The following is a 1080419-nucleotide window of genomic DNA, read 5'->3' on the forward strand; positions in this document are numbered from 1 at the left end:
GGAAATAAAGCAAAGCTCTAATATGAAAAAGTGTTTTAGGAGTTAAGGCAGGAGAAGATATCCTTAGCCCTGCCTTCCCCATCACAATGCTGGGATCTTGCCGTGGGAAATACCATCACCACTGGCTGAGAGTCACCTTCTTGACCACCTAGAGGGGGTGTATGGCAAGGTACGCGATCCCTGTGGTTTTGCCTGGCTGGCTCTTCTTCTGGGTCCACTGGGAGAGAGGATGAGGGAAGAGCAGCATGGATCAGAAAAAAAAAAAAAAGGCAATCTGCTGTGGATAAAGAAAAGAGGGACTTCCTGTGGTTAAAAATTCATGTGACATCTTGGGATGAGGAAGGTTGAAGGATGCTGAGAAAAGATTAGGCTGAACTCAAAGGCCAAGAAATGTGATTCCTTCCTTTGTTTAATCTTAAGTAAAGCATTTAGCACTTTATGTCTTAAATATCTGATTCCCCCACCACACTCTGTCATTGTCATCATTTTATTCCTGGGGTCTGCATGGTGCTTGGCACAAACCACAATGCTAACCAGGATTTTCAGAATGAATGGATAAATAATCAGCAAGGGAAAGAGTAGAGAGCAAAAACTGACCCTGAATATTTTCAGCATAGTGAACGTTAATATTTTTATTTCTTTTGTAATGAAGAGTACAAATGGTTGGGAGCAGGACATCACAGGAGGAGGAAAGATAGCGCCATCTCTGCAGAAGAACTCCTGAGCCACACACAGAAGGAAAGTTGATCCCCAGGGCAGCCTTTCCCACCAAAAAAATCAGGCCCAATCCAGGAGAGTTTGCCAGTAGCTCCCCAGGGTTCCAGGGTGTCTGCCAGCCTTCCTAGGAATCGTGGGCAGGCTTCTAGGTGCCAGTGACTCAAACTCCTTTTTCCACTTCCCAGTTCAACCTGGTCACTCTCATCCCCACAAGTTCCCAATCTGAATCCCATTCTCTGACCATTCTCTGCTTCCTTGTTTTTAATCTCATTTGAGAGTGATCCTCACGGGTTCCCCTGGCCCCTGCACTCATTTTCCTTACTGGGTATGCTAACGTTTGTCTTCTAATTCAGGAAATCCTTCCAACCCTGTTTTCAGCTCTGCCTCCAAACCCTTCCATTTCCCCATTTCACCTCCCAGTCTCCTCACTCCTGGAGCAAAGAGCTCTGCACTTGGATTGCTAAGCATGCATGGCTCATGTGGAGCAGGGGAGTGGGAAGATGTCCCTCAGGGCAGAAAGCCTGCTTTTGGTGGGGAACCTACGTATCATTCAAACAGGCTTAGCTGTAGAGAACCTTCACTGCACCTCTCCTCCAGTTCTGCCTCTCCCCTCCACTATGCTGAACTTGCAGTTCATTCTGCAGTAAAAAGCAGTAGCCAGGCTGCAGCTGGTGCTCCAGAAGCCCGGCTGTAAGCATGCGCACTGTATATGTGGTGTGCAAGGAAGCCATCATCAGTCATATAAAGCAGTTGCTATGAAACATGTGAAAAGTGAGAAACATGGTTTAATTGTGGATTTTATTAGAAGTGTGATACTAGTCAGAAAGGCCCAGGAAGTTGGCATTGCAGTTACCAGCTCAGGGAGAAGGAAAGAGAGCAGCAGAAACTTCTATAGGAGATCCAACTGATGTTAACATATGTGGACACCCTCCTGTCCCCGGCCCCTTTCCTTTCACCCAGATTTGGTATGTGGCAAATCTAAACATTTGCAAATTCACAGTCGTATTCAGTCATCCGGCACATTATGAACTTCCACTGGCGATCCCTGTGGGAGGGAGAGTCAGAAAATGAATGTCAGTGAGAAAGGACATGGCAGGAAGAATCGCTGCTGGGGAAACAGCAGCAGAGAACATTTGGAGGATCTGGGAACTGAAGGGACACTTAATCTCACTTTGCTCTTAGAAGACATCTTTATGCAGTTTCCCAAGAACCGACAAATCTGTGAGTTCAGGTCACCCTTGAAGGTGACTAATTAGGTCACTGGCTGTGTGGAGGCCTCTGTTCATCACTGGTGGTCAGCTCACCCCTGCTGCCTCCAGAAAGTACCTCAAGGACCTGTGGGTTAACAGCTTGGAATAAAAGCATTTATTTAACATCATCTCCATTTCATTGTAAAGAATCTTGTTTTAGGCTGGGCTTGGTAGCTAACACCTGCAATCCTAGCATTTTGGGAGGCTGAGGCAGGTGGATTGCTTGAGGCTAGGAGTTTGAGACCAGTCTGGCCAATATGTGGAAACCCTGACTCCACAAAAAAATACAAAAAATTAGCTGGGTGTGGTGGTGCATGCCTGTAGTCCCAGCTACTTGGGAGGCTGAGGTGGGAGGATTGCTGGAGTCCGGGAGGTTGAAGCTGCAGTGAACCGAGATGGTGCCACTGCACTCCAGCCTGGGTGACAGAGTGAAACCCTGTCTCAAAAAAAAGAAAAAAATCTTGTTTTAAAAAGTCCGTCCATTTTCCCACTGACTCTTTCTGAGCACTTAACATATGCTGAGTGCTCACCATGCACTGGGCTCTGTGCTATACATGTGTTTCCCTTCAGAAAACACTGCTACAGAGGAATGAAAAAGTCCCTTAAATTAAAAAAGAAAATGGCTGCCATTCTGGCATCACAAGAATTGTTATGAATTGCCTATGTGTTTAAGTGGTTGGGGATGGGAAGAGTGTACATAGCATTACTAAATTTTGAAAAATGTGGTGTGGATACATTTCAAGGAATGTTCTTTGCTCAGGGTGAATTTATGTTCTTTATTCATCCATTTAAGAGAAATGTTTTGAGTGCCTACATTGCATGACACTCCTGTGGTCTAATACTGTTGAACAGTGATAATGATAATTGTAGCCTCTAATATATCTGGCATTGCACCAGATGCTTTACGTGTTTTCTCTTTTAATCCTCACAACGATTCATTGTTTAGGTGAAAAACCAGGCTCAGAGAAATAATTAACTTGCTTTAAGGTAATACAAGTAATAGGTGACAATTTCAGATTCGCAGTTTATTGTACTCAAATCTTGGTCTTTCTCTTAAACCACACAGTCTGCCTAACTAGGTAATCTTAAGCCCAGAAGAACACGTGGCTGCCATGCCCTTTGCACAGTCCTGATAAAGGGCAAAAACGAAGAGTTTTTCCATATTTAATTATGCAAATCATTCCAAAGCTTGGTGGGGTCCTTTACAAACTCAGAATTATCTATCTCCCTTTTCAATCTGCAAGCCCTCTTTTCAACAATTTATCCTAAACACTATGACTAACAAGGCCTCCATCCAGCTTCTAAACTGAAAAGTGGGGCTGATTGCTCTTAGTCCTAGGAAGCAGGGCTCACTCTGCTCAAACAGCCTAAGGCAGGCTTTCTAATTCTGAGTCTGTTGCTCCGGGTCGTTTGTTTAGAACAATTGGGTATAGAGTCCCTCAACACAAATCTGGGTGATCAACTTGAGGGTCTGGGTGATACCAGGGCCTGGGTGATATTTTGATTCCTGCAATTGTCAAAAGAGGTCATAGATTGTTTTAGAAGGAAATTAGAAAATTGGTGGCCTGTGGGTTTACCAAATGTCTGTAATTACTGCAGCCAGGTCTTATTTATCTGTGTAGCAACAAACACAGATAAACAAGATCTTATGATCAGGCATTCAAACTACTCTTTTAGAAGGCTATTAATTGATGCTGAGCAAAACTTAGACTTGGTCTTATGAAGACCAAATGATTCCACCAGGTTCAGTCTCTGATTTCACACCAGGACAGTGGGGGCAAATTTGCTCCCCAAGGGAATACTTGGCAATGTCTGCAACTTCTTTTGGTTAGGGTGGGGTGCTAATGGCATCTAGTGGGTAGACTAAACATCTAGAATGCAAAGGACAGACCCTGAAACAAAGAAATATCTGGCCCTAGATGTCAATAGCGCATAGATGGAACAACAGCATTCTAAGAGGAAACCACTATGATTTGCATGTGGAGGGAAAGCTCTTGCACAAGGAGTCCTGCCCTGACAATAGTTCTCCAAGCTGGGGACCTCAGCATCTTTCAGCAGAGGAGAAGAAACCCAAGTTGTGGATCATTAAGCTACTTATTTTTGATGACAGTAGCAAAGTTGCATGAGTATATTTATTTTATTTTATTTTGGGGGGAGGATACTCATTTTAAATTAATGCAATGACATAATATTTCAGTTTTTCATGATTCTGGGTAATCCACATAACCGAAAAATTTACTAAAAAGTGAATTTACTGAAAACTGAATTGAGCATTTTAACTACTCAGATATATTTATTTCATACTAATCTTGGATGGCACTCTTCCTTTACTGTATTAATTCCTGCTTTCTTAAACAGGGAACATAGAACTAATTTTCTTGTTGAGCTGAAGTCATCATTTGGAGCATTGAGCACCCCTGTTATTTCGTTTTGCACTTTGGGGAGCATGGCCCTGCTAAATGACAACCCATGTTCTTTGAGTTCTTGAGCCTTTCATTTTCTTTATTTTTCTTAAGCATATTTGTTATCATGTCATCCAGCTATTTATTCTCATTGGTGGAATGAGTTTCATTCTAAGTAGTATATACTCGTTTCCCTTTCTAATTTGCTGCTTCTAGAAAATTGGTAACTAAGCTAGTTTAAAGTGTATCTAAAGTAAAAATAAGTAATGTGTGCAAACTGAGTGGTTTGCCTATGGGTAAACATAAAGGTTTTTGCTGATCAGCCTGCAACATATATTGTGCCTTTCCAGAGCTACTTAATGTCTTTTTTTTTTTTTAAAAAAAAAAAGAAATTCTAGGTCATATTAAATAAGTTCACTTTATTTAAGATGTAATTCTGTTTGAAAACACAGACACACACCAAAGATGTGTCACACTCAAATTCATCATAGCATACTATCTAATGAGTTAATGTAAGTGTTATTTGGTTTGCAAAATATTTATTGGTAACTTTTCAGGAATTCATTTCTGTGTAAAGTGATTATCGGCTGACTAAAAGTAGGCCAAACCAATCATTAACACCTGAATTTACCCACACATTTCTCTATATTAATAGGGAGTACAATTCTTGTTTTCTTCTTACCGTTTTGATGTATTTGAGATAGGATTAAGGAGTTGATTGTGAGAGAAAGGTGATGAAAAAAGTGTTAGTGCTGTTTTTATCTTTAGGCCATTTAAATTCTCTTCTTTCATTAATTTTTGCAGGTTTACTGAGGGATTGTTAACTCCTTTCATTTCTAAATATGGTTGGTAGATGCTATGGTCTGAATGTTGGTGTCCCCTTAAAATTTATATATTGGAACCTAATACTCAATGTGATAGTATTAGGAGGAGGAGCCTTTAGGGGGGTGATTAAGCCATGAGGGCTCTGCTCTCATGAATGGGATTAGTGCCCATATAAAATAAGTTGAAGGGAGCTGGCTTGCCCTTTCCACCATGCGTGAGGACACAGTAATAAAGCAACATCTCTGAAGCAGCGAGCAACCCCTCACCAGACACTGAACCTGCTGGCACCTTGATCTTGGACTTTCCAGCTTCCAGAACTGTGAAAATAAATTTCTATTGTTCGTAAGTTACCCAGTCTAAGGTAATGTGGTATAGCAGCCCAGACTAAGACAGTAGGTTCTGTGTGTTTCTTATCTCCAATCCCTTTTCTTTCTCTTCTCTCTTCTTTCCTAAAACCCAAAGTGGGGATGATATAGAGGCACGGGGTGGAAGGGGGTCCATTTTGACAATGGGCACTCCTCTAAGCATATTTGCCTTCTCCTCTTGGTGTTTCATGAGGAAAAGTGCTCTTTGAAATTGAGTGAGGGGAAAAGCTTAGACCATCAAGGGATACCGAGTTTAGGACTCTCTGCTCTTGAGCAGGCTGGAATCCACCCTCACTTGCAAGGTGAGCAGCTCCATGAGGTGAGCTCATGAGAACAGCTCACTTCCCACTGCCTCCCATTTTCCAGCCAAAACTGCAGTTAATCCTTGACCAGGTAGGAAACTAAGATAAGTAAAACCTCAGGTCAAAGTTCCTGCAGAAATATATGTGCATGTAAGAAATTTTCACTTGTATTCTACGTGTGTGTGTGTGTGTGGGTGTGTGTGTGTGTGTGTGTTTATAAATTCCTGCAGGTAAAATCCTTGCAGGGAGTTAGTCCCAACTCCTTTAACCCTAGCCCATTGGGAAGGGGCTGTCTTTCTCACCTTTCCACTGCAGAGAAAGTGGTTGTTGCTCCTCGGATATAGTAATCATAATTGTAGGAAATCATGTCCATTTCCTCACCATAGTGACCTGGATATTCTGTTGTTAGCCTATGCAGGAAGAACAAAGGTTAGAGGAAAATGAAACACATTATTATTGCTGGGAGCAAACAGAAGACACACTATGAAGAAGAGATGGAGTTTGAGCATCCTGGCAAATCCAGACTGAAGTTAAATGACATCCACCAAACAACTCCAGGCTGTGAAGAAACAGACAGCTCTCCTCCCACTTCTCATCTTCCTTTTCTAGGCCATTAAACTGTGCACTGAAAAAGATGAAGATACCTCCCCAGGCTTTGGAATTATCAAAATAACTTTGGAATTCTTGATATTGATTAATATCAATACTATTCCTATTCTATTCAAGTCAACTAAGACAATGTTTTCAAATTTTAGATTATGATTCATTAGTTGATAACAAAATCAATTTAATTGGCTTTAAAAGAGACATAAAATAGAAAAGAAAATATAAAAGCATGCATCACATGCAGTAAGGACGAGTCTATGTATGTAAACATTTTGTTTCAAATATATATGTGTGTTTGTTTATAAGATGTACATATTGCGATAGTTTAATGTTTCTTATTGTGAGTTATAGTCAACAAAGTGTTCAAAAATTATTTAATTAAAATGTAAGCTCCCCAAAGGTAGAGTTTTTGCCTTGTCCACCATTGTTCATCCAGCACCTAAAACACATACATAATAAATATTAGCTGAATAAATATATGGCCTGGGGAAAGTCAATGAATCTGTTTTCTGATCTGTAGAAGAATAAAGTCTACCTTATAGGTTTGTCATTGGAACTAATAAAAATGAGTGATGAGTGTGCTATACTAGTACATGGTAGGTGTTGAATCACTAAGAACTATTTTGTTTCTTCTTCCTCTTCCTCCTTTCCTTTCCTTCTCTTCCAATATTGAGTAAATCCTGAGCCTTCATATGAGTAGGTCCATGGTAGTCCATCCTGGAATAAAGTCTAGAATCCCCCAGTTCTCATAAGGGCTTTGCCACTGGAACCTTCAGGACCAAAACAGTCCTTTTACCATGAAATAGCTCCTCCAAAGTCTTTATCCACACCCCAGGGACGCTTGGAAAACAACTAGTTTGTGAGTGTCAATAATTTCATCTGATTTGGGTTTACCAGATCACTGTTTATTAATGCTAGAAAGATCTTCTCCTCTGCAGACTGATGGTGATCTTTCTCCAAGATTGTCATTAAATCATGAAAAGATTGATTTATAAACTGTAAGGGCTCCTAGGAGGATCTCAGTGCACAGATGGAGAAAGATCAATGGTTAGCTCATTCTCTTGGTTCATAATCATTCCTTTTACCCATTATTCACTAACCCTTGTTCTCTGATTTGACTTTTCCTAAGACGTAATTATGCTCTATCAGGATGCCAAGTCCAACCCAAAGTGAGGTACCTGTGTTTTTGCTTAACGAGTTCATGAAGGGAAATAAGGTCCTGCAAATCCAGAAACTTATTTTGTGCTTCTAAAGAGATCCAGAAGCAGGACTTTACCTTTCAGGTAAATGTCTTTTTTTTTTTTTTTTTGAGACCAAGTCTCACTCTGTCACCCAGGCTGTTGCACACTGGTGCAATCTCGGCTCACTGCAACTTCCGCCTCCTGGGTTCAAGTGATTCTCCTGCCTCAGTGTCCCAGGTAGCTGGGATTACAGGTGTGTGCCACCACACCCAGCTAATTTTTGTATTTTTAATAGGGACGGGGTTTCACCATGTTGGCCAGGCTGGTCTGGAACTCCTGACCTTAAGTGATCCACCCGCCTCAGCCTCCCAAAGTGCCGGGATTACATGTATGAGCCACTGCGCCCAGCATGGTAAATGTCTTATAAGTAGAACTAATAGGGCCTTACTTGGATCCCACTGATTTATGATCCATGAGAATTCTAACAAGGACTGTATTAAAGTTAACCCAAGGAAAGAGAGGTTTGTTGAGAACATCAATAATGCAAATTAGAATAAGAGGTTGCATGGGGGTGGGAGGGGGTGTGTGTTTTCCTTACTTCAGGGAACAAAAAATATTTTCTAAAACTTTTGAAGCATCTCTGGATACAATGTGTAAAAATTAATTACCAAGTTGTGTGTTTTTTCTTTTTTTTGCTAAGGCAGAATCTACATACAGCAACACTGCATTAAGCTAAATCCAATTGCCAAAAGTATTTGGAAATTATGAAGCTAGATTTTTATTTTTTAAGTTTTTACTGACCACTCTGATCTGTCTTCAGATACTTGGATAAATATCACGGAATAAAGTGGGAAAGAAAAGCTTACCTTTAAAAACATCAAGAAGTTTTAAGCTTCAAAGAAGGAAAATGTTATTTCATGCTTTCTTTAATTAGGATTCTCTGTTGCTTCATTTTTGGTAGTGACCAGACATAAGCCCCCTGTCTAACTGGACAGTTTGTCCGAGAAGCCTCTCCATGAGGTACTGATGTCCAGTGAATTTCTAGAATGTCCTAGAGAAGGTGAGGTGCATGACCATTGGTACTTTTTCTTCTTGGTCCCAGACAGGTTTTGTTTTGTGTGACTTTTGGTTGTTGTTATTTTGTCTTGTTTTTGTTATAACACCATGGGATTGAGTTTAGACTGTCCTAGAGAAACCTGGGTAAAGGAGGAGAGGGAAGGAGGTTGGATATCGATGGAAATCTCTCCTACTTTATGAAATAAAAATACCAAGGGAGAAATGACCCAAATCACTGGTAGAAAGTGAACCTCCCAAACACCATCCATAGGAAGAACTATTGAGTCAATGTGGCCCAGGATGCTGTGTTCTGTATTTTCAAACCAGATATATGTGGCTGCATTTAGCGCTTGATGACACTGCATGTGCACGCGCACACACACACACGCGCACAAAGTGTCCTAATAAGTGAAAGCCCAGTAATAGCTCCTTAGAGAGAAAAAAGAATTTAAACGTTCAGAACTAGACACTGAGACAGGGCATAGGGACTTTTCAGGAAATTAAAAGAGGCTACAAGGAAGCAGAATGATCAGGGTTTCCTAAGCTGTGACACTGGGCTTTGCGAGTGTAGGTCGGGGAAGAGTTCGGTGTGGTTGCAGCTTCCTTGTGAATTCCTTGTGAATTACTAGGTCACTTTAAGCAGTTTTTTGGAAAAACACACTTCATACTGAGCATTGCCATACATTCCTAGACCAATTAAAACAATCAAACAAACCTTCAGCTTGGCAAGATGAAGAAGAGCGCAGGTCAGGAAGATGCCTTTATTGAAATGAGTCTACTTTTCAAACATTTCTATGGGAAGCCTTATTTTCTCCTTTCCCCTAAAGTAAAGTGTTTGAATAGATTTATTCAATTTTAGCTATTACTTAATTTTTAATAAAAACTACTGCTGTGCAGGAGAATGGCGTGAACCCGGGAGGCGGAGCTTGCAGTGAGCTGAGATCGCGCCACTGCACTCCAGCCCGGGCGACAGAGCGAGACTCCGTCTCAAACAACAACAACAACAAAAAAAGCAAAACTACTGGTGTGTGTGTGGGGTGTGTGTGTGTGTGTGCATGCGCACTTTCAGATGAATGACTCTTGTGGTACAGTTTCTCACTTCACAGCACTTTTTCTGCTGTCAAGATGAAAGACAGAGAGTTGTTCCAAAGCTAAGAAAAAACTTGATAACATAAAGCCACTTGCACAACTCTTGTGTCAGCTGAAGCTGATGGTAAAAAAATTAATAATATTTTACTTATGAGCTGAGGGAAATCAGTTCGAACTGAAGACAATTTTAAGATTGATATAGGATTTTTCTCATCTAAGATTCTTGAAGCTCTAAAATTATTAACAGATCCAACTGGACTCAATGAATGTTTGCTATGATACAATATCATAGACTGAGCTGCTGCTGATAGATGTCTCGGCTCCGTTGCCACAAGAACAGACATATTGCAGAGCTGAGTCCAGGTATACGCTCTCACATCCATTTTAGAAAGGGAAATAGAGATACAATCTAGTTATATACAGTGGCCAATTTTATTCATTGTCAGAGGTTGGGTTGAGAACTTATTAGGTTTTTAATAGTTAAAGTAAAGATTTTCAATCTATTCCTTGACATAAAGTGACTCAGCGTAAGGTTTTGTGAAAACCCACCTCTACGAGACCTTATTCGGAGCTAGACACTTTTCTTCTATGAAAGTCAAACTTCATAGCACTGAGATGTGTTTGTTACAGCTGTTTCACTTGGGGAAATTAGGGCAACTGGATTAGTCGGTGTCACCTGGAAGCTCCTCTTTCAGGACTTTCCCTCCAATTGATGTGCACATGAACAGATACAGCTTCATCTCATGGTCAGGAAACATCATATCCCCAACCTTGGCCCACTTTGTGGGGACACCAGAAAAGCACACACCACAGACTCCCTACCATAAAAACTGGAAAAAAACCCCAGCATTTACATATGAACAGATCAGAACGGGTACCTGAGGAAGCCATACTTCAGCTTTTTAAAAAATAAGAATAAAATTAGAATGTCTTCCAAATGATCTTTTATAGCCCAGCTTATGCTCAAACAACATTTTAGAGAAGCTTCTGTTGGTCATTCAATATTGAATTCTGTTTTTCTTCTATTTCTCTACCACTCAATTAGCACATTACTTTAAATATCCCATTCAAATGTCCTGTGACATGTCAGCTGATACAGTTTGGCTGTGTCTCACCCAAATCTCATTTTGAATTCTCAGATGTTGTGAGAGGGATCCAGTGGGAGGTAATTGAACCTTTGGGCAGGTCTTTCCTGTGTTGTTCTCATACTAGTGAATAAGTCACATGAGAGCTGATGGTTTTAAAAATGAGAGTTTCCCTGCACAAGCTCTCTTTCTGCCTGCTGCCATCCACATAAGATGTGGCTTGCTCCTCCTTGCCTTCCACCATGATTGTGAGGCTTCCTCAGCCATGGAACTGTGAGTTCTCCATTAAACCTCTTTCTTTTGTAAATTGCCCAGTCTCGGGTATGTCTTTATCAGCAACATGAAAATGGACTAATACATCAGCACTATATATTTAGCAAGATAATAGAATACTGTATAACATCATGATGGCCAATATAGTGAGCTCTTTGAGGGATCACTGGTGCATGGAATCAAATATGCTTTTATGATCTGGTTCAGAGGTGGGTTTGGAGGAGAAACTCAACATTTGCGGATTTGGTGTGTTGAGGTTGGCTTACGTTTTATATATTCAGCTAAAAAGATGTCCCTTTCTGACAGTCAAATCATTGAGAAGTTTGTTAAATAAAGCCAGTCTGTTCATGATCAATCCTCTTGCATAATGCTTTTCCAAGTAAGCTATAAGGAATGAACATATTTCAGATTAATTTAGTTTGTCTTTATTAGGAGCTACATCAGACCCCCTTTGAATTAGTTTTGTAAAGACAGAAAAAATAAACCCCAAATGGAGTTATGTGTAAAGGAAAACAGCCACAGAGAACAATCCCCAGGCTTCTTCCCACAAGAGCTGGGGATTGGCCAAGCGGGACCTCTGGTAGTCACCCAAGTGCCCTTCTCTGCACAGAAAATCTGAACCCAGGGGCTCTGAGGTGTGTGAAATAAAAACAAATGTCCATGTCTGTCCTTTTATGGCATTTTGGGACTTTACATTTCAAACATTTCAGACATGTATCACAACACGAGGGAATAACAGTTCCAGGGATATCTGTAGCTTAAATGAGTAGAGGAAAGTCCCTGAACACTTTCCAAATTGCTCTCTTGGAACTGAGTTTCTAACTCACTGTCCAAGCCCAGGGCTAGTCAGTAAGCACATTCACTTTGACTCGTGTTGATTTTCATTAGCCACATTATGTGGTGGTCACCCTGGGCCTGCATGTCAGTGGGGGCTACTTGACCTTCAACAGCTCCCCTCCAATTAAAATAGTTTTATTCTCTGTTTTCTACCAGATGCCTACTGTGCTATTATGTAATATTTCACCTGTAGAAGTCTTATTCCTCATCTAGAGACAGCTCAGTACTATGCAAAGAGCATGGGATTTGGAGGCAGATAGACTGGTTGAGTCAAGTTTGGAACTTTGAAGGGAGCCACAACTTCTATAGCTCAGTTCCCTCATCTGTATGATAGTATCATAATTTTTGTGTGTGAGGATTAAATGCAGTAACACAGGAACACGTGGTAAGTGTCAATAAATAAATATTATTATTATCATCATTATCATTAGTAGGGTCTCACCCAAAGCCTATGAATTGTTATTATTTCATATCCATTCACATTCATTGACTGCTTAAGTGAATTAATAAATAGAAGTAAGAATGATTGCCTCTAGAATCTATTATAGTAGAGGGAAGCAGACTAGATAGAATAAAGCATCAGATTTGGTTTGTAACTGAGAGGTTTACTTTGTTCTAAGTAGCTGGCCTTGGGTTAACCAATACTTAGCCAGACACATCTATGATATTTCTGCTTTTGAAGTTTGAACATAAGGAGAGAGGTATCACCTATAATGCAGGCACCAAATACAGTCGATATGGTTTGGCTCTGTGTCCCCAACCAAATGTCACCTTGAATTGTGGTTTCCATAATCCCCACATGTCATGGAAGAGACCCAGTGGGAAGTAATTTAATCAAGAGGACGGTCACTCTCATGCTGTTCTCATGATCGTGAGTGAGTTCTCACGAGATCTGATGGTTTTATAAGGGGCTTTTCCCCCTTTTGCTTGGCATTTTTTCCTGCCATCATGTGAAGGACATGTTTGCTTCTCCTTCTGCCATGGTTGTAAGTTTCCTGAGGCCTCCCCAGCCCTGTGGAACTGTGAGTCAATTAAACTGTTTCCTTTGTTAAGTTACCCAGTCTCGGGTATGTCTTTATTAGCAGTGTGAGAATGGACTAATACAACAGTCATCAGTGGCATCTGCAGGGGATTGATTCCAGGACCCCCATGGATACCAAAATTTTCAGAAACTCAAGTCCTTGATCTAAAATGGTGTAGCATTTGCACATAACCTATGAATATCCTCCTGTTTACTTTAAATCACCTCTAGATTACGTATAATACCTAAGATAATGCAAATGCTATGTGAGTAGTTATTATACTATATGGTTTTGTATTTGTATCATTTTTTATTGTTGTATTGTTATTTTTATTTTTATTGTTTTTTTCTGAATATTTTTGATTCAAAGTTGGTTGAATTCTTGGATAGGGAACCCCAGATATGGAGTGCCAATTGTACATGTCTACATTTTAAATATGGCACAATAATTATGGAAACCATTCCAGCAGATGAAAGGGATGATAGATTTTGCTCAAGTTCAGAGAGGCTGCTGTCTGCACAATGAGTGCTATGTACATCATGCAATGGAAGGCAATGGTTTTAGTAGGGCGCAGAGCATCTAAACCCAATATAAGTTCCTTTAAATTGAGACATCTAGTCCAATTTCCTCAAAACTTAAGTATGTCCATCTCTATAGTAATAGCTTCCAGCTTGCGCAGAGGACCAGTATGGAAGCTGCTCTTCATTTTTATTTTTTTATTTTACTTTAAGTTCTAGGGTACATGTGCACAATGTGCAGTTTGTTACATATGTATACATGCGCCAGGTTGGTGTGCTGCACCTGTTAACTAACATTAGGAGATATACCTAATGGAAGCTGCTCTTCTTACCAGGCCTCTGGGAGCTGAATTGCAGGAGGCTGTCTGGGCACAGGTGGCATATGACAGGCACAGCAATGCAGAGGCCTGTGAGATTGTTCATGTCCCTAAAACAGCATTACAGGAGTGAACATGCAAACACTCCCTATCTTGTATTAACATCTGAACAAAGAGGCTAAGAATTAAAGATTAGCTTTGACTGGGTGCTTTGGGGTGGGAGAGATAAGAATGTTCTAATCAACTGATGTTAACTAGAGCTATACAGGAATTTAAAAAAAGCACTCTCTGGCTTATGACTTGCACACAGAGAGTGGGGAAGTAGGCAGTGGAGAATGCAAAGTCTGAGAGACAGAATATCAGGGTTGAAGAGAAAAGTAAAGGTTACCTAAATGGATGCATTATTTTACAGTCAAAAGATATTATCCAATGAACCTAATGAAAGGCCATGGGTCTGGAGAAGAGCCATTTGGAAAAGAAAATGATTCACAACCATCAGATCCTGGGACACAGAGTCTCCGCCTGGACAGTAGACAGTCTGGTGTGCAGCCTGCAGCTGCTGAGCTGTTTGGAGAAGAGAGATTATGACAAACAATGTCTAAAGGGTTGTGGCAACTTCAGTGACATGTGTTTGTGGTTTGCAGACCACTAGACTAAGAATTAGAATTTTCATATCTAAATAAATATCTATAAAATTCACTATTCATCCAATCCAGTGGAGACCATTTCCTAATGGCATGTCCACATCTCTCAGGAATTTGCTTTCTTGCCAGAGTCCAGTGAGGCTGTAATATCCAAAGAGAAACCGCACAAGCTGAAACGAGAGCAGCACCTTGGTTCCCACCAAACAAATAAATCTCATACTCATTTGGGAGTTGGTTGGATGATTTGTTTTTTCCAGCCCAGAGTGATGATATTTCTGAATCCCTAAGTGCTCACAAACGCAGGCGCTAGATATTCACTTAGCTAGTTCATACGGTGTCAGGCTGCGTGCTGAAGAATGCCTTTCAAAGAGGGAAGGGGAAAAATGTCGTTCCCACCCACATGGGTCCAGTTCCCTGGGAGGTAATTCAAGCTAATTAAAGTCATGTAAGGGAAGGTTTCAGATAAGAGGGTTATCAGCATTTCACTGTGGGAAGGTGCAGGAAAAAGAGTTCTCACTTCACTCTGTAAGGCTGTTAAAAGGATCAAATAAAATAATGTACATGAAAGAAGTCTTTGTCAACTATAAAACATCATCACATCAATGTCAGGTTTCACCATTGTTACTGTTCCTAGGGGCTTGCAACATTCAGTTATTCATCTGACACATTTATTAAGAGTCTATTTTGTGCTGGGTAATATCCTGGAGATGTTGAAAAAATAAGACCTAATTTATGCCCTGGAGGCATTTAGAAAGACATATAATACAACATCATGACTCAGGCAATTTAAAGATGCCACTAAAATGTCTAGACACACCAGCGGGATAGTGAGTCATACACTGTGTACCATGGTGCACACTTGAATCTTGTTCTGCTGCTTCTCCAATGTTTTCTTTGAAAAAATACCATTTTATTTGGTGACCGTGATAGCTCTCAGCTCTAACACCATGCCTTCAGAAATAGAACCAGCAGGTGGAACCACACCTTAGTGGGACTTGTTTCAAAGTTGACTTGTCATGCCTTTTGGATTAATTCTCTGTACTTTCCCCACCTTTTGGCTCCACAGACCAACAGCAACATGTCTGGATGGTAGGATGGGGTAAGGAAGGGTAAAGGGTATGGGGGTTGGGGTGGGTTCAGAGTGGCAAAGTCATTGCAGATCAAGGCTTTGGGTAAACTTTGTGAGCAGAGACATGAATATCTCTGGCAACTCAAAATTGCTCATCTTTATCTATCAATCTTTAACATTGAGACTTTGTTCCTACATATATGTCTATATGATCATTACATTTTTAGCATCTTAGCTGGTGAATTGCATCTAAGGGAGCTTGAGAAGCCTTTCTAAAGTATGTGAGAGGAACGATACCTAGCATTCTTGGGGAAGCAGAAGTATCCTGGAACCAGTCTCCAGGTGACCACTGGAAATCTGGGGCATCATTAAAACAACGGTGGAACTGGAAACACAAAGACCTGTCTTTTTCAGGTCTCAGCATTCAAATAAACAGACAGGATAAGCTTCAAGAAGCAATGCTCAGAGTGTTAACACAGATCCCACAGATCCACGGAATATGGGAATTCCAGGAAAATTTAGATGTTTATCCCTTTCTCTCACACTTACCTTCATCCACCCCCTATTTCTTCTGTTTGACAACTTTGCTTTTTTTTTTCTTCTTCTTCTTTTTTTTTGAGTCAGAGTCTTGCTCTGTCGCCCAGGCTGGAGTGCAGTGGCGTGATCTCGGCTCACTGCGAGCTCCACCTCCTGGGTTCATGCCATTCTCCTGCCTCAGCCTCCTGAGTAGCAGGGACTACAGGTGCCTGCCACCAAGCCTGGCTAATTTTTTTTTTTTTTTGTATTTTTAGTAGAGAACGGGGTTTCATCATGTTAGCCAGCATGGTCTCGATCTCCTGACCTTGTGATCTGCCCACTTCGGCCTCCCAAAGTGCTGGGATTACAAGTGTGAGCCACCATGCCCGGCCTTGACAAATTTTCTAAAACCAGTGAGCCTTAGCTCCTTGCCTGCCTGGTCACCCAAAGCCTTGAGGCCCAAGCCCACTATCTGTTGTTGTTCTGTTTGGGCAGGGGCCAGCCAACCATGATGGCATGGCCACAGACACAGCAGGCTCTCCCACTCATCTCTGCAGAGACCTCGAGCCTTGCTGTGATGAGGAATGTTGCTGCCTCAGCTTACTCCTCTCTGCCTGGGGAAGAATGAGTTAGTACATCTAACAACAGACTGTCCAACTGGTCACATGTCTTGTTCCTCTGCATAACCAACCCCGCTCTCAAGTTCTGCTTCCTGCAATGACCTGACACCTGCTAGGTTGTTCCTGGGCAGAGTTTGCCTTTGAATGTCCTGTTAGTTGGTGAGGAGGCTGGGTCTCTCCTGCATCTGGGAGGGTGAAGGGGACTCTGTTTCAAGACAGGTCAGCTCTGTGTGATCATAGACAGTGGCAAGGCCAGAAATATATTATCTTATTTAATGCTCATAACAAAAAGTAGCCTGAAGTCATTCCTTCATCCAAACAAATGTTATGTGCCTGTCATTATTTATAGGGCTTGGCATATGTCAGCACAAAGATCTCTGCTTGTGTAGAGCTTATATTCTGGGCAGAAGTGGAGGGATGGGGGAGAGAACAAAAAATTTTATGTAAGAGAATTATATTTTCTGGGCCACTTCACATTATATACACCCTCCACAATTATTAATGTGGATATTTGTTCAACAGTTGTTAAGAAGACACTATGTTCCAAGCACTATACTGGGCATTGAAAATACAAAGATCAGTGAGTGGCCCCATATCCTCCAGACACTGGAAGTCCAGGTAGAGAGGAGCAACTGTACACAGGTGGTAAAATGCATAAAGTGCTGTGACAGAGGCATCTACGAAGGGCAGAGAGACAGAGCCACCAACATCCAGGCCTCCAGCTGCCCCTAGGCTGTCCATGTTCCCCTTCCTCCCCACTGCAGCCCGTGCAGGGCTACCTCCTCACCTCCTCACTCTTTCCCCTGCTCCTGAACCCACTCCTCCTGGCCACCCAGCATACCCCAGCCCTGATGTGTTCCTTTGGAGTCTGATTCAGGGAAAGTTATACTAATGTAGTAAATAAATTCACTGACTGAGTATTAGGTTTTGCTTGCTCTTTCAGGTAATTTACATACATTTTAACTGGCTTTTAATGCTTTGCAACAAAGGGAGGCTGGTTTCCTTGTGGGAAGTGCCATTCTGTTAATAGACCAGGAATGAGAGATTTGTGGAGGCCAAGCTCCTACCTACTCTCCCCTTTCATTAGGGCGCACTCGTCTTTGGAACTTCCTTCATCCTCTCAAAACAGTTCTGGCATCTGGATCATCTTTTCCAAAAGTGTCTTTGGAATTAAGACATTTTTAGGGTTCAACACAACCTGAAAGATCTTCTAGTCCTTGGAATTTCAACTTATGATCCAGGGGTTCTTGGCAGTGTGTTCATGAATGGCCTTCAGGGAGTTTAAGGACTCCCGAAATTCTCTGCAAACTATTGTATTAACATGCTAAGTGCATTTTCCCCCCTGAAGACAAGGTCTATAGTTTTCATCAGAGTCTTAAAGATCTTGGAGACTCAAAAAAGGTGGTCATCATTTTAGGTGATGTGCTTGAGCCTGCAGAGTTATGAGAGGGAGGGGAGAAGGGGAAAGGGGAAAGAAGGGAGGGAAGTGAGGAAAGGCCAACACAGAGACTGAAACTCAAGTTTCTTTTTGCCCAAACTGGTGCTCCTTCTACCTCCTCCACTGCAAGAGATCTTTAGGTCTTTGGTTCAGGACCTATCCCAGTGGCATCGTAATCCTTTGCCAGGCCTGTTCACCCACTGTAGAGGAGTAAAAGCTGCTTTATGGAAGCGATTTTGAAGAACTAGAGGAGGTTTCTGCTCCATCATACAGTGACAGGTGACTTTGAGCTCTGAATTTACTATCGGTCCTTACTTTAAAAAGAAAAACGTTAAGCTTTTGGGGCTTTGTATCCCTAGAGATACTGTGTGCCACTGGGCATCTGTGGAGTAAGCTGTCTGATTGCAGAGAATAAGCATGACCTGTGAAGCTGTCCTTGCAAGCATCAAACTGTAGAGAGATCAATCACTTGAGGGAGCCAACCTTCACATGTTGACACTTCTGGATCCCCTTGCCCAAGGCAGAAATGCCTGGCTCATTTTCAGATTAAAAAAACCTGGGCCGGTTGTGTTATCAACACCCAGTGTAAGTCATCAGGGCAAATGACAATATACACATTCTCCTAGTCAATTGGAAGGCTAGGTCAGGAGATATTCGGCATGAGCCCAGGGATAGGGAAAGAAACAAAACATCAGAGGCTGGAATTCCAAATGGATCCAGAAAACAGCACAATCTTTTTTTTTAATTTTTTAATTTTTTAATATTTTATTTTTTCTGTCTATAACTATGTACTAGACTCTGACCCATGAGAGGATTGGTTTCTCCCAGAGAAAGACTACAGGAAACTAGGTTCCCAAATAGGCCCTGCAGCCTTGGATATGATGAGAAGTTACCAGAAGTTGGGGAGAAGGAGAACAGCACTGGGATGGGAGTCATTAGGCCTAAGCTTAAGACTTGGCATTCCCACAGAGTAGGTGGGTGACTTTGGGCCAGTCAGTGCCGGCTCTATGGTTCTGTTTCCTTTTCTGCCAAAAGAAGGATGTGGGGGGTTGGATAACCTGAAAGATCCCTCTTGGCGGGAACATCCTCCTAAGTCATTCATTCATTCTTGTCTATATGCCAGCGCTGCCTTCCAGGCTTGTGTGTGACCCTCAAGCTTACCTGAAGCTAGAGCACTTCCTAGGTGCCTCTCCCACCCCAGGAGTCATGAGGGTTTGGTCGGCTGCCAGACTCACCAGCAGGAATATGGGCACCTCTTGCTGTAGCGACAACAGTAAAACTGCCACTCCCGATCCAGCACTGACTCGAAGTAGCGGCTCTGGAATCCTGCCACCAGCCCATTGTTGGAGCACGTCTGGTACCTGAAGAGAAGACAACCCCAGGAACCTAAGAACAGTGACACATACACAGACCCCTTCCCAAGACCCCACTGCCACAGTTACACACTCTTTCTCTGACCTAGATTCTTAACAATTTATTCCATTTTATGCAAATAATAGTCTTTATTATATTTGTAGAAATAACATAGCCCCTCCATTAAAATTTAAGTGACTCAGAATTTTCTAACTGAACAAAATTTAGGGAACACTGCCCCTGTCATACCTCTTTCAATATATATTGTTAGATGGAAGCCTGCATAAATGGGTGGATCTAGAATTTTACATCTAGAATTTTACAAATTCGAGATTGTATTATTCATGCCATTTAAAATAAAAGGTATTATAATTCATTTTACTGGAATTTAAAATAAAAAGAAGACAAAGAGAAGCACAACGTATTGATGAATTTCAAATAAACATTTCTTCTGCCTAAGAGAAGAGCCCTGGAAATTGAGCACAAGGATGATCATTCGTTCTGCCCCTGCACAGCATGCAAAGCCCAGATGGGCATGGTGAATGTGCCCAGGGCAGCCCAGTAGGAAAGCTGGGACCACAACCCAGATTCTTCCTACTTATCCAGGAATCTTTCTACCACCCACAAGACCATAAGCTCTACACAGCCATGGCATGTTTTTCTCAGAATTCTATTCCTGGTGGCCACCAAGAATCCTGGCTGTGGAGGCAGTCCTTACAGAGTTGCAACAGGCCAACTGAATGCCTCAAACCCCCTCTAAAGATCCCTTTCCTGTCCTAGCTGCTTAGTCCTAATTCTTCAAATATATAACCGCTCCACTCCAGTCCACAGACAAGAAATAATTTTTGCTCTTTCATTCTACCTGTGCTGCTGCTGGTCTTCACAGCACCTTTTGAACTAAACATTGACTTAGAATAGTACAATCATTTCTTCCTTTGTTCCATCTCTAGTATGATTTTCTCCCATTCCTGGGCCCAATTCCTATGGCGTCTTCAGGCTTCCCACTTTTTGCTGTGATGATAACACTATTTTCTACCTGACCACAGTGGATTTCCACTGTTCTTGCTACTTATCCAGGAATCTTTCCACCACCCACAAGACCATAAGCTCTACACAGTCAGGGCATTTCCACTGTTCTTGCTACTTATCCAGGATCTAGAATTTTACATCTAGAATTTTACAAATTCAAGATTGTATTATGCATGTCATTTAAAATAAAAGATATTATAATTCATTTTACTGGAATTTAAAATAAAAAGAAGACAAAGAGAAGCACAATGTATTGACGAATTTCAAATAAACATTTCTTCTGCTTAACAGCAGAGCCCTGGAAATTGAGCACAAGGATGATCATTTGTTCTGCCCCCACACAGCATGCAAAGCCCAGATGGGTATGGTGAGCCATGGCCCTTTGATGAAATCCAGTGGATTTCCACCTTATAGCATGAGCTCTTTCACAAACCCTTCCAAAATAGTTCTTCAGTTACCTCTCCTTCTTTGCATTTCCCACCATCCCAGCCATTGGTCTATCCCCTCTTATGAGTGGGCAGAGCCAGAGCAGGCAGTTGTCTATGTGCATGGCCAGACAGCTGCTGGAATGCAACCTTGTATTTCATGGGAAGATAAGTTTTCAGAAAATATAATGCATAAAGTAAGTACCGTGTGCTGACTGGTGAGAGAGGCCTTGTTGACACACAAATTGTAACATTATCAACAAGTGGATTTCATTTATTCTTTTCCATTGCTGAAAATGAACTTGCAGATCTAACAAAATTAGATATTAAATATATTACTTGTCTGTCATCAGAAATCATCCGTCCTTTTAAATTTATTATTTATTACTTGTTATTCATTTATTCACCTAATGTATATAATTCAAATATGCATTTATTTATTTATTTATTTATTCATTCATTTATTAAACATCTCATACTCTACTACTGTTCTGTATCAATCACTTTGCTATTATGTTGTGAGAAGAATTGAGAGATGGGCTCGGTATTCGGTCAACCATGTAAATTAGCTTGAATTCCCTGTTCCCAGGACTTGTAAGAAGTTCTGGCAGACTAGAAAACTCAGCTATAGGGGCTCAGTAATGCAGGTTAAGGTGTAAATTGAGACCTATGGCTCTTTGATGATCTAGCTTTTTTTTTTTGGTATGTGCAACTGTGTAGTTTATTATACATGTATCTAGGTTTTACAATTTTCTTTTATTTTACTTTAAGTTCCGGGATACAAGTACAGAATGTACAGGTTTATTACATAGGTATATGTGTGCCATTGTGGTTTGCTGCACCTATCAACCTGTCATCTAGGTTTTAAGGCCCGCATGCATTAGCTATTTGTCCTAATGCTCTCCCTCTCCTCACACTCTACCCCCGACTGGTCCCAGTGTGTGTTGTTCCCCTCCCTGTGTCAATGTGTTCTCATTGTTCAACTTCCACTTATGAGTGAGAGCATTCACTGTTTGGTTTTCTGTTCCTGTGTTAGTTTGCTGAGGATGATGGCTTCTAGCTTCATCCATGTCCCTGCAAAGGACATGATCTCATTCATTTTTATGGCTACATAGTATTCCATGGTGTATATGTACCACATTTGCTTTATCCAGTCTATCACGGATGGGCATTTGGGTTGGTTCCATGTCTTTGTTATTGCAAATAGTGCTGCAGTAAACATACCTGTGCATGTGTCTTTACAGTAGAATAATTTATAGTCCTTTGGGTATATACCCATTAATGGGATTGTTGGGTCAAATGGTATTTCTTGTTCTAGATCCTTGAGGAATCACCACATTGCCTTCTACAATGGTTGAACTAATTTACATTCCGACCAACAGTGTAAAAGAATTCCTATTTCTTCACAGCCTCGCCAGCATCTGTTGGTTCTTGGCTTTTTAATAAACACCATTTTGACTGGCATGAGATGGTATCTTATTGTGGTTTTGATTTGCATTTCTCTAATGATCAGTGAGGTTGAGCTTTTTTTCATATGTTTGTTGGCCACATAAATGTCTTCTTTTGAGAAGTGTCTGGTCATATACTTTGTCCACTTTTTGATGGGATTGTTTCTTCTTTTCTTGTAAATTTGTTTAATTTCCTTGTAGATTCTGGATGTTAGACCTTTGTCAGATGGGTAGTTTGCAAAAATATTCTCCCATTCAGTAGGTTGCCTGTTCACTCTGATGATAGTTCCTTTTGGTATGCACATGCTCTTTAGTTCAATTAGATCCCATTTGTCAATTTTAGCTTTTGTTGCAATTGCTTTTGGTGTTTTTTATTATGAAGTCTTTGTCCATGCCTGTGTCCTGAATGGTGTTGTCTAGGTTTTCTTCTGGGGTTTTTATGGTTTTGGGTTTTTACCTTTAAGTCTTTAATTAATCTTGAGTTAATTTTTGTATAAGGTGTAAGGAAGGGGTCCAGTTTCAGTTTTCTGCATATGACTGATGTAGCCTTCTTCATTCTACCATTGCTCGCATCTCATCAGGAGTATACTAATCACTTTGTAAATGCCTGGCATACTTCAGCAAGCTATATGAGTGGAATGGACTAGGCTCATGATATGGTGGAAAGGTAGCTTTAGGGGCTGATCTACCAGGGTGTTCTATTCTATCCTAATTCTTAGTAAAGTAGGTGAGAGGTAATTTCAATATGAAGCTCTAAGAATCATAAGCAAAACTCATATGTGTCCAAAAAGAGAAGGTTGCCATAAGCTAGTGCTCTCTGTGACCTGTTCTCCTACCATCACTAAAATGCTGCCTTCCTCTAAAACAAAGCCCTTTCAGAACTGAGCTGGGCTGTGGTTTCCACGGAGTTGTTGTTCCATTGTTTTGGCTTGTCTTCTGTACTCAGACCCCTATAGGGGACAGAGCTCCCATGGGGGTAAGTTCCCCTAAGTAAAAATAAATGTAGGAAGATAAGCCGAACTGTTTCATGGAGTACCAGTTCTGAAGGCAATCCAAGTTCCACAAATTCCCCGCCAGCTGTTGGCCAGGCTGCTGGCCCCAGTGCCTGTACGGGAAGTGTGTGTCACTTTCTCACACACCACCTCAGATAACTCTGCCCTGTGAAGATTATTTGGACCCTACAGACTCAGAGCCTAAGAACATATAGTGAAAGTTAGATAACCAAACATAACCCTCCTCCTCCGGCTTTGGTTTGATTGCCTTCACATTTTGGTAGAGTCAGCCTGTTCAGGAGTTTGGTATGTGAAAGCATTCCTTCCAGAGCCGGATCTTTGTGGGGGTACCTTTTCACACTGTGGGGAGCAGATAGTAGAGTGGCCAAGAGCATTGGCTATGCTGCTGGATGGCTCCACTGTTCTTAGCTGTATCATCTGGGCGGGTTTCGTGCCCTCTAATAGCCTCAGTTTCCTCATCTGTAAAATGGGCATAATAATAGCACATATGTATTAAAGTTATCGTGAAGACCAAATAAGACAACGCATGTAAAATTCCTGGGATTAATAAATTGCTTATTAGTGTCATTATACTTATGTTTAGTCTACACAGTAATTATGAGTCTACTTTGTAAAAGCTGTCCCTTGGCTCCCCTGTCTCTAATCAGTAAAACACTGGTGGATTCATAGGCCCTCCCTGAGCTGCTGTTTCCCTAAAACAAAGCTCAATGAGGTTGGATGTCTTAGCCACCCACTTTGGAGCACAGGTACTTTAGTATGCCTTACCACTCTCAGGAAGTAGTATTCCATGCAGTGTCTGACATTGTTGTCCAGCAAATGTTTAATAGAAGAATGAGGGACCGAATGAGTGACCCGACTATGTCCCATTATTGGAGGCAGAATTGACTTTTAAGAGCTCATCACTCAATTCCATTAAGGGCCCTGAAACTCCCTCCAAGTAGTTTACATGGATCTTGGGTGAGCAATCCCTTTTCTTGCTTCCGTTCTCTCCCTGCAGCTCCATGATGAGGGGGCAAAATAAATATAGCTTTGGGCATTCCTCTCCTCCATTCCTCTCATTTTCACTTTTAACAAAGCTCCTTATTTAACAAGACTCACCTAAACACTGGCCATAGCTGCAGGATTACAAACACAGAGCTAGGTGAGAAGAGAGGCAACTTCTAAATGGAACAGGACTGGGGGAACTGTCAGGGATTGCATTGCTAAAGTTACTCAAACTCAATTTCAAAAGAGATGGGTAGCGGTCAAATGACTAATGCTCTGACTCACTTCACAGCACCTGGTTGTTGCTCCTGAATGGCCTGGAGAACAGGGCAGTGGCTCAATGCTCTATTCCGCTTGGAGGGAAACTACTTGGAGGGAGTTTCAGGCCCCTTCATGGATGTGAGTGAGGAGTTCCTAACAGTCACCAATACGATGGCTAATATCCTGGTGAATTGTATAACATGACCGCAGCTCTAAGGAAATAAGACTATTTCCTTAGAGCAGGAGGGCACTGGTACCTTACTTACAAGACTCTCCTTCCCATCTGAGAAGACATACTTTTTTTTTTTCTTACCACCTCTTTGAAGGCTGAGGTTCAATTTCAGTTTCAGAAACTGGAGTATTGTTAGCCCTGCTCCATCTGAAACTGGAAGCTTTCTAGAAGGAAAGTCACAAGGTAATTACTCCTCCTCTGAAAACACATTTGTGAACCTATTCTGAGAAAGTGGACTTTCTGAAAATGATTTATCTCAGGGTCATCACCCTGAAAGCTAAAACGGAAGACTTTCTCCTGTATCTGCAATAGTAAAACATAACAGCAGTGGGGTGCAGGGGAAAGAGCCCTTGTTGAGGAATCAGCAGACATGAGTTCTAGTCCTAGCCCTGACCTTTACATGCTTTGTGGAGCCTCACCTAAGGCACTGTGTGGAGTCAGTGATAATGCCTACAAAACTCTCGGCCAAGAGAGTAACTGGAAGAGCCAGGACCCAACTCAGATTCATCTGAGGTCAAAGCTCATGTTCATGAGCTCTCAAGAAATATAATAAATCTCTTCGAGATGGTCCCACAGCTCTGATTGGTATGCTGGACAGGACTTCTTCTTGTTGTCTGCATTCTTTACCAAGTCCAAAGCTATTGGACAGGCAGAATTACAGAGCATTTGCAAGGTGTGTGAGTGTCTGGTTTTGTTGGTGAACCCCTCTATACAATTTTAGAAGTTGGACTTGCTAAGAAGTTTGGACTTTAGGTGGTGTGGTGTGGGGTTGAGTCAAGTGATGAACAAGGTAAAAGGAAGCAGCACCATCTTGGTCAAGAACTCTCAAAATTTCATTAAATAGATAATAGATGGGCTGGTTGTGCTGGTCTTTTTTTTCCCAGCTTCACAGACACACAGGTGTTTCAAGGGCTGTTAGCCAGTTTCCAACCCCACTGCAGAGATGGACTATGAGAAGTTTTGCCCATGATCTAGACAAGTGGCTCACTCCATGTGGCACAGCATCCTTAACACTCCCAAATTTCTTTCCCGCCCCAAAGGTGGATGAGGTCTTAAATAGTACCAAAAGAGTTTCTTTCTTTTAGAGTAAAGCTTTGATTTTTGTTAATTCTATTTTCCCCAGAATAATTCTTTGAGTTGCTATCAGGCATTTATAAAAAGGCCCACAGAATTTTAGAATGTTCATTAAGTCTTTTGACAAATATTCACTAGAACTTACTCTATACCTGATGCTGCACTTGGTCTGGAATCTCTTCAGAAGACTGGTACTGATAAGTAAACACTATGACATTGGACAGGCAGAATTACCAGACACTGTAACTGATAAGCAGACACTATGATAATACAGATACTGGAAATAAGTAGACTGGTACCAAAGACAGAGGAGCAGAGAAATAGGAGAGTGGTTGGGGACAGTGGAGCAGTGAAGTGGCAAGGGACAGAGACAAACACAGTTGGGGGCAAGTTTGCCCAGTAAAAGAAGCCTTCAAAGTTCTGGATTTCTCTGCTAATTCCAAACAGAATTGTTCCATGACCCATCTCTCCCCTTCTGCTGATATTTATACCTACTTCTGTAAAACTAGGATGACAGTTCTTAACCTGACAGTATTACACAAAAACTAAAGAGATGCTATATATCAAGTGTAGCATAGAACCTGGCACAACGTATATAATTGAAAGGCAGGGGAAGTCATAGTTATTACTACCATGATGATAAAAGTACCTGTAATCTGATAGAAAGACAGGCTACATCCTAGTCACGAAACATCACTTTCAGTAAATATTGGAGCCTACATTAGAAATTGTCAGGATTGAACTTCTCCAATTAGACACTGAGAGGAGCCTCAGAAAGCACATATCAGAGCACAAAAGGCAATACCAAGCCTCTCCTCCTTCAAAGATCCTTCCTTTCTTGACAATTCCAAATCATACTAACTTTCCTTCCTTGTGACATGTTGATATCACCATTACACATTTCACCTAACACATACTGTCACTGAGTAGCCTCATGGGGCTACAATGCAAAGTTTTTGAACACTGCACCGTTTACTGCTCATCCTCCTGCCACCATGGTGGGGATATGAACAGTCTCTTTAAATAGTGTTAAGTTGCACACATTCTGCTCTCTTCCTGCCTGCATCTGGGTAAGAATTCTGCTGTCTTCTCCATGTCCAGGTTTTAAGTCTGCTAGTCTGTCTACAAGGTTTTAACAGTGAAGCAGAAATGACCTGCAGAACAGCATCTCTGGATAGAAAGACCTAGCACAGGACAGAGCGAGAATGCCTCCAAAAATACAAATTCCTCAGGTTTTTTTGGAAAAATACAGGCAGGAGAGGCTTCCCCTAAGGCCTCTGAGAAGATCTAGATTATCTTGTGAGATGCATTTATGTCCTGAGAGCAATTCCAGGTCACACAGGAATTGCATGAGCTACATTAGCATCACAGTAAATTTGACGTGAGTTTATGAATATCAATTATAATATTTTTAAACAAGAGATCTAATGCTATCTCCGTGTCTATTAAAATGTAATAAATATTCAAGACACTTATAATGTACACATAATATTTATAGACTGTGATTAAATTATATGTTCCAAAAGCAAAATGATATATTTCAGAGGCTCTGTAATCTAGCAATTTGGTTTTCAACTCCAGCTTTGTAATTTACCAACTGTGTGATACTTGTCTCCATGAGTCTCAGTTTACACAGAGTAGTCATGATAAAGTAATAATAAATAACCTTTATCAAGGACTTGCAATGTGCAGGCATTGTGCTTAGCACTATGCGTGCATTAATTATTTTAATTATCAAAACAATCCTATAAAATGGGTTCAAATAATGAGCTTCTCACCACGATCACCATTTTACGTATAAGGAAACTTAGGTTTAGAGAAGGTAAGTAATTCCCCTAAGGACACAAGTTAATGTACATATATTATCTTATTTAATTCTCACAACAACAGTTCTAGGGAGGTGTGTTTTAGTTGTGAAAGCTGAGTATTTCGGAGTTGAGACGACTTGAGTAAAGGTAGTAGTGGGGTCAGTGGGGCTGCATTTTGAGAATTGTTCTGACTCTAAACTTCATTAACTTTTCAATACTTCAAGATCCCTCAAAGAAACACACACACACACACACACACACACACACACACGATATCTTAACTCTGCAGAAATCTCTTATTGATTGAGAAGATTGTGTCCTGCAGGTTCCCAGACAGAAGCAAATCCCCTCCTGGGAGGAGGGAGCTTTTGCCATCCTTACAAGAGCAGCCAACAACCATTTTTGCAGAGCTCAAGTTCCCCCAGACAATTGATTCCTAGCACTTAGGAGAGTGACCTAGATGGAAAGTTGGCAAGAATCCTAGATCTGTCATAACCCTATTCTCCCACACTCAGCCTTCTTGCCCTCAGAAGTCATCCTTAGGTGGATTTGATATCTTTTTTAGGTCAGCACTCACTATGGCTTTATCCAGGAACAAAAATAACATCAGCATTTCATATCACCCACAGCACTGTGGAATCAGGCTGGCTGGCTCAGGTCCTCCGTCTGCCATCTGCTAGCCATGCAAGGGCAACCTCCTCATGTGTGAAACACCTGGATTCCAATACTGTTGTGAAGATCAAACAATATTAGCTTTTGAATAACTCATGGGCATAGACTGTATGTTATTCATCTCCATCTTCCTGGGGCCTGGGAAAGTTTGTGCTAATAAGCATTTGGTAGTGAATGAATAAACAAATGAACATATAAATGAGGAATACTCTATAAATCATAAATCACCACGTAGATCAGGGTTAGGGCCATAGAACCTATACTTATGTAAAGTTATGGATTTCTCTCCTAATTCCAAACAGAATTGCTCCATGACCCATCTCTCCCCTTCTACTGATATTTATATCTACTTTTGTAAAAAGAGGATGACAGTTCCTAACCTGACAGCAATGTTTTTATTCAGTTTTTAATTGCTTCAGTCTCATGGCCTTTATTCCTATTCTGTGAGGTAAGGAGGTTGCTCTAGATTGTGCCCAAGACCCCCTCCAGTGCTGGAATTCCACGATTCTGTTGTACTATATTTGTGCTGCATCCTTATATTTATTTTTTTAAATTTTATTTTGAAGTAATTTCAGATTTACAGAATGCTTGTAAAGACAGCACACAAAATTCATGTATACTCTTCACCCAGGTTCCTCTAATGTTAATTTTCATAACTCTAGAGTGTCTAGGAATGCTAAGAAATGCTAAGAAATTAACCTTGGTATAACACCAAACTGATTTCATCAGTTCTTCCACAAATGTCAAACCAGGATAGGTTACTGTGCAGCATTTAGCCCTTATGGCTTTTGAAATAAAGAGTTTACTTTCAATTTTTGAAATTGATCGAGACCTTAAGATTATTGAGAGAATGAAAACCTGATAAAAACTTCATTCTGCGGCGGCAAAGTGTGTCAGCCATCCTCTGTGCATGTTTTAGCGATCCTTAAGAAATCTTGAAAGACCATCCTGCATGTTGGTAAATGCAATAAATCAAAATGAGATGTGAACAATACAGTTGGAACCCCTACTATAGACACTGGAATATTGGGAATCAAAGACATAAGCAAAATGGTTCCCCTGTGGGAAAACCTGCAGGCCTCCTTGCGGAGGGCCGTGGGGACACTGGCTGGGGTTTGGACTGCTGATTTGGTCTTTCACTGCATATGTATTGAGGGCCTGTTATGTACCAGCACTTGTCTAGGCACTGGGGATACAGTGGTGAATGAGACAAAGCCCCTGTGTTCATGAAGCTTATATTTTAGTGAGGGAGACAAAACAAGAAACAAATGCCAATCAGGTAGTGACAAGGGCATTGTAGGAAACAAAGCAGGCTGAGGGAGTGGAGACAGCGAGATGTGTGGGGAGAGGAGGTGGTCTTGGAAAGCATCCCCGAGGAAGTGGGCCCTGTGAGTACTCAATACTCAGAACCATGACTCAGGACGACTGCCCTGAACTACACTGAGGCTTGGTCTTGCTTAGATTAGGGAAATAGTCCGACCATGGAAAACGGAGTTCCCACCCAACCTCTCCACCTTCAAATGCACCTCGATGCTGCCATAGCCCTGTTGCATAGATTCTTTCTCCTCTTCTCCAGTCTGTGGCTTGTCATTGAATTCATAAACTCAGCTCTAACACAAACTGCCACTCCAAAACTTCTCCTTGAGATTCTTTGAAGCCCGGGGTAAAAAGTAGATACCAATAAATGGACCACTTTTCCTCTGAACTCAGACTCCGTGGAAAGCTGGCTTGCCCAACATCAGCCACATCAATTTCAGATTCACTAAACTTTTACTACCTGCCCATGATGTGCTAGGCATTTGTTTTAGACTTCAATTTGCTTTAGAGTTTTCTTATACTTTATCCTACAAGTATCACAGTAACACAAGTAGCAGCTTGTGAGGTGGGAGTCACACCTTCCTTTTTCTTCCTTTGCTTTTCTTTCCTTTCCATTCCTTTCCTTTCCTTTCCTTTCCTTTCCTTTCCTTTCTCTTTCCCTTCCTTTCTTCCTTCCTTCTTTCCTTCCTTCCTTCAATCCTTCCTTCCTCCCTCCCTCCCTTCCTTCTCTCTCTCTCTTTCTTTCTTTCTTCTCTTTCTTTTTTGCCAGAATGAGATACCGAATGTCACAGATACAAGCAGGAGCTGTGAATCCAGGTTTCCTGCATCCAAGCCCAGGGCTCCTTCCGCTACACAGTAGCTCAATCTCACTAGAAAATTTCACCTTCATCTTATTCCACACAGGACCCAGTGCCCTACAGCCTGTGCTGACCCAAGTTAGAGCAGATTCCCTGAGAACAACCTAGGCATGCCCTGGGATGGTGAAATACCACTCATGGGGACCCAGGTAAGGCCTCCTGGTAGTTGTTAGTGCCAGAGACCATCATCCAAACTTCAGAAGCCGGCACTTGAAGAGGTGATTTTCAACAGAGAAACTGTGATCAATGGCAGCACCACAGACCACTCAGCTATGATGGCAACACCTTTTAAAGATGGCACTTTGATTAGAAAGATTTTCTTTTTAGCAGATCCTATGTGCTATTGTCAAGCCTATATTCGAGACTCCTCCCCTCTTTTAAAATAAACCTGAAAGCTAATTTGGTTATACAAGGCAGCCCAACTGCACAAAACCATCAACAACTGTTCCCTGAGAACAGACTAAGCCTGTAGCCAACGTCAGATGTAATAGCTCCCCAGCCCATAAGCAATTTCTTTCCTTACAGATTTTTCACTGAGACTGGAGGCTGAACTCAAAGGCATAATCATTTTTAAAAGTGCTTCCAGGGTAATTCGTGTCAGTCCTGGGGCAGCTGGATCTTATTGTAAAGAAGTTGTTTTGCATGTTTGTGAGTTTTCAACCCTGTGATTAGTAGACGGGGAGAAGGAGGCAACAGAGGGTGGAAGGAGGAAAGGAAACCAAAATTACTAGACACTGCACACCCAAAAATGCCGAGTAAGAGGAGGTGGAAGAGGTATCTCGCCTATCAGCTTTTCCCTTGACTCCCATGGGCCAAATAAAATCATGTTATTTCACCTTCTTCCTCTTTTGCTTTTCTTCAAATAGTTTGGGAGTTCATGACAAACCAGTCACAGTTGGCAAGTTTAAAACTAAACATCATTTGGCTTCTCTCTCTAGCAGGGATGAACACAAAGATCAACAGAATGCAAGAAAAAGCCAAGAGTGTTTTCAGGGGTGAGCCACAGCTCTGTGGAGCCTTCAGAGATCATGCAGCCTGACTGCTCACTTTCCAAATGAGGCGGGAGACTGGAGGGCTGAGCGTCTGGGCCAAGGTCACACCACAAGTCATTAGAACCAGGATCCAGACCCAGGCCTCCTGATTCAGAGCCTAGGGCTCTTCCTCTATGGCTTGGGGAACCATGGCTGAGTGCTGCTTGACTGTGGCACAAAAAACGGCTGTTAGAAAGGAGTCGCACCCATGCGATAGTGCTCCTGAGAGGTGAGGACTGGAGGGACAGTTGTAATTAGGTCATTGCCATGCTCCACATTAGGCAGTGGGCCTGGCTGTGAGGAGTCATGGAGACAACAATCAAGGTGAGCCTGGTCTCTGAATCAGCATCTGTCAGAAGGGGTTTTGAATAACTAAATCTGCTCACCAGAGGCCATGGGGGTGGATGAGAATGGCCCACAAAGGCTGTCCAAGCAGCCTCCACAGCCCCGGCACCCTCACCTGCTGCTGCCTGTGTGAGTCCTCTCCCCACCCCTTCTACAGTCCGGCTGAGCCCCTCCACAGTCCTGGTAACCAAGTAGGGATCATCCCTCTGGGGCTGGGCTTCTGCTGTGGTCTTGCAGGTCCCCACCCTCTCCAGGAGGAAGAACTGCCCTGAATCTGGTCCTGTGGCACTGGCTCTGCTGACAGAGTCAGCTGTCGGGTGGGAGCCCACTCTGGGTGGAGGCAGCAGCCTCTCAGGAGCCCGTCACTGTGGCAAAGTACAAACTCTTTGAAGCAAAGACTCTGTGGATCCAAACCCCAGCTTTCTAGCCGAGGAAATACTGGATCTCTAGACTGCAGTTTGTCTACCTATAAATGGGATATACCCTTGTTTTGAGCATTACACGAGATGATCCACATAAAGCACTTAGCATGGAGCCTGCTCAGGGTAAGCACTCAATAAATGGTAGCTGTTGTCATTACTTAAAGGCCCGCTCTCTTTCCTGGCTCCCCCACCCATCGGTGTTTCTTCCTCTTGGATTTCCCATCATCACCTCTCTACTGGTTGTGTCCCCCAGGGTTCTATGCTTTTTCTTTTTTCTATTTTCTTTTTTTTTTTTTTTTGAGGCAGAGTCTTGCTCTGCCACCCAGGAGGGAATACAGTGGTGCGAGCATGGCTCACTGCAGCCTCGACTCCCTGGGCTCAAGTGATCCTCCTACCTTAGCCTCCTGAGTAGCTGGGACCACAGGCTGCATGCAACTACACCGGGCTAATTTTTTTTTTTCTGTAGAGATAGGGTCTGGCTGTGTTCCCTAGGCTGGTCTCGAACTCTTGATCTCAAGTGATCCTCCCTCCCCAGCCTCCCAAAGTGTTTGGGATTACAGGCGTGAGCCACCACACCTGGCCAGATTTTGTGCTTGACCCCTCCAATCCCCACTACACTAAGTACTTGTTGCCACACATCTGGGTTGCTCTACAGATAGCACATGCAGCAGCCCTCCAGGTGGGCTTCCTCCTCCCTGGACTGCCTCCTCCGTTCTCTCCTCCAAGCCTCCTAGAGTGCTGGCTCCATCTAGGCTGTTGTAAATAATCAGCCTAGCAGTCAGTGCCTACTAGGATGAGCTCCTGACCAAGCACCTGGGCTGAGACCCAGCTGAGACAATCACACCCCACAAAAAAGTACAAGCTCGAAAAAATTCCATGCCACTGCTTAAGGCAGAATGCAGTCAGGGGAAGACAGCACCTCTCTCCAAAACCCTTTAGTAAACTATTTTCCAGCAATAAAACCCACTTTAAATTCAGGCAGAGAGAAGGACCTCAGTACTCATAATTGAGAGAGCACATTTAATCAAGGCAGTAGACAGCTATTTAATTCCACTTTCTTTTGCCTAAATGTCCTTGTCCCCTCTTTTCCATTCACTTGCTCTAAATCAATAGTTCTCAAACCCTCCGTGCTGAGAGATCAATTGTTTATTTTTCTTGTTCCCAAACTACTGTGGGCCAGTACTTTTGTAAAATGGTAAAAATAAATTTCTAAAAAAGAAAAATGCCATTCCGATGGCACAGAAAGTTTTAATTTCTATAAAGTTTATTACTTTCAGTTTCTGTACATATCTTTTGGTAGTCTGGTAAGCAAGCTTCTCGCCGACCTACACCAGCCCCTGGCCCAAACTGAGAGTAGGTAGAACAGCTTCTGGAAGGAACAGAGCCACAGAGGAGTCTGTCTCCCACAGACACTCCCCATCCCAGGTTTTTGTCCTGTCATGTAGTCCGCTCAGCAGCAGCCCTGCTCCACCCAGAGCATGCAGTGGTGAGGTTTGGGGTGGGATTTGCCCAGGCTTTGGTTACTGATATTCCTTGAGAGTCTAGCAGCCCCCAGGAGGAGGGATATGCAGAGATGTTCCCAGCCCCAGTGCAGTGCAGGGACTGGCCCTTACCATTCCATGCCAGCCCTGTTGATCTCCTCCCACCAGCACTCCGTGGGTTCCCCGAGGCTCTGTGGCGTGGGCATGCAGGCGTAGTTCCATTGTCTGTCAGAACCTTCCTTCTTGCTGAAGATGCTCCTCACGGCCACTATCACCTGCCCCTGGGGACACTGGTAGCTGAAGCCTTGCCGGTTCAAATTCACCCACCCATCATCGCTGTAGTCATGATACTGCTGGTATGGGTATCCATAATCGCCATACTGGCCCCAGGCCATGGTGACTAGGGGCAGAAGTACCCAGAGAAGACTGAGGTCCATGCTGCCTGGGATTTTGGCAAACAATGTCACTCTAAGATTGCTGGTCTGACCGTTTTATATAGCTGCCGCTGACATGTGGCTTCCAGATGTGGGTGAGAAGGATCCAACTGCAGTGTGTCATTGCTTAAGCAAAACTTTTCCATGCTGAGATGTCAGCCATAAGGACATTCAGCTTGTTTTAAGGTGGAATTCTAGGAATATACCAGCAGCATGTAAGTCTAAGAAGCTCCCTGGAGAAAGAACAACTTTGTATCTAGATTATAAAAGCCAACTGCTGCTCTACCCTGTAGAAATATTCACTTGAAAAACACTGATTAGTAGCATATTTGTCCCTCACCTTTCAGCACCTCACCCCTTTCTGTCCTACCCTACCCGCTACTAGCAAACCCCTGTATTTGTTCTCCAAACTAGCCTTCCGGGCCACACAAATACCCAGACAGTGATTTCAAAATACCGAAATCATAGACTGAAGTAACAGAGCCATCTAGGATTTCTGTAAGGCTGAATGCCTGTTTTTTTTTTTAAGTTGTCAATCCAACACTTTTTAACCCTTGAGTATAAGCGCGGGTATACCAGTTTGCAGGGCTACTCTGAGAACTCATAAGTTGCATAAGGAAGTACTATGGGCCCATGGGGAGATAAGTTGGATATGATTTCTACACTTAAGCATTCTACCATGCTGCTGAAATTGGACCCAGTCAAGTCTAGAAAGTGTGCTCTGCTCTCAAAATGTAATGGGTTTAATCTAAATAAACCCCCTATTTATCCTTCAGTATTTTTGCCCTCACATTGAATTTTCTTTTCATTGAGTTATAATTTACATATAATTAATTCACCTTTTAAAATACATAATGTACAGTAACATAGCCAGCACCCTAATCAAGACTTAGAACAGTTCCATCAATCCAAAACATCCCCTTATATCCCTTTGCAGTCAAATCTTCCCAAACACCCAGCCATTGGTAACCACTGATTTACTTTCTGTCTCTATGGTTTTGCCTTTTCCAGAATGTCAAGTAAATGGAATCATACCACACGTAGCCTTTCATGTCCATCTTTCACTTAGCATAATGCTTTTAAGGTTCATCCATTTTAAAATTCAACATCTCATTGTATGTGTTAGTATTTTGTTTCTTGTTATTGTTGAGTAATATTCCATAGCATGGATGTACCACAGATTGTTTATACATTTACTAGTTGAAAGACATTTGGGTTGTTTCCAGTTTTTGAAAATTCATTACTTTTTATGTAATGAATTTTATATTCATTATATTTTATATAATGAATTACATAAATGTAATTATAAAGTTGATATAAACATCTATGTATAGGTTTTTGTGTGAACAAATTTTTATTTCATTTGGGTCAATACCTAGGAGTGAGATTGCTGGTTCACAAGGTAATGTATGTTTAACTTTAAAAGAAACTACTGAGGCCGGGTGTGGTGGCTCATGCTTGTAATCCCAGCACTTTAGGAGGCCGAGGCGGGCGGATCACGAGGTCAGGAGATCGAGACCATCCTGGCTAACATGGTGAAACCCCGCCTCTACTAAAAATACAAAAAATTAGCCAGGCTTAGTGGCGGGCGCCTGTAGTCCCAGCTACTCGGGAGGCTGAGACAGGAGAATGGCGTGAACCCGAGAAGCGGAGCTTGCAGTGAGCCGAGATTGTGCCACTGCACTCCAGCCTGGGCTACAGAGCGAGACTCCGTCTCAAAAAAACAAAAAAAAGAAAGCAAGAAACTACCTAGCTGATTTCCAAAGTGGTGATACCATTGCCCACCACTACCAGAAAATTGCCATTAAAAAATTTTAGCTATTCAAATAGGTTTGTAGTGATATTTCAGTGTGGTTGTGATTTTCATTTCTCTAATGATCCATGATTTTGAGCATCTTTTCATGTGCTCATTACCCATTCCATGCATCCGTTGATGATTTGGCTTTTCAAATTTTTTGAAACCTTTGGGCATCTCTTAAGCACATAGTATTTCCCATTTCTCATCAGTATTGTTCTTAAAGTTTCTTAGAATTGTGATCATAGACCAATTCTATCTACAGCCTCTGTGAAGTTTGTTAAAATGTAGACAGTGGCTCTTCTCCAGGCCTGCTAAATCATAACCTCACAAGGGGTGCTCAGGTATTTATATTTTAAAAAATTTTCCAGGTGATTCTTATTCACATCAATTGCTAAGAGTCACCTTCCTAAAGGAATGTGGAGCCAGAGAAAAATCACACTATTAATCCCACCATCTGCCTAGCCTGTGGCACATTTACCAGACGGTATTCAGTCTAGATCAAACACCAAGATAGTCTTGAAAGGGAAAGACAGTCATACATGAGAATAAAGCAACAAGTAACTCGTGTGTGTGTGTGTGTGTGTGTGTGTTTGTGTGTGTGTTGGGCATGCAGTTTTCTTTGATGATCATGGTTACTGAAGCGAGGGGGAGAGGATCTGGGCTGAACAGCTATGTGAGGCTTAGTTTTGTTTTTAGCACCATCTTCTCCCACCACTTCCATCCGTAAGTAACTGCCCAGTGCTGGCATCGGAATTCTTCCTAGCTTAGAAGGATCTCTCTGATTCATGATATGCTGAAGCAATCATTCTCCACCTTATCAGCATTTAAGGATTACCTGGAAAGCTTTTGGAAACCTCCAGAGTCTAAGCAATTTCTGGACCAATCAGATCAGAAGCTTCTGAGCAGGGTCCTGACAATGACGTCCTTTGAAACCTTCCCTATAGGCTTCTCACCGGAAGCCAGGGTTGAGAACCTCTATGCTAGAGGGTTTTTTTTTTTTTTTAATTTTTTCAGTTTATCATCCTGATGCTCATGAGTTGTATCTTGCATTCTGGACATGATATGAGCTATTTTAAACCTTAAAGAGCTCTAAGAGACAAAGCAGATTATCATAAACACTCATCTTTATTATACATTTGTTTTCCAACAATTTCCAGGGCCTCTGCCTGATCTCCACTCTCCGCAGATTTCTTTCAACTACAGCTAGAACTACCTCAGCTGGATTCCCTTTAATGTGCAAAAATAAATATCTTCATGCTATGGTCCAGTTTTAATATAGATTTCTGTTACTTAAAGCTGAAAGCAACCTAACTCATCCAGTGTCTCAGGAGATTCCAGAAACTGCTGATGCCTTTGAGAGAGATTCTGGTGGCCGCATAGAGAATGATTTCCATACGCAGACATTGAGAACATAAGATTAATGCATTTACAGTTGACCATGTGTTTTCAACTAGGTTACTATGTTATCTTCCTCATAACTTTATATGTTAGTGAGGCATTATTGGAATTAGTTTCTCACAGATGGGGAAACTGTGGTGAGAGAACATTTTGGGCCAAATTTCTAGAACTGGAAGGATATGACCCCATGTCTTCTGATTCCCATTCTGCAATGCCTTCCATCATTTCATCAAAGTTACAGTTACTAATTATAACATTTATGAATAATTGTCAAATAATGCACTTATAAAGTATGTATATTAACATACACATATAACTAATTTGCGCTACGCATTTCTGCTGTTATTTGAAAAGTCTACTCAATAGACCCTGGGGACTTTAAAGAACTAAATGTTCAATAAGTAGTTTTTGGGGTGTTGCTCTAAAACCAACAGCATCAGCGTCACCTGGGAACTTGTTAGAAATGCAAATCCTCCGGCCCCTCTCAGACCTACTGAATCAGACACTGTAGGAGTAGAGCCCGGCAATGTGTGTTTGAACAAGCCCTTTAGGTAACTTGATACTCACTAAAGTGAGAATTACCGTATAGCAGATAATGCAGAACACTCTACCCAAATTCCAGGTGTCACTTCTCGAGAAGTTATGTAGTGATACTGAAGCCTAGATAACTCAGTTCACTAATTTTGATTCTGGCGCCCACACAATTCACCACTGGGCTATCTTACCTCCTAGTAGATAATGGACTTGAGATATTTTGGAGATTCTGACAAAGAGCATTCAAAAGTCTCCATGATTCTTCTTTTTCTTCTACCTCTTATTCTTCTTTTCTCTCTCCTTATCCTCCTCCTTCTTCGGCTGTATTGAGATATAATTAACATACCATACAATTCACCACTTAAGGTATATAATTCAATATATCCCTTAAATTAGTATGTTCACAGAGTTTATGCAACCACCACCGCAAGCAATTTTAGAATATTTTAACCACCCAAGAAACCCTGAACACATCAGTAGTCGCTCTCCATTTCCCTTCATCCTTTAGCCCTAGGCAACAATCAATCTACTTTGTGTCTCTATGGATTTGTCTGTTCTGGATATTTCGTATGAATAGAATCATTCAATATGTGGTCTTTCATGAATAGGTTCTTTCATTTAGCATAGGTTTTATGTTAGCGGTTCATAAGGTTCATCCATTTTGCAGCATGTATCACTAGTTCATTTCTTTATAATGCCAGATAATACTCTACAGTATACATCTACCATATATTATTTATCCATTTACAAGTTGATGGACATTTGAGTTGTTTCCACTTTTTGGCTATTATGAACAGTGTTGCTACAAACATGTATGTAGAAGTATATGTGTGGACATATGTTTTCATTTCTCTCAGGTATATACTCAGGAGTGGAATTGCTGGGTTATACGGTAATTTTGTGTTTAATCTTTTAATGACCTGCCAAACTGTTTTCCAAAGCAATCGTGCCATTTTACATTCTTACCAGCAGCGTATGAGAGCTCCAATTTCTTCTCCACATCCTCACCAACGCTTATTAAGTCTGGGTTCTTCTGAAAGGTGTAGGAACTCATAGCCACTCTGGTGACACTTTTTGCGACCTGGATCCACTCCTGTCTGGCAGCTTTCTCAAACATATAATCCCTTTTTGAGAGATTCTGAATATAATACTTTGCCCGATTTTAATTGAGAGCACCTAGAATGGCCCTAGAATCAACTCATTCCTAAGTTACTTTTACACTTTCTGGATTGGGGTAGCTGCTATTGTATATTGGGAGGGAATGATGTAGACTTACAGAGGTCACCCTGGAGCAGACCTGATCCACTGGAGAATTCCAGATGTGACGTGCTGGCCCCGAGGAGGGCTGCTCAGACAGGAGAAGGCAAGGCTCATGCTAGTGCCTGGGTGAAGCTGGTAGCCCCAGATGAATGGATGCTTAACCCAAAATATTGACTGTGAGTTATTGGAGGATTCCATTTTGCCTGCTGTCTTTTTTCCCTTTTAACTCCTGTGTATAATCAGGACTTGGCTGCAGCTCTAGGTGGCCAGAGTACTATCACAAACTTCCCAGCAAGTGTATGCTGAGCCATCCGTGGCTTTCCTCCAAAATGAGTCTGTGCCAGTTTCACGGTTTAGCTGAGAGAGGCATTCAATAGCCTCAGTACACCCAGGCTGTCCTCACCTTCAGCAAACTTGCCACCCTTGCATGACCCATTGCTTTTTAAGATCATTTGTGGAACCCACTGTCATATCATTTGGGGTTAGCCCCGAGGGCCACCAATAAGGTTAAAAATGCTCATACTGGAAGCAGCAGGAGAAAGAGTGACAATCCAAGTTGAGGAAATAGAGAAGATTGGGAGGAGTAGAATAAGGTGCACCTACTGTGTGCTAAATACTGTACTATGTGCTTTACATATGATAGACCAATTGACCTTCCAGCAGTTCTAAGAAAATTAGGTTCAGAGATCACTGGTAGCTCACCCCAATTTTCACAGCTAGTACAGAAAGGTGACTTGAATTTGTTAGTAACTATACTACCCCAAGTGCCAAATGGTCACAGCAGGGCCTCAGAGCAGTGGCAGATGGTTGTGAGAAGAGCAGAGACTCCTAAAATCCAAATATCTAAGTTAAAGTTCTGGTTCTGCAAGTAATCAAAATGACCTTTTGATTTGGGTCAGATAGTTTTTTGTTGTGGAGGCTGGCTGCCCTGTGTATTATAGGATGTTGGACAGCATCCCTGGCCTCTATCCACTAGATGCCAGTAGCATCTTCTCTTCCACCACTGTGACAATCAAAAATGTTCCAGACATTGCTAAATGTCTCCTGGAGGGAAAAATCATCTCTGGTTGAGAACCACTGAATCAGACAAAACCCATAACCTTTGTTTTATCATCTGTAAAATGGAGGATAATCACAACACCAGCCACTTACCACGAGATTATTGTGACAGTCATATCAAATAGTGGTCTTGCAAAGACTTTGTCAAGTGTAAAGCTTGAAACAAATGTACGTTGTTAGTCTGACCTCAGGGTAACACTAGAAGCTGGAGTTGAGGGAACAATCATGCATATTAGTGTAATGAACAGCCCCAGGACTCCGCAGGGCAGAAGAGTGTTCTTGTGCAGATGATGACTGGAGGGGTTTGGGAATGAGTAAAGCTGGGGGAATATGGCTCCACCACTCTCTGGAGTTCCATTAATATGTGGATGAATGTCAATCGCAGAGGTTCCTGAGAGTGAGTTTGCAGGGAGAGGTGTCAGGATAACAGGGCTGAGCACTAAAGGCAGAGTGAGGGTAGAGAATTCAGGAGGCTTGGGAACAGTAGGCAGATGGAGGAGCTATCGTGGTGGAGAAGAAGCTTGGGAACTTGCGAGCTTGGGAACCAGGACTGTGTCTTGGGGTGAGAGTAGGGATGGGGATGGGGATGGGGTGCTGCTAAGCCAAGTTAGCTCTGAGACACTCACAGAAGGAAGCTTCAGGGCCCAAGTGCCTAATTAGTGTTCTGGGGTCTGTGAGGATGAATGAAGCACAGAGATGTATGTGTAGGTGCTGGAAATATTGCTTTAGTAAATGTATTATATGCTCATAAGTGGAGGAACAGAGTTCAGGATACTGGTTACAACCTCTGAGCTCATGACTCGCTAGAGACCATGGTTAAAAAAAAGCGCGGGAGGAGGTTCATTGGAGAGATTTGGTTACAAACGGGGGAAAAGAAAGAAAACAATTTAATCAGAAAGTGCTTAAGTGATGTCATTTTAAGCCAAATTTTCTAATTTGAAATTGGGTTTTTAAGTGGGTAAACCTAAAGTTTATAAAATAAATAACAGCCCCTTTCATTTGTGTAGCATTTGGCACGATGTATATAAACCACACAATCCAGCACTCAATAAATATTTATTCTTTTCCATGTGCAGGGATTTAACAGATCTCAGTTCATCTTTGCATTGGTGATGGTAGTAAAGTTGGCTTTCTTATTTCCATTTTATCAGTTTGGAAATAGAGGCTTTGAGAGGTACAGTGATGTCCAAAGTTACAGAAATATTGGGTGACAGGGCTTGGGCATAAGCCAAAGTTCCCTAGTTTGAGCCCTGCCAGTTCTCTTGGAGGACACGGCATTGAGGGATTTGGTGACACATCCTTTAGGGAAGCAAGGTGGCCAATTCTAGAGCACTTTGCCAGTTCACACAGTTTGTCCAAGCCTTTCCCTCCTACAATCCTGAAGGCAGGTGGTGGGGGCAGGGCTTTAGCAGGAGGAGCAGCCTCCCTGAAAATAACATCCTCCCATACAGGACATCTCTGCTGGTGCCGTCCTCCAGTGCGTTTTCTGTGTGCTGCTTCCTCTGATCAAGCTCGGCTTGCTCTTTAACCAAGATTCACGCATTCTTGCTCCCATTCCTGAAGCTACAGATTGGCACCTCTTTTCGGCATTGTTCAATCACGGTACATCAACTTCAGATAATGGACTTGGTCACCTAAGAAGCATACTGTCTCTCCCAGCTCTAAAAACACACACCCACCCCAAAGTATTGATACATGTGAGGTCCACAGACCACCTGCATCACAGCCATGGAGGCATGTTAGAGGAAGATTCCTGAGTTTTTGACAGCCTTGCTTCAGTGGAATCCTGGAGGTGGGGTCCCGGAAGCTGCCATTTTTTTTTAGACGGAGTCTTGCTCTGTCACCAGGCTGGAGTGCAGTGGCGTGATCTCGGCTCACTGCAACCTCCGCCTCCCAGTTCAGGCAATTCTCCTGCCTCAGCCTCCCGAGTAGCTGGGACTACAGGCGCGCCACCATGCCCAGCTAATTCTTGCATTTTTAGTAGAGATGAGGTTTCACCATGTTGGCCAGGATGGTCTTCATCTCTTGACCTCATGATCTGCCTGCCTTGGCCTCCCAAAGTGCTGGGATTACAGGCATGAGCCACTGCGCCCAGGCGGAATCTGCCTTTTTAACGAGCTTTCCCACATGACTTTTATGCATCCCGAAGTGTAAAACCACAGGCTAAGGTGCATAAGGATGTTTATGATTTTGTAAGCTTCCCAAGTATGAGGCAGAACCAGGCAGGGCTCCTCTGCCAACTACCCTGTCGTTGGTTACAGTAGAAATACTCCCCTGGCTCTGTGGCCTGTGGGCTCTGCTAAGGGCTTTGCACCCTAATCCTGCTCTCAGGGAGCCCACCACTTGCCTCCTGTCACACACCACCCACACAGGCAGTGACAGAGCAGAACTGAGAACTGCAGGAAAGGCAGCAGCTCAGCCTTCTTCTCATGCCTGTCAACAGCCTGGAGCTGAGCACGCTGCACACTAATGAGTACTATTTTCTACCCCAGCTTTTTAAAATGCTGCAATATTAACAACTACCAAAATAATTCAACTCTCTACAGCAGTGGGTTGGCTTAGCCGAAAAAGACACCAACGGGGCTATGGCATCTTTGCTGTGTTGCTAAAGCCCTGCAGAGTATATGCACGTGCACATGCACTCAAATAGAAATGCACATACTTTAATTTATCAGGAAAACTAAATGAGACAATACATGTAAATGTACCGTGCTTGGAACAGAGCCTGGTACTGCTGGTACAAAAAACAATCAGATGTCATTTTGCAAGGGGATGTACTGAATATTCCCTATTTACTTTTCAGATCTTTCTCTTTCCTGCACTGTGTTCTAGGAGGCTTTATGTGCTACCTTAAGGTGCTCTCTTGCCCTCTGGTTCCTGCTTGGGCTTGGCCAATGAGAGGCACCAGCAGAATATGGAAGGATCAGGAGAGGGGTCAAAATATGAATTCCCCTGGCTCCCTGCCACCAAGGCCTGGTTGGCAGTGGCCAGGTTTCTCTCCATGCAGCCTTAGCTTTTGCTGGCTGGCCCCCTTTCCAAGGGAAATGCTTCTGCTAGGTTCCAGCAACCTCACTCCCTCACCCTGCAGCTTTAAGACTATAGGGGTGATCTTACCGTGGTTTATAGCTGTAGCTGGCCCTGGGATGTTCACAATTAACCCTGCTCACATCTCTGTACATAGTTATTTCATTAATTCTCTCCAGTCACTACTGTTGAATATGGACCTGTTTCCTGCCAGGACCTGACTGATATAAGGAACAACTGTCTGGATTTGATCCAAGGAAGATCCTGAAACAATATGACTGTCTCCAGCACTGGGCATCTGTCTCCAGTTTCTTGTGGTCCTTAGGTGCTCATGGGGAGAAGAAAGTCCTCCCCAGCTGTGTGATGTTGGGAAGCATCCATGTGCTTCCCTCTTCAATGCAAAGCCAGCACCACTTCCACCATTTTTCTACCCTTAACTCTAATATCATTCCATCCAAACACCTCTGTAACCATTTCCCTTCAGGAAGTCAAAGGTAACCCTTCTCCTGAAAATCAACTGGGAATCCCTCTGATTTGTCCTTATGTGTGTGTCAGGCTTCCCACTAGGCCATGTTGTCCCTGGGCCTGGAGATCCTCCTGAGCAAAGGAAAGTGAGATCTTGCCAACCTGCATGCTTACATCAGTAGGTCTAACTGTGGTACAAACTTTTATATCCACTATATTGAATGTCATCTCCATACTCTTTGAAAGACACATCCTCTCGATTTTACAAGTGAGGGCGATGATGCTTAGAGAGAAAATTGCCCAGGGTTATCCAGCTGGTAGAGAAGATCTGTTTTGAAGCCTGTTATAAAACAAAGCTTGTGCTCTCAAAATGAAGAACCTCTCAGGGTTGTATCAGATCAGAAAATTCCCCACACTCTCACAGGACTGCATAAACCCCCTCAGAGCCCTTATTCCAATCACAATTTTCTATGTATTTGTATAATTATTTGATAACATCTGATTCCCCATACTAGACTATAAGTTCCAAGAGGGCCAGTCCTGTGCCTGATTTTACATACTGTTGTTTCTTCAGGGTATTAGTACTGTGTCTGCTGCATTGCAGACATTCAATAAATATTTTTCATATGTCTGTTCACTGAAATCAGGAGACTGGACCAAATGACCTGTGAGGTCACATGCAGTCTTTTGACCTCATAAGGATCTACCTTAAGGATCAAGAGGTGAATTCTGTTTATCCGATGCCTCCCAAGATATGAAATTTAGATCAGGAAGTAGCTCAGAAAGTACAGTTTTTGGCCAGGCATGGTGGCTTATGTTTGTAGTCCCAGCACTTTGGGAGACTGAGGCAGGAGTATCTCTTGAGGTCAGGAGTTCAAGAGGAGACTGGATAACAGAGCAAGAACCTGTCTCTACAAAATTTTTATTAAAAATTAGCTGGGCGGCCGAGCGTGGTGGCTCACACCTGTAATCCCAGCACTTTGGGAGGCCAAGGCGGGCAGATCATGAGGTCAGGAGATCGAGACCATCCTGGCTAACACAGTGAAACCCCGTCTCTACTAAAAATACAAAAAATTAGCCAGGCATGGTGGCAGATGGCTGTAGTCCCAGCTACTCAGGAGGCTGAGGCAGGAGAATGGCATGAACCTGGGAGGTGGAGCTTGCAGTGAGCCAAGATTGGGCCGCTGTACTCCAGCCTGGGTGACAGAGCAAGACTCGGTCTCCAAAAAAAAAAAAAAAAAATTAGCTGGGCATGGTGCATGGCTTTTGTCCTAGCTACTTGGGAGGCTGATGGAGGAGGATCTCTTGGGCCCAAGAGTGCAAGAGTGCAAGGCTGCAGTGAGCTATGATTGCACCACTGCATTCCAATCTAGGTGACAGAGCAAGACCCAGTCTCTAAAAACAAAAACAACAAAAAAGAAAGTACAGTTTTTCTGACTTTTCATTGATTGACAGATGACCCCAGTATATCTGAGCAGCTGCTGTTTGGTAAGCCAGACAACAAGCCATCTGAAAGCAGGAAAGACGCCTTTGCATTCACCACTGTGTCCCCAGAGCCCAACTCGGCCTGGTGTATTGATTACGGATATTGAATCAGTGTTGTCTTGCACGGATGACTTGAAATAGACCCACATCAATGAAGTAAAGGCACTCTCCGCTCCTCTTTTCTCAATTTGTACCCTTTATCCTAAAAAATGCTTTCAGGAGTCACTGAAGCAAGACTTGAAATAATGTGACCTTCTGGGTAGTAATATTACAGAAAAAATAATAATGAAAAGCACATCACGTGGCAATATCCAAAATGAGATGGCTTTAGAGAAAAAAATATAATTCAAAAAACGAAGAGGAAAAACTGCAAAAATGTCATGTTTTGTATACCAAAATAACCTATAGCTTCAACTAAAAGAAAAGTCTCCAAATGCACAAAATGCAAAGAAATTTGTTTTTTTCAGATATATGAACATAATAGTATCATAAGTAGTGTCGTGTAAAACTTATTCTCCCTTTTTCTCTCTATTTACCTATGTGTGTGTGTGTGTGTGTGTGTATAGATGTGTCCATTCCTACTTAGATGGCTTCTGCATCAAGGTAACTATTTTTTGTAACAGTATGGCTAGATCAGACAGCTCATCTCATTTGACCATCCCAAAGAAAATGCATTATAACCCACAATCCTTAGTAGCTATCAAGTAACTTTATCAATGATCAGTACTTCCTGAGATATTCTGATTTTAAGAATTTTGACCTGATGCCTTACAAAGGCACTAAATGGTCCTTGTTCTCTCTCAGGTAAGGGCGTACTGGCTCAGTCTATCTTACCACAGCCAACAGCACATAATCTAAGACCTGGTGTAGTGGGTTACATAGTGTCCTCCCAAAATGTCTGCCTATCCCAAAACTGAGAATGTGACTTTGTTTGGAGCAAAGATCTTTGCAGATGTAATTAGTTAAAAACTCAAGATGAAGTCATACTGCAGTTAGAGGGAGGCTATGGGCCAATGACTGGCGTCCTTATAAGATGAGAGGACATAGAGGGACACAGAGGAAGGGATGATACCAAGATGGAGGCAGAGATTGGAGAGATGCATCTACAAGCCAAGGGGCTCAAGGGATTGCTGGGAGCCACCAGGAGCTAGGATGAGTCAAGGAAGGATACTTGCTTAGAGCCTTTGGAAGGAATGTGGTCTTGATGACATCTTGAGTTTTGACTTCTGGCCTCCAGAATGGTGAGAGTAAATTTCTCTTATTTTAAACCATCAGATTGGTGGTATTTGTGATGGTATCTCTAGGAAATTAAATCATCTGGGCTCAAGGGGGTTCCATCATTGGGGTGTACAGTCATCCTTCTAGTTACACCTGAGTGAATACCACGCAATCGTGGCAGGCCTTCTCAGCTTCTCTAAACCACCTTCCTTTTCTCTCTGACAGACGCCACTTGCACCAGGTTGTCCCTCCACATTTTAACTTGGATGGAACATCAGTGTCTGCTTCCTGAGCAGCTGCTAAGCTGAGGGACTGCATGACAAACTCTGGCAGTGAGGGGCAGGGAGCTCTTGGGGAGGAGAGGAGGGAATCTCAAGCGAAGGGGAATGAGAGACGGAGGGAAATGTGTGAAGAAACATCTCTCCTTCCTTTCTTCCTTCCACAGTCTGCTCTGAGGCACACTTTCTCCTTGCAAACATTCTAGAGAAGTCCAGGTGCCCAGGGGCCACATCTGCTGAATATCACCTCACACATCCCCTCTTTCCTCACCTCATCTTCACTGGGATTTGCAGATCCCAAATAAAGCTTCCTTCACATTTAGTACTCACCACAGACTCCAACATTTAGTAGACCCCGGCAAGACAAGGTGGCATAACCTCAGCAAATTAATTAGTGTTTCTGTGCCTCTGTTTTTCCCTCTGAAAAATTAGCAGTTTCTGCCTCATACAATTGTGAGAAATTAAATAAATCAACATATGTAAAACACTTGAAAGGTGTCAGGCACCTAATAAATGGTAAATGATATGCACTGTTATCTGGCTTATGGAGGTTTTCATTCTGATACCAAATGTTAATGAGAATTCTTCATCAAACCCTAATCCTCTAGAAACAATCTGATAATCATATAATATCTTCTTTTAATGAGGTCAGCAGAAGAAAAAGAAATGCAAAAGCAACATATTAGGGGAAGGATTATTAGGTGGAAAAGGGCCTGAGAGAGTAAATATTTTTTTTTCCAGGTCTCAGTTTATAAGTTAAAAAAAAATCCTGAGAAAACAGAGGAAAAAAAATTCATTCCTTTTTACAAAGGCAAAGAAGTACCTGGCTTAACTCAGTAAGCAAGTGCAGCAGCAGCAACCACTCTATGACATAAGAGCCACCATCTGCACGGGATGTGCTGACACCATGCTAAGCTCTTTATATTCAGTATCACAATTAATCCCACAACTATCTTTTGAGACAGGATTATACACATTTAGACATGAGAAAACTGTTTGATAAGAAAAGGTTAATTAATTGCCAAGGTCACACTGCCAAATAGTGGAGCACCTGGGATTTGTACCCAAGAATTCTGACTTTAAAATTCACCATCTCATCTTTCCCTATAGTGTGAGGCAGTCTGAGTCTAGCTCTAAAGCTAGACCCTTATTACAATGCTGGATGAGTCCTAAAAGAGTAGAGTATAAAATGCTAATTTTCCCATCGAAGCAATCCTTGTCTCTAACTACTTGGACACCCTACAAGTGATATTGCATAGTTCTGAATGGAGGTGTCCCAGACTCTACAATTTTTGTCTCCTTACTGTCTTGTTAGTAAGAGCTAAACACACACATGTGTAAACACACACACACAACCATTAGCAACTGAAATAGACTCATGAAACATCAAAAGGTGGCTTATAGGCAGCTCGTGATTTCAAATCATGATACTTAAAGTACTCTGCAGCACGCCAGAGACAGCAGCCTGGTGGGTGAGGCTCCTGGAACACGCAGCACTGCCATAGCACCGATCGTCCCAGAGTCAAGAGCCTCCTGAAACACTGCCATCTGAGCAACATGCTAGGTCCCTGACAAAGTCCCTCCCATGTTTAGCTTTCAGCCTCCCCTCTGACATAGGCACTTCCCTCCGCTGGCCTAAGAATGATGATTTAGAAGGTGTGTAGTGCCCTAAATTGGAAAGGGCAGTAATTTTCCTGAACAACAAGAACTGACATTTTCCCATGGCTGATCAGAGAGGAACCAACACTGTAATGCTAGTCAATCCCTTCTTAGAGCTCCCTGGATAAAAGATATTATAGGAGCATTAAGTATCATTGAAGTTGGAAGGAAGAAGAAAAACATAGGAAGTGTTTTCACGGGCTGGAATGGAAGGCTCTGAGTCAGGGATAGCTGACAGTTGCCTTTGCAGGTTTCCTTTCATTGTGGTGTCAAAGACTTACCTTTACGTTAGCTTGCTGGCCACCGGTCAGACTGATGAACAGTATTAAGGACAAGAATATTTCCTCAGAAAGTGTGTTCTTAAAATGTACTCATACTCATGAGAAGTGAGTTATAACCTATGAAAGTACCTTGTGTATGTGGGGAAATGGCTGATCTCTCTTCCATTCTACTTTCTGTTTAGAATGCACTGTGAAATAGACAGTTACCCTGAATGACTTGAAAACTTAAGTGTCACTGATTCCTGGAATGATTGGGTGAATTGTTTATAAATAATCCTTGTGCCACTGTAATTAGAGTTATGTGAATCCTATACCTGGATCTAAAAAAGCACTCTTTTGACAATACACATTCTTCCCATCCAGGAATGTAATACGTCTATGCACTGATTCAAGCAAAAGCATTTATTAAAACTTGCTGGGGACCTTGGATAAGTCATCAAACCTCTCTGAGCTTCAGTCTCCACATTTGTTAAACGAAGGGATTGGGTTAGGTAAGAGGCCTTTTCCAACTCTAACATTCACGGATTCTATATTTAAAATATATTCTTGAAAGGATGAATACTTTTTTTTAGCATTGATAATACTTCTGTCTCTGAAACCTCAACATCACTATTAAATTATTAGTTATGGGACAGAATCGGTTACTGAGAAAGATGAGGAGCTGTCCTCTCACAGTCTGCCCCTGCTTCTTCCCAGGAACGGTATGATTCAGTCACATGAATTACATCTAGGTACCTGAAAACACCATGATCATTCTTACTTCCTGGCCTTTGTCTGGTCTTCACATGGCATGGAACACTCTGTGTCCTCTTCTCCATTCACCAGACTCACCCCAATTCACCCTGCAGACTTCAGCTTCAGTGCACCTCCCCTGGGAAGCCTCGCAAGGCCCTAATTCACCCTGCAGACTTCAGCTTCAGTGCACCTCCCCTGGGAAGCCTCGTGAGGCCCTCCCAGCTGCACAGTGCCCCTCCTGGCATTCCTGTTTCGAGTGTTATACCACTTCCCAAACTTTACTGTGCTTAACTGTTTGCTTTCTAGAAGCTTTTTCTTTTTTTTTTTCTTTAAGTTTTAGGGTACATGTGCACAACGTGCAGGTTAGTTACATATGTATACAGGTGCCATGTCGGTGTGCTGAAACCAGTAACTCGTCATTTAACATTAGGTATATCGCCAAATGCTATACCTCCCCCCTCCCCCCACCCCACAACAGGCCCCAGTGTGTGATGTTCCCCTTTCTGCGTCCATGTGTTCTCATTGTTCAATTCTCACCTATGAGTGAGAACATGCGGTGTTTGGTTTTTTGTTATTGCGATAGTTTGCTGAGAATGATGGTTTCCAGCTTCATCCATGTCCCTACAAAGGACATGAACTCATCATTTTTTATGGCTGCATAGTATTCCATGGTGTATATGTGCCACATTTTCTTAATCCAGTCTATCATTGTTGGACATTTGGGTTGGTTCCGAGTCTTTGCTATTGTGAATAGTGCCCCAATAAACATACGTGTGCATGTGTCTTTATAGCAGCATGATTTATAATCCTTTGGGTATATACCCAGTAATGGGATGGCTGGGCCATCATCGCCACACTGACTTCCACAATGGTTGAACTAGTTTACAGTCCCACCAACAGTGTAAAAGTGTTCCTATTTCTCCACATCCTTTCCAGCACCTGTTGTTTCCTGACTTTTTAATGATCGCCATTCTGACTGGTGTGAAATGGTATCTCATTGTGGTTTTGATTTGCATTTCTCTGATGGCCAGTGATGATAAGCATTTTTTCATGTGCCTTTTGGCTGCATAGATGTCTTCTTTTGAGAAGTGTCTGTTCATATCCTTCACCCACTTTTTGATGGGGTTTTTTGTTTTTTTTCTTGTAAATTTGTTTGAGTTCATTGTAGATTCTGGATATTAGCCCTTTGTCAGATGAGTAGATTGCAAAAATTTTCTCCCGTTTTGTAGGTTGCCTGTTCACGCTGATGGTAGTTTCTTTTGCTGTGCAGAAGTTCTTTAGTTTAATTAGATCCCATTTGTCAATTTTGGCTTTTGTTGCCATTGCTTTTGGTGTTTTAGACATGAAGTCCTTGCCCATGCCTGTGTCCTGAATGGTATTGCCTAGGTTTTCTTCTAGGGTTTTTATGGTTTTATGTCTAACATTTAAGTCTTTAATCCATCTTGAATTAATTTTTGTATAAGGTGTAAGGAAGGGATCCAGTTTCAGCTTTCTACATATGGCTAGCCAGTTTTGCCAGCACCATTTATTAAATAGGGAATCCTTTCCTCATTGCTTGTTTTTCTCAGGTTTGTCAAAGATCAGATAGTTGTAGATATGCAGCATTATTTCTGAGGGCTCTGTTCTGTTCGATTGGTCTAGATCTCTGTTTTGGTACCAGTACCATGCTGTTTTGGTTACTGTAGCCTTGTAGCATAGTTTGAAGTCAGGTAGTGTGATGCCTCCAGTTTTGTTCTTTTGGCTTAGGATTGACTTGGCAATGCGGGCTCTTTTTTGGTTCCATATGAACTTTAAAGTAGTTTTTTCCAATTCTGTGAAGAAAGTCATTGGTAGCTTGATGGGGATGGCATTGAATCTATAAATTTCTTTGGGCAGTATGGCCATTTTCACGATATTGATTCTTCCTACCCATGAGCATGGAATGTTCTTCCATTTGTTTGTATCCTCTTTTATTTCATTGAGCAGTGGTTTGTAGTTCTCCTTGAAGAAGTCCTTCACGTCCCTTGTAAGTTGGATTCCTAGGTATTTTATTCTCTTTGAAGCAATTGTGAATGGGAGTTCACTCATGATTTGGCTCTCTGTTTGTCTGCTATTGGTGTGTAAGAATGCTTGTGATTTTTGCCCACTGATTTTGTGTCCTGAGACTTTGCTGAAGTTGCCTATCAGCTTAAGGAGATTTTGGGCTGAGACGATGGGGTTTTCTGGATATACAATCATGTCATCTGCAAACAGGGACAATTTGACTTCCTCTTTTCCTAATTGAATACCCTTTATTTCCTTCTCCTGCCTGATTGCCTTGGCCAGAACTTCCAACACTATGTTGAATAGGAGTGGTGAGAGAGGGCATCCCTGTCTTGTGCCAGTTTTCAAAGGGAATGCTTCCAGTTTTTGCCCATTCAGTATGATATTGGCTGTGGGTTTGTTACAGATAGCTCTTATTATTTTGAGATACGTCCCATCAATACCTAATTTATTGAGAGTTTTTAGCATGAAGCGTTGTTGAATTTTGTCAAAGACCTTTTCTGCATCTATTGAGATAATCATATGGTTTTTGTCTTTGGTTCTGTTTATATGCTTTATAGCACTAAATGCCCACAAGAGAAAGCAGGAAAGATCTAAAATTGACACCCTAACATCACAATTAAAAGAACTAGAGAAGCAAGAGCAAACAAATTCAAAAGCTAGCAGAAGGCAAGAAATAACTAAGATCAGAGCAGAACTGAAGGAAATAGAGACACAAAAAACCCTTCAAAAATTTAATGAATCCAGGAGCTGGTTTTTTGAAAAGATCAACAAAATTGATAGACTGATAGCAGGACTAACAAAGAAGAAAAGAGAGAAGAATCAAATAGACACAAGAAAAAATGATAAAGGGGATATCACCACCGATCCCACAGAAATACAAACTACCATCAGAGAATACTATAAACACCTCTACGCAAATAAACTAGAAAATCTAGAAGAAATGGATAAATTCCTCGACACATACACCCTCCCAAGACTAAAGCAGGAAGAAGTTGAATCCCTGAATAGACCAATAATAGGCTCTGAAATTGAGGCAATAATCAATAGCCTACCAATCAAAAAAAGTCCAGGACCAGATGGATTCACAGCCGAATTCTACCAGAGGTACAAGGAGGAGCTGATACCATTCCTTCTGAAACTATTCCAGTCAGTAGAAAAAGAGGGAATCCTTCCTAACTCATTTTATGAGGCCAGCATCATCCTGATACCAAAGCCTGGCAGAGACACAACAACAAAAAAAGAGAATTTTAGACCAATATCCCTGATGAACATCGATGCAAAAATCCTCAATAAAATACTGGCAAACTGAATTCAGCAGCACATCAAAAAGCTTATCCACCATGATCAAGTGGGCTTCATCCCTGGGATGCAAGGCTGATTCAACATATGCAAATCCAGAAGCTTTTTCTATTAGGTTGGTGAAAAAGTCATTGCGGTTTTTGCCGTTGAAAGTAATGACAAAAACCACAATTACTTTTGCACCAACTTAATAGATTTTAAGATCCCTGGTGGTGGAAACGTTATATTATTCACCGTTAAATCCCATTTCTAGCAGAGTATCTAGCCCATTATAGATGCTCAATAAATATTCACTGTTGCTATTACAGAATTTTAAACCATGAGCAGTGTTAGGACATCCACATAGTTTAGTGACAGCACTTCACCTCTAAGCAGTACTTTGACATGCATGACTGTCAGTTGGTTCTTCTGAGTGCATCTGAGTGTTATGGAGTGCTTCTCCATCAATTACTAGCGCAATTAAGCGCCCAACAGATATTTGGGCATTTATCCTATGGCCAGCGGAGAAACACTCTATTTCACTTTTCCGGGATGGAGAAGGAAGTACATCTCACAATTTCCCCAGGGCCCTGGAATCTACCACATCCTTGGTAGAGATAATGCAGATCTGTGAAAGTAGCCTCTGATGGGGTTGCTCCAAGGATATTTCATGAAAGAATGGCAAAGGAGTATTTGTTGCCATTTATGGCAAGCCCAATACAAAGCTCCAAAAACTTCATAAGGAATAGAAAACCCCAAATTGAAACTGTAAGGAAGGAGACTCATCTACAAATTTTGACTGGAACTCTAGAAAAATAGCTCTGGAAAATAGTTTTTTGGGTAAATATATGAATATAGTGTGTCTTATATATTGGTAAGCTCCATAAATATTATCCAATGATATATTAATCACTTCTGCCTCTAAATTACTATCTGATTTTTAGCTAAGGTTATTCACTTTCTTTGTATGAGCTCCTTTGTTTGCACAATGTGGAAATGTAGAAAGGACTACTCATCTTGAAGGGTCATGGTGAGAATTAGTCTACTCCCATTTCTTCCTTATTGCCAGTTTACCCTCCAGCTGCTAATATTCCAGCTGACAATAGGAAAGCAATTTGATGGCAGGGATCTAGAAATCTTTTATTGTTATTATTATTATTTGTTTTGTTTTGGCCAGTGTACAGATTTTTATTTTATTTATTTATTTATTATTTTTATAGTTTTTGGAAAAGAGGTGGTGTTTGGTTACATGGATGTTTTTTAAGTGGTGATTTCTGAGATTTTGGTGCACACAACACCCATCACCCAATCAGTGTACACTGTACTCAGTGTGTAGTCTTTTATCCCTCACCTCCCTCCCACCCTTCCCTCGACTCCCCAAAGCTCCAAAGTTTTTGTTTGTTTGTTTTTGTTTTTTGTTTGTTTGTTTGTTTTGTTTTTTGTTTTTGAGATGGAGTCTTTCTCTGTTGCCGAGGTTGGAGTGCAGTGGCATGATCTTGGTTCACTGTAACCTCTGCCTCCCAGGTTCAAGCGATTCTCCTGCCTCAGCCTCCTGAGCAGCTTGGACAACAGGCTCGTGCCACCACACCTGGCTAATTTTTGCATTTTTAGTAGAGACGGGGTTTCACTATGTTGGCCAGGCTGGCCGTTGTATCATTCTTATGCCTTTGCTTCCTCATAGCTTAGCTTTCACTTATAAATGAGAAAATATGATGTTTGGTTTTCCATTCCTGAGTTACTTCACTTAGAATAATGGTCTCCAACTCCATCTAGATTGCGGCAAATGTCATTATTTCATTCCTTTTTATGTCTGAGAGGTATTCCATGGTGTGTGTGTGTGTGTGTGTGTATATATGTGTGTGTGTATATATATGTGTATGTATATATGTGTGTATATATGTGTGTATATATATGTGTGTATATATATGTGTATGTGTGTGTGTGTGTGTATGTATATATATATATATATATATATATATATATATATATATATATATATCACATTTTCTTTATCCACTCATTGACTGATGGGCATTTGGGCTGGTTCCATACTTTTTGCAAATGCAAATTGTGCTGCTGTAACTACATGTGTGCAAGTGTCTTTTTCATGTAATGAATTATTTTCCTCTGGGTGATACCCAGTAGTGGGATTGCTGGATCAAATGGTAGCTCTATTTTTAGTTCTTTAAGGAATCTTCACACTGTTTTCCATAGTGGTTGTACTAGTTTACATGCCCACCAGCAGTGTAAAAGTGTTCCTTTGTCACCATACTCATGCCAACAGCTATTTTTTTTAAATTTTTTTTTATTATGTCCATTCTTGCAGGAGTAAGGTGGTATTGCATTGTGGTTTTCACTTGCATTTCCCTGATCATTAGTGATGTTGAGCATGTTTTTCATGTTTCTTGGCCATTTATATATCCTCTTTTGAGGATTATCTATTCATGTCCTTAGGGGACATGGATTAGTATTTTTTTCTTGCTGATTTGTTTGAGTTCTTTTTAGATTCTGGATATTAGTCCTCTGTCAGATGCATAGATTGCAAAATTTTTCTCCCATTCTGTGGGTTGTCTGTGTACTCTCCTGATTATTTCTTTTGCTGCACAGAAGCTTTTTCTTTAATTTCCTTAATTAGGTCCCATTTATTTATTTTTGTTTTTGTTGCATTTGCTTTTGGGTTCTTAGTCATGAAGTTTTTGCCTAAGTCACTGTCTAGAAGGTTTTTCCACTGTTATCTTCTAGAATTTTTATGGTTTCAGGTCTTAGATGTAAGTCTTTGATCCACCTTGAGTTGATATTTTTATAAGATGAGACATGAGACTCCAGTTTCATTCCTCTACATATGGCTTGCCAATTATCCCAGCACCAGTTGTTGAATAGGGTGTCCTTTCCCCACTTTACGTTTTTGTTTGCTTTGTCAAATACTAGTTGGGTGTAAGTATTTGGCTTTATTGCTGGTTCTCTATTTTGTTCCATTATTCTGTGTGCCTGTTTTTATACCAGTACCATGCTGTTTTGGTGACTATAGTCTTTGCTAGTATAGTTTGAAGTTGGGTAATGTGATGCCTCTAGATTTGCTCTTTTTGGTTAGTGTTGCTTCAGCTATGAAGGTACTTTTTTGGTTCTATATGAATTTTAGGATTGTTTTTTCAAGTTCTGTGAAGAATGATGGTATTTTGGTATTTTGATGGGAAATGCATTGAATTTTTAATTTGCTTTCTGGTCCTGGGCTTAAGAAAGAAAGGAAGTGAAGGTATAGTAATAATTAAAGACAGGAAGTTCTTGATCAGGGTTGTGAAAGCTCCTTTCCCTGTAATGGATTAGAGAGGTCCTAAAGATCCTAGCCAGACTACAGATCAAATCCCTGCTCTTCAATATTCTTTGATGTCTCAAGCAAGTACAGTTAAACTCTGAGTCTCCACAATTGTAAAAATTGAGATAATAATATCCAGTTCTCAAGATTATTATAAGGATTAAATGATAATCATGTCTGTGAAGTACTCAGGCACTGCTTGGCACATAGTAACCTCTTGGTAGTTGAGAATCATTCCAAGGCTATTTTTCTAGCCTGCCACAATCCTGCCACCAGACTCCACATTCCCTCCTCATTCAGTAAACATAGAAGTGCAGCCTGGAATGCTTTCCATCTTCTGTCTGTTTAAAAAATCTACTCAAATGAGTAGGTGTGTGGTGGAGTGGCGAGGGGAGAGACTGCGGAGTCAGCAAGAAATCCTTTGGCAGTTAAAGTTATTTGAACTCAAAGCCTGTGTTCGCCCAACTGTAAAGTAGGGATAATAACATTGTCTGCCTCACAGGATTCTTGTATAACATAAGAAAATGCATGTGAAAGACTGAGCACAATGCTTGGTAGCAAGCAGTCAATAAAGGATGCCTATTAACTCTGCTAGGCAATAAGAGCTCAACTCAGTAGCATCCTCCTGTCTGAAGGTTTTTCTGTAATTGCTCCCTGTGCTGCCATAACACACTGTCTGTAGTGCATTTCTTTTCAACATGAAATTGTCATATTGCCATGTGTAAAAATTAGTAGCATATATAAAACATCTATACAAGCTCATGTGCTCCTTAAGGACAAAGACTGTTTCAGTGATGAGGTCCTCACAATCAGTGGGGGTTACATAGTAAAGGCTCAGAAGACATTGTTGAACTGAACTGAAATGACAAATTAAAACAGAAAGCTTTTCTACTAAGATGATAACTAGGAAGACAGTTATCATGTCCCCTAAACAACAGTAAAACTAGCAAGAAGTAAACCATGTTTAACAGTCACTCTAACATGGATGGTCAGGAAATTGATTGCAAGTGAGAAAAAGAGATGGAAATAATTGAGAAAAATATTTATGTGTCAGAAAGAAAAGTGTGAATCAATTACTAGAGTTATGAATATTAAGCAAGTTGCTTGAGAAGCATTGATGTACGGATGAATTGGGCAATTTTTCCCAAGTTTTCCACAAAAAGGAATCAAGATCACTCAGCTGCTGACAGATGATTTTTACCTTTCAGATTCAACATTATTTACTGTCACCCAGCTAAAGACAAAGGAGTTTACACGTTGTGTATGTAAATATTAACTGGGTGATGACTCACATTTTTATGGGAGCTCTATAATTCATAGTTATACGTGCAGACAAGCATCCCACTGAGAGACTGGGTGTGGGGAGAAGGGCATGGAAATTAAACCACTGCAAGTTTCCACGCACACCACTTCCTCCTTATCTGTGAAATTTTATCTTCTCTGTTATTGTCCAAGACGCTGTTGTGCAAACCCCTCACATCTGAAAGTCCTGGGAAGAGAACTGTGGTATGAGTTTTCAGGAATCGGGGCTAGATATGGGAGTACTTTTCCATGAAACAAAAGCGGATAACACCCCCCGCCCTCAACTCCAGGGCTTAATCAAAGGAGACCAAACCCTTGCTATAGGCATCAAGTTTGTATGCAGGATGAAGTATGGCAGACAACGAGGGAGGGAGTGTTTATTCAAACACATATGCAGCCCCTGTCCTAAATCAGTGCCAAATTGGGTGATGGCAAACCTAAGAAATACAGTGTCTCACTGATACAATCCCAGCTCCTCCTCAATGTTAAAGGGTAATTTATAAGTTAAAGTGAAAAGATTTTTTTTTCCAAGAGTCTTGCTCTCACACAGGCTGGAGTGCAGTGACGCTATCTCGGCTCACTGCAAACTCTGCCTCTCGGGTTCAAGCAATTCTCTGCCTCAATCTCCCGAGTAGCTGGGATTATAGGTGCCCACCACCACACCTGGCTAATTTTTGTGTTTTTAGTAGAGATGGGGTTTCACCATCTTGACCAGGCTGGTCTTGAACCCCTGACTTCATGATCCACCTGCCTTGGTCTCCCAAAGTGCTGGGATTACAGGCGTGAACTACCATGCCGAGCCAAGAATATTTTCAAAAACTAAATTTAGTATCTATTGTTTGCCTGAAAGGTCCAGGGGATATTGGTGTTGGTGGGAATGGTTCTAATTCTTATGTTCCTGGAAGTCCACAGATTTCTGTTCATGCCCAGGATCTGCTGCGCTCATGGAGGATGTCAGGCAAGTTGCTTAGCCATATAAGTTTGGGAGCAGGTGGGCAGTTTCCCAATTGGTACAATGAGATGACTGGTTAGCTCATCTCCAAGACAATTGGGCTTAACATTTTGGAGATCATAGATAACTTGGAGAATCTGATGAAAACTGTGAACCTTCTTTCCAGAAGAAAGTACATACATTTGACTTTCAACATTTCTTTTCAGAAACTTTATGGACACCTTGAATTTATCCACGGACTGCAGGTCCGTGTTCTAAAGGATTGTTGCATAGTGTTTTGGATAGTTTGAATACTAAGAATGAATACCAAGAGGATGTAAAACACAAGGGCACTGCTTTTCCTTCAAATATAACAATTTAAAATTCAATATTCCAGAGATATCAAGTTAAAAATGAAAGATCTGATATCTTCCGACTTTTAATCCATATAGTGCTATAAAGTTTTTTTTTTTTTTTTTTTTGAGACGGAGTCTCGCTCTGTCGCCCAGGCCGGACTGCGGACTGCAGTGGCGCAATCTCGGCTCACTGCAAGCTCCGCTTCCCGGGTTCACGCCATTCTCCTGCCTCAGCCTCCCGAGTAGCTGGGACTACAGGTGCCCGCCACCGCGCCCGGCTAATTTTTTGTATTTTTAGTAGACACGGGGTTTCACCTTGTTAGCCAGGATGGTCTCTATCTCCTGACCTCATGATCCACCCGCCTCGGCCTCCCAAAGTGCTGGGGTTACAGGCGTGAGCCACCGCGCCCGGCCTAGTGCTACAAAGTTTTAATCGAATGACTAAATTATAAGCCTTGGGTTCCTTTTGTATATTTTTAAATAAAACTGAATTTTCCTAATGAATTAAACTTTCTACTTGCACTATGATTTCAAAGATATTTCCCCAGGAAAAAATATTTGGCTCCAACTGTGAATATACACAAAATTATCACATTTTGGTAAGAACTAATATCTACTAATGAAACCTCATTGGCTTAATTTGGCTTAAGAAACACCCCCTCCACCACCTCCATGTGACCACTGTTTCAGAATGTTAGAAAAACAAACTAAAGTATTGATGACTTAACAGAAGCACTGTGTTGATACAGTCATAGATTCCCTTTTAAAAATCTGCTTAATGAACTGGAGCATTTTAAAAATTGCTCCAACAGGTCAAACAGGAGACATGTCAGGTGGGAAGTGAAAGGCGGCAAACATAGGCAATTTCGACATACGCAGATAATGGCAAGATCATGTCACAATCATAACATGGCTAAAATCTCCATTTGGACTGAAAAGTATTGGGTATCTTAGTGCTCTCCAAATTGCCTACTTCTTTTTTAACTTAAAAATTTACTTAGACTGTCTTATTTATTTATGTAGTTCCCAAGTCCAGTTCAGTATCTGGCACGCTGTTCTCACTGCACGATCTTTTACTTCTTCCCATTTTTTTGGAAAATGTCAGAGTAGGAGGAAGCAGAAAGATCTGTATGCCTCTCATCTTCCTGTTGTAGAGACTGAAATCCTATTAGATTCAGTTCCTTGAGCCAAGGTGTTGAGTCCCCAGCTACCTCCCTTTCTGGTGTAAATATTTCTGGAATGTGTAACACTTGAATGAGATGGTAACTCATGAATGTAATATAAAATATGGTCTCCCAGTTCAATTTCACACATATACCTGAATCTGGGACATTGAGGAAACCAAAGACATGATGGGCAAGGAAAGATAGGATTTGATTGCATCGAGAAGAGGGGAGAGCCTAGAAAACAACTAAGGACATGAGCTGAGATGGGATGTGGTGGGAGGTGGCAGGAGGCTGGAGGCACCTGGGGCAGGAGAATGCTAGAAGAGCAAGCAGAAAATACAAAGGCTAAATTGGCCTTCTTCAGTTTTACTCCGAATAATTCCAATCCAGTTGACAAGAAATTATATGTACCACACTACTCTGAATGTGTCAGTTATTTTATTTTGAAAACTTTTGCACATGGTAGGCAGTAAAAATATTTGTGGAATGAATGAAATTATCACCAACACCCCTATGCCATATGATAACTAAGTTAAGAATCCTTCTCATTAAAATGCAGTTCTAAAGCTGAGGCCCCCTTAGAGCAGACTGACTTTTATCAGAAACAGTATGGCCATCTGTCCTGAATAAATGCCTTTAAGGTCATTTTTCAAAATTCTTCATCCCATATTTCTTCTATGTCATGGAATCTGTGCATTTCATTCTACTATATTTCCTTTGCTTTTCCTTGTGGCCAGGTTGATCATACAACTCTTACTACCAAAGGACTGACTGCTTGACAGAACCACTGCGTTGTATTAGTGACATTAATTGAACATTGAACAGGTGTAAGGAATTAGAATAGCACCTCACAGTGCCTTAGCTCATTTGCATCTGGTGTGGATTAACGTTATTCCCATTTTACCGATTGAAATTCTAGGAGTTAAAGGTCATACAATTAGTAAGCAGTGGAGCAGATTTCTATTCCTCATCATGTGAACTGAAGTCAGAGCTCTCAAGCCCTGTGCTATGCAGCTTGTGCTCTGCAGAGAGAGGGCACCTAGTCAAGGTTGCTGACAAGTGAAAAACAGTTCACCATATTAATTGAAAATTAAAGTAGAGCTAAAGGATACCAAAGAATAATAAATGCCGAGGCCCCAGTGCCAGGTATGCTCCATTTGTTCCAGAATATGAAGTTCCCACTCTTCTAAATCTCTGCCCACGAGAGCCTGCTGCTCATCAGGCAAAATACAAGGAGGTGATCTCAGAGGGTGGTGCTGCCTTCACACTCTGCTCAAAGGTGTGGGTGACATACAGCCTGCAAGTGACCTTGAGAAGTAGGCTGTTTCTCTCCCACCCCTTCCCAGGACCTATGGGACTCTACAAAACCCTCCTGCTTGTTACAGCTTTCTGAGAGGCGTAGGGCTCCCCAGGGAAATGGCACTGGGGAGGTAATCTCGCTTCTAGCAGTTCCTGTACTCACTGCCTCATTCTTCTAAGCTATCCTGGTGGAAACTGCCGGTCCCCAGCCAGTGAACCAGAACCATGTCCCTGTTCCTTTCTGTAGAGCAATAAAGGAAAAGTCTGGCTTGTGTCAGCTGTGGCTGCCCTGGGTCACAACTCACCCCCAGGGAAGCAGACTGGTTTTCTGAACATTTTCTGAGTTCCAGCCTCTTTACAGCAAGAAGACCAAAAGTGGGAGCTCATACCTTGCTAAGAGGTAGAGCTACTAATTACCCAGTGCCTGCTCTGCTATTGGCGTTTTAACATACATTCTTATTTAATTGTCACCATATTGCTGTGAAGATGATCAGAATATCCCTGGTTTACATACTGGGAAGCTGTGTCTCAGCGAGGTGAAGTGATGTACCCAAGGCAAACCCTACAGAATGTCAAGACTGAGCTTTATAACCAGTCTGACTAGCTGTGAAGTTAATGCTTTCCCCTATTCTATACTACTTTACAGCCCCTCCCTCATGATCTCCTCTGCGGTATGCTCAAACACGAGATATCAGTGCCCACTTCCCATGAGAGGCTCTTCTTTCCAGCTGAGGGCTGGATCCTTGCAGCATTCATTCTGCTAAGCCAGAGAAGGGCTCCTAAACTCTTCCCTCTCCTGTCCACTTCCTAGTGCAACTTCATTATATTTGGTGAGCTAGGACATCTGGTTTTGTAGCAGCCTTCCCCTGAGGTTAAATTCATCTTTGACCGTGTCCCATGTACTATTCTCTAAAATCCAGAGAATTTACTTGCAAATTGTTTGAAAGTCAATGCTGTTTCTGATGGGGACACAGAATGCACAATAGAAGATAGAGAAACACAGAAATCCACTTTATCTCCCCACTTCACTATGCGAGCTTCCAGGCCATGTATCAGAATGCCTGGGCATGGGGTAATGAAAGGGTAAGGAAAGACCAGATAGGCTCATCCCAAACTCTGTCATTTAATGGCTGTGACCATAGGCAATTAAGGTCATCTGCACCTCAGTTTGTTCATCTTTACCTTCCAGATAGGTATTACCTGTAGGAGCCCACTCAAATTAAGGAGAGTAAATGAAGCCAGAACCCTAATGAGCTATTCATCCTCCAAAAAGAATAAACTATATTAAAAGAAAAAACAAAATAACAAAGAAGACCAAAAACACCTCCACAAAGAAAGTCAACATGGAAAATCATCTGGTAATGTTTACAGGAGGCCTAAGAGTGAGAGGATTCTTGACAACCTGTAGCTGTTTTTATCATTTCCACCCTTGCATTGGAATATGGCTTAGGAAAGTCTCTGCCTGTGCAGTGCCTTAGTTTTCCTCTCTGTAGAATGGAAATAATCTGAGTCTCCTGCCTGTCTTACACATTCTCACAGAAGCTTTACAAAATATACCTGATAGCTGTGAAACATTGAGTTCCCTAGGGATAGTCTACAGGAGCAGATTTCAGCAACCCAATCACCCATAGCCAATATATAATTTTACAACTTTTTTTTTTCACTGTGACTATCCACTAGACTGTAAGCTCCATGAAACAGAAAACTGTGTTAGATTTTGCTCAGTGGTGTATCCCTGGGCTAGGAGAGGCTGCAGTGCATTGCTCGGGTCCTGCCTTCAGGATGGAGGCATGCTTTCCCCCAGCTGCTGGGAGCATCAGCTGCCAATGGTTCACAGCTGATTGCCTTCCTAGGAATTGCCCTTGGTGAAAGAAAGTTCTTTGTGCAATGTTTTTTTCCTTCTTCAGTTGCAACCCAGTGACTGGTCAATACAGTGGTACAAAGGCCTGGGCCCCTTGCCTCAACTCAGGACAACTCTGAAAGGCTATCCCCAGGTCCAGAACTCTCTGAAGGGCCAGATGAGGCCTTCGTCAAAACTGCAGCACAGTTTAACTTCTTCTGCCAAGTCCAATTTCCCCCACTCGCAGATGTTGTACCCACCAGCCCTTCTCAATAAACCTGCAAGCAAGTCTATAATTCGCAATCTGTTTCCCAGGGAACCCAACCAATTGAACTCATTGTAGGGTTCAATAATATTTGTTGAAGGCTGAATGAACATTGGAAGGGATAAAATTGCTAACAAAATAAATTCAATTTGATATAAACATCCTTCAGGAGATGAGAAGGAATATAAACCATGGATTCTTTCCAAGTCTTAGAGACAAAAATTCTATAAGATATAGGAGAGCCTTCAGTAAATGATGCTGCCATAATATATTATTTCTTTGAAAGACTTTTAAATGATTGATACAGGACACAATAAATGAAAAAGTCCAAAGTGACTGTAGTCACATAACCATCAGTCAACAAACTCTTAAAATCCTTTAAAAATAAAGATGGTTTGCCACATGTAAAATTCAATAGACCTAATTATTTTCAAATGAACATTAAGTTCTCATTGATTTTCATCTGGCCAAATTAACCAAAAGGAGAGAGGACAGTCTGTATATCAGTCGGTGTCTATCAGGCCAAGTTGAAATTACATTAGTGTAAGTGGATCAGGAACATGTGAATTAGATTTACCCTTTGGATGCTATGGATGTAATCATTAAGGCCATCACCCTAGCAGATGGAGAACCTGCCCAAATACCACTGAGCTAATTCCTCATTACTCTTCAAGATTCTGTACAACAGCACTTAATAATAGAAGTCAACTCTCAGTTGACATCTTCCCCATCCAATTTATTTATTTTTTCACCTGTACATTTGAGATATGTCATTTATGCCACTGGATCGTTTCTGATTGGGACACAAACAACACAACAGAAGATGGGGAAACAGAGATCCCATTGACCACCACATTCACTCATACTATAACAGCCCAGTTGCCTCCAAACCAGGTCTCTTCTCTGTTACTACCACACTGGGTTGAGTGGGCAGAAGGCCTGTATGGAAAATGACCAATTTTGTTTTTAAAGATTTCAGGACATTTATGCCAAGAGAGTCTACTAATAACTTGTAACAGCTGCCTCTGATTAAGTGCCAGGCAAGGTTTCTTCTTTGTTCTAAGCAATTTATATTCATTATCTTGAGTCTTCACGAGAGCCAGATATGTGGATAAATATTATTATTCGTGTTTTACAAGTGACCAAACAAGTTCAGAAAAGCAAATAGATTGCCCAAGATTGCACAGTAACTAAAATAGCAGACCTGGGATTCAAATCCAGGACAAGACTAATAGACACTACTAGGACACTTTGCTCCTTTATTTTTTATAAGTGATTTCAACTTGCGAAAATGAAGTGAAAGTAGGAATCCAAAACCACTGGCCATCCTGGAGAAATCGATTAATTTCTGGTGGCCTTGGTGACTAACCCTGTTATAGGAGCCCATTCAAATTAGGGAGGGTAAACAAAGTCAGAAAGGATAAAGAGTCATTTATGCTTTGGAAAATCCTTTCATTAAAACAAAAACAATAACCACCACCACAAAGAAGGTCAACAAGGAAAACCATTAACTTAAACTTAACCATAGATAGAGAGAGAAAAAAAATCATATTCCCAGAGAGTTTTTTCACTTAAATTTAGCCTTTTGGGGATTTTCTGATTTTCATAAAACTTCCTTTTGCCTATTTAATTCAAAAAAGTACAAGTTGAAATTTTATTTTTAGGTGGTATTAGATTGGTGGCCTCCTATCATCTGGCTAAAACAAACACAAATTCTTTACAGAAGAATGCGCCATCACCAGGGACCTATTCCACACAGAATTAAATCAAACAAGAGTTCACTGAAAAAGCATAAAAGAAACAGAGCATTGTGGTTGAGAGCAGAAACAAACAGGTTGGAGAATCAGACCCACAGGATTTCAGACATTGGATTTATCAGATGCAGTATACAAAGTGAGTATATTTAATATGTTCAAAGGTATAAAAGGTGCCAAACACGTGAGCAAAGAGAAGAGAATATAAAATGACAGGGCAGATTTAAAGATTAAATAGAACTTCTATTTTAAAAAAAGTGTATTTGTAACTTAAAAACTCATTGAGTAGACTAAGCAGAAGATTAGAACCAGCTGAAAGGATATCTAAAATGGAAGACACATTTCAAGAAATTACCCAGAATGCAACATAGAGAACAATCAGAGGTTTAGAATTCAAATGAAGAAAGGCCACAATATTTTTAAGAATTGAGGGCTGACATGAACCCTCAGTTGCAGAAAGTCCAAATGAAACCCAGGCGGGATTTGGCTTATATTGTTGCTCTGGCTATCTTTAGTGCAACACCAGCTTCAGATTCCTCTGGCATTAACTTTGATGAGGGCTGGCTGCCTGAAAGTCTTCCTCAATGTCTCTATGCCATCCATGCCTCTTGCCTTCCCTGTGCACTTGAACATCTGAGAGGCTCTCTCCTTGCCCCTTCCCTGTTTCTCTCATTAGATTGCGATTGCTTGTTACCTGGTGCCACTAGGCTGGTTTTAGGCATGCCCTGTACATTCTGTTGTTAGGATGAGCCTTTCTCTTGGATCCTGCCCCACTCCCAACAGTGGAAGACATCTAATAATCTGCTCCCCGGCGATTTCTTTCCCCGTCCTCTAGGGTTAGTTTTTGTTTGCTTGTCTGTTTTTGTTTTATTCCCAGGCCACCTGAGTCTTCATTTTTTACCTGGAGGTAACAGGGTTAGCTGCGCTTCCACAAGTGACTTTTTTTTTCCTTAGGGAAGAGGTTCTGGATGATGTTTCACGCCTTACCTGCAGCTGGCCTACTTATCAAGGGATGTTGTTTCTGGTCCCTGGCCCTGCCTCCAGTTCTTCTCCCAAGCACCCAATGGATATGCATAATGAAGAACCTCTGAGTGGGTGAAAATTCTCCCTGTGTGTGTGGTTCCCACAGGTTCACTTGACCTTTAAATAGTTGTTTTAAAAAGAAAAAAGCTGGGCGCCGTGGCTCATGCCTGTGATCCCAGCACTTTGGGAGGCCAAGGTGGGTGGATGACCTGAGGTCAGGAGTTCAAGACCAGCCTGGCCAACATGGTGAAACCCCATCTCTACTAAAAATACAAAAAAGTAGCCAGGCATGGTGGTGGGTGCCTGTAATCCCAGCTACTCACAAGGCTAAGGCAGGAGAACTGCTTGAACTCAGGAGGTGGAGGTTGCAGTGAGCCGAGGTCACACCATTGCACTGCAGCCTGGGCAACAAGAGTGAAACTCCATAACAACAACAACAACAACAACAACATAGCTGCCTTCTTACATACAAGTTAGGTAGCTCCTCTTCCTTCTGTGCTCTGCCACAGGTGACTCAGGGCTCATGTCCCAACTGTCCTGGGAGGCCCCCACTTGAGAAATGAACCAACTTCTCCCTCAAAAAGCCTTCCCAAAACCTCTTACCTTTGTTAAACAAGGCTGTTTTTGATCTCTCTGTGGAGAAAAATTGGGGGACTTAAGAAAGAACTTACTCTAAAGAATAAGTAAAATGTTATTACTTTTTAAAACTCAAGTTCTGGGGATAAAGCAGTGAGATTTAGAAATTTGTATGTGAGTTAAATGAATAAATCAAGAGGAGACTGCTGTTGCTTATCTAAGCATTTGGAAGATAGAATGTGTATTAGTCTGTTCTCATGCTGCTAATAAAGATGTGCCCAAGACTGGGTAACTTATAAAGGAAAGAGGTTTAATTGACTCACAATTCCACATGGCTGGGGAGGCCTCACAACCATGATGGAAGACGAAGGAAGAGTAAATGGAGTCTTACATGGCAGCAGGCAAGAAAGTGTGTGCAGGGAAACTCCCCTTTATAAAACCATCAGATCTCGTGAGACTTACTCACTATCATGAGAACAGCACTGGAAAGGCCCGCCCTCATGATTCAGTTACCTCCCACCAGGTTCCTCTCACAACATGTGAGAATTATGGGAGCTACAATTCAAGATGAGATCTGGGTGGGGGACACAGCCAAACCATATCAGAACCATTAAGAATTTCCATCTCTGGAGCTAAAAACAATAAGAGAAAAATTGGACTGGAATATCAGGTTGTCCTTACCTGACTGCGTAACCTTGGACAAGTTGCTTAACTTCTCGTAGCCTCAGTTTCTTCTGTTGTGAAGAGGCTATTTATAGCAGCTACTTTGCAAAAGTCAAAGATTAAAAGAGTTACAGTGTTAAAGTGCTGAGCACAGTGACCAGCACATAGTAAGCACTCAATCAATGTATAAGTAATCAATGAATGTATGAGTAAGCACTCAATCAATCATAACAGCTATTATGATTATTAACTCTCCCGATATCAATGTCTTCTCGTTGTATGTTGGTACTGGGTATATACCATAGTTGTCTTTCATGGACTGGAAGACTGACAGTTATTGAGCAGGAAGTAGCACATCACTGGTCAGTGTGGGCCTTGGGAACCTAAAACAAATTATACTACCTTAAAACTGCGCTAGATTTGGTGCCCATTCATTTTGTTTGCTGTTTATTCCCCTATGGAATGTGGAACAGACATGTGCATGGATGACGTTGGTTGCAGAAGCTGGAAGGTTAATAATCAATCAGTAATCGAGTATTCTCTAAGTCTGTGCCTATTTCATCACTAAGCATGGCTCCAGGGCTAAATTAGCTAAACTACTTATGGAAAAGAGATTCAGAGGAATGAATAAAAGGCAAGGTGTGTCAGGAAAAGAAAGAAGATGTAGGGAAACAAGAGAAAGTAAAGAAAGATTTCTTGGACACGGTTGATCAATCACTGTGTCCCGGTTTCCTGGAAAGACCCTAGAGAAACTCAAATGATGAATTTGCTAACGTGGATGATCACAGATGTTTAGGATAAACCAGTTTCAAAACCATTTTATGTAAACCAATTTAATATTCTTCTGTGGTAGATTGATAAGCTGCTCTATAGCTAAAATAAGTAATAAATATTGCCTATCTTATCATCAATATGACATATGACTGTATTGCAGCAAACTTGCTAGCAAGCTAGGAAAACACAGTCCCAGAGGCCACTGTACTGTGAGGTGGATGCACCATGAATCACGCTCCGGGAGTAGTCCTGGCCACCCAGCTCACAGGTATCTGCAGTAACAGTTTGAAACATGTTATTAAGAGGGTGTCTCTCTCTGGTTAATCCTGCAGTATAAGAAATGACTAACGCCTTGCAGAGTAAAATTAGAATTCTGAATAATCTTGACAAGTTGGAGAAATAATTAGTCATAAACTGATGAAGTCACAGTCAAGTAAGGTCCCAATAGTTTATTTAGAGAGAACACCTTCACAAATACATCAATGGTGAATGAATGCCTGAAATAATACGTTAAGAAAGAACTGTGTGCCCTTTTATGGGGAGCTATAGAAGGAATTTTCATTATAAGCTGTTTAAATACCACAGTCTTGGGAAGCAGACAGACTCGAGTTGAATCATGGTTCTTCCACATCTGAGATGTGCCTTCTTGAACAGGTTCTTACCTCTGCTTCCCCTGGTTTTCTCATCTGTAAAAGAGGAGGTAATAATCTCTACCTTGCACAACCATTGCGAGGATACACGTGAAGAAAAACATTTGTAGCAGACACTATTTGTTGCCTATCCAACATTCATTTCCTCCTTTCTACTGGTTAAGAAAAACTTAAAATTTTTATAGGTGGCTGGATACCCTCCTGGATGGTGACCCTAGCCCAGCTCAGGAGTAAATCCTAATCAGCCCTAGTGTACTATCATGGGAGTCTTCTCTCCACAGACTTCTTGATATATGAAACAATAGAAGTTCTTATGATTAAAATCAGAATTTTTATTGTAGTTATTGCCCCCAAATTCCTCACTGAAAGAGTTGTGAAGTGCTTGATACCTAACTTCTACTCAAAAAAGAGATTATCCATAACTCTCTATTATCGTTTACTTTTCTGTAGCTTTGGGATCTCCTGATCACCTCTTTTTTATGAAAGTTTCTCCCCTTTTCCATTAGATGCCATTGCCTTCTGCTTTTCTTCTCAAATCTTAGGTTGCTGTTTCTCTGTCTTGGAGGACAGCTTCCCTTTCTCAGCCTGTACCTTGAATATGATTATCTATTAGGGGTCCATCCTTCACTTTCTTCTCTCTTGTTGATCTCAGCTACTCTCTGGGCTTGGTGACTCTTAAATAATTATCTCCAGCTCACACCTCTCTTTTCAGCTTCTAGCCATCATTCCAGTGGACTATTGGACATGCCCACATGGGTGTCCTGTCCAACTCAACTCATATTTGTATCATTTCCTCACTCATTCCCACTGCTCTTCCTGCATTCCATTTATTGGGGAATATTACCACATCTCCCCATTGTGTCAAGCCAGAAACCTCCAGTCACCAATTGTTCCTCCTTCTCCCTTACACCCTGCATGCAATCAACTTATTGCCTTAATATTCTCAATTAATATTCATCTATCCTGACCCCTGCATCTTCAATGACACTGCTTTAGTTTACCATTGCTAATCTTCATCTCTCATCTGGATTATTGCAATAACCTCTTTGCCTGAATCTTGCTTTGTAGTTTTCTATTCCATCTTCCAGACTATATGAGTAGGATGACACTTCTAAAACACAAATTTCATCGTCACTTCCCTACTTTAAACCTCCTTGATTTTTTGTAAATGTAAACTTTTTAGCACAGTCTACAAGGCCTTTTATAATTGAATCCAATAGTTGTCACCCTGACAACACCTTGGAGTCACCTAGAGTTATTAAAAATATGCCAATGCCCAGGCCTAACCTCCAGAGATTTTGATTTCATTAATTTCATTTAAGGTATAGGTATTTTTAAAAGCTCTCCAGGTGTCAGTACGAAACTCCTGAATGACCAGCCAACACTGCAGGGCCCTGAGTCTCAGTCAATATTTGGACAGACACCAATTGCTGAGTTTTCTGTCCATGGACAGGAGTGGTCTCAGGCTTAGGACCTTCTTGCTCTGCAGAGATCAGGCACAGTTATCCTCTATGCACTCCAACTCCTGTTTACAAGAAAGTTTACCTCTATTACATGACTTAGAACAGGAATTCTCAAACTTTTTTATGGTAAAGTCCATGGACTTTCCTCAATATTGTTGTCAAATACATAAATGGCGTAAGGTTGCAAAAGAGACAAATTACATTGAAATGCAGTTATCAAATATTAAAATATTTATGCTATAGGAATATATGTCTTTATTAAAGTATTAGATAAATATATGTAGCAGTATATCTAATAACAATTATAGTTTCCAAATAGAGATGAACATCAATGCTATTTCAAGATATCTGTAACAGCTGCAAAATAATACTTTAAAATATGCATAGTGATTAAGTTGGAGATATTCCTAAATACTACAGTAGTTTGTTGCCAATATTTGTAATTGAAGAACAGCAAATTTCAATTAGATGTTAGTGAAATAAAAAGGTCAGTTTTTTCCAAACCAACTCCATGTACATCACCCCTTCCCTTCCTCAAATTTTATCTATGAATCCTGTGGGGCCTCAGATTAAAAAATGATGGTTTAGAGGAAACTGAAGAAGGCTTTTTAAAGGAAAGCAATAAGTTGTGTAGGAAATATCATTTATGATTGCATTTAATATTTATTTTGTTATTTATTATTAACATGTTTATGATGTTCAGTTATACTTTACTGCAGATATTTTTACTAATAAATAGAATGCAGCATTAATTGTTCCTCATCATAAATATTAGTTACATGAATGAATGGACAATTAAGAAGCAAAATTTATGTTTTTAAATCACAAGTCCACCCCATCTACTCCAAACTGTTACCTTAATGAATCAACACCTTGTGCCTCAGTTTCCCTAGATCATAGATGATTAGGGTATTAGTAACAAAGTTAAAATATAAGGGTCAATAATATGGTATTTGGAGTCTGAAGTAAATTGGCTCTAGTTCCACCAGGCATTAGATAGATGGTCAAGGGGAAATTACTTGACTGTTTTTGGGGGGTTTTTTTGCTTTGTTTTTTGAGACAGGTTCTTACTCTGTCACTCAGGCTGGAGTGCAGTGGCATGATCTTGGCTCACTGCAACCTCCGGCTCCTGGGCTCAGGCAATCCTGCCACTTCAGTCTCCCGAGAAGCTGGGACTACAGGTGTGTGCCACCAAGCCTGGCTAATTTTTGTATATTTTTGTAGAGACAGTTTCACCTTGTTGCCCAGGCTGGTCTTGAACTCTTGGGTTCAAGCAATCTGCCCAACTCAGCCTCCCAATCTGCTAGGATTACAGGCATGAGCCACCGCACCCGGCCTTTATTTTCAATTATGTAAAGTAGAAGTAATGATATCATCTTTTGAGGGCTGTTGAGGGGATCATGTGAGATGATGTATATATATAAAGCACTTTTCACAGCATTTGACACATACTAAACATTTCCTTAATGGTTGCTATTACTGCAACTGTAATTATTGTTACGTGTTATCACAGGGCATTTTGCCTATCAAATGAAAGTTGATATGTTTAACCCATAACAATGCAAAAATTATAAGCTCCTTCTCAGCAGAATCTTTAGATAGACCTTGAAGTGATGAGAAAGAATCAAAATCTGTGCCGTGCTTAGGGACCATCAGCCTTAGCTAGAAAATGACACAGAAAACAGCCCTTGCGTCAACAGAGTAAGGCCTGACCTTCGGGAAGAATGGAAAAACAGGTTCTGTTTGCCATGGAAGATCTCTTATCACCTTTTCAGACTGCCTTCGGTTTTTGTGTCCCCTTTCCTACATTCCAAGGCCTCTGGTATCCAGTCTTCTGTCCCTCACAATCTACTGTGCACCTCAAGCTAGGCAGGAGGGGACGGGAATTTGTATTGAGGGGGTCTCTTATTTGCAGGGCACTATTTTGCTCTATAGGTGATGAGTAATCCAAAGCTTGAAAGCTTTTAAATTTTTCTGTGCTTCATTCTTTCAAGGATCTGGTTTTGAGATCATATCTGCCTAGTTTGAACCAATTAATAATACTGAGGGGATGGATACACAATTTTCCATAATGTGATTATTACACATTGCATGCCTGCATCAAAGTATCTCATGTGCCCCATAAATATATATGCCTACTATGTACCCACAAAAAATTTTTAAAAATTAAAAAAATAATCTTACAGAAGTTTTGAGAATGTCTTAGTTTCCAAGTTGCTGCATAAAATATATGTATTATCTTAGCGAAAGCTTTTAATAGCAACACTAATAAGCTATAAAGCTGTACACATGCATCCATGTAGACCTGGCTTGCATCCTGGCTCTGCTATATCCTAGCTGTGTCATCTTGGTCAAGGAGGGTAACCTCTCTTGCTAAGACCATTCTTTACTTATAAAATGGGAATAATAGCTTCTTAGCAATTTGGTTAAAACTATAAAATTTTGTTTATAAATAATAACTATAAATACTTAACATGAAAATTTTTACTATCAATAAAAATAATGGGACTTTCAGTGTATTGGAAGACATTTGATGTGAGATTGGAAGGAATTTCAGATGCTTTTTATCCCTCTTCGTGAGTAGCTGCTTCTTTGTCAATGAGTGGTGTTTCTTCTGTGCTAAAAAGATGAACACACTTCAGTCGTTTCATAAACACAGGGCTCATGAAATTCTAGCCATCATCTCAGAGTGAATGTACACTAAATGGTAAGGAATGCAATGGGTTGAGAAAATTCTACCCAATTAATCTTCATATCCAATTTGGAGGTAGAGCAAAATCTAAAACACAGATGTATAGTCTCCCCACTATACTCTGGCCCCTCAAGAGTGATGCTTGACCTCTTGCTCTTAAAACACTTCTAAACATCTAGGCATCCTGTCCCAGAACAAAAATCAAAGTAAGGCCGCACACGGCCTTGAGAAAGACCAAGGGCTTTCAGCTTTTCTCCCTCTTCAACTTGTAAAGGCTTGAAGAGGCAGTCAGCATAACCTCTGGGCCCTCCTTAAACTTTGGGGCTCTTCAGCCATGGAATCCACATCACTCTTCTGGATGTATGCCCAGAGCAGAGCTCTGGCTTCGAATTCTCTGGATGACAGCCACGATAAAGACATTTGCTACTGCCAGCACATAGAGGGAAACATGGAAAATACAAGAACACAATCAATGTTTCTAAAATACCTCTGCCAGGGGGAATCTTTGTCACCAGCTTCTCAGGAAAAGTGGAATTATGCCCTCCCCTCCCCACTTGGCTAATTATCACCACTGTTGTAGAACTGAAAAGAGCTTCAAGAGATTGAAGGAGAACAGTCTAAAGAGAATCATAGTTCATGAATTTAAGAACAGGGTCTTGATTTGCACTTTATATCCTGTGAGGCTCATGTGTTCCCATGTGCTTAGGAGAAACTTATGCAGAGACCAAGTGTGCCTTCTTATAGCAACCTGTTCCATATTATGTGTGCCTTTTTGTTTTTTTAACTTTTTGGATTTTAGATTCAGAGATTTCATTTATTCATACTCTTATTTCAATTCCTGGCACACTCTTATGTTTGATCCCATAAAGCCCCTTTCTTAGTTTATTTTAGTTTTCCCCTTCATCTCTCATTCCCTATTCCCATTCCTTACCACTTAGTATACATTCCCTCTAAGATGTTTAATGTATGTCTCTTCATACTCTTGATACATACGTATTTGTGAAAGATATCTAGTAGTGTTTTGTGTATATGCTTTTTTTCTTTCTTTTTTTTTTTTTTTGAGACGGAGTCTTGCTTTATCACCCAGGCTGGAGTGCAGTTGCACGATCTCGGCTCACTGCAAGATCTGCCTCCCGGGTTCAAGAGATTCTCCTGCCTCAGTCTCCAGAGTAGCTGGGACTGCAGGCACTCACCACCACGCCCAGCTAATTTTTGTATTTTTAATAGAGACAGGGTTTCACCATATTGGCCAGGCTGGTCTCAAACTCCTGATATTGTGATCCCCCTGTTTTGGCTTCCCAAAGTGCTGGGATTACAGACGTGAGCCACCGCGCCTGGCCATGTATAAGCTTTTAGTTTACATCATACGCAGCGTCTCATTATATTCTTTTATCTCTTTATTCAATGTTATGTTCTGATGTATATTCACTAGTTTATCGCATCTGACAGCTGAATTCTATTTCATCTGCTGATGGACAACTATTGCTCTAACAAATAATGCTGCTGTGTTCATTTTTCTATGTGGTGTCTTACAGGCCTGTGTGAAAATCTCTCAGACACATTCCCAGGAGAGAGACTGCTATATTGTAGGGTACACAGAAACTAATTACTAAAAGCTGCCGGTTTACTTTTTGGAAAGATTGTGCCAGCTCCCACTCCTACCAGCCATTTATGTAGGTTTCTGTTTCCCCCAACTTGTTGAAAACTTGAAGTCGTGTAACTTTTTAACTTTTGCTAATTGAATGAGTATTAAATGGTATATTATTGTTGCTTTGATTTTTATGTCTCTTCTTATTGGTGAGGTTGAGAATCTCTTGATCTAATTGTAGTCCTTCAGATTTCTTCTTTTTTGCATTTCTTATTCACATCCTTCACCCATTTTCCTATTTTTTTCTCTAATTGTTAGTAGGAATTGCTTTTATAATCTAAGTATTAATCTCATTTATTTTAAACTTTAAAAATATTTTCCCCTAGTATGGTACACATCTGTTAACACTGTCAATTGTGCCTGTGTTGAACAAAAATCTTTAATGTCTTTGTAGTCAGATCAACAATTTTTGCCTTATAGTCTGTGCTTCTGTTCAATCATTGTGGAAGACAGTGTGGTGATTCCTCAAGGATCTAGAACTAAGAATACCATTTGACCTAGCAATCCCCTTACTGAGTATATACCCAAAGGATTATAAATCATTCTACTATAAAGACATATGCACACATATATTTATTGCAGCACTGTTCAAAATAGCAATAGCATTCACTGTTCACAAAACTTGGAACCCAAATGCCCATCAATGATAGACCGGATATAGAAAATGTGGCACATATACACCATGGAATACTATGCAGCCATAAAAAAGGATGAGTTCCTGTCCTTTGCAGGGACATGGATGACACTGGAAACCATTATTCTCAGCAAACTAACACAAGAACAGAAAACCAAACACCACATGCTCTCACTCGTAAGTGGGAGCTGAACAATGAGAACACATGGACGTGGGGATGGGGGCATCACACACCAGGGCCTGTTGGGGGGGCTACTGGGGGAGGGATAGCATTAGGAGAAATACCTAATGTAGATGACAGTTTGATGGGTGCAGCAAACCACTATGGCACGTGTAAACCTATGTAACAAACCTGCACATTCTGCACATGTACCCCAGAACTTAAAGTATTTAAAAAAAAAAAAAAGGGCTGGGTGCAGTGGCTTATGCCTGTAATCCCAGCACTTTGGGAGGCCAAGGCAGGAAGATTACAAAGTCAGGAGATCAAGACCATCCTGGCTAACACAGTGAAACCCGTCTCTACTAAAAATACTAAAATTAGCCAGGCATGGTGGCGGGCGCCTGTAGTCCCAGCTAGTTGGGAGGCTGAGGCAGGAGAATGGCATGAACCCGGGAGGCAGAGCTTGCAGTGAGCCAAGATCATGCCACTGCACTCCAGCCCGGGTGACAGCAAGACTCCGTCTCAAAATAAAAAAAAAGTGAATTGTCACAAAGTCACACAGATAGTAAGAGACTGAGAAAAGACCAGGTATTTTTGGAGCTAAAGCTTTGGCCAGGCCTTCCACACTGGTGGTACTAAAAGTGTAGGCCTCAGACCTGTTCACCATAGGCTAGGTAAAGTCTGTATTATTTATGTATACAGAAGCTTTCAATAAAAAATGAAAAACATGACCTTTTCAATTAAAAAGTGACAGTCTTAATATTTTTACCTATGCTGTTTGCTCTGATTATATTTATTTAATGCTAATGTAATGTAACATCCAACAGAAGTATGTAATAAATATAGAATAAATATATTTATATTAATTATAATAAAAATTTTAAATGATCTCTAGTTATAAGTGTGAAATTGGGGGCTGGTATCTTGCATGTCTGATTTTTATTTATTTTTTGATAATTATTTTTATTGTATTTTATGAAAGTAGTGGTGGGTGACATTTTGAAAATTAAAAAAAAAAGGTTCTTTACCAATGATAATTGAGAAGCACAGATCTAGGCTACATGTCCTTTCTCTATAAAGGTATCTCTTGCTGGCTTAGGCGCCTGAAGATCTGAAGATGCAAACAGATAAAAAAAGTTATGAATCAGTATATTAGCATGCTCAGTTGTCTCAATCATTTTAAGTAGGTGATTTAGTGAGAGGCAGCTGAGCAAGCTCTTTCTCGCCAAAAAAATTAAAAGCCTCAGAATGGTTCGTTACAGTGTCCCCACCCAGCCCTCTCTGCTACTTTATACCTCAATGGCCCATAGGCCTAAAAGGCAAGAATCTACTGCTGGCTCTGGAAATACCAAGCCCAATACCTGAGCTCTGAGCTAAGGAAAAGTTGCTACCAATCTTGAAATTCAACTCTCTCCCGTTGGGAAAAACAAACTATTGAGCTTGAGTATGACAGTATCTGGACATTAATTATGAGATTGTTGGCAATGTTAATGAAACTATCTTATTTAGAAACTTAAGTACATTGTTTGAACATAGATTGAAGTATTTAAGCCATCAGAACAGCTGATTTGTATAGCAATATTGAGATACATCATCAAATCTGAGAGGAAATATGTAATATTTGTAGGGAACTACAGAATATAAAAAAAAGTAAGATCAAAACCCATATCTCAGTAAAAGTTGCATAGGGTAGTCTTCTGACAGATCATGTGATGTTGTGATAGAGCAATCCAATGAATTTACAATTTAAAAAATCATCTGGCTATGTTTTTGAGTATGTAATGTTACCATGTTTCAAACACAATTATTAGTACAGCTTGGAGCTAGTTAGCTTTTACATTTGGATTTTAACCTCCTTGTGTGTCACTCATATCAAGATTTTTTACAGTAGCCCTATTTAGCTCACGGAAAAAAAATGGAAAAATCCAAATATTTAACAGTAGGAGAATATTTAGCAAGCCAGCTTTATAAATGTAATGAAATACTGTAAAATCTTTTATAATAAGTAAGCAGAATATATCAATACATAACAATGTCTCTACAAAAAATATTGAGTATAAATCACAAAATAGAGAAATAGAATACATGTACAAATCACAGCTACATAAAAATATGCTCGTGAGTTCAGAAAAATTATTAGAATGCAGCCAGGTAGAATTTATTGTGTATTTTTTAATCTATAAAGATATGATAAAAGAAATTGAAAAGCACATGTTTATACTGCAATTTTGAGAAAATCATACCAATGCATAGACAATTTATGTAAATTTAGAAACTTTCAGAACTCTCAGATAGTGGCAATAGGTAGCACAGAAAAATAAAAGAAAGTGGGTGTTGCAAAGAGCCATCTGGAGCAGGGCTCAGCAAACCATGGCCTGGGAAAATCCCGCTTGTTGCTTGCTTTCATAAATAAAGGCTTTTTAGAACATAGGCACACCCATTTGTTTATGCACTATCTGTGACTGCTTTCAAGGTACAAGGGCAAAGTTGAGTATTTGCAACAGAGACCATTTGGCCTGCAAAACCTAAAATATTTACTGTGTGGTTCATTACAGAAAAAGTGCCAATTCCCAATCTAAATTATGACTTGAGATGAATTAGAATCCATTCTCATTTGTGGGATTTCCATTTCAGTAACATATTTGGGAAAGACCCAAACTCCTTCAAATTATGTAAGTCTAAGCCTGCAAGTACAACTGATGGATTACAGGCTCAAGAGGTTTTGGGAAACGACCATGTCACTATTTTCAGAGTTAAGAAATGTCAGAGCACAGATTTTTATTTCTAAGCAAAACAGTCATCCATAAGGATACCAGAGCTATGTGACTTGAATGTGGAGTAGAAATGAACACAGACTGGGTCACCTGGGTCCCTCAGGGATTCTTTTGGAGCTCTCTTCTTTGCCAAGATATTATGGAGGAAGCTGTTTGTCCCTTCATAGCACCATACAGTGCTTTTATGGCAGCATCAAATTAAAAAAAGAAAAGATTGATCTATAAATTTCCTGAAGGTGTCAGAACAAGAATGAATCTTGGGGGACACTAATAAGCAATCAGCAGGGAGAACTGCACGTTCCACTTCTGGTGACTCTGGAATGCCCCTGCCCGTACTCGCAGGCTTTCTGTTTCTTCTGCTGCATCACCCAAGTTCTCCACACCTTCTCCCTTCATTTTCCATGGAAAGCTTATTTTCTGTCTGTGGCTGCGGGCAAGTGGATTGTTCCAAAATTGATTTATACTTTGTATCTTAGAATAGACCAGGAGAAACTTCATACTTGACTTTGTCCTACAATCATAAAAAATGTATCAGCCTGCTTCCAGAACAACAATCAACTCTGTTTTGAGGTTGCCTCTGTGGATACAATTTTAATCTTTTCTGGGAGAAATACAATGTATCAGTTCAATACCTGGAGAAGAAAATTAGTAGTTTTTAGTAGTTTCTGGAGTGAGATGAAAGGTACTTTCTGAACTCTTCTTTTTCTCTGATCACCCCTCCACGGGATCGCAGGTAAAATCATATTTGTAACAAGACAGTTTTCTAGCATACTTACTACATACTTAGTATACATTAGAATACAGAATACTTACTAAACAGACATTCATGCACTCACTTACTGAGATTGAATGGCCCCATAACATGTGCCACTGAAGACGAGAGGAAGAGATCTTTGTAGCGTGGCTTTGGAGTGGGCCTGGAGGTCCTGCTAAGTCAGTGAAGATTGTCTTGACGTCCCTTTCTGCCTTTTCTGTGCTGTCCTTTTCTTCTTATCCTCCTTCATCAATTTCTTCCTAAAAGCATCTCAACCCAGTAGCTACAGTGATCATCTAAATTCTGGGACTGAAGAATGTTTTCTGATTATGTATGCTAAAGTATCAGTGACTCGGGTATGATACTTCCTAAGGATATTTATATTGATAAGGGAAGATAAGAATCGAGAGGAGAGAGCAACGCTTTACTGAACTGAGTGTATTTCTAATAGTTGCATTTTTAACACGATGGTGCCTCTTGGGAAAGATACTTTTATTTTATGATTGTGAGGAGAGAGGGCTATTAACTGTCCCTCAGATCACACTACACAAATACTCTTAACTCCTCTTCTTCCCCTCCCTTTCTGTGTCCACCTTCCCTAGCTGCTAAAAGCACTTACTCAAGAGCCCACAGGGAGACTGTGGTGCAAGATCCAGCTCTCCGCACTCCAAGCATGCAGATTTCAAACTCCACAAATGCTGGAACAGCAAATGCAAGCCAAGACAGCTCAGCCAGCTGGTGTGAGGTCAGGGCTCTGCTTTGCTTTGTCCACCCACACCTTCTCTCTGTAGAGAGACAGAAAGAGTCTGGGATAACTATTGGCAGAATGGATCAGAGGTCATCACTGAGCAGATAATGCTCAAGAGGGAAACCAGTGTAAGGGGCTGGGAGCTGAGGGCTGCAGAGTGAAAGCATGCTAGAGAAAGGGTGATGAGAGTCAGAACTGGTCTTGGACCAGATCCTGCAATGAAATTATTTTGGGGCACCCTTCCCATTAAACTTTATTGTACACCCAAGCTGGCAATTCCTCCTTAGTGTCACCACTTACCTGCCCTGCCCTGGCCCACACTTTTCTCATCCTCTGCCTTACAAAAATTCCAGCTCTTGAAAACTTTCCACTCTCTCTTTTTTCTTTCTCTTTCTCAGATCCCACCATTCTATTTTTCTGCGAAAAAATAATCTGTAGAAAAGTTTTCATGAGTAATAACAAATTAATTCATTGACTTTTTAAAAGGAGATAAAGGTAGAATTTCAAAGGAAGATCCATTAGCTCTCCACCAATGTGTGCCTAACATAAGCCCTGACCCTAAGCCAATCTTGCTTTGATTATCCCTGTGTCTTCCTCTTGAGGATCATTTTAGGGATTAAAACTATTTAGTACTAGAGAAGCTATAAATTGCCTTCGTGTACGTTTATATGGCATTTGCAAATGCCTATAGATACTGAATTTTAAATTTATGAATAACATTTGGATAAAATATATTTTTAGTAACTTTAAGCTGATATATATATGTGTATATATATATGGCGCTCTCTCTATATATAAGCTGATGTATATTTAAATATATAAGTATGTGTATTTAAGCTGATATATATGTGTGTATATATAATATATAATATATTAATTAACATTTTGGGAGGTTCTGGATCCTGATCCAGGTTCTCTTAAGTATACAGGTATGCAGATTAGTTTGGAACAGGAGTAGGGAAATACACAAGGAGAAAGAATCAGTGGATTGGCTGCATTTTACCAAAAAAGTCTCCTGGCCCAAGTTTGAGGGAATCAATTGTATCATTTGCTGTTACATAATAGGGATGGATTTCTGGACAAACTCCATAATAACTGTTTCTTTTCTCTTTGTTACCATTATTCTCTTGGCAGCAACTACCATAATTGTGGGGTGTTTTCCCATGAAGAAGTGAACCTAGCAATTGAGAAGACATTGAGTGAAAATCTGTTTTTCTCTTCCAACAGTGGGAAGAGCTTTCATGTGGGTTAACGTTAACCATGAATCTCGTTCCTATACAAAATATTCACACTCGTACCCATTGAGGGGGATGTTGTAAGCTCTTTTTAGATTTGTTTGTTTAGGTCAGGAGTGGACCAAGCAGTTATGTGAAGGAGGAGAAAAAGCTAGACAATAACGTATTGAGCTTGTTTTATAATAATTATTATAAGGGTCATATAAATCTGCATGAATATAAACATATAACCCCCCCAAAAGTAATAGAACCAGTAGGTGGCTGAGTAGGGCCTTATGACAGTATCTTCTGACCCTTTCTACTCTATTCCATTGTAAGGAATGGTTTGTGGGCCATTTTTCCTCAGCCTTTGGGCTGGGACACACCAGGTCTCCTGGTTCATCGCACAGTCAGATAACTAGTTCCTTTTAGTGCAGTGGGAAGCAAGGGGGATGTTAGCAAGTTAGACAGTGCGCTTAACATAATTGGAAAATATCACTAGAATAAAAGCAACCTTTGTTAATTTTTCCACATGACCTACAATTTCTGATTGTTATTCTGCCTCTTCTCCCATTTTGACCTACAGAATTGTCCTCTCACTGTGACATCCAGTCAACACTGGCCTTCATTCTACGCCTGCTGCCCTGATGATTGCACGTTAATGAAGCACAAAGAGGAGTTATTACTGTCCATTTATTTTCCATCCCCACAGATAGTAGTAGGACCAGCCTGTCCTCTTCTTAGTAGGTGGAGAAAAAGGCTTATTAAATGTCAAAAATATTTTGAGTACTTCTTGGACAGCTTCAGGAGTCAAACCACCTGCAAAGAATCATCAGGCCTGCCTCCATTGAAAGCTGTCTATTGGGAAGGGACTCTGTCACCCACTTGTGGAACTCATTGAGTTCTGTCATGTGGCTTCTTCACCAAAAACATGCCTTATGATTCCTCATTAGCACAGCTTCTCTTTCTAAAGCTATTTCCTTTGATGTAGTGCCCCCCCCCCCAACTATCTACATCTCATTTCAATTTTACAGCCTCTATTCTCTGTCCTTGTTTGCATAGCAGCAAAGGAAATCTTAATTGCTTTGTATTTATAGTCAGAGTCTAAACTGTTGGATTAATTCATGTATCAATTCTGAAATTCATTAAATAAATATTGATTAAAAGAACACTTTTAATATACACTGTTATAAGGATATACACTGTTATAAGGATATACACTGTTATAAGGATACAACAGTTGAGTAAGACACTTTGGAAATAGATAATGGTGATGAACACACAATGCTGTGAATGTAATTAATGCCACTGAATTGTGTATTTTAAAGTGGGCACTATGGAGAATAATATGAAGGTTTTTCAAAAAAACTACAACTAGAATGGCCATGTCATTCAACAATCTCACTACTGGGAATTTATCCAAAGAAAAGGAAATTATTATTTCAAAGAAACATCTGCACTCTCATGTTTATTGCAGCACTATTAATAATAGCCAAGATATGGAACCAGCCTAGGTGTCCAACAACAAATGAATGGATAAAGAAAATATGGCATATATACACAGTGGAATACCATTCCGCCACAAAAAGGAATAAAATCCTGTCATTCATGGCAATATGGATATAACTGGATGACATTTTGTTAAGTAAAATAAGGCAGGTATAGAAAGTTAAACTCCTCACGTTCTTTCATATGTGAAAGCTAAAAGAAGTTAATCATGGAAATGAAAAGTAGAATGCAGGATACTAGAGGCCGGGAAGGGTAGGTGGAAGAGGGAGTTAGGGAGAAATGTGTTAAAGGATACAAAGTTACAGCCACATAGGAGGAATAGGTTCTAGTGTCCTATACCAGTATAGGATGACTATAGTTAATAACAATACATTATAAGGTTTCAAATAGCAAGAAGGAAGATATTGAATGCTCCCAACACAGAGAAATGACAAATGTTTGAGATGATGGGCGTGTTAATTACCCTGATCTGATCACTATTATACATTATACATATCAAAACATCACTATGTACCCCATGAATATGTACAATTATTATTTGTCAATTAAAAGAATTAAGAAGTTTATGTTCCATATATTTACTGCAATAAGAAAAATGCTTTACCAAAAAAAGCAATGAATAAGACAGTCCTGGTCTTCACAGTGCCCAAAGTCTAGTAAGAAAGACAGACCTATGAAATAAAGTATTGTTGGTGAGAATATAGAAAGATGTAAAGGACACGGTGAATGCAAAGGAGGATACTGTGAGCTAAATTCACCTTTTTATTTTATTTGTCTTTGTTTTGCTTTTTAGTTAGTGGCATCTGTTAGAGACAGTTTCTTGAAGTGAGGACTCAAAGATGAGCAATTCTCGAGAAACCAGAGGCCCAAGCTCCCTGAAACACTGGATGCTGTGATGCAGGCAATAACATTTGAATGACAGTAGAAACCTTGGGTAGTTTAGTCCTAAATTCAGTACTTCTTTCTACCATCATTAATTTGTCCTACCCAGGACAGAGACTAGGGACTAGTGAGACCCCTATTTCATAAATAAATAAATAAAATTTGTAAAAAAGAGACAGAGGCATCTAGGGTGCAAAATTTAAGGAGGCATTCCCTCTAAGGGACAGGCTGACTTGCATGACCTTGAAAGTGAGCACCTCCTTTAATAATACCCTTATGATCATCATGGTCCATAGTATCCTTCCTGCAGTTGCCTGTTTCCTTGCCTGCCTCCCTATATGAACTATAAATTGTGCCATGCGCATCTTTTTATCTACTGGGGCTAGAACAAAGTATGGCACATAGAAAACACCCAAGGAATATTAGTTTGATTTGGGAAACATTTTTAAAATAAAGAAATGCATGGCCACAATCCACTATATCCCCTAGGAACCAAGCTCTTCAGACTCTCTTCTCCTTGGCTTCCATCTCTGTCCTGTCAAGCTGAAGTTTGTTCAGGGTTCATGTTCTCTGAAGGCTTCCAAGTAGATACTGTGTCAGTGCCTCTGGAACCCTTCTACTCACCTTTTATCAGGTTTTTTTCCTCCCTGTGATTGATTTTGAATAGTTGCTCTATCTTCAAGTCCACTGTCAAATCCACCATAAATTCCATTCAGATAAATTCTCATTTTAAATATTGTATTTTTTTTATCTCTAGAAGCTCCATTGGTTCTATTTGTATCTTCTATTTCTTCACTACGTTTGCATTTTTCTTTACATTCTTGGGCACACGGAATATACTTATAGAAACAATTTCAATGTCCTTGTTCATTAAGTTCATCATCTCTGTTATTTCTGGGTATCTTTCAACTAATCGATGTTTCTCCTAGCCGTGGGTCACATTTTCTTACTTCTTATGGCTGAAAGTGGAAGTCAATCCTCACTGTTTTTTTCATACACATTTTCAACCTTGTTCTATTAAATTAAACATGACTTTCCCTTGATGACAGAGCTTGACAGAACTTCCCTCTCATCTTCACCCGATGGATCATTTTCTCAATATCTTCCTCTCCCAGGACCAGGAGGAGGTGTTAGAAGTGACTTTATCACACTGTTGTTTCTTAGTAATTATTCACCTGAATGTTTTGTTTTGACACACCCAGAATGGACTTCCACTACATAGTCCTTTTCTCTATGATGTATCTCTACACCTCCAGGAGTCTCTATCTTCCTTTTTAGAAGTTCTTAGCGTTGAGTTTACAGTTTCTTTGTCCTATATCCTATTTCCTTTCCTATTTCCTCAAACTATCTTGAGTCTTACTTCAAGCAGAAAGTCAAACCAAGTATAAGTTTCCTCAACTCTGTTCATCTCCAAATTTCATTTCTCTGTACATTTGCTAATATTTTCTTCCCTCCCCTGTCTCCTTGTGGAATGTGACCACTCTTGGGAATAACCTTATTCCCTCCTTCTATGCACTTGAGTATATCCCCATGGATTCTCCTAAGCATTGCTCCTACAAACATGCTCCTTCTTTTTCCTTCTACTTGCCCATGGATAATGAATCCCTCAAACAGATGTATGCTTTGTTCTTGGTATATTAATAATAGCCATCATAAAATGTGTCTTGATTCATGCCTTATACTTTCTTAGGTGCTTTTCCTCTTTTCTCTCTTGTACTGGGTATATCTTTTATTCCAGAAAGCTAATTTTGATAATTCCATTTCCAGCGGTGGTATACCAGCTTATTGGGCCAATCTTCCCATCAAGCACTAGTAGAAAATCTGGACAAAATACATTTTAAAAAGTCTGTTTGAAGGCTTTGGAGAACAATAAAGGACTTGATAGGCCAACATCCTGGAAATAAGGGATCCTTGAGAAGTGAGTCCAATACCAAATGCCTCTTTTCCCTGCTGGCATCTGCTGACTCTAAAGAAATAGCAGAGAGACTAAGGAGCAGCTAGAGTTCAGAGCCCACTTAGAAGGAGGGGCTCTGATAAATGTACTACAGAATTTTAGCTGGACTTCTCGAGACCAGATCAGATCTCACAAAGATTGAAATATACCTTCAAGTCACCTCAACTCAGGATTGAATTAACTGCTTGGCAGTTTAACTGCTTGGCAGAAGTAAGCATGGACCCTCTCTTGGAAGAGATAACATCACCTGAAGTCTAGCCACTTGTCACTATTCTCACTGCCACTCTCTAGTGGGTCCACATCTCCCATCCCCTGGACTAAGGCAAAAGCCTAACAATGATCTCCACATTTACCATCCTGCCATCCTGATGTTCTTTTGTTCACTCAATACAGCATCTAGTGTGTTCTTTCTAAAACACACAAAAAAACCTCTTCTCAAATTCTTTCCTAAAGTTAATTAGCTTTTATGAAGCAATATAGAACCTAATAGAATAGAGCCTCCAATTTTTTTAAATGGTTGACAGTGGTATCCATGATCGGACTCCCGCCCGTCTTTCTGCCCCATCTCTTTTCTTTTCCCTTGGCTCTCTCTTATGCAAACATAGTGAACTTGAAAGAAAAGTCTGTCTCGAACCTCTGGATGTTCCCACTTGCTCTCCTTCTGCAGAGAACATTCTCACTTTCTGAATCCTCTTGTTATTAACCCCTACTAACTCTTCACACCTCCACCTGGCATTGACCTTCTCATTCTTGTACTAGGTTACGGTTTCCTGCTGTGTGTCTCACAGATCTCTGTACCTCTTCACTTGTAACACTCATTTTATTGTTTTTGCTTGTTTATTCATTTTTCTTTTAAAATCCATTGAACATCATGGTTTTCTTTCACTTTTTTATTTTTTAATATCTGTCTTACCTACCAGATACAGCTTCTGTGGTGGCAGAAGGACCAGCTACATAATTTGCAGGACCCAGTAGGAGGTAAAAATGGGGGGCCATATGCTCTAAAATGATTAAGAGTTTCAAGAAAGTGAAAGCAGCATTAAACCAATCATATTCCACCTGTTTCAAGCAGAGGTTCCTGTGTGAATGCACATTTTATACCCATGAAACTGGCCTGTGGTGCAGGCAGAAATGTTAAGGAGGTAGTGGGGTGTGGATATCCAGAAAAGGTTGAAGTTTTTCAGAGTCGCTGAGAGCAATTCCTTCTTTCTCATATTCACTCGATAGATCTTTATTTGGTGTTTTTAAGTGTCAGGCACAGTACTAGCTGCTGGGGTTCGAGATCTATTTGACATTTCTGCCTACACCCTTTAGTGAGAAAACTGAGGCAATAAATTCATAATCCCATATATGTACCCATTACTTTCTTTATTCCTTCCCATCCTATGGAAGGGGTTTCATGCCTAGCATGCCAGACCAATTCCCTGTGGTTTGGGTCCCATGCTTTCCTATGTCCCATGCTTTCCCATTTCCTTCTTCTATGTCCTCAAACTTTTCAATGGGTGTTTTTCTTTTGGCATAAAAACATTTCATATCTTTCCAATCTTAAAAAATGAATAAAAACAAAGAAAACTTTCTTTGACCACCATGTCCTTCTATAGCTACCATCCTATGACTCCACATCACTTCACAGACAAGTGTCCCAAGAGTAATCTACCCTACTTTCACACAGCAATGCCTCTCACTACATACAAGCTTTAACACACTACAGTCAAGTCCTACCCCTCCTCCTTTCATTCCATGATGCATTTTGGCAGAAGTCAGCAAGTTTTGCTAAATTCAGCATATGATTTTGGGTTCTTATCTTATTTCATTTAGGCATAGTCACTTGCTTCCTCCTGCCTGAAGTTCTATCTTTCTTTGACTTCTGAGAACAACATTTCATTGTGTTTTTCCTTCCTTTCTCTCAAATCCAATTTTCTCTGCCTATCTCCTTTCACTTCAACTATTATTTCCACATTAATGAGTCCCCTTCTTTTCCCCTCCCCTCTCTTTCTTTCTCTTCCTTCCTTTTCCTTCTCTTTTCTTAGCTTCCCTTCCAATCCACAGGTGTTAATTCCAGGAGCACTCCCTCATAAACCTCCTGCATACTAATCTATGCCTCAGAGTCTGTTTCCTGGGGAACCCAGTCTGCAATAGTCATCCTAAATATCTCAATGTCCTATGTTCCCCTCATCCAGTTAAATACCAAGCTATAGATATCAAGCCTTATAGTATCTATAAATCTATTTTTTCCTTAATAAATTTGTTTTCTTCTGTTACTCTCTCTGACACTACTAGATTTAGACTCTCATTAATTCTCAATGGCACTATTTCCACCTGTTCTCCTTGCCTCTGATCTGTCTCTTTCCCAATTTATCACTCAAGGCTACTCCCAGCAGGATTTTTCCAGAATATAGATGCAATCTAGCAAATTATTCACTTCATAAGGACTTTCAGTGGCTTTGATGTCTGTCATTCATTTACACATCCAGTCAGTCAACACTTACTGAATATTCACAATGTTCCAGGCACTGTAATAAGTTCTGGGGATACAAAGTTAATGAAACAGAATCTCTGTCCTCATGGAGCTTATAGCAAAGGGGATGTTATCAACCAAGATGTGTAAGGTAAAGAAGCAGGAGCACAGAAGACTAACAATCTGGTGAAGAAAAAAGACATGAATCAAGTAATCAATTATTTAGGTAAATGCCAATAACATCTGTGATAAGTTCCACCAAAAAAGGTCCATTGTGCAATAAGCACTTACAAGAAGGTTTGACACAATCACAGGGGCAAGAGAGGAATTCCAAAAGAAATGGCTTGGGGATAAAATTTAAATGCTTCTTCATATTCTGATCCCAATCTCCCTTTATAGGTTTATCTTCCAAAAATTCACCTCATCTCACCTATGACATCCACATACCCTCCAGGCAAGTTGTATAGAGACTTCTGCATGTTCACGTCATCAGCCTTGTTTATAATGCTCCCTGTGCTGGAATTTCCTCTCTTACCTTGTTAATGAAGCTATCTCCTACTCATTCGATAAAAATCGGTGTAGTGATTACATTCTCTAGGAAACATTTCCTAATACCTCAGTATGATTTTGATGTTTCTCTGTTGTTCCTTAGCAATATACTTTCTTAATATTCATATCTGTAGCAATTTTAACATGACACTTAATGTTATGTATCACAACCTTCAACTTATTTTAAGTTTCTTGAGAAACAGGATCATGTTTGTCTTTACTATCTCCATGCCTAACATGGACATGGGACATGACACAACATAGCATAAAATTTATGACAAATAAATAAAATGAAGGAATGAAAGAATGAATAGAGTTTGCATGCATATAAGACCTCACATGTCTCTTTATAAGCATAATCTGAAACGTAACACTAAATTATTTCTACATCAAGTACAATAAATAAAGACTTTTAAATAAGCAGGTTTCAGGCATCCTTTAAGCTTTTAACTGAGAAGTGACTGTGTAGTATTAGATTCAGTTTAGTCATTTAGATGAGCTACTAAAAAAGATGAGCTAGCGGTTTTCCAGTCTGACTGTCTTGGTCACCTTATCTGATGGTTTATTTGATGATTCTCTTCATTTCCAGGCAGTGTATCAGCCAGCAGTTAATCCAGGGATTTACTGCGATAGAGTCAGAGTTCAAATACTGTATTCATGTTTCCATGTTCTATGGAGCACAGCTTAATGGGATGTCAGCTGTTACAGTCCATCCACAAAATGATGTTTATTCCAAGTGAAAAAGAAAGATAGTCTATGTAACACTTGGTTTTTAGTTAGAAAGGAATTGGAAATAAACAGAATTTTCTAAATCAAATTGTCAAACTAATGTAAATAAAATAACTCACTCTGAATGGAATTCACTCAACAATTTTGAAGGAATTCAAAGGTGACACTGCAAAACTATGGCTATTCTCCAATATTCATTACCAGTGGCTACTACAGCAGAAGATCGTCAACATAGCTCCCATCTTTGGGCTATCTTCCAGCAAGAGCCTGAATAGTTGTCTCACTTTCATATTGAGCAAGGACATGGAATCTCTGACAAACGAGGAAGACTTGGAACACTTAAGCAAGCATAACCTCCTGAGAGAGTAAGTCTGTTTTCTGTCCAGGAAAATCTTGGATAGCTAATTTACTTGAACTTTTTTTGGATGATAAATTCAAAAACAGAAACAGAATAACCAAAAGGGCTATTATTATCAAACTTTATAAACAAAGCACTTTTACAGTTTTAAATTTTAAATTCTAAATCATTGATTTATCATATTAAATTAGTTGTAAGCTATTTAATTTAATCCAATAATTTATTAAATTATTATTTAATCCTAAATTAAATTTAATCCTAAATTAAAACAATTGGTATTGTTGGAGGAGCTTAGGGAAAGTGGACAATTACACAATGTTTAAAGGTTGCACTCCTCTTCTTTGGTCCAATGGTAAGCAAAGATCTCCACCTGGATGTTCCAAAAACATCTTAACTCCACATGTCCTCAGGTAGCTCATTATCTTCCTCTCCAAACCTGTTCTTCCTTCTTGCTATAAAATGTTGGTTAGTAGTGCCTCTATTTTATCCACCAACATAAAAAAAAATCACCCAAAATCTTTATTTTGGAGAGAAATATCTTGCTAAACCATAAGTCTAATCATATCTCTTCCCTAATTAAACTTTTTAGTAGTTGTTCATTGTTGATAGAATAAAGTCCAAATTCTTTAGTGTGGCATAAAAGGGTCTTCAACATTTGAGCTCCCTCTTTCCAGCCACATCTGCTGCCAGGCTTCTCCAGTGTTAAAATGTTGTTTTTAAAATAAACTTGGTATGTTCTTTTTTCCTTCCAAAATTTTATACATGTGGCTTCCTCTGCCCAGCGTGACCTTTATCCCTTTCTCCTACTAACAAATTCTCATCATCTTTCAAAATCCAGTTAAGATATTAACTCTTCCATTAAGCCTTCTCTGCCACAATATTAACTTCAATGATCCTTAAGCAAAACCTTTCTTCTCTAGCTAAATACATAGAACTATAACTCAAATATTGGTCTAAAATTAAAATGCTAATGGGAGACTTAAAAGTGACAGAATTGAGGGGGCCTCATGACCTTTGAATAGGTCACATTATCCAATCAACTTCATTCTAATATACTCACGTACAGACGGGCAGCTTTGCTACAACCCCAAAAAGAGATGACTCAGGAGGCAAAGGTAGGGCACCAAAGTTATGAGCTCTAGATCCAGGCCGACTGGGATTATAAAGACTTAAATACAGAGCAAAATGAATATGCTAACATGTATTTATTTCATATAATAAATGTATCCCAAAATTTAAGATAAATAAAAAATTAGGCTGGGTGCAGTGGCTCATGCCTGTAATCCCAGCACTTTGGGAGGCCGAGGCAGGCGGATCACCAGGTCAGGAGTTCAAGACCAGCCTGGCCAACATGGTGAAACCCCGTCTCTACTAAAAATACAAAACTTAACTGGACATAGTGGCACATGTCTGTAATCCCAGCTACTTGGGATGCTGAGGCAGGAGAATTGCTTGAGCCCATGAGGCAGAGGTTGCAGTAAGCTGAGATCACGCCACTGCTGCACTCCAGCCTGGGCAACAGAGCAAGACTCCATCTTGGGAAAAAAAATCAGCTACATGAAAATTTTAATGTATTTTATGCTGTGTGACTCTCTTCTTTCTAGGTCCTTAGGTGAAGGAAAGTAAGAAAGATGGCAATACAGGAAAGGAACTAATATTTAAAGAATACTAGTATCTCTCTGTGCCATTTATATCTACCTCATTTCATTTAACCTTCAAAAGCATATGATTATGTAGATGCTGTAATGTTATTTCAATTTTACAGAGGAGTAAATTGAGGCACAATAATGATAAGATATTTAGCCTCGGCTGGGCATGGTGGCTCACGTTTGTAATCCTCACACTTTGGAAGGCCAAGGCAGGTGGATTGCTTGGCCCAGGAGTTCAAGAGCAGCCTGGGCAAAAAGGAGAAACCCCATCTCTTTTTTTTTTTTTTTTTTTTTTGAGACGGAGTCTCGCTCTGTCGCCCAGGCTGGAGTGCAGTGGCGGGATCTCGGCTCACTGCAAGCTCCACCTCCCGGGTTCACGCCATTCTCCTGCCTCAGCCTCCCAAGTAGCTGGGACTACAGGCGCCCGCCACTACGCCCGGCTGATTTTTTGTATTTTTAGTAGAGACAGGGTTTCACCGTTTTAGCCGGGATGGTCTCGATCTCCTGACCTCGTGATCCGCCCGCCTCGGCCTCCCAAAGTGCTGGGATTACAGGCGTGAGCCACCGCGCCCGGCCCCCATCTCTTAAAAAAATGCAAAAAATTATCCAGTTGTGGTGGCTCACACCTGTGGTCCCAGCTACTCGGGAGGCTGAGGCGGGAGGATCACTTGAGCCTGAGAATTAGAGACTGCAGTGAGCCAAGATCGCACCACTGCATTCCAGCCTGGGTGACAGAGGAAGAACCTGTCTCAAAATAAAAAAATAATAATAAAAAAATAAAAAAATCACCCTCATTTCCATGGCCAGTAATAAAAAGAGAAACAGAAATTTTAATACAGGAATGATTACTGTATTTCTTTGTGGGAATTGTGGTAAGTTGGTATTTCAGAACAGGCATGTAACCCCTTCTGCCCAATGACACTGGAGGGAAAGTCTACTGCTGGGTAGGGGTGGGGCTTTAGAGAACGGCTTCATGTTACACATCCTTCACCAGAGCATTTTCTTCTGAAAATCCTTTGTAGCAGATTCTATTAGCTTCAGGTAACAGGCAATTATGTGCTTTAAGAGAGAACCCCTCTCCCAGGAAGTGAACGTGATTGGCACACCAACTGGGGTAATTCATCTTTCCAGGGATTAATTTAAGAAAGGGCATGTAAGACTGCTTTAACCAAAGAGACATGAGGGGAAGTCTGCTTGAAAGGAGGTAGTAGTCCAGAAAAAGATTTTGTTTTGCTTTATGAAAAGGAAGCAGGAGGAGAAAGTATTATTTTTTGTCTTTAGATTTACCATGAGCATGTGATGCTTAGGCTACGGCAGCCATCTTGGTACCCTGAGAAGAGTCACCCTAAGAGAAGATGCCAGCATTCTAGGAAAAGCAGGGCGGGGATGGAGAAAAAATCCAGGGCCTGGATGACATTGCTGAGCTGCTGAGTTAACCTAGAACTATCCTAACTCAAGATTTCTCTTTATAAGGTAATATATTTCCTTATATTTAGATCATTTGAAATTTGATTTTTGGTTACCCTGCCTGAAATGTGGTAACTGATAAGGCTTTTCAATTTCAGGTTTGTTGATAGGGGTTTCTTTTTCCTGGTATAATATATGATATGTGTATACGTGTCTGTGCATGTATGTGCTTAAGGGATAAAGGAAAGAGAAAGGTGTCTCTATTCATCCTTAGAAAGTTAGAAGTTTAGTGCAAATTTTTAAAGTATAAAGGAAAACGGCAGATTAATTTTGAAAATAAGAAATTAAGAACAGGGAAAGGACAAGTGTTATGCAGTTGAATGGGCATATGCTCAGGAAGGGTGTGTGTGTGTGTGTGTGTGTGTCTGTGTCTGTGTGTGTCTGTGTGTGCATGTGTGAGTGTGCATATGTGTGTTCCCTATTTCTCCATATGTTTTATTTTCATTAACTGTTCAAAAGACTAAAAAGGCTTACACTGAAGTTATTGTGTAGTTTTCTGTGAGGTTCATGGTTAGGGCAAAATTCAAAGGCAATAGGAACTTTCAAGCACAAAGAGCTTCAAACGGTGTCCTCTTTCATGCTTAAAGCCAACTTACTTCTCCCTCGGAGCAGAAAAAGCAAGTAGAAGATGCCAGAATTGAGGAAACCCCAGAGAAGACATTTGTTGGTTATCTGTCGAGTAGTCCCCTTACCCTCTTTCCAGCTGTCTTTGATTTGTTCTTAAAGATTCCTGTATTTCCAGGAAAACTGAATTTTCTCTCTGCTTCCTATTTAGAGCACATATTGCCAAGGTTAAGCTGATAACCACATTTTATCCTCCAGCTATGATGATTGTTAAGGGGTGCGTTTGTTGCCAAAGCTGGTCCAATCGGACTAACTTTCAGAATGATTGTTGGGAATCCAGTGCAAACACTCTTGCTACATGAGATGCCATGTAGCCCTGAGATTCTGGCAGCCATCTTAGGACCAGCCTCAAGATGAAATGGATATCAAAATTGGGTCCTTGGGTGACATTGTTGAAGTACTAACGGAAACTTTACCTGAAGCTAGTCCCACTTCTGGAATTTTTAATTTCATGACCCAATACATATCATGTATTTTTAAGCTAATTTGAAATTTTGAATTTTTTATTTTGGTCATTTACAACCCAAAGCCTCCTCTGTGATGCAATCTGTTGGAATCATCTAGTGCTTTCCTCTCATTTTACAAATAAGAAAATGAGGCCCTAGAGGGAACTTACTTGCCCAAGGTCAAACAGTACATAGTTAAAGATCTGCTACAGGAAGAAAAGTTTCCTGACTCCAGTCTGTTCTTTTCTCATAAACTTTTCCTCTCACATGTGTATAGAGAGTGGTGATATTTTCTAGCCAGGCAGAAATTAGCGGAATGCCAGGCAACCTTTTACCTACAAACTAGTTTTAAAAAAAAGTATTTACGTGGCTACTGGGATTTCTTGGATGCGTTGCATTAAGTAATTTGGGGGTATATGAAATGAAATCATAGTGGGCCATTCTGCTTTTCTAACATCTCCTTAAGACTATATGTATTTGCACTACAGAATCTCTCTTGCAGGAGTAACACAGGCATGTGGAGAATTTCTCAGAGTATTTCCGCAGCAACCAACTGGCATGAAGAATACTTTGCTGAAACATGGGGTTCAAAAGCAGGTATAGAGCTCCAAATCTGATTCTTCCCCACCAATTGCATGTTTGCCTTACTTGTATACATCTCTTTGTGTGTATATGTATGTATGTACATGTGTAAGTGGTATGTACACAACAATATAGTTTGGGAAGCTTTGTAACTAATCCAACTTTACTTACCTTTTCCTTTTTATCTTTTTCATTGAGAAGGATCTTAGCACCTCTTGCTCACGTACTCTGTATTTCTCTTACTCTTTCCCTCTCTTCCTTCATCCCTCCCTAACTCACCTCCTCTCTACCTCCTATGCATCCACTTCACTATGGAAATGTTTTCAAGTTCCACCCTCTTGACCGTCATTTGAAAGGAGAAAAATCCTCCATTTCAGCTAAGCGTGTGCCATGCATAGTGGTTACTATGGAAATACACAAAGGAAATACCTGAAAAGAGATGTCAAGTTGAAAAACAATATTTTCTTCAACCAAGGTGTACGGAAATGAAATGGGTTACTTTATAAAGCAGTATATTAGCTGTCACTGGAAGTGTGTAGCATAAAGTTTAGACTACGTAATATTTTAGAACCACACCAGCAAAATGCCTACGGATAGGAATCCTACGTGCCTTTTCATCATAAGGCATTCTCCCTAGGCTTTTTTCCCCCATCTTATTCTCAGAAAATTAATAAACTTCCCTATTTCCCCAAAGCACTGAAATATAAACTATTTTTTTATTGATGGATGTATTCAACAATATTTGTTGAGTACCTACTATGTACCAGGCATCGTGCTAGGCCCTGAGGCCACAAATGGAGGATAAATATTAAATTCCTGATAAATGCCTGCCCCCTGGAGAGAGAAGGAAGAAATGGGAATTGTGACGTTAAGAAGGTAATGTTTTGTTTTTTGAAAAAATAGCTCTGAAGCAAATGTGAAAAAGCATTTTAAAATTTTGGTTTTTGATTACATGGGTGCTTTTTATATTATTATTGGTTCTCTTTTGCATTTTTCAATTAAAAATAGATTGTAAATAAAAGGGATTTTGTGACATTCATGTAAGGGGAAAACTGAAACATGTCTGAAGAATTTAGAAATATAGAGGTCTTTGGAGAGCCTACTCAGAGCTGGATCTGGAAAATGACGGGAGTGGGCATGAGACTAAAGTGTGCTGAGGAGTGAGGGGTAGAGGGGAGGAAAGGGGGAAGTGAGTTTGGACGTTAGAAAGAAAGGCTGGAAGAGGGATGTGGAAGAGGTGTATGCTCTTCATTGGGTAAGACTTGGGCATTTTTAACGCTAATAGAAAGGATTCAATTGAGATGTAGGGTCTAAATATGTAAGAGAAGGAAGGCGAAATTGTTCACAAGAAGATAAAGCAGAAGGGTCCAAAGCACAGAGAGAAGGACCAATGGCAGACAGGATGGACAACTTCTTTTCCTACAGTGAAAAGGAGCAACATTAGATTCTGATGTAGGTAAGTTTGTAGTCTTTATGGTTGAAAATTGAGGGTATTATTGATGGTTTCTTAAAGCAAATACATGCACATACACATGCACACATACTCACATTATATATATGTATACATAGAAAACTATGTAGAAGTCGGCCGGGCACAGTGACTTGCGCCTGTAATCCTACCATTTTGGGAGGCCAAGATGGGTGGATTGCCTGAGCTCAGGAGTTCAAGACTAGCCTGGGAAACATGGTGAAACACCGTCTCTACTAAAATACAAAAAAAAAAAAAAAAAAAAAAAAAAAAAAAAAAAATCAGCCGGGTGTAGCGGCAGACGCCTATAATCCCAGCTACGCGGGAGGCTGAGGCACAAGAATTGCTTGAACCTGGGAGGCGGAGGTTGCAGTGAGCTGAGACCGTGCCACTGCACTCCAGCCTGGGAAGCAAAATGGAACTCTGTTTCAAAAAAGGAAAAAGAAAACTATGTGGAAGTCAGAGATCATCATGGTGGCTTAGTTCATTTGCTCCTTATTGCTAAAGTGACATCAAAATGCCACCTAACTACTGAAGTCTGATTTTCCTTGACTTCTATCCATGCCAGGAACGCTAGTTACTGCTGTAGCCTGCTTTTTCTTTTGTCTTTATCATCCAAACATTTTCTTCATCTCTAAACCACTGTCCTGACGCAGGGCATCTTCATTCCTCATCTAGATTATTTCAACAGTTTTCTAACATGTCTTTCTATTTCCAATACAGTTTCCACACTGTAACAAGAATTTTATTGCTAAAACACAATTCTATTAATGAAATTTCCGTAACTAAAACTGTTCCATGGCTTTTTACTTTCTTTGAGATGAAAGGTTGCCTCCTAAAACCAACCTACAAGACACTTTGTAATCTGGACCCAACCTGACTTTCTCATCGTTCCTCATTGCAGATCCTCTCTCTAAATCAGACTGAAATTGTTCATCATTCCTTACATTTCACTATGCACTCTCTTGTTTGTGGGTTTTTGTGTTTGTTGTTCCCTCCATCCAGTTTATATCCTCCTACTTCCTAACCTTCACTTGGATGACTGCTAATGTCTTCCTCAGTTCTCTTCTTAAATGTTATTCTTCCAGAAACTTCTCCTGATGCCCCAGGACTGCAATGGCTGCCTCTCAAACGGGCATCAAAATCATCCTGGCCACACCCTATCATAGCATTCCTCTATCTTTATCACACACACACACACACACACACACACACCTCTCTCCCTGAAGAGAGAGAGAGAGAGATAAAGAGATATGTCAATATATTGTGTTCCCGTCGTTCTCTGCTCATCTCTTCTTAGCCCGTAACACACTAGGTACAAGAATGGTCACTTGCTCTATGTTGTCAATCAGACTGCAACAAAAATTATATTGCTAAAATGCAGTATCCACAATTTACCACTGTGTTCTCAATATCTTGCACATATTTATTATATATAATATATGAACATATATTTAATAGACATTTATGTAAAAATATATTTGATATATAAATTTATATACTTATATGTAAATATATTTACATATCATAAAGATGTGCTATATATATATATACACATATATATACACAGAGAGAGAGAGAGAAAGCCTATGTTATATTTACCACTGTATATTTACCACTATGTGTGTTATACCACTGTATGTTATATGATATACCGCTGTATGTTATATTTACCACTATATTTACCACTGTATCACCAACATCTTGCACAGTATCTGGCTTATAATAAGCATTTTAAAAATTGTCAACTAAATGAATGAATAAATAAATACATTTTTTACAAAAACTAAAACAGTCACTCAGGATGATCAAAGGTCTTTCCATCACCAAATAAATAAGTGGTAAATCTGAAACCTGAGCTCTCTGAAACCTCCTCCTCTCCTGTCTGTCTCCTATCTTCTCTTCTCCTAATACTGTCTTACCCTAGGAGATGTCATCCACATGGCTAGCCATCTATATAGTGATGACTTACAAATGTGTATTTTCAGCCCACAGCTCTCTTTCAGACCTCTGAAGTCACACCCAGTGGTCTAGTCAACATTTCCTCTTGCAGAGATTGTAAAGGTTTCAATCTTAACACCATGTGACTAATTCGGTCTCTATGATCAAAGCCTTATAAGAAAGAATGACTGGTTGACCCGACATGGACCAAGTGACCGTTCTTGTTCCCAGTGTGTTGTGGGCTAAGAAGAGATGGGCACAGAATGATGGGAACGCAGAGCGAAAGGGCCCAACTCTACCAGGAGGGGAAGATAAAAACTCCTGAAGAAATTATACAAAAATAGAATACTTACAACAGAATTCTCAACATCATTTTTCCCTGTTTGAATCCAGCAAGTCAGCCATTGGTCACTTAAGAGCACTAACCCCTCCCTGGTTTGAAGATGTTCTTGACTTTAAATACAAACATCTGATATTCCAGCTTAGACTCCTCCACAAGAACTAGAGTGTCATCCTATTTTGGCTTCCAGCTCAGTCCCTCTGCTACAAGTCTTGACTCCAGAACTCTGTGGGATAATAAAATACAAGATCATAGCTTGAAAATAGAGCGTGCATCTGGTGTGGTTTGTTGTTTTGGCTTAATTAGGACTTGCCGTTTCCTGAATTCCTGTAATCTCATTTGATGAATTGTGTTGGTTACTTGCTCTGCAGGCTTTGAGCATGTGGCACATATCAGAGGAAATGATTTCCCCTTTCTTCTTTGAAAATCATCTTCTGGTGCATTAAAAAAAGAAAGCCAATGTTTTTGGATTTCTTTAGCTGTCCATAGAATTACCAGTGCTGTGATAGACATTTACTTCTCTGGAGGAAGAAGGGCTTGGGTCCAGTGCATTCAGCTACACATTCAATTCAACAGGTTCTAATGTGCACCTACATGTGCAAGGCACAGTGGAAGTTACAGAGATGAGTAAAACATTTCTACTCTCCCAGGATTTCTCAAGCCAATTCAGGAGACAGATCCACTGACAAGTAACTAAAATGCAAGGCAGACTAGATAAAAGCTATAATAGAGATAATCATCCCTTTCATTTACTTATCTCAGTTTACTTTACAAAGAGCTTCCATACACATTACCTCATTTGATCCTCACAATGGCCCTGTGAGATAGGTGTTATTATCTTCATTTTAGAGTTATGGAAAACCAAGATTCAGAGAGGGTAAATATCTTGCCTACATTCTCACAGCTAGTAATTGGCATATAGATCTTTTGAATCCCAGTCCAGTACCATGGAAGGTCATAGGAGGGAGAGAATGACTTCAGCAGAAGCAATAAGAGAAAGTCTCATGGAGGAGGTGGGGTCTGGGTTGGGCTTCTTCCTTCTGGAATCAAAGTGAAAAGGAAAGTAATTCCAAAGACAGAATAAATATATGAGTAAAGAAATCTTATTGATGTGGAGGTGGGAGAAGAATACTAAGTAGTTTGGGTGTCTATGACTTGCCAGTTGATATAATCAAAATCCATGGAACAGATATAAACTGAGCACTATATTATGTACTTGATTTGATTTTAGAAAACTGTTTTAATTCTCAAGGATTACTCAGCCAGGGGAAAAACATACACATAAAACAAATGAGTCTAATACAAGAGCATATCTAAGTAGTAGCCCTATTGCAAAGTACAGATAAATGCCATAGGAGTAGGGTTTTATTTTTATTTATTTATATTTCATTTTACCATTATATTGATTGACTGCAGGGAAGGTAGTTTTATTATAAATGTAGAAATATTAAATTGCTCTAAAGAAATCAGTGTTTTAGGGAGACAGACATAGAGTTGGGGCTGAGAATGAGAAAGTGTTGAAAAGCTCTGAGTGAGTCAGGGCTCCCATGCTCTGTGGCCAATGAGTGTTCTCACGATGGGTGTGGACTAATGATGCTGCCTAGCAATGCTTATTGGGCTTGAAGAGGGATTGGCGGGTTTAAGGAAGATGAGGTGAGCCCTCTGTGTGAGGTGCTGAGCCGCGCTGACTCATCCCACGCCAAAAGAAGCAACCCCATTGGAAGAAGTGAAGAGAGAAAGTGGAGGAAGATTGAGCCTCTGGTGCCCAGGCAGGCAGAAGTGCAGCAGCTGGCTATCCACCGAGTCTAATGTCTTCCTGGCAGGATGCTGGCACACAGAACAACATGATTTCACTTAATTCTAACACCAAGTCTTGAAATACATTAAATGGGTATCATAAATGCATCTACAAGTAGCAAACCCTCTTAAAGGAGTTTAATAACCTACTCAGAGTCACACTTAATACCGTGACTGTTGAATTCTGCCAGAACCAGAATTCAAAACTAGATCTATTTGATCTATTTGTTAATACATATCAACTGTGTGTTAACAGAGTATCTACTTTATATTCACTTTTATCACAATTCATTAGTTTAATAAATAGTGTAGCAGACATGCTATGTGCAAATTCACAAAGTTGGGAGAAATTACAAAAAGTGTTGTAATCAGATTTGGGGAACTCAGTATGTGCATGTATGTGTGTATATTTGTTGAGGGGGTGTGTATAGACAGCAGTACCTAGGGGAGTATGTTTAGATAAAGAAGAGTTTTATTTTGGTTTTAAAATGAAAGATAACAGGCCAGGTGTGGTGGCTCATGCCTGTAGTCCCAGCACTTTGGCAAGGTGAGGTGGGTAGATCACTTGAGCCCAGGAGTTGAAGACCAGCCTTGGTAACATGGTGCAACCTTGTCTTTATAAAAAATACAAAAATTAGCAGGGTGTGGTGGCATACACCTATTGCCCCAGCTACTTGGGGTCAGGTGCTGGGGTGAGAGGATTGCTTGAGCCCAGGAGGTCAAGGCTGCAGTAAGCCATGATCCACGCCACTGCATTCCAGCCTGGGTGACAGACAAAGACTCTGTCAAAAAAAAAAAAAAAAAAAAGAAAGAAAAGAAAAAGGAAAAAGAAAGAAAGATACCAAGAGCACATTTGTGTCCCCACGGGAGTAGGCAAAGGAGAGTAAAAGAATGGTGACAGGAGGAGGGTGAAGACTAAAGGTCAAAGTTTCAAAGAAGGTCAAAGGGATGGGACCCAGAGCACAGGAGGGAAGGACGGACCCTTCCTCCACCACAGGGAAGAGAAGCAGGAGGCAATAGGAGAGATGCAGGTGCCTTTTGTGAAACTTGCAACGTCTGCCTTTACAAAACAAGGTCTGTTTTTATATGGTCTTTTTGGTCCATTTGCCATTACGCACTTTTTTTTTTTTTACAGCTTTATTGAGGCATACTTAACATAAAATATACTGTACATATTTAAAATGCACAATTTGATAAACTTTTACTTACACATACACCCCTGAAACCATTGCAACCATCGAGAGCATGAACATAACCATCAACCACCTGAGTTTTCTCATGTCCCTTTGTAATACCATCTTCCAAGCCTTCCCCAGCCCCACCCCTCCCAGGCTAACACTGATCTACTCTCTGTCACTATAGATCTATTCGCATTTTCTAGACTTTTCTATAAATGGAATCCTACCACATATACTATATTTTGTCTGGCTCCTTGTGCTTAGCATAATTCTTTTGCGATTCCTCCATGTTGTGTGTGCATCAATCGTTCATTCTTTATGTATTGCTAAAAAGTATTCCAATGTATGAATAAGCCACAATTTGTTTATTCACTCACCTGTTGAAAAATGCCTGGATCATTTTCAGTTTGTTAAATAAAACTGCTATGGACATATTCATGTACAAGTTTTTGTCCAGATATATGTTTTCATTTCTCTTGGCTAAGTACCTGAGAGTGAAATGACTGGAACATATGGTAGGTATATGTTTAACTTGGAGTAAAACTGCCAATTTTCTTCCAAAGTGGCTGTACTCTTTCATGCTTCCACCAACCACATTCTAGTTCTTCCACATCCTTGCAAGCACATGATATGAACAGTTATTTAATATTGTAACCATTCTGATAGATGTGCAATCTTATCTCACCATGATTTTAATTTGTAATTCCCAACTAATAAATAATATTGAATATATTTCATGTGCTTATTTACCATCCATGTATCTTTTGTGGTAAAATTTTGCTCAAGTCTTTTTTCCATCCTTTTTTTAAAAATTGAGTTTTAAGAGTTCTTTACATGTTCTGAATACAAGACCATTAACAGATATTTTACTTGCAAATATTTTCTCTCAGACTATGGCTTGTCTTTTCATTCTCTTAATAGTGTTTGTCACATAGTAATAGTTTTTCATTTTTATCAAGTTCAAATCATCAAATTTTTATGATTTGTGCCTTTGGTATAATATCTAAGAAATATTTGCCTTACCCAAGGGCACAATAATTTTTCTCTTTTTCTTCTTATAGGGAATTTACAGTTTTAGTTTTACATGTAGGTATATAATCCACTTTGAGTTAATTTTTGTATATGCCATAAGTTGTGAATCTAAGTTCACTGTTTTGCATAGGAATAACCAGCTATTCCAGCAGAATTTACAGGAAAAACTATTCTTTCTCCATTGAATTACCCTTTCACTTTTGTCAAAAATCAATTGATGACTGGGCACGGTGGCTCACACCTGTAATCCCAGTACTTTGGGAGGTCAAGGCAGGTGGATCACTTGAAGTCAGGAGTCCGAGACCAGCCTGGCCAGCATGTTGAAACCCGTTTCTTCTAAAAAATGCAAAAATTAGCTCGGCGTTGTGCCGGTCATCTGTAATCCCAGCTACTCAGAAGGCTGAGGCAGGAGAATCACTTGAACCCAGGAGGTGCAGGTGGCAGCGAGCCGAGATTTCAGACTGCACTCCAGCTTGGGTGACAGAGTGAGACTCCATCTCAAAAAACAACAACAACAACAAAAAACCCACAATCAATTGACTATATATGTGGCTTTACGTCTGGACGCTGTTTCAATGATCTATTTGCCTACCATTTCAGCAATGCTACTTCATCTTGATTTTCATAGCTTTAAAATAATTTTTAAAGTCAGGTAGTAGGATAAGTCCTCCAATTTTATCTTTTTCATAGTTGTATTGGCTATCCTAGGTCCTTTGAATTTTCATATAAATGTTAGAATCATCTTGACAATTTCTGCAAAAATATCTACTGGGACTTGAACGGGATCCTATGGAATCTATACACCACTTTGGGGAAAATTGACACCTTTTTTAAATTTTAGTTTGAAATAATTATTGGTTTACAGGAAGTTGCAAAGATGGTACAAAGAAATACAGATGCCCTTCAGTCTGTTTACTCAAAGGTATTTATTTGTTCAATGTGTGTGTGCAGTTCTATGCCTTTTTATCAAATGTAGGTTTGTGTAACCACTATCACAGACAAAATACAAGACTGCTCATCACCACAAAGATCTCCCTTGTGCTACTCTTTTATGCTCTTACCCACCTTCCTCTCCATCGTTCCTAGCCTCTGGCAACCACTCATCTGTTTTCCGTCTCTATAATATTTTTGTTTTAAAAATGTTATATGTGGATTATATATAACATTTATGTTATATATGGATTTATGTTATATGTGGATATATATAACATTTATATATAACCTTTGAGACTGGCTTTTTACACTTAGCATAATGCTTTTGAGATCCATCCAAGTTGTTGCATGCATCAATAGTTCATTCTTCTTCATTGCTGAGTAGCATTCCATGGTCTGGATATACCACGGTTTGTTAAACCATCCATCTATTGAGGGTTATTTTGGTTGTTTATGGTTTTTGGTCATTACAAATAAAATTGCTGTGAGCAATTGTGTACATACAGGTTTTTATACATATGTACATACTTGTTTCTCTGAAGTAAATGCCCAGGACTGTAATTTCTTTCCTTTTTTTACCTTTTTGTTGTTGTTGTTGTTGTTGTTGTTGTTGAGACAGAGTCTCGCTCTGTTGTCCAGGCTGGAGTACAGTGGCACAGTCTCATCTGACTGCAACCTCCACCTCCTGGGTTAAAGCAATTCTCCTGCCTCAGCCTCCTGAGTAGCTGGGACTACAGGTGCATGCCACCATGGCTGGCTAATTTTTGTATTTCTAACAGAGATGTGGTTTCACCATGTTGGCCAGGCTAGTCTCAAACTCCTGGCCTCAAATGATCTGCCCACCTCAGCCTCCCAAAGTGCTGGGATTACAGACATAAGCCATCACACTCAGCCACAGGATTGTAATTTCTGAGTTGTATGGTATGTGCAGGTTTAGTTTTGAATGACTTCTACTAAATTCTTTTTCAGAGAGGCTGTGACATTTTTAAATTCTTATCAGCAATGTATGAGAGGTCCAGTTTCTTTACATCTTTATCAGAATGGGGCATTGTCACTTTTTTTTTTATTATGTTAGCTATTCTGATAGGTATGTAGGAGACATACCTATCATTTTAACAATATTGTAACATTTTAACAATATTGACTCTTCCAACCCATCAATACAGTGTATCTTCATTAGGTCTTCTTTAATTTCTCTCAGGAATGTTTTTGTAGTTTTCAGTGTGCAGATATTGAATATCTTTTGTTAATTTAATTCATAGGCGTGCCACATTTTTGTTGCTATTGGAAGTATCATTTTTAATTTCAATTTTCAGTTGCTCATTGCTAGTATATAGAACTACAATTGATTTCTGTATATTACTTTTGTATCCTGCAAACTTTTTAAACTCAGTTATTAGTTCTAGTATATTTTTGTAGATTTCTTTAGATATCTACGTAGACTATCATGTTATCTGCAAATAAAAACAGTTTTACTTCTTTCTCCCCAACCTGAACACCTTTTATTTTATTTATTTCTTTCCTTATCAAACACTGACTAGAACTTCTAGTATAAGATGGAATACAAGTGGTTGATGGCAGTCATCCATGCCTTGTGGCTCATCCTAGAGTTAAAGCATTCAGTGTTTTACTGTTATTGAATTCATTGTAGGGTTATTATAGATGCCAGTTACTAGGTTTAGGAGGTTTTTTCTCCTACTACAGTGCTGAGAATTTTATAAGAAAAGAGTATTAAATTTTGTCGAAAAATTTCTCTCACCACTCATTTTACTGAGGTGGTCTGAAACCAAACTTACAATTATCACCAAGGTATGCCTATATAACAACAATAAGACAGAAAAAATTCTATCAGTACTATAAAGAATTGGGTTTAGTTGCTGCTTGCCTATGGCGACCTACATAAATCATTCTGCAACTAGATATAGTATTTGAATTGCCAATGCTATCATCACCCATTTCTGGTAAGGGTAGAGGCATGATATAGGACAGGAGAAAACCATTCTCTTTAAAAAGTTTAATTTTTAGTTCTACTCCCCAAGTTATTATAGGAGATTGATTGGCTATGCAACCCACCTACAGAGAACAGCAATTTTTACTACAGCCAAGAAGGAAATAAAATTGTTTCTCTAGGCCCTCCATGCTATTGAAAGGGGATACATTGTATTTAGAAGTTTGACCTCTGGTAGATGTACCAGGCACAAAACCATTACAGACTAAAGAAAGATTTGATGGATGCCAAGAACTTAGGAAGGAGAGCTGCCTTGAAGCAATAACACTATGTCATGTTCCTTGCATACTGAAAAAACTTTCATCAAACTATTTTGTGAGACTTTTTGATTTTTCTGCAGTTCACTCTTATAACTCTTTGCAAGGCCAAGGTAAGATATGCCCACACTTGAAGATTCTTCCTAAGAGTTTTCCAAATCAGAATTTTTCCCAATTCCTCTGGCACATTCTACTGATCATCCACTTATCACCTGACTCCTATTGAAGTACAGCGTTCATTAGTCAGAAGAACGCAGGATTGGGGAAGATCTTAGAGTTATTCATTTACTCCTTGGCATTCTTCCTGTTCTGTATGCCAACTGATGTTCTGTGCACTTTGTATGATTAACTCACTTAATCATTAATCATTTAATCATTCCAATAACATTTATTGAGCTCATACCAAGCTTTTACAATATATTAGGACTAATGCTTGCTGTAAAATAGCCCTTCTGTCAAGGAATCCACAGTAAGTTAGGTGAGGTAAACATGTAACACAATGTCTTATAATTACCTCTTTAAAAGCAATGACTAATTATGCAAAGAAAAATACAGAATGAGGGAGGAAGGATACCTAATCTAGGAGACAGGAAAGAGGGAACATGTTAGGAAGAGCTTCCTGAAGGTGCCATCTGAGTGCTGAGTCTCAAGCAAGAGCCTGTAGAATGGAGTGAGGCTGTGATGGGGCATGGTGGGTGGGGAGAGGGGGCAGGACATCTCAAGCAGAAAGGAGAATGGGAACAAATGCACAGAAGCAATAAAGACAAGATCTATGAAAGCCACGACCAGCTTCTTGTTGCTAGAGCATAAGGATTGAGACAGGCAGTGCAAGAGAGAAGGCTGAAGCTATGGACGGGGTTAAGTGAAGGAGCATAGTCTTTGACCTGCGTAGACAATGGAAATCCACTGAAGAATTTTAATTAGGGGATAAGTGGTCAGATTTATATTTTATATGTTTCATATAGCTTAGATAGTCTGGTGGCAATGGAGGGAGGTGCATAACTGGAAATGTACAATCAGGACATTTGTACTATTAGAATTATGAACTTCAGCATAATATATATTCATATTATTAATGTAGTAAACTGTTTTATAGTGTATTAGTCTATTCTCACACTGCTATAAAGAACTGCTTGAGACTGGGTAATTTATACAGAAAAGAGGTTTAATTGGCTCACAGTTCTGCATGGCTAAAGAGACCTCAGGAAACTTAGAATTATGGTGGAAGGTGAAGGGGAAGCAAGCACCTTCTACACAAAGTAGCAGGAGAGGGAGAGAGAGCAGGGAAACTGTCATTTTTAAACCATCAGATCTCCTGAGAACTCCCTCAGTATTACAAGACCAGCATGGGGGAAACCACCTCCACAATCCAATCACCCCCCACCAGGTTCCTCCCTTGACACCTGGGGATTACAATTCAATATGAGATGTGAGTGGGGACACAGAGCCAAACCATATCATATAGCTTTCTGTAGTGTACTTGAATATGCATTAAATAATAAATCAACTATACTGAGAAAATCTTAACTTTAAAAAATTTTTCATTAACTTAAATTTTTTCTTTTTTCTTTTTGTTATTTACTTGAAGGGAGCCATGTTTAGGCCCATTTCTGGTTAACAACTAAAGGGAATTGAAAAAGCAGTTAAACCTTTTCTCTTCTACTCTCGTCACAGCCATCGATTAGCTGTGAGTCATTGGAGCAAGGCTCAGGTTTCTCAAACATAAGATAAAGGGATTAGAATAAATGGTGCTTAAGTTCTGTTTAAGCATCAAAGTTCTATGAAGCAATGTTTATTGTATTTAACATTTTCTTAGTCTTCAAAGGGAATTGAAGGCAGATACGTAAGTGCCTTTATATATTTTATCTCTCAGTGTTTCTGAATAGGATAAGTAGTGTGAATATATGTGATAATTAAACCTCACAGATCTGCAACATGAACAGTGTAGAATTAAATACGCATACAGTGCTCATACTAAATAGGAGATAATGCATTTTTGCATATGCCAGTGTATCCAACTATCCAGAATAAACTTATGTGCCAAAATAGTGAGTAGAGTTTAATTTTTATAACTTAAAACATTTTTTTAAATCCCTCTTTACTTTTTCTTGAACGATCCTCTGATTGTAATTTGGAAAAAGCTGAGAACTGGCTAAAGGCTTTAGTCAAGAAAAAAAGTCATTCCCAGTTGACCTATTTTGGACTTATAACCTCCAGAACTATAAGATAATAAACTTGTATTGTTTTAAGCCCCAAAGTTTGCGATAATTTTTAACAGCAGCAATAAGAAACTAACATACTTCCCATAGCCAATTTGTGCAGTGAAACTTCATCTTCCTCAGCAAACATGCTTCCCTCTCTGTGCTCCTGTTTTTAGGGGCTGGCATCATCACCATATACCTATTTATCCTACTAGGAGTCATCTTTGATCTCTACCTCTTCACCACATTTACTTCATCACCAATTCCTGTTCATTCTTTCTACCTCTAGAGTAACTCCTCCATTCTGTTGTATTTCCCTGTTACTGCTGTTTTCAGGCTACAATTTTGAACTGCTGGAGTTTTGTATTCAACTCTAGTCTATTCTCTGTACTTTCAAATTTTATTTATTTATTGTTGAGACCCACAGGAAGAAATAAATTCCACATCAAGATCTAGGGCACACACACACTTCTGAAGCAAAAGCTTCATGAAACAATATTTCCCATACTCTTTTGCAGTATATGCTGATATTTTCTATCCTATGTATTTAATTTTGTAAAAATCCAGCTATTTGTGATTTATTGCAATGGTTTCGTAACTGACAAATGGATCATGACCTGTAGTTTAAGAAGATATTTTTCTACATGGCCACCAGAATGCTCTTTCCAAAATACAATTATTTTTCCTTAAAATCTTTCAATGCCTTCATTACTCTAAGGATAAAGTTCAAACTCTAACATTGTTTCTAAGATCCTCCATCACCCAGTCTTCTTATCACAGTAGCTTCGTCTTTCTCCACTCTAACTGGTTCATTTTCATTTTACAATCCAACCTTACCTGCTTACTTTCTGGACTCAGATTGAGTCTCTGGGCCTTTGCAAGTCGTGTTACCCTTTTCAGACTGTCTTCTACATATCCTCTTCTTATAGCTAATTCCCACTTAGTCTATTTTCTTAGATTAAACCTCACTTCCCTCTAAATGCTTTCTCTCAATGCCTGGACTGGGTTAGGTGTCCCTTTCGCCCTCCTGCATTCTCCCTTAGCACCCAGGACCCCCTGAATGGCAGTGCTTATCAACCTGTATTTAATAACAATAGTGCTGTTTAAGAATAGAGACTGGGTTTTGTCCCCTATGAAATACCTAGAAGGCCTTCAGTAAATGCTTATTGGATGAATAAGTGAAACCTAAAAATTTTTTAAAAGTCAATTACTTTGAACTAAAATTCTATTAACATTTAAATTGTCAATAGTAATAACTTCTTGAAATATTCTATTGGGATAGAAAACAAGTGGTCATTGCTAAAATGGCAATGTGTTTCAGGCCTATATCTCATTTGTACTATTACAAATATCATGGCAGGTAGTAAGAGGTAGGATGTGCTTTGCTTTGTTAAAACCTGGTAATAGTGCAGGGACTTGCTTAAAGCAACATTTACTATCCTTCACATTCAAGAAGACCCTGGTTTATAACCTGGTTGGTTCTTTCTCTTTAAGAACATTCATAGAAGAGCTTTAGTTGCTTTACCAGTGAGCCAAACCATCTATGACAGTTCACTTTTATGGTCTTTGAAGATGCTATTGGCTGATTTTCTGTTCAGCAGGTCATTTCTACCATTTAACCACCCAAATCATTAAAATGGACGAAATAAATTATTCACTAAGACACTGTCTTATGACCAGGGACAAGATGTCTTGGCAACGACTTGGTGTGTATGTTTGTCTCATAAAGGGGAAATCAATAATCCCATCACCAATATCTAGGTTGTCCATCTGTCTAAAATAAACACACAATCATTTATTTCCTTCTTTGGATGTCAACCAAGCTTTTAGAGCAGTTTTCTTTAAACAGCATGAATGCACATGGGTACATATGGACAGAAACAGACACACACATTCTCCATGAGAAAAGAGAGCAAGTTCTATATAAGGAACCCATGATGGGAAACAGCCAAGTGAAATGCACCTGGATGTCTGTGTAAGCAGTCATAAGATTGCCAGTGGCCAGCAGAAGACGAAAGGGAATGCCTGCCTAGGAGAGAAGAGCACGCCTTGTGCAAACATCAAAGCGCTGCTTCTAAGAGGGGTAATTTTTATATTGCTATTGGCAGACATGGATACTAATGCAAATCATTCAGGGCCCTACAAAAGGCCTGACATATTCTGAACTTGATGGGAGCTGGTTGGGACTGTGGCATTTATCTCCTTCCAATCTTTTAAAGTGACATGACGCCTTCCTGTCTCCAGTCTCAGGCTGACCACTTGGGGTAGTTGCTTTCAGGCCACTGTGACAAGAGCTAACCGCTGTGGTTTTGTGTTTGGTGTGACAGGGCAGCTATCCAGAGCTGAAAACAATGGAGACTGAGACAGAGAGGCTGCATTCGCTGAAAAGTTTTTTACAGCACTCACTTGCAATGTTCAGTGTTCTCTTAAATAGGGTAAATGTGGCCCATGGGGAAAAATGATCTGTTGAGGTGCGGGATGAAATGATTAGGATGCTATTTACGTTAACTTACATTTAATTTCTGTTTTGCATATATTTTATAAAATATACAATATATTAGTACAATTGTTCATTTGGTATAAATAAATACGTTTATTTCCTGGAGGAACAAACTAAAACATTTTTATTAATAGAGATGCATCATCAGGTAAGTTTTCAGGTTACTGGTGTTTTTGCTCAGGTTAATATACGCATTTATTGAAGAGGGTCTTATTTTTGCCTCTAAAAGAGCTCTTCAGATTCCAGAGTTCTGTTTTTTTGTCACTCTTTCTTTTTGTTGTTAATTATCTCTTTGCAAGAATGCCATCTATATCTAAAGGTAGTCTGTAATCTGTTGCTATTGTTCTAGCACTTTCTTCAAAGAAACGTTTACTTTAAAAAATCACAGAGGGAGGTAAAATTTCTCTGAGGTTCTTCATTGATTTGCATGACATTAAGAATTTGTAGGGAAAGTGAATAATTGGATATTGCAAGATGCAGTATTTCCTAGGTTATTTTAAGTGGTGGGCTTTATTTCATCTGTATGTGTTGTAAATACAAAATCAAGAGTGAAATTGGAATGTGTGAGTATGTGGAAAGTATATGGTAAAAAAGTAATTAGAACTAAAAAAGTGAACAGAGCAAATAGTAAAAACAAAACAAAACAAAAACACCCAAAGTGCACAGACACAAAAGTGTAATTAATAGGTGCTATTACTGGCAGAGATAATACTCAGGAAAACAGGTCTTCCATCTATTTTGAAAATTATTAAAATAGAATAATGTTTCAGTGAAATTCAGTTCTATTTATTCACACTATTAGCTGCAAATACCTCTATCCTCACATCTTGGATCCTGCTAACTTCCCCCAAAGGCCTCTCTGAATCCTATAGTTGAAAAGTCTCCTAATCAAGCCTTTATATAAAATTGGAAATAAATGGAAAGTAACATGAAAATAAAACAAATTAAAAAGATGTCATTGCAATAGGGTGACAGTATTACACATATTTTTCTTTTGATTTTTTTCTTTTAATGTGCTATCCTAATAATTTAACCAAATATAAAAAGCAAGTAAGATTGAGACTTTGAGGTATAAACTGTGGTATTCTTTTTTTTTCTTTTTTGAGACAGAGTCTCCCTGTTTCCCAGGCTGCAGTGGTATGATCATGGCTCACTGTAGCCTCAACTTCCCAAACTTAAGTAATCCTCTCACCTCAGCCTGCTGAGTAGCTGAGACCACAGGCATGCACCACCATGCCTGGCTAATTTTTTAATTTTTTGTAGAGATGGGGTCTCTCTATGTTGCCCAGACTGGTCTCAAACTCCTGGTCTCAAGCAATCCTCCTGCCTCAGCCTCCCAAAGTGCTGGGATTACAGGCATGAGCCATAGCACCCAGCCTAAATTTTGGTGTTCTGATGGTCAGTCAATACCTACATATGAATGTAATCCCAGCAGAGGGAAGACATTCGTAACAGTAACTAGGTCTTTGCACATATTCTGTGTAAACTGCTATCTAACGTTATCATAAGGGATATGTATGCCTTTTGAAGAATATCCAAGTCGCTTATTTTTTCCGTTTACTGATATTTCTTTTGAGAAAGAAATCAGAAACTAGTTGATTTTAGAAGTAAGGAGAGTGATCTCCTTTTATCTGGAATAACTGGGCTGGGCATCAGCCTGCTGACAAAGAGTTGACCCACTATATCTGAGACACAGAAATATAACTTGGGGGCTCTGAAGGCTCTCTTGGAGCTGTTGACTCAACATCTTGGATGTCAATAGATATCTCAACCTCAACTGATCCAAAGAGAAACTTCCAACCTTCCCCACTCCCTCACCCCAAACCTATTGTACCCACAGCCTTCCTCATCTCAGTTTTGGCAACTCCGTCCTTCTGTTGAGAGGACCAAAATCAGGGAGTCATCCTTGACTCCTCACAGTTAAACAATTTATCAGGTAGTCCTGTAGACTCAACCATCAAAACACATCCAGACCCTTACCATTTCCTGCCCTCACCAGGGCTACTGCTCACTCAAGCTACCATCATTAATTGCCTGGAATATTGATTGCAATTGCCTCCTAACGGTTCTTGCTGCTTCTGTCTTTGCCTCTGTACGGTCCCTACAAAGAAGTAGCAATAATGCTTTAAAAACGTAAATCAGGTCATGTCACTCCCTTGATCAAAACCTACATTGGCCCCCACTTACACTCAGAGTGAGAGTCCAAGTCCTCGCCATGGCATAAGGCCCTCTCTGAGCTGCCACACCATTGGGTCTATTTTCTCTTGTTACTCTCCCTGTGCTGCCCTGTTCCAACAACTCTGACCTCCTTGCTTTCCTCAAAAATGCCAGGCACACATGCTCTCTTTTTAGGGACTTTGTGCTAGCTTTTCTCTCTGCTGGAATCTTCCTTCCTGAATACCTATTTGGCTTTCTCCCTTATCTCACCTTCTCAATAAAATCTGATTTGGCCACCTCATTACTACTATAACCTCCCAGCTACGCTTCCACTGACCCTCTGTACTTTCAAGTTCCTTTGCCTCATTCCATTATTTATCTTATGTAAAGCAGAATATATTTATTTATTTGTATGTGTATTGGCTAATGTCTGGTTCCCTAGCTATAATGTAAGCCCCATGAGGGCAAAGGTCATTGTCTGTGTTGTTCCCTCATGTATCCTAAGAGCTTAGAGCAGTTCCTGCCACATAACAGGTTATCGTATTTGCTGGATGAATGAATAATGAAACCTATAACCAAAGGCTTCATTTAAACCCCTTATCCTATAAAAGTGGGACTTTAAATAGAAAATATTCAATACATCTATCAGCCTGACTTGTCTTCATGATTCTAATTGTTAGAGATGTTTTCCAACATTCAGTGTTATAGAAAGAGCTACCCCAGTGCACTGACTAAACAATCTTTTTCCCTAAATGTTTTACTTGGGGGATCCATAAATGATTTCTCTTCAGTTACTAGGGATTTGCTCTCCTGACTTACTCTTTTATAACCTCAGAAGCCTCTAGTTAAAATGGAAATGGCATTCGAGAGGTAACATATTTAGGTACAATTCTTCCTTATATTACTTTCCACCACCAGGGAGGTGCAAATTCCTATACAAAAGAGGTAAGGAGAGAGAGTAAGAATAGTATATTTTGATTTAAAAAAAGAGGGATGGGGTAGAAAGATGGATCCAGAACTTAGAGACACTACAGAGAGAACACAAGCCTCCTTGAGAGGTCACAGTCACTCATTCACACATTCACTTATTCATTCAAACACTTTCTGCAGGCTTGCTTATTGCTTACCTCTTGAGAAATATAAGCAATGCACAGATTTTAGGAAGAGCTAAAAGCAAGTAATAACCATACTTTGCAGTGAGTGCTGCAATCCAAAGTGTCATGACTACACAGTTGGAGATGTGTCTGCTCCAGGGGAATGATGGGCAGACTACTGGGGGGAACCACTAAGAAAGAGCTGCAATGAAGTTATTACTCATATTTTTGCATTCAGCTCTCCAGACCCAGTTATAGACCAAGCATCTTCATGCCCTAGTGCTTCTTCATGCTGCATAGGGTCTTCCATCACACGAGGCATAGTCAGAGATTGCTGGATTCAGAAGGAGCTTCTAGAATCCCAAGAATAAGTAGGCTCCATCTGGGTGCCTGCCTTATTCACCTGGGTCCCCCGGAAGTGCTCCTTGGTACCTCTCTTGCAGATGTGTATCAATGCCCAAACACCCAAACAGGGAGGGAGAGCTTGCTTACATCTAATCAAGTCCTCAGAACATAGTTTATACCTAGTTGTCATCTTGTTCTGAGAAGATTCAGAATGAATGAAGATTCTTTGCAACCCTGTATATATATGCAAAGGAAGCATGATTAAATCACCCTCCATCTTCTCTCTGAACTGATATCTGGAGTCTTTTAACCTTCTTTGAGATACTCTGACTTTTGTTTCTTAAATTATTATAACTGCAGGATGAATTAGCTTTTTCAAAACTTAACTTTATAATAATTCGTAGTAGTCAATTTACTGCATTTGTAAAATAATAGCTAGTTCTGCCAAATAGTCATAATTTAGAAAACTCTTCTTTAAATAAACTCATGTAAAATATTATGGCACCGTGTTTTAACATTCTGGTGTATGCCTCTTTTGGGTTTACAGATACAGAAATAGTGCTTATAGGGTTACCCTGCTTTTAAAAGACATTTAATATGAAAAATCATTATGTGCCAAACAAATAACCCAGCTGAAAGAAGAATATTTGCTTTATACCTAACTTTCCTAAAGCTATTCTTTTAAAAACAGAGAACTTTCTTCATGTCATTGATTCAATTTATACCCTATATATTCAGGAACATGGTGACTGAATAGAACTCTGCAGAATCAAGATCATCTCACTGATTTTCCCCTTTGGTTTTGCTGGTTTATCACCGTCTACCTAGAAATCCCTTTTCATATTCTTCATCATATGTCCATATCCTTTTTCCTTCTTAATAACATCAGTGTGTCAACTTAAGGCCCATTTGATTTTTCCTTCAACTTAAGACATATCATTTTTTGTGTGTATTTCTCTGCATATTTGTTTATAGACATAAAACTCACTGTTCATGTTTGTCTTTGTCAAGAGAAGCAAGTTGATTTCTTCTCTTTATCCACCTGAACATTAGACATATAAGAGTTTGAGAGCCCAATTTTAAGTGTTGGCTCTGATGAATTGAGAGCTGTCCTTCCTAGGGTGAAGGTTTCCCAGTTTCAAAACTAGTGCATTATGTGGCTTCACAGCTTTGAAAAGTAAGGCAATTAAAGGAATGGGATCCAGTTAGGACTAATGTGTATTGATCAGCTGCCATAGAGCTAGTTTCAATGTTAGGCATTTTCACATTTTCACTAGAGTTTAATCCTCATAAAAATCCTGGGAGGTGGTATTAGTTCCTTTATACCCATGAAGACATAGATACCCATCCAACCATACATGGCAGAATCAGGACTCAAACATAGACCCTGCAACTCCAAGTCCAAAGTTCCTGGGTATCCTGTCATATTCTCACTTGAAAACCACCAATGCAGGGAGGTTTTCAATGCCTTTCAAAGCCCCTCAGACAGGGCTCCCTGCATGCCTGTTGTCAGAGCAAAATTGATACAGGTCATTGTATGAGTCTGCAGCCTCAGGAGCCACCTGTGTCCAATGGGGACAGCTCTTACCATAAGCCCTGCTTCACTGGATACCACATCTCCTCCTCACAAAGTATAACTCACTCACTTCCATTCACTTGTGTAACGCTCACTCACTTCCATTGCTCAGAAAACATCCACCTGCCTCAGACCTTGAGGTTTCCACAAATTGGCTTAGGGTCATTGGCAATAGTTACTAAAAATGGAAAAGTGTTGGTACAAAAAATTCAATAATACCAATGAACATGAACATAATACAATAGTACATCAAACATATACAAATAAGGAATCAAATAAGTCAATTTACTTATTTATATAATTACTGCTTTATTATATTATTACTTACAAATTATATGAATAGTATCTTGATTATATTAATAAGTTAATTACCTAGCAAAGCTCAGAGATAATGTCGTATAAGATATTTGGATCATGGTGTGTGTTTATTTTTATTAGATTTTTGTTTTATTTTGTTTTGTTTCATTTTTTGGAGAGAGATAAAGGTAGAGCGATACCAAAACGGAGGAAACTTGGGCCTAGCCAATGCGGTTAGAAGCAGATGACGAGTTTGAGAACCTCAGGCCTTGCAAAAGGGCATCTGGAAAAACAAAGAAACAAACAACAACAAAACCTGTTCCCATGAGATTTAACCTAGTTTTGTAAAGACAAATAATGAAAATAAAGAAGTCCTATGTCATATATTATAAGGGCAGAAGTATTACAGAGGAAAAGAAAGTATGGAAGGAGAACAGGAATGCTGTTGGGCATTGCGCTTCAGTCAGCCAGAAAGAAATTTAGAACTTTTCTAAATTGTCTTCTTAAGACAAATTTGATAATTTGTTTTAAAGAACACTTTCCTTTCATTCAGATGCTCAGACTTATCATGCTAGTGTGCTCAGTGGCAGGGTGCCGGGGAGACCTGGGAAGAGAAGAGGAATGAAAGATACATTTCTACAACTTAGCAGTCTATCAATATAGAGTCTCTTATTTGATCCTCTCCCCAAAACATGAGGTATGGAAGGTGCCCAAGTTCACAGAATCTACTGAGGTGAGAGAGAGTCACTATTCATACTCCAGTTCTATGATGTCCTCCCACTTTTTTTACTTTGTCTATACCATGCTGTCTTCCTGTGAGTGTCCCTGTAATTTTATACCTTCCCCCAACAGTAACTGAGCACAAAGAATTGAAAACAAAACGATCTCTCTCTAGATAAGCATAAATGCCAAATTAGCTTGGAAAAGTTGTACTTGTTACTTTTGCTCTCCACTCAGTCAAGGCCCCAGTGGTCATGATTTCTGTATTTATGGGGAAAGAGAGGAGGTAGAAAATAAGCCACCACTGTCATCTTCTAGGTTCTAGTTGTTGTGGTGACACTTGCTGACCTTCACCTGCCTGCCTTCCACTATTCTTTTTTCAGGCAAAAAATATTCCAAATATATATTTCCTTGAGAACTTCTAAACACAGCTGTGAAACACTGTTCATAGTCAGTGTGTGTGTGAATATCATCAGACCATAAATAATTCTCCATCTCCTTGAAGCAAGGTACCCAGCTGCTAAGGGGCTCCTAGAAAGCCTCAGTCATGACCTCTATGAAGATGCCCTACACCCTTGCTTGTTTCTGAGCTTTGTAGACACAAAGACAAAGAAGATATTTTGTCTATTCCCTTTGTTCAGACAGCCAGAAGTGAGTAAGTGATGATTTCATCATTGATGATGAAATAGACAGTCTGAAGTCTGACATCTGGGCTCCCACAGGAATACCTGCAGTGGTATAGCAGGTGATGGGGAGAATGGAAATGCGCTAGGAAGAATCAAAGAAAGTAGTGTGTATGTTTGTGTGTGTGTGTGTGTGTGTGTGTGTGTATGCACGCACGCATGCAATCACAAGTGATGAAAGAAGTGCATTTACTACTTCAGACACTGAGAGGTGTCATCTTTTCGTGCATAACAAAGATCCAAAACATTACTTGCTGAATTTGCCCCAACACACTGTAGTGAACATTTCCACATACTATATAGAGGTTTTTCTATTGATAGAAATAGACCGTAACCTTGAAATCAGTGAAACAAAGAATGCTATGACCTATCCACCTTAGAATGGAAGCTCTAAGGAGGCAAGGGTGCTCATGGTAAGGGCTGGATCAAGAAGCTAAAAGATGGTCTTGAATTTGTGACTTCTCATTCGGCATGGCAACAGAGAGAATAGCGCCCCAGAGCCTGGGTGTAGAATGAGATGCTGGCAGCGCAAACAAGGATCCTTTTCCTTCAGTGATCCTGAGAGAGCTCCGTTGCTCGTAGGGCTCTGTGGGTGGCTCCCTGGAGACTCACATCCTGTCTTTATGTTTCCTATGCAGAGTACCATTGGGCTGCTTTCCTGGAGTATGTCTTCCCTTATACTCACCTGCTTGCCAGCTACCTAGGCCTGCCACAACAAAGTACCACAGGCTCGGGGGCTTAAACAACAGAAATTTATCATTTCAATCCTGGAGGCTGGAAGTCCAAAATCAAGGTGTTGGCAGGCTTCCTTCTGATACCCATGAGGGAAGGATATATTCCAGGTCAATGTCCTTCACTTGCAGATTGCCGTCTTCTCCCTGTCTTGTCACATTGTCTTCCTTCTGTGTGTGTCTGTCTCCATTTCCAAGTTTCTCCCTTTTATAAGGACACGAGTCATATTGGATTAAGGCTTAACATAGTGACCTTATTTCAATATGATTATCTCTGTAAAGACTGTGTCTCCAAATAAGGTCACATGCTGAGGCAACAGAGGTTAGAATTCCAATCATATTTTTTTCGACAAGCACAATTCAACCCATGCTACCTGCTAAGCAACATTTTGAAATATTTTTCTTATGTTTCCCTCCACCATTTTTACTGGGTGGTGAGCTATTATCCCTTCTATCCTTACACAAAATAAAAGAACATGGGGCTTCAAGAAGCCACAGGAAAGCCAGACAGCTTAATTTTTATCTAAAGAGTTGATGACAACTAGAGGATGATAAGGTAGGACTGGGATCAAGAACACTGATATATTTCCTTGTTCTATAATATTGTGAAGGAAGATCAGTAAGCAGATCTTTCCAGAAAAATCTCCAAGATTCAAGATGGCCTTGAATATGCAGGACAGAGGGTGGGCCTCAAACTGATAGGTTTGAGCAGCCATGTGGCAGGATAAGAGAAGGATGTAAATGACAGAAAAACAAAAAAAAAAACAGTATTAAAGAAATGGATAAACAAATGTATAGTGGAATTGGTCTTCTGTCACAGCCTTTAAAATGTAAAATTGCACCTTAGTGGGCTTGCAGAAGAAAGGACATCAATGTGTGAGCTTATAAGAGCCTGGGCCATGGAGTCAAACAGCCCTAGTTTTGATAAATCCACTCGCCCCACCTGTACTCCCAGTTCTGCCACTTACAAGCTATGTGATGTTGGGCAAGTTACTTAACTTCTCAGAGCCTTGCTCTCCTCATGTGTTCAATGCAAATTAAAATACATGCATTTAGTATTTGCAGTAAGGATTATGCATTTTATAATTTAAAACACTATATTATTCCTCATGCTGCTAATAAAGACAGACCTGAGCCTGGATAATTTATAAAAGAAGGTAGTTTAATTGACTCACAGTTCAGCATGGCTGGGAAGGCCTCAGGAAACTTGGCAGACAGGGAAGCAAACACATCCTTCTTACATGGCAGCAGCAAGGACAAGTGCTGAGCAAAAGGGGGAAAAGCCCCTTATAAAAACATCAGATCTCGGCTAGGTGCAGTGGCTCACGCCTGTAATCCTAGCACTTTGGGAGGCTGAGGTGGGTGGATCACCAGGTCAGGAGTTCAAGACCTGCCTGGCCAACATAGTGAAACCCCATCTCTACTAAAAATACAAAAAATTAGCCAGGTATGGTGATAGGTGTCTCTACTCCTCGCTACTTGGGAGGCTGAGGCAGGAAAATCGCTGGAACCCAGGAGTCGGAGGTTGCAGTGAACCAAGATCGAGCCATCGTACTCCAGCCTGGGCAAGACTCTGTCTCAAATTAATTAATTAATTAATTAATTAATAAAATAAAATTCTATAGGCAAGCAAATCATGAATGAACTCCCATTCACAATTGCTACAAAGAGAATAAAATACCTAGGAATACAGCTAACAAGAGAAGTGAGGGTCCTCTTCAAGGAACACTACAAACCACTGCTCCAAGAAATCAGAGATGACACAAACATATGGAAAAACATTCCATGCTCATGGATAAAGAATCAATATTGTGAAAATGGCCATACCGCCCAAAGTAATTTATAGATTCAGTGCTATTCTCATCAAACTACCACTGATATTCTTCACAGAATTAGAAAAGAAACTACTTTAAAATTTAGATGGAACCACAAAAGAGCCCAATAGGCAAGACAATCCTAAGCCAAAAGAACAAAGCTGGAGGCATCATGGTACCTGACTTCAAACTATACTACAAGAGTACAGTAACCAAAAACAGCATGATACGGGTACAAAAACAGACACATAGACCAAGGAAACAGAATAGAGAATTCAGAAATAAGACCACACACCTACAACCATCTGATCTTCGACACATGTGACAAAAACAAGCAATAGGGAAAGGAATCCCTATTTAATAAATGGTGCTGGGAGAACTGGCTACCCATATACAGAAAATTGAAACTGGACCCCATCCTTACACCTTATACAAAAATTAACTCAAGATGGATTAAAGAATTAAACATAAAACCCAAAACTATAAAAATCCTAGAAGAAAATCTAGGCAATACCATTCAGGATATAGGCACAGGCAAAAATTTCTTGACAAAAATGTCAAAAGCAATTGCAACAGAAGCAAAAATTGACAAATGGGATCTAATTAAACTAAAGAGCTTCTGCACTGCAAAAGAAACTATAATCAGAGCGAACAGACAACCTACAGCATGGGAGAAAAGTTTTGCAATCTATCCATCTGACAAAGGTCTAATATCCAGAATCTACAAGGAGCTTAAACAAATTTACAAGAAAAAAATGAAGAACTCCATTAAAAAGTGGTCAAAGGACCTGAACAGACACTCCTCAAAGGAATACATTTATATGGCCAACAAACAAATTTTAAAAAGTTCGACATCACTGATCACTGGAGAAATGCAGATCAAAACCACAATGAGATACCATCTCATGCCAGTCAGAATGGTGATTATTAAAAAGTCAAGAAACAATAGATGCTGGCAAGGATACAGAGGGATAGAAATGCTTTCACACTGTTGGTGGGAATGTAAAATAGTTCAACCATTGTAGAAGATAGTGTGGAGATTCCTCAAAGATCTAGAAGCAGAAATACCATTTGACCCAGCAATCCCATTACTGGGTATATACCCAAAGGAATATAAATCATTCTATCATAAAGACACATGCATGCCTATGTTCATTGCAACACTCTTCACAATAGCAAAGGCATGGAATCAACCTAAATGTCCATCAATGGTAGACTGGATAAAGAAAATGTGGTACATATACACCATGGAATACTATGTAGCCATAAAAAAGAACAAGATCATGTCCTTTGCAGGGACATGGATGGAGATAGAAGCCGTTGTCCTCAGCAAACTAACACAGGAATAAAAAATGAAACACCACATGTTCTCACTTATAAGTGGGAGCTGAACAATGAGAACACATGGACACATGGAGAGGAACAAAACACACTGAGGCCTGTCGAGGAGGGGCGTGCAGGGGGAGAGAGAACATCAGGAAGAATAACTAATGGATGCTGGGTTTAATACCTAGGTGATGGGTTGATCTGTGCAGCAAACCACCATAGCACACATTTACCTATGTAACAAGCCTGCAAATCCTGCACAGGTACCCTGGAACTTAAAAGTTGAAGGAAAAAAATTTCTATAGGCATGCCATACATACATATATGGAGAGAATGTCTCAATGTAATTTTAAGCTATTTAAATCTATTTTAAATTGCTTCTTTTAGATCTGATGTGAAATGAAAATCATATTCACCACACTGACTTAGGATATATTCACTTTGGCTGCCAAGTCATTTTTAGATTTAAAAAATTAAGAAGCTTCAGATGGAAATGTTTAGCAGATTGACAAAAATTATTCTGTAAATTGGTGTCAGTGTGTGCACCAATTAACTAGGAAGTACTTTTACTGTCCTAACCCTAACTGTTTAATCATCAGAGACCTGAACTCCTTTCATTTTTCCTCCTCTTCAGATTTACTTGATACCTTATCTTTCTAACTGAACTTCCGGCCCACTTCCATCAAGGACAAGCACACATCCTCTGAAATCATTCATGGTCCCTTTGAGCAATGAAGGATCACATCAGAAGATCAGAGTATGAACCTAGCCATGAATATAATCTTCTCATATCCTGGTATGTCAATGGCAGCATATGTTTGCAAGGCAATCCATGGTTGTGGAAACACTTTCATGGATACAGTCAATTTAGTGGAGCCAGGATCTGGGTTGAAAGCAGCCCTCTTCAGAAAGTCAGTATCTTCCCCATGGAAGATCCCTGCTCTTAGCCTACACAGAAATGGTCCAGGTATCCTAATGGAATAGATTCAGCTGCTCTGACTCTGAAAATAAGATGAGGCCAGGGACAGTGGCTCACCCTTGTAATTGCAACATTTTGGGAGGCTGAGATGATAGGATCACTTGAAGCCAGGAGTTTAAGACCAGCCTGAGCAACATAGTGAGATCCCACCTCTTCAAAAAAAAAAAAAAATTATCCAGGCATAACTGTGCATGGCTGTGGTCCCAGCTGCTCAGAAGGCTGAGGTGGGAGGGTCACTTGAGCCTAGGAGGTGGAGGCTGCAGTGAGCCATGATTGCACCACTACACTCCAGCCTGAGTGACAGAGCAAGAGCCTGTCTCAAAAAAAAGAAAAGACAAAAAAAAAAAAAAAAAAAAGAAAAGAAAAAAAGAGTATGGGAGTGTCCACACAGATAGTAAGACTGGAGGAATGTGTAATGGCAAGTCTAACCACAGATACCTTATCCATTGGTCTGACAATTTGTTGATATTCTCACCTTAAGGATTTCTTTGGGTTGGGGATTGAAGATCCCAGAAAATATGCAAACAATTTTTGGTGAAGTTAATATTGTAAGACATTATTAAGTATCAGTTCCTTAGAACAAATTAGTTTTTTACGTTTGTTACTCAGTCAACTGTTAAAATTTGCATGAATAAAGAGAAAATCATGAGGGTCAACAGGGAATATAAGATGTGATGGATTGTTCTGCTATTCTTGTAAGAACAATGGCATTCATGCAGGTATTGCAGTGAGCTTGGAGATATGCTTCATTGTCCATTGATTCATTGGGCTGAAACAAGAAGTTCCATGAAGCAACGTTAAAGGGGTAGGTTTAGGATGTCAACTGCCTTTGTCTGTCTTGGGCGAGTTGAAGGCCCATGAACTAGTAATTTGAATGAAAAATGCCATTATAGAAAGGATGTCCAACTCTTGGCTGCCTGAAGGATAGCTCCCACTGTCATACAAGGGTGAGATGTTAGGTACTAGGCCTGGCAGTATGGGGTTTGGGAGTATCTTTCATTAATGAAAAGCCTTCAGTGGCTTCCTTCCAACACTGCGTGACATTTGAGCTCCACAACCAGCCATAAATGCCCTTCCTTAATGGGTACTTGCTGACTTCTATAGCCTCAGTTCTCAGGGATTAAACTTTTTGCTTCAGCAATGCAGATCTATAATTTCTTTACTACCCCTTCTCTTTTCCTCTCTTCTGCTTGTCTAATCTTAGTTCATCCTTTAATACTTAATTTGGACATCACTTCCTTCAATGAAGCCGTTCCTTACTCTCAAGAGCCCCTTCTTCTTCCTTCTATAATTCCTGATGTCTATCTTATATTATTATACCTATGGCATAAGTTAGGTGTCTGCCTCTCCCGTTAGTCTACAAAGTCTCTATGGAAAGGGACTATGATGTATTCAACTTTGTGCCTGAGAGCCTAGGGTAATAAACAGATGATTGGATGGATGGATGGATGGATGGGTGGGTGGATGCATGGAAGGAAGGAAGGAAAGATTGCAGGGCTGAATTCTGGACCTTTTTGGAGACTATTGCATTATCATCCATAACTTGGTTTGACTAAGGCATGAAAATTGGGGACAGGGTGGGCTATGAATAATTTGTATTAACATTTTAAATGTCCCTAAATTACTATAGTTGAACCTTAGTTGGAGTTTCTACAGGCATTTTTTTTTTTTTTTGGCTTAAAAATTTACTGATCCCAGGAGGCGTTTTTGGATTAATTGTCTATTTCCTTTTGTGTTTTTATTCCCACAACAATTATTTAAATAAGCGATACACTTTGCACTTTTTAATATGCTGCTTGCTGATTATCTTCCAGTTATATTTTTGGTCTTACCCAACTATAAATTAAGTCTCTGGAATTTTCCTTCTAATATTTTGGTCTCCTGTCATGGAGCCTGCAATGTAGTAAATACCAACCTGACTGCTAAAGCCAGTCTACCAGGCATCATAGCCTAGTTCTACTTGTTTACATGGCCCTTGGCAAGTCACTTAACCACTAGTTCCTCGTTTTTTTAATATATAAAATGGGAATAACACTGGTTCTTATCTCAGAATGTTTGTATAAGAAATAAATGAGAGCATGAATGTTATAACACATTTAGAACAGTGCCTAGCATATAGTAAACTCTCGATTAAGTCTTTTCAGTATTGCCTTCCCATAATACCCATTGGTAATGCCTTATAAATGTTCAGTATTTTATACTTCACAAAGTGATTTCACATTTAATAACAACAATGGATACTTAGTATGCATCAGTCACTGTGCTGGGCACTGGACACACTGTTGAGTAGGACTACCAATACCTACCCTCACAAAGGCTTACAGAAACCTGCCGTGTTTAGGATTTTATACTTCACAGGTATACAGGTGTAATGAAGCTTCCCCGTTTAAGGACAAAAAATGAGATGCCTCAGCAGATTAATTTACTTGACCATAGTCATGTAAGCTAAGATGCAATAGAATCCAATCTTATACTCTCATTGCAAGTTCAGTTTATTTCTATTACATCATAACTTTAAATAAAATGACTGTATTAAGTGTGGTGGGCTGAACACTAGAACACTTCCTTTTGGAAGCATACTAAAGTTATAGTAAAGGATTTTATAAATGTATAAGGAAAAAGGAAGATAGAGAGAAACAATAGTCTATAAGCAATGACAAAATTTTGGAAAATGAAAAACAAAAGCACCAGTAGTAACTGACCAAATAGAAAGCTGAGCCCTAAGCATGTAGGGGGAAAGCCAAGAAAAAGGGAAGCCAAGTCAAGCCACAGGTCAGATTCTTAGAAAGACTTAGAAATTATAGGTTGTTTTTTTGAGGGGGATGTAAAGGGTGCAGATGGTCTGGAAGGCTGAAAAAAAGATTATAAATTTGCATAAGGAGCTTAGAATTGCAGATTCTCTACTCATCTACTCATCCTCATCTACTCATTCTCCCACTCTGGAAAATGATAGAGATTTCCTCTAAAGAGAGGTTAGAGTAGAGGAACTCAGGATTTGGGGGTACCCCGCTTACCTCAGGGTAAGGGCAAAGCCCTATACTGAATCATAAAGAAATGAAGTAAAAGCCCACAAGTTGAACAGTACAACCTACTGCAAACCCAATACCCAAAGTGCAGACAGTCACACTTACACCCCCATTCAACCTAAGTTGAATTTAATTATGTGGCTCCAATTTAATTATGAGTTGACAGACAAATAGCATTTCAAGAATGAGAAGAAAAATAAGAGATAAAAAGAAAAAATAACTCATGGGAGAAATTTTTGGCAAACGATGTATTTGATAAGGGGTCAATAGCTAAAATATATAAGGAACTTCTATAGCTAAATAGGAAACACAAAACAAAAAACCAAATAACCTGATATAAAAATGGGCAAAGGACTTGAGTAGGATTTGAATTTCTCCACAGAAGATACACAAATGGCCAAGTGTATGAATAGATACTTAACATCAGTAATCATCAGGGAAATACAAATGAAAACGACAATGAGAAACCACCTCACATGTGTTAGGATGGCTATTACGAAAAGGAAAAGAAAGAAAGAAAGAAAGAGAGAGAGACAAAGAGAGAAAGAAAAAAGGAAGGACGGAAGGAGGGAAGGAAGGAGGGAAAGAAGGGAGGGAGGGAGGAGAGAGAGAGAAAGAGAAAGAGAAAGAAAAAAGAAAAGAAAGAAAGAAAGAGAAAGAAAGAAAGAAAAAGAAAAGAAAGAGTTGGCAAGGATGTAGAGAAATTAGAATCTTTATGTACTGCTAGTGTAAATGTAAAATGCTGCTGCCACTATGAAAAGCAGTATGAAAGTTTCTCCAAGCATTCAAAAATTAAAATCAAATATAGGACTAGTATATAATCCAGCATCCCACTTCTGGTTATTTATCCAAAAGAATTGAAATTAGAATCTCAAAGAGATATTTTCACTCCCATGTTCTTTGCAGCATTATTTATAATAGCTGAGCTGTGGAAACAAGCTTAATGTCCATCATTTGATAAAAGGATAAAGAAGACGTAATAAATATTTACACCATATCCATATATCTGTGAATCTTATTGTCAGAAAAAAAGGAAAATTCTGGCCAGGCATAGTGGCTTATGCCTGTAATCCCAGCATTTTGCGGGGCCGAGGTGGGCTGATCACCTGAGGTTGGGAGTTTGAGACCAGCCTGACCAACATGGAGAAATCCTGTCTCTACTAAAAAAATACAAAATTAGCTGGGCATGGTGGTGCATGCCTGTAATCCTAGCTACTTGGGAGGCTGAGGCAGGAGACTTGCTTGAACCTGGGAGGCAGAGGTTGCGGTGAGCTGGGATCACGCCATTGCACTCCAGCCTGGGCAACGAGAGGGAAACTTCTTCTAAAAAAAACAAAAATTCTGTCATAAGTGACCACATGGATGAACCTGAGGACATTATGTTAAATGAAATAAGCCAGTCACAGAGAGACAAATACTGCATGATTCTACTCATATGAGGTATCTAAAATAGTCAAATTCAAAGAAGCAGTGAGTAGAATGGCGGTTGCCAGGGGCTGAGGGGAGTGGGAATGGAGAGTGGATATTCAAGGGGTATAAACTTTCAGTTATACAAGATGAATAAGTTGTAGTGATCTGCTGTATAACAGTGTGCCTATAGATAATAATACTTTATTATCCACTTTTAAAAAGTCATTAAGAGGGCAAATCTCATGTTAATTATTCTCACAACAATAAACAGAAGGAAGGAAGAAAGAAGAGAAAGGAAGAAAAAGAAAGAAAAGGGCAAAGAAGGAAGGGAAACTCATAAGAAATGGGGAAGCCGAGGCGGGCGAATCATGAGGTCAGGAGATAGAGACCATCCTGGCTAACACGGTGAAACACCGTCTCTACTGAAAATACAAAAAATTAGCCAGGTGTAGTGGCGGGTGCCTGTATTCCCAGCTACTAGGGAGGCTGAGGCTGGAGAATGGCGTGAACCCAGGAGGCGGAGCTTGCAGTGAGCCGAGATCGCGCCACTGCACTCCAGCCTGGGCGACAGAGCGAAACTCTGTCTCAAAAAAATAAAATAAAATAAAATAAAAAAAGTAGAGACATTGCTGGCTGGCAGAAAATGAACTTTGAAAACCTAAAATTAATTTATTTAAGTAGCCAAGATTTTATTGTCATAAAACAAAAACAGAGTGCCATAATAAGGAAACATTGAGAGAAAGAGAAATATCTTGGAGAATTAAACACAGCAGAAATTTACAAAAATGTCAATACATAGGTTGGAAGATAAAGTTAAGGAAATATCTCTAAAATAAGATGATTAAAGAATCATCAGAAGATCCAGGAATTGAAGACCAGGAAAGTGTGGGGGTGGGGCATGGTGGAAGTGTGAAGATTATCAAAGAAATGTTATAAGAAAACTTTCAGAACTGAAGACGTAAGCCTGAAACTGAAAGGTCTACTAAGGGCCCTTTATTATAAATGAAAAATGACTCACATCAAAGCATATCATTAGAGAATTTCAGAACACTGTCAAGACATTCTCATTGCTTCTTCAGATAGGAAAACAAACAAAAACCAGGTCACAAACGACTTGAAATCAGAATGGTACTGAATTTATCAACAACAAAGCTAGACTACAGAAGATAATAGAGAAACGCCTTTTAAATACCGAGTAAAATGTAAATTCTAACCCTTACTTCAGGGCCCATATAAACGACCACTCAATTATGGGAATATAAAAAGATTTTCATTTATAGGCAGCCTTAAAATGTTTAACCCCCTTATGCCCTTCTTAGAAAGTTGCTAAAGGATGTTTTCCATGTTTTTAAAAAGGGAAATATGCAAAAAAAAAGGAAGGATAGGGATTTAGAATCCAAGAGGCAAGAGTTAAATAGAAAAAAGGCATTTTTAGAATAATGAAGAAGAGAAGGCCCCCAAATAACCAGTTGTTTCACAGTCTATTGAACAACCAGTGCAGCTAGGAGCAAGAGAATGGAAGCCTTCAGGGGGGATGTCTTTAAGAAAAAATAAAAATAATGCATACAGTTTGTGATAAACCTGACTATAATGAGAGGAATCTTACAGATCTGGTAGAGAATTTGGAAGTGAAAGGACACCAAAAACTAAGCAAATCATCATAAAAGCAATGATTAATCTCATTGAAATAGAAAAGCTTGATGAGAAATATAATGCAATGACACCACTGCCAGCGGCCCAGCTGTGATGTCTATTAATATAAACATAACAACGTGAGTCCTGAATATTGATATAACCAAAATTTATGATGTCAACGTATTTGGAATAAATCTGTAAGTGTGCAAAGGGGACATGGAGCAAGAGGTCTAAATCCCTATTTTATATTGTAGGAAATCAAGTGTCTAAAATTGGAAAATCAAGAAATGGCAGTATAAGTATTCATCTAGCAAGATGAAGATAAATAACAGAAGAAACAGCTAAAAGAATGGAATGTTTACATATAGGAGTAGAAATCAGAACTGGGGAAATGTGGAGCTGCTGTTTTTCATTATAACCCTCGTAGTACTGTTTTAATTTTAAGGCTACGTATATGTATTATTTCAATACAAAATTAAACATTAGTTACACCTTATGAAACAAGTTAAGTATATAAGAACTTAATGTTAGAGAGTTTTAAGATGTTTTGAAGCAAAATTTTTTTTCTTTTATATCAATTTGGACATGATCATGTAGAAATCTAAATCTAATTACATATTTGAGAATAATCCAATTTTCTTCCTTTCATTTTTGAGAGAAATCATAACTCATGATCCTTTATCTCTTGCCTGTTGGGATGTTTCTGATGGTTCTAGTGAATGCTCAGCTTGGGAACTAGAACTTCAAAGCTTTCCTCTTGGCAGGGCGTTAGGAGGCTAATCACTAGAATAAGGGCCAGAATGTTCTGAGCTAACCCCAAGCTCTCCTCCAGCATTTAGCATTCGTTGATGCCATCATCACTCCAAAAATGACTGCAACCATGAGATTCCACTAACTCAGGGAAAAACTGAGGAGCACTTGGAATGTTTTAATTAGGTTTATTGATTAGAGACAATAAAACTTCTACCTCTTCCATTAGCACACTTCCTCAGAGAATACCTGATGAAAGGCTATTATGAAAGAAAAGCAATTTCTTACGTTTCCTATTTCATATATTCCTAGAAATCTTGGGGAGGCAGGGGATATAACATGCCAGAAATGGCAATAATCTATCAAACTGATTTTCAGGAAAATGAGGAGAAAAGTACATTGACTCTCGTACATATTTATGTATAAACTAAGAGGATATTGTCATAATATGGAGAGGTAGAGAGACAGAAAGACATGCAGGGACACTGAAGGAAAAAAAAAGAGGAGAAGTGTATTAGTCTATTATCTCACTGCTGTAAAGAAATGTCTGAGATTGAGTAATTTATAAAGAAAAGAGGTTTAATTGGCTCACGTTCCACAGACTGTACAGGGAGCATGATGCTGGCATCTGCTCAGCTTCTGGGGAGGCCTCAGGAAACTTTATAACCATGGTGGAAGGCAAAAGGGACATTAGGCTGGAGTAGGAGGAAGGTGCCACATGCTTTTAAACAATCAGATCTCATGAGAACTCCATCACAAGAACAGCACCAAAGGGGGAAATCTGCCCCCACAATCCAATCACCTCCCACCAGACCCTACCTCCCACACTGGGAATTATAATTCCATATGAGATTTGGACAAAATCCAAAGGTTCCCCCCTTTTCCAAAGGGCGGAATGGTTATAGAGAGGGAAGAAAGAAATAGCAGGATTAAGGAAGGAAAAGAGAAGGCGAAGAATGGGAGAGATACAGGGTGAAACCATGTAGCATATGTGGCCATGTCCCCAGCCTCTCATGTTACCCGACAACCCAACAGCTTTCTCTGACCTGGCCCATTTGTCTGCAGCCTAGTAGACCAGGGTATTCCAACTCTACCTCACACTCTAATCTCTTCACACATGGCCGGAACATTTCTTTCATATCTTCTACTTGGCCTGGGACCATAGGACCCAGATGCCAAGGGCAATAGGCTCCAGCTTCATCTGCTTTTTGATAAGTTGTTCTAGCCTTCCTTCTGTTGTCACTCTAGGGGAAAAGAGGGAGAATATACAGCAAGCCCTATTCATTCTGGAATTGCTCCACGTGCCTGATGAAAATCCTTGCTCTATCTGCAGTCAGGGATGCCATAATCATAAATACAGCAGAGGTTGTTAAGCTAAAAACTAGTTCACAACAACAAGCAAACTGATCTATACCACAGAACCCTATAAAAGGTCAGGGGGTGAGCCTTTATCCATGCATTGCACTACAACCACACCCACCCACGCTTATACTCACATTCCTCTCACCCTTGTGGGCCTTGTGGGTGAGAGGTGAAAGGGATCTGAGTATAAGTGTGGGTGGGTGTGGTGTAGTGCAGTGCAGTGCATGGATGTGTGTTTGTGTGTGCTTGTATGTGTTTCCCTTACCTCTGAGAGGTATCCTAATGTCTGATGGTCCTTGACTGTGAGTTCATGTATAAGGGAGAGGCTCTAAAAAGCCATTTGGGAGCTCTCTCTGCATGGGCACAGCTTGGCAGCCAGTGGGCCTCACAAGGCGATCAGACTAGGACACAAATGCATTTTTGTGAGATGAGATCAAATGTCCCCCAAAGATAGCTATGTCCTAATCTCCAGAATCTGTGACTGTATCAGGTTACATGGCAATAAGAAATTAAGGTTGTAGATGGAACTAAGGTTGCTAATCAGTTGACCTTAAAATAGGGAGATTTTCCTGGATTATCTGGGCTGCCCAGTATTATCACAAGGATACCTAAAAGTGGAAGAGGCAATTAGAAGAGAGAATCAGACAGATGGCAGTGTGGAAAAGACTTGGTCTGATGTTGTTGACTTTGAAGATGGAAGAAGAGAGCCACAAATCAAGGAATGTGGGAAGCTTCTAGAAGCTGGAAAAGACAAGTAAACATGCTTCTCCAGATCCCCTAGAATGCCAACACCTTGCTTTTAGTCTAATGAGGCCCATTTTGGACGTTTGAACTGCATAAGTGTAAGATAATTTGTGTTGGTCTAAGCTGCCAAGTTTGTGGGAATTTGTTGCAGCAGCAGCAAGAAACTAATACACCCCAATGATGATGTGTATAGGCCTTTTCTTTTGCCCAGAAGTTTCTCCAGAAGAGAGCACATGTAATCCTGGCTTCTCAAAATCTGGGAACCAAGCAGGAGAAAAAGATAAGGGTTTTACCATACCATCCACTGATTTTCTGTAAGCCCATGTTTTGTGTGGCACTGCATCTCTCTCCAGCTCCCAGGATGGTGGCAGTTAATCTTGTTTTCAGTTCCGTCTTACACTCTTTTCTTCAAACATACCTCCTTTCTCCAATTTCTGAGCCTTTATAGGGTTCTGTGGTATAAATCAGTTTGCTTGTTGCTGGCTTTCTTCACCCCCTCACTACATTGTAAAGTTTTATTTGCTTCATTACATCAAATCAGTTCTCTTTCACGAGTCCACCATCTATCAGCTGAAATTTATTGACATTTCTATTTGCTGTCACCGTCCAATTGGGTTTAAAGATTATAACATTGTTACATTTCATATTTATTTTACTGGGACTTCAGAAAGGAGCAGAGACAAACAAGCCATTCAATTCATTATGTTGAACTGGGATTCTTATTATCTCTATTTTGTATTGTATAGATGAGAGAACTGAGACCATGAGTGGCTAAGCAATTTGTGAGATTTTAAATATAATTCTGGCTGACTCCCAAGTCCATGCTCACATGAATTTATAGCCTGAAGCCGTTAGCATATGAAAAGCATTTGGAGCTCAGCCTCCTAAATCGAACATCAGCAGCTCTGCGGTGTCCTGGTGAAAATGGGGCTCCACAAGAACACTTTGACTTGCTCAAAATGAATGTTATTAAATCATCAGGCACAGAAATTCCCTTGTATCTGAGAAGTGACTGCCTTCACTTCTCAGGAGGATATGAACTATACCTCCTAACTCCCCCCATCCCCTGTCACCTAGAAAGCTCCATGTGACTGGTTCTTGTCAGTGGAATATGAGCAGAAGTAAAGCGTGTTATTTCTAGGCCAAAGAGATCAAGAAGCAGATTGGCCTCTCCATTCTCTGCCTTCTCCCATCTGCCTATTGGAGGTTGATAAGCAACTGTCATGAACTAGAGGTGAACTTTTGTTGTTTTAATCCACTGGTCATTTTGAGCTAGTTTGTTACAGCAGCTAGTATTAGCTTAACTCCCTCTGCTGTATTCATGATGCAAATCCAAAGCACTAGATTAGGGCAGCATTTATTCAGAGGCAGGAGGCCCTTTTGTTTCTCACAAAATCACCCTCTGCTAGGTAATTTGTACATCTAGCCAAAGATGGGATATTTTGCCATTTTCCAAATGTGCTGTGTACGTTAACGATGGCCCTATACTCATGGGGACTAAGCACGAGTTATTTCCCATGAAAGAGGAAATTCAGTAAATAGGAGCAAGAAGTCCACATTTAGTCTCTGCCCTTTGGATATATCATCAGTAGGTATGAGAAACTAGACAGTTTAGAATGGTCCAAGCACAGTGCTGAAGAAGTGACTTTGATAATTACAGAAGTCAACGGTGTTTGAAAAATAGTTTGAAATCTTGGCTCTGAGTGTGAGAATGTGGTTTTTCCCTCCTATAGTTTAAAAGCTAACTCTGCTAAAACCCAAGAGGGATACGAAATGAATCTGGTTACAAACCAAAAGCAAAATTGCCCAGCCTGATCTAATTCTTCCAGGAAAAGTGCAATGCAATGGGGAAATAAGGAATGGCTAGGCAGAAAATCCAATTAGCCTTTTGCAAACTGAGTTTGCTTACACTTTTTAAGTTAAAAATATTCTTTAACTTGCCCTTTTCCTTCTTATCCAAAACTACGGCCTGAAGGTTATGTGGCGAAAATACATTTTCAGAAGCCCCTTCATTTCATTGCGAATTTATCTATTGGATACTGAGATCTTAGTCTGACATATCCAGGGTCTGTGTTCACTTGAGTCCAGGAATTCAAGACCAGCCTGGGCAACATAGCAAAACCCAATCTATTCAAAATTACAAAAAAAATTAGCCAGGTGTGATGGTGCGTACCTGTAGTCCCAGGTACCTAGGAGGCTGAGGTGGGAACATCACCTGAACCCAGGAGGTCGAGGCTACAGTGAGCTGTAATCGGGCCACTGCACTCTAGCCTGGGCAACAGAGCAAGACCCTGTCTTAAAACAAACAAACAAACAAACAACAAAAACAACAAAAAACATGCTTATTATGTCTGGAGGCACGAATAGGCAGACAGTTTTTCTGAGCCCTGGGAAGTAAACCCACAGAAAGATGATGGATACAATATGGTTCAGAGGATGGAAGAGTTCCTGCTTAACATGGAATTTTCCTGCTACAGAGGCACAAACAGTTCTTCTTTGATTTAAAGCAGTAATTACTTCCCTGGCTTGCCCACATCAGGCTGTCAGCCTTTGAGTACTATTGCTGCTGTGTCACTGTCAAAATCAAATTACTAAAAAGGTCAGCATCATTAATATGTGGCTTGAAAGGAGTGAAAATGTCAGACAGAAAATCTATGAGCTTCTAGGGCCTTTCGTCAAAAACTTTGCTCTGGTTTATGTTACTGTTACTCTTACTTACCTCAAGGTGTAAACCATCTGCGGAAGCTTACAAGCCATATGATCATCTAACCTCCTTGTTCCTGGATAGAAAATACTCCCTGAGAATTCCCAGCTAGATGGAAACTCCTTGACATCAGAGACTATTCTTCTTTGGATCTCAGACAGCAGTTGCCTAAATACATTCACAAATACTTGAGTATACATTTGTGTATTTAAAACTTACATACAGCTGGGCATATTGTGGGAAATAAGTGTCCACTGAAGAAGTTCTGGGACTTAAAATCTTTAAAGAGCAGGCCAATAATTTCAGTCCCAATCCCTGCTGAACCACTGACACTTTGTATGACCTTAGAGCAGTCACTTAGAAATTACTAGCTTTTAAATTTTCTATAATGAAAATTGCTTTGTCTTTGATGTAACCAGAAAAAACAAACCTGTAATATATAATTGAATCATAATATTCAGAAATTTTTTCATATAATGAGACCCATTAACTATCAGTTTGATACCTGGTCTTAATTAGAAATTAAATTATTTCAGAACAATGATAAGTAATGGCTCTTAAAATTGCTAAGAACCCTAGTTATATGTTAAAAGCACTGAATTTTCATTTCATCTAGTTTGATGCTGCTAGCATGAATCATGACTCGATAATCTGTGTTTGCTTATTTTCTTGCTTACTTGTTTGTTTTTTTTCATCTCTCTAGGCCTCCATTTCCTTATTTTAAAAGTTGATATCCAAGGTCTTTTGTAGCTTTAAAATTCTATGATTCCAAAGCAGATAGTATAAATGTGGCAGTGTGTGGTATATTTCAACCACCAGCTTGTCAGAGTGAACAAAATCCCCACTATTTGAATCATTGCTTTAAGACTATGAGTTTCAGATTGGCTCCATGCTGCCATCTTTAAATATGTAGCACCAGATAAAAGCAAGCCATTACAATGTAAATTTTTTTGTCATTTGTTTATCAAGCAACTTAGCTATGGATTAGCAGACAGGGAACTCTTTAAGATTTGGGAACCAAGAGTGGCCTATACTGGTGTGAGTATAATGTTTCAGAATATGTGTTGCCTGGGGAAGGAACGCTAATGACAAATTCCCCTTGCTTTACTACAATTTTGTCTAGAGTGGTCCTGGTTCTAAACTTACTTTGGAAACATAAAAAAATGCATTAGTCAACATCAAAATTATTTATTTGCACTAGAAAAGAAAACAAGGATTAATATGTTATGATAAAGAAACTTTACTAGTCATTATTACTACTAGTAATTATATTATTACTGTAATTATTAATATATAATTAGATTATTACTAATATAATACAATTACTAGTAGTAATTATCTTAATAATTATATAGTATAATATGTAGTAATTAATAATTAATAATATAATTAATAATACTACTTAGTATTAGAAGCAGAGGAGAGAACAAAGTCATGAAACATTAGTAAAAGGAGTTCAAAGGCAGAGAATTCCACCTTCTCACTTTCATATACATTTACTAAGATGGACTCTTTCCCAGAGATTTTGCATTAGCCTGTTTCTCAAGATCTATATGAAATAACATTTATTCCATAAAATCATTGATCTTCCCCAAAAGATATGCTGTCTTTCCTGCATTCAATTACACAAGCACTTATTGAAAACTTAATCTAAATCAAGCCATTTGTTTGATGTTATAAGAACCTTATTCACTCCCCATCACTCCATTTCCTGAAACCTTCATGGCATTTTGCTTATACTGATACTTAACCTTTTGTTTATGTTTAAGACACGTATCATGCTCTAATCTGATTAGGGTGCACTTGTTTGCCGGCTTTATTGCAAGCCTAATGCTATTCTTGGGACATTATAGGTGTTCAATAAGCATTTGGAAAATGACAATTGAGGCAGTAATCACTTCCATTTGTAGACCATTAAGCACTGAGAATAAGTACTATTACCTCTAAAATTGTAATGTAATTGAATGAGAAAATACAAATTGATCTATAATAACTCAATTACATAGACCTTTGGGGATAATGTTTGTTGCATGTGCCTCTATTACCAATGCAAAGAAATAATTATACCTCTTTAAAACCATACTTAGGTTAAGTCAGGCAAAACAGCAATTCAGTCTCACCAACTGATCCACTAGCATTAGCTACAAAACTGCCCTTTGAATCAAATGTTCTTAAGACAGCTGAGGATCAGGGAGATACCAAAACAACATTGTAAATTTTCAGTCTTGCTCATGCACAAAGAAAACTCTCTATAAATAACTCCCACAGATAAAATTCAAACTCTGCAGGCATTGGGGAAAAGTCAGGGGATTATCTAAATTGACTTCCTGGGTGCAAATCTGGGGGAGATAGGAGATTTGAGATCAGCCCCACTGGTTGGAAATTTCCCTAAGCTATGACATATGAGTCCTGATTTGGTCTTGGGATGCTTCACTGAGGGCGGTTGCAATTTATTGTGCTCTAGACACCAATAGTGGCTAATAGAGGAACAGGGAATCTGAGCACAGGTAGCAGTGTGGGAAGGGTGGGAAGGACCTTTACCAAGATGTAATTAAATGTAATTAAATAGCTGAGTATCCACTCTTAAAGCATTTTACCCTAGTTGCAAGCTAAAAGTTAGCCTGAAACATTTTCAGTGGATGCAGAGTAACAGCCTCTTCTTGCACTGGCATCACCTTGTGAGAACTGGGACCCATGGAACCAGGTGACAGGGGAACACGCAGTGGGTTGTATTACAGGAAAAGAACACTGAGTTTAGGGAATCTAAATCTTTTCTAACTGGTCACTAAGCTTTCCTGGTCTTTGCTCTGGAGTGAGACACTCTCTCCACTTTCCAGGGTGTTTACTATACAAATGGACTAGAAGAGATCATCGGCAACAAAGTCTATGTCTCTGTTCACACAAAAGGCAGAAATGTGAGACTCATGGAGAAATCTCTCCCAACACATGGATCTTATCTTCTAAATGGCAAAGATAAATATATGATTGAATGAATCAATGCATACATGTGTGAAGTTAGATAGTAATTAATGATTAAAAAAACAGTTTGGGCATGAAGATTGATAAGAAAAGCTGTTTTCAATAGGTTTGTCAGGGAAGGCTTTTAGGAGCAGGTAACAGTTGAGCAGAGATCTGAATAAACTGAGGAATACAGACATGTAAATATTTGCCCAAAGAGCATTATAGGCTTAAAGAACAACTCATGTTAAGGCCAAATGCAGGATAAGAATGTCTGATGTACAGTAAGAAACCCAGTGTGGATTGAGCAAAAGGGTGAGTAGGAGGCAATGAGGTTGGAGAGTGGGTTAGGAACCAGATCATGCCCTATGCCCAGATTGGCCCTATTATGCCAAGGGAAGAATCTTCATTAGATTCTAAGTTTGATAGGTTGCATTTTATAAATAAATAAATGAGCCTGGGCAGCTGACCCAGGATCTCAAGCTGGGCTAAAGTCGCTAAACAATGAGAGGCCCCAGGTTCCCCAAGAGAAGCACACAACTGGGACACGGTGAAGTAACACAATTGCTTTGTCATTCACCACTCTTTCTCTAGTTCTAGCTCTCCCATACCCTGTCTATTCCCCAGCTTCCATCTATCCATTTTTTTCTCCTAACTTCTAGTTCATTCTCTTTACACATTTCTTGTCTTGATAGCTCCTTGCTGCAATTCCCATTTCTCAAGTCTCCTGTCTTACTGCCCTTCCACCCCATCGTCAGCACATGAAAGCCTCTTTTCTCTCTCCTTACCTTTGCATCTCCCTGTGATGATGGTCTCCCTCATTCTCAGAAGCCCCATGGTTGGTGCATCTCTTATCAAGGAGCCGTGAGAAAAGAGAATAGGCTTCCCTCCTTCACATGCTCAGGTAGGGGTTAAATGCCTTTTGCTTTTCAGGCTGAGGTCAGAACATGGTGCCCCATGGATATTGGGGGAAGGGAAGAAGCAGCTAAATTCCCAGCCACACCATGGTAGAAAGGACCTATTTTCCCCAGTCCCCATGGCAAGAGCCATGCCAGCACTTACAAACAGTGTCTGGCACATGGTAGGTGCTCTGCAAACGTTTGTGAATATAATGAATGTGCTATTATAATTATCATAGTTGTCTTGGAGTATATGGGGTGAACATTTACACCTTAATTAGGAAGTATCTCAAAGCTGTTTATTTTTTTATGGCCTCAAGGAGAAAAGTCATTTGTTTGATTTTGTTTTTTACAGGCAATGATTACCATAGCAGCATAGAACCCAGTTTCTGTGTTCTTACCACCAAACCGTAGAACTTGTGATAGACAAGATATAAACAGCATCATCTCAGATGACATTTTGAGACAAAAACAACAAAGTAGTGCATTGGGAGATCCAAAACAAATGGCAAGTCAGTTTACATCTCTAAAAGTTGGCTGCAGTAAATTCTCCTTTTTTCTGACTTCCATTACAATTTTAAACACGTCTTCCCTCCCATGCATTTCTTCCCACTATGTCACCACCTGCCATTAACCTGTCACTGGGACTGGCAGGCTGAGGTCAGTTATGCTCCTTTATCAAACAACCCTCGAGGTCCTTCTAGGTGCAAAGAATTGTGCTAGGTTCTGGCACTCAGACCTGCTGCACACCTGCAGAGAGCCAAAGGGTAGTGGAGGAACAAACTTGTACAGATAAGCACGGTCCAGGGTTGCAGGCCTGCGATGGGGACCCTCATGGGGTGCAACGAATGCCCAGAGGATGGGGGATCAGTTGTCCATAAAGGTGAAGAGTAGAGCTGGGAAAAGAGCCAGAAAGGGATTTATGGAGTGTGTGACACTTTAGTGAGCTGCATTCTGAAGGAGAGGTGTTTCCTAGGTGGAAAGGTGCAAAAGCAGAGATAGGCAAGACTTAGCTTCCTCAGGGAATTACAAGCAATTCAGTATGGCGGCAGTGAGGAGATGGGCCCAGAAAGAGATGAGGCTGTAGAATTAATCAGCTGGGAAGCTGGAAAGCACTTCTGCAGATGTTCATGGAAGAATTGTGTAATGCTACTGTCCTGGAAGAGCTTACCAAGTACATTGCTTGTCTTTCTTATTTGGCTACACTGAACTTTAAAAGAAGGAGTTAACATCTCCATTGGAGGAATGTACAGGTACTACATATGTAGATGTGTACATATGTGCACGAAAGCCCACCCATGGCTGCACCCCACCCAAACATTATAGGAAGTCAGTAGTTGTTATTTCTTCAGAAAATAGAGTTCCCCCAAAAAGATTTTACATTTTTTAATAAAGTTTGCTGAAGATTTTTTTCATTACAAAAGTTAACACACTTTTTTAGTTATAGAAAGGTAGAAAAAGAAAGTTAAACCAAAATAGAACAGAGAGAAATAAACATATTTATATTTCCCAAAGAAAGTTATTAATATTTTGATAATTTCCTTCTAGCCTTTTGTCCTATGCACAAGTTTAATTTGTTTATTTGTTAACCAAAGTATTAAGTCTGAATAGACTATAAAGAAGGAAATAGTTCATGGGATTTTACTTCAAATATATATAGATAGTCATAAAGATCATTCAGCAATATTTATTAATTTTCTATTATGTGTCAGACACAGTGCTAAGTGCTGCAATAAAGCAATAAACACAGTAGGCATAGTGACTACCCATGCAAATTCCCGTGGCAATGGGAAGGACAGGAAATAAAAGAGGTGTCATGGGGACAGGAAAGGCTGGCAAAACTTTTGGCTCCCTCAGCAGAAACTCCCCAATACCACTCTGCCCCTTCCCTTCATAGTTATGAAGTCACTGAGTGCTGGCATTGGAAGGGCCTTTGAGCTCTCATAGTCCAAATAATAGTGTTTCTTGGTTGAAACAAATAGGACTCTTTAAGCCTGGCTTTTTCTCCCCTAATTCCTGGAGCATTATTGCCTTCATTAAGCTACCCCTCCTCTGGTAGCCAGTGCTTCTTCCCCCCCTGCTACCTGCCCCCTGCCACTGAGGCAGCCCAAAGAACAGGAAACCGGAGGTGGCCCTGCCAGAGCTGTCAATAGCAGCAGGCATCTTCCTTCCTGCCACAGGGGTGATAAGACACAAGGCCAAGGGGAGGGAGCCCCTCTCGGCTGAACACTCCATGTGTTGTCCTTTGCCTTAGAAAAACCTTCACTCTTCCTACCCCACCAAAGTAGCCAGTCACCACCAGCATGGAAAACAAATAAATAAGCTAAGCAAGGTCACAGTTATTTCTGCTGTTGTGAGATCCAGCGTCACATGTAAAAAGAGTTGGTGGTTTCTAATCCCCCACTGCCCAACACAAATCATATTTCCCTCCTCAGGCAGTACGTCTCAAATTGCAGCTTTATAAAGCCATATCTTTGAGTCAAGGGACTTTAGTTTCTATATATCTCATGCCTAAATGAACTAAATATTCACTACATAAACCACCCTTACACCATGATTAGTAATGGATCACATCATGGTAATGTACTCACACCAGATTCCGCTGCAGCCTGTTAAGCATCATTATGACACACTGGCTGGTCAGTGTTGGATAATTTAGGGATAGGCCCATGTTAAGGACCAGGTAGCCTTGGTTGTGTTATCACAATGGAGCCTCAGAAGCCTGAGACAGCAAGAGGGCCAGGAAGTCTGAAGTGTTTGAGGAGAAATGTTCCAAAAGGAAACTTTCCTTACTTCATCTATTTTGCACCACACACGTCCTGACACATCAAGGGTATTCTCACAGTAACTGGCAATTCTATGAACTTTAGAATCCATTCAGGCAATCACATGTCTCTGTCAGCTGTACTAAATGTCTTTGAAGCTGGGAAATTCCTTTGACTCTGGTTAAATATTACATAAAACATGCCTGCTTTGAATGGGCAAACCATAAACTGTACAATAAAGTGTGGGAGAAAGAAATTTGGGCTTGGAGCCATAAGATATGAGTTTGAGTCCTTTCTAGTGGTCTGACCTTGAGTAATCACTGCTCTCTAGATTTTAATATCATTCATAATTGTGCTCTACTGTAATCTCTTATATAAAATATTTCCTGGCCTCTCTTTTCTACCAGGCCCTAGACAGAATTAATTATATATATAGATATATATGTGTGTGTATATATATGTATGTGTGTATATATATATATAAAACAGATATATATGTTTTATTTACATATTTAAAGCATACATTTATATATTTAAAATACATTAAAATATATATACTTTATAATAAAAATATATACATTTACATATATTTAAAATATATAAATATATATACATTTTATAATATAAAGTTTATTTTATATTATGTGTATAATTAAAATGTATTTTAATATAAATTTTAAAAAATGTATAAGCATGTTGTATATAATTTTTCATCTCCCTCACTAAACTTGATTGCTGCAGGATTCATGTCTTTGATTCCATGGTATTACTCTGACTGAACTACAATACAAAGGGCATAATAAGCACTTCTCAAGCACTCTTAGGAGGCTCAAAGGTGATAGTACTCAAACAAGTATTTCATAAACTATAAGCCTCCATGTGATTGTAAGATGTGGTCATTATTTGCATAGCAATATTATTTCTCAGTGTAGCACATTTCATAAAAATCCAGGAACTAAAGCAAAGAAAACAAGAAGCAGTCAACAGTGATTAACTCTGGGGGTGGGATTGGGAGGTAATAGGGAAGTTGAAGAACAGGGGAGGGGAGGGGAGACGAGGACAGGAGATGTCATATTCTTAATTTGTATTAATTTTCAATATTAGAAATGTGGATAATTTTTATATTGATATGTCTTGGTATTTTTTCAAATTGGAAAAATAAATGCACACAATTCTAGGAAGCTACTGCAGTATTTACCTGGCGTGGGGTCCGTGGACATCTGTCAAATGTTAACCGAAACCAAAGTCTTACTGTACTATTTATTACATTATTACTGACAAGAATAACAATACCTTTCTAGCTTTTATATTGCACTTTAAGCCTTCTGAGATGATGTTTATTATTTGCTTTATTCTTACAACAATCCTGATGTTATTAGGGTAATAATCAGTAACTGTATTTAATGAAAAGAAAAAGTAAAACCAGAGAAACTTCATAAGTTGCCCAAGATTCCAAACACAGTGGACAAGTCAAGACTAGAATTCAAGAGACCTGGTTAGAGCCATCCGCAGTGGGTGAAACTTTTGGAGCCCTAAGGATATGTGCAATAGTCTCCAAAGACATTTTCTGTGCCCTCTGTCCTCGGCAGAGACCTGGGATCCCAGCAAAGCTGTCACCTACAGATAGATGGCTTCTGATATCTTATTTACTGCCACTCATTGTATCAGTCACTGAGTTTCAATGCATTGCTGAAAAAACATTGACAACCTCCTGGCTTGAATCTGGACCCTGCGACTAAATGAGCTGCATGACTTTGAATAGTCACTTAACCTTTCTGAAAAGTCAGTATCCTTCCTTATCAAGTGGGAACGACACCACATGGCAGGCTCAGGGATGTTGTGAGCATCTAAGGAGGTAATGTATGTGAAACTGCACTGTAAACTGTAAGACATTTTGTAAATGTCAGATATCTTATTTGCTTACAAGCTTCTGGAGGCTACTGTGCAAAGGCAGAGATTCCCACAGCCACCAAGGAAAGGAAATCTAGGAGGAAAAAGATAAAATCACTCTTAAAAGGAGGAAAGAACTATTCCTACTATATGAGCCTCCTCAACCTGCAATGATAGAGTCCCAGTGTTCTTTAATGTCTATTTACTTTTTCCTTGCTGTCCTCTTCTCTGCATATTATTCCAGCTGTGACAGTCATTTCATCAGTGAAATTATCAGAGCAAATAAATTTCACTCTCTGGGTCCTTTGACTGAAGCTCCACAATAGGATAAAAAGTATTCTCCCTCCCCCTCCCCCTCCCCCTTCCCCTCCCTCTCCCTCTCCTTTGCACCGTCTCCCTCTGATGCCCAGCCGAGGCTGGATTGTACTGCTGCCATCTCGACTCACTGCAACCTCCCTGCCTGATTCTCCTTTCTCAGCCTGCCGAGTGCCTGGGACTGCAGGCGCGCGCAGCCATGCCTGACTGGTTTTCGTATTTTTTGGTGGAGACGGGGTTTCGCTGTGTTGGCCGGGCTGGTCTCCAGCTCCTGACCGCGAGTGATCTGCCAGCCTCGGCCTCCCGAGGTGCCGGGATTGCAGACAGAGTCTTGCTCACTCAGTGCTCAATGTTGCCTAGGCTGGAGTGCAGTGGCGTGATCTCGGCTCGCTACAACCTCCACCTCCCAGCCGCCTGCCTTGGCCTCCCAAAGTGCCGAGATTGCAGCCTCTGCCCGGCCGCCACCCCGTCTAGGAAGTGAGGAGCGTCTCTGCCTGGCCGCCCATCGTCTGGGATGTGAGGAGCCCCTCCACCCCGCTGCCCAGTCTGGGAAGTGAGGAGCACCTCTTCCCGGCCGTCATCCAGTCTAGGAAGTGAGGAGTGTCTCTGCCCGGCCGCCCATCGTCTAGGATGTGGGGAGCGCCTCTGCCCCGCCGCCCCATCTGAGATGTGAAGAGCGTCTCTGCCCAGCCGCGACCCCGTCTGGGAATTGAGGAGACCCTCCGCCCGGCAGCCGCCCCGTCTGGGAAGTGAGGAGCGCCTCCGCCGGGCAGCCGCCCCGACAGGGAGGTGGGGGGCAGCCCCCGCCTGGCCGCCGCCCCGTCTGGGAGGTGGGGGGCGCCTCTGCCCTGCCGCACTGTCTGGGAAGTGAGGAGCCCCTCTGCCCAGCCGCCACCCCGTCTGGGAGGTGTACCCAACAGCTCATTGAGAACGGGCCATGATGACGATGGCGGTTTTGTCAAATAGAAAAGGGGGAAATGTGGGGAAAAGAGGGAGAGATTGGATTGTTGCTGTGTCTGTGTGGAAAGAGGTAGACGTGGGCGACTCCATTTTGTTCTGTACTAAGAAAAATTCTTCTGCCTTGGGATGCTGTTAATCTATAACCTTACCCCCAACCCCATGCTCTCTGAAACATGTGCTGTGTCCACTAAGGGTTAAATGGATTACAGGCGGTGCAAGATGTGCTTTGTTAAACAGATGCTTGAAGGCAGCATACTGGTTAAGAGTCATCACCACTCCCTAATCTCAAGTACCCAGGGACACAAACACTGCAGAAGGCGGCAGGGCCCTCTGCGTAGGAAAACCAGAGACTTTTGTTCACGTGTTTATCTGCTGACCTTCTCTCCACTATTATCCTATGACCCTGCCAAATCCCCCTCTCCGAGAAACACCCAAGAATGATCAATAAATACTAAAAATAAAAAAAATTTTAAAAAAAGTATTGTAAATGCCTCTATCCTCAGTTACTGAAAGGGAAGCATCAAAATATTCAACTTCCTATTAAGTTTGGTAGCATTTCTTTTTATTAATGAATATAGGGACCTAAAATCCTTCATCACAGTGTTGACTGAAAGTGTGGATTAGCTGGAATGTGGAATCCTGCTATGTATTTGATGGTGCTTCAAAATCTCTCTGATAATGGCTATTAAAAAAGTAAAAAAAAAACATGCTGGCGAGGTTGCAGAGAAAAAGGAACGCTAATACACTTTTGGTGGGAATGTAAATTAGTTCAACCATTGTGGAAAACAGTGTTACGATTCATCAAAGACCTAAAAACAGAACTATCATTTCACCCAGCAATCCCATTACTGGGTACCTATCCAAGGAATATAAATCATTCTGTCATAAAGACACATGTACATGTATGTTCATTGCAGCCCTCTTCACAATAGCATAGACATGGAACCAACCTAAATGCCCATCAGTGGTAGACCGGATAAAGAAAATGTGGTACATATACCCTATGGAATACTATGCAGCCATAAAAAAAGAATGAGATTATGTTCTCTCCATAGCGTGGATGGAGCTGGAGGTCATTATCCTTAGCAAACGAATGCAGGAACAGAAAACTAAACACCACATGTTCTCATAAGTTAAATGATGAGAACACATGGACACATAGAGGGGAATGACACACACTGAGGCCTATTGGAGGATGGGGGGTGGGAGAAGGGAGAGGATCTGGAAAAATAACTAATGGGTACTATGCTTAATACCTGGGTGATGAAATAACCTGTACAACAAATGTGCATGACACAAGTTTCCCTATGTAACAAACCTGCACATGCACTCCTGAGCTTAAAATACAAGTTAAATTTAAAAAAAAAGAAACATCGAAATATCTTTGATAGCCTATGCTGCAATTATACTATAGATCTGTAAGTAAAAGAAGAGGGAGAACATGTTTTATGGAAAGATATAATCCAGTGGTCAATGTAGGGAATATGACCAAAGAAAGAATCTATCACCAAAAAATGACAGACTGCAGAGAGTAACCAAACTAAACCCAGGTCTGAAGCAGGAATGGCTGGAGTAGGTGTGTGTTTAAGCCATTATACTCCTACAGAATGAAACCCACACCCTGAACACTGCTTCCTTCTCTTATAACTTGCAATAGCTTGTCTGTAGATAGAAAGTTTTGTTTCTCCCAATCTGATCCTTATTCTTACCGTTTCATTTCCTTGTCTCTTTGTATTGCCTAAGACCTTCGGTACAATGAAGGTTAGAAATAATAATGGGCATCTCTGCTGCATTTCTGACTTTAAAAGAATAGATTCTAAGGCTGTAAGTATAGTATTCACTGTGCACATTTGTTAGATTCTCTTAATCTAAGAAACTTCTTTTAGTTTGTTATGCATTGTTTTAAACCACAAGGAATGTTGAATTTTTATCAAATGCGTTGTCTGGATCTATTGAGTTGCTTAACTGACTTTCTTCTTGAATCTGTTAATGTGATGGGGTACTTTATAGATTTCCTAATGTGAATATATCCCTGCATTTCTAAAATAAACCCTCCTTCACCATGATAAACTTTTTAAAAATAATAAATGGACAGGTTCAGTTTCCTTATATTTTATGAAATTTGCATTTATGTTTATAAATGAAGAGTTTTTCCTCAGGTCTCTTTCTACTATTCTTGTCTTGTTTGTCTGTCAAAGTTAGAATAGCTTTACGAATTGACTTGGGGAGTTTTTGCTTGCTTCCTTTCCTCTGGAAAAATGCTTATAAGATGAAAGTATGTGTTATATTCTCTATTGATAGGTAAAGTGTTCTAAGCATGTCTACTTAATCAAGCTTATAAACACGAATATTCAAATATTTATATCTTCACCAGTTTTTATTAGCTTCATCTACCAGTTTTTGATGGGAGGTAAAAAAAATCTCCCATTTCGATTTTGTATTTGTCAGTTTCTGTTTGTAGTATGTAATGATTATTATATTTTCCTGATGTACCTTTTTTTGTTGTTGTTGTTTGTTTGTTTTTGATTTTGTTTTTCTCATCTTTTTTGAGACAGAGTTTCACTCTTGTCACCCAGGCTGGAGTGCAGTGGCGTGATCTCAGCTCACTGCAATATCTGCCTCCTGGGTTCAAGCAATTCTCCGGTCTCAGTCTCCTGAGTATCTGGGATTACAGGGGCCCACGACCACACCCAGCTCATTTTTTGTATTTTTAGTAGAGATGGGGTTTTGCTATGTTGGGCAGGCTGGTCTCGAACTCCTGACCTCAGGTGATCCGCCCACCCCGGCCTCCCAAAGTGCTGGGGTTATAGGCATGAGCCACCATGCCCGGCCCTGAACTGTTGTTTTAATCATTAAGAAATAACGCTTTTTACAGCTATTGTGCCTTAAAAACTAGATTTGTCTGATATTAATATTGCAATAACAGCTTTCTTTTTTCCTACTATATCTTTTTAAAACTTTTTTGCTTTAAAATATTCTCTGCTCTTACTTTTTAGGTATTTAAATAACAGATCCATTTTCTTTCTTTCCTTTTCTTCATCCACTCTTTTGAATATATGTGTTTTATTTCTATTCTTTAACATGGACACCTAACAAAGTCCAATTCTAATAAAGATCTCTTATTGACCAATAGAGGAAACTTGGTATGCTTTAAATCCAATCCCCTTCCATTTTCATGTTATTTTACATTAGTTTCACCTTGTTTTCAAGCTTCTCAAAACAGCCTTTTTGTTGTTTATACAATCAGCGTTACTTTTAGTTGTTTTTTCAGTGAATATATGTTATTTATAAACTCAACCTTCCTTTATAGAAAAATCATTTTATTTCACCATACCTTTCAGTGACACTTAAGTGAACATTTTGCAAATATTCCATTTCATTCTGGCTTCTATTGTTGCTAAAGTATGCTATTAGTCTTAGTAGTTATTTTTGTGGGTAATCTGTCTTTTTTTCTTGGAACCTGCACAATTTATTTTTTCTGATCTTTGTTGTCCTGCAATTTCACTATGAAATTAATTCTCATTGGGATTACTTGCATAATTTTAATATGAGGACTTATATCTTTCTGGAGTTCTGAAAAATTCCAAGCCAGTATCTTTTGGAATATTGTGTCTTCTCATTTTTTCTAACAGATGTATATTAGATCTTCTTATTCTAACTTTCATATCTTTTAATCTCTTTATAGAACACCCCATTTCGATCACTCCTGCATTATAGGTGTTTTATTCAGCTCTACCTTCTACTAATTAAGCTGTCTTCAGCTGCATGTACTTTAGTTTAACTCATAATTTGCTATCTTAATTGAACTACATATTTGTTCATTTCTAGAGATGCCATTTTCCTGCTTTTTCTTTTCTTATACTATTTTCTTCTTGTCTTCTAATTTCTATGCCTTTTATAATGTTCTAACATGAATATTTTAAATACATTCATTTTCTCATTTTTTTTTTTTTTACTGAAGTGGTCATTTTCTTTTTCACATTGTTGTTAGTTTTCCTCAGAATTTTCTTGTGTTGCCTCTTGTAACTTTTAAAAGTTCATCTTTACTGCAGATGGGTTTCACTGGGAATTCTGTTGTGCTGATTGACGGAAGTGCACTTACACAGTATTTTCATATTTGCCTCTGCCAGGGCCTCAGGGTTTCACCAAAGCTAGACCAGTTTTATGCTGCTTTCTAAATCTGGGGTTCCTACACCTCATGGGTGGGGTATATTTAGACTCTACACCCATTCCTTATGTAATTTCAAGATTCTGAATTCTTATGGGTGTTACAGATAGCTAGCTCCTTGGGTCATTAATATGTGGAGGTTTTTTTTAATCATTTTTCTACGGATGGAATCTGCTTTCAAGAATTGTAGCAATATGTAAAAGACTCCATTATAGTTGCTTATCTCAAATGGCTTTAGATCTCATAGCCCATCCTCTGTGGGCATGAAAAACCCAATATTCGTACATTAAAAAGTATATCAAGGACCTGTTGTCCCATGAGCCACTGTGGCTTTAGGCTATCACCATTTTTGACTTTGAGAATGTCTTTATTTCTACTACCTAAGGAGTTCCTTTTTTGTTGAGCTTAGTAGCATATGTAACTTTTGTTGGCATAGTTTATCCAAATTTTCTATGTTTGGAGCATGAGGAAGTTCCTTTGATTGGATTTCCATTTTCAGGGTATAATCCATTTTCAAGATGTATCAACTTTGCAATAGGGACTAGAAAATGCTTTGGAAAGCCATTGCATTTATGATACTATTTGCATTTCTGATATCCAGAACCAGATGTTGATTTTAAAGCACATGACTAGACTTGTCAGATTTAGCAAGTAGAAATACAGGACACTCAGTCATATTAGGGTTTCAGATAACCAGTGAATAAGCATGGCCCACGCAGTATTTGGCACATCCTTATACTAAAACATCATTCATTGTTTATCTGAAATTCAAATTTAACTAAGCATCCTGCATTTTATCTGGCAACCCTACATGTATCCACCTCTTCCAATTTGAACAATAATGGCCATTTGTGAAGAATCTCCCACATGTGTTCCATTTTTACAAGTGTCCTATTTTAAACAAGAAAGCTAAGCTCAGCTATATATTTATATAGAATCTCTGTTCAAGGCACAGGCATATTTTTAATCAAATGGCTCGATCTGGCAATTGAAGTCCAAACATTATTTTTGTTTGATCTGCCCTTCTTTTGGATTTAATCAGCCATGTTTAAACAGACATTGGTAGAGTATAAGATTTTCAGACATTTGTTTAAGTCAGCTGATTTTAAAAGCAAGTGATTGAGCTCTCAGCACGTGTTAAGTTGGCAAGTTAGTCTTCCAGAGAAAGACATTTTCTTGTCTGTATTTTTCTGTTTGCTCTGTTGCCTGTAATGGTTACCTTAAATCACAGCTATGTTACTCACTGGGTGGAGAGCCCTGGACAAACATTTTCTCTCTCAACGGTTTGCTTCCCATCAGAAACCTATGGGTAATCATTTCCACCCACTTCAGGAACTGTTGTACTGTGAAGGAGTATAGGGAAGTAGAACAACATTGTGCATACAATAGATTGTTCTACACAACCACAATTGAAACAGCAAAAGTTTCCAAAACACAACAAGCAGAACTGGGACATGTGCCACTAGACAAGGTGAATAGAATCTGTGCCCTCTTGAAGGGTCCTGAAGTGGTCGTCTTTAGTCTGGAAATGGGATTTCTTTGTCAGGCTGTTCATTAACGTCTCCACCAAACAAATGCCTCCCCCATTTATCCCCCATCCCAGGCCTTCTCCCCTAAGGAGAACTCTTCATTTCCTGCCTTCTCTTGTGCCTTTACCTTGTCACTGGCAAGCGCTTCTTCCTTTAAGCCCAAAGACAGAGGGATGCTGTTGTATTCACATAAACAAGGAAAACAGGGGCTTCCCTAGAGACTTTTCCATTTGTAGTGCATGTGTCATCGAGGTCCCTGGGGAATTGTTACCCATTACCAGGAACAAGTTAAATCTCTAGAAAGTGAGAGCAAAGTAAGAGGAAACCATGTACTACTTGCTTTTCTTTCCTCGATTCTCTTACTCTCAGGAACCAGAAAATATCAATACAAAACTTAATTATAAAATTGAATACAGCTCAGTTGAGAAACCGTGGTCCCAAGAGAAAAGCAGCAGAGCTGTAGAAGGGAGAAAAAAGAAAGAAGGAAAAAAGGCTTCTCTATGAAATTCCCTATTTTAGAAACTTGAATTCATTTGCATGAGAATTACCTTGCCTTATGTAGCAGATTTATCTTGAAAAGTTGTGAATAATGAAATGCTTAGAAAACTGACTTGTATTTCACTGACAACCATTGAAATTGAAGCACTGCAGGTTCATCGTTTCTGTCTTCATTTGCAGTAGTTCCTGACACTTTGCATTTGTGCACCATAGTATTTAAAGTGAATCTCAATAAAATCAAGATTCCTTTTATAGTGAGATTACTCATCACTTCTGCCTTCCAACCTCCCAACATTTTCCACCCCCAGAGATAGTTGTGCAAAGTGAGATGAGGGAACCTGGGACAAATTACTTAGGAACTGTGTGCCTCCAAGTCCCCCATGCATAGGAGAATAATAGTGCCTACCTGTAGATTAGGTCCTCCTGCATATCTTCCCACAGCATGCCATAATTCCCTTTTCATCATATCCATCACTTTTGCGATGAGCACATTAGCATCTAAATTCGCTATGATCTATAAACTTGAGAAAAGGGGCTGTGTCTCTCTCTTTCATCACTGTTTCTCTTACAACTACCACAATGACTGCCAAGTAGTACTTAGTAATTAAGTGTACCTATTATTTGTATTATTGTCTAGCCCAGAGATGATAAATATAATTGATTCTCATTATTCATGTTGTTGTGTTCTGCAAAGTTACTGCAGGCAATGAATTAGCAAATACTGACCCATTGATCCTAGAAGAAATACAAGGTTAAGTTCCTGTGAGCATCTGGTCATAACATTTTTGTCAACCAGTGAATACATAAGCTTGTTTTATGTGTGTTTCTCTTTAAAAGACACCTTATTTAATGTGTAGTATTGATTCATTAACACTGAACTTAGGGCCACTCCTTATTTCTCAAATAATGTCCTTCACCCTTCTACTACAGGCCTCAGTATAAATTTGGGCTTTTGCATGAAATGTTTCCTTCTCCCTTACTAATCTTCCCATCATTTATTTATTAAACTCCTCTGTTTCCTTCAAGGCCCATACAACTCTCATATTTTCTTAGATGACTCCCCAGATTCACAGAGACAGAAATAATTCTTTCTCTCATAAAATATGGTTTTTAGCAGTCATCACAGAGTAGTATCAAATTTATTTGGATGTGTAATTCATTCCAGTCAGCTTATAAAATCTTGAAGACAGAAACGAGGTATTTTTCACCTCTGAATATGCAATAGCTTCAGCATGGGTCTTTACATATATGTGATCCACAGTTGCTTTTAAAAAGTGAATTCAATTGATTTTCTCTTAGTCACTTCAGGGCAGAAAGTAGGCAATGTAAAGCAGAGATCTTCAAAATTGCACCCCACTTGACTATTCAACCAGCTTATCGCCTCTCAACAGAGCCAAGAATTCCAGGAAGCCTGGCCCTCTGACTTTGCCCCACCTCTGCCTAGAGGTCTCCCCACTCTCAGGACAGGAATAGAATTGTTGATATGTTCTGTAAACCAAGACCTGCCCTTGTAATATATAAAATCAAATATGAAGCCCTTTCCTTATTGAAAGGAAATTCCTGCCAAACTAGATCTCCCAGCTGCACATAATCCTTTCACTTTCAAGAGAATAAGCTCAGAGAATCAATGTTGGCCATTCGAAGCCTCTTTCCTCAAGCTTTCACTTGATGGGTGACAGCATGGCACCCCTGAGGCTTTTTGGTTAAGGAGCTCAGCCTTCTGACCATAGTGCTCCTGCCCTCCAGGATGCACCTGCCTGCAGGATAGAAGAGAACTTTCCCTGGAAGGCTTGAGCCAGAGTCCCTCTGGGGAGCTAATATGACCATGATGGAACAGCAACAAAATGCCTCTTGATCGAAGCCATATTGCTTTGACCTATTGTAGGTATTTGAAATATTTGTATTCCTGGTCTGTTTTTTCTTCACTTGGCAAGATGATGAGGAAGTGGAGTAAGTGGAGGAAATGGTGAAGGTGAATATGAACCAGATTAGAGGGAGATTATTCAAAGTGGTTGAATATATCACACAGAGATGCCTCTAGGTTAGTAAGAAATTATCTTCAAACACTTCATGTAAACACATGTAAGTGATGAGACTCTCAGATAAAGCAATCAAACCCTCCTATGTAGCTTGTGGAATTAGTCTTACTGCTTTCTACGTAGGTTGCCCAAGCAACAGTGCAGAGAAAGATGTCAGCCTATAATTATGTGGTACTGGGAAGGACAGATATCCTCTCTTCAGAGCAAAAGAAATCTAAATAATTCTTTCAAAATTCCTTAGCCCATTGCCTGACAAGCTCTACTTTTCCTAGACCCACTCATTCATCAGTGCTTGTGAATGGAAAAGTAAATTTTATTTCAAGGGACTGAATTCCAAGGAACTACATTCCCAGAACCATCAGAATTCAGAGCTAAAAGGGACTTGAGTCAAAATGTAGTCTAGTTTAAAAATTAAATCTTTGTAAATGTCGAAGTTGAGTCTCAGAAAAGACAAGTGTGAGTTACCCAAAGGCACAGAGGCAAGGTTATTAGATATCCCAACATCCAAACCTGATGTTCTCCATGACGCCACTGCTGCACCAGGCTTGCGTGCTGGGTGTGCTGTTGGCTCAGCACTAGTCTTTCCATGCTCCCTGCTTCCCACCTTATGCTGCCTCTGTGTTCCAGAGGCTGGAAGCCTGAAATCCATATTTCTCAGAATCCCAGCCCGAGTTATGTTTCAACAATGTGAAGCAACGCAAGAACTGGAGAACAGAGAAAAAATAGAAACTATTAAGTTTTCTGCAGCAGCAATAGGCAGTTGTATGCATTGTGTGGACTTGCATAACTGTAGATGTGACACTGTCCAGAAGCTTCCAGGTATCCTTCTGCCACCAATCATACCCCTTGGTGTTGTAGCAGCTAAGAAGGTTAGTGAAGGCTTCCTAAAGTTCTTTAAACTTTCTGATTTCCAGAATGTCAGTGGTAGTATTCTTTGACCTTTGCTCCCTCAGCTCCAGTCTATAACTCCTTACATTACATCTCTTCCTGCTTAAAATATCCAGAATGGTTTCTCAGTCCTGACACTACCCCAACTGATACCACTTCTTCCCACAGAATTGTTTTATATTATAAATTTTACATGTGGCTTTCAAAGGTAACAAGCAGAGTGCAAAAAATGTCTCAAGTAATGGTGAATAGATGGCGACAGCTTGTTGTAGAGATGGTAACACTAGAGTTGTTAAATATTTGTGTGCCATGGACCCCTTTGGCAGTCTGGAAAACCTACAGACCCTCTTCTCAAAATAACATTTTTAAATGCATAAAATAAAATATAATTTATTACGAAGAATAGCAATTATATTTAAATATAGCTTTCAAAATACTATAAATCAAATTTCCATAGGAATATATATATATATTCTTTATTAACTCAAGAAACAAGATTGGACTGTGCAGCATATCTAATGACTAATATCAATGGAGTGCGAAGCAAGCACAACATTTTGATATACCTCTTCAGCAACTGTAATAAGTTCCAGTGGTGACAAAGTCATCATTAGACTTTTGATTTGTTGCCTACATTCATAAGTGAAAGAAATTATAAATCTGAGTTAGAAGTTAGCAAAAATAATGGTGTAGGTTTTTTTCCATCCAAGTTTGTGAACCCAAGGTTAAGAACTCTTTATCTAGATGTGTGGGAAATCCATTCTTATTCTCTAATGTACTTGAAAGAAATCTGGAGGCTGGGGTAGGCTTCAGAACCTCAGATACCAAAGTAGGGACATGCTTGCAATTCATAGGCTATAATGTGTATATGAAATATTCTTGGGGGAAAAAGACTACTCAGATACAGCAAATGCAATTTCTACAATTTGTCCAAAGTAGGGGCAGGTTGAGTAATATTGAGCAAAAAGCTACTTTTCAATGCCAATGTTGTTTGAGGTAAGTTAGACTTGAAAGAGATGGCACCTCTTTATTGAAAGGCTGGAGAAGCGTGCCTCTTAATGCATCTCCCCCTCCCAAAGAGGGAAGAAATGAACTCCCATCTTCATTGTCTAGAGGACTCATTGTTAAGATCTTTAAAACATGTTGGAGGAAGAAGGGAAACATTATAAAATTATTCCTTATGCTTATTTTTGAAAGGGATTACCATGTTCGATATAAACATTAAACCTGACCTTCTCTCAACCCTAGAAAAGTGTGACTACTGTGGGAACCCCTAAAAGTAATGGAGAAAAACTTCAATTTCTCTCATGTGGTCTGAACAATACACTAGAAATTTGAGTTCCTTTGAACAACAGAAAATTGCTTGAATATTTAAGCATGCATTTGTTCTTGGGAAACAAAATGTTCAGCTCTAGTGGTTTCCACAGCAACTGCCTGGGCTAAAAATACAAAATTTGCCATAAGAAGAAAAAGTATGTACCAAGCAGGAACGGGAAGAGAAAATGGGAAATCTCCCAAAGGAAGATCATTGGCAGGAATCAGCCTGCAAAGACAAGGAAGGAGATGTGTCTCGTGGAAAGCCTTTTCCTGTGGGACAATGTGCGCTGGTAGAAACCTACAACCTCCCCACCCCAGTGCATTTCTTCTCCTCTCTCCCACTTCCCTACACTTCCTCCTTCTCACACTCCTGGAAAAAAATTACATCCACGCTGAGTACATCCCTCTGAGGATCATTCTGGTCAACAGTACAGATACACCTGGGGCGGGGTGGAGTCCCTGCCACAGCATCATCAATCTCTCTCTTATTGCTTCTGCCACTGGTTGGGCCTGGCTGTCAGTTTCTCCTCCTAATAGGTAACTGTGGTTTACCCTCCTGCCCTAGGCAATATGGCTTCTTCACTGTCTCACACACATACCCTGGTTGTTCCTGCCTCTAAGCTTTGGCTCATGTTTTCCCTTGGAAATATGTGCCTTCACCCTTCAGTATATTTAGTTCCTTATCTATGTCTGACTAGCTGTAAAGGATGCCTTCTTCCTGCAGCTTCCTGCAGTCTTGCCCTCACTGGTCTCTTTTCTCTTAAATGAATTTCAAACAGAGCTGGTACTATAGATTTTTGTGTGTGTGAATTTATTTAGTCTAGATTTCAGGCTCCTGGGAGCAAGGATCTTGCAATAAACTACAACTCTATTCCCTATGGTGCCCAGCACAGTGCCCAAAGCACACTTGTTGACAAAATCTGCTCCACCACTGTAAGAGAAGAATGGCAGGGCTGAATTAGGGGGAGCATCAAGATGCACCTACGATCACAATTTCTTGATTAAATTGTGCATGTCTCCCTCTGCACTGTAACTCTGAGTCAATGACAAAAGCCCTTCAAGCCTACACAAATGTTATTGCCACCCTTCTGCTTTTGTGTAAGGTGTGACATAGGAAGAAAACTGATTTAATAATAACATTATATTCCAGTACACTGGAGACTTCTACACTGTAGTAGAAATATTAAAGATTTGGAACCAGAAGAGCAAGTTTTATTTTCCAGTCCCACCCTGTCTTCCCGTGGACAATAAGTAATGGACATGAACAAATGCCTGGATAACTATTTCCTCCCTTGTACAAAAGGGTTATATTGCTATCCTCTTCATATGGTTACTCTGAGGATCAAATTACATGAGAGGTGATATGTTAAAGAGCTTTGAAAAATACAGCCTTTTGTGCAAATTGTCGGTATCACAGTGAGTTAACTCTCTCCAACAAATGAAAACCATAATGTACTCCCCTGAATCTCCTAAACCTATTTTTATTCTTATGTCCCTTAGGTTCAGTCTAAATTTCCAAATTCTCTTAACCCTTGTTAAATTATCAGGGCTAATTTGCATGGTTAATTTTGTCACAGGCATTGTTCTAGGCAGCCATGGGTGATTTCTTTGCAACTCAACTTTTGCCCCTCAAAAAAGAGTGTAATATGTAATACAATCATGTTTTATATTTTCATAGCAACTCCCAGTATATAAAACACATTCACATTCACACCCAGTGAGGTAGAAACTCTCACTTGTACCATCCATTTCCTGCCTTTTTGGTTGAGGGGAGTAATACTCTAAGGAGGCTGGAGCTGGAAGGAATTGAATATACAAGGAGTGCCCTATGAAGACAGGGACTGTCATCCAGCCACCACTCCCACTTTCATCCCTTTCCCCCTCTTTGCAACTGAAGTCAAGGAATGTGTTTCCAGGATGCAGGATGAAGCTGCCTCCAAAAGGCTGCCCAAGAGCAAAGAGCCCCTGCTGTATCACAGATGCACATCATGCATATCATGTACATGTTCTCCAGTGACGAGAATTCCCACTCACTATGGACAAAACCTGAGAGATGGCCCACAATACAAAATACTGCGCTGGGAAGAAGGAAGTGCTGCCTTGAGATTCAGTAGCTTCTTGGGGCTACTTGGCACTCCTGTTGCAAATCAGGCTCCTTGGGAAGACTCTTAACTTTTTCGGGCCACAGTGAACTTACATAGAGAGGCTTTTGTCCATATTATCCTTTCAGCCAAGGAAGACCACTATGCTTAGCACACTTGGCTCTTTCTTGTACCTGTAGAATATGCGTAAGTATGTTTAATCAGCAGTGTCAAATAATTCATGTAAAACTTCCTACACAAGTGGCCTAAAATAGTGTAGGTTCTGTCTCCAAGAGTCTAATTTACACCTAGACCTTGAGGAGAATTTGAATTATATTTCTTAATTTTCTGTTATCTAACCCATTCTAATCTCAGAGTGCCCCCGCGATATTGAATGGCTCAGAAATAAGTCAGCTGAATTCAGGCATAGTAAAAAAATTTTTTTTTATTTGATAAGCATTTATTGAGGGCTTCCATATTCCAGAAACAGCTTTGTATTAGTGATAACACAGTATTCAGTGTGCAAATCTAGGGAATGGTTGGTGAGGGTAGTGAGGGCTGTGAAGAGGGTGCTACCGTCAGAAATCAGCATTTAAGGGGGGTCAATCAGTGCACAATTTTGTGGGTAAACCTTTGTGTTCTGGCTTGGGTTTGAAACTTAGCTTTGCTATTTTCTAGCCATATAATCTTGAGCAAATTGTATAACCTTTCTGAACCTCAATTTCCTCATTTGTAAAATGGGAATAATTATAGTACCTCTCTCATAGGGTTGCTGTAGAAGGTAAAGGATGTAACAAGTGTCAAGCAGTTAGCTTAGTGTCTGGTTCCCAGAAAGAACTTATTAAATGAGGAAAAATAGATATTCATTGGGGCCTACTTATTTTGATTTTATCTAACTTATTTATAAACATTTATTTGCAATGTGACAGGCATTGGATTAAGCACCAGGCATTAATTTATGAATAATTTAATGAGTAGCTAATTATGAATAATTCTGAGTAGCTTGGTATTTAGTGTAGTCAGTGGGGAGATTGTTACCTAAAAAGGCAACTGAAGTATAGAGCAGGAAGAGTTAAAATGGAGGTCTGTGCAGGTGTTATATGTGCAGTCCAGTCTGAGGCCACAGAGAAGTTTCCTGGAGAAGCTGATGTCTAAAATAAATTTTGAAGGAGCTAAGGAGCTATCTGAATGAAGATATGTGTGTGGTTAGGAATAGGGAGGAATATTCCAGACAGAGTACGGCAAAAGCAAAGATGTAGAGGTACGAAAGATGCACTTCATTTTTGGTTACAGGGAAGCCTAGATTCAGGAAATAAGGGTGAAAATGTAGGTGAAGTTAGGTCATGAAGCCTTTATAGACTTGCACAAGGAGCCTGGGATTTATCTTATATACATATGAAAAATTTTAAAGTTAATAACATGTTAGATTTTCAATCTACAGGATGGACTCAAAGGGACAAGGTGACAAGACTGAAAGCACACTTTCAGGAACCACTGCAGGATAAATATACACACACACACAAACACACACACACACACATGCATCGTATTAAAACTAATGAAAACCAGAGATTAGAGAAAATATTAAAAGCCAGAGAATAAAAATATAATCCATTTTAAGAAGCAATAATAAAACTGAGAGCTAACTTCTCAACAAAAGCAATGGATGCCATATTGAAAACATTGAAAGAAAATAACTGCTGATCCATAATTCTATGCCAGTAAATACATCATCCCAAAATGAAAATGAAATGAAGACATTTTGGTTTTTCTCCTCCTCCAACCTCCAGGTTACCCTAAATTATACTAAATGTACACAAGTTAATATTTCAATTAAAACTGAAAATTATCACACTGGATGAATAAAATAAACATGATTCTATGTTCTTTATAAGAGCTACAACTTAAATAAAGACACAAAATGATTGAAAGTAAAAGCATGAAAAATAATATGTTTTGTAAACACTAACCAAAAGAAAGCACCTGAAACTGTAACAATATCAGATAAAGTAGACTTGAAACCTAAAAGAATACTGGAGTTTAAAAAAGAATATTTTGAAGTGCCAAATGGTCAACCCATCAGGAAGATATAATAATTATAAAATTATATGCACCACTAATATAAGTTTAAAATGTATGAAGAAAAAACTGACAAAAGTAAAAGGAGAAATAGACAAAGATACAATCATAGAGGAGTACTTAACAATGTTATCTCAGAAATGAATGGAATAAACAGACAAAAATATCAGTAAGTATAGAGAAGATTTAAAAAACATGATTAAAAACTTGGAGATATAGATATATGGATTCATAGAGATAATAGCTCTATATAGAGGTATCTATAAATATATAGAGATATAGATATATGAACAATATCAGAATACATATTTTTATAAGCATACATAGAACCTTAGCCAAAATTGACCATATGTTGGTTCATAAAATGCATTTTTTAAAAAGTCAAAGGACTGTAATAATTCAGGGTATACTTCTCAGGTCATAGTGAAATTAAGCTAGAAAAAAATAGCAGAAAGATAATTAGAAGTTTCTCAAATGTATATAGGAATTAAGAAATATTATTCAAAATAACCCTTAGTTCAAAAAAGACATCTCTTTTTAAAAATTCTTAAGCATTATAAAATTAATAATTTTGAAGATATAAATTTGTGAGATACAACCAAAGCAATACTAGAGATAAATTTAAAGTTCTAAAATGCGTATAATTGGAAAAAGAAAGGCTAAAAACCAACATCTAAATAGCCTCTCAAAAAGATAGCAAAAGAACAGCAAATTAAATTAAAGGAAGTAGAAGGAAAGAAATTATAAAGTCAGGAAATAATGATATAGTGAAGGGTTCAAAAGAGATCATCAGCCATAGTCAAAAGTTGGTTCTTAGAGAAGTCTAACAATATTGATAAGTTCCTAGTAAGACTGATGAAGAAAAAAAGAGAGAAAAAAATAAATTGCCAATATCAAGAAAGAAAACAGGAGATATCACCGAGGGTCCTACACATAGTACAAGTATGAGGACTTTATTGTCAATTTATGATAATTGTGATTTAAAAATTTAGATGAAATAGACAAATTTTTAGAAAAATATAACTTACAAAAACTGACACAAGAAAAAATAGAAAGCCAGAATAATCTTACAACAATTAAGAAATGAATCTGTAATTTAAAACCTTTTTCACAAAGAAATCTCCAGGCCCATATGACTTCAGTGGGAGTTCTTCTAAAACGTTAAAATAATACAGACTTCTGGTTTCTAGTCTGGCATGTAAGAAGATTTAAAGTTTCCACTTCATCCTAACAAGTAAAATGATGAACAAAGTGAAAAATCAAAAACTTTTCCTAGATTCATCAGAGATATAAAGTCACAGGGCAAACCACTGTCCCTCAGTTTGGAGAGACAGACAGGTGGAAACAAAGAATTATAACTTCCTGGAGCAGAAACCTCCATGGGAACAAGTTCTAGGGCAGAAAAACAAAAACAAAAACAACCAAAACTATAACTGACAAATTGCTGGAGGCTCAGTATGGACAAGAGCTTAAAACTTCAGGGGAACCCAGGCTTTTTTGAGTTTTAACTCCCGGAGCTCTACAGGTCATTACAGTGAATATTGGAGAAAAGTCCCCTTGTGCTTCCAGAAGAAGGAAGAGAAAAGTAACCATTTTGAAATATGCCAGAGCATTCTGTTCTCAATAAGGCCCACCCTCAGGAGAAAATATTTTATCAGAGCCTCTCTTACCATGTGTTTTCAACATTATACTACAAGTCCTAGCTAATGCAAGAAGGCAAGAAGAAAAAATAAAAAGCATACAGACCGGGAAGGAATAAATAAGACTGTCTTTGTTTGCAGATGACATCATTCTCTATCCATCATCCAAAAGAATTGACAAAAAAAGAGAAAACCTCCTGAGGCTAGGTGCAGTGGCTCATGCCTGTAATCCCACCACTTTGGGAGGCCGAGGTGGGCAGATCACTTGAGGTCAGGAGTTCGTGACCAGCCTGGCCAATATGGCAAAATCCCTTCTCTATTAAAAATACAAAAATTAGCTGGATGCGGTGGTGGAAGCCTGTAATCCCAGCTAGTAGGGAGGCTGAGGCAGGAGAATAACTTGAATCCTGGAGGCGGAGGTTGTCGTGAGCCGAGATCACGCCACTGCACTCCAGCCTAGGCGACAGAGCGAGACTCCATCTCAAAACAAAAACAAAGAAACAAAAAAAAAAGCCTCCTGAAAATAATCAGTAATCATAGCAAGGTTGGAGGATACAAGGTTAATATATAAAACTCAATCGCTTTCCTAAATACTAGCAATTAATAAGTGGAATTTAAAATTAAACACATATTATCATTTACTTAGCACCCCTCAAAATTAAATACTTAGTTATAAATCCGATAAAATATGTACAAGATTTCTATGAGGAAAACTACAAAACTCTGATGAAAGGTATCAAATAATTAAATAAATGGTGAAATAGTCCATGTTTATGGATAGGAAGAGTCAATATTTTCAAGATGCCAGTTCTTTCTGACTTGATGTATAGCTTCAGTGCAACCCCAATCAAAATCTCAGCAAGTTATTTGGGTGGCTATTGATAAACTAAAGTTTATGTGAAGTTTAAAGTTTATATGAAGAGGCAAAATTTATGTAAAGAGGCAAAAGACCTGGAAGAGCCAATTCAATGTTGAAAGGAGAAGAGAATGCTAGAGGACTGACACACTACCCTACTTCAAGACTTACTATATACCTGTAGTAATTAAGATAGTGTGTTATTCACATAACAAGAGACAAATCAGTAGACAAGAATAGAAAGCACACAAATAGAGTCTCATATAAGTATAGTCACTGATCTTCGACAAAGGAGCAAAAGCAATGAAATGGAACAAAGACAGTGTTTTCTTTCTTTCTTTCTTTTTCTTTGGAAGTGTTTAAGAGTCTGTATTTATTGATAAATTTCTGACCAGAGAAGTTAGAGACATTTACCCTTCTACAAGTAATTGTTGCAGTATATCCTCAAAAAATATTTGAAATGTTTGCTATTTTGGTAGGTACAAAGCATACCTTATTTTTTAAGATTACACTCAACTACTAATGAAGTTAATTTTTTTACATATTAATCCACTTGCATTTTCTATGTAAACTGTTAATATCTTTTTTTTAAAGACAGTGTTTTCAATAAGTGGTGGTGTAATAACTGGACATCCACATGCAAAGAAAAAATGAACCTAGACACAGACCTTACACCCTTCACAAAAATTTACTCAAAATGGATCACAGACCTAAATGTAAACCACAAAGTTACAAAACTCTTAGAAGATAATAGAGGAGAAAATATAGATAACCTTGAGTATGGCAATGACTTTTTAGATACAACACCAAAGGTATGGTCCATGAAAGAAATAATTGGTATGCTGGACTTTATTAAAAGTAAAAACTTCTGCTCTGCAGAAGACAATGTCAATAGAATAAGAAGAAAAGCCACAGGATGGGAGAAAAATAGCTGCAAAAGACAAATCTGGTAAAGAATTGTTATTCAAAATTTATGAAGAACTCTTAGAACTCAAGAATAAGAAACAAACCACCAGATATTAAAATGGGCCAAAGACCATAACAGACATCTCACCAAAGAAGATAAACAGAAGGCAAGTAAGCATATGAAAAGATGTTCAACATCATATGTCTGTAGGGAATTGTAAATTAAAAAATAAAATACCATTACACACCTATTAGAATGGCCAAAATTCAAAAACACCTTCAATACCAAATACTGGTGAGGATGTAGAACAACAGAAACTCATTTATTGCTGATGGGAATGCAAACTGATACAACCACTTAGGAAGAGGGTTGTCAATTTCTTACAAAATTAGTCCCACTCTTATCCTATGATCCAACACTCACGCTCTGGTATTTACCCACATGAATTGAATACTTATGTTAACACAAAAACCTGCACACAGGGTGTTTTTATTAGCTTTATTCCTAATTGCCAAAACCTGAAAGCAACCAAGATTTTCTTTAGTGGATGAATAGTTAAGTAAACTGTGATACATCCAAACCGTGGAATATTATTCAGTACTCAAGAAATGAACTATGAAGCCACGAAAAAAATGGAAGAAACTTAAATGCAAATTATTAACTGAAAGAAGTCAATCTCAAAGTGCTATGTCCTGTATGATTTCAACCATATAACATTAGCAAAATTATAAAAACAATTAAAAGTTAGTGGTTGCCAGGGGTTAGGAGGAAGAAAGGAATGAATAGACAAAGCACAGAGGTTTTTAGGACAGTGAAACTATTCTGTATGATACTACAATGGCAGATACATGTCATTATACATTTGTCAAAGCCCATGGAATGTACAACATCAAAAGTGAACCATAGACTTTGGGCAATAATGATATGTCAATGTAGGTTCATCAGTTATAGCAAAGATACCACTCTAGATGTGATTTCAATAGTGGGGAAGGTTGTGCATGTGAGGAACATGAGCACTGTCTGTACTTTCCACTCAATTTTGCTGTAAACATGAAAGTACTCTAAGAATAAAATTTATTAATTACAAAAGAAATACTACTAATGTTACATAAACTCTTCAGGAAAATAGGAAAAGAGTGACCACATCCCAATTTTTTATATTCCCAGTATAATATTGATACTATAACCTGGCAAAGATATTGCAAGAAAAGAAACATATCAGTCAATTATAAATTTAGATACAAAAGTTCCAAATAAAATGCTATTAAATATTGTATAAAAATAAGATTTTTATATCCAAGTTATGTTTAATCCTGGGAAACAAAGTTGACTTATATATATAAATCAACCAATTTGTTTCCCAATAATAATAGAAAAAAGGGAGAAAATATTATAATTATCACAATAGATGCAGAAATGTTACTTAACAAAATTCAACACCATTCATGATTTAAAAAAAAACTTCAAAGAGCTTACCATCACCATTTCAACATTGTGTTGAATGCCTTCATTAGTACAATAAGACAAGAAAAAAGACAAAGAAAGAAAGAAAACCCTTGTTTTTCAGAGACGTTATGATCATGTGTATAGAAAATCCAAAAGAATCTCAGATAGACCAGGCACGGTGGCTCACACCTGTAATCCCAGCACTTTGGGAGGCCGAGGCGGGCAGATCATGAGGTCAGGAGATCAAGACCATCCTGGTTAACACGGTGAAACCCCGTCTGTACTAAAAATATAAAAAGTTAGCCAGGTGTGGTGGTGGGTGCCTGTAGTCTCAGCTACTCAGGAGGCTGAGGCAGGAGAATGGCGTGAACCCAGGAGGTGGAGCTTGCAGTGAGCCAAGATCGTGCCACTGCACTCCAGCCTGGGCAACAGAGTGAGACTCCATCTCCAAAAAAAAAAAAAGAATCTCAGATAAAAGATTAGAATTAAATATTAATTTATCAAGTCTATTGGATATAAAATGAATATATAAAAATATGTTTAATTTCTTTATATCAACAACAAAAAATTAGAAAACAAAGATTTACAAAATAACTGTGAAAGCAGCAATTACCTAGGAATAAGTCTATATTGCCAAGATCAATTACAGAAAATTTACATAAAGAAAAAGATAGTCACAGCTACTCGGGAGGCTGAGGCAGGAAAATCGATCACTTGAACCTGGGAGACAGAGGTTGCAGTGAGCCAAGATTGTGCCACTGCACTCCAGCCTGCGCGACAGAGTGAGACTCCCTATAAAAAAAAAAAAAAAAAAACAGATATACCATATTCATAGATTAGAAAATTTAGTATTGTAAAGATGTGTATTTTTTATAAACTGATCTGCATGTTTAGTACAATCTCAATTAAAATAAAAATCTCAAGCAGTTTGTGTGTATGTGTGTGTGTCTGTGTGTGTGTAAATTGACAAGCTAATTTTAAAATCTATATGGAGATTCAAGAATAGCCAAAATAATCTTAAAGATGAACAAAGTTGAACACTTATACCACCAGAAATTGGGATATATTATAAAGATACTTAGAATTTATTTGGTTTATTTTATTATATTAATTTTAAAAATTTGAAGGTAGAGATCAGGAGGAATAAACAATAAGAAAAAGTAACTTGCTTTAGTAATTATTAAGTCAAGGATTACCATTAAAGAAAAACCATGTTCTGGAATACTATGCAGCCATACAAAGGAATGAGGTCATGTCCTTTGCAGGGACATGGATGAAGCTGGAAGCCATCATCCTAGGCAAACTAAGAAAGGAACAGAAAACCAAACACCACATGTTTTCACTCATAAGTGGGAGTTGAACAATGAGAACACATGGACGCAGAGAGGGGGACAACACATGCCAGGGCCTGTTGGGTGAGGTATGAGGGAAGGGAAGTTAGAGGACAGGTCAATAGGTGCAGCAAACCACCATGGCACACGTATACCTATGTAACAAACCTGCACGTTCTGCACATGTATCCTGTTTTTTTTTTTTTATAGGAAATGAAGAAAAAAAATTTTTTAAACAACCATGTTCTAGCCATATGCAGAAAATTGAAACTGGACCCCTCCCTTACACCTTATACAAAAACTAACTCAAGATGGGTTAAAGACTTCAATGTAAAACCCAAAACTATAAAAACCTTAGAAGAAAATCTAGGCAATACCATTCAGGGCATAGGCACAGGCAAAGATTTCATGACAAAAATGTCAAAACCAATTGCAACAAAAGCAAAATTTGACAAATGGGATCTAATTAAACTAAAGAGCTTCTGCACAGCAAAGGAAACTATCATCAGAGCAAACAGACAACCTACAGAATGAGAGAAAATTTTTCCAATCTATCCATCTGACAAAGGTCTAATATTCAGAGTCTACAAGGAGCTTAAACAAACTTACACACAAAAAATATGAACAACCCCATTAAAAAGTAGTCAAAGGACATGAACAGACATTTCTCAAAAGAAGACAATTACGTGGCCTAAAAACATATTTAAAAAACCTCAGCATCAATGACCATTAGAGAAATGTAAATCAAAACCACAATGATATACTATCTCACTCTAGTCAGATGGTGCTTACTAAAAAGTCAAGACACAACAGATGCTGGTGAAGCTGTGGAGAGATAGGAATGCTTTTACACTGTTGGTGGGAATGTAAATTAGTTCAACCATTGTGAAAGACAATGTGATAATTCCTCAAAGATCTAGAAGCAGAAATACTATTTGACCCAGCAATCCCATTACTAGATATATACCCAAAGGAATACAAATCATTCTATTGTAAGGACACATGCACAAGTATGTTCATTGCAGTACTATTCACAATAGCAAAGACATGGAATCAACCCAAATGTCCATAATGATAGACTGGATTAAGGAAACCCTAGAAGAAAATTGAGGCAATACCATTCAGGGCATAAGCATATTACAGGAATATTATGCAGCCATAAAAAGGAATGAGATAATGTACTTGCAGGGACATGAATGGAGCTGGAAGCCATTATCATCAGCAAACTAACACAGGAAAAGAAAACCAAACACCACATGTTCTCACTCATAAGTGGGAACTGAACAATGAGAATGAGAACACATGGACACAGAGAGGGAACGACACACACTGGGGCCTGTTGAGGAAGGGGGTTCAGCGGGAGGGAGAGCATCAGGAAAAACAGCTAATGCATGCTGGGCTTAATACACAAGTGATAGGTTGATAGGTGCAGCAAACCACCATGGCACACATTTACCTATGTAACAAACCTGCAGGTCCTGCACATATACCTCAGAACTTAAAATAAAATAAAATAAAATTTAAAAAGAACCATGTTCAGAAGGGGAGAGGAGTAATTAGATTACTGGAGATTAAAATATTAATTTGTGGTAAAATACACAAAGCAGCTTTTCTGAAAAAAAAAATGGTGAGAAAGGAAAAAGAAAAACAGGATTTTTTTGTAACGGGAAGTAGGATCAGGAGAAGAGTTTGGTTTTCTAGAATGGAGGATACTAAGTCATAATTTTAGGTAGAGTCATTCAGAGTGGAACGTGAAAAGAAAATGAATAATTGATACGACTAGGTCTAACAGAGATAAAAGGGCATGTGATTAAATGCACAAGCCTAAGAAAATGGGGGAGATTCTTTATCCTCTAAGATAGTGGAAAGAAGCAGACAGAGAGAGGTAAGCAGATACAGACACTTTGAAATCAAGAGTAAATTGGCATCCTTATATTGGATGGCCTGAAAAAAATTAGATAAAAGCGTAATAGAGTGCATAATAGTTTCTCAGTAAATATGTATTGAACTAATGAGTGAAACACTTATAAATTACTAATGCATAAATAAATTTAAGTCATCTATAGTTAAAAAGGAGACAGTGGTTGGTTAAGGCAAAATACAGATACAAGGAAAGTATAAATTTTAGGTATGCAACAGGGTGTTGATTGGAAGAATTGCTAAGTTTCTGTTTATTTTGACAATGGTATGGTAGTACTGCCTTGTCATCACTAAAATCCACTATGTTTTCTCCTGAGCATACACTAGATCACATCTCCTTGCCTTCCTAGGCAAAGATGCCTTTGGCTGCTTTCTGGCCAAAGCCATGTGGTGAGAATAATGCATGCCATTTACAGAATGAACCTACAAAAATCTCCCGTGTGATCCTCTACTTCTTGCCTTCCTTCATTTGACAGCCCAAAGCCAAGAACCTAGCAGACAATTCTGCTGTAGGGCCCTAGGAAAGGACTTGGCAAACCTTTTCTTAAGGGCAAGATGGTAAATATTTTAGGCTTTGTAGACTAAGAAGCAAAATCAAGGATATTATGTGTTATTTTATAACCATTTAAAAACACAGCCATTTAAACAGATAAAAACCATTTTTGGCTCATGGGCTGTAAAAAAAAGGAAAAAAAAAAAGCTGGAACAGGCCAATTTGGCCCATGGGCCATCATTTGCTGCTTTCCATTCAAGGCAGTAATGGAGAACCATGCTGGGAGGAGCCTGGGTCTCTGAATGATTGTGTGGAACACAGAGCTTATACCCTACTCACTATTGACTGGACTTTAGATAGGTTAGAAATAAACTTCTGTTATGCTAAGCCCCTGAAATTTAAATGGTGTTCATTATAGCAGTCAGCCAATCCTGAATGACAAAAAAGGTTAGAGACATTTGGAAGATAAAGAGGAAGGTGTGCCTTAAAATACAATTTAATATTTATTGATCATTTGCTATGTGCCAGGCCCTGTACTAAGGGTTTTGCATGCATTATCACATTTAACATTCACAAAAAATAAGAGGTAGGTATTATTATCATATGCATTTTATAGGTGAAGAAAATAGGAGTTAAAGGAATTACTCAAGTTGTAGAGCTAAAAAGTGGTAAACTTGGATTCAAATCTAAGTTGCTTTGGCTCCAAAGCTTGTTCTCCTTAACAGCATACTATGCTGTCTCCTAGAAATAAAATGAATTGTAAGAGAATCTACTGTGTATATCTAAATTCTGTTTACTTAATTATTTACTCAATCATTCATAATTTATAACTTGTCTAGTTCCAAGAATGACTCAAGTTTTTATTTAGAAGAATGTAAACAAACTGATCCAAAATTCCAATTAGGAAACTAATACATGGTTGTAAACCCTAGAGAAAATTCCTCCTGGAAGCTAGTTATTGCTAGAGTAAATAGCAGAGATCTTTGAGCAGTAAAATTCCATGCACTAAAGTCCAACAAGCCTCTCTCAGATTCTTATCTCTCTGATTCTTCCCACAGTTATAACAAATTTGCTTATCTGGTTTAAAGCCCAAAGCAGTATGTTCTCAGGTGCATGAGAGGCTACCAAAAATTATCACACTATTCATGATAGGACCTCATAGGTGACATATCATTTATACCACCACTGCCCCCAGAATACCAATGTGTACTTGCTGGGGTCATTTGATGGCCCATGCCCTTTAGTAGCCCCTAGGGTAATCACTGTATTATCAGGAACTGTACAATAATTGATGTTCATAATGAAGCTTGATCATTCAAATGATGTGAAAACATCTATAAACTACTTGAGTTAAATATATATATCTATGTATAAAATCAAGTATCTTGCCAAATATTATCAATTTAAAACTAGGATTGTGCTTTTTAAAATATAGATACTAATTGTCTGAAAAAACTCATGTATTTGATCCTTTTCATCTTCTCAAATGTGTAATAAACAAGGTAAGATCATGAAGGGTAGAAAATATCTGCTGGCAAACTCTGAACTTAAATATGACTCCTGCTAAAATGAAATGTGTAGTCCTTATTGTCTGAGGAATATTGGAAACACATAAAGTTTGGGGGTGAGAGGAGATGTGTACAAAACCAAATCTATCTTCTTTAATGTAGTATATAAACTTCCCACAGCTAGCAATCCTGATTATTCAATTTTCTGAAATAAATTTGGACTTCAGCTACCCAGATACCTTGGATAAAGGTAGTCTTTGGAAAACTGTGACAACAAAGTATTTTTCAGGCTTCAATATACTGGATAATCGGTATATATGGAACCAAAAAAAGGGATGAAAGAGGAAATTCACATGGCCTCACACAGGTGTACTTTAAATTCCTCTCTTATGTGTTTAAACTACTGGGATGTGGGGATGTATGTACACTGTGTCAACCAACACACTGCCCCTTGGCTTATGGTTACAGTCCTAATGCGGAAGAGAGAATGGCCTAATGGGTTTGCCTTTGACAGAGTTTTTCAAAACTAGAATTATTCAAAACACAATACTAACAACATTTATTATAAAGAATACCTCTGAATAGTAGTATAAAGAGGCAAAGTAGTATGAAGTGAAAGCGATGAAGAGAAAATCCATGGAGGCTTTTTTAACCAAATTTAGGAAAGCCTCTGCTCCTCTTCATGCCTCAGTTTCCTCATCTATTAAAGAAATGGGTTAGATATGATAGCCTCTATTGGCCCTTCCAGGTCTGACATGCCAAAAATTCTCTATTGCTCCTCACATTACCCTAATCTGGGAGCTCAAGGAGTACCTCTGGCTTAATTAACCATGCAGATAATTGTGTGCTCTAGCTGGGCTCAGTGGTGCACCTGACTTGGGAGGCTGAGATGGGAGGATCGCTTGAGGCTGAGAGTTGAATAGTGCAGTGAGCTATGATCACACCTGTGAATAGCCACTGCACTCCAACCTGAGCAACATAGTGAGATCTCATCTCTAAATAATAATAATAATAGTAAATCTTTTTAAAAAATTAATAAAATTGTGAATTCTGACGTAAGTCCAATGCCTTTTGATTTACTTTTGGGGTCCTGGATTTCCACTCAGTTCCTCTCAATCCAATCATAAAATCTTATAGTCCACAGAAACTGTAAATATTATCCAGTCCTCTATTACTGAGATGAGAAGCCTAGGATTTAAAAATTTGCCCAAAGTTATGCATAGTGGCACAGTCAGAACTAGAACCCAGGTTTCTTGACCGCCAATCCTCTATTCTCTATTCTATAATGTTGCTTCTTGCTATATGTGGGAGACAATGTCTAGATTAAAAATTACAGAAAACGTCAAAAGTCCACAAGCCTCTGGAGTCAGAATCAGAAGCAGGAGAGCCAATTTATTTATGATTGAGTAGAGGTTGTTTGAAAAAAATTAATAAAACATTGTTTAAGAGGCTAAGTGCCTCTAGGGATAAGAATCTGGCCTCCTTTGCCAAGACGGAACTCAATGAAAACTAAGACTAACGTGTAAATGTATTTTTGTTGAAGTTTTTCCCTTGAGATTGGGGGAGGGCAAACTGATTTAGATAAAATGAGATCTGACCTCGGCTGATCCAAAACTCTTGCCCAAGACACAAAACAAAGCCCCAATAAAACTCTAGTCTTGGTTCAAACAAAGGTCAGTAAAGGGGAGGGGGGATAAGGATGGAGACTGAGAAATAAAAGCATTTGTTGATTCTCTTCCTGACCAAAAGTCGCACTGCCAAATTGTCATAAGAAAGGCTGTTTATACAGACGCCCCAGCCCAGCTAAAATAAAAGTAGGAGTCAACTCGTCAGATTTTACACTTGGTTCCCAAGTAAGAATAGTTCAGTGTAGCTTCTGAATTTCTGGCTCCTTCGATAAATAGGTTTCTTTGGTATCAGGAAGTTATGCATTAAGAGAAAAAAGTGTGGACATCTTTCCTGGGCAGGCAGCATCTGAATACATTATTTAGTGTTCAAGCATACCAAAGATTAAAAGAAGAGATCCCACAAAGCTGAGAGCAGCCATTGTATAGAGCAGGCCTCTTAGGTCAGCTAAGGAGGAGGCTGGGAAATAGGTCAGCAGCTACAAGACCTTAGTGAAAACACAAGCTTGATCCCAAGAACTAGACACAGACCTTGATGTTCCCTAACAGAAATTCAAGAAACATTAAGGCTAATCCATAATGGAGAATCCATAAAAGAAAATGGAGAACTGTTTTTGGTTTTGTTTTCAAATTTATGCCACAAAATTCTTATGCAATCCATACCTTGAGATGGCAGCAGGAAGAGAGGGTTAGATTGAATGGATCAGTGTTTTGATTGAATGTGACATACGCCATATTTCATAAGCAATTCAGTTTATCTTTTGAAGGGCAAAAATAAGTGATTTAGGCAAAGCATGTTTAGAGGCAGAAGTCATCAAACTTTTACTTAGGTTAATTCACTTAAAATACAATTTGCATGACTTCAAACTGCAAATTGAACTGAAAAAGTGGCACCAGCCAAAGCAAAGATAAGCAGGAAATAGGTCCACAGGTCCACAAGACATTTAGAACTCCCTGCCCACTGTGCTGGCTGGTCTTTGTGGATATGACTTACATCTTGGGAGAGGAAAAGTAGACATTTGAATTTCTGGCTAGGAAAGAAAGAAAATACATACGGAAAGCTCTGGAATAATTGTATTCTCCACTATCCCCCATCCCATTAGCTGCATCAACAATTGAGTTTGTGAAATAATAATGATATCAATAGCTAATGTTTGTTGTGCACTTAATCATTATACTGAACCTCAAAAGTATGTTACGATTATATCAATTTTCTTGAGTACCAAAGAGTTCAAACCATTTTCATATGTCCTCACAGCTAGTTTTGGTAGTAATAAGAAATATTTATTGTCTCCAGCACTAAGACTTTACATGTATTGACTGACTTAACCTCATTAAGGAGATACCACTATAGGATTTATTTTGCAGCTACAAAAACTGGGTCATGGAGGGATAAAGGGATGAATTAAGTGCTTTCCTAAGGTTACATACTGATAAATAGCATATTTGAGATTTAAGGCCAATTGTCTGGCTCCCAACCCTCTAACCAGTTATTGGAAAACCTGAGATACTAACCTTACTCTGTCTGACTCCAAAACCTGCTTTTTCTACACAGCACATTTGTGTCTATGTAAAATATATACTTATTTAAAGTTAGCAACTTCAGTTTAAAATGAGAAATAACTTTGTAACAAAAGTAATTGCCCTCAAAGATAATAGAGTGTAAGTAGTGTTCTGCACATCTGTGTGAAGAGACCACCAAACAGGCTTTGTGTGAGCAATAAAGCTTTTTAATTACTGGGTGCAGGAGGACTGAGTCTGAAAAAGGGGTCAGCAAAGGGAGATAGGGGTAGGGCAGTTTTATAGGATTTGGGTAGGTAGTGGAAAATCACAGTTAAAGGGGCTTTTCTCTTGTGGGCAGAGGCAGGGGTCACAAGGTGCTCGGTGTGGAGCTCCTGAGACTCATTGTCCAGGAGAAGGAATGTCACATGGTCAGTTGATCAGTTAGGGTGGGGCAGGAACAAATCACAATAGTGAAATGTCATCAGTTAAGGCAGGAACTGGCTATTTCACTTCTTTTGTGGTTCTTCAGTTGTTTCAGGCCATCTGGATGTATACTTGCATGTCACAGGAGTTATGATGGCTTAGTTTGGGCTCAGAGGCCTGACAAGTAGTAAGCCCCTTGCCACAAAATGTGTAGCAGAGGTAACATAATCAAGCGGAAAAGACATTGTAGAAGGAAGACAAGCATTATAACAAAAGATCTGGGAATTGAACTAAATGGCTCTAAAGTTATTTGAGACCAATTAGTTCACAGCATAGTAACATAAGTGGCCCTTATTGAGTCAGAAGTTGGCTTTTTTTTTCATATTTTTTCTAGTCAGTCAACTGAGAATCTTTGTAATTTCAAAATAACACTTTGGGACGATGTGAAAATTCTTCCCCAAACACTTACAGTATTTACTTCTATAACATGACTCATAATGGGTCTGGGCTCATGAGAAGGCAAGACCTCTGTGTGAACCTGAAAGTTTCTACCTCCATCCTTATCCCACCGAGTCTTGGTGCCTGAATGTGATCATCACTATTGCTTCTTACCCACAAGAATTTGCCTTGAACCTTCTTCCTAACAGAAACTGAAGCTTGCTAAAATATTGAGAAGTCAATTATTTCAAAGGACATTAAATCCTTAAGTGGTTTAGTCAAACATGGCAACTCCATTCCCCTTGGAAAGTGATTTGTTTAGGCATGGGCATGTGATCTAATTTTGGCTGAAGTGATGTCAAGGAAAGTCTGTCGGTGAGGCTCTAGGAAGGTTTTCTCACTCCTAAAAATGAACACAAGTCTAGCAGTTTTATTTTCTGTTTCTGGATGTTGTCACCTGCTTAAGATACCTGCAATGAGAGAGCCATCTGGTACCATCATGGGAACCAGCCTAAGAGGATAAAGCAAATTACTGTAGATGACAGAACAGAAAGGATGGATACTGGGTTCTTGGTAGCATCACTGAGACACTGAATTACCCAGCTTTAGAATTCCTCTAGCTCTGCATTTCTCCTTAAGGGACAAATAAATAGCCTTGTTTACTTGTTTTTTATACCATTTATCTTTGTTTGTTTGTTTTTAACTTCCAGCTAAAAGTACCCTAACTGATAAATTGAACTACCACATTTATTCATAATGTTTAAAGCATTGCACCTCTAAGAATCCCATCAGAGAATGTGAATTTTCTCTGGAAAGACTATAAAATAAAAACTTAATAACAGTAAAAATGATTACAAATAATAATAAAATCATCATTGTTATTATTTGGCATCATGGAAAACATAGGTTTTAAAATCAAATAAACCCAAGTTTAAAATCTGTCTCTATCTTGCCAGCTTGGTGATCTCGGCAAAATTATTTAACCCTTCTGATATTGATTCCTCATATTTTAAAGGGAAGTGATATAATAATATTTTGCAAGATTGCCGTATAAATTGTGATAGAGTATATAAAGCATCTGGAACATAGCAGGTATTCAGTAATTGGTAGCTCTATCTATTGGTCTTTTTCTCATCTATAAAATTGGTATACTAAAACTTCGCTCCTGAAGTTTATGTGAGTTCTAAAGGAGACAATGAATGTATGTAATCAGCACTTTACACATAACTATAATAGTCTCTTTGGGGATGGAAAATGGAGTGATCAGATTGACAAGGGAATGGAATGAAGGCATTGCTATCTGGTGAGAGGGATGGGAGACATTGGTACAACTTGAATGTTAGAAGAGGAATACCATCACAGGGGCAAAGGGCCCAAAGACAGCCTTTATCTTTCTCAATATTTGTGTAGGGACTTCTTCTCCTTAGAACTAAAAAAACAGGAAGTAAAATTTATAGACCCCTAGAGCCAGCAAAACCAATAGGTCAGGTTTACTATCAAAAGGATATTTCTTTAACAGATCTTTGACTCTTTCTTAGTGGCTCTCTCTCTCTATGTGTGTCTCTGTCTCTTCTCTCTAATTAAATGCCTACCCTGTGCTCTTACACATTTGGTGACTTTCAACAGTTATTCAGAATTTTAAAATCTTCCATGGTTTTTAGACCAGTTCCATTTAAAAAAAAAAATTAAGGTTGATATTTCACTTTGGTCTTAAACCAGAGCCAAGTAGGCTTTTCTCCAAAGAATGCTGGCACCTGTGATTCTACTACATGAATGCCAGGAAGTATGCTGACCAACGAGTTCTCATTTCAGATAAGCAGTTAATTTGTGGTGACCTTGAGCAGCCACTTTACTTACCTGGGTCATAATTTCCTTACCTGGGTATAATTTCCTTGGCTATAAAACAAGAGGGGTTGCATTAAGTCCCCTCTCTGAACTCAGAATCACCACCTGGCCCTTCTTTGTGGCCCTCCAGTCTCATGAGTCTTTTCAGTCTATGTGTATAATAATGTCTCTCTGTATCATTACCTTATTGTATAAACATCTCCCTGTGCATGTTTCTGCCATACCTAGGTGACCCAGCAGAGATTACTAAACTCATTTCCTCTTTGTCTTCGGTGTACAGTTAAACTTCCCTCGTGTGGCCACAAAACCATTCACCCTTCTCCTGTCTTCCTGCATCTGCTGGTGGAACCAAAAGACCCAGTGAAAGACTTTGAAGTCCTGGAACATGGTGGAAACAGCTTCTCTGACACCTTCACGTCCCCATCCATCCCCACACTTCGCCCCTGCCACCTCTCACTGGATTATGATATCAGTGAGAATGCATCTTCATTGTGTTAAAACACTGAAATTTGAAGATTATTTAGTATAGTATTTGGCCTATTCTGACTGTACAACCCAGCTATGTAAAGTCTTAGAGACTAGGCAGTGTATTGCCTTCTTTTAAGAAATGAGGCAGTTTACAGGGCCCACTTTGATTATTTGGGCGGTTCCATAAAATGGTCACAACATGGGATTTAAAGAGATAAAAACAAAAAGGGGGAAAGTAAAGACAGATTTTCCTAAGTAAAAAGGAACTCTCTTTTTAATGCCAATGTTTTCTCTTCAATTAACAGCACAATTAACAGTGCATACCTCCTGGGAACATGTTACCAAAAGTTAGAAGGCCAAATTCCCTCAGCCTCTATCCAGCATCACAAATAACTTCAATGAGAACCATAGGAACATCGAGTGTCCTGTGAATCTGAGAACTGCAATGGGCCCTAGGGGCTCTTCCATCCAGGCTTATCATGATTCAGGAGAAGAAATTGAGGACCGAAGACATCAAATATAATAAGCTAATGGAGGAACTGAGGCTACTTGCCTGGCTCCAGTGCTCTTTCCTTTGCCTCAAAATCTTTACAGGTCAGCCATCTATCATGTGTAGAATAAGCAAACTGAATTAACATTGGAAATATTAAAAGAACAGAGGTTGCGTGGATATTGGTTGGAACAGAGAAGAAGTTTTCACAAGGAATTAAAGTAACACCAGCTGCTCACTGCTCTGACTTAAACCATACAGCAACTCCAGAAACATGGGGGGTGTTGTTGAGTGGCAAGGTAAGCTCAAGAATGCTAAATGTGTCTGAAGGCAAAGGGGATTATTTGTCATTGGCCTTCTGACTCAAAAAAGCCAACATATATATATATATCTCAAAACCTACTGATAAGCAGAAAGAATATAGGGCTGTTATACTTGGTTGGCATCACTTTGTTCAGAAAGCAAGAAGGCAGCTGCATTCCACACTGACCAAAACTATTATATCAGGTTGTGCTTCTCTTAGTCTTAGGTGTCTTCTCGTAGGACTGTTTTAAAATTCAACACGAGGGGAGAGGGAACAAGCTAGACACAGAGAAAATAGTTATATATTTAGAGGACTGTGAGATCTTAATAAAATTTAACCGTATGGGGGCTCTATTGCATTTACCATTCATTCAACAAAAGTTACTGATTGCCCATTATGTACTAGGCCCTGGTCTAGGCACATGGAATACACAGATGAATAAATATGTTCACTGTCCATTACTTTCTCAAAAGTTGAGGGGCCAGAAAACTAAAATGAAATGAGACAGACACTACTGGGGCTCAGGCTGGGTTGAGGGGAGGGCCTTCAACCCTGCCTTGCTATATTAGCAAAGGCTTCTAGGAGAGGAGTTGAGGCCTTTTCACGCTTTTTGAAGGAAAGATCGTGTTAATCAAGTAAATTAGAGAAAAGACATTCCTAGTGGAAGAAACAACCATGTCAAACTTCAAAGAATGATCAGGAAACTATAATAAATGTATTCTTTCTCTAGTGCATATTGTTGATGAGTATTTGGAGCAAGACACAGGTGTGTGCCATTCTGCACTTACTTGGTAATTAAGTGAAAAAAATCTAAAACTGAAAATTTAAGAGTAGATTTTCAAGTATTGTTTCAAAAGTTCAAACAATATTAACAAACTCAGTGTCTCACCCCACCTATTGGCTTTGCTTTTCGTTTTATTGACCCATTTTCCAGTAAGCTGTCTACTTAAAGAGACTGGTAGCTTGAGACTTAAGTAATCAGAACAGATAATAATCCTACAAAAAAAAAAAAGAGTTTTATTCTAATAGTTCCAGCAAGTCTTGAGATTGCATCTCATTGAGCTGGCTTCAGTCACATCACATTCCTGAACTAAGGCCCTGGTAGTACAAAGCTCAATCCTATCATCTTGACTGTCCTCTTCAGAGAAGAGATTTTCTTCTCTTCTCTGCACCTCCGTCTAACCTGTACTAAAGTTATCATTAGTTTTTCCTTAAATTAGAGAATCCAAACACATCAAACTCATGCAAAATAATGATGCCAGTTCCCTTCCTTACATTACACACACAAAAAATTAACTCAAAATGGATTATATACCTAAATGTGAGAGTCAAAACTATAAAACTCTTACAAGGAAACATAGGGGTAAATCTTTGTGCCCTTGAGTTAGGCAAAGCCTTCTTAGAAATGACACTAAAAGCGTAAGCAACAAAAGAAAATAGATAAATTTGACTTCATCAAAGTTTAAAAGTTTTATAATACAAGTAATACTATTAAGACAAATGATCGCACAGAGAATAGGAGAAAATATTTGGAAATCATATAACACATGTGACAAGAGACATGTATCCAGAATATATAGAGAACTCCTACAATTGAATAATAAAGGATAATTAATCCAATATTTAAATGGGCAAAGAATCAGAGTAGACATTTCTCTAAGGAAGGCATATGAATAACCAATAAGCTCAAGAGAAGATGCTTACAATGATCATTCATTAAGGAAATGCTAACTAAAACCACAAGATACCACTTCACAAAGCCACTATAGAGTGGCTAATAACAAGAATCGTAGAGGATGTGGAGAAATTGAAACTCTCATGCATTGCCACTGGGAATGTAAAATGTTGGAGCCACTTTGGAAGACAGATTGGTGGTTCCTCAAAAGTTGAACATGGAGTTACCTTATGACCTGGCAATCCCACTCCTAGGTACATACTCAAAAGAATTGAAAACAGGTACTCAAACAAATACATATGCAATCATAGTCATAGCAGCACTATTCACAATATCCAAAAGGTATAAATAACCCACATTTCAATCCATTGATGACCTGATAAACAAAATGTAGTATATCCCTCCAACGGCCTGTTGTTTGACAATAAAAAGGAATGAAGAATTGATCATAGTACAACATGAATGAACCTTGAAAACATTATACTAAGTGAAAGAAACAAGTCACAAAAGACCACATATTAGATTATTCCATTTATATAAGACATTGAGAATAGGCAAAGCTATAGAGATGGAAAGTGGATTAGTGGTTGCCAAGGGCTTGAGGGATGGGGAGGGATTAGGAGTGACTGCTGGTGGATAGTTCATTGCTTTTTGAAGTGATGAAGATATTCTAAAATTAATTAGATTCTGGGGGTTGTCACACAATCCTGTCAATATATTAATATCATTGAATTATTATATACTTTAAATGGATGAGTGGTATAGCATGTGAATTTTGCCTCAATAAAGCTGTCTAGTGAAACACAGTATAGACAAAGTATTTGAATAGGAATTTTCCCAAAGAAAGTATGCAAAAAAAGCCAACAAGCACATAAAAAGAGGTTAAACATTGGTCACTAAAGAAATGCAAATCAGTCCTGTTGTAGTGGCTCATGACTGTAATCCCACACTTTGGGAGGCAGAGGCGGGTGGATCACTTGAGGCCAGGAGTTCAAGACCAGCCTGGCCAATGTGTTGAAACCCCATCTCTACTAAAAATACAAAATTAGCCAGGTGTGGTGGCGGGTGTCTGTAATCCCAGCTACTCGAGAAGCTGAGGCAGGAGAATCGCTTGAACTCGGGAGGCGGAGGTTGCTGTGAGCCAAGATAGGGTCATTGTACTCCAGCCTAGGCAAAGAGCAAAACTCCATCGAGAAAGAGAAAGAAAGAAAGAGAGAAAGAGAGAAAGAAAGAAGGGAGGGAGGGAAGGAAGGAAGGAAGGAAGGAAGAGAAAGAAATGCAAATCAGAACCACAAGGAGATATCACTTCACACTCACTAGGAGGGCTATGTTTTTTTTGTTTTGTTTTGTTTTGTTTTGTTTTTGAGACAGAGTCTCACTCTGTCACCGAGGCTGGAGTGCAGTGGCACGATCTCGGCTCACTGCAAGCTCCATAGGAGGGCTATGATTTTAAAAATGGAAAGTAACACGTTTGGCAAAAATGTGGAGCAATAGGGAAGTTTGTACATTGCTGGTGGGAATATAAAATGGTGCAGCCATTGTGAAAATAGTTTGGCAACTCCTCAAAAAATTAAATACAGAATTCTCATTTGACCCAATAATTCCATTCCTAGGAACATAAGAGAAATGAAAACATATGTCCACACAGAGACTTGTACATGGACATTTATAGCAGCACTATTCACAATAGCCAAAAGATGGGAAAAACCCCAAATGCCCATCAATGGATGAAAGGATAAACAAATCATATTATATACATACAATGAAATATTATTCAGCCCTGAAAAGGAATAAAGTCCTGATACATGCTACATACCTGATAGGAGTCCTGATACATGAATCTCAAAAACATTATGCTAAGCAAAAGAAGCCAGACAAAAGGCCACATATTGTATGATTCCTTGTATTTGGAATACTCAGAATAGGCAAATCCATAGAGACACAAAGCTGATTAGCGGAGGAGGAATAGAGAATGATTGCTTAATGAATGTAAGGTATTTTGTGGTGTAATGAAAAAGTTTTAAAACTAGAGAAAAACGGCCATTGTACAGCATTGTGAATGCACCAAATGCCCCTGAATTATCTACTTTAAAAGTTAATTGAATGTTATTTGAATTTCAGCTCTGTTTTTACATCAGACTCAAAACATAACAAAAATCTAATCTTCTCATTTAGAGGTCACCCCATAAACATCAGGACAAAATCCCAATAACTTATATTGGCATTCAAGTCCCTTCACAACTTGGCCTAAACTTATATCCTCCCCCTGATCTCCACCACTTCCCACAAGTCCTCTATATTCTAGCCACATGTTTCTCTCATAACTCTTCTTTGAAATGTCTTTCCACAACAGCTTTGCATATGCTGCTCTGCTTCCCCATCTAGACCATGAGCATCTCAAAGGCAGAAACAACATTTAATTCATCTTTGCATCCCAACAGCCTAACCCTGAGTCTGGCATTTAGTGGACACTTAATGAATGTTTGCTGAATCGAATTGAATGTGCATGGAAACTCTGGGAAAAATCCTCCAGAATCCTTCAGATGGTGAATGTGCAGTGAAGAGGTGGAATGAGGCAATTCCCTCAAATTACAAATTCACCTATTTTGTTAAGAAAACATTAAGATGGATATCTTTTATTTTTCTGTGTGAAAATAAAGAAAAAAGAATGCTGAAATGCAGTGAGTACCCTAAAGGTTTATTTTATATTAGATGGAGGGTTGAAAAGAAAAAAATGTAAGTAAAGTAGGTGGCATAATAGGGATTTTTGCAATTTAACCTTAAAAAAGTGAAAATGGCTGCATTGAACACCTGTGGGCCTTCCATCGAACTGCATTCAACAGAGGAAAATAAGAGGAAGGGGAGATGTTAGGCAAGAGGGAGGAATGGAAGTCAGCATCTTCCCAGGTTTCTGCCATGTATCCTGCAGAGCTAAGAATATGGTGGTTGAGACTAGAGTGCGAGATTAAGAAGACCCTCAGCATAAATGGAGTCTCCCCTTGTTCAAACATGTTACTGACCTTCCCTTAAACGAACCAACCAAAGAACACAGCACTGAGATTCACATACACAATAAGTTCAGAACTGATGTTCAGAAGTATAAGTTAAGCATTCCTAATTCGAAAATTTGAAATCCAAAATGCTCCAAAATCTGAAACTTTCTGAGTGCTGACATGACACTCAAAGGAAATGCACATTAGAGCATTTCAGATTTCCAATTTCCTGATTAGTTATACTCAACCAGTAGGTACAATGCAAATTATTCCAAAATCTTGAAAAAAAAAATAAACAAAATCCAAAACACTTCTGGTCCCAAGCATTTTATATAAGGAATATACAACCTATAATAACAATTATAATAAAAGCTAACGTTAACTACCCACTATGTGACAGCATGCCAGCTGAGGGGAACACTGAAATGAATCACGCACAATTATTATTATTTATTATTATTATTATTTGAGATGGAGTCTTGCTCTGTTGCCCAGGCTGGAGTGCAGTGGCGCGATCTCAGCTCACTGCAGCCTCCACCTCCAGGGTTCAAGTGATTCTCCTGCCTCAGCCTCTTGAGTAGCTGGGATTACAGGCGCCCACCACCATGCCTGGCTAATTTTTGTATTTTTAGTACAGATGGGGTTTTGCCATGTTGGCCAGGCTGGTGTCGAACTCCTAACTTCAGGTGATCTGCCCTCCTCGGCCTCCCAAAGTCCTGGGATTACCAGTGTGAGCCATCGCACGCAGCCATAATGCACGATTTTTAACAAAAAGCCCATAGCCAAGTGGGGTAGATAGACAAAGAAAGTTTAATTCAATAGTAAGCGTCACTGTTGACTTACAGACAAAGTGCTGCTGAATTCTCATGCCTTAGTGGCTTCATCTATGAAATGGGGATTAGAATTCTAAGCTATCTTGAGCAGCACCTTGGAGTTAACTAGAGAATTAAAGGAGATGTGGCCTGAGGAGCAGAAGAATTTTCTCTTCTCTAGGAGACTACAGTGGGAGTTACTCTGAGCTATAGAAGGAGAATATCTGTTGGGAAGTTGCTGGAGGACAGAGATGTGATGCTTACTTATCTCTGCATCCCCAATAATACCAACATACGATGGATGTTCAAACTTAAGTTTATTGAGTGTAACTGAAGCAAATAGAATATGCTGTGTCGCAAGAATTTCTGCCAAACAACAGCTCTGCCAGAGGCAGCAGGAATGCAAGCTTTCATTTGCACTCCACCAAAAAAATGCAACTCCTGATGTAAAGGTGGAGAGTTAGTAAAAATAGAAAGTGGTAAGCAGAAATCCTCTTCTCATAATTCATTGTCAGGGACAGAGAAAAAATACTGGCATCTCAAAGAGGGGCCTTTAGGGAGATTGATGCCTAACAGAATAATACCTCAGTGTGCCACACAAAGCCACAGAAAAGTGGTCGGTAACCTTATTCGCTGATTTTTCTGAGACAAATTCATCTGAATGGCATGGTTCTGTAAATGGAACTCCAATCCTACTTGGGGATGCATAATGGTTAATTATATGGCCACAAGTCTTGATATTTTTCAAAACAATACAAGTTCCAAGTAAATCTCAGTCAGAACATGCATTGATGTTGTTCCCTGAAATGTGGTTTTTAAAACAGGCCAGTCTTAATTACGTCTCTGGTGAAAAGGGACATAGGAAGATATTTTGTTCCCAGAATGTTGGGTTCTCAATCAGGTACCACAGATTTAGACTTGCCAGGAAGATATGCAAAAAATTTACTCCAGGCAGATTCCAGCAGTCTACTTCTATAAAGATGTATGTGCCAAAGTCCTTACATGGAGCCCAGGTGAGCCAGGCTGGACCTTACAGAGATAAGAAGATTATTTGACTCTTCCACCTGAAAAAACACTACAGCCAGCTAGAACCACTCTCCAAGTGTGACCCTCCAGAATCTTATCATGACTTGCACAAGTAGAGGCGTGGAAAGGTAAACCCAAAGAACAGCATTTTTGACATGTTTTAAGAGCAATAAAGAAAAATTTACTCCAGGAAAGGCCAATCTGTACAACTATCAAAAGTCCCACTGCCTGTGAATGTGGCTCAATTGTCTCCTTAGCCAACCCACGTCCTTGAACCTATGCAGAAAATGGTGTGGGGTCACAGGCTTTAAGTTCTCCCTCCCATTTAGGCAGATACCTACAGTCATCACAGCTCAGTATTTCTACTAACCCAGCCAAGAACCAGGCAGGCATCATAAAAGATTCAGGGAGGACTTCTTCCTGTTGCCCTTTCTCTTGTTGGTATGGTGAGGGTAAAATTCTATCATTGAGAATTACTTTGAGTGTAACATGGCTATGGCTATGTATTCCTCTTTCAAAAGCAAATACCCATGGTGACAATACATGTTATATAACCCTTTGTGGATTTGCTTCTTAATTGCCTCTCTCACTACAAGAAAAGTTTGGTTCAGCAGGAATTAAGTAGGTACCTGAAGTGAGTGAAGGATAACAGGCCTAAAAGAGAAGAAGCTCTCAAAAGTGGACTGGATTGCCACAAAAGCAAGCTCTTCAGCACAGAGGCAACTATGAGAACTTTGGAACTAGACAGACTTGGATTAAGTTTTTCTTCTCCCTCTAATTAGCTGTGCAAGCTATAAGTCACCTAACCTCTCCTTGCCTCTGTTTCTGCATCTGTAAAATAGTAATAACAATATCTACCCTGAGGAGATCTTTAAGGATCTGAGTCAATGTATATAAAGTGCCTAGATGATATATCAATGTATGAAAATCTGCCTAGCATATAATATTATAGTAGTTGTGCTCATAATCCCTTTCTATCTGCATTAGCAGAGTTGATGTAATAGGTTTCACAATGTCCCCACCCCCGAAGGCTAACAATCATATGAAAAAAAGCTCAACATCACTGATCATTAGAGAAATGCAAATCCAAACCACAATGAGATTCAATCTCACACCAGTCAGAATGGCTACTATAAAAAGTCAAAAAATAATAGGTGCTGGCAAGGTTGCAGAGAAAAAGGAATGCTTATACATTATTGTAAATTAGTTCAACCATTGTGGAAGACAGTGTGGTGATTCCTCAAAGACCAAAAAACAGAAATACCATTTGACTCAGCAATCCAATTACTGGGTATACACCCAAAGGAATGTAAATCATTCTATCATAAAGACACATGCATGTGTATGTTCACTGCAGCACTATTCACAATAGCAAAGACATAGACTCAACCCAAAAGCCCATCAATAGCAGATTGGATAAAGAAAATATGGTACATGCATAACACGGACCGTTTGCAGGGTCATGGATGGAGCTGGAAGCCAGTATACCGAACAAACTAATCCAGGAACAGAAAACCAAAAACCACACATTCTCATTTATAAGTGGGAGCTAAATGATGAGAACACATAGACATATAGAGGGGAACAACATACACTGAGGCCTGTCATAGGCTGGAGGTTGGGAGGTGGGAGAGTTCAGGAAAAATAATGAATGGGTACTAGGCTTAATACCTGGGTAATGAAATAATCTGTACAACAACTCCCCATGACACAAGTTTACCTATGTAACAAACCTGCACATGTACCCCTGAACTTAAAATAAAAGTTAATAATAATAATAATAATGTCCCCACTCCCAAAGATCTCCATGTCCTAATTCCAAGATCCTGTGAACATACCTTACATGGTAATAGAGACTTTGAAGATATGATTAAATTAAGGATTTTTAGATAACGAGGAGGTTATTCTGAATTTTCCAGATAGGCCCAATATAATCACAAGGGTCCTTATAAGAGAGAAGGCTATATGAAGACAGAAGCAGAGAGAGTTCAGAAGATACTGCACAACTAACTTTAAATAGGAAGGAAGAGAACAGGAGCAGATTCTAGAAGCTGGAAAAGGCAAGGAACAGATTCTTTCCTAGAGCCTCCAGAAGGAACCAGCCCTGCCAACACTTTTTTTTTTCTTTGAGACAGAGTATCGCTCTGTTGCCCAGGCTGGAGGGCAGTGGCGCGATCTCAGCTCACTGCAAGCTCCACTGCCTCCCAGGTTCACGCCATTCTCCTGCCTCAGCCTCCCTAGTAGCTGGGACTACAGGCGCCCGCCACCACACCTCGCTAATTTTTTTTCTATTTTTAGTAGAGACAGGGTTTCACCGTGTTAGCCAGGATGGTCTCAATCTCCTGACCTTGTGATCCGCCCGCCTCGGCCTCCCAAAGTGCTGGGATTACAGGCTTGAGCCGCCACACCTGGCCAACACTTTTATTTTGGTCCTGTATGATTCATTACAGACTTCTGACCTGCAGAACTGTGAGAGAATAATCTGTGTTGTTTTAAGACACTACAGATGTAGTACTTTGTTACAGGAGCAACAAATACAGTTGGATTTGGCCAGGCACGGTGGTTCATGCCTGTAATCCCAACACTTTGGGAGGCCAAAGTAGGCAGACCACTTGAGGTCAAGAGTTCGAGACCAGCCTGGCCAACATGGCAAAACCCTGTATGTACTAAAAATACTAAAATTAGCCAGATGCGGTGGCGCGTGCCTGTAGTCCCCGCTACTCAGGAGGCTGAGGCATGAGACTTGCTTGAACCCAGGAGGCAGAAGTTGCAGTGAGCCAAGATCACCCCCACTGCCCTCCAGTCTAGGTGACAGAGTGAGACCCTGTCTCAAAAGAAAAAAAAAATACAGTTGAATTCACTATATCGCTCTAGTCCAGACTTCTGTTCTTAGATCCAGACTCACTTATACAAATACTTTCTTGATATCTCCACCTGATTATATCAAACCATCTTATACTTAATTTGTCCAAAAACAAATTTATGATCTCCATCTGCCATCTCCCTCTCTTCCGACGTAACACGTCTGGTCCTTTTACAGTTACCCTCACTTCAGGAAATGGTGATACCACTGCATAATTCAGGGCCCTGGCCATCCTCCTGGACCCTTCCTTTGTCTTCTCCTCACCCCAATACTAAGCCCATTGCCAAGCCATGTTTATTTTATCTCTTAAGGTTCTTCCAACTCTGATTTTCTCCACCCAGTCTACCAGCACCCTACTTCATGCTGTCTTCTCTCTTAACTAGGCCTCTATCATGGTCTTCTACTTGGTCTTTTACATTTACTTTTGCCAGCTTACAATACATTATCTACCCTCTTGTCAGAGTGATCTTTTCAAAATGCAATTCTGATCACGCCATTCTGCTTAAACCCTTGTGTGTTGTTGCCTTGCTCACAATATTAAGAGCAAAATCCTTACCATGGTCTGAAAGGTTCTGTATTCTCTATTTGTTTAAGTAATTTTCCAAATGTATCTCAAACCACAATGTCCCTTGCTCTCTGTGACCCAGCCATGGCAACTTCCTTTGAATTCTTCATATATACCATGCTTTCTCATGCTACAATTGTCTTTGTGACAATTATTCCTTCCACCTTCATTTTTTTTCCTGTTACTCCTACCAGTCTGTAAATCTTCTCAAGGGCAGAGCCCCTATCTGTTTTATCATTCATCTCCACTGTTTAGGATAGTGCCTGGCCTCTCTATAGGAGTATATATATGTGTGTGTATATATATATATGTGTGTGTATATATATATATATGTGTGTGTGTGTATACATATATGTGTGTGTGTGTGTATATATATATATGTGTATATATATATATATATATATATACACACATACATTTGTTTAATGAATGAATGAATGGGTGTCCACTACTCTTCTCATCAGTGCCTAAGACAGATTTAACTTCTATTTAGCTTTCTTATTCTTTGCAGCAGTACAAAGAGGAGAAACACAGAGTTTCTGAAGAAACTTGTGGTTTGTTTAAGTTATGCAACCAGCTCTGACTCTAAACTCTTGATAGAGGACTTGATAGACTACTATATATTATGACAGCTTTTACTCATTTGAAACAAGTTTATTTCAGGACCCGTGGTAAGCAGAATTCTATGATAACATCATGCCTATTGTCTCTCATCCTTGTATAATTTCCTCCTCTTGTGTGTGGTGAGAACCTGTGAATCAGATGAAATATCACTCTGCTGATCGTATTACATGATAAGGCAAAGGGATCTCACGGATGCAATTAAGGTCACAAATAAGTTGATCTTATCCTGGGAGAGGCTGACTTAGTCAGGTAAGCCCTTAAATGCAGTTTTCTCTGGCTGGCTTTGGAGGAAGCAAGCAAACAGCCATTCTCTGAGCTGCTTACAGAGAAGGGCGGTCTCTAGGAGCTGAGGGTGGTGCTCCCTGCCTGACAGCTGGCAAGGAAATGTGGACCTCATCGTATAATCACAGCACCCTGAACTAACTTGGAAGAGGACCTCGCAGATGGGAGCTCGGCCTCAGCTGACACCTTGATCACCGCCCTGTGAAGGCTAAGCAGAGGACCCAGTTAGGCTGTGCCCAAACTCCTCAGCCACAGAAGCTGTGAAATCGTAAATGTGTGTTGCTTCAGCTGCAAAGTTTGTAGTAATTTGTTACACAGCAATAGAAAACTAAAACTGAGCCAATATTGTGAAACTCTGCATAGCAGCTGATTTTTTTTTTTTTTCTGAGAACGATAAGCATGCTGAGTTAGAACTTTCCATGAGAAGACAGATTTTAATTATCTGGGTATCCAAAGCATCAAAGTACTTTTCTCACTCTGAAAACTCAAAAATAGCTGCACAGATTTTCTTTAGAACTTTCCAAAAATAAGATTTTCTTCAGAGCCGAAATCAAGTGTGGAAAATGTTAATCTAGAAGGAAAAAGAAGCTTAAGTAGTATAAATAGCTTAAAATAGGCTACAGGGACTGACCTATGGGAGGCTCTGAGGAAAATTGCTAATTGTTTAGAATAGCAGAAATGTTCAATTACCAGTTGCATGCAAGGTATCAGTAGAGGCTGTATGCTTGTTGGTTTCCTAGTCACTCCAAGAGTAGAGACAGGGCCAAAGACTGTACCATGATGGAGAGGTCATCCTTACTAAACGCAATTCCAAAATGTACTCACACACCCAGAAAAGATTTTATAAGGGTGCATCGTCCTTTTTTATGGCTTTAAACAGGAGTATGATTACATAAAAATAACAAGAATACACTTTTCTTTTTAAAACTCTTCAGAAAGTAAGTCAGTTAACCTTCTTGGGTCCACATTTCCTCATCTCTGAACAGCACTCCAAGGTTCTTTTAAGCTTTATAATTCCGCTATGAGATTCTTCCATCATTTTATCTACCGGTTTTGTCAGTGTTAGATGAGGTTGACTATGAAAGGCATCCAGTACATAGTAAGCAATCAACAAATGTGAATTCTTCATAGTAAAATATTTCATCCATCTTGGCTGCTGGCACAGCTATTATAAAACCTTTCTTCATAAGACTGATTTGCCAAAGCTCTTCATCACCTTTCCAAAGCATCACTTGATTTCTCTTTAATTATGGAGAATTTAAAGGCAGAATTAATCTTCTAGAAAGGACCAGCTATAGAAAAGCATTCTAAGAAGATTCTTAACCTTAATCCCTACTTGTACATTCCCTTAATTGTTATTTGTAAATTTCAGCACTATATTGGGTTCCTATACCCTGCTAGTTATCTCTATCTAGATGCCACACTACTCCTCAAACTCAGCTTATCCAAATTTAAATGTTATTTTCCCTCCCCAGTCAGCCCATGTCTGCCAGATTTTCCTGACTGAATTTGGGCAAGTAATTTTAGCTCACTGAGCCTCAGCTTCCTCTGCTGTAAAATTAGAATAATAATCCCTGCACTCTAACAAAGACATCACGGGCCCAATGATAATGTGCAAAGCGCATGCAAACCATTTCACATAAAACACACTTTAGGAGGTTGTTGGTTTCTCCCAACTATTTTCTTCTACTGCATTTCACAAACCCACTTAAGTACAACCATTTGGCTTGTTTCAAAAGCACATTATAAGCAGTCTTTTCTTTTCACTTTTGCTTACTCTGATTCCTCTGAGTGGATTTGTTTCTTTCCTTTCTTCTTGTTTCAGTTGGATTTTTTCTTTTAAGATCCAGATACATTTCATCTTCCCCATAAAGTGTTCTTCTACATCCCTGATCCATGATCATAGCCCTTATATGTTGTAAGCTTTTGAATTCCTAGAGCTCTGCACTAGTCATTTGGCACTTAGCTTTGGACAACCTGTAGCACTTATCTTTTTATGTATGTGTTGGATCCACAATGAACATATTAACTCTTTGAGAGCAGGGTCCTCTTTGCTAGCCCAGTGCCATACACAACCTGACATTCTATAAACATTAGTTGCTTTGTTGAAACGACATCATTTCAATTACGAATTCTAATCATTCTTAGGTAAATTGGAGACTCTCAATGTCAATATGTTGACACTTTATAAATTTTAATTAGCATATTGGCAATTATACTCCACAGCTGTTTTCATAGGGCACTTCACAATTATTCATCAGTTTTTGTCAAGATATTCTCAGGAGGTGAGTGATAAAGATCATTCCCTGCCATTCTTTTGTTCTAAATTTAGAAAAGCATAGTACAGTGATTTTATGAAATATATTGAGAAGATTCAGGATAAAAATTGACATAAAAAAGTAAAATTCTTTCTTAGCCCCCTGTGCCAGTGAAAATCCTTCTCTAGCATTTGTTCCTACAGAAAAGCAAATAATGTCTTATTTGATTTTGTTGAACTGCCTGTAGTCCTTGAAGATTGGGTGAGTCTCTAGTCTTCTATTCAAACTGAAATGTTTTACTTTAATAACTCAAGAAAAGATAATTTTAGTGTATCTTGGCTGTCATATGTGATTTTGTTTATTGACTGTATTCTGATTATGATAATGCAAACAAAACCCAAAGTAAGTAGAAGCAATGAAATAATAAAGATTAGAAAACAATAAAATAGAAAAAAATGTTTTTAAAAAATAAAATCAATAAAACTGATAAACTTCCAGCCAAGCTGATCAGGCAAAAGAGAAAAGACAGAACTTGACAATATCAACGATGAAAGAGAAAACATCACTAGAGTTCCTAGGGACATTAAAAGGAAAATAAGGAAATATAAGGAACAGCTTTTTTTGCCAATAAATTCAATAATTTAGGTAAAATGGAAAGTTTTTTATTTTTTTATTTTTTATTTTTATTTTTATTATACGTTAAGTTTTAGGGTACATGTGCACAACGTGCAGGTTTGTTACATATGTATACATGTGCCATGTTGGTGTGCTGCAGCCATTAACTAGTCATTTACATTAGGTATATCTCCTAATGCTATCACTCCCCCCTCCCCCGACCCCACAACAGTCCCCGGTGTGTGATGTTCCCCTTCCTCTGTCCATGTGTTCTCATTGTTCAATTCCCACCTACGAGTGAGAACATGCAGTGTTTGGTATTCTGTGCTTGTGATAGTTTGCTGAGAATGATAGTTTCCAGCTTCATCTACGTCTCTACAAAGGACATGAAATCATCATTTTTTATGGCTGCATAGTATTCCATGGTGTATATGTGCCACATTTTCTTTATTATTATTATTATTATTATACTTTAAGTTTTAGGGTACATGTGCACAATGTGCAGGTTAGTTACATATGTATACATGTGCCATGCTGGTGTGCTGCACCCATTGACTCGTCATTTAGCATTAGGTATATCTCCTAATGCTATCCCTCCCCCATCCCCCCACCCCACAACAGTCCCCAGAGTGTGATGTTCCCCTTCCTGTGTCCATGTGTTCTCATTGTTCAATTCCCATCTATGAGTGAGAACATGCGGTGTTTGGTTTTTTGTCCTTGCCATAGTTTACTGAGAATGATGATTTCCAGTTTCATCCATGTCCCTACAAAGGACATGAACTCATCATTTTTTATGGCTGCATAGTATTCCATGGTGTATATGTGCCACATTTTCTTAATCCAGTCTATCATTGTTGGACATTTGGATTGGTTCCAAGTCTTTGCTATTGTGAATAGTGCTGCAATAAACATACATGTGCATGTGTCTTTATAGCAGCATGATTTATAGTCCTTTGGGTATATACCCAGTAATGGGATGGCTGGGTCAAATGCTATTTCTAGTTCTAGATCCCTGAGGAATCGCCACACTGACTTCCACAATGGTTGAACTAGTTTACAGTCCCACCAACAGTGTCAAAGTGTTCCTATTTCTCCACATCCTCTCCAGCACCTGTTGTTTGCTGACTTTTTAATGATTGCCATTCTAACTGATGTGAGATGGTATCTCATTGTGGTTTTGATTTGCATTTCTCTGATATATGTGCCACATTTTCTTAATCCAGTCTATGATTGTTGGACATTTGGGTTTGTTTCAAGTCTTTGCTATTGTGAATAGTGCCGCAATAAACATATGTATGCATGTGTCTTTATAGCAGCATGTTTTATAATCCTTTGGGCATATACCCAGTAATGGGATGGCTGGGTCAAATAGTATTTCTAGTTCTAGATCCCCGAGGAATCACCACACTGACTTCCACAATGGTTAAACTAGTTTACAGTCCCACCAACAGTGTAAAAGTGTTCCTATTTCTCCACATCCTCTCCAGCACCTGTTGTTTCCTGACTTTTTAATGATCGCCATTCTAACTGGTGTGAGATGGTATCTCATTGTAGTTTTGATTTGCATGTCTCTGATGGCCAGTGCTGATGAGCATTTTTTCATGTGTATGTTGGCTGCATAAATGTCTTCTTTTGAGAAGTGTCTGTTCATATCCTTTGCCCACTTTTTGATGGGATTGTTTGCTTTCTTCTTGTAAATTTGTTTGAGTTCTTTGTAGATTCTGGATATTAGCCCTTTGTCAGATGAGTAGATGGCAAAACTTTTCTCCCATTCTGTAGGTTGCCTGTTCACTCTAATGGTAGTTTCTTTTGCTGTGCAGAAGCTCTTTAGTTTAATTAGATCCTATTTGTCAATTTTGGCTTTTGCTGCCATTGCTATTGATGTTTTAGACATGAAGTCCTTCCCATGCCTATGTCCTGAATGGTAATGCCTAGGTTTTCTTCTAGGGTTTTTATGGTTTTAGGTCTAACATTTAAGTTTTTAATCCATCTTGAATTAATTTTTGTATAAGGTGTAAGGAAGGGATCCAGTTTCAGTTTTCTATATATGGCTAGCCAGTTTTCCCAGCACCATTTATTAAATAGGGAATCCTTTCCCCATTTCTTGTTTTTGTCAGATTTGTCAAAGATCAGATAGTTGTAGATATGCGGCATGATTTCTGAGAGTTCTGTTCTGTTCCATTGGTCTATATCTCTGTTTTGGTACCAGTACCATGCTGCTTTGGTTACTGTAGCTTTGTAGTATAGTTTGAAGTTACGTAGCGTGATGCCTCCAGCTTTGTTCTTTTGGCTTAGGATTGACTGGGCAATGTGGGCTCTTCTTTGGTTCCATATGAACTTTAAAGTAGTTTTTTCAATTCTGTGAAGAAAGTCATTGGTAGCTTGATGGGGATGGCATTGAATCTATAAATTACCTTGGGCAGTATGGCTATTTTCACAATATTGATTCTTCCTACCCATGAGCATGGAATGTTCTTCCATTTGTTTGTATCCTCTTTTATTTCATTGAACAGTGGTTTGTAGTTCTCCTTGAAGAGGTCCTTCACATCCCTTGTAAGTTGGATTCCTAGGTATTTTATTCTCTTTGAAGCAATTGTGAATGGGAGTTCACTCATGATTTGGGTCTCTGTTTGTCTGTTATTGGTGTATAAGAATGCTTGTGATTTTTGTACATTGATTTTGTATCCTGAGACTTTGCTGAAGTTGCCTATCAGCTTAAGGAGATTTTGGGCTGAGACAATGGGGTTTTCTAGATATACAATCATGTCATCTGCAAACAGGGACAATTTGACTTCCTCTTTTCCTAACTGAATGCCCTTTATTTCCTTCTCCTGCCTGATTGCCCTGGCCAGAACTTCCAACACTATGTTGAATAGGAGTGGTGAGAGAGGGCATCCCTGCCTTGTGTGAAATTGAGGCAATAATTAATAGCTTACCAACCAAAAAAAGTCTAGGACCAGATGGATTCACAGCCGAATTCTACCAGAGGTACAAGGAGGAGCTAGTACCATTCCTTCTGAAACTATTCCAATCAATAGAAAAAGAGGGAATCCTCCCTAACTCATTTTATGAGGCCAGCATTATCCTTATACTAAAGCCTGGCAGAGACACAACAAAAAAAGAGAATTTTAGACCAATATCCCTGAAGAACATTGATGCAAAAATCCTCAATAAAATACTGGCAAACTGAATCCAGCAGCACATCAAAAAGCTTATCCACCATGATCAAGTGGGCTTCATTCCTGGGATGCAAGGCTAGTTCAACATACGCAAATCAATAAACGTAATCCAGCATATAAACAGAACCAATGACAAAAACCACATGATTATCTCCATAGATGCAGAAAAGGCCTTTGACAAAATTCAAGAAGGCTTCATGCTAAAAACTTTCAATAAATTAGGTATTGATGGGATGTATCTCAAAATAATTAGAGCTATTTATGACAAACCCACAGCCAATATCATACTGAATGGGCAAAAACTGGAAGCATTCCCTTTGAAAACTGGAAAGTTTTTTTAAAAGAAGCAAACTACCCAAGTCATTCAAAAACTAAAAGATAACCTGAATAGTTTTTTGTCTATATTTGAAGGAAATTGAACTTATAATTAAAAATTCTTCCCCACGCAATACCCCAGGCCCAGATGATTTCACAGTTGAATTCTTTCAAACATTTATTGAAGAAATAATGTCAATTCTTTCTTTTTTGTTTGTCCAAGATGGTGGATTAGAGGCATTGCCAGCATACCTCTCCCACTTGGAAGGACAAAGTCGTGTGTAGAGATTCACACTGTGAACTTTTTTCAGGAAGTGATGCAGAAACTGAACAGGGTAACCAAAGGAATCTGTAGACCCTTTGAAGAAAGCAACAGGCTGCAGCCTACACAGTGAGTCAGGTAAAGGGCTATGAGTCCCTAGGGTGAGAGGAGAGACTGCCCCTGGGACACACAGCCCCTCCAGGGACCCTGGAAGTCTAGGTCCCAGGGGAAGGCCTTAACCCTACCCAGTACAGGAACCAACCTGGGGAGGCACATGGAATATAAAAGTAGGAGCAGCACAGGAAGACCCTTGCATGCACTCCCAGTTTCCAGTGCAGACGGAGGGAAAGCATTTTTCACTGTTCCTCACAGAGGACCCTGCAGAGCACAGCCAAATAGTTCAGGCAGGGGTCTCAGGTTGAAATAAGCCCCCAACTGGGTTTCACGATATAATCTTGGGTAAGGATGAACTCCCTTAGCCAGGGCTGGGGCAGGGGAGTGAAAATTGTGCTCCAGCTGCTAGTCCAGGAACCACAAGTGCAGAAGCTGGGTGCCCAGCTTCGCAGTGGATAGGGAGGGGCATGGACTGAAAGCCACAGTTGCCATCTCCAGAGGGAAAGCATATGCTTTGGAGCAGTTGTGAGTTCTGAATGCAGGCCACCTGGAACTGAGCCCACCGCTGCCAGTGGAACACTGCACGAGTGGTTATGCCTCGCCAAGTGTGTGGGATCTGTGTGGGGCTTACCATCACCTGCTACTCCCCTCTCCCTGTGCTAACTCTTCTGTGCAGCAGAGGCAGCAATACTACCCTCTGGAATATCAACCCAGTGGCCTGAGAACTGCTCCTGTCTTCTGATACCCACAAGGGCTGCTGCTTACCCTGCATGAGACTCACAGTACAAACCTACCTGACTCAGCCCCCACCTGGCTTTGCCCCACAACCTGCCCTGGTAACTTAATACAAAAGATAGAATCTTTTGGGAGCTATATGGCTTCTTTCATTGCCTGAGAAACCAGAGTATCCTCCACTTCCCAGGCAAAATAAGGCAAGCAAAAATCCCACTGCTACCACTGCAGCTGATGCTCTTTTGCAAGCACCACCTCCTAGCTGGAGACCAACCAATGCAGTCCATTACAGCATCTCCTGAGAGAATAACACTGCACCCAGGAAGGAGAAAACAGCTGCATGATCTGAGCTATCACCACTGCCTGCACCACTCTGGCTAACCAGGAGGTCCTGAGTCTGTCTATATGACTACTTCATTACTACTTTAACTGGCATTCGAGAAAGCCAATACACTAAGGCTAACAATAACCAAGGAATCTCACAGAGTATACATCATTCCCCTGCCACTCCCATTAGAGCTGGTGCTGCTACCCACTGCTGGGAGACTTGAGGTCATATCACTTGATCCCTTGCAGACATTTTCCAGCTCCTGCCTGGAGTGTGGCAACCTTACTGGGTGGCTAGACCCAGAGGAGCAACAACACTCACAATAGTCTGTCTCCCAGGTACTCCCACTCTTAGGGGAAGAGGGAGTGTACCACAGCAAGGGAATACCCTGTGAGACAAAGTAATCTGTATGGCAGGCCTTGAGCAGCAGATCTTTCCACTGGTGGGAAGTTTCTTTCAGCAGAGGCAGAGTTGCAGTGCTGGGCTCAGCAGGGAGCATCTTCAGTTCTAACCCAACAGTCAGACAGCCCTGGTGTGTGTAAAGGGTATTGGAGAAGGGGACATCTTTCCCCCCTTGTTCACTATTGCACGCACAGTTGGGGCTTCTTCTATGGGAACTTGGCATGGGTGCAACTATAGACAGCCTTTCTCAAACACGTTGAAGTGACTGTATTCCTGCAGAAGGAACACCCTCCAGGTTCAGGCTTACAAGAGAGACAGAGTCACATTTCCTCTTTACTTGGAATATCAACACTCCTACAGATGAAAAGAGGCACCTGTGTGATCTGAATAGCTACAGCACTGAGACAGGGGTGTGTCTAAGAGTTAGATAACTCTCTTGCTAACCTGTCAGGGGACCTGAGGTGGCTCCAACCCTTCCCCCTGTTAAGACCTCAGTGTGACTCACTGAGAGCTCCTCCAGCCCCCTCTGTCAAGGCTTGGACATCTGTCTACCATTGGGTATTGCATTTGCCCACCTGCTTTAGCCACAACTGGTTGCTAACCAGAGACATCTCCCCTACTGGCCTGAAGCCTAAACCATCAAACCAGTAAATAAAATACTGGGGAAAAATAAATAAATAAATAAAAAGGTGCACACCACATGGTTATATGATAAGCTTCGAGAGACCTCTACCATTCCAACCCCAAAGGAGACAGTGAACTTGCTCACATACTGAGCACATTGCTACTACAACCAGCATATGAGAAAGCCACTATACAAAGACTCTGTATTATCAAGGAACTCTTACAGAGTCTTCACCCCTGAAAGCATCAAGAACCAAATATAATTAACTATAAGCATTAAAGTCACATCCTTAAGGGGAAAAAAGAAATTAACAAACAAATGAAGAAACACAGTTACATAAAACATAAATTCAAGAATAATGAGAAGAAATAGGCTACCCAAATGAGAAGAAACTCTGGTAATATGACAAAACAGGATTCTATAACACCTCTAAAGATAACACTAGCTCTTCAGCAATAGATCCAAACCAAGATGAAATCTTTGAAATACCAGATAAGGAATTCAGACAGTCAATTATTAAGCTACTCAAGGGGATTTCAGGGAAAGGTGAAAACCATCATAAAGAAATTTAGAAAGCATTTCAGGATATGAATGAAAAATTTTCTAGAAAGACAGATATTTTAAAGAAAAACCAATCAGAACTTCTGGAAATGAAAGACATACTTAGGGAATTACACAATGCTGTGGAAAGTTTTAACAATAGACTACAACAAGTAGAAGAAAGAATTTCAGAGCTCAAAGACAAGGCTTTTGAATTAACCTAATCAGACAAAAATAAAGAAAAGATAATCAAAAGAAATGAACGAAGTCTTCAAGAAATATGGGATTATGTAGAATGGTCAAACCTAAGAATAATTGTTGTTCCTAAGGAAGAGGAGAACACAGTAAGTCTGGGAAACATATTTCAGGGAATAATTGAAGAAAAATTCCCTGGTCTGGCTAGAGATCTAAATATCCAAATCCAAGAGGATCAAAGAACTCCTGGGAAATTCATTGCAAAAAGATCTTCACCAAGGCCTGTAGTCATCAGGCTATCTAAAGTCAACATGATAAAAAGAATTCTAAGTGCACTAAAACAAAAGTATCAGGTAACCCACAAAGGAAAACCTTTCAGACTAATAGCGGACTTCTCGGCAGAAACCTTACAGGCCAGAGAAGATTGGGGTTCTAACTTCAACCCCTTTAAACAGAACAACTGTTAGCTAAGAACTTTGTATCCAGCAAATCTGTTTCATAAATGAAGGTGAAATAAATCATTTTCAGACAAACAAATGCTGAGGGAATTTGCCACCACCAGACCAGCCCTACAATAAATGCTAGAAGGAGTTCTAAACCTTGAAATAAAAGCCAAATATGCACCAAAATAGAACCTCTTGAAAGCTTAAAACTCACAAGGGCTATAAACAATAACACAATGAAAAAAATCAAACTTAGGTAACAACATGATAAAGAGAACAGTAACTCACATCTCAATATTTCCATTGAATGTAAATGGCCTAAATGCTACACTTAAAAGATACAGAATGGCAGAAAGGATTTTTAAAAATCACAAACCAAATATTTGCTGTCTTCAACAGGCTCACCTAACATGTAAGAATTCATATAAACTCAAGGTAAAAGGGTGTAAAAAGATATTCCATGCAAATGGAAAGCAAAAGTGAGCAGGAATAGCTATTCTTATATTAGGAAAACAAAAAACAGACTTCAAAGGGTTAATGGTAAACTATATAATGATAAAAGGATCAATCCAACAGAAGATATTACATTCCTAAATTTATATATTCCTAACACTGTAGATCCCAGATTCATAAAACAATTACGACTAGACCTCAGAAATGAGATAGACAGCAACACAATAGTAGTGGGAGACTTCAATACACCACTGACAGTACTAGACAGATCTTTGAAAAAGAAAGTCAAGAAAGAAACTATGGACTTAAAAGGCATGCTAGAACAAATGGACTTAACAGATATTTACAGAACATTCTACCCAAGAACTGCAGAATATACATTCTACTGATAAGCACATGGAACATTCTCCAAGATAAACCATATGACAGGCCACAAAACACGTCTCAATAAATTTTTAAAAATTGAAATCATATCAAGTATCTTCTCAGACCACAGCAGAATAAAACTAGAAATCAAATCTAAAAGGAATCCTCAAAATTATAATGTGGAATAACTGGAACTGTCTCATACATTACAACAGGTACATCTATTATACATCTATTATACTTTGAAAATAATTTTGGCAGTTTCTTATAAAGTTAACCCTTACCAAATAATCTAATAATTCCATTCCTACATATTTACCCAAGAGAAATGAAAATGAGCACACAAAGACTTGTACACTAATGGTCATAGAAGCTTTATTTATCATAGTAAGCAAATTGAAACAACCCAAATGCCCAACAACTAGTGAATGGAAAACCAAATTGTAGTATATCTATACAATGGAATACTATTCAGCAACACAAAGGAACAAACTATTGATACATCCAACAACATGGACGAATCTCAAAACCATTATGCTAGACACTAGCATAGAAACCTACACACTATAAGAATCTGTTTACATGAAATGTTAGAAAAAGCAAAACTATAGCACCAGAAAGCAGATAGTGGTTATTAGGGGTCAGGGAGTCAGAGGAAGGGAATACAAAAAAGCATAGAAATTTTGGGGTTGATCAAAATATTCTTTATTTTAATTGTGGTGGTGGTTACACAGGTATAAACAGTTGTCAAAAGTCATCAAATTAGACATTTAAATTAGTGAATTTTGTTGTATGTAAATTATCTCCCGATAAAGCTTCTAAAAATAACATAATTTGATTACAGATAATTTTGCTGTATTTCTACTTTATAGTTTTTCTATGGTTTTAAAAACTAAAAAATTTTTACAATTTATTTTCTACTTTCTAACTTAATCTCAAATAATAAACATTCCCCATATTACTAAAATCTCTGTAATCATTTAATTCCTGCATAATATTCCAATTATACATATGCCACCCTTAATTAATCATTCCTTACTGGTAGGAATTTAGATTGTTTTCTATTTTCCTCTAAACTAATACTCTGATAATACTTTGTATACATATTCTTGTATATTTTGGGGGCTTTTTTCTTATGTTTTCTTTTGTGTGTGTGTATGTGTGTGTGTGTGTGTGTGTGTGTGTGAGACGGAGTCTTGCACTGTCGCCTAGGCTGGAGTGCAGTGGCATGATCTCGGCTCACTGCAAGCTCTACCTCCCAGGTTCATGCCATTCTCCTGCCTCAGCCTCCCAAGTAGCTGGGACTACAGGTGCCCGCTACCACGCCCAGCTAATTTTTTGTGTTTTTAGTAGAGACGGGGTTTCACCGTGTTAGCCAGGATGGTCTCGATCTCCTGACCTTGTGATCCACCCACCTCGGCCTCCCAAAGTGCTGGGAATACAGGCGTGAACCACCGCACCCGGCCTTTCTTTTATTTTCAAAGATAAAATTATTAGGAAAAAGTATAAGAACATTTTAAGAATATTTAAACATACCGTTAATTTTTTTCCAGGAAGATTGTACTGATTCAGCTCTCACTAGTAGTACATCGAAACAGCAATTTTACTGCACTCCTGCCACAACTGAATATTATCATTGTTTTAAATATTTGTTTAAACTCTCTTCTGAAACTTTACACTTCAGCTCAGCATTGGCTTGTAACTCTTCTCTGTATTTCTGTGCATAGGTAGTCCATATTATTCACCCTCCTTTGTGCAGGGTCCATTTCATCCATCCAAATATCCCAAGGATCTGGGATATTTGCAGATTCCCTGGGTCATGTAAGGGTCTACTCTGACATCATCTCATGTTATTCTACAGCTTGAGTCTGTCTCCATGTGTTACTTCTGTCTGGCCAGTGATCTCTCAGTGTGTTTTTGATTCCTCAGTGTTTATATCATCTCTAGTGATTAAAATTTTAACATAGCACAACACAGCATAGACACGGCACCTCTTTTCCTATGATGCAGCTCAGCAACATAGCATGATTCATCTTCCATGTAGAACAGCTGTGATTTGTGCTTCGTTGATGTCTGCCTCCCTACTTTTCCTCATAGCTCTCCTCTCATCTCCCCCATTTAGCATCTTTCACCGTTACAAGCAATGATCAGATAAACAGAGAGATGAAGGTAGTACAAAAGAAATCTCAGCCCTATCCTCCCTGTGGCTATGTTGGATCAATTTTCAGCCCATCTTCCCTAGTCCCTTCTCTGCTGGACTTAATGTTCCCTTCCTCCTGCCAGCTTAATCCTATCCAGGTCCTGAGTCAGTACTGACTACAGCTGCCTTAGTTCCAGCAGGCTCCAACTGGTTCTGGAGTTGGTCTGGGATATGATCATCTTTTATTTCTGACTCAATGTAAGACTCAGCTTGGGTATGTACTCCTCTGTATTAGAGCTCCCAGGATGGCTTGATGCCATTCTCGTGTGCTGCAGTGGCACCGTCTGCTTGCCTCTGTTATTATATACTTCCCGCTTGATTCCAACTGCCTGGTGACAAGGCAGCCTTCCCCACTGGAGATGAGAGCTCCAGGAGGTCAGGGGCTAGCTCATCATCCATGTATCCCTGGCAATTTACACAGTCCCTGGAGCCTGGCCCAAGCCTCCCTGTTTCTACTCTTGTTTTCCTACAACATACTCCTCACACAGCAGCCATGATGATCATTTAGAAACATAAATCATCCTTTCCCTGTAATTTACCAGTTTTCAGAGCAAGGGGTTGGTGCCCTACTTTTCTGAAATGGTATTTGTTGTGTTTTTGTTTTGGCTGGTGGTTTTGTGGTTCTCTAGCAGTTTTTATTTTTTGTCTGTGTTATTATGAACTAATAGGCTTAAAATATATTCAATATGAGATAGTCAATTTCAGTCACTATTGTTTTTGATGTAAAGATTGTCCCATCTTGCACCGGCAGAAGTTCTTTCAAACTAGTTCCTGGGAGATCTTTTTGACACAGCCCTGTTATCTTTGAGAGATTCTTTATTGCCACCGCAAGGTTTATCATCAGGTTCATCTTACTTATTTCACCCTGGACTTGGACTCAGCCCTTCTCCATGAATCTCTGGTCCCTTTTAGTGTTAATGTTACTTAGAAACCATAATCTGAACACGTATGGATATTTCTTGCCACTGGTTTGTCATTATTTCTAAGAATTTGAGTGGACAAAATTAGGGAATACTCATTTTGGTTGTCCTGTTTTACTACATTTCAAAATAAAAAAAATCCCTAGTTGATGAGGAACATCTTTTTCCTTAGAGAAGAATTATAGTTATTAAATGTAGAAGAATTAGTGAAATTAGAAAATCCCCATTTAACAACACTAATGAAATAATTGATTCAGGCAATAAACATTAACAGATGCTAAAACCATTAAGAGAAGAGATGATAGGGACTTTTACAACGGAAGAATCAGGCTGTCTCATCTGAAGCCATTGATCAATGTAAGCGGTTTCAAAATGAGACAACCAGACATTATGTGCTACATGATGTAATGCAATAAAAAATACACAACATCACTTACAAACTTTTCTTGCCAAAAAATGTTAAACTTGAGTTGAATCCAGACTTACGTCTAACTTTTAGTTTGCAGACCAGTTGGAGAGCAAATAGACAAATCCAGAATTTGAACCAATTTGTAGGACAGCTAACTCAGTTTCTTCCAGAAGTCAAGGACCAGAAAAAAAAGGAGTGTGTGTGGGCGGGGGGAATCTGTTCTAAATTAAAAGAGACTTAAAAGACATCCCAAATGCCATGATTAGATCTCAACTGGATCCTGATTCAAATAAATCAATTGTAAATGGCAATGGAGGTTTTCACTGAGCAAGGTGACCATGGATGATTTCTTTCTTCTTTATATTTCCCTGGACAACTTTCTTTTCTTTCTTTTTTTTTTTTTTTTTTCTGAGACAGAGTCTTGCTCTGTCACCCAGGGTGGAGTGCAGTGGCGCGATCTCGGCTCATTGCAAGCTCTGCCTCTCAGGTTCACGCCATTCTCCTGCCTCAGCCTCCTGAGTAGCTGGGACTACAGGCACCCACCACCACGTCCGGCTAATTTTTTGCATTTTTATTAGAGATGGGGTTTCACCGTGTTAGCCAGGATGGTCTCGATCTCCTGACCTCGTGATCCACCCGCCTCAGCCTCCCAAAGTGCTGGGATTACAGGTGTGAGCCACCGTGCCTGGCCACTTCTCTGGACAACTTTCTATTAGCCCCTTGCTGCAATAGACATAGCTCACATCATAATCATATATTAAATTTGGAAAATAAAAATAGGAATAATCTCTTCCAGGCTTCTCTCACATTCACACCAACAATGGTTATTATTTTATGCTATCAATGTCAAATCACTCTAAATGGCTTATCCCTGCTGTTTTAAGTGGCATTGCTCTCACTGCTAGAGAGGCAGAGCATCCTCTCATATGCTCATTGGCCATTTATACTTCTCCTTTTGTAAATTACTTTTTTTGATGGTCTTGTCTATATTACAAACTTATCTTTCTATCATTGCTGTATAGTTTCATAGAAACTTGGGTAGTGTGGTGTGATCATTAACAGGAAAAGGTGAAGAAACTACTGAGGCTTGGCAGTTCCAGGGATTTCAGTGTCCTGGGTCCCTGAAAACCCAGCCTCTGTAATTCTCAGGGCAAGCATGCTTGCACAACCCCAGGGAGTGTCATTCACCAAAATACAGTGTGCTACTCTGTTCTGAAAGTCTACATGGAGAACCGGTGGGAGAATCTCAGTTTTCCTTGGGTGCAGACCTCTATATGAGATAAAATGTAAAATAAGTCTGGCAAGTGGGAAAACTTTAAAATACGGATTACATTTTAACACAGAAAAAAATAAAGAACATGTAACAAACCATCAGAGAGATTTATTTATGAAAAATTTAGCTCCTCCTATTCAAACAACATTTAGTTTCAGAAAGGTAGTAAGAGCCCAAGGAAACTTTAACCAGATATCACTCAGCTTCAGCAAAGCATGGGAGGACACTTTCCTGCTCGTAGTCTTATTGTTAGGGTGTCTCCTCTATGTTCTTGCATTTTTTCTCTTTATTTTCTGTTCCCATGATCACTTTCTGACTTTGTCTCCAGGATTCTGTTATTAAAACTATCCAGTATAAAAGAGATTCCCTTTTCCTCATCTTTTTCTCTTGAATGTTTCTGAGTTAGTCTGCCAGAAGTCAAGTTCTAAGAAAGCAGGACAATTTCAGGGAATTATCATATATTTATGTGATGCTGTGGCAGGGGGCAGATACACAATATAGAGGGGTCAATGGATTAAGAAAAATAAAAGGTCAGCAGCCATATGCTTGAAAGAAATTAGCTCAGGAAAACTAATTTGCTTGAGTTGGGAGAAGCAAGGGAGATTCAGAGAGAACCACAAAGAGGAAACATTGAGCATCTATTCTGTACCATCCCTTATTGACATTGCATTTCATTCTCATAATTCTAGGAGATAGACATGCTATCTGTATTTCACAAAAGAGAAAACGGAAATTCAGAAAGGCCAAGTGAGTTGCCAAATGTTACACAGCTTGTAGGTGTTGTTAGCACAATTCAACACCAACTCTGTTTAGCCTTGAATGCCATACATACTCTTTCTAAAATCACCCTGCTTCCAAAAACGGATAGAAAAAGAAAATGGACCATGAAGAAATCATGGATTCTAGGATATCAATTTTTGTAAAGTAATAAAAGTGGCATTTGTTCAAAGTTAAACAAGAGTTCTGTAGAATCATATTAGGCTGGTGCACCAACTTTACCTATGACCACTTTTCCTTAAGAACCACAGGTAGCAGGATTGTTCAGACTATGCAACTGGCAAACTGAGAAAAGATTTAAGTCAAACTTACTCAGGTATCCAGAAATGGGATTATTTTAATTCTATGGGAAAGTTCATTTCAAGAATGGTCATGGTCTGAGGAAAAGAGGAAAAATAGAAAGTAGAACATGTATTTATGGTTTATACCTCCTGAGGATATTGTGGTAGAAAACAATTTAAATGCCTGTAAACTTTGGCAGGTGATACTGACTTTATCTGAAATCTCCTCTATCACCTTTTTCATCTCCTTGAAGAACTCCTATGGATCCTTAAAAGCTAAGCTCAGACGTTACCTGCTCAATGCTTCAGAGTTAATCAGCCTGTTCCTTATCATCATTTCTGTATTTCTCTCTTATTTTGAGGCTCCTGTTGGCTCATGTACTACAGCTCTAGCATTCTTCACTGTTGACATAGATGGATTCTACTGACCTCCTACTGCAAGTGATGGTGATGACTAGTGATGTCATCACTATCATGGATAGCTCATAATCTCTTCTCTAGAAGTGTTACATCACCCTGTGTCTCTCATGCCCAGAAGGAAAGCCCATTCAGTCTCCAATCTGTGCAACACCTCTCTCTAACCACAGCCCCTGATCCTTTCAGCTTTCTTACTTTTAATCCCATTCTTTCACGTGAATGAGCTGTCCAAGTCATTTGCTTAGACGCTGTCAATTGCTTAGACCCTGTGTCTTATCTCTCTCACTACTCTTTTGTCAATATTCTTAACTATCATCCAGTTTTTGAGTTCATTGCACCTGCCCAGAAAAGTCATAACCTTGGATCAATCAAGCTACTCACCTTCTCACTGCCATACTTGAATTGCTGAGTGCCAGGAAAAAAAGGTAACATACCCATGCAGATTATTGACAGTATGAAGTCATTCTTTTAAACTTTAGCTTGACCATGTAGCTATGCAGCAGTCCTTCTCTGAGACTCAAGTCAGCCCAATCCTATTACTCTACAGTAGCTCTTACAGATCCTTACCATTTTTTAGAAGCCACCTACCTACCACCCTCTCCATTATTCTTGGATGCCACAGCTCTCACCTACCGCATAGAGGCTTCTTGACTGCACCCTGCCCCTTCCCTCATGCCTTTAGAAACACTGCATAGCAGTGACCCCTGGGTGAAGCCCCTGTCACCTATGTAAGATCAGGAGGCAAAACCTTCAACTGATGACTTGGAGGATAAGAAGGAATGAGAATATGTTAAACTCAAAGTCATTGGACAGGATAGCAGCGAGATTCACTTCAAAGTGAAAATGACAACACATCTCAAGAAACTCAAAGAATCATACTGTCAAAGGCAGGGAGTTCCAATGAATTCACTCAGATTTGTCTTTGAAGATCAGAGAATTGCTGCTACTCATACTATAAAAGAACTGGGAATGGAGTAAGAAGATGTGATTGAAGTTTATCATGAGCAAATGAGGTCATTCAGTAGTTTAGGTATTCTTTTATTTGTTTTTCTTTTCCCTCAATCATTTTTTTATTTTTAAAATAGTTCTTTTGTAATGTGGTGCTCAAAATGGAATTGAAAACTGGCACTCCATCTCTTTAAAACATCTGGTAATTTGAATTCTAGTGCTCATTATTCATTATCATTTGCTTTCATTGTGCTGATTTTTGGTGATCAAGCCTCAGTTCCCTTCGTATTGCCCTCTCCTTTTTAAAAATTACATGTGTGCACAGAGAGACCACCTTTTTTAGGACTATGCATTTTCAGGCTTGTAGCAATAAGTAAGATCGACCAAGGCAAGTGTTTGTAAAGACTTCCCAATTGGCCCTAAAGTTCTAGCATGTGATTGCTTCACTCCTGGACTGTGACTTTCACTGGGAGATGTAAGCTTTTCAGAGAACTGAACTGTGGAAAAATGACCTTTCCTTAACTTGAAGATAGCTTTAAAATTAGAGTCTAGACCAAAAGAAGAGGAATAGCATATTGGAGTCAAGATGACAGATAAGGTGAGAGTAATGACTAACTCCAAAGATGGCTTCACTGAAAAGAATGCATTTTAAGATCTAAAAAATAAAAATCTTGTCAGAAGATTCCATCATCCTGAATCATAAATCAGACAATGTGACTCTCTTCCTGTCCTCAAGATCCTTCAACATAGCCATTGGAGGAGTATGATTATTTTTTAGTTATTGAAGGATTGTAAGGTAAAATAAAAGATGAATGGATGAAAATGGCTAGAATTTTAACATTGAATAATAAAATCCAAACTCGTTTGACAGTATACAAAGACATTTTTGAGCTCTTTGTCAACTTTCCCAATTATATCTCTCCACTTAGTCTTCATATTCTATGCCCCAGCCAGACTGAAATATTTGCAATTCCAAGAAAGTTCCACATGCCATCTTTGCCCCGTGCTGCTGCTCAGGTGAGTCTCTGTGTCTCCTGCTTAGTTTTTAGTTTTATTTATTAATAACCTTCCAAAAAAAAAAAGTCAATTAGTTTTCCCAAAGCTACGTGATCCCTCAAGAACCATGTGCATTTTTATATTACTTATCATATGGCATAATATTCTTCTACTCATTTGTCTGTCTCACCAAGTAAATGTTCCTTGTGAAAATACATCAGGCTTTACATCTTATATCTCTTTCATCTTTGAATCCATCACCAGCACCTAGCATAGTACCTGGTTAAAAGAGACTATCCAAAGAGTTGAAAAAAGAAAGAACAGGTAGATTATTCAAAATATTTGTATTTCTGTTTCAGTTATTTATTGTTGTTATAAGCCATCCTAAAATTTAGTGGCTCAAAAGAGCAATTTATTATTATCTCTTAAAGTTCTGTTAGGTTAACTGGGTTGAGCTGAGTCGTTCTTGCTCAGAGTCTCCCAAGTAGGTGCTAACAGATGGTGGCTGGGGTTGGAACCATTTGAAGGCCCAAATGAGTTTTATGGTCAAGATAGCTATACCATATGGCCAGTTATTGATTGGAAGTTCTGCTGAGACTGTCTCCTGAAGCTTCTATATGTGGTCTTTGGATGTGACTTGAATTTCTCACAGTATGACTGAAGTGTTTCAAGAGCATCCCAAGAGGAATGTTCCATGTGGCCCAGGGGAAAGGTGCAAGGTTTCTTATGACCTAGGCTTGGGAGTGCTGTAATATCATTTCTGCTTGATTGTATTGGTCAAACAAAAACTGAAGATCAGTCCAGATGTCCAGATAACAGGGGAGGGAAATTAGACTTCACCTCTTGATTTGGCAATTGTGCATATGTGCAGGGAAACAAGACACTGATGGTGGCCATCTTTGGAAACAAACTATCATAATTTGGAATGACAATTTTAAACAAGACATTAAAATGTGCTACTATCCAAGACCTTTTCCTCCATTTGGCTATTTCACTCTTGAGAAGTATTTCCACTTATGGGATAAACAGGATTATGTGAAAAGATTATCAATGAAGTACCTATCATTTCATCTATTCTATAAAAAGTTTGAACCTGAAGGTTAAAATAAGATTAGGAAATGACTTACGTGTTTCCATTGTCGTTTCACTCTTAGATGGCCCTTATAAACATTTGAGAACTGATGATAATACAAACCAGCCAATCCTCAATTTTTCTCCTTTTGACTTTACAATTCTATCATTTTGATCTAAAAGATTAAATTCAGAAAACACATTTCTTTTAGAATATTAATTCCTGTATAACTGGAACTTTTTCCTTTCTATAGTTTAAAATTACCTTCACTGCTGCCAAAAGGTGAACAAGTATCTATTGACTATGACAACAAAATAATACAGTGCTCTAGTAGTGACAGAATTATGTATTTAATGTCATTTATTTTTCATTTGGGAGTGAATTATCTAGTAGCCAGTGAACACTTCTCTGGTATAGAACATAGCTATTTAATTTTAAGATGAAAAGTAAAGAATCCATCATCCACTGAATGAGAACATATTAACACTTGGCTGTAGGATGGGACTAGATAGAAATGTGTTGCAATTGTAAAGGGAGAAGAAATAACATTTAAAACAGTCACTCTTTTCTTCTAAAAGAAATGGCCTAATTCAATATCAATTAATCTGTATAGTGCTTACTTTCCTTTATGCCAGAGAAGCGAAAGAAGAGAAAGAAAATTTCAAAGTTTCTGCAATTCTTCAGTGCCACTGAAATGTGAGATGGGAGTTGGTGGCTCATGCTAAGCAGACACCGAAGAGTCCATGGACAGGAGAGCACGAAGAAGAAAGATGAAGGTTCTGCCTATCACACGAGGACAGGGATCCCTCTCTTCAGCAAAGTGTCCCACAACTTGGGTAGCACCTGGTCATCTTTCATGCTTTGTCTCATCCCTTACTTTCCAAAATCCTCTTCAGCTTCTCTCTTCTGTGTTAATAGGGTGGAGACGTGGACAATGTAGAAAAGGATGTGTATCAAGGGAGGGGGCAAATAATGGGCTGTGTGAAACCCCTCCATCATCTCAAGCTTTCAGCAAAGTCTACCACACAAGCAAATGTCTTGTGTGAGTGAAGTTCTCAGGGGTAAAGAGACTGTGTTTCACATCTTGGACAATATGGTGCAGAAACAGCATTTGAGGAACAGCATATGCAGCAAGAAATGTTAAGGGGCATGTAAATATCATACCAATCACCACTTATTCCCTCCCTCCATCCTCCCTCTCAAAAGTACTTTTGGAAAGATTGGGAGGGATTCAAGGCTACTACAGCTTACAGGTTAGGGTTGAAATAAATCTCATTTTAATCTCAATAAGCAGGACAACTCAATCTACATGTAGCCTACAGTTTTTATTTAGATCTAGTTCTCTTAGGCTTTGTATTCCTAGAAGGCAGAGATTTGGGGATAATTTGCCTCTGATTCCCCATGCTTTGCTTACTAAAATGTATATACATGCTAAATGATGTTGTAGTTGCTAGAAGGAAGGAAGGAAGGAAGGAAGAAGGGAAGGAAGAGGAAGGAAGGAAGGAAGGATTTTATAGATTCTTTAAATAACTAGACAGAGAGTTTTTACTCCAAAGAGCAATTTTGAGCTCCAAGATACTAATTTATAAAAGATAAAAATAAGCGTGAAAAAAGTTTTCTATAAGTTACCGATGACAAATTTTAATTTTTAATTATACCAGGGGAAAGAAATGTCAGAGGCTCTTTTTAGTTAGGCAAGTTACCAAAGACATAGGTTATGAATAAATATTAATTGGTCTAGAGCTAAAATAAATTAGGTTAAGATAATTCTAAAAATGTTTATGTTAACAAAGACTCCAAACTAAAGCCCATCATGTTTATGCAACATTTATGCAAATATTTACAGCCTTTTCAATAGATAGTTTACTCCTGTGATATTGGAGTTTGTAAAATAATATTTTGCATGCAAATTATTTTATAGTTGGTTTATATAAACAGATTGGGGTTGGCTTGGTATAGCACTTGGGCTTATCTGTAGAGCAGCTATTAGAGCTATATACGGTTTTTGCTATCATCCAAGAACGTTACCTTCAATTAGTGAACGATATGACCCCAGTGGGATGCCATCTACTCAGGAGCATTGTAAAGCACTTTTAGATTTGACAATGGCCCCATAGAACTCACTCAATAGGATGGGCTGTACTTTAAACTCATAAAGCTCAAGGAAGAGAACACAGCTTCCTTGCGTTGAATCAATGGAGACAGCAGGTGCCAAAAGAAATTCAAGACTCAATGTACACATGAAATTTTTAATAGCATTACTTTCTATAAGGACAATAATGCTAAAGAATGAGTCAAGGCGGCCGGACGCGGTGGCTCACGCCTGTAATCCCAGCACTTTGGGAGGCTGAGGCGGGCGGATCACGAGGTCAGGAGATCGAGACCATCCTGGCTAACACGGTGAAACCCCGTCTCTACTAAAAATGCAAAAAAAATTAGCCAGGCGTGGTAGCAGGCGCCTGTAGTCCCAGCTACTCAGGAGGCTGAGGCAGGAGAATGGCGTGAACCCGGGAGGCGGAGCTTGCAGTGAGCCGAGATAGCGCCACTGCAGTCCAGCCTGGGCGAAAGAGCGAGACTCTGTCTCAAAAAAATAAAAAATAAAAAAAAATGTTTAAAAGAATGAGTCAAGGCAAGGTCATCCTTATGAAGATATCAAAACTACCCGCTCCAGATTAGTCTCTGTAAAATCACTTTTTTAAAAAGTTTATAACCGATATAGTTAATACCCCTCTTTCTTGAGTGCCTCAAAATTCTGCTTTTGATTCAGAAGACTTCTATGTCAGAGTTGCTTGTGTTAAGCTGCCCCATTTATTTTTCCTCAGCTATACTATATATTCCATCTCTTTCTGTGCTCTTAGACCCCAACTATTCTCTATTTCTCTAGATCATACCCAACCTTCAAAGAAGGTCCAGTCTCCCAGTCACCTCCTTATACTTTTCTCCAACACTGCCACCCTTAAGTGATTATTCCCACCTCCCAGTACCCATAACTGTCTGTGTCATTCATTAGTCATTGGGCAGAAGGCACGTTGTAAAGTAAGAATCTCAGCTTAAACCTAGGTGATGATCGCTGCTTTAAGACTCCCTGCCCAACTCCAAGGCTATGTCTACTGAGACCCTGAGAATCTGACTATGGTATGGAAGCAAGAATCTCAAAGTGCTTGCATCTTTTAGACTATTATTAGGCCTATCCTGTTTTCTTCTGGCACAATGCCAGAAAATAAACTTTCCCTTGCAAACTATTCATTCCCCTGCCTAGAGAGAGGCTAAATGAGGGTTTCAGCCATCCATCTTTACTCAACTTTTTTTTTTTGTCAAACTCATTATTATACATAATCAAAACTGAGCTCTTAAAAACCTAGGGTACTTAACATAACTATTATTAATCCTGAATTGTTTTACCCTAACTAGAATCATATAAGAAGTCTCACTGTAGACCATAAGGTCCTAGGGCTGGAAAGGAATTTAGAGTTTTATTACTCCAAATCTTTGTTTTATTAAAAGAGAAAATTGAGACCCAGAAAGAATTAAGAATTTACCCAAAGTTCCAAAGGGGTACAGTAATGGAGCCAGGTCTTAGATTTAGATGTCTTGATTTCAGTTTACTATACTCCTTTTATGCCTTTCTGCCTCTTCTCCTCTAGGGAATTCCCTAGGTAAATATATACCCCTTCTTCTTAAAAGAGGATTATCAGCCAGGCACAGTGGCTCATGCCTGTAGTCCCAGCACTTTGGGAGGCCAAGGCGGGCAGATCACGAGGTCAGGAGATCGAGACCATCCTGGCCAACATGGTGAAACCCTGATTCTACTAAAAATACAAAAATTAGCTGGGCATGGTGGCATGCACCTGTAGTCCCAGCTACTCGGAAGGCTGAGGCAGGAGAATCACTTGAACCCAGGAGGCGGAGGTTGCAGTGAGCTGAGATTACACCACTGCACTCCAGCCTGGTGACAGAGTGAGACTCTGTCTCAAAAAAAAGAGAGAGAGAGAGAGGATAGTCTTGGTCAATACGATTTTTGAACGTGACAAACTATCCCCATTTTCTTTGCTCTACCAGAGTTCTTGACAAAGAGCATAAAGGAATCCTGGAGGTGGTGAGATTAATTGAAGGACAGACTTGAGTCAGATAACACTACCTGCTCCTTCACAGCGTCAAATGGATTAAATGTGATAATGCAAACAGCCTAACACACATAATAGGTTGATATATGATGACTTGCTTTTTCCTGAACTCCAGAAATCAATTTCAATAATCAGGTGGGGAAACCAGCAGGGAATCCAATGTCTGGAACAGAAAAATGATGATGGTGGTCAAAATAAAATTTTCTGTTTTAAAATAAATGCACATGAATAAAAATATGAAAAATTGAAAATTCTAGCTTGGAGACTTATTTATTCTTTTAGGGTACCAGTCTTTTTATTATTACAGTGTAAGTGGAGAATGTTTCACCATGGACACAGTTGTGTATGCTAAATAGAGATTTTACATTGCTTGAGTTTCCATTCGAGTTTGGTTTTCTGAGCATCATGCCTAAGGGAACAGCCTGACAACTACATCATATCATTTGTGAGTTAACTTTTTAAATCTGAGTTTAACAAATGGAAATGAGATTTAGAAGCTAAAAGAATAAAGAGGCATAAAAATAGCAAGAAAGCCTTAACTCTGTGGCTCCAGATTATTCTGATGTATCGACTGACAAATTTTTCACTTTTCTAATTTATCCTCTTCTTTACTGTTTACTGACAAGAAAATTATTTCTATAGGAGATCTTTAAGATTCTTCATTTGTGTAGTAAGTAGATTACAACAACAAAACTGCAAACTCCTTAGAAGTAAAAGAAAATGTAGTTTTTCAAACATAGAGAAGTGAAAATAATGATGACTTTGAGCATCTATTTTGTGCTAGGTACACTCAGCTAGGTAATTCTGGATGTGTCATTGAGCCTTGCCATAATTTTTCAAGGCAAGTACTATTAATCTATTTCACAGAAGAGAGGCATAGAAATTAGTTGGCTTACCCAAAACACATGGATGATAAAGAGTGGAGCAGTCAAACCTGCCACTATAGGGCCCTGCCAATTCCTATGCAGCCTTCCTTAAAAGAAGCAATGGAAATATATTTAGCTTTAGAGGCAGGAGATGTAGGCTAGAACTCAGGTCTTTATTTATAAATGTTTGGAGCTTAGACAAGATAGATGGTTGTCTGGGCTTTAATTTCTTTATCTATAAAATGAGAATGCTAGCGCCTACCTCAAAGTGTGTTGTGAGGAATAAATGAATCCCTACAGTCTGTGAAAGTGATTTTTAAGCTGCTGAAAGCAACCAAAGGGAAGGTGTTTGGTGGTGGCTCTCTCAGTGCCTGCTACAATGATCTGCCACCTCCCACTCACCTTTCAGGATGGCCTTGAGGAGTTTGTGGACAGTGGATGCCAAGGTCAACACAAGCAGCAATGTGAGAAGATGAGTTACGAACCTTTTTAGGAGCTCTGAAAGGCTCAAGCACTCAATAAAATAGTTCTTAGAAATTTAGTTTTTCAAAAGCAACTAAAACAGCCTTGCAGAATTACAGAAGCCAGGAGAATATTTTCAAACCTTAGTTAGAAAATGAAGACCCTTGAGTAACTAGGCAGAAACTTTAATCGAATATACCCCATTAGATTTTCAGGAACGTATAGAAACTATGTAGCATAAAGGTTTATTTTTTCAGATAAGGAACATGAGATCTGGATACCATACTAATCAGTAGCAGAATTGGGACTAGAACCCAGGCCTCCTGGTTCTGAGTCTGTGCTACTATCTACTATATGAATTGCTCCTCTAAATGCATTCAAATGCATAGGAATGGCATTGACAACAAAGTTAATGACAAAGTATTAACTATTAAGGCCCACCAGTATGGACCTGGATGGGTTTGAACTTACCGTCTAACCTTGAGCAAGTTACTTCACATCTGTGCCTCAGTGCCCTCATCTGTAAAAAGTATTATGATAATGCCAATTTCATGGATTATTATGAAGGTAATGCACAGAAAGTTCTTAACACAGTGCCAGTCGTTGCTCATTTCTTAGTTATTGTATAATCATCAATCCTCTGCATGTCATCAAACCAGAATTATGACTACCTGTGCCTCTCCTTTTTAGGATAACAGCAAACGATCTGGGAGCCTACCAGGAGACAGCCTGGATGTAATTTAGGCAGATCCTGTCTGCTTCTTCCCATATTAAGCAGAGTTTGAAGCAATCATAACATGATAGGATGTGCCTTGATATGAGGGGATAAAAGGAGATGTAGCACTCATTCTGAGAATTTGAGCCTGAGTCCCAGTTTTTTCACCTACAAATGAGAATACTAATACTCGTTCTTTTTAACTTTGTGATACTCAAAACTGTCAGCTTCCATAAAAATTATAGACTATTCATTGTTATAGAAATTTAAAGCAAAAAGCAAAAATGCTGGTGGTTTTTCTTCTTGGTTTTATAAGCCACAGCCTCTCAGTGAAGTGGCTTTTTTACTTCCTTCTCACACTCAATATCTGGGGATTTAATGTCAGAAGTGGGTTAACATTTTATTAATTACATTTGATCTCATGGCCATGAACTTGGGTATTTGCTCACCTCTAACAAGGAAAATGTGGTCGTTGCCTTAGAACATGAGATCCTTTCTGAATAAATTGCGAAAGTCTTTTCAACAGCCTACTTGTTCTTTTTACATAGGAGCTTAGCTTTGGAATTACGTGAAAGCCACGCTAACCAGCTACCTGCTTTGTGTACTGTCCTAACAATTTGGCCTTTGATTTTATGCTTCTTTCAAAAGCATACAAGCAATAGGCAAACATTATTCATCAAACTGGTTTGATGACATTCTTTTGAATTTAGCTTTTTTTATTCTCCTATGGCACAGTCACATCTATTCTCAAGGCTATGATGACCCACGTGTGCTGAGGCCTCTGGGCAGAAGTGCCACATTAGAGCTTTCATTGGACAGATCAAGAGCTCCAGAGTTCCTGCTGGCTGCCTAAAGAAAGATATTTAGCATTTTCTCTGCGATTGCCTCCTTCCCTTGCCACAGTTTTCTCAGAGTTGTCTTAGAGGAAGTATTCATCTATATCTCTGTTAAGAGCTTTGATGCATAAGGACCCCGCTTGCAGGGGCTGTGAGGCTGCATCTGGCAGATGTGTTGATGTATAACTAGCAAAATGATTTAAGTTCAATCTGATCAATACTGTGGTTAGTATTAGCCTCACACTCCTCCTGTGCATCCTTCACCAAGCCCACAGTTTCTGCCCAGCCATGGTCCTTGAATCTATACTGCCTGATGTGGACACTTGTGTTAAGAATAGCTACCCTCAAAGGTACTCGCACTGTCACATTTTGAACTTCTCTGCCCTTTCTTCCTTTCCTCCCTCCCCACTCAATCCCCAACTTCACATACCCAGAAATCCTAGAAGCTTCCTCCCAGTAATCTCCTTGGAAGAAGCTGACCAGGCTCAGGGGAAATAAAGTAGTAGAGAAGTCCATATTGGCCTCTTCCTGTGGTTTCAGCTCTAAAAGGGAAACAAAAGCCCTAGTTGGAGACTGACCAGCTGTTTACCCACTTCACACACATGGTAAATGTTCTCTGCTGATAATTCTTGTTTCCATTTGACTAAGTGAGAATCCTTATGTCTAGGGATAAAGTGACTGACTCCAATGGGAGGTCACTTTCAGAAGAAACAGAAATAGATGGATTCCACAGCACTAACCAATGCTAATATTGGGTGTGTTAAAAATAAACATGTGTTTTCCCTCAGTGAAATACAACTTCCCCAACCATTTCTTTTTTCCTTTCTCTTTCTCAATATTTCATTAATGCAAACTTTTCCTAACTCAAAAGGTATTCCTGCATACAGATTGGTTTCCACTAAGAGAAGTATGTTTTGATAAAATTTACGCAAAGTGAGCACCATAAACATAGCAGCATAACATCACCTATGGTCATGCTGAGATTGTAACCAGTGAGGTAAATCTGAGCCAAAGACAGCTTTATATCTTTTAGTGGCTTTATTCCCTTTCAATTCAGTGGCTTGCTGAAATAGCTGTAATAATTAAACAGAGAACTTCTAAGCTATCTAGATTATATAAAGATAGGTGCTAAAAGTCACACTAGAGTGGGAAAAGTTTTGTGTGGCAATATGGCTAGGTTACTAAACTGCCTTATACAGAACCTAATGCAATTAGTACTTCTGACCATAGACTTTCCACTCCTTTTTAAAACAGTAATACTAGCAAAGAAGCAATAGAAAACAAAGAGATCACAATGGTAAACTCAGAGGTTCAGATATTTGCTCTGTCGCTTACAGTTTATATGAACTTGGACAGGTAATTGAACATTTCTGTGTTACTTTATTCATCTATAAACATGAATATTAGTAATACTTTTCTCTCAGGCCTGCTTTGAGGATATGAGAACACACACATGCATACATACATACATATACATCCATACTTACATACATAAACACACAGATATAGTAGTGCTCAAAAAATGTTGGATGTTGTTAACATTTGCTGCTATTAGGTTGGTGCAAACATAATTGTGGTTTTTGCATTGTTGGAATTTGCCATTTGATACTGGAATACATTCTTAAATAAATGTGGTTGTATTATACATCATTTTAATGCACATTTCTCACTTTATTTTATTTTATTTTATTGTTATTAGTTTTTGCTAATGACATACTACTTGCTGTTTATTTTATATTTATTTTAGACTATGGAAATGATGTTAGACCAAAAACAAATTCAAGTGATTTTCTTATTTGAGTTCAAAATTAGTGTAAAGCAGCGGAAACAATTCGCAAAACCAACGACGCATTTGGCCCAGGAATTGCTAACGAATGTACAGTGGAGTGGTATTCGAGAAGTTTTGCAAAGGAGAGGAGAGCCTTGAGGATACGAAGCAGAGTGGCCAGCCATCAAAAGTTGACAATGACCAGCTGAGAGTATTTATCGAAGCTGATCCTCTTAAAACTACAGGAGAAGTTGCTGAAGAACACAACGCCGACCATTCTATAGTCATTTGGCATTTGAAGCAAATCGGAAAGGTGAAAAAGCTTGATAAGTGGGTGACTCATGAGCTGAGTGAAAATTAAAAAATCGTCGTTTTGAAGGGTCGTCTTCTCTTATTCTATGTAACAACAATGAATCATTTCTCAATCAGATTGTGATGTGTGATGAAAAGTGAATTTTATATGACAACTGGTGACAACCAGCTCAGTGGTTGGATCGAGAGGAAGTTCCAAAGCACTTCCCAAAGCCAAACTTGCACCAAAAAAAAGTCACGGTCACTGTTTGGTGGGCTGCTGCCAGTCTGATCCGCTACAGCTTTCTGAATCCCAGCAAAACCATTACATCTGAGAAGTATGCTCAGCAAATCGATAAGATGCATCAAAAACTGCAATGCCTGCAGCCGGCATTGCTCAACAGAAAAGGGCCAATTCTTCTCTCAACAATGTCTGACCACATGTCACACAACCAATGCTTCAAAAGTTGTACAAATTGGGCTATGCAGTTTTGCCTCACCTGCCATATTCATCTGACCTCTCGCCAACCAACTACCACTTCTTCAAGCATCTTGACAACTTTTTGCAGCAAAAACACTTCCACAACCAGCAGGATACAGAAAATGCTTTCCAAGAGTTTGCCGAATCTGGAGGCATGAATTTTTAGGCTACAGGAATAAACAAACTTATTTCTTGTAGGCAAAAATGTGTTGATTGTAATGGTTCCTATTTTGATTAATAAAGATGTGCTTGAGCCTCATTATAATGATTTAAAATTCATGGTCCAAAACAGTAATTACTTTTGCACCAACATTTCTTGTGTTCTTATTATGCACCAGTACAGTGCTAAGCATTTTACATGTGTAAATTCAGTTATTTCTTACAACCACTCAAAGATGTAAATAATATTATAGGCTCTTCCAAATGATGGAGATACTAGGGGCCAAGTTTGCTAGACAACTTGCCTTAGGTCACACAGTTAATAAGCAACATTGGGGCTCAGGCCTTATTAGAGCACCTTACTAGACACTCTGGATTGCCTCCCCACTGTTGAATGCTAGACAAAGGACTCACTGCCCAGGCTGCCATTTGCAAGTAGCCGGCCATTCTGTCTATAGCGTTGAGTCATCAGAGTATACATATGGACATGCAAACACCAAAACATCTGAACTATTTGGTGTGTCTACCTCCCATTTATTCAATAATTCATTCAAAAGCATTTATTGACAGCTTGTTCTATGCCAGGCTCTGTGCAAGTTCTGAAGGGTCCAGAGATGACTGAGACAAGTCCTTGCCCTTGGGAGCATTCCAACTCAAGTCAGGGGAACAGAAGTATTAAAAACAATTATACGTGGCTGCCTGCTACCTAGCGCTGTGCCCTCAAATAAAAAGGAGGCTTCCAAGGTGAACTGAACCAATGCCCAGCCCTATGCCCAAAACCCTCAAGGTAAGAATTTTCTTCTTCAGTTCATCTTCCTCAACTGATAATTAGTCCACACATAGAGAGTCACTTTTACCAGTAAGCTATTCCACTGTGAGGGTTTCAATTTCCTTCGTGTAGCTAGAGCTATTCCCAAAGACAAGTCTTCTCATAAGCAACCAGCTCCCCATAGGAATCCAACATTTTCCATAATCTCTTCCATTTTTTATTATATCTTTGAGGTGTTACTTAGCTGAACAAGAAAAGCAGTTTTGCTTATGACTGGGTCTTCGCTTAGATTGAAATAGGGAATCCTCATTGTTTTATCTTGACACCAAGGGCTTAAGGATCTTAGGCCCTTGCAGACTATAAAAATGTCACTAGGAAATTAAAATCTTAAAGATAAAAATAGTGGCATAGTTTTATTTATTTTTCCATTCTATAAATACTTATTGAACATGTAAAATGAGCCAGGTGCTTGACAGGGAATAAGGAATACAATAATATACAATGGTAAAATGGTCCTTCCCTTTAGACTTACAATCTGGTGAATGAGACATAGAGAGATGGAAAAATTTGAAGTACTATTAATATTAATCAGTATAGAGCAGGATGCAGTCACATGAATGGTAGGGGAGATAGACTGTTTAAGACATGGGGATAACATGTGCAAAGGATCAGACATAAAAATGTGCAAAGAACACTACAAAGACTAAAAGGAAAACAATGTTGTATGGCTAAACATGAAATAAAACCTGAAATATGGCAAGACATAAAACTGGATATTTTTTTCTGGTGGGAGATTTAACATGCTCCAGGCCTCAGTTTTCTCATTTTCAAAACAAGAAAGGTTGGGAGGCCAAGGCAGGTGGATCACTTGGTCAAGAGTTTGAGACTAGCTTGGCCAACATGGTGAAACTCCATCTCTATTAAAAATATAAAAATTATCCAGGCGTGGTGGTGTATGCCTGTAATCCTAGTTACCTGGGATGCTGAGGCAAGAGAATTGCTTGAACCTGGGAGGTAGAGGTTGCAGTGAGCCAAGATTGTGCCACTGCACTCTAGCCTGGGCGGCAGAGCGAGACTCCATCTCAAAAAAAAAAACAAAAAACAACCAAGAAACATGTTAACTGTGTACATAAAATACCTTCCAGCTTAAGTTAAGTGACATTAGCTTCCCTACAACCACGAATGAATACCCTGAGGACCCTCATCCTCACTGCCTATTAGAGGGGCAGCTGTTTTTCATGAATGAATCTGCAGGAATAGTACCATCTGATTCAGTGTTTTCTTTGTGAGACATTCTCTGAGAATAGACTTTTTTCCAACAAGACACATAATTTCCATATCAATAAATGCATTTCAGTTCCTTAAGGAGAAAGGCTTTTTTCCTAAAAAAAGACCAAGATGTCCAAAGGGATGACAAAAGTTGAGTAGTTCTGTCTTATGTGGCCAGCGAGGGCAAAGAGCAAAATAGAAAAAGTGCCATCAGTAAGATTCAGAGCAAGCCCACTTAATACAATGCCATCTGTCCAGTGGTTGATCAATAACACAGACCTAAAAGAGGAGAGCTGGGTCTATACTGGCCTTCAGCATTATCTCCTTGCACTGTTTTCAAGGAATTAAGGAGCTTCTTTGTCCCTTAACTCTTCAACCATCTAAGATATGAATAATCATAATATACTTTACTTTCTGAAGCATTTTGTGGATCAGGAAGTCCTTTTATATGAATTATCCTACTCAAGCCTCATGAGAACCCAGTGAACTAAGATTTCTTATCCCTTTTGTACAATGGGAAATCTTTGGTTCAGAATAAGTAACTCACCATGAGCCTCTCATTGGTCAATGGAGCTTTACAAACCAAAGACTCTTTGGATTTGCTCTGTTGCCAAAGAAAACTCTGAAGACCGGTTGGTGTGAAGGTTCTTGCCAAAAAATTTAAAATAAAAATGAAAATTTAACACATCTGACTTTTCTTTTCTGTTTGTTCCTCATACATTAAATATGATATTTAACCAATTATCTCAACTGCCTCTCAACTGCAGAAAGTTAACCTTTATATGGAATGTATTTTAATATTTTATCAATCCAGACCTAGCACCAAAAGATGATTTTATAAATTATTTCATCTACTACATCCTTATTTTCCTTCCACAAGATGGAAATTAGCATATTAATCACTGCTAACATTTTTTGAGGATTTATTATTTAAAGGCACTATACTAAGTGCTTTTACATGGATTATCTTGTTTTATCCTTAAAACAGCCTCATGAGGCTGAATATTTATTATGCCCATCTTCTTTTTTTTAGACAGAGTCTCACTCTGTCTCCCAGGCTGGAGTGCAGTAGTGTGATCTCGGTTCACCGCAACTTCTGCCTCCTGGGTTCAAGCGATTCTTGTGCCTCAGCCTCCCGAGTAGCTGGTATTACAGGCACCCGCCACCATGCCCGGCTAATTTTTGTATTTTAGTAGAGACGAAGTTTCAAAATGTTGGCCAGGCTGGTCTCAAACTCCTGACCTCAGGTGATCCACCCACCTCGGCCTCCCAAAGTGCTGGGATTACAGGTGTGAGCCACCACGCCTGGCCTGTGCCCGTCTTCTAGATGAAGAATATGAGGTCTTAAATGAGTTAAGAGATGCTCAAGTTTTCATAGCTAACGAAGAGGTGGGGCCAAAATTCAAACCAAGACACTTCATTGCCAAACAGTGTCTGTGCTCTTAAAGTCCGATGCCTCCCTACCCCAAGACTCCCTCCGACAAGCAGCAGGGTTCCATAAAAAATAAAGGCAGTCTGTGCAATCCATGCAATCTCAAGGTTATGTGTGCAATTACTGATGGGGGTATAGGCATAGAACATCACACACTTCCTACCTTTCAGCTAGGATGACAATTTCAGTCTACTTCACAGGGATTTAGAGTACCATTGAAACTGCTTCTGAAGATACGCACTCTTCATATTCAGAGGGAGCCCCAGCCCCACTGTGTTACTTTACCAGTGAGAGAGAGGGAACAGCAAGTACCTTCCAGGAGCCTGGCAACTGGCCAGCCTGTGATCAAGACCCTAGATTGGCAAGATTTAAAAGTGCAATCAGTCAACATGGGGGGAGGGAAAAAGCTAAGTGGTCCATATAGGAATCAAATGCACGAATCTGGCTTCATTAATATGCCTCATTAATTAATCAAACAAACTCATCAAAACTGCATTCAAGTTTATGGGCAAATCGAGTTTATGGGCAAAAAGGCAAAGTCACCTTGCAAGTCTTATAAAAGAGAAGTGCTGTTCATTTGCTCATTTTATTATATTGTTTTTCAAACATCATATCAAATTGCCCCTGGTGTTGAAAGGAGGCCTTGCCTGGAATGCTGGTGGCCCAGGAGGCAACCCTGGAAGGAGCCTGCCCTGACACTCCTGATCCCAGCCCCTCCCTCAGCACCCACTGCTGGGGCAGTTGCCAACAGCACTGTAAATCCTGGGGGCTCTCAAAAGAAGAGAGACAGGAAGATTTTTGACATGATTCTGAAAAAACTATGATCCGGTTTGATAGATTTTAATTTCAGTTTAACATGGACCCCAGTTTTAGATGATCTTATTACATGTGCTCTTTTCAAAACATAAAAGTTAAAAATGAACCTTTAAAAAATCCCACCATCATTTTCACAAATAGCTTGCAGCAATTTGGTTATTGTTTTCCACCTCCAAAGGGCACAAAGCAATTACTCAGAGGGATAATTACAGGGATAGAAGGCATTGAGGAGCTGAGCCTTCCACCTCCAAATTCCGTCTCTGCTGGAAACTAAGCAATTGGCTCATAATTGCCAAACTCAACTAATGGGCATGAGAAGCCCAATGTCATTCATGTTGGGTATAAATGCTGAAGACATTAATAGCATAAAAAGTAAAATCTGATTTTTATTCACGTACTTGTGTTTTAAAGATACCATAAACCATTCACTGACTTATTAGGGAGGAGGGACATAATCCATTAGAAAATAGAGAACAGAGCTTTGATATCATAAAAGCACCATTCTTCCTGTAAGGTTTGAAACTTGAGTCAAAATCCCAGCTGCTGATCTCACTTTGTGCTAGTAGCAACAACCCTCTGAGCCTCGGAGTTCCCATCTGTGAATCCCAGCCATAAGATGATGTTGTTGTGAGGATGACATAAGAAAACATAAGGAGATGTGCCCAGCACGTAGTAGGGCTCCACAATCATCTTTTGAACCTGAATCTGAATAATGTAGGTTGCTCACTTACAGGGATGAAAGGGATGAAATCTAGGCCACTAAATCACAATATGACATGCAGAAAAAATAAACTTGACTAGGTAAACTTTGATGTCCCACTATTGAAAAGATCACAAGGCATTTATTGGTTTTAAAAAGAGAAATAACACATACATTACTCTGTGTGTGTGTGTGTGTGTGTGTGTGTGTATATATATATATGTATATATATATATAAATATAATAAGACCCAGACAAATGTTCTGGAAAGTCCAAGCTCCCCTTATATATACAGTATACAAGGAAAATCTGTAAGAATTCCAGAATGATTTAACGGAATTATCTCAGAAAATCAAAACATCTAATATACCCAGCAATCATTTCAACATGACTTCAGGGTCCAAACACCAAAAAACTGTGTCTCAGCCCAATGCTAAAATCTAGTCCTGCTTTGTTTTATGTGCTTGAAGAAAAGATGTGTAGTATGAATCTCTATACAACAACTGATATTTTGTCTGTTGTTACTGGGGAGTTTCTTCCTTAAAGTGACACTATGGTAAACCTTTTTGTGGAAATGATTATCCCTTATTTTATCTTTCGTGTAAATGTGGGTCTTCCAGAACCTCATCTGCTCCTGACTGCTCACAATTATCCCTCAGGAACTCAGGAACCCTGAGAATGGAGAAGGAATCAACATGAACCATAACTCAGGATAGTATCTTTGGGAAGAGTCTGGCTCTCAGGATCTTACAGACTCAGGTTTGAGTTCTGTCTCTGACATGCACAAGCTGCATAAAATTGGATAAGTGACTTAGGCAACATCTTCTTCAGCTGTAAAATGGGTATAATAATCATCTAGACCTAATAGTTTATAATTTAGATTCGATGAGACTATACCTGGGAAACCCTGAGAATAATAAGTGTCAGTAAGTGTTAGCTGTTGCCATCATCCTCATCTTGGCCAATAGACACTGAGAGATCACCTCACATTAGCACTTAATCCATGTAACCCTTTTGCTCTTCACACGGCCTCCAATATTTATAGTCCATATCAAGCCCATTGAGGAGTGTAGCTTTCAGACCCAGTCCTATAACACTATCTACTTAGAGAAAAGTGAGAAAAAGAAGGGGAAAAGCTACATGACCTTCTCTTCCTTCTCCCGTGACATCTAAAGTGTCCATAAAAGTCACAACAGATAATAAAAAGTACATGTTGATTGACAAGTTCCTTGAATTTCACTGATTTCTACAAACCCAGAAATCAAGAAACCACGTTTCCTGTAGAAAACACTCATTCCACAAAGATGTCACAGGTACCAGAGAAAAGCAGAGAGCAAGGGAATTAATTAATTAGTTTCAGTTAGGCACCAATCAAATAATACCATTATCTTCCTACCTAATAGCCTGGGACTTAATCACGAGCTACTACTGACCATAAATATTCATATTGGCATTTGAATTTCACATAACTGACCTTTTATGTGAAGAAGTCAAGCTTGATCAAGACTGTAGGATACTAATGACATGCAGTGGAAGAGGACACATGAAAAAATATTGACAGAACCTTCCCACAAAATACGAAACCAGCACAGAAAAGATTTAAAGGAGGTAAAATAATACCTGATACTGGACTGAGCTGGCACCATAGAGTCTCTCCTCTCCTCAGCTCCTACCACACTCCACTGAAGGTAGGATTTAAAAAAAGAAAATTCTTGTACCTTCAAATCTTTTAGTCAGTTACCTTTGTTGATGATAGGGCCGATGATGGTTAGCTTGGCCTATGGGCTTCCTGCACTGTCTGCTGCTCTCTTTTGGATTTGGAAATCTAATTTGAGTCTCAGGAAGCCCTTATGAGGACCAGGGCAGAGCCAAAAGTGAGAAAGTAGGGAAGGCTGGAAGGTCAAAGGAGAGATGAGGAGACCTTTGGGGGAGGTGTCCTCCCAGGGTGTCCAGTACCTGGCAGGAAGGTGGCAGAGGAGGCTGGACACTGCTCATTCTTTCATACATAAAAGGGGCTTTTATTAACTATCTCTGTGTAAAAACTATTCCAGACACTGTGGAAGTAAAGATGAACAAGACCTGGCCCCCATCCTTAAGGTTATCATTATGTATAGGGGAAACCAATCACACACACAAACATGCATCACTTTTATACAATGGGGTTTCATGTGACAAGTGCTAAATGTGAGATGTGAACAATGTCTAAGCGATTCCGGAGGAAAGAATGCCTTAAGGGTATTGGGGGTGGTCAGGAAGGTGTCTCCAGGAAGATCATATTGTGGTCTAAAGGAGCATGAGTTTGCAAAAGTACAAGTTGAGGTGAGAGTACAGGAAGAGGATAAGTACTCCAGGTGGAAGCACCAGCATAAGCCCAGGGCTGGAGATAAGAGGCAATCCTGTGAGGATTAGTGCCCCTGAAGAGTGAAGTGGGAAAGACATGTGGAGGGGAAATGCAGGGAGATGTCTGCAGGCCAGATCACAAGTAACTAAGGGTGCCCTTCCTAGTGTCTGTATATAGGACAGAATTTCTCCCCAAGAATGCATTTGGCCAGAATGTCTCTTGTGCTCTAATATCTCTCAGGAACATGAGAATTTGAATGGGGAGGAGAAGGAGGAGGAATGCCCCACAATTAGGGCTTCAATAAAGTGACATGTAGTTACAAACAGGAAGAGAAAATATGGCATTTGCTCTTTCAGTTGATTTTGATCTGAAGTCTTAACACTGTCTTAAGTGAATACTATGCCCTCTAATTTTCTGAAATTGCAAGGTAAATGTTTAAGATGAAAAACAGGGAGTTAGTCCTTTTTTTATTTTTTTCTGAGCTTAACCTTAAGAGTGAAAAAGAGTCTGCCTTCACATCACACCCGCGCAGATCTCTGGATTCATAGGATGAGCAGGGCTGCTGTACTAATCACATTTTCTTATTGCAGGATGCAGAGCTACATAATAACTGGTGAGTAACTTCACATTGAGGAGTTAGGTTTCAGAGCTGGCTCTTAGGGATCTGGGATAAAAGCAACTCATAGTCCTTCACAGGGTCTCCAGTTACTGGGAATGGGCAAACCTTGCTGAAAAAGAGGAAGGAGGTATGTGGGTGTCAACCGGTTTGCAGCTCTGAAGCCACTGGATTTCTCAGCTCCTGCTTTTCTTCTTCCTCCTCCACCTCTTCCTGCCCTTGCTTCTCCTCCATGAACCCAAGCCCCTGCCCCATCACATGGCTAAAGAAGCAGCTACAAAATAGGGACAAATTATCATTAAATTAGCGAGGGAAAAATTGTACATTTGTCTGTTCTAGTGAAATTTTCCCCAAAGGGCTCAAAAAGATCTGGCAAGTGCTCCCTTCCTGCCGCAAATAGGTGGGAGTGTGTGGCAGTTCCACGTCTACCACATACTAAGCACTTACTACAAGGCTCTAGGCATTGTTAATGCTTTAAATAGATGTCTCAGTTTAACCATCTCTTCAACCCTACAGTACTATTGTGACCATTTTATGGATGAGAAAATGGAGGTACAGAAAAGTTAGGGGCTTCCCCAGAGCTCACAGCTAGAAATTGGTGGAGCCAATATTTAAATCTTGGCAGTCTGTCACTAGAACCCTGGACATCTACCACTGTATTATAAAGCCTCCCAGACTCCCAGAAATATGCCCATGAAATCTCCTAGATGCTGAAAATGGACCAAATCTCACCAACGCCTTTTGAAGGCAAATTATTCAAATGGATAAATGTGGATTACTATATCTTTAGGGTTTTTATTAAAACTTGCTTGACTGTGTATAAAATATTCAAGACACATATGAAAGGTAAGAACAAGTGGCCATGTATGTGGTATGTTTATTCTTCCTACACACCAGTGCTCCAGCTCTGAATATCTGAGCTACTGGACCATTGTCCACTTTGACCTTGAACAATAGGGAGATCCTTCTAGCCATGATTGTTCTTGAATCACCAAACTCCTCCTTCTGCCCTTGCATAATGTGCCCTGCCCTGCTGACAATGAATGCCCTGATGTACTAAGTCACAACACTGAATATTCCTCTGTCCTCATTTTTTTCAGCAAACAGGATGAATATCAGCTCCAGCAGAATGCCCACAAGGTTGTATGAAATTTAGCGAGAGAAAATTCTAAAGTAAATGCTGCAGAATTCTATTATACAGCACTGTTTCCAGAGTGCTCAGCATGTCACATTGCCCTGTAGAGCTGGGAATGCAGAAACAAAGGCCTCCAGTGTTATTTCCATTTGTAAGAAGACTGAATTAACGTTGCTAGGGAAACAAAACCTCAGTTTCCTATTCAATTTACTTTCAGCTTATGTGTCACACCTCTTGCAGCCTCGGTGAAACACAATAAAGGAAGAGAACTACAGTTCTTTTATTAAAAGCTCTTAGCGCACATATTTCCCAGGTAAAGATAATCCACAGGAGGATAGATTTGGGCAAATTTCATCATAAAAGTGATTCAACTCCACTAGATTTCGCTATATGGTGGGGGGAAGATTACATAAAAAGATGCCTGTGTGCATTGCTCACTGTACCTAGGAACACCTGACTCAGGAATTGCATTTGTCTCAATTTTCAGTGGTCACAGTTACAGCCTAAAAGTCTTGGAACTTGTGTATAACTTATAATGTATATATAACTTGTGTATAAGTTATAATGTTTATAATGTGTATAAGTTATAATGTGTGTATAACAATCAAAGAGAGAGAAAATTGGAAGAAATGCAGTAATGAATGGGGTCAGAATGGTGGATAGAGGGTAGGAAAGCAGGAAAAGAAGAAAGAAAATGGTAGAATCAGCTCAGTAGTTAGTAATGGACCACAAGACTTTCAAGAGGGAGCTGATCAATTGATTCTGATGTTGTAAAACATATAGGAGAAATGGGTTACGGCTAACGCAAACCAAACCAAATATCAAGGATGATCTGGAGAGAGGATATGGATCACACTTGGATGAGGCTGTGTCTGCACAAGCATGGGCTCCTCCTTCCTTTGCCGAAATATGCCGCCATCTTAAGAGCTAAAACCAACAAGCTTTCTGCTGACTGCTCAGATGTTAGTGTCTGCACACTTCCAGGGATTTGTCAAATCCTAGTCTTAATTCATCGTCAGTCCCCAGGGTTCATGAAGTGGTCCATGTTTTCCAAATCTCAGTTCAAACATCATTTCCCAAGGACATCTACCCCAACACTGCAGACTAGATTCAATCCATGCTACGCATTCTCAAAACGTGGCTATCATTTTCTCCAATTTACTCACAGTTAGAAGTTACGTATTTCTGTGATTTTATTTATCTTTCTCCTTTATTAGACTATAAGCTCCTTGAATATAAGAAGTGTGCTTGTTTCTGCTTAGCATTGTGTCCTCAGTTCCTACCCAGAATCTGGCACATAGTAGAGTCTCAGCTAATATTTGTTCAATGAATGAATGAATGTGTACTAATCAGTTATGACTAAAAGGTAAACAAATCACCCCATGATGACTAATGATACCAAGCCTTCAAAGGCCAGCAGGAAGTCACAGAATCACAAGTCAACTTCTGACTGAGCTCCTTTCCTAGGGAAGCACACACTCCCAGACAGAAGTAGACCATATAAAATTTGGATCCATCGTGAATGTTTAATTGCAGCCTTATTTTCCACATACAATGTCAGTATTTGGCTTGCCTTGTATGACCATGGGAGGCTTTCAGAATTAGTTTCTGAATAACTTCTTAAGGTTGTTTGTTATATTGACTTCAGCCAAAGATCATTGGTATTTCCTGAGACCGGAAAGATTTGGGCCTTGTGCGTAAACAACATCTTGGATCAGGCACGGAAATTTCAACAGTACTTGGCAATTTCCTAGCAGCTTACAACTGCTGATCCCGCCAACACAGGGAGTTTAGATGCAGTTTCCTCGTCCTTCTAGTTTCTATAAATGTCCTTCCTGCAGAAAGCAAGTGGCCAGAGGCACAGAGAATAGTGATGTACTCAAGTTCTCCTTCTGCGGCAGAATTAAGAATTAAATCTAGCTCCAGTGAGGAAGCAGCAGACCATGCATTCAAGACCAGTTACATAAATGGTTTGAGTCACATTATTTTTTTATCAAAAACTGTTTTATTCATTTGTACTATTCCATTTGTAATATCTAGGTAAGTGGGAGATGGGAATGTGTCAAGAAACAAAGGCTCTGGGGGGTACCACAGAATGCCCATGAGTAAATCTGTAAGACTCCACTGAGTAAATCTTTAAGACTCCACTGATAACTGTTCCTTTCATCAATATCAGGAAAAAGGTCACCAAGAAAGACATGGCTCTGAGGGATCCAGAAGCCACTGGATCTTCCCAAAATGAGAATTTCCTCAGAAAGAAGCAGAAAGAGGCCCAGATTTGAGTCAGAGGGATCCAGATATGAATACTGGTTTTGTCACTGAGCTATGTGACCTTGGGCAAGTTACTTCACCTTTCTGAGCCTCAGTTTCCTTATTTTAAAAGCAGAATAATAATATCTGCCTTCCATCACTGTTTCAAAATTAGAACTAGCTTGAAGAGAGACTCCAGACTGCTATCTGGCTTGTAATAAGTTCAACTGTCATTTCACTGGCCATCTCCAAATTGCCCTCACCACTTCTCCATTTTTCTTTGTTATCATTCTGGACCATGCCGGGTATCCTTTATTCATGCTACTGTTTTTCATGTAGTTTGCTGAACTTAGAAGTGTCATTTTCTTGGCTTTAATATCTATGATAGTAATGACTTGAATTACCTATTAATTGTATTTTGTGGTCTCATGACACGAGAGAGAGCAAAAGCGAAAGTGAGAGAGCTAGAGAGAAAGAAAGAGAGCAAGTAAGGGCAAGCAAAGTCCAGAGACAGCTACATAAACCATATTTGATTATGTGCATCTGTCAGAAGTAGGCCAGACCCATGGGATGATCAGGAATAAGTGCAGCTGGAACAGAACCTAGATATCTTTCTTCTGGTCCCTCGTCACATTCACTCCCACTTCTCTTTCACTCCCCGCTCCATCACTCCAGATTTGGTCCCTCTTCTTTATGATCCCAGCCTTCCACCACGACAACTTTAATGAACTTTGGTCCTGGTCCTCATGCCTGTCATCATCTTCTGTCTAGTCGAGAGTGGTTCTCATGTGCTCTCTGGCTCTGTCCAGGCCCAGCATGTCCCTTCTCAATTGAGCCCACTTTGGCTTCCAGTGTCTGTCCTTTCCACCTCTCCTCAATAGGTTTCCTAAATCCACCACTGACTCAATGTAGTTCAGGGCCACTGTTCCTACTGCCTCTAGTTTTGTCTCCTGACTAGCTCATTCTTCCTTTCCATTTCCTCGAGCCAGGAGGGCCAGAAAAGTCTCTTGTTAATGATGTTTGCACACTGCAGGGTTGATCGCCACATGCCACCACAGACCTGACCAAATGTGAACTTGACTTAGATCTTGCATGGGCTATGCAGGTATTAAAATCCGGGCTCCTGCCATCAAGCAGCTTACATATGATTGGCAGATAACACAGACATGTTAACGATATAAAGAAAAAACAGCCACAAAAAGTCTCATTTGAATTTGAATAATGTTCTCAGTAGATCATTATTTATCTGAGAGAGAAGGCACCAAAAGAATCCAACAAAAAAAATGGCCTAACTGGATTATTTTTATGATTACTTAATTTCAAATTTATACTAATATAATGAGTAAAATATGATTTGCTAAAGTACAATGCATAGGGAAAACAGAATCTGCTGAACTAAGAGTGACCTGTCAGTGATTCCATAAAGACCAACTTGCATAACAGAGACTGGATGACACAGAATTTAAGGTACAACTGCAAGGATATTGTAACAATCTTGATGGCGATCAATAAGTTGATGATTCTTTATTGTTTATATATCTCAAAAATAGCAACTACTTTAAAGCACTGAATTTCAAGTATACACACACAGAGCTACACATACACATAACATGCTAAGTCATCTTTTGTCAATCATTGTACTTTTTAGAGTTATATATTTCAAACTTCAAAAATATTAGGTAAAACTCACATTGTTAACATTTGGATAATGGCATTTTCAATGAACAAATAAGGGCTATTGATCAACAAAAAAAGCATATGATTTAAATAACTGAATTGCAAAATTGAGAAAGCACATCAACTTTGCATATTAAGGATATGTAGGAAAACGTATTCATAAAGTATCTGCATCTGTTTCAAAGGGGAATGCTTAATTAGAATGCAATGACCTCAATTGATCACCCAGTTTAAATGGTTCAGGATTGTGTCCTAACTAAAAGCCGCCATGGTAACTAAAAGTGAAGTCAAACAGCTGCTCACTCTGTTGCCTAACTTTGTTCACCTAGTTAAAAGTTTTCATGCTAGATAATATATTTCCCACATTTTGTACTTATTTTTAGTTTCTAGGAAAAAATGTAGAGGCATTCTGGCTTTTTTCCTGGTACAAGTCATAGTCCATTTGTCATTATGGTTACAGATAAGAAACATCCAAAACAACAAACAAACAAACAAACGAAACCAGATAAGAAACATCCCAGATATTTCTATGTAAGTCTAGACATCTAGGTGTGCTGAAAGACACTTCAAATTTGAACATTTCCTCCCACAATGTTTGGTCTATGTGCATTAAAATCCAGTTGAGCAAATCTTTATCTCAAAGCCTGCTATTTGGAGAATCTGACCTGAAACAAACATCTATATATTTTTTCATAATTGGGGGAATCCCAATATGAGTGAGAGATAAAATCTTATTTACAAGAACAGACATTATCACCCTTTACTTCCTGTCAGCTAGAGTGTGAGCTCATGCCTCTGAAATTTGAAGGAATGACCCGGAGGTTCAGGGTCAGAGTTACAAAGTTGAGACCCCAGTAGTGAGATCACAAAGGACGCATGGTGACAATGCCAACCAGCAGTGATCTAAGAGGGTAACTCCTATGGCATATCTTTGACTATGCTTCATTTCCTTTGGCTTCCATCTATGCCTAGTCTATTATCCTTCAAATGGAGGTATGGGATATTATTCCTATAAATTTATATTCCACTTAAGTTAACCAGATTAATTTCTGTTTTATTCACTAATAGAATCTTGACTCCCACAAAAATACTAGTAGAAGTTATTGCAATTTACAGAGCTATAGGATAATGAAAGAGGAATGGACAAAACAATACATGGAATTTGTTATGTAGCTTATTTGCTGACAAAGGCAGTGAAAATATAGCTAGCATTAAGGGATGGGAATACTGATGCTCTTGGCACAGATTGATAGCATGACTAATGAAATTGTGACCTGTGATTTGATGATATTAGGGAATTTGTGTTCAATATGTTAGGTATAGTCATGGTATTGTGTTCATGGAAGAAAATATTATTGCTTTAAATATGCATATTTCCATATTTGCAATGAAAAGCCATTTTGTCTATAAATAAATTTGACAATATATTTGTAAACATTAAACATAAGTGGTGTATGTACATATTTTATTTATGCTATTTTCTCTAGTTTTTATGTGGCTGAAAATGTTTAAAATAGAGATTCTGAAAATTATTACTTGTGATTACCTGAGACGATCACAAACCAGTTGGAAGGAGGGGAAACAAGTATCCATTGCCATAGAACAGTAAAAAGTGTCTAAAGAATTGAAGGATGAAGTCAAATGACAATATTATAACCCTAAATTATTAGTTAAAATTATAAACAATTATAGGGACTAATATAATTTTGTAAAATTGCCTCTAATCTCTTATAGCTACTTAGCTAAAATAAATGAATAATAAGCACTAAGTTCTACCATGCACATTGTTGAATTACATCCATTGAGTTCACAGATTTCCCAGGCCTTTTTCTGAAAATGTGGACACTGACAGAGAACACATGAAATGCCCAAAATTGGAATGGAGCACTAATGGGGGGTTTTGGAGGACTTGGAAAATCAAGAACCTACAGCTTCCATTTAGTTTCCTCTCTCAATGGAAGTAGCTTCTCCCTTGTCTCAAATAATTACCCCTGCCTTTCCCGAGGACCCTGCAACTCTCTAGTCTGTAGAAGTTAATTTATAATTGGAAGCTATTTCTCTTCATGGCTCATTACCCCACCCTTCACTTTCTCCAGAATCCTAACTAGAATCAGATTCCCAGTGTGCCCCAAATCTGAGAAGATAAAATCTATGTTACAATAATTGCAAAAATTGTGTAAGTTATATTAGGAAAGACATGGTTTATATATGTGCTAATTTCTGGATTCTGAGAGTGTTTGACTAAGAAAGGCATTGCAATTTAATTAACTGAATTTATTAATATAGGTGCAGTAAACAGATTTTTAAAGTTAATACACTAGTTCAAGCTGCTGGATCTTATTTTTTCTTTTCTTTTTTATTATTTATTTATTTATTTTTTTTACTTTAAGTTCTGGAATACATGTGCAGAATGTGCAGGTTTGTTACATGGATATACATGTGCCATGGTGGTTTACTGCACCCATCAACCCATCATCTAGGTTTTCAGCCCTGCATACATTAGGTGTTTGTCCTAATGCGGTCCCTACCCTTGCCCTCCACCCCCCAACAGGCCCCAGTGTGTGACGTTCCCCTCCCTGTGTCCATGTGTTATCATTGTTCAACTCCCACTTATGAGTGAGAACATGCAGTGTTTGGTTTTCTGTACTTGTGTTAGTTTACTGAGAATGATGGCTTCCAGCTTCATCCATGTCCCTACAAAGGACATGAACTCATTCTTTTTTTATGGCTGCATAGTATTCCATGGTGTATATCTGCCACATTTTCTTAATCCAGTCTATCATTGATGGGCATTTGGTTTGGTTTCTTTCCTAACTGACTCAATTCTACATTCAACATTGGCCACAGGAAATAAAGTTGATATTTCATAAATTTCTTGGAATGTTATTAAGAAAGTTATCCAGAGAGACTTTGAAAGACTGTTGAAGTGAATTTTATCATCCACTGACCCTCATACCCAACTATGACCAGTCCTCAAAATACTCCCATTACTAAAGCCTTAAAAAATATATTGGTGAAGGGAAACCCAGCGTCTTTATAAAGTGTCCAAGTTGTTCTCTGTAGGTGAGAGATGCTGAGGTTGAAATGAGCTCAGTGATTTCAACACGGATTGAAAGACTCAGGGTGGAACTTCACCACCAGATATAAGGTGTATATTATTACCAAAATAGATTGCTTGGGTCAGTATGGTAATTAGAATGATCTCACTCAACAGCCACAGTTCTCAAACCATATACTAAGATGCCCAGGGCTCTGCAGCAAAGTCACAGAAGTGGCCCAATATCTCGTAAATGTCAAAGGAAAACACAGTGAAATATACTGCATGTACTACTAGCTCAAGATAGTTTACAATTTCCACTTTAGATCATGCCACATTCCTTTCAGTAACATCATATCTTTGAAAAACAGGGTTTTGGTGGCTGCTGTGGTAAAAAGTAGATACTGACATGAAAATTAATGTTGAATAGAAAATAAGGGTGGTAGTTTTTAATGTGATTCCCCGATTTAAAAAGATAAGTAGTGCCTAACAGGTATATATATTCCACAAGTAAGAAATTAAAATTATTTAAAGATAAAACAAAAATGTACTCTTTTCTTCCAATTTGTGTGTCCTATGTTCTTCATGTACACATCCCATTGGTAAGTAGTTGAGGTTATTTAAGAATAAAACAAAAATACTTTTGTTCATTTTATACATATTTCTTTATATAATCCACAAGTTATTAGGACATAAATATGTATGAAGTTGTTTTAGCCCAACTACTTAATAAATGGAACTTTCAGTTACTTAATTTGACCTAGAGGCACCAAAAAAAATTACTGAGACACTATGGACACTAAGACTGAGAAAGTTTGGAAATCTCTATCCACGGATATCTTAATGATGAGTTCATTACTGTTACTAAGAACAAACAACTTTGTTTTCTTTTTCATTTTATTTTATTTTATTTTAAGTTCTGGAATACATGTTCAGGACTTGAAACTCTGTTACGTAGGTAAACGTGTGCCATGGTGGTTTGCTGCACAGATCAACGGAACACCTGCATGCATCAAGCCCTGCATGCATTAGATATTTATTCTGATACTCTCCCTGCCTCTACCCACCCCTCCCCACCCCAACAGACCCCAGTGTGTATTGTTCCCCTTTCTGGATCTGTGTGTTCTCATTGCTCAGCTTCCACTTATAAGTGAAAACATGCAGTGTTTGGTTTTCTGCTCCTGTGTTAGTTTGCTGAGGTTAATGGCTTCCAGGTCTATTCATGTCCCTGCAAAGGACACCATTTCTTTCCTTTTTACAGTTGTATAGTATTCCATGGTATATATGTGCTACTTTTTCTTTATTCAGTCTATCATTGATGGGGATTTGGGTTTATTCCCTGTCTTTGCTATTGTAAATAGTGTTGCAACGAACATACACGTACATGTATCTTTATAATAGAATGATTTATATTCCTTTGGGTATATACCCAGTAATGGGACTCCTGGGTCAAATGGTATTTCTGGTTCTAGGTCTTTGAGGAATCGCCACACTGTCTTCCACAATGGTTGAACTAATTTACATTCCTGCAAACAGTGTAAAAGTGTTTCTATTTCTCCACAGCTTCGCCAGCATCTTTTGTGTCTTGACTTTTTAATAATCGCCATACTGACTGGAGTGAGATGGTATCACAATGTGGTTATGATTTTCATGTCTCTAATGATCAGTGATGTTGAGCTTTTTTCATATGTTTGTTGGCTACATAGTAGACACAATAAAAAAATGATAAAGGGAATATCACCACTGACCCCACAGAAGTACAAACAACCATTAGAGGATACAATAAACACCTCTAAGCAAATAAACTAGAAAATCTAGAGGAAATGAACACATAAATTCTGGACACATATACTCTCCCAAGACTGAACCAGGAAGAAGTTGAATCCCTGGATAGACCAATAACAAATTCTGAAACAAAAAAAAAAGCCCAGGAACCGACAGATTTACAGCTGTATTCTACCAGAGATACAAAGAGGAGCTGACACTGTTTCTTCTGAAACTATTCAAAATAATTGAAAAGGAAAGACTCCTTCCTAACTCATTTTATGAGGCCAGCACCATCTTGATACCAAAACTTGGCAGAAATACAACAACAAAAAACATAAAACTTCAGACCAATATCCCTGATGAACACTGATGCAAAAGTTCTCAATAAAATACTGGTAAACCAAATCCAGCAGCACATCAAAAAGCTTATCCACCACGGTCAAGTTGGCTTCATCCCCTGGATGCAAGGCTGTTTTGACATATGCAAATCAATAAATGTGATTCATCACATAAACAGAACTAAAGACAAAAATCACATGGTCATCTCAATAGATGCAGAAAAAAGGCCTTTGATAAAATTCAACATCCCTTCATGTTAAAAAAAACTTTCAATAAACTAGGTATTGATGGAACATACCTCAAAATAATAACAGCCATTTATGACAAGCCCATAGCCAATATCATACTGAATGGGCAAAAGCTGGAAGCATTCCCCTTGAAAACAGGCACAAGACAAGGATGCCTTTTCTCACCACTCCTATTGAACATAGTTTTGGAAGTTCTGGCCAGGGAAATAAGGCAAGAGAAAGAAATAAAGGATGTCAAATAGGAAGAGAGGAAGTCAAACTGTCTCTGTTTGCAGATGACATGATCCTATACCTAGAAAACCCCATTGACTCAGCCCAAAAATTTCTTAAACTGCTAAGCAACTTAGCAAAGTCTCAGGATACAAAATCAATATGCAGAAATCACAGTCATTTCTATACACCAACAACAGATAATCAGAGCCAAATCATGAATGAACTCCCATTCACAATTGCTACAAAGAGAATATAATACCTAGGAATACAGCTAACAAGGAAAGGGAAGGACCTCTTCAAGGAGAACTACAAACCACTGCTCAAGGAAATCAGAGAGGACACAAACAAATGGAAAAACATTTCATCCTCATGGATAGGAAGAATCAATATTGTGAAAATGGCCCTATTGCCTACAGTCATTTACAGATTCAATGCTATTCCCATTAAACTAGCATTGACATTCTTCACAGAATTAGAAAAAACTACTTTAAAATTCAAGTGGAACCAAAAAAGAGTCCACATAGCCATGACACTCCTAAGCAAAAATAACAAAGCTGGAGGTACCACAATACCCCACTTCAAACTACACTACAAGTCTACAGTAACCAAAACAGCTTGGTAATGGTACAAAAACAGACACACAGACCAATGGAACAGAATAGAGATCTCAGAAATAAGACCACACATCTGCAACAAACATCTGATCTTCGACAAACTTGACAAACGCAATGGGGAAAGGATTTCCTATTTAATAAATGGTGCTGGGAAAACTGGCTAGCCATATGCAGAAAATTGAAACTGGACCTCTTCCTTATATCTTATACAAAAATTAACTCAAGATGTATTAAAGACTTAAATGTAAAAGCCAAAACTATAAAAATCCTAGAAGAAAATCTAGGCAATATCATTTAGGACATAGGCATGGGCAAATATTTCATGATGAAAATGTCAAAAGCAATGACAGAAAAAGCAAAAATTGACCAAAGGAATCTAATTAAACTAAAGAGCTTCTGCACAGCAAAAGAAACTATCATCAAGTGAACAGACAACCTACAGAGTGGGAGAAAAATTTTGCAATCTATCCACCTGACAAAAGTCTAATATCCAGAATCTACAGGGAACTTAAACAAATTTACAAGAAAAAAACAAACAACCCCATTAAAACATGGGCAAAGGACATAAAAAGTCACTTCTCAAAACAACTTGATTTTATTACATTAAAAGAAACTTCTAGGTCTGGTAAATAGGGGCTAGACTTGAGCAACCACAGAGAGAGTCAAAATGCCTCAGTTTCCAACTCTGAATTAGTTTAGAAACTCAGATTCCCTTAAATGAAGAAAATTTTAAAACTCTTGAAACAATATGACACATAATTAATTTGAATAATTTGCCCATGTTTTTGTCAGCTCTCCAGTTTTCTGCCACAATTTCCTCCACAATTACCCTGACAATGTAGCTTTCCATAGGATATTACATAAATTCGTTACGTTTATAGGTGAAAGAACCTGGAAAACATAAAATAGAAATATCACACTCTAAATGTTTTGATAGAAATGTGTGTATCAGAGAGGAGAGAATAAATCTTATAAAAATACAGCACCCTACAAGAGCAGTAAAATTATTTAAGTTATAGTAGATGAGAATAGATAGATATATTTCATCAAAGGGAAAGAAAAAAATGATCCCCCTTTTACCTTCTACCACCGAAATTACTTAAATTATACTTGTCGAGCCCTTGAATTTTGGAGGCACTATATACCACATTTACACTTGTGTCTGTGACCCAGTGTTAAATGAGACCCAGGTCAAGAGACAACTCTTTGGCTGGTCTAGGATATTGTATAAACAGATCTATCACTCTGCCCTTATATGACAAAAAGAACCTTATGGGAATCACAACACCTGCAGTAGATTGGAATATTGTATGTATCCTGAGGGAAATCATAATAGGAGAATCATGCTAAAGATATCTAGAGTTTTGAAGTAAAGCTGATCCCTCTTTACTTTCTAAAACAGGTAATTATTCTGCTTTTAAAAACATTATTTGTTTTGTAACTAGGTCTTGTCCAGGAATCTTTTAGGCATAACTAACTTCAGACTTGGTCAAGACTGAAAATACTCCAAAAGTACCTGACAAAAGCAAACTCAAAAACCAGGATCTACAAAATTCTCACAACTGAAGCCACATTGAATAGGAGTTTACAATCCAAAGTTACAAAATAGTTGGGGAATTTCACCATGAGCCAGAGAAAGCAGACATATAAATATTAGGATTATACCCCCCACCAGTTTATAATTGAACAATAAGACAGAGGCTACAAAACAAAAATGTTTAAAATGACTACAGAAAGAAAAACTGAATATATATATATATACACTATATATATATTTAGTGTGTATATATATATACACTAAATATATATATATGGGGAGCAGGAAGTTTTGGAGGGAAAATACCTGAAATGAAAAATATATCCACTGAAATCACAACAGTAGATGTGTTAAGTTGGAATGTAGATAAAAGCATAAAGAAAATTAATTGGCTGAAAGATATATCTTTAAAAAATTAGTAAGAATGCTGTATTGACAGGTAAACAGATGGAAAATATGAATGAGAAATAAAGAGACATGGAGGATAAAATGAGAAGACTTAACATATCTGGAAAGGTTTTCTGAAGGAGATAAGTTATTGGAAGAGAAAATATCTGAAATTTTTAGCCTTGATAAAAGATAAGAATTGTGAAATTTAGAAACCCAACAGTCCCAAGTAGGATAAAAAAATAAGTTCACACCTAGACAATGTAGTAAAATGGTAGAACAGAAGAGATATAATGAAAATATTAAAGACATCTGGAGAAGCAGCATATTATCTAAGAAGAAATAATGTATAGTCTGGTCTCAATAAATTCAATGGTAACAATAGAAATCAAAAGATAATGAAACAATATATTCAGTGCTGAGATAAAGTAACTCTCAATTTGCTGTTGAGAGAATTCCATGTCCAGTTAAACTACCATTTAAGAATGATAATGAATTAAATGTTTTCAGATCCATATTGTATGAGTTTACCATTAACAGACGCTTACTAGTGAACTTCTAAGTATCTGCCTTAGTAAGAAAGAATCTCAATCTGTAAAGAAGGAAGTGTGAGCAAAGAGACTGAAAAAAAATAAGTAATTCCAAGCAAACTGCCGAATTTTATAATATAATCACAATAGCTATTAACTTTAGAAGTACAAAAACAAGTTCAAACTAAAGTATGTAAGGTTGACATTTAATACAGAATGATGGGTAATTAAAGTTCCAGTGTTTCAGGGCTCTTGTATTTTTCCAATAGAGGGAAGAGAGAGTGATTAATTATATACTTTGTTAAAGAAAGTTTGCATATTAGAATTTTAAGAGAAACACAGAAAAGAAACTGAATGCATAACTGTAAAACTACTAGGGTTGGAAGAGGTTATAAGATTCTTAATGCATGACTGCAGTAGACGAAGTGGCCACAGAAATTGATATATTCATAATGAACTGGATGTTTCTAATCCACCTATCATTAAGTTGGGCATACCCACAAGCATTCCATCATCTAGTGGAAGTAAACATATTCAAGATCTGAATGTTGCAGTTCCCCAGGTTGGACAAGCAAGTAGCTCACACTCCTAGCATGTCTACTCCAGCCACACAGTGACATTCTACCTTCTCCCACACCCATAGCCTTATAAAAAGTTGTCTAGGACCGTATTTTGAGTCTTATTTACAGAAGGCTTATCATGACATAGATAGAAATGGACTTTTACAATGCAACAGTGGTGGCTCTGAAGGATAGTGAAAACTAAAATTCTTCCAATGGGACAAATGTGAAATGCTTTAACTTGTGGTCAGGATGAAAGGAGAAATGCTCTCAGGTAAGCATCTACATCTACTAGCAGGTTCTTTAAAGAAGCAAAACAGAATTGATGACAAAGAGTCTTAGAGAAGAGCTATGTATACGAACTGGCAATGATCCCAGAATACACTCATGTCTCATGTGATATAAGTACTCCGACAAAATACTCCTCCATGGAGGATATTCTTCCAGATCAAGTAAGTAAGAGGATCCATTTGTTGTTGTTGTTGTTGTTGTTGTTTTGTTTCAAATTAGTACTAATCTTTAATCAAAGAGCTACAAATTCCCAGGTAGTCTTGGAAGCAAGACCGCTCAGTATTTTGGTAATGCTTGTATTTGACTTCTCTTCCTCCTTTGCAACCGTGCAAGGTTTCTGTCTGGGTTTCTTCAGAAGACCTCTGCCTCCTTTTCCTGGCATCATGGAGACCCAGGCCCTACCGAAATGCATTTAAGAGGCTTTAAACAATTAAATAATGCCAAGCGGATGGTGGTCAAGGGGTTTCTTCAGAAGACCTCTGCCTCCTTGTCCTGGCATCGTGGAGACCCAGGCCCTACCAAAATGCATTTAAGAGGCTTTAAATAATTAAATAATGCCAAGCAGATGGTGGTTAGCTCAGGGCAGATACGCTACAAAAAGTTAACTGAGGTCCCTCCAAGTTCATGGATGGAGCAAGGCTGACACTTCCCAGTGGGCCTCGGGTTTCTCCATCTGCTGTTCAGAGCCCAAGGGGAAGCTGCTAAGGCTTTCCATGCATCTACAGAAATACACTCTTTTTTACACAGCTGCAAGACTGTGCTTATGGTCTTTAATCTTCCTCTTTGAAAAGCATCCAATTTAGGAATTTTTGCAGTAATCATTTCAGAGTAATGAAAAACAGACAGAACAATAGAAAATTTCAGATGTGATATGCGCACTCTGTGCACTTCTCTCTAATGTACATTTAAAAAGATGTATTAGTCATCCTAAGGAACCTCTTTTGTCTTCTCACACAATCAAATTCTGCCTGTGTGCAGACCATAAACATCATAATACAGTTAATTTACCCAATATACTCATTTCTCCCTCATAACAATGCCCATAAGATAGCATTCAATTTTGTTTTAAAGTTTCCTTACATACAAGATGGGGTTTGGAATGAAATTTTTTCACCTTGCAGTCTTGCAAAGCACCATGGTAGAAGCTAATGTGTGCCATTTTGTCTGTTTCAAGTCTTTTTTTTTTTTTTAACTTTTTAATTTCCATAGGTTTTGCAGGAACAGGTGGTATTTGGTTTCATGAGTAAGTTCTTTACTGGTGATTTGTGGGATTTTGGTGCATTCATCACCGGAGCAGTATACATTGAATGCAATTTGTAGTCTTTTATCCCTCACCGACCTCCCGCCCTTTCCTCTGCATCCCGAAAGTCCATCGTGTCATTCTTATGCCTTTGCTTCTTCATTGCTTAGCTCCCACTTAATAGTGAGAACATAACAAAGTTTGGTTTTCCATTCATGAGTTACTTCACTTAGAATAATGGTCTCCAATTCCATCCAGGTTGCTACGAATGCCATTAATTCATTCATTTTTATGGCTGAGTAGTATTCCATGGTATATACATATATACCACAGTTTCTTTATCCACTCATTGATTGATGTGCATTCGGGTTGGTTCCATATCTTTGCAATTGTGAATTGTGCTGCTATAAGCATATGTGTGCAAGTGTCTTTTTTGTATAATGACTTATTTTCCTCTGGGTAGATACCCAGTAGTGGGATTGCTGTTTCAAATAGTAGTTCTACTTTTAGTTCCTTAAGAAATCTTCACACTGTTTTCTATAGTGATTGTACTAGTTTACACTCCCACCAGCAGGGTAGAAGTGTTCCCTTTTCACCACATCCATGCCAACATCCATATTTTTTGATTATGGCCATTCTTGCAAGAGTAAGGTGGTATTGCATTGTGGTTTTGATTTGCATTTCCCTGATTATTAGTGATGTTGAGCATGTTTTCCTGTTTGTTGGCCATTAGTATATCTTCTTTTGAGAATTGCCTATTCATGTCCTTAGCCCACTTTTTGATGGGATTGTTTGTTTTTTCTTGCTAATTTGTTTGAGTTCCTTGTAGATTCTGGATATTAGTCCTTTGTCAGATGTATACATTGTGAAGATTTTCTCCCACTCTGTGGGTTGTCTGTTTACTCTGCTGACTGTTCCTTTTGCCATGCAGAAGTTATTTAGTTTAATTAAGTCTCACCTATTTATGTTTGTTTTTGTTGCATTTGCTTTTCGGTTCTTGGTCATGAAGTCTTTGCCTAAGCTGATGTCTAGAAGGGTTTTTTCCATTGTTATCTTCTAGAATTTTTATAGTTTCAGGTCTTAGATTTAAGTCCTTGATCCATCTTGAGTTGATTTTTGTATAAGATGAGAGATGAGGATCCAGTTTCATTCTCCTACATGTGGCTTGCCAATTATCCCAGCATCTTTTGTTGAATAAGGTGTCTTTTCCCCACTTTATGTTTTTGTTTGCTTCTTGAAGATTGGTTGGCTGTAAGTATTTGGGTTTATTTCTGGGTTCTCTATTCTATTCCATTGGTCTATGTGCCTATTTAAATACCAGTACCATACTGTTTGGGTGACTATGGCCTTAAAGTATAGTTTGAAATCAGGTAATGTGATGCCTCCAGATTTGTTCTTTTTGCCTAGTCTTGCTTTGGCTATGTGGACTCTTTTTGGGTTCCACAAGAATTTTGTTTTCTCTAGTTCTGTGAAGAATGATGGTGGTATTTTGATAGAAGTTCCATTGAATTTGTAGATTGTTGTTTGGCAGTATGTTCATTTTCACAATATTGAGTCTACCCATCCATGAGCATGGGATTTGTTTCCATTTTTTTTTGTGTCATCTGTGACTTCTTTCAGCAGTGCTTCATAGTTATGCTTGTAGAAGTCTTTCACCTCCTTGGCTAGGTATATTCCTAAGTATCTTTTTTTGCAGCTATTGTAAAAGGATTTGAGTTCTCAATTTGATTCTCAGCTTGGTCGCTGGTGGTGTATAGCAGAGCTACTGATTTATGTATGTTAATTTTTTATCCTGAAACTTTGCTGAATCCATTTATCAGTTCTAGGAGCTTTTGGGAGGAGTCTTTAGGGTTTTCCAGGTATCCAATCATATCATCAGCAAACAGCAACAGTTTGACTTCCTCTTTACTGATTTGGATGCCCTTTATTTCTTTCTCCTGTCTGATTGATCTGGCTAGGACCTTCAGTACTATGTTGAATAGAAGTGGTAAGACTGGGAATCCTGTCTTGTTCTAGTTCCCAGAGGGAATACTTTCAAATTTTCCCATTCATTATTTATGCTGGCTGTGGGCTTGTCATAGATGGCTTTTATTACACTGTGGTATGTCGTCTGTTTGCCGATTTTGCTGAGGGTTCTAATCATGAAGGGATGCTGGATTTTGCCAAGTGCTTTTTCTGTCTATTGAGATGATCATGTGATTTTTGTTTTTATTTTATTTATTTATTTATTTATTTACTTGCATATGTTAAACCATCCCTGCATCCCTGGTATGAAACCCACTTGATCATGATATATTATCTTTTTGATATGATGTTGGATTTGGTTAGCTAGTATTTTGTTAAGGATTTTTGCATCTATATTCATCAGGAATATTGGTCTGTAGTTTTCTTTTTATTTTTTGTTATGTCCTTTCCTGGTTTTGGTAACAGGGTAATATTGGCTTCATAGAATGATTTAGGGAGGATTCTCTCTTTCTCCATCTTGTGGAATACAGTCAATAGGATTGGTACCAATTCTTTGAGTGTCCGATAGAATTCAGCTGTGAATCTGTCTGGTCTTGGACTTTTTTTTTGTTGGTAATTTTTTATTACTATTTCAACCTCACTTGTTGCTATTAGTTTGTTCAGGGTTTTTAATTCTACCTGATTGAAGCTAGGATGGCTGTCTCTTTCCAGGAATTTATCCTTCTTCTTTTGGTTTTCTACTTTATGCACATAAAGGTGTTCATAGTAACCTTGAATGACTTTTTGTATTTCTGTGGTGTTGGTTGTACTATCTCCTGTTTTGTTTCTAATTGAGCTTATTTGGATCTTCTATCTTCTTTTCTTGGTTAATCTTGCTAATGGTGTACCTATTTTATTTATTTTTCCAAAGAACCAGCTTTTTGTTTCATTTATCTTTTGTATTGTTTTTGTTTGTTTGTTTCTGTTTCATTTGGCTGTACTCTGATCTTGGTTATTTCTTTTCTTTTGCTGGGTTTGGGTTTGGTTTGTTCTTGTTTCTATATTTCCTTGAAGTATGACCTTAGATTGCCTATTTGTGCTCTTTCAGACTTTTTGATGAAGGCATTTAAGGCTATCAACTTTCCTCTTAGCACCGCCTTTGCTGTATCCCAGAGGTTTTGATAGATTGTGTCACTGTTATTGTTCAGTTCAAATAGTTTTTTAATTTCCATCTTGATTTCATTGTTGACCCAATGATCATTCAGGAACAGGTTATTTAATTTCCATGTATTTGCATGGTTTTGAAGGTTCCTTTTGGAGTTGATTTCCAATTATATCCCACTGTGGTCTGAGAGAGAACTTGATATAATTTCAATTTTCTTAAATTTATTGAGACTTTGTGCCCTACCATATGGTCTATCTTGGAGAAAGTTCCACTTGCTGATGAATAGAATGTATATTCTGTGGTTGGGTAGAATGTTCTGTAAATATCTGTTAAGTCCATTTGTTCCAGGGTATAGTTTAAATCCATTTTTTCTTTGTTGACTTTCTGTCTTGATGACCTGTCCAGTGCTGTCAGTGGAGTATTGAAATCCCCTATTATTATTGTGTTGCTGTCTATCTCGCTTCTTAGGTCTAGTAGTAATTGTTTTACATATTTGGGAGCTCCAGTATTAGGTGCATATATATTTAGGATTGCAGTATTTTCCTGTTGGACAAGGCCTTTTATCATTATGTAATGTCACTCTTTGTCTTTTTTAACTGCTGTTGCTTTAAAGTTTGTTTTGTCTGATATAACAATAGCTACCCCTGCTTGCTTTTGGGGTCCGTTTTCATGGAATTTCTTTTTCCACCCCTTTACCTTAGGTTTTTGTGAGTCCTTATGTGTTAGGTGAGTCTCTTGGATGACCCATAATTTAAATATCAGTCAGTCTCCTTCTACAACCACCCTAGAGTTTGTTCAGTGGTCTTAAAAAACAAACTAGCCATAGTGATTGACCTAGAAGCAAGGCAAAAATCTCTGCAAAGGGGACTTCTTATGGAATTTGACCCAGCTACTACCACAGCTGAAAATCCAATTTGCCAATTACTATGTTTAACCCCAATACCCAATATGGTCTCATACAACAGGGACCACTCAGCTAGCTGGTAGCAAGCTGATTACATTGAATACCATTCTGCATGGAGAGGGAAAAAATTTATCCTCACTAGAATAGAGTTGTTATCTATTTAGATTTGTTTTCCCTGCCTACCACTCTCTGCCAGCACCAGTGCGGACCTACTGAATGTTAATAGAAAATTGCAATGATCACATAAAGACAGTATCACAAGGGAATAAAGGTTAGGGTCTCCTCACCAGATAAAATCCCCATCCAGCTGTGGGTTTGGCTGGATGCAAAGGAAAATGGAATGGATAGTCAGTAATAGAAATTATGAATAAATTGCCACTTATTTCTGGTTGTCCATGAAAATCACTGACACGTAAATAATGTAGTCTTGTGTTGGTGTAGTCTTGCCAGCCAAAATGATTTCATAGGGCTTTTCCCTCAGAAGCTTACAGTATAAAAATAATATGGTCTCTTCTGGTTCCAGGTGCTTTGGGAGCTGGGTGTTACAGTGCAGACAAGGCCAAGTCCAAGAACCACACCACACACAACCAGTCCCGAAAATGGCACAGAATGGCATCAAGAAACCCCGATTGCAAAGATATGAATCTCTTAAGGGGGTGGACCCCAAGTTCCTGAGGAACATGGGCTTTGCCAAGAAGTGCAACAAGAAGGGCCTAAAGAAGATGCAGGCCAACAATGCCAAGGCCATGAGTGCACGTACTGAGGCTATCAAGGTCCTCATAAAGCCAAAGGAGGTTAAGCCCAGATGCCAAAGGGTGTCAGCCTCAAGCTCAATCAATTTGCCTACATTACCCACCCCAAGCTTGGGAAGTGTGCTTGTGCCCGCATTGCCAAGGGTCTCAGGTTGTGTGGGCCAAAGGCCAAAGCCAAGGATCAAACCAAGGCCCAGGCTGCAGCTCCAGCTTCAGTTTCAGCTCAGGCTCCCAAAGATGCCCAGGCCCCTACAAAGACTTCAGGGTAGAGATCTCTGTCTGCCAACGTGAGGACAGAAGGACTGGTGTGACCCACCCTGGGCTGCCATCAGCATGGGGCTGGTGTCTTCCTGTGCTATTTGTATAAATAAGCCTGAGGCAGGAAAATAATAACAATAATAATAATAATATGGTTTTTCCTCAATTAAAATTTATATTTCAATAGTGATTATACTTTTTCAAATTTTTACATGCTGCCCCCAAAACACATATATACCTCCCTGGTAATAGACTAAGAATGAGTACTTCAGATCAATGCATGGGACTCTACAGTTAGGGTGAAGTTAGTTCTCCTGTGGGCTACACACTCCTAGAAGTAGAGCTCTTAGGAATGTACAGACTGCTCATAAATCAGTTAGTCTATTATTGTAGCACTCAATGGGCATAAGTTTCCTCAGTGCTCTCAAAATCATTAACACATTATTTGAGTCATCAAGAAGGTGTTCTATCCAAAGCCTTAGCATTTCTTTCTATCTTTAAGGCCAGTCACTTATAAAAAGAGATATTCAAGGTGAGACAATGTCACCTTAAGAAAATATACACGCAGATCCCCATAAGGCAAATCATATGATTTTAAGAAACAAAACACTGAAGTGCTGTTTGATATCTAATTTGAAACTTTATTATGTTAGCAATTACATGAGTGGGGATTTTTCCAGTAATTCTTCCATGTGATTATCCTGGCTGTTAGATTCAAAATGACCTTCATACAAAGACAGATAATATCGCAAGCTAATGAGGAGAGGCGTCCTGTGTAGGCAGGGCAGGAATGAGTCACAGGCATCCTTCATAAAAGTAATTATGCACCTGCTGGGGAGTGTTTTCTGACTCCAGTAAATATTGATGTGCCTTTTCCCTGCATTGCAAGATGAAGATTTGTTGAAGGTTGTGATCTACCATAGTTTTCACAAAAGTCTTTTTTGGGGGCTATTTTATTTACTAGAATTATACAAACACAAGTCAGTCAAGCCTGAGCTGCAAGTGGACAATAGAGTTAAATATGTTATCAGATGTAAAAGACAAAAAAAAAAATCAGAAACCAACAAGCTATAGCTTCAGGCACAACAGCCAGGAAGGAAATTTTCCCAATTTACTAACTAAAATCTGGAATGAGGAGAAACTTCTGTTCCCATAACAGGGCACAGACACAGAGTGATAGCAGGCTCTAACCAAGATCCTAAAGTCAATCTAACAATGTAAGGACTTTATTGTTTGCAGAGGCAGGTAGGGAATAGTGTCATTGAAAACACCCAGATTTTGTTCTGCTAAAAATCCAGTTGAGCTGGGAACAGTGGCAGATACTTGTAGTCCCAGCTACTAGGGAGGCTGAGATGAAGGATCACTTGAGCCCAGGACTCTGAGACAGCCTGGACAGAATGAGTCCTCATTGCTAAGGAAAAAAAAAATTTAATAAAATTTTTTTAAAATTAAAAATTTACAAAGAACCCAGTTGACTCTTTTTTTTTTTTTTTTTTTTTTTTTGTGAGGGAGTCTCATTCTCTCCCAGGCTGGAGTGCAGTGGCACCATGTTGGCTCACTGCAACCTCCGCCTCACGGGCTCAAGCAGTTCTCCTGCTTCAGCCTTCCAAGTAGCTGGGATTACAGCCACCCACCACCACGCCCAGCTAATTTTTGTACTTTTAGTAGAGATGGAGTTTTGCCATGTTGGCCAGGCTGGCTTTGAACTCCTGGCCTCAAGAGATTCCCCCCAACCTTGGTCTCCCAAAGTGCTGGGATTACAGACGTGAGACATTGTGCCTGACCCCCATTGACTTTTGACCTGTGTAAGTAGTCTTCATTGTTTCATCTGCTACTATCTCTTGTGTTCACCACACCCAGTATTTCTTTAAGATTAGGTACTTAGTTAACTTTCTTTTTATCACATGAAAGCACTTCCATTATTCAGAATGACTTTTGCATTTCCATTGTCAACTCTTCCACATCAGTTTCTAGGTTTTGCCATCCCTAGGAAACTTCAACACCCCCACTTCGGTCACCCACTCCCACAACCACATCCTGAACATCCTAGACACTTGTTACAACTCCATGCTTGAAATGTTCAGTTCCCACCCACCACTATCCAATCCCAGTATCCTGTCCTTCTTGCTGTCTCATTCAGTTACTCCTTCACCTGCTCCTGATCCACAAGTCCTCCTATTCCTTTTTCACTTCAGAGACCATCCTTGTCTTCATATATTTCCTTGTTCAACTTAGAGTCCATATCTCCACACCTGAATTATTTTCTTGCCAAAACTTTTACTACCTTGCCTCACTGTCTTTTCAATGTTCTCACTTGGTAAATAGCCTAACACAGAATTAACCTGTATCAATTTTTATTTAACTTCTGTGGCCTATCAAATCATCTTCCTCACCTTGGTCCCTCCTTATTCTTAGTGGAGAAAATAGAATGCCTTTTACTTAATGAAGAAAATAGAAGCCATGAAGTGGAAATGCCCTCAATGCTTTGCCATCCCACCTACAACCTTACATGCATTTGTCAATACCCATTCTTGTTACCTCACTGCCTTTCCAATGAAGTTGTGTTTCTCTAGTTGTCTGAGTACTTCTTCATCCGTGCTCTGGATTGGGTAGCTTTCAGCTCCCACTTAAATGTATTTTTTCATAATTAAAAACTTTTTAATTTAGTAATTTTTAACAGTAACTTAGTTAATCATCTATGGAATGTTTTCCATCAGTATATTCACAGTCCACATTGCCCCTTTTTAAAAATTTTCCTTTTCTTTTGGCCAGTTTCTCCAAAGAGCCATTTAATAACAGCAAGTTTTTGAGCATCTACTATGAACTAGGTGTTTTACATAAATTAGCACTTACCACATAAGGTAGCTATTATTATTCCAGTTCTGCAGATTAGGAAACTGGATCTTAGATGCAGTTATGTAAATTACTTAACATTCCACAGTGACTGTGGCAGATTTGGGACTGGAACCTAGGTCTGTCTACACTGAAATTTGTCTGTTTCTTTTTGTAACTTTGCCTTGGTTGCCCTCTCCCTGATCTACAGTGTATGTTTTTCCTATTTCCATCTCTTTACATCTGCAAAAAGGCAAAGTAAAGGAGAGTTGATAGCAGCAAAAAGAATCACTTACCAAGGTAAAGAGCTTGTTCAACTAATGGGAACAGAAGGAATCAGAAGGACCTAGGCTGACCTCAGCCTGACTTCTCCTTAAGGAATCCAGAGTGAATGAATGGTGGCCTGGAAAAAAGACACTGACTCCCACTTCCCACAGTGCTCCATGCTATACTCTTAAAGATAGCGTACCAGCAAATGGGGCTGCAAACTGGCCCAGCCTCCCTCAGATTAGCCTCAGATCTTACAGCGAATGGAACTCAAAGGCCCCAAGAGAGATATTAGGTACTCAGCTGCACACTGAATCTACACCACTCACACTCAGGTGTTCTGGTGAGGATGGGCACCTTGACAGACCTGTGAGTCACTCATTGACTGCTTACTGGGGATCTATTAAGGAGGAAACACTGTACTATGAAGGGAAATCCAATAGAAAGCTTATCATTGACCATTTTATAAAATAGTGGGGCAGATAGATCATGTGCATAATGAATTGTATTAAAGATAGAAAACAAGTTCCTAAGAGAAATACAAGTAAAGTACAACTTGTGGCCAAAGAAGGGAAATATTACTTCCAAACCATGGCAGGAAAAAGAGCTTTCTCAAAAACATAGAATTTAAACTGGAGCAGAGAGAATTTGGAACTGTAGAGACAGTTTTAAAGGACAGGTCATGGGACCGTACCAATAGAAGCTACCAGCTAGGAATGTGATGCAGTGTGTGTGTGTGTGTGTGTGTGTGTGTGTGTGTGTGTGTGTGTATGTGTGTGTGTGTGTGTGATCTGAAGAGAAACCTAAACATGAAGTAGTTATGGTAAAGAGCTAAAAGTCTGAGCTATCTAAAACATTGAAAATGGGATGGCTAGGAGAAGAAGATGTTTTTGGAAAAGCCCTCCAATCTCTTTCTCTCTTTCTAAGACCACTCCTGGCTCCTCATCTTTCCTTATTCAGAGTAGACTGGGTTCAACCCTTGATGGCTTTTGCATGCCAGGCTAAAAACTATGGGCCATAGGCATTAGAATTGGGGAGATTATGAAATATACTGTTTGTGTTTGCTTTTTGACCAGGCATGAGAAACTCAGAGCTATTCTTTAAGAAGGTTAATCTAATAGCAGTATTTGAAGAAATCAGAACACTAGAGAGACAGAAATCAAGCCAAAGTTGTCAAGATTATGAATAGTATTAGGGTTTTTTTGAAATTGTGAAGTTTTTCCACTCACTATAATATCAAAGACCACCTATTAAAACCTATTTATGATACCATTCTCTGTCTCATTTACGCAATTGACATTTCAAAGACACGAATTTTATCATCAGCTTTTGTAAACCTCATGGCCTTATTTCTTTAAAAAAAAGATACAAAAGGACAAATGACACTATGAACTGAAAAAATATTTAAGTAATAAAATATAGACTTCAGCAGTACAGAGAAAGAAATACACTTTGGCAAAGTTTTTAACTACCTAGGCACTTGTTAAAATACAGATTATCAGGCTCATGAGAGCTAGGTCAGCAAGCTTTTCTGTAAAGGGACAGAAAGTAAATAATTTAGGCTTTGTAGGACACTTGGTCTCTGTCAAAAATACTAAACTCTGTTCTTGTAGCAAAGAAGCAGCCACATAAAAGTCATAAAAGAAAAGATATGGTTATGTTATGAGAAAACTTTATTTATATAAATGGTACATGGGCATTCAATAGTAGCAAAACTTAGGGGCTGAAAATTTGATGAGAGATGGGATGTTTACCTAATCTTAAAGTATATTCTCATAAAATATATATTAAATGCTTACTAATTAATAAGTACTTAATATGTATTAATTAACTTCTCCAATAGAGAAACCTAGAAGACACAATGTTAGCCATGTGGTAAAAATGAACATCACCAGAAATCGTATGCTACTTGAAATAATATACTAAAAAGAGCACAGCATCATTTCTGTGATATCCCTGCAAAAGATACAAAACCTGAATCTATTCAGGAGCAAATGTCTGTCAAACACGAATTGAAGGATGTTCTACAGAGTAACTCTTATGGACTCTTCAAACATTTCAACGTCATTAAAAGAGAAAGAAACTGAAGAACTTATCTGATCGAAAGAGACTAAAGTGATATGGCAAGTAAATATAATGCATGATCCTGGACCTTTGAAAGGACATTATTGGGACAATAAGCAAAATCTGATTAGGATCAGTAGATTAGATGGTAACATGGTATCAATGTGAATTTTCTGATTTTTATGGTTGTACTATGGTTATATAGGAGAATGTTCTTGTTTTTAGAAAATGCACACTGAAGCATTAAGGTGTAATGGGGCTTAATATCTCTAACTCTCTTGAATGGTTGAGAAAAAAATAAAATGTATAAATGCAGGGAGTGACAGAACAACACAATATGGTAAAATATTAGTAATTGCGGTATCTGGTTGTAGAGTATAAAAGAATTCTTGAAACTATCAGTTTCAGGTTATTCAAAATAAAAAGTTAAAAAATGTTTGGCTATCAGCTTCAGGTTATTCAAAGTAAAAAGTTAAAAAATGTTTGGCTGTAATACATCAACTAAAGACAGAAAAAAAAATGCCCAAATCCCTGGGAATAGATGAAAGAAAGAAATTTTAAAGCAATGAGAGAGTGATATGACCAATTCATACATTGGGCAGATCATCAATTCATCAGAAATTTCCATCTGACTTTGAACAGAATCTTCCCAACTTCCAACAACATGTGATTCAATTAAGGAAAAAACAAAATTGAACCTTGTCAAACAGAAAATGCTAATGAAACCATGATGTACTTCAAAATGGCTCAAAATAACTTCATCAATGTTAAAGGAGCTAAACAATCAAAATCACAAGCAAGAGTTATAAAAAGTAGCATATGACTGTGACGTCATTTGTATTGGAATGTCCTAGAGTTGCCATTATATTTAAATTTAAACTAAAAAGTATTTACCTAAGAAGGGGGCAAATCTAGGTATTATTGAACTCCAAATTTATGCAATTTGTAGATCCTTCTCTAGAAAAAAGAATACAAAATTATGTACAACAATTAATGTTTATTAAGAAAGGCAAAATAAATTATGGTAAACTACAAATCTTAAGAAGCTGAGAAGTATAAAAAAAAAAGAATGTTTTATAAATTAGATGTTTGGCATGGCTTTTTCATACTTTTCCCTATATTTTGTGGCTACATATCTTTACCTTTCCATATGACAAAATTCTGCATTATCATAATCTATACAGAGAAAGGAATGGGCTGTGCTAGTGAGAAGCCCTAAAATTGAAACTTTATTAACTACAAGTGAACCTGTCACTGCCCCTGGATAAAATGTTTCTCAAAGATGTTACTATGCTTGCAGAGGACATTGAGGGATGACCTCTGAGCTTATGAAAGGCCTAGATAAGTTAGAAATCCAGGAGCTATACTGAACCATCCAAGTATGTTGACCCTTCAAGCATTTTATGAATATATAAAGGTGAATAGCTAAAGAATAAGCTTTTGAAACCTAATGGGACTTGGTTACTATTTATGTACAAGAGCAACACAGATAAAAGTCTATTGCTAACTAAGTTTAGAAGAGTTCCTTCAACAAGAATAAATAAAAATTCTGAGCAATAAGAAGGCCTGGGGTTGGGGGGAGGTACATAAAATATTGGTACGTCTTACAATCAAGGGCTTCTTGGATTCATTTGGCAGTTTATTTTGTTCCCTTGCTGATTATGAGCTATTCTAGCTCACAATTCAAGGAATTTAGGACAACTAAAACAAAGCATTTATAACAAATGAAAATGTACAGTGATTTAAAACCTCTCTAAGTTAGGGGCTGGGTTGGGATCTATTAGGAGATTTAGGATCTGGTCTAAGTAGGGTCCCAGCGGTGGGATGGCATTCAAAAGCAAGCAGGAGCAGAAAGAGCCAGAGAATGACTTGATCTAAAGCCCTATGAAAGGTATAAAGTGAGAAAGCTAATTCCAGAGCAGAAGGAAGAAGGTCAAGAGTGAAGTCACGCAGAACTTGGGGGACTGCCAGGAACAGGACTTAGAGCCCCAGTGTTGCCCTGGTTAAAGTCCCACATAGCTCAGCCTTCCTGTCCTGGTTCCTGAGAGAGCCCAGGAACGCAGCTAGAAATCATCTGCCATATCTGAAGCAGTTGAAAGAATTGCACCTGTTTAATCACAAAAGGCAAAGCTAAAGAAGAGCTTGAAGTATTCTCAGATTAAAGAGCTGCTGCCATGCAGAAAAAGGAGCAAATTTATTCCATATTTCCATGGAAAAACTAAAATCAGCATGTGAAATTTACCAGGAGACAGATTTTGAGTCCTTAAAGCAGGAGCTTGGCTGGAATTATTTGCCTTTGTTCACCTAGAAGAGTGCCTGGAACATCCTAAATTACCAATACTATTTGTTAAATTGATTAATACAAATAAGAAATAATTGTTCAACAATTACAGTAGTTTGATTATGGAGTAGAATCTGATGATTCTTTCTGAGCTTTGGGTATTTTATCAGGGATTTGACCACAACGACAATCTTAGACATAAAATTGAACATGCACCAGGCACTATTCAAAGTGTCTTACACATATTATTACATTTAATTCTCACAGCCACCCTTGAAACCAGTTGTACTATTAATCCCATTTTACAGATGAGGCAACTGAGACACAGAGAGATTATAGTACTTGTTCAAAGTCATGCAACAGAGTCAGGATTTGAACTCAGGGGACCTGGTTCTTGCCTCTCTGTCTCGCTGCATCCCGTTATCCCATCTGACAGAGAAGAGCTGGAATTGAGTCCAATATCACAAGAGAGGTTAATTGAGTGTTCTCTTCCTACATACTATGATTCTCAGACCATGCTGGATATCAATTTTTGCTAATGTCAGATCAACCACCTCATTTTTGGCTAGTTTAATCTATATTAGCAAGATTGAATATTTAGACATATTAAACAAAACACCCATAAGATGCCACAACACAAGATGCATGACACTACACATATAAAACAATAAATCCTTTATGACCATAAAAATATTGAATAAAAACTAAAATATATTTTGATTCTGGGGGGGCTCTCCTCCAGGTCTTCAACTTTATCAAAAGTAGCATTTACTTGCTTTCTTCAGTTTCCAAGAGCTTGGAGAGTTCAGTGGCGCCAGCACAACCCCCATTAAAAATGCTCACTCAGCCTCGCCCAGATGCCTAGCAACTTTCTGTTTATTCCACTACAGTCAATTCAAAGTCACAAGAATGACACAGGTGATAAACTGTAGGAGCACAGGTGATGTATGCAGTGAGGCAGCCTGACTGAGAATGCATGCCCAATGAAGAAAAATCACTCTGAAGGGTTCAGGGTCAATAATTATGCTGATAGGGAAATCAGCAAAGAGGCAGGTGTCCTGGATAACAGGACATATTTCTTAGCCAGGAAATTATATTTTAAATGAAGGTAAGAAAACATGCTGCTTTGAGGTTGCCAGGTAATCCCAAGAAATATAATGTAGGATTTGTTCCCAAGAAAAGGATTAGGGTAATAGCAATTATTGTGCACCTACGGGGTATTGTAGACTGTACCAGACATGTCGTCATTATTATCTAATTTAATTTTCCCAAAGCCCAAGGTCAATCAGATAGTAAATGGCAGAGTTACAATTTGAACTCAGTTCCTTAGGATTCCAAATCCACTCTCCTCCTACTATATTAAGCTCCTCAATATATTGAGCAATATCTTGACAAATTTGCCCTTAAGAAACCATTCTGGTTTTTTTCCCAGGGTCTAATGCTACATAAGATATCTGAAGTGGTTGTCTTATGAGATCGTGCAGCCAAATTATTTTGTGGAAATGTTAAAGAATAAGCATTATGGGTTATAAGCAGCTTCTTGATGGTACCAAAGATGCAAGTGTCCCTGGACTTTTCAAGAAGAAAGTTGTGGCCAACCAGCATACTTAAGCTAGAAATGATGGAGATAGTGCTTAGCTCTCATCAGCTCTGCTAGAGTATCTACCTCGCAGATTGAGATGTGGGCCTTTGTAGACTGAAAACTGCATCTCTCCAGAAATGAATTCCCTATTATGTGATGAAAGAACCCAACCAGGAAACACAACCACAACAGAGAACCTCAGGCAAATATACCCATGAAGACAGAACTGAGGGGATCTAAGACTGCCATAGAAGGCCAACTTTAGCTAATGCAACCTCTGATGGAAAGAGAGTGAAAAGTTTGGATATTAGACCATTAGGGAGAAACAAAAGCATATATTAAGAAAAGAAGATTCCAAAGGTACACACCAGCTGTCTTCAGAGTTCTCTGTAGCTATGGAAATAAAGCAGGGAGCAGAGATTAGATGTGTTAGAGATTCATCTTTCAGGCCACCAAAGAAATAACTTCCTAATAATCAGAGCCAACTGAAAACAGAATGAGTTGTGTGAAGAAGTTGGAAGATCCCTGTTAATGAAGGTGTCATCTCTCCCTTCGTTAAAATGAAAGAGAACAAAAAAGAAATAACTTAGCCAAATTGCCATTGCCATGGGTACTATGACGATGTCACATACTTTTTGTGTTTATGATTCTCTCCAGTGCCTTTCTCTTTAAAAAAAAAAAAAAAAAGACCTACAACAATCGCTCCATGTTTGGAAAATTATCTTTCCTGACTTTTCTGTTAGTAGAATGCAGTAAGGATACTGTTCGCAGTAACTTCCCCAACTAAGATCGGATCATGCTTCTTTCCAGTCACCCTATTTGGCTCCCAGACTCATCACTCTCTGTGGCATGTTACTTTTACCAGCATGTCTGTGGCTCACCCAGAAATGCAACCCAATGGATTTTGTTGTTCTGTAACAGCAGTGGGAGAATCAAGTGTAGACAGCAAAAGTTAGAACACAGATCATGATAAAATATCCCCCTTACCAATTATACATTGTTCTGTTTGGACCAATATTTCCCCTCATCCCTGAATTTACCCATTGTCAGTTTCCAGATAATACTTTTCTTTGCTTTTCAGATTCACTTTAAGTGCATACGTCAATATTCTTGGGCTAGCTCCTCTGGCCTCCATTGCTGACTCTTGTCGCATTACCACTTTTGTATTCAAGGAACCATGGAATTTCAGAGCTGCAAGAGAACCTAGAGATCATTTACACCAAATGCCTAATTTTATGGATGGGAAAACTGAAGCTTCTAGAGCTGATATGACTTGCCCAAGGTCATAGGATTAGCAGCATAACTGGAACCACTGTTTTAATGGTGTCGACCTGACTTCCCTGTCATAGGGATGTTGTCCATTTTCAGGTACTGGGCACTAATGACATCTAAGCTACCCTAACACCTGCCATCTGATCATTTCCTCTATTGAAGTCCCAAGCAACCAGGATCTGGCTGGTTCATCTCTTAACACAGCAGGAAAAAAATATATATATATAGACCTCTCTTCATCAAATACAATTGCTCCTTTTGGTTGTGAGATCATTGTACAGAGGTACCAGTTCAATAAGAAAGCTTGTTTTGCTTTTGCACACTAAGATTAACATGTGTGTATGTGTGTGTGTGTGTTAAAGGAGAGATTTAAACAAAAGAGTAATATGAATGAAAAATCATGTAAAATAAAGCAACATTAATCATAAAAGGAAGACATTTTTCTTCCCAACTGCCACCTAAATCAAATATTTTGAGTTTTTATTTATTAAAAATTTCATATAGATTTGAACAAAAATGACATATTTTCTAAATTCTGAAAAAGAACAAATCTGGGATGTCAAAAATCTCAAGCCAAATCTGTGCCATACATTTTTGTCTTTCATTTTGAGTTCCTAATCAGTACTAAATTGCTACAGATGGCACAGATATTGTCATCCTATAAACATCAGTTCATCTAGAGACCAACCAGCCCACAGCCCATCTGGAGGAAGAAAATAAACCAATATCCACTGAGTACCAACTATATGCTAGCCTCTTCTATATACATTATCTCATGGTAATTCCCACAACAATCCTGCAAGGTAGATATTGTTATTCCATTTGTTTTCCATAGAAAGAGGAAACTGAGCTCATATACTTTGCAAATGGTAGAGCTAGAATTCGAGTGTAGATCTAAGTGATCTCTTTTTTTCTCTACATCATGCCGTGTGTTACCCTCAAAGATCACCAACATACCACAGGAAATTTGCTGAGCAGAAATGTGCCAATCATTAGAAAATGAGACAAAACAAGGAAAGGACACTGTGGAAACTGAGAATAATGTCCTAATGGTTTGTGAGTCTAAGCAGAAGAAGCATCTCCCATGGTATGGAGGAGCTCCATCTTATTACTACATGGACTGCAAAATGTGGCTTTGGTTGTAAGGTGATTGGATATCCTAAGTTCCCTGGCTTAATCATTACACATTGCATAAATATATCAGAATATCACATGTACCCTCAAGTATGTACTAGATAGCTAGGTACATAGATGATACATAGATTTTAGATAATACAAAAAAATTTTCAAAAGCATGTTCTCAAAATACGGTTTTTAGTGACTAACAGTCCACGTGAATAACTGTACCATAATTTTAACCATTCCTCTTTGGCTGGATCTTTGGGTTTTGTTTTAGTTTTTTTGTGTTCGTTTTTGTTTTTTCGTTGTTGTTGTTTTTGAGACAGAGTCTCACTCTGTCGCCCAGGCTGGAGTGCAGTAGTGCCATCTGATTACAGGCGTGAACCATCGGGCCCAGCCTCTTTGTTTCTAAACCAGTTTCTTCCTACTTTAAATAAATGCTGTTATTAACATCCTTGTATGTAAATCTCTGTAGCACTTTGGGCATTTTTTTTGACCCCCATCTCAGGTCTACCCTCTTCTCCTACAGTAAAAAACTGCCTAAGTTTTGTCTGATGGGACAACTTGAACTTACGGGTCACTCAATAGTCCAGGACTGTTAGGAAGAAATATTATGAGGATGGAATAGGAAAAATCTCGGGCAGAGTAGAGATCGGCCTTATAAAAAGTCACTATGGGAATAGCATTTGGAGGTCCAGGCACAGAAAGCAAAAAGGGTACAGTAATGTCATTTGTTAAATTCCAGAAACTAACCACATCGGAGCATTCCAGGTGGTGAGCAAGGCAGAGCCACAGGAAGAGGTCAGGACAGACAGTGGTAATCTTCTAAGTAGAACATGTGTCCATGCATAGAAGCCAGCCTCAAGCTGGGGCTATGGGAGCTGGCTAACACCAAAGAAGGGACTGGCATGAGCTAGGCTAGATGCAGGGACCTAGCCAGCAGGTTAGTCTGGGAAGGATATATATATCCTTCCACATATTTCTCTATAGATTTGAACAAAAATATGATAACTCTATGCATCATATTCTGTGATTTGATTTTCTCATGTAATGTACTGGAGATGCTTTTCCATGTCAGTATATATAAAGCTAATTTGTTAGTTTTAATTGATGCACTAATTTTCACAGTATGGCTATAACAATTTACGTAACATTTTCCCAACTAATGAATAATTTGATTTTTTTCATCTTTAAAAAATTCTACTCATACCAGCATTTCTCCTAGTCATCATCTTGCATCAGTTTGGCATTGTCACTCCAAGACAGACATTAAAACATCTGATTTCCCACCCACGTTTGTTGAAAATGATGATGGACCTGATTAATTAACAAAAAATGGAATCTAAGCTGAGGGAAGGAGGAGGAAAGGACACAATATAAGTGGTCAGGGTGTTTTCATAACCTTCACTGACATATTTATTACACTTAGAAATGGTATGGTTCAGTAGAAAACACAGGTCTGAGGGGACTCAGGAGACCTAGGATTTGGGATTTTGCTATCACTTATTATCTCTTTTGGCTACAATCTCATCTCACTATCTGTTGAAGGGAACTGGATTAGATGACCTCTAACAGTGGTTAGTCTATGGATTATGTAATGCAGATAGATTAAAATTTAGGTGTTAAAGGGGTGTGTGTGTGTGTGTGTGTGCATGTGTGTGTGTATGTATTTGTCTATGAAAAAGAAAGAGAAGAATAATGAGAATATAAAAAGATGAAGAGAAACAGTAACAAAGAAAAAATACTCAATATCATTTGTATCCTGAACTTGAGACTCCAGTTCTTATGTAATTAATATTTCTAATGCTCAAGGAAATGGGTCTGTAAATAGCCTTTATAGTATATTACATTCAAGCCAGTAAATACTTTCCATCATTTTTTAAATGTTGGCTGGACAACTTAAAGGCATGTAACTTCACACCTATATTTGGATATTGTTAGACTTGCAGATTTTGGCTCCAATTTTATGAGAACTGAGAGATTTAATAATTAGCAATAAAAAACCTACTTTAACCAACATATCCAAAGCTTTCCAATAGAAGAATAAGATTAATGAAGAAAATCTAAGTGAAAAGGAGATTATCACCTAATTCCTTCTCATTCTGAATAAAGTTTCATTGGTACAAAAACCTGAGACATCAGAAAAAACTTTTTTTTTCAAATCCAATGCCTGCAAAATCATTGTTCTTAACCAACACTGCTCCACTGCCCTTTGCTACCATATTGACAGACTGAGTTTCTCTCTGGTTAATATATTTATAGGTTGAGAGACTTAAGAGCCAGCAATGATATGGTTGAGAAACTTGCAAAACTTTTATCATTTATTAAGTTTCCAGAAGCAAATGCACACTTCACTGAGGGACTGGCCTGAGCATAAATGCATTTCAGAGCCTTCAGTCTGGCTGTTTACCCATCCTATTCTCCCCTTATGTACCACTCAAGTCTATACATATTTACCTCCTTTCTTTTCTCCCTTTCTTCTTTCCTCTGGTTGGTGTCTCCTTCCTTCATTCATTCACCATTTCCCCCACCATTTATTCATTCTGTTTAATGAAATGTCTTTTTAAGGGAGCATCTGCTATAGCCCAGGCCCTGTGTGTGTGGTGGGGGGGATGCCAAGATAGACTAAATGATCCTTGCCTTCCAGGAGTTCCCATCCCCATCCCCTACCTTTGTTCTACATCGTGTGTGTGTGTGTTTGTGTGTGTGTGTGTGTGTGTGTGTGTGTGTGGTGGCTCTTCTCTTTCCCTCTAAGTTTAGTGGGCCCCTAGTCTCTTCCTCAAACCCTTCAAACCCATTTTCAAATCCTCTGTAAGTTTGTAGCAGACACTAATTTATTTATTGCTTCATGTATTTGTTTCCTATTGCTGTTGTAACGAGTGGCAGAAAACCACGCAAATTTATCTTATAGTTCTGCAGGTCAGAAGACTGATGCAGGTCTCACTGGGCTAAAATCAAAGCATGGTAAGGACTTCATTCTTTTCTGGGGCCTCTAGAGGAAAATGCGCGTCCTTGCCTTTTCCAGTTCCTAAAAGCTGCCTGCATTCATTGGCTCATGACCCCTTTCTCTGTCTTCATAACCTGCAATGGTATATCAAGTTATCCTTACATTGAATCCCTCACTCAGATACTTCTATCTCCCTCTTCCATCACTTAAGAACCCTCACCATTACATTGGGAGCATCCAGATAACCCAAGATAATCTCTTTATTTTAAAGGCAGCCATTTAACAAACTTAATTTCATCTGTAGACTTAGCTGCTCTTAGCCATGTAACAGATCATGTTCACAGGGTCTGGGGGTAAGAATTGGGCATTTTAGGGGGCCGTTATTCTGTCTACCACACTTTACCCTAGGAGTTTTTTTTTTATTATTATACTTTAAGTTTTGGTATACATGTGCAGAACGTGAAGGTTTGTTACATAGGTATACAGGTGCCATGGTGGTTTGCTGCACACATCAACTCATCATCTACATTAGGTATTTCTCCTAATGCTATCCCTCCCCTAGTCCCCCACCCGCCGACAGGCCCCACTGTGTGATGTTCCCCTCCCTGTGTCCATGTTTTCTCATTGTTCAACTCCCACTTATGAGTGAGAACATGCGGTGTTTGGTTTTGTGTTCCTGTGTTAGTTTGCTGAGAATTATGGCTTCCAATTTCATCCATGTCCCTGCAAAGGACATGAACTCATCCTTTTTTATGGCTGCATAGTATTCCATGGTGCATATGTGCCACATTTTCTTTAGCCAGTCTATTATTGATGGGCATTTGGGTTGGTTCCAAGTCTTTGCTATTGTGAATAGTGCTGCAATAAACATACATGTGTGAGTGTCTTTATAGTAGAATGATTTATAATCCTTTGGGTACATACCCAGTAATGGGATGGCTGGGTCAAATGGTGTGTCTGGTTCTAGATCCTTGAGGAATTGCCACACTGTCTTCCACAATGGTTGAACTAATATACACTCCCACTAACAGTGTAAAAGTGTTCCTATTTCTCCACGTGCTCTCCAGCATCTATTGTTTCCTGACTTTTTAATGATTACCATTCTAACTGGCATGAGATGGTATCTCACTGAGGTTTTGATTTGCATTTCTTTAATGGCCAGTGATGATGGGCTTTTTTTCATATGTTTGTTGGCCACATAAATGTCTTCTTTTGCGAATTGTCTGTTCATATCCTTTGCTCACTTTTTGATGGGTTTTTGTTTTTTTTTTTGTAAATTTATTTAAGTTCCTTATAGATTCTGGATATTAGCCCTTTGTCAGATGGATAGATTGCAAAAATTTTCTCCCATTCTGTAGGTTGCCTGTTCACTCTGATGATAGTTTCTTTGGCTGTGCAGAAGCTCTTTAGTTTAATTAGATACCATTTGTCAATTTTGGCTTTTGTTGTCATTGCTTTTGGTGTTTTAGTCACAAAGTTTTTGCCCATGCCTATGTTCTGAAAGGTTTTGCCTAGGTTTTCTTCTAGGGTTTTTATCGTTTTAGGTCTTTACATTTAAGTCTTTAATGCATCTTGAGTTAAATTTTGTATAAGGTGTAAAGAAGGGGTCCACTTTCAGTTTTCTGCATATCCTAGCCAGTTTTCCCAGCACCATTTTTATTAAATAGGGAATCCTTTTCCCTTTGCTTGTTTTTGTCAGGTTTGTCAAAGATCCGATGGTTGTAGATGTCTGGCATTATTTCTGAGGCCTCTGTTCTATTCCATTGGTCTATATATCTGTTTTGGTACCAGTTTCATGCTGTTTTGGTTACTGTAGCCTTGTAGTATAGTTTGAAGTCAGGTAGCGTGATGTCTCCAGCTTTGTTCTTTTTGCTTAGGATTGTCTTGGCTATATGGGCTCTTTTTTGGTTCCATATAAAATTTAAAGTAGTTTTTTCTAATTCTGTGAAGAAAGTAAATGGTAGCTTGATGGGGATAGCATTGAATCTATAAATTACTTTGGGCAGTACTTTCATGATATTGATTTTTCCTATCCGTGAGCATGGTATGTTTTTCCATTTGTTTGTGTCCTCTCTTATTTCTTTGAGCAGTGGTTTGTAGTTCTCCTTGAAGAGGTCCTTCATATCCCTTGTAAGGTGTATTCCTAGGTGTTTTATTCTCTTTGTAGCAATTTTGAATGGGAGTTCACTCATGATTTGGCCCTCTGTTTGTCTACTATTAGTGTATAGGAATGCTTATGATTTTTGCACATTGATTTGGTATCCTGAGACTTTGCTGAAGTTGCTTATCAGCTTAAGGAGATTTAGGGCTGAGAGGATGGGGTTTTCTAAATATACAATCATGTCTTCCGCAAACAGAGACAATTTGACTTCCTCTCTTCCCATTTGAATACCCTTTATTTATTTCTCTTGCCTGATTTCCCTGGCCAGAACTTCCAATACTATGTTGAATAGGAGTAGTGAGAGAGGGCATCCTTGTCTTGTTCTGGTTTTCAAAGGGAATGCTTCTAGCTTTTGCCCACTCAGTGTGATATTGGCTGTGGTTTTGTAATAAATAGCTCTTATTATTTTGAGATACATTCCATGAGTACCTAGTTTATTGAGAGATTTTAGCATGAAAGAGTGCTGAATTTTGTCAAAGGCTTTTTCTGCATCTATTGAGACAATTGTGTGGTTTTATTTCATTGGTTCTGTTTATGTGATGGATTACGTTTATTGATTTGTGTATGTTGAACCAGCCTTGCATCCTAGAGATGAAGCCAACTTGATTGTGGTGGATAAGCTTTTTGAGTGCTGCTGGATTCGGTTTGCCAGTATTTTATTGAGGATTTTCACATCAATGTTCATCAGGGATATTGGCCTGAAATTTTCTTTTTTGTTGTGTCTCTGCCAGGTTTTGGTATCAGGATGATGCTGGTCTCATAAAATTAGTTAGGGAGCAGTCTCCCTTTTTCTATTATTTGGAATAGTTTCAGAAGGAATGGTACCAGCTCCTCTTTTTACCTCTGGTAGAATTCAGCTGTGAATCCATCTGTTCCTGGGCTTTCTTTGGTTCATAGGCTATTACTTACTGCATCAATTTCAAAACTTGTTATTGGTCTATTCAGGGATTCGACTTCTTCCTGGTTTAGTCTTGGGAGGGTGTATGTGTCGAGGAATTTATCCATTTCTTCTAGATTTTCTAGTTTATTTGCATAGAGGTGTTTACAGTATTATCTGATGGTAGTTTGTATTTGTGGGATCACTGGTGATATCCCCTTTATCATTTTTTATTGTGACTATTTGATTCATCTCTCATTTCTTCTTTATTAGTCTTGCAAGGAGTCTATTTTGTTAATCTTTTCAAAAAACCACCTCCTGGATTCACTGATTTTTTTTGAAGTTTTTTTGCGTCTCTGTCTCCTTCAGTTCTGCTCTGATCTTAGTTATTTCTTGTCTTCTGTTAGCTTTTGAATTTGTTTGCTCTTGCTTCTCTAATTCTTTTTAATTGTGATGTTAGGGTGTTGATTTTAGATCTTTTCCGCTTTCTCCTGTGGGTATAATTTCCTTCTAAACACTGTTTTAGCTGTGTCCCAGAGATTCTATTATGTTGTGTCTTTGTTCTCATTGGTTTCAAACAACTTATTTCTGCCTTAATTTCATTATTTACCCCATAGTCATTCAGGAGCAGGTTGATCAGTTTCCATGCAGTTGTATGGTTTTTGAGTGAGTTTCTTAATCCTGTGTTCTAATTTGATTGCACTGTTGTCTAAGAGACTGTTATGATTTCCGTTCTTTTGCATTTGCTGAGGAGTGTTTTATTTCCAATTACGTGGTCAATTTTAGAGTAAGTGCGATGTGGTGCTGAGAAGAATGTATATTCTGTTGATTTGGGGTGGAGAGTTCTGTAGATGTCTGTTAGGTCTGCTTGGTCCAGAGCTGAGTTCAAGTCCTGAATATCCTTGTTAATTTTCTGTCTCATTGATCTGTCTAATATTGACAGTGGGGTGTTAAAGTCTCCCACTATTATTGTGTCAGAAACTAAGTCTCTTTGTAGTTCTCTAAGAACTTGCTTTATGAATCTGGGTGCTCCCTAGGAGTGTTTTTAATTCAACAGGTGTCAAAGTCTCAAGCTACTAGGATAAAACTGCCACACTTTGTTATCACCCAAATGAAAAGGGAGGATATTGGGGGCATTAAAGCTTATCTGAAACTTTGGAATCAGACAAGTCTAATATTACATTTTAGCTTCTGTCACTTAAGAGTTTTATGGGCTTGGGAAACCCACTTTTAATTTCCCTGAATCTGTATTTGCTCATCCTTAATTAGGATATCTCTTTCATGGTGTTTTAAATCAGTGATCCCCAACCTTCTTGGCACCAGGACCAGTTTTGTAGAAGACAACTTTTCCACAGATGGGCTCAGGGGATATGGTTTTGGGATGATTCAAGAACATTACATTTATTGTGCACTTTATTTCTATTATTATTACATTGCCATATATAATACAATGATTATACAACTCACCATAATGTAGAATCAATGGAAGCCCTGAACTTGTTTTCTTGCAACTAGAAGGTCCCATCTAAGGGTGATGGGAGATAGTGACAGATCATCAGATTCTCGTAAGGAGCATGTAACCTAGATCCCTTGCATGTGCAGTTCACAATAGGGTTCATGTTCCTATGAGAATCTAATGCTGCCATTGACCTAATAGAAGGTGGAGCTCATGTGGTAATGCGAGTTATGGGGAGCAGCAGTAAATACAAATGAAGCTTGGTTCACTTGCCTGCTGCTCACCTCCTGCTGTGCAGCCCCATTCCTAGCAGTCCACAGATGTGGGGTTGGGAACCTCTCTTTTAAATAAGTAAATTAAGATCATCCAATCCCAATGAAGGGCCTGGTTCATGGGTGCTTGATGGATGTTAGTTTCCTTCTTCTTTTTAATTCATCAGATGCCCCTCACATAAGTGGACCACCATAGCTGGCAGCCATTCACATTAATACTGAAAATCAATCAACCAACCAACATGCATTAAGGGCCTACTTTATGTAAGGCCCTGTGTGGGACCCCAGGGCGATATACACGACCATGTCTCCATTCAAGGAGATGTCGACCTTATTAGGGAATCAGTATGTGAACATATGAAAAACTAAATGACAATAAAAGATAGTTTATCAACACCAAAGTCATAAAACTCACCCTAATTGCCATATGACTCACTGCCCACTTTCAAGAGGTAAAGGGTCCTATAAGCTAGATTGAAATGGATGGTTTCATGCAGGCAAAGGATTTGAGAAGGGCTTTGAGAGATGGATTAGATTTAGGCAACCTGTGAGGAGGGAGAGTTGTAGTTTATTCTGAGCAAACTTTTGGATATTTCCCCCCAGTGACTTTCAAACATCTCAGGTACTTTTAGGGGAAGTGTTCTGCTAAAGACAGGCAAAGTCAGCCACGTGAACACACCACTAAACATCGCCATCTCCACCTCCTCCCCTCTGACAGCCTGCCTCCTTGCCAGGCTGCCGCCCTCCTCCTTCCCCTATCTCAACATGAGACAAAACAGCCTTTCTTTTTTTCTGGGATTATTTAGAAGCAGTTTCCCATAATTACAGTAATCTTATCTTCTTTGAATTCACCAAAATTACCCCTTTTCTTTATATTAGCACCACTGCTACATGACAGACATTATTTGTAAGCTTTGTGCCATGGTGCAATGTTGTTTTTTTAAAGTGACATCTGCTCAAATAAATTAATGTTCCTATCTAACTGACTCACTTGGTGAGAACATGTCCACATGCCAATGTGAATGCGAGGGGAGTGGGGGGAAATGCAGGAAGAGGAAAGCATCTGGAAGAATATTTTCTGGTGTTTTAGATTAAGAATAAGACTATTTTATTTCCTACAGAAAAGCAGTGGACATTAGTTGAAGCAACAGCAATGACTAATTGTCTCATAATGTCTGAAACATGCCACGTTTCAAGATGAGTGAAGATGGTCATGCTTTTCAAGTACATTTTGATGAACTTGGTGATTCTCACCGACATTTCCTTGTTCTCAACAACCTGAAAATTTCTCGGTTCATCTACCCTCCAGCTATGCCCTTCTGAAGTGAACCTCTTTGAGAAAGCGCTGAGATTCCATCTGCACCTTCCTGCATTCACAACCTGTGTTTTCACACATCCAGTGGCTTCTGCTCCCAGAAATCCATCCTCAAATGGCCCTGAGAAGTCAGAGGAGGATGTGGTTCCCTGTTAGGGTCCATTTATTCATCATTTAGTCTATTTACTGAGGTCCTACTATGTGCCAGGCCTTGGGGACACAAAGATGGTCCTACTATGTGCCAAGCCTTGGGGACACAAAGAGTTCTGTCCTCCAAGAGCTCACAGTCTTATATGGCCATGATCAAGAAAAGTACCAGGGCACCATGGGAGACTGACACTCAAAGCAGAGCACAAGGAAGGGGGTAGATAAGGCTTCTCCGAGGAAGTGACACCTGAGTGGGATGTAAAATATTCATTTCTGCTTACAAACTTCAATCATCTCACAATGACCGTTTCATAATATCCAGACTCCCTCGTCTGGATTTCCAGGCTCCGTATACACTGATCCTCTAAACATCCCTACCCCATCTCTCTCCCCACCATCATGAATCACCAGCTCCTGCTGGGAAAGCCTATTCCCTTGCTTCCCCTGCATACCCCTTTATTCTTAACTCGGGGTATTTGCTCTCTTTATTCTTAACTCTGGATCTTTGCTCATGTTTTCTGTCTAAAATGAACCATCCACTACCACCTCTACCAACACCATTAGCAATAAGTATTCAGATACACATCGGTTTCAGGGACCAGCTTATTTTCTTTATGAAACTTCCTGCAATCACCCCAGTTCTTTACGAAACTTTCTCTATCCACCTCAAACATTTTAGAGCTTCTCTGAATTTCCATAGTACTTAAGCTATAAGTATAACTTAGACAATACATGTAAAGTAATAGTTACAAACTCATAAAGCACAATGCAAGCATGAGGTGTGGCCATTATCTTAAACTGATAAGGGAAATTTTGATGTCCCTCACCAACACTAAATTTGTTTTCTTAGGCAAGTAGTTTCTTTAGCTATAAAACTGAGAAAAACATATTTACATTGCAAAACATATTTACATTACATTATTGTGAAGATTAACCAGATACATTGACATGCATACAAAATGCCTGGTTTGTCATAGGCAGCTCTTGATGGAATGGTAATAGCAGTAGGAATGTTGTTATTTCTCAAAGAGGATAAGTATATTTGTTCCTTTTTGTTCAATAGACCAGGTTAGGTGTGTGTATTAAGGTGGTAAGAGGCAGAAAATTTGTCTTATGAAAAAAGTTTATCATGAAGGATAAAAGTAAACATCCTTCAGAGCTCTGCAACTTTTATCTCAAAACTCCAAAGAGAATTATAGTATTGTAATGGTTGATGATTCCCCATTTCCTGTGTCACTGGTTCCTGGCAGGAAGACAATGGCTTGGCCCTGACACTCCCTTCCAGACTATGGGATCATTGTTCTCTAGTAGACAGTGTTTATCAAAAATGGAGGCACTTGCTGGCTGAGGGAAGTAGAGATGAAGGAGAGAGCAGAGTAGCAGCTGCTCTTTTTGGAAGGTAGTGCGTTTCTGACCCTAGAATCAAAGGGTTCTCCTGTGTGGAACTTGGATGCTGAGCCATCAGCAAAACTTGAAGAATGGTTGTCAACGTCGGACATTTTACAGCCCGCCCAGCCAGGACATTTGACAATGTCTAGAGACATTTCTGGTTGTCACAACTTAGGCAGGATGGGGGGATTCTATTGGCACCTAATGAATAGAGGCCAGGGATGCACTAAACATCGTACAATGCACAAGACAGCACCTCAACAAAGACGTTTCTGGCCCAAAATATCAACAGTGTTGAGGGTGAGAAACCCTGAGTTAGAAACAGTTGTAACCCACCATCCTAGGTTCTGCTAATCCTAGCTGAGTGATCAGAGCTCCAAACTGTTTCTCCCCTGCGTCTTCTCTAGACCAGAGTCCAGAATGACCACACTGGAATTAATTAATGGAAATCAGTCAGCAAAACTTCAAGATCTAGTACAAATGTGACTTCCTCTATGAATTCACCCTAGGTAGAGTACCCCTTCCTGTGTCAGCCAGGGTCTGACTGCCTTAACTACTTACAACTGGAGTGTTTTAATATAAAGAATTGATTCCAGGTGATGGAAAAGTTAAACCCAAACAGGATGGTGAAGCAACCTAGAGATTAACAGCCAGCAAGAAGCTATTACCACCCAAGGACTGGAAAGAAGGAAGTCAGTGTTACTAGAACCCGTGGCCAGCTGGAGCAGATCCATAAAGTGCAGTCATCACTGCAGCCACTTACAAGACAAGCAGATAGGAAGAAATGCTTCAGCTTCTCCCTTTTTCCCATTGGCTGAATCCAAGTAAGGTCACTGACAGGGAAACCTAGGAGATGCAACCTGTAAGATCAGTCCTCAAACAAAACAAGAGGAATGAAAAAAAGAGGAGGAACAGGCCAGGCACGCTGGCTCATGTCTGCAATCCCAGCACTTTAGGAGGCCAAGGCGGGCAGATCACGAGGTCAAGAGATCAAGACCATCCTGGCCAACATGGTGAAACCCCATCTCTACTAAAAATACAAAAATTAGCTGGGCGTGGTGGCACGCACCTGTAGTCCCAGCTACTCGGGAGGCTGAGGCAGGATAATCACTTGAACCCGGGAGGTGGAGGTTGCAGTGAGCTGAGATCATGCCACTGCACTCCAGCAAGGAGACTCAAGATCAACACAGTACCCAATGTACCTTGGATATGCCTCTTCTGCAGCTCTTCTGTGATAATGATGTTGTCTCATCATTATCAATTAAGTATGATTCCCTTCCCTTTACTCTCCTCCTACTGGTTGAAATACAGATGTGATGGTGGGAGCTGGAACAAACAGCCATGTTGGACCACAAGATAGAAGATGCAGTTTGAGGATGGCAGAGCAGCAAGACTGAAGGGACCTGGGTTCCTGATAATTGCAGAGCTGCAATGCTAGTCATCAGATTTTTATGTGAAAGAGAAATGAACTTTTAATGTGACTAATCAATTTCCATTTTTTTTGTTGTTGTTGTTGATTTGAGACAGAATCTCCTTCTGCTGCCCAGACTGGAGTGCAGTGTTATGATCTTGGCTCACTACAACCTACACCCACCAGGTTCAAGCTATTCTCCTGCCTCAGCCTCCCAAGTAACTGGGATTACAGGTGTGTGCCACCACACCTGGCTAATTTTTGTGTTTTTTAGTAGAGACAGGGTTTTGCCATGTTGCCCAGGCTGGTCTTGAACTCCTGACCTCAGGTGATCCTCGGCCTCCCAAAGTGTTGGGATTACAGGCATGAACCACTGCGCCCAGCCAATTTCCATTATTACTTTAGTTCCCTCTTTGCGTAGCAGCTGAAGCAAAATGCTAAATAACACAAGCCCCTTTCCTCCTGGGTCTTGATGTCTAAAGCATATTAAAGATTATCTTTCATTCATTCATTCACAATGTGGAAACTAACAAGAACAGAGACAGTGCCATGGCAACATCATATTTCAGAGGTGTCTTTTGGGCATGTAAAATGTTGCAGCAACTCTCAAATTACCTTGCTTGAGCAAATATTTAATTTGTACCTTTATATTCAAAAATAAATTTTTAGTCAGTAATTAACAGTATCAGTAGGAAAAGGGAAAAAAATGCAAAATGACAAATGAAGTGCCTTAGAACAGTGCTTCTTAAACTTCAGGATGGCAACAAAATCACCTGGAAAACTTGTTAAAACACAGACTTCTAGACCCTAAACTCGGAGATTCTGATTCAGTACGTTTGGAGTGGGGCCTAAGAATTTGCATTTCTAAGCTCCCAAATGTTGTTGATGTTGCTGGTCCCAGGACCACAGTTCAAGTGGTGTTAGTTTAGAATAGGATGCTGGAAGTATGGAGACAGTCAATGAAAACTGCCCACTGTCTTAGAAACAACCTAGACATTCTGCCTTTTAAAATCATATAAGTGAAACATATAAAAAGCTGAGGTTCCCACATTTCTGGCATGGAAACATCATTAAAGAACCAAGAGAAAAACTGACTTTAAGGTGTCTTGGATAAACTATCCAGGTGATTTGATAAAAGGGGAATTCACACATCTACAAGGACCTTGGGGGTTTCATTGGGTATGGCTGCCTGGCTGCCAGTCTGTGGTCAGTTTAGCCACAGTTTTGCCAGCCACTTCGGCCAGGGACACAGACAGTGTTCTCACAATGTGGCAATTGCAGCAGCCTATTCTAGGCAGAGGTGCCAGGGAGGATTTGGGGAGAATTGAGGAGACTTTAGATCCCTTTCAACCCATCACAAATAAGCACACAGTGTAAGTTTTTTAAAAAGCATGCTCACTATTCAAGCATGATTTCAATGCAAGTCTTCTAGCCTGCCACACTCTTCCCACTAAATTACTACCCCTGAGTACTTCCTACACAGAAACCAGTGCCAAGGAGCGTGGGTTAAAATCCAGCCTCAGTGATCTAATCCATTTCTGTGAAGTGTGTATGAGATTTCACATAGACAGTAGGGCAGAATAAGTGATTTCACAGGCCTGGAAATAAATTATTGGCTGTCTAAACATAGACACTAAATTTAGGTATCGACAGAGCTTAACATAAGACTTCCTTCCTCCTCCTTCCTTTTCCTGTTTCTCCTCCTTCCTCCATTTTCTCTCTTTCTCTGCACATCTCTAACTCCCACCCCCTCCTGCCCACCCCTCTGAACAATCAGTGGGCTTTTTGGCACTGCTTGACTTCATCCTGAGCAGTTCCTCGCTCTTCTTTACTAAACTGGCAGAACCACAAAGATGTTCGCATCATCCTCCTTGCCTGACCAAATCTCTGCTAGGCCTTTCCATTAATTAACCTGATTGGTCCATAAGAGCTGTGTCATCTGGGCACCCTAGGCCCCTCTCACATTGCCTCTGAGTCTGAATGACCCAATCAGAGGATTCAAACCAGGACGGGCTTCCCTGCCTGCTTTATGTGCATGCTGGCTACCTGGGCTCTGTTTAGTTCAGAGACTGAGTCTACACAGTGAGCAGTCAACATATAATGCGTAAAGATTGATAATTTCTCATCGACTGCCCCAGAATAAGGCTTTATATATTATTTCAAAAGTTTTCATTCCCTATCTCTATGCCTTCAAAAACAAAATCCATCGTGGAAAACCTGGTCCCTAACTTGGAATTTTGGAATTCTGACATCAGGTTTCTGAAATGACTCTTTTTTTTTTTTTTTGTCCTATGACCTATCTGCCAAGCTGTCAAGTCTCTGGGTCTAGAGTTCTCTCAGTTCTGCCTTTGGCCTTCCCCTAATCTGCATCATCACTGGTGGGAGTAACACTGTTCTAGGAACACAGAGGTGTCACATGAGTAGGAGATACAATCCTTCCCTGAAAACAGGTATTGAAACTGTCTCAGGTGCTATAAGCAGGGACAAAAGCCAATGTTCTAGCCATCCATCAACCACGTGGGATGGTCTAGAACAAACTGAGGAGGAAAGTCGGGGAATGCATTCTAGAATGAACTCTGCCCTTCTGTGCACATCAGGATTATGAGAGAGCCCTTCTGGGGTCACGGTTACTATTTTGGAAATTTACCTATAGATATCTAGTCCTAAATTTCCTATCATGGGGTAAGACAGCCAGCATGGGTCTCCCAGCCAAGATCACTTTATTGGGCCTGATTTTGTTCTTTATTTTAAAAAAAAAATCTAGATTGAAAGCATACTCAGGCCAGGTGCAGTGCCACATGCCTGTAATCCCAAAACTTAGGGAAGGTGAGGCAAGAGGATCACTTAAGGCCAGGAGTTCAAGACCACACTGGGCAACATAGTAAGACTCCATCTCCACCAAAAAGCAAAACAAAACAAAAATCATAATTGAAGTCATGCTAAAGAGCTATGAACATTTCACCCAGGTATAGCTGCTTCTCAAGCCAAGGAGAAGAGGGTGTTTGTTCCTTAATTTCCTTGCATGAATTCTCACTGAGAAAGGGAGGTACTCACTGAGGTACTCACACAGGTACTTAGAAAAAAAGAAGCAATGAGGGCAAAGCATGAAAACTGGAGATCCTGGAAATGTATCGGATCCAAGTCCCTAGGCTTAAAAGCCGTCAACAATATTATCAAAATAATTTTGGTATCCCCGAGAGTAGGCTTTTAGGTAGCGCAAACACACACACACACACACACACACACACACACACACACACACACACACACACACGTCAATCTGTAATTACTTTGGATATTTTCATTAATATTTGATTTTCTGAATAATAATTTTAAAATCTAATACTTCTTTTGTTATTTTCTTAAATATTTTAATTCTTTTAATTTTTTTCTTTTTTTTTTTTCAGAGACAGAATCTCACTCTGTCACCCAGGCTGAAGTGCAGTGGTGCGATTATAGCTCACTGCAGCCTCGAACTCTCGGGCTCAAGCAATCCTTCCGTGTCAGCCTCCCAAGTAGCTAAGACTACACATGCATGCCGCCATGCCTGGCTAAGAAATCGTATTTCTTAGGCATTTTACTTCAACTTACAAATTTTGTTATTCTAGTTATGAATCTAGAAAACTTGAGCACCATTTTTAAGAAAGAAATTTGTTGATTAAATACTCATGAACATTAAAATGTATCAATCAATTTAATCTATTTTATTTGCTCTGTAAGACTTAATTATCTGACTAATAGAATCTTACCGAATATTTAGTAGCTTTTATAAATATAATAAATAAGACTCAAAACAATGGTGAATCTTATATTCTCTTAGCATTACCATGTTGTTTCTATACATAGTTAATTCCCCTCCTACTTTTCATATTAAAAAATTACACATCTCAATCAACCATTCAGTTTAAATTAGAATCATTAGTCTTAGCTGCTGGTGTTTCAACTATCTATTGCTATGAAACAAACTGCCCCAGAATTTGGTGGCTTAGAATAACCATCATCTTACTTCTTCCTAGAGTCTGTGGGTTGACTGGGCTTGATTGGGCAGTTCTCACTCAGTTGTAATCATGCAGGACCTGGGGCTGGCACCACCTGGAGGCTTGACTGGAGTGTGCTGGGACAGCTGGGCCTCTCTCTCACCAAGCAGCCCCAAGTGTCCCTTCTCCAAGTGGCATCTCCATATGGACTCTCCAGCAGGACAGCCAGACTACTTACACGATGCCACATAACTTTCAAAAGTGAGAGTTCCACAGTAGACACTGGGGACTACAAGAGGGGAGAGAGAGGGACGGGGGGAAGGGCTGAAAAATTGCCTGTCAGGTACTATGTTCACTACCTGGGTGACAAGTTCAGTCATACTCCAAGCCTCAGCGCCACACAATATACCCTTGTGTAGCAAACCTGCACATGTACCCCCTGAATCTAAAATAAAAGTTGAAGATGAGAGAGAGAGACCCAACGGAGAAAAAGGAGAAGCTACCAGTCCTCTTAAAGTTTAGGCCTAGAACTGGCACAGAGCCACTTCCACCCCCTTCTATTGGCTAACATGAATATAGACCAGCCCAAATTCAATGAGGGGACTGAACAAGAGTGTAAATATTGGGAAGTGTGGTTCATTGGATGACTCTCCTTAAAGACTAGTTACCACAGTTAGATAATCCAGTATGCCAAAATTTCTGAAAGCTTACAAATATCATAAATACCAAAAACATATATATATAGGTATTTGTGATATTTTATTTATAAATTATATATAATATATATTATATATAAAGTTCTTGTGACAAGGACTGCTGTTGCTCACCAATATCTGTGTTCTCTTCTTCCCAGGCACACAGCAATACCACATTTTCCAGTCTCCCTTGAAGTTAGGTGTGGCCATGTCAATGAGTTTTGGTCAGTGGAATATGTGTGGAAGTGTCATGCCTCGCTCCCAGGCCTGGTCTATCTGAGTGCCCTACTAGATTTAGTATCCATCATTGATTGTTGCCTGAAGTAGTATTCACTATGATGGTTGCAAAATGATGGATTTTCAACTCTGACATTCTCTCCACACTTACTAGTCAGTACTTGGCTTTACTATAGGCAAGAGCCCTCGCTTCTCACCCATTTATGTGTTTGTTTATCTATTGATTAACAATATGAGCTCATTGCTGTTCTTAATTCTTTTGGTGTTTAAATTGTCTCAGACTTTGGTGAATGAGAGCCCCTTTTTGATGGATGTTGTATCTTTTTTTCTTTCTTTTTAAAGAACTTTCCTACTTTCTAACATAAAAAAATACTCCAGACTTATTCTCTACCTACCCTGTCCCAGATCTAGAATTTTCCCTTTCTCCAAGAAGCTCTGATTCCTTTCATGGGCAAATGCTATTTAGAAACCAAGGTCTAGATGCTAGCTGGGCTCATTGCTATTGGGGTGTTTTTGCTTTTAGGAGACAAAGTTAGGAAATACATGAATTTTTATACACACACATACACATGCAAATATATGTACATGAAAAGTGCACATATATACACACACATACATTTACACAAACAATCTACACAGATTAGAAATCACAAGTTTGCACAGATAACATTAAATGCAATCCATCCCCTGTGGGGATGGATTTCCCTACACCATTTCATATATATCCATTCACCACAATGAATACCTGGGTCCCAACAAGATATGTGCATTTATTCATTTGCTTAATCCTATAATACATCTAAAGTAGTTTCAGAATTTCCTTGTTCATACAACCACAAAAAGAAAGCCTACTCAAAAAAGTTCAGGGTTTGTTTGCCGCTTTCCTCCTCCTAAGACTTAGGGTATGTAGTCAAATATCATGTTCTTAAGGTTCTTAAGTTAGCCAGCTTGCTCCCATTTTTCATTCTGTGTGGTTATGCAATTCATTCAAAATATCTTAGGGTTCATATGTTTTCATTGGTTTTCAGCATTAGGTTCTTTTCTCCTCCCATCCTTGTTGATTTAATTACATGTTTTTTAAAGAGGTAGAACATACACATGCGTCTAAAAAACAAAACTGTACAGAAAGATGTTCTTAGAAAGTGCCACTCTCTTCCATGTCCCTTCCTCTGCATTTCCCTTCCAACACCATCTGTAGGTAGCTAACTTGATTGTCTTCTGGTTTATTCTCCCTGTGTTTCTTTTTGTAAAGATAAATATATGCATATGTTTTTAAAATTTCTTCTTTCTTACACAAAGGGCAATATAACATATATATATACTCTTTTACATATATATATGCTTTATATATATACTTTGCTTTTTTTAACTTCACATATCTTTTGGAAATCACTCCATATCAATTCATAGAGACCTTTCTCATTGTTTTCATAATTATATAGCACTATACTATGTGAATGCACCATAGTTTACTCAACTAACCTCCTATGCTTGTACATTTAGGTAATACACAAAACATTTTCAGTATAAATAATGCTGTAATAAACTTTTGCATTTTTTTAATGTTAAGGCATATCTTTAAGGTAGACTCTAGGGTCAAAGGGTAAATGCATCAACAAAGTCACCTCCATAAATGTTGTACCATTTTACATTTTTATCAGCAATGCATAAAAATGCCTGCTTCCCCAGCCTACTAACACAGTGTATTGTCAAGCTTATAAATTTTTGCCAGTCTTGACAGGTAGAAAATAGTATCTCATCCTCCAGTTTCATCCATGTTGTTGTAATTGGTATTATACTCCATGAAATAAGCCAGATACAGAAAGAATAAGACTGCATGATCTCACATGTGAAATCTGAAAAAAAAAAAAAGTCAAATACATAGAAACAGAGTAGAACAGTGGTTACCAGGGATGGGGAGAAGGAAGAAATGGGGAGATGTAGGAAAAAGGGTGCAAACTTGTCACTGTGTAAGATAAGTCTGGAGATCTACTGTATAGCAGGAGGACTACAGTTATTAATATTGTATTATATATTCAAGATTTGCCAAGAGAATGGATTTTAAGTGTGCTTACCACAAAAAAAAATCTGTTAAATTGCTTACCTATAATAATCATTTCACCATGGATATTTACATCAAACATTACATTGCACACCTTAAATTTATGTAATAAAATATATTATATAAATATGTACATATATAAATACATATAATGATAATGCATTAAAAGGAAAATAGTATCTCATCTATATATGTTGTATAATTTTTCTTAGAGCAAAAAGACACAACTAACAAAAGAAACGGGAATATGACCTCAGTGATCTGAGGTTTACAAGCAAACTAGAAAACTCTCAACTCAAAAAGAGTGATTATCAACCAGTGATTTCAGCTGAGGAGTGAATTCTAGAACTGCCCATATCCAGAGCAATGCCTCTTTGCAAGCCTTGCTGAGTCCTATTTATAATGCACTCTGCCAATTGGAGATCTAATCCATTTGCCTCAAATGGGGTTGTTTACACAACTAGACTCCCAAATTTCTGTCTACGTCTTTATTTAATTATTTAATAATCAATTTCAACCTTATTGCCTGATTAAGGTGGGAAAATATTCCATATGCCAGCTCAGGTAGATTTGCCACTCAATTGACTCAATTAATATATTGATCACTTAACTTTATTAGAATTCTTTGCATATGCCTCTTCTCTAGCAGGACATATTTTATATAGGTATGTAAATGGCTAACTGTATTTGTATCTATTTCATACCTATATCTGGTTCTACACTTATAGCTTCTAAGGTCATTCTATATAAGACTCCAGCCTATCTTTCAAGTCTTTTCCCCCACTTCTTCCACAGAGTCAACACTCTAGATCATGGATTTTCAATGGCTTTTATAGTAGAAAATTGTTTCAAATGAAATTCAATATGTATAAAAGATATATACAAAGAAAGGGTAAATTAGGGTATGGTCACTTGCTGCACAAAAGATTTCAAAACAATATTCTTTTATTTCAAATATCAAAAAATTCTTGAGAAAAGAAACACTTTCATATTCCTACAGAACTTAGCGTGGTAAGTCTAGTTATTTTGTATCATACTGTAAATTTTTTTCAACTCTCTATGATTTGTATCCACAGATTTCAAGATTCTTGAATGCAGAAACTGTGTGTGTGTGTGTGTGTGTGTGTGTGTGTGTGTGTGTGTCATGAAATAGTGACAGAATCCCCAAACAGAAGTCTCCCTAGGCAGGGCTCCTATTACTGCTTACCTTGGCTCCCCTTCCACTGCCAGCATGCTGAACCAATAGGATTACAGTGAGAATCCTATCCTGGAATAAATATCCTCTTAGGCTCACAACTCTATCTCCCCTTCTCATCTTTCTCAGCAAGTTACATAGTTCCAACCTTTCTACAGAACTTCAGCTTCCCCAGTCTGGTGAAGTGCTCAGCTAGTTTTTGCTGAGAGGTGCTGGTCTCATAGGTGACATGCTAATTAATTAATTAAGCAAATAAGATCCACTGAATGAATAGGCAAATGAATGAAGACCAAAGCTGCTCTTTCTAGACCTTCTGTCACCTTTGTTTCCCACACCACCAATCTGGACAAGGACAGTCCAAGTCTTATTTTTGTTTATTTTAGTGTACGGTCTTAGAGGCTTTGACCATATAGTCTATGTCACGCCTTCAGCATGGTCAAAATTCAGCCGATAATGGTGATGTTTGTTTCATTTCCAATATAGCACCCACATCCTGCAGATGCTATTTACTCTTCTAAGCAGCATCCTGAAACACTGAAGATGCTGTAGCAGATGCTCCGTGTGTAGCTTCACCTAACTGCGCCAGAGTTTCAGCTTTCACATTGGAAATAAAAGTATGCACAAGGATGGTAGGTGGGAGCGAGGCCCAGTGGGGGAAGGAGACAGAGGCAGGGAGAAGGAAGGATGTTGGCCTCGGCCTCGCTTTGAGGAGATACAGGGCTTTACAAGAGCTCACTGACATAGAGAATTGAGCTAAATGTTGCCAAAACTAGGCTGCCTGCAAATGCCAAATAATAGGAATCCTTTATCAGGAACACTAGGAACCTTTTCAGGAGAGAATCATAAAGAATTCCGGGAAGTGCATATTCAAAGCCTGTTTCCTAGGCAGCTGAAGCCACCCACCTTCTCTTGCACAAATGGAGCCAAATTCAGTTCTCAAATGTGCCGTTTGCCTGGGCTTTCAAAACAATCCTAGGAGTTCAGCTGGTTTCTTTTGCTTGCTGAAAGAAGCCTGTAAGAGAAGGGTTTAATGCTGCTCTCTATCTGGCCATTGGAAATCCTTTCATTCCCAGCCCATCCTGCCTCCCAAGCACCCTACATCAGCCTCAGTCCTATCTTTGCAGTAGCCTTGAGCTGAGTTGTCACTGTAGTCACTGTGGAAATGCAACAGAGCAGTTAATCTTCTTGCAGTTCTTTGAAGTCTTGGGGAGGAACAGAACAAATCATCTATTGCCGTCTTGCTGTCTTCTGGGGCCCTGCAGATAGCTTTAAAATTTGGCTTTAGTTGGAATATGGGACTGGGACACAGATCTTGGGGAGAAAATAAGAGTTTGTTTAAATAAATTATAGTACAACTATGTGATAAAATATTACATAGCCATTAAGAAACATGTATAAGAGTACCTAATTATATAGGGGAAAGTTCAGGATAATGTATTAAATGGGGGAAAAAAAGCAAGTTTCAAAAGAGAATGGTCTGAGGAAAGTGAAAATGTGTGTATCTAGAAAGAAAAAACCACCAAATTTCAATTGTGGCTACATCTGGGTATAGAACTGTGGATAGTTTTTAATTCCCTCTTTTCCTTTCCTTTCAAATTTTCTATGAGGAACACATATTAAATTTTAATCATAGAAACGATATTAATATAGAATAAAACAAAAATAATAAAGGAAATATAATGTACAAATTAGGCAAAAGTCATGCCAGGTTATGACCAGAGAATTTTCCCTCGCATCACTAAGTCATTTCTCTTCCTTCCCCTTCTAGCACCTGTAGTCTCGTCTTTACAAGTCAACATTGTTTTGTACATCGTCCTACATCTCTGATAGCTCACTGAAAGCATGTTCTGTTTCCCCAGGACTGCCTTTTATTTTTCTCTTGCACACAAACCCCCACCTTCAATGACTAAGTGTAGAGCTATACACACGGCAGGTATAAGGTTGAATGGTAAATTTAACAAAGCCAGAGTCACTATGAGAAGGAAAGGAATGTTAAGAGGTGCTGGGAAAGGGGTGAGTCAAGTGGCCTAAATGAAGGTGATAGAGAGATAAAGAGACAGATAGATAGATAGATATAGACAGATAGATAGATAGATAGATAGATAGACAGACAGACAGATAGATAGATAAGCAATTTTTCATCCCGATGCTTTATATTCCCTAGAAGGAAGGTGACGGGATCTTCTGAACAATGTTTTTATCTGAAAAAATTATCCCTCTCTCTCAAACACACACACACACACACACACACACACACACACACACACACAGTCTGTTTCACATTAAGATCTGTAGCCCCCAGCATAGAACTTGGTGGTGCTCAATAACTACTCCCTGATGAACAAAAAACAAATGCCCACTCTCCATTGCATGGTGCCACCCCTTACATCACAGACCCTCTTTCAGATTAGGGAACACACTAAGCAGGCAGACTAAAGCATCTATGCAATCATGAAGTTCAGAGCCTCCACTAGGAGAAAGGAGTTCATCAGAAGTTTATGCAGCCAGGGAGGAGAGAACAGGCTACTCGAATAAAAAGCATTCCAAGGTCTCATGGCTTCCCAGAAGGCCTGGCAAAGAGCACTGGTAAGTGTACAACCAAACCCAGTCCTGTCCTGCTAGGACTGGAATGCCTTGCAGGGTAGGGATCCTGAGAAAGGTTAAGAGCAAGCCTTGGCAAATTGACAGTCCACAGCCAGATGGGTTTTCGCTTTGGCTTTGTTTGACTTGACTTTGAGTGTGCAGTGTTTTATAAACACTTCATTTTAAATATCTGATTTTCAGTGGTGCAGGTGTGCTCCAGTTCACCCTATCCCACATCCTCCCAGTCTTCCTCCTAGCAGTTTCTCCAATTTACATTACCCGACAGCTTTTGGGTTTATAACCTGTGCTTGGAATGAAGCCATGGTGAACAATGCCTCTACTACTGGAGGGAAGAAAATAAAAATATTAATTATAGTAGCAAACGTCCAGTAAGTGCTTACAGTGTGCCAGATACCATCCTAAGGGCTTTATATGCAGGTATCATCTAACCTTCAACACAGGCTGACACTGTTGGGATTCTGTTCAGGTCCCTTTAGACCCTACTTAAGAGTTCTGTGTATTCCTCTCCAGTAAATATGTGCTTATGTGTTTAAATAGGGGACTTACAACTCTTTCCAGTGGATTGACTCAGGGCTACTGGGGCCTAGTAATTTACATTCTCCCCATCCCTTCCCAGCAATGATAATTGGCCGCAGGATTACTTATACTCAAAGCTCCCCCACAGGATCAGGCTGGGACTTCATTACAAAACACATGTGCCCGACTACTTCCCTTCTCCTGTCATACCTGATTATTTTCATCCTACATATGAGGAAAGTGAAGCCCAAATTAATTTGCCTCAATGTACAAAATGGCAAGTTGCAGAGCCCAGGGCTATCTTCAGAGGGATTTTTAAAGGTGTGTTAAAACACAAGATGAAAGAAATTAATGTGAAAAAGAACACAAGGCCTAGACTCTTCCTTTTGACACAGGATACCTAGATCATTCATACAGTAGTAGTGATAGCTTGTTATGTTGTGTCTGTCTGCCTCTCCTTCATCTCTTTGTCCTTCCCTTCATCCCATCTAAGGACTCTTCTTTTGGAAAAACTGTGGCCATAGAAAAGGGTTTCGTTGAGGAATGAGGTATTTTCCTTGTGTAAACAGGCTGACGTACACATTGATAGAAGCCAGTGATTGTAGATACCTCGGTCTACACAGCCAACAGTTGATCCACCATGTCACCATATTGACAAAGCACTGTACAGCTTAGCTAGCTGTTTTTGTATTGTTGCCATATATTTGAACCAAATTGCATAAACGCTGAGTCATATGTTCATACATTCAAAAGATATTTATTGAGATCTACTCTATACAAAGCACTGTGTTAAGATGGGATACAGTTACAAACCAGACAGACCTTTGCAAAGTTAGTCCATGGAGAGGTTATTCCTTGGGAAAACGCCATAAGTACATGTGAAGTAGAGACACTCACCTTTTTCATGCTCTGTGGTAACAGCAAGACAAGGTCCTCCTCAGGCTGCGCTGCAGGTCTGTCCTCTGAGGACCCTCAGGCTCCATGCTTTTTCTTTATTTAAATTTAAATTCTTTTTCTTTTTATACTGAGTCAGGGTCTCACTATGTTGCCCAGGCTGCTCTTCAACTCCTGGCCTCAGGCAATCCTCCTGCCTCAGCCTCCCAAAGTGCTAGGATTACAGGTGTGAGTCACTGCACCTGGCCTCCATGCTTTAATATTCTCAAAAGGCCACACAAAACACAACTGAGGTCAAACCACAACCATGTTCCTTTGCATCTTCCTTAAGTTAGTGACTTATTTTCTATGTTGACACTGGGACCTTATCATTGTAGTAGGTACAGGTATGATTCAGATGATTAGCTAAATTCCTAAAAGACAAAGACTCCACTAAGAGGTCACCAAAGGCTGAGTGCAGTGGCCCATGCCTGTAATGCCAGCATTCTGGGAGGCTGAGGCAGGAGAATTGCTTGAGCCCAGGAGTCTGAGACCAGCCTGGGCAACATAGTGAGACCGTGTCTCTGCAAAAATATTTTTTTAAATTAGCCAGGCACAGTGGCACCTGCCTATAGTCCTAGCTACTTGGGAGGCTGAGGTGGGAGTCCTAGCCACTTGAGCCTAGGAGTTTGTTACTGCAGTGAGCTATAATCGCACCTGTGACTCCAGCCTGGGAGAAAGAACAAAACCCTATCTAAAAAAAAAACAAAAGAAGATCACCAAAAGAAGTCACGATAAAACTGAAAAAAATAATATGGTTTCTCCTGTGTTTACAGTTTACTGAAGGTATCTTGAGTCCTTTTTTTCCTCTTTCTAAGAACAATGATACATCTTGGATCCTTCATAGTTATCTTTTTCACTGATGTTTTAAACACAAGTACAATACAATCTAATAATAATAATATTGAAAATCTGTTACTGTCTTCAAGATACTTTTTACTGTGACATGCATTCTTATTTAAACAGTAATTACTTACAAATAATAAATTACATAATTTAATTTTTTCAATTTACTCTATATAAATATAGTAAGGAAGATATTATTGTCATGACCTTACAGGTGAGACAATTGAAGTTTAGAACTTTTAAGTTATATATCCAAAGTCATATGGTCTTATTTGTTTCTGCTATGCAAAGCCAGTGACTGATAATTTTATTTGAATGGAAATTTTAATTTGCTTTCACTTTTCTTACTTTCATATGTATCCCAGAAGGTATTTCCATCCAATGTCTACGTCTATTTTATTCTGCCTCAATTAAAAGAAAAATCAAAGAAGATCTACTTTGTTTTGTATTTTTGTTCTCTTAGTATATAAGATTATCTTGAAATCTGGTTATAAGGACTATAACATTTTAATACTCTCCACTCTCCTTCTATAATTAGACAATTATAGAAAATAGCCCTTTGTTCCTGTTTCATTGGTCAGTAAACTATTTTAATAATTAATTGATTTTGCGCTTTAGTTGCATTAGTTACAATATAATGTTGAACAAATTTTACGGCCAAAGTATCTGGTGGGCAATTTAGGTCAGTCTGTTTACTACTACTACTAATGATGATGATGATGATGAAACATGAGCTTGTAAGCTCTATAGTTGCAAAAAGTGCCGCTATTTAGTGTTATGAATTGAAGTGCAGTGCCTGGCACAAAGTAGGCGTGACCTCAAGGGTATCAAAATCCGGAGTGAAAAAGGTAAACAATGAAAGAAGTGAAGAAGGCTGGCACAGAAAACCAAAGGAACTGTAAGTGAAATTAGCTAAAAAGGCTTGGTTGAGATAAAGGTTAAAATTACTGGCCTTTGAAAGAGAAATCCTACACTTTGGCTTCAAAACTTCACAGCCTTTCCCTTTTTTTAATGCCTCTCTGCTGTATCAGATCATCTCCTTGCTTATGACAACTTGAGTGACAACAATGGAGAAGTCCTAGGTGGTGTGCTAATATCTAGTTGGCTTTATGCCAGCCTTTAAATAACCCCTTCCCTATAGGATTATATTGCTGTTGATAAATGGAATTAAGTTAGGATAGAAGTGGAAATTGTTAATGGATGTAAAGGAGATCTGCAGAGGAGATCTCCCCAGTTCAAGGCTAGGTATCTTTCTTTCACAGCAACAACAAAATCAGTTATTGGTGACGTTTATAGAAACCCAGTCAATGAAACATGGGGCTTGGTGCTTCATAAGTTTTTTGTTTGTTTGTTTGTTTGTTTGCTTGTTTTTGCAGTAGCCCTCTGAGGTTCTTACAAAAACCATGAACTCTCTCCAAAAGAAAAAAAAAGACATGCTTTTATATACACCCATCCTTGTTTTCAATTTTTCTTCTGGCTCTCCTACTCCCTGATGGAACCATGGACATTGGATCTATGGACCTAGAGTAAGAATTTCTGTCTGGATAGTTTATAATGCCTCTTCTAGATCTAATATTCTATTTGTCTATGAGTTGATACAGTTGTATTCAGATTCCAAGTTTTTTTGTTGTTGGTTTGTTTTTTGTTTTTTTAAACATGATCTTGCTCTGTCACCCAGGCTGGAGTGCTGTGATACAATCTTAGCTCCCTGCAGCCTCAACCTCCCGGGCTCAAGAGATCCTTCTATCTCATCCTCCCAAGTAGCTGGGACTACAGGCATGTACCACCATACCCGGCTAATTTTTGTGTTTTTTTGTAGAGATGAGGTTTTGCCATGAAGCCCAGCCTGGTCTCAAACTCCTAGACTCAAGCAATCTGCCTGTCTTGGCCTCCCAAAATGCTGGGATTACAGGCATGAGCCACCACGCCTGGCCCAACACTGCCAAATTTTATCCACATTATCTGGGTTAAGTTTCTCAACCTCTCCAAGCTCCTGGCTCTTCATTGTAATTGTGAGGATTAAATGAAGTCATGTGTATAAAAAGGCTTACCTCCTCCCCTTTGTCTCTGTAGTAGGCCAAATGATGCTCCCCTTCCCAAAGATGTCCACACCAATCCCTGGGTCTTATAAATATGTTAAATTGTGTGGCAAAAGGGACTTTGCAGGTATAATGAAGGTTACAGATCTTACGACAGGGAGATGATCCTGGATTATCTGGTGGGCCCAGTCTAATTACATAAGTCCTTGAAAGCAGAGAAATTTTTCCAGCTGGAGTCAGAGAGAAGTGGCAAAAGAAGCAGCGGGAGAAATGAGGCAGAGGAGAGGGCAGGGAGATGTGGAGCGTGGGGATGCAACCAGCATTGCTGACTTTGAGGATGGATAAAAGGAGCCACAATCCAGAGAAGGCAGGTGGCCTCGATGCTGAGAATGACTCAGCCAATAGACAGCAAGGAAACAGAGACCTCAGTCCTACAACTGCAAAAACCTGGATTCTGCCAGCAACCGGAGTGAGCCTGGAAGTGGATTCTCCTACATAGCCTTCAGTAAGGAAAGCAGCTCTGCTGACATCTCAATTTTGGTATGGTGAAACCCTGGGCAGGACTCAGCCAAATCACCGAGACTTTTGATTTACAGAACTGTGAGACAATTAATGTGTGTTGTTTTAAACTGTGTTTTTGGTCATTTGTTATGCCAGCAATAGAAAAAAAATACCCCTACATTTCCCTATTCTCATGACAACCTACTCTCCCAAGGATGGATCGGTTAGTTCCCCCATAAAGTGAATTTCAGCTGAGATGTTGCTGTGCCCAGGTTTTTTGTTGTGATTTTTTTTTAACCTCAAATTATATTTGCTCTTCTACTTATAAGTGAAAGAAACTTTAGGCAGCAACAATCAGAAAGGAGAAGGTGTTTTGAAAAGATGATGTCTTTTTCCTGGCGTTTCTAAAGTTATACCATAGCAGAAGCTGCAAGTCCAGTTGATCTTTTCACAAGTAAGCCTCTGTGTGTTGGTCAGCACCCTGTCCTTCCTACCAAAACAACACCCTTCTTTGTTTAAACCTCCGACTCTCAATTAACTTTTCTCATCAGCCCTACGTAGCCCCCACACCTGGGCTAATTAAGGGATTTCTCTGGGGACATGGACTCAGAATTCTGCTTGGTTTCCATATATAAAGGATAGCTCTCAGGAAGCCAGGTGGATAACTGGAGGAAGACACACAGAACCTCCAGTAAATATTCTGCTGTGATGGAATCCGGAGTTGCCTTGCAATTCCTTCAAACATCGTCATTGCTGAGAGCTGAGAGCTGAGAGCTGATGCGGCATAGGATTTTATCAAGTTGCTCCTTTGAAGACAGTGAGCCCCTGTTTTTCAACCTGCCTGTATGGTCAATAGGCTATACTGTTCCATCCATTTCCACAGGAAACCGGGTGATATGATTTGGCTCTGTGTCCCCACCCAAATCTCATCTTGAATTGTAATCCCTATAATCCTCATATGTTGAGGGTAGAACCCAATGGGAGGTTATTCGACCATGGGAGTGGTTTCCCCCATGCTGTTCTCATAATAGTGGGTTAGTTCTCACAAGATCTAATGGTTTTATAAGGGGCTCTTCCTGCTTCACTCCTCACTCTTCTCTCACCTGCCGTCTTGTGAAGAAGGTGCCTGCTTCCCCTTCCGTAAATTTCCTGAGGCCGCCTCAGCCATGTGGAACTGTGAGTCCATTAAACCTCTTTTCTTTACAAATTACCCAGTCTCAGGTAGTATCTTTACAGCTGTGTGAAAATGAATACACCAGGTGACTTGGCTTGGACCCATGGGGCATCATATCTGGGGAAGCAGATATCTGATGCACCTGGTCTGGATGGTCCCACACATTACAATAGCCAAGATATGAATGAGTAGACACCAAGTGGAATAAGCTCCTGAGTCTGAGCGGAGGCCCTAGGGCTCATCAGAAAATATGATCACAGGGTCATGGGGTGGCATCATGTCACTGACCAAATCTGTACCAGCATTTTGAAGCAACACAGGAAAGAGAAGCTTGAATCTTTCCAGCTTCTGTAGCTGTTGTCAAAGGGACTTGATGCAAAGCACAGGACAGCATTTTTACTATGTGCATTTCAGAAGATTTTCCAAATAACAGAACTGAAACTTCTCTGTCTCACGCTCAGGAGATTGGCCTGGCTTTTCCTTTTGGCTGAATTTCCACTGGCCTCTTTGATCTCCGGTTGTTCAATATGCCCTCGTGCTCTGCATTTCCAGGCTCACCATAGCTTTCTCTCATCTTTCTTCTTCCTGTCACAGCCAAGCTTTAGATTGTCTGGATTATAAATCCCAACTCATTAGATGGCCTATCAAAGATAGGAATTTGCCTTTCATTACAGTGTCCTGTATTATTTTTTATTGTTTACTCTGTAAAAATGTATATCCAGATATGTGAATGTTGTGGACATAGCTATTTGTCTAAGGTTTTGAATCAGGACCATGGAAGCAGAAGGATCCTCAGGATAGAGAGAGAACAGGAAACAAAGTTTGGAATAAAAAATTATGGATTTAAATCCCTGACCACTCCACAGTAGCCTTGAATAACTATGAAATTTCTCTTTGCTCATCTTTTTGACTATAAAATAGGAGTAATTAGACCGATTTATTGTGAAGACTCATTGGAAATCCATGTTCTTACAACAGCCTCCAAGCCTTCTGGCTCTCTCACCCCACCTCCTCTCTATCTTATCTTCTACCTCTCTCTCCTTGTGCTCCTCCTGCTCCAGTCACACTGTCCTGTTAGATATTCCTCAAATATACCCAGAACTGTCTCCCAAGGACATATGCACTCTCTCCCCTCTCCTTGGAAAGCTCTGTCCTCAGATAACCACATGGTTTTCTCTCCCATGTCCTTGGGTTAGCTGCTCAAGTCAGAGACCTACCCTCATCACCTATATTATTTAGAGCAATATCACACTGCCACTTCTACACCTCCCAACCCTGGTACTTCATAGCCCTCTTGAGTACTTTATGTTTGTCCACTGCTCTTATCACCACCTGACATATTACTTATTTATTTTGCATATTGCTCTCCATTAAGAGTTGAGTTTGACTGTTTGTTCACTGTTGTATCTGTTGCAATTCTATGAAGCATGTTTAAAACATTTTGGGTGCTCAAAAAATAAATCCAGAAAGAGTGACTGAGAGAACATATATAAAGTGCTAATGCCCATTACAGGAAGGGCATTTAAGAAACTGCTAATGACAATATATCTGAGGGGTAGTTGTCTGAAATAAACTCTTTTTTAGAGGATTTTCTTGGTGATTTAAAATTTAAACTTTATTTGATGACTTAAAATATATACTTCACTTTGAAGCTTTGAGAGGAAGAAATAATTTGCATCTAGGGGACTAGAATTAATTCTCCTTAGAAATAGCTAACTTCTGCTCTGGTGGGTGACTCAAGAATGGTTCTGTGATCCAAAATGCTGATTTCTCTCTGAAGAGGTGACAAAACAGGAAGTTAGAGAGGAGGGAGATATTTAGCTCCCTGAAGAAGTGGTGGCAATGGCATGGACTTTGGCATCAAGAGATCTGAATTCAGATCCTGATTCTACCACTTAATAGCTAAGGGACTTTGAATAAAATTTACCCTTGCTGAGTCCAGCAGTCTCTTCCTTTCAAATGATGGTAAGAAGAGCTATTGTCTCACAATGTTTCTGCTTCATATGCAGTGTCTCATGTATGAGAAATAAGGCCATGCATATAAAAATGTTTTACAAACTATTAATCACTATGCAAGGATTGGCTATTGTTATTGTTTACAGGGACTTGCAGGCTCTACAGGTTGTCTTGACCTCAAAAAAAATGCCACTTAGTCATTTGTACAAGATTTTGACTTCGAATTGTTAAGTTCTGTTTCGTGAATTTCTTCCCAGCCTGTGACTTTCTTTGCTTTGAGCTTTGATAGCTGTCTAGCACATTCACTTTTATGTTCCGATGATACTTTTCTTCAAGAAACTCGAGATGCTTTGTAGACGATTATCTCATTCATTCTTGCAATTTGAAAAGAAAGAATAAAATTATTTTGAGTCTAGCAAAATGGAGAAAAGCAGGATCACAAAACCCAAGCTGGCTGGGCACAGTGGTTCATGCCTGTAATCTCAGCACTTTGGCAAGCCAAAGCAGGAGAACTGCTTGTGCTCAAGAGTTCAAGACCAGCCTGGGCAACATAGTGAGACTCCACCTCTACAAAAAAATTTTAAGATAGCCAAGTATGGTGGCATGTGTCTATAGTCCTAGCTACTTGGGAGGCTGAAGCAGGAGGATCACTTGAACCTAGAAGCTCAAGATTACAGTGAGCTATGATCATGCCACTGACTCCAGCCTGGGTAACAGAGTAAGATCATCTCAAAGAAAAAAAAAAAGAATCACAGGCTAATTTCTCATCTATGCATTGACTCCCATTTCCATGGAAGGAGGGCTTTGCACCCTCTATCTGGCCTGTGCCCATCTCTACCAGGTATATCAGGGTTTTATCCAAGACATCAGGGAAGGAGAGAAGGGCTTTTACAGAATCTTGTGATAGAACAGGGAACTTTAAACCATAGTAGAGAGGAAATGTGGTGGTTCAACTCTTGTTGATTATGATTGTTAAACAAAAATTATAAAAAGCCACTGTTTTGGGCTAAGGTGATTTTTAAACAAAAATTATAGGAAGCCACTGTTGGCCGGGTGAGATGGCTCACACCTGTAATCCCAGCACTTTGGGAGGCCAAGGTGGGCGGATTATGAGGTCAGGAGATCGAGACTATTCTGGCCAACATGATGAAATCCCGTCTGTACCAAAAATACAAAAATTAGCTGGGTGTAGCGGCGCATGCCTGTAATCTCAGCTACTCGGGAGGCTGAGGCAGGAGAATTGCTTGAACCTGGGAGGTGGAGGTTGCAGTGAGCCGAGAGTGCGCCACTGTACTCCAGCCTGGCGACAGAGCTAGACTCCGTCTCCGTTTTGGGCTAAGCTTCTGTACTAGGCCCTAACAGACCATACTAAAAATCAAAATGGAGTCACCCATGCTAAAGTTCCATGTCACCAAACTGAAACTAAGTTGTTCTCTGAGCTTCTGAGAAATCAGGAGGGAAAGATAACAGCCCGTTTTCCAAACAGTCACAATAATGAATTACCTGTTTTAATCCTTTCAACAAAAAGTAACCAGCATAACCTGGCATTAACCAATCAGTTATCTTTCTATTGTTCTGTCTCCCTGTTCCTGCCTTACTAAGAAATGACCAATCTGCTTTTAAATCTTTGTTTCTGCTTTCTTCAACCCTTTCTGTCTATAAAACCAACCCCCTCTGTTCAACTCACTGGGACACTTACTCTATTTTATGGAATGAAGTGTTACCCAATTCAATTGAGATCTTGAAACAAAATTTGTTTGATTTCTCTTTTGATATGCCTTTTCAATGGGTACTAGGGGACAGGAAGGCACTATGGAAACATGAATGCTTTGCACTTTCTAAGTCGCTGTCTGAGACCCAGAAACAGATTGGTAGGGAAGTGGTTCAGCAAAAATTGGCCTAAGCGTGAGTTTCTCTAAAAATGGAACTTCAGGAAAGCCCAAAATTCAGAAAGGGCAGGACTCATGAGGAAGCCATTGCTTCCCGTAAATGCTGGATTGTGTTTTTCCATAAACATTTACTTGTGTTCTTTTCTGATTTTTTTTTTTTTTTTACCTTGGCTCTCATCCACCAAATGGATAGAAGTACAGGCTTCATCAAGGGCCCAGCGGCCAGAGGAACAATAGTGATTCTATCCGTGTCAATGTCCATGCCCTTGGATGTCACTTAATCTTTCTCTGGCTATTCTTCCCGGTTTTTGAAATGGACATGACATTGCTTGGCCTTCTGTAAATCATGGTATTAATATGAAAACAGAGCAAAATTGTATGTAATCCATATGTAAGCTGGATTCACACTATTCTTAAACTGTCAAATGAAATTGCCTCAAAATCCCTATTACATGTGTTGAGAAACTTGGTCTTCCTTGGGATTCTTATATTTCTTACAGAAATTTTTCCTAGTCAACCTGGCTCTGAATTTCTACCTCTGCCAAACTACTTCATTTTATAGATCACCTGGCCACCCATACATGTCACTTTTCTGTACTAGTTTATAACTTTGTGAGACAGCATCCCAATTACTTCCAGAAAACTGCCAATCCAAGTATATGCTTGTATAAGGCTTTCATTGAAGGTTTAAAAAATGGAAGGCTTTAATATGGCAGCTTTGCAGAAAATAAAAAAGAAGAAGTACACATGAGGGTACTTATGTCCTCAGGCTAATCCTCCTCCAGAAATTTCTTACTGGTCTCCACAGCCAGGTTTCTCAGCCTCTATCTTATCTTCTCCACAGATTCCTGTTAACTTCTTATGCATAGATGTTTAGCTATCAGTGTTGACCTCTGGACCTCATCTTCCTCCCCAATATGGTCTATAAGGTCATTTTGTAAGACAAAAGGCTATGCCCTCCAGAGAAAAGTTATACTGCTAAGGCAGGAGGCAAGGGCAGCTATCACCAGTTATCTTTTCTAATAACACTTTTTATATTCTTTGCACCATATTTGAAAACTCTGTATTTTTAGCAAGAAAGTGTTCTTCATTGAGTTCTTATTAGAGTGAAATCTGACATCCAACACATGCTTTTTTGAAAATGTTATCAGTTGCTATTCTACACATCTAAACTTCATTAATAACTGATTTTTGAAAGAATAATAGCAAAATATTATGAAATTCTGAAGCCCCTCATTTTGACAGGTTTATTGGAGCCCATCGTAGTACATGTCAATGGGAGCAAGGTGTGAAATGGACCTTCAAGGAGAGGTAAGGCAATAGTTTTCTAACATTCTTTTTTTTTTTCTTGCTATCTATTCTCCATAGGACAGATGAAGTAACCTTTGATAAATGCAAATCAGGCCATGCCATTCCTTTGCTTGAAACCCTTTGGTGGTTCCTCATGTATTTATGGGTCAGTCTTCATTCTTACTCCTCTCCAGGTAGGATGGATTCTCAGTTCCTCTGACACACCAAGATCTTTCCCACACCAGCACCTTTGCCACCACCCATCCCCGTCTCCATTGCCTGGAACAAAATTGCCCCTGCTCTGAACATAGCAGAATTTCCCTTGCTCTTGGCATATCTGGATCCTTCTCACCCTTTTGACCTCTGTGTAAGTATAAGCATCACTTCCAGCTGAAGACGTTCTCTTACAGACTCTATCCACACACATGCTGCTAGCATTCTTCATCTTCTCCTCCTTTTCCCCCTTTGTATCACTTACCACAATCTGTGATTATTTTATTATTTGCTTGCTTGCCTCTTTTCTGTCTACTCCACTAGATCATGAGTCTGCAAACTTTTTCTGTAAAGAGCCAGATAGTAAATATTTTAGATTTATGCCATACGGTTTCTGTTGCAACTACTTGACTCTGCCACTGCAGCATAAAATCAGCTGTAGACAATACATAAACAAATTAGTGTGGCTGTGTTCCAATAAAACTTTATTAATGGACACTAAAATTTGAGTTTCATACACTTTGCGTGTGTCATAAAATATTATTATTCTTTCCATTTTTTATTATGTTTTAAAATTTAAAAACCATTCTTATCTTGCAGGTCGTGCAAAAACAGATGGCAGACTAAATTTGGCCCATGGGCTGTAGTTTAATTACCCTTGCAATAGACTGTAAGCTCCAGAAGGACAGGCATGAAATCTTTTGATTAACCACTGAGTCTCTAATATCCAGCACAATATTTGGCACAAAATAGGTACTCAAAAAATATGTATTAAAGGAATAGGGCAATGATACCAAATTCAAAACAAAAGACTGATAGGAAGTATGAACTGGTAGAAAGGCCAAAGGAAAAAAAAAGATAATAGTAAAAATGTGATCACAGAAAACCTTCTAGGCAAAAATTGAATACAGGCCTCTAAATGTCGTGTCCAAAACCCACGCCCAAATAAATGTGTGCTCTCCCTAGGTAGCTTGCCATCCTCTGTAATACTGTGACAGTCCAGTAGACTCAAAGGAGAGGTCAGCATATATTAGTCCTTATGAGGTTTAAACATATATGATGGAATGTGGTGGATTTCATTATTTTTATGCTTTTGAGACTGGAAAATATTTGGTTTGCTGGTGATGGAGGGAGCTGTTGTTATATATAATCCAGTGGGTACTTTAAGATTTGGGTAGTCCGGGTTATATAAGAAAAAAATTTTAAAGTGTAGCTATTAAATGACAATCATCTAAGTTGGTTTAAGAAGTTAATGATTCAAAATGTGAATAATTTAAGATCTGTTTTCCAAAATAACTGTACAAATTTTAATTTAAGCAGCAGTGAGAATAGTGATATCAGTGTCACTTGCAGAATTTGTGTTTGTGTGGGTGCATGTTGCATCCTAATAGACCAAAAAAAAAAATTTCTGCAACTTTGTTCTGAAGTTGACTTTTTATTCAAATTTTTATCATTTTTTTTTGTTCATCATGTCCTTGGCCCCTCCATCTCTTGAGGGTTTTTTTTTTCATTAATTTGTATGAGGCTGTAATATTTTTAATATTTAGGGAGAACTTTCACTTTCCTGACCTCATGTTTTGATGAAGGGACTTCTCTTAGAGAAAAGATTCTTCATCTGAAGTCCATTGGGCATTGAGTCTGGGGATAAAAATGGCAGGAGCAAGTGTTTTTGAACTTTAATAGGAAAATTTATACCTTTATTTTTACTAACTGTATTAGTCTATTCTCATGTTGCTATAAAGAACTACCTGAGACTTGGTAATTTATAAGACAAGAGGTTTAATGGACTTAGGTTTAATTCCGTAGGATCTACAGGAAGCATGGCTGGGGAGGTCTCAGGAAACTTACAATCGTAGCAGAAGGCAAAGAAGGAGGTACGTCTTACATGGCAAGTGCAGGAGGAAGAGAGAGAGAGTAAAGGGGGAAGTGCTACACACTTTCAAACAACCAAATCTCATGAGAACTCACTATCATAAGTACAGCAAGGGGAAAATCTGACCCCATAATCCAACTACCTCCCACCAGGTCCCTTCCCCAACATTGAAGATTATAATTCAGTGTTAGATTTGCATAGGGACACAGAGCCAAACCACATCGCTAACCTTTACCTGAAGTTAGGATTTCTCCAACTCTAATGTAGGTAACTAACCACGTTGATTTAGCAGTACCTGTAACTCTGCCATCAAGAGAAACCATAGATATTTTTATATCACATTACGTATATTGAAATATGTGTTATGCTACCCAAAATTTCAAAATTATAGTAATTATTGAATCTGCCACTAGAGAATGATGAGCTAATTAATTTAATGGGATAATTAAGAAGGATGTATTTTACTAAACCACAAAAAATTTTGAATTTCAGTACATGTGGCTTCCTTTGCAATTCTATGTATTTTATTGACTGAATTTCTAAACGTAGTTTTGAGAATGGGATCCATAGGCTTCACCAAACTGCCAGTGTGGTCCGTGGCACCAAAAAGTTAAGAATTCCTGCCCTGGAATAACACTCATGGCTTCTTTCCACCCCTTGTCTTGATCTTTTCTTTTTTTGTGTGGGAAAGAACAAACTCATGTAATTCATAAGGAGTTAGAGAAGAAGAAGCAGAGCACTTTGTATTCATCAGAATCAGAAACACAGAAGAGGCATAAACGCAGGTTAAGGTGTCTAGGCAGGATCTGGCATTGCTCTGAGCATGCCTTTTACCAAGGAGTCTGTACTAGCTTTGGCCTTCCATCATACTGCCACAACAGAACTCATATTAGAGGACACACAGAAGAGGTATCACTTATATCACTTCATGCTGCACTGACTCTACCTGTGAGGAGCTTGGTATAATGGCCAGTTTTTCCCTCATCCATCTGTCCAACGTCTGAAAAGAAGCTTCAGCCAGGTCTCCTCTGCCTTCCCAGCAACACAACCCACAATTCCAATGCCCTACCTCTCCCTGAAGGTGCAGGCTTGCTCAGAGTCGCACATAGGGCCCCATAATTAAGGTCTCTGCCTTCAAGTGACATACACACTGAGAGACCAAAATCCCTCCTGTCACAGCCTCCATTTGAGTCCCAGCTCAGACTTTCCCACTGCCTTCTTCTGCTTGTGTCTGCCACCTCCTGGTCTGCTTTTCTCTGGGCAAAGGACCATCGCTGTCATTGTAACTGATTCTGGGTTCTGGGTTCTGGGTTCATCAAATGACCTCCATTCACCACAGTTAGCTCCCTTTCGTCTGCTTCTTGTTTTTTATGTTTGCATTTTCTTTCCATCATGCGATTTTATTTTTTACAAGTTCTTCATTATGGATCTTTCTAAGCTGAGAATAACCTGAGTCTTGTCAGCCCCAGAATATTCCCGAAAATAAATTCAGGACGTTATTCCCTGACCTTTGTAAGAAGGACCCCAGAGGAGTGCAAATGTTACCCTCTTTGGATTTCTCCAGATGCTTAGCAGATGGACCCCACCTGGAGGTTGGAAGTAGGGAAAACCTTTCCAAAAGCATCTCTTAATTGAACCAGGTCTTGTCTGGAACTTTTAGAGTATTCGTGCATCTGCTGTAAATATTGTGGGGAAAGATACTGAAGCCTAACTCTTTTCCCACTCACTTTTTCCCTAAGTGCTTGACACCTGGCACCTACTCTAGACTGTTTGCATGCCTCTCCCATTCTTGCAAGGGGACACTTACAGATAACAATGTAGACTATGGCCAGTGGTGCATGCAACTGGAGTTATTTGAGACTCCCCTGCCACAGCACTCCCATCAAGTCTCAAAAATGAACACAATGCTGTGCCAACCTCTCCCATCGTCTAGGGAATCTCCTGGCTTTGACACCCAGTCCCATCCCCTCACACACAGTTTTCCTCAATCTCTGCTAGTGATGGTTAAGCCCCAGATGCTACCATTGACCACTTCCCCATTCATCCACTCTCCAACTCTGGGCAGCCTCATTCGTTCCAGTTCACCTCAGTTAAGAGAGACCAACAAACACCACATTGACAGAATGAAGGATAAAAATCATATGATTATCCCAACAGATGCAGAAAAATAATTTGACAAAATTCAACATACTTTCATTATAAACATTCTCAATAAAGTAGGTATAGAAGGAATGTACTTCAACAGAATAAAGGTCATATATCAAAAGCCCACAGCCAATATCATACTTAGCAAACAAAAGCTGAAAGCTTTTCTTCTAAGCTCAGGGGACAAGAGCACCTACTTTTACCACTTCTATTTAATAGTACTAGAAGTCCTAGCCAGAGCAATTAGACAAGGGAAGGAAATAAAAGTCCTCCAAATTCTAAAGGAAAATGTAAGATTGTCTGTTTGCAGATGACACAATCTTATACATAGAAAACTCTAAAGACCCCATCAAAAAATTGTTAGAACTAATAAATAAATTCAATATAGTTGCAGGATACAAAATCAACATACAAAAATCAGTTGTGTTTCTATATGCTAAAGACAAACTATCTGAAAAGTAATAAAGAATCCCATTTTAAATATAGAAAAGTAAAGAATAATCTCATTTAAAAATACAGGAAAATTAAGAAAACAATCCCATTTAAAATAGCATCCAAAACAATAAACTACTTAGAAATAAATTTAACCAAAGAGGTAAAAGACCTGTACACTAAAAACTATTAATATAAGACATTGATGAAAGAAATTGAAGACACAAATAAATGGAAAGATATCCTATGGAAGAATTAATATTGTTAAAATATCTAAAGTGATCTGCAGATTTGATGCAATTCCTATCAAAATTCCAGTAACTTTTTTTTTTTTTTTTTTAGAGACAGGGTCTCACTCTGTCACCCAAGCTGGAGTGCAGTGGCGCAATCTCAGCTCACTGCAACCTCCACCTCCTGGATTCAAGCAATTCTCCTGCCTGAACCTTCCAAGTAACTGGGACTACAGGTGTGCATTACCACATCTGGCTATTGTTTGTATTTTTAGTAGAGACAGGGTTTCACCATGTTGGCCAGGCTGGTCTTGAACTCCTGGTCTCAAGTGATCCACCTGCCTCACCCTCCCAAAGTGCTGGGATTACAGGCGTGAGCCAGTGCACCTCACCACCAATAACATTTTTAACAAAAATTTTTAAAAATTCTAAAATTTGTATAGAATCACAAAAGACCCTGAATAGCTGAAGCAATCTTGAGAAAAAAAAAACTGAAGGTATACACTTATTTCAAAATATATTACAAAGCTGTAGTACTCAAAACAGCATTATAAGGGCATAAAAACAGACATATAGATCAATGAAACAAAATAGAGAGCCCAGAAATAAATCCTCACATATATGGTCAAGTAATATTTGACAAATGTGCTAAGAATACACAAGGGGGAAAAGACATTCTCTTCAATAAATGGTGTTTGGAAAACAGGACATCTACATGTAAATGAATAAAATTGGACCCCTCTCTTACACCACACACTAAAATTAACTTAAAATCAATTAAAGACTTAAATATAACACCTGAAACCATAAAACACCTAGAAGAAAACATAAGGAAAAAGCTCATTGACATTTGTCTTGACAATTTTTTTTAGATATGACACCAACATCATAAGCCCCAAATGCAAAAATAAACAAGTGGGACTGTATCAAGCTAGAAAGTTTAATACAGCAAAGGAAACAATCACCAAAATGAAAGGTAACCTCAAGATTGGGAGAAAATATTTACAAACCATATGCCTGATAAGAGGTTAATATCCAAAACATATGAGGAACTCATGCAACTCAGCAAAAACAAAACAAAACAAAAACAAACACAAATATTCCAATTAAAAACTAGGCAAAGAAACTGAATAGAAATTTCACTAAAGAAGACATAGAAATGGCCAACAGGTATATGAAAATATGCTCAACATCACCAATCATCAGAGAGAAATGCAAATCAAAACTTGAATGAGATATCACTTCACACCTGTTACAATGGCTGTTATCAAAATGACAAGAGATAACAAGTGTTGGTGAGGAAGTGGAGAAAAGGGAACCCTTGTACGCCGTTGGTGGGAATGTAAATTGGTACACTGATTATGAAAAAACAGGATAAAGGTTCCTCAAAATATTAGAAATAGAACTATCATATGATCCAACAATCTCACTTCTGGGTGTATATCAGAAGGAAACAAAGTCAGTATCTCAAAAATATATCTGCATTCCATGTTCATTGCAGCATTATTTGCAATAGCCAAGACATGGAAACAACCTAAGTATCTGTCAACAGATGAATGGATGTGTTAACTAACCTGATTGTGGTCATCATTTTGCTATGTATATGTATATCAAATCATCACATTATACTCCTTAAAAATATACAATTTTTTTTGTCAGTTTACCTCAGTAAAGCTGGAGAAAAAAGACCACCCAAAGGAAACTCCTGTTGATCCAAGCTGCAGCTTGAGAAAGCACCCTGTCCCTGCCATAGCAGCATGTGCCAGACGAACAGTCTCGGAGCAGAGTTTTGGGGTGTAGCATCTTTTCCTCCAGGAGCCCTTTTCCTCCATAGCACTGCCATCTCTGAGTGCTTAGTGCCTAGCACTGCCCTGGAACTCAGAACACTCAAAAGAAGGAACAGGGAATATACCTAGACTTTAACCTTGTTGATACTATAGTACCTGTCCTGAGTAGTACATTGTAGAGGCCAGCCTGACTAACTGGAAGTCAAAGGAGAAATACCAAGAAGAGGAATGGCCTAGAAAGCCTGTTATATGAGAAACCGTTGAAGTCTAATTTAGCATGGAATGGCCCAATTTGAGAAAAAAGAATATTAAATGGGACATGACAGTTGTTTTCAAGTACTTCAGGATGGCCATATGGAGGACAATCAGACTTATTTTGGATAACTCCAAGTGTGTGTGCAGCAGAGAGAAATAGGACCAATAAGTAAAAGTTATAGGGAGATAATAATCAGCTTAATGTAGAAGAATTTTTCATTGAAGATTGAGTGGTTCGAAATGGACCATGCTGGATTAAGAGGTAGTGAGCATCCCACCACTGGAGATGTTCGAATATACAATAAAACCTTCTTGACAGAGAATTTCTACATTGACTAGTATAATGGAGCAGATAATCTCTGAAGTTCCCACGAAATCTAATATTTTATGATCATCATATCAAGGAGGAGAGGAGAAAATGGAAAGTGATGTTCTATACCATTGATACTAATTGAACTTCTACTGTGTACTATGATACTGTAGTTTTTAGGCCGGGTGCTATGCAAAGTTTTGGAGCTGCCAAGATGGGTATGATAAGATGTCCTGACTCACTGACTCATCCATTCATGTAATAGATGTAATTGTATATGAAAAGCAGATAGCAAAGTAGACAGCGTGATTATTTCTACCTGAGTAGGTTGGTGAGGACTTTAAAGTTAACACCAAGGCAGGCTTTCTAGAAAAACAAGTCTTTGCCAGGAAGCCATTCTAGACAGAGGGGTTTCCCAAGCAAGGCACCAGAAGAGACAAGAAAGGTCTTATTTCATGTGCAGACATGTCCTCCTACACATACAGAAAATGCCAGTGTGACAAATACATACTCATCACTGGCAAACTAGGTCAAGCAGCAAACGAGACCCAAGCAGCAAAAATACACAATGGCAGCGTGAGGAGAGATGACATAGTAAATAGTAAAGAGGAGGGTTTCTCACATGGGGCCTGCCAAAGGGAGCCCAGGACTTCTGGGAACACTCTCACCTCTTGTCTCCTTCAGCAGCCCCTGTTCCAAGTTCTTTCAGGACTGAGTCTTCATTCTTCTCTAATATTACCCCAGCTCTCCTTGATAAGACTTGATGAGAGCAGAAACCTTTAGCTTTTTTCATGTGAATCACCATATAGCAGATAGGGGAGAAGAGGGAAGTAGGGAGGGGACATCTAAACAGGGACTCTATGCTAGAAGCAGCACTTAGAATATTCCACATGCTATCACAGGCCAATACACGGAAGGTCAGGCAGGCTTTCACTGCCTCTCTTTGAATTTGTTCAATGATTTTTTTGTTTTTCTTATTTGGTTTTTACTCTATTTGCTCCTTACTGAGGACTCTAAGTGAACCCTGTCTTTTCTATCCAACCTCACATATAATTATTGAGTACTTATTCTGCGCATTTTTCTACAAAACTTTATCTGTACTTCTCCCGTCACTTATTTATTCATCCCACAAATAATCATTGAGCACATAAAAAGCACCAGTCACTGTTTAAGATTTTTTTTTATTATTATACTTTAAGCTCTGGGATACATGTGCAGAATATGCAGGTTTGTTACATAGGTATACACGTGCCACGGTGGTTTGCTGCACCCATCAACCCATCATCTACATTAGGTATTTCTCCTAATGCTATCCCTCCCTTAGCCCCCCAACCCCCAACAGGCCCCAGTGTGTGATGTTCCCTTCCCTGTGTCCATGTGTTCTTATTGTTCAACTCCCACATATGAGTGAGAACATGCGGTGTTTGGTTTTCTGTTCCTGTGTTAGTTTGCTGAGAATGATGGTTTCCAGCTTCATCCATGTCCCTGCAAAGGACATGAACTCATCCTTTTTATGGCTGCATAATATTCCATGGTGCATATGTGCCACATTTTCTTTATCCAGTCTATCATTGATGGGCATTTGGGTTGGTTCCAAGTCTTTGCTATTGTGAATAATGCCGCAATAAACATACGTGTGCATGTGTCTTTATAGCAGAATGATTTATAATCCTTTGGGTATATACCCAGTAATGGGATTGCTGGGTCAAATGGTATTCCTATTTCTAGATCCTTGAGGAATTGCCACACTGTCTTCCACAATGGTTGAACTAATTACATTCCCACCAACAGTATAAAAGTGTTCCTATTTCTCCACATCCTCTCCAGCATCTGTTGTTTCCTGACTTTTTAATGATTGCCATTCTAACTGGCATGAGATGATATCTCATTGTGGTTTTGATTTGCATTTCTCTAATGACCAGTGATGATGAGCTTTTTTTCATATGTTTGTTGGCTGTGTAAATGTCTTCTTTTGAGAAGTGTCTGTTCATATCCTTCACACACTTTTTGATGGGGTTTTTTTTTCTTGTAAATTTGTTTAACTTCCTTGTAGATTCTGGATATTAGTCCTTTGTCAGATGGATAGATTGCAAAAATTTTCTCTCATTCTGTAGGTTGCCCGTTCACTCCGATGATAGTTTCTTTTGCTGTGCAGAAGCTCGTTAGCTTAATTAGATCCCATTTGTCAATTTTGGCTTTTGTTGCCATTGCTTTCGGTGTTTTAGTCATGAAGTCTTTGCCCCTGCCTATGTCCTGAATGGTATTGCCTAGGTTTTCTTCTGGGGTTTTTATGGTTTTAGGTCTTCTGTTTAAATCTTTAATCCATCTTGAGTTAATTTTTGTATAAGGTGTAACGAAGGGGTCCAGTTTCAGTTTTCTGCATATGGCTAGCCAGTTTTCCCAACACCATTTATTAAATAGGGAATCCTTTTGCCATTGCTTGTTTTTGTCAGGTTTGTCAAAGATCAGATGGTTGTATATGTGTGGCGTTATTTCTGAGGCCTCTATTATGTTCCATTGGTCTATATCTCTGTTTTGGTGCCAGTACCATGCTGTTTTGGTTACTGTAGCCTTGTAGTGTAGTTTGAAGTCAGGTAGTGTGATGCCTCCAGCTTTGTTCTTTTTGCTTAGGATTGTCTTGGCTATATGGGCCTTCTTTCTGTTCCATATGAAATTTAAAGTAGTTTTTTCTAATTCTGTGAAGAAGTCAATGGTAGCTTGATGGGGATAGCACTGAATCTACAAATTACTTTGGGTAGTATGGCCATTTTCACACTATTGATTCTTATCCATTACCATGGAATGTTTTTCCATCTGTTTTGTCGTCTCTGATTTCCTTGAGCAGTGGTTTGTAGTTCTCCTTGAAGAGGTCCTTCACATCCCTTGTAAATTGTATTCCTAGGTATTTTATTCTCTTTGTAGCAATTGTGAATGTGAGTTCATTCATGATTTGGCTGTCTATTATTGGTGTATAGGAATGCTTTTGATATTTGCACATTGATTTTATATCCTGAGACTGCTGAAGTTGCTTATCAGCTTAAAGAGATTTTGGGCTGAGAAAATGGGGTTTTCTAAATATGCAATTATGTCATCTGCAAATAGAGACAATTTGACTTCCTCTCTTCCTATTTGAATACCCTTTATTTCTTGCTCTTGCCTGATTGCCCTGGCCAGAATTTCCAATACAATGTTGAATAGAAGTGGTTAGAGAGGGCATCCTTGTCCTATGCCAGTTTTCAAAGGGAAGGCTTCCAGCTTTTGCCCATTCAGTATGATATTGGCTGTGGGTTTGTAATAAATAGCTTTTATTATTTTGAGATACTTTCCATTAATACCAGTTTATTGAGAGTTTTTCGTTTGAAGGGTTTGGATTACATTTACTGATTTGCCCATGTTGAACCAGCCTTGCATCCCAGGGATGAAGTCAACTTGATCGAGTTGGATAAGCTTTTTGATATGCTGTTGGATTCGGTTTGCCAGTATTTTATGGAGGATTTTCACATTGACGTTCATCAGGCAAATTGGCCTGAACTTTTCTTTTTTTGTTGTGTCTCTGCCAAGTTTTGGTATCAAGACAATGCTGGTTTCATAAAATGAGTTAGGGAGGAGTCCCTCTTTTTCTGTTGTTTGGAATAGTTTCAGAAGGAATGGTACCAGCTCCTCTTTGTACCACTGGTAGAATTCCACTGTGAATCCATCTGGTCCTGGGCTTTTTCTGGTTGGTAGGCTATTAATTACTGCCTCAATTTCAGAACTTGTTATTCGTCTATTCAGGGATTTGACTTCTTCCTGGTTTAGTTTTGGGACAGTGTATGTGTCCAGGAATTTATCCATTTCTTCTAGATTTTCCAGTTTATTTGCATAGAGATGTTTATATTATTCTCTGATGGTAGTTTGTATTTCTTTGGGATCAGTGGCGATATCACCTTTATCATTTATTTATTGTGTCTATTTGATTCTTCTCTCTTTTCTTCTTTATTAGTCTGGATAGCAGTCTATTTTGTTAATCTTTCCAAAAAACCAGCTCCTGGATTCATTGATTTTTTGAAGGGTTTTTGATGTCTCTATCTCCTTCACAGTTCTGCTCTGATCTTAGTTATTTTTTGTCATCTGCTAGCTTTTGAAGTTGTTTGCTCTTACTTCTCTAGGTCTTGTAATTGTAACGTTAGGTGTCAATTTTAGATATTTCCCGCTTTCGAAGTTGTTTGCTCTTACTTCTCTAGGTCCTGTAATTGTAATGTTAGGGTGTCAATTTTAGATCTTTCCCGCTTTCTCCTGTGGGCATTTAGTGCTATAAATTTTTCTCTAAACACTGCTTTAGCTGTGTCCCAGAGATTCTCATACATTATGACTTTGTTCTCACTGGTTTCAAATAACTTATTTTTTTCTGCCTTAAGTTCATTATTTACCCAGTAGTCATTCAGGAGCAGGTTGTTCAGTTTCCATGTAGTTGTGTGGTTTTGAGTGAGTTTCTTAATCCCAAGTTCTAATTTGATTGCACTGTGGTCTGAGAGACTGTTTGTTATGATTTCTGTTCTTTTGCATTTGCTGAGGAGTGTTTTACTTCCAATTATGTGGTCAATTTTAGAATAAGTGTGATGTGGTGCTACGAAGAATGTATATTCTGTTGATTTGGGGTGGAGAGTTCTGTAGATGTCTATTAGGTCCACTTGCTCCAGAGCTGAGTTCAAGTCCTGAATATCCTTGTTAATTTTCTGTCTTGTTGATCTGTCTAATATTGACAAAGGGGTGTTAAAGTCTACCACTATTATTCTTTGGGAATCTAAGTCTTTTGTAGGTCTCTATATTAGGATAGTTAGCTCTTATTGTTGAATTGATCCCTTTGCCATTATGTAGTGTCCTTCTTTGTCTTTTTTGATCTTTGTTGGCTTAAAGTCTGTTTTATCAGACACTAGGATTGCAACCCCTGGCTTTTGTTTTTTTTTTGTTTTTGTTTTTGTGTTTTTTTTTTTGCTTTCCATTGTTTGGTAAATCTTCCTCCATCTCTTTATTTCGAGCACATGTGTGTCTTTGAATATGACATGGGACTCCTGAATATAGCACACTGATGGGTCTTGACTCTATCCAATTTGCCAGTCTGTGTCTTTTAATTGGGGCATTTAGCCCATTTGCATTTAAGGTTACTATTGTTATGTGTGAATTTTATCCTGTCATTATGACTCTAGCTGCTTTTTTTGCTCATTAGTTGATGCAGTTTCTTCACAGTGTCGATTGTCTTGGCAATTTGGTATGTTTTTGCAGTGGCTGGTACCAAGTTTTTTATTTCCTTATTTAGTGCTTCCTTCAGGAGCTCTTGTAAGGCAGGCCTGGTGGAGAGAAAATCTCTCCGCATTGCTTGCCTGTAAAGAATTTTATTTCTCCTTCGCTTATGAAGCTTAGTTTGGCTGGATATGAAATTCTGGGTTGAAAATGCTTTAAGCATGTTGAATATTGGCCCCCACTCTCTTTTAACTTATAGGGTTTCTGCAGAGAGATCCACTCTTAGTCCGATGGGCTTCCCTTTGTGGGTAACTCGACCTTTCTCTCTGGCTGCCCTTAACATTTTTTTTCTTCATTTCAGCCTTGGTGAATCTGAAGATTATGTGTCTTGGGGTTGAACTTCTTGAGGAATATCTTTGTGGTGTTCTCTGTATTTCCTGAATTTGAATGTTGGCCTGTCTTTCTAGGTTGGGGAAGTTCTGGATAATATCCTGAAGAGTGTTTTCCAACTTGGTTCCATTTTCCCCATCATTTTCAGGTATACCAATCAAACATATGTTTGGTCTTTTCACATAGTCCCATATTTCTTGGAGGCTTTGTTCATTCCTTTTCATTCTTTTTTCTCTAATCTTGTCTTCATGCTTTATTTCATTAAGTTGATCTCAATCTCTGATATCCTTTCTTCCGCTTGATCGATTTGGCTACTGATACTTGTGTATGCTTCACAAAGTTCTCGTGCTGTGTTTTTCAGCTCCATCAGGTCATTTATGTTCTTCTCTAAACTGGTTATTCTAGTTAGCAATTCCTCTAACCTTTTTTCAAGGTTCTTAGCTTCCTTGCATTGGATTAGAACATGCTTCTTTAGCTGTGGAGTTTGTTATTACCCACCTTCTGAAGCCTACTTCTGTCAATTCATCAAACTTATTCTCAGTCCAGTTTTGTTCTCTTGCTGGCGAGGAGTTGTGATCCTTTGGAGGAGAAGAGGCATTCTGGTTTTTTGAATTGTCAGCGCTGGCTTTTCCTCATCTTCATGGATTTATCTAGCTTTGGTCATTTATGCTGGTGACTTTTGGATGGGGTTTTTGTGTGAACATCCTTTTTGTTGATGTTGATGCTATTCCTTTCTGTTTGTTAGTTTTCCTTCTGACAGGCCTCTCTGCTACAGGTCTGCTGGAGTTTGCAGGAGGTCCACTCCAGACCCTGTTTGCTTGGGTATCACCAGCGGAGGCTGCAGAACAGCAAATATTGCTGCCTGTTCCTTCCTCTAGAAGCTTCATCTCAGAGGGGCACCCGCCAGATGCCAGCCAGAGCTCTCCTGTATGAGGTGTCTGTCAACCCCTCCTGGGAGCTCTCTCCCAGTCAGGAGGCATGGGGGTCAGGGACCCACTTGAGGAGGCAGTCTGTGCCTTAGCAGAGCTTCAGCACTGTGCTGGGAGATTTGCTGCTCTGTTCAGAGCCAGCAGGCAGGAACGTTTAAGTCTGCTGAAGCTGTGCCCACAGCTGCCCCTTCCCCCACGTGCTCTATCCCAGGGATATAAGCCTCTGATTGGGGCTGCTGGCTTTCTTTCAGAGATGCACTGCCCAGAGAGGAGGAATATAGAGAGGCAGTCTGGCCACAGTGACTTTAGAGCTGTGGTGGGCTCTGCCCAGTTTGAACTTCCCAGAGGCGTTGTTTACACTGTGAGGGGAAAACTGCCTACTCAAGCCTCAGTAATGGCAAACGCCCCTCCCCGCACCAGGCTCCAGCATCTCAGGTCGACTTCAGACTGCTGTGCTGGCAGTGAGAATTTCAAGCCAGTGGATCTTAGCTTGCTGGGCTCCGTGGGGGTGGGATCCACTGAGCTAGACCACTTGGCTCCCTGGCTTCAGCCCGCTTTCCAGGGGAGTGAATGGTTCTATCTCACATTCTAAGCACCACTGGTGTATGAAAAAAAACTCCTGCAGCTGGCACAGTGTCTGCCCAAACAGCCGCCCAGTTTTGCGCTTGAAACCCATGGCCCTGGTGGTGTAGGCACCCAAGGGAATCTCCTGGTCTGCGGGTTGCGAAGACCACGGGAAAAGCATAGTATCTGGGCCAGAATGCACTGTTCCTCATGGCACAGTCCCTCATGGTTTCCCTTGGCTAGGGGAGGGAGTTCCCCCACCCCTTGCACTTCCTGGGTGAGGTGACACCACACCCTGCTTTGGCTTGCCCTCCGTGGGCTTCACCCACTGTCTAACCAGTCCCATTGAGATGAACCAGGTACCTCAGTTGGAAACTCAGAAAGCACCCGCCTTCTGCGTTGATCTCATTGGGAGCTGCAGACCAGAGCTGTTCCTATTCAGCCATCTTACCAGCCACCCCCAAGTCTTCAAAAATTAATGATATAACAGTGAGCAAAACACACAGAACTCTCACTTTTTTGGGGAACTTCTCTTCTATGTTCCCTCCCCCACTGTCCCTGGCCCCCAGCCTTGAGTGCAATACCGCACACACACAGAGAGTAAGAATCCTTCTTTAAAACAGCATTCTCTAAGTGGATCTGTTTCCTGATTTGCCCACTCTGGATAAAATCTTGACTATAATTCTCAGTTGGAGCCCAACAGACCCAGAAAGCTATTTATAATTACATCTGAAGAGTACTTTCACTGAGGACTTTATGGAAATAGCAACTGAGGGTGGTTGAACTTTTTAGTATCATATTGCAATTTATTGAAAATTAAAAATTTTAGACTCGTTTCTGTAATTGCTATAATTTCTGATTTTAAGTGTCTTCATCAATTGATTTCTAAAGATACTTCTCTTCCCTCAACTCAAAGCCAACCTCCACTTAATGGCCAGACAGAAATGGCTTTGGGTCGACTTTAGTTGGAATGTGACAGCTTCCTGCCTCTCTCTGGGACTCTGACTGCTCTTTTAACCTCTCTGTGTCTCAATTTCTCATCTGTAAAAGAATGTCATAATAGTGACTACATCATAGGATTACAGTGATGGTCAAATAAATTAAACTTGCAAAGTGCCTTAAAGATAAATAAGTTTAATATTAGTGTTGACTAATGTTCACTGTTGCTATTGCCCTCTTATCTCTTTCCTATTCTATGGTTTTACTTTGTCAAATCAAAGAGACTTAACTATAGTAGATACCCACTAAATAACGTATAGAATGAATTAACAAATTGGTACATGAAAGAGGAGCACTGCCGTCAAGAAGTTCACAACCTGTAGGAGAGGCAGACAGATGCTCAGCCCATAAGGAGTCAATCTGTAAACCACACCACAATGATAGAAAATGCTTGGGCTGGGATTCATTCTTCTGGGAAAGATTACAGAAGCTACCACAGAGCAGTGACAGCCATTCAAAAATCTGTACTGTCTGACTCCCCGTTGGAGTCTGCCTCCTGTTAGACCATATTTGTTCAATGTCTGTTCAGAAAAGATGATGACTCCTATGAGGGGAAAGGCAGAGATGGATTTATAGAGCCCAAGCTTCAAACCAGAAGATCCCAAACGATACTTTTCTTCTCTAAACTCTGCCACTAACCAAATTTGCCCCATCCCAAGAAGACCATCTGTTGTTATTGAAGCATGATTCGTAAGAGTCACCCCTTCCCCAAGCCACATTCCAAAGTAACCCTTCAAACTATACTTTGCACTCTCTCTCATTAAATGCTGGTAAATACAACCCCCCTAGACTTGTTCCATACCCAGCTGTGTTTAAGGCTCCCCATCAGTTGGTGCCTCCCAGAGATCCCCCTCCCCTATGCATACCACTTAATCTCACTCTTGTGGAGAGGGATGCCCATGTCTAGGGACCATGTTAGGGGGATAATTGATGACTGTGGGTACTTCCTGGGTAAATACACAGTATATGACTGAATAATGGAACTTACAAATAAGATGAGGTTTTAGGAACTAGAAGAAAACACCACCTCTATCTCATGTAGAACAAAGTTATTTGTGATTCGGATTTAGTTCACAATCAACCAGCTATCAGAAGTAGATGGGGGTAACAGTTAGAGAGTGAGGAAGAACAGTGGCTCCCAAACACTGGTCCATGTAACAGTCACCAATGGGCTGTAGAAGACTCACCTGGGAGCTTGTTACAAATACAGATTTCTGGACCCTCCACTCCCAAAGATTCAGATTCAGAACATCTAGAAATCAGTATAATTAGCAAGGCTCCAAAGAGATCTTTCCATGTAGGCAGATTTGGTGGCCACCAGGACAGAGACATCTGTGCACAGACATCAAGGCAGCCCTGACCAAGGCAAATTCATCAGTCTTCTCTGGGCCTGGCCCTGGGATGGACAGTCTATAATTTTCCCTGGCCTTGGCAGCAAGCAGTATGTCAGTGACCAGGAGCAGGACCCTTTGTGCACTCATTTGAAGGCAAAGTATCACACCATTTGATTGTTTTCAGCACCATTGCTCCCGAGAGCTAGGAGGCCGTGCCCAACCTTTTTTGATCTGACACTTATATTTTTCACTGCTGCCTTTCACAGAGCTGAGCAAAAGTTGCAAAGGCATAAGGTAAATATGTCTTATTACAGGAGCAAATGTAGAAATGGTTTCTAGATAGAGTGTGAGGGGTATCCAGAGTTCAAAGAGCATTTGAAGGTCACAGCTTGAAAAAGCCTGTGATTCAAATCCCTCCTCCAAACGTTCTTCTGTGTTAAAACTTTTCATCATCCTCCCTTCTTGTTCACTCTCAGGTGCTAAGATAAGAAAGCAGGCTGGCTAAAGATGAAGGGGAAATGCTATATTTGTGGATCCAGCTAGAGGGAAAATGTAGAGTCTCTCTACCTTTCTTTTTGAGTTTGCCTTCCCCGCTTCCCTTTGTATGGCATGTTCTCACTAGGGGCCCAAAGTAATGAATGCATGGAAGGGTGCGCGGGCGGGAAAGCAGAGCAGTGTAATGGGAGAAAAAGGATGTGAAGGCGAGAGGGACAGGTTGCAATTTTAAATAGAGTAGTCTTACTCATAATGTGACATTTTAGCAAAGACCCCAAACAAATCTTGCAGATCTCCAGAGAAAAAGTGTTCCAGGAAGAAGAAAGCACAAGTGCAGAGGCTCTGAGGAGGCAACTAAGGGGAACAAGGATTCCAGGATGGCTAGACTGTAGTAAGCCAGGGTGCCGATTATGATGAGCCTTGGGCACGCTCTAAGGACTCCAACTTCATTGGGACAGTTTTTGAAACAAATTTTAACATAATCATTCTATGCTTTAGTAGATCACTCTGGCTGCTGCAGTGAGAGAAGAGACTGAAGGGAGGCCTGAGTAGAAGCACGGAGAACAGCTGAGGGCCATTGAGACTATCCTAGTAAGACAGGATGGTAATTACACCGTGTGATGTCAGTGGCCATGGTGAGAAATTGCAGAATTCTGGATATATTTTGAAGTTACAGTCAACAAGCATTACTGACAAATTGGCAGTGAGGTATCAGAAAAAAAAAAAAAAAAGAGGAGTCAAGGATAAATTGTGGTCTCAGAAATGGCTGGAAGCATTAAGAACTTAAAACAAAAAAATAATTTTAAAAAGAAAAAAATAAATAGTGCAAGAACAAAAGTCAAGAAAGAAGGGATGAAGTTGAAAAGGGGGAGGACTAAAAATCTGAATAATACGTGGAAGTATTTTGTAAACTGTTAAAAGGCTGCAAATGGAAGTTGGCACCTGGTGATGATGATCATCATTAATTATAACACTAGGAATAAGGCATTGGATTTGTTGTTAAAGAATTTCTAGTGATCTCTGAAAGAGTTATTTTTGTACGTGGTAGAAACAGAAGTCTTATATAAGGATTAGAGGAAAAGTGTGTGTGAATAGGTAGAGAAAATTGATGCAGACTATTTGTTCTAAACGTGGCAATGAGGAGGACATTAGAGGACAATAAAAATGAGCAACTACTTTATAATAAATAGTAATGACCTATTGTGCATGATAGAGGACATAAAACAGAAGGAGAAAAAGGCTAAAGGAGGCCCCAAGCTAGTTAAGCCTTTAGATCTAAGTTCCAGGTTACAGAAAATGCAGGAGAGTGAGCATCTATTAAACCACACCAATAGGAAACAATCAGAAAAATTCAAATTACTGGACATTTTACAGAACACTGACATGCTTTCTTCAACAAGTCAATAGCATGACAGGAAAAAAAACTGCAGAATTGTATTTGTTTAGATAAGGAAGAATGAATATAGTGACATAACAACCAAATGTATTATTTAAACCATATTTGAATCCTAACTGAATCATAAAAAGACATTTTTGAGATGATGATAGAGTTTGCTTTAAAATAAGGTTGAGCATCCTAAACCAAAAATCCAAAATCATAAATGTTCCAAAATCCAAAATGTTTTATGAGATAGTAACACCTTTGCTTTTTGATGGTTCATTGTCACAAACTTTGTTTCATGCACAAAATCATTTAAAATTTTGTATAAAATTGCCTTCAGGCTATGTGTGTAAGGTAAATATGAAACAAATGAATTTTGTGTTTAGACTTGATGTCTCCTTACATATATGCAAATATTCCAAAATCGAGAAAAATCCAAAATCAGAAACACTTTTGGTCTCAAGCATTTTGGGCAAGGGATATTCAAACTGTCCTAATACAAAAAGAAGAAAGAAGGAGGAGGAAGAAGGAAGAAGAAGAAAGAAGGAAGAAGAAAGCAGAAGAAGATATAAAAAATGTGATAAAGTAAGTGTAGAAAAATGATAATTTGGGAGGATTATTATGCTGTTCTCTCTACTTCTGCATATGTTTGAAATCTCTTATAATAAACATTTTAAACAAAAGTATAGAGCAAGATTAAGTTACTGAGAAAGCCCAATACCAGAGAGGAAGAACAGAGAGTAGCATTGGGACACACATGAAAGAACATATGAAAAGACTGTGTGTTCAGGGATGCAGTAAGAAATCTAGAAGAAATATGGCCTTGTTTGGTGACTATAAAAGTTGCAGCAAAGGAGGGGGTGAAGTTGTCTCCTGACCGTGGAAGAAATAGTAAGTTGGGGCTGGGGTTTGAAGAGAGAAAGAAGATTTGGCACGATCATGGCAGATAACACCAGAGAATAGATAGTGGAGGAAAATCACGACTCAGAAGCAGCAAGATTGCATGGTTTTACAGAAGCCTTGGTCAGAAATTCTGAGCTCTCACCAAATTCCTAAGACCCGTATTGTTTCTGGCCATAAAGGCCAAACCTCCTTTGGGCAATGGGTGGCTTTTTCTGTTCCTATCTACCAGGGTCCTTCAGATTTTTTTCTTCCCAGGCAGACTCTATCTAAAACCCCATTGCAGTCCTCTGCCACAAGCATCCAGAACTCAAAGGAATAGTGCCTCATACACTATGGAAATTTCTCAAGACCCTTGAGTGATTACAGTAGTCCAAGAAGTGCTCACCCTACAGTGATCTTCACTATTCAGAGAAATTAAAAACTCCGTCCTCCTTACCCTTGAGGAGGATTTTGAGGTGAGAGGACTGGGGAGGGGCACACAGGCTGAGGGGTTTCCCCTGGGGGAAGGAGGAGATGCAGGGCAAGAAGAGAAGAAGTCCTGGCACCCTGCACTTGAGGGCCTGGCACACAGCCATCCAGGGAAACTGCCATTTCCCTGTTTCTGTTCATTGCTCCATGGCCCCTGGCATCATGGAAATTTCCAGCACTTGTGGAAATTCTCCAGGAATGTGAAACTGCAAAAGTTCTATCTATGCTGAGCCAAGGGACACTTTCTAGCTATCTGAAGAATTTGCTAATTAAATGACTAATGTCAACTAGATTCCCAGGGAATAATTTATATACATATGAGGGGAAAAAGCCACTCTTAACACACCACAGCATCTATAAAAGACTTTGCATTGTGCCTAGCACACAGCAAGGGCTCAAAAATATTAGTCCTCTTGTACTCTGAATTTAGTGACTGAAAGAGGGCATGGGTGGAGCTTCTGGAGGTCTGGGAATATCCTGCCCCTTGACTTGGGTTCTGGTTATATAGGTGTGTTCAGTTTGTAAAAAATCATCAAGCCATATACACATACTCTCCACATTTTTCCTTACTTACGTTATGTTTAAATCAAAACTTGCCAAAGCTTTTTTTAATGTTGCTTGTTACAAGTGAATGTTCTAGTCATTAGATTAGGGCCACCTCTACTTTAGTTAACTAAACCATTTACTTGCATGACTTAAATTATAATGTCTTTTCAAATATTGAGTAATTTGAAATTCCTCTCACTGTAGATATGTTCACAAAATTAGAATTGATGAAGATTCTCCAAGCTTAAAACAATGTATATTTGTTGAAATGTTGAATGAATGACTCTTCTCTTTTCCACATTTCTCTTTGTAGCCAACATTTTTCAGGAACTCCTTTAGCAAGTGTAGAAAGAAAGGCAAGAAAGAAAAGGCACTACTATATATTATAACAATACCTTATATTTCTCTTCTTATAATACATCATAAATTTAATCATATAATTATTTGTCAAATTTGTGTAAGTATTTGCTCAACATCTGTCTCTCTTGTTAGATTGTATGTGTCATGAAAGCCAGAGACATGCTCTTATACTCATCATTATATTCCCAGCACCTAGCAAGGTGACAAGTGTTGCATGAGTGGATAAATAAATGAATAATTGAGTGGATTAATGAATGAGAAATCCAATGTTAGTTTTAGTTGGGTGAAAACTTAGAGGATACATTGAATAAACCCTGGATAAGACATAAACCTGTACCCCTATTGTCATAAAGAATCAATGAGAATACAGAGGGAAAAAAAGTCTTTCAAGGAGGCACTCAAGTTCTTTATTGTATAAATCGTTCAAATAAATGTCAGGTTGGTTTGTCCTTATTTTTGTTGTATAGGACTTTTTAATGTGAGTACTTGAAACACTGGTTTCCCTCATTTTAAGTATATTAGAGAATCTTCACATTTATACAAAAGAAACCTTATGATAAGGTCATAAAGGACCCAAGGGAATAATAAATGAAATATAAAGTCAAAGTTGTCTTATTAATAATAAAAAAAAACAAGAAATAGCCTATGCCAACGAGAGAGAAAGTACACTGGTAAGCACAAAACAAAGAGAGGAGAAAAACATTATGTCAAATGATTCAGGCACCAGGAAAGAAAACATTTTAATAAGAGATGAAAGAGCTGGGAGGAAAAATTATGCCTTTAGCTGCTTGGATATGAGTGTGGGGTTAGAGGGACTAAGGGGTCTAGCTAGAAAGACATGTCCATGTGCAGAGCTGGGCAAAGGCAGATCTTGAAGAAGAGGGAGTCTGCCTTAGACTCTCCCCAGTGTTCCAAGACAAGGCTTCTTTGTCCATTTCAGGACATGCTTACAGCATCCTCACCCACACGAAATGCCGACTGTCCTCTCGCTGCCGGCTCTCTGCCCTGACCTCCCCACAGAGCTGAACAGAGTTGTATTTTAATCAGCCCTCCTCCCTAGGTAATATATGTTACTTCTGGGCTTTTTCTCCTTTCAGTCCTCTGTCAAAACAGTACAACCGTATATCCAAGCTCTGCTCTCCCCTTAAAATTTATTTCATAGTATTCATTTTATTCAATAACAACTTTATTGATATTAATTCACATACAATGCCATTCACCCATTTAAAGTGTACAATTCAATAGTTTTTAGTAAATTCACAGAATTATGCAATCATCACCACAACCAATTTAGAACATTTTCATCATCCCAAAAAGAAACTCCATACCCATTAGCAGTCATCCCCAACCCTCAGGCCTAGGCAACCACTACTCTACTTTCTGCCTCTATTGATTTTGCCTCTCATGGACATTTCATAGGACTGGAATCATACAACATGCAGTCTTTTATGGTTGGCTTCTTTCACTTAGTGTAATGTTTTCAAGGTTCATTCATGTTGTACCACGTATCTGTATTTCTGAATTATATTCTATTGTATGAAGATACTACATTTTATTTAGCAGTTCATTCAACGGTAGCCATTTGATTTATTTCCACTTTTTGACCATTGGGAATAATGCTGCTATGATCATTCATATAGTGTTTTCTTATAGGATGCTAAAACTGGAATGAAGCTTCGCAGTTGTCGGCTCTCATCCCCATGCAACTCATGACTTTCTTCTACTACATCCCTAAATGTTTATGTTTAGCCTCATTTGAACAACTCCAAAAACAGAAAATAAACTATTGCCCGAAGAATTCTATTCCAGGATTAGACTTTTATGGTAATCAAAACATTTTTTTCCTTAGATTCTGTCTGCCTCTAACTTCCTAGCTTAGACTCTAGCTTAGTCTTTGGGGGCCAGAGCAGTTTACTTCCTTTCCCATACAACATCACGGAATATTTTAATCTATTATTTTCCCCTTGACTTTTTACTAGACTCTCCACTAAGAAGACTAGACTACATGATTTGAGATTGGTTTCCACTTTAAAATTCTGTGAAGGTGACCACCACATATGTTTTGAAATTTATCCACATGATGAATTGGATATGTGTTGGTTTTTACCCCAGCATACCCATATTTTCCTTTGGGAAATACCTATACAGTTTGGTTTACATGGAACCCACTCTCAGCTCCAGGAGTGAACCCCAAATGGCTTCTTAATTAAGTCAATCAGTAAATCTTTTTTCCCATGGCTCTAATGATGGTTCAGAGGGAGGAGGAGAAACATATGACTTAAGCCAATCCAATATGAGTGAATGTTGCCACTTTTGCTGTAAATAATGGGACACAGACTGTCCTCTTCTGTGCTTGATGGTGTGAGGATATGAAATTTGGGAAAACTGTCAGAGAACCTGTGTGAAACTTGAACCTGAGGATAAGACTCACACAAGTGGAAACAGAGTGGAGAAATGTATCCTGGTGATATCATTTGGGTTCTGAATCAGTACATACCTGCAGCAATAGTTACCCCAGGAACTCTTCAATTTCTCGAGCCAATAATACCTTTTTATAAAACTTGTGTAGCCTGCTTGGGTCAGGTTTTTGTCACTTGTGACTAAAAAATTCCTGATGCTTATATCTTGGTTGAGGATTTATCCTACTGATTCTACTACATGTTAAAGTGTGATAACCAAAATTGATTGTAGTCCTCCAGGAACTTAATACAGCCCCATAGAGCAAGTTCTCTTCTTCTTTACTTTAGTAACCCACATCACACTGTTGACTGATATTGCATTTTGATCAGTGCCTTACACATAGTAGATGCTAAATAAATGACAACAGTTGTAATTCTCTACCCCTTTTTCTGAACTGAAAAACAGAGTTCCAATATGCCTGTTCAGAGACAAGAGCTGAAATATTGGGCTCCGTCTGAGGTATTATATGATAATCAGGAGTACAGTCAAAAGAGATAGTCCAAGGGTCTATTAAAGGGTCACATGACACAGCAAGCGGATGATGTAGAAAGAAGGTGTTAGCATAAGACTGGACCCTATTTTCTGCACCATATTATAACCAGTAACTATCATTGATCACTCAGTACACTCAATTTTGTGCCATCACTACTTCAATTCTAGATGCCTGGTATTTAAGTCCCAGGTTGAACCTCACTGAACTGATGGTTTCCTCTGATGTTATTAATATATCTAGAAGGAGGACACTTCCACAGCCTTTTTCCAACTCCAACTCAAATCCAGCATCTAATGAACATGGCTTTCTACCACTTATTGCAAGTGCTGCTGACACTGCTTTTTTTTTAATCCATCTGCTGCTCTCCTGCATCTTTGTTTCTTGGTATTTTTCTACAATTATTCATTGCATCATACTACTAAGAGAATTTCTTTCTCCATCTCCTCAAGAAATCCAAGACTTTATTTTTGTCAGTTGCACTTTACATACTGTGTTAATCTGTACCAGCTAAAGGTTTCCCAGTTTTACACTTAGCTATTGGCTGGAGTTAGCCTGGGATTTTTTTCCTACCCTTCTAGGTAAAGACGGGTTCTCAAACCTAAACTTTCTTTGAGGTCTCTTGCTCCTATAGATGGTTTCAGGCTCCCTGATTCTCCAAGTCAGTAGTCTTCAAACTGGAGAATACATTCACGTATATAAGGAGTTTCCAGGAAGTACATACTAGTGAGTAGTTTACAAAATCAATTTCTAGAAATTCAACTCCTGTCCAAACTATTCCCTGAATTGCTTTGGATGATAACATGGCTGCTCATGCTAGCTTTTTCTTTTTTTTTTTTTTTTTTTTTTTTTTTTTGAGACGGAGTCTCGCTCTGTCGCCCAGGCTGGAGTGCAGTGGCGGGATCTCGGCTCACTGCAAGCTCCGCCTCCCGGGTTCACGCCATTCTCCTGCCTCAGCCTCCCAAGTAGCTGGGACTATAGGCGCCCGCCACTACGCCCGGCTAATTTTTTGTATTTTTAGTAGAGACGGGGTTTCACCGTTTTAGCCGGGATGGTCTCGATCTCCTGACCTCGTGATCCGCCCGCCTCGGCCTCCCAAAGTGCTGGGATTACAGGCGTGAGCCACCGCGCCCGGCCGCTAGCTTTTTCTTTACTAGTAATCATCTTTGTCCAATTTAATGAAGGAAAAACTCACCTCCTACTCATTCTAAAACTTAGTTCAATGCATCACCTGAGGGTGTTAAAAAAAAAAAACCCTCTAGGGCACCAAAAGGGACAATTTAAAATATTGTTTCTGTGACAAGAAAGTGAGTAGCTCTAATGACCTAGAGTAAAAAAATAATGAATCAGGTGATTTCAAATTCTTTGCTCCCTACAAAATTGAAGATGGTAGTTGAGAAATCTTTAAAAATCATTTTTGATGACTAATAACTACTAACTGCCACTGATATAACTCCCTTTCAGTTCCATCTACTTATTTATATGAATGAAGTTTCTCAGTATTTACACCTATAAAAGATAAAAACATGAGCTTACATTATAAGTAATATTCATCCAAGAATATATAAATACATTTAAACAATAAAATAATCTCATCTATCTCATTAAGATATGAATTTGCAATAAAATTTTACTCTGTTGATATTCATCAAAGTATGTAATACACAAATTGTTTTAGCCAATTGTATAGTAATACTATAGAGAATGGTTGTTCAATTTAAAATAGATTTTTAACTAAAATCTAAAATAGATTTTTAGTTCAGGAGTCAGAGATGTGAGTAGATAGTGTTTGGGGATCCCCTCTCTGGTTCTTTCCCTTTCAGAATTTTTTCACTATCTTTAGTGTTTATGGTTTCCTGACTTCACTTTTTTACTCCTCAGGCCTGAAAGATTGCAAGTTGGTCATATGTGCTGCTGGTACATGGGCACTGGACTTAGTCCCAGTCAAAAGCCCTGAGACAGGAACTTATTTGTTCCTGTCTTATATAACATATTTGTTCTATAGTCTTCCCTCTCCAAGCACATCTGAACACCAGAGTCTGTATGCTCCTTATGGCCAGGTTTTGCAGTGGTTTTCTGCATGGATAGAAGAAGTGTGGGGTAGTCATTCAGTAGGGTTTTAGTTCATCATACCTGGAAATAGAGCCCAATTTTGTTTTAGAATGTCAACATTTATGATAGGCTGGGAATTATATCTTCTGCCAACATTTAGACTAATGAAGAAAAGGTTTAGATATCAATTTTGTAATGTATATAAAGGTACTTTTTGTTCAGAATTACCTGAGGCGTATTATATCAGAAACCTCTTATGGGCCATTTCAGATCCTCTCAGCCTCTCTCAACTCTTGGTCCAGCTACCATTACCAGCTCTGCCTGGGTTCTGACCAATTTCATACAGGTGAAATCTGACAGTGTTTCATTGTGTGACTGTAACCAAGTGCCTCTTGCATCCCATCTTGTTGACAACAAGGCATGGGAATGTCGTAGGACCCAAGATGGAGCCCACATATGCATGATCCAGATTTGGGGGAAGTTAATTCTCTGTAGGACGAAACTTTGACAGATTTGAAATGGAAGCCAGTAAATAAAGTTACTTTCTCCCCTGAGAACCACTGTCCTACAATGCAGTCATCTGACTTTGCAGAGCCAGTCCAACAGAAGCAAGCAAGCAATTGTCCTTAGTAGAAGCCAACTGAATAATGCATTGACTTGTTGGTTTCCCATCTTCCCTGGCTCACACTCTTTTTCCAACACTCTTTTTTCCTCAGGATGACAACTGATATAGTAGCAGTACAGAAGCCCTTTGCCTCAGGTTCTCTTTTCTGGGACACCCAGGTTAAAAGAGAAGTACAAGAATTCCACTGCTGTCCTATGGACACAGATTCAATAACCCACTTATCACATCTGATTCCTTGTCTGCTGACCTCTCCTGGGCACTGTGACCTATGGTAATTTAACCAGCCCAGGCTTGCACTTCTGTCGAAACTCACTCAAGTTTCAATGATCCACTTTGTTCCTCAGGAGGGATTTGATATCCAACCTGTGACTTTGCAGGAAACAGAATATATTCCAGGCCCAGAATTGCTAGAAGGACTACTCCCTAAAGAAATAGTAGACCCTGGAACTCTGACACTTCAGTCTTTCTTTTTTCTCCTTTTCAAAAGTGTTCCACTTCTATCTTACTTATGGGGCAAAGAATAAAGCAACTCTGGTAAACATACCAAAAAAGGCAGCTGGCATTCAAACTACACCTTCCATCAGACAAGCTCTTCTTAATACTTCAGCAATTTTCTGTTCTTGATCGTGTGAGTTTAAATAGCTATGTTCAGCTATCATGTTGATGGGACAAAGAAAAGGACTAGAACCAATGAGTGAACACTAAGCAGAAGCAAACTGTACCCCAGTATAAAGAAAAACTTCCTAACAATTGGTGGAGTTAAACTAGTAGAGCACACAGAATGACTGCCCTACAGAAGAGTAAAAGCCCTGTCTCTGGAGGTCTCAGTGCAGAGGCTATATAACCACCTGTTTGAAACATTGATGTTCAAGTTTGAGCCCCTAGCAATTCTAATTCTATAGTTTGAAATTGCCTGAGAATTTGCATTTCAGCAAGTTTCCAGGTGATGCTAACAATGCTGGTTCAAGGACCACACTTTGAGAACTACTGTTGGGATGTTCTGTAAGGTAACCCCCAAACTGAGAGACAGGAGAGAGTAACCATTAAGACAAAAAGCTTTAAAGTCAAATTAGACCTGGGTTTGAATCTCAGTTTGGTCATATACTAGCTGTGGAATTAGGCATGCTATTAACCCTCCCTAAGCCTGCTTCCTCATCTGTATAATTTGAATATAGACACAACTTACTTCATAGGGGAATAAGGTGGGGAACAAATATATCCAAATCAAGGTAGCCATTAATATTAGCCTTCGTCACCTGCAAGGAGCCATAATGTGCCCTCATACGTGGCAATCATTATCTAATTATCATCACCCTAGGAATAAAGGACCTTTCCTTTTCAGGGTAAGAACACCCATATCCAAAGTAGAAGCAGGACCACCAATCCACAGCAAGAATCTATACCACATATGCCAAGAAATAATATTGGGCAGCATTACTTTCCCAGGAACATTATATTAGCAAGTAAACATCACCACAATTAAACTAACTTTCTGGAGAACCATGGCTTCTTCTTTGCTAGCTAATACCATAACCAAAAATCACCTCTCTACTCAAGAAAGTCAATATTAGCCACTAAAAAGGAATCATTGTAACCAAACGGGGTTTTCTAAAAAAAAAAAAAAAAAAAAAAATTATGTACTATATCAAGATACTGCACAAACCAAAATTTTCCTTTGCAGCGGAATAATTCAATGAAATCATTCTACATTTGACATCACTGGGCATTCCAGGCAGTCCTGGGAGCCTAAACACATCTCTTTTCACTGTAGAGGAAAACTTCAACAAATTGAATTTTTCAATCATATCCTTTAAGTGTCTTTGTCTACTAAATTTCCATGCCAGTCTTTCGAAGCAGGAGAAGTGAATTGAAGATTCATTTCCCACACAAGTGTCTCATCAACAGCATGAAGGCAATCCCCTGTGAACCCAAAGAGGTCATTTGACTCATATTCTAGGTTTCAATAAACCAGAGCATTTGGAGAGGTAAGGCCTCAAGGGACATAGAAAACAAAAATGAAAAACAAAAGCTGGCTCCATAAAAAATAAGACCGAGCAATACAGGTCAACTCTTACCTTACAGTTTCTTGCTGAAGCACACAGACTGGAATTCTTCTCTTCCATGGAGTCCTCCCCATTCCTGTGGGGTTCTGGCAGCTGACAGAAGCCTTCTCCAAGACATTATCTCCAGGGAGATGGAGAAGGTTCTGGGAACTATTAATGCCTGAGAGACTGACTCCTGCTACTTTCAAAGGCAATTCGGCCAAGAACAGGGAAATCCGGCATCCATTGATCAAACACTGCTTGTGCACTAACCATTTGTCAGACATGATGGCAGGAACCTGTGATCTGAGGAGGAAACAGTCCCTGGCCCTGCCTTCAGGAGGCCCAATTATGCATAGAAGCTTCTAAAGCACATTTGGTTCCCAGAGGCATCAGTTAGGGAGATGGAGGGTTCTGTGTGTCTTTTTAGAAGATACTGGGAAGCCTGAGAGGTGACCTCCCAGGCTCCACACAGCTCTCTCACTGATTTCCAGCACAACAGAGGTAAAAACAGCAGCAATAGCCACTCCAGTTTCTCCCTTAGGGCCTTGAAGAACGACAGCTACCTGGAGATTTCTCTTCAGGTGGCACCTAAGGTGGAGCCGCCCAGCCCTGCACATCCTAGGGAACTAGTCACCTAGGAGACAGCATGAAAGGGGCCAGCAAATTGGGTCTTTAATAACCTGTGGGTATTTCCACTTCACAAAACTTAGAGGCCAGAGGAGCAAGTGAACATAATATCTCACATATATCTAACACTGTGTACTTTACCAAAGGCCTCTGTGCCCAACTAAAGAAATATTTATGAAGCATTTAACAGAAGTCAAGTAATGTGCTGGCACTTTCGGATCTATTACTTTGTTATAAATTTGATACTCACCCTGTTGGCTAATTATTGTCAGAACTGAATCAGAGAAATTATGAGTTTGATACAAGTTCAAATTTCTCAAAAGTGGCAGCAGAATTAAATATTCTGGCTCTATTAAATCTCCTTTGTTCATTGTGTTGCCTCCAAGCCCCTTGCCCACAGGCGGCCTAAGAGGTGAACATCGCTTTAGAGTAAATGTCATTAATAGTTTGAATCTCATACTACAGCCTGAAGAAATGGTGAGGGGAGCTAACATTGACTAAGCACCTCGTGTGTGCTGAGCCCTTTCATATGCTACCTGCCATGGGCTGAACTGTGAGCCCTCCATCTCTGTACGTGGACGCTCTGATGCCCAGTAACTGGGAATGTGACTGTATTTGGAGATGGGGCCTTTAAAGAAGTAATTAAGTAAAATGCAGCCATATGGGTGGGCCCTAATCCAATATGACTGGTGTCCTTATAAGATTAGGACATAGACAACACACAGTCCGAGGAGCAGCCATGTGAGGACACAGTGAGAAAGTGGACTTATGCAACCTGAGGAGAGAGGCCTCAGAAGACATCACACCTGCCAACACTTTGTTTCTTGGGCTCCCAGCCCCCAGAACTATGAGAATATAAATTTCTGTTGCTGAAGCCACCCAGTCTGTGGTATTTTGTTATGGTAGCCCTGGCAAACGAATATATTACGTCATTTTATTTTTATAGTATCTCTATAAAAATAGGCATAATGTCCATGTTCAAGATGATTGACCAGAAGCTTAGAAAGGTAAAGTAACTTTACAAAGGTCACAGAGCCAGGAAACAGGAAAGCCAAAACCTAATTCTAAATTCTCTTTTTTTACACCCTACCTGGCCTCTCAGACCACACTCCATTCTAGCCCAGAAACTTCCCCTGTGCCTTATTCCAAAACCCCTGGCATAGACATTCCCCTGAGAATGTCAACATTCCCAGAGAGCATCACACAGGAGCCTGTGCCGAGAATTTCGAAGACTCTAGACTGGGCAGGCTGCTTGAGTAAGATGAGATGCCATGCTAACTGCAATATTTCTAGAAAGGCAAGGAGGAGACAGACTTCTCAGCCCTTCTTTGAACCACAGGCTTTTAAGTTAAGGAATTTCTCACGTCTTTCTTTTGAGGAGAGTTTACCACATTTTCTGGGTTCATAAGACTCAACTGATAATTGTGATTTTTAGCTGGAAAATCTCCCAGATAGCTCTTTGCATATCTGCTTGCTACCTAATCAACATTAGTATGGCTGCTGAAAATACTCAATTTGCAAGTTACATGATCCAAATGTGCAAAATAATAACGATAATAACTTTCTTTACTCTTCTGTAACTCAACTTCTGTTTTATGCACCAATTCTGCCTATTGGCAGAAACTTGATCACGTCCCCTGAGGTAAAAACACTGGTCACTTCAAATTTAAACATGATCATTTCCATATTCCGCTCCCCCATCTTCCTCACCCTTAGGTGGCATCTACATTCTAGGGGTCTGCATGGCATGATGGCCTGGGACACATGGGACCTCTGCTTGTTGGCAGCCATCCATGCTACCCTCATTCATTCATGGACACCTGTCCCCACCAGCACTTGCTGGAAAATCTAAGACTCTTGGATTTTAGCCCTTGGTGCATCTGGGTCTCTCTGTTTCTGCCTCATCCAGGTTTCAAAGTATACAGCCCATCACTTGGTTAACTTTGAGCCCTTCTTAACCACCCAGGAGATTATTTGGGCCCTTCCTCCTGATGTGCCATCGAGACAGGAGGAGGGAGACTCAGAAGGGCTGTATCTCCCCAGCTACCAAGACCCATACAGCCCTCTCTCTCCCTCTACTCCACCTCCAGAGGCATGGTGGCCACCTCCTACAGCAAAAGGTGGCCTTGGCTCTCAGATTCCTAGCGCCTCACGTCGTTTCATCCCAGAGTGGGAGGCCAGACTCAGAGGCCCCTTCCACAGCCACCGAACTTGGCTCTGGGGTCTCCTGTTCCCATCTAACTAACTCTCCTCTCTCCCCACCCAGCCACCCTGAACTGGTCTCTGAGGGAGCAGGGCTTTTGCTGGCTCAGCATTTCTCTATCTGCTGGTTTCAAACAGATTATTAAAAGGGATTTGACTCTTGCAAATCAAAACCTCAGCTCTTAAGATAACTGTTTCTGCTTCAAGTTTAAGAATATCTAAGCCCTGATTCCTACCTCAGAAATGGACGTAATTATACCTACTTTACAGGAAAATTATAAGAATAAAGCAATCTATTTTGGAATACGAAAGCCAGGAATGTAACTCATTACTGTCAATAGGTGGACACCTCAACTGATACAATCTCAACTGTTGAAATCTCACCTGATACAATCAGGTTACTAAATGAATAGAGGGTAAGTTCAAGGATGGCAAGGGATTGCAAAAAGAGAAAAATGCTCAATTATTTTCTCTAAATATTATCCCCACTCTATTAGATTTCTCTGTCACTTGTGGAGTGGGAGATTATTTTCAGCCGTCTTCTCCCTGCTAAACCAGATACCTGCTTAGAGTGCAACACCTTTGTTTAACAGTTGCACACTTTGCCCAGAGACCCACAGGTCTCCCTTGATTCATTCAGGTTTCTGCTCAAATGTCCCTGTTTCAGTGAGGCCATCCCTGATCCCCTCTCCCAAAAAGCAATGGACTTTGACTGCTTTGCTCAATGTCAAATATTCAGTGACTGGAACACTACCCTGCATGCAACAGACACTCTATAAGAATTAATTAAAGGAAGAAAGTAGGAAGAAAAGGAGGCAGAGAAAAGCCAGGCTGGCTATCACCCTGACTCCCTGGCATCTCAAACCTCACAATGCACTAGCTATGGGACCCACAGAGTCTTGAAAGGGTGCTTCCCAAAGTTCCTGTGTCCTTCTTCTCCCTTTCTCCTACTCCTGCTGCAAACAGCACAGTTCTCAAAACAGCAGCCATGGCCCTTCCCTAAATGGCTTTCTCAGAGCGTTTCACCCTACAGAGAGAGCCTGGTGCTCTCTACACTTCTCAACCCAGAGGTCACTGGGCAGGATTACCCCAAACCTGTCTCTCTTCTGCCTCCCCAGAATAAAGCAAACAGAAACATGTGGAGCCAGGAACTGGGGTCATCGAGGGATGCAACATTTTACTTTCTTGTGGCAGGCTGCTCCCCACCTTGAAGTCTGCATGCTGGCCCAGAGCCAGAGGAAGTAAAGCCCCAGCACTCGACCATGCAGGGACAGCCAACTGCCCTGCCAAGGGGCCAGCTCGTCCTGGGGCTCCCTTGCACACCAGGCTCCAGCTACTGCCCCACATCCTTTCATCTTCCATTCTCACTGGGCTTTTGTACACATGGCCTCATCTCCCTAGAATGTCCTTGCCAACCTCATTTGCCTGGCCAACTTTTCCTCCCTTCCAGGACTCAACCCAAATATCAAACTTCCCGGACATCCACCTCCTCCTTAGTCTGAACTGGTCCTCCATCCTCTCGTAACCCCTGTATTCTGCTATATCCTTAGTTATCACTGTGCACTGTAACTGTAACTTGCCTCCCCCACTTGCAAATGAGGCTATTGAAAAATAAAAGCTATGTCTTATTTCTTGTGTATCTCCTGTCCCTAACCCCAAGTCTGACACACAAAGACATAGTGCAAATAAATGAAAGTCTGGTCATTCATTTATTCATTCCACAAATATTGGACCAGGCACTGTACTTGGTGCCGAGGGTACAAGAGTAAAAAGGCCTGAGAGTATGAATCTGTCACCTCAAGGAGTCTGTATCCTAATAGGGGTGAGACAGACAATACCAAGTAGATAAATAATTGTAGATAATTATAATTACAGATTTATTATTATTATAGATTATTGAGTCATTATAGATCATGATCTATTAGTAGTAGAGAAATAATTGTAGATTAATATTTGAGAGTGCTCACTCTGTGCCAGAATATCAGGTCCACACCCACACCCACACCCACACACACACATGTACACAAAGTACAAGTGGTTACACACCCATTTATTAGATTATATTGGACAAAGAAGACAAGCTTTGGCTGATTCTCAACCTTGCCCAGGGCACAGTGTGTTAGACTCTCAGTTGAAGAAAATAAACAGGGTTCTTTCATCGACATCAACAGAAGGCTCTTACTTCAGGAAGGGGATCAGGGGAGGCATGGAAGAATGAACGAGTGAGTGAATGAGATTACAAACACAACATACCTGGGTCCAGAATGCAGATGGTTGCTAGAAGCCCCCTTATCTCGGGAGAGTTTCTGACACCTCAGGATCCATTTGGCAGTTGGGATTTAAGATTAGCTCTATACGCAGATGACAGGGCAGATTCATTTCCCCAAAGCTCCCCTTTCCAATGCTTATCTTCGGGGTCAGTGAGAGAGAGAGGACTGGGATTCTGGAAACACAGTCAGAATAAAATGCAGCCATTCCTGAGAGCTCACTGTGTTGAAGCCCTGAGGCTGGCCTTGGGGACACCATTAAAAGACCTATGGAGCTCTCATTCAACCCCACCCCAGTCCTACCTGGGGGAGGCACAGGTGTAAACATCTAATGAGGCAATAGGAGAACGTCACAGGGGTGTGTGCAATGGCAGCAGATCACAGAAGACAGGCAGGTTCTTTCTGCTTGGATGGAGAGGGCAGTGAGCAGAGGGAGACAGGGAAAGCTTCTGAAATTTATTCTGAGCTGGGCCTTGACTGGAAGATGAACAGAAAAGAAAGTGAACAAGAATATTTCAAGTGGAGAAGAGAGCATGAAGAAAAGCAAGCAAGGATGGAAGCACAAGGGGTGATGAGTGATGCTGAGTGGTGGTGGAGAAAGGTAGAAGGAGAGGATGGGTCTCAAGGTTTGCTAAGGCCACATACCCTCTGATTCTAAAATGCAGCTTGCAAAGGGTCAGGAAACTCCGACTCAAATTCAGAGACAGCATCTGCAAGAAATGTCTAGTAAAATTCTCTGCCCTGGAAGGTGGGGCAGGGACAACAGGGCAGCCCCTACTCCCAGGGCTGTCCCAGTCTTAAAGAATACAGCTATCTGGGGTGAGGGGAATACTGGGAATTCAAAGAAAGGAAATATGGAAATGGAGTTGGTTTCTGCCTTATTCAGACCAACAAGAAAGGAGAGTCACCCCAAGTTCAGGCCTCAGGTGCCATGACACCCATCCACTGATGCACCTTCTCACAGACAGCACTGTTTGGGGGTGGGAGTACCGGGCAAATGAGAGCTCCCAGGTGAGGACCCTTCAGGAGCTCTCCCAGGTGCCGTCCTGCCCCCTGGAGCTTATGAAATGTGCCACACCTCCTGCAACAGGTGCAGGAAACCGCCAAACAGAGGGTTTAGAAGCAACAGCACTTCCTGGGCCTCCTAAGAACCCAGTCCGCACCCAACAGGGTGGCATCTGTGCTCTCCAGGGGAGGGAGAAATTGCCTGCAATCATCCTTCCAGGTGTTCTGCCACAAAGACCTCCTTGTGAGACATCCAAAAGGCCAAATCTATAACCTACCTTAAAGGGAAATCATGATAAATACAGGCAATACAGCAAATACAAGACGATTTCCTAATAATAAAAAATAATACCGAAAATGCACTGAGTGCTTTCTCTGTGCCAGAGTGTAAGTGCACACATGCATATGCTCGGACACCAAGTATAAATGCTGATATGCCAGCTTGTTAGGTTATACTGGACAAAGCTTTGACTGTTTCTCAATCTTGCCCAAGATACGTTCCCACTGGGAATTCTGACTTCTGTATCTTTGTGTGAGGGACATCTGGGGAAAGCCTCCCTTCCTGCAGGATTAAGATTCCTCACCTGTAAGATATATTAACTGTTTTCTTAAAAAGTCTCAAGTCTGCCAAATGGAGGACACACAAAGTTTCTCAGAGTAAGTGCTCAGGAGAAGGTGTGGGGGAGTGTCTATGCAACAGTGTACACCTGCTTCCCAGTAGCTTATTAGCTCACCCACACCCAGGTCACAGGGAAGGTAGGGGACAGGTGCTCATGGGGCTCCCTGCCCTGCTTTGCCAGTGCCTTGGGCTCCTTGATCTGCTTCCTCAGGGAATTTCCCATGTCATAAATCTGCACCCTTCCCTCTCCCCACCACCCCATCCATCCTCTGAGCTGAGCTCTCCATATCCTTGCAGTCTAGCTTCGGGGTCTCTGAGCCCCCCAGGTGTGTTCTGAACTGCATTCTCTGATCAGAACTCAGCTCTCTGAGCACCTGGGCTCGACTCATTGCCTTTGGCTCCTCCTGCATATCCCAGCACCACTTTGGAATGGGCTGGGTGGGACAGAGAGCAAGGGAAAGAGGAAATAAAAAACAGAGAAAGAAGAAAAGAGAGACAAATAATGAAAGCACAAAAGAGCAGCAAAGAGAAGGGGAGAGAAGAGGAAGAGGAAAAACGCTCAGGCAGTCAAAAGATGAAGAGTCAGGGACAGAAAGTAAGGCCACAGGAGAGTCAGCTGGGAGACCCAGCAGGGTGTTAGGGAGAGGACTAATTGTCAGAGGCAACTGCAAAAATCTGCACTTGTCCTAGGCTAGTGGTCATCAAACTTGAGTGTAAATAAAAATCACATGCTCGTGAAAATACAGATTTCTAGTCCATGTTCCAGGGTTCTGATTCTTTAGGCATGTGCGGGGTCCTATAAATCTGTACTTTTTAAAAATAACCAGCCCAGGAGCTTCTGGGGGAGGTTTTGGGAAATACTGATGTCCATTCTCAGGAGGGCACTTTGTGGCACACGAAACTCTGAGGAAATTCTCCTCAGAATTTGATATCTCCTCAGAATTTGATATTTTAAATGCTCGAGTTTGGAACTCAACTGTCTTGGACTATGCAAGCAACAGGTGGGCTCCAGGAGTGGCCCGATTCTGCTCTCCAGGTAACTGCCTGAATCTGGGAGGATGGCAGGTGCTCTCTGATGGACAAGTCTCTCCTCTGGGATGTAGACAGTTAGAATAGAGGGTCTCCAAGGACCTTTTCATCTAGAAGAAACCCACCAGTCTCCTGAAATGTGATGCCCATCTTGATCTAACTAGATAGACACTTATATTCTGAGGTCAAAACTTGACCAAATGTTCATTCTCCAGCCATAGGTGTTAGACAATACAAGTGCCTTTTTAAAAAAAGAAATATTAAGGCTAGGCATACTGGCTCATGTAATCCCAGCATGTTGGGAGGCCAAGACAAGAGGATCACTTGAAGTCAGGAGTTCCAGACTAACTTGGGCAACATAGTGAGACACCATCTCTTAAAAAATAAATAAATAAATAAATAAATAAATAAATAAATACATAAATACATAAAAATTAAATTAGCCAGGCATTCTGACACATACCTGAAGTCCCAGCTACTCAGGAGGCTGAAGCAGAAGGATCTCTTGAGCCCAGGAGTTTGAGGCTTCAGTGAGCTATGTTTGTGCCACTGCACTCCAGTCTGGGTGACAGAGTGAAATCTTGCCTCTAAAAAAAATTAATAAATACATAAAAAAAAAGTAAGAACTGATTTTGTTTTTATGAACTCCTTTAAATTGAAGTTAATGCCAACAGGCTTAATTATATGTATAGTATTTTACAATTTTCCTCAAGTATTTCTAATTCCTTACAAGGATGACTATTTTGTATTTTAAAGTATTTTTTTAAGAGAAGATGACCAAGTGTGTGTTATAGCTTGGTTATCTTATGGGCTGGTGAGTGTAGTGTGTTTGATATAAATAAGTTAACTCTTAGAATGCCAAGGTTTTTTTAAAACTTTTATTTTAAAATAAAAAGAGTACAAATGCTGGTGTGCTACATAGGGAAACTTGTGTCATAGGGGTTTGTTGTGCAGCTTTTTCATCACCCAGGTATTAAGTCTAGTACCCTTTAGGTATTTTTCTTGATCCTCTCCCTCCTCCTACCCTTCACCCTCCAAAAGTCCCCAGTGTCTTTCTTCCCCCTTATGTGTCCATGTGTTCTCACCATTTGGCTCCCACTTATAAGTGAGAACATGCAGTATTTGGTTTTCTGTTCCTATGTCAGTTTGCTAAGGATAATGGCCTCCAGCTCCATCCATGTTCCTGCAAAGGACATGATCTCATTCCTTTTCATGAATGCCAAGGTTTTCATTCCATCATCTTCTGACAGATACCTTCTAAATTATGATGCTAACATTTCTGCCTTGGGAAAGGGGACTTACTAGATTAACTCCTCTGCCTTATTTGTAAAGCCCAACATTAACCCTATAATAGCTCATTTCTCTTCTGCAGCATCACTTCCAGCTGCCCCATGAATAAATCTTCCACTTCATTTATTCTTCCCTCTGTACCTTTGCCATTGGACCTTCAATCTTCTGGAATGCCCTCCTTGATGTTCAGCCCACCTAAAACTCCCTGTCCATCAAAAGTCCCAAGAGCCAGTAACATCTCTCTAATCTCTAGGTCCCATACACAGCCCTTAGTAAGCATTCAGCAAATATTTGCTGAGTGAATGAATAATTCTCTGTTCCCCACACACACACAGGTTGGATTTTCCTTCTTATAATTAGAAACCCCTTTTACTAATATTTTATCTCTCATACTACATTTTTTTCAATGAATTATTATACCCATGTCACCTCGTAACTTGAAAAAAAACAAAAGGAAACAAAATGGCCAGGCATGGTAGCTCACACCTGTAATCCAAGCATTTTAGGAGGCCTAGGCAGGCAGATCACTTGAGATCAGGAGTTCAAGACCAGCCTGGCCAACATGGCGAAACCCCATCTCTACTAAAAAATACCAAAAAAAAAAAAAAAAAAATTAGCCAGGTGTGGTGGTGTGCACCTGTAATACCAGCTATTCAGGAGGCTGAGGCAAGAGAATTGCTTGAACCCAGGAGGCGGAGGTTGCAGTGAGCCAAGACCATGCCACTGCACTCCAGCCTGGGCCACAGACTGAGACTCTGTCTCAAAAATAAATAAATAAATATTATTGTTGCTAGTGAATCCTGGGATACTTGAAGGGATAACCTTTGCCTGCAGATCAATCCTAAAATCCATGAGAGGTCCTTGGCCTGATTTCCAAGGTCACCTATAATCTCCATCTACTCTGCATGCCCAATCCTTTCTCCCAGTAGTTCCCAACACATTTGGTCTGCCACTTCTACACTGACTCTTCAACCCTTCATGTGTCACCCTTAGTGCTCCCTCTTTGCTTTGCTCACACCAGTCACCCATATCCAAAGTACCCTTTTACCTCCCTCACACCTCTTTAAATCCCACTCAGCAAAAAAGGTTGATGATGCATCCCATCATTTCCATAAGGTTCACCCTCACTGCTATAATTCACATTGAGCTCCCCCTTCTCCAAATTCTTACAGCATAAACACTGTGTCACATAATTTTCTGTATCCTATATTGTGGCGCTTAATTTATACCTAATTTTCATATATTGGTTTTTATATCTGTTAGTCTTTTTCCTACAAATGGATTATATAGTTTGAAGGAAACATCTGGGTATAGAACAAGCTGTGTGTCTGCTTCACCCAGAGCCCCCTTTTAAAAGGAATTAGACCAAATGAGCAGCCACACTGTGTTCCTGTATTTGTTCACTGGGGCTGCCATAACAAAATGCCACAGACTACAGGGCTTAAACAATAGAAATGTATTTCTCACAGCTCTGGAGGCTGGAAGTCCAAGATCAAGGTGTCAGCAGGCCTGGTTTCTCCTGAGGTCTCTGTGCTTGGCTTGCAGATGGCCATTGCCTTGCTGTGTTCTCACACTGTCTTTCCTCTGTGTACCCTGCTATCTCTTTTTGCATCCACATTTTCTCTTCTTATAAGGACACCAGGCAGAATGGATTAGGACCCATGCTCACAACCTCACTTTAACCTTATCACATTTTTCAAGGCCATATCTCCAGATACAGTCACATTCTGAAGTACTGGGATTTAGGGCTCCAGCATATAAATTTTGACAGGATACAATTGAGCCCAAAACAGCTTCAATCATCTCTATCATAGATTAGAATGGAGCAGATGCCTGATCCATAGGCATGAGTTAGCTATTAGCCCAATCCATCGGTTAGCTAGAAGTTCATCAAGTGGCTTAATATGAAAACTCTGTCCAGTGGGGGACCATAGTAAATACGTAGGAGAAACAAATTCTTTCCTGAGAACTTGAAGTGGAAAATATGCCTGCTGGCCACAGGAGAAAAAGCTGAAATATGAATGCTGTATATTCTTAGTCTCTTCCCTCCCATTTGTACCATACCCTGATATTTAGCACAGTATTTGATATATACTCTGAGTCTGGCTTTGGCATAGATTCATTCTACCAGCAGTGTTACATTTTCAAGAACTTTTTTTCTTCAGGCAATATCTGGCATTCGGTCTCATTCCCTCAACACCTAATTCCTCACTTCTAGTTTACTAAAAATGAAGGATTTTGGCTGGGCATGGTGGCTCACACCTGTAATCCCAGTACTTTGGGAGGCCAAGGCAGGCAGATTGCTTGAGCTCAGGAGTTCGAGACCACCGTGGGCAATATGGCAAAATCCCATTTCTACCAAAAAATACAAAAATTCAGTATGGTGACATGCACCTGTGGTCCCAACTACTTGGGAGGCTGAGGTGTGAGGATCACCTGAGCCTGGGAGGTTGAGGCTACAGTGAGCCAAGATTGCACCACTGCACTCCAGCCTGGGTGACAGAGTAAGACCCTGTCTCAAAAAAAGAAAGAAAGAAAGAAAGAGAGAGAGAGAGAGGAGGAGGAGAAGGAAGGAAGGAAGGAAGGAGAGAGAGAGGGAAGGAAGGAAGAAAGGAAGAGAGAGGGAGAAAGAAAGAGAGAGAGAAAGGAAGGAAGGAAGGAGAAGAGGAGGAAGGAAGGAAGGAGAGAGGGAAGGAAGGAAGGAAGGAAAAGAGAAAGAAAGAGAGATGAAGGAAGGAAGGAAGGAAAAGAGAAAGAAAGAGAGAGGAAGGAAGGAAAGGAAGGAAGGAGAAGAGGAGGAGGAAGGAAGGAGAAGAGGAGGAGGAAGGAAGGAAAGGAAGGAAGGAGAAGAGGAGGAGGAAGGAAGGAAGGAGAGAGAGAGGGAAGGAAGGAACGAAGGAAGGAAGGAAGGGGGAGGGAGGGAGGGGAGGAAGAGGAGGAGGAGGAAGGATCTCTCACATCTACCTTCAAAAATGTCTTCTATTTGGAGGCACTGGAAATAACAAGAATAACTGTAGAAAAAACATTCATATGTTCCTGTGAGATGCAAACTATATTCAATGTTCCAGTCCCTATTGCTGTCATACAAACTACTCAACACTTAAGACAAAAACAAACCAATTTTTTTTTTTTACTATACCCACATAATATGTGGGTCAGGAATTCAGAAAAGGACAGCTTATCTTTGTGGTACAATCTGAGCTGTCAGCTGGGAAGACTTGAAGCCTGGGGGTGACTTGACAACAGGAGATTGGAATCTTCCGAAGACTCACTCACATGTCTGGTGGTCAATACTGACTGTTGGCTGGGTCTTCAGCTGGGGCAATCAACTGGAACACCAGTTATAGCTGAGTGGTTTTCTCAACCAGCTCCCTGTCTATAGTAATAAAGGGGGAGTCCAAAGGTCTCAGACTTTCATTTGTACTGTTTCTGTTCCTTTCTGTGCAAGTTAATATGATTCTTTTAAAAACTTTGTGAACTATTGGCATATTAACTTATAATTTATCCCATTAGACAAACAGCCACAGCTGCAAATCTCTCTGAGCTAAGTCTTTCTCCACCTTGGGCTCCCTGTAAGGCTGTTATGGAACAGTGACCTTAAGATTCCTATAAGTCCTATTTTTAAATAGAGAGGGAGGCAAGCTCCCAATTGCCTCTCTGTAGTGAAAACAGAGTGAATCCTGGAGGAACAATGAGGCAGGGAAGCTGAACCTGGCATTTTCATTCAAAGTCAAAAGCTACAAGGAGGGTTGCAAGTGGTGCCTCTACTGGCAGAAGTCAAAGTCAAGCCCTCTCTGGAGGAAGGGTCACCAAGTCAGACCCATAGGACTCACATCTCTTTAAGCTCAAGTGATGAACCAGTGAAGATGACCAAGCACACAAGAAGTCAAACCACTAGTGACAACAGATTTAGACACCCAAGAATTGCAAATTACGGAATTGTCAGATTTTAAAAAAATAATTGTTATGAATGAAATCTTAAATGAAATAAAATATTTGCTGCAATAGCAAAAATGAGCATACAAGAAACCACCAGCAGTGAACAATCTTAAAATACTACTCCAACTCCTGACCTCAAGTGATCTGTCCACCTCAGCCTCTCAAAGTGCTGGGATTACAGGCGTGAGCCACCATGCCTGGCCAGCCTGGTCAACATGGTGAAACCCCATCTCTACTAAAAATACAAAAATTAGCTGGGTGTGGTGGTGCGTGCCTGTAGTCCCAGCTACTCGGGAAGCTGAGGCAGGAGAATCGCTTGAACCCGGGAGGCAGAGATTGCAGTGAGCCGAGATAGCACCATTGCACTCCAGCCTGGGAAACAGAGCAAGACTCCGTCTCAAAAAAAACCCAAAAAAACAAAACAAACACACAACAACAAAAAAACAAAACTACTCCACAAGTTGCTTATTAACTTTAAAAAGGAGTGAATAAAAGGTATCTCCAAATGGAGAAATCTGGTGGAACCGACCTCACTATGTGATCAAAGTGAACATCAGTGTTGTAACTCTGTGCTATGTTGTGCCTGCTGTGGTGATGCATGGAGAGGGGCACAGTGTCATATATGCAGTATTCCTGCCCCAAATGTTTAATTGGAATCCAAGAATGAGGAAACACTTCGATTAATCTATATTGAGGGACATTTTACAAAACAGTTCAAGAGTGGCTTGAACTCTTCAAAAATGTCAAGGTGAGGCTGGGCACAGTGGCTCACACCTGTAAACCCAGCACTTCAGGAGGCTGAGGCAGGTGGATCATCTGAAGTCAGGAGTTCGAGGCCAGCCTGGCCAACATGATGAAATCCTGTCTCTACTAAAACTATAGAAATTAGCCGGTCATGATGGCGTGCACCTGTAGTCCCATCTAGTCAGGAGGCTGAGGCAGAAGAATCACTTGAACCAAGGAAGTGGAGGTTGCAGTGAGCCAAGATCAGGCCACTGCATTCCAGCCTGGGTGACAGAGCGAGACTCAATTGCAAAAGATTAAAAAAAAAAAAGTTACGGAGATAAGAAATTTGTTTTTAAAGAGGGGCTCAGGACTATTCCAGATTTTTTTTTTTTTTTTTTTTTTGAGACAGAATCTTGCTCTGTTGCCAGGCTGGAGGGCAGTGGCACAATCTCCTTTCACTGCGACCTCCGCCTCCCGGATTCAAGCGATTCTCCTGCCTCAGGCTGCCGAGTAGCTGGGACTACAGGTGCCCGCCACCACGCCTGGCTGATTTTTGTATTTTTGGTAGAGATGGGGTTTCACCATATTGGCCAGGATGATCTTGATCTCTTGACCTCGTGATCCGCCCGCCTCGGCCTCCCAAAGTACTGGGATTACAAGCATGAGCCACGGCGCCATGCCTTGTTCTAGATTTGTAAAAACTAAACAAATAGAACAGCTAATGGAATGAATGATTATTGATTCTATCCTGGATTGAAAAATAAGAAAAAACATTTTTAAAAATATTACTGTTGGAACAATTGGGAGACATCAGAATTTGGCCTATACATCAAATAATATTATGTTTTCAATGTTAGATTTCCTGAATGTGATACTTGTATTGTTGCTATGTTGGAGAATGTCCTTGTTCTTAGAAGACATGTGTTAAGATATTTAGGTAACAGTAATTGAATTCTCTGTGAAATGAATTCTTAAATGGCTTATCAAAAAAATATTTGTGTGAACATGCAAGTGTGTGGAGAGAAAGAGAAAAAGCAAATGTGGTAAAATGTTAACAATTAGTAAATCTAGATAAAGGGTAAATGAACATCATTGTGCTATTCTTGTAACTTTTCTGTAGGTCTGAATTTTTTTAAAGAAAGAAAAGTTTGGGGAAATATTAACCACTACAAAGCAAAAGTAGAGTGTATCCAGTTAACTATTAGTATCAACACTCCCACAGATATGTTGGGGCCATTCCTTTCTGCAGGCCAAGGCGGAGCTCAGCCACTCCAGACAAGGCACATGGAGATGAGGTCACTTTGCCAAGGTCACAAACACCATCACTACATTGCCAGAACTTCCCTACCCGCATGAAAATATCTCCTTGACCTTGGCTGAATTGGAAAATTTATATAAAGGATTCTGCTCCCTTTTATATCATTAACTAATCTGTTGTACAGATTAAAAGATTAGAACACACAAAAACATAAAACGAAATAAATTTAGGCATGCTAGAGTGGAGAGATTCAAGTTGATGCTCTCTGGCATTTTTCTTTCATTCCTTTGATGTTGTTTTAAAACTGTTTGGCCAGAGAGAAGGAGAGAGGGCAAGAAAAGAAATTAGTGCTGCTATGAATAACTGCAATCAACCACCAATTTAGGGAGTCACTGGAGTAGAACACTTCTCAGATGTCAGTGTTTCTCAGCTACACATTGTCCTTTCCTTCGATTATCACTGGCATGTCACCATATTCTGCAAATCTCAGCACCACTGCACCTCCGGCCCACTGGTCACTCATGCTTAAAAGCATGCGGCTGGGGGAGTAGACTGGGGGGACGGCCTCAGCCAGACCACTGTGGAGCCAAAAGAGTGCGTAGGGCTCTGTAGTTCTACTGGCTCAAAAGAATTATCTGTACTTGCATGGCCTTGAGGAGAGACAGGACTGTTGGAGACAGATAAGATTATTTTCTTTTTCCCTCTCTCCAGTGAACCAAACACAATTCCCATTCTGGCTTCCCAGACTCAGGGCTCATGTTTGAGCTTTTCTTTTCTCACTTCTCTTGGTCAGAGGTGATCACTTTTGCAGCTCATGACACATGTGTGATTTTATGTACAATACCTTAAATAGCACTTTTAGAAAATCTGTTTTCTGGCTGGGGGCGGTGGCTCATGCCTGTAATCCCAGCACTTTGGGAGGCTGAGGCAGGTGGATCACTTGAGGTCAGGAGTTCGAGACCAACCTGGCCAACATGGTGAAACCTCGTCTATACTAAAAATACAAAAATTAGCCAAGCGTGGGGGCGCACGTCTGTAATCCCAGCTGCTTGGGAGGCAGAAGCAGGAGCATCACTTGAACCTGGGAGGCGGAGGTTGCAGTGAGCTGAGATTGCGCCACTGCACTCCAGCCTGGGTGACAGAGTGAGATGAAAGAAAGACAGCAAGAAAGACAAGAAAGAAAGAAAGAAAGAAAGAAAGAAAGAAAGAAAGAAAGAAAGAAAGAAAGAAAGAAAGAAAGAAAGAAAGAGAGAGAGAGAGAGAAAGAAAGAAAGAGAAAGAAAGAAAGAAAGAAAGAAAGAAAGAAAGAAAGAAAGAAAGAAAGAAAGAAAGAAAGAAAGAAAGAAAGAAAAGGAAGGAAAGAAAGAAAGAAAGATCTGTTTTCTGGTTAGCCTAAAATGGCTTGTTCTGGAGGAGATACTGACTGTCCCAAGAAACAAAGCCTGCTACGTGCTGAGATTTTGTAACTCCAAGTTCTTCTCAGAAGCAACTTGTAGACTGCATAGGGTTGCATGGACTATTGTCAGGACTCCCCTTTCAGGAAAACCATATTGCAGGGAGGACTGTGGGATGGTGAGTGTTAATGAAGGGCCTAGAAAGCTGAACTGGTAGAGAGATTCGTGACTGATAAGAGATGATGGGGTTTTGTGCGTTAACACAGAGATACTACGGTACTTCTCTTTCTGCTTCTGTCTCCGGGAGATAAGTTAGGCACAAAAATGACCCAAAAAAGCATTCTACTCATCTCTTCCCACCTCTTCCCTGCACAATCATCCCTCTGGTAGCACAGGAGCTAAAACCAAGTCACAGCTACCACAATAAAGGGACTTAAGCACTCAGTGAATGCGTAGCCGAACTCTGGCTAAGGTTAACTTGTTTCCATTCACTAAGTCAGATTAAGAAGAAAAATAAATCAAAGTTATCCTTATAATCACATATTAATTCTAAAAATAATTGTATTTTCACCCCCTACAGCGTGCTAGGTAGGTTTGGAGATGCAAAAATAAATAGCCCACAGCCCCTTCTCTCAGGTCGCTTGTCGTAGAATAGAGATGAGCCTTCCTGAAACCAGGGTAGTAGAACCACTAGAAAAGGAGAAAAAGACAATCTGGAAAGACAGGATAAATCATGAGGCAGCATCCAGCAAACATGGGAAGAGAGAGGGTCTGTACCCAGGGACTGGAAAAGGGACATCTCTTCCACAGAGACACAAGGGAAAGAGGAGATAGTAGATCATTTTCACAGTGCAACAAGGTCACCACCATTATAACTCTTAGTTTGTAATGAAACTAGTTTGAGCCATGATGGATTTATCACCAGCAATGTCCCCAAAAGTTTCTAAAATCGATGGCTTACATTAAAGAAAAAAGAAAGAAAAATAATTTAGAATCATTAGATGAAGGATTTGTAGGGCAAGCACTTAATTATAGCTAAGTGTAATTTCCTTAAGCAAGTCATCCTCTATTAGTTATATTATTACACATATTATTCTTAAGTCTGGTGATTAATACTGACTTTAACATTTTTAATAAAAGTTTCAGAATTATTTATGTTAAGTGAAATAAGCCAGGTACAGAAAGACAAATGCTACATGATCTCACCTATATGTAGAACCTAAAAAAGTTGAACTCAAAGGAGCAGAGGGTAAAATGGTGGTTACCAGAGGTAGGGGGCTGTGGAATTGGGGAGATGTTGGCCAAGGGATACAGAATTTCAGTTAGATAGAAGAAATAAGTTCAAGAGATCTACTGGGCACCATGGTGACTATAGTTAAAAACAATATAGTATATACGGGAAAGTTGCTAATAGAGTAGATTTTAAGTGTTTTCAACACAAAACAATAAGTATGTGAGGTGATGGATATGTTAAATAGCTTGACTGAACCATTTCACAATGCGTACATATATCAAAACGTCATGTATTACCCCAAAAATATATGGATGCCATTTTTATTTGTCAATTAAGAAATAAATAAAAATTTCAATATTTTTTTTAAAACTAACTGTTTATATAAGAATATAAGGCAACAAGTTAGTTATTCCCAAAATATAAACATAAAGATAAAATCTGGAGAATAAGGAAACAAAATCATCTAGGTCAAACGGCTTCTGTGATGACCTATACTAAGTGTAATCACAATTCAGTGAGCCTGATCTTCTCTCAGGCCTAAGTTGTACATTGATCCTGAGTCCAATCCTGGAGTCAGAAGTTGATGGCATTAGTTTCAACTCTTCTTTTTTATTTCAATTCTCTTAAAAATATGTTCTTATTTTGTCTTTCTTTACTACATAAAAAATTTGTAACAAGCTAGGTCTTATGCAATTATAGATATTTTCATAAATCTCTTTTAGTTAGGATCCTGATATCTAGACAATGAGAGTATCTTTTCAATAAACTGAAATGCCTGTAATATCAAAATATATTAAATATGACAGTTTTTTTAGCTTATTCTTTTTGTCTTACTTTGCTTTTCAAAAAAAGCAAAACTCAGCAAACTTACCTTAGACTATGAATGAGGACAACTCTAAAATGACCTAAGGTGACTACTAATACCACTTGTTGGTGGGGGCAGAGTTAATATGCTTTAGCTTTGGGGCATAGCTTTGTCATCTGAGAAAATTATAAGTTGAAAGGTCATTAAGTAAAGGATGTTCTATACTAAAATAAGAAGCTGAAAAATACATATTTCTCTTTAAAAATATATTTATTCTGTGTATCATCAGTTCCCAGAGGAATGCTTGGCAAATAAATAGATGTACAATTAATGGGTATTGTTGAATGAGCAAAGGCCGAGGACTTTGGTAAACGCTCTACATATATTTTCTCTGACACCTACAACAAACAAAAAAAATGGGTAGTATGATTTTCTACACTCTAGAGATAAGGAAACCAAAATTAAGACTGATTAAACATTGTTCATGTGGCCATCCGATTCTAAAGCCCTCCTTTTCTGTAACTCAAGGTCTGGAATTCATTTGAGGAATCATGCTGAGTACAGGAGATAGGTCAGATAGCAGAGGGCTCTGGGCTGGAACTCTCCTGGAGTGAAACTCCAGGGCTGCTGTGAGTTCACGGAATGAAGCTGAAGCACAAGACGCCACATCTTAGTGCAGTGAGAGGAAGAACACAAATCTGCAGGCTAATCTGAGAAGAGATCTGGAAGGACTGCCAGGAGGGAAGGAATCCAGCCAAGATTCGTTTACCTCTGGACCAAGAAGGCGCAGCCTCCTTTCTTTGCTTTCCATAGTTTTCATTATTTCTTTTCTTTTTTCTTTCTTTCTTGTTTCTTTCTTTTTCTTTCTCTCTTTCTTTCTTTTTCTTTCTTTCCTTCCTTCCTTCTTCTTCCTTCTTCTTCTTCTCCTTCTTTCTTCTTCTTCTTCTCCTTCTCCTTCTCCTTCTTCTTCTTTCTCTCTCTCTCTCTCTCTCTCTCTCTCTTTCTTTCTTCCAACAAGATCTGGCTGTATCACCCAGTGCAGTGGCACCATCTCAGCACACTGTAGCCTGGACCTCCCTGGCTCCTCCCACCTCAAGCTCCCAAGTAGCAGGGACAACAGGAACACAACACCATGCCTGGCTAATATATATATATAATATATATATATTTTGTAGAGACAGGGTTTCGCCATGTTGCCCAAGCTGGTCTTGAACTTGTGAGCTCAATTGAGCCACCTGCCTCAGCCTCCCAAAGTGCTGGGATTACAGGTGTGAGCCACCCTGCCCAGCCTTTGTATTTCCTCATTAATTTCTCTTAATTTTTCTGATTATAAAAGGAATAAATTCTCAATTAAAACAAAACTCAGGCAACTCAGAAAGGTACTTTTAAAATATAAAATTTTCTAATCCCACCACATAGAGTTAACGCTGTGCTATATATCCTTCCAGATTTTTTTTCTGTGTGTGATTATATCTGATCTTTCTTAAATGCACAGAGCAGGGCCCCTTTTGAAAGCCCAAGGATGCACCTCCACAGACCTGCCTCCATTTGCCCTAACAGCACAACAAAAGTTCAAACCTGTTGCCTGATGCTTGCAGCCTCGTTTATTTGTAAATTGAGAATAAGATCACCACCATCTGTCACCCCTACTTTATTAAAAGTTAGGCATTTGTATTTAAAATAAAATTACCTATATCCTTGGACTTTGGAGGATATTCTCTATTTCAAAATTAAAGTGCACAACTCTTACTACAGTCCTCCCCTGCTGGCATCTGCATAGAAATTATAAAAAGTAAAGCTGCAAAATGAGTATTTATACTTATTTTGAAATCCTATTTCAGGCCAGCCATAGTGGCTCACGCCTGTAATTCCAGTACTTTGGGAGGCCAAAGTGGGCAGATCTCTTGGGCCCGGGAGTTCAAGACCAGCCTGGGCAACATGGCAAAACCCTGTCTCTACTAAAAATATAAAAATTAGCCGGGTGTGGTGGCAGGCACCTGTGGTCCCAACTACCCGGAAAGCTGAGGTGGGAGAATCACTTGAACCCAGGAAGTGGAGGTTGGAGTGAGCCAAGATAGTGGCACTGCACTCCAGCCTGGGTGACAGAGTGAGACCCGGTCTCAAAAAAATAATAAAATAAAATAAAAAATACATTTTAAATACTCACCTGAAAACATACAAGCCCATGACTTATTCAAGGCACACTGATAAAGGCCTCATGTAAAATGCTGGCTGTTGGAGATCCATATAGGGCTTTATTTTAATGTGAGGGGCTTTCTACAGTACCCAGTAGATATCAAATCAATCTTCAGACAAATAAAGTAAGTAATTGTAATTTTTTTTAACTTTGTTGAAGAAAACATCTTCTTTGTTTTCCTCTGGCTGTTCTCTTTAATTACAGTGTTGTTGTTGAACCACAACAGGTGTTGCTTGTAAACGTAATATCACGCCCAGGGGAGGAACGGTAAAGGCTGGCCTGAGGAAGCTGACCAGCCTTCTCAAGATGGCCGCTCTAGAGGAAACATGTCAGCCCACGACAGACAAGAGGCAGGCAACTTGTTGTGCAGCTACTCATTTCCAAAAGGTGGAGTATTTATGATCCCAAGTTCTAGATTCCTGGATCAACTGCTAACTAGCTTGTAACTTTATGTTTCTATAAAATAGGGATAATAATAGCACCCACCACTGTGTGGTGGCAAGCATTAAATGAGCCAATTCTTAAAAACTTAGAATTGTGACCAGATGTGGTCAATATTCAGCAGATGTTAGGTAGGACAGTCATACACTAATTTTCCTCACTTTGTTTTCATTGAATGCCATATGTACCAAGCACTGCAGTGAACACAAAGAGAAGGTTCCTGCCATTTATTGGGCATTACCAAACATTGGGATAGGTTCTTTATTTACATTGTGTTATTTAATCCTTAAAACGACTTGATGAGGAGGTATTCTTAATCCCATTTTTCAAATAAGGAAACTGAGACTCAGATAGATGACTCTTGTTCAATGTCACCCCACCTAGAAAGTCCTTTCTCTAGAGAAAAAAGGAAAGGGTGCTGTCTTAGTCAGTTTGGGCTGCCGTAATAGAATACCATAGACTGGGTGGCTTCTAAACGACATCAATTTATTTCTCACAGTTCTGGAGCCTGGGAAGTTCAAGATCAAGACTCCAGCAGTTTCTGTGTCTGGTGAGGGCTTGCTTCTTCATTCATAGATGGCACCTTCTCATTGTGTCCTCACATGGGAGAAGGGGAAAGGGATCTAGCTGGGGTCTCTTTTATAAGAGCACTAATCCCATGAGGGTGAGGGCTCTACCCTCATCATCTAATCACCTCTCAAAGGCCCTGCCTCTGAATACCATCACATTGGGGATTAAATTTTAGCATATGAATTTTAGAGGGGACACAAGCATTCAGTCTATAGCAGGCACACATACATTTATTAAGTGTCTCACTAACTATATACTTAACCTAACACATGTAAACCAAATAAATTCTACATAAATATTTATGATACCCAATGTTGGTGAGGGTGTGCAGAAAGTCACACTCACATAATTAGTAATAGCTATCAAAAACATGTAATGTGTATGCCTTTTAACCAAGCAGCTTTAGTAGTAGGAATTAACCCATCTATTGAGACAAATGTGCCAAGAGAAAAGTATCATGATATTCACTACCACATTGTTTTCAACATCAAAATATAATACAAACATAAAAATCTAGCATGTAACCAGAAAAATTATGCTGAGATACAGTATAGCCCATAAGGAATGAGGTAGATAAATAGGAAAAGGTATTCAAGTGTCAGTTCTAACATCAAAGAACAAAAAAATCATAGGCAAAGAGGCAACCAAGGGTGGCTTCTGAGAGAAATGAAACTAGATTTGAGTCTGAAATGAAAAATCAAACTATTTTGGCCAGGCTGAGGAGAAGAGGAAGGCCCTCTATGATGGAGCAGCCATCAACCATTGACCAAGAAATGATGTTGCGCAGTGGAAAGACCACTGGTTGTGGATTCTGAACATGAACCCCTGGCTCTAGAGTGACCTAAGGCAGAGCCTCCCAGCCCTTTTATGCGGAAGTACCCAGATTGGCAGTGAAGAGAGCTGCATTCCCCATGAAAACAAAAAGTGGCCTAATGGGAGTGAGGTTTATTTTAAAGTCTCAAATTTCCCTACCTCTGACTTTGGCTAATGGACACTATGTTGTTTCATTGAGACTGACAAATTAGGAATGTTGAAATGAATTAAAGAGATGCGGTACAGCATATCAGGTTCAATTTCTTTTTTTGTTTCTCAGAGACCTGGTTTTTCAAGGACCTGGGCTCACATAATTATGTGGGCATAAATAGTGGAAAGTAGAAACTAAGAATCCAGAGCTATTTTAGCAGATAGTTTAACCTGTTTGTCAAAGTCAATGATTTTTCTTTATTTTTACTTCTTTACATATTTTTTTGTGAGGTAACTAATTTTTCAAAAAGTAAACTGTGGCCATAGGCCTGTGGGTACTCCTCAGGAAGGACCACCGCTTCTCTGATTTATCTGATCTATGTTGGGATTCTGTGTATAATATTATTTGAAAAAAAATCCATGGCTTAATAGAAAAAGATTTAAAATCACAGCTTGAGAAGCTAGCTAGTAAACTACAGGCAAGCTTCTATACCTTAAATAGTAGTATCCACATTCATTTGAACATCTAAGTTTCCGAAGGAGCTTTTCCTCCCAAAATTAACTGCTACTGACAAAAACACAAAATACACATTTGCCACTAATGAATAAATTATGTCACATTTATTAGTAAATAATTTTCTAAGTGAATATTGGCACTGAACTCTGGTTCCAAAAATGGCAGCAAAGAAGCAAGCTGGCTTTACTCATCCCCACAGAAAACCAAAAACAAATATACAGCACTAAGAGTATCACTAGAAATATCCCCGAACTCAAATATGAAGAAGAGACAGTTCCCAGGGCCACAGAGAAGTGGAAAAAACTCTGAGCAGACAGTAAGAGAATCAGACTTCCACATTCATGATGCCATTCCTCCCATTCTATTCCCAATTCTACCATCAAGCACACAGAAAATTCTCTACCAACTCACTGTTTCTACACTGTAAAAAAGTGAGATCAAGGTGAATAACCAGCCTCCTCACCGTCTTGGGTTCCCTGGCAGGAGACCCGTACCTGCTTTAACCCACGGGAAGCATTGCTAGTGCCTGAAGGAATAAATATCCCTGAGGACAATCAGAGGCAGAGACAATGGGGGAAGGTGGAACTATCATCCCCAGCCCCGGAAACTCTACTGTGTAACTCAGCCAAAGGAAAAGCCAAATCAGAGTGACTGTTCAGCAGCACAGTGCTGTAGAAGATTCATCTTATAGGTCTCCTGGGCACTAACCCCTAGCCAGTCTTGCCACAATGCTGGGATATCCCCATTTGGATTGTCCCAATTCGGGAAGAATAGTGCTCTAATCATTTACTTGAGCCAAGATAAGCTTGGAGTTAAGACATCAACTAGAGCTGAAATCTGACCTAATGGTAAAGATTTGCTAAGCAAAATATGCAATAAAAACCAATACAGCCCAGACAGAGAAAACTGGAATAAGTAACTAAACCTTTCAATGCAAACACAAAGATGTATACCCATAAGGAACAACAACAAACAGGGCACCATGACATCCTCTAAAGGAAAAAACAAAAATTCAATGGCTAACCCTAATGAGATGGCAATTTGTGAGCTCTCTGAACAAGAATTCAAAGTAGCAGGTCTAAGGAAACTCAATGATCTCCAAGAAAATGCAGAAAAGCAATTCAGAAATTTATCAGAGAAATTTAACTAAGAGATTGAAATAATAAAAAGTCAAACAGATATCTTGGAACTGAGAAATACATTTATAGAAATAAAGAACTCATTAGAGGCTCTCAACAGAAAAGCAGACCAAGCAGAGGAAAAAATCAGTAAACTTAAAGACCACCTATTTGAAAATACACAATCAGAGGAGAAAAAAGAAAAAAGAATGAAGACTACCTATAAGATATAGAAAATCTCCTCAAAAAATCAAATCTAAGAATTATTGGTGTTCAAGAAGGAACTAAGCAAGAGCAAGGACTAGAACATTTATTTAAAAAAAGAATAACAAAAAACTTCCCCCAAACTTTAGAAAGATACAAATATCCAGGCACAAGAAGGTCTGAGAATACAGATTCAAACCAAATAAGACTACCCCAAGGCATATAATAATTAAACTCTCAAAGGTCAAAGACAAAGAGGATTCTAAAAGCAGCAAGAAAAAAGAAGCAAGTTACATACAAGGAGCTCCAGTTTTTCCAGCAACAGACTTCTCACCAGAAACCATACAGGCTAGTAGGGAGTGAAACAACATTTTCAAAATGCTGAAATAAAAGAACTGCTTTACGATAATACTGTACTCAGCAAAGTTATCCTTCAAATATGAAAGGAGAGAAAGTCTTTCCCAGACAAATAAAAGCTAAGAAAATTCACTACCACCAGACTCATAGTAAAAGAAATGCTAAAAGGAGTTCTTCACTTTTCAAGCTATAAAACCCACAGGTAAAATTAAGTACATGGACAAACTCATAATACTCTGTTACTGTAATTATGGTGTACAATCCACTCATAACTCTAGTGTTAAGCCCAAAAGACAAATCTACCAGAACAATAATTGCTACAACTCATTAACAAATAAGTAATATAAAAATATGTAAATTGAGACAACCAAAAGTCAAAATATGGGAGGATGGAGTTAAAGTGTAGAATTTTTGTGTGCTTGTCTTGCCTTTGTTTGTTTCTATTCTTGTATTTGTGATCTAATAAGTTGATACGTCTTTAAAATAACTTGTTATATCTATAACATGTTTATGTAAACCTCATGGTAATCACAACGCAAAAACCTATAATAGATTCACTAAAAATAAAAAGCAATGAATTAAAACATGCTACCAGAGAAAATCATTTAACCACAAAGGAAGACAGTAAGAAAGGAAGAGAGGACTTACAAGACAATCAGAAAACAAGAAACAAAATGGCAGTAGTAAGTCCTTACTTATCAATAATGACACTGAATGTAAATGGACTCAATTCTCCAATTAAAAGGCACAGAATGGCTGAATGGATGAAGAAACAAGACCTAACTATATGCTGCCCTACAAGAGATCCATTTCACTCATAAAGGCACACATAGACTAAAAGTGAAAGGGTGGAAAATATTATATGCAATTGGAAACCAAAAAAATAAAGCAGGAGTAGGAATACTTACATCAGATAAAATATACTACAAATCAAAAACTGTAAAAAGAGTCAAAGAAGGTCATTGTATAATGATAAAGGGATCAATTCAGCAAGTGGATAAAACAATTAAAATATCTGTGCACCTAGCACCAGAACTCCCAAGTATATAAAGCAAGCATTGATAAATTTAAAGGGAGAAATAGATTGCAAGACCATAATAGTAGATGACTTTGACAGCCCACTCTCAGTAATGGCCATATCATCCAGACAGAAAATCAACAAACACTCGATTTAAACTACACACTAGATCTAATCAGCCTAACCGACATTTATAGATCATTTAACTCAACTGTTGAAGAATACACATTCTTTTCATTAGCACATGGAACATTCTCCAGAATAGACCATATCTTAGGCCACAAAACAAGTCTGAACAAATTTTTTAAAAAGTAGAAATCATATCAAGTATCTTTTCTGACCACAATGGAATAAAACAAAAAAATCAATAACAAGAAGAACCTTAGAAACTTCATAAACACATGGAAATTTACCAACATGCTCTTGAATGACCAATGGGTCAATGAAGGAATTAAGAAGAATTTTTTTTAATTCTTAAATGAAAACAGAAATATAACATAACAAAATCTATGAGATACAGCAAAACAGTACTGAGAGAGGAGTTTATGGCAATAAATGCTTTTATCAAAAAGGTACGAAGACAATAAATAGACAACCTCAAGGAACTAGAAAAGCAGGAACAAACCAAATCCAAAATTAGTATAAGGAAAGAAGTGATCAAGATCACAGCAGAAATAAATGAAATTGAGACCAAAAAAATATAGAAAATAAACAAAACAAAAAATTGGTTTTTTGAAAAGAAAAGCAAAATGGACAAACCTTTGGCTACACACACAAAAAAAAAAGAAGGCTCAAATAAAAAACATCAGAAATGAAAAAGGAGACATAACAACTGAGATCACAGAAATACAAAGAATCATTACAGACTATTATGAACAATGCTGCACCAACAAATTAACAAACATAGAAGAAATAGATAAATTCCTGGACACATACAACCTACCAAGATTGAAATAGGGATAAATAGAAAACCACAACAAATGAATAATAATTAATGAGATCAAAGCCATAGGGAAAAGGTTCCTATCAAAGAAAAGCCCAGAAACTGATGGCTTTACTGCTGAATTCTGCCAAACATGTAAAGGAGAACTAATATCAATTCTACTCCAACTCTTCAAAAAGGCAGAAGAGGAAAGAATACTTCTGATATCATTCTATGAGGTCAGCATTACACTGATACAAAAACCAGACAAGGACACAACAAAAAAAAGAAAAACTACAGGTCAATATTACTGATGAATATAGATGCAAAACTTTTCAACAAAATACTAGCAAACCAAATTGAGCAACACTTTAAAAAAATCATTGACCACAATCAAGTGGGATTCTTCCCAGGGATGCAAGAATGGTTCAGCATATACAAACAAATAAACATAATATATCACACTAACAGAACCAAGAACAAAAACTACATGATTATTCCCATAGATGCTAAAAAAGCATTTGATAAAATTTAACATTCTTTTATGATAAAGACCCTCATCAAACTGGATATAGAAGGAACAAACCTCAAAATAATAAATGTGGCTTACAACAAACCCATAGCTAACTTACTTACTGAATGGGGAAAACATGAGAGTTTTCCTCTAACTTCTGGAACAAGAAAAAGATGACCACTTTCATCAGTTTTATTCAATATAGTACTAAAAGTTATGGCTGGAGCAAACAGCCAAGAGAAGGAAATAAAGGGTAACCAAATAGGAAAGTAAGAAATCAAATTAGCCTCATTTACAGATGAGATGATCTTATCCTTAGAAAAACCTAAAGACTCCACCAAAAAAAAAAAAAAACTTGTTAGAACAGATAAAGAAATTCAGTAAAGTTACAGAATGAAAAATCAACATAAAAAAATCAGTGGCATGTATATACACCAATATTAAACAGTCTGAAAAAGAAATCAAGAAAACAATCCCATTTGTAATAGCTTAAAGAATGTAAAATACCAAGGAATCAATTTAACCAAAGAAATGAAAGCACTATACAAGAAAAACTGTAAAACACTGATGAAACAAATTGACGAGGACACAAAAAATGGAATATCTTTCCACGTCCATGGATTAGAAAAATTAATACTGTTAAAATGACAATACTACCCAAAGCAATTTACAGATTCAATGCAACCTCTATCAAAATATCAATGACATTCTTTACAGAAATAGAAAAAGAAATCTTAACATTTATATGAAACCACCACAGAAGACCCCAAATAGCCAAAGCAATTCTGAACAAAAAGAATAAAGCTGGAGGCATCACACTACTTGACTTCAAAATGTACTATAAAGCTATAGTAACCAAATCAGGGTGGTACTGGCATAAAAACAGACAGGCCAGTGGAACAGAATAGAGAACCCAGACATAAATCTACACATTTACAGCCAACTCCATTTCAGCAAAAGTGTCAAGAACACACTATGAGGAAAAGACAGTCTCTTCAATAAATGTTTCTGGGAAAACTAGATAACTGTATGCAGAAAAATGAAACTAGACCCCCTATCTCTCACCTTAAACAAATATCAAATAAAAATATATTAGACTTAAATCCACGACCTGAAATTATAAAACTACTAGAAGAAAACATTGGGAAAACATTCCAGGACATTGGTCTGGGCAAAGACTTTTTGTGGAAGACCTCAAAAGCTCAAGCAACCAAAGCAAAAATTGACAAATGGGATTACATCAAGCTAAAATGCTTCTGCACAGCAAAGGAAACAATTAGCAAAGTGAAGAGACAACTCACAGAATGGGTGAAAACATTTACAAACTACCCATCTGACAAAAGTTTAATAATCAGAATATATAAGGAGCTCAAACAACTCAACAGCAAAAAAAAAAAAAGAGTCCAATTTTAAAACGGGCAAAAATCTGAATAGACATTTCTCAAAAGAAGACATACAAATGGCCAACAGGTATATGAAAAAAGGATCAACATCACTAATCTTCAGAGAAATGCAGATCAAAACAACAATGAGACGTCATCTCACCCCAGCAAAAATGGCTTTTATCAAAAGACAGGCAATAACACATGCTGGTGAGGATGCAGAGAAAGGGGAACCTTCCTACGCTGTTGGTGGAAACGTAAATTAGTACAGCCACTATGAAGAAGTATGGAGGTTCCTCAAAAAACCGAAAATAGAATTACCATGTGATCCAGCAATTTCACTTCTCAGTATATATCCAAAAGAAAGGAAATCAATATATCAGAACAACCCCTGCACTCTCATGTTTATTGCAACACTATTCACAATAGTCAAAATATGGAATCAATGTAAGTGCCCACCAATGGATGAATGGATAAATAAAATGTGGCATATGTAAGCAATGGAATGTTATTCAGCCATAAAAAAATATCCTGTCATGTTGTTGCAGCAACATGGATGGATATGGAGGTCATCATATTAAGTGAAATAAGCGAAGCACAGAAAGACGAAAAATCATGTGTTCTCAGTCACATGTGTAAGCTAAAAACTGGATCTCGTGAAGATAGTAGATTGGTAGCTGCAGAGGCAGGAAAGAGTGGAGCGGGGGAGAGAGGATGAAAAGAAGTTGAGTAGTAGGTATAAATATATACAGTTTGATAGAAGAAATAAGACCTAGTGTTAAATAAATCAGTGGGTGACTATAGTTTGCAATAAGCTGTTGTGTATTTGAAAATAGCAAGAAGAGAAGAATTTGAATCATTCTAGCATAAAGAAAAGGCAAACAGATAAGGTGATAGATATTCCAAGTACACTGATTTGATCTTTACAAATTCCATGAATGTATTAAATTATCACATGTACCCTGAAACCATGTTCATCTATTAGGCATCAATAAAAATTTAAAATGGAAAATTTTAAAAACTAGCTCAAAAATGCATAAGAAGAAATCTAAGTCAAGGTATCTCCCCTTGCTGAGCCCACATCTGGGAGGCAGCATGAAGAAATGAAATGAACAGGAACAACAATGGAAAAAGAACAGGCTCTGGAATCAAGCAGTCCTGGATGTGACAGGCAATGGGAACTTAGACCATCACATAAGTGTCAAACACTGAGCTTTCTCAACTGCAAGACACAGAAAACAATATCCACTTCATGGGTCTATTGTAAGCATTGGCCATGATATATTTATAGTGTCTGGCACAGAGTAGGTGCCAAAATTTGGTAGTTATTAATAGACAATTCACTTAACTCTGAGCTTAGTTTTATTATGTATAACAGGAAGGCAATAATTCCTATGAGAGAATAGATATGAAAAGGATTTCTGAGCTTTAAAATTCTCTGAAGAGTCAATATTGTTATCAATAATTGGGAAGTCAATATATATAGATACAGAGCATTAGCTAATACATAGGTTACATAAAAGTGTATGATTTCTATCTCTGAAAATATGGTAAACCAGGGCTGCAGGGGAGAGGGGAAGGGGCAGGTTGCAGTGTTAAAAATAGTGGTCAGACAAGCACATGTATGTTAACTGCAGCACTATTCACAATAGCAAAGAAATGGAATCAATCTAGGTGCCCATCAATGATGGACTGGATAAAAAAAAAATGTGGTACATATACACCATGGAATACTATATAGCCACAAAAAAAGAATGAAATCATATCCTTGGCAGCAACATGGATGCAGCTAGAGGCCATTACCCTAAGCAAATTAACACAAGAACAGAAAACCAAATACCACATGTTCTCATTTATAAATGGGAGCTAAACATTGAGTACATATGGACACAAAGAAGGAAACAATAGACCCTGGGGCCTACTTGTGGGTGGAGGGTAGGAGGAGGGAGAGGATTGAAAAACTACCTATCAGGTACTATGCTGATTGCCTGGTTGACAAAATTATCTGTACACAAAACCCCTGTGACGTACAATTTACCCACGTAACAAACATGCACATGTACCCCCTGAACCTAAAATACAAGTTGGAAAGAAAAAAGAATAGTAGTCAGAATAGGTCTCATTAAGAAGGCAAGACTTGAGCACAGACTTGTGGGAGGTGAGAAAATATCTGTGGGAGGGGCCTCCTGAAAGAGGGAAAGGTTAAAGCCAAGACCCTACAATGGGAGCGGGCCTGAGTGTTGAGGAGTGGCTCCAGGCCAGTGTGGCTAGAGCAGCACAAAGTGTAAGGAAGAGTGGTGGGCAAAAACTCAAAAAGGAAACAGCAGTCAGGAGATGCACGGCCCTAGTGCGCAATGTAAGGGCTTTGACTTTTACTCTCAGTGAAAACTATGACAGGGTTTTAAGCAGAGGAATAACATGACCTGACTTATGTTTTAGAAGAATTACTTTGAGAATAAAATTTCCAGTGGCAAGTAGAGAAGCAGGCTAACCTAAGCAAAACCCACTACAGGGATCCAGGTGGCAGATAGTGGCTGAAAGCCAAATTAGAAAGAGTTTAAGAGAAAAAATGGCACAACTAAGAGATTAGCACAGCTCTTGACTACAAAGCTGCAAACACAAAATTCAGTGCAGGGCCTGGAGAGTGCTCATGTGAGTGAGGGGCCCTGATGCTTAAGCTTTGTCAGCATCTGTGCACACCCACCTCTGTACAAGCCAAGGCCCCTGGCCTGGTCAGTTGGGTGGATGGTGAGGTGCTTACCAAGTTGGGTACCCAGGAGTAGATAAGAGTTTGCAAGCAGGAAGAAGACAGATCATGCATTTCACTGTGAGATTTTTGAGATTCAGAGGTCAGTGCAACATCTAAGTGAAAATGGCCAGGCTCTTTCTGCTCCTAACAATACTGCCAAGAGCTATCAGGATGACCTTTCTAAAAGGCACATCTGATCAAGTCACTTTCCTGCTTAAAAACCTCAGTGCTTCCCTTTGCCCATATTCCTTTGAAAAGAAACAGTTTCTCACAGTCTAGCCCTGGCCTGTCTTTCCAACTATGTCTTCCTCCATTCCATGCCTGGCACACTGTTCCCTCTGACTTGCAACTCCCTCTGTCTACAGTGTCCTTCTCTAACTACTAAACTCCTCCTCTCCCTACACTGCCCTGATCTAATAACTTCTGTGAAACCACGTCCCCTCCTGCACCTTCTTCAAGGCAGGACTAACCACTTCCTCTCTGCTGACTTAAAGCCCTCTGTACACAGTTCCATGAAATCTGCACCCAGAAATGCGAACCCATAAGCCTGAGAGGCAGGGTTGACAGCGGAACAATTATGGGTTTTAGAATTAGATTAACCTGGGTTAAAACACACACACTTGCTTGCTGTATATAACTTTAAGCATGTTATTTAATTTCTCTAAGCTCAGCTTCTTATAAAGGTAATGCCTATTTTGTAGAATAGGTGTCAAGATTAAATGAGAAAATTTAAGTAAATCACCCCAGATAGGACCTGGCACACAATAGGTGTCCAAAAATTATCATTTCCCTCCAGACCCTGTTCCTCTTGGGCAGAAAATGTGTTTAATTTATATTCTATATGTCCCATTGTCACTGGTCACCCAGCACATAATAGATGCTTGATAGACATTAACCTGAATGAATGGACCCTGTCTTCTCAGAAACATTTACATATACGTTTTAGAAGTACATGGGTTCAGAGGTTAGGATAGAAATTCTAAAGTGGACCTTGGCATGTAAATCCCCTTGGGTCTAATATCAAACCAATTGCTTCCCCTTGGCAGCAGCAGCAGAGCCCTTCTGTGTCTCTGGGGAGCATTCAGCCATCCAGTCTGTGAAGATTTCTCTCATTGCTCTCCAGAGCTTCCGTTACATCGTGCTCTTCTCACTTCCTTCTCAGCTGTGCTCCCACTCCTCAGCCTTGTTTGTTCTGTTTTCCTCCGCCATTTTTCACCACACACCATATGGCCTTCCCTTGCCTGCCTTAAGCTTGGAACTTCACAGCCTTCTCCAGGCTTCCCCAGGGCAACCTGGGCCCTCTGGGCCTGCTGACCACCCCCTTTAACTAGCAGCCCTGCCCTGATGCCTACTTTGAAACCCAGCACTGTTCCTAAGGAGACGCAGGACACAGAGCCTTTTAGTAAATTCACTTCAGGGGCTGGTTCTGCCAGTTAACTATGAGCCTAGAGTGTTTTGAACAGGTGGTGATCTTCCAAACACAATGTGATCGTGTGTTTAATCTTAGAATCATGAGAGGCTAGTAGGGCAGATACAGAAAAACACAATTTTACCTATTTGTTTCAACCTCCTCCAGCATCCAGTGAGGCAGCCTCCTGGTGCAGAGGATCCTTGACAAGCTCTGGAGTCTCGTGGACACAAGTTTGTGTCCCAGCTCTGTGTCTCCCTAGCGGTATTGTATGTATGCTTCTCAAGTTCTCTAAACCTTAGTTTCTTCATTTGTGAAACTAAGATAACAATACCTGCCACACAGAGTTATTAGTTGATATCATGCGTTTATTTGTTATCTAGCAATACATAACAAATCAGCCCAAAACTTAGTGCCTTGCAAGAGCAATGCTGTTTATTAGCTCTTGTGGGTTTTGTAGGCCAGGAATTTGAGAGCAGCTGAGCTGAGCTAGTCTGAATCGGGGTCTCCCAGGTGATTGAGGCAGACTGGTCAGTGGCTAGAGCTGGGGTCAATTTCAAGGCTTCTTCATTCACAGGTCTTGTTCCCATGCTGGGAAGACAAATAGCTGGAGCAGGGGCTGGAGCAGCTGTGGCTCCCCAGGCACCTCCCTCTATCCCTTTGGGACCCACCACATGGTCCTTCTGCATGGTCCCTTCAAGGTCTCCAGATTTCTTATGAGGTAGCTCAGGGCTCCAAAGGCATGTATCTCACTTGAGAGAGAAACAGGTGAAACCATATCCTCTTTTCTGGCCTGGCTGGAAAGTCACACAGTGACATCACTTCCATTGCCTTCTATTTATTAGAAGCAAATCACTACCACCAGACTGTATTCTAGGAGAGCAGAATTAGACCGCTCCTTTTATTTGAAATAGTGCCGAAAATTTGTGGACATGCTTTAAAAACACCATAGTATGTGTGATGCCCAGTCCTCAATAAGTAGCATCAATTTTTTTTATGTATCAGGTGAGTTGAAAAATAAGACAAAAAAATGCCTCTGTGCCCTATCATTCCTATCTTCACTCTCCACAAACACACTCACCATGAAACAAGGTGAAAGCACTTAGCAATGTAGGCAAAGGTAAAAAGGAAGCATAAAAAGGGGAGGCAAAAACAATGATCGTTGACATTTATTGAACACTTGCTCTGTGGCAAGCCCAGTGTTATATGCCTTACGTACATTATCTATTTTAATCCTCAGAATGATACCAGGGGTTTATCATTAACCTCCTTTTATGGAGAATTCTAGAGTCTACCAATATTACATGCATTATCCAGGATTAGACAGTTTAGTAAAGACATAACAAGGAGTGGAACACAGGCGAGCTGACTCCAGAGCCCTTGTGCCCAACCGCTGTGCACACTACTGAGATCATTTCAGCTGAGATAAGCAGCTGGGAAACCTTTGGCTTAACTTTTCCCTCCCTTGGAAATACCAATTTGAGAGGCAGGGTACCTAAGGGAGCAGGTGGAGTAGAACCCAATAATTCAAAAATTCTTGAGTCTGGAAAGACAAATGCCAGGTTGTTGTTGATGAGAAGAGAGCACGAGAAGTAAAGGACTGCCAGACAGCCAGGTAGCAGGGAGGCTGGGATGCCTGGCCCCACTCAGCCACTTACTGGGCTCTCCCCAAATGCTTAGCAGAGAAGGCCTTGAACAGTCTAACAAGGGTCTCTTCCACCACCACTGTGCCAGCTTAGCTATCTCAAGTTTGTGAAGTTTGGCACCACCTCCTACTTCTCCTCCCACCAGGAATAATTCAGGGGATTCCCCACAGCCTCTCCTTCAGGATGTGGAAACCACCCCACTTTGAGTTGACAGGTGTCCTGAAACTTTGCTGGGTGATTAAACAGGAAGAGATTGTTGAACAGGGACTGAGGAAAATCTCGTCATCAGATTCAGTCTTCCTGGTAAGGACTTGGGTGAGGCACTAAGGGGATGGAGCACAGTTTTCTCCAGGGTCCATAAGAGCATCATGCGGCTCAGACCCTGGACCCAGACCCACGGAGGTTCTGGCACAGGTAGAGATGAGCTGTGGTCTCACTCGGGGCTCCTGAGAACTAGAGCAATGCCTCTTGCAGTTGGCCACACTTAGGTCCCCACCACTGCCTCCTCCAGCATTTCATTCCTTGGATGCCTTCTGAGATCCACTCCTGGGTGTCCAGGGCCCTGTCTTCATTTGTTCCTTTCCATCCCTGTTGTCTGAACTTGTTTTAGACTATAGTTGCCCTCAAAGTACTTTCTTCTCTCTTATTCTAGGATAGCCTTCAAAGTATCCTTAATTCAATATATTCAAAGTCCATCATTCAAAAAATATTTATGAAGCACATACTATGTGCCAAACATGGTTCTAGGTACTAGGGATTCTGCAAGAAACAGGATAGGCAAAGTCTCTGGCTTCCCTGAGCTTATAGTCCAGGGAGCCTTAACAAAAGGAGAATTCAGATTTCACCAAAAAATAGCCTAGGTGGGTGGGGGCAACACAGGAAAAACATTCAAAATAATGTCAGTAATTTTCCTTTTACATCTAACTGAAACTGCAGCCTGCCAGAGTTTGTGAAGCATAATGGAAGTGAGATGCCATCTCTGGCACTGAACGACGGCCTGCAGCAAGTCACTTGGCCTCTCAGCCATCCTACAAGGGCCACCTGTGCAGTCTGGAAATTCACCCATACAGACCTTACCTGTGGCAGGAATGTGGTCTGTGCCTGGCTTCTGTCATCACTCACTGCCTGGACTTTCCAGACAGAGGATTTGTGGGAGGGGAAAGTTGCTACAATCTACCCAAGATACTTCCTCTTGCCTTGACCTCTCCCCGGTTTGCAACAGTGATCTCATGGACCTTTGCAAGCTCTGTCCACAGATTGCTTCTGGAAGCAGGTACTTGGCTGGTTGGTATCATGTGGGGCACAAGCCTTGCCAGGGGTTGGCGTAGCCTCACTTTAAATTGAAAATGTACATGGTAGGAAGCGCCAAATAATTGAACTGTTAAGTAGATAAAAGAGGAGTTTTACATTAAGAACAAGACATTTTAAAAACTAGAATGAAAATTTCACGCGAATTTCAAAGTTTAAGAACGTAGGAAGTCAAATAAATTTCAGCTTTTTGACTGGCAGCTTTAGGCTTTGCCCCAACCAATTCTACAGGGGATTTACTTTCCCTCTCCTCTGCCCTACATTGTAGATTGGTTTGGAAAGTTCTGGTAAGAGACCTGCACTCCGATGGTGCCCTTGCCTTTACAATAACCTCTCCCAAATGCTCTCTAAGAAGGGAGAGGCAGATGGGAGCGAAAGAGGCAGCTTCGCTCAGCTGTTAGCATGCTCTTGTAGCAGCAAACCCAACTAGAAGTGGCCCTGAGCAACAAGGACAAATTATTCTCTCTCACAATAAGAGCTTCCAAAGTAAAGAAGCTCCAAGGTTGCTTAAATGAGAAGCTCAAAAATGTCATCAAGGACGAAGATTCTTCCCATTTTCTCTCTCTGCCATTCTCAGCTTGTTGATATTTGTTTTTGTAGTATCCAGACAGTCAAGCATTATATACACACACAATGATAAGGGGGGCAGAAAGAGAGGGAGCAGTCCTACCTTGAATCCTTTTTAAAAAACGAGAAGAACTTTTCCAGTAGGTTCTGCCACCCTAGCAGATTTCCCTTCATATCTCACTGGATGGAATCATAGCACAAAATTACAAGCAGCAGGAATAGAATTTTTGTAATTGGCTTATCCAATCCAGATTCTTCCACCTCCTAGAGGTGCCTATCCCTGAAGAGTGTGGCCACTGATACGTGAGCCAAATCAGGGTTCAGTTAGTAAGGCAGAGTGCAGTGAATGGCTGTCGGCAGCCATGCAGCCACCGGAGTGTGACCTCAACACCTCCATCATCCCCCACCCACCATCACAAAGAAATCTATGAGAAAGCAGGGTGATTAATGGGGGAGAAACAAATGTCAAGTGGCTTTCTGTTCCTGAGATGAAAGAGCTTTGTTATGCTTTTGTTTTTAATCATCTGGTTTATGCAACACTTCATTAGCCAAATCCATTAAGTTGCTTTCCAAATTTGGAAAAGTTTTGTCAGCTTGGAAGAAAGCAGCAAACCGAGTTCTGCTGAAGCCTGACCTCTTCCACTGAGCAGGTTATGGGTATGCCTCCCCACTGAGTGGCTGGGCACACACTTGTATGCCAGGGTCACTGGAAAGTGTAATCAGAAGAACAGAACGTAAAGGCTAGGTCTTAGTGCTCATCCACTCTCCTGAATGCTATGCATCTCATTACACAGAGAAGCTCCTGGAAGAGCAGACAGGAAAGGGCTTGCCCATGGTCAGGCAGCAGAGTGGCAGAGGCAAGAAGGGAAAGCCATGTGGTGTTCATCTGTTTTCACAAAGCCTCTTAGCTCCAGCTTGGGCCCACCTGGCCAAAAAGCCTTCTTACAACTCTACAAATACCTTCAAGTAACAAGAGTCCCATATAGCAGACCACAAGAATAGGAAACGAAGCTGAGAGGCAGATGTGGGGAAGGGAATTGGGGTGACCTTCCTGAAATATAAACATTCCCAAAACCTACAGAAAGTGGGCATATCTAATGTAGGAGTTGAATAGAAGGAGCTAGTTCATCTTCTTTAGCTGAAGTGGATAAGGTGCAAGACACCAAAGGAAGGAAAGAAGTGAAAAGAGCATTTAATGATCCAGTTAAAAATAAATATGATACTAGATCCTAACAGACAAACGTGAGTTTAACTACAAAAAAAGAAAAGGCCTTTGTTCTTGCTTCACATTCTCCATAGATCTAGACAAAGCTGCCCAAATATCTCACAGGCTCTAAAAACTTCCTTTCAGAAGTCCTACTTTTTATTATATCAAGCATATTAAGATACAGACATATCGCACATTTAAAATAATTGATATACAACAGAATAAGAGTTCTGTTCAATTTCTTTTCTAATTGAAAATAAATGTTTCATAGACATTAACTTAAACATTCATTTCTTTTTTTATATTGCAGTTTTCTGTATGTTTTGTGTTTACATTTTCACCATGTCTCACATGTCGCAAATATTTTAACAGGCCCTTGAAAAGATATAAACCCTAGACCCTATGCTTACAGCATCAAATGGATAAAATGAGAAACCATGGATCTTTAGACCCTGTAACTCCACAGAGGGAGTGGTGGGAGTTGAATTGAGCCAGGCACTCTTAACATCTGTCACTTACCTTGGCAGTATGACTAACTGGACTGATTCGCATCTACGTAATACTTTGTAGCTTACCCAGATCTTTTGTGTATCTGACTTCATTTGATTCTCTTCAACAGCTTAGGATATAGACACTAAATTAGTTGTATTGATGATAAAATTTTCATTTACAGTGATTAACTTGTTCAGCGTCATGCAACTAGTAGGTGAAGAAACCCAAGTTTAGAGGTCTTACCTCTCTAAATAATCATCTGCCTTGGATCACAACAAGCTGCCTTCAACTCTTTGTTGACAAACATCTCCTGAGTTTTCTCCTTTGTGACTAAGAAGGAATGAGCCATCTCAGGGTCTGAACCCTTTGGATAAGTTATATTGGAGGAGGAAGCCTGAAGGAGAGATGTCACAATGCCTGGGATAACAAGAAGCCCACTAAGGGATAAAGGAGGATTCTGTCTTGGTTTATTTGAGCTGCTGTAACAAAATACTACAGGTTGGGTAATGTATAAACAATACAAATTTATTTATCTTGGTTCTGGAAGCTGAGAAGTCCAGGATCAAGACACAGCAGCATTAGTGACTGGTGAGGGCTGCTCTCTGCTCCCAAGATGGTGCCTTGTTGCTACAAACTCCAGTGGGGAGGAACACTGTGTCCTCACATGGCCGAAGGGTATGAGCATGCACCTTTCAACCTTTGGCCCTCTCTTAAAGGTGCTAATTGCATTCATGAGGGCAGAGCCCTTGTGACAATAACTTCCCAAAGCCCATACCTCTTAATATTATTGTATTGGGGATTAAATTTCAAAGTGAATTTTGGAAGGGACACCACGAAATAACAGTAACTCCAAATATAAACCAAAGAAAACACCCTCTTCTGGGTGGTATTTTTAACATGCCAGTAGCTGAGTGGTTAGAAATACAACTCAACACTCTGACCCAAGGCTTGAACCCCAGGAAGGATGAAGTCATTTAAGAGGGCTGATCTAAGACAGCACTTGAGGTAATCAGCCTGTTTTCTGTAATGGCTGTGTTGACTCCAAAAAGCTGTAAGGCCTGTGTCTGTGACAATGTCTTGTCACATAATAACCACCCCATCCAATGTCTGTGGAACAAAAAACTGAATCATGGGTGAATAAAACAGGGGCCTTCTCCCAGTTCATCAATTCCACTCCCAGATGCTGCCATTACCTACAATACCAACAATTCCAGTGCCCATTCTAGTGAAAACAAAACCAGAGAAAAATGAAAATCTATTGTGCATGGCAGAGGCTGGGGAAGGATTTTTGGCACAGCTATATCTAGGAACACACCACTAGACTTTTCTTTAACTAAAGACATGACTGTACCCTATATAATCTCTAACAAGATAGTTGAGATCTTTCTGACAGACCTTTCTGACTCCACCAAAAGGAGTTTGAGACCCTTACTTCCAGGAGAAATGGGGTCAACTAGGTGGAATGGGACATTATTGGCTGGCATTCATAAAGTCCAACCTGTTCATTCCAATAGAATGAAATTGAACGTCTAGCTCTAAGGGAGGAAACCACCCCTCATATTGTCTTATGCCCAATTTCTGCCTCCAAAGAAAGAAAAAGTGAAAACTAAAAGGCAGAAATGAAATCCACAAGCAGACAGCCTGGCACCACACCCTGGGCCTGGTAGTTAAAGATTGACCCCTGACCTAATCAGTTATGCTATCTATAGATTACAGACATTGTATAGAAAAGCACTGTGAAAATCCCTGTCCTGTTTTGTTTCGATCTAATTATCGGTGCCTGCAGCCCCCAGTCATGTACCCCCTGCTTGCTCAATCAATCATGACCCTCTCACGCGCACCCCCTTAGAGTTGTGAGCCCTTAAAAGGGACAGGAATTGCTCACTCGGGAAGCTCAGCTCTTGAGACAGGAGTCTTGCCGATGCCCCGGCCAAATAAACCCCTTCCTTCTTTAACTCGGTGTCTGAGGAGTTTTGTCTGCGGGTGGTCCTGCTACAGCTCAAGATGAAAGGCTCAGACTCTGAATTCTGCCATGCCAGCCTGCAATCTCAGAGGCATTTAAGCCTGAGAACCTAGGATTTCTCTACATAAGTTCTGTGGAACCCTGTTTTCCTTCCTATTCCATGCTTTGTATCAAAAAGGGGAAGTATGACATGGGGACAGGCCCCACCCACGGTAATTTCAAAGTCTGGGAAATTACCATGGTATCCAGGGATCCCAGTGTTTGCACAAGTTTACTGCCAATGATAGAAGCATAGGAGAGCAGGAACAAGCCATCCTGGCTGGCTGTTCTATTCAGGTGCCTAGAATAATCCTGTGGGAAGAAATAACACTGTGTAAGCAGAATGTCATCATTCTTGCTCACCTCTTTGCTTGGCCAACCCTCATTAATGACTCCTAAGTTATCCTTCCAATCCTAATCCCTTGATCAGATTGAATTCTGGGTGTGATGTGCCAATTAGAAATCCAAAGCGGAGGTTATATGCATTTCGAGTGATTGTGCTGGTGTACTCTTTCTACCATCCCTACTATATTTTAAAGTCCTTGAGGGCAGAGGCCATCCACACGTCTTTGAAGCCACCACATCTATCACAGTGTTAGGCATGGAATACATACTCAATAAAGATGTACTTATTTTGACCGTGTGTCACTTTGGTTATATCACTGAGGAAGCTGGGTGGGAAACTGAGTCAAATCTGAAGGTTTCACAATTACTTCAATCAGAACTTCCTTTTGAAACATTGGTTCATCAAGTTCTCTTTTGAAGGGCAATTTATTATATTAATAGTGCTAATCCTGATATTGTAAATCACATACTTGACATAGCATCGTTTACAGTCAGGCACACTTCTTTCAAAAGCCTGGTGACATCATAGGAAATCAAATATTCCTCCCTTATCACTCTGCATGCAAGCATTCTTTCCTGCACTCTAGAAATGAAATTACATAGTTTTTAGTAAATGGAAGCAGGGTAGGGGAGCTGCCATTGCGAGGTTGACTTCCCACCGCATTTGGAATAAAATCCAAAGTCCAAATCCTTTCCACAGCCCCTGCCAACCTCTCCAACCTCTCCAATCTCATTTTCTTTTCTTTCTTTCTTTTTCTTTTTATTTATTTACTTATTTTTTTTGTTACAGGGTCTCACTCTGTCACCCAGGCTGGAGTGCAGCAGCAAGATCATAACTCACTGCAACCTCAACTTCCCAAGCTAAAGCAGTCCTCCCACCTCATCTCAGCCTCCCAAGTAGCTGAGACTACAGGCATGTGCTACCACGGCCAGCTAATTTTTGTATTTTTTGTAGAAATGGGGTCTCAATATGATGCCCAAGCTGGTCTCGAACTCCTGGACTCAAGGGATCTTCCTGCCTCAGCTTCCCAGGGTGCTGGGATTACAGGTGTGAGCCACCACACCCAGACCCAATCTCCTTTTCTAATTCTCTCCTTCCCCTCAATATTCCAGCCATATGCCCTGTCTTTTAATTCTTTGAACACTCAAGTCTCTTCTTACCACCGTATCTCAAAGTACAGTGTATACCTCTCCTAGATTTTTCACAACTGATTCCTTGATCCTCAGGTCTTGTTTTAATGTGACCTCCTTCCTTGACTGCAAAAGTACAGTAGGTTTGCCCCTCCATGCTTTGCCTCTTATTATCCAGTTTTTATCCTTTGAAGCACTTATTCAAATTTATAATTGAATATTTTGTCACCTTCTCTGTCTTTTTCAGACTATGAACTCCTGAGAGCAGAGATGTTTATCTTGTTCATGACGGCATCTCTAGTGTCTATCACAGAGCATAGCACCAAGTAGGACCAAGTAGGACCTGAATAAACATTTTGTGTTTTTTTGAGACAGCATCTCACTCCACCGTCCAGGCACAATCTCGGCTCACTGCAACCTCCGCCTCCCAGGTTCAAGCAATTCTCATGCCTCAGCCTCCTGAGTAGTAGTTAATAAATATTTTTTTAATGAATGAATGATCAAAGGCTTTTAGAGAGATTTATCTTTTGCTCTCTGACTTTCTTTCCTATTTGACCATTTTAGATTCTTCCTGGAGACTGAGGAGCATTGTCTTCTATTCAGAAGATTCTTCCGGGGAATATAGATAAATTGGTTTGGTGGGGGTGGTGGGAAGGTAGTTGGGTAGTTAATTGGCTCCTACCTACAGGATAAGGTATGAAATATACCAAGAATGAAGAAAAATGTGTAGAATGCAGGTTGGAGGTCACAGTGAATTCAAGAACTCAGTTGCAGGGAATAGAAATCTATCTTTACAATATAAAGGAACTACTCATTTTGGAGCTGTCCATAGCTTTGTAGGTGAAAGATTATAACCCCTATCAAATGTAGGTCATATGCCATCCCAGGGTAAGACTTATCATGGGTTGTATCATTTTGAAAAGATTACTTAGGATTTGCCTAGCAGAAGAGAGTTCCTGGGTCCCTCAGGAGGAAAATATGATGCAGACCAGAAACTGCCTTCCCATACTCCTCAGTCTATCTGAGCCCAAAGCAGGGTACCAAGGAGCCCCCTCTGGCATTCAGTGGGTGTTGCTGATGATGACCTTTTTTAGATAGCATGACTGGGGAGATTGGCCTCCTAGTCTGATTTTAACTTTCCATGGAATTCTAACATGGTAGTATTCACTAACTTTCAATGGAATCCTAACACAAGGTGTTCCACTACCAAATGTCCCAAATAAACCTCAGCTCAGCACGTGGGACAGAAGAAAGCTGCCACCCTACCACAATTTACTTTCCCTCTAAGATTCCTATTTTCTTTCTTTCTTTCTTTCTTTCTTTCTTTCTTTCTTTCTTTCTTTCTTTCTTTCTTTCTTTCTTTCTCTCTCTCTCTCTCTCTCTCTCTCTTTCTTTCTTTCTTTCTTTCTCTCTCTCTCTCTCTCTCTCTCTCTTTCTTTCTTTCTCTTTCCTTATTTTTAAATTTGAGACCGGGTCTCTCTCTCTCTCTCTCTCTCTCTCTCTTTCTTTCTTTCTCTTTCCTTATTTTTAAATTTGAGACCGGGTCTGCTCGGTCACCCAGGCTGGAGTTCGGTGATGTCGTCAGAGCTCACTGCAGTCTCGAACTCCTGGGCTCAAGTCATCCACCCACCTCAGCCTCCCGAGTAGCTGGGTCTGCAGTTGCTCACCACCATACCCGGCTACCTTTTTTTCTTTGAAATGGGCTTCTAGGCATGTTGCCCAGGCTGGCCTCAAGCTCAGATTCCTATTCTTGATGGTTTTAGCTACTGCACAGTTGTCTGGCAGTGATATCACTGGGCTCTGTGGCTTCTAGCAGTGCTGAGGGAATATTCACGCAACTTAACCCACTCCCTGCTCCATATCACTGTCCCATAGTAGGCTAGCAATTCATTGTTATCACAGATCTTCTGCCTAAAGATCCTAGCTCTTCCATATCTAGACCTATTACAGGTAAGATTGATGAATAAATGCTTCATTAATCTCTTACCTTTCATACTAACCTGTGATCTTGTGGAAATTACTCCAACTCTAGATGCTTCAGTCTCCTTATCTGTAAAATAGAGATAATATTAGCATCTACCTCACAGGATTAATTACTAAGTGAGCTATTATATAGAAAGCATATAGATGTGTTTAATAATAATTAATCCTTAATAAATGTTAGCTGATTACAACTAGTAGTATTGTATCATTTTTTCACAGTGAGCTCCTAGAAGGGAAAGAATTGAATTCATCCATTCCTATGTCTTAGGGGCCTGATTCACACTTGACAGACTGAAGGGCTCAACATATATAAGTTGAATTGAATTAAACTCCTCTGACATTTATTGTCTGCTCCATTCATATGCTGCTTGTCACCTAGTTGCTTTCTCTGACTTTTAGCATGCAAATCATATAACTCCAACTGAGCTATTGTTTCCTAGAAGTACAGGATAGCTCATTCACCTTTGTGTGTCTTACACCAACTGGCTCATAGTAGGTGCTTAGTAACTCTTCACAGCCTTAAACTGACTACAATTCTGAATCCTGATAACAAGGATTCTATCATATAGAATATGTGTAACAGCAGCTGGCATACATGCATTTTAACTCCAATAATACTATAACTTAGCAGTGGGAGGAGATGTCTAAAGCATCAAGGTGCCAAATTGGGACTGACATACAGTGGTGGGGTTGGGGAGGGATTGCCTAAAGGCTGGACTGTACAGTAGACTGTATGTTCCTTGTGGGCAAAGACCATGTTTCCTTCTTTCTCAAGCATCTTGCCTGACATACTGTATGCACCCAATGACTGTCAGTCCAATTAATGAATTTATTCGTGTTTGAAATCCCAACAGAGGCAGCTCTCATTGCTCCCTAGTGTCAGATGTGTGCTTGCCAGCATGCCCCTACACCTGGGTACAGTGCTCATTTCTCACCCTACTCTCAGTATTACACACTCTCCATCCCTGGCTAGTGTCACACGCATCCATGTGAAGAGCAACAAGGCTGTTTATTTCACCTGGGTGCAGTGGGGGCTGAGTCTGAAAAGAGAGTCAGCAAAGGGTTGTGGGATTATCATTAGTTCTTATAGGTTTTGGGATGGGCGGTGGAGTTAGGAGCAATGTTTTGCAGACAGGGTGGTCCATCTCAAAGTACATTCTCAAGAGTGGGGAGAATTACAAAGAATCTTCTTAAGGATGGGGGAGATTACAAAGTACATTGATCAGTTAGGGTGGGCAGAAACAAATCACAATGGTGGAATGTCATCAGTTAAGGCTATTTCCACTTCTTTTGTGGATCTTCAGTTGCTTCAGTCCATCTGGATGCATACGTGCACGTCACAGGGGATATGATGCCTTAGCTTGGGCTCAGAGGCCTGACACCTAGATCTTTACCTCAATCTCAAGTTGGCAAGATGAGTGTCACACTTTGACATCATGTTTGTGCAAAAATTGCTGCAATCAACTAATGCCTACCTGGCTTGAATCTCTTCTTGGTATCCAGAAAATCATCAGCAATGAATCCCATCTCCTGTCACATGGGAAGAGATCTTTCTTTGCTACCTATTGAATGTATTCTCTTTTTGAATCAGCTCAATCTTAGGAAATAGTTTTCTCATCAGTAGCATGTTTTTGAAGAATATTAGCAGAGAAGCTTCTTCAGGAGACAGACCAGCCAGAACTGCTAGTCAAACATGGCTGCCTTCTTTCTTTTTTCATATGTGAGAAAGGAAGTATTTTGACTTGGTGCTATGGTTTGGATGTTTGTTGCTTCCAAACATCACATTAAAATTTGAACATCAGTATTAGAAGTGGAGCCTAATGGAAGGTGTTTTGGTCATGGGGGTGGATCCCTCATGAATAGAGCAATGCCCTCCTTAGGAGGCGAGTGAGTTCTCACTCTATTTGTTCCCATGAGAGCTGGTTGTTAAAAAGAGCCTGGCACCACCAACCTTTCTTTTGCTTCCTCTCTCACCATGTGATTTCTGCACGTGCTGCCTCCCTTTCATTTTCCACCATGAGTGGAAGCCCCCTGGGGCCCTCACTAGATGCAAATGCCCAATCTTGAGCTCTATAGCCATCAGAATTGTGATCCAAATAAACCTTTTTTCTTTATAAACTACCTAGTTTCTGATATTCCTTTACAGCAACACAAAATGGACCAAGACACTCAGCTTCCCAGGCAACAGCAACTTTCCAAAGTCTGTGGAAGATAATTTGGGTAGCAAATGATAGAAGATCTAACCAAGAGTAGCTTAAACAATAAGGACATTTATTATTGTGTATAACATGAAGTGTGGAGGTAGAGCAATTTCAAGGTGGATTAATTCACTGACACAGACACAGTATGGATCTAGCTCAGCTATTCTGCAGTTTTCCTCCACAGTCTCAAGATCTGCTGTGAGTCAGGTCTCACATGCTATCAACAATCTTCAGAGGCAGAAAAAGAGAATGTCCCAATCTTGTGTCCCTCTACAAGATGTCCCCTTATCTTTCCTTGTCAAGAATCAGCATAGTCTATCCCTAATTAAACAATCACCAGACAAGGAAAGACCACCATAAATTGGCCTAAACCAATGAAGATTTACCTTCTATGGTTGGGTAGAGACTAAATTCTTAAAAAGAACATGACCCCTCAGAGGAGGGTTACTAAAATCACGGTTTTGATAGCAAGGTAAAAAGGGGGAAATAACTCCCTGGTGGGCAACCAACAGTGTCTGCAACAGAGAAGGTTGGACCTCTAAGTAGTAGGTAATGAGTAAAATTACTCCAATTTTATGCTTAGGAGAATCAAGCCAATGTAAGACAAGGACCCTTCTTACTCAGAGCTACAATCTGGTTTCAGAGATAAAGCCTTTTCAGGAGCATTAGCTCAAGATGATTTTACAATCATTACCCATATAGGCTGCAATAGAAGCAAAGCACTACCAAAATCTTCTAGTATAGCAAATGTCCAAGTAGGCTCACTAATGCAAAGCAAACAAAATCTTCTTGTAATGCTAGGTCACAAGGTTTGTACACATCCTAATCCAGATAAATATCAAGAGTGAAATGGTAACATTTGGCCTCAGTTTCAATCTCTGTTACAAAATTGACCAATGCCTTCCTCTGGAGAATAGAGTATTTTTTTTTTATGGACCAAAACACACAATTCACAACTTCCCTGGAGACTCTGCTAAGGTTTTATAAAGATTTAGTTTTTTCTTTTTCTTTTTTTTTTTTAACTTGAAAACATCTAATTCCTTGTGAAAGAAATAGAAAAATAGGTAGGAGAACTGTTTGACCCTGAAGACATGCCAATAAGTTTCCCTCACCAAGATTTATATTAAACACAAAATTTGATGATCAAATTGTTTCTACACTTGTGACTCATTATTCATTTACTTAACCTTAGGCTGGCCATTCTCTCTCCCATTCATGCTCTCTGAGGTCTGGCAGGACCAGAGGTGCTAAAAGCTCAGGTCTCCACTGCTTAGTATTCTCAGAATGGCCAAAAGGGAGTCATTTGGGCTGAATTATGTTCCCTCTAAGAGTCACCTGCTGATGATCTAACCACTGGGACCTCAGAATGTGGCTGTATTTGGAGCTCGGGTCCTTTAAAAGGTGATTGAGTTAAAATTAGGTCATTAGGGTGGGCCCTAATCCATTTTGACTATTGTCCTTATAAGAAGAGGAAATTTGGACACAAAAAGAGATACCAGGGGCACACAAAGGAGAGACCATCTGAGGACATAGCAAGAAGGCAATGATCTGCAAGTCAAGAAGAGACGCCTCAGGAGAAACCAAACCTGAAGACACCTGGATCTTGGACTTCCAGCCTGCAATACTGTAAGACCATAAATTCCTGTTGTTTAAGCCAACCAGGCTGTGTATTTTGTTATGGCAGCTCCAGAAAATGAACACAGGGAGCAAGAGGGCATAACCTCAGGGAGCGTCCTTTGATTTCTCTACCTCCTCCACCCCAGGAAGTCCTCTCCATTTAGTCCTACCTTTACACTGCAGCTGGCCTTCCGCCAGCTGTGGGGCCCTCCGCCCATGATGAATGCAAACTGACACTCAGATTCCTCAGCGATGAACACCGAACACTGTCCACATTACAAAATCTCTTCCTTCCCTGACTGTGTTTCCCTCCAGAGAAGACTAGGGTGTGTTCTGGACTAAGGCCACAGACGCAAATTTTCCCTAGAAGAGCCTGGAAAAGAAGCAGTAAGTCACGGAGCTGCAGTTAAGTTATAAGAAAACTCACCTGAAAAAACAGCCAGGGGTTTTCACAGGGCAGGCCAATTACGTAAAGCACATCTCCACTGTGTGTTGTCTTAAGATAATGAGGCTCCTCACCATCAGCAAGAGCTGGCTGGAAGCAGAGGGATCAGGTAAGTGAACCTTCAGGAGGACTGAGTTTCAAATATGGGTCCCTGCCAGACAGGGATTGTATGTCCTCAAGTAGATGTCTCTCCCTGTGACCCACAATATCAGCAGCGTGTGGCCCTTTTCCAGGGAAGAGAAGTGGAAATACCCACCTATAGTTAGGAACTGGGGATTACTATGAGAGAAGGGAGGAAGAAACACAGTGTCTAAAAATTAGCAGACTACCAAACTTAAAAGTCCTGCTCCACCATTTATTTACTAACTACACAGCTTGAACACATTTTTCAACATCTCTAAACCACCATCCACTCATTTTAAAAAATGAGAAGACTAGTAGCTATCTCAACAAACTGTTGGGTGGAATTAAATAAGATATTATAGTAAAACTAGCAGATTATAGGGTATATAGGCAAGTGAATAGCAGCAGCAACAACAGCAATAGGGTTGGTAGTTATTAATAAAACAAATGACCAAGCAAGATTTAGCATTTCAAGAGCTCTGACACAGGGCTGAGCTCTGCACTTCTTGGTGATAATAGAAGTAGAAAGGAGGAAGTCGAGATGTGGGTGAGGAAGCTGGGCCAGGTCAGAAGGTCCTTCCGGAGTGGAGGAATGTTGAGTGGAGCCAGGGTTAGATAAGATCTTGAGATAGAGGGGGAGGTTGTAGGGAAACCTTCCTGTGGTATGGAAGTTTCTCCTCTCTTTTAGTTTAGTATGTTAATGAAATGAGTTAATACTCTCCGCACTAGAAACAGTCAAGTTACTTCATCTCAGAAATAATCTCCCCCAGGAACTATCACACTTAAAATCATAACAACAAAACTACCTCAGACACATCCCAGGGCAATAGTCCAAGGGACAGAACTCTCAAAAGTACTAGAGCCTGCTATTTTGAGTAGATTGAAAAGTAAGAGCCCCTCTAAATGAGGTCAACAATCAGGCCCCGTGTCTCAGAGCTCTTCTAGCCAAGAAAGTCCATCTGGAAAGCAAGCAACCTGGAGAAACCAAACCACCCAGACACACACTGACCAGCCCAGCATCAGCAGTGTGCTTTGGTTTCTTCTCAGACTGAAAGCTGGACTAGGGAGACAAGTGCTAGAAAATGAAACATAAAGCATGAAGGGTATTTTTTTTCTCCGTTAAAAGAACATTCACACGGTCCCTAGTGTCTACAAAAGTTAGCAGCTGTCAGTAAAGAAATGATTATCCAACAACAAAAAAATTACAGTGAAACTGTTTACTAGGGAAAAAATTCAAATTTGAACCTCATTATAAATCTGTATAAAATTATCTCCATACGGATTAAGGATTTAACATTTCTATAAAGGAAGAAAAGGAAGAGAAGGAGGAGGAAAAGGAAGAGGAGGGGCAGGAGGAGGGAGAGGGGCATAAACAAGCAAGAAGAAAATATAAGTGTACATTTAACCTATCTTGAGGTGCTGTGGCAATTTTAAAATATGACCACAGATTCCGTGCTATACCTCCCATGACACCCACTTGAATGTGAGTAGGCTTGAGACTGCATTCACCAACAGAGTAGCTGATGTCCAAGGCTTTGTCATAAAAGGGCTTACAGCTTCCTCTTTGTTTCCTAGAACACTTGCTTTTGGAGCCCTGGGCTGCCATGTAAAGGTTCTAACTACCACAAGATCACTGGATGAGCTGCATACAAGCACTCTGTAGGGCATTTCTGCTGAGCCTAGCCTTCCAGCAATTCTCACCAAGTCTCCAGACACATGAACTACACCATCTTGGACTCTCCAAATCAGCCCATCCACCAGCTAATTAACATTGAATGACTTCTGTCAACACCATGCATAATGCAGAAAACCCACCAGCTGAGCCCTGCCCAAATCCTTGACCTAAAAAAAATTATAAAATACAATAAAACAGCTGTTGTTTTAAGCTATTAAGTTTTGAGGTCACTTGATATGCAGTGACAGATAAAACTGGACTGGTAGGGAAGGACCTTCTAAGCACAAAAGTTCATTAGGAATCCAAGGAAAGAATAATAGATTTGAAATTGTAAACTGCTCTATTTCAAAAGTAATCATCACATACAAAATTAAAAGACAATGACAAACTTGAAAAACATTCTTGTAACAGATTTAACAAACAAGAAGAAAAGCACAATAGGAAAAAAAATGTACAAATAACAAAAAGCAGTTATCAGAAAAAAATTAAGACAAAAAGAGAAATGCTATTTAATTTTTAGTGGCAATTACTGGTAAAATAAATATAAATTAGATAATATGATACCTATTTGGCTTCAGATTTGTGAAGATTTTTTTAAATGATAACACTCAATACCTGCAAGACTGCAGTGTAGCAGGGATTTACATACCACTGATGGGAATGTAAATTGGTAATCTTTCTGGAGAATAATCCAATTATATAAATCAAAAGCCTTAAATGCCTTTTGCTCAAGTAATCCCAGTTCTAAAAATTAATGAGACATGTGGCCAAATATTTCTTACATTCTCATCACAGCACTATGTATGATACTGAGAAGTCATAAACAACAAAACATTTAACAGTAGAACTGTTGCTAAATTTCACATAATGGAATACAATGAAGCTATCAAAAGTCACACTCTCACCAAAATATTCATTGCCAGGGGAATACATTTATGATATAATTAAAGTGGAAAAACGTAGTTAAAAGTATGCAAAAAGAATAGCCACAGTGTCATTTACATACATGATAGACAGACTTAAAAAATGAATGGAAGGAGCACACTAAAATATTAACAGTAGTCTCTGGAAAAACGGTTTAAGTATTATTTCCTTCTTTCTCTTTGTGTTTTCCTAATTTTCCAACAGGAAACCATATTAATTTTATAATCAGAAAAGCAGTTTCCTTTTGAGTTAATTTTTTTTTTTAGTTTCACAGTACTCCAACAAACTTGAACACAGCATTTCAAGCACTAAAGTTTTCCCAGAAGCCAGGAGTGCTCCCTCAAGAGACCTGCTGTGATCTGTTTTAGAAGTGTCTGACTTCTAAGCCATGCCGCATGGATCCCCAGGCTCCAACATTATCTCTCTATTATCCCTTCCTTTTTCCCACCATACCTCCTGACCACATCACCACACACAAGTAAAGATTCTTATTCCTTCAATGCCCTCCTGTTAGCATAGAAATCACAAAAAGTCACCCTTAGGCCAAATGGGGTCTATAGATCTCTTTTCTTTGATGCCCCTTTCCAAAATGTGTTAATTTTCTTTTTACTAGTTGTCAGTATTAAAAAATGAAGAGAGATTTTTGCCTCCAGGAAGATGGAATAGACATACTTTTTCCCTATTCCTCTCACTGAGGGCAACAAAAAATGCTGGACATTATTTATAAAATATAAATGGCTCCAAAATGTAAAGAGAAGAAGCCAGATTAGATAGAGACTTAGGACCTGAGAAACAGCAAATTAGTGAGTTCCATGGGTTTTCTTTTTGACTCATACATCCCAGACTTAGAACTGAAGAAGCCCACAACCCAGAAACACCAACTGGAGAAGACAAAAATAGTGCCAAGAAAAGTGTGCTATCCCTAGCCGGAAAAACAGGGAAAAAGCAACCTAGCAAAACAGAAAACTTTCAGACCATAACTGCTCTACTCCAACCAAACACTAGAGGAGTGGTGGGGGGAAATGTGGCCCCACTTCACCCATAACAGCAAAGCCCACTACGGAACTTCAACTTCCACCATCAGGAGGCTATATCACAAGGCACTCCAACCACCTGACCGGGGTGGTGTCAGTGAAAGCCGAGGAACGAACCAGGACTTTCATCTACTATGACCAGTAGGCAGCTCTAACCTTCCCCAACGTGGGGAGCCTGGAGTTTCACCACTACGCAGCAGTAATGAGGCACATCTCTCATTCTCCAATAGGAAGGTGTGAGAGGAGGCCTCATAGAGTCTAAGAACTTTCACTCCTAGCCAGCAGTAATAAAGACGCCCCCACCACTGAAGTCCCCATCCCACCAGCAGTAATAAGCAGTTTTTTGAACCCTTACCACCTGTCAACAAAGGCCAAGTGGTAAGTCTGGACTTCTACCTCAACCTGAAAGTTATAAGGTGGCAGGCCCCTCTTACCCTGCTGGAATGGTGTCAGAGGAGACCAGCTAAAAGAGTAGATTTACAGAACATTTAGAGCCTAATAACATAAATGTAAAATGTACAGGTTTCAATAAAAAGTCAGTCATCATCCCAAGAACCAGGAAGCTGCTCTCAAACTGAATGAAATAAGTCCTACGATAGGTGCCAACACTGAGATAACAGAGATATTAAATTTATCTAACAGAGATTTTAAAGCAGCCCATGATGAAAATGCTTCAGCAAGCAGTTATAAACCTGCTTGAAACAAATAGAAAAATTGCCTCAGCAAATAAATGTAAAATGTCAGCAGGGAAATAGAAGATGTAAAAAAAAGAACCAAGTGGAAAATTTAAAACTAAAAGATTGTTTTGTTTTGTTTTCAGACAGGATCTCACTTTGGTGACCAGGCTGGAGTGCAGAGGTGCGATCACAGCTTACTGCAGCCTTGATCTCCTGGGCTCAAATGATCCTCTGCCTCAGCCTCTAGAGTAGCTGGGACCACAGGTATGTGCCACCATGCCTGGATAATTTTTTTATTTTTTTTCTTTTGCAGAGATGGGGAATCTCACTGTGTTGACCAGGCTGGTTTCCAACTCCTGGCCTCAAGCCATTTCCCACACCTTGGCCTCCCAAAGTGCTTGGATTACAGGTGTGAGCCACTTTGTCCAGCCCAGAACTAAAAGGTGTTAGCTTTTAAATCAAGATTTGAAAGCTCAATATATGGACTTCTATTAGTTCCTATTGCCCCCGTGACAAATTATCACAAATACAGTCAGTTAAAACAATACAAATTTATTATCTTATAGCTCTGGAGGTCAGAATTCTGAAGCTGGGCTAAAATCAAGATGAGTCAGGGCTGTATTATCTTATAGAAGCTCTAGGGAAGAATCTGTTCCCTTGTCTTTTCTAGTTTCCTGAAGCTACTTACCTTCCTTGGCTTGTGAGTTCCTTCCATCTTCAAAGCCAGTAATGACCTGTCATGTTTTCTCACATTGTATCACTCTGACAAAGACTGTCCTGCCCCTCACACTCACTTATAAAGACCTTTGTAATTATATTTGGCTCACCAGGATAATCTTTCCATCTCAAGAGTCTTAATTTAATCACACCTATAAAGTCCTTTTTTCCATGAAAGGTCACATATTCCTATGTTCCAGGGTAAGGATGTAGACATCTTTGGGAGGCCATTCTTCTACCTACAATAGTCTGCTCACAGAGATTCATGTCTGTTCCACAAGTAAAATACATTCACCGCATCCCAAGATCCCCAAAAGTCTCAATCCATTACAGCATCAACTCAAAGTTCAAATTCTCATCTAAATCTCACCAGCTTAGAAGCCCCAAATGTCTTCTTCTATGTCATTTAAATATATATGGGTAGGACTCTGAGTATGATCAGCTTGGAGTAAAATTCCTCTGCATCTAGGATCTATAAAACTGAAAACAAAAACAGGGCCAGGTGCAGAGGCTCATACCTGTAATCTCAACACCTTGGGAGGCCATGGCAGAAGGATCTCTTGAGCTCAAGAGTTTGAGGCTACAGTGAGATATGATCCCACCACTGCACCCCATCCTAGGTTACACAGTGAGACCCCATCTCTAAAAAACAAAACAAAAAAAAATTATCTGTTTTCAAAATACAATAATGGCATGATGGGACTGCCATAATATACCAATTGTAAACATTTCCATTCGAAAGGAAAAATGAAAGAAAGGAGTCACAAGTCCCAAATAACTTTTGGGCCTTGTTATTGCTGGGACTTTTGGGAAATGCAGCTAGGCAAATTTTTAGGTTTCAAGGCCTCTGTGGCCCAAGGCTCTATCCTCTGAGCTCACAGTTCCACCCTTGGGTTCATCCTTTCTTTTCCATGAAAGGCAGTGCTTGTTTGTAGCTGCATAGTTCTATCAGCCTATTTCTTATCTGTAGAATTTTAGGGACTGGACAGCCCTATAGATCTTAAGAAAATTGAATTAGTAACTTTTTTAAAAAGAAAAAAATTTCCAAGCACATATGGTATCACTGGAGAATTGTATCAAACATTTAAAGAACTAAAAACTAATTTGTACAATCTCTTCCAGAAAATAGAAGAGGAGGGAACATTTTCCAATTTATTTTATGTACCTAGTTTTACCTAGACATGAAAACCAGACAAAGACAGTACAAAAGAAAGAAAGAAAGCTGTAGACAAATATCCCTCAGAAATATAGATGCCAAAATCCCTAACAAAATATTAGCAAATAGAATTAACAATATATGAAAAGGAATTATAAACTATGACCAAGTGAAGTTTTTTCCAGAGATGCAAGCCTGCCTAGTTTATTATTTGAATATTAATCAATGAAATCCACCATACTAACAGGCTATGATAAAACCTCAAAAGAAAATAGCAATAGAGGGTAACTCCCCCAACTTGATAAAGCATCTACAAAAAAACTGTAGCTAATGTTGTACCTAATGGTGAGAGACTGAGTACTTTCCCCCCAAGATGAAGAACAAGTCAGGAAGTTCACTCTCACAACACTTATTCACCATGGTACTAAATATTCTGGCCATCGTAATAAGGCAAGAAAAGGAAATAAGACATGCAAATCAGAAAGAAAGAAAGAAAGAAAACTATATCTTTTAGAAGAGGACATGATTGTCTATGGCCATACCACCCTGAATGTCTGATCTCAGAAGCTAAAGACGGTTGTGCCTGGTTAGTACTTGGAAGGGAGTCAAGGACATGATTGTCATAGAAAATCCCAAGAAGTCTAAAAACTAATATGTCAGAACTATGAGTGAGTTTGGCAAGGTCTCAGGATTCAAAATAAACATGCAAAAACCAATTGTATTTCTAGACACTAGCAATAAGCATGTGGACTCTAAAATTAAAAGTATAATATCATTTCCAATTGCACAAAAAATGAAATAGATAAAACTCTAAGAAAACATCTATAGGAATTGTATTTGGAAAACTACACAATGCTGATAAAAGATATGAAAGAAGACCTAAATAAATGGAATTGGCAAAAGGATAGACTCACATATTAATGAAACAGAATGGAGAATCCAGGACACCCACTCAAATATGCCCAATATATTTTTGATAAATGTGCTAAAGCAATTCAGTGGAGGAAAGACTTTCAACAAGTGATTCTGAAGTAAATAAACATCTGTAAGCAAAAAAGATGACTCTCTGCCTAGGTCTCATACCTTATATAAAAATTTGCTCAAATGGATCATGAACTTAAATGTAAAATGTAAAACTATAAAACTATTAAAAACATAGAAAATCTTCAGAAATTAAGACTTGGTGAAAAGTTTTAGACTTGATAACAAAAGCCAAAAAAAGGAAAAGTTAATAAACTAACTTCATCACAATTTTTTTTAATTTGCTTTCCTATAAACTCTGTTAAGGGAATAAAAAGACAAGTTACAGAATGGTAGAAAAAATTTACAAATCACACATCTGACCAAAGATGAGCACCTAGAATACATTTAAAAAACTTTCAAAGCTCAAAATAATTCAATTAGAAATGGCTCACACGTGTAATCCCAGCACTTTGGGAGGCCGAGGGGGGTGGATTACTTGAGCCCAGGAGTTTGAGACCAGCCTGAGTAACATGGCAAAACGCTGTCTCTACAAAAAATTCAAAAAACAAAAATTAACCATGCATGGTGGCACATCCCTATAGTCCCAGCTACTCAGGAGGCTGAGGTGGGAGAATCTTCTGAGCCCAGGAGATCAAGACTGCAGTGAGCCATGATCACGCCACTGCACTCCAGTCTGAGCACTGGAGTAAGACCCTGTCTCAAAAAACAAACAAACAAACAAACAAACAAACAGTTTTCTCCTACTATACTCTCAACACTTATCACTTCTGGTTATCAAGATGTGGGGGGTACGTTTTCTCCACACACCAAGCAATTCTCCAGTCCTATGATTCAATTCAATTCTGACCACGATCTACCTGGACATAACATCAGATTCCACAAGTTAAAGACTAGGTCCTACAGGACTGCCCACATTTCAGATGCCAATTGCTAGTCCAAGGCTGTTTATCTGTGCTTCTGACTGACCGATTATAAATCAGAGGTTCCCACAACCTCCCTGCAGATTCCATCATTTGCTAAAATGGCCCACAAAACTCAGGGAGATACTTTACTTACATTCACCCAGTGATTATAAAAGGATACAATGGAGGAACAGCCAGATGGAAGAGATGCATAGAGCAGGATATGGGGCAAGGAGCACGGAGCTTCTAAGCCCTCTCTGGGCATGCCACCCTCCTGGCACCCCCACATATTCAGCAAACTAGAAATTCTGTGAACTCTGTCCTTTTTGGTATTATGGAATTTCATTATGAAGACATGATTAATTAAATCCTTCGCAACTGGTGATAAACTCAACCTTCAGCTCCTTTCCTTTCCTCAGAAGTTGAGAGGATGGGGCTAAAAGTTCCAATCCTCTAATCACAGGGTTAGTTCCCCTGGCACCCAGCTCCCATCCTAAGGCTATCAACAGCCCCTAGCCATCAGCTATCTTATTAGCATACAACAAGACCCATCACTTTGGAGAGTCCAAGCATTTTAGGAGCTGTGTGCCAGGAAAGGAAGAGAAAGATCAAATTCATATTTCTTATTGTAAATCACAATGTCGAACTTACTATTGGGGGAAACTGGGTAAGGGTATAAGGCACCTCTCTGTATTACTTCTTACAACTGCATGTGAATCTACAGTCTTCTCAAAATAAAAAAGTTTAATTTAAAAAAGTTTAATGTGATTTCACATAAAAATCTAGATCTCTACCTTCACTGAAAAAAATTGCAAGATCTGACCCACTTCCAAATATGGCTAAAACATGCTGGAGAGGAGCAGCAGTTGTACCTCAAGCCTGCGCCCGTTATCCCATTTGCCAGGTAATCCCAGTCCTCACCATTCCCTATTGTCTATCAGCTAGGCCCAGGTTTCTTTGCTATCTATCATGCAGCTTGCCCTGCTATTTCTCTTACATCCACTCAGATTCCCCTCCCTGGACCCCATGGGCATTTGAGTTTTCCACTTTTGTAGAGTCAGATTTCTTATACCAGTAAAGCAGAGCTAAGTCACGCTGAGGTGTTAGCTCATAGAAACATCTTAACACCTTATGTCTAAAAATGCGTACCTGAGACATAATAGAGTGGAAATCCTTAAAATTCAGAAAGAACTAAGTTATAATCATGGTTTTCCCACCTAACTTGAGCAAACTACTTGAATTTCCATACTTTAACTTATAAAATGGTAACAATAATACATAACTCAATCCATCCAAAACACCCACCACCATAGACAAGGTGCTCATTAATATGTTTTCCTCACAAGGGCAGGATGCCTCTCTCTTATTGCTGTGATTTCCTCCTTAGTAACCAACACCTTATGTTAAAAGAGGTTGGCTCCTACTGAAGTTTTACACATACATTTACCATTGACTGGGAACTAAGGTGCCACTTTGCTAAGCATCTCTCTAGAACTATCTCACAATCCTCATAATAATTCTACAAAGCAGTCACTCAAGTGTATCATGCCCATCTTACAAATGAGAAATTTGAGGCATAGAATTATTTGGTTATTTGAGCTTCAGCCAATAAGTCTGAGTCTAGAACCTGTGCATTTAATTACTTTGCCACCACCTCGCATAGTTTCAGGCTTTGGCAGAGTTTGGTAGAGCAAAAGACTTTCCAAACTGTCTCCAGGGACCAACCTTTGCCTTCTGTATCTCTTAGCCTATTACTAAGGTAAGGTCAGGAATGATAACTTCTTGGTCAGCCTCATGTTACTGCCTTGGGAAGATTTTGAGAATGGCCATCTCTGTTTCACCTTCTTCCCCTGGCACATGAAACGTCTTTTGGGATGTGTGTGTGACTCAGGGACCTGCAGGCTGCACTATGTTTGAAGATTTTCAGATATCATGTGCCAAGCACAGAGTATTATTATTGAGGATATTTTCCTATACAGTTTTTTTGGCATCTTCTTCACAAGCCAATAATCTTTTATTGGCACTAACTTATATTGGCAAAAGAAAGAGGACAAAAAACACGAGAAACAGGCTGAGTGAAATACCAGCTCTCCCCTGAGGACTGGTTGCTGGCTGAGCTGCCCAAGCCTGTCACTCACCAGAGATGAAGATACTCAAGAAAAACAAGATACTCCCTGCTTCTTGACAGAGTGTCCAGGACCTTCCCAGGAAATGAAACCAGAGAAATATCTTAGGCTTACTTCTCAGTGGTTAAAAGCTGGGACTCTTCAGGAAGACAAAGCTGGATTTGATTCCCGGCTCCTCTACATCTTGGCTGTGTGAACTTGGGCAAGGTTCATACTCTCTCTTGCTAAGCCTTCATTTTCATTTTGTAAAATGGAAGTGATAATCATAATAATGCCTTCGTTACAGGGTCTTTGTAGGAAATAAATGAAGTGATGTGGAAAGGTGCTTACTACAGTGCCTCATACGCAGTAAGCACTTGATAAATGCTGGTGTATTATATTAGTGGTGGGATTTGAAATAAGCCTGGGGTAAAAAGGGGATGGTGGTGGTGCTGCTCCTGGTGGCGGTGGTGGTGATGGCAGTGGTGGTGGTGATGGTGGTGGTGATATTTTAGCAATTCTCAACAAAGAGTCAGGAAAAAAAGATTAGATTTCAAAGAATACTCTAGGGAAGCTCACATCCCACAAAAGCTATATTCCTGAGAGATTATCTGGATTTAAATATTTAAAAATTAAACCTTGTTTTTCTATTAGATTCTTTTATAATTCCAGAAACATTTCTGTTTGATTTTGATAAATTTAACTCTTTACTTTAAACAATGTCCTTGTGTCACCTCTTTCTAGCTTTATGTTCTTAGGCAACATTATTCACTTTCTTTTTTTTTTTCTTTGAGATGGAGTCTCACTCTGTCACCCAGGCTGGAGTGCAGTGGCTCAACCTTGGCTCACTGAAGGCTCCACCTCCCGGGTTCAAGTGATTCTCCCACCTCAGCCTCCTGAGTAGCTGGGACCACAGCTGTGCGCCTCCAGACCCAACTAATGTTTTTTTGTGTGTGTGGTTTTTTTTGTATTTTTGAGTAGAGATGGAGTGCGTAGGCTGGTCTTGAATTCCCAGCGTCAAGTGATCCGCCCACCTTCGCCTCCCAAAGTGCTGGGATTATAGCCTGCACCCAGCCTATACACTAATTAAAATATCAATTTTCTTCATCTGTAACATTAAGCTCTGGAATCACCTGAGATAATGTCCATGCAAGTGCTCTGTAAATGTGTAATAGCCCCCTATAGAAATTGTAAATTACGGCCGGGTGCTGTGGCTCACACCTGTAATCCCAGCACTTTGGGAAGCCGAGGTGGCCAGATCACGAGGTCAAGAGATCGAGACCATCCTGGCCAACATGGTGAAACCCTGTCTCTACTAAGAATACAAAACTTAGCTGGGAGTGATGGCGCACACCTGTAGTCCCAGCTACTCAGGAGGCTGAGGCAGGAGAACCACTTGAACCCGGGAGGCGGAGGTTGCAGTGAGCCAAGATCTTGCCACTGCACTCCAGCCTGGCACAGAGAGAGACTCCATCTCAAAAAAAAAAAAAAAAAAAGAGAGATATTGTAAATTACAATGGGTCCAGTGCTACTCTCAGCTGGACTCCTTACTTAAGACATTCATAAAGTAAAATATACTTTCAAATGGAAAATAACAACAGCTTAGTTTGTCCTATTAAGTTTGACTTTTGTATAATATATTTTCTTAAAGAAGACAAAACTGTGGAGAAAACTGTGCTTAATGAAGTACAAGCAATATGAAGAAAATATTGAAAAACTTGATTAAACTTGATTAATATCTTTTTTTATTTTGGGTTTTTTTTTTTTTTTTTTTTTTTTTTTTTTTTTTTTTTTTGGGAGACAGAGTCTCATTCTCTCACCCAGGAGGGAGTGCAGTCGTGCAATCTCAGCTCACTGCAACCTTTGCCTCCTGGGTCAAGAGATTCTCCCACCTCAGCTTCCTGAGTAGCTGGGACTACAGGCACACACCACCACACCCAGCTAACTCTTTTTTCCTTTTGCATTTTTAGTAGAGACAGGGTTTCCCCATGTTGCCCAGGCTGGTCTCAAACTTCTGACCTCAAGTGATCTGCCCACCTAAGCCTCCCAAAGTGCTCGGATTACAAACATGAGACACTATGTCCAGCCTGAAAAACTTGATTAACATCTTAGGAAGGTGATATAATTCTTTTGTCATAGAATTTTGTCAGAGAAAGGCAGAGCAATGGGTGTAGAACAGAAAAGTTTTCTACCAAGTTATCACAGAATCAATCTCTTCAGTCTCTCCCAGATTCCAGACAGCTGGCCAAATATTACCAAATTAATTGTGCTAACACACTGGTTTTCATCTTATTGCTCCCCTACTCAAGAATTCCCAGGGGTCCCTAATTATCCATGTGGAATGCTCCAGTTCCACAGCCTGGCCTTTAAGTGTCTTACTTTACCATACCCCGCCACTCCCCTTCTCTGCCTGGGCCCTGCCTCTCTCTGTAATGTGCATTATCCACTCCACCCCAGCTTTATTGTCTCCTGATCAGTGTGCACTTCTCTCCTACCACAAACATTTGCTCACCTGTTTGTTTTTTCCTCTACTGTTTCACCTATTTTATTCCTACATACCCCCATTAATTTTCTTCCTTTTGCATGTCTACATTGTCTTCGTTTTCTGCAATATTTGTTATTTAAATCCTAGTTGTTCCTAAGGTCCACCTCCCAATATTCCTTCCCCAAAAGCCCTGGCTGGCATGGATCACTCAGTGCTGGGATTACCCCTGCATCTACTGGAGCTCTTAGCTTTCCTGTGGGTGGATCTGTCTCCACGGCCAGATTGTTCCTGCTCTAGGGCCAGGGCTAGCCCTTTTATTTCTTGTGCATTGTGTTTTGTTTGTCCACGGCCAGATTGTTCCTGCTCTAGGGCCAGGGCTAGCTCTTTTATATTTTGTGCATTGAGTTTTGTTTGTTCTGTGATCCTTTCCAGAAAGGCTTGAGGGCAACTTACAACACACACGCACACACACACACACATGCACACACACAAGCACACAGGCACGAATGGCAAAATATAAATAATAATACATAGAAGAGAAGGACAACGAAGGTAATTAAGACTCTAACTTCCTCCAGTTTCTGTCAACCACAGGTACTCTATCTAAAGACACTCAAACTACAAAGAGTCAGTGTCCTAATATCCACATGAGCACCTTGTTACTGAAACCTTAGCAAGGAAAGAACAGGAAGAAAACCAAACACAAGTGAAAAGAACAGAAGTTGCAACAGAAAGAATCCCAGGCTTTGAATTTCTCATTCATTCATTTATCCCTTTATGCAATAAAAGTTTTTAAAGCATCTCTTGTATACAATGTACTGGCTATGTAACTAGTTCTATAACTTAAGTGAGTCTCTATCTAAGCCTCATTTGTTAAATAATAACAATTAAAAATTAAAAAGGGGGATAAACTTATGTTCTTTCCCTAATGAATGCACAATAAATTTGGAAGAAAACATTATTTCCATAGATAACACTGAAAGCCAGGACGGGTCCATGTCCTGAAATCTAAAACTAGTTTGGAAATTAAACACTAATTCTAAAAGAGATCTAGTGTTTTCTGACTTTTTAAATATTTCATGTGTGGCTTTTCTTGGACATTTCCATTTATGAAGAGAATGAGATAAATCTGATCACCAATAAATGCATAAAAATTAGTCAACCTCACTGGTAATCAAGTAATCAAAAATGTAGTACCATTTTGAAGATAATGTAAAACCACAATGAAGGCCAGGTACAGTGGCTCACACCTGTAATCTCAGCACTTTGGGAGGCCAAGGCAGGCAAATCACTTGAGGCCAGGAGTTCGAGACCAGCATGGTCAACATGGTGAAACCCCACCTCTACAAAAAATACAAAAAATGAGCTGGGTGTGGTGGCGCACACTTGTAATCTCAGTTACTTGGGAGGCTGAGAGTTTCTTGAATCCAGGAGGAGGAGGTTGCAGTGAGCTGAGATTGAACCACTGCACTCCAGCCTGGGCGACAAAGCAAGACCCTGTCTCAAAAAAAAAAAAAAAAAAAAACCTCACACAATGAAATCCCACTATATACCCACTAGAATTTCTAAAATGAAAAAGATTTACAACATGTATATTGGAGAGGATGTACAATAAATGGGACTCTGACCAATGTGGAAATTAGTATAACCGCTTTATTTTATTTTGTTTTGTTTTATTTTTTTTTTAGATGGGGTCTCACTCTGTTGCCCAGGCTGGAGCGCAGTGGCATGATCTCAGCTCACTACAACCTCCACCTCCCAGGTTCAAGTAATTCTCTTGCCTCAGCTTCCCAAGTAGTTGGGATTACAGGTGCCCACCACCATACCTGGCTAATTTTTGTATTTTTAGTAGAGATGGGGTTTCACCATGTTGGGCAGGCTGGTCTCGAACTCCTGACTTCAAGTGATCCACCCACCTCAGCCTCCCAAAGTGCTGGGATTACAGGCCTGGCCAACATGGTGAAAGCCCGTCTCTGTTAAATAAAAGTACAAAAAAATTAGCCAGGCATGGTGGTACATGCCTGTAATCCTAGCTACTCAGGAAGCTGAGGCAGGAGAATCGCTTGAATATGGGAGGTGGAGGTCGCAGTGAGGCAAAACCGTGCCACTGTACTCCAGCCTGGGTGACAGAGCAAGTCTCCATCTCAAAAAAAAAAAAAAAAAAAAGTTAAAATGCACATCTACCCTGTGACCCAGCAATTCCAGTCCTGGCTATTTATCAAATATATATATATATATATGTCTACAAAAAGCCTTGTTCAAGAATGTTCATAGCAGCTTTATTCATCATAGCTAAAATTAGAAATAATCCAGATATTCAGCAACAGGATGAACGAACTGTTATATATTCATACAATACAGTAATAGCAATAAAAAGGTAACAAATTCCTGATATCTGGAATAACTTGGATGTCTCAAAAAGATTATATTGAATGAAAGCATATATGGTTCCATTTATATGAAATTCTAGAATCTACAGTGATATAAATAATCAGTGGCTGCTTCTGGAGTGGAGAGTGAGAGGCGTTGATTGGGAAGAGCCAAGGAAACTTTCATGGATGACTGAAATGCCCCGTGTCTGGACATGCGTTCGTCAAAACCCACTTAAAATTTGACATTTTACTGTATTCAATTATATCGCAGTAAGACAAGCTTTAAGAGATAATGCTGAAGGAAATTTGGAAGATGAGCATGCTTTAAAACTGAATTGTGGTGATGGTTACACAACTGTATGCATTTATTAGAAATTATTGAATTGTTTACTTGCAATGAGTGAATTTTATAATTTGTCAATTGTATCTCAAAAGTGAAAAGATAATGCACATGGCTATTGGAATGTGGAGAAAGACAATCACTCACAGATTCTGGGTACAACTTTTCTTCAGGGAAGTTTGATGATGGGTATCAAGCGTTTTAAAGTAAGTATTGCTTCTGGCCAAGCAATTCCACTTCAGAAATTTACCATAAGAAAATAATCAAGGACATGCACAAAGATTTAGTTTTAAAGACGTACATTGAATTGTGGTGTTGTTTTTAATAGATAAAAACTGAAAGCAACTTAATGTCTACCAATTGCATTAGCGAAATAAATGTGTATGAATGTCTGCATAAATTATAGCTATTAAAATATTATAAGTTAATATTTATCAACATGAAAACTATTCATAACATATTAATAGAAAAAAAGCAGGTTGAAGAAAATATGCAGAAAATAATACATTAGCATTATTATATGTTATGTAGTACTTTTAGTATTACATAATAGTGTTCTTATATCTATAGTTCTGTGAGGATATGTAACAATGTGGTAAATGTAGTTATCTCTGGGTGGTAGAATTGGGGAGTAATTTTTTACTCTTTCACAATAATTACATGTGCCTTTTACAAAACATATATATGTTATTTTTCTTCAAAATAATACTTAAAATGACTTAATAATGGGAGAAGACAGAGATCACCAGAACTGTGGTTCATGTGTGGTAAATATGGGATAAAGAGGATCATATACTACATGACCCTAATGAGTTCTAAAAATTTCATACAACAGATGTATGTAAAGTGAATTGCATTTTTCCATCATGCTAATGAAAAAATCTGCAAGAAAGCAAAGAATCATTTGAGAATGGGAATAACTAGTGCCTTGAGTTTCTTCTTGGAAGTTCACAGCATTTCAACTTTTAGATTTCCTTAAACCAGAAAACAACCAACTGATTATTTTTTTGTAATATCCTGATCAAAGCATTAATCTCAATCATATTAAGAAAGACCTTGGTTTTTGTTGCATTTTTACTTTCCCCATTTGTAGGGTACAGTCATCTTCTCCACGATTTTGGGAAAAGACTGAAAGGGAAGAATTCACATTTTTAAAGAATTTGAATTGTTAAATAAAAATTAGAGAAGACCATTGTTTTGGACTAAGCTCCTGCACTAGGCCCCAACAGACCAAAAGAAAAATTAAAATGGAGTCACCCATGCTAAAATTCCACATCATAAATCTAAAAGTTGTTACTGCCCTTCCAAGAAATCAGAAGAGTTAACACCAATTTCCCAAACTGGCCAGTTTCAATCTTCAATTGGCATGATAATAAAGTTACCTGTACTTTAATCCTTACACAAAAAGGTAGCCTGAAGTAACCTTATGTTAACTAATCAGTTATCTTTCCATTGTTCTGTCTTCTTGTCTCCGCCTTATAACGAAACTTTGAAATGACCAGTCTATTTTTTGTTCTTTGTTTCTGCTTTCTTCAGTCCTTTCTCTCTCTAAAACCAGCCTCCTCTGCTGCACTTATGAGAATACATTCTATTTTATGGAAAAAAGTCTTGCCCGATTCTAGAATTGCAGTAAAGCCGATTGAGATCTTTAATTTGTTGCAATTTTGTCTTTTAACAGGTAGATTTCTATAACTAACGACACTTGTATAAAGCCATCTCTAACAAACTCTGATGAAGAAACAAAGCAATCTCCATGTCCAAAAGAAAAGCAAAGAAAGCAGGCATGTCTGGGTAAAGTTTACCACTGAGAGCATCCTTCCAGGAAGCTCACATGAAATAACATCTAGAGTGTACCTTTCTCCAGGGAGTTTGAGCTCTAGACAGTAGTCACTTTGGCCCATTCCAGCCCCATCTGAAGAGACTAAAACTCAAGCACGGAGAGGGTGACTTGCCCAAAGTCATACGGAAAATCAGCAGCGAGGCTTTGATTAGAATCCATTGTCTTCCAAAGTGTCAGAGTCTCTAGTAAATAAAGGAGACACTGTATAATAAAAAGACCACTGGACAGGAAGTCAGGAAACCCAGGTCTTGAGGTTGGCTTTGTTACTTAATCAGCCATGTGTCCTTGGGCAGACACCTATCCTTTCAGGAACTATGCCTTCTTACCTGTAACATGAGCAGGTTCCAGTTGAAAACAATTAAGGGCTTCTCCAGATCAAACAGCCCATGGTTCTAAGAAGCCCACATCCTTCCCTTCCCTTTGCCTTCAGGTGGAGTGCTATAAGGCATTCTTTAAAAATGTATATATTTAATCCTAACTTCTAATTGATATGGGACAGGTAGACGTTCTTGCCACCCTACCCTCCCTCCATCCATGGTTCCCCTGGGCACACCTGTTCTGTGATCTCCAAGCTATGCAAGCATAAAGGAATGTCCCATGAGCCACCCAAGCAAGTGCTGAAATGCTTCCCTTGTTGCTGCTACTGTTTAGCTAGATCCAAGTTAATCTTTTTTTTTTTTCTGCACAACTGGATTAACTAGGCACACATCTGTCTGTAGATAGAATGATATTGAATACACTTTGCAGAGTAAACAGAAGCTTAATTTTTCTTAAACAGACAACAAGTGCCTGTGGATGTGTGAAGCCAACAAGAGTGATTTTCTCAGGCAGCCTGCCTCTTCCTGAAGCTGGGGCTGCCCAGGTCCTGACCAGGAGAGGAGGAAGAGCTTGGGCATAGAGAGAGAGGTCTTGCCACATTCAGCCAGACCAAATTGCAATCCAGTGAAAGGAGAGACAGAGGGAACTAGGTTGTGCTATTAATTCAATTTTCAACTTCAGCTAATTTTATTGGCCTGACAAGGTAGACACATTGCCAAAATCAATACAGTAGATCTGTATGCCTAAGGCTGGTTTTGGTGCTAATGGAGGCTTTTATGCCAGACAGTCTGTCCTCTGAATGTTTCCCAATGTCCTTCTTGGTCTCCAGCTGCCACATGTTATAGTTATGATTTTGCTATTGAAGGGCATAGGATTAAATTTTAAGTCCCCAACTGAACTTTTGATAAGGTCTTCTCTCCTGAAAGCCCTTTTCACTATTTGGAAAAACCTTGTGAACTATTGTATTTTCATTTTATTTAGCATATAATGTACAATGATGAAAATAAACGAATGTTTTCAAATAGGATATTGTTAAAATAGTTCACTTCCTAGGCAGGTTTTAAAAGTAAAAAAAAAAAGCCACTAAAAAAACTATCTAAAATTTTCTTAACAAAAAATCATGCTGCAATATTTACACTTCAAGTAAACATCTAGTTAAGCTATTAATACCTAGGATCTTTCCATTAATACAAAGCACTTCCAGCCTTTGGAGAAACAGGGGAATTACTGTTTTCTGGTTGGACAAGGTTTTGTTTCATAATCTTAGGGGCACAGAGATGCACCACATTGCTATCACCAAGAGCCCAGTCTGAGCTGCTAGACCAAGAAGCACGTGTAGACAGTGGATAAAATTAGATCATAGTTGGGTGCCTGTAACTCCAACTACTTGGGGGGCTAAGGTGGAAGGATCACTTGAGCCCAGGAGTTGGAGACCAGCCGCCTGGGCAACATAGTGAGACACTGTCTCAATAATAATAATAATAATAATAATAATAATGAGATCTTGAGCAAGTCATGACTGTGACTAATAAGTGTGTGATAATGGCTAAGCTTAATGTTTAAACAAATATTGTTTTAAAGGGGTGAAAGTGGAAATATAGCATGTATTTCAGATACACCACAGGTATGGCATAAGTATAGGCATAAGTCTACCACTTTGGGTTTTTTGTTTGGTTGGTTGGTTGGTTGGTCGGTTGGTTGGTTTGTGGGGGTTGGTTTGCTTATTTGTTTTTGTTTTTGACACAGGGTCACTCTCCGTGGCCCAGCTGGAGTATAGTGGTGCAATCGTAGCTCACTGTAGCCTCAAACTTCTGGGCCCAAGTGATCCTTCTACCTCAGCTTCCTGAGTAGCTGGGACCACAGATATATGCCACCATGCTCAGCTAGGTTTTTTTTACTTTTTGTAGAGACAAGGTCTTGCTATGTTGCCCCCGCTGCTCTCAAACTCCTGGGCTCAAGCAATCCTCCCACCTCAGCCTCCCAGCCTACCATTTTGGAGCACAGAACCTGTGGATAAAGTATCATCCACACCTAATGGCAGCATGCACTAATAATAGAGTTATTTTTCTGTGAGATTCCTGTAGTAAATGACTGACTGAATGCATTTGTACCTACAAAATCTACAATATTTACGCTATCTGGAACATACTAGATTCACAGCTAGTAATTCTCATTTTACAAAAACTGAGATCCGGATATTTTTGTTTTCATGTTTTGCTTAAGCTCAAAATGTAACAGCGAAGGCTATACTAGAATTCAGGTCTCTTGATTCTCAGAACAGTTCATGTTCCATCATGCCAGGACCCACTGCACACTTAGATTCTGTACTTTGCCACCATCACATTTATATAAAACTTAAAACGCAAGTCTATAAAGAGGCCAATGTCTATCAACAATAAATCAACCTGTAAATCTTACCTATTTTTCAATTTCTCCCCAGCAATTTACTTCTTCATTCAAATAGTCTTTCTAAGGAACAGTGGTGGTTTTTTTTTCTTCTTTTTTTTTTTTTTGGTTAAAGATATTCTGCAATTTAACTTAAAGGCCAAGGAGGAACCAACGCCTTCTTTATCTTGTAGGTTTAACAAGCATTCCCAGAGGAAAGTCATTGTTATTACTAACAAACACAACATCAGCTTTTTGAGACAGAAGATATTTATATATCTATCCAATATCAGATAAGATTTTAATATAGTTCACTTCCTAGGCAGGTTTTAGAATTAAAATGTCACTCTAAAAACCACCTAAAATTTCTTTATCAAAAAGTCTTGCAATAATGTTTTAGATAGATATAGATGTAGATATTTTCCTTCTTGCCTTACAAAGATTGGAGTCATTCTTCAAAAGTTATACTTTTCAAAGTGACTCTGCATAGCTGGTGAAAATGGAATAGGAGAACAGACTTGCTGGAGAGTAAATGACACAAACAATCAAGCTCTGGGCTTTTTACTCTTTTTTTTTAACTGCCTTTTTTAAAACTTGACATAGTTATTTTGAGATCCATCCATGTTGTTGCATATATCATGGATATTTTCTTTTAAACTCACTTTTTTTCTTTTTTTTTTTTTTTTTCTGCAGCCAGGTTGAGAGCAACCAGCCAAGGTCTACACTCAGGAGTGCTGGGGAATTTCAGATGCTCCTCAGCATCTCATTCACAAAGGCTCTGAGCAGCTCTGAGACAGGGCTCCTCTAAAGGACATTTTCCCTTCCAGTCAAAGGTTTTGCAGAAATAACAAGTTCCCCGAGTCAACATTTTAAATACGTCTGTACACTTTAGGTGTTTTTATGTTTGGAGTCTTTGCTAGTTTCAACAGTGTCCACATTAAGGAACTGGGATGAAATCGAGGAAGATAAATCAGCTGGGATCTCCATTTCCTAAAACATCGGGAGCTGTTAGCCAGAAGAACAGCACATCATACTTTGATCAGGAAATTAAAATATTCTCCTAAGAAAATCCAAATGTAAAACATGTTCCAAATTGAATTCCAGTTGCAGAAATATTTTTGGCAAGTAAACAGCAGGGGGCTGAGAGCCTGGTCTGTGCCAGCCTTGCTGACTCCACCAACCGGGGTGGAAATATCTGACCTATGGGTAAGCAAAAGCCCATGCAAGGAAGGGAAATGTTTGCTGGCTGGGCCCTCCAGCCTGCTCCCTAGACTCCAAGGCATAGAGTATTGCGACACTGAAAGGTGAATGTTGGAGACAGGCAGCTGGGGGAGAGGGAAAAGAGGTATTAGATGCTAAGGCCATATACAAGCTACTTCCTAGGCCCAGTGAATCTGAAGCGGGTACAGTGGGAGAATAAGCCTGGGCCAGCCAAAGCTGTGCTAAGGGCCACTCCGATCCGGCCTTTGGAGGAGCCCTGTCTTAGAGCTGCTCAGAGCCTTTGTGAATGAGATGCTGAGGAGCATCTGGAATTCCCCAGCACCCCTGAGTGTGGACCTTGGCTGGTTGCTCTCAACCTGGCTACAGTAAAGAAAGGAAAAAAAAATGATTTTAAAAGAAAATACCCATGATATATGCAACAACACAGATGGATCTCAAAAATAATTATGTCAAGTAAAAAAAAAGGCAGATTTTTTTAATGAGTACATACTCATGATTACATTAAGGTAAAACTCGAGAAAATGCAAATTAACCTATAGTGTCAGAGAGCAGATCACTGGTTGCTGGGGGGTGTGAGGTCAGAGGAAAGGATTACAAAGGGACACAAAACTTTGGAAAGTTTTGGGTGTGATGGATATGTTTACTATCTTGATTATGGTAATGCTTTCATGGGGGTTATATATATCAAACTTACCAAACTGTATACTTTAAATATGTGCAATTTCTTGTATGTCAATTATACCATAATGAAAAAGATCCCTATATAAACCTCACTCCCAGAGATTCTGATTCAGTTGGTCCAGGGTGGGATCTTGGCATGAAAATATTTAAAAATCTCCTGAAATCACAGCCCAGGTGCCAAGGGATGTGCCTGTAGTCTCAGCTACTTGGGAGGCTGATGTGGAAGGATCACTTGAGCCCAGGAGTTCAAGACTAGCCTGGACAACACAGTGAGATCCCATTGCTATGAAAAAAAAAATTCACCAAATAATTAAGAATGTGCAGCCAGGGTTAAGGTATAGAATCTTGCACGCCACAGTAATGACTTTGTTAATGATCTGCAATAAGATTGAAAGCCAGTTAACATTGCAAGAAATTCAAATCAAAACTTCCCTGCCAGCCCCAGTGCCTTTTGAGAATATGGGCCCCTTATAGGCAAGCAGTTACAAATGAAACTTTTATGAACTCTGATCAAGAGTCTGCAGGACCATTTCTACAATGAAGTATATCATACAGTTCCGAAATAAGTGGAAGTTTACGTTATTCCACACGTTTCAATTATCTTATTATGTTTATTGGTGGCATTTGTGGTGGGTGGTTTCTTTTATGTTCTGGGGAAACCTATCACATTTGGACATGGGTCTGTAGGTTTACTGCCAGGTAGGAAACTGGCTTTCGGTTGTCAACCCAATCAAGATTACTACTTTGCCCACTGTCTTTAGGTTTAAGAAGCTCACAGATTGTGTGTGTACCAACATCTACCACCCTCACATTCTCCTCAGACTTCTTCATGGACTCCTCAGTCAATTTACTTTCCTCTACAGATCATAACCCTCAGTTCCAGGAACAACTTGAATTACAAGATTCATTCTTTATGCAAGCAATAAGTGGCTTCTAATCCTAATATACATCCATTAGGAATGAGGCAGCAGACCAGTTTTCAGAACTGTTTTGTGCCAGAATGGTTGTTCATTCATGTGGTGGCCTGGGCTTTGGAGTCCAGTGGATCCAAATTAAAATCCCAGCTCTTCTACTGAATAGTTCTGCAACTTTTTGCAAATTACTGAACCTCTCTGAGCTTCAGTTTCTTAATTTATAACATGGAAATACAGCTCCCTTACAGAATTGCAGTAAGAGTTAAATGAGACATCCCTTCATTTATTTGTTTTCAAATATGCATAGTGAGAAAAAGAAAGCAGCCCCTGACATCTGGGAGCTGCCCTGATACCACTGCTAGGCCCTAGTGTTGCTACTAGCTGGCCCAGCACTCACAGAGAGGTTTTGGTGTTCTGTTAAACAGAAACAACTTCACACAACAGAGGAAACTCTGTGACCATAATGGAGCAAGACAAAAACAAGAACACTCCTCTGATCTTACATAAACAGACAAAAATGTGAACATTATTCAAATCTCAGAAATGCCTAAACATTCCCCTAGTCTGATAATATGAGTGACTGCTACTTCTTTGGCAATCATAGCTTTAGCCTAATTCTAGTCTTCACTCCTTATAGTCTTCACTCCTCATACTCAATTATTCCTACTTTCTGATAGCATCCAATCCAGAGCAGAGCCTGCTTCTTTAAACCCTTCTCAAAATAACCTAACACAAGCCCAATCCTTTACTAAGTCCTTCTGGCCCCTTTTTACTGAGATACCCCATGGTTGTCCACGGTGTGCATTCTGCCTCGTTGCAATGAGTAATAGGGCCAAGATGCTCAATGATAGGTGTGCTCCTGGTTATCTTTAACTGGAGGGTCAAGTGACAATAATGTCTGTCCTTTGCCAAGAAAGATGCTGAATTCTGGGCTTATGACTCCAAACAAATCATCTTTGCCCTGCCCTCAGGAAGCTCACAGTCTAATGGAGGAGACCTTGGAGCAGCAAGCAGAATGACCTCAAGAGTCATGACGAGTGAGACAAAACCCAACAGAGTATCACGTGTAATAGCCCTAAGACGTGTATGATCCTAAGAATATAAGAGAATAGGAAACCCCATCAAGGTCAAATGTATTTATTATTAACAAGAAGATAATGTATATAAATCTTACGATTCCATCAAGTTTAAGTTAGCGTTACTTGTAAATATACTGACAAATCTTAAGGGACAAGGAAATACAAAATCCAGTGAAGTGATCAATAAGAATGGGAACTACAGGCTTCCTCTGAGTAAACAAAGAATCAGATGGAATGACAAAGGCTGTGGGAGACCAGCCTCTTTAGTGTGAAAACCTATGACTCTATAAGCATTAAATAAGGCTAAGTCCCATCATGGTCACCAGGAAGACCATCTTCTGGGCAAAACTAACTTCATTTACCTGTGATGGCAAATGCCTTCCCTTAGGTAGGTTATGTGTTTCCTAACACCAGGAAGATTGAGAATTAAGTATGGAAAGATTTGAGAGACCCAAACCATAGTATTGATAATTTTGTATTAAAGAATAAAATTGTGTATAGTTGCTATTTTGTGTATTTGCAATTTTTAATAGAATCAGACCTATTAGAATGATAGCCTTGTAAGGCCCATTTAAAATACAATTGAGTAATTGATGTGAAATTTTATGGTTTTGAGTTCTTAAGTTTACTGGAACATACAAGAGAACCTTAGGATCCTATATTTATACATTTAAGAGCTTAAATGTATATGAGTATTAAAGTCCTCCAAAAAGTTTAGTTTGTTAATACAGACAAATGCATATAGGAAAAGAAAGAGATGGCGATTATAACTAATAATCATAGCTTAAACTATTTGAAAGTAATTAACTTTATTCATAGGCCCTTTAGAAGTGATTGCTAAACTCTGCTAGACTAAAAAATAAAATAGTAACAAACCTGTACATGTACCCCTGAACTTAAAAGTTGGGAAAAATATAAAATAAAATAATTACACATATAAGTTGAACCCAAATAAACTATGTTTTTAATCCTAACTTTAATAATCAGAATATTAATTTTTAATTCAGAAGTAAACCTTTAAATGCTGTTTCCAACAAACCTCCAAAAGCCAGTTTCAGTGACATCCAGAAACTCCTATCAAAATAAGCAATTGCCATAGTGTGTGATAAGTGCTGTAATGAGGGAAAGATAAAATACTATATAGGAAGAAGTGGGAGAGATGGAATTTCAGAGTGTCTAAGAGGGACCTTAAGGAGGAGGACTGGGAAGGCCAAGAAAAAGGTGTGAAGATTAAGGGAGGGAGGGAACAGCCAAAAGGAGTTCATTCCTTTACAAATTCTGAGTATGCACCAGGCACAAAACCAGGGGTTGGGGCTCCTTCCTGCTTGGAGCTCAAGGCCAGGAGGTAAGAGGGAGCTTGGCATCTTGAAGGAAGAGAAAGAACTTCAGTCTGAGTGCAGCCCACCCTGAGAGGGTCAGAGGAAGAGCCCACTCACTCCCCCTGGGTGGGTGAGCCTCCAGGCGCTGGTGGATGTAGGTCAACTACTAAGATGGTGCAGAAACCAGAAGGCCCTCCAACAACTGCTCCTCCTCCTTCAGGAAGTTCTTTGCTTAATTTATTTTTGCTTTGGGGGTCAGAAGCCTATTTGTAAAGCATTTAAACTTTGCTGGGACTCAGCTACTCAAACTATCAGCCCTTCAGTCCAGCATCCCTGAAGCCTAAACAGGCAAGAAGCTCATCTTTGGCTTCAGCCTGAGGTCATGGGCTGCAGGAACCGGTGGGATCTGTTTATCAAGACCACTGAAGACCTGCGGGAGGAAGGATCTTATCTCAGTGTTGCCATGGGGACTGCTGGCTGGATTGACTGAATGCTCTGCAGAAAATGACTCTTTTTTAGAAGAGAAAATAGTTGCTATTTTCCAAAGGCTAAATGTGGAGTGAGGTGGCAGTGAGGGGGAAAACAGAAGGCCTGTGAGGGTAAGAAGTGGGGACCAAGGCCAACTCTGGCTAAAGAAGAATGGGGACAGGCTGCTCCAGGACTCAAGAGCTTGAGATTCATGCTAACCCACTCCAAGAGTTCAGGCCTCCACCAGAGGACATGGCTCTATTCATACAAGAATTTTATACAGAAAATAGTAGATCTGAGATTTACAAAACTCATTTTCAATTTCATAGGCTACAGCCTTCAGATAACTCCAAGTCACATCACATGTCTAATAGTTGTCTCAGAAAGAAGTACCCAAAAGGCATTTCCTCCAAAGGTCCTTCAGAAACTGTGAAATGGGCTCTATTTGAAGAAAACCATTTCCATCAATGTGCGCAGAGCCTCAGTATGAGTGTGCAGCACAGCTGAGCCTGTCATCCCTCGGAACACAGTCTGGGATTGCCTGGTGGCTGTCTGGCTATAAGGACTTTGGACATTATCCCCAACTCCCCATGGAAGAATTTTCCCTGTGTTTCCCACCAACAATACTGAGCCAAACTGCTTTTGATGTCCCCGGAGTTATCTGATCACCTAGATGACACTGAACAGAGCAAGATGACTAGGAGACAGCAGCTCAGCCCTGACATCTGCTCAAGGCCAGCAGCAAAAGTTCCAGGAGTTATATGAGCCACTAGGTCCATCCAATCTACCATCTGTCACTGGCTTACCTTGCCACCTTGGGTCACTGACTTCCCCACTCTGTGCCATCTGTGAAATGTGCATAATAGCACACCAAGTCCTTCTGTACCTCCTCCTTCTTCTCCTGTTCTCTCTCCCTCCCTGCTTCCCTCTCTCCCTTCCTCCTCCCTCCCTCTCTCCCTTTCTTTCTCTCTCTCTACCTCTCTTCCTATCCCCCTCTCTCTCCTTCTCTCTTTTTCCTATAGAAGAGAGATGATGTGTTTGTAAAGTGCTTTGAGCTCCTTGGAGATAGAGAGTCTATAAATATAAGCTGTTATCACTGTTACCATGGAAACACACACAGACAACTGTGCTCTGTTTCTGCATTTGCTGAGCATAATTCTGGCCTTCTTGCCCTGCTGGCTGTTAAACAATCAATGGTTTTACAAAGCTCAACAGCCAGGTAATAGGTGGAGCCTCAAGGCTGAACTTATTTGCTATTCAACTCTTCTTCATGTGAATTTTCAAAAACTGTGTTTCTGTTTGCTAAGGTAGAGGATCGTATAAGATTGGCCAGAGCCAGCTGTTAAACCAGGGATGCAAATAATGACAGGCATAGGTATGCCACCCAACCCAGGACCCTGATCTGTAACAAGGGAGAATTCCAATGAGCTGCAAAAATAATATTCTACCCATTTCCTAAATTTACTCCAACTCCTAACTCCTCAACTTTACAACCAGAGCTGGCAAAATGTTGGAATAAAGAGAGTTATGAGTTTGCACCCTTCTGCCAATTTGTGACCATCTGAAAAGCAGGGGCTATATCTTTTTCATTATTGTCTCCACAGGGCCTAGCACAGTGCCTGCACATAGCAGATGCTGCGCAGAGGCCTGTGGAAAAAAAAAATGAATAAGCGAGTTATAAATGGCTGTTGTTTTCTATTACACAGGTAAAAGTGTTGTTGAGTGAGGTATGCCGTCAAATGTTGGCTTGGGCCTCGGGATCTCAGAGGACATCAGTTTTGGCATGGCCAATCTGCTTCCTTCACCCTACCATCATAGTGAGAACAACGATATCACTTCACTTCTAGTTTAATGGGTGGTCCTGGGAAAGTTGCTCTGTATCTGAAAGCCCCATATAGAATGACGTAACCTAGTTGTTAACCAGACAACTGAAAGATCCAGTGCAAAAAGTGAAAGTGTGAAAACCATAGGAAAAGTCCTTTTTCCTCTCAGGCAATGCTGTGATCTCAGGGGTAAGTTTTCCAGGCCTCAGTTAGGAATGCAGTGAAATGGGAATGGGCTTTGGACTCAGACACATCAGAACTCAGTGTGTGAGCTCTGCCACTTACTGACCTTCCTGAGCCTCCCTTCTCCCATTTGTAAAATCAGAATAATAGCACTCTCTCACAGGTTTGAGGTGGCAGTTAAACAAAATTAGTATATAAACCCATAGCTCAGTGGCTGGCACCAGTCAATGATTTATGCATGATCATTCCATTCCATTAGTTTGCCAGTATGTATGAATATCCATTTATTTTGAATACTTCACTTACTAGTTTATTCTAAAGGCCTGGCAGATGTTTCAGGTCCCACTAAGATGAGTGTATGTGATGTCTCTGCCTTTGGAAAGCCGGATTGGAGGATGTGAAAGGGAGAGAGAAAATGCTCAAACACAGACAGGGAGTCGGGACCTGCTACATAATTTGCAGAGTCCAGTGCAAAATGAAAATGCAGGGCACTTGCCAGAAAATTTATTAAGAATTTCAAAAAGGTGACAACTGAGCATTAATCCAAGCAGGGGGTTCCACTAAGCTAAGGACGCCGTGTAACTGCATAGATTGCACACCGATGAAGTCAGCCCTAAAGCCAGGGCAGAGGTAAACTGGTTTCCAGGCTTGGTACAGACGATATACTGATGAAGTAAGTACAGTGAGTGATGCAGTTTCATGGTGTTACCCAAATGCTGTTTTTGTCATCAGGTAGCTCTAATATGATCACAGAGGACAGAGGTATTTTTTCTACAAAATACTTGAATACATGGAATTCATATTCTAAGCTAAACCTAACTGATAGTAAAGGTCATTTCAGGAGGAAAACACTTACAAAAACAAGCAAACTCCTATAGGAGTGGTTATGATTGCATAAAACACATAATAATTGTGTTCAGAGATTCAAATTGTTCCTGTATCATTGTTCATAGACGATATGGGGGAGAGGTCAAATTACAAAGCGTACAAAGCATTTATCTACTTACACAATTGCTATTTATTAAACCCCCTACTGTATACAAGGTATGGTGCCAGGTCATGTGAGGGAAACAGAAAAAGATATCATCAGCCATAATATGATCTCTCACGTTCCTTTCAGGTCTAACAATTTAGGATTCCTTGATGAAGACATAAGGCCTACCTTTAAGAAACGTAAGTTTAGTGCTGTAGCAGAAACTGAAATGGGCCGGGCACAATGGCTCATGCCTGTAATGCCAGCACTTTGGAAGGCCAAGGTGGGCGGATCTCTTGAGGCCAGGAGTTTGAGACCAGCCTGGCCAACATGGCAAAACACCGTCTCTACAAAAAATACAAAAATCGGCATGGTGTGGTGGCAGACACCTGTAATCCCAGCTACTTGGGAGGCTGTGGCACAAGAATTGCTTGAACCCAGGAGGAGGAGGTTGCAGTGAGCTGAAATAGCACCACTGCGCTCCAAAACAAAAAAATTAAAATGAAATTGCTCTGTATGGGGTGTTTATAACTGATTGCATAAATAAGCATACAAATAATTATTATTTATATTATTTTATAATAATATATTAATATAAATATATATTTATATTATTTTTATTATTTTATATAAATAATTTATATAAAAATCCTACAAATCAAAAGGAAATCTAGGCAAAACACCATATAAAAATCTAGATTTCTACTAAGCTCTTCAAACACTGAGAACATTGTTTTTCGTTTTTTTTTTTGTTTTTTTTTTAATCTGATAGTAAAACTAAGTCACAGAATAGACAATGGGTTCTTCTGGAGTCAAACAATAAAGCTGTGGCAAAACAAAGTCCCCTGTTGATAAATTACTGAATGTATTCACAGTGGTTCTCCATCCCCCTCTCCATCCTTGGTTCACTAATAAAGAATGTGCTTTAAATAAGCTATATGCCTCCCCTTTTTTCCAAGGTATAACAATTAATGGCATTAGTAAAAGACTCTACATAAATGTGTTGATGCCAATTTTGGAGCACGGGCTTTAGAAGTCAGACAACCTCGATTAGATTTTGAGTGTACCACTTATTAGGTATTAGTAACTTGGGCAAATTGCATAGTCTTCCATTTTCCCATAAATTGCAATATTAATTCCTCTCCAGTTTTGTTTCATTTTGTTTTGAGGATTAAAAGCATCTAGCTGTGGCTGGCACACAGCGACCATTCACCTGGTAATGTGCTCACTCCCTCCCCCCACCTTCTTACCTTCCTTCTATAAGACCTACTGTAAACAGAATGTCATGGGGCTGTAATGTATTTCACTGAAAATTGTGGAGTACCAAGATACAGCCCATGGAAGAGCAAACTAACCAGAGACAGAGTCAAGAAACCCAGGATGAGTAAGATCAAGACTGAGCTGATTAAGGATAAACGTTGACTTTATTTTCAACTTTGAATGTGCTAAATGCCATCATTGTGGGTTTCTCCTGGTTCCCCTTAGTTTATTATAATCCCTCACTGAATGTACCGTGAGCAATCCTGGCATTTGATCTGATCCAGGCATTTGAACAGCAGAATCAAAACGGTCAACTTAAAAAGAGGAAGGGAGATAAACAAGGCTGGAGAAAGAAGAGACCTAAGAGTTCTACCTGTTTTTGTTTTTGTTTTTCCAGGAAATAGAATTGGCAATTGTAAATGACAGATTGAACCTAAAGGAAGAAGAGAGATGTTATTTCTCTCACAGTCTATTATACTGGAATGCAGACAGAGAGCTGCTGCTGCAACATGGCCAAAGGACCCTGCCTGGGTGCTATTTGCAGGACACCAAAAGCCCCTAATAAACTAAACGGACCTAAAATTCCCCATTACTAGTTTCACATTAAATAAGGCACTGATCCCCAAGGAGTCCCTAGTGCCTGTGCACACAACAGAACACGGAATTTTGAGGGAATGAGCACAGGACATGGGAGTTCTGATGGCAGGGATCTCACTGGCTGAAAATGCAGAAAGAGGTTGAAAGCTGCCAAAGACAAGTTAACGCACTGCATGGCTTTGTCTGGCCTGGGCTTGGGGCTCTCATGGAGGTTACAGAGTGTTCAAGACAGCTCAGAACTGCCGTGTGGGGGAAATTCTCAGCCAGCCTCATCTTATGACCATCCTTGTAGTCAGGACTGCACAATCCTTCTCATTCTGTGCTTGTTCTGAGCCTACCACCCATCAAAATTCTGTTTATTTCAACCTTTACTAAGATAGGAGGGATTTGAGGTACACCGTTCTAATCCCCAGCATTTCGTTACGAAGAACAGGTTCCCATTCAGGCTAATTCTAGAAAAGAGGGTTTTAATGTCGGGATACAGAAATCTCACAGGAATCCAAGGACAGGGCTGCTTGGTACAGAGGGCCCCGTGAGAAGAGGAACTGAGAAGATGTTCAGAACTCTGGCAGAAGCTGCTAGTGGTCTTCCAGTGTTCATTCTTCTTTTCTTCTTAGTAATAGAACCCTGTGTGCTTTATGCGGGCACATGGCTGCCGGTTGCACACTACAGTCCCCAGCCTGCCTTGCAGCAAGGTATGACTATGTGAGTAATGAGGTATAAATGGAAGTGAGATGTACAAATTTGGCATCGTCTTCTTAAAGACAAAGCCACTTGTCCTGGATTTTCTCCTTGCAGTAAGACAGAATGCAGATGCAATGTTGACTCAGGCTCAGTCAAGCAAAGGAGGACACCACCACTGGGGATGCAAGAGTAACAAGACAGGAGAGCAGGCTCTCTGAATACCCACACAGCAGAGTCACCATTCCAGCCTGGATTATTCACCACCAGGCTGTTACAAAAGAAAGAAATAACTGCTATTTTCTTTGATTCCCTGTATTTTTAGGTCTCTATTACAGCAGCTTGGCTTACATCTTGCCTGACACAAGAATTGAGGGCTAGCTTATAGATGGAGCTTCCCTTGAGTCAGTGCTCACTCCAGTCCACTTTGCTATAGCTGGGTGGAAGGGGCACCGTAGTAAAAACAGCAGTTTAGGTAATGCTTCTGGCACATGTCTATAGATCATATCATGAGGCCAGTTCAATGAAGAAGCATTTGAACTCAGAATCTGTCAGGTTCCTGAAAATCCTCTACCAGGAGTATGTTAGCTCTGGAAGCATCATATTCTAAAATCCTCAGTGATTATGTTTTCTCAGTGCAAGTCATCAATTCTCTGGCATCCAGTGCTCATATCATGTCTAATTACAGCACTGGGGAGTTTTATATATACCTGTAGTTCTGGTTCTCAAACACTGGTGCACATCAGAATCAACCGACCTCCACCCCTAGAATTTTTCACTCAGTAGTTCTAGAATGGGGCCAGAGAATTTACATTTCTGCTAAGTTCCCAGGTCATGCTGATGCTGCTGGTCTGGGGACCACACTGTAAGACCCACTTAGACACTGCATGTACTACTGCCCCATGTGATGTAGGGAACGCACACAGCTGCCACTGGCATAGATACAACATCTTAAAGCCAGATGCTAATAGGAACACCAGACATTCTACTATTTTAGAATATTCAAAATACAAGGATGCATCTCCAGTCTGTGACTTGGTAACTAAACAAAAATGTAATTTATTTAACAAATATTGTAAGTACTTATTCTGTGTCAGGCACTGGAAGCTAGCCATGATGAAACAGACAAAAATATCACTCACTATTCAGCTTAAATTCAAAAGAGAAAAGCTATCATGTATTGATTTCTATTAGGTCTTAAGGCCTTAATTCTCTCAAGTTCCCACAATGAAAATAAAATATAGATGGCGTTATTTCCGTTTCCAAGATGAGAACGTGGAGCCTCATATAGTTAGGTAACTTTCACAGCTTCAGATGGCTGTGTCTTGGAAACCCATGCACTTTCCACAGCACCACAATTAAATATATCTGGCTAAGTCTACAAAGGGGCTCTTAGATAAAATCCTCTATATTTTGTCATCAAAAAATTTCTTTTTTTACTACCATAACCCAGAAACATCCCTGAAAAGTTGAGGACCTTGAAGTGTAAGGTCTCAAGTGCTGTGATGGGAGGATCACAGATTTCAAGAAGGGAACAGTTTATACCTCTTGCCAACAACCCACTTTCTAAACCATCTGGCCAGGTAAGTTACTGCTAGGTTGCAATAAACTTTTGGGGTTCAGAAGAGGTTTACTTTGAATATCAACCTTACATTAAACTAGCAAGTCCCCTGGTTAAAACTGGAGATTCCTCCTTCAATGATTTATTCAACATATATTTCTTGAAACTTTTATGTTCCAGGCACTGTGCTGGAAACTGGATAATTCACAAGTAAAATAATACTTCGTCTCTTTTTTTAAGGAGTTCACAGTTTGAATATAGCCCTTCTTCTTAGTTGTTCTCTGGGTACTGTGCTTGAGTCCTTCTTAGGGATATTTTCTTATGTTTTGAATACTTCATGGTTTGAATTTTTAATCTTTATTCATAACCCTAATTCATACATCAGCTCATTCTGTTTTCTTTTTAGTGGAGCTATTAATATATAAGAGTTGGATATTTGGCAAGATAGCATAATGAATTGTTTTTAAAAGAGAAATGACAGTGATTATTCAAAACCTTGTTAAAATACTAAAAAGAGGAGGTAAAAGCCAGGGCAATGGGAGAAAGGACAAAATCCTTGGAACGTAAAGAATCTATGATCCTTAAAGAAAGATAGGAAGCTGCCCTCAAGATGAGGCAGAGAAGGAAAGAATTATAGAAGAGGAAGAAGAGGCCTTTGGTGTTGAGTTTAAAAAGCAACCGGGTGGGCAGAAAGAAAGAAAGACCAAAATGTTCAGTGTAACTCTTGTTTTAAAGGACTTTCACACCATTTGTTGTTAAATTGTATGTTTAGACCTCACTCATTGTGGTTGGTCATGTGGATTTTTAACTTCAGAACAATTATACTCCAATTATTTTAATTTTAAAGAAAACAAGGATTAAAGTGCATGAGCTCACTTTAATAGGTGACCATATGTGTGATTAAATTTGGAGGCTGGAAATCAGACTTAAGGTTCTGTGGAGGACTTAGGTTTTGCTTCAGAAGCCCCTCAACAAGGATTTCCTGTCGCTACTCTACCTAAGAGAGGAGGTTGGTTGGGGGGAGGGCAGACAGTGAGCTACCGGGTGACAATCAAGTCTTGCTTTATTTCTTTGAAATTGTCTGTGCACAGGTGCTACCGTGAACACACATTGTTTCATTCCACATAATCTGGACTCCCTAAGCTCAATTAACAGCTGTCTCCAAATTTTCCTTGGCATTTTCAGATCTCAAAGAGAAAGTTGTTTTATAAGTTTCTTCTCTCTAAATGTAAGTAGACTGAGGTAGCTCTTAAATACAACAGTCTTATCCTGAAGGCTCATTCCTGTGTGCAGCATGGGCCTCTTAATAATACCTATACTGTACTGTCTTCCCAACTGCAATGGGCTTCTCAAATACTGTGGTGTGTGCAAATTACCTGGGAAGCTTATTCACATGAGGATCCCAGGTACCTCCTCAGATACCTTAATTCAATAGGGTTCGGATAAAGTCCAGGAATCTGCATGTTAATGGAGCTAAGCAGGTAAATCTGATATAGACAGTTCACGTCAATATATTGATAAACCCTATAGTTGCATTAGGGTTGGAGACAAATGTGCAGGTGCAGCGACTTCATAGATTCACCTAAATTCACTGAGTGCATACTATGTACCCATCACTGTGCTAGACACAGGGGATGTCAAGGTGGCAAAAGCTAGTGCTCATAAAATTAAAGTCTCAGCAAATAATCACATGAATGAAAAATTATTATCTGTGACAAATGGCACAAGGAAGAGTTATACAATGATAGGAAAACCTGTGGCTAAGGCATTTTTTTTCTTAGAAGTCAAGGAAGTCTCCCCTAAAGACTCCAGAGTGTTATCTTGCCAAGAGGGGAAAGATAAACATTCCAGACACAGAGGAAATAGCATGTGCAAAGGTCTTGTGGCCATGGGGAGTTTACAGAGTCGGAGAAGCAACCTAGTGTCCTCAATAATATGTAGTCCAGTGCTGGTCAACTCTTATACAAGCTTCCAAGTGTCGCTGTGATATTCCATCCTTCTGGAAGGCTAGTGAAATTGAAGGACTAGTGATCTGCTGAAAGTAGCTATTAGTTTACACCTAAATGGGAACTGCACTAAGCCCTACTGTCAGTTAACATGCTGAAACTGGCACCCAGCTGGCATGCTGGGGCTGAGTAACCACACCCTTCCCGGCTGCAACTTGTACTAAGAATGGACAATAGCTGTCTAAATCCCACAAGCCCCCAAAGAGGCTGACAGATATTGCAGCCATGATTGCAACAGGAAGTAGAGAAGGGTGGTGGGTGGGCAGAATATTAACAGAACCAGCCCTTGCCAACTGGGCAACGTCACAGACTGTGCCATGGCAAGGCATGCATCTGTTTCTGTGCACTCTTTTTAAGATTTTTCTCCAGCTCTATGCCCCTGTCATTTCCACAGCCATGTCTCCCGACCCCAGTGGCCTGAACTCTTCTAATGGTTTGCTCTTCGAATGGCTTGTCTTTCTTACCACAAAAGAAAGCGATTTGATCTTCTCATTGGAGAATAAAATATGAGACAATGGGCCCCCTCCTAGGATTCGTCTTGGAAAAAGGCTTTGACAATACTAACACAAAAGAGCACATCCATATGTGCCAAGTTTCTCTGCATCACTGTGGCATAAGCAGTGACAGAACCTCTAATTTTTAACAGGGGACAAGTACCCTGAGCAAAGACTGTATTTCCGAGCATCCCATATGGCTAAGTGTTGTCCTGAGGCCAAGTTCTGACCAATGATGTAGGAGCAGACGTGCAGGACATCTAGGATGGATGTTGCCTTGAAGGGTGGTTGGCACTTCTGTTTTTCCCCTCCTCCACCCTGGATGTGATGACTGGTGTCCATGAATGCAAGGACCATGTAGAAGGGATGTAAAAAGATGAGCTGGAAGGGGCCTGGCTCCCTGAGGACTTACTGGAATAAAGCCATCATCCCAGTCCTGGACTACCTACCTCTGGTCTTGTAAGTCACAGGGAAATAGAATCCCATGATGTTGAAGCTGCTGTTATTTTGGGTTTCTGTTACAGCCAAACCTAACCCTAACTGATAAAGCTATCATGGGGATTTTTTTTTTCTCTTTTTCTTTTTTGACGGAGGATCACAGTGAAGTTTTTCCTTGGAGTCCCTCAAATGTAGGCAATGATATTCTCCGCCTTCATGTGTGGCTGTGTGGTTTAACCCAAGCAGAATCGTGAGATGGAAAATGAACATGGAATGGAAGAAAGAGGTCTCAGTCAGAGACCAGCCCTGCCCCAAGCTCACCAGCTATTTTTCCACTCTAAGTTTTCACTTTGTCATATGAAAAATCGCCTCTAAGTTCTCATACAAATCTGATAGTTTCTACGACTTGGCATGCTCAGTTTCACCCAACCCCTGCACCAATCTGCCAATGAAGGGAAATTATTATTAGGATGAAGTGTTTGCATCTCACCAACAGGTTACATTTTAAAAATCCATATGGTACCTGTTTGGAACTTGCAACAGATTTTTCTATAGGTCGATAACATACATGAAGGTTAGCTTTGCAAGCACACTCCCAAAAGATATTTAATTAATGCACAGTTAAACTATAGTGCTGGGAGGTTCACAGAACCAAAAAAAAATAAATTGTAAAAGGTTGACATTGGGGAGTAAAGTGCTCAATTTCAAATTGGAGGAAGGGGTAGAAGCATCTTTTCTTCCACCCATGGCAGAGAAGGAAGCTGCGTTTGGTGCTGAGAACAATACCTGTATTCTGTGTCCTGGAGGCGAGAATAATCATTTCCAAGTAACTGCACTTTTTTCCCATAAGGGGTAGGAAGAGTAGGCCTGTGTGAGGACTGAGGGGAAGGGCATGGCAGGCAGAGGGGAAGCCCTGTGTTTTGGAGGTGAGAACAACATTGTTCTCACCTCCAAGTAACAACACTTCCATTTCACATCTAGATGTGCATGAAAGCTAAGAAAATGGGAGTCTTGATATGTTTCAAATATCCTATGAGACCACTGCCTGGTTTCCTTGAGTCTAATTCTAACTTCATTTGAAATATTGTCCTGTAGGTGAAAGGCCATTTTCTGAACATGTCCAAGTTTCCTTAAGCAAACATTATGCAGAAGCCATGGGAGAAGCAAAAGGAGGAAGATTGCTGTCTTTTAGGACAATGGTGTTTTACAGTTACACTTGACTTTTCCATTGGCCATCGTGGCATAGAGCTGAGCGTCACCCACTTCAACCCAGGAGGGCAGCAGTGGAGAAACAGTGAGGAGGGAACCTGATTTCCTATGCTAGAGGAACTTGCATCTCTCCTTCCTACCCCTTATGAATGGGGGAGTGATAGGCATGAAGTCACAGTTCCCTGATGAACTTGGATCTGCTTCACTCCAGTTCTTCTTTTAGAAAGGACTGTCTATGGATAAATAAAATGTGGCACATATACACCATGGAATACTATGCAGCCATAAAAAAGAATAAGTTCATGTCCTTTGCAGGGACATGAATGAAGCTGGAAACATTCATTTTCAGCAAACTAACACAGGAACAGAAAACCAAACACTGCATGTTCTCACTCATAAATGGGAGTTGAACAATAAGAACATATGGGCACAGGGAGGGGAACATCACACACTGGGGCCTGGCCAGGGGTGGGGGGCTAGGGGAGGGATAGCATTAGGAAAAATACCTAATGAAGATGACGGGTTGGTGGGTGCAACAAACCACCATGGCACATGTATACCTGTGTAACAAACCTGCATGTTCTGCGCATGTATCCCAGAACTTGAGTATAATTAAAAAAAAAAAAAAAGGTCAGTTTAGGGAGTGTATACTCAGGGCAGCTTGAATCTATGCTCCCAGGTAAACATTTAAAAAAGAAAAGAAAGGAAGGAAGAGAAAATAAAAGGGCAGTCTTGACCCTGCACTTATAAGTCTTATCTTTTCCCTGTTAAAAAAAAAATAAACTAGGCCTGGTGCAGTTGTTCACGCCTATAATCCCGCCACTTTGGGAGGCTGAGGTGGGAGCATCAGTTGAGCCCAGGAATTTGAGACCAACCTGGGGAAAACAGTGAGACCTCATCTCCACAAAAAATAAAAAAAATTGGCTGGGTGTGGTGGCATGTTCCTGTGGTCCCAGCTACTCTAGAGGCTGAGCTGGGAGGATCACTTGAGCCCAGGAGGTTGAGGCTGCAGTGATCCATGATCACACTACTATACTCCAGCCTGGGAAATAGAGACCCTGTCTCAAAAACAACAAAACAACAGCAAAAACAAACCCCCTTTGTCCCAATCAAAGGAGTTCTCTCATTCTACCCTAATGAAATGTATCCTGTTTCTGTGCATTTGCACATGCTTCCCCTCTGCCCACGCCTTTCCTCTCACTTCCTCACACAGGCTAATTCTTCCTTGTCCAAATGTCCCCATCTTTCAGAAGTCATATCAACTCTCAGGAGGAATAAGTCCTGTGTGCTCTCCTAGCATCCTAAGCAAATTTCAGGCTGTCCCCACATGACAGAATAAACTGCTTGACTGTCTTGACTCTCCAGTGACAAGCACACTGTGAGGTCCATCAATATGCAGTGAATTAGCAAACAAATGTTCCTTCCTGCCTGGTATTATCTCAGGCACCATCAATATTTCTGTACAGGATTTACCTCTTGCACAAAGGGTATCTCTTCTCTAAATTCCCATTGTATCTCGTTTGTGATATTCATTGTGAAACACAATCATTTAGCACCTTGCATTGTTGTTCACTCATTTCTGTGTATTTTGCTCCCAAACCAGAATGTTTGCTGCTAAAATGTCCAGACTACATCTCAGATGTCATGTTCTTTGTTACCCCCGCAGTTTCTAATATAATACTATACACACAGTAGGCCATCGATGAATGATTGATGGATGAGTGCATGAATCCAAAAAAATGCTTCTTTAAATAGTGACCTCCATGAAGATTTACATGATCTTGGAGAGATTTTTACCATAAAAAATAAACCAGCCTTTACATGACAGCACCCATTTGGTGCCATAAGCTATGCTTGCACTTTCTGTGGGTATACATTTTCCTCCTGAAGCGGCAGTTATACCTAGTGGATCTGAGCCTGGTCTCTGGAGCTAGACTGCCTGGGTTTGAAGGTGGCCTTCCTTCTTGCTAGCCTTAGTCTATAAAAGACTTGGCTGCTTCATTTGTAAAATGAAGATGATACTAATAGGACCTACCTCATTACGTTGTAAGAAAGGTAATATAAAGCAGAAAACAGGGGAGGAGGGAAGGTAATCCACATTAAATACTTGGCGTGGTGTCTGGCTTCCAGTAAGTGTCTGATAAATGCAGTTATCAGTGTGGCTTCTAAGATGATGACAGTAGGTTTAAATGGAACAAGAACTCTTAGAGAAGCCAGGGCTCAATCATACTGGTCTTTTCATTATTGCACTTATTTATGTGGGCAGTGTCCTTGGTGGTATCACTGTAAGGAAAGTTATAGCAACGACTTTTAGAACTAAGAAGTTAAATTCCACAGTGGGACGTGTCATGCTATGTAACTGGACAGGAGGCCCATCAGGTATGCAGGATGCATTTCAGTAATGTCTTAGTAAAATGAGTGTGCCTTCTGCTGGGATGATTGGGTGCAATGACATGTGCATGATACATATGAAAGACTGAATGTTATCATTTATTCATCAAAAAACATGCTGTTAGCTAGCCAGAATACAGATACTGCAAACAGCTGGTTTGCCTAAAGGATTTGCTCCTTCAGATCATAAAACCTCCTCATTACTAAGTACAGAGATGAGTATAAATTAAGTTGTAAGTTAGTTTATGCAAATTATTTTACATTTTCCTGCCTCCCAGCTCCTCCCAAAAGTAAAATAAATGCAAAACAGTCTTTTTTCATTTCTTCCCTTTGTTTTGATCCCTACGAACTAAACACAATATTTCTAGAAAGATGTAGAAAGGTACAGCACCCCAGAAATAAGAAAAGTTGGTATATTTTATGGGGTATAAAAGGTTTTTTATTCTGTGTGTTTGTTCACCTACCTGTCATCCTGCTTATCTGAAAGTGCCTGTCTGCATTACACCAGGCAACAGCTAAGCAGCCATTTAATCCTGCATGACTCCCTCCTCTGTATCTTGACCACATCACAGGGAGGAACCTACACCAAGGCAGTCCAGGCTTAGGTTTCCCAGCAACCTGTGACCTGGCTGGAAAATGTGAACTGTGCCAATCCGATTCCCTTTGCCTGGAATCCAGACTAGAAGCAAGGTAAGCTTTGCCAGTTAGCCATGGGAACTGCAGCTGCAGGATCATGAGAAAGGCAGGACCACAAGAACCTCTGCCAATTGACCTGCATGGAAAACAAAGTTGGGCACTGGGAGAGCTGAAGAAGCAGAGAAAGTCAGGGTTGGTTAGAAGGAAGAAGCAGCATTTAGAGTTCAGTTGAGTCATTTCAGTGGGTAAATGCTAGAAGAGCCAGAACCAAGCTCTCTGGACCCTGGCCCAGCACCATCCCAGGACAGTCCTCGTGAGGACAGCATTTACAGTACCTTGTCCTAGAGATCAGGGATGGATGGCCCCCTGGCCTTATTGCTTCATAGGTATCCATTTCACTTGTGTTAGATTTTGAGGGAGGGGGGTTATCTCTGTTTTTTGCAAGTACAAGAGATTTTTCTAAAACACTTACTTGGCATCAGTGTTAGAGGGGCGTTGGCTCAAAAAAGCCATGAAGGCGTAGCTTTGTGATAACAGTAGTTGGCAAGATGATAATGTCCAGATCATACACAAATATTAGCTCCACTGAACTCTGATCTCCTCAGAACCAGAGTACCTGCTTTAAAGGGACATGAGCCAATGAGAAATCATGCAGATGAAGGCAGCAAGTATAATGAGAGGGTTGGAAAGTTTCTCACACAAGTACTGAAGAAATACGAGATTTTTTACTCGAAAAAGTGAAAATTAGGGAGACAAAGGATGTTTCTAATATATGTAGAGCTGCCACGTGGAAGATACACCAGGGTTGCATTTTGTTCCTCTAAAGGCAAGAACTAGGATTGGACAGAAGTTATAAGGAGCTAGGATTTAGCCCAGAGTTTCCCCACAATGGAATGAGAGCTGCAAGATAGGGAGTATACAGCCTCTGGAGGTGTTCAACAAGAGGCCAATTGACCAGCTACCTTGTCCCAGGAGAGGGGAGTTTGTACTAGAGAATATCTGATATTATCTTCAGTGTTAATACACAATGAGTTTATCTACAATGACTATGTATATTACCTCTAGGCTCTAAACAAACGCTGCTGAAAGAAGCTGAAGATCAAGCAGACCGTAAAATAGATATTCCTCCTTATCTCTAGAAGACTCCAAGTGGTCCAGCAAGAGAGGAGTCATGAAATACCTCAGATCCTCTCTCATCTACATTTGTCTCTGGGGCTGTTGAGACAATGCCTCTGTCAGGGGAATGATGTCGTGGGACCTCCTCTTATTGAGATTAGCCTCTCAGAAGGGTGTCTGCTCATTGCCTTTTAAGCAGATGGAAAATTCTGGAAAGGAACTTTATTTTTTGAAGCTTAGAGGAGGTGCCGGTTGGTGCCAATTTTCCAAGGATAAAAACCAAATTCAACTAATTTACCCCCCACTGGGGGAGTACAAAAAAGCAGGCAAGCTAAGTCTGAAAGCTCTAACAATGGTTTAGCACCACTTATCCATGGGCCTTCAGGCCTACCACCTACCAATCATGCAAGTAAGTTCAGATTATTGCAAAGACCGGACACCTCTGCGGTCCTGCTAGAACAAACCAAACAAAAATCATTCTCTGTGTGTCTTCTTTTCTGTGCCTGCCTTGGTCACCTCCACTATCCACGTTTAATAATTTGGCAAAGGACATGGCAGGTGGAGAGAAATCCCAGTATTCTCACTATATCAGGGATGCTTTCTGGACGTCCTCTCAGGAAACAGGAAACAGCACAGCAGAAAACAACTTCTGGGAGTCTGCTAGTCAAGGCCTGGGAGCCAAGGTGTTGAGCGGGTAACCTACCACTCCCACTGATGACACGAATGGTCCGCTTACCAACATCCCTAGCAAAAAAAAAAAAAAGTCCTTTTTTTGTTATTTCCATACTATGTCCTCACACAAGGATTCGATTCCAGATCCAGTAAAATAGGAAAGTGCCAGAACAGAATGCCTTCAGATGAAAGAAGTGAACGGATAGGGTTTAAACTGCAGCAGTGCTAAATTATTGTTAGAAACCAGAACCATTTTGGAGAATGATTTGGTTTTCTGTCAAACAGGCCAGGTCCATTGTGCAGCACAGAATGAAGCCCCGGAGCAATCCGGCATCCTTCTGTGATGGTAAGGCACTCAGCCCAGCCCCATGTTAGGTGCAACCCAGGTATCTATGCATGTCCTGGCCAAGGTGGCAAGTCCAGCAGCATTTCCCAGAGCTCGTCCTCTCCCAGCCCTCTTTGTCTTCCATTGCAGAGCTGTGCATTCCACTGCAAACAGAGCCTGCCATTGAGCCATTTTTCTCTGCACTGCACATAGTTTCTGCTGCCAGGATGAGTCACCATGCAACACATACCCTCATCCCCTCCACGCTGTACTTAAAATACTCTAGGGCTGGCCAAACAGAACCCCACTGTGAGTGAGCACGTGTGTGAAGGTGGGATTGGCAGCTCAGCCCTGCGGAGCCCTCTGAAGAGCAGTCTGCATTGTGTTTGGCAGAGAGATTCAGAGAGCCAATATTTGGGGAGGGGCAGAGAGGGGAAGGTCTGTTTTTCAAATCTGGTTCGACCTCATGCAGCCTGCCAAGTTGCGCCCTCTCTTTTGCAGGCACCCCTCACTTTAGCTTCTCTGAACAGAAGGATCTTACTGCTAGGGGTTGATTTGTCCTGCCTCTTCTCCCAGCCCAGCTTCTGACTGGCCACCTTGCTACAAACAGGACTGCTCTGTCCTGCTTTTACCTGCCAGCCTGTCTGCCTCCAGCGTAGATTTTTCTTCAATCGCAAGAGCATCTATTCATTTCCTGAGTTAGAACATGTCATCCTCACTGGGACGGAGGTCTCTCACCGCTCTCCTGCCATTCCTGCTCTCCGCTTCCCCTCATCCACCCACAGAGCACTAACCTTGGGCAGAACCAATCACAGGACTCCAGAACCATGCCTCTTCCCCAGCCTGCACTGAAAAAAGGGATTAAAAATTGTTCTCTTCCTCCTGAGCCTTTAAACTGAACTGAATAATTTCTTTCTCCTTTCTGCAGAGAAACACTGGGTTTCCATACGCATTGACTGAAAAGTTGTCTTAGTTCCCCATGGTCCACACCCTCTTCCACGCCCAGCCACACACTCCACCTGCCGGGGCACCCCTCCCTTTGGAGAACCACACATGTTCGGCTTTCAACCTGCTGCTACAGCACCCTTCACAGAAGGGGCCTTGGAACAAAAGCCCAGCTCAGCACAGCCCAACGGGACATAAAGTACTTGAGTTATTCATTACTTGAGTTGGAGGAGGTCACACAGCAGGAAGCGCACTGGAAAGCAAGGGGAAAGGTGGCAGAGAGGGTGGGGAATGCGTCAGGGTGACCTTCTAGGGGCTGATGGGAACTCAGAGTCCTGGTATGGGGTGGGTATCAGAGTGGGAAGGTGACAAAGTCATAGCAACAGCCCCAAGGTTAGCCAAGGTCAAATGGAAACAGCTGATTATAATTAAGCTAGCTACTTAGCTCTTGCCATGCCTCAGGCACTGTGCTTAACACTTTCCCATATCGCTCCTTTTATCCTTGCAATAATGTATCACTTCAATTTTATGACTGAGGGAACAGCCCTGGAGAGAACAAGTGACTTGCCCAAGGTCACCCAGCTAGCATGCATGTTCTGAAGCTGGGAAGGTGAATGTAGGTCTTTACCAGCTTGTTCTGTGTGATGAAGTGGTTAGATGAGTGGTACAATTCCAGATGGTCTAGAGTGGCGGGGCAAGTGGAGTCTGAGATGAGCTACTGAGATAAATCTGGTTCCTATAGGGCTGAGATCATGTTTTCCAGCAGCAATCCCAGGACTGGGTGGAAACCTGGAGGTTTTCAGGAAGGCTGGAGGAGGCTGGCTTAGGATGAGCTGCTGCATTGGCTGTGCAGACGTGACCCTCAGGACTTCATCTGAACCTGTGAAGAGTTTCCATGCAGGGAAGGGGGGATGAGTAGAGCTAGGGACCTAAAATTTGAGAGGGGAAGATATTCCCCAGTGGAAGACAGTAAATCAAAGACTAGAGACCAAGCATCAGTCTACTGGGTGTTTGCTACACCTCTGAAGAGCTAAGGTAGGACACTTGTTTTAGGAAAAAAGAAAATCTGTCACTGGAGACTCTCTTTATATATTTTGTCTTACCATATGCTTCTTTTGGAAGGGGGGTTGGGAATCAAGGTACAGGAACGGAGTGGGCACAAGTAAGGGCACCACCAACTCCCAGAACCGCCTCATCCCTTCCCATGCTACCCTTTCCCCACTCATCTCTTTTTGCTGATTCTGCCTACAGGTTTTCCCTCCTGTTACAGTAATGGACACTCAACAACACATACCCTTCCCAGCAACCTGTCCTGCTGGAAAACTACTCGATAAGGTAACTTCTGCCTGAAGGGGACCAGGGTCATCATACCCGCAAGTGCAGCATCTTCCTGCAGCTCTCATACTACCAAGCTGGGGTTTTTCCAACATAAACATTACAGGTGCTAAACGAGAGGTGGCTTCCTTTCTCAATAAGCTGTTCTCTCTCTCGGATGCCCTTGACAGAGCCCTGCAGCCTCCCCCACTGGGGCTTGGTGGATAGGTGGTCGCTTCTCCCCCGAATTTCAGGAATGTTTAGGTTTGCACAGGTCCTGCAGGCGAGCTTGGAGAAGGATTAGAAAAATGCTCATTCTTAATCAGTTCGGGCTTGTCTTTATGCCAGCGAGGTTGACCTTGGGGACAGAAGGGTGGCCAGGATAAGGACAAGCATCCTGGTATTGGGGAATTCTCTGATATGGGGCTGGGACGTCAAGATGGGCCATGATGGCCCCTGGGGATAGGGCTTCTCTGCAGTGGAAGCAGAAGCATCCCGGTGTTTTCTGCTGTGTCACTGTCCTCAGAGGGATGTATAAAGCTGCTTGGGGGCTCATAGGAGAGGGATGAAACCAAGAGTTTGGCTTTCCAGCAACAGCGGACAAAGAGTGGGAAGGGGTACTCTATGCCCCAGGTCTGCAACATCTTGCCCTATGCGCTAGGTTTTCCCAAAGGTCCTTTGGCTCCAAGAATTTTACAGCAGAACAAAGGGATCGATACCCCCAAGGGGGCATAAAAGCATGCCAATGAGAATACCCGCCGCCGACCGGGCACCAAGAAAGTCCTCGGTGGCTGGGTCACGTGCAGATATTGTTGCCTGGGGTCTAGACTGGCCTGAGTCTCAATTGGTTTCTACGGGACAACTCACTGCGGGCTACCGCCCTGGGTGGGTTTGGCAATTGTCCTGCTCGAGGTGGTTCAGGCCGCCCACAAGGGGCACAGCCGGGCAGTCAGGAACCGGGGCTGCCGGCTGGGCTGGCCTGCAAAGAAGAGGGAAGGGCCGGAACTGCAACCGCAGTGGCGGGGAGTGCGAGGGGGCGGCAGGTGCAGGAGCGGGAGGCGGGGCGGAGCTGGGCAGAGTCCTCGCCAGTCCGGCGTCCCGGAGTGACCTTCCCCCACCCCGCCAGCGCCCAGGAGGGGTGGACCCACAGCCCAGGGAGGCCGAAAGCGCGGGCGGGCAGGCAGAGGCGTGGAGGCTGGGCCAGGACTGCCGGGCTGGGGTCCTCGAGGCTCCGGGCGACCCAGGTGCGGATCCCCCAGCCACGGAAGGGGCGGTTCACGCCCAGCCGGGAGCTGGGAGGGGGCTGCGCGGCGCTGCCTGCGCGTCCCTCACCGCCGCCCCCGCCTCCTCCTCGCCCCGCGCCCAACGCCCCGCGCCCAGCGATCCAAGCGGCCCCTCTAGCCCCGGCGGCTCCTTTGTGCCGGCCCCGAACCCGCCCTCTCGGGCCGAGTCCCTGCCCCTGGCGCCGGCGATTGGCCACCGGGCCGCTAGAGGGCGGGGCGCACGGCCGCCGGGGCGCGGTATATAGTAAAGGTAGGGCGGGCGCAGCCAATTCCTCGGCTCCTGGCGGGAGTGCCGGTGGCGCCCCGCAGTCCGCTTGTCCGTCCTTCCCTCTCTGACTCTCCTACCCCGGGCCTGTCTCTGCAGAGGTCAGGGGAGGCGGGGGCCCAGCACACGTCCCCAGTGGCAGCGGGAGCGGCAGCTACGGGTTCGCGGAGCCCCCGACCCCCCAAGGGCTAGAGGAGCGCTCGGCGGACCAAAGAAAGCCCGCGAGCGGCTGCGCGCCCACCAATAGGTGCGGGGCTCGGAGCCGCGCAGCCTGCGCCGTCCCTCCCTCCGCCCCCGCCCCGCCGCCGCCGCCGCCGCCGCCTCCCCCTCCTCCTGCTCCTGCCTTGGCTCCTCCGCCGCGCGTCTCGCACTCCGAGAGCCGCAGCGGCAGCGGCGCGTCCTGCCTGCAGAGAGCCAGGCCGGAGAAGCCGAGCGGCGCAGAGGACGCCAGGGCGCGCGCCGCAGCCACCCACCCTCCGGACCGCGGCAGCTGCTGACCCGCCATCGCCATGGCCCGCGGGAAAGCCAAGGAGGAGGGCAGCTGGAAGAAATTCATCTGGAACTCAGAGAAGAAGGAGTTTCTGGGCAGGACCGGTGGCAGTTGGTGTAAGTACGGGGTCCGCAGCTCCCGGCCGCCGCGTCTGATCTTTCCCGGGCGGCGCATCCCCTGCGCAGGGTCCGCGGCCGGTTCCGCACCCACCGCGCTGGCCGGGGTGGCGGGGGCGAGGGTGGTGGACGCTGCTGGGTCGCGCCGGCCTGGGCTTGCAGTCCTGTGCGGAATGCGGTGTCCCCAGAGTGGGGCGCAGGGTCGGGGCTGGAACACGACAGGCGGAAGGTTATGCATATCGTAGCGATCTTGGCTTGGTAATTTGCAGTCTTTCCTACCGTGCATCGGTTGAGCCTTTTACTCCTGGGAATAGTCAGGCTCTGCGAGACTACATTTGTCTCTCCCGTGTCCTGAGTCCTTAAAAAAAAAATGAGATCTGGGGTCTTGAGAGAACCTCGTGAGGTGATGGGATCTAATGCAGACGAGGTTGTGTGTTACAGCATCTTTCTTCTAGTCTAAATACGTATCTCAAAAGAGAGGAAAGAGAAGGGTGGAGAGGAATCCATCCACACTGTAGTATTTCACAGCGATGGCTAAGGATTTCCCTCCATGACCTCCCCTGGAGTCATCACCACCCAGAAATGGTTCAATAAGCTCCATTTCAGGACTCCGATTCTTAGCTTTGGCCCGAAACCTGGCAAAGTCTGGTTGTTTTCAAGGTCTACACAGACAGTTGTGGATCAGTCAGTAGGTTGGGTTGATTATGGTGAAGGGAATATAAACGCAGAGCAGCTGATCTTAAAATATTTTGTGCAGCCTGTTGCTTGGTTGGATAGACTTTTTTCCATCGAAAATTAGATTTCTTGTTTTCAGCCTCTCCGGAAAGGTGACTTTTTTTTTTTTAAAAAAAAGGTCATTTTGAAGGGCAGAGTTGTAGGCGAATCTATGAGTCGTGACTGCGTGAGGGAAGGAGGGAGGGAACTCCCCCTGCTGCATCACTGCCCCCTCCTCCTCCAACATCATCATCATCATCATCATCATCATGACCATCACCACCAACACCACTGGCACCACCACTGCAGTCATTCAGGGAGTCCTGAACAGAGGCCGATTGGTGTTCCTGCTTGGGAGGATCTGTGGGAATCGGCAGGAGAATGAGTCAGGGAAATAGTGCTTAGCTGACATTTTGAAATGGAAGAAGCTGGAATATATGAATTTTTGTAAAGAAAAAAAAATGCAGCCTGTGAGTCTCTCTTGATTGAAAATTAAAGGGTTAATAATGCATCACACTTCAAGGTTAGTCAAGGTGAAGCGTCTTTCCAAGGTGTTACTGGGAAGCATAGGTATCCCTGAGCCATGGAAAATGTAGTTCTTTAATGGCTTTTAGCTTTTGTTTTATATTTTATTTTGGGGAGACTTCTTCATTGAGATTATTGTCATAGTGTCTCAGGCATAAAGGTAGTTTCCTGTGTTTTACTGTGGAAAGGAAAACCTGAAGAACTGTGGGGTGTGTGTAGAATGAACAGCTCCCTGGCAACTCCTTGTAACTTGAGGGAGGCCTGGAAGGTGCACTGCGGTATGGGCACCCTTCTCCCCAGGTTAGCTGGGGCTTCCTTCTCTGGTGGTCTGACCCTGCTGCGTCACAGGGGCAGGGGCTGCATTGACTCTAGGCACATTGTGAAATTTGCCTTCTTGTCTTTTTCCCCTTAGTATAATATGCATCTTTGCTCATTCCAGTTTCATGCTTCTCAGAATAATACTTGCTTTAGAGGGTAAGGCAGTATGGACTGACTCATTTTTAAGCCGACATTTAATGGGCAGCACCTCCATGAGAGAGAGAAAGAGAGACCGTGTGTGTCAATTTTTATGTCTTGATATCCTATCCAGCAAGCTATCAGTATGCTGATTTGTGAATGTAGACCCAGGACTGCTGTACTTGCCTCCTCTTCCCTTCCATGTTCCACGGTACAGGTGCTGGGCTAAAAATCCCCTTTTTGTTTTGTGCTAATATGTCTGCCCCTTTCTGGCAGTGTAAAAACTGTCAGAGCCTCTCTTAGGTAGAAAAGGCGGCAGCAATTACCGTCTCCTACGGAGAAAATGCCCCTTTTCCAGCACTGGGCCCAACATGGATGCCCTTGGGGCGAGGGCAGGATGCCCTTGGCTCGATTTTGCTTATAGGTAGATTTTCACCAAGATGGACGCAGGAGACTCGCCTGTCACCTGCTGGAGAAATCACAGCATGCAAATCACTTTGTGCCTTCTGCCTTTTTATTAGGTTAATACAGACATTGGTAGGTTTTATATTTACAGCTAGGCCTGGATGCCTGCCTGTGACCTTTTGAAGGGTACACACTGTTTGTTTGTTCATTTGTTTGTTTTTCCAAAAAAACCTCTGTATTACTTTTTTTTAAAAGAAGAAAAATTGCGTGAAAGGGAGATGCCTCTGAAGCCTCTCAGCTCCCCTCACAGTGCCACCCCAGATAGTTGGTGTGACTTATCTAGCCTTTTTTTTGGCTAGTGGGGAGCCCCTGGTGGCCTGTGTCTGAGTGAGCCACTGCATAGGCCCCTCTAGTCCTGAGTGCTCCACTCTCTCCCAGTGACCTCACGGCAGTAACTAGGGAGATTTTATCAACTAACATCTCAGAGCAAAAAGGGAAAATTCCTCACTTTTCTTAGGATATCGTGTGGGCAGAATAGAAAGGCTGTCTGTTTCTGAGCTTAATCGGCGTACTTGCAAAATGACTTGTTTTTCCGTTGCTCTTATTTGTATTTTAAACTGTAGCCTCAATTATGTACCCTCTTATGTTGTTAGAATTAGGCATCTGGAGTCCAGGGAATGAGTATAGAGATGTTTCAGTTGTTCGAAGGGGCACATGTAGGTAAGGTAAGAGCACCAAGATGAGGTGGGGGTGGGGGGCAGCAAGAGGAAACTTGAATCAGGGCTACGATAGCTGCCTTGCTGACTGTTACACCAACTCTTGCACCTCTTAGGAGCATTCACTGGAAAAATTTTCCAGATCTCTTGACGTCACAGCGTTGCCATTTGCCTACTGCTGCTTGGATACAGAATGCAGCACTTAACCCTTGTCCTGCGGGGAGGGAGTGATTGAGTTGGGTGCTGTAGTTCTGGATTACACAACCTTTTCTTTCTTCCTTATCTTTACTTCTGTCTTTGCTTTTTTCCTTGTTATTTGCTTTTGATAGAGGAGAAAAAGGATTATGATTAAGCATTTTGCTGTGGTTTTGTGTGTTTTGCTTGTTTTAACAGCTCTGTAGCCTGATTTCCTTTAACTGTTTAGTGCCTGATAGGAAAGTTGGGCTTTTAAATGTATGGACAGGGCAACAAGGCTAATTCCTGCAGTTGTGTACCCACTCCCTCCCTGGCCCCCTCCTACCACATATACTTCTTTTCAATAATACTGTTTTTCAGTGGCTTTTCTCCAAGTACCCTGGCATTTTTAATGCATGAGATCTGGACCTTTTTAGCAGTAACCTAAGGCTCCTTTGTGCAGTCGTGCTTCTGACTCGATAACCTTACAGTTCACTTGTTCCCTGTTTTGCATTCACATTGAGTCGTTTGGCTGGCACAGGACTGCCAGGCAATGCCTAGTACAGCCTGTTACTATGCAGCTAATCAGGGAGATAATCCTTGTAAACCAGTAACTGATAGCCACCCTCATTCCCATCTATGTGTTGAGTCTTTTTTTTTTTTTTTTTTTGCTTTTGCAGCTATTTCAGCCTCCATCCTGTTGTCTTGTTAACTATGGGAAAAAGAAAATGCAGCCCAGCAAGTCAGTCATTATTCTTGTTCCAGTTCCAGAAGATGGAATTAAAATGTGCTGGTCATTTTCACTATAGAATTTTCTTTTTTTCCCCTTGTCTTGTCCTCCGAGGGGAAAGAGTGTGCTTTGTTGATAATACAAACCAAAGGGAGAGTGATAGTAAAAAAAACAGGAGGATATCATCACTGGGTTTCTCAGGATTCATTGCTCTGCCATAGCAAAATAACCCTCAGGCATCTGAGCATTTGGAGAAACAGCAGAGCTTGGATTGTAGTATTTAAATGTCAAGGGATATGCAAGCAAAGAAAACATAGGTCTCTAAGGGAGTATACTGTCATATTTTAAATTCATTGCATAAGCATCCAAACATAGCTCTAGATTTTATTGGTGATCTTCATGATTTTTTTTATAATTTTGAGAATAAAAAATATGGATACTTTTTTTAAAATTTAGGGAATAAAAAAATATAAGGATCCTAGTTCTAGCTGAACATTCCTCCTACCCTTAACCACCTCCCATACACACTGCAAGTGGAGGGCTGCCCAGCTTCTCGATTTTCACCCTGTGTCAGTGGGGTGAGGTGCACTCTTGACGTTGGACAAGGAAGAAATCATGGGACCGGGGGAACCAGGAAGGAAGCTTGTTCATCCGTGGGAAGATTAAACTTTCATTCTGAGCATATGACTGCATCACAGCTTTTTGTTTCTGTTCTTCTTGCAGTTAAGATCCTTCTATTCTACGTAATATTTTATGGCTGCCTGGCTGGCATCTTCATCGGAACCATCCAAGTGATGCTGCTCACCATCAGTGAATTTAAGCCCACATATCAGGACCGAGTGGCCCCGCCAGGTAAAATCCACATGAATAGCTTCATTTCCTTCAGAGATAGCATGGGTGTCACTTTTTCTATTGAGAAAAAATTCTTTGGAAAATTACTCTATAATGTAGTCTTAAAGCAACCATGAAAAGGGAAAAGAGAAACTTCTCTCGGCTGCAGCCAGATGTCCTACCCGCATTGCAGGCAGAGCTCCCACGGGTTGCAGACATCTTATTTGCCCAGTTCTAGAGTGAGGGTGAAGCGTCCTGGTTCTTGGCCAGCCTGCTACCCACCAGCTATGTGACTGTGAACAGATTGAGTTCTGATGGGGGCCTCTGTCTTCTCATTTTTCATATTCTAGGGTTTGGTTAGTGGGATCCTTTCCAGACCTTTTCAACTCTAACAGACATTTTTTTACTTCTTGAGGGGGGCTATGACTCAGGTAAATTCTTTTAAAAAAGTCACTTGGGCTCCTGTTTTAAAAGGTGAACTTATTTTTAGAGATGATAAGAAGCTGTGGAATGGGCAGCTACTCACAGGGAGAGGAGCCATGACTTTAGGGGTCTATTGTCCCACCTGCTGTTAATTTGCAGTTTGAGCTTGAACAAAGTCACTCTTACTTCTCAATATTTATACCCATTGATTTAATAAGCATCTCATTTGCCAGCTTTCTGGTCCCACTTTGTAGTTTAATTAACTGTCTCTTTTAGCTCTTAAAAACTTGGGTGAACAAAAAGATTATCATAAGAAATGCAAACTGCCACACGAGTCCCTGCTGTGACTTGGGTGCCATCAGTGTAGAGCTATGTGTGTCCACACCAGTCGTGAAAGGCCCATGGCCATCATGCCTGATGCTGATAGGACAAGGCAGTGGAATAGCCACAAACGTGAATTTACCATCTGGCTGTTGTAAAAATCATTGTCTGGAGGACCTAGAGAGAAAGTGTTGCATAACTTCCGGGCTCTCACTTACGAATGACCTTGAAGCTGCTGCTGAGGGATGGCAATGACTTGTCCCTTCTCTGCTTTCCCTTGGCAAAGGTTTAGTAACAGCTGTATTTAGGTGACAATCTTCAGATGATCTACGTGGCCCTGAGCAGCCTAGATCAAGGGCTACTGCCTGCCACAGGCTTTTCCTGCGTACCTCCTTGAATGTGGGAAGGATTCACAGAGGAAGATCTTCAAAATACGGAGGTGGCAAGCATTGTTGTGTAGCCCTAAGTCAAATAGTTCTCCACTGTAAGAAAAACTCAAAATATTTCCAGATAAATTTAGAGCTGAGGGATTGGGGAAGTGGAAAAAAAAAATCACGTAAGTAAATAACATAACTTAAACCTGCTTAATAATCCAGTTTCCAGCAACTGTTTTCCACAAGAGGTGGGTCTGTGGAAAGGTTGAAGCAAGAATTCTGGAGTATGCAGAGAAGCTGAAACATGTTTTACGTTGGGTATGGTGATAGGGAAGCATTGTGTCTTTTCATGTCCTCTTCTGCTAGAACTTTGTGGTACCATTAGTTGTAATTTTAATTGGTGCGGATATTTTGTTTTTGTTCTTTGTTATGCCATTTAAAAGTTATTCTTCCATCATGATGTGATTTTATAATTCTTTTTTTTTTTTGAGACAGAGTTTTGCTCTGTCACCTAGGCTGGAGTGCAGTGGCGCAATCTCAGCTCACTGCAGTCTCCGCCTCTCAGGTTCAAGCGATTCTCCTGTCTCAGCCTCCCAAATAGCTGGGATTATAGGCATGCACCACCATGCCTGGCTAATTTTTGTATTTTTAGTAGAGACAAGGTTTCACCATGTTGGCCAGGCTGGTCTCGAACTCCTGGCCTCAGGTGATCCACCCACTTCGGCCTCCCAAAGTGCTGGGAGGTGTGAGCATGAGCTACCATGCCTGGCCTGCTGCTGTTTTATAATTCTTATACTCAAAGCCAAATACGACTACAAAGTCAAATATTTTCTTCAGGAAATTTCCTAGATTAAAAAAAAAAATGGTCCTTGACTATATAAACTTTGAGGAGTCAGCCTTTAATGAAACTAAAAATTCTCTTTGTGCCCTTTGCAGAAAGGAAAATTTAACTTTGGAAAAGAAATAGCCAAAGGGCCCAACCTTGTAAGTAAGGACTTGGAAATGACCTTGCCTGTAAATCAACTGGCTGAAGTGCTCAGTCCTTTCCAACACCCTCTCACGGTGCCTCCCTTCCCTTCCTTCCATCCCCTTCCTAAAAGACATGTTCTTAGTACCTATATTTAGTGTGCTCACAGCAGTTGGACTGACCTGACAAACCCTGACTTCTCCAAAGGAATGCTGGTGGCTCATCTTGGAAAAATGCATTCCTGTCCTGTGGTCTGAGTCACAGGAAAAGTCCTCAGTCCTCCATCTTCCTTGTTCTTTGGCCTGGTAATTTCTGTCTCTTCTTTTCCTCATCCCTTCCCCCATCACCTTTCAGGAGAGTCTAGGCCAGGCCCCTCCTCTTCACCTGCCTTACCCTGTGGGGTTTTTCGGGGGCCTTTACCAAGGGACATGACATTCATATGAAAATGACAGTAACCTTGATCAGGCCAGGCCAGCAGAGTGCCGAACCTTGATCAGGCCAGGCCAGCAGAGTGCCGGCTGCCACAAAGTGCAGCTCTTGGGCCACCCCTTATGGCCCTGTGTTGCCTGAGGACCCTCCTTGGCATTTTTCAATGCCAAGGACCCTCCTTGGCATTTTTCAGAGTACGTGTTAGAAGTTTGTATTTTGCATAGGAAATAACTCCTTAAGTATGCAGACAAACAGTGTGTTTAAGAATACCCTGACAATTTTTTGGCTTCACATTAGTATCTTTAAAGCCTCCATTTTCATGTTTAGTTAAAGAGGGAAAATTGTAAATTTGAGTTAGATACACCTAGTGGGTGTGAAAGTTTGCATATGATTTAAAGATATAAAGACTTACTAATAATATTATCAGCTGAATTTGAGGCATGAATGCAAATCCAGCCTGACTGGGTATTGACTGCCCTTTGTACACCGGAATACCTTGTAGTTGGATCTCTTCTCAATAACGTGTGAATGTGGCCATATCAAGCAGTGGCAATTGTGCAGTGAGTGTATTTGGGCCTGTATGGCGATAATATTGGATAAACTGAGAGGCCAAACATGAAATCTGAGAGGAGAGACTAAACTACAGAATGGAAGTGAAATGTAAGAAAAAATGGTGAATGTGTACAGCTTCTTGGCCCTGAACAATGGTGGCCGTTTAATGCACATGATATTCCTTACAAAGTCGTGTTGCAGCCGGTGTGGTAGCTCATGCCTGTAATCCCAGCACTTTGAGAGACTGAGGCAGGAGGATCCTTTGAAGGCAGGGGTTCAAGACCAGCCTGGGCAACATAGCAAGACCCCATATCCACACACACACAAAAAATTTTTTTAAGTCTCCTGTTAAAAAAAAAGGGGTGGGGCCAGGAGTGGTGACTCACGTCTGTAATCCCAGCACTTCCGAGGCAGGCGGATCATGAGGTCAGGAGATCGAGACCATTCTGGCTAACACAGTGAAACTCCGTCTCTACTAAAAAATACAAAAAATTAGCCTGTCGTAGTGGCGGGCACCTGTAGTCCCAGCTACTCGGAAGGCTGAGGCAGGAGAATGGCGTGAACCCGGGAGGCGGAGCTTGCAGTGAGCCGAAATTGTGCCATTGCACTCCAGCCTGGGTGACAGAGCGAAGACTCCATCTCAAAAAAAAAAAAAAGAAAAAAAAGGGGGGTGGGGAATCATATGCTCTGTGAGAACTAAATGAGATGATAAACATATATAAAGCAAATAGTACTTTATGGTGGCAAAACCAATGGTATTAAGTGTAGGGTAACTGTTGAGAGCAACTTCTGTTTTTTTCTTTTTTTCTTTTTTTTTTTTTTCAAGAGGGAGTCTTCTTCTGTCGCCCAGGCTGGAGTGCAGTGGCATGATCTTGGCTCACTGCAACCTCTGCCCCCTGGGTTCAAGCGATTCTCCTGCCTCAGCCTCCCGAGTAGCTGGGGCTACAGGTGCGCGCCACCATGCCCAGCTAATTTTTGTATTTTTAGTAGAGATGGGGTTTCACCATATTGGTCAGGTTGGTGTCAAACTCCTGACCTCTGGTGATCCACCCGCCTCAGCCTCCCAAAGTGCTGGGATTACAGGCGTGAGCCACCGCACCTGGTCCAGGGTTTTTATAGCCCTATCTTTCTACTAGAAGCAGCAGTTTCTTCTTTTTGGACACTAAATTTCCAGATATGACAGGGATGCTTTGCACACTTAGATTTTCATGGAGTCAATAAAACCTTAGCTTTCCATGGAAATGTTTAAGAGACATTTGGGAAACATGTTTTTAAAAATTTTAAAGTGAATTTAAATGGCATTGTATTTGTTGTGCAGTCTCTCCCTTTAACAAACCCATGCTTGTTGGGTTAGCGCCTGCCAAGCTTTTCTCCAGAGGAGACCCCCTTAGGCAGTCCTGCAGTGCTGCTCTGCAGCATCGCTTCTCATCTGTTGATGCAGTTGGATCTGGGGAGAGACGCAGCAATTAGCTATGCTGGAGAGGGCTGAGCAGGCACAGGCACGCACACCCACGTGCATGCCCACGGACATGCAAGCGTGCACACACACGCATGCTCATGGATATACACACACACTCAGGCTACCAAGCCCTGGCCCTGATTTGACCCTGCTTGCCTTGCTGCCTGCCCAGTGGTGTAATGGAAAAGTCTCTTCTTCACATCCGCCATTGCCCTTCCCCCACCTCAGGCTCACTTAGCAACAGTGGAGTGAAATGAAGGTCACTGTGTGTCAATCGGTGGGTCCGGGAGATTCCCAGCTGGCTTGCTTCCTGGTAGGCAGGTATGAATGTATGCTGCTGTTCTCTCTTTTAAGGTTGTGGGTGGCTGTTTGTTTAGCTCTGAAGTATAGACGGCTCAGTGCTAGCAGACACATTTTCAAAGGGTCATATTCTTGGCTTGTTGGTAATCAGAATCGGGCAGGAGAAGTGGGGTGGATGCAGACCAGCTGACCACACTGGCACCACCAGCAGTTTCAGTTTCATCTTGATTGTAAAGAGGAAATATCTAATCTTAAAACTCATTAGGGGCCTGGCGCAGTGGCTCATACCTGTATTCCCAGCACTTTGGGAGGCCGAGGCAGGCAGATCACCCGAGGTCAGGATTTTGAGACCAGCCTGGCCAACATGGTGAAACCCCATCTCTACTAAAAATACAAAACTTAGCTAGGCGTGATGGCAGGCACCTCTAATCCCAGTTACTTGGGAGGCTGAGGCAGGAGAATCACTTGAACCCGGAAGGCAGACGTTGCAGTGAGCCAAGATCGTGCCACTGCACTCCAGCCTGGGCAACTAGAGCAAGACTCCATCTAAAAAAAAAAAAACCAAAAACAAAACAAACAAAAAACCCATTAGGGTTCGAGTCATTATCATTCTATCTCAGCTTGATTAAGTAAAATTCCTGAGAAGTCATTATGTCAGTCTCAGAATACCTAATTTTTCCACCCCCCGCAAACTACCTCATACTTGTATTACTATCTCTCACTCACACTTCAAAGGAGAAATAAGGGGAAATTAGAAACATTTGGCTTCCTTATACTTTGGAGGGGTTGTTAGTGCAAAGTGCCAGTAAGGTGTTTCCAGTTAGAATACACTGCTTTGTAATCTCTCAGCTGACGCGATGTATCTGTATACACCCAGCTGTCTCTCACTTTCCCTCTCCTCCTCCCTTCCCACCCTCAAATGGATCCTGTCTACCTGGTCCCAGAATTTGTGGATGAGTTAGCATTGGTGGCAATTAGATTTCCAAAAGCTACTGCACAGCCTTATGACTTGGTAAAGGGTTTGTGGGGGGAACTCTGTTTGGCTTCAACAACTCAACTACCCAGGTGGTGATTTCTTTATTTCTAAAGACAAGGGTACAACTAGTAAGTCATCTCTTGGGTACACAGGAAACCTAATGATTTACTTTAAAATGTTCTTGGAGCCACAGAAAAACAGATCTTACATTGTATGCCCATTGTATGATGAATAAGCAGAACAGAGACCTGATAAGTAGGAAGGACCAGGTAACAAATCTGTGGGAGTGATGGTGGGGGAAAAAAAAAAGCTGGATTTGTGAAGCTTCATTTAAGGATTTTTTGCTGCATTCACCCAAGGGTCATAGAAAGTGGGGTGGAAAGAGCAGTAGCCTGACAGGTCCACTTCTACCATAAAATCTGATGGGGTTATTGGACTGGTTGCTCTTAACTGTTGGTCAGTGCTCTCATGCTAGTAATCTGATGACCAGCTGGTCTGTCGGATGCAGTCAAGACTAGTGAGAAGCTGGGGAGATGAAGGGAACAGGGATGTATCATCCAGCTTTTTCCCACATACATGCATGAGTAGATCTTATCAAATGTCATGTAGAATGCAGTGTCTTGTTTCAGGATATTACTTAACAAATGTTATGTTTTATATCTAGATAAGTCAAATATACTATATGTACTTGCTCTTCAGTTTGGCCTTGAGCATAATTAATGTAAAATACTAGGATTTATCTATTTGTTTATGTTATTCTTTTATAAAAGTGGCACCTTTCCTTTATTGTATTGAGAATAAGCACAATTATGAGCTATACAAAATACCAAGGATTTGCCCCTATGGAATATGCATTTTTAAAGATAGGTCAACTGAACTAAATAACTCCCTGCTTGCCTGAAAGTGAATATACAGCCACAGGAAGAAGAGGACGGATCAGAGAAGAGCCTAAATCAGAGTTCACGGCATTTAGCTTAGACAGGAGGAATGATTTCTTTACCCTGAGTGTTGGTAAACATCCAGATTGGCTGTAGAGACAGTCCGGGGATTCAGTTTTCTAAGACTTTGTAAAGGGAGCAGATTCTGAGTGTCGGAGGGTGTGAATGTGACCCTGCCTGCAGGCAGGGAGATTTATTCCTTGCTAATCTCAGAGCCTGAGTCTGGGAGCTGGAGGCAGAAGGTGAGTCAAAGGTGGCTAGTTTCCAGAAAGTGCAAAGGCGCCTTTTTTCTGTGCCTCTCCCCTTACTTTGCTAGGTAAGTTGATACCAACTCACAGATGTAAAACAAAAATAAACAAACAAAATCCAGAAATATCTTAGGTCCTACAGAGTGGCACTTAAAGGAGAAATTTCTATCTCATATATGTGCGTATGCATACATATGTGTGTGTTTATGTGTACATATACGTGTGAGTATGTATGAATTCATACCTCTGTGTATTTTTTTTAAAATTGGAAATTACTTTTCAACTCGGAATGTATAGGAGACACATGATTTGTGCATGGCTACATTTAAAAGCATTTCTTTGCTTCCTGTGCCCTTCTCAGTCATATGGGTACCTTCCTGGAGGTTTCCATGGGAAATGATTCCTATTTAGAGATTTGATCTAGTGATTTATCAGATGTATTAAATGACAGGTGCAAGCAGCTGTGCATTTGAATAACTTACAAGGTTGAAATGGCTACATTCTAGTTTAAATACTTTAAACTCACATGTAGATTGAGAAATGATGAACTTGCTACATTATAAACCTAAAGAAACAAAATCCTTTCCCTCAAGCCTTTTCCCCCTTGTGCTATCAACACTTACTAAAGCTAAACATGGAGGATCTTCCTTATTTCTCAAGAGATGGGGACCAAAGGCAGGTAAATGTGTCTTTGAAAAGCAAGTGGGAAGCCAGAAGTTTTTTCTAAATCTAAATCTTATGTAAAGTTGAAATACTCATTGAAAACCAAATATTAAAATTTTACATACCCAGATTATGATTTCTGCCTCTTCAAGTGGCTTTGTTAATTAATGATATATAGCTTAAGGCAAATGATCCTATCAGAACAAAGCTGTCTCTAGAGCTCAGGGTGGTTAATGTAAATTCAAGTTTAGAAGACTGGAGAGGGAAAAGGTTAGATTTGTTTCCTGGAATATAACTTGAAATTGCGTGCCAGCGATTGGGTGTTCTGCTGTCTTTGGCCCTCTGGGAGTTACCAGTGCAAACAGAGCTCATCCTTGTCCAGAGTCATAACTAACAACTTTAAGAAGTGGGCAGTAGAAAGAGGGGCATGATGGGAGAAAGCGTCTGGTCTAGTGTGAAATATGACTCATGAGAACTCCAGTCAGCAAGGTGGGATTTGTGCAGCCCTTGGAGAATGTCATGGTTGGAGAATTTGGGTGTGGCCTCAAAATGCAGATGCTCTTCGATTTAGGATGGGGTTATGTTCTAGTAACCCATTGTAAGTCGAAAATACTGTGAGTCAAAAATGCATTTACTAACCCTGCTAAACCCACTGTGAAGCTGAAAAATCATAAGGCAAACATTGTAAGTTGGGAACTGTCTGTAATAATTACCAAATCCAATCCCATTGCTTTCTATCTCTTCTTAACAGTCTGATAATCCTAAAGTAAATGATTTAAAGGATTTGGACATCCTTTCAAAGGTCTTTCATCTTTCTCTTGTGAGTATCTAGTTGCTTTAGAGAAATAACTTGAGAAGAGGAATTTTTCTAATCTTTGGAGAAGACCTCATCAAAAACTGTCCTAATTAAGACTATCCAGAACAGAACAGACCCGGGGGCTGATCTGTGGTAATTTCCAGGAGAAGTTCTCAGGCCATCAGGCTTCGGATAAAGAAAAGAGAGGAGGCAGAGATAGTGGGTGATGGAGTGAGAGACCTTGTGGAAATGTGAGGAAAGAGAGCAGAAGAGCTACTAAGGAGGCAGCGGCCACTTGACTGTGGCGTGGCCTCCTGGACATTTGTTTATGTAGTAAGCATGTGTGAGCTGATTGCATGACCTAAACCCAGACCATCTGTTTTTTTACTGGAAATGACGTTTGGATCAAAAGCTCTGTATCTTAAATGAATGGTCATTAAGGCTTATGTTAGTTACCACCGTCTAAGACCCCTCAGACTCCAGAGGGAAACATGAGCTCACAAAACAGTAAGACATGACTGAGCTTTCTGGGGTTTATCTGTCATTCCTCGGCTCCTTCTACCAAGGTTCTCTGTTACTTAAAATGGAAAGGACAGGGCAGAGGCTTTGGCCTAGGGTCTAATCCAGCTGGGCAAGTCACAGGGTTCTAAGACTCCGTGCTTAGCTGTCTTATGTTTCACCCCTTGCTTTCTTGGTTTCACTAGTTTCTGATGCTTCTGTAAGAGCAAAGTCAAGATTCTTCAAGCAGCCTGCATCTATGTTTCCCTCACAAAGTAATTATAAACTTGACTGGCTTAGATCATGAGCTATGCTTACTGAAAAATTTGGGCTTTCAGGTTGAAAGGGATGTGATTCCATTACTTGGTTTTCATTATTTCTTATTTGCCCCGTCTAGAGAGACATGAGGCCAATTGTGTATATAACTCTCTTCTGGGCCAGTAGTACCACTTCATGTAACAGTAATACCTATTATTTTCACAAATGTGATCTTAGATATTTTTTTTCTTTCTCTTTTTCTTTTCTTTTCTTTTTTTTTTTTTTTGAGACAGAGTCTCGCTCTGTTGCCCAGGCTGGAGTGCAGTGGTGCTGTCTCAGCTCACTGCAACCTCTGCCTCTTGGGCTCAAGCGATTCTCGTGCCTCAGCCTCCCAAGTAGCTGGGATTACAGGCATGTGCTACTATGCCTGGCTAATTTTGTGTTTTTAGTAGAGATGGGGTTTCACCATGTTGGCCAGGCTGGTCTCGAACTCCTGGCCTCAAGTGATCCACCCAACTCATCCTCCCAAAGTTCTGGGATTACAGGCATTAGCCACCATTCCCGGCCATATTCCTAGATGATTAACAACAGAGGCACTTACAAGAAAGATTTGTCATAGTCTATCAGTAAACATGAACTTAGTTTTGGTCATAGCCCCTAGGCTCCTGGGGAATGCACTAGCCTTATCATTTTGTTAGTAAAGAGCCCAGAGGACTGAGTGAGAGTTGCTGATGTTTTGAGTCTGACACATGTCCCCTGGTCACTTTTAATAGTGGAAACCGTGGACTTGACATTGTGAAGGAATGAAAAGCGCTCAGCATAATACCTCCTCCTGTTCTTACTCTCCTTTTTTTTGTGTGGGAGAATCTGAGAAATGGCATCACTATTCCTCATACTCATATCAAAGTAATGGAACCTTGAGCAGCCACTGGAAGAGAGAATGCAAGCAGCCAGAAAGTGAGAGGCAAACCACTGGAGAGGCTCACTGAAGCCAGGCCAGGGAGAACAAGGATGTTTGTGACACTTGCTTCGCAATCCAGGTTTTACCATGTTTACTCTCAACATGACCTTCTAGGGTCACTCCTCCTTTCAGCTTGTTAGGTGAGACTCTCCAAATCTCAGTATCAGGCTTGTTTATATTTTGGCTTTTGCTGCATCCCGCCCTCTGCTGATGGACCACAGCTTGCATAATTGTTGTTTATCACACCAATGTCCCTATGGTCCCCTGGCTGTGGGTCTTCCCCTGACCTTCCCTGAAGGTCAGATGAGATCCCTCCTTGGTTTCTGACATTTGCTCTCCTTCACTTGTCTAGCCATCCACCACCCTCCTGCCTTGTCTTTCCCAAGCCTGGAAACACTGTTTAACCTTGTGTACATAAGTCCATTTCTGTTCCTGACTCCCAAACATCACACAGAATACTTGGAGGAGGTTCCTGCAGACCTCCTGCCTGAGCGATGCACAGGCATTTGTCTCTCTCTCTGGCTGCCTATGCACTGGCTCTTCGGGTGGCCCCTCAGCATGACCGTCCCTCAAGGCTCCATTCTCTCTTGACTCCAGGATTCTCCCATTCTGAATTTTGTTGAGCCTCTGGCTTTGGGTCTGCTGGTGTACTTCCCCCAGGTCCAGGCAAGTCACCTTGACTTAAGTGTCTTATTTACAACTTAAACCAGGAGTGACCCTCCCTACCCGACTTCCCCATTTCACTGGGTAACTCTGTTTACCATTGCTGTCTCAAGCATTAACTATCTGTGGAAGCTTCTGCTCACCTTTATTTTTGCAGGTATCTCTTCTCTTTACAATACTGCTGTTTTGCACCATAAATGATCACAATGCCAATTTTAACATAGAAAAAGATTGTTCAGGGTATATTTAAATTGCTTTAGAAATACTAAAAAATTATGGCTTGTAGGCATTTTTACAAAATTTTAAACTGTAATCTGTGTTTATTTTAAACTGAAGATTTTTATGAGCAAATTCTGCTACTTCCCCTTTGATTCATTTCTATCACTGTTGAAATTTTTGTCCCCCATAATTCTTCAGGTTCTACATCATCCTTTTCAGGATGATTTTTTTTTTTTTTTTTTTTTTTTAATTGCGATAGAGTCTTGCTAGGTTGCCTGGGCTGGTCTTGAACTCCTGGGCTCAAGCGATCCTTCCATCTTGGCCTCCCAAAGTGCTGTGATTACAGGCATGAGCCACTGCACCTGGCCTGAAGATGATTGTTAATGTCCTTAAGTCCTTTGCCCTGGGCACCCCTGTGCCTTGCTCCAGTGATTACTTGTCTTCCTCTCTATCCCTTCCATTCCTCTAGGGAACTACATGTGTGAAAAAGCATATCTATACAACCCCCTGAGCCCACCTCATTATGTAACCACTTTTAAAGCATCCTCAATCACTAGAAAGAATAGCATTTAGTCGAGCCTTACTGATGCCTGCTTCTCAAGCCCTACAAATGGTGCTGCACTCTAGTTATCACTTCCACATTCGTTAACGTCGTTGTCTTCATATCTGAGTCACTGTTGCCACTCTCAGATTATAATTCCCTAGAGAAGCAGTTGTAAGCCAAGGGTGTTTAAAGATCTTTTCGTACTTATTAAACAGATTCTCAAATCTCTTTCTTAGAGATTACGATTTTGCAGGTCTGGAGGGGAGTCTCTGAGACTGCATGTTTGACAAGCCCCTAAATGATAGTGACATAGGTGCTTTCCTGACCTGCTGGGAGGTGGGGGTGGGAAGCCAGGGTAGAGTCACTTATCAAGGATAGTGATGATGTGCCTCCTTATGGGCCCCACACAGAGAGGGGAGATCTGGGAGTGAGGAGTAGAATCAAGTTGCCAGATTTAATAAATAAAAATACAGGGTGCCCACTTAAGTTTGAATTTCAGTTAAACTATATCTCTCTCTCTATATATATATATATTTATATATATCTCTATCTATCTATCTATATATATAGGTTTTTTTTTTTGAGATAGAGTCTCTGTCACCCAGACTGGAGTGCAGTGGCACGATCTTGGCTCACTGCAACCTCCGCCTCCCGGGTTCAAGTGATTCTCCTGCCTCAGCCTCCTGAGTAGCTGGAATTACAGGTGTGTGTCACCATGCCTGGCTAATTTTTGTATTTTTAGTAGAGACGGAGTTTCACCATGTTGGCCAGGCTGGTCTCAAACTCTGGATCTCAGGTGATCCACCCATCTTGGCCTCCCAAAGTGTTGGGATTATAGGCGTGAGCCACCATGCCCGGCCTCAGATAAACAATAATTTTTAAATGTAAGTGTGTCCCACATAGCATTTGGGACATACTTATATTTTTTTAAAAAAATGTTCTTTGCTTATCTAAAATTCAAATGTAACCAGGCATCTTTTATTTGGCAGTCCTACAATAAAATGCAGTTGTGATGGACTTTTCCAACCATTGCTCCTGAGTAGTGCTGTGTAGTGTGGTTCACATACCCATCTAGGAAGTCTCATGAAGGCAGCGGCTTTTGGATATTAAAGAATGTAACAGAGTTTTAGAGAGTGCAAACCCAAGGCATACGGACTTTGAATTTTATCTGACCGGCACTGACATGCTGAGACTTTCAGATTGGAAAGCATTTGTGGTTACTGCATGTATGTCCCAAATTCTTCCCGTTTAGTTTAAAAGATCCAAAGAAATATCTTGGTTAGGTAGGCTTGAGTCTAGAGAATTTGGAATGGTTATACATTTACTGACAATAAGGATTATAAAAGAAGACCTCTGTGTCCAAGGCTTACACGTAATTAGGGAGGGTAAAGCCACCTGCACACAATGCTAGCTAGCAGGGTATTTTAAAAAACTGTGCACGTTGGGGTACTAGAAACATAATGGGCTTTGGAGTACAGCACACCTGGGTTGGAATTCTGGTTCTACCACTTTCTGTGCAGCCTTGGCCCAGGTAGTTAATCTTTCAGTGCAAGCAGTGTTGTCATTCATAAAATGGAGGTGATGCCTACCATGAAGTGTTGCTATGGAAATTAACTGATCTGTGATATTAAAGCATAGTCACTGGTACTTGGGGTTACCTAATCTAAATGCCAGAGGAGTGATTTAACAAGGGAGGCAAGACCCTTTCTTTTTAGCCAAGTGGAGTTAGCAAAGTATGTTTTGTATGTGGAAAGTCTACTTTTGAATTGTCTTCGTTTCTGCCTTCCTACTAATGTTTTTCTCTCTGCCTGGTCTAGGATTAACACAGATTCCTCAGATCCAGAAGACTGAAATTTCCTTTCGTCCTAATGATCCCAAGAGCTATGAGGCATATGTACTGAACATAGTTAGGTTCCTGGAAAAGTACAAAGATTCAGCCCAGAGGGATGACATGATTTTTGAAGATTGTGGCGGTAAGTAGACTCATTGTAGATGTCTGTGGCTAGTTTTCTTTCTCTTTAACTCTTATTTCCCACTTCTATTTTTTGTTTAATGATCGAGAGATAATCCTGAAATAATGAAAGATTGAACTCTGGCCATATTTAGACACTTTTTTTAAAAAAAGCAGGAAGACACAATGAAAAACAGTACAGCCTCAAGTATGACTGTTTTCTGCATTGGAAAGGTGTCTTACTTTAAAACACTCCTAGGTACTATTTTTTACTATTCAGAGCCAAGACAGCAATTCCGGTTTTCTTTCTCTTACATCCGTTGAAAAGTACAGCTACTTATTTCCTTATCTTCCCCCAAAAAGTTCTCCCTATAGAAGAGTGCACAGGGCCTTCTCTCATCAGAAAGACCTTTTGGTGTGATTAGCTATCACTGCACTGGCATTCATGAAGGAGGATGTATGGTCAGGGTATACTTTTATTGATCCTGGTTGGGATAGATAATGAAATATGTGTTAGGCAGCTGATCGTTTTGGATAAGGAAATGACTTATGAAGGGTAAAGAGAGGCTCTTAGTTTCATTAAGTCATTGACATGAATACATGTCCTCACTCTTACTACCTGGACTGTGAATTTTCCAGTCCATGTTCTCATTCTTTCCACAAAAAAATACTCTCGCTGGGTGCAGTGGCTCATGCCTGTAATCCTTGCACTTTGGGAGGCTGAGGAGGGAGGATTGCTTGAGCCTAGGAGTTCGAGACCAACCTGGGCAACACAGTGAGACCCCATCTCTACAAAAAATAAGACAAGTTAGCTGGGTGTGGTGTTGTGTGCCCGTGGTCCCAGCTACTTGGGAGGCTGAAGTGGGAGGATCACTTGAGCCTGGGAGGTCGAGGCTGCAATAAGCCATGATCACGCCACAGCACTCCAGCCTGGGCACCAGTGTGAGACCCTGTCTCAAAAACGTTAAAACAAACAAACAAACATAAAACATCTCTCTGAGTTTTACTAGGTAATATCATCCCTTCTGATTCAATTCAAGCATTTACCAACTCCAGTTCTTTATAAGGCAGGCTGTGGCTTGGTCAGAGTATGGGGCGAATTGCCATTTTAAGTTATTTTGGAAATATTTAGTAACTTAAAAGAACATTTTCAGTGTGAATTTTTCTCATTAGAATTTAAATGAGGTTTTCATCTTACTTTGCAGTAATTAAAAGGCCTGAGGGATAATCAGGGTGAATCACTTCAAGGAGATAGTCTAAATTCAGACTCTTCGCTATTTGAAGGGAAAATAGTTCATTTGTGAATTTAAAAACTATACATAAATTATGGTTTGCATTATTTTCCTCCAGCATGCTATACATTAACTTTGAATTCTATATTCACTTGGTCTTTTTCTGGCTTTTATATGAGGATTGAATTAAAAATGCCAGAATAAAATTTCTCAGTCCAGCAAATGCTTAATGCATAGCTTTAAAAGGCAGAAACTCAAATCAAAAAAGCCTGGGCAACACAGCAAGACCCCAGTCTCTGCAAAATTAAAAAAAACTAGCCACAGGGTGGCACACGCCTGTAGTCCCAGCTACTCAGGATGCTGAGGTGGGAGGATCTTTAGAGCCCAGGAGGTTGAGGCTGCAGTGGGCCATGATCATGCTGCCGCACTCCAACCTAGGCCACGGAGTGAGACCCTGTCTCAAAAAAACCCTTAAGTGGTGGTTGAAAAGGAAAATACCAGTTCCTTTTTAAAAATTCTGACCAAAAAAAAAACCTAGTTCTGAAAATTATTGACAGTCCTTTTGTATTCTGATTATAATATCCCTGTTACTGAGCTAAGCCAGTGTTGACAGTGTGAATGATGCTACTCACGCAGTGTGATCCGTCTCCTTTCAGTCTTCTAAATAGCTGAGTAATCCATTATTTAAAAGAAGGGAAATATTGCCAGAGACTAAATATTACGTGCTGATCAAGTACTATGAAGCTTTGGTGTGGGGCCATATACCAGCTATTCCTTTTGGTAAAATATCTTTTAATATGAGTGAAGAGGTGAGAGATGGTTTTCCTGGAGATCTTGCTTAATTCAGATCATGCATTAAATGCAGAATAGCGTACTCTCAGAATAGGTAACTATGACAAGGAAGACAGTTTCTTTTTCTTAGAACTGCTAAGGGAATTGCTGGTACAATATAAAAGTTGTGTTTTTATTTTTAGATGTGCCCAGTGAACCGAAAGAACGAGGAGACTTTAATCATGAACGAGGAGAGCGAAAGGTCTGCAGATTCAAGCTTGAATGGCTGGGAAATTGCTCTGGATTAAATGATGAAACTTATGGCTACAAAGAGGGCAAACCGTGCATTATTATAAAGCTCAACCGAGTTCTAGGCTTCAAACCTAAGGCAAGTAATATTTTAAATGATAGAATTTAGATGAGTCATTTACACTAAGTACTTAATTGATCTGAGAAGACAATGTAAGATAGTTTTAAAGTATACTCAGTGCTGACTTTGAAACGTAGCCAGTAGAGTAACACCAAAAACTTCTGTATCCACCCTGCAATTCTTGTAGTTAGGACATTAATCTCATTTTCTAAAGTTAAAGGAATTCTGAGAGGCAAAGCTGCATTCTGAAGTGAGTCTGTGGCCCTTTTCTTAATACTCCTGCTCAGTATCCAGATAACAGTTTCTATAACATAAACTCTTTAAAAAAGTAAAAATGGAAAAATATATTTTTTCCCTGGTGGTCTAGTGGTTAGAGAAAAAAAAAAGTTTTTTATTTTTTACTTCATAAAGAATGGATTAAAAAAAAAATTTTAACCCACTTGCATGTATAGTCCAGTTTTGGTCCTCTGGAAGCCACAGGAACATTTCAAAAAAATTGATAATCTGAAAAAATATTTTTTCTGAATTTTATTGCGGAAGTAGAAGTTTAACATCATCTAGGCTGAATTTTGCTAGCCATGCTGTTGGCTTTTTGTATTACTGCAACTTATAATGGATAAACATTACTCTGGATCACTGAAAAATGAGCAAATTGCCATTGCTCACCATTTGGTGAGATTATATTCTCCATAAGAATGGAAAATTTATCGTTGTTGTCTGCTTTTGTAAAGCTGGTCATTTCATCCTCTCCTCCAGATCATGAATTAATGCTGTCCTTTCCCCTTAAGCCTGGCTTCTTCTGGCAGGTTTCCCCCTAATCACCCGTATATGAGCGTTGGCATTATGAGTGTTGTTTCTAATTTTGATAGAAATTGACTGCAGTATATTGAGTTATGTGAACAAACTCATTTCATTTCTGAAATCTGGCACTTTTGTTCATTAATTTTCTATTGAATGCTATTAATTTATTTCTACAATGCTTGTTACCCATGAATAATATTTTCAAAAGAAAATCAACACAGAGATAAAAAGTTTTGTTAACTGAAGGATGCATCAAAGTTCCTTTATTGCCATCAGAGGCAAAAATGAGTAGGTGGGGATGGATGGTTGCCTGGCTGGCTAGTTTGATGGACTGCTGGCAGAAATTAATGTACCTCTCAAAAGGATTTTAAGCTTCTTTCCACATAGACAGGATATAATGGAAGAAAAACGGTGAGAACCATTATGCCAAAATGTATTTGATATTCATATTGCTGGGGAATACTTCACTGAGATCAATCAGCTATTTAGCAGCAAAAGAAATTGTTGTGGCATGGCCAAGAGAAGACTCATCCCATACTTTCTGAGTACCTTGCTTTTGACATTACTCATCGTAGACACTGAATGACATTTGGACCCCACAGAGGCAGTCTAGTCTATTGTGATTGATTTCTTCCCACATCTTTAGAGTTACTTGGTTCAGTGATAAATTCAGCTACTCTTTCTTTTCAGTCCTTTTTTTCTTTTTTCTTTGGTCTCTACTTGGTTATCCATTGCCACTGCCTAATTCATCACCTCCACCCAAATCTCCAACTATTTTGGAGTTATTTTTGTCAGAGATCAGAGTATCCCAGCATCTCACTATCCTCACCATTGGAGGATAGATTCTGGCAACTTCTTAGTGAGCATTTTCTCTACATATTTTTAAAGACAAATACATTGCTGGCAGAAACGTCCCAAAGAGTCAAATCTAGACGATCATTTTCTTGCATCCAAAACAGAGTAGTAGCAAAATAGTAGTTCCTTCCTGATGTGGAACTAATATTTTATCTGACTTTGATTAGACTATGTATGTGTTACATCTCACATCAAGACTCACTTGCTGTGCTGATCTGAGTAAGCAAGTGACTGTCTTCCAGCGAAGTATGTTCATCACACTTCTGAGATAGATTTGAGCCATGGGTGTAGAAGAGGAGGCTCTGGATATTTCATGACAGCAGTAATTTTCAGACTGTCCTCTGGGTCCCTTCAGTGGATTCACCCCTTCAAGACCACCCTTCCTCTTAGGGCAGTGACACCTCTGCCTTTTTTACATATTGGACTTTCCTAAGAAAATTGCAAAGAAACGCTCCTTAAATGGCAGTCTCCCCGACTGGAGATTAAAACAACAAAAAAGGAAAGCCTACTTGAAGTCATGCTTGAGGGAAAAGGATGACATTATTTATTCATGACTCAGGAGGAAAGCCCACGCTTTATAAAAACAGAAATGTCAATCATCTTTCTCATGTAATCTAATCTTAGCAAATAACGAGCATTATATTTTGGGTTGACTTAGTTTTCAGTGTCTTTAAGCAAAGCTTATAATGGGCTACTATTAAAAGTTCCATTTAGTACTGGTTTGCATCACAGCTTAATTGTAGTCGTTATAAACTTGGGCACTTATTTTCATTTCAGCAAAATCACAAACATGACCTTAAATTGGTTAGGGGAGTCATTCATTCTGCTGTCCTGATGTCTTTTGTTATTTTGGTTGACTTACTGTGACCAGTGTGTACTTGTTTGGACTACGGAGTAGTTTTATTTTTCAGAAACTTAAGAAATCATTTACAATCTACTGATCATAATGGGTTTTATTTTTAGCCTCCCAAGAATGAGTCCTTGGAGACTTACCCAGTGATGAAGTATAACCCAAATGTCCTTCCCGTTCAGTGCACTGGCAAGGTAAAGACAAATTTAGGGTTACTGGGGTGGTGGAAGGGTAGGCAGAGGAAGAGGGGAGAATGAAGAAGACTGTTTAAGTGACAGGTAGAATTTTAATAGAAGAAATAAGAAACATTGCTTTCAAGTATAAGTCTCAGTGAGATGAATTGTAGCTATACTAGGTAAAACTTTTTAAAAGAACAGAAAGATGTAATCAGAATAAGACTGATGTCAGTTTCTCCACTGGCATAAGAAACTCAAATATCTGAATTTAATACATTGGGATATTTGCTTATCAGAACTGAGAGGTGAATTAGCCCACAGAAGTACTTTCTGGCCCACAGCATGTATTAAAAATTTGGGGCCAACATTAAAAAAAAATTAATGTCACATAAAAATTAGTGGTTTGGGCTTCTCTTTTAAAAATATTGAAATATCGCCTGGTGCAGTGGCTCACGCCTGTAATCCTAGCACTTTGGGAGGCCGAGATGGGCAGATAATGAGGTCAAGAGTTTGAGACCAGCCTGGCCAACATGGTGAAACCCTGTCTCTACTACACATACAAAAATTAGCTGGGCGTGGCGGCGCGTGCCTGTAATCCCAGCTGAGGACCTGAGGCAGGAGAATCGCTTGGACCTGGGAGGCGGAGGTTGCAGTGAGCTGAGATCACGCCATTGCACTCCAGCCTGGGGACAGAGCAAGACTATCTCAAAAAAAAAAAAAAAAAAAAAAAAAAAATTGAAAGACTAAGGTAACAATTAGTGCATGTTTCCTTTGGATCCAAAAACTAATGGACCGTTTAGAGAGAAAGGCAGAACAAAGAAAGGGAGTTCCCAGACAGTGCTAGCACCAAGCAAGGAAGTGGAGATTGATTTCTCAACAAGAAAATGAGAGGCAAGTAGTAAACTTTGGAGATAATATCACTAGACAGATTATTTACTGGGCCAACAGCAAGGTGTTTCTGCCTTTCAATGTTGGCCTTGTTTCTAGGAGGCTTGAAGAATGCTTATTTGGCATTTGACTCAGCTTCCCCATCCATTTGCACATTGAGAATAGTCTCTTCTTATGACCATTTCTCAAGGCTGCAATGGAATAGACTGAGTAGATGTTCTTTCCTCTCTCAGTAGTTTGCAAACTACTGTGTAGATTGAGTCTTGTTTTTGAGTACACATAGTGATGCATGATGTGAGCCATTAAAATTTCATTTCATTCTGGATTTCAGCGAGATGAAGATAAGGATAAAGTTGGAAATGTGGAGTATTTTGGACTGGGCAACTCCCCTGGTTTTCCTCTGCAGTATTATCCGTACTATGGCAAACTCCTGCAGCCCAAATACCTGCAGCCCCTGCTGGCCGTACAGTTCACCAATCTTACCATGGACACTGAAATTCGCATAGAGTGTAAGGCGTACGGTGAGAACATTGGGTACAGTGAGAAAGACCGTTTTCAGGGACGTTTTGATGTAAAAATTGAAGTTAAGAGCTGATCACAAGCACAAATCTTTCCCACTAGCCATTTAATAAGTTAAAAAAAGATACAAAAACAAAAACCTACTAGTCTTGAACAAACTGTCATACGTATGGGACCTACACTTAATCTATATGCTTTACACTAGCTTTCTGCATTTAATAGGTTAGAATGTAAATTAAAGTGTAGCAATAGCAACAAAATATTTATTCTACTGTAAATGACAAAAGAAAAAGAAAAATTGAGCCTTGGGACGTGCCCATTTTTACTGTAAATTATGATTCCGTAACTGACTTGTAGTAAGCAGTGTTTCTGGCCCCTAAGTATTGCTGCCTTGTGTATTTTATTTAGTGTACAGTACTACAGGTGCATACTCTGGTCATTTTTCAAGCCATGTTTTATTGTATCTGTTTTCTACTTTATGTGAGCAAGGTTTGCTGTCCAAGGTGTAAATATTCAACGGGAATAAAACTGGCATGGTAATTTTTTTTTTTTTTTTTTTTTTGTTTTTTGGCTCTTTCAAAGGTAATGGCCCATCGATGAGCATTTTTAACATACTCCATAGTCTTTTCCTGTGGTGTTAGGTCTTTATTTTTATTTTTTTCCTGGGGGCTGGGGTGGGGGTTTGTCATGGGGGAACTGCCCTTTAAATTTTAAGTGACACTACAGAAAAACACAAAAAGGTGATGGGTTGTGTTATGCTTGTATTGAATGCTGTCTTGACATCTCTTGCCTTGTCCTCCGGTATGTTCTAAAGCTGTGTCTGAGATCTGGATCTGCCCATCACTTTGGCTAGTGACAGGGCTAATTAATTTGCTTTATACATTTTCTTTTACTTTCCTTTTTTCCTTTCTGGAGGCATCACATGCTGGTGCTGTGTCTTTATGAATGTTTTAACCATTTTCATGGTGGAAGAATTTTATATTTATGCAGTTGTACAATTTTATTTTTTTCTGCAAGAAAAAGTGTAATGTATGAAATAAACCAAAGTCACTTGTTTGAAAATAAATCTTTATTTTGAACTTTATAAAAAGCAATGCAGTACCCCATAGACTGGTGTTAAATGTTGTCTACAGTGCAAAATCCATGTTCTAACATATGTAATAATTGCCAGGAGTACAGTGCTCTTGTTGATCTTGTATTCAGTCAGGTTAAAACAACGGACAATAAAAGAATGAACACATTCCTCGTGTGTGATTCACTCTTGTCTAAATGTCCCAACCTGTGACTTCTTTACTTTCCACACCACTAATTATCCAAGATCTTGAAGAAGTATTGAACCTGAAACGGAGAAACACATAATTTCTTAGTTCAGACAAATTTTGGTCTTTTCCACTTAACAGAGTCCAAGAGGTTGGTCAGGACTTCAGACACTGGCATACCCCTTCCCAAAGACACTAAAAGTTAATCAATCAATCAGAGGCAGAGAATCGATGAAGCTCCAGTTTGAAGTTCCATTTAAAAAAATCATCTTGCAGTGCTACTGCTACTTCACTCAGTTTAGAAAACATGAAGTGTTGGTTCCTGCTATTGCTTCACTAGACATATGTGTTAAAAAAAAAAGTTGTTAGCACTTCAGTTTTTAAAAAATGAGGTTAGGTTTGTGGTTCAGTAAATTAAGGTTCATACCTTGCTTTTTGGTTCAGGGATTGGCCTAAGTCCTTATTTAGCTGTATTTAAAAATTAGCCTTAGTGTGAAAGAAGATAAAAAAGCTTTCCAAAAAACATTTTCCAGCTATAATTATTAAAGATTTAGTATCACTTAACTAACATGGGAAATGCCCACACTAAAATCAGGGCATTGTATTTCTGAAACGGAAACCTTTCGCAAAGCCTGTGCAGGCAGAGGAGCTCACACACATCCTTGACGTGGCACTGTGTCTTCAGGGGTGCTGCCCTCTTACAGAGAGACAGATCTGGAGGCCATGGCCGTTTTGGTGAGAAATGCCAGAAACAGCTTCAGTTTCCACCTACTGCTTCATATTTATAATCACAGTAATCTATTTCTCGTTTTGCTATTTCTAGAGCAACAAATTGTGTGATGCGAAATTAGTACCAGAGGAACAATGACTCCACTTAACAAAAAAATAGCAAGGGAACTATGAAAAATGGCACAACTGCTTAACTTTAATAGTTGAAGTCTTTAGGAGACTTCAGTAGTTGAAATGACACAGAAAAATCCTCAAACTAACATACCTACATGAAACTGAGTTTCTCAAAGTAACCCACATTTATGGAAATAGAAGTTTGTCTTGCAGAAACATCAGCTCATTTTGTAAGGTGTATGTGATATTTAAATTTGTGATGCTTGTGAATAAGGGAATGGGGCTTTAGGTCTGAGGAAAGGGGAGCATTCATTCAAACTGGAGGGTATTTTGCATTTTTAAGGCTGCTATAAGGTCACGACCTTGGTGAGACTTAACCTGTTTTCGTATGTATTGTGTACTTTCTGTTCTAAGCCATTGTGTGTGTCTGTAACTTTCTCCAAGATTCTCTCCAAATCTTGCTTCTCTTAATTTCTCCAGATTGTGCCAACCTATTTCCCACTCCTGATCTTTAGTGTTATATCACCACTAGGAGACTGGGGAATGTGGTTTGTGTTCTTAGACTCAACAGATACCTACCATATGCCAAGCATTCTTCTAACAGCTAGTGAGAGATCTATCAGTGAACAAAACAGACAAAACTCCATCTTTTTTCCTCTGCTGCTCATATTCTAGTGTTAACCATTTGCATATTTCTCAGACTCTTCAATACATTTATTATTTCTTTTTAATCAGTTTATTCTGACCCTCAGTAGATGACATATTTCATGGGTGTAGGGACAGTGCCATCTATCTCCCTTGGGGTGTTCTTACATTCAAGAAATGGGTTTTCACACAAGTCCTGTCAAATACTTAATTCCTTACACAATATAAAGGGATTGAGTTTTTCAAAGATAGGCTGACTACTTGGAATGAAAAGCATTTAAATACTGAAGAGAGAAAAAGGATTCTCTTTTCAACCCTTCATATTCTCGGAAGGAAAACTGAAATACCGAGTTAGTATGTCCTCAACCCTGGTTAATTTCCCTTGCAAACAAAGAGGGACAGGCCTTGGTGTCAGAAGCTTTGCCATAAGATGTTACCTAGCTAGGATTTTTAAACTGGTTTTCATTGTATTTTATTACCTTCAATTAAGAATAGTTTAAAACAAGTAGTTTTCCATTTATAGCAGTAAAATAAATTTGTTCAAGTATAGCACTGAATGGATTTAAAGAAAAATAGTAAAATTTCAGGTGGTAAATATGATAAAAAGCATGGAAGTGATAAATGGTTGGCTAAAATTTAGGACTCTGCTTGACAGTATAGCATTTTAGGCCAGGCACAGTGGCTCATGCCTGTATCCTAACACTTTAAGAGTCTGAGGTTGGAGGATCACTTGAGCCCAGGAGTTCAAGATCAGCCTAGACAACATAAGGAGATCCCCCCGTCTCTACAAAAAAAAAAAAAAAAAAAAAAAAAAATAGCCGAGCATGGTGGTACACGCCTGTGATCTCAGCTACTTGGACGTCTGGGGTGGTAGGACAGCTTGAGTCCAGGAGGTTCAAGTCTTCAAGGCTTCGGTAAGCCTGGGCAACAGAGTGAGACCCTGTCTTGAAAAACAAAAACAAAAAAAACAACCAAAAACGGCATTACCCAGAACCTATCTACTTTAGAACAATAGCATGCCCTGTCTGCTCCAGCTGCACCTAATACCAGAGGGAACTGCTCCAACTCCAAATTAAAAACATTATCAGTGATCAGAAACAAAAGTTCCGTTATGAGAACCTTTCAAAGCTCAGTAATAGCTTAAACTCCTGGCTTCTTAAAGGATTAGTAACACTTTGATATCTGTGTATATTTGGCTCACAGAGGAGAACCAAATAACATTACCTTGAAAATCTAGGACTAAGGGACCTTATGAATACAGAGGGAAACTATCCAAGGAACAGACAATAGCAGTTTTAATTGAGTGAATAAAGTGATCTTGGTTTCAAATTCAACTGAGAAAACATGACTTTCTCCTTTTTTCTTTAAGAGGGGGCTACTGTTAACCAGACATGTTATCTGTAGTCCCCTGGGCTCTACACTGAGAAAGATGATCAAGAAATAGATAAGCCTGTTATTCTTCCAACCGATGGTTCCAATGAGCACCCATATCCTAGTCATGTGAAACAAAGGGGTGAAACAAGGCGGGTATCTTGGTTCATGCTTTAATTCTCTATTTTTCTCTGAGGGACTTTCAGCATCAGTCCTTTCTGAGGGATTAAGTATCTTACTAAGGTGTTGACTCTTATTGACTACAGAATTCAGCTCTTTCATTTAGTCACAAAGGCATCCTAGACCCTAAGAGAATGCCCATATTGTAGTAAAGCATACTATCTGTAGCTAGCTTTATCACAAAGCCTTTACAAAACTTGGATTTCATAAAATCATAGGCGGCCTCTAGGGCTATCTTTTCCAAGGAGACACATACATTCCCCCTTAGTGTTGACCCTATACAGACCAGGCAGGAGGTGACACGGGTTAATTTAAAACAGCCAGCCACATATATCGGGCACAGCCAGTGCCCGATATAGTCATTACTTGGTCTGTCTTTTGGAGTGCTTCAAGGAGTATGGAACAATCCTGCAGGAATAGGACATAGGATCCTTTCCTTTTGATAAGGAGCAGGGGTTCTGAAATAACCAGCAGGTAAAGATTAGGCCTTGGGGAGGTTCTGATGAGTCTGCTTTGGAGCCTCTAGACAGCAAGAGAATAGTATAATAGTATAATACAACTCAGGTTATACTGCAGAAAATGAAACATAATAGATGGAGAAGTCCATGCCTACCATAAACGTTTGAAACCTTTGCCTAGAGCAGGCCTTTCTTTTCTTTCATTTGCAAATTTCTCCTGAGCCACCTGCTATGTACCCAGCACTGACAATGAAATGTTGGGGTGGGGTAGAGGTAGGGGGTCACAGGGGAGTGTCCAAACACACTAGGTCCTCATGAAATTTTTACTTTTGTACTTCTAAACGTCTTACATGGTCTAAACTATTCTCATCGATACCACTTCCTTCCCCTCCTTCTTCTGCCATTCATGTAACATATTCAACATATCCAACGGATAATGATACTTGACTACCTATAAGATTAAGTTGAAGGCTCGTTCTGTCTTTATCACCATTAAATTTAAATAAGAACAATAGCTTACATTTATTTACTACTTTATAGTGCATAGTCTAATTTCACATATAAATCTCATTTCCTTCCCAATAGCTTTGTGAAGCTTGTTATTCTTTCATTAGTGTATCAGACACTTTAGAGGTGGAATGCAGGCATCTATTTTCCAATGGTTTTTAATGTTGATTGAGTATCAGAAATGCCTATGGAGTTATATTTTCTTTTAAATAAGAGTACAGATGTGCTTGAACACTTAGAGAATCTATCGCACAGTTGTGGAATTCCAGCACCAAATTAAAATATGTGTGCCTGTGTCACTACACTAGATTTTTGGATAAAATCTAGTCAGTTTGATTGAAGTGCAATTTTGTTAGTGTTCCAATAATATGATACTGAGTTTTAAATATATCAGTGTATTTAGTAGATGACCAACTTTCAACTCACTTGGGCCCCTTACAGCCAAGGCTGGCTGCATGGGCCTGCAGTCTGTGCACGGGGCCACATGCCTAGAAGAGCCTTGTGTTTGGTTTAATGCTCTGCTGCTGCTGTCTTGAAATTCTTAATGAATTTTGAAAAAAAGGCCTGACATTTTTATTCTGCACCAGTTCTGCTTAAAGCCAAGGGCGTCTACTGTAGGGTTGCTTTAGCATGGTTGTCCTAATGACTGAATGAAAAATGTGGTTGAAAAGGCTGCTTTTAAAATAAGCAATGAACAGATCGATGGTTGAGAGTTGGGCGGGTTGGGGAAGGTGCAGGGTGAGGCAGATTATGGAAGGTGTGAGCTGGCAGACTCAGCGGGCATGGAACAGAGGCCCTGTGATGGCGCTCTGCAGCCTTGGGCAGGGGTGAGGAGGGGAGGGCTTATGCTGTGGGGATGGCAAGAGGCAGCTACCAGTAGGGGATGCACATGTGAGCCTTGAATGAACCTTTGCTGGGCTCCCTTTCCCTTTTTGTCTTCCCTCTCCAAGGCACTACTTACTTTTCAGCTCCCAAAATATGGGGCTCAGAAGTGGTCAATAGTGAGGAAAGGAGTGGTAACTGAAAGAAGTCTAGGGTTCTCTGGGTGGAAAGACTCAGAGGAAACATTCAAACCTTGATAGAAAGGAGATGAAAAATCCATCCTTGCCTATTGTTGTAGCTATAGAACCCCAAAAGCCCTTGGGCTGCAGATGTACCCCCCACAAATCTATTTATGGTCTAATTAAAAAATTAAGTTGAACTTAATCATAACAGTGTCTTCTTCAGATATGCTTATCTTCTCCGTAGGTTTAGTTGACATATTTGAAATGTTTTAAGACTAAATGAGCCGGGTGCAGTGGCTCATGCCTGTAATCCCAGCACTTTGGGAGGCCTAGGCGGGTGGATCACCTGAGGTCAGGAGTTTGAGACCAGCCTGGCCAACATGGCGAAACCTCGTTTCTACTAAAAATACAAAAATTAGCTGTGCGTGGTACTGCATGCTTGTAATCCCAGCTACTAGGGAGGCTGAGGCAGGAGAATTGCTTGAACCCCGGGGGTGGAGGTTGCAGTGAGCTGAGATTGTGCCACTGCACTCCAACCTGGGTGACAGGGCGAGACTCCTCAAAAAAATAAATAAATAAAAATAAAAAAAAGACTAAATGAAAATGTCACATTAAAATGACTATACATTTTTCTAATTCTGGAAACCCAATGTCTTCAGAGTTCTCTTTTAAAAACCTCAAGGCCAGGTGCAGTGGCTCACACCTGTAATCCCAGCATTTTGGGAGGCCAAGGCAGGAGGATCACTTGAGCCCAGGAGTTCGAAACTAGCCTGGGCAACATAGAAAGACTCTGTCTCTACAAAAAAATTAACAACAAAAAAAATTAGCTGGGTGTGGTGGTGCACACCTGTAGTCCCAGCCGCTTGGGAGGCTGAGGTGAGGGGATCACTTGAGCCTGGGAAGTCGAGGATGTAATGAGCTAAGATCATGCCAGTGCACTCCAGCCTGGGTGACAGAGCAAGACCCACTCTCTAAAATATATATAGATATGTATATATGAAATTAAAAACTCAAAAGATAAAAACCTCTTGATTCCTCTGACTGCCACCCACTAAGGAGAAAATTCCCTTTTAAAAGCTGGAAGGTAATTATATCTCAGCCCAGAGTAGAGTGGTGCTGACTTTTCTCTTTATGGAAAATATTTACCTTCTTTGCTAATATAACTAAAGGCTACAACTTTCCATAAATTCATCATAAAATTGTGTTTCATGACTCATCATTATCTAGCCCCTTTTGCCTCGAAGATGGTTTTGGTTGTAACTGGTATCTCCCCAGTCTCTCAAAATATGAACAGATGTTTGTTGCTTCTGTTCCCTTCTCCTCCCTACCTGTAATGATTAAAAAGGTATTCTCTGAGAGTTTTCTCATCTCAGTGTGAACTTAGTCATAACAGTAACTTCTTAGTCATAACAGTATCTTCTTAGTCATAACAGTATCTTCTTCAGATATGCTTATCGGTCAATTTTTCCATATTTATATTTTAAATTTTACTCTTAAAAAATGAAGTTCTTGCTACATACCAAATGCTTTAACAGATTATTGTGTGTAATCCTTACAACCACCTTTATGACATTGGTATTATTAGTCCCATTTTCAGTTCATGAGACTCAAGTTTTTTGAGCTAATAATTTGCCTAAAGACATATCACTTTGTTAAATGTCTCTGGTTCAGCCTGTGCTGGTTCAGAGCTCACACTAGGGATGTAGCCTGGCTGTTGGAATTTGACTCCTAGCCCTGCCATCTCCTGGCCAGGTAACCTTGAGCAAGTTACTTAACTTCTTTGTTCCTCAGATTCCACATCTATAATGTAACAATACCTACTATGTAGGTTTGTTGTGAAGTTTAAATGAGGAATTATATGGAAGACATTTAAAATAGTGTCCAGCATAAATATTGCATAATAAATATCACTATTATTGGTTTCCAAATATTCTCCTAATGTTATGGCCCATCCTGCTGTATGTCACTGAACCCAAGTATCTCTGAATAACTCCATCAAGTGCTGACAGCCAGAACTGTCAATTCCAGCTTATCAGATGATAGCATACATAATTATTCAAGTCATGAACAGCAGAGGCAGACTAAGAAAACTTTGAAAACTAAGATAGTAAACAGACGTGAGAACCAAATGCAATATGTGATCCCTGACTGGATCCTGAACCAGAAACTATTTTTCTTCTTTTGCCACAGAAGACATTTGTGGGTAAAAAATGAAGGTCTGTACCTTGATAATAGTATCGTATTAATGTTAACTTCTTGATTCGCAATCACTTTCTGTGGTGACTGTAGATAATATCAGTGTTTTTAGGAAATATACACTGAAGTATTGAGAGATAAAGGGGAATTACATCTATAACATACTGTTAAATATTATAAATAATTAAATTCATATGTACAGAAAGACAGAAGAAAGGATGATTAACATGGTAAAATATTAACATTTGGCAAATATAGGTAAAGGGCTTGTGGAAAGTATTTTTTTAAACTTTTCTATAAGTCTGAAATTATTTCAAAATGGAATGATAAAAATATTAATCAGTAGAAAGAACAGAAAGAGTACTAGATTTGGAGTTGGAAGAATTGAGTTTTATTCTAGCCACTATTTCCTAGTGCTCTTAGGCAAATCATTTAGACTCTCTGAGCCTGTCTCCTAATCTAAAAATTGAAGATAATAAAACCTACCTCATTGGATTTAGTGGGCATGTAAGTTTCTGGGTGAATTTATAAAGTTGTAGCACATTATACAAATAATACTTTTTTAAAAAGGACATATGGCCCCATGTTCCCACTCTGAAACTAGTAGCCCAGGATGGGCTCTGCTACAAATCAGCTACAGTAAAGCTTCAGGGATGGGTTTTCTCAGTTATGAATGCCAAGCAAGCAGAGGGGAAAAACTCAGGTGACCTTGACACTTCCTCTTAGAAATTCATTTTGTGGCTCCCAGAGAAGAAAAGATTTTGACAGGGAACAGTCTATCCTTAAAAAAAAAAAAAAAAGATTTCAAATAAAAGAAATTGTAGATATAAAGACCAGTTCTCAAGATTGGTGATTTTCAACTTGGTTGTACATCACAATCACCCTATGGATCTTTAAAGAACCAAAAAGTAGATGCTTACACCCCCACCCTGGAGAGTCTGATTCATTAGGTCTTGGGTAGGTCCTAGACGTCCACATTTTCAAAGAGCTTCACAGACACTTCTGATGTCCACTGGGGTTGAAAGCCACTGCCCTAGTATTGTTTATAAGGACTAAATAAGATCCTTTATACATAGTGCTCAATAAACATTAACCCTAATCTCATCTTTTCCTTTCTCTGTGCCTCAGAGGAATGACAAACTGAAATTAGAAATGCAGATCTTGTTGACAAATGATTTACAATAAAGTTTCTGGATGAAGAAAAAAAAAGAAAACTACTGTCCTAGATAGTTAGTCAAAGTAGGTGCCTCCGAAATCAGAGCCCAAACCAAGCCCATCTGATATCATTATATGTGATCTGGGGAAAGAATAAAACCCCTCACTTAATTTGGCATTTACTAGTATCCACAGTACCTTGGAGGCACTTAACATGGATAATGTGCCAAGGAGACAGGTAGGCCTCAAAAGATGAAGTGGGGAATATGGGCAGAAAAGCAGAGTAAACTTCAACAGGATTACCTTGGGTATTGATAAGGAAATAAAGCAGGCTTACAAGATGAGTTTTATAAACAATAAACAGTGATTCGGGAAAAGGATCTTGGAGTATGTCCTCGTCATTCCCTGAATACTTGGGCCAAGACTGCTGTCTACGAGGCCATCAATGCTGATATGCTGAGTGTCCTCATAAAGGATGTTGTCAATTAAACCCAAGGAATTACAGTACTCTTTACAAGAAAAACAAACCACAGAATATTTTATTTCTTGGGAAGTTCCTATTGCTATACTTCATACACATTTCAGTTAGAAAAGCTCCAAGACAAAAATAATAGAGTTAGAAAATAGAAATAAAAATTTTTTAGAAGATGGAATGCCTTTTTTTTTATAAGGACAGATGAGAAAAGTGAAAAAGCTCTTAGATTGGATAAAAGCTGAGAGAATACATAATCAGAATTCATGAGATAATGAAGTGAATAGCTGGGATGGACTTTGTCACTTAAAATTGGAAAGAAATTGTGAAAGCATATGCTGAGGTAATTTAAGATTTAAGAGAAAATTACTTCATATATTGCTTCATTTAATTTTTACTGTGAAATGTCATTATTTCTACTCTTCAAGTAGATAAAATGAGTCTGAGAAAGGTAATTTTTCCTAAGTCATGAAGTTGGTAGGAGGAGAAGCTGGGGATTTGAACTCAGACCACCTGACTCCAGAGTCTGTGCCCAGAATCACTATACTCCTGGACCTCCCTTATACTTTAGATTTTCCAGAAGGCTAAGGAAAGCCTATATGGCATAGTAAGATTCAAGTTCAACTTTAAACTTTTGATTTACCTTTGAACTCAAGTTCAAATCAAGTAAAAGTCATTAAGAGCTCAGCTAACATCTTTCTATTCATCACTTCTGTATGCTCACAGCCTTTGGGCTGATTTTGAAATAGAAATGCTAGTCTTGCAATATTTTCAGCTAAGCCAGAATAAGATAAGATGTGTTGTTTTCCTAGGAATTAATTTCTCCATTTCTAGTCTTCAAGTTTTAGTAAAACGATGCTTGATGACTTACAGCAATAAATTCTTAACTGGTAATCAAAAAAGAATAAACTGTACTTCTGTTCATAAATAGAGGAAAGAAAAAGAAGCACCTGCAATTTGATAATTATAATAATTCATTATACTGCTTACAAAGGATACAGAGACAGTATGGCAAACTAGAAAAACCCAGGATTACTAGTTAGGAGAGTAATGTTCTATACACTAAGCCATGCAATTTTAGGTGAGCCATTTTCCTTCTTTGGGCAACACATTCCTCAATGGTAAAACCAAGGTGTCGGATTAGAATTTGATTTCCTCAAAACCTAGAATCATGGAATGTTAGTGCAGGAAAGGGGTTTAGAGGAGGGCCTCTCAATCTTTGTCACCTCATGGTGCACCTAGAAAATGCTCATTCTCGCATGGCATCCTGGAGCCGGCACAGGAAGTGGTTAAGGATTGGAGCTGCTGCCTCCAGGTCTCAGAGGATCAATTATTCAGCTCATTTGTAGGGGAGTCCAAGCTTTGAGAATTACAAGTTCAGCCTCATCATTTTCCACATGGAGAAACTAATGCCTAGACACATTTTATGAATTTATAACAACCCATAAATTAAAGTACATGGTATCAATGTATTTTCAGTTGTTATACTATTATTTAACAAATCTATCCCAACCTGACCCCCTTCAGTCCATTTTCCACATGGTAACTGGAGAGACCTCTTAAAAACTATAAACCTGATTATGTCAACGCCCATTCCCCTCAAGGGTTGCCTCCTGATGTTTTGAGGATAAAGATCCATATTCTTAAAATAGCCCACAAAGCCCTGCATGGCCCAATCTCTATTTCTCCAGTGTCACCTCAGGCTTTTTTTTTTTTTTTTTTGCATTTTATATTTCTTCTTTCCTTTTCTAAAACACACCAACCAATTCCCCGCATAAGGGCTTTAGCAAGTGCTATTTTCTCGGCCTGGAGTCAACTACCTTTTTCCTCAGCTGACACTCATTTCAGGCCTCAGTTCAAATGCCATTTGCTAAAGGAAACCTTTCTTAATCCCCCATCTACACCAGGTTCCCCGATTACAACTCATCCTGTCTTTCACTACACAGCAATAATCAGAATTTATACTTGTCCATTTCCTTTTGTGATTATCTGATTAATGTCTGCCTTCCTCATTAGACTATGAGCCCTGAATGGAATGTGTGTCTGAATAGGAGCTCTTGTTCATTACTGTCTCCTCAGTGCTTACCAATTTCTGGTGTATAGGAAAAGTTCAGTGAAATGTTCAATGAATGAATTTACGGTTTAGTTTTGGCTACAGAAGTCTTCCTGGCAACTTCCATTCATTGCACTGACAGCTCTGTACATCACATTTCTTGTAATATGAAACATGGATATGGTTATGCCTTACTTCACTCTAATTAGTGAACAGTATGGGCATTTACTTAAACTTTTCACTGCAAATATTCTCAACAATTTTTTTTTATTGTGGACAACTTTGAGATCTAATAAGCTACGGACCATTTCCCCCCCAGAATGAATACATCCACAACATTTTGCAAACAATTTCAGCCAGTCAGTCCATGGACTAACCCTATGAATAAATTTCAAACTCCTAAATTTGGCATAAAATAATTATATGACTTGAGCCTTAGCTACCTTTCCATGCTCATCTGCAATTCTCTAATGTCTTTTTAAGCTATGCTATATCAAATTCCATGTAGTTTCCCTACATGGAATTAGGGATTGCTCCTGTGAGTAGCTACTACACTGTAGCCTGGGCAACATAGTGAGACTCCATCTCAGGAAACAAAGACAAAAATAAAAAACCAAGGTAAAGAGCTAAGAGAATGGATACATAATATCCCTCAAATGAGAAGACAAACTGGAATACTAGCAAATAAAATTGAATACTTGCAATGTGTAATTATCCACAAAGGCCATTACAAGAGAATATATTATACAACATACACACTATTTCTTCAGCCTGGAATACTATTCTATGTTTTGTTTTTTTTAACATATCCTCCAATACTTGGAGCAGATTTCATATCTAACAGGAGGCTCATCTGATTCTTGTGCTGAAACCCAATAAGGATCAACCTCCTAGCATTTACTTCCTGATAGGGGCTTTCATGAAACCCAGGAAGGATCAATCTCCTAGCATTTACTTTCTGATGTCAATTTCGATAACAATTTTTCCTGGAGAATGTTAAATTCTTTGAGAATGAGGAGTGTGTCTTATTTAGCCGTAGTGCCTAGAACAGTGAATGGCACAAACAGGCCTTCAATAAATGTATGTTAACCTGAGAAGGACCAAAATTATCAATGTGAGAAGAAGCCAGGCACTGTGGCGTGCACCTGCCATCCCAATTACTGGAAGCTGAAGCAGGAGGATTGCTTCAGCAATTTGTTTATTATACAACAAAGTTATTTTTACCCCAGTAAAATGACTAAAAATTGCATTAGCCTAAGGTATCAATGTCAGTATCAGTTTCTGTTACAGAAAATCATCATGTAAACACTAGAACAATGAATTCTTTATTAAAACAAACTGAAGGCAATACTCAGAAAACGTACCATTATGATGACTTTATGGAAAGATTCAAAGCTATGCTGTGTGCTACTATTGTATAACGTTTTATAATTCTCTCTGCCTTGTGAATAGTAAGCAGCAGATTTTAGCTCTCAGATGGAGATTGTAGAGTAACAAACAAGTTAATGGGTAATGAGAAAAGTGGAGAACTTTGCACGGAAAGATATGTACACTGATATTCCAAGCAAAGAAATTATTTTTGCTGTTTTCAACTTGCGGTTTTTATTCATTTACTCAACAGATTAAGCTATTTCTAACTCTAAGGTTGGTACCAAAGGGGACCAGTATTTATCATTAGAAGAATTACCATTCATTACACAATGGAATATAAGCATAATGCATAATGGACTTTCACAGTGTGATTGGGTAGAATCCAACGAGACGGCTAATTCACTCAATTCTGTTTCACTTACTCTGGTGCTCTTCTCTCTTATGCCAGATTCATTTGTTGTCATAAGGCCAGTTATAGAAGCACAGTGGGAGGCGGGGTGGAGGTGAGGACAGAAGCATTATCAGAAGCTTCCATGGAGGCACAGTTTTTAAAATTACCCACTGAAAATCCATAGATAGCCTCATTGTAGCCTCTTTCCAGCCCCTACTCTTGCTCAGACCATAGTGGTAATGACAGAATGGGAGATATCACTCACTGATAGAGTAGACTATTCTGTAAGATGACAAGGTCAGTAAAAGCAGTAAATAAGGGTGTGCTTACAACAAAGATGGAATTCACAATGTATGTTGACCCGAATTTAAAAACAAGAAATAGAATTATGGAGGAAAATCGAATTGTTATAACCCCTAGAAACAAAAACAGCATCCAGCACAATTGTGAGTGCACAGTGCATACCACAAGAGATGTGAGCTAAATGTGGTATAATATGAGAGTATAGTGGGCCTGAAGAAGAAAGTAAAAAGTGGAGAGATACAGCATTTCATATTATTTTTATTGATTCAGAGGGTACATGTGTAGGTCTGTTACATAGATATATTGTGTGATGGTGAGGTTTGGGCTTCTAGCATACCTGTAACCATAATAGTGAAGATTGTACTCAATAGGCAATTTTTCAATCTTCATCCTCTTCTCACTCTCCCCGCTTTTAGAGTCCCCAGTGTCTATTATTTCCCTATGTATGTCCATGTGTAACCATTGTTTGGCTCCCACTTACAAGTGAGAACACAGCATTTAATATTATCGGAGGGAGAAAAGATCCCATACTACACATTTGTCTCAAATAATAAATACATCTGTGGTTTTTCAAAGAATAAGCCCTAATTTCCAAGGCAGACTTCCTAGTCCATAGCTATACCATGAGATGGAAATTTAAATGCTACAGTGATTTGGGGTGATTCACACAGGCATTCTGTATAAATTAAGCAAAAATGAATGTATTTATCAATAATTACAGATAAACTCACCAAAAGTACAGCCAAAGCCCTTTGGAGTATGACATAATTTAGCAATAAAATCAGGTGGTGTACCTAAGGGACAGACTATAACATACATATTCTTTAAATCCCAGTGACCTCTTCCCAGGGGTTAAATCAGAGGAGTCATATCAAATCCAAGAAATATCATCTTTGAATATATTTCAAAAGCCTCAAATGATTAAACCCAATGACCTTTTAATAAATGTAAAATAAATACACAAGGATATCAGCTCTAGGTCTGCCTTACTCCTTCCCTTCCTTCCACAGCCATTTGTCAATAATCAACTAAGTTACTGATAAACAGAGGCTAGGTTCTTGGGATACAAAGGTAAGACATGGCCCCTGCCCTCAAGGAGTTCACACTAAGGGGTGAACTACACAGAAACAAATAATTATTTAACAATACACCAAGTATGTTAACAGAAGTATGTATAAGGACAATGGGGACAAAGAGGAGAAAGTACTTGTGATTTTGTTCCTCATATGACACATTATTATTAGAATGGGAGATGAGAATTATGTACTTGGTCATTCAACAAATACTGACTATGCCCCTCTCATGGGTAAGCACAGTGAAATCACAGTGAGATCAGAATAATCCTTTGGAATTCCAGGGGCACGTGACCTTCTCTCATCCCCCTCAAGAACTCAAAGGCCTCTTGCTGCTGACAATACAGCAGCTTGATAGTTAAGAATTTTTTAAGGAATAAATAACTTTATATTTTTAATCTAAAACTGAGTTGGACAAGTTTGTGAATAAAAATATCAGTTAATAAGGATAAAACCTAAGTAAATATCTAATCATTCTAATTACTTTTGAGGGAGGCCAAATATTCTGACTCTATTTCCTATTATATCTTCCCTCATGCTTAGTTTTTCTAGTCTCACTCCCCATCCTATCATGAACTCTAAAGAAATAATACTTGTTACATTTAAGATCACACAGAAAGGCAGTGAGGTTAGAGAGTATAAATTCTGGACCCAGATTGCCTGGGTTCAAGTCTGTGCTCTGTTATGTTCTAGCTGTGTGGCCCTGGGGAAGTTGCTTAACTCTTCTATGTTTCAGTTACTCATCTGTAAATGAAGTCGTCAATTAATGCATATAAAACACTTAGACCAATGCTTGGCATATGGCCAGGACTCCCTACAAGCTAGTTAATATTCCTACCATATACATAAAAATAAAAAATCAATAAGCAATAAGAAAGAGTTAATGCAAATAAATTTAATAGCAGAGCTATCTTTTAAACTTCATCAAGAGCATGACTGTATCAAATTCGTAACTATATCAAGTAAGCATTTGCCCAATATGAGATTTAAAAGTAACGACTATAGTAGTTTGGATTTCATCTATGCTTAAGAAAGTGTGACTTTGCTGTGGATAAGATACTTTCAAGATGTTGTCTTATTGCTATCTTTGTGGCTAAATTAACATTCAGATTAAAGGTGAGAAGGATATAGCGATTGTTATAACTTCTTTCACAATTATCTCACAGAAAATTGCTCATACAATATTATTTCTTGAAAGAAATAATTTCAATTTCTTGAAAGAAAATTTCTTTCAAGTTTCTTTTATTTTATTTTTTTTTTGAGACAGAGTCTCGCTCTGTTGCCCAGGCTGGAGTGCAGTGCTTTGATCTCTGCTCACTGCAACCTCCACCTCCTGGGTTTAAGCGATTCTCCTACCTCAGCCTCCTGAGTAACTGGGACTACAGGTGCACATTACCACACCTGGCTAATTTTTGTATTTTTTGTAGAGCCAAGATTTTGCCACGTTGGCCAGACTGGTCTCAAACTCCTGACCTCAAGTGATTGACCTGCCTTGGCCTCCCCAAGTGCTAGGATTACAGGTGTGAACCACTGCACCCGGACTCATTTCTTTAAAAGCTTTCCATAACCTGCAAAACCTTCTCAATACATGTGCTCTTGAAAACATTGAGCCTAATATTTTCCTGTTAGACTAGTCTTCTGTTTCCTCTTAAAACAGGAAAGCCCATAACTGTCTAAAGGACAAAGAACAGTAGTAGGTTTAACAATTTTCACCCTAAAGCCAAAGTGGGAGTAGCTGTAATATTTTATGAATGAAAAACAGGATGAATTCTATTAGGGCAACCATGTTTTAGACTCCTTTCTAAGTCACCTCCTAGAATTTTTAATCAGTCACCTAAGAGTTACTTATTAACTCAAAAACTGCTTAGTCACTGACTGAAAAATGAGGCAGGGAGCAGACCAAAGTCAAGAGTTCAGGGTCAAACTGCAGAGAGCAAAGCACAATGAGTGAATTGGTTTCATCTTTCTCCTCAGTCTTCCAGAGCCAGGAAAATGAAGGGACTGGACAGTGTTGGTGGTTGGTAATGTGAACACAATACCAGCTGTCTTAGGTGAGTAGACACAAAAGTCACAGGTTAAAAAGGGCACTTTGTCTCCCTTACTTGATATGTGGATCAAAGCCATGTACCCATACATGTATTGTCCTTGGCATCTTTTCTCAGTTTTCTCTTTCACAAGATGCCCATACACACAATATATTCTATACCAATGCTCTTCTGGAAGTTCTTTCAACTTCAAGATTACTAGAAATAAGAGCACTAGTGAGCATATCTATTTGTTAGTTTTAAGTAATATTTAACTTGCAGGGCGCAGTGGCTGACGCCTGTAATCCTACTTTGGGAGGCCGAGGTGGGTGGATGACCTGAGGTCAGGAGTTTGAGACCAGCCTGGCTAACATGGTGAAATCCTGTCTCTACCAAAAACACAAACAATAGCCGGGTGTGGTGGTGCATACCTGTAGTCCCAGCTACTCGGGAGGCCAAGGCAGGAGATTTGCTTGAACCTGGGAGGCGGAGGTTGCAGTGAGCCAAGATCCTGCCACTGCACTCCAGCCTGGGTGACAGAGTAAGACTCCATCTCAAAAATAATAAAAAAATAAAATAAATAATATTTAACTAAGAGAAGTTAATATTTTAGTTACACATTTCTCTCTACTGCTAGAGGATTATATTTGGTTATTACAGTATTTCCCCCTTATCCCTAGGGGATACATCCCAAACCCCCAGCGGATACCTGAAACCACATATAGTACCAAACCCTACATATACTATGTTTTTTCTTATACAAACATACCTATGATAAAGTTGAATTTATAAATTATGCACAGTTAAGGGATCAAAAACAGTAACAATACAATAGAACAGTTATAACAATATGCTGTAATTACAGTTATGTTGTGAATGTGGTCTTTCACTTAAAACATCTTAAGTACTGTATTCATCCTTCTTGTGATGATGAAGGGTCAAAGCAGAACAGCATGAGATTGCATCATGCTACTCAGAATGGTGTGTAATTTAAAACTTACGAATTGCTTACTTCTGGAATATTCCATTAAATATTTTTGAACTACAGTTGATTGAGAGTAACTGGGACCAATGGAAAGCAAAACTGTGGATAAGGGGAGATTACTGTGATACTGACTTATTGAATTCGGATTATACAGTTCTGATATGAGCCAGTCTTTTAACATCTTTCTAGTTTATGACTTTGGGTCCCTTCATGATTCTTAATCACTTCCATTCAATTATAAAATACTTATTTTATTAGCTGGGCATGGTGGTGCATGCCTGTAGTCCCAGCTACTTGGAGGCTGACAGTGGAGGACTGCCTGAGCACAGGAATTCAAGGCTGCATTGAGCTATGATTGCACCACTGTACTCTAGCCTGGGTGACAGAATGAGACTCTGTCTCTAGTTTACAATATGTATATATATTGTCTCTAATTTACTCTGTATGTCTGTATGTGTGTGTGTGCATATTAAGCCCATAACAAATATTTTTGTGCTCTATAAGACAGCTGAGAAAAATATATTTAAGAGTCTAAGGGCAAGCTAGTCTATCTGTATACTTGTTATAAAAAAGGTAAGGTATATTGTAAATACATTGCATTTAATGGACAAATAGTTGCTAGTATCTCTCTGGATTTCAAGGGCCCTTGCTAACCCCTTAATTTCTCCATTATGATAAAAGATCAAGAATTGGCCAAACTCACTTAATATATTAACATTACTGAAGATCATCATAGTAAAGGCCTACAAAATAGAGACAAGCATTGCTTAGTGGTGATGGAACAAGCTTTTGATTTTATTTGTTTTTAATAAACAGTAGGCAAAGGGATATTTTGGTTGTCTAGAAAAAACATGTATTCTCACTTCCTTTCTATTAACCAGCTAACTTTTGCCTCTCAAACTTCAGCTACAAAAGGGAATCATCCATGAGTTTAATTGTACTGCCAGGTGACAGACAAGAGGGTTTATATGATGAGAAGAGAGGCTGGAAAAGGAAAAAAAAAAAAAAAAGAGGAGCAAGTTCAGATAGGTACAGAGGCTAGCACCTGGGTACTGACCTTTGAATTTCTTGCAAGGCAATATAATTTGCTCTTCAAACATAAAAGGCTACACTAAAAGAATAAAAGCCTTTTCCCCGCTATGTTCCTATAAAACTTTATTTATGGACATTGAAATTTGCATATCACATACTTTTCATGTGTCACAAAATATTATTCTACTTTTGATGTTTTTCAACCATTTAAACATGTGAAAGCCATTCTTAGCTCATGGGCCGCACAAAAACAGGCAGCAAGGGATGGGCCCTTAGACTAACATTGGTTGACTGCTGGATTGGAGCATTAGAGCTTGGGTATGAGTCCCACCCCAGGGCTTCCAGGAGAGGGGGCCCAGGCTGATGCCATCTCCACCCTCATTGCTCTAGGCGGGAAGGCAGAGCTGGTGCTGTATGAGGTGTGGCTGTAGATCCTGGGCCAGCCCTTCACCAAGGCCTTGGAAGATAAAACCAGTCCTGAGTCCCGGGTGCTTCAGGGGCAGCTGATGAAATGAGTGAAGTGGCAGGATGGAGTGGGAGATCAGGGAAGAGGCCTCGAGGGGATGGAGGATGACTGGACAAGGCTTTGGTAGAACTGTGACCCTCTTCACCCGCTCCTGACTCCCCAGCTGACCACCATCCTCAGACCTCTACAGAACTTGACCTACTGGAGGTGGAGGGATTCCAATGAATCCAGGGTGGCCCTCGGTGACCCAGGGCTCAGAGCTGGACTTGGTTGAGGGCAGGAGGCTGGAAGAGATGACCTCCGCTAGTCCCCCCCAGGCTGTCCAGCCCCCTGAAGCCTGTGATGATCCTTCCACCAGGCCAGACCCACTGACTGCCAGAGTGGGTGCCACCTTCTTGAGGGCTGTGCCAGCCCAGGCCCTTGGGTAAGAATGTGTGCACCAGTGTCTGGACACCCTGTGGGAGGCAGAGGGCCTCTTGGTAGAGATGGTCATTCCAGACCTCGGTCAGTATCTCTTTCCCTCTGCAGACCCCCTCCCTCTGTCTATGTCCTCTGTCCATCTGCCTCCTCCCTCGGGTTCATTGCCCCTACATGACCTGATCTGAAGCCTGCCTCCTCAGCCTGCCTTGCATCCTCATGGGAGCCCTCCCATGATAAATTTCCAATTTATCTTTAAAAATACATTATTTGAAACCAGATTTGTTAAAGCCCATAATCAGTTGAAATGAAAAGAAAATCCAGATTTGTGTGGGTTTTATATTTGGTAAAAAGATAATTAAGTAAGTTCTGACAGTGAAATTAGAGTTTTAACTTAGCTGGGATATCATTTATAAAAGAGCCTAACAGGCCTGACACGAAACAGGCCTGCCATAGAAGTTATATATAGCCTTTCCTTTGACTCTACTATATTTATTTTCTAATGGACAAGTTAAGTATAGAATGGTAAAGATAATAATTTAAAAAGATAATAATAATAACCAATATTTAATTGAATACTTCCTATTCTTATTGTTTTACCTATATCACCTAATCTATTTCTTGCTGCTGCTCTCTGAGGTAAGTACTATTATTATTCCCACCATAAAGATGAGGCAATTCAGGCACAAGAGTTTAACCTGCTTGCTTGGACAGCTAGTAAGTGGCAGAGCTAGAATTCAAACCCAGGTAGTCTGATTCCATATGCATTTGCTGTACTGAAAGTACTTAACCCAGTCTGGGCACAAAGTGAGTGCTTTCTATGATCATCATTGCTTTTATTATTACTGGATTTAAGAAAACTATATTGAATGCCTACCCACTGGAGAATTGAGGAATGAACAAAACACACAAGGTCACTGTTCTCATGGATCATAGAGGACAGGGGAGGAGACAGATACTCTTCAAAGAATTACACCTTGATAGTAGAAATAGATCACTTGAAGGAGAAGAAAATTTCTGAATGGTCCTATTTTAGACTACCAGGTCCTTAAGACTTGTTACTGGATGATCAGAGTATACGCGTCCATTACTCCTATTATCTACTCACCTTAAACTCTGCTGCTTGGTTAAAGTTTTGGAACCTTTATCGAGTCACTTCCCTGTTCAAAAACCTTTGATGGCTTCCAGTTTTCTAGAGCCTAAGTAGCCACTGTGTGTCATACATACCAAGAAACTCCCATCCAGCATTTACAGCAAACATCAGTAATCCATCATGGTGATTTTTTTTTTCTATTTGGTTGTAGTTTTATCAATAAATCAAAAACTGGCACTTGAATTGAAACACTTTTGTCATCGTTGACCTAGTTTGCTGTATAGAAACACTGGTTTTGGACTTAGACAAACTTGGGTTCAAATTTCAGCTCTCTGCCACTCATTGGTGGGGTGATCCTGGCCAAGTCATTTCACCTATGGGAGCCTCACTCTCTTAGCATATAAAATGGAGATAATAGAAACTATTCAACAGAGTTTTTAGGTAATGCAGGTAAACAATTTGGCATAGTACCTGGTATATATTGCTTAGTAAATTAAAGTTATTATTTTTATCACTGTTACCATAATGTTCATTATTGCCATCAGAAAGCTTTCCAAAGTCTCCACAATCTAGCTCTAATTTACATTTCCAAATTTATCTCCCATACTCTACCAAAGGAACCCTCCACTTCAACCAGAGGAACTCAATGTCTCCTAAAACCAGCCTGCCATGTTCTTTTTCTGTGTGTATAAAAATCTGCCTTATTCTTCAAATACCATTTCATTAAATTCATGAAATTTATTTCATGAAATTTTCCTGACCCCCTTCAGCCACACTCATACTGCTCTCCATTGAACTCTCATACTTACTGTTTCTAACACTTCATCATACACTATCTGGTAACATTCTCTTATGCTGGTGTTTAATTTTATATTACAATTTAATTTTACATTTTTTTTTATCTTTTCCATCTAAACCCTCTACTTTTCTTTTTCTTTGAGACAAAGTTTCGTTCTGTCACCCAAGCTGGAGTACAGTGATGTGATCATGGCTCACTGCAATCTCGAACCTCCCAGCCTCAAGAGATCCTACCACCTCAGCCTCCTGACTAGCTGAGACTTTAAACACCTGCCACCATGCTCGGCTAATTTTTTTTTTTTTTTTATTTTTTGTAGAGACATCTCCCTCTGTTGCCCCGACTGGTCTTGAACTCCTGGGCTCAAGTGATCTTCTTGCCTTGGTCTTTCAAAGTGTTGGAATTACAGGTGTGAGCTATTGTGCCCAGTCAAATAGGGATAATCACATTTTATTTTTTGAAACAGAATCTCACTCTGTCATCCAGCTGGAGTACAGTGGCATGATCACAGCTCATGGCAACTTTGACCTCCCAGGCTCAAGCAATCTTCCTGCCTCAGCCTTTGGAGTAGCTGAGACCACAGGTACATGCCACTACACCTGGCTAATTTTTGTATTTCTTTAGAGACTGGGTCTTGCCATGTTGCCCAGGCTGGTCTCAAACTCCTGGGCTCAAGTGATTCTCTCACCTCAGCCTCCGAAAGTGTTGGGATTACAGGTGTGAGCCACTGTGCTGGGCAGAAATGTGTATCTTCAAAACAATACCTGGTGAAATGACTGCGGATTCATATCAATGAATGAATGAAATTTAAATAAAATAACATGTGGTAGTTAACTTAAAATTAAGCCATGGATTAAGGAGATAAAATTAATTTTTAATTCCTCATGTTACATTGAAGAACTCAATATTATAAAAAAATCTCTGGCTTTTTATTTTGAATTTGAAAATCAGAGGCCAAGCACGGTGGCTCACACCTGTAATCCCAGCACTTTGGGAGGCCAAGGTGAGCAGATCAGGAGTTCGAGACCAGCCTGGCCAATATGGTAAAACACCGTCTCTACTAAAAACATGAAAATTAGATGGGCATGGTGGCGTGCACCTGCAGTCCCAGCTACTCAGGAGGCTGAGGCAGAAGAGTCGCTTGAACCCGGGAAGTGGAGGTTGCAGTGAGCTGAGATCAAGCCAGTGCACTCCAGTCTGGGCGACAGAGCAAGACTCTGTCTAAAAAAAAAAAAAAAATCAGAATTTTCTACCTTTGTCCATTAGTCCTAGTTAAATAAATATTTTTAAAAATATTTGTGCCCATGTATAAGTGTTAAAGAATACTCTATTTCTCCAAATAATTATAAAGGATTTTTTCTTTATTTTTAAAATATGTTTTTAAAATTTGTATAATTTAAAAAAATTTTTTTTTAAGATAGAGACAGGGTCTTGCTGTGTTGTCCAGGCTGGTCTTGAACTCCTTGGCTCAAGCAATCCTTCTGCCTCAGCCTCCCAAAGTGCTGGGATTACCACAGCACCTGTCCCAATTTTCTTTAACATAGATAAAATCACCACTCGCAGGACTCAACTAGTTTACATTCCTCTTTGACCTATGAAATGTGATATATGTTTTCCATATCAAGTTTGAATAAAATTATCAATCAAAGACTCCATAAGCATGTGTAACTTAGCCCAGTTGCTCCCAACCACCAGATGGTGAGGGTCTAGGATGACATTTCACTGCTTTCTGGCAAAATGGGAAAAATGAGGGCAACAAAGCAGTGATGAAGCAAGGGTTGGCAGGAGTAGTCCACCCTGGGGAAGGGGCAGTATTTTCTCACTGACGTTGTTTGGAACTGCCTGTTTATGGTGATAACAAAAAGCAGACAAACTATTAGTGGATTCTATTATTGTTTTAAAATGATCTACAGAAGATGCAATGCTGTTTTGCCTGTGCCTGAAGTGGACTGCTTCGACCATCATGCCTTTGGCATGCAATAGCAATAAAGTGAGCTTCAGGTAAAGCTGAATTTATTCAGTTGAAGAGACAGTCCATTATTCTGTGATAAAATGCTGTTGGTGATTAAATGTCCTTTTAAAACAAAACGATGATGATGGGAAACAAATTTTTCTAATGTCTTCATTTGTTAAATTTTAAAAACTTTATCATTGTGTCTATCCCTGAAGTGGGTTTTATTACTGTTTAGTTTTTTTTTTTTTTTTGAAATGTTCCAGGTCTGTGAAATGTCAAATCTGACAACAGCTTGACAAAAATTAATCAAGAGAACAACTTGACTTAATGGAGAGTGCACAGTGTTTTTTGGCTCAGAACAGTGGCTCTCCAAGTGTGGTACTCTAAACCAATAGCATCAGCACTAACTGGGAACTTGTTAGAATGCAAATTCTCAGGCTCTATCTCAGGTCTACTGAACTAGACACTGGGGGGTACAGCCCAGCAATCCGTATTTTTAAAAAGCCCAGCCAGGCATGGTGGCTCACACCTGTAATTTCCAACACTTTGAGAGACCAAGGTGGGACGATTGCTTGAGCCCAGGAGTTCTAGAGCAGCCTGGGCAACACAGGGGGACCCTGTCTCTACAAAAAAAAATTAGTGGGGCATGACGGTGCATGCCTGTGGTCCTAGCTGCTAGGGAGGCTGAGGAGGGATCACTTGAGCCTGGGAGGTCGAGGTTGCAGTGAGCTGTGATCATGCCACTACATTCCAGCCTGGGTGACAGAGTGAGACTCTGTCTCAAAAAAATTAAAAAAAAAATTAAAAAGCCATCCAGGAATTGTGCTACTGTTTGAGAACCATTTCCCAGGGAATAGGTAGAGAAGATGCAAAAAGTGCTGAGACAAAATGCCTGGAGATTCTTAAATGCCCCCTGTAAGGTCACTTTTAGTCCAATGATTGTGTCTATTTATTTTATATGGATTTTCCATAGTTATTAATTAACCAATTTATACAAAATAAATTAATCTAAAATAATCCTAGAGTCTTCGGCAAATGATTTTATAAGTGCCTATATAAAGTGGGATAAATTATATTAAATACAGTTCTTAAGTCATTAAGCTTGTTACTTTTCAGATTCAGAAGGCAGCCTATCTGAAGAAAGGTGGAGCTGGCACTGTACTTGAGAAACAGAAAGACCTATGAACCTGTAACTCCCTTTGAATCTAGCAATGAACTTATGCCCCACTATGACGGGATATAGGAGGGAATGTGAAATTGCTCCTTATCCAAGATTCTTTTATCTGAGAAAACAACCAATGCTGATGAAATACTAACTGGGCCATAAAGAATTACAATTTGATAGCTTAAGGCCTCTTATATTATCATGATGTTTTTACGATGAATGTAGAGACTTCTGAAATATCAGGTTTGAGAAGGAAGAAAAGAATCCATGCAAACCATTCGCTTTCCACATGCACATATTTCAGGTTTTACTTGAATAAACAGCAATGAAAGAAGATGCTGGTGGACGTGGCCTTTTTAATTGATACATAATAATTGTTCACATTTTTGGGATGCTGCAGTGGACTTTTCTGGCAACTGGCAGGTGGAGGGAATGGTGAGATGTGGTACTTGAAAGTGGGGCTCACTCTCATCAGGTCATTGAGACATTTCCGCCACATAAAGAGAGAGAGGGTATGGAGGTGCACTGTCCCCATTCATGATATATTCCCACATGCATTTACTCAACAGACTAAAAGCCTGCAATATGTTAGCAGCTGGAGATACAAAAGTCCCTTATAAGCCCAGGTCCTCAAGGCACTTACACAACCCACAGGGAGAATGACAAGAGTTGGTCCCCTGTACACCTCTGAGCCACATGACCATGCCAAATGGTGAGTGCAGATTTGATGAACCTGCAGATAACTATTTTAAGCTGCAAGAAACCCAGGGCCTCTGCCCTTGTTACCCTCAGCATCCATGCAATACATGCATACCACATATCTCAGGCCTCTCCTCCTCCCTGGGAGGGCAAATGGCAGCCTTCACATTGAGACTTCCCCCCAAAAAATCTGGGTAATCAATCAGGTCATGGCTGGCTCCTTCCACAGAAGCCACAGATTCCCCCATTCAGAGACTGGAGTTCCGTTGGAAGTGTAACAACCCTTGGCTACAATTAAATCCATCTAGAGAGGCTATTGATCCTTTCAAAGTTAAGAGGCTGCTGCTGCTTCCAACTGTCAGTTAAGTCCTGAAAGCAAAACAATCCCTTTGCTGGCCTTCTCACAGGGTCTAGGCTTTCCTCAAAAGCAGAACCAAAGCCGACTTCGAAGAAGTCTGGTGTATGTCTTCTTTTGAGAAGTGTCTGTTCATGTCCTTTTTGATGGAGGTTTTTTATCTTTTTGGTAAATTTGTTTAAGTTTTGTATAAGTGCTGGATATTAGACCTTTGTGAGATGCACAGTTTGCCCAAATTTTCTCCCATTCGATAGGTTGTCTGTTTACTATGTTGATAGGTTCTTTTACAAGTTTTAAAAAAGTCTGGTGTGCCCCTACTCACTGGGACAGTGGTTTCTAAATGCTAGTTTAACTATCAGCCATATCAGAATATCAGAATCACCTGCAACATAAAATACAGTAGTGCCCCCTTATAAGTGGGGAATATGTTCCAGTTCCCCCAGTGGATGCCTGAAACTGTGGATAGTACCGAACTCTATCTATACTACGTTTTTCCATATGTATGAGAGATAAAGTTTAATTTATAAATTAGGCACAGTAAGAGATTAACAATAAAATAGCATAATTATAACAATATACTGTAATATTTCCTCATACTACTCAGAACGGCATACAATTTAAAACTTTTTATTTTTTAATTTTTGCAACCCTGCTCTTTAAGGTACCATACAATTTAAAACTTATAAATTGTTTATTTCTGGAATTTTCCATTTTATATTTTTGGGCCATGGTTGACCATGGGTAACTGAAGCTGTGGAAAGTGAAACCATGAATAACGGGGCTCTACTCTATAGATATAAGGAGCTCATACCAGACCTCCTTAACCAGAATCTTCTATAATAGGGCTCTAGGCTTACATAGTTAAAAAAAACTCTATAGGTGATTTTAATGCATGCCATTGATTGGGAACCGCTGCACTAGGACGGTAGTTCTCAAATTTCATGGGCATCAGAAGCACCTGGAGGGCTTGTTAAAGCACAGATTCCTGGGTCAAATCCCCGAGTTGCTAAGCAGCTGGCCTACAGTGGACCCCGAGAATTTCATTTCCCCTAAGTTCTCAGGTGATGCAGCTGTTCTGGAGCAGGGGAGGACACATAAGAACCACTGCACTAGGGATTAGCTAGGGCCAGTTCCATTGGAAGCCTGTTTACTAGCTAAATGCCTCTTGACCACCTGGAGAAGATACTGCTTTTTACCTTTCCAACATTCATTCTCCCTTTCTTCCTTCTAACAGTATCTTGATTTTTGCTAGTGGGAGCAATGTTCCCAAGTAACAGAACTACATTTACTCACTTCCTTTCTAAAAAGGGGCGGCCACAGTACTAAATCCCAGCAACAACAAAAATCATAACCTGAAGCTGTTGGGTGAGGGCTCTGGTTTTTGGAAAAGCTTAAAGGTGGGCGAGGGAGGAAGTGTTAGCTCAGCTGGCATTCTTCGCCTTTTGCCCTCACTCTTCTTTCTTTATGCCTGGAAAAAAGAAGTGATAACTCGAGTTCTGACAACCATTCTGTGGCAACAAGGCAAAAAGCACATACTAAAGATGATGACGGTACCAAGGAGGAGGAGACTGGGTGACTGATGGTATTACGGAGTTGCCATACCAGTCCCACATGCCTACCTTCAGATCTCAAATTATGGGGCGGAAAAATAAAAGTTCTCATTTTTAAAGATGATTTTAAGGTCTCTATTTACTAGTGACCAGAAAATTAATTATTAATTTGTCACACCCCAACCCACCAACATGGAGGCCATTATATTCACCTCTTTTCTCCGATCCTGCTATTCTCACATGGCTCTGAGATTCTTCTTCCCTTCCCCAATCTCTAACTATTCCTATTGCTTTCTGCAGAACTTCAGTGCCATTGTAAACTCCCTTGAAACTTGAATCTCTTCATAGGCCTCTTAGCCTTAAATGAAACTTGGATATCCCCTAAGGGCATCAATTCCTTGGAGTCCGCAGGATAAGAATCTCTGGCCAGGAGGGTAGGAGTAGTTCTATCCTTTGTCCCAGTGCTACTTTAAGACCTCCTCCCCTTATATATGAACTCCTGACTTTTTGAGGCTTATGCCATCTGGCTAGATCTTTTCTCCTTGTTGCTGTCACACCTTTGGTTCACAAACTTCCCTAGTTTGTGAAAGACTTCAGAATTTGAGTCACCATTTTCTTCTCCACCCTACCTCCTAACCATGATCCTAGGTGATTTCAATGCCACTCAACATGAAAGCTTCTCTCAGTTCCTAGACTTACATATCTCTAGTGACTGATACTGATCTCCACTCCACACTGGCTACCTCCTTCCATGGCCACACCCTGAATCATATCATCCATTACCATGGAAAGCTCCACTTCTGAAGTGTACAGTGACACAGCTCTTTCCCTGTTATTCCTGGGGTCTCTGTAGGTACCTTAGAAAAGCATTCGGTCCCTTGGCCCATCTACTTTATCCCTTTCTTCAAGCACCTCCTGCCATCACATCTTTCCTTGTTTATAACTTCAACTATAGTTGCTAACATCCTCAATTATCTTTCCTCATCGTACCCTCCTGTAAAAACCTCACCCCTGGGCCAAACTGTTCACCAGAAAATAATAACACCATAATACATGTAATCTCCTAAATCAACTGAATTGTAAATACAACCCATAAATATATATTCTGTCATCAGCACTTTCTCCATGGCCACTTCAAACTTTGTCTACTATCTCTTATTCAAGACTCCTGGTACTAGATGTTTTGGAATTTACAATAATAATCTGGAATATATAGTATATATTATATAATACTCCAAGGGGTCTGGGAAGTCACTCATCATCAAATACATTAATATTTTTACAGCAGTGTGAAGAGTCACACTAAATAGGTTAAATAAAAATGATATACATTAAATGTTTTGTCAAGCTACTGAAACAAAACTGTTTAATGATACACAACTTGATATAAGACAGGTTAGGTTTTACCATTAAACTTATGAAAAAACTTTGGTTTTCAGACATTTTTAGATTATTAGATTTTGGTAACACAGATAAAGATGGTACTATCACGTTTGCTTGGGGATAGGCATTAATCTGGATTCATTCCCACAGGCTACCTTTCACATCCAATTAGTCTCTGAGGCTTTCTGTTCTACCCCACTAAATGTCTTTTGAAGCTCACTGCTTCTGGCTATCCCTTCTGCCATAGCAATTCAGGAAACCAGAATTTTCTCCTGAATTACTTAATAGACTTCTACCTAGTCTCTGTCCCCCTAGACTCCACCCACTTGTTTCCCTGCCTGACCCCAGGGCCCTTTCATCTGTTCTCTATACTGCAGCCAGAGTGACCTCTATAACACAGGTATCATTGTGCTATTCCCCTGAGTAAAACATTTATTTGGATCCCTAATGGCCTCAAGATGAAGTTCAGTTGTCTTAATATGACTTTACGAGGCCCCTGCTGATGTTTCCAGCTTTATCTCTTGCCATTTTCTACCTCCTGGTCAAAGCCCCAGTCTTACTGCACTATTTTTAGATCTCTAAGAGAAAGCTGTTTGCTTTTGTATTTGTACAAGTTGTTCCCTCTTTGACAATGTACTACTAAAAATCACAACTCTTCTTCTTTCAAGATAGAAGCTAAAACTAAAGATAAATTATGAGTGTCAGTATGTGCAGAGGCCTGCGTTAATCACGGCCAAGAAATTGGGGCCTGTCCAATCATCTTAGTCACCATGCACCTATGTTTATTTCTGATTAATCCTTGATTCACTATTTTTTCCCCCAGAGTGTACCAGAATAAGAATCCATGCAGAAGTAATTATGTATCCAAATTCAGATTTGATCAACTACTTATGAAACTGACTTTGCAAAGATTATGACAGTGAGAGGAGTCTAGCATAGCTGACTCCATCTTGCTTCTGGCCTCACAGACTGGCTGTCTTCACTCATTCCTGGGTGTCAGCCAAGCTCACCATGAGAGGAACTTAGTCTATAGTTTAACCTGAAAACAAGAACTAACCCCTTCCTGGCTAGGGAACTGAAAACTGTCTTTGTAAAACTAATGAAAAGCCACAATATTAATATTATGGGAGGGGCCTGAATGCTGCTAAAATGTAGACCTAGGTTCTATAATGCTTTACTGCTCAGGGGTCATGTGGTCCAGAGGTCACAAGATTTGTGATCTCCCCAATTGATCCCATAGGTAACATCACTATCGTAAAACCTAAGATTGGTCTTTTGAGATGTTTTTTTTAGATATGCATTCCGGCAACCGATGGACCTCACCTTGACCCTGACTTATGACTCAACTGATCCTGTGGCCCCACCCAGAGGTAGACTCAGCACAAGAGGACCGTTTTCTACATCTCTATGATTTCATCCCCAGTCAGTCAGCAGTACACACTTCCTAGCCCTTGCCCACCAAATTGTCCATAAAAACCTTAACCTTTGATCCTTTGGGGAGACTGATTTGAGTAATAATTCCATCTCTTATGTGGGCGGCCTCTTGTCAATTAAAATGGTAACTTCAATACCACAGTCTTGGTGAACTGATTTTCTCTGTGCAGGGGGCAGGAAGAACCCGTTGGGCAATTAAACTTATACATACAATTAAATATTTTATATGCTTCTTAAAATTTTATAATCACAAAAGTGGTATCACCAAGTTACAGAACATTTAGAAAAAAAAAAACAGGAAAGACCTATGTTTTCATCATCCTATAAAATATTTGCTATACATAACTGTCTCCTGAAAGGTAAGCTCTGTGAAGATAAGAGCCACATGTATTCTGTTTACTGCTGTGTTCTCAGTGAAGTGTTTTAATGTTTAAAAAATATAAATACAGGCCAGGCATGGTGACTCTCACCTATAATCCCAAAACGGTGGGAGGCTAAGGCTGGAGAATTGCTCAAATCCAGGAGTTCAAGACCAGCCTGGGCAACACGATGAGACCCCATCTTTACAAAAAAAAAATTATTTGGGCATGGTCACACAGCCTATAGTCCTAGCCTCTCAGGAGGCTGAGGCAGGAGGATTGCTTGAGCCCAGGAGGTGAAAGCTGCAGTGAGCCATGATCACGACATTGCAATCCAGCCCAGGAGACAGGGTGAGACCTTGTCTCAAAATAATAATAATAATAAAAGTACCTAAATGAATGATTGACCTATCATTTTGGTATACAGAATTAAAATTTGAACATACTTGAATTTTCTACCATATACCCATTCAGCAACATTGAGGTTCTCAATTTTAGTACATGCAAAGTTTTGGTTGTTCCCGTAAGAGAAAATCAGAAAAAGAAGGTCCTTGGAAAAGACCACATGTTTAAAGGTAAAGTGAAAGGCAAAGAAGTAGATATTATTTTCCCCACATAACAATGATTCCCAAAGATGTTTTTCAACGAATCCTGGGGAAAGATGAAGGAAGCAAGGAGAAAGTAAAACTGCCTCTCACAAGTATCACTGGTGACATGAGATGACAACTAACACTGAAGTGGAGAAGAGGGGAGGCGTACACGAGGTTGAGTCATAACATCACAAAGGCATCATTCATTTTCATAGACAAGGGGGAGCCAACAAATGACATCTCGTATGAGTAACGTATGCCATACAGCAAAATAAATTTGCCAGTATCTTGTTAGAACTGTAGGTGGAAGCCATCTAGAAAAATTTCTGATGAGCAAAGGGATAAATGGATCAATTAAATTAGAATCTCTACTTGTTATCTTTAAAGGTGTTAAGGTCATGAAAGTCAAGGAAAAATTCAGAAACTGATCCAGATTGAAAGAGACTAAGGAGAAAACTAAATGCAATGCATGGTCCTGACCTGGATCCTTTTGCTAGCAAAGAACCTTATTGAGACAATTGGTGAAATCTGAGTGGAGTCTAAGGATTAGATGGTAGTAATAAATGAATGTTGATTTCCTTATTTGGATGCTTGTAATGTGATTATGTAAAAAAAAATGCCCTTTTATGTTAAAAATACACACTAAAGGATTCAGAAGTATGCACATAATGTTGATGACTTACTCTCAAATGTTCATAAAAAATTTATTGTACTGTACCTGCAACTTTTCTAAAAGTTTAAAGTTGTTTAAAAAAATTAGAATCTTGGCCAGGCGTGGTAGCTTACATCTGTAATCCCAGCACTTTGGGAAGCCAAGGCGGGCAGATCACAAGGTCAGGCGATCAAGACCATCCTGGCTAACATGGCAAAACCCTGTCTCTACTAAAAATACAAAAAATTAGCTGGGCGTGGTGGCATGCACCTGTAGTCCCAGCTACTCGGGAGGCTGAGGCAGGAGAATAGCTTGAACCCGGGAAGCAGAGGTTGCAGTGAGTCGAGACTGCACCACTGCACTCCAGCCTGGGCAACAGAGCGAGACTCTGTCTCAAAAAAAAAAAAAAAAAATTAGAATCTCTGGGGGTGAGTCTGGACGTCAGTATTTAGAAAACTGGCTAGGTGATTCTGATGTGCAACCAAGGCTAGGAAACACTGTTATAGAGTCTTCTCTATAAAGTGTGACATACTTTTTCACCGAGTGCAAAAAATACAATTTATTTAACTAAACTCTTCCTTCCTTTCTTTCAAAAATCACTTATTGAAGAGCTTTTATATGCCAGGCAAGAAAAAATCTCTTCCCTACTATGTGTACTCACAGTCTCACATGAGCAAACAGACACTGTGCTGTAATAGTAATAATAATAATAACTACTATCATTTGTTGAGCAATTACTATTTGCTAGGCACAATGATATTTGATAGGGCAGGTACTGTTATCTTCGTTTTACAGAGTGAGGAAACCTACGCATAGTGAGATGAGTAACTTGCCCAGGAGTACAGAGCTATTTTGACTTGGCTACACCACTATAGTATAGGAAGGCAAAGTGCTATGAAAACACACATACGGACTGATGCAGACTATGGGTGCCATGGAAGGTTTCTTAGAGGAGGTAAGGTGGGATGTATCTGTAAACATGCGTATTATTTCCATTGTTAATGATCACAAATACTCCTTCCATGAACATCTGTGCAGATAACTTTCCATTTTGTAGTCCTGCTGCCACTCTCTTCCTTTGCTTAGATCCTAAGAAGTAGAATTCTGGGACAAAAGTTATAGAAATATTCCAAGGCTTTCAATATGTTTTGCCCATAGTTGTCACCAGCTATATGAGGGTATCTACTTTACTGTAGCATTGCCAGCAGTGGGCATTATTACTTCAAAAGTTCTTTGCCATTAATAGAAAACTAGTATTTGATTACTCAGCTGAACATTTTACCATCAATGCTATCTTTAACACACAAATTTAAGATCATTGTAGTTACAACCAGCAGAGTATAAGAGAACATTAACAGTGACAGAACATTCTAGAATGTCTCATAAATACCATAATTTATTCCTATAATCACAAAATTGACTGGGTCACAATTAGCAATATTCAAAGAAAACAAATTTCTGTATTCATGCTAAGATCTTTGACCTCTCAAACTTACTATGAGTTCTAGGAGAACAGTAGAAATGAATTGTTTGATCCTATCACAATCCAGCAAGTAAAACATGTTCTATAATTGTTTGCTATAAAAATAAATAAATAAATAAATAAATAAATAAAATAATGGATAATGACAAAATATAAACTGAAGCCATACTTTCTGAGCTCTATACCCATGACACATAGCTCAGTAAACATCACATTAGGGAAAGATTAAAGAGAAGTAGCATGTTCCCCTCTTTCTCTTCTTGCCATATAAATAGGATAACAATATATTCTAGTTTGCGTGTGACAGTTCTGGTTTATGCCTCTTGTCCGAACATCTTTTCTGATTAGAGCTGCCTTTCAAAGGGTGTTTAATTGGGCAATAAATTTTATGGTCACTCTGCATCTAAAGGATGTCCCCCTAATGAAGAGCTGATCCTAGGAACAAAGTGCTCACTGATCAGACAACTTGTCTTGTGTCACTCGGATTTTCACTTTGAAGACCTATAGCCAGATACCTCATTTGGCCTTTATGTATTTTCATAATATTTTATCATCTGAAGCCAAATAATAATCTGAAAGTAGCTAATTGATAAGGGCATCCTTGACTATCTCAGCACTCTTTATTTCATTTTATTGATAAAAGAAGTGAGGCATGGAAAGAAAATGTGACTTATTCAAGTTCATATCAAGAAAATAATCAGCCATATAAGAGGAAGCTACTGATGCTCTAACTTCTGATTTTTGATTAATTCTCTAAACCACACAGTCATTAATGTACACTGAAATCTCCAGTGAAGTTAGATCAGAAAAATTGCAATCATTTAGTAAATGGCTTTGCAAACTACAGGCAGTAATAATCTATTTCAAACAATATGAACAAAATCATAGGCATACCTTAGATAATACTTTTTCCTTTTTTTCCCCTCAGGCCCTCTTGGATAATATTTTTAATGGGTATAAATTTCATGGTTAATAACATTTCAGTCTCATTAAATAAAAGTCTCTATTCAAACCTAGTTGATAGGTCCAAGCTATCAGAAAGTGAGGAAATATTTATTTATAAAATAAGTTAAAATTTAAAATAAACATTTAATCTTTTTGGTTATTAAAAAATAAAGCTTGGTACATTTTTACATTTCACAAGTATGTCTAAATTTCATACAAAGATGCATAATAGATAAGGTTTTACAAATATCTTGGATTATAACAGAAAATCTTAATGGAGCTAACAAAGTCATTTTCTATAACAACAACAAAGAAACTTATGGTGATAAATTTAATAGACTATTACTAAGAACTATATGAAAAAAAGTGACTCTACTGCTTGCATAAAAGGAGAGGCATACCACATATGAAGTTGGAGAAACTCACTATTACAGATATGACATTTCCATATAATTTATAAACATATTGTAATGTCACTGAAAGTCCCACTTGCATTTTGTAGGGGTGGAGTAAAGACCTCGGTAAAAAGTCATTTAAAGTTCATTCGGAGGTTGGCCAGGCGTGGTGGCTCATGCCTGTAATCCCAGAACTTTTCGAGGCTGAGGTGGGTGGATCACCTGAGGTCAGGAGACAGCCTGGCCAACATGGTGAAACTTCATCTCTACTAGAAATACAAAAAATTAGCTGGGCATGGTGGCATGCACCTGTAATCCCAGCTATGCAGGAGGCTGAGGCTGGAGAAATGCTTGAACTCAGGAGGCGGAGGTTGCAGTGAGCCGAGATTGTGCCACTGCACTACAGCCTGGGCGACAGAGTGAGACTCCCTCTCAATAAATAAATAAAAAGTTCATTTGGAGGAATACATTTTAGGGACTAACCAAGAACACTTTTGTAAAGTATAAATAACCTACAATAATAAAAACAGTATTTTGCTGGTACAGATCAATGGAATAAAATAGGAAGTTCAGAAACAGGCAAGGATGTATATAAGTATTCAATAAATGAGAAAGAACAATGAAAGGATGGATGGATTTAGCCATTTAAATAAAATAAATTGTTTATTATTAATAATATTGTGATAGCTGGCTAAATCCATACCTCACACTATATGTCTAATAAATTCCAGGTGGATTGAACATTTCAATGTATGAAAATGAAAACAAAATATTTGGGGAAGGCTTTTCTATGTACAACTTCCAGGACATAATTTTTTTTTAAAAGACTAATAGATTTGATCACATAAAACATAATACTCATTAAAATAAATGTGTATTAAGGATATCAACCATTTTTCTTCATTTAATCACTTAAATTTATTATTTCTTTTTAAATTTCATTTAGCTTATTTTGACACAAAAATTTTAAAATCTATAAGAAGTTAAAAAAATAAAATATTTATTTACAGTTTCCTTCTTGGATTTTGGCCTAGAAATAACTTTCTTAACCCTAAACTGGACCCATTTTCACTTATATTTTCTCAGAATTTTTCATTTCATATTTTATGTTAATTTAAAAGATGAGAGATCAAATATGGCTTTGTTTCATATTAGCTGTCTGGTTTGGGGATGTTACTTAACCTCTCTGAGTCTCAATTTCAGTTTCCTAAAAAAACAGATATAATGAATACCAGCCTATTGGAGTTGCTATGGCAATGAAAAGAAATCATTTATACAACACATGTGTCATGGTAGAATCTGGTTAATAAAGGTGACCAAAATGTTAGCTATCACTTTGAGTGCTATTGTTATACTTGGTAGCTAGTCGGGTATGAGCAGGGCAGGAAAGGGCTCCCATACCTCACACCAGGAGTGTTGGGAGACCATCAGGTGATGGTCAGGTGGTTGTTAACTGTCTCTCTGAAGTAATAATTGGTCACAGCTGGCGCCAGGGAACGGCGGTCTCCTAGTAGATAGAAAACACCTAAAACTGGTGACGAGCGGCTTCTCAATAAGATCTCAGGAGTTGGGCAAGTGGTCAGAAGTAGTGCAAGACCCTGGAGGTATGCCATCATATAAAAACCTCAAGTCAAAAGGTCAAGCCATACACTTGTCTTTCAAGTCACCTGCTTGGCCCTCTTCCAAGTGTACTTTCCTTTCTTTTGTTCCTGCTCTAAAGCTTTTAAGTAAACTTTCACTCCTGCTCTAAAACTTGCCTCAGTCTCTCCTTCTGCCTTATGCTTCCTCAGTTGAATTCTTTCTTCTGAAGAGGCAGATACTGAGGTTGCTGCAGACCCATATGAATTTGCCATGGGTAACACTATCACACTGTATATTAGACTCCTTCCCCGCCTTTTTTGGAGGCAAAGTCTCGCTATGATGTCCAGGGTGGAGTTCAGGGGCTATTCACAAATGCAATCATAGCATACTGTGGCCTTGAACTCCTGGCTTCAAGCAATCCTCCCACTTAAGCCTCCCAAGTTGCTGGGACTCCAGGTGCATGCCACTGAGCCTGGCTAGACTTCTTAATTTCATTGGAAAACAGTTGACCCTTAAACAGTGTGGAGGTATGGGGTACCTATCCCCTGCACAGTGGAAAAATCTACATATAACTTTTGATTCCCCAAAAGCTTAACTACTAATGCTGTTGACCGGGAGCTTCATCGATAACAAAAAGTCGATTAACACATAAATAGACTAGTATCTATATATATGTTATGCACTCATAATACACATTTTTTTCTATTTTTTTGATATTTCTAGGCTACAAAGTTCACCCAAGAGTTTTTTCAAATTGTCACAAATCTCCAAACTTTCTAATATATTTATTGAACAAATGAATATATAAGTGGACCAGCACAGTTCAAACATTGTTCAAGGGTCAACTGTATGTATTTTCATGACTAGCAATTTATGGTGATGGTATAGTCACCTGATATAAAAACAAATTTCACAGAATTTAATTATTTTAAAATCAAAATGTATGCCAACCAGAAAAAAATATCTAAATTCTTTGAAAGCTATGCAGCATGCTACAATTTGGTCTTTCAAAGTTGCAGTCCAAAATCATCAGATGGCCAAGTAACAGAGTCATCCAAGGGGAACATCACATACCAGGACTTGTCAGGGGGTGGGGGGGATAGGGGAGGGATAACATTAGGAGAAATACCTAATGTAGGTGATGGGTTGATGGGTGCAACAAACCACCAGGGCACGTGTATACCTATGTAACAAAACTGCACTCTCTGCACATGTAACCTAGAACTTGAAGTATAACAATAAAACAAAAAGTTTTCTTACACATCAGAACTCCTGAGATAATTTATGAGCTTGAAATATAAATAGGATGTTTACCTTCTTTATCTTACCTCTAATAGGCCATCCTCTGGCAGATCAGTACAGTGAACAGCATTCTGGATCTTAGTTTTACCAAAGATTGCTCTGAGAGTTCCAGGGCGTAAATGCCGGGCAATTTCCTATTAAACATACATTCACATATAGATTAATGTTAGTCATATGGTATAAATAAGAAAAACACTAGCTATATGAAACGCTAACTTATTTATGAAATACATGTTATATATAGACAGTGCTTATAAGGGTTTTTCTGTGGCCCAATGTAAAGTCTGCTTTCATCTACATCGGGGAAAAATAATAATTGCATTTCTTTTTATCAATAGATTATGGGAATCACACAAAATGTGAAGCTAGTTCATTACTGTGAAAGACTTGTATTTTATAAAGACAGTAGAGATCTTAACAACTTTGATTTAAAATGAACCAATTTGATGCTATTGATTTCAAAAGCTTTTAAAAAAATGTTAGCTGTATCAACTTAATGGTAGTTCATCTTTAAGAGAAAAAATATGGTCACAAATAGCCCTGAATTTAATGAGGGTTAGAGAGAGGCAAGGGAATGATAATGATGTACAAAAAAATTTAAATTGAGAAAGACAGGAAGAGAGGACCTAGGGGATAAAGAGGTAATTGACAATGAAAAGGTGGATCAATGAATTTGAGCTCCTAGTGGTATGGGATAATTATTGAGATCTGTATGTTAGAAGAAGAGAGCTGGAAAGTTAAAAGATACTCGAGACTGAGATTACTGTGGGTGGGAGGAGAGGGGGCTATAGTGATTGATAATGATCAGTTTTAAGGCATAACCATGGATAAGGTTAGTCTGAGGGCAAGAATGTTAGAAGAAAGAAGAACAACAGATTGAGAGGCCAAGGTCGTAAGTGGGTCACCTCTATGAAAGTGGAAATCAGAAAGAATCATGACAGGTGTAGCTTAGGGTGCAAAGATTCTGAGCAGCACTCACATTTGTGGTTCCATCACTTAAGGATGTTTTAAAGACATGCATTTATTTAATTACTTAAGTTTTATTTGCCAGGGTTCCATCAAATGTCAGCTATAAATGTATTATGTTTAGGAAAAACATTTTGATAAAGTAGAAAATAAGGATGTCTTTATATTTTATTTCATATTTATTACTTTCATTCTGTTCTCCGTAATTTTTCTAGCAAGTAAGTATCCAATATTAAAAACCTACTCAGCTGCGCGTGGTGGCCCACACCTGTAATCCCAACACTTTCAGAGGTAGAGGTGAGTGAATCATTTGTGGTCAGGAGTTCGAGACCAGCCTGGCTAACATGGTGAAGCCCTGTCTCAACATGGTGAAACCCTGTCTCTACAAAAATTAGCTGGGCATGGTGGTGCGTGCCTGTAATACCAGATATTTAGGAGGCTCAGGCAGGAGAATCACCTGAACCTGGGAGATGGAGGTTGCAGTGAGCCGAGACTGTGCATTGCACTCCAGCCTGGACGACAGATCAGACTCCATCTCAGAAAACAAGCAGAAGCCTTACTCTGCTTATATAGTGGGAAGCTGTCATTTTGTGACATAAGATGTAATTTATGAAATTGTGAAAAGTGAGTACTAACGTTCTTTTTCTTATTTCCGGTCAGGGAAAAAAACACTTTTAAATTACTCAGTTCCAGTAAACTGTTTTATTAGAACCTATTCTCTATCAAATTTTGTTTGATGGCCAGGCTCATACCTATAATCGGCACTTTGGGAGGAGTTTGAGAGCAGCCTTGGCAACACAGAGAGACCCCGTTGCTACAAAAAATACAAAAATTAGCCAGGTGTAGTGGTGCACGCCTGTAGTCCCAGCTACTTGGGAGGCTGTGTGGGAGGATGGCTTGAGCCTGTGAGGTCGAGGCTGCAGTGAGCCAAAATGACACCACTGCACTCCAGCCTGGGTTGTCAGACAGAGTAGGACCCTGTCTCAAAAAAAGAAAATTTTATTTAACTTGCACTACATTCATTAAAAGATTACTTTCATATAAGTGTCTGCTACATGCACAGCACTTGAAATCTGAAGAGGTTCATGTGTGTTGGCCTAGCGCGGTGGATCATGCCTGTAATCCCAGCACTTTGGGAGGCCGAGGCGGGTGGATCACCTGAGGTCAGGAGTTAGAGACCAGCCTGATCAACATGGTGAAACCCTGTTTCTACTAAAAATACAAAAATTAGCAGGGCATGGTGGCACGCACCTGTAGTCTCAGCTACTTGGGGGGCTGAGGCAGAAGAATGGCTTGAACCCGGCGGTGCGGAGGTTGCAGTGAGCCGAGATCACGCCACTGCACTCCAGCCTGGGTGAAAGAGCGAGATTCCATCTCAAAAACAACAACAACAACAAAAATGGTTGGTAATTCCTGGCTGTTTTTTTTTTTTTCTTTTTTTTTATGAGTTCTCTATTTGCTTGTCATAGATGCCAGGGACATGCTGCTAGATGAGGTATTCTGGTTGCCTTCCTTTCAGAAGGGGGTGCTACCATTTTTCCTGAGTGTTATTAGCTGCCTTCCCATTGCTCTGCCTCTTTAGCTCAAGCCCCACATTCAGTGCCTTAGGCTGTGGCTAAAAGTATCAACTGCCTTCTGCTCAATGTAAGCAAGCAAATGTGAAGGCGCTGATTTACTCTGCTGCTCTTCATGCAGCCCTCCAACTAACCACCCTGCTTAAGGCCCCATGCCCTTCCTCAGCCTTGCATCCATATGTCTGATGTGCAGCCCACCCAGTACCCCTACCCCTTCTGGAGCAGTTCTCTCCTGCACGTTTTAGAGTGTTGGTTTTCCTCAACGATACAATCCTATCTGCTTTGAGTCTTTTGAAGTTTATGGCCTGTAACAAAACTAAAAAAAAACAAAAAAAAAACAAACCCACAAAAACAAAAACATACGTGTGTGTGTGTGTGTGTGTGTGTGTGTGTGTATGTGTATGTGTGTACTCTTCCTTGTTTTCCAGCATCACTGGAGATTTACTCTTTAAAACAACACACAGTGAAACAGTATCTCCTGTAAATTCCTGTAAGGACTTGGTAAGCAAGGGGATGATGGGCACATATGGTCTTCTGCCATCTTCATGACACTTCATCTTACTGACATTCTCTATTTCTCCAACACAACAAACCATCTTTAGTTCATTTTTCATGCTGCTATAATTTTGTACCTAAATGCCAATACGATCATGTTATTTACTTGCTCAAAAAATCTTTGAAGGCTCATAATTGCCTATGGCCAAATGTCTAAACTCCCCAGTGTGGCATTCAAGGTCCTCCCCATTCTTGCCTAAATCTACCTCACTCACACCTGCCTTGAAAGCTTACACATCCCAGTGAAAACACTGTTTCCTCTATAAAAGCAAATTAAGCCTTCCCAATCAGAGTAATCCTTGCTTCTTCAATGTTCCTACAGTAGTTTACACTTCCAATATAGGCCTTCTTGACTTGCAATTTATATAGTTGTTTTGTGAGCCTATTTTAGTAAGATCCCATTAGATTTCAATCCCTGAACACAATATAAAACTTCCCTTATATTCTGTATCTTACTAATGAACACACAGTAAATGTTTGGTAAATATTTGTTGACTGATATAAAATGACAGTACTTCTATTCAGAGTGTCAGGATGGAGTAGCAAATAAGGGTGGGGGCTGTGGAAAAAGGCTCTCTGGATTTGAATTTTGCCTCTGCCACTTAACAGTTGTGTGACCACACCACATTATTTAACCTCTCTATGCCTGCTTTAATGTTCTTATTTGTAAGACAAGGATAAAATAGAATCTGTCTTAAGGAGATTAAGACAATTCTTAAAGAGACAGAAAGGTATGTTTTGACAAATATCAAAGATAATCTAACCAAATATTATATTATCTTTAAATAAATATATAACATCTCTTAAGAGTTGTAATCGTCATAGTTTTAGAATAAAGGTATAAGTTTAGATTAGATCATAAGCTAATTATGACCTATTATTATCCATTAATAAACCTCAGAAAACATGAAGTATTTTTACTGATATAAAATGTTTTATTTAGGTAAATGATAACAATGAAACTTAAAGATATAAAACAATAGGTATTTTCTTCATATCTGCTCTTAAAATCTAGGCTTTCATGTTAGATCCTCTTTAAAAAAGGTATTGATAAATTAATTTTAGTTTTGATTAGTATAAAATATCACATATGCTTATAAAGTAAAAAATATTGAAATACTAAAAAATACAAAAATATTAAAAAATACTAAAAGTGAGAGTGAAATAATAACAGCACTTCCCCCCTCCATTTCCTGATGGATTGTCCCTAATTTTTTCTAACAGATTTACATTCCTCTTGCTGCTTAAACTCTGGTGAAGACCATACTACCACGCATAGTTCCCCTCCCTTCAAGGAGCAGAAGCAATTATGAGATCATAAAAGCAACACAAAGTACCAACATATAATTTCATCTAATACCATAAATAATTCTTAAAAAGTTATTGCAGTATTTATAAATAACAGGTTATGCTGAGAAAATCAGACTCATTAAAGAGCGATACTTATTTGTACTTGGAGGGTCAGCAGTCTTTCAAATTCCACAAAATTCCAGGCATATTCATCCTCCCCTAAAACCTTGCATGCTGAGTCCCATCAAGTCAAATTCTTGGCTATGTTACAGCTCATCATAAGTACTAAAAATTCTGCTCAGGTAATCCTGCTGTGGGAGGAAGAATTCTGACTTATAGAATGACTTCTAAATCTAAGATATCAAAAAAATGCACCAAATATAGAATAGTGATTGGCAAAATACTGAAAATAAAGAAGGGAATATTTATTTAATTATTCTATGGCTGTGTTATTGTAAAGAATGTCACTGTTTATTGAATAGGTCTATCAGATTGATAAAATATGTCTGGACAAAGAATAACTTACTTCCATAATAAAGCCACTCAGTTTCAGTTCTCCACAACACAGAAGAGATATGTAAGAATTGAAAATGCCCTTCTATTTAAGAAACAAATTAAACTAGAAAAAGATTTATGAAATTTACTAATTACAGAAAAAGATCAACTGTAGAATATATTCAGATACAGTCATGCATTGCTTAACAACAGAGATATAGTCTAAGAAATGCATCATTAGGTGATTTCCTCATTGTGTGAACATCATAGAGTGTACTTACACAAACCTAGATGATATAGCCTACTACACATCTAGGCTATATAATTTGCTACTAGGCTATAAACTTGTATAGCATGTTGCTATACTGAATATTGTAGGCAACTGTAACACAATGATAAATATTTGTGTATCTACACATATCTAAACAGAAAAGGTACAGTAAAAATATGGTAAAAAATGATGTAGACCTATAGAGGGCACTTACCATGAATGGAGCTTGTAGGACTAGCAGTTGCTCTAGGTGAGTCCGTGAGTGAGTGGTGAGTGAGTGTGAGGGCCTAGGACATTACTGTATACTACTGCAGACTTTATAAAACACTGTACACTTGGGCTACACTAAATTTATAAAAATATTTTTATTTCTTCAATAGTAAATTAACCTTAGCTTACTGTAACTATTTCACTTTATAAACTTCTAAGTATTTTTTAACTTTTTTTGACTCTTTTGTAATAACACAGCTTAAAACACAAACACATTGTACAGCTGTACAAAAATCTTTTCTTTCTTTACATCATTATTCTATAAGCTTTTTCTATTTTTTAAGTTTTTTTTCTTTTGAAACCTTTCTGTTAAAAAGGAAGACACAAACACATGCATTAGCCTAGGCTTATGCAGGGTCAGAATCATCAAAATCACTGTCTTCCACCTCCATATCTTGTCCCACTGGAAGGTCTTTAGGGACAATAACACACATAGAGCTGTCATCTCCTCTGATAAAATGCCTTGTTCTGGAATACCTCCTGAAGGACCTGCCTCAGGCTCTTTTACAGTTAACTTTTTTTCTAATAAGTAGAAAAAGTATACTCTAAAACAACGATAAAAAGTATAGTAAATATGTAAACCAGTAACATAGTCATTTATTATCATTATCAAGTATTATGTACTATACATAATTTTATGTAGTATACTTTAATACAAGTGGCAGCACAGTAGGTTTATTTATGCCAACATCACCACAAACACGTGAGTAATGCATTGTGTGACTATCTCACAACAGCAATTTTTCAGCTCCATTATAATCTTATGGGATCAGCATCCTATATGCAGTCAGGTGTTGATGGAAATATTGTTATGCAGTGCATGACTGTAATGAGTAGCATATGGTGGTTTATCACGAGGTCACTAGTCTAATTCCAGGAAAATCTAAGTACAAGGAAAAAAATATTCTCTGGACTACAGGATAACTATGTTAGCAGTGATATACATATATGGATAAACATTAAAAGAGGAGCTAGTATAGCTCAAGTCCTAGTAACCCTAAAACAGCTGTGAAACAATGTTACAATCATTGTCCTCCTTTCACAGGCAATGAGGGTAATAAAACTTAATATCAAATGCCAGTGAGGGGACCACTATAACTAAAACAGCAAATATTTTCATTTCTATCCATTACTAGTATTCTTCTGCAACAAGTCTTGTAATACTAAACAGCACATGCTAAGTGCTCTCTTGACTCCTCCGGCACTTCAAAAATATCTTACCAAAACTGACCCATCAAACAGCTTTTCCCAGTAGTATGCAACTTTGTACTAATACAGTTATGCAGTTTTATATTCCTGGGAGATAAGCAATGTCAGATGAATTCAAACTAAAATGAGATAATGAAAGATGGGGAAGGAATTGGAAGTAGAAAAGGAAGCCAGGGAGAGACCCAGAGGCTACTTTCTGCTAAGTCTAAGGATCCTTCTAGAACCTATGCATAGGCTTTAGAAAGAGTAATTGCAAAATTAAACTCAACTACTTATTTATATAATACTAATCTCATTGAGTGAGCCACCTGCAGGTTCACAGTAAATACACTTATTGGCACTGGAAAATACATAAATTGTTTGTATATGAGGAATCACTAAAACATCAGGCTTGTGGACTCTGACAGGCTTCACATCTCACTTTTCATTAGATAAAAAATAGCTGTAATGTAAATTTATAGAACCTGAAGAGGGTCACAATTAAATGTTATTTCAGGTGAAATATTTAGATAATTCAATCCTGTCTTTTTCATTAGGTTTCAATAGACCACATGGCATCGTAACTATTGCCTCTTACTGATCTGTTTGCTGTTTCAGCCAACAATAGGAACTGGCTGAAGTGAAAATGAAGTCTTATTTGACACAGGTGTTACTTTTAAAAGTAAAAATTATGATCTCTTGGTTCTTTTTTAAAAGAATTGGGCATTCTTCAGAAGGATGAGCTCAACTAAAAAAGAAGAGTCAGAAAAATCTCTTAACTCACTTTTATATAAATTACTTAGTATTTTAGCAAAAACTACAAAGATTCACATATACAACTAAAATTTAAGAACATAAACATTAGCATAGAGGATTGGGTTTTTTGGTAAATATTTTCCTATTTCTTTTTTTCTAAATACATTTTAAGACATTTAACCTTTAATGTATACTCACATTACTACTAAAAAATTTAAGAGGCATTCTTTTATTTTAACACCCTGGACCTGAAAGCAAGAGAGGCATTCTTAATATCTCCCCGCAAAAGAATCGTTCCACATTCTACTCCATCCCTATAACATAATTACTATCCAGTCTTGCTTTACTATTTTAAAGAATCCTACAATTCAATGCTCAGAAACTTCCTCAAAGGAATAAAATAATGAAATAGCTGGGACCCACTCTTGGCACTTCTAACATCCAATTCTTGGCAAATCCTGTCAATACAACTACTAATATATACCCTGTATCAGTCGGCTTCTATATCCACTCTAGCACCATATTCTCCTGCCTAGAATATTGGGCTTTTAGATTTTATACTTGCTGGTCTATCTGGTTTCCTAGATACCTCTACTCCTAGTAAACATATTGTCCAAAAAGCAGTTAGAATAAGCTTTAAAAAAACATAAGTTGAATCATACCACTTTCCTGCCGAAGAATCTCTGATGCTTTCATTAAGAGAAAATGCAAAATTCTTGGGCTGGGTGTGGTGGCTCATCCCTATAACCCCAGCACTTTGGGAGGCTAAGGTGGAAGGATCATTTGAGGCCAGGTGTTCAAGATCATCGTGGCCAACACAGCAAGACCCTGTCTCTTAAAGAAAAACTTCTCAACATAACCTATAGTCCTGCATGCTCTGGCTCCTGCTTAACTCTCCAACCCCACCTGAAATGAACTAGTCACATCAACCCCTTCCAACTTTTCAAACTAGTCACATCAACCCCTTCCAACTTTTCAAAGGCACCAAGCTCTTTCCTACCTCAAGCATGAAAACACACAGTATTTCCCTTGGCTCAGCAATTCTCTTTTTTTGTTTTTTGTTTTTTTTGAGACAGAGTCTAGCTCTGTCGCCCAGGCTGGAGTGCAGTGGCGTGATCGCGGCTCACTGCAAGCTCCGCCTCCCAGGTTCACACCATTCTCCTGCCTCAGCCTCCTGAGCAGCTAGGACTACAGGCGCCCGCCACCACACCCAGCTAATTTTTTTTTGTATTTTTAGTAGAGACGAGGTTTCACCGTGTTAGCCAGGATGGTCTTGATCTCCTAACCTCAGGATCTGCCCGCCTCGGCCTCCCAAAGTGCTGGGATTACAGGCGTGAGCCACCGTGCCCAGCCTCTCCTCTTTCTTAATAATTGCCTTACAAATGGCTTACAATAAGCAACAGAAATCAGATGTGATCGATTCTACAGAGTGACTCTCTCAACTCTTTATTCTATCCTCCTTCTAGATGGAAATTAGAAATCTAAAAACTACATTCCCCAGACACATTTTTGGCTAGAATTCTTGCGATGTGGAAGTCCTAAATGAGATTTGGAAGACAGGACAAAGCAGAAGCTACCTTCTTGCTAATGTTGCTACAGGCAGACAAGGTAGGAGACACAAGTGTTTGAGTTGTGGCAGACTCAATGCCTAAGTCACTGCCATGGTAGTAGCAGTGGAGGCAGCAGCAACTTCAGGATTCTAGGTATGGGAAGGTACTCTTGAAATCAATAGCTCCAGTGGCAACTCCTGACTTAAGGCCCTGCAACACTTAAGAAACTTAAGTTCGTAAATAGCTACTTCCTTGAATCGAACTCCTTTAAAAAACATCCCTAAGCTGGTTTCTGTTTCTTGAGCTGAACTCTCAGTGATATTCTGAGGCTCCATCTTTCTTCCTCATCTCTACAGAAAGCTGTTTTCCCTGTTCCCACTTAGTAAGTACCTTTTTGCTATCTGGTTTTCAGCTTTACTGCTCTATTGAAATTGCTCCCTCCAAAGTCACCTATAATCAATTAGACTTCTAGCTGAAACCTCTTCTTTTTTTTTTTTTTTTTTGAGACAGAGTCTTGCTCTGTCACCCAGGCTGGAGTGCAGTGGCACAATCTCAGCTCACTGCAACCTCCACCTCGTGGGTTGAAACAATTCTCCTGCCTCAGTCTCCTGAGTAGCTGGGATTACAGGCATGTGCCACCACACCCGGCTAATTTTTGTATTTTTAGTAGAGATGGGGTTTCACCATGTTGGCCAAACTGGTCTCAAACTCCTGACTTCAGATAATCTGCCCACCTCGGCCTCCCAAGGTGCTGGGATTACAGGCATGAGCCACCGCACCTGGCCTAAAACCTCTTGTATAGCAGTGAAGTTATAAAAGTACCATCAGAAATAATGGATCTAATACATGTGGCCAAAAAACATATGAAATAAAGCTCAGCATCACTGATCATTAGAGAAATGCAAATCAAAACCACAATGTGATACCATCTCACACCAGTCAGAATGGCTATTATTAAAAAGTCAAAAAACAACAGATGCTGGTGAGGTTGCAGAGAAATAGGAATGCTTTTACACTGTTGGTGGGAATGTAAATTAGTTCAACCATTGTGGAAGACAGTGTGGTGATTCCTCAAAGACCTAGAGGCAGAAATACCGTTTGACCCAGCAATCCCATTACTGGGTATATACTCAAAGGAATATAAACTGTTCTATTATAAAGACATATGCACCTGTATGTTCATTGCAACACTATTCACAATAGCAAAGACATAGAATCAACCTAAATGCCCATCAATTATAGACTGGATAAAGAAAATGTACATATACACCATGGAATACTATGCAGCCATAAAAAGGAACAAGATCATGTCCATTGCAGAAACATGGATGGAGCTGGAGGCCATTATCCTTAGCAAACTAACGCAGGAATAGAAAATCAAATACCCGCATGTTCTCATTTATAAGTGAGAGCTAAATGATGAAAACACAGGGACACATGGAGGGGAGGAGGGGAGCAACACACACTGGGGCCTGTCAGAGGACCAGGGGTGGGAGGAGGGAGAAGATCAGGAAGAATAGCTAGTGGATGCTGGATTTAATTCCTGGGTGGTGGGATGATCTGTGCAGCAAACCACCACGGAACACATTTACCCATGTAACATGAACATTTACCCCTGAACTTAAAATAAAAGTTGGAAAAAAAAAAAAAGGCATGTCAGTCAAAGAAAGAAACAATGGGTCTAACAAACTGATCTTAGTACAGTTATATCCAATTTATAAAATAACATAGAGATTTTATAAAATTTAGGTTTATTTGTCCTAGAGTAGCAACATTAGTCTCAGCAGTTAGTAGAAAGATTTTGGTGCCTTTAAAGGCCTAGCTTCAGCGTTATCTGGCTGAATTAATTAAGATAATGCCCATAAAATGTCTAATGGTGTCTGGCCAAACTGGAGGCATTTAGTAGATATAATCATTGTCTTCATAGTATTATAAATAAACTCATAGCTAACAATGAGGCACTTATATAGTACTTGTGTTTTTAAAAGCATGTACTATTTCACAGGAATCCCACAAATCCCCTTGTCAGCACAATTGCTGACGAGGCAGACAGTTTTTGCCTTTTACAGATATGGGTAACTTGGTTCTACGGACAGTCTCAGACCTCCTATCCAGCAATGAAGAAAGAGTATATCCAAAGATCCAACCACTTGGGGCAAACTCTCTTTAAAGGTTAATTTCCTAAACTGCCGCATGTCTTCTATGATTCCCTTTAAAGTTGCAGTAAGCAGCTAAGATTCCAGACCAAGGTGAGCATTTTTTGAAACCATCTAATCTTCTCCTATAATTACCAATAGCAATGTTGTCAAAAAGAAATGTAATGTGAGCCACCTATGTAATTTAAAATTGTCTAGTGGCCACATTAATAAGAAGTGAAATTAATTTTAACAAAATAATTTATTTAACCCTATATATTCAAAATACTATTTCAGTAGGTAATTAATAAAAATTATTAATGAGCTTTTTTACATTCTTAATTTATGCTAAATTTTCAAGTCCTGGGTGTGTATTTTGTGTATAATACATCTCAGTTAGAACCAGCCATGTTTCAGGTGCTGGAGAGCTATATGTGGCTAATGGCCATCATATTGGACAGTAGAGACCTAGAGAATAGTAGCTCTCTCCCAGGACCGAGGTTTAACTTCTGAGCAACATTCTACATTAAGGGCTGAGCCAAGACTAATAATATCTGCAGTATTAACCTCTCTCATGCTAATGGAAACCTTGAACATAAGCTTGAGGGCAGTCAATCTAACCATATTTCTCATGCTGCCATCCTAGGCTATAATCCTATCTATTTATCTATCTATCTATCTATCTATCTATCTATCTATCATCTATCTACCTACCTATCTATAATTTATCATGTCTGTTGCCCACTTATCCTCCACAGCTGGCATTGCCAATGTTCGTCATTATCCTCAAGGCTCCATCCTCAATTACATGTTTTCTCTCAGCAACTTTGTTTCCTGCTTCACAGAAAAAAAAATTAAGACTGATATCAAGAGATTCAGCTCCCTCAAATTCCTACACACACACACACACACACACACACACACACACACATATATACACACACATTATCCTTCCCTTCCCCCTTTCCATTCAGTGCCAAAGAAAGTGCCATTTCTTCTTCTTTTGATAATTAACCCTCCCATCTCTTTGCAACTCTAGGTCAGGAAACTTCCTTCATTATAATTACCTTTCGCCTGTGTTTTCAACCTTTCTCTTTTCAAGTTTATTTTATGCATCCTATCAAAATGCTCATGTCTCTCCCATCACTTAACAAATAGACAATTTTAATTACTGTCCTACCTCTTCCCCTCCTTTTTAGAAGTCTTAATAAGCTCCACTTTCATTTACTCTTCAGCCTTTTGCCTCACAACACTATCTAAACCGCTTTGGCAAAGGACACTGATATTCTCCTAATTGCCCATAGATTCTCTCAATTTGTGACTTGTCTTCAGCATTTATTACTCTGGACCATTCCATTATTCCTGAAGCCCTCCATTTACTCAGCCCACATGATACCACAGTCCAGGATCTCCTCCTGACTGTTCCTCTCAGGCTCCTTTATTTCCACCTTCCTACTGCCTAGGGTCCACTCCATATTCTCCTCTTATCTTCTGGCTCTCCCTGGGCAATTTCATTCACTACTATCATATATCTTTAGACGACTCTTTAACTACTGCCCAGTTCTCTTTTCTGAGTTGCAGGCTGGACTATACAACTGCCTAATGCTCACTGCAGCCTTGAACTCCTGGGCTCAAGTGACCTTCCTGCCTCAGCTTCCAGAGTAGCTCGGACTACAGGTGCATGCCACCACAACTAGCTAATTTAAAAAAAAAAAAAAACAACTCTGTAGAGATAAAGTCTTGCTGTATTAACCAGGCTAGTCTTGAAGTCCTGGCCTCAGAGATCTCCTGCCTTGGCCTCCCAAAGTGCTGGGATTACAGGCATGAGCTATAATGTGCCTGGCCCCCACAGGGCTCTTATACTCAGCTTGCACAAAACTAACCTCATTGTCTTCCTCCCAAAACTCCCCCTCTTCCTAAATTCCCTCTCGTCATAAATGGCACCACTCTTACACCAAGTTACCTAGGCCAACAGCTTGGGAGTCATCCTAAGACTCCTCTCTCTCCCTTTTGGGCCCCCCATCTAATTTGTTACCAAGTCACACAGATTCTATTTCTTTAGCATAGCATTCTTTCCTTACTTTCCAAGTCTACTCCTACTATCACAGTTCACCTTCACATCTTGTTTAGGTTTTAGTGGTCTGCTAACAGGCTGCATTACCTCTACCATTAAAAATGTACTGTTTGTTTACCCTTCTGTCTTAACTCCTTAAAAACAAGGACTACAACCTTTTTATATCCAACACACAGAATCCTCATGAAAGATTCATTGAATAAAATATTAATGATTTAGTGGATAAGTGAATGGATGAATGGAATGACTAACATGCTCAAATTTATATACCCCATTAACTTTGTTAATGATAGGGTAGAGAAACTAGGCCTCTTGGTTACCAATAGTCTGGGCTCCTTAGGCTATATTAGATCCTTCAGAAGTGCCTATTTTAAGGAACCCCGAAGAACATCCTTTTGAAATCTAAGTAACCACCATTTATCTATTTTGTGAGGTGGTGGTTTTGTGTATCACATTTTCTCAAACTAGGACACACCTGCCTGAGAATGGAAATGAGAACTCTAAGCTCTAATCCATAGCTCTGAAAGTAACTTGCTCTGTGACTTTGATTGAGGATAATATTACTGTTTCATCACAGATATAAAATGCCATGTGACAAATATGTGGAATTGGACTAATCCACTAGAATAGCATTAAGTTTATAAGTGCATGCTCATAAATGACTTTTCCAGTTGAGATATTAAGACTATTCCCCAAAGAACTACTTAATCTTCTGGTGAATATCCATAGCATAGAAAAGACCAATTCACTCTAAACATGAGAGATCACATATAATAAATAATCTTTCATCTTATGTTAGACATGTCTATTACTATTATATATTTTAAATATATACACCTCTATAAGCAATAACTCACATCTTTATATATGATCTTGAGGCAAGACTCCCATTTATAAAGAAAAGAATAAACTCTGTTCACTATAGTTGCAAGTCAAGTATATTTTCTTGGTTACATATTTCTTAAGAAAAGCCCTGGCCGGGCACAGTGGCTCACGCCTGTAATCCCAGCACTTTGGGAGGCTGAGGCGGGCGGATCACGAGGTCAGGAGATTGAGACCATCCTGGCTAACATGGTGAAACCCCATCTCTACTGAAAATACAAAAAAATTAGCCGGGCATGGTGGCAGGCGCCTGTAGTCCCAGCTACTTGGGAGGCTGAGGCAGGAGAATGGCGTGAACCCGGGAGGTAGAACTTGCAGTGAGCCGAGATCACGCCACTGTGCTCCAGCCTAGGCGACAGAGCGAGACTCCATCTCAGAAAAAAAGAAAAAAAAAAGAAAAGCCCTATGTGTACAGATTATACTGTATTATCCTATTAATGAGAACATTTACTAAATCAGAATATGCCATTTCTTAGGTAATGTAAAGTTATTGCCTTCTGAAAGTATATTGTTTTTACTTCCCTAATACTTTATTGTAAAAAGATTTTTTTTTCTCATGGTCACATTATAATAGCTTTTTTGAAAAGAAAAACTTTTTATTAGGAGTTATATTCTAAAAGGTAACTTTAACTTTATCCTCCCCCAAAATTCATTTTTCTCTTCCTAATAGAATTGTAAACTGTGACTATGATCTTGAAACACACTTACATTGTTTTTAAAAAAAAAAACAAAATTCCATTTCCTCAGTCATTCTCTTCTAGGCTATCTGATCTCTGCTTTTCCCTGCAAACGTAGTGTTCAGAATGTATTATAAAAATGCAATTTTCTCTTGTACTATTGAAATGAAGCAATCTTTTAAAAAAATAAATAACTTTGAACTTCAACTAGTCTGTATAGTTAAGTATTTTAGAAAGTCACAGGAAAAGTAATTTCAAAACTGTCATTTGATAGTAACTGGAGTGAATGCTGGGCATCTCTAATCCTGGTCTTTTGACAGTACCTCAAACACAACATGTCCCAAATCAAAACAATTATCTTCCCCTATGATCCCTCCCTCTGCCTCTCCCTCTCAACTCAGTTTTTCTTCTTCAGTTTCTAGTAGTATCACTATTACCAAATGTTCAGGCTACATAATATAGGGCTATTTCCAACCATTTCATCCATTCCCAAAATCAATTGGTCATTACCTAATTTGTTGATCTCATTTGTTAATCTGTCCCTCTACATATTCAATAAATATTTATTGATACCTATAATTTGTGAGGTACTGGGCTAGAAATAAGGAAATAAAAATAAGATGGTATTTTTATTCTAAATGGTCACAGTCTTATAAGAAGTCAGACATGTTAATAAACAGTCGGTGATGTGCTAGTAACTGTTTAACAGTTTTCAAAAAACAACAATAAAAAACAGATTTGTATTGTTTGCTCATTTTCATGGTGTAAATATTCCTACCAAGGCAGAGCATAGAATTGGAAAGTGATACTAACAATTAGATCTTGCAAGCTGGTGCAAGCTGACTTCAACACAACACTCTAAAAGCACTCACAGTGTAACAAGAGCTCTACTAGAGATATATGCAAAGTGCTATAAGGGGAGCACAAAAGAGGGAACTCTAGGGTACCCATGCAACGTTTCACAGGATCCTCTTGGTTCTGTGAACTTCTTTCCATTCTGAACTAAAGCTACTACTTTAGTTCAGCAAAATGCAATTGAGAGTCAGCATGATACAATTTCTTCCTGACTCAAACACCTCTGATGGGCCTCCACTGTTTGTAAGTCCAACAATTAATAAGTCCAAAATAAGACACGACAATTCAAGGAACTTTTTCATCTTGCTTGAGCTACTCTTTCAGCCTCATCATTCCTTCATACACTTCTACATGATTTATGCTTTAGAAAATATTTAGAAGTGAAAAAGGCAGATGAAATTTGACCCAGGATAAAAAAGAGAACATACATATTTGTCATAACAGTAAACCTCTTTACAAAACTTCCATTGAGTCCTGTGTATTTTCTCTGTGATATTCAAAATCCCTGTCAAACAGAATGGGGTGAAGCTTATTAATACTTTCACATCTTGCCATTATGTGTTTATGCTGTGCTTTCCCTTAGCTTGTTTTTCCTCTTCTTTTCTGGTCAATGAAACTCTAAGACTCTAGAAAAATTGTCACTTCCATGAAGCATTTCTTAATCCATAGCTAGAGTTAATAAACCTCTGTGCTACAAAGGGTATTTTAGCACAGTGATTTATATTGTAACTAAAATTTTATGTTGTCTGTCCCTCTGTAAGAGCACAGATCAGAACTGTATTATTCCCTGCTATATCCAGATGCCAAGAACAGTGCCAAGTACATAATAGGTGTCGAATTGTTCAATTAATATTTACTTAGCATGCAAAAACTTAGTTGTGAATGTCTCTTCCTAGAGTTGATAAATACATTAGAATTAGAGATTGTGTCTTACTCATCTTAGTATCCCTTACAGCATTCAGTACCTCTGACACAAGGAAGTACTTAATATATGATGTTTGCATTGGACTGAATCTTCTCTAGGCCTTTCAATCTTCTGAGCATTCAAAAACTATACACCAGTATTTATAAAATACACATATTTTTAAAAATATATAAGTAGAAATGCACCAAACAGATTGAATTGCAAAATGGGTAAAGATGAACTCTAGGCAATACAGGAAGACCAACCAGAATTTACATTGGGGAATTGTAATAAAATTAGAGTATTTCTACTGCAAAAGGGAAGAGATGTGGCTGCTTCTCTAATTGTTGCTTTTAAATGGTACTTCATTAGGTTGAGAATTGAAACCTGAGACTCACACAAATAACAAAATAGCACCACGGACAGGATTGCAGGCTCTAGACACTATTTTGCAACTTATTTGGACAGGCTTCATAGGAACACACAGGCTAAGGATTTGAATGCTCTATTGCTCTGAGGGGTTTGACTATGTACAATATATTTCATACTTAAGATTCATTTAAAAACCTAAATTTCAGAACTTGTTATTGGTCTATTCAGGGATTCAACTTCTTTCTGGTTTAGTCTTGGGAGGGTGTATGTGTCCAGGAATTTATCCATTTCCTCTAGATTTTCTAGTTTATTTGAGTAGAGATGTTTACAGTATTCTCTGATGGTAGTTTGTATTTCTGTGGGATTAGTAGGTGATATCCCCTTTATCATTTTTTATTGTGTCTATTTGAATCTTCTTTTTTTCTTTATTAGTCTGGCTAGCAGTCTATTTTGTTAATCTTTCCAAAAACCAGCTCCTGGATTCACTGATTTTTTGAAGGGTTTTTCGTGTCTCTATCTCTTTCAGTTCTGCTCTGATCTTAGTTATTTCTTGTCTTCTGCTAGCTTTTGTTTGCTCTTGCTTCTCTGGTTTTTTTAATTGTGATGTTAGGGTGTCAATTTTAGATCTTTCCAGCTTTCTGATGTGGGCATTTAGTGCTATCAATTTCCCTCTAAACACTGTTTTAGCTGTGTTGAAGAGATTTTGGTATGCTGTGTCTTTGTTCTCATTGGTTTCAAAGAACTTATTTATCTTATTTATTTCTGCCTTAATTTTGTTATTTACCCAGTAGTCATTCAGGAGCAGGTTGTTCAGTTTCCATGTAGTTGTGCAGTTTTGAGTGAGTTTCTTAATCCTGAGTTCTAATTTGATGGCACTGTGGTCTGAGAGACTGTTATGATTTTCGTTCTTCTGCATTTGCTGAGGAGTGTTTTATGTATAACTATGTGGTCAATTTTAGAATAAGTGCGATGTGGGTGCTGAGAAGAATGATTTCGGGTGGAGAGTTCTGTAGATGTCTATTGGGTCTGCTTGGTCCAGAGTTGAGTTCAAGTCCTGAATATCCTTGTTAATTTTCTGTCTCGTTGATCTGTCTAATATTGAGAGTAGAGTGTTAAAGTCTCCCACTATTATTGTGTGGGAGTCTAAGTCTCTTTGTAGGTCTCTAAGAACTTGCTTTATGAATCTTGGTGCTCCTGTATTGGGTGCATATATATTTAGGATAGTTAGCTCTTCTTGCTGCACTGATCTCTTTATCATTATGTAATACCCTTCTTTGTCTTTTTTGATCTTTGTTGGTTTAAAGTCTGTTTTATCAGAGACTAGGATTGCGAACCCTGCTTTTTTATTTTTTTCTTTCCATTTGCTTAGTAAATATTCCTCCATCCCTTTATTTTGAGACTATGTGTGTCTTTGCATGTGAGATGGGTCTCCTGAATACAGCACACTGATGGGTCTTGACTCTTTATCCAATTTGCCAGTCTATGTCTTTTAATTGGGGCATTTAGCCCATTTACATTTAAGGTTAATATTGTTATGTGTGAATTTGATCCTGTCATTAGCTAGCTGGGGTTTTTACCCGTTAGTTGATGCAGCTTTTTCATAGTGTCAGTGGTCTTTAAAATTTGGTATGTTTTTGCAGTGGCTGGTACTGGTTTTTCCTTTCCATATTTAGTGCTTTCTTCAGGAGCTCTTGTAAGGTAGGCCTGGTGGTGACAAAATCTCTCAGCATTTGCTTGTCTGAAAAGGATTTTATTTCTCCTTCGCTTATGAAGCTTAGTTTGGCTGGATATGAAATCCTGGGTTGAAAACTCTTTTCTTTAAGAATGTTGAATATTGGCCCCTACTCTCTTCTGGCTTGTAGGGTTTCTGCAGAGAGATCTGCTGTTAGTTTGACAGGCTTCCCTTTGTTGGTAACCCGACCTTTCTCTCTGGCTGCCCTTAAGGTATATTTTGTACGAAGTTCATCTTGGAGAGTACATCAGAAAATAACAGCTTCAAAGACAAATGTCTATAAGTATTTTATTGATGGTTTTTGTTTTGCTTTGTTTGAATGTGTGGGTGTTTTATTTCATGGCATAGGGCAAGCAACTGATCACACCTGCTTATTTTATAAATTTCAGGCTAAAGCTGTACAATCATGATCTATACTACAGAGCTTTGGAAACTTGATTGTTCAATCACGTCTATGCAACAAATTATTGGGAATGAGTTCAGGTCCTGCCTGGGTACTCCCTCATTAGGGGTATCCATCCATTCAATTGAATGTCCATGCTATTCTGAATCTCCACAAAGAGCACACCTGGCTTGGCTAAGAGGTGAAGCACACTGCTCTGCACTTGCATGTGGACATACAATAACCACATTCCAGCTATTTTTCAGAAAGTTTAACTCTGAACCTATTGTCATTCGGTATTAATCAAAACCTTGACTTAAAGAACAGGTATAGAAGATTGCTTAAGGGAACACAACAAACACATCTTTTCCTTTAAAACTCTATTCCTATATTGCACCAGCTGTGGGATCAGATCATTTTGACTTCTCATATAATTGTTACACACTGAGGTGATACCATAAGCATCTTAAAAGGAATATTCTAAGAAACTGGTAGTTATTGAGGACAGTGAATGCTGGATCACATAGTGTCTTCATTTGAGATCCATGAGGGAATTTTCTATTAGGTATCAGGAAAAGTTGGGCTTTTTGTGAGCAACTAATTTGCTTGTCATGGACACTGTCAGTCATATAATTTGATTGGGTGGAAGTCTAAAAGCTGAGTAATAATGTGGCTACCCATAACAAAAGTACAGGATTTCATGGCATGCATTTTATTGTTTAGAGCCTCATTTGCTCTCTGTCTTGATTTCCTCATTCACTTTATTTTATTATATTGCATAAATTTTATAAATGGCCTTACATTTTTACTAAAAAAGGAAGTTTAAAATAAATAAATGAACACAACAATGACAATGTTGTAAACTTTTACAAAAATGTAGAGTTAACTTATACATATTAACAGGTATTTTAACTATTATAGTGTTAGGTAACTACAGATACTTTTTGTTACATGCACTCTTAAAACAATGAATGTTTAATAATCACAAAATCATTATTTTCGCACAATTTCAATTTGCTATTTAAACTTATAAAATACTTGTAAAAATTTTTGCTTTATTCAATAAACTGTATCAATGCAAGTCCTACTTTAAAATCAGTGCTGTGGGCTCATGTAATTCATTTATTTTAAAAATATAATCATTTTTCTATTGAATTCAGCTTTCGCAACAGGATAAAGAGCAAGTTTTGAAACACAACAAATTAGCATACTATCAAGATTTGTTAGCCCTGGTACTCCTTAGACTAATATAGATAGAAAGAGTTAACCAGTTTTTCTTTTCTTATATTATTTCTGATTGGCCTGACTCTGAGTACACTATGCTTAACAAATAAAATTCTCTGCATATGAAACAAAGACTTAAAAAGACAAATTACTGTTTTGGCAAATATTCATTCTCAATTAAAATTCATGTGAGTTGCTTCATGTACTGTTTGTACAACTAATGTCTCAAATGTGACATGACTATAACAGAACTATGGCAGTGTAAGCTGGTAAGTCAAGTTGATAAATGCTGTTCATTGCAATGCCTACTGTTTATGAACTCCTCAGGTTAATTCGTGTTCCAAATATTAAGTAGCTCTTTTGTATATTAATGTACGTCAGGAGCCAACAAAAGTTTTGCTATTGAGAGAAAATAATTTTCAAAAGAAACTATGAAATAATATAAGTCAAAGTTCTATTAAACTACTTCTGTCGTTTTAGAAAGGGCAAGATGAAACAAATTATAAATGAACATCTTTTATCCTCTGACCTAGCAATTTTACCTCTAGAAATTAGTTCCAAGGTAAAAACTTGTACAAACATTTATGTATAAGTCTGGTCTCTGCAACATCCTCTTATATAAAAATTAGAAAAAAATCAACAGTAGGGGAATGGTTAGTTAATCCATATGCTGGAACACTATGCAGCTGTTAACAACCATGTTATGGAAATATATTTAATGATATTAGAGAAGACCACAATATATTTTTTAATTTAAAAAGGATGTTACAAAGTAGTAATGATTATATAATCTTAATTTTATTTTTATAATATATATATAAAAAGACAATGGTTTGAGGTCAGGTCAAAATGTTTATTTTACAGTGTTTATTTCTGAGAAGTAGGCAAACAAGAATAGTTTTAAAATTTTTAGTCTATTAGGTCTTGACTCTTTTCCATAATTTTTCTTCTTTTTTTTTTGGAGGTGGAATAGGGGTAATAAACATGGACTACTTTAGTAATTAGGAAGAAAACAATGAAAGTGTTATTTTTATAACTTACATTTAAAAATGTTTGATTTTAATACTCACGGAACAGAGATGTCTTCTTTAGTTTGCCTAAATTCACTTGTGAGAAATTGGAGATTTGGGGGTCTGGGGAGAGAGGCAATATAAAAAAAGTGTAGGTTGACTCATACTAAAATAAATATGGCATTTATCACAGGAAGGAAGCAAGTGAACTGTTTCTTTTTTTTTTTTTTTTTTTTTTTTTTTTTTTTGAGACGGAGTCTCGCTCTGTCGCCCAGGCTGGAGTGCAGTGGCGGGATCTCGGCTCACTGCAAGCTCCGCCTCCCGGGTTCACGCCATTCTCCTGCCTCAGCCTCCCGAGTAGCTGGGACTACAGGCGCCCGCCACTACGCCCGGCTAATTTTTTGTATTTTTAGTAGAGACAGGGTTTCACCGTTTTAGCCGGGATGGTCTCGATCTCCTGACCTCGTGATCCACCCGCCTCGGCCTCCCAAAGTGCTGGGATTACAGGCGTGAGCCACCGCGCCCGGCCGCAAGTGAACTGTTTCTAAGAAAACAACCAGAAAAATGGTGAAGTGCTATTTAGACACTTCAGTGTTGGCAATCAAGGTTTGAAGTAAGCATAATTTCCCAGGATTACCCTTAACGTGTTTTCTATTTGGGGATATAAAGCGAATCAACAATGCACTCTTCCTCTGCAATAAGGAGCATGGGTTTGTTGGTTGCCATTAAAGCCTGAGGACTCAGACTCATTGCTTGTTGATAACTATTATTGCTCCATTTTTGAGTTCCATCAAACAAGAGAAAAAAAGTCTTTACAGAGTTTATACTGAGGATATGCGTAATTCTTGACCCTGAAATGTGATACCTATAGAATCTAAGAGTTTACTGGGAAAACCATCTGCTCCGCAAAGCTAGGTGTCCCAAATAAGAGAAAAGTTAGAAAAAGTTTGTATTATTTACGTGACTAGAAATGTGTTATAAAGACTTTTGCTTTTCAGCCTGAATCTAGTGAAGACAGAAGTAGAAGTTATTCACGTATAATCTCATCCAGTCTGGTATTAATGAAAATGGATAAGCTAAAGTCCATTCCTATTGATCAGATGGAGAAATCAGAAAAAAAGATATCTAACATCTTCAATCATTCAGCGTATTTTTTCAATCAATATCTCAGTTCAGTCTTAGTGCTATTTGCATATTACATAAAAATGCAGCACTTAACAAATTTAAATCTCTTATCCTTTTTCTGAAAAAAAAAATGGCATCATCAATAAACATTTGCTGAAGGTTTGACAGACACTGGTCACTCAGAATGTGGTCTGTGGTCCAGCTGCATCACATCACATGGGAGTCTGTCATAAATGTAGAATCTCAGGCCCCACCCCAGACCAGCTGAATCACAATTTTCAATTCAACAAGATCCCCAGGTGTTTTCTATGCACAGTACATGGATGTTTGAGAAGCACTGTTTTAAGAGCATTTTTCAAGTATTGGAGATACCAAAAAGGTGTAAAGAGACTTCTCTAGTTAGTTCCTAGACTAGGAAGTAAATATACATAAAAGATAAACTATACAAGAAGCATATGACAACTGCCAGGTGAGAGGTGTAGACAATTAACGGCATAGGAGTTTGAAGGAAGGCAAAGGTCACTCAAGATTGGGGCAGCTGGAGACATCTTAAAGGAAAGACAGTATAGCTGGCCCTCTGTATCCGCAGATTCTGTATCCGTGAACACAAACAATCTGGGATCAAAAAATATTTTGAAAAAAAATTGCACCTATACAGAACATATACAAACTTTTTTTCTTATTATTCCCTGAACAATATAGTATAACAAAATTTACATAGCATTTACATTGTATTAGGTATAAGTAAACTAGAGATGATAAAGGAAGATGTGCATAGATCATATGCAATTACTACACTATTTTATATCAGGGACTTGAGCATCTCAGATTTTGATATCTGAGGGGTCCTGGAACCAATCTCCCTCAAATACCGAGGAGTACTTTACTTGGAAAATAAGAAAAAAGGGAGTATGGTAATACTCAACCCTCCTTTGCATAAGTTTACTCTGTAACAGTTCTGTAAATTTTATATACCTAGAGCTCTTGGTATGGTTATTGTGTGGAGAAAAACTATTTGGTCTGAACAACTTAGTTATGGTAACTTGAAAACAGTATGCATGATGTACAAATATACAGCCTTCTGTGAATAAGGCCAGGCTGTTTTCCCCAAACTGTGTGTATTTCATTTTTTAAACAAATATATTAAATTTAGGATTTATTTAGAATGCAGGAAAACTCCTTTTTGAAGCACTCCTGAAAGGAATTCTTTTGGAAAATATAGAATTATTTTATAATATGAATAGTCAATTCCTGAAATATATATACCGTGAGTTAATATTTTCATTATATTTCAATTAAGTGCTTTTAAAAAGATCATGCTTGGCCAGGTGCAGTAGTTCATACCTGTAATCCCAACATTTTGGGAGCTGAGGCAGGAGGATCACTTAAGGCCAGGAGTTTGAGACCAGCCTGGGCAATACAGTGAGACCCCATCTCCACAAATAATAATAATAATAAAGATCATGCTTGTACATACTTACTATCTGGAGCTAATGGTTATTGTTTTGCTACAGTGTCACTAAACAAAAATCAACATACAAAGGTGAAAGGGTGGCACATGTCTGCTGATTACATTTAAGGGCCCCCAAAGTCTCTCTTTTTGTCCTTGCAAGTGGTAGGATTGTTTCACTGCGATATAAATAAAACGCCTTAGTAATTACATCCTGAGAACACCATGGCTCAGTACTATTCATGCCAACTTAACTGAACTGAAACATGGCACTGGTGTCAGTGGCTTTTACTTATTGATGGATTTGTAAGGTGGCAGGCTCTTTCATGTCCAAAAGCGGTAGTTTCCCAGGGTCTCAAGAAGATTTAAAAATATTTTCCTTCCATCACAACACAAAGCCTACTGACTTTAAGTAATGCTGCTGAGGGTTAACATTTGAAACTGACAAGCAGCACATGTGTATTACAGAGATAAGGCCTGGCACATGTTGCTGCAGCCTCCTGAGATTTTGAAATGCTAGCAGCTCCAGCTGGTGGCTATGCTCCATTCCTAATGTGCACTTTTTAGGGAAACTTGAGCCCCTCCTTCTGACTGTGATAGGGACATGTCTGATTGGAATAGGGTTATTTTTAAAGATATTCAGAACAACGAACATATTTATTCTAAGAATAAAAAGAGAGTGGAAAGAAATAAAAGAGGTAAAATGTTAAGCTGAGATCTTAAAGAAAACAGTATCACTTGTTAAAAAAAAAGAAAAATAGTGAATGCAGCCAAAGAGCAGTTAAAAAAAAATCACTAGGGAAGAATAGTTTTAAAAAGAAAAAAGAAAAAATGAAGGAACTGAAAGGCACTTTTTATGAGAATCATTCAGATAAACATACTGAAAAATAGCGAGGCAAAAAAGACTGATACAAGGAGTAGGGAAATGAAAATGAGTTAAGGAATGGGGAAACAAAAACCAGTTGAATTCCAAAATGAAATAAAAACATAGAGATTAAAAAAAGAAAAAGTACACTATGGAAGAAGACAGCTATCAAAATTTCTCAATCCCTATGGGGGCTAAGGTGGCACACATGGAATGGAAGGCAAGGGACAAGAAGGTGGGTTTGGAAGTAGACAGGGCGACATAGTTCTGTTTAAATAATATTGATAGGAGCCCACTGGTCTGGACTGAACTCCTTCCTGCAAAAGGCCCAACACACCAAACCAAAATGGAGTCACAGATGGTAAAGTTCCATGTTACCAAGCCAAAACTCAGTTTATCTGACTTTCTGAGAGATCAGGAGAGTGAGAGATAATAGCAAAATCTTCAAGTTTTAGCTGGCATGATAAGAAAATCCTCTCTGCTTTAACCTTTACAAGGAAATTAATTTTGAAATAACCAACCCACTTTTTGTTTTCTGTTTCTGCTTTCCTCAGTCCTTTTGTGACTATAAAACCAACTGCTCAGCTTATTGGGGCACTCATTCTATTTTACAGAATGAGGTGTTGCCCAATTCTAGTATCACAAATAAAAGTCAATTAAGATCTTTAAACTAAATTTGTTGTAATTTTGTCTTTTGACAATTCTTAGCTGTAATAGAAGATGCTAAGGCCAGAGAAGCAGGCAAAGTCAAAACTAAATTCAAAATGTTAGGGGCAGAGTCAGAAAAAGTACCTAATCCAAAAGGATACTTAGGCAAATATCCTCAAAGAGTTAAAATTCCATGGGTGACAGTTTCATGATTGGTTACTGAAGTTAACTGGAATATTATACAACTAATCTTTTGAGGTTGGTGTTTAGAATGTTACCACTCTCATCTACAACATATATATTAGTACTATTATCACAGACAGAAATCATGGAGAACAGACCAGAGACTAACTCAGCAGCAGAATTATATTCTTAAATGCTTTAAGGGCATTCAAAACATGTTTTTTGCATTATATGCAATTATAATTTGGAAATATATTCTTGACATTATAAAACACAAACAATTCAAGATGGAACCAGGTAGAACAGAGTTAAGATGCTGGCTTTTTAATAAGAATATGTCTTTTGGAAACAATAAAAAGATACTTTTAAAATTCTTTAATTTTATTTTAGAGACAACAATCTTGCTCTGTCACCCAGGCACAATCATAGCTCACTGCAGCCTCAAACTCCTGAGCTCAAGGGATCCTCCCACCTCAGCTTCCTGAGTCGCTGGGACTACAGGCATGTGCCACCACACCTGGCTTATTTATTTATCTACTTATTTATTTATTTTTATATTTATTTTTCCCAGCTGGTTTTGAATTCCTGGCCTCAAGTGATCCTCCCATCTCAGCCTTCCAAAGTACTGGGATTATAGGCATGAGCCACTATGTCTGGTCAAAAGATACTTTTTTAAAAAGGTTTTAAAATTAGGTTCTTTGAGCCTCATTTCTCCAACTATAAGATGAACATCAGAAAGTTTACCTTGAAGGGAACTGAGGATTAGAGCAAATCGTTATCAAGTTTCTGGGTCATTAACTGGATATAGCAGTCATAACAAATAGTTCATGAGATGTGTATTTAAACAATACAGAATGGACATTTAATTCATCTTTTACTAACACTCATTCTCTCAAAAATATATACTGAGTTCTTACTATGTACCAGACACTTTTCTGAATATATCAGTGAAAAACCAAAAATCCTTTCCTTCCAAGAGCTTGCATGCTAGTGAAAGGAAACAAAAAATAAGTGTGTTCAATAGTAAATGGTATAGTATGTTTAGAAGCTAATACTTACTTGTTACAGAAGAAAGTAAAACCAAATATAGTAGGATAAGTAATTGAGTGTTAGGCTGTTACAACTATAAATGTGGGTGGGAAAAGGTAGGCTTTGATCTCTTTGAGAATGAGATATTCAAGCACAAATACTACTAAGCACAAATAACTGAGGTAACTAAGTACCAATTTGGATTTCTGCGAATAAATTGTGGATGATATATGGATGGTGTTTCATTGTTGTTACTGTTATCCAAAGGCATAAGAAAGCTAAATTTGCTGGAAGAATCTTATCTTGAAATATTCTTACAACTATATTCTATTCTTCATGCTATTCTTAACTTCTCTTTGGCCTATCACAGAACAGTATTTGTTTAAAGCGCAACCATTTCTTTTGACCATGTAGCAGCAGCACTCATTAATGCCATGTTCAAGGTTATCAATCTTCAGACAGGCTTCCTTCTCAAAGCACTCCCCATCTCTCATATTGCTTCCTTATTCTCACAGTACTTATTTTACTCATTTGTTGTCTGTCTTTCTATTAGAACAAAAACTTTGTGAGAAAAGGGATTTTTTTGTGCCATTACTGCAGTATCCGCATGCTTGGCATTGTCTGACACATAAAAAGCACTTGATACATGGTTGAATAAATAAAAGCGGTAAGTAAGAATTAGTTTTAGAAAAGAACCACAGTGTAGAAAATCATTAGGATACTTTCACAATTAATAAAGGCTTGAAATTTAGAGATTTAATATTTGCAACTTCAACTACTTAAGAGAAATTCTAAAAGTATGTGATGTGCACTAATTTGTAATACTGCAGAGGCTGGTGAGTGGGAGCAAATCACTCAGCTAGTGAGTGCATCCTACCAAGCTGCTCACATAACATGAGGCTCTGTCATTCTCTACTGACGACTGAGCATACGGCTACGCAGCAAGTTATTTGCTAGAATGGTATGAAAACTGGAGATTCAAGATCCCAGGATGCAGTCCTCTTGTATATAAAAGCCTTTGATATACTTGTTATAATTAGAGAAAATATTTTATATAATAAGATGCTGATTCCTAATCTAACAGTATAGAGGTAGCCTGATAGAGTAGCCAGAGTACAGAACGGGGTTAGGAAATTTGTGCAGATTTGTCTTAAGCTGAGTGAGTGACCTGGACAGATCACTTCATGTTTTCATGATTCTGTTTTTTCATAGATAAAATGGAGTTACAATAATATAAGTAAATAAGAGTACCTATATTTCACCATATTAGCCTTAGGACCAAAATGAAATGTTCTATATTTAACTGCTTTATAAATTGAAAAAGATTTTTGGAAAAATATAATACTTGTCAAAATAAAAACTATGCTTTTAGATTTTATTTAGAAAAATTTCAGGTTTATGAAATTTATTTATGAAATTTCTATTCATATTCATATTTAAGTGTGTAATTCTGGATGATTCATTTCTGATGTCTAGTTAGCTCTATAATCATGACTAAAAACTGTGTATTAATTAAAAACTACTCTGTGTGTGTGTGTGTATTCTTAGATGTCAACATTCTCTAGGAGAAAAATAAGACAAAACAAGAAAATACCTAAAGATCAAATGTACACATGGCACAAAGATAGACATATGGATTAATGGAATAGAATTGAGAGCTCAGAAATAAATATATACATCCACTTTCAACTGATTTTCAACAAAGTTGCCAAGGCCAACCAATGGGGGAAATAATAATCTTTTCAACAAATAATGTTTCAACAGCTGGATAGCAATGTGCAAAAAAATGAAGTTCAATCCTTACCTCACACCATATACAAAAATTCACTCAAAATGAATAAAAGGCCTAAAAGCAAGACCTACAATTTTAGAACTCTTAGAAGACAACATAGGAGTAAAACCTTTATGATGCTGGCTTTGACAAAGGATTCTCAGATATGACACCAAAAGTATAAGCAATAAAAGCAAAAAATAGATAAATTAGACTTAATCTAAGTTAAAAAACTTCCTGCTTCAAAGGACACCAACAAGAAAAGTAACAGACAGCCCACAGAATGGGAGAAAATATTTGCAAATTATATCTCTGATAAGGGACTTTTATTGATAACATATAACTCTTACAAGTCAATAATAAAAATGACTTAATTTAAAAATAGGCAAAGAACTGAATAGGTATTTCTCCATGGAAGATATACAAATGGCCAATAAGCACATAAAAAGATACTCGATATCACTAGTCAATAGGGAAATGCAAATTAAAACCACAATCAGACATCACTTCACACCCACTGAGATGGCTAGAATTAAAAAGTCATACTAACATATACTGGTGAGAATATGGAGAAGTGAGAACCCTCAAATACTGCTAGTGGTAATGTAAAATGGTAAATGGTGCAGCCATTTTGGAAAAAACTCTACTAGTTTTTCAAATGATTAAACACAGTTACCATATAACTCAGCAATACTACTATTAAGAATATACTCAAGATAACTGAAAACATATATTCCCACAAAAACTTGTACACAGTGTTTACAGCAGCATCAGTCATAATAGCCAAAAGATAGAAACAACCCAAACGTCTATCATTTGATGAAAGAATAAACAAAATCTGGTATATCCATACAATGGATTATGATTTAGCCATAAAAAGGAATAAAGTACTGAATGCATGATACAATGTGGATGAACCTTAAAAATATTATGCTACATGAAAAAGGCCAGTCATGAAAGACCACATATTATATGATCTCATTCATATGAAATGTCCAGAACAGGAAAATCTATAGAGATAGAAAGTAGATTAGTGATTGCCTAGGGCTGAGGGTGAGGTGGGAAGTAGGCAAATGATAGCCAAAAGGTATAGGGCTTGTTTTTGAAGTGATGAAAATATTCTAAAATTGTGGTGATGGAAACCACTGAGCTATATGTTTTTAAACAAGTGAATCATATTGGTATGTGAATTACACCTCAATAAAGCTGTTAAAAATCACATGTATAGACCTTGCTCAATTTTTACACAAAGATTTTCTTATTTTCCTTTTTAAAAAGACTTCTCTGAAAGAATTAAATTACCAGACAGGCCACCTAGGTAATTATAAAACAAAAAAGATGTTCTTACATTGACTTGTATTTCGATTTCATAAAATGTGACTAATAATAATAATAATACTTAAACGTACTTAAAGCTACATGTGTCTACATCATATTATGTCTATTTTTCATTTATCACAAATAAGGCCACTGAACCTTGAAACCTTGGCCAGTATCATACTGTTTAAGAGTGCAGAGTATCATTAAATAGTGATAATTATAATAACCTCTATTACAAGAGTGACAATAATGTTAGCTAACACTTATTAAGTATTCACTATGTTCTAGAAAGTTTACATAAATTATCTCACTTATTCTTCACAATAATAATTCCATGAGGTAGATATCATTATTATTACAATTTTACAAATGAAGAAACTAAAGTTTTCAAAGGATACCACACTTGCCAAGAGCAAAGCTACTGAGTGGTGGAGGTAGGATTTGAACTTAGATAGATAACAGAACCCAGGGTCTTTTTTATTATTATTATTATTATTATTATTATTATTATTATTATTATTTTTAAATTGAGATGGAGCCTCACTATGTTGCCCAAGCTGGTCTCAAACTCCTGGGCTCAAGTGATCCTCCCGCCTCAGCCTCCCAAGTAGCTGAGTCTAAAGTGTATTTCACCATGCCCAACAGCACCCAGGGTCTTAACCACTTTGCTATACTTGTTGGTTCCTATTGTCTACAAAAATAAAAATCATGTACCACATTTCCCAGAGCTGCAACTTTCAAAACTGCACATTATAACTCTAAGCCATATAAAGGTAAAAGGAAAAGGTATAATTCACCAAAAGTACTAAAAGTTTACTCAGCCAAAATTCAGAATTTTAGAGTTGGAAGGAGAAGCATAAATCATTTAGTTTGATGACAACTTAGTGCAAATGATAAAACTGAAAGACTTTGGCCTAACTCTTCAGGTTTTAGGAAATAAAGGAAATTCAATGATGATGAGTTTTCCACAGGTATGACTGATATAGAACTTATTAATTCATTATTAATTCATTCACCTATTCATTAGTTATTTTTCATCTCAGTCAACAAATATATACTGAAAGTCAACTACACACCAAGCACCCTGCTAGGTTACAAACTCCAGAAAGTAAAAAATGAGTATGACGGTCCCATTCTTCAAGGGGCTTATGGTCTGGACTGGTGGGGGTGGGGGAAAAGGTGTAAAATAAGAATTCTTATTTTATATATCACTATATAACGTGATAAGCAATACTCAATAAACATGGCAGGGAGTTATTCTGTTGGAAACATCCGGGAGGGCTTTACCAAGAATATCATTAAATTAAGAGATAAGCAATTATTTCCAAGAAGATATCTTCCCTCCAGGAAGAGGGTAGAGGAATTTAGCCTTGAGTGGTTGGAAATTCAAGTCATTTAGAATTGCTTGGAGCATAGCCAGTGAGGGTAAGAGACTGTGTTAAGCACATCTTTTTATTCTGATGTTTTAACATCTGGGGCCTTATTGACCCTGAGGAGACTGTCCCTCCCAAGGCCAGCCATCTTCTAGAGATAATAAAGGGCTCCCCTGTGAGATTGCCTTTCATATGCAAACCAACCAGGTCAGACCCCATCCACTCCAACCTCCTCTATCAGGCTCTTACAATCTGGATCAATATTCCCCTGCCCTAATTTCCTCAGGGACAGGGTCAGACAACTTAGAACAGCCCTGTACACCCTACAGTCCACTGAAATTATTCAAACTAGCCAATCCTGAACTTGTTAGCCCTTCCTCACCCATTCCTTCCCAAGGAAATCACAATAGAAGCTCTTGCCCATATTTCCCCCTATTCTTCTGTTTCCTGACCCACCCTCATGTTTCCCTGTGTGGCCCTGCATGTGCAGTGTGCACTGTCCTCTTGGGGATTGTAGCTATCTTTTCAATGGCAATCATCTGATGCATTGGCCTCACCATCCCTGAATGATAATAAAACTGACATTATAAACAAAGATTCAAGCCTGGGTGCCATGGCTCACATCTGTAATCCCAGCACTTTGGAAGGCTGAGACAGGAGGATCCCTTGAACTCAGGAGTTTGAGACCAGCCTGGGCAACATAGAGAGACCCTATCGCTACAAAAATTTAAAACATGGGCCAGGTGTGGCGGCACGCACTTGTAGTCCCAGCTACTTGGCAGGCTGAGGCAGGAGGATCACTTGAGTCTAGGAGGTAGAGGCTGTAGCAAGCTATGATAATATCACTGCACTCCAGCCTGGGTGACAGAGCGAGACTGTCTCAATAAATAAATAAATAAATAAAACAAAGATTCAGTAAATTCTGCTACATAGACAGAAAGGGGCAAGACCATGTAAAGTGTTGTCTGAGGAGTTTTAACTACTCAGGAGACATTGGGAGCCACAGAACAGTGTTAAGCAGGGGCATAATATGACTAGATTTACATTTTAAAAAGATTACTCAGGCAGCAGTGTGGTTACAGAATTGCAGTGAAGTAATTCTGAAGGTATGGAGACTAATTAGGAGGTTATGGTATAAAACAGTCGGGAAGTGATGAAAATCTCAATTAAGGTAGGGGAACTGGAAATGGACAGAAAGGAATATTTACGAGATGGTGAGAAGGTATCTTGAAGGACTTGATTGACTATAATGGGTTGGGGAAAGGCAAAAGCAAAGACACACTTCAAGGTTTCTGGCTTAGCTGACTGTGGCTGGTAATGAATTTATGGAGATAAGAAAAGAAGCACAGAAGCAAGTTTGCAAGGAAGGAGAATGGGATCTGCTTGCCTGTAGGATTGTTCTTGTAGAGATACTAATAGCCAGTTAGAAACATGGATCTGGTGCTCAGGAGGTGTTCTTAGACTGGAAACAAGATTTGAGAGTTACCAGCCTACTGGTGGTGGTTAAGGTCATAAAAGTGGATAGAATTATCAAAGGAAGACATGCAGAAAAATATCAAAGTTCAGGTTGAAAACAGAATTCCAAGAAACACCACAACTTAAAAGGCAGGTAGGGAAATGGTGTTTGCAAAAGAAAATGGATGTGGTAAGATAATCTGGGGAGTCTGGCAGCAGCAGCAGCAACAATGGCATAATCATCACCATCATCACCAGATGGCTAATATTTCTTCAGCATTACTATGTTTCCCACATTATGTCATGTGTTTTACATGTATAGTTCATTTGCTGCACATAGTAACTGATAGTTTGGATATTTGTCCCTGCCCAAATCTCATATTGAATTGTAATCTCCAGTGCTGGAGGTGAGGTCTGGTAGGAGGTGTTTGAATCATGGGGGCAGATCCCTCATGAATGGCTTGGGCCATCCCTTTGGTGATAAGTGAGCTCTCACTCTGAGTTCAAAGGCGATCTGGTGGTTTAACAGTGTATGGCACCCCCCTCCCCACCACCAACTCCTTTGCTTGCTCCTGCTTTTGCCATGTGACATGCCTGCTCTTGCTTTGCCTTTTGACATAACAGTAAGCTTCCTGATGCCTCCCTATAAAACCATGAGCCAATTAAATCTCTTATTTATAAATTACCCAGTCTCACGTATTTCTTTATAGTAATGTAAGAACAGCCTAACACAGTAACTCAGTGAGGTTTAAGAGATGATGACATAGGCCTACAGAAGTTAAGTAAGGCCTATAAAATTGTTCTCCTTTGCAATCTCTCTAAAGCATGGCTTCTTAAACTGCTATAATGTGTCCATTGAAGAATGATGAGGTTAATAACTTTGAAAAGGAGAGCTTATTTCTCATTAAGGGTTGTAGTCTGAAGGGTGGCCATACCAACAGGCTAGGAAGCATAATCTCTGGCCAGAAGCCAGAAACATGCAATTGGAGGGAGGGGTAAAGGGAACAGAAATTTATGCTGAGCAGTTTGGCTAAGTATAAATATTCAATGGGTTATAGGAGGAGCTATGAATATTCATGAAGTAATGGCATGGGTATGCACAGTAGGCCAATGTGTATGAAACATGTGTCCCATTGAGAGAAGAGAAAGGAAGAAGCTGGTCAGGCAGGCGGGCAGGGAGGGTGGGTCCTCAGTTGAATCCTTTCAAACAAAAGAACAGCCTGCAGGCACAGGTAAGGGAACTGCACAGGATGGCTTGCCTAAGACATGCCCACAGCCCCACTGATAAGAAAGGCTACACAAGTGACTTGCCCAGTCAGGCTTGCAATGGAAAATTCCATCCCCTGACACATGTGCAGTAAGGGGAACAAAGAAATATGGAGTAAGTCAAGCTAAAGCCTGTATGCACATTAGGAGGATGAGCTGGAGCTACCAGAAATTCATGCCTTATGCAAATGAGACACCCAGCCCTCAATGTTTTCTTATAAAAGTCTTTGTATTCAACTGTACAAATGGTAACCCTCTTCTGGGCCCTCTCTCCCTGTCAGAGAGCTTTCTTCTTGTGCTTATTAAACTTTCACTCCAACCTCACTCTTTGTGTCCACGCTCCTTAATTCTCTTGATTGTGAGACAAAGAATTCTGGGTGATACCTCACAATGAGAGACTGCTACACTGTGGTGCACTGGTGAGACTGCAACACCATGTTCACTCTAGGGTGAAGATTTAACATTTGAATGTATTACAATTAGGCCTTATAAATCAAAAGGTAAAGCAGAGGACATAAAAGCCCTCTGTGCTCAGTCTCCGTAGAATGGCCAGAACCATTCTGTGGTTGGTGGTCTCTAATCAGGAAGGAATGCTGGTGGGTTGCCCTGTCAAAACTACAGAAGGGAGGGCAGCAATGGTTTATATGGTTGATATCAGCAGTGGAGCAAGTTTTTCAAAATGGCTAGTTTCTCTTTAACCCTTAGGGAAGGCTAATGATGGTTAGCAAAGGAGTAGGTATAATGAGATGTGTCTGATCCCGCATCCCCTCATGGCTGGGAACTCGTTTATTTTCGTGTTTTGTTTTTGAGACAGGGTCTTGCTCTGTCAACCAGGCTGGAGTGCAGTAGTTTGATCAAAGCTCAGTGCAGCCTTGACCTCCTGGACTCAAGTGATCTTCCTTCCTCAGTCTCCCAAGTAGCTGGGACTACAGGTATGCACCACCATGCCTGGTTAATTTTTCAGTTTTTGAAAAGACAAGATCTCACAATGTTGCCCAGTTTTGTCTTGAACTCCTGGCTTCAAGCAGTCCTCCCACCTTAGCATCCCAAAGTGCTGGGATTGCAGGAGTGAGTCACCACACCAGGCCAGGGAATTTAGCTTTTAAGGTTTCTCTGGGGTCCCCTTGTCCAAGTGAGGGATCTGTTCAGTCAGTAGGGAGCTTGGGATTTTATTTTTATTTCTCAAATGCCTCAGTACTGGCTGCCTCTCCTCCTAAACTTTCACTCAATCCATACTAGATATTGTCACATAACTCTTACTTTGATCACATGACAGTGCTACTTTGTCAGTAACCTTCAATGGTTTTTCATGTTTATTAAGTAACAAAATTCCCAGCCTTGGACTCATTATGATGCTAATATCTCTCTAGCTTTATTGTCTACTATTATACTATATCCAATGCTTCAAACTAAATTACTCAGCCTTGCAATCTCAATGCCTATGTGACATAATCTCTCATTTTAAAAGTACAGATTCCCATTTCAGATTATAGAAATTCTAAGTATTCCACAGGGTTCACCTTCTTTCAGATGTCGCACTCTCTCGGAAACCTTACGCACTTACTCCAGAGATGTAAGCACTTTCCTTGAAAATCTTATTCACAACCTGTATCTCTCTTAAAGCATTTATCTTACTGTCAGATTTATTTTGCCATTGTCTGTAAACTTATCTTTTCTTACAACAGTTTGCAAGCAAAATCTAGTAATGCCTTGACTACCACTACATTTCAATAAATAATTATTGACTCAATTTTATTCAATTTTGAACTCTTATCAAAGCTCTCAAATTTGCTATCTGTGTTCTTTGGGCAAGCTTAGTATCTTTACAGATGGTGTAATTCCATTGGAAGTTTCTTTTCTTTCTTGAAGGTCATAAAACAAGGATGGCCCAACATCTCATACTGAAAACAGTTTTCCATCTAATTTTTTGATCAACTATAAGATTATTCTATAAGACCAAAGCAGGAAGCCTATAAATATATATTTACTATTGTCACACTAATAATTAGTCTAGCAAAATAGTATGCTTATGTTATTGTTCTTTAGGATAAACTGACAATGTAATGTTGCAGTTTACTTAAAAAACAATACTTACTATTATAACCACACTTTTAGTTTTTTCATTTACTAATTCACTACTTTCTATAATCAGAGTCAGTGTCAATTGTTTTCCCATGATCTTATGTAATTTGAGCTTTAGCACCATCATCACATATATGTATGAAAAGAATAAGGTTCCAGATCTAAAGGCAACATCTGGTGCTTCCTTTCCTCAATTACTCTCCTAAAATCAAGACATAGGAACAAGGTTGCCCAAAACTCATTCAAGTCTTCCCATCTTGCCCATTATGTGTCAAATAGTTGTGTGGTACCCTCACAGCATGTATCCTAGGCTCTGAGAAAAGTAAGAAAAATCCATATTTATGGAATATTCTAAGAAGTTTGCCCATATTAGCTGATATAATCCTCACAACCGGCTTATTCTTTTTCCGTTTTATTGGTGAAGAAACAGATTATATTTTACAGATGAAGAATCTCAGGCGGCCTGGCTCTAGAGCCCACTGCAAAGCACCACATGTCAAGTACTGGCATTCATTATTCATTCTTCCTGCTTCTGCTCCGGCCCCACTTTGTCTATTCACCACATGGAAGCCAGCATTATTGTGTTAAAACATGTTAGGTTATGTTGGTCCTCTGCTCAAACTCTGCAATGGTCCCCTTCTTACTCAGAGTAAAAGCTAAAGTATTTTCAGCAGCTTTCCACGCTCTATGTGATCTTCTTTCCCATCCTGTATCTCTTTGACCTCACCTCACACATTCACTCCACTCTGGCCACACTGTCCTCCTGACTTCTTCCAATATACTAAGCATACTCCAGCTTTGGCACTTGCTGTTCCTCCAGCCTGGATTGCTAGGTGACTGTCACCCTCATCTCCTTCAAGTCTGTATCCAATGTTAACTTTTAAATGCAGCCTTCTCTGTCCATTCTACTTAAAAACTATAAATCCCTCCCTTTTCTGGAAAACCCTATTTCCCTCCCCTGCTTTATTTTCCCCTACACACTTACCATCATATTATATATTTTACTTATTTATTCCGCTCCTGATCTGTTTCCCCCCAACTAGAACGTCCTCTGTGAAGATAGATTTTATTGTTTGTTCTTTTGCCACTGTATTTCTACTGTATCTAGAATAGTACTTAGTATGTAGTAAGTCCCCAGAAAATATTTGATGAATTAACTAATTAATTAATTCAAATATCTATATGGAAGTTGGAGCTGATGTTGAGAGACTGAAAAAGAATGGATGGCTACAAGTCTTACAAGGAGGAATACCTCAGAGGCCTGGAACACGGAGGGTAGGGAGGATTAATACTAGGACAAGGAATAAAAAGGAAGAAGCTGTCTTGGGTTAATGCTTGGTCTTCAACTCCAGGGATTCTTATTTGACCTTTGTGTATCTTCCTTTAGGACTAGGGTTCATAATTTTGTCTTATGCAAAGACAAAGTTAAGAACCTCTTTTGGCAGCCTGATGGAGCCTATGAACCCTTCTCAAAGCAATGTTTTTAAATGCATAAAATACATAGAATTGCAGGAAATTAATTACTCTAAAATAAAATTATCAGAATATTTTATATTTTGTGATATAATGTACATATTTATTAAAATGTAGCAGCTGATTTAATAACTCTTATAATTTTAAAATAGCAATGACTGTAAATGATGTTTTAAGATATGTACAATTGTAATGCAATGTGAAAATGTTTGCAATTTCTGGTGGTTGCTAAGTTAACTACTATATTAACACATAGCTATAACAGTGATTAGTTGTTTATATTTATGGAATTCTAATATTCAGTCAGATATTAGTGAAAATAAACACGATTCTTTTTTTCTCATCCAAGTTCACAGACCCCTTGTCTTAGTCCGTTTGCATTGCTATAAAGAAACATCTGAGGATAGGTAATTTATAAGGAAAAGAGGTTTATTTGGCTCATGGTTCTGCAGGCTATACCAGAAGCATGGTACCAGCATCTGCTTCTGATGAGGGCCTCAGGCTGTTTCTACTCATGGTGGAAGGTGAAGGGGAAGTGGCATGCAGAGATCACAGGGTAAGGGTGGAAGCAAGAGGAAGAAGGGAACGATGCCAGGCTCTTTTTAACAAACAGTTCTCAAGGAAACTAACACAGTGAGAACTCAGTCATTACCCTGAGGATGCCACCAAGCCATTCATGAGGGATCTGCCCCCAGGACCCAAATGCCTCCCACTAGGCCCTACCTCCAATGCTGAGAATCACATTTCAATATGAGATTTGGGGGAGTCAAGCAAACCAAACTAGAGCACCCCTGAATTCTATTCCCAAAAGCCATAGGGGTCTGTAGACATCAGGATAAGAACCTTGCTCTAGGATTAGTCTCAGGGTACACCCAAGGGGGAAGAGGATCAAAATTAACTACACCTTCACTATCACAGAAGCAGAAGGAAAAAAAGAGACAACAAAGAAAAACAAAACAAAATGATTTTTTTCCAAATTCCTTTAACTAAAGGCAATCTTTTTCACCTTATAACTAGAAAATAGTCTGAAAAATGCAAGTATTTATGAGTTTTGGTGTATCAGTATGAATAAGCTTTAATAACAGGACAATGTTACTTTCTAACATTGATGAGAAATTCAAAAGCAGGAAAGCATAGAAGCCTCCAAATCAGTGCAAAGATCTGATGCGGTGGGGAAGGGAGGGTGCTGGAGTGAGTAGTCTGGAAATAAAGAAAACAAAATAATGAAGGCTAGATTTATGGAGTCCTGTTTATCTTTTTTCTCTTCCCTAAAAAGTAAAAGCTATGTTTCAAAGTTCTTTATGTTCTCTTCAAGGTCCCTGAAAGCAGCTTAGCAAGAATTATGGTCAGGAATTTCTCCTTATCCTGGTTGTCATCTGTAACTTTTGGCAACAAAATTGGAAAATACTTCATACCAGATGCCCTCTTTTGGAGATTCACAATGCATGTCAGCATTTGACATGTTCTAGAGTCCTTTAGTACACAAATCTGCTTAACTTCATTTAAACCAGTATTTCTCAATCTTATTTGATCGTAAATTTTTTTCCATTTAATATATGTCTATTATTGCAATTATAAGACTTTATTGCAATTATTGACAATACAATTCTTTTCTTCAACTAGGACATAAATTCCTCTGGCTCAGCAAAGGTGTCTTGTTCATGTTTTCATTGCTAGTACTAAGAACTATTAATACTTCATATGCACTTTGAAAGTCTGTAAATGTTTGGTTGGTTAGTGGTTGGTGGGTTGGCTGACTGAATAAATGAATAAATCAGAGACAAAAATACTTCAGGCCAACTTTACTGTGTATATTATCTCTGTAACATGTCAGGAACCTTTAGAAGCCTTTTGAAGTAAGTTTAACAGTGAAAAGGATAACAAAGAAAAAATGGCTGTTAACAGCTAACTCCCCAGTGGAAATCTACATACATACTTATGTTTAAACCAAAATAATAGTAAAACTTTCCAGAAGAAAGGTATATTTCTATTCTAATCATTTCTGTAGCTCTGAAAGTAGAGATTATAGTGTTAATAATTCAAAGAGCCATTTCATTTGCATTCTGTGTAGTAATAAGTGTAACATCTCAGCAAGTGTCACAATTCCTAGAAGTAAATTATGTTAATTAATTAGTAGGAAGGCTTAAAGGCCAAAACTGGAAATAATCCCAAAAAGTCTCTAAATGTTGCCTTTAATTACTTAGATCAAGTTTATGGGTGATAATAAAGTAATACAAAGATCCATAGATTTACAGGTTTGGAAAAATACATATATATTGGTTGGATTTCGATCCTGTAAGGTTATAAAGAATGTGTTTCCATAGTCCATCTGTTTTTAGATTTTAGTCAATTAATTCCATCCACACATGAATCTCCACAGCAGAACTAATAAGAAAGCAACATCTGCTGGTTATAGTAGGGTGAAATATAGCATTTTTTGTTTTTACAAAACTTGAGTTTTTAAAAAATCTACAAAATTAAAATTAACACTGAAGGAGCAGCATAAGACCTCATTATTGCCACACCACTACTTTAAGAACAAAACCAGACATACTCAAGACCTTTTTCATCAAAGACTAGGGGGTTCCAAATTTACTAAAACCTAATAGATGCCAAAGTTAAAATAGTTTAAATTCAAGATTGCATGCATTTTTGCTATTTCTACCTCCTGCTTTTGAGAGTAAAAGCTATTTATATGTACGTGATATTTAAATCTCTGGAAAAGCTCCAGAGAAACATTGAAACAATGAATAAAGGCTTTGGTGTTTTAATTACTGTTACTGTATATATTCCAAAATAAAACAAACATTTCTATCAAGAATTTCTTCATCTATAGTAAATAAACTATGTACTTGCTTGTGCCCATGTCCAAATTACCAAGTTCTTCCAGTTCTCCTTCCAAAATATATTTCAAAACCTTCCACTGTTACCATCCAAGCCCAAGGTCCCATTATTTCTAGTCCGATTTCCTTTATTTTCCTCCAACAAATTTTCCACATCATAGCCACAGAGCTTTTTAAAAATACAACCTAGATGTCATTAATTCTTTATTTAAATTTTCCATGGAGCTTCCTGTTGCACTCAGAGTAAATATAAACTAGTTAATGTGGCCTTCATACTCTGGCCTAAGCAATCTCTTTAGTTACCTTGTAGGCTACTTTCCTCTTTGCATTGTAGGCTAGAGCCAAATTAGACTTCCTTGAATTCCTAGAATATGCTAGGTTCTCCCCAGATTTAGGGCCTCTACAGGCTTCAGAATAAATGAAAATCTTTCAGGAATTCCTCTACTTCAGCTAAGCTAGAGCCTCCTGTTATTAATATAATTTCTTGCACAATTATCAGATTCTTCTAAAAGACTTGGCATAGTTGTAATATATACAACTATGTAATCATTTGTTTAATAACAATATTCCTCACTAGACTATAAATTCCATGTGGACAGAGCCAATGTCTATCATGCTCAGTCCTCAATACCCAACACCCACAGTGTATTTAATAATTTTAGTCAAATAAAACTGAGTAAATCTCAATCTAACAAAAATGGAGGTAAAAGGGCAAAAATCCCTTAAAGTGAAATTTATTTCTAGTTTACCCAAGTCTGTATACCACAGGGAATCTCTGAGAGTTTTATTCCTAAGACTTTTCTATATTCTCCACTACACTAGAAGATATGCCTGAATATATGAAAGTATTGTTGATATTATTCCAATTATTGCTTGAGACTGAAGCCTCCATTCCAGAAATGTATGTGTCAACCTAGAACCTAGAGAGCATCCCAATGCTTGGTTCCTAAGTGAGGTAATAGTAAACATTATCGTGGCAAAATAATTCTGTATCAGATGTGTTGGTGCCCCGTGGGGGTTGGAACATTGGTATTCATCTAGAAACTATGTTCTAAGTTTGTTGTTTAGATAGTCCTTCTGTGGTAGTTTCAGATGCTCTAGAACAAATCATTCATAATATTTAAATACACACACACACACACACTCCATCAGAATAAAGGAGTACACTGTAAATGCAATGTGCCAAAACAAGAACAATATGTTACTACAAAATGACAGTTACTACAAATTTGCCAGTTACGTCATAATCACAAATAAAATGGGGAAAAAAGAAAGCAGGGGATGGGGAGGAGGTTCTGTAATCAGAGGCAATATAATACCTCTAGAGAATCACACACTGAACAATTATCAGCTACCCTGCCCCAGTCGTTCTCTCCCGTTTCTGCTTCATTCCCCTGGCCTCATCGGGGCTTCCTTCCCCTTTGTTTGCAGGCCACATTAAATAAGACTTTTAGGTATATTCCAGGTCACGGGACTATCATATTCCTACCATAGTCTATTGAATCCCTCATATAGATCATAAGCTCTTTTTTTTTTTAATTTTTCTTTTGCAAGCTCCAGTTCAGCTCCAGATCATTAGTTCTTTCAGATCAAAGAACATATCTCATGTTTTCCCTTTCTTTTTTAAATTCCAGTTTATCAAAGCATAATGTTTTGCTTGGAAGACTGTATGAGAGGATACAATTACCATATTTGGTGAACTATATGATGAAGTAATATTTAAAATAAATCTGGAAACATAATAAACATTTTTGTAAAATAATTTACCACAGCACTATTTATCATGTATCTGTTAAAAATGCTGTTTAAATGGTTTTATAGGGGAAAACATTATTTTGTTCCTATATTTACAGTATGTCATACCTAGGAGGCTGAGATAGTATAAAGTTCTTTTTGCCTTTAATCCAATCAGTTAACGTTTCTCTGGGTTTTGACTTTCTATCCATAATACAAGTAATCATGATATAGGAAATATAAGGTAAAAACTGTCATCTATCTTGTTGCTTTTGGATCAGCTTACAGCTAAATCACCTGGAAAAAATATTATGCAATCTCTACTTTTAAAACTTAACAGAGAATACTTTTCTATTTAATTTTCAAAAGTCATTAGATTTGCACATGTTTTATGCCCTGGTAATATTGTGATAGGATCACGAACATGTAATAAAACAATATGATATAATGGTTAAAGGCATGAAGTTGAGAGCAACAATGTGAAGATTTGAATCCCAGTTATGATACTTAATGGCAGGAACAACCAGAAAAGAGAAAAATCTTCATTTAAAAAATTTAGTTAAAAAATCCACGCATTACAAGAAAAGGATATATAAAATTCCAAACCTCTGACTTGTAAATTTGAATTACATCTTCTGCTTTTTCAGGAAAAGATTGCCGTTGATTCAATACTATTATATTTGAATAAAATTTTAATTTTCATAGAAAAATATGATACAATATTGTTTTATACAGTAGTTTAATGTCAACTGCTGTTTGTTACTCTCTTACTAGGTTGCAATGTTTCTTCTTTTTATATTCACAGAGAGAGTAATTATTTTCAACAAATTTGGGGATTGAGCATTATTTAACACCAAAGCAAAAGAAATCCAAGACACACAGTTATTCTGAAATCTAAGTATTTTCTAGTATGTAATTTTTACTAATTGTATTAAACCCCTTTCAGCCACCTCCTCTTCAAGAGAAATTCTTTTCTTTAGCCAGAATATTTTATTAAATGAAAATATTTATTTTAAAAATTAGTTGCTATTTACTTTGCTATTTACTTAATAAATTTGTTTTACTTAATAACTTTACTTAATAAATTATTTAATAAATTGCTATTAAATACTTTTAAAAAAGTCATTTAAATTCATTGTTAAAAAACATAGAAAATATAGTCAATCCCCACTGTTTGTGGATTCCATGTTTGTGAATTTACCTACTCACTGAAATTTATTTGTAACCCCAAAATCAATATTAATAGCACATGTATGGCCATTGGTAGACATGTGCAGAGCAGCAAAAATTTGAGTCACTCAAATGAGTACTCATGAGTACTCCCAAATGAGGGTGAACAAGGTGACACTCTCTGCCTTCTTATTTTAACTCTCACACTTCACACTTTAAAACAAATGTCCTTTTTTTTTTTTTTTTTTTTAAGTCAAGGTCTTGCTCTGTTGCCCTAGCTGGAGTGTAGTGGTACTGTCATGGCCCACTGCAGCCTTTAAGTCCTGGGCTCAAGTGATTCTTCCATCTTAGCCTCTTGAGTACTGAGTAGCTAGGACTACAGGCACAGGCCATCATGCCCAGCTAAGGTTTTTTTGTTTTTGTTTTCGTTTTAAATATTTTTAGAGACAGGGTCTCACTATGTTACACAAGTTGGTCTCAAACTCCTGGCTTCAAGTGATCCTCCCACCTCATCCTCCCAAGTTGCTGGGATTATAGGTGTGAGCCACTATACCTGGCTATAGGTGTCCTTTTTGCAGTGTACTTGGTGTTACATTTTTTGCATTTTTGTATTTTCTGTTGGTGACTTTACTATTTAAAACAGTTCCTGAGCATAGTGCCGAAGAGCTGTCAAGAGTCCTAAGTATAACAGTGCTGTGATGTGCCTTATAAAGAAAATATATATGTAATGCAGGCATCATTCAGGCATGAGTTACAGTCATGCTGGCCATGAGTTCAATGTTACTAGATCAACGATATTTATTTAGTGTCTTTAAACAGAAATACACACAAAACAAGGTTATATATTGATCATTAATATATTTGTTGTGACCACAGGCTCACAGGAACCTAACTCTGTATTTCTCCTAGGAACAATAGTTCAGTATTCACCAAGTCAGTGTTCATGGTAACTTTATAGAACTTAACTACTGTAAATAATGAGAATGAACTGCACAGGAGTAAAAAAAAAAATCTCACCCATAGTACTACAGCCTCGAGTACCTCTTCCACCACATGGTTGCCAATGCTGGATTTTATCTATTTTTTTAAATTTTGCCAACCTCACTGGTTTAAAAAGTTGTATTATTCCCCTTTAATATGCATTTCCCTGATCAATAAGGCTGAACATATATGAAATAGGCATCTTTCCTGTGTATCACTCCCCATTAATTTTTTCTCTTTTTTGTCTTTCTTAAGTACAGAATTATAACCAACTAATCTTTAAACATGCCAAATGCTAAAGGAAGGAAGAGAACAAGAACTGAAAAATTTTCCTGGTCTTTAGCTGGTTGATTGTCCAAAGAGATTTGGGTCAGTGTTTAGCTCTGGCCAAAAGAGACCCATCCTGGTCAGACAGCAGTTGAGCTGTCTCATAAAAACAATAATCTTGGGAAAAAATATAAAAATAAAATAAATAAATAAATATATATATATATACACACAAACATACACACACATACAGGGTGTAAGCTTGTTAAGCTAATTTCCAGTTAATAGGTGCTCCAGATTACCCAGTGCTATACATTCATTCTCTTTGTAATACATATTGATTGGTGGTAATGAGCCCACAGATGTCCACAGCAGTAAGCTTTCTAGTATGTACAAGCATATCTTTTGAAGATCTATACAGTTAATTATACTGATCTTGGAATTTCAAAAGTGAATTATGAGAAAGGAAAACCTTAGTCCTCTTCAGGCTTTGTAGTTTAGGGGACAAACCAAGTATAAAGAATGAGAAAGTGCTCTTCAAGATAAAACGTAGGAAGACATGTTAGAAGCAAGTGGTTTGGAAAGGGAGCTTATATCATGGATTAAAATTAGATGAGTAGACATCCAAGAAAAAAGTCTCAATATTGATCTCCATTGTTAGCCCCTTTGAAAAGACTGGTCTTTCCTTTCCTAACCTGCTCTCTGAGCCTGCTGAAGAAAAGAAGGGAACAGCCTTGTTTGAAACATGACTATAGAACCCGTGTGGCTCTTCTGAGTCCCCTGAGTTCCTTTATTGATTTCAAAACCATGAAGGCTTTTGTTTGAATTTTTGCCATTTCAAAAAATGATAATAGGTCCAAGTTATTGTTAAATTCTCATAAGAACATCAAACATTTTCTGACTAGAAGACACTAAACATCTGGTATAATTTGCTTCTTAGGATAACTTTATTTAAAAAGAGAGGAAAGAGAAAAGAAAAAGGCTTTGTAACTTTCTCCAGGACCATGTCAAGAAACAAAGGTATTGATAATGCAGGATATTTTCTTGATCCCTTCATGAGACCCATGACAGCGGTGCCCCATTTACTCAGCCTGCCATGCTCAATGCCTTGTGGGAGGGCATGCGTAGGTGAGCAAATGCAGGAACCAGCTGGCCACTTTGGCACCGGCAGAAGCAAACTCCATGCAGGCCCTGTGGCAGCATCCAAGTGGGGGTGCCTGCAATGCCAAGACCCCAGAGGGTGTGTTACAATGCTCTCTTAGCTCCACCACCTGTGGACAGCAGTGTGTTACCAGCTCAGTGGGCCCTTTGCCTTATGTGGGGCAGCTGCCCTCCGCCAGTGAGGGCAAAGGGCCAGTGTGACAGCCTTTTTGGGTATTCACACTTGGTGGGCCCCGAATTCTTGTCTGGTGCCCAAGAAGAATGAAGTCACACAAATGAATTGAAGGATGGTGAATGCGGATAATTTCACTGAGCAATGAAAGTAGCTCTCAGTGGAAAGGGGAGCTGGAGGGGAAGGGAAGGGCAGATCTCTCCCCTGAAGTCAGGTTGCCTCTCTCCCTCTCTCCTTGAAGTCAAGCTGCCTCCTTCTGACATCCAGCCATCATCTCTGAAGTCAACTCACCTCTTCTAGATATCCAGCTGCTTCTCCCCTCTACTGGCTGAGTCTGGGGTCTTTATAGGCACAGGATGGGGGGCAGGGTAAGCCATAGGTAGTTTTGAAAAAGGCAACATTCAATTTGTAAAAAGACATTATTCAGAAAGAACCAATCAGGAAAGACCAGGCAAATAGGGATAGAAGTTCTCACTTTGGGCCACGGGTTTCAGGTTTTTTGGCTTGAAGGTGAGGCTTCACCAGGGACTCACCCCTGTCTGCCTAGAGTTTCTCTGCCTCCTACCTCTATTATTATTTATTTTGTTGTAAAGAGAAGTGACAGGTACTAATGTCAAAATGAAACAAAAAAAAAAGGAGAGGTGACTCATTTTTTCAAGGTTGCTAAATACTAGCTTAGCATCTTATTTGAGCTTTAGAAAGCAAGGCCCACCTGGGAAGCCAGAAAACAGTTAGTTTTAAAGGTAGGCTAAGGCAGATGAATGGATAAGTGATGAATGGTTAAAGAAAATGTGGTATACATATACAAGAGAATATTATTAAATCATAAAAAGAAGGAAATCCTGCCATTTGTGACAATATGAACATGGAGGACACTATGCTAAGTGAAATAAGTCAGAGAAAGACAAGTACTAAATGATCTCACCTATGTGTGCAATCTAAACAAGTCAAATTCATAGAAATTGAGAGTAGAATAGTAGTTGCCAGGGCTTGGCAGATGGAAGAAATGGAGAGATGATGGTCAAGGGTATAAACTTTCAGGTATAAGATAAAAAAGTTCTAACTTCTGGGAATCTAAAGTAGAGCATACATACTGTACCTGAAATTTGCTAAAAGAGTTGTGATATTGTGAAATATACATTTGATCTTTGTCTAAACACATTTGGTCTTAGTCCTGGGATACAACTCCTAGAATCTTTGGAATCTTCAAAGTGATAAGTACCTTTTTGTATGCTAATGAGTTTACTGATGGCTGACACCACCCAGGTAGCTTCAGAATGAGAGCTGTTCACCAGAAAGATCAATGTATGATCAGAAGGGACTTTCAGCTCTACTTCCTAACTTTTCGGGAGGGAAGAGAAGCTGAAGGTTAAAGCCAATCATCAGTGGCCAATAATTTAACCAACCATGACTATGAAATGAGACTTTCATAAAAATACAAAAGGACAGGGTTCAGAGAGCTTCCAGATAGCTGAGCAAATGAAAGTCCCTAAAGGGTGGTGCACCCAGAGACAGCATGGAAACTCCACACCCCTTCTTATACATTTCCTTTGCATCTTTATATCCTTTGTAATATCCTTTATAATAAAGCAGTAAACGTGTTTCCCTTAGTTCTGTGAGTTGCTCTAGCAAATTAATCAAACTCAAAGTGGGGGTTGTGGAAACTCCAATTTATTTATAGCAAGTCAGTAAAAGCACAAGCAAAACAATCTGGGAATTGCAATTAGCACAGGAAGTGGGGGCAGTCTTGTGGAATTGAACCCTCAACCTATGGGATCTCTAGGTAGATAATGTAAGAATTGAATTGAATTAGAGGGCAACTAGCTAGTGTCTGTTGAAGAATCCGCTACAGAATTGATTGGTTGTTGGTAGGGAAAAATCCCCACACACTTCTTGGTGACCAAAAGTCACAGAGGTCTTTTCTGTTGACTGTTGTGATATAAAAGCAGAAGAATAACAGATTTTTTTTGTTTTTGTTTTTGTAGAGAGTAGCTCTTCAATGTCCTCACCACATACACAAAAGTTGTAACTGTGAGGTGATGGATGTACTAAATAACTTGACTGTGATAACCATTTCACAATATATGTATATCAAATCATCATTTGTACACCTTAAATTTTTATAGTTATATTTGTCAATTTTGTCAATAAAGTTGAAAATAATAAACCAGAGAGAAATATATGCAAAGAAATCAAAACTAAGCAATATTATACTTTATTGTTTATTCTGACAACAAACCCAAGTATAGCACTCCAATAATAACAAATAATGGAGAAGACTTCTATATTCCTAAGCAATGTCTGTTGAAATGGTCTCGACTTTCACTGTCCAATATGGTAGCCACATGTGGCTATTAAGCATTTGATATTTGGCTAGTTAGAATTGGGATGCACTCCAAGTGTAAAATGCATGACAGACTTCAAAGGTTTAGTGCAAAAAAGGAAAAAGATTATAAAATATTCCATTAATAATTTTTGTATTGATTATATCCTTAAAATATTTTGGATATATTAAATTAACTATATTGTTAAAATTAATGCCATCTGTTTCTCTTTGATGTGGCTACTAGAAAATTTCAAATGTATTACATTATATGTAGCTTGTATTACATTCGTATTGGATAGTGCTGACTGAAAACTATCCAAATTGTAAAATCTGTTCTATTTGCAGCCCCCCTTCCATTGTATTCCTTTAGTCTCAGAACTTAACACAACAGTAGGATAAAAAGTCATATAAGAAAAACGTCAAAGAAAGGAAAAGTATTTACCCCATTGCCTTCTCCCCTTTGATATATTTAGGAAAACAAGACTGTTACGTACATTTGAATCAATTGCATGGTGTAGCCTTTTTGTGCTGGTTGCGGCTTCACTGTTTACTTCCTCACCTGCCACAGCTTAAAGCAGCACTATAAGCTGCACTATGCTTTTCAATATGATGCCACTCCTTCCTCTAGGCACCAGCAGTAGTGGTAAATGTGTTACACATTTATACTTCCCTTTTCTACCCACACCACCACCACCCAAAGCTTTAATATGTACTAAATTTCCTTAAGTTTTGGGATATAGAGGATTTATGCCCCAGAAACACAAATATCTCAGACTTAAATTTTAGAAATTATGTTCTGAAAATTCCTTCACCCACCCAGATGCTAAATTCTCTTTCCCCAGGCTCAGCCTCTGCTGGTGGCTTAACTGCTTTTTTCCCTTTTATTTCTTATGTAGAACAGTTTAGCTACACTTTTAGTTTCTTACCGTAGTACAACTTATTCCCCTAGAGCCTCACCTACTTCCCTCTGTATCCTAAATGACTTTGCCTACATTTCTCTATACAAAACTTTTCCTGCTTGAAAAGAACTACTGGACCAGGTGCAGTGACTCATGCTTGTAATCCTAGCACACCGGATACTGAGGCAGGAGGATCACTTGAACTCAGGAGACCAGCCTGGGCAACATGGTGGTACCTCCTCTCTACAAAATATTTTAAAACTTAGCCAGCCATGTAGCACATGCCTATAGTCCCAGCTACTCGGGATGCTGAGATGGGAGGATTGCTTGAGATGGGGAGATTCAGGCTGCCACTGCAGTCCAGCCTGGGTGATAGACCAAAACCCTGTCTCAGAAAAACAGAAAAACAAACAAACAAAGCAAAGCAAAGAAAAAATAATAGTATTTCCTGTTAAGGCATTTAAAAAATTTTTCCAATTTTGAATTTTTTTTTTTTTTTTTTTTTTTTAGTAATATAGCCCAATGCCAATCAATGCAGCCTGCCAAAAGTCTTCATCTACAGTAGCCCTGGGAAAGAGGAAAAATCCTTTGCAGAGAATACCCATTCCCATTAGAAGTAATCTCAGTGTTTATCATTAATTCCACTGGAAGTAGGAAAAAACACAAAAATAAGAGACTAAGATTTCAGATGACGTGAGATACCACTTTTGAATGCAACTCCATCCTTAAGATAAATGCCCTGGATCTTAAATACAACTTTTTCTCCTATAAGGGTGAAACTTCTTGCTGAAGATCCAGACTTTCCTTAGGGAAACTTGAAGGCAGATGGGAGGAGCTTTAATTTCCTATAAGTAGGAGCTCTTCATTTCTCTGGAACTTTCCTTCTTTGCCAAGCCAAATTTAACTCCTTCTTTAAATTATAGCTCCAGGCATCATTTCCTCAGGGAAGCCTTTTCTGAATAGCCTATTCCCTAGGCCTCAGCCCCACCCCACTCAACACAGACTGGGTTGGGTTCCTTCAGAGTAAAATCAGTCCTCCATATCCATGAGTTAATGCATCTGCAAAGTCAACCAACCACGGATCAAAAATATTTGGAAAAATAAAAAAATTGTACAAAGTTGCAAAAAGCAAAACTTGAATTTGCCATGTGCTAAGTACTACATTGAATCCACACAAATTAAGTGATGTGTAGGCATTGTATTAAGTAGTAATAGTAATCTGGATGTGAATAGGTTCCACGCAAATACTATACCATTTTATATAAGGGACTTAACTATGCGCAGATTTTGGTGTCTGAGGGGGTACTGGAACCAAGCCCCCAAGATACCAGAGGATGGCTGTATTTCCTGAGCATTCTGTACTTCTCACTAAGATAACCTTTATCATATCTTATAATTATTATGACTTGAGATAGGATCTCACTGTGTTGCCCAGGCTAGTCTCGAGCTCCTGAGCTCAAGTGATCCTTACACCTCAGCATCTAAAGTAGCTGGGACTATAGGTATGTGTCACTGTACCCAGCCTACAATACATTATTGCAATTTATTTGTCTGATTCTCCCAGTATACTGAGAGCTTCTTAAGGGTCTCAACTCCTCTTTGAATCCCCAATAAATAAACATGATATCAGGTTCATAGCAAGTGTTTAATAAATGCCTGAATTTATGAATAGATAATGACAGTTGAAATAAATAAATATTTACTCTAAATCTCCTATTCTGAAATGCGTTCCAATATACCTTATATGATGAAGAAGCTACAGAAACTTGATGGAAGGAAGGCTAAGGAGACCTTCCAAGACAGCTTTTTCCTCATTTTTTTATCATTTTGGTTTGCCTCCTTCATGAAAGATTTTCACAAATCATGAGTTTGAACACGGACTTACATTTCAGTTACGCATGTTTTCCCCAACCTCTATACTTTAGCTTTCAACCCATATGTTGTTTTGAGAAGTGGGCCTGTACTTAATACCTCTACCTGTAAATAATTCCAATGAAAGGATAACTTATAAAGCAAATGAAAAGTTAATTAAAAAATAAATCTAATTGACCTTTTGTGGATGTGGGTGGAAGTAGTTTAACTGTACTTCTAAGCTTTTATAACTTAATATAACATCTATTTAAAAATTATAAGTGAATATAAATAAACTTTATTACAGTTCAATTTTAAGAGGTATACAATTAAAAGGTAAATTATTTAGAGTGATTAACCATCCCACTTTTCCTGGGATTGGGGGATTTCTCAGGATGCTGGTCTTTCAGTGTGAAACCTGTGACAGTCCTGGCCAAATTGGGAACGGTGTTGGTCATCCAACTAATATACGACATTGAGATGAGGGTTTTCTTTCTTTTTCTCGGTTAGACAAATGTTTCTTCATTAAACACATGATCATTTTCTCCAGGATTATTTTGTAATCACTGAATCACTTAATAGGTATTACAAGTTATTGCATGCAAATCACTTCAAAGAAAATAAATTACTAACACATAACTTTTTTTATATATACTCACTGTACTTGGATTACTTTCAATTTTCTTATGTTAAAATGCATTTAAACCACTTAATACTTTCCTGAAAATGTATTTTTAAATTATTTTTACATTTGCTAAAGTTAACAAAATGCTTATAAAATAAATTAAGTTGATTACCTAAGAAAAATGTTTCTTTTACTATAAACTAGTAATAGAAATGCTTGGCACATGTTAATCTGTGGATATGCCTGTTATCTCTGGTTAGGTATAAATGCCTTCTCTAAGCGTTGTTATGTACTAAATTGACAGGCAGGAATATGAATTCACCTTCCATTTTCTCATCAATAGAGTGAGATAAAATCATAATAGAGTAGAGAGAACTCTGTTTTATTCCATTTCTACTCCGTAGAACTAAGGATTCTTCCATTTCCCTTTTTCTATTTCATCAATTTAACCTTCATCTACTCATCCACTTAAGATAAAGAGAAAAAAGGTAAACACATGGTAAATAACACCCGACTATTTCTCACCATGTCTATTACCACCATCCTGGTCCAACTCACCATCATCTTGTACCTGGATTATAACTTCCACTCTTGTCTTTAGACTATTCTCAATACACTAGTAACAATGATTCTTTTAAAATCAAATTATGTCACTCTTCTCTCCAAACTCTTCAATAACTTATGGTCCCAGTTAGAGTAAAAGCTAAAGTCATTATGAGGACCTATGAGATCTGCCCTGTCCCTCATCTCTCTGACCTTATCTTCTACCTTGCTCATTACATGGTGTTTCTAGATTACCTCAAGCAAGCTCCTCTCCCAAGGCCTTTGCACTGGCTGTTCCTTCTGCCTAGGATGCTCTTCACTGAGAAATCAGCATGGCTGGCTTTTTCAAGAGCTTTATATGTATATATGTTTACATATATTTATACATATTCAAGTCTTTATATGCATACAAATATATGGAAATATATTTGTATACCTATATACTGTGTGCCAGGTAGTATATGTGCCAGTAGAATATATAAATATATTTATATATATTTATATACACATAAACTTGAACACACATGTGCACACACCCAAATTTTTTTGAGACAGAGTCTCACTCTGTCAGTCAGGCTGGAGTGCAGTGGTGCGATCATGGCTCACTGCAGCCTTAACCTATTACAGGCATGTGCCACCATGCCTGGCAACTTTTGTATTTTTTGTAGAGATGAGGTTTTACCTTGTTGCCCAGTCTGGTCTGTTGTTGTTGTTTGTTTGTTTTATTTTTGTTTGTTTGTTTGTTTTTAAATAGAGACAGGGTCTTGCTATATTGACCAGGCTAGTCTTGAACTCCTGCCCTCAAACAATCCTCCCACCTCAACCTTCCAAAGTGCTGGGATTACAAGCATGAGCCACTGTCCCTAGCTAAATGTTTTCTTAAATATCACTTTCTTAGTGAGCCCTTCTCTGATGACTCCAACTTATAATCAAATCCTATCTACACTTCCTTAACTCAGGTTGCTTCCTTTCTTCATTTTCCATCATATGAAATACTATGTATTCTATTTTTTATTTGTTTATTATCTGTCTCCAACTAGAATGTAAGCTTGGTGCCCTGTGAGGAGATTTTATCTCTCTGTCTCTCTCACTTTCTCATTTGTTTTGTTCACTGGTGTATCCTTGGTGCCTAGAATACTGCCTGGCACACAGTAGGCACTCAAACATTTATGAATGCATGAATGATTGAAGGGCAACTATGAAGTCCTGTAAGTCAGCTTTTCTTAGCTTCCTGGAAACTAAAATTCCAAAGTTGAAATTTTCTTTTAAAATAAAAATAATGAAATCTGTTTAAAAAGTAAAGGAAAAGGAAAAAACCCCAAGGAAATGGTAATATATTGATTCTGAATAGTAATTTGTGTCTCAGTGTGACCAAATTGACCAGACCTGCTTAGAGACTTTGTTCTGTTAAGACAATAGAGGAACCCCGGGCTGAGACCTCAGGACTATGGCGAGGAGAGGAAGGAGCTAAACAATATAATCTATTTCTTTCACATTTTCAGTGGAGCTGGCCTTGACTTCACAGACAATGACATTTTATTTATTTACTTATTTTTGAGTTGTAAAAACTTGACATTTTAAGTTTTATTTTGAAAGAACTGTAAATTTATAGAAAAGTTACTAATAGACTACAGATAATTTGTTTTTGCTATGAATCGTTCAAAAATAAGTTGCTAATCTGATGCTCCACTACCTCCAAATATTTTAGTTTATATTTCTTACCAACAACTACAGCCTCCTATATAACCACAATACAGTCTTCATACTTAGACCCTGGTGAGGTTTCACTAATTATCTCAATAATGTCATTTATGGCCAAAGTATCCTGACTTGGAATCACATGCTGCATTTAGATATCATGTCTCTTCAGTGTTTTTCAGTCCTGAACAGTTCCTCAGTCTTTATTCAACTTTGTGACCTTTATATTTCTAAAGATTAGAGGCCATGGGCATGTCATATTTCTGTATAATTGAATTCAGTTATAAATATTTGGCAGGAATATCACAGAAATAATGTTACATTCTTTTTATTTCATCCTATCTTGTGGTATATGATTTAATTTTCCTCCAATCTATGATATTCACTTTTATCACTACATTTTTTTAATATTTCTTATTGTCTGCCAGCCTATGTTAACATTATTAACTATAATGTTAAGGGTTTTTTTTTAATTAATAAATATTTTGTGGGAAGGGATTTTGAAACTATATATATCCCATTTTAAACAAAATTTTGATTAATTAATTACTATTTGTCTAAAGTCTTGGTTTCCTATTTTAGTAACAATGAATAGATTATAACGTGTTGCTATCATGATTTACTTAGATGCTCAAATTGGTTTCGATTCAACTAGTGGAACCCCTTCAAGCTGGCTTCTGTGTCCTATTGATATGTCACCATTACTTTGGCATAAAAAGATTTTCCAAGATCATATTGTATTTTGCTTCCCCTAGTTCTGGAATTTGCCATTTCACTTCTCTGAGGATCTTCATTTCGTAGAGTGAAGAATGGTATTTAGAAGTCAAGATCTGGAAACTAGGTATGTTCTTTGCTATGGAATATGTGTATGGGAATACATGCATATATATATATAGAGAGAGAGAGAGAGAGAGATGTATTTTTCTGAGTGTGTACACATACACACATTTATATCTTTTATTTCTACATTTAATCTGTGTATATTGAAAGCCATGCCTTCATATCATATCTCCAATTTCAATTCGAACACAAAGTTCATTGCAGTTTTCTCATTTTCTGTATTTGTATATCTCTCCTCTGAGAGAAATCTGGCTCCTATTGTCTTTAATTTATCTAGTTATTTGATGAATTCTACCACATATAACCAACCTCCCATATCTGTCATCATCTATTCCCCATGAAGATGCTCTTCTCATCTCACACAGGCTTCAATATCCTGACCCAGGCGATGCCTCTCACCTGGATGCCTTGGTCATGCCAATCAGGCTCTGACACACCAGGCCAGATCTCCCTTCTGTATCAATGCCCATCTGGCACTGGGCTGCCTCCAAGTGTGAATGCTCTCTTCACCTCACTCAGGTTCTGACTCCCCATGCCAGGCTGCTCCCCAGGATCACAGGCCCTCCTCTCTGTGCATAAGATCGGGCACCCTATGCCAGGCCATTCCTTCTACAGGGAAACCATGCTTACCCCACCTGGGCTCTAAAACCCCATACTAGGTTGTCTTTCCAAGTCTGAACCTTCCTCATCTTACGCTAAGCTGTCTTCAGGTGTGGATGCTCTCTTCTTCTGAGATTTCCTGTTTAATAGATTTTGGATATTCATATATGTATATATATGAATATATACATATATACACACATTTATACATATATATTTAACAGATCTGTAATATTTTACATATCATGTCATACTACAATATGAGTGGTGAAAACAAGGCAAATTCAAAAGTCTGGGGGAAATCCTGGACTTTTTTTCTTTAATAGGACCATATTCTATTTCGAAAAATCTATTCATTTGTCCAGTACATGACTCTAGATGTATTCTTCCATTCATTTGTTCCACCATCAACTATTTATCAAGTGTTTTCCACATTCGAGGTACTCTGCTACATGCTAGAAATACTAAGATGAATAAAACATGATCTTGGGGAACAATTTCAGGAAGTAGACAGACGGTAAATAAATAAGTACAGTAAAATTTAACAGGTGATATAAAAATAGTATATATAGGGTAAAATAAGGCCACAAAAGAGGAAGTAGCCATTCTGTCTGAGGGTGGTGGGACCAATATTTAATTCTCAGGTGCTTGGGCAAAGTTTCAATAGCTGAGGAAGTTTCTCTGTCAATAAGACAATAAGAGAAGGATATAGAAACAGAAGAAAGAAGAAAGACACTGGTTTATTAAGGAAGAATAAATAGTGTGATATAATATATAATTTTTTTTTCTTTAGACAGAGAGAGTATCACTTTTTTGTCCAAGCTGGAGTGCAGTGGTGCAATCTCAGCTCACTGCAACCTCCACCTCCCGGGTTCAAGCAATTCTCCTGCCTCTGCCTCCTGAGTAGTTAGGATTACAGGTGCCCGCCACCATGCCTGGCTAATTTTTATGCTTTTAGCAGAGATGGGGTTTCGCCATGTTGGCCAGGCTGATCTTGAACTCCTGACCTCAAGTGATCTGCCTACCTCAGCCTTCCAAAGTGCTGGGATAACAGGTGGAACCACCCTGCTCGGTCCAGTTTGACGTTAGTGGAGGGTAAAGTGCAAATGCAGAGGACAGAGGAAAGGCACAAAATGCAGCAAGAAATGAGGCTAGAAGTAGGAATGGCTGTTTCATGGAGGACTTTGAAAGCCTTCCTATGGAAGGTAATAGGGAGCCACTGCAGGGCTTTAAGCAGATATTTTAAATAAATTATAGAAATGCAGTCTTATCAGTCCACACATTATATTTTATTAAAACTTAATCTCATTATTACTTTGTAGATAGTAAATAGAAATTGCAAGTCTAATATTTCCCCCCTCCCTAATGAATTGTCTTGTGCACCCTCTCCTCTTTGGACACCACTTCTAGAGAGACCGAAAAAAATTTTGTTAATACATAATGAGCATTCCTTCCAGCTATAAGAACTGGAAGGGGAAGAATATGCCAAAAGCACAGACATCAATGATGAAATCATGTCAATCTGCAACATATATAGTTACAAACTGATTTAATGGTCACTGTTAGGCTGAACTTTCTTGTGAATCACTTTATAAAATAGCTCTATATCTTAGAAAATAATTTGTAAGAAGCAGGACCCATTTCGATAGAAAAAATATTTAAATAATAAGTTAGTACCAGGTGTTAGGTATATATATATAATATAGCCAGTTTATTCATTAGTTCATCAAATATTTATTGCATGGCCATTAGGTACCTGGCCATCTTCCAAGCACTAATTATATTTGCACATCTCATCACCAAGGGTCTTTCTTTAGATATGGGAGTGACTAGGCAATGAAGAAATGAATTTCTAAATTATTTTAAGATAATATAATACATGAATAGACTGGCACATCTGCACTTTAAGGTGAGATTACTATTTAATTATCAATTCTATCTCTTCCTAGAGCTAGATCATACATTCTTCAAAAAACAAACCTGTATTGGTTTGATCATTAATATAAACTTAGTAGCACCTAGCAGTTACTGGCATGCAGTAAGCATTCAATATCCATTTGTTGGCGAGGTGGAGAGAAAAGGGGGAAAGAAAAGAATGGAGAAAAGGAATCAAATGGATTTTGAAATTCTGAGACCAAAGGGAAAGAGCCATTTTATTGTCCTCAAAACATAGCTTGATTGTAACTACTATAGTATTTCTTCTGATTTGAAAACCCCCATCAAAGGCATACAGTCCTGCCTGACATCCTGGATCTCCACTTAGAAACAGAATGTAACTCAGGAGTCTGAGACACAAGATAATCAGTTCTTAGAAGTATATGCCTCCTCATTCAAAAGTTCATTAACTTTCAGGTTTTAAGATAAAAAGTATTTTTGTTATTATAAAAGTAATATAAGTACTTTAAAGAAATTTTGCAAAATATAGGAAAACAGAACTGAAACATTATCATATTTCCACCTCCTAAAGATAACCACTGTTAACATTTTACACGTTAAATCAGTTCCAAATTTTAAAATCCCTGTGGTGCAACTTTCTATAATGCTATGAGGAACTTATAGACAACTAAAATGAACCAAAAAAACACAGTAGAGTAATGCCATCCATACTTAATGAGACAAGATTCAGGGCCCTGAAAGAGTTTCAAGATTGAGCTATCATGAGGTTACGAGGTCCTTAAGGAAATATAACGTATTCTAGTCATCTTTTTTATGCCCCAGCAATAGGACCCAGGAGTGAGCCTTGCACATACTATTCACTCAGTAAATGTTCCTTGAATAAATACTTAGAAAAAAAATGGGAATCAGCATTGTTTTCTTTTCGAGACTCTTCTTTCTATGATCGTGAACCTGCTCACTCCCCAGCTCCTCCCGAATGACCCCATCCTTTATCATTCCTTGCGCTGAACATTAGTTCCAGCAGTAATAAAGAGCTTGCTGTAGCCCCAAAGTGTTGTTGTTTTAGGCATTCAAAACTTTAACCATATCATTTGCCACCTTCATCACTAAGATAAGTTCTAATTCCTTACAATTCAGCTCAGAAGCCATGTCTCCCCTGACATTTGTCACATATCTTAGTCCATTTTCTTTTGCTACAATATCTGAGACTAGGCAATTTATGGAGAAAATAAATGTATTTCTGCTGGGTGAGAGCATTTGAAAATATTTTTTAAAAGTTATTTCTGTAAGAAATAACTAAGTTCTGAAGGCTGGAAGGTCTGAGAGCACGGCACTAGCATTTGGTGAAGACCTTACTGTGTCATAACATGATGCATGATATCACATGGTGATAGGGCAAGAGTGTGCATGTCAGCTCAGGTCTCCCTTCCTCTTCTCATAAAGCCACTAGTCTCACCATGTGGGCCTCACCATGATGACCTTATCTAATCCTATTACCTCCCAAAGGCCCCACTTCCAAATACCATCAACATATACACATGGGGATTAAGTTTCCAACACATGAACTTTTCGTGGACACATTCAAACCACTGTGTCACACATTCCCAGGCTGAGCTAAGTGCTATATTTCTGGGTTCCTAGAGTACCCGCAAATATCTAACAATGCAATTGCCATATTGCATGGAAATTAGCCACTTACAGTTGTTTACTCACAGGCTAAGATCTTTGAGGCTTATATTATATCAACTTTATTACATAATATATATATATAACAAAAATAAAGATAGAAAAAAATATATAATTATGTGTGTATACACACACACACACACACACACACACACACATATATACGTGTAATTTTATAGCAATAGGGTCTCACTATATTGCCAAGGCAGGTCTCCAACTCCTGGCCTCAAGCAATCTTCCTGCCTTATCCTCCCAAAATGCTGGGATTACAGGTGTGTGCTACCATGCCCAGCCTGGGCTTCTATATATTCACAAATACTGACATGGGCTCAATAAATATTTATTGAATAAATGAGAGAACAAAAGAATGAATCATCTTATTTCTTTCCTTTTTTGTTTTAGTTTTTATCTCTTTAATTTACTTCTGTTTGTTAGGTCAAGCTGATCACTCACAGTTTTACTTACCTTAAAAAAAAGTACAGGCCGGGCACGGTGGCTCACGCCTGTAATCCCAGCACTTTGGGAGGCCGAGGCGGGTGGATCATGAGGTCAGGAGATCGAGACCATCCTGGCTAACAAGGTGAAACCCCGTCTCTACTAAAAATACAAAAAATTAGCCGGGCGCAGTGGCGGGCGCCTGTAGTCCCAGCTACTCGGGAGGCTGAGGCAGGAGAATGGCGTGAACCCGGGAAGCGGAGCTTGCAGTGAGCCGAGATTGCGCCACTGCAGTCCGCAGTCCGGCCTGGGCGACAGAGCGAGACTCCGTCTCAAAAAAAAAAAAAAAAAAAAAAAGTACAAAAACCCCTCTTGCCCATCAAACAGAAATCAGAAATTTAAAATGTTAAAAATGGCAAAAACTGTTACCTTTACTCATCTAGCCAAAAAGCAATCCCTTCCTAATTTATTATAATTAATTTTCAATAAACAGCATCATTACCAATTTCTCTCAATGGCCTTTGCAACAGAGTCACCTTGTAATCATTACTCTATCACAACCACATGTGTTATTTAAGTATCTATTCTTTCTCCCTGAAAAGATATAAAGGAGGTCCTGCCGACTTTCTCTATTGATGTCATCAGGTCTGTCTCTTTCTATTTCTAGAGCCTCTGACTTTAATCTCTTCCAATTTAGTTTGACCTAGTTGCATCAAAGTAACAATTCAGTATAGTCAAAATTAAGCTGCATACAAGGAATTCCAATTTCCTATGATATGGGATTCAAATTAAATAGAATTACAATTTTTATCCTGGCTTCTAAGGCTAAAATCACACCCATCTCTACCAGAATTCTCTACCATATTTCCTCTATCTAAGAAAATGTATTTCCTTGTGCTTCCAGCTATGTATTTCCCACTGAAGTCAAGAAAATATTCTTGCTGTATACCACAGTAAATTTGCAAATTCCTTCATTGGTGTTTTTGCACATGCTTTAGATCTTTTCTCATTCTCTTTGTGCCCTAATTTGTCTTTCATACCCCTGCTTATATCTCTCTTCCTTTAAGTTTTCTTAACTACTTTCAGGTCATATTAACTGCTCTGTTGCTACACAATCCAACATTTGGATTTTACTGAAATAACAATATCCTTATTTGCATGTGGCACTGTAAATGTTCTAAAAGATCTTTATGTATATACTTTTAGATCACTGACAACAGGAGTGTTGTTCTCCCCTACTGGGCTTAATCTAGCAGCACTTTGACACAAGATGATTTCTTAATAGATGCTGTGGATTTATTGTCTTACATCTAAGGGTGTTCAATAAATGGCCGGGCATAGCGGCTCATGCCTGTAATCTCAACACTTTGGGAGGCCGAGACAGGCTGATCACCTGAGGTCAGGAGTTCAAGACCAGCCTGGCCAACAGGATAAAACCCTGTCTCTACTAAAAATACAAAAGATTAGCCAGGCGGGGTGGCACACACCTGTAGTCCCAGCTACTCAGATGGCTGAGGCAGGAGAATCACTAGAGCCCGGGAGGTGGAGGTTGCAGTGAGCCGAGATTGCACCGCTGCACTCTACACTGGGCAACAGAGTGAGACTCCATCTAAAAAAAAAAAAAATTAAAAATAATAAACAATGCCCTGAATAAAATTAAATTGAATTGGCTGCTCATCTTCAATAAACTACTTATAAATAATAGTAAAATACAGGAAACAGTACATTTACATTAAGGTTAGTATTTAAATCATTAATACTTCCCATAATCCTATCAAGTTTCTAATATTTGCATAGAGCTTTATCATAGCGTTCTAATGCTACTTCTACTTGTCACCCCCCTACACCTATACACACATACATACATGCACTGTTAAATGTCCAAGAAAAAGTAGTTTGCTTTAGGAAGAAAACCCAAAGCAAACTGAAAGGTATACTAGTGAATACCAAATTTCACATAAGTCTTATTGCCCATATTTATTTATGTATTGGTATGTTGCCACTGTATTATAAAAGCTTTATTTATGGCCCCCCTATGTCAAAGGATATATAATACCTTAGATAATTTCTATTATGAAGCTTGCAAAATGTATTTACCTGGACAATTTAGCAAGAAGAAAGAAAAAAAGAAAATGCGATAGTAAATGCTTCTGCCTATTCTATATTGTCACTAAGTTAACAAAAAAAATTATCTTTCTTGGAATGTTATGTAAAAATAAATTTTATGAAGTGCCATTTTGAATTAAAACTTTGTATATTATATTCATTTTTACATTATTTACTTAAAGGAACAAACGAAAAATTTTAAACCTGTTAAAATAGTGAATAGATAACACAAACTAGGATAATATTTTAAACAATAACTTACAGGATCAGCAGGTCCACAAAATTCTCGAAATGTCTTTGTAGCATTATTCTGTTGAATCTCCATTGCTACACAAGGGCCAGAATACATTTCTGTCACCATGTCCTATGATATGTAATATAAAAGAATGAAAAGAATTTAACAATTTTTAACTCTCCCCTTTTAATTGTTTCACTGTTCCACTAATGTCCTTAAAGTCATCTGTGACTTCTTCCCCACTTATATCCCACATATCAAGCAGTTCCCAAATTCTGTCCATTTTTCCTTGAAGAATATTTTTTAGATATGCTCTCTCTTCTCCATTCCTATCACATTTTAATATAATGCTTTATCATCCGACACTTTCATTATTTGGAATGATCTTCTAGTATATCTTCCTTGCAAAGGCCTTCTTGAATACAATGTTGTTGAATTCACATTACTAAATATATATATATAAATTTCAAAGGTTTTATCCTAAAAAACCTTTTAAAAATCATAATGCATTCTAGCAACAAGAAATAATAGGACCAGATTTATTCTCCCATATTAAACATCTAGAAACTAGATAAAATATACGAAACAATAGTTTTCATACACTGGGTGATGGGCAGCACAGGTCTATGACCCCTGAAAGTATGGAAACAGATTAGGTGAGCTGTAGAATTGCTCTGTCTTACTGTCTAGAGGCAGTTTCCAGACCAGTAGACCAGGTAGAGGAAACACAACAGAGCCCAACGTTCTCTGAGTTGAAAAGACAAAGATTGCACTTCGGGGAGGCCAATGTAGCCTTATTTTCAGGAAAGAATACTGGAGAGATGAGGGGAGTATGCAGAAAATAAGCTACAGGATCTGCAGAGGAGTTCCCATGAGTCTTTGGCTACTAATCTGTCACATGTGTACAGCAAACTACTTGAGGCTGGGGAAAGAATTGCCAGAAAGTAGACCAAACAACTCAGAGACAGCACAAGGCTGAGAAGAGTTTATGTTTCTACCAGCCAGAGTGAAAGGCCTTTTTATATGATATATGGAGCATCAAGGAGAGTCCTCAGAAGGGTACTGCACCATAGCAGTTGGCCTAAATTAGCCCTAGATTGTAAGATGCTCTATACCCATCCTACAAAGATTAAAAGCAAGACTCAAAAGTTTCAAATTGATTCCAAGTGATTTAACTAGGTGCCAGACCAAAATTGAGCACTCTTTACAAATCTACCATGTAACAATGTAAATTTTACAATATACAGTATCCAGTAAAAAAATTACCAGGCAGGCAAATATGTAGGAAAATACTAACCATTACCAGAAGAAAACTCAATAAATAGACCCAGCAATTAAATAAATGACATAAAAAGGATATCCAAACAGCTATTATAAGCTCCACATTCTCAAATTATACAAGGAAATATAAACTTGGTGAGGAGAAAATAAAAAATATTTAAAAGATCCAAATACAACGTCTAGAGATATAATCTAAGACATCTAAATTTAAAAATACACTGAATGGGGTGAACAGGATACGACACTGCAGAAGAGCAATAAATTTGAAGACATTCAATAGAAACTATTCAAAAATAAGCATGGAGAGAAAGAAAAATGAAGAAGAAGAAAAAAGCCCTGCTGTGCAACCATGTCAAGCTGTCTATTATATGTGTAATTAGAATCTCAGAAGAGAAGAAAAGGTGATAAACATAAATATATTTTTTAAAATAAGTGCTAAAAACTTTCCAAATTTGCTGAAACCCATAAACCTATAGATCCAACAGAACCCAAGGATAATAAATGTAAAGAGAAGTACATTAGGATGCAAAATAATAAAATTAGCTAAAAACAAAAACAAAAAGCTTTATAAGCAGCCAGGGTGTTGGGGGGGGGGCAGGGGAAAGAACATTATATAACAGTGGGAAAAAGATAAGGATGACAACAATGATGACCAAAAAATGTAAATCTGTATTCTATACCCAGGTGGGAAAATATTTTTCAAAAATGAAGAAAAAAGGAAGACGTTTTAAGACAAAAAAGACCTGATACAATTCACCATCAGAAGCATTATATAATAAGAAATATTAAAGGAAGTTCTTTAGGCAGAAGGAAAAAAATGCCAGACAAAAATATAAATCTATACAAAGCAACAGTAAACATGTCAAGTATAAACATAAAATGCATTTTTATTTTTTAGTTGCTTTATTTTTCTTTTTTTTCCTTTCTGTTGTTTTCTTTTCTTTTTTTTTTTTTTTTTTTTTTTTTGAGACAGAGTTTTGCTCTGTTGCCCAGCTGGAGCACAGTGGCACGATCTTGGCTCACTGCAACCTCAGCCTCCAGGGTTCAAGCTATTCTCACGCCTCAGCCTCCTGAGTAGCTGGGACTACAGGCACCCACCACCACATCTAGCTAATTTTTGTATTTTCAGTTGCTTTCAAACATAATTGTTCAAAGAAATGCATTGTATTGTTGGGTTTATAGCATATATAGATGTAAAATGTATGAGAACAACAGCACACAGAATAATAGGGGAAAAATATAAGTATACTGTTTTAAGATTCTTAGCTCTCTATATAAAGCTGTATAATGAAAAACATGATCCAAGAAAAATGCCTCTCATAGTGTCTAGAACACTCAAAAATAATTTTTTTCACCCTCTTGAATAGGAAAGAATACTTTAGGCAGAAGTGAAAATGGATATAAAGACTTTGAGGCAGAAGTACAGTAGGGATATATGAAGATCAGCTTAGAGGCTAGGAGCTGAGTGAGACTACGGGAAAGTAGTAAGAGATGAGGCCAGACCATGCAGGGTCATGTAAACCATTTTCATGACTTTGAGGATTTACGATACACAACATCAAAGTAAAATAATTTATTACAGAATATATTTGAATATTGATCCAAAAGCAGTCATCTCAGCTAATACAAACTACAGAAGCTAAAAGAGGAGGAAAAGGACTTCAAAATTTATATGGTACTCATAACTCTACTCATTAGAGTTCCTGAGTGTATCCCCCAAAGCCATTTTGCTATTTCACAAAGGTCATATGTAATTGATTTTTTATGGATAATTATATTGAGTCTGATTTTCTGCCTCTGATATTGAAGTACTGCCTACACACAAATGTCAAAGCCAAATTTTCAGAAGGAGCAGAAGGCATGAACAAGTTTTCCAAAAACAGAAGAGTAAATTTTGTCTGCTCTTCTCCCTCCCTTCCTTGTTTCCTTCCTTTTCCTCTCCCTCCTTTTTTTCCTTTGTTTCTTTCTTTCTTCTTTTTCTCTCTCCCTCCTTCCTTTTTTCTTTCTTTGTCTCTCTCACTCATTCTCTTTCAGTGTTGATTACAGATACCACTGAAAATAGACATACAAGGCTGTCAAAATGTATAAAATGGAAAGAAAAAACATGTTAAACAAAGAACTTCATCAAAAGCATAACATGTTCCTTCAAAAATTGACTCAGAATTTTTAAGTCACCCTAGTTTTTAATTAAGTCACAAATTTTTTAAACAAAAAAACAACCTTTCTGTTTCCTTTACAGCCTTTTGACTGCTGTCCTTAGGTAGCTATGTGTAGGATCATTTGATTTCATGTCTATCTTCTCCAGAGCATAAGCTCCATAAATGCAGGCAGTATGTTTTTTGTTCATCACTGATTATTTGGCTTATAGCAGATACTCAATATATATAATAAGTGTGGATCATAGTAACAGCATGAGATAGGAATTATCACCTTTTTATGACTGTACATGTTGAAGCAGAAAATACAGGTGTAAATAATCAACACGGAATCTACTACCAAAGAATTATATCAGACTAAATAATAATAAAAACAACAATAATAGCAGGTAATATTTACTGAGTACTTTTAATATGTGAGACAGTTTTACATAATTTATTTCATTTAATTCCCACAACAATCTCATAAGGTAGGTAATAGCATTATTCCCATTTTATAAATGGGTTAATCAAGGTTTAAAGAAGGTAAATAAATTGTCGATGGTCATATAACTAGAAGATTTAAGATCTGAACCTAGCATCTGACTCTACAGAGGGGGAAGAAAAAAGAAGAGAACTGAATTTAGGAAGCTGCAGGCTGGTTGCAATGAATTTTGGGAGATATGAAAGGTATACAGTTTGAAGAATGTAATGTGGAAATAACTGACTGGTTAACATCAGGTTACCTCAGGTTACTTTTTGTTGTATGGATGAAAGACAGAGAAAACTTCATTATTATACCAAACAAAATTAGCCTGTTTGGGAAATTTGGCTCGCTCTCTCCTGATTTCTCAGAAGGTCAGATAACAACCTAGGTCGTTGACACAGAACTTTAGTATGAATGACTCTGTATTGATTTTCAGTCTGGCCATTTGGGACCTAGTACAGGAGCTTAGTCCAAAACACTGCATCCTATACTTTTCACTTAACAGTACAAATGTTTTACATTTACTTTTATACTTACATGATATTCGGTCACTACTCCTTTATAAACTTCATAGAATTCCTCAACATTAACCCGATCCATATTGAACTATATTAAAAAATAAAACAAAACAAAACCATAAACCAACCAACAAAAGGGAAATAAATAAGCCACACTTAGCACTTAACACTTGTAATCTCTTCTTTACTCTAAAACATAAACTTTACATAGATTACTCTTTGAAGAAAAAGTGTTATTAAACATCAACTCATCAAGAATAATAATGGATAACAGCATCACTCTAGGTTCTATACGTGCATCATCTCATTTAGCCCTCACAACCACCTTACTGCATAGGTAGTATTAATGGCTCCAACTTACAGATGAGACTACTAAGACTCAGAGGAGTCATACAACTTCCTCAAACTGGCATCCTATCTCAAGCAGTCTGACCCCATTGATAATACTTTTACCTACTACACTACACCTCTCTCTGAATAAAACCTCATTCTTGATACAAAAGAAGATTTATATGCAATATTAATTATACTATTGATAGATTAGTGGCACAAGAAAGAAATATTACTAAAGAAAAGTAGTTCAGACTTTTAGAGGAAACAGAAAACAATACCATTTTCCTCCCAAGCATTCGGAAAAATCCCTAGTTAGTCTGGTTTGTGTTAAAGCATTTATACAAGTCATGTGGACTTCCTGCTACTCTTCAAAAAGAACTGTAAAAGTGTGCTTACAAAGTAAGTCTAGAGGGACTTATTCTTATCAAGGCTGAATTTAAATTTAGTTAGGAATAAAATTTCGTTAAATTCTAAGGTTCTCAAAAACTAAGACCTTATTTTTTTTAAAAAGTAGCCTCAGAATTCCCAGTTTTATTTTCCCTCCATTTTGCTTGTTTATTGTTGCCAGGATTGAAGACCCACTGAGAAATTTCTGCCAATATGGACAATCATTTAAGCTAGGAGGATTTATTTTTATGGGCAACATTACTACCATAGGGAGGAAATTCTGTTGGATTTCAGTGTTTTATCCAACATTCACATATGTTTTGCTAAATGCAACAAAATACTAATAGAAGATATCATTTATTAAATACTTAGAATTTGAGCCAGAAATGATTATTTTATTTAATCTGCTGAGTAACCCATTTAGGCAGATACTAATGCTTTCATTGCCTAGATGAGAAAACTGAGAATAAGAATGCTTGACATTTGGCCAAGGCCACATGCCTAGAAAACAGCTGACCCAAGATTCAGAAATAGATCTTTCTGACTCCACAAGTCCACGACTGTGTTTGCTACTACACTACCATGCCTTACCTATAGGCTCAATTAATCATTTTTAAAATTATTTTTTTCATTAGTACAAACTATACCCAATCACCAATCACTATGCTAAACTGTAGATCTAGAATTAGGTCAGTGTTTAAAACTAACATTTCTATATTTTTTTAAATAGGCTTACATGTCATCCTACAATCTTGTTAATATATCACCAAGCTAATACTTTTAGAAAGTTTTGGCTGACAATTACTTTATAATTCTAGGTAAGATTCTTCAAATATCAGTTTTCTCATTAGTCTTTAAGTTTTGCTCAATGACTTTGTAAACTATTTCCCTTTTTTTTTTTTCTTTTTTGGCTTATTGGCACAAAATAGAACTCCAGTTTGTGTCCTGGTCCTTGATTTTGGGTAATCTTAAGACTTTAGAAAGCTGTTTCTTTTCAGAAAATAAAATACAAATAATACCAGTAAGAAAATTCTCAGCTTCAAAATGGCTATTTTGGTATTTCACTATCAAAAAAGCACAAACTTGCTGGGCTTCAAACACTGTAAAAACCAAATTGTTTATCTGATTTATATAATAATCTGTTGCCCAATTTCTAGTCAAATGTACCGATGAGTACAGCACAAAGGTATGACCTCTACCAAAGTGGGTGTTGTTTCTCACTGAAAGGTTTCCTAGGAGTGTATGAACAACGCAATTTTGAACAAGCGTGGGCTCTGAAGGTGCAGCGGTACAAGTGCCAACAGAGTTGCTAGAATACACTAACTCCAAAGACAGTCTTGAGAGAAAGTCCAAAAACCAGCAAAAGGCACTGGTTAGGGAAAAAAAATCTGAACTGATTCTCTTCCTTCATTATTTGTTTAGTGAAGAATCCAGAAGACAGAAAACTCATCACAATTTCTCACTTTGATTCTACTTTTTGTTTATAAGAACAAAATACAGTTTTTGGTCCTTATTTATTTTGCAACTAAAGTTTCCAGAATTGTATAAACTTACCTTATAAGCTTAAATTAGGTGTATCATTGAATATTACTTCTCTCAGTAAAATATTATATGGGAAAAATCATTTCAAAAACCATTTTTTGACTACAGGAAGGTTACTGAGTTCAGTAAGTATGTCTTTTATTTTTAATGTGGTTCATGAGTACACAGGGAACATTCAATGTAAAGCATTTTATAACTATTTTTGAAAAAAATCCTCACAAATATTATGGTTCATTGTAAACTACCTACCATCTGCATAGCTGAGATTTCAAAACCTGCATCTCGGATAGCCATCAGGATCTTTCCCAACAGTCCTGAAAATGAAGGACAATGAGTGAAAAAATACAAAATTTTAAGACATTTTAGTTTCTTAGAAATGCAAATTTTTTATAGCAAAGTACTTTTTGTTTATACTCTATATTTAAAAAAACACATATTTTGCAAGAGAAACTAAATTAAATCCCTAATACTGAGCATTAAATCTAATCATTTGATTTCCTTTGTAAGTGCTTCAAGAATATCAACAATGGTTCTGAGGTTTATGCAAAAAACTTTTAAGATAATATTTTGCCTTTAAAGCCCCTGAAGTCTAGGTGATATAGAGAACATAAAAATCAAACAATTATAAATGGCATTATTTAATACAAAGAAACGAAATGCCAAAGTACCAGATACAGAAGGAATTCAAACAAGAGTTCAAAGAAGGAGAAAAATCAAATTGTAACTGAAGAGATAGGAAGAAGCTTCACGGGGAAATGAAAAGCATGAATGGTCCTTAAAGGCTGTGGACAGATGGGCTTATACAGGGATAGGAGAGAAGGCACACATCTGGGAAAGTATGAGCATATTTAAAAGACAGTAAGAAGACAGAAAAGAAAAACAAATAAAAAAGGAAAAGAGATTGAATTCAAATCGATAAAGGCCTTGGATACCAACATGAGGAATATAGTCTTTATCCTACAGATGAGTGGTTTCTATATTGGAGTCTATAGTCTCTGGGCAAATGGGGCTGACTTTGAGATTCCATTTGTTTCCTATAAAAGTCTAAGTTTCTTTTTTTCAAGTCAACTAAAACTCTGTCTCTTACACATACATGCACAAAGGCACACACACACACACACACACACACACACACACACACACCATATTCTGGATCATCTGGATCTTACCGAGTGACCCTAAATCACCATGTACTATTAGTGTCTGAATGTGCATTCGTATTTACTATCTTACCATAGCCAAGTAGTGCTATTTTAATTGTAGCAGGCTGAGGGGTGAGAAAAAGCCAGAGGTGGATCTGTTTCTCAAATGATACATCTGTACCAAATGAAGGCCAAATGATATCATAGCATGCTGTAGAAACAAAGGTTCTCAGAAGCTCAAAGACAGAAAAGTGGTGGATTAACTGAGTCATCACAGTAGAACAGGCTCATGCCTAACTCAGAGTCTGTACTATATTCACGTTAAGCTTGTTTTTATGGCAAATAACATCTTCTGTCACATTAATGCTATTATGTTAAATTCTGTTTTATATTTTCCTTGCTACGAATTTGCAAATTATTTTAGCCATGCACTTGTATGTGCAAAAGTTTGTATTTAGTTTTATATTTGGACATATTTAAGTTGTATTACTAAAAATTAAAATAATTTATGTCAACACTGAGCGTCCATGAGAATAGTTTTCCTTCAAAAAGAAACACTGCCAAAAGAAATGAGAAGTCAACAAAAATGTTGAGTGAGAAAATACAAAACTAAAGTAGTATTTTAGGAAGGTCACTAATGCAATAGTGATGAGCAAGCTGGTCTGAAGAAAAGAATAAGTAGTGGAAAGAATAGCAAAAGCTTTTGAAATCATTTAGAATGCTGATTGGAAAAAAATAGGCCATGATATATTTAAATATTTTCTCTCTTATTTTGAGCTTCAAAGCGTGGATGGCAGCAGTAGAGAAAGGAGGTAGTGAATATAAGATATTTTCACACAAGAAGCAATGGGATTAAACTGGATACAGAGTATGAAGATGAAAGAAGGATAAAAGATGATTTCAAGATTTTGAATCCAAGTGAATGGAAGAATGACAATACTTTTAAGAAGAAAACAAATAATGATGAAACCAAATTAATAAGGGGAAAGACACTGAATTATTTTGGACATAGAAACCCAAAACATACTAAATAGCATTTATAGAGTAGGAAACTGATCAGATCTTGAGGATGCAGCATATCCAATGGCTGAATGAGTAAAATAAACTCCCTGCACAAAATTAGTGACATGGGATTGCATACCAACAGATAGAGTTATAAAGACAGAATAAGAGGTACAGAGAGGTTAGAACTGAAATGATGCCAAGAGGCATTTGGAGACAGTACTTTATATAAAGAGCTGGAGAAGAATACATATTCAAGGCAAAAGGAACATTAAGCAAAGGTAAGGAGATGTAAAACACCATAGTTCTGGAATAAAAGTATCTTCATCTTACTGAATAATAGAGTGGAAAGGAAATGAGACAGAAGAGAAGGGAGCAGAGGTGGCAGAAGCCATGATAGAAGGACTTATGGACCATATACAGAGGTTTGGATTTTATCCTGTAGGCCAGAAGTTCTCAAACATTTTGGTCACATAGACCCTTTAGCTCTTAGATAGTACTGAAGACCTTTATATAGGTTATCTCTATCAATATTTATTATAATATAAGTTAAAGTGTGCTTATTCTCCTTTACTTGACAAGTGGTAGTTTCTTAGCCTTTATATAGGTTATCTCTATCCATATTTATTATGAGTTAAAACAAAATTTTAAAATATTTAAATATAACAAAAATCCTTTAAATGTTAACATAAATAACATTTTGTGAGGAAAATTATAATTTTTTAAAAATGTGATCTAAGCCAAAAGGTCAGGAAGAGATTATAGTATTTTTTTTAATTAGTGAGAAGAGAGATATTGTTTTACATTTTTTAAAAATCTCTTTAATGTCTCATTTAATAAAAGGCAGCTGGACTCTCACATTTACTTCAGCTTTCAATCTGTTGCCATATGTTGTTTTGGTTGGAGTATATTTAGTTGAAAAATAGTGGAATATTTTAATAATCTTTTACAATAACTGTGTATATTTTCCTTTACTTGATAAGTGGTAGCTTCTTAAAAGTTTGTTGCAATGTATAATCTAAAACCTTTATCAATAAACTTTTTTTTACCCTGTTACATTAAAATCCACTGGTCTATCTTGTATGTACTTCGAATGAAACTATGATATGACTCAGACATGATTTTTAATATCACACATTAATCATTTGGCAAATACCAGCTCACTGAGTTATGCAGATTTTCCAAATGCTGATTCATTTCATTATACGTCAAAAATCAATTAAAAATTTGTTAATATCATCACCAATTTCATCAGAATAGTCTTTCTATTCTGTTATACAATGTATTGGGAAGTTGTCAAACTGAAAGTGGTGAATACAGTTTTCCAAGGTTCTAAGTTTAGTTTTCCTTTGTAGTTTATCTTCACTTGGATTTTATCTTTGGCAAAGGCTATTGTCAGTTGTTTTCTTTGATATGATAGGCTTACTTAATTTGAAAGACAACGCCTGCCAAATACCCAAGTCTGAATAAGCACAATTTGTCTGTCAGTCATTCTTTCAAGTAAAAATGGTATTCCATAAAAGAAAAAGCATCTAATTGAGCTGACAGTGCAAACAATTGTGAATAGGATTACTCACAAATGCTTTTCCTTAAAACCATTATATGGAGCTTTATGTGTACTTCACATTACTTCACACAGAGTATTAAAAAGACCTATATTTGAGGATCAAAAAGTAATAAAATTATTTTTACTGCATCTAAGATATTCTTAACTAAGTATGGCTTTTTTTTCCCCCTGCAGATGCATGATGGTTAAAAATACAGTAACTACTAGCACAGTTTGGTGCCACTGCCTTGATTCGTTCTAAGGCAGTGGCAGTTTTGTTCACCATCGCTTTTGCACCATCAGTGCAAATGACAACACATTAAAAAAGGCAATTAAGTATGAAATCAGCTTTGGTCTTGCAGATCCATAAAAGGGTCTCATTAATGATAATAAAAAAATGATTACATATTAACCCTAATCTAAATATGAAATTTAATCTAATCTAAATATTAAACACTATGCTTCAATCAATATGAAAAGAAATTTATAATCTATATCTATTACAAATTCTAAGAATAAATAGGACAAGTTCACACGATATATAGGAAGATGCTCACCATAGAATTATTAGTAATAAAAAAATTTTAAGTTCTAAATAATAAAAAACAGGAAAAAGTTAGATAAAGAAGAATAAGTTCCTACAACTAACTTTTTACTCAGACTTTAAAAATCACATTTTCAAATATTATTTAATTGCATAGAAAAAAATTCAAAGTACAATGTTAGTGCAATTCAAAATTGTATACATAGGATAATTCCCAATTCACTTTATAAAACTAGTATTATCCTGATATTGAAATCATATGAAGACAGTACAAAAAACGAAACTACACTCCAATAGCCCTTATAAATATAAATATAAAAATACTTTTTAAAAAATTTTAAAACAATAATTTATTTACTTAATATGAGAAAGGGTCTTACTATGTTGACTAGCCTGGTCTTGAACTCCTAGGCTCAAACAATATTCCTGCCTCAGGCTCCTAAATATCTGGGATTACAGGCACATACCACTGTATCTGGCTAAACATAAAAATTATTTCCAAATGTTAAAATTTTAGAAATTTTATAATTTCCAATAAATTTTAAATTTTATAAATTTAGCAACATATACAAAGAATTATACACCATGACCAAGAGACGTTAATTTCAGATATGCAAGCCTGGTACATTATTCAAACTATCAACCAATATATTAACAGGCTAAGGAAGAAAAATCACATGAACACATCAATATATGTTGATCACATATCTATCTATAGATATATATCTGCATATATTGATACAGAAAAAAACATTTGAAAATATACAGCACTCATAAATCAAAAAAACTGTAAGAAAAAAATAGAAATAGAAGGCAACTTCCCCATCTTCATAAACAGCATCTACAGAAACCTACAACTAACATAATAGTGAAAGACTGAATGCTTTCCATGCAAGACAGTAAACAAGGCAAGAATGTCCATTCTCATTGCTCTGATTCAACATGGTGCTGGAAAATTCAAGTCAGTGCAACCAGACAAGAAAAGGAGATAAAAAGTATACAGACAAGAAAGGCAGAAATATAACTGTCTCTATTTGTATATGACATGACTGTCTATATAGAAAATCCCAAATAGCCTAAAAAAAAATCTAGAACTAATTATTTCAGCAAGGTTGAAAGATACAAGGTAAACATACTAGATCAGTTGTATTTCTACACACTGGCAATAAATACTTGAACACTGAAACTAAAACTATAATAGCATTTATAATCACTCAAAAAGAAAATAAAATTGGGTGTGAATCTAACCAAAAATGTATAGAACTTGTGTATGAAAACTACAAAATGCTGGATGAAAGAGCTAAATAAATGAAGAGCATACAGTGTTCAGGGAATACTTCACACAATAAAGATGTCAATTCTCCCTAAATTGACAAATAAGTTTAACAAAATTGTTATCAAAATACCAGCAAGTTTTTTTTGTAGCAATAGATAAGATTATTCTAAAATTATATGGTAAGATAAAGGAACTAGAATAACTAAAACAATTTCAAAAAAGAAAAATGTGAGGTAATCAGTCTACTCAATTTCATGGTTCATTATTAACTGCAATAACCGAAAGATGGTGTAGTATTGTCAGTGATAGAGATCAATGGAACAGAACAAAAAAATCCCAAAATAGAACCACACAAATATGTCCAACTGATTTTTTACAAAAGTGCAAAAGCAATTCAAATTAGAGAGATAACTTTTCAACAAACTCAGTAAAGTTAGGAAATAAAGTCTCCAAGAAAAAAGAGTTACTTCCCAGAAGGAAGTCTACACAATGAAAGGATAACACAAATTTGGGGAAACAGCTAGTTTTTTCTCATCTATACATGGTGTAAGCTAGTCACATATTATTACACATAATCCTCACAACGCTGCTATGGACTGAATATTTGTGACCCTCTGAAATTAAGATCCTAACTCCCAATGTGATAAAGGTAGGGCCTTTGTGGGGAAGAGGTGATTAGATAGCAAGAACAAAGCCCATGTGAATGGCATTAGTGCCCTTATAAAAGAAGCTCCAGAGAGTTCTCTTGCCTCTTTCACCATGTAAAGGCACAGTGAGAAGGTGTCATCTATGAAGAAAACCATGGGCCCTGACCTGAAACTGAACCTGCAGGACCTGATCTTGGACTTCCCACTATGGAGAACTGTGGGAAATACATGTTTGTTGTTTAAGACATCCAGTCTATGGTATTTATATTGTAGCAGCTCAAATGAACTAAGATAATGCCTATGAGGAAAGTACTAGTATAATCTTCATTTTATAGATGTTGAGTATCTATATTCAAGGATTAAACAATATGCCTTAATAACTAGTAAGTGATAGAACTGAATTTCAAACCCAGTTTTGCTTGCCCCAGAGCCTAAGATTATATTATAATAAAATAAATAATCAAAATATTTAGTTGGCATATGTATGTACCTCAATTAAATAATTTATGTATATGCAAAAATATACATATGTGTATATATGTGTATATACAGCTATGAAACATCTGTTTGATCTTCTGAATATATACTATAAAATCTTTAACAGAGATGGTTATAGAATGTATATGTAGTAAATTCTGAATTGTTCAGAGGATCATCACTTAACTTACTGATTATTCAGACTTTAAGATTTCTTTCCTTCTTACCATTCTGATTCTTATCAATTTGGCAGAAAAAGGAGGAAAAAAAGATCACTTTATTGTTTATTAATAGTTCTAGAAAACTGCTTAATAGAGAGAACATCATTAAAAATTAAGTTGTTGGCCAGGTGCGGTGGCTCACGCCTGTAATCCCAGCACTTTGGGAGGCCAAAGGTGGGAGGATGATGAGATCAGGAGATCGAGACCATCCTGGCTAACACGGTGAAACCTCATCTCTACTAAACAAAATACAAAAAATTAGCTGGGCATGGTGGTGGGTGCCAGTAGTCCCAGCTACTCGGGAGGCTGAGGAAGGAGGATGGCGTGAACCTGGGAGGCGGAGCTTTCAGTGAGCCGAGATTGCACCACTGCACTCCAGCCTGGACCACAGACTGAGACTCCATCTCAAAAAAAAAAAAAAAAAAAATTAAGTTGTTAAAAAGTAGATGCATAGTATTCTTCAAAATTCTAACAAAATTGGTTTTCATAGTTAATAATCTAATAGTTTTATTTTGCCACATGTATCTATATCAAAAATATTTCTTGTGAAAATAACTTATTCTGATGTTAAGGTCTTTCCTGGCATCAATATTTTCCCTTGATATCACAATATCTACCACCTGGGTGCGGTGGCTCATGCCTGTAATCCTAGCACTTTGGGAGGACAAGGTGGGTGGATCACTTGAGGTCCTGAGTTCAAGCCCAGCCTGGCCAACATGGAGAAACCCTATCTCTACTAAAAATACAAAAATTAGCCAGACATAGTGCCACATGCCTGTAATCCCAGCTACCTGGGAGGCTGAGGCACAAGAATCGCTTGAACCCAGGAGGCAGAGCTTACAGTGAGCCAAGATTATGCCACTGTCCTCCAGCCTGGGTGACAGAACAAGATTCTGTCTCAGAACAACAACAACAAAAATAAAACAAATAAACAGAAAATCATAGTATCTATCATCTATAATATACCTCACAGCAATCTTGCAGCCAATGAGCCCCTTACACTGTAGAAACACTTGAAAAATATCGTTACCATGAATGTTAAACTTACTGGATGTAACAGCAAGATACAGATGACAACAAAACCCTACTCACGAGCATGAGAGCCCATGAAAAGGACACTTTGGTGAGCAAAACAACTTACAAAACTGAAATTTAAAGAAGCGACCAGGCTGTTGTACAAGATAATTCACTATCACCTGTATGCTTTGCTTCACAATCCATATAATAAACAGGGGTGGTGGGAAATAAAACGAAACGATTTTTAAAAATGAAAAAATGTCAACAAGGAAATCTTGCAGTTTATTTTGGAAAGAAACTGAAAGAAAAGTTTTAATCGTGATGTAGCCAAGAGTACACGAACTAATAAAACTGGTGCCTAAAATAGACATGTTTAATATTAATAACCATAACCAATTTAAATCAAATTGGAAGGATATGATTTCCTTTAAAATTTAAATCTAGTGAAATAAAATTCAAAGCCATTTTAACTAAAAAATAGACGTGTATCTTTAAAACATGATTAGTGTAAAGACAAATCAAAAAACTAGAGATTATGAGAGTTTAATGTTCAATGCTAACATATAAAAGAAATCACAAGTGTTACTAAAGTCAACAGAAGGAATTTAATACTAATCTTGGCAAACATGCATAACAAATAACCTTAGGCATAAAAACCAGGTGGAAAAGCTTTCTGTCTCCTAGAGAGCAATATGTTACTAGGCAATACCACTTCACTGATAATCTTCCTGTAATTTTTAATGGAAGCACTCAGATTGGTTTAAGCTACAAATGTCTATGGTTTTCTGCCTTGCAATAAGGAAAAATATTGTAGAATTATATTAAATCAATTGCAGACAAGAGTCTGGATTCCAGACCATCCTGGGCAACATGGTAAAACTTCATGTCTACAAAAAATATGAAAAAAAAAATTAGCCAGGTATGATGGTGTGTGCCTGTAGTCCCAGATACTCAGGAGGCTAAGGTGGGAGGATCACTAGGGCTCAGGAGGCCAAGGTTGCAGTGAGCTGAGATGGCACAACTGCAATCCAGCCTGGGTGACAGAGCGAGACCGTGTCTCAAAAAAGTAAAAACAAATCAAAATAAATAAGAGTTTGGATTCCACAGAATTGTTAAATTGGGAACCAGTAAGGCACTTAGGTCTTAATGGATCTCAAATTAATCCATCAGGTGATCATAAAACCCACATTAGTAGAAAGTAGCTTTTAAAAGACAGATTTAATTCATCCAATAGATTTCTGATCCTCCACTAACACCACATACCCAAATCTGAAATTCACATTTTTCCTTACCAATTTCCTAACAAGAACAAGCTGTACATTCCTTACAAGGTAGTAAAAAGAGTAACCAATAGAACTTTATTTTATTTGTATTTTTTTTTAGAGGTGGGGCCTTGCTATGTTACTCAAGCTGGACTTGAACTCCTGGGCTTAAGTGATTCAACTACCTCAGCCTCCCAAGCAGCTAGGACTACAGGCATGTGCCACCATGCCCAGCTAATTATTAAAAATTATTTGTAGAGACAGGGTCTCACTGTTGCCCAGACTGGTATCAAACTCCTGGCCTGAAGTGATCTTCCCACCTGAGCCTCCCAAAGTGCTGGGATTACAGGCATAAGCCACTGCATCTGGTCCAGTATAACAACACCTTTGTAGATATACCTACAATATGGTGACTTTGTGTACTGAAATTCATCAAGATGCAATTAAGTGAGTAGAAAATAATAAAAACAGGCTCCATACCATCATAGGGACAGCAGAGAAGACCTATGGGAATGAAGATTTCCAGGAAAGAGTAGTCAGGGGTTCCTCCTCACTGTGAAGAAAGACAGGCTCAGCATGCAAAGGAAGCTAAGAACAGCTATACCTTGGTTGAAATAAGATCACAGTTTTAAAACAAGGACAGTCTAAGAAAAACAAAATAAAGTACGGTACTGAGTAGATAGGCTGGAAACTGAAAACTGTGTAAGATTGGGTAAATAGGTCATATGAAGTCTAAAGTCAAAGTCAGGTTAATACAGAAAAGTTAACCACACAATCACAAAGTAAAATTAAGTTTCTACAGCACAGGGTACTGCCAGCTATGGATAGAGTGAGCTGCTTCCTAATCTTAAGAGGCCAGTCTCTATGTGGTTGGAGTAAGCAAATGTCCCATTAGAAGCCAAATCCATGTTTCTAGGAGATTTTCATGAATGTTATTATGCAGGGGCTATTCTCATTATATGAAAATCTCAGTTTTTAAAATTTTTTTATTTCAATAGTTTTTGGGGTACAAGTGGTTTTGGTCACACGGATGAATTATATAGTGGTGAAGTCTGAGATTTTAGTGCACCCATCATCCAAGTAGTGTACATTGTACCCAATAAGTAGTTTTTTAATCCCTCACCCCCCTCAACCCTCCCTCTTCTGAGTCGCCAAAGTCCATCATAGAATTCTGTATGCCTTTGCATACCCGTATCTTGGTTCCCACTTATAAGTGAGAACATACGGTTTTTGGTTTTTCCATTCCTGAGTACTTCACTTAGAATAATGGCTTCTAGCTCCATCCAAGTTACTGCAAAACACATTATTTCATTATTTTTATGGCTGAGTAGTATTCCATGGTGTATATATATCACATTTTCTTTATCCACTCATTCGTTAATGGACACTTAGATTGGTTCCATACGTTTGCAACTGTGAATTGTGTTGCAATAAACATATGCGTGCAAGTGTCTTTAATATAATCACTTATTTTCCTTTGGGTAGATACTGAGTAGTGGGATTGCTGAATCAAATGACAGATCTACTTTTAGTTCTTTAAGAAATCTCCATATTGTTTTTTATACAGTTTGTACTAATTTACATTCCTACCAGCAGTGTATAGGTGTTCCCTTTTCACCACATCTATGCCAACATCTATTATTTTTTGACTTTTTAATAATGGCTATTTTTGCAGGAGTAAGGCAGTATCTCATTGTATTTTTAATTTGCATATTCCTGATGATCAGTGATGTTTAGCATTTTTCATATGTTCTTTACCATTCTTATATCCTCTTTTGAGAAATGTCTATTCATGTTATTTGCCCACATTTTGATGGGATTTTTTTTTCTTGTTGATGTACTTGAGTTCATTGTAGATTCTAGATATTAGTCCTTTGCTAGATGTATAGTTTGCAGATATTTTCTCCCACTCTGTGGGTTGTCTATTTATTCTGATAGTTATTTCTTTTAATGTACTGAAGTTTCTTTTATTTAATTAGGTCCTATTTATTTATTTTTATTTTAGTTGCATTTGCTTTTGGGGTCCTACTCACGAATTATTTGCCTAAGCCAATGTCCAGAATAGTTTTTCCTAGGTTATCTTCTATAATTTTTATAGTTTCATGTCTTAGATTTACATCTTTGAACCATCTTGAGATGATTTTTGTATAAGGTAAGGGATAAGCATCCAGTTTCATTCTTCTACATGTGGTTATCCAGTTTTCCCAGCATTATTTATTAAATAAGGTGTCCTTTCCTCAGCCTGTGTTTCTCTATGCTTTGTTGAAGATCAGTTGGTTGTAAGTATTTGGCTTTATTTCTGGGTTCTCTATTCTGTTCCACTGCTCTATGTGCCTACTTTTATACCAGCACTATTTTTGTAACTACAGCCTTGTGGCAAACATCTGATAATGTGATGCCTCTACGTCTGTTTTCTTGTTTGTTTGTTTTTTTGCATAGGATTGCTTTGGCTATTCAGGTTCTTTTTCTGGTTTCATATGAATTTTAGAATTGTTTTTTCTAATTCTGTGAAAAATGATGTTGGTATTTTGATAGGAATTGCACTGAATCAGTGGATTGCTTTGGGTAGTATGGTCATTTTCATGATATTGATTATTCCAATCCATGAGCATGGGATGTGTTTCCATTTGTTTGTGTCATCTATGATTTCTATCAGCAGTGTTTTGTAGTTCTCCTTGTAGAGATCTTTTACCTCCTTGGTTAAATATATTCCTAGGTAATTTATTTTTTTCCAGCTGTTGTGAAAAGGACTGAGTTCTTGATCTGATTCTCAGCATGGTCATTGTTGGTGTATAGCACTGCTACTGATTTGTGTATATTGATTTTGTGACCTGAGACTACGGAATTCATTTGTCAAATCCAGGAGTCTTTTGGAGGAGTATTTAGGGTTTTCTAGGTATACAGTCATATTATTCATGAACAGCAATAGCTTGATGTCCTCTTTTTCAATTTGGATGCCCTTTGTTTCTTATCCTTGCCTGATTGCTCTGGTTAGGACTTCCAGCACTATGCTGAATAGAAGTGGTGAAAGTGGCATCCTTGTCTTGTTCCAGTTCTCAAGGGGAATACTTTCAACTTTTCCCCATTTATTATGATGTTAGCTGTGGGTCTGTCATATATGGCTTTCATTAGTTTTAGGTAAAGTTCCTTTTATATCTGTTTGTTGAGTTTTTTTATACGGGGATGCTGGATTTTATGAAATGCTTTTTCTGCATCTATTCAGATGATCATAGAGTTTTTCTTTTTAATTCCTTTTATCAGATGTATCCCATTTATTGACTTGCATATTTTAAACCATCCCTGCATCCCTGGAATGAAACCTACTTGGTCATGGTGTATTATCTTTTTGATGTGCTGCTTGAATTAGCTAGTATTTTGTTGAGGATTTTTGCATCTATGTTCATCAGGGGTATTGGTCTGTAGTTTTCTTTTTTTCTTATGTCTTTTCCTGGTTGTGGTATCAGAATGATACTGGCTTCATAGAATGAGTTAGGGAGGATCCCTCTTTCTTAATCTTTTGGAATAGTTTCAGTAGGATTGGTCCCAGTTCTCTGAATGTCTGGTAGGATTCAGTTGTGAATCCATGTGGCCCCAAGCTATTTTTTTTTCTTGGCAATTGTTTTGATTAGTGATTCAATCGCACTGCTTGTTCTTGGTCTGTTCGGGGTTTCTATTTCTTCCTGGCTTAATCTAGGAGTGTTTATGTTTCCTGGAATTTATCCATTTCCTCTAGATTTTTTAGTTTGTGTGCATAGAGGTGTTCACAGTGGTCTCAAATGATCTTTTTTATTTCTGTGGGGTTGGTTGTAAAGTCTCCAGTTTCATTTCTAATTGAACTTACTTTAACCTCTCCTGGTTAATCTAGCTAATGGTCTATCAACTTTGTTTATCTTTTTGAAAAACCAACTTTTAGTGTCATTGATCTTTGGTATTTTTGTTGTTGTTGTTGCTGCTGTTTCAAATTCATTTAGATCTGCTCTGATCTTTGTTATTTCTTTTCTTCTGCTAGCTTTGGGTTTAGTTTGTTCTTTCTCTAGCTCCTTGAGGTATGATGTTAGGTTGTCAATTTATCATCTTTCAGATTTTTTAATGTAGGTATTTAGCACTATAAATTTTCCTTTTAGTACTGCTTTTACTATATTCCAGAGATTTTGATAACTTGTGTCAATATTATCATTCCTTTCAAAGAATTTTTAAAATTCCATCTTGATTTCACTGTTAACTCAAAAATCATCCAGGAGCAGATTGTTTAATTTCTATGTATTTGTATAGTTTTGAGGGTTACTTTTGGAGTTGATTTGTAGTTTTATTCCACTGTGGTCTGAGAAGATACCTGATAACATTTCGATTTTTAAAAATTTATAGAGACTTGTTTTGTGGCCTAGCATATGGTCTATTGTGGAGAATGTTCTGTGTGCTGATTAAAAGAATGTACAATCTGCAGTTATTAGGTAGAATGTTCGGCAAATATTTGTCAGGTCCATTTGTTCTAGAGTGCACTTTAGGTCCATTATTTCTTTGTTGACTTTCTGTCTTGATGATCTGTCTAGTGTTGTCGGTGGACTGTTGCAGTCTCATACTATTATTATTTCATGTCTATCTCATGTCTTAGGTCTAATAGTAATTGTTTTATGAATCTGGGAGCTCCAGTGTTAAGTGTATATAAATTTAGGAATATAATATCTTCTTGTTGGATTGATCCTTTTATCATCATATAATGACCTTCTTTGTCTTTTTTTACTGTTGTTGCTTTAAAATCTGTTTTATCTGATATAAGACTACCTACTCCTGCTCACTTTTGGTTTCCATTTGGAGTGGAATATCTTTTTGCACTCCTATACCCTAAGTTTATATGAATCTTTATGTATTAGGTGAGTCTCTTGAAGACAGTATATATTTGGTTTGTGATTTTTAAAATCCATTCTGCCAATCTGTATCATTTAAGTGGAGAATTTAAGCAATTTATATCCAATGTTAATATTGAGATGTGAGGTACTGTTCCAGTTATCCTGTTACTTGTTACCTAGATACTCTGGTTTCTTTTTTTTTTTTTCTTTTTTTTTTTATTATACTTTAAGTTTTAGGGTACATGTGCACATTGTGCAGGTTAGTTACATATGTATACATGTGCCATGCTGGTGCACTGCACCCACTAACTCATCATCTAGCATTAGGTATATCTCCCAATGCTATCCCTCCCCCCTCCCCCCACCCCACAACAGTCCCCAGAGTGTGATATTCCCCTTCCTGTGTCCATGTGATCTCATTGTTCAATTCCCACCTATGAGTGAGAATATGCAGTGTTTGGTTTTTTGTTCTTGCAACAGTTTACTGAGAATGATGTTTTCCAGTTTCATCCATGTCCCTACAAAGGACATGAACTCATCATTTTTTATGGCTGCATAGTATTCCATGGTGTATATGTGCCACATTTTCTTAATCCAGTCTATCATTGTTGGACATTTGGGTTGGTTCCAAGTCTTTGCTATGGTGAATAATGCCGCAATAAACATACGTGTGCATGTGTCTTTATAGCAGCATGATTTATAGTCCTTTGGGTATATACCCAGTAATGGGATGGCTGGGTCAAATGGTATTTCCAGTTCTAGATCCCTGAGGAATCGCCACACTGACTTCCACAATGGTTGAACTAGTTTACAGTCCCACCAACAGTGTAAAAGTGTTCCTATTTCTCCACATCCCCTCCAGCACCTGTTGTTTCCTGACTTTTTAATGATTGCCATTCTAACTGGTGTGAGATGGTATCTCATTGTGGTTTTGATTTGCATTTCTCTGATGGCCAGTGATGATGAGCATTTTTTCATGTGTTTTTTGGCAGCATAAATGTCTCCTTTTGAGAAGTGTCTGTTCATGTCCTTCACCCACTTTTTGATGGGGTTGTTTGTTTTTTTCTTAAAAATTTGTTTGAGTTCATTGTAGATTCTGGATATTAGCCCTTTGTCAGAAGAGTAGGTTGCGAAAATTTTCTCCCATTTTGTAGGTTGCCTGTTCACTCTGATGGTAGTTTCTTTTGCTGTGCAGAAGCTCTTTAGTTTAATTAGATCCCATTTGTCGATTTTGTCTTTTGCTGCCATTGTTTTTGGTGTTTTAGACATGAAGTCGTCGCCTATGCCTATGTCCTGAATGGTAATCCCTAGGTTTTCTTCTAGGGTTTTTATGGTTTTAGGTCTAACGTTTAAGTCTTTAATCCATCTTGAATTGATTTTTGTATAAGGTGTAAGGAAGGGATCCAGTTTCAGCTTTCTACATATGGCTAGCCAGTTTTCCCAGCACCATTTATTAAATAGGGAATCCTTTCCCCATTGCTTGTTTTTCTCAGGTTTGTCAAAGATCAGATAGTTGTAGATATGCGGTGTTATTTCTGAGGGCTCTGTTCTGTTCCATTGATCTATATCTCTGTTTTGGTACCAGTACCATGCTGTTTTGGTTACTGTAGCCTTGTAGTATAGTTTGAAGTCAGGTAGTGTGATGCTTCCAGCTTTGTTCTTTTGGCTTAGGATTGACTTGGCGATGCGGGCTCTTTTTTGGTTCCATATGAACTTTAAAGTAGATTTTTCCAATTCTGTGAAGAAAGGCATTGGTAGCTTGATGGGGATGGCATTGATTCTATAAATTACCTTGGGCAGTATGGCCATTTTCACGATATTGATTCTTCCTACCCATGAGCATGGAATGTTCTTCCATTTGTTTGTATCCTCTTTTATTTCCTTGAGCAGTGGTTTGTAGTTCTCCTTGAAGAGGTCCTTCACATCCCTTGTAAGTTGGATTCCTAGGTATTTTATTCTCTTTGAAGCAATTGTGAATGGGAGTTCACTCATGATTTGGCTCTCTGTTTGTCTGTTATTGGTGTATAAGAATGCTTGTGATTTTTGCACATTGATTTTGTATCCTGAGACTTTGCTGAAGTTGCTTATCAGCTTAAGGAGATTTTGGGCTGAGACAATGGGGTTTTCTAGATATACAATCATGTCGCCTGCAAACAGGGACAATTTGACTTCCTCTTTTCCTAATTGAATACCCTTTATTTCCTTCTCCTGCCTAATTGCCCGGGCCAGAATTTCAAACACTATGTTGAATAGGAGTGGTGAGAGAGGGCATCCCTGTCTTGTGCCAGTTTTCAAACGGAATGCTTCTAGTTTTTGCCCATTCAGTATGATACTGGCTGTGGGTTTGTCATAGATAGCTCTTATTATTTTGAAATACGTCCCATCAATACCTAATTTATTGAGAGTTTTTAGCATAAAGGGTTGTTGAATTTTGTCAAAGGCTTTTTCTGCATCTATTGAGATAATCATGTGGTTTTTGTCTTTGGCTCTGTTTATATGCTGGATTACATTTATTGATTTGTGTATATTGAACCAGCCTTGCATCCCAGGGATGAAGCCCACTTGATCATGGTGGATAAGCTTTTTGATGTGCTGCTGGATTCCTTTTGCCAGTATTTTATTGAGGATTTTTGCATCAATGTTCATCAACGATATTGGTCTAAAATTCTCTTTTTTGGTTGTGTCTCTGCCTGGCTTTGGTATCAGAATGATGCTGGCCTCATAAAATGAGTTAGGGAGGATTCCCTCTTTTTCTATTGATTGGAATAGTTTCAGAAGGAATGGTACCAGTTCCTCCTTGTACCTCTGGTAGAATTCAGCTGTGAATCCATCTGGTCCTGGACTCTTTTTGGTTGGTAAGCTATTGATTCTTGCCACAATTTCAGATCCTGTTATTGTTCTATTCAGAGATTCAACTTCTTCCTGGTTTAGTCTTGGGAGAGTGTATGTGTCGAGGAATTTATCCATTTCTTCTCGATTTTCTAGTTTATTTGCGTAGAGGTGTTTGTAGTATTCTCTGATGGTAGTTTGTATTTCTGTGGGATTGGTGGTGATATCCCCTTTATCAGTTTTTATTGCGTCTATTAGATTCTTCTCTCTTTTTTTCTTTATTAGTCTTGCTAGTGGTCTATCAATTTTGTTGATCCTTTCAAAAAACCAGCTCCTGGATTCATTAATTTTTTGAAGGGTTTTTTGTATCTCTATTTCCTTCAGTTCTGCTCTGATTTTAGTTATTTCTTGCCTTCTGCTAGCTTTTGAATGTGTTTGCTCTTGCTTTTCTAGTTCTTTTAATTGTGATGTTAGGGTGTCAATTTTGGATCTTTCCTGCTTTCTCTTGTGGCCATTTAGTGCTATAAATTTCCCTCTACACACTGCTTCGAATGTGTCCCAGAGATTCTGGTATGTTGTGTCTTTGTTCTCGTTGGTTTCAAAGAACATCTTTATTTCTGCCTTCATTTCGCTATGTACCCAGTAGTCATTCAGGAGCAGGTTGTTCAGTTTCCATGTAGTTGAGCGGTTTTGAGTGAGATTCTTAATCCTGAGTTCTAGTTTGATTGCACTGTGGTGTGAGAGATAGTTTGTTATAATTTCTGTTCTTTTACATTTGCTGAGGAGAGCTTTACTTCCAACTATGCGGTCAATTTTGGAATAGGTGTGGTGTGGTGCTGAAAAAAATGTATATTCTGTTGATTTGGGGTGGAGAGTTCTGTAGATGTCTATTAGGTCCGCTTGGTGCAGAGCTAAGTTCAATTCCTGGGTATCCTTGTTGACTTTCTGTCTCGTTGATCTGTCTAATGTTGACAGTGGGGTGTTAAAGTCTCCCATTATTATTGTGTGGGAGTCTAAGTCTCTTTGTAGGTCACTCAGGACTTGCTTTATGAATCTGGGTGCTCCTGTATTGGGTGCAATATATTTAGGATAGTTAGCTCTTCTTGTTGAATTGATCCCTTTACCATTATGTAATGGCCTTCTTTGTCTCTTTTGATCTTTGTTGGTTTAAAGTCTGTTTTATCAGAGACTAGGATTGCAACCCCTGCCTTTTTTTGTTTTCCATTTGCTTGGTAGATCTTCCTCCATCCTTTTATTTTGAGCCTATGTGTGTCTCTGCACGTGAGATGGGTTTCCTGAATACAGCACACTGATGGGTCTTGACTCTTTATCCAATTTGCCAGTCTGTGTCTTTTAATTGCAGAATTTAGTCCATTTACATTTAAAGTTAATATTGTTATGTGTGAATTTGATCCTGTCATTATGATGTTAGCTGGTTATTTTGCTCGTTAGTTGATGCAGTTTCTTCCTAGTCTTGATGGTCTTTACATTTTGGCATGATTTTGCAGCGGCTGGTACCGGTTGCTCCTTTCCATGTTTAGCGCTTCCTTCAGGAGCTCTTTTAGGGCAGGCCTGGTGGTGACAAAATCTCTCAGCATTTGCTTGTCTGTAAAGTATTTTATTTCTCCTTCGCTTATGAAGCTTAGTTTGGCTGGATATGAAATTCTGGGTTGAAAATTCTTTTCTTTAAGAATGGTGAATATTGGCCCCCACTCTCTTCTGGCTTGTAGGGTTTCTGCCGAGAGATCCACTGTTAGTCTGATGGGCTTTCCTTTGAGGGTAACCCGACCTTTCTCTCTGGCTGCCCTTAACATTTTTACCTTCATTTCAACTTTGGTGAATCTGACCATTATGTGTCTTGGAGTTGCTCTTCTCGAGGAGTATCTTTGTGGCATTCTCTGTATTTCCTGAATCTGAATGTTGGCCTGCCTTGCTAGATTGGGGAAGTTCTCCTGGATAATATCCTACAGAGTGTTTTCCAACTTGGTTCCATTCTCCCCATCACTTTCAGGTACACCAATCAGACGTAGATTTGGTCTTTTCACATAGTCCCATATTTCTTGGAGGCTTTACTCATTTCTTTGTATTCTTTTTTCTCTAAACTTTCCTTCTCGCTTCATTTCATTCATTTCATCTTCCATCACTGAAACCCTTTCTTCCAGTTGATCGCATCGACTCCTGAGGCTTCTGCGTTCTTCACGTAGTTCTCGAGCCTTGGTTTTCAGCTCCATCAGCTCCTTTAAGCACTTCTCTGTATTGGTTATTCTAGTTATACATTCTTCTAAATCTTTTTCAAAGTTTTCAACTTCTTTGCCTTTGGTTTGAATGCCCTCCAGTAGCTCAGAGTAATTTGATCGTCTGAAGCCTTCTTCTCTCAGCTCGTCAAAGTCATTCTCCATCCAGCTTTGTTCCGTTGCCGGTGAGGAACTGCGTTCCTTTGGAGGAGGAGAGGCGCTCTGCTTTTTAGAGTTTCCAGTTTTTCTGTTCTGTTTTTTCCCCATCTTTGTGGTTTTATCTACTTTTGGTCTTTGATGATGGTGATGTACAGATGGGTTTTTGGTGTGGATGTCCTTTCTGTTTGTTAGTTTTCCTTCTAACAGACAGGACCCTCAGCTGCAGGTCTGTTGGAATACCCTGCCGTGTGAGGTGTCAGTGTGCTCTTGCTGGGGGGTGCCTCCCAGTTAGGCTGCTTGGGGGTCAGGGGTCAGGGACCCACTTGAGGAGGCAGTCTGCCCATTCTCAGATCTCCAGCTGCATGCTGGGAGAACCACTGCTCTCTTCAAAGCTGTCAGACAGCGACATTTAAGTCTGCAGAGGTTACTGCTGTCTTTTTGTTTGTCTGTGCCCTGCCCCCAGAGGTGGAGCCTACAGAGGCAGGCAGGCCTCCTTGAGCTGTGGTGGGCTCCGCCCAGGTGGAGCTTCCTGGCTGCTTTGTTTACCTAATCAAGCCTGAGCAATGGCGGGCGCCCCTCCCCCAGCCTCGCTGCCACCTTGCAGTTTGATCTCAGACTGCTGTGCTGGCAATCGGCGAGACTCCGTGGGCATAGGACCCTCCAAGCCAGGTGCGGGATATAATCTCGTGGTGCGCCATTTTTTAAGCCTGTCAGAAAAGCGCAGTATTTGGTTGGGAGTGACCCGATTTTCCAGGTGCTGTCCGGCATCCCTTTCTTTGACTCAGAAAGGGAACTCCCTGACCCCTTGCGCTTCCCAAGTGAGGCAATGCCTCGCCCTGCTTCGGCTTGCGAACGGTACGCGCACCCACTGACCTGCGCCCACTGTCTGGCACTCCCTAGTGAGATGAACCCAGTACCTCAGATGTAAATGCAGAAATCACCCGTCTTCTGCGTCGCTCACGCTGGGAGCTGTAGACCGGAGCTGTTCCTATTCGGCCATCTTGGCTCCTCCCCCTCTGGTTTCTTTATTGTTATTGTTTTATAGGCCCCATTAGTTTTATGCTTTCAAGAGGTTCTATTCTGGTTCATAATTGCCTTTTTCTTTTAAAGTTTAAAACTCCTTTTAGCATTTTCAATAGAGCTGGTCTAGTAGTAACAAATTCTCTCAGCATTTGTTTGTCTGAAAATGACTTTAATTCTCCTTCATTTACAAAACTTAGTTTTGTTCTGGATACAAAATTCTTGACTGACAGTTATTCTCTTTAAGAAGGCTAAAGATAAAACTCCAATCCCTTCTGGCTTAAAAGGTTTCTGCTGAGGAAATCTCTTAGTTTTTCAAGCAAACACAATGAAAGAAGACTGAAATGATAATTCAAGACCATGGATCCATTAACTTTAACATGAACAACACAAAGTAAATAAATGTTGTTCCTTACCTATAATTAGTTTGAGTGTTTGTTTCTATTTTAAAAAGACATAGGCCTGGCACAGTGGCTCATACCTATAATTCCAACACTTTGAGGGGCCAAGTCAGGAGGACTCCTTGAGTCCAGGAGTTTGTGGCCAGCCTGGGAACCATAGTGAGACCCTGTCTCTACAAAAAATAAGAAATTAGCTAGGTGTTGTGGCACGTGTCTGTAGTGCCAGCTGCTCTGCTTGGGAGGCTGAGGTGGAAGGATCACTTGACTGCAGGAGGTTGTGGTTGAGGTTCCAGTGAGCTATGATCAGGTCACTGCACTCAGCCTGGATGACAGAGTAAGACCTTGTCTCAAAAAAAATAAAATAAAATAAAATAAAACATATATATATATATATATATATATATATATACACACACACACACACACATACACACACACATATATCTTCTCATTCTCAAAGTTAGCCTTTGCACAACATTTTTTTTAATAAACAGGTACGTTGATTTTTACTTATTCTAACTTTCCAAAGTCACAGTTAAGGAAATTCACAAATTTAGACATCTTATTATAAGAACACTGTTTCTTTTGTTTGTTTTAAATGGCTCTGATTCCCTCAGCACTGGCAAGGCTTATATTGCCATTCATAGATAGACTTAAAAATAGACTAATACCACAACACGGATCACAAGGTATATAATTCTTGCTCCTTTTCTGTTGTAAGCATATACTATATACACTGAATATGGGCCTCCATTTTCTTCTGTTATTCCCCAGCATGGTTCTATAGATAGGTACAGCTTTGCTATCTGGTGATTCTCAAAGTGTGGTCCATGCAAAAATATCTTTAGCATGACCTGGGAACTTATTACAAATGCAGATTCTTGGGCTCTAAACCAGATATTCCAAATCAGATACTTTGGAGTCAGGGCCCAGGAATCTATATTTAATCCAAGTGATCCTGATGCACACTAACGTTTCAGAACCATTACTGCGAGTAAGGTCTCTGAGAACAACAAAGCATCACAACTACTCCTTTGGCCATGGAAAAGGTGATATAGCTGAAAATTTTTATATTTTAAATTGTAAAATATTGAATACATTTTACATTGTAAAATATAAAATATACTTTTATGGTAAAATATATAACAGATATGCTCAGATTAAATAATTTTAAAGTGAACATCTACAGTTATCATCACCCACATCAAAAGCCCACCCTCGAAGCCCTCTATATATGCCTCCCAATCATGACCCTTTCTTCTCTTAGGGGAGACACCTACCTGACTTTGGAATAAACTTTTCTTTATAGTTTACCACCTACATATGAATTCTTGAAATATGTGGTTGATTTTTGCCTATATTTGAACTTTTTGTGATTAGAGTAATACAGCATATATGCTTCATGTCTTTCTTATTTTGCTCAAGTTCATTACTATGAAATTCATTCATTTTGTTGTGTTTCCTTCTATTTGAAAGGGAAGGAAGAAAATGCAACAATGTAAACAGTTAGAATCTCTGGATGGTAGGAGTAAGTGATTTTTAAAATAGACATTTGTCTGTATTTCTAAATTTTTCTACTAAGATGAATTCCTGAGTAAAACTTAGCATTTCCCACCTCTGTATCAAATAATTTGAGGTGCATGTTTTGAATCACATTAACAGATTAAATAAAAATCTATGATGCAAAGCCAAACCTTGTTTCATTTATTAAACTTTCATTTCATATATGAAACTTCATATTCTGATTCAGCCCAATACTTAAATAAGATTTGGCTTAAAGATTTTCTGACCTCAAATTCAGGATATTCTGAAGAATAACTTTTAAAAACGGAGAAGAAAGTCTGTGGCACAGACCTGTAACCACAATTTCAAGAGTCATTTTTAAGCACACTAGAGTCACTTTAGTTCCTTCCAATCTGCTTAAATTGAAATCCTTAATATTATCCTAGAAGACTACCCTCCCTTTGATAACAAGGCTGTTCTTCAATAACCACCATGAAACTGCTCTGGTGAAATAACTGGGATGAGTAACTCACTTCCTATTTTGCACACATAGAAGTCACAGTACGTATGCTAAGTGTTAAAAGAGACATAGTAGATGTAAGTTGGTGATAGGTTAGAAAAGAACTAATAACTAAAATAAGTTAGAACTTTGAACCATAGGTTTTCTAGAGTAAGTAAGATGTGTGAATATATAGAAAAGCAAAGAAGGGTACCATTTATTAATCCATTCAAAAATCAATTACACTGACCATGTCCCTTCAATATTTTTCATGTCAACTCCTCCCATGTTTTAACTTATTATTTGGAAACCCAAGCTTTTCATAGACTTTTCTGAAAGATACTACCTTTTCTTTAGAAATCGTCCCTCTTTCTTCCTCCTAAGAATCAATTATAATTATCTTGCCAGAATGTCAGCATTTATAATCTGCCATGTAACTTGAATCATTTTTTCAAGTCTTATAAAATGAGATCATGCTACTTTGGGTTTTCATGTTTTAAAACATATCTTGATAAAGTAACATCATGTGTTCTGAATCCTGGATCACAGATTCATAAAGATTAGCCCAGCTCTTGGGTAGAAGAAAAAAAAAAAAGCCTGAAAAGCAGAACCACAGCATGGTAGGAGGAAACTCTTGTCTTCCTTTTGTCATTGTGCAATTACGCAGATGTTTAATCTGCAGAGGAAAGGGTTAGGAGGATACATAGAAAACCAGTACTAGAGGATCCTCCAAAGCAGAGGAGTGGGCACATTCTATCTTTGCTACAAACTCTTTTTTAAGATATGTTTTCCTCAGGTCTAAATCATGTGTAGCTATGCTCAGCATTAGTTACCATGAGTTCTAAAATGGCATGGTCCTCTAACAGACAAGTGAATGAAAAACAGGCAAGAGGAGTGGCACTGTCATCAAAATTCTGCATAAAGCTTACATTAATGTTGTTCTTCCTAGAAGTATCTGTGCATACATAGAACCTACTGGGTCAACAAATGAATATTCCAAAGGCATGTGTGTCAGGTTGCCTCAATAACATCATTCCCTGAATCACCGTGACTCTGAATCTTAAAATAGAAAAAAAAAAGTGAAAAACAGGAATTATCTAAATTTCTTTTATAAATGTTTACTGAAACAAAACACTGAAATTAAATATTATTCAAAATAAAAAACTGAAAAGGTATAAAGAAACTTAGATAATTAAGCTTATAAGTGATATTTATTGTTTGTGGTATTTATAGTTCTGAAGTTATTAAAGCTTAAAACTGTGCTATGACTTTTGAGAAAACCCCATGTTACATTTTTGCCAGTGCTATTTCTTTCCATGAAACTGGGTTTCATTCCAATCTCACTAGAGAAAGATCAATCTAAGCACTGTCTAGCAACAGATCAAGATTTACCGTTATTTTCATTAAACAACTGCTATAAAGAAGTAAACGTGCATTAGAGAAGCTACTTGTGTAAAGCAGAGTGTCCCAACTACTCACATTTTCCATTACTCCAAAAAATTCTCACCAACCTAAAATCCAGCACAGGGATCTGAGTTATAAGAACAGCTGAAAATCAAAAGGTGACTCTTCCCTAACCATCTCCTTGGTTGCTATTGACCTGCCATAGTGAACAAACTAGGAATCTTCAATCATGTATCAACTTTTATAAGGCTTGACTCTGATGATGGCAGATTACTAAAGGAAATGCAAGATGGTCCCTGCCCAGAATTTCTCATAAGTGGCTCTTGTACTGGGTGTTTATCAGGAAAACCCAGGGATTCTTTTAAAAATGCATATTCTTGGGCTCTACTCCAGATATACTGAAAAAAGATTCTAAAATTAGGGTCCATGAATAATAATTTTAAACAGTCTCCCCAAGTGGTTCTGTTGCACACTAAAGTTTGAGAAGCACTATCTAGCATCTTAGTGTCACAATACTACTGGTTCAGGTTCTAGTCTCACGTCCCAACCACATGAAGGACTTAAGATGCCTTATACCACTTGAGGTAGAATGATACATTGGTGGTCCAGTGAACCATAATTCCTGGTATTCATGTGCTTGTAGAGTCTCCTCCTATACTGACTCTGGACCTGGCCATGTGACTTTCCTTAGCTGTGATGCAAACAGAGACATGATGAGCAATTTCCATTGAGGATTATCTTGGAATGTTACTCTTAGAAGCCAGAAACCATCCGGTAAAGAAGCTCAGGCTATACTACTGAATGATGAGAGGCCACATGGAAAGAGTCTTTTGAGAATGAGATTCAGTCTTGTACACTCCAGCTCCAGTACAGCTCCCAGATGAATGAAGCCACATGAATAACTCAAGCAAGGCATAGCACAGAAGAATCATCAATTGATAACCCACAGAATTGTGAAAAATAATACATCATTTTTCCCTTTTTCTTTTTAGCCTCTATTTCTTAATGATGAGATAAATCATTGTTTTTAAGAAACTAAGTTTTTGGATATCTGGGGGCAGGGCTAAGATGGTAGACTGGAAGTAGTTCATGTGTGCCACTCCCAGGGGGAGAAAACAAAAGTGCTAGTGAACACGGGTTCTGCAGGCTGATCATCTGAGAAACCATGATGAGATACATCAAGGCAGCAGGGGAACACAGAGAACAAAGAGGGGCAAAGCTGGGCACCAGTCTGTCGGGGCTCAGTGCAGAGCCAGGAAAACCTCTTCAACACGGGAAAGGGTGAGTGAGTGACAGCCCCCAGGGGGACTCACCCTTACCACATGGACCCATGCAAGACTGAGAAGGAGAGAATCAACCTGGCTTCCCCACAATTCCCCAACATACTTCTAGATTGAGGCAGTGAGCCACTCAGATGTTTTGCAGAGGCAACTCCCATGTCCCCCCAGGAAGCACACAGATAGTAGATTAGGGCAACTTGGCTAGGATAGGGCTTGTCACTCAACTGCAGCCCCAGTCTGAGGGAGCCCCTTGGACCAGAATAACCAACAAAAGAAATGCAGACACAAAGGCAGTAATAACTGGGGCCTCCTGCAAGACCCAGGAGCAGACTAGAATTGAAGCCAGACAACCAAACCCACCTTATACCACAATCAAACCCCCAAGGGCATCAAATAAAAAAAAAGCAAAACAATCCATCCAGAAGACATCAACTTCAAAAACTGGAGGAATATCAGCCCACACAAATGAGAAAGAACCAGTACAAGAACTCTTACAATGGAAAAAGCTGAAGTGCCTTCTTTCTTCCAAACAACCACACTAGTTCTCCAGTTAAGGGTTATTAACTGGGTTGAGATGGCTGAAATGACAGAAACAGAATTCAGAATGTGGATAGGAATGAAGATCATCAAGATTCAGAAGAATGTTGAAACCCAATCCAAGGAAGCTAAGAATCACAATAAAACAATACAGGAGATGAAAGTCAAAATAGCTCATATAGAAAATAATACAACCAATCTGATAGAGCTGAAAAACACACTACAAGAATTTCATAATGCAACCACAAATATTAACAGCAGAATAGAACAAGTGGAGAAAAGAATCTCAGAGATTGAAGACTGGCTTTCTGAAATAATACAGTCAGACAGGAAGAAAACAGAACAAAAAGGAATGAATAAAACCTCTGAGAAATATGGAATTATGTAAAAGACCAAATCTATGACTCTCTGGCATACCTGAAAGAAATGGGAAGAAAGAAAACAAGTTGAAAAACATATTTCAGGATATCATCCATGAGAATTTCCTCAACCTAGCTAGAGAGTCCAACACTCAAATTCAGGAAATGTGGAGAACCACCACAAGATACTTCAAGATCACCCCCAAGACACATAATCATCAAATTTTCCAAGTTCAAAATGAAAGAAAAAATGTTAAAAGCAGCTAGAGAGAAAGGACAGGTCACCTAAAAAGAGAAGCCCATCAGAATAATAGTGTACCTATCAGCAGAAACCCTACAAGCCAGAAGAGACTGAGGGCCTATATGCAACATTCTTTAAGAAAAGGAATTCCAACCAAAAATTTCATATCCAGTCAAACTAAGCTTCAAAAGCAAAGGAAAAATAAGATCCTTTCAGACAAGAAAATGCTGAGGGAATTCATTAATGCTAGACCTGCCTTATAAGAGCTCCTGAGAGAAGCACTAGATATGGAAAGGGAAGACCATTACCAGCCACTACAAAACACACTTAAGTACACAGACAAGTGATACTATGAAGCAACCACACAAAGAAGTCTGCATAATTACCAGCTAAGAACATAATGACAGGATCAAATTCACACATATCAATACTAACCTTGAATATAAATGGGCTAAATGCCCCAATTAAAAGGCACAGAGTAGCAAGTTGGATAAAGATGCAAGATACATGGTATGCTGTCTTCAGGTAACCCATCTCACATGCAATGGCACCCACAGGCTCAAAACAGAAATAGAGACAAATCTACCAAACAAACGGAAAACAGAAAAAAGCAGGAGTTGCAAGCCTAATTTCAGACCAAACAATCTTTAAGCCAAATAGATTTTTAAAAGCCAGAGAATGACATTACATAATGGTAAAGGGTCCAATTCAACAATTCTTAAATCCTAAAAATTTAGGATTCAACTATCCTAAATCTATAGGCACCCAATACAGGTGCACCCAGATTCAAAAAACAAGTTCTTAGAGACCTATGAAGAGACTTAGATTCATACACAATAATAGTGGGAGACATCAACACCCTACTGACAGTAATAGATCATTGAGGCAGAAAATTAATAGTATCAGGATCTGAACTAAACTCTTGACCAAATGGATCTAATAGACATCTACAGAACTCATCACCCTAAGAAGACAGAATATATATTCTTTTCATTATCACATGTATTAGTCCGTACTCATGCTGCTAATAAAGACATATCTGAGACCGGGTAATTTATAAAGGAAAGAAGTTTAATTGACTCACAGTTCAGCATGGCTAGGGAGGCCTCAGGAAACTTACAATCATGGCAGAAGGGGAAGCAAACATGTCCTTCACATGGCGGCAACAAAGAGAAGTGCAGAGTAAAAGAGGGAAAAGCCCCTTATAAAACCATCAGATCTCGTGAGAACTCACTAATTATCATGAGAACAGCAGTGTGGGGGTAACTGCTACCAAGATTCAAATATCTCCTACCAGGTCCCTCCCATGACATGTCAGAATTATAGGAACCACAATTCAAGATGAGATTTGGTTGGGGACACGCCAAACCATATCACCACATGATACATACTCTAAAATCAACCACGGAATCAGACATAAGACAACCCTCAGCAAACTCAAGAAAACTGAAATCATAACCAACCATACTCTTCTGTGCAATTAAAACAGAAATCAAGGCCATGAAAATTGCTCAAAGCCATACAATTGCATGGAAATTAAACAACCTGCTCCTGAATGACTCTTAGGTAAATAATGAAATTAAGGCAGAAATCAAGAAGTTCTTTGAAATGAATGAGAACAAAGACACAACAAATCAGTATTTCTGGGACACAGCTAAGGCAGTGTTAAGAGGGAAATTATAGCACTAAACACCCACATCAAAAAGTTGGAAAGATCTCAAGTTAACAATCAAACATCACAACTAGTAGAACTTGAGAACCAAGAACAAACCAACCCCAAAGCTAGCAGAAGACAAGAAATAACCAAAATCAAGAGCTAAAATGGAGGAGATAGAGACAAAAAATCATACAAAAGGTTAATGAATCCAGGAGTTGTTTTTTTTTTTAAAGTAAGATAAATTGACAGCTAGACAAATAAAGAAAAAAGATACAAATAAACACAATCAGAAATGACAAAGGAGACATTACCACTGACCCCACAGAAATACAAAGAACCATCAGAGACTACTATGAACACCGTTATGCACATAAGCTAGAAAATCTAAAATAAATGAGTAATTCCTGGACATGTACATCCTCCCAACACTGAACCAAGAAGAAATTGAATCCTCAAGCAGACCAATAGTGACCTCTGAAACTGAATCAGTAAAAGCCTACCAATCAAACAAAAGGCCCAGGACCAGACGGATTCATAGCCATATTCTACCAGATGTACAAAGAAGAGCTAGGATCATTCCTACAGAAGCTATTCCAAAAAATTGAGGAGGAGGGAATCCTCCTCAACTCATTCTATGAGGCCATCATCATCCTGATACCAAAATATGACAGAGACACAACAAAAAAAGAAAACTTCAGGCCAATGTCCTTGATGTACATCTATATAAAAATTTTCAACAAAATACTCGCAAGCCAAATCCAGCAGCACATCAAAAAGTGAATCCACCATGATCAAGTAGGCTTTATCCTTGGGATACAAGGTTAGTTCAACATACACAAATCAATAAATGTGACTCATCACATAAACAGAACTAAAGACAGGAACCACAGATGCAGAAAAAGCCTTTGATAAAATTCAGCATCCCCTCATGTTAAAAACCCTCAAATAAACTAGGCATTGAGGAACATACTTCAAAATAATAATAGTCATCAATGACAAACCCACAGTCAACATCATGCTGAATGAGCAAAAGCTGAAAGCATTCTCCTTGAAAACCAAAACAAGACAAGGATGCCCTCTATCACCAAATCTATTGAACATAGTATTCGAAGTCCTGGCCAGAGCAATCAGGCAAGAGAAAGATATAAAAGGCATCCAAATAGAGAGAAAGGAAGTCAACCTATCCCTGTTTGAAGATGACATGATTCTATATCTAAAAAACCTCATTAGTCTCTGCCCAAAAGCTTCTTGAGATGACAAGCAACTTCAGCGAAGTTTCAGGATACAAAATCAATTTATAAAAATCAGGGCCAGGTGCAGTGGCTCACACCTGTAATCCCAGGACTTTGGGAGGCCGAGACAGGTGGATCACTTGAGGTCAGGAGTTCGAGACCAGCCTGGCCAACATAGTGAAACTCTGTCTCTATTAATAATATAAAAATTAGCTGAGCATGGTGGTGCGTGCCTGTAATCCCAGCTACTTGGGAGGCTGAGGCACAAGAATCGCTTGAACCTGGGAGGTGGAGGTTGCCGTGAGCCGAGATCATGCCACTGCACTCCAGCCTGGGTGACAAAGTGAAACTGTGTCTCAAAAAACAAACGAACAAACAAAAACAATTTATAAAAATCAGTAGCATTCTTACACAGCGCCCAAGCTGAGAGCCAAATCAGGAATACAATCCCATTTACAATTGCCACAAAAAGAGTAAAATATCTAGGAATACAGCTAACCAAGGAAGTTAAAGATCTCTATAATGAAAATTACAAAACACTGCTCAAAGAAATCAGAGATAACACAAACAAATGTAAGAACATTCCATGCTCTTAGATGGGAAGAATCAATATCATTAAAATGGTCATACTGCCTAAAGCAATTTACAGATTCAATGCTATTCCTTTCCATGTACCAGTGACATTCTTCACAAACTGGAAAAAAACTATTTTAATGTTCATATTGAACCAAAAAAGAGCCTGAATTGCCAAGGGAACCCTAAGCAAAAAGATCAAAGCTGGAGGAATCATATTGTCCAACTTCACACTGTAGTACAAGGCTACAGTAACCAAAAACAACATGGTACTGGTATAAAAACAGACACACAGACCAATGGAGCAGGATAGAGAGCCCAGATATAAACCCACACACCTACAACCATCTGATCTTTGACAAAGCTGACAAAAACAAGCAATGGGGAAAGGACTCCCTATTCAATAAATGATTCTGGGATAACGGGCTAGCTATATACAGAAGACTAAAACTGGACCCCTTCCTTACACCATATACAAAAATCAACTCAAGATGGATGAAAGACCTAAATGTAAAACCTAAAACCTAAATAAAACCTAAAACCTAAATAAAAACCCTAAAGGATAACCTAGGAAATATCATTTTGTACATAGGAACTGGCAAAGATTTCATGACAAAAATGCCAAAAGCAATTGCAACAAAAGCAAAAATTGATAAATCAAAAATAAGCTAAAGAGCTTTTGCATAGCAAAAGAAACTATGAACAGAGTAAACAGACAACCTACAGAATGAGAGAAAATATTTGCTAACTATACGTCTGACAGAGGTCTAACATCCAGAATCTATGAGGAACTTAAACAAATTTACAGGAAAAAAATAAAAACAACCCCATAACACAGTGGGTGAAGGACATGAACAGACAATTTTCAAAAGAAGACACACATGCAGCCAACAACCATGAAAAAAAGCTCAATATCACTGATCATTAGAGAAATGCAAATCAAAACCACAGTGAGATACCATCTCACACCAGTCAGAATGGCTATTACTAAAAAGTCAAAAAATAACAGATGCTGGTTAGGTGGTGGAGAAAAAGGAACACTTATATACCTGTTGGGGGAAGTGTAAATTAGTTCAGCTATTGTGGAAGACAGTGTGGCGATTCCTCAAAGGCCTAAAGCCATAAATACCATTTGACACAGCAATCCCATTACTGGGTACATACCCAGAGGAATATAAATCATTCTACCATAAACACGCATGCAAATGTTCACTGAAGCACTATTCACAATAGTAAAGACATAAAAGTAACCTAAATGCCCATCACTGGTAGACTGGATAAAGAAAACATGGTACATATACACCATGGAATACTCTGCAGCCATTAACAAAAAAAATGAGATCATGTCCTTTATAGGAACACGAATGGAACTGGAGGCCATTATCCTTAGCAAACTAATGAAGGAACAGAAAACCAAATACCACATGTTCTCACTTACAAGTGGAAGCTAAATAATGAAAAGACATGGACAGAAGTTGAAAAACAGACACTGGAGCCTTCTTAAGGGTGGAGGATTGGAGAAGGGATAGGTTTGGAAGAAAAAAAATACCTACAGAGTACTGTGCTTGGTAATGGGGTGACGAAATAATCTGTTAACTAAACCCCGAGTCAAGAGTTTGCCTACATAACAAAACTGCACATGTACCCCTGAACCTAAAATAGAAGTTAAAATATTTTTAAGAGTTAAATTAAATTTAAAAAATATTTTAGGATAGTTTGTTATACAGCAATAATATCTAAATTTCACTATTTGTAAATGATTTTTCTTAAGCTTAATACATACTTACCTCTTCAGGGCCATTAAATGCAATCCTTCCTCAAAATTAGGATTCTTTTGTAGGGACTAACAGAACTCTTGAGATTCCTTCTAAATCAATAAATCACCAGTTTTATTTAAAGTCCCTAAAACTTACAGATCCTTAGGATATTTTCACTGTCTATAATTTTATGTTTCAAAAATGTATGCTAAGCTCTGTGCATTCAAAGTCAGGGTCCTAACATGTAGTTCAGTGTACTTGGTGCAATTGATAAAATTCCATCCAACTGTTTACTTTTTCAGATAGAACAGAACACATTCACAAAACTCCAAAATGGTGACATTCTAAGCAAAACTGGGACCACTTCTGGAATTTTTGTTAAAACTGAGTTAAATATACGATGTTTAGCTCTCTTTATACCAAAAAATGTCATGCCTCTTTCACAGTATCCTAGTGGATGAACTGCATGAAGGAAATCAAATATGAAAAAGCTGAGCACTTAACTGATTCAATCGGCCCAAATTTAGGAGGTTGCATGCATCTACCAGGGCTCTTGGCTTACACAGCACCAAAGCTACCATTACAGTGGATAGTAAAACTCTGAAAGAGGCTCTGAGTAAGAATAACCCAATTTCTAAAAGTGAGGACATGATAAATAAGACCTAGCGCCTACCAGTCTCATTTTAATTCTTATACCAGAGCCAATTCTGATGCTAAATTTACAAATTGGTCAATATTCTAATAAATAATTTGCTTCCTAGTAAATTAAATGCAGACAACCACAAAATATCTAAACTTTCTTTGAAACATTCTCCATGAAAATAGAATTATTTTTTACAACCAAAACACAACATCAAGGTATAGAATACAATTTCCAATTTATTTATTTTTCTCTATCTCTCTCTCTTTTTAATATAGACAGGGTCTTGCTATGCCGGCCTGGCTGATTTCAAACCCCTGGCCTCAAGCAATCCTCCTACCTCGGCCTCCTAGAGTACTGGGATTACTGGCATGAGCCACCATGCCTGGCCAAAATTTTCCTTTATAAGAATTTTCTACACAGTTTCACAGAATAATAGAATAACTGGGTTTAAATGCTCAGATAAAACTTTAAAACAATCTTAACTCATTTTACTGATGAAACTAAACTTCAAAAAGGACTGTTATAAACAATGCAGTAAAATTGTTTAATGCATAAATCTGTTATAAGGAAAATTTCTAACAAAATTTCAGGGTTCTACTACTCAATAAAAAGACTAAATTGTTTCTCCATTACAAGTATAAAAGCCACTCTCCCAGATTTGGCTACCTCCTCTTGCCCAGTGTCAACCATAATAGGCAATCAAAAAATAGCTACTGAATCAACCAGATGTAAGCAATAAACCTACTTCATGCACTTAAATCAGACCTAGGCTTTAACTGGGGAAAAAAATTAAAGCACTTTATTCCTTTAACAATGACTACATTTTTCTCCCTGTAGATGATGAATGTAAATGTTGGATTTTTGTTAGCATTATAAAACTATTACTTTGTTACAAGACAGTCATTCAACTTTGCTTAAAAATTAAAAGATAATGATATTAGTGGCAGCAGCAGTAGTAGTAGTAATAGAGTAGTAATCATAATACTAACAATGTGTAACACTTATACAGCACTAAACTACGTGCTGGGAACTGTCTAGAGCACCTTCCATACACTAATGCACTTAATCCTTAGTTACCCCATGAAAAATGTATAGAATTATTCTCATTTTAGAAATAAGGAAACAAGGTAGAAAGAGATGAAGTAATTAATCCAATATCCCATAGCTAGTAAGTGGCAGAGCCAGAATTCAAACCTAAACAGCCTGATTTCAGAGTAAAAGTAATTTATTTTATGGATGGAATTAATAACTATAACCTATAAACAATACTGAGAACATAATAAACACATTGCATAATTTTTAAAGTAAAAAGAACACAAGAACATTCACCTTGTTTTTCTTTCCTTTTAAAACCTGAGTCCTAAAATGACAATATATTTTAATCTGCATATCTAAAAAGACCACAGATGCCTCAAATATACCTTATTTTTCCCACAATTTATCTCACAGACCAAGAACTCTTTATGTTCTAGCTCTCTTAGAAATGAGAAGTGAAACCACTGCATCCACATAGATTAACTATAGGTCTATGAACTAAGGCCGCCTACATACACATGACTACTACTTGTGCCAAGAAGTTTCTTGCCCAGAAAGATAAGGCAGTAAATCAGTAAATAACTTCACTGTTGGCTTCAGGAACTTCCCAAAAATCCATTTACCCCAACAATAGAGTACTCAAACAGTCCCCTTTCACAGTACTCCCTCTACTGCTCAAACAACTCATTTATCAAACAACTGTGTATTTACAAGACTTGGTTAAGATCCTTAGCCTGCTGTTGCTACAAACCTTCAACCATTATTATATCATGAACGCTGTCGTCTCAATCAGACGACTGCATTGAAAGCTCTTAAACATCTCAAGGTTTTGCAATATCTACCCCTGAACTCTCCCTTGCAGAGTCTACTAAGGCTCTATCAAGGTTGTGCTTGCCCTTTATTGTATTAAGGAATAAACTTAGCTTTGCTTCATCAACAGGATATTCTGGCCTTTTTTTGGGAAGTCAGCAGTCAACAGAAGGGATAATCCTATTCCATTTCAGCTGCTCTCTTATCAGCAACTCCTTTTTTAAAATAAAAATCTTTAAAAATAAAAATAAAAATCTTTCATGCCTATACTATATTACAGGTAATATTAAATATATTAATACCAGGAGATGGGATTATTATAGAAACAGATAAACATAAACCAGCAAATGAAAGGGGGCCATGTGAACCTAATAATAAATTCAATATGAGACTTCAAACTATATTTCATTAAAATGGCAGTTTAATCTGAACTGGGTTAATTACATACTTCAAAATGGTCTTAAATTATTCCAAAAATACAGGTTTAGAAATAAAAGGAAAAAAAAGCCTTGGGTTGCCAAAGTTTATTCTGCCATCTGAGTAGATTTTTACAAAAATTTCTTTGCCTTAATTAAGTTATATGACCTAATGTTATATATCAAATATAAATATATAAAATATAATCTATAAATAGCTCTAAAAACCATTAAATCCTGTATAAACAGAAAAATAATATATTAAAATTATTAATAGTTATTTTGATATCAACTTTCACTTACATACAGTATTTTTTGGTTTTAGTTACATGTGCAATTTTTATTCTTCAACTTTTATTTTAACTTCTGGGACACATGTGCATGATGTGCAAGTTTGTTACATAGGTAAATGTGTGCTATGGTGGTTTGCTGCACATATCAACTCATTATCTAGGTATTAACCCCAGCATCCATTAGCTATTCTTTCTGATGCTCTCCCTCCCCCCGCCCCCCATGACAGGCCGCAGCGTGTGTTGTTCCCTGACCATGTGTCCATGTATTCCTATTGTTCAGCTGCCACTGGTAAGTGAAAACATGCAGTGTTTGGTTTTCTGTTCCTGAGTCAGTTTGCTGAGGATAATGGCTTCCAGCTCCATCCATGTCTCTGCAAAGGATATGATCTTGTTCCTTTTTATGGCTACATAGTATTCTATCATGTATATGTACCACATTTTCTATATCCAGTCTATCATTGATGGGCATTTGGGTTGATTCCATGTCTTTGCTATTGTGAACCGTGCTGCAATGAACATACACGTGCATGTATTTTTATAATAGAACGATTTACATTCCTTTGGGTATATACCCAGTAATGGCATTGCTGGGTCAAATGGTATTTCTGCCTCTAGATCTTTGAGGAATCACCACACTGTCATACACAATGAAGGAACTAATTTTACTCTCCCAGTAACAGTGTAAAAGTGTTCCTTTTTCTCCACAGCCTCACCAGCAACGGCTGTTTCTTGACTTTTCAATGATCACCATTCGAACTGGCGTGAGATGGTATCTCATTGTGGTTTTGACTTGCATTTCTTTAATGATCAGTGATGTTGAGCTTTTTTTAAAATTATTATACTTTAAGTTCTAAGTTACATGTGCAGAATGTGCAGTTTTGTTACATAGGTATACACGTGCCCTGCTGGTTAGCTGCACCCATCAACCTATCACATATAATTAGGTATTTCTCCTAATGTCATCCCTCCCCTAGCCTCCCACCCCCTGACAGGCCCCAGTGTGTGATGTTCCCCTCCCTGTGTCCATGTGTTTTCATTGTTCAACTCAGACTTATGAGTGAGAACATGCAGTGTTTAGTTTTCTGATCTTGTGATAGTTTGCTGAGAATGACAGTTTCCAGCTTCATCCATGTCCAATCAAAGGAAATGAAGTCATCACTTTTTAAGGCTGCATAGTATTCCATGGCGTATATGCACCACACTTTCTTTTCTATTTTTTTCTTAATTTTTTTTTATTATTATACTTTAAGTTTTAGGGTACATGCGCACAATGTGCAGGTTAGTTACATATGTATACATGTGCCATGCTGGTGTGCTGCACCCATTGACTCGTCATTTAGCATTAGGTATATCTCCTAATGCTATCCCTCCCCACTCCCCCTACCCCACAACAGTCCCCAGAGTGTGATGTTCCCCTTCCTGTGTCCATGTGTTCTCATTGTTCAATTCCCATCTATGAGTGAGAACATGCGGTGTTTGGTTTTTTGTCCTTGCGATAGTTTACTGAGAATGATGATTTCCAATTTCATCCATGTCCCTACAAAGGACATGAACTCATCATTTTTTATGGCTGCATAGTATTCCATGGTGTATATGTGCCACATTTTCTTAATCCAGTCTATCATTGTTGGACATTTGGGTTGGTTCCAAGTCTTTGCTATTGTGAATAGTGCCGCAATAAACATACGTGTGCATGTGTCTTTATAGCAGCATGATTTATAGTCCTTTAGGTATATATTATACCAGTAATGGGATTGCTGGGTCAAATGGTATTTCTAGTTCTAGATCCCTGAGGAATCGCCACACTGACTTCCACAATGGTTGAACTAGTTTACAGTCCCACCAACAGTGTAAAAGTGTTCCTATTTCTCCACATCCTCTCCAGCACCTGTTGTATCCTGACTTTTTAATGATTGCCATTCTAACTGGTGTGAGATGGTATGTCATTGTGGTTTTGATTTGCATTTCTCTGATGGCCAGTGATGATGAGCATTTTTTCATGTGTCTTTTGGCTGCATAAATGTCTTCTTTTGAGAAGTGTCTGTTCATATTCTTTGTCCACTTTTTGATGGGGTTGTTTGTTTTTTTCTTGTAAATTTGTTTGAGTTCATTGTAGATTCTGGATATTAGCCCTTTGTCAGAAGAGTAGGTTGCGAAAATTTTCTCCCATTTTGTAGGTTGCCTGTTCACTCTGATGGTAGTTTCTTTTGCTGTGCAGAAGCTCTTTAGTTTAATTAGATCCCATCTGTCAATTTTGGCTTTTGTTGCCATTGCTTTTGGTGTTTTAGACATGAAGTCGTCGCCTATGCCTATGTCCTGAATGGTATTGCCTAGGTTTTCTTCTAGGGTTTTTATGGTTTTAGGTCTAACGTTTAAGTCTTTAATCCATCTTGAATTAATTTTTGTATAAGGTGTAAGGAAGGGATCCAGTTTCAGCTTTCTACATATGGCTAGCCAGTTTTCCCAGCACCACTTATTAAATAGGGAATCCTTTTCCCATTGCTTGTTTTTCTCAGGTTTGTCAAAGATCAGATAGTTGTAGATATGTGGCATTATTTCTGAGGGCTCTGTTGTGTTCCATTCATCTATCTCTCTGTTTTGGTACCAGTACCATGCTGTTTTGGTTACTGTAGCCTTGTAGTATAGTTTGAAGTCAGGTAGCGTGATGCCTCCAGCTTTGTTCTTTTGGCTTAGGATTGAGTTGGCGATGTGGGCTCTTTTTTGGTTCCATATGAAATTTAAAGTAGTTTTTTCCAATTCTGTGAAGAAAGGCATTGGTAGCTTGATGGGGATGGCATTGAATCTATAAATTACCTTAGGCAGTATGGCCATTTTCACGATATTGATTCTTCCCACCCATGAGCATGGAATGTTCTTCCACTTGTTTGTATCCTCTTTTATTTCACTGAGCAATGGTTTGTAGTTCTCCTTGAAGAGGTCCTTCACGTCCCTTATAAGTCGGATTCCTACGTATTTTATTCTCTTTGAAGCAATTGTGAATGGGAGCTCACTCATGATTTGGCTCTCTGTTTGTCTGTTATTGGTGTATAAGAACACGGTGAAACCCCGTCTCTACTAAAAAAAATACAAAAATTAGCCGGGCATGGTGGCGCGTGCCTGTAGTCCCAGCTACACAGGAGGCTGAGGCAGGAGAATGGCGTGAACCCGGGAGGCGGAGCTTGCAGTGAGTCGAGATCGCGCCACTGCACTCCAGCCTGGGCGACAGAGCGAAACTCCGTCTCAAAAAAAAAAAAAAAAAAAAAAAAAAAGAATGCTTGTGATTTTTGTACATTGATTTTGTATCCTGAGACTTTGCTGAAGTTGCTTATCAGCTTAAGGAGATTTTGGGCTGAGATAATGGGGATTTCTAGATATACAATCATGTCACCTGCAAACAGGTACAATTTGACTTCCTCTTTCCCTAATTGAATACCCTTTATTTCCTTCTCCTGCCTAATTGCCCTGGCCAGAACTTCCAACACTATGTTGAATAGGAGTGGTGAGAGAGGGCATCCCTGTCCTGTGCCAGTTTTCAAATGGAATGCTTCCAGTTTTTGCCCATTCAGTGTGATACTGGCTGTGGGTTTGTCATAGATAGCTCTTATTATTTTGAGATACATCCCATCAATACCTAATTTATTGAGAGTTTTTAGCATGAAGGGTTGTTGAATTTTGTCAAAGGCCTTTTCTGCATCTATTGAGATAATCATGTGGTTTTTGTCTTTGGTTCTGTTTATATGCTGGATTACATTTATTGATTTGCGTATATTGAACCGGCCTTGCATCCCAGGGATGAAGCCCACTTGATCATGGTGGATAAGCTTTTTGATGTGCTTGCTGGATTCAGTTTGCCAGTATTTTATTGAGGATTTTTGCATCAATGTTCATCAAGGATATTGGTCTAAAATTCTCTTTTTTGGTTGTGTCTCTGCCCGACTTTGGTATCAGGATGATGCTGGCCTCATAAAATGAGTTAGGGAGGATTCCCTCTTTTTTTATTCAGTGGAATAGTTTCAGAAGGAATGGTACCAGTTCCTCCTTGTACCTCTGGTACAATTCGGCTGTGAATCCATCTGGTCCTGGACTCTTTTTGGTTGGTAAGCTATTGATTATTGCTACAATTTCTGAGCCTGTTATTGGTGTATTCAGAGATTCGACTTCTTCCTCGTTTAGTCTTGGGAGAGTGTATGTGTCGAGGAATTTATCCATTTCTTCTCGATTTTCTAGTTTATTTGCGTAGAGGTGTTTGTAGTATTCTCTGATGGTAGTTTGTATTTCTGTGGGATCGGTGGTGATATCCCCTTTATCAGTTTTTATTGCGTCTATTAGATTCTTCTCTCTTTTTTTCTTTATTAGTCTTGCTAGCGGTCTATCAATTTTGCTGATCCTTTCAAAAAACCAGCTCCTGGATTCGTTGATTTTTTGAAGGGTTTTTTGGTCTCTATTTCCTTCAGTTCTGCTCTGATCTTAGTTATTTCTTGCCTTCTGCTAGCTTTTGAATGTTGTTTGCTCTTGCTTTTCTAGTTCTTTTAATTGTGATGTTAGGGTGTCAATTTTGGATCTTTCCTGCTTTCTCTTGTGGCCATTTAGTGCTATAAATTTCCCTCTACACACTGCTTTGAATGTGTCCCAGAGATTCTGGTATGTTGTCTCTTTGTTCTCGTTGGTTTCAAAGAACATCTTTATTTCTGCCTTCATTTCGTTATGTACCCAGTAGTCATTCAGGAGCAGACTGTTCAGTTTCCATGTAGTTGAGTGGTTTTGAGTGAGTTTCTTAATCCTGAGTTCTAGTTTGATTGCACTGTGGTCTGAGAGACAGTTTGTTATAATTTCTGTTCTTTTACACTTGCTGAGGAGAGCTTTACTTCCAACTATGTGGTCAATTTTGGAATAGGTGTGGGGTGGTGCTGAAAATATGTATATTCTGTTGATTTGGGGTGGAGAGTTCTGTAGATGTCTATTAGGTCCGCTTGGTGCAGAGCTAAGTTCAATTCCTGGGTATGCTTGTTGACTTTCTGTCTCGTTGATCTGTCTAATGTTGACAGTGGGGTGTTAAAGTCTCCCATTATTATTGTGTGGGAGTCTAAGTCTCTTTGTAGGTCACTCAGGACTTGCTTTATGAATCTGGGTGCTCCTGTATTGGGTGCAATATATTTAGGATAGTTAGCTCTTCTTGTTGAATTGATCCCTTTACCAATATGTAATGGCCTTCTTTGTCTCTTTTGATCTTTGTTGGTTTAAAGTCTGTTTTATCAGAGACTAGGATTGCAACCCCTGCCTTTTTTTGTTTTCCATTTGCTTGGTAGATCTTCCTCCATCCTTTTATTTTGAGCCTATGTGTGTCTCTGCACGTGAGATGGGTTTCCTGAATACAGCACACTGATGGGTCTTGACTCTTTATCCAATTTGCCAGTCTGTGTCTTTTAATTGGAGCATTTAGTCCATTTACATTTAAAGTTAATATTGTTATATGTGAATTTGATCCTGTCATTATGATGTTAGCTGGTTATTTTGCTCGTTAGTTGATGCAGTTTCTTCCTAGTCTTGATGGTCTTTACATTTTGGCATGATTTTGCAGCGGCTGGTACCAGTTGTTCCTTTCCATGTTTAGCGCTTCCTTCAGGAGCTCTTTTAGGGCAGGCCTGGTGGTGACAAAATCTCTCAGCATTTGCTTGTCTGTAAAGTATTTTATTTCTCCTTCGCTTATGAAGCTTAGTTTGGCTGGATATGAAATTCTGGGTTGAAAATTCTTTTCTTTAAGAATGGTGAATATTGGCCCCCACTCTCTTCTGACTTGTAGAGTTTCTGCCGAGAGATCCGCTGTTAGTCTGATGGGCTTCCCTTTGTGGGTAACCCGACCTTTCTCTCTGGCTGCCCTTAACATTTTTTCCTTCATTTCAACTTTGGTGAATCTGACAATTATATGTCTTGGAGTTGCTCTTCTCGAGGAGTATCTTTGTGGCATTCTCTGTATTTCCTGAATCTGAATGTTGGCCTGCCTTGCTCGTTTGGGGAAGTTCTCCTGGATAATATCCTGCAGAGTGTTTTCCAACTTGGTTCCATTCTCCCCGTCACTTTCAGGTACACCAATCAGACATAGATTTGGTCTTTTCACATAGTCCCATATTTCTTGGAGGCTTTGTTTGTTTCTTTTTATTCTTTTCTCTCTAAACTTCCCTTCTCACTTCATTTCATTCATTTCATCTTCCATCACTGAAACCCTTTCTTCCAGTTGATCGCATCGACTCCTGAGGCTTCTGCATTCTTCACGTAGTTCTCGAGCTTTGGCTTTCAGCTCCATCAGCTCCTTTAAGCACTTCTCTGTATTGGTTATTCTAGTTATACATTCGTCGAAATTTTTTTCAAAGTTTTCACCTTCTTTGCCTTTGATTTGAATTTCCTCCTATAGCTTGCAGTAGTTTGATCATGTGAAGCCTTCTCTCAACTCGTCAAAGTCATTCTCCATCCAGCTTTGTTCCATTGCTGGTGAGGAACTGCGTTCCTTTGGAGGAGGAGAGGCACTCTGCTTTTTAGAGTTTCCAGTTTTTCTGCTGTGTTTTTTCCCCATCTTTGTGGTTTTATCTACTTTTGATCTTTGATGATGGTGATGTACAGATGGGTTTTTGGTGTGGATGTTCTTTCTGTTTGTTAGTTTTCCTTCTAACAGACAGGACCCTCCGCTGCAGGTCTGTTGGAGTTTGCTAGAGGTCCACTCCAGACCCTGTTTGCCTGGGTATCAGCAGCGGTGTCTGCAGAACAGTGGATTTTCATGAACTGTGAATGCTGCTGACTGATTGTTCCTCTTGAAGTTTTGTCTCAGAGGAGTACCTGGCCGTGTGAGGTGTCAGTCTGCCCCTCCTGTGGGGGTGCCTCCCAGTTAGGCTGCTTGGGGGTCAGGGGTCAGGGACCCACTTGAGGAGGCAGTCTGCCCGTTCTCAGATCTCCCCCTGGGTGCTGGGAGAACCACTGCTCTCTTCAAAGCTGTCAGACAGGGACATTTAAGTCTGCAGAGGTTACCGCTGTCTTTTTGTTTGTCTGTGCTCTGCCCCCAGAGGTGGAGCCTACAGAGGCAGGCAGGCCTCCTTGAGCTGTGGTGGGCTCCACCCAGTTCGAGCTTCCAGGCTGCTTTGTTTACCTAAGCAAGCCTGGGCAATGGCAGGATCCCCTCCCCCAGCCTTGCTGCCAACTTGCAGTTTGATCTCACACTGCTGTGCTAGCAATCAACGAGACTCTGTGGGCATAGGACCCTCCAAGCCAGGTGCGGGATATGACCTTCTGGTGCGCCATTTCCTAAGCCATCAGAAAAGCACAGTATTTGGGTGGGAGTGACCCGATTTTCCAGGTGCCGTCTGTCACCCCTTTCCTTGACCAGGAAAGGGAACTCCCTGACCCCTTGCACTTCCCGAGTGAGGCAATGCCTCGCCCTGCTTCGGCTCGCGCATGATGCGCTGCACCCACTGTCCTGCGCCCACTGTCTGGCACTCCCTAGTGAGATGAACCCGGTACCTCAGATGGAAATGCAGAAATCACCCATCTTCTGTGTCACTCACACTGGGAGCTGTAGACTGGAGCTGTTCCTATTCGGCCATCTTGGCTCCTCCCCACATTTTCTTAATTCGTCTATCATTGATGGGCATTTGGCTTGGTTCCAAGTCTGTGCTATTGTGAATAGTGCTGCGTTAACATACATGTGAATCTGTCTTTACAGCAGAATGATTTATAACCCTTTGGGTATATGCCTAGTAATGGGATTGCTGGGCCAAATGGTATTTCCAATTCTAGATCCTTGAGGAATCACCACACTGTTTTCCACAATGGTTGAACTAATTTATACTCCCACCAACAGTGTAAAAGCGTTCCCATTTTTCCACAACCTCTCCAGCATCTGTCATGTCCTGACTTTTTAATAATCACCAATCTAACTGGTGTAAGATGGTATCTCATTGTAATTTTGATTTGCATTTCTCTAATGACCAGGGATGAGGAGCATTTTTTCATATGTCTGTTGGCTGCACTTCTTTTGAGAAGTGTCTGTTCATATCCTTTGCCCATTTTTTGATGGGGTTGTTTGTTTTTTTCTTGTAAGTTTGTTTACATTCTTTGTAGATTCTAGATATTAGCCCTTTGTCAGATGGATAGATTGCAAAAATTTTCTCCTATTCTGTAGGTTGCCTGTTCACTCTGATGATAGTTTCTTTTGCTGTGCAGAAACTCTTTAGTTTAATTAGATCCCATATGTCAATTATGGCTTTTGTTGCCATTGCTTTTGGTGTTTTAGACATAAAGTCTTTGCCCATTCCTATGTCCTGAATGGTATTGCCAAGGATTTCTTCTAAGATTTTTATGGTCCTAGGTCTTATTAAAGTCTTTGATCCATCTTGAGTTGATTTTTGTAAAAGGTGTAAGGAAGGGGTCCAGTTTCAGTTTTCTGCATATGGCTAGCCAGTTTTCCCAACACTATTTATTAAATAGGGAATCTTTTCCCCATTGCTTGTGTGTGTCAGGTTTGTCAAAGATCAGATGGTTGTAGCTGTGTGGTGTTATTTCTGAGGCCTACATTCTGTTCCTTTTGTCTACATATCTGTTTTGGTATAAGTACCATGCTGTTTTGGTTACTGTAGCCTTGTAGTATAGTTAGAAGTCAGGTAGCATAATGCCTCCAGCTTTGTTCTTCATGCCCAAGATTGTCTTGGCTACGCAGGCTCTTTTTTGGTTCCATATGAAGTTTAAAGTAGTTTTTTTCCAATTCTGTGAAGAAAGTCAATGGTAGCTTGATGGGGATAGCATTGAATCTATAAATTACTTTCAGCAATATGGCCATTTTCGTGATACTGATTCTTCCTATCCATGAGCATGGAATGTTTTCCCATTTGTTTGTGTCCTCTCTTATTTCCTTGAGCAGTGGTTTATAGTTCTCCCTGAAGAGGTCCTTCATATCCCTTGTAAGTTGTATTCCTAGGTATTTTATTCTCTTAGTAGCAACTGTGAATGGGAGTTGATGCACAATTTGGCTCTCTGTCCATTATTGGTGTGTAAGAATGCTTGTAATTTTTGCATACTGATTTTGTATCCTGAGACTTTGCTGAAGTTGCTTATCAGCATAAGGAGGTTTTGGGCTAAGACAATGGGGTTTTCTAAATATACAATAATGTCATCTGTAAACAGAGACAATTTGACTTCTTCTCTTCCTATCTGAATACCCTTTATTGCTTTCTCTTGCCTTATTGCCCTGGCCAGAACATCCAATACTATGTTGAACAGGAGTGGTGAGAGAGGGCATCCTTGTCTTGTGCCGGTTTTCAAAGGGAATGCTTCAAGCTTTTGCCCATTCAGTATGATATTGGCTGTGGGTTTGTCATAAATCGCTCTTATTATTTTGAGATATGTTCCATCAATACCTAGTTTATTGAGAGTTTTTAGCATGAAGGGGTGCTGAATTTTATTGAAGGCCTTTTCTGCATCTATTGAGGTATGTGTTTTTTGTCATTGGTTTTGTTTATGTGATGAATTACGTTTATCGATTTGTGTATGTTGAACCAGCCTTGCATTCCAGCAATGAAGCCACTTGATTGTGATGGATAAGCTTTTTGATGTGCTGCTGGATTCGGTTTGCCAGTATTTTATTGTGGATTTTCTCATAGATGTTCATCAGGGATATTGGCCTGAAATTTTCTTTTTTTGTTGTGTCTCTTCCAGGTTTTGGTATCAGGATGATGCTGGCCTCATTTTATGAGTTAGGAAGGATTCCCTCTTTTTCTATTGTTTGGAACAGTTTCAGAAGGAATGGTACCAGCTCCTCTTTGTACCTCTGGTAGAATTTGGCTGTGAATCTGTCTGGTCCTGGACTTTTTTTGGTTGGTAAGCTATTAATTATTGCCTCAATTTCAGAACCTGTTATTGGTCTGTTCAGGGGTTCTACTTCTTCCTGGCTTAGACTTGGGAGGATGTATGTGTCCAGGAATTTATCCATTTCTTCTAGATTTTCTAGTTTATTTGCGTAGAGGTGTTTAAAATATTCTCTGACGGTAGTTTGTGTTTCTACAGGATCAGTGGTGATATCCTCTATATCATTTTTTATTGAATCTATTTGATTCTTCTCTCTTTTCTTCTTTATTAGTCTGGCTAGCAGTCTATCTATTTTGATGATTTTTTCAAAAAACCAGTTCACGGATTCATTGATTTTTTGAAGGGTTTTTTGTGTCTCTATCTCCTTCAGTTCTGCTCTGATGTTAGTTATTTCATGTCTTCTGCTAGCTTTTGAATTTGTTTGCTGTTGCTTCTCTAGTTCTTTCAATTTTGATGTTAGGGTATCAATTTTAGATCTTTCCTGCTTTCTCTTGTGGGCATTTAGAGCTATAATTTTCCATCTAAAGACTACTTTAAATGTGTCCCTGAGATTCTGGTATGATGTATCTTCGTTCTCATTGGTTTCAAAGAACATCTTTATTTCTGCCTTTATTTTGTTATTTATCCAGTAGTCATTCAGGAGCAGGTTGTTCAGTTTCCATGTATTTTGTGCAGTTTTGAGTGAGTTTATTAATCCTGAGTTCTAATTTGATTGCACTGTGGTCTGAGAGACTGTTATAATTTCCATTCTTTTGCACTTGGTCAGGAGTGTTTTACTTCCAATTATGTGGTCAATTTTAGAATAAGTGTGATGAGGTGCTGAGAAGAATGTATATTCTGTTGATTTGAGGTGGAGAGTTCTGTGGAGGTCTATTAGGTCTGCTTGGTTTAGAGCTGAGTTCAAGTCCTGAATATCCTTGTTATTTTTCTATCTCGTTGATCTGTCTAATATTGACACTGGGGTGTTAAATTCTCCCACTTTTATTGTGTGGGAGTCTAAGTCACTTTGTAGGCCTCTAAGCATGTACTTTATGAATCTGGGTGCGCTTGTATTGGGTGCATACATATTTAGGATAGTCAGTACTTCTTGTGCATTGTTCCCTTTACCATTAATGTAATGCCCTTCTTTGTCTCTTTTTATCTTTGTTGGTTTAAAGTCTGTTTTATCAGAGATTCGGATTACAACTCCTGCTTTTTTTGCTTTCCATTTGCTTGGTAAATATTCCTCCATCCCTTTACTTTGAGCCTATATGTGTCTTTGCAAGTGAGATGGGTCTCCTGAATACAGCACACTGATGGGTCTTGACTCTTTACCCAATTTGCCAGTCTATGTCTTTTAACTGGGGCATTTAGCTTGTTTACATTTAAGGTTAATACTGTTAGTTGTGAATTTGATCCTGTCATTATGATGTTAGCTGGTTGTTTTGCCCATTAGTTAATGCAGTTTCTTCATAGTGTCGATGTTCTTTACAATTTGGTATGTTTTTGCAGTGGCTGGTACTGGTTGTTCCTTTTCATATTTAGTGCTTCTTTCAAGAGCTCTCGTAAGGCAGGTCTGGTGGTGACAAATTCCCTCAGCATTTGCTTGTCTGTAAAGGATTTTATTTCTCCTTCACTTATGAAGCTTAGTTTGGCTGGATATGAAATTCTGGGTTGAAAATTCTTTTCTTTAAGAATGTTGAATATTGGCCCCCACTCTCTTCTGGCTTGTAGGGTTTCTGCAAAGATATCTGCTGTTAGTCTGAATGGGCTTCTCTTTGTGGGTAACCCAACCTTTCTCTCTGGCTGCCCTTAACATTTTTTTGTTCATTTCAACCTTGGTGAATCTAATGATTATGTGTCTTGGGGTTGCTCTTCTCGAGGAGCATCTTTGTGGTGTTCTCTGTATTTCCTGAATTTGAATGTTGGTCTGTTTTGCTAGTTTGGGGAAGTTCTCCTGGATAATATCCTGAAGAGTGTTTTCCGACTTGGTCCCATTCTCCCCGTCACTTTCAGGTACACCAATCAAACGCAGATTTGTCTTTTCACATAATCCCATATTTCTTGGAGGCTTTGTTCATTTCTTTTTATTCTTTTTTCTCTAATCTGGTCTTCTCTTTTTATTTCATTAAGTTGATCTTCAGTCACTGACATCCTTTCTTCTACTTGATTGATTTGACTATTGATAGTTGTGTATTCTTCACAAAGTTCTTGTGCTATGCTTTTCAGCTCCATCAGGTCATTCATGTTCTTCTCTGCATTGGTTATTCTAGTTAGCAATTTGACTTCAGCTTTTTTTCATGTGTTTGTTGGGTGCATGAATGTCTTCTTTTGAGAAGGGTCTGTCCATGTCCTTTGACCACTTTTTAATGAGGTTGTTTTTTCTTGTAAATTTAAGTCCCTTGTAGATTCCAGATATTAAACCTTTGTGAAATGGATAGATTGCAAAAATTTTCTCTCATTCTGTAGGTTGTCTGTTCACTCTGATGATAGTTCATTTTGCTGTACAGAAGCTCTTTAGTTTAATTAGATCCAATCTGGCAATTTTTGTTTTTGTTGTAATTGCTTTTCACATTTTGTTCACAAAATTGTTGCCCATGCCTATGTCCTGAATGCTATTGACTAGATTTTCTACTAGGGTTTTTATAGTTTTGGGTTTTACATTTAAGTCTTTAATTCATCTTAAGTTAATTTTTGTATACGGTATAAGGAAGGGGTCCCGTGTCAATTTTCTCCATGTGGCTATCAGTTCTCCCAGCTATATGTGCAATTATTAAGGTATACAACTAGTATTTATTCTAGTACCACTTTATTTTATTTCACTCTCCTTGCAACATATTTTTCCTTGAAAAGGATTAGATCAGGTAAATTGAATAAAACATTTTAGGGTGTCAAGGATAAGCTTTTTAAAAAGTTGATGCCTATAAACAAGAACTTTTTCAAAATGTGAGTGTACTATGTGTGTTTATGTATATATGTATATGTACACAAATATACACGGGTGTATGTATGTGCATGTGTGTGTGTACAGGTTGAATATTCCTTACAGAAATGCTTGTGACAAGCAGTGTTTTGGATTTCAATTTTTTTTTTGATTTTGAAATATCTGTAGATACGTATTTGTGGAGCATACCCAATTCAAAAATCCAATAAACATAAACCAGTGGTTGAAAATGCTACAACGACCATTTCCTTTGAGCTTCATGTCTGTGCTCAAAAAGTTTTGGAGTTTGGAGTAATTTGGGTTTCAGATTTTTGGATTAGGGATACCACACCTGTGTAGACACTCACATACACATACACAATCTCTCCAGCTAAGAAAAATGAGTGAAACATAAAATCCCAGGTTTTTTTCCATAAATTTTCAACACCAGCCATTTCAAATATTACTATCACTTCCTATGGAATTGTTACTAATCATGTGCCATGTGACTTTTTTGTGGCTATTGCTATTAGGGCAATAGAGTATAGAGGGAACAGAATGGAGATTAAAAACAAACAAACAAACAAACAGGGTTTGCATCCTCAATTTCCATTCCAAATTAGGAGAAACAACTTAATCTCATGGAACCTTAGCTTGCCTATCTGGAAAAGAGCAACAAATTTACCTACTTGACATACTTGCTGTGAAGATTAAAAATAATGTATAAGGAACCAGTCTGCCACCTGGCACATAATGGTATATTCTCCATAAGTGTTTGTTATCCATGCTGCATGTTAGTTACTTATAATCATGGTCCTAAGGATTTACAATATACTAAAATACTTCCTAAAAAATTAAAGAAGTATTAATTATGCAGCAAGATCTTTAAGGCTCATATCCTTCCAACAAGTAATTCTATTTCTAGGAAACTAGCCAGAGGAAAAGATTAGAGATATCATCAAATATTTACGTATAAAGATATTCTTCAAAGTTTTAATTTTAATATCAAAACACTGAAAACAACCTAAGTATCCAAATACCATACTACATCTATACAATTGCTGTTAAATATTAAAGAATCTATTAAAATATTAATGAGGACTTAACAGCAGCCAGAAATGCTCACAAAAATTATATTTAAACAACAGCCTATAGACCTACATCTCAACCATTACATTCATGTGTAGCAGTGTACACACATGCACATACAAATGCAGAAAAAAATGATTTGGAGGAAATGCATCAAAACATTAACAATGACTATCTTCAGGTGATGGGAATTCAGTATTTTTTTACTTCATTTTTAATGGTTTTTTATTTCCAATTTTCTACTATATACATGGATTACTTGGATACTTAGGAGACATAAAATTTTAAAATCCAATCACTTCTGTATATTATTTAGTATATTCTAGTTTTTTAAGGGTGATCTTTTTAACCATACCCCATCTTACTTCCAAAAAGATTTGAGATACCTAACAAAAATATATATACCAGACTAAAATAAATAAAATAAAGAAATTGAGACAAAAATAAGAAAAGAACTTGCAAACTCTTTCTCTTTATATATGTATATATATGCAAACATGTATATACATACATATGTCAAAGAACTGTTTCAGATACAAAGAACTGAAGGAAATTTCTCCAGCCTTCTCAGAAAGGGTATACTAGAGGTATGGCAGACATTGTTTTAATTTGTACAACAGGAGTGCTATTGGCTGGGCACAGTGGCTCATGCCTATAATCCCAGCACTTTGGGAGGCCGAGGTGGGTAGATCATCTGAGGTCAGGAGTTTGAGACCAGCCTGACCAATATGGTGAAACCCTGTCTCTACTAAAAATACAAAAATTAGCTGGGCATGGTGGCATGTGCCTGTAGTCCCAGCTACTCGGGAGGCTGAGGTTGCAGTAACTCGAGATCATGCCACTGCACTCCAGCTTGGACAACAGAACTAGACTCTGTCTCAAAAAAAAAAAAAAAAAGTGCTATTGAAGTAAATTAAGTGAATCACAATTTGTGATTAGAAAGAGAGAAGGCAGACTAAAAGTCAATTAGCCAAGATCTGTAACAGTATGACTGAGCCTGAGCATGATCAGCAACTCAAAGAACACCTCCTAAAAATCCACAAAGAAAAGACAAATAGAGATTTAGACAGATTTTCCCTTATATTTTGTCACCTTTACTCAAGTGCCTTCAAAGAAAAAAAATGGAAATACTAAAAGTATACTTTATTTTCTATACATAAAGTACATCAAGAAAATAAACATTGCTCTCCTATTAACAAAATGTACTGAATATAGTGTATTCAACATACCTTCACTGACAGCATGGGGTTTAACAATGCAACAGGTACAATTAGTAAATTTAGCAGTGTTTGCCGGCCCACAACCTCCACTTGAAGGAAAAAACAACTCCATTTCCTAAAGACAGAGAGAAATGATTTTGACAAATGTGATCTCTTATCTTGAACTTACAAGATATTTCTGTGGGGGAGGAGAATCATGCAATTACTTTTAGAGTTTCATCATATAAATTTTTTGTTTCAGATTTTCTAAAAATGAGTTTTACAAAGACACACTGATTAAATTAACCCTGTTTCAAGACTTAGAACCAGAAGAGCATATAAAGAAGTATCAATCAAAGCAATGAGAATATGTGTCATTTTGTTCCAGGAATATAGTGGACAAAGATTTAATAAATTTTGAATATTGGAAATACCAATATAAAGTTCTTATTCTCCCCAAAGCATTAGTTAATTAGACACAAATTTAATTTTAAATTTTTCATTAAAATATGTAAAATAAAATTTAAAACTAGGAAATTTTATAGGAACAGAGATTAATATCAGGAATCTGAGAACTACAGCTACTTAAAACTAACTATAGGCCTAGTATAAAATAAAATCAAATGAACCATGTTTTATAAACAGATTCAGGCTGTGTTATTCACTTTGCATGTGGTTCACTAAAATGACAACACAACAATTTGAACTAGCCACAAAGATGTTCACACTAATCAGTTCTTTTAATTATTTAGATGCTTTCCTGTCTCTAAGCTTTCACTGCTATTATTTCTACTATTTCCTATAAAACCCTCTGACTCAAGCTCCAAAGAATCTTACCAATGTGTAAAGAGCCACCTCAAATACCACTTTCCACTAGGAGGCATTTCCTGATGCCTCCTTCCGGCAACCTTTGTTCCCCCAAAGTTATGGTTATTTGGGTACTTATCTTCCATCAAATCATAAATTTGAAAAAGAGGGAACTAAGTTGTATAGCTCTGTAGGACCCCTAGCACCTAAAACAATGTCTGGCTCAATGCAAATAGCCCTTGGTATACACAAGGGATTGGTACTCAAATCCCTGTGTGTACTCAAATCCATGCATGCTCAAGTCCTGCAGTCAGCCCTGTGGAACCTGCTTATAGGAAAAGTCAAATCTCTGTAGATGTGAGTTTCACCTCTTGCAAATACTGCATTTTCAATCCTTCTGTTGAAAAAAATCCACATATAAGTAGACTCGTGCAGTTCAAACCTGTGTTGTTTATGGATCAACTGTATTTATTTTTCATTAAATTTAAAATGAAAAGATTATAGAATGTGTTAATGTGCCACACTGATGAGCATTTTTTTAAACACAAGGATGATGAGGAATTATTCAAATAGTAGTGTATACACCTGAGCATTTCCAGTGGTAAGACACTAGAATAAAAAGTGTTCTATTCCTAAGATACCAACTGCCTTTCTATCATATTGCTGCCATTATTTATTATTCTTTTTAATCAATAACAACAGCAACTACCCCTTTTAGTCCTATACCAGATGCTTTGATTGCATGGTCCGAGAGAACCTTTATGGTACAGATGAAAATTCAAATACCTACAGGGACCTGGCAGATGATCAATGAAGGAATGAAGTAGAAGTGGTGTGACAAGAGAATATGATAGAGTAGCAAACTAGAAAGGGCATGCTCTTTCGAGAGTTCCCATTGGTCTGTTCCCTTCACAACAAAATTCAAAAGAAATGTCTTTCTTTTCCATTTCCATTTTTACTTCCTCTCCTACAGTCTCTTTTAAATCCACAACCAATTAGGTTTTCATTCCACCAAAGCTGCTCATTAAAATCCCTTACTACCTCCATGTTGCTAAGTCCACTGGTTAATTATTCTCAGCCCTCACCTTACCTGACCAACAGTATTTGACACAGTTTGTCACATCCTACACTCTGGAATGCTTTCATTACTTGCCTTTCTTCCTACCTCACTGGCTACTCCCTCTCAGTCTCCTTCGATGGTTTTCTCCTATCTAGCTGACCTCTATGTGTTGGAGAGCACCAGGGCTTAGTCCATCTTTATTACTTGTTCACTAGCAGTTTCTCAATGAATATTTGGGAATGACTGAAATTCAGCACCTAATAAATTCTGCATGTGCTAAACAAAATAAATATATCCACAGTGTACAAATGAGAAAAATGAGACTCAGAAAGCTTAAGTAACAAGCCCTTACAAGTTAGCAAGTGGCAAAGCCAGGATTCAAATCCAAGTGACTGTAGCTCCAAAAACCATGTACTTTTTCTATTATCTGTCTTTCCAAAGTAAAAAGCAGTGATAAATTGTTCTGTCTCTAGTTTAACAAATTATTTAACAATTAATTGACCAATTATTTTTGTCTCAACTTTCCTTTGATTTCTTTTCTCGCTCAATTTTTAAAAATAAAAATGCCAGCTTTCCAACTACCCAGATTTTCAAGTACCATATTTACCTATGCTGAATAAATATTTATTTATAAAGCATAAAGATTTTACATAAATATATCTTCTTAGTGAAACGTGAATAAGAGCGCTTTTACTAGGTCATTGTTATGGCAATTAATTCAAAGTCTTTATAAAACAAAGTCACAAAAATAATATCCAGGCTTCTTTGGGATTTGAGGGGCTAAAATATTTTGTATAAAGATCCTGTTCTTCCAAAGATTCCTGCTATTACTCTTGGCCTTTTACATTTTCCTAAATTCCCTAGTAGGAAAGAATAAATATTTATAGCTTTACAAAAAATTAAAAATTCAGACTGAATTCGAAAGCTTTAGGTATATAATTTTTAAATTTTTAAACAAATTATAAAGTATATAGTTGTACTACTTCATAAATTTTCACGCTGATAGGATTTCCTGGTAATTTCACTAAAGCATTTGTAATTAATCTATACTAATAATTTTATTATGATAATAAAAGTATGGCTAAATGGTGGCCAGTTAAAAGTTTCTCCAAAACTTTGTACTTGTAATAGTAATTTAAAATGAATATCATTTCTGTAAATGTCCCAAATTAAAACAGTATAGATCAATGGAACAGAACAGAGGCCTCACAAGTAAAGGCACACATCTCCAACCATCTGATCTTTGACAAACCTGACAAAAACAAGCAATGGTGAAAGGATTCCCTATTTAATAAATGGTATTGGGAAAACTGGCTAGCCATATGCAGAAAACAGAAACTGGACCCCTTCCTTTCATCTTATACAAAAATTAACTCAAGATGGATAAAGACATAAATGTAAGACCTAAAACCATAAAAACTCTAGAAGAAAACCTCAGCAATATCATTCAGGATATAGGCATAGGCAAAGACTTCATGACTAAAAGACCAAAAGCAATGGCAACAAAAGCCAAAATTGACAAATGCGATCTAATTAAACTAAAAAGCTTCTGCATAGCAAAAGAGAAATTATCATCAGAGTGAACAGGCAACCTATAGAATGGGAGAAAATTTTTGCAATCTGTTCATCTGACAAAGGGCTACTGTCCAGAATCTACAAGGAACTTAAACACATTTACAAGAAAAAAACAAACAGCCCCATCAAAAAGTGGGCAAAGTATATGAACAGACACTTCTCAAATGAAGACATTTATGCAGCCAACATATGAAAAAAAGCTCATCACTGGTCATTAGAGAAATGCAAATCAAAACCACAATGAGATACCATCTCATGCCAGTTAGAATGATGATCATTAAAAAATCAGGAAACAACAGATGCTGGAGAGGATGTGGAGAAATAGAAACGCTTTTACACTGTTGGTGAGAGTGTAAATTAGTTCAACCTTTGTGGAAGACAGTGTGGTAATTCCTCAAGGATCTAGAACCAGAAATAGCATTTGACCCAGCAATCCCATTTCTGGATATACACCCAAAGGATTATAAACCATTCTGTTGTAAAGACACATGCACACGTATGTTTATTGCAGCACTATTCACAATAGCAAAGACTTGGAACCAACCCAAATGCCCATCAGTGATAGACTGGATAAAGAAAATGGGGCACATATACAGCATAGAATACTATGCAACCATAAAAATGGATGAGTTCATGTCCTTTGCATGGACATGGATGAAGCTGGAAACCATCATTCTCAGCAAACTAACACAGGAAGAGAAAACCAAACACTGTATGTTCTCACTCATATGTGGGAGTTGAACAATGAGAACACAAGGAGGGGAACATCACACACCGTGGCATGTTGCGGGGTGGGGGGCTAGGGGAAGGATAGCATTGGGAGAAATACCTAATGTAGATGATGGGGTGATGGGTGCAGCAAACCACCATGGCACGTGTATACCTACATAATAAACCTGCACGTTACGCACATGTATCCCAGAACTTAAAGTATAATAATAATAATAATAATAATAAAAAGAAATAGACACAGCCACTTCAACCTTTGGCAAAAACAACCCTGATCAATCAGCAGACATCAACATCAAAGTAAGATCAGCAAAAAGATTATGACTCGCTGAAGGCTCAGATGATTGTTAGCATGCATTTTTTAGCAATGAAGTATTTTTAATTGATATATTCATAGTTTTTTTTAGACACAATGCTATTGCATTTAGTAGCCTACAGTATAAACATAACTTTTATATACCAGGAAACTAAAAAATTCATGGGACTCCCTATATAGCCATATTCACTCCACTGTGGTGGTCTGAACCAAATCTACATTATCTCTGAGGTATGCTTGTAGATGAATAGAACACAACAAATCGCTGAAATTGACCCAGATATATATATTCAATACATTTTCAACAAAGGTGCAAAAGCAATTAATTAAAGAAATAAGGTCTTTTCAGCATAATGCTGGAAGAATATATGTCTAAAGAATAACAAATTGTGATCATACCTTGCACCTTACATAAAAATTAACTCAAAATGCATCATAGAGTTAAGTATAAAAACTAAAACTATAAAACTTCTAGAAGCAAATAATGAAATATTGGTGACCTTAGGTGTGGGAACAGTTTGTTAGACTTGACACCTAAAGCACAATACATTAAAGAACAACTGATACTGGACTTCATCAGAAGTAAAAATTGCTCATCCAAAGATATTGTTAAAGAGGATGAAAATGCAAACCACATACCATGAGAAAATACTTGCAAATCATATCTCTGGATAAAGAATTTGTATGCATAATATAAAGAACTCTGAGCTGAGTGTTAAAAGGCAAATAAAAATTACCTGGGCAAAGGCAGAATTGGAATTCCAAGGCAGAGGGGTAGAATGAGTAAAAGCAACAGAGTAAGAATCCCACAGTATACAGAAGGTGAGGCAGGATATAAGGCTGGAGGAGGGGCTGGGAGACAGATCACTGGAACGCCTTGGAAACCATGTCAAGGAGCTTGAACTTGATTCTGGGAATAATGGAGTACTTTAAAAATTTTTAATAGTCATGAGATTGACGGATTAATATTTTTAGACAACTTGTTCTGAAGCCTATGTGGAAGATATATTTGAGGTAGAAAAGTATATTCCAGGACTCTTGCAGCAGCCCAGGTCAGAACTAGAAGAGTGATGGTAGGAATACAGAGAAAGGGAATAATTCAAGAAAATGTTCAGAAGGAAAAACCTACAAGATCTTTTGCTGATTCTATTAAGGGGATAAACAGGGCAGAAGAAAGAATACTGGCTCCCAAATTTCTTTCCTAGAGATGTACAGAATACAAAAGGAATACTTTGGTAAATTATAATCAGTGCAGGCTGGGCATGATGGCTTATGCCTGTAATCCCAGCATTTTGGGAGGCCAAGAAGGAGGCTCACTGGAGACCAGGAGTTTGAGACCAGACTGGGCAATATCACAAGACCCTGTCTTTAGAAAAAATAAAAAAAAATAGCTGGACATGGTGGTACAGGCCTGTAGTCCTAGCTACTTGGGAGGCTGAGGCAAGTGGATGGCTTGAGCCCATGGGTTCAAAGTTATAGAGAACTATTATCACACCAACCACTGAACTCCAGCTTGGGCAGCAGAGTGAGACTCTTGTCTCCAAAAAAAAAAAAAAAAAATTGTAGTCAGTTCAGTTTCAAATGTATTATTTCTATATAAGTCTGAAACTCTAAGGAGAATCCTAGATAGAAACTTAAGAAGTTAATTTACACTTTTCCATATAAAATTATCTCACACAATTTATTGACTAATCAATCTATCCCTTGTCCACTGATTTATAATGGCACCAACTTCTCATTATATTTGGGTCATCTCTTGAGCACTCTAGACTGTTACACTGATATACTTACCTACTCCCATGCTAATACCACAGTTTTTCCTACTAAAGCTTTATAAAAAGTCATGATATCCTTAAAATAAGTCTCACCTTATCATCACCACATCTTTTTCTCCCTCTTCAAAACTGTCTTAACTGTTTTGGACCCTTGGCTGTTTCATAAGTTTGTTAAACTTCATGAAAATCTGTGCTAAGATTTTGAATGAAATTACCCAATTTATAGATCAACTTGGAAAGAACTGATATCTTCAGGATACTGACTCTTCCCATTCATAAACATGGCATATATCTTCATTTATTTATGTCTTTCCTTATTCTCTAAAATAAATATTTATAATTTTCTCCATACAGATCTCCCACATCTTTTGTTCAATTTATTCTAGGTGTCATAGACTTTTTTTTAACCGTATGAATGGAAATCTCTTCTAAAATTACATTTTCTAACTGGTTATTTCAAGTATATCAAGATTACTATTGATTTTTGTATACTAATATTACATCCAGTACAAATTACAGATACAGGTTTGGGAAGCACCATGCAAGTAAAATATTAATAATAAAAGATAACATCCATTCATTAAATACTATGTTCTAGGTACTATACTAAGCACTGAAATAATTTCATTTAATCCTCAAAGACCTCTATAATGCAGGTTCAATCATTATCTTATTTTACAGACTAGGAAACTGAAAATTAGAGCAAGAAAAGCAGTAAACCAAGAAAAGAAGCCTGCACAATACCAGCATCTGAAAGGACAAGTGAAGGAAGAAAAACCAATTAGTAAGACACAAGTCATGGTCTCCAAAGACAGTATTTTCAGGAATGATGAAAATAATGCTAAATTTTAACAATTGCTCACAAATGAGTAGTCAAAGATAGCTGAGGAATGAAAATAGTGAGTATAAGTCTATGTTTTGGTAAAATCTGGAAAGATGGAATGAAAAATTAGACAATAACTAATAGGAATTCAAGGTAAAGAAGAGGCTGTTTGGGGCTGCATAAGTTTGGGGCTGTGATGTTTTTCAATTTTTTAAGACCTGTGGTCTTTGCTTCTTCACATAAGCTCATTTTCCAGCTACAATATTTTTCCTTAATTCCTAGAGCCACCTAACATAATGTCAACAACACTCACTCTTCCCCAGACAAGGGTAAAAAAATATATATCCTAAAGGGTTCATACAAATAATAGGATATTTCAGGAACTAATGGCAGAAAGAGGTTAAAAAAATTAAATGCACAAAATATAAACGAATATGTTTAAGACATTTCTTTAGGTGAAATGGCAATGGTAGCTGCTCTGGATTGGATGTTTGTTCCTTCCAAATCTCACGTTGAAATTTGATCCCCAATGTTGGAGATAGGGCCTAATGGGAGGTTTGGATAGTAGGGGTAAATCCCATGAATAGATTAATGCCCTCCCTCCAAGGTGAGCGAATTTTCCCTCTATTAGTTCCTCTGAAAGCTGGTTGTTAAAAACAGCCTGACACCTCTCCCGGTGGCTTGCTTCTTCTCTTACCATGTGATCTGTGCACACGCAGGCTCCCTTTTACCTTCCACCTCAGGCAGTGGAAGCTGCCTGAGACCCTCACGAGATGCAGATGCCCAATCTTGATGTCCCAGCCATCAGGACTATGAGCCAAATAAACCTTTTTCCTTTATAAATGACCCAGCCTCAGGTATTCCTTCACAGCAACACAAAATGGACTGAGACAGTAGCTAACTTAACAAAAGTTGCTCCACTACAAGATATGCTAAAATCTAACAAGTATATTTATGCTCAAATTTATTAAATAATCTAGTAGAAATAAAAAAGAAATGGATGGCATAAGGTGGTAATAGGGTGAAATAGGCAGGAAATATCAGTAAACATGGTAGTGACTTTCAGTTCAGCCTCAATTATTTCCTTCATTAATTAGATATGTTTATTATTTTTATAATGCTTTAAAATATGATTGGAAATTTAACTATACAAAACAATACCACATTTACAATAAATGTCTACTACTAAGATATGGTCAAAGACTATAATTGCTCTCTTGCATGTATCTTTAACTTCCTTAACACTTCCGTCACATTTGTTTCACAAAACCACAGCCATGGTTAAAAGCCAGCTCTCCACCTACTCCTTACCTTCAGCCATGCAGTTGAACAGGCTGGAGAACCACACTCATAGTTCATGGCCATGAACACTACATGGGCCATTAATTCAGTATAGCAATCACACACCACATTTCCCTGATCTATTCCTTTTCCAGATCACCATTTCACATATTCTTCTCTCCCTTCAGACCAACCAATACCTTATACCTCATCCTCACTTTCAGCTGTTTTGATCTTGCTTCCTACTTAAGAATCAGCATCTGTGTTCACATATTCTCCCTTCCCATCTGTTGCTATAGACGAGTACCTGAGAGGCACACCTGCCTAATCTCTCCACCTGGGTTCTAATTTCCATTTCCTTTTGCCTAATTAATGAAATTGCTCCAACAAGTCTTCCTCTTTTTCCTACATCATCAATTTTTTACCCAATACCTCTCCTCTTAAAAAAAATTGATACTACTTTTCTTGACAGCTACCACCTCATCTCTTTGCAGGAAAACTCCTCAAAAAAACTCCTCAAAAAAAAAGTTGTCTATATTCACTAACTACAATTCCCGTCCCACAATTTTCTTTTAAGTCTACTCCACACAGGGTTTTGCCTCCACCTCCCCATCAACATTCACCTTACAAAGTTCACCAATGATATCCACATTGCAAAATTTAACAATCCATTCTTAGTCCTCTTCTTACTTGCCTTATTTGACACCACTGGTCATTCTCTCATTTTAGAATATTTGATTCACTTGGCCTCCAGGACATAATTATCTCTCAGTTTTTCCTCTTACCTCTCTGGTGGCTCCTCTTCAACCTCCTTTGCTGCCTTCTTCTCCTTACCTTTTATCAAGATGTAGCTTCATCTTTGGTCCTCTTTACTTCTCTATCTATACCTTCTCCTTGGTAATCTCAACCAGTCTCCCGGCTTTAAATACCATTTATGTGCTGATAACTCTAAGCTGTCACACTAATTTTTTTCATCAGTCTAATTGGAAAACTAACAAACAGGTTAAGTTTATAAATGTCCAAAACGTTAACTCCTGATTGTCCATTCATTCTGACTCTAGCCACAGTTTTCCTCATTTCAGTTTACGTAAATTCTATCCTTCTGATAATCAGGCTAAGAACTTTGGAGTAATACTTGGTATCTTTTTCTCATACTCTACATTCAATCTAGCAGAAAATCTTGTTTATTTGACCTTCAACCGTTAATATATATTTTAAAATATATTTGTATACTTCTTTCATTATTACCACCCAGGTCCAAGCCATCATCTCACTGGGTTATTCCAACAGACTCCTGATTAGGCTCCCTGTTGCTGTTTTTGCCCTCTATAGTCATTCTTTTTTTTTTCCCCCGAGATGGAGTCTCACTCTGTCACCCAGGCTAGAGCACAGTGGCATGATCTCAGTTCACTGCAACCTCCACCTCCCTGGTTCAAGCAATTCTCCCACCTTAGCCTCTGGAGTAGCTGGGATTACAGGTGGGCGCCACCACACCCAGCTAATTTTTGTATTTTTAGTAGAAACAGGGTTTTACCATATTGGCCAGGCTGGTCTCGAACTCCTGGCCTCAAATGATCTGCCCGCCTTGGCCTCCCAAAGTGCTGGGATTACAGGTGTGAGCCACCACTCCCAGCCTCTATAGTCATTCTTAATGCAACAGCCAGAATGATCCTTTTAAATGGCAAGTGGAAGATATCAGTCCTTTGTTCAAAACCCTAAAATGGCTCTCTATTTTTTCAGAGAAAAATCTAAAAGTACTACTACGGCCTATAAGACCATATAATCTTTCCCCTAATTACCTCTGTAACCTCATCACCCTCTTCCTCCCTCTCTCATTCCTATCCAACCACACTGTCCTCTTTGCTGTTAGTTGACCATTCCAGACAGAAATATGCTATTCAAGGAATAGCGAGATGGTTAGTGTGCCTGGAACACAATGATTAAGATAGAGATTGATCAAAGATACAGTTAGAGATAGATATGGGCCAGACTAGATAGAGCATTGGAGGCCACAATAAAGACTTTAGATTTTATTCTAGAAGAGACAGAAATTCACTGAAGGGTTTTCAGCAGGTGAATGTTAATCTGATTTGTCTTTAAAAGATCACTGGGCATAGCTGATTTTACTTGGGTAAGGTAAAATTTTCATTAATTGAGTGTAAGAAAAGAGGAAAAAAGAATTTGGAGGCTATTGTAGCAGTTCTGGCAAAATATAATAGTGATTCAGACCACAATGATCAGATTCAGGGTTTATTTTGAAAGAGCTGAAGGGACTTGCTGATGAAATGGTAGGAAAAAGAAAGAAATCAATTATAAAACTGTCTAATATTGTTTCATTGCAAACACAACCAGATTAAAAACTACCTTAAGTGAGACACTTCTCACGATGCTAAAAATAAACTTACACTTCTTTAATTCAACCTCAGTATAAATCCAATAAATGCTTTATTTATATGGATTTAAAAATAAGGAGTAGAGAAACTTTCATAAACACTAGCTATATATAGGAAAATAATAGGATGTTAAGCTTGAAAGCACAGTGTTACGTCTGAATCAAAAGGAAATATCTCAAATTATATCTTCTTTTTAATATCTACTAGCCATAAACTGGTATTCTTACATGAATTCAATAATTCAAACATTTAGGAGCCTCAGTAATTTAAGTCTTGGGAACAAGAAACAGGATGAGAAGTGTTTTAATTGGAGAAAACTTACGTTGATCATGATCAGGTTACCAGTTCACAAAGGAGACACACTGAATCACTGTTTGATAGTAGGCAAGATGTCAAAGGTTTTCTCTACTACTAGAGCAGCAGCATAAATCCACCCTAAGTCACCAGTGATAGAAATGCTTTCCTTTGATATAAAACATTTAACAGAACTAGAAGAGCATTAAAATATTTTTAAAACACCTTACTCTGGCCGCAGAAGCAAAAGAATCAGGGCCATGCGCTGCATTTCTTATGCCATCTGTTCCAAAGAGGGCTCTAATGCTTTCAGAAGCATCTGTGCGTGCCACTCCAGAGTTTGCAGGTCCCAGCAGTCTTTTCCATTCACATATAGCATCATCTCTTAAAATCTCCATGGCAATAATAGGACCAGTTGTAATAAACTGGATCAGCTCACTACAAAACAGATAGAAGATTAGTTTGCTTCTTTTTTCTGTCAACTAGGTATTTGTCTTAACGACAGGATATATTTAAATTGGATTATTTCAACATAGACATGAATATTATAATCTTAGAACCATTAAGCATAGTTAATTTTACATGGGCAGGAGAAATTTTTCATAAATTGAGTGTCTTGCAGTGGCTCAATTCACTTCAAATCACTAGTAATGTCAAATTACTGTTACCAGAAAAATCACTGTTCTGTTGAATTAAGACTATTTCATGACTTAAAATGCATACTGTTGACCTATGCTTTTCCCAGTGCTCTAACAGGTACAGAGGATTTTCCTTTTTATTTACATGTGTTTACCACTGCAGTCAAGTACAATTTCACAATATATAGGGATGGATGCCTTGTAACATATTTTTAGTAAGAATTTATTTATTTTTGTGTAAAACTATTAGAATTCAAAGACTGACAAAGAACTCTCTTAATCAATAAACACTGAGCTGGTTTGGTGATAAAAAAAAAAATCCCCAGCAGGCTTCAAGAAATATCCTTTTATTAGCGTAAAAACTACTCTGGGTTATTTCTGTATTAAATTATTAAAGTGTACGCATCGGTTCTTGACTAAAAATCCAGCACTGAGTCACAGTCCCCCAAGGTATAAAAGACAATACTTCATTTTATTTTCTACTTTTATATGTGTACAGGATGCAATGACAAGTTTAACTATGAAATAAGTGACATCCTCCCTCTGACTATATTAAGCAGGGACACAGTACTTTTTAGAGTAAGCCCATGGTTTTCTCTCATCCAAAGTAGAGAGAAGAGATCCTCCTGGAGAAAGGAGCATGGTGTGACAGGCTCTTTTGTGCCCACTAACTTATGACTATTTTTTACACACTTCCTTCCACCCTGCATGTTATATGTCAGCTCCCCTCAGTACTTCCTTTTTAAAACACTCCCATTCATTTTGAAGAATATTTCTAAAAAACAGCATGTACAAAAAAGTATTCTTGTCTTCTATCCTAAGAGTTCTATAATACCTCCTCATACATTTTCTGCCAGACCTTTGCTGCCAAAACAAACAAAACCCCCAAGACCAACCACTAGATTTAAAAAAACCCAAATCAAAGGAGCAAACCATGTTTATTCACTCAATAAGCATTTAATAATTGCCTATAACATATCAGCGTCTGTGCCACAAAAAAGATCCCCCTTCAAGACACTTACAATCTAACGCCCTATTAATACAAAATTCTCAAAACACACAATTGAATAAGCCTATGAATATGGCATGTAACAATATAGGGAAGGATGTGCCTGATCATAGATACTGCTTCATGAAAATTTAATTACTTCACCTAGTCTTTTGTTACATCATTCTCATTAACAGGCAACTAGTTAATTCATTCCTTTAATAAAATTTACTGCATGCAAATCACACATAAATCATTAGACTAGGAGTTGTAAGTTAATGCTATAAACATATACAAAGTTTATACCAAAAGATAATTTCCACCAATTTTCTAGAAAAGTGTATATAGCTATTCTAAGAAGGCTTAGGAATATTTTATAACACTTGATTTGAAATAATCTATAGCATAATAATTTTCTTACATACAAATTTTTTTAAAAACCCACTACTCAGTGCAGGATATCAAATAACATGTCTACTGTGGCCATTTAGTTTGGCTGATGTAACATTCTTTCTTATTAGAAGTGTAAACAGTCTTTGGCAACAGTAATAATAATATGAGCATGCAAAATATTCACTTAAATTTAATTACATGTCAAATATTTAGAATACATAAAGTGTAACATATATTATCTGTTCTATGTCAAGGAACAAAATATATATCAAACTAGTTAAAATAGAAAGGTTCCATGAACATTGCTTTATGTATACAAGACTACCAAAATAGTTTAAAAGTACAACAGGCTACAGTAACCAAAACATCATGGTACTGGTACAAAAACAGACACATAGATCACTGGAACATAATAGAGAACCCAGAAATAAAGCCACACATCTACAGCCATCTGAACTTTGACAAAGTCAACAAAAATAAGCAATGGAGAAAGGATTCTCTATTCAATAAATGGTGCTGGGATACCTGTCTAGCCATAAGCAGAAGAAAGAAACTGGCCCCTTAACATTAACCATATACAAAACTTTACTCAAGATGGATTAAAGATTTAAAAGTAAGACCTCAAACTATAAGAATCCTAGAAGAAAACCTAGGAAACACCATTCTGGACATTGGCCTGGGGAAAGAATTTATGACTAAGTCCTCAAAAGTAATGGCAACGAAAACAAAAATTGACGAGTGGGACTAAAGAGCTTCTGCACAGAAAGCTTCTGCACTAGCAACAGAGTAAAAAGACAATCCACAGAATGAGAGAAAATATTCACAAACTATGCATTCAACAAAGGACTAATATGCAGAATCTGTAACGACCTTAAATAATCAAACAAGCATGAAACAACCCCACTAAAAAAAGAGCAAAAGACATAAATACACACTTCTCAAAAGAACATACAAGCAGCCAATAAGCATACGAAAAAACGCTCAATATCACTAATCATCGGAGAAATGCAAATCAAAACCACAATGAGATACCATTTCACACCAGTCAGAATGGTTATTATTAAAAAGTCAAAAAATAACATGCTGGCAAGACTATAGAGGAAAGAGAATGCTTATACACGGTTGGTGGGAATATTAATTACTCCAGCCATTGTGGAAAGCAGTGTGGATATTTCTCAAAGAACTTAAAACAGAGCTACCATTTAACCTAGCAATTCCATTACTGGGTATATACCCAAAAGAAAAGAAATTCTGCCAAAAAGACACATGCCCTCATACACTCATTGCTGTGCTATTCACAATAGCAAATACATGGAAATAACTCAAGTGCCCATCAGTGGCAGATTGGATAAAGAAAATGTGGTATATATATATAACACAGAATTCTACACAGCCATAAAAAAATAAAATTATGTCCTTGGCAATAATATGGACACAATTGGAGGCCATAATCCTAAACAAATTAATCCACAAACAGAAAACCAAATGCTGCATGTTCGCACTTACAAGTAGGAGCTAAACATTAAACACACATAGACACAAATTTGGGGGTAATAGACACTGTGGACTACTAGAGGAGAGAAGGCAGGTGGTTTGAAAAACTACCTATTGGGTACTATACTCACTACCTGGATGATGGGATCCATACTCCAAACCTCAGCATCACACAATATTCCCACGTAACAAATCTGCATGTGTACCCCCTGTATCTAAAATAGAAGTTGATTTTTTTTTAAAAAAAAAGTCAAAAAACGACAGATATGCTGGCAAGTCTGTAGAGAAAGGGAACACACTTATACACTGTTGATGGAAATGCAAATTAGTACCTCAACCACTGTAGAAAATAGTTTGGAGTTTTTTCAAAGGACTTAAAACAGAACTACCATTTGAACCTTAAATCCCATTACTGCTATATATCCAAAAGAAAACAAACCTTTCTACCAAAAAGATACATGCACTTGCCTGTTCATTGCAGCACTATACAAAATAGCAAAGACATGGAATCAACCCAGGCGCCCATCAGTGGTGAACTGGATAAAAAAAATGTGGTACATATACACCATGGAATACCATGCTGCAATAAAAAAGAATGAAATCATGGTCTCTGCAACAACATGAATGGAGATGGAGGCCATTATCCTAAGCAAATTAACGCAGAACAGAAAACCAAATACCACATGTTCTTACTTATAAGTGGGAACTAAATAATGGCTACTCATGGACAATAATATCTATTGATGGCAACAACAGACACTGGGGACTACTAGAGTGGGAGAAAGGGAAGGGAGCAAGGGTTGAAAAACTAACTATTGGGTATTACGCTCAGTACCTGGGTAATGGGATCAATTGTACCCCAAACCTCAGCATCACACAATATACCCAGGTAACAAACCTGCACATGTACCCCCTGAATCTAAAGTAAAAGTTGACATAAAAAATAAAAATTAAAAAAATTAAAAGCCCCACAAACACAAAAGCATAATAAAAATATTGAACATCAAATATAATTATCACTCCATTTTTAATCAACCAAAAATTTTAAAAGTTATCCTTCTTGTAATGTAAACAAATCTTTCTATTTGCAACTGATTAAACTTTAAGATTTTTAATGATAAAATATAGGAATTCTTACTTAATAAAAAGACAGAGAATATAATTCTTAGAATTCTGTGCAGTTGCAAGATGTTGCTATGGCCCTTTTGACAGATTATTCTCAAGTAATAAATTTTACAAATGTAACTCCATAGTTTTCTAGGATATCCTCCTTTACATACCACTAATCCCCAAATTAAGGACCTACTTGAAAAAGGGTCTTGACTGGTGATCTACATGAAAATCCAATGCTTCTTTCCTATAAAATAATCAAAAAGGCAATAGTTAAGAATTATAAAATTAAACACTTATTATTTTAGCTTACATTAATAAAATTAAGATAAAATCCTCTCAATTTATACTAATTTATATTTTAATTAATAATTTTTCACCAAATATTCTGTCAAAGCCACTCTTTTAAAATATTTTTTAAGTATGAGTAATATCAATGTAAATAAAAATTAATGTAGGAGGCAATGTTTACTTTTCTACTTATGTTATATATTGTCTATCTTCTTCTTTTTTTTTTTTTTTTTTTTTTTAGATTGAGTTACCCAGGCCAGAGTGCAGTGGCACGATCTTGGCGCTCGCTACAACCTCCACCTCCTGGGTTCAAGCAGTTCTCCTGTTTTAGCCTCCCAAGTCGCTGGAATTACAGGCGTGTGCCACAATGCCCAGCTAATTTTTGTACTTTTACTAGAGATGGGGTTTCACCATGCTGGCCAGGCTGGTCTCAAACTCCTGACCTCAGGTGATCCACCCACCTCGGCCTCTCAAAGTGCTGGGATTACAGGCATGAGCCACCGCACCTGGCCTTATCCATCTTTTTACACAGCATCCTGAACGTTCTAGAAACAAAGGTTAATATTTGACCAGTGAGAATATTTGTTCTTTAAAGTCTAAATAAGTTGCATCAAAAAAATGCAAAGCCATCTTCTAATTAAAAATTTGTCATTTTTTTCCACAGGCTTTAAACTTAAGAGCTTAGGCTAGAATTTTAATTTAATGTTTATAGCTTTTTTTCTTAGCTAGGTCTCTCCAAAGGAAAGACTACAGTCGTGTTTTTAAAAGCTGCCTGAGAAATTATGTATCTTAATATGTTTTTATTTTATTGGTTACTAATGCTTTAACTGACATCACTAAAAAAGGGGAGAATATGGAAACATTTAGAATTCAGAGTTTATTAATTGTAACAGGGATTTATTTTTACATTTATATTACCACTAAAGAATATCTACAGCGGCAATAAAAGAATGCATTTTAAACTGATTAGCTAAAAAGTCTAAAAAACTTTTTTTAAAAGCAAACCAGATGACTCTCCTAACACTGTGTAGTTTTCTTAAAGGCTTTGAACTGGGTTCACAGTATGTGACAAATATATGTAAACATTAACTACTTTTAAAACTGGAAACTGTTCCCTAGCAAAGAATCAACCTTTCAGGCTTGAGAATTCATTTGATATGCAATGCTTTTAAGATTTTATCAGGATATTACAAAATGAATTTACATAACAAGTTATATCACGCATACTCTCATTCTAACCAAATGTACTTAAACATTCATTTGGCTATGAAGAGATTATGAAATATGTAATGCCAATATAGAGAATAAAATTCATCCCGAGACATGGAAAGGAGAAAAAAATCAAAATTTTCTAGAGCCAATTATAGCCATGATTAAATTATTATATTTATTCCTTACAACAATATATTGAAATAGGTGTGATCACCTTTATTTTACATCGGAAAAGAATAAAGTTCAGCATGGTTACATAAGTTGTCCAGTTCACAAAGCTAGTAAGGACAAGACAAGAAGATTTGAACCCAAAGCTCTCTGATTGCAAATTTCTGACTGCTTATGCTCTTGCTACTACTAACTGTAGAACAACATTCTAGAGGGTAAAGAGAAAAACTCACAAAAAAAGAGATACGTATATACTGCATTACAGCCTAAAATGGGGTAAAACTGAATAACTGAAAAACTTACATGGAGAGTAAATTAGAAGAGTTAGCAGAAGAATACTAAAACAACCAATTCTAAGCTTTTCAAACGCAAAAAACTGAACTACAAGAAAGGAAAAAGCAATCATAATCTTTAACGTCATTGAAAAGAAAAACCTCAATCCATTACTAAAAATGTTTCATTGTTTTCATCCAACATGTCCCTGATTCCATAGTTATCTCCATTCAAAATCTAAAATTGAAACCACGATGAGAGTTCATAAATTTTTTCCCATCATTCTTATCTAATTCTTTGCTTTAAAGGTTTAGAAGGAAATAGGTATTAACAAGTGAATCACTATCTAGAGAAGTTTTTTGTTGTTTTGTTATGTTTTGTTGTGTTTTTATGAAGAAACTAACCATTCTTTCACAAAGATCTATCCATTAACCCTTTCAAGAAATATTTACTTAATGCCAACCTTGATTGAGGCACTGATCCAAGAACTAGAAATACAAAGTCATACAGAACTCAGCAGCTATCTTCTGGATATTGTCATCATGGCGGAACCGACATTTGAACAAACAATTTTAGAAAAGATGCATACATTGTGAGAAATTCCTCCAGGTGAGTTTCTCTCTTCTAACTTGTCTTATCGGGTATGCCAAGAATGCAAGGACCTGACTGATCTTCATCGGTGTCGTTTCTCAGGATTGTGTTTGCAACAAGAAACCTTGAGGGATAAGGTAAAGCCTCTCTTCAGTATAAAGAGTAGGCTTGTTTATTGCTTGCTAATGGAACAGCTGGTAACCCAAGCTCACTCCTCCTCAGTTGTGATGCCACCCTCTAGATACACAGTATACACCTGGGCATTGGTCATTTTATTCCTGTAGGATATGGAGGCAAGGAGAACCAATATAAACACAATGCTCATGCTGCTTGCTCTACCATTATAAAGTCTTTTGTCTCTGACCCAGAAGTCTCATGTCATCTGCTAACATCCATGGAAGAGTTACAGGTAACTTCCTAGCTTATAAATTGGATGAAATCTCAAGCTCAACATACTAATAAAAATATATGAAGTGATATGAATGATTAGATAAGCAGTTAAGTTTTCTTGGGAATTAGTTTCCATGAGACATTTGAGTTGGTTCTGAACGATGAATAGGAATGGATGAGACAGAAGACAAGGCAGAGCATTCAAGACAGTACAATATTATGTACAAGAAAACTGAGATGTGATAAAGCACAACATGTTCAGGGAACTGAAACCTAAGTATCCTCTTAGAGCTATTACAGTAGGTGAGTACAGATGACTAAGAGTCTTGTATACTCTATCAAAGAGCTTGTCTGCTTGACCATATTTTCCTGCATATGGGAAACCACTGACGGATTTAAGGAAGGGAATGGTAACATGTTCAAATTTTCATTTTATGAGGTTCATTCTAATGGCAATAAGAAAATGGCATGGAGCAATCTTGAGGTAGGAAATGAGCCATCAAGGAATAGAAGGTAGTAAGTCAAGAAGTAGACAAATCAGTCAGTAGCCTATGTTGATACGTTGAAAGCCTGAATATGAGCCTATAAAATGCCTAAACTAAGGGGCTGCAATAGGAATTATAAGGAGAGAATTGCTCCCAGAGATATACAGAAAGCAGAAGTAAAAATATTTATATATCAGGTAGGTATGAGGAATGGGGGAGCAGCAAGATGAATCTAGGATCACTTTCAGATTGACAGTTGCAGAGAGAAGTCAAGGCTGAAGATGTATTTGGAATTCATCTATAAGTAAGTGGTAGGTGATCATATGGACATGCATGGGACTACTCAAGTAAAGTTGTAAAGAAAATAACATACAACAAGCTGGATGCAGTGGCTCATGCCTGTAATTCTAGCACTTTGGGAGTACAAGGCAGGAGACTCACTTGAGGCCAGTTCGAGACTAGCCTGGGCAACAAAGCGAGACCACGTTTTTTAAAAAAACAAAAAGCAAGGATCTGGAGGAATACCTAATTGAAATCATAGTGACCGTCACTGAGATGGGAAAGCAAATAGAGCAGAGCCCTGGATGATCACTGACAGAGATGTTGAAGTCATCCCAACTGTCAGGAGACACTGGAATAGAAGGAGACTATAAACAAAGTGCCCAAATCTTTAACAAATGTGGAGTTTGTGAACTGTAGAATGGAAATGAGGCTCAGTGGATGGTAAAACAACTAAATAACATGAATTTCCAAGGATGAAGAAGAGTATAGATTTTTAGGAGAGAGCTAAAATACGCTATATCGTGACCCTGTGACATAAGAAACATTTGTGAGTGAGCAGCCTACAGGGCTAAAAGGAAAGGAATGTCCCTGGAGAAGGGTCAGATTTCAACTAAACTAAAAATGTGCGGGCAAAGATACACTCTGTTAAGACACTATGGACATAGGGATATTTGTTCACAATGAAACTTGATTTCCAGAGGGGCCAGTGAAAATGGTTTGGTAAGAGATTTGTGTTCAGAAGACTATGGGAAAAGGAAGTGCATAACTACAAATGAACAGGTGTGTCAACAAGTAATTAGAAGGGCTTGCATCTGTGGTACTCCAAAGAATGAAGTATTTCAAAAGGCATGGGTGGAATTAACAAGACTTAAGGTTTCAAAGAAACTAGCAAATGTATGCCCTATGGTGCTCTTGAAGTGTTTGCTGGTTTTAGCATTTTTCTTCATGTGCTATAGGGCCATTATGATAAACAAGTAGCATCTTTACCACAGGAAGTTAGATACCAAGTCATCAGACACTAGAAGTATAGAGACACTAAACTCATGTAACCCTCACAACTACTTTATGAGATAGGTACTATTATAAATCCCATTTTAAGCCAGGCGCGGTGGCTCATGCCTGTAATCCCAGCAATTTGGGAGGCTGAGGCGGGTGAATCATTTGAGGTCAGGAGTTCAAGACTAGCTTGGCCAACATGGCGAAACTCCGTCTCTACTAAAAATACAAAAATTACCCGGGCGTGGTGGTGTGCTCCTGTAGTTCCAGCTACTTGGGAGGCCAAGGCAGGAGAATTGCTTGAACCTGGGAGGTGGAGGTTGCAGTGAGCCGAAATCGTGCCACTACACTCCAGCCTGGGCAACAGAGCAAGACTCCATCTCAAAAAAAAAAAAAAAAATCCCATTTTGCAAATGAAGAAATAAACACAGTGGTCAACTGTTCAGTCACACACCTAGTAAGTAGCACAGTTACAAGCAATCTGGTCTAAATACTGTGCTCTGAAATGTAAGCCTCCTGTCTCTCTAGAAAATATGTAAACTAGGAGATCATACATAAGGGAAAAATTCCAATTAAACATGTCATTGTCAGGGTAAAATGGAGGGTTTTGTGTTAAAGTTTCTCGGAATCAGATGTATTGAAGCTGACTTGAATGTCTACTGCTCCCCATTGTCCCTGCTCTCACAGAAACAAAAATGCAACTGACCCATGGAATAAATCCAGAAATGAATGATTTATTGAAGCATTAAGAAGATATCTGACCAAAAACAAACAAAAACTAGTGGAGAAACATAAGAACACTATTGGAGCCAGATCTGCCTAACTGCTACATTCCTGTCCCTAGAGACACTCTGTGTTACACTCAGCCAACCAGAGGGTGATCCCAGGAAACAAAGGCCTCTGTCCTATACTCATCTCCCTTCTTCATCTTCCAGAATGTTTCAGTCTTTGCTTTGTCCATTTGGTAGGAAATTTTTTAAAAACAAATGTCCAATATCATGGAAAAATCACTAGTTTTTTTTCTAAAGGATCTCTAAAAAAAACTGAAGAGAAGGTTTTCCCTATCCTTTGTTTGTACGTTGTTAATATTCTCCTTGCCATTCTTACGGGGTTAGAGTTACTTACTTCATGATAGAAAGGGATAAGTAAATGTATAAGTCTTATTTTCACTAAATAACTTAGAAAATATCTGGTCAAACAGGTTGTACTGCTTGTTAGATAGGTATATTTACCTATCTAGGTAAAAAATAAATAGGTATATTTGCCTATTATTTATAATAAGAAGAGCTAAATGTAAACATTTCCAAATGCATCATCTTTGGAAATCTCAACAGTAAATCCTCTTGTCAAATAAAAATAATCAGACATCATTTCCTCTATTAATTTTATACAGTGTGTTATCCTTATATATTAAGAAATGATTATAATTATCAAGCACTGGTGTTATAAAAGCAGATGGGGTTTTGAAAGACAATAATAATTAAATGAGGCATGCATAATTTGACAACTCCTAATTACTTAGACTTCAGTGGTTATTTATGCATCTGATTACTTGGTGTCTTATTGTTCTTTTCTTTCTTCTTTTTCTTTTTGTTGCCTGGTGTAATGCCTACATGACAGCTGAATTTCTACCCTGTCCTAACTTTGCTTATCTTTAAGAAACAGGACTTCTGCAATAAAAGGTTCCCTTTACAACCAGACCAGTTAAGACTGGTTAGAACCAAGATATGCAACCAAATGACATCAAAAAGACCTCGGGCTTCATTATAATCTCATTTTCATACTATATGGCACTCCCACCAGCACCATGACAGCTGAAAATCACCATGACAATGACCGGAAGAGGCCATAAAAAGACAAAAAGGAAAGCAGCACTGCGATTCACCATCAATTGTGAAACTGGTGGAAGTTCACCACCAATTTCCAGAAAAGACATGCATATTGCTCCTCTTGCTTTTCATGTCCTTTATTAGAGAAATCCTTTATTTTAACCCCCTCACCCCTCACTAGTTGAGAAGTTGATTTGTGAGCCACACTCCTGTTTCTCAATTCCACAGACACTGAATAAAGCCTGCACTGCTTGATACTCACTTTCGGTTTTGTATATGGGCTTCATGACACTGAATAGGAAAAGATCAAATCTTTTAGGGGGCCGGCTTTGTCAGTAACATTCTAGATGAACTCCTGTCAGTTCCCATTTTGGTTAAGTTACTATTCTATTCTTTGTCATTCAATACGAGGTTTTTTAATTTTAAACAATGACAAGAAAGACAGAAAATGATTTTTTAAAAAGGAATCAGACATTACATAACTGAAAATGATAAAAAAATTACCTTGAAAGCATCATCATTTTGAGTTTGGTTATAGTAAATCCAGCTTTGTTTATTATTTCAATTATTTCTCCAGCCTTTGATATTGCATCTGGTTTAATTAGGGCTAGCGTTCTATAAGGAAACAAAAAATAAGTTTGCAAATAAAAATAGTTCAACAGTTTTTATTTATAATTCCCAAGCAGCAGTATTCTCAACAATCATCCTAGATCATCAAAATTTGAAATTAATTGTATAGAAAAGTGTATTAAAGACATCCCTTAAAAACTTACACAAAGTAAGCTTAGTATTTTTCCCATGAACATCAAAATTAGATACTAAACTTGGGGGAGGGAGAAGCTTAGGAAAAAAAGCACTAAAATTTAATTATTTTTAATATATCCAAATGAGAAAACACAGGCATTTAGAATCTCCATTTCTTAGAATACATTTTATACAAAGGACTAATCTCTAAAACATTGCATTAAATATATTATGAGCTTGGTTTTTGGTCTCTTAGACTTCAACATATGTATGCTATATAGTCAGTTCAACATTGATTTGGAAATAATTATAAATTCTTCTATTGACTCTTTATTCATAACATGGGTGACTGCATGAAGAATCAAATGTCTTCTTATACAACAATGTATATGAATACGTAACAACATGCTAACTTTTAAAATCATGTTTTTCTCCAGGAGGATACATCAGAACAATGCATTCTCCACTCTCCCCCTCTGAAGATTCAGAATTAAGAGAAATTTGGAGATGAAGATCACCTGAGTGTCCTCATTTTACTAATGATGAAACTAGGCCTACCAAGGTAACATGACAAAGGTTACACAGCTGGTCAGCAACATTTTCAGGACAAAACACCCAGTTTACCAGACTCCTAGGTCTGTCCTTCCACATCACAAATAATGTTACTATTAATATTATTAAAAAGGGGCATCATCACCAAATCCTCAAGAATACTATTTGCAAATGCAACATAAAAACTATATTAGCTGGAGTAATTCTGCTTTTGTGATAAAGAATTGCTGCTACTTTTCCCTCTGCATTTCCAGTTGTTCTTATAACACTGGCATTAATTCAAGGAATCCATAAAAGGAGAAAGGTTGGTCTTTTCATTTTGGATTTTTTTCACCAATAAGACAAACTTAGCTCAGGATAAAATTCAAATATCCTGGCCGGGCGCGGTGGCTCACGCCTGTAATCCCAGCACTTTGGGAGGCCGAGGCAGGCGGATCAAGAGGTCAGGAGATCGAGACCATCCTGGCTAACACGGTGAAACCCCGTCTCTACTAAAAATACAAAAAATTAGCCAGGCAAGGTGGCGGGCTACTACTAGTCCCAGCTACTAAGGAGGTTGAGGCAGGAGAATGATGTGAACCCGGGGGTCGGAGCCTGCAGTGAGCCAAGATAGCACCACTGCACTCCAGCCTGGGCGACAGCGAGACTCCATCTCAAAAAAAAAAAAAAAAAAAAAAATCAAATATCCTTACTTAAATTGGATATAGCTTATGGCTGAGTTTTAAAACTGTAATAACAAAAGAAATTGTTCATCTTAGTGTGTTTATTACAAATTATACCAGATAATGTTTTTCTTTATTTTAAAGCAGATGAGTCAGTTATATTACTTTATATTGTCTGGCTTCATTGAAAACACACTTAAAACTCTTCACTTTTTAATTCATATTATTTAAATATTTTAATCCAGACTAACCTATAAACTGTTTATGCTAAACTCTGGAAGAACATTTCACTGACCATGGCTCTTAAAGAAAAAATAAAACATGGCAGTAGTCATCAATGTCTATAAACAAGAAGCAATGTGAAAAGTCTAAAATTGACAAACAGCTTAAAATGTAATCTGATTTTCTCTTAAATGCCTACAAGAGACAAAGGATTGACTATGTGATAAATAACTCTAAATAAATTCCTCTGTCATGTCTTTGCTGCTTAATTTTTCAGTAAGTAATAGTAAATTGTATTTTGGAGGGAAAATAAGAGAGAGATCAGCATCATATGTGTTAATTTAAAAATAAAGACAGCACATGAAGAAACAATAGGGTGACAAAGATATATCAGTAGTATCTCTGTTATCTGTAACTGCATAACAAACCATCCACATATGTAGTGGCGTAAAACAACAATTTCTCAAGGTTCTGTAGGTAGGCTGTGCAATGGTTTCACCTAGGATCATTCACACAGCTGTATTCAGCTAGTGGGCCAGCTGGGGGCTGTGCTCAGCTGAGACAACTAGGCTTTTCTTTCCTGTGGTCCTTAAGGAGGCTAGAGCAGGCCTCTTCAAATACCACCACACATCAACCAATGTACAGGCAATTATCAAGTGTCCCCTTGAGTCATTTTTGCTGACATATCTTTGGCCAATGCAAGTCACGTGGTCAAGCTCAGAGTCACTGTGAGAGAAAACCACAAGGTATGATTCATTGAGAGCCATCAGTGTAACAATCTACCACTTAGTAATCCTCTTGCCTGCACTGAGGCAAGCACTGTAAGATGCAGCGTGAGATATTCTCAAAAGAAAACAAAACATTATAAAAACCACTATTTAAGATTAAAACTTCTTAGCAATACACGGTAACTACTTCTTGTGAAAAAACAGTATGGCCAGCCTTCACGAACCCAGAATATAGATTTCCAGAAAATAACAATTCTCACAGAGCTATGCAATAAATGTCTTCATATACCATCAGGTTCTGAGCAAAAATTGCAGCAAATATATTTCTGAGAAAGATGACTGATTGCAGTACAATAAATGTCCCAGACAGTATAGTGCTATTGCTATGTAATAAAGTCTTAGATAGTACAGTGCTATTAAACATCTTAGATAGTGCAGTGCTATGGACTCTTTAAATGCCATTGACCAAAAAGAATAAATATGTAAACTTTAATCTATATGGGATTCATATTTGTCTTAAGTAAATATTCTATTCTAAACCTATTCTAAAAGTAAACCTATTCTAAACATCAAGGCTAAATTTTTGGTTTTTCTCATACTTTGTTTACAAGCATAAAGTGTATATCTGCCCCATGGATAAAGGAAAACTGTCTCAAATGAGGCACCTGTAATTTGGTGGAAAATTCAGTGATCAAGACTTTTGCTTGGCAACAATAGCAAAATTATTCAGAACAATTCTTCCACCAAAAACTAAAAAAGTTGATATTTTTAAAAAATCTTTTAAAAATTAAAGATAAATTGACTAGATCATAAATAATTACTGGGACAAAAGTGAAAAAAAAAAAAAAACAACCAAAGAATGAAAAGTAAGAATGAAAGTTGTTTTTGACTTGACAGCATTGCCTATCTGGAAAATCTGAACTTTGATTTGCAGTACATCATTGGGAAAGGGTAACAGAACCCAAGAGATGATCCTTCCTAAAATAATTTGGACCCAAAGGCTATACCACCCCCGCTTAAGGTGAATCAGAAACAACCAGGTCTTGAATGGCAATACAAGTTCACATCATCTAAGCAGTCTCAAAACTTAGAATTTTTGAACTACCAATCATACAGACTGCTAATGCCTATGGGAAAAAGACAGAAGCAAAGACAATTAATTCCCTCCTAGTAGGAAAGTAATGTCATCCTGTACCTCAAATAATTCATATGAAAATGCATATCTCACATATATTATTTACATATATGCAATACACCCACACATACACACATGGCAATCATATAGAAAGATAATCACACAGACACATACACACATACAGGGAAAAGGCCAACATGAGGGAAAACCAGGAGAAACAACAGAAAAGAGAGAGACCCACAAATACTTCAGATACTAGGATAATCAGAGAAAAACTGTAAAGTATCTGTGCAAACTATGGTTAAAGGACTAAAAGACAAGCTACAAAACATTATCAGGTAATAGAAAACTGTAAGCTACAAAATGGAATAAGCAGATCTGAAAAAGAATATATTAGAATATCTTGTGATGAAAATACAATAATGAAAATGAGAACTAGATAAAGGGTTTGACAGAAGAAAGCAGATTCAGAATGAAGCACAGAGAAACAAAAAGATACAACAGAGATAAGAAAATAGTTTCATGAATGTAAGTGAAATAAAGACATTTTCAGATGAGTGCAAACTGAGTTTTCTATTAGTAAACACACTCAAAAGGAAAATATTTTTTAAAAATGTAATTTAAGCAAAGGTAAAATAATCCCAAACAGAATGTTTGAGATAAAAGAAAGGATAAAAAGCAAAAAGTGAAGAAACCTAAATGAATACTCATTACATAAAACAATAATAGTAAATCATTAGGTTCATGGAAAAAAAACAAAAAAAAATACACAACAAAAACAGCATATAATTCAGCAAAAATCCCAACAAAAATTGAGCTAAAGTCTTCTGAGATTCTTAGATTTTAAAGAAGGAGGTTAAAATATTAATTAGATTTAAGCTTTATCAAGTTAAGTACATATGTTGTAGTTTCTAGTGTAAATACTAACTGTATATAGAAAAAAAATAGATGAAAAAAATCCTCAAGCAATCCGAACAATCAAAAATAAGATAATAAAACAGGCAGGAGAAGAAAGCTCAGGATAAGATGTCAGAGTTAAAGCCAAGTATATTAGTAGTTACGTTACAAATAAGTGCTCTACAGTAGATGCAGATTATAAAACTGTATTTATAAAAAAATTTTTTTAAAAAGATAATCTGATTGGATTTTAAAGCCTAGATGATAGGTTGAAAGGTGCAGCAAACCACCATGGCACATGTATACCTATGTAATAAACCTGTACATTCTGCACACGTATCCCGGAACTTAAAGAAAAAAAAAGATATAAAAAACAAACAAACAAAAACAAAAACTAATGAAAGGCACACATAGAAGAGAATACTGAAAATCTAAAGTAAAAAGAATGGAAAAGGTATACCATGCGAATGTTAACTAAAAGAAAGCCAGTGCAGCTATAGTAATATCAGAGAAAGTACAGTTTAAAGTAAAAGGCATTGCTAGAGATGAAGATGGTCTCTTCATAGTAATAAAAGATTCAATTTACCAAGAAGATATAACAATTTAAATCACCTAGTAACATACCCTTAAAATTATAATATAAAGACTAACATAACTACAAGAAGAAATAGACAAATGATAATTACATTAGAAAATTTTAATAAAACCTTGGCAATTGATAGAATAAGCTGCCCAAAAATTAGTAAATATGTGAAAGATTTGAACATCACAATTCACAGACTTCACCTAATGAATAAATATATAAAACTATACAAAACAACTGCAGACTAAACATTCCTTTCTTTTCTTTCTTTCTTTTTTTTTTTTCTTTTTTTTTGAGATGGAGTCTCGCTGTGTCACCCAGGCTGGAGTGCAGTGGTGCCATCTCAGCTCACTACAACCTCCACCTCCCGGGTTCAAGCAATTCTCCCACTCAGCCTCCCAAGCAGCTGGGACTATAGGCACACGCCTCCACGGCCGGCTAATTTTTGTAATTTTTTAGTAGAGACAAGGTTTCACCACATTGGCCAGGCTGGTCTCCAACTCCTGACCTCAACTGATCCACCCGCCTCAGCCTCCCAAAGTGCTGGGATTACAAGCGTGAGCCACCACACCTGGCCTAAACATTCTTTTCTAACACACATAGATCATTAATAATTGACTATTCTAAGCCAGAGGCAAATCTTAACCAGTTTGAAAGGCAAAAATCATGAAGAATATGTCCTCTAGACACATGCAATTCAGCTAGATTCCAATACAAAAAGAGAAAAACAAATCTCCGTATGTTTGGAAATAAACATAATTCTAAATAAATAATAAACCAAAGAAGACAACACAAAGAAAGTAAAAAATGTTTCAAACTGAATAAAAATTACATATCAAAAATAATAGGATATAGTTATAAGCAGTTAGAAGGAAATTTATACCCTTAATTGCATATATTAAAAATATTAAAAATTGATAGAATATATAATTCTGTAACTACTAATAGCAGAAAAGGGGAATAAAGAAAATTGGTCAATAACCATCAACTTAGAATTGTGTGTCTAGCAATAGTATCATTAAAGAAAGAGGGTAAAATAAAAAACGTGCAGATTAAAAAGAAACGGGTAGTTTACAATGAAGAAATGAAGAATAACAAGAAGAGAAAATATTCTAAAAGGACAGGTTGATATGCAAGAAAAATTGGTGAACAAATGTTTAGGTAAATCTAAGCAAATGTTGTTTCTATCAAAATAAATAAATAAATAAATAAAAGAATGTCTAACATGCAGGCAAAAAAACTGAATGTCCAAAAACAACAATAATAACAAAACTATGTAAGATTTAAGAGAGAAGATTAGAGCTAAAGTGTCCTAATCTTGTTGTATGAGTTGGGAGAGAGCCATATTATTATAGAACTGTAAGTTAAATATATGAAAAAATTTCAAGCCTAACCAATAAAGAACAAGTATAAAAATCACATAACCTCTAAAGCAACAGAGAATATAGTAGGCAGAATAACACTACCCCTCAAAAATGTCCACATTATAATCTCCAGAACGTATAAATATATTACCTCACCTGCCAAAAAGGACTTTGCAGATGTGATTAAGATTACAGGCCTTGAGATAGTAGAGATTATTCTGGATTATTCCCCTGGGCCCAATCTCATCACATGAGTCCCTAAAGTCAGAGAATCTTTCCTAGCTTTAGAGAACCAGAGAGATGTCAGTGTGAGGAGGACTCAAGCCTGCTATTGGTGGCTTTGAAGATGGAGAAAGGTGGCCCCAAACCAAGGAATGTGGATGGCTTCAAGATGTTGGAATGTGCAAGGAAATTGATTCTTTCCTAGAGCCTCAAGAGAAATGCAGTCTTATCAACACCTGATCTTTACCTGATGAGATCTGATTGGACTTCTGACAGAACTGTAAGATCATAAATTTGTATTGTTTAAGTGACTAACTTGGTAGTAATTTGTTATAACTTCAATAGAAAACCATATAATAGAAAAAAAAAACTGAAGAGAGGAAGAAAAATTTCTTCAACTAATCCAAAGAAAAGGCAAGAAGAAAAAAATAGAAAAACAGGAAAACAGTAAAATAGAAACATATACAAAAATAACAATAATCACAGCATATTTCAATGTACATGTATTAACTTTACCAATGAAAATATAACCATTCCAGATTAAATTGAAAAAAAACCTATATGTTATTTACAAGAGACATATCTAAAGCATAACAGGGCAAGTATAAAAGAGATGGCAAAAAGATATTAATTAACCCAAATACGCTATCAATCAAACCCTTTCTAAGGAAAGATGGCTCAAGCTGGAGCTGAAAAGGAAATTCAACTCTAATCTGTTAACTGACCAAGGACCATATGACTGAGAATTGTAGAATGGAAAGGCAGAATTCTTATTTTACAGAAAAAAATATCAATTTCTCCCTGGGAATTTAATAATGAGAAGGCATTCTTCATTGTATTATTTGGGAGGCAGTTACACTGTTGTTGGGTCTATCGTATAATCAATAGCATGCCATCTTAGACAACGATACTATAGATAAGTAAAGATGAGAAAAAGATTGGGGGTGAGTTTTTAGCAAGGCCTCTGTTACTGAACTAAGGTATTCCTCTAAGGCATTAGGGTGCCCTTCTGCAGCCAAAACTCAACTGCTCACCACTGGTCCTAGGACAATATACAAAGCAACAGTAATTGGTATTGAGGGAAAGGTTTCCCAAAGGTGAGAGCAAGACTAAACTAATATTCATCTGGTCTGTTCCCCGAGAAGTAGCCATAGTCTACTAGAGCATGGCAGCCAATTGGCTTAAAGGTATAAAACCCAGAAAACAACTAGGAATGTGTACTCTTGCTCCTCATGAGTAAAGTAACTTCTATCCCTGTTCCCATAAGAAAGTGCTCTCTCTCTCTACTTCTTCCATTTGCTTCTCCATGTCCGGCCATATTTAAGGGTTTCTGGTTATTTGTGGCCCGACCTCTTTTTTCTCAGACCTGCAGACCCTCAAGTAGGGGATAGTGTACAAGTAAGGGATAGCGTATTGTTCTCCTGCTTTCACATGTTAAGCACATTGGAATCAGAGTCCGGCACCTGCAGTGGAAGCCTGTTTCTCTCTAGTGCTCTCTCTCCTGTGCTCCATGGGCTGGGAGGCAGGATGAGAACCCTGGGCAAGTATGCCCTTAGTTTGTTCTGTAGATCCAACTTTTCCTCAGGCAGGCCTCAAGTTCCAGATCAGTGTAAGGGATAGAGGAAATAGGAATAGAAAGAAAGCCTCAACCATTCTCAAACACGCTTTCACAAGACAGCCTAAGTAAAATTAATACTTAATATTTTGATCTACATCTATCTCCTGTGTTAGTTCTTCATCAGTTAGTAATTTGGAGGGAAGAATGGAGACTAACTGAGCTCAAGAGATGACAAGAAGCTGTTTTAAGGAGGAATGTAAAAGATAAAAAAGAGAAGAGAAATAAGAGAGATCTATGAAGGAGACAAGTAAATTGGTAAGATTAGGTCCCCATGTGGATTTAGGGATAAAATACATATGGAACTCAAGGACAGCCACCAATTTTGTAAGTATGTAATTAGGTGAATATTGTGTTAGTGCATACAGAAGTAGGTTTTTCAATGAAAGAGAATTAATTTAATTTTGAATTTGTCAATTAATTCAATTTTGGATTTTTAAGTTCCTGTGAAAAATCTACATGGAAACGTTCAGGAAAAAGCTTAAACATATGGTTTTACAGCTGGGGTGATGACATAAATTTGGAAAGCAACACATTGTTGAAGTCATGGAGTACATAGAATCCCCTGGGAGAGTATATAGAATGAGAAAAAAAGGGCCATGAACAGAACCCTGGGGAATACCAGGAGTCTTTTTTGCCTCTGAGAAGGAATGACTCTGAGAAAAAATAGCCAGAGAGATAGAGATGGAAGCAGCGGTGGGGGTAGCGGTGGTGAAGTGCCATAACAACCAGGGGAAGACAGAATAATAATTTTTAAAGTATTCTAAACTTAATTTATTCCAGTTGGGATGGAAGAACAGAAGAGGTACATTTTTTGTATTTATTAAAATTAAATTTAATTTAATTTTAATTTTAATTTTAATTTTAATTTAATTTTTAAATTTAATTTTAATTAAAATTAAAATGTCTTTTAAGTCATTCATACATTATGATATCCCAATACTGTAATCCTGCTAAACTATATAATACCTGAACACTGAAGTTGTTTCAAACTTGATATAGCCAAGATTTTATGACATTTCCTTCCAATGAAATTTCTTCAAACATATATCTGATGATACTGCCAAATCTTCACATAGAAAAAACGTATAGTTCATATGAGTCAAATTCTAATATTAGAAAATGTATGTTCATCCATAAGAATTGTTAAACTACATAAGTCTAGAAAACATATAAAGTATTATTTCAGTACCTTTTAAAAAATTATCAATTAAGCAAATGCTTGGAATTTTTGGGCTGTATTTAAAAATTCAAAAGGTGATTTAGTTCAAAAGGTTATTTAGGTCAATCTCCCTACCTCCAGGGAGAAGTATTCTTAAGCCCCTTCCAAGCACAGGTCTCATCTAAAATACGGCTTGTTTTTTTATCCATATACCATTTCAGTACATCTCCAAGAGGACAGGAAAATGCATACTGTGACTGAGTTCCTGCTGTGATGGAGCCTCAAATAACTTGGGCTTAGACCTTGGGATCAAAGATTATACACACAGTTGACTTCATAATTTTTCTTCTGAAAAACAGGGGGGTCTTCCTTTCACTGAAAGTTAATAGATGGGCACAAGAATTTCATGTATTTAACATCTACTATAATGTTGTTCACCCAACCTACTGATGCCTTTCTCCCTTTAATTTGATTAGATGGCTTGCTTTCTGGCTGAGACTCAAAAGGAATGAGGATTGCTCAATGTAAATATGTGGCTCAGTACTTAAAATTAATGGATTTTTAAATAGGATACTAGCATTATTTTTCATTGATTTTTATAAACTTCTTACTAAAGATATAAGCTATCAAAGTAAACATTTAATACCTCACTTATCACATGGGGAATAGCTGTCTATTCATATAAAATTCCTCTATCATTCATACACATGCATACATATACATATTGACTCATCATATGAAAACTTTAATTATTTCTGGTTTGAGGTAATAAATTTTTAGAAAGACACAAATTGTATCGTGTCTCCAAATCTAAACAACAATCATAAAGCACCAATTAATTACTAGCTAAAATTAAAATCAAAGACTGACTCATTGACAACTTGTAACCTTTATCCATTTGATTAGAGGATCTTTATAAAGAGAGGATAAAAATGTGAATCAAATGTCAGATTTCTACAGTCAAAGGGAATTGGAAAGCTGAAGCTAGTTCATGAGTTAAGCTGAATTATATTAAATTATCTGGATAACTGCTCCCCAATTAGCTGATAGGCTCCATGGGGATCAATTTCACTCATCCTCCTCACTACAGGCTTTACTATAGAAAGAAAAGAGTTGAAAATGTAATTGGTTCAAAAATTTTTCTCAACACTATACAAAACTGAGAACTAGACTAAATCGGTTGTTACATAGAAGGTGTTTCTGTGGAACGCTGATAGACATACACACATATTTCCATATGCTTACTTTTTGCCATTTAAATAAAACAATAAATTTTTGAAACTCTTCGGTTTGGAAGAAGTTTATTTAAATCACCCAAATGGTTGTTGGATTTACTAACCCATATGCAATTAAGAAAGAATAAGAAGAGAAAATGGTGAATCAATTTGAGTCAGTAAAATATATACTACATATATTTTCATTTTCATTAACTATATAAAGCCCAAATACTTCAAATTTGTTTTTACATTAAAATAGAATTCTTCTGTTCATCCTGTTTTAAAATCAGTCCCATTCAACAGTATTTGCCAGCATATTAATTAGAGGTTTAGTAGAAAGAGAATGAATTTTAGGGAAAAACAAAACACGGTTTTCTGGTTTCCCTTTACTTTCTAGCTGTGTTACTGTGGACAAGTTACTTACCCATTCTATAAAATAGATTTAACAACATTCACTTCAGTCAAATCATAGTTAAAATACATAAATTATAATTTTTATGGTTGTTATTTTATTTTTCTTAGGTCAGACTGTTAACCCTGACTCCCTAACTCACTTATTTTGCTAGTTTAAATAAAAATTTAAAGCAGTCTTCCAGCCTGGGCAAGAAGGCCAAACTCCATCTCTAGCAAAATACCAAAAAATTAGCCAGGAATAGTGGTGCATGGCTGTAGTTCCAGCTACCTGGGAGGCTTAGATGGGAGGATCACTTGAGCATGGGAAGTCAAGGGTGCAGTGGGCTATGATCATGCCACTTCACTTCAGCCTGGGTGACAGAGCCAGACCCCACCTCAAAAATAACAATAATTAAATAAAATAAAGTAGTCTTGAACTGAGGTGTATGTAAAGTGCATATCATAGTGTCTGGCACATAGTATGTGCTCCATAAATGAATGCTACACATATTTATGAGTTTTAAATAAAGGAATTATGGTTGGCATTTCTTTAATCCCAAAGACTTTTACATAAGATCTCATAACATTAAAAGATTCCTATTTATTTATCTAATACCTGAAATTTCTGTCCTATTTCAAAGAGAGTCTTTGGTCTTCCTTTTTAATGAGGCATGCACCACCCCTCTGATCCATCACCATTTGTGTACTAACACCCACACTAAGAATCCAATCACCTCAAGAGCTATAAAGTGCTTATACAGAAAGACTATGGAAGTCACAGAAAGAGATATCATATTACTATAAGAGTGACTCAGACGTTAGGCAATCAGCTAGTCATTTGAGTAGTAGATCTCAAAAAATAGTTTGATTGATTTGTTTTCCCTATTGAATTAAATCATTTTTGGAGCCTTTTATACATATAGCCTTAACTTCTACAAATAATCCCTATTTTAATTACAGCACCAATCACTCTACAGGAAAAAAAAACTCCCCAAACCATACAAAGTATAAGCTACAGAAATTAAAGCCAAGAAAGATGACAAAGGAATTAAAATTTCACTTCAAATATAATTAATTCTAGTCTCAGAAAGTTGAAATTCATAAATGTAGAGACTGAAAATTAAAATGTCATCTTGCTAATACTGAAAATCAGTATTCAGAAGGAAAACATCAAAAATCCTTGTTTTCTTGTTTTCTATAAGTCTAATTTTCAGCTGTATCTACAAGTTGTTCTTTCTCTTCCATTTTTTTTCTTAGCCCCTTTTACAGATGACTGTATCTCTTCTAAATCAAAACTGAGAAAAAGAATGATGAATGCAGCTTTGACAAACAATAGAGAGAAGAACAGGGACACATGTGGAGGCACCATGTCACAGTTTCTCTCACAGAAAGAGCCACATGCAGTGGGAGGAAGATAGGGAGGCGGGGATGCCAGCCAGTGGGAAACTCTTCCTTTAGACATACCGTACCTCCAGACATTTCGATGACATAAATTTATTCATTCATATATTTAACAAACTTTTGTGGGTCACACTCTGTGAATAATTTACTGTTTGAGGTATCACTACAACAGTTTTTAGGGATACAGTTATGAATAAGATACATCAGTCTCCCTGTATCATAATTTCTTTATATGGTTTCTTTTTTTTTTCCTTTTTACAACACTCACATTGTCATTTTTCAATTGATCCGTTGGTCAACATCTATTAGATATAAATATATATATATATATCTGTTAACAAAACTTGACAATAGGCAGCATTAGTTACAAACAATCTAGGCAAAAACCTCCTGGTCAACTAGATCAAAGATCATCATTTGAAAACAGGGAGAAAGTGGAAAAAGGAAAGAATAGATCATAGATTTTAAATTGTGATTCATTAATTCGTTCAGCTAATACAGACAAGGTGCTTGCAATGTGGATGGAGATGTGCTAAGTGCCACAGGAGACATAAACATGAATTAAGTCAGATGAGACATGCACAACTATGGTATTATCAATTTTTTTTTAAATTGAAAAAAAGAAAAAGAATGAAGACAACCATTTTCCAGGTCCTATCCATCCTCATATGGTTACATACTCCCAGTCTTGATTCAGATTGACTTTGAACCCAAAGTTAGAGCATGTAAAAAGATTATATAATTGTTTTCTTACTTTTCTTTCCTACTGCCCAGCTGGCGAGCTGTATATTGATCCCCATAGTCAATTAATACCAGTTGTCGAGAAAAGACATTCACTTTGTTGCCTATAAATAAATCTTCCAAGTGCAGGTTATCATATTTGGTCCGCTTTAAAAAGGTGCGATGATTCTTTACATCATGCTAGAACCAGACACAACAATATAACAAACAAACAAAAAAAGTTATGAATAAGGAAAGTTAATCTCATCATAAGGTAGAAATAATTCTTAATTCTGTCTTATCAAAGATAGGTTATATTCTGTTTCTTTTTTGTTACAAATATAAATCATAATTTTTAATAACTTCCATATTTCCTAATCCAATCTGGTAATAACATAAAAGCTTCTTATTACAAATTTAATACTCTTAAAAACCTGAATAGAAAGATTTGTTTATTACCAAATCATTTCAGCAAAGTAGTCCTTACAAAATGCTAAAGAAAGAGTCATACACCCAAATTTCTGCTTTCTTGTGTACACAAAATCCCAATACCAAAAAGATCTACTTGTTAAAATTGTGTTGCCAGTGAAAGAACACAAAGAAACAGAAGTCTCTTAGCTTGAGCCTCTTCAATTTGACTTTTTGTAGCAATAACAGCTTTCAATAATGAGGACGTATTTATGACCATAATAATCCTTATCTATAATCACTTGTTTATTTCTTATCCAAAACATGAATAATCCCATTTCAGTCTTTTTTTTTTTTTTTTTTTTTTTTTTGAGACAAGAGTCTCATGCAGTCGCCCAGGCAGGACAGGCAGGAGTGCAGTGGCGTGATCTCAGCTCACTGCCACCTCCACCTCCTGAGTTCAAGCTATTCTCCTGCCTCAGCCTCCCGAGTAGCTGGGATTACAGGCATGTGCCACCACACCCGGCTAATTTTTTGTATCTTTAGTAGAGATGGGTTTTCACCATGTTGGCCAGGCTAGTCTCGAACTCCTGACTTCAAGTAATCTGCCTGGGTCGGCCTCCCAAAGTGCTGGGATTACAGGCATGAGGCACCGCGCCCAGCCCCCACTTCAGTCTTCTAACAACAACAACAAAAAATTCCTATTTTTGACATTAAAAATAAAGGCACAAGTTAACTTCTTATATTGGAATTATAATGAATAAGTTTAAAAAGAATTTCCATATGTATATATACACACACACATACATATAAATGTGTTTTTAAAAAGCAATTATATAAAAGGCAATGGTTCCCATGTTCACCCCCTTTGCCAACATTCAAGCAAAGAAAGGCTTATTTACCATTTCAACAGATCCATCCCCTGGGTAAAATAAAAGCTCATAACGTCGAAGAAGTGAAGCATTTGGATCATACCACTCTGCAATGAAAACGAATCTTTCACTATGATTCTGCAAAGAAAGACAGAAGAATTTTAACACTAACATATAAAGAACAAGCACTCTTCTGTAAGTCACACAAAATGAAATTACCAATATGCAAGAAACAAAATTACTTCTACCTATTATATTGAATGTTTCTGCTTTTCAACAAAGTATCAGTTATCAACACACCCTCAGCAATATTTCCTTTCAATTTCTCACTAAATACCCTTAGATATCTCAAAGATGACTTATGGATTGCTTTTTACTTTACAGCCATCTAATCATCCTGAGTAAATTAACGTTTTCTGAGAACATGAGCTCCTGATTTTACTATTGTAACAATTCAGTCCTTCTGAAAGCAAGTTTACATACAGACTATCAATAAACTAATATAAGAATAAATTTCTGAGGAGAGCTCTCAATTATATGAAGTTTTGACTTCCCTAAATTTGAGAATCTAGTAGTATCAGAATATTACCATTAAAATTATAGCAAACATTTTTTTTTCCTTAGTAATTTCATATGATAGTATCTTTTTATAGAAATAGAGAATGTGTTAGTCTAGGACCTCTGAAAATGAATGTGAAGACAAGATTGAACATACAAGAATTTCATTAAGGAAAATTCCCGTAATATAAAATGATGAGGGAGCCAAGGAAGACTAGAAAAGCCGATAAAAACAATAGAAGTTTGACACAGAGTGGTGGAGAGATGCAAGGAAGGTTAAGTGGAATCATCCCACATTGCTACACCCTCTAAGAAAGGTTCTGTAAGCCCATCAGGAAGTGCTAGAGCCAGGTGACTCCCAAGGACAGGGAGGGGCCAGCTTTAGTATCCCTGCTCCTCTCAATCAGTGGCTGGGAGCAGCCTTTGGGAAGCAAGTGCTCAGCACAAAAGCAGCAGTGGATTTCAGAGAACAGCAGCTGGGACCCTTGGTCACTTAGGTTGCCTGTAGTTGGAGGTCTGTGAAGTACACTCTTAGGGCTACCACAGAGAGCAAAAAATGAAAAAAATAAGTCAAAGATGGGTCCTTTTCCCTTGACTATTGAGCAGGACTTCCCATCATATATGTTAGTAAAAATACCCTCGCCCCAAAGATCTTCATTATAATAAGCAAATAAAAGCATAGGGAAGAAGGGAATCTAGGAGTTTTATTGCTAATTCTGGATTTGCCATCTGATGCTCTGGTTAGGGAAAATTTGGGGGTTCTTTTTAAGTTAATAATTGACTTATAAATTCTAATGGTAGAAGTTGTGTGTCTAATGATGTTTATAATATATCCATAAACTATAACGTAGATGACACTTTTATTTTTAAGACACTTTTATTTTTCCCACAATCATCCAAAGACATATTTAAACCATGCTGATTACTCAAGAGAAAATAAATGTAAAATAAGAGACATACTATGACATTTGTAAAAGCCTTTCATCATATATATTTTTCATATTGATTATAACAATACAGCTTTTTTGAGTTTAGGTTTCACTGTGCATTCTAGTATTGTACTCACCTACAAATAAAAATTTAAATATTAGTAGATTATTAAAATTTTTACTATCCATAATAAAATATTTATTTAAATACATAATTGAAATGTTGCCTTCACTAAAATAAATATAAAATAGAAGAAATGACACATCTAACTAAAGCAAATGAAAAATCCACGAAACCTGGTACTTCCATTTATCCATGTAGCCTATCCACCAAACCTGCCAACCACACTCTTTAATTCTGAATTGGGCAGCAGAATTTTGCACTATACTCTATCCAGAAAAGAGTTTTAATACAAAGAAAATAAACTGAGGAACTGTTGCTTCTGGCTATGACAAAGTAGCTCACAGCAAACCAATGCTACTTCTAAGAACAACTAGAAAAGTAGGATATCAAAGATTTGGAGAGCTTTTAAGGCAGCCAGGATCTGAGGATCCAAGATCCAGAAAGACAGGAAGCCCATTGAAGTGAAACCAACATTCATTGCGTTGTCTTTACTCGTAAGACATGTGCTGAGTCTCAAGTCAAGCAGACAAGTGACTGAGAAGCCTAAGAAGCTGGTAGAGGGAGCCCACCAAGGGACAGAGAAACAGGTACAAAAGTGAGCTGAAACCTGTGCTTGTTCAGTAGAGCTTTTGGAAACGAACTCCCAAGCTAGTGCTGTTTCCTCTGTGGGAAAAGGTTTATTACTCCAAGTACAAATTATATTCAAACTTGATTTAAACTTAACTTTCTGGTTTACCTTTACAGTAAAAACTGTGTTTACTTCCTAGAGTTAAAAGATGTACCTGGAGATATAACAGTGGTACATCTGGACTTGGGATAAAACATCACAGTGAGGTTGGCCTTTCAACTACCTGCCTGACACACATGCACATACACACACCATCCAGACCAAAGCCACCCTTAAAATTTAAAGAAAATTTACTTTTCAGCTTTGTTGAGCCAAATCTAGAAAAAAGGAGGAACTTGGTTTCCTTCCTCAAATGCTATTAAAGCTATATATCATTTTGTTTTAACTCTTCACTTTATGGATAAAGAAACTGAACTCCAGATAATATAAATGACTAGCATAAGGTCACAGAGCTGGTTAATAACTGAGCCAAAACTGGAAACTACATTTCCTATGACTCAGATATTTCCATATCACTAGCCTTCCAGGGCCAACTCAAGAGAGAGAAACTAACACTTTAGTAGCACATAGATACACCTTGAGTTGTCTGTCACAGATGCTCTGATGAGAATGCCACAACCTAATGATTACACAGACAATCATTAGCTCCTTCTTCCCTGAAGATTCCAACTTCTATCAAAAGTACTTTATGAGGAACATTTAAAGATTACACTGCATCAAAAAGAGACTTTCTTAAAGAAGCCAAATCATTTTTCCTCTTTTGAACATTTTAAATATAAGTTATACATAATAAAAGAGTTGATCCCTCACACATAATCACACTTTGTTCCAGAAATCTTAAAGTCTTAAAGGAAAATGTGTATTATTATACCAGAAGTCTTGAAGTGACTTGAACTGGACAATGTGGTATTATTATACCCAGAAGCCTTAGTATCTTAAAGTCTTAAGGTCTCTGTCTATACAGAGAGAACTTTCCTAGAGCACCAGTCTTACTCGATGGTAAGTAACGTAAACAATTTTTACACTGCAACATGCATATATGTGTATATAAATATATGTTATTGAGTGGAATGTAAAATTCATATAAGTTTTATAACAAAAAATAGGTGATTTTATGGAAATATTGACCAATATTGGAATTGCAAGTGAAATTATATTTGAAGATTAAACAAGTCTTTGGAGAAATAAATCACACCACCACCTCTCTCTGCTACTGTTTAAAGGAAGGTCCAGCTTTACAGTGGATCATATGAAATTAACAATCTTTTCCATACAGATATACTTTAAAAAATCCAAACTCTCAGTTCAAGAGTAAGTTTAAGCGTATGTTACCAAGCAAAATTGTACCTTGGCCTCATTTCAATAATACTGATCAGAAAGCTATTCCATTCCTGATGATACTATGATCATCAATCAACAAATACCAACTGGGCCTGGTACTACTAGCATGCTGAGTGCAACGAGCACACCAATCTGATAAGTCTGCTGCTGCTGGTGCTACTGCTGCTATCATTTGCTGGCAGCCTACAGCAAGAGACATGGCCCTGAAATGTGTTGCTTAAAGAGAAGATCCAGGAAACTATAAAGGGGTTTTTTGGAGGGGGGGATTATGGAGGAATATTTGTGAGAGTCCAAAAGACCTGGGCAAGACTTAATGTCTCTAACTCTCATTTTCCCCATTTGAAAAATGGAAACAGTACTTTCTTCATAAGGTAGTTTTGGGGATTAAATGACTTAGTTTACATGAAGCACTTAGGATTTCTGTTGCCTATGTCTCCCAAAGCGATGATGGTGGCTTATAGGTCCACCTGTGACTTTAGAACTGCATTGTACACACTCATCTCCCTCACTGATCTTTTTCTGACATACAAGAAGAGCAACTCTGGATTTGTGATGATGCAGCCTCAGCTGCAACTAACCCTAGGTAAATAGTTTTTTAAAGGTCTTTGCAGAAAAAAATCAGTATGAAGGAAAAAGGGATTTATGATGGACAAAAAAATGACTAAAATTATATTTATAAATGAAAATAAAAACTATTGAACATATAATACTAGGTAAATTTTTTTGTAAAGGATATATCATATTAATAAATCAGAGCCAAAGTACAATTCTTACCTTTTGGGGAGTTCAAACAGTTATAGATCTGTTTTTGTCAATAAAAATTTTAGTAACAATTTTCTTTTTAAATTTTATAACACTATCTGTTGCACATTCATCATTAGTTTTATAATGGACTTAGGGTGCCCCTTAAAGCAGATATAGCTTAGATCATAATACCCAAGACTTTTCAAATACATGTAAAGCCTTCCTAAGAAGGATGGGTACAAACATGCCAAGATTGCAGACTACAGTAAATACCTAACTTTTCAGTGCCCAGACACAGATGAACATCCACAAGTATCAAGATCATCCAGGAAAATATGAACTTACCAAATAAACCAAATAAGGCACAAGGGACCAATCCTGAAGAAACAGAGATATGTGACCTTTCAGACAGAGTATTCAAAATAGCTCTGCTATAGGTTTCAAAATCAACCCTGGCTAGGGGCCTGAAGCAAACCAGTTTAGTGCTAACAACAACAAAAAAAAAATCTGATCTAATTTTTTTCACTTTACTTTCTCTCCCACATATTCCTTATTTCTCACTCTACCGCTCCAAGCTTCAACTTCCTTGTTCCTAAATATTTTATGAAAAAGTTCAAAACACTTTTTCTTCTGGATAAGTAATATTTGTGTTTTCTTAATGTCATGCTGTGGTTTGAATTTTCAAATTTCATGAAAATTTGTGTTTCCTGAAAAAAAAAAAAAAAAAAACCTCTGCTAAGGAAACCCAAGAAATTCAAGATAACACAGAGAAGAAATTCAGAATTCCATCAAATAAATTTAACAATGAGATTGAAATAATTAAAAAGAATCAAGCAGAAATTCTGGAGCTGAAAAATGCAAAAAGCGTACTGAAGAAGGCATCAGAGTCCTTTAATGGCAGAATTGATCAAGCAGAAGAATTAGTGAGATTGAAGACAGGTTATTTGAAAATACACAGAGGAGACAAAAAAAGAATAAAAAACATGAAGCACACCTATAGGATCTAGGAAATAGGCTGGAAAGGGCAAATCTAAGTTATTGGTCTTAAAGAAGAAGTAGAGAAAGAGATAGGGGTAGAAAGTTTATTCAAAGGGCTAATAACAGAGACCTTCCCAAACCTAGAGAAAGATATCAATATCCAAATACAAGACGATTATAGAAAACATTAAACAGATTTAATCCAAAGAAGACCACCTCAAGGCATTTAATAATCTAACTCTCAAAGGTCAAGGATAAAGAAAGAATTCTAAAAGCAGCAAGAGTAAAGAAGCAAATAAACAATGGAGCTCCAATACATCTAGCAACAGACTTTTCAATGGGAACTTTACAGGCCAGGAGAGAGTGTCATTACATATTTAAAGTGGTGAAGGAAAAAAAGACTGTTACCCTATAATAGTATATTTAGTTAAAATATCCTTCAAACATCAAGGAGAAATAAAGACTTTCCCAGACAAACAGAAGCTGAGAAATTTCATCAACACCAGACCTGTTCTATGAGAAATGTTAAAGGGAGTACTTCAATCAGAAAGAAAAAGACATTAATGAGCAACAAATAATCACCTGAAGGTAAAAAACTCACTGGTAATAGTAAGTACACAGAAAAACACAGGATATTATAACACTGTAACTGTGGCGTATAGAGAAATGCAAATCAAAACCACAATGTGGTACCATCTCACACCAGTCAGAATGGCTACTAAGAAGTCAAAATGGCTGGGCGTGGTGGATCACACCTGTAATCCCAGCACTTTGGGAGGTTGAGGCAAAAGGATCACGAGGTCAGGAGTTCAAGACCAGCCTGGCCAACATAGTGAAACCCCCATCTCTACTAAAAATACAAAAATTAGCCAGGCATGGTGGCAGGCGCCTGTAGTCCCAGCTATTTGAGAGTCTGAGGCAGGAGAATTGCTTGAACCCGGGAGGAGGAGATTGCAGGGAGCCGAGATCGCACCACTGCACTCCAGTCTGGTGACAGAGCAAGACTCTGTCTCTAAATAAATAAATAAATAAAATCCATTACAAATGTTACTGGAGAAATTAAAAAAATCTTTAGTGGCTACTACAAGCAACTATATGCCAATAAACTGAAAACTCTAGAAGAAACAGAAAAATAACCAGATATATACAATCTACCAAGATTGAACCAGGAAGAAATTCAAAACCTAAAGAGACCAATAACAAGTAATGAGATCAAAGCCATAATAAAGACTCCCAGTAAAGAAAAGTCCAAAAAATAGAGGAGGAGGGACTACTTCCAAACTCATTCTACGAGGCCAGTATTACCCTGATACCAAAACCAGACAATGACACATCAAAATAAATAAATAAATAAAACTACAGGTCAATATCTCTGATAAATATTGATGCAAAACTTGTCAACAAAATACTAGCAAACTGAATTCAGCAATACATTAGAAAGATCATTCATTATGACCGAGTGGGATATATCCCTGGGATGCAAGGATGGTTCAACATAAGCAAATCAATCAATGTGATATGTGATATCAAAAGAATGAAAGATAAAAACCATACAATCATGTCCATTGATGTTGTAAAAGCATTTGATAAAACTCAACATACCTTCATGATGAAAACTCTCAAAAAACTGAATATAGAAGTAACATACCTCAACATAATAAAAGCATATTTGACAAATATGACAGACCCACAGCTAGTATCATACTGAATGGGGAAAAACTAAAAGCCTTTCCTCTGAGATCTGAAACATGACGAGGGTGCCCATTATCACTACTGTTGTTCAACATAATAATGGAAGTCCTAGCTAGAACAATCAGACAAGAGAAAGATATAAAGGGCATCCAAATTGAAAAGGAAGAAGTCAAATTATCCTTGTTTACAGATGATATGATTTTATATTTGGAAAAACCTAAAGACTCCACTGAAAGACTCTTAGAACTGATAAATTCAGTAAAGTTGCAGGATACGAAATCATACAAATATCAGTGGTATTTCTATATGCCAACAGTGAACAATCTTAAAAAGAAATTTTAAAAAGTTATCCCATTTACAATAGCCACAAATAAAATAAAATACCTAAGAATTAACAAAAGAAATGAAGATCTCTACAATGAAAACTATGAAACACTGATGAAATAATTTGAAAAAGACCAAAAAAAAAATGGGAAGCTATTCCATGTTCATGGAATTGGAAGAATTAACATTGTTAAAATGTCCACACTACCTAAAGCAATCTACAGATTCAATGCAATCCCTATCAAAATACCAATGTCGTTCTTCAAAGAATAGAAATAGAAAAAACAATTCTAGAATTTATATGGAACCACAAAAAACTCAGAATAGCCAAAACCATCCTAAGCAAAAAGAACAAAACTGAAAAAATCACATTAACTGACTTCAAATTATACTACAGAGCTATAGTAACCCAAACATCATGGTACTGACATAAAAACAGACACATAGACCAATGGAACAGAATAGAGAACCCAGAAAAAATCCACACACCTACAGCGAACCCATTTTCAACAAAAGTGCAAACAAGATACACTGGGGAAAAGACAGCCTCTTTAATAAATGGTGCTGGGAAAACTAGATGTCTATATGCAGAAGAATGAAACTAGACCCCCTATCTCCAGCCATATACAAAAATAAAATAAAAATGGATTAAAGTCTTAAATCTAAGACCTCAAACTATGAAACTACTACAAGAAAACATGGGAGAAAATCTCTAGGACATTGGTCTGGGCAAAAATTTCTTGAGCAATGCCCCACAAACATAGGCAATCAAAGCAAAAACGGACAAACAGGATCATATCAAGTTAAAAACCTTCTGCACAGCAAATAAAACAATCAACAAAGTGAAGAGACAACCCACAGAATGGGAGAAAATATTTGCAAACTACCAATCTGACAAGGGATTAATAACCAGAACACCTAAGGAACTCAAACAACTCTACAGGAAGAAATCTAATAATCCAGCTACAAAATGGGCAAAAGATCTGAATAGATATTTCTTAAAAGAAGACATACAAATGGAAAATAAGCATATGAAAAGGTGTTCAACATCACTGATCATCAGAGAAATGTCATCAAAACTACAATGAGATATCATCTTATCCCAGTTAAAATGGCTCTTATCCAAAAGACAGGCAATAAAAAATGCTGGTGAGGATGTGGAGAACAGGGGACCCTTGTACACTGTTGTTAGGAATGTAAATTAAAACAACCACTATGGAGAACAGTTTGAAGGTTTCTCACAGAACTAAAAATGATCCAGCAATCCCACTGCAGGGTATATACCCAAATAAAAGGGAATCAGTATATTGAAGAGATATCTGCACTCCTATGTTTGTTGCAGCACTGTTTACAATAGCTAAGATTTGAAAGCAACCTAAATGTCCATCAACAGATGAATAAAGAAAATGTGGTACATATACACAATGAAGTACCATTAAGCCATAAAAAAGAATGAGATCCAGTCATTTGCAACAACAGGGATGGAACTGGAGATCATTATGTTAAGTGAAATAAGCTAGGCAAAGAAAGACAAACATCACATGTTCTCACTTATCTGTGGGTTCTAAAAAATGAAAAAAAATTGAACTCATGGACATGGAGAGTAGAAAGATGGTTATCAGAAGTTGGGAAGAGTAGTGGGAGGCTGTAGGGAAGGTGGGGGTGAATAACAGGTACAAAAAAAATAAAATTAAAAAGAATGACTAAGACCTAATATTTGATAGCAGAGTAGGGTGACTGTAGCCAATAATAACTTAATTGTACATTTTAAAATAACTTAAAGAGTGTAACTGCATTGTTTGTAACAAAAGGATATCAAAAGGATAAATGTATCAAAAGGATAAATGCTTGAGGGGACAGAGCACATTCACCATGATATGCTTATTTCACATTGCATGCCTGTATCAAACTATCTCATGAACCCCATAAATATATATATCTACTATGTACCCATAAACATTTAATATTTTAAAAAAAAAGAAATTTGCCAAGATCACACAGCTTATAAACAGAGGTGAACCCAGGCAGCTTGACTCCAGATCTGCTCTTAGACACTCTCCTTAACTGTGGCAAGAAGGGATGGAAACTCCCTTCTGAGAGACACTGGACTAAGCAGCCTATATAAGCTGCAGTGTTTGCTCGATTTCTAGAAATAGCAACTATATTCTTTCAATTTAACCCCCTATTAAGACAAATCAGGTTTTAAAAACCAACACAACCACAACAATAAAAATCAGGACATACTTATCAGACTTGTAATTCTAACAGTGCACTGAAAAAAATGTACATTGCATTTTTGTAATGCTGTATTTTAGGAAAAATTACTTCACAATAGGCAGCAAAATATTTTTGTTCATACAAAAGTGCTCCCTTCTTTAAATCATACTAAATGGATTCCATAATGCATGATGGAGAAATATCTTAAACTAACTAGAAGTCTTATTTTCATGATTTGCATGTTGAAGGGTCAGTAACTAGTCAATCTATTTCAAGCCAAGTATCTGCTTCTGTTTGACTTCAAAGACATTCTGGAGTAAATTATGTAGATGATAAAGGTTACAGTTCAACAAGCTTCTAAAGTTTAGTCTGAGTCTCCATGAACCCACATTCACCTTGAATGACATTATAATAGAAATCAACAGCATGAGTAATCAAAACAGCATGGTATGGGTAGCAAAACAGACACATACACCAATGGAGCAGAATAGAGACCTCACAAATAATACCACACATCTACAACCATCTCATCTTTGACAAACCTGACAAAAACAAGCAATGGGGAAAGGATCTCCTATTCAGTAAATGGTGCTGGGCAAACTGACTAGCCATATGCAGAAAAATGAAACTGGAACGCTTCCTTACACTTTATAGAAAAATTAACTCAAGATGGATTAAAGACTTAAATGTAAAACCCAAAACCATAAAAACCCTGGAGGAAAACCTACACAATACCATTCAGGACATAGGAATGGGCAAAGACTTCATGACAAAAAGGCCGAATGCGATTGCAACAAAAGCAAAAATTGACAATAGGATCTAATTAATTAAACTAAAGAGCTTCTGCACAGCAAAAGAAACTATCATCAGAGTGAACAGGCAACCTATAGAATGGGAGAAAATTTTTGCAATCTACCCATCTGAAAAGGTCTAATATCCAGAATTTACAAGGAACTTAAACATATTTATAAGAAAAAAACAAACAACCCCATCCAAAAGTGGGCAAAGGATATGAACAGACACTTCTCAAAAGAAGACATTTATGTGGCCAACAAACATGAAAAAAAGCTCAACATCACTAATCATCAGAGAAATGCAAATCCAAACCACAATGAGATACCATCTCACACCAGTTAGAATGACGATTAAAAAGTAGGAAACAAGGTGCTGGCGAGGCTGTGGAGAAATAGGAATGCTTTTACGTTGTTGGTGGGAATGTAAATTAGTTCAGCCATTGTGGAAGACAGTATGGTGATTCCTCAAGGATTTAGAACCAGAAATACCATTTGACCCAGTAATCCCATTACTGGGTATATACCCAAAGGAATATAAATTATTCTACTATAAAGACACATGCACACATATGTTTTCTGCAGCACTATTTACAATAGCAAAGACATGGAACCAACCCAAATGCCCATCAATGATAGACTGGATAAAGAAAATGTGGTACATATACACCATGGAATACTATGCAGCCATAACAAGGAATGAGATCATGTCCTTTGCAGGGACATGGATGAAGCTGGAAGCCATCATCTTCAGCAAACTAGCACACGAACAGAAAACCAAATACTACACATTCTCACTCATAAGTGGGAGGTGAACAATGAGAACACATAGAGAGGGGAACAACACATACCAGGGCCTGTTGTGGGGTGGGGGATGAGGGAAGGGAACTTAGGGGACGAGTCAATAGGTGCAGCAAATCACCATGGCACATGTGTACCTATGTAACAAACCTGCACGTTCTGCACATGTATCCTGATTTTTTTAGAAGAAATATATATAATATATATGTTTATATATTTTATATATATTAAATAAATAATATATATTTAATATATACTTTTATATATTAAATATATATTTATATATATGTTTCAGAAGAGATATATATATATACATATATATAGAAAGAAATCAACACCATCTAAGAACCTGCTCCCTCAAGCCAGCTGCTTCCAGTAAGGGTGAGTGAAAAGTGGCTTCTAAACAAGGAAATTTTCACTTTGCCTTGAACATTCTGAGAACATAGTGTGTCCGGAATTGGTGGGTTCTTGGTCTCACCGACTTCAAGAATGAAGCCGTGGACCCTCGCAGTGAGTGTTACAGCTCTTAAGGTGGCGCATCCGGAGTCTGTCCCTTCTGATGTTCAGATGTGTTCGGAGTTTCTTCCTTCTGGTGGGTTCGTGGTCTCGCTGGCTCAGGAGTGAAGCTGCAGACCTTTGCGGTGAGTGTTACAGCTCTTAAGACAGCGCGTCCGGAGTTGTTCGTTCCTCCCGGTGGGCTCGTGGTCTCGCTGGGCTCAGGAGTGAAGCTGCAGATCTTCACGGTGAGTGTTACAGCTCATAAAAGCAGCATGGACCCAAAGAGTGAGCAGTAGCAAGATTTATTGCAAAGAGCGAAAGAACAAAGCTTCCACAGTGTGGAAGGGGACCTTCCCTTCCACAGCTAGCTCAGGCAGCCTGCTTTTATTCTCTTATCTGGCCCCACCCACATCCTGCTGATTGGTAGAGCCGAGTGGCCTGTTTTGTCAGGGCACTGATTGGTGTGTTTACAATCCCTGAGCTAGATACAAAGGTTCTTCACGTCCCCATCAGATTAGTTAGATACAGAGTTTGGACACACAGGTTCTCCAAGTCCCCACCAGAGCAGCTAGATACAGAGTGTCGATTGGTGCATTCACAAACCTTGAGCTAAACACAGGGTGCTGATTGGTGTGTTTACAAACCTTGAGCTAGATACAGAGTGCCGACTGGTGTATTTACAATCCCTTAGCTAGACATAAAGGTTCTCCAAGGCCCCACAAGAGCAGCTAGATACAGAGTGTCCATTGGTGCAATCGCAAACCTTAAGCTAAACACTGGGTGCTGATTGGTGTATTTAAATCCCTGAGCTAGACATAAAGATTCTCCAAGGCCCCACCAGAGCAGCTAGATACAGAGTGTCGATTGGTGCACTCACAAACCTTGAGCTAGACACAGGGTGCTGATTGGTGTGTTTACAAACCTTGAGCTAGATACAGAGTGCCGATTGGTGTATTTACAATCCCTGAGCTAGACATAAAGGTCCTCCAAGGCCCCACCAGACTCAGGAACCCAGCTGGCTTCACCCAGTGGATCCCGCACCGGGGCTGCAGGTGGAGCTGCCTGCCAGTCCCAGTGCCGTGTGCCCGCACTCCTCAGCCCTTGGGTGGTCGATGGGACTGGGCGCCATGGAGCAGGGGGCGGCGCTTGTAGGGGAGGCTCGGGCTGCACAGGAACCCACGGAGTGGGTGGGAGGCTCAGGCATGGCGGGCTGCAGGTCCCGAGCCGTGCCCCGTGGGAAGGCAGCTAAGGCACGCGGTGAGAAATCGAGCGCAGCGCCGGTGGGCTGGCACTGCTGGGGGACCCAGTACACCCTCCGCAGCTGCTGGCCCGGGTGCTAAGTCCCTCATTGCCCAGGGCCAGCAGGGCTGGCCGACTGCTCCCAGTGCAGGGCCCGCCAAGCCCACGCCCACCCGGAACTCCAGCTGGCCCGCAAGCGCCGCACACAGCCCTGGTTCCCGCTCACGCCTCTCCCTCCACACCTCCCTGCAAGCTGAGGGAGTGGGCTCTGGCCTTGGCCAGCCCAGAAAGGAGCTCCCACAGCGCAGCGGTGGGCTGAAGGGCTCCTCAAGTGCCGCCAAAGTGGGAGCCCATGCAGAGGAGGTGCCAAGAGCGACTGAGGACTGTGAGGACTGCCAGCATGCTGTCACCTCTCAATAGCAGATCATTAAAAATGTATTATCTACACAGTAGGCAAACAAGCATAGTAATTCACATTGCTTTACTTAGATGTCACAGTGATAAGTACAATAGAAATAAAAACACAAGGAAAAGGTTTATATTATCCCATTGTCAGAGGCTAGATTTTAAGCACTAACTTGTTTTGTACCTATCCTTTATCAAATAGTCTTCCTCCAGGGCTTCCTTCAAAGACCAAGAAATTTTCTTACATTGAATAGTGTCAAATATTAACCTTACTTTAGTGTGACCATAACCAGTTTTGAGCCTGTCCAGGTTGTTCACAGAGACCTATTCCTTCTTCATAAATCTATCTTGTAAAGACAGACAGAAGGCAAACTCAAGTAAAAAGGGTCTTCACGTGTGAAGAATCTAATTTGTCAACTCCAACTTAGCATTTCTCATTAATAAAGGAAAACAAATTATAACAGAAGGAAAAGTTAGGTGAATCATTAAATTTAGTTAGCTATCCTATTTCACTTAAATTCTTTAAACACTAAGTATACCATTGCAATCACTTTTTGCTTTTAAAAAATTACAGTTTAAAATTTCTTTTGAAAAAATATTTTCAACAGAATTCCACATATTTCCAAGATTGTGTTTTTTAATGTTACTTCAAGACAATATCTCAGAAATAGAATGCATTGTTTTTGTGTTTACAGAAAAAAGTCAGTGATGCAATGAACAGAACACAAACACCTGTATTTCCCCAACTGTGATGTTTAAGATGCACTTTCAACTTAACTCCTGCTAAATTTTGTTAGTGAAAAATGCCAGAAAAGAACCATTTCCACAGTATGAATATATAGCAGGAAGCTGGTCAAACAAGATGGAATCGTTTAAAAAGGCACACATCCAGTTTCAGGGGAGAAACAGCTTTTTAAACTTCTTCACCTTGGGCCCCATAATCTTGAAAATTTTTGCTCTCTGACTTCTGCAGATCACTGCCCAGTGAAAAAACAATGCCACACACCATCTATCAAGGGAAACCTCTCTAAAAAGGTTGAACTTTCCTTTAGACATCTCAAAGAAAACACAGTTATTATGAAGTCTTCCCAGACCAACCCCAGCCAATGTATATTTCTGTTACTTGGAATTTGATTTTCACAGAATTTCAGAGATCAAAGGAACATTAACAATGAGGAAACAGAAGGTCAGATAAGTTAAATGACTTGGCAAAAATGATGTTGACTTGTTAAGTGGCATAGTTTAACAAGGACCCTTGTTTCTTCACGGGCAGACTGATGTTCCCACAGTAGAACACTGGGTTGTCGTCTAATTTTGTATTATACAATACAAATTGTCTCTCTAATAAAATTATGAAATTCTCAAAGAAGCTGTAACATTTATTTCTCTTGAAACTTCAAGGTGGCTCTCCTAGTTCTGGGACCATAAAATACTCAAATAAATATTTACCAAAATAAAGATCTAAAGGAGTAAATAAATGTGCACAGCAATAGATCTTGACAAAATGGCAAAAATCCACTCTTCCATATTCAAAAAACTCCCCCCCAAACTCTAATATTTGTTTGTAAGTCTGTTTACTTATATTTCCAGAAAGATTCTCAAAGAGGACATCTTTTCTTACTTTTTTGGTAAGTATGGGCTTCTCTGACTACCATCTTAAAAGAATATACTTGATAAAGTATTAAGTAACTCCAGGACATGAGTTACCCATGAGAGATCACTTGCCAACAATTAACTGAACCACAATATTCCAAAAAGAGAGATGGCTCTTAATCAATAAATAAATTCTGGGTCTAATTATAATGGCATGAAAATATTTAAGCAATTATAAACTACTCAATGTTCAGATAGAAAATTGACTTTATTATTGAGCTAGAAATCAAATGATAACACAGAAAATAACAATATAAATGCTAACCTTGAGTTTTTCCAAAAAAGCAACTGTTGTCAAGGTCACAAACACACTGAGCCAAGTCTTGTTATTCCTTTATCCCATAGCTATTGTACTACTTGGTCTGAAAGTGGATGTGCTAGACATTTTCCATTTGTCATTTTCCATTTGTCTCTCCAGACCTTCACTCTGCTCTTCTCCATCCTGTTCTAAGCCTGGTCAGCTGACCTCCATGAACTTCATCAAAGGACCCCCTTGCCCTTGGACTTTTACATGGGTTTGGCCAGTAGAAGCCAGTGGCTACAAATCAAAGGAAGAACAGAGAGGCCAAGATATTTATTCTACTTCCTCCTCCTTGCCAGATCACATTGGTTAAGTTTCTCCTCTGCAATGAAGACCACAGCTCATGTCAGACAGCCTTTCCATTACAGCTGCTCTCTGGTAGTTCTCTCCATTTTCCCTGATAGGTCAAGAAGTAGTAAAGGCTCCCTGACTTCTGCTTCCTGTACCATCCCTTGTTAGTTTCTCTTACTCTGCCCATACCTTTGTAACTAGTCCCTTCAGTAAACTCTTCAGTTATTCCATTTGAGTATTGACATGGTTTGGCTCTGGGTCCCCAGCCAAATCTCCTCTTGAATTATAATCCCCATGTGTCAAGACAGGGGCCTGGTGGAAGGTGATTGGATTACAGGGGCAGTTTCCCCCATGCTGTTCTTGTGATAGCGGGTTCTCACGAGATCTGATGGTTTTAAAAGTGGCAGTTTCCCCTGCACGTTCTCTCTCCTGCCGCCTTGTGAGGAAGATGCCTGCTTCCCTTTTGCCTACTGCCATGATTGTTAACTTTCCTGAGGCCTCCACAGCCATGCAGAACTGTGAGTCAGTTAAACCTCTTACCTTCAAAAATTACCCAGTTTCAGGTATTCTTTACAGCAGTGTGAAAATGGACTAATTCAGAGAATTGGTACCAGCAGAGTGGGGTACTGCTATAAAGATAACCTGACAATGTGGAAGCATCTTTGGAACTGGGTAACAGGCAGGGGTTGGAAAAGTTTGGAAGGCTCAGAAGAAAAGAAGATGTGGGAAAGTTGTGGACTTCCTAAAGAATTGTTGAATGGTTTTGACCAAAATGCTGACAGTGATATGGACAATGAAGTCCAGGCTGAGGTGGTCTCAGATGAAGATGAGAAACTTAGTGGGAACTGGAGTGAAGGTCACTCATGCTATGCTTTAGCAAAGAGACTGGCGGCATTTTGCCTCTGCCTTAGAGATCTGTGGAGCTTTGAACTCAAAAGATGATTTAGGGTATCTGGCAGAAGAAATTTCTAAGCAGAAAAGCATTCAAGAGGTGACCTGGCATTTTCTGAAAGCATTCAGTCAGATGTATTCACAGAGATGGTTTGAGATTGGAACTTATGTAAAGGTTTGGAAAACTTGCAGCCTGGCCCTGTGGTAGAAAAGAAAAACCCATTTTCTAGGGAGGAATTCAAGCTGGCTGAAGAAATTTGCATAAAAAATGAGGAACGGAATGTTAATACCAAGACAATGGGGAAAATGCCTCCAGGCCGTGTCAGAGATCTTCGTGGCAGCCCCTCCTATCACAGACCTGGAAGGCTAGGAGAGAAAAATGGTTTTGTGGGCTAGGCCTGGGGCCCCACTGCTCTGTGTGGCCCTGGGGCGTGACACCCTAAGTCTCAGTCACTCCAGCTCAAGCCGAGGCTAAAAGGGGCCAAGATACAGCTTGGGGCATTGCTTTAAAGGGTGCAAGCCCCAAGCCTTGGCAGCCGACACATGGTGTTGGGATTGCAGGTACGCAGAAGACAAGAGCTGAGCTTTGGGAGCCTCCACCTAGATTTCAGAGGATGTATGAAAACACCTGGATGTCCAGGCAAAAGTCTGCTGCTGGGGCAGAGCCCTCATGGAGAGCCTCTACTAGGGCAATGCAGAGGGAAAATGTGGGGTCAGGGTGCCCACACAGAGTCCCCACTGGGGCACTGCCTGGTGGGGCTGTGAGAAGAGGGCCAATGTCCTCCAGACCCCAGAATGGTAGATCCACTCACAGCTTGCACCATGTGCCTGGAAAAGCCAGGGGCACTCGATGCCAGCCTTTGAAAGCAGCCATGGGGACTGTCCCCTACAGATCCACAGGGAAGGAGCTGCCAATGCCCTGGGAGCTCACCTCTTCCATCAGCATGCCCTGGGTGTGAGACATGGAATCAGAGGAGACCATTCTGGAGCTTTAATGAATTAAAAAAAAATTTTTTTAACAAGTACCCTGCCAGGTTTTGGACTTGTATAGGGCCTGTGGCCTCTTTGGTTTGGCCAATTTCTCCCATTTCGAATGGGAACATTTACCCAATGCCTGTGCCCCCACTGTATCTTAGAACTAACTAACTTGCTTTTGATTTTATAGGCTCACAGGTAGAAAAGACTTGCCTTGTCTCAGATGAGACTTTGGACTTGGACTCTTGAGCTAATGCTGGAATGAGTTAAGGCTTTGGGGGACTATTGGAAAGGCATGATTGGTTTTGAAATTTGAAAAGGACATGAGATTTGGGAGGGGCCAGGGGTGGAATAATATGGTTTGGCTCTGTATCCCCACCCAAATCTCATTTCGAATTGTAATCCCCACATGTTGAGGCAGGGACCTAGTGGGAGGTGACTGGATCATGGGGGCAGTTTCCCCCATGCTGTTCTCATGATAGTGAGGGAGTCCTCATGAGATCTAATGGTTTTAAAAGTGGAAGCTTCCCCTGCACATTCTCTCTCTCCTGCCACCTTGTGAAAAAGATGCCTGCTTCCCCTTTGCCTTCTGGCATGATTGTAAGTTTCCTGAGGCCTCCGCAGCCATGTGGAACTGTGAGTCAATTAAACTTCTTTTCTTTATAAATTACCCAGTCTCACGTAGTACCTTTATAGCAGTGTGAACATGGACTAATACAAGTACATATATATACTTGTATTAGTATATATATATATACAAGTACATATATATATAGTATATATATACAAGTACATATATATAGTATATATATATATACAAGTACATATATATAGTATATATATATATACAAGTACATATATATAGTATATATATATACAAGTACATATATATAGTATATATATATACAAGTACATATATATATAGTATATATATATACAAGTACATATATATAGTATATATATATACAAGTACATATATATATAGTATATATATATACAAGTACATATATATAGTATATATATATACAAGTACATATATATATAGTATATATATATACAAGTACATATATATATAGTATATATATATACAAGTACATATATATATAGTATATATATATACAAGTACATATATATAGTATATATACATATATACAAGTACATATATATAGTGTATATATATATATACAAGTACATATATATACTTGTATTAGTATATATATATATATATACAAGTACATATATATACTTGTATTAGTATATATATATATATATGCATATATATATATACATACCTGTGTCCAGCTAGGACTCAGAATGATCCTTTGGGATAGAGGTCCTTCCTGTCTCACATTGCCAGTTCCACACGATTTTTTGTTGGGGAGGGAATGGCAACCTTTGGTCACTTGTGTTTTGGTGTCATATCTAAGAAGGCTTTGCCTGACCCAAGGATACAGAGATATATATATTTCTATAGTTTCTTCTCAGAGCTTTATAGTTATAGCCCTTACATTTAGGTCTATGATCCATTTTGAACTCCTTTTCATGCATGGTGTGAGATTAGTCGAAATTGCTCTTTCTACATGTAGATATATAATTGCCCTAGCACCATCTGTTGAAAAGACTACTCCTCATTGAATGGTATTGACATTTTTGTCAAAAATCAATTTACCATGAAGGGTTTATTTCTAGACTCTCAATTCTGTTCCACTAATCTATATGTCTATCCCTATGCTATGCCATTACATTGTCTCTTTTTTTTTTTTTTTGAGATAGAGTTTCACTCTTGTTGCCCAGGCTGGAGTGCAATGGCATGATCTTGGTTCACTGCAACCTCTGCCTCCCCAGTTCAAGCAATTCTCCTGCCTCAGCTTCCCGAGTAGCTGGGACTACAGGCACATGCCACCATGCCTGGCTAATTTTTTTTGTATTTTTATAGCAGACAGGGCTTCACCATGTTGGCCGGGCTGGTCTCAAACTCCTGACCTCAAGTGATCCTCCTGCCTCGGCCTCCCAAAGTGCTGGGATTATAGGCATGAGCCACTGCACTTGGCCCACATTGAATTGATTACTGTAGCTTTGTAGTAAGTTTTGAAACCAGAAAGTATAAGTCTTCCAGTTTTGTTGTTCTTGTTTAAAACACCTTGGCTAATCTGGGCCCTTCACATTTCCATATCAAATTTAGGATCAGCTCGTCAATTTCTGCAAAAATGCCCACTGGGATTTTGATAGGAATTGCACTAAATCTATCTACTAATTTAGAGAGAATCACCACCTTAACCACATTAAGTCTTCTAATCCATGAAGTTTGAATGTTTCCATTTATTTAGGTCTTTAATTTTACTCAGCAATGTTTTGTAGTTTTCAGTGTACAATTCTTTCAGTTATTCCTGAGTATTCTTTTGGTGTCATTGTAAGTGGAGTTAATTTCTTAATCTCTTTTTCAGAGTGTTCATTATAGTATATGGAAATATAATTAATTTTTGTGAAATCAATTGGTCTTGTATTCTGCAACTTTGATGAACACATTAGTTGTAGTAACTTTTTTGTGGAATCCTTAGGATTTTCTATATACAGGGTCACATCCTCTGTGAATAAAGGCAGTTTTATCCTCTCCGGTCTAGATGTCTTTCATTTATTTCTTGCCTGACTGTACCAGCTAGAACTTCCATTCCAGTGTTGTATAAAATTGTGAGAGCACACATCCTAGCCTTGTTCCCAATCTCAGGAAGAAAGCATTCACACTTGCCATTTAAATATGTTGCTAGCTGCAGCTTTTTCATGAATCCCCTTAGTTCAAAGTTCACTTCTACTTCTAATTTGTTGAGAATTTTTATTATGAATGGTATTTGATTTTGTAAAGTGTTTTTCTGTGTCTAACGATAATTATGTGTGTTTTATCCTTTATTTCACTATTTTTTGTGTTATATTCATTGATTTTTGATGTTAAATCTTTTTGGCATAAATCCCACTGGATCATGGTATATAATCCATTCTATGTATTGCTAATATTGCTGATATTTTACTGAAGATTTTTTCACCTCTATTCATGATGTTGGTCTGCAGTTTTCTTTTCTTGCAATGTCTTCATCTGGCTTGGTATAGGACAATACTGGCTTCGCTGAGTGAGTTGTACTTCCTCCTCTGTTTTCCAGAAAAGTTTGTGAAAGATTGCTATTATTTATTATTTAAATGTTGAATAGAATTCATGAGAGTAGTCATCTGGGTATGAGCTTTGTAGAATGATTTTTAGTTACTAATTCAATTGCTTTATTTAGTATAACTCTATTCAGATTCTCTATTTCTTCTTGAGTTTTAGTAGTTATGTCTTTCAATGATTTTGCCCATTTCCTCTAAGTTGTCTAATTTAATGGGATAAAGTTGTTCATAGTATTCCCTTATAATCCTTTTAATTTCTGCAGGGATAGGAGCGATGTCTCCTCTTTCATTCCTGATTTTGATAATTTGTATCTTCAGTCTTTTTTCTTGGTCAGTCTAACCAAAGTTTTGCCTATGTTAATTGTTTCCAATAACTAATTTTTAGTTTCATTGATTTTCTCCATTTTCTATTTTACTGTTTTCTACTCCAATACTTATCTCCTTTCTTTTCTATTTCCTTTAGGTTTAATTTGTTCTTATTTTTCTTTTTCTGTTCTCTTTTTATTTTCTAGTAGAGATGGGGGGGTCTCACTATGTTGTCTAGGCTAGTTTCAAACTCCTGGCCTCAAGTGATTCTCTAACTTTGCCTCCCTAAGTGCTGGGATTACATGAGTGAACCATCACACTCTGCCTTTTTTTGTTTTTTGTTTTAAGGTAGAACCTTAAGTTGCTGATTTGAAACCTCTCTTCTATTCCAGTACAGGCATTTCTCCTTGGTTTCTTGATGTTAGAGTGTCAGCATACTCTACAACTTGGTCTTTGGACCCTTAATCTTTAGCTACACTCACTCTGTTATCATCTTATCTAGTCTCATGGCTTTAAATATAATCTACATATTGACAGTGCTCAGGCCAGACCACTCCCTCTAAATTTTAGTTGCATATATCTATCCAACTGCCTTTTATCTTAGATGTTAGACAGCTCTAGTTTAACAAGCCCCAAGTTGAAATCCTGCTCCCAGCCCCCTAACACAAATTGGCTTCTTCACCAGTCTTCCGCATCTTAGTTAACAGCAACGCTATCCTTACCATTGCTCAGGACAAAATCCTAGGGTCATCTTTTAACTCTATCCTTGACTCATTTTCTCTCAGACCATAGATCTAATTCATCAGGAAATCCTATTAGATCTACCTGCAAAACATATACACATTCTAGCCACTTTACTACCTCCACTGCAAACCCCCTACTCCAAGCCACCATACTCCCTCACCTAGATTATAGCCTCATAACTAACCTCTCTACTTCCATCTTTGCCCCCTACAGCTTCTCTCAAAAAAATACAGCCAGAGAGGATTCTGTAAAAATATAAATTGTATCACCTCATTCCTCTGCTTAAAATTTGCCAACTCAGCCTATGAGAATAATGTCAACCCACTTTCAATAGCCCACAAAGCCCTCCAAGATCTGGCCTCCAGTGATCCGTCTGACTTCATCTCCCACAACTGTCACTCTTGCTTACTTTGCCTTAGCCACACTGTTTCTTGAACATACGGCATGCTCCCACCTAAAAAAGTCTGTCCGCTGACTGTCTTATTTCCTGGAATACTTTTTCCCCAATATTTACATGGCTTATCTTTTCTCACCCTCAAGACTTTGCTCAGGTATCATCATCTTCTCCACAAGACTAACTCTGGCCACTTCCCTTTAAATTACATTCAACACCACTATCAGTACCCCCAACATTCATTACCCTGCTCATTTTTTTCCCGTAGCACTTATTTACCTTCAAATATAATGTATACTATACTTCATATGTTTATTGCTTATTGCATATCTGCCCCAAAAGAATGCAAGCCCTTTTAGGGCAGAGACTTTTGTCTGTTTTATTTATGGATGCATCCCAAGGGACTAGGTATATGCATTGCATATATCAGATATCTATTAAGTATTTGTTGAATGAATAAATTTAGAAAGCAGAACTCTGCTAGCTATCATCAATTGAAATATTAGTTATGCCTTAAAAGTTGAATTTATTCATGCCTTCATTCATTCAACAAATACTGAATGGCTTCTCTTTGCCAGGCACTGCAACAGACACTGGGGATATTCAAGACAGAAGACAGACAAGGCCCTGTTGACATGGAGCTTACTTACTAATTTTCTGTCTCTCCTTATAGAATGTAAAAATAAAAAATATATATAATTCTTGTAATAATATGTGTTATAGCCAGACATCATAGCTCGTGCCTGTAATTGCAGCTACTCAGGAGGCTGAGGCACGAAGATCACTTGAGCCCAGGAGTTGGAGTTATGACCATACCCCTGCGCTCCAGCCTGACCGACACAGTGAGACGCCATCTCTAAAAATGTAAGTAAATAAATAAATTGTGTTACAAAAACAATAGGATAAATAGGTAAACATGCCAATTATTGGGGTAGTGAGCTAGGGAGTACCCCTTCAACTAGAATAACAACTACACTTGATCTGAGATGTCAAAACGGGATGAGGAAAAGCCAGTCATGCAGAAACCTGGGGTAAAAATACATTCCAGGTAGACAAAAAGTATAAAGCTTTGGGAGGAAGATGGACGTTGGCAAGTTTAACAAACAAAGCCAGTATGATTTGAAGGTAGAGTATGAGGAGAAGATACAGTGGGATGGCATCCTGTGGCATCTGTCCATTGTAGAGGCCCTAAACCCACCCTGACATTTGTAGTAAATTAGATGCATCCTGGAATGGTACTTTTATATCACCTTCTCTCTCCTGTGCTCCCTCCTCTCGTATTCTTTTTTCTTTCAAGAATAAGAGCCAATGGCATAGACGAGCAGTATCATTGCTAAGAAATCTGAAAAGACTATTCTTTAGTCCATCTAGTACTCCTGTGCAAACAGAAAAAGTTGTGCCTTCCTGAGAACACTTTACTGCCACGTGTTAGAAAAATACGTAATAAATAAGAATATCAGCAACTCACTCATAATTGTGCAATGTCCTATATGTAGTATGTAGCAGCCCTGGTTGCAGAGATAGAGAAAAGTAGCTCTATGCAAAATATGCAAACCAAAATGGTTCCATTTTTTCCTGTATGTCATATACCAAATGCTGCAGATGCTAAATATACATATAGATTTACATGCATTGCAAATTACTACTATTCTGCATTAGCTACAGTTGGCTACTGATTCTGATAGCATTTTCATCATGAGAAAAAGAATGAGTCTTTTTGAATATTAGTCAATGGAGAAAATACTGTGTTTACAATAAAGTGATACAGACTTAAGTGGCTGTAACCACTAATGTACCTTTATAAAAGTGGTAAAAGTCTTAAATACATCCACAAGTGTTAGAAGTAGTGATCATCAGACAGTCTATCTGAAGAAGATATTAAGACAGTGTTTTCTTTGGAATGCATTTGCCTATATTACCTCATGTAATTCAAACATTATTTTTATTTTGTAGTTTCCTGATTAAGTTTTTAAAAATAAGTCAAAGGATATTTTGGTAAAGTAACAGATTCCAAAAAAAAGCAAAAAAAAAAAAAAACCCACATTTTCAAGCTTAATCCCAAAGATGACCATTTGTTTCATCATTTAGGCTAAAGTTTTCTAATTTAGGAAAGAAAAACGTGTGTCTTTGACTTTATGAGAAATAATCTGTGATACTGTGTACATCTGTGATTTCTAGATGAATAGCATTCGAATGCCACTTCAATATGATTAAAATTAATAAGCAACTAATAAAATCCATAAAGGATAGCTTTTCCTGAAAGTGTCCAATGATGGAAGAGTGCCACCTAGTGTTCAATGTGGATTTAACATATCCTGCCCAAAAAGCCATTTCACAAAGCCATTTCACAAAGCCATTTCACAAATACCCTCAATTTTAGCCCTGTAGTTATTCATTAAACCATAGTAATTTTGCAGAGCCCTAGTCAAGTATCAAAATATGAATTATGAATTCCTGAAAAAAATGTATATCACCTATATCCACTAGAAACTGAGTTTTTGAAAAGGAAGTTAAATTTCTATAGCTACATAAAAGCAAAAGAAAGAGTTAACTCAAAAAAAAAAAAAATTTTAAACATCGTGACCCTAAGTAGTAGGCTAGAAAGAACATGAGGTTCTAGGCTAAATAGGTTCAAATTTGGGCCCTACCGCTTTCTAGCGTATAATCTTGGGTATTTTAAAAAACTGAGGTTTCCTTATGTGAAAAGAATATACAGTAGGCATTCAATAAGTGATAGATATTAACTATTAAGAAAAAGAGATTTCCCATTCTTTTTTAAAGAATAAGTTAATAAGTTTCTTTTTTTAAAGAAAAGTGAGAGCAAGTTTATTAAGAAAGTAAAGGAATAAAAGAATGCCTACTCCATAGGAAGAGCAGCCTCCTTTTGTTTTTAATATATCCCCTCCAGTCATCGGGACTTTAGGAAACATTTTAATGAAAGGATAGCTTGTGCCAGGTCAACAATTTCATTTCTCTCTAATTCCTTGCATAAAAGAGGACCCAATCTGGGGTGGGGGGGTTATCCTTTGCCCAGTCAGCCCCAAATAAGTTTAAAGTTTTTAAATTTATTGATGAAATTATCAAACAGCCACTCTTATGGAATATGCGTGACATTCAGTGAATTCTCTTCCATTGCTTTCTAACATCTAATAAATTCCTTTCGCTTGCTTTCTAACATCTAACAAATTACATAACAGTATCTTAAACAATTAAAAACAATAATTTAAAAAATGCTATTAAATCATTTCAAGAATATCTTTCTCATGACATTTTTAAAAAAGGTTTAATCCACAATGTATGTCTATTTAGTGTGTGTGTGTTGTGTGTGTAACAGAACCTCTTTTTTTAAAACCCTGGATTCATTTTATCAAGCTCCTTACAAATTTTCCAAAATTAAGTCCCTTTTTAGCCTAATCCTTTCTTTAAGGCTATAGATTTCTCATTTGTATTAGTAAGAATGTAACTGTATAAAAGGAACAGTATCTCAAAAGCTCAGTGTATTAATTAGAATAGTTTTCTAAGCAAGCTATTACTGAGGGACTACAAGAGTGAGTAAGAAATAAGCCCTACCTCCATGGTGTCTCATGCCTGTAATCCCAGCACTTTGGGAGGCCGAGGCAGATGGATTGCCTGAGGACAGGAGTTCGAGACCAGCCTGGCCAACATAGTGACACCCTGCCTCTACTAAAACTACAAAAACATAGCGGAGTGTGGTGGTGGGTGCCTGTAATCCCAGCTACTCAGGAGGCTGAGGCAGGAGAATCACTTGAACCTGGAAGGTGGAGGTTGCAGTGACCCAAGATCGTGCCAAGAAAGAAAGAAAGAAGAAAGAAAGGAAGGAAAGGAAGGAAAGGAAGGAAAGAAAGGAAAGAAAGGGAGAAAAGAAAGAAAGAAAGAAAGAAAGAAGGAAGGAAGGAAGGAAGGAAGGAAGGAAGGAAGGAAGGAAAGAGCCCTGCTCTCAAGGAGCTCACTCTCCTTAGTACATTACTGAGTCCCAACTCAGAGAGCCAGACAGCAGGATAGAGAGGTATTAATAAATTCCCAATGCATGTCTTTGAAAGTAGATGGATCCATTCTCCACCAGCACTGCCTTCCCAGAAGACTACAGCCTGTGCAAAACGCAGAGGGGATCTTGAAGAAAGCAGGAGTGATGGGGCAGAGATGCCTCTACTTCTGCTTGGCCCTGGATGTTTCTCTCTTTTGTCTCCTAGATTTTGGATGTCTGTCCCTCTCCCTCTTTATTGGTCCTGGATTTCTTTCTCTCCCTCTCTCTAGCTTCACGTTGTATATCTTTCTTTCCTAGAGAAATAGAAGGATATTCAAGAAAAGAGGGAAAAAAAGAAAAATAAGGCAAACATAAAAGAGATTAAAAATAGAGAAGTGATGTGAGCACTTACTGATATGGTATTAACTAAATAAACTTTGTAATTTCTTTCCTTCGTTTGGAAATTAGAATTACTTCAATGTGGAATAGTCATATACACATACAGACATGCACATCACATGTAAATGGGATCATCACACTGAGGTAGAAGACATGTGGGCCTTTCAGTATGTCCCAACTAGTTTCTTTAGCTATAAAATTTGGGAATAAGACTAGATCAATAGTTCAAAAACATTTTCCTGTTTCCTTTTTTCTTTCTTTTTTTTCTTTTTTCTTTTTCCCCTATTTCTTAACCTATAGTAAGAACCACAGTTTCCATTGGGACCAATACACACCCACACCCACATCCACCCACAACCACACACACACATGCCCTACAACTGGAATAAAATTCTCAAAAACAATTCTTATTCTCAATATGTGAAATGTACTGATATTTTTATACCTTTTTTTAAAAGCTGTCTATTACTTACAATTTAGCGCCTACAATCCAGTGATACATCATAACCTCAATTTCATAATCACTGATGTTAACCAAAATCAAAGGTCTCTTTCAGATCTAAGACTTTATGACTTGAATGACCAGTGGGTCAATGAAGAAATTAAAAAGAAAATTGCAAATTTTCTTGATACAAACGATAAAGGAAACACAATATACTATTAGTTATGGAATGCTACTAGCTAGGGAATTCAGTGAAAGCAGTATTAAGAGGGAAATTTATAGCTCTAAGTGCCTACATTAAAAAAAAAGAGAGAAAAACTTCAAATAAATAGCCTAATGATGAACCTTAGAAAATTACAAAACCTGGAGCAAACTGAAACCAAAATTAGAGGAAAAGAAATAATAAGATCATGGCAGAAATAAATGAATTTGAAATGAAAAAAAAATACAAAAGATCAATGAAACAAAAAGTTGGTTCCTTGAAAAGATAAACACAATTGATAATCCTTTAGTCAGAGTAAGAAAAATAGACAGAAGGCCCAAACAAATAAAATCAGAGATGAAAAAGGAAACATTACAAATGATACTGCAGAAATTCAAAAGATCATTGATGGCTACTATGAGCAACTATATGCCAATAAATTTAAAAATCTGTAAAAAATCAAAAACTTCCTACACACATAAAACCTACCAAGATTGAACTGGGAAGAAATCCAAAACATGAAAACACCAATAATGAGTAACAAGATCAAAGCCATAATAAAAAGTCTCTGAGTAAAGAAAAGCCCAGGACCTGATGGCTTCACTGCTGAATTCTACCAAACATATAAAGAACTAATACCAATCCTATTCAAACTATTCCAAAAAATAGAGGAAGAGGTAATATTTCCAAGCTCATTCTATGAGCTCAGTATTACCCTGATACCAAAACCAGACAACAACACATCAAAAAAAAAAGAATGAAAAAGAAAACTACAGAACAATATCTCTAATATTGATGCAGAAATCTTCAAAAATGCTAGAAAACTGAATTCAGTAACACGTTAAAAATATCATTCATCATGACCAAGTGGGATTTATCCCTGAGATGCAGGGATGGTACAACACATGCAAATCAATCAATGTGATACATCATATCAACAGAATGTAGAACAGAAACCATACAATCATTTCCATTGATGCCGAAAAAGCATTTGATAAAATTCAACATCCCTTCTTGTTAAAAACATCAAAAAATTGGATATAGAAGGAACATATACTTCAACATAATAAAAGCCATATATGACAGCCCCACAGCTAGTATCACAATGAAAGGGGAAAAACTGAAAGCATTTCCTCTCAGATCTGGAACATGACAAGGTTATACACTTTCACCACTGTTATTCAACATAGGAGGTCCTAGCTATGGCAATCAGATGAGAGAAAGGGCATCCAAATTGGAAAGGAAGAAGTCAAAGAATCTTTGTTTGCAGATGATATGAGCTTACCTTTGGAAAAACCTAAAGACTCCACCAAAAGACTCTTAGAACTGATAAATCCAGTAAAGTTGCAGGATACAAAATCATACAAATATCAGTAGCATTTCTATATGCCAACAGTGAACAATCTGAAAAAAAATTTTTTAAGTTATCCTATTTACAATAGTCATGAACAAAATAAAATACATAGGAATTAACAAAAGAAGTGAAAGATTTATACAATGAAAACTTTAAAACACAGATAAAAGAAATTGAAAAAGCCACTAAAAAATTGAAAGATTCCATGTTTATGGAAAGAATCAATATTGTTAAAATGTCCATACTACCTAAAGCAATCTACAGATTCAATGCAATCACTATCAAAATATCAATGATATTCTTCAAAGAGTAGAAATAGAAAAAACAATCCTAAAATTTATAAAAGACTCAGAATAGCCAAAACCATCCTAAGTAAAAAGATGAAAACTGAAAAAAATCACACTATCTGACTTCAAATTATACTACAGAGCTATAGTAACCAAAACAGCGTGGTACTGGCATAAAAACAGACACATAGATCAATGGAACAGAATAGAGAACCCTGAAACAAATCCATACATCTACAATGAACTCATTTTCAACAAAGTTTCCAAGAACATATATTGGAGAAGACAGCCTCTTCAATAAATGGTACTGGAAAAACTGGGTATTTATACACAGAAGAATGGAACAAGACCCCTTTCTCTGGTCATATACAAAAATAAAATCAAAATGGATTTGGATTAAAGACTTAAATTTAATACCTCTAACTATGAAACTACTACAAGAAAACATTGAGGAAAATTCCCAAGGTATTGGTCTGGGCAAAAATTTCTTGACCACCACCACACAGGCACAGGCAACCAAAGCAATCATGGATAAATTGGGGCACATCAAGTTAAAAAGCTTCTGCATAGCACAGGAAACAATCAACAAAGTCAAGAGACAACCCACAGAATAGGACAAAATATTTGCAAACTAACCATCTAACAAGACATTAATAATCAGAATACACAAGGAGCTCAAACAACTCTACAGGAAAAAAAATCTAATAATCTGACTAAAAATTGGGCAAAAAATCTCAATATACGTTTCTCAAAAGAAGACAACCAGTGGCAAACAGGGATATGAAAAGTTGCTCAATATCATTGATCATGAGAAAAATGCAAATCAAAACTACAATGAGGTATCACCTCACCCCATTTTAAAAAAGTTTTATCCAAAGGACAGGCAGTAACAAATGCTGGCAAGGATGTGGAGAAAAGGGAACACTCATACACTGTTGTTGGGAATGTAAATTAGTACAACCACTATTGAGAACAGTTTAGAGCTTCTTCAAAAAACTAAAAATAGAGCTACTTTATAATCCAACAATCCCACCACCGGGTCTATACCCAAAAGAAATCAGTACAACAAAGAGTTATCTGCACTCCCATGTTTATTGCAGCACTATTGACAACAGTCAAAATTTGGAAGCAACCTAAGTGTCCATCTAAAGAATGGAAAAGGAAAATATGGTACATATACCAAATGAAGTACTATCCAGCCATAAAAAAATGTGATTCTGTCATTTGCAAAAACATAATGGAATTAAAGGTCATTATGTTAAGTGAAATAAGCCAGGCACAAAAACATTGCACGTTCTCCCTTACTTGTGAGATGTGAAAATCAAAACAATTGAACTCATGGAGATAGAGAGTAGAAGGCTGGGAAAGGTAGTAGGGGGTTGTGGAGTTGAGGATGGTTAATGGGTACAAAAAAAATTGAAAGAGTGAGTAAGACCTAGTATTCAATAGCATAACAGGGTGACTATAGTCAATAATAATTTAATTATACATTTTAAAATAACTAGAAGAGTGTAACTTGATTGTTTGTTAACACAAAGAATAAATACTTGAGGAAATGGATACCAAATTTTCCACAATATGTTTATTATGCATTGCATGCCTGTACCAAAATATCTGGTGTACATATTTATATATTAAAGTATTAAATATATACTTATATATTTATAAATATTATATATAGTGGGTATATATAAATGTATACATATATATATACACACATACACACACCTAGTATACTATGGGTGTGTATATATGTTTTATATATATATATGTGTGTGCACATATCTATTATATATAATAGATATAATATATATAATACATAATAGATATATTATATTATATAATAGATATATAATTATAAACATAATAATATATAATGAATATAATATAAAATAAATATAATAAAATATATAATATATCTATTATGTATTATATATTATATATGTTTATATATAATATAATTATATATGTTTATATATAATATAATTATATATGTTTATATATAATATAATTATATATTATATATTATAGATATAATATATAATATACTATATATTATAGATATAATATATAATATACTATATATTATAGATATAATATATAATATACTATATATTATAGATATAATATATAATATACTATATATTATAGATATAATATATAATATACTATATATTATAGATATAATATATAATATATATTATATATTATAGATATAATATATAATATATTATATATTATATCTATATATAATATATTGTATATTATATATAATATATTGTATATTATATATAATATATTGTATATTATATATAATATATTGTATATTATATTATATATATTAAATATATATTATACACACACACACACACACACACACACATATACCTGCTATGTACCCATAAAAATTTTAATTTTGTTTAAAAAAGACTGATTTCATGCCACATAAGCCTTGTATGATCTGGTCTCAGGCTACCTCTTTATCTCATCTGCCTCACCTGCCTCTGCCACCCTCTCCCTCACCTTCTCTGCTCCAGTTACACTGGCCTTCTTGCTGGTTACTAAATAAACCAAGCAGGCTCCCACCTCAGGGTCTTTGGATGTACTATTTCCTCTACCTAGACAGCTCTAGGGCTAGGATTCCCAGGGCTCTCCACATCATCACTTCATTCAGGTCTCCACTCATATGTCAGCAATGTAAGGAGGCTTCTCTGACCAGCTAACTAAATACCAACTTCTTCACTCTCTGTCTTGTTTGATTTTTTTTCCATAACACTTATCAAAACCTCAAATTATACTACATATTTGTTTATTCTGCATCTCCCCAGAAATTTTAGCTCCATAAGGGTGGGACTTTGTCACTGATTGCTCAGAACAGTGCCTGGCACTCAAGAGAAACTTAAAAATAATTGTTGAATGAATGAAGCTAGAGCTCTCTCTCAGAATAAAAGAGTCCACTGTTTTTGACCCATAATTCTAGATTTTTCTCTAGAGGTGAACAGCCCTTGATCAAAACTGTTTGTCCACTCCTGGTCTCTACCAAGTAACTAGCAGGGAAATTCAGTGGAAAGTTACCTTCCTTTCTTCTCAACTGTCTTTTCAGAGGATTATCTTTCTTCCTTGGATGTTTGTGCCTTTCTGCTCCCTGATGATATTGATATCTTTTCTCTGTAAATACAATACCTACTTCCAAGGACACTATCAATTAGTTAAGAATCTTAAATGCCTTTAAAAATAGAAAACATTCTCTAAGTGTCAGGCACTATCGTTAAAATGGCAGATTTGCAAAGCTTTTGTCAGGTGCTAAAGTGAAAAAAGAAGGTGAAGCTGGTAGGGGGACAGAGAGCAACTGGAGTTGTTACTTTAGAAAGGTGGACAAGGAAGTCCTCTCTGATGAGGTGTCATTTGAACATACATCTGAAAAAACGTGTAGGAGCATTTCAGGCAAATGGAATAGTAAGTGCAGCTGAAGTGTATGTAAAACTGGAAAAAAAAAGATGTAAACTTTGAAAATGTATATCTCAGAAGGCTAAACCAAAAAGAATTGCTTAAAAATTATATGAATAAGAACTACCTCAAATAATTCTGAATAGTCACCAACTCTGTGTATCTTGTGTCCTCTCAAAACTCACCCAAAGGGACATCTGGGTCAATGAACAAAAATGTTTAAAAGAAAGTGGGGTAGGGGGCAGCATCTGTGAAGCACTTAATTGTACAGGACACTAGGCTGAACCCTGAAGAATGAACCACAATGACGGAGTTTCCTACTTCATTTCCAAATGCGTTCCAGTAACTTTAGGGAATCAATGTTGACATTAATATGCATAAGTTTAATTTTGGATTTATACATATTCACATGTTAAAGAAAACCTGAAGCTCAGTGAATGAAAAATTGCAGAGAAAAAGCAGTAAAGTCAACTAATCTTGTTTTTAATTAGCGTTCTTTCAGTCATTAGCCTCTCTTCTGTGTTCCCACATTCAGTAGGTCTCTATCTTAACACTTGGAAATAACAACAGCAGTAGTAACAGTAATAACAGCAAACATTTTTTGGATGCTTACAGTGTATAAAGCATTGGGCTAAACAGTTTATCATTTAATTATAATAATATCCCTATAAGGGAACTAGTATTATTATTATTATTATTATCCTCATTTTACAAATGAAGAAATTGAATTTCTCTAAGTTAGTATTACAATGTTACAGTGTATCATGTATTTCTCTTCTTCTCTTTTTTCTTCCTCCAAGACTGTGAGCTTTTTAAAAAAGAAATCTAGTCTTGTTCATCTTTGTATCTCATATATATAGCATGTTGCAAGAACCCAAAAGTGGGCAGAAAGATGAGTTCAAGAGCCTCTGCTCTATATCTGAATATAAATGCTTATTATGTCAAGTTTGATTCTAGAAGTGTTCTAATAATGCATGCCACAACCTAGGTGTTAAGGGTATTGGGAGACAAGATAAAATCATCAGGCCAATACTAATTTTTATGTGGAAATGCTAGAAAAAGTGATCATAATATTATAGAAGCCATTCATTCTTTGCATAAAAACTTGAACATTTTTAATTATGAAAAATATTCAGATATCTAAGATAGACAGATATTCACCTTTTAGAGATCTCAGTGCATGCAGTAAAATCCAATAAGGTACCTAAAAGGCAATATGGTTTAACATAAATGATAAAACTGTACTTGCCACTAGATGAAGGGATTTTCAGTTTTTCCAGAGCCGAATTTCTGAGTCTAAGTGGCAAGAAACAGACTGGGTCTGAACGGTCTCATTGTACTTTCACAGTCAAATTACTGAATAATAAAATCTCACATGACCAGCAATAAAAGTAAATGTTCCCAGCTAATCCATTTAAATTGAGTAGATATTCAGGGATCTCACACCTAATACCTGCTAAATACATATCACACATGTTTAGCTGCCCCTATCCACAAAAGTATATGACCATTATTGAAACTGGTCTCAAGACCAATCTCTGCCATTTCCCTCCCTTTTACCAGCTTTTTCTTATTTCCATTAGGAAAATGAATCTATAAGAGAAATTTAGGAAGAGGGAATTTAATATATAAAAGTAAATTTTTCAATAGCCACAAAATTGCATAACACCATTAACCTCAAATATTTATTTTTGAAGGTTGATATTTTAATCTCTTCCATTTTCCTCAACTATCTTCTCATTAGGCAGCAATCTGGTTAATATGAAAATAACACATTTCATATGTATATTACAGTTTATAAATTACTTTCATATTAACTTATTTGATCTTCACAAAAAATGCTTTAAGGTAATCTAAACAGAAAGTATTATTTTGATTTTATGGATGAGAAAATAACTATCCAAAAAGATTACATAACACACAGCTCATAAGTGCTTAAGCCAGGACTGGAATAAAGACTGAAATTTTAGATTTCTAGCTCTACATCAGTTTGTTTGTACTTCAACAAGCTACATCTTGAAAATAAGTACACAAGAGAGGACTGGAAAATCTGTCTACAAATAATAGTTAAAAAAAGGCCAACTTAATATTCTTCACTACAGTCAGACAATAAACCTTGAATTTTAACAATTTATAATAGATGTAAAACAATAATTACAAAGAAATATTGTAGGTAAGTATTAACAGTGCCTTTCATCTATAGAACATACAGTAATTTATATTTCTCTCAATATTCTGAGCAAAGCAGGTGACAGTTTTATTAAAAGTTCAAATCTATTGTTAGACATATGTATGTAATGTATAGAAATACCAGTTTAGAGTTTAGAAGAAACAGGCACCATGGTATACTGCTAGCAGAGTATTCACTGGCAAAACTATTTTGGGAGTAGTCTGGCAATGTATATTGAAAGCCTAAAAATGCACATGACCTCTCGCACCTAGTTATTTCCTTTTTAATTTATTGTAAGGAAATAATTATGGATGTCTATAAAAATGTGTTCGCAAAAATATGTTAGTATTGTGTTAACAGAACAAATTAATAAATGGATTGGTTAAATCAGAGTAAATGAAAGAATAAAACGTAGAGCTGTCCCTCAGTATTTGCAGGGGATTGGTTCCAGGACTCCTACAGATACCAGAATCCTTAGACGCTCAAGTCCCTTACATACAATGATATAGCATTTGCATATAACCTATGCATATCCTCCAGTATATTTTAATTCATCTCTAAATTACTTACAACACGTAATACAATGCAAATGCTATGTAAATACTTGTTATAGTGCTTTGTTTTTATTTGTATTTTTTATCATTGTATTGTTATTTTTTTTTTTCAAATATTTTCAATCCTCAATTGGTTGAATCTGGATGCAGAACCCATGGCTACCCAGGGCTGGCTGTAGTTCTTAAAACTGATCTGGAAAAATGCAAAAGATATATTAAGTGGGATAAAACAGATTTCTAAACAATGAATATAATAGAATCATATTTTAAAGGATATGTATCTCTGTGTGTGTGTGTATATATGTATGAGTATATATGTGACCAGGATATTACACAAAAATATTAATAGCGATTGTATACAGGCAGTGTTATTATAGATAAATGTAATTTTATTACTTTTACTTTTATATTTTCTCATTTCTAAAAATGACTAAGTAATTTTCCTATATTTCTACAACAGAATAAGTTAAATATCTTTATAAACATATATAAAACATATATAGCATATATATGTATCATGTAAATATTGAAACTATGGAAAACAAAGGATAAAAGTTGAATTTACATCTATCAGAGAGCTCTAGAGCCATTATGTGTGCATATGAAGATACATTTTAAAGAGTATAGAAATATGAAGAAGGCACAGCACATAAGATGAGTCAGGAGAGAGAACAACAGCAACTTATTAAGGCAAAGTGTCCAGTATCAGAAAATAAATGTGAATTAAGCAGTACATTTTAATAGCTACAGTTTCTCACATCTAATTAACAGAAAGTTTTAAATATTGACAACTTTGGAAGTGAAGAAGTTTAGGCAGTTTTTGAAAAAAATGTGAATACAAAGTTCATTGGGAATGCTGGAGATACTTCTGGAAAGTAAGATACTTCAATCATATGCTATAGCAGCATCAAGAAAGGTACTAGGTGAAGATCACAGCAGCAAACATAACTCCCATGTTGAAACTATAATGCATACCCATCTGGAATATGTAGCTCTGCTCGCCACACCTTAGAGTAGATATTATAGAAACAAAAAATAAGTCCAGAAATGGGAAAATAAATTATGAAATGGCAACTATAAGGGATGAAATTAGGAGTCTCTGAAGTTCAAAGACAAAAGAAGCTCAGAAAAATATTTCCCAAAGCTTATAAGATCATAAATTTTACAGATAAGATAAAAATAAGCACCAAGAGACCAAATTAATATGGCAAAAGTTTAAGGCAAATCCAAGGAAAATAAAATATTTTGATGGAATAGGTAAAATATATAAGATGTATAATACTACTGCATTTAGAATAAAATCCAAAATCCCTCCCAAGTTCCATAAGTCTCAGTATTCCTGGCTCCTTCCTGCCTCTCAGATCTCTTCTCCTCCAGCTGTCCTCTCATTCCCTAGGCCCCAGCCACACTATCTCCCTCCTGTTCCTCTAATGCACCTCTGTGCTCACTATTGACTCTGCCTGGAATGCTCTTCTCCTAGGTTTCACCTGGCAAGCTGCTTTCTATCATTGACATCTCAGCTTAAAAGTCACATCCTCATGAGGACCGTCCCTGATTGTCCTACTCAAGGCTACTTGCTCTTGGAACCAACCAATATTGCATTACTTAGTTTAATTTTCCTCATAGTACTTATCATCATATGAGGTCATCATTCGTTTATTTATTCATGTAAACTGTTTTTCTCTCAAACTAAGGAAAAAAACAATTAAAGAGTTTTATCATCAAAGAGACTTTCCCTCACCACCCCAGGCTAGTTCAGATCACTCTATTTTATTACTAACTTCCACCTCACCTTGTCATTTTTCTTTTGTAATCCAACTTATACTTGTAATTTATTTTCCAATATCTGTTTTTCTCCATAAATTCCATGAGTTAGGGGCCACTGTGTGCTATCTTATTAATCAATGTATACCCACCAGTTACCAGTATATGGAAAGTACTCAATAAATACTTTCTCGAATAGAAGAATAACTGGTGAATGAGAAAGAATTGGGAATAAAAAGGCAGAAAAAGGAAAGCAAAAATAAATAAAAAGCTACATGAAAAAAATTATGGCATTATATTAACCACTTACTATTCCGTTCTCCAAATACCACTGTTTCCTACTAAACAAGAATATAACAGGCTCTAAACTGCATTTGTAATACAATATATAGGAAAATAAACTTTTAAGAGTTTCATATCTGCAATTTATGCCCTGTGCTTTCTGATTCACTTTTTGTAAATAAAATCCTGTGGATCTTTGGAACTGCAATTCTTCCAAATCAGCAATTCAAGTAACAAAAGGAATTCTGGATGACTAAAAAGCAGATGCTGTCTGGGTGCCAAGCTTCATGCCTATAATCCCAGCAGTTTGGAAGGCCGAGGCAGGCGGATGACCTGAGATCAGGAGTTTGAGACTAGCCTGGCCAAAATGGCGAAACCCCGTCTCTACTAAAAATACAAAAGTTAGCCAGGCGTGGTGGCATGCGCCAGTAGTCCCAGCTACTCGGGAGGCTGGGGCACAAGAATTGCTTGAACCCAGGAGGCAGAGGTTGCAGTGAGTGGAAATCGCGCCACTGCACTCCACAGCCGGGTCGACAGAACAAAACTCTGTCTAAAAAAAAAAAAAGGCAGGTGCTAAAAACAAAACCAGAAAAGCTATTAGGAGAAACGTCATAAAGTTGGAAACTGAAAAGCATTTCATTTCATGGAATAAAATTTTGTTCTTCAGTAATTATGAAACTGTCTTTGAAAACTCTGTTAAAAACAACTTTGACTCATGCCTGTAATCCCAGCACTTGGGGAAGCCGAGGCAAGTGGATCACTTGAGGTCAGGAGCTCGAGACCAGCCTGGCCAACATGGTGAAACCCTGTCTCCACTAAAAACACAAAAATTAGCCAGGCATGGTGGCACATGCCTGTAATCCAAGTTACTCACAAGGTGGAGGCAGGAGAATCGCTTGAACCCAGGAGGCAGAGGTTGCAGTGACCCGAGATCACACCACTGCACTCCAGCCAGGGTGATAGAGTGAGACTGTGTCTCAAAAATAAATAAATACATAAACAAACAAACAACTTTGAGACATTTTACTTCAAAGGTTTAGATTAGTTCTTATGGAACATAGCTAATAATCTTTAAAGTCCTTTATTACACTAACAGTTCATCTGGAGTAATGATATTCTAATAAATGCTATATTTTAGAAGATACATAATATTAATATCTTTGTCAAATATATCTTAGAATTACCTTCTCTGTCCTCTTTATAATATGTAAAAGAAATTGATGAGTCCAGCATACGCTTCATCTTAAATGAGGTGTATGAGAAACATGCTAAACTATGGTTCCCTATCTCTGCTTCACAATATAAAGGTGATTCCAGAATTTGGAAGCCTCAACTATAACAAACTAGATGAAGACAGAAGCTGATTAGATAAACTGCAGTGGTCAGGAAGCCTCACCAACAGAGCAAACAACCTCCATCTTCAGCTGCTTATTGAGAGGCCATAATCCTTTGCTGCAATACATACAACAGTGGCTAGACTGAACACAGAGAAGGGACATCTGTTTCTTAGGCCTGTTCTTTCTCATAAATGATTGATGGCAAATATGGAGGAGAGTGATCTGGATGCACAAAGAAACTTGAAAATTTTACTCTAGCCAATTTTAGGCTTTCGTTAATTCAAAGCTGTATCTGCCATACAACAAGAACATTTTCACTAGATCAAAAGAGGAATAAGAATATCTGCAGGCCTTGAGATTTCAACTATTTTGCCTTTTAAACTATATATTAGCTGAACGTGGTGGCTAACATAAACATAATCCCAACACTTTGAGAGGCCAAGGTGGGAGGATCACTTGAGCCCAGGGGTCCAAGACCAGGCTGGGCAGCATAGTGAGACCCTGTCTCTGAAAAAAAAAAAAAATTAGCTGGGCATCATGGCACACACCTATTATCCTAGCTGCTCGGAAGGCTGAGGCTGGAGGATCACTTGAACTTGGGAGGTTGAGGCTGCAGTGAGCCATGATCTCACCACTACATTCCTGCTGGGTGACAGGGCAATATCCTGTCTCAAAAAAAATAAATAAATAAAAATAAAATAATAAGATAAAACAAATAAAGTATATATTATTCAAAGTACCCTGTGTCTTGAACTTTGTGGATCAGGACTCACAGTAAGAAATATATTTTACATCAGAATCCAGTACACATCCAATACATATACAATTAAACAAAAGTTCATGAACGTTACCCTTACAACATGTAGTGAATATGTTAAGTTGCTATTTTATGTCATCTTTTTAATGCTGGCTACATACCACAAATTTGAGTAATGAGTCATCAGGTACAGTTTGAGAAACACTGCTGTACGTATACGTGTGGTCTGGCCTCTGCCTACCTCCCTAACCACATTTCATGGTATTTTGCACCATATTTTCCCTACTGCAGCCACCCCTGCACCATCCCACCACCCAGTTTCTATTATTTTATTACATTGAACCATAAGTTCCTAAAATATACCAATCTCTTTTCTGCCTCAGGGTATTTGATCTTGTTGTTAGCGTGGCCTGGACTCCTCCAGATCACTGCACTTTGTATTATATTATGCAGGTCTCAATATAAAAGTTCTTTCCACAGAGAGGCCTTCATTGACCACCTAATTTGAAAGAGCCCCAGCCTGCAATCCCGGCAGGAGGAGTGGGAACAGGAGTTCATTCATTGCCCTTAGCATTCCTGGGAAGTTTGATAACATAATGTAAGACAGGCAAAAACCAAAAACAGTATTGAGCAAATGTCACTTTCTACCTCCCTATGCCATTGCACAGGTCATAGAATTCTAACTATTGAAATTCTATTCCATTTTCTTCATGACAACTTTTCTGACTCTGACTGAGAAGCAGGGACTCAATTGTACAATTTGCCCCCTATTACTTTGTATTCTCTCAGACCACTTAGCGCATTCTTTCTTATTTTGTATTCATTCCGCAAACATTTGAGTGCCTAATATGATCTAGGCAATACTGTGAACAACATAAGCATGAATTCCTCCAACAGTTCACATTTTAGTAAGAGTGACAGATCTATAAACAAATAATTTCAACCGAATGAGGCAAGTACAATAGGAGAGATGTATACTACATAAAATGGTGACAAAAAGAATGAACAATCAACCTCTTTTTCTTTTTTTCTTGATTTCACAGTGTGGAGGGGAAAGCTCTGAATATCTGCATAGATTTTAAATTTGTATTTATTTATACTTTTTTAGAGACAAGGTCTCGCTATGTTGCTCAGGCTGGCCTTGAACTCTTGGCCTCAAGCAATCCTCTGACCTCAGCCTCTTCAATAGCTGGGACTACACACATATGCCACCGCACCTGACTCGACTCAACCCTCTTTGAGTAGGGAAGGAAGGCATCACAGAAAAGACACCTACACTGGGTCTGGAAGTGAATCCACCTTTGCAAAAATTATAACAGTGAGAGAAATCTAACCTAACTGACTCCATATTGCTTCTAACCTCACAAAGCTAACTGCCCTTGCTCATACCTGGGCATAGGCAAGCTAACTATGGGAGAAATTTATAGTTTAACTTTGAAGCAAGGATGGTAATAGTCCCTTCCAAAACTGACCCCCTCTAGGGACTAAAACAGCCTTGTAAGACTAATAGAAGGCCGCAAGGTTAGGACTATGGGAGGGACCTAAAATCTGCTAAAATATAGGCATAGGTAAGCAATAACCAGCTACTGTTCCTTGCTTTTCTATAATTTCTTACTATTCAGAAGTCATGTAGCCAGAGGTCACAAGATTTGTAACTTCACCAATTGCTCCTTTAGATAACATCACTATTGTAAAACCTAAGATTGGTCTTGAGATATTTTCCAGGCTTCTGCATTCTGGCAAACCTCCTGATGCCACCCAGATACATGCCTCATACCAAGAAACTGACTCTACTAGTCCTATGACTCTCACCTAGACAACTGACTCAGCACAGGAAGACAGTTTGGAAACACCTATAAATTCATCCCCAACCAATCAGCAGCGCCCATTCCCTACCAACCTGCCCACAAAATTATCCTTGAAAACCACAACTTCCAAGCTGTCAGGGAGGCGGATTTTAGAAATATTTCCCATCCTTCCACTCAACTGCCTTGCCTCCATTAAACTCTTTCTCTGCTGCAACTCCTGCATTCTCAATGTTTGGCCTTTCTGGGAAGTGGGCAAGAAGAACACGTTGGCCTGTAATAGGAGAATAAATAAGTTTGGCAAGCAACAAGAGGGTGCAAGTATTCTGTGTAGAAGGAATTGCAAGTGCAAAGTAGAAAGAGGAGGCATACTACCAGTTTGAAGTTGCTTGGTATGTTCAATGAAAAGCAAGTAGCTAAAAGGCAAGAGAATTTTTTTTTTTTAAGTATGGAAAGGGAAAGGCAAAAGCTAGACAGAAAAGTGCTTGTTCATGGAGGAACTTGTGTGCCATTCTAGACATTTTACTGTAGGAAATAGGGAATCTAGAGTTTTAAGGAGGTGAGTAAATCAACAGGTTGGGTTTTTAAAAATTCCTTCTTGTGGCAGAGAAAATAATGGATTGGAGAATTTCCAGACCAGACTGTAAAAGTCACTATTAAAATAATCACGAAATGAGGAGATGACAAACTAAAATTTGATCTAGTGAACAACTGAATATGGGAGAAATAGAAGAGGGAGGAATGTAGGATAACTCTGATTTCTAGTTTAGGTTATAATATAGTAGTAGCATTATTTAACTTGGTGAAAATAGGAGAAACCAGGAGGAAAGATAGCAAGTTCAGTTTTGGTCATATTAAGTTTGAAGGACATTTGAGACAGATGTGTCCGGGAAGCAACTGAGTTAGGCATTAGTAGATCTGAGAGGAAAATTGAAATTTAGAAGCAAAATCAAAGGTGTTAGTAGAATCCATGTGAGTGGACAAAATCACCCAAGGAAAATGTCTAGACTAAGAAATGAAAGTAATCAAGGAGTTAATTCCAAAGAATGACATTCAAAAACCAGGCACAGCCAGTAAAAGGAATTAATGACTATGAACCTCAGTTGTCACAAAGAGACTAAGTAATGTAAATTTTGAGAAGTAATTACTGTATTTGGTATTTAAAAGGCCATTAGAAACTTAAGCAAGAACAACTTTCTTGAAGCCATTAAAGAAGCCAGACAGAAGACTTTTGTCTGTTTGATATAAGTAAAAATAATATCCTTTCAAGAAGTTTACTGATAGATAGGAGGACTAGGAAATAACTGGATAAACACAGGATGGAGGACATGGTTTTGCTTTATTTAATTTTCATAAGATGTGTGACTTGAGCACTGAAGAGAAGAAACTGGAGAGGAAAAGGCTGAACGCACAGGAAAGAAAAAAACAACTGGAAGCGAAATGTAACAGATGGAAGCAAATGAGATCAAGAGCAAAGATGGATGGATTATCCTTTAATATCCCTTTCTCTACACTAGAAATACAAGACTAAAGGCTCGGCAAAAATATAGAGCAATGTGTAGGTTGGGGGCATGAGGTTGAAGAAATGGCCTGTTATACTCCATCATGTTTAGAAAGGAGAAATGAAGAGGGCAAAAGACAGGGTTTGTAAAGGGAAGGTTTGAAAATGTCTTCACAGAGAATGGGTCAGGGGAAAACTGGGGTAACCAAAAGGATTGCTGAGTAGTATGAAGAAACAAGGGGTGGTGGGTGAGGGCTCTGTTTCTAAATTCATAGCTATAACTATCTAAAGATCTTTCTATCCTCCAGTCCGTTATCCATAAGTGCTTAAAAGATATGGTAGTTAAGTGAATTAACTAGAACCCTCTCAAACATAGGGGTGAATTAAAATAACCTATAGGCTTATTTAAAATGCAAATACCGAGCTCCATTCCTTTCATTCAGAATTTCCAGGGGTGAAGCCCAAACAGTGAATTCCAGAAGCTCTCCAAGCAATCCCAGGAGAAATTTCTGTTTAAAAAAAAAAGAAGAAGAAAGAAAAGAAAAGAGAAAAGAAAAGCAAGCACAGACCTAGAAGGTAACCAACTGGATAGAAGAGCGCTGATCCAACATACACCTGTTAATGGCCCTCGTGGGGGCGTGGGGCAGTGCTCTGCCACTCAGAAAAGCAAAAAGACTCCAAGATCTAGGGAGATTCAGATCAGTGTTGAGACAGTCACATACACACCACCCCATACTCTTAATAAAGCGCGTTAATGTGAATCTGTGAACATGAAAAATGCCATGATGAACAATGCAAACACATAATGTTTGTTCAAAACAGGTTATTAGACTCGATGCCTTACCCTAAATTTTCTGTTTCATTACTCTAGAGACTTAGTAACATTAGTGGAATTCAGGGTGCTGTAAGAAATACGGAGAGCGAGGAGACTGCAGGAACAGCCCGTGGGAAGGGGGAAAGAGATAACGGGGAGAAGGTCGGGAGGACCGGACAACTTTAAGTGCCCATCCGCCCGAAGACTTGGAAAGCTAAGTAAGTAGGACCCCAGAGCCGTTCTTCTGGCATCCCCTGGCACTCACCATTGTCTCAGGATCTCAGCACTAGAAAATAGGTATCGTTGAGACAGGAAGACACCACCACCACCACCATCATACGGTTACTCAGGCAACAAAGCCCCGCCCACTGTCGCACGAGGCGTGGGACGCCACCGCCCCACCTCTTCGTCCTTAGTGGCTGGGAGTAATCTCAGCTGCGTTCATCCAATCGACAGACCCGCCCCTCCACGCTGTCGCCTGGGGCTACGAGACGCCATTATTCTGTTTCCGGCAGTTTTACTTCCGTTTGTTTAACAGCTGGCCCGGAAGTTTAAGTGAATATGCGGCTTGGGCTCCAAAAGTTGCTGTACGGTATTTTATTTTAAAGTAGAAATCTGTCCGCTTTTCACTTACGGAGGCCTTACAGTGTGTGTTCTGTGTTACTTGAGTTTATACGCACTGCAGAATTTGTTTACCCTGCTCTTTTGGAAACGTATTCCGGAAGCGAAACCCTGAGTAATCGGAAGTGGTTAGGAGTGAGAGAGCTGCTGGATATGCGGAGGGACTGGGCGGGTCGGCTTCCGAATGGAAGAGGTCTGTGAGAAGTTAACCTGGTGATACCGATCCGAAGAGCCTATCAAGTGAAGCCCCCTGAAATACGGAGAATAAGAATCTTAGAGGTAAATCCGAGGACAAGCAGGTATAACTAAGGATGTTGGAAAGGGACGGAGGTCTGGCTGGAGCTCGGTGGCCAGTAGCTTTGGATTTAGGGAAAGATTGTTCCGGGAAGACTTTTTCAGACAGGGATGAAACTTAGGTTTCGACTTCCCCGGACAGCAAAGTTGACAGGCTTGTCGCTTCCCGGCCTATCGCTTTCATACCTGCTCACTCCCCCTACTTACTTCTTCACCCCCTCCGCTTCATTTGGCATTTGCCAGCAGGCACTCGCTGTGCCTGTACGTTTCGCAGAGCAGCTATCAAGGGCAGTTTCAGGGATCGTTACTCTTACGAAGGGTTTTTTGGATACCTCTTTTCGGAGCAGTAGAGTGTAAGTGTAGAAAAGTTTGTGACTGTTAAGAAAGTTAGTCGTCGGGTTCACTAATTGAACTGAGTTGTATCTAGTACTGAGAACGATCTTTTTTTGTAGTGAAACCAGTTGTCATCTAGTGTACAGTTTGTCATATTTATATCATTGCAGTAGCATCACCTTCTTATATGTTCTCTGGTAAATCTGAGTCTGTACTGTAAGACAATGTATACATTTCTGAAAGCATGGGCTCGATATGTTTCTCTTTTTACTTTTGGAGCTACACTATTTTAATTTTAACTTTTTATTACCAAAAAAGTATAAATTATGTTATCTTGAGTAATATTTTTTGTCGTTTGTTAAACATCTAAACAGAAGCTCCTTTTTGATATGTGTGTGTGTGTATACAAATTGTGTCGGTATGTCTCCTAAGAAAGTAATTACTTTAAAATTCCTCTTGTCATATGGATGACAAAACCACCACAGTAACTTCATTCCCTTTGCTTGGCTAAAATTCAGGACATACTTCTGACAATTTAGAGTGTATTGGTGAGGATGGTGAAACGGAGTATTTAGAAGTAAACCACCCCTAATTTTTTTTTTTGAGACTTTTAGTAGACATAACAATGCCTTCTGTGAGAATGGGATATAAGGGACATTTCTCTTTCTAAATGCATGCGTACTAAATACAGAAGCAATTAAAATATCATAACTTTTAAATTGGAGGTACTCTATGTGTTTATATGATATTTTTAAAATTATTTCATATGCATACATTTCTAGGTTGTTCAGCAGAAGTCTTGGAGTGCATTTTCAGTGGTTAAGGTGAAAAAATGACTACTAAAAATTTAGAAACCAAAGGTAAGTGGCTTTTTTATAATTGTTTTTAAAACATGACATTTATGACGATGTGAAGGAACGTTTGAGCCAGATAACTAGATCTCATGGACCCCCTTGGGAATCATTTGTTATTTCAGATCCCTTTATGTTTATTTTTTAGTGCAGTGTTTATATTTCAGTACTTTAGATGTACAAGTGAAATTTAACATCATTAGTTAGAATTTATTAGGTGACTACTCTTAAACATTTAATGTTAATGCAAAGTTTTTAACAGCTATATTCCCTATACACTAGAAGATTACGATTTAAATAAGAATACACATTTTAAAGATTTAAGTAGATAGACAAAGCAACTAGGGTGTATCAAAGATCTCTTTCATGTTGTATTAGTTTGCTGGGGTTGCTGTAACAAAGTACCACAAACTGCATGGCTTGAACAACAAAATGTATTCTCTCAGTTCTGGAGGCTAGAAGTCCAAGATGAAAATGTCAACAAGGCTGTGCTCCTTCGGAAGGCATTAGAGACACTCTCCTAGCTTCCAGTGGCTTGCTGGCAGTCTTTGGTGCTCCTTGTCTTGTAGACGTACCACCCTTATCTCCGCCTTCATATTCACATGGCATTCTCCCTATGTGCATGTTTCTGTGTCTAAATTTACCCTTTTTATAAAGACAGCAGTCATATTGAAAAAAGGAACCCAGTCTACTCCTGTATGATTTCATCTTAACTAATTACATCTGCAGTGATCCTGTTTCCAAATGAAGTCTCATTCTGAGGTAGTGGGGGGTTAGTACTTCAACAAATAAAGATTTGGGGGACACAATTCAACCCCTAAATTGCTAAATACAGTAGTCACTTTTTAGTCCTAGCTGATTTGTCCTCTCTAATATTTAATACTGTTGACCATTCCCTGCCTTTTGAGATACGTTCTTTTGATGACTTCCATGACATCACTTTTATTTTCAGTCTACTCTGTAGCCTTTCACTGTCCAATGCGGTAATTACATGTGGCTATTTGAATTTAAATTAATATTTTTTAAAAATTAAAAATTCAGTTTCTCAATGACGCTTGCCAAACTTCAAGTGGTCGGTAGGCAAATATGGCGAGTAGCTATTTCAATCATTGAAGAAAATTCTGTTGGACAGCCCTGCTGTAGCTGTATCTTCTCTCTTTCTTTTTCAGCCTCTTCTCCTTCTTATTTATCTTTTAAATATCAACACTTTCCACCACTGTTTCTTTTCTACTCTCATGACTTCAGTAATTATCTATATAAATGACTTCCAAATCTATCTATATCCCTAATCTCCTTCTTTATGATTCATACCCTTATAGACTACTGCCTACTGGCCATCTTCACATAGCTGTAGGCAACAATTTTAACATGTCCCATAGTGAACTTCTCCTGACCCAGCTTATTCTTTGGATGGGTTGAGTTCTGCATGCTAGAACCATCAGTTAAAGATGGAAAACTGTTTTCTAGATGCCAATTTTTCAGCAAACTGACCTCCAGCCACAAACCCTCTCTAAAAGCAGGTTGAAATAAGTTTAAGAAACAAGGAAGAAAGATCATGCTAATAAATATTTAATTGAATTTAATTCAGCTTTGCAACAGCATTTCATAAGTCACCAGAAGGCTTTTATACCATTAGATAAGCAAGTCAGAGACTGTAATGAAAGTAATAAACTGGGGATTAATGGGAAATAAGAGCAGTTAAATAATTAATGTGAAAGCAACCAACATGGTGCTTGTCAAAAAGCAAAAACTAAATACAATATTATGATTAGTCATTAGAAGTACTGGCAAGTTCTCTGTGAAATTAAATTACTTTTTAATATTTATTATTACTTGTTTTTAATGAGGATTAGAGTTATAAGGCACTTTAACAAACATTATTTTGTGTGATCTTAATTATCCAGTAAGGAAAATAATTCTATTAGCCATATTTCTATTTAATCTGTCATCTGATGTTAGTGAACAAAAGTTACTTGTATTGCATGGCCTGTGAAAAGGTGTACTTGGTTGACATTTGTCAGTTGTCTGTGCTTCCTGTAACTGCCTCAGGAGATAAGTACGGTTGTTTGGTATAGCAACAGAACTTCCTCTCAGAAGACATTTGAGCAGCACTGTCATCATAAGAGGGTTGTATCATGGCTGCTAGTGCTGTTTCTGAAAGGGAAACATACAGTAAATAGTAACAATTAGAAACTTAAAATCCAAAGCTTTTCTTGGATGTGGGATTAAAATTGAAAATAAAGCTATTAAAGTCAACTAGTTTAGTAATAGTAGACCAAATAGAAAGGTCTGAGACATTTAAATATTTTTGATTCCATAAAATAGTCTAACACTAGTTCTGTAGAATAATAGGTGTTAGGTAAAAAAGATATTCCATGAGCAGATAAATTTGATAAATGCTGTATTAAAAGAGAGGCTATACTATGGGACCTCTCAGAGTCCTATAGTATAACTTTAATACTAATGTACATTGAAACTCTGTAGAGATGCAGTATGCAACATTGCCCACACTTATTTGACCAGGGATCTCTATCCATAGAGCCTGTGGTAAGAAGAATGCTTAGATTCCACTTCAGTAAATCTCGATGTTACTCTTAAGTCCATTGTATGTAACTTATTTTACTAATTTAATAATAACTAAACTTTATTAGGTGATATGGGTGACATTTAAAAAGACTCTTGATTTAAAATTACCACATGACAATCCCTAATTTGTTTAACTGTATCATAGCTGAATTTGTATATGTTCTGGAAAGTCTTTCAGACTATAACCAAGTTAGGAATTAATGATTTAGGGTAGAGGAAAAAAAATAAAGCAGTTTTTAAATGGGTTAGTTTTTGGATGTTAAAAATGAAACACTCTAGGTAGTGTATTAACAGACTAATGAGCTTCAGTAAGCATTTATTCATTTTCTCTGTGACAAGGACCATTTTATTAGTTCATGACACAAAGATTAGGAGGCGGTCCATACCCTGAAGAGCTCCCAACAGTCTAGTCTACAAGAGAAACAAATTATTTTTAAAATATATACTACCATGTTTGCATTACTCTGAAAGCACCAAGGGATGGGAGGAGGATGAGGTTAAGTGCTTTGTCCAAGGTCACACAATACATGGCAGTAGGGACTTAAGTTATTTTAACTCAGGCTCTAGTGAGTTAGATTTCTTTTCACTACCCCATTCTGCTGACTTAGAGTACCTCTCATCATAGATTGAAGTTTTATGAATAAAAGAGAAATATTTGTTCAATGACAGACAATAAATTTTTTTTTGCCTCAATATTCTAGAGCAAGGGTTGGCAAATTGTGGCCCTCAGCCTCCTGAGAATATCTGCAATCAGTTTGATAATAGTGGACATTAACACTATTTAAGCCAAACATTATCCTGAATTAAAAAAAAATCTGTTCTTCCCATTATTAGACCTATGTTATCAAAAAATTGTTTTCAATTATTGTTGTTATAGTTTGAATTTCATCAATAAATTTTTTTTCTCTTATTAAATACTTACATGGTATCCTCAATTTTACCTTTTGGTTCACAAAGCCTAAAATATTTACTCTCTGGTCCTTTACAGAAAAAGTTTGCCAGCTCCCATCCTAGAATGTTAGACTAGTGACCTTCTTTGTTCTTTCCCTACATTTCACCAATCCTGGTAGGCAATACGAATGAGCAAACCTTAGATATGTTTTAATTCATTGATAATTGATCACAGGTGGAAGTAATGATGATGAATAATTTAAGGATTGTTTTGTTGGTTCCCTTCAAATAGTGGGGAAGAATAAGGATTGGTGTTTTTCTTGACTTAAGCGTTACTCATAATTATGGAGCTGTTACCATAGGTCCTTGTCTTCCCAATTGAGAGAAGGTAATTATTCGTAAATGTGTCCTGGATTGTGCCTACTGCATATGTAATAAAGGTTTCTAGGTATGTCACAAGGAAAAATCGAATTACGAAAGTTACCAGGTGAGAAAATGTTAAGCCCTGGCTCTTACGGCCTGTTTACCTATGCACATTAGCTAGAATCATAGTTATTACTGAGCGGGAGCTCTCACGTAATATATAATACAACTTTGATATTCATAAATGCTTGAGTAAGTAGAACAGTTTAAATAAAGTTAAGAGTAAATTGGGGTGGAAACAAGTTGGTTGAACTTCTTGATTTTCCAACAAGGTATTTTGTTCAAAAAGAGATTTCTGTTAAATACCTATTAATGGTTCTTTGCCTTTTAAATTTAACTTTAATCATTTTGTAATTTGTTCTTGAATCTCTGTTACTTAAAATTCCAACTCAAAAATGTTACAGCTTGCCTAGAAATTTTATTTGACCATAATGGAAGTATCACACCTGTTTTTTATTTCCTCAGCCTCAGTGGGCCTGAACCATGGCTGTAGTGCGTGTTTTTATTGTTGATGGTTTTTATTAATTTATAGTTAATACATGATTCTGTGTTACTTCTTAAATGCCAGAATGTCTTATTGACAAGATTAGACAAGTTAGTTAAGTTTAGACAAACTTAAAATCAGATTTTAAGAATACAGGTAGCTGGGTGTGATGGCTCACATCTGTAATCCAAGCACTTTGGGAGGCTGAGGCCAGAGAATTGCTTGAGCCTAGGATTTCAAGACCATTCTGGACAACATGATGAAACCCTGTCTCTACAAAAAAAAAAAAAAATACAAAAAAAATACAAAAAATTATTTGGTCATGGTGGCACATGCCTGTAGTCCCATCTACTTGGGAGGCTGAGGTGGGAGGATCACCTGAGCCCAGGAAGTCAAGGCTGCAGTAAGCTGTTTTTAAATGATTCAGTGGAAGTTCTCCTTGTCAGTGCTACCATGCTTTGTTTTAACTAATTTACCAAACCCAGCATGTTAGGCCTTTATTTCACTTTCTGAAGTATTCCTTTGTTTATCTTTTTAAAAGTAGAGTCAATCCCAAGGCCCAAGGGGTGTTTAAACTTAGTTTACATTTCATATGGAAATGACACGATTTTATTCTAATGTAAAATGTTTTGTAAAATAGAACACATTAATTATACCTCAGCTATGTTTCCACCTCCTGTCTAATTAACATAACTCGAGGTTCCCAGAACATTTCTACATGGGAAAAATTTGAAAAAAGTAAATCTGTTACTTGAATAAATAGTCCTATAGTCTAGCAATATAACTTTAAGATTTACATAACAGAATGAAAGTCAGAATTGTATTTTATGGCATTAAATAAATTAACTTTATTTCTGTCTATATCAACATCCAAAGTTTATTAGGAATTTATTTAAAGAATAATAAAAGCAATAGGACCTAACATTTAATGAGTGCTTACTGTGTCAAATACCATTCTAAACAGTTTACATGTATTCTTATTTATTTTTAAGTACAATATAAATCATAGGTATTGAGCATGCAAATAAATAAATAGTAAGGATATTAGGCATAGATCCACAGATACACTGGTAGAGTGATTTTCGAAGGCATTTCGGCCGTACAGATCTTCACCAAACCCATTAATTTTATGCTTGGGAATTTATTTGAAAAAATAACTCAGAAGTTAAGAAAAATATGTAGGCATAAAAGTGTTCAATAAAGCCTTATTTATTATAGTGAAAAATTGTAAAGAGTCTAAATATTCAACAGTAGAATAAGAAAGTAAATGCTATATTAACTTGAAGGGAATATATTCTAGCCATAAAATAAAAAATATGTTAAGCTTACGAAATTTATTACTGTTACAAGTATAAAAGGAATTCTGTTTTAAGTCTTTGTTTTAGGAGATTACATTACACACACACATATATATATAAAACATATATATAAAAAACATATATACATATAAAACATATATATATAAAACATATATATATATATATATATATATATATATATATATATGGTCTGGCTGGACAGTGATGAATTCACTGAAGACCAATCAGTAGTTCATGATTGTCCTTAATGTTTCTATAGACATAAAATTTCTATTGAAATATTTTTATACCACTTACCTGCACACTTATTATATATTATCCTGTAATACATTTTATCTTTTTATATGTATGTTCTGTCCCCTAAATTAGGTAGTAAATTTCTTAAGCATAGTGGTCTTACCTCATAGAATGTCTAGCCTTCATTAGGTACCCAGCATCATGTTTGCTGCCCGTGACCACTCAGAGTTCATCATTATAACCATTGTTACTGATCTGTGTGCTCGTCTTTTGTCCCTCCCCTTGTTATCATTCATTTATTGTTTATAACATATATACATATATATATATATACACACACACTACATGCAAGGCATTTTATTGGGAATACAGTGCACTCAAAATAAATTGAAAGCCACTAGAGGGAATGAGAGAACAATAAAAGAATTTGGGTATGATATGGTGAAAGTGAGGTATAAGGATGTTTAATCTGACAATCCAGTGTAGTTTCACTTGTGTAAGCAGGACATAAACTGTTAGGCCTAAGAATAGGATTGAATCTTTTCTTAATAAATTTTTCGGTGTAACATATATGTTGCTTCCTCTTACTCCAAGAGTTCACAAAACAGATGAATCTCTTATGATGTAGATGGTTTCAAATATGCATCTATATAGCTGACATTTATTTTAACTAACATTATTGAGTGTCTACAGTATGCCAAGCATTTCATCTTATTACATTTTTTCTTACCAAAATTCTATAGCAAAGTTGTTATGATCTCCGTTTTGCAAATTAGGAAATAGAGATTCATGGAAGATTAAATTATTTACCCAGGGTTATACTAGAAAGTAAAAGTCAGAACCAAATATTCTGATTCCAAATCTCTTGTCTACTGAAGGAAAGTTTAAACATGTATCTTTTGTTGACACATGATTGTTTTGAAAATTACTTTTTCTCTGATTTTTTTTTTGCATTCTTTTTAGTGCCAGTAATTTTGAATATAGGGTATAGCATGTATTAGCATTTTCTTGGCATTTCTTCTTGGTAAGTAGTTTCTGTTTTGTTTCCTTTTTGTTAGTCACCGTTACTTCATCCCCAATCCGAGGAGCAGGAGATGGAATGGAAACTGAGGAACCACCTAAATCTGTTGAAGTTACCTCCGGAGTCCAATCTAGAAAGCATCATAGTCTTCAGAGTCCATGGAAGAAAGCAGTTCCATCAGAGAGCCCAGGAGTTCTTCAGCTAGGGAAAATGCTCACTGAAAAAGCAATGGAAGTTAAAGCTGTAAGAATATTAGTTCCCAAAGCTGCTATAACTCATGATATCCCCAACAAAAATACAAAGGTTAAGTCTCTGGGACATCATAAAGGAGAATTCCTTGGTCAGTCAGAGGGAGTTATAGAACCTAATAAGGAACTCTCAGAGGTAAAGAATGTATTGGAAAAGCTCAAGAATTCTGAAAGAAGGTTACTACAGGACAAAGAAGGTCTTTCAAACCAGCTCCGTGTACAGACAGAGGTAAGAAGAGCCTTAATCGATAAAATGAGTACTACTCTTTACGTCTGGACCTTTTAAACGTGCATGTTAGAAAACTACATTTCTTTATGGGAATGTCATTCATCCTAGCTTGTCAGTTCTCTAAAATGCTTCCTCTTAAATTTCTCATTCTTTCTCAGTTCTCTAGGGATACTTTATATTGGGAACTTATACTCTAAACCTCATTGAAGATGGAGGTGTGAGGTGCTTTGGACAAGACCACCAATAAGTTGTAAAAGTAGGTTACAATTATAAACTGCCAGACCAAAGATTGACCAAGTCAGGCATAGTAATTGACCAGCAGTCCTTGTTTTAAGGATCCGTAAATTCCAAGTAGTTTTGCTTGTGTATACGGGATACTTGGAATAAAGAGAATGGCGATATAACTTACTGTGTCTTCATTGTAAATGAAAAAAATCTGTAGCCCTTAAGTGTGTTGCTTTAATCTTTGCATCTTAGTAAAAATTGCCTTGCCCCTTCCCTTGTTTCTCTATTAGACCATGCATCTTTTGGCTAGATACAAGTCTTCATAAGTGAGACCATGGTTAGTGTTTTTATACAAATATATTTTTAAATAACTAATTTCTCATTACAAAATGTAGTACAAATTTATGTGTAAAAATTTTAGAAAATACAGAAAAACACAATGAAAATAGTGCCACCTGAATCATTTCATCCAGCTATACGTGCATAACCATATACATTGAGTTCATTTAGTGTCACAACCCACTTTTTTCAGTTATTAATGTTCTGCCATGTCACAGAATATTCTATTACAGTGTCATTGTTAATAGTAACAGTGTTCTTCAATAGCTATACCATATACCAATAACTGTTATTGGATATCTTTTAATTTTTTGCTCTTTTCAGTAATGATGTAAAGAACATACTTAGAAACATACTGGATTACTTTGCTTTATTTTTTAAAAGTAAATTCTTAGGATGCAATACACTAACTTATAAATGTTTAATAAAAAACATAAAACATTCTCTGTCATATTTTTTATCAAAATATATTGGTTTTGTTTTAATTTTTTTTCCTTTAAGTGTTGACTAGAAGCAATTTGTTATTTTCATAATTCTTTTTACTCTTACTACAAGAGGCTCAGTTTATTACCACATGGACTGTGGATATAGATGTATGGAGAGAAGTAGAGAGAGATGGTTTGTATATCGTATGGAACTTAAATATTTAATTTTACTTTTTGATAGAAACTTCAAGTCACGGAGGTCCAAAATTACACAGAAACACAGTCTCTTTTTGTTAATTTTGTTACATTAAAGTTAGTGATATTACTTTGAGCTTGTTGTATTGATTACGTTCTCTTCTAGGTAAATCGTGAGTTAAAAAAGTTACTGGTGGCTTCTGTTGGGGATGATCTTCAGTATCACTTTGAACGTCTAGCCCGTGAGAAAAATCAGCTTATTTTAGAAAATGAAGCCCTAGGTCGAAACACAGCTCAGCTTTCTGAACAGTTAGAACGTATGTCAATACAGTGTGATGTATGGCGAAGTAAATTCCTTGCAAGCAGGTATTTTCTACAGCAAATAGTATTTCACTTCCTAGTTTTTGCTCCATCAGGTTTTTGATCTATAACACAAGAAAGTAGATTGTAGTGTGAAAATTTCTGACTAAGGTCATCAGAGTACTTCATTTAAGATGTGGACTCTCTCTCCTCTGGATAGTCACACAGTCTCCCTAAATGAAGAAGTGATATAAGGATCATCCCTTATTCCTGAGTTCTAGTTTACTGTATAGTAAAAATATAATGTTTAAGACTGAAACAAAACTGTAAACTCAGACATCTAGTAAACATTAAAATCACAAAAAGCCAAACTAAATTATTTTTCCCCATTCAAATATTTGGACTCCCCAAGATAATATTATTCATTCTAAATGCGCTTTTCTCATTGTTCTTTTAACTATATAATAAAGCTTCCCAACGTTTTTCTCTCTATGCACAAATAGAAAATTATAACATTTTTATGACATACTGGATGAGGCTACTCTCATATGGCAGCAAAAACCCTGGGGTTCTCATCCAGGCCTCTCAACACACTGGTGGTTGGGAAACTGCTATATAGTATGATTCTTTGTCTATTTATCCCCTCCCTGCCTCAACTGATAGTTACTAGATAACAAGATCTGGATGTTATCCATCTGTGTATTTCTGGAACTTAGCAAAATACTTTATAGAGTATGTTTCATAACTGTTGATTTAAATTGAATCATCTGGAGATTTCTCATAAAACAACCAAAGGTTTACAGGTTGTATTTGAGGAACCATTGATTTTGATGAATACATTTTTAGGAAAATGTTTTTTCATGTCTTAATATCTCTGACACTTTGTAGTAGTAGTTCACTCTCTTTAACAGTCTTTTGTTTATCTCCTAATTGTGCTAGTTCATTATGCTATTTGGAAAAATGAACTATTTATTCACTTAGAATGAAAGTTAATTGAGTTAATTCTCATTGTACATTTTAAGAGGCAAATCATGAATATATTGTACAAATTTTTGCAATATGCAACTTTTTAACATCCTGATCAACACCAATAGTAACATTTCATTAGATTTTTAAATAAAAATTAAATATGACTTTATTGGTATTTTAATTGATGTAATCTTCTAATGTCAACATTGTTTTCATTTTGAGGAATTTGGTAGTAACTGCAGTCTCAGACTTAAATTTTAATTTTAAATTTTTCAGCCGATTAACCATACTTGAACATTTTGCTTCAATTCCATCAATAGAAAACTGGTTAAATAAAATTTTGTGTATCCAATCAGTAGAAAACATGAAGCTAATTTTTGAAAAAAGGGAATGAGATAGCTGTATATGTGCTAATATGGATAAGTCTCTAAGATAAATTATTAAATGAAAAACTAAGATTTAGAAAAGTTCGTATTCAGTATCTCTTTTTGTAAATAAAGTGGATAAATTTATTTTTAACACATGTATATGTTGAAATATACATAAATTTTTTTTTGAGAAGTGTAAAAAAACTTTGTTGACTGCATATAAAAGGATAGGTATGCTGGGCATGACAAAAGACTTTATATAAATCTTTTTATATTAATATTTTTCTGGGGGCAAAGAGGTAATTGAGTGAAGAAGATAATTTAGTTTTGTTTGTCTCTTTAAGTTTTTCTGTATTTAAAAATATTTAATAATTTTTTCTTTCAAATTTTGGTCAATCTAGAGTAAGATTGAGATGTACTCCAAAAGTCATTATATAGGAAAGTTGAATAACTCTTGCCTTTGTCATTGTCTAAATGAATATTTTAACTGAATCCCTTTAATGAACTCTAAGCTAATAAGCATTTTTAATGCTCTTTAGCTAAAATTTAAAAACTGTGAAGTAACTATACTGTTAAATCTTTGTTAGCTTCTGAAAGTGACAGTCACAAAGTAGTATATTCAATTTTTTACACTGTATTATTGTCAGCAAATTTATATGTAAGATTTTAATCTTTTTCAGGGTAATGGCAGATGAGTTAACCAACTCAAGAGCAGCTTTACAGCGTCAAAACCGTGATGCACACGGGGCTATACAAGATCTCCTAAGTGAACGGGAACAGTTTCGTCAAGAAATGATAGCTACCCAGAAGTATGGCACTTGTTTACATTCTGAACTCTTCTGCTTTCTCCTGCAAATTAAGTTATTGTAGTTTTGGTTTTTTTGTTTGTTTGTTTTTGTTTTGGGTGTGTCTACATTTGATAACTTACTGAGCATATACTTTTAGTAGCATTTTAAAATAGATGCTCTGGGAGGGAAGAGGACTGAAAAAATAGAAGGCATGCTTTTCACATTCTTAATTGGGGAAATAATTAGTTATATCTGTAGTAGAAGGATTCTCTGGATTTAAAAGCAATTGCTGGTAATAGTTGTAGTCGTACAGTTTTCGGTAGAAGCCAAGGAGTGTACCTGTCTCTCCTGTGGAAAGAGATCTTTTTGAAGACTTCCTACAGTATTAGAGCTTGTTTTCATGTCCATATACTCCAGAACTATCAAAATTGATGGTCTTCCTTAAAAGCCTTTTGCATTTTTATATAGTTGATTTATTACACGTAGAATCAGTAAGTGTCAAAGAGCAAATTATAGGGGAAATTAGAAGAATGAAAACACAAGAAACGTCTAACCAGTTTAATCAGGAAAAAAAGAGAAGATATACATTACCAGTATCAGGAATGAAGGGGGGGGTACAATATAGACTCTATACACATAAAAAAGATAATACAGAAATGTTATGAACAAATCCATGTCAATAAATTCAGTAATTTAGATGAAATGGACAAACTCCATGAAAGACAAACTACCAAAGGTTACTCAAGAACAAATAGATAACCTGAATAGCCCTAACCTATTAAAGCAAATATAATTTATAGTTAAAAATTAAATATTTTCCAGTAAAGGAAATTCCAGGTCTAGATGGATTCACTGATGAATGCTAGTAAACATCTAAGGAAGACATAAAACCAAACTTATAAAAATTATTCTAGAAAACAGAAGAGAAGGAAACAATTTCCAGCTCATTTCATGAGACCAGCATTGTCTTGATATCAGAACCATTAGCCAAAACCCACCAACTAATATCTCTAATGAACATAAATGCAAAAATCCTTAACAGAATTTCAGTGAATCAAGTCCAACAATACAGAAAAAGTTTTATACATTTTGACCAAGTAAAGTGAATCCCAGGAATTGTAGATTGGTTTAGCATTCAAGAATCAATTAATGTAACTCACCAAAAAAGAAAAACCGTATGAATATCCCCATAGTTGCACAAATTATGTAAGTAGTTCCTATACTAAAAGATGAGAACAAAGAAAAGTACTGTTTGTTAAATGATTTTCATACAACAACCTAGTAGATTAACATATGCTTTCTGTAGTCTAACTTACTTGACTAAGACATCCGAATTTATGGAACTCTGAGAGAGAAAGGGATCAGAGAAAGATGTTATATAATTTCAGAAATATTTGTATTACCTATTTACTATTATTAATTTTTACATTTTGCTCTCTTACTATGTCCGGTGTTCATGTGTGTTCTATGCAGATTATTGGAGGAGCTCTTAGTTTCCTTGCAATGGGGAAGAGAGCAAACTTACTCCCCTAGTGTACAACCCCACAGCACAGCAGAGCTAGCATTAACAAATCACAAGTTGGCAAAAGCAGTAAATTCTCATCTTCTGGGAAATGTTGGCATTAACAATCAAAAAAAGATTCCATCAACAGTTGAATTCTGCAGCACCCCAGCTGAGAAAATGGCTGAAACGGTAAAATATTTTCTTTTGTGATCTATGGAACTTCTAACACTGTCCTTTTACTGAAAGGTGACATATCATGGAAAGCATTTGGCATTAGGAATTAGGAAATGTGGGATCTAAACCACTCATGCTATTGAGTGTGTTATCTTGGAGAAAATTATTTCCTCTTCTGCGCTTTAATATTTTCTAACACTACTGTTCTATTTTTAAGGACAAAAAAAGTAATTGTTTTGAAAGAGGTCCTATGTTTTAGCTATTAAGTCACTGATAATCCTTTTCATGAGTTCATTTTGATATAAAAACCACTGTGTAGAATTTTTAATGTAGATTAAATTAGTAGATTCATAGATTACTTCTGATCTAAGAAATTACTTAATTTCCACATATAGATGGAAATGTATCAAATACTACAGTACAGATAGTATAGTCCTGGATGAATTCAGGGTCCATGCAGCTGGCTTGTCAAATACTCATCTCACATGTCTGTGACAACAACCAAGTTCACCTTCGTTACAACTCTCATGTCCCCATCTGGGTCCCTGCCTGTCGCCATAACTCTTGCACTATTAAAATCTTCAACTCAACATCTCTGTCTCTGTGATCTGTGATCTCAACTTTTTTTCTTTCCAACTCTGATTCTTCATTCTGACTCCCTGGATGTGAACACATCTTTGATCATATAATTGTTTTTATTCCCTTGGTCCCTATATTTTTTTATGTATCTCATCAGCTCACTCTTTTAGTTTCTCTTCCCACATAGCTTTCCTAGACTCTATTCATAAGTGCCTTACTGCCTTATCTTCCTCTCCGAGTATGCTGCAAACCCCAGTCCTGTGTCAGTTCAGCTGTTTGCCTTTTTATTTCAGTACCCATCAAATACTACCTCACATTCAGCAGATGACTTTCCTTCCTAATCCACAGAAGAAAAAGGGGACAGAGGCAGAAAACTGCCTGAAGGTTTCATTAGATATCTAGAAGCCTATCTGTATGGCAGCATACATTTCTCTCAGAGGAAAAGGTGTCCTTCCTCTTCTCCTAAGCATACCTCCCCTCTAGGCCCTGGCTTCACCCTCAACAGTTATTCCTTCTCTCTGTTGGCTCTTTCCTTTTGGCTTAAGAACATGTCCAAGCATCATTCATCTAAAAAAGAAAAATCTTCCCTCTATTGTAAGATGTCTGGATATGGCTTTATCACCTTCCTTTCACATCCAAGAATCTTGGACAAGTTGTCCAGACATGTTTGTACTTAAACACCATCCATTCCTCAATTCCTACCGTCACTTAAATCTGTAGACTTCCTGCCCCACTATTCTCAGTAAGTACTCTTAAAAAGGTCATGAACATTTACTATCATATTATACTGTATCGAGCATTCCTTCCTGGAAACTCCCTTGACCTTTGTAACATCACTCTTTCTTGGCCCTGATGCTACCTCTCTGAGCTCTTCTTCATAGACTTTTTTCCTCCTTTAGATGTTCATGTTTCATAGGAATCTGTGTTCCCCTTTTCAAAATCTCTTCGTTCCTAAACACCATACTCTTGAAACGATTCACTACTTTTGTGACCATTGTTTCTAAGTTTTTGAGGGGGAGGGGCATCCTCTTCCTGTGACCCCTCTTGAGCTTTCTTTACATAACATACTTTCTCTATTCTCTTGGTGTTATTCTGTTTACCATAGCTTTATGCTTGTGACTTTTCCATCTCAGACTTTTTTCTGAGTCTGAGAGATTTATATCCAGCCAGGTATTTCCATCTACTTGTTCCACAGATGGCTAAAAATATAATCTCTTTTCTCCTTGCTTTTGCATTTGTACAACCCCCCACCCCTAAAAATCTCCTCCTTTTCCTGTATTCCCTATCTTGATGAATTATACCTACTCTATAGTGCTGTTTTCAGATTTCGATAAAAAACACATATAAAGCCTGCAGCAGTTTCCAATATATTGTAATTTCTCAATAAATGGTAGCTATCGTTTTTACTATTTCCTTCATTCCCCTAGTCCTGTTGATTTTACAGATCTTACCAGTTTTTTTCTAATTTATCCCCTCCCAAGTTCAAACACCTGACTTCCAGCCTAGCCCACTGCAGTTGCCCCCTCACTGATATCCCTGCCCTCCTTCTTAGCTGCTCCTGCCCACCCACTACTGGCAGAGAGTTATTTCAGAAGGCCAAATCAGTCATCAAACAGTTCCCAGTCTCCCTCATTATTGAATCAGAATTCATTCATATTGTATAGAAGGCTTTTTATAATCTTTCTTCCATCTCCCCTTCTCAAGAATCATTTCCCAAGTGTCACTACCCACTGCACTTAACATTCCAGCAGGGTTTAACCACTTTTCATGATGCACATAGGCCATTGTATCTCATGCCTCTGTACATACTTTTTCTTGTCTGGACTACCCTCCCCACACCTCTTTTGTTGCCCAACCTCTGTACCACCTTTAAGAACCTGCCTTCTCTGAATCTTGCTGGCAATCTGAAGTGTTCCTTCTCCATCCTTCCATTGTACTTTGCACTTATATCTGTAACTGCTCTTTACTGTATTAAATTATAATAGTTTTATTTTCCATCCCTCTCCCAAATTGTAAACTCCTAAAGGGCTGGGGACTTTGTGTTTTTATGTTTCCTCAAGGTCTGGCATAATCCCTTGCACATACTAAGTGCTCAGCTATTTACTGAATGAGTCAGTACCTAAAATTAATCATTTTTATCCAAAATTTTGTTTCTCCTTTTCTATTCTCTTTGTTGGGAAATTGTGTCACTGCCTACTTAGTTGCTGCCAGTAGCATTTGGTATAGTTGACCACTCCCTCTTTCTCGAACTATTCTTTCCGAGGTTTATATAACTTTATAGCTTACAGGCTTTTCTCTTTTATCCAACCATTTTATTTCACTATACAATGTTAGGTATCCTCAGGGCTTGATTTAGATCCCCTTCTTCTCCCAGACCTTTATCCACCACATTCTCCTATTTAACAAAACTGACAGCCCTTCTTCCTTAGTGTCTCTTAAACTTTTCAGTCCCATTGCTTCAAGGTGCCATCATTTCTTAGCTAGATTATTACAATAACCTCCCTTTTTCTGTTCTTATGTCTGCTTATGCATACTGCTTCCCCCATCCCCCACACTGTGTATAGAATGATCTCTCTGAAAGGCACCCTGCATAAAATCCTTCCCCATCACTTTCAGGCTAAAATACAGAAACCTTTCTGTTCATATTAGTGGGTCAGTCTCCTGCTCCTGAATTCCCTTAGCATTTTGTTTCTCGCTCTATAAAGACCTATAATGTAATAACATCTTTATAGTATTTGAGAACTTATTTTCTCCTCTAAATTTATAAGCAATGTTAAGGTAAGCCCTTCATCTTTGCTTATCCTCTAATACCAAACAAACTTCCATAAAAATAGAAGGATCTCAAAAACTAAATTGAAAAAGCAGTCTAGTTGAAAAATAGAGGTGCTAAAGTAAGTTGATGGCTCTTAAATGATGCCAGGACATTCTTAGAGTAGTGATGGCTCTTTGGGTTTGGTGGTAACTTAGAAGGGAAAAAAAAAATCTGCAGGACCACATGACCGCTAGGGAAACAGGCATCACCAACCATTCCAGAAAGCTGCTTTGAACAAGCCTTATATAAGAAAGAGAGAAAGCACTTTTCCCAATTCATTTCAGAATTCTTTCCAATTGCAGTGCTTGCTACCTTTGTACCATAACCCAAACACATCATGTGGTGATGACTGGGAAAATAGGAACATGAGAATCAAGAGCTGTGAGCCAGGCACGTTATCCCTGCCCTTAACTGGAGAAATTTTTTCAGCTCAAGAGTTCCTGTTTTGGGTCTCAGTAAAGGAGACAGATTAGGAAAAATCAGAGCAGAAGAAGAATTAGGAGAGCATTGTGTTGTGGAACCCAGGAAACAAAAAGTGGCTGTAATCATAAAATACTGCATATAAATTAGAAAAAGAGAAATGAAAAGCCATTGATACTACAGATAAAAAGTTATCAAGGATTTTGAAATATCGTTTCCATAGAAGAATAAAAACAAAATCCTGATTCTGAGCAGTTGAATGAAAGATTGAAGAGGGGAAGTAGTAAGTCCATTTTGGTTAAGGAAAAGAAATTGACATCACTTAATGATATAATTGACATGTAAAAAAACTGACCTCCTGGGGGGCCGAGGCAGGCAGATCACAAGGTCAGGAGATCGAGACCATCCTAGCTAACACAGTGAAACCCCATCTCTATTAAAAATACAAAAAATGAGCCGGGCATGGTGGCGGGCGCCTATAGTCCCAGCTACTCGGGAGGCAGAGGCAGGAGAATGGCGTGAACCCAGGAGGCAGAGCTTTCAGTGAGCCGAGATCGCGCCACTGCACTCCAGCCTGGGCCACAGAGCGAGACTCCATCTCAAAAAAAAAAAAAAAAAGACATAATGATATAACCTCATTTTCTTCTATGTTTTCCTGCTTTCCTACCAATATCTGTAAAACATTAACGTCATTATTTAAAAAAATATGTAACCTAGATAATATAGTAATCAGACATCATTGTTAAATTTACAGCTTAAGGAAGTAAGTTGTCTTTTCAATCAGATTAGTCATTCTGTTTTTTTAGTAATAGTTATATATTAATGAAGTGAAACTTTATAGGTAGGTATACATCAATGAAATCTTAGGCTTTTACCATCTATATTGCATACTTCTGACATTATATCTTATTTTCCTTAGGTTCTAAGAATTTTAGATCCAGTTACCTGCAAAGAGAGTTCACCTGATAATCCATTTTTTGAGTCTTCACCAACCACCTTACTTGCTACAAAGAAAAATATTGGACGATTTCATCCCTATACTAGATATGAAAATATAACTTTCAATTGCTGCAATCACTGCCGGGGAGAACTGATTGCCCTTTAACAGTCAATATGTTGGAGGCATGCTAAGGTACTTCCTTATTACCCAAGAGTCATTATTATTTGGGAGCTGGGGTTCTTACAATGCTAGAAATAATATCACTTCCTATTTACATAATGTATACACCCAAAGATATTTTATGTACTAGACTCCAGATTACCCTTTCTTAATAAATATCTCAGGGTAAGGAAAGAAAGAAACTGTATAGATATATTTAAAATAGAGAATACTTTCCAAGCAATACATGATACTTTTCCTAAAAGACTCTAAAAGAAAAAGATTCTGTAACTCTCTTTTAGCACCAAATTATTGTTTATCTTGCTGGATATTTTATATGAACAGTGTTAATTTAGATGCACTAAAGCAAAGGTAGGCAAACTACAACCATGAGTCAAACATGGCCACACCCATTCATGTGCTATTGTCTAAGCTGGTTTTGCACTACAACTGCAGAGTTGAATAGATGCAGCAGATCCTTTACAGAAAAAGTTTTCTGACCTCAATTCTAAAGTAATTGTAGTAGGGAGCTGGAGGACTTTCTTTCCCTTTATGGTAATTTTTTGAGCTACAAAAGAGCCTTGCAGAAATGGGTGAAGGGATTAATCTTTTAAAAATAAATGCTATATATTAGGAAAATAAAAAATATTTTAGAGCCAAGTTAACAAGTACTTCAGCAAAACATGCTAGTTTTATGCAGGGGATTCTGTATTCCAAATGGATACAATCCGACATATATAAAAGAAACAGATTCTTAACTATTGACTCTTATTTAGCAAATGCAACAGACAAGAATATCCAACTTGATATTTATAAAAGGTAGACTTTTTCCAAAAGTGTATAAGCTCAAAGAAAAAATGCAACCTGTCAATTAATATATACTATGTAATATATATTATTGTGTATTTATGATTAGCCATCATAAATGCCCATTGCTTGGCCTTTAAGAATAATCACAAAATATTTATATTAAATTATACAAATTTGTTGCAGAAGTGCCTGTGAGAGAAATCTTCAAAAGACAAACCTGGTCAAATAATAATAATTTTAATGTCAATGATTTTTTTTGTCTGACTCATCTGAGTTATATTTAGTTTTCAAGTGGCAATAAATTTATCTACCTTCTTTATTGCGACTATTCCTTTTTTCCCCCAGAATTAGTGCTTTGGTTTAGGTCTTTGTCTAGCTTAACTACTTCCAATTGATTCTTCAGCCTTTTCTTTTAGGTTTACTTACTATAAAAGTCTCAGAAGAAAGCATAAGGGGAAAGCTTCGTGACATTGTATTTGGCAATGATTTCTTGAATATGACAACAGAAGCACAGGCAACAAAAGAAAAAATAGATAAATTGAATTTCATCAAAATTTCAAATTTTTGTGCATTAAAAGATGCAGTGAAAAGGCAACACAGAGAATGGGAGAAAATATTTGCAAATCATATATCTGATAACTGTCTAGTGTCCAGAATATATAAAGCACTCCTACAACTCAACCACCAAAAAACAACCCAATAAAAATTAGCAAAGGGGCTGGGCATGGTGGCTCATGCCTGTAATCCTAGCACTTTGGGAGGCTGAGGCAGTCAGATCACCTGAGGCCAGGAGTTCAAGACCAGCCGAGCCAAGATGGCGAAACCCCATCTCTACTAAGAATACAAAAAATTGGCCTGGCGCAGTGGCTCACGCCTGTAATCCCAGCACTTTGGGAGGCCGAGGTGGGTGGGTCACCTGAGGTTAGGAGTTCAAGATCAGCCTGGCCAAGATGGTGAAACCCCCGTCTCTACTAAAAATACAAAAAATTAGTTGGGCATGGTGGCGGGCACCTGTACTCCCAGCTACTCGGGAGGCTGAGGCAGAGAATTGCTTGAACCTGGGAGGCGGAGGTTGTAGTGAGCCGAGATCGCGCCGCTGCACTCCAGCCTGGGTGACGGAGCGAAACTCTGTCTCAAAAAAAAAAAGAATACAAAAAATAAGCCGTGTGTGGTAGTGGACGCCTGTATACCCAGCTACTGGAGAGGGTGAGGCAGGCGAATTTCTTGAACCTGGGAGGTGGAGGCTGCAGTGAGCCGAGATCGCGCCATTACACTCCAGCCTGGGCAACAAGAGTGAAACTTCCTCTCAAAAAAAAACAAAAACAAAAAAAATTAGCAAAGGACCTGAATAGACATTTCTCCAAAAAGGATATATAGATGGCCAATAAGCACATCAAAAGATGCTCAGCATAACTACTCATTAAGGAAATGCAAATTAATACCACTTCACATCCATTAGGATGGCAGTTATCAAAAAAGCAAATTATAAATGTCAAAGATGTGGAGAAATTGGAACCCCTATGCATTGTTTGTGGGAATGTAAAATGTTGAAAACAGTGTGGCAGATCCTCAAAATATTAAACATAGAGTTACCATATGGCCTAGCAATTCTGCTTCTAGGTAGATTCCCAAAAGAAAGCAGAAACTAGAATAGGTATTTGTACAACAGTGTTCACAGCTGCATTATTCACAATAGCCAAAAGGTGGATGTAACACAGTGTCCATCGATGGATGAATAGATAAACAAAATCTGGTATATACATGTGAAGAAATACTATTCAGCCTTAAGGAATGAAATTTGATGCTACAATGTAGATGAACCTTTAGAATATTATACTAAGTGAAATAAGTCAGACACAAAAAGTCAAATGTCAAATGATTCCATTTATATGAGTTCCTAGAAGAGACAAATTTGTAGAGATGGAAAGCAGAATAGTGGTTATCAGGGACTGGAGAGAGTGTAGAATGGGAAGTTTTTATTTAGTGGGTATAGAATTAGAGATTGGGATGACAAAAATGTTCTGGAGATAAACAGTGATGATGGTTGTACAACAATGTCAGTCTACTTAATGCTACTGCATTGTACATTTAAAAAATATTTAAAATGGTAAATTTTACACGTTACAATTAAAAAACTAAAAAAAAATTATATACACTTTTGTAACCACAAACTCGTGGCACACTTCTGCAACTGTTGGTTTAACAGTGTCAATAACAATAATAATAAAGATAAGAGTTAGTGAGCTAAATTTAAAAAATAAAAAAGATCTCAAATCAGCAATCTAACATAACACCTTAAGGAAATAAAAAAAGAACTAAACCCAATGTGAGAAGAAGGAAGGAAATTAAGATTAGAGTGCAGACAAATAGAGAATAGAAAAACAAGAGAGATCAAAGAAGTCAACAGTTAGTTCTTTAAAAAGAAAGACCAAATTGACAAATCTGTAGCCATACTGACTAAGAAAAATAAAACAGGTAAAACTAAAATCAGAAATGAAAGTGGGGACATTATTAGTCACCTTACATAAAGAAAAACTGTACACCAATAAACTAGGTAAACTAGTTTACAGACAAATTCCTAGAAAGACATGTATTAGTCCACTCTCATGGTGCTACAAAGAAACCTGAGTAATTTATAAAGGAAAGAGGTTTTCAAAAAGGGAGAATTATTCTGAGGCTAGACCATGTGATGCTTTTACAGTGCACTTAAAAAAAATTTTTTTTCCCACACAAGAGATTTCTAAGTGTCTAAATTACACTTTTTCTTAAAAAACCCAGAGTAGCTTCTGTTGCAATAGCTATTAATGAAGAAAACAGAATTCAGTCAACTGAGAAGAAAAAAACTTTTGCTCAAAAAGACAAGGTCCTAAGAAATAAACAAAAACATAAAGGCCTTTTAAATACAAGCATGCACACATGCACACATACATTTACATATCTTGGATGTTAGCTTTTAATTAAGCTGACTTAACCATTGAGCTCCTAAAAATTATATTTTCCTTCCCAGAGGCCTCTCAGCAGGAATGGACCCAATACCTTCCATTTTTAAGTTTACATGGTATCAAAAGGAGTAAGACAGATAAACAAGTGGAGACAAATTTTGGACAACACAAGGGGAAGTGCACTCGGGCAAAACAGATTCAAAACCTGATCTCAATCAAAATGCAAAGCGGGTGTATAACCAAGCCTTATTATTGCTTCCCGTGGCAGTGCCAGACAAATGGTTTAACAAGCCTAGATGGGAAAACAATAGGCTCCCAGCATACCATTCAGTTAACTCACCCTTTGAGTTCGTCCGCTCCTGATCTCCATTCTAACCCAGCATTGTAAGGGTTGTGCACTTTTGAGCACAGGACAGCCTTCAAGGGGGTCCCTGGGAAAATCTCACCTGCAGCTGCTGGGATCCCCCTAAAGACTGTCTCCTTGCAAGCCACTGGCCACTGAATGCAGCACCATTCCAGTCTCTCCTGGCTGGCACGCCAAATTTTGTTCCCAGACCAAACTGAGGTTTGGGCTGCTGTTTCTCGTGGCCCAATAACGAGATGCAAATGAACTGGGGAGGAAGGGAGTTTTCATTTCTGCAACCGGTTACAGGGAGAAGGCCTGGAAATTATCACCAGACCAATTCAAAATTACAAAGTTTTCCAGAGCTTATATACCTTCTAAGCTATATGTCCATGTGTAAGTGTGCATTCATCTAAGGATGTAAGTGATTAACTTCTTTTAATCTATAACTAAGGTCTGAGTCCTGAAGGCCTTCCTCTGGAGCCTCAGTAAATTTACTTAATCTAAATGGGTCCAGGTGCTGGGGCAGTTACCCTTGTCTCCTGCTAAATCACGGAGGTTTGGGGAGTTCCTTCAGACCCCCGATAAACTTGTTTGTGGAGGCCTGGGGAGTTTCTTCAGACCCACAATAAAACTTGTTCAATCCTAAATGGGCCCTGTTAAGAATTCCTGTATTATTTTGTCATGCTTTAAGGCCCAGGAAAGACCTAGGCAAAACTCTTGATGGGCTTTTGTGGCATCCCAGCCTTTGTATAAGGAGACTGACTTTTAATATTTAACTTAACCCTTCAGTCAGTAGTGAAACAGTCGTTATGGAGGCCTGCATTAGTGAGACCTGGCCTGCCACAATCCTGTGTTCATGTATTGAAAGACTGTATTATTAAGATGGCAGTACTACCCAAAGCAGTCTACAGATTCACTGAGAGCCCTATCAAAATTCCAACAGCCTTTTTGAAAAATGGAAAAGCTTACCATCAAACTCATATGGAATTGTAAACGCCGTGAATAGCCAAAACAATGCGGAAAAGGCCAAAGTTGGAGGACTGACACTTCCCAATTTCAAAACTTACTATAAAACTACAGTGGTCTAAACAGTGGGCTGTTGGCACAAGTACAGATGATACTAACATACAGATCAATAGAATAGAATTGAGGCTTCAGAAATAAACCCATACATCTATGGCCAACTGACTTTCAACAAATGATGCTGCAATAACTGAATGTACACATGCAAAAAAAAAGTTGAACCTCTATGTGATATTGCGATAGAAGAAATACATATTTTGGTCTTGTACCAGTTTCCTGGCACATAGCTCCTAAAACCCTTGCAACATCCCAAGTCCCCAAGCTGTGAGTATCTTTGTATGCTAATGAAATGACTAATGTCTGGGGGATCTGGATGGGGGGAAGTTGCCAGGAGGAACCAACCAAGTAATTAGAGAGTAGACCTCCAGGGGAGGGGGAAGTCCTGAAGGTTAAGTTGATTACCAGTAGCCAATGATTTAATCAGTCATGCCTTCATAATGAAGCCCCTCCATAAAAACCCAAAAGGTTTAGACAGCTTTCTAGGTTGCTGAACATGTGCAGGTACCGAGAGCATGGAAGTTCCACGACCCTTCCTCCATACCTTGCCCCACGAATCTCTTCAATCTGGCTATTCCTGAGTTGCATCCTTTTAAAAAGAGAAACAGAAGTGTTTCTCTGAGTTCTGTGAGCGATTCTAGCAAAGTACTGTGGGAACTGTAACCAGGGGACCTATTATTTGCAATTGATGTCTGAAGTGGGGGGCAGTTTCATGGGACTGAGCCTGGGTGTATGGTCTGCATTAACTCTGGTTAGCGTCAGAATTGAATTGTAGAATACCTACTTGGTGTCTGCAGAGAACGGGGAAATTGCTTGGTCTTGGGGAAAACAACCTAAACATCTGGTGTCAGAAGTGATGTACTGAGTATTGAGAGTATACAAGGAAAAAGTTTGTTTTTTCTTACTCTACCTCACGCCATATATAAAAATTAAGTAAAAACGAATCAAACTGGCCAGGTGCAGTGACTTACACCTGTAATCCCAGCACTTTGGGAGGCTGAGGCAGGTGGATCAGCTGAGGTCAGGAGTTTGAGACCAGCCTGACCAACATGGCGAAACCCCGTCTCTACTAAAAATAAAAAAAAATTAGCTGGGCATGGTGGCGGGTGCCTGTAATCCCAGCTACTCAGCAGGCTGAGGCAGGAGAATCACTTGAACCCGGGAGGTGGAGGTTGCAGTGAGCTGAGATGTGCCACGGCACTCCAGCCTGGGAGACTGTGAGACTGTCTAAGGGAAAAAAAAAAACAACTTTGTCTCTTTTTTTTGAGATACGGTCTCACTCTGTCACCCAGGCTGGAGTGCAGTGATGCAATCTTGGCTCACTGCAACCTCCACTTCTGGGGTTCAAGCGATTCTCATGCCTCAGCCTCCTGAGTAGCTGGGACTACAGGTGCATGGCACCATGCCCAACTAATTTTTGTATTTTTAGTAGAGACGGGGTTTCGCCATGTTGGCCAGGCCGGTCTCAAACTCCTGGCCTCAAGTGATCCTCCTGCCTCAACCTCCCAAAGTGCTAGGATTACAGGCGTGAGCCACCGCACCCAGCCAGAAGTTTGTCTTTTAAACTTTGCCAGAATGCTTACAGTGACTGTCCATTCTCCATCACACTTGTATGCTTACCTTTGTCCTTCACCCCTTACATGCTCTTACATGTATCAGAAGTACTATTCCTCTACACACTGGATTCTTGTATACTCTTAAATATCACATATTCTACCAAGGAATGTAATCTTTATAATATAACTGAGAGAAAGGATTTTGCAACCATACAGATCAGTCTATGTGAACAAAATATTCATGTCTATATAGTTTCCTTCTCTGCAGAACGACACTAATAGGGTTGTCATATGATTACATTATTTATATAAAGCATTTATAATACATTTTAAAATGTTTTAAGCTCTCAATAAAAGTTGGCTAATTTTGTAACATACCTACCTAAAATAGTATTACACATAATTGCTATTTTATCATTTCAAGTTTTATTTCAGATTCGGGGATACATATGTGCGTTAGTTACATGGGTATGTTGCATGTTGCTGAGGGTCCGGGTATGATTGGTCCCATCACCCAGGTAAAGAACATAGTACCCAATAGTTAGTTTTTCAACCCTTGCTCCCTTCCCTCACCCCCAGGAGTCCCCAGTGTCTACTGGGGACATCTTTATGTCCATGAATACACAATGTTTAGCTCTCACATATAGGGTGTATTTTTTAAGGTACTAACGGGTGGAATTAGGCCTACCCTATTGCTTAGCTTGCCATGATTATTCAAATCCAAAGTTGACATAAATAGGACTTTAAGGCCTTGAACCAGGCTTGTTTAAGGAGTCACTCCTTCAGCCTTATGAAATGTTCCATTGTAATTTTTTAAAAATAATAGGAAGTATGAATAGAAATCTGTACCTTTCTTGTGTTTTCTCCTAGAAACGTTAATAAAATAATTTAGAAGTAGAAGGACATAGAATTCATTCGTTGTTCAATTTGTTGCACAGACTAAGAGATGGCACAACACATTACAACACTGTGAGAAAAAAATTTATTTTGTTCTAGTATTAAAAAAACAAATTCACTGTCAATAAAAGATAAATACCATTTCCATAATTTAGAATACAACCAAAGTACACAGACCCTAAGAAATCATATCCAAAATTTTGATAGCAGCTGCCCACTGAAATATTTAATAGAAACTTTCAGTTATAATGATCAGTAAAACGAAAAGGTTTGGCTTCTGACATATATAGGTGGTGCTGTAACTGTTTAGAACGCTTAGCTTCTAGTCGGAGCTGTCTAGTTCTCTCTCTGACAGCTTGTTGCTCTGCCATTTTTTCCATCCGTTTCCTTCTTAACCATCTGTAGAAACAGGCATGATCAGATTTGGTGAGTATCAACCTGAATACACTCTTCATGCTATAAAGTTACTATTATAGACAAAATAAATGGACATTTCTTTACAATGAAATACTGTCACAGCACAAATTTTTAAGTATTAACTGAAAAATGTAAAGATTACACCCAAGGCTCATACAAGAAAGGACCGTTAGATTTGGGGTCAAATGTTTGAAATTGTCTGTCTTACAATGAAACTGCCAACTTAATTGGTTTTTTAATAATAAACACTATTTTATGTGTGCTGTAGATCCTATTCTTTTTTTAGAAACAGGATTTCTTACTATTTGGTAGATTCCAAATAACTTACTCTTTGTAACTAGCTGTATTCTAAAACATTACTTAGCTAGGTTAAGAATACTATCATGCAGAAATGCTGCCTTACTCTTCTTATAGGTAAATTATAGAGCTTTTAAGTCCACAAAATAGTTCTTAAAATGAAAAGTAAGCCAAACATGAAAACATCAAAAGCAGGAAAGGAAAAGTCCACATTCTAACAAATTCAAGTCTTAAACCTTGTTTAAATAATAGCAAAAATAACTGCATATACATATATACCTGGTATGTAAGTGTGTATGTGGTATGTTTGTGTGTGTGTGTGTGTGTATATGCACATACATACACCTGGTTTTGTTGTTTTTTTTTTTTCAGAATAAACAACTAAATAACTGTATTAGAAAAAAAAGAAACTTACTAAATATCATAATCTGATGATATGTGGTCCTGAATTGGCTACTAGTTTAAGCAAATAAACTGTAAGTCATTTATGGGTTAGTTGGGGAATAAATGGATATGGGCTGGATATTCGGTAATATCATTAATGAAAAGCAGATTGCAGAAATACAGTATGATCTCAGTATTTTGAAATTGTAAATACATGTACAGACAAATACTTAGACAGTATGCATACTGGTGTTAACAGTCACAATTTCTGGGTGATGAAAATGTAACTTGAAACCGCTCCATTTCTACAATGCACATTTACTGTTTCTGTTATAATAAAAGGGTATGTTAGAAAAACAAAAAGGAGGCTGGGCATGGTGGCTCATGCCTCTAATCTCAGCACTTTGGGAGGCCAAGGTGGGCGGATCACTTGAGGTCTGGAGTTTGAGACCAGCCTGAGCAACATGGTGAGACCCCATCTCTACAAAAAAAATATAAAAATTAGCCAGGTGTGGTGGTGCACACCTGTGGTCCCAGCTACTTGGGAGGCTGAGGTGGGAAAATCACTTGAACCTGGGAGGGTGAGGTTGCAGTGAGCTGAGATCATGCCACTGCACTCCAGCCTGGGTGACAGGAAAAGAAAAAGGAAGGAAGAGAAAAAAGAAGGAAAGAGCAAAAGAGACGAAAGAATGAAATGAACTTCAAACAATTGGACTCAATATTCACATTTGGTCCCCCAACTCTCCCCACACTTGCTAGCAAAAATATGAAGCCACATCTGTATTGTCAGAATTAGGCAATGCAGTGTCTTACCCAAATAACTAAAAAATATCAGGTTTGCCTTAAATTACCAAAATATGTACCCAAATCTCCTTTGGTCTATACAGATTTTCCTCCTTAGTCCACCTGCCTTTCTTTTACTGGTAAATGCAACTTTTATTGGTTGCATTTATTTGTAAATTCAGTTTTTCTGAGGGCTATGTAGGAGAAGCTGTAACCAATCTTCAACCCATTTCTCACAGAAATAAGTAAACAATAAATGATAAGGTATCAAAGGCTATCACACTGGTGCCATAAGAAATAATTTAAGTATTGAAAAGTATCTTGAAGAAAAATTGGTATGCATATATATATATAACTCCATATATATAATATATATAATAGAGTTAAAGAATTATACATTTTTAAAAGCATGAATTTAAAATTGAATAGGTACGTGCTGTAAGAGAAAACATTTTGAGGGTTTTTTTTTTCCAATCTTAATTGATGATATAACTTTTAAAATGAACATGAGGAAGGAGGAGGGGGGAAATGCCCTGCCTTTAACTTACTGTTTAAAGGCCCTTTCCCGGCCTTCTGTTCCTTTAAGGAAGAATAAACATTCCTCTTGCTTTCTTAGTTCTTCTGTCTGTCTTTCTTTCATCTGCTCTTCGTGCTTTTTTTTAAGCCATAATCGAAAAGCTTGTTGTGGATCTCTGTTTTCCTGCTGATTAGAAAAACAAGCTTTACTTAGTTTAGATAAACAAGAACTACATTTTGAAGCCCTGCTTATGGGATCCTACAAGAATATATTTCCTACTCTTCAATTTTTCATAATAATGCCAGCCTCATTACCTGCATTCCTAGTATCCAAACCAAATACATCACGCTTAAGTTTTAAGAATATCTTTCAGCAGTTACTTAAAATGGCTAAGCCCATTTTTCAAAACTGTAGTTCCTATTGTAAAGGGTGGCCATAAGGATTTTCAGTCATAAGAATTTTCTTATAAAGATAGCAGCCATGATAATTTTAACATAAGAAAAAGCTAGTAGGAGTGGCTTATTTCGTGGTCCCTCAAAGTTCATGATGGATAGTATCTTCAGGGAATTTTCAAAAGTTCAAAGAGCTCTTATTTGGAGGAATAAAGGAGAGAAAGAAGACAGATTTGGTACTCTTTACCCTTGGGAAAAGTGTCACCTCATGTGGATTCCTGGCTAGAATGCAAAAGGAAAAGATACATTCATTTAATACTTCCCCCAAATATAAGCTTTGTGATTGAGCTTATATCTTGCATTTCCCTCATCTGTTGCCTATATCTTGCATTTTTTCCCTTGTTTGTAACCCACATTGCCAAATATGCTCTAGTCTAATTTAGAAGATTATTCAGGATCTTTGATGCACAACTGAACTTTGTGGAGAAGACCCCTGGATCTAAAGAATCATTGCCAAACACCTGGAAGTCTGGGAATTGCTAGAGATGACATAAAAATGTTCAATCGGGAGTTATAGATCAAAAGAGTCCAGATACAAAGTAATAGATAGGAGGAATAAGTTCTGGTGTTCTATTACACAGTAGAGTGACTACAGTTAACAATACCGTATATTTCAAAATAATGAGGAGAGGATTTTTGAATGTTCTCATCATAAAGAAATGACAAGTGTTTGAGGTAATATGCTAATTACACAATGTGTACATGTATCAAAACATCACACTGTACTCCATAAATATGTGAAATTATGTGTCAATTAAATACAATTTTAAAGTTAAAATATTTTTAAAGATTCAAGGATTCAGGGAGCAACAGGATACATGGGTATCCCCATTCTTTTGTTCTTTCAACAGATATTCATAGTATTTACTACATAGCAGGCACTAAAGTACTGGGTTGCATTAATAAAATTAAGGTTCCCTCTCTCACACATTCTGTACTGTACAATACAGTAACCACAAGTCATAAGTGGCTATTTAAATAAAATTTAAACTTCAGTTTCTCAGTCATACTAGCTACATTTCAAGTGCTTAACAGACACACATGGCTAGCAGCTACTCTAATGGACAGTGCAAATACAGAAAATTTCCATCATCCCAGAAAGTTCTATTGGACAGTGTTCTGCACAGACAGGATAAAAATAAGTGACTGACTGATTGATTGACTGATCTGTCTGATTCAAAAGAAAATATGGGAAGGAGGGTAATAAACACAGCAGTGAGGAGAAAGGATGGTATTTAAATAGAAAGGGAGGAAGTTATGGGATATCTGGAGAAAAACAGTGGTAACAATAAGAGCAAAGGAGCTAAGAAGGGATTGTGTTTGGCATGATCAATAAATAGCAAAGAAGTCAAAGTGAAGCTGTAGCAAAGTAGCTGAAGAGTGGAAGATGAAGTCAGGGAAGTAGTAGGGATCAGGTAATGTATAACCTTGCTGGCCATGGTAGGAACTTTGGATTTCATTTTGAGATGAGAAGCCATTGGGGGTTTCTGAGCATAAGTGACACAGTTTATTCACCATTTTAGAAATATCATTCTGGCTGCTATGTGGAAAACTGAATGAGGGAGAGGCAAGGTAGAAGGGGGCTGGGTTATTAGGCTTTTGTAACAGCCCAGCCAACAGAAGAAAATAGTGGTTTAGATTAGGGTAGTGGGACTCTGTATATGCACTGAAGATAGAACCAACATAATTTGCTCAAAAATTGAATGGATAGTTTTATGTCATGCTTTAAATGATTATTTTTTAAATTATTCCAGGTTTATTAGTATAATAAAAATTCAAGAAAATATATTTTTAAAACAAGGTAAATTACAGCAGAACTATCATCAGAATGATAGACTGCATTGGTATGCAAATATGTCACTGCATAAGATCATAGCAAATAACTCTCAATAGTGGAGGGAACCAAAATAAAAAATTAGAGGAAAATAAAAAATTCTAAAGATAAAATATGAATTATACACATAATTAGTAATGGATTAAATTATCTGATTATAAAAAAGGATAAATGACTGAATTGGAGACTTTTGCATCCATCCATGATATCATAATTGGTATCAGATTTACCCTTCTGCCCTAATTAGCTATAAAGCTAGATAAAATGTATGCAGCAGCTTGATAACTGAGAGTAAGAAAAAACATGATATAACCCCCATATTCACCCTGGCTCTGTACTTGGTGACACTTTCCAGACAACGGTATAGGAAGGAGGAGTCATAGCATCAAGCAGTCACTAGTCTCACTGGGCTCATGAAACAGATAGGAGTCTGGGGCTGCTGAGACAGCTGAATTTCCAGGGCAGGGTACTAGAAATGAAGCAGTCATGTGGAGGGATGCTCCAAGAGTCTGTGTGGGGGTTTCCCTTGGGTCTTGGCAAGGCCTGGGCTGCACATGTGTAGAGTGAGGCTCTGTAAGGTCTAACAGAGAGTAGCTGCTGTTAATGAAGAAGATAATAAAGGTTGCATAGTTTTGGAGACATTGGAGTTCCAATCCAACTATAGTGGGAATACTTCATTGCTTACCTTGGTCAACCACTTACAACCCTAAAAAGGCCATGCTTTGGAAATAAGGGTCATGTCCTAGAGTAAGGACCATGCTCTAGGACTAAGGACAAAAGCAAAATAAACCCATCCTAACAAAGCATAAAACAAAGTCTGACAGGATCAAGAGTATTCCTTACTAATCTAACTGCCTACAAGAAAAAAATTCAATACCCTTTAAAGGAAAACAGTGTATTCTATATTTCCTTACAACTTTTATATTGAAAAGATCCACAGTCTATTAACCAATTTAAAAAAAATCACTGGATATCTAAAGAAACAAGAAAATGTGACCCATAATCCAGAGAAAGAGGCCTTCAACAGATCGATCCTAAGATGACATAGATATTGGCATTTAGATACAAACAGGTCTAATATTTAAGAAATGAAAAGATGAATATAAAAAAGGTCTAATATGTAAGAAATGAACAGGTGAATATAATGAATAAAAAGAGAATCTCAGTAAAGAAATGGAAATTTAAAAAAATAAACTGATAGGAGGATCCAAGATGGCCAAATAGGAACAGCTCCAGTCTATAGCTCCCAGCGTGAGTGATGCAGAAGACGGGTGATTTCTGCATTTCCAACTGAGGTACCGGGTTCATCTCACTGGGGCTTGTCAGACAGTGGGTGCAGCCCACAGAGCACAGTGGGGCATCGCCTCACCCAGGAAGCACAAGGGGTCGGGGAATTCCCTTTCCTAGCCAAGGGAAGCTATGACAGATGGTACCTGGAAAACTGGGACACTCCCACCCCAATACTACACTTTTCCAACGGTCTTAGCAAACGGCACATCAGAAGATTATATCCCGCACCTGGCTCAGAGGGTCCCACTCCCACAGAGCCTCACTCACTGCTAACACAGCAGTCTGAGATCAAACTGCAATGCCACAGCAAGGCTAGGGGAGAGATGTCTGCCATTGCTGAGGCTTAAGTAGGTAAACAAAGCAGCTGGGAAGCTCCAACTGGGTGGAGCTGACCACAGCTCAAGGAGGCCTGCCTGCCTCTGTAGACTCTACCTCTGGGGGCAAGACACAGCTGAACAAAAGGCAGCAGAAACTTCTGCAGACTTAAACGTCCCAGTCTGACAGCTTTGAAGAGAGTAGTGCTTTTCCCAGCACGGAGTTTGAGATCTGAGAAAGGACAGACTGCCTCCTCAAGTGGGTCCCTGACGCCCAAGTAGGCTAACTGGGAGACACCTCCCAGTAGGGGCCAACTGACACCTCATACAGCCGGGTGCCCCTCTGAGACGAAGCTTCCAGAGGAAGGATCAGGCAGCAACATTTGCTGTTCTGCAATATTTGCTGTTCTGCAGCCTCTGCTGGTGAGACCCAAGCAAACCAGGGTCTGGAGTGGACCTCCAGCAAACTCCAATAGACCCACAGGTGAGGGTCCTGACTGTTAGAAGGAAAACTAACAAACAGAAAGGACATCCACACCAAAACCCCATCTGTACATCACCATCGTCAAAGACCAAAGGTAGATAAGACCACAAAGATGGGGAGAAACCAGAGTAGAAAAGCTGAAAATTCTAAAAATCAGAGTGCCTCTTCTCCAAAGGAATGCAGCTCTTCCCCAGCAATGGAACAAAGCTGGATGGAGAATGACTTTGATGAGTTGAGAGAAGAAGGCTTCAGACAATCGGTAATAACAAACTTCTCCGAGCTAAAGAAGGATGTTTGAACCCATCGCAAAGAAGCTAAAAACCTTGAAAAAAAGATTAGACGAATGGCTAACTAGAATAAACAGTGTAGAGGAGACCTTAAATGACCCGATGGAGCTGAAAACCATGGCACAAGAACTACGCGATGCATGCACAACCTTCAGTAGCCAATTTGATCAAGTGGAAGAAAGGGTATCTGTGATTGAAGATCAAATGAATGAAATGAAGTGAGAAGAGAAGTTTAGAGAAAAAAGGGTAAAAAGAAATGAACAAAGCCTCCAAGAAATATGGGACTATGTGAAAAGACCAAATCTACGTCTGATTGGTGTACCTGAAAGTGACGGGGAGAACGGAACCAAGTTAGAAAACACTCTTCTGGATATGATCCAGGAGAACTTCCCCAAGCTAGCAAGGCAGGCCAACATTCAAATTCAGGAAATACAGCAAATACCACAAAGATACTCCTCAAGAAGAGCAACTCCAAGACACATAATTGTCAGATTTACTAAAGTTGAAATGAAGGAAAAAATGTTAAGGGCAGCCAGAGAGAAAGGTTGGGTTACCCACAAAGGGAAGCCCATCAGACTAACAGCGGATCTCTCGGCAGAAACTCTACAAGCCAGAAGAGAGTGGGGGCCAATATTCAACATTCTTAAAGAAAAGAATTTTCAACCCAGAATTTCATATCCAGCCAAACTAAGCTTCATAAGTGAAGGAGAAATAAAATACCTTACAGACAAGCAAATGCTGAGAGATTTTGTCACCACCAGGCCTGCCCTAAAAGAGCTCCTGAAGGAAGCACTAAACATGGAAAGGAACAACCAGTACCAGCCACCACAAAAACATGCCAAAATGTAAAGACCATCAAGGCTAGGAAGAAACTGCATCAACTAACGAGCAAAATAACCAGCTAACATCATAATGACAGGACCAAATACACACATAACAATATTAACTTTAGATGTAAATGGGCTAAATGCTCCAATTAAAAGACACAGACTGGCACATTGGATAAAGAGTCAAGACCCATCAGTGTGCTGTATTCAGGATACCCATGTGCAGAGACACACATAGGCTCAAAATAAAGGGAAGGAGGAAGATCTACCAAGCAAATGGAAAACAAACAAAAAAAAAAAAAAGCAGGGGTTGCAATCCTAGTCTCTGAAAAAACCAGACTTTAAACCAACAAAGATCAAAAGATACAAAAAAGGCCATTATATAATGATGGGGTATCAATCCAATGAGAAGAGCGAACTATCCTAAATATATATGCACCCAATACAGGAGCACCCAGATTCATAAAGCAAACCCTTAGAGACCTACAGAGAAACTTAGACTCCCACACATTAATAATGGGAGACTTTAACACCCCACTGTTAACATTAGACAGATCAACGAGACAGAAAATTAACAAGGATATCAAGGAATTGAACGCAGCTCTGCACCAAGCGGACCTAATAGACATCTACAGAACTCCACCCCAAATCAACAGAATATACATTCTTCTCAGCACCACATCACACTTATTCCAAAATTGACCACATAGGTGAAAGTAAAGCACTCCTCAGCAAATGTAAAAACACAGAAATTATTACAAACTGTCTCTCAGACCACAGTGCAATCAAACTAGAACGCAGGCTTAAGAAACTCACTCAAAACCGCTCAACTACGTGGAAACTGAACAACCTGCTCCTGAATGACTACTGGGTAGATAACGAAATGAAGGCAGAAATAAAGATGTTCTTTGAAACCAATGAGAACAAAGACACAACATACAAGAATCTCTGGGACACATTTAAAGCAGTGTGTAGAGTGAAATTTATAGCACTAAATGCCCACAAGAGAAAGCAGGAAAGATCTAAAATTGATACCCTAACATCACAATTAAAAGAACTGGAGAAACAAGAGCAAACACATTCAAAAGCTAGCAGAAGGCAAGAAATAACTAAGATCAGAGCAGAACTGAAGGAGATAGAGACAAAAGAAACCCTTCAAAAAAATCAATGAATCCAGGAGCTGGTTTTTTGAAAAGATCAGCAAAATCGATAGACTGCTACCAAGACTAATAAAGAAGAAAAGAGAGAAGAATCAAATAGATGCAATAAAAATTGATAAAGGGGATATCACCACCGATCCCACAGAAATACAAACTACCATCAGAGAATACTATAAACACCTCTATGCAAATAAACTAGAAAATCTAGAAGAAATGGATAAACTCCTGGACACATACACCCTCCCAAGACTAAACCAGGAAGAAGCTGAATCCCTGAATAGACGAATAACAGGCTCTGAAATTGAGGCAATAATTAATAGCCTACCAACCAAAAAAAGTCCAGGACCAGACAGATTCACAGCCAAATTCTACCAGAGGTACAAAGAGGAGCAGGTACCATTCCTTCTGAAACTATTCCAATCATCAGAAAAAGAGGGAATCCTCCCTAACTCGTTATAAGGCCAGCATCATCCTGATACCAAAGCCTGGCAGAGACACAACAAAAAAAGAGAATTTTTGACCAATACCCCTGATGAACATTGATGCAAAAATCCTCAATAAAATACTGGCAAACCAAATCCAGCAGCACATCAAAAAGCTTATCCACCATGATCAAGTGGGCTTCATCCCTGGGATGCAAGCCTGGTTCAACGTATGCAAATCAATAAACGTAATCCATCATCTAAACAGAACCAAAGACAAAAACCACATGATTATCTCAATAGATGCAGAAAAGGCCTTCGAAAAAATTCAACAGCCCTTTATCCTAAAAACTCTCAATGAACTAAGTATTGATGGGACGTATCTCAAAATAATGAGAGCTATTTATGAGAAATCCACAGCCAATATCATAGTGAATGGGCAAAACTGGAAGCATTCCCTTTGAAAACTGGCACAAGACAGGGATGCCCTCTCTCGCCACTCCTATTCAACATAGTGTTGGAAGTTCTGGACAGGGCAATCAGGCAGGAGAAAGAAATAAAGTGTATTCAATTAGGAAAAGAGGAAGTCAAATTGTCCCTGTTTGCAGATGACATGATTGTATATTTAGAAACCCCATCGTCTCAGCCCAAAATCTCCTTAAGCTGATAAGCAACTTCAGCAAAATCTCAGGATACAAAATCAATGTACAAAAATCACAAGCATTCTTATACACCAATAACAGACAAACAGAGAGCCAAATCATGAGTGAATTCTCATTCATAATTGCTTCAAAGGGAATAAAATACCTAGGAATCCAACTTACAAGGGATGTGAAGGACCTCTTCAAGGAGAACTACAAACCACTGCTCAATGAAATAAGAGGACACAAACAAATGGAAGAACATTCCATGTTCATAGATAGTAAGAATCAATATCGTGAAAATGGCCATACTGCCCAAGGTAATTTATAGATTCAATGCCATCCCCATCAAGCTATCAATGACTTTCTTCACAGAATGGAAAAAACTACTTTAAAGTTCATATGGAACCAAAAAAGAGCCCACATTGCCAAGACAATCCTAAGCAAAAAGAACAAAGCTGGAGGCATCACGCTACCTGACTGCAAACTACACTGCAAGGATACAGTAACCAAAACAGCATGGTACTGGTACCAAAACAGAGATATAGACCAGTGGAACAGAACAGAACCCTCAGAAATAATACCACATATCTACAACCATCTGATCTTTGACAAACCTCACAAAAACAAGAAACGGCGGAAGGATTCCCTATTTAATAAATGGTGCTGGGAAAACTGGCTAGCCATATGTAGAAAGCTGAAACTGGATTCCTTCCTTACGCCTTATACAAAAATTAATTCAAGATGGATTAAAGACTTAAATGTTAGACCTAAAACCATAAAAACCCTAGAAGAAAAGCTAGGAAATACCATTCAGGCCACAGGCATGGGCAAAGACTTCATGACTAAAACAAAAGCAATGGCAACAAAAGCCAAAATTGACAAATGGGATCTAATTAAAATAAAGAGCTTCTGCACAGCAAAAGAAACTACCATCAGAGTGAACAGGCAACCTACAGAATGGGGGAAAATTTTTACAATCTACCCATCTGACAAAGGGCTAATATCCAGAATTTACAAAGAGCTTAAATTTACAAGAAAAAAACAACCCCATCAAAAAATGAGTGAAGGATATGAACAGACACTTCTCAAAAGAAGACATTTATGCAGCCAACATACACATGAAAAAAGGCTCATCATCACTGGCCATCAGAGAAATGCAAATCAAAACCACAACAAGATACCATCTCACACCAGTTAGAATGGCAATCATTAAAAAGTCAGGACACAACAGGTGCTGGAGAGGATGTGGAGAAATAGGAACTCTTTTACAGTGTTGGTGGGAGTGTAAAGTAGTTCAACCACTGTGGAAGACAGTGTGGCAATTCCTCAAGTATCTAGAACTAGAAATACCATTTGACCCAGCCATCCCATTACTGGGTATATACCCAAAGGATTATAAATCATGCTGCTATAAAGACACATGCACACATATGTTTATTGCAGCACTATTCACAATAGCAAAGACTCGGAACCAACCCAAACGTCCAACAATGATAGACTGGATTAAGTAAATGTTGCACATATACACCATGGAATACTATGCAGCCATAAAAAAGGATGAGTTCATATCCTTTTTAGGGACATGGATGAAGCTGGAGACCATCATTCTGAGCAAACTATCACAAGGACAGAAAACCAAACACCGCATGTTCTCACTCACAGGTGGGCATTGAACAATGAGAACACTTAGACACAGGGTGGGGAACATCACACACCAGGGCCTGTTGTGGGGTGGAGAGAGAGCATTAAGCGATATACCTAATGTAAAGGATGAGTTAACGGGTGCAGCACACCAACATGGCACATGTATACATATGTAACAAACCTGCACGTTGTGGCACATGTACCCTAGAACTTAAAGCATAATAAAAAAGAAAAGAAAAAAAACCCACCACAAAAAAAATAAAAAAAAATAAACCAACAAACAAACACAACCTAAATTCCCTGAATGGGCTTAACAGTGGAATGAACATTGCAGAAGTACTGATGCCTCAAGATGGATCAATAGAAATGATGTAAACTGAACAAATGAAAAAAATTTTCAGTAAACAGACGTTTAGTAACATGAGATAATAGCAAGTCTTCTAACATACGTAAAATTGGATTTCCAGAAGGAGAGGAGAAAAAAGATGAGGCAGAAAAAAAAAAAAAAAAAGCCTTTGAAGAAACAGTGGCTGAGAATTTCCCAAATCTGGTACAAAACATGAACATAAAGATTCAAGAAGCTCAGCAAAACCCAGGTTAGGTAAATTCAAAGAAAATCACACATGTAATACACTTCTAAAAACCAAAGCCAGGAAAATTTTAAAGAAGCCAGAGGAAAAAGATTTATTATATACACCAGAACAATGATAAGAATGATAGCCAACCTCTGAATAGAAACAAAGGACATTGTAAAACAATTGAACATCATCTTTAAAATGCTGCAGGGGAAAAATACCTGTCAGCCTCAAATTCTATACCAAGTAAAAGGAAAAAAAAATTCTTCGGTGATTTTCCACACATTCAGTATATATGTATATATTCAGAGCAATGCCTTAAAAAAAGCATGCAGAGGCATACTTAAAAAGTATATAAGAAAATAAAAAGGACTGTTTTTTAAATACTTGATTATAAGGCAGAAAAGGATGAGTAATTGAACAAATAGATAACAAATATCAAGATGACAGATTTAAAAACTATCGATCAATAATTATAATTAAATACAGGGGTGGCTGGCAAGATGGCCAAATAGGAACAGCTCCAATCTGCAGCTCCCAGTGAGACCAACACAGAAGGCAGGTGATTTCTGCGTTTGTAACTGAGGCACTCGGCTCATCTCACTAGGACTGGTTAGACAGTGGGTGCAACCCACAGAGGGTGAGCCGAGGCAGGGTGAAGCGTCGCCTCACCTGGGAAGCTCAAGGGGTCAGGGAACTCCCTCCCCTAGCCAAGGGAAGCTGTGAGGGACTGTGCTACGAGGAACTGTGCATTATTGCCCAAATACCACCCCTTTCCCAGGGTCTTCACAACCAGGAGACCAGGAGATTCCCTTGAATGCCTACACCACCAGGGCCCTGGGTTTCAAGCACAAAACTGGGTGGCCGTTTGGGAAGACACCAAGCTAGCTGCAGGAGTTTTTCATCATACTGGAATGCCAGTGAGAGAGAACCATTCACTCCCCTGGAAAGGGGGCTAAAGCCAGGGAGCCAAGTGATCTAGCTCAGCAGATCTCACCCCCACAAAGCCCAGCAAGCTAAGATCCACTTGCTTGAAATTCTCACTGCCAGCACAGCAGTCTGAAGTCGACCTGGGACGCTCGAGCTTCTTGTGGGAAGGGGTGTCCACCATTACTGAGGCTTGAGTAGGCAGTTTTCCCCTCACAGCCAGGAAGTTGGAACTGGGCAGAGCCCACCACATCTCGGCAAAGCCAGACTGCCTCTCTAGATTACTCCTCTCTGGGCAGGGCATCTCTGAAAGAAAGGCAGCAGCCCCAGTCAGGGGCTTATAGATAAAACTCCCATCACCCTGGGACAGAGCACCTGGGGGAAGGGGTGGCTGCGGGCACAGCTTCAGCAGACTTCAATGTCCCTGCCTGCCAGCTCTGAAGAGAGCAGCGGATTTCCCAGCACAGTGCTTGAGCTCTGCTAAGGGACAGACTGCCTCCTCCAGTGGGTCCCTAACCCCCGCGCCTCCTGACTGGGAGACACCTCCCAGCAGGGGTCGAGAGACACCTCACACAGGAGAGCTCTGGAGAGTGCCCCTCTGGGACAAAGCTTCCAGAGGAAGGAACAGGAAGCAATCTTTGCTGTTCTGCAGCTTCTGCTGGTGATACCCAAGCAAACAAGGTCTGGAGAGGACCTCCAGCAAACTCCAGCAGAGTTGAAGCAGAGGGGCCTGACTGTTAGAAGGAAAACTAACAAACAGAAAGGAATAGCATCAACATCAACAAAAAGGATATCCACACAAAAACCCCATCCAAAGGTCACCAACATCAAAGACAAAAGGTAGATAAATCCATAAAGATGAGGAAAGCCCTGCGCAAAAAGGCTGAAAATTCCAAAAACCAGAATGCCTCTTCTCCTCCAAAGGATCACAACTCCTCGCCAGCAAGGGAACAAAACTGGACAGAGAATGAGTTTGACGAATTGACGGAAGTAGGCTTCAGAAGGTGGGTAATAACAAACTCCTCTGAGCTAAAGGAGCATGTTCTAACACAATGCAAGGAAGCTAAGAATCTTCAAAAAAGGTTAGATGAGTTGCTAACTAGAATAACCAGTTCAGAGAAGAACATAAATGACCTGATGGAGCTGAAAAACACAGCATGAGAACTTCGTGAAACATACACAACTATCAATAGCCAAATCAATGAAGTGGAAGAAAGGATATCAGAGATTGAAGATCAACATAATGAAATAAAGTGTGAAGACAAGATCAGAGAAAAAAGAATGAAAAGGAACAAACTTGGCCTCCAAGAAATATGGAACTATGTGAAAAGACCAAACCTACGTTTGATTGGTGTACCTGAAAGTGACAGAGAGAATGGAACCAAGTTGGAAAACACTCTTCAGGATATTACCCAGGAGAACTTCCCCAACCTACCAAGGCAGGCAAACATTCAAATTTAGGAAATACAGAGAACACCACAAAGATACTCCTCAAGAAGAACAACACCAAGACACATAATCGCCAGATTCACCAAGTTTGAAATGAAGAAAAAAATGTTAAGGGCAGCCAGAGAGAAAGGTCGGGTTACTTATAAAGGGAAGCTCATCAGACTAAGAGCAGATCTCTCTGCAGAAACCCTACAAGCCAGAAGAGAGTAGGGGCCCAATATTCAACATTCTTAAAGAATTTTCAACCCAGAATTTCATATCCAGCCAAACTAAGCTTCATAAGTGAAGGAGAAATAAAATCCTTTACAGACAAGCAAATGCTGAGAGATTTTGTCACCACCAGGCCTGCCTTACAAGAGCTCCTGAAGGAAGGACTAAATATGTAAAGGAAAAACAGATACCAACCACTGCCGAAACATGCCAATTGTAAAGACCATTGACACTATGAAGAAACTGCATCAACTAACAGGCAAAATAACCAACTAGCATCATAATGACAGGATCAAATTCACACATAACAATATTGACCTTTACTGTAAACGGGATAAATGCCCCAATTAAGAGACACAGACTGGCAAATCGGATAGAGTCAAGACCCATAGGTGTGCTGTATTCAGGAGACACATCTCATATGCAGAGACACACATAGGCTCAAAATAAAGGGATGGAGGAACATTTACCAAGCAAATGGAAAGCAAAAAAAAAAAAAAAAGCAGGGGTTGCAATACTAGTCTCTGATAAAACATACTTTAAACCAACAAAGATCAAAAAAGACAAAGAAGGGCATTACATAATCGTAAAGGGATCAATGCAACAAGAAGAGCTAACTATCCTAAATATATATGCACCCAATACAGGAGCACCCAGATGCATAAAGCAAGCCCTTAGAGACCTATAAAGAGACTTAGACACCCACACAATAATAGTGGGAGACTTTAACACCCTGCTGTCAATATTAGACAGATCGACAAGACAGAAAATTAACAAGGATATTCAGGACTTGAACTCAGCTCTGGACCAAGCGGACCTAATAGACATCTATAGAACTCTCCACCTTAAATCAATAAAATATACATTCTTCTCAGCATCACATTGCACTTATTCTAAAATTGACCACATATGGGAAGTAAAACACTCCTCAGCAAATGCAAAAGAATGCAAATCATAACAAACAGTCTCTCAGACCACAGTGCAATCAAATTAGAACTCAGGATTAAGAAACTCACTCAAAACTGCACAACTACATGGAAACTGAACAACCTGCTCCTGAATGACTACTGGGTAAATAACGAAATTAAGGGAGAAATAAATAAGTTCTTTGAAACCAATGAGAACAAAGACACAATGTACCAGATCTCTAGGATACAGCTAAAGCAGTGTTTAAAGAGAAATTTACAGCACTAAATGCCCACAGGAGAAAGCGGGAAACATCTAAAATCAACATTTTAACATCGCAATTAAAAGAACTAGAGAAGCAAGAGCAAACACATTCAAAAGCTAGCAGAAAGCAAGAAATAACTAAGATCAGAGCAGAAATGAAGGAGATAGACAAATGAAAAACCCTTCAAAAAATCAATCCAGGAGCTGGTTTTTTGAAAAGATTAACAAAATACATAGACCGCTATCCAGACTAATAAAGAATAAAAGAGAGAAGAATCAAATAGACACAATAAAAAAATGATAAAGGGGATATCACCACTGATTTCACAGAAATAGAAACTACCATCATATAATAGTATAAACACCTTTATGCAAATAAACTAGAAAGTCTAGAAGAAATGGATAAATTCCTGGACACATACACCCTCCCAAGACTAAACCAGAAATAAGTCAAATCTCTGTATAGACCAATAACAAGTTCTGAAATTGAGGCAGTAATTAATAGCCTACCAACCAAAAAAAGCCAAGGACCAGACAGATTCACAGCTGAATTCTATCAGCAGTACAAAGAGGAGCTGGTACCATTACTTCTGAAACTATTCCAAACAACAGAAAAAGAGGGACTCCTACCTAACTTATTTTATGAGGCCAGCATCATCCTGATACCAAAGCCTGGCAGAGACACAAGAAAAGAAAATTTCAAGCCAATATCCCTGATGAACATCAATGTGAAAATTCGCAATAAAATACCAGCAAACCAAATCCAGCAGCACATGAAAAAGTTCAACATCAAGTCAACTTCATCCCTGGGATGCAAGGCTGGTTCAACATATGCAAATCGATAAACATAATCCATCATATAAACAGAAACAATGACAAAAACCACACAATTATCTCAATAGTTGCAGAAAAGGCCTTCGATAAAATTCAACAGCACTTCATGCTAAAAACTCTCAATAAACTAGGTACTGATGGCACGTATCTCAAAATAATAAGAGCTATTTATGACAAATCCATAGCCAATATCATACTGAATGGGCAAAAGCTGGAAGCATTCCCTTTGAAAACTGGCATAAGACAAGGATGCCCTCTCTCACCACTCCTATTCAACATAGTATTGGAAGTTCTGGCCAGGGCAATCAGGCAAGAGAAAGAAATACAGGGTATTCAAGTAGGAAGAGAGGAAGTCAAATTGTCTCTGTTTGCAGATGATATTATTGTATGTTTAGAAAACCCCATCATCTTAGCCCAAAATCTCCTTAAGCTGATAAGCAACTTCAGCAAAGTCTCAGGATACAAAATCAACGTGCAAAAATAACAAGCATTACGATACAGCAGTAGTACAAACAGAGCCAAATCATGAGTGAATTCCCATTCACATTGCTACAAAGAGAATAAAATACCTAGCAATACAACTTACAAGGGATGTGAAGGACCTCTTCAAGGAGACCTACAAACCACCACTCAAGGAAATAAGAGATGACACAAACAAATGGAAAAACATTCCATGCTCATGGACAGGAAGAATCAATATTATGAAAATGGCCATACTGCCCAAAGTAATTTACTGATTCAATGCTATCCCCATCAAGCTACCATTGACGTTCTTCACAGAATTAGAAAAAACTTCTTTAAAGTTCATATGGAACAAAAAAAGAGCCTGCATAGCCAAGATAATCTAAAGCAAAAAGAACAAAGCTGGAGGCATCATGGACCTGACTTCAAACTATACTACAAGGGTACAGTAACCCAAACAGCATGGTACTGGTACCAAAACAGATATATAGACCAGTGGAACAGAACAGAGGACTCAGAAATAATGCCACCCATCTACAACCACCTGATCTTCGACAAACCTGACAAAAACAAGAAATGGGGAAAGGATTCCTTATTTAATAAATGGTGCTGGGAAAACTGGCTAGCCATATGCAGAAAACTGAAACTGTACCCCTTCCTTACATCTTATACAAAAATTAACTCAAGATGGATTAAAGATTTAAACAGAAGACCTAAAACCATAAAAACCCTAGAAGAAAACCTAGGCAATACCATTCAGGACACAGGCATGGGCAAAGACTTTATGACTAAAACACCAACAGCAATGGCAACAAAAGCCAACATTGACAAATGGGATCTAATTAAACTAAAGAGCTTCTGCACAGCAAAAGAAACTATCATCAGAGTGAACAGGCGACCTACAGAATGGGAGAAAATTTTTGCAATCTATCCACTAGACAAAGGGCTAATATCCAGAATCTACAAGGAACTTAAATTTACAACAAAAAACAAACAACCCCATCAAAAAGTGGGCAAAGGATATGAACAGACAATTCTCTAAGAAGACATTTATGCAGCCAATAGACATATGAAAGAAAGGTCATCATCACTGGTATTAGAGAAATGCAAATCAAAACCACAATGAGATACCATCTCCCACCAGTTAGAATGGCGATCATTAAAAAGTCAGGAAACAATAGATGCTGGAGAGGATGTGGAGAAATAGGAATTCTTTTACAGTGTTGGTGGGAGTGTAAATTAGTTCAACCACTGTGGAAGACAGTGTGGTGATTCCTCAAGGCTCTAGAACCAGAAATACCATTTGACCCAGCAATCCCATTACTGGATTATATACCCGAAGGATTATAAATTATTCTACTATAAAGACACATGCACATGTATGTTTATTGAGGCACTATTCACAATAACAAATACTTGAAACCAACCCAAATGCCCATAAATGACAGACTGGAGAAAGAAAATGTGGCAGTTATATACCATGGAATAGTATGCAGCTATAAAAAAGGATGAGTTCATGTCCTTTGCAGGGACATCAATGAAGCTGGAAGCCATCATTCTCAACAAACTAACACAGGAATAGAAAACCAAACACTGCATGTTCTCACTCATAAGTGGAAGTTGAACAATGAGAACACATGGACACAGGGAGGGGAACATCACACACTGGGGCCTGTCGGAGGGTGGGGGGCTAGGGGAGGGATAGCATTAGGAGAAATACCTAATGTAGATGACGGGTTGATGGGTACAGCAAATCACCATGGCACGTGTCTACTTATGTAACAAACCTGCACTTTCTGCACACGTATCCCAGAACTTAAAATATAATTAAAAAAAATAATTAAATACAAGTGAATACTAAGTATAAGGAGTGGACTGCTGGACTGGAAGATTCAAATATATGACGTCTGCACAAGCCATTTTAAATATAAAGCCACAGATACATTGAAAGTAAAATATGAAAAAAGTTATACCATGCAAATGGTAAGCATAACAACACTGATGTGGCTACATTAACCTCAGCCAAAACAGACTTCAGGATATGAGGGACATTTCATAATGGGAAAAGGTCATTATCAGGAAGACATAAAGTCCTAAATGTATACCCACAACACTTGAAAATACATGAAGCAAAACTCAACAGAACCAAAGGAGAAATAGGCAAGGGCACAATGATAGATGAAATTATTAACACTATTTTCTAAGTAATTCATAGGAAAAATGGGGGAAGACAATAAGCATGCAGAAGATCTTAACAACACTATCAACCAACTAGACTATATTGACATTAATACAGCACTACATCCAATGCAGAATACACAAGGTATACAAGTACCCATGGACGGTTAACATAGATAGACTATATACATACATACATTTTCATGTGTGTGTATACATATATATCACTGAGCAAGAGAAGCAAATTTCAAAACAACGTTGGAAAGACATTTTTAGCTATTTTTCCTAAAAATGGCAATAAAAATTACATCACCTAAGATCTTTTATCCATCTAATGTAAAAAAGGTCATTCCACAATCTATAAATCTAAAGATATTTTCTGGAAACTATGACTCACATTATACACAATGTCCCACAGAAATAATCAACATAATGCACTTATTATAGCAATGTATTAATAAGCCAAATTAATCAACTACCAAATTGTGCTATATTTCAGCTTGAGTAGAGACAAAGCTCATAAAAGTACTTCAGAATACTATTAGTTTGTGATACTATTTCTCATTAAAATATATTTTTGAGACAAACTTGAAATGTAGCAAAAAATACTACATATTCAAAATAAATATTCAAAGGGAAATATATAACCATGATGTCTTCTACATAAAATTTTTTGAAATAAATTATGTTCAATATGACTCATGTTTTCTGAGAATACAATCCAAGATTACTATTTACTATGTACAAATACAGCACAATTATGTGCAAATATTGCACAATATACTGTACATTTATTTTTGCAAATACCCCATTTAAAAAATTATAATACTTGGAATGCCATGAGGCCTGAAGGCCCATCATCGTCCAAGAAGCTATCAGCAGTATGGCCATAGCTGTGTTTTCCGTGGTCACTGACTGAAACATAAACTCCTCTTGTCTTCTATACCTGTAATCACTACAGCAATATGCTGTGCTGCTTCTTCACCCAATCCCAAATTCCTCCTGTCCTTCATAACCCTTGTTAGTTCTCTGTAATTCCTACTCAATGATATAAAAACTCCCAAACAACATCCATCCTCCCAAGTCACTGAAAGGGATCTGGCCCTAAATTTCCTATCTTATGCAAATTCTGATTCTCCCCCAAGCCACATCTTCTCTGAAACAGAGGCTGCATTTTCTACCATACTTCAAGTACTTCGGTGGTCAGACAAATAAATTAATATTCTCTTCATTCCCCCATACGTCTTCTGAATTGTATTTCTGTTTTCCTGAGAAAACCCATCCTCCTTTGACATTTGTATCATTTGGCTCTATTAAAAATAGTTATGTAACCACCTCTGATCACTCCTGACTCAATATTCCTCTCCATGCCAGTCCCAAGGTATATTTTTAACTACATAGAAGAGCCATTGAACATCCACCCCCAAAGACCTTTGATTCTCTCATCTTCTACGTCTTTCTCCATTACACTTGCCACGTATTTCTATGGCCATATCCTCATCACACAAACTACTCCACCTCTGAAATCGCTAATTTCCTATCTCCAGTCCCAACTTTTCTCCTGAAAACCGGATAAATTTCTCCAACTAATCTTCAATATCTTCATCTGGATATTTTGTGCATACCTGAAACTCAACAACTTAAATTGGTCACCCCTCCCACGAGGAGTTTTCAGTAGGCTTAAGTAGATTCCAGCTGAGAAGCTGTAAGAATCGTGTTCTAGGGTTGGGACGCTAGGCCCCAGTGGCCTAGATTTTCTAGTGGGATCTTCTGATCCATGGGTTGCACAGTTCTGTGGAAAAAGCACAGTTTCCCCTTCTGGGTAGCGTGCTCATTCACTGCCTCCCTTTGCTGGGGGTAGGGGGTTCTCCTTTCCCATGTAGCTCTCAGGTGGGCCACGCACTACACTGCTCTTCCTTCTGTCCATGGGTCACGCCAGCCTTCTAGTCAAGTTTGATGAGAGAACCTGGATACCTTGGTTGCCAGTGAAGGATTCACATGCTTATTATGTTTTTTTCCGATAGGAGCCTCTGAGCCCCCCTGCTTCTAGTCAGCCATCTTGGCCCCGTCACTCCTATTATTTTTACCTCATTTCCTTTTCTTAATGAATTGGATTGAAACACCAGAATACAGTTATTTAATATAGAACCTTACATGTTTCTGATTGTAACAGGTATGCCTAGAGTATTTCCCCATTATAGTGTTTATTATCCGCATTTTATTAGGAATTTTTAAAAAGAAATTATACCTTTGCTATATCTTTCAAGATAATATTCTTTTATCTACTTACTGATGTGATGAATGATATTAGTACATGTTATTACTGATCCATAATTTCCTTCCTAAATCTTACTCAGTGTATTATTATTTTACTATATGGTATCAGTCAAATTTCTCCATATTTCCTCTTTTAGTTTATGTTTTTTCTGCCTTGCCTGTGAAAGTACTGCCCATCCCAAGATTTTAAAAAGCTAAAAACTTCCACAAATGGCATAATAAACACTGTAACAAAAAATATATTGTCAGACTAGGAAAATATATAACATATATAATAGACAAAGGATCAAAATCTCTCATATACCACTTAGATAATAAAAACCAAACTAAAAAAGGAAAAAGATTATAAACAGGAAATTCACAGAATAATACACACGCTATATAAATAGAAAAACCAATTGGTTTTCCTTCTCATTCACACTCAACACAGAATACTTCACCTCTGGTTACCAAAATGGGGAAGGGTTCCCACTTCCCACACTGACAAGTTTAACACCAGCTGGGTATCCTACAATTTAATCCGATTCTGATAATATATCCCTGGAGTTAGCATCAAATCCCATGGGTTAAGGGCTCAATCCCTCAAGATTGCCTCCACTTCAGATATCAATCAAAAGCCTAGATTGTGACCAGAGCTTCTGTCTGACCAGCTATATATTGCCAGGGTGGGGAGTGGTGGGAACATGACCCTCTCCTCAGGTTTGATTAATTTGCTAGAGCAACTCACATAACTCGAGGAAACACATTTACAAGTTTATTAATAAAGAATATAATAAAAGACACAGATGAAGAGCTACACAAGGCAAAGTATTTGGGAAGGGGTGTGAAGCTTCCATGCCCTCTTGGGGGCACACCACCCCCCCAACACCACATTTCCCATACCCTAGAAGCTCTCTGAACCCTGCAGCTTGGGGATTTTTATAAAGGCTTCATCACATAGTTATTGAGATTATTAACTCAATCTCTAGCCCCTTCCCCCTTCCTAGAAGAAAGGAGTTAGAACTGAAAGTTCCGGGCTTCTAATCATGGCTTAGTCTTTCTGGCAGCCAGCACCTAACCAGGAGCCCACCAAGAGTCATCTTATTAGAACAAAGAGAGTCCTATCACCTAAGAAGTTCCAAGGAATTAGCAGCTGTTTGTCAGAAGCCAGGATAAAAGCTCAGTTATTAGAACAAGAGATACATGTAGAACCCCCATCACTCAAGAAATTAAAAAGGTTTTAGGAGCTGTGTGCCAAAAACTAGGGGTAGAGACCTATATCTATCTCTTATTATTTCTCACACATGCTCATATACAAGCATGTATATTATTAATTTGAAGGAAAAATAAGATGATAACCCACATACAGTGTTAGTCATTCACTCTCACACACCGTTGGAGGAACAGGTATAACATTTACTCTCACACACTGTTGGAGGAACTATAAATTCATATTATCTTTTGGGAGGTTACTTTTGCATCTTTAACGAAACATTTCACTCTAAGCCTTCAAACATTTTAAATTCACCTCTGAAGAACTTCTCCTACAGATTACTGATGTTCCCATAGAATGTACCTCTTCACTACAGCACTGTTAACTAACGCAACATTGGAACCAACCTAAATATCTACAAATGAAGAATGGCTTAATAAATTAACACTGTAATACCATGCAGCTATTTGAAAAAGAGAGATTTAAATGTAATGGCTTAGAAAGAGTTCCATGATGAAGTGAAAAAAAACTGAATAAAACTTTTGACATGTAAATATATAAATATAAATAAGATATAAAAGGATTTGCACCACGCTGTTAAAAGTGGTTATCACTGGAGATGAGCCTGGAGGAGCTTAGGGTTAAATTTTCTTTTTTTCTTTTTTTTTAAATTTTATTATTATTATACTTTCAACTTTACATATATATCTTTTTTTAGTAAGAATATGAATGATTTTTAAATTTTCTCTATTTTCTGTTTTAGTTTTTTTAATTCTTTTAAATTAAATAATTTGGTGTCTTTAATTTGCTAAAGATTTACATAATATTTCTATACGTCTAGTCTTAAGTGAGACCAGTCTCTAGGGTTTTGTGGGGGGGTGTGTGTGTATCTTTGCCCTGTTTGAATAACAAAGTTACACCTTGAAAAAACGAATTGATAGTTTTCTGTTTTCTGTTCCATCAAAGTCTGAACAAAATAGGAATCATTTTATTTTCACAAGACCTCTTAGAACCTAATTGTAGTTATCTGCATGTTGCATCTTTTGCAAGGGTAGTTCTTGAACAACTTTTCTACTTCTTCCATAGGCTGTTAGTCTGATATCCAGACTCCCTTCTATAAATAAGTTCAGCTTTCATATCTGTATGAACTTATTTTTCAGAGAAGTTTTACTTACTCTACTGTTCATGTCTTCAATTTCCTTTGCTCGCTGAATTCTCCTCATTTCTAAGACCTGCTCTCTTTTCTTTTGCAACCACGCTTTAAATACTATGTCATTCTCTCTCTTTTTTTCTTTCTCTTCTTCTATTTTTCGTCGCTCTTCCTAGTAAAAGAATATGAAAAGACATTAATGGAAGATTAATAAAATTGTATGAGTTATCAGAGTAGAGAGATATATTTTGAGATCTGAAATTAGGATTCCCTGACCCTAAAACTTTCCATCAGAAAACTGGTCCTTCTAGGCCAGACACGGTGGCTCATGCCTGTAATCCCAGCACTCTGGGGGGCCGAGGCAGGCAGATCACTTGAGGTCAGGAGTTCGAGACCAGACTGGCCAACATGGTGAAAACCCATCTCTACCCAAAATACAAAAATTAGCTGGGCTAATTTAACAAGTTCATAGTAAAATTTTCTTCAAATAATGGAATTCTAAGTGTTTTCCTTACATTTTGACAATATAGCAAGACTTTCTAATTCCTTTTGATTGAACAGAAGGAAGGGAGGAAAGGAAAATTCTACCAAACAGCATAAAATATATTTGAGAATACCTATATACTATTTTCTGAGCCCTAAAGTAGCCTGTATTATAGGAAATATAAATGAATTTATTAAGAATTAAATTTTACATTATTTATACATTTCCATTTCACACAAAGGACTTTGGATGCCTTGCATGAATACAGTATGACAAACGATGATTATCTTTCCAAGGGGAACATTCAGGTATATTACACAGAAGCTATCAGCCAAAGCACTGATAACGGAGTTGCCAAAGAGAACACTGAAATGATGCACTTAGGTTAGAAAGACAGAGTATAGCAGCCCAACCCAGAAAATATGGGCATAAAAAAGCAAAGCCTTCCCCTGAAACCAACTAAAACATGTTAAAAGCCTTAGTACTTGAAGACCATGCCTTGAGCCAAGTTAGTTATAGGATACAATAAAAGTGTATTTCAGAACAAAGAGTGTGTGACATTCAGAAAAGAGAATCCAAATGAAAACAGAATTATCCATCCTTCACACCAGTTAAAGACTAACATCAGTTCATTAATAAAAAGGCAGTGACAACTATATAAAATCACCTGTATAACTTTTGTAAAAATATACACATACCTACACATTTGTGTATAGCAAACATATAGATGTCATTCTCAAAAAATTATTTTGTATTGTCACCAAATTCCTATACTTTCAAGTGTTTTTATACCTGAATCAAGTAAACTTAGTTTGACTATTAGAGCTATTAGTGACCAAGTGAACGAAGCTCTATAAGCTTGCACCCTTTTAGGTTCTTATCTGAGTGTGCTAGAGGTTACACGTTCTTACGAAGTCATGTTTCACTTTTTTTTTTTTTTTTTGCTAATGCCAATTCCTGATTTAAATGCCAGATATTTCCCTGATAATTTCCCATATAAAGTAGATAACACACCATTTCTCAAGGGTGCCAGAGAACTGGAAATTTTTATTCCAGTTTGCTACTAACAAGTACAGATATACCTTGGTAAAGTTATTTAAACTTTCTAAGGTTTTCTTATCTGCAAAATGATCTGTAAGGTCACTTCTCATGTATTATCTGCTGAGCTTTGTATTTAGAATTAGACATTTTGTATGGCTCAGCTTAATACCATTAGGTTTCCAGTAAAACAAAGAATTGGAGCACTGACATAAGTAATTCTGAGAAAACTCACCAGTTTAAGTCCTGGAATTTTCAATTATAAGATACATAGAGTTTCACATAAGAACAAATATGAAAAACAAAAAAAATTAATTTGGGATTCTATATGGCATTTTGGAGACATTTCGTTAAGAATATTAGGCTATATTCTTAATCTGAAACTAAACTCCTGGAAATAAAAGAATTGTAAGCATAGAACATAACATGAAACACATGCAAATAAAAGAATTATAGTCCAAGTCTTCCTGTTGCCTCCTAAACCTCTACACTTTATGCCTTCATTTTTCCATCTGACATTTTATTTTTACCTATCATATCAAGATTACTTTCAGCAGTCACTTAACGTCTCATGAGTCTCACCTTTAAAATGAAAGGATCAGATGAAGTCATCACTGAGATCTCCGCTAACACAGATCAGTCTACTATTCTTTGTGATCCTTACAAGGACCAAAGTAATCACTGTGTTCATTCCATAAATGCACATTCTTAACACTTAATCAATCTAACAATAGATAAATAAAGCAATCAAAAAAAGTCTCCAATGGTTTGAACAACTGTTTTAATTCCCATTGCATTTATAAAACAGTAAAACATACTCTACTTTTAATATAATGCCCACTTAGGTTCTCACCTCTCTTTTCAGTTTTTCTCTCTTTTCTTCTAGTTGTTTTTGTAGTTCTTTCTGTCGAGGGGAAAGACAGTATGTTGAAGTCACTGGTGAGATATGTGCAGACTGTGTCCTGTGATTAGATTTCCCATTCCCTTTACTTCGATCTGAGTTGACAGCAGAGCTTGGACAAGTCTTGCGGTTGAGTGGTGGCTGAGCGATATAAGCCAGCGGCTCTCCTGTTGATGAGTGAGTGACAGCATGAATCTTTGCTGTAGAATCTTCTTTCTTGGTGCCACTGACAGAGGAGTTGGAAGATCTGGGTAACAACTGCTGAGGGTCATTTTCTGTACTATTTGCATTATTAATGGGAGGCAAAAACCCCTGACTGGCAATGTCTTGTAAATTCAGAAGTTCAAATTTTCCATCTCTCTCTACCAGTATTGTCCTATCCTTGTTTTCTTCACAGCTTCCATTAGTAAGTGACAGGAGCACATCTTCTTGTCCAAAATCATTGGAAATACATAATTGTGACAGTTTCCCAAACATATTCCTTTCGTTTTCAAAATAATTTTTAAAAGTAGTAGTGTCTTCTAGTGGAGGAACTTCCAAATCAACTAACTGGTCCTTGAACTTAAGTTTTCGCTCCCTTTTATCATTCACCGGTTCTTGATTCTGTAGAAGCTTGTTAGCTTGTACAATTTTCTCCATAATATATCTCCTTACTTCCTCATCCTCTTCCTCCTCCAAGTCTTTCTGGCTTTCTAGTTTGGATTCCTGGAAAGAGTTTTCACTATCTGAATCTGATATGGGATCCAAAGGTTGAATACCTGGTACAGAAATGATGTCATTTCTTCTTGGTGAGACCTCATCCTGCAAAGATTTGTCAGGATCAGAATGCCGTTTGGTGTGCTCCATTACTGTCTCATTCTCTTTTAAGTCTTGGTTAATATTCTCTTCCTTCTCACAAGCCATCTAAAAACAAGATATTTTTCAGTCAAAATTGAGATTCTTCATTTATAAGTAGACATACAAAATGGGATTTTTCCTGTTCATGTAATTTATTTTATGAATGGGAAAATTTAAGTGTTTATTGCTCATAATTTGCTCATAACATTCTAATTCATACTTATGAGTATCCAAGGGAAATAATGTGACAGCAATGCAGGAAAAATTCAACTTTAAATTTGAATTTGATGTAGCTAAGTGCTACATTGATTTTTAAACATTTTTATGCTAATGTATCAAAAGGTAACTACAAATAACAATATTAATATTCCTTCCCCTATAAAATTTTCCTCTCTTTACATTTTCAGAAAAACAATTTTCAAAAATCTTTCCTCCTTGTAATATTTGCATTCTTCAATCAAACAGCTTTCTCCCCAGACCATTTCAAGGATGAATTATTTGGTCAGGTCCTAATCACTTGAGGTTCTTTTAATCTTTTCAGACTATTATTATCACTATAATCTGCAGGACCTATCTAAATTCCAGGTCAATTTTTACCTCTAGATCAGATTTCCCTTCTTCAACTATACTCAGAGATTTCAGAAATCCATGCTAACCACCATCAGATAACTTGGCCTTAAATTAAAAAAAGTTAATTCCACATGAACCATAAACCAGTATCAGTGCAGCACAAAACTCCACTTCTGCTGTATCTAACTAAAAGCTTATATATATAAAAATATAATAGATATAATATATAAATGTATATAAATATTTTATATATATATATATTTTTTCTCTTTGTCAAAGTTCTCTCCCTCCTAAAGCAGTTCTATGGGAGCTACTACATGCTTCTCTCTTCAACCCCTTAAAATCACTTTCCTCCTTCATTTGCTCATAGGTCATCCTGTGTGATAGTGAAGGTCATCTTGTCTGATAGTCAGATGTCTAATAAGCAAATAAACCTGGCCCATTTAAATGACTGCCAAATAACTATGATTTAACTAAGAGCTCTGTATCACAAGTGTTCATTTTAGCCTTATTTGTTTCTCTAGTTGACTCTTTTTTATTTTTCCAATATCATGAGGATGGCAGATCTCTGGTTCATTCTTATAGTCTCTGTTTCTGAACTCTCCTTTAGCTTTTCTTTTCTTTTCTTTTGAAAACCCACTTTTTACAAAAAAATCTTCCCCTGACCCTCTTATGTGTCTCTAGCTCAGTCATCCCCTTTTCCCAAAAGCCTCAAAAGAAGAGGTTGTTATAATCATCCGCTGGAATGTGTAAGATTCATAACAGCACTTTTATTTTATTCCTGCTATATATATCCCTAGCACCTAGAACAGCCTCTGATATGATAGGTGATCATTAATACTTGTTGAATTAGAAAATAAAACAATAAATCATCCCTATTACCTCTCTAATTCTATCGCACTGTGCTTTGGATCTCACACCCTTCCAGTCTTGAGAAATTGGTTCAACCTTACCACTCTGGGTATCTGCCTCTACTCATTCTGCTTATTTTTCTGTTAGGATGCATAAAACTCCCATTTAAAAGCCATCTTAGAAAAATCTTCACTTTTGACTCTGTTTCCATCTTCAAACATTGTGTATTCCATTTGTCTTTTCCATTATATAAGAAAGCAAAATGGAACTAAGAAATCTGTAATATAAAACCTGCATTTCCTCATAGTCTTTTCCTTAACACCTTTAAAACTGGCTTCTGCTATAACTCTGATCATTATCCCTCCAAAGTCACCTATTTATATCCTAGTGTTATTCCTTTTTCTACTTATTGACACTAACTTATGTATATACATATATATACACACATACATATGCATATATACATATATATGTTTTACAGAAATACATATACACATTATACACATGTAAAGAGAGAGAGAAATAACCTACCTTGATGCAGGAACTGGTTAATTTTCCTGGAGTTCCTTTCTTCATCTCTGATAAATAGTATATGACCATGCTTAATGCATCCACTTTTCCTAGGAGTATTCCTGTGACTCAGACTTTGACCCTTTACTTTGTTCTCTATATTCATTGCCAAGAAGAGCTAATTCAGTCTTAAAGTTTTAAATATTAGCTAAAAGGTCATGTGTTTAGAGGATTTGCTTTATTTTTCATTTATTTTAATAGCATAACCCCATGATTTTACCCAAGTTCACAGAAAGTAGGAATTAACTGTATTTTTTACTTTCGATGCAATAAATCATGATTTTACTATTTATTTATATTATTTAAATTATAATTTTATAATGGTCACTTTAGTTTATTAAATGCTAGCGTAATAACTGTTCTCTCACTAACCTGCCCTATGCCTTAGGATACAACATTTAAGCAATCTACGCCTCATTTTTCTTATCTTTAAGATGAGGATAATAGTAATTTGCCCAATGTAGATCAAAGAAATTTTGTGATGTTTAGATGAGATAATAATGTGAAAACCTTAAAGAATTGCAAAGCACTTTGTAATATAATTATTATGAATGCTGTTGGCAATATATACCTCTATTATGCTGGCATCACTTTTTTCATTTTCATTAATTAACCACTCCAGGTCCTTTTCAAAGTCATCTTCGTATTCTTCACTTTTCTTTGAATCAGTATCTTTATTTTCATTCATTTTCTGTTTGTGAAGGAAATATGCTGTAAGATTTTAAAAGATAAGGTATATGTTATGCCCACTCTAGAGGAGGAATGGAGTATGGAGATTAATGCTGTAGGTAAGCTAATTAACACAGAGAAACACAAAATAGAATGTTCAAAATGAACATGCACTTGAATACACCATGAAAGAGAGATCTGCAATGGCAAGACATTTCCATAGGTAAACATTCCTAAAAACTCTCCCACCTTCCCCCTGTTCCCCAAATAGTTATTGATGTTGGTTCCTTTTCCCTCTCAAGATAAAGTTAATTTTTGGTACACTTTAGGTATGCTGAATTAATAAATAATCCACCAGCTGTTTTAGCCATTAGCTTCGCTTTGTTCTCCCCAAACCTTTGGCCAGACTAAGTTATTACTGAATAATAACTGTTATTCAACTTAATTATTATTCAAAAATAACTGTTAATTGTTCAACTGGATAATTATTGTTTTTTTCTAAACTATTCATTGGACTATAATTCTTTCTAGATACTTATTTATTTTAAACTAAAAACACAAAATAGATTTGCTAAAGGACTCAAAAGTAAGCCCTTCAATAATTTCTAAATCAGGTTGAGCACAAATTTTGAAGTGATCTGGAGAAATCAAGTCAACACTTCAGAGTGAGTTTCACTTCCTAACTGCAAGACAAGCTAAATTGCTTAAGCTATTATATCTAACTACCTACCAATTAAAAGCAAGGGCACCATGAATGATACAGAATAAAACTCACTGTAATCCGAAATACTTACAGTAAAAATAGTACTTTTCACAGTCACAATGCCTTGGAATAATCAGTTTTCTTTTCAGAGCAGGGATCTTGAAATTTATTATTTTAAGATGTTTGAGTTACATAAATATTATAAGAATATTTCTTTGGAACTCTTCAGTGCTTTCCCTTATTTTATGATAAACATAGTTCTGAACTTATAAATAAATGGTTGCCTGAAGACTTTAGTAGATATGTTTTATTGTTTACAGAGAATCACACACACATGAAAACTAAAATTTAAAATGAAAACATAAAATCTGTATAATAAAAGCACAGTAATTAAAAATTTAACAGGTTAGGGGTCTTTAAGTCATACTATTATGCCATAATTCAAAGGAAAAAAAAGCCATAGTTAAGGTAACTCTGAGAAGTAAATTAAGTCACATCAAATCTGAAGTGCAATTCTTTTGTTGTAACTTAAAAACAAAAAAACACCCTCATGGCCGGTTCTCAAGTAAACAAAGAACATAAATTACAAACTCTGGTTATCAAATCCCTTAAGCCTTTTTCAAATGCGTCACAGGATATTCAACCCCTTCAATTCTTTTAATCTTCATCACCAGGGTACTGTCCATATGGTACAGAATCAACAAGCTAGAACAAAAATACATCTTATACAAACAAAATCACTTAACACTTCCTACTTTATGCTTGTGAGTTTCACACATTTAAATTTCAACATTTATCATCAGTAAAAATCTAGGTAAACGGCTTAGACCAGCTCTACCCTCTTAATACGGAACTGTAGTAAGAGACGGAAATAAATTCCTTCCTCCCTGAGTGTCTGGTAAATCCCATGTGGATAGGTGAACTGCCGATCTTTCAGTAGGAGTCTTAAACCAAGTCCACATGTATACATAATTTTGATAACTTTCTTCCAGAATTCAGGATATTCAAAAATAGTTTAAATAATTGGGTCCCATCTTACAGCGTTTTAAACATATGCTTGCTTAAAAATCTAAGAACTGAAAGCATGTCAAAGAGAATGCCTTTTAATATAAAGTAAGTACTTAAGCAAAAACTAATCCATACATCATGAAACCATCTGGCCCATTATTCCTGTGTATCCTGCCAAGACTGTGATCCTATAAGTAAGTTTTTAAAAAATCATAAACTGTCACAAAGTATGATGATAAATATTTTATGGACTTTAGGTGATAATTTTAATCTGTATTCAGGATCCCAAGGTACCACCAACGAAATGAATACCATTGCCTCCTCATGGAAGCTACAATTTCGGGAGTGACTTTTTCTCCCAGGGACAAAATTATTACTTTCCACGTTCAAGAACTTTGAGAGGGGAAAGAATATGACAAAAATTTAGTCTAAGCTACTCTCAGACGAGTATCCTTCATACATAGTGAAGAAAGGTGTTACCAGACTTCCCCACCAGTGCCAGACTCGGTGGACCTCGGACTCCAGAGGATAAGGCGCCACCAGAAAGCTTCTTCCCTCACTACCTACCCTCCCTCCCAGCTATACCAGACGTTTATACCTTTACCCTCTATCCCACCATTAACATCTCCGCATCGTCCTTCCCTTCTCTCCCTCTATATCCCTCTTGCCTGTGTAAAATGCGGCGGCTGGGATCACAGAGATGGCCGGGGGAGTTCTCCTCTCCTCCTCTTTCTAAGCTCTTCACATTGAGGCAAAGGAGACCCCGGCACCTGCCTCCGCGGCAGCCAGGACCACACTGCCATGGCAACAGCGTGCCTCTGCGTCCTCCATCCGGGCCTCTCTAACTACGAGAGCGACAAAAATCTGCGCAGGCGCATGCAATATCCTCAGACCACCGACCCCTCCCGGCACCCATCCCGGTGCTTGCGAAGGGCCAGTGAAGCTGAGGTTTCTAAGGGGACGACTAAGGAATCCACGCATCACTAACGTTATAGAGACTCGCGAAGTGCCGCTGTGTTGGTTGTGAAATTTCCCTCTTGTAGCTGTCTCTCGTCAGATTTAGAATTTCTTAGGACAACTTCTAAAACTATATTTCTATATGTTATGTGCTTCACAGTTAACGTAGAAAAGTAGTTTTTAGTTTTCATTAGTAGATAAGCAAATTGCTAATGAGTTACCATATTTTTGACCCTCAGCTTCTTTTTTTCCTAATCAAAACCAAAACTTTACCCAAGAGAGTTGCCAAAGAAAATAGGATTTTTGCTCTAGCTTTGAGGCATGTCAAAATGGTCAACTAGAATTTTCTCAAATTCTGCTTATCTTTATGTATAAAGGCAAAGCAAGATGAATTTAGATTGTGGTGAAAGTTGAGATGATTTTAACAACTATCCATTCCCAGCCAGAAATAAATAAGAACTGGGAGAAGTAAAAATATTTCCTCAGTACAATCCAGTGTGTTCGGATTATTTTTAAATTGTTTATTATTAGGATTTCTATCACTTGATGTGATGGAGAGCACCTTTTCTCCAAGAGAGGCAATGTAAAATTAAATTTTTAGATATTCTTCAAGTTATAGACTTAAGGTCTTTTAAAATGGAAGGTTAAAATGAATTGTAATATTGAGTGCACTTCCTAGATGTGGTGTAGTTGTAATGACCTAATGTTGCTACTGCTTCAGCGCTTGAAAAAAGACGCTCCCAAAAAAGGTTATTCACTGCTAAAGGTTGAAGGAATTTTAGTCAAATCTCCTTTAATGGATGTAGAGTTGTAGAGTTACTTACCAAAGCTGGAAGTAGACCCTAGGTTTCAGAACTCCTAGGTTAATAGTTTTTTCCTCTGACCATCCTCCTAAATTTGTATTTTTCAAATAATGGGTGATAGCAGCTTTTTTTTTAAGTATCAGGTTTTGGGGGAACAGGTGGTGTTTGGTTACATGGATAAGTTCTTTAGCGGTGATTTCTGAGATTTTGGTGCACCCATCACCTGAGCAGTGTACACTGTACCCAATATGTAGAGTTTTTTTGTTTGTTTCTTTGTTTGTTTGTTTTGTTTTTGAGACAGAGTCTCGCTCTGTCACCCAGGCTGGAGTGAAGTGGCACGATCTGGGCTCACTTCAACCTCCATCTCCCGGGTTCAAGCGATTCTTGTGCCTTAGCCCCCAGAGTAGCTGAAACTACAGGCACGCCACCACACCTGGCTAAGTTTTTGTATTTTTAGTAGAGATGGGTTTTCACCATGTTGCCCAAGCTGTTCTCCAACAACTGAGCTCAGGCAGTCTGCCCACCTGGGCCTCTTAACCAATATGTAGTTTTTTTATGCCTCATCCTGCTCCCACCCTTTCTCCCAAGTCCCCAAAGTCCACTGTATCATCTTTACGCCTTTGCATCCTCATAGCTTAGCTCCCACTTACAAGTGAGAACATATGATGTTTGGTTTTCCATTCCTGAGTTACTTCACTTAGAATAATGATGAAATAACCTCCATTTCCATCCAGGTAGCTACGATGCCACAATTTCATTCCTTCATATGACTGAGTAGTATTCCATGGTATGTATATGTACCACATTTTCTTTATCCACTCGTTGGTTGATGGGCATTTGGTTTGGTTCTTTATTTTTGTAATTGCGAATTGTGCTGCGATAAACATGTGCAAGTGTCTTTTTCACATAATGACTTCTTTTCCTCTGGGTAGATACACGGTAGTGGGATTGCTGCATCAAATGGTAGATCTACTTTTAGTTCTTTAAAGAATCTCCACACTGTTTTCCATAGTGATTGTACTAGTTTACATTCCCATCACCAGTATAAAAGTGTTCCCTGTTCACCACATCCATGCCAACATCTGTTGTTTTTTTTATTTTTTGCTTATGACCATTCTTGCAGGAGTAAGGTGGTATCGTATTGAGGTTTTGATTTGCATTTCCCTGATCATTAGTGATGTTGAGCATTTTTTCATCTCTTTATTGGCCATTTGAATATCTTATTTTGAGAATTGTCTATTCATGTCCTTAGCCCACTTTTTGATGAGCTTATTCGTTTTTTCCTTGCTGATTTGTTTGAGTTCCTTGAAGATTGTGGATATTAGTCCTTAGTTAGATGCATAGTTTGTGAAGATTTTCTCCCACTCTGTGGGTTGTCTGTTTACTCTGCTGATTATTTCTTTTGCTATGCAGAAGCTTTTTAGTTTAATTAAGTCCCATCTACTTACCTTTGTTTTTGTTGCGTTTGCTTTTAGATTCTTGGTCATGAAGTCTTTGCCAACGCCAATGTCTAGAAGGGTTTTTCCAATGCTATCTTCTAGAATTTTTATGGTTTCAGGTCTTAGATTTAAGTATTTGATCCATCTTGAGTTGATTTTTGTATAAGGTGAGAGATGAGGATCCAGTTTCATTTTTCTACATGTTGCTTGCCAATTATCCCAGCACCATTTGTTGAATATGGTGTCCTTTCCTCACTTTATATTTGTGTGTGCTTTGTCAGAGATCAGTTAGCTTCATTTCTTGGTTCTCTATTCTGTTTCATTAGTCTATGTGCCTGTTTTTATGCCAGTACCATGATGTTTTAGTGACTATAGCCTTGTAGTATAGTTTGAAGTTGGGTAATGTAATGCCTCCAGATTTGTTCTTCTTGCTTAGTTTTCCTTTGGCTCTGCAGGCTCCTTTTTGGTTTTATATGAATTTGAGGGTTGTTTTTTCTAGTTCTGTGAAGAATGATAATGGTATTTTGATGGGAATTGCATTGAGTTTGTAGACTGCTTTTGGCAGTATAGTCATTTTCACAATAGTGATTCTACCCATCTATGAGCATGGGATTTGCTTCCATTTGTTTGTGTCATCTATGATTTCTTTCATCAGTGTTTTTTAGTTTTCCTTGTAGAGATCTTTCACCTCCTTGGTTAGGTATATTCCTAAGTATTTTATTTTTTGCAGCTATTGTAATGGGGTTGAGTTCTTGATTTGATTCTCATCTTGGTTGATGTTGGTATACAGCAGTGCTACTGTTACCGGTGGAGGGTGTCCATGTTCTTGGTATTTTGAACAAAGAATTGGAAAAAAAAAAACACACAAATAAAGCAAGGAAAGAATGAAGCAACAAAAGCAGAGATTTTTATTGAAAATGAAAGTACACTCCACAATGTGGCAACAGGCATGAGCAGTGGCTCAAGGGCTCCAGATACAGAATCTTCTTGGGTCCAAATACCCACTAGAGGTTTCCCATTGGACACTTTACATTGGTTCACCCCATGTAAATGAAGTGGTGGCCCGCAATCAGTCTGATTGGTTGTGGAAAGCAACCAATCAGAGGTTGAAGTGAAGTTACAAAGTTACACTCCTATGCAAACATTACACTCCTATGCTCTTTGCAACCAATCAGGGGTACTTTCAATTTCCCATCTGCAGGAAAGAGGATTTGCCAAGGAAGTAGCCTCTGGTCCTTTTGTTACTTAAACATGGCAAGTTAGGGTTTTCCTTTCAACTGCATTCTAGGAAGTCAGTGTGAAATGGCCTTAGGTTCACTGACTCCAGACCCTATTCTCCTGCCTCACTACTGATTTGTGTACATTGATTTTATATCCTGAAACTTTACTGAATTAATTTATCAGTTCTAGAATCTTTTTGGATGGTTTTCTAGTATATGATTATGTCACTGACAAACAGCAACAGTTTGATTTCCTCTTTACCAATGTGGATGCCCTTTATTTCTTTCTCTTGCCTGGTTGGGATATAGCAGCATGATTGGTAGCCAAAAGTGGAAATGACTCAAATGTCCATCAAATGATGAATGGATAAATGTTATATATCTATACAATGGAATATTATTCTGCAATAAAAATAAATGAAGTACTGCTGGAGGATTCTAAAAAGATGGTGGAATAGGAAGCACCAGGAATCTATCTCCCCACCTGGAAAAACAATTGCACTGTCAAAACCTATCTCTTGTAACTATTTTGGAACTGTGGAGTCTATTAAAGGCTTGCAACTTTCAAGGGAAGGCTTGGACAGAAAACTGAACTTATTTTGGTGAATTTCAGCTCTTAGTTCAGTATCATCTACCCAACCCCAAACCCCAGCTCCCTAGCAGGCAGTCTGTATTACTTGCAGGAGCAGCTTTAACATAGTTCATGAGAGTCAATGAGCAGTAAGGACCCTGTCCTCCTATTGATGAGGGTCTATGTTCTGATAATTGATTACTGCTTCTGATCAAGGAGATGCAAACACAGAGGTAGCCGCCATTGTTGTTGCACCTTCCCCCACCATTGTAAGCTTTTACTCCTCCAGCTGAAGCAACTTCCAGGGAATTTTCCTTGTTTTCTTCCTTTTGGAAGACAAACATTAAAGACTAAGACATTAAAAAGCAACTACATTTACAGAGAAAAGTATAAAGTTAAATTGAACACCCAGAGAAAGGCATAAACTCAGAAAAATACCTGAGAAGACCTTAAATCATAAAGATGCTCAAATAACTAAGGAAAGATGTGGAGAAAGTGAAGAAAATAATATATAAACAAAATGGAAATATCAATAAATTGAAAACTAAAAAAGAAATCAAAGAAATTCTAGAGCTGAAAAGTACAACTGAAATGAAAATCTTACTGTTGGGATTCAAAAGCATATTTGGTCAGGCAGAAGAAAGAATCAGTGAACTTAAAGATAAGACAATTGAAATTGTTGTATCTGAGAAACAAAAAAATTAAAAAGTTAAAAGTGAAGAGAGCCTAGGGGACCTGTAGAACACCACCAAATGGACCACAGTCTGCATTGTGGGAGTCCTTGAGAAAAGAGAAAGAAGTAGTATGATAATTTGAAGAAATAATGGCTGAAAACTTCCCAAGTTTAATAAAGGATATGAATATGATCATCACAGAAGCTCAATGTACTCCAAGTAGTATGAATTCAAACAAACCTCCACTGAAGCATATTATCCATCTAACTGTCAAAAGACAGGAAAGAAGCAACTCATCACATGCAAGGGATTTGCAAAAATCCTCTACAAAATACCTGATTTCAGCAGCATATTACAAAGATACTGCACCATGGCCAAAAGTGATTTATTCCTAGAATGTAAGGATGGTTTAACATACAAAAATCGATGCAGTATTCTACATTAACAGAAGGAAAGAGAAAAACTGAATGATCATTTTAATTGATGCAGAAAAAGCATTAAATTCAGCACTCTTTCATGATAAAAAACAAACAGACTAGGAATAGAAGGATACTGCCTCAACTTAATAAAAGGCATATATGAAAAACCCGCACCAAACATCATGCTCAATTCTGAAAGACAGAAAGCTTTTCATCTAAGATCAGGTATAAGATGAGGATGCTGGCTTTCACTACTGCTATTAAACATAGTACTGGAAGTACAAGCCAGAGCAATTAGGCAAGAAAAAGAAATATAAGGCAGCCAGATTAGAAAGGAAGAAGTGAAATTATCTCTGTTTGCAAATGACAGGTCTTATACGTAGAAAACCCTAAAGATATCATTTTTAAAACTATTAGAATTAATACATTCAGCAAAAATTGCAAGAGACAAAGCACATAAAGTCAGTTGTATTTCTATACACTAATGATGAACAGTCTAAAAGGAAATTAAGAAAACAATTCAATTTATAATATAAAAAAGAATAAAATACTTAAGAATTAACTAAATGGATGAAAGATGCATACAATGTAAACCATAAAACAGACAAATGGAAAGCTATCCCTTGTTAATGGATTGGAGGACAATATTATTAAGATGTCAGTATTACCCAAAGTAGATATGCAGATTCAATGTAATACCTATCAAAATCTCAGAAAAGCAGAAATAAATCCATCCTAAAATTTGTATGTAATTTCAAGGAACCCCAAAAGCCAAAAGAGTCTTGAAAAAGAACAAAGTTGGAGCACTAATACTTCCTGATTTCAAAACTTACTATAAAGCTAAAATAATTTAAACTATGTGGTACTGCATAAAGACAGCTTTATAAACCAATGGAATCAAATTTAGAGGTCATAAATAAACTCTCACATATATGGTCAAATGATTTTTCACAAGGGTTTTATGAAACTCCGAGGGGAAAGGATATCATCTTTCAACAAATGGTTCTGGGAAAACTGGATATCCACATGCAAATGAATTAGGTTGGACCCTTACCTCGCACCATATTCAAAAATAAAATGGATCAAAGATGTAAATGTAAGAACTAAAACTATGAACTCTTATAAGGAAACAGAGCAATAGCTTTGCCACATTGGATTTGACAATAATTTCTTAGATATGACAGCAAAAGCACATGCAAAAGTAAACAAATTGGACTGCACAAATATTAAGTACTGTTGCATTTTAAATACTTTTGCTCACTAGACATTATCAGCAGAATGAAAAGGCAACCTATGAAATGGGAGAAAATATTCGCAAATGATATATCTAATGTTCATAGGTATCCAAGGTATTAATATCCATAACAAATAGAGACCTTCTAAACTCAACAACAATTATAAAAACAAACACTCCAATTCAAAAAATGGACAAACAACTTGATTAGACATTTCTCCGAAAATACATGAATTGCCAGGAAACATATGAAAAGATGCTAACTATCACTAATTATTAGAGACATGCAAATCAAAACCACTATGAGATACCACCCTCATTAGGAAGATTACTATTAAGACAAAATAAATATTGGCAAGGATGTGGATAAATTGAAACCCTTATGCACTGTTAGTGGGAATGTAAAATGGTACAACTGCTATGGAAAACAGTATGGCAATTCCTCAAAAAATTAAAAATTGAATTACCATATGATCCAGCAATCCCATTTCCGAGCATATACCCAAAATAATCACAAGCAGGATCTTGAAAAAAATATTTGTACAGTCATGTTCATAGAAGCATTCTTCACAATTGCTAAAATGTTGAAGCAACCCAAGTGACCATTGACAGATGAATGGATAAGCAAATGTAGTATATATGCACAATGGAATATTATTCAGCCTTTTAAAGGAAGGAAATTCTAACATATGCTACAATGGGATGAACCTTTGAAGACATTACGCTAGGTAAAATAATAATAAAGCCATGTATGAAAAACCCACAGCAAACATCATATTCAATAGTGAAGGACTGAAAGCTTTTCATCTAAAATCAGGTACAAAGCAAGGATGCCTGCTTTCACTACTGCTATTAAACATAATACTGGAAGTCCTAGCCAGAGCAATTAGGCAAGAAAAAGTCATAAAAACACAATATTGTGTCATTCCACTTATATAAAGTGCCCAGAACAGTCAAAATCTTAGAGACAGAAAGTAGAATCGTGTTTTCCAGAGCCTGTTAAGGCAGGGGAAATGAGAGGTTATTGTTTAATGGGTACAAGGTGTCAGTTTTAAAAAATAAAGTGTTCTGGAGATGGATGGTAATGATGTTTGCATAGCAGTGTGAATGTGTTTAATATCATGGTAATGTACACTTAAAAATGGTTAAGATAATAAGTTTTATGATAGGTGTTTTTTTACCACAATAAAAAGTTTTAGACAAAAAAAGGAATGAAGTACTGATAGATGCTACAACATTGATGAACCTTGAAAACATAAATATTATGTTATGAAAGAAGCCAGACACAAAAGATCACATATTGTATAATTCCATTAATATGAAATGTCCAGAATAGGTAAATCTATAGAGATTGAAAATGAACTAGTGTTTGCCTAGGGCTGGAACAAAGGAGTTGTTGAGAGGAAATGGGTGTGTGACCACTAAAAGTTGAATTGTATGGTATTAGTATATGAATTATATGTCAACAAAAAAGATGTTACAAGAAGTATTAATGGAATGGTGGGCAAACCATAACTGTGGAGTTGAACATGTAAGAAAAATGGGTTTTCCAGGACTGATTGATATATGGCTCATATCTCCTATGTTTAACTAGCCTGTAGAAGATTTTAATTTCTGGCCAATTTCCCCATCAATAACATAGAGATCATAATATTTGCCTTATTTTTGTGAAGATTAAGTGAGTTAATCCATGTACTTAGCCCAGTGCCTGATGCATACAAAGTGCTTAACAGGGACTATTACATTACATAGTTTTCCAAAAGGATGAAAGTAGGTTCTAGAGTATCTTTATTGATATTCCAAAATGAAAATAATAAAATTTTTAAAATTATGTGTGGAATTCTGTAAGAAAAATAGTTGCTACATTATCAAACATTTTTTAACTTATGAAAGGTTTAGATATTAATGTATCAATTTCAAATAAATGTTAAATATTACAATTATAGAAACCTTGTGCGATATAACTGAGCATTAAAGGTGAAATGGATAGTGTAAAAATCATAATAACATCCCCACTTAAATGGAAGTCAGAGTTCCAGTTATCTCAACCACCTAAAACCAAGCTGTAAACAAAAACAAGTGTAAAAGATGTGAAAGCAATAATGCAAAGCTAATACAGTTTGTGAACTAAGCTTGAGCCATTTTTAGGACAGTCTTTCACAGTCCTTTCACTTACTTTAGTCTCATAAACCCAGGTCTCTGAATTCCCAGCCCAGAAATTAGGACGTGATAATTTCAAAAAAGAAAAACAGTTGTGTTGTTAAAAGTAGGTACTCTGACACCAGAAAAAAAAAATGCTTTTAAAGAACTCACAGCTCAGCAGAAATATGCTTAACTATCCCAAAGACAGTATAAGTTTCAGTGGAAACTTTCGTTCACAGATCAGGATTGTGTTAGTTTTCACGGTATGTTTGTGGTATTTCAGAGGCTACCATGCACAGTGAGGAATAGATTTCATCTTATGCCATACCCCATCTTGCTTTTGTTTTTTAGCAGTCTGGCTCTGTCACCCAAGCTGGAGTGCTGTGGCACAGTCATGGCTCACTGAAACCTCTGCCTCCTGAGTTCAAGTGATTCTCAAAGGTTGACAGACTGACATGCAGAAAACAAAAAATAAAAAGAATGAAAAGCAAAGACGACCTAGACTAAAAGAAAATTTTTTTGTCTCTTCTAACGGCAAGCAGAGACAAACATTAAATTGCAATATCGTACAATCATTCACCATCTGTAATTCACAATCTATAGTGACAATCTTGAGCTTCTAAAAAAGGTTGATTTCACTATTACCTCTTTAGTAAGGCAGAGCACTATTAGTTTTCAATAATTTCATTCAATTTAGCCTGTTGAGCTCCTTAACTTCTGGGCCCACTGGGAGGTGAATAATTCATAACTTCTACATGAAAGAGCTCACAGACTGAAAAAGAAAATAGGCTTAAACAAAGGGAGCACAGTGTGACACACAAGGTACAGATTTAGCTTGAAAAATGGAGGAATTAATTAGGAGGAGAGTGACAATAAAATGATTTCTACAAAGTGTTGACATCAGAGCTGACATTTTTTTTTTTGGCGGGAGGGAGACCTGAGTTTTATTATTACTCAAATCAGTCTCCCCAAGCGTTCAGGGATCAGAGTTTTTAAGGACAATTTGGTGGGTGGGGGTAAGCCAGTGAGCCAGGAATGCTGATTGGTTAGGTCAGAGATGTAATCATAGGGAGTCGAAGGTGTCTCCTTGCACTGAGTTCCTGGGTGGGGGCCACAAGATCAGATGAGCCAGTTTATTGATCTGAGTGGTGCCAGCTGATCCATCAAGTGCAGGGTCTGCAAAATGTCTCAGGTACTGATCTTAAGGGCAGTGTATCCTTAAATATTGTAGCCTCTAGCTGCATGATTCCTAAACCATAATTTCTAATCCTGTGGCTAATGTTAGTCCTACAAAGGCAGTCTAGCGCCCAGGCAAGAAGGAAATTTGTTTTGGGAAAGGGATAAACTATAAACTAAGTTCCTCCCAAAGTTAGTTCAGCCTATGCCCAGGAATGAACAAGGACAGCTTGGAGGTTAGAAACAAGGTGGAGTCGGTTAGGTCACATCCCTTTCACTGTCTCAGTTACAATTTTGCAATGGCAGTTTCAATCCCTCCCTTTGGGTTTTATAACATGTTAATCTTAATGTGTTGGCTAGTGAAGACCATTCTAACTTCTTCCTGCTGATCAGGGGCATAGTGGTGGTAGGTGTTGACCCAAGAAGAGAGGAGTGGAACCACTTTGCAACTGTCTGAGCATACTCATGCAGACCTGGCTGTGGTTCCAAGGCTTGCATGGCAAAGGCATTAGTATTGTCATCTATAGTTTTAGTACCACATTTAAAGGAACAGTGTACTATAAAGTAAATACTGAGTACTAGGGTAAGTAGTGCAATGCCCAGTTTTAAAAGTAAACATTTGCAAGATAATGTTTAGGGCTAACTATGACGTGAACCCCAAAATTCCTGTCCTCTGGAGACCAAAAGAAAGTATTTCCACATGGTCACAAGGTTAAGCTCTTAAGGATACAAAACTAAATAGAGAAAATTCATCTGGTATTGGTTTCACGGACCTGCAGCAAAGTTTGTACCTCACCAGCCTGCCAGGCTGGCTTGAAAAGCAGGCTTGTAGGTGTCCTAAACCCATGTTCTATCCTGTGATATCCCTCTCTCCATTATATAAAGACAAATTTTTAGCACAAAGTGTACCAGATTTGCTACAGCCTAAGACTAGCCTCACAAATCCTTTTTTTTTTAAATATATTAATCAAACCCTTGCAGAGGAGACAACCAGTTACACTTACACTTACAAACACACCCACAAACAGACTCACACAGAGAGACCAGAAACTCGTGTGGTAAGAATTTCTTACCCTTTCTGCCGGCATACTAGGTTTTCAGGTTCCCTTTCTCTGCAGCTTCCATAAGAATGGAGCAGTTTTTGATGACCCTGCTTGCTGTGCCATAGCTGTGAGGGTCAAGCCACTTAAAAAAAGAAAATCATCCTTTTCTGTTTTATGAAGCCATAGGCAAAAGATTCTCAGTTTTGCAAGATGCTGCCCAATGGTCTGCATGGGGAACCGAATTAACATTTTTCATCCCAGCAAAATACATACAACAAAACAGACACTAGTCACCTTGTTCAGCACCCAATATCAACCTGACAAAGCTCAAACTTTCTCCTGTTGGTCCCTGTTGTCTTTGATCCACTCCAGATGGGAAGGGATCACCTCCAGATGGTAATTCACATTGGGATCTCTGGTCAAGGTGAAGAGCGAATAGCCACCCTGAGACAGGCCTGTTGAGCTTTCTTTAGGGATCACCAAATGTGACCAGATAAATAAGGGGGGGTTCTGAGTTAAGTCTGCTGGACTTCCATAAGCAATTTCTTCAGAGGTCCCCTTCACATATACAAAAACACACAAAGATGAGACAGACAGAAGGATTCCAAATCTGATCCCTAACCAACAACTCCAAGAGTATCCCTTCCAAACTATCCTCCTATTCTCCATCTGAGAAATCTCCCTGAAATCTTCCTGATGGAGAAGTCTCCTTAACCAAGACTCTTCCTACTAGTTAGGGAGAGCCAACTGAGACCCCCCCAGGAGCTGAACTGAGACAGACACCCCACAGTGGGGCTATATCCAAACCAAGACCCCCAAAGGAGCTGAACTGAGACAGACACCCCATGGTAGAGCTACAGACACCCTGCATTGGGGCTATGGACAGACACCCCACCATGGGGCTACAAGACCAGTTGGGAGAAGGAAGAAGGTGTTTGCAGCTCCTAGGATACTCACCAACCCAGACACCCCACAATGGGGCTGCAGACAGACACCCTACCATACATAGGGCTACAGACACCCCACCATGGGGCTACAGAGAGACACCCTGTGATAGGGCTACTGTTATGAGATGTCTCCCCAGAACTATTTCTCTCTTGCAATTAAATCCATTCATATTATGAAATGGGAGAGTTCCCTGACCCCCTCCCTCGTGGAACTTGTGACAGGGGTGCAGCTCATTTGCTCAGCCACTGCGCTCAAATACCTTACAGGATGGGGAGCATGCAGACAGGCAGGTGCAGGAGCCAGGGCGAGCACGTTTGGTCTCAGGACTCACAGTAGCATCTCGGGGTGTGTTACAATTAATGCTCTTTTAGCAGTTGCCATCCACAGACAGCTAAGTGTTACACCAGCTCAGTGGAGTCAGGGTGACAGCCTTTTACACCCTGCCCTCTTGGTATCCGGGTCCTTGTCCCATATCCAGGAAGAATCAGGTCACATGGACTTAAAGGATGGTGAATGCAGGGATTTTACTGAGTGATGGAGGTGGTTCTCAGAGGGATAGGTGGGAAGCTGGAAAGGGAATAGAGTGATAAGATGATCTTTCCCTGAAGTTCAGCCATCCCATCTCCTCTCTGACCATCCCCAGCCGAACTCCTCTCAACGTTCAGATGCTCCTTCTCTTCTCTTCTCTTCTTCTCTGCTGCTCCACTCTGCTGCTCTTCTGATTGTGGATCCCGGGGTTTGGGCTTTTTATGGGTACAGGATAGGGGCATGGTGAGCAAGAGTGGTCTTGGAAAAGGCAACACTGGGATGTGAAAACAGGAATGCCTGTTCCCATTTAGAGCCGTGGGTTTCCAGGCTTGAGGGTGGGGCCTTTTCTGGGGAACTGCTCTCTTCTACCCGCTATTTCCTTGCCTCCTGTCCATATCAGTTGGGTTGGCAGCACCCCACCAGTAGAGAGAGTACCAGAGTCAGCCCCCAGTCCAAGAGAACTAGGCCCACTTGGGCTGACCTCTGGATCCATCGCTGGAGGCGGATACCAAACCACAGGCAGGTAGCAACAAGGGCAATCCCAGAGGAGCCCCCAAATTTGTAACTGCCCAGTAGGTTCACCTTGCCCACTGCCTAGACAGAGCCTGATTTATCAAGACAGGAGAATTCCAATAGAGAAAGAGTAATTCACACAGAGCCGGCTGTATGGGAGACTGGAGTTTTATTATCACTCAAATCAGCCTCCCAGAGCTGAGTTTTGAAGAATAAAAAGAATTGTGCAAAAAGGATAAGGCATTGTACATAGAGATGATAGCATTTGCCAAGACATAGAGGCATCAACTAGTTAACTCCAGGATCTTTAGGTAATTCAGAATTGCTGGCTCAAAACATGCAAGATGGGGCCAGGCACAGTGGCTCACACCTGTAATCCCAGCACTTTGGGACATTGAGGTAGGCGGATTACTTGAGGCCAGGAATTCAAGACCAGCTTGGCCAACATGGCAAAACCCCATCTCTACTAAAAATACAGAAACAAAACAAAACAAAAAAATAGCCAGGCATGGTGGAGCACACCTGTAATCCCAGCTACTTGGGAAGCTGAGGCATGAGAATCACTTGAACCCAGGAGGCAGGAGGCTACAGTGAGTCATGATCATGCCACTGCACTCCAGCCCAGGCAACAGAGCAAGACTGTCTAAAAAAAAAAAAAAGGCAAGATGAGGTATGGCGTAACATGAAATCTATTTTTTATTGCCCATGGCAGCCTCTGAAATACTACAAACATACTGTGAAAGCTAATGCAATTCTGATCTGTGAACAAAAGTTTCCATTAAAACTAATACTAACCTTGGGCTAGTTAAGCATATTTCTGCTAAACTGTGAGTTCTTTAAAAGCAGCAATGGCATTTTAGGCATTTCTGTACACTTAGTAGTATATATATTTAAGTCTTTAATGAATATTTATTGAGTTCACATTACTGAACTCATGAACTAATAATTTGTGAGTAACTTACGTGCTTTATGCTATTAAGTTCATCACTTTTTCTGATACTTAATCACGAAAATGGAAGTTACTGAAGAAATTAGTGTTTTTGATCAGGGAAGAGAGAGGAATAAATTTCTAAAATGGGGCATTTTGGGAAAGTGCAGAACTCTAGTAAATTAGGATAATCAGAGGCACCATGAAAACACAGAACTTGCATGTAGGTGAGGAAGGAATGATGAGGGGATGTTAATGACATACTTTGCAATTTTATAGAATACAGCAGTTCTAGGTACCCTCTCCCTCTCCCTACACATTCCATTTAATGTCTTCTTCCTTCTCCCCTCTAAAGTGGGTACCCTCTGGCTATCGATAACTATACAAGGGAAGAAAATTAAGAACATGTAAGAACAGGGTGATTTAGCAAGAAGTAGGTACATGAAGCAAAGGAAGCTGGTTCTTATTCAAGGACTTTTCCTTTGATGGGCTTTATGCTTTTTAAACTCTGACGATACTAGATATCAATAGATGACTGTATTTCAACTATAGGCATTGAAAAATGTATTTAGAATTTATGACTCATCAAGGACTATGAGATTTTACAAATATAAGATCAATATATGTAAACAGTGCCATGTGTCTTCCCTCTCCACTGTTTAATACTAGTTACGTGTATAAATTTTAAATGTGCATAGTCTGAAATATGATCCCGGAAATAGATAATACTTCCCAATTATCTGTCATCATTTACTATACTATGTATAGAAATAAATAAGTAAACAATATGAGGAAGAGAACAGTATAAAGTTGGGCAACTCTCTACATTTTGAATAAATGATTTCACTTAGAAAAGCAATATTTATTTAATGTAGGTAACCAAGAAGAAAATTTAAATAAGTTGAGTGCCAGGAATTGAGAACATGTGACCATGCACATCTCCTATAAAACTGTTCAAAGTAACACACTTTATAAAAAATGTTTAGATTCTACATAGATTCATGAAATTTTAAATCACTTAAAAATAGTTATTCAGAACATATGTGCAAAACACTGTTTTTATATATTTGGAATATATCAGCAAACTAATATATTCCTTAGGAGTCAATTACTTCAACCACCTAGAACCCAGTTGCAAAAAAAAAGTACAAATGTCTTGAAAACAATAATATGAAGCCATTAAAAAGTTTTGTGAGTTAAGTTTGAGCAATTTTTGTGAAAATCTCTCACAGTCCTTTGATTTACTTTATTCTAATAAGCTCAGATCTCTGAATTTCTAGTCCAGAAAGTAGAATGTGATAACTTGAAAGGAAGGGAAAGAAAAGAGGTGAGATGTTTTAAGTAGATTACTTTTTGAATTTTACACCTGTACATGCTATTGTTAATGCACATTCATTTATAGAACACAAAGACTTTATAATTGTAATGTTTAACACACATATATTTGAAATGGGTACATTGACATTGAGATATTTTGTAAATTAAAAAACTGATCATGTGAGAAATATTTTCTTTAAGGAATCAAAAATTCTCTTCAATGGAGAGAGAGGACAATAAATAATAAACATACTAAGTCATATGATAGAAGTTGACAAACAATATGCAAAACATAAAGCAAAATAGAATCAGAAGTGTCAGGGTGTGTTCTGGTAGTGAGATTGAACTTTTAAATATTGTAGTCAGGTTAAAGGTTATTGAGGTAACAGTTGAGACTTTCATTATAGTTATATGCAGATTTCACATATAATAAAATCTACCTATATACAAATATATAGAGAGACATATATGTGTCTATATGTGTATTATATATCAGATATATCACATATCTGGATACCATTATAATGAAAATATGCCTAACTATCAAAAAACTCAAGACCTTCTTTTTGTTATTCGCTCTCATGTGTCACACCAAAGGCTGGAGACCTTAAGTTTGCCTTTAACCCTCAGCAGCAGGACAAAACCACTTCTAGCTTGTATTCCAGAAATACATTTCTTAAAACAAGTGCTCTAAGGAAAAAAGCATTTGCAATGTAATTATTTTCATTTGTTTAGTAGATTTTTACAGCCTTATTTCATGTGTTCAGCACCTTTGAGCATATGTCCATTTGCCATAAGGCAAAAGTTTAAAGGGATTTCCTGCAGTGATGCTTTTGTTTTCTCAGTATGTGATTAGAAGTCTTGTGATCGACCTTAACTGAAGAAGGATTTAATAGGAATAAATTATGGAAAAGAAACGAAATGAATCAGAATTTAGCTTTTGAGAAATCAACAAACATAATTTACTTTTTAAATTATCAATAAGAAAACCCTCTGTTTATAAGTGGTGCCTCATTGGCTAATAATTACTCCTTGAAAATATCTACCCATATCATTGAATCTAAGTGCCATTTACTAAGATGTCCTATAGTTTTAGCTTTTCTCAGTGCAGATTAATAGCAGAAGCTGTACTTCATCCAGACAAAAATATTTAACATCAAAAGCAAAAATTAAGAAATAAGGAAGCTAAACACCAAGCCTCCATTTAAGGTATATAAATAGTATTGATGATTAGCGATAAGAATAATCATCTTCTGCTCATGTGCCGTGCTAAAGCAAAGAATAACTGACTCACATACACAAGGAAAATGCTCTTTAATTTGCTCTGTTGTTATAAAAGTTCTTTTAAGTCTCTCATATTCATATTCACTTATATTCTGTACTGTTAATATCACTTCACAGAAAGACTAAAAGTACATTTTGGTTTATTAACAGTAATAGACATAGTTATAAAATTTGCCTGTGGTTAAATTTATACTCAACTTATTCTCAAACAGATCTGAGGCTGCTTGCAGTAACATTGATGTGAATGGTAAATACAGACGAAGAGGAAGTCAATATGCTAACCCTAAGTTTGCTCAGTTTCTGAAGATACCTTTATGGCAAAAAGCCAGGCAGTAAACGGATCCAGCAAAAGTGCCAACACCCTTCATTGGGAAAACTTCCTCTCTTGAACCTTTAAATCAGGATAGTGCTTTTTTATTTGACACCTATGATGGTGTAGAGCTTCAGGTTTTAAGCAGCCAGTTTTAAAAAGAAAATACAGTACTACAATACCTAGCTCTTGCACGAGGAAGAAGAAATCACGAGTGTTCCTCAGGAAAAACTTGTTATCCTCGCATTAATTTTTAAAGTAATTTCTCAGGTGGCATTTTTATTAGGGGTAGTGAGTGATGTAAGTGACAGGGCCTTCAGTAGCATTTTTACAGCAAAGTCCAGACACGTTCCTAATGGTTGTTTCCTACAATGACCTTAAACTTTTTTAAAAGCATAACTGTAAATCTCAGTAAAGATGATTCTGCATTGTCACATTTTCTTGGTAATAGTTTGACAAACTACACTTCAAAAACCACATGCTTTTAAAAATTGGGATTTTTTTAAATTTGAATTCTTCCAAATATTTTATCTTCACCTTTGCCTCTTGAATACCGCATGTCTTGTAGTGACAATCCAAAAGCAGTGGTGGCTACATATTTTTCTTCTCTGGCCTTGGCACATTTCTTAAGCTAATTACAAAACTTAGATATGCAAGAGTACCTTTGGCATTAGCAAATAATGAGCACATCTTGTCTCTGGATCCAGATGCAAAGAGAGACTATCTCCCAAGATTACGGATTGCCACAATTGAGAGGTTCATGTCAGCAACCAGAATACTCTCAAAAATGTAAATCAGATTATATCCTTTCATGACTTTCCAATGCTATTAGAATAAAATACAAACTCCTTACCTTACTTCCAAGGTCCTACATAATCAGGCCCCTTCTCACCCTGTGATCTCACCTCCTACCACTTTCCAGTTCATTCATTATGCACCAATCATCCTAGCCATGTTTCTTCCTCAAGTATAACAAGGTCTTTCCCATGTTTGATACTTCCTCCTGCCTGGAACGATCTTCTGCAGATATTTTCATAGCTGGCTCCTTCCTATCGTTCAGATGAGAGTGGATATTTTTATCTTGTTCCTGATCTTAGGGGGGACAAAATGCCCAGTTTCTCATCATTCACTATGATTTTAGGTGTAGCGTTTTTGTAGATGCTCTTTAGAAAGTTTGAGCAAATTCCCCTTTATTCCTCGTTTGCTGAGAGATTTTGTCATGAATGAGTATTGGGTTTTGTCAAATGCTTTTTCTACATCATTAAAATGATCACATTATTTTTTCTTCTTTAGCCTGTGGATGTCATTGATTACATTTATTGATTTTGAAATGTTGAACTACCTTGCCTACCTGGAATAAATCTCATTTCGTAGTGGCATATCATCCTTTTTGTACATTGGTGGATTTGATTCACTAATCTTGTTGAGGAGTTTTGCATCAATGTTCATGAGAGATCAGAGTCTGTAGTTTTTCTTTCTTATAATGTCTGTTTTTGGCATTAGGATAATGATGTCCTTATAGAATGAGTCAGGAAGTGTTCCCTTTGCTTCTATTTTCTAGAAGAGATTGTGGAGAATTGGTATCATTTCTTGCTTAAATATTTGGTACATTTCACCAGTGAAACAATCTGGGCTTAGTGCTTTCTTTCTTGGAAGGTTATTAATTAGTGACACTATTTTTTTTAATAGATATAGGTCTATTCAGATTGTTTTTCAAGGAGGTAGTGCATTTTATCTAAGTTATCAAATCTGTGTGCATAGAGCTGTTCATATTACTTCTTTATTATCCTAAAACATTCATGGGATCAATAGTCATGATTCCTCTCTCATTTCTGATACTGGTAATTTGTGTTTTCTCTCTTTTGTCCTTGGTTGGTTTGGCTTGAAGTTTATTGATTTTATTGATCTTTTCAAAGAACCAGCTGTTTGGTGTCATTGATTTTCTCTATTGTTTTCCTGTTATCAATTTCGTTGATTTCTCCTCTAATTTTTATGTTTCTTTTCTTCTGCTTCCTTTAGGTTTAAACTGACCTTCTTAGGCCGGGTGCGGTGGCTCACACCTATAATCCCAGCACTTTGGGAGGCCGAGGCAGGCGGACCATGAGGTCAAGAGATCAAGACCATCTTGGCCAACATCATGAAACCTCATCTCTACTAAAAATACAAAAATTAGCTGGGCATGGTGGTGCACGCCTGTAGTCCCAGCTACTTGGGAGGCTGAGACAGGAGAACTGCTTGAACCCAGGAGGCAGAGATTGTAGTGAGGTGAGATGGCACCACTGCACTCCAGCCTGGTGACAAAGCAAGACTCTGTCTCAAAAAAAAATTAATAAGTAAATAAATTGCCCTTCTTCATTTAGCTTCCTAAAATGAAATCTTAGATTACTGGCTTTGAATATTTCTTCTTTGCTAATAAACAGTCATCCCTCCATATACCCATGGGTTCTGCATCTGCAGATTCAGCCAAATGCAGGTCAAAAATGTTTGAAAAAGTAAAACCAATAAAAATAATACAAATTAAATACCAATGCTCTATAACAACTATTTACATAGCATTTACAGTGTATTAGATATTATAAGTAATCTAGAGATGATTTAAAGTTTACAGAAGAATGTATGTAGGTTATATGCAAATATGACACCATTTTATAAAAGGAACTTGAACATCTGCAGATTTTGGTCTCTGCAGGAGGCCCTGGAACCAATCCCCATGGATACTGAGAAATGACCATGTGTACTTAATGTTATAAATTTCCCTCTAAACATTGCTTTTGTTGCATCCCACGAATTTTGATAAGTTGCATTTTCATTTATTTTGAATATTTTCTAATTTATCTTGAGACTTTGACACATGTTATTTAGAAGTATTTTGCTTAATCTCCAAATATTTGGAGACTTTCGAGCAATCTTTTTGTTACTTATTTCTAGTTTAATTCCTGTATAGTCTGTGAACATAACTTGTGTAATCTCTATACTCTTAAAAGTTGTTTTTGGTTTATTTTTTTGAGACAGAGTCTTGCTCTGTCACCTAGGCTGGAGTACAGTGATGCAATCTTGGCTCACTGCAACCTCTGCCTCCCAGGTTCAAGAAATTCTCCTGCCTTAGCCTCCCGAGTAGCTGGAATTACAGGTACCCACCATCACACCCAGATAATTTTTGAAATTTTAGTAGAGACAAGGTTTCGCCATGATGGCCAGATTGGTCTCGAACTCCTGACCTCAGGTGATCCACCCGCCTCAGCCTCCCAAAATGCTGGGATTACAATGTAGGAATGAGCCACGGTGCCTGGCCTGTAAAGTTGTATTTTGTAGCTCAAATGTAACCTATTTTAATACATATCTATTCAAGCTTGAGAAGAATGTGTATTCTGCCATTGTGGAAGTATTCTATAAATTTCAATTACATCAAGTTCATCTAGATCAAATTGATAGTACTATTCAGGTCAACTATATCCTTACTGACTTTCTGCCTGTTTGACTTATGAATTACTTACTGAAAGGTGTTGAAGTTTGTAACTGTTACAGTATATTTGCCTATATGTCTCACGTAATTTAACCCTTTGTTGTTAGATGCATGCTAAGGATTCTTATATCTTCTTGGAGAATTGATTTCCTTATTATGTAATGCCTCTCTATCTTGATCATTTTCCTTGTTCTGAATTTTGTATTGTCTGAAATCAATATAGCTACTTCATCTTTCTTTTGTTAAGTGTTAGCATAGTATATCTTTTTCCATCCCTTTAATCTATATATGTCTTCATATTTAAAGTGGGCTTTTTGTAACATTGTTACTTTTTTCATATCTTTTTCTGCCTTGTCTTGTTTTTGAACATTTTATACTATCCATTTTATCTCCTCTCCTCTTTTTGAAAAAAGTTAGTTGCTCCAGAGTTTGCAATATATATTTTTAACAAACTTAAAACTAACTGAAAACTAACTTCAAATAACAGTATACTGTTTCACATGTAGTGCAGGTACCTAATAACAGAGTTGTCCCAGTTCTTACTTTCTGACCCTTATGACATCATTGTCATCCACTCCACTTATCCATATGCTAGATATTGTTTCTATTATTACTTTAAACAGTTTAAAGTTTAGTGTTAAGAATAAGAAAAATAAAATATTTTATCTTCATTTATTCCTTCTCTAACATTCCTTTTTTAAATATAAAACTAAGTTTCTGACCTATGTCATTTTCCTTCTCCCTGAAGAACTTCTTTTAATATTTCTTACAGGGTAGATCTGCTTGCAATGAATTCCTTCAGTTTTTGTTTTTCTGAGAAAGTAATTTTTCTTCACTTGTGAGAGATAATTTCACTGGATGTAGAATTATAGGTTACAGGGCTTTTTTTTTCTTTTACAATGCTTTAAATATCTCACTCTATTTTATTCTTTTTTGTATGGTTTCTGACAAGAAATCTGCTGCAATTCTTGTCCTTAATCTCCCATCTGGTGGCTTTCAATATATTTTTGCCTTTGGTTTTTTGAAATTTGAATATGATATGCCCTGGTGTAGATTTTTCGTAATTATCCTGCTTGGTGTTCTCTGAGCTTTCTGGATCTGTTGTTTCCTGTCTATAATTAATTCTGAAATGTTCTTGTGCCATTATTAATTCAAATGTTTCTTCTGTCCCATTCACTCCTTCTTCTCTTTTGGTATTTCAACAATGTGTATGTTACATCTTTTGAAATTGTTCCACAGTTCTTGGGTGTTCTGTTCCTTTTTTAAATTCACTTATCTGTTTTATTTCAGTTAGGGAGTTTTCTGTTTCCCTATCTTCTAGCTTAGTGGATTTTTTCTTCTGTTATGCCATGTGTACTGATGATCCCATCAAAGGCATTCTTCACATTTAAGATAGTGTCTCTGATTTTTAGCATTTCCCTTTGATTCTTAGAGTTTCCATTTCTCTGCTTACATTCCCCTTCTGTTCATGCCTATTGTCTATATTTTTCCACTAGAACCCTTAAATATTAACCATAACTTCCTGGTTTGATAATTCCAATGTCTGTGTCATATCTGAGTTTGATTCTTATGCTTGCTTTATCTCTTCAGACTGTTTTTGTTTGTCTTTTAGCATATCTTGTAAATTTTTGTTGAAAGCTAGACATGATCAGATACTAGGAACTGAGGTAAATAGGCCTTAAGTGTGAGGTTTTGTTTTAATATGGCTAGGAGGTGGGTTGTATTTGATGTTTGCTGAAGTTGCACATGCCATAAGCTTCCAATTTCTCTAGTATCCGTTTTCCTTCCTATAGTATTTGGGCCTCCCTGTATTAGTCAGTGTTCACCAAAGGGACAGGACTAATAGGATAGATGTATATATGAAAGTTAGTTTATTAAAGAGTCTTGGCTCACACAATCACAAGGTGAAGTCCCACAACAGGCCATCTGCAAACTGAGGAGCAAGGAAGCCAGTTCGAGTCCCAAAACCTCAAAAGCAGGGAAGCCAATATCAGCCTTCAGTCTGTGGCCGAAGGCCTAAGAGCCCCTGGCAAACCAATGGTGTAGGTCCAAGAATCCAAAAGCTGAAGAACTTGGAGTCTGATGTTCGAGGGCAGGAAGCATCCAGCATGGGAGAAAGATGAAGGCTGGAAGACTCAGCCAGTCTGGTCTTTCCACCTTCTTCTGCCTGCTTTTATTCTAGCTGCGATGGCAGCTGATTAGATTGTGCCCACCCAGATTGAGTGTGGGTCTGCCTCTCCCAGTCCTCTGACTCCAGTGTTAATTTCCTTTGGCTGCAGCCTCACAGATACACCTAGGATCAATACTTTGCATCCTTCAGTCCAATCAAGTTGACACTCAATATTAACTATCACACTTCCTAAGGACTCCTCTTCAAGAGAGTCTGTGTTTTTCAGCTCCTTCAGCTATAATTCAGTTATGACAATAGAGCCCGATTGATATGGGGGTGAAGTATGAAGAGAATCATTCATTCTAGAATCTTATGATTAAATTTCAATTTTTTAGTTGGCCTGTGTCCCTGGGCTGTGACTTTTACAAGTGTTTCTTAGGTTCTCCCTCCATCCCAGTAGGTGAAACAGAAGGGCTCAAGAGGAAGCTAGAGTTGAAGAAACTGTCCTTCCCCTACAGAGGATAAGGCCGTGATAATGTATTTTTCCCTGGAGAGTAGGCCTTTGTTATGAGAATGTTCTAGGCCTACTTTTATAATGGTTACTTTCCCCCTCTATCTACAGAACATTTTCATGTCTCCCAACTGAAACTATGCACACTAAACACAAATTTCCCATTTTCCCTTCCCTTCAGCTCCTGGAAACCACCATCCTGCCTCCTAACAATGGAGTCTTTTGCATTTGCCATAATGTTTTTGAGGTTTCTCCACGTTATGGTATGTATCAGTATTTCATTCCTTTTTATCACAGAATAGAATTCATTGTATGAATATACCACATTTTATTTATCTACTCAGTAGCTGATAGACATTTGGGTTGTTTCTACCTTTGACTATTATAAATATTATTGCTATAAGAATGTGCATACAAGTCTTTGTGTCAACCTATGTGTTTATTTATATTGGTTAGATTTCTGTGCATAGAATTGTTGGTTTGTACGTAATTTTTAAGAAGCTAACAATCTGTTTTCAAAAGTAGCTGTACTGTGTTATGTTCCCATCAGCAATGTATGAGAATTCCAGTTTCTCTACAGCTGTTAATACTTGGTATTTTCTGCTTTTTTTGTTACAACCATTCTAGTGAATGTATACTGCTATCTCATTGGCATTAATTTGCTTTTCCCGAATGACAAATACTGTTAAGAACTTTTCATATTCAGATTGAACACCTCTTATCCAAAATGCTAGGAACCTAAGTATTTTGGATTTTTATTTTTCTCAGGTTTTAAAATGTTTGCAGAATACATACCACATAAGTATTCCTAATCCAAAAATCTGAAATCCAAAATGCTCCAATGAGCATTTCCTTTTCATACAATTGTTGCTGGGCAGAATGAGTGGGGGAACATTACAGATGTGGAAGTCCAATTCTCTTACCATCTGCTTGGAGTTTTTTTCCAAAGAAGTTTTTTTCTTTATGGCCCTAGGATCTGTCTCATCCTCATATATGAGTTCTGGACTGTTGCTGGGGAAAATCACAGCTCTGTATATTTTTGGTTTTCTGTGGGGACAGTGAAACCAGCTTGCTTCTGTACTGCCACTTTAAAACCAGATGTCTGCCAAAAAATTTTTATTTTAATGGTAATAATTAGCATAAAATTTGCTTTTAGGACCATTGTAAGCCACAAAGATAACTATAGTAGCACAATTTGTAAATGGGGTTGATAGGGAGTGGCACATAAACAGAAATCCTAAAGGCTGAACATGTAAAATCACAACTACTTTTATGCCTGTCTTTATCTGGTCTAACATGGCAGTAAACCAAATATGTTTTGACAAAGTGACAGCAAACTGTTATAATGATTGCCACTCCCTTTTTTCTTCTTTTTGAGGAAGCAGGAAAATGCAGAGCAGAACAAATAGTTCTGTTTCAGACTCTACCCCTTTCCCTGGTTCCAGGCTAAACAATACCCAGGTAACAAGCATAAATAAATAACATCACAAAGAATTACACAATACCCAAGCTGGCGCAATTTAAAGAAAAAAAAAAGATGACATGAAAATTGTAGAGAAATTTTGTCAAGATAATGTGCTAATAGGGTAAGGAGTGAGTGAAAGGACAGAGGAGTCAAAGATAACTTATGGCTTTTAGCTTGTGCAAATGAAAGAACGGCAGTTTACTGAGATCCAAGAGAACCAGCGTGGGTGACCAGAACTCGATAAGTTGTTTTTTGACTATGTTATGATTAATTAAGCAATCAAGTAAATATGGAACTAGGTAGTTGAATATGTAAGTTTAGAATTCAGATAATAAAGCACTAGATATATATAAATTTGAAAGTGATCAGCGTAGACATGGTTCATAAAGCCATGGGGCAGGGGGAAGACAGAGAGGAAATGTAGATGAGAAGAAAAAAAAAAAGAGATTGGAGAACTTAGCTTCAGGATTACACCTTAGGTTACACTTAAGTTTAGCTGTCAGGAAGAAGAGGAAGAACCAGCAAAGGAGATCCAGGAGTAACCAGTGAGGTAAAGAAAAAGAACCAGAAAGAGGTATGTTCCAGAAGCCATAGGAAGAACATGTTTCAATAAAAAATGCTCAGCTATATCAAACCTGCTGTTGACAGGTGAAATACAAAGAGGATTAGGAATCACTGTTTTGACAGTAGTTTAAGTGGAATGATGGGGATTCTAAACTAAATAGGAGAACAGAAAGTAGACAGCAGTACTGACAGTTCTTTTCAAGGAGTTTTACTCTAAAGGGGAAAAAAGAAATGGGGCAGGAGGTAGAATGGCACAGGAATTCAAGTAGAGGAGGATTTATCATGAAGCTAATGAAGTCTAAGTTTCAGGGCTTCTCACCTGTGCAGGCCACTTCTATGGCCCTGGGAGGGGTCCTAACAATGTATTTATGTGATATGTGAAAATAAGTTTTTAAAAAAATTTCCAAAAGTAAAACATTTTAACTAAAATAAGCCATTTTCTCCTTCCATTCCAACTTCTGTCCATCAAACATTCCCTCTTTGGTTGGCTGCAGACACTTCTGGATTCTGACTAAATGAGAGTTAAATTAGTAATATATTTAATTTGCATTTATGTTTTGTTTTAATTTTGAACAAAACATTATTTTCAAGTATAACAAAAATAATTAAATTGAATTAAAAATTATTTTCCTTTTTCTCTTAAATCCTGAAGAACTGGAATGACAAAATATGACCCATTCAAGTCTAAAGCACTATGAAAAGTACCAAGAATTATACATTTCTAGTCATTAATTTATGAAGTAATATAGTTATTTTTGGCTGTAGTCTACTTGTTTTTTTCATTTTTTGAAGAAATACATAATCAATGTGAAGCAAAATAGACTTGAGAAAGAATTGAAACGACAAAAAAAAAAGAAACGCTATGAGATAGGAAGATGAATCAGCAAAATATGCACTCTTTTACAGTAGATTCCTACTATATCCAAGAACAAAACCTCCTTATTACACAGGGTAAAACAGAATTCAAAAGGACATTGTATTTCTATTGGAATTCTTTAGACTTTTCTGAAATGTCAAGACAGCCATAATTTGATTAATATTAATCTGAAACAGCAGCAAGTCACCATGTCTGAAAAATATTGTATGGACACTACAACATAACTACATCTTGATGCACACTAAATAGTAATGTATGTGAAACTTCTCTTTATTTCCCAAGACCCCCTAAATGATTTTATGTAAGCTGCTAGATTTTCATACAACCCTTTCCTAGTCTAATATACAAATATATGGTCATTCAGTCTCTCCTAGAAGAATGTGAATGACACAGAATCTGCCACTCTAATGGGGAGGCCATATTTTTTGGTTTATTCTGCTTCATAATACAGCAAGGACCTCCCTGACTACAAACATGGATCAGAGCCTCTCATCTTGGAAATATTGCCCCCAAGTTCACTTTTATTTTCGTTTTTGCTCTTTGCTCTCATCCTTCCTCAACGATTCTCCACACTTCTCACTTTTCATTCTCTACACATCTACACATAATTCTTTTTTTTTTTTTTTTGGCATTAACAAAAGGCATTTAAAAGAGCATAAAGTGAATGTCCCTCCCTACCAGTGGGCATCAGAGAGAAAATGTGTTCCTGGGATCACAATTGCCACAATAGTTTCAAGTCTATTAAGACACTTGCATAGCTGACAAATCCCAGTTAAATGAATTTTGAAATTACCTCCACCTTACTTGTGGTGGGCTTCTTTTCAAAGGGACACCAGATACTGCCATCTGTATGATACATGTGGATTCTCAACAGTCTTAATCAACTTGTTGCTTTTGATGTCCCCTCCTTCTTCAGGACCAAATAGATGCATTCTTGAAACAATTTTAAACCAAGAACTGACTTTTTCCCATTTTTAGAATGTACTCATTATAAAACAAGGCTATTTTTGCGGTAGTCAGACAAAGGCACAGCCTCCTTCTTTTAGATGTATTTTTTAAACACTTCATGTTTTTAATAAGGAGAAAATGAAATCTATATTTCAACACTATTGGAATATATATAGGCAACATGGGTGGAATGGCTATTCCTTGCCTTATTATGCCATGGAATAAAAATACTCCTACTCATTTTCCCTCTTTAAATAATGTAAAGTTATGTATAGATAATTCAACACAAAACTACTTGCCAACTCAAAAAAGATTTTACAAAAGATATAATATCTTAATATGTGGTGTTTTATTCATATATTTTGCAGAGCTGCTCAATTAATTGAAGTTTATATTGGGGGATTAATCAGACATAAGGAAGAAATAAAAAACTTACAATGAAGGGAGGCAATTATTAAATTGCTTCTGCTCAGCAGAAAATGTTTTCTTCAGGATCTCAACCATGAATACCTAAATTCTGGGCAGGGAAAGCAGGAGTATAATAGAAATACTAATCAAAATTCACAGGACGTTCACACTGCTTTTTCTTTTAAAAAATGTTGTATTTGATACATACAAAAGAATATATTGGCATATAAATTTAAAAGTATAAAATAATAAAACTTACCTATCAAATTAAAAACATTACCAATGTTCATGACCTACCTATTCCATCTCCCTGTCTTACCAAAAAAGGTAACCACTATCACAAATTTTAAGTATATTATTACATGCCTTTAAAGAAAAAGTTTTATCCATTATGTGTGTTATTCTTAACCAATATGTTGTTTGATTTACATACTTGATTTTGAGCTTTATTTTTGAAATGGTACAATACAACATAGACGGCTACTTGTTTTTTTCTCAACAGTTTAATTATTCTCTAAAATTTATAAATGCTACTGTATGCAATTATATTCATTTGTTTTTTGCCACTGTATAACATTCCGCTATCACAAAATACCAAATTTTTTCTATTCATTTTCCTGTCTATTGACTAAATGAGAGTTAAATTAGTAATATATTTAATTTGCATTTATGTTTTGTTTTAATTTTCCTGTCTATTGACAGGAAAATGAATATTTGGGTTTTTTCAAGGCTCGTATGTTTTCATTTAAATTTTTTCTTTCATAATTGAGATTTTATTCAATCAGTACATAGCCATTATGGATAATTTGTAAACAAGTCCTAATGTAAGTTTTCTAAAGTATTAATTATTCCATTCTTTTCTAAACAGTAATTGTAGTGACTTTCCAACTTAAAGCTAGAGGCAAACTTTCCTTAAGAAAATATATCAGGCCCTAGTAATTTCAAATATTGATAAACTGTTAGGTTTAAAGCCCCACTAATTAACAATTTAGTATCATACTGCTATACTTCAAAATTTCCAAACTTTAACAATTCTGATATATGGAGAGCCAAAATGAGGGAGCAGTTTTCTTTAGGAGCAATTCTATTTGTTTTTAAAGCAAGAACATGGAGATAGGCTTTAAGTAATTTAAAATATTCAGAGATATTAGTGGATAATTGTGACTGCTAATGGCCATTTTGTTAAATTCATAAGATACAAAAACTGCCCTTCCTAGCAGCCAATACAGTTAACACCCAAGACTGTCAAATCCTCCCTTATGTTGACATCTTCACATTTTAGGTTGTACAGAAAAATTACAGGCATATCATTTCTTTTTTTAAAGAAAGTACATACATGCAGGTGTGCACTCACACATGCACACTTGTGCACACACACAACTTCCTTCTAAAATATGTGTTTTTAGAGCTATTTAAACAATCTTTTATTTACAACATAGGTAATAAAAATATTTATCCAGATTATAATGAAGAAGATACAGGAACCATAAGACTTGGTAACTATATTAATCAGATTTGATTTTTTTTCTCTCCTTAATTAAAGACTAGACCCTCCTCAGTTTTAGTTTCTCTACTTTCTGCAGGAAAGTTGTCTTTAGTTTCTTAGATGGCCATTTCAGCCTGTTTGCCTTTTGCTCCCCATTTTCCTTTGCAGTTTTTTGGCTGAAGATTTATCCTTTCTTCCTCCCTTTTTGGCTTAGTTTCAATTTTTGTAGGAAGTGGCTAGGAACCTTGCCGAACTATTCAAGAGCTCCTCCTTAACTCTCACTTAGCTAATGTGATCATCATCTTTAGTTTCCTGGCAGTGTTTTGTGGTGGGGAGCACAGATGCACTGTGCAACCCTTCACAAAGCCAGGTTGCATTGTTGCTGTATCTAAGTACCTCGCATAAGCCCAATTTATATACTCTTCATGTATAGTATTTTAAAATATAAACCACAGAATAAATAATCATTATTAATTAGTAAAGCTAATGACTGTTTGGTGCTGTGGTTTCAATGTTCCCTCCAAAACCCATATTGAAACTTAATCCCCAATGTGGCAGTTATTGAGAGATGGGGCCTGCACTCATGAAAAAATGTGTCCATTAACAGATTAATGAGTTATCATGGGAGGGGAAATGGTGGCTTTATAATAAAAGAGAGATCTAAGTTAGCACATTATCATGCTCAGTCCTCTTGCCATGTGATACCCCACACTGCCTTGGAACTCTGAACTCTGAACTCTGTAGAGTTCCCACTGGAAAGAAGGCTTTCACCACATGCAGTCAACCTTGGACTTCCCAGCCTCCAGAATGGTAAGAAATAAATCCCTTTTCTTTATAAATTACCCAGTTTTAGGTATTCTGTTATAAACAAAAGAAACTGGACTCAGACATCTGGATTTATCTAAATGCTTATCCTTTTATCTCATCCTCACTTCTTGTATGTGAGACCTTCCTATTAGGGTCTTGTTCATTTCTCCTGGATAATCCATTGCTGGCATGGACTTTTTCCATTTTTAAAATCTGTGACTGTTTTTATTCTAGTTCTTAACAGATCACTCTTCTGGGTACACAATTTTAGGTAGGAAGTTATTTTCCTTCAGTAATTTCATTACTGTTGCCTTCTAGCTTCCATTGTTGCTCTTGAGAAATGGCTGTTAGCTAACTGATTCTTTTTTTATATATGATGTCTTTTCTCTCTGGCTGCTTTTATGATCTTCTCCTTGTCCTAAGTTAATTGTAATTTAACTATTATGTGTCTAGTAGTTTTTAGATATCTGGCTTGGGATACACTCTGATTCCTGTATCTGTGGATTCATGTTTTTCGTCAGTTTTGCTAAATTCTCATTCTTAACATAGAATATTGCTTCTCCTCCATTCTATCTATTCATTCCTTCTGAGGCTATAAGATCTTCTCATTCTGTTCACCTTATATCTTAACCTCTTCTTATATTTTTTAATCTCCTATCTCATTGCTACATACAGTAAGTCCTCACTTAACATCATTAACAGGTTCTTGGAAACTGCAACTTTAAGAAAAATGATGTACTGTATAATCAAACCAATTTTACCATAGGCTAATTGATACAAACAAGAGTTAAGTTCCTATAGCATACAGTATATCATTTCACTTAAAGATGCGGTTTCTAAGAACCTATCCATGACATAGAGGAATTACTATACTAGGTAATTTCTTCAGTTTTACTTTCCACTTCACTAATTTTATCTTTAACTGTATTTAATCTGCTGTTTAACCTAGCCATTGAGCTTTTTAAAGTGTTTTAGTGCTAAATTTAATAAATATACAAAAAAGAACATAAATATGTAATTATATAGCAAATATACATGTACAATATTCCAAGTCAACAACACAAGTACCATAGAAATCTGTGTGCCCCTTCTTAAGTATACCTTTCTTCATCTTTCTAGAAATAAACATTTGCTAGACTTTTATGATAATTGTTTTATATTTTTGTCACCTATATATAAATATTTAGACAATAGTTTGAACAAATTGTATTGATAGATTCTTTTGTGTCTTAGTTCTTTTGTGTCTTTCTGTTTTATTTAAGATTGACTAAAATTATTGCTTGTGGTTCTGGCTTATTCATTTTCATTCCTGTATAGTCATATTTTAAGTACTCACTAGTCACAAGTGTCTAGTGGCTACCATATTGAAAAGTGCTGCTCCAACCAAAGGCTGGGGCAAAAGTAATTTTTGTTTTTTTTTTTTTGTTTTGTTTTTTTTGCCATTTAAAAGTATGGCCAAAATCGCAATTACTTTTGCACCAACCTATAAATATAAATAGGAGGTGAATTGCTCGGTCATAGGAAATGCATATATTTGACTTTAAAGGATAATGCCAAAATGTTATTCAAAGGGATTGTACCAATTTACATTCCCACCAGCAATTTATGAGATCTTATCCATGGAATTTTAACTTCAACATTTCTGTTTTTTTAAATGTTTACCAGTTTCTTATAAATGATATAAATGAACAATTTGATAAAAAGGCACACAGGGGAAATCTAGAAGGGTCCTGAGTGCAGGAGCTTCTGTCCCCATGGAGTTGGGGTAGGCACTCTACTGGCACAGAGATGTGTTCACCAATTTGGAAGCTTCCCAACATTTCTATTTTTAAATTCTAAAATATCTCTTTAGGTTCTTTTTCAAGTCAGTCTTGTCATATTGTTACTTTCTTGGTACTTGCTCATTTCTGTGATTTCATCTTTTGTATCTAAATTTTATACATATTTATTTTATACTGTATATCTCTTATAATTCCAATATCTGAAATCATTAGACTCTTAATCTGTTTGTTGTTCTGCTGACTCTTACTTGCAGTTGCTTATTTATTTATGTCTTTGGTGATTTTTAATAGTCTTTAATTTTTAATAATTAATTTCTAATAGTAAATATTTTACATATTTATTTGATCTGAGAGTAATAGTCCACCAAACGTCCTATTAACTTCTTATACTCTACTGTGGTTTCTTGGGGGTTGTAAGAGGATAAAAATCATGCATATGGGATTGCAGTTGACAAATATTAAAATAATTATTCATTCTCGTTTGTACAGCAGTGAGTAAAAAATAAAATAAAATAAAAAGGGCAATAATTATTTATTATGCTTTTTTATTTCTCCAAATTTCCTACCATAAACACATAATGCTTTTAAAACTATGAAATAATAAAATAATCATGGAACCAGAATATTTGCCAAACACAAAATCAAGTAGCAAAATTTTATTTGCATTATGAAATAGGATTTTAGGTCACTTCCTAAGAGGCTAGTTATTCAAAATTAAGGTGTCCCCTTCTTTGTGCTTTCCTATTCCACACTGTGGATAACTCTATCAATGCAGAGGCTTAAGAGGAAATGATTTCTCGAGATGATTTTTGAAATATTGCTTCTGATAGAAGCTAGAATTTCTACCCATCTGGGAGCACCTTAGCCCCGGTCCAGAATCCCTGGCTCAATGCTGGAATCCCTTCATCATTAGACATAACCATGTCTTGTTATTAAAATGGATATAGAGACATGACTTACGGGTAAGCATATTTAGGTATGGTATTTATACCTAAGGAAAGGAGCCCAAAATGCAGAGAAAATAGCAGGGTGAGGAGCACAGAATAAAAAAGAAAAAACTATAACTGGGAGTTAATTACAAGGGTTGGAGATAAAAACAGACCTTGAGGCCTATTGTTGGTTACTTGGATAATTTCCCACTATGGCTATTCTCTGGGATACGGCCTTTTACTTAGTCAAGCATAAGACACAAGCAAGAATTTCCAGGTAGCTGTTTTCTCCAAGTGCTCGATCCTAGAGATTAGTACTGACCTAGAATTTAAGGTCCATCTTTGTCAACCCTCCCAGAACATCAGAAGTCTTCCATGGTTTTTGGCATCCTGTGGGGAATAATGGTCAAGTTACGCAGTTTGAAATTAGGAAAAAAAAAAAAAAAAAAAAAAAAGGAGGAGGCGGAGGGGAAGCAGGAGCAGATAGAACTATATCAAACAGATGAGCAAACTTAGAGGTTTTAAATATTTAAATATTAAATAGTTTTTGTTAACATTTCAGCATTTGGGACAGCACTTGGGCCTGTGATTCCTCTGAAAGACTTTTCTGGAGGGTAAGATTTTCCTTTGGAAAGGGTTGTTACCCCCTTTTATTTACTTATTTTAAAGGAAGACAATTCGATAATAAACTATTTCAGTGGGTGATTTGTAGCGGTCAGTACCGTTTACTGAAGACGTTTAAAACGTCACAGACCGCAGCCAACGCCCTTCCCAATACCTGATGTGTGAATTTCCTTCATCTTGTGGTTTGGCGTGGGTTTTGGAGGAGGAGTTTCAGAAAACGGTCAACATCGGCACAGTTAGGGCTTTATAAACAGGCTATCCAGAGTTCGACTCCTCCTCCTGCACTGGCTAGTCTTGAGAGCCTCTTCCCGGGAAAAACTCGGGTGGAAAGACCATCCGAGGGGAGTGAGCCGCAGAATCACGTAGGGGCTGCAGCGCCCGCCGCCGGCTAGCCGGTAATGCGCAGGCACAGGGAGGGGCGCACGCGGAGAAGGGGTAGGTACGGCGGGCTTGCAGCAGGCAAGGCAACCTGCTTCCAGTCTTCAGCCGCACACCCAGAAGGAGGGAGTCGCTGGCCGGGAGATCGGGCTCCAGGTTTTCTGTCTCACTCCACGCGCACAAATTGGACCCCAAGACACCTCACTCCGTTGCCACTTACCCACCCATCGTGGGACATACTCAGCACACCCATCTGACGGCTGCTCTTGCCCTGCCTGGCATTGTTTTCTGAGCTCTGCTTTCTGAGCAAGGCCTACTCCCCCAACCCTTCCCCACTGCGGTTAATATCTTACAAACTTGACAGTGGAACTGGGGCCAAAGTGACCATTAATTTGCCGGGTAGGGTGGGAATCAGAATCCTGGTTTATCCGCTTCATAGATGTGTAATCTTGGCAGGTTATTTAAACTTTCTAAGCTACTTTTTGAAACGTAAACACACATTGTAGAATGTTAATTTAGCAACCTCAGATCAGTCCTGTTTTCGTTTTTTCCACTGCCTTAAGTCATAAAAGGGCTTCCTTACCTACTACACCCAGCCAATTGCAATGGCAATCCAGCTAGCAATTTTAGGTAGTATCTTCCCATACAATTCATCATATCCATCTTTGCCAGATTAAATTTCTTAAAAATAAGCTTAGTCATTACTCCCCATCCCCATCTCCAGTTAATAATCATTACAAAATGACTCACGCTGTCTTCCCAACTCTATCTCATCCTACTCTTCTACACATATTCCTTGTTGACTGTACCCATCTCCTGCACTTTCTGGCATTCATATCTTCACTTGTGGCCCTTTCTCCACTACACAGTTCCCCTTTCCACATTTCTGTTAAAATCCTACCCATCCTGCATGGTCAACTTAAATGCCATCTTCAGGAAGCCACTCCTGATTTTCCCAGTGTCCTCATTCTCTCTTCCAGACCGAAGCCTTTTGTTATGATACCTATCTTGTATTGCAGTTGTGTACCTCTGTTATCCTTTCTACTTATCTTTTCCAATTATACATCTTAGGGTCCTTGAGGGAAAGAACCACGACTTTTTCATCTCTGTATCCTCACAGGTGCTTTCCAAAATATGAACTAAAAATAAGGGGAGGATTTAGAAAGCTTCTGATCATTTTCATTTCGATTGAAACATTCAAAGTTTCTTTTGAGAGTGCAATGTTGAAATTGGTAGCTACAAATTAGTTGTAAATGGAGAGCAAGGGGAAGGAAACTCATTTCTTAAATCCCTGCTCAGTACTTGCAATGTGACAGGTGCTTTCACTTATGTTTGCTCATTTCTTCACAATTCTGTGAGGTATCATACCATTTACAGATGAGAAAACTGAGGCTCAATAGAGTGACTCTGCTAACGTATCACAGCTTTGAGTGGCAAACCTAACATTTTGAACCCCCTTCTGTAGTATTACTTACTGAAAAAAGTAGAGGAACTAGTATTTCTACAAGGTCCTTTTCAAGAATCAAAGGAGATGATGTTAATAAATGCCCTTCCTAAAGTATGTTAAATATAAGGTATTAATTATGGGGAATATGACATAATAGGTAAAACAAATAGATATCATACCATTTCTATCATTTAAGCACAACAGTACCTTGAATAAGGCATCCAGTGGACTAGAGATCAACAGGCATTTTAATCTTAATATTTTACACTGATGTGCTTTTTTTTTTCTGAGACAGTCTCTCTATCCCACGCAGGAGTGCAGTGGTATGATATCAGCACACTGCAACCTCCGCCTCCCAGGTTCAAGCGATTCAGCCTCCCAAATAGCTGGGCTAATTTTTGTATTTTTTCTAGAGACGGGGTTTTGCCTTGTTGGCCAGGCTGATCTCGATCTCCCGCCCTCAGGTGACCCACCCGCCTTGGCCTCCCAAAGTGCTGAGATTCCGTGAGCCACCGCAGTCTGATGTGCTTTTTAAAAATGACAACTCCAATTTTGTAGGCTGCATTTAAAAATACAGTAAGAATAAGGCTGGGCAAGGTGGCTCATGCCTGTAATCCCAATAATTTGGGAGACAAAGGTAGGAGGATCGCTTGAGGTCAGGAGTTCAAGACCAGCCTGGACAACATAGTGAGACCCCATCTCTACAAAATAACAATTCACTGGGTGTGTTGGTACCCGCCTGTGATTTCCAGCTACTTAGGAGGCTGAGGCAGGAAGACTGCTTGAGCCCAGGAGTTCAAGGCTGCAGTGAGCTGTGGTTGTGCCACTGTACTCCAGCCTAGGAACACTGACTCTTTAAAATAAAAATTTAAAAAGATGAGCATTTAACTATTGTATTGGCAGGTGGCTGAGTCCATCACATACCATTTATATAATTAAATGTTCACATGACACCAGAATCTGTTTTGCAACAAAAAACAAAAATAAGACATGGTCCCTGGTCTGAAGGCTTCCAATCTGAAAGGTAATAAGACACAGGCAATGAAACTATAGGGCTATAAAACTATATTTAAAAAAATTTTTGGCCGGGCGCAGTGGCTCATGCCTGTAATCCCAGCACTTTGGGAGGCCGAGGCGGGCGGATCACGAGGTCAGGAGATCGAGACCATCCTGGCTAACACCGTGAAACCCCATCTCTACTAAAAATACAAAACATTAGCCGGGCGTGGTGGCAGGTGCCTGTAGTCCCAGCTACTCGGGAAGCTGAGGCAGGAGAATGGCGTGAACCCAGGAGGCAGAGTTTGCAGTGAGCCGAGATTGCCACTGCACTGCAGCCTGGGCAACAGTGCAAGACTGTCTCAAAAAAAAAAAATTTATTTTTGCATGAAAAATTTCCAGGACTTTGGTGATAAGCAGCGAAATCAATGCCTTAAGTAGATTTTGAAATGGTATATTAAAAAATGGTACTCATTTGGATACTGTAAGAAAATACTGATTAGGTTTCTGGGATATAATGGACAAATGATTCTCAACTCATGGCAAGAAGATTCCTCCCTGGGTATCAGAATAATTTGAGGTGGAACAAAGAGGCTATGAAGTTTCAGAACAAGGTGGTATTTTCTGCTCTTGCTTTAATTTCCTTTATTGTAAAAATTCAGTTAACATCAAAGAGAGTGTCTTTTTTTTTTTTTAAGGAAGAATGCTTTAAAAAGAGATAAGAGCAGTGCCAACATGAAAACCAAAAAAAAAAAAAAAAACAGTGCAACGGGGTGCCAAAAAAAAGGGGGAAAACATCTGAAATAAGGGGGAAGAGTCAAAGGTAAAAATCACAAAGCAATGGAATAATTAAAAAGATAACAAAAGGTTAACTAGGCAAGTTAGACCAGGGGAAGACTTAATATGAAATTTGTCCTAGGATAAATTATTAAAATATTTAAAGATATAATCTAAAGCTCCTACTGAAATAGAAGATAAATTTAAAACAATTTTGATTAAAAAGAGAAAATATACTGTAAAATATTTATTTAATAAAAATAATTTTATAATCTATACAGAATTGAATAAAAAGTACAACAAATTATTTTCACTTATTTACAAAACTGCATACAGTACAACTTGCACATTGAGTTCAGCATTCTATAAATATGGCCACATACCAAGATGTGAACATATTCTTGTCTTATATAAGAAAAGGCTCAGGTTGTATGCCACAAACTTTGAATTAAATTCCAGGGAAATATTGCTTTGGTAACATGAACAATTTGTACCACATTCCATTAAAAAAAGATTTAATAAAATCCCTCAAACAGCACTTTTCTACTTGTTTCGGAGTACACAATTCCCAAATTAGCACAAACAAAACAAAGCAAAAAAAGAAAAACAGACAGAATGTAAAATGAAGGTTGCTACTTTTATGATATCACTTCCCTTTCCCTTCCTTAGCTAGTGTTCTTTTCCTTTCCCTTAATAGTAAAGGATGGTGAATAGAAAATGACCTATTCTTATCCCCATCCATTTGCTTCTAGGATTCCTGCTTAAACCAAATGAGTATGTCGACTTTGCAATCTTGACACACTATTATTAACACTGTTCAGCTGTGTCATTCTAAAAAAGTTAATACCCCAGTTAAAAGCACCTATCTAGATTCTTTTCAAGATAAGGCAACAAAGTCAGCTTTAAAATAGTTTTCATGTCTGACATATACTAGCAGCCCCTTGGTAGACTGATTTCAGAATTAAATGCATATAGAACATTTTTTCAAGTAACTTGGTAATGAAATCACTAGCAATTTTAAGCAAATATTCAAGATGATCTACCTTTAGAAACAAAGGCAGATTTAAGGTAAAAAAATGCAGGAATCACATCTATCCTAGTTCCTGTCCCATTGAAATAATTGAAAAGAGGCTCAGTTTATGAAAAAGGCCTTGGACTAATGCAATTCCTATTGACATCTTTACTTGGATAAGAAAAACAAATTAATATAAAAACTATAAATAGGGATGAAATTATTAAAAAAAGATTTTTCATTTTATTTTGGAAATAAAAGGGAATACAAATACAAATGGCCTAGTTACATCTTTAGCCTATATATGAACTTTTAATCTTGGAATTAATAGTCCTTCATATTGAAGATTTAAAGACAAGCAAGCGTACCTTAAGCTTTCTTAAGTCTCTTCATTTAGCAGGCTTCAAAACTTGCCTTATTTTCTAACTAAATGAGCTTCTCTGGGAAGCATATGAATAATGCAAAAACGTACTTCTAAACAAATTTTACAGAAATAAATAATCGTCACAATGGGAACCAAGAACATTCATATGATGAATTTTTTTAAAATAACTTAAAATTAGAAATGATACGTACACCTTAAAATACAGAACACTAAACCAGAACAAATATTGCCAGTGATAGAATAACTATGTAGAAAGACCAATGTACATGAGTAACACAGAAATAAGAATTAAATTGAATAGAGGCAGATGCTGTTAGAACATATTTCCATCCATCATGACTTGCAACATTTTGTGGCCTCTGTGGAGCCCTGGTCCCACCAGGCCAAGCATCTGGCTAAGTAGATACAGACATATGTGACCTATAAAACACCAAACTCACTTGCTAATGAAGTATACAACACCATGTGCTGCTTTGATTGCTCTTGACTGGTTTTTAAAATCAAGTTCACTTTTGAATCAGAAAAAAAGTCATCCTTAAATTAGCTCTCATAAATAATCCATGAAATAAACTTTACTTCTGGCTCCTCTGAATAGTATCATGTTATTCCCGGAACACAAGGTATTAGTCAAGTGGCTGCTGTGAAGTCAAGAAATGCACATTCATAAATATATGTCTACGCTTTAAAAAATCAAACACATCCAGGCAGTTGCTGTGCAGAGTTCTTGCTATAAGAAGAAGCCCTTCAGCAGTATATTATGAAGTGGTTACTTGAGAACTTGATTGTGGATCTTCCAGCTTTCTACATTTCTTCATAACACTGACTGCACCACTGGCCAGGAAAACCACAGCGATGAGTGCAAAATAACTGGCATAGATCAAAAACTAGAAGGGGGAAAAGCAGTTTATTGAATTATCAATGACAAGAGGATTACTCTATAATAAAGTATATTCAGAATTTGTCCATAAAGCCTCAAAAAATATTGCATACTTACACCACGTGCCAGACCCTGAAGACACAAAGCAGCATCACAGCACGGTGGTACTAAATAAAGCCTGACTGCCTGAGTGTGAATCCTGACTTCATCCCTTACAAGCTGCGTGAACTTGATTGAGATACTTCATCTCTGAGCCCTTCTTCACTTACAAAATGGAATTCATAGTAGTTCTCACTTTACAGCGATGTTGGTACCCATCAGTGAGATCATAAATGCTTATTAGCACAATGCTAATGCTGTTAGTATTACTTTTATTGTTGTTGCTGTTATTGTTATAATTCAGTCCTGGTCTCTGCCTTCAAGCTGATAGGTGGGTACAAATAGGCCAAATTCTGAAGATCAAGAACTTCTCTATTTTTCCCCAGAAGAGGGCAGCGGCAGGTCAACTATATTCCATTACAGGATTACTTAATGTAAGAATTCTTCCCTAAGACAATTTTTTTTTTTTAAGTTCTGGGGTACATGTGCAGAATGTGCAGATTTGTTATATAGGTATACGTGTGCCATGGTGGTTTGCTGCACCTATCAACCCATCATCTAGGTTTTAAGCCCTGCATACATTAGGTATTTGTCCTAATGCTCTCCCTTCCCTTGCCTCCCACCCCCCAACAGGCCCCAATGTGTGTTGTTCCCCTCCCTGTGTCCATGTGTTCTCATTGTCCAACACCGACTTATGAGTGAGAACATGCAGTGTTTGGTTTTCTGTTCCTGTGTTAGTTTGCGGCGGATGATGCCCTAAGCGAAATTTTAATGTGACTATATGGTTTATTAACATCATCATCATCATCATCTTCTTAAAATAACATACTAAATACTTACAAACTGGTTCAAAAGTACAATGAGAGTATGGCCTTAAATCACTGAGCCAGTTTCTTTCAATGTTGGCTACACTTCTGCAGGAAGCCATTAATCAATCATGGCAGTTAGGGTTTCAGCACCACCCATAAAATCCTATTATTCCACGTGTTTAAATCCACCATTTCTATAAGAATCTGCTGACAAATTTCCACTTCCAATGACAGCCATGTTTCCCTCAACTGTAATAGTCCTGGGAACTCTCCCTTATACAGGGAGGATGGCAAGCACTTAAGTTTCTCTCCTACTTTCCATCCTGAAATAAGTTTTGGGGTTAGATGTTGGTTTAACTCTAAGCTCTGGAACACTACTAGTGATGGTATGGACAAGTCACTTAACATCTCTCAGACTCATCTTCTTCATGTCTAATACAGCAACCCTACAAATCCTATATAAAGCACTTGACACGTAGAGGCACTCAATGCACATTGTCTATTATTACTATTTCTCTCTTAGATCGCTTCAGTAAAAACAAAGTTAATTACGGCTAATATGTTGGGAAGAAATCATTTGGGTTGGGATGGGGGTGGGAGTAAATACTTCTTGATTCATTCAGTTGCCCATTTTACCAAAGTACAAAACAAGATATACTTAAAACTCACAATGCATGAAGGCATATACAACTATACAATTCCTGAACGTAAAAAGTATTCACATTGTTGTTGGGTGTTGGTGCAAGTTTCTCAATAGTCATAAGTTACAAATCATAATGTTGTTCATCAGCAGCAAGGCATTACCGTGGTATTTGGGTGAGGGGTGTTTTAAATAAAGAAGGGAGGAGACTTAAAGAGTTGTGAGATGAAGCAGGGAATCTCAAACATGGGATACAGTATTCCAAGCATAGATTTAAGTATAGAGGGAAATAATGGATGAGGAAGCAGAAGGTCTTGGTCTGTAAGGAATCAATATTACCTCTCAGCTGAAACAGCCCCATTGGGCTGATGAGTTACACTCGGGAATGTTCTAAGACCTGACAATCCCAACACCCTCCCAGGAGAAAAGAACTAAGGATAGGGGAGAAGATGTTGAATGAAGGAAGGAGGGTATGCTTTTACTTTACATCTGTTCCCTATTGTTTGGATTTGTTTTCATTAAGCATACATATACTTCTGTCACCCTGATCAAGTCACACATACTACCTTCGATGCCAAAGGAGAGATCTTACCTGAGTGGTAATTTCTAATCCAAGGCCACTGGCATCTACCACAATTAGAGTGAGCAGCGTCTGCAGTGCCAGGGCAATGAAGGTATTTACACCAAATACTAGGGCATAGCGTTCCATGCTGAGGTTTGCAGCAATTTGAAAACTTAAAAAAAAATAAAAGAGTGAATAAATAAGAATTACTTCTGGAGTACTTATAATATTTATTCTAAATAAAAGTAAACATTTATCTTTAAACATGAAGAGTCCTTCTTTCTACTGTCAATTGCCTTTCCAACCAAATGAAAACATTCTGCAACTAAATGATATAAATCTCATGCAAACATCTGAAAACAGTAGGAACATACAAACATGGGAATAAACAAAACTTGCCTAAATGCTTCCTCAGGAGAAAAACTGATAATGCACATATAATACAATGCTTCCTCCCATTTGCCTCATTTAACTAGAAACTTGAATATTTTGGTTTGTAAAGAAACCAAAAAATTTATCCTGTTACAATTTTTCCTAAGGCTTCTATGAGCCAAAATACATACGTTGCTATCGTGATGAGTAACATGTAGATGATTCTGAAGACAACATAGGATGCATAGCACACCCAAATGTTACCCACAGTGTCCATGATATACACTGCAGCAGCAATCAGGAGAGAAAAGAGAGATAATGTCATTTCTCCCCAAGTTGACCAGGATATTTTTATATAACCAACTGCAAACACAGCAACAGCACCTACAGAACAAACAAAAAAAATCCAATTATTTTGCTACACAAATGCTGTTGCAATAAATTAAAAACTCAGCTTAGATTATTAAATTTTAAAATCTGCAAACTTATAAACAGAATAGCTCAAGATTATGGAGGGCCTTGAAACTCACACAGAAATTTCTGAACTTGATGGAATCAATAAAATGGAGCCACTGAGATGACAGACTGAATTAGGAGAGGTGGCAATGAGATGAAAATGCAGGACAAAGACACAGGGACATTGCTAAGGAAAAAAAATGCTGCAGCTGAAGCAGAGGCAAGAGTCAAAAAGAACCATAGCTTCTAATTTGGCATCATGGCAGGATGAGTCATCTCTCCTTCAAACCAAGGAGCAGTCTAGAACATGGCAAAAGGGCTTCTCTGCCTTTTGGTAAAACAGTGATGATGATAAGGATAGCTAAAATCTATGAAGTGTTTTCTGAGGGCCAAGACAGATAATAAGTGTTTACAGAAATCATATAACACCATCCAACAACCTCAGGAGGTAGGTCAACAAATTAGAAATGAACAATAGAGTAAGATGGTCAAATACACAGGCTCTGAAGCCATCCTGCCTGAGTTCAAGTCTTGACTTTACTACTTACCATCCATATGACCTTGAGCAAGTTATTAACCTACCAGTCCCAAGTTTCCATTGCAAAATGGGGATAAATTCTACCTATCTCAGGAATTTTGTGAGGATTGAGTTAATGTATATAATGTCCATAGAACAGTACCTAGCACATATTAACATTCAACAAATATTAGATACTATTGTTATAAACTATTATATATTGCCATTCAAAATTTCACATCAAGTGACAAAACTACCCAGTAAATACAGAGATAATGGAAACTTGGATAAACAATCTTGAAAATTATTATATTAGGTTTACTCAAAGCTTATAAAAAAATTCCAGTTTGTTAGTCATAGTCCTGCTCCACTTGAGTACTTCTAAGTTGTCCTCCTAAATTGTAAAATCTAGCTCAAAATAATCATTTTTTGAGGCTATTTCAAATTTGGGAGGGGTGAATAAATCTGATTATGGCTGGCTTAACTACCAGAGGAATCCCTCCCCCACCACGACCCTCTATTATCCTGCATTGCTTACCCAGTAAGGTTGAAACGGCCTCCACGCCACCATTATAGATAGCAGCATAGCGAGAAGGCATCACTTTCTCCCACAGGCCCTGTGTGTAGTTCACAACTTGAAAATAGCCACAGGTAGAGAGGGCCCACCACACAGACCAGCAGAGAAGAGGGCGAGAGGAGTAGCACATCAGGAAATCATTCCATAGTACTTTCAATACAAGGAGACGGTCTGGCTTGGGTTCCTACATAGCAAAAGGGAACAATGCTCAAACTCTGATGAAGGCAATTATATAGAAAGCAATTTACAGGCCCAATTACTTACCTAACAGACTTTTTTCCTTGTGAAAACTAACTGCTTACTTCATAAACTTATTAACAAATACATTTATCCCCTCTGGCGAAAAATATGTTCTCATAGGATTTTTGCTTTAAATGCACTATAGCATTAACACAGCTGTATGTAATCAACCCAGCAAAAGATGTACTGTTTACAAAATGAAGATGATGAAAAGAGACCGCAGGCTTCAGCCAATGGGAGTCTGTAATCTACATCTCCCATAAACTGGCAAACAACATAACAAGAATAATAATAAGCAACAGACTAGCAACCCTAATAAATCACTATTCAGTTAAGGCCTCCTATCGTTATAATTGACAGACTGATCCAACAGTTAAGATAGAAATATTGGAAAGAAGTAGACCAAAATATTAGCAGTTCTCTCTAGGTGGTGGGTTCTTAGTGATTTAAATTTTCTTCCTTAAACTTTTTATATTACTTAATATTTAAACAATGAGAAATAGTATTATAATAAAGTAATAAATAAAGCTACTGGGCTTATAATTGAGTGAAGCAAGACATTACTGAGCTACGCACTATCCCAAGAAGTCAATATGAGATGTCAGACACTCTGTGAGATATCTCTGATTTCAACTGTATGAAAGGACTAATCTACCAAAGGTTACTGTAATCCCTGGGCCTTGCTCAGAACATGGGAAGGCCGGGTGTAGTGACTCATGTCTATAATCTCAGCACTTTGGGAGGCCAAGACAGAAGGATTGCTTGAGCCCAGGAGTTCAAGACCAGCCTGGGCAAGAAAGTGAGATCCTATCTCTACCAAAAAAAAAAAAAACCCACAGAAAATTTTACTTTTGTGGCTAACATGGAAAGGCAAAATGAGAGCCATGGAAAGATGAGTACAATATACCACTGAGTAAAATAACAGCAAGTTACAAGACTACATGTAGATCACAATTTCATTTACTATAAAATGTATACGTACATATGTATATAGGAAAAGAGATGTTTGAAAAGAAGTTCACTAATCTTTGGGTGGTAGTAGTTCAGGTGATTTTTTATTTTTTATATAGCTTTCTGTAACATTTAATTTAAAAAAATAAGTAGATGCCAGGCACAGTGGCTCACACCTGGAATCATCACACTTCAGGAGGCCGTGGCAGGAGAAATGCTTGAACCCAGAAGTTCAAGATCAAGCTGGGCAACATAGTAAGATCCCGTCTCCACACACACACACACACACACACACACACACACACACACACACACAATTTAATTAGCTGGGTGTGGTGGTGTACACATGTAGTCCCTGCTACTCAGGAGACTGAGGTGGGAGGATCACTTGAACCTAGAAGATCAAGGCTGCAGTGATCCGTGATCACGCCACTGCACTCCAGCCTGGGCGACAGAGACAGACTCTGTCTCAAAAAACAAACGTGTGTGTGTGTGTGTGTGTGTGTATATATACACACACACCATATATATCATTTTTATAAAATTAATAGATATTTTCTCCTCTTATATACAGTAACAGTGACCATCAACATTAGTTAAATAAAGGCCATTTTCTCCCTCAGAGGCTAGAAAACCTCACTGGACTGAGAATCCGAGTTTCATCGTTGTTTTACCTTCTCATACCATCCCAAAGCAACCCCAGTGTGGTGCTTCCTTCTTTGTGCTGTTTAGCCCAGAGGGGGATATCCTTCAAGTACCATTACTACAGCCCCTTTCCAAAATTCAGGGAGGAGTACTGAGGTTAATCAAAATAACTCAGAGAAAGAAGTACCGACACTTGAAAATTCTACTTGATGAATTTGCATAAGATAACCACCTAGAAGTACAACATACTGCTGTTACAAGATTGATTTCTTGGCACTGTGTATGAGAGCAAACCTTGTGAATTTAAACAAATCACAAGACAATTGTTAATCATATATAATGTGAATTTGCTAAGAGTGAGTGAATGGTACCAAGCACATTTTCATAAGTCTTTATTCAAGGTCCACCAGTTTTATTGAACTACATCAGAATTTTACTATTTAGCTTCAGTTGCTTAACCAATATAACTTGGAAAACAACTGGGATATCTAAAACTTTCAAGGATGCTGGAAGGATTATAAGAAAAGAAAGTATATTCCTGGAAGAATGGAACTATTAAAAGGATTCACAAGTTTCTATTAGAAATCCTACCATAAACTGATAAGAAAGCCTTACTTTTCTCATCTAGAAAATGAAAATGATAACAATAAAACCTATCCACAAAAGATTATACAGAGTTACACTAGATAATGTATATATTTATTATAGAGGGGCTCAATTAGTGTTATTTTTATTGCATAGCTTAAAAAGTCATGGCATACATAAAATAATGCCCAGTATAATGCATTTGAGAACTTTAGATCTATTACATAATAATGAATTCCACACACAGAGGTTAATAACTACTCAATCTATTATCTGGCCATGCCAAAAAGAAAAGATGGCAGGTCCTGTTTATAAAATCAGCACCTCGTGCTATAATCTGCAGGCTTCCTTCTATGCTGTTTTCTAGGCTTCAAATGTTAAGCTTATATGAATCACACTTTATAAAGTAGCATTTGACATATTACCTTTTATGTTTCTTGTTAAATTACATCTACAAACAAAGGTTTATTTCTATTACATCAAAACTCTGAGCTGCTCATAGTTAATCATGCATGCTCTAATTTAATAAGTGGCCTTCACTGTGTTCCATGGAGCTTTAAGAGTTTCATGTGGGATGAATAACAGGCTCAAGTATGTAAAATTATCAGACCTGCATTCCTGTTTCAATCAGAAAGGCTCAATTTTTATTTACTTATCATAACGGGCATCTAGTTTCAGATTTCATTTGAACATAAGATTTTGACGCTGTTTTATAAATTTAAAAATCTTTAACAATTACTTCCCTCTATCAGGGAATGGAAGTTTCTACTGTAGTGGTGGTTTTTGAGTCAACTAGATATGGGTGGAAATTTTATTTATTTATTTATTTTTTTGAGACAGAGTCTCTGTTGCCCAGGCTAGAGTACAGTGGCACTATCTCAGCCCACTGCAACCTCTGCCTCCCGGGTTAAAGCAACTCTCCTGCCTCAGCCTCCCAAGTAGCTGGGATTACAGGCATGCACCACCACGCCCAGCTAGTTTTTGTATTTTTTTTTTTTTTTTAGCAGACATCGTGTTTCACTATGTTGGCAAGGCTCGTCTCGAACTCCTGACCTCAAGTGATCTGCCTGCCTTGCCCACCCAAAGTGCTGGGATTACAGGTGTGAGTCACCATGCCCAGCCTGAGTTGGAAAGTTTTAAAGTGCCACTTCCTATGTGCCTTTGCGCAAGTCAGTTAACTAAATTTAGTTTCCTCTTCTGTAAAATGAGCAAATATCTACATTATTGAGTTTTAATAAGAATCAAATAACATACTGACTCTAAAGTTCTTAGCACAGTATCTGATACCCAGGTCAAAATAAACAGGAGGTGTGATGATGATGATGATGAAGATGACCAGGGGTGATTAATTCAAAGAGAAAAGGAAAGATTGCTCTATTTACAACCTCACAAATACATGACTATCTACCATAAAAGTACAGAGCTGTTCCGGATTATTCACGTGTAATGATAATGATAATAGTAATAATAGCAATTACCATTTATTGGAAACCTACTATGTAAACTCATTTGAAAGCTTTAAATACTCAAAATAACTGTATAAGGTAGATATGTACATAAGGAAACTAAATCTCACAGAATTAAGTAACTTGCCCAAGTATTAGAACTAGGGTTTGGACTTCACTTTCTTAAAAACTCACAATGAATGAAGCGAATAGATTTTCGTTCATTTTGGTTCTCAGGGTTTATTGTAGTTTTTTATTTTTATGGGTTTTGGTGAGGGAGGTAGGTGGTAACTCACTACACCCTGCTGCTAGAAATGACATTATTTAATACCAAAGTGGAAGCATTAATTTCACTGTTGTCATTGTTTAGAGACCTTAGACATGCAGACACAGAAAGAACACTTACTAGTAGTAAAAGATATCAAACTACAAATAAAAGCATGGCTATATTAAGAGAATCATTTACTAGGTATTAATTACATGTCAGAACCTGTGCTAAAGAAGTGGTTTAATTTATGTCATTTCTAATAGATGAAGAACTCAAAATAAATCAGTTTCACCAATCAGCCAACTACATAATGAATCCAGCTCTGCTTGTAAAAGAAAGTCACCAGCTTTGGTTCTTCTTTCTGCAAGATCAGCACCCTTTGCCCCAATGCAATAGACTCTCTTTAAAAATAACTCACAAATACTCTAAGGTAACTTGTAGAATGAGCTATCACTTAGACTCCTCTTACTTCATTTTCTCTTTCTATAAAAATCAAGATAAAACCACCTACCTACCTACTCTTCAATAATTACCACAATTATAATTTATGGTTTAATTATAGGTCTTGTCAACTTAAAATAGCTCTGTGATCCCTAATATCCATATTCTGAATTTTCTTCATGCTTGCCAAAGAAAAACAGCAGCATTTTAGGGCCAGTCAGTGCCAATACCAAGCAGCACTGCCCATCTGCTATGGTATCAGTAGCAGAGCCTAGGATATCAGGGAACTGACTTGAATCCTAATTCTGAAAACAGTGTAACTGACATGATGGTTCTGACATTGTTACCCCAGTTAAAAGACTTCACCGAGAAAGGTTTAGAAAGAACTGGATCTCATACACACTTTTAAATTATGTTCAAGAGTATATTTGTACAATTCTGCATAAGTTGCTAATCTCTGATCCTAATCCTTATCTCTAAAAGGACAGTCTTGATGAAATCTAATCTCTTTTTAAAATGCTCTGCTTTTTCTATGACTTGTGATTAGAGTCATTTCTAACTCTAAAATTCTACAATTCTTCAGTATATAAAATACTGACACACTGTGTATCTATAAACAAGTATTTCAAGTTGATCTAGAACAGTTTTTAAAACTATAGGTCATCACCCATAAGTTGGCAATAAAATTGATTTAGAGGACAGTGAACTGAATTTAAAAAAAATAAAAGAATGTATCAGAATAAAACACTGTTGTAAAACTTGTTTCTGTTATATATAAAATATATACATACCTATGTATGTACAGGTTTTCTATGTAAAATGTTTTCTATGTTTCTTACTTATATTCAAAAAAGTTTGAAACTGTCTATAAAAATCTTTAGAACTATGGTCAATATGTTAATATCTAAAATATATATTTATACACATATTATCTGTATATACGTTAATTTTAGCTAAAGCCACTGTAACACATTCAAAACAGATAAAGAAGTGTCTTTATTTTTTTTCCACTTCATAAAATCTATGAAATGATTACACACCTCCTTCCCTCCCCCATCAACCCTCTGTTGACTCTCTAATATCACCTAACAAACTATGAAAAAAATCAGCATTTCATTGCCACTTAATCCTTGGTCATTCTGACAAAAAGTGCTCACAGGTGCCCTGGTAATCAAGGTGAGTTTCATGATGAGGGTTGCCCAGGCTCTACAAGTCTACCCAGGCTCTCTGGGATGATAACCTAAATTTCAAGTAGTAATTTGAGAGCTGAAGAACGGGGATAGAGAAAAGAGAGTAATTTTCAATGAGGACATTAGATGCCACATTTAAACAATTCAGTTAACTCTCAGTAGAGAATGAAAGACTTTACTCATAATGGTTCTTTATTATCAGCCAGCCTACAAAGCTTATGGAGCTCAGTCCGACTGAGGCCACCTACAAAGCTGGAATGTTAATAGGCTTATTTCCAAACATGTCCCAGGAAAACTAAGACTACAGTGTGGCTGGAATTAACTTTGTTCCTCACAGCTTATAACCTAATAGAAACAAAAAAAACACTTGAATATTTAAAAAAAAAAAAGGGTGGGTGTCTAGGGAAAGGAATTCATCTTCCTGGCTAGACAGAACAGATGGATAAATTATTTTAATGCCATACCTCTCTCTTCCAAGAGACAGCTTCATAACACACTTTTACTATTTATTCCATCACCACCTCAAACTGTCCTCTTGTGATCTCTTCGTCTGTATTATTCATTACTACTTCACTTCAGCAAATTGTCATTTGAAAAATAAATAACAGATATCCCTTCTAGCACAGAAGAGGAAATTAACTTCTTACCCTTAAATACTGTGGGCTTCATGACTGGGTGCGGTGGCTCACGCCTGTAATCCCAGCACTTTGGGAGGCTGAGGCTGGTGGACTGCTTGAGGTCAGGAGTTCGAGACCAGCCTGGCCCACATGATGAAACCCCGTCTCTACTAAAATACAAAAATTAGCTGGGCGTGGTGGCGAGCGCCCATAATCCCAGCTACTAGGGAGAGGCTGGGGCAGGAGAACTGCTTGAACTCTGGAGGCGGAGGTTGCAGTGAATCGAGATCGCACCACTGTTCTCCAGCCTCAGCAATAGAGCAAGACTCTGTCTCAAAAATAATAATAATAATAATAATAATTTGGGCTTCAATTCAGAAACTAGAAGTAGATACTTAATCATTTATTAGAATCATTTCATCTACTCATTTAGCAACAATTTTCTGAGTGCTTTATTTATATGCCAAACACTCAAAAGATGAAGACACAGCCCTTGCAATCCAAGGCATCTCTGACATGAACAATATAATGCTGTATCAGTCTGACTTTGGAGGTCACGCACTCCAGGAAAAAATAAATGTGTCATCCCTAATATAAATAAACCATAGCTTGAATGAATGAATGAATGAATGAATAAAGCAATAAACCAACTCAGGATAAAACATGAATCCAAATAAATACAAGATCTACCAAGAGGGAGTTTGCTGTTTTTTTCACCACGGGTCCAGCCCCCATAGTAGCAATTACAAGATATTTAAGGCTGAGCTTACCGGTTCCTCCACGGGAGGCTCCTCCATATTTAGAGGGATTTTTGACTCAATGTCCTCCCAGCCAGGAAGGTGGTTAGAAGCTGGGGTGTCAGTAACAATGCCACCATTTTGTACCTTGATGCCATTCACTCTCTGGCAGGTAGAAGGAATGTGGTGAAAGAAGAGGCTCTTCTGTGGCATAGGTAAAAACCAGGCCACAGCAAAAGCCACTGAAACACAGGTAAGAGAGATGACATTCAGGCTGAACAGCGACCAGCCTGCCACTGAGACAAGGATTTGCCCTAGGACAGAGCCCACTGTAAAGCCCACCAAAGTGGCACTTCGACAGTAACTTGTGACTTTCTGGTACATGCCCAGGTCCACCACACTGTAGATATAAGAGTAATAGGCAATTTCAGTGGCTGTGGCGATGCCATAAAAAAATTCTAGAAATTGAATGGCCAGCAGTCCCTGGGCATAGAGCAGCATAAACCATGTAACAATAAGGCTGAGCCCCTGCAGTAGAACAACAGGTTTATAACGGAGGTAGTCTGTGGCAAGGAACACAGGAAACAGTAGCACCAGGTAAGAGTAAGTCCATACTGGATAAATTTCATTGAAGACCTGGTAGAAAGAGAAAAAAAAAAAACAAAAAACATTAGTGATGAAAGGACCTGGAATACTCATAAAGAATTTATTCATAAAAAACAACCTACAAATACCTCAAAGATCTCAACCTTGACAACAGCAGTTCAGATAACTTTGAAAATGTCTTTTCTCTCTTTTTTGTTTGAGATGGAGTCTTGTTCTGCGCCCAGGCTGGAGTGCAGTGGTACGATCTTGGCTCACTGCAACCTCTGCCTCCCAGGTTCAAGTGATTCTCCTGCCTCAGCCTCCCGAATAGCTGAGATTACAGGGACCCACCATCACGCCTGGCTAATTTTTGTATTTTTAGTAGAGGTGGGGTTTCACCATGTTGGCCAGGCTGGTCTCAAACTCCTGACCTCAAATGAGGAGCCTCCCAAAGCGCTAGGATTACAAGGGTGAGCCACCTCGCCCAGCCTGAAATATCCTTTCCTATCCCCAATACCATCATCTTTTTCCTAATAAATTCTTCCCATTAATCAAGGCCTAGTTCAAAGACTTCCTTATTCAGAAAGACTTTGCGGAAGCCAAAAGTACTTGTATTACAACATTCAAACCCTTTTTTTTTTTTTGGTTTTGTTTTTTGTTTTTTTGAGACAGGGTCTCCCTCTGTCACCTAGGCTGGAATGCAGTGGCAGAATCATGGTTCACTGCAACCTCCGCCTCAGGTGAGGCTCAGGTGATCCTTCCACCTCAGCCTCCCCAGTAGCTGGGACTACAGGCCTGTACTACCACAACCAGCTAATTTTTTTTTTTTTTTTTTTTTTTTTTTTTGGTAGAGATAGGGTTTCACCACGTTACCCAGGCTGGTCTCAAACTCCTGGGCTCAAAGCAATCCACCAGCCTCAGCCTCCCAAACTGCTGGGATTACAGACATGTGAGCCATCTGGCCTAGCCTCAAACTCTCCTAATACTGATCTATATGCATCAGTTTCCCCAATTAATTCATAATACTGGCTCTTCACCATGGCTGCATCTCCTAAGAAGCTTTAAAAAAATGTGTTAGCCAAGCGTTGTGGCACATGCCTATGGCTGCTACTCAGGAGGCTGAGGTGGGAGAATTGCTTGAGCCCAGGAGTTTGGGGCTGCAGTGACTTATGATCACACCACTACACTCCAGTCTGTATGACAGAGCAAGACTCTGTCTCTTTAAAAAAAAAAAATGCCCAGCCACAGATATTTTCTAAAAACTTCCCAATAGAGTTTTAAATGAGCCAGAGTTGAGAACAACTGCCTTATAGGCTTTTTAAGGATAGACCCCTACATTCACCTGTATAACCTGTCTAAAAGCCAGCATACTGTTTGGAAGATACTATTCAATAAATGCTTTGAAAACGGAATCACTGTCAATTCTTACTTCTAGACACAAGATAGGGAGCCTTTATCCTACTGTTTCATTAAGCTTCTCTGACTTTAAGTTTTGTTTCTTTTGGGGCAGAGGAACAAATAAAGATGGTCAATGTGTCCTACAGTCTTGACAGAATTAAGTCTCTCTAGATGGCAGGAATATAGGCAACTTTTATGTCCTTCTTTTTGCTTGTTTTTAAATAGAAAAAAGAAGTTTTTGCTGTTTTCTTTCTAATGCATATTTTAAAATTGGGATATAGTAGAAATGATCTTTAAAATAAACTTTAAACCAGAAAGACCCCAACAGGAATTTCAGTTCCATCACTTGCTGTGTGATTGTAGACAACATTCTTTTAGTTCCCCTTAGCCTTAATCTCCATTATCAGTAAAGGGCGGTTGTTTGTTGCAAAAAGTAAATGAGACACAACATGTAAATTACTTACTCCACCTGATTTATTCACAAAGTCTGAAGACTAGAGGACAAGCTGACAAGGACATCTGGGGCAGTATGAATTAACTAAATTAATTGAGCTATCATTCCCATTCTTCCAACAACAATCACTGTAGGAGATTTTTCCTTCCTTTTGTCAGTGGCCTCAACTTTTAAGTGCTTTTTGAAAGGTAGTTTTGGTAAAAGGCTGAATACTTTGTGATGAAGCAACCTAATCCCAGACTTTTACATTCTGAGACCAATAGTAACTTTCTTTTTATCTTTCCTGTACATCTCAGTTCACTCAAGTCTAATATGAGCTAAGGTTCTAAGGTTTTAGGCAAACAATAAAAAATTGTTGCAAAATCTCTTGCCAGTGCAGAGCATAGCTATAAAAGTAAAACATAATCCCTGTTTTCTGAAATACATTCCAGACAAAAGTGATCTGTTTAATGGCCTCACCTTCATGAATTTTGGTCTAATTTGTGTTGGTAAATCAGTTAGCAAGCTCCACTTGATCAGGAAATTTTGTTGCACCTGACTATGTGCCTAAACGAATAATCAAGAAATGTAGAAATGATTCGTATTCAAAACTGTGGAAATTTTAGCAAATGAGGAAAAAAGTGCCCTTAGCTGCATTAAATAACTCTAAGTAGAAAACCAAAGCAGGTAAGGGTAATCTTGAGATTTCCAGTTGTGTTCTAATTAACAACTTGTCATTCCTTTGTGGCCTATACTTTTACAGATACTATCTGTCAGCTTTCTTTTTTTTTTGAGACGGAGTTTCACTCTTGTCACCCAGGCTGGAGTGCAATGGCGTGATCTCGGCTCACTGCAACCTCTGCCTCCTGAGTTCAAGCGATTCTCCTGCCTCAGCCTCCCGAGTAGCTGGAATTACAGGTGCCTGTCACCATGCCGGGCCAATTTTTTGTATTTTTGGGAGAGACAGGGTTTCAATATGTTGGCCAGGCTGGTCTCGAACTCCTGACCTCATGATCCGCCCGCCTCAGCCTCCCAAAGTGCTGTGAACCACCGCACCCAGCCTGTCCATTTTCTAAAGTTTGAAACTGCCTCCTCTGTTTGACTAAGTGTCACCTTCACAATTTCCCCAACATAGCACCATGAAGTACTAGCCATTAAACCTTTCCTTTAAAAATGTCCTCTACTGCTCCCTTCAATAGTTCATCTTCCTTTGTTTTGGGATTTTGGATGACCTCTTCACTCCAATAATATTGTCTGTGCTTAGACATGTTACATAACTTTTAACCATAGTTGTCCCAAAATGATTAACTGCTAAGTTTTCATTGTCTAAGTTTCATCCTTTAAATTATCAATTTAACGTATCTTTACTCATGAGTCTAATTCTACTATTACAAAACTACAATTTAGATAATGAAGATGGAGGAGAGTAACACTGCCAACCTTGCAATAACAACTAAAAACAAAAAGAAAGGCAAATAGGGGAGAGGGGGAAGACCAGATAGTTTCTCTTTAACTTATTCTAAATAAGAAACCTGCATTTTCTCCTTTAAAAGACATCAACCCAGGGGGAATGCCCCACTCACACTATTATCAGCATCATAATAACAAACCTCTACTGCTGTGTTACACACCACGCTAAGCACTTTCTCTAAATTCTCTCTATTTAATCCAAACCACAAACCTAAGGTAAATGCTTCTATCATCTCTATTTTACAAACAAGGAAACTTGGCCTTAAAGAAAGGTTAAGTGAATTGTCCCAAGTTATCACAGGATTGGCAGAAGAAGGATCTGAATTCATAAATTCTGAATCCGCCACACTAAAATGCCTGGTTTCTTCAATCAGAAAACTGCTATTAATCATCTACTATCTTCCAGGTTAATTCTAATGCTTGCAGTAGCTTTTCCAATCTGCACTGAGGTGCTTTTACAGGGCATTCATGAAGAGATAAAGACTACAGTCTCCAGCACTTAACTAATGGGTCTCCAAGGCAGATCCTTTTCTTTTTCAGTGTTTCCAATGACAGCAAAAAATGCTTCCTTGATATTTTGAATCTTGAAGGGAAACATCCTACAGGCAAAAATGTACCAATTACAGACCCTTATTAATTGTCCATACTCCAACTTCTCACTTCACGTAACATCTGCTATGTGAGCAACGGGAATTGATTTTATTATGACCAAGGTGCCTTTCACAACTCTTTGGATCAGTGCTTGTGTTTTCTTGAGCTACAAAGTCAAGGGAAAACAGATGTTCATTTTTAAGTTCTAATTTAGATTTAGGCTTTAAATTAGAATCAAGTTTCAATTAAACAACTAATAGGCAGTTATTTGCACAACATTGTTTTCAACCAGCACGGAGGTGACAAAAAGAATAAAATGGCCAGGCGCAGTGGCTCATGCCTGTAATCCCAGCACTTTGGGAAGCCGAGGTGGGTAGATTACCTGAGGTCAGGCGTTCGAGACCAGCCTGGCCAACATGGCAAAACCCCATCTCTACTAAAAATACAAAAAAATTAGCCGGGCATGGTGGCGTGTGCCTGTAGTCCCAGCTACTTGGGAGGCTGAGCCAGGAGAATCACTTGAATCTGGGAGGCAGAGATTGCAGTGAGCCGAGATCACGCCATTGCACTCCAGCCTGGGCAACAAGAGCGAAACTCCATCTCAAAAAATAAAAATTAAAATTAAAATTAAAAAATTTAAAAAAAAAAGAATAAAATAAGGCTAGGCACTGTAGCTCATGCCTGTAATCCTAGCACTTTGGGAGGCCAAGTTGGACAGATCACTTGAGGCCAGGGGTTCAAAACCAGCCTGGCCAACATGGCAAAACCCCGACTCTACTAAAAATATAAAAAATTAGCTGAGAGTAGTGGCACAAGCCTATAATCCTGGCTACTCAGGAAACTGAGGCATGAGAATCGCTTAAACCTGGGAGGTAGACGTTGCAGTGAGCCGAGATCGCACCACTGCACTCCAGCCTGGGCAACAGAGCAAGACTGTCTCTAAATAAATAAACTGAGATCCTCAGCTCTCCAGGAGTATTGAACCTAGTGAGGAATATATAATATATGCAGTATTTATAATGGAAATAGGAAATACAGGGTTGTTTCTTCAAAATGGACCTTGAAGGATGAGAAACCTAAAGGCTAACAAAGATATCAACAGATATATATGGGAAGATTATTCCAAGAAGAGAATAAGTCTTTGAGTACATGTCAACAGATGAGACTGTGGATATGCTGGACTTAAGACTATTAGATTAATATGAATGGAGCTTGGTTATGTGGAAGTGGTAAGGGGAAGAAGGTTTGTAGTAGGATATAAGGCTGTCAAGGAGGTAAAAACCAAACTTCGTGAGGCTCTGAATATCAGGCAAAATAGGTGGAATGTTTAAAAAAATCTAAGAAAGGTAGTAAATGTCTGTCAAAACACATGCTACAATGATGAAAGGATAAAAAAGTTTTTAGAGATAAAGATCTGTTTTACTGAAAGTCTGGCCTTCAACTATTAACATACAGTCAAATTTTAGCCTGCTTAAAACTTACACACTGGTATCTGTTTTAAAATTAATGCTTTTCCTGAAATCTAAGAAAAAAACTTTTGAGAGTAGACAGAAGAAATCTTTTTCTCCTCTCCTTTTGTTTTAGGATTTAGTTAACAATAGCTCTATTCAAACCAACTTGGCCCTTCTGCAGTCTTCTAAGAGCAAATACAAACTTTAATACAAATGTCGCTGAATATGACTTAGCATTAGCTTTGCTTAAAAATCATGTAATTTTTTTTATTTAACTGTCCATGGCAAAAAACAAGCATTCAGTAAGTAATGAATAAGTTGTTCTATTTATTTCAATTATTAGTTATACAAAAAAACGTAGGGTTTGCCACAAGGTAAGCAGAGGAGAATCAGCCATGATTTGGTGGTCCTCTGAGAAGACACCCCTTCCCCAGACTACTAGATTTCTCTTCAAATCCCACGCTTTTCCTCAACTAATTTGCAATAAGAGAAGTACACTTATGTTTTTTGTTACACAATCAGCAAATAGTTACTACGCCTGGCAACTCTGCTTTATTTCTGTGCCCCCTGAACACACTTCACTCACCTTGAAAAGCTTTCTGATAGGACAGAGCACATGATCTTGGTAGCACGTCACACAGCAACCTTCTACCCAGAGCACATGACAAAACAGATCAGCTTTCAAATATCAACACTGGGAACATGTTTCTCTCCCTGTGTTTCACTATCCGGAAAGGCGCACAAACTGTGCAGATCACATGGCAGTTCACATGAAACTTTAATGGTCAGCTGTTCACAGCAGTATCAATTCTGCCTCAGTGGCTACACCTCAGATTCAGTGGTTGTTTTGGGTCTCCAGAATCATACTTTCTCATATCAGTGCAGTAATTTTCTTGTAAAATCATTCTGTCATGAAATTTGGCTGTTTTGACATTATTGCTTTAAATCAGTATTAAAACTCAAATAGGTTATGAATAACTGTTACGGTCGCTTATGTAATGATCCACAAGACTGAGAAACGGCCCAGCCACTCCATCCCACAACTGGCAGGTCAATAGGGTAATTTAAGGCCAGGCAAAAAGTCAGTGATACTTGCTAGAAGTGAACAAATGTCAGACTCTCAAGTGAAACCCTCAATACGTAAGTCAATACTGATTCTTAATTCTCTCTCAAGTGCCCTTGAAAATGACGGAGCATTGCAACAAACAAACTGCAAACAACAAACTATGAGTAACTATATCTCGCCAGTGTGCAAATGATTCCGGTAGTGCCATCTCTTGTTCTGACCTGTTATGCAGGGTTACTGAGTGGCTACTCAAAAGAAGTGACTGACTACTACCCACATAGAGAAGAGTAAGGTTTAAATGGGAGGAGTATTTTACAGCACCTGGGGCAAGGAGGCAGGGTGGAAGGAACAGGTGTAGGAAAAAAGAAAAAGCTCTCAAGTGGCCCCTTGACTGATAGTAGGAAAAAGAACATGAGACCTCAGCTTTCACCCTTTGTTGTATTCAAGGAAGAGGGTGTTGAATCGGCTTTATTTCGGTTTTGTGGAAGTACTTTGGGTTTAATTTCTTTCTCAGTTTATATATTGTCTTTCTTCTGCAAAAATCAAGTGCTGGTTTTGACCATGCACTTAAATAGGTCAGCACATTTCTAAAGTACACTATGCGCTTCTGAAGTACTTTATTTGTAAGCCCTCATCTAGGGAAAAAATCAATCAGCAAGAAACTCTTGATGATGGACTACGTGCTCTCAATTACCCTGAACATCACAGAAGGCCTTCAAAGACATCACCTTGTATCTGAGAAGCAAAACTAACATCTGTGAAGCAACAATTCGCAATACAAGAAACACTATAATTAAAAGTCAATTATGTTTCACCATCTGCCTTTATCCCTGGAGGTTGGTCTTAAGGTAGAGAGGGGCAGGATATCCTTGGACACAACCTCACCCAATTAAAAATCAAGACAAATTAAGATGTTCTGTACTTCTGTCCTGTCCTTACTTGATTAAGCCCACCCATTCTGCCAAATGCAAACAAAGTAAGGTATGGACAGGAAGCAGGTGAAGGAGGTAGAGGGAAGATCCTTTCAGAAAAGCAGTGGTTGCCTACTTTCAGTCAATGAATATTTACTAAGCCGTGTCCAAAGTACACTTTGCTGTTTTCACTTCTTTGTCAAAATATTGCCCCCTCGCCCCCAGCAGGAACTGCTGGACCAGTCTGGGCAGTCACGCTAAGCCACATTACAACACGATCAGCATACTGCCTGACGCACAAGGCACGGGGCCTCTGGACGCGTGTTCTGAGCCCTTCGCAGGAGACTCGTCCTACAGAGCCGAAGAAAACAGAAAATCATGAACACAAAGAAGAGCACGAAGCCGACCTCCAACTGGCAAAATCAGAAATCTCTGCCGAGAATGGCTCGAGCGCTTTTCTCGGTCCTCTCTTCCTCCGCTGCCCACCCGCAGGCCGGTCGCCCGCCCTTCCCGCGCCCCGCGTCCGCCGCGCGTACCTCCCTCTCGGTCAGGTTCTTGTCCGGCCCCAGCAGGTACGGGGTCAGGAAGGGCTCGGACGGCCTGAGGCTGGCGAAGAAGCCGTAGGCGCAGAGCAGCGCGGTCGGCAAGAACCAGCATTCGCGACGGACCCGAGCGGTCCGCAGGAGCACAGTGGCCGCCGCCGCCGCCGCCCGCCGAGACACCGGGCCGGGCACATCCATCCGGGGCGCGAGGGGAGGGGACCCGGCCCGGCCCCTTCCTTCTCCTCCTCCGCCAACTGGAGTGAGGGTCAGGCACTTGTAACCGCGAGTGACGCCTTCTCCCTGTAAGGCCAGGACGTTCTGGACTCGCCGCCGCCTCCGGCTACAGAACCCCCAGCTTTACCCTACAGACGCCTCTAGGGTCGCTGCCTGATCGCCCAGTTTAAGGGAGACCCGTCCTAAGGCCCACCCTCTGCCACCGCCTCCACTCCGGGAACCAATCACAGCGGACGCCGGGAATACTTGCCTGCTCTTCCATTGGTCGTGGGTCACACGACGTGAACTGGGGCGGTGGCAGCACGCCAGGCCTCTGACGTCCCAGGGCTCAAGCGCGGAGGACATGTGGAACTCCACTCCAAAAGCGGCGGCTTGCGGCGGAGCTCTCTCTAGTGAGGCGGCCAGCTGGCGTTCGTGGCACACTTGCTGTCGGCTCCGCTCATCTGTTGGGAATGCGTCCTGTGGGCCTAGTCCTCCGCTGGAAGAAACGCGCTGTTCTCCCCAACCACCGTTTATCATTCTTATTCACCGTCTCCGGAATGTCCATTCAGTTTCCGCTCCTGAGAGACTTAGTGACTGAGGCCAGGCAAAGATTTCACCTTGGGGAGGGGGAACGTTAAACCTTTCCTCCAGCAGCTTTCGTGTTTTAAATTGTATTCATCCGCCATGGAAAGACATCAGAAGCCCAGGATCTAAGAGACAGACTGAAATGAAGAAAGTAGATAATATTGTGAGAATAATGAACAAGCTGGTCACTGAACAGCAGAACCGTAATGGAGTCCCAGTTAAAGGGTTTTAACTTTATTTCGTCACTTTTTGCAAGCATGATACAAAGAAAACAAACACCTAACTACGCTACGGTTTATAGTTAAAAGGAAGGTGGAAGATCCTGAGTCATTACAGCAATCACAAAACATGATGGATTTCTTCATTTAAAAACACAAAAGAGGTCTTGGCATAGTTTTCAAGGGCAAAGCATGACAAGACTCTCCAGTGCTTTCTTTCATCCCCCTCTGTGTGCCTTTTTCTGCCTGACTCACAGCCTGGCTCAATCCTAATCTTTCTACTGCAAAGATGCAGCATTTAAAGCAATTTTTCCTGTGCAGTATTTGTAGAATGACAGATCCTGCCAGAAGCTCTTGGAAACATTTTGGAACTATCTTGCTTTTCTGTATGTTATGATCCATCTAGCACCGTTTTCCTCCTGTGGTAGCAAATGACACTTTTTTCAAGCATCAGCAGCAGAAATGAGTCTACCAGATGGAATAAGATACTGGTAAAGGGAAAGATTTGTTTCTAAGACTGCACAAATGAATGCACCCAAATCTGTGAGTTGATTAATCTGTGAAGAAATACAACTGGCAGTATTTACATATCTCAATGAGTCTCAAAGTGTGGTCGAGGAAGCCCTGGGGGTCCTTGGGACCCTTTCAGAGGTTCCACGAGCTCAAATCTATTTTCATAACCATGCTAAGTCTTTATTTCCTTTTCCACTCCAGAGGCTATATAATGTCTGATGACATCATCGCTTTATAGGATGAGAGAATACGTGCTTGTATATTCTTGTGTTTGTAAGACTTTCCAGGTTTAATTTATTACCATATGGCAATTTTCAATAAGTATAACCCACAAAACCCAACAGATTTTTGGGGCACCTCTAACAAGGGTCCTAAGACCAAAATGTTTGAGGACTGCTAATCGATATTATTCAATTGTCTAGTCCCCTAAACTCCAACCCTTCTTATCAGGACTACAGAGAGAAAACAGGTGGTCTTCTTGACAATCGCTTTGTATTTACATTCAGTGCTTTAGTAGAAGAGAAGAAAGAAAGAGAAAGCAAGCCAGAGAGGCCTCGGAAAGAGAAGCCTACTTATTAAAAATAGCTTTCTGGCTGGTCACGGTGGCTCACTCCTGTAATCCCAGCACTTTGGGAGGCCGAGACGGGCGGATCACTTGAGGTCAGGAGTCTCAGACCAGCCAGGCCAACATGGCGAAAACACGTCTCTACTAAAAATGCAAAAATTAGCCGGGCATAGTGGCATGCACGCCTGTAGTCCCAGCTACTTGGGAGGCAGAGGCAGGAGAGCCACTTGAACCCAGGAGGCGGAGGTTGCAGTGAGCGGAGAGCGAGACTCGCGAGTACTCGTCTCAAAAAACAAAACAACAATAACAAAAACAGCTTTCCATCCCTTCCCTGAGGCTTGGGTACCTGAACCACGTTAATCTGTAAATCACTGCTTCTGTAACTTTTCCTTGGTATAAATCACATAGGCAATGAGGTTGGGTATAAACAGTAATTGTCCTTGAATTGGGTAGATGTTTTCTTATTATTTTTGTCTAAGAGGTCATTGCGATAGGCAGAATTCTAAGAATGATCCCCAGTGACGCTTGCCCTTGTATAACCCCCACCCATTTGAGTGTGAGGTGAAACCTATGAATTTGATGAGGCAATACTCCTGTTATTATGTTACGTTTTATGACAGATGTGAGATTTTCCAGGTGGGCCCAATCTAATCACAACAGCCCTTTAAAAGCAGAGATTTTCCGTCTGCTAAGAGCAGAAGAGGAAGTCAGAGAGATTTGAAGGATGAGAAGAATTTGACGTGCTGCTGTTGGAGGGGGCTACATACCAAGAAATGTGGGCATCCTATAGCAACTGAAACTGGCTCCTGGCTGACAGCCAGCAGAGAATCAGGATATCAGTCCCAGAATCATAAGGAACTGAATTCTGCTAAAAACCTAAATGAGCTTGGAAGTGGGATTCTTCCGAGAAGAGCCCAGCCGGGTCACCATCTTAATTTTGGTCTGCGAAACCGTAAGCAGAGAATCCACTCAAGCCCACCTGGATCTACAGAACTGTGAGCTAAGCTGATGTGGTAATATTTTAAAGCCGCTAAATTTTTGTTCATTTGTTGTGCAGCAATAGGAATCTAACACAAAGGTAAATAGAATATATTTTTTAAATCGAGGCAATATTCACATAACATAAAATTAACCATTAATTAAGTGTACAACCCAGTGGCATTACTACATTCATAATATTGTGAAACCATCACTTCTGTCTAATTCCAAGACATTTTCACCACCCTACAGGAAACTGATACCCATTAAGCAGTCACTCCCTGTTCCCTCCTCCCCTTAGTCCCTGGCAAACACTAATATGCTTTCTGCCTATGGATTTGTCTATTCTGGAGGTTACATACAATTTGTGACCTTTTGTGTCTAGCTTCTTTCACTTAGTTTAATGTTTTAAAGATTCATCCACATTGTAGCATGTATCAGTACTTCGTTCCTTTTTATGGCTAAGTAATATGTGTATATACAACATTTTGTTTATCCATCAATTGATAACATTTGGATTATTTTTACTTTTGTCTATTGTGAATAGTGCTGCTATGAACATTTGTATGCAAGTGTGTATTTGAATATTTATTTTTATTTCTTTGGGGTATATACCTAGGAGTAGAATTGTTGTGTCATTTGGTAATTCTGTGTTTATCTAAGAAACTGCCAAACTGTTTTCCACAGGCTGCATGATTTCACATTCTCATAAGTAATGTACAAAGGTTCCAATTTGTCCACATCCTTGCCAACACTTATTTTCCTTTTTATAGTAGCCATCCTGGTGGGTGTGAAGTGGTATCTCATTGTGGTTTTGATGTACTTCTCTAATGACTGATGTTGAGCATCTTCTCATGTATTTGTTGGCCAATCATATAACTTCTTTGGAGAAATGCCTATTCAAGTCCTTTGCCCCTCTTTGATTCAGTTGTTTGTCTTTTTGTTGTTGAGTTAGAAGAGTTCTTTATAAATTCTAGGTACTAGACCTTTGTCAGATATGATTTGCAAATATATTTTCTTCCATTCAGTAGGGGTAAATAGAATATTGAGAGACTTTTTATATAGTAATATAAAAAAGCATGAAGGGATGTGTTTTGCAAAAAGTAAGATTACACAGTATTATACAACTATGTTATACACTTTGGCTCTTGGTTTTCTCTCTAAGGAATAACTCATGAAGAACATTCCATGTGTTAAGGTATACCTCTAATTCTTTCTAATGCCTACATAATATCCTATTGCATGGGTGTGCTATTCACCCCCTACTTATGGTTATTCATTCTGTTTCTAGTTTTTGGCCACTGCCAACAATGCTGCAGTTAACATCCTTGTACAATATATGTTTATGTATTTTAAATTTCAGTTTAAAAGGATTTATTCTGAGGAGTAGTATTTCTGGTTTAAAGAGTATATGTGTTTTTAATTTTAATAGATATTGCTCAATTGTTTTACATTAATAACTTACATTTTTACTAGCAATATATGAAAACATTCTTTCTGCACTGCATCCTTGATTACAGTTATAATCAAACTTTACAATTTTTGCTTATCTAATAGGTATAAATCAGTGGTTCTCAATCGGTAATGATTTTGTCCCACAGGGGACATTTGGCAATGTTTGGAGACATTTTTGATTGTCAAAATGGCGGGGGGACGGGGGGGCGGGGCGGGTGGTGCTACTAGCTTCTGTGGGCAGAACCAGGGATTCTGTTAAATATCCTGCAATATACTCGAGGCGTCACCCACAACAGAGTTGTCCATCCCAGACTGCCACTAGTGAGAAAGATAAGAAACCATGGTATAAAGATACCTCATTGTGGCTGGGTGAGGTGGCTCATGCCTGTAATCCCAGCATTCTGGGAGGCCAAGGTGGGCGGATCATGAGGTCAAGAGATCAAGACCATCCTGGCCAACATGGTGAAACCCTGTCTCTACCAAAAATACAAAAATTAGCTGGGTGTGGTGGCGCACGCCTGTAGTCCCATCTACTCGGGAGCCTGAGGCAGGAGAATCACTTGAACCCGGGAGGCAGAGGTTGCAGTGAGCAGAGATCGACGCGACTGCACTCCAGCCTGAGACTGGACTCCGTCTCAAAAAAAAAAAAAAAAAAAAAAAGGTACCTCATTGTATCTTCAATTTGAAAATCTTTATGAATGAGTTTGAGCACTTTTTTCCATATGTTTGTCAGCTACTTGGATTTATCCTTCTGCAAATAGCCTATCCATATTATTTGCCCATTTTTTCTTTTGGTGGCTTATCCCTCTCATTAATTTATTCTAAAGAGCTTTTTATATTTTTTAATCATTTATTTTTCCTATTCGAAAACATTTATTTTTCAAATATACTTTTTATTGACTTTTGTAGTATCTTTGCTAGATGGTAAAATATTATTGTAGACATTAAAACAAGGTCTGAAAAAATGGTCAGACATACTGTGTCTTTGGATGAGAAAAGAAGCATCATAAAAATGTCCTTTTCCTAAAGTTAATCTGTAACTTTAACACAATTCCAATTGGATGTACAAATCAGACGTTTTTAATCTATGGACTAGTGCAGGCTAGAAAGGAGCATTGATTCATACCTATTGTGTGACATGTAGAATTTTAGAGCAAAAAGAAGCATTAAGATTGGTCTGTCCATTGCATTACTTTTCTGAGGAAGACACTAAGTTACAGAGGAGTTAAGGGACATATGATATGCTAAAATTGGAAACATTCTGGTTAGCCCAATTTGAACTTTGTTCTAGAAATGATGGAATTCAATAAAAAATAATTATAATCATAAACTGTTAATTTTAGAAAAAAACATTGAAATTGAGACCAAGAAATGTAAATCAGCTTACCAAAATAACCTAGAGAGTTAGCAGCAAATTCTAAATAGTCTTTGGTCATGCAAACTTACAATTCAATACTATTCCTCCATGCCATGTAACCTCTTAAGTGCTTGCCTAGTTAATGTTTCTTCACTTTCAATATACTGGTACCGCAAAGCAGTTCGCCTGGAAAAACAGAGTATTGAAACGCCTTTCAAAGATATTTACTAGAACTTGGATTCTTACTTCATCCCTGTAAGTATGATAGGTACAAATACACATTTTTTCTCAATTTATAGGTGGGAACACTGAGGGACAAAGAATCTTAGTCCTTCTAGGTCACATTTATTTCCTCAACATGAGTATATTGACAGCCTGTTGTTCAAGGCCTTGCACTTGGTACTACAGCAAAGATAAGACAGTCCCCAACCTCAGAGAGCTCATACGGTGAATCAGTCACCCAAGAACCACTCCAGGCTATGCCCCTGAGATGCTCCTAAACTGATGACTTATTTCACAAACAGAACCAAGTTCTGTTCTGACAATAATCACAGATGAAATGACTTGCTGTGCCATCCAGTAAAATGCTAGTTCAGCTCACAAGTGACTCTCTTCTTTGTTTCTTAAATGCTTGACCCAGAATTTTGCATGTAGTCATCAAGACATCGCCCCACAGCTGAGCTGTGTCATGGAACAGCCAGCCCATCTAAAAGGCTGCCTACTCATCAGCCTGCTCAGCCTGTGTGGGCTGGGAATGTGGTGCCATGCAGGGGAGGCATTCCCCCCGTTGCATGGTACCACATACCCTTTGGGAAAGAGCTCTGTGCCTGCCCCATAAACACTCTGTGGCACCATTCCTCCCTCCTGACTCTGCCTGTCTTCTGCCATCCTTTGATGTGTAAATTGGAAAACTGTCATCACCTATTGATCTCAAAAATGTCATCCTATGTGAAAAGTTAGTGCACTCTGGAAGAACAAACTGGTTATTAACCATAATTCAGTTATTATTAAACCACTATCTTCATCCTCTGACTTGCATTTATTTGATTGTAGTTTCTTGCCTCTAGTCTCACCCTAGCCCAGGCCAATCTTTATACCACAGTAAGAAGAATCTTCCTCAAATCTGATATTACCCTTGCCCTGATCTCTGATTGTTTAGGAATCTCTGGTGCTTAATAAATAAAGTAGAAACTTCTTATTTCTGACTTCTGCTAACTGCTTCAATCTCATTTTCTACTAATGTCCATTAATGCTCACCAGTTTCTCAAGTTGTCATTCAGATGTCTTATCTCCTTCACCACTACCACCCTAGTTCAGGCCATCATTATTTATCTTCTGAGCTGTTACCCTAGCTCCTAACCCATTTCTCTGACCACAGCCTTCCCCTACTAGTCTATTTGCCCAGCAGGTGGATTGACCTCCCTAAAGCCTAAATTGAATTATGCCACTCTTCTGCTCAGATTCCTCCAGTGGCTTCCCATCAAATTTTGAATTAAATCCTAAGTTTTTACTGTGGTCTGTAAGGCCCTACCTGATATACTCACTCCATCTCAGTATATCTCTAATCTCATCTCCTATGACTGTCCACCTTCCCACTCTGGGCTATTCACGCTGGCTTCTTCATTGTTTCTTGTATGTACTAAGCACACTTCTACATCAGGACCTTGGCCCTTGCTATTCTGTCTGCCTAGAACAGTCTCTTCTTAGATATTAGTATGATGCCCTCCCTCACTACTTTCAGGTTTCTGCCTAATTATCACCTTATTCTACTTAAAATAGCACACATTCCCATCCTGGCCACCTTCTATTCTTCTACCCTGCTTTCTTCATCTTAGCACTCGTCCCCACTTGCTATATTATATATTTATTTATTTTGCCTGTTTCTGAGAATAAGCACTACAATAAGAGCTCCATAAAAGCAATGGCTTTGTTTTTGTTTACTGTTCTAGAACAGTGCTTGGCAACATACTCATACTTGACACATATTTGTTGAATGAATGAAGTAAGTGTCAATTCCTCTCTGCACACTTCTCTGATGCCTCTTGGGCAATTGCTCTGTTTTCTGTTCCCTTGGAACTATGTATATACCTCTACTATAGCTATCACATTTTATTGTAACTTTTTTTCCTCACCAGCCTATAGAATCCTTAAAAGCAGATGTCTTATCATATCCTTCCTAACACAAATTTGGTGAAAATGAGTAGAGTGAATGAAGGTCGAAGAAGAATAGCAATACAGCCACTCTGCAGATTCGAGGATGGACATGTTTGAGCCCTCATTAATCCCATCTTCAGGAGGCTGCATTGGTACTATATGTGGCATTTATTTCAATAGAGATGCTCAAGGCAAAAACGATATTTTACTGGTCTACAAGTTCCCAAATTTCCTTTAGGAAAATACTTGGGTATTATCCCGTAAACTACTTGAGTGGCTGAAGCTTTAAAAACAAGCATCCTGGCTAACACGGAGCAACCCCGTCTCTACTAAAAATACAAAAAATTAGCCGGGCATGGTGGCGGCGCCTGTAGTCCCAGCTACTCGGCAGGCTGAGGCAGGAGAATGGCGTGAACCCGGGAGGCGGAGCTTGCAGTGAGCCGAGATCGTGCTACTGCACTCCAGACTGGGCGACAGAGCGAGACTCCGTCTCAAAAAGAAAAAAAAACAAGCTAATATGTAACAGTTCTGTCATAAGGCCATATCACAAACAGTGATAACGTGGAATTCAATAGGAAAATGAAATAGATGTTCATAGAAAAAAGACTTTAACACATTATCCATCTGGATGCCATGAGTTCTGTGGACCTCCCTCATACAGACTCTAGGAATCAATCTAGGGGAAATTTTGTTGTGATCCAAAAATGTCACTGGATTAGGAATTGAGAACCCTAAATTCTCACTCAGGTTTTTCTATAAATAGGCTACATGACTTCAGATAAATGGCTGCATGTTGTATCTGAGGTTCCTCTAACATGGGTGTTAGGAGTAGATGATCTCCATAAGCCTTCTAGCTATAAAGTTCACTGACTCTATTGATTCAGCTGGGAGACTGTACCTAAGTAACAAGAACAGACTGAGTACTGGAAGAGGAATGTATTCTCTCTCAACATCAATGACCTTGAATGTGAGAGTGATTACAGAGTTTTGACACCTAGCAGTGCCTGGACCCAGGTCTCAAATCCTGTTTGTACTCCTGCTCCTATAGACACAACTGCTTTTCCCAAACTTGCAGAAACTGGACTCCCACTAAGATGGAAAAGGGTGCCGGCCGCGGTGGCTCACACCTGTAATCCCAGCACTTTGGGAGGCCGAGGCGGGCAGATCACGAGGTCAAGAGATCAAGACCATCCTGGCCAACATGGTGAAACCCTGTCTCTCCTAAAAATACAAAAATTTGCTGGGTGTGGTGGCACGTGCCTGTAGTCCCAGCTACTCGAGAGGCTGAGGCAGGAGAATCGCTTGAACCTGGGAGGCGGAGGTTGCAGTGAGCCGAGATCTCGCCACTGCACTCCAGCCTGGGGACAAGTGAGACTCCGTCTCAAAAAAAAAAAAAAGATGGAAGAGGGAAAGGGTTTGAGACACTAGCTGGATTTGAGAGATATGTTTAGCTGAGGTCTTAGGAAGGAGACTGCAAACTTGCCAGCATTGTAGTGATTGGCTAAGCTCTGCTGTTGGATTTTTCTCTGAGAATGAGAATGAATGTGGCCCAGCATTCAGGGTGTCTCCTTTGGGAGTTCCCATGGGGCTTCCAGAGATTGCCAGAGGCACACTGGGAGCAGTCACAGTTACCTATGAGGTGGCAGTTCTGCAAGCCCTGTCTGTGACTCAAAGCAGCCTCCTTGTTTCCTCACATCAGACAGACTTCCATTAAGAATGGGGTTCATGTGAGACCAGAAGGGGCTGGACTATATATTTAGCCAAGACAGGTGGTGAAATAATTTATTTTCTGATATACTTTATCTTTCTTAGAGAATGTATCAGAACTTTTTTGGGAAAGAGTGATGAGTCTTGATTTGTAAAAGCATGTCACCTCTTATGGTAATCTCCAAAGCAGCATTTACAATCACATGTGAATGAGTCATAAACTAAGAAATGTTGAATGATCTGAAATAAGGGTATGTTGATTTCTCTCATCAAATATTCATTTTTGGCAACATAATGGACTCAAGGCACAGATATTAAGTGCTTTGAAATTCTCAAAGCCACAAAGACAGGCCATATCTATGAATGTTTCTGATATGTGACTCTCCTCCCTCCTTCCCTCTTAATGAGGTATAAATGCATTCAAACACACAGTCACACATTTATTTTATCTCCTCTCAGTTATGTGTTCTCCATGTGGTTTGGTGAGATATTTTAAAATACTCTTCAATGGATAATTAAAGGTTCAAAAAATTTTATGTAAAATTCTCCCAGATAGAAGAGATTAGTAAAGAAATATTCTTTCCAAGTCTCAATCTGAATACAATACTGATTCAGGACCCCCGTCCAGGTTCTCATAACTGCAAATTCCCAATATGCTGTTCAGCTTTTGTCTCCTTCTCAATTCTGATTTTCAAGATGAGAGTTCTTGGCTGGAATATTTGCTAACAGTGAGAAGACATCTTCAGTTCTTGGTGAGGCATTCAGGTATTACAGAACATGACTATTTAAGCCGTGTGTGTGCATGCTTGTCACATCCTGCCTGGTAAATAATTTCTGGTTTTTATATACATGACTTCCTCTCCCACTAACTGTAGGGATTTTTGTGATTAGAAACTAAGTGTGGTCTTTATCTTTCCTGGTGTCTCCTGTGGTGTTTTAAATATAAGAGTTGTCCAGTAAGTGTTTGGTGGACACATTTCTGAGTCCTCATGAATTATACTTTCAACCTTCACTAATGCTTTTTTGCAGCTCATTTACAGGTATTATAACATTCCGTTTAGCTATAGATGAAGCATTCCATCCTTATAGTTAGCCAAGTTCTTCTATTGTGGTGTAGAGATCTTTAGGTGAAACCATCTTTAGAGTCTGTCATGAACCACAGGGTGAAAAAGACCTATCTGTATTACAGTATGAACATCCTTTCAGGAGAGGTCTACATTCATGCTTTTGCATATAACTCATATCAGTTTAATTTCTAACCTCTTCTTCTTTAGCTTTCCATTGGCATTCCATAGCAGAAGCTCTTCCTAATGTGAAATACAAGAGAAGATCTACAGATTCAAGAATTTGTGTCTGGGAGGTCCACCAAGAACTCTGAACCTCAGTTCTTTATTCTCCAAAGGATACTTTGATATGTACCCATCAGTGAGGACAGGGACTTTGTACAAGAAAGAGAAATTAATGAAACTTGTGAGCATCTGAATATTCTGATATCTTACCTCCCCACTCCCACCCTATCTAAAACCTCATCACCTGGCTTAGCATATAAAGAGCTTAATGGTGGGATACATCAGGCTGACCTAGGTTTAGGACCTAGCCACCATTATAACTTTTGGCAGCCTAGGACAAGGTATCATTCCCTTCTAAGGCTCAGTTTTCTCATGTAAAATGGAGATAATAATATCCACTTCTTGGGGTAGTTGGGAGGATTAAATAAGATTATATATGATAAATGTTCTCCATAGTACCTAGCACAAAATTAATCTTTAAAAAAAGGAGATCTATTATTATCTAAGTACCATAGTGGGCCAGCTTCCAAGTACTTAGGAAAGATCCTTGCACAAAGTAGGAGCTCTTTAAATACTGTGCAGGCAGCAAATGCCAGTTACGTTTTCAAATTTGGCTTTTGTTTATTTTGTCAGAGACTAGAGCATATTCATGAGCAGAGGAAAAAGAAGAGATCCAGAGTATACCAAATTTTCCTTAAACAACTTTATTGAGGTATAATTTTTGTCCAATATCACCCATTTTAAGTATATATTAAATATATATTTGATAAGTTTTGACAAACATATGTAATCACACATATGAAACAAGTCCCTGAGGTATGGAGGTACTGGGATCCAAAACAGAAATATAAGGTGTGACCTGACTAAGAAAGGAAAATTCACCCTGTCAGGTGGTCAAACCAGAATGACTCCATTTTGAGTGAGGGCTAGGAAAATGAGGCTGAGACTTGCTGGGCTGCATTCTAAAAAAGTTAGGCAATCCTAGCTCTTAGATGTTTATGGTTAAGGGGACAAATTAATAATGTTTACTAAACACACCCAGATTTAGGAGTGTCCGGGTATCCCGATATCTGGAGAATAAAGGCATTCCTAATTTTGCTTTAAAGACAGTAGTATCAATTCTTGAAAAATATAGTAATTAAGAAAATTCATCCTTCATCACAAACCCTAGTAGCAGAACACATCTCCCCATATAATACAAGCATTGTACCTAGGGTGAGTGTGTTCCTCCTCTTACTTTCAGGAATGTCCTACTCTGTCTATAGAATAGCTGTTCTTCCACCACTTTACTTCCTTAATAAACTTGCTTTCTCTTTGCACTGAGGACTCACCCTGAATTCTTTCTTGCACAAGATCCAAGAACCCTTTCTTGGGGTCTGGATTGGGACCCCTTTCCTGTAACGGCCTCAGGCTCCCCAGGGAAGGAGTTAAGGTGGATGAAAATGTAGATAAATAGGCACTAGGAGGGGGTAGGAGATGACATTGAAAACATTCCCTAATGTTATCTATTTCTCCTATGTGATAAGAGGCAAGGTACTTGCTGAAAAAAAGGTAAACAAGGATGAGACAGGTTCTACCTTAGAATATGAAAGTTTAAATAGCATATGTGGGGAGCGACTGACAAGGAATGTGAATAGAAATTGCCCAGCTAGGTCTGTGTATATGTTACAGCCTGGGTGTAGCACGGAGAGTGTGAGTGCTAGACTAATTCAAGGTTGGGGGCTTCTCAGGGGGTAAGAATGAGGAGCAGAAGGCTGGAGACAAGAGTTTTCCCCAGGGTTTGTAAGTATTGTTGATGAACCATGGGTGTGTGCTGCTTAGAGAAGGAAGGGAAGCCATGAGGGGACCCAGAGGTATCATGTAATGAAGGGACTGAGAGAGCTGGGTATCTCCATGAAATGTGAGAGTGGGTGGGGTGGGAGTTCACACGAGCTGAGATGCACAGGGAGTTTCTTGCTAGTTGGATTTAACATTCCATGGAGGACATATTCTGAAGGATGATGTATTAGTTTTCACACTGCTATAAAGATACAACTGAAGACTGAGTAATTTTTAAAGGAAAGATTTAATTGACACATTGCACGTGGCTGGGGAGGCCTCAGGAAACTTACAATCATGGCAGAAGGGGAAGCAGGCACATCTCACATGGCAGCAGGTGAGAGAGAGAGAGAGAAGTCCAGGGGAAACTGCCATTTATAAAACCATCAGATCTTGTGAGAACCCTCTCACTATCATGAGAATAGCACTGGGGAAAATCACCCATATGATTCAGTCACCTCCCACCAGGCCTCTTCTCAACAGCTGGGGAATATAATTCAAGATGAGATTTGGGTGGGTACACAAAGCCTAATCATATCAGATAACAAAGTTCATGTTGTGCTCACAGAAATCAGCTCTTCACATACAGTGGAATGCAAAGTTAATTTGTTAATAATGGATAGAAAAGAAAGAATAATTTTGACAACACTAAGCTTTTTTTTTTTTTTTTTTTTGAGATGGAGTTTCACTTTGTTGCCCAGGCTAGAGTGAAGTGGTGCAATCTCTGCTCACTGCAACCTCCGCCCCCAGGGTTCAAGTGATTCTCCTGCCTCAGCCTCCTGAGTAGCTGGGATTATAGGTGCCTGCCACCATGCCTGGCTAATTTTTGTATTTTTTAGTAGAGATGGGGTTTCACAATGTTGGCCAGGCTGGTCTCGAAGTCCTGACTTCAGGTGATCCACTGCCTCGGCCTCCCAAAGTGCTAGGATTACAGGCATGAGCCACAATGCCTGGCCCAACACTGGGCTTTTAAAAAGCACTGCCAGTGTTTCAGTGGGTAGTGTTCTTACCCATAGTCTTGGGAGACAACTATTACATTGCATACTGCTTAATTCATTAGCAAATCCTATTGACTTTGCCTTCAAAATATGGCCGGAATTCCACCACTCTCACCATTTTTATTGCTACCACAGTTGATATGAATATCTGTAATTGCAGCTAAATTGGACTTCCTGCTAACATCCTTGATCCCCTATAGTCTCTTCTTGTTATAGCTGTCACAAAGATTCTTTTAAAGCACAAGTCAGATGATATTCTTCTCCGTTCAATACTGTCCAATAACTTCCCATCTCATTCAGCAAATGAGCCCAAGGGCTGCTAGACCTAAATAGCCACTCTATTCCCCACCCTCTGTCTCTCTCCACCTTTCCCCACCCATTTTATTCTTTGATCTCAACTTCTGCTCTCCCCCTTGCTCATTTGGCTTCAGCCACCTGGTTCTCCTTGTCAATCCTGGATCACTACCTGCATATTTTTACTACAAAATGTTTATTCATGGTTCTTTCTGCTTTCTAAGTTTTTTTTTTTCCTATATGTCTGTGGTATTTACTTCCTCACTTCCTCTGCTCTTTGCTCAAACATCAAGCTAGGGCCTCCCCTGACCATCCTTTTTAATGTTGACTTCCTCCCCACTACAAATATTCAGCTCCTGCTATTGATTTATTTTTGCCATAGGACTTATTATCTAATATCTTATATATTTTTATTATGGTTTATTGTCTCTTTCTTTCAACTTGTGAATAAACTCCATTCAAGTAGGAATTTTGTCTGTTTTGTTATCTTCAGTACCTGAACAGTACCTAGCACTTAATAGGCAATCAATAAATGAATTGACTGTAAGGATATTTGTCCTGACTCAGAAGGTTAACAAGGATATCCAGGACCTGAACTCAGCTCTGCAACAAGCAGACCTAATAGACATCTATAGAATTTTCCACCCCAAATCAACAGAATATACATTCTTTTCAGCACCACATTGCACTTATTCTAAAATTGACCACATAATTGGAAGTAAAGCACTCCTCAGCAAATGTAAAAGAACAGAAATCACAACAAACTGTCTCTCAGACCACAGTGCAATCAAATTAGAATTCAGGATTAAGAAACTCACTCAAAACCATGCAACTACATGGAAACTGAACAACTTGCTCCTGAATGACTGCTGGGTAAATAACGAAATGAAGGCAGAAATAAAGATGTTCTTTGAAACCAATGAGAACAAAGACACAACATACCAGAATCTCTGGGACACATTTAAAGCAGTGTTTAGAGTGAAAGTTATAGCACTAAATGCCCACAAGAGAAAGAGGAAAAATCTAAAATCGACACCCTAACATCACAATTAAAAGAACTGGAGAAACAAGAGCAAACACATTCAAAAGCTAGCGGAAGGCAAGAAATAACTAAGATCAGAGCAGACCTGAAAGAGATAGAGACACAAAAAAACCCTTCAAAAAATCAATGAATCTAGGAGCTGGTTTTTTGAAAAGATCAACAAAATTGATAGACCACTAGCAAGACTAATAAAGAAGAAAATAGAGAAGAATCAAATAGACGCAATAAAAATGATAAAGGGGATATCACCACTGATCCCACAGAAATACAAACTACCATCAGAGAATACTATAAACACCTCTATACAAATAAACTAGAAAATCTAGAAGAAATGGATAAATTCCTGGACACATACACCCTCCCAAGACTAAACCAGGAAGAAGCTGAATCTCTGAATAGACCAATAATAGGCTCTGAAATTGAGGCAATAATTAATAGCCTACCAACCAAAATATGTCCAGAACCAGACAGATTCAAAGCCAAATTCACCAGAGGTACAAGGAGGAGGTGGTACCACTCCTTCTGAAACTGTTTCAATCAATAGAAAAAGAGAGAATCCTCCCTAACTCATTTTATGAGGCAAACATCATCCTGATACCAAAGCCTGGCAGAGACACAACAAAAAAAAGAGAATTTTAGACCAATATCCCTGATGAATGTCGATGTGAAAATCCTCAGTAAAATACTGGCAAACTGAATCCAGCAGCACATCGAAAAGCTTATCCACCACAATCAAGTCGGCTTCATCCTTGTGATGCAAGGCTGGTTCAAAATACCCAAGTCAATAAACATAATTGATCACATAAACAGAACCAATGACAAAAACCACATGATTATCTCAATAGAGGCAGAAAAGGCCTTTGAAAAAATTCAACAGCCCTTCATGCTAAAAACTCTGAATAAACTAGGTATTGGTGGAACGTATCTCAAAATAATAAGAGCTATTTATGACAAACCCACAGCCAATATCATAATGAATGGGCAAAAACTGGAAGCATTCCCTTTGAAAACTGGCACAAGACAGGGATGCCCTCTCTCACCACTCCTATTCAACATAGTGTTTGAAGTTCTGGCCAGGGCAATCAGGCAAGAGAAAGAAATAAAGGATATTCAATTAGGAAATGAGGAAGTCAAATTGTCCCTGTTTGCAGATGGCATGATTGTATATTTAGAAAACCCCATTGTCTGAGCCCAAAACCTCCTTAAGCTGATAAGCAACTTCAGCAAAGTCTCAGGATACAAAATCAATGTGCAAAAATCACAAGCATTCCTATACACCATTAACAGACAAACAGGGAGGCAAATCATGAGTGAACTCCCATTCACAATTGCTACAAAGGGAATAAGATACCTAGGAATCCAACTTACAAGGGATGTGAAGGATCTCTTCAAGTAAAACTACAAACCACTGCTCAAGGAAATAAAAGAGGACACAAACAAATGGAAGAAAATTCCATGCTCATGGATAGGAAAAATCAATATCATGAAAATGGCCATACTGCCCAAAGTAATTTATAGATTCAATGTAATCCCCATCAAGCTACCAATGACTTTCTTCACAGAATTGGAAAAAACTACTTTAAAGTTCATATGGAACCAAAAAAGAGCCTACATTGCCAAGACAATCCTAAGCAAAAAGAACAAAGCTGGAGGCATCATGCTACCTGACTTCAAACTATACTACAAGGTTACAATAACCAAAACAGCATGGTGCTGGTACCAAAACATATATAGACCAATGGAACAGAACAGAGGCCTCAGAAATTACACCAAACATCTACAAACATCTGATCTTTGACAAACCTGACCAAAAAAAGCAATGGGGAAAGGATTCCCTATTTAACAAATGGTGCTAGCCATATGTAGAAAGCTGACTAATGTACCGCATAATTGGTACATTGTCAGCTCCAAAAAGGAACTGCTATGGGATCTTGGGCTCTCCAGGCCTCAGTTTCTTCATCTGGCTGACTGTCGTGGATCGGAGGAGATGATCTCCAAGGGCCTTTTCAGCTTGGAGTGTTGCTATGGGATCTTGGGCTCTCCAGGCCTCAGTTTCTTCATCTGGCTGACTGTCGTGGATCGGAGGAGATGATCTCCAAGGGCCTTTTCAGCTTGGAGTGTTGCCTAAGGAGTGACCGAGGGAGGAGGCAGCTGTGCCAAGGTCCCCGGCCAGCCATGGGTGACTGACTAGCCATATGTAGAAAACTGACTAGCCATATGTAGAAAGCTGAAACTAGATCCCTTCCTTACACCTTATACAAAAATTAATTCAAGATGAATTAAAGACTTAAATGATAGACCTAAAACCATAAAAAGCCTAGAAGAAATCCTAGGCAATACCATTCAGGACATAGGCATGGGCAAAGCCTTCATGACTAAAACACCAAAAGCAATGGCAACAAAAGCCAAAATAGACAAATGGGATCTAATTAAACTAAAGAGCTTCTGCACAGCAAAAGAAACTACCATCAGAGTGAACAGGCAACCTACAGAATGGGAGAAAATTTTTGCAATCTACCCATCTGACAAAGGGCTAATATCCAGAATCTACAAAGAACTCAAACAAATTTACAAGAAAAAAACAACCCCATCAAAAAGTTGGCAAAGGATATGAGCAGACACTTCTCAAAAGAAGACATCTATGCAGCCAACAGTCACATGAAAAAATGCTCATCATCACTGGTCATCAGAGAAATGCAAATCAAAACCACAGTGAGATACCATCTCACACCAGTTAGAATGGCAATCATTGAAAAGTCAGGAAACAACAGATGCGGGAGAGGATGTGGAGAAATGGGAACACTTTTACAGTGTTGCTGGGAGTGTAAATTAGTTCAACCATTGTGGAAGACACTGTGGTGATTCCTCAAAGATCTAGAACTAGAATTACCATTTGACCCAGCAGTCCTGTTACAGGGTATATACCCAAAGGATTATAAATCGTGCTCCTATAAAGACAGAGGCACACGTATGTTTATTGCAGCACTATTCACAATAGCAAAGACTTAGAACCAACCAGATGTCCATCAATGATGGACTGGATTAAGAAAATGTGGCACATATACACCATGGAATACTATGCAGCCATAAAAAAGGATGAGTTCATGTCCTTTGCAGGGACATGGATGAAGCTGGAAACTATCATTCTCAGCAAACTCTTACAAGGACAGAAAACCAAACACTGCATGTTCTCACTCATAGGTGGGAACTGAACAATGAGATCACTTGGACACAGAGCAGGGACCATTACACACTGGGGCCTGTCGGAGGGTGGGGTGTCTGGGGGAGGGATAGCATTAGGAGAAATACCTAATGTAAACGATGAGTTGATTGGTGCAGCAAACCAACATGGCACATGTATACCTATGTATCAAACCTGCACGTTGTGCACATGGACCCTAGAACTTAAAGTATAATGATAATAAAAAAGATATTTGCCTTGACTATAAAGCAAAATTTTAATTGAATGTAGGCTTAGATACTAAGAAAAAGGATAACAAGCCATGATTTAAAAAAAAAAGATAATTTCCTCTGGGGAAAAAAGAAAGAAAATGAAAAAAAGAAGAAAGGAAGAACTAAAGCTGCTGCTGTTTAATTATTAATTAACTATTAGCTCCTTAATAGTTCAAAAACTGAGACAGGTCAAAGGTCAGAGACAGAAAATAAAGAAGTAGGATATGGATTTAAGAAATCACTGGGAGGCCTTGTATTCTAAGTACATATTCTAGGAAAAGCCATAATCTAATTTAACATCTATCCACATTCGTGAAAATTTAGGTTGTAAGGAACTGCAGAATATCATTAGAAAGGGTGTTTAAAAAGCATGGCATTAGGTTAAATAGGCCAGTATGCTAAAGGGAGCTAAACAGGATGACAAGATGTGTTTTAGCAAAATAGTTCATGAAAATGATTACTTCAAAAGAAGTTTTCTTATACTATAAACACCTGTATGCAAATAAACTAGAAAATCTAGAAGAAATGGATAAATTCCTGGACACATACATCTTCCCAAAACTAAACCAGGAAGAAGTCAAGTCCCTGAATAGGCCAATAACAAGTTCTGAAATTGAGGGAGTAATTAATAGCCTACCAACCAAAAAAAGCCCAGGACCAGACTGATTCACAGCAGAATTCTACTAGAGACAAAAAGGGGAGCTGGTACCCTGAAACTATTCCAAACAATAGAAAAAGAGGGATTCCTCCCTAACACAATTTATGAGGCCAGCATCATCCTGATACCAAAACCTGGCAGAGACACAACAAAAAAAGAAAATTTCAGGCCAGTATCCAAAATCCTCAATAAAATGCTGTCAAACCGAGTCCAGCAGCAGCACATCAAAAAGCTTATCTACCACAATCGAGTTGACTTCATCTCTGGGATGGAAGGCTGGGTTCAACATGCGCAAATCAATAAATGTTATCCATCACACAAACAGAACCAATGACAGAAACCACATGATTACCTCAATAGATGCAGAAAAGGCCTTCAATAATATTCAACAGCCCTTCATGTTAAAAACTCTCAATAAACTAGGTATTGATGGAAAATATCTCAAAATAATAAGAGCTATTTATGACAAATCCATAGCCAATATCATACTGAATGGGCAAAAGCTAGAAGCATTCCTTTTGAAATCTGGCACAAGACAAGGATGACCTCTCTCACCACTCCTATTCAACATAGTTTTGGAAGTGCTGGCCAGGGCAATCAAGCAAAAGAAAGAAATAAAGGGTATTTAAATAGGAAGAGAGGAAGTCAAATTGTCTCTGTTTGCAGATGACATGACTGAATATTTAGAAAACCCCATAGTCTCAGCCCCAAAATCTCCTTATGCTGATAAGCAATTTCAGCGAAGTCTCAGGATACAAAATCGATGTGCAAAAATAACAAGCATTCCTATACGCCAATAATAGACAAGCAGAGAGCCAAATTATGAATGCACTCCCATTCAAAATTGCTATAAAGAGAATAAAATACCTCGGAATACAACTTAGAAGGGACGTAAAGGACCTCTTCAAGAACTACAAACCACTGCTCAAGGAAATAAGAAAGGACACAAACAAATGGAAAAACATTCCATGCTCATGGATAGGAAGAATCAATATCGTGAAAATGGCCATACTGCCCAAGGTAATGTATAGATTCAATGTTATTCCCATCAAGCTACCATTGACTTTCTTCTCAGAATTAGAAAAAACTACTTTAAATTGCATATGGAACAAAAAGCCTGTATAGCCAAGAGACTTCTAAGCAAAAAGAACAGAACTGGAGGCATCACGCTACCTGACTCCAAACTATACCACAAGCCTACAGTAACCAAAACAGCATGGTACTGGTACCAAAACAGATATATAGACCAATGGAACAGAACAGAGACCTCAGAAATAACACCACACATCTACAACCATCTGATCTTCGACAAACCTGCCAAAAACAAGAAATGGGGAAAGGATTCCCTATTTAATAAATGGTGCTGGGAAAACTAGCTAGCCGTATGTGGAAAGCAGAAACTGGACCCCTTCCTTACATCTTATACAAAAATTAACTCAAGATGGATTAAATACTTAAATGTTAAACCCAAAACCATAAAAACCCTAGAAGAAAACCTAGGTAATACTATTCAGGACATAGGCATGAGCAAAGAATTCATGACTAAAACAACAAAAGCAACTGCAACAAAAGGCAAAATTGACAAATGGGATCGAATTAAACTAAAGAGCTTCTGCACAGCAAAAGAAACTATCAGGGTAAACAGGCAACCTCAGAATGGGAGAAAATTTTTGCAATCTACCCATCTGACAAAGGTCTAATATCCAGAATCTACAAGCAACTTAAATTTACAAGAAAAAAACAACACCATCAAAACATGGGCGAGGGAAATGGACAGATACTTCTCAAAAGAAGACATATATGCAGCCAACAAACATATGGAAAAAAAGCTCATCATCACTGGTTATTAGAGAAATGCAAATCAAAACCACAATGAGATACCATCTCATACCAGTTAGAACTGTGATTATTAAAAAGTCAGGAAACAGATGCTGGCAAGGCCGTGAAGAAATAGGAATGCTTTTACACTGTGGGTAGGGGTGTAAATTAATTCCACCATTGTGGAAGACAGTGTGGTGATTCCTCAAGGATATAGAATCAGAAATACCATTGGCCCCAGCAATCCCATTACTGGGTATATATCCAAAGGAATATAAATCATTCTACTATAAAGACACATGCACATATATGTTTATTGCATCACTATTTACAATAGCAAAGACTTGGAACCAACACAAATGCCCATCAATGATAGACTGGATAAAGAAAATGTGGCACATGTGCACCATGGAATACTATGTAGACATAAAAAAGAATGAGTTCATGTCCTTTGCAGGGACACAGATGAAGCTGGAAGCCATCATTCTCAGCAAACTAACATAAGAACAGAATACCAAACAACCCATGTTCTCACTCATAAGGGGGAGTTGAATAATGAGAACACATAGACACAGGGAGGGGAACATCACACACCAAGTCCTGTTAGGGATTGGGGGGCAAAGGGAGGCAGAGCATTAGGACAAATACCTAATGCATGCAGAGCTTAAAACCTGGATGACAGGTTGATAGGTGCAGCAAACCACCATGGCACATTTATGCCTTTGTAACAAACCTGCACATGTATCCCAGAACTTAAAGTAAAATAAAATAAAAAAGAAGTTATCTTAGTATAAAAAAGGAGAAAAGGTTGTGTTTTTTTGTGAGTGTTGAAAAAGCATAATGAGTAAAGTATTAGGGAAATGAGTGCATTGAGGAGGAGGATGGGGAAGGTAGTTAAATATAAACCTGGTTTTATTTGCAAAGCTTTAATCTTGATAAACGGGACCTTCTTAAAGCAAATATCTTATATAGGGAGCTCATATTTGGGTTTCAAAATCTAGGTTATAGTCCAAACGATTTCAAATCTGAGAGAAACTTTTTTTAGAGTCCATTGTACTTAGTGTTAATATGACAACAAACCACAAAATATTAAGAAGCCAGTAATTATGAAGAAAAAATAGGTAATTATTCAAACCAAGACTTAATAACTGAAAATGTATAAATAAGTTTGTTAGATCTTTGAGGGCTCTGCCAGGGACTATTCTTTGCAGTAGCTAAAACTTCCTTTTCTATAAATGATTAACAAGAAATATTTGTTTAATTGACTTGAAAAACTCCAAACATGCTATGTTCACTTTTAAGAAAGATGATTATTAGAAAGTTAATTTATGCTAAATGAAGTATAAATAAGAACTAGATTGCACATATGTTTGAATCTTGATATCTTTGCCATCTATTCTGTGAATTGGATTAAGGTGTTCTACCCCCAGAACAGAAAGATGCTGTTTTCCAAAATAGCAGGAAAGAAATTAGATTAATAAAAATAATTTTCTCTATTTACGTTTTTTTGCATTAATTGTTCTGAAACATTTGCCTTCTATTGCCATTTGCTTATGATAGAATCTTGTGCAAGAACATAACAATTTTGTAAAAATGCAGTTGTTACACCTTGCAGAATACACAATCTTGAGCTCATTGTCACAGAGTAGATAACAAAATCATGCCTTAGAGAAACAGTATTTATGATATGAGCCTTTGCCTGAAGGAAAATGATTTTTAGAGGCTGTAAAATCTACCTTTGGCTTAAGCCAGACCAGCAAAGAGCCCCTGCACATGGACCACACAGCAGTGGCCTCTGAAGACTTGTTTTTACTGAACTGTGCTTTGGTGGGAAGTCCTCAGCACCTTCTGCACAGAAAGCAGCCTATATAATGTGCTCTTGTTAGAGGCATTCTGCTCATTACATAGTGACCTCTTTCTGCGGACCTTTGGGAGAAGTTTATTTTTAACTTCAGTCTCAATAAAAGTGTGCTCCTTTTGTACATTTTTTGGGGACACCATATGGTATAACTGATAAGGTTTTTTTGTGCATTGGCTGTTTAAAAAGTTCACTTAAACCCAAGTTCACCCATAGCAAGGTCGATAGCTTTATGATATGCATTTTCCTGTTAGCTTTTTTCTGCTTCCTGTTTATGTTTCTACCTCCGGTTTTGCTTTCTTCCCTACTTCTAACATATGTCATCTAGTAGTATTTTTTATTTTTTTTAAGCAGCCTTAAGTCTTGGGGGGACAAGATGAGAGAGAAATATATTCATTCACACATGCCTAAAAATATGTTGTATTTAGTCATTTGGGTTTTATTTTCTGCCAAGAACATTGTGTTTCACAATTATTTTGCCACCTGAAGAAATATGATAACTTTTTATTTAAAATTCTAGCTGCTAGGAGTGCAGAGAAGATTATTCATAATGCTGGCAAATATGAAACCACACTATCATCACCAGCCAATAATTTTTAATAACCTACTTTGTGTATTGCAGAGAAGTACAGTTTTCACAATATCTACTATAACCTAGCATGCTGACTGTTCTTTCTAGTTTATTTTCTGGCACAATTTATTTACCTCTCCCATTTAAACTCCTTCATTGGCAACTAATTGATTTTTTTTTTGGAGAGAAAATTTTTACTTGATTTTATTTAAATCTTCAAATTTGTGGATAGTTTGATAATTTCTGAATCCTATACTAGGCCTGTGGGCTCAGGATGTAAACTAATGCCAATAGTCCCTACCCCTGAGAAAAACATAATTAGGTCAGTTAAACCCACTGAAAAAAGTCCATGCAAGCTGTTCAATTATTTGTTTAGCCTGAATAATTAAAGCTTGACCTCTATGTGAATGTCTTCAGAACTCTGGCTAAGTACAGTTGAACCAGACATGCCACCTACTGGGAAGAGCATCAAGTATGGGTAGAAAATAGAGCTGCAATAAAAAGTAATGAGCAGTGGATGGTGGTGATGGCTGCACAACAATGAGAATGTACTTAATGCCGCTGAATTGTACACTTAAAGAGTAACTTTTATGTGTATTTTACTACAATTTCTAAAGAGGTAATGAGCAGTATTAAAAAGCATTAGAGAATAGTAGAAATTAATATTAGTAATTAATACCATTATATTCATAGTATATCATATTTTCATTATAATGCTAATAATAAATACTGATAGAATGCTTACTATGTACCAATACTATTGCAATCATAGAATTATAGCCTTTGTCACTATTTCTCCCAGTCTATTCATAAAAGAAAAGCTTTTTAAACATTTTTACTTGTCACATCTGTAAACAAGGTTGCCACATTCCAGACTTTCAGAAAGTCTTTTTAATCAGCAGGAAGGAACTTCAATACAAGGTGGAGATAACTAAGACGGTAAAGCCATTACCAAATTTCCTGTCAATAAAAAGCAGGTGGGGTATGAAATTAACTGCACACCATTCCTAAGACATTGAGAAGCTTCTTCTAAGTGTAAAACATGAAAGTACAGATGAGGTAGAAGTGGTTTAGATGTGGACCAGTGGTAAAAATAAAACCATCGCATAAGAACTTTGAACTCTTGTCATTGTCCAAACATCCTCAATGATTGTCTCATCTCTCCATTAGTCAATTTCTCACATACAACATACTTTTACCCGTCTTCTCCCCACTCCAGTGTCATTCTCCTATCACCCTAAGCAAGTCAGAATCCTGTTCCTCATGGGCGTCTTCTATAATATTTCCAAAGGTGACCCACTTTTAATCTGGTCACTACCATCTGTAATTCACGATTTGGAGATTAGGGATATGTATTGTATCTGTTTTTGTGTCTTTCCCCACCCTCACATCATCAGTTCTACCCAGGTAATTCTTATTTGTTTTGACCTTGCACATACACTGGATTTATGGGCATGGTACAGGAGATGGAGGGAGGTGGATAAGTCATTATTAGACTATATAGAGAGGGTAGGGAAAATGAGTAGGTATGTCAGAGAAAGCTTAACTGGGCCCTGAATTTGAGCATAAAGCTCTTATTTATCCTGGTTTTTATTGATCCTTATCCCAGTCCTCTCTTCTCTGGAGTTCTGCACAGGTTGCCTTCATACACATCTAATATCAGATGACCTAGGTTAAATCATCTCCAAAAGTTTTCACAGTCTGATTCCATCCCACAAGGCTACTCATCTAATTGTCTTTTTCTTTACTACTCAGGGTGTAATCTGTTAGGCTTAATAGGCTCATAGTGTCTATTTGCTTCTTATGTTTGTCTTCTCTATGCAACTAGATGATGTATTTGAATAAGCCAGAGAAGTGTCTTTTATTTCCTTTATATACTCTCCCCTACAATGCCTGTCATAGTGGTTTGCTGTGTCGATAGAATGAGCTTAATACTTTTTAAAAAATTAAAATGATGGTACATGTAGAGAGGTTAATATCAAGTTTTCTTTACATGTACCAAATGCAAAATACATGTATATGTTTTGGTGGGGACAGTTCATACAAGCCAGAGATAATAAAATCTTAAAGCTCTGTAGTCTCTCCCAACAATTTAAGTACTTGGATATGAAAAACCTTGTTATCTGGGCATTGACCATGTAAATATTATTCCACACATAATCATTTTGTCTTTGTCTACAGCTTTCCCTATCTCTAGGCTATGAGAATATATGAACTTGGGAGAATTAGGCATTCAGAATTTTCCATAAAATACTTCTCCATTAGGAAATATAAAACAAGAAAAATGCTAACATGGAGCTATCAGATATTTTTAAGTATGTGTTAGGCCCACTGCATTGGGGCATGTGCCAATATTTCGTAAAACCAAAATTCACTGCCTAGTAAATTGTTCCTTCCTGGTCTGTCCAGAGAAGTAAATGGTGAAATATTCATGGCTCTTGGGAACATCCAAGCTATTTGGCAAGAGCTTTTCCCTGGGTTTGCCAAAATGGCCCTGAACTCAAAATATGGTGTTTATTCAAAATGATTATAAAAATGGCATGAAGTTTGTTATTTCTTTTAATAACTTGAAAGAATTCTGGAGAAATAATTTCATGTTTCTTCTAGTCCTTTCATATTTTTGATACATTCACAGCTATTCTTTTCCAAATTGCAATTAGAATGACTAATAATGTTTAGAATTTTATCTGTTGGTTTCTCTTAAGTCATGATTCTACCGTGAGTCATTTAACTTCTTTCCAAAGCACCCAGTTGTAACAAACAGTGGTTTATGTCACTGGAGACGTACTATGTAGTCAAACTTGTAATTTCATCTAAGTGAGATCAGAGAGAGAAATAAAAAGTGGGTATCTTTTTTATTTCAAAATAACAGGGGTTTTAATATTTCTACACAGCATTAGATAATAGCCCAAACATATTATTGATCCCCAAACAAGTATTTTCCAGATCAATTAATAGTCATTATCAATTAATATTCATGTCTACCTGTCTGAGCAATGGATTAGAAACATTATAAGTTTCATTTTATGGAAGAGAAAGCAGACTAAAAGTCTAGGGATATGATCATTTGGTTTCTGGTTTCAGTTCTGACACTAACAAGCAATATCCTTGGGCAAGTTGTTTAATCTTTGGGGCCTTATTTTTCTCAAGTAGAGAATAACGAAGCTGGATCTCATGCTCCATTCCCATCTCTTCCCTACCCCCCATTATTTCATAAGATTTTCTTGCCCCTATTATGCCTTAGTAAATTCTAGATCAAGAGAGATCCTGCCCAATTTCAGAGTAGAGAAGCCCAGGACTAGCTGCGTAATTTGTGGGGCTCATTGAAAAATGGAAATGTCGAATTCCTTCTTAAAAAATAAAGGATTTCAAGAGGGTAACTGCAAAGCATTAAATTTAGCATGCGGTCCTTCTGAGCATGTGACCCTTTGCAACTGAACAGATCACACACATCCAAGAAGCTGGCCCTGTAGAAAACAAAGAAATGTTTTCCCCCACCTTCCAACATTCTCTTTTGCTCTTAACGGAATGGAAATCTTAGAAATGTTGATGGGACAATGACATGAATCATGAAAAGAAAGGAATAGTGGGAATACGAATATTAGAAAGCCAATGTTTTGTGGATGTTTGAAACTCTCATATACATTCATAGGGCTTACCCCACTGGTATGGGCAACAGGTAACTCTGGTAGTTTCTAAAGATGCTCCCAGTGAATTATGCCTCCTGGTATGTGGTCCTTATGCAGTTCCCTTCTACACTGAATCGAGACTGGCCTGTAATTTGTGTTCACAACGAATAGAATGCAGCAAAAGCAAAGCCCTGTCTCCTAGAGATTCTGGTATGTTGTCTCTTTGTTCTCATTGGTTTTAAGGAACTTATTTATTTCTGCCTTAATTTCATTATTTACCCAGTAGTCATTCAGGAGCAGGTTGTTCAGTTTCCATGTAGTTGTGTGGTTTCGAGTGAGTTTCTTAGTCCTCAGTTCTAATTTGATTTCTCTGTGGTCTGAGAGATTGTTATGAATTTCGTTGATAAAATTTTATATATTTATGGTATACATAACATTTTGATATATGTACACGTTACAGGATGATTAAATCAAGCTAAGTAACAAATCCATAATCTCACATAAATTTTTTTTGGTTGCTCTTTTAACACTAAGTTTTGGGGTGGTTTATTTCAGACACCCCAAATGACTGTCTATCTCATGTGATTTTAAGGATGTCTAAAGGTTCCCCAGTTGTGCAATATCTACAGGATCACTGAATGCCAAGTCCCCAGGGAAAGGAATGATGAAAGGGGAAGTTGCTGGAAGAAGAGAGAGGAGGAAGTTGAGGCCATAGAGAGGAAGGCCCTGAAAGAAAACTTTAACTGCTTGCCAGTTTGGCCAGAGGTCTCTTTGAGCAGGAACAACTGCATTTAGACCAGCAGTTCCCATGCTCTGTTTTACAGGTCTGAGCTTTCCAGTAGGTGAAATTATGTTTTGAAACTGTGTGCCATGTAGTACCAGCTAGAATAAAGCCAACATTACACATTCAGTTCTACCATGGTTATTTCAGTTCTGTTCCATATCTAATGACCACCAACCTTGAATATCAATGTGTGCAGTCCTTAGGGAGACCAGGACGGATTCACAATTTCAATGGGGCTACTGGAAAGATGCTTGGCTGTTTTTTTACTCATGGAAAGTCAGAAAAATCATTGTTATATGGGAAAGACAGGATATTTTAAGTACTTATTTCATTTGATAATATTGTTTTTCTCTTCACTCAAGAAAAACCATTAAAAAATCATGTGTTTGTGAAAGTTATCCAGGTCTATCAATTATTATTTAAAGTAATATCTGTTTTACTAGTGTGTAAAGGATTTAAAAGAGTTATAATGAAGCATTTTAACTACATAAATATTACTTCATAGCATTTTCAATCATTAAGAAAGATAAGCCCTTTTCTTGTTGGTTCTTGATATTTTCCTACCTGTATTCAAATTAATGCAGAAGTAATAGCCATTATCTTACTTACTGGTAGCAAGGAGTTACATTATAAAAGCTTCTTGTATAAAATTTTATTCACTAATAGAAAAGAAAGAGAAATAGTGGAAAACTGTTAACATTTAACACAGCGTAAAATACATTGCCCATTCTAAATGGTTTGAGGTCTTAAAGAGTCTCTTCCAGGGGTTTTTGAATGTTCAATTCTAGTAAATATCACAGCCAAAGAGTTCCAGGCGAAGTGCAATACTTTGATTCCATGTTTTAGGAATGACACGGATAAACCTGGAAATGATTGGGGGGTTGAAAAAGTTCTTCACATGTCCTTTGGTATTAGTATTTCCTTCAAAAATCTGAAAGCCAAATAAGAGAAAATCTTTAATGACAACATAAATGGCTAAGGTTTTTTGTTTTTGTTTTTTTTTAGACAGGGTCTTATTCTGTTGCCCAGGCTTGAGTCCAGTGGCACAGTCATGGCTCACTGCAGCCTTAAACTCCTCTCAAGTAATCCTCTTGCCTCAGCCTTCCAAAGTGCTGGCATTGCAGACATGAGCCATCATGCCCAACCCAGAAAATTTTTTATCCTATTAGCTCAAAATGAGCATATCAAAGAACACATAGAACACTCTCACAGAGATGATCCTCTATCAGTTATGAAATCACATGCCAGATAGATTTCATCTCACCAGTGATCTGACTTAAATTAGTGAAAAATAAACAAGTCTCACATGGTGCTGTGGAGCAGCTGCAAAACCATTTCTGCCTTCAGCCCGTCTGTATTAGCTGTATGACTGAACAAGTTACTTATTCTCTGATTCTTCATTTCCTCATTGGCAAAATAAGGATAATAACATTTTACCTCACAGAAGTCATTGTAAATATTTAAAAATGTATGTCAACGTAAGTGCATAGTAAGTGCCAGGAAGTGGCCACCAATAAATGTTTGACTATTGCTAACATTTAAAATGTGACCATGCATTTTAATTTATTTATTCTTGTTGGCATGTACCTTATATCCTCAACTAAAGTGTATAACTTTCCCCCTTCCATCATCAGCAAGTTCCCCAAGGTTTACACACACCAGAAATAAAATCACTCTTTTTTTTTATGACAATGATATTTATCCTCCTATGAGGGCAACCTGGTGTAGTGAGAAATAAAACAAACCAAAACAGACAACCAGGAGTTTGTCTGAGACCAGGCACCTTAAGAACTAAGATTTAGAAGACTTAAAGAGGTGGTACATGTCACTGCATATTTGTCAAATGCAAAATACTGTTATTCTCATTATAGCACAGTCTTCAGATTGCTTTCTCTTTGCCCAGATGCCACTCTACCTTGTCCACCATGGAGGATTTCAGCCTGTATGGTTTCCATTCCACTCCCTGCTCACTGTAGTGGATGGTATAGCTCTTTACATACATTTCAGAGGACAGAGACTTGCAGCCCTGTGTTATAATTGCCGTTATCTTCTTGATCTTGAGTAGATCAATTTCTAGCCACTGCTTATTGTTGTTTGCCTATGAAAATGACAAAAACACATAGATAAGGAAGATGTTAAAACCTTTGCTTTTTTTTTAGACCAAGTTATGCAAAAAAGCACAGAGCTCAAAAGGATTTTGTTCTATCTTATCCCTTAGGATTCACAGTCTCCTAGAAGCTTTCCCTCTTTCTTCTTCATTGCCACAATATGTGTGTAAATTTTTATTGAAGTATTTCACACATTGTACTATAATTGTTTCCTTCTTAGCATTCCTTACTGCTTAAGGGTAGAGGCTTATTTCATTTTGTTTCCTGGTACTCACCACAATGTTAAGACACTCAGTTGGTGTTCAATAAATAGTTGTTGAATAAATGAATGAATAAATGAGCTTTATTTGGAAAAATAATTAAACTGCTAAATTATCTGTGAATATTATTTTCTTAAGCAAATTTCTTTAAATACTCTGGTAATATTGCTGCAGGGTTATCTGGGAAATAATTGGATAGCATTCTCTCTCTATTTCACCTGTTTTACAAAACACAACTTCTCTTTCCCCCTGTTAATGTCAAAGAGCAGAAATAGTTCAATTTCTTCTAATATTTCAAATAAATGTAACATTTGAGAGACCTGATAAAACCATAAGTAGAGCTTGATACACAGTACAGTTATTGTCCTGTCTCTGGCCTAACAAAATGCCTAATCACATGGTTGGTGATATGTGTTTGGAGAAAGATCAGAAGGTCTAAACTGAGTTTTAGAGTCATCTAAGATAAATTTTTACCTTTGGGAGATTTATCGTCTACCATAACCTCATTCAATTCTAAAGGAAATAATATTGATATGTTTCTTCAACATCACCCACACATACATAAGTGTATGTGTATATATAGGTGTATGTGTATATATGTGTATACACAAAAATTCACATGCTATATGTATTTTAAAAGCAAATTAACTGAATTAGAATGATTATATGAGAAAACTTTTAAGTCTATAACATCCTCTAGTGACATCTGGGTGGTATCTTAGTGTGTCTTCATATCAAGGTTGTACCAGTGATGCAGAGTATAACCAGCTAGAGGTTTTCACAGGCATAAAAGAGGTAGAGACATTTTAGTTATGGAGAGAACAGCATCTATGTGCATCACTGCATATGTCCAGCTTTGATTTTCAACCTCTCTAAAGAGACCATATAAAGACATTTCATGTGAATGGAAGGGGGTTAAGTAAAACACATATTTCTGATCCCGAATTCTAACTTTGAAATGACACCATTAAAAATTAGCATTTTATCTTTGAGGCCCTTGTTATATCACAAAGACTAAGAGCAAATTATAGAGAGTGCAAATTTTTTTAAAAGATTGTAAAATGAAGTATGGAGTGACAAGGTTATACCATGAACAAGTCTAAAGAGTCATCTGAAAAAGAATTGGATAACATCTCTTTAATTATTATTTATATTGCTATGTAAATTATATAAATGTAATATAACACTATTTTTATTATTTTAACTTCTCTGGGTGTCAGCTTTGCCCTCTGCAAAATTGCAAAATGAGGTATTTGGGCTGCTTCAAATGGTGGAAGGAGCATGGCCTGTTTACTGGGAGAATGGGATTCTAGTCCTGATTCTGCTACCAAACTAAGCTAAAATTATTTAATCTCCTGTGTATTTAGAATTAAAAGGAAAAATCTAGACCAGATGCTTTGCTCCTTGCTACTGTAACATTCTGTGATTCCATATTGGGCCAGAATGAGTTTCAAGACACAGATATCAGTTCCCAAGACTGTGTGGAATCCAATCTTTTCTATTTACGCCACCAGCACCACAATTCTTTTTTCCTTTCTAGTGGCCTAATTTAAGGATAGGCCCTGGAATTCTATAGAAAGCCAGGAAATTGGAGTGTAGGTATCTTAAGGGAGGGAGATATGAGGATAGAAATTAGGGAATTTGGATTTAGTTGGCTGAAGGGATCATCAAGTTATTCATGCCATTCTGATATCTCAGGTCATTTAAAGAATTAATAAAAATGAGTCAAATATTAAGAGTTACCCCCAAATTAAATCACCTGAATTACTCAGTGGGCTAATATCAGGGACAGTATAACTCTCTGGAAGGTGTTTGTTTAACTTAGATCACTGATTTTATAACTCTGGTTTTGCAACATTTTACTATGCTTCTAGTTGCCTCAAGGAATATCACAAAGCTCTTAAAATAAGGAGGGCGGGGAAGAGAACAAAAAAGTTTAGATGACATTTCATTTAGGAAAATGAAAAAATATTGCTAAATTGTAAAGAAAAAATAAGAGATGATGTTGCAAATCTAAATCATTTTTTTATCACTAATGTAAGCTGTCTAAATGAGGAGTTGGCAAACTATGATCCATGGGCCAAATTTGGCCCGCTGCCTGTTTTTTGTAAACAAAGTTTTATTAGAACACAGCCAGCTCATTCATTTACATATTGTTTATGGCTACTTTACTGCTACAATGGCAGAGTTGAGTAGTTATGGCAGAGAATGTATGGCCCACAAAGACTAAAATATTTACCATCTATCCCTTTGCAGAAAAATTAATTTGCTTATTATTGGTTTAAATCAAGACTAGACCAAAAACCACAGAGATGATAAATGACTTCTCTCTGAGACAAAGTTATAGTCAAAGCTATCAAGTCCACAGACATCCTGGACTCTTGGACCTAGGATTTTAATCTGCAGAAACAGATTAAAATACTCCTGCTTCCCAGATCCTCCATGTTTGTGGTAGTGAGGGCCTTTGCTTTCTTCTGGAGCCCTAAGAGAACACCATGCATAGAGTATACTTGACCTTGGCTTGCCAGGCATTCACACGTCCCTGGGCATTCAGACGGGCACGGAAGGGTTCCCAGTAATCTCCCCACCAAGATTTCTTAAACGAAGAAGCTGTGATTTGCTTGTTTTCTATCTTTCCATTTTCCATACCCAGGGGTGTGGAACATCCTATCAAAAGAAAAGTAACGTGATTAATTACACACCAATATTCCCTGCATGGCTTCATGCACTGCAGAGGAGATAAGAAATAATATTACTACCAACAAATGACAAAAACAATAACCACAACAATGAAGATTTATTGAATCCAAGTGCCAAATACTGTTCTCAGGCTTTACATGTATTATATAATGCTCATAAATATCTCCATTTTAGTACAGCCAAAACACAGTAACTTGTCTAAGGTAACACAGCCACAAGAATCAGAAACTGAATTGAGTTCAGACAATCTGATACCAAATACCATGTTCTAAACATTTAAACTCACTTCCTCCTTCTGAGAGTCTTGGAAACTTTGGTCTTTGCTTTCAGGTGACAATAATCCTAAATTATCTATATATAAAAATACTCTGTTTCTTCTAACAAAAGCTACCAAGAAGATACAATGGACCCTCAGTCACTATTTAATATTTTCTGTTTCAACCCTTAGAGGGTAATTCGAGTTATGTACCCTTTGGAATTTTTCCAAGGTGTAATTTGAATATCATAGGCAGCAAGGCAGACCTGTGACTGTAAGAAACACAGCTAGTGAGTGAACCTGGCTGACCACCCATCATCTCTGTGACACTTTGTTCTTGTTGGTAAATCATGCAGAAATTTTCTTGAAGTGATGCCTTACTTTCTCCATGAAAAAAACAAAGGGTCCTAAAAATAATACCCACTGCTAATAATTACCTAAGTATCAAGAAAATGAATAAGAAGAAAATAATGCTTCTTGTATAAAAAATAGATGTTTTAAATAAGTTAGCAGAATTGAATGTCACATTTTAGGGTAGTTTATTAGGATCTGAACAAATCTATTTATACCATATGGAAAGAAAAAAACGCAATGACTTATGGAACTGTTTCAAGGAGTGGTCCTGCCGATACAAGATCTGTGTTTTATTTGGGAGATGTTTTAGACTACTGCTATCTGGACATTGGCAAAATACCCATATCCATCCAAGGGTATACTGTGCCATTATCTGCTTCAACAGGAAACTGATTCCAGGTTTCAGCTACTTTCTCCATTGTGAATCATGGTGGCTTCTCTCCACCCAAAGGGAAGTACTGCAACTCCTGACAGGTGTGCCACGGCAGGTTTCTAGTGCACCTATTTATTGATCCCTCTTCCCACCTCCAGCCCTTCAGCAGCCAAGTGGGGCCTGGATCAGCCAAGCCTTAGATTTATTGCTTCATTCTTTTACCTCAGAATGCCAGGCAGATATTATTTTCTTTGTGTGCTTTGAAGTAAAAAATATTGGAAAGCACTGCTTTAAGAGTCCAAGAAGAACAGTTAAGACTCTTAAACATCCTTGCTATATATAGTAGAATTTTATTATGACCATTTATGATTACCTGGATTTATTTATACCACAGGTCACATTACAGCCCCTGAGAAATAGCAGCTAACATAGAAAAGACTTGAGTACCTACACAGGGTATGAAAGAAAATATAAAGAAGAATTGTGGTTTCAGGAAGTTGGGAAGCCAATTCAGATTTCAAAAACACTCATTGAACACCATATATATGGCAGTGATGTTGCCAGATACTGTCATGACATTGAAGTTTGAGTGACCTGAGGACTTTGGAAGAGTCAGGCCTAGTTTGAATCTCAGGTAGGTCTTATTGAAAATGGGCTGATGGAGGTAATTCCAAATTAGAGCCCTTCCTTGGAGAGTTGTGATGTGTCTATATAATCCAGGCACTTTCTTCACAGAGATGCTGTCGGCACTCTGATTGGCAGAACCATTCTTGGTCTAGATCACACTGAGAGTTTACCTGAGTAGAACCTCTGTTTCACAAAGGTTTTCCTAGGAGCCTAAGTCACTGAAAAGAACTAAAAATTCTACTCATTCTCCTATACCTCCCAAATCTTGATTCTTTGAGTGGCAGTGAGAAAATAATGCATCTTTGTACCTTACCATTTACCTCACAACCTTGCAGTTCCAATCGAAGGGTAGGTCTGTTATAGGCTCGAGTTGGAGAGATCCTAATATATCTAGCCACAATAGGTGGGTCAAACTGATTCTCTTTTATTGTAGAGGCATCTGAATTGCCATTAAAATACTAGAAGAAAAGAGGAAAGTTTAGTTATGTAACAATGATCTATAAAGTGACTTTATATTAAAATTTTGATCTAATTTAATATTGTAATACTACATTTTCATGGGGTCCAAACTAAATCAATTTGGTTATAAAATATACTTGGGGATAATTCCAGTTCCAGGAAGATTGTATATATGTACTTTGCCCTATTCCTCCTGCTAAGTACAACTAAAAACTTTGGACATTATAGCTCAGAGAAACATAAGACCCTGAAAAGAGCTCAGAAGACAGACTGGCTAGGGTTCTCGGAAGGAACAAAATGGTGATCAGTGTCTTGAATTTTCTTTTTGCCTCATAAATCCCAGACTTAGAGATGAAGAAGCCGGCAACCTGGAAACACCAATGAGTACAGACTGAAAAAGCCCAAATAAAATCTGCTTTCTCTAACCAAAGTACCAGTAAAGGGCAGCATAGCGAGATATGATAGAAAACTGGTGGACACTGACTTCTGTCCTTTAGTCAAACACCACAGAAAAACCTGAGGCCCCTCCCCAACCCACAACAGCAAAGGCTGAATGGGGAGCCTAGACTTCTATGCTCCTGAGGCTAAAGAGGCACCCTACACCCTCACTGGGGTTGTGTCAGAAAAGGCCATGTAGGGATTTAGGGCTTTCATCTCCAGCCCCTAATGAAGCTCCTGCCCCTGCAGTATCAGTGGAGGCCAAATGGGGAACTTCCCTTCCCACCCAGCCACCAAGGAACAATCCCTTCTTAGGTGGCAATGGAGTGGGGAACCTGGACTTTGACCCCCACTTGGCAGTAAACAGGCTGTGCCCTACCCCTTTTCCTGACAGAGCAATGTCAGAAAAAGCCAACTTTTTAAAACAGAAGATTGGAGCAGGTATCGGTAATACTGAAAACAGAAAAACAATAGAGAAAAATCAATAAAACAAGGCTGGTTCTGTGAAAAGATTTTTTTTTTTTTTTTTTTTTTTTGAGACGGAGTCTCACTCCGTCACCAGGCTGGAGTGCAGTGGCGTGATCTCGGCTCACTGCAACCTCTGCCTTCCGGATTCAAGCGATACTCCTGCCTCAGCCTCCCAAGTAGCTGGGATTACAAGTGCACGCCACCCTGCCTAATTTTTTTTAATATTTTTAGTAGAGAGGGGGTTTCACCATGTTGGTCAGGATGGTCTTGATCTCTTGACCTCGTGATCTGCCCACCTCGGCCTCCCAAAGTGCTGGGATTACAGACGTGAGCCACTGCGCCCGGCCAAGAAGATTTTTTTAAAATCGACAAATCTCTAGCAAGATTCACACAAAAAAGAAAGGAGGGGCAGATGACAATATCAGAGATGAAACAGGCAAAATCACTACAAACATGAAAAAGGATAAGGGAATATACAAACAACTCTACACATATAAACTTAACAACGTAGAGGGAATTGACCAGTTAATTGAAATATACAAAGTATTTCAATTCACCCAATATGACATAGATAATTTTAATAGCCCTGTAACTATTTAGAACATAGGATCTGTAATTTAAAAACTGCCCAAAAAGAAATCTGCAGGCCCAGATGGTTTCACTAGTGATTCCTACCAAATATTTAAAGAATTATTACCAATTGCAGACATTTTCTCCTAGAATGTAGAAAAGAGCATGCTTACCAGTTTTATGAAAGCTAGTATAACTGTGGTATCAAAAACAGAAAAAGACAATTAAAAAAATAAAACTATATACCAATATCCTCTCATGAACATAGACGACAAAATCTTTATGCTATGGACTCAACTGCAATCTGTGTTTTCTCTCATAATACTGATTAGTAAGAACCATAATTTAGGATTTCAATGGTTCTGAGACATAGTATAAATAATTATTAAAAATAGGTAACTAATAAACAGTAAATAATTTTATATAAAATATAAGCAGAAACAGACTCAAGGTTATTGGTATAATAATGGCAGGCAGACTCCTTGCATTCAGACTTCTTTGGGGAAGGGAATAGAGAGGAGGAGAAGAGTTAGGGCTTATGGCTGAGCCCCTGGAAGAACCAGAAGGAGAATGTCATTCCTCAGGCATGGCCCCCCAAAAAGTCTGAGAATCACACTGCCTCAGAGGCTTACTAGCATTAACACTACTATTTACTTCAGGTACACTGAAATAAAGAACAAAACAAACTACAATAGTAAAATCAAAAGTCTTGGTAGCCAATTTTTAGCATGAGCTCCTTGAGGCGCAAGACCAGATGTTCTACTCTGCCGTATACCATTGGCCAGTCTGAGAAATCTGGGTATTTTGTTTGATGATAAAATGATTTTTTAAAGTTTTGTGGGGTTTTGAAGTTTCAGTAACCCTGCTTCTCTCTTTAATTTGTAAGACACAGACCTATCATATTACTGCTTTTCTCCATATGACCCTTAGAAAGCCATTCACATTTCTAATACCCAGAAAGGTATTTTTTAAAATACATAATCATTAGGTATAGTCATAATAATTCTAGGCCAAGTCTAGAGTCTAGAGATTCAGATAGAAATATGCACACAAACCATCACATTCCTTGTGCTGTTCCCTTTGAAGATCTGCCAGTTGATCTGGTTGGAACTGTAAGCTACATAGAACTCTGTGGTATAGCAGGACTTCAGGTAGTGTTTGGCACCTTGGGTCTGGATCCCTGTGATTATGACTTCCTTTTGCATGTCCACCTGCAATATAGGAAAGCCAGTAAACAGAACTGTCCTTGTCAACAAGTCACACACTGCCTAAATTCATTATACAATCAGCTTTCTTCAGAACTAAAGAGCTAGCACATAAGATCTTAGCAAACTGATACAATGACTACATGCAATTCATATTTGGGCACAGAGTACCTAAATTTGAATCCCAACTCAATGACTAATTAGCTGTGTGTTACTTTGGGAAGGTAGGTAGTATCTCTGTGCCTTTTGTTTTTTAATCTATAAAACAAGATATTATTAGAACCAACCTCAGAGGGTTGATTTTAAGGATATAAAGTACTTAGAACAGTGCCTCACACTTAGTACTTGCTATTTCCCCTAACAACATTGCAAGAACAATAACAAGGAATTACTAAATCACTTTCATTTTTATTATTACGATAGCAGTAAATATTATCAGTCTATTAAGACAAACCTGGATCCAAGGTTTAGAGGCAAATTCTGCTGCAAGTTTTTCTACACTCCAAGCATTATAAGATCCACCATTGTTTAATCTTGCTAATCTGGGCTCCCAGTAACCTAAACTCAAGGGAAGAAAAAGATTTATTCTGAATTTTTTAAAAACCCAGCAATTTCTCAAGTGAGTTTAATCCAGTGGAAAACCAGATCCTTGGAGGACCTGTGTTGTAGTCAGGAGTCTAGGCATGGGCCTCAGCTACTAGGCCAGTCCTTGATGATGAAATCTGGGCTTCAGGTCTGTGTTTGGTCAACTGCCAACCACCTCCTATCCCCTTTCTTGCACACAGGTCATGTTTGATTTTTTCTGTTGTGTTTATATTCCTAATGCTGAATGTGCCTGCCTAACAGGAAGACATGGAAGGGTATATGGGAGCCTCATCATCCTCTTGATCATGACCTCTTGATCTTGGGAAGGGCTTTGAGGCAGTGTGGGAAAACTTTGGAGGAGTTCCTCACATATAGTGGAGGTTCAACAAAGTTTTCTGAATAGATGAATGGTTGCCACAGGCAAAGGGCCATATTAATGGGGACTATAATGCCTGGCTGATAAGACCCTGTGAATCTGGCTGAAATACTACATGTGTGGTCAAACCCAGAAAAGATGACTGAGGAGAGTTTTGGAAATGGGCGCGTGGTCATAAGAGTAAGGTATCTGATCCTTGCCAAATCCCTGCAGAGAGGCTGGGCTTTTTATGTAGAGAAATCAATGACCCCCAGCTATCGGTTTTTCCTGGAAAAGACTCTTTGGGATCATTATACACCAGAAGAGGTGGCAGTGTTAAGAGCACACTAACAGGCCTTTAGCTCCTACCATAGTGTTCCTTCCTTTACCATATATGTACCCCAAATGGAGCTGCTTCACTACATTGTAGTAGAGAAAAGCATAAAGAGAAAAACTGATTCATAGATAGGATTGTCATGTATGGTTTCATAGGCTGCATGCTGCACAACTGTAGGGGGTACCATTCACAGACCATGGTGCTACAACTTACCCAGAAACTCTGAAGCCTTGATCTGTGAATCAGATATGATACCAGTGCTTAGTCCCATTGGCATCCTACAGTCTATGAAAAACAGAAAAAAAATGAATAATTTTTGCTTAGAAAATATATACAATAAAGTAAAACTCCATGGTTAGGGATTATGTTTCTGACTCAATAATTAGATATTTTTACCTACCTTGTGTGGCCCTGACTTAAATATATCTGATTATAAAATGGTAAATGCACTAACAAGACTGGTGCTTTAATAGATATAGTGGCATCCTAGAAGAAAGCAACTGAAATCCTGAAATGTAATCATTTTTTAAACTGATTTTCTTCTGCTTTTATCTTAAATTATGCTATTTTACAACATTAGGTACCATCCATGGCCAGGTGCAGTGGCTCATGCCTGTAATCCTAGCACTCTGGGAGGCCGAGGGGGGAGGATTACTTGAGGCCAGGAGTTTGATCTTGGGCAACCTCTTCTCTACAAAAAAAATAAAAATACAAAATATAAAAATATGAAAAAAAGTTCTAGTCCTGATGAGACTATGTTCTCAAAAGTTGACCTCAAAGTTACAAGGTTATTTATATCTTGATCAAGGAAGGGATACCAGCCACTGTGCTACCTGGATGTTGGCACAGTGCTTCATACTCAACAGTGCTTAGTAATGGCTTAAAGAATGGATGAACAGATGGACAGATGAAAACTGTGTTTCCTAAATGCTGAAATGTCAAGTTTAGTGACTCAGTCATTGTTAAATTCCTGTGACCTTTTCCCTCCTCAACTCTTGGAAGCTGGAAAATTTCTTATATGCACTTGTCCATGGATCACAAGTCATGAAGAAGGATGCTTTACACAGGTTTCCCAATTGACAGGAATGCTTTTGATCTGACTGATGTGTTTTCAATGCAATCAGACCATGGGCCGGAATAAAAGCAATTATGGCTACAAATTATGCCTTTGTCACATCAGAGTTCTTAGAGTTGAATATTTCCAATCTAAAAGTTGGTAATATTCTAGTAATAGGCACTCTCCTGCCAAACCAAATATCACATGGCTCTTGTGATACCTCTGTCCATGATAAGAAATGGCGTTTGCATCCCTGCTCTCTGGTTTTCTCCAACCTCTGTGTTTAGGAGCCACCAGCCAGGTTTTGATGCCTTCATTTCAAGAGTTTTAAATGAACCTAAAATAAAAAGAACAACATTACATTTGCAAAAATTAACAAGTAAATATTGTGGTTGATAGTTCTCTAAGAATCCTAAAATTCCTGCTTCACAAGAGGCTTTCAAATAGAATTTAACCATTTTTCTTTAGGTAGGACTGAAAGTATAACAGATAAAAACAAAACAATAACAACACATACACAGAGATAACTAAAAAAAATTTTAAATCACCACCACACCTCACTAGAAGAAACTTTCACTTATCTAAATATAATGTTACAAATTAACTCACATACAATACAGCTTCACAGTCCTAATTATCAAAGTGACCTCGAATGACATCATTGGGCTTCAAAAATATCATACATGTTTCCTTTCCCTCTTTTCATTTTTGCTTTTTTCTCTTTTTTATATAAGAAAATAAAAATAAAACCTTCTTCCTCCATGTTTTCAAGTTTTCCATAAAGCTTACATATTTGAATAGAGATTTACATAAATTGCTCAGAAAAAACACTGAAAGAATGAGATTTCTAAAACCTCTGGCTATCCATTCTGGTATTTAACATTACCCCCTGGCAGTTAATATTTAAATTCTGTTGACTATAATTTATGACTGTTTCCCAGATTGTGGGTGAAAATGAATAGATATGATTATCTTCCTCAAACACACTGAAAAATGTCTCCAGTTTTCCTCTCTCCAATGCAGGTATTTAGGTTTGCAGATTTAGAGACACCAGCCAATCCTAGCTTCTCAGTCTGTCTGCAGGCTGATAGGAAGGATGACTGATCTTCTAATACTTGATGAAAAGATGAGTAAATTTGACTGAATCTCTTCTGTCTCTGATTTTAATACAATAAATTATCTATTAATTATTATATTAATTAATTAATATGATATTAATATAATACAATTAATACTCTCTAGATGTATTAGTGAGTTACTGGCATGTGAAAAACCAATAAGAACCCTCTTTTTTTCCCTGCTCTTAATCAAACCAGTCCATTTGGACTTCTGTGCCTGCATCTGAGGCAGATTCACACAACGTCACCCAAAGTGCTGTCGAGGGGCTGCCTTCACTAACTCCTCAGGCAGCATGTGTTAGGTTGGTGCAAACTATAATTGCGGTTTTTGCCATTACTTTTAATAGAAGGCAAAATAGAAGGAAGGCTGCTTGTTAAAAATACAGACTCCTTGGAATTCTGCCCAAAATCTACTTTAAAGTCTCTGAGAACAAAATCCCTCTGCCTTCACATCTGCATTTTAACTGACTTCCTAGGTTTTTATACTGCTGCACAAGTAGATACACTTACAAACAACTCATTGGCACAGAAACATCCCTTCTGTATAATTGTAGACTGTTTAAATCTACATTTATCTTTATTTTGCACATGAAAAGTTCTAAATACCTTTGTTATTCTTTAACTTTTATTATTATTTTTTAAAAATGTTTTCCTCTTCAAACAGTCTATAAGTCAGTTTAAGAATGTGATTCCTGGAGTCACTTGCCCAAAGATATTAGGGTGATAGGGCCTAGAAGAGGAGCAGAACTGAAGAATCTGGAAACCCTCCCAGCAGAGATAGCTGTAGCTGCCTGAGCCCTGTGGGATTCATTTTTTCATCTGCTTAAGACCTCATCTGTATGACACACAGTGGCTTGGGAGAAACTGCATGTTATGTTGCAACTGAGTTGGGTCACACATTTAGCCTGTGTGGTGCTGCAAATAGTTCATAAATTAGGTGACATTTTTGTACTCCGTATATACTTTGGGTCTATGGGTTTGCCTAGGCTCTATGCCAGAACCCTGTGTTCTGACCCCTTAGGAAGTATATGCACAAGGAAGAAATGAGAAGGAGTTACAGATTGCCTTTTCCCTGTATTTCTTAGCAGGGACCTCTTCCCATTACCCAATCTTTACCAGGCAGAAGGGGCCAGACCCCTAACTGGTGCTGTTTATTGCCATTTTCCAGCAAGGTCTGGCCGTGAAAGTGAACCACGTGAATGTCTTGGGAGCCGCCTATGTTCAGCAGGTGTAACCTCACCCACTCTTGCTCATACATTTTCAGGCCAGGCAAGCTGTAGATCATCCCATTAATGGCTGAAAGGACAAAGAGTTGAAATCAATTAAAAATCTGTTGACACAGAGAGGGCGAGTGGTAAGGAAATATGGGGCAACCCACTCAACACCCATGTTCCTCATGATTCTGCATTCCCAGGCCTACCTAGCCATGGAAAGGGCCCTCTTGTATGTCACATTAGTGAGAGGCTAAAGCAGAACCACTAGTCCTTCTCATATCATTCACACCAGCCTACAGCAGAAGGCAGGGGGAACTCCCTTTCCAAGCAGTTTATCACTCTTTTCCTCAGCTTTTACAGTTCCGTGCTTTACCCGTGTATACTTTCCATTAACAGTCTTAATTTTCCTTAACTACAAAAGATAAATACAAATATGGGCAGACAAAGTAAACTCCAGGGATTAGAGTCAGCAAGGAGATATGCAGCATGTCACCTTAAGGCCTTCTAAATTCAGAGAAAGTTTCAGGCAAATTAGGAAGTCTAGGAGTTTATAAAATTAGGAGTTTATCGTTGGTGTATCCAGCAACCATAGCAAGTCATGTTTATTCTCTTATTGGTATGACAACTCCTCTGCCCACTTCTCAGATTAGATAACTAGGGTTCTCAGGCTTTATCTACTCTCCCCACAGTAAAATACGCGGATTTTTTAAAAAGTTCCTGAGAAACTTGATCACCTTAAAAATGTAACACAAAACTGTAAAGATAAAGTTTAGTGTTACCAAACGTTTAACTGAAACCAAAGTGAAGGAAGTGCTTTGTTTCCTCCTTCTTAAGTTAGAGGAACTGCTGTGAAATTTCAGAAACCAGGCAGGTGAATTTTTGGAGAGGGACGGGTTGAGATCATTTGGGCATCCTTCAAATTATATCAGGCGTGAGAACACCTATCTACATATTCATAACACAAGCTCGTACCTTTCTCTTCTCAGTTTCTGTTTCAGTTACTAGCTTACAGGGCAAATTTTCCTTGTGAATTTCCAAATAGGCACACTTTTCCCAGTGTGACCACCCAAATGCTCTCTTGCCACTATTCTCCTATTACCTGGGTACCTAGTTTCTTATCTCATTTTGTTCTCATATGCTTTGGGTGCCACCTGGTAGCTGCTGAGAGCTAAAACTGTTAGCGTCATTCTTATTTTAGAAAAGACACACAGGTGATCATTTCTTTTATATAAACACTTGTGCCTTTAGAGATCCAGAAACAAGCTTATTAACTTTAAATTGCAGAACAATGTTAATTCCTTTTCAATGTATGTTACCAGCTGAAGCACACTGGCTTTTTGTTGTTGTGGTTTTCTGTTGGTTTGTTTTGCAGCAGCTTCTCTGTGCTATCTTTCAGACTTTCTCTTTTTGCCTCACCCACAGTGTCACCTGCCAGATTACATCAGCCCTCTGGAATGTTAAGGAACCGGTTTTAGTTGTAGCTCTGGGTGTCTCAGAAGCATCTCATGTCTAATCTTGTGAATATCTAAGGGCAGAAATCACTGTGACCCAGTGTGATTTAATTAGGAGATTAGATCAAAGTCTGAGGAAAATACCGTGAAACTCATGGGATTTTTTCATTTCTGAGGATGTGAGTCTCCAAGAACTTCGGGACTTCTTTTCATAGTACCAGCTCTTCTTTTCATCAAAGGTCATAAATAGTAAGACAAATTCTCTCATGTCCATAGGCATGTTGCTGTCCTTATGTAGTATTCCTTTTTGGCAGATTAGGAGGGGACCTATCAAGCCTGAGTGAATATCTTTTTCCTGGAAAAACAGAGTAAATTGTATTGCCTCTTTCTCAGGAATTTCCTTGCTCTTCTGATAATCACTCATCATATAGAAAAGGAAACTTTCTGATAGGCTCTGAATTTGAAGATGAAGATTATAAATGAATGGCATAATAAGCCTGGATATTTATCACCTAATTCTGTTGTATTCATAATCCTCCTTCCTCTGATTGATCTTTATCCCAGTAACAATGATGATAATAATAAATTGATAATATAAGGGATACTATTTATTGAGAATCTATTACTATATTAAATGATTTGCCTGCAATCTCCCATTTAATCCTGACAACTATCTTATATGGTAAATATAAATTCATTCATTGAACAAATATTTACCAAGTGCTTACCATGCACTATGTACTGTTATCTCATTTTTAACTTCTGATACCAGGCTAAGAGAGGTCAAGGAATTTCCTAGGATTATGCATTGACAGGGTAAAAATTTAAATCTGAGTCTGTGCTCTTTCCACTATGCCTGAAATGGAGGAGTTGTTTCTCTTTTTAATTGACAGATAAAATTGTATGCATATACTGTGTATGACATATTGTTTTGAAGTATATATACATTGCAGAATGTCAGATAAAGGAGTCTTGACTTTGCAGTTCTTTTCATAAAGAAAGAGCAGAACATAGCTAATACTTGTTCAAGAAAATTTCAAATAAATGCCATCTTCTGTAAATGTAGGCATTCTAATTCATGGCCAATCATTCAAGTAATCTTTCCTCCTCTCCACTGAATAAATGTTTCTCTCTCTGTCATCTGAAGAGCTGCATGGAGAGTCCCTGGTTATGATAAATGCAGACTGTTAACCACACCCTTATGCATTCCTCATGAAAAGCAAGACAGACATTTGACAAGAAATAACCCCGACTCTTCCATTTGGTGGACTTCAGATTACGAGGTTAGGGGAATGAGAAAAACTTTCAATGAAAGTACCTACTGGGTTCACAGCTGAGTAGTAGGCCCAAGCCCGACAGGCAGAGCCAGGACTTTCTGGCCCTGATCGCTCAGTGGCATGCCATACGTAGGTATAACTGCTATTTGGCTGAACAGCATTATCTTCCTTAAACCATTCAGGAGAGTCATCTTCATAAGTCTTTCCCTCTGATGATTTTTCATAGGAAAGTCCATGGGCATGTAGAGAATACGGTCTGGATGCTAAATTTTTAAAACGAACCTAGGAAAAGGAATGATCCACAAATGTACTTAAGCTTAACAAAAATCTAAACCACAAAAATGTCAGCATTATAAGTCAAAATGGCTGGTTATAAAATCGGAGCTAAGATATAAGGTACAAAATAACTTATGTATATTATTTCATTTAATTTTCATAACCATCCTGTGAGATATGGCCCAAGTAGTTTTCTCCAGAAATACCAAAAGATATTTGTTCTTAGGCTCAAGGCTAAAGTACTGACATTATCTACTAATGAAATGAGAGTGATAGGTAGTGGAGATGTGAAGATGAAAGAAGCTTGATTCTTGTTCATAAGAAGCTTTTAAGCTCCTGCTGAAACAGACATGCACATGGGCATCCACACTACAAATCTGGAGACAACAGGTGCTATATACAAAGTCTAAGTGGGTTCAGATGACAATGCCCTGGAGGAACAATTTGGTTGAATATTTAGGAGTGGTTGGAAGAATTAAGGTAAGTTTCTTAGAGGAAATGGAATTGGCCATCATAGAATGAACAGGAGCTAGAAAGACATTTCAGACTCTCAGAAGGGCAGAAGGATGCCTGTGAGCAGGGGAGTAAAGGAAGAGTTTGGGGAATAGCAAGGATCTCGGTGGAACTGGGCTGTGAAATGCACAGGGACAGGTGGAACCTGGTGAGAAATGAGGCTAGAAAAGGAGCAGGTTGGGGCCAGATGGTAAAGGACTTAAATGCCATATGAGAAGTCTTCACACCCCAGCAGTCAGACCCATGAAGCTCCTCCCAGCCCTTCTATAACTTCTAGTGATTAAAGACTCCCTAATTGTCTGTTCCTTATTTTATTCTACAAAGCCAGCATCACCCTAATAACAAAACCTGGCAAAGACACAATGAATAATGAAAACTACCGGCCAATATCTCTGATGTACATAGACACAAAAATCTTCAACAAAATATTGGCAAACCAAATCCAGCAGCAAATTAAAAATTAATTCATCACAATCACATAGGCTTCATTCCTAGGATGCAAAGTGGCTCCACATATGCAAATCAATAAATGTGATTCACCACATAAACCGCATTAAAAACAAAAACAGTATCATCATCTCAATAAATGTGGAAAAAGCTTTTGATAAAACCTAACATCCCTTCATGATAAAAACCCTCAACAAACTAGGCATTGAAGGAACATACTTCAAACTAATAGGAGCCATCTATGACAAACCTACAGCCAACATCATACTGAATGAGCAAAAGCTGAAAGCCTTCCCCGTGAGAACTGGAACAAGACATGGATGCCCAATCTCATCACTCTTATTCAACATAGTACTGGAAATTCTAGTCACAGCAATCAAGCAAGAGAAAGAAATAAAAGGCAACCAAAGAAGAAAAGAAGTTAAAGTATCTCTCTTCATTGGCAATATGATTCTGTACCTAGAAAACCCTAAAGACTCCATGAAAAGGCTCCAGGAACTGATAAATGACTTCAGTAAAGTTTCAGGATGCAAGATTAATGTACAAAATCAATTATACAAAATAAAATGTACAAATGTACAAAATAGCATTTCTATACATCAGTAATGTTCAAACTGAGAGCGAAATCAAGAACGAAATCCCATTAAACATAGCCACACACACATACAAAATACCTAGGAAAACATCTAACCAAAGAGGTGAAAGATCTCTATAAGAAGAATTACAAAACACTGATGAAAGAAATCATAGATGACACAAACAAATGGAAAAACATTCTATGCTTATGTATTGGAAGAATCAGTATTGTTAAAATAGCCATTGTGCCCAAAGCAATCTACAGATTCAACACTATTTTTTAACAACTACTGGAATCATTTTCCTCAGGATTAGACAAAGCTATTCTAAAATTCATATGGAATCAAAAAAGAGCCTGAATAGCCAAAGCAATCCTAAGCAAAAAGAACAAATCTGGAGGTATCACAGTACCTGACTTGAAACTATACTATAAAGTTACAATAACCAAAATAGCATGGTACTGATACAAAAACAGACACATAGGCCAATGAAACAGAATAAAGAACCCAGAAATAAAGCCACACACTTACAACCACCTGAACTTTGACAAAGTCAACAACAACAGCAACAACAACAACAAAAAACAAGGGGAAAAGGACTCATATTTAATAAATGGTGCTGGAATAGCCGGCTACCCATATGTGGAAGAATGAAACTGAACCCCAATGAATCCAATGAAACTGGATTCATCATATACAAAAATTAACTCAAAATGGATTAAAGATTTAAATGTCAGACCTCAAACTATAAGAATCCTAGAAGAAAAACCTAGGAAACACCATTCTGGATATCAGCCTTGGGAAAGAATTTATGACTAATTCCTCAAAAGCATTTCAACAAAAGCAAAAATTGACAAATTAAACTAAAGAGCTTCTGCTCAGCAAAAGAAGCTATCTACAGAGTGAACAGACACAGAATAGAAAAAATATTCACAAAGTATGTATCTGACAAAGGTCTAATATCCAGAAACTATAAGATAGTTAAACAATTGAACAAGCGAAATACAAATAACCCCATTAAAAAGTGGGCAAAAGACATGAACAGATACTTATCAAAAGAAGACATACAAATAGCCAACAAATGTGAAAAAAATGCTCAACATCACTAATCATCAGAGAAATGCAAATCAATACCACAGTGAAATACCATCTCACACCAGTCAGAATGGCTATTAGTACAAAGTCAAAAAATAGATGCTGGTGAGGCTGTGAAGAAAAGGGAATGCTTATACACTGCTGCTTAGAATGTAAATTAGCCACTGTGGAAAGAAGTTTGGGGGTTTCTCAAAGAATTTGAAACAGAACTACTATTTTAAGGGAGGAGACCACCCCTCATATTGTCTTATGCCCAATTTCTGCCTCCAAAGAAAGAAGAAGTAAAAACTAAAAGGCAGAAATGAAATCCACAAGCAGACAGCCCGGCGCCACACCCTGGACCTGGTAGTTAAAGATCGACCCGTGACCTAATCGGTTATGTTATCTATAGATTACAGACATTGTATAGAAAAGCACTGTGAAAATCCCTGTCCTGTTCTGTTCTGTTCTAATTACTGGTGCATGCAGCCCCCAGTCACGTACCCCCTCCTTGCTCAATCAATCACGACCCACTCACGTGGACCCTCTTAGAGTTGTGAGCCCTTAAAAGGGACAGGAATTGCTCACTCGGGGAGCTCGGTTGTTGGAGACATGAGTCTTGCCAAAGCTCCCGGCTGAATAAAGCCCTTCCTTCTTTAACTTGGTGTCTGAGGGGTTTTTGTCTGTGGCTTGTCCTGCTACAATTTGACCTAGCAATTCTATTACTGGGTATATAGCCAAAAAAGAAAATAAATTGTTCAGCCGGGCGCAATGGCTCATGCCTGTAATCCCAGCACTTTGGGAAGCTGAGGCAGGCAGATTGCCCGAGGTCAGGAGTTTGAGACCAGCCTGGCCAACATGGTAAAACCCTGTCTCTACTAAAAATACAAAAATTAGCTGGGCATGGTGGTGGGTGCCTGTAATCCCAGCTACTCGGGAGGCTGAGGCAGGAGAATTGCTTGAACCTGGGAGGCAGAGGTTGCAGTGAGTTGAGATCATACCTCTGTACTCCAGCCTGGGCGACAGAGTGAGACTCCATCTCAAAAAAAAAAAAAAGAAAGAAAGACAGAAAATACATTGTTCTACTGAAAAGACACATGTACTAGGATGTTCATCACAGCATTATTCACAGTAGCAAAGACATGGAATCAATCTAGGTGCCCATCAGTGGTGGACTACATAAAGAAAATATGGTACATATGCACCATGGAATACTACGCAGCCATAACAAAGACTGAAATCACGTCCTTTGCAACAACATGGATGCCAGCTGGAGGCTATTATGCTAAGTGAATTAATGCAGAAACAGAAAGCCAAATACCACATGTTCTCACTTATAAGTGGGAGCTAAACATTGGGTACTCATGAACATAAAGATGGCAATAAACACTGGGGACTTCTAGAAGGGGGAAGGAAGGAGATGAGCAAGGGATGAAAAACTATTGGGTACTATGCACGCTACTTGGATGATGGGATCAATCATACCCTAAACAACAGCATCACATAATATACCCAGATAACAAAACTGCACATATGCCCCCTGAATCTAAAATAAAAGTTAAAATTATTTTAAAAATACACAAATGAAGTCATTTTTATCTAGTGAAATCCAGGGCTAAAACAAAGATTCAGTATTTGATTTTTTTCCTTTTGCCTAAGGCTCCAGTATGTCTCAATGCAACATTGTTACTTATCCTGTCTTTATTCACAATTGTGAGGTTTTGTTTATTGTGGCTTTCGTGCATTAATTTTGATTTTTAAATTTTTTAAAAAACTTCAGTTGCTTTAGGAATGCAAGTGGTTTTTGGTTACATGGATGAATTGTATAGTGGTGAAGTCTAGGATTTTAGTGTACCTGTCACCTGAGTAGTGTACCCTGTACCCAATAGGTAGCTTTTCATCCATCCCCCGTTCCCTTTTGAGTCTCCAATGTCCATTATACCAATCTGTCTGCCTTCGCATACCCGCAGTTTATCTCCCATTTGTAAGTGAGAACATACAGTGTCTGGTTTTTGATTCCTGAGTTACTTAGAATAAGTTTTTTAAATATTGTGTTAAATTATCGTTCATCTTGAAAAAGGATCCCCTAATCATAAAAGAGAATATTGCCTCCCATAGCTTCATGGAAAATTTAGAATAATTAAGATTCTTATATCCCTATGTACTTGTTTACGTTTTTAAAAAGAGCAAATGGTCACTGAAAATGTAGTGAATGCTTACACAGGTATAGTAGATTATATTTTAAAATCTAGAATAGCTTACTTTAGAATCAGGGTTCTTTCTGGGTTTTTGAATGTGAGCGGTTAGCAAAAATGGCGGAAGTAAACTTTGTTATAAAAGCAAGTTATAATCGTGGGTCTGGACACAAGATTTTGAAAGAAATTACCAGAACTAGGAAGACACTGAAGAAACTTGCTCACTTTTGGAGGGCATGGAGACATCTTTACTTTCCTTACTCATTTTATTTAACTTCATTTTATTTAATTTTTAGGAAAACACCTGAAGATATTTCTAAATTACTATTACTACTAGCACTGCTACTGCCACCACCACCACCACTGCTATGAAACCCAATTCAATTGCTCTTGAATATATTAATTTTCTGTGTTAACTTTAGATAGGTTAGCTTTAGATAGAAATTACAGAAAGATTTTCCACAGATTATATAGTTTTCAGCATTTAAAAAATGAGATCTTTTTTTTTTTTAGTTCGAAGATTGCCAAATTGCTTGGCAAGGAGTCTTTGAAAAGAAATGTAATTATTCATTAATCCTGGAAAACAAACAAATCACCTATAGCTCTCTTGCCACCTGCACCTTTACAACCCTCTGGTGCTTGTGGAAATTCCTCCGAAGATCTTAGCAGTGCTCAAAAGACTTACTTGGATAACATCATCCACTTCAGCTCTGATAATAGGACCAAGAATTCCGAGATGCTCTTCATACTCCCCTCGAGGATCACGTTTGGTAAAAGTGCTGTCGAGGTACTTTCGAAAAACTACTTTCTTATATGTGGTATCTTCTGGAATATCATCAGAGTCTTCAATATCTGTTTCCCTGAAATAATAATACTATTTGTGTAAAAGAAGAAATTAAAGACTGTTCCCAGAATTTAGGAAATTGTCTCTTTCTAAATATAGCATCTAGCATAGAGAAGGTCTTTAATAAATACTTGGTGGATAAATGAGTAAATATATAAGTGGATAAAAACAAAAGCCAGTAAATATCTTTCAATTCCTAACTCAAATATTATTTTATAGGTAAGTCTTCCTATGACCTTTTAGACTAGGTCAAGTCTCTATATCAATTTCTCATATTTCTATAGTATTATTATAGTATATATAGTAAATTCCTGTAGTATTCTTATAATATCTCTAGAATATATATTGTAGATTATATATAATTTATTTGTGAGATTATCTATTAATATCTGTCTCTCACTGGGTATAAGTGCCATGAGGTCAGCCATTGTGCCTAGTTTGCTCATAGTACTCTCTCCAGTGGTAAGCACATTATCTGACACACAGCAGGAACTTAATAAATTTTTGTCAAACATATAAATGAATGTATAAATATAATCGTATGTTAACACACCAAATTTTAAGATCAAAGGCAGACAAAGCCATGTAATGGGACAGTGCCAGAGCTTGGGGCTATCAGGTGACAATGGTCAGATTAATTAGAAGGTCACACTTATGAAAGTCACTGGATGGGTGAATGTTTTGTACCCTAAAAGTAGCCACTCTTCTCACATTTGTTTTTTGCTAATGTCCATTATTCTTAAGCTTCTTGACATTGGTGTGGACAAAGATTTTTTGGATTTGACCTCGAAAGTACAGGCAACAAAAGCAGAAATAGACAAATGGGATTGCCATCAAACTCAAAAGTTTATGCACAGCAAAGGAAATAACAGAGTGAAGAGACAACCTTTGGAATGGGAGAATATTCTTGAAAACCAGATATCTGATAAGAATATTAATATTAAAAATATAAGGAACTCAATTCAGCAAAAAACCCAAATAGCCTGATTAAAAAATGAGCAAAAGACTTGAATAGACATTTCGTAAAAGAAGACATACAAATGACCAACAAATATATGAAAAGATGCTCAACATTACTAATAATCAGAGAAATGCAATTTAAAATCACAATGAGGGCTCACCTCACACCGTTAGGATGGCTATTATAAAAATGACAAGAGATAAATGTTGGCATGGATGTGAAGAAAAGGGAACTCTTGTATACTCTTGGTGAGAGTGTAAATTAGTACAGCCATTATGGAAAACAGTATGGGAGGTTCCTTTAAAAATTAAAAATAGAATTACCACATGATCCATCAATCCCACTTTTGGGTATATACCCAAAGAAAATGAAATCAGTATGTTGAAGAGATATCTGCTGTCCCACGTTCACTGCAGCATTAGCCACATTAGCCAAGATAGGGAAGCAACCCAAATGTCTATAAACAAATGAATGGATTTCTTAAATGTGATCTACATAAACAATGAAATACTATTTAGCATTTAAAAAAAAGAAAACGAAGAAATGCCATTTGTGACAACATGACTGAACCAGGAGGTCGTTATGTTACATAAAATAAGCCAGGCACAGAAAGACAAGTACTGCAGGATCTCACTTATAATGTGGAAACTAAAAACATTGAGCTCATAGAAGCAGAAGGTAGAACAGTGGTTAACAAAGGGATACAGAGGTGGAGCATTGAGAAAATGGTCAAAAGATAAAATTCAGTTAGAAGAAATAAATTTAGAAGATCTGTTGTATAAGATGGTGACTGTAGTTAATAACAACACACTGAATTTTTAACATTGCTGAGTACATTTTAAGTGTTCTAACCACAAAAAAGTATGTGAGGTAATGCATAGGTTAATTAGCTTGATTTAGCCAATTCACAATTTATAAATATATTAAAACATCATGTTTACACCATAAATGTGTATAAAACAACAACAACAAAAAAACTGGGGTACACCCATATAATGGAATACATGCAATAACCAGATGAATCTCCAGAGAATTATACTGAGTGAAAAAATACCAGTCCCCAAAGGTTACATGTTGCCTGATTCCATTTATGTAATATTCTTGAAATGACAAAATTATAGAAATGGAGATCAGACTACTGGTTGCCAGGGAATAAGGAAGGGCTATGGTGGGAGGAAGGCAGATGTGACTATAAAGGGGTAATGAGAGGGATTTTTATGGTGATGGTGAACATTCTGTGTCTTGACAGTATCAACATCAGTGTGCTGGTTGTGATATAGTATTATAGATTTGCAAAATGTTACCCCTGGGAGAAACTGGGTAAAGAATACTCAGGATACCCAAAGGATCTCTCCGTATTATTTCTCTTGACTGTATGTGAATCTATTTTATTTTTGTTCCAAAATAAAAAGTTTAATTACAAATTATAAATAAATAAATAAAGCACATTATTTCCATCTAGTTCATTGGCTCAGTCTAGGACTGAAGCATGTCGAATTCTCCCACTGACTCTCACATTTCCCAAGCCTGTGGAAACAAGCCAAACACTCACCCATCAAACCCATAATATTTGCTATATACTGTGAGTCATCAACAGAGAATCTCCTTCTGCCTTTCTTCTGGTCTACCTCCCCTACTAATCCCATCTTTCCAGACTCTGAGCATAACATGCAAACTCACAGAACACAAGGGAGTGGGTAAAGCAACTCCGAATGCCATAAAAGTGGGTTGTGAGCCTTGAATGGAATACAAGATTTTGAAGGTGGTTCCATCCCTATTCACTCTGGACAGGCCCTGCATCTCACTCCCTCGGGGCCTTGCTTAGAAATACTCAGGTAGCTAGTTGTTCTCATGTGGTATTGAGTGCAACATTTAAATAGGAAGTCATAGGAAAAGGTGTTTTAAACAGAGTTCTAATGTGGAGATGTCAGGCATCAGATTAATGAACTCATATGCATAAGTCACACCATACATTGTGTTTGCCTACTGTAATTACACTTTGGTTTTTTAAGTGATTAGTGTAACAGCTTTAGTAAAAGCTGTGGGCATATCTAGACAGCTGATGCACAGTCATCATGCTATATCCCTGAGAATTTGTAGTTGACTAAGCCTTGCTCCTTTCCTCCTCTCTCTTCTCTTTCTGTATCTTCATCCCAGAACAAAGAGCCCAGTTCAACATGGCTTTCTACCCCTAAGCAAAACTGAATTGTAAATATTCTTTTAAAAAAGGGATTTGGATCTCTTAGAAATTCTGATCTAAACAAGTAAATGCAAAAAGGAGATTTCTACATCATATTTGAGTTTGGATTTGAGGCTAACTTCAATTAAATCATATTGATTAGCATATAGCTATGGATAGGTTGGGCTCTGCCTGGAGCAATAAGAGTCAGTAGAAACATGGGTAGTAAGAGGAGAGGACACAGAAAAATGCTTAATTACAGAATATTATAGAGTTCTCACAGTGATTGTTCTTATATTGTCCAGGGGTCATCTAAGGTAAAGAAGCAATCTTGGAATTGACAAAGGAAAAAGAACAGGCCAACTTGCAATAGGGGAACCACACTGTTCTTAGTATAATTTGCCCACAATTATCCCCCTGAATTGTAGTAGCTACTTTTTTCAGCAGTAATGGAAAAATGAGAATAAAAAAGGAGAAAACTGGCCAAACCTTTGTACAAATTCTGAATAATCCCAGGATATTTCTTCAGCAGCAATGTAATAATTTCTTCTGTTTCCATTGTTGCTGCGGAGGTACCATGCTGCAATGTTGTCAGGATCTCTGGAGGAGTTGATGTTTGTCCTAACATCAGTTTTGTAGGGGTCATCATAGGGCACATAATCAATTTCAGCATAGTCATCTTCACTGCTCTGGACCTCTTCCTTTGGAATGATCTCAATGTAATCTGTACCATCTTTACTGAGGCCCACTATAACCAGTGGATTAAATTCCTTTGATAGAAAAGTATCATTGAGAGTAGGAGATGAAGGAGATGGCATCTGACCAAGGTCTGGATAAGGAAAAGACTCATTAAATTCTTGAAGAAGCAATGACTGACTAGATTCAGAAGGGTAGAATATCTGATCAAGGTCTGGAGGAGGTGATATCTGGCTGAGATCCGGGAGAAGGGTGGTGTCACTGATGTCTGGAGAGAGAGTCACCTGGCTGAGGTCTGGGGAAAGGGACATCTGACCAAAGTTTGGGGAAAGATCTGTCTCACCAAGGTCTGGAGAAAGTGTCATCTGGTCGAGGTCTGGGGTAAGGGGAATTTGACTGAGATCTGCAAAGAGGGGCATCTCACTGAGGTCTGGGGAAAGGTTTGTCTGACTGAGTTCTGGAGAGAGGTTTGTCTGGCTGAGGTCTAGAGAAAGGGTTGTATGGCTGGGGTCTGGAGAAAGGGGCATCTGACCGAGGGCTGGGGAAAGGTTTGTTTGACTGAGTTCTGGAGAGAGGTTTGTCTGGCTGAAGTCTAGAGAAAGGGTTGTATGGCTGAGGTCTGGAGAAATGGGCATCTGACCGAGGGCTGGGGAAAGGTTTGTCTGACTGAGTTCTGGAGAGAGAGTCATATGGCTGAGTTCTGGAGAGAGGTTTGTCTGGCTGAAGTCTAGAGAAAGGGTTGTATGGCTGAGGTCTGGAGAAAGGGGCATCTGACCGAGGGCTGGAGAAAGGTTTGTCTGACTGAGTTCTGGAGAGAGGTTTGTCTGGCTGAGGTCTAAAGAAAGGGTTGTATGGCTGAGGTCTGGAGAAAGGGTTGTATGGCTGAGGTCTGGAGAAATGGGCATCTGACCGAGGGCTGGGGAAAGGTTTCTCTGAATGAGTTCTGGAGAGAGAGTCGTGTGGCTGAGGTCTGGAGAGAGGTTTGTCTGGCTGAGTTCTGGAGAGAGGGTCACCTGGCTGAGGTCTGGAGAGATGACTGTCTGCCAGACTTCATGTTCTGAGGAAGGGGACATTTGACTTATATCTGTGGGGAAGGACTTGTGACTTCGGTCATACTCAAGCATTTCACTGAGCTCTGGAGAAGAGGATCTGTGACTGGGGTCTGAAGTAGAGTGCATTTGATCAGGGTCTTGAATGGGGAATGTTTGATAGTGTTCCTCTGGGGGCACTGTCTGATAAAGACCTGGAGGACAGCTTGCCTGACCAGTGTCATTTGAGGAATTCTGATTATGGTCAGGAAGTGAGGCTATCCAGCCAAAATCCATAGAGGGCAATGTCTGATTGAGGTCTGTGGGAAGAGATGTTTCATTGGATTTATGAAGCACCAACGAATGCTTAAGTCTTCTTTCTGAAAATGTGTTGTAGGCTTCACTTCTTAGAGGGTGAAAGGTCCTCGGAGATAAAGGAGCATGGTGTGTGTGCTTCTCTTTTTTCTTTTTTCGTGTCTTAATGAGAAACTGGCTTTTCTTCAGTCTACTCTTTCCTCCATCCTGTCTTACTTGTAGAGATTTATGTCTAACTCTAGGAAACTTTGGGTGGCCACTCTGCTTTCCAGGCTTGTTGGCAAGAGGGGTGCTTTCTCCCCAAGCACGTGAGGCATTCTGGGGGCTGATCAGCCAATTGTTAACAGCTGTGTCTTCATCAGTATCTTGGATTATTTCATAGCTACCTTTCTCAGAAGCCAAATGCCATCTCCCAACCAAAATCTTAGATGAGTTACTTTGTTTTAAGAGTAACAGATCACTAGGAGGGTCCTTCCAGGGCCTCATTCTGGAAGGAGAACCAGTGTCTTGGCTAGGAAGGTCCTCCCAGGGCCTCATTCCGGAAGGAGAACCAGTGTCTTGGCTTAGGTGTCTCCCAACTTTATGTGCTAGTAATTTCATCCAGGAGAACCTGTGCTTTGCTGCTTGATCTCTTTCTACCTTGGGTCCCTTATGCTTAGCATGTTCTTGACTTTTGAATTCTCCAGCACCAAGTGAAAGTAGACGTATCCCTGTGACATCTGGCTGTAGAGGATCCTCTATAGGGTCTTCAGAATATGGGCTGGAATGCTCTGCTGTGGAAGAATTGAGAACTGAGTTCTTGCCAATGAGGTGTCTCAGTGGGGAACCAGCTGTGGTGGCTTGTTGGTGAGAAGGGGCTTTCTGAGGTTCTGCAAGGTTATTGACAGTGAACTTACTAATATTACTTGGGGAAGAATAATTTGAACCAACAATTATATCTGTGTTTGAAGAAACGAATTCAGTGCCATTCTCCAGAGCTAGGGCAGTAAGATTGAACTCTTCTTCTTCCTGATTCAATGATGAGTTTCGGAATGACCTGATTCCTAATGCTGCAGCCAGTCTGTTCTGGTAATCATAGTCAGCATCACTCTCTTCATCTTCAGGTTCTAAACGATCATGCATTTTCCGTGTAGCCATGACTGTAGATTCTGGAGGTTCAAAAATCTCATATGAGTCTTCATCATCATCTGGGATACATTTAACATCCCTGAATTTCAGCCTCAGCTTTTTGCTTCTTGGACTAGAATTCATGGAAGTTAACATCCAAGTTCCTACAGAAGAGAGACAGACAGAAGAGAGATCTGGAAGTCTGGGAAAAGACATGAAAACACAATAATCCATTGTGGCAGGTAATTTCTAATAAACTTTCGTCAGGAATATTCAAGTATGGGCTGTGGACCACTGCTTGTCTGTGACCTATTGATTACTGGGTCAAAATAACACAAGGAGAGAAAAATGAGAATGAAATATTTAGTAAACTTTTGTTTTTCTAAAGCAATTTGACATTGCTGTGACTCTAAGCACATGACCAGTGCGTTCATCTCGCTTAACAGAATAAAAAACAAAAGTGTTGCTTAGTGGAGATTAGAGGGGAAAAAAGGTCTTTCAGCACAGATAGTTGCTCACTATTTTAAAATATATTAAGAAAGGGATGAATCAAGAATAAAATGGACTTTTAATATCATAAATATCCTAACAGCACATCTTGTCTTAGAATTAAAGGGATGGTGATGAGCTCTATCCCCACAAATAAGAGACATTTAGATGTTTCTAAGTAATAATTCACGAGGACAATTTTGAATCTCTGAAATGGCATGCATTGCTGGAACATCAAAGATTTCTTGGTGAGTCTCCAATAGTTACCATTGTTGGTGTCTACTGAGTGCTAGGCACTTGGCGCATATTACTATTTTAATGGTCAAAGTAACTCTGTGAGATGTGATTACACTGTTTTCCAGATAAATGACTTGTGGCTCAGTGTGGCCAAGTAACTTGTGTAAGGTTACACAGCAATCGATTGGCAGATCAGGACTTGCATTCCAGTCTGACAAACTCCAAAGCTGTTGCTGAAGCAGCCTTTAAGGCACTGTACCTGATGATTGAAGATGACTGTTGCAAAAAACCGAATAGGGCATTTTGATAAAAGAAATGCTCTTTTGTGGCCAAAATATTTATGCTTCTTCCTCAGAGTTATGCCTTATTTTTCTGCTGTTGTATATTTTTACTTCCTACTTTGCCCAGAGAAGGAAAAATATAACCCACACTAAAGAACTGGATCCATTTAAGTCATTAATTTCTCAAAGAGAAATCATGAGAAACATTGAAAGAAAAGCCTGCAGGGGGTCAGGGAGATACATAGAGGAGCACTGGTAGCCTGGAGAGTTGCAGCAGACCTTTATAGACCAGAAATTCAAAGCAAGCTTCCTCTGTGAGTGTCCAGACTCTTACTCACCAACATTATCCATTGTGACCGTCACAGATTCTCCACGCATGGGGAAGAGGGTCAAGGTGTCCTCATGCCTCTTTCCATAGATGAATGAGTGCCCAGTGAAGTGGATGGTCAAAATTTCATTCTGGGTCCCCACACTACAGAAGTGCCACTGGACAGTGTCATCAAAGCAGAATCCAAGAGTAGTTATGCTCTCAGGCACATAGCCATTGATAGCTGAAAGTGTAAAATCTGTTAAAATTCCAAGTCTATGCCAACAAAAGGGCATGTGTCTAATTATACCTAAGATAAATGTCTCCATGTTAATTTGGTTGTGTCAAAGCAGTGATTATCCAAGATAAGCTTTATCTAGTCTAACATGTGACTAGAAGATCAAACTCAGAATTTTCAAATGAGAGATTATTCTCCTAAATTAGCCAAAGGAGAAATCTCAGGAAAAAGATAAAGCCTTCCATTTACATTGATTTAGTCATTCATCAAATGTATAGTAAATATTTTGTGCTCCATTCTCTGCCTTTAAAGATATTCTAATAATTCCACTTGGAGGAAAAGCATAATATAAGAAATTCATCTTTTTGATATATTAGTCATTGGGTAAGAAGTAATGTCCCTAAAAATAAAGCCCATTTAGCATATTTTATAGTTTTTATTGCTGTCTTATAATCTACATAGTATTCACAGTTTCCATTTGAGTATCCAGTTCATACATTTCATTATTGTTAAAAGGGACACTGCTGTAGGCAATATTTTTATTTACTTATGTACTAAGCATAGTAAAAAACCAAAGGTATGATTTCTACAAGGGCAGGGCTCATGTCTACCTCGATTACCACTCTTAGCCTTAGTACCAGTATAATGACTGGCATTAACAAATATTTAAATACCTACTTAAATCACTTAAGTGACTTTAATAATTTACATGATGTATTATTAGTTTATACCTCATTCTAGATGTTTTTCTAAATGGTCTATAACTGCATTGTTCAATATGGTAGCCACTGGCTACAAGTGGTTATCGAGCACTTGAAATATGGGTAGACTGGACTGAGATATGCTGTGAGTATAAAATATACATTGAATTTCAAAGACTTAGTAATAAAGTAAGTCTCATTAATTTTTATATTGGTTACATGTTGAAATGATAATATTCAGGATATACTGAGTTAAGTAAAACATATTACTAAAATTAATGTCACCTATTTCTCTTTACTTTTTAATGTTGCTATCAGAAAATTTTAAATTACGCATGTAGCTCATACGTAGTTTCTATTGGACAGCACTGGTCTAGAACTATGATAGATTCACTGCCAAAAGGAAGTTATGCAAAGAAAGCTGAGAGTAATTTTCTGTTTGAATTATTTGACCTGGCACCTGTCAGCTCTGATAATCCCTAGCTGTCAGTCATCTGAAGCTATATGAACAGAACATGCAGAAATCATCCTCACATGTGTGATTACCTACTAGAGAAGGTGATTACCATGACTCTAGACTCTGAGGATCAGTAGGGGGACCCTGGCTGTTGTGGAGAAGTTTGCTTCCAGCTGGCTCAGTGACATTTCTCTCAGACTGCCATGGCAGTGCTTTTGGCCACTGAACTTTAGAACTGCAGCAAATGCCGGAACCCTCATTCAGGGAATTCCTTTTGTTCTGAAAATCTTACTGATCACTTGAAATGTCTTCATGCATGCCTTTCCAAGACTCTTGGGTCCCTATACTCATTTTGCTCTACTTTGATGTGTCAATCCATCTTTGGATTACTTGCCTTCTTTCTGTCCTAGCCATATATTCACCCTGAACTCAGTCTAGGATACTATTGACATGGACTATAACACCTTCCATTAGTCCTACTCTCTCACCCTTTTCCTCACCACGCAGAGTATGTCTGTGTACACACACACACACACACACACACACACGCTTGGAATAGAAGATCAAACGCATTTCTAAGGATGTGAGCCTTTGACCTCTTGCTTAAAAATGTTGCTATGATGTCACCCACGGATTTCATCACCAAGTCTTTGGACTGGAAGTGAGGATTGGAGGTGCCCCTTAGCGAGTAGATTTTAATCCATGTCTCTGACTCTAGGCACAGTCATATTTCAACCACAGGAATGAAAAACTGATGAACAAAAATAGTACTCTGACTTACTGCTCATGATGTTTGATTCATAAAACTTGGGGTCATCACGTTTCACCTCATCAGGATTTTCACAAAACTTGTTGATGTTGTCCTCAAGGTACCAGCTTTTGTTCTCATCAAACACAGCAAACACAGCCTGCTGTTCGATGTCTGCTGCCCTCTGGAGGACAAAACAGTATAGTACTGGTACAAGAACAGACGCATAGACCAATGGAACAGAATAGAGAACTCAGAAATAAGGCTGCGCACCTACAACTATCTGATCTGTGACAAAAGCAAGCAATAGGGAAAGGATTCTCTATTCCATAAATGGTTCTGGGAAAACTGGCTAGCCGTAGGCAGAAAATTGAAACTGGACCCCTTTCTTACATCATATACAAAAATTAACTCAAGATGGATTAAAGACTTAAATGTAGGCCTGGCGCGGTGGCTCACGCCTGTAATACCAGCACTTTGGGAGGCCAAGGCGGGTGGATCACCTGAGGTCAGGAGTTGAAGACCAGTCTGGTCAACATGGCAAAACCCGTCTCTACTAAAAAAAAAAAAAAAAAGAAAAGAAAAGAAAAGAAAAGAAAATTAGCCAGGCATCGTGGCTTATGCCTGTAATCCCAGCTACTCGGGAGGCCGAGGGGCCGAGGCAGGAGAATCACCTGAACATGGGAGGCAGAGGTTGCAGTGAGCTGAGATCGTACCACTGCACTCCAGCCTGGGCAACAGAACGAGACTCCATCTCAAAAATAACAGAAACAAACAAACAAAAAACAACAACAACACACTTAAACGTAAAACCCCAAACTACAAAAACCCTGGAAGACAACCTAGGCAATATTATTTGGGACATAGGGATGGGCAAAGCTTTCATGACGAACATGCCAAAAGCAATAGCAACAAAAGCAAAAATTGTCAAATGGGATTTAATTGAAATAAAGAGCTCCTGCACAGCAAAAGAAACTATCAAGAGAGTAAACAGACAACATTCAGAATGGGAGAAAATTTTTGCAAACTATGCATCTGGCAAAGGTCTAATATGGAGCATTTATAAGGAACTTAAATTTACAAGAAAAAAACAAACAGCCCCATTAAAAAGTAGGCCAAGGACAGGAACAGACACTTTTCAAAAGAAGACACACATGTGGCCAAAGAGCATATGAAAAAAACGCTCAACATCACTGATCATTAGAGAAATGCAAATCAAAACCACAATGAGATACCATCTCGCACCAATAAGAATGGCTATTATTAAAAAGTCAAAAACTAACAGATGTTGGCAAGGTTGTGGAGAAAAAGGAACACTTATACACTCTTGGTGGGAGTGTAAATTAGTTCAACCATTGTGGAAGATACCATGGTGAGTCCTCAAAGACCTAAAGTCAGAAATACCTTTGAACCCAGCAATTCCATTACTTGGTATGTACCCAAAGGAATATAAATCATTCTGTTATAAAGACACATGCATGCGTATGTTCATTTTCGCACTCTTCACAATAGCAAAGACATGAAATCAACCCAAATGCCCATCAATGACAGACTGGATGAAGAAAATATGGTACATATACACCATAGAATACTATGTGACCATCAAAAAGAACAAGATTATGTCCTTTGCAGGGACATGGATGGAGCTGGAGGCCATTATTCTAAGCAAGTTAACGCAAGAACAGAAAACCACATACTGCATGTTTTCACTTACAAGTGAAAGCTAAATTATGAGAACACATGGACACATAGAAGGGAACAATACATACTGGGGCCTATCAGAGGATGGAGGGTGGAAAGAGGGAGAGGATCAGAAAAAATAACTAATGGATACTAGGCTTAATACCTGGGTGATGAAGTAGTAAGTACAACAGACCTCCATGACACATGTTTACCTATGTAACAAACCTGCACATCCTGCACATAAGTACCCCTGAACTTAAGAGTAAAAAAAAAAGAAAAAAAAGTGCTGTATTCAGTCATTAACATTGCAGCAAATTATCTACACCACTGAGTTCTCAGAAACCAAAGTGACATAGTTCTTGGAACTACTGAAGCCATATAATTCAGGCATTTATGAGAGTCCATTGTGTACACAGCACTTGTTAGAGCTAAAGGTAATATGCAAAAGCAAACAGAACAGATAAGAAAATTCAGAGATTAAAATATCCCAAAAGAGCCGGGCACAGTGGCTCACACCTGTAATACCAGCACTTTGGGAGGCTGAGGCAGGTGGAACACCTTAGGTCAGGAGTTCGAGACCAGCCTAGCCAACATGGTGAAACCCTGTCTCTACTAAAAAATACAAAAATTACATGGGGGTGGTGGCGGGCGCCTGTAATCCCAGCTACTCAAGAGACTGAGGCAGGAGAATCACTTGAACCCAGGAGGCAGAGGTTGCAGTGATCTAAAATGGTGCCACTGCTCTCCAGCCTGGGTGACAGAGTGAGACTCTGTCTCAAAAGAAAAAAAAAAAAAAAACAAATCCCAAAAGAAAAATCTCATTTCGCTATGGCAGCTGAAAGTCTGTCTATCTCTGTAATTGCACACCTTTCAACATGAATGATTGACTGAATATGCTCTGAATAAGTGCAAAGGATGAAAGAGAAGGTTGCAATAGAAAAGCCTTATGCTTCTACTACCTGTTTCCTTTCCTAGCTCAATAAATCAGGATCTTCCATATGTCCAGAAATTCATTTCTGCTTTTTCTAGGCATATGTTTATTTTGTATGCCTTGAGATAAGACCTCTTTGGTTACAGTTTAGCATAATTGGGAATTTTAGTTTAATAATATGAGACTACAATTCTTCAATGAAGACAAACTCAGAAATTCAGTATCTTTGTTCACATTCTTCTGTATACTTTAGTCTCAACAGAGATGGGCCATAATCTGGGTCCAATTTCACTAGGAACTATGTCTCTAAATTTGGTTGCTTTCAGAGAATCTCTCCTCTGTCTCCCTATTGCAGGTCTCTAAAAATAGCAAAGACTGGTAAAGAGCTTTATACTTTTACCAGATGGTATCTCACTGAACCCCCAAACAGACCTGTAACATTTTTAGGAGGGTTATTACCCATTTGATAAAAGGAAGAAATTAGGAAAGGCTAATCAACTTGCTCAACACATCCAATACCAACAGACCTGGAATTTGAAACTAAGACAAAATATGTTATCACACTCTAGACTTGCCTTCGGCAGTGATGGTACTGATAAAAATAGACAAGACAAAAAAAAAAAAAGAATAAATGTTATCACACTGGTGCTAAAAAGGACTACTTGACAATTACTGTTCTCTTGAAGGAAATGCCCCATTATTTAGCCAGGAGACCTAACATGTTCTAGCCAGAAGAAATTCTCAGAATTTCTGAAAGGTTACTTCAAGGACAAAATACCTGTATTCCTCGCCTGTCCAGGGATCTGCTCTTACAGATTAGAAGTAGTCCTATTAGCCCAGAGGCGATGTCTCTCATGATGTCCACGTCACTGTAGTATGGTCTTGTTAAGCACTGGGCATCATTTTCTGTGGGTTCATCAAACTCTAAGATGTTCCACTTATAAGTATAGGTTTCCCCTGGTTGAACTGCTCTGATCATGGTGTTGTTCCTGCCTGAAAGAAAATATATTCAAAATTGTTTTCATTTGCAAAGTTATTTCATGATAATAAATAAATAAATAAGCTTTCGCTGGAACCAATTAATATTGCAAAAGGAATTCTTTTATTTTTATTTTTTTTAAATTATACTTTAAGTTCTAGGGTACATGTGCACAACGTGCAGGTTTGTTACATATGTATACATGTGTCATGTTGGTGTGCTGCACCCATTAACTTGTCATTAACATTAGGTATATCTCCTAATGCTATCCCTCCCCCCGCCCCCCACCCCCCCCCCCCGACAGGCCCCGGTGTGTGATGTTCCCCATCCTGTGTCTAAATGTTCTCATTGTTCAATTGAATTCTTTAAATATTCTACTTGGAACCTGGATAACATGTAGCCATTAGATAATGCTCCACTAGAGGCCACTATGACACTAATAAAAGACACCATATTTTGTTACCACTAAGAGACAAAACTCCTGAAGTGAGAAGGGTTTGGCTGTGATTTTTAGGATACTCCTACATGTATACTACCTGACTGCAGTAGTGACACCACCGGGCAAGGAGAATAGCAGAAAAATGTGGCAGCCTCTCAGAAGTTACTAGTTGGATTCAGTAGAAGTGAAAGATTCAAACCTGAGGTGAAAGAAGAGTTGACTTCATCTTCATAAGGCGAGAAGGTCACTCCATGAGGGTAAATGCTATAGGGGCGGCTGGCCATATTTTTGAACACGATCTACAAAGTTAAATCAAATTTATTCTAGGATTTAAGGTTGATCATGACAAATAATATAAGATACTAGCTTTGCATATTCACCTTTTGGATGGTGTGTGTGTATACATGTGTACACACAGTAGGAAAATTAGATCTGTTTATCTGAGCAGTAACCTCCCCTCATCACTTGGCAGGAGCATTGGAGAGAGTGTTTCACTCACACATTAAGGTGGAAAATGGAAAGAGAAGTCTGACTTTAGAGGATAGGTTAGGAGAAGTGACGTTTTCCTCACAGTATCACTCTCTCCAAGCAAGTCCTCCTTCCCCTGCCCTTCTCTTTTCAGCTTGGGCCACATCTCATTTTGAATCTGCTTCTCATCTCTAGACCATGATCCCCTTCCCCTGCCCGGTAGATTTTTTAGGACACTGTCTTTGAAGTCATCTTCTCAGCTAGGTTCAGTGGCTCAAACCTGTAACCCCAGCACTTTGGGAGGCTGAAGCAGGTGGATCACTTGAGCTCAGGAGTTCAAGACCAGCCTGGGCAACATGGTGAAACCTCATCTCTACAAAAAAATACAAAAATTAGCCAGGCGTTGGGGCGTGTGCCTGTAGTCCCAGCTACTTGAGAGGCTGAGGTGCGAGAATCGCCTGAGCCCAGGAAGTGGAGGTTGCAGTGAGCCATGATCACACCACTGCACTCCAGCCTGGGTGACAGAGTAAGACCCTTGGTGGGGGGGAAAAGCTACTTGCTTGAGAGGCACAGACAAATAGCCAGATCCTGAACTTTTAATAAGGTATGTCTACACTTGCTGAGAGCACATAAAAGGGATCAGAAATGGAAGAAGGGAAAGAGGCATGGAGAAAAAAAACTGCTTTTGTCCTTTGGCTATTTTAAATGAACAGAATAGACCTTGTCAGGTGCATAAAACACACAGGAGTCCTAGTTAGGCTCTTTAATCTGCAAAAGAGAACCTTAATCCTATCTTCTATTTGGTTGATTGTCAAAGCCTTTGGATCATCCTTTGTCTGTAGATTAACTACACTCTAGGATTTTGTCAAAGATTGCAACCTTTAATTCTCTGCTGTCCAATTCTTATCTATCTTGGTGAAGTGACATGACATTTAAGGAGAATTGTCTGAGGAAAACTCCGTGCTCTTGATACATGGAGTTTACCTTCATCAGAGTCCAACCATTAGAGAGCTGCATACCTAGACTACATTAAAAAATGAGTAAAAATTGTTTCTATTCAATTGTGTTTACTGTTATATCTTAGCTATAATGAGAAATATTTTAATGCAACTTTTAATCTATTATTTTATGCAACTTTTAATCTATTATGCTGGTTATAAGAATTTTATCAAGGATGCCATCTACTGTATCACTCAGCACTCTCTTTTGTAGAACTCATTAAAGAAGTTCCTCTTAGATCTTAACATCAGGATAAATGGTGCTTTCTTTTTGTAGATGATGTAAACTTCACCCTGACATATTTCCTTTTTTACACTGACTGCCATAAAGCTTAGGACAAAATTTGAAGACAGCCTTACAGGGTCACATGGTATCTACTTATCTGTGGCTTTATTTTCTTTGTCCCCGTATTCTATCCCAATTACATAGACTCCTTGTTTTATGCCTTTATAACTTGAGAAACTGTCTCAGATCCTTTGTATTACTGAGTAAGCTGTAAATAAATACAAATACTAAATAAAAACTAAAAGTTGCATTTGAATTTAAAATTATATGAGCATCTTTTTCTTTTAAAATTAAAAAATAACCAGGTACTCCATAATATTTTACTATGTAATTTCTCCCATGATTCTGTATTTGTGTTACTTACTTTGAGTGTGTCTCTGACCTGGGCTCTGATAATAGGACCCAAAATCCCATCTTCTTTCATATTGGGATTCACTGTATGTTTGGTGAAGGACTCATCTTCGTACTGTGTGTACATAACTTTCTTATAATGTTTTCCAATTTGGTTTGAGAAATTATCCAAATGCTGAGACCTGTATTTTCTTAAAGTGAAGTAAAAAAAAATTAAACCACTTTCTCAAATAGAGATCTCGGTAGGATGGGGAAACCCTTGTGCTTAAACATTCTGCTCTTAGATTAGCTAACATACTAGTTCTCTAAAAATTTCTTAGTGTAGTTTGCAAAGTCCTTATGTTTTCTGTCTAGTTGGAAAACTGGAAACTTCTGATTTGTCTCCTGCATCACTGATAAAAGTCATAGGTAACTGGTTAGAAGCAGCTACTTAGATCTTCCTGTCATTCTTATTGCTACAGCAGACATTTGATATCTCTGGGAAAAGGCCTATACTGGCTGAAAAGATACTAGGAATTTTTCTAAAGTCTGTCCTATCACTTATTCTATGATAGCCTTTTTGGTTTTAAAGGTATTTCTTAATCCCTAAAAGCAACTTCCAACCCCAGGAAACATTTACTAGCATTGTTAATCATAGTTCTGTGCTATTGGGCTATCTCTTCCACCATCTAGCCAATTCTCTGAGCTGACTGAAAAGCAACCTCCTTCACCCATCTTTTGTAGCTACTGGGATAAATACTTTGGGAGCAGAAACATGAACCACTTTTCCCCTGCCCTCTTTATTACCTTAGTTTGCAAAAGCAACTACATGCGGCCAAAAAGCACATTTTAAAAAGCTCAACATCAGTGTTCATGAGAGAAATGCAAATCAAAACCACAATGAGGCCGGGCGCGGTGGCTCACGCCTGTACTCTCAGCACTTTGGGAGGCCGAGGCGGGCAAATCACGAGGTCAGGAGATCGAGACCATCCTGGCTAACACGGTGAAACCCCATCTCTACTAAAAATACAAAAAATTATATTTTTTGTATTTTGTATTTGTGTTGGCGGGCCCCTGTAGTCTCAGCTACTCGGGAGGCTGAGGCAGGAGAATGGCGTGAGCCTGGGAGGCGGAGCTTGCAGTGAGCAGAGATTGCGCCACTGCACTCCAGCCTGGGCGACAGAGCGAGACTCCGTCTCAAAAAAAGAAAGAAAAACGCAATGAGATGCCCTCTCATGCCAGTCAGAATGGCGATGATTGAAAAGTCAAGAAAGAAGAGATGCTGGCAAGGTCATGGAGAGAAAGGAACACTTATACACTCTTGGTGGAATGTAAATTAATTCAGCCATTGTGGAAGACAGTATGGCAGTTCCTCCAAGACCTAAAGTCAGAAATATCATTTAACCCAGCAATCTTTTAAGATGGAATATCATTTTATGAATTTATTTTTCCCAGTGGAAAGCACTGACTGTTGCCAAACACTCCTGGATTCCTATCTCAGTTCTGTCAACAATTCTATAATCTTGGCCAAATTTTTTTTGTTCTTTTTCCTAGTTTAATTGTTTTTAATAGAAAATACATTCACATAATTTTTATTACAGTGAAAACTCTCACTTTTCTCTGATGACTCTCAAAATGACCTCCCTACCCTCCCTGAATTTTCTAGGTAGCCATATATTAATTTCATGCGTGTAATTCCAGAATACCTTTATGTCTTACAAATAAGAAAATATAAATATTCTTATCCCTTTCACTCCTTTAACAAAAGGCAGCTATGTATACACGCTATACTACATCCCAGCTTTTTAATTTAATAACATATCTTGGAGAACTTTTTGTATTAGTACATACAGAGTGTTTGCATCCTCTTTTTTTGATGCTTAGTATTCCATTGTATGAATGTATCCTAATTTATTAAACTAGTTTTCTACTGATGGACATTTTGGGTTGTTTCCAGTCTTACTACTACTAACGTTGCAACAGTGAATATGTTGTACATACATCATTTCACCTGTGAACAAGTGTATCTGTATAGTTAGATTTCCAGAGTGAGATAGCTGAGTCAAAGGGTATATGCATTTAGAATTTTGATACATATTGCCAAGTTATTCTTCAGAATCCTTTTACCAATTTAATCTTCCACGAACAATATATGATAGTTCTTTTTTCTCACAGCCTTGTCAACAGATGATGTCATCTGGACTTGTGAATGTGATAGATAAAAGTAGTATTCCCATGAAGTTTAATTTGCATTTCTGTTATTATGAGTGAATTTGAGTAACTTTTCAAGGGTTTAAGAGCTATTTGAATTTCCAAATCTCTTAATCTCTCAGACCCATTTCCTCATCTATAAAAAGAAATAAGAGCAGTATCTAGTTTGTAGAGTTGAAGCGAAGCTCTCAGAAAGGGACAATACAGTGCTTGGCAATGGCAAACATTCAACAAAAGGTAGCTGCTGTTGTCATTTTTATTATTATTAGGCTGAATTTCTTTGGTGATTTGGGGGTAATTCAAGATTAATTTTTACAAAAAGACTTGAATAGAAACCAATACATGTGTCCCCTTGAGAGCTGTGAACTTACATTTCACCCCAAACATCTAGGACCCTATGGAATGTGTCTTGAACCTTTGCCCAGTGGTATGAACCCCAACAACTCACTTGTCCATATTCGCTGGTATTACAGGTGCATAGTCCCAAATGACTTCCTCTGCAGCAATGAAGTATTCCCACCTCTTCATGTGCCGCCTCTGCTCACGAGTTATTTTCTTAAGATTCCTGGTTTTCTTTGGGCAGTTTTTAATGTCAATGTAAGCCTGCATCCCAGCTGAGTTAGGACAGAAAGACAATGAAATAACTCAAGAGAAGAAATTATGGTTGATTGAAATGCATATCCTTTAAATCAACTTGTGGAAGGTTTATATTAATATAATAAGAGTGAAAGTAATGCTCAGGCAATTTTTGAACATTTTAGTTTGGAACTCTTTAAGTGGCATCCAGAAAAGGCAAGAATTTTAAAAGGGGGAAAAGGAGGAGGGGTTAGGGAAAAAATTTGGAAAGATTCCCTTTATTTCTTCTTGAGCAGGCAAATTTCTAATAATTTTTAACTTCTTAAGACCTTATGAATTAAGTCTTGTTAAATTCTCATTTTTCTGTCATCTGTCCCTTAATCTATAAAATGAAGTAGCACCAGTACCTAATAAAATTGTTGTTAAAAATTAAATATTAATAACAATACATAATGCACTTATCCTCAACAAAGAAACAAAAGTTACATTGTTGTTTTAATATTATTGGGAACTCTATCTTCCACGGATATCATGATGGTTTTATTACTTCAAATATAATTTTGACTACTCGTGTGAAAAGAAACAGAAATGATCTCATGAAGTATCTCTTCCTTATATGTGTTGCTTATACATTATTTTGGTAACAAAATGATTTCCTATTGTGATATCATTTCCTTAGATTTTAGTCTCCATTTATATGAACTCTAATCTCAACAGTTTTAAAGCAAAAATGTGTAGTAGAACAATCAGTTATTTTGTTTACACGATACCACATAACGTGGGTTGATTTATTTTCCCACCTGAATTCCCCAGTGTTCTTTGGAGCTCACCCCTCAGTATATGCCATGTATGATCCATTCAACACACATTCATTGAGTTCCTCTCTGTGCTAGACTTTGTGTTCATCCCACTGTAAAGGTTAATGTTTTCATGCTAAACTTTTACACTTTCTACAACTTAGTGCTTCTGTAAATTTGCAGTTTGTCTTGTGCTAGCATCTAGGTCTTTTTTGCATATGAAGTAACCCGAAGAAAGAATATCTCTATGTATGCATTTGTTTTCTTCCTCTTTTCTTCTTTCGAGGAAGTTAGAGATCTCTTTAGCTTTTGCTTAATTAAAAAAAAAAAAAAAACCTTTGCCAATTCCTTCGCTTTCTCCATCCCCAAAGAGCAAGTTATAAATCTAAGAGCAAAATATCTAAGTTTGGTTGTTAGGAACTGAGGAAAGTTTGTCTGCGGTGCAGGTGGCTTGAAAGGGCAAGGGAGAAAGAGGGAGTTAGTGCATGGGAAGAAAGGATTCTGCATTGAGAAGCAAGACTGTCAGGAGAGTTTCTTGCCTTGCAAATGTTTTGGGGTGAGAGAAGATATGATCCACTTTCCCTCTGGGCCCACAGTCATATTTGCGGTAGTGGATGTAGCACTGACAAGGGTGATGGCTGAGACCTTATGATGGTTCTGCTCCAGGACCTGGCCGTTGAAATGAATGGAGAATAATTCTGGCCCCGAGCTCATTCCCAGCAGATGCCAGCTGATGTGGTCATGGGCACAAACTGTTATATCTGAGAAAGAGGGAGAGACACAGGCCAAAATAAGCATTCAGTCAAGTACTCTGTGATCAAACATTCACTCACCAAGTGTATTGAGCACCTGCTGTGTGTCAGGCATTGTATAAAGCTTTGAGGGAACAGACACTCCAGTTGTAGTTTGTGCCCTGCAAAAGCAGACATCTGAGTGACCAGCAAACAAGCAGTGACAACTCATTGTGATAAATGGCATTATACAGGTAACAACAGAGCTTAGAGATGGTGGATGTGAACTCAAAAACACAGGGATTGCTAAAGGATTAGGCCAAGAAGGGAACCAAGAAGGTAACCGACTGTTCTGGTCTGAGGGGTTTCCCAAGATTCAGGACTTTAACTATTAGAACTGGTAAAAAGTCCACGGCAAAATGGAATGTTTGGTCACCCCAGTCTGATCTCAGCTGGAGGGAGTCAAATCACCAGAACCGCCAATAGGGCTGAGTTCAAGCACTTAATCCTCTCAGCTCTCTAGCTGTAGTGGTCGAAGCTCTGCCTAAGGGAAGAAGATGTGAAGATGATATGAGGATTTTCAATTGTTATTTTTACTTACTTTTTGATTGTTTTAATGACAAGTCAACGAAATCACTTTGGGGTTACACACTCTCCTTAAAATGCAGTGTACAAGTCCTCATTATGCTGAGCCATTGGGAGCTTTTCATGGAAGGAGTAGTGATAACTGAATATAAAAACTTAGTTTTGCTCCTTCTTTGCTCCTACAGTCACTGGGAAAATGCTCATTTGCTCTGTGGGGAGACTCCATCCTTGGCTTTTAGGTTTCTGTTTTACATCTCAGATACATAATCACTAGATACTAGATAATGGGCCTGAGAATCAGTTCCTTACCCACACAAAGGCTTGTTTTTTTTAGGAGACCATTGCAACAAAGCCAGGATTCCTTGCATCACTAGGAGGCTTTGGTGGAAGCGTTTATCCATGCCAAAGAAATGCTTATATTGAGTTCAGCAATTAACATATCTGTGTTAGCATTTATCATATGTATTCAATTTATTCTGCTTTATAAGGCAGAGGGTTTTTACAAATGTTTACTATTCTTAGTTTCTACTGATGGTCTTTCCCTACCTTGTCCCATTTACCCCCAATTATTCTTTTGGGAACTATAAATTCGTAAACTCTAAGCTCAGATCAATTTATTTTTATTTTTGTGCATATGGTTTTGCTTTTCTTGGCATCCATATACTTATACAGATTGTTCACTCTGCCAGGAAATAGATGTTAGGATAAATGGTTAGTCCACTTTTGTAAGTAAGCACATTGAGACAACTAATTTATCCAGGGCCACAGAAGGTAGTCTGATAATCTGAAGTCTGAACTCAGATTATCTAAGGTCGAGGTCAGTTAACTAAGCCCCAGTTTTTACAAGCTCCTAGTATTGGAACTTGGGATCAACATTGAGAGTCATATGAGTATATTTTCAGAAAACCAAGTGGAAAATGTAGTCAAATGAAATAGAATACAATTTAAAAACACTACCCAGATCTCAACTCTTAACAATATTTGTGTTTTAGTAAGTGAAGCTATTTGTGATTTTCAGATGGCATTAGAGAATAACCTCTAAGAAGTTTAGTGTTTTGAAATATGGTTTATTTAGTAAAGTGGCATTTTAATTTTTTAATGTTTTTCCCTCAGGCTAGTATCATATACCCTGGATCTTTAGTTGTAGGTCAGTTCTACCAGAGAGAAATAGAAGAGATGTGGTCTAAGTGGGAATTAGTTATTTTTTCTCTTAACGATTGCTATGATTTTGCCTTCTCATAAGTGCCCAAATGCAAATGGAAAGAGAAAATATTCTAGATGCCACTGAATATTACTCTTCTGTCACCTTTTGAAATGCTGGTTTTTTTTGTGTGTTGAGGATTACTCCTAATCTGTTCATCTTTACTGCAATCTTCCTGCTGATCCTTCCTGCTAGGGCTTGTCCTTGAAGAAGCCATGGTCATCATATAGAGGAACTGCAGAACTCGGAGAGAGTGGCTGAGCTGATACCTTAAGGTCTTATTCAAAGTACAGGCCAAGGTGAAACCTACTCAGGTCACTATACCTAACAAGGCTGCACATTTCTTCTCTAGCTTCTAATTTGTCTCTTCTATTTCCTGTTTAAAAAAAAAAAGAGAAAATATTTCCTTCTTGATAGGGAGTTGCAAAACAGTGAGTATGGTCAACTTCTCTAGTGCTTTGAAGAAAACAGGACCGAAAAATTACTAATGATTTTACTGTTGTTTAATGGTACACAGCCCTCGTGTTACCTGGCATTGTCCCATTCACATATCCATTGACTGTGTACATTAGGGATGATGACTGGCTCCAGCTCTTGCTTTCATCAAACACAGCAAATAGTAGCACGATTTGCTTGTCAAACGTCTTCTGTGTCCCACCCTCAGTTAGGGTCCCTATGAAAGGAAAGACATGTTTTCAGTAGCACTGCAGATAGAAGACGCTCATTAGCTTTCCTGGATAGCAAAGAGTTTAGGGCAAGCAATCAACCATAATGATTTCAACTTGAAGAAATTCTTATTTTTTAAAATAGCATATTTATCAAGTAATAATGGTTCTAGGGTTATTTAAAATCTGGTGCCACACTGTCTTCTTTGATACCTTCTTGCTTTGGGGAACAGGCTTTATTTCATCCAGCTTGGGAAGAAAACATTTGGTGACTCTCAAGACTCTGTACAAGTATCCATTTCCCCCAGTCTCAATAGAAGAGTATATAGATACGTTAGCTCAGTTGGTAAAAGCATCATGCCCCAAGTTTAATGCTGTCATCTTATTTGTATATGAAAGGGGGCATTAGATAATTGGGTGGAAGTATCAGCATTAATCCATTCTCACTATGAGAAAAACATGCTGCTGATGGTAAAATGCAAGAAGAGTCTTTTGTAAGTTTTAAGGTTTTTTTCAGTACCATCACAGTATCTTATATATACCAGGAAATGGAAAAAAAGTCTTTGTATAATGAGTAAATACATTGGGCATGTATGTAGGTATGGCCTGAGCGTGTATGTATAGGCAGATGGTGAGTCCATCACGTTATTTCCCATGCTGTGGCTCACTGTGGTTGTTTGTTTTAATGAAAGATGGGCTGGATTCTCATGGGATAAAATGAAAATCCAAGCTTGCTCCTAAGAAGCCCAGCCAATAAAAGTTCTTGTAAAGTCACTTGAGTGTGTTTGAAACCTACCACCCAAAGTTTTCAACTTGTTTGTAAGAAAGGAAGCTGGCATTTCACGTGTTTATAGAGCAAATTACCAGCCCAAACCTCAGATATGTCAAACATGTTAGCCAAAGTTCTTTCCAAGAGCTCTTTCAGCAGAGTATAGGCTACTGTATACTTTCTAAAAGACTTTGGCCTTGAGGTAAATGTTACAGATCATACAAGCATGACATCAGAACATACTCTCAAACAGGAATTTGCCTGGGAGAACCTTAAGGACTGAGATGAAGGAGGAATGAGAAGAAACAGAGGTGGATCCACACCCTGAAATAGCAGGTGTTTTTTTCTCTTGTCAAACAATGATCTGGTCTCCGTGCCGTCTTCCTCTGCTTGATGTACAAGAAGTTACCAAGATGCTCCCAAGCTTTGTCCCATGACAGAACTCCTGACCATTCCAACATTTAGTTGTTGAATCTTTTGGTGGGGGTGTTCTTACCTTTTTTACAGATAAGCAGGGGCCCAATCAGCCCCGAGTTGAAATCCTCGATCAGATTTTCATGGGAGTAATAGATGTGTGTGAGGCATGGAGGGTCATCATGGGTGGGTCCACTGTCCTCACTGATACTCCATTCATAGGTGTATTCTCGGCCTGGAGCCACAGCGTCGTCCATCTTCTCCGCAGGGAATGTGTGGTCAAGGTAAGAAGCACCTGGAGGAGTAACAGCCATCAAGACATGTGGGCAGTTTCTGAGGATTGCGTTTTCACCACTCTCAAATCTGGGGATAGCTAAGATGAGTTCTCTGGAGATGCATATGTCCTTCAATAGTGAACTTTTATTATTTGGAAAGATTCACATATGCCCATTTCTATGCTCATGTACTTACAAAGGCTTTGATAACATGGTGATCTTAAGAATAACAAATGTTATTTGTAAATTAAAGTTTAGCAAGTTAATTTTCCAGGGTACCTGAACAATTATTATTTAAATATAATCAGAGAATTGAATCGCCTTTGATTAGTAAACCATCTCAGAATATAAGAATGGGTGATATCTTCTTTGTGGTGTTTAATAAGACATACTTAGCCTATTAACATGAGATGGGAGGATAGTCAGAGCTGTTTATGTATTATTTTGTTTTGCTATTTCAGATCTTCTTTCCAACTGCTGTGATCCTCAGCTTTGTTTTATCTCTTTATTTCATCTTAGCCATCTGATTATCTCAATTTTTTCCCCCGAGCCACAGCGTCTAACTCCCCTATGCAGGCTGGTTGTCTGTATGAATATGAAATGTGTCCATCCCCTGAAACTTAGATGTCTTACTTTGTACTTTGTGCACCCAAAGACACATCATTAACACCTCCATGTATATTGGACTTTCCCTACTGATAGGAGAGGGAGAGGATGAAGAAATTGGTCTTCTTTATTGAAGAGAAGGAACTGAGATACTCAATATTAAAAGAAGTGTAGAGGGTTGGGTGAGGTTTTCAATAATAAAATGGAGCAAGTGAGGTCAGGAAGGGGAGAGGTGAGTGCCATAGAGAGCCAAGTGGAATGAACAGTTTCCTCTGCCTGAGGAATTCCTCATTTAATTAGGTGAAAGATTCCCTATCATCAGCTGGTGACAGAATTTCTCTTTGGGATGCAGTTATTTTTGTTTGGTACAATAACTTGATAAATTCTTTACGAGAAGAAGGTGAGAACATCAGTGTGGATGTAGGCAGACAACAAGGATCTGGGGAAAAAAGCCTGAAATGTTTTACATGATGGGGTAAAAGGCCAATAAAACTCCTCTTACTGAAGCAACTACACTTTTTGAAAACTGAAATGATTAATCCTTTCCCTCCCCTTCCTTTCTCTTCCCTTTCTTTTCTTTTTCCTTTCCTAGTTTCTTTTCTTTTCTCCTTTCTTCCTTTCTTTGTCTTCTTCCTTCCCTATTCCCCACCCTCCTTCCCTCTCTTTCTTCCTTTCATTATCCTCATTGAGGTATAATTTGCATATAATAACATTTACCACTTTTAAGTATAATATTTGCTGAGCTTTGATTAAAACAATTACCCAGTCTTATAGCTATAGTTCCAATCAAGATAGAGAAGAGTTCCATCATTCCAAAACATTTCTTCATGCCATTTGTAGCCAATGCCCTCTGGGCCCAGACAACCACTAATCTGCTTTATTTCACTATAATTTGGCTTTTCTGTAATGTCATATCAATGGAATCATCATTACACACCCTTTTGTGTTGGATTAGTGTTAGCTGGTATGGTATATAATTTTCTATCCTTTATTTTTTACCTATCTTTGTCTCTCTCATTAAAGTGGATTTCTTAAATTCTGCATACAGTTTAGCATTGCTTTTTTATTCAATCTTATTTGTTTCTTAATTGTAGTGTTCTTTCCATTTACTTTTAATGTAATTGATGATATGGTTGAATTTAAAACTGCCATCTTTATATTTATTTTCTATTTGTCTATCTGGTCTTTATTCCTTTTCCCCTTCCTTTCTGTTTTCTTTTGGATTGAGTATAGTTAGTGATGTTTAATCTCCATTGTTGCCTTCTTAGCTTTGTTTTCTTAGTGGTGCCCTTCCGTTTACAATATATAGTACATTTTTAACTTGTCACAAACTTCCTTCAAATAATATTATACTATTTCACTTGTAAGAACCTTGCAATAATATATTTCCATTTCTTCCCTCCCAGCCTTTGTGCTATTGTCATACATTTTATTTATATATACATAATATACCCCACAATAAATTGTTACTATTTTGCTTTAACATTTAGATAATCAATTGCCTTTTTAATAGATTAAAACGAGGAAAAAATTTCTCTATATTTATCAACTTCTGGAACTTTTCATTCCTTCTTATGAATCTAAATGTCTCTCTGACATAATATTTCTTCTATCTAAAGGAGTTCCTTTAACATTTTTTTCTGCTCTGTTAGTGAGAAATTCTTTCTGCATTTGTATGTCTAAAACACTCTTTATTTTGCCTTCATTTAAAAAAGACTTTTTGACTTGGTATAGAATACTAAACAGACAGATTCCCCTATCTTCTACCCTCCCAACACTTTAAAGATGTCCCTAATTGTCTTCTGGTGTGCATAGTTTCTAACGATAAGTCTGCTATCATTTCTTGGTTTTGTTCCCCTGTATGTGGTGTGTGTTTTTATCTCTCACTGCTTCCAATATTTTCTCTTTATCACTGGTTTCCAGCAACTTGATAGTGATGTGGCTTGGTGTGGTTTTCTTCATGTTCCTTCTTCTTAGTTTTGTCAAACATCTTGAATCTGTTGGTTTGTAGTTTACATTACATTTGGGAATTTTTCAGTCATTATTTCTTCAAATACTTTTTCTGTTCCTGCTACTTCTGGGATCCAATTACACATATGTTAGATCACTTGATATGGTCCCACAGTTCACTGATGCTCTGTTCACTTTCTTCAGCCTTTTTAATCTCTGTATTTCACTTTGCAGTTTCTATTGCAATGTATTAATATTTTCTACTATTTCCTTTCACAGTGTCTAATGTGCTATTAATTTCATCCAGTGTTTGTTGTATTAGTGGTATCCTTCAGTTTATAATATATTTTTTTATCCTTTATTTTTTACCTTTCTTTTCTATGCTTTATTTTTTACTTTTCATGTCAACAATTGTATTCATCTACAGAAGTTCTGTGTATGCATATTTATATTCTCTATCTTCATCATGCTCATGCTTTTCTCTGCTTTCTGGAACATATTGAGAAGATTTATGATAGCTGTCTTACTGTCTCTGCCTGCTGCTTCTATTCTCTCTTTCACTTCTCAATCTGTTGAGTTTTTTCTTGGTTATGAGTCATCTCTTTCTGCTTCTTCTAATGCTTGTTTATTTTTATTAACATTGTGAATTTACATTGTTGTTTGTTGCATTCTTGTTAACTAGTATTGAGTTTTATTCACAGTTAAGATACTTGAAATCAAATCTTGTTTTTTATTCTGTTGCCTCCTCAGCAGCCTGTAGTCTAATTTTATCCACCCACTGTTTCTAAATCCTTCTGACAATTCTATCCAGTGCTCATTTATTAGGAGGTCTTTCTATGTTTGATGGTAGGAACATAAACGATTACCGGCCCTGAGTAAGGTCCAGGGACTGTTCCACCTGTTCCTTTCAAGTGACATTTTTCTTACCCTCAGTACTTTCCTCACATGTATGTGCAGATCAGTATTCAACTTGACAAAACCTCTCTGTAGATTCTCTAGAGCTCTTTCTCTGTGATTATACTGTCCTCTGCAGGACTCTGCCCTAAAATCACAAATTCTAGCCATTTGAGCTTCTCCGAAGTCCAAACTCTATTTCCTCAACCCATAGAGACTCTGTCTGGGTTCTCCCTGCTTGTGCTGTTCCCTGGAAACACTCTTCAAGCAGTAAGCTTAGGTGCTCATAGGGCACATCTGGTTTGTTACTCTTCTTTTACTGTCTTGAGTTGTCTGTCATTCGATGTCTGAAAACTTCTGTTTTATATGTTTTGTCTGCCTGTCTAGTTGTTGAGAAAAAGGGTAAATCTGGTTCCTTATGTTCTGAAGCCAAAGTCTGAGATGCTAAATTTCCATATAAAATATTTTTTTACATTACAGCAATGTCAGCTTCCCTTCTTTAATTGTACCTTTCCCCATCCCAACTGTGGAAAATCTATTCCACTCAAAACGCTTTGCATGAGTTTGCATGGCATCAGCATATGTTTGGATTCTCCAGGTGGGAGTGGAAAATAAGGCACATCCATTCAATAGCAATGAAGGATTCAGGTACTACAGTAACGTGCAATGTATCTCATGAGGTTCTGAGCATGGAAACCATAAGTTGAGTAGGTATATCTAGATTTACTTCTTGCATAAAGTCCTTAACGTGGACCACAAGTCCATGTATGATTTACCTCTACTTCTCTCTTCAGTCTTATCATACGTCTTTTCTCTTGTTTACTATGGGCTCCTTGTCCCTTGGGTCCCCTGTCAGTTCCCCAGACATCCAAGTTCTGTCCTACCTCAGGGTCTTTGCAGATGCCATTCCCTCTGCCTAGAGTGCTCTTCCTCCCGTCTTCCTTTTGATAAATATGTGCTCATCATTCAGACATCACCTTGAATATCTGTTCACTTCTACCTTTATCTCCAATTCTGATACACATTTTTTTCTTTTACAGCACCCATCACAATTTGTAATTAAATGCCTGTGAGATTATGTGACTAATTCATTTTCTTCTACTAGATCATAAGTATTTGTGTCCTGCACATTTTGGTCACCCAAGTGTGAGTTCCTCAAGGAAAAGTGCTGGATTGTATTTGTCTTAGTGTCTCTGGTGCCTTCCATAGGTACCTAGAGAAGCATGGAACATGAACATGAAGAAGATGCTCAGTGAATATTTATTAAACTCCTAAAATTTAAGGTCCTATGGGCTACAGCCTAGGTCAACAAGTCAAAGCTCATGGCTGTGTGTTGTTATGATTGCGTAATGTTAAAATAGATTAAATGCCAACATTAAACATCCGGAGAAATTATATAAGAATTTGGATTACTGGTTTCTCTTTAAAAAACAAAAACCTGGAGATCTGGTTAACAACAGGACCAAACTCCTGCACAGAATTTTGTTGGATCTGGATCTTAGCTGCCCTTTTCTGCTTTCTGATGATCAGTTCTTACTGGACCAATTTTGTTCACTGAACTACTTATCTGGCTACTATAGGCATCTGAGTTTGTGAACTTTGCGCTAGCATAAAGTGGACTTTGTTGTGTCTTCCCCCAACACACCCCAAAGGATAGCTTGACACTAATAACTAATATTTACTCTAGGCTGTACTTTCACTTTGATAATAAAACTGTCAAGAGCTGAGAAATGATAAAAGCTTAAGTCACTTCCTGTAAGTTATAACATAATTCTAGTCTATAAAAGAAAAAAAGTTTATGGAGAAAGTCTCCACTAATAAGCAGGAAGCATTATCTGTGAAAGATTACAAAAGAGCTTTGGTAACAAAGCACAAACAGGACTGATAAGGAGAGTTGCCCTCTCAGGTCAGAACTTGTCTATTAACTGAAATTAGCATGGCTAGTTGATGAGCTGCACCATCTACCTTGAATCAAGCATGACAGCCCTTCTTCAATGCTTCTTGCTACATGGCCTCATAAAGTTGAAAAATGATGTTTCTGGACAGGCAGCTTCCACTGTTTCAACTGTTAAAACATCACATGGGGTTTCTATAGTAGAAAATGATATTCTTTCCACTGCCTTCACAAGCTCCCCTAAGGGCAAAACATTATATTCTTTGCAGGGTAGGAGATAACTTTTGAAGTTCTTCCTCCCTTTATTTTTCTGGGTAAATGTGTGCTCATTCTTCAGATGTCAGATCAAATATCATCTTACACCCTTCTTGATCTCTGATTGTGATACCTGTTTGTTTGTTGTTGGTTTTTTGACAGCACTCATCGCCATTTGTAATTCAGTATTTGTGAGACTATATGGTTAACGATACTTTTTTCTGCTAGATAGTGGGAGAAAGCACTTGAACTTCAGGGTCAGAGTTGAAAATATCTTGGTGGTTGTATCATTTGCTAACTGTGGGAACTTGGGAAGGTTTCTTGAAGTCCCTTTAACCTCAGTTTTTTCATTTATAATTTAAGATAATATAATCCTTTTTCTAGAGATAACTTTATCCTTTTTGATGGGTTATGAAGACTGGAAAATATTTGTAAAATTTCTGGCTCCTAACAAATGCTCTGATAGCCTGTGGGAATACATGTTCACATTTTGGTTAAGTATTTTCTTTCCCAGTCATGTTGCAATTAATACAGCCTCTTTCCTTTATGTTCTACTTTAGATAAGATAGATCTTAAGTGTGCTTGAGTTCTGGTAACACATGTGAGTAAGATAGAAATTGGTGATTTTCTTAGTTTGGGTTGCTGTTAACAAAGTACCCTGGATTGAGTGGCTTATAAACAACGGACACTTCTTCCTCACAGTTCTGGAGGCTGGAAGTTTAAAATCAGGGTGCCAGCATGGTTGGGTTCTGGTGCAGGGTCTCTTCCAGGTTGTAGACTGCCATCTTCTCCTTGTATCCTCACATGGTAGAAAGAGGGTGAGTGAGAGGGTCCCTTTTATAAGGGCACTAATCTCATCATGAGGGCTCCATCCTCATTACCTAAAAATCTCCCAAAGGAGGGGGGAGGGATAGCATTGGGAGATATACCTAATGCTAGATGACGAGTTAGTGGGTGCAGCGCACCAGCATGGCACATGTATACATATGTAACTAACCTGCACAATGTGCACATGTACCCTAAAACTTAAAGTATAATAAAAAAAAATCTCCCAAAGGCCCCACCTGCTAATGCCATCACACTGGAGGTTAGATTTCAGTATGTGAATTTTTGGAGGACACAAACTTCCAATCCATTGTAGTGATGTATCTATTCCAAAGGCGATGAAAGTAAATAAGACTTTTTTGGTAAAAGTACTTTTTTTTTTTTTTTTTGGTAATAAGTAAGACAAAGTACCTGCTCAAAATTATCAGCAAAATCAATAATTTTAAAGCAAGGGAAAAATAATGCATAGTCCTTACTTTCTAATCAGTCCTCGGCCCCTCAGTTTAGTTCAGTAATGATTAATATCATCATGATCATGACCATCATCATCCACTAGGTTCCAGGCTCTGTGCTAAATGCCAGAGTACAAATGTAAAGAAGACAGGGCCTGGGCCCCTGAGGGGCTCTGCCTAGTTAACTCTAGGGTACATGTTGGTGCCCTAATTGTGATAGGTTTGACCTCTAGATTTCTTCTAGGGCTACAATTAGAACACACTGTCAATCTGGAATGAGAACCAACCAATGTAAGTATCTAAAAATTGCCCAAGATGCTATAACACTTGTGCTAGGTATAGCAGGGTGACTGATTTTCTAACAATATTGAACCTATCTGTAAACAATCAATGTTTCACACCTAGATTTATTTTAACACATACTGGGCTTAAAAAATTATTGTATATACTTGTGTACATGATATTTTGAGATAGATAATGAAAGGTTACTCTAGTCACACAAATTAATGTCTGTCTAATTGATCAAACTAAATTACTCAGAATTTCACATTCGCCTGTCAGTTACATATAAGATGAATTTCAAATAATTAAATGAATGATGTTAATTAAGTTTAGTATACTACTAAAAGTTGAATTATGAGCATCTTGAAACAGTGAATGATATAGACTTGTACATAGGATATATTCTATAATTACACTGAGTGAGATGGCTAATGAGACAATTGGGGTGTAATTTTATCAATGCTTTTATTCTTTTCACTTCAAATTATTTTACCTTTAGTCTAGAATAAAACAGGTTTGTTGTATCTTTGATTTTACAACATACATTAATATAAAGTATAAAATACAAACAGCTATTAAGAGGAAGCATTTGTGAGATGCAGTTTTGGTGAATGTGATTTTGACTTTGTAATCAAAATAAAAAAAATTAAGCTCTAAACTGAAAAGAAGAGAAATGGACAGGGACAACTATTGTGCTAGAGCACAAGAAGTCCTTGTTCAGCTGCTTGCTGGAATAAAATCTTTACACAAGGGTAGCTCTTCATTTATATTTACTCAGTTCTGTTCATTTCCTGCTCAGTCGATAGTCAGCTTTGTATTGTATTTATTCTTGTCATGATGTACTAATTACTTGCCAAAGGCTCTCAGTATTTTTTAAAAATGAAAAATGGTGCATACAAGCTTTGGGAAAGTGAAGTTACATAAAGAGCCTTTTTGGTTACTCATTAGGGTGCTCACTCAGTAACTCTTCCCTTGTTACTTATTTTTGTGAACAACTCTTTTCCTCTCCTAAGTTAATAAACTTAGTGAATGCTTCACTACATTCAAAGATTCAGAATATTCTTTTAGAAGCTATAATGTAGGCAATGGGCGAATCAATGCTGACGTTTTATAAAGAGCTGATTTCATTGCACAGGACTTGCAAGTCTCTTTGGAAAAGGGATCCACATTTTTGTGATTTATTAAATATACAAACTATAGCCGTTATAGTTTGTTTCAGGTGTTTATCATATACTCAAGGAAGTCTCTACATAAGGCCAAAATATTCAGATGAGAAGTGAAAAAATGTAATCACCTACATTAAGTCAAGCATTGGAATGTTTTGGAAAAATCTAGAAGAGCAAATTTTTGTATAGAGAATTTGGCAACACTTAGATACAACGAACAATGTCTGGCAGAAAACGTGTTTTATTTGGAGAGCTGGCTTACCAGCAGATGGCTATATATTATAGAACTAATTTTGTGACATCACATTCATATGCAACTCATATATTTAAAATATGAGAATATAACTAAAAGAAAAGAATAATATTAAATTCTCCATGAAACAAGCTTTTTAAAGGTAATTGACCAAAACGACTTTGAAAATTTTACTGAACAACAAACTTTGCTCAAAGGTGCAGCATTGAAGTCAATTTGATGCATGCTAGTTACAGAGTTTCTGAAAATTTAACCTCAAATTGAAACCCTTTAGTGACAGCTTTTAAGTGATTAGTTACAGTTGCAGATACTTTATTCCCTGATCTAAGACAGTCTTATTAAATACATTATTAAAGGAAATGTCCTTACAAGCATTTTTACAAATCACCGTTTGTCCATTCTGTCAAAAAGGGTTATCCAGAGTTCTCTTATGTTCTGTTGTGGTTTCTCAAGCCAGTGTAATACTATCTTAACCCCCTACCACCTATCTCTCAAATATCTACCTCTGAGATAGAGGAATCTGGATTCTCATGTAACTGGCTCAGCATGCAGTTAGTTTATCCCCACTCCCAAAAAAATAGCTCAAACCACAGAGGGAGGCTATAGGTGAGGGTGAGTGTCAGACATGGAGGAGGAGATGTTTTATTTTAATGCAGAGGGCATAATAAAATCAACTTATAAGGCTTGTCTTTTACCATAAAAGATACTATCTGCTTACTAGGTTTGCATCTCATTTCCAAGGTAAAATTTTACTTTCCCTACCAATATGTATTTACCTTTCTTAGATTCATAGGACCAGAGGCAATATTATATGCCAATAATCATGTCTCCAGTGAAAGCTGTGGGAGCATTTTAAGCAATTGCTCATAAATAATTGCTGGCTGTAGGGAATGTAGGGACAAATAAACAGTAAAGGAAGAGGGATAGTGTTGCAAGGTTCATTCACTGTGCAAACAGCCCAGGTAGGGTCCAAAGTCTACAATTCTTACCTCCTCCCTTATTTGAAATGAAACCTGCATGTGACATTTTGATATTTTGAGGTTTCTCCCCCTTCTTCTTTACATTGCTGAACTTCTGATGCAGTCGTCTAGAAGCCTCATAAGTAGGTGAAGTGGTTGTTCACTATGTCACTGTATGATTTTAAGAACATAGGAGAAACTCCTGTTCCCACTACCTCACCCAGAGTCTTGCCAAATTCACTTTGGAAGAAATCTCAGTGCCACAGTTAATGCTTCATTGTTTTTCCTCAAGCCAAAGATTAAGTGCTAATGCAAGTACTCCTAAGGAAGGTAGTTCATTGACCTATTATCAGTCACTTATACCTTAGTGGGTATGAGTTTGACAACAGTTTATATAGAAAACAATAAATTTAAAAATTACTTTCTGATTTTTTCTGAAACTAACAAGTTTTAAGATAAATACTAAATTATTTGAACACATTTTAATTGAAGAATTATCTTTACTATCATGGCTAATATTTATTATCTGTTATATGCCAGTCATTATTCTAAGATTTCACGACAACAAACCTGTATGACAGAGACATGATTATTATTACCATTTTACAGATGAGAAAGATGAGGCACACAGAGGTTAAATAACTTCATAAAAGTCACTGAGCCAGGATTTGCACTTATTAGTCTAGTTCTAAAACCTGCACATAAACCACTCTCCTACTCAATTATTCTCTCAAAGGTATGATGGCTGGAACATGTAGAAGGAAAGATATTTAAATGTGAACCATGAAAAGTCTGAAATTATTTTAAAATGTTCTCATACCAACAACTATTATAATATGGATACAATTTTTTATACCAGTGCCTGATGGAACTCTACTATGCTTACAATGATCTGAACATCAGCATAATGGGATAATTAGAACCATATTAACATCAGGTACTTACTATTCAGCGGCTGATACAATAACTTGCATGACTATTATCTTTATGATTATTGCCATCATTGTCATCATTATTTATAGAGAGCTTATCCGATCCCAGGAACCATGTTTAGTACTCTACCTAAGTGACTTCATTTAAATTTCAGGCAATCTTATGGGTGGTTATAATCATTTCCATTTTATAGATGAGAAAACTGAGGCTCAGAGATGCTAAAGTCGTAGAATCAGAAATGATAAAGCTAGAATTTTAACTTGTCTGCCTTTAAAGCTTACTTTCTTAACCACTTCACTATGTCCAAAAGTCTAATACTATTAATGCTTCTAGTCTCACCACCACCAAATACCACTTATTGAGTGTCATCTATGTGCCAGGAAGCCTATATCAGGCTAGTTCTATGTCACTATGTCAGTGGCTCATGGGCCAAACCCAACCAATTTCCTGTTTTTGTAAATAAAATTGTATTGTCAGAGGCGGTCTTACTCTGGTGTATGACTTGAGGGAAAGAATACGGTAACAAAGTTAATTAGTTCTGGCATCTGTAACCAAAGCCAAAAAAATAGGTATCGTCTATGGCTGCTTTTGTACTAAAAGGCAGAGTTGAGTACTTGCAACAGAGATCTTATGGCCTGCAAAGCCAAACAAACTTACTATCTGGCCCTTTACGGAAAAATTTACTGACCCCCGCCTTAAACCATCTTTCAATGTATGTATTATTATTCCCATTTTAAGATGAACATATGAGAATTCAGAGAAATTAGATAACTTGCCCTCCCAAACATTAAAGAGTAAGAACCCAGTGAAAAATGCAGGTCTAGAGGACTCCAAAACCTTTTCCTTTTCTTCTCTCAAAACTTACAACAGCAACAATTTTTATAATTACCAGTTGCAAGAGATTTCCCTAACAACACGTGGTTAACAGTATAGTTTTAAATGTTGATGCTGGTATTAAAGACTTAGACATTTTCCCTTTTCAGAAAAATATTAGATTTATCTTACCTTCTGATAATTTACTGTACCTAATTCCTTGAGGATGGATGCTCAAGGGCTTATCTGCCTTATTTTTAAAGTGAACTTTTATGATGTCTCCGACTTCAGCATATAAAGTAGGCCCAAGAAGTCCTGTGAAAACAAATATTTAAACTATGTCTGTATTCAGGGTCATCAAAGGCAGAGTTGCTAAGCAAGAAAAACAAACAGATGATACCAAGAGTGATTGCTACCATTCCTCCTGGTCCTGAGGCTGACTCACTTATTTTCAATCTAGAAGGTTTTAGCAGCTCATTAACTCAACATTACATGTACACAGATCACAATAGAATGGTAGAAACACTTGTCCTGGACCCAAAAGAAGTCAACAGAGTAGGAGAAATAGTTCTGGCCAAGTCTTGCCCACTTTGACCCACTGTCATTCCTTAGCAATAACTTTCTTTGCTTAAGAAAGATGTTCATTTCAATTACAGAGGGTGATGCGAGAGGGTAGTTACTTTAGATTTCTCTGACATGGGTGTGCTCAGAGACCTAGATGAATTGAGGAACCAAATCACACAGCTCTCTGGCTCTGAGGCAGGAGTAGTCTTGATGTATCTAAGGAACAGTAAGAAAAACAGTACGGGAAGAAAGAAGAGATGAGGTGGATGGTAGGTGTGTAGAACAAGGGAGGCCCTATGGGCTACGGTAAGAACTTGAATTTTCTTCTAAGTGAAATGGGACATCACTGGAGCATTTTTCTTTTTTTTTTTGAGATGGAGTCTCGCTCTGTCTCCTAGGCTGGAGTGCAGTGATGCAATCTCAGGACCCACTGCAACCTCCGCCTCCTGGGTTCAAGCAATTCTCCTACCTCAACCTCCCAAGTAGCTGGGATTGCAGGCATGCACCACCACACCCAGCTAATTTTTGTATTTTTAGTAGAGATGACTTTTCACCATGTTGGCCAGGCTGGTCTCAAACTCCTGACCTCAGGTGATACACCCGCCTCAGCCTCCCAAAGTGCTGGGATTACAGGTGTGAGCCACCACGCCTCGTCTAAGTGAAATGGAGCATTTCTAAGTAAAATGAAAAACCACTTTGTACAGCAGAGACATAGTATAACGTGTATTAAAAGTTCATCCTAAAACAAAAAGTTCATCATAGCTGCTGTGTAGAGAATAGTCTGTGTAGGGACAAGAATGGAAGCAGAGAGATTAGGCAGTATAGGAAAGAGACTGCAGTGTACTGGGCCAGCACATGTAGCAGAACGTGATGAGTAGTGGTTGGAGTCTGGACATTTTTGTAGGTAAGGCAAACAAGACTTGCTGATGGATTGCATGTGGCTTGTGAGAGACAGAAGTCAAGGATGACCTCAAGGTGTTTTATCAGAACAACTGGGTAAATGATGTTATTAGTTACTGCAATGGGAGAACACAGCAGAGACAGGAGGTTATGGGTGCAGAAATCAAGAATGAGGTTTTACTTTCTACATGCCAGGCACTGTGTTAGAAAGTTTCTGGCTACCTGGATCAAATACAGTCCCTGTACTGAAGGAACTCACAAGCTAGTTTGGAGATAGATGTATGATAGGAGCGACTGCTGAGATATGGGCAAAATATTACAGAAGAAGAGAGGATGAAGCACAAATTCTGTCTGGGGAGTTAGGGAAAAAGTTGATGGCTGAGTCAGAATTTGAGGAATTGTATATAGTCAGCCCTCCATGACCATGGTTCATATTCATGGTTACACATCCATGGAGTCAACCAATTTTGGATCAAAAATATTCAAAAAACAACAATAAAAAATAAACAATAAAAACAATACAAATAAAACTCTAACATAATAGCAATTTACATAGTATTTACATTGCATTCAGTATTATAACTAATTTAAAGATGATTTAAAGTATATGAGAGGATGTGCATAGGTTATTGCAAATACTATGAAATTTTATATAAGGGACTTGAGCATCTGCAAATTTTGGTATCTGTGAGTAGTCCTGGAACCAATACCCTGTGGATACCAAGGGATGACTGTACTAGAATTTCCAAAGTGTAGTCCTTGGAGTCTCTGCATCAGAATCACCTAGGGTCTTAATAAGAGGCAGATTTCCAAATATCACCTCAGCCTCAATGAATCTGAGTTCTGGAGGTGAAACTTGGGAATCTGGACTTTAACGTGTGCTCCTTGGTGATCTTGATGTCTTTGAAATCTTGAGAATCTATGACCAAAAGCCCCATTCCAGACAAGTGACAGAAATCAACTACTGTCATTTCTGAGCCATCCACAAGTGTCATGGGATTGGCTTCTCGCCATTAGGCGTCCTAGAAGCAGGAGAAGGAAGTCACGGCACTCATGGAGTTCAGCCAGCATTTGTTTGCAGTGGTGATGATAATCATAATAAGGCTTTCCTGTACTGTTTCCCTTAATACATTCAAGCACTGTAAGTCCCTACATTAATCCTCACAAGTTTTTAAGGTAGATATTAAGATCCTCATTTTATAGGTGAGGACACTGAGCCTCAGAGAGTTTAAATATCTTGCCTAATATCACACAGCATCATGATTTAAAGTTTAATATGTCTGTCTCTAGATCGTGACTTTTAAGCCACTTCTTTATACTACACCTCCACCTTGTATTCATTCCTTTATTCATTCCTTTATTTATTCAATGAATATCAAGTGCCTATATTATCCTAGGCATCAGAATTGCAATGGTGCGTAAAAGAGTAAAATAGATACACCCACTCCCTGCCTTCATAGAGTTTATAAAAGTCAAACATTTTTATAGTTCTATAACTTTATACGTTTTTATAGTAGGAAAGACAGATTTTAAACAAATGATCACAAAAACATTCAATTTAAACCTATGGTAAATATTATGACAGAAAAGGAGGGAATACTCTGAAGAGTATTTGACAGTGGAATCTAGTCCAATTGGAGGTGAGTTGGGGAATCCCTTCCCGAGGAATTAATCCTTTAACTGAGGTCCAAAGGCAGAGAGGAAAAGGGATGGCCAAAGACATTCTAAAAAGTTAGAGTAGCGTGCGCAAAGGCCCTGAGGTGCCAGAAAATGTGGCCTTTTTAGAGAACTGACAGTTATCCAGTGGGGAGGTGGAGCTTAGTATGTGAAAGGAAGGGGCAGAAGGTGAAGCCGAAGGCATCCTCAGAGTCCCATCATGCAGGGCTTTGTAAGCCTCATAGAGTTTTCCCTTTAGCCTAAGAGTATCTGGAAGCCATTAAAGAGTTTTCATCAGGGGTGCAACATGGACCAGATTTTGGTTTTAAAATCTCTGGCTGTATTTGTGGAGGATGATCTCGGAGGAGACTGAGCAGAGAACAATTGAGAGAACAGATAGAAGACTCCAGGAGAGATGGTGGTGACTGAGATTATGATGAGATGATGAGGAGAGAATATATTAGTGATGTATTTATGAGATAAAATAGTTGGAACTTGAAGATGGATTGGATGTGGGGTAGAGAATAAAGGACATCAGTTGCTGTGGATGGCTGATGAGGTTCTGATTTGGGGAGCTGGGTGGAGGAGGGTGCCATTCTCTGAGATGGAGGACACCGTGGGAGGGCTTTGTTTGGTGGGTGTAGTAGGCAGAATAATGTGCCCCTGCTGAGATGTCCACGTCCTAATCTCTGGGACCTGGAAATATGCTACTTTATATGGCAAAAGGGACTGTGTATCTATGATTAAGAATCTTGAGATGAGATTCTTCTGGGCTGTCCAGGTGGATCCCATGTAATAACAAAGGTCCTTATCAGAGGGATGCAGGAGAATCTGAGTTAGGAAGAGCTTGGAAGATGCTACTCAGCTGGTTTTGAAGATGGAGGAAGGGGCCATGAGCCCGTGAGTGTAGGCAGCTTCCAGTAACTGGAAAAGACAAGGAAACAATTCTCCCCCAGAGCCTCCAGAAGGAATGCAGCTCTGCCAACACCTTGATTTTAGCCCAATAAAACCCATTTTGGACTTCTCATCTGCAGATATATAATCATAAAAGAATAAATTTGTGTTGTTTTAGCCACTAAGTTTGCAGTAACTGGTTACAGAAGCAATGGTAAACTCTGATTTCTGGGACAGAGGTCCTATCTTTCCCTACCCCTGTCTTGCCACCCACGGTTGTCCTATTCCTTTCCTTGAACTCCTACTCCTGGAGTTTATTCTGATCTTGTGCCTGAAGCTTTTTGTTTGTTTTTATGTTAGCTTTACACAGGACTGTGGAGGTCACAAAGTTCAGTCCTTATTTTAGTTAACAAAGCCTGGGAGGTAGGAATCGGGGGACAAAGGTGACTTGCCCAAGGTCAGTCAGTGATCTGGTAGCATTGCTGGGATCAGAACTCAGATCTCTGGACTCCTGAGCCAAAGCTCTCCCTATTCCTTCCACGGGGCAGGCTCAGGCCCCCATCTTTATAGAATAGTCCAGATGTCTACACCTCTTTTGACTCCTGACATGTCGGACTCCACTGACTGACCCCCCTCTTCCAGCTGCTACCCTCTGTCTTGGCTCCTGATGGAAGTTTCCACTGACTATTCCCACCTACCCCAGCTGCCAATGAGCCCAACAGGGTGCTGACTATGCTGCCAATTGTGTGCCGCATTTAGTTGCCATGGTTCTCTTGCTTGGTTGATTTGTTTGTTGGCATCACATGCCTGCAAATACCAGATGCCCAGAGAAAGTCTCCTAAGTTATTTAACCTAATAAGACCTATTACTTCAGTGGACAGTTTGGAGTATTTATTCAACCTCCCCTCCTGCTTCTTCAGATTTAAGGCAAAACAAAAGGATGTTTTCATAAATGCATACCAAATACTTTCACGCATGTAGGAAAACACATGGCTAAATGGTTTTCAAGCTGCTCTTTAGCTCCTCCAACAGCCAGATGGCCTAAAACCCTTCTAACCCTCTCCTCAGTGCCCAAAGCTGGATTGGGGAAAGGAGTGGCCTACTTCAGGGCTTGGGGAAGCCAGCACAGCATGTACCCAATTTAGTGCAGTTGTGGAACTGGAAAGGACTGCAGAAGGTCAACTAATCCAATCCCCTGCTCTTAGGTGAACAATGCATTACATAACACAAGGTAGTGATTGTTGCAGCTATTTCAAAACTCCTTCAGGGACAAACATTTTATAATTTGTCCCTGAAAAATATGCAGACTCAAAACTAGCCAATTTAATTAATTATTTATTTATTTAGAGATGAGGTCTTATTTTGTCACCCAGGCTGGAGTGCAGTGGTGTGATCATAACTCACTGCAGCCTCCAACTCCTGGGCTCAAGTGATGCTCTTGTCCTAAATGACCCTCTTGCCTTAGCCTCCCCAGTAGCTGAAATGACAGGTATGTACCACCATGTCTGGCTAATTTAAATATATATATATATATATATATATATATATATATATATATATATGTATGTATTTTTTTAAATAGAAACAGAGTCTCACTACATTGCCCAGGCTGGTCTAAAACTCCTGGCCTCAAGCAATCCTCCCACCTTGGCCTCCCAAAGTGCTGGGATTACAGTCATGAGCCACTATGCCCAGCCAAGACTAGCCATTTTAAAGCCCAAGACAGAATTCCTAAAAATGACCCCAGCTGTACTCCCTCACCTGCCCAAATGTCCACAAACCTTATTGGATGGGCATCTTCATACCTCCAATCCTACAGCCCAGCCCCCTACAATTACAAGAACTAACAACAACAATAGTTCATGCTGCAGGAGTGAGGCTCATGACTTTTTCAGGGCTCAGCTAGAATCACACCCAGCAGATGAGTGGAGCAGGACATAGGGGAAAGGTACAAATAACACAGGACTAGTCTGGGGAATGGGAGAGGCCACATAGTTAATGGCAGTGTTCAAATCCAGATCTTCTCAGTCAAAATAAAAGGCTTTTCCTTCACGCCAGATTTGCCTCCTTGTATCAACTACTATAGAGTTACAAAGGTGAATAAGATACCACTCCTGCACTTCATAAGTTCATAGTTAAGCAACTTTGGACATTCAGGAAGAGATTACATTAAAATGGACGTCGAAACACCTTTGTCCACATGAAACAAATATATTCTGAGATACACAGGGGTTGACAGAAAGGTGCAAAGGCCTTACACATAAATTGGAGACTGTTCTCACCAACTGTCAGAGTCTACCTCTAACAAGGTTAAATCAGGAAATCACTAAAAAATTTAATCATCTGAAAGGACTTTGATCACAGAACCCTTTTCTTCAAAAGCTATCCATGCCTTTTTATTGTTTAAAAGTCTTCAGCCTGGAATTAGTCCTTTCCGTCTCTTATGGCATTTAGCACAATGTCTCACACAGCAAAGGGATTAAAATTTGCTTAGCTTGGCAAAAGCCACAAAAGGTACACCTTCAAATACCGGCCCCAATCCTCTTTTCCTGGCCCTAATGAGTATGTTTCCCACCTTATATTCCCTTCATCTACCTACAATTTAATTTAATTAAATAGTTCTTAAGTATCTATTGTACATGCTAAGCTTGGAGCTGGAGCTATGAAAATGAATAGACTCTGTGATATAGGACAGGACATCCTTCAACTTCCTACTCATAACTACAAACTTAATTTTATTTGCAACGTTATCCTCTGCTTTCCTGGCCCCCCATGAAGGTGGTAGCCATTCTACCTAAGGCCAAGCCAGCCCAAGGTTTGAATCCCAATGCTTCCTGCTTCTTCTAAGTCTCCATTAATCATTCTCTCTCAGATGTTTTATCCCCACATTTTCTATTGGAAAGGACTTCATGGCATTTCTATAGAGTCTTCCCTTAAATATTTAAGTCTCTGTATTCCTTTTTATAAAATTCTCAAATGTCCTTAAGCTCCTCAGTACCCACCCCCACCCCCGAAACTACCCTGTCTCTCCTCCCATCTGGAACCAAGTTTCAGGGAAGAGTTATCTATAAGACCCTTGTGCTTCAGTTTCCTCGCCTTCCATTCACTCCTCAACACCCTGCCATCTGGTCTTGTCCCACTATTCCATAACAAAGGGACCATATTTTGACCCTTATATTAATAGCATTTGACCCTTTGCCTCCAGGATAACACATTCTCTAGATTTCTTCTCCCCTCCCTGAACAGGCTTTCTCAAGCTCCTTGGTAAACTTTTCTTTCTTGGCTCATCCCTTGGACTTTGCTGCTACTTTGAGCTCTGTCTGCAGCCTTCTCTTCTCATCACATCCTCCCTGGGTGAGTTCACACCCTCTAAATTCTTCATTTGCCATCTTTGTTCTGATGTCTCCCAAATGTTGACAGCTAGCTCAGATCTCTCTTTTGAGGGCCAAACTTCTACACCCGTCTGCTCACTTAACATCTCTAGGTAGATATTCTATACACACCTCAGACTCCAAATCTATACTTATCACCTTCTCTCACAAACTATCTCCTTTTCTTACATTTTCTTTCTCACTGAATGGCACCCTATCCATTCTGCTGTTCAAACCAGACACCTTGAAGTCCATAACAATTCCCTTTTCTTCCTCATTATCTGCATCTAATGAGTCACCAAGTTTAATCAACTTTAGCTCCTAAATATCTTTGGACTCCATCTCAGCTTCTCTGCTATCTGGATTGATACAACAGTCCCATGACTACTTTCTCTGGCTCTGGACTGGTCTTTCTCCAATCTATTCTCTATAATTGGACAACATAATCTTTCTAAAGGACAAATATTTCTCCTGCTGAAATCCTTTTAGGGACTCCCTATTCCTCTCAATATAAAGCCTAGCATGGATCCCTGATCCCCATCTAGTTGCATCTCTTGTTAATTCCTTCCCTGAAGTTTGTGGTCCAACTGTGCTGATCCAGTTATGGTTCCACAAATATACCATACTCTCACCTCCAAACTTTTAAACATTCTGTGCCTTGGTTTAAAATGCATCTATCACCCAACCCCTTGCCTCCCCACTTGGCTTTCCAAGATCCTACTCTTTTTTCAGCTATCAATCTAGAAATAGAAATACTTTCCTGACCACCAGACTGGAGATAGGTCTCCTATGTCCTACTACAGAATCCTCATCATAGTTCTTCCTTATTACTCTACTGTCATTGCTTGTCTATCCATAGGTTATCCCCAATAGCTGATTGGCTCCTGGAAATCAAGGTCCATGTCTTATTCACTTTATCCCAGAGCCTAGAATGTAGTAGGTTCTCAATATACTTTTTTGTTGTTGTTGTTGTTGTTTTTTTTTTTTTGAGATAGAGTTTCGCTCTGTCACCCAGGTTGGAGTGAAGTGATGCGATGTCAGCTCACTGCAGCCTCCACCTCCTGGGTTCAAGTGATTCTCATGTCTCAGCCTCCTGAGTAGCTGGGACTACAGGCATGTACCATCATGCACAACTAATTTTTGTATTTTCAGTAGAGGCGGGGTTTCACCATGTGGGCCAGGCTGGTCTGGAACTCCTGACCTCAAGTGATCCATCTGCCTTGGCCTCCCAAAGTGCATGAGCCACCACGCCTGGCCTCAATACACAATTATTTAAAAATAAAAGAATATTTAAATGCAGATCTGTTTAAAATTAAATAAATATATAAATGAACACATGTGAAGACTATATAAATGAGTGGAGAAATATAGATATATAGATATCCATAATACTATGATATATATGATCTAAGTTATGATTAGTAATAGCAGCAACAATAACAATAATGTAGCTAACTTCTACTGAGTGCCTATTATGTGTCAGCATCATTATAAATACTTTGTACTTATTAACTCAATTGATCCTCTTAATATCTTTAGAAGGTAGGGATTAATTCAAGGTACTGGGGATGTATAGAAGAGGGAAGATTTAATTCTGCTGGTATTGAGGGGGTGTCAATGTAGCTTCAGAGGGAAAGTGGCTTCTGGGTAGGTAGTAGTGAAAGCCTTGGTTTTGGGTGAGATTCGAACCCTGGGGAAGAATATCTGGTGGGGATACTGAGCAGGAGTGGTAAGAGAAGTCTGAGAAAACCAAGGGGAAGTGGCACTAGAAAAAACAGGTAAAGCGAGAGCTTCAGAAAGGAAGAGTGTTAAATGTCCTAGTAATGTCTAGTAGTAAAAGAACATAGGCTCTGGCACCTCAAGTCCTAGGTGCCCTTTTGTGAGAGTAATTTTAGTAGACTTATTCATACTAAAGCAGATTAGGGAAGGAATATAGGCGAAGAAATGTAGAGAATGATACAGAGTTCTCATACAGAAAACTGGTAGTGAAGGAAAGGAGAGAAAAGGAAAAGGCAGGCAGGGTCAAGGGGAGATTTTTTTTTTTCTTTTTCTAGATAGGAGTTAACTGGACATGGTTTGATTTGGTTTTGGTTTAGTCGTTGATTTTTAACTGAAAGGAAGACTCCCATTGACTAAATATTGAAGATTAAAGGAGATCAGAAGAGGCAGGACAGACTAGGATGATTCTGGGAAAGACAGCAGGTCTTCATCTGATTGGGGAAAGGGACAGGTGAATTACTGACAAGGGGATTCAACTGGAGGAAGTTCTCCCTTGATGGTCTCTATCATCCCTGCGGAATATGGTATCATAGTTAAGATATTAGAACCCTATTCAACCCAGTCTTCTTGATAAAGGAAGAGATGAGGAAAAAATAAGAGATTTTCTTTAAAAATTATGGCTATTGTATATATCACACTAAATAAACAGAAGAATAGACGGGAAAGAGATGCAAAAGAGTCAGCCATACATAGTTCCTTTGAATGAATCTAGGGAGCCAAATGGAAGCAAAATATCATTTTGCGAAGGCACATCTATGCTCATTAAACTAGACCATAATCTCCATGAACCCAGGATATGAGACTGTCTTGTCCACTATTGCATCCACAATGCCTATTTCAATGCCCAGCCCATACCAGGTACTCAATAACAGTTTTTTAGATGAATGAATAAAAATTCAAACACTTATAAGTTTTATTTAGTTATTTTAATCAAGGTTAAAAACAGAGCCAGCTTCATGGGTATGTGACCTGGGCAGTTTCACAGGGCCCCATGCCCCAAAGGGCCCCTGGCTTGGTTTAATGCTTTGCAGTCACTGTGAAATTTTCAATAATATGAACAAGGGGACTCACATTTTCATTTTGCACTGGGCCCCACATATTATGTAGCCAGTACTTCTTAAAAAAAAAACCACACGTTTCTATAAATTTTCAGTAAATGGATATTTTAGATGCATGTGAATGCCAAATTACCCATAGAAATTTATCTTTAAAATTAAAAAAGTATATTTCAGGCTTACCTGAAATGGTAGATTGTGGTTTTTCTTTCTTAAAATATGGTTCATACTCTCTGTAGACAATTTTCTTAAAGGAAGTTACAGAAAGATTCAAACTGGAAATAAAATACAAAAACTAATTTGAAAGGCATATTCAATATCTATTTCTCACATTACAAAAAAAGTAGATCTCTCATATCTTCAGACTTCTAGTAGAATACCAGTATCTTTATTGTATTTCAGAAGTCCACAGTTTTATAAATATGATCAATAAGTAAAGTTAATGAAATAATTATTGGTCTCTTCAAAAATATCCTGTTGTGATAACTATTTGTTCACAAGTTAATCTACCCTAATATCATTCCTCAGAATCAATTTTCTAAAAAGAACCCAATATCACAGTAGAAACCCAAACTGTAGGTTTAGATTTTATATGATTAAAATATGACCAAATCCTTTATGAATAAATATATGAGCTGTTTTTCAACTGATCAATCAAATATAGTTTTAATCTACTGGGGAACATTGTGAAAAAGTATTGATTTGGTGGAATTTATTTCTAGTTGAGAGGTGAGAGATGGCTAATGGGGTAAAAGCCCTGGGATTCATATTGGAAACAAACAAATGAAAAAACTGTTTTGGAAAGAGTCAGTAACTTGTCCAAGAGATACAGTTGATAAGTGGCAGAACCAAGATTAAAAAATGTGAAACCACTGCATTCATGATTTTAAATAAAATTAGAGAGAGGACAGACAACAGGGAGAGTTGTGAGTGGTGGGTTACTTTCCTGTTTTTGCTGTTGTTGTTATTGTTCTGTACCTCTAAAGGCAAATCAGTCTTATCCTTGTCTTAAACTCAAAGATGAGGGTAAAAGGAAAGAGAATTTGGAGAAAATACCTTGCAAATGTCTAAATCAGTTGATCAGAGTGGCTTTGTTTTGCTTCCTAATGTGGGGACAGTGGCCCAGCCATAATCAAGACATAACAGCACCCACATATGCCATGACTTCTATACAGCGCGGTGGCTAGGGTGCAGGCTGTGAATTCAGTATCTCTGGACTTGAAGCCTATATCTACCTCTTATTGTTTTACTTTGAAAAGTTTACTTCATCCATTTGTGCCTCAGTTTCTACAACTATGAAATGAGATTAATACTGAAATCTCCTTCACAGAATTGTTGTATAATTTTAAATAAGTTGATATGTGCAAAAGGCATAGAGCTGGCACACTAGAAATACTCAATCCATGTTAGCTAGTAATATTATTTTGTAAATGTAATAAGAGTTAGTCTTTACCCTTCAGGTTTTCTCAGAAAGCAAAAACAAATCTGTAGTTACAGTAATGCTCACAAATTGTAATATGTGGAATACAGAAACTGTGTTAATATGTGGGGGCAGAATTAAAGGAGGCACGTAAGTACTTTTAGAATAGCTAGATAGAGAAGGTAGTGGATTCTCCATCACTGGAAGCATTCAAGTAGAAATTAGACAACTACTTGGTAAGGTCATTGGTGCTGAGGGAAAGGGGAAAAGTAGAAGGTTAAAGCGTGGAAGTTGAATATGAATTAAATGAACTCTTAGCATTCTTCTAACTTAAGAATTCCAGGATTCTATATACTAATGTCCCTAATGTGGAAGTCCATTTTTATTTATTTATTTTTAGTACAATTGAAAAGTTATTGTCCTCCCCTGCCCCAGATCTTTAATACAGAAATGTAGATGATGGTGTAAAATCTTTACTAAAAAATATCAGTCTCTTACGTGGAGTAATTTCAACAGAGAGATGTTTCCTAACATGTTTTTACTATGTATGCTGTGTATTCATACTGAGGTATGTCTATTTTGATCTGAACAATTTCTATTGGAAAATAATCTATCTGATTAAAAAGTTACAGATCATATGAATTCAAACAATGTGTACGACGAGTTTTTCATTTATAAGGATTGTTTAAAGATGATTTGTTCATAATCACAAAATCATATAAAGCTAGAACCCTAGAAGGAAAATGTATGTATATCTTTTCTTCAATATCTCTTTGTATACATGTGAGTGACTAAACAAGTTTTCTAAGGAAATTTTTGAAAGTGTTCACCTTAGACTTGGAGCAAGAATAATAGATACATTTTACCTTTAAAAGGCATTGTCCTGCTAATATTATATGAAATAAGTAGATAGATGTCTGCTTTGTGCTAAAATACACTTTGCCAAAAGATGGAGTTGGCTATGTTGATATTCACCTAGTGAGTATCATAGCTCTAGGGGCAGGACAAGTTAGAACAAGTTCTTAGTTTAAGCAGCCAGATATATGGATTAGATTTTTCATAAGAAAATGCTAGAGAGAAATGATATGATTTAGGGTTAAACAATATGACAGTTTGTCTGGGTTGTGTTTCTATGGTTTTGACTCAACAATTCCTACCAGAGGAACGAATCTCCAGAACTTTGGAAACTTACCCACAGGATGAGGGGACAGAATGACCAGTCATGGTTCCCTGTGTACTCACCATGTGAATCAGACCTTTGCCCTATCTGGTTCTGCCTCCGGTATTTTGCTTGTTATTTTCAACGCTAACTACAGACAAGAGAAAAAACTCCCAAGCATGAACCCAGCATGCTACAAGAAAGCCAACAACCAAGTCTGCATTCTACTCATGAGCAGGCAAGATTAGTGTTAGAAGGACTGTTATTTTCCTTGGGGTTTTAGCTTACGGCAGTTCCCAAAGGGTGTGGGTGTGACCTAGATTATCACTTTGAAGTACGATATTTAAAATGATTATTTTTGAGAAGGAGGGATCTCTTCTTATTATAAGACCAAGATGGTATGTAATACCCTCCAAAATAACCCAGTTACAATGAGAGTTTTAAAAAGGTTAATATTATACACTAAAAGATCTCAAAATATTACATTATTTTTTGGCAGATTACTTTGGTTTTGTAATTGTAAAAGAGGAACACATCTTTCATAATGAAGTGTGATGTAAGGAAAAAAAGTGAGTCACACTAGCAGGTTTACCATTTAAAAAATAACTAACTGGAAATATTGAATAGACTGTATGATTTAGTTAATTTCTGAGAAGTCTTATTTTTAACATTTCAATTAGAAAAAATAGTTTGCAACTCAAGGATAGTATTTTATCTGAATTAAACCTCCTCTCAGTTACATATGCCTTTAAGTAGCCAAGGTAAACCATATCCCAGGACATGATGAACAGAGAGAAAAAAAAATGAAGAGTCACATTCAATAGGATAAATAAGTCAAATATGAAGCAGAAAAAAGGTGAAAGTACAAAAACATACAAGAACTGATGATATTTTGAAAGTCATTTATAAGGCAGCAATAAAATTATATGACAAAAAGCACAAGGTGTTCATTTTTAGTTTTAGAAGATGAAGCTATGTAGACAATGGAATAAATAATATGTAACTAGGAGTCTCATAAAAATACTATACAACTAAAAATCTGGAACAGGAGTTTGCAGGAAGGGCTAATGAGGGAGCAAGTGCCTGGTGCCTTTGAATTAACCAATATATAAGCCAACACAAACATACTAACAAAACTGTATTGAAAATAAACTTGAAAAGAAGGTAGCATCTAACCAATCAAATAGGGTGCTTTCTAAACCCTCAGAATGATAAACTACATTGTTGGATGCAAAATTAGCATTTGCCCAGTTTATTTAATTCAGTATACTCTCCTATTAGTTATATTTACTTACCTGAAGTTAAAAAAAAAAAAAGCCATGACATTGCAAAGGGAATGTTCTCTAAAAGAAATAGATTTTCCTCTCTAGAGAAGCCCACCCGGACTCCACACCTGAGTTACCTTGAGTTTGTGGGCTCAGGTCGGTAGCTCCAACTGATGCCCTGAGCAGCCACGTAGAACTGCCTTAGCTGTGCCGCTTCTGTCCCTTGGCTCCCCCAGCCTACCCAGCTGGTGCCCAAGACCACCAGGACCCAGAGGCGTGGGCAGCCTGGGAACATGCTTCCTTTCCTGCTCCCGCTGGCTGCCACCACCCCAGGACCTGGGCAGCGCTTGCCGAGCTGCTAACCACACTCCGGGCTGTCCCAGCTGCAATGAGCTCTAGAGGCTGTGGGTGGCAGCGTCCTCCTCCCCTGCAGTTCTTGCAAACGGCAGCAGCAGCCTCTGGCTCTCACTCCCTCCGCTTTTTCTGGGGCTTTTCCTGGCAGGGGTTTGGTGAGATCACAGCTCCCAGTGACCAGAGGTATTAGGGAGAGCAACCAAACTAGTGACTGTTTTACTGCAGGTGAAGAAGGGGCAGAGATCAGAGGCTCTAGCAGGCGGGACAATGCCCAGGGATTCATGAGCCGGACAAAGCTGTATCCCTCCATTTCCACCTGCCAACACCACGGAAGCAGTCGTCCGTTACCACTGACCTGAGGCCTGCCTGGGTCCAAGCTCACACTTGGAGAACCTTCTGTGCAGTGCAGTGGCACCCAACCACCTTAAGCAGATGGCTCCCCTTTTAATCTGAGGAAAAGAGTATTGTGCCCTGTTACTGGGCACTGAAACACTATTTTCAAGTGGTGAAGAAGCAGGGAACAAACACATGGACAAGGCCTACTGCTCTGAATCGCCTTCCTGGCCTCTATCAAGGCACAGTTCTGCCTTGATAAGGGCCTGTCGCCAGCTAAGCTGCAGCATAGCAGCGGGCTTGAAGAGCTTGGCTGAAAAAAATCAGTTGTCCAGATTTCAGTTTCACTTACTAGCTGTGTTGTCTTGGGCAAGTTACTGTACCTCTCTGTTCAGTTTTGACATCTGTGAAATAAGGATGACAATAATAATTTTTCCTGATAGGGTATGTTGGGAGGATAAAATGCTACTGTAAACTATAGTTCCAGCACTTAACACACAGAGGCTAGGCGCAGTGGCTCACGCCTGTAATCCCAGTACTTTGGGAGGCCAAGGCGGGTGAATCACCTGAGGTCAGGAGTTCAAGACCAGCCTGGCCAACATGGTGAAACCCTTCTCTACTAAAAATATAAAAAATTAGCCGGGCGTTGTGGTGGACACCTGTAATCCCACCTACTCGAGAGATTGAGGCAAGAGAATTGCTTGAACCTGGAAGGTGGAGTTTGCAGTGAGCTGATATCATGCCATTTTACTCCAGCCTGGGCAACGAGAGCAAAACTCCATCAAAAAAAAAAAAGAAAGAAAGAAAAAGAAAGAAAGAGAAAAAGAGAGAAAGAAGGAATCACAAATTTATTATTATGATCATATTTTCCTGTCTCCAGGACCCCTTGTATTCTTGTTTTTCTTGAAGGATCTGACTGTTTCACAGCACCTTAAATCTTACTTTGCTATTGATAGAGAATCTGCGAATTATATTGTCTGAGGCATCATAATGACTTGTCCTGGGTTCCCTGTATCTGCATGGCTCCAGGTTTCTGTCTTATGCTTTATGCATTCAGTACATTCAATAAATTGTAATCTGGCACCTCACATGAGGTCTCTGTTAATGATATCAGGCTCATCAACAGCCTCTTCCTCCCTCCCCACTCCCCCCAATATTCTGTCTTTTCTCCTGTGCTGATATTATTGCACCAACTTAGAATGCCCATTTTCTTCCTCTTTGCTGGGCCATTCTTTACAGTCCAGAGTTCTGCCTATCTCCCAGATTCTGGGCTCAAATTGGCTTTTCCATTTTATGAACTATTACAACACTATTCAAATTATATAATCATGTTAATTACCTTTTGTTATTCCATGCAGGTATCTATTGTCTCCCTAACTGAACAGTTGCTTACACTTCTTTATCTACAATATTATCAGTGTCTCCCAAAGTTGGCAGACCATCAGAATTCCCAGGGGAACTTTTACAAAATGTAGATTCTGACTCAGGAAACAGGGTTGAGACCAAAGTCCTAGAACACCTAGCCTACTGATTGACATTTAAATAAGCAGTCAGAGATGCTACTGGCAGTGTATCAGAGAAACGTTTTGAAAGCACTGTGTCCCTAAATCCCAAGGTTACTACCAGAATTGTTGCAACATTATTGTAACCTTTGAGTAGGCTGCTTTTTTATTTGCATGTTTGCTTATGTATATACAGTGTACATGACATATTTATTTAATTACATTTTACAGAGACAAGATGACTACTATAATTTTTGGCTCTCTATTTTTTTTAACATCAGTTCCAGATAAATACTATATAACTTTCAATGACCTATTTATTAAACATGGGATTTAAAGAACATGTAAAACACATTTGTTCTTCCCTGTAAAATATTAAGGTGATGAAGAATTTTTCCATTTCTCTGATTTTCTCTTGCAGTGTAGGGTGTGCGATACATATTTGCTGACTGAATGAATGGTTGAGGTGTAAATAGGACAACCATAATTGTGTGTTATTACACTGATGGTAAACAATGTGATGTATACAGACCTTACTGAACAAACCATAAAATAGAGGAACACGGCATTTGGGGAAAATTCTTTTAATTACGCATTTGAATATTGGTCTTTGGGTCATTTGAGGGACAGTGACTGGTGGCAGGAAGGTCCACGGTGACATGTGGCCTTCTAGCTTGATTCTTGGCCTTCTGCAGCCTCTGGTGCCATCCAGAGGACTCTCTGGAAGCCTCAGAGCAGAGGTCCAAGAGGCCTCATCAACAGCAACCACTGGAGACTCCAGAAGATGCTACAGGAATTTCTTCCAATTAGAGATGCCACCTGCTTTCCAACAAAGTGGAGAAAACCTTCCTTCAATCAAAAAATAAAGAGGTATTTTTATTTCTCCACAGTCTGGTCTTCTTGTGAGTCAGATGCTCCAGTCTCTTTGGTTCACTGGTATTTCAAGTAACAGGTGAGTCAAAGCACAGAGACTACTGCAGAAACATTTGCTCCTGGCTTCTGTGGCTTGTGTTACAGGAAGAGAAGAGGTGGGACAGGAAGGGGTGGTAGGTTGAGAATTTGAGATTGTACCACAATCCCAAACTCAGGAAACAGGGTTGGTCCAGAGCGGGTCCAACAGGCTGGTCCAGAGCTAATCTAAGGTAATTCCATGTCTTTGATTCATGGGTGTTTATGGAAACCTGCAGCAAATGCATTATAGTTAAGTCCAGTGTAGCAGGAAACTTGATGTTCACAACAGGATCATATGGAGGCTGAATGAGGAGACCAGGAAAAGGACAGGTCTCTGGAAATGAGACCAAAGAAATTTAAATAATTATCATTTCCTTAAAAAAATAAAAGAAAGAAAAAAATTGCTCATCATATCTACACCCTGAGGCGCAGCATAATCTTTTCTTTCTAGATTTCGAATATTCTGCCATTCAGGCTTTTTGTAGGACACTCAACTACCCACTTTTTGGGAGAGGGATAGCATCAGATTATTTTTGTTTTTCCAGCAGGTAGCATAGGGAATTGACTCCATAACAGTTCGTAAACATTTTTCAGCAGTCCTGACTTCTGCTTTGCAGGCAAGGCCACATCATCACCACCTAGCAGTTAATAATGGAAATGTTACACATCCTGAAATAAGTTATGTCTTGTTAGGACATTTCTGTCCTGGAGGAAATGAAAATCCTTTTGTGAACTCTTTTGTAACTCCATTGTCATACCTGTGTCCTACTGCCAACACAATTTCCTTCATGCCTGAAAATTTAATACATACTTAAAATTTAATATATGATTATGTAAAGAAAAGTTAAGCTTTATAGTCTTCCATTTTTCCCTAGTGTTCTATTTCCTTCAAAAATATCTTTATAGGGATCTTACCTTAAGGACTCGGGTCAAATGCAGCGTTTGTAAAAACTCCATATGTTCCTAGGTGGCTAAAGAACAGAAACACAAGGATGGCAACAATATACTGCTTAGTTCTCGACAACACAGTCCAACACATAGTATTTCCAGAAACCACAAATTACCATCCACCCTTGGAATTCTGCTTTAGAAAGGAAAGAAAAATAAATGCCAAAGAAATATTCGATATCCCACTTACCAGCTCTGGGTAATTTGCATTGCATTTTGCACCCACACTAAGTTATTGTTCATGCTTTATGTACTGAATACCTGTTATACCCTCTAAGTTGCTGCAACCTCTTCTAGGTGACAAGAGGTAGTTACAAAATTCTTGGCATTAACACTTGATAATCTAACGATAGTTTTCAAAGGGTGCAATATGACCCCTAGGGGTGTTTTTTGATTTTTATAACCAAGAGTTCTTCCGATATTGAGTGGGTATGGGGCAAGGGTGCTGGATGTCTACGACAATAGAGTTCATATAAGGATTTCCATGTCCTCCAGGACGGAAATGTCTTTAAAAGATATCCAGCACCCCTGCCTCCTGCCCACTCAATGTCAGTAGAACTCTTGTTCATTACAAAAATAAAAAAATACCCTTGGGGGCATACTGTCCCTTTTTGAAAACTATTGCTAGATTATAAATAGCAAGGGGTACAGGACACAAAAGAATTGTCCAACATCCCACATAACTTTGGAATATCTGCTCGATATTCATACAGGTTAAAAATCTCTGAGCCTGGAACTCAAGCACTTTACATGTAAATATTAAGCATTTTTTTGCATCTTTAAAATGCAATTGCCATATGAATCAAAGGACAATTATCACAGGTTTTCAGACTCTTTACCGGAGTTGTTCACCATGTTGAAAAATTAGGCTGGTGTTGGCCACAGTTCTAATGCTCTTTGAGTCACTAATACAACATTCCCCCATCAGTCCACCTGCGTGGGCGTTGCTTTCCTAGTGATTCTGTGGAAGGTGCACGCTTCTGATGACCTCATTGCATCTACTGGCACAGCGCCTAAGTTTTTGCATCTTGTTTTTATTATAAATTACTTTTCATTTTATTCCTACTTTATATTTTAATTAGAATATTTGTTATCTGTGTATTTTACTTCAGAGTAGAAAAGAAGACATTGCAAAAGACATTGTAAAAAGGAGGCAGGCATTGCATGTAATCATTCTGACATATTACAGTGAATTATAAAGTTAAGGTAGCAAAATTTACTCAATCATAAAACATTTCTACCTTACCTGTGAGGATTCAAGGGGCATTTCCCATCATCTAAAATCAGCAAGAAGACAAGAATGAATGATTAAAAAAAAAAAACAAGATGAAAGAGAGGGTCATTAAGGATAGAAATTACTGGGGAAAACCAGTAGACTGATTTTCAGGAGGGCTCATTATAAGGGGAATATTGGGAACAGTTTCTCCCTGAAAGGTAGAAAGTGTTTTAGGCTAAATTAAACATTCGACAATATTTAACTCCAGAGTCCTGTCACTTTCTTCCTCCTTCCTTTCAGTAAATACATAAATCAATTTCTTTTGAGGGCATCTTGTGTCACTTGCCCTCAGCCCTTAGCTGAGCAAGCTAATCACATACATGAATCCAAACCAACAGAACAGTGGATGTTTTTCCTCCCTGGTAGCATATTTTTATCCAAATAACAGACTCTCATAGTTGAATTTTCAGCTATGGCTGCAGCATTTTCCTCTTATTTGGCCATAGAAAACTTCAAAGCCTAAAATCAAATTGGGAGAAGCTGAGGAAAAAAGCTCCCATCCCCAACAAATGAATGTATTTATTATTAAAAATATTGGGGCATGAGTGGCCATTTGTCCTTCTCCACTGTTAGAGGGTCCTCTGGAAATGTCTCAAAGTCAAAGAAAGGACTTGGGGGAAACATCAAGATTAGAGTGATTCCTACATGATCATAGAGATTAAGGTCTAGGAGCTCTTGCCTCTGCCTTCTGGGTTTGGTTGAGCAAGCACACATTTTGCATGGAGGGATTCACTGTAGCTCTCAGTACATCTCTTTGGTATTGAAGCAGAGTATTGACCTTTGTCTATTGTCTTAGCCACTCACAGGAGAGTATATGAAGGAAATTTGGAAAAACAGCCTCAATGTTTTGGTAGCATTGTAAATGGAGAAAGAATAAGAGTAAGGAACACGTGGTTTTGCCTCTGAGCAGTTAAGAATAGGTGTTGAGACCTATGTCAACAATAGAGAAATTCAATGAGATCTCTTTCAGATATTTTAACATAGCCACTTTCCATTACCTTGATTTGAGCAATTAATGGTCTCTCTGATGCCCCCAGTTACTTTCTATGAGGAGTGATGAAGAAGAGCCCCATTAGGTTATAAACAAAACTTTATGAACTTATAGGCAGGCTAAGTGTCTGGAGAAGATTGAGAAAGGATGTTTTAAACCTTAAGAGATGGGATGTTCCCATCTTTAATTCCTAGACTAAAGTTCTTTTTCTGATGAACAGTCTGATGAACACAGTTTCCCTTACAGAGAGTTTTCATCTATTTGGTCTTCTCTGTTTAAATCCTGCATCAACTTTACAAATTTTCAGGAGAAAAAGCAAATCTCTTAGCTTATCACACCAGGTCACCAATACAGGGGCAGCTTCTTCTGCCCCTAACTTCATCTCCTGCCTCCTCCATAATCCCCTTTTGATTCAGATGCACTGAACTGCGAAACATACCATCTTCTCATTGATTTTACACTTTCATGTCTTTCTACATGCCATTTTCTCTGATGGAACTCTATTTCCATTTTCCCCTTGGCTAAATGCCTCTCATTCTTCAAAGCTAAGCTTGAAAAAGGCTTTCTGACCTGCCAGTCTGGTTTAGGCATCCCTAGTCTATGTTCTAATAATACCTAGGTTGTATTTGTGTCCTAACACACTTACTACACTTCACTACCGGCACTGATTTCACCTGTCTCCCCTACTGGATTTTTCCTTCCTTAATATCAGAAACCATCATTATGAGTCTCACACTCTAACAGAGTTGATGAATAAATGACTGCTACATGAAGAAATGAGTGAAGTCAGGAAGCATAACACCTTTCTAATTAGCTTTAGTGATAGCCTAGGGTACTTAGACCAGAGGCCCCAAATGCAAAACTGCAAAGTAGCCTCATTTGAATTTTGGGAGAGAGCTTTTGAAAAATTCAGATTTCCACACCCACTACCAAGTCTCCCCATAGAAGGATCTATATTTTTAGGAAGTTCCCTAGGTGATTCTAATGGACAATCAGTTCTCAAGATCACTTATCTTGGCTTTATTTTCTTTTAATGCAAATGTTTTCCAACATGAACTACTGAAGTTGTGGTTTTTGCCTCCCCACCCTAAATTACATAAATCAATTTCTTTTGATTTATGTAACCAAGATGCAAAGAGAAGACTCTTTCCTATTTACCTTTTTGTCTGAAACGCTTTCTTAGCAAAGCCAGGAGCGTCCCACCCATTATCAGACCTATCGTAGAAGCCACCGCTCCACCAAAGTAAGTCAGGGCTTCCTGGATAGTCAATGGTCCTGCTACAAAACAAACACACACACATGCAAGACATAAGAAGTGTATTATGCAAAAGACTAGTCTTTCTCTCCCAGAAAGTTTTCAAGAACTCTAAGATGTGCGATCAAGTAGGATCACCAAAGGTCCTGGGAATGCTGACAAGCTAACATGAAAGAAGATCTGGAATTCATAAATCCACTGCAACAGAATGGGAAGTGGGGCCTTATTTTATTCCTAAGGCTTAAATATAGACTGTAATTTCCAAAGGAATCAGGGTGAGGACCCAATAAAAGAAATTAAATTGTAGACACAAGAAGCCTATACATGTAAGTATGGGCAAATAAAATAAAAGTGGGGCCTTAATTTATTCCTAAGACTTAAATATAAACTGTAATTTCCAAAAGAATTAGGGTAAGGTCCCAATAAAAGAAATTAAATTGTAGACATAAGAAGCCTATACATGTAAGTTTAGGCAAATAAAATAAACTGTGCATAATTTTTTGGCAAAGATTCAGTTATGTAACAAAAGGCAGTCAGGACAAGCTATGAGGGGAAAAAATAGGGGGCTGAAATATACCTTGCAAACAGATGGAATTTAATTAAGGAAGATCTGCTAGGAGGTTTTTAGAGTTAGGTGGTAAGCAAAGGTCTTCTGAGATAATAAATTAGAAATCTGCATGAAATAACTCCCAGTTTAAAACATTTTGAAACTTCAAGGTCTGTTAAACAGAGATTATAACGAAGCAAAAGGTTTCATTTCACAAACTGAACACTGAAGAGGAGGGGTGATTACCTACACAGTCACTGGGTTTAATTTCCACTACTTTATAAGGCAAGGAGATTCTGCCTGATTCATTGTGAAACACTTATTAAGCAGGGGGAAACCCGGGGATGGAAAGCAAGACCACTATGAGAAAGACACAGGGAAGAAACACTGATTTTGTTATTTTCCACATCAAAGTGACTTCTTAACCCACATGAAAATTGTACCTTGGCAGGTTGGCACGGTAGTTGACCAGTGGCCATTCTCTTGGCATGCTGTTTGTGCAGAGCCATTAAGTAACTGGCCCTCTAGACAATGGAAAGAGCAGATTGATCCATAACTGAAGTTTCCCCAGAGGTTGGAGCAGTTCATCGCTATTGGCTTATTAACATGTAGTTCTGAGCATTTCACAGCTGCAGAAAAGAAATAATGCAAGAGAAACAACATGTGGATTGGAGGTGAAAGAGATTATAGTTTCTTTTGTAACCTAACATTGCCAATAAATGAGGCAGAATGTAAAAGGTCAGAAAGGATATGAGCCACTTCCAATATTCACAGTAGCTCTTCTAACAGCACATATATGAAAATATTCTCTCGAAGGGTGATATCCAAAGAACCAAGATGCAAAGATGGACACATAGTAGCATCCGACAAATACCTGCTAATGCATTGATAAATCTTGCCTCCAAATATACTATTTACAAAATTTTGGTTCTTAAAATACTGTTAGTCTAAATGTTATTACTACATTTGTGATCAACTGGCATGTCAGTATGTGTTTATTGAAATACTTAATAAGTGTTCAGCATATCTGGACACTGGAAGTTTGAAAGAAGTAGACTGTCATCCTCCTTAAACTACATTTTCAGGGAACTTCAGGGTTATTCTTTCTAATTTATGGATAGGAAATTAAAGGTCAAGAAATTAGATTTAATTCAAATAAATGTTATTTATCAGTAGTGACATTTGCAAAGCACTGTGCTATGTTTTGTGGGGGATACAAAAATGAAAGAAACATAGGTCTCAATGCTTTATGTGTAGGGCGATAGCTCTTCAGGAAATATCATGTATGGCTTAACTTTTTATTTAGGTTCAAATTATTATGAAAATATGGAATGTTTATACTGTCACATAATATGCAACTTCTAGTTTACCAATTTCTATAGCAGGTTTTACATTTAATATGTCTATTTTTCTAACACATCTTGGACATCTGCAAATGTTTCTTCCTTTAAGTCTCTGAGTACTTGTGTATTAGCTTTAGCTTGTGACATGAGGAAGGACAGAAGTGAAATGCCTGTGACACATTACTTCTAATGGGATTGGTGTGGATTTCATAAGGGAGATGACACTTGGAGTAGTGGTTGTGGTTGGGTGAGACTTCAACATACAGGCACAATGGCTAGCTTGAGTACTTGCAGGAAGGCAGGTTCAGAACTGCCTGCTCCTTTTCACCTTACCTCTGCATGCTGGAGTTACTGCTGTCCATTGTCCTGAAGGTCTGCAGCTGAGAGTGCTGTCTCCTATGAGTGTGAATCCAGCGTTGCAGCCAAAGTAACAAGTGGTATTAAAACCAAAGGTTCCCGGATGATGCCTACAGTACATGGTTCCCTGCCCAGGAGTGGTGAGGGCTGGACATTGCACCCCTGGAGTAGGAAGTGATGCTATGCCTGTTGTGAGAAAATGTTTCCATTCAGAGACCTCCCAATTAAAAGAAGCGTTAACAGAGTTAAGGCTAATCTGGAATAACTGCTTTTCACTCCCTTCATAACAAGGGAGGCTCCTGCAAGAGCTATTTAAGGAAGTTAAGAAAAACTATCAGTGTCAGAGATAGAAAACCAGATGAGGAAAATTATTAAAAATCATCCTTGAGGAGATGATTCTCCTGGCCAAGAGAAGAAATCAGAGGAGTCATTGTTGTTGCTATTTTAAAAAGAAGCAAGAAATGGTACAGAAATATAAGAAATTCAGCAGAAAGCCAAATATACATGGGCCAACTGCCTGCCCAACCCTGCCTTATTGGGAAATGGTACTGTTCTCTGACTAAAGGTCAATGTGAAAGTTGAAATTTACTGCAATGATTGCTTTCTGTCTCAAACTATTTCTTCCATTTGAATGATCCCACCAGCTTTGTCATTAACTTGCCATGTGGCAGGAAGATGATGATTGACCTCTCTGCACCTCAATTCCTAGATTTGAAAAACTGGACCAGTGACTCTACCCCAGTATTGTCTGTTTCTCTCAGCAATAAATTAATGGAGACCATTCCGTTCACTCAACAAAGCTCTTTCAAAAAAAGAAGCCATGAAACAAAATTCCTGCTTAAGAATCAATATACCTTTTATTCACAAACATAAAAATATCCTGTCACTCCTTAGACATTTTAAAATCCTTCAGCTGTTTGCTAAACCCAAATAATGGTAATATATACAATTATCTAGTTCACATATAAGAACTAGATAATTGTTTGTTGTTGTAGAATAAATTTCCAAAAGTAGAACTGTCTTAGCAAGTACATATTATTACCTTTGCAGGTTGGTGGAGTAGCTGACCATCTTCCAGAAGTTGTGCATTCCACATTATTGGGCCCCTCCAGCTTAAAGCCGTTGTCACAAGAGAAATGGCAGGTGGAGCCAACATTGAATTCTCCACGAGTGTCAGAACAATCCAGGCTGCCCTGCTCTGGGGCAAAGAGTTCTGGGCACTTGATGGCTAGAGTATCAAATTAAGAGTGTCACAATCTCCAAGTTTATTCAGAAGTTCTGTGTTACACAAAGTTCATTCACTTATATATTCAAAAAATATTTATTAAGCACCTATATTCCAGGTATTTTGCTAGGCAGCAGCATTCCACAACATATCATGTAGGTCATTTGCTGCAAAGGGCAGTGGGAGGATGGTAAGCTTACAGAGAAGAGTATAGGTACAAGTCACGAAGACAAAGAAGTCAAAGATTTAGGCAGCCATACTCAAGAACTTACAATGTCACCCTATTTTCTCTACACCCTCTGCTTCAGAGACCTCGTAGCCTGCCGCAGCTCCCTCTATCTTACTTGAATGGGTGCAATCCAGGATTTCATTTCCGCCCTTCCTCTTGCCTGAGACTACTTGCTCCCATATATCATGCCATCTTCTCAAATTCAACACACCTAAAACTGCAATGATTGCTTTCTGCCTCAAACTATTTCTTCCATTTGAATCTCCTCACTAATTGTTTTGTTTATTTTGCTGTTGTATTTTAATACCACCCATCCAGATAACACAGGAAAACTCAAAACCTCCTGGTCAAGATAGATTAGTTTCTTGGAATTCCCTGAAGTGACTTTGTGTGTTATTGCTTCTGGTTCTTGGCTCACATTCCCCTGAGAATTTTTCCACTTTTATGGCGTAAAATCCCACTAATCCTCCAGGATTTAACTCGTAAAGTCTCTGAAGACTCTGCTGATCACCACAGCCTGAACTCTTCTCCTCTGAATTCTTCAACTTTTTGTCTGAACTGATGTGCTGTCATGTCCCATGTCATACCCTCACTCTTCTACTGGATGGGAAAGTGTCTAAAACCCAAGAATGATTCATCCTTGAGTCTTCCATAACTCCCATCCCAGGATCTCAAGAGGCAGTGCTCAGTAACCACTTGCCAAGTGAATGAATAAATGAATTTAAATTTTAATTCACAATTTCCCCCCAAAAGTATTTTTACAAATTATTGCAGTTACATATTTTCTTAGCATTATTCTTTTCTCCCCATTAATTCTCTAATATAAGACTATTATTTATCAATAAATGTTGGGTTATAGACAAATGAAGTGACTATTCTTTCTTTAAATCTAAGGCTATTCTGACAACAATACCTTGGTCAGATAAGTCTCATTTACTTAGATAGTTTGATTTTTACAAACCTCTTCAAGACCTATATGCTCCCTCATGGAAAACCAATGTACAGTATTTGGCTTTTACATACTGGCCCATGTATTTTTCAGTAACAAGCTATTCATTGAAGGATTATGGATTCTTATTGCATGAATCCATTCAAATAGCCAAAATAACACAGTGAATTTCAGTTCAGTACTCTCAAATTGTTGAGTAATTAACAACTTCATATCTGACACATCAAATCAATTTACTAAACCTTTTTGAAACATGTCTACTGGTGTAACTCCTAGACATGAAGTCATCTGTGAACATTTTCACAAAAATAACTTTTTCATAATCTCCCAGAATTACAACTTTAAACTGAAGAATATGTATAATGTCAGCTGCAGGAAAGCAGGGACCTTGTCAGTTCTTTGAACACTGTATCCCAGAGAACAGGGCCTGACACATAGGAGGGGTTCTACAAATACTTATGAATTGAATGAATACAGTAATGAATACAATTTAATTTAAATGCATTCTAAAAGGTATGCCTACCTGGTTTGAAAAGAAACAAGAGGAATTACTGTTTTTAAAAATTAACCGAAGGGGGCCCTAGTATAAAATGAGAACTACTACAGCATTAAATTCATTTGGGGGATAGTGCTTTGGTTTCAGTCTTATCAGTCATGCTCAGCCAAGGTTACATATCCAGACTTTCATATTTATAAAAGTCTCTGAACTCTCTCAGGTAAAAATTAACCTTGACCCTTACATACTAAGAATTTGGCTCTGGATCATGTAAAGAAGTGGGTTTACCTGTTTGAGGGGCAGCCTAGATGAGTTACATGGAAGCCTAACCCAGATCCGGCATATGGTGGGCACTCAGCAAACATGGGATGAATGACATTTGTGGAGTTATCAAGGATGCTGCTGGAATGGAGATTAGTGCAGATGCAGGAAAAGAGTTATACCCAGGAATGACTTTTGTGCATAACTTTGAGAAGTGGTCATATTCTTGAGCCTACTCTAAAACTTTGGCAAAAAAAAAAAAACTCCTGAATAATTACAAAAATAGAAAACAGATAAGGTTTGCATTTATTGCACGCTTAGTGTTCTATTTTCACTGACTACCAAGGCAGTTCTATCACATATGGGTATTCATTGGTGTTCTTCTATAGTCCATCAAGAAAGTATACATGATTGCATCTGAATTCTTAAACATATTGATTTATATTATTTCAAATAGATTTAGTAAATTATCTGTTTCCTTTCATTATATCATTTTACTTGAGTTTGATAGAGTTTTCTCAATAATTTTCTGGAAAGAAGATATAGTATGAATAATAAATGTATCTGAGTTGAATATTGTAAACTCAAACTTTAGGAATAAAACTAGGAAGCCCCACAGATTCAGAGAAATGTTGGGGGAATGAAGAAAAAAATGGAGATGTCAGCTGGGCCAGAGTTTTAGGGGGCACCAGTTCACCATATTTTAGGACGTGAGTAAGCAGGCACATGGCAGAAGAGCAGAGTTGAGGTTGGGACTTGGAACCAGGACCCCTCCCCACGCAGTGAAAATAGACATTAGGAGTTGGGTTCAGCAGCCAAACATGGTCACCAGAGGATCAATGACAGACAGTGTTAAGGGATTAGGAATTCAGCAGTCTGTATCATGAAAGTGGTCCAACAGGCAGGGACAGGAGGGATACGGAAACTGTGTACAAGCACTCCATCATGCAGGTGGCATCATCAAAGTTGGCACAAGAACCTCAAGCACTGCTTAGGCTCATGAAAAGGACTTCAGGTCCTGAAGGGCAAAGGCAGAGACAAGGCTGAAAAATAACCGACTCTCTGTATCCAAGGGTTCTGCATCTACGGATTCAACTCGTTGTGGATCAAAAACATTCAGAAAAAAAATAAATTATATAAAGTTCCAAAAAGCAAAACTTGAATTTGCCATGTGCTGAGTATGTTGAATCCATGCAGATGAAGTGATGTGTAGGCTTTGCATTAGGTATTATACGTAATCTAAAGACGGTTTAAAAGTCTAAAGGAGAATGTATGTAGGTTATATGCAAATATTATGCCATTTTATATAAGTGACTTGGGCATCTGGGGATTCTGGTATCTGCAGGGAGTCCTGGAACCAATTCCCCCTGCAGATACTGAGGAACAACTAGGCAGAGGCCACATCCCAGAGGGCCCAGGGAACCGGCATTCTAACTAAAGTGGAACTATCGGTAGAGCCATCCCCCAAAATGAAATCTCACATTGCACTCTGAAGAGACAGCTTGAGAACTCCACCTGCCACACTGCCTCTGCTTACTTGGAGGCCCCTGAGTCCATCTGATGTATCCTAGAACTCTGCAAAACACCATGTGAAAATTGGGGTTCTAGGGGGCAGTGCTGAGGGTTAAAAATTAATGGGTTCAGGCATATGGGAAAATAAGAGGAACCATTTGCCTAAATTTAGAGCATAAATTTGGAGAACGAAGAAGAAACACAAATGCAAAAACCAGGGCTCAAGATCAGGATCAGTCAAGGTTGATAATTCCAAGGGCCATAGTGGGTTAAAGCTGCTGTTCATGGTCAGGGTTGGGTCTTGACAGTGAGTGGGGATGGGGCCTGCAAAGTGGGAGGCAAATGCCTCCTCCTGCAGAGAAAGGGGGGCTGGAAAGTAGTGAAGGGAAGCAAGGGCTTTAGAGATTACAGATTTAGCAGCCATGTTGGTTGCCTACATGATTTAAAATGTGAATGAGATTTTTAAAGGTTTTTTTAAATATTCTTTAGCCTTAAAATGTGGGAAAATAGAACTTATGAGAAATGTCAATGGAATAAATGAATAAGAGAGTGAGGAATAAATGAATGAGTGAAAAACCACAAGCCCAAATGCTTTCCTCCATACATGTTCTAGAATTCTCAGGGAACTTGTAGTATATCTTTTTGACAGCAGATGGTAGCATTTTATGTCTTTCACCCTACAGAATTCTTGACCAGGGAAGCGACCTCAAAGATGGTCTGGTCCACTCTTCTCCTTTTGGAATTGAGAAAACGGGAGCCTAAGGGTGTGACAAGACTTTCCTAATGGCACATGACTTGGAGAGAGAGCAATACAAGTCTTTGGATATTAATCTAGTGCTCATTCCACAGGAAGGAATAAATAATATTTTAGCTGTTTTTGTGTAACACGAATAGATTTCTACCAACATATTCTCTCATCTGATCACCAGGCACTGCCATTTCTAAAGTTCATTTAGCAGTTATAGCTGCAATCTGTGGAGTGGAAAAGAGTAAATTCACAAGTGACTTACCTGAGATTCAGAAGCTCTGCCACTGGGTGATAGTGTAGTTCAGTGGTCAAAACACTAGCCCTATAATCAGACTAGGCCTGGGTTTGCATCCTGTCTCCATACTTCAAGCTATATGAACTTTGCTAGCTACTTAACCTCTCAAAGCCTCAGTTTCTTCACCTTTAAAATGGGCATAGTAATAACCAACTTAAGGGTCATTTGTGTGGATTGAATGTGATGATGCTTATGAAATAGGTAGTCCTACATTAAGCAATAATTATTACCATTATCACTGGTCTCATTATTACTAACTCTACACTGAACAATACATTAGAACAATAGCACCTTTTGCAACTAAACAGGAGCTATGAATTAATTAATTCAGTGCACTTCTATTTTAGAACATAAAATATACTAGATACTTTGCCAGCCAGATGTCTCAGGGGAATTAAAGACAGATAAGATCTGGCCCCTGCCTTTGAGAATTCCACTAAATTACCAAAGCTTGTGTTTGAGTAAATTTTACTGGTAAATGATCACCTTCAATTCAACAGATATTTGTCACACACACCCATTTTTATTCTGTCTAGCTGCTGCAGGGGGTATAAAGATGAAGAAGGCACAGCTCCTGCCTTCAAGAAGCTTATATTCAATATAGAAGTGGAGAGAGGAGGGAAGTGCACACATAGTTATGCTAGGGTTAAATCTCACCCATCCCTAAATAAGGTCTGTGGCTGGGATTTAGTAATGCTCAGTTGAAGGTGAATGTAGGAATGAAGAAATGAAGAATGTAGCTGAAGAAGACTCTGTAAGGAAGTAAAACTTTCAGTGACATAGAGCTGAGCCTTTTCACTTACTAACAGTGTGACCCTGGACGAGTTATTTAACCTCTTTAAGCTTGTGTCTCTTCCTTATCTATAAAATGAGATGATACTGCCTTTCCTTATTATTTTAGAATTGTGGTAAACAGGAATGCTATAATGACATGAAAGCACTTCCTGAAACTGTGCAATTTTTTTTTGAGACAGAGTCTCACTCTGTCACCAGGCTGGAGTGCAATGGCACAATCTCAGCTCACTGCAACCTCCACCTCCTGGGTTCAAGCGATTCTCCTGCCTCAGCCTCCCGAGTAGCTGGGACTACAGGCATGCACCACCATGCCCAGCTATTTTTTGTATTTTTAGTAGAAACGGGGTTTCACCATGTTGGCCAGGATGTTCTTGAAACTGTGGAATATTTAACTAAAGCTATTAAAATATTATTTAAAGAGAGGGAGAACTTTTTTATCTAGATTACCATTGTTGTGGAGAGTGTTGTTTGCTTCAGCTCAAGAACACTTTTATATAAATCCCTGATGATTCTCCATTCTCTGATGTCATCTTTAAAGCCATAAGAAAGGACAGACCCACAGCCTACCTTCACACATTGGTGGGGAGTCTGTCCAGCGTCCCGATCGAGTACAATCCAATCTTTCTGGTCCAGACAAAGAATATCCCTCGTCACAGATGAATTGACATGTGGATTTATAACTGGAACTTCCAAGAGGTTGAACACAGGTCATTGTTCCATTCTGAGGGCTTAGCAAAGGTGTGCAGGGAATGGCTATCATGGGCATGGCAGAGGAGAAAAGAAGAGATCATTTTATAATTCAGCAACCTGAACTCTGTAACTCTCTCTCTCTTTCTCCCTCTCTCTCTCTGTGTGTGTGTGTGTGTGTGTGTGTGTGTGTGTGTGTGTGTGATTAATATACAACGATGGTATTTGGCTAAAAGTGATTGTTTGAATTTCATGATGCTTCATCACCAGTTAGAGATTGTAGAGGTGTAAAATAGCAGCAGCTTACAGTTGATTGACATCCTGAAGTGCTCAATCACAAACAGCTTTAGAGGTGATTTTTAAAGGAAGCTGGTGCTCTGTTTGGGAGGATAGTGGTGCAACTCATTTTTGTTGCTTCTAGACAGGGGTGGAACTGGTTTCTCCCTTGATACCTTCTTCAGAAACACCCCAATGACCTTACCAGAAAACAATGACAAATGATTGGAAACACAGAAATGGAGGAAAATACTTTCTTCCCCCTTTCCCAACCAAGTGGTGGAATCTGCGCCCAAATTTTGGCTCTGTTACTTGCTAGCAATCTATCACTAGACAATAACCTTTCTGAGCCTCAGTTGCTTTATCTTCGAAATGGGAAAAAGGAAAATCCTTGCATATGTGCCACATTTTCTTAATCCAGTCCATCATTGTTGGACATTTGGGTTGGTTCCAAGTCTTTGCTATTTTGAATAGTGCCGCAATAAACATACCTGTGCATGTGTCTTGGTAGCAACATGATTTATAATCCTTTGGGTATATACCCAGTCATGGGATGGCTAGGTCAAATGGCATTTCTAGTTCCAGATCCCTGAGGAATTGCCACACTGACTTCCACCATGGTTGAACTAGTTTACAGTCCCACCAACAGTGTAAAAGTGTTCCTATTTCTCCACATCCTCTCCAGCACCTGTTGTTTCCTGACTTTTTAATGATCGCCATTCTAACTGGTGTGAGATGGTATCTCATTGTGGTTTTGATTTGCATTTCTCTGATGGCCAGTGATGATGAGCATTTTTTCATGTGTCTTTTGGCTGCATAAATGTCTTCTTTTGAGAAGTGTCTGTTCATATCCTTTGCCCACTTTTTGATGGGGTTGTTTGTTTTTTTCTTGTAAATTTGTTTGAGTTCATTGTAGATTCTGGATATTAGCCCTTTGTCAGATGAGTAGATTGCAAAAATGTTCTCCCATTCTGTAGGTTGCCTGTTCACTCTGATGGTAGTTTCTTTTGCTGTGCAGAAGCTCTTTAGTTTAATTAGATCCCATTTGTCAATTTTGGCTTTTATTGCCATTGCTTTTGGTGTTTTAGACATGAAGTCCTTGCTCCTAGGGTCATTTTTCAGCCACTGACTTAAACAGCATGAGGTTTCAAGAACACTTTCTACGCCTTTCTCTTCCCTTCATTCCTTCCCCTCTCTAGCTACATTCCTTTCAATCTGATCAACTTGTCCAAAGATCTGGTTCTTTTCTTCTAGTTGAAAAGTATTTCTGTAGTAAGTGTGTATGTGGGGCTGGAGAGGACACAACTCAAGAAGCCTATAAACTGCAAGGACTTATGGGGGAAAGGGTGTGGGTGAGGATGTTGGTACCACAGAACCCATTTCCAGCTCTTCTGTGGCTTTGCCTTCTGACAGCAGGGGTAGATGTGGAGGGGTGGGAGGACATTAAAAAGGGAAATTGTCTGATAACACTCTCTCAGAAGTATTACAACAGCGAGTGGATTGCACACTGCATGGTACCTTCCTGCCCAGCCCACATTTGGGTATTTCACTTGATGTGCACCCAGCAACAAGAGGAGAAAGTTCAGAGTAAATAAAGAACTAAAAGCAGAAGGGAACTGGAAGGTCACAGGAAGCCGTGGTGAGTGGCAACCTCCTTGCTGTGAAACACCCAGAGGCAGGACAGTATGGAGCAATGAACTGTAATCTGTGCCCTGCACCACCCAGGCTTGCCTGTAAGAGTTTCAATCACTGTGATCACTGTCCTCAGGGATTCCCAGTTCTTCCCACAACTTCCCCAAAGTTGTGTGGACTTTGTGATATGTCCAGACTTCAACGTAGCCAGGATGAGCACTTAAGGGGCAAGGTCACAGCCCCGCCCTGTTCTCTCCAGACCCAGCTCTGAAGGTGCACCCAACCCTAAGTCCAGGGGCTTGCCATCCTCTCTGGTGCCTGGCGATGAAGGACATTCAATTCTGCTGTTTGCTTGTCCATTTGTTCATTCATTCATTCATTCATTCATTCATTCATTTACTGTTGACCTAGCTTAACAATGGGGTGTGTGTGTGGGGGGTGTGTGTGTGTGTATGTGATTATGCTTTTGTGTGACCTGAATAGTGAGTGGTTTCCTTTTAGTAAAAAATATGTATCTGCCCACTTTCACTCAAATGTTGAAAGTCTATACAAAGTGAAAGGTATGGCAAATAATGTAGAACTGTCTAGTCTTTTACCCATTCAACTTTATTGTTAAAATTGTATATACATCATAAAAATATTAATTGCATAGGAGGAAAAGCGGAGAAAATATTGGAAGAATTCATACCAGAAGCCTAACAGTGTCTATTTTAGGATAGGAGTATTTAAGAGGATATTTCTTCATTTCTTTATTATATTTCTGCAGATTTTTATAAATGAAAATCTTGCGTTTAAAAAGCAGCATTGTCTATAAAAGTTAACTAAGGAATTGGATACATTGAGGGGGAAAAAGCTTGGGGAATATAAAAAATATACGTCTATCCTTCAATTCACAAACATGGATGACTAGAACCCGTTCAAGTTCATACAAGATGTTGCAATACTGACAGAGCACACTGGCTTGTTAAATATCAAGTACAAGGCCGGGAGCAGTGGCTCACACCTGTAATACCAGCACTGTGGGAGGCCGAGTCAGGCAGATCACCTGAGGTCAGGAGTTTGAGACCAGCCTAGCTAAGATGGTGAAACCTCATCTCTACCAAAAATACAAAAATTAGCTGGGTGCAGTGGTGGGCACCTGTAGTCCCAGCTACTCGGGAAGCTGAGACAGGAGAATTGCTTGAACCCGGGAGGCGGAGGTTGCAGTGGGCCGAGATTGTGCCATTACACTCCAGCCTGGGCGACAGAGTGAGACTCCGTCTCAAAAAATGTATGTATATCAAGTACAATGCAGATAGAATGTTTATACTGAATCCACACATTTCTTTCTTCTGAGAATCCCGTAACCTCCAGTATACAGATTAGTTTTTCTCTTTTTTCTATCACTCTTCACCTTATTCTAAGTCTATTTCTCCAATTTTATACAGATCTTGGAGTGTTTGCAACTGGGTACTTGTAAATTCTGCCCCTCCCATTTTACCATTATACCCTGTGGTTCCTAGAAGTGCCAGACCAGCCTTGGGACAACCACTCTGAAGCAATTTTTTTCCCACCTGGTCTTCTTTCCAGATGCCATGTTTGGCCAGGTGAGAAGAGTTTACCTGGTTTGTGGCAGGAGCCTTCAGGTCTGGGTAAAGACCCTGATAAGGAGTTAGCAAGGGCCATGCCCTACTGTCTATGGCCAGACATCCTGACACTTGTGTAATCTGCCTATCCCCCGGAGGCATTTGCATTTGGGATCCTTGGGTTATAGGACAAGAGGATGAGTGAGAGTATTTATGAATTTTCCAGTCCATTTCAAGGTGGATCTTACATAGTTGTCACCTCTAAAATCCAGCCTTTAAAAATACTGCCTACAATTTATTTCCATGATGTTAGAAAGAATACACTCTTACCTTGGCATTCTGGAGGAACAGAATTCCAGTTTCCAGTAGCCAAGCACTGTAGCACACTTGCTCCCACCAGGAGCAAGCCTTCATTGCAGGTGAAGCTGCAGACTGACTGGTACCTAAAGGCACCGAAGGGGTGGGAGCAGTTCACCCGGGCCTCATTTGGAACTGGGAGATCCTGGCACTGCAAAGCTAAGGGATGAGGAAGTAAGGAATAAAGAAACAGTAATACACATGTACTCATTGATTTTTGACCATTAACTCTTTCTAGTGTCAAGAACAGGGATTCCTGAATTGGGCTTGTTTAACATAGAAGATAAGAAAAAGTGTCATTTAATTATAACGGCACATGAAGGATTTTATTAGGAAATGCTAAACCTTTGTTGAGCATCTTGGCAACATGTGTCAATAATTTTTAAGTTATCATGCTTTTGGACCCAAGAATTTATGCTAAGTATGTAATCAAGATGCATACCAAAAAATCTATTTAGAGATTTTTGTGAAGACATTATTTGTAAGAGCGGAATATTGAAAACAAACACAAATGCCATTAATTGAGGGTGGAAATTAATGATGGTGGATCCATGAAAAGAATGTTAAAGGTCACTAAAAATAATATATTTTAACTTGTAAAGATAGGAGAGAGGTCTCAATGTATGATGTTAAATAAAAAATCAGAGTAAAAATTATAATATACACCATGATCTCAAAGATGTAAAATAAATAACCATATACGAAGAGAGCACACATATTCCATGTGTTGTCTCTTCTCATCTTTAAAATGGTAGTAATAATTGTAACTACCTCATAGAGTTAGACTGAGATCATAGAAAGTGCTCAATGAACATTAGCTGCTATATTAGTAGCAGTGGTAGTAATAGATAGTAATAATATCATTAAGGCTTTGCGTCACATGCAGACACTGAGTTCAGGAGTGGGAAACATTCAGAAGGCCTATGAAGGGGGTTAGTGAGACCACATCTCTGGATACTTAAGAGAATATCCAACTATCTTTTCTTGATTAGACATTTACCTTCCTGGAGACAACAATGGCTTGAATAATCCCTTATGATCCGTTTTAAGTGTGTCAAAGAGCTCATTGTGTCTTTTTCTCCCAGATAACATATACAATACATTCCATAACTCAGACTAAGTGTCAGCATCATGGTGTATAGCCATCTATTCTATTGCCTTCTTGTTTTTTCTTTTTTTTTTTTTTTGCTGTTCAATTTTTTATTATAGTGAGATATACGTAGCATGAAATTTAATTTACCATTTACCATGTCACCAATATCAAGTGTACAGTTCAGTGGTATTAAGCACATTCATATTATTGTGCCACCATCACCATTATTCATCTCCAAAACTCTTTTCATCATCTCAAACTGAAACTCCGTATCCATTAAACCATAACTCCCTATTTCCCTCTTCCGCCGAGCCCTTGGCAACCTCCGTTCTACTTTCTGTCTCTATGACTTTGACTACTCTAAGTTCCTCATATGAGTGGAATCATACAGTATTTGTCCTTTCATAGTGGCTTATTTCACTTAGCATAATGTCTTCAAGGTTCATTCATGTTTGTAGCAGAGGTCAGAATTTACTTCCTCTTTAAGGTTGAATAATATTCCACTGTAAGTATGTGGAATACTTTTTACTTATCCTTTCATCCATTGATGGGTGTTTGGGTTGCTTCCACATTTTAACTGTTGTGATTAATAGTGCTATGAACATGGGTGCACAAATATCTCTTCAAGACCTGCTTTCAAACCACTGCCTCATTTTAAAATCAAGGTATACTTAGGAACCCAGAGGAGTCACATAGATTGCTCAGAGGTCTCCGTAAATGAAAACACAAAATGTCAATATTACACTTCTGGAACATGACTTTAGTGTGAGGTACTCCTCGTAAAAAAAATAATAATCCTTGTGAACCACCACACCCGCCCCCCATGAGTGCCTTAGTATAAGAGCAAAAGATTAGAAACCTAACATATTGAAAGAGGATCATTTTGTCAAATCAGACCACAGACATGTGATTTATAAGGTAACATGTCATCATCATCATTTTCCCTATAAATCCTATAAGAGTTTTAAAGTTGCGTTTACACACATTAATTCACAACTACTAGTGAGGCAGGTAGGTAAGGCTGATAATAGTAGCCCCATTTTACAGAAGATACTGAGCCTCAGAGAGTCTAAACCACTAGCTTAAGGACAGGAAGTGACAGGACTGAGCTAAACACCTTGTCCATTACCCTTCCCCATCCCATGCTATTCCTCATGCATGATTTATTCCCCCAAGCCCCATCTTCTTCATTCCAATGCACCCTATATGTGTCAATCAGTGCAAACCTCACCTTGACTATACTATAGTGGACATGTGCCTAAGACTGGCTTCACGCACCGTTTCATCTCATCCCTGGTCCCAAGCACAAAGGACATGGCCCATAGTAGGTTCTCAGTGAATATCTGATAAAGAAAGGCATGCCAATGCTCAGTGCAGATGCTGATGCCTCTAACGAGCTGAGACACACAGAAAAACATTACCACTGTTACAGTACCTTGACAGACTGGGGCTGGTGCTGTCCACTGTCCCAAGTTATCACACCGAACTATATCGGCTCCTCTCAGCATGAAACCTTCAGCACAGCGGAAGCTACAGTTGGTGTCATACTGAAACGCTCTCAAGGATGGAGAGCAATCCATGCTTCCGTGGACAGGACTCTCCAGCGGCTCACACGAAATAGCTAAGTGGAAAAGGTATCTTCTAAAGCCAGGTAATGGAAGGGCCGGGTTCTTCCTCAGAAAAAATTCCTAGATGCTATATCTTTCCTGTCCACATTTTCAGTGTGTTCAGAACCCTAAAACCTCCATTTTCCAAAAGAGAGACTGCCTGGAACACCTTCCCATGCCCCTCTTGGCCTGACTCACTCTCACCTGCCCTTCAGGTCTCAGCTTAGACTTCCCTTTCCTTAGGAAGCCCTCCCTTCCCACCTTAACTAAGGGTAGAAGCCCCTGCAATGTGCTCCCACAGCCTCTGTTCTTGCGCTGTTCATACATGATTGTCATTCTTCCCCATTATACCGTGGTCTCCTCGAAGTTGGGCTCAGTCATTCATAGTTTTATTCTGGAGCTGAGCAGAGTGTTTTGTACATTGAAAGTGCTCATTAAATATTGACATTATCTGTGAAATTGAACCTGAAAAGAGTATATACAGGAAAATGCTGGACTTATAGGGAAAAAAAAAAAAGCTGGACTAGCATAGCTTATTGTTGACACTGTTACCTAGTCCTGTAAAATGATCCTGACCGGGCTTTGTCTCTAGAACACAGGATGTCATCCTAATCAGACTTCAGTTGCCAAGTGAGTGCAGCCAAAGTGAATTCCTGAGCACAATTAAGCCCTGAGTGACCTCAGTTCTGATAAAGATTGGTTTCCTCATGCTCTTCCTTGATAAAGCATTTCATTTCCAGGCTATTTCTGAAACTTTTCAAAGTGTAAAGACTACCTCTTTGCTCTGGGCTTTGACCTCTGGTTTTTACAGACTCAGAGCATTTAAGAACCAAAAATCCGGCTGAGCACAATGGCTCACACCTATAATCCCAGCACTTTGAGAGGCTGATGTGAGTGAATCACTTGAGGTCGGGAGTTTGAGACCAGCCTGGCCAAAGTGGTGAAACCCTAGTCTCTATTAAAAATACAAAAAGTTGCCTGTAATCCTAGCTATTCGGGAGGCTGAGGCAGGAGAATCGTTTGAACCTGGGAGGCAGAGGTTGCAGTGAGCTGAGATCGTGCCACTGCACTTCAGCCTGGGCGACAGAGTGAGACTCTGTCTCAAAACAAACAAACAAACAAACAAACAAACAAACAAACAAAAACACCAAAATCCTCTAGTGTTTCTCTCTTCTCTCTTATGTTTTAGGCAAGAAAAGTGAGGTTCAGAAGTGTTAAGTGACTTCTCTAAAGTCTCATAGCTAGATAGTAGCAGGGTTGGGCTTGTCATCCAGGTCTGGGAATTCACTAATCTATCGTAAATTTCCTATTCTCCCATTACCACTGTCCGCCTTATAAACTGAGGGTGTGAGGCAATTGCAGAGAATTCATTTTGGCGGAATTATGTAATTGCCTGGGATTGCATCACACACTTTTTCGATGCAGTGTTCCTTCCTTTGCTTCTTTGTCAAAGGCTACCCTCAAAGACTACATGGTGAACCACTCTCTTTAGCCACCTTAGCCGCTGCTCCCAACTCCCTCTCAAGTATAGGACATGGTCCTATACCTCGGATATGTCAGTAGAGCAGAAGCTCTATGCTAGGTACTTTATACATGCTATTTAATTGTATACTTTTTATGTACTTAATCCTCACAAGCACCTTGCAATTCTTAGCTCCATTTCACAGATGAGAAAACCATGGTTCCTGGAGGTTGAAGAGCTTGCTCTAGTGCAAGAACTTAGAAGAGATCACCCCGACACTGAGAGCCCTTGGCCTCTCTACCATGCCATGATTCCTTCTTGGACAGAATGGAGGTTGCTAATGAAAAATCCTACCCTCACAGGTTGGCAAGGGTGCAGACCAGTGTCCAGAGTCAATGCAGCGGAGCATGTCCAAGCCCCTCACTCTGTAGCCGGGCTGGCACTCAAATTTACAGCTGGAGCCATAGGCAAAAGCAGTGAGCGGATGAACACAGTCCATGGTTCCTTCACTGGGGGCTTCCAGGTGCTGACACTGCACAGCTGGAGAGAATAACCAAGGATAAAGAGAAAGATACTGAGAAAGGAGAAAAGCCACACAGAGAGCAATGGTGGAACCACCTCTGAAATGCAGGTGGAGCTAGCAAGATGTAAAGGTCAAGAGACCCTAATGATGTTTGTCCAGACTTGGATTACCAGTTCCCAGGGTGATCTGAGTCTGTTAAAAACAAAGATTCCTCCAAGCTGTATTCTTAATGTCCTCTATTCCCTATACTTCTATAAACCTGTCTCAGTAGGTCTTCTAGTGTCCACTTATAGATGTAGAGGCCACCCTTTCTAATCTTATGGGGAAATTATGAATGAGGCCATTCTGAAACTGCCTGCATTTGTGTTTGGGGAAAGAAAGGAATTTTTTTCCTTTCTCATCTCAGATGAACCCAATCTAGCTGAATGGCAGGTAGGAAGAGAATTAAATTTTGGCAATTCAGGCCAGCTTCTCCATAAGCTGGTCAATTTCATCTATGCACTAAGTAAGGACTGGGTGCAATGGACATTATACATCCCAACTACCTGAAACTCACCTTTACACACTGGGGCTGGGGCTGTCCATACCCCCGAGGCTGTGCATTGCACCACTTCCGGTCCAACTAATGCAAATCCCTCTTCACAACTGAAGCTGCAGCTAGACTGATGCTGGAATGCTTTTGCAGAATGAAGGCAGGTCATGTTTCCTCGTTCAGGAATCTTCAGGGGTGGGCACTGGGCAGCTAAAACCAACCACAGAATAATAGTGTGAGTCCTTGGACAAATTTTGTCCATCACCTTGGAAGCCTTCAAATTCTGCAGCAGTCACACCTTCCCAAAGTGGCAGGCAGGTTGATGCACTAGAATGGTTAAATGGTGTTTTCAATAGCTGCTTGGAAAGATCAAACACCCTTGTTTTTCATGTAGAGAAGTTAGGTAAAATTATCAAATTAATAATTCTTAACCCCTAAGTCCTCATCATTGTACTCTGTTTACTTTACAATTAACAAAGGGAAAGAGGGGTCCCTTTGTAATGTTTTTGCCTGCGAATCAACAATTAAACTGACTAAGTCACTCTACCCATAAAAAAATACCATGAAAATTGAAATTAATGTTACTCTGGTTGACAGTTAACAGTGATAACCAGAGTTTTCCATCTAACCTAGATGGTCATTATTTCTCACATTTTTTAATGGAGAAAGCTCATTGTGTCCTCTTCTCCCCCAAAATTCTATGTCAGTGAGGATGAAAAGAATAAGGTCTACATACCTAAACACTGTGGAGGCTTATTTGTCCAGATTCCAGAAGCCAAGCATTCCAGCTTGCTGGGCCCATTTACTTGGTACCCGTCAGTGCAGTGGAAGCTGCACTGCGAGTTAAAAGAGAAGTTTCCCAGAGGGTGGCTGCAGTTCATGAGCACGTGTTGAGGGAGCTCAAGTTCTCCACACTCTCTCACTGCAGGAGACAAAATAGTGATTTTTATTTTCCATGTAGAATTAACAGCAATGTCATGTTTGCTGAAAGCTGTAACTATTTGTGTAACCCTCTTAACTCTAATTTTCTAAACTTTTAACCCAAGCTATCCATCTCTACTTGGTCTCTTTGTATTGGCTGCATCTTGGGAAATAGTCATTCTTTCACAAGTTTTTACTTCAAACAAGTAAAATTAGCCTGAAAGTTCTGTTGGTTTTGCTTCCTTTCCCTTTCCCTTTTCTTTTTTGAAATTTATGAGTCAATGTTTTCTCCCAAGAATAAAATGTTTTTACCTAGAGTGTGTGTCTAGGGACACTGAGTGGAGGAGACAGATGATAGAGGGGGGCTGGTACCATCCTATTCTCACTGGAGAGACTTCAACATGATTTATTTACTTCTTGGCATCATCTCTAGCATAAAACCAAAATAATATCAACAAAAAGGAAGCCTCACCGTATTCACATTCTGGCCCATAGAATCCAGGGTAACAGGAGCAGGTGTAGTTCCCGATGGTCTCGAGGCACTCTCCTTGTTTGCTGCAGGACATGTCCTGGCAGGAGGCTGCATAGATATGGAAAGGTCAGAGTCATGGACATTCACAGATGTGAGGAAAGGCTGAATTCTCGTTTTGACCACAGACTCATCCCCTCTCAGATAGGACTGAGCTAGCCAGACAAGAGGGAAGCACAGTATCTTCTAGAGAGCCAACCTGTCCCTTGTGAAAAGCATTGTAGGGGCCTGCTGGAGTATTGCGTGGCTCCCATTTCATACTGCATTTAGTATTTCCTAAGGAGGGTATTGTTGTGTGTGGACACAGAGGGACAAATGGAGCCAATGACAGATGTGTGGACAGAGAAACCCTATGTGGTACAAAATGGGCTGTGGTTTTCAAACCAAGCATTGTTTTATTATGGAAGCCCAATGTCACGTATTACTGCATTGAGGTTAGGCACCAGATGTGGGGCGTGGGGTCACACAGGTGTGATATGAATCCTGGCTCTGCTGCCTACTTGCTATGTGACCTTAGGCAAGTTACTTCTCTGAGCTCAGCTTGCACAGTGTTAGAGCCCAAACCCTTTCACCTTTCATTTGCTTCAAATCTATGTCCAGAATCCTACAGTGGAGAAACAGAGGAGCCAAATGAGATGTTTAAGACGTACTCATGGTAAAGGACAAACAATCTTATGAGGTGATGTTTCATGAGTCTGAATACAGCAGGCGAAGAGAGTACTGACTATGGCTGAACTGCCATGTCCTCTTCACCAAGATAGTGCCACTCAGGTGACAGAATAGAGAAGGGCCATGGTTTCTTTCCTGCAAGAAAGTATTTTAGGGTATATGCACTTGATGAGAATTAGTATTAGAATTGATACTTTCAAAGCACTGAGATGTTTTTATTAATGAGGTCATAGTTGGGGGTAAGTTCTATGGCTGAACTGTTTTCTGGTGGTTACTTCCTCTGTCTTAAGCCCTGTCCACATGCTGGTTCACTTGGAAGTATATTACAAAAGAATATCCATATGTCATATGTGGATATGCTGTGCTACATGATCTCTATGTTTCCTCTCAATTCTGAGATACTAAAATTCTATAAACCATGCAAGGTTCTATAGGAAGAAGTTCCTGTGGCAGCCAGTGAATTTGGTGAAGCTGCACTGAGACACTGGGAAGGGTTCAAATAAAGAGAAGATGTAGGAGGCAATAGCAGCTAAATGGATACAGGTTTGGTCCACATCCTATTCACTTCGCTCCCTGACCTTAACCCCACCAATGTCTTAATACCTTACAGTAGCAACCCCTGCCTGCCCTATGTTCTTGGAGCATACAAATGTTTCCCCAATTATAGCTTCCTTGGGATCTCAGAACTCTAGGGGAAAAAAAGAGACAATGTTCTGTATTCTATCCCATTTCAGGGTTTCCTGAATAGATAGGTTAGCAATTTGTCTATTCCTTTGGATCTCCAGGGAGAAGATGATTTATTCATGATGATTCAATGAATAAATCTTTTTTCGATAGCCTGCTCTGAGGTCTAATAATTCCTGACATGTGGAGAATTATTCCAACAATCAAACTTAATTTCATATTACAGTAAATATATCTATTTCTCATCTCCCATGGATAATTGATGCTTCTCTACATCCTTTACATCTTAGATGGCAAAACGACAATCAATGGTAGTGGCTGCTTAGAGTACTGTGTTGGTGGAGATAAAACCCATCTGTGTTCAGGTAAAGTTGTATTAATTAGTGATGTCTCTACCACTGTTGTGGGTTAGAGGAGTGTCATCATTTATGCCAGTAATTTTTTATCTTTTTTCTATCTTGCAATTTTTTTGGCAAGCTTTATTGAGGAAGACTGTCTTGCAGAAATGGATTTTGAAGGTTGGGTGTGAAGGGGAAGTAGTGGCATATTGAAACAGCTAGTGGCAGTCAAGGTTATCTGATAAGAGATAATTCTAGGGAGGCATAGCCCAGAAAGGGGTAGAGAGCTGACTGGGAGAGCAGTAGGATGAGCTAATATCCTGGTAATGTCCATCCTGATCCATGAATATATGCTCAATTAATCAATTTATTTATATATAAATGCATTATTTATAAAGTAGATCTGATTATATGATAATGCATTCATGGATATGTTTTGCCTCAGCTAGGAGGCTTGGGGAGAAGAGGGACAATGTAGAAGGCTTGCTTTATTCTGTGTATTCTGTTCCATACCTGTACTGTTGAGGGCTTCTGAGGGAGAGGTGTTTAAAATCTAAAGAATTCAGAATATGTATGGCAGATGATTTATCAAAGAAGCTTCAGAGTACTTAGAAACTTCCTGCTCGGGGCAGTCCATACCATCCTTAGGCACAGTGTTCGTGTGCTACAAAGGACAGAACCGGCCCCTCTGGACAGGGAAGCAACATCAGAAAGAAGGAATCAGCTCTGACACTAGGCTCGTGACTAGAGGAAGACCAAGCTTTCAGGAATGTCTGCTTACTCTGGCACTGGTAAAGTTGAGAATTAAAATACACTCGAAGTATTTCACCTTCAATTACTTCTTTCCTTTCCTGCCCACTCCCCACCACTACCCTCCCACCAAAGTTCAATGGATCTAAAGATATGTTGTTGTTGAAGAGAAACTATAAAGCATTTACAATCCTTGGTTATATTCTCAAATTGTCTCATAAAAATGTAGAGCAAAGAATGTGGTAGTTTACATGGCTAAAAAACACCAACTTTGGAATCAACATGAGTGTGAAACTGGCTCCACCATCAACTAGCTTAGAACCCTGGGCAGATTACTTAATAGCTCTGAGCCTTTCCCTCATCAGCAAAGTAAGAGTAATAGAAAAACCTGACTGATGGAGTTGTCATGAGGACTAAATTTGACTAATATTAAATGAGCAAATGACACATGAACTAAATAAACTAATAACACAATGCCTAGAGCATACTGACATTCAGTAGCTATTAGTTACAGCTGTGTCACCTAGGGGCAGGGCTAAATTTCCTTCCAATTTACACTCTCTGTTATACAAGACACAGGGGTGAAAAAAAAGCTCTACACCTAAAATTTGGGAGACTGGTTTCTGGTCCTCACTTTGCTTCTGTCCTGCTCCACGGCCTTGAGAAACTAAAACCTCGTGAGTGTCCTTTTCATCAGTTATAAGATGAGACAGGTGAGCTGGATGATATTAAAATTTCCCTCTAGTTTTAAGCAGCTAGTTTTCTCTAATTCTGATCTTATATTCTTCAAGGTGCTCAATAATACTGATTGACTAACAATTTACCCCTTGATTTCATGTCCTGCCTTTGTATCTTTGTGTTGACTCGGTGGTTATGTTGGCCAACCAGAGAAGGCAGGGTTTTTTTTTTTTAACAGGAAAGTTTCAAAGTAGAGAAGGCCCTACCTGTGTAACACAATGCGTGCTTTTTCTTCAAGCAGTGCTCATCATTCCACTTGCCAGGGGCTGACGGACTCTTGATGTATATCTCCACGCAGTCCTCGTTGTTCCTTTTGTTGTTAGGTTCATTATCAGCCCAGTTCTCAGCCTCGTTGGTGAGAGCCTTTTTGGTTCCCACCCATGTCCATGTCTTATTGTTCTTTCGGATCCCAATCCAGTAGTAGGAGCTGTAGTAGGGTAGGACCTTATTGAGGTAATCAATTTCATTTTTATTCTGGATGGCCACTAAGTCTGTGTAGCGATTCTGGCAGTATTTACGGGAAATATTCCATGAGTATGCTTTTGTGCTGTAATGATAAGTCCATGCTGCCACTTCTTTCTGGTTTGTTAGTTCTAGAGTAAAGGAGAGTGAGTGCCAGGTTAGTACCCCTCACCAAAAAAGAGGCCGTGATCCCAAGTATGCTTCTGCATACTCAGATGAATTTCCGACCAGAACATTAATACACAAAACAACGACTAGTTTATGTCTAATGTAGTTGTTTGAAGGAAAAAGAGTGGTTTCCACCTTTCACTTAAAAGTGTGAATGATGTCAGAATAGGAAAATGTCATCTTCTGAGGATCCTTGATGTTAAAGGTTTGGAATCATAAGATATCAAAGTTAGGAGGGACCCTGGAAGTCATCTAATTTACTCCTGTCCTTTTATAAAAGAAGGAGACATAAGTAATTTGCCCAAGCTCAGATTAAATGACATATAAAATGTCTTAAGGGCAAGCTCTACCTCTTCACATGGAAAATAACATGCTTTATGACCTGGAGCCTACCAGTTGGTCCAGCCTCATTGCCCACTGTATGTACTTTCTCAGCAAAACAGAATTCCTACTTCCTTGAATTTGCACATGCTCTCCCCACAATCCTGGCTGTCCTCTCTTCTTATGTCTGATAAACTTTACTCCACCTATTCTCCATGGCTTTCCCAGGTGGACTCTGTGTTCCTTCCTCCAGGCTCCCACAGCACCTCATCCCTGCCTCCATTGTGCTCATTGCCATGTACGGTAATGTCTGTTTCTATGATACAGTCTACATCTGCCAGGTTGTAAATCTCCGACGGTGTTTTCTTTTTAGCTTTGGATCCTTAGCACTGAGCCTAGAGTTTAGCACTTAATAGGCCTTCAATAAATACTTGTTGAATGAGTGAAACACAGTAGGTTTGTGGCAGAACCCGGGTGGGAAATCAGATATCCTGATCTGCAATCTTATAGTCTTTCCATTCTTCTTGGCTGTTTGTCTTTCATTAACTACTCTACTTCTTCCATGTCTGAATACTCCCTTATTAAGATAGGGCTCAGAACAGCCCTTTTTCACAAGTGTTTTTGATACCAAATGAACTAAAGAATGTGCGTTTCAAAAGTATAAAGGTACTACAGCACTCTTATCATAGTCTGTGGGAGTCCACCCGGGGCAGGAGAGGCCATTTCCCACATGAAGAGGTGTACAAAGCAAGCAATCAGGCCTGGAAATGGGTTTCTTTCCTGTTTATTTAAAGGCTTGTTTCTATCCAACCCTCTCCTCTGCTGCCTGCATGAGGGTTAGTCATGCTTGTACCTCCCTTGCTGACATTTCCAGGGCATTGTTTTGCCTTAAAGACTTCATTCTGATATAGCCAGGGCTGCATTATGACTTTCATAGACTTCAGGCAACTTTGCCTATGTAGGCTTCTTCCTCCATGCTAACATATTAAAAATTCTATTTTGCAACTGCACTGGTACAAAGATGAATATATCACTATATATTAAAACATTTTCTTTGACTTCAAAGAAAATAATTATAAAAGAAATTCAGACGTGTGTGGGTCTTTGAAAATTTTGTGCGTCTGTGTCTACTGTGCCTAATGGATACATTCGTCCTGGATATATCATTTTAAGTTCTTTCCTATGCCCTTTCTACCAATATGATGGCGTTGGGTACATTTGTCTTCCAGCAATCTGGACTTGGACAGTTTTCCCATGCCTCAAACCAACTGGCTACAATCCTTAAATTTCTCACACATAGATCTGGGCTCTACCCTAATTACTTAGGCCTAAGTGAAAAGTTAGCATAAAGTTTACCAGAGATCAGGGCACTGAAGCAAAGGAGTTGGGAAATTCCAAAGACCACTCTCTGGAATCTCTGGTACAAGATGGCTATTTGGCAGTTGGCCTGAAACAAGAAGAGAAAACTTTCTTTTAGTATCCATACACCACCAACATGGCCAAAAATAATTCTAGTTAACAATCATTATGTTGAAGTATAATTGTGCCAATTTCCACTGGAAGAGTGGTTCAAGCCCTCTGCTTCCTTCTTGCTTCTCATTGCCCTGCTTCTAAGTTCTACCCTGGATGGACACTGTAGCAAGGCTGGGGACAGAGTTCATTTCTTCATTCATTCAACAAATGTTTATTGAGTAGTTTGTGCCACCAATGTTTTTATTTTAAGATACATTTTTAATGTGTATGGAAGAAAGCTAAACACATTAATATGGCTGTCATTATTATTATAAAACAATCTTTTTAAGAAGTGGTATGTCATACCCAAGAATAACAGAAAGTCACATGAGAACTTCCTGACCCACACAAATAATGTCTAACCTATACTTTGAGGTGCAGAGCATCAACAAATTGTGTTATGCTATGCCATCTATTTTGTACTATGGATCTTTGTTTTATCTTCTTGCTTTTTCATTTCTGTACACATCTACAATACTATTCAATGTTTAATATACATATGTATGTATATATTTAATATTTCTTAATATATGCAGTAAACTTGTTCCCCTTGGATCTATAGCAACTATTATTTCTCATGAACTCTCTTCTGTTGGGATTTCATCAAATCTATGAATATTTTTAAAATGTTTTTGGGGCCAGGCACAGTGGCTCATGCCTGTAATCCCAGCACTTTGGGAGGCTGAGGTGGGCGGATCATGAGGTCAGGAATTCAAGACCAGCCTGGCCAACATAGTGAAACCCTGTCTCTACTAAAAGTACATTAAAAAAAAATTAGACAGGTGTGGTGGCGGGTGCTTGTAATCCCAGCTCCTTGGGAGGTCGAGGCAGGAGAATCGCTTGAACCCGGGAGGCGGAGGTTGCAGTGAGCGGAGATCACACCACTGCACTCTATCCGGGGCGACAGTGCAAGACTCCGTCTCAAAAAAACAACAAAAAATGTTTTTGGGCATCTAAGTTCTAGTGATGCTCATCTTGTCCGACTTCCTCATGTTGCACATGAAAATACTGAAGCTTGGGGCATCTAAATAACACGTTCAGAATGACAGTAGCAGAGCTTGACTTTGAAACAAGAAAGAGCTCTTTCCACTGTACTTTTTTTTTTTTTTTTTTTTAACCTTCATTAACCTCCAGGCTTCTAAATCCCATGCTGCATTGCTGTTTTGGATGATAAAGCATGCGACATGACCAAGCCTAGCTGCTACATCAGTTCCCCTCTAAAGCCACTCAACATTACTATCAACATAAAAACAGTGCATTTGCTATGCATTTGCAGTTTTGTCACTATCCCAGCCAGACTGCTACCTAAAACCTTTCCTGTAAAGAAATCTCAAATTGCCTCAGACCACAATTTGGTCTGTGACAATTTGCTGCGAGGTTATGTGTGTGTTCGTGTGTCATGCCCCAGTGATGGATGATGTAGCGTGCATGGGACGGTGTGCGGTTGTGTGTATGTTCGTGTGTCATGCCCCAGTGATGGATGATGTAGGGTGCATGGGACGGTGTGGGGTTGTGTGTGTGTGTGTGTGTGTGTGTGTGTGTGTATGTGTCATGCCACAGTGATGGATGATGTAGGCTGCATGGGACTGTGTGGAGTTGTGTATGTATGCGTGTGTCATGCCCCAGTGATGGATGATGTAGGGTGCATGGGACAGTGTGGGGTTCTGTGTGTGTGTGTGTGTGTGTGTGTGTGTGTCATGCCACAGTGATGGATAATGTAGGGTGGATGGGACAGTGTGGGGTTCTGTGTGTATGTGTGTGTCATGCCACAGTGACGGATGATGTAGGGTGCATGGGATGGTGTGGAGTTGTGTGTGTGTGTGTGTGTGTGTGTGTCACACCCCAGTGATGAGATGTAGGGTGCATGGGACTGTGTGGGGTTGTGTGTGTGTTCGTGTGTCATGCCCCAGTGATGGATGATGTAGGGTGCATGGGATGGTGTGGAGTTGTGTGTGTGTGTGTTTGTGTCACACCCCAGTGATGGATGATGTAGGGTGCATGGGACTGTGTGGTGTTGTGTGTGTGTTCATGTATCATGTCCTGGTGATGGATGATGTAGGGTGCATGGGACAGTGTGGGATTGTGTGTATGTGTGTGTCACACCCAGTGATGGATGATGTAGGGTGCATGGGACAGTGTGAGGTTGTGTGTGTGTGTGTGTGTGTGTGTGTGTGTGTGTCACGCCCAGTGATGGATTATGTAGGGTGCATGGGACAGTGTGGGGTTGTGTATGTGTCACGCCCAGTAGGGTGCATGGGACAGTGTGGGGTCATGTGTGTGCATGTGTTCATGCACTTTTGACTACAGCCTGACCAGATACCAGGGAGAACTCAACTCAAACCAGTTAATGTGTCCCAGAGAGTAGAGTTATCTCATAAGCCTAGAACTTTTCATCTGGGAGCTTCTGAATCTTGACTTTGGTAAGTAGGCATATTTTGTGTTCTTATAAGCTGCTGATCTCTGCAGGACCTATGATTAAACACTGAGAGTATCATAACGTTATGATTTACAGCTGTTTATTTGCACAAAATGCAGAGTGATCGATAACCCTTTGGTGCGAACCTAACCCCACTGCTTTCTCTGAATTGTGTTGTGTCACAAGCTGTTCTTCCTATCACATTTCAAAATGCACCATTCCAAATGCTGAAGTGGAATTCTTCAAACCAGGATAAGGCTGACTTCCCAAGGGGTTCACAAGCAAAGAGAGTGTTAATTAAATCTGTATTCAGATTCTCAACTTTCACATATATACTTTCTTAAAAACAATCTGCCTAAAATACACCTTTCTCCCACTTTATAAGAGAAAAATTATACCTTTTACTAATTTCTTATTTATTCCAGAGCTTTGCCTTTGGATATAAATACATTCGTATGCCAGAGATGATTCGAAATATTGGTATAGGTATTAAGAATTTGAATATTGTAAATGATATTGCAGCAAATCCGTTTTCAAGTCTAGTGATTTCCATTTATTTCCTTTCATCAGCTTTGAGGGAGCACCCGATTAAGTTGTCAAGTCTGACTAAATTTTGATAGTAAATCACTATATAATTTGGGGCATATAACTTGGAAGGACTTCAAGGAATTGAGACATTGCTATAATAAAACTTCTAATTCCATTTACTTATTCATATGAATGAAGTTTCTCAATGTTTAAATCCTTGAAAATGAAATATGGGAATAATATTGATGCCAAACTTGTCTAATTTTGTTGATAAGTAATATTCATTCATGGATATATGAACAAATGAGGGAAAGCTCCTCCTGTCTTAGAGATGAATCTTTAATAGCAATTTAAATATAAAGGTTTAAGTTACTTGTCAAAACTTGCAGTATATTTACTTTATTTAATTGTGTACTGAAAGTAGTTGTCATGCTAACTCAATAGAAAAGAAAAACATTTTAACACATAGAGACTTACAGTTGTAGAAAATTGAAATTTTATATTTTTATTTTGCAAAGAAGTATAATAATCAAGAAAATACTTTAAGCTTAAAATGTGTAATCTTAGGCTAAATACTGTAGAAGTGGGATAGAAATAACTATTCAAGGAGAGAAAAATGAATAATATAAAATTTCTTAAGAGCCTGCTTGTGGTCTTTTAAGTGATGAGGATTGCAGATCATGCTAGTACTTTATTCCATTGGATAAACTTTAAGAAATTATGTAACAATTTTATTTTTACAGTCTAATTTTTGTAATACACTGGAAAATCCAATCTTCTTTTGCTTTTAAAATTTGGGATAAAAAATTGTAGCTTTCCACTTAGAAAGGTGTAAGAGGTAACATAGTGTTCCAGGATATTTTTGGAGGTATAGGAGCAAAAATATTGCTGCTGAAGAGCACAACTCTGCAGCCTTCATGAAGGGGACCTGAGTGCTTGCCTTTGAACCTGGGCTTTGCTCTATTCAGACAGATTGCAGAAGGAGTGCAACGATTTTAAATTTAGTGGTACTCTTCCTGTGGAAGTGGTTTTCTCCCTGAACAGAGTATTTCTAGGGATTTCCCTGGCTTTGGGGCCAGCTCACAAGAGTGTGTAGGGCGAAGGAGTCGGTGAGGCTCCCAGTCTCCCATCACAGTGGCCAACCCTACCCACTGTTTCCTGCTTTGACTTGTTTGTTTAAACTTTTAAATAAGATTTGGTTTAAACAAAATTTCCAAAAAGAGATGTTTCCCATTTTAACCTGTTTGTTTGTTTGTTTGAACTTTTTTTAAGCAAAATTTCATCAGCAAATTCTCTACCACACAAGATAAAACAAAGTGAGAGAGAGCGAGACAACTTGTTTTAAACATTTGAAGGTTTTAGAGGACTGGTACAGTGCTTTTGATGAAGGCACAACATCTAAGAAAGGAAAATGCAAGTCAGTGTGCATCCCCTGCTTTAATCTGACATACTTTTCTGTTTCTATGCATCACCAAATACCAAGATTCACCTCTTACAGGTTATTTCAGAGCTATAGGAGAACATAAAGGTCACTTCCAAGCCAACTTAGCATTTATCTGCTGTTCTGCAGGAAGTCTTTCAGACTTCGAATGCCTAAGATGGGGCAGCCACCACTCCCCACCACTGAGACTCAGTGAGCGTAAATGATTTGCCCAAGCTTGCTCACATGAATGTGCATAGGGTTAACACAGTTATTCTTATTCTTCCAGGGCTTATGAATTTTGAAAATCTGATAAAAGCCGTGGTCAGATTTCTTCAAAACAAATGCATGCTTGCAGTAGTTTAGAGAATCTCAGATGGTTCATGACCTACTAAGTCTGTCCATGTTTAATGTGGCCCAAGTTCAAGATTCTGTGTTAACTGTAAGGCAACTGATAGGGATTTTGTGTGGAGGTATGGAGAATGGATGATGTTTAAAAATCTTCTTTGAGTAACAGTTTTCCTCTGAAACCTGCTTGGGGTGGGCAGGCCTTCTCATACCTGCTCCTACTCTGCATTATAGTCTGCAGGATGCTGCTCTGTCCTGTGTTACTAAGCAAGTTAAATACTAAAACAAGAGGAAATTCCTCTCTAGAAGCATCCACATGCTCTGCTAGTCTTTAATGTTCTCTGGAAGGCTGGTTCAACTGGAAGTTGCTGGAAAGGAGTCAGAGACTGGGTCATTAGAATAACATCCTGTGCCTGTGTAAGCCTTCATTAAGTACCATGATTATCTTTAATTTTACTTTAATAAAGAACTGGGCTGGTGCAGTGGCTCATGCCTCTAATCCCAGCACTTTGGGAGGCCAAGGTGGGCAGATCACTTGAGGTCAGGAGTTCGAGAACAGCCTGGCAACATGGTAAAACCTCGTCTCTACTAAAAATGCAAAAATTAGCCAGGCATAGTGGCACATGTCTGTAGTCCCAGCTACTTGGGAGGCTGAGGCAGGAGAATCGCTTGAACCCAGAAGGCAGAGGTGGCAGTGAGCCGAGACACTCCAGCCTTGGCAACAGAGTGAGACTCTTTCTCAAAAAACAAAACAAACAAACAAGCAAAAAAACTAATAATGATTGCAGGGTGAAGAGAAAAGCAGAGAGAAAGTGGAAGAAGCAAATGCCTTGACCTAACTTTTCACACAAGGAGGTACCAGAGGCTAGTAGGTGTCCCATGGCTTGCCACGTTCCAGGTGGCTTACAAAGTTGGCAAGAATAGTGCCACAGAAAGGAGATCTTGTTCTTTTTGTCTACATTGTAGACCACAGCTTTGTGCTTTTAGAAAGGCGGAATCAAACAATGTCCCTCCCTTGACCCTTTGTCCTCCTGCCCACATCTGCCTGTTTCTCTCCTTCCTCTTATAGCTAAACTTTCTTAACTTCCTTGCCTCCCCCTTACTCTCCAGCCCACTGCCCGACCATCCTATCAAAGTGTCCCTGCAAACTTCATTGCTGACATCCTCATTACCAAACCAAATGAAGACTTTCCACCCTTATCTTCCTTGACCTTTCTGTAGCAGTAAATACCACTACTTCCTTTTGCCTAAAATGCTTCCCTTAGCTCTTCTGTTGTTCTTCTGCTCTAATGTTTGAGAAACTTTTCTGAGTCTTCTTCTGAATCTACCTCAATCCTCTGCCTTCCCTTGCAGAGGTAAGTGTTTCTCTAGGTTCCCACCTCCATGGCCCTATTCTCTTCTCATTCTTCTGCTTTCCTGGGAAGTAAAGATGACCTCCTTATGGTCATCTGTTTCCAATGTCCTCTAATCAGCATCTCCGTTTCTGAATATTCTCTTGAGCAGGAGGTCCACAATTTAAATGCGCAACAAACATGTGAGCATACAGCTGAGGAAGCTACTGACAGAGGCTTCTCAAGGGCAAGGACTATTACTTACTCAGGTCTGAATCCCCAGCCATGGTAGGGCACATACTCAATACTCAATAAACATTTTATGGATAAATATATGAATGAATAATGGCAGAGGAATAACTGAAAGTAAGACAAAAATATGCTAAATAAGAAAATGTTGGAAAAATACATAATAATTATAACTGAATGCATTACTTTTACAGTAGTGATAATAGCTAAGTGAACAAATAAAATGGTGAAAACAGACATAATTCCAGTCCTCATAGAATGCACATTCTATTGGTAGAGAAGACAATGAAACAAATACTAATAACTACACAACAGTACTAAACAAGTAAACATGAAAAATATTAACAGAATATAGCCATAAGTGCTAGGTAGGAAATGAAACTTATGTGATAGAATGACTGTGTCACTATGTTGGTCAGGAACGTCAGGGAAGACCTCTTTAATGAGATAATGTTTAAGTGGAGAGAAGAATGACTGCAAGAAACCAGCCAGTGAGAAGCAGGAAGAAGAGCATTAAAGGAAGAAGAAAAAGCTATTTCAAAGGCCTTAAGGTGGAAGCAAACTGCAGTGTGTTCAAAGAACATGAAGACATTAGTGTGGCCAGAATGGAATGAGCAATGGAGAGAAAAATACGAGCCGGGGGTAGTGACAGATCACATCGGGCTTTGGGATCCAAAACAAGGGGATGAGATTTTATTCTAAGTGCAATGATAAGCCAACGGAAGCTGGGCACGGTGGCTCACATCTGTAATCCCAACACTTTATGAGGCCAAGGCAGGCAGATCCCTTGAGGTCAGAAGTTCAAGACCAGCCTTGCCAACATGGCGAAACCAACTCCACTAAAAAATACAAAAATTAGCTGGGCATGGTGGCGCATGCCTGTAATCCCAGCTACTCAGAAGGCTGAGACAGGAGAATCGCTTGAACCCAGGAGACAGAGGTTGCAGTGAGCTGAGATGGCACTACTGCACTCCAGCCTGCTGAAGATTGGGAGATCCTAGAGGTTAACTGAAAAGGTAGTTTGAGACCATATCTTGTGGGTCACAAATACCAGTTGGCAGAAGGGATACTTCTGAACAGAGAAGTATCATGAACACATGCACTTAATGGTGGTATGATTTTTTTTGTGGGGCTGGGGGACAGGGTCTTGCTCTGTTGCCCAGGCTGAAGTGCAGTGGCATGATCTGGGTTCACTGAAACCTCCACCTCCTGGCCTCAAGTGATCTTCCCATCTCAGCCTCCTGAGTAACTGGGACTACAGGCATGCATCACCACACCCGGCTAATTTTTTGTAGAGATAAGTTCTCACTATATTGCCCAGGCTGGCCTGGAGCCCCTGGGCTCAAGCAATACTTTTTCTTTGGCCTCCAAAAATGCTGATATTATAGGGGTGAGAGTAGTGCGATACTTTTTTTTTTTTAAATGAGTTACAATCAGGGAGATTGCACTGCAAAAGAAGAGGCTATTGCAATGGTCCCAGTGAGAGTTAAAGAGGGACAGGTTTGGTCTGGCATCAGTGGGAATGCAAATAGGGGAGGTGAATATGAGAGTTGTTGAGGATGCAGAACTATACAACTTGTTGGTAGCAAAGCCCAGATGTTACAAGCTATTACAGCTAATACATTAGTTCCCTTATGTTTCTGGACGGTGGTGGTGTTAGTGGTGTGGCACAGATATTGGTAGCCCAGCTTAGGGGTGGAAAAAGAAATACAGTGAGAAAAGAGGTTGTCTCTAAGCCAAAGAGCAAATTATGAATATAGACAAGAAGGGACCCAGGACATCAACACTTAGAATCCAAGCATATATTTAATTTAGACTACCAATTGCCATTATTTTGAGTAAAATATTAGCATTAAAAATAAAGTACGACACTTAAAATTTTTTAAAAAGTCTATTGGATCAGAGATGAGTTATATCTCTACAAATAGTGAGGATTTGCTCTGTATTTGACTTCATGAAGTTTCTGATTTACTTTTTAATCAAAAAGATTAGACACCTTGAAGACAATATAATGAATGTCATTTATAAAACCACTGTGTGCCTACTCTCTAGGTTTAGGTCCAGGGTTTTTTCTAAACACAGTTTTTTATGTAGTAAGTCATTTTGATTTTTGAGGATTTGATCAATAAGCTTCTACTTAAAGATCTCTGAAGATGCACATTCTAAGAGCTGGTGGCTAGCCCAGGAGAGTCTGAACTATTTTAGTTGCATTTTGAAAAACAGGTAATGAAAAGAAGAGTAAGGACTGGAAGCCACATAAGGTGGTTAAAAGGTATAAATGGACGAAAATCCAGACCTGCTCCTTAGCCCACTAAAACTTTTTTTTTGTTTTGTTTTTGAGACAAGTCTTGCTCTGTCACCCAGGCTGGAGTTCAGTGGTGTGATCTCAACTCACTGCCACCTCCACCTCCTGGGTTCAAGAGTTTGTCCTGCCTCAGCCTCCTGAGTAGCTGGGATTACAGGCACATGCCAACATGCCCAGCCAGTTTTTGTAAGTTTAGTAAATATGGTGTTTCACCATGTTGGCCAGGCTGCTCTTGAACTCTCGACTTCAAGTGATCTATGCGCCTCGGCCTCCCAAAGTGCTGGGATTACAGGCATGAGCCACTGAGCCCGGCCATAGCCCGCTAAAACTTTGACAAACATCAGTGCAATTTAACTATAAGTTCCCAATCAAGAGCTACTCCTCTGAGATCTATCTGATTGAAAATACCCCACCAGAAAAACCTTATCCTCATTTTCTCAGGTCCTAAAAGTTAATTAAAGCCACTCTCTGAACTTGAAGCAAAATTTACACAGGCAGTTTGAGGTTTCTGAATCTTTGGGGCCAAATGTGCTCAGAGGAAAAGGAAGAGGTCTTGTCTTTGAAATATTAAAAACCATTCCAGGGCTGGGGCCTTAGCACTTCGCTGTAGAGCTCAAGCCTAATTTCAGGGTACCAAGAGAGGGGCTTCTGAACATAAAGCCCAGGAGGCAATCGAGAAGGGTTCTTACCCTGGGATCCACATGGAGGTCTGGGAACCTCCTGTGGTTGTCTCTAAAGGTTGGTGTTTATGTCGATGTTTTTGCTTTCATCTGGGAAAGACAAGTTGTAACTTTCATCAAAATCTCAAAGAACTCTCTGATCCAATAAGTTCATACCTTTGAAATAGAGGAGGATGCCAAGGAGAGTAGAAGGAAGAGAGGAATAACTGCTCATTTAAGTTAACCAATTCAGAAGTATGACATGCAAAAAGACAGGACAAAAGTAATTCATATCCTTAGGTCATTGTGGTTCAAACTTAAGACAGGCTCAAACTCCTTCCTCTTCTCTTTATCATACTCTTATTCCTGTTTTCCCCAACACAGAAACCCACATTATAAGTACTTGAAAAGTGTGCTATAGTAAAGCAAAGCAGTAGGATGAATCAGGTGTATGCGGTACTTTTTTCTGGAGTCCCACAGAAAGGTGCTCAAAAACAGAGACCTGCCTGGTTCCTCCATAGCCACAGACTGCAGGATTTCGGACCCTGGGACTATGTGGGATACTCTTGGAAAGTCTGAGGAAAATTGGAAGTAGCTTAACCATGTGCATTTTATCTAGGTGCATATAACATTGCTGAGTTCAAAATGCCTAGCTATCCTTGGATCTTCCCTGAATTAGAAGTAGCCTAACCACGTGCATCTTATCCATGAGCATATAACATTGCTGAGTTCAAAATGCCTAGCTATCCTTGGATCTTCCCTGAATCCTAAACCCCACTATTCCTAAGAATTTTCTTTTTATTGTAACAATAATGGCTAACATTTACTAATCACTTACTATGTGTCAGGCTCAGATCTGGATGCTTTTCAGCAAAATCTTATTTAATCCTCATGATGAAACTATAGAGTATTATTACTATATCCATTTTATAGAAGAAGAAACTGAGTCATTAACAAGATTGAGTCTTAGGGCAGAAAAGGAAACTATGTGGATATTCCAGATCAGTCCCAGAAGATTCATAGGCTCACAGAAAGAAATGGGAGGGATGGGGATGAGAAACTATTCAATTGTAAGCTTGTCCCAGGGCACCTACCCAGTCTTCCATTTATTCCATCATTTATCCCAGAGAGAAGTACAGTCTTGGAAAATGGGGTGACAGGTTTACCATGATCTATTCTCAGAGAGCCCCTATAAATTCTAGTAGGAGGAACAGCAGCTGCGGAGCCAGAGGACAGGCCCCAGATCCCAACATCATGTAGCCTAACAGTGAAGCTTAGATAAAACACAGCCTCTGTAAACCACGATGGCTTTATTTGTAAAATAGAAATAGCAACCTCAACTCACAAGGGTGTTGGGAGGGTCAAAGTGGACAGCAAGTTTAAAAGTACTCACAAAATCTAATAGGCAATTCAACATAAAACTCCATGGCTATCGCTGTTCCTCACTTTCTGAACCTTTACCTGCCTGACTTTACTCCATACCACTCCAACTCACTTCAACCACTTCCCATGCAGAAAAAAATAAACTCACCATCTCCTCTGTGACTCTGCTGGTTTTCTGCCTTCTGCCCAACCCAGACTGCTTACAGTCTCACTGCCTCCCCTCAGTGTCAGGCTGTTTAGAAAAACAACTTCCTATTCACATTCCAGAAACTCACCACAGCCCTTCCCATGAAGTTAGAATGTTGATAATGCAAGAGTAATGTTGGCAGCTTAGAAATAGTGGTTGCCAAGAGGCAAGGGGTCACCCCCTTCCATGGAAGATGGTCTGGAGGCAGGCGCAAGGTGAATTACTCCTGGATATCCCAGGCTGAGCAATGTGGGAACAGTACACACACAAAGGTTTCCTTGGATTATGATATAAGCTCCAATTTAAAGTAGTACATTTGGAAAACATGCTTTGAATTAATTACAATGTGATTTTCCAGTGCCCATTTTCCAGTAATTATGACATGTCAGTGAATGTTTACTATTCCGGCAGCCTTCTGAGGGAAAGAAGCAAAATTAGTAGCACAAAAAAAAATAGAGAGAAATGGAAAAAGCCACTAACAGTTTTCTGGCGCTTGGGAAATTTTATTGGTAAGTTTCAAAATGACGTATTAAATAGACATAGGTCATGTGAAAGGAATTCTGCTTCTTATATCAGAAATAAAAAGGTATACAAATAGATACCTTTTTATTTTCCTCTTCCCATGGGATGTGTAGGACCAAAAAGCTGTTGGCATAGTGGTTAAGACTTCAGCTGTGCTGTTAAACTGCCCGAGACCCATCCTGGCTCCTCTTCTGGCTATCTACTGGGCAAACTACTTAAGCTCTCTATGCCTCTGTTTCCTCAACTGTAAAACAGAATAACAGAACTTGCCTCACCGGGTTGTTGTAGGATGAAATGAGTTAATATGTACAGAGTGATTGAAATGACACTTGGCCCACAATTGATGCTCAACAAATGTTAGTGATTATTATTACTTTTCAGATTGATCTCAGACAGCAAAATCAAGTATCAAGTATTTAGTTTCAAGTCAGAAAGCCATAACTCCTATTTATACTCTTGGAATTCTATTGTACAGTAGTAGGTATTATTCTTCATTCACTTCATGATGGTTACAGCTTGTAAATAGGCATCTCATGGATAAATTTAAAATGGAATGAAGTAGAAACATTGGAAGAAAGTCTAAAGGTAAAGATGAATTAGGGTATATAAGGCTGCATTTGCACGTTGGAATTTGGGACCAAGAAGAAAAAATTAATTATATAGTAGAAGTAGAAAAGATGGTGAAGGAAATGCTGTTGAAGGAATGACTGTAGGGGAATAAGGGAAACTTAGAGAGAGGAAAAAATGAGGAACTTCTTGGCAGCATGATGCAGTTCAGAGTCCAGACCCTAGAGTCAGACTGCCTGGCTCCACCACCTACCAGCTGTGTTGGGCGTTACTAATCTCCCTATAACTCAGTTTCCTCAGTGATGTGGTTTGGCTGTGTCCCCACCCAAATCTCATCTGGAATTGTAGCTCCCATAATTCCCACAGGTTGTGGGAGGCACCTGGTAGATCATTGAATCATGGGGGTGGTTTCCCCCATACTGTTCTCATGGTAGTGAATAAGTCGCATGAGAGCTGATGGTTTTATAAGGGGAAACCCCTTTTGTTTGGTTCTCATTTCTCTCTCTTCCCTGCTGCCATGTAAGACGTGTCTTTTGCTTTCTACCATGATTGTGAGGACTCCCCATCCACGTGGAACTGTGAGTCCATTAAACCTTTTTTTTTTTAATAAGTTATCCAGTCTCGGGTATGTCTCTATCAGCATCATGAGAACAGAATAATACACTCAGCAATGTGAATAATAAGGATAATAATCACCAAATACATAGACATGTAAGGACCATTAAATGAATTTAATGTGTTTGGAACAATACCTATCACGCTGTTAAGTGTAAGTTTAAGTGTTGGCTATTATTCTATAAGACTTGCCTCCATGTCTTTCTGTTCTTACTTTCACTCACCAGCCCCTCTTTTTGGCATTGCCTCATGTTAGAAAAAATATATATAGTCTCAGATGGGGATGAGGAAGTGTGGTATGTAGACTAGTAGGTTCTTTTTTTGAGACAGGGTCTCACTCTGCGGCCCAGGCTGGAGTGCAGTGGCATGATTACTGCTTGCTCCAGCCTTGACCTCCTGGGCTCAAGCAATTCTCCCACCTCAGCCTCCTGAGTAGCTGGGACTATAGATGTGTGCCATCACTACTGGCTAATTAAAAAAAAAAATCTCTAGAGATAGGGTCTCTCTATATTTCCCAGGCTGGTCTTGAATTCCTGGGCTCAAGTGATCCTTTCACCTCAGCCTCCCAAAATGTTGGGATTACAGGCATGAGCCACCATGCCCAGCCTGGTAGTTTCTTATTTATAATAAGTTTGATATTAATAAGTTCAATTGATCATATGTTTTTAAGTTTGATATTGTTAAATTTTAGTGAATATAAGGAAAGCATAAAAAGATTCCTATGCAGGTGACATTAGCAAGATGGTGGAGTAGGAGATGTCAGCCTTATGCCCCAACAAAAAAACAAACATAGACAGTTATACACAAACCAAAATAGCCCTCACAAGGGTGGGGAGTTGGGGGATGGGGCTCAAGAGCCTGTTAAAGAATTTGGAACAACACAATGGAGAAAAGAAAGAATATCCATGTAGAAGAATCACCGGTGAGACTGGCATATATGAGACACCAGGAGATAGCTACGAATAAAGAAATTTGTAGGCTATCTGTGTCAGTCATGTGACACAGAGCCACTGAGGCCCCCAGTGTCCTGCTCCACAGAGGACACTGGCATCTTTTATCCAACAGCCATTCCCATAGCAGGATGCTAAAAAGGGAAACACAGTTGCACTACCCCTCACACCCCCTCACCAAGAAGCAGCTATTGTTGCACTGCCCCAGGACTGGGGCCAGGGTTACCACCTCTCACAAGTCTATGTGTGTTCCTGATCCCCAAAAGTTGTGGCTGCTCTACAGATATTCACACTCTGGACTGTGGCTCTGTGGCTGCAGTGCACCTCCTCATGTCTCAGACACTGGAGTCACTGCTGTTGTGAACTAGATCTCACCCTGGGACCCCAAGCCAAGTTCTCTCTGTGAAAGTCTTTGCTCCAGACACTAGTTCAGCCACTGTAGAAAGGTAACCCATATTCTCAACTCCAGAGCTGCTGTAGTAATGTGCACACCTGCGCTCCAGACCCTGTCTCTGAGGCTGTACTACACACACCCACACCTCCAACACCAGAGCCACCACTATAGTGAGCTAGTGAACACCCTGGGTCCTAGAGTCAAGGTTTCTCTGTGCCTGTCCATGCTCTAGTCACCAGCTCAGCCACCAAGGAGAGCTAGCCCACACCCTGGATCCTGGAGCCACTGTAGCTCTGCGTATGCATGCAGTAAAGTCCCTGGCTCCTTAGCTGCTTTATAAGTACCTGCATTTTACACACCATTATCAATGTGATAGTAAGTATGCCTGTGCCTTGGGCACTGGTACCATTGCTACAATTGAATCTGGTGCTGTGGTCCCTCCATGCATGCCCATGCTTCAGGCCTTGGCTCTTGGCCACTCCATGGGCACTGTTCATCAGACACCAGTGTCACCACCACCAGGAGCAGGCCTGCAAGTTAGACCTAATTCCAAGAGGGATGTCCTCAGTCATGACTTCCCAGGTGGGGAAAAAAAGAGATATGGAGGACTTGTCACAATTGAAAACCTCAACAGCCTCATTGCCACTGTAGATACCCACAGTGTTGGCCTCTAAGGATCCCTGTAGTATTCACTAACACCAACCTCAGCTGACAGATCTGCATGGAGACCACACAGCTTTGCCCCTACTGAAGTCAGAACTTTTGCATCCCACCCAGCCAGCATCCTCGCATTATTCCACATAAGAAGGTATTTCTCCACCAAAGTCAGCCCATACAGCCTGAAATTGGGGCAGATCCACCAGATGCTCAGACAGCAGTGTAAGGCAGCAAGAAACATGAAAACCCAAATTAAAATATCACCACCTAAGAAACACAATAATTTCCCAGTAGCTGACCCAAAAGAAATGGAGTACTACAAATGGCCTGACAATGGATTCAAGATAATTGTTTTTAAAGAAGCTCAGTTACTTTGAAGCAAACACAGAGAAACAATTTGGTGAAATCAGAGAAACAATAAATGCACAACATAAGAAATGTAACAGAAAGATTGAAATCATAAAAGAAATTGGAGCTGAAAAATATAATGAATGAAGTGAGAAATGCAGTAGAAATCACCAGTAGCAGACTTGATCAAGCAGAAGAAAGAATCTGTGAACTGAAGACAGGTTTTTGAAAATATACAGTGAGAGGAGAAAAAAGAATGAAAAGAAATGATGAAAGCCTACAAGATTTATGGGACAGCATCAAGAGAGCTAACATTCAGCCAGACTCAGTGGCTCATGCCATAATCCCAGCGCTTTGGGAGGCCAAGGTGAGTGGATCACCTGAGGTCAGGAGTCAAGACCAGCCTGACCAACATGGTGAAACCCAGTCTCTACTAAAAATACAAAAAAATTAGCCAGGGATTGTGGCACATGCCTGTAATCCCAGCTACTGGGGAGACTGAGGCAGCAGAATCTCTTCAACCTAGAAGGCAAAGGTTGCAGTGAGCTGAGATCATGCCACTGCACTCCAGCCTGGGTGACAGAGTGAGACTGCATCTCAAAAAATAAAAACAAAAATTAAATTAAAAATTAAAAAAGAGAGCTAATGTTCACATTACAGTAGTTTAAGAAGGAGAAAATAGAGGAAAAGGGGGTCAGAAAGCATATTTAAAGATTGCTAGCTGAAAATTTCCCAAATCTGAAATAAAATATTAATATTCAGGTACAGGAAGCTTAAAAATCTCCAGTCAGGTTCAATCCAAAAAAGACTACACCAAGACATAATAATCAAACTATCAAAAATCAAAGACAAAGACAGGATCCTAAAATCAGCAAGAGAAAAGAAGCATATCACAGACAAGAATTGCAATAAGGCTATCACAAGATTTCTCAGCAGAATGCTTCTAGGCCCAGAGAGAGTGAGATGATATATTCAAAGTGTTGAAAGAGAAAAAACTGCCAACCAAGAGTCCCATCCTTCAGAAATAAAGAAGAGATAAAGACTTTCCCAAACAAATAAAAGCTGAGGTAGTTCATCAACACGAGACCTGCCTTACAAGAAATGTTAAAGGGAATTCTTCAAGCTGAAAGAAAGGGATGTTAATTAATTACATGAAAATCTACGAAAGTATAAAAGTCACAGGTAAAAATAAAAATACAGTCAAATTCAGAATTTTCCAATATTATAATTGTGCTGTATAAATCACTTATATCTTTAGAATGAAGGTTAAAAGACAAAACTATTAAAAATAATTATAACCACAATAAGTTAACAGATACACAATATAAAAGATGTAAATTATAACATCAAAAGCATAAAGTCTGAAAAATATTAAAAACCTATAAAATGTGGAGGGAGAGTAAAAGTGTGGAGTTTTTTTATCCTTGAAGTTAAATTTTATCAGCTTAAAATAGCCTGTTATAACTATTATATGTTTTATCTAAGTCTCACAGTAACTACAAAGCAACAACATCACATTAAAAGGATTATTCACCATGATCATGTGTAATTTACCCCTGGGATGCAAGGATGGTTCAACATAAGAAAATCTATAAATGTGATACACACATTAGCAGAATGAAGGACAAAAGCCATATAATCATCTCAATATATGCAGAAAAAGCATTTGACAAATTTTACCATAATTTTATGATAACAATTGGTAAAGAAGGAATAGTGCCCTCAGGCAATAGGAAGGAATAATACCCTCAGGTGTGGAAAGAAAGTAACTTCAACAAAATAAAGGCCATATACATAAGCCCACAGCTAACATTATAGTCAATAGTGAAAGGTTGAAAGCTTTTCCTGTAAGATCAGGAGCAAGGCAAGGATATTCACTTTTGCCACTTCTATGCAGCACAGTACTGGAAATCCAAGCCAGAGTAATTGGGCAAGAGAAAGAAATAAAAGACATCCAAATCACAAGAACTTGTCTATGATTTCAGACAACATGATCTTATATATAGAAAACCCTAAAACATGATCTTATATGTAGAAAACCCTAAAGACTTCATAAAAAAAAACTTTTAGAACTAATAAATGAATTTAGTATAGTTACAGGATACAAAATCAACATGCAAAAATCAGCAGTGTTTCTCATACACTAACAACAAACTATCTGAAAAAGAAATTAAGAAAATAATCTCATTATACCAGCTACAAAAAAACACACTTAGGAATAAATTTAACCAAAAAGATAAAAGATCTATATACTGAAAACCATGAAACAAATTGAAGAAGACAAAGGAATTGAAAGATATCCCATATTTATGAATTTGAAAAATTAATATTGTTAAAATGTCTATACTACCCAAAGCAGTCTGCAGATTCAATGTAATTCCTATCAAAATTTCAATGGCATTTTTCAGAGAAATAAAAAATAACAATCTTGAAATTCATATAGAACCACAAAAAAATCCTGAATAGCCAAAGCAATCTTAAGCAAAAAGAACAAAGCTAGAAGCAGCACACTGCCTGATTTCAAAATATACTACAAAGCTATAGTAATTCAAACAGCATACTGGCATAAAAATAGATACTTAGACCAATGAAACATAGTAGAAAGATAAGGAATAGATTCATGCATTTACAGTCAATTGATTTTTGATAAAGATGCCAAGAACATTCAATGGTGAAAGGAGGGTCTCTTTAATAAATGATATTGGGAAAACTGGATATCTATATAAAGAAGCTTGAAATTGGATTCTTGTCTCACATACATAAATCAAAGGAAAATGGATTAAAGACTTAAATATAAGTCCTGAAACTATAAAACGATTAGAAGAAAACACACATAAAAAGCTCCATGACAGCTTGCAGTGAGCCGAGATCACGCCACTGCACTCCAGCCTGGGCGACAGAGCAAGACTCCGTCTCAAAAAAAAAAAAAAAAAAAAAGCTCCATGACATTAATCTTGGCAACGACTTTGTATATGACCACAAAAGCACAGGCAACAAAAGCAAAAATAAACAAATGGGATAACTTCAAACTAAAAAGCTTTTTCCAAAGCAAAGGAAACAATTGACAGAGTGAAGAGACAACCTATGGAGCTGAAGAAAATATTTACAAACCATGTATCTGATAGAAGATTAATATGCAAAATATGTAAGAAACTCAATTGCAAAATGCACACACACACTCGCGTACACACACACACACACACATATAACTCAATTTAAAAATGGGCAAAGAACCTGAATAGACATTTCTCCAAATAAGACATATAAATGGCCAACAGGTATATTTAAAATATTTGACTAATCATCAGGGAAATGCAAATTACAACCACAATGAGATATTACCTCATACCTGTTAGAATGACTACTATAAAAAAGATGAAAGGCTGGGTGCAGCGGCTTATGCCTGTAATCCCAGCACTTTGGGAGGCCGAGGCTGGCGGATCACGAGGTCAGGAGATTGAGACCATCCTGGCTAACGCAGTGAAACCACGTCTCTATTAAAAATACAAAAAAATTAGCCACGCGTGGCGGAGGGTGCCTGTAGTCCCAGCTACTCAGGAGGCTGAGGCAGGAGAATGGCGTGAACCTGGGAGGCAGAGCTTGCAGCTTGCAGTGAGTCAAAATTGCACCACTGTACTCCAGACTGGGTGACAGAGCGAGACTCTGTCTCAAAAAAAAAAATAAAAAGATGAAAGATAACAAGTGTTGGTAAGGATGCAAAGAAAAGGGACCACTGCACACTGTTGCTGGGAATGCGAATTGGTAGAGCCATTATGGAAAATGGTATGGAGTTTCCTCCATATGACACAATCCCACCACTGGGTATGTAGCCAAAAAAAAAAAATGAAATCAGTATGTCAAAGAAATGCTAAACTCCCATGTTTTTTGCAGCATTATTCACAATAGCCAAAATATGAAATGAACCTAGGTGTCTGTCAATGGACAAACGGCTTTCAAAAAAAAGTGGTATATACACACAATGAAATACTACTGAGTCTTTAAAAAGAAGGGAATCCTTGGCTCAGCACTGTGGCTCACGCCTGTAATGCCAGCACTTTGGGAGGCCGAGGCGGGCGGATCATCTGAGGTCAGGAGTTTGAGACCAGCCTGACCAACATGGAGAAACCCCGTCTCTACTAAAAATACAAAATTTTCCAGGCGTGGTGGCACATGCCTGTAATCCCAGCTACTCAGGAAGGCTGAGGCGGGAGAATCACTTGAACTCGGGAGGTGCAGGTTGCGGTGAGCCAAGATCGCGCCATTGCACTCTAGCCTGTGCAACAAGAGTGAAACTCCGTCTCAAAAAAAAAAAAAAACCCAAAAAAGAAGAAGGAAATCCTGTCATTTGCAACAACATGGATGAACCTGTAGGACTTTATGTTAAATAAAATAAACCAGGCATAGAAAGACCAATATGTGATCTCACTTATATTTGGAATCTAAAAACACTGAACTCATAGAAGCAGAAAGTAGAAAGGTAGTTACTAAGGACTGGAGGTGAGGTGTGGGAATTCGGAAGATGTTGGTCAAAGGATACAGAGTCTCAGTTAGGAAGAGTAAGTTCAAGAGATCTATTGTACCACATGGTCACTACAGTTTATAACAATGTATTATATACAGATGATTCCTGACATAAAATGTTTCAACTTAGGATTTTTGACTATATCATGGTGCAAGAGCCATATTTATTCAGTATAGATTTATGATGGGGTTATGCTTGGATAAACCCATTGTAAATTGGAAATATCGTAAGTTGAAAATGCACTTTCAACTTTCAACATTTTCAGCTTATGATGATGGGTTTATCAGGATGTAACATCATTGTAACTTGAGGGGCATCTGTACTTGAAAATTGCAAAAAGAGTAGCTTGTAAATGTTCTCATCACACAAAAAATAATAATGTGAGGTCACTGATATGTTAATTAGCTTAATTTAGCCATTTCACAAAAGTATAGATATATCAAAACATTGTGTTGTACACCATAAATATATATAATTTTTATTTATCAATTACAGTTAAATTCATACATACATACATATACACATACCCACCAAAAATAAAGAAAAAAGAAAATGAAAAAGAAGAATCTCTAGGAATAGGAATGAGAAGAAAAAACTGAATTTGTTTAAAAGCTACTCAGGCTCAATACCATTTTCTCATATGGATATAATCTGTGTAGAAAATTTGGGTTGTCACTAAAAATGGGATATAATTCCAATATAATTTAATTAGTAGTGTTATATATCTGGTTTGTATTTTTTTTATGTCTTCAGATTATACCATACATTCCCAGAGGGCAGGGATCCTTTCCTATATTAATCTTCCATCACCTGAAGTATCTAGCAGAGGGCAGAGAGACACTCAGCAAATACTTGTTGATTCATTGGTTGATTCATTAGACCCCAAGGGGACACAATGAAAGTGCTCCCTCCCATGTTCCTCTCTGAATTCTATTTATCTCATTACACTGGTGCATTCAAATACACAAGAAATAGCTAAGTCCCTTTGAGACTCCTGAGAGTGTGCTAGCATAGGGATTCAGTCATGAGTATATCTCATGAAGCCCATGGTTTTGTTGGGGGTGGGGGAGCAGATATTAAATAAAAATCACACAAATAAATTCAGGAAGAAAAGAATGTGGTACAATGAAAGGGCATGATAGGAATTGGAAAACTCCTTTAAGAGAACAGACACTTCTCAAAAGAAGACATTTATGCAGCCAACAGACACATGAAAAAAAATGCTCGTTATCACTGGCCATCAGAGAAATGCAAATCAAAACCACAACGAGATACCATCTCACACCAGTTAGAATGGCAATCATTAAAAAGTCAGGAAACAACAGGTGCTGGAGAGGATGTGGAGAAATAGGAACACTTTTACACTGTTGGTGGGACTGTAAACTAGTTCAACCATGGTGGAAGACAGTGTGGCGATTCCTCAGGGATCTAGAACTAGAAATACCATTTGACCCAGCCATCCCATTACTAGGTATATACCCAAAGGATTATAAATCATGCTGCTATAAAGACACATGCACACGTATGTTTATTGCAGCACTACTCACAATAGCAAAGACTTGGAACCAACCCAAATGTCCAACAATGATAGACTGGATTAAGAAAATGTGGCACATATACACCATGGAATACTATGCAGCCGTAAAAAATGATGAGTTCATGTCTTTTGCAGGGACATGGATGAAGCTGGAAACTATCATTCTCAGCAAACTATCGCAAGGACAAAAAACCAAACACCGCATGTTCTCACTCATAGATGGGAATTGAACAATGAGAACACTTGGACACAGGAAGGGGAACATCACACTCCAGGGCCTGTTGTGGGGTGGGGGAGGGGGGAGGGATAGCATGAGGACATATACCTAATGTAAATGACGAGTTAATGGGTGCAGCACACCAACATGGCACATGTATACATATGTAACAAACCTGCACGTTGTGCACATGTACCCTAGAACTTAAAGTATAATAAAATATATATATATAAAGAGAATGACTTTGGAGCTGAGGTCTAGGTTGGGAGAACTTTCTAGGCCAGTCAAGGTTTGGAGCAAGCAGCCTGGGAGCCTAGAGACAGCCATGGTGGCCTTGGGGCAGGAACAGAGGCTAGAGATGTAGGGAGGGCCTTGGCTATGCCAGGTCTATGTTAAAATTGAGTTTTCACATGTGCCATCTGTCATTAGATCAAATCAGAGACAGTTATTTCTTCAGGAAAATTTCACCTGCAAAGCTGTTTCCTCCACTCAGAAGACTAGGGAACTTTGTAAATAATAGGTTATAGGAAGACAAGTTACAATTTAAAAAAAAGAATTTACAGCTTTTTTTCTTTACTGTTAATATATGTTCATTGTGAAAAAATACATTGAAAGTTCAGAAAAGCACAAAGAAGGGGAAAAATTGCTCATAATACTGTCACCAATGAATCTGAATCACATTGTACATTGTTTTAAAATATGCTTTTTAATATTCAGTGATATATCATAAACCTTTTTGATGTTTTAAAATATATTTCTGTTCTAGTTACAACTAAAAAACTCCCAAATATATAAGTAGATATAAGTATAACTATACACATGGAGATATAGATATACATATAGATAGAGATACAACATAATGATGAGGAATGAAGATAAATTCAACCTCCCCACAGCTTAATGTCCTTAACAAAACTTCCCAGGGAGATGGAACACTTCTGGTCCATTTGCCTGAAGTGTCTGTCCCTTTCCTAATGTTCTCTCCCCTTGTCATGGAAAAAGATGCCAATTTTCCCCATACAGCTTTAGAAAGGTATCTTATACAAGTTTCATGAACTCGTGACTCTGCTTGCTGAAATGCCATTTGAATTGGCCTGTGGTATTATGCTCAAACATTTCTTTTCTTTATCTTTGCTCTCCAGTTTTTGAAAGGGAAGGAAAGGCAAGGAAATAAGTCAACTTAACAAAAGTCCCAAACAGTAAACATGAACTTTGAAAAAACTGTCTTCCTATATATCCTTAAATAGAAATAGGATCCTCAGGAAACACTATACATTTCCATATTTATACCCACTTAGCCCCACTTCATGGTTCATTTTTTCATTTTATATATTTTTGTGAGGGCCTGCTCTGTGCTATTATCTAAGCTACGCTCTGATCACACAAAGATGAATAAGACAGAGTCCCTGTCCTGAAGGAGCTCGAACACCTGTGGAGAAGTGAGCATATAAACAGATAATTATAGACAATGTCAAGGAGTCAATAAACACAGTCCCACAAAAGGGACTCCCACAAGAGACCCACAAGAGGCCATCTGACAGTCTGATAGTGGGGGTGGAGAGATGGTCAGAAAGGGTGTGGAGGAGAAACCCTTGAGCTGAGTGAAATAAGTTGGATTCTTTGGTGCAAACTCAATGGTTAAACTTGCACACAAGGAAAATGCTCTAAAATCAACAGACAAATTAGGAAGTGGTTTTTCTCCTTAAAAAAAGTTCTATCCTTCCCAAAGCATACTGTGTCTGCACGCTCCGATCACCAAAAGGCTGTGATAACCACAGAAGGGTTATCACCCATTCTAGAATACTAGAAACATAGTCACATGGGTGATCTATTTATAAATGAACACCATGATAGATTATTTAAAAGTCACTGAGGAAAGGAAGCAGAGATATTGTTATATTTATGAGCTGACATTATTCTTGGGCCAGACCCTGGCTACACATTTAAAAAGCTATATCTCATTTAATACTCACCACGACATCATGAGGTAGGTTCCATCTGCACAACTGGTCTGTCTACTTAGACAGTATTTTGATGTCCATTTTATTTAAAAGGAAATTGAAGATTAGAGCGTTAACTGTTTTCCTCAAGATGGCACAGTTGTTAAGTGAAATAAATGGGATTCAAATTTAAGTGCACCCCAAATAATACTATATTAAAATATGGGATTTTTCATTAAACTCATTTAAAAGTGCTCATTTTTGTTAAGAGAAGAGGTCCTTCAGAACCCCTTCCCTTAGTTTTCTGGTGAGCTCTATGCTAGAAATCTCTGGTAATTAAAGATGAATTAAAAGTAAGACTATATCAAGCTACTTCTTGTATCTGTGTCAGGACACAGAAATCACATCTCAGGGCAAGATCTTCTGTTATTAAGTCTGCTTGAGTCAAAATCACCTTGTTTACACAGGGAAGCTTTGGTCAGTTTTCTGGGCAATCATTTTTTTGTTTTTTTGTTTGTTTGTTTTTGAGACAAAGTCTCACTCTGTCACCCAGGCTGGTGTGCAATGGCTCAATCTCGGCTCACTGCAACCTTCGCCTCCTGGGTTCAAGCAATTCTTGTGCCTCAGCCTCCTGAGTAGCTGGGACTACAGGTGGGGAAAGTATTTTTGATCTGGAAATGTGGGGCAAACATGAACATGCTTCAATTCGTAAGAAAAAAAGCCTAGGTTGAATGGGACGTAGAACTGGCTAATTTCTGAGTCCCCACCCAATCATTGAATTAAAAATTATGCGGTTAAGAGTTTCCTGAAACCTTCCTGGTTGACTTGTCCTACTGTTTCCCATGATCAAAGGTAATAAAAGACTAAATAGCTAATAATATTCATTTTCTTTAATGCATTCAGGGGAATGTTACCTCCAATGATGATTATACCAGGTCTCTGCAATCATTCGTTCTTTAGAGATACATCTCTGAAATTACAAATAGATATCAAATTTATAAAAACATGCATTAAAAATTTTCATTGAAACATTTATTAAAAATTAAAAATGCTAATTAAGCATTTAGAGGCACATCCCATGGTTTATGAAAGTGTTTCTCCAGTTTAATTTTTTGCTTAAAAATCAACTCATAATGGATAAAAGACCTAAACATAAGACCCAAAACCATAGCTCCTAGAAGAAAACACAGGAGGAAAGCTCATTAAAGTTGGTCTTGGCAATGATTTTTTGGATATGACCCCAAAAGTTGAGGCTGCAAAAGCAAAAATGAATAAATGGAATAATATCCAACTAAAAAGTTTCTGGACAGCAAAGGAAGCAATCAACAAAATGGAAAAATAGCTTACAGATTGGGAGAAAATATTTGAAAACCATATATCTGATACGGAGTTAATATTCAAAATACAACTCAATAGCAGAGAAGGAAATAACCTAATTTAAAAATGGGCAAAGGACTGAATAGAGATTTCTCCAAAGAAGACATAAAAATGGGGCCAAGGGCAATGGCTCATACCTATAATCCCAACACTTTGGGAGGCCGAGGTGGGCGGATCACTTGAGGCCAGGAGTTGGAGAATAACCTGGCCAATATGGCAAAACCTTGTCTTTACTGAAAATACAAAAATTAGCCAGGTGTGGTGGTGCACTCCTATAGTTCCAGCTACTGGGGAAGCCGAGACATGAAAATCACTTTAACTGGGAGGCAGAGTTTGCAGTGAGCCAAGATCATGCCACTGCACTCCAGCCTAGATGACAGAGCAAGATCTGTCTCAAAAAAAAAAAAAAAAAAAAAAAAAGCCAACAGGCCAACAGGTATATGAAAAGGTATTCAACATCACTAATCATCAGGGGAATGCAAAGCAAAATCACTATAAGATATCACAGACAGCTATTATCAAAAAGACAAGAGCCAACAAGTGTTAGCAAGTGTGTGGAACAAAAGCCAATCCTTGTAGAGAAACTTTTGTTTAAGGATTAAGCAATTAACGAAATAAGACCTCTCAAACCAGCATCCATCAATGTTAACAGCAACATCAACAATCATTTATTGTGTCTTTTCCATAGGCCATTGTTCTAGGGCTTGGGACCTCACAAAAATAGGAGACTCAGTTTGCTGAGTCTGCATTAAAAACTGCCTCTGGGAGATTTTAATCTAGTTGGAGATACAGGCCAAACACGAAGAAAGGAGATATAACTCTATGAGACAATGCATGCCCACACAGGTGAGAGCCACCAGAGTTCAGAGAAAGAGTGAAATAACCAAGCACAGAGAATAAAGGACACAAAGTGCATCTCGTGCTTTCTTCTTCAGTCCCACAAGTCTAGGTGAGGTCAGCCTCCCACTGCCTCCCGTAAAGCTGTGGATTTTCCTAGACAGCCAATTGTACTATTTCTTCTTCCCTCCCTCTCCTCCTTTCTTCCTTCCTTCCTTCCTTCCTTCCTTCCTTCCTTCCTTTCTTCCTCCCTTCCTTTTTTATTTTTTGGCAGGGTCTCACTCTGTTACCCAGGCTGGGGTACAGTACTGCAATAATAGCTTACTGCAGCCTTGACCTCCAAGGCTCTAGTGATCCTCCCACCTCAGCCTCTCGAGTAGCTGGGACTATAGGCATGTGCCCCCACACCTGGCTAATTTTTGTATTTTTTTTATAATGACGAGGTCTCATTATGTTGCCCAGGCTGGTCTTGAAGTCCTGGGCTCAAGCGATCCACACACCTTGGCCTCCCAAAGTGTTGGGATTACAGGCGTGAGCCACTGCACCCAGCCTCAATTCTATTATTTCTCAAAATGCTAATATTTGTTAGGTTTTAGGAATTGAACAATTTCATATTAGGCATAAAGGAATTGCAGGGGAGGAATGCATTCTACCCTTTCTCCCACCACACGCATACACTACACATCCACTTTAAAATATATATCTGAAAGAGAATATATAAGAAAGAAAGTATAATGAGTTTCTTATGAAGTTTGTGAATATGGATTTTTTCTCTTTTCTTCAATATTTGCCCCTATCATAGGTTCCTAGGAATTACATTTTCTGTGGTGCCCAAAGTAGAGACAGGTACATAGGTATAAGCCCGTGCAGGCAGCTGCATGCTCAGTAAAGGCACCAAGGCTGGTGGCCTTTTGTCTGAGTGACAAGTACCCCGTGTGCCCACAATTGCCTTTTCTACATTGGGCCTGAACAGCAGTCTCCCTCTATGGTTGGCAGGTTTATCAACTGCAGTGACTATGTGTTATTTTTATTTCTCTGGCTCATAATAATAGTCAATTCAAGTTATATCAGAGTCGTGTCTGAAATATTCTCTCTTCCAATAAGCCTTCTATAGAATGTATCAGTGCAGTGATGTTTTCTGCCTATAACAACCACTATTGACTGGGTGCGGTGGCTCACGCCTGTAATCCCAGCACTTTAGGAGGCCGAGGTGGATCATCCAAGGTCAGGAGTTCGAGATCAGCCTGACCAACATGGTGAAACCCTGTCTCTACTAAAAATACAAAAATTAGCCGGGCATGGTGGTGAGTGACTGTAGTCCCAGCTGCTTGGGAAGCTGAGGCAGGAGAATCGCTTGAACCTGGGAGGTGGAGGTTTCAGTGAGCCAAGATCATGCCATTGCACTCCATCTTGGGCAACTAGAGTAAAACTCCATGTCAAAAAAAAAACCAAAAAACCACTGCTTCTCCATTGTCTTAGTGGGACTGGCATCCTCTCCACAAACCCTATTAGCCTAGAGCTCATTAAATGTCTTCACATTCGAGAGCCATAAACCCACGTTTTGTTCCCATCACATGCAAGGCATGGATGTTATCCATTAATAATTTTTCATTTAATAACAAAAAAATAATAGAACTTAAGAAATAGTAGATTTCTTTCCGTTAAATTTGGAGATGTATTTTTGGAAATGGCTTCCTGAGCAGTATCTCTGCTCTGAATTTGGGGCTAAGATGAGTTTCGCTGTACAGTTGAACCAGTGGGTTCTTACAGAGAGAATACATATTCTCCAGGTATGAATAGAATACATGCAACTTTAATTGCATCTACCACTGGCCACAGTGCCCCTGAATGAGTCCTGTAAGTGAAAAGGTAATTTTGAACAATGTTTCAAAATTGACACATCTGCTTAAAAATTATTTCCTTTTCTTACAAATACCTTGGTTATCAAAACGAGTAATTTACTGAAATATATATAAACTCCAACTGTGACGTTAAACAATGGATTATAATAAAATAAAGAAACGGAAAAATAACAGCTATATAAAGACACTTGGCTGGAAGTAATCAAATCAAGTCCGTTTTTTTATCCTTAAATAATTCTGTGATCCTGGCTCCCGATAAGAGGAAATTGTCTTTCCAAAAGGCATAATAGCCTCCTAGGGATTTGCTTTCCTTTGAACAATGAAGAAGGAGGAAAAGGTGTCATTGGGGATTTAAATTTAGGAGACTTGTTTGTACTTAAACTTGGCTTAATAAGTGTTCTTTAGAGCTTGTTTTTCTTTTTGTTATTAAAATAAAACTTTTAAATTTTGTAACTCATCTGTCAATGTAATTCATAAAAATGAATTTTCACAAAAACAGTCTTTTTCTAAAATAAAAATAGAAAAATTATGTTTCTCTTATAAAAGACTCATACCAGAAAGACATAAAGAAGAAAACAATCATCCAAAACAACCACTATTAACATGTTGGTATGCTTTTAGAATTTTAAATTCATATATTCACAGATAATTTTCAACAAAAATAGGTTTAAGCTTTACTTTTGTATTTTAGTATTTTAAGTTAAGTCATATATTAAGGACATATTTTCATGTTAATAAATATGTCTCTATCATTCTTTGTGGTGGCTGCATAATATTTCATTGTAAAATGCACCATCATGTATTCAAAATATCCCATATGGATGAAAATCTTTCTATTTATAAATTCTTGCTATCATACACAAAACTGCAAAACATTCTAGAATATGTGTCTTTGCCTATATTTGTCCCATAATTTCTCTTGGAAAATTATTAGAAGTGAATTTACTAGACCAAAGTATGTGTGCACTTGAAATATTGACAGATATTATTTAATTATCCTTCAAATAAAAGTATAAATTTGAACTCTTGCCAACAGTATATGATGGTGACCATTCCCCTACTCCTGTTCCAACATTTTCCAGTTTAAGAAACCTGGCCAAGCTGGTAGAGAACAACAACAACAAATCTCATTTTTCTAACTTTAATTACTATGGAGCTTACCCAATATATAATGTTTGGGGAGTAACACAAAAAACTTAGGACATTGCATAAAGATGTCCTTGGATGTCACCTCTTGCCACTTCACAGCTTGAAGACTTTGGTGCAGTCCCTAGCAGTGAGTCATGAAAGGTGGCAGGCTCAATAAAGGTGAAAAATAAATAAAGGACTTCTGCTTTCCAGTCTAGCATGTAAGAATATTAAAGATTGTCACTCCATGTAACAATAAGTAAAAAGCTGAACAAACTGAAAAATCAGAAGCTTTTCTTAGATCCATAAGAGAGGCAAGGTCACAGGGAAAACTGCTGCCACCACCCCCACCCCCTACCGCCAAATTAAAAAGACTAACAGGAGAATAGAGAAAATCACAACTTACTGAAGTAATAATCTCTATGGGAAACAGTGCAGGATACATTATGCCTGGCTATCAGTAAAAAATTATAAGACATACCAAAAAGCCAAAAGCACATTTGTAAGAGAAAGAGCAAGCATCAAAACCAGACTCAGATATGGCAGGGATGTTGGAATTATCAGATCAAGATTTAAAACAACTACGATTTATATGCTAAGGGCTCTCATGGATAAAGTAGGGAGCATGCATGAATATATGGATGATGTAAGCAGAGAGATGGAAGAAAGAACCAAAAAGAAATGATAGAGATAAAAATCAACATAACAGAAAGGAAGAATGCCTTCAATGGGCTTACTAGTAGACTGGAGACGACTCAGGGAAGAATCTCTGACGTTGAGACTATCTTAACAGAAACCTTCAAATCTGAAAAGCAGAGTACAAAGACTGAAAAAACCCAGAACAGCTACAAAGGATATAATATGTGAGTAATGGAAATACCATAAAGAGAAGAAAAAGACAAAGGACTAGAAGGTTATCTGAAACAATAACAACTAATAATTTCCCCCAAATTAATGCCAGACACCAAGCCACAGATACAGAAATCTCAGAGAACATCAAAAAGGATAAATCCCCCCGCAAAATACCCGTAGGTTTATCACTGTCAGACTACAGGAAATCAAAGATAAAGAAAAAAATCCCAAAAGAAGCCAGAGGGGAAAAATACCTTACTTAGTATCTTAGTCCATTTTGTATTGCTATAAAAGAATACCTGAGGATGGGTAATTTATAAAGAAAGGAGAGTTATTTGGCTCACTGTTCTGTAGACTGTATAAGAAGCATGATGCCAGCATCTGCCCCTCTTCTGGTGAGGCTTTTGTGCTGTGTCAAAAAACATGGTGGAGAAGGTCAAAGGGGAAGTGGGCACATGTGAAGAGGAACCAGTCCTGAGGGGCATCCTGGCTTTACAGCAACTCACTCTCAGAGGAAACTAATCCATTCCTGTGAGAACTAAACGAGTCTCACCAGAGTGAAGCCCACTCACTACCACAAGAATGGCACCAAACCATTTGTACCAGATCCACCCTCATGACTGAAACACCTCCCACTGGGCCTCACCTCCCACCACCACCACAATGGGGATCAAATTTTAACACAGGATTTGATGGGGACAAACAAACCATATCCAAACCATAGCACTTATAGAGGAAAAAAATAAGAATTGCATCCTACTTATCTTAAGAACCTTTCAAGCAAGAAGAGAATACAGTGAAATATTTAGAATTGAAGTAAAAAAAACAACAACAACCAGGCTAGGATTCTGTACCCTGTGAAATAATCCTTCAAAAGTGAGGGAGAAATACTTTCTCAAACAAAGTTGAAAGAATTTCTTGTCAGTAGGCCTGCCTTGCAAAAAATATATTTAAAAGTTCTTTAGAGAGAAGGAAAATGAGGAAAACCACAAAACTCAGATGAGAGATATCAAAGAACTAAATAAACTGAAAGATATTTCATGTTTACGAGTAGGAAGACTCAATGTTATTAAGATATCAATTCCTCCCAACTTGATCTTTAGATTTAATGCAACCTCAATCAAAATCCCAACAAGTTATTTCGTCAATATCAACAAACTGATTCTAAAGTTTATTTGCTACTAAGGCCTAAATGTTTGTATGTCCCCCAAATTCATATTTCGAAACCCCCAGGGTAATGTGGGGCCATTGAGAGGTGATTGTACCATAAGGGAATTAGTGCCCTTATAAAACAGACCCCACAGAGCTCACCCCTTCCACCGTGTGACGACACAACTAGAAGTCACCACCTATGAACCAGAGCACAGACACTAAGTCTACTTATGCCTTGATGTTGGATTTCTCAGCCTCAAGAACCATGAGAAATAAATTTATAAGCCGCTCAGTGTAAGGTATTTTGCTATTGCAGCCCAAGTGTATTAACACAATATTGCCAACACAATATTGAAGGAGAAGAACAACGTTGAAGTACCAATACTACCCAACTTCAAAAGTTACTATAAAGCTACAGTAATCAAGGAAGTGCAGTATTGGTGAAAAAGTGCACAAATAGATCAATGGAATAGATTAGAGAGCCCAGAAATAGACCAACATAAAGTCAACTGATCTTTGATAAAGGAACAAAGGCAATACAATGGGGCAAAGATAGTCTTTTGCACAAATGGAGCTGGAACATCTGAACATCTACACGCATAAAAGATCTGGACATAGACTTTACACACTTCACAAATTTTAACTCAAAATGGAAAATTTAATGCAAAACTATAAAACTCCTAGAAGATAACAGGAAAAAACCTAGATAACCTTAGATATAGTGATGACTTTGTAGCTACAACACCAAAGGCACAATACATGAAACAAATCATTGATTAAGACGGACTTCATTAACTTTAAAAACTTCTGCTCTGTGAAAGACAATGTCAAAGAAATGAAAAGACAAGCCGCAGGCTGGGAGAAAAATTTGCAGAAGATGCACGTGAGAAAGCACTGTTATCCAAAATATAAAAAGATATTTAAAACTTAACATTGAGAAACAAACCACTCAGTTAAAAAGTGGGTCAAAGATCTTACAAGACACCTCACCAAAGAATGTGTGCAGCTTACAAATGATCACATGAAAAGATGCTCTGCATCATGTGTTATCAGTGAAATACAAATTAAAAGAACAATAAAATACCACTATACAGCTGTCAGAATGGCCAAAATCTAGAACACTGACAACACCAAATGCTAACATCCTTTGTGTGACAACACAAAGGATGTAGAACAATAGGAACTTTCATTCACTGCTAGCGGGAATGAAAAATATTACAGCCACTTTGGAAGACCGTTTGGCAGTTTCTTACAAAACTAAACATAGTCTTATCATTCGTTCCAGAAATCACACTTCTTGGTTTTTACCCAAAGGAGTTGAAAACTTATGTCCACACAAAAACGTGTGTATGCATGTTTATAGTAGCTTTATTCATAATTGCCAAAACTGGGACGCAACCAAGATTTCCTTAAGTGGGTGAATGGATAAACTGGTACATCCTGACAATGGAATGTTATTCAGTGCTAAAAAGAAATGAGCAATCAAGCTTTGAAAAGATGTGGTGGAAACTTAAATTCAAATTACTTGAAGTTAAAGAAGCCAGTCTGAAGAGACTGCATACTAGACAATTCCAACTATATGGCATTCTGGGAAAGGCAAAACTATGGAGACAGTAAATATACTAATGGTTGCCAAGTTATGGTAAGTGGAGGAATGAACAGGCGTAGCACAGAGGATTTCTTGGGCAGTATGATAACATAATGGTGGACACACATCATTGTACATTTGTCCAAACCCATAAAATACACAACACCGAGAGTGAACCCTAATGTCAACTATGGACTTTGAGTGATAATGATGTGTCAATTATGTTCATCAATTGTAACAAATGTACCACTCTGGTAGCAGATGTTGATAATGGGGGAGGCTATGGATGAGTGGGGGCAGGGGATACACAGAAAACTTCTGTACCTTCTGCTCAATTTTGTTGTGAACCCAAAACTGCTCTAAAAATAAAGCCTATTAAAAATAATTAAATGAAAATATAGGTGTCTAAGACACAAACACTGACTGTTCCCTGGGTTTCACGGCTGCTGCTTTTGTACTTGCTCACCTTCTATCTGCAGGACTGGTCAGTTGGCTTGTTTAGCAAATTAGGGTCTTTTCATAACCCTGTGTGCCAGAGACTGCATTGCTAGAAGCACACTAAATTCAAAGAGAGGAATTCTGGTCTGATAAACGTGAATTTGAATATAATTCTTAAAAAACTTAATATGTATTTTGGAGTAATACTTTGACAACCGAATATCTTGGTTACCAAAATGAGTCACTGATTGAAATATATGCATACTCCAACTGTGATATTAAACAATAGATTATAATATAATAAACAAATGGAAAATAGCAACTGTCTAAAGTCAGTTAGCTGGAAAAATCAAATCAAGTCCAATTTTTTAATCCTCAAATAATTATATGATCCTGGTTTCTAATAACAGAGAATTGTCTTACCCAGAGGTTTAATAGCTTCCCCGAGGATTTACTTAAGAGATAATGGGGATCCTGCAATGACCCTAAATGAAACTTTGGGATCCCAGAGGGCAGTAATGCATGACAGTTTAGTTTTAAGTGATGTTATCCAAGGGGCAGAGTGGTTCGTTCTTTCTAAATGAAGTGGTCTGCTGGCAATACCTAAACACCTTTTATGATTAGTCCATTTCATCCAGGCTATATTACTCAGAACTTCAAGGTTTCAGTTTTTTTGTTTGTTTGTGTGTGTGTGTGTGTGTGTGTGTGTGTGTGTGGTTTTTTTTGTTTTGTTTTTTGTTTGTTTGTTTGAGACATGGTCTTGCTCTCTCACCCAGGCTAGAGTGCAATGGCACAATCTCACTTGACTGCAAACTCCGCATCCCGGGCTCAAACAATCCTCCTGCCTCAGCCTCCCAATTAGCTGGGACTACAGGCATGCGCAACCATGCCTGGCTAATTTTTGTATTTTTTGTAGAGATGGGGTTTTGCCATATTGCCCAGGCTGGTCTCAAACTCCTGGACTCAAGCTATCCCCCTGCCTCGGCCTCCCAAATTGCTGGGATTACAGGCATAAGCTGCCGTGTCTGGCCTCAGTCATCTGCTTTTTACAAATACTTGGGCTGTGTGGCCTTGGGCAAGTAGCTCAACTTCTCTGAGTTTAATTTTCCCTATGTGACCTATGTAAACAATAAAGAGATTGCATAGTGTACCGTAAACAATTTGGATTTACCCCAGGAATGCAAAATGTATTTAACATTATCAGTGATATAATTATCTACATTTTAACAGATTGAAGATAATTCAAAATGTAATCTTTTCAACATACAAAGAAGTTCAATAAACTAACATTTATTTATTTAAAAAATTATAATGACAGGGAACTGCTATAATATGTAAATGGTATCTACAAAGAAAACCCGTAACGGGCATTATACTTAATGGGGAAACACTATAACTGTTCCCTGTAAGATGAATAACAAGACAGGATCTCACTATTTCTGTCTCTATGCAATATTGTACTAGATGTCCTAGATAAGGCAATAAGGAAAAAAAAAGAAAAAAGAAAAGATATAAGGATTGGGGGGTAAGAAATAAAATTGTCTTTATTTGCAAATTATATCATTGGGTAGAAAACTTCAATGAATCTACAGAAAAATTACTAGAATAGTAAGAAAAATTAAAAACTTGGCTCCTTAAAAAATAATATGTACATTTGAGTTGCAGTTCTAAGTATCAACGCAAAAATTTTAAAATGTGCTTTTTTATAAAAAGACTTTTACAGTACAGTAAAAATTTCAGATACCTAGGAATAAATCTAACAAAAGATGTATAATATCTTTAGAGCAAAAATACAAAATTTTATTGAAAACATAGAAAACCTAAATACAAAGATATGTTCATGAATCCTAAAGTGTGTACTCATAAAAATGTAAATATTCCTAAAATTGACCTATGCATGTAATGCAATTCCAATTAAAACCCAAGCAGTTTTATTGTAGAGCTCCTTATTAACTTAATAAATGCTTATTGAACACTTAGTCCTTGCTAGACACTGTACTAGGTATAGTAAGAATATAGCAATGAGCAAGACATGAACTCTCCATTCTCATGAACCTTGGACTAGTGAGAGAAACTGACTTAAAATACGTAATTATTAGTTTGACATGTTGATTATATGCTGTGTGATTGGCATATTACAGATGATAAAATTGAAACTAAACATGTCATTTGCCAAACCCAAGATCACAGAACTAGTAATATTAGAGCCAGTTTTTAAAGCCAAGAGTGACAAGTCTGATTTCAAAGCCTACATTCTTTCCACATCATCATGCAGATTTCCAAGACCCTCTTTGTCCAAAAGCTCAGCCAGCATGCATTCCTCTGTGTACCTCTATAGGGCCACAACTATGTCTCAAACCCTCACAAAATATATATGACGCGGGTATAAAGCTGCAAAAGTCAAGTGCTACAGTCACAGTGAAATGCATGATGGGTGTTCACAGATGCCAGCACCACTGGGCTCTGTGTTTAGGCCAAGTTGGCAGCAACTGTGGTGTGATTTCAGGGATGCTTCTGCTCTAAAAGATCTCAGTTTGTCACAGTTTGTGAAAAATTCCACACTTGGTTCAGACTGTAGGATTTCAGGAATATTGTGGAATAAGTAGCAATGTCAGCAACCTGCTTGTCTCCAATGTTATTACTGTAAATATTTTTCAGTAACTACAACAATAATAATATAAAGCCTCTACCCTGCCTCACAACCAAGTAAGACTTTGTCACAGTCTGGCTTTCTCCTCTAACGTGCCTAACCTCAGTGGCCAGATGTGTGTGGTGGGAAAATCTATGCACAACCATACCTCAGAAATGGGATCCAAGACCTGTACCCCCAGTCCTAGTTAATGAAACCCTGGCAGCCCACCTGGCATGGGTCAGGGCTGTCACCCCATATGGCCTGCTACTTCAGCCTTGTCCTAGGAAGCTTCAAATACCAACATTTAAGACAAGTAGTTAAAACCATCTTTTTAGATTTGTGAATAGCAAGGAGGATCAACAAGTCAAAATCATGGAGACTAAATAGTGCAGAAAACAAATGCTTTATAATGAAAAGAAACAAAAAGTCAAGAGCTGAGAAACTCCTTTCCTCTGAGGTTCACTTTATGAATCAGAAGAATATTCTACACAACTGGCTATTTCCTATGCCCAGTGAGATTAAAGACGATATGGCAACAGAATGGGAACAAGTAGGAGAAAACACAGGTTCAATGAAATAAATGATAGAGCAAGAAAATAGTGGCTATATGCAGTAAAAAGCAGAATTACTACTGCAGAAAAATAAATACACAGTACAAAACAGAGTCCCTATATTATAATGGTTGAGAACCTGACTCCTGCATCAGACAGATTTGGCTAGAATTGAATTACAATTCTGCATTGCTTCTCAGCCTTTTGGCTAAGATCAAGTGAATTACAATTCTGCCACTTATCAGCTGTATGATCTTCAGCAAATGCATCATCCATAAAGTGAGGAGAAGAAGATGAAACAAGAATGCATTTATAGTGTTAAAATAGTGCCTAAAACATAGTCAATGCTGTATAAAGTTATGCCTATTATTATTTTTATTCTAACCAATAAACTTAATAATTATTCTTTGGATTGAGGCACTCAGGATCCTCTGCTCCAATGTCAACATCCCTGAGAGTGGTAGACATTCCATATTATCAATATTGTTGAGCATCTGCTTTGTACGAGGAAAATTTATCAAACAACCACCTAACATAGGACACCAAGAAACTAAGAAAATGGAAAATATGACCAGTATTTTGAAGAGTGAGGTGAGCTGAGTTTCCCAAATGTGACCATGAAAACATGAGATCCAGAGAGACCGTGCCAGATGTGGTGCATGCCTATAATCCCAGCACTTGGCAGGCTGAGGCAAGAGCATTGCTTGAGCTCAGGAGTTTGAAACCAGCCGGGGCAACATAGTGAGACCCTGTCTCAGAAAAAAAAAAAAACAAAAGAGAGAGAGAGACCCAGAGGAAAGCTCCAGATTTTTGACTCCTCCCACTTCCATGCACATGACTCACTTCACAATTCCCAAGAATGGTGATGATACTAACAGACCCTAGTCTTTGGTATGAAATAATGAATTGCTTTCATTACCTATAGAAGATTAATATTCTCACTAGGATTCTATATATCTTAAGAGGCTGTCCAACTCTTATTCCTCTCCTTCGAAGATACTTAATCTACAAGTGTCTGTAATATAAAGACACAGTTAAATACAAAGCGTCATGGCAAGTGTCTAGGAAAGTCACTTTATTTATGCCATCTCTAATGGTGCCAGCAGGGGTAATAAGTGATGGAGAAGCAATCAAAACCACACAGTTAAAACCACTTTTAGGGCCAGTGGCTGACAAGATGGCTGAATAGGAACAGCTCCAGTCTGCAGCTCCCAGCAAGATCAATGCAGAAGGCGGGTGATTTCTGCATTTCCAACTGAGGTACCTGGCTCATCTCATTGGGACTCATTAGATGGTGGGTGCAGCTCATGGAGGGTGAGCCAAATCAGGGTGGGGCATTGCCTCACCCAGGAAGTGCAAGGGGTCAGGGAACTCCCTCCCCTAGCCAAGGGAAGCAGTGAGGGACTGTGCTGTGAGGAATGGTGCACTTCAGCCTAGATACTATGCTTTTCCCATGATCTTCACAACCCACAGACTAGGCGATTCCCTCAAGTTCGTATGCCAGCAGGGCCCTGAGTTTCAAGCACAAAACTGGGCGGCTGTTTGGACAGACACCGAGCTAGCTACAGGAGTTTTTTTTTTCATATCCCAGTGGCGCCTGAAACACCAGTGAGACAGAGGTGTTCACTCCCCTGGAAAGGGGGCTGAAGCCAGGGAGCCAAGTGGTCTAGCTCAGTGGATCCCACCCCCATGGAGCCCAGCAAACTAAGATCCACTGGCTTGAAATTCTCACTGCCAGCACAGCAGTCTGAAGTTGGCCTGGGATGCTCGAGCTTGGTGGGGGGAGGGGTGTCCACAATTACTGAGGCTTGAGTAGGTGGTTTTCCCCTCACAGTGTAAACAAAGTTGCCGGGAAGTTCGAACTGGGCAGAGCCCACCGCAGCACGACAAAGCTGCTGTAGCCAGACTGACCTCTAGATTCCTCCTCTCTGGGCAGGGCATCTCTGAAAGAAAGGCAGCAGCCTCAGTCGGGGGCCTATAGATAAAACTCTCAACTCCCTGGGACAGAGCACCTGGGAGAAGGGATGGCTGTGGGTGTAGCTTCAGCAGACTTAAATGTTCTGCCTGCCAGCTCTGAAGAGAGCAGCGGACCTCCCAGCACAGTGCTCAAGCACTGCTAAGGGACAGACTGCCTCCTCAAGTGGGTCCCTGTCCCCCGTGCCTCCTTACTGGGAGACACCTCCCAGCAGGGTCAACAGACACCTCATACAGGAGTGCTCCAGCTGGCATGTGGCAGGTGCCCCTCTGGGATGAAGCTTCCAGAGGAGGAACAGGCAGTAATCTTTGCTGTTCTGAAGCCTTCGCTCATGATGCCCAGGCAAGCAGGGTCTGGAGTGGACCTCCAGGAAACTCAGCAGACCTGCAGCATAGGGACCTGTTAGAAGGAAAACTAACAAACAGAAATGAATAGCATCAATATCAACAAAAAAGACGTCCACACAAAACCCCATCCGAAGGTTACCAACATCAAAGACAAAATGTAGATAAATCCATGAAGATGAGGAAAAACCAGCACAAAAAGGCTGGTAATTACAAAAACCAGAACGCCTCTTCTCCTCCAAATGATCACAACTCCTCACCTGTAAGGGAACAAAACTGGACAGAGAATGATTTTGACAAATTGACAGAAGTAGGTTTCAGAAGGTGCATAATAACAAACTCCTCTGAGCTAAAGGAGCATGTTCTAACCCAATGCAACAAAGCTAAGAACCTTGAAAAAAAGGTTAGAGGAATTGCTAACTAGAATAACCAGTTTAGAGAAGAATGTAAGTGAGCTGATGCAGCTGAAAAACACAGCACAAGAATTTTGTGAAGCATACACAAGTATCAATAGCCGAACTGGTCAAGTGGAAGAAAGAATATCAGAGATTGAAGATCAACTTAATAAAATAAAGTGTGAAGACAAGATTAGAGAAAAAAAGAATGTAAAGGAACAAACAAAGCCTCCATGGTACTATGTGAAAAGACCAAACCTACGTTTGATTAGTGTAACTGAAACTGACAGGGAGAATGGAACCAAGTTGAAAAACACTCTTCAGAATATTACCAGGAGAACTTCCCCAACCTTGCAAGAGAAGCCAACATTAAAATTCAGGAAATACAGAGGACACTACAAAGATACTCCTCAAGAAGAGCAACCCCAATACACGTAATTGTCAGATTCACCAAGGTTGAAAAGAAGGAAAAAATGTTAAGGGCAGCCAGAGAGAAAGGTTGGGTTACCCACAAAGGGAAGCTCATCAGACTAACAGCAGATCTCTCTGCAGAAACCCTACAAGCCAGAAGAGAGTGGGTGCCAATATTCAACATTCTTAAAGAAAAGAATTTTCAACCCAGAATTTCATATCCAGCCAAACTAAGCTTCATAAGCAAAGGAGAAATAAAATCCTTTATAGATAAGCAAATGCTGAGAGATTTTGTCACCACCAGGCTTTCCTTACAAGAGCTCCTGAAGGAAGCACTAAACATGGAAAAGAAAAACCCACACCAGCCACTGCAAAAACACACTAAATTGTAAAGACCGTCGACACTATGAAGAAACTGCATCAACTAACGGGCAAAATAACCAGCTACCATCATAATGACAGGATTAAATTCGCACATAATATTAACCTTAAATGTAAATGGGATAAATGCCCCAATTAAAAGACACAGACTGGCAAATTGGATAAAGAGTCAAGACCCATCAGTGTGCTGTATTCAGGAGACCCATCTCATATGCAAAGACACACGCAGGCTCAAAATAAAGGGATGAAGGAATATTTACTAAGCAAATGGAAAGCAAAAAAAAGCAGGGGTTGGAATCCTAGTCCCTGATAAAACGGACTTTAAACCAACAAAGATCACAAAAGACAAAAAGGGCATTAAATGAACGTAAGGGGATCAATGCAACAAGAGCTAATTATCCTAAAAATATATGCACCCAAAACAGGAGCACCCAGATTCATAAGGCAAGTACTTAGAGACCTACAAAGAGACTTAGACTCCCACACAATAATAGTGTGAGACTTTAACACCCCACTGTCAATATTAGGCAGATCAACAAGACAGAAAATTAACAAGGATATTCAGGACTTGAACTCAGCTCTGGACCAAGCTGACCTAATAGACATCTACAGAACTCTCCACCCCAAATCAACAGACTGTGCTTTCTTCTCAGCACCACATCACACTTATTCTAAAATTGACCACATAACAGGAAGTAAAACACTCCTCAACTAATGCAAAACAATTGAAATCATAATAAACAGTCTCTCAGACCACAGTGCAATTAAATTAGAATGCAGGATTAAGAAACTCACTCAAAACTGCACAACTACATGGAAACTGAACAACCTGCTCCTGAATGACTACTGGGTAAATAACAAAATTAAGGCAGAAATAAATAAGTTCTTTGAAACCAATGAGAACAAAGACACAATGTTCCAGAATCTCTGGGACACAAATGAAGCAGTGTTTAGAAGGAAATTTATAGTACTAAATGCCCACAGTAGAAAGTGGGAAAGATCTAAAATCAACACTTTAACATCATAATTAAAAGAAATAGAGAAGCAAGAGCAAACAAATTCAAAAGCTAGCAGAAGACAAGAAAAAACTAAGATTAGAGCAAAACTGAAGGAGACAGAGACTGAAAACCCTTCAAAAAAAATCAATGAACCCAGGAGCTGATTTTTCGAAAAGATTAACAAAATACATAGACCACTAGACAGACTAATAAAGAAGAAAAGAGAGAAGAATCAAATAGACACAATAAAAAATGATAAAGGTGATATCACTGATCTCACAGAAATACAAACTACCATCAGAAAATACTATAAACACCTAGTGCAAATAAACTAGAAAATCTAGAAGAAATTGATAAATTCTTGGACACATACACTCTCCCAAGAGTAAACCAGGAAGAAGTTGAATCCCTGAATAGACCAACAACAAGTTCTAAAATTGAGGCAGTAATTAATATCCTACCAACAAAGAAAAGCCCAGGATCAGATGGATTCACAGCCAAATTTTACCAGAGGTACAGAGGAGCTGGTACAATTCCTTCTGAAACTATTCCAAAGAATAGAAAAAGAGGGACTCCTCCCTCACTCATTTTATGAGGCCAGCATCATCCTGATACAAAAAACTGACAGAGACACAACAAAAAAAGAAAATTTCTGGCCAATATCCCTGATGAACATCAATGCGAAAATCCTCAATAAAATACTGGCAAACCGAATCCAGCAGCATATCAAAAAGCTACCCACCACAATCAAGTCAACTTCATCCCTGAGATGTGAGGCTGGTTCAACATACACAAATCAATAAATGTAATCCAGCACATAAACAGAACCAATGACAAAAACAACATGATTATCTCAATAGAGGCAGAAAAAGCCTTCAATAAAATTAAACACCCCTTCATTCTAAAAACTCTCAATAAACTAGGTATTGATGGAATGTATCTCAAAATAATAAGAGCTATTTGTGACAAACCCACAGCCAATAGCATACTGAATGGGCAAAAGCTGTAAGCATTCCCTTTGAAAACCGACACAAGACAAGGATACCCTCTCTCACCACTTCTATTTAACATAGTATTAGAAGTTCTAGCCAGGCCAGTCAGGCAAGAGAATGAAATAAAGGGTATTCAAATAGGAAGAGAAGAAGTCAAATTGTTTCTGTTTGCAGATGACATAATTGTGTATTTAGAAACCATTGTCTCAGCCCAAAATCTCCTTAAGCTGATAAACAAATTCAGCAAAATCTCAGGTTACAAAATCAATGTGCAAAAATTACAAGCATTGCTATACACCAATAATAGACAAACAGGGAGCCGAATCATGAGTGAACTCCTATTCATAATTGCTACAAAGAGAACAAAATCCCTAGGAATACAACTTACAAGAGATGTGAAGGACCTCTTCAAGGAGAACTACAAACCACTGCCCAAAGAAATAAAAGTGGACACAAACGAATGGGAAAACATTCCATGCTCATGGATAGGAAGAACAAATATCATGAAAATGGCCATACTTCCCAAAGTAATTTATAGATTCAATGCTATCCCCATCAAACTACCACTGACTTTCTTCACAGAATTAGAAAAAACTACTTTAAATTTCATTCTGGTAACAAAAAAGAGCCCACATAGCCAAGACAATCCTAAGCAAAAAGAACAAAGCTGGAGGCATCACACTGCCTGACTTCAAACTATACTACAAGGATACAGTAACCAAAACAGCATGGTACTGGTACTGAGAGGTGACAGCGTGCTGGCAGTGCTCACAGCCCTCGCTCACTCTTGGCGCCTCCTCTACCTGGGCTCCCACTTTGGCGGCACTTGAGGAAACCTTCAGCCTGCCGCTGCACTGTGGGAGCCCCTTTCTGGGCTGGCCAAGGCTGGAGCCGGCTCCCTCAGCTTGCGGAGAGGTGTGGAGGGAGAGGCATAGGCAGGAACCGGGGCTGTGCGTGGTGCTTGTGGGCCTGCGCGAGTTCCGGGTAGGCGTGGGCTTGGTGGACCCCACACTTGGAGCGGCCAGCCGGCCCCACCAGCCCTGGGCAGTGAGGGGCTTAGCACCTGGGCCAGCAGCTGCTGTGCTCAATTTCTCGCCAGGCCTTAGCTGCCTTCCCACGGGGCAGGGCTTGGGACCTGCAGCCCACCATGCCTGAGCCTCCCCCAACTCCCTGGGCTCCTGTGCAGCCCGAGCCTCCCCAGTGAGCACCGCCCCCTGCTCCACAGCGCCCAGTCCCATCAACCACCCAAGGGCTGAGGAGTGTGGGTGCACAGCATGGTACTGGCAGGCAGCTCCACCTGCAGCCCTGGTGTGGGATCCACTGGGTGAAGCCAGCTGGGCTCCTGAGTCTGGTGGGGATGTGGAGAACCTTTATGTCTAGCTAAGGGATTGTAAATACACCAATCGGCACTCTGTATCTAGCTCAAGGTTTGTAAACACACCAATCAGCACCTTGTGTCTAGCTCAGGGTTTGTGAATGCACCAATCGACACTCTGTATCTAGCTACTCTGGTGGTGACTTGAAGAACCTTTGTGTCAACACTCTGTATCTAGCTAATCTGGTGGGGACTTGGAGAACTTTTGTGTCCACCTCAGGGATTATAAATGCACCAATCAGCACCCTGTCAAAACAGACCACTTGACTCTACCAATCAGCAGGATGTGGGTGGGGCCAGATAAGAGAATAAAAGCAGGCTGCATGAGCCAGCAGTGGCAACCCGCTCGGGTCCCCTTCCACACTGTGGAAGCTTTGTTCTTTCGCTCTTTGCAGTAAATCTTGCTGCTGCTCACTCTTTGGGTCCACACTGCCTTTATGAGCTGTAACACTCACCGTGAAGGTCTGCAGCTTCACTCTTGAAGCCAGCAAGACCACGAACCCACTGGGAGGAAAGAACAACTCCAGATGTGCCACCTTAAGAGCTGTAACACTCACCGAGAAGGTCTGCAGCTTCACTCCTGAGCCAGCGAGACCATGAACCCACCAGAAGGCCGAACACATCCAAACATCAGAAGGAATAAACTCTGGACACGCCGCCTTTAAGAACTGTAACACTCACTGCGAGGGTCCATGGCTTCATTCTTGAAGTCAGTGAGACCAAGAACCCACCAATTCCGGGCACATTTTGGTGACCACGAAGGGACTATCACCTATTGCCAAGCGGTGAGGCTATCGCCAAGCAGTGAGACCATTGCCTGTCACTGTGCGGCGAGACAATTGCTTATCGCCAAGCAGTGAGTACCATCGGACGCTTTTCACTTGCTATTCTGTCCTATTTTTCCTTAAAATTCGAGGGCTAAATACTGGGCACCTGTTGGCCAGTTAAAAGCGACTAGCACGGCCGCCAGACTAAAGACACGGGTGTCAGGCTTTCTGGGAAAGGGCTCTCTAACAACCCCCGACTCTTCGAAGTTGGGACTGTTGGTTTGCCTAGAACCAGCTTCCACTTTTCCTGTACTTCTGGGCTGAGCCGAGGGTTGACAGAGAGGAAAGCCATGCAGCTCCGGGGTCCTGACAACAAGTTGGTTGACCCTGTGGCCATGAGCAGAACTCTCAAAGGCATGTTGCCCAAGCGAGACTCTCGCCCATCTATCCTATCTATCCTGATGCTTGCCCCCTGGGTCCTAATGCCTGCCAGACAAACTTCCTCTTGCCTCTCTTCTCCGAGGTTAGTCCCACTTCTAAAAATTGCTACCTGTCTCTGGTGCTTTTCTAGTTTCTCCTATAAGAATGATTTCTAGAATAAACTCCAGGACTCTGTTACCTTCTTTAGGCACCCGGGCTCACCAATCAGAAAGACATAATTTTTGCCCAAAGCCCCATCATAGTGGGGACTACCTGGAATTTTAGGATCCCTCCTCAGACTAATAGGCATAACAAAAGCTATTCCTGAAGCTAGGATATGGGGAGCCTCAGAAATTGTATCCTTCCTATTCATATAAGTGAGGACAAAAGGTGTCACTCTTCCAACCCTGGAGATCACTTCCCTCCCTCAGGGTATGGCCCTCCACTTCATTTTTGGGGCATAACATCTTTATAGGAAAGGGGTAAAGTCCCAATACTAACAGAAGAATGCTTAGGACTCTAACAGGTTTTTGAGAATGCGTCAGTAAGGGCCACTAAAGCCGATTTTTCTCGGTTGGTCCTCCTTGTGGTCTAGGAGGACAGGCAAGGGTGCAGGTTTTCGAGAATGTGTTGGTAAGGGCCACTAAATCCGACCTTCCTCAGTTCTCCATGTGGTCTGGGAGGAAAACTAGTGTTTCTGCTGCTGCGTCGGTGAGCACAACTATTCCGATCAGCAGGGTCCAGGGACTGTTGCGGGTTCTTGGGCAGGGGTTGTTTCTGCTGCTGCGTCGGTGAGCACAACTATTCTGATCAGCAGGGTCCAGGGACTGTTGCAGGTTCTTGGGCAGGGGGAAAAACAAAATAAACCAAAACCATGGGCGGTTTTGTCTTTCAGATGGGAAACACTCAGGCATCAACAGGCTCACCCTTGAAATGCATCCTAAGCCACTGGGACCAATTTGACCCACAAACCCTGAAAAAGAGGTGGCTCATTTTTTTTCTGCACTACGGCTTGACCCCAATATTCTCTTTCTGATGGGGAAAAATGGCCACCTGAGGGAAGTACAAATTACAATACTATCCTGCAGCTTGACCTTTTCTGTGAGAGGGAAAGCAAATGGAATGAAATACCTTATGTCCAAGCTTTCTTTTCATTGAGGGAGAATACACAACTATGCAAAGCTTGCAATTTATGTCCCACAGGAGGACCTCTCAGCTTACCCCCATATCCCAGCCTCCCTATAGCTCCCCTTCCTATTAATAATAATCCTCCTCTAATCTCCCCTGCCGGAAGGAAACAAGCAAAGAAATCTCCAAGGGACCACAAAAACCCCTGGGCTATCGGTTATGTCCCCTTCAAGCTGTAGGGGGAGGGGAATTTGGCCCAACCTGGGTACATGTCCCCTTCTCCCTCTCTGATTTAAAGCAGATCAAGGTAGACCTGGGGAAGTTTTCAGATGATCCTGATAGGTACGTAGATGTCCTACAGGGTCTAGGGCAAACCTTAGACCTTGCTTGGAGAGATGTCATGCTACTGTTAGATCAAACCCTGTCCTTTAATGAAAAGAATGCAGCTTTAGCTGCAGCCCGAGAGTTTGGAGATACCTGGTATCTTAGTCAAGTAAATGATAGAATGACAACCAAAGAAAGGGACAAATTCCCTACTGGTCAGCAAGCCATCCCCAGTATGGATCCCCACTGGGACCTTGACTCCGATCATGGGGACTGGAGTCATAAACATTTGTTGACCTATGTTCTAGAAGGACTAAGGAGAATTAGAAAAAAACTGATGAATTATTCAATGATGTCCACCATAACTCAGGGAAAGAAAGAAAAATCCCTCTTCCTTCCTTGAGCGGCTACGAGAGGCCTTAAGAAAATATACTCCCCTGTCACCCGAATCACTCAAGGGTCAATTGATTCTAAAAGATAAGTTTATTACCCAATCAGCTGCAGATATCAGGAGAAAGCTCCAAAAGCAAGCCCTGGGCCCTGAACAAAATCTAGAGGCATTATTAAACCTGGCAACCTCAGTATTCTATAATAGGGACCAAGAGAAAGAGGCCCAAAAGGAAAAGCGAGATCAGAGAAAGGCTGCAGCCTTAGTCATGGCCCTCAGATAAACAAACCTTGGTGGTTCAGAGAGGATAGAAAATGGAGCAGGCCAATCACCCGGTAGGGCTTGCTATCAGTGTGATTTACTAGGACACTTAAAAAGATTGTCCAATGAGAAACAAGCTGCCCCCTTGTCCATGTCCACTATGCTGAGGCAATCACTGGAAGGTGCACTGTGCCAGAGGATGAAGGTTCCCTGGGTCAGAAGCCCCCAACCAGATGATCCAACAACAGGACTGAGGGTGCCCGGGGCAAGCGCCAGCTCATGTCATCACCCTCACTGAGCCCCAGGTATGTTTCACCATTGAGGGCCATGAAATTGACTTCCTCCTGGGCACTGGCATGGCCTTCTCAGTGTTAATCTCATGTCCTGGATGACTGTCCTCAAGGTCCGTTACCATCCGAGGAATCCTGGGATAGCCTGTAACCAGGTACTTCTCCCACCTTCTCAGTTGTAATTGGGAGACTTTGCTCTTTTCACATGGCTTTCTTGTTATGCCTGAAAGTCCCGCACCCTTATTAGGGAGGGATATATTAGCCAAGGCTGGAGCTATTATCTACATGAATATGGGGAACAAGTTACCCATTTGTTGTCCCCTACTTGAGGAGGGAATCAACCCTGAAGTCTGGGCATTGGAAGGACAATTTGGAAGGGCAAAAAATGCCCGCCCAGTCCAAATCAGGTTAAAAGATCCCACCACTTTTCCTTATCAAAGGCAATATCCCTTAAGGCCTGAAGCTCATAAAGGATGACAGAATATTGTTAAACATTTGAAAGCTCAAGGCTTAGTAAGGAAATGCAGCAGTCCCTGCAACACCCCAATTCTAGGAGTACAAAAACCGAATGGTCAGTGGAGACTAGTGCAAGATCTTAGACTCATCAATGAGGCAGTAATTCCACTATATCCAGTTGTACCCAACCCCTATACCCTGCTCTCTGAAATACCAGAGAAGGCAGAATGGTTCATGGTTCTGGACCTCAAGGATGCCTTCTTCTGTATTCCCCTGCACTGTGATTCCCAGTTCCTCTTTGCTTTTGAGGATCCCACAGACCACATGTCCCAACTTACGTGGACGGTCTTGCCCCAAGGGTTTAGGGATAGCCCTCATCTGTTTGGTCAGGCACTGGCCCAAGATCTAGGCCACTTCTCAAGTCCAGGCACTCTGATCCTTCAATATGTGGATGATTTACTTTTGGCTACCAGTTCGGAAGCCTCGTGCCAGCAGGCTACTCTAGATCTCTTGAACTTTCTAGCTAATCAAGGGTACGAGGTGTCTAGGTCGAAGGCCCAGCTTTGCCTACCGCAGGTTAAATATCTAGGCCTAATCTTAGCCAAAGGGACCAGGGCCCTCAGCAAGGAACGAATACAGCCTATACTGGCTTATCGTCACCCTAAGACATTAAAACAGTTGAGGGGGTTCCTTGGAATTGCTAGCTTTTGCCGACTATGGATCCCCAGATAGTGAGATAGCCAGGCCCCTCTATACTCTAATCAAGGAAACCCAGAGGGCAAATACTCATCTAGTCGAATAGGAACCAGAGGCAGAAAGAGCCTTCAAAACCTTAAAACAGGCCCTAGTACAAGCTCCAGCTTTAAGCCTTCCCACAGGACAAAACTTCTCTTTATACGTCACAGAGAGAGCCGGGATAGCTCTTGGAGTCCTTACTCAGACTCGTGGGACAACCCCACAACCAGTGGCATAGCTAAGTAAGGAAATTGATGTAGTAGCAAAAGGCTAGCCTCACTGTTTAAGCATAGTTGCAGCAGTGGCCGTCTTAGTGTCAGAGGCTATCAAAATAATACAAGGAAAGGGTCTCACTGTCTGGACTACTCATGATGTAAATGGCATACGAGGTGCCAAAGGAAGTTTATGGCTATCAGACAACCACCTACTTAGATACCAGGCACTCCTCCTTGAGGGACCAGTGTTTCAAATACACACGTGTGTGGCCCTCAACCCTGCCACTTTTCTCCCAGAGGACGGGGAAACAATCGAGCATGACTGCCAACAAATTATAGTCCAGACTCACACCGCCTGAGATGAGCTCTTAGAAGTCCCCTTAACTAATCCTGACCTTTACCTATATACCAATGGAAGTTCATTTGTGGAGAATGGGATACGAAGGGCAGGTTACACCATAGTTAGTGATGTAACCATACTTGAGAGTAAGCCTCCTCCCCCAGGGACCAGTGCCCAGTTAGCAGAACTAGTGGCACTTACCCAAGCCTTAGAACTGGGAAAGGGAAAAAGAATAAACGTGTATACAGATAGCAAGTATGCTTATCTAATCCTATATGCCCATGCTGCAATATGGAAAGAGAGGGAGTTCCTAACCTCTGGGGGAACCCCCATCAAATACCACAAGGAAATTATAGAGTTATTGCACACAATGCAAAAACACAAGGGGGTGGCACTCTTACACTGCCAAAGCCATCAAAATGGGAAGAAGAGGGGAGAGCAGCAGCATAAGCGGCTGGCAGAGGCAGGGAAAGATCAGCAAGAAGGAAAGAGAGAAAGAGAAAGTCAGAGAAAGAGAGAGAGGAAGAAACAGAGAGAAAGAAAGAGACAGGAAGTCAAAGAGACAGAGAAGGAGACAGAGAGGAAGAAGTCAAAGAGAAAGAGAAAGAGAGACAAAGGAGAAGTCAAAGAGAAAGAGAAAGAGAGATGGAAGTAGTAAAGAAAAAAAAACAGTGTACCCTATTCCTTTAAAACCCAGGGTAAATGTCTATCTACCCAGCCAAGGCATATTCTACTTATGTGGATCTTCAACCCATATCTGCCTCTCAGACAGTTTGCAAGAAATAATGAAATCTATCCTTACTTTACAGTCCCAAATAGACTCTTTGGTAGCAGTGACTCTCCAAAACCGCCAAGGCCTAGACCTCCTCACTGCTGAAAAAGGATGACTCTGCACCTTCTTAGGGCAAGAGTGTTGTTTTTACACTAACCAGTCAGGGATAGTACGAAATGCCGCCCGGTGTTTACAGGAAAAGGCTTCTGAAATCAGACATCTTTCAAACTCTTATACAAGCCTCTGGAGTTGGGCAACATGGCTTCTCCTCTTTCTAGGGGAGCAGTGGAGGGAGAGGTGCGGGCAGGAACCGGGGCTGCATGCGGTGCTTGTGGGCCAGCGCGAGTTCCAGGTGGCATGGGCTTGGTGGACCCCACACTCGGAGCGGCCGGCCGGCCCCACCGGCCCTGGGCAGTGAGGGGCTTAGCACCTGGGCCAGCAGCTGCTGTGCTCAATTTCTCGCCAGGCCTTAGCTGCCTTCCCACGGGGCAGGGCTTGGGACCTGCAGCCCACCATGCCTGAGCCTCCCCCAACTCCCTGGGCTCCTGTGCAGCCCGAGCCTCCCCGACGAGCGCTGCCCCCTGCTCCACGGCACACAGTCCCATCAACCACCCAAGGGCTGAGGAGTGCGGGCTCACGGCACGGGACCGGCAGCCAGCTCCACCAGCAGCCCCGGCGTGGGATCCACTGGGTGAAGCCAGCTGGGCTCCTGAGTCTGGTGGGGATGTGGAGAACCTTTATGTCTAGCTAAGGGATTGTAAATACACCAATCGGCACTCTGTATCTAGCTCAAGGTTTGTAAACACACCAATCAGCACCCTGTGTCTAGCTCAGGGTTTGTGAGTGCACCAGTCGACACTCTGTATCTAGCTGCTTTGGTGGGGCCTTGGAGAACCATTATGTCTAGCTAAGGGATTGTAAATACACCAGTCGGCACTCTATATCTAGCTCAAGGTTTGTAAACACACCAATCAGCACCCTGTGTCTAGCTCAGGGTTTGTGAATGCACCAATCGACACTCTGTATCTCGCTACTCTGGTGGTGACTTGGAGAACCTTTGTGTCGACACTCTGTATCTAGCTAATCTGGTGGGGACGTGGAGAACTTTTGTGTCTACCTCAGGGATTGTAAATGCACCAATCAGCGCCCTGTCAAAACAGACAACTTGGCTCTACCAATCAGCAGGATGTGGGTGGGGCCAGATAAGAGAATAAAAGCAGGCTGCATGAGCCAGCAGTGGCAACCCGCTTGGGTCCCCTTCCACGCTGTGGAAGCTTTGTTCTTTCACTGTTTGCAATAAATCTTGCTGCTGCTCACTCTTTGGGTCCACACTGCCTTTATGAGCTGTAACACTCACTGCGAAGGTCTGCAGCTTCACTCTTGAAGCCAGCAAGACTACGAACCCACTGGGAGGAACAAACAACTCCAGATGGGCCACCTTAAGAGCTGTAACACTCACCGAGAAGGTTTGCAGCTTCACTCCTGAGCCAGCGAGACCACGAACCCACCAGAAGGCTGAACACATCCGAACATCAGAAGGAACGAACTCCGGACACACCACCTTTAAGAACTGTAACACTCACCGCGAGGGTCCGCGGCTTCATTCTTGAAGTCAGTGAGACCAAGAACCCACCAATTCCGGACACAGTACCAAGACAGATATATAGACCAATGGAACAGAACAGAGCCCTCAGAAATAATACCACACATCTACAACCATCTGATCTTTGACAAACCTGACAAAAACAAGAAATGCAGAAAGGATTCCCTGTTTAATAAATGGTGTTGGGAAAACTGGCTAGCCATATGCAGAAAACTGAAACTGGATCCCTTCCTTACACCTTATACAAAAATTAACTCAAGATGGATTAAAGACTTAAATGTGAGACCTAAAACTATAAAAGCCCTAGAAGAAAACCTAGGCAATACCATTCAGGACATAGGCATGGGCAAAGACTTCATGACTAAAACACCAAACTCAGTGGCAACAAAAGCCAAAATTGACAAATTTGATATAATTAAACTAAAGAGCTTCTGCAGAACAAAAGAAACTATCATCAGAGTGAACAGGAAACCTACAGAGTGGGAGAAAGTTTTGCAATCTATCCATCTGACATAGGGCTAATATCCAGAATCTACAAGGAACTTCAAAAAATTTACAAGAAAAAATCAACCCCATCAAAAAGTGGACAAAGGATATGAACAGACAATTCTCAAAAGAAGACATTTATGTGGACAACAAATGTATGAAAAGAAGCTCATCATCACTGGTCATTAGAGAAATGCAAATCAAAACCACAATGAGATACCATCTCATGCCAGTTAGAATGGTGATCATTAAACAGTCAGGAAACAACAGATGCTGGAGAGGATGTGGAGAAATAGGAATGCTTTTACACTGTTGGTGGGAGTGTAAATTAGTTCAACCACTGTGGAAGACAGTGTGGCGATTCCTCAAGGATCTAGAACCAGAAATACCATTTGACCCAGCAATCCCATTACTAGGTATGTACCCAAAGGATTATAAATCATTCTACTATAGACACATGCACACATATGTTTATTGCAGCACTGTTCACAGCAGCAAAGACTTGGAACCAACCCAAATACCCATCAATGATAGACTGGATAAAGAAAATGTGGCACATATACACCATGGAATACTATGCAGCCATAAAAAATGATGAGTTCATGTCCTTTTCAGGGACTTGGATGAAGCTGGAAACCATCATTCTCAGCAAACTAACACAGGAACGGAAAACTAAACACCGCATGTTCTCACTCATAAGTGGGAGTTGAATAATGAGAACACATGGACACAGGGAGGGGAACATCATACACCAGGGCCTGTTGCGGGGTGGAGAGCTAGGGGAGGGATAGCATTAGGAGAAACACCTAATGTAGATGATAGGTTGATGGGTGCAGCAAACCACCATGGCATGTGTATACCTATTTAACAAACCTACACGTTCTGCACATGTATCACAGAACTTAAAGTGTAATTTTTTTAAAAAACATCACTTTTAGGTGGTATGTTATCTACTGATGAAGAGGAAGGCTATAATCACAAGCTCCTTAGTGAGCAATAGGGGGAGGGTATCTGATGGTATAGAAAGGAGAATGGGGTGGCACTAGAGACCAATTTAAACCACTTCACAATTGGGCCTGACCCCAGCTTTGGTTTGAAACCGAGGGCAGGAGCAGCCAGGCAGCAACGTCTTTTCCTGTCTTCAAGCACAGGAAATCAGTTAGATTGACCTGACATACTTGGATGATAAACAGTGGCAGGCTTTCCCAGGCAGCATTGTACTTCTTCCCCTGTTAACACCTCCCACTGTGGAAAAATCTAAACAAACTAGAATTAACAGGAATCCAACATCTTCTTTTCTATAGCGAAAAGTTTCCTTGCCTAACTCATTTAGGAGACTTTTTGGGAAGTTAGAAAGTTGGAAAAAGAAAAGCTTCACATCAGTGCATAGCTGTTTTTAACTTCTATGTGTTGAAAAAGCATATCTGATCAAAATTTTTACCTATTATGCATTTGATATATAAATAAGTATATAAATGCACACACAGACACAGCAATGATGGTGAACAGTCTTCATACAATTATATCACACACAGACACAGCAATGATGGTGAACAGTCTTCATACAATTATATGACACACAGACACAGCAATGATGGTGAACAGTCTTCATACAATTATATGGATGAATCTCATAAAATGCTGAGTTAAAGAAATCAGACCAAAGAACATATACTGAAAGATTCTCTCTATATACAAAGTTCAAAAATAGGTGGGACCAATTCATGGTGGTGTTAGAAATCAGAAGAGAGGCTACCTTTGTGGGGAGGGGACAGTTTAATGCCCAGAAGCGGTAAATAAGGAATCCTCTGGGGAGTGGTAATGATCTGGATGCTGGCTACAGGATGTGTTGGTTGTAAAAATGCATTTTTTTATATCTAGCTTTTTCCATGTGTATATTATACTTCAAAGAAGTTCAGTTAATAATTTCTCATGTCACTGTAGAGTAGCTCAGTTAGCCCCAGCAAGCCTCTGGCTTAATCTTGTTTTACCTTAAGCCATCAGTCATTTACAAGTAGGAAAATTCACAGGGAAAGTTAGAGTATAAAATCCAGAATGAAGGTTTACTGGGTAAGAGTCTCTCCATTTTCCAAAGCCCGTTTATTTCTTGATTCCAGTTCTTAAGAAGTCTCAGCATTGTGTCTTTTTCATGTATCTTACAAGAAGACAGCATGTGCTTCTAACACCTGATACATTGTATCTACCAGCACTTGGTAAACAGAAAAGAACCACATTTTTCTTGTAGGAGAAATTTGGTGCCTATTTCCTACCAGGCACCAATAAGTGGGACCAATAGGTGGGATTAAAGATACAGTAGAAAGTATTTAAAACTTGCCAGGGGGCAATAGTCTGAAAATAAGTAAATTGGTGCTATAGAATGGAAGTTACAGGCTTCTTTCTTTTTTCCCACAAGATCTGCTCCTTGAGCCCCTAGAGACTTTTCTGTCTGTTACTGTTTCTTCATTCCTCATCTGCAGAGCCAGCCCTGAGAAGTGCAGACCAAAGCCAGGGAAGGCTCTGCAAAGATGTACAAATGGAAGTCACCTTAATAACCTCTGACTGCTGCGCATAATACATTTCACTCAAAAGAGGGGTTAAACAATGGAACAGAATACAGAGGCCAGAAATAATGCTGAACACTGACAACCATCTGATCTTTGACAAAATCCACAAAAACAAGCAATGGAGAAAGGACTCCCTATTCCATAATGGTGCTGGGATAACTGTCTAGCTATATACAGAAGATTGAACCTGGGCCCCTTCCTTACATCATATACAAAAAATAACTCAAGATGGAGTAAAGACTTAAATCTAAAACCAAACACTATAAAAACCCTGGAAGATAGCCTGGGAAATACCATTCTGGACATAGGACCTGGCAAAGACTTCATGACAAGACACCAAAAGCAATAGCAACAAAAACCAAATTGACTAATGAAACTAATGAAACTCTTTAGTTGTACAACAGATAGTTTATCTGTACAACAAAATAAACTATCAACAGAGTAAACAACCTACAGAATGGAAAAATTTTTTGCAAACTATGCATCTGACAAAGGTCTAATATCCAGAATCTATAAGGAATTTAAACAAATTTACAAGCAAAAAAATGACCTCATTAAAAAGTGGGCAAAGGACATGAACAGATGCTTTTCAAAATAAGACATTCACACATCCAACAACCATATGAAAAGATGTTTAACATCACTAATCATTAGAGGAATACAAATCAAAAGCATAATAAGATACCATCTAATACCAGTAGGAATGACTACTATTAAAAAGTCAGACAATAACAGATGCTGGTGAAGGTTGTGGAGAAAAGGGAATGTTTATGCACTGCTAGTGGGAATGTAAACTAGTTCAGCCATTGTGGAAGAGAGTGTGGTGATTCCTCAAAGAATGTAAAACCGAACTGCCTTTCAATCCAGCAATCCCATTATTGGATATACACCAAAAGGAATAGAAATTGTTTTACCGTAAAGGCGCATGCATGCATATGTTCATTACAGCACTATTTACGATAGCAAAGACATGGAATCGTCTAAATGCCCATCAGTGGTAGACTAGCTAAAAAAAAAAAAATGTGGTACATATACATCACAGAATAGTATGCAGCCATAAAAATGAACAAGATCATCATGTCCTTTGCAGCAACATGGATGTAGTTGGAGGCCATTATCCTAAGCAAATTAATGCAGGAACAGAAAGCCAAATACCACATGTTCTCATTTATAAGTGACAGCTAAATATTGAGTACACATGGACACAAAGAAGGGAACAATAGACATGGGACCTACTTGAGAATAGAGGGTGGGAGGAGGGTGAGGATCAAAAAGTACCCATAGGACACTGTGCTTATTACCTGGGTGATGAAATAATTTGCACACCAAACCCCTGTGACACACAATTTACCTATATAGAAAACCTGTGCATGTACCCCTGAACCTAAAAGTTAATGGTGGGGGGGTGGGGTTAAGCTACTTTGTGGTATAAATCTGAGCATTCATATTAAAATAAAATATTTACCTCATTAGAGTAATTAACATTTATTAAGCAAAGAGCCAAGTACCTTACACACATGATGTTTAATCTCACAATGATCTTTAATCTCATAACAACCGTCCATTGTATGTACATATGTGGAAATTGAGCCTTGGAGAGATTAAATGCATGGGGCATGCCATTTGACTAGAAACTGGAAGCATCAGGATTTAAACTCAGTTCTGAATGGTTTTGTAGGCTTTGTTTTTTCCACATTATAGCATGGCCTGCCATGAAGAACAGGTCCTTTCTGGTGTTTGTCTTGTTTGGTTTAAGTGAAGCAAATATTTATTTAAATATTCAAGATATGCTGTTAAATTTTTACTCAAAAATTTGAGTACAGTATGGATCTTCTGAAGCCAAATAACTCTTATTCAATGCTTAGTTGAGAAATTTTATGGAGTAGTTCTCAATTTTTATGTAGTTCCACTGCAAAGGTAAGTCTTATGGAAAGATTCACTGTAATTTTTTTTCCTCATTTGGACATCAGCTTTTTCTTTTCCTCAGACCCGCTGAAAGATAATTTTTAAAATAAAAACCTTGTTTTTATATCAAGTGGGGACATTTTTTCCAAATGAAAACCGTGTATTCATTTTATATGATAAAATCAATGTTATTATTTTTAAAATTTTGATTTAAAAATCATTAAAAATAAATTTTCAGATATTACCTGAAATTCTACCATCCAGAGATAATAGTGCTTAAAGATTTGATATATAGACACACACACATATATACATATATATCATCCTAAACTTCTTTGTATAAATGTATATAAAGTTTTTAATAAAAACTAGGAGATTAATGCCCTTTGAATGAAAATAAATACAATGTGTATGCTTTAACATCTTGCCTTTACTTTATAACATTTATCACAGCAGTCATGAGATAATGATTTACATGGTCATTGTTAGTAAGCTAATAGCTAAGTGCATGAACTCTGGAGCTAGCCTCCCTGGATTTTAATCCCAGATCTGTCACTGACCAGCTGAGCAATACTAGGTAAATTGCTCTTGTTCCTTAGTTTCTTCATCTGTAAAATAGAGATAAAAATAATATCCACCTCATAGGATTGGTGTGAGCATTAAATGAGCATACGTATGTAGGCCACTTAACAACAATGCCTTCACATACTGAACACAAATATACGAGCTGTTGTCTTATTGGGCTCATGTTTTTCCTACCACTAAGCCGCATGCATGCAAGGACCATGTTGGTTTTGTTCCACATTGCATCCCCAACCTGGTATACAGTGTGCATTCAATAGTTGTTGACTATTATTACTAGTGGCATTTAACAAATATCTGTTAAATGAGTGAAGAAATACCCATTTACTGCAAGTGTGTCTAATATTGATGGCATAATGGGGGAAACTCAAACTCTGGAGTCAAACAGGTTTTAAAACCTTATTCCCTCATCCTCAGTTATTGACGTTTTTTTTTTGGCAGGTGTGTGTGTGGGACAACTTATTGAACTTTTCTGAATTTCCAGCTTCGCATATATAAAATAGAGATAGTGATTCATTCTTGCAATGTATGGATTTGAGACAATTGTGTAAGTTTATCAATAAATAGTAGCTATTTTTGTATAAGTATTACATATAATATCCAGGCCACTGCTTTGCATAACCCAAAAGGGGCACCATTCATGCAGAATACAACATAAATGGTGTCCCTGGAGCAGTGCAGTATAGGAACCCTGAGGGGACCTACAGTATACTTTATAGTTCATAGATTACAAATTATCCCTTTATCAGAGTCTCTCAAGGTTGGATGTATTTGAGGTCCATAAGAGCAATTTAGGATTAACAGTAGCTGCAGAAACCATCTGCAGTGATATTCTCATTTTAAATCCGCGGGAAAGAAGACAGCTATAAACTTGGGACCTGGGTTTAAGCATTTTAAATGCCAAGTTCACCATTTTCTAAAACACAACAAATACCCAGTGAGAGAGGGAGAAGGGAAGTAAATGCCTCTGAATAAGCAAGTTAATGTCAGTAGTTGTACTGTATGCATATTGATGAACAATAGAGGAACCAATGTCCAATCAGATGAGCAGGATATTTGGCAATAACAAGTTGCCTTTGAGGAAAAATGATTTTCTTGGCAAGTTCTTTATCAGCATTACAAAGCTAAAAGCTACGCTTATCATCACTTATACTAGCATACCCTGTTGTGCAAATGCTGTCTGTGTTTGCATCTGCTATTGTTGATGCCTGGTGCATGAATCAGGACTCCAGCCCACAAGTTTTCCCAGAACTTTCTTATGGCCATCATCTTTAAGTGTCTGGTGAACAGTCATAGTTTGGTACACAAAAGGGTCAACCTGGGGGATGGCTAGGGTTTGACTCAGTCGTTACATTTCAATAGAGCAGGAAGGGGAAATGGTGGCCTGTAACCTCAGGGAATTTTGCCAGTTGGTCCACCCCACTCTCTCTCTCCTGCTCTGAGGAAGTGGCACAGCCTAGAACAGCACCACAGGTGAGAGAAATGCAAACCCTAACCAGAGAAGCAGACTCTTTGCCAGTAGTAATAGTTCAGGACCACCACCAGCTTTTATTAAAATTTTTAATAACACTCAAGTATTGGCAGAAAGAAATAATCTTGGGTTAACTATAACTAGAATATTGACTCTTCCTCTGTGGAAGAATCAGCCAATCACATTTGTTTACATCAGTTCCCCTGAAGAAGAAAAATACACTGATGTTGCAGCAAGACAAATTTAAGCTAGATGTAAATAACTTCCTTTAGCCTGTAATGCTAGGCTAATTACATATTGGAACTATTTTTTCAGGGAAGAATTGTGTAGGGTTTCAGGGAAGAATTCTGAAGAAAATATAGAGCTGAAATGATCTTGCAGCTCACTGAAACTGCAGGGTTTAGATCCACACTGATACTCGTTCTATTATCACTGTAATGAAGGCTGATGGAATAAGTAAAAATGTTTTGTATTAGTATGTTTTTACACTTATTTGCAAGGCATAAATAGGTTAGGTTTTGATCTTAATTTAATTCTAACATGTATTGTGCACAAGCTGTGAGCAGTTTTCAGGAGTTAGGTATCTGGCCATGACTGATTTTTCAGGAGTTAATCATCTGGTAGAAGGGTCATACACAATAGGAAGATGTGTGTGACAGGTTGTGATCATTACTATAATCACACAGAGAGCTGTAGAATTTTAGGCTGGCAGGGTGGCTCACGCCTGTAATCCCAGCACTTTGGGAGGCCAAGGCAGGCGGATCAAGAGGTCAGGAGATGGAGACCATCCTGGCTAACACGGTGAAACCCCGTCTGTACTAAAAATACAAAAAAAAAAAAAAGCCAGGCGTGGTGGTGGGCGCCTGTAGTCCCAGCTACTTGGGAGGCTGAGGCAGGAGAATGGCGTGAACCCGGGAGGTGGAGCTTGCAGTGAGCCGAGATCGCATCACTGCAATCCAACCTGGGCGACAGAGGGAGACTCAGTCTCAAAAAAAAAAAAAAAAAAAAGTCATGTTAGATCCAGAGGGGTAGCAACTGGGGCTGGGCTGTCAGTCAACTCAGTCAACTCAGTCAACTCTGCTCCCCCACAGGAGATGCCAGTGATGCATTTTCATGGCCAACATTGTCAGTCAGCATCATTGAATTACTCCTGATTATAGAGACACAGCTGCAAACGATTCCCCATTAAATATGATGTTTCTTGCAATGTTTGGAAGGTACTCCTTTTTAGTAAGGGAAATCCCCTCTTCTGGCTTGCTGAAAGTTTTTTCTTTCCATTTTAAAAATCGTGAATTCCTTTTTGCAATATTGAGGTGGTTATATGGTTTCTCTTCTCTAATCTGTTAATATGGTGATTTAATGGTTAGAAATTTTCTAATGTAAATTCCACTCATATTGCAGAAATAAACCTAAACTGAGCATGAGGCTATATTTTTTATTTGCTTCTATATTTGGTTGCTATACAGTATTATGTTTAAGATTTGTTCACATATATTTGTGAATGGGATTGGACTATTTTTCCTTCTTGCCGATTTTTATCTGGTTTTTAAATTAAGGATATTTTAGACTTATGAAATATTTGGCAAACAATCCTTGGCAAGTAATTTTTTGGGGAATTTGTTTTGGCTATTTTGAGTATTACCCAATATATTTTAATTAAGTTATTCTTAATGTTTTCTTAATTAAAAAAATTACCTACTCTAGAGATATTCTTTATGTACTCCAGATTTTGTCTATTTATACCACTTTTCTTTTTTCCTCGATGAGTGTCATAGATGTTCATCTATTTTTTTATCTTCTTTGATCTTCTCTTATTCCTTGTTTCTATTAACTTCTGAAGTTTATTATTTTCTTTTTTCCACTTCCTTATGGTTTATTCTTTCAATTTTTCTCTAACTTCTTAAGTTGGGTGTTTAATTTTTAGCTTGCTTTGCTTTTTTAGGATAAGCATTAAAACTACAAATTTTCCTTGTTATTCTTTTGCTGCACCCCAAATTGTTGATATTTCTATTGTCTAATTTCTATTCAATTAGAATACTTTAAAGTTTCTTTTTGGTTTTTAAAAACTAACTTTTTAAATTGACAAATAAAAATTGTGTATATTTATTGTGCACAGCATATGGCTTTGAAATATATGTACATTGTGGAATGGCTAAATTTAGCTTATTAATGTATGCATTATCTCACATACTTATCATTTTTTGTGGTGAGAGCTATGTGACTTTTGAACTTATGAGTTATTTAAATATTTTTAAATTATTAAGCATATTGGGATTTTAAGTAATTTACCTTTTTATTATTAACTTATAACAAGTAGAACAGTTAACCTGTATGATTCTACATCATTGAAATTTATTGACATTTGCTTCATAGTCTATTATATGGTCTACTTTTGTTCATGTTACATCTGTAGTAGAATTGGCTAATAGTTGAGTAAAGTACACATATGTCTATGAAATCAAGTGTAATCCAGAGAAAAAGAGAAATTTACTGAATATATTGTTCTAGGTGCTATTATATGTTGTCATGTTTAATCCTCACCACAATTGTATGAGGCAGCCATAATTAATTCCACTTTACACATGAGGAGCCTGAGGGTTAAAAAAAAAGCTAGCTCTACTATTTGTAAAGAATGAAGCAAAGATACAAATGAAGGCCCACATATCCTATAACTAGATATTTAAGCATTTTAATTCAAGCTTTAAAACTGCTAAATAAAATGTGCTCCAATTTCTATATTGACAGACATACCTTCCTAATGAGCTGGGGTTCGAATTTAGAAATCTTTGATGCTTCAGAGTCCACACTGAAATGTGGAGGCACATAGTGAGTTGGTCCCCAGCCTTCAGTCCACCCACCTTCTCTTTACTAAATCACCTTTCACATACATGTATGAACACCCCAGCCTCCAAGTCCAAACCCTAAACAAAATGGGACACCCTTGTGCATACACAGAGACACAGCCCATCCTCAGGAAAACCTGGAAAAGTCCATACAAGTTCTGGAAGCAAGCTTGGGACGGTTTCAGTAGTGTGGTCTATAAGGGAGGCCTCAGAAGACAGGTTTTCTTAATTCTGTGAACTTCTCCCACAGTAGAAAGGGTGCTGGAGGAGGGTCAGAGTGAGGACTTCTAAAGCATGGGTCCTGAGTAGGGGCCACTCTTGCCCAAGTCTAAGAAGGGTACTAGAATAGCACACTACTACTAGATACTAGAACCCAGATACAAGCACAGGTCTTCTGAAATTAATAATAATAATAACTATTACCATTATTATACCAGTAGCTGTCATTTATTTAGTGCTTATTATTTGCCAGTCACTGTTCTAAATTCTTTACATGTATTATACAACTGCCATATAACTGCCATATGAGGGATGTACCCTCATTGTCACCATTTTACCGATGAGAAAACTGGCATAAAACGTTTAAGTAACTTGTCCAAGTTACAGAGCTTAGTGAAGCCACAATGTTGCTCAATTTGCTCTCAAACTTCAAAGGGATGGGAAGGACACCTAAGTCATAGAGTCTTTAAGAATCAGAGCTAGAAGGAATCTTAGATGTTATCTAGTCAGCCTCCTCCCATTACAGTCCAAGAGAAGATGGCCCTGAGTTACTTGTAGCTATTTTTGCATGTGAATTGCAAGTGAATATACATTCTACTGAAGATAAAAGATATTTAAAGATATCGCTGGATATAGGAACAGTGGTTTTAAATCTCTAGGCTTTAACTTTTCTCAGAACAAGAAATCCTTTTTGGTTTTAATCTATATGCACATCTGTATTTTTCTCAATTATCGGGTAGTAAAATATAACTTTTCTTCTGTAATATTTTTTAACTTTAATGAGTGTTCCTCATAATAGAAAAGTTTGGAAACCATTGCTATGGGTATATACTTTCTAAAGGGATAGTAATTTCTCTAGAATATTCATTTAATGCTCCAGAAGTAATTAGCACAATTGTGCAAGTCTGTGCATCATCAACTATACATTCTGCCTGTTTACTCCAAATCCACATGAAACTGATTATACAGTCAAAGGCGAGCCCAGTGGAGAGGCATTTTTGGAGACTTCCTGGTACATTGAGACAGGGTCGGCCAGTCTGCGTTAGGGTCTTGGTCAAAACTGCATTTCTGAAACTAAACTCAGATTGCTTTCTTTTAAGGGGTCAGAACTGATTCAAATCTACATTTTTAAAAGCCTTAGATGTGGGGCTTTTCCTATTCCCAGTCTCCGCTATTGGTCTTTGTGAATCCACAGGCAATTTGGCCACATCCTTGACTCTCTCTTATATTAAGAATTAAACAGCTAAGTTCATGCAGAGGAAATATAACAAAGGAGGGACTTTCCTACAAGATCTTTGAAAAATGGAACATTTGCATAAGTCATATTTAGCCAGAACTGTTGTTTTATATTTTCCTTTCTGAATACTTTGTTACACCTCCTCCCAGCCAACCCCCCCCCTCCCTGACCCCAACTAGTCAGAGACCAAAGCCTTCACAATGGTTTACACTTGAACCTTCCTGGCCCCACCCTCATCATCACGCCTGAATAATTACATTCACTGACTGGTCTCCCCTGCTTCCGTTTATCTCCACTCCTAAACCCTCTGACACCTTAATCTTCCCAGAATACCATTGTGATCCTGTTCCACTCTTGCTCAAGTTTTCCCAGAAACTAGAGTACAAACTTTATAAGCTTTAGAGTTGAAAGCCACTCTATCTCTTTTTCATCCCCAGGTCTCTGCCAAGGCAGTATAACCTGTCCAACATCTCTAACTTCAATACCTTTGTCTTAGATACTAGACTCTCCTCCTGGTTTCTAATTAAACCTGATCTAGGATCTAATTTTGCCTCTGAATTCTGTTGCCCTTTGCCAAGTGATCTCTTCCTCCTCTGAGCCGCAGCATCTCTGAGCTTGCACACTTAGCATAGCCATAGCACACACAGCCTTAGCTTGCAGTTCAGGGTGTTTACCTTCCCTCCCCTTCCAGATGCTGGATCCCCAGGGATAGGAACTCTGCCCTTATGTGTCCATAGCCCCTGGTAGTATGTCTTGCAGTCGTACATTTTCAGCAAATGTTTAATTGGTTAATTGAAGACAACTGTCCCATGCCTTAAGCCTCTCTTTTTGCTAAACATGCCTGTGTCCTTTGTCATTGAACAACTATTTTGATCTATTTTCTTCCTGACATAGGGGTCAGTTCCGAGGATGCTGAAATCAAGAGACATAGCTTATTCTCTCAAAATTGCTTTCAAGAGTGATTTTGTTGTGAATTGAGAACTGGCTGCCTACTTTTGGACTACCCACTTCAGCAAGAGTGTTTGAAACCAAATCTATTCTAAGTAATTTTTTATTCCCTTTTCTCTATGGCATTAGACACACAGCTCTTTTAAACTACCTTTCGTTATCTATTAAACAGACATTCAGTAACTCTATAGACACTGTCTAGCTATATGAACTTAGACAAACTAATATCTCTGAGCTTCAGTTTCTTAAAATTTAAAATGAGGACAATACCATCTATGGCCGGGGATTAAATGCTATGAGGAATGTAAACCAGATGTCAGGTACCATCTCTCTAAAATCCAGATAAAATGAATTAAAAATACTGGCCGCAAACCCTCTCTAAGAGTTCTCAAAATTCTCAGAGAGCTTAATTTTCATGCTCACCATAGCACCGATTTTCTTCTAAATATTTTGTTTCTACCAAAATATTTTGTCCCAATTTTGCCTTTTATGGCTATTTCTTCATATCCACTTTCCCAAACTAAAGAAGCAGCCCCTTCACCTTAAACTCCTCCTTCAAAGCAACCTAAATACAGGTCTGGGTTTGTATTCCTAGTGGGATGTTACAGAGGTTAGTGTGATGCAGAGGAGGAGTCATGCTGTTTAAATCCATACTAGTCCCCAGAGGCCAGGCTGCTTCTGCCACCCCTACCCCTCCCGCCACAGAGCTCTTCAGCTTCTCACATTTCTAGTTCTTCTCTCTCTACTTTCATTACCTTCTCTCTTTTTTTTTTTCTTCTCATGTGCTCACGGGAGCAGAGAAAATTAACTCCTCTAAGTTTTCTTAACACAGAGTGCCTTAATTACATATTACTATTGTTTGAGTTCCTGCCAACACTACGTCTGTAGGGTCACACCTGCTATATTAGAGGCTTATCAAAAAAAGATAGCTTTCTCCTAAAAAGGGATTTGGATGCCTACTAAGATAACTGGATGCCAAGATAAGTTTAACCTAACAAACTTTATTATTATTATTATTATTATTATTAGAGATAGGTACTTATTCTGTCACCCAGACTGCAGTGCAGGGATGCAATAATAGCTCACTGCAGCCTCAAAGTCCTGAGTTCATGCAATCCTTCTGCTTCAGCTCCCTGAGTAGCTAGGACTACAGGCATATGCTACTCTGCCCAGCTACTTTTAAAAAAATAATTAGGGATGGGGTCTTGTTGTATTGCCCAGGCTCGTCTCAAACTTCTGGTTTCAAGCAATCCTCCTGCCTTTTACCTCCCTAATTGTTGGAGTTACAGGCATGAGCCACAGCACTCAACCAAGATTTAAAAACTTTTAAAAGAAATCACATTACTTACTGTTATCATCATTATGGTTACTACCAGTGTTAAAACAATTGGTATTGAAAACACCACTACCAGATCAAGCTTCAAACCAAGATGTCAAGTAAATATTATTGTCAGACCTCTGAGCCCAAGCCTGCAGGTATACACCCAGATGGCCTGAAGCAAGTGAAGAATCACAAAAGAACTGAAAATGGCCGGTTCCTGCCTTAACTGATGACATTCCACCATTGTGATTTGTTCCTGCCCCACCTTGACTGAGGGATTAACCTTGTGAAATTCCTTCCCCTGGCTCAGAAGCTCCCCGACTGAGTACCTTGTGACCCCCACCCCTGCCCACAAGTGAAAAACCCCCTTTGACTGTAATTTTCCACTACCCACCCAAATCCTATAAAACAGCCTCACCCCTATCTCCCTTCGCTGACTCTCTTTTCAGACTCAACCTGCCTGCACCTAGGTGATTCAAAAGCTTTATTGCTCACACAAAGCCTGTTTGGTGGTCTCTTCACACAGACCATGTGACATTTGGTGCCGTAACTCAGATCGGGGAACCTCCCTTGGGAGATCAGTCCCCTGTCATCCTGCTCTTTGCTCCATGAGAAAGATCCACCTATGACCTCTGGTCCTCAGACCAACCAGCCCAAGGAACATCTCACCAATTTTAAATTGGGTAAGTGGCCTCTTTTTACTCTCTTCTCCAGCCTCTCTCACTATCCCTCAACATCTTTCTCCTTTCAATCTTGGCACCACGCTTCAATCTCTCCCTTCCCTTAATTTCAGTTCCTTTCTTTTTCTGGTAGAGACAGAGGAAACGTGTTCTATCTGTGAACCCAAAACTCCAGCACTGGTCATGGACTTGGAAAGACAGTCTTCCCTTGATGTTTAATCACTGCAGGGATGCCTGCCTGATTATTCACCCACATTTCAGAGCTGTCTGATCACTGCAGGGACGCCTGCCTGGATCCTTCACCTTAGTGGCAAGTACCACTTTGCCTGGGTGGCAAGCACCACCTCTCCTGGGGGGCAAGCACCACCTCTCCTGGGGGGCAAGTACCCCCCAACCCCTTCTCTCCATGTCTCCACCCTCTCTTCTCTGGGCTTGCCTCCTTCACTATGGGCCACCTTCCACCCTCCATTCCTCCCTTTTCTCCCTTAGCCTGTGTTCTCAAGAACTTAAAACCTCTTCAACTCACGTCTGACCTAAAACCTAAATGCCTTACTTTCTTCTGCAATACCGCTTGACCCCAATACAAACTCAACAATGGTTCCAAATAGCCTGAAAACGGCACTTTCAATTTCTCCATCCCACAAGATCTAAATAATTCTTGTCGTAAAATGGACAAATGGTCTGAGGTGCCTGACATCTGGGCATTCTTTTACACGTCGGTCCCTCCCTAGTCTCTGTTCCCAATGCAACTCATCCCAAATCCTCCTTCTTTCCCTCCTGCCTGTCCCCTCAGTCCCAACCCCAAGTGTCGCTGAGTCTTTCCAATCTTCCTTTTCTACTGACCCATCTGACCTCTCCCCTCTTCCCCAGACTGCTCCTCCTCAGGTCGCTCCCCGCCAGGCTGAATCAGGCTCCAATTCTTCCTCAGCGTCCGCTCCTCCACCCTATAATCCTTCTATCACCTCCCCTCCTCACACCTGGTCCAGCTTACAGTTTCATTCTGTGACTAGCCCTCCCCCACCTGCCCAACAATTTCCTCTTAAAGAGGTGGCTGGAGCTAAAGGCATAGTCAAGGTTAATGCTCCTTTTTCTTTATCCAACCTCTCCCATCTCAGTTAGTATTTAGGCTTTTTTTCATCAAATATGAATACCTAGCCCACTCCATGGCTCATTTGGCAGCAACTCCTAGACATTTTACAGCCTTGGACCCAGAGGGGCCAGAAGGTCATCTTATTCTCAATATGCATTTTATTACCCAATCCACTCCCAACATTAGAAAAAGCTCCAAAAGTTAGACTCCGGCCCTCAAACCCCACAACAGGACTTAATTAACCTTGCCTTCAAAGCGTACAATAATAGAGTAGAGGCAGCCAAGTAGCAACATATTTCTGAGTTGCAATTCCTTGCCTCCACTGTGAGAGAAACCCCAGCCACATCTCCAGTACACAAGAACTTCAAAATGCCTAAGCCACAGTGGTCAAGCATTCCTACAGGACCTCCTCCATCAGGATCTTGCTTCAAGTGCCAGAAATCTGGCCACTGGGCCAAGGAATGCCCTCAGCCTGGGATTCCTCCTAAGCCATGTTCCATCTGTGTGGGACCCCACTGGAAATCGGACTGTCCAACTTGCCCAGCACCCACTCCCAGAGCCCCTGGAACTCTGGCCCAAGGCTCTCTGACTGACTCCTTCCCAGATCTTCTTGGCTTAGTGGCTGAAGACTGATGCTGCCTGATCGCCTCAGAAGCCTCCTGGACCATCACAGATGCTTTTGGTAACTCTTACAGTGGAGGGTAAGTCCGTCCCCTTCTTAATCAATGCAGAGGCTACCCACTCCACATTACCTTCTCTTCAAGGTCCTGTTTCCCTTGTCTTCATAAATGTTGTGGGTATTGATGGCCAGGCTTCTAAACCCCTTAAAACTCCCCAACTCTGGTGCCGATTTAAACAACATTCTTTTATACACTTCTTTTTAGTTATCCCCACCTGCCCAGTTCCCTTATTAGGCTGAGACATTTTAACCAAATTATTTGCTTCCCTGACTATTCCTGGACTACAGCCACATCTCATTGCTGCCCTTCTTCCCAACCCAAAAGTGGCAACTCCTTTGCCACTTCCTCTCATATCCCCCTACCTTAACCCACAGGTATGGGACACCTCTACTCCCTCCCTGGCAACAAATCACACCCTCATTACTATCCCATTAAAACCTAATCACCCTTACCTGGGTCAACGCCAGTATCCCATCCCACAACAGGCTTTAAAGGGATTAAAGCCTGTTATCACTTGCCTGTTACAACATGTCCTTTTAAAGCCTGTAAACTCTCCTTACAATTCCCCCATTTTACCTGTCCAAAAACTGGACATGCCTTACAGGTTAGTTCAGGATCTGTGCCTTATCAACCAAATTGTCTTGCCTATCCACGCCATGGTGCCAAACCCATATACTCTCCTATCCTCAATACCTCCCTCCAAAACCCCTCCATAACCCTTATTCTGTTCTGGATCTCAAAACATGCTTTCTTTACTATTCATTTGCACCCTTCATCCCAGCCTCTCTTCACTTTCACTTGGACTGACCCTGACACCCATCAGCCTCAGCAACTTACCTGGGCTGTACTGCCGCAAGGCTTCATGGACAGCCCCCATTACCTCAGTCAACCCAAATTTCTTCTTCATCCATTACCTATCCAGGCATAGTTCTTCATGAAAACACACGTGCTCTCCCTGCTGATCATGTCCAGCTAATCTCCCCAACCCCAGGACTGGCAAATTGACTTTACTCACATGCCCCAAATCAGGACACTAAAGTACCTCTTGGTCTGGGTAGACACTTTCACTGGATAGGTAGATGCCTTTCCCACAGGGCCTAAGAAGGCCACCGTGGTCATTTCTTCCCTTCTGTCAGACATAATTCCTTGGTTTGGCCTTCCCACCTCTATACAGTCTGATAATGGACAAGCCTTTACTAGTCAAAGCACGCAAGCAGTTTCTCAGGCTCTTGGTATTCAGTGAAACCTTCATACCCCTTACCGTCCTCAATCCTTAGGAAAGGTAGAACTGATTAATGGTCTTTTAAAAACACACCTCACCAAGCTCAGCCTCCAACTTAAAAAGGACTGGACAGTACTTTTACCACTTGCCATTCTCAGAATTCGGGCCTGTCCTCGAAATGCTACAAGGTACAGCCCATTTAAGATTCTGTATGGACGCTCCTTTTTATTAGGCCCCAGTCTCATTCCAGACACCAGCCCAACTTGAACTGTGCCCCAAAAACTTGTCATCCCTACAATCTTCTGTCTAGTCATACTCCTATTCACCATTCTCAACTACTTGTAAATGCCCTGCCCTTTTTTACAGTGCTGATTTATACTTTTCCTCCAAACCATCATAACTGATATCTCCTGGTTTTACCTCAAACCGCCACCCTTAAGTCTCTCTTAAAGTGGATAGAAGATCTTCAGTGACAAGGTACACTCCAATACTTTCACCCTAATAAAGCCCTATTCTTTACTTTTATATTCACTCTTATTCTTGTTCCCATTCTTATGCCACTCTCTACCTCTCCCCAGCTATCTCCACCACACTATCAATCTCACTCACTCTCTCCTAGCCATTTCTAATCCTTCTTTAACAAACAATTGCTGGCTTTACAATTTCTCTTTCCTCCAAAATCACCGAGTCCTCAATTTACTCACTGCTAAAAAAGGGGACTCTGCATATTTTTAAATGAAGAGTGTTGTTTTTACCTAAATCAATCTGGCCTGGTATATGACAACATAAAAAAAACTCAAGGATAGAGCCAAAAACCTTGCCAACCAAGCAAGTAATTATGCTGAACCCCCTTGGGCACTCTAATTAGATGTCCTGGGTTCTCCCGATTCTTAATCCTTTAATACCTGTTTTTCTCCTTCTCTTATGCAGACCTTGTGTCTTCCATTTAGTTTCTCAATTCATACAAAACCGTATCCAGGCCATCACCAATCATTCTATACGACAAATGTTTTAAGGGAGGAGACCACCCCTCATATTGTCTTATGCCCAATTTCTGCCTCCAAAGAAAGAAGTAAAAATGAAAAGGCAGAAATGAAATCCACAGGCAGACAGCCTGATGCCACACCCTGGGCCTGGTGGTTAAGATCAACCCCTGACCTAATCAGTTATGTTATCTATAGATTACAGACATTGTATGGAAAAGCACTGTGAAAATCCCTGTCTTGTTCTGTTCCTCTAATTACCAGTACACGCAGCCCCTAGTCATGTACCCCCTGCTTGCTCCCCCTGCTTGCTCAATCAGTCATGACCCTCTCACGCAGACCCCCTTAGAGTTGTAAGCCCTTAAGAGGAAAAGGAATTGTTCACTCGGAGAGCTCGGTTTTTGAGACATGAGTCTTGCCAATGCTCCCAGCTGAATAAAGCCCTTCCTTCTTTAACTCAGTGTCTGAGGGGTTTTGTCTGTGTCTTGTCCTGCTACAGTTTCATCTAACAACCCCATAATATCACCCCTTACCACAAAATCTTCCTTCAGCTTAATCTCTCCCACTCTAGGTTCTCACGCCACCCCTAATCCTGCTCGAAGCAGCCCTGAGAAACATCGCCCGTTATCTCTCCACACCACCCCCAAAAATTTTCACTGCCCCAACACTTTACCACTATTTCGTTTTATTTTTCTTATTAATATAAGAAGATAGAAATGTCAGGCCTCTGAGCCCAAGCCTGCACGTATACATCCACATGGCCTGAAGCAAGTGAAGAATCACAAAAGAAGTGAAAATGGCTGGTTCCTGCCTTAACTGATGATATTCCACCATTGTGATTTGTTCCTGCGCCACCTTGACTGAGGGATTAACCTTGTGAAATTCCTTCCCCTGGCTCAGAAGCTCCCCCACTGAGCACCTTGTGACCCCCACCCCTACCCACAAGTGAAAAACCCCCTTTGACTGTAATTTTCCACTACCCACCCAAATCCTATAAAACAGCCCCACCCCATCTCCCTTTGCTGACTCTATTTTTGGACTCAGCCCACCTGCACCCAGGTGATTCAAAAGCTTCATTGCTCACACAAAGCCTGTTTGGTGGTCTCTTCACACCGACACGCGTGATAATTATTATATTACTTTTAACTAAAACCCTTTCAGAGTCTCGCAGGGAAGGCTGTATATATCTCATAAAATGTTGGGGCCCACTGGATCAGACAAGGCCACAAAGGCCAAAGGGAAGTAAAGATCTCATTATTTCTCCTAATAATTTCCCTGTCCTTTGTCATAAATGGTGGGTAGGCTGTTATGGTGATGGCAGATTTTCTTTCCATAAAATGTCCATAATAGGACATTTGAACAGAAGGGAAAAATCAAATTGCTGAAGTTGAAAGAGGGCAATGCAAAGAACTTTGGAGAAAGAACTGTACAGAGAAGTCAACTGGCAGATGGGAGGAAGTTTAAGGGGAAAAATATAGATGTCTAAAGAATACATTTATTCATTTTCCACAGTGCAATTTGGACAAGAAGCCTCTTTCTTGCTTCTTTCTATTCTCATTAAATCATTAGAGCTCAAGCAATCCTTCTGCCTCAGCTTCCCGACTAGCTAGGACTACAGGTATGTGCTACTATGCCCAGCTAATTTTTTAAAAATTAGATTTTAATTTGGTGAACTATTTCTGTAGGAAACTACAATAATACAGCCCAGGCACATTGATCTTGGGTGAACAAATCAGAAGGAATGAATAATTCTGTGTTCCTGGGACTCTGACAATTTCATGAACTTGGTACTCTGAGTAAAGCATAGGAGGAGTTATTTCATAAAATGTGGAGCACAATCATGTGACAAAGATAATGGGATCCCCATTTCATAAATAAATCTGAAGTTCAGAGAGAGTAACAACTGGCCAGGGTCACATCACGGAGACAGAGGCAGGGTTCCCACTGATGCCTCTGACTCCCTGTCCCAGGCCCTTCCTCCTCCCGCAAGCAGAAGTGCAGGGGGCAGAGCTGACCCTGTGCAGTGAAAATCTGAGGGCTGAGTTCCTATTGGAACACAAGTGAAAGACTTCCTGGCTTCTAATCTCAGGATAAGGACTCAGAGCTCCATCTGTTCCAGCCTTAGGATAAGAACCAGAATCTTACACCATGAAAGCATGAAAGGTAAGATTTGAGTGAGGAAAAAAAAAAAAAAAGTCTGTGTTTCAGATTCAGTTCACAAAGCAGTTTCATACTTAAGGTACCATCACAATAACCCTGTGGGGTAAGCAAGGCAAATTTCATTCTTGTTTTATGGGCATAGGAAGTAAGTCTCAGGGAGGTTAAGACCAAGGTTTCTGGAGAATTTTATATTATGAATCTTGATTTATGGGATTACTATTATGTAATTCCTAAGATCATATAGGAATCCTAGAGCTTGAATATAGAACTTTATTTTTAAATCTATATACATCATAATTACAAGGAGTAGTGTCCATTTGGGTTCCTTGGCCCTGATGTGTTAGTGGAATAAACATTTTTGTCAGGGTTGCCATGTGTGTCTGTGCACGTGTGCACTGTACACCTCCAGGGGATGTACCCTAAACCACATGAATGTGATTTGCACATCCAAGATTTACAGTGTACTATAGGGAGAATCTTTTGCAACAGCTTTTGCTATAATACAGAATCTGAGATGTCTTTGAGAAAGAAAAGTGTAATCATTACCAAAAAATTATTCTCATAATGTGTGCAAATTTGTATGAAATCTATATTGGCCATGGGACAAGGAGGTATTTCCAGCTAGCTTCTGAAAGGGCTCTATTCTCTCATAAGAATTCAGCTGTTGACATTAGGTGATATCTGCCCAGGTCATCAGATGCCATAGAGAAAGAGGGTTTGCTGAAACTTATATCAGCAGTGCACTGTATGCTCTTTCTGATTTATTTGAACATTCATTTATTGAGTGTCAAGTAATGCACTAGATACTCCAGGGATCTGACACAAACTCTGCCCTGAAGGAGCATGTAATCTCACTGGGGAGAAAACAAAACATATGATAATTTCAAAATAACAAACTAGGCAAACTAGTTAACACTTAAAAAGCAGGCTTTATTCAAATGCAAAATTGCATGTTACAGGGTAACCTTTCAGTAAGAAGCCAGGAAGAGGAGCTCATCATGGGTTGGATTAGTAAAGGACTAGTTATAAAAGAAGTGGTGGGGTTGAGGGAGGCCTGAGATGAAATTTAAAGAATATGTAGAATCTAGGTAAGTGGATAAAAGGTCTGGGGGCAGGGGAAAGGAGAGCATTTCATTGTGAATCAAGGAATTTCTCCACCTGTTTTAACTCTTCCATATGACATCAAAGAGATGTCACTTGCAGCTAGCATTTCAGTGATGTTTTCTTACTAATAATATCGTGATAAAAGAAACATTGACTATAAGAAATAGGAATGGGTCTCATAAAAGGAAACAGCAAAACCCCCAAACTAAAAAACAGCGCAGGCTATTTCTCTCTTCTCTCCTTTTGCTTGGCACTCATGAGATGCTAGGTGTGGAAGTCAGCCAACTGAAAAAGAGAGGTGGCTGAAGAAGGTGGGGAGGCTGAAGCCAGTTAAATAGGATGGTCCAATTCACAGACGGCGAGGCTACAGTGCAAATAGGACTCTTTCAACTTGAGCAGGACCCCATTACTTCACTGGAGTTAGAAAGAAAGGAGAGCGTAGACTTTTTGAACTTTCTATAAGAGTGTACCTCCACAGTATACAGAAGACGACGTGAAATTTGATCTGCAAGAAAACTGAGTCCATATTCACATATGTATCAAATTTGCACTTCATTTAGAAGTGTCTGTCATCAAGTACAGCACTGAATTGAAACTGAAAACAAGAGTCAAGAAAGAGCAAAGTCAGCCATCTTTATATTCCACATGAATCCTTTCCCTTTATGGTCTTATTTGTTTCTCCTCAGAAAAGACAAAAAGCTGAGCTGTATAAACACCTGTGGGCTGGGGGTTGAGGGATAAATGAGGGGCGAAATGGAAGCTGAAGGAACTGTTGGTCAGGTAGAAATCTTCCCAGATGCACTGAAGGAAACACACTTCATGTTTGACGTAGGAGGTGCCACCACACAAAACGTTTCATGGAAGGATTTAAAGGATCTCATGATTTTTAGTATTCCAAGAATTTTCTTTCACCAAGGGCGATTTAATATGGGTCATTCATACTGAAAGAAAAACAAAAGATAATAAGAGTTTAAAAATTGCAAAACTTGGAGTGTTAGTAGTAAAGGTAAATATTCATTAGAGATGAGAAGAGGAGCAAGGAAATGCTTTCAGCTGGAAATCTCAGACAAGAGGCCAGGCTTTAGGAACCTCTGAAGATGAACAAATGTAAGCAAACCCTAGTAGCAGCACTTCTCAGATTTTCATGTGCTTACCACTCAGAGATGGTGTTAAAATGCAGACTCTGATTCAGTAGGTCTGAGTGGAGCCTGAGATTCTGCACCCCTAACAAGCTCTTTAGTGATGCTTATGCCACTGGCGCACAGACCCCACTTGGAGAAATTTTTGTGGTGCATACGGTCTTTGTCTCCAGATCTAATGAGTCTGAAGGACAGTGTAGATTGATTTTTTAAATTTATGTTTATTTTAATTTAATTTAATTTAATTTATTTATTTATTTATTTTTGAGATGGAGTCTCACTCTGTTGCCCAGTCCGGAGTGCAGTGGCACGGAGGCAGCTCATGCAACCACGGCCTCCTGGGTTCAAGCGATTCTTCCGCCTCAACTTCCTGAGTAGCTGGGAATACAGGCACGTGCCAGCACACCCAGCTAATTTTTGTATTTTTAGTAGAGATGGGGTTTCACCACATTGGCCAAGCTAATCTCAAACTCCTGACCTCATGATCCACCTGCCACGGCCTCCGAAAGTGCTGGGATTACAGGCGTGAGCCACCGAGCCCAGCTGTAGATTGATTTTGAGCAGTGGAAAGTCAAGGAATTAGAAGGCATGCTTAAATGGAAAGTGAAATTGGAGAAAATTTAAACTCATGAAATAGTGGTGGTTATAAACTCGTGATAAATTATATCCTGGGATATAATTTAATGAGATGGTAACACATTTAGTTTAAAGAAATAAGTGACACTTTTTTTGTGTGACACAACTGTCTTATTCTTGGAAAGGACAAGGAGAGAATGAAATATGGTATGTCTTCACAGCACCTTTCAAAGGGAGAACCAGATTCTGAGGAGCTGGTCTCATGATGAACTGTCAGGGTAAACCACAGTTCAGCAGCTGCAAATGTGCTTGCCAAAATAGAGACAAAAAAATGTTTCTGAAAACAAAATTTCACATATGCCCTCCTCTGAGGTTGGCATCATATCTTCCTGTGTATCTTGGGTGTAGCTTCTATCCTGCCAGAATTTAGACAGTAGAAACCAAATGAGGTGATAAACAGAGTCATTTTGCAGAAGAGTCAAAATAACCCAGCAAGAAATGAAACCACAAATGCCCAAGGAGTCATTCATTCACCATTCAAAAGCTAATAGAAATGAACACAAACTACTATGAAAATTCACCCAAGAACTTAAAAAAAAAAAAAAAGGCTCATGGTGTTTAGTGTGATAGTATTCATTTTACCTTTGACTTGTTCTAAAAACACACCATACTTCTACCCCACCCTTCCTCAGTGCCGTCACACAATGGTTTCAGTGTGAAAAAAAAAACCACGTTACTGGAAAAGGAGGGTGCCTGGGACTTGCCACTCTAAGCTGGTAGTCAAGGGTCTTGAGTTCTAAAAGCATACGCGTTAAGAGCATGATTCCTGGATCCAAATGAGTATGGATCTCAGCATTGCCATTTATTGTGACCTCAGGCTATTTTATTTCTCTGTGCCTGTTTCTTTATCAGTAATGAAGATGTTCATAGACCCTTCTCCCACAGACTTAAAGGCATATTTCATGATTTAAGACATGTAAACCATTCATAACAGTATACAACATGGAATTAATATTTGATAAAGGTTTATGATTATTGTAACTAACTCTGTCACTTGCTCAAGGCCTATAGAAAACTTACTTAATTAGTTCAACTACAAAAAGAGTTTGAATGTGATATCCACCAAGATCATATTCAGACCTAGAATTCTGTGATTCTTATGAATTAATACAGCCTTGGTCAATAAATGAGAGCTGGGCAAATAATTCTTCTTTGCTAGGCCTTTCTAGACCATCTGGTGAAGCATTCAAGACTTATGTTATTGGGGCCAGCCTTCCTTTCCAACTTCAACTCCACAACTCCTCAATAAGCCATGGGCTCAAGAAAGTTCTGCTCAGTGGCCCCTGAAAAATGCTTTCATAGTCTCACTACCATACCACTGCTTACACAATTTCCTTCCTACAGACTGCCTTCCTTTCCTGCTTTTCTCCATATACCTAAATCCTATCTATTCTTCATAAGCAACCTTCTTTATAACATTTTCTATAACCACCAAGCCAAATGACCTTTTCCTTCTTAAATATAGCACCCATTGGCCATTACCATGCTCTGCCTTGTATTTTTCTGATTTTTTTCTTTCTATATTCCTGTCTTAACTCCCCAGCTAGGTAATAATTTTCCTGAAATCAGGGACCAGGCTGACTCCTCTTGCTGTCTCAAGAAAGCTTAGCAGTTTCCAACACAAAAATGTTCAATAAACAACTATTAATTGACTGATTATAAAAAATCAGTGAACCATTAAACTTAATATAGCAATTTGCTTAGCATGGTAATTAGCTTTTTGCTAATATTCTTCCAGCCAGTCTCTCCTCCTGTGCCTCAAGGACATCTTAAAAAAAAAAAATCTAGTTGATCTGCTTCCATCTAGTGGCAATTAAAACAGGTGGTTCCGGTAGCCAGAAAACAGCTCTGGGTAGATTGTGCCAGAAAATACTTTCACTCAGTAGGTGCGAGTTTGAAAGAAATCTTCACATCTGTGGGTTTCCTGCCACAGACATAGGGAGACCAGCCCAGAGAAAGAAGCCTTTCCTCACTAGACTCCATTTGCACTAGTAAAGAGAAGACAGAGTAATTAAAAAGAATAAAAAGAACCTCCACTGATCGTACATCCTCATCCAGTTACCCCTGCCCCACTTCTCCTTCACAGCCAAACATTTTAAAAGAGATGACTGCTTGTTCTGTCTCTACTTTCTCATCCTCAGTAATGCTCAATGCTTGGCCGTCTGACCTCTGTCTTGATGTCTGCACTGCAAATAGTCTCCCCACTGACACCCTTGTTGCATCCAGGGGATACTTACTGGTTCTCTTGGCAATGTTTGAAACCGTTCCCCTTTCTTTGTTTCCTTGGCATTCATTACCCCACACTCTTTCTCCTCTTCCTTCTCCCTGCCTGGCAACATCTTTTCATTTCTCTTTCCCTTAGGTGACTTATTAGATAATGATGTTCCTCTGGCTCCCATACTCTCTCCCAGGTCCTCTTCCATTCTTAAAGCACTCACACCCTCCCTGGATGATAGTACCCACTCCTGAGATGGCAGTTACCTCCTGAAATGTGAGGGACCCAAATCCACTTCTCCTGCCATAGCCTCTGTGCTTTGGATAGGTCCAATGAGCCACAGTGAATGATGTGCATACACCCAAAGCTCAGTACAAAACTGAACCCATGATCTTTACCTCCAAAACCTCTCATTCTTTTATGTTCCCTTCTCAGAAGTAAACAGGACTACCATCCGCCAGTTTCCAGGTGAGAAAGATGATAATTTGATTCTTCTCTCTCACTTTTAGCCAATTAACAGACACATTCAGTTAATATCACCTCCTCTTATTTCATGAACCCATTCTTACTACTAGTTCCCTAGACAGGCGCCATCGGTTTTAATCTAATAACTGCAAATGCCTCCAAAACAAGTCTCTTTGAATCCAGGCTCACCTGTCTCCCACACTTGCCATACTGCTCTGCAGGGTGACCTTATAAGATGCCAGAGGTAAGGCTACTCACTGTTTAAACCCCTTTAGTGATATCCCAAAAGACCTCAAGATAAAGCCCATATCACATGGCTTATACATTAGTTTATGATCTGGCTTCTGGTGCCTCATTTTTCCCCACTTTTTCCTTTGCATTCTAAGCAATGGCCCATACTAAGTTTGTGATTGGTAGGATGGTTGCCCAAACCAGCATCCAATCCCTTCAGAAATCATCTCACTTCATTTCTAGCATTTTAAAGGAAGCTCAGTTGTCCAGCTGGGTACTGAATATGTCACCAAAGTCCTCCTTTCATAGTTTATTTTACTTAAACTCTCCTTCCTAAAATTCCAGAGCAAGTCACTAAACCCTAGATACTGAGAAATATTTTTCCATCTTCATTTCTGCCAGGTGGGCCATCAACTTTCACATGTCTGCATCTCCTCCCACTGTGCTATTTCTCCAGTAGAAGAAATTTGAGCTTCAAGACCAAACTGAAAAATACTTGCCTCCTTGGGGAAGCTGTAGGTAGAATTCATGCTCCCTATCTTTCCCACATTTCTGAAGGACAATGCCTGTTAGAGCAATTGAATGCAAATAGTCAATTGAATAAGCATTTATTCATTTCTCAATAAGTGCTTGTTCAATTGAATATTTCTTAAATAATATATTTAAGAACAAGAAGAACACACCACAATGTTTTTAACCCTCAGAAAAAATTCTGAGGTAATCAGAAAAATCTCCCTTTACATAAACTGCCCTTTTCTAATAGGGATTACTTGTTCGTTCATTCATTCATTCAGCTCCACTAGCACCAAAAAGCACAGCTCTGAAAGGAAGCTAGTAGATTTATCACCTTATCTGGTCATTTGGATGAGGACCCCAGGTAAATAAACTACTATGGGGTTAATGTGTCTAGCTAGAGCAGGAAGTAACTTAAGGAAGTAGAGAATGAATCAGCAGATGTGGAAACTCCTCGCCACTAATAAAACTTACCTTCTCTTGGATTTCTTGCCTGAAAATAGAAAATAGAGAAAAGGCATTAGCAAAAATTAGACAATTTAAAGTTTTTCAAGTAAGGGAGAAGGAAGACTCCCACTCTCAAAACTGTCTTTTGAAGTATATTAGGTATTTGTTAGGTGGACCCTATCTGTGTCAAAGGAGATTTGAGGAACTGGCTTAATAAACAGTGGTAGACACTAATACAGAACAGACATGTTGATGCAGATGCCTCCTGAGGTTCCATTCCATTCTCCGTGCTACTCAAGAAGACAGAATTGCTAAATTGCCTGGTGGCAAGACCCAATATGTCCATTCAAGTGTTTATCCCTTCCCAATCTGCCATCTCATCCTACCTGCAGATTCTTCCCTTGAGGGACAGCTGCTAATACTGTAAAACTATGTGCCATTACAGCTCACAGCATCATCTCTATGAGAATCCACAAGAGAATTTCACTTTGGTCTTGTTGGTAGGAATTGTGCAGCCTCATCTGAGTAACTAATGTGTTTTTATCTTACAAACACAAGGAATATCACATGGTTCTCCTTTGACTGGCTGTAAGGAAACTCAGAGCTAGATCTGAGACCCTCTCCTACCAAGTATATAAAACTTTGTGACATACATTTTTGTGCCATAACTTCAACCTTGGTTCCAAATGATTTTTGTACCCTAAGTTTAAATTTGGCTTTCTTTTTTTTTTTTTTGTACTCAATAAAACATCAAGCTCATTTATTATTGCGAAGAGCGAAACAACAAAGCTTCCACAGCGTGGAAGGGGACCCGAGTGGGTTGCCCAAATTGGCTTCTTTTTCTTACTTTTTAATTAATTTTAATTTGCTATACTGAACACATTTTGTACTGTTCTCACATTCTTTTTGAAAAAAGCAGAATATAAATAAGTAGATAACTTAAAAAAAACTCTTTGAGCAGAAAGAATCATTTGGGAGGCAATATATTTCAGTGGCTGTAAAGTGGCATTCTAGAATCATCCTACCCAGGTGAAAGCCCTATTTTGCCACCTGTAGTGTAGTGTGTATTTGAACAGCTACTTTCTTTTCTAAACTACAATTTCTTCATCTGTTAAAGAGGCATAATAATTGTATCATCCTCATTGGGTTGATAAAATAAAATATTTCCAAGTATTTAGTTCAGGTCCTAGCACGTAGACAGTGTTGCATTACTGTTTTAATCCTTTAAAGTATTAAAGACTACTATTTGAAATCTTTTCTTCTAAAATTCAGCCTGCTGATGACCAAGTGCACTTGAGCAGGGGGAATCAAATCTGAATTAATTTCAGATTCTGGTTAGCTTCACATAAATATTTTTTTTAGGGATGATGAACCTAACAGCAATAGATGAGTAAGAATCTGTTCCTACTGAGAGAGTTTCATTTTGAAGAAAAAGGAACTAAGGGGGCATGTGTTCAGTTTCATGCCCTGGTCTAACCCTGTGTGTTGGTTCTGGTGGGAAATTCTTCCAACCGAGGAAAAAACCAGTTCACAAATCTGAAGACCAGTGATTTTAGAAGATGTATCTGGACTGGAGTCTAATCTCTGACTCTGGGTCCTGCTGATATGGTATTTTTGAGATTTGGCCTAAAACATCATTGCCCTGGTTTCCTTATTTACCAAACAGGGCCAATGGTAGTGACTAATCAGAAAATGATAATGCCTGGTGCACAAAATGTGTCTAGATGAGCCCATGCACAAGGACACATGTTTCTGGAACTGTTCCTTATTCCTTTCCTAAAAGAAAGGAGGGAAAGTCTCCATACTAAGACTACTAGGGCAGGGGACAAAGTGCTAGAGTCAGAAGATTCATCTGAGGACAGAAGAATAGGGGTGAAGGCTCTAGTCACTTCATTGGCTACCATGCTCTAAATAGTTACCTGTGCCCTTTTTCTAACTATTAGAACCCAAAAAGCCTATAAATTCTCTCTCTCTCTCTCTCTCTCTCTGTGTATATATATACATATACACACACACATAGACACACACACACACCTAAACACACACATAGAGATTTATGACTTTTTACTTTTATCCTTGTAAATGCCATTAACTATATTTTGTCTTAGATTTAGCCTGGGAATGTAGCCATTATTTCTACCATTGCCTCCATAGGAAAAATACTCTTCATGTTTTAAAGGACCAACCTACAACTAAAATCTTTGGAAAGCAGAATCATTTGTAAGTTGGTGAAAATGGAAGATGTTGTTTTATAAATGAAGACTTTTTTTTTTTTTTTTTTTGAGACAGGGCCTCACTCTGTTGTGGAGTGCAGTGGTGCTGTCATGGCTTACTGCAGCCTTGACCTCCTGGGTTCAAGTGATCCTCCCACCTCAGTCTCCTGGGTAGCTGGGACTACATGTGCATGCTACCATGCCTGACTAATTTTTTGTATTTTTGTAGAGATGTGGTTTCGCCATGTTGCCCAGGCTGGTCTTGAACTCGTGGGCTCAAGTAATCCTCCTGCCTCAGCCTCCAAAAGTGCTGGGATTAGAGGTGACAGCCAAGGTGCCTGGCCCACAGATGAAGACTATTTAATGTTATCTTAAAGATACCCTAAGCTTCCTACCAAGCCAGTGATCTTTTGGGGCTTCTGTTTTCTTTGTTGGCATAACTGTAACTAGCCTAACTGCCCGTTATCTGTTTCCTGTTTGCCCCACACTGATTCCCACAGCAGTTTTCAAGTTATCGGTTTGAGATCTTGTACAGAAATGACTCCAAGGTAAAAAATTTAAAAACAACCCCTCTAATTTTTTTACCCTTGCTTATAAAACAGCCTTAGCCAGCTAACCCCTCACTACATGCAAATGAGTTTGATTCTATTCTTTTGATTCTACAAACACTTATTAAAAGATTTTAGAATTCGGAAATAAATAGCTTCCTTATTAAGGTGACTTACAGCCCCAAAGTCCTTAAAATTATTTAGACAATAGCCACCTTATCCCAGGGGGCAGTGTGTAATAACCCACCCTGTTCTCTATCCGTCAGTTCTGCCATCATCGCCCAAGGTAGGAAGAAAGACAGGACAACCGGGGTCAAGATTTGAAGTCTCAATGGAAAGAATAATCAGTGGTTGGAGAAAACTGTCATTCTTCTTTTGCCTTAATGCAGTACTTGATACTTATACTTAGTACTGTATAGTACTTAGTACTGTATAATACTATAAGATAGTGAGATTCAATCAGCACAGAATTTCTAATAGCAAGGGCAGAGACATTTTAACTGCTCAGTGCTCTCAGGTTATACATAGCTAATGAAGTTCTTGCATATCAACAATCCCCACCCCCCTCACACACTTTGTCTTTCTGGATTGGTTAGAAAACTTACCTAGCGCCCACTATTCTCAAATTTAAATGAAAGATAAGATCAGAGTGGCACGCAATTAGGGACTGATAAATAATATTTTTGTAATTGCCAGTGTAAATGGACAGGGGGCAACCTTTACATACCATATTCAGTGAACAGAATACGTACTAACTAATTTGATGGAAGGAAAATTAAAATGACAATCAACTGAGCCCACAGAAAGGCAACACAGAGCAGTTGGTTAGCAATTGTTTCGAGATCATCCCTGAACTTGAAACAGGTATATCTTTTTTTTTTTTTTTTTTGAGACAGAGTCTCACTCTGTCACCAGGCTGGAGTGCAATGGTGCGGTCTCAGCTCACTGCAACCTCCGCCTCCCGGGTTCAAGTGATTCTTCTGTCTCAGCCTCCCGAGTAGCTGGGATTACAGGTGCCCGCCACCACGCCTGGCTAATTTTTGTATTTTTAGTAGAGACAGGGTTTCACCATGTTGGCCAGGCTGGTCTTGAACTGCTGAGCTCATGATCCGCCCGCCTCGGCCTCCCAAAGTGCTGGGATTACAGGCATGAGCCACCACACCTGGCCAAAACAGGTATATCTTAAAAGCTGCCCAATGTCCATGAATGTTACAGCCTTGAATGGTTCTTCCAGGTGAGTTTGGCCAAATGTGGCACCATACACCCAAGGCCTGCTGCAGGCTAGTGGGTTGCTCACACTTTAAAGCTGAGACACACTCATGCCTTAAGGTAAAGGGAGTGATAATCTGGGCAGCAGATGTTAACTTCTCAAGGCAGTCCTCCTTCTCTTTTCCTCTCCAGTGACGGATGGTTGGAAAGCATATATGGTGCATTTGGTTAGAGCTGTGGCCTTGGTGAATAGATACTTGGGAGAATACATGGGAATTTCTCCCAGGGTTAATGCAATGCCCATGTGTTGGGAACCAGGTGACTCTTGAAGAGGTCAGGTATTTGGGAGCAGTGCCTTGAAACCTTAGTGGACATTAGACCCACTTCCTAGTGGAATTGTAGCATTGAAATCCAAGGCATGTAGGCTCTTAGAGGACAGAGATAGTGTGTCATTTTTTCAGAATTAATTAAGAGCAGGCCAGGCGTGGTGGCTCACACCTGTAATCCAAGCCCTTTGGGAGGCCAAGGCAGGCAGATCACGAGGTCAGGAGATCGAGACCACTCTGGCTAACACAGTGAAACCCCGTGTCTACTAAAAATACAAAAAATTAGCTGGGCATGGTGGCACGCTCCTGTAGTCCCAGCTACTTGGGAGGCTGAGGTGGGAGAATAGCTTGAACCCAGAAGGCGGAGGTTGCAGTGAGCTGAAATTGCACCACTGCACTCTAGCCTGGTGACAGAGTGAGGCTCTGTCTCAAAAAAAAAAAAGTATTAAAGAATTACATAAGAGCAAAGAACCATTAGAATATCTCACTTAGTTGTTATCAGCCTAGCAAGCTGCCTTGAAGGTAATAGACATTTTTAAAAGTTTATCAGATGAAAAGCGAAAATCAGCCAACCTGTTTTAATGAAGGTGTGTCCTGGGCTGATTTACATGTCTCCAGGGACTGATGGCTCTAGAATGTAAAGCTTGGCATCCTGCTTGTGTTGAATCTATCACATTTAATTTCCTGTGGGTTTCTTTTTTTTTTCTTTTTCACTTTAAAGTTGTGTTCTTTTCATGTGAAGTTAAACTCACATACCTTTTTTTAATCTCCTTGCCAGCCAAATGATAAATGCCAACCCAGAGAATGCAGTAACCATGACTGCCACTGGAATGAAGAGGGGGTTATAATCACCCTCCTTAATCATTGAGAAACTTTTGTCCAATTCTGAAAGAGAAATCAGTAAGGCACATAGCATGAGACCACCAGCATTATTTCCTTAGTCTATCTCATGATATTTGACTTTTTTCCTCCTTACATCTCCCAGTAGTAGCCCATTTGATGCCATTTGACAGATGAGGAAACTGGCATGGGAAGGCCCCTGATGAGTCTACAGCATAGGCAAAGACTGGACCAGCCTTGCTAGTCTAATGCCTACAGAATCTCAATGCCCAGATTTGTGGTTCATAGAGTTCCTGAAAATGCACCTAAAAATGTTGGCAAGAATGGTCATCGTTGTATTTAGCTCCATGGACTTGTTCAATGACTGGAACTCTGAAACACAGAGAAGAGCTAAAAGCCTAATACAACTTCAGGAAAAATAAAAGCCAATGATCTGAACTGGATAATTCACCAGTCAAAGGAAATCATTAATGCTTTTACTTTAAAGCAGTTGTGCAAAAATAAGCACTTGATTTTTACATGCCAAGGACCTGCACTAATTTCTTTCCAATGCAGTAGTTACCACTTCCCTCTACTTCCTTCACGAATAAGTAAAAGGGCATGTTTAGAGATACTCTTGTAAGTGTAAACTAAGTTCATTTGGGAGCCTCTATTTGAAAATACTGGTATAAAAAAAAATCTGTCTCCTGATACTAACATTTGAAGGAATCTACTTTTTTACATATTGGCAGAGGGTCTGATTCTATCCTTAGTTCTTCCCATTACTTTGATGAACCTTTTCAAGGTGATTTGATCCCCACACCCAAATATATGATTGAGAGAAGGCTCAAGTTCCCAGGAGCTCCAGACAGAAGGTACCTGTTGGCTTGATGAAGATGAGGAGGAAATGAACACTAGCTAGGCCTTAAAGGGAAATGTCTCTGATAGGCCTAATACACAGTCCTCTGCTAAAGGCCTCCCTGCCTCTCTCTGCTCATCCACTCTACTCCCTGGCCCTGGGCACGCAGCACACAGAGATCAGCATTTCTGACAGCTTCTGTAGATCCTACCATTTAAAGACTTTTGTCATCCATGCAGATAGTCTCAGGAGCAGACACAGGTAGCTATTCTTTCACATGCTAGCTTAACATGCATTTGCTTTAGCACCTATTGCCAGGCACTGTGTCAGGTGGAGGGTATACAAAGATGAACAAGACATGATTCTTCTCATATACAGATAGATTTTGGAGGCATTAGCTTAGTGATGATTCAGGAGTATCCATTATTTGGGGAAGTAGGTGGTCATTAGTGACCTTTTACAGGCATTTCAATGGGCTAACAGAGATGTTAGATTGTAGTGGAATAGAAGAATGGGTAAAAAGTAAATCAGTGAGTTCAGATTTTAGGAGTTAAGATGGCAAGAGGTGAGAACAAAAAAAGGAAATGATTGTCATTAAAGGAGGAGGAAAGACCAGCCAAAGATTTTACAGTGAGTTAAGCATACAAATTTATTTCTAGGCCACATATTCTTAGCAAAACAACATGTAAATGTTTATGTATGTCTTTCCTCATATCTGCTCATCCATCAGCTCCATCGTTAAGATTTCAGTTTTCCAGGACAAACTTACTCACTTTGACATATTGGACTAGGATTTGACCAGATTCCAGATGATTCACAAATGGTTTTCTTCTTCCCAATTAACTCAGTTCCTTCTGAGCAGATGAAGGTACATGCAGAGGTAAAGCTGAAGCTGGCCAGGGGATGGCTACAGTTCATGATCCCCAAATCTGGTGCTGATAGAGGCTCACACTGAATCACTTCAATGAAAAAGAAAAAAAAAAAAAAGACAAAACAGTATTTCTGAGTAGAGACCCTCCCTTGAGCAAAGGATTTTTAGCCAAAGCTGCCTGACTACATTACTTGTGATATTGCTTCCAGGCTTTATTTTCTTGAGAATGATGGTGGGTGGTGAATGAGAGATGAAGGCAAGGAAGCATTGAAAGCTGTGGGGAGAGGAGTAGCTACTCCAGGCTGCTGCCCTAGCTAAGGTGACCCTCCCCTTCTGCTGGAAGTACCATGCCATATGGCCTCTGCATCAAGGGCTCTTATGGGATATTCTCAGAGAATCTCTGCCGTTTCATCTGTTCTGATATCTACCCAAGCATTTTGAAAAACATCCCAATTCACTGAAGCAAGTCCAACTTCCGTAAATTCCAGTAGGTGGGTTGACAGTTTTATAATTTCAATAAGGGATTTTGATAGCACTTCTAAGAATTAAACTACTTAAACTAATGCATCAGGAGCATACTTGTAGAAAAGTTAACCAAAACTTCGTAAGTTCAGATGACATTGGTTTTCTCCCATATGGAGATAAGGTTGGCAGTTAAAAATGAAAAAAAAAAAAAAACCTACCTTATTTCAAACTTGAAAAGATCAAGAGATTGTGTTTTTGTTTTTCAGTTGTTATTCTCCTAAAAGTTTATGCATGAGGAAAAGTAAAAGTGATTTTAAGAATAAGCCAAATAAAACAACCAAGAAAGACCTCCACTACCCTGGGAAGGAAACTGGTTGGTATTAAGTAGGACACCACATAAAACAGGTGTTATTGAGAGGAGAAGAACCAAAATGTAACTGAGGTTCAACAAGACATTATTTATGCAATGGCAATGAGAAAAATAAAAAACACAGTATAACCATGCTGTATTGCTATAAGTCATGTTACACACTGGGAGATGGCTTCAGGGGTATTTGGTTTTTACTTTTTGTTTGGGAGGTTTTTCAAAAAAATTTAGTTAGAATAAGTCCTTTGAGAAACATCACAGTAGGTTAAACAAAGTTAGGTTAAATTAGGCTCCTAAGTTTGACTTCTCAGCAAACTTCTACTGAATGTTCTGACTGTAAGCCCAGGATTGCATGACAAAACCTCTAGTCTGAAGTTACTCACCTTGACAGGTTGGTTCTGGAGATGACCAGTTTCCAAATGGTCCACAGGTGGTTTCTTCAATCCCAGTTAAGTTTGTTCCTTCAGAGCAGCTGAAGGCACACTGTGAGCTGAAGCTGAAGTTTCCCAAAGGGTGAGTACAGTCCATGGTACCCAGCTCTGGGGCCTCCAAAGGCTCACACTGAATCACTTCAATAGGGAAAGAAACAGTATGGGGAAGAGTTAAGAGGAACTGACGCCTGGATTTGAATCCTAGCCCTGCCACTTGATAACCATGTGCCTTTAAACAAGGTTACTTGAACCCTCCAACTTCAGTTTCTTCATCTATATAAGAGGAATAATGAAATTGTGTTATCTTTATCAAATTGATATGGAAACTAAATGTAATTCAATTAGCATAAGTCAAGGACCTTAGAACAAAGCCTGACTCATCAGAAATTCTAAGTAAACATTAGCTAGTCTTCATATTATTATCTTCAGCATTATCTGTAGTGAGAATCCTTAAAGCCAAATAGGTGTAACTGGGAATGACCAGCTTAGTCGGGAAATAACTATCACATCAGAGCCCCTGAGTCTACTAGAGTATTGGGAGCAAGATGTTCAGAGAAAGAGTGGGTCTCCATAATAAGCCTTCTTTGCAAGGAGAGAATATAAAAGTCTAGGAAGCATTTTGACCTCAATTCTGTCTTCTATTCTAGCTCAGTTCCAGAATTTTAACTCTTTTGATTTTGACAACCCTCTCCAGAAACTGTATCTATTTCCCTGTTCTGATTGGTGGTACAATAGGTAAATTTAAGACTTGGAAATCAAAGTTTTCACATTTTAGACCCTGCCATGCCATTTAGTAAACAGTACAACTTTCATGTCTTATTCCTCATCTGTCAAATTTAAGCCATTATTGCTACCTTGCTCTAGAGACTTCAAGGAAGAATGGACTCAAGGAATCAGAAGAATTTTTGTATTTGGAAACTATATGAGATGAGATTAGGGAGAAACATGGGAACTAAGAGAAAATGTTATCTTTTTTCATTGATTTAAAGAGTATCTATTATATATCAAGCATTACTCTGGGGCTTGAAGAGCTTAGATTTCACCCTGTAGGACAAAATGGTAGGTAGAAATTAATGGGTGGATTGTCATGTATGTGTGATGTGTTTTAATTGCTTTTAATTGATCAGTCTCCCTGTAGTATGAATAATGTATTTGAGGGGAGCTAATTTAAAATTGTGGAACTCATCTAATAAACTATTGCAAGAATCTAGAAGAAAGATAATGACGGCAATGGTAGTAGAGTTGACAAGTGGAAGACAAATTAGAAAAACACTAAGTTGTAAAAATTGGTAGAATGTTACCCTGCATAAATGTTGGGGGAGTTAAGAGAGTCTCATACCAGGGTGCCCATGTAAATGGTGATTCCACATACTGAGATAAGAAATACGAAGAGAAAAGCTGACTGGGAACAATTGGTTTTATAGTCTTTTAAACATCCCAAAGGACATCCTTAGCATATTTGAGTTCAGAGCTGGAGATAGGCTTATCAGTCCAAAGATCACATAGATTTGTGAGTCCGCAAAAGTCAGTAAGTTTGACCAAAGGATACATGTAGATTAGAGTCAGAAGAGCAATATACAAAAGACAAAAGCTGAGAAATTATAGTAGTTTATGGTCCTGGATAAGTGCTCATGAAGGATCTCAGGAGAAATGATCACAGGTAGAAAGAATGAGAAAAGAGTGATATGAGAGAAACCAAGACAAAGAAAAGTAAAATGTTAAAAATGAGTGAAATAGGCATACCAATAATTAAAAATGAGTAAAATAGGCATACCAATAACATAAGGGTTAAAAAATAGAGTTCAAAAATGGGGTGAGGGTAAAGTATTAGGAAGGAGTCATGGCCCAGGGATCAAGTGAAATGAGTTAGATCTATAGATCTATTTCAGTTGGTTGACATTTAAATGTATTTTGGTTTTAATTCTTTATTGTTTACAAACATTGCTTTTTTAAAAAATTAAATTGTCCAATTCAATTCAGGCTCACAAGCAAGTGCCTCATATATACAGGCATTTTGTGGATCCCAAAGATGCAATGATAAATAGGACACTTACTGATCTCAAGAAGTTTTCAGTACCAGAGGAGACGGACAAGTGAACAGATGACTTCAACATAAGTGGGAGAAATGAGGAAGAAATATGTGGAGCTATCAGAACTAAGAAAGCTTCCTAGAAGAAACTGTCTTTGAACAATGTCTTAAAGATGACATGTTTTTTGGCCATGTGCAAAATGAGAGAGAAGGCCACCAGCAAAGTCAGTGTGCTACAGAGCACATGTGTTAAGTGTGGAGAACTGCAAGAAGGAAAGGAACTACTAGAAGGAAAAAGCAAGATACTTTCTGGGTAACTCAGCCTCCTAATGATAAATGGCATAGTTTCTTCCAGACCTTAGAGTTCTAATTAATCTAACAAGCTCATTAGATCGTGAGCTTCTTGAGAGCGGGAATCTACCATGCTAATTCCTTATGGTAACCCTGACAGCTTTTATCCCAACACTGTGCTTCTTGTGGTACTCAAAAAGACTTGTTGAGAAGTGAGTCGAAACTTCATGCTGACTTATGAAATCTTTACGGAAAGGTAACAATATTGTGAAAGCAGAGCTTTCTGATCAAAACTTCCCATTTCTCAGAGTGGCTAGTATCATTTTGTTCCAACCAGCTTCATGATAAGCTATAATGATTCCTGTGACTTTACCTAAGAAGAAGCAAAGAAAGGAAAGAGACTTACCAAACTGACACTGGGGCCCATAGTACCCCACATCACAGTTGCAGGTGTAATTATTGATGATTTCTACACATTCTCCATGGCCACTGCATGACCAGGGCTGGCAAGAAGCTTTAAGGAGGTCAGAAAAAAAATATTTTAATGTGATTACATTTTAGTACTCAAAGTCATTTCTTTAGACATAGATAACCTTTTGTCTGAGATGATTTAAATAATCAGGAAAGGTTTATTTGTAAATTCATAGCATAAAAATCATATGCTAAAATTTTTACGTATAAAATACACTAAGCATATAGTCATAGGCATTTATTTGCTTTTGGAATGAAATTACCAATACTAATATTCTGTAACACTTATAGGAAACTTAGTGGCATACCTTGAAACTCTTGAAATTACTTGTTTTTAATGAGTGAGAAGGTTAAATGATGACCTGACCTCAATCATTTCTGCATGCAATTATTTCTTGGCAATCCCTTTCTTTATAGAAATCAAAGATTAAAAAGTCCAAATTTGCTAAAACGGTAGAGTCCAATTTATAAGAGACCAAATTAACTATGGTTCATTATTAAAACATCACTTGGAAAATGCTGGCTGTTTTGGAATTGTAGAAGATTTTACAGAAATATTCATACACCAAAGATAGTGCAATTTTTATATAAAATTATATAAGGTTAGACCAAGAAGGAAGCACGCAGCACCACACTCTCTACTTCACAATGTGAAAACTGAGGTGATGTGAGCCTAAGTTTCCAACTGGCCCCAGCTGTCAGCTTCTCCTCCCCTGCCTTATTATCAAAGGCACTGATTGTCTAGCTCTTCCTCTGTACTTCCTACGTAGATCTATCATTTTGATGTAACTTGATTTAGGGGTATAGCTTTTGTGCACAGGGACAAATCTTACACACCAAAAATTCTTAGGAGTGACACGATGCAAGATTATATAGAGGGCTAGATGTATTTTAGAATGAACCAGAAGCTGTTCTCATCCCCCCACCTTTCCATGGGGTAAATCTGAGTATTCTCTTAACCGTGGCCCTTCCTGAGTCTGAGGCAGCATAGCCGTCTTGTCACTCCCTACCTGTGTAACAGAGGGCTGCCTTTAGTTTGTGGCAGGCGTCATCGTTCCATTTGCCTGCATCTTTGTTTCTCTTGATATAGATCTCCACGCAGTCCTCCTTGTTCTTCTTGTTGTTGGGCTCACCATCTCCCCAGTTCTCTGCTTCTTCAGTAAGAGATTTGTTGGTTCCCACCCACGTCCATATTCCTCCTATCTTCCGGATTCCTATCCAGTAGTAAGAACGACTGAAAGGCAGAGTCTTCTCCAGATACTCAATTTCCGCCTTGTTTTGTATGGCAACTAAATCTGTGTAATTGTCTCGGCAGAATCTTCTAGCCCTTTGCCAGTTCATGGGTTTTTCAGAATAATGGTAAGTCCAGCAGTCGGTTCCATGATGTGCCAGGAAATCTGCAAGACATCAGTGTGACCTATGCAGACTTACATAATGTTACAGCTAAAAAGAACCTAGCACTACTCCAGGCTGAGCTAGACACTTAGAGATGAGGAAACAGAGCCTAAGAGTGTATGTGACCATCTCAGGATCACAGAATAGTTGTTTGCAGATTTGAAGTAGAACCTAGACCTTCTGGCTTGAATATAAGATGCTTTTATCTAAGGTTCTATTTGAAACAAATTTAGTGGTTTTCTAGGTTTATTTTCTTATTAATTTTTTTCTCAAAATTATTTCAGGTGAAATTTAACCAACATATTTTAGACATTCATATTTCTTTTTCTTTGTAGCTGTTAATGATTTACAACTAATTACCGTGTAATATCATATAACTATACAATTTACGTATACTTTTTAATCCTGGAATCATTTCTTGAAGGCCAACACATATGTACCTATGGGAGAAGCATAATAAGGACAGGAAGAACAGTGACATACTTTTAAGTAACCTCTTTTACATAAAAAACATTTTATTTTACCATAGGAAGAACTGCTTCTGGAAAAGCCCAATATACCACTCAACTCTTATATATCTAACTGTATAATTTTTAAAAAGAACAATTTACAAAGCCAAATGGTATAGGATTATGAAATTCATTAGATCATGTTCTATACACAAAGAGACTCAACTGATGATGTTTAATAAACATATGGACCCATCAAATATGAGGGCTTTGAAGATATCTAATTAAACACATAATTACACAATGACTTCATAATAATATATGGCATTCTAAGCATGGTATGATCTACATGAATCACTATTTAATACAGTAAAGAAACAGATATAATTGATGGTAAAGAGCATCATAAAATAAACATTTTGAACAGAGTTTTGAATGAGCATTCCACTAGAATGCAAGTTCTAAGAGGGAAAAAACTGTTGTGTCCACTGCTGTATCCTTAGTGCCTAGCATAAATTTCACACATTGTAGGGACTCAGAAAATACCTGTTGTATGAAAAGAGCACTAAGTTTCTATGTGACACAGTGCAGACATGGCATAAGGAATGTGTGAACGGGAGAGTTAGCATGTTTGCTTGGCTAGAGCTGAAAATCCAGGCTAGGGAGAAAGAAGACATTAGTTTACTTAGGAAATGAAAAACCAAGTTCAAAGCTATTGCTGGAGAGTCTTCAAGAATCAGATATAAAATTTGTCACAACAATGGGAGAAGGACCAAAAAATGATAAACCCCCGTCCCTTAATAAGCTCGTATTGTAATTGTAGAAATGACATTAATGTACACTGAACTATGAATAAAAAATAGAAAATGAGGTGCTAAATATTTGGTACAGATTGTAAGTACCTTAACAGAGATTTCTTAATTAACATTATTCCTTTATAATTGAGGGATTTTGTGGGGTTATTGGGATTTGAACTCTACAGCATGGGCTATTATAGGTTAAAAATAGTGTTCAGGAGTTTCTGGGGAAGAACTAAAGGTAAGAAGAAAAGAGATGTTTACAGAAGGGATAGAATTAACAGCTCTGTGAAATAATTTTCCCTTAGACTATGTATAACTAGTGGATATTTAAGAAAAATGAATATAAGTAAAATAGACTTAGCGATATATAAATATCATAACATACCACAACAGAGCATTGTCCACCCCCACAACTTGAAGATGTTCCATAAGTCCCTCTGGGTGCTCTGACATTTCCATGGAAATATCTGCAAATGAAATACAAAATTATATTTAGATGTATACTCTTAAACCACACATTTATAGCCTTTGAGGTGGTGCTTACAACTTTCTTAATAATCAGAATAAAACACATATGTCTACTAACCCTGTCTGAGGTAACAGGTTTCTCAGACATAGATGAAAAATTACTTCAAATTTACATCAGAACTGATGCACAGTTTTGTTTTGTTCTATTTTATTTTTACGCTTTAGTCTCAAGTTGCTAATCGGTACTGCCCTGAATTTTTTCTATGGTTTGGTAATTTTTATACCTGCTTTTCTGCTGAGCTATTAGATAAAACTATTTAATATTTACTATGTATATTTTTTAAAGTATTGTTGCTGCTTAATTAACTATTGATGCTTATATTTAATGTTATAGCCTCACTCTTGATCATAATGGGTCAATGCCTCAAATACCTAAAAAAAAAAAAAATTAGATAGCCAGACACCAGGAAAGAAAAGTATTTCTTTTTTTAATAAAAAGAAATACCTTTTTGAGCAACTGAAATGACAAAGTCACAAATTTCCTGCACACCTTAAAATATACTTAATGTAAATGACGAGTTAATGGGTGCAGCACACCAACATGGCACATGTATACATGTGTGACAAACCTGTATGTTGTGCACATGTACCCTAGAACTTAAAGTATAATTTTAAAAAAATTCTATCTTCCAAAGCATATCACTTCTCAGGTAGACACAGTGTTTATTGCAAAAGATCTGATTTCAATAGTATTTCTTCAAGAGTCTCCCCAGAGACAAAGTCAAGAAGAGGAAATCAGCATATCTGAGAAGAAAGATTTCAGGATCACTTTTTTTGAGGGTCTGAGAAAATGTTTAGTTTCTATATTATTTAAAACCAGAATTGAAATGGGGTGATTCCTATCCTTGCCACCTGCCTCTACAACCCCAAGAGTTTCTATCTGAGCATCTAAACGTCTTTTAGGCTGAAAGGCTCACCATGGCTTTGCTTGGTCCTTCTCTAGTTCTTCTGCAGCCCATTGAGCCTCTTGACTTAGCACAAGGGTCTCAGGTCCTTGCCCAAAGGGAGTGTGCTGTGCTGCAGGTAGACTGCACTGAATGTCAACAGAAAGCCTTGCTTTCTTTCATTTCTCTAACCCAGTCTCACATCCTCCTCCTCCTCCCCTTTTCCCTCCCCTTCCTCCTGCACTTCTCTTTCCTCTTTCCCCACCCCTTTCCTAGACTGGCCTCTATTGCCTCCCACTGAGACAAAAATGAACTGCTGATCAGAAAGTAATGTGACTAGATTCTCTCTTCCTTCCCTCCTTTCTATCCTTCCTTCCATTCTCCTATGCATCTTTCCTTACCCTCCTCCTCCTTCACTCATTGTTGTTGCTGTTCTTCTTCCTCTTCTTTTTCCTCCTGCTCCTCTTCTTCTACTTGTTCTTGTTCTTGTTTTTGTTTGGTTCTTGTTCTCCTCTTCCTCCTTCTCTCTCTCCTCCTCCTCCTTCTTTTCCACCACCCTCCCCTATCTTTTTCATAAATGCTAAACTAACTCTTGGCTACCTGTGGTAAATGGCCCTTGGAAATTGCAAATACTACAAATCAAAACTGCATTTCAGACATATTTATGATGTTTGCAAAACTTCAGTAGAGCTAAGCAGTGGACTTGACTCGTTTCGGTTCCTTCACCTCCGTCTTTCCTTGCTCACCACCTAGTGGACGTCCTTGTTAGTGGCACTTCCTGAAGTTAACCCCTGAAGAGAGCCCATGCTCTCTAGCTTTTCACCGTGTAGGTTTGGGAGCCTACAAGTACCTTTAATATTCTTGGACTATAAAATGAGATGGTTTTATAAGACTGCATGTGAAATTAGGACCCATATGATGAAGGACAATAAAAAGGAAGACCCACTGATGTGAGTCAATGAGTCAAATGCAAATCAGATTTGCATTTTTAGGAAAATAATAATAACAACAACAAAAACTCTGAAGCTCAGCGCCCCATATTTATTATATTGTTTAATCTTTATAACAGCTCTCTGCTATAGATATGATTATTATCCCCATTCTAAAGAGTCTCAAAGAGGTTAAGAAACAAATTCAAAAACTAGCGAAAGACAAGAAATAACTAAGATCAGAGCAGAACCATAGGAGGTAGAGACACGAAAAAGCCTTCAAAAAATCAATAAATCCAGGAGCTGCATTTTGAAAAGATTAACAAAATAGATGGACCACTAGCTAGACTAATAAGAAAGAAGAATCAATAGACACAATAAAAAATGGTAAAGGGGATATTACCACTGATCCCGTAGAAATACAAACTACCATCAGAGATTACTATAAACATCTTTACACAAATAAACTAGAAAATCTAGAAGAAATGGATAAATTCCTGGACACATACACCCTCCCAAGACTAAACCAGGAAGAAGTCAAATCCCTGAATAGACTAATAACAAGTTCTGAAATTAAGGCAGCAATTAATAGCCTACCAACTAAAAAAAGCCCAGGACCAGATGGATTCACAGCCAAATTCTACCAGAGGTACAAAGAGGTGCTGGTACCATTCCTTCTGAAACTATTCCAGAGAATAGAAAAAGAGGAACTCCTCCCTCACTCATTTTATGAGGCCAGCATCATCCTGATACTAAAACCTGGCAGAGACACAACAAAAAAAGAAAATTTCAGGCCAATATCCCTGATGAACATCATTGCGAAAATACTCAATAAAATACGGCAAACTGAATCCAGCAGCACATCAAAAAGCTTATCAACCACAATCAAGTTGGCTTCATCCCTGGAATGCAAGGCTGGTTCAACATACACAAATCAATAAACAGAATCCATTACGTAAACAGAACCAATCACAAAAACCACGTGATTATCTCAATAGATGCAGAAAAGGCCTTGGATAAAATTCAACACCCCTTCATGCTAAAAACTCTCAATAAACTAGGTATTGATGGAACGTATCTCAAAATAATAAGAGCTATTTATGACAAACCCACAGCCAATAGCATACTGAATGGGCAAAAACTGAAAGCGTTCCCTTTAAAAACTGGCACAAGACAAGTATGCCTCTCTCACCACTCCTGTTCAACATAGTATTGGAAGTTCTGGCCAGGGCAATCAGGCAAGAGAAAGAAATAAAGTGTATTCAAATAGAAGAGAGGAAGTCAAATTGTGTCTGTTTGCAGATGACATGATTGTATATTTAGAAAATCCCATTGTCTCAGCCCAAAATCTCCTTAAACTGATCAGCAACTTCAGCAAAGTCTCAGGTTACAAAATCAATGTGAAAAAATCACAAGAATTCCTATACAGCAATAATAGACAAACAGAGAGCCAAATCATGAGTGAACTCCCATTCACGATTGCTACAAAGAGAATAAAATACCTAGGAATCCAACTTACAAGGAATGTGAAGGACCTATTCAAGGAGAACTACAAACCACTGCTCAAGGAAATAAGAGAGGACACAAATGAATGGAAAAACATTCCATGCTCATGGGTAGGAAGAATCAATATCATGAAAATGACCATACTGCCCAAGGTAATTTATAGATTCAGTGCTATCCCCATCAAGCTACTACTGACTTTTTTCACAGAATTAGAAAAAAACTACTTTAAATTTCATATGGAACCAAAAAAGAGCTTGTATAGCCAAGACAATCCTAAGCAAAAAGAACAAAGCTGGAGGCATCATGCTACCTGACTTCAAACTATACTACAAGGCTATAGTAACCAAAACAGCATGGTGCTGGTACAAAAACAGATATATGGACCAACGGAACAGAACAGAGGCATCAGAAATAACACCACACATCTACAACCATCTGATCTTTGACAAAGCTGACAAAAAGAAGCAATTGGGAAAGGATTCCCCATTTAATAAATGATGTTGGGAAAACTGGCTAGCCATATGCAGAAAACTGAAACTGGATCCCTTCCTTACACCTTATATAAAAATTAACTCAAGATGGATTAAAGACTTAAATGGAAGACCTAAAACCATAAAAATTCTAGGAGAAAACCTAGGCAATACCATTCAGGACGTAGGTATGGGCAAAGACTTCATGACTAAAACACCAAAAGCAACAGCAACAAAAGCCAAAATTGACAAATGGGATCTAATTAAACTAAAGAGCTTCTGCACAGTAGAAAAAAAAAAACTATCATCAAAGTGAACAGGAAACCTACAGAATGGGAGAAAATTTTTGCAATCTATTCACCTGACAAAGGGCTAATATCCAAAATCTACAAGAAACTTAAACAAATTTACAAGAAAAAACAAACAACACCATCAAAAAGTGAGTGAAGGATATGAACAGATGCTTCTCAAAAGAAGAAGTTTATGCAGTCAACAAACATATGAAAAAAAGCTCATCATCACTGGTCATTAGAGAAATGCAAATCAAAACCACAATGAGATGCCATCTCATGCCAGTTAGAATGGCGATTATTAAAAAGTCAGGAAACAACAGATGCTGGAGAGGATGTGGAGAAATAAGAATGCTTTTTACAGTGTTGGTGGAAGTGTAAATTAGTTCAATCATTGTGGAAGACAATGTGGCGATTTCTCAAGGATCTATAACTAGAAAAACCATTTGACCCAGCAATCCCATTACTGGGTATATACCCAAAGGATTATAAATCATTCTACGATAAAGACACATGCACACTTATGTTTATTGAGGCACTATTCACAACAGCAAAGAGTTGGAACCAACCCAAATGCCCACCAATGATAAACTGGATAAAGATGATGTGGCACATATACATCATGGAATACTATACAGCCATAAAAAAGGATGAGTTCATGTCCTTTGCAGGGACATGGATGAAGCTGGAAACCGTCATTCTCAGCAAACTAACACTGGAACAGAAAACCAAACATTACCCATTCTCACTCATAAGTGGGAGTTGAACAATGAGAACACATGGACACAGGGAGGGGAACATCACACACTGGGGCATGTCAGGGGATGTGGGGCTAGGGGAGGAACAGCATTAGGAGAAATACCTAATGTAGATGACAGGTTGATGAATGCAGCAAACCACCATGGCACATGTATACCTATGTAACAAACCTGCACGTTCTGCTCATGTATCCCAGAAATTAAAGTATAATTTAAAAAAAGTTTAAAAAAAGAAAGTTGCCTTAGTCACATAACTAGTAAGAGACATGGTTGGGAATTTGAACAGAGGCCAATCAGTTCCAAATCCATGCTCTTGATCATTAAGCTGAACTTATGGCAGGAACTTGGAAGACATGGTAAAATGGGGAAAAACGTGGAGCCAGGGAGACTTGTGAAAGTGCCAGTGCTCCCACTATACCCTGAAAGAAGTATCTAGACTTACTTTTTTCTAAGTCCTCTCCTCTAATTCTCTCAATCTCTCTCTCTCTTTCTCTAAGAGATGGGAATGCTGCTCTGTCACTCAGGCTAGAGTGCAGTGGTGCGATCATAGCTCATTGCACTCAAGGAATCCTAGGGTCTAGTGCCCCTTCTCCCTCAGCCTCCCATGTAGCTAAGACTACAGGCACATGCCCCAACCCTCGACTAATTTTTTTATTTTTTATTTTTGTAGAGACAGGATCTCACTATGTTGCTCAGGCTGTAATTCTGTCTTGAAGCTTGTCCAATCAGGCTTTCAGCCACACCAATTCCCTGAGACTGCTCTCACCAAGGTCCTACACTTCACTAACACAAACAGCCTATTCTCCATCCTCATCTTACTTCACCAGGGAGCTCCTGGTTTTCCTCCTACTTCACTGGCTATTTCTTCTGTATCATGTGTTGATTCTCCCTCATCTCCCCAACCTCCAAACCCTTGGAGTACTCCAGAGATCACCGCTTTGCTCTTCTGTGTCTAACCTCACTAACTTGGTGGTCCAATTCACACTCTTGACTTTGAATACCATTTAAATGCGAACGAATTCTAAATTCTGTACAACCAGAACCATTCTCCTGTAGCCAAATGCCTACTCAACATCTCCATCCCCAAACAAATTTAGTTGTTCAATAAGCCTCTCATATTTTACATATCCCAAACTGAACTTCTGAATTTCTCCTCCAATCTGTAGGGCTCTTCCCACAGCCTTTCCATCTCAGTGGATTATAACTCCATCCTTCCAGTTACTCAGACCAAAACTTTTGGAGTTAACTGAGACACCTCTCTTTTTTTTCACAAGTCATATCCAATGTGTCAACAAATTTTGGTAGTGGAAATATTGCGGGATTTTTTAAGAAATCAGAGAGACCGATGGGGTTCAGGAGGATATTTATTATTTAGGTGCACTGGCCAAGTCAGATTAACATCCAAAGGACTGAGCCCTGAACAAAGAGTTAAGTTACCTTTTAAGCATTTTGTGGGGTGGGAGAGAGGGGTATCTGTGCAGGGGGAAGCATACTACAGAAGTGAGAAATAAAGACAGTTATTCAATTAATTGAGACATGCATTACATCATTTCTTACTTTTCAAGAAGAAACATGTTTTGCGACTTGAGTTTATCTGTCTAGTGACCTTGCAGCTGCACAGCTAGAGAAACAGGGTCTTCACAATGCCTGGGAAAGGAGGAGAGGTAAGTCTCACTAGCCACAGAAAAACAGGCAGTTAATTTTTAAAGGGCTCCAGCTCTTTCTCTTTCTCAGGGGGAGTTGGGTTTTGTTACATACAACTGAGTTTCCGCTTACACATTATTTAATTTCTTTTAATTCCTGTTCCAAAAGAAGCCAGATACAAAAGGTTACATGTTGTCTGATTCCATTTATATGAAACATATAGAAGAGGTAAATCCATAGAGACAGAAAGTAGATTAGAGGTTCCCAGGGGCTGAGGAAGAAATGGGGACTAACTGCTTATAGGGTACAGAGTTTTCTTCTGATAAAAATATTTTGGAACTAGATAGACATTTTGTTAGGCCATTCTTGCATTGTTATAAAGAATTACCTGAGACTTGGTAATTTATAAAGAAAAGATGTTTAATTGGCTTACACTTCTGCAAGCTTTACAGGAAGCATGGTGCCGATATCTGCTCAGCTTCTGGTAAGGCCTCAGGAAGCTTACAATCATGGCAGAAGGTGAAAGGGGAGCAGGCATATCACATAGCAAAAGCAGGAGCAAGAGAGGGATGTGGGGAGGTGACAGTCACTTTTAAACAGCCAGATCTTGTGAGAACTCATTCACTATCATGAAGACAGTACCAAGAGGATGGTACTAAATCATTCATGAGAAACCCCACCCTCATGATCAAATCACCTCCCACCAGGCCCCACCTCCAACACTGGGGATTACAATTTGACATGAGATTTGAGTGAGAACACGGATCCAAACCATATCAGAGATGGTGGTTATACAATGCGATAAACGTCACTGGATTGTACACTTTAAGATGGTTGTTTTATGTTGTGTGAACTTCACCTCAATAAAAAAAAATATTTAATGTACATTCAGCCAAAAGAAGATTTGGAATAGGAAAGGTCATGGAGATATATTAACAGCCATTTGATGGGTGGTAAGGAAAAGAGTGGTTATTAGACTGTTTTGTGGCCCTCAAAAGGTAGAACTAGATCGAGTTGGTGAGCATTATAAAACCATCACAAAACCCTGGAGAGAGGACCCAGTGCTGAAGAACCGTTTGCCTGCCATGAGACATGAGGGAAGTACCAGTGAATGCCATTGAAAGCAGCATCCCTGGGTCCAAGGGATGGTCAAAGGACCACTACCCAACCCTTCCCTAGCCTACGCCTCCATTACAGATGACCGCAAGATTTATTTGCTCATTGCTGCCAACCAAGGCTGCACTCACTGCAGTTGCTATCAGTTTATCATGGGTAAAAGGAATGTGCAGTAGAGAACTAACTAACTGCCCACCTACCTCCACAATCCTATCAGGACAAATCACCATGGCTCACATTTCCTTACATTTGGCATGTAAGCCCCTCTTACTGTCTGTCATCTATCTCCTACACAGTTCACCTAAACTGTTCTCTCCTGACCCAACCTTGATTTTCATCCCAAATGCTTCCTTGCCATCTCTGGGATTCCTGTCTTCACCATCACCAAACTCCCCTCAATCTTCCAGTTTCCTGTTCAAACTTTTCTCCTACCTCCTTGCTTTGTCATTAGCCCGACTGCCTCCCTAGGACATCACTTCCCCTGCAGATCTCTCAAGATGACAATATTTATTCTCCACACAGCACATACTTCAGGGTTGGAAGGCAGGGGCAATCTTCTCCTTTATAATGAGTGCCTCTTATATATGTTTATTCATCTGCCCTCTTGTAAAACACACACACACACACACACAAAGAAGAAATAAAATAACTCTGCTTCTTTGAAGCTTGTGACACTGAGATAAACCATCTCACTGTCCTCATTGTAGTGACCTCTCAACTCCTCATGCAAGATTGGCTTTGGCACCTAGTTCCTGATCTTCCTTTCCCTGTAAGCACTTCTCATAGTCTTACGGGACTTCACCATCCATGGCACAACCAATACCACAGCCCAGATCCTCAGCTCTCCAATGACATTTTCCTCCACTAGACTTGAGCTACCTCCTTCCCTAGGCACAGCCTCAACCTCGACAACACCTAAGACTGTACCGTCTCTAAAGTCACATGTTCAAACACTTCACTCTTTAACCACTGTCTCCTATTCTTGCAAGTGTATTGCTCAAGTATCTCATTGCAATGCTTTTTACTTCTACCTCATTGAACCTCCAGGCCATTAAACATTTCCTTATTTCTAACCATCAGGTTTCTCCTTACTTGTTTGTTTGTTTATTTGTTTCTTTTTTTTTTTTTTTTTTGAGACAGGGTCTCACTCTGTTGCCCAGGCTGGAGTGCAGTGGTATGATCTCGGCTCACTGCAGCCTCCATCTCCCTGGTTCAAGTGATTCTCATGTCTCAGCCTCCCGAGTAGCTGGGACTACAGGTGCATGCCACTACGCCTGGCTAAGATTTTGTATTTTTATTAGAGAAGGGGTTTTGCCATGTTGGCCAAGCTGGTCTCGAACTCCTAACCTCAGGTGATCCACCTGCCTCAGCCTCCCAAAGTGCTGAGATTATAGGCATGAGCCACTATGCCCCACCTGGTTTCTCCTTATTTATTTCAAGTCTATGCTGCACTATTAAAACTGCCTTGACAAAAATTATAATAGTGAGAAAATTATGACAGTGAAAGAGATCTGAAATAATCAACCCCCATCTTGCCTTTACCTTCCAGACTGCCCTTAATAATTCCTGAGCTTGGGCCAAGCTATCTTTGGCAGAAATTTAGTTTATAGTTTAAATGATAATAGCCCTTCTCCAAAACTAAACTGCCTTTGTAAAACTAATAAAAGACCACCAATGAAAGGTTAGGAGGATGAGAGGAGCCTGAATTCTGCTAAGGTGTAGATGTAAACAATTACCAACTGTTATTCCGGAGGTCACAAGATTTGCAACATCGCCAATTACTCCTGCAGATAACAGCACTATCATAGAATCTGATTGGCCTTTTGAGATGTCTTTTCAGATTCTTACATTTCAACTGGTGGCTCTACCTGGACCCATCAACAAGTCCTGTGGCTCCACCCAGAAGCAGACTTAACATGCACAAGGACCATTTTCCACACCGCTATGATTGCATCCCAACCAATCAGCAGCAACCATTCCTCTGCCTGCCAAATTATCCTTGAAAAATCTTAGCCTTAGAATTTTGGGGGAGGCTGATTTCAGTAATAACAAAACCCCGGTCTCCCATTTGGCTGGCTCTGCATGAATTAAATTCTTTCTCTATTGCAGTTCCCATCTTGATAAATCACCTTTATCTGGGCAGCAAACAAAAGGAACCCATTGGACAGTTACACTGTTGGCAGATATATCTTGCTTCCAAAATTGGATTTTTGTTTAATGAATTTATTCTGTTTTCTTGATATTTACAACTGTGAATGTTGTGTCTGAATTCTCTTTATTTCTTGTTGAAAAGAACTATATTGCTACAGCCAGTACATACAGATGGATAGCTAATTACTCAACACGGGGGGATGTGACCATCACCGCACTGTGCAAATGAATGTTACCCATTGTCCACTTTTCCCAAACTACATAGTGTTATATGGTATATGACCCAATCAACGGTGGCAAAGCTCCAGAAATACCACATAGACATCAGGGACACTTTAAACTAATCAGCCTATAGTCCTTTTTCAGTAATTTCCAAACCTGGTTGTGCATCCAAATCACTTGGTAACATTAAAAAAACAAAAAAATATACACGCAACATTCGCTCCCAATCCTACTGAATCAGAATATTTTGGGTTGGTTCAGGAACATTCAGGAGTTTTTCAGGGTCCAAGGTTTATATAATTTGAGGTCTCTCTTTGAGAAAAGGAACGTAAAAGCGTCTTGCTTTTATAGATCTTACAAAGATGTATTACCATGTAAACACATTCCTAGGACCCAGGCCCTTGTAATTTAAAGGTTTATCTAAGTAATGGGCCCTGAAGCTTAATTTTCATTATCTTCAGGGCAAATTACCTGTGGGTTAGGGTTTAGGAATATATCTCTCTGTGTATGTGTGTGCACATTAGCATGTACGCTTGTGTGGATTTTTTTTTTTTTTTTTTTTTTTTCTGAGACAGAGTCTCGCTCTGTCGCCAGGCTGGAGTGCAGTGGCGTGATCTCTGCTCACTGCAAACTCCGCCTCCCAGGCTCAAGCGATTCTTCTGCCTCAGCCTCTTGAGTAGCTGGGACTATAGGCACGCACCACTATGCCCAGCTAATTTTTGTATTTTTAGTAGAGTTGGGGTTTCGCCATGTTGGCCAGGATGGTCTTGATCTCTTGACCTCGTGATCCACCCGCCTCCACCTCCCAAAGTGCTGGGATTACAGGCGTGAGTCACCATGCCCAGCACTTGTGTGGATGTTTTAAGCTCCCAGGTGAGTGAATACAAAACTAGATCTTTCCCTTCTGTAGCATCTGTACTGTTTACTCTATGCATCTCAATATTTTTTCTTTTAGTATCTTTCCTTTTTCTCTCTTATTACTTCCTCTTGTGCTATTTTTACACCTCCTTTTTTAAAAAATTTTTTCCCTTTTATTTCTATTGACCTTTAGCCCTCACAATGATTCCTACAAGCCCCATTTCTGTAAATGGGGATTGAAATAATTGCTGGACTTTTGAGAGATAGATATATTAAATTGCAAACTGGCAGTAGTGGGGGCAGTTGATACATAACTAGGTTTTAAAGTCTAGCCTTCTGAGACCACTCATTCCATTTGTGAAAAGTGATTCTACTTCTTATTATGAGCCAAAATATGCATTCATTCACCCATGCATTGATTTATTCATTCAATAAATATTTGTTGGATGTCCACTCTGTATCAGGAATGTGCTAGGTTCTGGGAATACAGCAATGAACAAGGTAATTTTTCCCTACCCCTAAGGAACTTAGAGTTTAGTGGGGAAGACAGACATTAAACAAACAATTGTGCAAGTAATAATCTATAATTATTTATTACAATTAAAGGAAGGAAGAGACATATGGATTATGAGGGCATTAAAGAGGAGACCTAGTGTAAGTAGCCAGTTCTCGTGAAGGGACATGTATTAGTTGGAGTTCTCCAGAGAAACAGAACCAATGGTGTGTGTGTGTGTGTGTGCGTGTGTGCGTGTGTGTGTTGGGGTGTGGGGGTGTGGTATTTTTTATAGAAATTGTCTCACACAATTATGGAAGCTGAGAAGTCCCATGGCCTGCTGTCTACGAGCTGAGAACCAGGAAAGCCAGTGGAATACTTCAAAGTCCAAAGGCCCTGGAACCAAGAGTGCCAGTGTTGGAAGGCAGGAGAAGATGGGTGTCCCAGCTTAAAAAGACAGTGAATTCACTCTTTTTGCTCTACATAGGGCCTCAATGGGTTGGATCATGGCCACCCACATTGGTGAAGGCAATCCTCTTAGTCTACCAATTAAATACTAATCTCTTTGGAAATACTCTCACAGACACACTGAGAAATAATGTTTTATCAGGGTGATAGAAATCTTCTGGAGTTAAACAATGGTGATAGCTGTACAATCACATACATTTTTAAAGGGTGCGTTTTATGGAAAGTGAGTTTTATCTAAATAAAATTTCTAAGAAAGAGACTTAACACAGAGATAAACATAAGCACATTTATTGTCAACCTTTATAGTGTTATGTCAAATAGGTCTGACATAAGCTTAAATAAATATATACTTTAAAAATTATAAAATATTTTAAGTTATAATTTAAAATTCTCAATAAAACTCAAACACAAACCACACTGGTATTTCACACAGCTAATTTCTAATGCAGTTTACATAAATATTTACAACACTTAAACAATTTCAAAGAAAATAACACTGTATTCCATACATAGCCTGATCACAGTAGTTGTTCTCTCTTATTTCCCAGAGTTTTTCTGCCCCTTTAAAAGAACCTCTGCTGTTCTGATCCTTATCACATCTCTGTTTTGACTGTTGGCTTTGTTGTTGCCAGTGTTCAGCCAGAACTTCTCTGAAACTTTTTTTTCAACACATGCTAAGTTAATGGAAGTGTAGGAGAGTTTTGATTCTCACACTCCTCAAGGCTAGAGCAGCTTTGGCAATTACTGACTGAGAATTTTTCATTGCCAGTGATCAACTGAAAACTGGAGATTCCTTTGGAATTGTTAAATCTGCTTATAAATAAACATAAATGCTTGCTCACACAGGCATTCCTCTCTTCCAGAGCACCCTAACATACAGAAGAAAACAAATAGGGAATAACTATTAGACATCTTCATTCGTTAAAAATCTACCAGATGACTCTTTTACATGGTGAGTTTCTATTGTGAATTTAAAATCTTCCATAATATACAAGAATTATGTTTACATATCATATCTGACAAACATCTTTGTAGGAATGCAAAGCACATCCATCTTTCTGTATTCTTTTCCAACAAAGACATTCATAAAATTATACCTTTGTGTGTTTGCATTTATGCTTTTATTAGTTCAAAACGTTTGGCCTCATGGAAGTTTTTCATCGTGGAAACCACATATTTCTGAAAAAATATCTGACAATATACAAACCTTCCATTCAGTTTTTACTCTCCAATTCTACCATGTTTTCAAAAAACAACTGTAGTAAAAACACTCAGAACTTTATTCTGGTTAACATCATGCCTTGCTAGGGGACAATAGTTTCCCTTTTTGAAATAAATTTAAAACAGATGTAACATAATTTGTTAATAAACAATGAGGGGGTAATCTAGAATAAGTAACTTTTACCATATCATAGTTGACAGCATTTACAAGTTTTTTAAGTCCCTACCACACTTGTATTGAATGAAGAAGTATGGAAGATTATAATATATTCAATGCAAGTAAAAATATCACAATCCTTAAGAACTCTTTAAGAAGCACTGAATCCCATAGGGATGAAAGTGATTAAATTGTGCATAGTAACCCTCGCACAGAGCATTCAGTAGGATTTGCACCATTAACAACCCTCCATGCATTTGCCTGTGGGCATTCAACATCTGTCATTTTTTTAAGTTATAATATTTTTAGTCATTTTTTTCCTCTAAACTCTGGATAATTATTATTCATTCTTATGACAGCAACTGTGTAATCAGCTGTCGAAACACTGTGAAGGGCAAAAGAAAGAAAGCCACAAAATATTGTGTTTCTGTGCCAAGATTTTACAGCGAGCAAGGGAGAGTTAGAAAAGGAATTCTGAGATTTCAGAGTCTTGGTCTCTTCACCTTTGCTTGGAAGAAAATATCCTTTCCCTTCATTAGCCAACACTTTCTTGATCCTGAGAGTAGGAAAGGGAACACTGAGTCTTTTCAGTTGAAGGCCGTCCTTGCCTGCTGGACTTTGATCTATTGAAGTGGTGATGGGTGTTGCGGTTTCAGCCATAAAGGCATCTGGCATAGTAGGCAAGAAGGGCCAGAGACCCGAGGAGAGTTATCTGTCTCTGTTAACTTCAGTGTATCCCTCTAGTTCCCCAGATGCACCTGTTTCTGTAAATATAAACATGCATGTCATCAGAACACTTAATATTCTGCATACTGATCATGACAACAAAATGTACCTTCTAACACAGACACTCTCACTAGGATAGACCATGTAGGAACATCGAATTCTATTCAGTTAGGACAGTGATGATGTCTACATATTATACCTCTGTCAAAACCTACAGAATATACAACACAGCACAGAGTGAATTCTAATGTAGCCTGTGGACATTAATGAATAATAATGTATCAATATTGGCCCATCAGTTGTAACACTAATATAAGATGTTAATAACAGGGGGAATTGAAGGGGTGGTGGGGAGATATGTTGGAACTCTTTGTGCTTTCTGCTCAATTTTTCTGTAAACTTAAAACCGCACACACAAAAAAAGTTATTTTAATTTTTTAAAAAGTATTCAGAGGGACTTGACCTTTCCAAATTCTCTCAAAGCAGGTCGGAGTAGTTAAGAACACAAATTTTAGAACCAGACTGCCAGAGTTTGAATCCTGGCTACACCACTTACTAGCTTTGAGATTTCAGACAATTTACTTAACTTCTCTGTCTCATTTTCTTCATCTGTGTGATAAGAAATAAAGTAACAGGCCAGGCCCAGTGGCTCACGCCTGTAATCCCAGCACTTTGAGAGGCCAAGGCGGGTGGATCAGGAGTTCAAGATCAGCCTGGCCAACATGACGAAAAAATACAAAATCTCTACTAAAAATACAAAAATTAGCTGGGTGTGGTGGCAGGCACCTGTAATCCCAGCTACTCAGGAGGCTGAGGCAGGAGAATTGCTTGAACGCAGGAGGTGGAGGTTGCAGTGAGCCAAGATCATGCCACTGCACTCCAGTCTAGGCAACAGAATGAGACTCCATCTCAAAATTAAAAAAAAAAAAAGTAAAAAGAAAAGATAAGAAATATAGTACCAGCCCCTATCTCAGAGTTCCTAGCTTAGAAAAATTCCCAGAATATAATAAGTGCAATGTAAGGGTCAGCTATCTTCATTATTATTATCTATCATAAATGAAATTACACAATAAAGCTAGATCCGTTTCTTTCCTCTCCTTCTACAAAAAATAAAGCAACTTTCCAGAACAATACCCAGGTGATGATTTCTCCCCTGCTCCCTCCCTAAGATATTGGCAAGTTTGGAGGGTTCAAGGAGAAACAGAGCATGTAGAGAAGATACCTCTCTCATAACCATTTGTGATTTACAAGTCTTACCTGATTCTTTTGAACTTAAAGGATGTAAGAAGGCTTTTGGTAGCTTCCATCTGATTCAAGGCTTTGGCAGCTGCTGTGGAATACATGAGAACACTAGGTAAAGCACTGTCTTCCAACATGAAGAGAGAAAAATATGTGGAATGTTCAATGGCATGCTTTGTATAAGAATGCAACTTACCTGGCAGGAACAAATTTCTTTGCTGCAAAAGAAAAGACAAACAACCATTAATTCAGACTAAATGACTTTTAAGGATATATTAAATCCAGATACAATATGACTTAATTCATCAAGTGTTGCAAACTCGATGCTTCAGGGCCTCTGTAATAATCAGAGCACAAGCATGGCTCTGTGGCATCTAGGGTAAAATGCAAAGTGCACAGCCATCCAAAGGGCATAGCAGCTTCCTAATGCCAGCAAATAGCTACGGGGTCATCTTGCCCAATTCAGCTCCCAATTTTTCATGAGAAGTCCAAAGTCTTAATTTAAATGTGAGATTTCCTATTTTGTAAACGTCAGAACTTAACTCAAAAATGTTTTAAGTACTCTTAAACATGTAAGCCAAACAAACCATGAGTGTAGTCAGATGTGCTTCCATATTCCTTATGAGAGACTCTCAAATTTAAGCCTGTACTCCAAATAAATCTCCTTAGGAAGAATTTTATCCATTTTCCTTAGAGTGCTCATCATGGCAGTTCCATTGCACAATTCCGGGAGGCATCATATAATTCAACATGAATAGCACCCCCTGGAGTTGTACAATATTAGGCACGACTAACATTTTTATTTCCTGAAACACTTCCCACACTGAGTTGTACTACTAACTCTTTTCTTAATACTTCTGCTTAATTATACTGCATTTTATCCAGATTCTAATTATTGTTTAAATCAGTAAGCAAGACCATGACTTATCAATGAGAAAGAAATGTATTTTCAAAAACATTTTTGAAGTACATTCATAAACTTCCTCACCTTTCCGTAAGCATTTCCGAAGCCAGAGGAGAAATGGTGCTAATGTCAGGAGGGAGAGTCCAGCAGCAGAAAGTCCAGCTACCAAGGGAATGTTGGACTCAGTGGGAGCTAAGGAAGTAAGAGACGAAGAAAGGTCATGAGGAAGAATTGATGTTAAAGTCTCTCCGTCCTGTCCCTTTGGCCTTTTTTCTGTACATTCATTACTAGGAGCAGAAGAGCTATCTAGTTTAATACAAGAAGCAGAGATGTGGCATTACAGGCCTTTGAGATCTGCTCCAAGCCACCTTTGAAGCTATTTCCACCATTGGCAGGCAGAACTCTAACTTGCCAAGCTCGTTCACAATACCACACCACACCTTGGTTAATAAACACTGCACTTGCTTGCTCTCTTGCTCTCACTCCCTCTTGTTTTCCATTTCCCCTTTCTCCTCTCCTCTCTCTGTCTCCTTTTTCCAGTTGTCAGAATTCTACCCTTTCCATCAACATGCAACTTCTGTTTTTTCTCTATCCCCATACAACTTAATATTCACAACTTGTCAACCTGGGCGAACTTTCTGGTTTGGATATAATGAATAGTTGATTACTGTAACAAGATAGCTCCCCCTTTTTCTTTTTAATCACCAGACAACCACCATCAATCAATGCATCACCTTCACAGGTAGGTAGCAGGCCAGACCAGTGTCCTGTGGCTCCACATGTCCGAGCTGCAGAGCCATTGAGCGTCCATCCTTCAGGACAGGCGAACTTGCACACAGTGCCAAACACGGGCTCCCCACTGCAGCTCATGTTGATCTTTCCCGGAACTGCCAGGCTTGAACATTTTACCACTGCAAATGTTAGGTACACAGGCAGAGTTTCAGAAAAATCTACTGGAAAACTTCCAAAACTTGCTTAAAAGTCAACAATGAATGTAAAGTGTAAGCGCTACTTAGTTTTCAGCATGTAGGAAATTAGGACCAAACCCCTTTGGGGCAATCTAGGTTCAGAAACTTTATGAAGTATTTGACCTGTACCCTAAAAAAGTCTGCACTCAATTCTACCTTGGCAGGAAGGAACCTCTTCTGTCCATTGTCCCTGAGATGTGCACTCAAGTTGAGTTGATCCATGTAATTCAAATCCCTCCTCACAGCTGAAGGCACAAGAGGACTTGTAGGTGAATTCTCCAATAGGGGAATGAGCACACCTCACCAAACCCTTCGGGGGCTGGTGGACAGCATCGCATCTCACAGCTGGAACACACGAGAGAGCACTTTAGAAGTTTGTTTGCATCTCCAGCAATACGTTTCCCAAGGTAACCAAGTTCCCAAGCTCTTCAATAGTTCTTTTTATCTTAAAATAAAATAAAAACAAAGACTGTACCTTCACATGTGGGCTTCTCGTTGTCCCACTCCCCTGTGGGGCCACATTGGAGCCTTTTGGATCCCTTCAACACAAAACCCTGCTCACAGGAGAACTCACAGCTGGACCCATAACGGAAACTGCCAGAAGCACTAGGAAGACAATTCATGTAGCCTCGCTCGGGGTTGGACAAGGCTGTGCACTGGAAAGCTGAGACATCAAAATGATGGTCAGAAAATATTGCAGTGGAACTAGAGAGTACTTGGCGTTTGTTGAGTGAACCCAGTTCATTCAAGCAACACTTGGAGAACTGAAGATTCTTTATAATTCCCTGGACAAATGGGAAGATGGCTGTGTTTTCTTTGAATTTCAGCCCCCTCACTGATCATGGCACTAATTAAAAGACTAATTAATCAGAACATTAGTTCCTGAGCACTGTTCTTCTAACACACAAAATAAATTATGGTCCAAGGAAAGATTTCACGCAGTCTGAGGACAACATATGGGTCATGGATGTTTATAGATGGTGCCAAAAAGAAAGAAAAGAAAGCACCCCTATAAAATTTGTCTGTTTTGCAGTTTGGTTTTTGTGTTATGTTTTGCTACTGGAAATCATTCTGTGCTGGCTTTGGCTAGGACAAGGCCAGTGCCTGATAGTAAAAACTGCTTGTTTTCAATATCCTTGCTCTCACTTTAAAGTGAATTAAAATTTACTGCTTATATATGCATCAATACTATCTCTGTAGCTGACACCATGCTTGAAACAGTCTCATCACTGCTAATTATGAGCCATTTCAGAAGACAGGTGTGATGAGAGTTTTACATTCAAATCATGTTCTCATTATTCTGCTTTCCGAATTTTCTAATATGATTCCTTTAGATTAAGAATTCTGTCTATTCCATGCTAATGTCTACAAAGTTTTATCAGCACATCACAGTTAAAAAAAAACAGCAAAGAATTCATTCTTAACACATATGATCCTTTCCCTGGCCAAACATTAGTTCTTTTAAATGAATCTCAAAGATACGAGGGTTGCTCATCAAATCTGATTTCTATAGTTAAAGTGGGTATTGGTTTTTTTTTTCACTGTCCAAGTTTGAAGATGGTTGTTCTTTAAGAAAGTATAAATCGAAGGATCTCAAGCTTACCTTCACAAACTGGGATTTGCTGTGTCCACTGCCCTTGAGTGGTGCATTCAACCTGGGCTGGTCCCTGCAACATGAAGCCTTCCTCACAGGTGAAGTTGCAGGATGATTTGAAGGTGAACTCTCCAGCAGGGGAATGGCTGCACCTCACAGAGCCATTCTGAGGCTGGCGGACGGCCCTGCATGTCACAGCTGTAACAAATATACGCATTGATATTAGCACGGCCTAGAATTAGCTTGCCCATTTCCAGTATGGGTTGAGAGAAAGAATGTTCACAGTAAGTCTCCATGTGGAACAACTCTACCTTTACACGTTGGCTTCTCGTTGTCCCAATTCCCAGATGAGGTACACTGAAGGCTCTGGGCTCCCATTAGTTCAAATCCTTCTTCACAGTCAAATGTACAGGTTGTGTTCCATGGGAAGCTTCCAGGGTTTTGGAAACATTCCACGAACCCATTGGCTGGATTTGTCACAGCATCACACTCAACCACTGAGGATTTTAAAGAGCACCATGAATTTTACAGAAGAATGATCTTTTCACTTCCTATTGAGCTGGGTGCCTAACAGAGTGAGGAAGCTGCCTTCAAAGGGTAGATCCCAAAGTCCTATGTCAATTCTTAGGGACATGCACAGCCAGAATAAAAGCTTTTATTCTTTTTCATGGATATTCTATCTTTTCTGATTTCCACTTTGCCTATGCTGAGTGGTCTCTAATCTATGTTATCATTTACGTGAGGTAAAAATTTAAAAAAAATAGATTCCAGATTAGGAGTTATGACTAGTACTGACATACGTAGGCTATTCATTTATTTTAGCCCATCAGAGCCTGAAGAACTGATTTTTCTTTTTTTGGCCTCTGGTTCAGAAAGATAAAATTAAGAGAGAAAAAGAGATACTAAGACTGCTTGACTATCATGGTCTTAAGTTAGTCCCATGGCTTGGAAAAGTTAAACAGGGAAACAAGATGAGAAATCCATTGAGATTTCTAGAGCTTTATTGTTTTATGGTCTCCCTTACAAATCACCAGAGCCTCAGAAACACCCATTTCAAGCATAGAATAAAAAAACCTCTCTCAACCCAAGCAGGTACTGGGTTGGCAATATACATTGGCTGAGAGAACAAATTGTATTAAAAACAAAAACAAAAAAAAAACTTTCCCTGAAGTTTTGAAAATGTAAGTTGAATCAAAAAACAGAAGCAATGAGGGATGAGTTACAGAACGTTCTGTGCATTCTCAGAGGGATTTACCATTGCAGGCTGGAATAGGAGCACTCCATTCTCCAGAGGACATACACTGCATGGTCTCCATGCTGCTTGGCAGGTAACCCCTATCACAGCTGATAGAGCAGGAAGAATTGTAGCTGAAGTTTCCCAGTGGGTGACTGCAAACCAGGCTTCCATGCTCAGGGGATTCCAGGGCTGTACAGTTCACAACTGAAAAAGAAACCCAAATCAGTTCTGCTCATCTCTCACCTTTAACAGATAAGAACACTGGAAACTAGAACTACAGTTTGGTTTTTTTTTTTTTTAGTTTAAAAATTTATAAAATTTCTAATGGAATTTGTAAAATTGACTGTAATTCTACCCCTTTTCTTTTATTCAAGAAAATGCTGATCCATAACAACAACAACAAAAAAGCAGTGATGACAACCATAAAAAAGAAATATTGAGTGATATGGGGAGAGTAGTGTAATTGTGTTTACCTCAAAACTGTTCAAATTATATGAACAAACACAGCAAACTTAGGTACCACAACAAATTTCTTGTTACTTTTCTCACAACTGCTAAAAATACTACAGTAAGCTTCCAACCAGGATGAGAACCATTCACAAAGCTATATTTCAAATTTAAGTACTAGAATACATTACAAATTTTAAAACCCTAATGCTGCACTGTCTACTATAGTAGCCACTATCTGTGTGGCTACTCAAATTTAAACTTGAATTCGTTGAAATCAAATAACATTTAAAATTCAGTTCCTCAGTGTCACCAGCCACATTTCAAGTACTCAATAACCACATGTGGCTCATAGGTACACACTGGAAAACACAGCTATGGAACATTTCCATTATCACAAAAGCTCTACTGCACAACGCTGTGCTAAGGAATCTTGGAGAGAAGCTCATCTAACTCTCTTAATGTACAAATTTAGGAACTGAGACCTCATTTCATTCAAGTGACTTGCTCCATGCTACACGGCTAGTCATTACAGAGCCAGAGGCCAGAGCATGAACCAAGATACCCTGGACTCTGTAACTCACTCATTTCTACTGCAACGTCTTGTTACCACCTAGATGAGGTGAGTACATGTTCCTCGCAGGGACACAGAATTACAGTTTATTGAATGTGTCCTGTGTGCCAGGCACCATGTAACCATGAGCCTATGAAGTTCACACTATTATTATCCTCATTTTACAATGAGAAAACTGACATAGAGAGTTAAACTATCTTGTCAAGGTGCCAAAATAAATAACTGGTGAATCTAGGACTCAAACCCAGCAGGGTCTGACTTCATAGTCTCAGCTCACGATCACCATATGACACCATCTGCACCAGGGAAGGGAAGGCATGCAGACCTGACTCTAATGCCAGCTAGGACGTGAGATGGTGCTACCATCTCAAGTGAAGAAAGAGGCAAGAACCAGACTTACTTTGCTCACACTTGAGTCCACTGAAGCCAGGGTCACACTTGCAAGTGTAATTATTGATGGTCTCTACACATTCACCGTGGCCACTGCAGGATGTATTGGTACAGGCAGCTACGGAAAATACAAAGCATGATGAGGAGGACTATTACTGTGCTTATACTGAGTGCCTTTGATTTTAGAATCAACAGTGTGCAACAGAGACATCAGCAGTCCTACAGAGTGCCATAGACTTTAACTGAAGTGTTTTACAAAGTTCCAAATCTGAGTTTCAGGCCCACCTATCCTAAACCTTGATGCTAATGTATAGCTGTGGCTGGCACCTACCGTAGAAAATTTACTTCTTCACAAACTCTGAAGACAGTTCCCCTACCACAAATAAACAAGTAATTAAAATATGTATTGTGTGTGTGCATTTTTATATGTAAAGAACTACATATTTGCCTACAGTATTTATATATATTTTATATATATACATACACACATATATGTGTGTATATGTGTGTATGTATATATATAAAATGTATATAAATGCTGTAGGCTATATATATATACACACACACATATATGTGTGTGTGTATATATGTGTGTGTGTGTATATATATACATATCCACATATTCTTGCCCACATTCACACAAAACAGCAAAAGAGAGAAACTTTAGCAGTTAAACAGAATCTTTTGGAACATAAAATGACCACAATAGAGAGCAGTTTTTGCATGCTGTAAATTTGCCAAGATGCCCACACACTGAAACTACCTCCCACTGCTGCCGCAAACTCCCTACCTGTGTAGCATAGGGCAAGCTTCTTCTTGCTGCACCTCTCATCATTCCACATGCCCACATCTTTTTCTCTCTTGATGTAGATCTCCACGCAGTCCTCATCTTTTTGCCTATTGTTGGGTTCACCTGGAGCCCAGTTCTTGGCTTCTTCTGTCAGAGGTTTCTGGGTTCCTACCCAGACCCACACATTGTTGACTTTTCTGATTCCAATCCAGTAATAACTTGGTGAATAGCTCAATATGGAGTTTAGGTACTCAATCTCTTCTTTGTTTTGAATTGCAACCAGGTGTGTGTACCTTTGCTGACAATAAGCACTGGCCTCATCATAAGTCATAGCTTCCGTGGAGGTGTTGTAAGACCAGGCTCCACTCTCTTTAATGAGAAGCACTAGTGGGAGAAAAAGAAAAGAAATGGTAGAGTTTGGTACTGTTGTGGTTTAACTCTGACAACTGTGCTTTTTATTGTCTTATTTTTGGCAATGTTTGTGACATGGCCCAGACTTTTCTCATCTTTTCAAAAGTAAGAAGTACGTATGAAGAAACAGCGACTTATTGTTTATCTCTTTTGTGACTGCCACCCACTAGGTACCTTATCCACACTCACTCACAACATTATAGTATACCCATTTTGTAGTAGAATAATAATCAGAATAACTAAGCTTTATTGAGCACTTAGTATGCACCAAGAAGCACTGTATGAGGTACTTTCCATGAACCATGCTATTGAATCCTCACAATGCATCTGGGAAATAGGTCATTATGATCCACACTTTACACTTAAGGAAAGGGAGACACCAAGAGGTAAAGTAAATGACCCCAAGCCCAGGGAAGAACACATTGCAGGTAGAGGTCAAGGATGCTGCCAGATATCCTGTGCAGGACAGCCCCAGACAAGCAAGGATATTTCAGTCTGAAATATCTATAGTGCGAGAATGAGAAATCTTGGTCTAATGGCACTGACTTACCCAAAGTGAGAGCTGAGAGAAACTGTGAAGCAATCATGACTTCAAGAGTTCTTTTCACCCAAAGGTTTAGGCTTGAAATACTTTCCTGGGGAGATAAAACACAAAATGAATTAAAGAAGGAAATCGTGGGTAGCTAGTTACATTATTCTACCATGATGTTTAAGGCAGCATCCTAAGATTTTGGGCAAAGGACACTAGTGCAATAATCTTTATTTCAGAGTTTAATCAAATAAATAAACAAATTTTAAGACTTTCATTATTTAGGTCAAAGAGAAAAGACAGGTTTTAGCTACAATACAATAAGAGCTTGTACAGATGTGGTTTTTATTAGAAGGCCTTTTGCATATCTGTGTTTCATGGCCCGAGGCTGCCCTTATAAAGCGTTCTGCACTTACCGTTTTGGGAAGCAGTTGTTCAAACACAGGATCTCTCAGGTGGGTATCACTGCTGCCTCTGTCTCAGGTCAGTATAGGAGTTTTGATGTGAAGTCAGCCAAGAACAGCTGAACACTACTTCGGCTGAGGCCCTTTTATAGGAGGGATTGCTTCCTGTGAATAATAGGAGGATATTGTCCACATCCAGTAAAGAGGAAATCCCCAATGGCATCCAAAAACTTTCCCGGGAATATCCACGATGCTTAAAATTACAATGATGTCAGAAACTCTGTCTCTTGAAGCTACTTCACCTTTGTCCATGCCTTTATATCGTATATGCAATTTTATTAATATGACAAAAATGCATGATTTTTAATTATAATAACATAAAGTCTATGTCTTTAAAAAGTTGTAAAACTTTGCTTGTTAGTAGTGTCTCTCATGTAGTTGTGGTAGTAATTAGAATTTCAGAAACAGAAGGAAACCAAGAATAGGTTTGTCATCCATAGTCTACTACCTTCAATTTCTCATTCATAGCTGTGGATAACCAATCACTACTCATTTTTTCTTCCTTTTTCACCTGCCAATTCAACATATTTAACATGCACTGTCTCACAGAGGAATGACTCACAAGGTAGATATTAATCTTCAGATTTTGCACGGCAGTTATGCCTAAATTAAAATATTATCTAAAAATAATATCTAACACTCAAATGGTTAAAATAATGCCTTATTTTAAAAAAAGAAAAATGGGAAATAGATATTTACATCTGGGAAAGTTTCATGGTTTGTTCAGTGAAAAAAATAAAAAGGAGGCCAGGCACAGTGGCTCACGCCTGTAATCCCACCACTTTGGGAGGCCGAGGCAGGCGGATCACCTGAGGCCGGGAGTTCAAGACCAGCCTGACCAACATGGAGAAACGCCATCTCTACTAAAAATACAAAATTAGCTGGGCATGGTGGCGCATGCCTGTAATCCCAGCTACTCGGGAGGCTGAGGCAGGAGAATCGCTTGAACCCGGGAAGTGGAGGTTGCAGTGAGCCAAGATCACGCCAGTGCACTCCAGCCTGGGAAACGAGTGAAACTCTGTCTTAAAAAAAAAAAAAAAAAAAGAAAAGAAAAGAAAAAAAATAAAACGGAAAACTATATATATATATTTAATTGGTCAAAATTTTGTTTAAAATTTTTGAAATGTTAATGTGCAAAGAATAAAAATTCTTCCACAATGTTAACAGTGACTAACTCTGGATGGCAGGATTTGGGATAATTTTTATATCCTTCATTATTATTTTCAGGATTTTAAAGTTTTTTTCAATTTCCCTTTTTTTCACCTTTATAGTAACAAGAATACAGTTTAAAGAAACTTGTCTCTAGGCCAGGCATGATGGCTCATGCCTGTAATCCCAGCACTTTGGGAGGCTGAGGTGGGTGGATCACCTGAGGTCAGGAGTTCCAGACCAGCGTGGCCAATATGGTGAAACCCTGTCTCTACTAAAAATACAAAAATTAGCCGGGGTGTAGTGGCGCATGCCTGTAATCCCAGCTACTGGGGAGCCTGATGCAAGAGAATCGCTTGAACCCAGGAGGCAGAGGTTGCAGTGAGCTGAAATCACACCATTGCACTCCAGCCTGGGCGACAGAGCAAGACTCCATCTCAAAAAAAAAGAAAAAAAGAAAAAGAAAAGAAAAGAAATTTGTTTCCAAATGCAACAGAAGGAGATGTATGTGGTATCCTATATTCCTGCTCTTCATTTTGACATTTCTTCTGGGTGATTGTATACATTCCCCATCTCTGCATCTTACCCTATCTAAATGATGGTAACAGTAAATGGGGATCATTTTAATTTCCATATTCTGTAGGTTTTCAGAGCTCAAGTCAAGCTAATATTCTATATCTACAGCCTTTCAAAATAGGAGGTCTATCTAAAAATGTACTGTCAGCAGACCTGAACGAGTAGTGGTAAAAGCCTCGTTTTTCTCTTTACTTGTTAGCACTGGTCTTTCTGTGTTCATAAAGATGTCAAGACCCAAAAAAAAAACAAGAAAAGAGAAGAAAAATTCCAAAAAAGACAACTGATTAGAAAAAAATAACTTAATTAACGAATTTAATTCAACCCCTATCAAAAAGCATAGAATTTATTCCCTCCACCTTACCACTCTCTTACATGATCCAGATACTGACATTATTCCAATTCTTTATCCCACTTTACTTAGCTCAATGTGGTTGTTGCTTCAATAAATTCAGAAGAGTAATCACTCATATAGTGTTTATTTAGATTTTAGGGCAGAATGTCAAGTTGGGTTAATACATTATCTGTATGTATTTTATTTTTAATAAAGTATGAATACATAATCTGCTATTTTTAAAAAGCATGGTCAAATGTATAGAGTAGCCAAATCTTAAAAAACAATTTATCTTCGATATCAATAAAGTACCTAATAATTATATTGCTAATAGAAATTAGTCGTTAACATCCCTAGATAACTAACTTTATTATTGCGAATTTTTCATAACTAAGTTTATAGTTTATCTCTTCCCCTTTTTAAAATTAGTTCAAAGATATCTAAAAATAGCCCCAGTGGTGATGAAGTTTCTATTTTACTTACATATATATGTCCTGGACCCCCAATTATAATCTCTAACATTTATTGAGTGCTTACTATGTGCCAGGCCATATTCTGAGCATTTTGTATGTTCACCTATTGATTATTCAATCCGTACAACAGCCTATGAAATAGGTACTCCTATTATCCCCATTTTACAGATGAGGAAATTGAGAATCTGGGGATTTTATCTCATTCAAAAGCACAGAGCTAAGGGTTGAAACCAGGCAGTTGATATCCAGAGCCCACTCCCTTACCTGCTACTCCAAACCATGATTTCTTTTGTTGTTATGCCCCGAGATTCCTTGTTCTACCCAAGTTTCCTGTACTCTTCTTGCCCTCTTCTTCCTGAGACATCCTTGACCATCACAGCTCTCCACTGAGATAACTGTGTCCTGGGTTCTGAGACATGGGGGCTGGAAGGGACCCCAGGGACAGTGAGCAGTAGGGAGAGGATGCAGTGAGAACAGACCCTGGATCCCCGGTGCATAGGCAGGGAGAAAGTGGACAAAGGAAAAAACAAGCAAGGCAGGTGGAGCCATGCCTAGGTAAAGTTGATCCCTAAGCCACAGTTCCCAGAAGTTCCTGATTCAAAAGCAAATTTTCTCTAAGGTCAAAGGGCAAACTGATTATTCTAAATTCTAAACTGATTATTTCTAAATTGAGAAAGCTTCAGGGAGAGATCCCAATATTCGAAGGATAAGAGAAATGAGGAGTGGAAGAGATAGGTGAGTAACAGTAACTTAAATGTAGACTATATATAATATATAATATATGTAGAGTATATATATATAATTACAATATATTATATATGTGGAATATATATATTATTTATATATATTTATATATTTTATATATATAGATATTTTTATATTTTATATATAAATATAGATATTTTTATATTTTATATATAAATATAGATATTTTTATATATATTATATATAAATATATGTAAAATACTGTGAAAGAAGAATAGAATCTTGAGACCTCAAATTCACTATGCCAAAGGGAAAGTTAAGCTTGGGAAATGAGTCATGCAAAAACTGCCTTCCTTTTGTTCCCAAATACCTGTAATTTCACATGCTTACTTTATCTTATATAAAATGTAGATGTACTGAGCATGAGATCCATGCATAATTTCCCTCTAGTCCCTTCTTTTTACATGTAAAGTGTAGACTCACTGAGTGTTACAGAGCCTTGCCACAATGTAAACACTTGTCTCATTGCCAACCCATCTTTCGTTTATTTTCTTCCCCTCCTGCTTGCTCTTTCCCCTCTAAAGATGGAAGTTCCCAAAACTCTCTTTGGAAAAAGCGCAGGTCACAGATCCTACAGTGATTTGTGTTTCTTTTACCTGGGACAAAATAAACCTCTAATCTGTTGAGATATGCTTCAGTTACTTTTTGGTTTACAATATGTACATGTATGTATATAATTTATATGTATATAATATATGTACTTGTTTTAACCAGAGGTATGTTATTCAAAATCCATTCATCCTTACAATTACCTGCATTCTCCCACAGTATTTTCTGTGTCCCTGCCCCCGAGGTTGTCACTGCAAATCAGGTACATGGATACTGGGAGCTGATGGGCTCCCCTCTGGCTACCTGGGCTGCTGAAGGGGCCATAGACAGACCCAGCTTTCCTCTCGTGGAGAGGCCCTGGGCCAGCGCTGCGTGGGAGTGGGATTACAACCAGACTATAGCTTCTTCACCTGCTTTTTCCTATCAGGATTTCATAAGAGGCAATTGCTTGTTTTTTGAGGGTGGGGGCAAATCAGGGGGAGTTGAAGAGGAAATTGGGTAAGATTTGAATAGTTGGGCATGTTGAATATTATGAATATCATCTCCCTCTTCAAATAATCCAAAATATACCCCCAAGAAACAGGCTGATTAGAGGTGCTTCAAGGCTCCACTGAATCTCCCAAGCTCTGAAGATGTAGCTAGCTGTTACCGGATTGCCGGTTTTCAAGCCTCGCCTCACATGGACCCTCTTGGCAGTTTCTCGCATGGGGGAAGCATCCGCTACATAGATGGGAATGAAAAGAGGAAAGAAGACGGTGCAAACTCAGGCACACCCCGGTGTCTGCCACCAGTGCTATTTAATCTCTGAGGTGTCACCCTTCCTGGCTTTATTGTCTCTTCCTGGAAGTCTCTTGTCCTCTCCTCCACACCCTTTAATCAGGCATCAAAGACTTTAACCAGTTTTGCTGTGTGCCCAGGCCCACTCATTCTCACTTTTATGGCAAAGGGAGTGGGAGACAGAGAGATAGCCAGAAAGAAGAGATTGGGGACCCCAAGACAAATGTTAGAATTTTAACCAAGGCCACCCTGTGGACAGGAGATTATTGGGTTTAGTGGAAAGCAGCACTGGCCACAACCACACGTGGCAAAAGCATCTATCGAGGAGTGAAGTTATATTTGGTGAATGTGACCGGGAAGCAGGGGCAGTGGTGTCCTCCTGCCTTCCTGAGGCACTCTGTTCCCTTACCTCTGCGAAGGCTTATTTTACCCCTGAGTGCTTAGTTTTGAAAGCCTTAGTTCCCTCTCTCCCATAAAAAAGCTCTACTCTGCTAACATCTAAGTTACCTTTGCAGAGTCTTAGGTAGAGGGAGGAAATCCCAATAAAGATTCCACCCTATCTGCAAAATACAAACATGGTATTTCTTGCATTCCCAAAATTGTGAAAGAAAATGTGTATCACCACAGTAGAGAATGGCATTTTTTGTTTGATCAAAACCTAAATATATTTGATGAAAATGTGTCTGGTTCTAAGTTTATTTCCCAGAAAGCCATGTTTACTCACTTGGAATTTATAGACATCTTATAATATCTGAGTCGAGTAGGAGCTCCGGGCTCTACCTCACTCTTTTCTCCCACACCCAGGGGGAAGTGTAGGGTTCTCAGACTTTAGAATAAAGAGGAATCACCTGGACAACTCACCTAAAATGCACATCTTCAGGTCTCATACTCAGAGGCTCTGACTCAACAGGTCTGGGTGGCGCCCAAGAATTTGGGCTTTAAATGAGTATCTCAGATGATTCTAATACAGAATGTGTAAGATGACCAGATCCTATCACACTTAGATGTATTGGCCTAGGGCCACCTAACTTGGAGAAAATGTTAGTAAGACCCCGTGGTTGGTGCTCAGCTATAGGTACCAGAATTTTGATCAAAATTTACTATCATTGTGACACTTCTCTTCGGAACTGGAAGGCCAGAACCCCACTTGTAAAGTGCTGGGAAAATACAAGGAAAATTTAGGGTGAGTAGCATTTTGAATTCTTACACATGGAAAGTAAATGTATAAGAATTCTTACCAATAAAAAAAAAGCAAGAGAGAATAGCTGCTAAAGAATTAACACAAATATGTATATATTAGTTATTCTCTTTTCTCCTCTGATTCCAGAGGACTTTGTAATTCCACTAATTCTTCTTGAGCTTCCAGGATGATCTGAGACTTGAATTTTTCATGTGCTTTTTGCTTCCTATTTGGCAGCATCTTATCTTGAAGTTTCCGCTTTCTGCTTGGGGACCTAAAAACTAACTAATGGGAATTTCTTCAAAATGAGCAAACTCTGGTGAATTCCCAAAGCGGAAGAAACAAGTGAGGATCGGGCTGGTTAATTAAGAGAACTTTTCCTGAATGTAGCCAGACTGTTTGCCGACTGTTGTTAACATGAGGGAAGAAATACCCCTGGATTTTAGAAGAGCCCCTTGTTTGTTTTCCTTGGCCATTTGTGCTGCTTGTTTTGTAAGTCAGAAATTTCCTGAAGGACTATTATTAGCTTTGTTCTCACGTCAGAAAACTTCTGCTCTGGCCACTTTTAAACATATAACTTGGATTTTACTGTATTAGAAAATGTAACAATTACAGACAGCACTAAAAGGACACCAAAGGGCAAAGAAAATGGGTAACTTTTTTTTCTTCCCCAAATCTAAAATAGGTGATTTTGGAGAAGTAGGAGAAAAACCTGGATTTTCTAGATCTCTTTAGAGCTCAACAACTGATATAGTTAATTATGTAAGTCTTTGATATTTGGAAATGATTGGATTAACCGGATAACAATGAATATTTAAATACAGTGATTTGGCCAGGAGCAGTGGCTCATGCCTGTAATCCCAGCATTTGGGGAGGCTGAGGCGGGTGGATCACCTAAGGCCGGGAGTTCCAGACCAGCCTGGCCAACATGGTGAAACCCCATCTCTACTAAAAATACAAAATTAGCCAGGCGTGGTGGTGCAAGACTGTAATCCCAGCAACTCGGGAGGCTGAGGCAGGAGAATTGCTTGAACCCGGGAGGCAGAGGTTGCAGTGAGCCAAGATCACGCCATTGCACTCCAGCCTGGGCAACAAGAGCGAAATTCCATCTCAATAAATAAATAAATAAATACAGTGATTTAACACAAGAGATTTCTATTTCACACTAATGAGCTCTGTCACTGGGGCAAGCTTCTTTGCCTCATTAAGTCTCAGATTTCCCGAGAGCTTATTTATTTATACCAAGAGTGCTTTACTACCGTCTCTGCTAGCTGTGACATAATATGACAAAAGGTATAAATATGGGAAAAGGCACTAATTTATATCAAAGCGTTCTTCGTTTTTCCTTGCTGTGAAGTTTTTAGCTAATAATTCATAAGAATATACCATATTTAGAGTGTTTACTATGCATGGGCCTGGCACTTCACATACATTGCTTCTTACAAATTTTACAAAGTGAAAGGTAGATATTAATCTCATTTTATGGAGGACAAGATAGAGATCTGGAGAGGTTACATAACTTGCCAGTGTTTTTTCAGTTAATAAATGGTAGGGTGGAGATTCAATCTGTGTTACTCTAAAGTCCGTGTCCTTTTTATTGGCTCCATGCCTACTCAGATTTAAATCTCAGCAGGGAAGTAAACCTTAGTTTTTACATGAGAAAATGTTACAGCAGCCTTCTCGGCTTCCTTTACCCCCATCCCAGTTTCACGAGCTTAGTGCCTTAGATCGGGTTCCTTTAGAAGCAGACCTCGAAATAAGGATGTGGGTGCCAGTCATTTATTGAAAAGATGATCCCAAGAAAGCCTAGTAGGAGAGTGAGGAAGTGAGATGGGGAAAGGAAGAAACTCCACAAGAAGTGTGTTAATAAGCAGGTTACCGCTGTGGGCAGCCATGGGGCTCAGCTGCACTAACAAACTCTGTCTAGTACAGAAAACCTCAGGGTCTCCCCAAGGAGGGGCAAGAAGTCTGCCTAGGGTATATATCCGCCAACTCAGTCACTGGCTGAGAGCTGATCCTGGGAGGGCATGGTTAATTCCTCTGCACTTTCAAGTGGATTCCTGTGGTCAGAAAAAGCCCTCTACAATGAATTCCAGATGCTTGTATTTAAATCTGACATGATCTGAATGCTGTGTTGGGACAGGGTGGGCGTTATTAGTTTTCTGTCATTACTGTAACAGATTACTACAAACCTGATGGCTGCAAACAACACATATTTATTATGTCATAGTTTGTGTGGGTCAGAAGTACAGGTTAGCTCAACTAGTTTCTCTGCTCTAGGTTTCACATTGCCAATATCAAGGTGTCATCCAGTTGGGCTCTTCTTGGGAGGCTTGGGGATGAATCCACTTTCAAGCTCATTCAGATTGTTGGCAGAATCCAGTTCCTTGTGGTTGCAGGACCAAGGTCCCTGTTGCCTTGCTGGCTGTTGGCCAGGAGTCATTCTTAGCTTCTAGAGACTACCTGTACTCTCTGACTCGTGTCTCCACTTCACCTTTCAAACCAGCAGCGGCTAGTCGAGTCCCTCTCTTCAAATGTCTCCAACTGTGCCTTCACCTCATTTCTCCTCTGTGTACCATGTCTGCCTCTACTGCTTGTAAGGGCTCATGGGATTACATTGGATTTATTCAATCCAGGATAATCTCCATATTTTAAGGCTAGCTGACTAGTGATCTTAATTCCATCTACAAAGTCCCTTCCAATAGTACTGTATTAGTCCATTTTCATGCTACTGATAAAGACATACCCAAGACTGGGCAATTCACAAAAGAAAGAGGTTTAATTAGATTTACAGTTCCACATGGCTGGGGAAGCCTCACAATCATGGCAGAAGTCAAGGAAGAGCAAGTCATGTCTTACATAGATGGCAGCAGGCAAAGAGAGAGAGCTTGTGCAGGGAACTCCTCTTTTTAAAACCATCAGATCTCATAATACTTATTCACTATCACAAGAACAGCATGGGAAAGTCTTGCCCCCATGATTCAATTACTCCCACCAGGTCCCTCCCACAACATGCAGGAATTCAAGATGAGATTTGTGTGGGGACACAGCCAAACCATATCAAGTACCTAGATTCATGTTTGATTAAACAACCAGGGAGCAGAAATCTTCAGGAGTGGGGGGCATCTTTAGAATTCTGCCCACCAAGGCTGGGCGCGGTGGCTCACACCTGTAATCCCAGCACTTTGGGAGGCCAAGGTGGGTGGATCATGAGGTCAAGAGATCGAGACCACCCTGGCCATGGTGAAACCCCATTTCTACTAAAAATACAAAAATTAGCCAGGTATGGTGGTGGGCACCTGTAGTCCCAGCTACTCAGGAGGCTGAGGTAGGAGAATCACTTGAACCCAGGAAGCGGAGGTTGCAGTGAGCCAAGATTGCGCCGCTGCACTCCAGCCTGGGAGACAGAGCAAGACTGTCTCAAAAAAAAAGAATTCTGCCCATCATAGTAGGCTGTCCTACAGAGACATAACCCAGGAATTAGGTGAATGGCTAACCTAAATTAGCACTGTGATGTGTTTTCTGACTTGGTCCTTATAGCTCCTCTGCTTAGATGTGGAACTAATCCATGAATGCAAGGGTTTGTCTAGAGTTTTAAGTGGGAGTTAAATATCCAAAGTACAGGAGATATTATGGGTGCCTCATCCATGTCCCCTTGGCATTTATCTTTCTTGGATAACCCAACTCTATTAGTTTTTATATCTCACTTGTTCCTATACTCTGTGAACTGATGTCCCATAAATAGACATTTCATTTTGCCAGTCTTCTTGAACAATAATTACGATTATTAATCTAGCAGTTATCATTAATTGGCCACTTCACATTAGACACAGCACTTAGGACTTAAGAATACCATGTCATTTGATCATCATAATATGGTCAGGAATTAAGTATTGCTATCCAAATTTTACAAAGAAGGCACTGAGGGTTAGAGTTTAAATAACTTGCTTAAGATGTCATAGCCTGTAAGTGACAAAACTAGGACTCAAATACAGGTCCATCTGACTCCAAAGTCTATGTTCTTGGCTACCACACTGCCTCTCCTACAAGTGACCTGTGGTTTTACTACTATATTCACACTCTACTAACTTTACCATCTCCCATGAGTCTGTCTAGAGGAGGGCACACACAGCACAGAAAACACATGAATGCAAAATAAGGAAGGGCCTACTTACTACACAGAGCCATTCTAATACCTGATGTTTGCTCTAATCCAGTTTTACTATTAATTAGTTGCTGGTGCCCAAGTTTTTACTGAGAAATGGGGATAATTTTGGAAGTCATAATGATGCCTTCTTCTCATAGGGTATTTTATTTGTTGTTGTATCTCCAGGCCCCAACACAGCCTGGCTTTTAGTAAATGATCAAAAATACCTGTTGAATGAATAAATGGAGTCACCTGAAACATGTTAAACATTTGTTCATGTGTCCTAATCGTGGATTTCAGGATAGTAAGCATCCTAAAAGGAAAGCATGCACACTGTTCTTGCTACATTAATTTCTCACAATATAAAAAAAGAAAAGCATCTGAAAAAAGCTGCCAGCCGCTGTGTCTCCTAATATCAAACTGAGCACAGATATGGAGAAGCTAAGGGAGAGGGATGATGGGCCATGCCTCTAACCTCATCATGGCAAAAGTCCTGGGGGTCAGACCCGAGGAGAGCAGGAAGTGTCTTTTGAGGGATACATTTCCACAGTGGAAATAATGAGACTTAAATAAATATTATATACACAGTTCAACTGTTTTTATGTGTAAAGGTAGTAGGTTTTCACAGTAAGGAAGCACTTCTTTTTTTTTTTGTTTGAGACAGAGTCTCGCTCTGTCTCCCAGCCTGGAGTACAGTGGTGCTATCTCGGCTCACTGCAATCTCTGCCTCCTGGATTCAAGTGATTCTCCTGCCTCAGCCTCCCGAGTAGCTGGGACAACAGGTGTGTGCCATTACACCTGGCTAATTTTTGTATTTTTAGCAGAGATGCGGTTTCACCATGTTGGCCAGGCTGATCTCGAACTCCTGACCTCAGGTGTTCTGCCCGCCTCTGCCTCCCAATGTGCTGGGATTACAGGCATGAGCCACTGCACTCACCAAGCACTTCTACTGATAGCATTTACAAACCCTTCTTAGAATATTTAAAAATTCTAAGAGAAGAGTAAATTGAGCCTTCCCAACTAATACTAGGAGGTTATAACCTTCATACCAAAACTGGACAATGCTTGCACAAAAGAAGGAAGCCAATGAGGCCACCTAGAAGGAAGACTGGGCATTGGGCCCAGTGAGTCCTGGAAACCTCATCTGTGCCAGCCACCCCGGCATGGCCTGTATGAGTGGATGAGGGTGACTTGTCCACAGACAATAGCCATCTAGCTGTGATAAAGGAGTCAAGGTAGTCAGCTGCATCTCTTTCACCTGTTTGCCAATGTTACACAGGTTGAAAAGCTAAGGTTTATGTAAAGCAAGCATCAAAGATGATGAAATGATCAACCTGACAATGAGTACTATGCTGCATTGTCCAGAAAGGAACTGTGGAAGATTTTGGGCTGAATTTCAAAACAGAATTTCCTCACTCTCTGGATGTTGGCTTACTTGGCCTTTGATGTTCAGAGGTGGTGCCTTTGTGTTGTTGAACAATGTTGATTTTGGAGAGAAAACAGAGTTGAAAAACCCACAAGTCATTCCCTGGGGAGTATTACCGGAATACAGAGGATAATTTCAGCAAGCCAGCAAGGCCTCATCTCTGCTTCTAATAGATAGGAAGAAAGGAAGAGAGGAACAATACTTTTTTAAGAAGCTCAGCTTTATCGCCTTATCTCATAGAAAGATGCCTCCAGTCTGTCTGGCTAAAGGTAATTGGCATGGGAAAGTCTTTATCTGTGATTCTAACAAGTGGAATGTTTCCCTTCATTAAGAGAGCCTTGTCTGGCTTGGGGAAATGAAACACTTTCTCCGATATGAGTGGGCTGTAACCCCTGCTACTAAATACTCAGAAGAAATAAGGCGGTTGTGGAGCAGTCAGGAATGAGTCACTTGCCTCCCTGGAATATTCAGAAAACTGAATCAAAAGTACATTCTTCTGGGTTTTCTTAGTCTAATAGACTAAGGGTCTCTACTTTGTTAAATTTCTGGGAAACAGCATAGAATGGGAGAAAAAACTGGTCACTGTAGTCATGCAAATCTGCAAAACAAACAAAAAAGTCTGGGTATTGCTGCTAACTAGCTATGTGACCTTAAGCAAGGTATTAACTCTCTCTGAATTTCAGGTTCTTCATCTGTTAAATAGCATATCTGTAAAATGGGAATTATTTTCATATCATAATGCTGTAGCTTTAAAAAATAAAATAAAATGGATGAGATAATCAGAATTAAAGAGCCTGGGATATATAGTTAATATATAGCAGCATGTAAAGATCCTGTTAGAAATGCTAATTTTACAGTTAACCATTTGGAGATGATCCGCCAAAGCTGCTAGTGTAGAGGCAACTGAGAATTTGCCTGTCCTTCAGAATATGAATAAATAACTGTCAATGATGTCTCAAGCCTAGAAAAACCTATCCATCTGGATGGGTGGGAAATTTCTAGGCTAGTATTGAGAAGCCCATTTCTTGGGAAATAGGTCCTGGACTGAGTGAAGGAAAAGAAACAGTAAAACCCATGGTAAAGCAGCAAGGCTCTCTAGAGGCTCTGGAGAGGATGAATTGAATTCTAGAAGATGAAGTAGGGAAGACGCTTTACCTTCTTGTGAAATGGATTCAAAGATTCAAAGACCTTCGGGAATCTCCAATTGTATAAATGGCACCATAGCTGTATGTTCCATGGAACACTACTTCCCAGAGATGCCCAGTGAAAAAAGAATGCCACAGTCAAATAAGTTTGGAAACACTCCATTATGTGGCCACCTCCTTGAAGACTCTAATGCACATTAGCATGTTAAACAGTCTTGAGAAGTCCTGCAGAGCAGAAATTGCTTCACATCTGCTAAGCCGGCAGTTTCCCAATATACTTGATTATGGATAGTTTTTTCCTTACAACACCATTCTCTGATATGCTTCCAATGACATGAAATAAATATATATGCATGAGGTTCTTCATTAGGGCATACTTTTTAATAGAAAATATTGAGAATAATCTAAATATAAATGCACAGCATTTACCTTTTCTGCATAAACTATATACAGGCATACCTTGGAGATACTATGGGTTTGGTTCCCACAATATCTCCAAAACCACATTCGGTTTTATGACCACTGCCATAAAACCAGCCACATGAATTTTTTGGTTTCCCAATGTATATCAAAGTTACATTTTTACTATACCATAGTCTATTATATATACAATAGCATTATATCTAAAAAACAACGTAAACACCTTAATTTAAGGCTGTGGCTGGTTTGATTTTCTACCCAGACCACTAAAACTTTCTTCATATCAGCAATAAGGCTGTTTCACTTTCTTACTATTTTTTGTGATAGCACTTTTCCTTTCCTTCAAGAATTTTTCCTTTCTATTCACAATTTGTTTGATACAAGAGGACTAGATTTTAGCTTATCTCAGTTTAAGGTGTTTACATTGTTAGCTAAAAATGCTAATGATCATCTGAGACTTCAGCAAGTCATAATCTTTTGCTGGTGGAAGGTCTTGCCTCAGTGTTGATGTCTGCTGACTGGGTGGCTTTGGCAATTTCTTAAAGTAAGACAACAATCAAGTTTGACATATCAATTGACCCTTCCTGTCATAAATGATTTTTTTTTTCTCTGTAGCCTGCAATGCTCTTTGATAGCATTTTACCCACAGTAGAATTTTCAAAATTGGAGTCAATCCTTTCAAACTCTGGTGCTGTTTTATCAACTAAGTTTATGGAGTATTAGAAATCCCTTGTTGTCATTTCAACAATGTTCACACCATCTTCCCCAGGAGTATATTCTACCTCAAGAAACCACTTTCTTTGCTCATCTATAAGAAGCAGCTCCTCATCCACTAAAGTTTTATCCTGAGATTGCAACAATTCAGTTACATCTTCAGGCTCTACTTCTAATTCTAGTTCTCTTGCTGTTTCTATCTCATTTGTGCTTACTTTCTCCGCTGAAGTCTTGAACCCCTTAAAGTCACTCATGAGGGTTGGAATCAACTTCTTACAAACTCCTGTTGATGTTGATATTTTGACCTGCTCCCATGATTCATGGGTATTCTTAATGGCATCTAGAATGGTGAACGTTTTCAGAAGGTTTTCAGTTGGCTTTGCCCGGATCCATCAGACGAATCCCTATCTATGGAAGCTATAGATTTATAAAATGTATTTCTTTTTTTGTGGGGGCATAGCGTCTCACCCTGTCACCCAACCTGGAATGCAGTGGCACAGTCATAACTCACTGAAGACTCAAACTCCTGGGCTCAAGTGATTCTTCCACCTTGGCCTCCCAAAACACTGGATTACAAGCTTGAGCCACTGTGTCTAGCCCAAAATGTATATCATAACTAATGAGGCTTGAAAGTCAAAGTGACTCCTTGATCCATGGGCTACAGAATGGACGCTGGGTTACCAGACATGAAAACAATACTCATCTCCTCATACATCTCCTTCAGAGCTCCTGGGTGAGCAGGCCCATTGTCAAATGAGCAGTAGTATCTTGAAAGAAATTTTTTTTCTGAGCAGTAGATCTCCACAGTGGACTTAAAATAGTCAGTAAACTATGCTGTAAACAGAAGTGCTGTCATCCAAGCTCTGTTTTTCCACTGATAGGGCAAAAGCAGAGTAGATTTGGCATAATTCTCTAGGGCCTTAGGATTTTTGGAATGGCAAATTGAGCATTGGCTTCAACTTTTTTTTTTTTTTTTTTTTTTGAGACAGAGTCTTGGTCTGTCACCCAGGCTGGAGTGCAGTGGTGCAATCTCGGCCCACTGCAAGCTCTGCCTCCTAGGTTCACACCATTCTCCTGCCTCTGCCTCCTGAGTAGCTGGGACTACAGGCACCCGCCACCATGCCCGGCTAATTTTTTGTATTTTAGTACAGACGGGGTTTCGCCATGTTAGCCAGGATGGTCTCGATCTCCTGACCTCGTGATCCACCCGCCTCGGCCTCCCAAAGTGCTGGGATTACAGGCGTGAGCCACAGCGCCCAGCCTGTCTTCAACTTAAAGTCGCCAGCTGTGTTAGCCTCTAATAAGAGAGTCTGCCTGTCCTTTCAAGCTTTGAAGCCAGGCATCATTCTCTTCTCTAGCTATGAAAATCTTAGATAGCATCTTCTCCCAATAGGAAGCCATTTTTTATGCCCTAAAAATCTGTCGTTTGGTGTAGCCACCTTCATCATTGATCTTACCTAGATCCGCTGGATAACTTACCACAGTGTCTACATCATTACTTCTGCTTCACCTTGCACTTTTATGTTATGGGGATGGCTCCTTTCCTCTAACCTCATAAACTAACCTCCACTAGCCTCACATTCTTCTTTTACAGCTTCCTCGCCTCTCTCAGAGTTCACAGAATTGAAGAATGTTGGGCCTTGGATTACACTTTGGTTTAAGGGAATGCTGTGGCTGGTTTGATTTTCTATCCAGAACACTAAAACTTTCTTCATATCAGCAATAAGACTGTTTCACTTTCTTACTATTTTTTGTGATAGCACTTTTCCTTTCCTTCAAGAATTTTTCCTTTCTATTCACAATTTGACCGTTTGATATGAGAGGCCTAGATTTTAGCCAATCTCAGTTTACACCATGCCTTTTTCACTAAGCTTCATCATTTTAGCTTTTTATTTAAAGTAAGATGTGTGACCCTTCCTTTCATTTGAACACTTACATGATGATGCCTGGCTTCAAAGCTTGAAAGGACAGGCAGACTCTCTTATTAGGGGCTAACACAGCTGGCGACTTTTAAGTTGAAGCCAATGCTCAATTTGCCATTAGAAGCCATTGTAGGGTTAATTAATTTGCCTAATTTTAATATTATGGTGTCTCAGGGAATAAGGAGGCCTGAGTAGAGGGAGGGAGATGGGGAAACAGCCAGTCATCAGAGCACACACAACATTTATCAATTAAGTTTATCACCTTGAGGGCACAGGTCATGATACTTCAAAACAATTACAATAATAAAATAAAAAATCATTGATCGCAGATCACCATAACAGATATAATGATAATGAAAAATTTGAAGTATTGTGAGAATTACCAAAACGTGACACACAGACACAAAGTGAGCACATGTCATTGGAAAAGTGGTGCTGATAGACTTACTTCATGCAGGGTTGCCACAAATACTCAATCTGTAAAAAATTCAATTATCTACATAGTACCATAAAAACAAGGTATACCTGTTTATATAATCAAGACCAACAGAACCCTAGAGAAAATAGCTCACTCCCTAGCTCGGAGACATTCTAACCAACATACACTTACCTTTCTTTTTGCTGTGTACAGAATTCAAATCCCTGTCTCAGCAAAATTGCAAAGTATCAAATGTCATGTCCATCTAATACTCAAAACTGCAAATGTTAAGTCTTGTAAGCCCAGAGACCACTGTATATACAAGTGTTGCTATAAGCATTAGTTCTTCTCCAAAGAAAATAGTCCACTTGGTAGAAACAAACAAAAAGAAAAAAAAAGAAAGAAAAAACATTTTTTACAAGAAGATTCAGTCTCTTACCTACATAAGCAAAAATATGAGATGTTCTCTTATCATTTTTCCATCTATCTTATAATCTTTGGTGCTGACTTAGACACTCATTTTCCTTTTTGTACGTGACCATGTAAAAGTTCAAGTCAAGAAAAACTTGTTTTGACATTTGTTTTGCTGAGTGATGGGTCCCTAAAAGAAATTTGGCTTTGCTTTTGAAAAGTTCAGCATGATATTGTGTGAATTTTTCATGGCTAATGATTTTTAGAACAGTTGTGATGTGTTTAGGTGTTTTAAGAATATGAAGCATTCAGTGGTTTAAGTTGGTTGTTATAAAATGAAAGAATATGAAGGAAAGCCTTCTTGTCTTAGAACACACTGATTCACAAATAAGCAGCTTCTCTCAAAATGTTGTAATTACAAAAATTCCAAGGCAAATATAATAAACTCCTTGTCGGTGCTATGTCTAGAAACTTAACAGCCCCAAAGAAAGTCCTGACAAGGCAAAAAATATATATATATATACAAATTGTGGAAGCAGGGTGTTGAAAGAAGAATAAAGACTATATAAGGACAAACTGTTTAAAAGGGAGGGTATCCTTGAAAGCTTGACACTTGACTCTTTTGACGAGGCTGAGGGAAAACACTCAGTTTCATAGATTGCTGGTACGGATGTAAAATAGTGACATCCCTATAGAGAGGAATTTGGCAATATCTAGCAAAAGTGCTTATGCATTTATTCTTTGACCTAGTAATCCCGCTTCTAGGATTAGTGGTGAAGATACACCTCAACAATAAAAATATATATACATTAGGTTATTAGTTATGGTTTAATTTTTAATAGCAAAATATTTAAAACAACCTACATGAACAAATAGGAGACTTACTGAATAAACTATGGTATATCTGTACAATAAAGTGCAATTCACTTATGTTGTTAATTTGTTCCAAAAATCCAGAGCCAAAGAGTATTTGTTATGCTCTCTTTAGTATAAGAAAGGGGAAATAAGATATGTGTGCATCTGTTTATTTTTGTGAAAATAAGTACAGAAAGGATAAGTAAGAAACTAGTAAAACTAGTTATCTCCTAGTGTTAGTAGAAATAGAATGAAAGTGAATTAGGCTTCTTTGAGTATATGTTTATATATAGTTTTGACTTTTGAATTATGTTTATGTTTACATAGTCAAAAATATAAATTAATCAACAGAAATAACAAAAAAAGAAGAAATCACAAGCTTTAAAATTTAATACAAACAGAAATAATTGAATCTAACAGTATATCAAAGTGATAACGTAAACTCAGAAGAAAAAAACATAATCCAACATACCAGTGGAACACAATATTCTAACTGTATACATTCAGTGGTTATAGTCTAAGGACAAGAAAAATTGCAAAAATATCTTGAACTTTAGCTTGTAGGATTTTTATTGGTAGCAATACTAATGTACTAATTCTGAAATTAATGTTCGTGTATTATAGAATTGAGTAAATGAATAAATATGTTGATGTTATTGGGAACTAAAATTATCATTCTGGGAGTAGAGAAATATAAATATGGACTTGGCAAATGAAACAAAGACCTGCAGAGAGATAACCATATAAACTCATTATTTTAAAAATTATAAGTGTCCTAGCTCTGTTACTGAAAAGGCCTAGATTCAATCTTATCTTGATAGACAGGAGGGCACCCCTTTCTCAGAACATGGTTTCCAAATGCCATTCTCCATTAAAAGGAACAAGGTCTTCTTGGAGAAAAGACTGATTCTAGGTCTGGATTAGGTAAAGTACAACGTTAGTCTGGAATTTCTTGCTGAATCAGAAGTAAGAAAGTGCTCAAAAACATGGGAACATGTCACAAACACACGTGAGGCAACTTGAATCCTCACTGGCCATATTTAGGACAATCGAGCATCAAAAAAAAAAAAAATGTTGAGAATAATGGATTCTAACACTTAAAACAAAAAATAATCCATAGCCCACAGAAGGGGAAGAGAGGGGGAGCTCTTATTTACAGATGAATATCAAATAGCAAAGACAGAAGAAATGACAGAATTAGAGAAACATCATTTTGCAAAACACCACTGTAATAATCAATTCAGGCAAGTATTATTAATGGATGTATTACTATTGCGTAAAACCAGTTGGGGAACAGGATATTCATACAGTCTGAAGGTGTCACCCTAAACATAACTTATTACAAGTGGAAAATGGTGCCTTTACAATGAAGAAATCTAGCAGAAACCATCTTAATCTAGTGATCAAACTTAGTATCACCAATAATGGATCATACTGAGTCATGTGTCTCCTAATATGATGCACCAGGAAGGATGCAACGTCATGAACGTTGTATTCTTTTGTATTCAACAGACCACCCAGGGTAAAGGCAGCTTTCTCACTTACTAATCAGAATTGTTGGTTTTAATTCATTTTGGATTTTAAGATTTCTTACTTTCTTGTCAGCTCAGAAATTTATTTAAGATGATTTTTATCTTTTATTCAATACTTTAGCTTGGAGAACCATTCAGAGTTTCTAACTCATTGTATTGCCAAAAATAGAAAACAGCATGGTTTCTTTTGAAAATGTCTAACTTTAAAGTTACTTGTGTGTGTCACTCAGATTCACATAGCTTTTTTGCCTAGTAATGTAGTATCATGTGGCAAGGCTATAAAAATGTTTACAATCTTTTATTTAATATGACTCTTGAGAGTTTATTCTAAGGAAATAATTGAATAGTAACAAAACACTATTAACACAAAGCATAGCAATTTGATTTGGGCAACCAAACACTGGAAACAACCTAAATGTCCATTACAGGAATCATTTATGAAGCAAACACTAAAATATTTATTGTGAAGATTATGAGAACATAGAAGACAGTTATGAGAGTAAATTTGAAAACCTGAACACAAAACTTACATATACTCCAATTGTAACTTATAAAAAATACGTGCATATAAGGATAAAACAGTACAAACAAAAAAATAGTTGCGTTAGATTGGTAGAATTATGGCTCCTTTTGCTGTCTTAATTTTTTCCTTTTACATTTTGATACATTATTTTAATTTTAATTTTAAAATTCAAAAGAATTTGCCACTCATCTTTGCCACTTCAAGGAAAAAAGAAATGTGTTCGATTATTCTGTTCTTAGTATAGTTTTGGCAATTTCCTCACGTGTAAAAAGAGAATACTATTAATAATTTCAGTATCTATAAGACAATATAAAATTAAAGAATCTAGCCCAGTAACTGGTACATGGAACGTAATTAATAAATCATTATGGACTTTTTTTCTCACACCCAAGTAGGGAGGAATCAGTGGTCCCCTAGAGGCCCAGTGTAGAGGTGGCAGCACCAATCCCTAGGGGAGAAGATCTTGGTGATGATAATTCCTGAGCAGACAGTTAGCTGAGAATTCAAGAGCAGAAAAGTAAGAAAGAAACAACTTCTTGCTAACACCTTTCCACCCACGTTTCCCTGTTCTGTTGTACTCTGCTTACCCTTTCATGGATGGAGGCAGAGGAAAGAGAACCAAGTTTGCTCTTAGTCATTCACTATGTTGTTTAATCTGCCTTCCATCTTTCTTATCAGTTCAAATTAGAATGTAGACCTGAATTTAAATCCCCGTTCTGTCAGTTATAATGTGACCCTAGACAAAACACATTCTCTGAACCTCAGAGAACATTCTTCATTTGTAGAATGGGAAGATTAATCTATATTCCACTTGGATGGCAAGTCTTTTATAAACTTTATAACCTAAACATGTGTGAGTTGCTAGTATCATTATGTTGGTAAAGTTATTCTGAGATATGATAACAGAACTGTTTTGTCTAACTCCACTAGCATGGTTCAGGTTTAGAGAGTGTGGAATTAAAAGGCTTTATCCTCAAATATGACTTAAATCCGATTTTTCTCATCCACTTTCCTCCACAAACAAATCCTCAGGAAATGACAAACTTTACATGGTTAAACATCAGTTTTGTTTAGTCTTTGACATCCACATGGTTAAATCATACATTTGAAAACTGCTTATATTTGTGTTGTCTATGTCTAAATTGAAAAGACTTATTGAGGAATAGAAGACTACACATTTTTCAGCAAACACTGCACGTTTTGCAGAATTTCCCCAGGCACCAGTCTCCAGGAATTTATTGGCTACTAACAATACTAAGATATGGATGAATGAGGAAATCAAAATGGAGATCTTGCAAGTTTTGTGAGAATGGGTGAATGGTCCAAATGAAGAGATAAGTTGTGAAATATTAGTACAAGTAAAAATTATTTACAATGAAAGACATTTTGTCAATAGCTATGAGAATTTTACCATTGACCCAGAAATTCCATTTCTTTCTTCAGAAATACCCACGTAGGTATACATATAAAAAGTTATTCATTACAGTATCGTTTTTCATAGGAAAAAGTTTTAAAAATCAGAAGCTATCTAAACTATGGTATATCTAGGTCATAGAAATCAAATGACTAAAAATGTTAATATAAGCATATGTTTTTAAATTAACTTGGCTTGGGTCTTCAGCAAAATTGGCTTCTTAACATTGCACTCCAGAGTTAGACTTACCCACTCAGTCACTTATCATGCAGGAGCAGACTCCTAATACCACATATCATAGAGCAGAGTAGGACACAGGTTCTCTGCAGGCAGGCAAATCCCAAAGAGAAGGGAGGAAAGGGCTGAGACACTGCATGGTCAATTTCTTCTGAACTCTGCAATGTACGGAGGTGGACAGTGTCCACAAAGATTGCTCCCCTGGACCCACCATCATAATAACACAACGGCTTTGTTTTGTTTTTGTTTTTGTTTTTTGACACGGAGTTTTGCTCTTGTTGTCCAGGCTGGAGTGCAATGGTGTGATCTCGACTCACCACAACCTCCACTTCCTGGGTTCAAGTGATTCTCCTGCCTCAGCCTCCTGAGTGGATGGGATTACAGGCATGCACCACCATGCCCAGCTAATTTTGTATTTTTAGTAGAGACGAGGTTTCTCCACGTTGGCCAGGCTGGTCTCAAACTCTTAACCTCAGGTGATCCACCCGTCTTGGCCTCCCAAAGTGCTGCGATTACAGGTGTGAGCCACCGCGCCCAGCCCACAATGGCCTTTTGTTTACATCTCTAGTGCAGCACTCATTTCATGTTCTTTCAAGAAGAATACATATTTCATCTTTTTATTTTATACAGCAATTAGCACAGTGCCTGGCATAAGGAAAATGATCATTAAAAGCTGGGTGAAAAACCTAATAAAGCTACTGAGGATAGGAACTGCAGACCAGCATGGAAAGAAAACTATGAGCCAGATATTGACATCATCCTGAAAGGCAGAAGATTTAGTATAGGCAAGAAGTATGCTTTTGGAATATAGAAAATCTGGATTATGATAAGAAAAGAATCATATTTGTCTTATCTTACCTACTCACTTCTCAGTTCCACATGTTTCTGAGGCTGTTTGTCCTTACTTTCTTTTCTGTTTTATCCACTCTTTCTGTTCTTTAGATTGGATCATTCCTATTGAGCTGACATCAAGTTAACTGACCTTTTATTTTGTCCAAACTGCTGTTAAATGCATCCAGTGAATTTTTAACTTTATATAGTATATCTTTTAGTCCTAGAATTTCCACATGAGTTTTTTAAGTTTCCATTTCTCTGCTGAGATCTCCTATTTGTTCATTCATTATGACCATATTTTTCTCTACATTATTGAGCATAATTATAACAGCTCTTCTAAAATTCTTGTCTGCACATTCTAACACCTGAATTATTCTGGGGTCAGTCTCTGTTACATTGCCTTATTACAAAAACAGTATAAGTCACATTGCCTTGTTTCTTAATATGCAAAATGATTTTTGATTGCAGACTAGACATTTTGAATTAAACATTATAGAGATTCTGGATTCTCGAGAGAGTATTGACTTGTTTTTTCCATCAGGCAGGTAACTTGACTGGACTCAAACTCCAAACTCTAGGTCCTCTGTAATGGGCAACTGCAGTAATCTTTGTTTAGTTCTTTAAGACTTATTGGCCAGGCACGGGGGCTCATGCCTGCAATCCCAGCACTGTGGGAGGCCAAGGTGGGAGGATCACCTGAGGTCAGGAGTTCGAGACCAGCCTGGCCCACATGGTGAAACCCTGCCTCTACTAAAAATACAAAAATTAGCCGGGTGTGGTGGTGGGCGCCTGTAGTCCCAGCTACTCAGAAGGCTAAGGCAGAAGAATCACTTGAACCTGGAAGGCAGAGGTTGCAGTGAGCCGAGATTGTGCCACTATACTCCAGCCTGGGTGACAAAAGCGAGACTCCCTCTCAAAAAAAAATTTATTGGCACTGCTTGGCATCTGCTATGAATACATGAAGTTCATGGGTCAGCTATAGATCTGGGCACGTTATACACAGAATTTGGGTCTCCCTTTCTCTGGATTTCTCCTTTTCTGGATTTCTTTTCTCATTTTCCAGCAGCTGTGGTTGCCCTAAACTCGGTCCTCTGTTTCTTTACGGCAGTAAGATTTGGGAACTTTTAGGTTTTACCTGCCTCTCAGACAAAATAAAAAATAATTTTCATCTTGATGCTACTCCTTTCTTCCAGATGTAGACACCTCTCTAATTTCCAGTTGCTTTTTATTGCTCTCCAGAGTCTAAAGATTATCATTGTTTTCTGTGGGAGAGTTGGTCTGATAAAAACTACTCCCCCAAAACTGGAAGCTGGAAGCTTGTAATTATGAATAGACTTTGAGTAGTATTCTTCTTTGGAAAAGGATTTTAACTACTCCCTATGTACTTCTTTATTTCCTGTTTTTCTCATCCGTAATCTTTTTATTTTCATACTTCCTAAGTCAGACAATTTTCCTACTTGAAGATTCAGTGACTGCTATCAAATGACCCCCATATTACTAAATACAATATCCCCAACTGCATTTATAAAAAGAAAATTTACTGTTTATTAGTAAACAATGTTGTAGAATAGTAAAATATTGCTGGGCTTTGGAGCCAGATAATCAAGGTTAGAATCCCAGATTCTAACTTACTAGCTGGTGTATTAGTCCTTTCTCATGCTGCTAATAAAGACATACCCCAGACTGGGAGACTGGGTAATTTATGAAGAAAAGAGGTTTAATTGACTCACAGTTCAGCATGGCTGGGGAGGCCTTAGGAAACTTACAGTCATGGTGGCAGCAAGGAGAAGTTCCAAGCAAAGAGGGAAAAGCCCCTTATAAAACCATCTGATCTTATGAGAACTCACTCACTATCACGAGAACAGCATGAGGGTAACTGCCCTCACGTTTAATTACCTTCCACCAGTTCCCCCCCATGACACATGGGGATTATGAAAGCTATAATTCAAGATGAGATTTGGGTGGAGAAATAGCCAAACCATATAATTCCACCCCTGGCCCCTCTCAAATCTCATGTCCTCACATTTCAAAACTCAATCATGCCCTCCCAACTGTCCCCCAAGGTCTTAACTCATTCCAGCATTAAGTCAAAAATCCAAGTTCAAAGTCTCATCTGAGACAAGGCAAGTCCCTTCTGCCTATGAGCCTATAAAATCAAAAGCATGTTAGTTACTTCCTAGATACAGTGGGGGTACAGGCGTTGGGTAAATACACTGATTCCAAATGGGAGAAATTGCCAAAACAAAAGAGTTACAGACCCCATGCAAGTCCAAAACCCAATAGGGCAGTCATTAACATTAAAGTTCCAAAATGATCTCCTTTGACTTCATGTCTCACATCCAGGTCACACTGATGCAAGAGGTGGGCTTCCAATGGCCTTGGGCAGCTCTGCCCCTGTGGCTTTGCAGGGTATAGCCTGCTTCCTGTTTGCTTTTTCACAGGCTGACATTGAGTGTCTGTGGCTTTTCCATGAGTATGGTGCAAGCTGTTGGTGGATTTACCATTCTGGGGTCTGGGCCAGGTGCAGTGGCTCATGCCTGTAATCCCAGCACTTTGGGAGGCTGAGGTGGGGGATCACAAGGTCAGGAGATCGAGACCATCCTGGCTAACACGGTAAAACCCAGTCTCTGCTTAAAAAATACAAAAAATTAGCCAGGCGTGGTGGTGGGTGCCTGTAGTCCCAGATACTTGGGAGGCTGAGGCAGGAGAATGGCGTGAACCCAGGAGGTGGAGCTTGCAGCGAGCTGAGATTGTGCCACTGCACTCCAGCCTGGGCGACAGAGCAAGACTCCATCAAAAAAAAAAACAAAAAAACCATTCTGGGGTCTGGAGAATGGTAGCCCTTACAGCACCACCAGGCAGTGCCCCAGTGGGGACTCTGTGTGGGGGCTCTGACCCCACATTTCCCTTCTGCACGGCCCTAGTAGAGGTTCTCCATGAGGGTTCTACCCCTGCAGCAAACTTCTGCCTGGACATCCAGGCATTTCCATACATCCTCGGAAATCTAAGCCGCGGAGGTTCCCAAACTTCAATTCTTGACTCCTGTGCACCCACAGGCTCAATACCACATGTAAGCCACCAATGCTTGGTCAGGGCTTGAACCCTCTGAAGCAATGGCCTGAGCTGTACGTTGACACCTTTTAGCCTAGACATCTAGGACACAGGGCACCATGACCCGAAGCTTCATAAAGTGGGAGGGCCTTGGGACTAGCTGAGGAAACCATTTTTCCATCCTAGGCCTCCAGGCCTGTGATGGGAAGGGCAGCCATGAAGGTGCCTGACATGCCCTGGAGACGTTTTCCCCATTGTCTTGGTAACTAACATTCAGCTCCGTGTGCAGCACCAACTTACTTATGCAAATTTCTGTCACTGGTTTGAATTTCTCCCCAGAAAACAGGATTTTTCTTTTCTATTGCATCATCATGCTGCAAATTTTCAAACTTTTATGCTATGCTTCCTGTTGAAGACTTTGCGGCTTAGAAATTTCTTCCCCCAGATACCCAAAATTATCTCTCTCAAGTTCAAAGTTCCACAGATATCTAGGGGACAAAATGTTGCCAGTCTCTTTGCATAGCAAGAGTGACCTTTACTCCAGTTCCCAACAAGTTTCTCATCTCCATATGAGACCATCTCAGCTTGGACTTAGTTGTCCATGTTACTATCAACATTTTGGTCAAAGCCATTCAACAAGTCTCTATGAAGTTTCAAACTTCCCCATGTTTTCCTGTCTTCTAATAGCCCTCCAAATTTTTCCAACCTCTGTCTGTTACCCAGTTCTAAAGTCACTTCTACATTTTTGGGTATCTTTACAGCAGTGGCACTCCCCATGGTACTAATTTACTGTATTAGTCTGTTCTCATGCTGCTAATAAAGACTTACTCGAGACTGGGTAATTTATAAAGAACAGAGGTTCAACTGGCTCACAGTTCAGCATGGCTGGGAGGCCTCAGGAAACTTACAAACATGGTGGCAGCAAAGAGAAGTTCCAAGCAAAGAGGGAAAAGCCCCTTATAAAACCATCAGATCTTGTGAGAATTCACTATCATGAAAATAGCATGAGGGTAACTGCCCCCATGATTAATTTACCTCCCACAGGGTCCCTCCCATGACAGGTGGGGATTATGGGAACTACAATTCAAGATGAGATTTGGGTGGGGACACAGCCATACCATGCCAGCTAGAGAGCCTTAAGAAAGTCACCTAATCTCCACAAATAAAAGGTTTCCTATTTGTTCAACAAAAATAATGACACCCCTTTTATGGGATTTCTGTGAGGACAAATGATAACTAACATAGCCTTGCATAGTGTCTGGCACAAAATAGCTACTCAAAAAATAATAGAAACAACATTTAAAAAATGTAGACTTTATTTTTTAGAGTTTTATGTACAAAGCAAAATTGAGCAGAATGTACAGAGAGTTTCCGTATAGCACTCCCTACCCCCAAGCACAGATAGCCTCCCCCAGTATCAGCATCCCGCACCAGAGTGGTACATTTATTATAACTGATGAATCTATATTGACGTGTCATTTTCATCCAAAATCCATAGTTTATATTAGGGATGCCTCTTGGTGTTGTACCTTCTATGGGTTTTGACAAATGTATAATGACATGTATTCACCATTACAGTATCATAAAGAATAGTTTCACTGTCCTAAAAATCTTTGATCTTCTTCCTATTCATCACTCCCTCCCCATTAATCCCTGACAACTACTGCTAATTTTCCTGTCTCCATTGTTTTGTCTTTTCCTGAATGTCATATAGTTTAAATATACAGTATGTAGGATTTTCAAACTGGTTTATTTCACTTAGTAATATGCATTTGATGTTCTTCCATATCTTTTCAAAGCTTCATAGTTCAATATTTATAGAATTGAATAATATTCCATTGTCTGGATGTACTACAGTTTATGTATTCATTCACCTATCAAAGAACACCTTGGTTGCTTCCAAGTTTCAACAATCATGAGTAAAGCTGCTATAAACATCTATGTACATGTTTTTTTGTGAATTGAACATTTTCAGCTTTTTTAGCTCCATTCCTAGGAGTGCAATTGCTGGATTGTATGATAAGGGTATGTTTAGTGTTGTAAGAAACTGCCACGCTCTTCCTAACTGGATGTACTGTTTTGCATTCTCACCAGCAATGAAAGAGTTCCTGTTGCTCCACATACTCACCAGCATTTGGTGTCGTCAATGTTTTGAGCAATAGCATTTTGATCTAACTTTTCCTAGGTATTCTTTTTGAAGGAAATAATATGACAGATAATAGAGAAAGGATATACGAGGACAGTTCTGTCCTTTATTTATAGTCCATCATTTAATGAAGGACTCTGTCCACACTTGGTATTTTTAACTCTGATCCTCCTCTCCCATGAACTCTGACAATCTCCTAAATCCCTGTTGCTGGCACACATGGTTGTGTATCAGGCCCCCTGTGGTCTGTCTGAAGCATGGCTTTTTTTTTTTTTTTTTTTTTTTTTTTGAGACGGAGTCTCGCTCTGTCGCCCAGGCTGGAGTGCAGTGGCGCGATCTCGGCTCACTGCAAGCTCCGCCTCCCGGGTTCACGCCATTCTCCTGCCTCAGCCTCCCGAGTAGCTGGGACTACAGGCGCCCGCCACCACGCCTGGCTAATTTTTTGTATTTTTAGTAGAGGCGGGGTTTCACTGTGTTAGCCAGGATGGTCTCGATCTCCTGACCTTGTGATCCGCCCGCCTCTGCCTCCCAAAGTGCTGGGATTACAGGCGTGAGCCACCGCGCCCGGCCTTTTTTTTTTTTTTTTTTTTTTTTTGAGATGGAGTCTGTCACTCTGTCACCCAGGCTGGTGCAGTGATGCAATCTTGGCTCACTACAACCTCCATCTTTCAGGTTCAAGTGATTCTGCCACCTCAGCCTCCCAAGTACCTGGGATTACAGGTGCCCGCCACCACACCCAGCTATTTTTTTGTATTTTTAGTAGAGACGTAGTTTCACCATGTTGGCCAGGCTGGTCTCATTCCTGACCTTGAGTGATCCACCTGCCTTGGCCTCCCAAAGTGCTGGGATTACAGGCATGGGTCATCACATGTGGCCTGAAGCATGACTGTTGCTTTAATCATATGAAATACTGCTCTGTATTGTTATCTATTTGAAATGCCACACCTCCTGAGCTAAATTGCAAGCTTTTATGGAGCACAAACCATATTTATATATATTAGCATGATACCATGACACATATCAAAAGCTGTTATATATTGTTACGTGAATTGATTCTTTCTCAGTTAAGAGGACCTCTGTAGTAGCACTTTCATACCGTTAATTTTTCATTTTGTGCCCAGCCCCTACTCTGTGAAAAATGAAATGAATCCTGTTATCATTTCCCTCCCAGGCCTTTTCTCCTTGTGGACAATGTGTGGCTCAAGAGAAAATTCAGTCAGTAAATTTGTTCAGTGCACAAACTCTTTATCACCTCTCACTGTTCTCAAGTGAGATAGAACAGAACATCCATCCAGTGTCTTACAAATTGTCTGGTATATAGTAGGCACTCAATAAATGTTTTTTGAATAAATGCATACATGAATCCTATTCCTATATATAGTATGGTAGACAGATCATTGATACCCAAAGATGCCCAAATGCTGATCCCCAGAACTTGTGAATATGTTACATTTCATGTCAAAAGGGACTTTGCTAATGTGATTAAGGATTCAGACCCTTGGATTGTAAGATTATCCCGGATTAACCAGGGCCAATCTAATCACATGAGACCTTAAAAAAGCAGAAAACATTTCCCAGCTGGGTTAGAGAGAGATGAGACAGAGTAAAAAGGAAAGAGATTCAGGGCATGAAAATGACTCTACCCACTGTTGCTGGCTTTGAAGATAGAGGAACTAGGCCACAAAACAAGGAGTATGAGTGGCCTTAAGAAATAGGAAAAAGCCCTCATCTGACAGCCAGCTAGAAAGCAGTCCTCTGACCACAAGAAATTGGATTCTGCCAACCACTCAAATGAGCAAGGAAATGGATTCTCCCCTAGAACCTCCAGAAAGGAACACAGCTCTGTAATGCCTTGATTTTAGCCAGGTGAGACCTGTTTCAGACTTTTGACCTATGGAAATATAAGATAATAAAGTTTTATTGTATGCTGCTAAATTTGCGGTAGTTTATTACTGAAGCAATGGAAAGCCAATACAGACAGAATATACAGAGAGAAAGAGAATGAGTTCTTTCCTGATAATTTGTAAATATTTGGGTCTTCACTGGACAAGCTTCACAGAGGATTCACTGGTTCCCTAGCAAACCAGCATGTCCAGTCCTGCAGCCTCCCTTTCTTAGGCCCAGCATATGTCAGCTGTGTGCATAGAAAAATCAAAGCAGGACCCTGAGTAGTTGGAAAGAAAAGATGGTTGGAAATGGGTTGCACTTCAAGTGAGGAAACAAGAGGTAGGAGACCGGCATCTCTTTCTCATATGTCCCAGGCTGACTCTTGTGAGTTGTTTTCCCTTGGAGGCTATCGATGACAGTCACAGTAACCTGATGGAACCTGGATCATGATGAAAGAAGTAAGTGTCAATGGCTCCGACTTCCAAGGACTCTGATGTCCCACAGCACTAGCTAAACAAAGCCAGTTGGAAATGAGCTTAAATGGGGAATTTCCTGAATATATTCCCTATTGTTAGGAAGCCAGGTTGGCTTCCTTGCCTACAATTATGCCAAGCAGTCACACTATAGAGTCCCTAGGGACATGATATTAAGTGATTCTTTTAACACAAACAACTTAATAATCATTTATACTAATAGCAAAACGGCCAACGGCTGATATTCCACTTGAAGTAGAATTGGCTATCCAACTGGAAGAGAAGACAGGAAGACGTGATCTCCAGGGAGCCACTAAAAGGATTGGCACCTGCCTCTGGATTCCCCTTTTCCTTATATTACCTCTCAGCACTGGCAGGCCTTTATTTCAGGATACAGTTTCACAAGTATTATGTCACGTCTCTGAGAATTATGTTGGTAGATATTTGCTCCTCTGGCCAGAAAGACCTAGTTTGGAGTCTGGAGTCATGAAGGTGACATACATGTAGCTAGTGACATAAGTGTAGCTAGTAAAAATAGTGAGTAATGGCCCTGAAATTCTATTGAATGCCCAAAGTGCTGACCAGGAACAAGCATGCTCTAGCTTATCTCACAAGGAACTTGACAATTTTCTTCAAAAATCCTAGTAGCTAAGATTTCTTAGTAACAAAGCCACTAAGGCACAATTATGATTAACTTGACCCTTAGGTGACTTTTAAGGACTATTCTATAAAATATTACAACTAATAGTGGATCCAAGCCAGCACACTCTGCTATATAAGATTAATTGACAGTGTCCACACTGGTAAAATAAGTTGTTTCATAAATACATTAGAATTCATTTGCACTTTCTACACAGCCCCAAGTCCAGAACTTTCCCCAGAATAGGTCTATGTTTTGCAATCTGCTACTCCATACAGAGATTTGAGTTCACTTGGCAATTTAGTGCTGCTTATATGTGACCAGTTAGTCTGTTTTACTTATCTATGCCTTAAACATTACTATACTTACTAACTCCAAGATGCCTGGTCTCAACTTGACAAAAATACCCCAAGTTGGGAAATCCTTATGTGAATATGTAGATAGTCACAATTGCTGGTTGATGATGATCTGTCTTTTCCTGTATTTGAGAAAATGGAGATAAAATGGACCAATCCAAATAATGGATTAAACATGGGAATAGGTGAGAGAGAGAGAGGAATACATGGTGGCTCTCAGTGTCTGGCTTAGGCAGTAAACACTTTCGTTAATAAAGACGGAAAATAAAAAAGGAATAATTGGTGTCTAGGGGAAAATAATGAGCTCAAGTTTTAACACTCTGAGTTCCCGGATGTGAGACATCCAGGCGCATTTATCCAAGAGGCAGTTGGAAGCAACGTTCCGGAGCTTAGGAGAGAGGCATGACCAAAAGCTGGTGGGACTGTGAAAAGGTATGGCCATTCTGGAAAACTGTTTGGCAGTTTCTTAGAAAATTAAACATGTACTAACAACCCAGCAATTGTACTCTTGAGCATTTGTCCCAGATAAATGAAAAAAAAAAAAAGCATTTTTTTTACACAAAAACATATACATGAAAGTTCATAGAAGTGTTATTCATAAAAAACTGGAAAAAACTGAGATGTCTTTATTGAGTGAATGCTTAGGCAAACGGTGGTCTATCCATACAATGGAATTATGCTTAGCAATAAAGAGAAAAGAACTATTGATACATGCAATAACACAGATGAATCTCAAAGGAATTAATGCTGAGTGGGAAAAAAAGCACATCTCAAAATGGTATATACTGTACTATTTTATTTACTTAACATTTTAAAAATAGCAAAATCATAGAGATGGAGAACAGATTAATGGGTACTGTGTTTTGGGATGGGGAGTGAGAAAAGGGTAAGGTGTAAATATAAAGGGGTAGCACAAAAGAGCCTTGTGGTTGAAGGATTCTATGTCTTGGTTGTAGTCGTGATTGCAGGAATCTACATGTGATAAAATTGTATGGGTCTACATACGCATACACACAAGAGCATATAAAACTGGTGACATGTGAAGAAGCTCCGCACATTGTGCCAACATCAGTATCCTAGTTTCAATATCAGACTACAGTTATACAAAACATTGTCATTGAGGGAAACTGGGTAAAGGGAACACAGGACATTTGGCATATATTTTTGCAATTTCCTGTGAATCCGTAATTATTTAAAAATAACAGATATACTACATATCAAAAATTTAATGTCATAAAGTTGATGAGTTTACCTAGTGGATAGCTTTGTTAATATCTGCTATAAGACTACTGAAAATGACAGTTATGCAAGTATAAGCTCAGAGAACTTTCCTCCCCCTTCGTAAATGAAATGAGCAAAAGAAATGAAACAGGAAAGGCAAGCAGTACTGAAAACAGGGAAGGGCTCTTCCCCATATAACTATATCTGCGACTTCAACAGCTATTCATCCAGAAACACAGCCTCTTGCGCTAAGAGGAAACTTTGGATAACAATATGTTTTCACTCTCCAAGAGAGAAAATGGATAGATTAATTTTTAAGAAAAAAAAAAAAACCTCACCAATTTCATGCTGTGGCTTGCACCTTTAATCCCAGCTACCTACAAGGCTGAGGTGAGAGGCTTACTTGAGCCCAGGAGTTCAAGGCTGCAATGAGCTATGATTGATTGTGCTATCGCACTCCAACCTGGAGTACTAAGCTAAGAGCTAAGAACACAGCTGAGAGCGGAGAAGAAACAAACAAATCTGACCAATAACCCCCACTCCCCTCATTTTACTGGAGTGAGCTGAGACTGCTGGCAAACATGGCCTTTGACCTAGCCTGAACTGTAGCAAAAGTCATCAGATATTTTTCCACCAATCAACAGACAGAAGTGGGGAGAAAACAATCGTAGTTCATAACTACAACAAGCAGATAAACGAAGGCCATGGTGAGGGATGGAAGACATTGTGATATATCAAAGGCAGGCTCATTTAAAACTCAACCCAAATTCCAAACAAAATATATAATTGAATATGTATTAATGCCAAAGGAGCTTGAGTGAGCTTTAGCACAAACCCCGCCCTCCAGCCCCCACCCAAAAAAATCACTCTGTTCTCTCCCCATTCTTTGATAGGCATACTTGCTGTTTTCTCACAGCCAAGGTACAGAGGGGACTTAGAGGAACTAGAACTCTAATACACTGCTAGCAGGAATGTAAAATGAAGCATCTACTTCAGAAAACCATTTTATCAGTTTCTAGAAAGTTAAACATAGACCCACCATGCAGCCCAGCCACTCTACTCCTAAGTATTTACACAAGAGAAATGAAAACGTGTCCCCACACAGTTGTATTTAAAGGTGATGGTTAGCCTTGTGTGTCAACTTGGCTAGGCTATAATACCCAGTTACTGAATCAAATAGTAATCTAGGTGCATCTGTGAAGGTATTTTGTAGATGTGGTTAACAGCTACAATCTGTTGACTTCAAGTAAAGGAGATTGCTCTTGATAGTATGGGTGGGCTTCATCCAATCAATTGAAGGCCTTAAGAGCAAAAAGTAAGGTTTCCCGGAGAGAAAGAAATTCTGCCTCAAGACTGCAGCCTCAACTCCTGCCTGAGTTTCCAGTCAGCCAGCCAGCCTAAAGATTTGCTAGGCATTATAATCACATCAGCTAATTTCTTAAAATAAACCTCTTTATATATATTGATACAATGAATGGTTATAGCAGCCTTATTTGTAATAGCCACAAACTGGAAACAACCTAAATGTCCTTCAATAAGTGAATACATAAACAAATTGTGGTATATCCACAATTTTTACGCAGCAGTAAAAAGGAATAAATGGTTGAATAAGGAATAAACACATAACAAGGATGAACCTTAAAACCGTAAGGCTGAATGGAAAAAGTCAGACAAAACTAATACATACTGAATAATTCCATTTATATTGAAGTTCTAGAAAATGAGGACTAACCTATAGTAACAAAAAGCAGAAAAATTTTGCCCACTGGTGATGGAGGGGGCGCAGGTATTGTAGAGTATCTGAGAAAGGACAACTGGATAAAAGGGGGCACAAGAAAACTTTTGAGGGTGATTGATATGTTCATTATCTTGTGGCATGGTTTCATAGGTGCATACATATGTCAAAACATCAAGTTATACACTTTTAAAATGTTCAGTTTACTGTATATCTATTATACTTCAGTAGAGAGGAAGGAAGAAAGTGGGCAGGGTGGGGGAGAGGAAAGGAAACGAGGGAGGAAAGGCCCTAATAGGAAGGATTTTGGAGTTTAGATTTTAAAATGATAAAGGATGTTTGACACTCTAGGCATATGACGAATATAGGATTATGAGTCCACAAAAACCACCAGGAAGTCATGTATGTTTATACTTTTAAGTGAAGGATCAGTGGATTATCAACTCCCTAATGCTTTGCCTCTCTATGACTGGCTGCTGTCCTTCTCATCCCAATACTCCTTCCAAAGCCCCTTGCTTAAATGTAAGCCTTCTTTCCTCCTTTCAACACATCCTGCATTCCGTGACAAAATAAGTTTTCCTTAAACAGAATGTACAGCATATTATTTGTACAATTAAAAATTTTTGGCCAGGTGTGATGACTCATGCCTGTAATCCCAGCAATTTGGGAGGCCGAGATGTGTGGATTACCTGAGGTCAGGAGTTCGAGACCAGCCTGGCCAACATGGTGAAACCCTGTCTCTACTAAAAATACAAAAATTAGCTGAGTGTAGTGTGGCAGGTACCTGTAATCCCAGCTACTCAGGAAGCTGAGGCAGGAGAATCGCTTGAACCTGGGAGGTGGAGGTTGCTGTGAGCAGAGATCAGACTATTGCATTCTAGGCTAGGAGACAGAGTGAGACTCGGTCCCCAAAAAAAAACACATTTTTTTTTAATGTTTCCTCCTTGCCTGTAGGAAAAAGGCTCTGACTCCTTAGCCTGGGCATCAGAGCTCTATCTAAATGGACTTTAACCTGATTTTGTGGCACTAATTCCATTGCAGTACTTGTCCGCTCACTGGCCTGTGCCTCTCTGCCACTATTTTTGGAATAATGTCCTCTCTCCATCTTGTTTACTCAACTATATCCAACCTCTAAGGCTGTGCTCCTACAAAGCCTCCCCTGGCTACTTCAGCCCACAGAGATATTTAACTGCTCTGCAGTTCAGGACATTCTTCTGACTCTTTAAATCACATTTACTTATATATGATCTTGTGATATTTTTTGTTGACGTGTTTACTTTAATTTTCTTCCATAACCTATTCATTCAACAAACTCAACAATTATTTATTAAATGCCAAGTTAGAAAAATATTATTGATTTTATATAGATTATAGATATGTTTGAAATTTTATTTGGCAATCTGCAAGTAGAAAAATAATTATAATGTGGTATATCTGTGATAGAAGTATTAGTGCAGAGACCATGGGGAACATAATCCAGCCTGGAAGTTCAGGAGAGATACGTGGAAGAAAGGACGTCAGAGCCTTTTTCCTACAGGCATGGAAGAAACATTAAAAAAAATTTTTTTTTTTGAGATGGAGTCTCACTCTGTCTCCCAGCCTAGACTGTGGTGGTGCGATCTCTGCTCACTGCAACCTCTGTCTCCCGGGTTCAAGTGATTCTCCTGCCTCAGCTTCCCAAGTAGCTGGGATTACAGGTACCTGCCACACATGGATGATAAATATGATCATATTTTCTTGTTCTTTTCCTCCTCAGTTGTCTTCCCTGAAGAAAGGAATGCCTTTTATAGATGACAAACTCCCATTCTCAAGAACAAGGATTTTTGACCAATTTAATTTAATCAGATGTCTGGCTTTGACCTAGAAACACAGTCACGAAACTTGGTGATTAGAGACCAATTCCCAAACATGAGCATTTCTTAGGAAACACAGTAAAGATCTGAGAGACCCAAGAGCAGAAGGGCGAGAAACCAAAAGCCATCAGTTTGCATAGGAAACACCTTGTTTAGCCTAATCTTTTTATTTTTATTACTCTATTAGTCACTACAACTATTTTCTGATTGCTATGGTGATAGATGGTTTAAAACAAGCCTTCATTAAGAATTGTCACACCATGGTCTCAGTCAAAAACACCAACATTTTTATTGGTATTGACAATTATGGGAATATCCAATTCCAAGAAGACAAGGAGACCTCTGAACTTTCTAAATGAAGACTCCAATCTTCCTGATCTGATGGGAAGCAGCTTGGCAAGATTACCAACCACCACCACAGAGAGTGGACTCTAAGCTAAGACTTAAAAGATAAGTAGAAATTATCCAGGTAAAGATGTGTACAGAGAAGGAAGTACATCCAGGGGAAAAGAACAATACGTGCAAAAGTACGGAAATGGTAAAAAGTAATACTACATAGTCAAAGCCAAGCAGAGTTCAGAAGGGATCTGGTGGTGAAAAATACGGCTAGAGAAAGCAGCAAGGATTGGCTTCTAAAACCTATGTAGTATCTTGGACCTTACCCTAAATGTAATGAGAAGCTTCTAAAGAATCTTTCATTTATTCATTCATTGAACAAATATTTTGAGGCTTTCTGTGAAGAACATCATTCTAAGTAGTAAAGATACAGCAGTGAATAGGACACATAAAATCCTAGATCTCACAGAATTGACATTCCAGAGAGGGAAAGGTAGACAATAAATACATAAACAAATCATTTAACAAGATGATTTCAGACAATGGTACGTACTGTGAAAAAAATGAAACAAGGTAATGGACAGCGAAAAGGCACTGGAAGGAAGCCTGCTTACCTTTGCATGGTTAGAAAAGATCTCTCTAAGAAAGAGACCACATGTGAGCTGCGACCTGAAGGATACCGAGAAGCTAGGTGTGCAAAGATGTGGGGACAGAACTTTTGGACTGAATAGCAAATACAAATGCCCTTGGGTGCAAGCTTTGCCTGTTCAAGGACCAAAAAGAAGGCCAGTGTGCCTGCAGCATACTAAGCACAGAGGAAAACACTGTTATATGCTGAGATTGGAATTATAAGTAGAGCCAGATAATATAGTCTCTTATAGGTCATAATAAGGCAACCAGATTTTATTCCAAGAGGATTTAAAAATCACTGGAGGTTTTGCACTAGGGTGAGAGGTGTGATTTGTATTTTTAAAAGATAATTCTGGAGAATTAACTATAATGAGGTAGGAGTAAACTAAGTTAGGGGCTATTTCAGTGGCTCAGACAAGAGATAATGGTAGCTTAGACTAGGATAGTAGTCGTAGAAATAAATAAAAGTGGCACTCTACTTTGGGGGTAGAGTCTATAATAGGTTTGGTTTATGGATCATATATGAGAGTAAAAAAAAGAAAATAAATTAATAATGGTTCCTAGGTTTGTACCTGAGCAACTGAATAAATGGGTGCTGTGAATTGAGATAAAGGAGATTGAGAATCACAGGCTTTGTTTTGCAAATTAATTTTGAGAGGCTTATTAGACATCCCAGTGGAGATTTCAGGTGAGTGGAGCCCATTGAAAGGTAAGGGACAGGGTCAGGTGTGGTAGGTCAGGCCTGTGATCCCAGGACTTTGGAAGGCCAAGGCAGACAGATCAGTTGAGCTCAGGAGTTTGAGACCAGCCTGGGCAACATGGGAAAACCCTGTCTCTACAAAATATGCAAAATATTACCTGGGCATGGTGGCATATGACTGTGGTCCAAGCCACTTGGGGGGCTGAGATGGGAGGATCACTTGAGTACAGGAGGCGGAGGTTGCAGTGAGCCAAGATCTCGCCACTGCAAACCAGCTTAGGTGACAGAGTGAGAACCTGTCTCAATAAATAAATAAGAAACGTAAGGGAAAAGGAAATTAATCTGATCATTGGCAAATGCATAGTATTTAAAGCCAGGGGAGTAGATGAGATACTCAAAGTAGGTGAAGATAAGGAGGCAATGAAGGCCTAGGACTCTGGTGTACATTTAGATGGTTATAAGAGGAATAGAAACTGGCAAAATAAGTAACACTGAGCACCCAATGAGGTGGAGAGGAAAGCCAGGAGATGAAGCATCATAGAAGGCAAGAGAAGAAGGGTGTCAAAGAGGCGAGGCAGTCATCAACTTCTGGGCAGTCAAATAATATAAGGACAGAAAAGTGACCATTGGATTTGGAAATATGATGAGCACTTTGAGTGGAGTGTTGAGACAGAAGACCAATTAGAGTAGATTGAGGAGATAACGAGAAATGAGAAAATGTAACCTGCAAGCACAGACAATTCTTGAGAGACTTTTCTGTGAAAGGAAACAGACACAGAGTCTTAGCATGTCTTGTCTTTCTATGGGAAATGTAAATAGTTTGAGATCAGGGATAGTATTTTATTCTGCTTTTTGTACCTCTACATTACCTAGCATAGAGCTAGCTAATGTGCACTTAAGTATGTTCTCAATTCTTATCGCCTGAATGACTGGATGGGTGAAAGAATGGATGGATGGATGGATGGATGGATGGAAGGATGGATGGATGGATGGAAGACTTCTGATTTGCCAAGAAGAGGATACTGGTAGCAGAAATAAAAACAGCACTGGAGAAAGAAGAGTTTAGATTTTTATTCTTTGGTGTCAGTTAGACAGGAAAGTAAGACATTAGAAGAGTCCTTAGATAATTTATGTAATTGTTCACTTAGGATTTTTAAATGTGATCACTGATATTGGACATGTTCCTAGTGAAGCATTTTTGGTGTTTCACTGGTTGAAGTTAATAACTGTAAAATTATTTCCCGTTCAGGACAGAAAAACAGAAAACTTGAAGCTCCTATTAGAAAGTTCAAGATTCTCTGGGGTTCTTAGGATTTACTGTTCCCAAAACTCTGTCAAGAACAAGAAAATGACCTGTATACTTAACTGGTCTAGGCAACAGTGGAAAGACAATTCTCAGAGAAGATTTGTTTTAAGAAGACACTTTCCATAGGAATCAAACAATAGCTTTCAGTGACTAACATGGTAAGACACAGGGTGTTAGCTCTTTCCTTCCAACCTCATGGCTGTTGTACCTTACCTTTCGACCCCGTGTTCCTGAAATTGTTAAATTCATAAACTTACCAAGGACTAACCAGCCTCTGGGGAATTGCTGTATACTTAGCAAACTTACAATGGACATATTTATAAGCCATAATGATAACTGACTAATAGGAAATACCCTCAACTGAAAATGAGAGATCATCATTTGCAAATGAGTTCCCTTGCCCAGGCAACTACTGGGGAAAATGTCATGCAAGCAAAATTAATCTTTGAAATCCTCCTTTTCCATTTTTTGTGTCTTCCTTTTCCATAGGCACCAGAAATATCATGGTGCCTGGATCTCATCTCTACAGAAAAAAAAAGTGATTTGATAAACTGATTTATATTGTGTCCAAATGTGATTGTATTTTCAAAGATAACCTAAGGGGAGAATGCTGTCTGGCCCAACAGCAGGCTCTCGACTTCATTTCAGACACTGTGGCCAATGGCTGGGAAACAGGTATGAACAGTAGGTTTCTGAGTCCCCTGGAATTATTCCATTTATGTAGCCACCTCCATGACAGGAAGCCTCCCTACTCTTACTTCCCAGTTTGTTCATTCATGGCACCAGGTTGCAGATTAAAATTTGCTCAGTGACCTTTTATCTAATAATGTGTTACCTTCTTCTCTTAAAAAGTACAAGGGACAAATGCTCATGGTATACTTTTAGGAGATTGTGGCTCTCTATTAACAGTATTTATTCAACAAACATTTATTGAGCATTTATATGTGCATCATGCTAGGGACTGGAACCTAGTAAGTGTAGCACATATTATTTCATTTAATCCTCACAACAAACCCATGAGGTTGGTTTTATGATCCCAATTTTTCAGAAGAAGAAACTGATATTCAGAACCAGTTAACTAACTGGTTCAAGGTCATGCAATTTCTAAGATACAGAACCAAGAGTCAAAGACATGATTTTAAACCAAAGCTTTTTCTGCTACTCCACATTGCTTCCCTAGGTGAGATCTGAGGCATTCCGCGAAAAGAGAAGGGTCATAAAGCCAAGGGAAGACAAGCTTAGGAAAAAAAAGGGAAATGTCCTAAATAAACAGCTTTCCTATTTACCAGAAACCACTAGTTTAAAAATATAATGGGAAAAATCCTATTCACTTTAACAATGTTAAAAAAAAAAAAGATAGAAGAAACATAGGGATAAACTTAACACATTTGTAGGATATGTAAAGAAACTAAAAGATGTTAATAATGGCCTAAAGAAAAAAAAACTTACATGTATGGGGAGATAGACCATCTTACTGGATTCTAATATTTAATAGTCTAGGTGTTCCATTTCTCACCAAATTAATGTATACATTTAATACAATGTCAAACGAAATATCTTAGGAATTGCTTACAAATTGTCAGATAATTACAAAGTTTACCTGGGAAATATAAGCATATATGAAGAGTGAATGGGACCCCACCACTCCCCCCAAAACAAAAAAGGTCTGAAAAGGACAGAAATCAAGGAGAGTCTTGCCTGCCAGATACAAAATTCTATTATAAAGGTGTATTGATGAAAACAATTTAATACTAGTGTAGCAATAGGCAGCAAAGCAATGAAACAGCATAAAAAGACCAGAACTATACCTAATTATGATGAAGATTTAAGGTATGATAAACATGACATAATTCAAATCAGCAGAAATTGGCATAGATAGGGTTAAGACAAATAGCTAATCATTAGAGGGGAGGAAGGAAAGGAGGGAGGATAAAATTAGGTTCCTGCCTTCATCTTACATTAAAATAAATTCCAGATGTATTACATTTAAATTTTTTTAAAAAAAGAAACCACAAAATACTTGAAGAAAATATAAGTTGTTATATAGTCTTTTGATGGGAATTTTTTTTTTTTTCAGAGACAGGGTCTTGCTCTGTCACCTAGCCTAGAGTGCAATGGCATGATCATGGCTCACTGCAGCCTTGAACTCCTGGGCTCAAGTGATCCTCCCAGCTCAGCCCCCCAGGTAGCAGGAACTACAGGCATGCGACACCCCATCCAACTTATTTTTTATTTTTTGTAGAGACAGGGGTCTTGCTTTGTTTCCCAGGCTTATCTCGAACTTCTGCCTTCAAGCACCTCAGCCTCCCAAAGAGCTGGGCTGATGGGACATTTTTTAACATAGTGCCACATTACCATAAATGAAAAGCTTGTAAAATACTAATTTTTAAAACTAATATATATCAGAAATTTTTATAAACAAAGTTAAAAAGCAAACACAAAAAATTTGTAGCACTTATGACAAATATATGTATATATATGAATACAAAAAGAGCCTTTACAAAACAGTAAGAAAACAATGAATACTCCCAATGGAGTATTCAAAACTAAACTGCTAAAAGCAATTCAAAACAAAAAACATAAACTATGCATATATGTATGTGAAAAAGTTTAACCTTATCAAAGAAGTAAACTCTCAAAGAAATAAACATCAAATAAGGAAATAGCCTTTTCCCACAAATAACCAAAATCTGTAAGAATACTGAGCTGCGAATGTTTCAGAAAAAAAAAAAAATCATACACCTAGTTCGGCATGTAATTAATATAGATCAGAACACTTTAAAAATATTTATAGGCCAGGCACGGTGGCTCATGCCTATAATCCCAGCACTTTGGGAGGCCAAGGCGGGTGGATCACCTGAAGTCAGGAGTTTGAGACCATCCTGACCAACATGGTGAAACCCTGTCTCTACTAAAAATACAAAAACTAGCCAGGCATGTTGGCGTATGCTGGTAATCCTGGCTACTCGGGAGGCTGAGGCAGGAGAATTGCTTGAACCCAGGAGGTGGAGGTTGCAGTGAGCTGACATTGTGCCACTGTACTCCAGCCTGGGCAACAAGAGCAAAACTCTGTCTCAAAAAATAATAATAAATAAAAATAAAATATTTATATACTCTGACCC

At 38.8% G+C, this 1080419-nt stretch overlaps 10 protein-coding genes, 7 long non-coding RNA genes and 3 pseudogenes across 36 annotated transcripts, besides 50 other annotated features; 9 read left to right on the forward strand and 11 right to left on the reverse strand.

Annotated features, from left to right (window-relative positions):
• Window positions 1-614: 614 nt before the first annotated feature.
• DPT (dermatopontin) lies at window positions 615-34353 on the reverse strand. The gene is made up of 4 exons (NM_001937.5): window positions 34017-34353; window positions 19368-19493; window positions 6164-6271; window positions 615-1762 (listed from the first exon to the last, which is right to left on the reverse strand). Exons 1-4 carry the CDS (start codon window positions 34319-34321, stop codon window positions 1696-1698), a joined length of 606 nt encoding a protein of 201 aa, NP_001928.2. The 5' UTR covers window positions 34322-34353; the 3' UTR covers window positions 615-1695.
• Window positions 34354-68511: 34158 nt separating this feature from the next.
• On the reverse strand, window positions 68512-79766 carry LOC124904452 (uncharacterized). Its single transcript, XR_007066725.1, has 2 exons — window positions 79472-79766; window positions 68512-68763 (listed from the first exon to the last, which is right to left on the reverse strand). It is a non-coding gene; the product is annotated as an uncharacterized LOC124904452 (long non-coding RNA).
• Window positions 79767-92087: 12321 nt separating this feature from the next.
• LINC00626 (long intergenic non-protein coding RNA 626) lies at window positions 92088-98035 on the forward strand. The gene is made up of 3 exons (NR_024160.1): window positions 92088-92375; window positions 93928-94036; window positions 97478-98035. It is a non-coding gene; the product is annotated as a long intergenic non-protein coding RNA 626 (long non-coding RNA).
• Window positions 98036-144547: 46512 nt separating this feature from the next.
• On the forward strand, window positions 144548-175346 carry LOC105371606 (uncharacterized). Its single transcript, XR_922261.3, has 2 exons — window positions 144548-144640; window positions 174124-175346. It is a non-coding gene; the product is annotated as an uncharacterized LOC105371606 (long non-coding RNA).
• On the forward strand, window positions 203244-204191 carry SUMO1P2 (SUMO1 pseudogene 2; annotated as a pseudogene).
• Window positions 209052-392152, reverse strand: LINC00970 (long intergenic non-protein coding RNA 970). The gene is made up of 5 exons (NR_104091.1): window positions 392102-392152; window positions 365559-365666; window positions 361331-361380; window positions 213006-213117; window positions 209052-209859 (listed from the first exon to the last, which is right to left on the reverse strand). It is a non-coding gene; the product is annotated as a long intergenic non-protein coding RNA 970 (long non-coding RNA).
• Window positions 226983-227152: an enhancer, noted in NCBI's record as "active region_2062". NCBI's record gives its function as "activates an Ori minimal core promoter by ATAC-STARR-seq in GM12878 lymphoblastoid cells {active_cell/tissue: GM12878}" and the evidence as "EXISTENCE:reporter gene assay evidence [ECO:0000049][PMID:35858748]".
• Window positions 238885-239085: a silencer, noted in NCBI's record as "peak446 fragment used in MPRA reporter construct". NCBI's record gives its function as "represses an SCP1 promoter by STARR-seq MPRAs in K562 erythroleukemia cells {active_cell/tissue: K562}" and the evidence as "EXISTENCE:reporter gene assay evidence [ECO:0000049][PMID:32103011]".
• RPL29P7 (ribosomal protein L29 pseudogene 7) lies at window positions 243564-244191 on the forward strand (annotated as a pseudogene).
• Window positions 296967-297156: an enhancer, noted in NCBI's record as "active region_2063". NCBI's record gives its function as "activates an Ori minimal core promoter by ATAC-STARR-seq in GM12878 lymphoblastoid cells {active_cell/tissue: GM12878}" and the evidence as "EXISTENCE:reporter gene assay evidence [ECO:0000049][PMID:35858748]".
• Window positions 317665-317734: an enhancer, noted in NCBI's record as "active region_2064". NCBI's record gives its function as "activates an Ori minimal core promoter by ATAC-STARR-seq in GM12878 lymphoblastoid cells {active_cell/tissue: GM12878}" and the evidence as "EXISTENCE:reporter gene assay evidence [ECO:0000049][PMID:35858748]".
• Window positions 317845-317954: an enhancer, noted in NCBI's record as "active region_2065". NCBI's record gives its function as "activates an Ori minimal core promoter by ATAC-STARR-seq in GM12878 lymphoblastoid cells {active_cell/tissue: GM12878}" and the evidence as "EXISTENCE:reporter gene assay evidence [ECO:0000049][PMID:35858748]".
• Window positions 330080-330139: an enhancer, noted in NCBI's record as "active region_2066". NCBI's record gives its function as "activates an Ori minimal core promoter by ATAC-STARR-seq in GM12878 lymphoblastoid cells {active_cell/tissue: GM12878}" and the evidence as "EXISTENCE:reporter gene assay evidence [ECO:0000049][PMID:35858748]".
• Window positions 349506-349765: an enhancer, noted in NCBI's record as "active region_2067". NCBI's record gives its function as "activates an Ori minimal core promoter by ATAC-STARR-seq in GM12878 lymphoblastoid cells {active_cell/tissue: GM12878}" and the evidence as "EXISTENCE:reporter gene assay evidence [ECO:0000049][PMID:35858748]".
• Window positions 350318-350447: an enhancer, noted in NCBI's record as "active region_2068". NCBI's record gives its function as "activates an Ori minimal core promoter by ATAC-STARR-seq in GM12878 lymphoblastoid cells {active_cell/tissue: GM12878}" and the evidence as "EXISTENCE:reporter gene assay evidence [ECO:0000049][PMID:35858748]".
• Window positions 357848-358064: a silencer, noted in NCBI's record as "fragment chr1:169021939-169022155 (GRCh37/hg19 assembly coordinates)". NCBI's record gives its function as "represses an EF-1alpha promoter that drives an FKBP-Casp9 reporter gene in an ReSE screen in both phorbol 12-myristate 13-acetate-treated (for megakaryocytic differentiation) and untreated K562 erythroleukemia cells {active_cell/tissue: K562 | K562(+PMA)}" and the evidence as "EXISTENCE:reporter gene assay evidence [ECO:0000049][PMID:32094911]".
• On the forward strand, window positions 372411-372511 carry RNA5SP66 (RNA, 5S ribosomal pseudogene 66; annotated as a pseudogene).
• On the forward strand, window positions 409271-410054 carry LOC101928596 (uncharacterized). The gene is made up of 2 exons (NR_135799.1): window positions 409271-409640; window positions 409857-410054. It is a non-coding gene; the product is annotated as an uncharacterized LOC101928596 (long non-coding RNA).
• Window positions 410254-410827: an enhancer, noted in NCBI's record as "H3K27ac-H3K4me1 hESC enhancer chr1:169074345-169074918 (GRCh37/hg19 assembly coordinates)". NCBI's record gives its function as "activates a minimal SCP1, AML or CMV promoter by ChIP-STARR-seq in primed H9 embryonic stem cells {active_cell/tissue: H9 hESC(primed)}" and the evidence as "EXISTENCE:reporter gene assay evidence [ECO:0000049][PMID:30033119]".
• Window positions 410885-411804: a silencer, noted in NCBI's record as "silent region_1545". NCBI's record gives its function as "represses an Ori minimal core promoter by ATAC-STARR-seq in GM12878 lymphoblastoid cells {active_cell/tissue: GM12878}" and the evidence as "EXISTENCE:reporter gene assay evidence [ECO:0000049][PMID:35858748]".
• Window positions 410885-411973: a biological region, named in NCBI's record as "Sharpr-MPRA regulatory region 5967".
• Window positions 411318-411612: an enhancer, noted in NCBI's record as "tiled region #5967; K562 Activating DNase unmatched - State 1:Tss". NCBI's record gives its function as "activates a minimal TATA promoter and a strong SV40 promoter by Sharpr-MPRA in K562 cells {active_cell/tissue: K562}" and the evidence as "EXISTENCE:reporter gene assay evidence [ECO:0000049][PMID:27701403]".
• Window positions 411401-411973: an enhancer, noted in NCBI's record as "H3K27ac hESC enhancer chr1:169075492-169076064 (GRCh37/hg19 assembly coordinates)". NCBI's record gives its function as "activates a minimal SCP1, AML or CMV promoter by ChIP-STARR-seq in primed H9 embryonic stem cells {active_cell/tissue: H9 hESC(primed)}" and the evidence as "EXISTENCE:reporter gene assay evidence [ECO:0000049][PMID:30033119]".
• ATP1B1 (ATPase Na+/K+ transporting subunit beta 1) lies at window positions 411837-437866 on the forward strand. The gene is made up of 6 exons (NM_001677.4): window positions 411837-412073; window positions 416517-416645; window positions 430031-430186; window positions 432371-432555; window positions 435157-435237; window positions 436439-437866. The coding sequence occupies exons 1-6, from the start codon at window positions 411977-411979 to the stop codon at window positions 436700-436702; spliced, it is 912 nt and encodes a 303-aa protein (NP_001668.1). The 5' UTR covers window positions 411837-411976; the 3' UTR covers window positions 436703-437866.
• Window positions 411974-412546: an enhancer, noted in NCBI's record as "H3K27ac hESC enhancer chr1:169076065-169076637 (GRCh37/hg19 assembly coordinates)". NCBI's record gives its function as "activates a minimal SCP1, AML or CMV promoter by ChIP-STARR-seq in primed H9 embryonic stem cells {active_cell/tissue: H9 hESC(primed)}" and the evidence as "EXISTENCE:reporter gene assay evidence [ECO:0000049][PMID:30033119]".
• Window positions 418126-419325: an enhancer, noted in NCBI's record as "CDK7 strongly-dependent group 2 enhancer chr1:169082217-169083416 (GRCh37/hg19 assembly coordinates)". NCBI's record gives its function as "activates an origin of replication core promoter dependent on BRD2, BRD4, P300/CBP, MED14 and CDK7 cofactors, with strong dependence on CDK7, by STARR-seq in HCT116 cells {active_cell/tissue: HCT116}" and the evidence as "EXISTENCE:reporter gene assay evidence [ECO:0000049][PMID:35650434]".
• Window positions 418126-419720: a biological region, named in NCBI's record as "CDK7 strongly-dependent group 2 enhancer GRCh37_chr1:169082217-169083416".
• Window positions 418778-419072: an enhancer, noted in NCBI's record as "tiled region #11596; HepG2 Activating DNase matched - State 14:Gen5'". NCBI's record gives its function as "activates a minimal TATA promoter and a strong SV40 promoter by Sharpr-MPRA in HepG2 cells {active_cell/tissue: HepG2}" and the evidence as "EXISTENCE:reporter gene assay evidence [ECO:0000049][PMID:27701403]".
• Window positions 418778-419072: a silencer, noted in NCBI's record as "tiled region #11596; K562 Repressive non-DNase unmatched - State 6:EnhF". NCBI's record gives its function as "weakly represses a minimal TATA promoter and a strong SV40 promoter by Sharpr-MPRA in K562 cells {active_cell/tissue: K562}" and the evidence as "EXISTENCE:reporter gene assay evidence [ECO:0000049][PMID:27701403]".
• Window positions 419078-419720: an enhancer, noted in NCBI's record as "H3K27ac-H3K4me1 hESC enhancer chr1:169083169-169083811 (GRCh37/hg19 assembly coordinates)". NCBI's record gives its function as "activates a minimal SCP1, AML or CMV promoter by ChIP-STARR-seq in primed H9 embryonic stem cells {active_cell/tissue: H9 hESC(primed)}" and the evidence as "EXISTENCE:reporter gene assay evidence [ECO:0000049][PMID:30033119]".
• Window positions 421324-421943: an enhancer, noted in NCBI's record as "H3K4me1 hESC enhancer chr1:169085415-169086034 (GRCh37/hg19 assembly coordinates)". NCBI's record gives its function as "activates a minimal SCP1, AML or CMV promoter by ChIP-STARR-seq in naive H9 embryonic stem cells {active_cell/tissue: H9 hESC(naive)}" and the evidence as "EXISTENCE:reporter gene assay evidence [ECO:0000049][PMID:30033119]".
• Window positions 421550-421739: an enhancer, noted in NCBI's record as "active region_2069". NCBI's record gives its function as "activates an Ori minimal core promoter by ATAC-STARR-seq in GM12878 lymphoblastoid cells {active_cell/tissue: GM12878}" and the evidence as "EXISTENCE:reporter gene assay evidence [ECO:0000049][PMID:35858748]".
• On the reverse strand, window positions 437678-672944 carry NME7 (NME/NM23 family member 7). 3 transcript variants are annotated; one of them, NR_104229.2, is made up of 13 exons: window positions 672855-672944; window positions 629540-629647; window positions 628264-628430; window positions 615117-615227; window positions 608292-608342; window positions 603703-603910; window positions 592450-592555; window positions 542770-542834; window positions 540278-540346; window positions 535865-535966; window positions 495790-495852; window positions 474594-474701; window positions 437678-437964 (listed from the first exon to the last, which is right to left on the reverse strand). NR_104229.2 is itself a non-coding variant. In NM_197972.3 (12 exons), exons 2-12 carry the CDS (start codon window positions 629540-629542, stop codon window positions 437932-437934), a joined length of 1023 nt encoding a protein of 340 aa, NP_932076.1. In that variant the 5' UTR covers window positions 629543-629616; window positions 672855-672944; the 3' UTR covers window positions 437678-437931. The 3 variants fall into 3 exon arrangements, 2 of the variants coding, with proteins under 2 accessions (NP_932076.1, NP_037462.1); NM_197972.3 differs by lacking the exon at window positions 495790-495852 and having other exon boundaries at window positions 629540-629616; NM_013330.5 differs by lacking the exon at window positions 495790-495852.
• Window positions 466932-467191: an enhancer, noted in NCBI's record as "active region_2070". NCBI's record gives its function as "activates an Ori minimal core promoter by ATAC-STARR-seq in GM12878 lymphoblastoid cells {active_cell/tissue: GM12878}" and the evidence as "EXISTENCE:reporter gene assay evidence [ECO:0000049][PMID:35858748]".
• Window positions 521064-521632: an enhancer, noted in NCBI's record as "NANOG hESC enhancer chr1:169185155-169185723 (GRCh37/hg19 assembly coordinates)". NCBI's record gives its function as "activates a minimal SCP1, AML or CMV promoter by ChIP-STARR-seq in primed H9 embryonic stem cells {active_cell/tissue: H9 hESC(primed)}" and the evidence as "EXISTENCE:reporter gene assay evidence [ECO:0000049][PMID:30033119]".
• Window positions 561853-562458: an enhancer, noted in NCBI's record as "H3K27ac-H3K4me1 hESC enhancer chr1:169225944-169226549 (GRCh37/hg19 assembly coordinates)". NCBI's record gives its function as "activates a minimal SCP1, AML or CMV promoter by ChIP-STARR-seq in naive H9 embryonic stem cells {active_cell/tissue: H9 hESC(naive)}" and the evidence as "EXISTENCE:reporter gene assay evidence [ECO:0000049][PMID:30033119]".
• Window positions 562459-563063: an enhancer, noted in NCBI's record as "H3K27ac-H3K4me1 hESC enhancer chr1:169226550-169227154 (GRCh37/hg19 assembly coordinates)". NCBI's record gives its function as "activates a minimal SCP1, AML or CMV promoter by ChIP-STARR-seq in naive H9 embryonic stem cells {active_cell/tissue: H9 hESC(naive)}" and the evidence as "EXISTENCE:reporter gene assay evidence [ECO:0000049][PMID:30033119]".
• Window positions 672781-673980: an enhancer, noted in NCBI's record as "P300/CBP strongly-dependent group 1 enhancer chr1:169336872-169338071 (GRCh37/hg19 assembly coordinates)". NCBI's record gives its function as "activates an origin of replication core promoter dependent on BRD2, BRD4, P300/CBP, MED14 and CDK7 cofactors, with strong dependence on P300/CBP, by STARR-seq in HCT116 cells {active_cell/tissue: HCT116}" and the evidence as "EXISTENCE:reporter gene assay evidence [ECO:0000049][PMID:35650434]".
• Window positions 672920-673421: an enhancer, noted in NCBI's record as "H3K27ac hESC enhancer chr1:169337011-169337512 (GRCh37/hg19 assembly coordinates)". NCBI's record gives its function as "activates a minimal SCP1, AML or CMV promoter by ChIP-STARR-seq in naive H9 embryonic stem cells {active_cell/tissue: H9 hESC(naive)}" and the evidence as "EXISTENCE:reporter gene assay evidence [ECO:0000049][PMID:30033119]".
• Window positions 673084-673163: an enhancer, noted in NCBI's record as "active region_2071". NCBI's record gives its function as "activates an Ori minimal core promoter by ATAC-STARR-seq in GM12878 lymphoblastoid cells {active_cell/tissue: GM12878}" and the evidence as "EXISTENCE:reporter gene assay evidence [ECO:0000049][PMID:35858748]".
• Window positions 673342-701722, forward strand: BLZF1 (basic leucine zipper nuclear factor 1). 3 transcript variants are annotated; one of them, NM_003666.4, is made up of 8 exons: window positions 673342-673489; window positions 674620-674697; window positions 681687-682126; window positions 683477-683676; window positions 685628-685756; window positions 687209-687428; window positions 692144-692356; window positions 701041-701722. In NM_003666.4, exons 2-7 carry the CDS (start codon window positions 674670-674672, stop codon window positions 692327-692329), a joined length of 1203 nt encoding a protein of 400 aa, NP_003657.1. In that variant the 5' UTR covers window positions 673342-673489; window positions 674620-674669; the 3' UTR covers window positions 692330-692356; window positions 701041-701722. The 3 variants fall into 3 exon arrangements, with proteins under 3 accessions (NP_003657.1, NP_001307902.1, NP_001307901.1); NM_001320973.2 differs by lacking the exon at window positions 701041-701722 and having other exon boundaries at window positions 692144-693452; NM_001320972.2 differs by lacking the exons at window positions 683477-683676; window positions 685628-685756; window positions 687209-687428; window positions 692144-692356; window positions 701041-701722 and having other exon boundaries at window positions 681687-682530.
• Window positions 673422-673921: an enhancer, noted in NCBI's record as "H3K27ac hESC enhancer chr1:169337513-169338012 (GRCh37/hg19 assembly coordinates)". NCBI's record gives its function as "activates a minimal SCP1, AML or CMV promoter by ChIP-STARR-seq in naive H9 embryonic stem cells {active_cell/tissue: H9 hESC(naive)}" and the evidence as "EXISTENCE:reporter gene assay evidence [ECO:0000049][PMID:30033119]".
• On the reverse strand, window positions 700017-765816 carry CCDC181 (coiled-coil domain containing 181). Of its 8 annotated transcripts, XM_017001938.2 has the most exons (8): window positions 765400-765816; window positions 764944-765011; window positions 759647-759727; window positions 729958-730097; window positions 726510-727460; window positions 724160-724306; window positions 702384-702538; window positions 700017-700353 (listed from the first exon to the last, which is right to left on the reverse strand). In XM_017001938.2, the coding sequence occupies exons 4-8, from the start codon at window positions 730072-730074 to the stop codon at window positions 700194-700196; spliced, it is 1530 nt and encodes a 509-aa protein (XP_016857427.1). In that variant the 5' UTR covers window positions 730075-730097; window positions 759647-759727; window positions 764944-765011; window positions 765400-765816; the 3' UTR covers window positions 700017-700193. The 8 variants fall into 8 exon arrangements, with proteins under 8 accessions (XP_016857427.1, NP_001287897.1, XP_005245440.1 ...); NM_001300968.1 differs by lacking the exon at window positions 759647-759727 and having other exon boundaries at window positions 702384-702535; XM_005245383.1 differs by lacking the exon at window positions 759647-759727.
• On the reverse strand, window positions 769056-791117 carry SLC19A2 (solute carrier family 19 member 2). Of its 2 annotated transcripts, NM_006996.3 has the most exons (6): window positions 790710-791091; window positions 782302-782904; window positions 775111-775333; window positions 773791-773983; window positions 773258-773399; window positions 769056-771124 (listed from the first exon to the last, which is right to left on the reverse strand). In NM_006996.3, exons 1-6 carry the CDS (start codon window positions 790911-790913, stop codon window positions 770996-770998), a joined length of 1494 nt encoding a protein of 497 aa, NP_008927.1. In that variant the 5' UTR covers window positions 790914-791091; the 3' UTR covers window positions 769056-770995. The 2 variants fall into 2 exon arrangements, with proteins under 2 accessions (NP_008927.1, NP_001306596.1); NM_001319667.1 differs by lacking the exon at window positions 782302-782904 and having other exon boundaries at window positions 790710-791117.
• Window positions 790496-790555: an enhancer, noted in NCBI's record as "active region_2072". NCBI's record gives its function as "activates an Ori minimal core promoter by ATAC-STARR-seq in GM12878 lymphoblastoid cells {active_cell/tissue: GM12878}" and the evidence as "EXISTENCE:reporter gene assay evidence [ECO:0000049][PMID:35858748]".
• Window positions 790736-790915: a silencer, noted in NCBI's record as "silent region_1546". NCBI's record gives its function as "represses an Ori minimal core promoter by ATAC-STARR-seq in GM12878 lymphoblastoid cells {active_cell/tissue: GM12878}" and the evidence as "EXISTENCE:reporter gene assay evidence [ECO:0000049][PMID:35858748]".
• Window positions 791098-791392: an enhancer, noted in NCBI's record as "tiled region #5964; HepG2 Activating DNase unmatched - State 1:Tss". NCBI's record gives its function as "activates a minimal TATA promoter and a strong SV40 promoter by Sharpr-MPRA in HepG2 cells {active_cell/tissue: HepG2}" and the evidence as "EXISTENCE:reporter gene assay evidence [ECO:0000049][PMID:27701403]".
• Window positions 791098-792148: a biological region, named in NCBI's record as "Sharpr-MPRA regulatory region 5964".
• Window positions 791196-791445: an enhancer, noted in NCBI's record as "active region_2073". NCBI's record gives its function as "activates an Ori minimal core promoter by ATAC-STARR-seq in GM12878 lymphoblastoid cells {active_cell/tissue: GM12878}" and the evidence as "EXISTENCE:reporter gene assay evidence [ECO:0000049][PMID:35858748]".
• Window positions 791228-792148: an enhancer, noted in NCBI's record as "H3K27ac hESC enhancer chr1:169455319-169456239 (GRCh37/hg19 assembly coordinates)". NCBI's record gives its function as "activates a minimal SCP1, AML or CMV promoter by ChIP-STARR-seq in primed H9 embryonic stem cells {active_cell/tissue: H9 hESC(primed)}" and the evidence as "EXISTENCE:reporter gene assay evidence [ECO:0000049][PMID:30033119]".
• Window positions 791456-791525: an enhancer, noted in NCBI's record as "active region_2074". NCBI's record gives its function as "activates an Ori minimal core promoter by ATAC-STARR-seq in GM12878 lymphoblastoid cells {active_cell/tissue: GM12878}" and the evidence as "EXISTENCE:reporter gene assay evidence [ECO:0000049][PMID:35858748]".
• Window positions 815885-816085: a silencer, noted in NCBI's record as "peak447 fragment used in MPRA reporter construct". NCBI's record gives its function as "represses an SCP1 promoter by STARR-seq MPRAs in K562 erythroleukemia cells {active_cell/tissue: K562}" and the evidence as "EXISTENCE:reporter gene assay evidence [ECO:0000049][PMID:32103011]".
• F5 (coagulation factor V) lies at window positions 817098-891628 on the reverse strand. The gene is made up of 25 exons (NM_000130.5): window positions 891376-891628; window positions 887578-887669; window positions 877368-877490; window positions 865701-865913; window positions 864300-864443; window positions 861793-862014; window positions 860329-860494; window positions 857704-857881; window positions 855787-855886; window positions 854948-855162; window positions 851589-851739; window positions 849443-849655; window positions 845441-848261; window positions 841653-841827; window positions 835933-836169; window positions 834755-834965; window positions 833062-833241; window positions 831048-831164; window positions 829984-830055; window positions 828948-829051; window positions 828344-828499; window positions 825667-825811; window positions 823559-823710; window positions 820591-820773; window positions 817098-819606 (listed from the first exon to the last, which is right to left on the reverse strand). The coding sequence occupies exons 1-25, from the start codon at window positions 891531-891533 to the stop codon at window positions 819460-819462; spliced, it is 6675 nt and encodes a 2224-aa protein (NP_000121.2). The 5' UTR covers window positions 891534-891628; the 3' UTR covers window positions 817098-819459.
• Window positions 831754-831954: a silencer, noted in NCBI's record as "peak448 fragment used in MPRA reporter construct". NCBI's record gives its function as "represses an SCP1 promoter by STARR-seq MPRAs in K562 erythroleukemia cells {active_cell/tissue: K562}" and the evidence as "EXISTENCE:reporter gene assay evidence [ECO:0000049][PMID:32103011]".
• Window positions 836753-836922: an enhancer, noted in NCBI's record as "experimental_1250 CRE fragment used in MPRA reporter constructs". NCBI's record gives its function as "activates a minimal promoter by MPRAs in K562 erythroleukemia cells, with activity observed for both the introgressed and non-introgressed 1:169500929 variant alleles {active_cell/tissue: K562}" and the evidence as "EXISTENCE:reporter gene assay evidence [ECO:0000049][PMID:34662402]".
• Window positions 844234-844434: a silencer, noted in NCBI's record as "peak449 fragment used in MPRA reporter construct". NCBI's record gives its function as "represses an SCP1 promoter by STARR-seq MPRAs in K562 erythroleukemia cells {active_cell/tissue: K562}" and the evidence as "EXISTENCE:reporter gene assay evidence [ECO:0000049][PMID:32103011]".
• Window positions 881478-881772: a silencer, noted in NCBI's record as "tiled region #2803; K562 Repressive non-DNase unmatched - State 22". NCBI's record gives its function as "weakly represses a minimal TATA promoter and a strong SV40 promoter by Sharpr-MPRA in K562 cells {active_cell/tissue: K562}" and the evidence as "EXISTENCE:reporter gene assay evidence [ECO:0000049][PMID:27701403]".
• Window positions 881478-881772: an enhancer, noted in NCBI's record as "tiled region #2803; HepG2 Activating DNase matched - State 5:Enh". NCBI's record gives its function as "activates a minimal TATA promoter and a strong SV40 promoter by Sharpr-MPRA in HepG2 cells {active_cell/tissue: HepG2}" and the evidence as "EXISTENCE:reporter gene assay evidence [ECO:0000049][PMID:27701403]".
• Window positions 891102-891603: an enhancer, noted in NCBI's record as "H3K4me1 hESC enhancer chr1:169555193-169555694 (GRCh37/hg19 assembly coordinates)". NCBI's record gives its function as "activates a minimal SCP1, AML or CMV promoter by ChIP-STARR-seq in naive H9 embryonic stem cells {active_cell/tissue: H9 hESC(naive)}" and the evidence as "EXISTENCE:reporter gene assay evidence [ECO:0000049][PMID:30033119]".
• Window positions 891604-892103: an enhancer, noted in NCBI's record as "H3K4me1 hESC enhancer chr1:169555695-169556194 (GRCh37/hg19 assembly coordinates)". NCBI's record gives its function as "activates a minimal SCP1, AML or CMV promoter by ChIP-STARR-seq in naive H9 embryonic stem cells {active_cell/tissue: H9 hESC(naive)}" and the evidence as "EXISTENCE:reporter gene assay evidence [ECO:0000049][PMID:30033119]".
• Window positions 893996-935271, reverse strand: SELP (selectin P). Of its 7 annotated transcripts, none has more exons than NM_003005.4 (17): window positions 935219-935271; window positions 924276-924366; window positions 922175-922561; window positions 918733-918840; window positions 918076-918261; window positions 917364-917549; window positions 916639-916824; window positions 914651-914836; window positions 912096-912281; window positions 908173-908358; window positions 902138-902323; window positions 901072-901281; window positions 899839-900024; window positions 898752-898871; window positions 896573-896603; window positions 895294-895349; window positions 893996-894608 (listed from the first exon to the last, which is right to left on the reverse strand). In NM_003005.4, the coding sequence occupies exons 1-16, from the start codon at window positions 935219-935221 to the stop codon at window positions 895295-895297; spliced, it is 2493 nt and encodes an 830-aa protein (NP_002996.2). In that variant the 5' UTR covers window positions 935222-935271; the 3' UTR covers window positions 893996-894608; window position 895294. The 7 variants fall into 7 exon arrangements, with proteins under 7 accessions (NP_002996.2, XP_005245492.1, XP_005245493.1 ...); XM_005245435.3 differs by having other exon boundaries at window positions 893996-894712; XM_005245436.5 differs by having other exon boundaries at window positions 893996-895016.
• Window positions 910016-910125: an enhancer, noted in NCBI's record as "active region_2075". NCBI's record gives its function as "activates an Ori minimal core promoter by ATAC-STARR-seq in GM12878 lymphoblastoid cells {active_cell/tissue: GM12878}" and the evidence as "EXISTENCE:reporter gene assay evidence [ECO:0000049][PMID:35858748]".
• Window positions 964136-964225: an enhancer, noted in NCBI's record as "active region_2076". NCBI's record gives its function as "activates an Ori minimal core promoter by ATAC-STARR-seq in GM12878 lymphoblastoid cells {active_cell/tissue: GM12878}" and the evidence as "EXISTENCE:reporter gene assay evidence [ECO:0000049][PMID:35858748]".
• Window positions 967479-989079, forward strand: LOC107985745 (uncharacterized). The gene is made up of 3 exons (XR_007066727.1): window positions 967479-967670; window positions 988616-988772; window positions 988903-989079. It is a non-coding gene; the product is annotated as an uncharacterized LOC107985745 (long non-coding RNA).
• Window positions 972874-973379: an enhancer, noted in NCBI's record as "H3K27ac-H3K4me1 hESC enhancer chr1:169636965-169637470 (GRCh37/hg19 assembly coordinates)". NCBI's record gives its function as "activates a minimal SCP1, AML or CMV promoter by ChIP-STARR-seq in primed H9 embryonic stem cells {active_cell/tissue: H9 hESC(primed)}" and the evidence as "EXISTENCE:reporter gene assay evidence [ECO:0000049][PMID:30033119]".
• Window positions 985632-985881: an enhancer, noted in NCBI's record as "active region_2077". NCBI's record gives its function as "activates an Ori minimal core promoter by ATAC-STARR-seq in GM12878 lymphoblastoid cells {active_cell/tissue: GM12878}" and the evidence as "EXISTENCE:reporter gene assay evidence [ECO:0000049][PMID:35858748]".
• SELL (selectin L) lies at window positions 995814-1016767 on the reverse strand. Of its 2 annotated transcripts, NM_000655.5 has the most exons (9): window positions 1016643-1016767; window positions 1015583-1015664; window positions 1013564-1013950; window positions 1012489-1012596; window positions 1009715-1009900; window positions 1008402-1008587; window positions 1006707-1006835; window positions 1001682-1001700; window positions 995814-996949 (listed from the first exon to the last, which is right to left on the reverse strand). In NM_000655.5, exons 1-9 carry the CDS (start codon window positions 1016643-1016645, stop codon window positions 996931-996933), a joined length of 1119 nt encoding a protein of 372 aa, NP_000646.3. In that variant the 5' UTR covers window positions 1016646-1016767; the 3' UTR covers window positions 995814-996930. The 2 variants fall into 2 exon arrangements, 1 of the variants encoding a protein (NP_000646.3); NR_029467.2 differs by lacking the exons at window positions 1015583-1015664; window positions 1016643-1016767 and having other exon boundaries at window positions 1013564-1014004.
• Window positions 1002019-1002068: an enhancer, noted in NCBI's record as "active region_2078". NCBI's record gives its function as "activates an Ori minimal core promoter by ATAC-STARR-seq in GM12878 lymphoblastoid cells {active_cell/tissue: GM12878}" and the evidence as "EXISTENCE:reporter gene assay evidence [ECO:0000049][PMID:35858748]".
• SELE (selectin E) lies at window positions 1027787-1039226 on the reverse strand. Its single transcript, NM_000450.2, has 14 exons — window positions 1039118-1039226; window positions 1038723-1038807; window positions 1037762-1038145; window positions 1036982-1037089; window positions 1035579-1035764; window positions 1034635-1034820; window positions 1034333-1034521; window positions 1033205-1033393; window positions 1032886-1033074; window positions 1032496-1032672; window positions 1031846-1031953; window positions 1031054-1031075; window positions 1030876-1030948; window positions 1027787-1029656 (listed from the first exon to the last, which is right to left on the reverse strand). Exons 2-13 carry the CDS (start codon window positions 1038757-1038759, stop codon window positions 1030891-1030893), a joined length of 1833 nt encoding a protein of 610 aa, NP_000441.2. The 5' UTR covers window positions 1038760-1038807; window positions 1039118-1039226; the 3' UTR covers window positions 1027787-1029656; window positions 1030876-1030890.
• On the reverse strand, window positions 1068086-1069880 carry LOC101928628 (uncharacterized). Its single transcript, XR_241147.4, has 2 exons — window positions 1069530-1069880; window positions 1068086-1068486 (listed from the first exon to the last, which is right to left on the reverse strand). It is a non-coding gene; the product is annotated as an uncharacterized LOC101928628 (long non-coding RNA).
• Window positions 1069881-1080419: the final 10539 nt, after the last annotated feature.

This window comes from Homo sapiens, chromosome 1 (genome assembly GCF_000001405.40).
Source record: "Homo sapiens chromosome 1, GRCh38.p14 Primary Assembly".
NCBI classification, from domain to species: Eukaryota; Metazoa; Chordata; class Mammalia; order Primates; family Hominidae; genus Homo; species Homo sapiens.

Coding starts and splice junctions, on each gene's coding strand:
- SLC19A2 (NM_006996.3), bottom strand. CDS start 790,913: ATGGATGTGCCCGGCCCGGTGTCTCGGCGGGCGGCGGCGGCGGCGGCC. Junction 773,984..775,110: donor GGCCGTTTCAACCTTACTGG/GTAAGCAATGCA, acceptor TTTGTTCTGTAG/GTGCTGTTGCTGTGTTTGCA. Junction 773,400..773,790: donor TTACTCATCACGATAGCAAC/GTATGTATTTTG, acceptor TTTTTTTTTAAG/TTTTCAAATTGCTGCAAACC.
- SELP (NM_003005.4), bottom strand. Junction 918,262..918,732: donor TGGGCCAGAATGTGAATACG/GTGAGGCTTCCT, acceptor TGTCTCCTGCAG/TGAGAGAGTGTGGAGAACTT. Junction 916,825..917,363: donor CCCAGCCCCAGTGTGTAAAG/GTGAGTTTCAGG, acceptor TATTCTCTCCAG/CTGTGCAGTGTCAGCACCTG.
- F5 (NM_000130.5), bottom strand. CDS start 891,533: ATGTTCCCAGGCTGCCCACGCCTCTGGGTCCTGGTGGTCTTGGGCACC. Junction 865,914..877,367: donor GTACAGTAAATTATCAGAAG/GTAAGATAAATC, acceptor TTACTCCTCCAG/GTGCTTCTTACCTTGACCAC. Junction 833,242..834,754: donor AAAATCCCATGAGTTTCACG/GTATTTTCCTCA, acceptor TTGTCCTTTCAG/CCATTAATGGGATGATCTAC.
- CCDC181 (XM_005245383.1), bottom strand. CDS start 730,074: ATGAATGAAAATAAAGATACTGATTCAAAGAAAAGTGAAGAATACGAA. Junction 724,307..726,509: donor GAGAAAAACTGAAAAGAGAG/GTGAGAACCTAA, acceptor TTCTTTTACTAG/GAAGAGCGACGAAAAATAGA. Junction 702,539..724,159: donor TTGAAGACATGAACAGTAGA/GTAAGTAAAACT, acceptor TTTTCTAATCAG/CAGGAAAACAGAGATCCACA.
- ATP1B1 (NM_001677.4), top strand. CDS start 411,977: ATGGCCCGCGGGAAAGCCAAGGAGGAGGGCAGCTGGAAGAAATTCATC. Junction 416,646..430,030: donor GGACCGAGTGGCCCCGCCAG/GTAAAATCCACA, acceptor TGCCTGGTCTAG/GATTAACACAGATTCCTCAG. Junction 432,556..435,156: donor TTCTAGGCTTCAAACCTAAG/GCAAGTAATATT, acceptor TTTTATTTTTAG/CCTCCCAAGAATGAGTCCTT.
- DPT (NM_001937.5), bottom strand. CDS start 34,321: ATGGACCTCAGTCTTCTCTGGGTACTTCTGCCCCTAGTCACCATGGCC. Junction 19,494..34,016: donor AACAGGGCTGGCATGGAATG/GTAAGGGCCAGT, acceptor TCTTCTCTTCAG/GTACCAGACGTGCTCCAACA. Junction 1,763..6,163: donor ACTTTCTCTGCAGTGGAAAG/GTGAGAAAGACA, acceptor TCCCTCCCACAG/GGATCGCCAGTGGAAGTTCA.
- SELE (NM_000450.2), bottom strand. CDS start 1,038,759: ATGATTGCTTCACAGTTTCTCTCAGCTCTCACTTTGG. Junction 1,033,075..1,033,204: donor CGAGAAGCCCACATGTGAAG/GTACAGTCTTTG, acceptor CGTGTGTTCCAG/CTGTGAGATGCGATGCTGTC. Junction 1,031,076..1,031,845: donor TCGGAAATGCTTACGGAAAG/GTGAGGAAGTTT, acceptor TTTCTTTTGCAG/CAAAGAAATTTGTTCCTGCC.
- NME7 (NM_013330.5), bottom strand. Junction 615,228..628,263: donor CTGGGCAGTAGGAAAGAAAA/GTAAGAAAACAA, acceptor GTTTCCTTATAG/AACGCTAGCCCTAATTAAAC. Junction 437,965..474,593: donor CAGAGGATGGCCTATTAGAG/GTAAGATAAAGA, acceptor TCTCCGTTTCAG/GTTCAATACTTCTTCAAGAT.
- BLZF1 (NM_003666.4), top strand. CDS start 674,670: ATGACTACTAAAAATTTAGAAACCAAAG. Junction 685,757..687,208: donor GAAATGATAGCTACCCAGAA/GTATGGCACTTG, acceptor TGTTCTATGCAG/ATTATTGGAGGAGCTCTTAG. Junction 687,429..692,143: donor CTGAGAAAATGGCTGAAACG/GTAAAATATTTT, acceptor TATTTTCCTTAG/GTTCTAAGAATTTTAGATCC.
- SELL (NM_000655.5), bottom strand. Junction 1,009,901..1,012,488: donor TGGGCCCCAGTGTCAGTTTG/GTAAGTCTCTTT, acceptor TCCCTATTGAAG/TGATTCAGTGTGAGCCTTTG. Junction 1,006,836..1,008,401: donor TCCTAGTCCAATATGTCAAA/GTGAGTAAGTTT, acceptor TTTCTCTTTCAG/AATTGGACAAAAGTTTCTCA.